This window comes from Pristis pectinata, chromosome 2 (assembly GCF_009764475.1).
Source record: "Pristis pectinata isolate sPriPec2 chromosome 2, sPriPec2.1.pri, whole genome shotgun sequence".
Lineage (NCBI taxonomy): Eukaryota > Metazoa > Chordata > Chondrichthyes > Rhinopristiformes > Pristidae > Pristis > Pristis pectinata.
The window spans coordinates 51994202-53057401 of record NC_067406.1 but is presented as its reverse complement, the minus strand read 5'-3'; the positions used below and the strand labels follow the sequence as shown (position 1 = coordinate 53057401).

The following is a 1063200-nucleotide window of genomic DNA, read 5'->3' as shown; positions in this document are numbered from 1 at the left end:
GCCATCTCCCAGTGGATCTGCTCTCCCCTCCTCCCCCGCACCTGCCTATCACTATCTCTTACCTGCATCTACCTATCACCACCCTGTGCCCACCCCGCCTCTCCTCTTTCGTCCACCTATCACTGCTCTGCTTTTCCCTCCTATTTATTGGGCTTCCCCTTTTCCTATCTTCAGTTCTGAAGAAGGGTCCTGACCCAAAACGTTGACCGCCTGCTTTTCTCCATGGATGCTGCCTGGCCTGCTGAGGTCCTCCAGCATCATCGTGTTTTTCATCTAGATTCCAGCACCTGCAGTCCTTTCTTTCTGTAGCATATACTTGCAGGTAGGTCTACATCTGCAAGTAGGAAGCATTCAGTCAAGAAATAGTGAGAGTTAAGGGCCAACATTTTCCTGAAAGGATGAAAGTCAAGAGTAACAAGTTCAGGGAACCCTGCACGATGAGGGAGATCAAGGATTGGATAAAGAAAAAAAAATGATGCATATGGCTGGTATATGGAACTAAAGCTGAGGGAAAGCTGTTAGGAGTGTTAAAAGAGGAAATTAGGAATGTCAAGTGGGGTCACGAAATATCAATGACATACAAGATTAAGGTAAATCTAAAGGTATTTTCTAAGTATATTAACGCAAAAGAATAACCAGGGAAAGAGCAGGGCCCATTTGGGAAAATAGGAATAATCACAAAGGAAACATACTTTGTAGTTCAGGGGTTCAGTGAAGGGGAAGGCGCAGTTCTGATGCAAGTCTCCATAAATATAGAAAAGGTACTCAATGCTTAAGCGGGCTTAAAGATGGATAAGTCCCCAAGGCTGGATAAGATTTAACCCGGGCTCCTATGGGAGACAAGGGAAAAGGTTGCTGGGGCCCTGGCTGTGAGATTTTTATATCTTTGCCATAAGTGAGGTACTAGATGGCAAATGTGATCTCTCCTTTTCAGGAAGGGCAGCAGGAAAAAGCCTGGTAAATTACAGACCTCTAAATCCAACATCAGTGGTGGGGAAGTTATCGGAAAAAATTCTGAGACAGGATTAATGATAACTTGGAAAGGAAGGGACTAGTTAGATATGGCCAACATGGCTTTGTCAAGGGCAGATCCTGTCTGACTAATCTGATCATACTTTTTGAAGAGCTAACAAAGCATGTGGTAGATGTAGTTTGCATGGATTTCAGTAAGGTTTTTGACAAGGTCCCCTATTGGAGACTGGTACAACAAGGCACATGCAATCCAGGGCAAATTGGATTCAAGATTGGCTTGGCAATATGAGACTGAGGGTGATAGTAAAAGGTTGTTCTTGTGATTGATTGCCTGTAGCTAGTGGTGTTCCACAGGAATCAGTCCTGGGATCCTTGTTGTTTGCAATATATGTGAATGATTTGCATGTGAATGAAGGGGGCATGATCAGTAAGTTTGCAGATGACAAATACAGGTAGAGTTGTTGATAGTGTGGAAGTTAGTCTTAGGCTACAGTGTGATCTTGATGTGTTGGTGAAATGGGCTGAGAAATGCCAGATGGAGTTTAACCCAGATAAATGTGCGGTGATACATTTTGGGAGTAGAAATGAGGCTAGGACATACACTATGAATGGTGGGGCCCCAGAGAGTATTGAAGAACAGAAGGACCTCGGTGTACAAGTCCAAAGATCCTTGAAGGTAATATTGGTTAAGTAGGCATATTGGGGTATTGGCCTTCATTAGCCTAGGCATTGATTACAAGAGCAGGGAGGTTATGCTCCAATTTAATAAAACATTGGTCAGCCCCAAGTACTGTGTGCAGTTCTGGTCACCATACTGTAGGGCAGATGACATTGTGCTGGAGAGGATGCAGAGGAGATTCACCAGGATGTTTCCTGGGATAGAGCAATTTCAGTTACAAGGAGAGATTGGAGAAGCGAGGTCTGTTTTCCCTGGTGCAGAGGAGGTTAAGAGGGGACATGATTGAGATATATAAAATAATGAGTATAGATAGGGTAGAGCACAGGAAACTTTTCCCCATATTAGAGGTAGATAAAACTAGAGGACATAGATTTAGGGTAAAGGGTAAGAGATTAAGAGGGGACCTTTTCACCCAGAGTGGTGAGTACCTGGAATGCACTGCCTGATAGAGTGATGGAAGCAGACGCTTTATGAGCACTTGGATCGCCTACGCATAGCAGGCTATGAGCCGAGTGCTGGAAGACAGGATTAATACAGATGGATGCTCATTGGTCAGTGTGGATGTGATGGGCCAAATGGCCTGTTTCCCTGATGTATGACTCTATGTGCACTGAAGTGTTCATAATCAAAAGCAGAGTTCCACAGAAGCTGTAAATATTAAATGTTTGTTGGTTGCATCAAAATCAAAAGTAAAGCCACTGCCAGACTCGTCTTCCCCCTCACTTGCCCCTCTGCTTTCAGCATTCCAAAGGGCCATTCCCTACAATGACACACTGGTCCTTTCTTGTTTGCCAATATCCAGTCTTTGCCTCACAGCATTCTCCAACATACCCTTTTACTTCCAGCTTCCCCCTTATCCATGGATCCAAACACTTATTCCAGTGATTTACTTGTACTACTTCCAGTTTTGTATCTGGCATTTGATATTCATAGTGTGCTCCCCTCTAAGCTGAAGGGATCAAATGCAGATTGGGTGATCATTTTACAAAACACATCCAATACTTCTGTAAGGGGCCCCTGAGCTCCTCACATTTGATGTCTCTTTAATCCTCCATCCCATCTCTACTTTGATTTTCTACTTTGATCGCCTATAGCGTTCTAATGAAACTCAAAGAACAGCATCTCATCTTCTGACTTGATACATTACTACCTTCATGACTAAACGATGAATTCAACAATTTCAGATAATCAGCCTTTGTATTTCACATTTACGGCATTCAGTTCTTTTTTTCCCCCCTTTTATTTCAGCTGTCATTTGTTGCCCTAATATGTCCATTTCCTCCAGACATACCCTTGCCATCCTGTTTCAGCCAGCATTTCCATCAGTCACCTGGTCTCCACCTTATCTCCCACAGCTCCTCTGCCCTTTCTCTGCAACTTAAAACTTGTTTCCTTTTGAATTTCCAAGTAATGATGGAAGATCATTGACCTGAAGCATTCACTTTGTTTCTCCGACCTGCTGAGTATTTTTGGTTATAGTAACCATTCAATGTCTGACAGTAAATAGGGAGTAGACAAAAATGGGTATTTTTATAGTTGACTTGGTGGTGTGCCACAGGGATCAGTGCTGAAGCCTCAACGTTTTACAGTTTATGTAAAAAAGGCAGTAAATATGTTGTTGCATTTTCTAACGACTCATGGATATGTAGGGAATGAGTTCTAAAGAGGGCGTAAGAAATTTACAAGGGGATGTAGAGCAGTGAGTAGGCAAAGATCTGACAAATAGAATGTTGCGTGGGAAAATGTGTAATTGTCCATTTTGGCAGGATTTTTTTTAAAGCATTATCTAAATGGTGAGATATTGTAGAGGTGTGTGATGCAGAGGGATCTGAATGCCCAAGTCCAAAAGATGAGTATGCAGGGACTGCAAGTCACTTGAAAAACAAACAGAATATCATTGTTTATTGTTGGTGGAACTGAATGCAAAAGTAGGAAGGTCATGTTTCAGTTTTATAGTAATGCTGAAACCACATCAAGAATACTGTATTGATCTTCATATTTAAGAAAGGGTGGTAATGCTTTGGAAGAGGTTTGGAGAAGGTTTATTAGACAAATATGTGGAAAAGGTGTGTTTTCTTAAGATGAATGATTGGACGTGCTAGGCTTGTAACTGCTGGAGTGTGGAAGGATACTTGATTGAAACATGCAAGAACCTGAGGGATTTTGACATGTCAGTATTGGAGAGGATGCTTCCTCAAGTGGGAGAATTTAGAGATAGTCACTGCTTAAAAAATAAGAAGTCCTCCACTGAAGACAGATAAGTTTTTTTTGCTGTGGAGCATTGTGAATCTTTGGAGTTCTCCTCCTAAAAGGGTGGTGGAAGCAAAGTCTTTGAATATTTTTGTGGTAGAGGTAGAAAAACACTTATTAAGCAAGGGAGTGAAAGATTACCTTAGGAATGCAGAATTGAGCATACAATCAGATCAGTTATTCATCTAATTGATGGCAGAGCAGGCTCGGGGCACCAAGTGCCTTATTCCTGCTCATAATTTGAATGCTCACATGTAAAATAATGATAACAGTATTTCCTTGCATTGGGAAACCCAGGACTCCTTTTTAATGTGCTTTAATGCAGAGTCCGGCAGCTTACTGCCAATTTCCCATAATTCACCATCGTTTTTGGCTGGGAAATCTTCCCACTAATCCTGTACCAAATTTAGTGACCCCATTTATTTTGTTTCACTACAATGGAGGTCGATGAGTTTCAACTAATTTATAAATGTTGAATTAATTGTTTACTTAAATGTATTGTTTCATGTCTTTTTATATTTTAAACCATTTATGACTAATTATTTTTTAATATTTTAAAATATTTCTTTGGGTTAAAGTCCCCTGCTAAGAACTGATTATAATGTTGGTTGACATGGTGGTGTCAGGAGTACAGGTGTGTCCTGTGCCTCCATAAAACAGCAGTCATTGTATTGCAAAATAAAGTAAACCATTATATATGCAAAATAAATATAAATAATGATTGTGGAATTTCTGTGATCTGTCAAAATGTAATGTTATGTATTATGAAATAACCATAATTACTGTAGAGCAATTGCTATGATGTGTTAATTGGCCTTCCAACCTGGTTGTAGCATTCTATAAGTGGTTACGTATTTTCGTTTCTGAATATAATTTCTTGCAACATAAATTCCAAGGTGGACATTCATCTTTTAAAAAAAATCTGACGTGAATTATTGATTCAAATTCTCAAAACGCAAACTCCCATTCTGGTTCCACGTGGAGTTGATAACTTTATTCGTTGATTGAAAGCTGAGTCATTGTGGTACACTATTGAATCGAAAATTATAATTGTACAAGTCCGTACATATTAAATCATGCGAAATGGCACAAACCAAAAAAATTGCTATGCTTAACGTAGGAAACAAATAACAGCTTCAAGTCTGTCTCGTTGTCGGCAAAACCTTTTAGGCAGATCTCGCCGGAACTTGCAGACACAGAGCTCTGTGTTCATTATATAAACAGTGATCACAGCCCTCCTCACGATGACTGGCAATCTCTGAATTCCTTCACGATAAATCCAACCAGAAGATAAGGATTTTTAAAAAGCCCACCTCCTGTCCCATGGGTAAATTGGAGGACCTAGGGTGTCAGTGGTCAGATTATTTGTTTTAGACTCAGTTTTAATTAAACGAGTAAAGATCTTGATTCGGCCAGTTTGAAATAACTCCACCTTTATTCATGAATGCTGTGGTACTTCTCAGTTTCTAAGATGATGTAACTGGACTCCATCCCGTTAAAAGTCAGTTCGTGGTGGTGGGCGGTAAAACAGGTTACTGGGCTGTACCAGGATTTCTTCCAAGGAACTTCCGGAAAAACTGGTTTCTGAAACAACGAACCCAGTGAAGCCCCGCAGTGTGTCATACCGCAACAATGAAGTGAGGCAATTAATTGCGAAAGAGCGCCAATACCGTACGTACCCTGGACCTAGGTCAACATCGCCCCACCTGTTTGCCGCGGCTCTGAATGCTAATTAAGAAAGCGCAGCTAATTACTCGCAGCCCAAGTTCAGTGTTAAAGTGGCTCCGCCCCATGACGTGATGAGAAACGCCGGCAAGGACGGAGCAAGGTGTTCAGGGTGGCTCGTTGTGCCTTTTCCATTCGCGCTGCACTTCATCAAACAGGTAAAAAAAAATTGTATCTTTGTAGTTTATTTTATGGCACTCAAGTATTTGAAAAGTAGTTAAAGCAACTTCTTTGAACGAAGCTCATGTTTAGCGTGTGTTGGTGTGAACACGTTTAATTTGTACTTTCTTATCCCTCACACGGACGAACTTTTATTCAGTTGATTCCAATTTTAAAGAACGCTAGGGCATATTGTGGGAAGGTCGTTACTATCAACTCCCACAAAGAATATTCTGCATCTCACTTTTTGTCCGTTGCTGAAACGTTCTTGAAGATTTCCAAAAGTTGTAAAAAATTTTAAAACGAGATAGGGGTTGGCCCTGCTTTAATGACTTTGCACGAAATTGCCGCCTTCTCTTTTCAGACAGGCGTGTTGCTATTTGCTGGATTACTTTACTGGTAAAGGAAAATTTGATGTTTAATCTGTTAATTTGCTTCAATGTCATTTCAACTCTTGGAAATAGTAACCCAGTATTTCGTCCTTTCAGAATTGCTTTATAACATGTGCTCGCTTATTAAAGTTAGAGATTAACATCATTGGAACTAGCAAATGCTAAACGTAGATGCTGACATGCAGTGGGATGAGTATTTCTTTACATTTTATTCCCACCGAACCATTTTTCTAATCCCTCGTGTTTGGGCTGTTGGTCCCCAATTAGTTTGTATTAATTACATAATAAGGTGAAACTTCTGAGGCTGAAGAAGTGTTCACCTGTCATTAAAGAAAAGAGAAACTCTGCCTTTTATCTTTCCTTCTTCTTGATTGGCACTTATTAAAATAAGTGGCCAACCATCAAGCACAAACTCATGTTAATCCTTCACTACATAGAATGGACAGTGCAGAGAAGGCCCTTCAGGCCACCATCTGTGCCAGCCATGATGCCAATCTAAACAAACCCATCTCTTTGCATGTAGTCTGAATCTGTCTATCCCTGCCTGCTCATGTGCCTGTCTAAATGCCTCTTAAATGTCACCTTTGTATCTGCCACCACTTCCGCTGGCAGCACGCTCCAGGCACCTACATCTCTCTATTTTAAAAAAAAACTTTAAATTTCCCCTCTCGCCTTAAGCTTATGCTCTCTAGTATTTGACCTCTTCATCCTGGGAAAAAGGCTTGGACTAACTATCCTATATATGCCTTTCATATTTTATATGCTTCTATCAGGTCACCCCTTCGCCTCCAGTGAAAACAATCCAAGTTTGCCCTACCCCTCGTTACAGCTAATAAACTCCAATCAAGGCAACTTCCTGGTAAAATGGGGATGAGAGACTGCAGATGCTGGAGGAACTAATTGGGTCCATGCAGCAGCTGTGGAGGCTAAGGGACGGTCAATGTTTTGGGCTGTCTTCCCTCTCCACTTTCAGTCCTGACACAGGGTCTTGATCCAAAATGTCAATGATCCCTGAGCTACTGCAACAAGAGTTCCCGACTCTTATACTCTCATTGGACTGATGAAGACAAGTGTGCCATGTGCTGCCTTTACCACCCTATGCACTTGTGTTGCCACTTGCAGGGAGCTATGGACTTGCACCCCAAGAGCCTGCTGTACATCATTGCTCCTAAGGGTCCTGTCATTTGTTGTATCCTTTCCTCTAGCATTTCAACTCCATCTGCCATTTCTCTGCCCACATCTGCAACTGATGTATGTCCTGCCATATCACTTGACAACCTTCTTGCTATCCTCAACTCCAGCAATTTGTGTTGTCTGCAAACGTATTAATAAGGTCACCTACACTTTCATCAAAATCATTAATGTATATATTGCACACAAGAGGTCTCAGCACTGGTCCTTGCAGAACACCACTGGTTGCAGATCTCCAGTCAGAGGAGCACCACTTCTGTGACTGAGCCAATTTGTATCCAATTTATCAACTCACTGTTGATCCCTTGTGACTTAATCTTCTGGACCAGCATGCCGTGATTTGATCTTGCTTTCCTAAAATCCATGAAGATTACATCTACTGCCCTACTCTCGTCTGTCATTTTCATCACTTCAAAAGAACGCAATCAAATTTGTGAGACAGGACCTTCCCTATACATGGTATAACCCCACCATGATGATTGCACCCTCTTATTCCTGAGTTCTACCTTGATGGCCTCACTGGATGAGCCCTGCAAGGTGTCCTGTCGAAGTGCAGCTGTGACATTCTCTCTAATCAGTAATGCAATGAATTCTCCCTTATCATTAATCTACTGTTCTTCCCCCATTTTCATTAATCACTAACAGGCAAATCGCCAGGACCTGAAGGCCTGCACACAAAGGTTTTGAAGGAAGTGGTTGCAGAGATAGTGGGCTTATTGTTTAATTTGTTTCAAAACTCGCTCAGTTCCAGGAGGTTACCTGAATGGCTGTTTTCCAGTGTGAATCCCCTGTTCAGTAAGGGAGGAAGACAGAAGCTGGGGAACTATAGGCCAGTTAGTTTAACATATATTGTTGGCAAGATGCTGGAGTCAATCAAAGAGGAAATAACTAATCATTTAGGAAAGCTGAATATAATCAAACTTTGTCAATGTGATTTTATAAAAAGTAAAGCATGTTTGACAAATTTGTTTGAATTCTTTGAGGATGTGACAGGGGGAGTTGATAGCAGGAAGCTTGTTGATGTAGTGCATTTAGATTTCCAAAGGGCATGTGACAAGGTGCCACATCGGAGGCTGATGCCCAGGATATTGGAGGAAGTGTATCAGCATGGATTGAAAATTGACTGTCACACAGAAAACAGAGTTGGGGTAAATGTCTCCTTTTCAGGCTGGAGAGATGTACCAGGTGGCATATCCCGGGGATTGGTCCTTGGCCCTCCATTGTTAACTAGTTCCGTAAATAACCTAGAAGAGGGAACTAAATGTAAAGTTTGTCATGACACAAGAGTAGTTGGAAGGGCATGTTGTGATAAGGATACTGTGATTCTATTACAAGAGAGCTACAGAAAGGGCAGATGGCTGTAGCTTAGAAATGAGTGTTGTTTCAGTTACACCTACAGCTGTTGCATTACTTTTAAAGTGGTGTGGATTGAAATATGTGCTATCCACCTGAGTTTAACCCCAGTGCTGTTGCTAGAGCATGCAGTTTCACTTCATTTCAACATTTGAATTAGGCAGAACATAATCATTTTTTAAAAAATGGTGTCCGTTTGATGAGAATGCAATTCACACTTTAGTTTCCCTGCCTTCTCCTCCTCTTCCTCCTCCTCCTCCCCCCTCCCACCACCAACTCCACCCTTTACTATGTTTTAAATGTCTCCAAGGCAAGAACACAACATGTATATTTATCTGTTTTTGGCTATGTAAATAATTGTGTAATTCTATTCCTATGTGCACACCCATTACTTTGCAGTGAATCAAATTGTAAATGGAAGTATGTACTGATATCCTGGTTCCTTTTTCTCATGGCATGCAATTCAGTGAGTCCTGATGTGTGATCTATGTCCCACGGGAATGCAGTTCAGCACAGTCCAATGTCTACACTGTAGCTGGTAACACAGCTTGATGTTCTGATCTTTGATATCAAAGCATAATATATTTAACCATAGAACCATACAGCACAAAACAGGCCCTTCGGCCCACCATGTCGTGCCGTCCATCAGACCACCCTCACACTACCTAACCCCTTCCTCCCGCATATCCCTCTATCTCATGTTCCTCCATATGCCTATCCAACAAGCTCTTGAACCTGTTCAATGTATCTGCCTCCACCACCACCCCAGGCAGTGCATTCCATGCACCAACCACTCTCTGGGTGAAAAACCTCCCTCTGACATCTCCCCTGAACCTCCCACCCATAACCTTAAAGCCATGACCTCTCGTCTTGAGCACTGGTGCCCTGGGAAGGAGGCGCTGACTGTCTACTCTATTTATACCTCTCAATATTTTGTATACCTCTATCATGTCTCCTCTCATCCTCCTCCTTTCCAGTGAATAAAGCCCTAGCACCTTAAGCCTCTCCTCATATTCAATACCCTCCAATCCAGGCAGCATCCTGGTAAATCTCCTCTGCACCCTCTCCAATGCCTCCACATCCTTCCTATAATGAGGCGACCAGAACTGAACACAGTACTCTAAATGTGGCCTATCTAGAGTTTTGTAAAGCTGCATCATAACCTCGCGGCTCTTAAACTCAATCCCGCGACTTATGAAAGCCAACATCCCATTGGCCGCCTTAACTGCTCTTTCCACCTGTGAGGCAACTTTCAACGAACTGTGAATATGAACCCCCAGATCCCTCTGCTCCTCCACACTGCCAAGTACCTTGCCGTTTACCCTGTACTCTGCCCTGGAGTTTGTCCTTCCAAAGTGTACCACCTCACACTTCTCCGGATTGAACTCCATCTGCCACTTGTCAGCCCAGCTCTGCATCCTATCAATATCCCTCTGTAAGCTCCGACAGCCCTCCACACTATCCACAACACCGCCAATCTTAGTGTCGTCCGCAAACTTACTAACCCAGCCCTCCACCCCCTCTAAGTCATCTATAAATATCACAAAAAGTAGAGGTCCCAGAACCGATCCCTGTGGGACACCACTAGTCACTGCCTTCCAATCCGAGGGCACTCCTTCCACCACAACCCTCTGCTTTCTACATGCAAGCCAATTCCTAATCCACACAGCCAAGCTTCCTTGGATCCCTCTGCCTCTGACCTTCTGAAGAAGCCTACCATGAGGAACCTTATCAAATGCCTTACTAAAATCCATGTAAACCACATCCACCACACTGCCCTCATCAATCTTCCTGGTCACCTCCTCAAAGAACTCTATCAGGCTTGTGAGGCAAGATCTTCCCTTCACAAAGCCATGCTGGCTGTCCCTAATCAGTCCATGATTCTCTAGGTGTTCATAAATCCTATCCCTTAGAATCCTTTCTAACAGCTTACCCACCACAGACGTGAGACTCACCGGTCTATAATTCCCTGGCCTATCCCTATTACCTTTTTTGAACAAGGGGACCACATTCGCAATCCTCCAATCCTCCGGCACCACCCCCGTAGACAACGAGGACTCAAAGATCCTTACCAGCGGTTCAGCAATCTCCTCCCTAGCCTCTCGAAGCAGCCTGGGGAAGATCCCGTCAGGCCCCAGAGATTTATCTGTCTTAATATTATTTAACAACTTCAACACATCCTCTCTCTTGATATCAACAACCTCGAGAACATTACCCCTACTAGCCCTCCCTTCCGCATCATCAAGACCCCTCTCCCTGGTGAATACCGAAGAGAAATACTCATTCAGAACTTCTCCCACTTCCGCTGCCTCCAGGCAAATTCTCCCACCTTTGTCTTTAATCGGACCTACCTTCACCCTAGCCATCCTCCTACCCTTCACGTACTTGAAAAAGGCCTTGGGATTTTCCTTAACCCTAGTAGCCAAAGCCTTTTCATGTCCCCTTCTAGCTCTCCTCAGCCCTTAAGTTCCTTCCTCGCTACCCTATATTCCTCACGGGCCCTGTCTGAACCTTACTGCTTATACCTCACGTATGTTACCTTCTTCTCCTTAACAAGTCGTTCCACCTCTCTCGTCACCCACGGTTCCTTCACCCTGCCATTCCTTCTCTGCCTCACCGGGACATATTTATCCCTAACATCCTGCATAAGATCCCTGAATATCGACTACATCCCCATGGTACATTTTCCTTCTGCTGAATTGCTGAATTATTTCAAATATAATTAGTGCCTTGATAAAATTAGCAAAGATGTGGAATGTTTTGTCATGTCCATTGCAAGTTAAAACAGTTTCCAAATAGTTGAGATTTGGAATGAAAATCCCCCACACTTCATCTGGTCCCGTGAAAGGGTCTGAAGCCAAAACATCGACTCTCCATTTCCCTCCATGGATGTTGACTAACTCGCTGAGTTCCTCCAGTAGTTTTTTAACACTTCAAATTCCAGCACTGCAGTCTCTTGGATCTCCTTAATCCCCATTAGTTTACTTTGTACTCTTTCTCTCAGAGTTTTGTATTCCTTCCTCCCTATATGCTCTTGGTTGTCTATTATTATTGGGATGATTTGTGTGACTTACTGCGAAGACAGGTACAACATATTTTGAACCTGTCATTTGATAGATATTATGATATCTATCTATTGATTTGTTGCTCATCTGCTTTCCTTCTAAGAGACCAAGAATTACTTGAACCACTCTCTTCCTTGTACCCGAGAAACATTCTTGAAGACTTGTCACCCTTTTATGTCATTGTTCATATCCCACTGTTACTCTGCTTGAAGGGATTTTGATCCCAGTTTTCCATATTGGTTTGTGCAGAATTAATGCTCTTGTGCCTTTTAAGTTGTTAAGTCTCACTCAGAACCAAATCTAATATGGTCTGCCTCCCATTTGGATTCACTACTTTTCTCACTACTATGCAAAGGTTAAAATTTCTCATTAATTTGACCTACCTTTGTTATTGAATATCATTTTCAGAAAACATGAAACTGCTCATTGGAATTGGTTTATTATTGTCACTTGTACTGAAGTACAGTGGAAAATTTGCCTACTGTTCATACGGATCAATTCATTACACAGTGCATTGAGGTAGTACAAGGTAAAACAATACAGAATGCGGAGTAATGTGTCACAGCTACAGAGAAAGTGCAGGTAGACAATAAGGTGCAAGGTAGATTGAGGTCAAGAGTCCATCTTATCATACTAGGGAACTGTTCAATAGTCTTGTCCAGTGGGTTAGAAGCTGTCTTTAAGCCTGGTGGTACATGCTTTCAGGTTTCTGCCTAATGTGTGATGATATTGAGTATACTGTCTGAGTGCTCTAAACTAAGTCAAGACTTTAAATTCTGTTTGGTATGAGTACCCTCAATATAGGGACATTATACTGTATTAACTTACACTTGAAGAACCAGTTTACTTCACTGCTTTAGTCTCCATGGAAAGGTCTAGCTGTCGATCAATGTTTCGAGTGGTGGGTCCCTCCCAACTAAGGAGAAGATACTTCTGGCTAACAAAGCAGTTTAAATACAATTTTATTTTGAGTCATGTTTAATTCTAATAAGCAATTCTTAACAACGACTTGTAACTTAAAGGATTTCCAGACACAAGTACAATTCTTACAAGCTTAAAAAGTCATACCAACAAGTTGCATCTGTCACGAAAGTCATTACCAACAAGTCATATGTCACAAAAACCAAAGGCTGAGGAATGAATTCCAGGTTTTATTCTGTAACCCCTTCTCACTGTCATTCCCCCGACCTTGACTGCTTTCTAACATTTATACTGTTTTTTCAGTCAGTTGACAGCATTGGCATGGGATGTTTTTTCAACCACTTTTTTAGGCCAGGGGTGTTTAATTAAGTGTAGCTGTGACACTTTACTGTTATTGTTTTTACCTGTACTACTTCAATACACTCTGTACTAACTCAATGTAACTGCACTGTGTAATGAATTGATCGATTTGGTTTGTAAGACAAGCTTTTCACTGTACCTCGGTACAAGTGACAATACCATACCAATACCCATTGTTAAGAGGCTGAGCAGGGAATATTGGTTAGAAGTTTAACTTAGCAAACAATAAACATCTTGAGCCTTGGACAATCCCTGTTTTTGCAAAAGGGATTTTAGCTTAATGAGCAACCACTCCTTGACCTTTGGACAGGTCATGCTGCTGTGCTAAAAAGCTGAGTTTAGCAATAAGCCTTTTTGGGACCTGGAAAGTGAATATCCATCAGAGGGGAGAAGAGAGAATGGAGAGAACGTTATCTCCTGCACCATCATAGACCTCATCACCTTGGGAGATCACCCTCCAACAGTTATCAACATGATAATCCCACAACGTGGACTGCCAGCTTCTATCTTCTCCCCAAAATCTGAGAAGGATTGCCCTGGCAGACCTATTGTCTCTGTGTGCTCTTGCCCCACTGAGCTTGTATCCTCGTACCTGGATGCTATTCTGTCCCTGGTCCAATCCCTTTCCACCTACATCTGTGATGCCTTGCGTGCTCTCCAACTCTTCCATAACTTTAAGTTCTCTGGCACACTCAACCTCATCTTCACCATGGATGTCCAGTCCCTATATACCTCCGTTTTCCCCATAACGACCTCACAGCCCTCCACTTCGTTCTTGACCAGAGACAAAACTGGTCCCGTTCCACTAACACTGTCCTTTGCCTAGCTGAACTTGTCCTCCACTCTTTTTTTAAAAAAAAAACTGCTCTTCCAATTCCTCTCACTTTCTACAGGCTAAGGGTGTAGCTGTGAGCACTTGCATGGGCCCCAGCTATGCCTGGCTTTTCATTGGCTGCGTTGAACAGTCTCTATTCCAGGCCTGCTCTGGCCCCATTCCTCATCTTTCTTTGCTATATCGACAATGCATTGGTGTCACCTCTTGCACCTGTGCAGAACTTGACAGTTTCATAAACTTTGCTACTAATTTTCACCCGGCCCTCCCAATTCACTCTGACACCTCTCTCCTTTCTCAATCTTTCTATCTTAGGAGATTCCTTATCCACTGACATCTTCTACAAACCCACTGATGCCCACAGCTACCTTGATTACAACTCCTCTCACTCTGTCTCTTGCATGGACGCTATCCCTTTCTCTCAATTTCTCTGCCTCTGCCACATCTGCATGATGAGGCTTTCCACTCCAGGATATCTGAGGTGTCCAACTTCTTTACTAACATTGGCTTCCCCCCTACTTGGTCGTGAGAAATCTCTGCCACTTCCCACACCTCTGATCTCAGCCCCACCCCTCCCAGACCCAACAGGGATAGGGTCCCCCTTGTATTTCATCCCACCAGCCTACGTATCCAACACATCATTCTCTGCCACTTCTGTCATCTCCAAAGGGACCCCACCAGCAAGCACATCTTCCCCTCCCCACCCCTTTCTACCTTTTGTAGGGACTGCTCTCTCTGACTCCCTAGTTTACTCCCTCCTCCCCACCCACCATGGGGACTTTCCACTGCTTTGTCATTGGTGTAACACCTGCCCCTACATCACCTCCATCCAGGGACCCAAACAGTCCTTTCAGCTGAGACAAATTTATCTGCAGCTCCCCTAGTATCATCTACTGCATTCAGTGCTCCAAGTGTGACCTCCTCTACATTGGCGAGACCAAACGCAGACTAGGTGACTGTTTCGCAGAACACCTGTGCTCCATTCATAACAATGATCTGCATCTCCCTGTTGACAGTCATTTCAAACCCCCCCACACTACCACTGATGTGACAGTCCTCTGCCTCCTCCACTGCCAGGAGAAGTCCAAATGCAAACTGGAAGAACAACACCTTATTTTCTGTCATGGGACCGTACAGCCTAATGGCATGAACATCAAATTGTTTCATTTTAACCCAACCCCTCCTCCTTTCTCCCCCCCACCCTCCAAAACCGTACCTCTTATTCCTTTTCCCAGCCTATCTATTTTCTTTTCATTTTTTCCTCTCCTCCCCTCCCTCCATGGGGCAGCTGCCTTCATACCTTTGACCCATCCCCTGGTGGATCTGCTCTCCCCTCCTTCCACCACATCTGCCTACCACTCTTACCTGCATCTACCTATCACCACCTTGTCCCCTCTTTTGTCCACCTATCACTGCTCTGCTTTTCCCTCCTATGTATTGGACTTCCCCTTTTCCTATCTTCAGTCCTGAGGAAGGGTCCTGACCTGAAACTTTACTGTTTTTTTAAATCCATGGATGCTGCCTAGCCTGCTGAGTTCCTCCAGCATCTTGTTTTCTCATTCTCTCAGAAGAGAGAATGTCCCAGGTGGGTGGGGTCTTTGATTACGTTGGCTGCTTTATCGAGGCAGTGAGAAATGTAGACAGTCCATGGAGAGGAGGCTGGTTTCTGTGATGTGCTGAGCTGTGTCCACAAATCTCTGCAGTTTCTTGGGGTCCTGGGCAGAGCAGTTGCTGTACCAAACCATGATACTTTCCATGGCACATTGATAAAAGTTGAGTGTCAAGAGGGACATGCCAAATTTCTTTAGCCTCCTGAGGAAGTAGAGGTGCTAGTGAGTTTTCTTGGCTGTGGTATCTACATGGTTAGACCAGGACAGGCTATTGGTAATCTTCACTCCTAGGAACTTGAAGCTCTCAACCCTCTCGACCTCAGCACTGTTGATGTAGACAGGAGGATGTGCACCACCCCCTATCCTGAAGTCAATGACCAGCTCTTTCGTTTTGCTGACATTGAGGGAAAGGTTGTTGTCATGACACCATGTCACTAAGCTCTCTATGTCCTTGTACTCCCACTCATCGTTATTTGGGATATGGCCCACTACTGTGGTATCATCTGCAAACTTGTAGATGAGGTTAGAGCAGAATCTGGCCACGTAGTCGTGAGTGCATAGGGAGTAGAGTAGGGGGCTGAGGATGTAGTCTTGTGGGGCATCAGTGTTGAGAATAATCATGGCAGAGCTGTTGCTGCCTATCCTTACTGATTGTGGTCTGTTGGTCAGGAAGTGAAGGATCCAGTTGCAGAGGGAGGTGCTGAGCCCCAGGTCTCGGATTTTGATGATACGTTTGCTTGGAATTATAGTATTGAAGGCAGAGCTGTAGTCAATAAACAAGTCTAAAGTAGTTGTCTTTGTTATCCTGATGCTCCAGAGATGAGTGTAGGGCCAGGGAGATGGCATCTGCCATAGACCTGTTTCAATAGTAGGTGAACTGCAGTGGGTGGAGGTTTTCTGGGATGCTGGAGTTAATGCGTACTGTAACCAGCCTCTCGAAGCACTTCATAATGGATATCAGGGCCACTGGGCAGTAGTCATTAAGTCATTCTCTTAGTCCATATTTTCAAAGTGCGCAGCATGTGCTTGTGCACCTTGTGCTACCTTTCCTTGAATATTCTGTATTTTAAGTATTCAGTTAATTTATCTTATTGTTGTGCATTCTGATACTAAGCACTTGGTGTATTAATATTTCATTTATCTCCATAAATTGTTTTCTTTTGACACTTAGTCACCATTCAGTTTTGCTCCTTCAGCATAAATTGCATATCTGAGATTCAAAGATACTGGGCAGAATTTTATCTGATTAATCAATGGCCTGGAGTGTAAATATCATGAATCACTGACCTACTTACTGTGTTCCTCTTTTTGAAAACTATTTATTTCGGTTATTTCTGTTTTGCTTCTATTGAAAGCTTTGTGTTTAAAAATGAAACATGCAGAAAACAATCTCTTACTCAAATCAATTTTTTAATGCACCTCTGAGTGATCAGTTCTCAATGCTACCTGATACAGTTAATGGTTGATTACAACTTAAATGGTTGATTACAACTTAAATGGTATAATTGCAGATGAATTTCTGAAGTTGATGATTGATGTGGTGGAGGAAAATATTTCTGTGGAGAGGAAAATGTGCTTGTCCAAATTGCTGCTGCTTTAAAAAAATATCTTAGAATTCTCTAAGATTCTCCAATTAGCAAGGTTACCATAATGATATTCCAGCATGAGTAGATTCCAGATCAAAACTTTTATTGAATGATATGGAGAATTGTAATTTTTACAAGAATTGATCAGTAATTTCAATCATGTAGCCAAGTTTCATCAGCACATTCCATCTCTCAATGGAAGGCAAGGACTTGGTGGAATAGAATTTCATTTGTAACACCTGTTTTCTGACAGTTGCCCATTCCTTGGTGATAGCAATAATTTGGGCAGTGTACCTCCTGAGTCTCATTTCCTCTTTTTGTGTTTCTCTAACTTTGGTTGCTTTTACTTGCTACTTGCCAGGCTAAAAACTAGTGCATGCCATTTAATATTGGCAGATGGGAAGTCATCCACTTCCAAGGGGGGGAAAAATAACTAATTTTAACATTTTTAAAATTGTCATTCAGATGGAAGAGAAAAGATTTGGTTGTCCAGGTACAGACTTCATTAAGCTGGTACACAAGTGCAAAAGGTTTTGTGGAAGCAATCAGACAACCTATGGACATTGATTTCAGGCTATCTTACAGAAATTCAATCAGAACATTGTTCAGTTGTAGTTACTACACAAAGGACACATTGACATTGATTTGGCAAAATAATTCTTTAGAGCACATTAATAAAAGGATGAATGAAGTTGGTGGTCATTGAAAATGTGTAGAAAACAGCCCAGGTAGAGGTGTAAGATAGAGTTGTCAGAGATCAGGGCTAGGTCAGAGTAGTGAAGTATTTCTGACAGAAAATGAGAAAATTCTGTGGCTGGTGCATATCTTTTTTTTAAAGAAGCTCAATATGTTTGCTGTTCTTGTTTATTAAATAATGCATTCCATTGCAGCCTCTGGTAGGGATTTCATTTTTAACTTCAAGTTGGTTTCAAGCTGAGAATGAGTAGCTTATTATTTTTAGAATAAGCTTATTTTTAAGACAACAGTGTCCTTTTGCCACAAAACACTTGCTCCTCATTAATTTGTAGTGAGGAAGGATGTAGGGGGAATTGTTCCCCCCCCCCCCCCCCCCCATTACCTATTGGTCAGATAATTGTGATAACCTCAGTTTGCTTAGTCCTCATGCAGAACAATTGTGCTTATTGCAGGGGGAGGGCAGATGGATGAATTTTGTGGAATGGGAAGGATTTTAATCTGAACTGCTTCAAGATTTAAGTATGTTGAAAGACTTGTTTTAAGTATCCCAGGTGTATGCCCTGCTCGTATTAGAGGATTCAGAGGAACTTGTATTCAAATGGAACTATTGAAGTTTTCAGAAGAACCTACTGCATCTGTTTAATCAATCAATTCCCACTACTCTGCTGTCTCTATCTGTTGTTCTGCAGTTTCTGTGCATTAACTATACACATGTAATCAAAAGATGCCATAAATACTGTTTAAATCACCTGTTGTGATGATGCTTTAACCCCTCCACTCTAGTTTATGCCAAATTTTTTGCTTCTGACACCCTAAGGGACATTCATTTTCAGGATGGAGATGCAGAAGTATAATGAAGATGGCATGGGGAATTTGAGTTCAAATCCTACCATGGCATTTTACAGAATTAAATTCCAATCTCTTTTAAAGAGATGCTACCTAATTCCTTTCTCAAGTTGAGCATTTTAAGTTGATCCCTAATTTAAAGGCACTCTTTTTCAATATGCCTTCTCCTTAATGCCTCCATATAATGTGTTCTTAATCTTCAGCTCCATTAAATAGTGCCAGCACCTTGAGCAATGAATTGTTCTAGTCGTACAACATAAGCACGATGGCCAAAGTTTTTATCTGTACTCATCCCACTTGCCTGCATTAGTTCCATATCCCTCAATGCCTTGCTCATTCAAGTACTTGTCAAGATGCCTTTTAAATGAATGTAGTGCTGTTCCTTCCTCTATCACCTCCTCTGGTAGATCTTTCCAGATAACAACTACTCTGTGGAAAAATTTACCCCTCAGATCCCCTTAAACCTCTTCCCTCTCATCTTAAACCTATGCCCAGTTTCCAATGGTTAGGTTGTCGAAAAGTAGACTCTGGCTGTCTACCTATTTCATATGCCTCTATTTTGTCGCCTCCCAGCTTTCTTTGCACCTGGAGAAACAGTCCCAGCCAATCCAATATCTGCTGATAACTCAAGCCTAACCGATCCAGGCAACATCCAATGTGAATCTTTCCTGCATCCTTTCCAGCTTGATCATATCCTTCCTATGATGAGGTAACCAGAGACGTTTTGCTGATTTCCTCCTCTTGTCCCCCCTTCCCTCTACTTGTTTCTTCCTTCCTTGCAATTCTGTTTTTTATTAATCACACTTATAAACACCATCTGCAGAATTCATCAATGTTTAGTTCATTTTTAAATTATTTATTTTACATATGAAATTCTGAATCTTGCTTTCCTTTTGAATAGTAAAAATGTGTTGTACAAAGTGAGTCTTATTTATAGTGCCTTACTGTTGATCTGTTGCCCTGTGCATTAAACTGTCTTTCACCTTGCACTCAAATAGCTGGACCATGTAATATAATCACTTAATATGGGCAACTTGATAGCATGTGACCAATTAGTCAATATACTTTTCTCACCTCATCAGGCCCCAGACCTGAGCGTCTCCCTCTATATCAATTCCACAGCTCTCTACCTTCAGGATATTAATGAGCCAAACCTTGTTGGTAAATGCCAACTTCTCCATAGGAAACAGCCAACATTTACCTCCGTGAAAGTCAGCAAGTTCGGGACAGATGGATGCATATTCAAACACAAATGCCAAAAGTGCAATAGATTAGAACCAGCAAATCTATCATTATTCTTGACTGCTGGATTCTGTTTGTAGCCCAACAGTGGAGAATGAACTTGGTGAAATTCTTCAGAACTTACTGTGGGGAATTTGCTATAACTAAAAAGGAGGTATGAGATGCCTTAATGGGCTTAAAGGTAGATAAATAGATCCCAGGTTACTGAGAGACAAAGAAAGAGATTGCTGAGCCTTGACATTCTTAAAATTTCTTTGCTGGCCACAGGTAAGGTGTCAGATGACTAGAGGACTGCGAATGTGGTACAGAAAAGTGACTGTCAGATAATTACAGGCCCGTGAATCTAACATCAATGGTGTGGAAGTTATTAGAAACATTCTAAGGGACAAGATTAACTGCATTTGGAAAGGTAGGGATTAATCAAAGTCAGCATAGTTTTGAGGGGAGATCCTGTCTGACCATTTCATTGTTACCTTTTTAAAAAAAAATTCAATCAACCTGATAAATTGATTGTCTATTTTTAATGGTTATAATGCCCCTTTTCTAATAAGTGACATAAAATTGAACACTGCATTCCCATTAGAGTTGAGCAATTGCATGAATATATCTTTGCACTAATCCCTTAGGGAGTCAGAAGTAAGAAATTTGACATAATCTTGGGTGGAACAGTTAAAGTATCATCATGTGAGTTAATCAGTATTTTCTCATGCAGGGTGCTGTGTATATGGAATGAGCTGCCAGAGGAAGCTGTAGCAGCAAGTACAATTACAATATTTAAAAAACATTTGGACAGGCTGGTGAATAGAAAAGGTTTAGAGGGATATGAGCCAAATGCAGGTAAATGGGACCAGCTCAGGTAGACAACTTGGTCAGCAAGGACAAGTTGAGCCAAAGGGCCTGTTTCTATGCTGTATAACTTTGAATTCACTTTTAGTCATTTTTTTTAAATGTAGAGATTAGAGTCAGTGTTGGGGTATTGGGAATAACATCCCAAGAGCGCTGAATCAGTAAAGTTTTACTGTACTTTGTGGGGCTCTTGAAATGAGTGTTTAATTCACTTTCTTCTGCTTCAACCTTGCTCAAGGGGACATTAATTAAATGTATATTATTTGCAGGACTGAAGAATATTGCTGAAAATGTCTTTCCAAGAACTGACATCAAGAGCAGTACTTTTATATGATGAATGGCTCAAAGATGCAGGTGACTGTTGGTTGAATTGAAAAATAAAGCTTAATATGGCGTAGCTTTAGATCTTGCAGTATCTTTAGACTGTCCATATCTGTGAAACCCTTTAAATTTTTAAAAGATGAAAAATTAATCTTGAATTAAGGTTTTTATTATTTGCTGTGGTTTCTCCAAGATTGTTTCAAATCTAGTAGTTATGCATTATTCTTAACACAATATTGAATGAAATTCAAAAGGGAGCCAAGTTGTACAATTTCTTTCTTGGATAAGGTTTCATGAGGCATAATTTACAAGGTGTTGGTAGCCTTTTGGTACTGCACCAACTTGCTAATCTTGGTGTCACCATTAATTGGGAAGGGGAATCATTTGATCAAAATTATCTTGGTATTGTCAGACATGACTGAGTTTTCTCTGTTCCATTAATTTAAAAACTGGAAAATCAGGAATGCCATCAATAGAGATCCTGATCTTTGCATCAAATCTTCCAAACCAGATGAGGCCAGTACTGAAAGCAAATCTTTTTATTTCCCTTATCTGTATTAATCACATAGCCTTTAGAAATCTAAGAATTAAGCCAATTTTAGAGCAGTGTAAGTACCAAAAATTTAAGTAAAACCATTTGACCATTTCTGTACTAAAATAGTTTTTCATTTTGTAGATCCCAGAGTTGAAGACTGGCCATTGATGTCTTCACCCCTGCCACAAACAATAATACTTGGTGCTTATATCTACTTTGTTACAACATTTGGACCAAAATTAATGGAGAACAGGAAGCCTTTGAACTTGAAGCAAATAATGATTGTGTACAATTTTTCTATGGTGATCTTTTCCATGTATATGTGTTATGAAGTAAGTATTTTCTGACTGTAATTTAATTACTTTTGTCACTTTAGCAAGTAAGTGAATGTCCAAAGTTGATGCTTTAAATTTGCATTTTTTTTTTGCTGTAGGGATTTAAAAGTAGTCATTCATTTTTCATAATATATGAAAGCAGATTGCAACCTGCTGTTCTTTGTTCCCAGGAAACTCATTTGTTTCTACCCATCAACTCCAATTCTGGGTTCTGTGTATACAGGATGTAATTGTACTTCCATCAAGTATGAAATGTGCAGGTTGAGTCGTTTTATGTTCCTTTGGTTTAGTCATCTGATATCCCTTAATTCTGCTACACCATTCAACAAGATCATACTGATTTTTATATTGGCCTTGCCGTGATCCTAGGATTTGAGACTAATTTTTTTCCCCTTGTAGTTGCATGTTTTGATCTGTGAACAGTTCCTAAATTCATACAAATCATTAAGTATGTAAACAATGTCCCAACACTAATCCCTGTAGCACATGACTGGTCACACTTGCACACTTCGCAGAAGATCTAATTGAGCACCATTTTCTGAACTTTTTGAAACCTACTAACCATACAGCACAAAACAGGCCCTTCGGCCCACCATGTTGTGCTGTCCATCAAACCACCCTCAACTACCTAACCCTTTCCTCCCGCATATCCCTCTATCTCTCATTCTTCCATATGCCTATCCAACAAACTCTTGAACCTGTCCAATGTATCTGCCTCCACCACCACCCCAGGCAGTGCATTTCATGCACCAACCACTCTCTGGGTGAAAAACCTCCCCCTGACATCTCCCCTGAACCTCCCACCCGTAACCTTAAAGCCATGCCCTCTTGAGCATTGGTGCCCTGGGAAGGAGGTGCTGGCTGTCTACTCTTTCCATTCCTCTGAATATTTTATATACCTCTATCATGTCTCCTCTCATCCTCCTCCTTTCCAGTGAATAAAGCCCTAGCACCTTAAACTTCTCCTCCATATTCCATGCACTCTAATCCAGACAGCATCCTGGTAAATCTCCTCTGCACCCTCTCCAACGCCTCCACATCCTTCCTATAATGTGGCGACCAAAACTGAACACAGTACTCTAAGTGTGGTCTAACTAGAGTTTTGTAAAGCTGCATCATCACTTCGCGGCTCTTAAACTCAATCCCACGACTTATGAAAGCTAACATCCCATAGGCCGCCTTAACTGCTCTATCCACCTGTGAGGCAACTTTCAGTGAACTGTGAATATGAACCCCCAGATCCCTCTGCTCCTCTACACTGCCAAGTACTTTGCCATTTACCCTGTACTCTGCCTTGGAGTTTGTCCTTCCAAAGTGTACCACCTCTCACTTCTGGATTGAACTCCATCTGCCACTTGTCAGCCCAGCTCTGCATCCTATCAATATCCCTCTGTAAGCTCCGACAGCCCTCCACACTATCCACAACACTGCCGATCTTAGTGTCGTCCGCAAACTTACTAACCCAGCCTTCCACCCCCTCATCTAAGTCATCTATAAATATCACAAAAAGTAGAGAACCCAGAACCGATCCCTGCGGGACACCACTAGTCACTGCCCTCCAATCTGAGGGCACTCCTTCCACCACAACCCTCTGCTTTCTACAGGCAAGCCAATTCCTAATCCACACAGCCAAGCTTCCCTAGATCCTTTGGCCTCTGACCTTCTGAAGAAGCCTACTGTGAGGAACCTTATCAAACGCCTTACTAAAATCCATATAGACCACATCCACCGCACTACCCTCATCAATCTTCCTCGTCACCTCCTCAAAGAACTCTATCAGGCTTGTGAGGCAAGATCTACCCTTCACAAAGCCATGCTGGCTGTCCCTAATCAGTCCATGATCCTCCAGGTGTTCATAGATCCTATCCCTTAGAGTCCTTTCTAACAGCTTACCCACTACAGACGTGAGACTCACCGGTCTGTAATTCCCTGGACTATCCCTACTACCTTTTTTTGAACAAGGGGACAACATTCGCCACCCTCCAATCCTCTGGCGCCATCCCCATGGACAACGAGGACTCAAAGATCCTTACCAGTGGTTCAACAATCTCCTCCCTTGCCTCTTGAAGGAGCCTGGGGAATATCCCATCAGGCCCCGGAGATTTATCTGTCTTGATATTATTTAATAACTTCAACACATCCTCTCTCTTGATATCTACAACCTCGAACATAACCCTTATCAGCCCGGGCACATTCTCCCACCTCTGTCTTTAATCGGACCTACCCTTCACGTACATGAAAAAGGCCTTGGGATTTTCCTTAACCCTACTAGCCAATGCCTTTCCATGTCCCCTTCTAGTTCTCCTCAGCCCTTAAGTTCCTTCCTCGCTACTCTATATTCCTCATGGGCCCTGTCTGAACCTTACTGCTTATACCTTATGTATGCTACCTTCTTCTCCCTAACTAGTCGTTCCACCTCTCTCGTCACCCACGGTTCCTTCACCCTGCCATTCCCTCTCTGCCTCACCGGGACATATTTATCCCTAACATCCTGCATAAGATCCCTGAACATCGACCACATCTCCATGGTACATTTCCCTTCAAAAAGGACATCCCACTTTACACTCCCAAGTTCTCTCCTTTATAGCCTTGTAGTTCTCCCTTCCTCAATTAAATATCTTCTTGTCCTCTCTGCACCTGTCCATGACAATTTTAAAGGTTATGGAGCAATGGTCACTGTCCCCCAAATGCTCACCCACCAATAGATCCTTCACCTGTCCCAGTTCATTTCCTAACACTAGATCTAACATGACACTCCCTCTAGTCGGCCTGTCGACATACTGCGTCAGGAATCCCTCCTGGACACATTTAACAAATTCCGTCCCATCTAAACCTTTGGCACTAAGCAGGTTCCAGTCTATATTTGGGAAGTTGAAGTCTCCCATTATAACAACCCTGTTATTTTTGCTTCTTTCCAAACACTGCCTGCCAATCTGCTCCTCTATATCTCTACTGCTACTGGGGGGCCTATAGAATACTCCTAGTAGAGCAACTGCTCCTTTCTTGTTCCTGACTTGTACAGTCACTTTTTTTTTGTACTACTAAATGCAAAATCTGGGCTATTGTACCAGATGATGAAGCAACATAAAACTTATTTAAAAACGGAAAATGCTTTAAACAGCCTGCTTTGCAGGCACCATCTATTGGGGGGGGGAAGCAACAGTTAATGCTTCAGGTCCAAGACCCTTTATTAGAATGGCTGTTCATATTTATCACAAAGGGTTACATGTGCAAACCATTAATAACCTTCCCTAAAGGTGTTTACAGAGCAGCTGTATATTCCAGATGATTTTGATATTGCAGGCTTTTAAGCAGTGACACTGAAGCTGCTGCTTGCATGTGGTGCTTTAATTTGGATTCCAGGATGCTAGCATCCATGTATTTTGTTTAAAGTGACTTTCTCTTATTTTGATCATTATTTGATTCTTTGCCTGGTATGGCAAAGATACTCTAGTCTGTGAGAACAATAACCAAAAGTCTGTTCTTTTATGCATGGGTTAAAAGCATTCCAATCACAAGGATCCTTGGTGTGAAACCGGGTATAGACATGAAACTAACTTTAATTGTTTTCTTTAATGTGCAGTATTCAATGTTAGATTGCTTTGCTTATCAACAGTTTCTTATGTCTGGCTGGGCCACGGGATACTCATTTCGTTGTGACATTGTGGATTATTCCAGGTCACCGCAAGCCCTCAGGGTATGTAAATATTCAACTGTCCTTTCTCGATCTGAAGGTAACCTGAACAGCATGTTGTAGATCTGTTTAATGTTGGCGGTGGGGTTGGTGGAGGCAGTAGAAAAGAATGTGGATTGGCAATGGATTATACCAGAAAAGTAACCTGGGTATATTGAACCAAGAATTGTTGAGTCTGAGCAAAATGAGTGTGACCTGTGCATTATATGGGTTTGTGCTGGGACCTGTATATAAATGATTTGGATGTGGAAATGGTTTAGTTTGCAGATGACACACAGTATTTGTGGTATTAATAGTGAGGATAGTCTTAGACCACCGAATAATATTGATTAGTTGGTAAAATGACAGAGTAATGCAGATAGAACTTAATCCTGGTGTGCGAATGATGCATTTTGGGAGGACAACAATACTAGGACATGCACAATGTCAGCTCTAAGGAGTATTGAGGAGCAGAGAGTCCTTGATGTACAAGTCCAAGGATCCTTGAAGCCAGCAGCACAGGTAAATAGGGCTTGTAGGATTACATGCCTTCATTTGTTAGGGCACAGAATATAAGAGCAGGGAAATGATGGTACAAGTTTATAGAACATTGTACACAGTGCTCCATTGGTGTAAACGTTTCTGGTCGCCACACCATAGGAAGTATGTGTTTTCATTGGAGAAGGTACAGAAGAGATTCAGTAGGGATGATGCCTGGCATGCAGCATTTGAGTTTGGAGGAGAGTTTTGGATGGGATAGGCTGGGTTTGTTTCCCTTGAAGCAAAGAAGGCTGAGGAGGGTCCTGACAGAGAAATACAAAATCATGAGGGGCATTGGTAGGGTAGGTGGTAGGAAACTTTTTGCCATAGCAAAGATGTTTAAAATTGAGGGCATGGGTTCTGTGCTGGGATAAGAGGTTTAGAGGAGACCTGAGGAATTTTGTTATTGACCAAGAGGATGTTGAATTCTGAAACACTACAGTGGTGCAGGCAGTCACACTCAATATTTAAGTAACTGATATTTGAGTCGCCAAGGCATTTAATGTGCTGAAGGACTTATTTCTGTACTTGGACTATGTGTTGTGGAAAATGCCTACTACTTTGAATGCTTGTTTTAATGGAGGAAAGCCAATTAAAGACAAATTACTAATTTTAAAAAGCCAGTTCTAAGGGATTTCTGAATTCAAAATTCCCCACCAGTGGGGATATTGGTGTGCACAAAATGCCTACATGGTAACAGCAAACATGCATTAATGTATATCTTTGCAATCCATACAAAGTAAACTGCTACAATAATAATATTTATACTTTATTGAAGTGCTTTAATGTGCCATCATGTTTGTTTTTAGATGGCCTGGACCTGCTGGCTTTTTTACCTCTCCAAGTTTATTGAATTGTTGGACACTGTAAGTATTGATGAGGCTAGAAATCTGATTTTTGTATCCTGACATTTGCACCATGTATCTCTTAGCTATTAATCTTATAGAAATATTCATTACATAGAGCCAAGTTGCATTTTGGCATGAAGTGTTGCACAATATTGGTTTCAAGAACTTAAGGTAATACATTTGTTTATATTTATAAATTGTATTTCAAGAATGTAGCTCTTTAAAGTAATGACCATCCAGTTGTATCTTGTGCCACACCAGTGTTTGAGAGCAATCAATGGCACTGCTAGAGATCAGAGTTCAATTCAGACCTTGGATGCTATTTCTGTGGCATTAGCATCTTCCTGTAAAGGTACGAGTTTCCTCCTGGTGCTCCAATTTCTCCCAACATCCCAAAGCTATGTGGGTTGGTCGGTTAATTGGCCACTGTAAATTGCCCCAAGTGTGTAGGTGAGTCATAGAATCTAGAATGAGTGGATGGGAATGTGGGAAGAATAAACAAAAATTGAATTAATTTAGAATTAATATAAATGGATGATTGATGGTTAGTGTGGACATTGTGAGGCAAAGGACCTGTTTTTGGCCGGCCCCCCCACCCCATTTAATATTGCATCAAGATGTAATCTTGAACTGAGCAACTTGTTCCTCAGTGTCCTCAATTTATGTATTATGAGTCTGCTTTCCAAATGAAATGCCTTCATAATCTCTGCATGATGCCAGATGAAACAAACAGCACAGAAACAACTCACCTTGTCCATGCTGTGTCTATATGCTAATCCCATTTGCCCGCATTAGGTCCATATCCCGCTACGCCTTTGTTTTAAGTCCCCGTCCAAATGCCTTTTGAAATTGTACTTGAAATCAGATGCAATGAACACAGCATCTGCAGTCTCTCTTGTGTCTCCACTTGAAATCAAATAATCCTTCAAGTAAGTTTCTTGTCTCCATGTACCTATAGCGATGTGCAAGATGGGGACTAATTTGTATTTCCAATTTAAGCCAGTAGCACTGTTTTTGAGCAGCTTGCCATTTGCCTCCTTGAAGGAAACTGCACTATGTGGTAAGTCCTGAGATGATGATAGCTCATATGTTAAGAGAAACTGATCAGTGTTGTTAATCTTTGTTCAAATCAAAGGCTACTGACTAAATAGAAAAAATGCTAGCTGATCAGGTGATCTTGTGAAATGAGCTATAGGCATATACAAAATCCCTGGAAAATATTGAATTTTTTTCCTTTTTGGTATAGTCTTCAGCACTTAATCAGTTGATTAATCTGGGGGAGAAAGTAAGCTCTGATTTTTAAACAGTTTATAGATTGCTTATCCAAAAATAAGCAGAGTCTCATCAAATCCCAGATCTTAAAGACACATTCTTCCATTTGGATTTCAGTGTACTTGAAATTACTTGAGTATGACACTCAAAGCAATGGTTGAATGGGACTGGATTGCAAGGCCAAGTTGCTAAATAATGTAAGGGTAGGAGTAGACATAAAAGGCATCATGGGGTAGAGGGGAAGAATGGGAATATGGTACTGAGAAAGAGGATCAGCCACGATTGTAGTGAATAGCAGAAATGGGACCAAGGACTGAATGGCAACTCTTGATGTTGAAAAGATAAATGCACATTATGGGGGAAGTGGTAAACAAGTAACAATTTCTCAAATGACCTTGTCTTCACTTAAAATTATAAACTGTCCACCCTCACGTTTTATTTGCATCAGAAATGAGGTTATTTTGACTTGGATCTCCTGAGCAAAACACTTCTTTAAGGGAAAAAAATACCTTGTAATCTGGTAAAGGAATGTTTTTGGTGGTTGAAAACATTAAATTGCAAAGGCATTTCTTCTGTTTTCTCTCCCTTCTCCCCCCCCCCCCCCCCCATATAGGTTTTCTTCGTGCTCCGAAAGAAGAATGGTCAAGTGACATTTCTTCATGTCTACCACCATACAATCATGTCTTTCACTTGGTGGTTTGGAGTCAAATTTGCTCCAGGTAAAGTTAACTGTGAACTTGTTTCTTATTGGTTGATCAATCAGCTGTGGCAGTTAGGTTCTAAAGATAAGATTTTAAATAAGTCCCTTTACCTGTTAATCTCTGCATAATAAATTGTGAAATCTTCTGACCATTACCCTTAACACAAGTCCTGATGAAGGGTCTTGACCCAAAATGTTGACATTATTTCCCTCCATAAATGTTGCCTGACCTGAGTTCCTCCAGCATTTTGTATATATTTGACCATTACTCTTTTTTTTTCAGCAGAAAAGCTGCCTATTGGGGAATTTTAATTGTTAACTCAATGCAAGTGCTGTTGATCCAGAACATATATGGAAAATGATATACACACTGGCAATGTTCTTTAGGGAGTTTGTATGTTCTCCCCGTGTCTGTGGGTTTCCTCCAGGTGCTCGGGTTTCCTCCAGGTGCTCAGGTTTCCTCCCACATTTCCAAAGCTGTATGGGTTAGGAAGTTGTGGGCATTGCTATTTTGGTGCCAGAAGCATGGTGACACTTGTCGGCTGCCCCCAGAACAGTCTACACAAAAGATGTATTTCACTGTTTTGATGTACATGTGACTAAAAGATATCTTAAACTCAATGAAACATGAACTTGGGTAATATGGAGATGTACTTTATTTGTGAAGTCTTCTGTAATTTGCACATCTCTAGAAAGCATTATTTTGAGACCAGTCTGTTGTATTTAATGATATGCTATTTGTCCTCCACTGAGGAATAAATAGCATACAGCTGCTTGCATGGGTACCTGCTACTCTTCCTTCAAAGAAGCTAGACACCTGTTAATCCAGTGAGCATAGTGTGTGCAGCCATAAATATTTTGGAGCATCACTGATCTATTATTGCTGAAAAGGCATTACATTATGAAGAACAATACACAGTGCTGGAGGAACTCAGCAGGTCAGGAAGCATCCATGGAGGGAAATAAACAGTTGCCATTTTGGGCCAAGACCCTTCCATCAGATCTAGAAAGGAAGAGGGCAGAAGCCAGAATAAGAGGGGAGGGGGAGGAACCCATGCAGGTGATAGGTGGGATCAGAGGAGGAGGAATCTGGTAGGAGAAGGCAGTGGACTAAGCAATAAAGGATTTGGGGAGGGAGGAGAGGAGATGGGTAGGTCATCAAGGTAGGAGATGGGAGATACAGAGATAAGGGGGTGGGCTGGGGAGAGAAAAGAAAAGGGGTAGGGTTACTGGAAGTTAGAGAAACTGATGGCGAGGCCAACATCAATTTCTCTAACCTGGTAACTCTCTCGCTCTCTTTCCGCCCCCCCCCCCCCCCCCCCCCCCCCATCGGATTCCTCCTACAGCCCATTTTTTACCTCTTCCTGTTATCACCCCTCAGCTTATTACATCTTCCCCTCTCTCTCCTTCCCCTTTCTCCCTCTCACCTGGACTTGGTTATCAACTGATCTCGCCTATCCCCTGTCTGCATGTCCTCCTCCCCTTCCATCACCACTACCACCTTATTCTGGCTTCTGCCCTCTTCCTTTCCAGTCCTGATGAAAGGTCTCGGCCTGAAACATAGACTGTTTATTTCCCTCCATGGATGCTGCCTGACCTGCTGAGTTCCTCCAGCACCTTTTGTGTATTGCTCCAGATTCCAACATCTGCAGAGTTCTTCACATTATGAAGATTAGAAGCTCATTGCTAATTGAGGATATTGATAATTTTTTGGATATTATAGGAATTGGCTATCTTGGTGCAGGAAAGTAGTGCTGAGGCCAAAGTTCAACCATGATATTGAATGGCAGAGCGGGCAATAAGAGCTGGATGACCTATTCCTGTTTTAGTTTCTTGTATTCTACAATTGACTGTTGCCAAATTCGAATACTGTAGTCCTGGCTGATTATTTCAGAACTTGCAGGTCCTCAGATTATGATGCCCCTGTTTTTAGCCCTGAAATGACTTTAACTACATAGTGTATGGTGCTTTTGCATTCTAATGTTTAGACTATGCCCCTGACCCAATACCCCAGAGAGCTTCACACTCTGCAGCACTGCAATCTCTGAGCACATAGTTCTGAGTATTAAGATCCTTCTGCGAGTTCCTTGCATTGTTTGTTGTCTTGGCACTGCTCTGTAACCTAATCCCATCATAGTTCTTGTGTGGGGCATATTTTAATCCTGCAAACACTAACTCTTAAACTGCTGCTAAATCCAATAAACTACCTTTCCCATTCTACTACACTTTCAACCATCTTCCCTTGTACACTCTATGCAAAAGATGTATTTGTTTTTTGATGTACATGTGACTAATAAAGATATCTATCGGCTTACTGGTTAATGTGAATTTAGTACTGTATCTGTGACAAGATGGGGTGGAATTTGCAGTAAAATTAAAGGTAAAGGTGACAATATTATTGTTGGTGTGAATCAAGACATCCGCAATTGTATATGTACTAAATAAAGTTCCTACTTCTCAGAAGCTTGCTATAATATGTCATTAAAATATGTAGTAAAGCATGAATTTGCTGCACTTAAATCCCCTTTTCAACTGCCAAAAAGCATTTGGGGCTGTTCTATTGCAGGTAAATTTTTGAGTGAGAATCTTAGTTATTGCTAAGGAACCTCAACATAGAAAATTGCCACAAGTGTAGTGCTTAACTCCTTTTTAGATTTTAATTGTAAAATTTTCAAGAGCTCATCTTAGAAACAACTAAGCTATTGTAGCTAATGGCAAGATTTGCCATCTTTTGTGGTGAGCAAACCCTTTGTAGAAAAGTTTGATTATGCTTGATGCCATTAGATGGCGCAAGCCTCCTTTATGTAATTACTAAATTCACAAAGACTGTTCTGTGATGCTTGAGTGATAGATTACTGCAACAGATTGGATCTACATTGGGAAGTGGATTGGGTAAATAAAGAGAACTAAGCTGTTCTGTTAACCTGAAGAATTGATACTAAATCACCATTTTGTTTTGATGAGCAAGTTGAACATCATATTTCTGTATGACTTTGATTTCTAAAACTAGCTTTTTATCTTTCTCCTCGCCCAACTCCATCCCAATACAGGTGGTCTAGGAACATTTCATGCTCTTGTCAACTGCATAGTGCATATTTTCATGTATTCATACTATGGTTTATCTGCATTGGGACAAAATTACCAGAAGTATTTATGGTGGAAGAAGTACATGACTGCAATTCAGTTGGTAAGTTAATTTATTTTTATCTTGTGAATGACATTCCAAAAAGTTGTATTTATTGACCATCCAAACTTGCCCTGAGGATTTAGAATTAATCATGTATTAAGGGACTAGTGATGTGGAACTTTTCAAAAACAAAAGGGTAATAGATTTTTGAAAATTAAATTTCCTATGATGGGCTTTGAACTGGTTTGTATTTGTTACTGCTACCTTGCTCAACTCCAATGCTTCCTATCCCGTTTTCATTTGGCAAAATGAAGTGGGGAAAACAGCAATATTTGCTATCTGATAGTTGTTTAATTCCTTATTAGACAATATCCTGTCCTTCATGTTTTTATTAGGGAATTGTGCAAACATTTTTCTGTTTTAAAACAACAATCAGGGGTGCATGAATCTGAATTGAAGCAGCTTAATTTGAAATGCTTAAATCTGCATAGAAAATTTGATCCTTATTACAAAGTTTTGACCTAAAAATGCTTTGAATTAATTGGAATAAAATGTACTAATATACAAACCATGGTTACTAAGATGTATAATAAATTGACTTGAGAAAGTAAAGACTTGTCATTGATCTACTTCAGTGCAATTATTTAACACTGTGACCAGTAAATTGCTTTGCCACAGGTTGGAGCATGTTACAAGCAGGGAAGTAGATTTATTTTAAAGAGCATAAACAACATGCAAAATGCTGCATTATGAGCTCAAAATTGCCCAATTATGTGCTTCAGCAGAATATATTGCAAGACTTTTTAAAAATATATATATATCCTGTTTGTTTTCCATTACTTTTTCTTCCCCCAACCAGGCTTCTCACTGTTCCTGTCCTCCCACCCCCCTTCCAGCAACTGAATTTTCCTAAAGGCTGTTCTCTTGGAGCCACTCTTAATTCTGCAGTTTTATTTAATGGGATTAACTTTTTAGGACAAATTAACTAAAATTAAGCCAAAAAACTAAATGTTTTTCTTCTACTTTCAGATCCAGTTTGTGGTCATTACGGTTCATATTGGGCAGTTCTTCTTCATGAAAAATTGCCAGTACCAGTATCCAGTGTTCCTCTACATAATATGGCTATATGGAGTTAGTTTCATGATATTATTTCTGAACTTTTGGTACTATGCATACACACGGGGTCAAAGGTTGCCAAAGAACACAATGAACAAATTGAAGAAAGAGCAGTAAAAACCATTGACTGGAATGAAATTACCATGTACTTGGTTTAAATTGAACATGTATGACATTGTAGCATAAGGCATACTTTTTAAAGGATAATTTGCATCTTTTTTGTGATTTATATGAACTTGATACATCTTAATGCATGCTACCATGTAGCTGCAAAATTTGAAATAAATCAAACCTCTTTAGAATGTATTTCCTCTCACCAACTAGCTCTTTTGCTATGTTAAACATTTACTGTGTTGTAGATATCCAGCTTGTAATACTTGTGTGCTTCCTTTCCTCATTCCATTTGATTGTTTGTGCAAAATGATGCAAATGAATCTTGTGGGTTGTTGAACTGCACATCTGACCCAGAAGCAATACCATTGGCAGATTAACTTGATGGTCTCATTTTTGAAGCAGTCATGCAGTTAGACAACTAACTTTGCATCTCTTCTGTTTGCATAACCACAGTGTAACTTACTTTACTACAGTATCCTTTTTATTACTAAAACAACAAATGGAATCGGAAGGCCAGCTTTCCATAATTATCCACCTTTGGCCTAAACAGAGATTTGCAGAAGCTGAATGATAAATCCCTTGCTGCTTTATAATTTTAATTTTTAATAAAAAGGGACAATAATTAAAGTTGGTAAACAATAGTAAGATGATTAAGTTATTAATTTTCAATTATTCACTAGGGCAAGAATGAATAACACATTTGTTTGAGTTTTGTTGCTAGACTGAGGTTAAAATGAAATGAGCTTTTCAAATTCTTGGGCAACTTACATAAGTGTGCACTTCTAGGAAAGGGGCTAAAATACTCCAACGCAGCATTTTTTTGATTGAAAACAAAAGTACCTTGTTCTTGTGCCCTTTGATTAAACATATTTAAGCAGCTGGAGAACCACCCATAGAAGTACTTTTTAGGAACATGGTGCCCAACTTGCTGCCCACCTTCACATGACCTGTCTTGATTGTACGTAATTCTCTTCCTCCCTCTTTCTCTCTCCACCCCCCCCACCCCCACCCCAAGGCTCCTTTGCACCTCCCTCGGTTGTAAATTATTTCGTTTAGCTGCTGTTCTTGTGAAAGGCAAGGGATAGTATTTGGGGATATTAATGGCAAGCTGAAACTTTTGACTTTGCTTGTTTCTAGTCTTGCCAACAGGATATTTTAAAAAGCACTTTTTAAAAAAAAAAAGATGCATTTGAACTTGTATTGTGAAATCACATTTAAAGGGATGTTTGTCAGTTTCACCTAGTTCATAAATGGATCCTTCAATTTTGTGAAATTCTAACTTTTTGCTGTTTCTACATGAGGTCAAATCACATTTATTTTTTTCATAACTCAGATAAAAGTTACATTGGTAGTCAAAACAATTACTACACTAGAAAAATGTATATTCCTCAGCACCATGTTTGCCTAACATTTTAAAAAGCACAGATAAAAGCTTTGACAATTGGTGTTATATCACTGCAGTGAATTTGACTGTTCCAAAGTATAATGATTTAATGTAGATTTTATTTTTAGTTTTCAGAGTACCTAAATGCATAATTATCCAACTCTGATTTAATAACTAAAGAACTAGACACAATTCTGTTTTAATGGGGACTGTTGTATCACAATGCAAGCTGGATATTCTCAATGCCATGACTGAAATTGTGTATTAACTAGTGAATCAGTGAAAGGAAATCATTAGCATTCCAAGGAGGGTTGAATTTTGCTTTTTTTTAAACAATACTATTTTCTAAAGTCAAAAGTGAATGAAAAGAAGTTGTTTTCAAATATGAAACCATAATTTGTGGAAACACTGGTGCAGATGCAAATATTCCAAGGCAAAACAATGATGGGTCCAGAAAGGTGCACCTTGAAGTTTCTTGGATTTATTCTTGGCACATGAAGAACCATGTTGTATTCCAAATTTGGCAAGTATTTCTTGTAAATGAATTATTGTGGTTTTATGAATAGGGGAAGATATTGCAAATATTACTATGTACATCCAAAAAATTTACTATTAAAAAATGTGGTTTTGTTGCCTGATAAGTGTGTTATTACAGCAGAAAGAACTTTAACTTTAATCCTTTAACTCCCAAAGAACCTAGGATGTGAATACTCAGCCAGAGTGATTTGAGATGATGGGTTTTGGAGAATTTTTTTTTAAAGAGTTTGGTAAGGAAATTGAGAGAGGGTGGGGAGAAATAGAAGATCATTAGACACAAGCAGGGAGAGAAGGCCAATTTGGAAGTCTTTAGTTCTATTATGGTGCATGTCCTATTCAAAGAAGAAAGCTTCCTGTGGTTATTCTTGTAATGGAAAGGACTTTGGTTGTAATTGACTCCCCCTGTAATGATGACAATGCAACTATTTGGTTTTACTTCCAATAGCTCTGCAACCTGTGATTTTAAAAATTCCTGAGCTTCACTCAATTTACTTCCAAACTAATCATTTTACTATGATTTAATGATACATAACATCATTTTGCATTGATCCAATGATTTTTTTTGAACCATCTCATCACCCAAATCACTTTTGTTTCCGTGCATGCACCATTTGATATCAACAACCAATAGAAAAATTGGCTCCTATAACTTTTGGTAACTAACATTCTCAACCATGAATATTTCACAAGTTTGTGTATTTCCAATCCATTAAGGCAAAATGCATTAATTTAATCCAGTCATTGCATGGATATTTCTGGGCAGATTTGACTAGCCATAGTCATGCAGCATGGAAACGGGTCCTCTGCCTACAGTGCCTATGATGGCCATCAAGTATCTATCTACACTAGCTCCATTTCCTAGCACTCAACATTGAAGTGTATGGGCCATGTCTAAAGTGCTCATCTAAATACCTATTTAGGTGAGCACTTGAAACAGTGCAGAAGGCTGTGGACCAAGTGCTAGGAAATGTGGTGCTTGCCTTTACCAGTCCCTCAGCCATTGAAATCAGATTTCAACCAGTTCCTCAGATTTCCCCTCTAAATCTCCTATCCCTTGCCTTTAAACCTATGCCCTTGTCTTGTAGACTCGTGAGGGGAAAAGTCTCCCAATATCTACCCTGTCTATGCCCTTTATAACTTTGTATATCTCGCCAAGGTCTTCCTTCAGCCTTTTTCTGTTCCAGTTTATCCAGTTTCTCTCCATGTCTGTAGTGTTTCATCACAGACAAAATCCTGGTAAATCTTTTGCACCCGATCATGTATCTTTCTTTCTATTGTGTGCTGACCAGAACTACAGATAGTACTCCAGCTGGAGCTCAACTAATATTTTGTATATTGCACCATGAGCTCCCTGCTCTTGTATTCTATGTCCTGACTTCTAATGCTAGGGAAATCCTAGTTAGTATTGGGGAAGTTGAAATCCGTGTTACTACTTTAATTTCACTTGTCTGTGATTTACCTACATATTTGTTCCTTTGTCTCACGCCAATTTGTTTGGAGACCTGTAATATATCCCCAGCATTGTAATCACCCCATTTTTTCTTGTTTCTAAGCTCTACCCATACGACTCATCTGAAGAATTTTCTCAGATGTTCAGCCTCCTTATTGCAGGTCCTCCCTTGATTGTAAATGCCTTATTTATGGACAACCCAAACATACATGAGCATTTGGGACTGGCAGGATGGATGGGGATGGATTTACCTGCAGGTACAGGGCTGCAGGCATCTTCTGCTAGGTGAGAGTGGGGCACATCTGTGGACCTTCTCTCCCCACAAAATCCCCCTCCCCCACTTGAACAGCAACAACTGGGGGCTGAGCTGAGCCGAACACAGCTGGGAGCGCCAAGCAGACTTCCTTATTCACTGAGTCAGTGAAGTCAGCTGGTGGCCACTCTTCCTGTACCTGCTCATTCTCCCCTCAGCTGTTTCTGTAATCCTGTCCCTCACACTGTTCATTTGTCTTAGAACATAGAACAGTACAACACAGAACAGGCCCTTCAGACCACAATGTTGTTGACATAGCTAATCCCTCCTACCTATGGAATACCCATATCCCTATAATTTTCCTCTCATTCATGTGCCCATCTTAGCCCCTCTTAAAAGCCCCCAATGAATTTGCCTCCACCACCCTATCAGGCAACGCATTCCAGGCATCCACCACTTTTTTTAAAAAAAAACATACCCCTGATGTCTGTTCTGGTCCTACCTCCCTCACCTTAAATGCATGTTGGATTGCTCAATGGGAAAAAGATATTGTTTGTCCACCCTATCTGTTCCCCTCATAATTCAAACACTTCCAACAGATCACCCCTGGGCTGCTGCTGCTCCAGAGAAAAGAGCCCAAGTTTGTCCAGCCTCTCCTGATAGCACATCCTCTAATCCAGGCAGCATCCTAGTAAACCTCCTCTGCACTCTCTCCAAAGACATCCTTCCTGTAGTGAAGTGATCAGAATTGTATGCAATGCCCTAAACGCAGCCTAACCAGATTTAGAACCATAGAACACGACAGCACAGAAAACAGGCCATTTGGCCCTTCTAGTCTGTGCTGAAACCTTATTCTGCCAGTCCCATTGACCTGCACCCAGTCCATAACCCTCCAGACCTCTCCCATCCATGTATCTCTCCAATTTATTCTTAAAAGTGAGCCCACATTTACCATCAGATGGCAGCTCGTTCCACACTTCCACCACTCTGAGTGAAGAGTTCCCCCAAAACCTTTCCCCTTTCACCCTAAAGCCATGTCCTCTTGTACTTATCTCTCCTAATCTAAGTGGAAAGAGCCTACTCGCACTTACTCTGTCTATACCCCTCATAATTTTGTAATCCTCTATCAAGTCTCCTCTATCAAAGTTCTATAGAGATGCATCATAACTTGATTCCTGTACTTCGGAACAGTTCTCAGGAACGGAACCCTCTTGCAACTTGGGGACTATCTGTATGATAAGTTTAAAGTAACAATGCTACCACCACCTCTTGAATTTCCTGACCAGAACCTCCACCCATCATATGGACAGATTCTATAGCCCAGATTGTTGAGTGTTCATCCCTGCCTAACTTGCAACCATATCATATTCCTATATTGTTAATTGTGCCCCCTCGGTTCATCGGCCTTGCATACCAGGCTCTTTCCATTAAAATAATGCACTCCACCCAGGTGCCTGGAGAGTTAGTTTTATTTCTATATTTGCTTCTTCCTCATCCCCTACTATATTTGCCAAATTAGTTAAAGCCTTGACAACAACTCTAGCAAACACCCTGTAAGAATGTTGGGTCTGTTGCAAATCAGGTGCAATCCTTTCAGCTTGTAGAGGTGCCAATTTCCCCAGAAATGGCCCCAATGATCCAAAAATCTAAAGCCCCTTCTCTTGTGCCATTTTTTTTTCCCAGCCCTGCATTCAATTACCAATTCTTTTCCCTATACTTACTATCACGTAGCACTGGATTTAGGTGAGTAAATAAAAGCAAACCAACTCTCAGGTCTTGGGTGTTGCAGGGCAAAACTTTTAAGGTACTTGGATGAAAGATGGGTGACTTTAAAATTTAAGGAATTTTCCAGCTGACCATTTGAACAAAACATCAAGTCACATAACTGTAAATTATTCTTACAGATTTCAGTTGTGCTGAGGAAGTATTTATATAATACGTGATGGTCACAAAACCAGCCTTGCTGTTGATGGAACTAATGAAATAGATAATTGGTGTTGAATCTGATCCATTAGAAATCCTAGAATAGCAAAATGATTCACTTAGGCCATTGGCTGTTTTGAAGTGCAATAAAGTTAATTTCACTTCCCTGCAGTTTACTTTGAACCCCTGGAATTTTTACTTAAACAGGTATCCAATTCTCTTTTGAAAACTACTATTGAATCTTTAGTCACCTTTTGAGCAATCTTGTCAAATGCCCAATCTTCCCATTATTTCAGTTATTTAAAAAAAAGACAGTAAACTCAGTCAATCCATTTAATGGGATAGACTGCACCAGAATTACAGTGCCAAGCCCGTGCTCATAATTCTGCTTGAGATTATTTCAGATGTATAAGATGTTCAGTGAAGAGTCAATGCTTGGAATAAAATGGAAATGTCCTAGATCAACGTAAATACTGACCCTTTTCCTTCTCCATCCCCAGTGAATTATAATCTGAAGGTTTCAGTGCTAGAATTAGCCATGTGTGGGCTAGAAGAGGGTTAAAAATAGCTTTCTTGTCAAGTGGTCCCTATTGAAAGTCACATGAATATTTTGATTGTGATGGGATATGTATGATGAATCTTGTTCACAGGACAGAAATGTGACTTTTGATGGAGATATTGAACCCTGTTCATCCTAGATATACTGAGTATCATTGATCATTTACAACTATTGCTTAAGTAATCCATTGAATGAAATCCCAGCATTTGATCCATATCCTACTACGGTAATTCACATGCTCACCTAAACACTTTTTAAATGTTGTCAGAGTCTTTGTCTCGTGTAATTGAATTGTGCTTTATATAAGTGTTGCCTTTGCTCTCCTGAGAATTGTTGTAAAGAATGTGGCTCTCTGTAATTCCGGGCTAAAAGATTTTCAGTGATAAGCCCTGCTATGTTTCCTGTCGCACATTCCCCATGGGTGCTTGTAGAGGTTGGGAAGTGTCTCTATTGCATGTCTATGTTATCCATCAAAAGTTGGGGCAAAGCTAACTTTGCTTGTAGCAAAGTGTTTGAAAGTGCAAGGAACGGTCAGTATTCTGCGGGAACAGCAGACTCTATGAGCATGTAGAGTCTGGTGTGATTGGCTCCTTAATACCGTTTGATTCGTTGAAATCAGCAGAAGCTGGTTTCGGAAGTCAAGAACAACTGTCGTTTTTCGGACCAATGTAGTTGAAAATCTTGTCGATGAATTTCGGGAGTTGCGTTCATTTTGATGTTACTTATCGCCGGAAACTAATTGATAATGAACGTGAAAATCTGAACAGAAATGTTACCAGCAGGTGCCAACGCACCTGGAAACGTGTACAAAATTACTCCACTGTCCATTAATGTGAGCTCACTTTTGTTTTAATTCAACTTGAAACGAAATGTAGGACACAATAAGCAGTTGGTGAGTTCGTTCTCTGTAGGGTGCACTGCTATCTGACGGACGAGACTCATGGTTTTAAAAAAAATGGATTAATGACCTGGCATTTGCTTCTAGAAACACAGGAAGAGATCCGTTTCCACTTGGTTCTGCAAGGAGGTAGCACAAGCTTTTTGTTTGCATTTAACAGTTTCAAAAGCTATTGGGTGGTCGGAAGCGTTGTATAAACATACAGGCTGGGGCTTGCAACCCGGCACTGAGCCACCGCGCTGCTTGCCCGCTCCGGCCCGGCGGCCACTCACATCACCTGCTCTCTGATTGGTCGAACCCTGCGCACGAGGTCCCCTCACAAACCAGTCGCCCCTGGTTACCACTTCCCTCTAAGGGCGGCCCGTGCGGGTGACGGGTTGTTGTTCTCACCCAATCAGAGCGCAGCTTCTGCTTGTTCCTCCAGATTTAAACTGGCTCGAGTTAAACACGCGAGGTGGAGAAACGGGATGGAGGATAACGGCAGCGGAGGGCGCGCCGCCCGGGCCCGGGGGTACAGGGCATAGTGAGGCGCGCTGCCCGGGGCCGGGCACAGCGGCCGACGCTGGGGGCACAGTGAGGAGCACCGATCGGGGCTGGGGGCACAGTGAGGCTGGGGGCACAGTGAGGCGCACCGCCCGGGCACAGGGGCTGGGGGCACAGTGAGGCTGGAGGGCACAGTGAGGGGCACAGTGAGGAGCACCGATCGGGGCTGGGGGCACAGTGAGGCCGGGGGCCGGGCACTGGGGGCACAGTGAGGTGCACCGCCTGGGCACAGGGGCCGGGTACTGGGGCACAGGGAGCCGCGCTGCCCGGGGACCAGGGCCACAGGGAGCCGAGCCGCGCCGCCCGGGATCGGGTACCGGGGCACAGGGAGTCTCGCCGCCCGAGGTCGAGCATCGCTACAGCTGGGAGTCGGAGCGGTGCTTACTGTGGACGTGAAGATCATGGAGAGCCGGATAACGCCGGGTCCGTACAGGGCCACCAAGTTGGTGAGTTGCTCTGAAATATCCGGTTTAAAGCCTCGATACCCGTGGAAAGGTGGAGTTTGAACGTTGATTGAATGGGCCAATTATTCATAAATATATATATTTAATTTCTAAGCGTCCAGTGGTCAGAGCAGTTGGGTTGTTTGTGTGAAATGATTTCTGTTGGTGTTTAAATGTTTTGTGGTCTTTGAGTAACAAATTAATTTCAGTTCAAGTGGAAGGAAAACCATGCATTTTGGGAGTTGTTTAACTGGGAAAGAGGACTCTAGGGATCAAGACATGCAAAGGACCAATTTGTGAAAAAGTGGAGAAATTATGTCAGGGATAAACTACATCTGATGTTTCACATATATTTGCCGTCTCTCTTACAAATAATAATGGCCCTGATGTTGTTGTGAGTGACAACGAAACAGATTTTGCTTCTAATCTCGCATAATCTTGCCCATAGATTTCCAGTAAATTTTTATTCGACGCTGGTCGCCTTCTAACAGTGGCTGTGAGCCGGTACCAAAAATAAAAGCTCTTTTCCAATCCGTCTGACGAATCTTCAGCAAAATTACTTTTATGCTAAAGGTCTGGTCACTGAAAAGGGTACAGGGGAGGCTTAGAAGGACGTTGTTGGCTGAGAAAATTTTTAGCGATGAGGAAAGATTGTGTGGTTGCGATTGTGGTTTCTTTGGAACAGAGGAGTATTGGTTTACTATTGTCACGTACCGAGGTACAGTGAAAAGCTTGTCTTACAAACTGATTGTACAGGTCAGTTCATTACACTGTGCAGTTACATTGAGTCAGTACAGAGTGTATTGATGCAGTAAGGGTAAAAACAATAACAGTACAGAGTAAAGTGTCATAGCTACAGAGAAAGTGCAGTGCAATAAGGTCCAAGGTCACAACAAGGTAGATCGTGAAGTCATAGTCCATCCCATTGTATAAGGGAACTGTTCAATAGTCTTATCACAGTGGGGTAGAAGCTGTCCTTAAGTTTGGTGGTACATGCCTTCAGGGTCCTGTATCTTCTACCCAATGGAAGAGGAGAGAAGAGAGAATGTCCAGGGTGGGTGGGGTCTTTGATTATGCTGGCTGCTTCACCAAGACAACTAGAGGAATTAATTGAGGGGGCTTGTTTAGATGGGAAGGAAAATGTCAGGTTGTTTAAACAAGTGAGAGCCAGACTAATTATAGAAAGTCCAGAGGGATGATGAAGGGGACAAGGACAACCAAAAATACTATTTAGACATGTAAACAGTTTAGGGGGTTGTAAGTGGAAAAGTGGGGGTGATCAATGTCAGAAAAAGAAATCTTTGTGAAGGGAGAGGGCTCAGCTGAGGTACTAAGTGAATACTTTGCAACAGTCTCCGTGCAACAATATCCGTAGCGTGAAGGTGATTAGCAAAAGAATCAAAAGTCATGAATGCACTGCCAGGGCTGGTAGTAAGGGCATATTCAATTGTGGTATTCAAAAGGGAGCTTGACAAGTATTTGAGAAGAGAATTTGCAAGACAATAGATAGAAGGCAAAGGAGTGGGACTAACTGGTTTGCTCTTTATCCTCCTCCTGTGCATTAACTTTTCTGTGACTTCTGTGGCCTATTTCTCTAAACAGTTGGAAGTGGGTTTAATTTAATAGCAGAAGTTTTGGGGGGGGGGAGGGGGAGAGGTGCAGTGAATGAGGAAGAACAGAAGAACATTCAATAATAATAAACCTGTTTCTGAACTTATTTTGCCTTGAGAGTGGTAGAGGTTTGGAACCCATTGCTTGAAAGAGACAGTAACCCTCATCGCCACTTTTTTAAAAAATAAAAGTATTTGGATGTATACTTGAAAAGTTACAATCTATGGGACTGTGGAACACACTGGAAGGTGGGATTAGGCTGGGTAGTTCTTAGTACCTAAAAAAAATCTGTCCTTCAAAGATTTTAAATAATTTATTGGCTAAGTATTATAGCCCACAAGAGCAGATAAATCCAAAGATTTGCATTTCTGAAGATGTTTCTCAAGGTCATGAATGGCAGATCTCCTTTATTGAAGCCCACTCCTAGTACCAGACTGCTCTTCCAGGGGAATTGGCTTTTTGGAATCATGACTATCCAAACCTGGTGAAATTTTCAATATTATAGGCATTGAATAGATGTCACATTATTTTCATTTTGTGAAGATGCCCACAACCATGAATGTCACTGACATTCCCAGCAGGGAATTTGGGAGGAATCTGTGTAGCTGGCAGTGACTAGATTGTGGAATTTGCTTTGTACCACCTGGAGGAGTTGAGACCATATGGCATAGCTCCATTAAAATTGAATTTATATTAATTATGGTGGAGAAAGTAAAATGCTGTTTTTTCGATTCTTAGAGGTGAAGTGGAGGGCCTGAGAGGCCGGCATAGTGCAATATAGAGTAGTTGGCTATTTGTAATTCATCGCTGGGTCAATAATTAATGGAAAAAAAAACAGACAATGTTGCAAATGCGCAGTAGGTCAGGAAGCATGTGCCCTGAGGAAGAGTTGAAGTTGCAAGTCAGTGATCTTCTGCCAGAAAAAATGCAAGTTCATTGACATTGGCAATATTGACTCTGTTACTCCCTCCGCCACTGGTGTTTGAGCTGAGCCGTTTTAGCATTGATGGTATTTCTATTATAAAGTACTTAACTGAATTTCTCTTCATTGTTTATATCTGTTTCAGATTTTTTTTAAACTGTATTTGTTTCTTTAATGTTTTAGAGAATGCAAAATTAAAATGGTAACACTTTAAAAGTGGGTGAAGTGGTAGCTGGGAGCTGCAAGTGATTTATGTAGCAGAAACATGGAAAAGAAGGAATCTTTGACTTTGTGGCCCTTAAACCTGCCATATGAAGAAAAGATTTTATCTTGAAAGTAGTGGGTAGTTTTGGCGGAAACAACCGCAGAAGCCAGTGGTGATGAGTTTACAGAAGGCCAGAATAAAAACCGTTCTTGGTGGTAGTAAATGAGGTGGGGGGGGTGAAAACTAGAGAGGGGATTATTTTGGGCAAGTGAAGAGGGTTGTAGCATAAAGGGACAAGGGGAGATGTGGTAATTCCTGGTAATTACAGACAGCTGTGTCTGTAATTAATGTCTTGGGTGAAATATAATTTGAGAGTGTGGCAGAGGACAGTTAAGTTTGAAAGAAATTCATTTACAATTTAATTTTTTCCCTAGATATCTGGTCTGTAAGCAAGTGAAGTTGTGACAATGGGTAAAACAAGTGCTAGAGTTTTGGGGAAGATTAGGTGGCAAATGGATTTATGTCGTTACCTAAGTTGTAACTTGATGCTTTCATCCTTACCTTGCCATACAGTCCAGCAAACGTGAAACCTTGACTGCAGTCAATTAATTCAATTCGGACCATAACTGAAATGGGTGTCTTCCAGTGAGGCCTTTAGAAACATTTCCCCTTTTTTAAAAAAAAATTGTCTGATTTCCCTCCACTTTCACTCCTGATCACTGGATACAAAGACTTGACCATAGCTAGAAGATGCAGCTTACAGTTGTTATTTACCAATCTTGAAAGTAATGTTACATATCTACCAATCTCGTTAATGACTGCTCTGTGTCTCCCACTATGCCGTTCTAATGTGACTTTTCTTGTTTTGTCACCTAGTTTTCCTTGGATAAACAGCCTTAAATAATCTTGCCACACTTACTGAAATTTGTTTACATATTGAAATTTAGTCCAACCTCTGAGTCTTGACCAAATGGAATTTAAGACTTGAATCAGTATCCATTTTGTTGGGTGAGGGCAAGGCTACTGAGAAAAATGGAGTTATGATTTGGATCATCCATTTTCTAATTGAATGGGCTTGGATGGTTCACAAGCCTCTTATTGTTAGAAGTCTGTTAAAACTTAATTATTTTTATTTTTTAATCTGCACTCTCCAGAGGAAGAAATCTGCAGAAAAAGAATCTGGACCCAATGAATTGTACAGTGCATAAGCTAAACTCAACTCTTAATTTTAAAGTCTTCTGCTAATGTTTAACAGTAAATGTTGTTATTGTAAACTTTATTTTTCCAGTGGAATGAAATTATTGAGCTTTTTCGAGCTGGAATGCCTCTGAAGAAGCATCGTCTTCACTTCCGTACTCATGATCGCTGCTTTACTGCCACAGAAGGAATTGACTGGTTACATGAATTACTTCGAAGTAATCACAATTTTGGACCTGAAGTTACTCGTTACCAGACTGTACAGTTGCTTAAAAAATTCTTAAAAAATCATGTTATTGAAGATATAAAAGGAAGGTGGGGAAAAGAAGATTTTGAAGATAATAATCGATTGTACAGGTATGGCAGCATTGTAAAATTGATTTGTCATTGATTTCACTCTTAAATTTTTTTGAAAAATCTTTCCTTCATCTCCTAGTCTTGCAGGAAGCAGAAAGTTTCTAAGAACTTGGATTCTAACTCCATCTTTATTTTCCTCCTGCATCCCCATCAAGTACCTACTTGCCTATGCTAGGGGTAATTTACAATAGCCAACTAATCTACCAACCTGCACATCTTTGGCATGTGTGAGGAAACTGGAGCACCAAGGAAAACCCATGCAATCAGAGGGAGAATGTGCAAACTCCTCACAGCACTGCAGACCAGGATCAAACCACATAGCTGCAAGCACTAGTTGAGCTGAGGTACTAACACTAGCTGCTCTGCCACAGTCATCTTCTGTATATTTAAGGCAATTGCCCTTTTTGCTTCCTGTGGCTATTTGCTGGGTTCAAGTTTTTCCCAATTTATTTTCTTTGTCACTTGCAAGGTAACATGTCTTGATGACTATCAGATTTGCAGCTGAATATTCATTCTTATCTGTTCAGTTGCATCAACATTAAATTTAGACTTAAAAGTCACTTTCCTCATGGTCGATATCTTTTATTGTTCACCATGAAAGCCTTATTTTCTGAGCAGGATAGTATGCTGTTATATTGCATGTGGCTGCACTTGTTTTGCCTCTGAAGAAATTGATTCATATTCTCGCTCTCAATTGTAACTAGAAGTTGACACTTTAAACAGAATATGTTGTGAATTTTCATCTGCTTTTGATACTATTTGCAGCATAAGGCACTCTGCATGATTGCTGTTAGTGGGCTGAAGGTATTTTGCAAATTTCAAACCAGGCAACTCTGCAGTATATTCAAAGGCTCCACTGGTAGGCAAAAGTAACGTCTAGAAAATGGCAGTTGTGTTTTCAATTTTCTTTCTCCTTTCCCCCACTGGGTTGAACACTATAGTGTGTAATATATGTCTCAAGTTGCTTTGGCATATCTGGAAATGTCACTTTGCCTAGTTTTGTTTTGGACTGAACTTAATTTCCAGAAAAATTTTATTGGAAGTTTATTTCATTATCCTATATGTATCTTATTTATGCAATATAGATTGCATAAAATTACATTCTGCTAATAGTCCACTCTTAAGGGAATTGACATAATTTTAAAAAAATTTTTGGCTTGGGACCGAAGCTAAACTCTTGGATTGTAAAACTTAATGAAGCAGAGTAGTGCTAACCTCTCCAGGGTACGTCGATACTTCACTATCCGCTTGGGTTGATTCTGGATACAAACTGAAGTGATTGTATGGAGCACATCATTTTATTCAAAGTTTACATTTGTATACATTTTGGGCAAATGATTTTAATTTCAATAGCTCACTGCTATAGCATACACAATTGTTAATTATAGTATAAATAAACTAACTGCATGATCTGTACACTTTATTCTGCAGATTTCCTCCATCATCTCCTCTGAAGCCATATCCGAAAAAGTCACGTCACTTCAATTCCAAATTTCCAAATTGGAGTGACTATGATGTTCCAAAGCCAGGTCCTGTCCCAGTAAGGCCTATAATTTTGGTAAGAATTTCAGAAATTTATTGCAGTTCAAATTTCAACTGCAACAGATGTTGTACGTCTTCAGCCATTATTAAAAGCTGAAAATTCCACATTGTAGATAGTTTTGTGTATATCTTATTTCTAGTTATATTTGAAAGTAGGAAAGAGATGCTGACTTCAAGCAAAGCATTTCATGTGGTGGAGTTTTCTGATGAAGCAATAGCAATTATATTTCCATGTTGGGAGGATGTGTGACAATAAGGTATAATAGTGTGTGTTGGCCATGATTCCCAACCTTTTAGAATGAAATACCAATTTATTTACTCTTGATAAAACACCTGTCCACCACCCCTGTCCATTCCATGAACACAAGTACAGTTGTGTAGCTGTTAGCGTAACACAGGCACAGCGCCAGCGACCCGAGTTCAATTCCAGTTGCTGTCTGTGAGGAGTTTGGACGTTCTCCCCGTGACTGCATGGGTTTCCTCTGGGTGCTTTGATTTCCTCTGGGTGCTTCAGTTTCCTCCCACATTCCAAAGACTTGCAGATTAGGAAGTTGTGGGTATGCTATGTTGGCGCCAGAAGCGTGGCGACACTTGCGGTCTGCCCCAGAACACTCTACACAAAAGATGCATTTCACTGTGTGTTTCGATGTGCATGTGACTAATAAAGAAATCTTATCTTTACTTGGTAAAATTGTAGACTTTTTTTTGTATGCAAGGAATTGGATCTTTCTAGGAGATTGATTGCAGCTGTATAGCTTAAGCTGCTAACTTGCTGAGTATATTTTAATTTAGTAATAAAGTTCATTGAACATGTAAAATATCTCTTATTAAAGCCTTCTATATTTCCTGAAACCATTAGCACACTCCCTTGTTTCTCCTTGAGGCATTTGCACACCACTGGCTGAGAACCACTTTTTTAGATTGGGGTAATTGGTAACTGGTTGATTATTGTCACATGTCCCGAACTACAGTGAAAAGCTTTTGTTTGCTTGCCATTCAGACTGATCATTCCATATGTATAAGTGCATTGTGGTGGTACCAAAGAAAACAAAACAGAATGAAGAATCTGGTGTTACAGTTACAATACAAAAAAAGTGCACTGCAGGTTGACCAATAAAGTACAAGGACCATGATGAGGTAGATTGAGATATAAAGAGTTCATCTTTATCATACAAGAGGTCCATTCAAAAGTCTTCTCAAAACGGAATAGAAACTATCCTTGAGCCTGGTGGTACGTGTTCTCGAGCTTTTCTATCTTCTGCCTGATGGGAGGGGGGAGAAGAAAGAATGATGGGGTGTTGATTATGTTAGCTGCTTTCCTGAGGCAGCGGGAAATGTAGACAATTATTGGAGGGCAGGCTGGTTTTCATTATGTACTGGACTGTGTTCACAATTTTCCGCAATTTCTTGTGATTTTGGGCAGAGTAGTTGCCATACCAAGCTGTGATGCATCCAGATGGCACATCTGTAACATTTGGTGAGGGTCACTGGGGACATGCGAATTTCCTTAGCCTTCTGAGGAAGTAGAGGCGTTGGTGTGCTTTCTTGTTTACAGTGTGCATGTAGCTAGACCAGGACAAATTGTTGGTGATATTTACACTCAAACTTAAAGCTCAACCATCTCCACCTCAACACAATTGATACAGGCAGGGGTGTGTACTCTGCCCCACTTCCAGAAGTCAATGACCATCTCTTTTGTTTTGATGACATTAAGGGAGAGGTTGTTGTCTTGACACCATACTACTAAGCTCTCTATCTCCCTTCCTATACTCCGTCTTGTCATTGTTTGAGATCTGGCTCACTATGGTGGTGTCATGTGCAAACTTGTAAATGGAGTTGGAGCAGAATCTGGCCATGCAATTGTGAGTGTATAGGGAGTAAACCTAAGGGGCTGGGACGCATCCTTGTGGTGTACCGGTGTTGAGGATGATTGTGGAGGAGGTGTTGCTGCCTATCCTTACTGATTGCGGTCTGTTGGTCAGGAAGTCAAGGATCCAATTGCAGAAGGGCGTGCCAAGTCCTAGGTGTAGGAGTTCGGTCATGAATTAATGTGGAATTATGGTATTGAAGGTGGAGCTGTAGTCAATAAATAGGAGTCTGATGCAGGTGTCTTTGTTACCCAGATGCTCCAGTGATGAGTGTAGGGCCAGGGAGATGGCATCCACCATGGACCTGTTCAGTAGTAGGTGAATTGCAGTGGGTTGAGGTTGTCTGAGAGGCTGGATGCCATGACCACCCTCTCGAAGCACTTCACAATGGTGGACGTCAGAGCCACCAGGCAGTAGTCATTAAGGCATGTGACCTTATTTTTCTTTGACGCCGGGATGATAGTGGTGTTCTTAAAGTGGGTGAGAACCTCAGATTGGAGTAGGAAGAGTTAAAGATATCTGCAAATACTCCCGCCAACTGAACTACGCAGGATCTGAGGACAAAAACCGGGGACTCCATTCAGGCCAGTTGCTTTCTGCAAGTACATTCTCAGGAAGGCTGATCTGATGTCTGCAACAGTGACTGTGGGTACAGATGCATTGGAGGCTGTTGGGACAGGTAGTGTCATTTCATTGACCTTCTGTTGGAAACATGCATAGAGTGTATTGAGCTCACTGGGGAGGCGTGTGTTGTCGCCAGTGATACTGCCTGACTTTGTCTTGCAGCCCATGCAAGCCTTACCACACTGACTGCTGGTCTGGTATTTTATCTTGGCATCTCTGATCGCTTTACAGAAGTTCTGCCCAGATTTCCTGGGTCACCTGATTTGAACGCCTCAGACCCAGATTTCAGCAGGGAGTGGATCTCTTGGTTCATCCATGGTTTCTGTTTGGGGAACATTTGGATTGATTTTATGGTATGCAGTCCTTGACACACTTGCTGAAGAAGTCTGTGATGGCAGTGGCATACTCATTTGGATTAGCCGCTGAGTCCTTGAATATGGACCGGTCCACTGACCTGAAGCAGTTGCATAGAAGCTCATTTATTTCCTCAGACCAGCACTGCATGACTTTCTGCACTGGATCATTACATTTCAGTATCTTGTTTGTAAGCAGGGAGAAGGAGCACAGCTTGATGTTCTGATTTTCCAAAATGCTGGCAGGGGATGGATTGATAGGCATCTTTGGTTGTGCAGCAGTGATTAAGGGTGTTTTGGGCCTGGTGGGACAGGAAAGATGCTGATAGTATTTTGGTATCACACTCTTGAAGTCGGCTTGGTTGAAGTCCCTGGCTATGATGAATGGGGTCTCTGGGTACACTGCTTCAAGGCCATTGATCACAGAATATAGTTCATCGAGTGTAAGCTTCATATCTGTCTGGGGTGCGATGTAGACGGCTATTAAGATAGCCAAAGTGAATTCCTGCGTTAGGTAGTATGGGCAGCATTTCAGCATTAGAAATTCCAGGTCTGGTGAGCAGGAACTCACCAGTACTGTCACGTCTGAGCACCACAAGGAGTTGATTAGGAAATAGACCCCTCCACCTCCTCCTTTGCCTGAGAGCACCGTACAGTATATCCAGTGAATTGAGAAGCCCTCAGGTTATATGGCACAGTTATGTGGAGCAGGTGTGAACTGTGTCTATAAGACAGAGCACACAGTCTCTCAGTTCCCTTTGATAAGTGATTCTAGCTTTAAGCTCATCTAATTTATTTTCAATGACTTCAATGTTTCCCAGGACTATGCGGGGGTGGGGAGTCTTGAAACAGCCTTGTTTCGGTCTCTCTAGCAGATCAGCTGTTCCCTGTTTCCTGACAGCGGCTGCTTTGAGTTAAGCCTGGGAGTTGGAGTACGGAATTGGCTGTTCCAGAAGGAAGGTAGAGGCATCCAGTGGGGCCTCTGTCAGGCGCTCTGGAGGGCGGGCCTTTGATCAGGTTGGGTCTCGGCATCGAGTGCCCTAGTGGGGCACTTCGTGCCTTAGTGTTGGGCCTTTTATTCCTGTCGAGCCTCAGCATTGAGTGCCCCGGTTGGGTCTGGGAGTTGGGTCGTGTTGTTGGGTGCTCCATAGTGTCGTGCTTTCGATCTGGAAGGGCCTCCATGTGGTTGGGCCCATTGTTCAGTCAGGGTCGGGTCGAGGTGTAGGCCGCTCCCACGGATCGAGAAGCTGGTAGGTCGCTTGTCGACTGTGGATCCAGCATCGGCAGTTGGGCCTAGTTGGTTCACTTAGGCACTCCAGGAGGTTGGGACCATTCTGAGCCTCACTGGTCTGGTCTATTTGGGTCTGGGAATCGGGTTGGAAGATCAGTTGATTAGACCTGCAAGCAGATTTCGGAGAGAGTTCTTAGTAATTCTTGCAGTCTTAGAATTGTTTAGTTGAGTAAGGTTCTGTTTTATAAGTTTTTAAATAAGTTTTAATCAGGATTAGTGGGGAGGACTGCGCAGGCGCGTGATGTCAGCAGGTAAGGCGCGGGCTGTTTAAAAAGCAATCTGCCCTATCTAGTGGCAGCGTCAGAGTGGGTGGCGGAGTGAGAGGGAGCAGAGTGTTCTGGGCTTTGACTCAAGGGGCTTCGGCGTAAAGGGGCGAGGAAAGGTAGGTGACTTGAGGAAAGGAAAGGGTATGAGTGCAGTTTCCTGTACTCAGTGTCTGATGTGGGAGTTCCAGGAGTCTCCCTGCCTCTGGGAAGGCTACATCTACATCCGGTGTATCGAGCTGCAGCTTCTGAGGGACCGTGTTAGGGAACTGGAGATGCAGCTTGATGACCTTCGTCTGGTCAGGGAGGATGAGGAGGTGATAGAGGGGAGTTAGAAACATAGAAAAACTACAGCACAATTCAGGCCGTTCGGCCCACAAAGCTGTGCGGAACATGTCCCTACCCTAGAAATTACTAGGCTTACCCATAGCCCTCTATTTTACTCAGCTCCATGTACCTATCTAACAGTCTCTTGAAAGACCCTATCGTATCTGCCTCCACCACCATTTCCGGCAGCCCAGTCCACGCACTCACCACTCTCTGAGTAAAAAAACTTACCCCTGACATCTCCTCTATATCTTCTCCCCAGCACCTATGTCCTCTTGTAGCCACCATTTCAGCCCTGGGGAAAAGCCTGTGACTATCCACCCGATCGATACCTCTCATCATCTTATACACCTCTATCAGGTTCCCCCCTCATCCTCCGTCTCTCCAAGGAGAAAAGGCCAACTTACTAACCCACCCCTCCACTTCCTCATCCAGGTTGTTTATAAAAAATCACAAAGAGTAAGGGTCCCAGTACAGATCCCTGAGGTACACCACTGGTCACCGACCTCCACTCAGAATATGACCCTTCAACAACCACTCTTTGCCTTCTGTGGGCCAGCCAGTTCTGGATCCACACTGCAATGTCCCCTTGGATCCCATGTCTCCTCACCTTCTTCATAAGCCTTGCATGGGGTACCTTATCAAACACCTTGCTGAAATCCATATACACTACATCCACTACTCTCCCTTCATCGATGTGCTTAGTCACATCCTCAAAAAATTCAATCAGGCTCGTAAGACAGGACCTGCCCTTGACAAAGCCATGCTGACTATTCCTAATCATATTATACCTCTCCAAATGTTCATAAATCCTGCCTCTCAGGATCTTTTCCATCAGCTTACCAACCACTGAGGTAAGACTCACCAGTCTATAATTCTCTGGGCTATCCCTACTCCCCTTCTTGAATAAGGGAACAACATCCGCAACCCTCCAATCTTCCAAAACCTCTCCCGTCTTCATCGATGAGGCAAAGATCATCGTCAGAGGCTCCGCAATCTCCTCCGTCGCCTCCCACAGCAACCTTGGGTACATCTCATCCAGTCCCGGCAACTTATCTAACTTGATGCTTTCCAAAAGTTTCAGCATCTCCTCTTTCCTAATATGTACATGCTCAAGCTTTTCAGGCCGCTGCGTCCCCACTACAATCCCCTAGATCTTTTTCCGTAGAGAATACTGACGTAAGTATTCATTAAGTACCTCCGCTATTTCTTCCAGATCCATACACACTTTCCCACTGCTGCACTTGATAGGCCCTATCCTTTCGCATCTCATCTTCTTACTCTTCACATACTTGTAGAACACCTTGGGGTTTTCCTTAATCCTGCCCGCCAAGGCCGTCTCATGTCCCCTTCTGGCTCTCGTAATCTCTTTCTTAAGTTCCTTCCTTTTAGCCTTGTACTCTTCCGGATCTCTAACATTACTTAGCTCTCTGTACCATTTGTATGCTTTTCTTTTCCTTTTGACTAGATTTATTATAGCCTTCGTACACCACGGTTTCTGTATCCTCTCGTGACTCCCCTGTCTCATTGCAACATGTCTATGCAGAACGCCACACAAATACCCCCTGAAGATTTGCCACATATCTTCTGTACTTTTCCCAGAGAACATCTGTTCCCAATTTAATCTTCCAATTTCCTGCCTGAGAGCCTCATAATTCCCTATACTCCAAGTAAACGCCTTTCTAGTCTGTCTGTTCCTATCCTTCTCCAGTGCTAACGTAATGGAGATAGAATTATGATCACTATCACCAAAATGTTCACCCACTGAGAGATCTGACACCTGACCAGGTTCATTTCCCAATATCAAATCAAGCACAGCCTCTCCTCTTGTAGGTCTATCTACATACTGTGTTAAGAACCCTTCCTGAACACACCTAACAAACTCCACCCCATCTAAACCCCTCACTGACTGGAGATGCCAATCGATGTTTGGGAAATTAAAATCCCCCATCACAACAACTCTGTTATTCTCACACCTTTCTAGGTTCTGCAGGTAGTCACACCGGGACCATCGGAATCAGGCAATTGGGTCACAGTCAGGAGGGTGAAGGGGAAGAGTCAGGTACTAGAGAGTACCCCTGTGGCTGTACCCCTTGACAATAAGTACTCCTGTTTGAGTACTGTTGGGGGAGACAGCCTACCTGGGGGAAGCAACAGTGGCAGTGTCTCTGGCACAGAGCCCGGCCCTGTGGCTCATATGGGTAGGGAAGGAGTGAGGAGGGCACTAGTGATAGGGGACTCTATAGTTAGGTGGGCAGACAAGCGATTCTGTGGACGCAGGAAAGAAACTCGGAAGGTAGTTTGCCTCCCAGGTGCCAGGGTCTGGGATGTTTCAGATCGCGTCCAAGATGCCCTGAAGGGGGAGGGAGAACAGCCAGAGGTCGTGGTACATATTGGTACCAACGACATAGGTAGGGAAAGGAATGAGGTCCTGAAAAGAGACTATAGAGAATTAGGAAGGAAGTTGAGAAGCAGGACCTCAAAGGTAATAATTTCCGGATTACTGCATGTGCTAAGCGATAGTGGGTATAGGAACAGATTGAGGAGGAGGTTAAATGCATGGTTGAGGGATTGGAGTAAGGAGCAGGGATTCAGTTTTCTGGGTCATTGGGGCCTCTTTTGGGGCAGGTATGACCTGTTCAAAGAGGACAGGTTGCACTTGAATCCCAGGGGGACCAACATACTGGCGGGGAGGTTTGCTAAGGCTACTGGGGAGAGTTTAAACTAGAATTGTTGGGTGGGATCCATACTGGAGAGACTGGGGAAGAGGTGTTTGGCTCTCAAATAGAGGAAGCTAGGAGTAAGTACCATAGGCAGGTGATAAAGAAGGGAAGTGTTCAGACAAGCTTGAGATGTGTCTATTTGAACGCAAGGAGTATTGTGAACAAGGCGGATGAGCTTAGAGCTTGGATTGATACTTGGAGCTACGATGTGGTGGCCATTACGGAGACTTGGATGGCTCCGGGGCTGGAATGGTTGATTCAAGTGCCGGGTTTTAGATGTTTCAGAAAGGACAGGGAGGGAGGCAAAAGAGGTGGGGGAGTGGCACTGTTGATCAGGGATAGTGTCACGGCTGCGGAAAAGGTGGACGTTGTGGAGGGATTGTCTACGGAGTCGCTGTGGGTGGAGGTAGGAACAGAAAGGGGTCAATAACTTTACTTGGTGTCTTTTTTATAGGCCGCCCAATAGTGACAGGGTTATTGAGGAGCAGATAGGGAAGCAGATCCTAGGAAGGTATGAGAATAACAGTTGTTGTGATGGGGGATTTTAATTTCCCAAACATCGATTGGCATCTCCAGACAGTGAGGGGTTTAGATGGGGTGGAGTTTAAGTGTGTTCAGGAAGAGTTCTTGACAGAGTATGTAGATAGACCTACAAGAGGAGAGGCTGTGCTTGATTTGATATTGGGAAATGAACCTGGTCAGGCATCAGATCTCTCAGTGGGTGAACATTTTGGTGATAGTGATCATAATTCTATCTCCATTATGTTAGCACTGGAGAGGGATAGGAACAGGTAGACCAGAAAGGTGTTTACTTGGAGTAAAGGGAATTATGAGGCTCTCAGGCAGGAAATTGGAAGATTAAATTGGGAACAAATGTTCTCTGGGAAAAGTACAGAAGATATGTGGCAAATCTTCAGGGGGTATTTGTGTGGCGTTCTGTATAGACATGTTCCAATGAGACGGGAGTCACGAGAGGATACAGGAACCGTGGTATATGAAGGCTATAATAAATCTAGTCAAAAGGAAAAGAAAAGCATACAATAGGTACAGAGAGCTAGGTAATGTTAGAGATCTGGAAGAGTACACGGCTAAAAGGAAGGAACTTAAGAAAGAGATTACGAGAGCCAGAAGGGGACATGAGACGGCCTTGGCGGGCAGGATTAAGGAAAACCCCAAGGTGTTCTACAAGTATGTGAAGAGTAAGAAGATGAGATGCGAAAGGATAGGGCCTATCAAGTGCAGCAGTGGGAAAGTGTGTATGGATCTGGAAGAAATAGCAGAGGTACTTAATGAATACTTTACATCAGTATTCACTACGGAAAAGGATCTAGGGGATTGTAGTGGGGACATGCAGTGGCCTGAAAAGCTTGAGCATGTAGATATTAGAAAACAGGTGGTGCTGAAAGTTTTGGAAAGCATCAAGTTAGATAAGTCGCCGGGACCGAATGAGATGAACCCCAGGTTGCTGTAGGAGGCGAGGAAGGAGGTTGCTGAGCCTCTGACGATGATCTTTGCGTCATCGATGGAGACGGGAGAGGTTTTGGAAGATTGGAGGGTTGCAGATGTTGTTCCCTTATTCAAGAAAGGGAGCAGAGATAGCCCAGGAAATTATAGACCAGTGAGTCTTACCTCAGTGGTTGGTAAGCTGATGGAGAGGATCCTGAGAGGCAGGATTTATGAACATTTGGAGATGTATAATATGATTAGGAATAGTCAGCATGGCTTTGTCAAGGGCAGGTCCTGCCTTACGAGCCTGATTGAATTTTTTGAGGATGTGACTAAGCACATCGATGAAGGGAGAGTAGTGGATGTAGTGTATATGGATTTCAGCAAGGCGTTTGATAAGGTACCCCATGCAAGGCTTATGGAGAAGGTGAGGAGACATGGGATCCAAGGGCACATTGCAGTGTGGATCCAGAACTGGCTGGCCCACAGAAGGCAAAGAGTGGTTGTTGAAGGGTCGTATTCTGAGTGGAGGTCGGTGACCAGTGGTGTACCTCAGGGATCTGTACTGGGACCCTTACTCTTTGTGATTTTTATAAATGAGCTGGATGAGGAAGTGGAGGTGTGGGTTAGTAAGTTTGCGGATGACACGAAGGTTGGTGGGGTTGTGGATAGTTTGGAGGGCTGTCAGAGGTTACAGAGGGACATAGATAGGATGCAAAGTTGGCCTGAGAAGTGGCAGATGCAGTTCAACCCAGATAAGTGAAGTGGTTCATTTTGGTAGGTCAAATATGTTGGCGGAATATAGTATTAATGGTAGGACTCTTGGCAGTGTGGAGGATCAGAGGGATCTTGGGGTCCGAGTTCATGGGACGCTCAAAGCAGCTGCGCAGGTTGAATCTGTGGTTAAGAAGGCATATGGTGTATTGTCCTTCATCAATCGGGGAATTGAATTTAGGAGCCAAGAGGTATTGTTGCAGCTACATAGGTCCCTGGTCAGACCCCATTTGGAGTATTGTGCTTAGTTCTGGTCCCCTCACCACAGGAAAGATGTGGAAGCCATAGAGAGGGTGCAGAAGAGATTTACAAGGATGCTGCCTGGAATGCGGAGCATGCCTTATGAAAGCAGGCTGAGGGAACTCGGCCTTTTCTCCTTGGAGAGACTGAGGATGAGGGGGGACCTTTTAGAGGTGTATAAGATGATGAGACGTATCGATCGGGTGGATAGTCACAGGCTTTTCCCCAGGGCTGAAATGGTGGCCACAAGAGGACATAGGTTTAAGATGCTGGGGAATGGATATCGAGGAGATGTCAGGGGTAAGTTTTTTACTCAGAGTGGTGAGTGCGTGGAATGGGCTGCCAGAAACTGTGGTGGAGGCAGATATGATAGGGTCTTTCAAGAGACTGTTAGATAGGTACATGGAGCTGAATAAAATAGAGGGCTATGGGTAAACCTAGTAATTTCTAGGGTAGGGACATGTTCGGCACAGCTTTGTGGGCCGAAGGGCCTGAATTGTGCTGTAGTTTTTCTACGTTTCTATTTTCTAATTAAGATTCAAAAGAATAGAACCCAGATGTCTAGATTTGTCACCTTCCCCCACCTGGTTCTGCCTGCTCATCACCCACGTGTCTTTCCACCTGGGGTTCTTCTCCCTTGGCCTACCCTTCCTATTCCCTCCCACATCTACTTCCATCTGTCCATCATCCCTCCCTTATCTGGTTGCATTCATCACCCACCAGCTTCTGTCTCTAAACTCCCTTCTCCCCCTCCCCCAGCTGGCTCTATTTGCCTATCATCCCCCGCCTCACCTGGTTCTATATATCACTCCCAGCCCCTGCCTCACCCCTCCCTCTCACCTCTTTATACTGGCTATCTTCCCCTTACATTCTCAGTTCTGATGCAGGGTGTCAACCTGAAATATCGATTAAACCTTTGCCTCCACTGATGCTGCCTGACCTGCTGATTTTCTCCAGTAGTTTGCTTTTTGCTCCAGATTCCAGCATTTGCAGTCTCTTGTGTTGCCAATTAAATAACGTCCATTGTCCTACATGGAACTGTTATTATTTCTATAGAACTGTTCCAATTAGTTTTTCCTGGTCAATGGTGATCTACTTCCCCCAATTTATTGATGGGATATAATTACTTGTATTAGTTGCATATCACTACAAATCGGCTCAAGACAGATTGTTTATGTCTTGTTGTATGCAAGCATGTCCTGCTTTAATATTTGAGGAATTGCAAATGGGACTGTGGATATCAGGGTTATCAGCAAACATCATACCCACGATGAAAGCCATTTATTGATGAATCGTCTGAAAATGATTGGGTCTCGGACTCTGCTCTGAGGAACTTCTGTAGCAATATCCTGGGGCCAGAAGGATTGGTTTCCAAGAAGTGCAATTGATTCCAGCCAGTGGAGAGTTTTCCTCATCAATACTCTGGTTTGTTTGTGTAGAATCTGCTTACTTTCTCCATGTTGTTTTTACCTTGCTTTTTGGTTTAGATTAGGTAGTGTTGAGTGGTGGACCCCAGTTGAGAACTAGAGACTTGAGCATTGTTAAGTACAGTTTGCTAACACCATCAGCGATCCTTTCTGTTACTTTGCTGGTTCAGGGAACCTATCGGGAAGTAATTTGTTTTGTTCTATATTTTACAACCAGAACAGTTGGAAAAATTTCCACTGTGGTAGATGCTATTGCTGTGATTGTAGTTGTTCCAGACCTTGTGTCTGCAGTAATAGATGTGGTGAAATTGGGGTCTATTACCTTTTGTCTCATTGCATTTATGATGTGAAGTGAATAAAATTTATCTGAAGGTTAACATCATTGGAAACATCAGGAGAAGGTAAAAATGGATTATCCACTTTTGGCTGAAGATTGTCAACATTTCACCAGCGTAGTTTTGCTAGATTGGCTCTTATTTTTGGGAACATCTGGTTTGCTGCTGTGATAATCTTCTATCGCTCATTTGTTGTTCTGGCATGATGATGGCAGAGTGTGTGATATACAAGGCCACGTAGATGTGGTGCACTGATTGCTGAGGATAAAGTAGATTTCTCCTCTCATTGTTTCTTTCTCCAGCACGGTCTGGTAACTGTGTCGTTCAGGGTTCATTCAGTGGTAACATGAGTGAATTGCTCTGGTAATGGACATTTGAAACTCCTCCTCCCAGAGTATATGCTATACTCCCGCTGCCCGAGGTGCTTTTTTCAAGTGACAATCGATATGTAATATTGAAGCAGAGTAGAATGTGGTTATCAGGCCTTGCCCTCGTTTGATCTGATGATTTTGTTCTATGAAGTCCAGAGTCAATAGAGAAACTTTTTAATGCCACTCACTATTGATTGTATACATATGAGAACATAAGAAATAGGAGCAGGAGTAGGCCATCTGGCCCGCCGAGCCTGCTCCGCCATTCAATAAGATCATGGCTGATCTGGCCATGGACTGGGATCCACCTACCTGCCTTTTCCTCATAACCCTTAATTCCCCTGCTATGCAAAAATCTATCTAACTGTGTCTTAGATGTATTTAATGAGGTAGCCTCCACTGCTTCCCTGGGCAGAGAATTTCACAGATTCGCTACTCGCTGGGAAAAGCAGTTTCTCCTCATCTCCATCCTAAATCTATTCCCCCAAATCTTGAGGCTATGTCTCCTAGTCTAGTGTCACCTACCAGTGGAAACAACCTTCTTGCCTCTATCTTATCTATCCCTTTCATAATTTTATATGCTTCTATAAGATCCCCTCTCATTCTTCTGAAGTACAGTCCCAGGCGACTCAACCTCTCCTCATGGGCTAACACCCTCATCTCCGGAATCAACCTGGTGAACTTCCTCAAGTAAGGAGACTAGAACTGCAAGCAGTACTCCAGGTGCAGCCTCACCAGTATCCTGTACAGTTGCAGCATAACCTCTCTGCTCTTAAATTCAATCCCTCTTGCAATTCTATTTGCCTTCTTGATAACCTGTTGCACCTGCAAACTAATCTTTTGTGATTCATGCACAAGCACTCCCAAGTCCCTCTGTACAACAGCATGCTGCAATCTTTTGCATTTACTGAGATTTTTGACCAGACATGCCCAGAAACATTGAAGGAGAGTGGGCATTGCCTATTTACAGGTAGTTGAATAGGGCATAGAATTAGATATCCAAGTTTAATCATTTAATTGTGAGTCACCACTCTCTTCATTCGATCTATTGCAGAATTCTGAATTGTGGCACAAACGCCACAGCATTGCAATTGGGGAAGTATCAGAATGCAGAATTGTACATCGGGAAGAGGTGTCCCAGGGAACTGTGGAAGGCATCTGGAAATCAATGACGCTAGCACAGTATGTATAGTTTTTCCTTCCTCCTTGTTATCTTTCTTTCCTTCTCCAGCATCCCTTGCACCCACCCCAGAATTTTCTTTAGAATGCTCTAAATGTGGGTCAGAACCCATTGGGAAATATTGACATTTCTATGCTAAACTACTGATATTTCTCGCTGCAAATGCCTCCAAATTTGAGATTTTCCATAGATGAGCAAATCCCAATTTGCTGGATGTTCTTATTGGTGGATTTTCCAACTGCACTTTTGGAGTTCAGCAATGGAATATGAATTTTCTGCAATTCCCAAAGCAATTGTACTTGAGCAATTTGCCTGCTAAATGTGTGCCAGTTGGACCTGGCACTGGAACAATAATCATCATTAAATGGAAAGAAACAGCTGCAAGAGTTGCCATTAAGTAAAGACAACTTGTATTTTTAATTAATCATGGTTCAAATATTTTTTCATTATCTTCTTTTTAAGCTTTAATTTATTTTAAATTATTTAAATTTCATTTTGAGTGTCTTTTCCATTCAATAACATAATATTCTTAACTTTTGTGAGTGGGGCTTATTCTGGCCTGTTGACACAACAGCATGACATCAAAATAAGACCCTGTTGGAACTTCTTAGATGAATAGAATTTGTTGCAGCAAGTTGACACTAGTTGTTATGAAAAAGCTTCTTGCTTCAAGGTCAGCAGTGGGTGCAGGCAGCTCAATGCTGGCAACAAGTTTTGGCCTGTAATCTTCAATCTTGCCCTGAACTACTTATTGAAAGGTGATCGAGGATTTGTGTATGCCTTTAAATGTAACAAATGTTTGGACAGCAGTGGAAAGACTGAGACGTTGTTTGCATGGTGAGTTTGGGGGCAAAATAGTGAGAGGCAAGGAGGGAAATTGATGATCCAGTTGAAATGACCGAGGAGAGAAATTACTAGATGAAGGGTGCAGAGCGGTGTATCTACATTGCATTACAGGGTTTTGCAGAGCAAAGTGCCAAAGAGAATAAATTTGTAATTTGGATCCTAAGATCACTTTCTCTGAAGCAAGATTTTTAAAAAAAGTCATGATTTGACTGTGAGTGTTTAAATGGTTAGCAAAAATGTAAGAGAATCTCTTCTGTTTGTATAATGCTTCCAATGTAGTGAAGAGCGTATGAGGGAGTTGATGGAATGTAAATTTATAGATTTCTATTTTAGACAGTTACATGGATAGGAAAAGTTTAGAGGGATATGACCCAAAAGCAGGTAATGGGACTAGCTCAGGAAGGCAACTTGGTTGGCATGGACACACTGGGCCAAAGGGCCTGTTTCCACTCTGACTCTATGACTATGACTTCACCTTTTTGGATCAGCAGTCTCTTTCATCACAAGAAATAGGAAGAACATCATCAAACTGGAAAGAGCGCAAAGAAGATTTACAACAATGTTGCCAGGACTCAAGGGCCTGGGTTATAGGGAGATGTTGGGCAGGCTAGAACTTTATTCCTTGGAATGAAGAGACCAAGGGGTGACCATATAGAGGTGTATAAAATCATGAGGGGCATAGGTGGGGTGAATGCACACAGTCTTTTCCAAGTGAAAGGGGACCAAAAACTAGAGGCCAAAAATTAAGGCCTGAGGGGTAAAATTTAAAGGGGACCTGAGGGGTGACTTCATCACACAGAGGGTGATGTGTATATGGGATGAGCTGCCAGAAAAAGTAGTTGAGGCAGGTACAATAATGACATTTAAAGGACATTTGAATAAGGAGGGATACAGGCTAAACACAGGCAAATGGGAGTAGCTTAGGTGGGCACCTTGATGACATGAATGAGTTGGGCCGAAAGGCCTATTTCTGTGCTGTACTTCTCTGATTGGTAGGTGGTGGAGAGATGAGGTCTGGGCATAGGATGCACCATTGGCCAGAAATGAAGAAAATGATCCCTTTACCAAGATGTACAATGTGGAAAAAAAATAGCAATGGATGGAATAAGACTGCATGGGTTTGTATGCAGTGAGAATTTTGAATTTGTCAACAGAGTGGAATTTAAGAATACAATCAACTGAGTGGTGCCCTTGCTTTGCAATACTTTAACAAATTGTATAGTTCCTGGTCCTTCAGCCATTGCTTTTGGAATGCAGTGATTGCAGTAGAAAATGTATGGCTTAATTGCAGGCTTTAGAGCTAGGATTTTGGTAGTGTGGTTAGGTTACTGGGCAATTTATCCAATGAAGTGAGTCTATCCTTGAATGCAGTTTCAAAATTGAAATCTGGTGTTAATAAAATAATTTTTTTGAATTGGTATTAAAACCCTGCTTGTTCACTATTCTTAAATCACCCTTTGTTCCTATCTGGATTAAAGTATGGGATTCTTTTTGTTTAATTGCTCTTTAAAGTGGCCTTGCAAGATGTTCCATTGTTTCAAGCTACTGGACTTTAGTGGTTGCAGGTCAACTATTATGTCCCACTTGGGGTAGGCAGAAATGCTGGTCATGTTAACAATATCAATGTCTTGACAATGAATATTTTAAGAAAAAATCTAGTGCACTGAGGAAGGAATGGTATAGGCTTCTATGATATTTGCCTATTAATCAAGTTGTTAAGGGAGTTATTGTAAAATGTTTATTGCACTGATTTTAAGGTATGAAATTAATAGCTGTTTATATGGTATGTCTCTAAGAGAAAAATTGATAAAATTTGCATTTGCCCATTTTCCAGTTTGCAGAAAATCCTAGGGCTTGCTTCTCTGGAAGGAGTGTTGGATCCTAAACATCTCGATCCCAAATATATCATCTATAATGTTCGTCATGTTAATAAACAAGGTGTGGTAATTCTAGAGAATAAATTGGGTATGTATATTTAACATCTGAAGAATTTAGATTAAATGCTAAAATGACATTGAGAAATTATTTTCATTAATTAAAAATATTTTAAAAGCAAATTACTTATTTGCATTTTTGATTTTGAGAAACTTTTACCTTTTTTCTCAAAGTTTTGTTCTTTGATCCTGTGATTATTGTTTGTGGGATTCCAGTTGCTGGCCCAAGTCTCTTGCTTTTGGTGAATCAAATGATAACAATTAGCTCAAGATGAATCCAAAAGCTAAATTTCATGCAACTGGGTTTTCTGTGCTCTAGTTCAGGTCCTAATTATTGTCCTGGTATTTAGAAACCAGCAATGCCAGGGTCAACTTTTTTGTGATGTATGGGCTATCACAGCCAAGTTGGTCTGACATCCAAACATGCACTCTCCCAGTCAAAACTGCTACATGGGAATTGAGAGCAAAAATCAAAGACTTTTGATTTTTCTTCCCCCCCCCCCCCCCCCACCCTTTGCCCAGTACATTTAGACTAATTAAAATGTATAAAATATTATTCAGCTGAGATCAATAAAGACTAGTGATCAAATCTCAAGATTCTCTGGATCTCTGTTTTGCCATGTACCAGAGTGTCTTTGTTGCAAAACCTGAAGCCTGTGGAAGTTACAGAGAATACCTTTCAAAGCAAGGGTAAAGTTGTTTAAAAGATGATGTTATAGGTTATGAATTTTCTTGGAAGGAAAGGAAAAAATGTAAACGGTGCTTAAAAATAACCTGAAAATCTTTTTTTTAAATAGAAGAGCTTCCACATTGGGTTCTGTCAGCTATGAGGTGTCTGGCAAACTGTAAGTATGAATGTAGTTGCCTATAATCTTTTGACCTTGTTAAAATAAATCCATTGGATGAATTAGACTTGTAAATTTTTCAATTGCAGAAACTTGATGGAACTTGTTTGGACTTGAAAGAGTGAATGTATTTCTAAATCTAAATTGTCTGGTGCCATGACACTTCCCATATTTTAAATAGGCTTGCAAATAAAGTCTGCTGGGAGCTGCTGGAGAATAATCATGGTGGTCCTGAGTTTACTGTTATTGTTGACCTTGAATTTGGGAACTCATGGAAATGTTTTTAGAATAATAGCCCTTTCGCATACAGAATTGTACAGATTGAGCATTAACTTTAAATCCATACTTTAAATTTAAAAGGAATTTTGAATACCAATCTATTCAACGTGACTAATTTTCCTTGATGTTCTTGCAACAGTGTTTCAAACTATAATTTAAAAATGCAGATTCCATTCACCTTTTCAGGGCATTTGTAAAAATTAATGCTTTAAAGTGCAAAGATAAGCTACCTTTTCCCCCTACCCAGTTAGCAGCTTTAAATGGATGAAGAACATTCAGCAAGTTTATAATTATGCCCAGTTGTGCTGGTTCATGCCAGATTTTCTATTTGGTGATATTCAAGTGAGTTTGGTTAGAAACTTAATCGGCACACTTGCATTGGAATCATTCCTTGGTTCAGCTTTACTATGGTGCAGCTGATGGTGATATAGTGTTTGGTGTATATTTGTTGTTTGGAATCACAGTATGCATGTCTGCAGGGAAAATGTACCTTTTAGCATTCTTCTGGAGAAACTGCATAAACTAGAGTCCAGCTAAAGATGGTTTCTGGAATAGCATACGTAGCAATGAGACCAGACTAACCTGGTTATCTGTCCCTTTAGCTGGGACACTCAATGCAAATTGCATGAATGTTTTGTTGAGACAAATGTTCAGTTGGCAAATATAACTCAAGATTCCAGTTGTCACTTTAATTCTCTCCTTCCATCTTGGTCTTTTGCACTTCCAACAAAGCTTGGTGCTAGCTTGAGGAACAGCACCTAGTCTTTCATCTGGACATATTGCAACCATTCAAACTACGTTATGAGTTCCACAATTTGAGGTGATGAGCATTTCCATCATTTTTATTTTCTCCTAGTATTCCTTCCAAATTTATTTTGGTAGTTTGATGCACCTTTCACTGAGTTGATGATCTTTCAGCAGCATTTAATGTTTGTCTCAGTATGAGTCCCTGGGAACAGCCTGTAGATCAGAGTCCTATGTCAGGCAGCTGCTCGAGATGAAGCTCAAAGGAATGCTGCTTCCTGTTCTAGACAACCTTTGCAAATCTGCAATCACCAATGAGGTGAGTGATTGTCTTATCCTCATTACAACTGTCCCAAGGGCAGCGTTCATTGGGAGTGAGATTCTGACCATGCTGGAAGGATCTAATGGGGAGGGCCCCTCTCACTACCAGCCAAACGGGCTCTTGGTGCTTGTTGGTGAGTTCTAACGATGAGGCATTCTGCCAAAAGGTTCTGACAGTCTGCTCAGGAAACCATCCCACAGGATTCATCGTGTCCTTTTCCATTGTGCCTGTAGGATGTTCTATGCTTCCCACTGCCTGATGGACTTGATGTGTTTTCCTGAAAGAATATTTTCACGATGGACAGGTAGTGCGGCAATGTCCAACTGAATGGGGAGTTGCGCGACAATGAGGCAACACTCATCCTTCAATACTATGGACAGGTAGAACCTCAGCATGTAGTGACACTTGGTGCTTGCATACTTTGGTTCTACACACAGCTTGATGCAGCCACACACAAAGGTGGCCTTCAGAACAAGGGCAATGTTCAGTACACTTCCCCCAACCCCCAACTTTCTGTCCTGATATGTCTTCTCATCCTTCTGCTTGTTATCTCTTAAATGTGGGTGATGCTTCCTTCCTCATGGATTTTGACATGCTGCCAGCTAGAAATGTAGCATTGTACACTTCCAGCACGTTTGGGCCCCATCCCATCCCACAGACTTGGTAGACTTCAGCTGGTAAACGGTCACTTCTGGGAGTTTTATTCTATTCAAGGGCATGGATGAAGCCTGTTGGCTCCTCCAGGGTTGGTGGCTGGTCTCCTTGCTGTTGTCTAAGATCTCTGTGATAAGACAGGAAGTTCTGGGAGGCTGTGATGTCTGTGGCCTTGCAGTTATGCAGACTGACAGAAGGATTTACAGAGCATTAATGTCTGTCTGCAAGGATGTTACTGAGTCTTCCTCTTTAAGGCTGTGGATCACAGAGCTCCCCCACTCCCCTGTGAAAGAAGTAGCATGACCACAGATTGGGCTTTGGATTGGAAAATGATCTTGGTGGGTTCTGAGGCAAAGAACAAGTCTTGCTGCTCTTTGCCTCAGAGTTCCTCCCTCGCTTCCACCCCTTGACTGCAGAAGGGGAAGATTCTGCAAGTTGATCTGGAGTTGACACAATTCCCTCTGACTCTGTCTTGGTTTCTGTGCTCCATGGAGGACAAGAACCTTTTGATGTTCTCCTTAGTTCCTTCCCACCAGTGCAGTGCCAAGCTTCATGGTTCTCCAACCTGCCTAGTCCCTTGCTAGTTCCTCTATGTTCTCTGGGGTCAGCAACTTTACATTCAACTTCCATATCCCCCTGTCTGCCTTCTAGTCTTCCTGCAGGTGAGTTAGCTCGAAGGAGGCAGTGGTCCGAGGAGCACACCAGCATGACAACAGCAGATCTGGCTATGACTACCTTTGACACAAAGGCAAGCCTGTTTTGGACTGGGCTGAGCAATCTTGTCTCAACAGGTGAATTGCTACTGTGCATTGGGTTGCTGAAGACATCGCACACCTTTGCATCTTTTGCCATTTCCATCAGGAGTCTGAAGGTGCTTTCCAATCTGCTGCCGGCACTGCCGGATTAACCAGTCGCATCAATGATGCAGTTGAAGTCACCAGCCAGAACCAGACGTCACCAGCAGCAATGGGAGCTGCTGGAGGACAGTCAGCTGCTTGGTCTTCAGGGACAAGGTATGCAGAGTATTTACGTACATTACATCCATGGCGAGGATATGCCCATCAATCACCATTTTGACTTTGGTGACTGAGAAGTTCCTCCCACAGCAGAATACTGAGGCTGGAAACGTGACAAATGTTGTTCTCCCAACCACATTGACAACCCGTGGGACCATCCCTGCCATCACCTTTGATTGGTGCAGCAGTCCACAGAAAGAGGGAACAATTTTTTTCTGCAAGTAGTCTTGCAGTAGGCTTCAACTGTTGCTCCAGGATGCACTGGCACTACTTTACTTTTGGGGGTCAAATTTCCATCATTTAAGGTAATTACTCTGTTCATTCTCTTCCATATGAGTCCAGGTACATTGTATGGTTATGTGGTCCAAGCTGTTTTTGTATGACTTGTTTTTTTTTCCCCCCTTTTCTCAGGGCCAAATGGAAGTGAACTGAACCGACCAATGTACCCAGGGTTTGAAAGAGATGTGTTCAAAACAATAGCAGACTACTTTCATAAACCAAAGGCGCCTTTGTTGACATTTGAGTTTTATGAACTTTTTATTAACACTTTAGGTGGGTAGTCAATAATATACACAATATAACTAAATAAAAATTACAAGTTTCTGATTTCATTTTGAGTAGCTTCATTTGCTTGGTAAGGTTGAGGCAAGAGAAAATATTAGGCCAAACATCTTTTAATGTTGCATTTTTAGTAACCCTGAATCCCAGTGTTGGCAAGATCTTGTCCAGTTCCTCATGAAACATGTGTTGCAGTGGTAATCTGCACTTCTGCAGCAATTGTTTAAATTACGAAACATTCTGTTCCTCATTTTTTTTATTGCATGCAGGCCTCCCAGGGGTTTCCCACTCCATAAACAGGAACTCACCATTTTTAAAAAAAGGAGTGTGATGTTTTTGCTCATTGCAGATATCCCATCGTAACTGAAAGATAAAGCAGCTGAAAAATGTCTTGAATGAGCATGTCATTCCGCAATGAATTGCTTACCATGATAAATTAGAACATAGAACAATATAATAAAGGAACAGGCCCTTCAGCCCATGATGTTGTACTGAACTAATTAAGCTGATGACACCTAATCCCTTCTGCCTGCACATGGTCCATATCCCTCCAGTCTCTGCACATTCATGCCTATCTAAGAGTCTCTTGACTCTATTGTATCTGCCTCCCCCACCACTGCCCCTGGCAGTGCATTTCAGGGACCCACCACTGTCTTTTTTAAAAAAAAACTTACCCTGCACGTCTCCTTGAACCTGCCCCCCTCACCTTAAATGCACATGCTCTACTATTGGACCTTTTGACCCTGTGGAAAAAGCATACCGGCTGTTTACTCTATCTAAGCCTCTCATAATTTCATTAACTTCTCCCCTCAGCCTCTGTCGCTCAAGAGAAAACAACCTTAGTTTGTTCAAACTCTCTTTATAGCACGTGCCCTCTAATCCAGGCAGCATCCCGGTAAACCTCTTCTGCACCCCCTCCATTGCCTCCACATCCTTCCTATAACGAGTTGACCAAAATTGAATGGAATACTCCAGATGCTGCCCAACCAGAGTTTTATAAAACTGCAACGTAACTTCGTGACTCTTAAACTCAGTGCTTTGACTAATAAAGGCAAGCGTGCCATACACCACCTGTGCCACCTTATTGACTTATGCGGCCACTTTCAGGGAGCTATGGAACTTGAATCCCAAGATCTCTTGGTACGTCAACAGTGTTAAGGGTCTTGCCATTAATTGTGTACTTTACCTTTACATTTGATCTCCTAAAGTGCAGCACCTCACACTTGTCCAGATTAAACTACATCTGCCTTTACTCCACCCATATCTGCAACTCATCTATATCCCGATGTATCCTTTGGCAACCTTCTACACTAGCCACAACACCACCAATCTTTTGTCATCTGCAGACTTACTAACCTATTCATCCACATTTTCATCCATAAGTCATTTATGGAGATCCCAGTACGGATCCCTGCAAAACAGCACTAGTCACGGACCTCCAGCCAGAATAACACCGATTGACCACTAGCCTCTGTTTTCTGTGGGCAAGCCAATTCTGAATCCAAGCGAATGACTTGATAAAATCCATATACACAACATCCGTTGCTCTACCTTCATCGATCACCTTCTCTCAAAACTCAGTGAAGTTAGTGACCTTGCTGAATCATGACCTGCCCCACACAAAGCTATGCTGACTGTCCCTAATTAGGCCCTGCTTTTCCAAATGCTCATAAATCCTATTCCTAAGAATCCTCTCCAATAGCTTCCCTATCACTGATATCAGACTCATCGGCCTATAATTTCCAGGATTATCCCTATTTCCCTTCTTGAACAGGAGAACAACATTAGCTACTCACCAGTCCTCCTGGACCTCACCTGTGGCTAGAAAGGAAACTTGGTCAATGTGCCAGCAATCTCATCTCTTGACTCTCAATAACCTGGGGTAATCTCATCAGGCCCTGGGGACTTGTCCATCTTAATGTTTTTCAAGAGACCCACCATCAATTCTCAAAGTGACCTAGCATATCAGCATGATCCACACTGATCTGACTATCCTGCATGTCTTTCTCTTTGGTAAATACTGAAGGAAAGTACTCATTTAGGACCTCACCGACATCCTCCACCTCCAAGCACATGAGTGAAATTGCTTTGCCTGTGTCTAGAGAGTATAATTTAAGTGCAAGATCACCTGCAGGTAAGTTTAATATATTTTTGTTGGTCAATTACCATTGAGTCATAGATTCATACAACTTTGGGGAAAAAGATTTCCAGAGCTTCATTATATATTCTTAATCCTAAATTGCCTACCCTTATTTTGAGGCAGTGAGCCGCACTCTTGTGAAAAATCAAAGAACTGCAGAAAATCTGAAATCATAACAGAAGCAACTTGAAAAGGACCCATTTATTCCTGCTGTTTTTTAATGTTAATCATTTCTCAATCCATGCTAGTGTATACCCCCGATTCCAGGTACTCTGTTCAACAAGGTCCTTTGAGAGACCTTATCAAAATCAGTTTGAGAATCCAAACCTACCACATTTACTAATCCCCATATCTGTCCTACTTCATAAATCCTCAGAAGAACTACAATAGGTTAGTCAAATATGATTTTTTTCAACTTTATTTATACAACACTGTAACAGGCCCTTCTGGCCCAATGAGTCCACACCGCCCAATTACACCCATGTTAATCTACTAATCAGTATGTCTTTGAAATGTGGGAAGAAACCGGAGCACCCAGAGGAAACCCACGCGGTCACGGGGAGAATGTACACACTCGTTACAAACAGTGGCAGGAATTGAACCCTGATCGTTGGCGCTGTAATAGCGTTACGCTAGCCGCTACGTTGCCATTCAAAAATCCATATTAACTTGCTTAATAATATGGTTACTTTTAAAGTGTAATAATATGGTTACTTTTTAAGTCCCTTGATATCACATTCCTCCTTATAGATTCCAGCATTTTCCCAATTATTGCTGTCAGGCTAACATTTCAATAGTTTTCTCTCTCCTTCCTCGTATAGTGGGATTCATGTATGCTATTCTCTGCAGGAAACTGAACTTTGGACAAAAAGAGCATCCACTTATTCTATTGCTCTGGGATGTAGATCATTAGGTTCTTGGGAATTATCAGTTTTTATGGTCATTAACTTCTAAAGACATCAACTATGTAATTCCTCTGTCATTTCCTTATCCCTTGTTGTAAATTCTCCCGGATCCTTCTAAAAGAAACCACATTTACCTTTGCTAAATTTTCCTTTCTTTTACATACCTCTAGAACTCTTGCAACATGATCTTATGTTCCTCGCTAAGAGATTTGAGCACAAGAATAAAAATAATAAATTCAGAAAAAGTTAGAAACGCTCAGCAGGTCAGAACCGTTGAAGGGACTCAGACCTGAAACATTAACTGTTTCTCTTTTCACAGATGCTGTTTGACCTTTTGAGTGTTTCCAGCATTTTCTGTTCTTATTTCAGATTTTCAGCATATGCAGTTTTTTGATTTAGACAGGAGTAATTTGGTAAGACGCCTGATGTGGTTTGTAGTGAACTCTTCCTTCTTGTCTGATGATTAATATTGGTGTATTACCTTAGCTTTGAGTAATTTCTTTAGTTTGTGGTGTAGCAGCAGCTGTAACATGTGGTTCAATTAGCCCATTTATTTTAAATTTTTCATATCAAATTAATTTACCTAATTTTAATGTAGTGGCCTTCAGTTTAACTTTGTACTTTTTTTGAAAGCTAGGTCTTCTGCAGCAACAGCAAGTTGGTATTGAAGCACTTCAAGTTTGTTGCCTTCTTTTGCCCCCTGAAAATCGGAGAAAGCTTCAACTGTTAATGCGGATGATGGCCCGAATTGCTCTTAATGTTGAAATGCCCCCTCTTCATGATGCTATTGCAAGCAGAACGTTGGTGAGATTTACACAGTTGACTCAATTGATAGAAATCCTTCATGACTCCAAGGAATAATGAATTGTAATCAAATAGTTATAAACTTTCAGCTTGGTAAAATAACCTTAACTTTTGGATGTTTTCCATTGTATATCATTGGTCTACCTTTATGGAAAATGCATTTAGATAATTTATTCACCAGCCAATGAAAACTAATTGTATGACATTGAACATATGTATATATGATCCTGACACCATGGCAATGGGACTGGTCTCTTATTCATTTTTCCTTTTTTTTTTAACATTCTACTTTCACTTAAACATTGTTCTTGTATTATGAGCTTGGCATTGGTAAGCAGGAACTTGTAGGAATAAGCAGTCTTGGAAGGTTTCTGCAAAAAGTTAAAAGCATACATCCAATTTAAGTGGAAGCAAAGACAAATAGAAAATGGTGTCTCACAAAAATAGTACAAAGAAGTGTTGGTTGGATGCATTATTTAAATGATTTCCAGCTCATTTAAACTTGGCAGTCATTTTCCCTTAATTGCTCTCAGGTAGATTTATTGAATTCTGAAAATTAGTTTCATAGCATTGGCTATGTGTGGTCTATCTGATACAGCTGCTGGCCTCATTGGCATTCTGTCTCACCTCTTTCTCAAAATACTACCTCTTAAAATGCTACAGAATTAAATCCCTTGTATTAAATGATTATTACCACAGGATTCCCTGCTGAGTTACATTTGTGTGCACATGGACTTTGTATTTGTCCTCTTTATTAAGCTTTGTTTTTTCTAGTGTCCTGCAAATTCTGTAGGCTATGCTGAATTTTTTTAAAATAACTTTATGAAGAATTTTAATAATATTCAAGTTGACATTGTGTTGTCATATTCCATGTCATTCCACCTAACTCCACAGATTTTGTAAAGTGAGATCAGGGTGGAAATTAGCAGCAAAGGTAATGAAAAGTTCTGCAGGAAGCAAAATGAAATTACACTGCACACAGTTCCATAAATTTGCTTCATTTCATATTAACAGAAACCAGGAAATTTAATTTTGAATGACCGTCCATTAAATGTGTATTTTTAAAAAAAAATATACACTTTTCTTTTAAATTTGAAGATGATTCAAACCTTCTCTCGCTGTATCCTGCGCTCAGAGGATGAAGTGGATCTTGATGAATTACTTGCTACAAGACTAGTGAGTTTTATGATGGATCATTACCAGGAGATATTGGGAGTTCCTGAACACCTGCAAAGCTCAGTAGAGGAACACTTGGCTCACCTCCGAAGAGTTCAGGTGCTTAAAAGACCTCTTAATTTTAGATTGAGTGCAACACAACAGGATTTTTTCCATTTGTAAGGAATAACGTTACAAAATATCCCCTCTTGTAATTTATTGAGAAATTAAGATTTATAGCCTCAGATTAAACACTCAACAGGCAGAGTTCTTAGCTGTATCTTTATTTTTTTTCTTCCCTAGATAAAATATGCAGGTGCTGATGCTGATGCTACACTGGCTTCCTGCACTTTTTGTCATCAGATTAGTTCTGAAGATTTTAAAGAACCCTGGAGAAACCCTCAAACTGCTTTAACAGCACAGCTGGAAGAAATAATAATTGATAAAAGCATGTCTTTTAAAGAGAAGAAGAAGAAATTAAAGCAGGTAAAACAGCAAGAAATCAATTCTGCCATCTATTTCAGTATTTTATTACGTTTTTAATTCAGAATATTTTGAAGCTTGTGTCTCAGTATTTTTCTTTAAGTACTCAGTAAAAGGTTTTATTTCTCTCCGTTCCTCATATTGCACTCTTTTCTACCATGCTGCGAATTTCCAAGCAAAAAGAGGATATATCGCATACCCTATGATGCAGTAGTCTAAGAAGTTTGAGCTTGCTCTGCCACTCAATCTAATTACGGCTGTTCATCCAAATTTCAGGACCCTTTTCCTGCCTTCTTCTCATATTCTTGATCTTTTTAGCCATTGGTATTATCTCTAAATTCCTCCATTTATTTAATGATTTGATTTCAACTGCCTTCTGTGATAGGAAATTCCACAGGTTCACCACTCTTTTGGTGAATAAATGTCTCATTTTACACTGCCCCCCCCCCCCCCCCCCCCCCCCAAATGGCATATCTTATAATCCTTGGACTGTGGCCCCCTTGTTGTGGACTTCTCCATCATAGGAAAATCTTTCTTACATCTAGTCTGTCCAGTCCCATTGGGATTTCATAAGTTTCAATCAGTTCCCTCTCATTTTGCTAAACTCCAGTGAATACATGTCCAATCACCACAATTTCTCATCCTATGTCAGGCCAGTCATCACAGGAATCTGTCTGCTAAAGCTTCTTTGCAGTCCCTCCATACAAGAACATTCTTTCTTGGACAAAGACCAATACACACAATATTTGATATAGTCACATCAAGGCCCTGTGTAATTGCTGTAAGACATCCCTGCTCCTCTACTCAAAGTCCAAAGAATATTGCGAAATAACCTCTAAACTATCCACTGTTTCTTGAGTCAGTTCCTTATGTCCTCTGGAATGTAGACTATTGGGCCCTGAGGATCAATTTGCCTTCAATCCCATCAATTTCTCTTGGTAGACTCAAGGTCCCAAATGTTTCTGAGAAGTTAATTTGTGTCCTCCTTTGTGAACAGAGACCTGAAGTACTGGTTCTCTTGGTATGCTTTTTCTTCCTTGTTATAAATTCCCCTCCTTCTAACTGTAAGGAGCTTGTGTAAATCACCATTTTTTCCCCTCTTCACAGATTTGTAGAAGCTTTTGCATTCAGTCTTATGTTCTTCCAAGCTTAGTGTTGTACTCTATTTTTCCCACTCCTAATTAAACCCTTGGTCTTCCTTTGCTAAGTTCTAAACAATTCACATTTCTTGGGTTTGCTGCTTTTTTTTAGGCCAATTTCTGTGTCTCTTGTAGGACATAATTCTAACTTCCCTCATTAGTCTTAGTTGTCATCTTTCCTATTTTATTTTTGTGCTTTAGACAGCTGTTTCATTATCTGTGTGTTACCCAAATGTAGCAAGCTCCAAGCCTTGGATGTATAACACTCTTCCCTATAAGATAACATACAGAACAGATGCACTTCACAATACTGAAGAAATTGCACCACCACCCATTAGGCTGTTACTAATTTGTTGTCAGACCAAGTTCTTGAAGAGACAAGGATATCATGTTGGCAATTTGTTTAGATTTTTCATTGGAAGTTGCTGATTGCTTGTGATTATGTTATGAATATATCATTCATTATACTTGTAAAATTATGCAGCCTTGGATCATATCGTAAACTATTTCATTTTTTTTTCAGTTTCAGAAGGCCTATCCTGAAATTTATAAAAATCGCTTCCCAACAACTGAGAGTGAGATGGTGCTTTTCCCTGAAAAATCAAAGCTGAAAACTCAACTCATGTTCTTCACAATGAGGAAATCATTCCAACCGTTTCATAGAACCCGGAGTTTCCGGATGTAAAATCCTTTTTCTGAGTGGTGCTACTGTTATCATGAGGATTTATTGGTTAATATCCTCAGTTTTCTCTGGAGTTTGGACATCGTTGCTAAGAATATTTTTGTATCACCTCTGTTGGTTTTTAGTAGAATTCTCTAGATCTTGTTGTAATGGATAACTGATTCCAAAATTTAGAAGACATTTACTCTACATACATTTCCAATGAATGAATTTGTGAAGTTTTAGTTTGATAACTGAGTATTCACGTTGGACACAAAGTATTATTTAAGGAGATATTGTGCATTTTAGTATTGATAGTGAACAATGTTGGCACATTTTGAGCCCCATTTTCAGTGTTAATTTTTATGTTTGCTTTGCTGGAATTGGAAAATTGCAGATATGTCACCTCTTTAGGTGCACAGTAACAAGTATTTTTGGTACAGGACTGGCAATCTGGAGGTTCTGTTTAAATACCACAAGGCTGAATTGTGAACTTGAGTTTGAGAATTTGGTAATTTGTGGTCTGACACCAGAATATTTACATGCAAACTGTTGGATTGTCATTTCTTAAAATTAACTTTCACAAACAATGCTTGGGGAAGAGGACCTTGTTTCTGTGATTCCAGTTTATTGGAAACTAGATAGTTGACACCTAGTATGTGCAGCTAAGGATGGCAAATGTTGCCTTGCCAGCATTGCAGGATTTAAAAATATGATTAATGCAAATTTACTTTTGCAATATTTGCTGAAATTGATAAACATTTACAGCGTGGATTCAAAGCACTGACTATAATTGTTTCTTGGGCAGTAGCTTTCACTGGAATTATATCAATTATCTTAGCTCTGTTGAAAATAGATTGATTTGAATGGATTACTTATTCTCCTCATATTATATACTTGAGGTCCTTTCCATCCTCCTGGTAAGGAAATTCATTGCATAAGCACAAACGATCTTTATTTTGAGCTATTAACAATAAATGACAAAAATTAACTGGCTGGAACTGCCCCTAATCTGTCAAAAAGCAAAATACTGTGTCTGCTGGAAATCTGAAATAATGACACAACATCCTGGAAAATAGTTAATTCGGGAAGTATCTGCAAAGTGAAACAAATTTTTGAATCAGTGAACATTTCATCTGAACAACTTTGATGAAACTTGTCCTCGTGCAATTGTTTTTCATCATTTGATTACCAAGTGGTCAAATGCAGAGTGAATTGCCATTTTAAATCCTTTCTTGTGCTTTCCTTCTTTGGAGAGCCACCTACTTATAGTCTGATGCTGGAAATTTCTTAAATGGGCAAACTACCATATTAAAAGAGCTTCTTGCTGTGTTTTAGTGCACCACTGTGCTGTGCGATTTGATCCCCTTTATTGTTCCATTTGCTTATCTTGGTAAAATGATACTAGAAAGTATTAAAGATTTGCCAGCAATGTACTAACATTGGCACAATAGTAGAAATAATGGTGAAACTAATGCTGATAATCTTTATTTACATAACTTTGGACAGCAACTTCAGAAGATCAGATGTGAGTGGTTAAACTGATACTTCTCTAAGGTGGTGTCATATTGCTTTCCACCCAAAAACATTGATTGCTCTGACATTGCTGCTTTTGCCTCACAAATGGAGAGACACAGCATGGAAACAGGCCCTTCAACCCACCAAGTTCATGCCTAAATATGGACTAAACTTAACTGGAGAAGTTTAGGGTTTGACTTCATTCTAAATAGCCTTTCAATAATATCTCTGGGATGAACATTAACTTTTAAGTGTACAGGTTTGGTATTGGTTTATTATTGTCCCTTCACAATGTAGATAAAAAAAAACAAGATGCTGGGGAACTCAGCAGGTCAGGCAGCATCCATGGAGAAAAACAGACAGGTAAAGTTTCAGGTCAGGACCATTACTCAGGTCCTGAAGAAGGGTCCTGACTTGAAACGTTGACTGTTTTTCTCTACAGATGCTGCCTGACCTGCTGAGTTCCTCCAGCATCTTGTTGTTTTTTCTTCTAGATTCCAGCATCTGCAGTCCTTTGTTTCTCTGTTCCTTCAGAACATAATTTCTTCTGGAAACCTCAAGTAAATTATTCTAATTTTCTGTCTCTTTTTAACCTCTCCCTAATTCAATCCTTTCCATAACTTTGTGCAAGTAATGACAATGAGTTCAATATTATAATGGCTCTTTCAGATTCTGTGTTTATCACTAATAGTTCTTTAATCTATAAACAGATAAACACTTTAAAAAAAAAAAAAAAATTTGGATTCTGTTTCAAGGTCCCAAAAATACTCTGTAGAAATGCTGTGCTTTTTGGCAGTAATTTACATTGAAAACTCCATAGAAAAGCTGAGTAGGCAGGTGAAAAGTGCTGCAAGCAAAATCTGTCTCAATAGTATTTTTTCCCTACCTCCTTGTTATAGGAATCTGGATGTCACAATGTACTGACAATGTCCATAAAGGTTTGGTCTTGGATTAGGAAATTCATGCACAGTAATTGAAAGCTAAAGTTATTACAATACAAATGAGGTTCTGTATAGAAAAAGACTGTGTGTGCAATTACCAAATAAGAATGAACAGGCCTGTAAATTTTGCACAGTTGGTAAAATTTATTATAAATGAGTGATTTTCCATGGTTTGATCTGATTTGGTAAATATATTGAAAGCTGCTGTTTAAGTCCTGCATCTACTGTCATAAGTCTCGATCACTGAAGATATTGTTACATTTTTTCTTGTTACATTTTGTTCAAATACATCCATTGTTTTATTGTTGCCTCAAAGCCTACATGAAATTGTACTCTACATTCTTTATACATTTTTGTAAATTGCAAATACTTTTTTTCTTGTGCTGTTCTTTAGCCATGAGATGGCATAGTGATTTCCTTCTAATCTGACAATGTTTTTGATGCTATTGCTGCTGGTCAGCATGAAACAGTGTTCTACTCTAAACAAGATGCTTTTTTTAGAAAAAATCTTTCTGTTGGGAATGTCTTCCTTGGAGTTTGCAAATTTACTTGTTTTCTGCCACTTGATATTACAAGAATGATTAACTATGACCTCTGTCATAATTCAATACATAGTAAAATAGTATGTGATGCAAAATGATATACCATGACTAATGTTGCTTGTCGGAGTTTTTTTAAACTACTGAAACCTATGTTACCTCCAATAAAGTAATTTAAAAAATGTTTTTAATAATTTACAAATCCCTGCACAACCTTTTGAGTCCAGTAATTATTAAATTGATAATCCATAGACTTTTAAGGTTTCTGAAGGTATATGGTGTAGTTTTTGTCATTTTTTTCCACTGGTTTAGTTTTAAAATTCACTTTCCATTCTTCCTTGTTGTTCACTTGACTTAATTGGTTGACTCTTTAAATAGCATAGTAAGGTACACAGTTCAAGGGCTGTTAGAGACGGGTAATATATGCCAGCAATGTCCATATCTTAGGAAAAAATGCAAATAAATCCACCACCTGCCAAAATATTGTCATCTTTGATCTCACTAAGCAGTAGACTTCTGACTAATTTTTGCCGCTGTTCTCTATTGTTTTATAATTGATGACGACACAATGCTGAAGACACTCTCTTACTCTGATCTGAATTTCAGTCAATCATGAGAGGTCTGCATTAAGATCAGCTTCTTTAAAAAGAAAATGTACTACTGTTCTTTAGCTTTGTCTGCTGTCTTAATGAAGCTCACGGGTCAGAATGGGGAACCAAGTGGCACAGAATTGATTTTAAAGTGAATTGGTCTGACTTTGATCTCCAGGCAGTGAACAGTCAGTCGTGAACAGAGTACTCCCAGTTGAACATGGTGCTTGAAGAAGCAAATATCATGAAAGCATCTAAGATCCTTAACATGAATATTTTCAGACAAAATTGGGTAGTAGGATACCGATATTAGCAAAGATATTGAAATGTTTGATTAGGACATGAGTGAAAGCGAGGCTTATTATGGGATTTTCAGAGCGCTAGGTACCCTCAGCTGGCAAGGGCCTGTCAGTGATTGAGTGATGAAAATCAGCATGGACAGGATGCCAGAATTGGAGAAAATGGCAAGAGGTTTACAGAGATGGTGAGCGTGTGAAGCCTTGGAATGATTTGAATAAATAGAATTTTTAAACTGACTTGCAATTACATTATGCCTTTAATACTACAGATTTCCAAGGGGTTTCAGGGCAATCTTATCAAACACAATTTGATTATCAGTCAATGTCAACAAAGCACTAATTTTTGTTGTGATGTATGTGTAAACACAAGTTATAAATTGGACTGGTTATAATCTTGTAGTCAGTTGATACTTGCTGTCCAGTCTGGCACACTTTCTTTTTAAAAGGTGATCATGGTGTGGAAACAGACCCTTTGGCCCAACTCGTCCATGCCGACTAAGTTACCTAACTCAGCTAGTCCCATTTGCCTGCATTTAGCCCAAATCCATGTACCTGTCCAAATGTCTTTTAAGTGTCGTAATTGTACCTGCCTCTACCATTTCCTTTATTCATTCCAATTTCCCACCACCCTCTGTGTGTGGTGGGGGGGGGGGGGGGGGGTGGTTGTGGGGAAGGAAGGTTGCCTCTTGGGTCCATTTTAAATTTTCCCCTCTCATTTTAAACCTATGCCCTCTAGTTTTGGACTCCTCTACCCTGGGGAAAAGACTGTGACTATTCACTTATCTATGCCAATCATGATTTTATAAGCCTCTATAAGGTCACTCCTATGCTCCAGGGGGAAACAATGTTCTAGTCTATCCAGCCTCTCCAGCCTCTCCTTATAACTGAACCCCCTCCAGTCCCAGTAACATCCTTGGAAATCTTTTTTTCACCCTTTCCAGATTATGTGATTTGAAAGCCACAAAAGACTTTTCATGTATTTTGTTATACATGAAATGTAAAGGTTTATCAAAATTTTGTTTGAATTGTTGGGTTTGACAACTTGATCTTCAGATACTTTAGACAGCTAAAACTGCTAGTGCACTGAAGATGATGATGAATTTTGTTATAGTATGATGAAGCCAGAAGGTATTGACTGGGGAATGGGAAGTGGCCCTTGTTTTCCAGGGTCTCGATCTGGACCTCCATTTTTGGAGGTCAGTGTTGCACATTGGTTTTTTTTGGATGTTGAATGTAAGGCTGATCCTCTAAAACTTCAGTGAAGAAGTCAAGGATGAGTTGCAGGTTGGCTTAATGTGCTTCTACCCATTTGTTGTTTGGGTGACCTTGATTCTGAAGTGGAATTAACATAAATTAGACAGTATCTCATTAATCCTGTGGATTTGAACTACAGCATTATAAGGAGAGAGTTTGAGAAAAGTGCTCTGGCAATGATGCAGCCTTGCTCGACACCACTCTGCACATTAAAGATCTCAACTTGTCACAAAGTTTGTGGTCTTCTGGGTGGCAGTGATTCCTAGAAACATGAATTTTGAGCATTTGTAGGCCAGTCGGCCCCTCAAAACTGCTTCTTAATTTAAGAAAAGCACACCTGATCTGCTTGTAACCTCAATTTTGCATTCCCATCTACCAAAGTTAAATTTTTGCTCTTTGTTTATCAAAACCTACCTAGGGAGGCAAGGCGGGATATTGCTGGAGCCTTGACAGAGATCTTTGTATCCTTTAGCCACAGTCGAGGTCCCAGAAGACTGGAGAATAGCTAATATTGTTCCTTTGTTTAAGAAGGGCAATCAGGATAATTCAGCAAATTATAAATTGGTGAGCCTTACATCAATTATTAGAAAAGATTATTAGGGACAGGATTTACTCACCTTTGGAAAGGCATGGATTTATTAGTGATTGGTGACAAATGCTGGAATCTGATAAGTAAGGAAGGGGATAATGGGAACCATTAAGGGAGAGATGCAAGACAGATGGAACCAGATGGAGGAGGGGATCCGGTGGGTGGTAGGTAGATGGAATCAGGAGGGGGAGGGAGAAGTGGATTGGAAGGAGAGAGAGGAGAATAGGGGAGGTAAGGGTGACTGATACTTAAAAATTCAATGTTCACACCATTGGGTTGTAAACTACCCAGGTGGAATAGGAAGTATTGTTCTTTTAGTTTGCTTTGGACCTCGCCCTGGCAGTGGAGAAGGCTGAGACTGGACAGGTTGCTCTGGGAATGGGAAGGGGAGTTAAAATAGCATGTAATGGGGATCTCAGACATTGCAGACAAAGTGCAGGTGCTTTGTAAGCTGGTCGCCTAGTCTGTGTTGGAATGAACATTGAATTTTCTGATTTCAGGTAACCCTCACCTCCTTTGTTCCCTTCTCTCTCTGCTGTAGAGCCTCTGGTCCTCCCATTTCCTCCCTCCAGCACCGTCTTTTCATCCCCTTCTCCTTCGCCCTCCTGATTCCATCTACCTACTGCCCCACAACTTCACCCACTGGATCCCCTCCTCCATCTGTCCTTTATCTCTCCCTCAATGGTTCCCATTATCACCTTCCTTACTTATCAGATTCCAGCATTTGTCATCCTCCAGCCTCTGTCTCCATCTTCCCCCTCTCATCCCCCACCTGAATCCATCTGCCTTTTTCTCCCTTGTCTGCTTCCACCAATCACCTGTCTGCTTCCATCTCCTGATTCCACCTCTCCCCCTCACCCATCTGGCTCCTTCTGCCCATCATCTCTCACCTCTTCTCAATCCACCCATCACCTGCCAGCCCTGTCTCACTCCTCCCCTTTCTTCTTTATACCAGCAATCTTCCCTCTCCATTCCAGGTCCTGATGCAGGGTCTTGACCGAAATATCAACAGTCCCCACCCCCAACCTGCTTGATCCACTGAGTTCCTGAACAGTTTTTTTTAAACCAGAAAGTTGCCTGGATTAGAGAGCATTAGCTACAATGAGAGGTTGGGTAAACTTCGATTGTTTTCACTTGAGTGTAGAAGGCTGAAGGGTGACCTGATAGGAGTATATTAAATTACGAGAGGCAGAGATAGGGCAGATGATTAGAGTCTTTTCCCCAGGATGGAAATGTGAAATACTAAAGGACATGGGTTTAAGGTGAGAAGGGGGGAGTTTAAAGGAGATGTGTGAGGGAAGTTTTTTTTTTACACAGAGTGTGGTTGGTATCTGGAACACGCTGCCAGGTGAAGTGGTGGAAGCAGATACAACTGCAGTGTTTAAGAAGCATTTAGACAGGCACATGAACAGGGAAGTGCTAGAAGCAAGTATGATAGCAACATTTAAGAAGTACTTAGACATTCAGGGAAAAGAGGGATACGGACCTTGTGCAGGCAGATGGGATTAGTTTAGGTTGGCATCATGGTCGGTGCATTCATTATGGGCTGAAGGACCTATTTCTGTGCTGTACTATTCTATGAGGCCCCCATTATAGATCTCTGCGGCACACCACTCATTACATCTTGCTAAGCCAAAAAAGACCCATTTATGCCTTCTCTCTATCTTGCTAAGCCAAAAAAGACCCATTTATGCCTTCTCTCTATTTCTTGTTAGCCACTATTTGTGCCAGTACATTATCTTGTACACCAAGAGCTTTTATTTTGTGCAAAATCTTTGATCTTATCAGATGCCTTCTGGAAATCTGAATAAAACCATCAGTTCTCCTTTATCCACAGCACATTTTACTTCTTCAAAGAACTCAAATAAGTTAATCAAACACAAATTCTTTTTCACAAAACTGCATTGACTTTGCCTGATTTTCTTGAATTTTTCTGTGCTTTATCACCCTCAATAATAGTTTTTTTTGCCATTTTCACATTGACAGATGTTGAGCTAATTGGCTTCCATATTCCTGCTTTCTGTCTTTTTGTTATTTTCTAATGCAACGGAAATTTCCCTGAATCCAGAGAATTTTGGAGAATTAAAATCAAGTCATCAATTATCTCAATAGCCACCCTCTTTGAGGACACTTGGATGAAATCCAGCAGGACATGGAGACTTGTCAGCCTGTAGCTCTAACATTAGCTCAGAACCACTTCCCTCATGATTGTAGTTTTTTCTGAAGTCTGCTGTCCCTTCCAATTCCTTACAACTACTTCTGGGAAGTTACTTGCATCTTCTACAAAATGCTTGTTTAATTCATCCAGCATTTCCTTGTTTTCCATTATGAATTCCCAGACTCATTTGCTATGGGACCAATGCTCACTTTCTTAACCTTTTTTCTCTCAAGCATCTATAAAAATTTTTACTTCAGATGAGCTTTATCTCATACTCTATTTTTTCCTTCATTATCAATCTTTTAGCCATTCTATGCTTTTTAATATTCAGTCTCATGTTAGCCCTGCCACCAAAGTTTGCATAATTAAATGTTTTTTTTTGCTTTTTGTTTGATGCCATTTTTAACTTTATAAGTTAACCACAGATGTTGGGTCTTTTTTCTTTCTCATTGCAATGTATCTGTTCTGAGAGTTCCCCTTAAATTGTATCTCAAATTGTATCTCAAATGACCATCCTAATTAGCCAGTTCACTTCAGCTAGTTCTGCATTCATCGTTTCATAATTGTCTTGATTAGTGTTTTAAACTTAAATTGTGAAACCACTCTTCTCAGCTTCAAGCTGAACGTAAAATTCAAATATATTATTTTGCTGCTTCCTAGTGCCTTCGTACTGGTCATAATTAATCCTTGCACAATGCCAGGTCAAGTATAACCTGTTCTATGATCAGCTTGAGAAGGTGCTGTTCTAAAACTATCCCCAAATCTCCTCATCTTGGCTATCTTGTTCCAAGGTAATAGTAGCTTGTTGATAAGAACAAGACAATGTCATCTGTGGATCTTGTGTGCACTCTGAAATAAAACAAACTTTAGCTCCTTACAGATTTGCTCTTTTTCTGCTCAACTCTTGGGGAAAATATAAACATTATTATGTTTTATTTCTCTTTAATATCTGAAACTAATTCAAATGTGTCAACTAAGATGGGCATTTTCTTTGATCTGAAAAGCATGCCAAAGTATATTGAAAATTGTTTTAGCAAATATGGTGTTGCAATCTACCCAAATCTATTCTCAACTTTAGCTCTGGATCTTTATGTATGGTTTCTGATATGAAAGGGAAATGAAACATAAAAATAATTATTTTCCAAGAGTTGTAACACTCAAGATCAGAATATTGTACCTAAGGAATGCATCTGTAATTCATCCTGTTGAGGCTGGGAAAAGCAACATGCAAAATTTTGTGTCACCACATGCCAAAATCACTCAGGAAACACTGATATTGTTCAGATATAATTTTTTCTTGCTATAACACATTCCTTTTACAGTCCTTCTACATACTTTGTAAAGTTTTTGTTAATTAAGTTTGCTAAGCAGTGAATATAGTGAATTAAACCTATTGATTTCAAAATGTTTACGTTAAAATTGGTACCAATTTAATTGTTTCAGTACGGGGTGGCGAGTAAGTGATGTGGAAAGATCATGGGTGGAGGCTAATTTGTTCATGGTTCAATGCTAAAGGGACTTTGAATAATGGATTTCTAAAATGTTTGTGTCGCAAGTTATGTATGGGTTGTCAACTAGAATTAACTCTGATGTAACTTCAGCTTTTAGTTGATAAGTATTTTAATATTCAGACAATATTTCACTTCACTGAGATTATTTATTTCACATATAGATCAAACAAATCCAGGTCTGCTAACCCTCCTTTGAGCAACTTCACTTGAAAATCTACAACTTGTGATTTCTGTCTTGTAAAGCTCTGTTTTACATGATATTGTTAATCAATATTATAACGCAGGTTGAACTACTCCCCCCCCCCAACATGAAGTCAAATAAAATTTGATATTGCTGTGCAAATAATATAATACATGGGCACTTCAGTTCCAATGAAGAGAGTAACTTAAACTTCTCTTGTTCCTAAAAAATCTGGGAAACTCCTTCCATTCCTGATGTAATCATGGCTCCCACACCATAAACAGACTGTTCCTGTTTGCTGTCTGTTTTGGTTTTGGTTTCCTGTATACATACAAATGTGACCACTTCAATTAAAACCTTGACTATGATCTAACTGCTTATGCATTTATCTTTTTATCCCCACTGTCTGGGCAAGCCAGTGACTGTTCTGTTGCTGCTGAAAATAGATGACATAAGTAAATAAAATAAACAAAAGATATTTCCTGTAATCTCCAGTGAATTAAATAAGGAAGCTGCTGCGTTTGAATTCTGTAATATTTCATCATTTCTGTTGGAGACCTCAATTCAACTGCTGGAACTGCTTGGTCAAACACTGTTAATACAAACATATTGGTAAATTCACTTTCCAACAAGATGCTGAGCCATATTGTAGTCCCAAATTTAACTTTGTCTGTTGGCAAGAAAGGTAGACAGCTGGTTAAAATGGTAATCAAGTACTTAATTACAGTCACTTTCTTTCTGATTGCAGTATAGATAACCACCACAAATGGTCATGAATCCTGGCAAAATGTGCAAGTTGCATTCTAATTATGTGAGCTGGATTCAAAATTGTATGAGTCCCACCCAGTGCTCAAGATGCCAGAAAAACCTAATGAGATGAAAGTTTCAGAGTCATGGAAGCTGAAGGTCAGTGATCACAGGATCCATCATCGAGTCACAGAGTTATACAACATGGAAACAGGTCCCTTGGCCCAACTTGTCCATGCTGACCAGGTTGCCTACCTGAGCTAATCCCATTGCCTACGTTTGACCCCAATCCAGCTGACTGATTTCCGAAGAGAGTTTGCAGTTTCATAATCACTTCTTTCAGACATTTCAGACTTTTCAACCTGACTGTAACATGAAGGGTCCCTTTGGAACTGGAGTAGAAAGATGTCAGATTTAATCTCTGGGCTATGCTGAATCATCTGAGGATATGATAGGTTGCATAAATAATTTCCTGTCCACCAAGCAAACCAGTAAAACAAAATTAAGAGCTTGAAGGAGGCCTCTATGATACAAAATAGCTGGCAGAACTAAAGCAGACCATTGAATGAGAAGGCAAATAATAACACTGAAAAAGACAGTCGGCGTAGACTTACAATAAAAACTCCAGGAAAAAAAAATTGCTGAAGAAAGCCTGAAACGTGATGCATTGCAAAAGGCACAAAAGTTATTTTCTAGCAAATGTCTAAGGCCATGCTTCCAGGGAATATTTGTTTGCTTGGGGATCCTTTACAAACTTTTTAAAATTGAAACTACCCCATTTGCTTCACAAAACAAACTGCTGGAGGAACTCTGTGGAGGCAAGGGATGGTCAATGTTTCGGGTCAAGACCCTGGATCAGGACTGAGAGTATAGAGGGAAAATAGCCAGTGTAAAGAGGTGAGAGGGAGAGGGGAGACAGGGGCTGGTGGGTGATGTGGAATCAGGTGAGGATGGGGATGAAGGGCAGATGGAGCCAGGTTGGGAAGGGGAGAGGGAAGGTAGAGACAGAGGCTGGAAGGGGCTACTCCATTTTCTTACTTGGGAATTACTTATTGTTCTATATATTGTTTTACATGTACTTTCAACTGTAGCGGATAATCTATGACTATGACCAATGACAAACAGAGCTTCCAACCCCATTCATAAAGCCTGATCATCTGCAGTGTTAATGGCAAAATCCATTGGTAAAGTTGAACTTTTATATTCTGATCAACATATTACTGTACATCACAAATGAAATATTTTAATCCAAAATATGAAAAAGTGAACATTAGGGTTTTCAACAGAGCAGTCATACTACTCTTCCCTTAAAGCCATCTCAGCAATCACCTTCCTCCAATAATAATAGTAGAACATTCAGGGAGAGAGGGAGGAATTTATAACAATCACTGTCATTATTGAAAAAGCACAAGCCAAACTAAAGGCTGGAGAGTTCCTTGGGTCCATTAGCCTGCATCCTAAATCTGTAGAAAAAATGAATGCATAGGTCATGATTTTCCAAATTTCTCTAGATTCGGGTAAGGTTCCAGAAGGTTGAAAAACCTGCAAATGTAATACCCCTATTCAAAAAAGGAGGCAAACAGAAAGAGGGAAACTATATGCAAATTAGTCAAACGTCTATGATTGGGAAAATTCTGGAATCCATTGGAAAGGAAGTAGTAACAGAACACTTAGAAACTTGAGCAGAATCAATATGGGAAGCATTTTTTTTGCAGATTTATTAAATTTCTTGCTAGGAAAGATAAAGGGGAACCAGCAGGTGTGGTGTTTTTGAATATCTAAGAGGCATTTGATGAGGTGACTTGTAAAGGATCATAAAACATTAAAACCCATGGCATTGAGGGTTATACTTACATTAACATGAGAAGAAAATTAGTTAACTTACAGAAACCAGAGAGTCAGGTTGCATGGATCATTTCAAGGTTGGCAAATTGCGACTGGTGGATTTCATGGGGATAAAGTAATGGTTCCTTAACTATTTACAATCCAAACCCATAACTTAAATGAAGAGACTGAACATACAGTAGCCAGATTTGCTACCATACAAAGAAGGGTGTCATGACAACATCCTTTCCCTCAATGTCAGCAAAACGAAACAGCTGGTCACTGACTTCAGGAAGGGAGGTGGCGCACATGCTCCCGTTTACATCCATGGCACTGAGGTTGAGAGGGATGAGAACTTCAAATTCCTGGGAGTGAACATTACCAACAGCCTGTCCTGGATCAACCATATAGATGCCATGGCCAAGAAAGTGTACCAGCATCGCTACTTCCTCAGGAGGCTAAAGATATTTGGCATGTCCCCTTTGACCCTCACCAATTTTTATAGATGCACCATAGAAAGTATCCTATCCTTATGCATCACGGCTTGGTATGACAACTGATCTGCCCGAGACCACAAGAAATGCAGAGAATTGTTGGCAAAACTCAACACATCAGGAAACCAGCTTCCCCTCCATGGACTCTGTCCACACTTCTTGCTGCCTCAGTAAAGCAGCCAACATAATCAAAACCCAGCCCACCCCAGACAATTTCTCTTCTCCCCCTCCCATCGGGCAGAAGATACAAAAGCCTGAAAGCACGCACCACCAAGCTCAAGGACAGCTTCTATCCTGCTGTTATAAGACTATTGAAGAGTCCCATAGTACAATAAGATGGACTCTTGACCTCAAAATCTACCTTGTTATGGCCCTGCACCTTATTGTCTGCCTGCACTGCACTTTCTCTGTAACTGTAACACTTTATTCTGCATTCTGTTATTGTTTTCCCTTGTGCTACCTCTATGCACTGATGTGATGAAATGGTCTGTATGGATGGCATGCAGAATAGTTTTTCACTGTACCTCAGTACATGTGACAATAATAAACTAATTTACCAATTAGCCAATTTACCAAGGGTGGAATTGCATACTTGAGGAGAATGCAAAAGTGTATAGATAGGTTAAACAAGGAATCAAAAATGTGTAAGATAGAGTATAGTAAGAGAAATGTGAGGTAGGAAGAACAGAAAGGTAGAGTATTGCTTTACTAGAGAAAGATTGTAGAAGGCTGAAGTACAAAAGGATTAGGAGATCCTTGTACATGAAAATTAACATCAGGTACAGCAGGTAATTAGGAAAGAAAATAAATGTTAGTATCCCTTTCAAAGGGTATAGAGTATATCAGCAGGACAGTCTTGCTACAAAGTACAGAGTGCTGTTGATCCATGCATTGTACAGTTTGATCTTATTTAAGGAGGGATATATTTGCACTGGAGGCAATAAAAAAGGTTTTCACTGGGATGATTTTTATGAGGAATGATTCAGCAGGTTGAGCCTACGTTCATTGGAATTTAGAAGAAAGGTGATCTTATTGAAAACTAAGATTATGAGCCCACAAGCCCACCGACTCCCACAGCTAGCTCAACTACATCTCCTCCCACCCAACTTACTCTAAGGACTCCAGACCATTCTCCCAGTTTCTTCATCGTAACTGGAATGATGACAATACTTTCCACACCAGTGCTCCTGAAATGTCTTCCTTTTTCCTTAACTGTGGTTTCCCCTCTACCATAATTGACAGGGCTCTTAAGTTCCTCTCAAAGTCTCCTTTATGTTCCACGCTTCTGCTCTCAGTTCCTCTCCTCCCACCAAGAATAAGGATAGGGTTCCCCTTGTCCTCAACTTCCAGCCCGCCAGCTTTCACATTCAACAGGTCACCCCCTGTAATCTCTGCCACCTTCTACATGATTGTACCACCAGATGATTCCATCATAGTGTTCGAAAAGAAGTAGGCAAGAGCATTGCTGATGCGTCATGAACAAACATGGTCATAAATGTTTGGAACTTTCTGCTCCAGAGATCTGTGGAAGATGAGTCATTGAATGTAGTCAAGGCTCAGGTACACAGAGTTTTGGGGTTTATAGGCAATTCAAAGGTAACGGGAGAGAGACAGAAAAGTGGAACTGAGGACAAGCTCATTTCAGCATGCTCCTGTTAAATGGCAGAGCAGCTATGAAAGGCAATATGACCCATTCCTGATCCAATTTCTTATGTTCTTTCGTACAAGCTTCACCCTCCCATTCTTCCCTTCACTGAGATTTTCTACTCTCCTTAGACTCAGATCATGAAAGCATTTTATCCATACAACCCTCTATGAATTTCACAGTTACACATCTCCTCCTCCCAACCCACAAGCTCATACTGACATTCTCCTCCCTGACCAACCTCCGAAAGCCTTCTGTTGAATTTGCCACACTTTTCTACATTGCAAACTAGCCTTTCACTTATTTTCCTAGTTTCAGTCAGTCCAGCATCTGTTTCCTCATTATAAAACTAGTGAAAATAGGGTGTATGCTGTGAAATGTCCAATGACAAAAGGATGCCTGAGAAACATCCAGCTCAGAACAAGGGAGGGCTGTTTTACAAGAGGTTATCTTAAACAAACATAATGGCCCATTGACAAATTCAAATGAAGGGTATTCTTCATGTCTAAGAACTCTTAATTTGCTCATAAGTGATGATACCTTCTCCCTTACTGAGGTCTCCCTAGCCAGCTATATCTTCCACAACCTACTCCTATTTCATATTTCTTAACATCAATAATGATACTTCCCACTAGAGGTCCCTTGTGTGATGTGATACAAATACTTTAGCAAAACTTAACACGCATGCACGAAAATGGTTCAAAACTCATCACAAATAAATAGAATCAACTAGAGATAGATTTGTCTAGAAACTGGATCCATTAATAACTTCTTAAGTGCAAAACAAGAAATTGGACCAGGCACTTCACTTTAATGCATCTGATATTTTTGCAGTTTCAGATGCCCATCTGATGACACCACTGGTCATGTTTCCTCTCAATTGGAGCTTTTGGGTGCAAGCGAAAGCCTTCATAGATCACTCACAGTACAATGGGGAACATACCACTACTTTGATGCATTTGTGTTTATTTAAAGTGACACGGTGCTCTTATCAGGAGACTTGACTGGGGAAGTAAGGAAATCAGATTATATTTTATTGTGGCCAAGTAGCTCCCCAGAACAGGGAAGCTGGTACTCATGGGAAGGTTGGCCAGGTTGATCTTAGACAAGTGGAAGATCCGAATCCGCATCAAAATGAGCTGAAACAGATATTTCCAGATAAGGAATCAGCTCACAGGTTAGTGCTACTATGGAAAATTAGGTGTTACTAACCACATGCTAATACATTCATCAGCTCATTGAATATTTAATATGTGTCGGTCCAGGGAAAGAGAAACAATAGAGAGTCAGCCTCAATGGACCCTCGGTTTCCTGCCCCTACCTTATTTGGAAGATTGCATTCAAAACTTCCCCCAACCATATTCTCCTTTAAACTGAACTGGCCCTCCCATTTTCCATTCAATTGGTAAGAGCCAAGCCAAGCGAAGTTTCTGGAAGGCCAGAGCAGTGGTATAACTAACCCTCATCAGCAAACCAGGGTAACAATAACTCCACCTGGTTGTGAGTGATAATTCCACCCTGGTGTCTTCCAGCCCAGCCAGATGTCCGTAAGGGAATGCTGCCGACTGCACGTTCCAGGATACAGGACTATGGGCTGAGGGATGCACTGAAGCTCAGTGCAGCCAATGCAAAGACTCTGTGGGGAAGGACCACAGTATAGGCTCCTTCCGCTACTGGACATTGAGGGGCTGGGTCCGGTGCTCCTTAAACAACAAAAGGGAGTATCACCCAGGGAGCAATACATGAGTGGCAATGGTGCTATGTTAAAATAAAGTTTTACACTACTGAATGTATTGGCCAAATGACACGAAGAATGTGTTTTTTTAATTATATATTTTATTAAGAATAAAGTTTATTTCTGAAATAAAACAAATCCACCCTGGTGTTCAGCAGTGAAGACACCTCGACAGCAGCCAACGAAGCCAGTGAGCAGACAGCCATAGTATAAGTTAAATATTAACTGTGTGTGTGAGTATGTGAATAAACTGTGTTTGCACTGGGATCTGACTTGTATCCTTTTGTTTGTCTTGAAGGTATGAAGAACCGGGTTAAAGCACACATGATGGGATATCAGTCGATGTGCTCAGAAAGAACAGGAGCAACATTATCATATGTTAACTCTCGAACGACATAACCTTTATTGCACTCTCCCCATGGTAAGTCAACTTTTTGGGTAAGTAACCTAAACTCTTCAAAGTTCTCCTGGTGCAATGTCACCAAGGTCCTACATAATTAGAGTAAGCATTTTTACTCCCATACTCAAATCCTACTGCACTAAAGGCCAACACACCATGTCTTCCTGATTGCTTGCTGTAGCTGCATGTTAGCTTTCAGCACATGAACACCCTTGGCCCTTTGGAATCACCATTTCCCAATCTATCATCTTCAGAATATACTTGGCTTTTCTGTTTGTAGGTCACATTGAAATTAGCCTAACTACTGCAATCTGTAAGAATTTGCAGAAAGTATAAGATATGTGAAAGTGATATTTTATACATAGATGCATAATATCCATTTTTACAGAAGGACAGACACATATTGCACATCTGAAAGCGTTCCTCAGAAAAGAAGGATTTTTCTGCTTAGATATTTCTTTGGTTCAGGGAACTATGCTAAAGACCAGTGCTCATGAAATGCAGTGAGATTACATATATTCAATAGGACTGGTTTTTATCACTGCGTAATTGTCCCACCCACTTGACGCCCTCACCTACTTTGATTGTCAGACTGACTTGTATGTGATTGGTGAGATCCAGGTGCTATATCATTGAGGGAGGTAGGAAATCTAGCAGTACCTCTAGTGTTGGTTAACCCTATATCTGACACCAGAAAAACATCAAGTGGTCTAACATGAACAGTGTCAGGAAATTCCCAGTCCACTTTGGCCATGGGTGTGATTTCACCCAGAAAAGAGCACTAAAGAAATCTATTTTGGTTAAAAGGATTTTTAACATAATTTGCACGTATGTATACGGTTGTCAATTGATCAAATTCCTAGGCTAAACCTTGATGCTAATTTTCACTGCTAATTTTCTTTTTTCTCCTTTCTCTCCTGAGAACAATTTCAGGTATTTTCTGGGAGTAATGTGCTCCCCATGCTTGACACTCCCAACCTATTAGGTCTGCACTTGCTGAGAGATGATATTCTGCAGTCAACACAATTCGCAGATCTATTTCACCCTGATTGGCCTGGTTAGTGTGACAGGGCTGTCCCACCATAAGTAGCAAGCCTCATCCAGAGAAATACTTTGAAAAATGACTTTAACTCTGGACAATCCAGCTCGCCATTTGTCCAGGAGTGCCACTAAAAATCAGAAATAACAGGACAATGGAAGGGGAATGAAAAACACTATGATGCTGGAGGAATTCAGCAGGCCAGGCAGCATCTGTGGAGAAAAGCAGACAGTCAATGTTTCAGGTCAGGGCCCTTCTTCAGGACTGAAGATAGGAAAAGGGGGAAGCCCAATATATAGGTGGGAAAAGCAGAGAAGTGATACGTGGTCAAAAGAGGGGAGGTGGGGTGGGCACAAGGTGATGATAGATAGATGCAGATAAGAGATAGTGATAGGCAGGTGTGGGGGAGGTGGGGAGAGCAGATCTATTGGGGAATGGGTCAAAGGTAAGGACGAAAAAAGGGGGGTTAGAAAAAAGAGAGATAGGCTAGGAAAGGAAAGAAAAGAAGAAGCATGGTGGATGTGGGTGTTACTTAAAGTGGGAGAATCCAATGTTCATGTCATTAGGCTGCAAGGTTTCAAGAAGGAAAATGAGGTGCTGTTCTTCCAGTTTGCACTTGGAATTTTCCTGGCAGCAGAGGAGGCTGAGGACTGACAAATCTGTGATGGAGTGGGAGAATGGAGGGATCAGAATCAGAATTAGGTTTATTATCACTGACTTATGTGACATGAAATTTGTTGTTTTGATGCAGCAGCCCAGTACAAAGACAAAAACATTATTATGAATTACAAAATTAAATAAATAGTGCAAAAAAGGAATAACAAGGTAGTGTTCATGGATTCATGGACCGTTCAGGAATCTGATGGCGGAGGGGAAGAAGCTGTTCCTAACTCATTGAGTGTGGGTCTTCAGGCTCCCGTACCTCCTCCCCGATGGTAGTAACGAGAAGAGGGCATGTCCCAGGTGGTGAGGGTCCTTAGTGATGGATGCCGCCTTCTTAAGGCACCGCACTGGTGGGGAGGTTTGTGCCTGTAAGGCAGCTGGACATTAAGAGCAATGGTTCCTCCACAGAAAGTGGAGTCACAGCTGCAGTTACTACATCTGCTTCAGCCCAAGAACTGGTGCACAACGCAGCAAGAGGTTCTGTGGCCTTACAAAGGTAGACAAGGGAAAACAATGCACCATTGCCATTCCAAACCTGTCACTCAGCTTATTCACTTGAATATCAATTATGCTTCCTTCTCCATAGATGCAACCTGTCCTGCTGACTACTTCCAGACAAATGTACAAGAACTATTCTGATGAAGAGTCTCGGATCTGAAACTTTAACTCTGTGTATCTTTCCACAGCTGCTGCCCAATCTGCTGTGTTTCCAGCAATTTTGTTTTTATTTTACGACCATTGTAAATCACCCATGTGAATTCGAGCCATGTCAGTCAAGCTGGCTTATTTTCAGCCTTAGGAGAGATTGAATGTTCATCGACTGATTTTTCTGCAACAATATGAAGGCTGCTGATAAGTTTGTTGGGTCTACTTTGAATTGCTTTGTGGTGAACAGTGGCATGAAGCATGGACATACTCTTGCCCCTATGCTCTTTGGAATCTTCTTCTTGGTCCTCTCGAACTGCACATTTAGAAGATGGTCTGTTTCTGCAAGAAGACGAGATGAGAAACTCCATAACCTATCAGGACTCTAAGCAAAGACTAATATCAGAAAGGTGCCTATTTGCTTTTATTTGCAGATGATGATATTCTGCAAGAATTTATGCGTCACCTTTTAAAATCTTGTCAGGCATTTGCTGTCATGAATAGCATAAAGAAAGCAGTTGTATCAAGACAGGGATTTTCACAAGATCCACTAATCATCCTCAATGAGAACCAGACAGAAGTAGTTCAAATATTCAGCTCACTAGTTTCTACCTTGATCATCAGCCTTTCATTGAAGTAGAGCTCAAAGTTCACAATGGTGCCGCCAACTTCAGCAGAGGAACTAAGAAAGCATAGAATCAACTCCAAGTTCACCATCAAGGCCAAAGTGTTAGTGTACAAAGTTTGCATACTTAGGACTCTAATATATGAATGGAAGCATGGTCAGCTGATGCAAACCAAGAGCAGAGGTTACAGAGCTTCTATCTGCTCTTCTTTTGTCACATAATCAATAACAAATGGCACAATAGCAAAGGTTCTTCAAAGACAAATTTTACCAAGTGTAACAGCTCCGGTCAAGTGGTGATGAATCATCTGAACAGAATAGAAGGTGGTCCCCTATACAAAGACGTGTTGTACAGGGAATTATTAGAGGCAATCAGTCAATAGGAGGCAACAAGTTCGTTGAAAGTGATGTCACAGGTACTCAGGGTGGTGAAAAAGATGCTTAGCACACTGGCCTTCATCAGTCAGGGCATTGTGTATAGCAATTGGGACATTATGTTGTAGTTGTATAGGTCATTAGTGAGGCCACACTTGGAGTACTGTGTACAGTTTTGGTCACCCTGTTATAGGAAAGATGTGGTTAAACTAGGAAGAGTGCAGAGAATGTTTATGAGGATGCTGCCAGGACTAGAGGGCCTAAGTTATAGGGAGAGGTTGGCCAGGCTAGGTCTTTATTTCTTGGAATGCAGGAGAATGAGGGGTGACCTTATAGAAGTGTCTAAAATTATGAGAGGCAGAGATAAGGTGGACGGTAACAGTATTTTCCCCAGGGTAGGGGCATCCAAAACTAGGGGGCATAGATTTAGGGTGAGGGGGAAAGATTTAAAATGGACCTGAGGGGCAACTTTTTCATGAAGAAGGTGATGAGTGTATTGAATGAGCTTCAGAGGAAGTGGTTGTGGCAGGTACAATAGTATCATTTAAGAAGCACTTGGATAGGTACATGGAGGGGTGAGGCTTGGAGGGATATGAGACGAATGCAGGAAATTGGGACCAGTTGGGTGGTTGGCATGGACTAGTTGGGCCAAAGGGCCTGTATCTGCGCTGTAAATGCTGGCCTTGTGCTCAGTACTTGCATCTGTGAATTTTTTTTTTAAAAAAGATCTCTCTCAAAGTCAGGCAATAGCTATACACTGAGTAATTTTCGTTTGAGGCAAGAATGTTATTTTGAGCAAAACCAAATAACTCTTCTGTATTTCCCATTACAGGAGAAAACTGAGTTAATATTGCAGATGGATGACCTGCAGCAGAACTGGCCAATACTGATACAAACAGAGAAAGCAAGTTACCTGAAGTTGTTGAGTTCAGAATTGAGTCTGGAAGGCTTCAAAGTGCTCAGATGGAAGAGGGGGTACTGTTCCTCAAGACGATGTTGAGCTTTGTTATATCAGTGCAGGAGGCCACAGACAGATAGGTCAGAGTGGAGTGGGACAGATAAATAAAGCGACACCTCAATGATATTCCCTTTTGTCTTATTCATTCCTCCTTCACCCTCTCTGCAACTTAAAACTAACTTGTTTTCTCTCTTTCCTAGTTCTGATGGTCTTCGACTTGAAAAGTTTTTCTGACAGTTTGAGTCTTGATGGTTTGCTAGTAAATTCACTGGTCCCCAGGCCTGTTGCAGAATGTTTTTAACTGTCTACAGATGTCTAATGATGAAAGGTTATAAACCTGAAAAGTTCACTCTTTTGCTCTCTCCAGCATTTTCTATTTTTATATCCATGAACAGTTGAGACAATAGTGAAGAATAACATCTGTACTATATCTTTGTCAATGTTAAGTACATTTTATGGACTCTGACAAAGGACTATAGCATGATTAAACCTCACAGCACAGAAGAGGCCATGTAGCTGTCATCCTGTGCCAGCCCAATGAAAGAATACTCATTTAACCAGGTATGGACTGTAATTTACCAGTATGATACCCAAGTAAAGATGTCACTCACTGGAATCTTGACATGATACCAGCATGCTACGCAGGAACAGTTGAAGGATTTATTGATTGGCTTCAAGTTAATGTTAAATCAAGTGTGCAACTTGACTTTCTTGCTGCCGTTCATCAGTGTGAAGTGTGACAGCCAGCACAATTGGCGCCAGCTTTAGATTTCAGGTAAACAACATCAAAGGGCAGCAAGTTAATTTCCCGGGGCTCTTGGGAGAATAAGTTAAAAGTGTCAGCTCGCAAGCAGCAGCTTCTGACCGGCTTGCACTGATAAGAAATCTCCAACAGCTTCCCTACTCAGTCCAATGTCAATAACTTTTCATTACATAGAATAGGTTACTAATAACTGCATACAGGCAAGTAAGGACACATTATGGAGTCTGGGTATCCATGTGGCAGATACAACATGCATAGTGACATGGTTGTATTTTACCTCATGAATTCTAATCAGCTAGTTCACAACACTGTGTTCAGCAAGGATCATTTGTTAGCAATCAGAAATACAATTTCCCTTCCCTAGCCCAGAGCACTTAGGCCCATTACAGTAATTTTATTGGTATCTGCTCTGACCTACGGTAGAGGCAAGCCCACAGTTGGTACTCTTAACTGTATGGAATCCATCCTCACAGGAACTACTCTACCTATTTTTGAGGTCACATTGGGAGATAGCACTGCTTTTATTGTCATTGACATTCACAAATGGCTAAAAATCATACTTCAAATGTGGAACATTATATTAGTACTGAACTGTACCAAGGAAGGGAAGGTCAAAGGCTTATAGGGTCGATTTTGCATCACTACCCAGAGATGTAGGTAAAATTCACCAAGTCACTTGCCCTCCACACACCACCGCACACCAGTCCTCACTGAGGGGTCAGCAGTGGAAAGGGTTCAAGTTCCTGGGTGTCAATACCTTGGAGGATCTATCCTGGACCCAACACATTGATACAATCACGAAGAAGGCACGCCAGTGGCTCTACTTCGTTAGGAGTTTGAGGAGATTTGGTACGTCACCAAAGACTCTTACAAATTTCTATAGATGTACAGTGGAGAGTATTCTGACTGGTTGCATCACTGCCTGCTATGGAGACTCCAATGCACAGGATCGCAAGAAGCTGCAGAGAGTTGTAGACTCAGCCAGTTGAACTCTGTAAGGGCTGAGTTTGCAAATGTATACTCTCAGGAGGCTTGAGGAAAATAAACTTCCTGAGGAAAGGAATTCAGTCTCCATCTTTTTTACATGCTAAGATATAACATCTTCATTAAAGCTATGGCATCATGACTTCAACCTGAAGTTTAAGTGGGATTGCTTTATCATATCTTTCCAGAGTTTTAACTACATTGCTGCACAAAGTTCCTTAGTGTTCCAAAAACATGTCAAGTTCTGGAAGTTTCATTTCAGGTAAGTATAACATTATTAACAATATAGTTTTTAATATCAGCTGCTCACAGAAAAATAACACCTGTAATTAGAGCTACCTATTTCTTAGAACAGCTGTTCTACCATTGAGTTAGAATTTTTTTTAGTTAATCTTTGACATTATTGAAAATTCAGTAGAAAAGTTTTTATTAAACCATTTATGAATTTTGAATGTAAAAAATTTGAAACTTAATAATAAGCTATTGAACATTTTATGAGGGTTTTTGATATTTATTTGTTAATTGAATACTGTATGGACTGCATTTTCATCCATGAACTGGTAGAATGGGTTCAAAGGACAATGAAGTGGAACAGTGAGACCTAATCATTACCACTCCATCCAAAATGCAATTTCCTTGTCAATTGCACAGTCAACATTCAGCGAGAAAGTACCACTGCTGAGACTTGACACAAAAATCCAGGGTGTTCCTCAATGTACAACTGTGGAAATGCTGCGTTGTTGTTCCAGGCAATAAGACCTCATCTGTTTTAATAGGTTGACGGAAAAGATCACATGATACTTTTGAACAAGAAAGGACAATTATCTCTTGGTTTCTTAATCTCTCTCAGCATTACCAATTAGGGATTATTTGGCTGTTGCCCATTCATGGGAACTTGCTGTGTTCAAATTGGCTTCCTCATTTTCCACAAAAGAATGACTACAATTCACAAGTGCTTGACTAGATTTGGGATGTGATGGAAAAGATGCAAAAGGCACTAACTAATCACGCCAGCCCATTTATTCTAGGCAGGAGTGCCAGATACACACAACTTCCTGCTTGGGGGAGGTGTATGGCCAGGACAAGAGTCTCATTTTCCTTCTCTCCACTCTTCTTTCTGATGCACCTGGGATGGCTGGCATAAAGGTGGTTACTGGTCCAGAGTGCGAGTGCTGAAGGCTGCAGTGTTCAGAGAGAAATAACTTGCATTGATATAATGGACCAAGAAATGGGTTCTCCTTTGGATGACATTGTGCAATATACTGATTCTATTTACTAAAAGGAGTCACAATTTCTCAAAAACCTACACAATGCAACATAATCCAAAATAGGTAGATTAATGGGGGTAATATTTCTTAAGTTTCTATCTTTTACTGATGCTAATAGTTTATTTTCCCAACCACTCATTTGCCCTTAGTGAAGGTTATTCTGCATTCCAGATATGATGTGTACAAATGAAAGGTAATTAGATTTATTTGGGGAGATCAGTGGGGCAGTAGCCAGTTTTTATCTTTACCTGACTTGTTATGTTCTTAGGTTGTCAGTTGTCTTAGCAGAGATGGCTGCCTCTTCAGAGAAAACAATGGTATTTCCTTCTGGGAGTTTGTGTATAGTTAGGAGGATGAGTCATCTGAGAAGCTTTTATCTGAACAGCTATATATTAATTTCACATTGCCACTAATAATATATGCTGGGAGTAAGTGTTAAACATTTGTATTCAAATTTGCAATGGTTAAATCTCTATCTATGAACTGCCACAAGAACAACTATCAGAATATGGATACCTCCAGTATCCACTCGGATGGAATTTATTGTTCTTTGAGGGGAATGCTGCCCCGTTGTGAACTTGGCTGAATTTTTCAAGGAGTCAGCCTGATTCTAAATGTTTTGTTGTGTTCCTTGTGGGACAGTGACCAGCACAAGGGAAATAACATGATGGGAGAGCAAGCTTCATCACATGCAGACATGGAAGTAGCTGATGCCTTCAGGGCAGCTGAAGAATGGCTACACATTTAGATATTTTTTAACAGTGTTGGGGTTAAAGGTTGTAACTGGTTGATTTACATTTCCTTTTCTTATTGTCTGTGCCATGGATTGCGCTGGTCATAGTGATGTGAAGTATCATGTAGAGCAAAGAGTTCCATGGCACAGAAAGAATGCTTCAGCTTTTGATTTCTACGTCAGCTCCTTGAAACAGTTCTTTAGTTTAGCCACAGATTTTTTGCTGTAATCCTGCAAACTACTTCTCTTTAGTATGTGTCTGCTTGCCTTTTGGAATTTCTGTGATACTGATCATCTGGGGTATTCCAAACTTGAATGAACAGTGGGTGAAAAAAACCTTACATTCCCTCTGGTTCTTTTGCCAAGTATTTTAAATCTATGGCTTCAGACTATAAGCAACACAAAAAGTGCCTGAGGAACTCAGCAGGTCAGGCAGCATCTACGGAGGGAAATGGACGGTCGATGTTTCAGGTCAAGAGCCTTCATCTGGACCATAGAGTTAACATTTCACATCAACATTAACTGTCCACTTCCCTTCTTGGATGTTGCCTGACTCGTTGAGTTCCTCTAGCACTTTTTGTGTTGCTCCAGATTTCCAGCATCTGCAGTCTCTCATGTCTCAGACTATAAAACCATTTATCATAAGAAGTTGTTTCTCCTTGCATGTTCTATCAATAGCAACATAGGAGAAGGAGCCCAGTTTTTCCAATCTGTCTAAATAACTGAAGATCCCATCCACTGGTATATCCTCCTCCTTTGCTGTACCCTCCTAAGCCTTCCTATTCTTGGTGACGTGTGGTGCCCAGAATTGTGCACAACACTTCATTTAAGCCCCAACAAAAGATATTAGAAGTTTAATAGGACTTCTGTGATTTTGCGTTTATCAAAGGCCAAGAATGTATCCAGGCACTCCCTCAGTCTGGGAAGCAACCATATTGAAGCGTGACCTGGTTAGCATGAGTCATCAGTTGAATGTTATATGATGTCAGTGTCTGACGAGAGTGGCTGACAATACCTTTTTATCTTCAATCCATGGGACAGGTTATGCCAGAGCAGAAAAGTGAATGCATTGGATCTCAACCTTGGTTCAATGATAACACTATTAACCCCTTTTTGGGGAAGAGAGAAAAGGTAAATATTTCTACCACACTTTCAGTTTAAAAGTGCCTCCTGATTTTACTCCTGACTGGACTAGACCTAATTTAAGGATTATGACATTTTGTTCGTGATTCCACACAATAATTTTACTGAAATCAACACTCTCACGGAAGAGTATAAAGGTGGCTTGTCTAATAAGGTTTGGTATGCAGGCTATAGAGAAAGAAAGTGAGAGTTCTATTATCTGTTTGGTCATGTAATATTTGATTTGAAAATGCTTAACAACTACAAGAAAAAAAATTGAGGAATATTCCCTTTTGGATTGGCATCACACAATTGTTTTATATCACATATAAATGACACTGTTCATTTGTGGATTTTTTCTCTGTTACATCAGAATGCATCTAAATAGTAACTAAAAATGTCCTAAGATTCGAAATATTACAAATATAATAATGTGCAAAACATCTCAGAGTGCTTGATAGGAATATCATCAAACAAAATTTGACACTAACCCACGTATAGAGATATTAGGGCAGATGGAAAGGGAGCACCTAAATTCTAGGTTTTTACTGAACTTATTATTTCATAAAAGCAACAAACCACAAATGCTGGAAATCTGAAATTAGAACATGAAATGGGAAATACCCAGCAGGTCAGGCAGCATCTGTGGAGAGAGAAACAGAGTTAACATTTCAGATCAATAACCTTCCATTAGAACTGAGAAAACATGTATCTCTTAGGTTGCAGAGAAGGGGAAAAGGTGGAGAGAACGACGAGAATGGCTGTGGAGAAAGAATGAAACCAGATGTCACAAATGTTTTTGTTGTCTGAGAGAGGACAGTGAAGGTTTGTTGATCTCTCTGCAGGAGATGTAAATAGAGAGAGACAAGTGAAAATAGGGGTGACTAAAAAATCAATGCTGGGACGGTGAGATGCAGAACACAGCCGATGCTGGAATTCTGAAACAAAAGAATATGCTGAAGACATTCAACATTTTGGCTCATCTGTAGGGAAAAAGAACTGTTATCATTACAGGTGAACTCAGATCAGAACTGATTCAGTCCTGACACAAACTGGAAAGGCTTGTTATCTGAAAATGTTGAAATTAATAATGAGTCCTGAGCACTGGAACACACCTAGATGGAGAGTGAGGGACTGTTTCTCGACCTTACATTGAAATTTGTTAGAACCATATAAGAAGCCAAAGCTAGAGGGGTCAGAGTAAGATGGATAATTAAAGAAAAAGGCAATTGGAAACTCAGGGTAACCCTTGTAGACTAAATGGAGGTGTTCTGCAAAACAATCATCTAATCTGTTTTTGGTATCTCCAAGGTAGAAGAGACCACATTACAGTATGTGTGCCAAATGTAGTACATTAAGTTGGAAGAGGTACAAGAGAATCCCTGCATTACGTGGAAGGAGTGTATGGTCCCTGGATACTTGGAAGGAAGAGATAAAAAGACAGGTGTTTGCATCTCCTGTGAGTGCATAAGGTGGTGCTATGAGAAGGGAGATGAAAAAGTGAATCAGGAAGTCATGAGGGAATGATCCCGTCAGAATGCTGAAAGGGGAAGGGAAGAGAAGATGTGCCTGGTTGCAGTATGCCTGTTCTGATGAAGGATCATTGACCTGAAATATTAACTAATTTTCTCTCTCAACAGATCCTGCCTGACCTGTTGAGTATTTCCAGCAATAAACATAGAATATAGAACAGTACAGCACAGGAACAGGCCCTTCGGCCCACGATGTCTGTGCCAAACATGATGCCAAATTAAACTAAATCCCCTCTGCCTGCAAATGCTCCATATCCCTCCATTCCCTGCACATTCATGCGTCTTCCCAAAAGCCTGCTAAGCACTACTATTATATCTACTTCCACCACTACCCCTTGCGGCCCATTCCAGACACCTACCACACTCTGTATAAAAAAACTTGCCCTGCACATCTCCTTTAAACATTTCCCTCTCACCTTAAATGCATGTCCTCTAGTATTTGACATTTCTACTCTTGGGAAAAACATGACTTTCTACTCTATGTATGCCTCTCATAATTTTATAAACTTCAGTCAGGTCCCCCCTCAGCCTCTGATGCTTCAGAGAAAACAACCCAAATTTGTTCGAACTCTCCTCATAGCTCATACTGTCTAATCTAGGCAGCATCCTAGTAAACCTCTTCTGCACCCCCTCCAAAATCTTCACATCCTTCCTGCAATGGGGGGACCAGAGCTCCACACAATACTCCAAGTGCAGCTTAACCAAGGTTATATAGAACTGCAAAATGACTTCCTAACTCTTACACTCAGTAAGCATGCCATACGCCAATGAAGCAAGCATGCCATACGCCTTCTTTACCACCCTACCTACTTGTGTCCCCACTTTCAAGGAGCTATGGACTTGGACCCCAAGATCCCTCTGTACATCAATGCTGTTAAGGGTCCTGCCATTAGCTGCATACTTCCCCCTTACATTTGAGCTCCCGAAGTGCAACACCTCTCACTTGTCTGGATTAAACTCCATCTGCCATCTTTTTTTAATTTTAGATTACCAGCATCTGCAGTTCTTTGCATTGCGGTTTCCCCGTAACAGTGCAGAAGCTGTTAAATATTAAGCAGTTTTCTTTAGAAAGAGCTTCACCAATTTGATCTCACAAAGAGGACAACACCGAGGAATGTTGTGGGTTGCTGCCACAGTATTGCAAAGAAAGCTAGGAAGTGAAAATAGGTAGAATTATTGACCAAAATTAGAACAGAAATTGAAGACATTTACCCAGGAGGAATAGAATTTGAAGCAACTTTACACCATCATTAATTTGCAACTAGGCACTACATTACATGAAAAACAGAAAGTACTCGAAACACCCAGCAGGTCAGGCAGCATTGATTGAAAGAGAGATGGATAAAGTTTCAGTTCCGCAGTGTTCATCAGAACTGGGAAAGAGAGAAAACAGGTTAACCTAGGTAGCAGAGAGGTGGGAGTTACTGCAGCAGTAGTTAAGATCAGATTACTCTTCTTTGTGTAACGTATTGCTAATATCACAGCTGTGAGTTATCCCCAGCAGGCCAGACTATACATATAGAGAAAGAAAAACTGGGCCAAAACAATGGCAGACAGAAATGTCCACTTCTGATGCAGACAGAAAGAAAGAGCGAGTTACCTAATGTTGGAAAATTCAATTTTAAGTCCAAGGTACTGCAATACGCCCAGGTGGAAGATGAAGCACCGTTCCTTGTGTTAGGCCATGTAACAGTGCTGGAGGCCACAGACCGAAAGGCCAGAGTGGGAGTGGAATGGTGAATTAAAGTGATAGGCAACCGAAAGCTCAGGTCACTCCTGTGGACTGAACATAGGTGCACTGTAAAGTGATCACCCAATCTACAGTTGGTTTCTCCAGGGTAGAGGAGACCACATTGTTGACACTGAATGCAGTGCAAGAGATTGGAAGAAGTGCAAGTGAATCGCTATTTCACCTGGAAGGACTGTTTGGGTCCCTGGATAATGGAAGGGAAGAGGTAAAATGAAAGGTGTTGCACCTCCTGCAGTTGTATGGGAGAGTGTCATAAGACAGAGAGCGGTGGTTGGTGGGGATGGAAGAGTAGGCCAGGGAGTTGCAAAGGAAGCGATTCCTTAGAATTTCTGAAAGGGGAGTGGTGCGGAATATGTGCCTGGTGGTGGAATGTTGTTGGAGCTGCTGGAAATTGTGAATGATGATCCATTGAATGTGGAGGCTGGTGGGGTGGTAGGTAAAGACCAGAGAAGAATTGTCCTTGTTCTATCCAGAAGGAGAGGGTGTGTGTGCAGAGGTACAGGAGATAGACTAGCTGCAGTCAAGGGCTACATCCACTATGGTACAGGGGAAGGCACATTTCAGGATTTTTATTTTGTTACATTATTTTCATAATAAATGCAATCCTCTCTTTGTCTGAATGGGCCAGGCTTTATTAATCATTGAGTTGAACAAACAGGAAAGAAATAATAGGATTAGTAGTATAGATGTTGCATCTTTTAATATATCAGTTGATATAACGAAAGGGAAATCTAGGTATGAATACTGTGTTCATTGAGAAATGCAAAGGTACTCTGAGCATTATTTCCACAGCAGATCATGCAGCTTGACACAGCCAGCAAGACTTGTTCCTTAAAGTACAGTGATTGGTTGGGATCTTAGCTGAGGTTTATTATTTCTCGGCAAGCATGTATAAGCATGAAGCTCAGAGTTGAAAGCAACACAGAGATCTGACTGAGTCTGACTTCTTGGCTTGTTTATTCTTCCTTAATTTTCAGCACAGTACCATTGCTTTGAATTTTCCATTCTGAATCAATTGATATTAGCAGCTACCTACAGCAGAAACTGTAAGTTGTCATTTTTCTGAGGAATGTTTTACTTAAATGGGAATAAATTAATTTAATGTGCTCTGTTTGTTCACGTTGGGAATGCTTGAAAGCTTATACCTTTTATGGATATAAAAGCCATGATGATTCATTTCTACACTGATTTTACAATAATACCGCTTAAAGATGTTGCTGAAAATTATTTTGCCCTTTATTGTAAACAGATATAATAATCAAATCATTCTTCAACTCAATCTAATAACATTTATTAACATGGTAACTAGATTCAAAATATAAATTACTCTCTGTGGTGCATCAATACATTTTATGGTGATTTACTTTGTAAATCATTCTTGTATCTTGAACTTATTCCCATGAATAATGCGCAAAACTTCATTAATGGTTTAACTGTACACTTCTGGAATTCTCCATTCACAATGCTGATAACACAATATTCCTCAGTACGTTGTACGAGTTTGCAGTTAATCAGTACACTTGACATAAATCTGATTAATTTCAATGTAAAAGTATTCCCCAGCCACATTCATGGCATTAGTTGTTTCAAATAATTTTCTTTAGGGAAGTTGATGTTTTCTTGTACCAAAAATACTATTTAAAGTTTGGTCCCCTGCGTTTTTCTACATTTTATCGAAGTTTTGAGAACTCTCATGTGCTCTTTATCCATCTTGCTTACTTACTTGTATGGGTAAGGTTTCAATTGTCCAAAAATAAGCAATTTTCTTATTCTGGAAATCTGCAATAAAAACTGGAAATACGCAACCAGTCAAGCAGCATCCGTGAAGAGAGAAACAGAACTAATGTTAATATTTCAGGTTGATTGTCTTTCATCAGATTTCTCCCTGCAAATGCTGCCTGTCCTGCTGAGTATTTCCAGCATTCCCTTCTTTTATTGCAGATTTCCAGCATCTGCGGTGTTTTATACCTTGCATTTCCAGCATTGTTTTGCTTCTCCCTGCCTTATATTCATTTCCTTCTTATTACATCTCCTTCAGACAGATCAACTGCCACTAATAAGTCTGCCCCACCCTCCTTCAATTGACGTCACCATGATTTGCAAATTTCAGCCTCTCTTGGTCTCCACCCTATCGAAGACGTTCCCTGTGTTTTTCCCACCCCTCCCCATTCTAAGCAACTTAAAACATGTTCAACTTCTAATTTTTTTCAGATCTGATATAAGGTCATCAACTTAAACTGTTAACTTTGTTTCTTCCTCCACAGATGTTGTGTGAGTTGTTGACTATTTGGAGCTCTTTGTGTTTTCATGTCAGGCTTCAATTGTATTTGTTGGACACCATGCCAGTAATTGTGGATATTGAGGAAAATCAGTAATTGTCTTTGTTAGTAAACAACACATGTACCTTCTGCACGGCAAAGGGTTCAGAATTTTTCATAGTTAGTTGAGAGAATAAGGAAAACTGTTAGTAGAAATGTGTTGCACGTGTTCTTATATAAAATAGTTCAGTTCAACTTGAACCTTGCAAGTCAATCTGAACCTGTATTTATGAAAGGATACAAAAAAGTAGAATTACCGCTGCATCATAACAATATAGTTTGAAAGTGAGGTATAATTATTCCATGAAGAATACTTCAGATTTGACAATGAGAAATATGAACAGAAAATGCTGGAAATAAATACTCAGGTCAGCCGGCAATTAGCTGAGGATTATTCATTGATTGTGGTGGCCGATGGAATGGAGGACAAGGATTCATAGGCTTGAGTCATGTGGTGAGCGGTCCTGTCCACAGGATAAGATAAGCTAAGATAAGATAAAATAAAATAAGATATTATTAGTCACATGTATATCGAAACACACAGTGAAATTCATCTTTTGCGTAGAGTGTTCTGGGGGCAGCCCGCAAGTGTTGCCATGCTTCCGGCGCCAACATAGCATGCCCACAACTTCCTAACCCGTACGTCTTTGGAATGTGGGAGGAAACTGGAGCACCCGGAGGAAACCCAAGCAGACACAGGGAGAATGTACAAACTCCTTACAGACAGTGGCCGGAATCGAACCCGGGTCACTGGCTCTGTAACAGCATTATGCTGACCCCTACACTACGGTGCCTTTGAGTCATAGAAGCATAAAGTTGTAGAGCACAGAAACAGGGCCATCAGCCCATCACATCCATGCTGACATTTTTGCCTGTGTACACTAATCCTTTTTGCCAACACTGGGTACATATCCTTCTATGCCTTGTCTATTTAAGGCCTGTCTAAATGTCTCTTAAATGTAGTGATTGTATCTGACTCCACCATCTCCTCTGGCAGCGAGTTCCAGATATCGACCACTCCCTGTGTAAAAATAAACTTTCCTCTAAAATCCCCTTTAAAGCTCTTTCCTCTCTCCTTAAACCCATGCCCACTTGTTTTTGAAACACCTACCATGGGAAAAAGATTCTGACTATCTACCCTATCTATGCCTCTTATAGTTCTATATACCTCTATCAGGTCACCCCTCAGCCTCATTCTCTGCAGGAAAAATAAACACAGCCGATCCAATCTCTCCCCCAAACTAAAGTCCTCCAATCTAAGCAACATGCTGGTGAATCTCCTTTGCATTCTCTCCAGTGCAACCACATCCTTTCTAATGTGTGGTGATCAGAACCACACACACTACTCCAAGTGTGGCCTAACTATTATTTTGTAAAGTTCCAGCATAATGTCCCAACTTTTATATTCTGTGCCTTGACCTATGAAGGCAAACCTATTGGTTTATTATTGTCACTCGTACCGGGGTACAGTAAAAAACTTGCCTTGCATACCGTTCATATGCCTCTTCCCCACCCGAACTACCTGTGTTGCTGCTTTCAGGGAACTATGGACTTGAACCCTAAGGTCCCTCTATTCATCAACATTTCTTAGTGCCCCACCATTTACTGTATATGTCCTACACCTTGCATTGTTAGGATTAAATTCCATCTGCCAAAGCTCCACCCAACTTTCCATCTGATCTATATTCTGCTGTAGCCTTGGAGAACATTCCTTGCTATCCACAATACGACCAACTTCTGTGTCATTCACAGACTCAATAATCATACCTCCTACAAGTTGTTAATATATATCACAAATGACAAGGGTCCCAACACTTATCTTTGCGGTACATCACTGGTCATAGACATCCAATCGAAAAAGCATCCTTCCACCCTTAGCCTCCTATCACCAAGCCAATTTTGGATCCAATTAGCCAGCTTGCCTTGGGTCCCATGTGCCTTAACCTTCTGGACCAGCCTAACATTGGGGACCTTGTCAAATGCCTTAATGAAGTCCATATGGACAACATCTTCTGACCTGCCTTCATCAATATTTTTTAACCTCCTAAAAATTATGAATCAAATTAGTGAAGCAGGACTTCCCTGCACAAAGCCTTGTTGTCTATCCCTGATCAGCCCCCGCCTTTCCAAATCTACAAAAATTCTATCCTTTAGGATTTTCTCTAGAATTTCCCTACCACTTACATAAGGCTCAATGGTCTATAGTTACATGGCTTATCCTCATCGCCCTTCTTAATAAAGGAATGACTTTACCTATCCTCCAGTTTTCTGGCAACTAACCCATGGCTAATGAAGATGCAAAAACCTCTGTCATGGCCCCAGTTGTCTCCTCCCTTGCTTCCCACAGCAACAAGGGATACATCTCAACTGGCCCTGAGGATTTATCAACTCTTATGTCTCCCATAATATCTAACATCTCCTTCTTGGTGCAGATCTGAACCATATTATCCATGTACCCCTCCCTGAAATCACTATATAGAACATTACAAGCACAGTACAGGCCCTTCAGCCCACAACTTTGTGTCGACATTTTATCCTGCTCTAAGATCTATCTAACTCTTCCCTCCCACATAGCCCTCCATTTCTCTTTCATTCGTGTGTCTATCTAAGAGTCTCTTAAATGTTCCTAATGTATCTGCCCCCAGAACCTCTGCTGGCAACGCTTTCCACACACCCACCACTCTCTGTGTAAAAAACATACTCCTGACATCCCCTTTATATCTTCCTCCAATCACCCTAAAATTGTGCCCCCTCATGTTAGCCATTATCACCCTGGGAAAAAGTCTCTGACTGTCCACTCGATCTATGCCTCTTATCATCTTGTACACCTCTATCAAGTCACCTCTCATTCTCCTTCTCTCCAAAGAGAAAATTCCTAGCTTGCTCAACCTATCCTCATAAGACATGCTCTCCAATCCAGGCAACATCCTGGTAAATCTCCTCTGCACCCTCTCTAAAGCATTATCTTCCATGTCCTTCTCCTTGCTGAATATAGATGAAAAAATATATTTAGGACCATGTCCACATCCCTTGACTCCACGCATAAGTTACCCCTTTTCGTCCCTAGAGAGACCCACTCTTTCCCTGGCTACCCTCTTGCACCTGATATACTTATTTTAATATTATCAGTTGTCTAAATCTTATAAGATGATGACTAGGGAAAGAATGAATAAATGAAAATCCTCAACTGATGGGAGAGAAGCAATGTGGATTTGTAAAAGATACTGACAAAGCTGACTGATTCTTTTGAAGGTACCAGTAATGTAGATGGAAATCCTAATATGTTGAGTAAGCAGGAAAAGTTGGGGCTGGGAGGCTGGTGGTGGGGTGGTGGGGGGGAGGTGGTGAGTGTTGGTGGGGAATGGACAGCCTCATGTGTCAACTGAACTGGAAGGCAATTCTAAGTGTAGAGATAAGCCTGGAGTCAAGATCTGAAGTACCCTAATATCCAATGATGTCTTTGGTTATTGAAGAGGCATAGATAAGGTGGATGGTAAATGTCTATTCCCAGGGTAGGGCAGTCCAAAACTAGGGGCATAGATTTAGGGTGAGAGGGGAAAGATTTAAAAGGGACCTGAGGGGCAACTTTTTCACGCAGAGATTGGTGAATATATGGGAATAAGCTGCTAGAGGAAGTGGTTGAGGCAGGTTCTATAGTATCATTTAAGAAGCACTTGGATAAGTACATGGAGGGGCGGGGCTTAGAGGGATATGGGCCGAATGCAGGAAAGGAGACTAGCTGGGCGGGCACCATTTTCGGCATGGACTGGTTGGGCCAAAGGGCCTGTACCCAGGCTGTATTTCTCTATGACCCTCTAACTAAGTGGAAATGATGCTCCGCGAGTGGATTGTGAGCGGGGATGCCCTCCATGTCGTTCAGCAGCCTCACGACCAAAGCTCGAAAATCCAGTGGAAAGATGCAGTTAAATGTCTGGTTGGTATGGTTGATCAGTACTGCCTCAGCATGTGCAAGCCCTCTGCTGCATAATATGGCAAATATTCTGTACCAGATAGATCCCTATTGACTCAAACACTTTCAAGGAAGCCACCCCCACTCATTGACAGATATGTGTAACAAAGGCTACACATATGGTTAATGGCATCCTGGTAAATGTGGTTAATCAGACCATACTGGCTCTTGATCACCCTGAGCCTCCTCATTTCATCCAGTATGACATAAAGCATTGAGAAGCTGCAATCAGAAAACTTCTGAAGAGCTGAAGCAATTAGTTTTGCTTTAAAAATCTTATTGAAGCCAATGCACCTCCACTGACATGGTTACTTTTGGGAAGGAATTCCTGTACCAGCAGTATTTTTCCAAAGAATGGCAATTTAACCTGTCTTTACAGAAGATGAAATAGCAAAGATATGAATATGTACAATATCCAACTAATCCTCAGCATCTGTCAAGTAAAGACAAGTCGAGTTTATTGTTGTGCACAAGTACGGTGAGGTACGGGTACAGTGAAAAACTTGCTTGCAGCAGCATCACAGGCATGTAGACATAGACAACGTACAGAATATAAATTATACATAAATTATGCATAAATTATACAAGACAGTGAAGAGAGAGAAAAAAGAGCAGATGGAAGAGGTAATCCGTGGTGTTCCATTGCTGAGTTAGATTTAGGGTTGTGAGGTTGATTCAAGAACCTGATGGTTGTAGGAAAGTAGCTGTTCCTGAACCTGGTGGTGTGGGGCTTCAGGCTTCTGTACCTCCTGCCTGATGGCAGCAGCAAGAAGAGGGCATGACTCAGATGGTGGGGAGTCTTGAAATAGCGCCTCCTGTAGATGCTGCCAATGGTGGGGAACGATGTGCCAACCATGGAGCAGGCTGTGTCCACTACTCTCTGCAGCCTGTTGTGTTCCTGTGCATTGGAATTGCTGCACCAGACCATGATGCAATCAGCCAGGATACTTTCACATTGCAGAAGTTTGTTAGAGTATTTGGTGACATTCCAAATCTCCTTAAGCTTCTGAGAAAGTAGAGGCACTGGCACGCCTTCTTCGTAGTTGCCTCTATGTGCTGGGCCCAGGGTAGCGCATTCAAGATGTTAATGCCCAGGAATTTGAAGCTTCTGACCTTTGCACTTCTGACCTACCAATGACAATTGACATGTGGTCTCCCAACTTCCCCTTTCTCAAGTCAACAATTAGCTCATTTTTTTTGTTAACGTTGAGTGTGAGGTTGTTATTGCAGCACCACTCAACCAGATGTTCCATCTCACTCCTGTATGCTGACTCATCACCACCCATGGCCAACAATAGCGGTGTGATCGGTGAACCTGCAGATGGTATTGGAGCAGTGTTTAGCCACACAGTTGTGGGTGTAAAGAGAGGAAGAGCAGGGGGCTAAGCACACAGTCTGGAGGTGCACCTGTGTTGATGGTCATTGAGGAGATGTTGTTACCGATCTGGACTGATTGAGGTCTGCCAATGAGGAAGTCAAGGATCCAGTCGCAAAGGGAGGTACAGAGACCCAGGTCTTGGAACTTGGTGATAAGTTTGGAGGGGATGATCATGTTGAACGCTGAGCTGTTTACATTAAAATTCAATGATTTATTATAAATTTACTGTGTAAATTAACATGCTAGCCATTTTGCAATGTGCCAAAAATAATATTTAGTCGTATGACCAGTTAGTCATCTTTTGGTAATGTTGCTTTAGGGTGGAATGTTTGTTAGAGGTGTAGGAAACTAATCAGAATTGATTACACCAGCAGAAAGAATGCACAGCATAAAAGCATTAAGATGTGAAAATGCAGACAGTCCTTGCAATTCATTCTTTTATCTATGTTTCAGTGTTGTTTATAGATTAATTAATGTTTCATGGCACTCTTGGAAAACATCAAAGTAGCCTTAGCAAAACATAGTAATTCGAGAATGTCACTAAACACTGCTAATCCATAAACTGCCTTTTAATCTGAACTGCTCTCTTTAGACCTTGTCCAAATTTTAGAATCAGAATCAGAATCAGGTTTATTATCACTGATATATGTTGTGAAATCTGTTGTTTTGTGGCAACAGTACAGTGCAAGACATCCCTTAAACGATGACTTGGACTCTTGACCTCACAATCTACCTTGTTATGACCTTGCACTTTATTGTCTATTTGCACTGCACTTTCTCTGTAGCTGTGACACTTTACCCTGTGTTCTGTATTGTTTTTACCCTGTACTACCTCAATGAACTGTGCAGTGAATTGATATGTACGAATAGTATGTAAGACAAGTTTTTCACTGTACCTTGGTACAAGTAACAATAATGAACCAATACCAATACCAAAATTACTACTAGATAGATAGATAGATAGATAGATAGATAGATAGATAGATAGATAGATAGATAGATAGATAGATAGAAAGATAGATAGAGTGTGCAAAAGAGGAATAACGGGGTAGTTTTCATGGGTTCATGGACAATTCAAAAATCTGATGGCGAGGGGAAGGAGCTGTTCCTAAATCATTGAGTGTGGGTCTTCAGGGTCCTGTACCTCCTTTCTGATGGTAGTAGTGAAAAGAGAGCATGTCCCGGATGGTGAGAGTCCTTAATGATGGATTCTGCCTTCTCGTGGTTTTGTGGCACCGCCTCTTAAAGATGTCCTCGATGGTGGGGAGGGTTGTGCCCGTGATGGAGCTGACTGAGTCCACAACCCTCTGCAGCCTCTTTCAATCCTGCACATTGGAACTTCCATACCAGGTGGTGATACAACCAGTCAGAAAGCTTTCCATTCTACATCTGTAGAAATTTGCAAGAGTCTTTGGTAACACACGAAATCTCCTCAAACTGCTAATGAAGTAGAGCCGCGGGTGTGCCTTCTACAAGATTGCATCAATGTGTTGGGCCCAGGATAGATCCTCCGAGATGTTGACGCCCAGGAACTTGAAGCTGCTCACCCTTAACACTGCCGACCCCTTAACGAGGACTGGTGTGTGTTCTCCCAACTTTCCCTTCCTGAAGTCCACAATCAATTCCTTGGTCTTGCTGACGTTGAGTGCGAGGTTGTTGTGACACCACTCAACCAGCTGAATCATCTCACTCCTGTTCACCTTCTTGTCACTGTCTGAGATTCTGCCAACAACTGCAAATTTATAGATGGCATTTGATCTGTGCCTAGCCACACAGTCATGAGTGTAGAGAGAGCAGATCAGTGGGCTAAGCACGCATCCTTGAGGTGCGCCTGTGTTGATTGTCAGAGAGGAGGAGATGTTACTACCGATCTGCACTGACTATGGTCTCCCAATAAGGAAGTCAAGGATCCAGTTGCAGAGAGAGGTAAAGAGGCCCAGGTTTTGAAGCTTGTTGATTAGTACTGAGGGGATGTTGGTGTTGAACGCTGAACTGTAATCAATAAACAGCAGCCTGACGTATGTATCGTTGTTGTCCAGATACTCCCAAAGCTGAGTGAAGAAGCAGTGAGATTGTATCTGCTGTAGATCTGTTATAGGGTCTTTGTGAAAGCTACACTTGGAACATGTAGGAGTGGGCGATGTGACATCCTGAGCTTACCTCATTCCTTTACAAGATTGTGGCTGATCGATTACAGCTTGGCATTCAATACCATCATCCCCTCAATATTAATCATCAAGCTTCAAAACTTGGGCCTCTGTACCTCCCTCTGCAACTGGATCCACGACTTCCTTATCAGGAGACCACAGTCAGTGCGGATCAGTAATAACATCTCCTCCTCGCTGACAATCAACACAGGCACACCTCAAGGATGCAGGCTTAGCTCACTGCTCTATTCTCTCTACACTCATGACTGTGTGGCTAAGCACAGCTCAAATGTCACCTATAAATTTGCAGTTGTTGGCAGAATCTCAGATGGTGATGAGGAGGTGTGTAGGAGTGAGATGGTTCAGCTGGTTGAGTGGTGTCACAAAAATAACCTCACACTCAACGTCAGCAAGATCAAGGAATTGATTGTGGACTTCAGGAAGAGGAAGTCGGGAGAATACACACCAGTCCTCATTGAGGGGTCAGCGATGGAAAGGGTGAGCAGCTTCAAGTTCCTGGGCGTCAACATCTTGGAGGATCTATCCTGGGCCCAACACATTGATGCAATCATGAAGAAGACACACTAGCAGCTCTACTTCATTAGCAGTTTGAGGAGATTTCGTGTGTTACCAACGACTCTTGCAAATTTCTACAGATGTGGAGTGGAAAGCATTCTGACTGGTTGTGTCACTGCCTGGTATGGAAGTTCCAATGCGCAGGATTGCAAGAGGCTGCAGAGGGTTGTGGACTCAGCCAGCTCCATCACGGGTACAGCCCCCCTCAGCCATCGAGGACATATTCAAGAGGTGGTGCTCAAGAAGGTGGCATCCATCACTAAGGACCCTCACCACCTGGGACATGCCCTCTTTACATTATTACCATCAGGGAAGAGGTACAGGAGCCCGAAGACCCACACTCAATGATTTAGGAACAGCTTCTTCCCTTCTGGCATCAGATTTCTGAATGGTCCACGAACCTGTGAACACTACTTAGTTATTGGGTTTTTTTGCACTTTTTATTTATTTTGTAATTTATTGTAATTTTTATGTCTTCGCACGGTACTGCTGCCGCAAGACAACAAATTTCACATCATATAAAATAAACCTGATCTGATTCTGACGTAACATTCAAGGTTTAGTCACATCACAGTTGTACTAAGAGTTTCTTGCCTTCTACTCTACACTCTTCACAATAAAGGCCAATATCTTCCTCTTAATTACTTGGTGTATCTGTGTGCTAACTTTCTGTGTTTCTTCTATGAGGATAGCTGATTTTTTCTGAAGACAAACGTTAAATGTCACACTATTTAGATTTCTATTCTTCCTGCCAAACTAGATAAGCTCAGATTTATGATCCATTTGCTATACCTACGAAGTCATATGAATAGATTAATCAAGTTTTGCCAACTTGTTTAATCTATTCATATGACTTTGTAGGTACATGGTGTTCAGTGCATAACTTACTTGCCACTTACCTTTCTGTCCTTATCCCTTCATCTAAATGTAGATTGCAAATACCCAAGGTCCCTGCACTGGTCCCTGAGGCACCCCACCATCTACAGTTTTGCCAGCCTGGTAATCTGTTTACTTCTACCCTTTGTTTTCAGACTATTAGTCAATTCTCTATCCATGCTAATGTATTACCACGAACTCCATCTTGAGCAGTAACCTTTAATGCAGCACATAATTGAATGGCTTTTGGAACTCCAAATACACTACATCCAGCTTTTCCATTTTATTTGTTCCACTGGTTACATCCTCAAGGGACACTAATAAATTTGTTAAACTCAGTAGAAATTGAATCTAATGGTGCCATTTTGCTTCTTGATCAAATCCAAGTTAGATTGATTTAGTATAGTAGGAGGGAGTGAAATGTAATTTATAGTAAAATTTCCTTTTAATAAAACCATATTGACTCTGCCTAATTATTTAATGCTTTTCCAAGCGTTTTCTTATCACTAATTTAATTACAGACTTTAGCATTTTCCTGATAACAAATGTTGGGCTAACTGGCTAGTCTGTTCTCTATTTTCTTTTTCCCTTCTTTCTTGAATAGTGGCATTACATTTGCTGTTTTCTAATCTGCTTGGACCTTTTCAGAATCAAGGGAATTTTTGCAAGATGACAATCAATGCACCTGCTAACTCTGCAGGTGCTGCTTTTAGAACCTTAGAATGCAGGCCGTCAGGTCCAGGGATTTATCCCAGTAGTTTTCCTAATGATTTTTCCCAGTGATATTAGTTGTTTTAAATTCTTTGCTCTCCTTTGTTCCTTGGTTACCTGGTATTTCTGGTACACTTTCAAATTTTTCTACTTTGAAGACAGATTAAAAATTAATCAGATCACAAATCACTACATTTATAAAAAAAATTGTCATATCATCTCTGTTTTGCTGAGCACCATTAACCTGTGCTCTGGGTTATCAACCAGTCATTCGAAATAGTTTCCCCTTATTTAATCTATCAGAAACATACATGATTTTGAATACCTAATCAAATCTCCCCTCAATCTTTTTTACTCGAAAGACTCCAGTTTTTCTAGAACAGTTGTCATCTCCCGGATTTCTTACAGATCTCTTCAGAGCCCCTTCCAAGGCCTGGATATTCTTGATAATGTGTGGTGCCCAGAATTGAACACCATTCTGCATCTGAAGCCTAACAGTCATGGAGCAGCATAATTTAGTTCCTTTTATTTTCTATATTTCTGGTTCTTTTCGAAGAAGACAATATCCTGCATGGATTGGTGACAGCTTTCCGAACCTTTCCGAAAGCAAAAGACTGCAGAGGCTACAAGTCTGAAATAAAGTCAGAAAATGCTGGAAAAATTCAGTTGGTCAAGAAGCATCTGGAGAGAGAGAAACAGAGTTAATGATAGAGGTCAGAGACAGCTTCATTGGAGTCAAAAATAGCAGGAAATAATGTAAGTACAAGATTCAGAGAAAGGGGTGTGGGGATAAGGGAGAAAGAAAGGGAAGATCTGTGATAGGCTGGGAGACAGGAATCAATAAATGACAACAGGTGATGGTGCTAAATGAAAGAAGGTGGTGTTAGGAATCAAAAGTGATCTACCACTTTGATGTTGTGGTACATATTTCCATGCTTTATTGAATTCTCAATGGAGGTTGGTGTTTTCTTAGTTCAGTTTATTTCTGGGCCATATAGATAGCAAATATTCATTTGGTATAATCTCCAGTGTGCAGAGTAACCTCTCAAGCATTGAAGCTGATAAAGTACCTTCACAGTGCCCTGGTAAACCTCAATGTTTACTGTTGATCCCAGAAGGAGGTTCTTAAATGTGCAATGCAGGATTCAATCCACTGGAGCAAAGCAGATCTTCAGAGCAATGATGCAGCCCTGCCCCAAGCTGCTGTTGATGCAGAGCCATAGAGCACATAAATAGGCCCTTCAGCCCACCATGACTAGGCAGACTATTAAGTACCTATCCCATTGATCAGCGTTTGGTTGGTAGGCTATTATGCCTGGATGATTCAAGTGCTCATATAGATGCTTCTTAAATGTTGCATTCTGTTATTGCTCTTCGGTTTAGACTACTTTGATATATTTATGTTTGGAATGATCTATCTCAATGGCATGCAAAACAAAGCTTTGCACTGTATTTTGGTACGTGTGATAATAATAAACCAATTACATGTTGTGAGAGGACCTGCCTTCACCACCCCGTCATGCTTATGTTGAAGGAAATGGAAATAAGTCATGGAGGGGGTCAGGACATGAGATCTGGACATTTGCTCAGATGGGCGGTCAATGACAAGAGGCAAATTTGGCTTACTTCCACTTTGTAATTCCATTGCAGCTCAAAAACTGACCCCCTTGGAGTGGATGGAGATGCTTTTTACAAGGAGAAATAATAGACACTAAGTATCATGAGATCTTTATTTGAAGTTGTTTATTTAATTCAAGTACTTTATCCATCTTAGATTCCAACAGGACCTGAAAGAAATACAAAAGATGTGTGTTAATTTAGAACTTGTGCAACCTCAGAACATTCTAAAGCATTTGAAGGACAATTAAGCATCTTAGTCTGTGTCATAATCTAGGTAAATGTGATCCCAAAAATACTAGTAAAATTGATTGGTGATGTTGAATGATGAGCATCCTTGTGCTGTTCTTTCAACGGGGCCTATGGAACTTTTAAGTTCAACTGAGCAGGCAGCTGGAACTTCAATTTACTTTTTCATTAGTTTTAGAAAGAAATTAGAAATGATTCCCACTGTGTTGGTCAAAAATATAACTTTTCCTCAGAGCAATGACTGTGATTCCTTGTGCTGAATTATCAGGTAGTGAAAACAATCTTTCACATTGAGCTTTCTCATACCTTCCAGAACTTAAAGCTCTTAGGTTACACCGGAATTTAATTTTGTTTTATTTAAAACTGGTTGAATGTTAGATTCTTATCAGATGTGTTGTGATTGTAAACATTAAAGCAATGCTGATTGGCCTTGTGCAGTTAATTGGGGTTTTGGTTTTCTCACCATTACTCCAAATTGGCAGTGTTTTTTTGATGAACCATAGTTTAGCTGATTAATCATCTGCAACCAATACAAATTAGTTGAAATCAAACTTGTCCACGTTTGTTGTTAGAAAATAACGAAGCTCCTGCAAATCTGTGGCCTCAGTGTACTCTGTTGTCTTGATACCCTCCAAAAATGAAGCAAACAGAAGTTTGAGGTCAGTCAGGGGAGTGATGTTGGAGGAGGGGCTCCCTTTACCATACGGCTGCTCCTGAACCATCTTCAGCACATGCCTGCTTCATGTGGCTATGAAATTGGAACCGCCCTTCACAAGGGAAAGTCTCATGTCCATCCATTCATGCCAACTCCCATGACACTCTAAACCTTTGTATAAGAATGTGAATATTGCTTTAAAATCTTTCTTCAGGGGTTAATTCACTTCCATTAATGGACCCCTTCCTTCCTGGGGCTTGCTTGTGCTTACAGGAGGCAAATACACCTCATCTTTGAGTGACCATTCTTTCAGTGCCAAAACAAGTTTATTTTGAAATGAGAAAACAGGTAATTAATTCTCACTCCTTTCTCTTGGTGTCATTAACTTTGAAAGGAGTGGGTAGCTGAGATAGACTGTTAGGGGTTCCTACAGTTGGGAAAACCTTTCTCCAACTTGTATTTCTCTGAAGGTATAATGGGATCTGGCATAATTTCCAAGGAAATTTTGGGCAATATATATTTTTACTGAAGGAGCAAGCAAAGTTTCAGCAAATGTAATGATCCAACAAATTTTGTATATCTATACCAAAGAAATTGTTTGGATCTACCAGTTTTCAACCAATTAAAGTGCACTTTGTGTCATTTCATCCCATTAGTTAAAATCTAATCCAAAAACCTTCATTTGAAAGTTCTTTATTTCTTTACAACATGAATCCAATTAAACTACAACTCCGTTACTAGCAACCAGATCTAATTAAATGGTGGAACAGGCTTGAGGGGCCAAGTGGCCTACTCCTGCTTCTAATTCATATGTTCTTAATATCAATGCCTATTCCAAGCGATTTCTCTTTAACTATTGCTTGCCTTCAAGGCTTGTGAAAGTATTTGCTATTTCCCTTCTGGTCTGATTTGCTATTCAAAATAAACTTTTAATTAATTAGTCCCAAAATATTTGGCAAGGGAAGATTTTGAATGTTATGGGTAAAAAAGTATAGACATATAGCCAAAGATTGCATAGAATATTGACAATCCATGTGCCACACTGTGAACAAAATTTCACCTTTGGAATACAACTTTGGAATGCTTAAATGTTACCGATGTAATCATAAGTAGATGCTGTGGAGCATTTCTTGATCATTGCTGAGGGTAGTATGGCTTGGGAGAATATTGCTGAAGTGCCCCCTCAGGAATAGTATCCAGAAATAAACAGATTGCATCTAGCTTGTGGAGGAGTAACATCAATCGTAGCGGCTTGGAATACTGGAACAGAAAATAGCATTGAAATGCCTTAATAGGATGAAAAGGAAAAAGTTATTTCCTCTGGTTGGGAATCAGGGACAAGGGATCATTATTTTAAAATTGTCGTTTTGAGAGAAGTTAGAGTGCATTTCCATATCCCATGTCAGTGGAATTGAAAATTAGAAGAGATATGCAATAGGCAATTGAAACTTTAGGGTCTCACTCAAAGTGAAAATTAACCCTGGTCCATTATATTTTTTTAAAATTATAGGTAGCTTGTAAGATAATCTTCAAACTTTTGCATAAATAAGAAATTGATAGTAGCAAATTGGTTTCGTATGACAGTCATGACTTTCTCCATGAATGAATTAATACCACAATTGAGATGTTACTTATTGCTTTGTTTGCCTTTATGCAAACAATTTCTGATCTTTTTGGTGTTGTGTCCTGATTATTGCAAGTTCAGAGCAAAACATTTTACATTAACAATTGATATATTATGAGTGCCCCAAGAAGGAATGGTATTTCAAATGTCGAACATTGGAAATAAAGCAGAAGTACCAAGTGGTCTGTGGCTGGACTAACTCAAGCTGTCAACAAATGTATTCTAAATAAATGCCTTGTACTTGAGTTGTATATTGTGATGTGTTTATCGTTATTTATTAATGAACAGTGGGAGCCGTCAAAATGGCAATAAGTAATACTTGAATATGAAACTGAGGCAGCATAGTTTAAGCACAGCAATTTATTAGCTTTTCATTTCCCTATTTAAGAAATTATGCAGCTGATGGAGTTATTGGAACTTATTTAGAATTAGTGTTTGATCCACCAACCTTCCTTCTTGCTTTGCTGCTTTGGCAGATATTCTTCACAGAAACACAAAAAGCAAGAGGATGATTAACCTGTGAGGCCCTTTGCGCCTTCTCTGTCATTCAATATGACATGGCTGATCATCCAGATTCATTACCCTATTCCTGCATTCTCCCCATATCCCCAGATCTCTTGAGCATAACTAGAACTACATCTAACTCCTCCTTGAATATACTTAATTACTTTTCTTCAACTGCCTTCTATGGTGGACAATTGCACAGGTTTACCACTGTTTGGTTGAAGAAGTTTCTCCTTAGCTCCATCCTAAATAGTACACCCCTCAACTTGAGGTTGATGAGATAAGATATCTTTATTAGTCACATGTACATCAAAACACAGAGTGAAATGCATCTTTTTACGGCAACTGTTCTGGGGGGGGGGGGGCAGCCCGCAAGTGTCACCACGTTTCCGGTGCTGGCATAGCATGCCCACAACTTCCTAACCCGTACGTCTTTGGAATGTGGGAGGAAACCGGAGCACCAGGAGGAAACCCACGCAGACACATGGGGAGAACGTACAAACTCCTTACAGACAGCGGCCAGAATTGAACCCGGATTGCTGGCACTGTAATAGCGTTACGCTAACTGCTACACCTGGTTCTGGACTTCCCCACCATTGGAAACATCCTTCTTGTGTGTAGTCTGTCCAGTCCTGTCAGGATTGTATAAGTTTGAATGAAATACCCTCTCATTCTTCTAAACTCTAGGAAATATAAACCAATTGACCCAATGTCTCTTCATATATCAGCCCTGCCATCCGTGAAGTAGTCTGGTGAACCTTTGCTGTACTCCCTCCATAGCAAGAACACCCTTCCACAGACAAGGAGGTCAAAACTGCACACGGTACTCAAGGTGTGTTCCCACCAAGGCCCTGTGCAATTACAGTAGGCCATCCTTGTCCCTGTGTACTCCAACCATCTCACTGTGAAGGCCAACATACCATGTGCCTTCCAAACCAACTGCCGTACTTGCATGTCTACTTTTACTGACTGGTGTACATGGACTACCAGGTCCCTTGGACCTCCACCTTTCCTCATCTATTCTCATTCAGATAATAGTTTGCACTTCTGCTTTTGCCACCAAAGTGAAAAAAAACTCACGTTAATCAACCCAAAACAATGACTGATTTCTCTTTTCACAGATATTGCTTGACTGGCTGAGTTCTTCAAGCATGTCTGTTTTTGTTGGAGATTTCCTATCTAAATGATTAATCAATATTGTAAACAGTTGGGGCCCCTGCGGTACCCCACCAGTCAATACTTGCCACTTGAAAAGGATCCTATTTATCTCTAAGTTATGTTTCCCATCTGCCAACCAGTTCTCTATCCACGCTAGTACATTATCCCCAATCCCAAGTGCTTTAGTTTTGCACATTAATATATTATATGGGACCTTGTCAAAAGCTCTCTGAAGCACAGACATTTTTGAAATGCCTAGTAACGAGAGCAAGTCATGACACCTTCTGTATGTCTGACATGTTAATGTATGGTTCTCATGCAGCTGCTTGTCAATAACTCCATTGATCCTTCTGAACAATCATCTGTGATCTGTTTAATGCATTTTAGGCATCAAATTGGCTGACACAGCAAATGTCTTCTAGCCTAGTTTGAATATTTCATCTGACCTGCTGTCCATAGACTTTCCACATTAACACCTCACATCATGTGGAAGAAGTCTCACTCTTAGTTCTAATATTTTCATTATGCATCTTTGTCTGGATTCCCCACCAGAAGAAATTATCTTTTTGCTTCAATTCTTTAGAATCCCTTTATCATTTTAAACCATTTGATTGAAATTATGCTTAACATTCTAAATTGAAGTGTATATGAAATAATTTATGCAACCACACATCATCACCTCATAATTTAATGCTTTAAACTTGGGTATTATTCTGCTAGATCTACATTGCACACTTTCCTAAGCTTTTCAGAGTTTTAGTCTAGAAAACAGATTGCAGTAAAAAAAAGTGGGGCTTTTATTTATATAGCGACTTTCATATCACTTTCAGGGCATCCCAAATTGGTTTAGAGCCAGTGATGCACTTTTGAAGTATGGTTTGCAGTGGAGGAAAGATGGGAGCCAATTTCTGTACAGCAAGCTCGCATAAAACAAATATAATGAGCAGATAACCTCTTTTAGTGAAGTCGAGTGAGGGATGAATAGTAACAAAGCTCAGGGGTTAGCCTTCCTTTATCAATATTCTCTAGATAACATATCACAATGACTCAGTAAAATTGAACTTTCGCTTCCTCAATTTTGAACTTAAACCCTCATAAGATAAATTCTACTCCAGAATTTGCCTTTGATTGCCCTTTCTACCAGATTCACGAGTATTTAGAGACTTGGATTTGGACACGTAGATCACTTTTTGTTCTTTCACAGCTGGTAGTTATATCTCAAAAAGAAATTATTCTGATAGTGTCTCTTAGGTCCTTTGTTGACCTTGGTTGCTTGATCACACAAATGGAATCTTGGACTTTTGTGGATATATCCTAGGTTCGTATTGTCACAATAATGGGTTTGAATGGTTTGTGCAGTTTAGCCACATTTACTGTTACAACTTATTCCGCATCCCTTCAAAATTTCTCTTACTAAAATATTAACCCTTGTGAATCTTTCTTCTCTCTTAAACATTATCAAATGGTCAAATTTGTAAAATGCTCAATTACGGTCAAGTGGTCAAAAAATTAAGCTTGCTGCTCATCACAATATTCAAATAACTTGTTTTACCATCTGTTCTAAGAGCAGTATTCCTCAGACATTTTTCGGGCTGTGGATTAGACGACTGCACATTGGTGAGCATGGGAACCTGCCCCTGGTGATATCTAATCTTGACAGCTTTCTTCTGCTTCTGCCCGTTTTCTTTCTGCAATTAGTCTCCTGAAGTGCTTTGGGAGAAAAGGCATGGATGTTCAGAACTTAATGGACTATCCTTAAATTTAAATAAAATCACCACATTTGTTGTAATTTATAATGTGCGACGTTATATCTGGAAGACAACACAGCATTATTAATTGCATAGACAAGCAGAACTAATACGTTTGCACAGTATAATGCCATTGTGAGCTTAACAGCTTCATAGGAAATTCTTGACAGTCGCTTAGTAGGTGACGTATTTTCTCTGTAGGACACAATACTTCAAACTTATTTTGTACTATTGCCTTTAGTTTAAAGTATAACACTGTTAGGAACTCCTAGGCTTGTATTTAACACTTCTAATGGTGCACATCTCTGTTCCTCTCAATCAAAGCCTCCGGTACCAAGATCCTGAAGCTCACTCTCTCCCGTGAAAGCTTTCCAAAACTGTAATGGCTTCAATGGCACAGGTTGAAGAAATACAGAGATATCAGTCAATATAATGACTACGTATTGCTGGACAAAACATAATTTCATTCATACTAATGCACTATTTTTTGCTCTGCATTTTTTTGGAATGAGCAATCACCTCTGAAAGGGAATTCTTCAAAGAATCAAAAATTGTTATCACCCTTTCATTTGCCAGCTGGGAGACTTCACAAGATGTCATTAAAACAGTAAAATCTGGTGGCTGCTTAACTGTCTGCAAAAGTTGCATTTTAAATTTTTAGAGATAAGTCAGTTATGTTGATTAGGTATGGCACACTAATCACTTTCATTCTGAATATAGAGCATCTGTGGATGGTAAGTTGTCACATTCAATAATTTCATGCCAGCTTCAACCTAGCACTAATTTTCTTATACAGCATTTTTTGCAACCTAATTTATTTGGAAAAAAATATTTCATTTTCAGATGACACCAGTTTGGAAGGAATAGATAATAATGAGGAAAAGTGAGACAAAACACAAGAGCTATTATAATTACAGGAATAGCCTGATAACAGCAAATGAATTTTATTTAGATAACTATATGATGGTGCACCTTGGAAGGAAGACTGAGGAAACCACCTACTGCTTTGTAAAATAAGATACTAAGCTGAACAGAGAAACAATAGGATCTGGACTTTTATTAAAATGAACAATACAGGTTAGCAAATTCAGGAAGTAGGAGACAAAAGCAGTGATACTCATGGATGAATGGAACTCAAAGGCAGGGACATTATATTGAAAGCATCAAGCGCTAAATTCATATAACTGGAGTGGGGAGGAAATGGCAGAAGGAGCGCAATGCAGAATTAAACTGTACATGTTATGGCAACTTTGTGTTCCCTGTTATTTAGCATTTTTGCAACATCTGCCACTGGTGTCCATGCTGTTGAGTAGCTGCATGCCTTAGCAAGGGGGCAGCATAGTGGGAAAACATTGGTACTGAAGCAGCCACCACCTCCTGAAGGATGTGCACTATGGCTGGAACGGTCAGTGGAATTCATGCTGACATACAGAGAAAATATGTAAATGGCACCATGGCAGGAGTGAGCTTCAAGATTTTCAACAATATACTGGAGGCCTCGGTGGAGAGAAGCAGAGATGTGCTCCATCAAACAGGGGCATTGGTGGCCCACTGGACCAACTCTCTGAATGTAGTGGGACCAAATTGACATGTAGTCAATGCCACGAGTCAGACCTTGAGGACCTGGATGCTGTACTGCAAAGAAGTCCAGAGCCCTCCAATACTAGGTCAAGGTCAGCGAGGGCATCTGCAAATGCCATAACCCATTAACTGCTCCAAGCAATCATATCACTCACCAGACAGCAACTAACACACTTCCTTCTAGAAGTATAAGGTGCTGTTAAAATGGAGGTAGTAGGATCCATCAGGAGGGAAATGGGGATGGCATACAGACATACAGACATACAGAGAAAATACGTAAATGGTGTCCTGTAAATGGTAAATGGTAGGTGCTAAACCACCTGCACAAACTACTCTGCCAGTGCTGGAAAGAGGGAGCAGTGCTGCAGGACATGAGAGACTGCAACATTGTCACCCTATATAAGAACAAAGGGGACAGAAGCGACTGTAACAACTACAGGGGGATCTCTTTGCTGAGCATCGTCAGGAAAGTTTTCACCCGTGTGGTCCTGAACAGACTGCAGAAAATCGCCAAAAGGGTATATCCCAAATCTCAGTGTGGCTTCAGGTCAGAACGCTCTACAATCAACATGATCTTCTCCCTTCGACAGCTACGAGAGAAATGCAGAGAGCAAAGACAACCACTCTATGTTGCTTTCATAGACCTCACGAAGGCCTTCGACCTTGTGAACAGAGACGACCTGTTTAGAATCCTCACCAGGACTGGTTGTCCCTCAAGGCGCCTCAGGATAGTTCAGTCATTCCACACAGACATGAAAGGCGTGGTTCAGTTTGAAGGCTCTTCTTCGGAGGCCTTCAACATCGGCAGCGGTGTGAAGCAGGGCCGTGTGCTTGCTCCCACCCTGTTCGGCATCTTCTTCATAGTCATGCTGAAGCACGCCTTTGGAACGTCAACAGATGGTGTCTACCTCCACACCAGATTGGACGGGAGGCTGTTTAGTCTGTCCCGGCTAAGGGCGAAAACCCAGGTTCGTGAAGTACTCATCAGGGATATGTTGTTTGCAGACGGCGCAGCACTGGCAACACACTCTGAAGAGCAATTGCAAAGCCTCATGGACAGCTTCTCAAGAGCCTGCCAGGGCTTTAAGTTGACCATCAGCCTGAAGAAGATGAACATTTTGGCTCAAGGTGTTGAGCACCCCCCTGCTATTACCATCAACAACTATGAGCTGGAGGTAGTCCACCAGTTCACATACCTTGGTTCCACTGTCACGGACAGTTTCTCCCTAGACTCCGAGATCAACAGATGGATCGGACGAGAAGCCTCAACATTCGCCAGGTTGGCAAAGCGAGTCTGGGAGAACAGAAAGCTGACAACACACACCAAGGTTGCAGTCTACAGGCCCTGCGTCCTCAGCACGCTGCTTTACGGCAGCGAGACCTGGAGTCTCTACTCCAGACAGGAGATGCATCTTAATGCCTTCCACCTTCGTAGCCTGAGATGCATCCTGGACATCAAGTGGACTGACAGAGTCACCAACAATGAGGTCCTGACCCACGCTCAGATACCCAGCCTCTTCACCCTGCTTCAACAACGTCGTCTCCGCTGGCTGGGCCACGTACATCGCATGCCAGATGGGAGGATCCGGAAAGACCTACTGTACGGGGAGTTGACCTCCAGCAAGAGAGCGCAAGGATGGCCCCATCTTCGCTTCAAAGATGTCTGTGAAAGAGGTATGAAGTCACTGAACATGAACGTCGAGAGGTGGGAAGAAATTGCAAGTGATCGCTCTTGCTGGAGGCTGGAACTACACAGAGGTCTGAAACGAGGAGAACAAGCTGAGGCTAGCTGCTGAAGAAAAGTGCACTCGCCGGAAAAACAGCACCAAAGCAACACAGGAGGACAGCGCCTTCAAGTGCAGTCACTGCAGCCGAGACTGTCACTCCCATGTAGACCTCTAAAAGTCACAACAGACGCTGCTCTACCACTACCGACTGAAGCAAGACTCTCCATGCGCAGATCCATGGTCTCGCGAGACTAACGGATGCCACCACTACCAGGATCCATCAGGAGGGAAATGGGGATGGCAGCATTTTGATACACCTCTGGAGATGCCTATGGAGGCCAGCAGTGAATCAGCCATTGCTGAGCCAATGTCAAGCGGAGGCCTGTAAATGTGAGAGGTGGTGTGATCCTTGCATCTAACTGTCTCATGTTCTCCTTCCCCTTAGAGTCAACAAGTAATACAGCATGGAAACAGACCTTTCAGCATGAATCGTCCATGCTGACCATGGTGCCCACTAAGCTAGTCCCACTTGCTTGCATTTGGCCCCTATCCTTCTAAACCTCTCCTATCCATATACTTATCCAAGTGTCTTTTGAGTTATTGTACCTGCCTCAACCACTTTCTTTGGCAGCTCATTCCATATACTCACCACCTTCTGGGTGAGGAAGTTGCTCCTCACGTCCCTTTTAATGTTTCACCTCTCACAAACCTATGCCCTCTAGTTTTGCGTTTTCCTTCCCTGGGAAAAATACTATGTGCGTTCGCTCTATCTATACTCCTCATGATTTTATACACCTCTATAATGTCTTCCCTCAATCTCCAATGTTTCAAGCAATACAGTCCAAGCCTGCCCAACCTCTCCCTATAACTCAAGCCCTCGAGTCCTGGCAGCGTCCTCAAATCTATTTTGCAGTCTTTCCAGATTAATAATGTCCTTATTAAGAACAGGGCAACCTAAACTCTACACAATACTACAAATTCGGTCTCACTAATGTCTTGTACAACTGCAACATAACGTCCCAATTCCTGTACTCAATACTCTGACTATGTACTTCTGATTTTTAAAAGAACTTAAAAAAAAATACTTTAAAACTTTATCTATACAGCACGGTAACAGGCCCTTCTGGCCCAACGAGCCCGCACCGCCCAATTGCACTCACGTTAACCTACTAACCGATATGTCTTTGGAATGTGGGAGGAAACCAGAGCATCCGGAGGAAATTCGTGCAGTCACGGGGAGAACATCCAAACTCCTTATGGACAGTGGCGGGAATTGAACCCCGATTGCTGGCACTGTAATAACGTTATGCTAACCGCTACGCTACTGTGCCACCCCTACGCTGATGGGGGCAGGGAGCAAGTTTGCTTGCTCTCTACTCCCATCATCTCCTTATGCTTTATCCTTCCACTCATACGTTACCATGCCGTGGTTTTAAGTCACAGGTGGAGGTGGTGAGTAACAGGTAAGAAAGTCGTGTGAAGGTGAGGAAACACTACAAGTGCACTCCATACTCCCAGTCACATGCTCAGATACTGAAATGATGTTTAATGTAGAGGGTAGTGAGAAGATGGGATAAGTACACAATGATACACCAGGCATGAGTAGCCTGCAGCATGGGAGTCCAGCTCTCTGGCAGCCAGTATCACATGTGTTTTGTCACAGAGCACTCTGAGAACTTTCAGCACCAAATCTGTGCTGAGCTTTGAGCCCATCCTTTCCAGCATGGAAGTGGAGGCTAACTCTGTTACATTTGTGGACTCGGCCACCATGACGTGCGTGATGACTGATGTCTTGTCTTTACTGAAACACAAGCAGAAGCCACAGAACATATGAATGCAGAAGAAGAAGCTCAGACTGTTGCAGACTGTGAATACCAGCGTTCAATGTGCTTGCAAGTAATCACAATGTTCTAGTAGTCTTGAGGAACAAAGGACTGCAGATGCCTGAATCTAGATGAAAAACACTGCACCTATAGTGGGGGCAGTGGAAAGTTCCTGAGGTGGGAGTGGGATGGGTGGGGGGGGGAGGAGGAGTGAACTAGGGAGTCGTGGAGAGATCAGTATTGCACCTATGGCAGGGGCTGTGGAAAGTTCCCGGGGTGGGAGCGGGATGTTGCACCTATGTTGCACCTAGTAGTCTGTCCTCCCACGTGGTTGCTGAGGAGCTGCCCCACGTAAGTAGCAGTTGGTCTGCAAAGCACACGTCCATCGTTCCTTCTCAGGATGGCAGAATTCATGATTTCCGCCCTGCCCCAACATCTGCCACTTCCGCCAGGGAAGTTGACGACCAGCCAGCTCAGACTGCTGCTATGCAAGCCAAACTGGTGCAGATTGAACCCAGGTCTTCTGGGCACCAAGCTACTCAAATGTGTCCTCTAAGGTCATCGCCAGTCTCCCCCCCTTCCACTCAGAAGCCTTTCAATGGCTGCAGCCATTAGGGTAGCACAGCCTAGAAGTACCAGGGCACACTGTCCGTCTGTCCTGGTACTCCGAGGCTGTGCTATGCTAATGGTTGCTCAAAGACCTTGTAGTGGTGAGTATTTTTGACATTTCTATAGAATTTGGCATGTTTTGATTTATAGATTTGGTTCAGAGTGGTTAATCTGTGTTGGCTTCTATTGTGGTTATTCTGACCGTGTGGTTGCTGAGATGATTAGACAATGGGGAGGTCTGATGAATGAAGAGTTGTGTTCACTAGCATCACAGTCAATGAATTGTTCATGGTCAGGCCTATCAGAAAACCACTGTCTAAGTTGGCTCCTCTCTTCTTCCTTTGCTTTCATGCTCCACAGCTGCTTGCTGGATAGCTGATGGCCACATCTGGGTCTCATGGTGATGTGGCTGTGCAACATAACTGAAACACCCCAAACCTTGACACCAAGGGCCAACAGAGCAGAAATTTTTCCACACATCAGTTATCTGCCCCATCATATTCAGTGTGACAATTGGCCATTGTTATAGGCATGTGCATGCGTTGCCATCTTATAAGATGGCCCTTGGTCTGTAGCTACCTGTGGTTTGTTGTGGTGAGTCAACTGCATCAGGTACAATGGGCTGTCACTGAGTGAAGGCCTCACAGTTTCTGTCAGGATACTGGGCACTGACCTCGCTACCTGTGGTCACAGACTGGCTGGATGTTGGGGGAGTGGAATCCCTTTCTGTAGCAGCATATTTCAGAGTTGGCAAGAAACATCTGCAAAGTAACGTGCCCGCAGATGCAGTCGGCCAGAACCACGGGCAAGGCTGCGATCCCTGCAAAGCTGCCTGTGTACTCCAACCATAGCTTCATGCTGAGAGGGATGGAATATAGCCGGCCGCCTTTGATTAGTGAGAGTCGGTGACTTCCCTTACACAATTAGTGGATTGAAACTTGAAGATATTACAAACGCCTCCAGCTTGGAAGGAGACAAGATATTTATTTATTAGTCACATGTACATCAAAACACACAGTGAAATGTGTCTTTTTGTATTGCTAAGAATGTGCTGGGGGCAGCCCGCAAGTGTCGCCACTCTTCTGGCACCAACACAGCATGCCCACAGCTCCTAACCTGTATGTCTTTGGAATGTGGGATGAAACTGGAGCACCCGGAGGAAACCCACGCAGACACACAGGGAGAACGTACAAACTCCTTACAGGCAGCAGCAGGAATTGAATCTGGGTCGCTGGCACTGTAATAGCATTACGCTAACTGCTACACTACCATGCCACCCCTCAGTACATTAGCTCGATACGTTACAATGAAATCATGGTTACAATTCCTGCCAGTGTGGTCCTTCCACTCCAGTTGCACCTGCAACAGATTTCAGCGAAGGGACAGATTTTATCTTCAAATGCCCGCAGCTACTTTCATAGAATCAGAGAATTGTACAGCACAGAAATAGGCCCTATTGGTCTCACCTAGTCCATGCTGACTGCCTATCTACCTGCATCCCATTTGTCTGCATTAGGCCCGTATCTCTCTACACCCTTCCCATTTATGTACAAAATTCCTTTTAAACATTGTAATTGTATCTGCCTCCACCACCTCCTCTGACATGTCGTTCCAGATAACCACCACCCTCCATGTTCAAAACCTACCACTTATGTTTCCTTTAAATTTCTCCCCTCTCTCATTAAACCTATGCCCTCTAGCTCCAGGTTCCCTCTTTATCCTACCTCCACCCCTGTTATAGGTGGGAAGTCAACCAAAGCCATTTTAAGCGAAGACTTTGGTTAAAATATCAGTGCTCTTCCGCAGCCCTGTCAGTTGAGCAGTCAGCACTCAGTGGGAATTCACTCTGTTAACGTCTGCCTCATTATTTTTGTGCTGTAGCTGCTCTTGCATGGAAGCCTCATTAAACATGCATCCACCTTCTGGTCTACACTTTGAGCAGAAATTTCAAACAATGACACATCTATTAACTAAAACCTGGAGCTAAAAGTACACTGTTTAGTGCATGGAAGTAAAACAAGTATTTTACCTCTTTTTTCAGCTGGTATTTCCTGAACTTGCACTGCATTTTATGAATCGGATATTTATGTAATATGAGAAAGAGTGAAGTGATTGCTTGAGTGCTTGCTGACATCTGATTTTTTGGCTCACATTAAGCTGTGGATGAGTCAGACTTTCCTGCAATTGAACATGGAGAAGATCAAAGCTATACTACTTGGCATCCTCCTAAAGTCACATACCCTTGACTCTTTACTTCATTCGTCTCTCCAGCTGCTCCTGCCGACTGAAACAGATGGCTCCCAATCAACCATGTCTTATGCCTCAAATCCTATATGTTATTCATTACCAAAGCTACCCACTTCATCCTGAAATTTATTTCAACTGAGTTATCCGGTTTAGTTATTTTTAAGTTGTTCAAGTGGTGTGTGCATTGCTAGGCAAACTCTTTCACAGTGTCCGTTTCCCAATTGTCAGTTCTACTTCTCTGTGTGGAGAAGCGAAACTCTGATAATACTTTTAGGTAGGAATTTCAAGAGTCTGACACAGCAACAATGTTGTACCAGTGATCTATATCAGTAACCAGTAATGTGTGACTTATATCTACAGCCATCTGAGATAGAGAATTGCATAGATTAGCATACATCCGACTGAAGACATTTCTCACCTCTGTCCCAACTGGTTGACTCATTTTCCTGAGACTGTTTCTTTTGTATAGACTCTCCAACAAGAGGAAGCAGCCATCTACCTTATCAAACACTTACAGAATCTTCCATCAGAACTTCAATCTTCCATCAAAAGTCATTGATGTGAAATGTTAACTCTGTTTCTCTTTCCACAGGGCTTGCTTGACCTGCAGATTATTTTGGGCATTTTCCAGGATTTTTTTTATTTACAGCGTTGTAACAGGCCCTTTCAGCCCAACGAGTCCGCGCCGCCCATTTTAAACCCCCAAATTAACCTACTCGTAAGTCTTTCGAATGTGGGAGGAAACCGGAGCACCCGGAGGAAACCCAAGCAGACACGGGAGAACATACAAACTCTTTACAGACAGCGATGGGAATCGAACCCCGATTGCTGGTGCTGTAGTAGCATCGCGCTAACCGCTACGCTACTGTGCGGCCTCCAGAAGCTGTAGTTCTTTGTGATTTTTGACTTTCAGAAATCTTAGGGTCCAGAAATCATGGTCAGTGTTGAGCCAAGTACAATCAGTGCTGATCAAAGGGCGAAATATTCCTACTTGTCTTGTGTGGTTTTATTGATGGGAAAATGCGGAGAGAAGCTGCTTCCATCATTCACAACGAGGCCAGGTGCACTACAGAAACTTCCATGATGTAAAAAGTCATCATGTGACTTAGAGTTGAGGAGAGAATAAGCCCCACCCACAAAATAGCCGAAAACTTTGACATACAACAAAAATATGAATGTACTTAGTCCCTTGAAATCATTGTCCTCCAAGGAAATCAATAGATAAGGAATCCATGTGCCATTTATTTGGCGCTAGTTTTTTTAGTTGATTACTAATTTTAAGTAGTGAGGAATTGCCACAATTTCTGCTCCTACAATGGACTTCATGAGAAGTCAAGTGCCCGAGTGTAGTCAATAGAATTAGCCTGAACAGATACCCGAAACATCGAAACTTCTATGGTTCTGCAGAAATCCCAAAGATGAAAACAATTATGTGAGGAAATATTAGCATATACATGACAATGTGCTGACATTTCTTCCTAAAATCCAGACAAAAATGTTCTGGTGAAATCTTCTCTCATACTTAAAGACTCCATTGAATGAAGGTCAATCACATTCAATCTCCCCCCAATAAGACAATCCCTTCATCCCAGCAGTCACTCTCATGAAGCTACATTCAGCTGACTCAATGGCAAGTATTGTATGAACTTCCTTTGGAATGGAGACCAGGCTGTACTCAGTACTCCAGGAAGAGTGTCACAAATGCCTATACAAATGTAAAAAAAATCCCCTTTCTCTTGTACTCCAACCCCCTTGCAATAACTGTCAAAATACATTTGATTTCCAAATGATTTGCTTTACCCAAATATTAATTCCACGCACTTAATAAACCAGTCCGTCAGTTTGAAATCATTTATCATTTTATACCAATTAAAAATATAATTTTTCTATTCATAATTTCACATTCCCTTCATTATACCACATCTATTTTGTTTGTTCCCCCCGACCTCCACTAACCCTTTGCATCCTTCTTGCAGCTCGCTTTCTTATTTAGCTTTATATCATCAGCAAACCTGAATGCACTGTGCTTTCATCTTACCTGTTAATAAACATAGTTACTGCTGGGGGCCCAGCACTACTCCTTGTGGATTCTCTTCAGTAACAGCCTGCTAATCTAAAAAGATCAATTTATTTTTACACTATCTTTTTCTTCGAGCCTTTATGTATGCTAATATATTGCCCCTCTCTGATCCCTTATTTCATGTAATGGGTTTTGGGCTGGATCATATACCATGCCAACAGGTAGGCACTGCCCATTCCTACATGTCCACCAAACCACTGACCTTCCAACTGTTGCTCATCAGGCCCCTCACCAATCCCTAACTGTACCACTGGGTCCTGCCCTGGCTGACCCCCTCTTGTTGCAAAAGGACTTTATCTGACTGTGTCCCTGAAAAAGAAAGGTGACTTCCAGCTTAGTCTGGGACTTGGGGAGAACAGGATTGGTGGGGGTAGTTGATTGAGGATGGTAACCATAAAATTAAAGAGATACTATCATGTTTTGGAGTATTTTTACAAGTGAGAATTTAGAAAAAGAGTTACATTTAATAACTTTCTTTAAAACAAATAGGCAGGGAAATGACATCAACTTTGAACAAATGGCATGGGTGATTGGTGTTTAACAAATAGGCAGTGATGAATTTTCCAAATATATGGCACAAATGAGCAATTATCTCAGCATTTGCAAAGACTGGCAAACATCTTTGTTTGGAAGACTCTGTCACAGCCAGGTCAGCAAAATCTTGGGGGAGAGCTTGGTGCGGAGATGGGAGATTTGAGGTGGATAGGGAATGGCATTGTGGGTGGGATTTGGAGAGTGCTGGGTGTGGTTTGGAGTTGGGTGGGAGCTGAAGTATATTACAAGGAGACACAAGAAACTGCAGATGCTGGAATCTGGAGCAACAAACAATCTGCTGGAGGAACTCAGTGGGTTGATCAGCATCTGGGGGGTGCTGCTTGACCCACTGAGTTTCTCCAGCAGATTTTTTGTAGCTCAAGTATATTACAAGGTCTGGTATTAATACCATATTTTTAGGTTAATATAAGTGAGATAATTCAAAGCAAATCACTCATTGTGATTAAGTCACGTGAAAGCCTGAATGAAATTCTACATAGGTTTTTGACAGTTAAATATTTTCATGAATAAATCCTGTTTAAAATTAAGATGCTGTTTCCTGTATGCACTAACAAATCTAAATAATTTAGATTAAAGAAAAGATTAAACATCTCTGAAATTCACAGTCAAATTTCATTGAACATCTGCTCTGACTGGAAAGCTTGCATTATTGTTGTTTTTGTCTTGTTCACCTCTGAACAATGGTAGGGGTTGGGGGGAAATTAGATGACAAGTGAATGTTGGTTATTTGAATTCTATATTCAAGCTAGAACATTCATAGCTTTACTGAGCTGCAAATATCGGTTGAAAAAAATATTTTCTCCAGTATTACTCTCCGCTCTACAATCTGACTTTTATATTTTGGATGAGACCTTCAATTAATATTGTATGATTATGGATTATTTCAAATCTCTTTTTCATTGTATGTGCTATATTTTAAAATTATTCACAAAGCTTGTCCAGCACCATGTAGCATTTTCCTTCTAAACAGATGGCTGGGAAAACTTAGTAAAATTATTCTGTATCAGGTGCCAGGACTAACAGAACTCATCTAAAATAATTGCTTGATTTGATTTTTTTTTTCCCTTGTTTGTTCGGTGGGTTGAGTACATCTCCCCTTGATGCTTTCACATTGCACAGGATCTGAACAGTCTAAGTCTCCCTGCCAAACGTGGGAGTTTGGTATTTGGGAATCACAGGCATAAACATGGGCAAATTTTCACTGCTCTAGGATTGAAAGGCAGTGATGCAATTAACGTAGCATTTTAAATCAAGTGTTCAAAAACATCAACATCAAAGTTCAGTACCTTCCTTGTTCCCGATAATTTGGAAATACCAGGAAATCATCTTGAACTCTCGGTTGACCACATTTTATACATTCTGTAGCAATAGTGCCAAAATCTGAGAACGTATCTGAGTATTACACACTAACTTGCTGAATCTGAGGTATTGACAACAAAAAAAACCCAGGGAAAAATAGCGATTGGAAGCCCGTACTATTTAAAAACATAAATTGCACCAATATGCTTTTTACCATTAAGTTTAAAAGTCTCTCTCAGCTGTTTTAGTTCATTTAATGTTGTCTCCACTTTCCAAGACCCTGATGAAATAAAATAACATATTGCATTGATTTAGACTGGGAGCCTTTTATTCCCACACACAATTTTAAAGGCAATTCAAGTTTCAAGTTTGTCAAGGTGAAAAACATACTTTTGGGGATGTGTGCCTTTCATGTGATGATTGACAATTTGTTCAACCTGTTAGACCCACTGGGGAGTTCAGCAGGCTTGTCAGTCATACTGAGCACTTCATTTTGTAGCCACATTAGATGGAGATGGCAGGCAGATGTCCCCTCAGACAATTCGGCCTTTTGTGTGGAACTTTGTCAACTGTCATGTGTACGTATCTTGCTCCTGATCTGCTGTTGCATACACAAATTTTTGATCTACTATGTTTTTATCTTTTTATCTCTCAGCATAGGTGGTTGCAATACCTTACTGCTGCTTTGAATTCCATTTCATTATATGCTTATTTGGTAATAAATGTCATCACAAATAAACAATATTTGTTTTCTGAAAACCTATACATTTACCACTTCTTTCTTCCCAGCATCTCCTTTGATGATTGAATAAACATGATATCAAGCTATTTCTAAAACTTTTTTTATAGGGTGTGAGGTATCAAGAATTGGCAGGAATTTACAGTCGCCTCTATACACTTTCTGGATTACATGGAATTTTTGGTGGAATAATGTTCTGCTCCCTTAACAATCAACAAGAAAGGTGTAGCTTTAATTTATTTAGTTATATGCCTTGGGTAGTTTATGCCATTGCAGAAGACAATTAAAATGCGTTAGTCTCAGAGCATTAACTAAAGCAATTCTTGTGCCTGATAGAGAATGAGAATAGACTATCCTTGCCCTTGAAAACATACTACATGTAAGGAAGTGCTGAATAATGAGTAGGGAGTGCTCTCCTGTGGATGTTACAAAATGTCCTAAAGCGGATAACTGCCTAAATTGCAATGGATGTTGGTGCATTCATAAAAGAAAAACATATTTATACTGGTTAATTCAGTATCTATACTATGAAAGCAATAGAAATGTTTTATAACTCTTATCAAAGCTATGTGATGAAATTACAGATGTTGGATTACTGATAATTATGATTTTCTTTATTTTCATTCAAGTTTAATGTTTGGACTATTGGAATCTTTTCTTCAATTTAGGTTTTTGTTTATTGAATTTTTTTGTTGATTTACTGTTTCAGTATAGTGGAGTTTAATTAGTTGTTGGGTTTGTGTTGATGCAGGAAGCTATTCTCACTAAATGATTAACGATTATGGCATATTCCCGATGGCTGATATTTAACAGTTGGCTTTAGGCAACTGACTAACAAGAAAAAATATGTTCAGTAAACACTATACTTTACGTCTGTTTATTTTGGATGTACTTCCTCATCCATCAGGAGGGAATACTGGGAATTAAGATGAATTAGGGGATAGGTTGAGAATTGAGGATCCCAAGTCAAATCCTCACATTTATTGTTGCAGCTCTATGATAGGAGCACAAACTCATATATAATGTGCAATGAAAAATAATTAAGCATAAACAGTGATGGCACACAAGCCTACTGGTGAGACTTGGTTGTTATGTGCCTTGACTATTTATAATTGTAGCTGAATCTTGAGGTAAATTTAGATGTTAATCATTTCAGTATATCCATCAGTTTTTTCCATTCAGAAATGCCTTGTTGTTAAAGTTAATTGCTGAAACTAGGATTATGAAGAACACACGCAACGTCTTGTAATCAAGCCTAAAGGTCACAATTATAAATCCTTCAGTGCTGACATCATTATATTATGCTTAGCCTTATTGTAAAAAGAAAATTGATTGCGCCTTTTCAGATTCAGCAAGGTTCTAATTGTTCTGCTTTTTTGTAGCAAATACCCATTTTATTGATTTGTAGTGCTGTTCTCACTAGATTATTCATGGTTATGAAATGAGCATATTTATTGAGTGCATTCCATGGGTTATTTTAGGGAAGTAATTTTGCTGGAGAGTTGGCATGAAGTTCTAAATCAAAGCAGAATGTATAATGTTGTGTACATGTAAACTGGGATTGGGAAAAACCAGCGGTATTTAACCTCTGTGTCAGGAAGTTTGGAACTTCACAGTGAATGCAAATCTCCAAGCTTGCTGGATGAGCCCCATTTGTGATCTGATATTTGACTTCACATAGGGTCCAGTGACAGAGCACAAACTTGCTGCAGTTCTTCATCAGTGAATCTGTCTGCTGTTCTTGGTGTAGAAGCAGGAAGTCCATTCATTCTAAGGGAGAAAAATGGTTGCAAGAAGAAAAATTTTAAATAATTTATACTTTTGAATTTAATTGAGTATGATTTAAAATGGTTGTAAATTATTTATTGTTTTTAATTTTTCTTTAGTATGTTTTATTGTTAATTAATATTTTAACTAATTATTAAATATTCCTGCACAACAGTGGCATTAAAAACATTTAAATTATTGATAGTTTTGACAGATGGCAAAACCTGGGAATATGGCAATGTTGACCATTAAAGTTTCTTTCAGATATTATCTGGGCAAGGCTTTTTCTGGTACATTCCATGCAACTCCCTGCCTTGCCATTTTGGATCAGAGCAGTGTTTACCAGGTAGTCTTCAGTGGCAAGTCCAGAAAAGTCAGACATGGGTTACGTCATCCCAAAAGACAATGATGTAGTTGATGCCTATTTTGATGTTGTATTACTTCCAGATTTCCTGTGTGGCGTGTTTGACTTCCCAGAGTTCTCAGAAATGCCATGCCTCATTGCGAGCTTCTGGTCGTAAATCTTAAACATAGAAAAAGCAGCCCGATCCATTTGTTGCAACAATGAGGTGATATTAGGGGAGCAAAAATACTTCCTATGTCCTCAGAGCTGCCGACAAATTATCAACCTGAAACATTAATTCTGTTCCTCTCTCTTCAGATGTTGTCTGTGCATTTTCTGTTTTTGTATCAGAGTTCTAGATTTGCAGTTTTCTCTTGCTTTTCAGAATGTCTAAATAGTATAGGTAACATAGTAAATCTTCTCAACAGTGATTATCAAATGAAACTTGACTTTGAGTCATGTAAGGAGACATCAGGTCAAATAACCAAAGGTTAGTTAAAGAGCAAAGGTTTAAAGAAACTGAATGATGATGGAGAAGGCACAAAGAATTCCAGAGCTGAGGCCTCGACAGCTGAAGCCAGTGGTGGAGCAAAGAATATCTGTGGTGCATTAACAGGAAAGATTGAAGTAGAAAAATTGAAATAAAACAAAATTCTTATGGTGCAGATAATATATTTTAAATTACTTATTATAGTTCATTTATATTTTATTACAATGAGGGCATAATTCATAAAACCAACCAACTGAATTAAAGTTAGTTATTGAAAGCAATTATAAGGATATGTCTTGAATGAGCAAAAGTGGTTTGTTCCACCAACCATGACCACTTCAAATTCTATACCTAATTATTCTATCAATGCACCCTTTCTTCAAATAACATTTAAAATAGATTTCGATTATATTTCATTACAGTTTCATATATGCAAAGATGAGGCTTCTTTATTCAAAGAATTGCTTAAATATGGATAGAGCTGAACTTCTGTTATCACAAGGAGACAGAAGGATGTGAAGCTTGAACAGAGTTATTTTGTGATAGCTTAGCTAGGTGCCTCAGTCATGGATGAACAGAATGACACGAAACTACTTGTGACATGCATGAATTTCCCATCTGTTTAACAGAATGAAATACAGGCCAATCACATCTTGGCAGACTTCCTCCTTGCTCATCTGCTACTATGCTCTCTGACATGACATTTACTGTGTCCACTGCCTCCTTTGTAGTTCTCATCCTCAGTCCCACAAAGAACCATCTTCTTGCATTGCATTTTCCAGCTTTAACACTTCCAAGAGCAGCATAAAATGGAAGTATTCTACACAGATGGCCAATCATTCTCACACTCTTCCAAGCAATCGCTGGGCAGCCATTTAAATAGAAGATGCAGTCTTTGATAGCTGCAGCTACATAGTCTTTTTCACATCTCATCCCTGAGGCAAGTCCAGTCAGGCAGGAGTTTGCTGTATGTCTATCGGGGGTCAGTTGAACATCATTGATTGCTAATTGTATTGCTGAGAGACAATGTACATTCAGTGCTTTATACTGACAAAAATCACCTCTTCTTTATGGGAATATTCATTTCTATTCAGATCATTCTTCAAAAAGAAGTCAGTTCAAATTAAACAGTACCATTTTTCTGCTACTTTAATTAAGATGCATATTTATTGAAAGTGACTTGCAAGGAACTCAATATTCTGCTGCATTATAAATTTTTCTCAACATTTTCCATTGAAATATTGCTGCAAAAATGCATGGACCCATTGGAATCTTTAATACCCCAACTGATGTATATTTTTCTGACAGTTGATTTTGGAACAAGCTTTATTTCCAAACGTACAGGGCTGCTGTTTAGCCATGTAATGCCAGAAAAGGTGAAAAGAAAAGGTGAAAGCTACATGCTGCATCAGCTATTGGTGTGCCAGCAGTGGAACATCAAGGTCAGAAGCAGGTTCAACTGCACTTAGTGTTGGTGAATTCAGACATTCCAACAACGACTGTTAGCAAGTTGGCATGCACGCTTCTCAAAGTGCAGGTTATAGAATGGAGAATACTTTCCTAAAGACAATTTTTCTTTTAGCCATGCCTCTGTTAATTGCTCCCTTGCATCGTAGTCACAGGTTATTGTTTAATTCATAATCCTGTGCCTGAGCACAAAACCTTACACTGACTGTCCTGTGCAACACTGCAGGATTGCTGCACAGGTGAAATTGCTAACTTTTGGAGTGAAATGTGCAGCCAGTGCTTTGCCTACTTTCTCAGGTAGATGTAGAACATTCTATGTTACTTTCTTGAAGAGAAGCTATGATGTTATCCCCAAAGGAGACACAAAAGACTGCAGATGCTGTAATCTGGAGCAAAAAAAAATTGTTGGAGGAACTCAGCAGGTCAGGCAGCCATTGTGGAGGCAGATGGATGGTAGTTGTTTTGGGTCAAGACCCTGCATCAGGGTCCTGAGTTCCTACACCAGTTTGTTTTTTGATCCTAATGCATTCAACATTACTAAAATAGATAATCCAGTTTTTGCATCACATTGATCTTTGTAGGAACTTGTTATATGTAAATTAGTTGCTATTTCCTCTAAATTACAGCAGAAACTACATTGCAAAAATATTTCACTGGCTGCCAAGGTACTTTGATTTCCTGAAAGGAACATGAAAATCTTCCTTCAATGAAAATTAAGGCCCACGAATTTGATTGTGTTTCATAAAGCTGAAAAATAAAAAATCTGGAACATCACTAAATATGCTGGGTCAGTGGGTCACATGGTCTGCTAAATTTGCTAACTAGGTCTTTATAAAGCAGTTCAGGTCTGTTTCGGGTTAGTTCAAGGACACCAAGCTTACTTGGTTCTTGGCCTGAGAAGATCAATGCAAAAAAAATCAATCAGGTGGGATCTCCAGAAGATTTTTATTTCCTTTTTGCTTTTAGCTTATTTCTTTTTTGCTCCCACATGTTCCATCTTGCAGTCATTGACACCTGGATTCTGGCCAATTGCTTCTACAATTCCTCACTCGCCCCTCTCAACCTCCCCCCCCCCCACCAGAGCTCCAACCAATCACTTCCCTTCTCCTTCTCCCATCTTGATAGTGTCACTGATCCCCATGCTCACATGATCCAATTCACAAATCTTGAAGACCTCTGATCTTTGTGACCCTGCACCAACTTTCAAAGTCACAACACCTCATTGATATCCTGACCTAACCGGTAAAGTCCTGACCTTCTCCCTTCTCCACATACACCCTTTCTCAGCCCATCTCATCCTATCTAAAGAGAACTTTGTGGCCGTGGAGCTCACAGTCCCCTACAGGGTGTTGCTTTCATGTGCCTTTTGGTGTACTAAAGGATTTCTATGCCTATGTGTTGACATGTGTTCTAGTCAAATGATGACTAATCTCATTTGCCTTCTTTTGTGTCCATCATGTCAAACACACAATGTGATTCAACCAGATATCACAAACTGGGAAGCAGAGTGTCCATTAGCTTCCTCCAGTTTCTTGCTGCTTTGCAAAAATTTGACCGAAGCAGCATAAAGACTGAGGAATTTCAGGAATAAACATTGAAAAAGATTTTATTTACTAACAAACTTACTGGTTTAGGCAAGTGAAACTGGTAACACCATATTTTTTAAAAGTCATTTGCATAGATATTTAATACACTCATGTCTGATTCTATGCATAAAGTGCAGGTAAAAATCACTTTGCATATGTTTCAACATGATTTCACTCATTTCTGGTTGATGTATTGATCATCGGGAATTTGGAGCTGGTAATTGCAGGTGTGCTCCATTTCCTGGTGTCATTTGCATATGTGATGATGTCATGAATTGGTATTACATTCATGACCGAAATTGGAACAAAAATGTGCAGCATAGAAATGGGTTTTCAATCAATGTCCAACAAGGAGAAGCTGCCAGACTAAGTCACCAACCATGTGTGAATTTAAAAGTTGCCATTGAGACTTTGATGTTTTGCTCCCTCAGTTCTATAAGAGAACCTTCAGCAGCATTTCACTATAGGGCTTACATTTCTGATCTTTTCCTGTATTATAATCCCATTCCTCACAGAGACTTAAGGATATTTTAGGACAGGGAAATAAGAGAAGATATCTTTATTAGTCACATTTACATCGAAACACACAATGAAATGCACCTTTGTGTAGAGGGTTCTGGGGGTAGCCCACAAGTGTCGCCATGCTTCTGGCGCCAACATAGCATGCACACAACTTCCTAACCTGTACATCTCTGGAATATGGGAGGAAACCGGAACACCCGGAGAAAACCCACGTAGTCACAGGGGGAAGGTACAAACTCCTTACAGATAGCAACCGGAATTGAACCTGGGTCGCTGGCAATGTAATAGCGTTATGCTAACCACTACACTACTGTGCCTGGGCATGCTAGTGGGGTGGGGAAGGGGGAATGTGGTCAGACACAGTGAAGGCACGTATTGCCCTCTCCCACAATGCACTCTACTCCCCATAGCAGCCTTTTCTACAATTGCTGTGCCAGGCATGAGCATGTACTTTAAGAATGTTACTCATTCCCTATGGTCATTGGCGGCAATGACAGAGCAGCTGTGATTTCTACAGGCAGCTGCCGTTGGGAGCCATGCATTTTGGCAAACAAAGAGGGAAAAGCAGACTAAATATATTTTTAAAGGTAAATATCCCAATTTAGTGACTTTTTTGGGGGGGTAGGGGTTTAGTTCTTCGTGCTACACATAGCACTTGTTCAAGCCCTCCACTCGTGCGTGAAAGCCAATTTCAAGGCAATTATCAGTGACTTAACATCCGAAGTTGGACCAGAGAATGAAAAAATGCTTTTTCATGTGTGTGAGAAAGTCATTTTCAGTTGCAGTAAGAAAATTACAGCACTTAAATACATTTGGGATCTTTAAGCAATGGAAACGAAAAACTATGAACAATTGGAATGATTTATGCAAGTGTTTGAATTTCTGACCATGGAAATGAACAAGCAGAAACTTGAGCCACAACTGCAATTTGTGTACAGATTGCCAATTGGTCTTGAAGTGGAAACTCTGAACTTGTCTGTTAATTTGAAGCCTTGAGGCTAATCAGGCAGTCAGTGATACCTTCTCATTGTCTGACTGACAGCTACCACATCACCATTTCCATGGCCAACTACATGTTGTTGCTTGGAAAACAAAGAATGAGTGCAAATACATAGTGCAAAGAGTTGACAGCACCAGATGGAATAATGTCTGTTAGTTATTAGATTTACTTGTCTGATTCCTGGACTCTTGTATTATTATGAGAGATTTCACAAATTAGGGTTGTATTCACTGGAGTTTATTTAAAATGGTAAGAGGTGATTTGGTTGATGTTTTCTGAATATCAAGGAAAACTGAAGTTTAAAGAACTGTTTCTTCAGAAGGAGAAGTCTGGGAGTGGATGGAATGGGGGTAGGCACATACACTTAAAATTGGAGCCAGACCTCTCAGGAGTGAAGATAGAAAGCACTCCAACCTGTAAGGGTGATGTAAGTTGATAATTCTCTTCTTTTTAAATAGTAGTTGTTAATTTTGAATCTGAGAATGATAGATTGTTGTTAACCAAATAAGTCAAGGGAGATGGGAGAGAAGTAATTGGGGTAATTATATGGTATTGGCTCACTGGTTACCTGTGATTTTGATGAATTAGAGAAAAGGGTCATGAGGCTAAGGGACCAACCTTGTACTTGTGTTTCTGTGCTATTGCTTTCACTGTAAGGATCTGGAAAAATAAAGCGAGTACTTGCACGCTATCTCTGGAATTTTTGGATTGCAACGAGTGCTAATGATACATGCATTGCATTTGTAGTAACTTTTCCAAATTCTACATTGGCCTGGTTCTACCACCTACGACTTGGTTCTTGGATTCAAGATAGCAAGAGTGAGATTATCACGCCAATTATAAGGCAACTAATATTACGTGCTTTCCCATGAAGATTGTTTGGACTATTGAGCATGCAATTATGTAGTTCTCAATAGAACAAAAATATCCTATTTTTAAGTTGCTTATTTTGTAGTAGTTTTGGGATAGAACTGCATCAATGATTCCACTATCAACAAATCCAAATTTGGGCACAGAGCTCTCTTCAATAAGACAAGTGCCAGAACATGTGCGTAATATGCAGAAGTAAATTACAGCTCTCAGTTATTTGTAAGTGTTATATGCAGTTAACATTTACAACATGTGATCATTGAAAGAGTTCAGATTCTTTCATGCTGTGCTTGTTTGGAAAAAGATGGGACGGAATCATAAATTACAAAAACAGAGCTGAATTTCATACATCTGGAATGAGGCAGGCGTCGTCCAAGAGCATCAGCGGCACTCACGATGGGATTATTTCTGGTCTGTAGTTTCTGATCAGGTATTTGAATAATAGAAACTTTAACTGGTGTTGAGTAATTTATCAAAGTTAGTTTATTTTTCCAGGATATGCAGGTACTTGTCTGTGCCGGAGATTAGCAAAGTACTGCAGCAGCTTGTTAGCCTTTATAATTGGAGACAAGATTGTTGTTAGAAAAATAGTTATTGGAAGATGTTACGCAAGAGACTCTTGAGGTACTTTCAGCTCCTAATCATGCTTTAGTGTTTTGTTATCTTCAGTTGGTTCCTTCAGTATAAATTCTTCTTTATTGTTGGGAAAGTGAATTCAAGGTTGAAATGATATCAATATAGAAGCACAATGGCAATTTGCAGTATGTACTGATATTTGAAATTATTTCATTTATTATGGAAAATGAAAATTGCACCAAGATTTGTGCTAAGCTTAAACTAATCATATTTTAGAAGAGAGTATCACAGAATAGTACATGGAGTTTATTTTTTAACAATTGTACTTTTTGACAATTGACTTTTTAACAATTGTACTTCAAATTACATTACTTCTGTAACTTGAAGTACAATTGTTAAAAAGTCAATGGCAAAATGCTGTTCTATTTTGCATTGTTGCAGATAACACAAAGCTGGGGCAGGGTTGGGAGGTGGGTGGGGCGGAATGTGAGCTGTGAGGGAGATACAAAAGGGCTCCAATGTGATTTAGATAAAATCAGAGGTTACAAGACAAGAGTGTGTAGACAATGCATGACAGATGCAGTTTAGCATGGATATATGTTAGGTTATCCATTTTGATTCTAAAAATGGAAAACCAGATGATTACCTGAATGCTGATAGATTAGGAAAGGGCAATGTGCAATAACAGCTGGGTGTCCTAGTACAACGGTCACTAAAAACAAACCTTCATGTGCAACAAGCAGTGAGGAAGGCAAAGAGGAGTCAAATACAGGTACTTGCTGCAGCTGCACAGGACTTTGAAACCCCATCTGCAGTTTTCTGTGCAGTTTATCTGAGGAAGGAATGAAAGGGCTTACGTATGAGGAGCGTTTGTTGGCTCTTGGACTGTACTCGCTGGAGTACAGAAGAATGAGAGGGGACCTCATAGCGACATTTAAAATATTGATAGGAAAGGACAGAGTAAATGTGGCTAGGCTGTTTCCCTTGGTGGGTGAGTCCAGGACCAGAGGGCACAATCTTAGAATTAGAGGGTACGGTTTCAAAACAGAGATGAGGAAAAATTTCTTTAGCTGGAGGGTGGTGAATTTGTGGAACTCCTTGCCACGTACAGCAGTGGAAGCCAGATCAGTGGGGGCATTCAAGGAGGAGATAGATAGATATCTAAATAGTCAGGATATCAAGGGATATGGGGATAAGGCCAGTAATTGGGATTAGAATAGTTTTTTTGTTTTTTTTTCTTCTTCCCCCATTCCCCATTTCTCATTTCTATTTCCCTTTCCTTGGAGCAGACTCGATGGGCCGAATGGCCTGCTTCCGCTCCCTTGTCTTGTGATCTTGTGAAGATGTTCTTGGAATGGAAGGAGTGCAATAAAGGTCACTAAACTAATTCCTGGGATGGCAGGATTGACATATGAAGAGAGATTGGGTCAGTTTGGCTTGTATTCACTGGAGAATAGAAGAATGGGAGAAGATTTCATAGAAACCTATAAAATTCTAAATGAAGCAGACCAGGTACAAGATGTTCCCAGTGGCTGGAAAGTCCAGAACCAAGGGTCACAGCCTTAGGATATAGATATGCCATTCAGAAAAGAGATCAGAGGGTGTTGAACCTATGGAATTCTCTACCACAGGAAGCAGTGGAGGACATCATTAAGTAGATAGATATATTTCTTAATGCTAAATGGATCCAGGATGTGAGGAGAAGGCATGGACAGGGTAATGAAGTGAACAATCACATAATTATGGTGAATGGCAGAGAAGGCATGAAAGACAAAGACTCCTACTCCTATGTTCTATGTTTTTACATTTAATAACTGTTACAGCTGATAAAGACCTACTCGCAGGTTTGCCCCTTGTCAAAGCTTATCAGGGCGGGTCTTTTGCATTGCACTTCCTGTAGCCTCATCTTGGTTTGTATCACACCACTGGACTCAAGGAGCATAGGGCCTCACCATAGAGCCCCAATAGGCAAGGACATATGGTTAATACAGGAGGCAATTCTGTGCAGCAGATCTGGCCTGTTTTAATACGATCTGACCCAGTGTATGGTTAAGATGTCATGTTACACTTTTGATTCTGTTTCAAGTGGAGACAACTCAGCTGGGTTACCTCTGAAAGAAATTGAATGAATTTCTTCTTGATTTATATGAGGCTGCTGCATCCTTTGAGATAAAACCAACTGTATGAAGGCCAAATACAAAATTTTAGAGATTCTGAAAATCTGCACAGAAGTCATAAAATGGTGAAAATTAGCAGCAGTTTCAGCCACACCTATGGCGAGGAAAACAGGGTTAATTCTGGGCAATGGAGACATGTTGTCTTTTTGTTGGCTACATGGAACAGAACCTGTTCCAAGCCTTCTCTGGTACCACTCCCCAGATCTTTTTCTGTTACATTGATGACTGCATTGGTGCCACTTCTTGCACTCGTGCAGAACTTATCAATTTTATCACCTCCGCCATCAACTTCCACCCTGCTCTCAAATTCACGTGGACCATTTCTGACAACTCTCTCCTAGATCTCTCTGTCTCCATCTCAGAAGACAAACAATCCACTGTATGTACTATAAACCCACTGACTCCCACAGATACTTAGGCTACACTTTTACCCGCCCTGTCTCTTGTAAGGATGCCGTTCCTTTCTCCCAGGTTCTCTGTCTCCACTGCGACTGCTCTCAAGATTAGGCTTTCTGTTCCAGGACCTCTGAAATGTCCTCCTTGTTCAGGAAGCGTGGCTTCCCTTCTGCTGTGGTTGATGATCTCACATCTCCTCTGCTTCTTGTACTTCTGCTCTCACCGTGCCTCTTCCCAGACAGAACAGAGTTTCCCTCATCCTTACCTTTCACCCTATGAGCCTCTGCGTCCAGCATATCATCCTTGGTCATTTCTGCCAGCTGCAACTTCTCCTCCCGCCACCAGACACATCTTCTTCCCACCCCTTTCTGCCTCCGTGACTCCTGGTCCGCTCATCCCTCCCTTACCTCTGGCACATTCCCCTATCCTCCCAGTAGATATAACACTTGTCCTTGTACCTCCTCCCTTGCCACCTTTCAGGGACCTAAACAGTCCTTCCAGGTGAGGTAAATTTTCACGTGCGTCTCCTCCAACCTTGCTTGCTGCTTTCCTTCCTCCCTATGTGGCCTCCTCTATGTCGGCGAGACCAAGCGCAGACTCTGCGACCATTTTGCAGAACACCTGCGCTCAGTCCGCAATGGCCATCCCCAGCTCCCAGCTGGAGAGCATTTCAACTCCTCTTCCCATTCCCACACTGACCTGTCCATCCTTGGCCTTCTCTACTGCCAGGATGAAGCCGAATGCAAACTGGAGGAGCAAAAGCTTATACTCCACCTGGGTATTCTACAATTCAAAGGTATGAATATTGATTTTTCCAATTTTGCTACCAAAAGGTAACATTCTTTTCTTCCCCTCCCCCCTCCCTCTTCCCCCTCCTTCTCCTTCCGATCCTCTGGTCCTCCCATTTTTGTCTCCCTTCCCACCCTCTTCCTGGAGCCCTTCGCCTATCTTTGTCCCCTTTCTCCTCCTGGGTCCATCAACCCACTTCATACACAGGTTCTCTCCCCCCACCCCCCATCTGGTTCCATCTGCCATACACCTCTCCCCTAATGGTTCCCATTCTCACCCCCTTTACTTATCTGAATCCAGCACTCGTAGTGTTTTGTGTTCCTGCTTATCTGACTATACTCACTGGAATTCAGAAGAATGAGAGGGCTTCTTATAGAAACATCTAAAATTATGAAAGGGGTAGATAAAATTGAGGCAGGAAAGTTGTTTCCACTGGTAGGTGAGACTAGAACTAGGGGACGTAGCCTCAAGATTTGGGAGAGTAGATTCAGGACTAAGATGAGGAGGAACTGCTTTTCCCAGAGAGTAGTGAATCTGTGGAATTCTCTGCCCAGGGAAGCAATAGAGGCTACCTCATTAAATATATTTAAGACACAGTTAGATAGATTTTTGCATAGTAGGGGAATTAAAGGTTATGGGGAAAAGGCAGGTAGGTGGAGCTGTCCATGGCCAGATCAGCCATTATCTTGAATGGCGGAGCAGGTTCGACGGGCCAGATGGCCTACTCCTGCTCCTATTTCTTATGTTCTTACGTTCCCTCCAGCAGCCGTCTCCCATCTTCACACTCCCCTCCCCCCACCTCGCTCCATCTGTTGGTTTTTCTTTTTCCTCTCTCTTTTTGTCTGTCTGCCTCCATCCATCATTTACCTGCCTCGGTCTTCCAACTCCACCCCCGCTCACTTCCCCTACCCGGCACTACCTGCCTGTCATCTCACACCCCTCCTCAGTCCACCAATCACCTCGGAATCCTTTCTCACCACTCATCTTGCCTCTCCACCCTCAGTCCTGATGCAGGGTTTCGACCCGAAACGTCAACAATTTCTTTCCTCCCACAGATGCTGCTCAATCCTCTGAGTTTTTCCAACAGATTGTTTGTTTGTTGCTCCTTATTACAGGCAATGACCTTGCATCAGCCTGAAGAGTTAACTACTTCACAGCATAATTGCCCCTTGACCTGCTGAATATTTCAAGTATTTCCTATTTTTTCTAAATGCAAGGCAAAGTGATGAGTAACTTGGAATTATGTTCTGACAGAGACAAGTTTTTTTATTTTCTCACCTGTACTGAAAATAAATTTTGTTTGCAAGTTTGCAAGGGAATGCATGTGATACAATATTTTCAGTAATATTTAATAATACAGATAATTCAATTTTATTGTGCTTTTAGTTATTACTAAGTCTTGAATTAAGCTTTTAACTCTTTCCAAGTTTTACCTTTTTAATTAAGGTTGTCAAATCCATTAAGATGAATGGAGAATGTTAGATACATCAGTTATGGTGGAGAAAAGCTGAGAGACCAGATATGAACTCTATGAAGTGTCAGCACAGTAAGTTACAGAACACCCCAGAACTCAGTAGAGGGGCAGAATAAGAGGCCAGACATACCTGTATCTGACCTCTACCAGTGTTTTCTACTCGGGGGTAGGGAAATCTAGGCTCAGCAATCATCAGTAGTGAATCTTTGAGTTGATTAGTTTTCCAGTGGAGTCGCTGAGGTCTGATAGGCATGTATTCAGGTAGTGAGTTATCAATGAAAAGCGCCAGGTTTTGATATAAAGACCAGCAGGAACAGATGGTCTGTTAACAGGGAAGGGAAAAAAAGTAGACACACACACAGAGCTTGTTCCTGACTCACTCAGTGGCTGCAGACATGGCTGACACACATGTCCTCCTTCAAGGAGTTCTCCTCACCGTTTCTTAGTCAGGACTTGAATCATGATCTCCTGATATCACCAGAGAAGTGAAGAAAGGGAAAGTTGCTGGAAGCGGGGAGTAGTTGGCACTGATAATTGCTAGGCAAACTGGCCACATGTTTGCTCATGTAGTGAAATTATTGGGAGATGAGTGCTTTTAATCAACAGGATACTCTTATCCCACTTGACCACAGGACACTGAGGTGATCACAGTATCAGGCAGTATCAGAGGGTGATTGCACCAAGTATAGTTGTGGCAATGAAAATCCTTGACACAGCTTGTAATAATACTTTGCAGTGTTTTTTTTTCATTTGGTTATTAATTTTCCCACTTAGATTGCCATTGAGTTAATGCTCAGTATGTATGGGGTATTCTAGGGAGGATTGTTGTCATGCAAGATCTACTTATTTTTACAGGAGCTTCCTGTTGTTGATAGGGATCTGTAATGAGAGGGAGGAGATTACATGGAAGCTAAACATGTTCAGTTGATAATCCAGAAAAAGTAGGTTGAAGCTAAGCAAAAAACAAACTGCTGGAGGAAAGTGGGTCAGGCGGCATCCGTGGAGGGAAATGGACAGTCGATATTTCATGTCGAGAGCCGCCTTCTGGCCCAATCCAACAATTTGTTTTTTGCTTCAGATTCTGGCATCTGCAGTCTCCTGTTTCTCCCGGCTGAAGCTAATCTTGCCACATTTGCCTGTGAAAGTTATCAAGTAATATGCAGCCGCCTGTCTCACCTGAACTGATGCCTATCTTGCTGTTTGAGCAAATTAAATCCTGAGTTCTTCTTCTAGCCATGTAAAGGAAACAAGAGCCATAATGTGGGGAAATCGTGAGGTAACTCTGGTATAAAAACAGAAAAGCAGGTTATGTTTTATCAGTTGAGGGATGAAAAGGTGCTGGTGTTCAGAGAATGTACATGAATTACTGAATCACTGCAGATTAACATGTTAGTTCCACAAGCAATTAGAAGGGCAAGCAGTATGTTGCCTTTATTACAAGAGGATCTTAGTACAAGACTAAAGACATCTTGTTCCAGTTAAATAGGAGACTGGTGAAACTGTACCTGGAATATTGTGTGCAGGCCTGGTCTCCCTAGCTAAGGAAGGATATGACTGTGATGGAGGGAGCGCAACAAAGGTTCATCATGTTGATTCCCAAGATGAGGGTGGGTCACTGTTACCCTGAGAGGATGAGATCTCAAGACGGATGAATGTAATAATGGGTGTGTGTAATGTCAATTGTAGAAGGAATTCTTGGAAAAGATTGTGTTTGTGCAAGTGGTATTTTTTGAGAAGGGAACCTTGTTAACTAGAGTGAAAACTGGGAAGGACAAGGTGAACGAACTTGGAATTGTTAACTGATGTGTTGTGAATCTATAGAATGTTATGGGGTATGCCATGAAAATAAAAAGAAAAGTGAAGATGCTGAAAATCTGAAATAACTGCAGAAGCTGGCAATCTGGATGCGTAATGGTAGAGAGTGGAGGGGGGTGGTGAGAAGAGTGTGTGAAGGTTGGACTTTTACTCAATGCTCTTGCCAGGTCATTGCACCCAGAGCTGCAAAGGAAAAGATCGGTCCTCTCAACTGCCTTAGTCCTGGCCTGCTTGGTAGAGCTCCTTAGATGCTGAAATCAAGAATCTCTCTCTTGGCCCTCAGTTTATTCATTTGAATCTCCACGGAAGCATTTGAAAAGTGAATGGCAGGTCTGCAACTGATCCCCATGGCTAACCATGCCACCGTTGCTCAGTGAGAAAAAGGGTCATAGTATCGTACAGCATGGAAACAGGCCCTTCGGCCCAAGTCGTCCATGCCGACTGTGTTGCCCAGTGAGCTGCCTGTGTTTGGCCCATAGCCCTCTAAACCTCTTCTATCCGTGTATTTATCTACATGGCCTTTAACTGTCACTAATGTGCCTGTCTCAACCATCATTTCTGACAGCTCATTCCAAATATGCATGGCCCTTTGTGTGAAGAAGCTGCCCCTGATGTCCCTTTTAAATCTCTCGCCTCTGATCTTAAACCTATACCCTCTTGTTTTTCGCACTCCCACCCTGGGGAAAAGACTATGTGCCTTCACCCTGTCTATGCCCCTCGTGATCTTGTATACCTCTATCAAGTCATCTCTCAATCTCCTACATTCTAGGGAATAAAGTCCTTGTTTATACAACCTCTCCTTATAACTCAGGCCCCCAAGTCCAGGCAACATCCTGGTAAATCTTTTCTGCACTCTTTGCAGTTTAATAACATCTTTCCTATAGCAGGGTGACCAATACTCCAAGTGTGGCCTCACCAACATCTTATATAACTGCAAGATAACTTCCCAACTATACCCATTGCCCTGACTGATGAAGGCCAGCATGCCAAACACCTTCTTCGCCAAACACCTTCTTCACCAAACAGGAAAATAACTTCTCTTTAAATAGGTGTGATCCTGCTTTAGGTAGGGCAATGGCAGCATTCTGGGAATTATGTGTTGACAGTTAACAGAAGATCAGATGACAAGTGAATTGCAGTCTTCCTTAATTTATTGCTATCAGAACAGTCTCCAAATATTTAACGATAGTGTTGATTTATTTCAGACCAAGCATTTAGTCAATGTATCAATACTACTTTACTTGTTTTCTATATGCCCAAGCTATAAAGGAAATTACTCTGGAAGTGATTTTACAGCAAGTGCTAAATGATCTATGAAGCATTAGACATGACATTGATAGTAGCATTGTCCTTTGGTGATAGAGATGAGACACACACCAGTAATCTAAATTTTCGCCAAGCTGTTACAGCTTTTCTGGGTTTACATCTACCATAAACTGTGCTTATTATTTTTGTTAGCTGTTATCCTGTTTGAGATAAGACTTGGCAGATGCATTTGTGGATCATGCTTGTCCAAACAGAGAAAAGCGTGCACCTCCAAAAACTTAAGTCTACTGGAGTAAACTCAGCTGTTTAGCACCAAGATTAAAAATACAAAGAACAGGGAGATGAATGTAAGTATCGGTATTGTGATTGAAGAGGCAACAACATCTAATTAATGAGCAAATATTGCACTTAACCCAATTGTTCATCGACAGCTTGGCTTGGTTCTTGAAATGATTGACTGCTTATGTGATACAGTGATCATTTGAAACAGTGTTGCTTAAGTCTATCATGTCCATTGTGTATAATAAAATAAGTCTATTGATCAGCTTTCCATTTCTTCCTTGGTATTGTTAATGGTTTCTTTGCTTCCAATTGACTGTTGTAGTACATGATATCATGCTAATTAGGCGACATAAAACCCTTCCTTACTGGTGGATAATTTTTCTCCTTTATCATATTCTACTCAAACGTTTTGCTGTTGTGCACTTTGGAATTTTTTTTATTGCTCTAGTCCCAAGTGTAATTTGAAAAAACATTTTCTGAATTGATGTTTACCACCTGCGCAGGCAACCTGTTTTGTAGGCCCACTGTGTTCTCTGGAAGAGGAACCACTTCCGAATATCTAATGAAGTTCAGGCCTTGCATAACTAGAGATTATAGAATGTGCAGTGGAGGTGAAGAGTCCCGACCAGAAATGTTGACGGTCCATTTCCTTCCACAGATGCTGCCTGACCCACTGAGTTCCTCCAGCAGCTCATTTCTCGTTATGAGAAATAATGCTGCCTCATCCACTGGCAGATGGGCCCAGACCAGAGACATAGATTTAAAATAAATGCTGAATAAATCAGAAGGAATGAGGATAATTTACTTTAAAATTCTTGCAATCTGGATTGCAACGCCTGAGATGGTGATAGAGCAAATGCATCTGTTACTTTCGAAAGAGAATTGGAGATATACTTGTGGGGACGAGGGGGAAAGAATGGCAGAATGAGACAAATTGGATTGCTCTTTCAAAGGAGGTCAAAGTTCTAGCCATGTATCAAATTCTTGAATTTGATGGAGAGAAAAGATATTTATTTTCACCAATTATTGATTGGATCCCACAGAGTAAACATTCAGATCCATTACACGAGTGGTCCTCCTTACTTCTGTGCTGTCAGCAGTGTAAGGCCATTTCTTATTTCCACAGGCAGGCTATAGAACTGAACAGTACCCCTATTATTCATCTTGAGTATCATTTGCATTTTAACTTCCTCACAGCTTCCATTCCAGACTTCATTGATTTTATTACTAATTGGCTTTTGCTTAAAAGTCATTTATGTTACTTGGAACATTTGGAAACAAATCCAAAGCCTTGTTTGCTGGAACATAATATATTTTGATCTCAAAATTAGATTTCACTCATTTTTGATGTGCTAAATGGGTGCCCTGTTTGCCCTAATGTCCCCAAAATTATTACCATAGGTTCCTCCCTTTCACAAACATTGAATCCCCAACTGTTTGATTGAGTTGGAAGCTGCTTTGTCATCCATGTGCTGACTTGTGAGAAGCAAGTCAGGGTTGTTAAAGAGGTCAAGGCATCTTTGAACCCAAGATATCAGTGCACTGGTGCTTCAACCTGTGCTTGGTGTAGCTTTACAATGTGAATTTTTAATAGATTAGAAAGACTGGAGTGGTGATGGGTATCTACTAAATATAAAAATTATGTCCAAGCATGCATGATTTATTATTTGCATTGTAATGTGTTCCTTGTTTTATTGAGAGCTAAAAACAAAATTCAGAGGTCATAACCTTCAAATTCAATTTCTGTCCATAAATAATTAATGGGCTTGATGATGTCAGCATGTATGCAAAGCACCTAGTTCCACTTCCCAGTGGGCAGGATTTCAACAGAAAATGGGTGCAAGTACTTCAAAACATGTGCAAAAGGCTTTTCCCATACAACTTATGCATAATAAAAATGGACATGATGGATTTTGTTTCTAGGACGAGTGTCTAACCAGAAGTATCTGACTGGTTTGTAGAGTAGACTGGCAGCAGGTGGGGATGGACTTGTGCACCTCAGCCCACTGAAGAATTTTAGGGCCAATTGAAAATCCTTTCAAACCCCGCATGTAAAATGAGCTAAAGCAATCTCTTTGTCTTTCAACAACTTCAAGTGGAAATTTTGACTCAGAATTCTGCAATGAATTAAGTTTCCTAGCCAGAGTTGGAATTATTGTTTATCTAAGTGATAAGGAAGCAATAACAAAGACAGTCACATAATTCAGCAACTTCCAGCTGAGTATAGTGTATTTTATAGGGACATTAATGAGACTAAGAAACAGTGTTTGCAGATTAGATAATATTCATTATGTTCAATAAATTCTTTAAACCGATGTAGATATTGTTTTCAATATGGTTTATTATAGTCATCCAACTCACATTAACTAATCTGTTTAAAGTTGACATAATAGATTATAGTGGATGATTTAGTTTATTAAATATGTAAGTGGATTACTGAACTGAAATAAATATTTAGATTATTACATTTTATTCAGCACATATATATATAACATGTATAGAAGCCACCACTTGATGGCAGGAGATTACATAAACTATTTGAATCTTGTGTATGAAACAATTTTGAAGCAACACAGTTACAATATATTGGCTGGAATGTCTGATCCACCGTTCGCTGACTTCCAACCTGAGAACAATGGCCACAATGCATACACCGAGTGGAACCTCGGCGGGCCCGTTGAACCTCCAGGGATTTTTTGGTTTTCTCCTTCAACAAATTCCTTGCAAGATGGTCTCATCAACGTGGGCAGGCAGACACAAGTATGACCCCCACACACACCGATGATACCAATCTGAAAGCCATCCTCCACCACCACCCACACACAACCAACAAAACTTTGCTTTTCTGCAAGAATGCACTTTATCAAAACAGAACACTTTAGAGTCATGTAGTCTTGGAATTACGGTGATGCACCCGACCATTCTGAACCATGTTACAAAGAACAAAGAGAAGACATCTGTGTGTTTTGGTTTGATGATTGGTTCAGAGGCCAACATTGTAGGGACGTGGGAGTTACCCAGCTCTTTAAAGTTCAGAGAGATTAGTTAATGTTTACCTAATTCTCTTGCAAGCAAGACTTGCTTTTAAGAGGGTTAATTTTCCTATCGCAACTCCTCTATATCTAGATTTAAAGTGGGATCGACACATTGAGAACTAGGATGGTGATTTGGAACATTACAAAAGCTATTTAGGGATTGTCTCAATTTGCAAAGATTGCCAACTCCTGAGAGCAATCCTGCCTGTGCTTTCTCCATGCCCCCTTGATACAAGGACCTCCGTCATATTGTCCACTTCATCCATTAGGATTCAGAGGTTGTACCCTCCCTCTTTCCTATTGGAGCCAAAGCAGCATTTTCAGATTGCACTGGTTGATGGACAGGGGCTCTATAAGTGCTAGAGCTCTGATACGTTGCAGCACAGTTAAGTGCCAGCAGTTGTGCTAACTTAACAATTATTGTTTATGACCCGCACGCCTTCCTTTGGAATTACTTGCCAGTTGCAGAACATACAGTTGCACTTTGCACTAGGATTATGAATTATAACTGCAACATTGCTGCACCACAATGATAAAATGCAGGTGATACACAGATCGATGAATAAATGGTCCAATTATGAAACAAAAGAAATTCTGGCAAGTGAATGTTATTCTGGAGGTTCTTTTCCTGATACTTTTTGCTAGTTAAGGTGTTTGTGTCGGCAGAAACACAACACAGATGATGCCTACAGTCAAGTGCCAGGAAATCAACCCAGAGTAAAATGAGAACATAATAAGATTCTTCTTGAAATCCAACAGGAAACATTTAAATGTGTAAACAGTCCCCTCTGGGATCAATTACCACTTATTGTTAGGGATTCGTGTTGGAAAATGCATCTGTCCCCAGCATATGTTGCAGATATAGAACATAAATGGGGTTTACCAGTTTTTCTGGGGGAGAAAGTAATTCTTCTCTTGGGGTAGAAGTAAGGCTTCTACCCCAACCATTTCTTGTGGAAAAGTATTCCTGTTAAGGAAGTTATATTATAATTACAAGTGCAGATTTATTGCACACCGTGTACCTATGTGTGCACACATTTTGTGATCCGATTGGAAAGGAGAATCATGGTGTGGTGGTATGTCTGCTTTGTAACGATGATATAGTCTGGAATAAGCAGTCTATAGCTGGAGCATAATGGCTCAATGCGTATGTAGATTAAGTGTTCTGTCTTGCAAATAAATCACTATCTTCTTTGATGTATATTGTTCCTTAATGCTTCTGGGAAGGCTATACATTAGTGATGAAAATGTGATTGACGGTGAAGGTGTTACTGTGGGAGACCAAAACAATGTGATACATCTGACAGAGTTGTGCAAACCTCACATTGTGCAAGGTGGAAGATGTCTTGATCAATGCTAGTAGGAACATGAAGACTACTTTAAACTGAATCCTTGGGTATAGGTGAAAGCTATAATTTTGGACAAGGAGCCAGATGCAGGTTGAAACAAATGCCAAGTACATTTTTTCAATAGGAATTTATCCTTGCTTTACATTTTTTTTCCTGCATTTTTAGATCATGCCTTAATCAATAGGCTATATGTTCACAGGTAGATGAATGAATTTGGTCAAAAAAAGCTGCTAAGCATGCAAAATCTGACCTTTGATCGATATAAAATTGATGTGTCAGTGGAAAAGGGATCCAAGACTGGTAGAGAATTTCATCAACTGCACATGACCAGCATAGCTGTAGTCTGCAGTCAGAGGGCCAGAGCAAAGCACAAGACAAGGAACAGATCTATTCAGTGAGTTGCTATCATTGCAAAGGCCATTGCTTACCACAGTCTTGTCAATTCAGAGCAACCATGTTTCAGATGCCAAAAGAATGATCACATTTCCTCAACCAAATCAAGCACTAAGCCAAGCAACAAAAGGAGGTTCAGTGCTAATTTGCAACAACAGGAAGGAGATTTCAGAGTTCGGAAGATCATTTATGCAATGAGGAAATTTCATTGTGCAGTATCTAAGGCAAAAGCACTAATTGCAGCAAACAGACAGACAGATTTTTAAGTAAAAGTCTTGTTTAATTACCCATACATTGCCATGAGAATTGAGACTACTGCAAGTTGTTCAATGATGAGTCAAGACGCTTGCTCTAGCAAGTTCAGCCAAATACCATTGACAGAAAGCACCATCGCACTGAAAACCTAAGCTGAATTTTGAGAGACAATAGGGCAAATAGATTGCACAATACAACAGATTGAGGTGTACAACTACCCATCACTGAAGCAAACTATAAAACAAGCCAATTTCAATGTGGAAGGACTGACTGAGACAAATTGAGCTAGACTGGAAGAATGTTTTCGGTGTATACATTTGAGACATTGTTGGAAACGTACAACGATATGTTCAAAGGCAGTTATATTGGAGCATTTGCAAAAAGCTCAGGTACAAAGTCAGTCTATTTGCTTGCCCAGACAAGTCCTGCATACATGAAATAGTTAAGTTGACAAGAAACTGGATGGACTCTAACAAGATAGTATGCTTGTGTAAACTGATTAATGAAGGTGTGCCAGGCCGATAATGGTTATGCGTAAAGCAGGAAAAACAATGTGGCTGTGTGGATTATTCTGTAGATGACAATCAATATCCACTACCAACTTTGCCAGGCATATACTGAGTTAGCAGGATCAAGGTGTTTCACAATATTGAACCATACCCTTGCCTATACACAACTAAATGTTGATAGGATTTGAATTTATCTTTGTGCTAACTTGATATTTTCACAGAATGTTTGTGATAATGCCAAAATCCCTTATCACCAATGTGTATGCTTCATGCTCTGATGTGTTTCACTTAACATTTTTCTACAATTGTTAAGATTACTGTAGTGTCCAGGTATCATCTGCTTAAAGGAAGGAATTGACCATAAGACAAAGGAGCAGAAGTCGGCCATTCGGCCCATCGAGCCTGCTCCGCCATTCGATCATGAGCTGATCCATTCTCCCATTTAACCCCACTCCCCTAACAAGAACTAATGCAAGAAATGGTTTAATAAATTGTTAACTAAGAAAGACAAGAAGAATTTTATATGAAATGAAGGGACTAAATGAAAGAATTAGTGAAAGAAAAAGATGGAAAACTCTGAGTAACGGAATAATAGAACCCAGAAAAAATGGTGATAAAATACTGTGTCACTGAAGTCAAATGCTTCTTTTTTGCTTCACTTTTTCTTCTGCAGCAAATGATTAATACTTGCATCTTGCTCAGTGCAATTCAGCACAAATGGATATAAAATTCATTGCCTAATTTTATATCCATTTACAATCAAACTGTGCAAAAATGTGAGGTGATTTTTCCTTTTTTTTGGTTTTAAAGAATAGCGTAAAGGGCTCTTGTGTCTTTTAATCAAGTGTTTGCATCTTTGGTTACACTTATTATGCAGTAGTGCTTTATATTTTCAAAATATTGGAAAGATTCAAAGAGTCAGGCTGTATCCATGGGAAAAGGAAGAAATTAAGGCTTCAGGTTTTATGGCCTTTATCAGAATTGGAAAATGTTGCAGATGAAAGAGACCAAAAGAATTGATATTTATATAATGCTCTTTGTAGCCTCGGGAAATTCAGAGCACCTAATGGCCAGTATTCTTTGAAGTGTAGTCACTGTTATAGAGTCACAGAAGCACTACAGCACAGAAACAGGCCTCTCAGCCCCTCTAGTCCATGCCTTCTAATCATCTGCCTAGTACCATCTACCAGCACCCGGACCACATCCCTCCAAACCCCTCCCATCCATGTACCTATCCAAACTTCTCTTACATGTTACAATTGAACCCGCATCTACCATTTCCTCTGGCAGCTCGTTCCACAATCACATCACCCTCTGATTGAAGAAGTTTCCCCTCAGATTCCCCTTAGGTATTCAACTTTTACCCTAAACCTATGACCTCTAGTTCTAGTCTCACCCAACCTGAGAGGAAAAAGCCTGCATGCATTCACCCTATCTTTACCACTCATAATTTTGTATACCTCTATAAGATCTCCCCTCATTCTCCTGTGCTCCTAGCCTATTCAACCTTTCCTTATAACTCAAGTCCTGGCAACATCCGTGTAAATTTTCTCTGCACCCTTTCAACTTAATGATATCTTTCCTGTATGTAGGTGACCAGAACTGCACACAATACTCTAAATTCTGCCTCACCAACATCTTGTAGAACTTCAACATTACATCCCAACTCCTGTACTCAATGCCCTGATTTATGAAGGCCAAAGGGCCAAAAGCTCTCTTTGTGACCCTACCTACCTGTGATGCCGCTTTCAAAGAATTATGGATCTGTATTCCCAGGTCCCTTTTGTTCTACCGCACACCTCAGTGCCCTACCATTCACTAAGTCTTTGCCCTGCCAAAGTGCAACACCTCACACTTGATTGCGTTAAATTCGATCTGCCATTTTTCAGCCCATTTTCCCAGCTGGTCTAGGTCACTTTGTGGCTTTGATAGCCTTCCTTGCTATCCACTGTGCCCCCAATCTTGGTGTCATCCGCAAATTTGGTGATCCAATTTACCACATTATCATCCAAATCATTAATGTAGATGATAAACAACAATGGACTCAGCGCCGATCCCTCCTGCACATCATTAGTCACAGGCCTCCAGTCAGAGATATAACCATCCACTACCACTCTCTGACTTCTCCCACTAAGCCAATGTTGAATCCAATTGGCTACTTCATCCTGAATGTCAAGCGACTTAATCTTCTGGAGCAGCCTCCCATATGTGGGACTTCGTCAAAGGCCTTGCTAAAGTCCATGTATACAACGTCCACCACCTTTCTTTCATCAACCTTCTTGGTATCCTCCTCGAAAAGCTCTATTAGATTGGTTAGACATGACCAGAGCCATGTTGACTATCCCAATCAGCCCCTGTCTATTCAAATACTTATATATCCTTTCCCTTAGAATACCTTCAAATAATTTAGCCACGACTGATGTCAGCCTCACCGGCCTATAATTTCTTGGCTTATTCTTAGAGCCTTTCTTGAACAACAGAACAACATTAGCTACCCTCCAGTCCTCTGGCACCTCACCCGTGGCTAAGGACGTTTTAAATATCTCTTCCAGGGCCCCTGCAATTTCTGCTCTAGCCTCTCACAAGGTCCGAGTTGGCACATTGTCAGGCCCTGGGTATTTATCCACCTGAATTCACCCCAAGACAGCCAGCACCTCCTCTTCTGTAATCCAGTGCGGTCCATGACCTCACTACTCTTTTGCCTCAGTTCTATAGTCTTTGTATCTGTCTCCAGAGTAAATATGGATGCAAAAAAATTCATTTAAGATCTCCCCTGTCTCTTTCTGCTCCATGCATAGAAACATAGAAATATAGAAACATAGAAAACCTACAGCATAATTCAGGCCTTTCAGCCCACAAAGCTGTGCTGAACATGTCCCTACCTTAGAGACCCATAGCCCACTATTTTTCTCAGCTCCATGTACCTATCCAAAAGTGTCTTAAAAGACCCTATTGTATCCACCTCCACTACCGTTGCTGGCAGCCCATTCCACACACTCACCACTCTCTGAGTAAAAAACTTACCCCTGACATCTCCCCTATTCCTACTCCCCAGCACCTTAAACCTATGTCCTCTTGTGGCAACCATTTCAGCCCTGGGAAAAAGCCTCTGACTATCTACCTGATCAATGCCTCTCATCATCTTATGTACCTCTATCCGGTCCCCCACCATCCTCTGTCGTTTCAAGGAGAAAAGGCTGAGTTCCCTCAACCTGCTTTCATAAGGCATGCTCTGCAATCCAGGCAGCATCCTTGTAAATCTCCTCTGCATCCTTTCTATGACTTCCACATCCTTCCTGTAGTGAGGTGACCAGAACTGAGCACAATACTCCAAGTGGGGTCTGACCAGGGACCTATATAGCTGCAACAATATCTCACGGCTCCTAAATTCAATTCCACGATTGATGAAGGACAATACACCATATGCCTTCTTAACCACAGAGTCAACCTGTGCAGCTGCTTTAAGCGTCCTATGGACTCGGACCCCAAGATCCCTCTGATCCTCCACACTGCCTGGAGTGCTACCATTAATACTATACTATGCCATCATATTTGACCTACCAAAATGAACAACTTCACACTTATCTGGGTTGAACTCCATCTGCCACTTCTCAGCCCAGCTTTGCATCCTATCTATGTCTCGCTGTAACCTCTGACAGCCCTCCATACTATCCACAACCCCACCAACCTTTGTGTTATCCACAAACTTACTAACCCACCCCTCCACTTCCTCATCCAGGTCGTTTATAAAAATCACAAAGAGTAAGGGTCTCAGAACAGATCCCTGAGGTACACCACTTGTCACCGACTTCCATGCAGAATATGACCCTTCAACAACCACTCTTTGCCTTCTGTGGGCCAGCCAGTTCTGGATCCACGTTATGATGTCCCCTTGGATCCCATGCCTCCTTACTTTCTCAATAAGCCTTGCATGGGGTACCTTATCAAGTGCCTTGCTGAAATCCATATACACTACATCTACTGCTCTCTCTTCATCGATGTGTTTAGTCACATCCTCAAAAAATTCAATCATGCTCGTAAGGCAGGGCCTGCCCTTGACAAAGCCATGCTGACTATTCCTAATCATATTATACCTCTCCAAATGTTCATAATTCCTGCCTCTCAGGATCTTCTCCATCAGCTTACCAACCACTGAGGTAAGACTCACTGGTCTATAATTTCCTGGGCTATCTCTGCTCCCTTTCTTGAATAAGGGAACAACATCCACAATCCTCCAGTCCTCTGGAACCTCTCCCATCTCCATTGATGATGCAAAGATCATTGTCAGAGGCACCGCAATCTCCTCCCTCGCCTCCCACAGCAACCTGGGGTACATCTCATCCGGTCCCGGCGACCTATCCAACTTGATACTTTCCAAAAGTTCCAGCACCTCCTCTTTCTTAATATCTACACGCTCAAGCTTTTCAGCCCGCTGCAAGTCCTCACTACAATCCCCCAGATCTTTTTCCGTAGTGAATACTGACATAAAGTGTTCATTAAGTACCTCTGCTATTTCTTCCAGATCCATACACACTTTCCCACTGTTGCACCTAATAGGTCCTATTCTTTCTCATCTTATCCTCTTGCTCTTCACATACTTGTAGAATGCCTTGGGGTTTTCTTTAATCCTGCCTGCCAAGGCCTTTTCATGTCCCCTTCTGGATCTCCTAATTTCCTTCTTAAGCTCCTTCCTGTTAGCCTTGTACTCTTCCTGATCCCTAACATTACCTAGCTCTCTGAACCTTTTGTAAGCTTTTCTTTTCCTTTTGACTAGATTTATTATAGCCTTTGTGCACCACGGTTCTTGTATCCTATTGTAACTTCCCTGTCTCATTGGAACATGCCTATGCAGAACTCCACATACATATCCCCTGAATATTTGCCACATTCCTTCCGTACTTTTCCCTGAGAACATCTGTTCCCAATTTAAGCTTCCAATTTCTTGCCTGAGATCCTCGTAATTCCCTTTACTCCAACTTTCTAGTCTGTCTGTTCCTATCTCTCTCCAATGCTATCATAAAGGAGATAGAATTATGATCACTATCTCCAAAATGCTTTCCCACTGAGAGATCTGACACCTGACCAGGTTCATTTCCCAATACCAAATCAAGCACAGCCTCTCCTCTTGTAGGCCTATCTACATATTGTGTCAAAAATCCTTCCTGAACACACTTAAAACACTCCACTCCATCTAAGCCCTTCACTGTGTGGAGATGCCAATCGATATTTGGAAAATTAATATCTCCCATCACAACAACTCTTTTATTATCACACCTTTCTAGGATCTGCTTCCCTATCTGCTCCTTGAGATCCCTGTTACTATTGGGCGGCAAATAAAAAACACCCAGTGAAGTTATTGACCCCTTCCTGTTCCTAACCTCCACCCACAGAGATTCTGTAGACAGTCCCACCATAACGTCCACCTTTTCTGTATCCGTGACACTATCTCTGATCAACAGTGCCACTCCCCCACCTCTTTTGCCTCCCTCCCTGTTCTTTCTGAAACATCTAAAACCCGGCACTTGAAGTAACCATTCCTGTCCCTGAGCCATCCAAGTCTCTGTAGTGGCCACCACATCATAGCTCCAAGTATTTATCCAAGCTCTAAGCTCAATCACCTTGTTCACTATACTCCTTGTGTTAAAATAGACACATCTCAAACCATCTGTCTGAGCACGTCTCTTCTCTATGACCTGCCTATCCTTCCTTTGGTACTGACTACCTTTCTCTATTTGAGAGCCAAACACCTCTTCCCCAGTCTCTCCAGTTTGGATCCCACCCCCCAACAATTCTAGTTTAAACTCTCCCCAGTAGCCTTAGCAAACCTCCCCGCCAGGATATTGGTTCCCCTGGGATTCAAGTGCAATCTGTCCTTTTTGTACAGGTCATACAGATACAGGCCTAATGATCCAGAAATCTGAATCCCTGCCCCTCACTCCAATCCCTCAGCCACACATTTAACCTCCATTCTATCCCTATACACACTGTTGCGTGGCACAGGCAGTAATCCCGAAATTACTACCTTTGCGGTCCTGCTTCTCAACTTCCTTCCTAACTCCCTATAGTCTTTTTTCAGGACCTCTTCCCTTTTCCTTCCTATGTCGTTGGTACCAATATGTACCACGACCTCTGGCTGTTCTCCCTCCCTCTGCAGGATATCTTGGACGCGATCTGAAACTTCCCGGACCCTGGCACCTGGGAGGCAAACTACCATCCGAGTTTCCTTCCTGCGTCCACAGAATCACCTGTCTGATCCCCTAACTATAGAGTCCCCCATCTCTAGTGCCCTCCTCTCTCCTTCCCTACCCTTCTGAGCCACAGGTCTGGACTCTGTGCCAGAGGCACTGGCACCGTTGCTTCCCCCAGGTAGACTGTCTCCCCCAACAGTACTCAAGCAGGAGTACTTATTGTCAAGGGGAACAGCCACAGGGGTACTCTCTAGTACCTGACTATTCCCCTTCCTGACTGTGACCCACTTGCCTGATTCCCATGGCTCCGGTGTGACCACCTGCCTATAACGCCTTTCTATCACCTCCTCATTCTCTCTTACCATACGAAGGTCATCGAGCTGCATCTCCAGTTTCCTAACATGGTCCTTTAGGAGCTGCAGCTCGATCTTCAAGAGGACCAATTTTGTCCCTTGCTATCCTTTTGCTCTTACTATGGCTATAGAAACCCTTGGGATTCTCTTTCACCGTCTGCCAGAGTAACCTCATGTCCTCTTTCTGCCCTCCTGATTTCTCTCTTAAATTGAGTTGGAATGAGATTTGGAGAGGGACCTTTGAAAAGAGGTGAGTCTGTGCCTGTGCTTATGAGTTCCACCTTGCAGAGTTGGGATTTGGAGCGAGACCTTTGAAAAGAGGTGAGTCTCTGTGCCTGAGCTTGTGAGTTTCATCTTGCAAGAGTCTAAATGAGGCACATTTGCAAATTGTTACCAGTTGATTGGCTTATTAACAGCAGCAAATAAAGGGAAGGCAGGTAGCAGCAGAGTGGTTATTGTGTGAGTGGGGGTTATTGTGGCTTTGGTCAGAGGAGGTGAAGGCAGGTCTCTGTTACGTGTCTTTCTTTGATTTGGCATTTCCTTTAGTGCCAGGCCTGAGTAGTTTGAATAGCTCCAGGGTCAGTGGTGTGTTCAGCTTGTGAGATGTGGGAACTCTGGGAGATATCCAGTCTCCTTGATAACTACATCTGCACAAGGTGCCTCTTGATGCAGCTCCTTACGGACTGTGTTAGGGAACTGGAGCTGCAGCTGGATGACCTTTGACTCCTATGGGAGAGTGAGGATATGTAAATAAGAGCTACAGGGAAGCAGTCACACTGAAGCTGCAGGAAGCAGGTAGCTGAGTGACTGTCAGGAGAAGGATGGAGAATAAGCAGCTAGTGTAGAGTACCTCTGTAGCTGTTCCCCTATATAACAAGATACTGTTGGGGTGATAACCTACTGGGGAAAGCAGCAGTGACCAGGTCTCTAGCACTGAGCCTGGTTGTGTGGTGGAGGGTGGTAGTGATAGGGGATTCAATAGTAAGAGGGGCAGACAGATTCTGTGGATGTGAATGAGACTCCTGGGTGCCAGGGTCAGGGATGTCTTGGATTGGGTCCACAGCATTCTGAAGGAACAGCTGGAAGTCATGGTACATATTGGTACCAATGACAGATAAGAAAAGGGATGAGGAACAAAGGAATATAGGGAGTTAAGTAGGAAGCTGAAAAACAGGACCTCAAGGGTAGTGATCATGTCTCTGGCACTGAGCCTGGTCTTGTGGCGCAAAGGGAAGGGGGGAAGGAGGAGGGCGGTAGTGATAGGGGATTCCATAGTCAGGGGGGCAGACAGGAGATTCTGTGGATGTAAAAGAGACTCCCGGATGGTATGTTGCCTCCCGGGTGCCAGGTTCAGGGAGAACTCGGATCGGGTCCACAGCATTCTGAAAGGGGAGGGTGAACAGCTAGTGGTCATGGTACATATTGGTACCAATGACATAGGTAGGAAAAGAGATGAGGTCCTGAAGAGGGAATATAGGGAACTAGGTAGGAAGCTGAAAAGCAGGACCTCAAGGGTAGTGATCTCTGGATTGCTGCCTGTGTCACATGCCAGTGAAGGTAAGAATAGGATGATTTGGCAGATGAATGCGTGGCTGAGGATTTGATGCAGGGAGCAGGGTTTCAGATTTGTTGATCATTAGGATCTCTTCTGGGGAAGGTATGACCTGTACAAAAGGGACTGGTTACACCTGAACTGGAGGGGGACTAATATTTTTGCAGGTATGTTTGCTAGAACTGTTGGGGAGGGTTTAAACTAGTTTGGCAAGGGGATGGGAACCAGAGTAATAGGTCAGAGATCGGTGCGTTTAGTGTACAAGTAAATGCAGAGTGTAGAAAGACCGTGAGGAAGGATAAGCATTTGAAAGGGCAAAATTGCAGTCAGTTGGATGGGCTGAAGTGTGTCTACTTTAATGTGAGAACTATCAGGAACAAGGGTGATGAACTTAGAGCACTGGCATGTACATGGAACTATGATGTGGTGGCCATTACAGAGACTTGGCTGTCACAAGGGCTGGATATTCTGGGGTTTAGATGTTTCAAAAGGGACAGGGACTGAGGTAAAAGAGGTGGGTGTGTGGCTTTGCTGATCAGGGACTGTCACAGCTGTAGAAAGGGAGGATGTTCTGGAGGAATTGTCCATTGAGTCAGTGTGGGTGGAAGTCAGAAACAGGAAGGGAGAGATTACTCTATTGGGAGTATTCTACTGACCACCCACCAACACACACCCCCAATAGCAGCAGATTGGGAGGCAGATTTTGGAGAGATGCAAAATTAAGTGTTGTTGTCATTGGTGATTTCAACTTCCCTAATATTGATTGGCAGCTCCTTAGTGTAAAGGGGATAGATGGGACAGAATTCCTTCGGTGTGTCCAGGAAGGATTCCTGACACAGTATGTGGACAGGCTGACTGGAGGAGAGGCCATACTGGACCTGGTACTAGGCAGTGAGCCTGATCAGGTTTTGGATCTCTTGCTGGGAGAGCATTTTAGGGATATTGACCATAACTCCTTGACCTTTACCATAGCCTTGTAGAGGGATAGGAGCAGAGGATATGGGAAAGTATTAAACTGGGGGAGGGGGAAATTATGATGCTACTAGGCAGGAACTTGGGAGTGTAAATTGGGAACAGATGTTCTTGGAAGTGCACAGTGGCAATGTGGAGGTTGTTTAAGGAGTACTGCATGGGGTTCTGGATAGGTTTGTTCCATTGAGGCAGGGTAAGGATGGTAGAGTGAAGGAACTGATTGACAAGAGATGTAGAATATCTTGTCAAGAGGAAGAAAGGAGCTTATGAGGTTTGGAAAGCATGGATCAGACAGGGCTCTGGAGAGTTACAAGGTAGCCAGGAGGGAGCTTGAGAATGGACTTCAGAGAGCTAGAAGGGGGCCTGAAGTCTTTGAGTAGGATCAAGGAAACCTAAGGTGTTCTACACGTATGTGAAGAATAGGAGGATGACTAGAGTGAGGGTAGGACTGATCAGGGATAAAAGAGGAAACATCTGCCTGGAGCCAGAAGTAGGGGAGGTCCTTTATGAATACTTTGCTTCAGTATTCACCCAAGAGAGACCTTGACGTTTGTGAGGATGGCATACGACAGGCTCATACACTAGGGCATGTCAACGTGAGGAAAGAGGATGTGCTGGAACGTTTGAAAAACGTTAGGATAGATAAGTCACTGGGGCCACATGGGATGTATCCAAGGTTATTACAGGAAGCTAGGGAAGAGATTGCTGTGCCATTGGTGATGATTTTTGCATCCTCACTGGCCACAGGAGTAGTACCAGGTGACTGGAGGGTGGCAAATGTTGTTCCTTTTGAGAAAGGGAGTAGGGATAACCCTGGGAATAACAGACCAGTGAGTCTTTCTTCAGTGGTGGGCAAATTACTGGAGATGATTCTTAGACAGGATTTATGGGCATTTGGAGAAGCATAGGCTGATTAGGGGCAGTCAGCATAGCTTTGTGAGGGGCAGGTTATGCCTCAGGAGCCTGATTGACATCTTTGGGGATGTGACAAAGCACATTGATAAAGGTAGAGCAGTGGATGTGGTGTACATGGATTTTAGTAAGGCATTTGATAAGGTTCCTCATAGAAGGCTCACTCAGTCAGGAGGCATGGGATCCAGGGAAACTTGGCTGCGTGGTTTCAGAATTGGCTCACTCATAGAAGACAGGGTGGTAGATGGAGCATATTCTGCCTGGAGGTCAGTGACCAGTGGTATTCTGTAGGGATCTGTACTGGGACCCCTGCTCTTTATGATTTTTATAAGTGTCTTGAATGAGGATGTGGAAGGGTGGGTTTGTAAGTTTGCTGATGATACAAAGTTTGGTGGTGTTGTGAATAGTGTAGAAGGTTGTTGCAAATTACAACAGGATATTGATAGAATGCAGAGCTGGGCTGAGAAGTGACAGATGGTGTTCAATCTGGGTAAGTGTGAAGTGATACACTTTGGGAGATTGAATTCAAAGGCAGAATACAAGGTTAATGGCAGGACTTAGCAGTGTGGAGGAACAGGGATCTTGGGGTCCATGTCCATCAATCCCTCAAGGTTGCTGCACAGGTTGATGGGGTTGTTAAGAAGTCGTATGGTGTATTGGCTTTCATTAGTTGGGGTATTGAGTTTGAGAGCTGAGGTAATGTTTCAGGTCTGTAGATCTCTGGTTAGACCACACTTGAAGTATTGTGTTCAGTTCTGGTCACCTCGTAGGAAGGATGTGGAAGCTTTAGAGAAGGTGCAGAGGAGATTTACCAGGATACTGCCTGGATTGGAGAGCATGTCTTGTGAGGATAGGTTGAGTGAGCATGGGCTTTCCTCCTTTGGAGAGGAAGATGAGGTGACTTGATAGAGGTGTACAAGATAAGAGGCATAGATTGAGTGGACACTCAGACTTTCCCAGGGTGACAATGACTAACACAAGGGGGCATAATTTTAAGGTGATTAGTGGAAGATATAAGGGGGATGTCAGGGGCAAGTTGTTTTTACAGAATGGTGGGTGCATGGAATGCACTGCTGGCAGAGGTTTTGGGGGCAGATACATTAGGGACATTTGAGAGATTTAGATATTCACATGAATGAGAGAAATGGAGGGCTATGTGGGAGGGAAGGGTTAGATAGATCTTGGAGCAGGATAAAATGCTGGCACAACATTGTGGGCCAAAGGGCCTGTATGGTACTGTAATGTTCTGTTCTGAGTGTTGCCTTGCATTTCTTGCACTCCTCAAGTGCCTTATTTGATCCTAACTGCCTAAACCTGATATGTGCCATCTTCTTTTTCTTTACCAGGGCCTCAATATCCCTCAATAACTAAGGTTCCCTAAACCTGTTAGCCTTGCCTTTTATTCTAACAGGAACATAGATTCTATCCTCTCAATATTTTACTTTTGAAAGCCTCCCACTTACCAAGCATCTCTTTGCCAGAAAACAGCCTATCCCAATCTATGCCTGCCAGATCCCTTCCAATGCCATCAAAATTGGCCTTACTCCAATTTAGAATCTGAATCCAAGGAACAGTCCTATCCTTCTCCATATTTATCTTGGCATTAACAGAATTATGATCGCTAGATCCAAAGTGTTCCCCTACACACTTCCATCACCTGCCCTATCTTGTTCCCTAAGAGGAGATCCAGTATTGCACTCTCTAGTTGGGACCTCCTACATATTGATTAAGGAAACTTTCCTGAACACATTTGACAGACTCTATCCCATCCAATCCCTTTACAGTATGGGAGTCCCAGTCAATATGTGGGAAGTTAGAATCACCTACTATCACAACCTTGTATTTCTTGCAACTGTTTTCTATCTCTTTACAAATTTGTTCCTCTAAATCCCGCTGACTATTGGTAGGTCTATAATATAGTCCAATTAATGTGCTCTTCCTTTTTTACTCAGTTCCACCCATATTGCCTCAATAGATGAGATTTCCAGTAAGAACAGAGGAAAGGAAGAGTTGGGAGAAAATTACCAATGCAAAAAAGAATGGATGGTAATCATTAGATACAAAGCAGGAGACAATCAAACAACCAAAGTGATAACATTAATGCAAAAATAAATGATTTAAGAAATGATTGAGACTTGGAAGGCATGTAAATAGTGACAATTAACAATTAGAGGGAAAGAGAATCATAGGACACTAATGAAACAGAGCAGCTCAAGTGTCACAGTAACGTAGTTAAGAAAAAGTCACGTTGCCAGGGTCCAACCACCCAAGTACCAATAGGAGACCTATCAAAGTGCCAACCCTCCACATTCCTGCAAAGGCTGGTGCACCCATTTTACATTGTCATAGTTTTACAAGAGTGAAAATGGAAGGTGTGTTAAGGGTTGGAGTTCTCAGTGACTCTGGCCAGAATGCGGAAGGATAAAGTGTTGCTCCTGGAGCTTGTGGTGATATTCACATTGCAGAAGACTAAGGACGGAGATCAGAGCGGGAATTAGATGTTTAATAAAGAGCCAGGTGTTGAACTTTGTGCAGAATGGAGGTGTTCAGCAAAATTACAGGCTCCTTTTTAACATACTTCCTCCTTGTGTCAAAATCCCTTGGTGAGAAAGGAAATATAGCTGAGACAGTTTGAAAAGAGACATCTTTCAAAGAAAACTACTGAATCTCAGTTTGAAGAAAGGCATATGATTTTCATTTTGCCCCACCAGAGTTTCCAGGAACCCTTATTACTTACATTGAACTTGCATTTGTATTATATTGTTCTGACATAAAAAATGCAGGAAATGGTTTAATAAATTGATAACTTGAGAATGGCAAGAAGAACTTGATATGAAATGAAAGGACTTAATGAAAGAATTAGTGAAAGAAAAAGATTGCATGCTCTGCGTGAAGAAATAATAGAATGAAGAGAAAACAGGGATAAAATACTAAATATTAGGAACTGAATGCAGGTGCAGATTCCCACTGGCAAAACTGACATGCAAATTGGTTTATTATTGTCACTTGCACCGAGGTACAATGGAAAAACTTGCATACTGTTCATACAGATCAATTCATTACACAGTGCATTGAGGTAGTACAGGGTAAAACAATAATAGAATACAGAGTAAAGTGTCACAGCTACAGAGTGCAGTGCAGGTGGACAATAAGGTGCAAGGTCATAACAAGGTAGATTGTGAGGTCAAGAGTCCATTCTCATTGTATAAGGGAACCATTCATTTGTTCAATATGGGATAGAAGCTGTCCTTGAGCCTGGTGGTATGTGCCCTTGCCTCCTGTATCTTCTGCCTGAGGGGAGAAGAGAGAATAACCCGGGTGGGTGGCGGTCTTTGATTATGCTGGCTGCTTCACCAAAGCAGTGAGATGGAGGCTGGTTTCCGTGATGTGCTAGGCTGCGTCCACAACACAGTGGTAATGTCAGTGGTATTGGATTCCGAGAATTTCCAGGCCTTTGTTTCTAACGTGCCACAAGCTGAGTGTGTGCAAACAAAATAGTGGTTTGAAAGGTAATCAAAGTTCTTAAATGCTGAAGAAACTAGGAAAATTCCCTGGAAAACACGGTGGTGACAGCAAAACAGTGCTCTGCAGCTATATGCCATCTTTTTGGCTATTCTATTGATTTGTCAGCAGTGTACCAAGAGAGTCTGTGCTGATGTGACCTGGATTCCAAACATTATACTATCAACTGAAAACTCCTTTACCCTGCTTTGCAGGATTTAACAGCAAACCAGTTAGTTTATACATAATTAGATAATTTGTGTTAGTGAACAATTACTACAGTTTCACAGCTGTAGGTTCATGCAAAATTTGTCAAAGTAATCTCTTAATTTTTAGCTTAGACTGAAAGTGTGCATATTCAAAACAGTTTGTTTCTATTTAAGTCCTTGGGGAAATACCTCATTTATTTAAACAAAGTTATTCTAATGTCCTTCAGCTTCAAATTTAATAAGGGTGAGTGATGGTTGTCTGATTTTCATTGGAGCATTTTTGCATTTTATGAATTTGTTGGGTGAAATGATGAACGCTGATCTTTTAAATTGGGTTATGACAACTTAAGCTTCCAAAAAAGACTAAAACAACCACGAGTCAACTTGTTGACAAAGTGAATTATTCGGATTTCCAGATCATGTATTTCTCAGCTGTAATAGTCTCTTGGAATATTTAAATGAGATTCAGGTAATCTCTTTTCCTTTGAAAAGAAGAGGTAGGTTGTAAGATAATTAAATGAGCCGCTGATGCTCACTGGTGATCAACAAGAGATATCTACTCCAACTTCATAAATCCCATCTGAAAAGACACTGAATCTGAACTCCAAATGATCTAAATAATTATTATCTTTATCATACTATGCAGTTTTGTTTCCCTGTTACTTGAAGCATTGAAAGAAGGATATGTTTCTCAATTTCTTATTTAGACCTTGTGGGGGATGGGCAAAAATATACTACTACACACTGCTCAGCTTCTTGCTGACAGCCTGCTGAGTTAATCAATAACAAGTCTTATGTGATGAGTGTGACAGCAGGTTACCTTGCCATGCGATTGAACTTAACAAACAAAAGCCTGCTCATACATGCACTTTCTTTCCTGCCAAAGATTCAAATGCTACACTTAAATGCCAAGTAATATAGTAATGATATGTTGGAGAACTCATTTATCTGGTTGGTAAACAATACTTGATACAACTCTTATGAGAATGGTAAAAATATACAGTGTATTATGTTGTTTACATTATCTTTCTCAGTCATATACTTCAAGCTTGCACCTTCTTTGAACTCCTAATTACCATCATTTAGCTGATTGCACTTGTCCCAAAATATGGAATGGAATATGTCTATCTGCAATTAGGTTAAAAACACTTTCACTGAACTACATTTGTGTCAGTGTAACTTGTTAGGCTGCTTTCTGTCACAAGTTTAGTTATGTGTGAGGAAGTGTGAGTTTGATGCCAGCATATATTATCTGAAGGCTCTGTAAATAGTTGTAGATTACATGTGTAATCAGTCACATTTTTAAAAATCTTTGGTGATGGATTTGTGTCATTTAAAGTGGATTGTGAAAGGAGTGTTCACATACTGAGCATTGTCATATAAGGTTAAGGATTTACCTCAACTGTTATACCCAGTTTCATAATTACAACCACCCTGGAGTCATTGTTTAATTTGTCTTTAATTCTCATAATGCAGGCTCTTTGATATCAAGATCATTCTGCAGTTTGTTTACTTTAGTCTGGACTTCAGCTTCAAACACATCAGTATCAATTCCAGATTTGCACACACAATCTTCCATATTTAATAAGTCAATTGATCAGATATATCAATATTCTTTTTGGTGTAAGGGTTGTAGAATTTTATGTTCTGTTAACACTACCTCAGTAGGCGCCATGCAAAATGTTGGGTGTGTAACTGAGCACGTCAGATTATTTCCATGGGTAAGAGATTCTACATTTGTGGTGACACAGTGCACCACATTTTCCCTCTGAGCTGAATTAACAATTCCATTTCTATCAGATACAGACCAGCATGGTCCAATTTGCCCTCTTCCAGGGAATCCACATGCAGATCTTCCATGGTCATGTAGTCAAGAAGGATAGATTACTGTTTCCTTTACCTGCTGACATCCCACCAGGTCAGCCAGAAGCCACCAATTTGCTTCACTTGCAGAGTCGTTACAAGCTACAGAAGAAGCATTATCATAATGACCCGTTATTATTGCATTCTAATATTTTCCACTCTAACCAGGGAATCTTAATACTACCCCTAGTATTGTATCATTGGAAAGATCACTAATGGTGTGATACACTACATGAGCTTTAATTAATCTTAGTTTCCACAAGCTCACTTCTAGTTAAATTTTATTAACTGCCTATTATGTTACATGTTTATTGCTAATCTCCTTAAATGCACATCCTTCCTAAAATCTCTCTTAATTCTGCTAGGTTTGATCTATCAACCAACTAGTAAACATCATTCAGGCAGTATTTTGGGTTGCCTTAGACTCACATTTCAATCTTTGTGTTGATCAGAGGGCATGGAATCCAGGGAAGCTTGGCCATGTGGATTCAGAATTGGCTTGCCTGTAGAAAGCAGAAGGTTGTGGTGGAGGGAGTGCATTCAGATTGGAGGGCTGTGACTAGCAGTGTCCCACAAGGATCGGTTCTGGGACCTCTACTTTTCGTGATTTTTATTCATGACTTGGATGAGGGGGTAGAAGGGTGGGTTGGCAAGTTTGCAGATGACACAAAGGTTGTGGTGTTGATAGTGTGAAGACTGTCGAAGATTGCAATGGAACATTGATAGGATGTAGAGCTGGGCTGAAAGTGGCAGATGGAGTTCAATCCGGAGAAGTGTGAGGTGATACACTTTGGAAGGACAAACTCCAATGTGGAGTACAAAGTTAATGGCAGGATACTGGGTAGTGTGGAGGAGCAGAGGGATCTGGGGGTTCATATCCACAGATCCCTGAAAGTTGCCTCACAGGTGGATAGGGTAGTTAAGAAAGCTTATGGGATGTTAGCATTCATAAGTTGTGGGACAGAGTTTAAGAGCCGCGAGGTGATGATGCAGCTCTACAAAACTCTGGTTAGACCGCACTTAGAGTACTGTGTCCAGTTCTGGTCGCCTCATTATAGGAAGGATGTGGAGGCATTGGGAAGGGTGCAGAGGAGATTTACCAGGATGCTGCCTGGTTTAGACAGTAAGGGAGCTGGGGCTTTACTTATTGGAGAGGAGGAGGATGAGAGGAGACATGATAGAGGTATACAAAATATTAAGAGGAATAGATAGAGTGGACAGCCAGTGCTTCTTTCCCAGGGCACCAATGCTCAATACAAGAGGACATGGCTTTAAAGTAATGGGTGGGAAGTTCAAGGGAGGTATCAGAGGGAGGTTTTTTTACCCAGAGAGTGGTTGGGGCATGGAATGCGCTGCCTGAGGTGGTGGTGGAGCCAGGTACATTGGTCAAATTCAAGAGATTACTAGGTAGGTATATGGAGGGATATGTGGCAGGAAGGGGTTTAAAGGTTGGCGCAACACTGTGGGCTGAAAGGCCTGTATTGTGCTGTACTGATCTGATTCTATGATCTCTCCTTTCTGCCATATCTAAAATCGGATTGGTAATGCAAGGTCATTGTAAGATCTTTATGTGGTTGCTACTTAGTTATTTTACAGCACAGTAATAATTTAACTATAACCTGCTGTTCTACTTTATTTAATTCACAATTCATTGTTAGTAAATCTATTATTATGAGCAGTTCCTGCAGTATTAAATCAAATCACTATATTATTAAACAGACTCCTCTCCTTTGTGGGCTTTTAATCATGTGTAACCTGTGGTAAGTGATTTACCTCCTGATGACCCAAAGTCTTTCCACCATTTGCTAATCCTTTTCTAAGTCTTTCTTTATATTGTGCAATTCCATGTGTTTGATTTGTGAAGACTATTTGCCACTTCTTTTCAACACCCAATAGTTTCAAGGTCACTAGTGTTACCTCCGCTGCAAGTGACCTTCCTGATCTGATTCCATAATCTCCAGGAGTTTAAGAGAGCAATAGCTGCCTTGCATGGAAAGACCTCAGCCCATCTAGTGAAGTTATCCAAAGTACTAGACAGTATTTCTGAATGTTGGGAGAAGTCCAATAATATCTATCTAAAGGCACTGCCATGATATGTACAGTCTTTGCCAGTTTCCCAGTTTTGAAGAAGGGTTGCATAGCCTGGCCTGGTCCAACCAAATAGACACCACAGCTAAGAAAGCTCACCAGCACCTCTACCTCCTCAGGAGGCTAAAGAAATTTGACCCTTTGACACTCACCAACTTTTATCAATGCACCATAGAAAGCATCCTATCTGCATGATCATGGCTTGGTACGGCAACTGCTCTGCCCAGGACTGCAAGAAGCTGCAGAGAATTGTGGACACAGCTCAGCAGATCAGAAACCAGCCTCCCCTCCATTAACTCTGTCTATACTTCTTGCTGCTTCAGGAAAGCAGATAGCATAATAAAAGACTCTTCCTACCCCAGATATTCTCTCTTCTCCCCTCTGCCATTGGGCAGAAGATACAAAAGCCTGAATGTACCACCAGATTCAAGAACAGCTTCTATCCCACTGTTATAAGACTATTGAATGGTTCCCTAGTATGACAAGATGGACTCTTGACCTCACAATCTACCTCGTTATGACCTTGCACCTTATTGTCTACCTGCACTGCACTTCCTCTGTAGCTGTGACACTTTACTCTGCATTCTGTATTGTTTTACCTTGTACTACCTCAATGCACTGTGTAATGAATTGATCTGTATGAACAGTATGCAAGACAAGTTTTTCACTGTACCTTGGTACATGTGACAATCATATTCCAAACTGAACATTTGACTCTTTCTCTTTCCACAGATGCTGCCTGACCTGAATCTTTCCAGTAATTTTTAATAGCATCTGCAGTTTTTATTCAATTTTCACATATAATATTTGGGCCTGGATCAAACAATTGCAACAAAAATCCTCCATGTCTTTATTCTGAGGACACCACCCCGCAACATTCACTCCTTTTCCATTTTCTCTGCACTCTCCAGCCCTGCAAACACCAGTCAGATCAAATCCTCTATTAATTGTCCTTAACTATTATCCCTTCCTTTATTCCTAATTCAGGTTGGCCGCAGGCTTTTCTCCCTTATTTTCACTTTGTCTAGTGCTTCCTGAATCACCTGATCAATTTTCTTCCACAATTTCAGATATTCCCACTGACCCCAATGCGACCATCATTGTTATTTCTTGCTTCCCATCCATAGCCTCCCAAGGCACACCATCTACACCACCTTTTGTTTTGCTCAATTGTCACATTCTCTTCACCTTCTCATCAATGCTCTGTTTTAGAATGAGATTCTATTATGTGCAGGAGATAGTCATGTTTGTCTGCATTGTTCCTGACTACATGCCAAACTGCCCTTAACATTGGGGCACTTTGGTTTTCCATCTGATTTAAATCCTCTTTTCCCAAAGAGTCAGAAACTCTGTCAGTTAATTGCAGACAAACGTGGAATTGGACAGATAATATATGGAGGCAGGAACCAGCTGGGTGAGTTATTGTGTATGAAACAGCAGCCAACTCTGCCTTATGCATACCTGGGTCTCTCGGCAACTTCAGTGACACTTCTATTTCATTACTCAGACATTAAGTTCCACACCCTGTCTTTCTCCCTCTTCCTGGATCATTCTACAAAGATGTCTCTCTCCTAGGGTGACTGCCCTTCTTCAACTCTCCTATTTCCAGCTCATCTTCAACTGTACGTTGATGTGGCTCCCCTAAGTACCCCATAGTTATTGCCAGGGTCAGGTGATTCAATGATCCCACAGTCAGATTGTGTAATCCAAATAACACAGACCACCTAATAAGAGTAGGGGTAGACGTTGTCCCTTTACTCCTGCCATCTATTAATATTCTTATTGGGTTGGACTCTGTTCTCAAGCTTGCTCCATTGGTTCCACAAATGTAGCAAAATGCTTGACTGCCCAATAAAAGGCTAAAAGATGTCTTTCACATGATCAATGTGCTATCTTTACCAGAGATAAGTTCTAAACGCCTTACGATACCAGTCTAATTTTCTGAGGAGCTAATTGTAACGGTACTTGTACTAGTTTCTGTGGCTGCATACTCTAGCTAGAAATCCTGCATGACTTTATTGTTCCCACAGCTGAAGCAGACTGCAGCTTTTTTCTAAGTGCATGAAATGCTTTCTCACATTCCTATGTCCACTTCCATTAGCTGACTTCCATTTTAACACATAAAAAGGTCCAGGTATACCTGCACAAACTCCTCTAAACTCACAGCAATACCTCGTAGGCCCTAAAAATGATCTTTCACTGAGGTTGAGTTGTGCAACTGGTAGAACTGCTGCCTCACAGCTCCAGTGACCGGAGTTCAATCCTGACCTCCGGTGCTGTCAGTGAGGTGCTTGCCTGTTCTCCCTGTGACTGCATGAATTTCCCCTGAGTCCTGTGGTTTCCTCCCACATCTCAAAGATGTGTCGCTTGCTAGGTTAATTGGCCACTATACTGTATGTTGCCTTTAGTATAGGCCATAGTCAAAGATCATAGTCAGGGATAACAGAGCATAGAAATGGGCTATTCAACCCACCAGCCATCAAGAACCCATGCTATACTAATCCTATTTTATTCTCTCTACATTCCCATCAACTCCATATAAACTCTACCACTCATTTACACATTAGGGCAATTTGCAGTGGCCAATTAACACCCACTGAGGTTGGCAGATTAGAATCTGGTTATAACTAATGAGAAACTGGGGAAAATAGATTACAGGAAAATTTAGTGGGGGAATGGATTGCTTCATGTGCCAGTATAGACTGAAACAACCTCCTATTTGGAAGGAAATGTGGAAAAAATAGCTTTCCTTCTGGCCTTATTAATGTTCTGCTGTTCCAGTATCAATGGAAAACTCTCACTATGTATTTTCAGGAAGATGATTTTGTTGCATAACTTAACTAACAATTGGAAACATTTGTGGAAAAATTGATAGATCTTTGCAAAAGACTTGTTGAAAGCTATAAACTGTAGTTTTTGTATTATTAAAATGCCAGATAAATCAGTGATCCTGACCTCAAATCTGCAGTTAAAGGTGCATGGATCTGAGGATCAATGATCTAATTTGGTTTATGTCTTCTGTCTTGTTTACAGTTGGAGTAATTCTCTGTCCTGACTGAGTTTCATTGTAATACTGTTAAGCAGCCATAGTTTTGCAGCATTTAGCAGTTAGAAGTTATAGTGTATACAATTCTGTGTTTCTTTGATAACAAAGTGGTATGATTTTTAATACATTATTGTAATAGGCACTCCATTTAAATAGGTATTACAACCTTTCAAGTGTTCTACTTGTAGCTTCGTCTTCACTGCATAAGTAAATAATGCAACAAAGTCTACAGGAAATAGGTCAGTGCTAAATTTGGGATGTAGCTTCGATTGGGAGTAGCAGAATAATGATCTGATGTACAATAAATCATGAAAGGATTTTTAGGTAGAACATTGATCACAAGCAGTTGGCATGGCAGATACTTTATGTCAAAAAGCTTGAGTTTTGAATGCATGCAACCATTCACCCTTGCTATGGAACAGGTGCGTGAAGGCGAATGATGTCACTGAGGTCGGGGGAGGACAAAGAACAGAGCAATACAGCAAGAGGAAGGCAACATTGATCTGGGTGGTAAGGTCGAAGATGTATGAGGTGTTGGTGAAGTCTTGTTTGAAACCACAGTGAAAATTGTGGTTTTGCTGGGACATTTTAAACGGGCACCAGCAGGGATTTTTGAGAGCTACAGGTTTGACACGTAACCAGGGACCAGAAGAAATATTTGGACAATACACAGGCTGAAAACACTGGCCAAAAAGGTAACATTTCCAGTCAGTTTTAGATAAAGCACAACCTGGTAGATGAGAGAATTCACATGACAAGATTTGATACATGAGAAGTAATGTTTGAGGGAGTGTAGGATAGCCGCTAGTTATGGAGATGGTGCTTAAAAATGTAAGGCAGTTTTGCTCAGAGCAATCAGAAAGCAAACCCACAGATGGTAATGGCAGCATGGTCTTCTTTGTAGCTAACCTATGTGGTCACTACAGATAATTTTGGCTGCAAACTCGAAGATCACGAGTGCTGAAGGCAAGAAACTTTAACAAGGAAGTTATGGAAGTTGCCTGACCTCCATTTGCCTGTTCAAGATGGCATAATTGTCCCTGGGTAGAGCTTATTGCAAGGAGTGCTGGTCCCAGAATCAGGTGGTGGGCAATAAAAATGGCCATCTCCATTTGCCTTGGGTACAAGGGAGCAAGGGTACAGAACAATGTCACTAGGGTACCATACATATGGTAGAATTTTATAATGAGAAGGTTGTAATGGAATGTTAATGGTATCTGTTGCACAACTAGGCAAAATGGTCAGGGCATACATTTAACTCCACATTATTTGTTGAGGAAACCATTCGGCGAATATGCAAATAATCTGTGACAATTCAGTCTGTTGTAGGCCAGGATGAGTATCAGAATATCTCAGCTGATTGCAGATGATGCAAATTAAAAAAAATGTTGGGCATAGCATAAGAGAGAGTGTCTAAGTTACAGCAGAGGTGAATCATTGGGTCACCAACTGAGAAAATGACTCGAGTACCTCTCATTGTTATGGGCTATAAGCATGCACTGATTGAAGGAGTGTGCTTTTGAAAGGAATGTAGTATCAAACAGTGAGAGGATCCAAGAGGCTATACACTGTGAGGTACACTTCAGATTCACAAAGCATGATTTTGCAAACGATACCGGTTTGGGTGTCAGCCAGTGGGGCTGATGTTCCATTCTTCTTAGTCCTAAGAAACCAAATGAGTGTAACTAGAGCCTCAATACTATGGATGTTGGCCTGGGAGAGGACATGGACATTGATTCCAAAGACGTACAGGTTAGGAAGTTGTGGGCACGCTATGTTGGCACCGGAACACTTGCGAACTGCCCCCAGAACATTCTACGCAAAAAAATATATTTCACTGTTTCAATGTACATGTGACTAATAAAGATATCTTAAAGATATCCTTCCAGTGAGTTTGCAGAGACTATGGTGATGGTATCTTTCCAATGCCTTTAAGTGGGTTGTTCAAGTCTCAGAAGCATATAGGAAGGCAGGAGTCACTGCTGTCTGGTAGACCATGAGTGTTGTGCCAGGTCTGAGATCTTGATCTCCAAACAGTTGGCACATTGAAGGTGGTGGTGAACTTTACCATCGATATTTGCCTTTGCTGAGAGCTGGCTCCTGATATATGGGAAGAGCTCCATGTTTTCCAGGATCCTGCTGTGATGGAAGGCAGTATGGTGCAGCAAAGACAGATGGGTAGAGGATGTTTATTTTGCTGTTGTTAGGGAAGGCCCAGCTTCTCATACTCTTCAATGAAAGTGTCAATGATAGTTTGGAGACACAAAAAGTTCTTCAGATGCTGGAATCTGAAGCAATACACAAAAAGTGCTGGAGAAAATCAGGTCAGGCAGCATCCATGGAGGGAAATAAACAGTCGATGTTTTAGGTTGACATCCTTCATCAGGACTGGAAAGGAAGAAGGCAGAAGCCAGAGCTTGGTTTCCAAGCCTGTAGAAACACAATTATTGTCTGCCTACTGAGGTTTGGGCAACCTTGTTTCTAGAGTATGGTCACTGTGGATTGAACAATTTCCCACAGTAATGAAGATTACCTCCACTCCCACAGAAAGTTTATTGAAATAGGGTTGCAATATTGCAGTGAGGAAGATTGAGAAATGTTTGGGGCAATGACACAACCTTGTTTGACACTGATCTTATCTGAAATTGGCTCTGTTGTAAATCCATTGGTTAGTACCATTGTTTTGCAAAAGTGAGATGGAGATGTATCTCAGGATGGCGAATCTGAGGAGAGTATTCCACAGCTGCTCCTGTTTGCTGTCTATTTTGCAGCTGGTCAACAAATGCAGGGTTATGATAGCAGCAAAATGCTAGGATTTAAGGGACTGAATGCTGAAGTACCTGCAGAAGTAAACAATGTTAAGAAACAGACCTGTAAAGCAAGTAACGAGCTGATCGAAAATCAGATCATGCCGAGGGATCCCAGAGGAAAAGATGTTCTGAGTACAAGGCCAGGAGAAGACAGGCCATTATGATTAGCCTGAATTAAAGCCATTACTTCAATAGTGACTTAGAATTTCAGAATAATGGTGTCATTCAGAAAGCTTTGAAGGCTGACCATTTGAAGGGCTAGTATTCTGCTTTAACAGCATGAAAGAGCCAGTTCACAGATGTTTCAGGGCAACAACTGTGGTTCAGCAAAAGCTCAACATGGGGTGCTGTAGTGAAATGATACCGGCGGGGTCTAGGAAAGATAATACAGACAAGAAAGATGAAACTGGAAGAGCTCAGTATCTACAAGAACTGAATCAAGTTCAGATTCAGTTGGATGGCTCAAGGGAAAATTGCATCACAATGTGTAGTCAGTTCCAAAGCCCTAAAGATCATCTGAAGGATGTTACAGCAGGTATGGATATTGATGTCAGCCCAATACAACGGAGGTAAAGTGAGGTAGGACAGACAAAGTAGCTGCGTCGGAGTAGAAATCTTTGGGGATGATCCAGACAGAAGGTCTGAGGATATGACCTAGTGACAAGAAAGAAGGTAGGTCCGATGTCTACTCTAAATCAGAGTGTTAAGCTGTGCAAAAATAGAGGCACAAAGATGGAGAGCTTTAAGAAGTAACCAAGCAGAGGCTATTGTTACTGAGTTCATGGTAACAATATACCAAACAAAACATTTAATTGTAACTACAGTGGTTGTTGGTGGGAATTATTAGCCCGTGTTAAGTTTTACATGAGTAGAAGTACATGAAATTGACGCCAAGAGGATTATGGTCCATAAAATGTCATTAAATATACATAAAAGCCTTGCAGTATTTGTACTGAGGCAACAATTGCAGAACAGGGTGTCAGGCCAGATGTGTAAAAAGCCTACACAAGAAATACTAATGCATCAAGTGGACACTTTGGAGATGTAATTGCTACTTTCTGTATTAAACATTATTATCAACTGCAAAGAAGTATTTAATCATCTGCTGTTTCAGGTTTACTCCCTTTAAGAAGCATTACCACCTGCCTGTCTGATCCAATCATGGCAGCATTGGCATTTATACACTGGAACATGGGAAATGTGTCAATGTTGTTAGTGATCTCTGCATGGTGGGTCAAATGGTGGGGATGTTGGAGGATGATCTGGTTTTATGGAAAAAAAATCAGAAAAGTTGGGACAGAGGGGGTAACGTGTGGCTTTTCTGGGGCAGATCACCCCCTGAGCATGAAGAAGATCCATCATGGCTTTAGCTGGTCTCAAATAGCAGGTCTGAGCAGCAAAATAGAGATAACATATTCTTCGCAACTTCCACCATCTACACTGGAATCCCACCACCAACCACATCTTCCCTTCCCCTCCACTTTAGGCTTTCTGCAGGATCGCTCTGTCCTGGTCCACTTATCCATCCTCACCCATACCCCTCCCTCCCTCCCCCCGGGGGTCAAATGTCCATTTCCCTCCATAGATGCTGCCTGAGCCGCTGAGTTCCTCCAGCGTTTTGCATGTAGGTTTGAGTAGCAGATTGAGGGCTTTGTGAATGACAGTAATCAGCTCAAGAACCCTGATTTATACCAAGGTTTGAAATTTTGTAGTGTGAAAATGATATCATGGAGCACGTAGTTTAAATCGTACATGGCTCGTTGCTTTCAGATGATATACGCCTTGTCAAACCGAGTTAATTAGAAAGTTTGCAAGTTATAACGTTTTGACCTAATTTTGTAAGGTCAATAAATAACAGACACTACACACCTTGGTGGCATCATCATATGCACAAAGTATGATGGGGAGATGTCATCAGCATTAGGATGAATCCTAAAAGGAAGTGCCTGGTCCTATTTCCTGAAGGGCAGGTTGTAACCACAAAATGGACACAAACACTTCCAAACCTGCCCAAAATTACAATTTAGGCAGGGTTATTTTTCTAATCACATTTCAAACCTTCAGGTTCCATACTGAGAGTTGAATGTAAAATTATCTCTTTATCGTGTAATTGTCATTTCTTAAAAAAAAGGACAATGGCTCTTTATATATAATGATATACATTTAATTCTATATGTAGCTCTAATACTTTAATTAAAACAAGATTATTTGTGAGGTGTATGTGCTATGGGTGGTTAATAGAAATGGTCATTCGAAGGCATTCAAAATGCATAATGAAGCTTTTATGTATTCTTTGAAAGAGATAACTAACAACAAAACCACCAATTGCAAAACACCATTTATAAGCTTAGACCCAGCAAAGTTATGGTTCCCATTTAGAAGATTAATGCCAGTTGAAGCAGCCAAGCATACAGTCAGTTTTTCATGTGGTTTAACTCACGCAACAAGCGTTCTAATGAGAGTTATTTGGAGCTGTGTATGACATTACATCAACTGCAAAGAAGTATTTAACCATTTGTTATTTCAAGAGGAAAAGAAAACAGTCACTCTTTCCTCAAAATGGTTTTGGTATACTTGAAGAAACTTTACCATCTCTCTGCTTTGCTTGGTTTTAATGCATCTGTGTGATGATTTAGGAAATCACAAGTGTGATCTTTATATTTAAGTACTCAATAGCTGGGTGTTTAGTCAAGTGACAGCAGCAGTCAGTCAGCGTTGTTATCTGTGACTTTGCAACTTTGACTTGGGTTGCTAAATTTTAATGTGTTGGACAAGTCCCCAGAGCAAAACATTTCTTTGTCTTCTGGATTTGTGGGTGCAGATGCTTTATGTAGATCTGCAGGAACAGCTTAAAAGGGTGTTTACTCTATAGGACAGAAGCAATGCTGAGGAACAACAAGGAAAAATAAACAGGTCGTAAGATCAGAGACCACCACATCAAATATAAGCATTACACAGTTTGTAGGAGAAAGATAAAACTTTGATCTTCTGCACCAATTGTAGCCCAGATTTTCCCACAATGATGACCCCAGCTTTTACGAGAAGACTCATTTGAATGTGCCACAGTAAAAATGCTGCAGTTTATGTGGAATTATCTTCATTTAATTGTGTTGCATCTGTGAGCTGAAATGTACATTTTTATCTCAGAAAAAAACATCAAAAAAAGGTCCTCTGAAGCCAATCATAGTTTGAATTCTATAAGAAATTATTGAATGTATACCAACTGTGAAAATGACTCTTTATTTCAGAGATCTTTATTCCCATAGAGGTTGTTGGAGGTTGCAGTATTTTGCTGAAGTAACATTTCTTTGTTAAAGCTTTGGCTCACAGATTGCTGCTGTTTGTGCTATGACAGAAAACACTCCTTAGAACATCAAAATTATTGCCATGAAAAAGTCTCCAGCAAGCACAGCACCACAGTTTACCTTCCTGAATTCAATGATGAGTCTGAAAATACAAACCTTGCTGTCAACAAATCAGTGGTCCCTAAGTCACAGAATCTTCTCATTGCCATTACATTGCGGTTTTGGACCTTGGCTTTTTGTCTTTGTTATTCAATTGAAAGAAAATATAAATTATAAATTCTTCTTTCATTGCAAAATAACTGCTGTTACTTCTATATTATTGATCAGAGATGAAACAAATGCAAGTATGCTGAAAACCTGGAATAATAAATTAAATGCTTGAAATAATAGAACCAAAGAATAATGGAATAGTTTCAGCACTGAAGGAAGCTTTTTGTTCATCACGTTCAGCCCTGTGACGTCTGTGTTGGCTCTCTATTTTGACACACCAGTCCATTCTCCATTGCCTTTCAAATTTTTTTTCTGCCTTATATTTATCGAATTCCTTCCAAGTCCACAATGGAACTTGTTTCCATTGCATCTGCAGGCAGTGCATTCCGGATGCCAACCACGTGCTGTGTAAAAGCATTTTCTAGTATCACACTCTTAAATCTAATCCCCTTTCTTTCATACCTGTGACCTCTGGTCCTCAAGGAAGCAGCCTTCTATTATCATCTTTATTCCAAATTCCTCATCCTTTTATATACTGTTATCAAATCTCTCCTCAGCCTTCTCTGTTCCAGTGAAAAGTTCCAACCTCTCTAATCTATCTTGTAACTGTAGACCCTTACCCCAGGAACTTTCTCGTATATCTTTTCTGAACCCATTCTAATGGCTTCATATCCTTCCTATAACATGGCAACCAAAATTAAACAATAGTCCAGTTGAGGCTGAACCAATTATTTATAAAGGTTCAGCATAAGTTCCCTGCTTTTTAAACTTGAATTTCTAAGGATGAATCTCAGAATCGTGCATGCTTTATTTATTGCTTTCTCAATCTGCCCTGCCATCCATAACCCTGGTCCAGTATCCCTTTCAGAAACGTATCCTTTATTCTTCATTGTGTCTTCTCATTCCTACAAAAATACACCTCATTTCTCTGCATTAAACTTCTTCTGCCATTGCATCTGCCCTTTCTACCAGCCTGTATATCCCACTGTAATCTATCTATCACCAGCTCTGCAGTTCACAATACTGACAAGTTTTGCATTGCCCATAACTTTAGAAATTGTGTCTTGTCCCCCAAGACTAGATCATTGATTTTTTTTAAAAAAAAGGAATGTCCTTGGGGAGCACTGCTATTCTTCTTCCTCCGATCCAAAAAAAACACCATTTAACATGACCTCCTGTCGTTGTTACTCAGCCTACTTTGTATCCATGCTATAAATGCCCCTATATATAAGCAATTCAATTTGACTGATAAGCCTGTTGTGTGCACCTTATCAAAAGCCTTCTGGAAGTCAGTGTGCACGTTGACTGCATTATCCGCATCAAGTCTATCTGTTACCTTATCAAAAAATTCTGTTGTTTTTGAAAAACACTATTTGATCTTAATAAATTTGTGCTGCCTTAATTAATCCATTTCCCCCCCCAGGTGTCTCTCAAACCTGTCCAAGGTCAATGCTTCTAAAAGCTTTCTCACCAACGAGGTTAATCAGCTGGCCTGGAGTTGCTGGGCTTATCCTTCTTCCCTCTTTGAACATGGAGATAATATTTGCTATTCTCCAGTCTTCTAGTGCCATCCATGTATCCAAAGAGCTTGGGAAGGTGCCTAACAATTTCCTTCCATGCTTCCCTCAGAAACATAGGATGCATTCTGCCCTGTCCTGGATACTTACTTTTAGACACTTTATTACTTTTAGTTCAGCCAACTTTTCCAGCACCTTCACTCCATCAATTTTAACATATCCATTGTCTCAACTATCATCTACTTCCTTATTACTTTGCAGCTGTGTTCACCAGGAAAGAAGCTGCTTCCAAAGTATTCATTCAGTAGCTTAACAGTGACTTCAACATGGATGTTGAGGGCCCTACTCCTCTTTGTACAACCCTTTCACTATTTATATACCTCTAGAACTCATTTGGATTTTCATTTATCTTGACAAGTAATCTTTTGTCATGTACTCCTTTGTCTCATTTTATTCTTTACACATCCTCTTACTCTTTAATCAGCCTCGCTGGTATTTACAGCCCAGTATTTTTCATCTGCAGCTTTTTTTTTTGCTTTATCTTTCTCTGTACTTAGAGTCATACAGCATGGATACAGGCCCCTTTGGCCCAACAAGTCCATGCTGACCATGGTACTCACCCAGCCAGTCCCAATTTCCTGCCTTCGAAGTGCTTCTTAAATGATACTATTGTACCTGCCTTAACCACTTCCTCTGACAGTTTGTTCCCTATACCCACCACCCCCTGTGTGAATCAGGTCCCTTTTAAATCTTTCCCCTCTCACCCTAAATCTATGGCCCTTGTTTTGGACTCCCCTACCCTGGGGAATAGACTATTTCCATCCACCTTATCTATACCTCATAATTTTAAACATTTCTATAAGGTTGCCCCTCATTCTCTTATGTTCCAAGGAGTAAAGACCTAGCCTGGCCAACCTCTCCCAATAACTCAGGCCCTCTAGTCCTGACAACATCCTTGTAAATCTTTTCTGCACTCTTGCCAGTTTAACCACATCTTTCCTATAACAGGGTGACTAAAACTGTACACAGTACTCCGAGTGCAGCCTCACCAACAATTTGTACAACTGCAACATAATGTCCCATCTCCTATACTCAATGTCTTGAGCAATGAAGCCCAGTGTGTTAAATGCCTTTTTCACCACCCTGTCTACCTGTGATGCCACTTTCAATAAACTATGCACTTGTTTTCCAAGGTGCCTTTTGTTCCATTAGTACCCTACCATTCCAAGTATAAGTTCTATATTGGTTTAACTTTCCAAGATGCGTCACCTCACACTTATCTGTATTGAAATCTATTTTCCACTCCTTGGCCCAATTCCCTAAGTGATCAAGATTCCACTGTAAGCTACGATAACCTTCTTCACTATTAACAACACCTAATTTCGTGTCATCCACAAGCTTACTTATCAAGCCTTGTGCATTTGCATCCAAATCATTTACATAAATAATGAATAACAAGGGTCTCAACACTGACCCCTGCAACACACCGTTAGTCACTGGCCTCCATTCCTAGAAACAACCTTCATTCACCACCCGCTGCTTCCTACCCCTGAGCCAGTTTTGAATTCACCTAACTAGCTCTCCCTGGATTCCATGGGACCTAACGTTGCAGACCAGCCTACCACACATTAAGTTGTTGAAGGTCTTGCTAAAGTCCAAATAGACAACATCCACTGCCCCACCCTTACTTACCTTTTTGGTTAATCTTCATAAAACTAAAAGGTTCATCGAGCACTACTTTCCATGCACAAAGCTATGCTGACTCCTCCAAATCAGACTCTGTCTATCCAAATGCTGGTAGATCCTGTCCCTACCTTCCACAGAAACCATTCCAGTTCCTCAGGAATCTAAAGTCTTCCTTCCTACACCATCTCCAGCCACAGATTCATCTGTTCTATCTTCTATTTCTGCACATGGTGGCATAGGTCAATGGGAATAATCTGGAAATTTGATGTCCTGCTTTTTAATTTCTTTCCTAGTTCTCAGAACTCTGCCTGCAGGACCTCGTCACTCTACCTGTGTCTTTTATACCAATTAAAACCATGGACTCTGATTATTAACTATCCCCCTTCAAGCTGTTCTGCAATTGCCCAGTAACATCCTTGACTGTGGTACTAGAGAGGCAACGTATAATCCTATTAGTCATGCCTATGACCACAGAAATGATTGTCTGTCCCCCTAACTATTGAATCTCCTGTCACTATTGCTCTCTCATTTTCCTTCTTCCCCTGGCAAAGAAAATCAATCAATAGATACTAGGGAATGGAGAGGTAGGGTTTTTAAGTATTTTCCTCATTTTTATCTGCAAACATTTGTGATTTTGTAAAGCTCTGAAGGATTTAAAATATATAACATCATTAGAAAGCTGTGCTTGCAGCATTTATTTTCAAATTTTGATTCTTTTGATTCAATAGCAGTATTGATTAAAGAAATATGAGATGGTTGATTGTATTTAAAAGAATAATTGACCAAAGAGTTTCTTGTGGAGATCCCCAGCATATTAACATTTTCTCTGTGTTCCCTGCAGAGTTACTTCATCAGCAGCGTTTATGATTTACCCATCATAAATGTTAAGGACAATTAGTTTCACAAGTCATAAGTATTCACCAGCTTTATAATCTTTGGTGCCAAAATGTTTTATTCAGACTATAATGATGAATACCATCCATTAAATCTTTTTATTTGATATCTTGGTTTGAATTTAATCATTCTGCTCATCTGACTTATGTTATTTTCTATTAAGTATTTTTCTAAAATAATTTTATTTTCAGCCAAGGATCTTAGTGGACTTTAATTTGTGACTGTGACACCTTGGAAGTCAGCAGAAGGCTGAAAAAAAACCCCAGAACAACTGAGATTTCATCATGAAAAAAACTTACAACATTGTAGCTGCCAACAGTGAGAGTGTAAGTGAGACACATTTATTTTCTAGTGTTGTTCAGTCAGAATCTAAACGACGCAAAATGAAAAACAATAAATTTTAATTAAATATTAAAACACAAATTAAGAAAATGGCTTCACAAAGAATATTAGAAAACAATAGATGTCATAGTTTAGGAAGTGGGAATAGCTCAAAAATGATTCAATTTAAGAAAAGAATGAAATGGATTTTATGTGCACAACACCCACAAATGTTATCTTCTACACAGGATTGGTAATCGTATTTGTGTACAGTTATTCTGTTCTTTGTCAAATGTTTTGTCTATGGTTGCAGGGAGCATTATTTCCCCAACTCTATGTAATCACAAATACAAAACTAGTAATTCTGATTTATGTGTCCTTTGTATTATTCATTGGCTACCTTAATCCAGTTAATTCTTGGAATGTTCAGTCTTAGTCAGACATGACCACCATGAGCTGTTGAGGTCCAATTGCTTTGATGTATTAATGTATTACTGCATTTGCTAAACATTATAGATATGCTTTGTATCAATATAGTAATGGATGTATGGAAATTGTTGCTAAAACAGGGCATGCACGGTAGTGTAGCAATTAGTGCAACGCCATTACTGCGCCAGTGACCTGGGGTCCATTCCGGCTGCTGTCTGCAAGGAGTTTGTACCTTCTCCCCGTATCTGCATGGGTTTCCTCTGGGTTCTCCGGTTTCCTCCCACGTTCCAAAGACGTATGGGTTAGGAAGTTGCGGGCATGCTATGTTGGCGCTGGAAGCATGGCGACACTTGCGGGCTGCCCCCAGAACACTATGCAAAAGCTGCATTTCACTGTGTGTTTTGATGTATATGTGACTAATAAAGATATTTTATCTTATCTTAAATAAAGCGAATAGGGAAGGTAAGAAGCACTTGGTCTGAGCTGATATGATTGCAAGAAGTCTGCCAAGCAAGTTGTGTGACCTGAAAGGTCTTGCTGGGGCTGATTGATGAAAAACAATTGGAATGGTGGCAAGATGGAATGATTCCAATCAGTGAAATAAATAACTAGAAGGATACAAATGTTTAGAATAAATAGTTTTATCAGGAAAGAAGAAACTGATGGGGGAGAAGAAATTAACTCCAGCACTGAGCACAAATAAGGAAAGATATAAAATTGGACAGGAGAAAACCAAAGTGGTATTGGGAGAATCATTATATGGTTATGTAAGTAAACTACCTCTGGGGTTTTGGGGACTTCTAGGCCAGGGTGTAAACCATAATCAAGAACTGTGGGCTGAAATTCAGATGTCATCTGCTAAGGGACTAAGTGTTTTGGATGGAGAATTCAATGTATGTGAAATTGACTGGATGATAATATCTCTACTGGTTAGACAGGGAATAGATTCTGAGAGTTATTGAACCACTACTTTATGAATGAATTTGTAAAAGAGCCAACAGGATGAGGAAACATCCTGGGTTTGATCGAATAACAGGAATGATTAAAATACCAAGTTGTAGATGAGTTTTGGTTTTAAATACGTGATCATGATGTGATCATTTTTGATATCAGAGTTGAGAGGTTATGAAAATTCAATCAGAACTATGCAGTTAAGTGGATGAGAAATATTTTTTTCAGTGGGAATAGGTTTAACTATAGTTAGGAGTTCCTCTAAAGAGGTTATACTGAATTCACTGGACTAAAGTGTACCTACCTAAAGCAAATATTTTAAACCTAAAGATACTTACTTCTGCTTGAAGCAACTTAGAAAGGAAAAATCAAAGCCGTGAAGAGAAATGACACAGAATTAAAATGGTTTCTAAACCGAAAGCCATTCCTGGAGCGTAAAAATGTAATCAGAATGGCAATTAAAAGTTTTAAATAGAATATAACAAGAGAAGTATTTAAAGATTTCTGTGTTAAGAGAAGCAGCAAGACTGGAGATGGAGTGATACTGGGTGAGGGTATGATACGCAAATGAGTAAATCTGACAAAGGAATTCAAAGATGTTCTGGAGGTAAGGTATTACAGAATTCACTTGGTAACCAACATCAGTGGGCATAAAGCAAAGGGAAATAAAGAGTAAGGACAGATAAGTTACAGTAAAGTGTCCATAGGAAAATAGAAGGAGAAATTGGAGAAAATAATGGCATACCAGACAGGAAGTTGCCTGGGGACTGAAGAAAAGCAGATATTGTGGGCCGAAAGACCTGTTCCTGTGTTGTACTGTTCTATGTTCTAAATGTTTATCAGATGTTATAAATGCCAAGAAAGGAGTGTATAACATCCAATGTGGTTAAATTTATCAAAGCCATTGTTAAAGATTGGGTATCAGGGCATCTAAATGGAATTATAACATCCAATATCTGTTCAGCAGGGGAGATCTTGCCAATCTTTGAGTGTGACAAATAACCCGCCAATAATAAGTTGGTTGAGGACAAAATGGAATAAATATACCATGGAAAGATGGTGAGCGTTAAATGAATAATAGATCTGAAGGAAGGAGCTGGAAATAAATAAGCAGTTAGGAGAGGGACACGAGATAAATAATGGAGTGGTAAAACAAGGATTAAAATAATTTGAGCTGGAAGAGGGATGTGAAATAAATAAATCAATAAGCAGAGGAAACAGAAAATAAATAAATGATGTAGCTTGAAGAGGTACTGGAGTAGATTTTCTTCTGGCCTAGAGTGAGGTCATTCAAAAATGATGGGCTTTCTAAAGGCCAGAGATGAGCAGTAATCATTAATCCCTTCCTCTTCTCATTCTGTGAATTGTGCTGGAGGGTGCAGCAATATAAATTAGATGCAAATATATGCCAAATGATTCTGCAACCAGTTACTAAAAATGTTGGGTATAGATCAAGGGCAAGCAGCCTCAAAAAATTAGGCATGATCTGTTATTTTAGCATTTTTTGTCTTAAAAGAGCAGAGTGGTATAAACAAGGCATTTTCCATTAAAAATATTTTGTTGCTCTGACCATTGGCAAATGCTACATATTTTAAAATCCAGTTCAATGCAGCCTTTGCTCTCAGGGGAGTTCTCCTCAGTTTCCTGGTCACTATCTACTCCAGCTTTTTTTGTTCAAGGAATCTGGATGTCGCTGGCAATGTTGATATTTACTATCCATCTCTAATTACTTCAGAAATGAGGATTCACTTAAGATTTAACCAAATATTGGACCGGAGTCACAGATTTATTTCTTTGAAGGACATCAGTGAATAAGGTGGGTTTCAACAACAATCCAGTAGTTTCATCTTTACCATTTCACTGCCTAACTTTTCTTAAATATCAGATTTATTTAATGGCTTAAATTTAAATTCCCCAGTTACCATGGTGGGATTTGAACTTGTGTCTCTGGATCAATAGTCCAGAACTCTAGCACCAAGTTAAACAAATGGGCTGGGATGTACTGATCTTCAATCAGTAGGTCCACAGGGAAGCATTGGCTTATTGAAATGCATGGGACAATTCATTCCTGATCTCTGCATCTATGCATTGCAATGTGGATGTCAGGAATGAGTTGTATCAGGCGAATTTGAGCTCCCACACTCGTGCTGAAATTGGCATAAAACCCTGGAGTGGAGCACAAATATACTGAGATGAAAGCCCACATAAACCTCATGTCCAGTCTCTCAGCTTTTTGGGTGGATTGCTGGCACATATAGTGCAACAACTTTCATTTGAATGGGACTGCCGACCTTGGTTGTAAGGATGTTTTGTTTTACTTTACTTAATATTTATACATATAATTTTTGAAAATTTTGCTTTAATTAGTAAATCTATTTGAATATTTTTAAAATGTCTTTGTTGATCAAAGATGTTTAAAAATTGTTCAAAGGTCTTTGACAGCAGAGGGCTGTAAAAGGTCATTAGGCTGATCACCAAGTGGAGTCTTAGGATTGTCACGTGAAGCCAGGTCATAGTTTGTGGCTTGTTCCAACCGATGGGACACCATAGTGGCAAGTCCTCAAAGACTATTCAACCTGCAGAACAGGGAGCTATCAGAATAGTGAGGAGGGATGTGGGTGAGTGCTAGTGATGGGCACAATTGGGTCCATATCTAGTCATTATTAGACGTCTTGGCAGGTTCTGGACCTTGGTGTTTGTAAGGTGACTGCTCCATGTCATACATTACAACAATTATTGGAAAAAAAAAATCCTTAATTGACTTTACTATGATTTGGACAACTCTGAGATGATGTAAAGAGCTTCAGGGATATATTGTTTCTTTTATTAAGCACATTAATAATCATTTCCTTTGTTCTTTTAGATTTAGAATACATCAGTATCAAATAATTTTCACTAAGACTGCTTCATTGAAATGAGCAAGTAGATATATATCCACTATGTATTTCTATTGCACTTTCCTTTTATCCACTTCTTCCAAGGTTGACCTGAAGACATCTGATCTCCTGAGGGTGATCCTATCATCCTGTGTCAGTCTGGAAAAACAGCAGCAGCATGTTGATTAGAAAGTTGATTAGAACAAATATGGAGCACAGAGATGTGCACGCTTGAATATCTGCCGTAGCATTGATAGATTTAAATAATTTCAGCTACTTAATAGCATTTGATGAAACAAAGATATCCCGATAATGACTGAAAATCATAAATTTCAGGCTCTCTCAAACAATACCAACCTGTTTAATGTTGGAGCTTCCTGTAGTTATTCAAAATTCACGACATTTCCTCCTCCTCCATTCACTGCACCCAATATATCTGAGCACAGAGGCCATGGTGCTGGAAGAGTTTTCTCACATAATTTACATCTGGAAATGTCAAGAGAGCAAAACTAGTCCTATGGAATAAATATATGGAGATAGAAGCATGAATACTAAAGGAAAATGGGCATTAATTATGTCAATTATAGAACAAGAAAGATGCATATGTAACAAGTAACTAAAGGAGTTTGAAGACAGTAACATTAATAAATAAAATTTGGGCATGATATAAAGAAATAACATTAGATGTCCACTAGAGAATATATTTTATATTAACACTGCACATCATGGCTCAGTGCAGTTGGAGAATGTGACAGTGTTTGCTTTATTTTATTATATATAAACTGCTGCTTGGTGATCAGAAGTGATGGGAAGGATATTAAATAATATCAGTGTTGGTTTTATTTGATTATTTCAGTTACTATTTTAAGGAAAGATATTTGATTATATTTAATTTGATCAGAAATTTTGAGCTCAACTGGTATTTGTGAGAAACCAGAGCACTCTTATTTTATCATGAGTAATGGGAAACAGCAGATCGGTCTCAATAGGAGTGGATTGACAGGCAGGGACAAACACAGGGAAAGAAACTGGGTCTAGTAGCCAGACCTTTGTACATGGCTGAAAATGAGGCAGGCAGCAGCCACAGTGCCTGACCACTCTTGGCCACGGATGGTCAAAGAAGGGCACAGAAGTGGCAGAGAATGTGGTAGCATAAAAAGGGGAAGAAAATCAAGTTCAACATGTTGAAAGAAAAATTCCTGCCTGGTCTGGAAGATCATGAGAAGTACTTAGAAACTGTGTACGAAACAAGACAGGAATAATGCTGGGAATGAGACTAAGGCCTATAATTACGTTATGATGTGTGCCAGTCAGCATAGCATAATTAACGCAGAAATGTGACCACTGGGGAAAGTTAGCATGGAAGTGTGATCAGAAACCATAGCAATCATAAGGTAGTCAGCTAACACATGGAGGTCCACAATTTTATTATATTTTAATGGGTAAAACAAACATTTGGTAAAGTGGAGTTGTGTGAAACAGATACATTAGGGGTACATGGATTTAGTGAGCGATGGTTTGGTGAATTGGTGGTGACTTGTGTGTGGAACTGGTGCATTGGGGGATGTGGACAGTGAGGTAGGGGTGTGGCATTAGTAAGGTATGGGTGTTTGGAATTCAGAAGGGGAGCGTGAAATTAGTGTGGTTGTGCGTGTGGAACTAATGAGGTGGGGTTGAATGGAATTGGCGAGGTGTGGGTGTGTGCATTTAGTGAGGTCAGGGGTGTGAATTGGTGAGGTGGGGCATTTATGGAGTGGCTGTACTGGAGTGCGTAGATTCAGGAGGTAGATGAACGTGAATTGGTGAAGCGTCATATGGAATTGGTGAGGTGCTGGTGTCAGGAAGTGGTACAGTGGGGCTATGTGGATTGTTCATTTACTGCTATATGAACTGGTACTGAGCTTTTGATTTTTACAAAAAAGCCTTCTTTGTTTCAGAAGTTTTCCCAATAGAATACTAAGGCTGCTAATCCCAAAATGATATGATTAGACAAATCATTTCACAACCAATGACAATGCAGCTTAGCAACTCTCAGCTTGATAAGACGCTGTAAAAATCAGTTGCTTAGTGGTTTGCTCACTGTTCGGTGAAGAGTTTCACAACTTGCTTAGGTTTCCATGTGTGTGGGAGTTGTATGTTTGTGATTTTATGCTGGATACTGAAGTGTGAACATTGTAGCTGATGGTTCTTTCTTAACCTCTTGTTGTTGTTCTCAGTAATTCAACCATTGCAGTTGCAAGAACAGTACTGAAGAATGCATTCATGAACCTGCCATTCATTGTACTGGGTGTGGAGGATGGTGAGGAATTTTTGGAGATAAAGGAAAGGCAGATGAGCTAGCTTCATGGTTTGACCACCAAGATGTGGCCAGAAATCACATGCTTCTGATGGAGCACAGCTACTTGACTATTATGGAAAAGATCTGTGTTTACTATCCTTGATTCAGTGGTGAGAAGGCAACTGGGTTATGCTCAGATTTGGGGGCACACTACTCCCTTGGAGGTCACCATCACCATGAACTTTAACACCTTTCACTTGAGTCTTCAGCTAGTTCAAGACATTGTGCATAATATTGGTGAACAAAGTAAAGTTAAATTAGACACTGCCTGCAGGAACAAGAACGTGCAAGTAAATGAACACCAATGGATGAATCAGCACTTCTACTCCAAATAGCTTTTGCCGGATTTGCAGCACACATTGTTGACACCCATGTCCATCTCCAACGACGAGTTTGCATAGATTCCAACGTGTTCCATTCCATCACTGCTGTACAATTAATGTCAAGTTGTTGGGCATCAGCAACACTTCTTCATCCCCGGCTACAGGAATGCTGCTGAGGACTAGAGAACTTGTTGTGTTGTAGCTTTGTTTGGAAAGGAAGCAACAGAAAGAAAACAAGTAATTGCAGTTAGTTTAATTTCAGTGTGAGCAAATTATTGGAATCAATTCTGAAGGACAGTAAAACCTTCATTTAGAAGGAGCCAGATTAATCAGGGACAGTTAGCAATTGTTAAGAGACAGCCATGTCTAAGTACCTTGATTTTATTTTTTGATGGGGTTGACAAGGGTTGGAGGGGATGGTGTGTTGGTTGTAAAAGGAAGAAGGTACCTGGATCTAAGGGATTTTGACAATTGGATCCAAAATTGACTGAGAGGCATTAAGCAGAGGGTATTGTTGGACAAGTGTTTTTATGGCAAGGAGGCTATTATCAGTGGGGTTCCGCAAGACTTGGTTCTTTGCTTTGTGCATTAATGATTTAGAAATAAATGCACAAGAAAGGAGTTTGCAGATGATACAAAAATTGGCCATATGGTTGATAACGAACAAGATAACTTTTGTTATTAGGAACTTTAAGTGGTCTGGCCAGTTGGGCAGATCAGTAGAAAGTGGGATTTAATCCAGAGAAGAATGAGACAGTGTACTTGGGGAGGTCCAATAAAAATAGAAACATAGAAAAACCTACAGCACAATTCAGGCCCTTCGGCCCCCAAAGCTGTGCCAAACATGTCCCTACCCTAGAAATTTCTAGGCTTACCCATTATTTTTCTCATCTTCATGTACCTATCCAACAGTCTCTTAAAAGACCCTATCGTATCGGCTTCCACCACCATTGCCGGCAGCCCATTCCACACACTCACCACTCTGAGTAAAAAAAACTTACCCCTGACATCTCCTCCATACCTACTCCCCAGCACCTTGAACCTATGTCCTCTTGTGGCCACCATTTCAGCCTTGGGGAAAAGCCTCTGACTATCCACCCGATCAATACCTCTATCAGATCCCCCCTCATCCTCCGTTGCTCCAAGGAGAAAAGGCCGAGTTCCCTCAACCTGCTTTCATAAGGCATGTTCCGCATTCCAGGCAGCATCCTTGTAAATCTCCTCTGCATCCTTTCTATGGCTTGCACATCCTTCCTGTAGTGAGGCGAGCAGAACTGAGCACATTACTCCAAGTGGGGTCTGACCAGGGTCCTATATGGCTGCAACAATACCTCTCAGCTCCTAAATTCAATCCCATGATTGATGAAGGACAGTACACCATATGCCGCCTTAACCACAGAGTCAACCTGCACAGCCGCTTTGAGCGTCCGATGGACTCGGACCCCAAGATCCCTCTGATCCTCCACACTGCCAAGAGTCCTACCATTAATACTATATTCTGCCATCATATTTGACCTACCAAATTGAACAACTTCACACTTATCTGGGTTGAACTCCATCTGCCACTTCTCAGCCCAGCTTTGCATCCTATCTATGTCCCGCTGTAACCTCTGACAGCCCTCTACTATCCACAACACATCCAACCTTTGTGTCATCCGCAAACTTACTAACCCATCCCTCCACTTCCTCATCCAGGTCATTTATAAAAATCACAGAGTAAGGGTCCCAGAACAGATCCCTGAGGCACACCACTGGTCTCCGATCTCCATGCAGAATATGACCCTTCAACAACCAATCTGCCTTCTGTGGGCCAGCCAGTTCTGGATCCACGTTACGATGTCCCCTTGGATCCCATGCCTCCTTACTTTCTCAATAAGCCTTGCATGGGGTACCTTATCAAACACCTTGCTGAAATCCATATACACCACATCTACTGCTCTCTCTTCATCGATGTGCTTAGTCACATCCTCAAAAAATTCAATCAGGCTCGTAAGGCAGTACCTGCCCTTGACAAAGCCATGCTGACTATTCCTAATCATATTATACCTCTTCAAATGTTCATAAATCCTGCCTCTCAGGATCTTCTCCATCAACTTACCAACCACTGAGGTAGGACCCACCAGTCTATAATTACCTGGGCTATCTGTACTCCCTTTCTTGAATAAGGGAACAACATCCGCAACCCTCCAATCTTCTGGAATAATGCAAAGGAACATACAATAAATGAGAGTATACTTACATGTATGGGATAGATGTTGGAATATATGTTCATATACTTAAAAGTAGCAAGAAAGTTAGATAAAAAGGCAAATTGGATGCTTTCCTTTATTAGCTGAGGCACAGAAAATAAGAAAAGAGAGGTTATGTTAGAATTGTATTAGACACTCTTGGGCCACAGTTTAAACATCATTACTGCAGGTCTTTTGGAGGAAGTGCTGGAAAATGGGGAATAAGTTGAGAAGTCTGTTTTTGACTGGCATGGACTCAATGGGCTGAATAGCCTACTTCTGTGGTGTAATTTTTTTATGATTCTTCTGATGGAAGTCCACTGTATGACAACTATTTGAATGAACTACAGAATGGGTGGATAACTTCTGGAGGACTAAGTGTACCTCTTACTGGCCTTTTTATCAACACCAGCCCATGCTTTCACATCGAGGCAGGGAGAAGATAGAATAACTCATCCCTAAATCTGCTGCAACAATGATCAATGTATTATACGACACCCATATCTGCTCAAATAAGCTGTATAGCTATTTTACCATCCTGAACCAATGTTGCTGAACATCAAAGTTAGCTATGGATTCCACTAAATCTCACCATTTGAAAGAAAGAAGTGGAGCACAAGTTGCAGAAATCTTGTTGAATATGGTTGAAGAAGAGGGAGAATATGATGACGTATGTGGAAGGATTTGAACCACTGAGTGAGTTGAAGTCCTTGGATGACACAAAAGGAGTTACAAAGTTCTACCTTCACAACCCATGAGGGTAGTAAGGAATTATGAAGGCTTTGAGCACCACAAAGAAGAGAAATACAGAAAAATAACCATTTAAAAAAAAGTCTTTGGCTTGGCCTTTGTAAAGAAAATGTACCATAATTGAATGGGAATAAAACCTAAAAGTTATGGAGACTTGAAATTCTGCTATGAGTCCAACACACTTCCACTATTAGTCTGTCAATAGTGCACCAAAAATTAGGTTGGAGCCCTCAGCTTCAAGTTTTGCACTGCGGAATGCATGTGAGAGTCAGACGCTCCACCCAGACCTGGAGAAGACATGAGAATTCAAGAAAAATTAACAGTGATACACAGTGGCCTAGATTTGTTGCCACTATCACAGTGAGTTAACATGAATGCATAAGACATCCCAGAACTTGTGGCCAGAAAGAAATACCACAAGACTCCATAAATTAACCGTTGTTCATGTTGCAGAATGTACTGCAACATGAAGATGCACAGTATTCCAGGTTAGGGACAAGATCAACCCAGCTCCAGCAAAACTATTGTTCTGTTACTCTTTTGACAAAAGCAATGTTCCAATTATGCAACGGATTGTTAATGTCAGAATAACATAGTGCAATCAATCAATGGGCATCAAGGTGAAAGCACTCCACCCATTGGAGTCATACCTCACACAAAATAAGAAGTTATGGTTGTTGGAGGTCAATCATATTACAGAACATTACCACAGGAGTCCCTCGGGGGAGTATCCTTGACCTTAACTTCAGCCTCTTCATCAATGACCTTCCTTCATACAATCGGAAATGGGGTTTTTACTTATGATTGCACAACATTCATTTCCGTTTGCCACTCCTTAGCAAATGAGTCTGTTCACACCTGCGCATAGCAACACCCAGACAACCTGCAGGCATAGGCTGCTAAGTAACGCTCACAGCACAAAGGTGACAGGCAATGAGCATCTCCAACAAGAGATAATGTGGTGGATGAGGTGCTAATCAAGTGTGCTGCCTCTTTTTGGATGGTGTTAAGCTTTGTGAGTGCTGTTGGAGTTGCAGGCACCCAGGCCAGTGGAGAGCATTTGATCCACTCCTGACTTGCGTCTTGTGGTTGCTGGAAAGGAGATGAGTTAATTGCTGCAAAATACAGAGGATCTGATTTGCTCCTTTGGTCATGGTACTTACGAGGCTATTCCAGTTGAGTTTGGCAGGTCAACAGTGAATCACTGGATGTTGATGGGGGTTTCTGTGATGGTGAGGTCACCAATAATCTGCCCACTGATGCCTATTTTGGGTTCCACCCAGATAACTCATTTCCAGACCTCATTCAGGCCTTGTTCTAAACATGGACAAAAAAAAGCTTAATGCCAGAGACACTGTGAAAATGATTGCTTTTGATATCAAGGTAGCATTTCACTGAGTGTGGCATCAAGAAGCCTTATTTAATTAGTCAATGGGAAGCAGGGAGAAATCTCCATTGGCTGTCATCTTGCCTGAAATACAATAGAGTTTTGATGAAGGGTCTCCCACCTGAAATGTGGATTTTGGTTTTCTTTCCACCAGTGTTCCCTGACCTGCTGAGTGTTTCTGGCATTTTCTGTTTTTATTACAGAGGAAGATAGTTGTATTAGTTGGAAGCCCACCATCTCAATCTCGGGTCATTTCTGTAAGATTTTCTCAGGGCAGAGTCAGAGTATCAACTTCATTCATCTTGGCTCCTAAATGACTTTCCCTCTCTCAAAGGTCAGAAATGGGATGTTCACCGATAACTGCTTAATTTGCAACTTCGTAGATAGTAAAAGCAGCCTGTGCTTGTATGCAATACGCTCCGTACAACATTCAGGTATGGGCTGAAAAATGGCAAAAAACAAACCCGCCACACAATTCCCACATGTAAAATATGTGCTTGTGCATATACTTAATTTGTGCCCAAGCAGTTCAGAGTGTATAGAGAAAGGCAAAGAAAGACTGATAGCTGCTAGAACATGTGCAATTGGTTTATTCATCTCTCTCATAACATGTGCACACATGTCATAAATATACATCATGTGCTTGCATGCACTACACTTCTTTATGCTTTTTTTGGAATACAAGAGTGATTTATGTACATTCGTGTTATTTACATATTTAGTCTGGTTACAGGTTTCCTCAGTCACTTGCATCATCTCAAAGGAATGCAGCATCGACAGGGCATTGACTCCAGGAAGGTGTCATTTCTTGTGGTTCTTCCACAGTCACCACGAGATCATCTTCTGCAATACAGTCATAATCACATAACTTCAATATTTTTGTGTGTATTTTTTGCTGCAATTGGGTGATTTAACACAACTTAATATAATCTTGTTCTGTCAACAGCTCATATTATTGTTAGATCTTAAACACAAGAAAATAGGAGCAGGAGTAGGCCACCAGGGCCTTCAAGCCTGCCCCACCACTTAATATGAACGTGGCTGATCTATGCAGGCCTCAACTCCTCTTCTGGCTATTTCTTCATATCCCTCGATCTATCATATGTTTATCCACCTCCACTTTAAATACTTTTAATGATCCACCCTCCATCACCCACCAGAGCAGATAATTCCAGACATTCACTACACTCTGTGAGAAGAAATGTTTACATTTGTTAGTTTTAAATGACTGGCCCCTCATCTTGTTATGTGTCCTTGTTCACGACACTCCCCATGGGGAAAACATTGCAACATCTACCCTGTTAAGCCCCCTTAGGATCTTATGTGTTTGAATATGGTCACCCCTCATTCTTCTAAATTCCAAGGAATACTGGCCCAAACCATTTAATCCCTCTTGGAAGGACAACCTTCTCATCCCAGGACTTAGCTTGGTGAATCGCCTTTGTAATACCTCCAATGTTGTTGTATCTTTTTTTTAGGCAAGGGGAACCAAAACTGTATTCCAGGTGAGGTCTTATTAATACCCTGTACAATTGTGTATTGGTTTATTATTGTCACTTGTAATGAGGTACAGTGAAAAATTTGTCTTGCATACCGATCATACAGGTCAATTCATTACACAGTGCAGTTACATTGAGTTAGTACAGAGTGCATTGAGGTAGTGCAGGTAAAAACAATAACAGTACCGAGTAAAGTGTCACAGCTACAGAGAAAGTGCAGTGCAATAACGTGCAAGGTCACAACAAGGTAGATCATGAGGTCCATCTCATCGTATAAGGGAACTGTTCAATAGTCTTACCACAGTGGGGTAGAAGCTGTCCTTAAGCCTGGTGGTACGTGCCCTCAGGTTCCCGTATCTTCTATCTGATGGAAGAGGAGAGGAGAGAGAATGACCTGGGTGGGTGGGGTCTTTGATTATGCTGGCTGCTTCGCCAAGGCAGCGAGAGGTAAAGACAGAGTCCAAGGAGGGGAGGCTGGTTTCTGTGACGCACTGGGCTGTGTCCGCAACTCTCTGCAGTTTCTTGCGGTCCTGTGCAGAGCAGTTGCCGTACCAAGCCATGATGCATCCAAATAGGATGCTTTCTATGGTGCATCGATAAAAGTTGGGGAGTGTCAAAAGGGACATATCGAATTTCTTTAGCCTCCTGCGGAAGTAGAGGCGCTGGTGCTTTCTTGAGAGTTTCTTGCAGCAAAGCTTCCTATTTTTAAACTCCATCCCATTTGCAAATAAAGACAATTTGCTGTTTGCCTTCTTAACTACTTGTTGGACCTGCTTGAGAGCTTTTTGTGATTCATGCATTAGAATACCTAGATCCCTCTGTACTTCACTCACTTGCAGTCTCTCTCCACTTAGATAATAATCTGCCTTTGATTTCTCTCAAAGTGCATGACCTCACACTTCCCCACATTAAACTCCATTTTCCAGTCTTCTGCTCACTCAATAAATCTATCTATATTCCATTGCAGAATCACAGTATCCTTATCAAAACATGCCATTCCACCCATTTTCATATCATCGGTAGATTTCAAAACCTTACAAAATCTTCCTTCCTTCAGGTCATTAATAGTGAACAATTGCAGGACAAGAACTGATCCCTGCAGTACTCTATTAGGTACATTCTTCCAATCTGAAAAACATCCATTTACTCCAATTCCTTGTTTACTGTGAGACAACCATGGGCTTTTCATTTCTGTACTAGTCTCTTATGTGGCACCTTACCAAATGACTTCTGGAAATCCAAAAACACTATATTGTATCTATAAGTTCCCCCCCTATCAACTTTCTCTGTTACACCCTCAAAGAATCTGAGCAAATTCTACAAACCTACATTTGTCTTCCTATTTAAGCCACTGAAGCCACCATCTTCCGATTTATTATATCAAAACATTTACTGTTTCTTTTTATACTGCATGCAAATTTTCTCTCAAAATCTATTTTCTCCCTTCTTATGAGCTTTTTGGTCTTCTGTTACTGGATCAAAAAAAATCCCAGTCCCTCACCTCCTTTGCTAATCACAGATTGTGCCTTTATGTTTTCGTCTTTATCTCGGCATTTGTCTGATTCAGTCCAAACTTTCAGTGTTATTGTGTACTTGTTTTAGAATTATATTACTTTGTGTCTTCCTGACTATCTTCATTGCTATAAGCAGGAAAATCATCTTCTATTATTTTTAATGTGATCATATTTCCCATGTGGTACCCATGTAGGTATTCTTGAACACTTCTGCATACCACCTTAATGGTTTGTCTGAGCATGATGAGCATCTGTGTAGATAATGTATGAGAACTCTTGAATATTCATACCTGTGGCAACAGTTCATCCACAAACACCCTGTCCTCCAACAACTCATCAAAGTTTCTTCAGCTGCAACTTCCAAACTTCTGATCTTTACAAGCCAAAGGGCAAGGACATGGAGACTGCAAACTACACACCACTTGAATTTTAGAATTCTTCAACCTGAAAAGTTAACTCTGTTTCTCTCTCCACAGTTACTGCCTGACTGCTGAATGCTTCCAGCATTTTCTGTTTTTATTTCTGATTCCTGCAGTTTTTTTGATTTTTTTCATTTGGAATTCATTTGTTGGTTTTTCATCATAAAAATCTTGGAACATGAAGCCTAACTTCACTGAATACTTTTACCACAAATTGCAGTCACCACTCTTTTCTCAGGGACAATTAGGATTAATGCTAACTTTTCAGTGATGCCTTCATCCCTTGTATGAATAAAAGTTAGAGACAGTTTTGTGTTCTGGATTATCAATATGTTGATTTTCCACCCTCGGACATGATCACATGGTGAAGAGTGATGCAAAAATGTTATTCAACATATCTGCCATTTTTTTTGTTTGCTGTTATTAATTCACCACCCTTGTCCTCCAGAAGCCCTACATTTATCTTAGCCACCCCCTTCCTATTTAATATATCTATCCAGACTTTAACTGCTTGTTTTAATACTACATGCAAGTTTTCTCTCAAAACCCATTTGCTCCCTTCTTATGAGCTCTTTAATCTTCTGTTACTGGATCCAAAAAACTTCCCAGTTCTCTGGTCTTTCACTTGCCCTCACCACTTTGCATAACCTACTTTTCAGTTTACCATTATCCTTTATCTCCTTTTGTTAACCACAGATTGTGTCTTTATATTCGTGTCTTTAGGAAGGTGCCTGATGCAACCAGCTCTAGGAATTATATGTCGGTACCTCCCAGTGGCTCTCCAATAAGCCCAGGTGTTTCCCAAAGGCAGGAAAGTTTAGTCTGGACTTAATTATTGAAGAAGGTCTGATAGTAGTTTATGCATGCACTCACCCTCACATGTTGAAAGTTTCAGGGCTCTTGTCTCACTGACAGTTGGACAGGACTGATCCCAGAAAATGAGTGTGGTGGATCTTTTTCCTAACAGCTCAGAATAAAATGTAATGATGCCTTTGATAATATTAGTGTATTCTCAAAAATATTTTTGTATTTCTTAAATGCAGAACATTTTCAACAATATAAATAGCTCACAACATTAGATAACAAGGTGAGTGATATTGTTAGTGAGAACACTTAGTTGTACTTGTTTTTTTAAATATGTGAGAAAAATCAGTGCGTAACTGATTGCAACTTGATTAAGCAATTAGAGTGCAAGTCCTGTAGGAAAGTGGGGGGTGCTTCAGTAGTATTTGATTAACCTGGCTGAAGCAAGTAAGCAGGCAAATCATGAGGACAATTATTCTTAATGTCCTGTGATAAGTCATTTAGCCACTTACTCTAAACCACTGATAGTCCAGATATTGATAAAACTGCAGTCATATCCAGGGTTCAGTTACTTCAAACAGAAAGGTAAGACATAAAGATAATTTGCCCTCCATGAAAAATGCAAGTTATTGATGTCATAATTTTTAAGGGTCAGCAAAACAAATTATTCTCTTCATTGACCTTTCTACAGTGACTGAGACAGATGGGTATAATTATTTTTAATCAAGTTGCTAATCAGCCATAAACTTTGGTCATTATCTCCTATTCCTCTCAGTAAAGATTGCTCTGTGGGCAGTTATTCCATCCACATGTTGTGACTGAGAAAGGAGGAAGTGAAACAGCTGGATTCTGCTCCCATCCCCCTGCCTTTGCTTAATGATAATTCTTTTTTGTCAATAGGATGTTTTCATAATATCAGAAGGTCAGAAACTCCTTTGGTTTTTTGGTGTCTAATTAAAAGAAAAATCAATTCATAAATTCTACTCAAACTTTGTGAAGTTTTTCGAACACACTACTTTTGCAATATAAATTAATTTTTACTAAACTCAAAAGGTCTAACTGGACCTTCCTGGATATTGGAGTCATTATGATACTTCTTTGCAATTCTCCATTTTCTATTTATCTCACATATCTAACTGCAGTGTATTGTCTGCAGGATTCCCACTGCTTCCACCAGGGAGCCAATTTATTTACTAGCAAAAGAGCAATTTTAATTGTGAATTTCCATACATGCTAACTTCATGGTTGTTCTTTCATATCAGAAAGAGAGTTAAAATGTTCACATCACACCACCACATTCAGAGGATTATTGCATCAATGTCATTGGATTAACTGAGTCAGCAGACCTGTCAAAATTTGCATACTTTTAGCTCTTGTAATAGTGCTACAATCTGATGCTGTCACTAATAATGCTGACATTTTGATTCTAAATCTCTATTCAGATAAATCACTAACTCTTAAAAAAGAACAAGCATTATCCTGCTTTTTTTTCCACAAATACAAATTCATTATCCACAAGCTTCCTCCTTTGCACACTAACTCGTTTATCTCTTTCTCTTCCAGCACCTACTCTGTAATTTCCTTAACATAAGAACATAAGCATTAGGAGCAGAAGTTGACAATTCAACCCTTCGAGACAGCTCTGCCTTTTGCTATAATCATGGTTAATCTTCTCCTCAACACCATTTCCCTGCCCTATGCCCATAGTCCTTGATTCCTCTAATATCCAGTGTTACGGACTAGGTGAATGTCCCTTTAAGATAGAGCATAGTGGTGTGTGTGTGTGTGTGTGTGTGTGTGTGTGTGTGTGTGTGTGTGTGTGTGTGTGTGTGGCGTGCTTACGTCAACAGAAGACAAAGGACGTAATGATGTTGTTGAAGAAGTCATTCGAAGTCAGTCAGAGGAGAGAGAGAGAAAAGAGAGAGAGAGACACCAGCCTGCTAGTTTTCTCTATCGATGGATGAGAAACAATAACTGTGTCTGTTACTAAAATCCACGTATGGAAATTGGGAGTAATCCGGTGGAGTTCACTTTGTTGCTGACCTGTAGAGGGAAACAGGTATTTGTGTGGACGGCCACGATTTGGATGCTTTTTGGGGTGAGGAAGTCACTACCAAGTAAACACTGTGGTGTCGTATGGGTTCCATCGTGGAACATTCGGATTTCGTAATTACTCTCTATGTTCTCTCTACATCTACGTCTTATCTTCAGACAATGGTGGTTGTTGAAGAAGCCTTTGCTCATGTTTCACCTTATGGCTTGCAGAACTGAACTTTAATAACCATCCCTGGACTTGGAGTTTGGGACTTTGCCACACACACACGACGAGTTTAGTTTTGGGGTTAATGTTCAAGGTTTAACATTGTTATTTCTAACATTCTAACATTTTTACTTTTATTTTTCTTATTATCATAAGTAGTTATTAATAAAGTAGTTTTTAACACTGAATCATGACTCAGTGTGTTTCTTTTGTTGTTGGTTCGTAACACCAGAAAACTATCAATTTCCATTTTGAATGCAATCAATGACAGAGCTACACAATGAATATGCATATAATTGATATGTATTATGTTTAAGAATTGGGATAGACATCTTTAAAGATTAGGCATAACCAAGTGTTTCCATTGTATTTTATAGAAAGTAAGGCATTAGCAGGTGCGTGCATAAGAACATGGTTCACATTGGTAGTAATAAAAGCTTTTTGAGAGCCAGAATGTACCAACCAAAAGAAAATGTACGTCAGTAGAAAACTATCATAATTACTATCAAACTAGTTTTCCTTAAGTTGAATACATCAACTTAAGGAATAAGTTGAAGCATGATTTTAGAAACAAATACTGTGAATCTTCAAGCATTGGCACAATGCAATCTCTTTCTCAATAAATCATTCAATTATTGGGAAAACCCTTATTTAGCATTCATTGTCCATGGCAGCAAAAGAAAAAAAGAACTCACATTTTGTTACTTGAAAAGATTTATATTCACTGGCTATTTCAGGAATACAAATATCTGCTGTCTGGATTTACAGAAATCTATTGAATGTTCTATGTAAAACATTGACTGCTCAGCTGAAAAGACTTTGGTTTCGATTAAATGATCTTCCTGCTCCAACAATATTCATTAGTATTATAGAGTCATAGAGCAATACAGCGCGAATACAGGCCCTTCGGTCCAACGAGTCCATGCCAACCATTGTGCCCACCCATCTAGTCCCAATTTCCTGTGTTTAGTCCATATCCCTTTAAGCCCCATCCCTGCATGTACCTATCCAAGTGCTTCTTAAATGATACTATTGTACCTGCCTTAACCACTTATTCTGGCAGCTTGTTCCATATACTCACCGCCCTCTGCATGAAAAAGTTGTCCCTCAAGTCCCTTTTAAATCTTTCCCTCCTCACCCGAAATCTATTTCCCCTTATGTACAACAATTAAGTAGAGCTTTATTCCCAGATTTCAATATTTCAAAGCACAATGTGACAGGAACAATCATGTCACTCCCCATTATAATGGGGGCTATTTTTAGCTTGACCAGAACTGTCAATTTTGGACAGTTAATCCAAGGAGAATTTGTCAAACATGTGCTCCCCAAGACCATTCTCAGGGGCTCCTAGTCTATTCAGGTTGGTGATGTGATCGCCAAGCTTCTTGATCATCTTCACTTGTTCATCCAAGTAGTGGCTCTCTAGGAAGTCACACAGATGAGGATCAGTGTGTTGACTGGTGAGTTTATGCAGATCCAGCAGGCTATGGTTCACATCCTTCTCCATCTGCAGAGCTCTCTGCATTGCTGCCAGACCATTGCTCCACTCATCCTGCTTTGACTTCTTGATGTCCGCTAGCAAGATCTGGCCTCCATGCCAATTGTAGAATTCCATCAGTTTCTCAGCCTGTTCCCGTTCCTCATGACCCCACTTTTCAAAGAACTCAGCAAAGTGATGCAGGGCAATGTCATCCGGTCAAAGTGCGAGGACATGGACAAATAAACATAGGTGGAATAAATCTCCATGTTGATCTGCTTGTTGGCACCATCCTCACAGTTCCGTTGGTAGTTCTGACACACCATGATCACCCTCTCTTCACTGTCAAGCAGAAAAACTCAGACGAACTCATTGTTTGGTCTTAGCTCAACCAAAATATAATTAAAGTTGCTGTTAGGTATTCAGGGATTTTAAGCGGCATTATAGTCATCCTTCCTTCTTTCTGGCAATCTTCCAGCAATCCTAAAGCTAAACACTTCAGATTCTGGAAATCTGAAATAAAGAACAAAAAATACTGGAAATACTCAGCAGTTCAGGGAGCATCTGTGCAGAAAGAATTAACATTTCAGACTGCTAATCTTTCATCAGCATTGATGAACTGGTATTCCACCTGTTTAGATCTTCCTTGCCCATCAGCTCTGTGCTCCATCTTGCTGGAGGGATAAGGGTCTTTTTACATAAATGGCATTGACCCAAGAATGATGAATGAGGCAGATGGAGCTGAGCAAAAAAGAAACATTTCTGCTCTGACCTCCTCTGTGGGAGGAAGAAATTCAACACCAAATTTCCCACAGCATCTGTGCAAACACTGAGGTGAGATGCCTCCAGTGTGTCAATGTTCTCTATAATTGGGGTCTCCACAGTGTATATAAAGGAGAACACTGGAGATTTTTACATATTATTTAGAAATTCTCCAGATTTCAAGTACTTTTAGGCTAATTGAATTATACTGTTTCTGTAAACCACTTAATTTAACTTGAATGATTATTTTACAAATACCCCATTTGTAAAAGCAAAATTTGTGATGTTTGGGTGGAGTTACTGTACTTTCACTTTAAAATGACGTAGATTGGATTTAAGGATTTGATTTAGACCTTCCTGTTTTAATATATTTCTGCCTACTGCCAGTGCTAATTATTAGCAGATCATAATAACGACATACAGTCTGTATGTGTTTTTTTACACTTATGGTCCTCTCACAGTACTCTGATATACAGTTTGTGCTGAATGTAATTATTTGCATGTTATTAAGCCAACGGTAATATAGTGATTATATTTCTGAAATAATAATCTAACGGTCAGAGATTTTGTATTAAACCAAAAAAATGCACTTAAGTACTACTGTAGTGGTATAAGAACTTGAATATTGTCAAAGAAATTTGAAAATAAAAAAGATATTGGTTTAGTAAAACTTTAAGGCTGTAAGCTTTTGCAAAAAATAAATGAATTTAGTTATATCATTTGGGAAAGAAAAACTGTCACCTTTATGGGATCTATGTATATGTTGCACCAGTTCTCTGCCAAGGTGGTTGACCCATAATTATCCAGTGAATGGACCTCGCAACTCAGTCAGTTATAAAGGAAAAATAAGAATGAAAATAAATGTCTTGCCAATGACGCTCCAATACCAAGAATAAGTTTATTAAAAGGACTTAATGTCACTGTCTTAATGTGGATAGAACAAAATGATAGATAATGAACAGCAGGGAGATGCACAGATTTTAAGGGTTTTAAGTTCTGCAATACATTGGGTTGAAATGAGCGTGGAAGCGGACTTATTTGTAATTTCCAACTGAGAATTAATGAATTTGTGAAAAGGAAAACAATTCCAGGGCTATTGGGAGAGAGTAAAGGAGTGGGAGTTATTAAATAGTCCTTTCAAAGAGCCAGCATAGGCACAACAGGCAAATTGGCACCTTGCACCATATGATTCTGAGAATTAGACAAATGCCACTAAAATTACAGGATACAAAATTCTGTACCTTCCTGATTTTATGCATTTAGTTTAGCCACAAACCTAGTTCCTAGAGGCCAGATTTCACAATGTGAATGACACTGAGGTTATCCATTATTGGTATTGGTATTGGTTTATTGTTGTCACTTGTACCGAGGTACAGTGAAAAACTTGTCTTGCATACCGATCGTACAGGTCGATTCATTACACAGTGTAGTTACATTGGGTTAGTACAGAGTGTATCGATGTAGTACAGGTAAAAACAATAACAGTACAGAGGAGTAAATCAGACAGTGACTTCTGGCATCTGCATGAGTACAGTTAAATGTGAAAATCAAGAAGTTGTGTCCATAAACTTCACTACACTGATATCTGGCCTAGATATTTGACATAAATATCTTGGGTCCCCTCATCATAAGAAGGAGGTGGAAGCGTTGGAAAGGGTGCAGAGGAGATTTACCAGGATGCTGCCTGGTTTGGAGAGTATGGATTATGAGGAGAGACTAAGGGAGCTAGGGCTTTACTCTTTGGAGAGAAGGAGGATGAGGGGAGATATGATAGAGGTGTACAAAATATTAAGGGGAATAGACAGAGTTGACAGCCAGCGCCTCTTTCCCAGGGCACCAATGCTCAATACAAGATGGCATGGCTTTAAAATAATGGATGGGAAGTTCAAGGGAGATATCAGAGGAAGGTTTTTTACCCAGAGAGTGGTTGGGGCATGGAATGTGCTGCCTGGGGCAGTGGTGGAGGTAGGTACATTGGTCAAATTCAAGAGATTGCTAGATAAGCATATGGAGGAATTTAAAATAGAGAGATATGGGGGAGGTAGAGGTTAGATAGTCTTAGGCGAGGTTTAAAGGTCGTCACAACATTGTGGGCTGAAGGGCCTGTATTGTGCTGTACTGTTCTATGATTCTATGATAAAAAATGAACAGCATGAGATTGTGATAAGAGAAGATATCTTTATTAGTCACATATACATTGAAAGACACAGTGAAATGCATCCTTTGCATAGTGTTCTGGGGGCAGCCCACAAGTGTCGCCACCCTTCTGGCGCCAGCATAGCATGCCCACAGTTTCCTAACCCATATGTCTTTGGAATGTGGGAGGAAACCGGAGCACCCAGAGGAAACCCACGCAGACACGGGGAGAACATACAAACTCCTTACAGACAGTGGCCGGGATTGAATCCAGGTCGCTGGCACTGTCATAGTTTCATGCTAACTGCTACACCACTGTACCTGCCTACTACTTAACTACTAAATAGTTAATATGCCAGAAAATAATTAGAACTTGCCCAATCAGTAAACTTTTAATTGAGTGTCTTCTGAATTATTGTCCAACAACCTCTGTTGCATAATACTGGAGTCTCATTCTTTCAGATTTTATTCATTATTGGAAATTTTTTAAAGTAAGAATTAAATTTGTTATTACTTTTCGTTCTCTCATTTTTATCGCTCCATTTTAATCCCATCATTTTCTCCTTTGCTTTGGTTGTTTTCTGTACATGATTTAGCTTTGAGTTAAATATTCTCAGATTTCCTGTTTTATACTTTTACCTCAATAAAAATTCTTCGATCTGATTGTTTGAAGAGGCAACTTTTTGGAGACAACTGTTGCCCATCCAGATGCCCTGCTGATGATTCCTCCAATTATCATAAATTCCTATACATATGTCTGTTGAAAAGTCTGCAGGAAGCTGCAAATGAAATGAGTAGCAAGAGGTGTTCGCTGCTGACAACAAGTTATAGGCCTTTATGTTTGGATCTGAAATCAAACTACAGTTTGCATCTTTAGTGATTTGCGTTTGGGGACTGAAATGTGTTGTTTGCTTTTGAGAAACATTTATTTTAAATTTAATTCTGTGAAGCATTCAGTTCAAATTTAGAATGGCTTCCCTTTGTGCCTGATGACAAAGACAATGCCACTAACACGTGCACGATTTTCATTTTTCTTTAATGAAGTCTTGGGATTGCTCATTTAATACTGTAGCTTAACATGTGACTGCAAATTTAAACAAGATAAATTCGATTCACAATTCCTTTTTGATATTTGATATGCTGCCAACAGAGTTGAACTTAAATTTTGAATTTGAAATGCTTAGTGCATCTTACAATAAGAACGCTGTGATGAAAAAAGACAACGTGATGACATTTGGTTATTTTCTCTTGTTCCTGGATTATTTCCAATCTCACAAAGGTAGACTACATATTCGTGTCTCCTCTCTACAGCATGAAGCAGAGCTGCCAATCTTCAGCAGGATTTTGCCTGAAGCAGAGTAGTTAAACCAAGCCTGTATATTTTTACCAGGGATACAACACAAGCTGCAGGTGCACTTTAACATTCCATCTCGATCCAGGATGTCAGCAGAGAATTTAAATGGGGCATTGTTTCACTAGCTTAGGCTCATCATCCCAACACACAGAAGTTCAAGTGCAGATCTATCATCCACTGCCAGCTTACAGTTGTTAATATATGTTGGATTTCAGTCAATAAATTTTGGATAAGGATGTTTCATCTAGCAGTATTCAGAAATAGAAGGCTGTGAATTAAACACACACTTCAGGGTTGGAGTACACAATCTTGGAAACCGAGTGAATATCATATCTTTGGCTATGCCATGCTGTTCCTTGAATTAAAATGATTTTTCATCTGCCCATATAGATTGGTGTTGAAGGTACTCTGACATTTTTTTGTAGAATATGGAATTATTTCAGAGCCTTAGCCAAAATTCAACACCATAAAGTAATTAAAACCCAAAACATTTTTCAGGATCTGGGCTTCGTAGGAAAGGTCAACATTTATTACCCATCCTGAATTGTACTTGAGAAGGTGGCAGTGAGTCACTCTTTGGAACCAGTGCAATCCTTTTGGTCAAAGTCAAAGTCGAGTTTATTGTCATGTGCATATGTACGTGTGTGCACAGGTGCAATGAAAAACTTGCAGCAGCAGCAGAGGCACATAACATCATATAAGCAGCATGGTTAGGATAGTCTCACAAGGAAAGATAAGATTTCTTTATTAGTCAGTAGCTGATGCACTAAACATTTCAAGTTCAAAATTTAAGTTCAACTCTGTTGGCAGCATATCAAATATCAAAAAGGAATTGTGAATCGAATTTACCTTGTTTGAATTTGCAGTCACATGTTAAGCTACAGTACTAAATGAGTGAGTAGCTGGTAAGTAGGTAAAGGTAAGGTTTTACCTGTTATCTGTTCATAAATTTTTAAGTAGGAAAAACTAGGGGGAGAAAAAAAGAATTAGTTCAGGTGGAGGACATGGTGGTGTGCTGCAGCTGCTTGATGTGGGAGCCTGTGGACCTTGCTGTGGTCTACGATGGCCACATCTGCAGTAAGTGCTTGAGGCTGGAGAAACTTCAGCTCAAACTTGATGAGCTGGAGTTGCAGCTTCAAACACTGTGCAGCATCAGGGAGGGGGAGAGTTATGTAGATGCTGTACATCAGGTCACCCCCCCTTAGAGCAGGTACTTCTGCAGTCCAGGAAGTAGATAGAAGGGTGACTGTCAGGTGAGGGAAAAGGAAAAAGAAAACGAATAGGCAGATAGAGCAGAGGACCCCGGAGGCTGTTCCCCTCAGTAACAGGTTTTCCACTTTGGAAGCTGTTGAGGGAGATGACCTGCTGGGGCCTAGCAGCAGTAGCCAGGTCTATGGCACTGGGACCAGTCCTGCTGCTCAGAAGGGAAGGGAGGAGAAGAGGAAGGCAGTAGTGATAGGGGACTCGATAGTCAGGGAAACAGATAGGAGGTTCTGTGGCAGTGAGCATGAATCCTGGATGGTATGTTGCCTCCCAGGTGCCAGGGTCCGGGATGTCACTGATCGGGTCCACAGGATTCTAGAGCGGGAGGGAGAACAGCCAGAAGTCATGGTTCATGTTGGTACCAACAACATAGGTAGGAAGAGGGATGAGGTCCTGAAAAGTGAGTTTAGCGAGCTAGGCAGAAGGCTGAAGAACAGGACCTCAAGGGTAGCAATCTCAGGATTGCTGCCAGTGCCACGTGATAGTGAAGGTAGGAATAGGAGGAGGTGGCAAATAAATGCGTGGCTGAAAAGTTGGTGCAGTAGTGAGGGTTTTAGATTTTTGGATCATTAGGATCTCTTCTCGGGAAGGTGGGACCTGTACAGAGAGGATGGGTTACACCTGAACCTGAGGGAGGCCTATATCCTTGCAGCCAGGTTTACTTGGGTGGTTCAGGAGGGTTTAAACTAGATTGCGAGGGGAAGGGAACCGGAAGAGTAGGTCAGAGGAAGAAGGGGATGGGGAAAAGTCAGATATGACAGGTAGAGAGGCTTTGAGGAAGGAGAAGCAGAGTACAGGCTATAAAAGTAGTAAGGCGGATGGGCTAAAGTGCATTTACTTAAATGCAAGAAGTATCAGGATTAAGGGAGATGAATTGAGAACTTGGATAAGTACATGGGACTATGATATTGTGGCTATCACAGAGCCATGGCTGATATCAGGGCAGGAATGGATATTGAATATTCCTGGTTTTCAGTGTTTTAAAAGGGATAGGGAGGGGGGGAGAAGAGGAGGAGGGGTGGCAATACTGGTCAGGGACACTGTTATGGCTGCAGAAAGGTAGATAATGTTGAAGGATCCTCTCTAGAGTCAATATGGGTGGAAGTTAGGAACAAGGAAGGAGCAGTTACCCTCCTGGGAGTATTCTATGGGCCCCCCGGTAGCAGTAGCGATACTGAGGAGCAGATTGGGAGGCAGTTTTTGGAAAGATGCAAAAATAACAGGGTTATTATAATGGGAGACTTCAACTTTCCAAATATTGATTGGCACCTACTTAGTGCCAAAGGTTTAGACAGGGCAGAGTTTTTTAAGTGTGTCCAGGATGGATTCCTGACACAGTACGTTGACAGGCTGACTAGAGGGAATGCCATATTAGATCTAGTTTTGGGTAATGAACCGGGACAGGTGACAGATCTATCGGTGAGTAAGCATTTGGGGGTCAGTGACCATTGCTCCATAACCTTTAGAATTGTCATGGACAGGGAGAGGAGCAAAGAGGACGGGAAGATATTTAATTGGGGAAAGGCGAATTATGAGGCTCTAAGGCGAGAACTTGGGAGTGTAAATTGTGATGACATTTTTGAAGGGAAATGTAATATGGAGATGTGGTCGATGTTCAGGGATCCTTTGCAGGATGTTAAGGATAAATTTGTCCCAGCGAGGCAGAGAAGGAATGGCAGGGTGAAGGAACCGTGGGTGATGAGAGAGGTGGAACAACTAGTTAGGAAGAAGAAGGCAGCATACATAAGGTGTAAGCAGCAAGGATCAGATAGGGCTCGTGAAGAATATAGAGTAGCAAGGAAGGAACTTGAGAAAGGGCTGAGGAGAGCGAGAAGGGGACGTGAAAAGGCTTTGGCGAGTAGGGTTAAGGAGAATCCCAAGGCTTTTTTCTCGTACGTGAAGAGCAGAAGGATGGGTAGAGTAAAGGTAGGTCCGATTAAAGACAAAGGTGGGAGGATGTGCCTGGAAGCTGTGGAAGTGGGTGAGGTTCTCAATGAATACTTCTCTTCAGTATTCACCAAGGAGAGGGGTCTTGATGATGCCGGGGACAGTGTTGGTAAGGGTTATGATCTAGAGTATGTAGATATCAAGAGAGAGGATGTGTTGGAATTGTTAGAAAATATTAGGACAGATAACTCCCTGGGGCCTGATGGAATATTCCCCAGGCTGCTTCGTGAGGTGAGGGAGGAGATTGCTGAACCATTGGTTAGGATCTTTGAGTCCTCGTTGTCCATGGGGATGGTACCGGAGGATTGGAGGGTGGCATATGTTGTCCCCTTATTCAAAAAGGTAGTAGGGATAGTCCAGGGAATTACAGACCAGTGAGCCTTACGTCAGTGGTGGGTAAGCTGTTGGAAAGGATTCTAAGAGATAGGATCTATGAGCATTTAGAGAATCATGGACTGATTAGGGACAGCCAGCATGGCTTTGTGAAGGGAAGATCTTGCCTCACAAGCCTGATAGGGTTCTTTGAGGAGGTGACCAGGAAGATTGATGAGGGTAGTGTAGTGGATGTGATCTACATGGATTTTAGTAAGGCGTTTGATAAGGTTCCGCATGGTAGGCTTCTTCGGAAGGTCAGAGGCCAAGGGATCCAGGGAGGCTTGGCCATGTGGATTCAGAATTGGCTTGCCTGTAGAAAGCAGAGGGTTGTGGTGGAGGGAGTGCATTCAGATTGGAGGGCTGTGACTAGTGGTGTCCCACAGGGATCGGTTCTGGGACCTCTACTTTTTGTGATATTTATTAATGACTTAGATGAGGGGGTGGAAGGGTGGGTTAACAAGTTTGCAGATGACACAAAGATCGGTGGTGTTGTGGATAGTGTGGAGGGCTGTCGAAGCTTACAGAGGGATATTGATAGGATGCAGAGCTGGGCTGACAAGTGGCAGATGGAGTTCAACCCGGAGAAGTGTGAGGTGGTACACTTTGGAAGGACAAACTCCAAGGCGGAGTACAAGGTAAATGGCAGGATTCTGGGCAGTGTAGAGGAGCAGAGGGATCTGGGGATTCATATGCACAGATCACTGAAAGTCGCCTCACAGGTAGATAGGGTAGTTAAGAAAGCTTATGGGATGTTAGCTTTCATAAATCGTGGGATTGAGTTTAAGAGCCTCGAAGTGATGATGCAGCTTTACAAAACTCTGGTTAGGCCACACTTAGAGTACTGTGTCCAGTTCTGGTCGCCTCATTATAGGAAGGATGTGGAGGCATTGGAAAGGGTGCAGAGGAGATTTACCAGGATGCTGCCTGGATTAGGGAGTGTGGATTATGAGGAGAGACTAAAGGAGCTAGGGCTTTACTCATTGGAGAGAAGGAGGATCAGGGGAGACATTATCATGCTCTATCTATTCCTCTTAATATCTTGCATACATCTATCTATGCAAGATATTAAGAGGAATAGATAGAGCGGACAGCAAGTGCCTCTTTCCCAGGGCACCAATGCTCAAAACAAGAGGACATGGCTTTAAGGTAATTGGTGGGCAGTTCAAGGGAGATGTCAGAGGGAGGTTTTTCACCCAGTGAGTGGTTGGTGCATGGAATGCGCTGCCTGGGGTGGTGGTGGAGGCTGATACGTTGTTCAAGTTCAAGAGATTGTTAGATAAGCATATGGAGGAATTTAAGACAGAGGGATATGTGAGAGGAAGGGGTTAAATAGTCTTAGGTGTTGTTTGAAGGGTGGCACAACATGGTGGGCCAAAGGGCCTGTATTGTGCTGTATTGTTCTATGGTTCTATGGTCACATGTACATCGAAACACACAGTGAAATGCATCTTTTGCGTAGAGTGTTCTGGGGGCAGACTGCAAGTGTTGCTACGCTTCCGGCGCCAACATAGCATGCCTACAATTTCCTAACCTGTACATCTTTGGAATGTGGGAGGAAACCAGAGCACCCGGAGGAAACCCACGCCAACACGGTGAGAACGTAAAAACTCCTTACAGACAGTGGCCGGAATTGAACCAGGGTCGCTGGCGCTGTAATAGCATTACGCTAATCACTACACTACCGTGCTGATTTGGGTTTGGTGACAATGAAGGAACAATGATATATTTCCAAGTCAGGATTGTGTATGATTGGAGGGGAGTCTGAAAGTGGTGATGTTCTCATGCAGCTGAACCTCTATTCCTAGAGTTTGTGAACGTTAGAGAAGATGCCAGAGTAGTCTAGGTGCAGTGCATTTTGTTGGCTACACATTCTGCAGCCATGGTGGACCGGCATTGGAAGGAATTAACACTTAGAGTGGAGAATTGGTTGGCAATTAAGTTCATTGTATTTTCCTGGATGACGTTGAAGTTCTTGAGTATTGTTGGAGATGCACTCACCAGTCAAGTAGAGGTGACAAGGCCTTGAGGTGTCAGAAAGTGAGTCATTTGCCTCAGGATACCCAGCCTCTCCTCTGCTCTTGTAGGCACAGTATTTATGTGACTCATTTCTTTGAGTTTTTGATTCATGGTTACCCTGGGATTTTAATGACAGAGGATATGGTGATGGTACTGCCATTGAATGTCAGGGCTGGATGGCCAGACTCTATTATTGAAAATGGTCATTGCCTGGAACTTTTATGGCAGGAATGTTACTTGCCACTTGTCACTTTGTGCCTCAATGTTATCCAAGTCGTGCTACATGCAGACATGGACAGCTTCATTTGCCTTGTCTCACCTCACTGTTGTTTATGGGATCTGATTGTTTCCTATAGGTTGACTATGTTTCCCCAAATCACAGCATTCTTCAGTCTAAAGAAATTGGTGTGTGGGAAGCTCTTTGAATTATTTTTACACTTATGATACATTATGTTATCTTTTCTTCTTTGTACCTCATCTGAAATAAATTGGCTACCATTCAAGTTCAATATTAAATGTAAGGGTGTATTTCCAAGAGGAGGCTGCTGATTGTTCACCAGATTTGCAGGAAAGTGGCCAGGGAACAGTTTGCACAGTTATTCTAGGATTTCCAGTGACTCTTTATGGATACGTATCAGAGGAAAGAAGTCTGGAAATAAAGAAATGTAGAAAATAGGAGCAGGAATAGGCCATTCAGCCCTTCAGTTCTGCTGCACCATTCAACACCATCATGTCTGATCATCCATTGCAAATGCCTGTTAATGCCCTCTCCCTATATCCCTTAATCCCTTTAACATTAAGAGACCTAACTACCTATTTTTTGAATATATTTAGTCTGTAATGCCTTCTGTGCTGGAGAATTCCACAGGTTCACAACCCTCTGGGTGAAGCAATTTCTGATAATGTCATTTCTGTATGGCATACCCAATATCCTGAAGCTGTGACCACGGTTCTGGGCTCTCTAGCCATTGGGAACATCCTCCCTGTATCTAGTCTGTCTAATACTGTTGGAATTTTATAGTTCTCTATGAGATCCCCTTTTATTCTTTGATATTTCAGTGAATATAGTCCTAAGCAACTCAATCTCTCATGTGTTAGTACTACTTTCCCAGGAATCAGTTCAGTAAACCTTCAATGCATTCCATCCAGGTCAAGAACATCCTTCCTCAGATAAGGAAAGCAAAACTGCACCATAGAGCTCCAGAAGGGGCTCACCATGGCTTGAGCAGAGAACTTCATGGAAGTTCATCTCCTTTCTGTAGTTGTATTCCATTATACCCATAACAGAACTCATTGTTCAGTGATTTTAGCAACATGGAGTAACTCAGATGGTGCATGTGAATATTTCTTTTATTTCAATATTGGAAAATTATAATCCATGCAAAAACTTAATCTAATGAAATAGTGCAGAAGCTTTGTATTCATTCATAACTTCATAAATTACATTTACTGGTCCACTGAACACAGTTACATTACCCTAAGCTTCCAATTGCCACTTTAATTCTCCATCCCACGCCCACTGTGAACTATCTGTCAGTGGCCTCCTGCACTTTTATAATGTGGCCCAATATAAGCTTAAGAAACAGCACCTCATCTTCCGAATGGGCATATTGCAGCCTTCCGAACTCAATAATGAGTTTTTAAAATGTCCGATAACTTGCTTTCTCTCTCAATATTAGGTCTTCTCGTTTCTGCTTTATGCCATTAGTTTGTGATATTGGCTTAGTTTACCACCCCCCCACCCCCACACCCTCCCCTCCACCCCCTGCTATTTGCAACACATCATACTTGGGTGAAAGCGAGTGTAAGGAATGCAAAGTTGAGGTTACAGTGAGATCAGCCATCAAATACTAGAATACATAGCTTTAAGGTGAGAGGGAAAAGTTTAAAGGAGATGTGTGGAGTAAGTGGATTAAGAGGATCGTAGGTGCCTGAAACTTGCTGTCAGGTGTGGTGATGGAAGCAGACATGATAGTGGCGTTTAAGAGGCATTTAGACCGGCACATGAACATGCAGGGAATGGAGGGACAAGGATCATGTGCAGGCAGAAGGGATGAGTTTAATTTGGCACCATAGTTGGCATAGACATTGTGGGTCAAAGGGCCTGTTCCTTGTACCATTCTGTTCCATGTTCTATCAGCAATGTTACTATTAAATGGTGGAGCATATTCAAGGGTCCAGGTGGCGTGCTCTGACTCCTAATTCGTATGCACCACACCACTATCACACTCCTATTAACAATCTCTATCAATCAGCACTGAAACCTTCCATTTTCACAGGTTCACCTCACTTGCATGCACTATGCTTCACATGATGCAAGACTGGCAGCTATTCAGTCATGGTAAGCCAACCACCCAAATAGATTGCTTCATACTTACTGATACATGTCTCTCCCTCTCCCTCTCTCTCATGTCAAGGTGGTAAATCCTTCCACTTCTCTACCACAGATGCTCAGCCGTTGAGTACTTGCAAGGCTGAGATCAATAGGTGTTTTAAGATTTTGAGGTATCTTTATTAGTCACCTGTACATCGAAACACACAGTGAAATGCTTCTTTTGTGTAGAGTCTTCTGGGGGCAGCCCGTAATGTCGCCACGCTTACGGAGCCAACATAGTATCTTAACTTCCTAACCCGTACGTCTTTGGAATATGGGAGGAAACCCGAGCACCTGGAGGAAACCCACGCAGACACGGGAAGGACGTACAAACTCCTTACAGACAGTGGCTGGAATTGAAGCTGGGCCACTGGCGCTGTAATGGCGTTTGGAGGAATTGGGGGGAATTGGAGGACAAGGGGAAGGCATGGGGAAAGTAGACAAGAGGGACCAATGATGTTGCTGGCAGGGCTGAGCCTCACAGCTCCAGTGACCTGGATTCAATCCTGATCTCTGGCTGCTGCTGTCTGTGTTTAGTTTGGACGTTCTTCCTGTGACTGCACAGGTTTCCCCTGAGTGCCCTGGTTTCCTCCCACATCCCAAAGATGCGTGGGTTGTAGGTTATTTGGCCACTGTAAGTTGCCCCTAGTGTGTGGATGAGTGGTAGAATCTGATGGGAATGTGGGGAGCAGAAAATGGATCAGGGCAGATTTAGTGTAAAAATACACTCTCAAGATTTACATAAGGTGATGTTAGACATTTCATACTTACCTCATGAATAAGTTTGCTTTGTCTGGCTTAGTTCTGGTCAGTCAAGCTAATAAACCTATTTAAAGAGATCCCATAGGTTCATGTATTTCGATGGGGCACTGGTTCCTGCAATCCCATTAAACTTGCCGGCTTTACTGGAAAATTGTAGTACTATGTAATATCTTTAAAAAAATAGTGAATTACGGATGTTTTGGGGTATTGTGTGGAACAGGAACAGAACTTTCTTCTAAAATAACAAAAGATAATTAAAATCCAACTACCAGCAAACTAGTTCTGGAATGAATTCGGATAAATGTGGGTAAAGGACAAAGGCCATTCAATTATGCTCATTTTTAAGCGTTCATCCTGCTGTCAGTGGGCTGCATACACTATGATGATGGCATGGTTCTGGTGTAGTTACTGAAGCTTCCCATTGCTTTTTCCTGCTGATCCATACATTGGTAGATTCTATGTTGTGTGGCGTGGAGTATTGTAGATAATATTTTGATTAAAACAGATCCTGAGTCAAATGAACAAATATGCCTGAAGTAATTGATTTAGCTCTGTGGTACTACTATGAAAATATAACAACCTGGGTGTTGGAAAAGATGAGCATAATGGTGAATCACTCTGCCAAAAATTCTAGTGGATTACATGCAGCTTCCAACTGTTCTATTTCATTTAGATAAAATAACAACAATTGTTGTTTCCTTGAATGAATTGTTGTAAATGATTCAAGAAATGCATAAGGTGATGTTGGAAATTTCATACTTACCTCATGAATACATTTAGGTTGCTTTGTGTGTAGTATTTCTAGTAAGCCAAGCCAATAAGCCTCATTTAAAGAGGTCCCACAGGTTCATGTATTTCTGGACCAGATTTCAAAGCTATTCTATTTCTGAAAACAACTGCTGGGACTATAACTGTTCATTAAATACTTTTTCTGATTTACTCTATGACTAAGTGAAAAACTGCAGGGGTTCAAGAAACTGAATATTGCAGCAAATGACGTTAAATATAAAAAATAAAAACTATATAAATTTTGAACAAGTGAAAGCAAAAAAAACAAAATACAAATTTTTTTGTTTCTGCTTGTGATAGCAACTTAATATATATATTGATTTCAGAATCCTTGTAGCTGCTATTTGATTGAGTAACTGTAGAAGAAAATAAATTATTGCCAACTGTTTTATGTGATCTTTAATATCACTTCTTTGAAAAGGCAGTACAAGTCTAAATCTATTTTATTAATGAATTGTAGTTAAAACATTCAAGTGGGAAGTTGTAATCCAGCTATCAGTAATTATCAATTAGGTTGTCTAAAGGCACAGGTGTCAATCGGTATCTAATGTTCTTGACTATTTAAAAACATCTGAAGAGCAGAATTTTAAACTAGTTCTGCAGGTAATGGGCTGGATTAAGCTTTGTCGTGTACAGTGGTTTCACAGAGAAACCAACCTTCTGATGTTCAGCATGTCTCTGACTGCCAGGACTCTGCACAGAGGTATTGAAAGAATTGGAAGTCAGGTATCAGTTCAGCTGAAGTCCTACTCTGCCATTGAACTCAGTGCCTAGTCCAGACCAAAGGTGGTTCCAGAGTGCACTGAGCTGAGGGAATGGATAGACCAGATCTAGTCTCTTGGTTTTACACCTGAATAGGTGGTATCTCTAGCACATTTGAACAATCATCAAACTGGATAGAAATGTGAAGGCTAGTGTTTTTACTTAAAATATCAATATTAATTTAAAATAATCAGATACATTTAGAAACAGCTGTAAGGGACATTGCCAATTTGAACAGTCCAAAGACTATAAGAGCTGTGCGAGGATGGGGTCTCAGGTATCACCACCAGAGGTCTAGTTGCTGTTTGTTGACCACTCTGCTGTACTGGATGGCTGTGTCAGCGAGGCCACAAGTTTGATTAGACCTATCAGACAACAGAAGGTTAGTATGATTACAGTGATTACGTGGGGGCAAATGCAGCATGAGGGATGGGTTAGCATAGTCCAGGTACTTTGTACAGTTTCTTCTGAACAGCCTTTTGTGACATGGAATATTCTGCTGATTGTGAATATTATCCACACAGGTCACCAACAAAATTCTCATAATCAGGTTAAAATTCAGGTATTTATTTACTTCAATAATATTTTATAATAACAATAAGAAATGGGACCTTCACAAAGCACAGAATGGCTGTCCTATTTCCTTATGTTACTCTAGGGAATACACAAAACTATTTCATTCAATGTAAAGTGCTTTGTAATGCCTTGCAAGCTGGTATATAAATACAAGCTCTACTTTCATTGCTACTGAAATTAGGAATGTCTTGGTTGGAACTTGAATTCTTGACTCTTTGACTCCGATGAGCTTTTGTCTGCACTGGAAAAGTTGGAAATGTAACAGGCTTTAAGCAGATACAGTGTCAGGGAATGGGATGGAATGAACAAAATAGGTCTGTGATATGATTGAGGGAAAATTGAATGACAGAAGGCATGATTAAACAATGAAAGGGGATGATGTTGGGCAAGTAAAGAAACAAAGAATGGAGATAGAGAAGATAAAAGTGGGAATAGCATTTCCTGTGCTAAAAATTGGGGATCATGATTATAATTTGAAATTGCTGTAAACAATATTGAAACCAAAAGACTATTATTTATCATTCACTCACTCAGTTTGTTTAGTCTCTTCCTCCCTACATCCATAACCCTACTGACACCCTCTTCCATTTAATCAATTTCAGATTTTCTGGCCGACCATCTGCATTCCTCTATGTAGATCCTATTAAAAAAGCCTCCATTCCCCACCTGGGCTGTCTGAGGGCCCTATGCTTTTTCCTTGAACGGGGGTCCAACAAGCCACGCTCCACTCTTATTTTTCTCCGCTTGTCTGAACTTATTCTCATATTTGACACCTTCTCCTTTGACTCCAATTCCTTCTCTTAAATGAAAAATGATGTTGCAGGAATTTCTATATGCCCTCCCAAGGCTGCATTTTAATGGATACCTTCCATCACCTCTTTGACTACTTTCTCAATGCCACTTCTTGTTTTCAACTCATATTGGCAACTTCATCAGTTTTGCTGACAATTTCCACCCTTCACTCACCTTTACATGGCCAATCCCAGACACTTCAGTACATCAAATTCTTCTATTCCTTATTTTGCCTGTTATTTAATTCTCCCTCCCTCAAACTCCAATTTCTTTCTCATTGTCTTCAGCTTCCTACACCATTCCAATGAAACTCAATGAGAGCTCAAGCAACAACACCTTATTTATTGATTGGAAACTGTAGAATTTTCAAAAGTGTATTCAACGATTTTAGATCAGACTCATATTTTCAAACATCAATTTTGGCAATAATTCTATAGGTTCCACCTACATCTCTTGTGAACTTTCTCTTGTTTCTTTACTTGTCCCATTAGCGTACTCTTTTGCCTTTGCACCAATATATTTCTAGTTAGTCATTTTCTCCTCATTTCTTCCCTATCACACACCTTCACTTTTCTTCTTTCCTCCTTCTTCCTGCCCGTGACTACAAACACTTTTAACACCTATTTCCATTTCCCACCTTTTCCAGATCTGACAAATCAACTTGAAGTTTTAAGCATATCCCTTCTGCACATGTTACCTGGCCTGCTGATTATTTTCTGGATTTCCTGTTTCTAACTGAATAATATTTCTGGGGTACCACCAGGTAGACCTCCATTTATTTGAAGCCGGGATCCTCTGATACCCAGGGATGTGGGAATCCCCAGGATTATTCCTTGTAGCATTGGAAAGGAAGGCCGGAATTTTGCATTGAAGAAAGCAAATGGATTTGCTGTTGCACACCAGGGTTCTGACATACCCAAGGATCCAACCTACACTGCAGATTCTTTTTTGAATTTACGGTCAGGATATAGTTGTTGCTGACACATTTGGCAAAAGTGGCTCATCTGTGATTGCTCTCAAGCTGCCAAATTGAACTGCTGCTCTATCTGTACTGTAATACTATTCAGTAAGGAATTCTGGGACATTGACCCAAGGACAATGGAGGAATTGTGACATGTGCATAAATCAATAAGGTGAATGATATGAATAAGGCATTAGAAACAAGAATGTCCCCATACAGCTGCTGCCTTTTACTGTCCAGGTACTGCTAACAAAGTCTTGATGGGTTGCTGCACTGCATTACACATTTCCCCTACTTTGATAAGAAACTGTCATTGAAACTGACAACAATTTTTCCATATAACTGTCACCAACTTTGGGATTTCCACGCAAGCACATGTGAATGGGAAAATCAGGTTGGCACTGGATCCCAAGAGAAGGAATTTGTCGAATGCCTACAAGATGGCTTTTTAGAGCAGCTTGTGGTCGAGCTCACAATGGAAAAAGCAATTCTGGATTTGGTGTTGTGCAATGAACCAGATTTGATTAGGAAGCTTAAGGTAAAGAAACCTTTAGGAGGCAGTGATCATAATATGATAGAATTCACCCTACAGTCTGAGAGAGAGAAGCTAAAACTGGATACATCAGTATTACAGTTGAGTAAAGGTAACTACGGAGGTTTGAGAGAGGAGCTGGCCAAAGTTGATTGGAAGGGGACCCTAGCTGGGAATACAGTAGGGCAGCAATGGCAGGAGTTTCTTGAAGTAATTCAGAAGATGCAGTATTTGTTCATCCCAAAGAAGAAGCAGCATTCTAAAGGGAGGATGAGGCAACCGTGGCTGACAAGAGAAGTCAAAGACATTATAAAAGCAAAAGAGAGGGCATACAATATTGCAAAAATTAGCAGGAAGCTAGAGGATTGGGGAGCTTTTAAAAACCAACAGAAGGCAAGTAAAAAAGCAGTAAGGGGGGAAAAGATGAAATATGAATGTAAGCTAGCCAATAATATACCTACCGAATATTGAAAGGCCTGGATAGAGTGGACACGAGAGAGTAGAGTCTAGGACCAGTAGGCACAGCCTCAGAATAAAAGGACATCCCTTTAGAATTGAGATAAGGAGGGATTTCTTTAGCCAGAGGGTGGTGAATCTGTGGAATACGTTCCCACAGATAGCTGTGGAGGCCAAGTCATTGAGTACATTTAAAACGGATAGGTTGATTGGTTCTTAATTAGTAAGGGGATCAAAAGTTACATGGAGAAGGCAGGAGAATGAGATTGAGAGGGAAAATAAATCAGCCATGATTGGACGGCGGAGCAGACTTGGTGGGTCGAATGGCCTAATTCTGCTCACGTGTCTTATGGTCTTATGGAATGCAAAAGGCCCAAAGCAGTAGTGAGCTCTTCACTACTATTTTGCTGACTGTGCTTTCACACTGGACTCCTTGCGGAGTTCAGACTAGATGTGCAGAGTTATGAAGATCTCCCAAGGTGAGGAATTCATGCAAAGGTCCTGGGCCAGGGAGTAGGGTTTGCGTCCCCATTCATTCCAATGAAAGGCTGTGAAAATCTTTGATAAATAATAGCTAGTTTAGCACTTTTTACTTCATTTTAACATGTTTCTAAATGCTTTAGTTATTTTTTTTACAAATAATCAAGGGAAGTTTCTTGATGTACTTGTACTGATTTTTCAGAAGATTTTAGTGATTTCTCATTGTTTTGCATTGTCCTTGAATGTATAAAACATTCTGAAACTTAGTTTTTACAGTTATAGCTAAGTTGTATGGCAAAACTTTACCAATCGTCAAGGTTTTTTACACCAATTTTTGTCGGGGATCTTGTCCTACCTCCACTCACCCTCCCGTCCCTCACCAAAATATTCCCATTATACCACAGAAGGGTCTTTTGCCATTCAGCACCTTAGCTTGAAGGATCAGGCCAGCTTTTGCCGCAAGTTGTCACTGTGCAGTTCACCTAAAGCAAACTCACAGTCATTTTGAGAATTATGAGTTAGCTTGGTTGGGATACCATTGACCAGAGATTCTTGTCCATTCAAACCATGGAGCGTTGATAGTAGACAGATTGAATAGTTAGATTTATAGACAGGCAATTGATCGTGCAACTACTTTCTCCTGCATGTTGACAGAAGTTTTGCAATTGCACTCAGTCAGGTTTAATACTCTATTTGCAATGCTGACATGAGCAATCTTTGATTCACTCTGGCAGCCATAGCATTTATGTGATTTACCCTGCTGAGTTTGAAGGAATGCTCAGGATACGGGTAGTAGGATGGGACTGTGCGCTGATAATAAACCCATTAAATTTCATGGGGAGATGAAATTGCCATCATCTCTGGTTTTTGATGATTATTGGCTGGCAGTTGAGTGGTACTAAAGTTATTAAAGATATGACAAAAGTTACTTGCCCTTTAGCAAGTCCAAGTCTAAAAATTGTCTTCTGATATAAAGTGTATGGGGAAAATGCTTCAAATTTTCTAACTTCTTCAACTTCAATATCTTCAAAAAGAATTTGGAGCAACGAAACTTCCCACAGCATGAATTCTACGTGCCACCAGTGATTTCTGAAAACACACAGACACACAGGCACAGACACACAGGCACAGACACACACAGACACACACCTCCAAATAACTAAAGCACACTTCTTTAACCCATTTGTGAATGTCTTCCACATCAACGACACATAAAATTGTGGGAATCTCTGTCTACATAGTTTTGCATGTGTAATAGAAAAGATGGAAATAAAAAAAACTGCAGATGCTAGAAATCTAAAATAAAAACAGGAAATGCTGGAAATACTCAGCAGATCAGGCGGCATCTATGAAAGGAGAAAAGAATTAACATTTCAGGTTGAAGACCCTTCAGCAGAACTGGGGATGAGAGAAAAGAAGCTGCAGGAGAGAAGGGGGAGGGAGAATATCTTTGATATGGCCACATGAATTTTACCCTAACAGACATCGCCTTTCCTCCATTCTTCCTGCAGCTTATCAAGCTTCTTTCCTCTCCTTCCCATTTCTTACAAGGATCTTGTCCTATAGATATGGCCTGACCTGCTGACCTTTTCCAGCATTTTCTGTTTTTATAATAGAATAGGTGCAAAAAATAATGGAGAGTGTAGGCAGGACAAAGAATTAACAGTTCAAAAATAATGGGTTACCCAGCAAATTGAACAAATGCTTGGTGCAAAATTTATAAAAATCCTATTGCAAACAAAAAGTAAGGTAGCAATTGTGGAATAATAATCTATCTTTTGAGGGAACAATCTGAGCAGTTAAAATCCCAGCATTACCAATACCTCCATTTTATATGGCAACGGCAAATGGAGCATAAACTTGTGAAAATCCTTGAATGACATTACTTAAATAAATATTAATTAATACTATCCCTACCATAAGCATAGCAAGCTTCTGGCTGAAAACAGACACATAAATTAGCACAGAGTGCAGTTATTCAGTTGCAGCTGCCACGATTCCTCACAAAACCGATCTAGTGTTGTGTGGCTTTAACAAGCTCTCAAGAGTGTGGCTGATTTGATAAGCGAGCCTGGCTTTCACTGTCGAAGCTTGTAACGCATCTTTGAATTCTGAATGTGACAGCTTTGTAACCCTCTAAGTCAGCTAATATTCTATTTATAGTGTATATATAAAGATATTCCTCCACTGAATGTCATATTATTTCTCAATAAATCTGCTGTAATGATGCCTTAAGGAAGCTTATTGGCTTTCTTTAAAGGTCAGACGAACCTAACTTCAATTGTCACTTTCCCTCATAAACCTGAATTTGGCTCAAAAAAATGTTGTAACTGAGCCCAAAAGGCACCCTTGGTGTTCTGGACCACTGTTTCCCTGTTGTGCATCCCAGGAGCACAATTTTGGGGAAAACTACTGAGGGAAGTATGGACAGAGATACATTGTGGAAATAAAAAAAGAGTCTGTGCCCTAACAGCGTTGCTTGTACATTTATTTCAATATAGTGGGGCTAATTTTGAACACAGATTCATCTCCCCTTTCAAATCTGTTACCAGATGAGAAAAGATGGGGAAATGCCTAGCCTCCAGTCCACCAATTCTTTTTCCAGGTGGTGTAAGTTAAGTGACTGGTGCTGTGTTGAGATCATCTTTTCTGAAGGCTGTATGAGATGTTTCTGAATAATCACTGACCATAATGTCTCCTCGGCCCTTTTTATGAAGCTTGCTTCTCCTCTTCTTGATTTTGGGACCTTAATGTACCCATGGTTGATGAATGAGAACAAGCATGTTAAGTAAAAATATGCCTGCAAAAACTATGCTTTTAATTTTATGGTTAGCCTAGAAATGCCTTTTGATAATACTGCAAAGAATAGTGCTGCACATTTGAAAATAAATCTCAGCCAGAGCTGGGTAAAACTGGACCCATTTCCAGTCCTCTTTGCACAAGATAGGTAATTTAACATCTGACATTCCAGCAGGATTTATGTTCGCACTGGAAACATTGTTCTGGCATAAAACTCCTACAAATGATGTCAGCAATATTGCAACATCTGATGATCACCTCCAGCATGATTTTCAACTTCACAGGTCTGAAAAATGACAGTTTTCGTTCACACACTGGACAATCAGGTTTTACCTGGAACAGCGGGAAGTTACAGGGCATAATACATCCTCTGCTGGCTGATCCCAAGCACTCTGCGGCCTCACCGCTTACCCTAGACACTGTTCACGCAGTGACTTTAATGACTTTTCTGTATTCAGAATTGACTTCCAATGTTTAATGGTCTTCTTGCTGAATGGCAAGGAGATGGATCTGAGAGTCCTTGTTAATCACACCAACAAATTCATCACTACCTTTCCAAAAAACTACATTTGATTGTTCAATACACAAAAAGTGCTGGAGGAAATCAGCAGGTCAGGTAGCATCCATGGAGGGAAACAAACAGTTGACATTTCGGGCCGAGACCTTTCATCAGGACACACAGGATTTCCCACCGATATATCCATGCTGACTCTCCCTGATCAATCCCTGCCTTTCCAAGTGTAGACTGATCCTGTCCACCAGAATTTTTTCCAATAATGTTCCTACCACTCACGTGAGACTAACTGGCCTGTAATTACCTGGTGCGTCCCTGCTGCCTTTCTTGAAGAAAGGTACCACATTTGCTGTCCTCCAGGTATCTGGCACTACGACTGTGGCCAATGAAGATTTAAGTGTCTCTGTCAGTCTCCATCAGGTTCTCCACCAACCTGCCCAGGTCCCTTTAATCCTCTTCTATTCCATCAATGTAGCTTATAGTGAGGCATCATCACTCTCCAGTGGCTGGAAGAGTGTTGTTCGTATCGCACCAATGTCCCTTTAATGGCTGTCTCTTGAGATCACAATTTCTAAGGAAAACACCCCCATCCTCTCTAATCCATCCTTGTAACTGTAGTCCCTCATACCAGAGACTCTTCTCAAAAATCTTTCCTGGACTCTCTCTGATGTCTTGACATCCTTCCTAGAAATGCTGTCTTTGCCTTCAGTCCTTTAGGTCCATGTTGGGTCCCAGAATAGCTATCCCATCAGTTTCACTGCTCCTCTCCTTCTGGGGGCAATCCATCAGACTGCTACCATCTGCCCAAATCACTACATGTGAAAATTCACTCCAGTGATTTTGTTTTTGAATATCCTTTCACTGTGTGAAATTGTAATAACCTAACTTGCTTAGTTTATCTTGGAAGTGGTTTCAGGATTCTGACCATTCAAATTTAAGATGGGATCTTCAGTAGTACACAGCCATAACTCGATGAGTTTTAAAATAGTTTTGGAGAAGGATACAAACGGTTCACAGGCTAACGTCCTGAACTGGGGCAGAGCAAATTCTGGAGTCATTAGGTGGGATCTTGCAGTGGTTGATTGGGTGAGATTGATTGCAGGAAAAGGAGCGTCTGCCAAGTGGGTGGCCATTAAAAGTGTGATGTCAAAAGTTCAGGGCCTGCATGTTCCTGTCAGGCTGAAGGGCAAGGCTGGCAGGTTTTGGGAACCCTGGCTGACGAGAGATATTGAGGCTCTGGTTAAGAAAAAGAGGGAGGTATACACTGCGCATAAGCAATTGGGAACTAGTGAATCTCTTGATGATGACAAGAAGTGCAGGAGTGCACTTAAGAGAGAAGTTAGGAGGGCAAAAAGAGGATATGAGAAGGATCTGGCAGGCAAGGTGGGGTGAAATCCAAAGAGATTCTATTATATTAAGAGTATATTAAGAGTAAAAGAGTGACTAGGGAGAGAATAGGTCCCCTTAAAGATCAGCATGGGCATCTGTGTGTGGAACCAAGGGAAATGGGAGAGATTTTTAATGAATAGTTCTCTTCAGTTTTAACTGTGGAGAAAATGATGGAAGCTAAGGAAATGGGAGAAATGTGTGGTGTTGTCTTAGACCACATAAGAATCAGCAGGGAGCAGGTATTTGAGACCTTAAAGTGCATTAAGGTGGATAAATCCCCAGGGCCTGACCTAGTGCATTCTCGGACCTTGTGGGAAGCCAGAGAAGAAATTGCGGAGGCCCTTGCAGATTTTTGCTTCAGCTCTGGCCACAGGTGAGGTTCTGGAGGACTGGAGACTGGCGAATATAGTACCATTGTTTAAAAAGGGTAGCAAAGACGAACCAGGAAACTACAGGTCGGTGATTCTGACATTTTTTGATGGGTAAATTGTTGGAGGGGCTTCTGAGGAACAGGATCTACCAACATTTGAAGAGACAGGGTCTGATTCGGGACAGTCAGCACAACTTTGTGCATGGAAAGTTGTGTTTGACAAATCTCTTGGAGTTATTCTAGGAGGTAACCAAGAGGGTAGATGAGGGTAGGTCAGTGGATGTTGTCTATATGGACTTTAGCAAAGCCTTTGACAAGGTCCCTCATGGCAGGCTAGTCTGAAAGGTGAGATCACATGGGATCCAGGTGGAGACAGCGGATTGGATTCATAATTGGCTTAGTGCTAGGAAGCAGAGGGTGATGGTTGAGGGTTGTTTCTCAGACTGGAGGCCTGTGTCTAGTGCTGTGTCACAGGGGTCAGTGCTGGATTTGGATGAACGATTTGGATGTCAATGTACAAGGCATGGTTAGTAAGTTTGCAGATGATACTAAAAAAGGTGTTGTTGTAGACTGTGTAGAAGGTTATGAAAAATTACAGAGGGATTTTGATCAGCTGGGTATGTGGGCTGAGGACTGGAAAATGGCTTTAAATCTAGGTAAATGTGAGGTATTGCATTTTGGGAGATCAAACCAGGTTAGGACGTATATAGTGAATTGTAGGGCCCTGGGGAGTGTTAAGTAACTGAGGGACCTCAGAGGGCAAGTGCATAGTTCACTGAAAGAAGCATCACAGGTAGATAGGGTGGTGAAGAAGGAGTTTGGCGCACTGGCCTTCATCAGTCAGGGCATTGAGTATAGGAGTTGAGAAGTTATTATGCAGTTATACAAAATGTTGGTGAGGCCACACTTGGAGTATTGTGCACAGTTTTGTTCACTCTGTTATAGGAAAAATGTTATTAAAGTCAAAAGAGTGCAATAAAGATTTACCAGTATGTTGCCTGGCCTTGGGGGCCTGAGTAACAGGGAGAGGTTGTGTAGACAAGGACTTTGTTCCCTGGAACATAGGAGATTGAGGGGTGACCTGATAGAGGTATATACGATCATGAGGGGCATAGACAGGTGAAAGCACACAGTCTTTTTCCCAGAGAAGGGGTGCTCAAAACAAGAGGGCATAGGTTTAAGATCAGAGGTGAGAAATTTAAAAGGGACATCAGGGGCAGCGTCTTAACACAAAGGGTGGTACGCATTTGGAATGAGCTGCCAGAAGTGGTGTTTGAGGCAGGCACATTAGTAACATTTAAAAGCCATCTATATAAGTATGGGATAGGAGAGGTTTAGAGGGCTACAGGCCAAATGCAGGTAGATGGGAGTAGCTCGCTGGGCAACACAGTTGGCATGGACAAGTTGGGCAGAAAGGCCTGTTTCTATGACTCTACAACGAGGAAACTACATTGCACGTGATGAAAGTTACAATTTTGCGTTGAACTAAGTTGGAGTTGATTTTTAGCATGTGACTGTATTCAAAAGAATAAATATTAAATATCTTAATTTTCATCCAAGTACCAAAGTTATCCCTACGTATTTTAATATTGAATGCCTTTTGCATGATTCTAACAAGTTATTAGGTCTGAATAAATGTCATTCCTTTATCTCAGAATATTTTGCTTTATCGTTCAACTTTGGGCTTTCCATACATTAAAATTCTTAACATTACATAATTGAAGCCATTAATAAATATTCAAAACTGATACAATATCTACTTTCTTCCTCTCATCTTTTCCAGAAATCTATGTTTCATATAATCTGGTCAGCCTGAATTTATACCTTCCTTCTTGATTCTACAACCTCTCACTTCTCTTCTGAGAGACCTTGCCAAGTACTACCACTTAATAACAATCACCTTGCTTTTGTCTATGGTATCTTATACTCCAGACTTTCAATAAATTCAGTAGGTCTGGCCTATCTTTTGTTAATCAATGTTTTCACTTCTGCTTCTGTTAAAGTGATTATGTCGTACAATACAAGACTATGACTGACTGCATATTTTTCCAGCTTTCAATATCAGGTTGCAAAACCAAAGCTCTCCAATTGCCTTTATGGGTTTTCTTTTAAATAACTGTGGCTAATAAGTTACATTTCCTAACTTCTGATTACCTTCTTTCATGAAACAGGTGTCATTCAATGTAATATCTGTTTGTACTCATACAGAAATTTTATTTGGACAAAAACACGTTAAACTTATGTTTATCATATCCTTTGCGTTGTTTGCATCCAGAATAAAATAAACCCTGTATGGGAGATATAGTTTCTGTACTGTTCTTGCTGAATAATATTTGAAACAATAATATATTCACAGTTCACTGAAAGTTGCCTCACAGGTGGATAGAGCAGTTAAGAAGGCCTATGGGATGTTAGCTTTCATAAATCGTCGGATTGAGTTTAAGAGCCGCGAAGTGATGATGCAGCTTTACAAATCTCTGGTTAGGCCACACTTAGAGTACTGTGTCCAGTTCTGGTCACCTCATTATAGGAAGGATGTGGAAGCATTGGAAAGGGTGCAGAGGAGATTTACCAGGATGCTGCCTGGATTAGAGAGTATGGATTATGAGGAGAGACTAAAAGAGCTAGAACTTTACTCATTAGAGAGAAGGAGGATGAGAGGAGACATGATAGAGGTATATAAAATATTGAGAGGAATAGATAGAGTAGACAGTCAGCGCCTCCTTCCCAGGGCACCAATGCTCAAGACAAGAGGGCATGGTTTTAAGGTTATGGGTGGGAGGTTCAGGGGAGATGTCAGGAGGAGGTTTTTCACCCAGAGAGTGGTTGGTGCAGGGAATGCACTGCCTGGGGTGGTGGTGGAGGCAGATACATTGGACAGGTTCAAGAGTTTGTTGGATAGGTATATGAAGGAATGTGGGATAGAGGGATATGCAGGAGGAAAGGGTTAGATAGTGTGAGGGTGGTTTGATGGACAGCACAACATGGTGGGCCGAAGGGCCTGTTTTGTGCTGTATGGTTCTATGGTTCTATGGAAACAAGCAGAGTCGATAAAGGGGAATCTGTGCATGTGGTGTATGTGGATTTTCAGAAGGCATTGAACAAAGTGCCAAATAAAAGGCTAGCGCACAAGAGAAGAGCACATTAGGCTAAATGTGTCAGCATGGATTGAGGACTGGTTATCACATAGAAAACAGTGTCAGAACAAAGGAGTCCTTTTCAGGCTGGAAGGTGGAGTGCCCTAAGAATCAGTTCTCGGACCCCAATGACATGAAAGCAGGTGAGTGGGCATATTGTGATGAGGATATTTGGACTCTGCAACTGGATGTAGATTGGCTGAGTGAGTGGATGAAAACTTGGCAAATGGAGTTTAATATGGAAAAGTGTAAGATTGTGCACTTAAGTAAACCTAAGGGCAGACAGACTATTATCTGAATGGAGAAAGATTACAGAGGGATCTGTGTGTTCTTGTACATGAATTGCAAAAAGTTAGCAAGCAGGTGCAGCATGTGGTTAGGAAGGCAAGTAGCACATTTGCCTTTAGTACAAGAGGATTGGAGTTTAGAAATAGGGAAGTATTGTTTCAATTGTGCAGGATATTGGTGAGGCCACACCTGGAATACTGTGTACAGTTTTGGTCCCCTTATTTAAGAAAGGTTATACTGGCATTGGAAACAGTCCAAATTATTTTCACTAGATTAATTCCTTGGATAAGAAGGTTGTCCTTCTACGAGCATCTAAAGAAATTTGATCTATAATCTTTGGAGTTAAGAAGAATCTTATTGAAACGTATGGATCCTTAGTGGGTGTGATAGGGTAGATGTCAAAATGTTTCCACTTGTGAGAGTGGAATGACCTCAAATGAGGGGACATTGATACAAGACAAGGGGGTGGTCATTTAAAAGTGAGATGCATAGGAACTCCTCTCAGTGGGTGGTAAAGATCTGGAATTCTCTATGCCAGAAGATTGTGGGGGCTGGATCTTTAGGGATATTTTAAGAAGAAATAGATACATTTTTCAAAGATCAGGGAATTGAAGGCTGTGGGCAACTGGCACAGGAGATGAGGCCTGGGGCAGAGCAGCCATGATTAGATTGAATGGGACAGGCTTAACAGGCTAAGTGGCCTACTCCTGCTATTTTTTTGTGTTCTTATGAAAATGTAAACTGGCAATTATTACAGTTAATTTCTGTTTTTCACCTCTCACTTATGGAGAAAAAAATAAACAATCATGAAAATCATTAATGCTTATTTGGCTGAAGAAGTCTCATTTAAGCACATGACATTGTTTTTATGGACTATTATTAAACATCCATATTTCCAAATATGCACAGCAGTTGTAGTTACTGAAGGAAATGAATCACTTTTGTACATAACTTTTGCATATGATCTCAAAACTTAATAAATTAAGATGACTGGAGAAAGACTTGAGTTGATTTTTTTTCCTTTTATACAGTAACGGGGAATTGACATCCAGATAAAATAGTTAATAAATAGTCCATTCATTAACAATTGAAAGGGTGGGGGAGAAGGGTTCATGGACATCAGTCACCACATCTCATTATATTCTCAATCCAAAACTGCTGAATGTCAAAAGTGAGGTGAGTCTCTGACCTTGACATTAAGAGAACATGATTGAATGTGGTATCATCCAGCCCCAGTAAAATTTAGGGCAATGGTAATCATAGGGAAAATTCTCCACTGGGTGGAGTCATGTCTTGCACAAAAGGAAGATGACTGTGCTTGTTGGAGACCAGTCATTTCAAGGAGACTATTAAAGTGTTAATGAGAATTAATGGAAAGTATGAGGCTTGTAGCAAGAAAAACAGATTATTTGTTATGCACTGAGAAACCAGTAAATGTTAAGTGTTCAGGAAGCTCTTGATGTTCTAGTTCATGAGATGCAGAAAGAAAATATAAGTGCAGCCAGATATATATTATTTGTTAATAAACCTATTATTTGTCATATATATATGTATATATAAAACAAATAATAGGTTGATATTTATTGCAAAAAGGTTGGAATATAAAAAGAAATCTTATTAAGATTGCACAGAACTTTAGCGAGATATTATTTCAAACTCTGCATGGTTTATCTTTTCGTCTGCATTTCTATGAAGGGCACAGGAATCAATGCAATGCAGAATCATTTGATTGGTTGCTGGGTTGAAAGGGTTGTTCTCTAAAGGCAGATTGAATAAGATTTCCCTTTGCTCACAAGGGTTTAGATGAGTGATAGGTCTTGTTATTGAAACATTCAAGATTCTCCGAGGGATTGACAGTAGATGCTCAGAGGCTGTCAGTGTCAGACTGGCAGGATTAGTCATAGGAGAAGGAGTCAGTCATTTTGCACAAAGAAAGAAAAACACAAGGAATACAAGCAGGGTGGGCTATTTGACTCTTCCCACCTGCTCATTGCTGATCTTTTACCTCACCACCAGTTGCTTGTACTAACCCTATAACACCTTGATTCACTTAATATCCAAAAATCTAATGACTTCCATTACTGAGCCTCCACAGCTTCTCGGGCAGAGAATCCAATAATTCATTCCCCTCTGCATGAAGAAAGTTTTCCTCATCTTTGTACCTCTTTGGAACTCTGGGTTCTCTGTCATTGAGTAAATTCAAGGCTACAATAACAGATTTTTGAACTAACAGAACTAGAGGTTATGGTCATGGCGTAGCACAGTGGATTGAGATCAACCATGGTCTTCTTGACAGAGTTTAATGGCCTACTCTTGCTCATGTTTCTTATGTTTTTATATTCCCTGCACCATAAGGTTAGAATTAGAGAAATCCACTGAACTGATAGTGCCTCTTCACAACTCCTCAATGAGGCAGCAGGCTTGGACAACCATTTTTTGGGGTAATAACTCACAGGCAAAATCTTCACCAAAAAAAACATAATAATATTCGAAGGATAACATCATCCAGAACAATGCAGTCCACTTGATTGGCTCTCTACCCACCACCTAAAATGTTTACTTCCTCCACCATTGACACTCAGTGCTCGCAGTGTGTATCAGCTATGAGACAGATGCACCAATTTGATGAGACTTTTCCAGTGGCACCTCCCAAACCTGTGACATCTGCCACCAGTTACAGCAAGGGCGGCAAACACATGGGAACAGCTCCATTTCCAAAATCCTCTCACTCATGTACCGTCCTTAGTGGGTTACATATTGCTAAATGTTCATTTAAAGTTGATCAAAATCATGGAACTCCCACCTATGGTCATTCCTGCACGAACTGCAAAGGTCACAGAAAGCAGTTCATCACTGTACTCCCATACGCAATCAGCAGCAACAGGAAATATATAATCAATTCTTATTTCAGTAGGGAAGCAACAGATAGAAATAGTTCAATGCTAGGGCTCTGGAAATGCCATGTCAAAAACAAAAATCAGCTATTCAGAGATGAACATGGATGGTTGATGCTTGTATAAATATCTTGACTTTTGCTTGATGACTTAAAATGCTACGACTGGCATTTGTTTTGCTACTATATGGGACTGTTGAACTGGCATTGGGAAGTGATACCAGTGAGTTTGAAAATAACAGTAGCCTCTTCCATGAGATGAAGTGGATGGATTATTTGTGTCATGATGTGGTCCTTGCTTCCAAAAGTTCCAATGATTCATGACTGTGTGGCTAGGCACAGCACAAACACCATCTATAAATTCGCCGATGATGCCACTGTTGGTAGGATCTCAGATGGCGATAACGAGGAGTACAGGAGTGAGGTGGATCGGCTGGTTGAGTGGTTTTACAACAACAACCTCGCACTCAACATCAGCAAGGCCATGGAATTGTTTGTGGACTTCAGGAAGGGGAAGTCGGGAGAACACACACCAATCCTCATTGAGGGGTCTGCAGTGGAAAGGGTGAGCAGTTTCAAGTTCCTGAGCGTCAACACATTAATGCAATCACGAAGAAGGCACACCAGCAGCTCTACTTTGTTAGGAGTTTGAGAAGATTTGGTATGCCACCAAAGACTCTTTTCAAATTTCTACAGATGTGCAGTGGACAGCATTCTGACTTGTTGCATTACAGCTTGGTGTGAAGGCTCCAATGTGCAGGATTGCAAGAGGCTGCAGAGGGTTGTAGACTCAGCCAGCTCCATCATGGGCACACCATCGAGGACATCGTCAAGAGGCGGTTCCTCAAGAAGGTGACATCCATCATTAAGGATCCTAATCACCAGGGACATGCCTTTTTCTCATTACTACCATCGGGAAGGAGGTACAGGAGCCTAAAGGCCCACACTCAACATTTCAGGAACAGCTTCTTCCCCTCCACCATCAGATTTCTGAACGGTCCATGAACCCATGAACACTACCTCGTTATTCCTCTTTTGCACTCTTTATTTATTTTTGTAACTTATAGTATATTTTACATCTTTATATCTTGCACTGTACTGCTGCCACAAAACAACAAATTTCATGATGTATGTCAGTGATAATAAACCTGATTCTGATTCTGATTAGACAATGATCTCTAAACACTGGCTTTGTAGAGTGGGGTCAAGGCAAGGTAACCTTTGGTTCAGGTCCGTCTGCGTAGCTCTGCACATACTGTCATTCAGCAAGGGCCCTTACATCTGATGTGCCTGGGTGGTTGTCTTTTCAATGTTAGTGATATCTTGTTTATTTAAGAGTTAGGGTACACCAAGCATCAAAACTTTAAAGAAGAAAACACAAAATAACTTAGGTGAATCTTTCCTAGTAAGTGCCACCATGATGCCTTGTATGAGAGTTAATTTGTTTTCTCATATTCTCTTGCATAAATATAAAGTTTCACAACAGCATGGAGGCAACATTACATTCCTAACAATAACTATAACATAAGATTATGGTTAGGCAGTATCTGTGGAGATAGAAACAGTTAAGCTTGATAAGTGCTGATCGAAAGCACTGACCTGAAATGTTAACTCTGCTTCTCCCTCCACAGTTGCTGCTTGACCTGCTGAGTATTTCCAGCACTTTCTGTTTTTATTTCAGATTTCCAGCCTCTACATGTTTTGACTGCATCCTCAACAGCTGTTTTGTTTTGTTTAAGGTTCTTTCCTTCTCAAAGGCATATTTTCAGCTTGCAGACAGAAATTTATGGAACCCCCCTTTCATCAGATTCCCACCTGATTAGGGTTTTCCATCTTTTACATTAAATTTGCTAATGGATGCTATGAGCATTGGTGTGATCTCCAAGTGCCTTGTACATGTGCCATGAGCAAAACTAATACAAGTGAAGTGCTAAAAATTACACAAATTGAATTGACAACAACTGAAAATTTGCCTCTACTGCAATTCCTGCAGCAGAATATGGTTCCATAAATTTTCAAACATTTGGAACAATATAAGTGAAATTTATGAAAGAGTCATAAGAGTTATTAAAATTACCTTAATATAATCTTTGTATTAGCAGAGGACAATTATAAAAATAATTGATTTAAAATTTGTTAAAATAGAATGCTTCACTTCAGCTTGCTGTTTATAATAAAGCAGATTTTAAGAAATTTCCTTGATAAATGTTCCCCAACGGCTTATACTCACGGAAAGCATTGAGTCATCTTCTCCAGAGGCAGCCCACTGGGACTGAGGGTAATTTGCTTCCACTCTGGTTTTGTGGATTCTGAGGTGACAGATGAGGCCAACGTGGGAACTGCAGACTCTTAATTCACAGCAGGCATTACATTACCTAAACTCTTTGATGACTGTAAAGTGTAAATAATCTACAGTAAATATTCAGAGGGCCCAACTAAAACACACAGTCCTTTGTGCAACCTCAGCACTTTCCTCCCATCAAACTGTCAAGATAAATAAATGACAATGACTGTAGAACTACTTACTTATATATTCCAGTTTCCACATAAAGTTTTGAATTATTGACATTATATGTTGAAAGTGGAGACAAAAATTATTCAAATTTGATGATGAACATTATTTCTGCATCAAGAGCATAAAAACGAAGCCAAAGCACATTTAATAGTTAATATCTTCGGCTATCCCTGAAGACCCTGTGCTCTCTATCTGGTTCTTAATTTAAAAAATGGTTAGAGATCTGATTAAGGAGATGGTAATAATGGGAATTAGAACACCTTTAAAAGGTTACTATCAAACATTTGAGCTAAAATGTTTCTACTTCGCCACAACATGTTTTATTATCTTACTACAAGTATGGAGCCTACTTTATTTGCTGCCATTCTGTATCTTCTGTATGATTATAAGTGGAATGTTTGAGCGATGTTGCACACCTTTAGTGAGCATGTCAATATGCACTTCCATTTATGCCGGGAACAGGGAAGTAAAGATTTTTTTTTGTGTAATGCAACTCCATTTGGAAAGGGAGAACATGAATATCTTCAGCACATTTGTTCAACCCTCAAAAATGTCATGAAATTCTTCATATGGATTCAACTGCTGTGAAATGCAGTCATTGTTATAGGGCTTGATAGGACATCAATCTATTCATGACATTATCTTGTAAAGAGCACTGATATGACTGAATAGTTAACCTTTTATCGGTGGTGCTGGTTGGAGAATAATGGGGCCAAGGATTCTGAGAGGACTCCCTTCTCTTCGACAAATGGTGGCATGACATCATCAACATCATTTGTCTTGCTGGAACTGGTAAATAGGATTTGTAAGCAGTCATAGGCTGAGACCTCGTGATTACTGGGAACTAGAATGAATTTTGCCAAATACATTCCACCTTATACATTGTAACTGAAAGAGTCAAAAAAACTCTTATCCCGCCATTCCGTTAGATATAAACTAAAATCTCAAAAGTGAAAGAGTTGTGTAAAAAACAACTGAGCTGCTTATCTCAAAAGCTTGTGAAAATGTCGTCAGCTGAATATGACGTATAGTGTGATCTAACAACAAAGACTTTGTTATAAAATAATATGCATTTGGAAATTAATCATTAATATTAAGGACCTTATGTCCATCATGCAAACCAGCCTCCCCTTCATTGATTATGTCTATATTTCCCGCTGCCTTGGGAAAGCAGCCAACATAATCAAAGACCCTTCCCACCCCGGTCATTCTCTCTTCTACCCCCTCCAATCAGGCAGAAGATACAAAAGCTTAAGAACACGTACCACCAGGCTCAAGCACAGCTTCAATCCTGCTGTTATCAGATTCTTGAATGGACCTCATATGATAAAGGTGAATTCTTGGTCTCTCAATCTACCTCGTCATGTCCCTTACACATTATTTGTTTACTTGCACTGTACTTTCTCTGTACCTGTAATCCTATATTCTGCATTCTGTTTTTCCTTTTGTACCACCTCGATGTACTTATGTATGGAGTGATCCATCTGGATGGCATGCAAACAAAAGCTTTCACTGTATCTTGGTACAGTGACAATAATAAACTAATTACCAATACAGAGGATAATAATTTGGTTGTTTCCTAAATTTTAGCTTTCCATTTCCTCTCCTTTGCTCTCTGTTCTGTTTCTCACAAAAGATTAACTGTAGGTGAGGGTTCAATTCCTCATTAATTTTCTACATGTTTGTATTTTCCGTATAATTTGTGGGTGAAATTTCAGTGTACATGTTCCCTTAAGAGTTGTAATTTAATCACATAAACCTCTCATTGTATTCCACCTCTGATACTATTTGCCTCTTCATCATTATGTTTTAAACCTGAATCATTTTAAGGTGACAATTACCAGCTGCCATTGTTCAAGATGTAATGTTTTCAAGCAGAACCATTTAAACAAATTTCACTTGGTTTTCATATTCATAAAATTTATTTGAAGTCTATTTCTATTACCAGGCAAGACCAATGCATCTGGGCAAGGTCCTGCAGGCTCATATATGTGTTGTATAAATGATGTTTTTTTTCAAGAAAGACTGATATAAGTACAGCAGTTCCTGACATTTAAAATGTCTGTGCAGTCTCAGACCAATCAAAAAGTGAAAACTTAACATTTGCATTAATTCCAGCTCAACTGTTGCAGTTTACAGGATGTTAAGTGATCCGTTAAGATCAAGGTTGTACTAAAACTTTCTAGTCTGCACCCAGGTGTACTGAATGCAAGAGGGAACATGACTAAATGACACAAGCAAAATATGGCAGATCTTGCAAATATGAGAGGAAAGAGAAAGTCATGGAAATTCTCAGCAGATCAGTCAGTATCTGTTGAGATAAAGACATGGAGACAGATCGTGCTGACAAGGTAACTTTGCCTGGAATCTCCACCTGTGTTCTCTCTGCACCTGTTCTTACCAGCCTCCCTTTCATTGATTATGTCTACATTTCCTGCTGCCTTAGGAAAGCAGCTAACATAATCAAGGACCCCTCCCACCCCAGTCATTCTCTCTTCTCCCCACCCCCTCATCCACTCACCCCCTCCCCCATCAGGCAGAAGATACAAAACCTTAAGAACACGTACCACCAAGCTCAAGCACAGCTTCGATCCCGCTGTTATCAGATTCTTGAATGGACCTCTTATATGATAAAGGTGCATTCTTGGTCCCCTTACACATTATTTGTTTACTTGCACTGTACTTTCTCTGTACCTGTAATCCTATATTCTGCATTCTGTTTTTCCTTTTTGTACCACCTCGATGTACTTATGTATGGAATGATCTGTCTGGATGGCATGCAAACAAAAGCTTTTCACTGTACCTTGGTGTGTACCTTGGTCTATCCCATTGGCCCCAAACATTCCAGATGCCGGCAATGTGGACTGAATGGTAGCAGGACCTCTGGTGGTGCACTGAGGAAGCAATAACCACAAAGCACTGGGGAAAGCTTTGGCAGCCAGGAATCAGCTGGCCGACAGTCAGCTTTGTCAGCACTGAAAACAGCAAGAGTTTTTAATGGTTTTCAAATTTTGCTGACATTTAGAGACATTTAAAAACTATTGAAGTTCAAGAAAATGAGAATACCTTAAAATGTAAAAAACATTAAAAAGAAATAAAAAAAACTATGAATAATTAAATGCATGAAACTAAAGCAGATAAGCAGATTTTTTTTAAAAAAAGCAATTCACCTTCCCCCTTGCCTTCTAATCCACAGCCCTGTAATCGCCACTGAAATCTGTAGTGTCACCTGGTCTGATCTGGATGAGCATTCAAGAGGTGATTGAAAAGCAAAAACAAAATGCAGATGCTGAAAATCTGAAATAAAGTAGAGAATTCAGGAAATACTCAGCAGTGAAGGCAACAGATGTATAGAGAGAAACAGAGGTAATGTCTCAGGTCAATGGACAAACCGCTGGAGGAACTCAGCGAGTCAGGCAGCATCTGTGGAGGCAAAGGAATAGCTGACGTTTCAGGTCAAGACCCTGCACCAGGACTGAGAGTGTAAAGGGGTGATAGTCAGTATAAAGAGATGAGAGGGAGGGGTGAGGCATGAGCTGGCAAGTGATAGGTGGATCCAGGTGAGGAAGGGTTGATGGCCAGGTGTGGGAGAGAGGGGTGCAGATAACAACAGAAGCTGCGAGGTGATTATTGGAGACAACAAAGGGTTGCAGATTATGGAATCTGATAAGAAAGGAAGGTAATGAATGGAACCAGATTAGGGAAGGGTGCTGGGAAGATGGGAACAGTGGGGGGGGGGGGGAGAGGAGGGATAGCAGACCCAGTGGGTTAAGTGTGTGGGTGATAGGCAGATGGAACCAGGTAGGGAAGGGAAAAGAAACTGGGTAATGAGAGGAGGGGGGTGGTGGTGGTGGTGAGAGAACCTGGATGGATCAGAAGGAGAGAGAAAGGAACAGAGGGGGCTTGGGTTAACTGAAACTGGTGTTGGTATTGGTATTGGAATTGGTTTATTATTGTCACTTGTACTGAGATACAATGAAAAACTTGTCTTGCATACCGTTCATACAGATCAATTCATTACACAGTGCATTGAGGTAGTACAGGGTAAAAACAATAACAGAATACAGAGTAAAGTGTCACAGCTACAGGGAAGTGCATTGGGGAATTCAATGTTCATGCCATTGGGTTGTAGAAAAGCCAGGTGGAACATGAGGTGCTGTTCCTCCAGACGTCATCTCAGGTCACTCACCTTTCATCAGAACTGATAGAATTTAAAATCTGAGCACATTTTCAGTTGTAAAGAGGGGGAAGGGTGGGGAGAACAAGGAGGATGTCTGTGATAGCTTGGGGATTCAAAAGGACTGAATCATACAAGTGGGGGTGGTGCTGCCTGAGAAGGCTCGTTAGTGACAGCTGATCTGTCTGGAGGATAGGCAAGTAAAACAAGATGAAGCAAAGCAGAGGAGGTGAGAGGATAAAAAGAATTAATGAAGAGCAATGTTGGAATGAGGAGATACAAAGCACTGAAGATGCCAAATACTACTGGAAATCTGAAATGAAAACAGAATTTTTCAATCCCACAAAAGGCATGGCTGAAGTAGAAGCAAGTCATCCTCAAATTTAAGGGATTGCCCATCTGATCCCTACAATCACGGTGCAATTAGTCTCCAAAATTATATTGTTTTCAGTCTTGAAAATACTCAAAATACACAGCATTCATGGCCCTCTCTTATTTTTATACATTATTGATCCAAATGGCTTCTTCCTTTTCCTATGATTAAATGGAATTCCATTAACGCATTATTTTGCCATGCAATAGTATTAGAATTTTAAATCCATAAGGATTGAGCAGGCCTTCAGTGGTGTTAGCTAAATTCTGTCTGACTTTTATGTGTAAAGTTTCCTAAATATCGCACTTTGAGTATTGTTATCTTTCATGCTGTTATTCTGGCAACCATTTATACCTCTGATTTGTTTTACTTACGCTATATAACAACTTCTGCCAGGAGCTGTAGTTAATTGAAGTTTGCTGAATTTAATCTTAATTCCCCTTAATGTCATTTTATTTCACTGTAAGATCTGTTTTGTTAGCCTGTTCTGTTAGGAGCTACACTTGAGGGGATAGGGAGATTGAGTTTTATGGAAAGAAGGAAGTAATAACTTGGATTTTGTGGTGTGACTAAGGAAGCCAACAGTGTCATCATTATTATGGAGTAAATTAGACAATGCCTTCTGGCATCTGCACACAAGTAAACAGATACAGAAAATAGGAAATTACTATCTGAATTGCTCTATTCCTCCAAGTGCTTCACTCTAGTAGCACCTTGTCAAGTGACTCAGCTTTCAAATACATGAAGAGCAGAAAGATGGGGTATTCACACAATAGTTATCCAAAGAACTCACGAGAAAAAGTGGGGGCATGCCCCTAATGGGCAAATCCACTTGCACATTTTTACAGTAAGTTTCAATTACTTCTAAGCAAGCTCCCTGCCACTGAAAGTCTACTTTTGAAAGCGTGGAATGAAATTTTAATTACTAGTGAGAAATTTTAAAAATTTGTTTTAATTCTCTTATCTTCAACTCTCAATCCTCCATTTTCTCCCTCTCTCTGTTTAGCTTTGTTGCCATAACTCAACATTCGATTCCCTACCTGCATTTACTGGGTTAGATTCTTTGCCTGGACTTTCAGAGGCAAAGCACTGATTTTTCACCCTATGCATCTGAAAATCACATTTCTAGTGTGGAACACAACTGAGACCATTTCTGGGTGGGAACACACCACTCTGAAAATTCGACAGGGCACTCCCAATCACAATTCAGCTTCCTTGCACGCTGGATACAATTTCTGCTTCAGTTCAGTCTCGCATAGAATGATATCATCTCCTGTGCAATCTGGAAAATTACATCTCATTTTCTTGAGAAGTTGCTGACTTTAGTCAATACTGAAATAACTCTGATTTCAGCAGTCGCATTATTTAATGGGGCCCTCCTGGAGTTTGTCACAGCCCAGTATTTTGAACGTTCTGCAGATAGATCCTCATCTCATACCTTACCAGATTAATTACCTTAACTGGTCACTATAAATTGCCCATTGTGTGTAGATGAGTGGTAAAATCTGGGGAGAGTTGATGAGAATTTTAGGAGAATAAAATAATGTTACAGAGAGCCTCGTGTTTATATTATTTTAATATCTGAATGGCCAATCTGGCAATTGCCACTATTAATATGCATGCCCCAAACACAGATTTTCATTTTATCTGGGAAACATTTCTGGTTCTGCTTCTGTGTTTCTTTTTGGGGTTTAAAACTCTCTCTTGATGTTATTGAGATAGTAGTTTAGTGCCAGAAAGCAGAACCACTGAAATCCCCTATTTTTGTGCAGAATGTACTTCTTGTGGCAATGTCTATATTGATTCTTGTTTGAACCTCATCTTTCAATCATTTTTGTTATCATTACCAAACACAGGAATAACTTTTCATTACCTCATTATCACCAGCAGAGCCGCTCAGCAGGGAGCACACAGTTAAAGGCAGTTGAGGAGAATGTTAATGTGGTAGAGGCTAGAACTCCTGGAAGGGTGGTAGAGGCAGAAATTATCACAGTCAACATGGGCTTGAAAATCTACAAGGCTACAAAACGTGAACTGGATTAGCTCATTATATCAAGATGGAGATGATAACTGAAAAACCTTTTCTTGTGTCTTAGGTTTTTGTGATCTATGCATTATCTTTATCTCATTCACTTTGTACTTCCACCAATGTTCCTGCATAAGAGGAAAGGAGATAAGCGTCATAAATTGATAAGACTTCTTAATGTTCTATGGTAGCCTCACTTTTACAGTGCTGCTGCAAATGCTAATATTATTTAACATTCAATAACCTATATCGTTACTGATTCACTAATTCCTTCACTGCTGACTGCTAAAGCCACTTGCTTTCTGGCCACCATTTAATACTCGAATGAAATGATGTCACACATTCTATCAAGTCAGCAATTAAATTTATTAGCTGCTTGGAGTTCCAAATTGTCAGTTTTAATCCACCATTAAGGGCAACACAGATTTGGGGGTTTCTTTATGCTTCTAGCATAATGACGGAGTTACCAAATCCCGATTAGAGTTCTGTTCTTATTCAAAATAGAATATACACTCTCTTCCCATATCCAAGTCAATCCTGCTTAAGTTGGCAAGAGTCAAGGTTTAGGAAATCCAAATATGCTGAAATTTATCCAGTTAAAACCTTCAGGCCTTACCAAGATCCATTACACCTCCCCCTCTCCCCTCCCCCCCCCACCCCCGGTTCCTTCATCCCTCCCTTATCTGTTTACATGTCCTACCAGTCCGTGCCTCATCCCTCCTTCTTACCTCTTTATACTGACTATCCTCCCTCTACCCTGTCGGTCCCGATGCAGGGTCTCAACCAGAAATGTCAGCCGTCCCTTTGTCTCCACAGATGCTGCTCGACCAGCTGAGTCAAGCCCTTCAGTTTGTTTCGTGATCTGCTCTATGTTTCCCATTCTCTTATGGCCCCTATATACATATAGAAATGAAAGTGACAGGAATAGGTGAAAGAGCACAAATCAAAAGCAATGGCTTGTGCAAGAAAGTGTGACACAACATTGACCATGTCCATTTATTATTGGTTGGTGTTTCCGCTGTTGAGACCTATTCAGTTTTTTCCTATGGTATACCTTGAAATGGTCAGTTGGTACAATAGCTTAAAATGAATCTCAGATGGAATTCCAGGAGGGATTTCTCATCATTGTAAGAGTGGATTTCAGTGCCTTGAAGTGTTAGCGCTTCAATGCATCTTCCCCTCCATTGAATGCCAAAGTGATCAATATATAATAAAGTGTGCATTATTCTCAGCTGTATGGGCAACAATGCTGAATAGTCACCTTCATTACTAAACAGCAGGCTAAAGAATTCAAGCTGTTGACCACTAATGCCGAGATGTTGGATCAAACTGCTTAAGTAATTGAAGCAGAGATTAACTGATTGATGTGCAGACCAGCACAATAAGATGGAAGGAATTTTTTACACCATCTGAGCTCTCTTACCTGAAATATGTTGGTGATAACAATTGGATTATTTGGCTTGCACTGGGGACTTTGACTTTTCAAGTTCCTTTTGAGAAGGAGAGTTTATTTATTGGGGAGTTCCTCCTTGCTCATGCTGACAAGACCTTCTTCCTCCGTTCTGTTGAATGTTGACGTGAGTTGGCACATCTCCCTAATAGCCTTTATCATCCTCCTACTATCTTGTTCCTTCTGCTCTTAGGTCTGCATTGTGGGTTTTTGGTCTCTGATTCTCCTTGCTGCTCTTCCTCTGGCAGTTTTGGTAAATTGTGCAGTGGTCAGCCCACTCGGCTGAAGTCTCCGTACCTACCCAGAATGTACTGCGTACAGCAACCAAATATCACCTTGTGGAAAGTAATGTTGTTTTCCAACGCTGTCGTGGTACCTGCATGGTTCTCATTGCAGCTGCACTCGGCCAGCGTAGTTGGAGTGCAAATTGGTGCGAACAGCCAGGAAACTAGAGGATAGTCCTTTTTCCCCAGGATCCATCTCTCTGAAGTTGCTGGCCATTGAAGATGTCCATCAGTGGGAACGCCCTCTAGATGGAAGAGTCACGGGAGTTGCCAGGAAGCAGGACGTTCACCATTGTGAAATTTTTATCATAACCTGCAATGACTAAGGGAGTGGAAACACTTCTAGTGGTTGAAAAAGATTAGATTATTAATGAGAGCTTTTATGGCACATGAACACAGCTATTGGCTGCCCACACACATGGCAAACCAACAATGCTTATAAATCTCAGCGTCCAAGATGCCACCAATTCCTCACTGAAACCCAAAGTAAGGAGGTTCTTCCTTCACTAGCATTGAGTCTCAGTGATCTCTCTGATGACACAGAGCTCAGCAAATTGAAAAATATCAAAGTCAAAGTCAAGTTTATTGTCACATGCTCAAGTACATGTATGAACAGGTGCAATGAAAAACTTATTTGCAGCTGTTTTACAGGCACAAAGCATCAGATACACAACATTCACAAGAAAAGCATAAATTAAACATAAATTATGCATAATTTTTACAAGAAAGAACACAATTAGAACAAAAAAAACATTGTCCATTGTGGTGCAATGTGGTCAAAGTAGTCATTTTGTTGCTGTACTGAGTTAGTAATTAGGATTGTGCAGGTTGGTTTAAGAACTGAATTGTAAAGGGAACTAGCTGTTCTTGGACCTGGTGGTGACTTCAGTATGGCATGGCCCAGATGGTGGGGATCGGTACCATAGATGGCATAGATCTACTATTGCTACTGAGAATAATATAATGGCCACGAAGTTGAGCGTCACCATCACCTTGGAAAGAGCAATCCAGGCACAAGAGCATGCTTGAAGGTCCTCCTACAGAATGTTGCCACCTTGGTGATGACAAACTTTGGGAACCTGTGACTATGAATGCATTGCCCATCAGGATCGCTAATTCATCCCAAATTCCAGAATGTGTTTGTTTCACTAGATGCTGAAAGGCGTTTGACAGAGTCGAATGGGAATATCTATTCAGTACACTTCAAAAATTCAATTTTAGTCCTAAATTTATATCTGCAATTAAAATGATTCATTATGCACCTATGGCTTCAATACTTACTAATGATCAAAGATCTCCTTTGTTTAGACTTTTTCGAGGTATAGACAAGGCTGCCCGTTAAGTGCTTTATTATTTGATATTGCTTTAGAACCTTTGGCTATTGCTTTTCAGGATTCTTCAAATATATGTGGTATTACTTGTGGACAGAAGATTCATAAGATATCTCTTTACGCACATGACCTGTTACTTCATATTTCTAATCCGGAGGAATCTATCCCCGCAGTACTATCACTATTAGATCAGTTTAGTGTTTTTTCTGGCTATAGATTAAATTTTAATAAGAGCGAACTTTTTCTATTAAATATGCAAATCCCAATTTATAGCCAATTACCTTTTAGATTGGTAACTGACTATTTTATGTATTTAGGTGTTAAAATTACTAAGAGACATAAGGACGTATTTAAGTTAATCTACTGCCTTTAATTGACTATGTTAAACAATTATTTACTAAACAGCCCCCACTGTCTCTATCATTGTTAGGCCGAATTAATGCGGTTAAAATGAATATTTTACCAAAATTTTTATATTTATTTCAAGCGATTCCAACTTTTGTTCCGAAATCTTTTTTTGATACTATTGATTCTAAAATTCTTTCATGTATTTGGCAGAATAAAAACCCAAGGCTAAGTAAGAAATATTTACAAAAACTAAAAAAGGATGGTGGTATGGCCTTGCCTAACTTTAGATTATATTATTGTGCAATCAATATTAGATATTTAATTTTTTGGATACAAGATTCAGATATAATTCAACGCCCCAAATGGGTACACCTTGAGTCCCAATCAGTACTTGAATTTTCATTGGTTTCTATTTTAGGAGCTCCACTCCCGTTTGCACTTACCAAATTAAGTAAACATATGATTAACCCAATTGTTAAACATACAATACGAGTATGGTTTCAATTTCATAAATTTTTTGGATTGAATACATTTAACCCGTCAAGTCCCATTCAATCTAATTTTTTCTTTCATCCATCCAGAGTTGACTCAGCTTTTTCCATATGGAAAAGGAAGGGAATAGTATGTTTCGTGGATTTATTCATTGATAACCATTATTCATCTTTGAACAATTGTCTAACAAATACAATTTGCCTAGATCACACTTTTTTCGATATTTGCAAATTAGAAATTTTTTAAAAGCTACTATACCCTCTTTTCCCACACCTTACAAAACTGAAATTATGGAAAAAATTTTTGGTTTTAGTCCTTGTCAGAAGGGCTTGATAGCAATAATTTATGATTTAATTATGAAAATTCGTTCAGAACCACTGGACAAAATTAAGAATGAATGGGAAAGTGAACTCCAGACACCTTTACCTACAGAGACTTGGAAGAAAATTCTTCATTTAGTCAATACATCTTCAATGTGTGCCAGACATTCTTTGATACAGTTTAAGGTAGTTCACAGGACCCATACGTCAAAAGATAAGCTAGTTTGTTTTTATCAACATATAAATCCTATATGTGACAGATGTAAATTGAATGTGGCTTCTTTGACACATATGTTTTGGTCCTGTCCTCTTTTGGAAAAATATTGGAAAGATATTTTTAACATTATTTCAAATGTATTGAAGATTGATTTTCAACCTCATCCTATCACTGCAATTTTTGGTTTACCAAGGATAGAATCTGGCCATTTATCTGCCTCCGCTTACCGTATGATTGCCTTTGTTACATTAATGGCCAAATGATCCATTTTGCTTAAATGGAAGGATCCAATACCCCCTACTACTTTTCAATGGTTCTCTCAAACTATATCATGTTTAAACTTGGAAAAAATTAGAGTGGTACTGTTGATCCTTCGCTTAAATTGAGGAAGTTTGGAGTCATTTATTCAATATTTTCACATGATATAGATCACCTTATAATAACCTTTCAATTTAGAGAAACGGAGTTGACGACATAATATTGCTCTGTTTCTATTGAGAAATTTTAGTCCAGTTTTTTTCCTGTTTTTTTTGAATTTTTTTTTTCTTTAGCTTAGTTTGGTTTGATATATTGTTTATAATTTTTCTTATTGTTTTGGTTTTTTTTTCTTTTTATATATTTTATAATAAATCTTTTTCTTTATATTATATTCATTCACTAGCAGATCATTGGATCTACAGATTTTTTTTAATAATCTATTGTTCTTTATGATTATTCATGTCATGATTGTTCTCCTGATCTCTTGTATTACATGTATAAACACTGATATATTAATCTGTGTTAATTTGAAAACTAATAAAAAGATTGAAAAAGAAAGAAAGGATCGCTAATGTCCTTCTGGTAAGGAGGTTTGCCATCCTTGTCAAATTTGGAACTACATGTGGCTCTGGGCCACTAATGTTGTAGGTCAATTGCTTCCTCCATTCAGCGATGACTAGGGATGGACAATAAATGCCAGCAATATCTACTTCCTGTGAATGAACACACTCCTTTGCAAATGGTCATGTCTTTGACTCCTGCCCCAAGGTCCCCAACCCTCCACATGTCTATCGCAAGGCCTCCAGCGAGCACTGTTACTGCTGAGGCCTGCATTGAGTGATTATCTCAGCAACACAAAACTGAAAACACTTCCAGTCGGCTGAACCCAGCTTGTAGACTTTGGAAAGTGCTTGAGCTGTTTGCAGTCATTACTGAGGCTGCCCAGTCACGTCTTCTGTTTTCAACAGAGTGTCCTATGACACGATTTGCTTCCAGTTCTACCATGTTTGTTCACATGGTCATGAGAAGAGCTTTGAGCTTGGATTTATGTAGTACAGCCAGTAATGTCATAAGGTAATGCAGGGACAAGGGTCAGGTGCTTTAAAGTCCCTGGTGATTGGAGGTGCCTTTTCAATTTGGCAATGGCTACAATTTCACCCAGAAATGATCTCTAATGTAATCTATTCTGATTAACATCACTTAAATAAACAATGTCAGGCAATTGAATTTCTTGATTTGTTTCCCTTAAAATTTCAGCTGTTATGTGATTTTATGATCCCTCCATTTCACTAATTCGCCACACAAGGCCATATTTATTAGGGAGCTCACAGCAGTTATTTAAGTGAGCTGACCCTCAAAAATTGCAGAGAACTTGAATAAAGGTCCCATGATGTTGCCTTTACTTTTAAGGTTAATGTGCATCAGAGTATGCAGAAATAATTGTCACTTGTCACCTCTAATGTATGGCATCAAGGAGGAAGACATATTCATTAGAGATGTACATTTTTGCTGCAATTCTTTCATTTAGAAGTTTTCTCTGTTGATAGAGAGATGAACTGTCGTACATCCTGTATGCAGAGGCTGAATTAAGTATAATTTATTCACGAGTCCATCTGATGAGTGGAAGTGAATGAGCTATGGGTTAATGACTTTAGCTTACTGAGGCAGTGTCTAATATTTTACCAGCTGCTATGCAGATTGGATGCAGGGGACAAATGGATAAATCTTGAAATGATCCTGAGCTGTAGCATGTCTCTTTATCCTTGTAGCATGAATCACACTGTCGTGGAAATCTGATCACTGGGAGTGGGGGAAGGGAAAGCAGATTTCCTCTTGCAGCAAGTGTAGTTTGTCTGCTTTAGCTGTTTCGTGTGGGTCAATAGGCCGTTCTGCTTTAGATTGAAACACATACTGTGCTGTAATGAATTTATGTAACTGAATGGCAAAAAAAAAAGAAATTTCTGAATGAAATCATCAAGCAGCTTTTTGGATGAATGACCAACGCACTAATCAAGCAGGTAAATTGACATTTTATGGTTTTGTTTGATGCAAGCAGCTCTGTAAATTACTGTAACAAAAGCTTTTTGGAAAATCCAATGCAAGGATTTAAATGTTATTGTTTTCCCATATGAAGAGAAGACAGAGAATCCTGTATTTGCATTCACAAAGCCAAGAAAATAAGCCTAAAATCCATCAATCCTGACACAAAAAAAGGTTATGCTAGGCTGCAGTGTTGGAAACTGTGATTTTAAATTGTCTTGTTTGTCTCCAGAAAGAATTTTCCTACTTTAATAACATCATCCGTATTTAACAATCGTCTTCTAAGCTCAGACCTCGAATTTTCTGTGTAAGGAACTAGATAACCTTGACTACGTTCTTACAACAAACTGCAAGAATATACAATGACAAGCAATTGAGCACAGTGTTGAGCACCTTCTACAATAAGTCATCAGTACCTTAAAGGATTTCTGTAGGAATTATTCCATAATCCAAAATATATGAGGGGATAACATCCATATCTGTACCAAGGCGTCTCATGCTTCAGTGTGTACTTCATGCTTTATTAAAGCAGTCAATTTCCCTTATTCAGTAACATCATACAGTTTTGCTTTGGGGACACCCTGAAGAGACGGTGCAGTGAGGGGATTGGAATTGGGGTGATTGATTGAATAGATACTTTAGCACCCTTAGGAAGACCATTTTACAGAAACATTGCAAGCTTCTGGGTATTTTCAAATCATTATTTTTAAAGGGTGACAAGAAGAATAAAACTTGAAAATAATCAATACTAATGAAGATAACATAATAACATATTTGAAATTATGTGGAGAGGCTAGTTCAGTTTAATACACTCACACTTTTAAATAAGGTATAAGCCATTATTAACATAATGAAGGGGGTTCTCGGAAACTACTGAAGGGTTTCCTTCATTATTCTACCATTTTCAATCCAGTCTCCGACAATATTTTGAAAGCCCCTTTTGATTTTGCCTTTAATGTCTGCCAGAAAAAGCTTCACAGCTACTTCTCAGCTCCTGAACAAGAACTTTCAAACTGAGTTATGTTAAAATTGTGGTTTGCAAAATTAATTCTGATTCCTATTTGCCTCATTCATTCCTTATCGAATTAAGATTACTGGTTTACAACATCTGAAATCTTTCCAGCTCAATTTCTCAAAATTACGCTGTTGAAAGTGGATTACACCAGCCTGAACATGATATATTTTGAGCATAGTTCAACACATTTACTTGCACAAATTTAGTAAAAAAAAATGTAATGAAGTTAATGCACTGAAATTCTAGATATGAGTACTCATTGCAATTTCATAAAAACAGCTCTTTCCCACTTTATATATCTCAGCAAGGTGATTTAAGGACTTTCCTGTTTATTCCTGCAACAAATTGTGTAGAAATGAACTAAAAGTACTGTAAATTAGGACAGGGCCTACATCTGCCAGATCCTGGATCAATGTTGGGAATTCCATTTGGTAATGGAAAAGAAGGCTCTTCTGTTTACTGTCTCTCCAAAACTCTCACTCAAGATGAGCAGCACCGCACCAGAAGGAAAGCAGTGGTGTACCACCATCAGCTTCCTTTGTAAGAGTGCTGCATTTAAGTAACATTTTAAAAAATTCAGTTTTTAGGGTTTCGCCCACATTCCTATTGATCAGCGAGCTCAGTATGCTGTTTTATTTTTACTGCCACAGCAAAAGAAACAGCACCTTTTAAACAAATTCTTCTGTAAAATTTATTTCTCCCATCAGATCAAACTATTTATTAGGTCAGCCAGAGATAAAATAAGATAATATTTCTTTATTAGTCACATGTACATCGAAACACACAATGAAATGCATCTTCTGTGTACAGTGTTCTGGGGGCAGCCCGCAAGTGTCACCACGTTTCCGGCGCCAACATAGTATGCCCACAACTTCCTAACCCATACATCTTTGGTACATGAGAGGAAACCGAAACCCACGCAGACACGGGGAGAACATACAAACTCCTTACAGACAGCAGCTGGAATTGAACCTGGGTCGCTGGCGCTGCAATAGTGTTGCGCTAACCGCTACACTACCGTGCCTGGGTGTTTCAGGAAGGTTTGTGGGACAGTTGGAAGAAAGGCAGAGAGCTGGACTCTGACTTCCTGAGCCAACTGATCAGTAGGAATGTGGGTCAAACCCTAAAAACAATGAATTAAAAAAATATACTTATATGCAACCCTTTTACAAAGGAAGCCAAAGATGGTACATCCCCTGCTTTCCTTTTCATGAGGTGCTGCTCCTCTTGGGCCAGTGTTTTGGAGAGATGCATTTTCTTTGTGGTGGACTTGGATGGCTGCTTTGTTTAACTGGCTGGATAGCTCACTGGCTAGCCGGGAGTCCCAGTTGCAGGCTGGGTTCACTTTAAGCACTGAATCTCATTAGCACAGGGCTGGTATGGTCCAGCTAGAAATCAAGGCCTAAAAATAAAACTCTTAACAAAACCTCTGCAGAGAAATATTTCCAGCTTCTAGCTATGTGCTTTATGAACCACGGTCATTAATAATTTCTTGCGTGTAAAACACATCTGACTATCAAGCTACAATTGCAACATTTTCTGCATTGAATAGGCTGTGAGACTATTATAGTAACATGGGGTCCTGCCAAACATATTTACCCTTGTATCTTAACAACTCCTCATTCTCACTCTATTATTTGAAGGCTGGTGACGTTGAATCAGTATTAATTTTCATTATTTATTTTATTTTAATTTTGGAATTTAATGCAGAACATTGATGCAGCTCCCCAAGCATCAAAACACCAATGAATATATATCCTAGCACCAGATGTGATCCTCACATTGATATATCCACTTCCAACTCCAATCATATTGTGGCCAGACAAGAAATTATCTATCACCACTTTTTTTTAAACAAGGAGCTCAAAGGATCACAAACAGCCAAGTTAAACAATACATTCTTTTTTCTTCATATTAAACAATTTGGAAGCAACATTATCACAAAGAAAGCCAATTTGAATCATCCAGATGTTTTTCTCAAACCAATCTCAGTTGTGGTTTGCCTTCCCCTTTGAAGAGTGTTTGTATACCTCAGACTAACATTACCAAAAACATAAAAATACCCCAGGAGTCTGAAACAAATCTAGAAATGCCTGCAATGATTTACCTTCACACAGACAAATCCTTGTCTTTCAGGGTTGAGTTTCTGCTTTGGGTGCTGGGATGTTCTGACCCCCATGTCCAAATTTGATACATATGAGAATGTTGAACTTTTGGTTTCAAAATGACAATCTATATCTTAAGACAAGCTTGCACACAGTTTGTTAACAAGTAGTGTTTTGTGCCAGTCTGCTAATGTTCCCTTTAGTGTATTGAACATATAATCCCCTGAAACTACAAATATATGTAAAGGGATTTTTAATAAATGTCATTCAACTTTTTGAGTCTTGTAATAAGGGTAAAAATGCAGAATAAATTTTACAAAACAGCAGTTAAGCCAATTATGTTCGGTTTCTAGTGTAGCCTTTATAATAGGAACATTCAAACAACAGAGAGCATACAGAATAGGTTCATTGAGATAATGTTGGAAACGATAAACTACTTACCGTGGAAAAAATGTTGATGATTTTCACTGAAATAGAAGGTACAAGGAGATTTAATAGAACTCGTTAAATTTTGATATGAAAATCATGAAGTTCCTTTTTTTTAATTTAAATGTACCTGCTGTGTAGGTGCAACAAGCTTCTTTCAAATTTCAAAGCAGTATACTAATCAGTATACTAATACTAATCAGTATACTAATACAGACACGATTATTCTCAACACTGGTGCCCCACAAGGCTGTGTCCTCAGCCCTCTCCTCTACTCCTGATACACTCATGACTGTGTGGCCAGATTCTGCTCTAACTCCATCTACAAGTTTGCAGATGATACCACTGTTGTAGGCCGTATCTCAAACAGCGATGAGTCGGAGTACAGGAAGGAGATAGAGAGCTTAGTGGAATGGTGTCATGACAACAGCCTTTCCCTCAATGTCAATAAAACAAAAGAGCTGGTCATTCACTTCAAGAAAGGGGGCGGTGTACATGCACCTGTCTACATCAATGGTGCTGAGGTCGAGAGGGTTGAGAGCTTCAAGTTCCTGGGAGTGAACATCACCAACAGCCTGTCCTGGTCAAATCACATAGATACCACGACCAAGAAAGCTTACCAGTGCCTCTACTTCCTCAGGAGGCTAAAGAAATTTGGTTTGTCCCCCTTGACTCTCACCAACTTTTACCGATGCACCACAGAAAGCATCCTATCTGGATGTATCACAGCTTGGTATGGCAACTGCTCCGCCCAGGACCACAAGAAGCTGCAGAGAGTTGTGGACACAGCCCAGTGCATCACAGACACCAGCTTCTCCTCCTTGGGCTCTGTCTTTACCTCTTGTTGTCTTGGAGTAGCAGCCAGCATAATCAAAGACCCCACCCACCCAGGACATCCTCTCTTCTCTCCTCTTCCATCGGGTAGAAGATACAGGAGCCTGAGGGCACATACCACCAGACTTAAGGACAGCTTCTACCCCACTGTGATAAGACTATTGAATGGTTCCCTTATACAATAAGATGGACTATGACCTCACGATCTATCTTGTTATGACCTTGCACCTTATTGCATTGCACTTTCTCTGTAGCTGTGACACTTTACTCTGTACTGTTATTGTTTTTACCTGGACTACTTCAATGCACTCTGTACTAGCTCAATGTAACTGCACTGTGTAATGAATTGACCTGTACGATCGGTTTGTAAGACAAGCTTTTCACTGTACCTCAGTACAAGTGACAATAATAAACCAATACCAATACCAATCTCAACTTTACTTGGAAACTCTTCTAAGCATTAACATAACAACACCATGTGCAACATCTATTAGGTCCCCAGATGTAATGACTGAATATCAGAATATTTCAGCCAAGTTGCCAACTATTCTCACTTATGCAGCAGCTGCAACCTTCTATCCTTCCAGAAGGAAGTGACCACAACATTTGTTTCCTAAATTCCTAATATTTAATTTGGAAAAATGACACAAATTTACGACAAAGCCCACAAATATTCCTTAACTATAAATGACATAATAGCTTTTAGATTTCATAAATGCACACAGAGGAATTAAATTCAATCAGTGCTTATGAGGAAGTGGACTGTGTTCGCATTCATATTAATGTTATGGTTTATCTGAATACGTAATCATTAACAATGCAAAAATTGCATTTAACAATGTTTTGTTTTACTCTTAAACTCAAGAACTGAATTATTGACATCAACCTGCTCGGTAATGCTTGAACTAGGTCTTTTGCAGCATTTGAACAACTTTGCCTTTAAGGCAATCTGGACTCTTTCTGCTGTGCGATTCTTGTAGCTTCATCATTTGTTTGAGTGGGGGGAATGTGGGAAGGAAAATATTAGGGAGGGGTAAGGTGATATGAAGCGTGGATATGCTTTCATTACTTTTTAAAATCAAATATGCTGCTTACATAATATGTCTTTATTAAATATGTTTACAGTCTGTCTGTAGTAACTTCAAGGGTATTGGAAAGTAAAGGCTACTCCATTAGGTTTAAAGCAGAAACTCCAACTAATTTCACACGAGCATTCACTGGCTCTAATACACAGAGGAATTCAGGACTCAAATGGTTGAATTGCATGGTTTTATTATTAGTGCTGAGATGATGAATCATAACGGACAAGGTAATAATGCAAAAGGGCTCCCAGTTTCACATGACTAAGTGGCTCCTTGGGAATTTTCTGTGGCAATCATTGTGTATTTGAATGAAGAAATGCATTAATTGCATTGCCCTGGGTGCCATTAGATTAATTTACTGTGCAATGCACAAATAAATAATTGCAGTCTAGCTGCAGAATTATTGATTTTCTTTCCAAAATGCATCAAAGCACAGGGGTATCATTTTTGAATCTGGAGCTGTGTGGTTTGAAATGAAGTCTTGGATACTGTGCAAGTGCTGGAAGTACTCAGCAGGTCAGGCAGTTTTCTGTGGAGACAGAAAAAGAGTGCTGTTTTTATTTGAAATTCCAGCATTTGCAGTATTTTGATTTTCAATTTTAGATATTGAACGTAGATATAAAAAGTAACTGATGTAATTTTATCTTTCACAAAAATATGGTAGATATATTGATTCATTGATTGAGACAACTCCATTTTATTAAACTCAATACACAACTAAAAAGAGGCTACAATTTTTGTTGCCATTCATCTCTTCCTCTTATAATTATGATTTGTTCAGGAAAAGTTATATGAAAAGTCTAAATGAGCATCTCAGAGGGAAGATTAGCACACATCCATTGCACTGACATGGCAGTTACCTACCATGTTCAGCATGAAGGGAGAACAATTTTACATGTAGTTCCTGGGGATCTGGAGCAATTTGTCAGAATAATGAAATCTATTTTACAAGTCAGTACCCCAGTGTAGAATTTTATGAAAATATTCTGGGGATTTAACCCACAGGTGGAAAATTGTATTGCTGGCCTCCACATAAAATTATCAGCATGTAATTTGGTCATGTGAAACTTGGTGTAGGACATTCTGAGATTGCAAAGATGCTGTATTGATGGGCAAGTACATATCTTTGGGAGTAAAAGCCGTTCTTGCAATATTTGGATGGGGACTAGATGGAATTATGTGAGACTCATTCAGGATGTACAAGAAGACAGAGAGATATGCACTTGTATGTAGTAGTTTCCATCAACTCAAGCTGTCTCAAAGTGCTTTATCGTTCACAATGTACTGTTGTAAATGGGAAGTGCAATAACTGAATTGCACGCAGGAAGCTCCCACATACAGCAACGTGATTTTGGCTGCATAAACTGTTTTAGTTGTGTTGGTTGAGGGACACCAGGAATAACTCCCCTGCTCTTCTTCAGTGCCATTGGATGTTTTATTTCTACATGGCAGACAAACAAGGCTTCAGTTTAATATCTCATCTCATGCACAGCACCTCCGATGGTACAGGTTTTTGTCCTCAAGTCTTTGAAGTGGACTTGAACTCACATCCACCAAAGCAAGAGATGCGAGTTCTCCCTTGTGACCCACCGCTGAAATAACAAGCTGGAGAATGAAAAGGAAAAGGAAAATATCTCTTCCATTTATAAATCATCTCCAGGAACATTCTAAAATGCTTCATAACAGACTAATTATATTCAAGTACAGTCTCTCTAAGATGAAGAATGACTCTCAATGCCATCCAGGATCGAACAGCTGGCTTTATTGGCATCCTATCCACCTCCCTAGAAACTCATTCCTTTAACCAACAGCACAATGTGGTTGCAGTGTGTACCATCTACAAAGTTCACTGCAATTAATTGCCTACACTCGACTAGCAGCCTCTTCCACTAAGAAGGATGGGGAGTTCAGGTGCATGGGAATACCACTGCCTGCAGGTTCCCCTCCAAATCACGTAGCACATTGACTTGGTGGTATAAGTCTGATCCTTCATCATTGCTGGATCGAACATCCTCCCATACAATACCTTGGGAATACTTTCACCACCTTCTCAAAGACAATTTGTAATGGGCAGTAAATGCTTGCCTTGCCAGTGGCAGCATTGAATTAAAGCATTAATATTTCACGTATCGAGGTCACACAAACAAAGTGAGGTGAATGATCAATTACTCTATTCTTGTTGATGTTCATGGAAGGAGAAATATAGGCCAAAACACATAGGAAAATAGTTATCTCTCACAAGCACTATCATGGAAATTGGAAAAGTGTCAATATTTAATTATCAGTCTTTATTACGTGCTCTTGAAATGCAGTTTGAATCCACAACTGTTACATATGCAGAAAACTATCCTATCCAGAAATTAAATGAATTGACCAATGGACTTGATACATGCTCCTGTTGTGCAGAGCTTTATGTTGAGACTTATAAAATATACCCATTGATCATTTATAATTCATACAATTCATTTTTATTGCAACAGGGAAAGAAACATTATCTTCCGTAAAATTTAGGTCTCCCATCAGATTCATTATTAACAGAGGTTAAATTATCTTAAATAAAACTTATCGCACATAAATTACAATTTATTGTAACTAGTATGTTATAATGAAGGAATTAAAATAAGCAAACTTAAACTACTGAAGGTGTATATTCACAACCATTGATACAATGGCAAAGAGGTGCCATCCATTTCATTAAATTTGGATTAGGATAAATAGAACCGACTTTTTTTTAAAAATTAATTCAAAAGTAAACTTTATTCAGAATAAAATATATGTGTGAAATTCACTCCACCTACAAGAAGAAAAACTGTCTAGCCTAAGATAGTTACTAGGGAGATGGCAAATCCAGGTAAGGAATGGGGATACATCATTACGACAAGATGATAAAATACAAGAGGGGCGTTGAAAATTATTTTATCGAACATAGAACAGTACAGCAGAGTATGGGCCCTTCAGCCCACGATGTTGTGCCAGCCTATATAGATACCTTCTCCATGATCAATCTAACCCTTCCCTCCTACACAGCCCATAACCCTCCATTTATGCAGTAAATTGTTTGGTCAGATTGTGCTCAGTTGGGGTCAGGTACATGAGAATTTAAGGATCATTTATTAATCCACTTTATTGCTTGCATATGAATGAGACAATCTTTATTTTATGGGTAGAGGCACCTAAACAAATGTCATATTGATTACAGTTGACTGTAAATCTTTGTGGCCAACTGTTTTGCAGCTGGATACTCCTTTGCTGTGGAATCAGCTGTACTTTTATTTAATTAAATGACATGGATAAACCAGCTGAGCATATTTTTAAAAAAACGTCTGTCCACCCATACGTTGAAAAACAGTTCTGATGGCTGACCCTATTCCATGAATAGACAACTGATTGCTATTCCTTTATTTTTACTTGTGGAATTCCCTATCTATCAGCACCGAGGTAGCATTTTCTACATGTGGATGACAGCATTTCAAGAAAAGAACTTTAATTGAGCAGAGCTCTGGATATTGAAGACCTGCTTGCTGCTCCAGCAAGTTAGCTTTCAGTGATTTGTACAGAAGTCACTGAAAACTAACATGCAGGTGCAGCAATCAACTTATTTTCCTATTTGAAATGGATTAGCCATGCCTCTGCAGGTGGATAGGAAAGAAAGACAAGGTACTCTGATTTAAACATCAGGAGGATGAGTTATGTGAGGAGGATGATTTTACACTGACTTTGATGGTGCCTGCCTTATTTTCTGCATTTCTTCCCAGTTCAAGGCATCTATTTTATCCACCAGCAAAATTTGATGTCTCTTGTGTTTGGTGCTGCATGAGAAACTGCACTTCCATTTGACTTTATTGTCATTATATTCATGTGGTTCGGGAATTTTGAAAGATTGCCTGCAACTGTAGGCATTGAATTTCCCTCCTCCTCGAAGTGAGGACGGTGTTCAAATTAAATAACGTTGAGGACCACCACCATGACATAAGATTGCATTAGATCAAGACAGCTCATCAGCTCATTTCATAATGAACTGGCCTTTCCCTAAGGAAACATAACTGAGTTATATTGGGGTCAAGCAGTTGGAAGATATGCATTTGGTGGAAAAGGGTAGTCAGAGGAAACTCCAGGCCCCTGTTTATGGTTATTATAGAAAGTACATTTTTCTTAGGACTGGAGGTTAAAAGACTTGAGCAGACCACATGTGTGCTTACTTTATTACTACAGTGACAGATCATTTCAAAAGTAGAATGTAAAGACAGGCACGGTAGTGTAGCAGTTAGCGTAACGCAATTACAGTGCCAGTGACCTGGGTTCAATTCCAGCCGCTGTCTATAAGGAGTTTGTACGTTCTCCCCATGACTGCGTGGGTTTCCTCCGGGCGCTCCGGTTTCCTCCCACATTCCAAAAGACCTACGAATTAGGAAGTTCCTCAACCTAGGAGGTTGTGGGCATGCTATGTTGGCGCCGGAAGCGTGGCGACACTTGCGGGCTGCCCCCAGAACACTCTACACAAAAGATGTATTTCACTGTGTGTTTCGATGTACATGTGACAAATAAAGAAATCTTAAATCTTAAGTGTTTTGGGAGAACACTAACAAAATGCTGGAGGAACATAGCAGGTCAGGCAGCATCTATGGAGGGAAATAAACAGTCGACATTTTGGGTTGAGACCCTTCATCAGAACTGGAAAGGAAGAGGGCAGAAGCCTGAATAAGAAGGTCAGAAGAGGGGGAGGAGCACATGCAGGCAGGTGATAGGTGAGTTCAGGTGATAGGTGTCCAGTTGAGAGGGGGAAGGTAGGAGGGTGGGGGAGGGGGTAGAAGTAAGAATCAGGGAGGTGATAGGTAGAAGAGCCAAAGGGCTGAAGAAGAAGGAATCTAGTAGGAAAGGGCAGTGGACCATGGAATAAAGGGAAGGAGGTGGGGAATAGATGGGCAGGTCATGAAAGTGGGGGAAGGGATGGGCAGGTCATGAGGGTGGGAGAAAGAATGGGCAGGTCATGAGGGTGGGGGAATGGGCAAGAGAAGGCGGAAGGGGCCACAGGAATGAGGGAAGACAATGGAGGAAAAAAAAGAGAGGGTAGAGAAGACGGGAGGGGTTACTGGAAGTTAGAGGAATCAATATTGAGGCCGTCAGGTTGGAGACTACCAAGGCGAAATATGAGGTGTTGTTCCTCCAACCTACACCTGGCCTCAATGTGGTAGTAGAGGAGGCCAAGGATAGACATGTCGGTTTGGGAGTGGGATGTGGAAGTGGATGGCCACCAGGAGATCCTTGCTTTTGGGGCAGATGGAAGGTTACGCTGAAATACTATGTAATTTGCAAGTCTTTCTTTTCCCTCTGCCTAGCTTTTGTTTCTTGCTTGCTCGATTACTTTCTTGCCTTCATACCCAGCATTGGTTGCTTCTAGACAATCTGATTCAAGCTCCCCTGTAATGCTTATTATGAGAAGGGGAGGGTGATGGAAATGGGGCAGGTGGGAAGATGGAGGTGGTGGGGGGGGGGGGGGGGGGTCCACAAGGGCGAACTACCTACAAGGATGTAGGCTCAAATTTGTGGAGTGACACAACATGACCTGGAAATGATTGCTTTCATTCAGGGCAAATACAATCTTCAGTTGCAGAATGCTCAAAAAAAAAAGCAATATGTAATTGAATTTCGATGCATTTATTTTTGAATTGTGATTCAACTCCCTTCAGGATTGGACGAGTCATATAAAGTGTTGATGCAGAATACTTGGTGAATTAGAGCTAAATAAATATTTGAAGGTATTTAAATATTATACAGCACACAGTATTCAGCATGACAGGGGAGGAATTTAACAACTTCAAACTCTGTGAGCACAGAATGAAACTGCCTGTATTTGACAAGTAATGAAATGCTTCTCCTGGGCAAAGTAATTCACATATTATATATAAATAATATTTCAACTTTGCAGAAATCAGGAGTAAAAAAGACCAAGTTTGTAGGGGCCATATCCCTGAATTTTTCATGGAAGTGCAAACTAGCTTCATATATCTTTTGTTTCCAATTTAACTAATTCCAACAGCATTATTGCCAACATTCAGCACTGGTTTATTATTGTCACAGGTACCGGGTTACAGTGAAAAACTTTGTTTTGTATGCCATCCATGCAGATCATTTCATCACATCAGCACATTGAGGCAGTGCAAGGGAAAAGCAATAATAGAATGCAGAATAAAATGTTACAATTACAGAGAAAGTGCAGTACAGGCAGACAATAAGGTGCAAGGCCATGACGAGGTAGACTGTGAGGTCAAGAGTCCATCTTATCATACAAGGGGACCATTCAATAGTCTTAAAGCAGTGGGATAGAAGCTGTTCTTGAACGTGGTGGTACATGCTTTCAGACTTTTATATCTTCTGCCTGAAGGGAAGGGGGAGAAGAGAAAATGTCCGGGGTGGCTGGGGTCTTTGATTATGCTGGCTGCTTTACCGAGGCAGCGAGAAGTGTAGACAGAGTCCATGGAGGGGGGAGGCTGATTTTCGTGTCCACAACTCTCTTCAGTTTCTTGCAGACTTGGACAGAGCAGTTGCCATACCAGCATTGACTTGGGAAAGGAAATGTTATAGCAATGGGTTGTAAATATATCTGAAATGTGGAAATAACCATTTCCAGGTCATTTTCAGTCATTCTTAAAATTCAGTCTGCATTTTCAGGTGTGTGTCACCTTTGCTCTTGCTCCACTCCCCTCATTCCGACAGGGGAATTGGGACCACATTACCTGGCAGCAACCAGCACTGAGTATGAAGTCAGGAGAGCAACAAGCAATCTAATTCCATGAACTTGCTGGTAATTACCACATGAAAATCCGGGTGCAGCTTAATTTATAAACAATTAAATTTTGCTTCTGCATTGTGGGACTAATTGTATATTCTGCCAACTCACTCTACACTTTGTGCTCATGATGAAACTTAACCTGATCCAACATTTCCAAGGTCAGGTCATTTAAATAATTGATTGACAAGTAGAGTTGTAAAGGAAGGAGATACTTAGAATGCCATAAGAGTTGCTGGTAAAGCACAAGGTAGCACTGTGAGCTAGATACACATTGATTTTACCAAAATGTAAAATGTCAAAAGATTTCTTATTTTCTGCCATGTCACTTAGAAGCACTCTCATAATTATGAGTCCCTCTCTGGAAAGCTAAGTACAGAAATCTAGGCTGATACTTCAGTTCTGTGCTCAGGGGAAGCTGTACCGCTGGGAGAGTTACCTTTCAGTTAAGAACAGTCAACATGGATTTATGAAGGAAAAATCATGTTTGACTAATCTTTAGGTGTTCTTTGAGGATGTGACCAGCAGCGTGGATAAAGGGGAAGAGATGTGTTGCATTTGGATTTTTGGGAGGTTTTCAATAAGATGGCCGACAAGCTGAGAGGACATGAAATTGGGGTATTGTCATGGATTGAGAATTGGTTATTGAACTGAAAGCAAAGAGTTAGTGGATCCTTCTTAGGCTGGAAGGCTGTGGTTAATGAGGTACCACAGGGACTGGTGCTTTTGGCCCAGCTATTAATGACCTACATCATCAATTTGGCTGAGAGGACAATTTGTCATGTTTTCGAGTTTGCTGACTATACTAAACTAGCTGGAATGGTGAGTGCAGAGGAGGATGTAAAGAGGTTTCAAGGGACGTAGACAAGCTGATTAAACAGACACGAACATCGCAGATGAAATATAATGTGGAAACATGCAGAATCATCCACTTTGTGTACAAAACATTAAATCAAGTTACTTGTTAAATGGTGAGAGATGAAGTAGTGTTGATTATCCAATGGACCTGTCTGTGCTTGTACAAAAGGAGTGTCCAAGAGGAGTAGGTGGACAGGCTTGATGCTGTGAAGCAATCTTGTAAAACCAAATGGAAAATGGTGACCTTCATTGGTGCCTGCTGCAGGAAATTTCAGCAACGCCCAAGGGCTAAAGCAATAGGTGCTACTGACTGACCCTGACTAGGAGGTTGGGGATCATGCAGGAACTTAGGGAAAGGTCAGAGAACAATTGATCAAGGATTCAGGATCAAAGAGGGAGCTAGGAACGATCAGATGTTGAAGAAGGTGGGTGAGTTGTGGAGGCTATATAAGTGAGTGATTGGGTGCATTGCTGATGCTGTAGTAATGGGCGGGATAGGGGTTGAAAATCAGCAAATATGAAAAGGAAAATTAAGTTAGTCCATTAGGCAGAGTACACATAGACTTGACAAGGCACATGGGAGGAGTCTAAGACTGGATTCATCTATTTCAATGCAAGTTGTTTGACAATTAAGGCAGATGGAGTTGATTAGCACAAGGGAATATGATACTCTTGTTTTCATAGATACATGGTTGAAAGACGGGTAGGAGTAGCAACTCAATATTGCAGGATATAGAATCTTCTGGTGTGGCGGGGGATGTAAATAAGAGGTGGCATTGCAATATTAATCAAGAAATCCATTACTGCGGCAAGGAAAAAGGATTTCCTTACAACCCCCACTATACTCCTACTCTGTGTACAATTACCCTGCAAAATTCCTGCACCATCTCATCAGGTCCTTTATCACCTTTCAGCCCTGTTATTTCTCCAATCTTTATAATTCATACTAATTTCATTGATACCTCATTCACTCTAGACCTGCTGTCTCCACAGTTTCTGTAAGGTATTCCGTGTCCTTTTATGCAGGCTGACATAAAATATTTGTTTACTTCCTCCTGCCATTTCTTATTCCCCAGTATAATTTCCCCTGTCTCAGTCTGTAAGGGACCCATATTAATTTTAGATCATCTGTTCTTTCTTATGTATTTATAAAGATCTTGGTATGTTTCCTTATTAATACTTTGGTCCTCCTTTGGTGGAATCTGAAATTTATCCAAATCTCAGACTCTCTGTTTTTTTGGCAATGTTCCTTTGTCTTTTCCTTTTATTTAACACTATCTCGTTAACATACAGTTCGGCACAACATCATGGGCCAAAGGGCCTGTACTGTGCTGTAGTGTTCTATGTTCTATTACAGAACAGAAGAGAACCAATGCTTTAAGGCAAGGGGGAATGGAAGGGAGCCTATCTGGAAGGGGTTCCTGCCCAGGATGAGGCCCACTCAGAGAACAGTGTTATGATAATTATAATTTATTAATTCAAGCTGAAAATTGCAACATTCACATTCCACTCTAGGAAAAAATAGAAATAACTCCAGAAATAATTGCCAGTGAATAAAAATGTTCAAAGCATACCAAGGCAATGTTGTTCTTTATATTTCCAAATTATTGGCAGGCGTGTTTGGAATCCTGTATCTGGCCCTTTCCTAACTCCTTGCACGTTGTCAATGTATGCGCATTAAGGAAAGTAAATGTGATTTAATAGGTACTAATCTACACCTCATTCCTCTCTTCATCTTCTGGCATCTTAATCATGACACACAGCAGTGAGACACTTCTTAAAGTCAGCGTAAAGAAGTGAGATGTAGCCCATCCAGCACAAAACAGTTTTCTTAATCAATATCTTATTAGCTAATATAATTATCCACCCCATCAGCCATCAGCACATCACAACTGCATGAATTATGCACAATCTGCAGGGCAGAATGCTGCAACATGACAATGATTTTCTAAGGATATCCCCTAACTCTAATATCAATCAGTCAATACAACAAGGCACCAAGTGCAAGGGAGCACTATTGTATTCAGATTCACCTCCAAGTAACAGTACATGTTATCTGCTCATATACCATCACTTCTGGAAGTTCTGAGATACGGAAGCTCTTCTGCCACTTCCACCACCTCCAATGAGATCCCACCACTAGGCACATCTTCCCCTCCCCCCCTCTGCTTTCCACAGGGACTGTTCTCTCCAGAATCCCTTGTCCACACGTCCCTCCCCACCAATGACCCTCCTGGCACTTATCCCTGCAACTGCACTAAGTGCTACACCTGTCCCTATACCTCCTCGCTCACCACCATTCAGGGCCCTAGACAGTCCTTCCAGGTGAGGCAGTGCATCACCTGTGAATCCGAGAGTGTCATTTATTTCACCCGGTGCTCCTGGTGCGGCCTCCTCTACATCAGTGAGACACGATGCAGATTGGGTGACCGCTTTGTCGAGCACCTTCGCTCCATCCACTGTAAAAGCCAGGATCTCCCAGTGGCCATCTACTTCAATTCCACATCCCACTTCCATACCAACATGTCCATCTACCGCCTCCTCTACTGCCACATTGAGGCCAGATGTAGGTTGAAGGAGCAACACCTAATATTCCACCTTGGTAGTCTCCAACCTGATGGCCTCAACATCGATTTCTTGAACTTCTGGTAACCCCTCCCCTCTCCCCCACCTTTTTCTTCCCTCATTCCTGTAGCCCCCTTCCCCCATCTTCATGACCTGCCCATCTATTCCCCACCTCCTTCCCTTTGTTCCATGTTCCACTGTCCTTTCCTACCGGATTCCTTCTTTAGCCCTTTGCCTCTTCTACCTATCACCTCTCAGCTTCTTACATCTCCCGCCTCCCTCATCCTCCTACCTTCCCCCCTTACCTGGACTCACCTATCACCTACCTGCGTGTGCCCTCCCCCTCTCCCCTCTCCCCCTCCCCCACTCCCCCCTCCCCTCCCCTTCCAGTCCCGATGAAGGGTCTCAACCCTAAACGTCAACTGTTTTATTTCTCTCCATAGATGCTGCCTGACCTGTTGAGTTCCTCCAGCACTTTTTGTGTGTGTTGCTCTAGATTCCAGCATCTACAGAATCTCCTGTGTCTCTGTCTTTATTTAGTTAGATATCTCTTTATTGGTTTTCTACAAATTGTCCACTGTTTTCCCCTCTTTTACAACAGCGACTACACTCTGAGGCACTTGTGACTGAGGGAAAAGCTATGAGGCACTAAGTGACTACTGAGGCTATGAAAAGTGCTCTACAAATGTAATTTATTTCTTTATTTCTATTCCTTTAATAACATTTAGTTTGGGATCAATTTTGCAAAGTTGCATCTCACCTCAGATTGGATGGTTGTTGGTTCAAGTCCTCTATTACAGACCTGCCCAAAATCTAGGCTAACGCTGCAGTGCAGTACTGAGAGAATGCTGTACTGTCTGTTATGTTGACCTGCTGTTGATATATGAAACAGAAGTGCAATGTACACTGTCAGATGGATGTAAAAGATCACATAAGACTATTTCAAAGAAGGTCCTGGGAGGACTCTCAGTTATTTTTTCCCCATGTTTATAGGGTTTATACCTGTGTGTGTGTGTGTGTGTGTGTGTGTGTGTGTGTGTGTGTGTGTGTGTGTGTGTGTGTGTGTGTGCTTGAGTTAATTGGCTGTTGCATTTCCTATTAGCACAGTGATTTGTACTTTCAACATGAAGAGCTCTGTGACAGGTCGTGAAAAGTGTTATATAAATGGACATTTGGCTGCAGTTCAGGGCTCCCAGAAATTCAGGCATTCATAGACACATACCTCCTTAGGAACTTCCTACTGTGAGTTTTTTGCTTTTTGATGAGTGCCACTTCTGTTAGTTGCCTTTCTTTGGTTTTTCAATCATTCTGCCTAATGAGTATGGAACCATTTCTGTTTTTGCAGGCTTCCTTTTGGTAATCCAGCCACCTAATTTTGAAATGGAATCTGCTGAAACCACTTGAGGTTTGTTTGGCAGAGATTTGGGCAGCAATCTGCCTTTGACTGCAGTAGAGATTAGACTGACCTTTTAAATAGCATTCAGTTTTCACCCACAGAAATATTAAAAGCTTGTTCTTTTGCAAGTCAGCACTTGTGATTCAGACCAATGTGGCTGAAAATCTCATTGGAAATCAATTTTGGTCTATGTGCATCTGATGACATCATTCGAGTGAAATGGACAATAGAAAAACGGAACCAGGGTAAACAAAATCTTGCACCAAATATTCCTTGCCTCATTAATGACTGGTGTTAATTCACTCAGAAATGTGAGCAAAATAGGTTACCAACATCTTAATGCAATTTTCATATGTGTAATATTTTGTGTTTTGCCAGGATGAATTTCTAGTCTATGATCCGTGATTTTAAAGAACATATTGCTTTCCATGATAGAACCTCACTAATTTTTATTCTATTGATTTAAATTGACAAAATTAGGCAGATTTTATGAAGCATTCTTTCATATTAGTTTCTATGCAATGAAGAAAATCTATCTCCACAAATTGGAAGTCAAACCTGGTTTTTATTATTCAGACCTTTGTGAATTTGAGTTACTTTGATATTTATGAGATGATTATAGTTCTAGGCTGCACTTGAAATATTGTGTGCAGTTCTGTTTGCCCCATGACAGGAAGGATGTGGAGGCTTTGGAGAGGGTTCAGAACAGGTTTACCAGGATGCTGCCTGGATTAGAGGGTATTAGCTATAAGAAGAGGCTGGACAAACTTGGATTATTTTCTCTGGCATCAGGGTGCAGGGAGACCTGATAGAAGTTTATAAAATATGAGAGGCATAGATAGGGTAGACAGCCAGAATCTTTTTTCCCAGGGTAGAAATGTTGAATACTAGAGGACACAGCTTTAAGGTGAGAGGGAAAAGTTTAAAGCTGATGTGCAGGGCAAGTTTATTTACACAGAGAGAGGTGGGTGTCTGGAACATGCTCACAAGATCACAAGACAAGGGAGCAGAAGTAGGCCATTCGGCCCATCGAGTCTGCTCCAAAGAAAAGAAAGGGAAAAAGGAAAAGAAAAAAAGAAATGAGAAATGGGGGAACGTACATGAGAAGAAGAAAAAAAACTATTCCTTTCTAGCCCCAATTTCCGGCCTTATCCCCATATCCCTTGATACCTTGACTAATTAGATAACTATCTATCTCCCCCTTGAACACCTCCAATGATCGGGCCTCTACTGCTGTACGTGGCAAAGAATTCCATAAATTCACTACCCTTTGGCTAAAGAAATTTCTCCTTAACTCTGTTTTAAACCTGAACCCTCCAATTCTAAGATTGTGCCCTCGGTCCTGGACTCACCCACCAAGGGAAACAGCTTGGCCACATCTACTCTGTCCAGTCCTTTCAACGTTCTAAAAGTTTCTATGAGGTCCCCTCTCGTTTTTCTGTACCTCAATGAGTACAGTCCAAGAGCTGACAAACGCTCATCATATGTAAACCCTTTAGTTCTGGGAATCATCCTCGTAAATCTCCTCTGAACCCTCTCCAACATCAGCACATCCTTCCTAAGATATGGGGCCCAAAACTGCACACAGTATTCCAAATGAGGCCTCACTAGTGCCCCATAGAGCCTCATCAACACCTCCCTACTTTTATACACTATACCTCTCTAAATGAATGCCAACATAACATTCGCTTTCTTTACTGCCGATCCGACCTGGTGGTTAACCTTTAGGGTATCCTGCATGAGTACCCCCAAGTCCCTTTGTACTTCTGTACTTTGAATTTTCTCCCCTTCTAGATAATAGTCTGCCCGTTTATTTCTGTTTCCAAAGTGTACAATGGCACATTTCTCAACATTGAATCTCATCTGCCATTTCCTTGCCCATTCTCCTAAACTGTCTAGGTCTTTCTGCAACCTTCCTGTCTCCTCAATGCTCCCTACTCCTCCACCTATCTTGGTGTTGTCTGCAAACTTAGCCACAAAACCATTTACTCCATCATCCAAATCGTTAATGTACAAAGTAAAAAGAAGCAGCCCCAACACCGACCCTTGCAGAACACCACTAGTAACCGGTAGCCAACCAGAACAGGATCCTTTTATTCCCACCCTTTGCTTTCTGCCTACCAGACAATGCTCCACCCATTCCAATATCCTACCTGTAATTCCATGACCTCCCGTCTTATTAATCAGCCTCTTGTGCAGCACCTTGTCGAAGGCCTTTTGGAAATCTAAATACACAACATCCACAGCTTCTCCCTTATCCACCCTACCTAAGATTTCCTCAAAAAACTCCAATAGGTTAGTCAGGCAGGATCTTCCCCTCACGAAACCATGCTGGCTTGGACCCATCTTGCCTTGCACCTCTAGGTATTCCATAACCTCTTCCTTGAGGATCGATTCTAATAACTTTCCCACCACCGATGTCATAATAGGTCTGTAATTTCCTTTATGCTACCAGGGGTATTAGATAAGATAAGATAAGATTTCTTTTTTAGTCACATGTACATCGAAACATACAGTGAAATGCATCTTTTGCATAGAGTGCTCTGGGGGCAGCCCGCAAGTGTTGCCTTGTTTCCGGTGCCAACAGAGCATGCCCAAACCTGTAGTTCTTTGGAATGTGGGAGGAAACTGGAGCACCTGGAGGAAACTCACGCAAACACGGGGAGGACGTACAAATTCCTTACAGACGGCAACCAGAATTGAACCCGGGCCGCCGGTGCTGTAATAGCGTTACGCTAACCGCTACGCTACCGCGATTGTGGCATTCCAGAGGCTTTTAGATAGGCACATGAATATGGAGGGAATAGATGGATAAGGATTATGTGTAGGCAGAAGCAATTAGTTTAACTTGGCATCGTATTGGCCACAGACATCATGGGCCAAAGAGCCTGTTCCTGTGCTATACTGTACTGTTCCATTTTCTATGTTCTACATTCAGTGTGGTACTGGTGTAATTCTAATAGAGCATTGAGAGTGTAACCAAAACACATTTCATATTCCAAATTATTAATCCATTCTATCATCAAAGAATGAATTCTTATTTCTGTTTTGTTTGTTCCTTTTTTCTTTTCAATATCCTGGAACAAATGGACTTAGAATTTGTAAAGCACTATACAAGGTCATTTATGCTGAAGTTGTTCCTGAATTCCTACACATTAATGTGAAAGCATGCCAGAATTTTATTAGCATTAATTCTGGAAGATACTGGCAAAAATATTAGCTCAAGGTAAACTGCCTTAGAGGCCTGCAAACTCAGTGCAAATCCACATTATAGAAAAACAGTAGAAGAAGCTTAACTGTGACAGTGAGCATGAATTTGAAGAGAAGACTGACAACTCATTGATTCATTCAGAATGTGAGTCAACAGAGCCATAACAGCAACAATTCAGGATAACACTAGAGAGATTTGGGTAGACTCAATTAAACATGTGCAGTTTATTTTATGAAAACTTGTGTTACTCTCTGCAAAAATATTTCTCTAAAGTAGTAGAAAATATTTTATCACTATTTCTCTTCCACTGAGCCAAAGCATAGGGCAGTTGGCTCAGCAGGTAAACATGTCACATTATGTAATGCCAAATAGATTGGTAATTGGGCACATCCCGATATTTTCCCTCTCAGTCTGTGGCCACAGAGTCAGGAAGTCATACAACATGGAAACAGGCTGTTTGATCCACTATGTCCATGATGACTATAGAACATTGAACATAGAACAGTACAGCACAGAACATGCCCTTCAGTCCACAATGTTGTGCTGACATAGCTAATCCCTCCTATCTACAGAATGCCCATATCCCTCCATTTTCCTCTCATTCATGTGACCATCCAAGCCCCTCTTAAGAGCCCCCAATGAATTTGCCTCTACCACCCAATCAGGCAACGCATTCCAGGCATCCACCACTCTCTCAGTAAAAAACATACCCCTGACGTCTGTTCTGATCCTACCCCCTCTCACCTTAAATGCATGCCCTATCTAACTCATTTGCCAGCACTTGGTCCATAGCCTTCTACGCTTCAGCAATTCAAGTGCTCATCTTGACACTTCTTCAATGTTGTGAGAGTACCTGCCTCCTCCACCACCCACTCAGGCAGTTCATTCCAGATTCCAACCACCTTCTGGGTGAAGAAGTTCTTCCTCCGGTTTATTCTAAATCTTTCACCTCTTACCTTAAACCTATGGTCTCTAATGTTCGATACCTCTGCTGTGGATAAACATTTCCTACTATCCACTCTATCAATGCCACTCATAATTTTATATCTGCCATCAGGTCCTCCCCTCATCCTCTTCCACTCCAGAGAAAACAAACCCAGCCTATCCAGTCTCTGCTCATAACTGAAATGCTACACCTCCTTTGCACCTTCATTAATGTAACCCATATCCTTCCAACAGTGTGGTGACCAGAGCTGCACATAGTACCTAAGCTCTACCTAACCAATGGTTTATAGAGTTGTACAGTAACCTCCCTGCTCTTATATCCCCTGGCTAATGAAGGCAAATTTCCCTGTGCTGTCGTCGCCACCTTCTCTACCTGTGCTGCCACCTTCAGGGATCCTTGGATGTGCACTGAGGTCCTTCTGCTCCTCAGAATTCTCCAGGGTCCAATCATTCATTGTGTATGTCCCTTCTTTATTAGTCATCCCAAAGTGCTTCACTGTGCACTTATCATGATTATATTCCATCTGCCATTGCTCTACCCATCTTTCCAACTAATCAATATCATCCTGTAATGGACACCAGCCTCCCCTCCTTGGACTCTGTCTATACCTCTTGTTGTCTTGGTGAAGCAGCCAGCAAAGACCCCACCCACCCGGGACATTCTCTCTTCTCTCCTCTTCCATTGGGTAGAAGATACAGGAGCCTGAGGGCACGTACCACCAGACTTAAGGACAGCTTCTAGCCCACTGTGATAAGACTATTGAACGGTTCCCTTATACAATGAGAGGGACTATGACCTCACGATCTACCTTATTGTGACCTTGCACCTTATTGCACTGCACTTTCTCTGTAGCTGTGACACTTTACTCTGTACTGTTATTGTTTTTACCTGTACTACATCAATGCACTCTGTACTAACTCAATGTAACTGCACTTTGTAATGAATTGACCTGTACGATCGGTATGCAAGACAAGCTTTTCACTGTACCTCAGTACAAGTGACAATAATAAACCAATACCAATACCAACTATCCTCCTCACTATCTACAACACTGCCAATTTTCGTGTCATCTGCAAACTTTCTTATCATACTTCCTGCATTGTATAACAAACTTTAAGTGTCCCAGCACTGATCCCTGTGGTACACCACCGGTCACAGGTTTCCAATCACAAGAACAACCTTCCACCATCATCTTCTGCCTCCTATTACCAAGCCAATTTTGGATTCAATTTGCTAACTTGCCCTGCATCCCAGAGGCTTTAACCTTTCAGCCCAGTCTCTTATGATGTGATTCCCATCATCTTCAGCCAGGTCATAATGGATAATTCCCTTGTGCTGTCTGGACACAAACATCAAAAAGGAGCATTTGGTTCATGTAATTACTTGTGTAGTTTCTTTTAAATTAATAGTATAAACGGAGCACATGGATTCAGCTTGTGTTGTGTTTTGCATATTAGTACTTCTTGTGAGGAAATGTGTAATAGATTAGCAGGATGAATACAGTGAACAAACCCTCACTCTCTGGGCTCTAAAGGTTTTATAAGAATGTATGTATTGTGTGGTGGGGTGAATGTGGCAGCAGGAGGAGGGGGTATGGTGGTTTTACCAAATATTTTAGTAGGGTTGTTGATATTATGAAAGGTGTGAGGTGAGGGTTGAGGAGAGGGTGAGTGTTGCCATCTGACCAAATGTAACGTAAGTCTAGTATTATGAGGTGTTGTCTCAGGATACAGAAACAGGTCTTCCCAGTTTCTATGAATATTGGAGAAATTTGTTCTTGGATCAATATAGTAAGTCCTCTGATCAAATTTGTTGGGATAGAAATTCTTGTAACCCATGTCATCGAGAAGACTCTCAGGATCTGGAGGCATTGTTGCAGCTGCTTCAATATGGTAAACAGTTGATGGGGAATATCTGAGGACCCATAGGGAATTGGAGATCAGTTAGAGGAGGAGCAAGCATGCAAAATCACTCGAGATTTGTGGTCAAGGGCAGTTTGGGCTTGACTTTTTGGAGTCCACCTTTTCTACTATGGTGTTAGATACATTCTGAGTTTAGGGAACAGCATGAAATCATTCTAGCTATTTGTGAACAGTGAGAGAAAAATCAATGGTGTAGGAGTGGAAGGGACATGGAGAATGTCTGAGTAAGGTATTCCTGAGATAAAATGGGAAAGAGGCTCTGGGGCATGGAGACTTGCAATAATAGGACAGCACTTGGGGGCAGATGTGTCTAGCACTACTGTAGGAAAAGTAGAACCCCAAAGTCAATCCTAAATTCCCCTTGGCCCCCTTTGAAATATAAAGCCACAAATCTCAAGTGTTTGAGCATGTTGGCCTCCTCCTCTCACTGATCTCCAATTCTCTTTGGGTCCTCGGATACCTTCAGATATTCCCCATCAGCTTTTTAACAGCTGTAAGAGGTGCACTCTCTTTCATCTTCCAACTTCTGATAATGTATTGGTCGCATGCATGAGGGTTCTGCACACTGTACAGGTTCAGAATATGTTGACTACAGAGGGGGAGTTCTGGAAAGTGCATGGCATGAAATTGGTCAGAGTTACTGGGACAAAACAGGCTACTAATTCATTATCGTCTGTATATTTTGAATTTTTATCTTGTTCAAACACTTGGACAAAATTCAGTAATTGAAATCAAATTCAGAAAGCATTTTCAGCCATTTTCCTGTTCGAGATCACAAAGCACCTGCTGATGACTAATGCCTGTGATTACACTGTTATCTGTTTATGCAGAGCTTGCCTATTACAGTTCTCAGTACAGCAGCTCACAATTAAAAATGAATATGATGTATGACAAAACATGTGAACACAATATGAGGTTTTGTAGGCAGGATATGCATTTGTCAGGTCCCAACCTTAATTAGGATTCCCTTTAAACATGACGTTTTGCTGAAGTGGCCAATGGCACAAAATAAGGAATGGTCCTGAGAACTCTGTAAATTGGGGGGCTGTGACTTCCTGGGTTCGCAAACAAACTGCGAGACTGCAGGCAGGTATTCACAATGTAATGAAAGGTATCAGCTTCCGACAGGACATGAAAGAGAACTGCTGGTTCTGTTTTGGCAATGGATCCACATCTTCAAAGATGGGGAAACGAAAGGTGTGGTGTGAACACTGAGCAGAACTGGCAAAGTCAGCTTTGGAATGCTGGAACTTTTTGTGGAAAATATAGGATAACCAGTAGTTTCAATAGCAAATGAACAAATGTTGGAAATTTGAAGGGAACATAAACATCATGTCAAGACATTTCTGGAAAAATGTGCTTCAATGCATTTTGGAAAGATGTATTTTGGTCACTTCCACTAGTCAGTGGCATTTTGTTTTTTTTTTCTGGTTTGAAGTGTATGAAAGAATTATTTTTGATGGACTTCTTAATTTGGTAATGTGTACCGAGCTACAGTGAAAAGCTTTGCAAGGCATCCAGACAGTTCATTTCATACATACATACATTGCTGTAGTACAAAAGGCAAAACAAAAGTACAATAACAGAATGCAGGATAAACTATTACATTTACAGAGAAAGTGCAGTGCCAGTAGCGAAATAAGGTACAAGGGCCATGATGGGGTAAATCGAGAGATCAGGAGTTCTTTATTGTACAAGAGGTCTGTCCAAGAGTCCAACAGCAGGATAGAAGTTGCCCTTGAGACTGGCGGTATGTATTCTTAAACTTTTGTATCTTCTGCCCAAAGGAAGTGGGGAGAAGTGAGAATGACCAGGTTGGAAGCTGTCCTTGATTATGTTAGCTGCTTTCCCGAGGCAAGTATAGACAGAGTCACTGGAGGGGAGGCTGGTTTTTGTGATAGACTGGACTGTGTTCACAACTTTCTGCAATTTCTTGCAGTCTTGGGCAGAGTAGTTGCCATAACAAGCTGTGATGTATCCAGATAGGATACGTTCTATGGAACTTCTATAAAAACTGGTGAGGGTCATTGGGGACATGCTGAATTTCCTCAGCATTCTGAGGGAGTAGAGGTGCTGGTGTACCTTCTTGGCTATAGTGTCTAGGTGGATGGACCAAGACTAGCTATCGGTGATATTTACACCTACATGAAGCTCCTAACCATCTGCACCTCAGCACTACTGATACAGACAGGAGTGTGTACTCCACCCTGCTTCCTGAAGTCAATGACAAGCCCTTTTGTTTTGCTGACATTGAGGGAAAGGTTGTTGTCTTGACACCATGCCACTAGGCTCGCCATCTCCTTCCTGTAATCTCGTCTCATCGTTGTTTGAGATCCAGCCCACTATGGTGGTGTCATCTGCCAACTTGTAGATGGAGCTAGAGCAGAACCTAGCCACACAGTTGTGTGTATACAGGAAACTGCAGGAAAATAATTCTCAAAAATTATAAAGCACAATAGATATGGCTCCAAAATATGTGAGGTGATTATAACACAGTAATCCTGAGTATGAAAGGTGACGTACATAGCCTTTCATACTCAGGATTACTGTGAACATTACAAAAGTATTTTCTTCTTCAGTCTTTGGAGAATTAGATGCCCACTGGACCTGGTTGTATTTCCTCACTAGGTAAGGATTGATTTATCACTTCCTTGAGGTGTTTTTTTGTTTGTCTCTTTCTCTGATGAATGTAGTATTTTCAAGGTCAAATATATTACCAATCCATGAGACCAAACACATAAAAGAGAATTCTGACTTTGGATGATGATATATGCAGCTGAAATCAAATTCGAAACCCATTATAAATCTCTCCTAGTTTTAACTTCCATGGATTTTAATTGATTCGTGTTGGTCTGTTGATTAACTATTAGCTGTTGCACCCTGCTGGATGAAGTCTCAATGCTCCCCCCATGCTGACGTTGAGCTGGGCTCTTTTAAGTTTTCTGCAATGTAAATTCTGATACAGTTCTGCTTTTGGAAATTAAAATTCATCCCATTAATTCTATATATTTTACCGTGGATGTTTTCTGACCTGATGAGTATTTTTAGCTTTTAGCTTTATCTGTTTTTGATTCAGATTTCTAGCACCTGCAGTATTTTGCTTTTGATTAACAAGAGTTTGTCTCACCAACAGCAGCCAAATAATTGGCAGAACAGTATCTGGGGGTATTATTAGATTTTGCAAATAAAGTGAAAATCCTGCGTGATTCTTAGTTTATCTCACAGGATGTTATGTGGGGTTTGTCCAAAATCTGAGAAGTGCATTATCGGGTGTTCAATTATGTGCAGTCATATTTTAGTTAGAAATGATTTTAATGCAAGTCCAAATATACCAGTTAATTATGGAAGCTTCACTTTTAAGAAGGGTTAGTTCATTAATTCAGAACAGATTGAACTGATTTTTTTTCCTGTTTCAGGAGTAATTCTCCCTTGGTTGCAGCCGTCAATTAAAAAAAATGTTTAATGCTTCAGGAACTCTTGCACATTTGATTTGTTGCTGATATTGACATGAAACACTAGTTAGCTTTGTTCGAAAGCTCCAGAGGGTAGCCAAGAATATATTATAAAATAATGTGGTGAGCAATTCTTGTTAAAATAACTCCTGTAAATTGTGAACCCTGCTAACATTTGAACAATGTTCTAAGGAATCACAAAATGCTGACTTGTAAGTTATCAACTCATTCCACTAAAAGAATAAATCAAATCTTTGAATCTCTGTTGTCTTTGAATGATGCATCTTCTACTTCTGCTCTTTATTAAATGTTGACAGATGACAGATCAGCTGTTTGGCTAGCATGTCAATGCACGGGGAGTTAGATTTTTCATACCATTAATTAATGCTGCATTTTCAAGCAGTCACAGGAATTTACAAACATAAGTCCAAGATATTATATCCGATATATTGTTCAGTGTTACCTTGCAAACATTGTAGTTTATTCTGAAGTAATAGTTGGGGAAGGGAGTGAAATCAGTAGTGAATCCAAAGTTTGTAGAAAGAACCAAAAGCAATGTCAACTTGATGGGCTTATCCATGCCAGTGCTGTAGAGGACATAAGGGAGTCAAGGGAAGTACAGCTTCCCTTGGTCATGTATATAATATATAAAATAATATAAATACATGGTCAGTATAAATCTGGAATTTGACATTAGCTTTAAAATTCTTGATAACATGGCCCATTTTAGAGGTACAACTGTTTTTCTCTGATTAGTGATGCTCTAACCCACATGATATTGGACCTTAGGAGTCATTACTGTCAAGCTGGCATGTTGCAAACAGGAGCTGGTATTGGAGACATAAGAGACCACAGATGCTGGAATCTGAAGTAAAAACCAAACTGTGGGTCAAGCAGCATCTGTGAGGCAAAGGGATAGTCGACGTTTGGAGTCGAGATCCTGCATTAGGAATGAGATCACACTCTCTCAGTCCCGATGCAGAGTCTCAACCCAAAACGTTGACCATCTCTCGGCCTCCACAGATGCTGCTTGATCCACTGAGTTCCTCCAGCAGTTTGTTTTGAGCTGGAATTCGGAGATTGGCTCACTGCAATTCAAGTAGCAATGCTCATGTAACTGATGAAGTGAATGGCCATAAACAGGAGCAGTAAGGTGATCAGGGAGGGAAGGAAATTGTGGTCAAGAGGGATGTAGGCGTGTTTACTGGGAGAATGGAATACAGTGTAAATGATTAGAAGAGAGAGGTAGTATTAAGAATTGGGAGGAAATAATGGCAGTGATCATGCAGGGGAGTGTCGGTTGGTTCAAGTCCTTTGAATGTAGAATGAGGAGGAGCACTCCTGCTCTTCATTGATCTACATTCTGTTAAATATATTTTATAGTTGATTTGCACTGACCATGTCCAGTTGTGCTTCCCTTGACTCCCTTGTGTCCTCTACAGCGCTGGCATGGATAAACCCATCGAGTTGACATTGCCCTTGGTCCTTTCTGCACTGAGGACAAATTTAGCAGTGGGAACATTAACCAATCATCTTATTTTCATAAACAAAGCAACTAATGTATTTACAAAGGAGACACAAATATTCCTGCTTATCACTCTCCAGGAGCTGTCTCTACCTTCACCCTGGCTCAATTTTCCTTTCTTTTTTTGTCTGCCTCCATCTATCATCCACCTGCCTCTGTCCCCCAACTCCATCCAACCCCTCTCCTACCTGGCTTGATCTGCCCATCATTACCTCTGCCTCCTGTCTTACAACTAAAGGATGACGAGAGGAAGGGTAGAAATCATCAGGGATAAAAGAGGAAACATGTGCCTGGAGTCGGAAGAGGTAGGGGAGGTCCTTAATGAATACTTTGCTTCAGTATTCACCAGAGAGAGAGACCTTGACAGGATGGCGTATGACAGGCTGATTTGCTAGGGCATGTCGACGTGAGGAAAGAGGATGTGCTGGAACTTCTGAAAAACATTAGGATAGATAAGTCACCGGGGCCGGATGGGATATATCCAAGGTTGTTACAGGAAACAAGGGAAGAGATTGCTGCGCCTTTGGCGATGATCTTTGCATCCTCACTGGCCACAGGAGTAGTGCCGGATGATTGGATGGTGGCAAATGTTGTTCCTTTGTTTAAGAAAGGGAGTAGGGATAACCCTGGGAATTACACACCAGTGAGTCTTACTTCAATGGTGGGCAAATTACTAGAGAAGATTCTTAGAGACAGGATTTATGAGCATTTGGAGAAGCATAGGCTGATTAGGGACGGTCAGCATGGCTTTGTGAGGGGCAGATCATGCCTTCCGAGCCTGAATTCTTTGAGGATGTGACAAAGCACATTAAGGAAAGTAGAGCAATGGATGTGGTGTACATGGATTTTAGTAAGGCGTTTGATAAGGTTCCTTATGGAAGGCTTATTCAGAAAGTCAGGAGGCATGGGATCCAGGGAAACTTGGCTATGTGGATTCAGAATTGGCTCGCTCATAGAAGACAGAGAGTGGTGATAGATGGAGCGTATTCTGCCTGGAGGTCAGTGACCAGTGGTGTTCCGCAGGGATCTGTTCTGGGACCCCTGCTCTTTGTGAATTTTATAAATGACTTGGATGAGGATGTGGAAGGCTGGGATAGTAAGTTTGCTGATGATACAAAGGTTGGTGGTGTTGTGGATAGTGTAGAAGGTTGCTGTAGATTACAACAGGATATTGATATAAATGCAGACCTGGGCTGAGAAGTGGCAGATGGAGTTCAATCCAGATAATTGTGAAGTGATACACTTCGGGAGATCGAATTTGAAGGCAGAATATAAGGTTAATGGCAGGGCTTTTAACAGTGTGGAGGAACAGAGGGATCTTGGGGTCCACGTCCATAGATCCTTCAAGGTTGCCATGTAGGTCGATAGGGTTGTTAAGAAGTTGTATGGTGTGTTGGCCTTCATTAGTTGGGGTATTGAGTTCAAGAGCCAAGCAGTAATGTTGCAGCTCTATAGAACTCTGGATAGACCACACTTGGAGTATTGTGTTCAGTTCTGGTCACCTCATTATAGGAAGGATGTGGAAGCTTTAGAGAGGGTGCAGAGGAGATTTACCAGGATGTTGCCTGGATTGGAGAACATGTCTTATGAGGATAGGTTGAGTGAGCTTGGGCTTTTCTCTTTGGAGGAGGAGGAGGGTAAGAGGTGACTTGATGGAGGTGTACAAGATGATAAGAGGATTAGAGGCATAGATCGAGTGGACGGTCAGAGACTTTTTCCCAGGGCGACAGTGGCTAACAGAAGGGGACATAATTTTAAGGTGATTGGAGGAAGATATAAGGGGATGTCAGGGCAAGTTTTTTTACACAGAGAGTGGTGGGTGTGTGGAACGCATTGCCAGCAGAGGTTGTGGGACAGATACATTAGGGACATTTAAGGGACTCTTAGATAGACACATGAATAACAGAGAAATGAAGGGCTATGTTGGAGGGACGGGTTAGATAGATCTTAGAGCAGGATGAAATGTCAGCACAACGTTGTAGGCCAAAGGGCCTGTACTGTGCTGTAATGTTCTATATTCTATGTTCTAACTCCCCCTCTTCTCCTTATTCTGACTCTCTCCCCTCTCCACTTATAGACCTGATGCAGGAATTGTTGACGCAAAACATCAACAATTCCCCCCCCCCACCCCGCAAAGATGCTACCTGACCTGCTGATTTCCTCCAGCAGATTGTTTGTTAATACCTTTACTCATCTAATTTAAAAAAAAATTCATTTCTTGCCAGGTAGACACTGCTGTCAAAGCCAGCATATAGTGCCCCATCCCCAATCGCCCTAGGAAAGGTGGTGTTGAGCCGCTGCCTTAAGCTGCTGCAATTCTTACAGCAAAGATAGTCCCACGGTGCTGTTGGAGGTGGGAGGGGTGGGGGAGGGGTGGGATGGAGTTCCAGGATTTATTTATGGTGACAGTGAAAGACAGGTATTATATTTGCAAGTCAGGATGGTGTGTGACTTAGTGGGCAGGTTGTGGTGTTTCTCTGTGTCTGTTGCCCTAGTCCTTCTTGATGGTAGATATTGTAGGTTTGTGAGGAGCTGCCAGAGTAATGTAGATAAGTAGCTGTAGTGCATTTTGTAGATACAATGCAGGCATTATATGCTGGTGATGAAGGGCATAGATGTTTAGAGTGATACATGGGGTACCTATGGTTATTTCATTGGCAGGCTATTTCATCCTAGATGGTGTCAAGCATCTTGAGAGTTGATGGAGCTGCACTGATCTTGACAAATGGAGAGCACACCATCAAACTCCTGAGTTGTGCCTTGTAGATGGGAGAAAGGCTTCTGGGTCTCTGTTAGTGAGTCAGTCAACACAGGGCATAAGTTTCTGGTCAGTGATGACTCCTAGGATGTGGATGCTGGGAGATTCAACATTGGTAATGGCATTAAATATCAAAGATATGTGATTAGATCCTCTCTTGTTGGAAATGATCATTGCCAGACACTTCTAGCACAAATGTGACTTAACATATCAGCCCATGCCAGAACATTGTCTGGGTCTTGCTGAATGCAGGTATGGACTGGTTCACTCTGAGCATTCTGCAATCATCAATGAACATCCCCACTTCTGACCTTACAATGGAAAGAAGGTTAAGCAGAGGTCGTGATATGTACTGGGAGAAGATAATGACAATGATCAAGGAATAGAAATTGGTAGCATATCAAGTTCTTTGAACCTCGAAGTTGGAGGAGCACGAGCTTTGCTTTCCATTAAGTATTTTTTATATTTGATGCCTATTTTAAGCTTTTTGCAATGGAATTCATGATGCAATCCTGCTGGAGGTGGTTGGACCCAGGATAATAGCCTAAGGAATTCCTAAATTGATATCGCCAGACTGGGATGATTGACTTGCAACAACCACAGTCATCTTCTTTTGTGTGAGATATGGCTCCAGTCATTGGAATGTTTTCCCATTGATGCCCATTGACCTCAATTTCACCATTGCACCTTTAGCTACATTTTGCCACATGCTGCCTCAATGTCAAGAGTAGTCACTCTTCCCATACCCTTGAAATTCAGCTTTTTAAAACAGATTCTGTGTTTCAGGTCAATGACTTTGCATCAGAACTGGTGAAAGATTATTGATCTGAAACATTAACTCTGTTTTTCTTTCTCTGAGAATGAATGTGCAATCCAAGACTGGTTGCTAAGGAGGCTTTTTACCACGCAGCACATAACGTTCAGCAGCCAGATTTCTGGACCTTTGCTTTTTGTTGGCTTTGCCAAGAAGACATTGTGATTAGGAACTAGGAGGATACCAAGGGTGGTTTATTGTGAACTTCAACCAGCAGCAGTAGGAAGAGAAGTCATTGCTGGAGGCATTCTGGGCACAATTAGATTGGGTACCATTCAACTGAGCTGTGGAGTCATAGAGACATATAGCCTACCAAATCCACATCTACCATGAAGGACCCATTTAAACTAAGGTTATGCATGACATTTTATTCTCTTCACATTCCCATCAATTCCACCCCCACCACCCCTAGATGCCACCACTCACCCGCACACTAGGGGCAATTTAGAGTCAGAGTGACATACAGCATGGAAATAGGCCCCTTGGCCCAACTGGTCCATGCCACCCAAAACACCCATCTAAACTAGTCCCACGTCTGTGTGAAGTTTGCATATTCTCTCTGTGGATTTCCCCTGGTGTTCTGATTTCCTCCCACTTCTCAAAAATGTACTGGTTGGTAGGTTAATTGGCTACTGTAAATTAGTGTAGGTAGCTGGTGGGAGAGTCGAGGTATGGGGGATACATTAATGGGTATGAGTGAGAGAGAAAAGATTAGAGGGAAATGTGGTAGAATGGGATTAATAGAATTGCTCTGAGAGCCAGCATAGACTTAAGGGGCCAAATGATCTCCTATGTCGTAAAAATTATGAATTAAACATAACATTCTAAGCACCTGTCCTTGTATATTATTTTATGTCATATGTAAATTAAAACTATTATATTAAACTTACATGGAACATTACAGCACAGTGCAGGCCCTTCGGCTCATGATGTTGTGCCGACATTTTATCCTGCTCTGAGATCTATCTAACCCGTCCCTCCCAAACAGCCCTCCATTTCGCTATCATTCATGTGGCTATCTAAGAATCTCTTATATGTCCCTAATGTATCTGCCTCCACCACCTCTGCTGGCAGTGCATTCCATGTACACACCACTCTCTGCTTATATAAAAAAAACTTGCCTCTGACATCCCCCTTATACCTTCCTCCAATCACCTTAAAATTATGCCCCCTTGTGTGAGCCATTTTCACCCTGGGAAAAAGTCTCTGCCTGCCCCATCGCTCTCTGCCTCTTATCATCTTGTAGAGTGGCCAATTAACCTACCAACCCACAGGTTTTTAGGATGGGAGGAAACCGGATCACCCAAATGAAACCCACGTGACACAGGGGGAATGTTAAAGCTCCACACAGACACTGAACCCTGGTTGCTGGAACTGTAAGGGCAGCAGCTCTATCAGCTGTGCCACTGTACTGCCTGGTAGAAGAGAGATATTGGAGGAGGATGTTGTGACTGGCTCTATCAAAGGATGCAAGGGTTGAAAAGAATGAAGATGATGGTTATAGTCACAGACAATATTGATTATGATTTATAAGACATGCTTGTGCTGCAATTCAGCTGGTTGCAAATAATTATCCTTTTGTTGTACAGAGCACGGACGAAGTCTCAGAGTCTGATAACTTGGATTTGGAAACACTCAGTTCAGCAATGGAACCATATCTTGTACGAAGACTTTCATTTCATGCTCTGCAGCTTCCACCACTAGCCTTCAGAGTGGCTGAACAATATGACCTGGAAAAGAAAACAGAAACAGAACACATACCAAGGCCAACAACTCTTCCACTGAAGACTCTTCCTTTAATTGCCATTACTGCTGCAGACAACACAAGGTAAATAACACATAATAGACCTACATTGCTTTGTATTTCTGTGATCCTCAGTTCTCAAAGTCAAAGGAAGTCAAAGTCGAGTTCATATGTACAAGTACATGTAGCAGCATCACAAGCACATAGCATCATTTAAGCAGCATTCACAGGAGAAACATAAATTAAACATAAATTATACACAATTTTTGCAAGAAAGAACACAATTAGAACAAAAAAACAAAGTTTATTTTAGTACAAAGTGATCATAGTGTTGCTAAACTGTTGTGGTGGTTAAGATTTTGCCAGTTGGTTCAAGAACCAAATGGTTGAAGGGAAGTAGCTGTTCTTGAACCTGGTGGTATGGACTTCAGGCTTCTGTACCTCCTGCCCAATGGTAGCTGCAAAAAGATGGCATGGCCCGGATGGTGGGGATCTTTGATGGTGGATGTTGCCTTCTTGAGGCAGCGCCTCCTATAGATGCTACCAATGGTGGGGACGGATGTGCCTGTGATGTATTGGGCAGAGTTCACTACTCTCTGCAGCTTCTTGCATTCTTGGGCATTCGAATTGCTGTGCCAGACCATGATGCAACCAGTCAGGACACTGTCAACAGTACATCTGTAGAAGTTTGTTAGAGTGTTCGGTGACAACCCGAACCCCCTTAACCTTCTAAAAGTAAAGACACTGGTGTGCTTTCCTTATAATTGTATCTATGTGCTGGGCCCAGGACAGGTCATCTGATATGTTAATATCCAGGAATTTAAAGCTGCCGGCCATCCCCCAATGTAGACTGGCACATGTTCACCCTCCTTCCCCTTTCTGAAGTCAACAATTAGCTCTTTAGTCTTGTTGACGTTGAGCGAGAGGTTGTTGTTGCAGCATCACTCAACCAGGTGTCCGATCTCACTCTGGTAAGCTGACTTGTTGCCACCTGTGATTCGTCCAACAATGGTAGTGTCATCAGTGAATTTGAAGATGACATTGGAGCTGTGCTTAGCCACACAGTCATGTGTGTATAGAGAGTAGAGCAGGGGGCTAAGCACGCAGCCTTGAGGTGCACCTGTGTTGGTGGTCAATGAGGAGGAGATGTTACCAATCCTCACTGCTTGAGGACTGCCGATGAGGAAGTTGAGTATCCAGTTGCAGAGGGAGGGACAGAGGCCCAGTTCTTGAAGCTTGATGATGAGTTTGGATGAAATGATTGTGTTGAAAGCTGAGCTGTAGTCGATGAAAAGCAGCCTGACGTATGAGTTCCTGTTGTCCAGATGGTCCAGAGCAAAGTGAAGAGCCAGAGAAATCATAGCTGCTGTTGGCCTGTTGTGGCGGTAGGCAAATTGGAGTGGATCCAGGTCACCTCTGAGGCAGGAGTTGATTAGCACCATAACCAACCTCTCAGAGCACTTCATAATGGCTGATGTAAGTGCTACCGGATGGTAATCACTGAGGCAGGTCACCATGGTCTTCTTGGGCACCAGTACAATAGATGCCATTTTGAAGCAGGTGGGAACCTCAGACCGCAGAATTGGAAGGTTGAATATGTCTGTAAATACGCCAGCCAGTTGGTCTGCACATATCTTTAGTACTTGGCCAGGTACACCATCTGGACCAGACGCCTTTCGTGGATTTCTGAAGCTGCCATAAAGGTTGACTTTTTCCTAATTCTGTTATTTATGACCAATTATGTATAAGAAACGTAGGGTCTCTTTGAGGTCGAGATGATTCCAAAATGACACCCTGGAAAAAGATTAGAACCAAAATCGCATTCTGAAATGCATGGAGTAACAAAATACTTAAACAAGTCAGTTCTTATTGAATATCCAGCTTGCCTTAATAAAAGAAGTTGGAGATATGGACTTATGGTTGGTCTGGGATTCATCTCATTGGAGTAAAACTTCCATTGACCGGTGAGTTGCCCAAGCTTGCTGACTGCACGACATCCAGAGTATGTTGTTTACTCCAGTTTGATTCTGGGCACAACCTCCCGGTTGAGCCATGCAAAGTCCCGTCCATGTGATTCATTCTGCCCCTGAATGTCCTTGACCAGTCAGTGAAGCCCTGTCCTCTGGATCACTGGCCGCAATGTAGTCCTGCTGTTCATTTTGGCAGGATGCCCACCTACCAACAAGGCTCTCTCAATCTTTCCCTTTGTATATTAGAACAATAGTTTAATTTAATTTTCAATTTTCAGGTATAAAGGTAGTACAAAAATCCACTAATAAAATTAGATATTTGAAAATAGAAACAAATGTCTGGGAAACCAACATTTGGGAAACCTCAGAAGGTCGAAGCTTTTCAGAGAGATCTAAAGCAAGAAATTAAAAGCTGTTGAACTGTCCCAGTGCATTAGTAGGGTTCTGCCTAGATGGTTGATTTGGGGATGTCCACAGATGCAGAGGGCAGGAGACTACACTGGAACCCTGAGTACAATGGAGCACTCAGCAGATTTTCTATGGATCAGTAGGAAGCAGCTAAGAATGATTGTGCAAAGGGGCCCATTTGCCTGTCTACTAATAAGGTCAGTAAATGTCAGCACTTATGCCAGTAACTTCCAGAGGCTATCAAAAGATCTGTTCCTTAAGGCTTGAATATGTAAACCAGTGCCATATAATACAGATGGTTCTGCTTAACCATACAGCTAGAAGCTTACCAGTAGCAAAATGGAATAAATTTTATTATGTGTTAAATTTGTTAAATATTAAAATCCTCCTTTGAAAACATTCATCCATGTATACGTTTTCAGGATCTTATGATGTTAACTTGGCAAGGACAAAATCAAGATACCATTCTGCATACACAAGTGTGACTTGACATGACACAAAAGTTTTTCAAATCCTTTTTCAGTTTAGCTGCAGAAGTGAACATACCTGAGCATGAGAACAATGCCAAACATCCAGTTTAAACTGCAGGACTATGTGTTTTATATCTGTCACTTTAATAACTACTGTAAAATTGAGAATCTTATTTGTATTTTTTTCAGTGTTACTTGTATAAATTATGCATCTGAGACATTAATCAACTGAAATAAGATAGGCAGGACCTTAAGATAAACTGGACAAATTGCCAATCTATTTGACAGAATTCTACAGATAATTTTGGAGGTTAAATATTGCTTATCATTTGACAGCAATTTAAAGACATACAGGTTAGGAAGTTATGGGCATGCTATGTTGGTTCTGGAAGCGTGGCGACACTTGTGGGCTGCCCCCCAAAATCACTACGCAAAAGATGTGTTTCACTGTGTGTTTCGATGTACATGTGACTCATAAAGATCTTATCTATCTTATCTATTTATCAGCACTGAAAATAATCACAGAGGAACAGAGCTCATTAATATAGTAACATTCAGGTTCGAGCACACAGAAATGACCCATTCAGCTGATATATTATTGCAGTTGTTGATGACATTCCAACACTGATTTTTCCTGAGTGAGTGGAAATTATTAATGAAATATTGTTGAGCTGCTGCTCATGACAGATCAAAACTTAAGAATTTGTGTTGAAAATATCTGTTCAAAGAGGAAATGCTGGCTTTGTGATTGCTGCTTTCAAAGAAAATTTTAGTTCCAGATGACCAATTAAGTTAGGAGCAAGCCAAATTTTGCTAGGTTTTATAAATTTGATGACATTGACTTTATGGCATTGTCAAAAACAGCTTTTCGGTGCAAATGGGAAGAATATAGTAAAAATCTTCTTGGGCCAACATGTATTGTATCTGCATCTTCTCTCCCCCATTTTCTGTATGCATACTCTTACCATAAAATGCAGCATAATCACAAGAAAACTCAAGTCCAATGAAAAAAGAGTAATGCAAACTCTGCTCTGTTTCTTACTATTTTCCACACTTGAACACTGGAAATCAGGATCATCTGTCTGGGCCCAAGTCCAGGGTTCAAATATCAATGGCGATCACCCTTACTGTTACTCTGAGTGTTGCTGTGAACAGGTTCAGGAGCTGCAAGAAAAAAACTTAAGAGAATCTTCAACTTTGTTGGCAGTATAAATACTGTATTTTTTCTAACATTCACATAAGCTTGACGTGGTAGATCTAGGAAGCCAAGTTAGGTGGGAATGAGATAGGTGGGAGGAGCATATGCATATGAATGACTCCAGGATCTAATAATTGGTGGGTAATAAATTGGGCAGAACCACATTAAAGGCACATGTCTCTATCTCCTGGCAATCTGAAAGCCGAGATCTATTTCCGAAAACACATGAATGAAATTAATACAAATAAGTTCAACAATTCTATTTGTTGTAATAATATTTTTAATTTCTGCAATAGTAATGTAGTGATTTACACTGCCACATTTATCTTTCCTGTTCAAGTCTGAAGTTCTCACTAAACCAGGAAAAGTTGTTAGGGCATTAAATATATTTCTGAAAGGTTATGCATTTCCCACATTACTGTTATAAACACAATCTACCACTCTCCACATCTCATTGTTTCTGAAGCACTAAAATATATTCACTGGAATCCAGAAAATCATAGACTTCAGTGAGGATAGTTTGGAAAAACGTCTTAGAATTCTGAAGGTCACCAACCTGAAATGTTAACTCTGTTTCTCTCTCTACAAATGCCTCCTGATCTTCTGAGTATTTTCAGCACTTTCTCTTTTTCTTTTAAAACATATCAACTGTCTTTCTCATTCTTTCAACACGCTCGGAATTCTGCTTGTGCCAGCAGCACTTTTTGGCTGCATAACAATTTGATGCACTTTCGTTAGAACGTTTCACTGCAGTTGTGCCCCCATGGTTCTCCACCAAGGAACTAGAAAATGTGAATGAAGTTGAGACAGCTCTATGGAAGCTGATGAAATATCAAATGGGCAAATCAGCACATAGAACTATCCTGCTGATATCATAATTGTAACATGTTGAAGAGATGGTAGGCAGCTCATGGAAAAATCTGTGATATGAGCAAAAATTGTAAAGTATCAAATCTTAAAGCTGTCCAAAGTCTCTCACCATATTTATTATGTGTTGGGACATTGTCTGACACTGAGCAATCTTCAGGTTCAAGTTCTTTATCTAATTTTGAATCTTTTAAATCACTCATTATCTCTATTGAAGGAATATGAGCAAGCTGCAATAAAACACGTAGTGATAATATAAAAGTTTGTAGCTTAGAAATTAGAACAGGAGAGACTTGTAGCATTAAGTTGATAGGTACATGTTCAGTTTAAATCTGTGTGGGCCTGACCTGCAAATAGACTCTTTACTCTTTGGAGAGAAGGAGGATGAGAGGAGACATGATATAGGTGTACAAGATATTGAGAGGAATAGATAGAATGGACAGCCAGTGCCTCTTTCCCAGGGCACCAATGCTCAATACAAGAGGGCATGGCTTTAAAGTAATGGTTAGGAAGTTCAAGGGAGATATCAGAGGAAGGTTTTTTTTACCCAGAGAGTGGTTGGGGCATGGAATGCACTGCTTGGGGTGGTGGTGGAGGCAGGTACATTGGTCAAATTCAAGAGATTAATAGATAAGCATATGGACAAATTTAAAATAGAGGGATATGTGGGAGGAAGGGGTTAGATAGTCTTAGGCGAAGTTTAAAGGTTGGCACAACATTGTGGGCCAAAGGGCCTGTATTGTGTGTACTGTTCTATGTTCTATGTTCTTGAGAGGTTAGACCAAACTTGGATTGTTTCCTCTGGAGCGTTGGAGGCTCAGGGGCAACCTGATAGAAGTTTATAAAATTGTGAGATGTGTAGATAGGATAGATAGTCAGAGCCTTTTTCTCAGTGTAGAAATGTCAAATACCAGTGGGCATAGCTTTGAGGTGAGAGAAGGAAAGTTTAAAGGAGATTTACAAGGCAAATTTTTTTCACAGTGTGGGTGGTAGGTCCCTGGAACAATGCTGCCAGGGGAGTTGTGTAAGAAAAAGCAATAACAACATTCAAGAGGCATTTAGACAGGGCACATGAACAGGCAGGGGATGAAGGAATATAGGCCATGTGCAGGTAGATGGGATCAGTTTGGATGGGCATAGACGTCATGAGCCAAAGGGCCTGTTCCTGTGCTGTGCTGTTCTATGTTCTATGAATTCCATGTGGCTTGATTCATTCCATGCAACATCAATAAAGAGTTGAGAGCACTGGTTACAGCAAAGGTTATGGGGCCAGACATCAGCTGAGATGCAGCACTGAATACCTGTTCTTCAGAACTAGCTGCAATTCTGACCAAGCTGTTCCAGTGCAATTGCGAACAATGGCATCTATCTGACAATGAGGAAAGTTTCCCAGGCATGTCCTGTTCACAGTGTAATCTGGTTTATTACCACCCAATCATTCTAATCTTAATCATCAGCAAAATGATGGAATCTATATTCAACGGTGGTATCAAGCAACACATACTCATCAATAACCTACTCACAAATCCAAATGTTTCTCTAGGACTAGTCTGCACCAGACCTCATCACAGCCTCGGTCCAAACACGAGAGTGGTTGTTCATGATATGATGGCAATGTTTGACTGAGTGTGGTACCAAGGAGTCCTGACAAAATAAAGTCTAGGGGAAAACATTCCCTTTTGTTCCAAGGCAGGAGAGGGTAATTCCTGTTATTCACAAAGGAACATGTTTGTGCTTATTGTGAAGGTCAATCATTCCAGCTGCAGGACATCACCACAGGAATTCCTCAGGACAGCTTTCTAAGCCTAAAAAGAGGCATTATCAATAACCCTCCTTCTATCATCAGAACAGGAAAGCTCACTGATGATTGCTCAATATTCACTTCCATTTGCAACTTCCCAGCAAATGAAGCAATCCATACCTCCTCGCAGGAAGACCTAGATAGCATTTAGTCAGGCTGATGAATGGCATGGACCATTCACACCACAAGAGTGACATCCAATGATCATCTCCAACAAGCGAGAGCCTAACCACATATCCTTGACAGAATGGAATTACCATCACCGAGTTTGCCACCTGGGCGTTACCTATTTACAGAAACTGAACTAGAACAGCCAGACAAATACCTTGGCTCCAACTGCAGGTCAGAAGCTGGATGTCTTGCAGTGCTGAACTCATTTCTGACACCTCAAAGCCTTTCAGCATCTATAAGTCAGGAGTATGATGTAAAACTCCACACTCACCTAGATGAATGCTGCTCCAGCAACCTTCAAGAGGCTCGACAGAATCCAGGGCAAAGCAGTCACCTCAGTAGTCATTCCCTCTACCACCAGTGTACATTGGCTGCTGTGTGCACTAGAGACAAATGCACCTAGATGACTCTAACAGCACCTCCCAATCCTTTGACCTCTACCACCCAGAGGAGCAAGAGTAGTGGTTGCATGGGAATGCCATAATCTGCAGGTCTCTCTTCAGACTTCACATTATCACTATCGTAACTTGAAGTACAAACACAGGTCCCTCATTGTTACTGGGTCTGAATCATGGAGCTCCCTACCCAAGAGCACAATGGGAGTACCTTCACCAGAGTGATTGTAATGTTTCAATGAAGCAGCTCACCACCACCTTCTTAAGTGCATCAGAGATGGCAATAAATGTTGGTCTTTCCAGCAATGCCATCATCTTGAAAAATTAATCAATTAAGAAAACACTTGCCAATTTTGAAATAATCATAGAGGGAGGTCACCTCATTTAAGCAAATGGGGTAGATTGTTGCAAAACATTGGACATCCATCTATCAAAGAAGGCAGGAAGAAAATATGTTAGCAGTCATTAAAGCAGCAGCCAAAACCACCAACAAGACATATTTGCGTTTGCTCTGCCATTTCTGTTTAAAGGAGCCTAGAAAGTAGACAGGCATTGTCACTTTGACATGTTCAGGCCATGATCCAGGTCTGACCATTGGTGTACCCCACAGTCCCTAGAATTGTAAGCTGGGTTGAAGATGTTACTTGATGAAAAGAGGTTTAGAAAATTCCTTCATGGGAGTTCTCTTTCCCCATTGTCCACATTTGAGGAGGAAGATGGTTCTGGCTCTATTCGACAATAATCAATCATCAATGAGGATAATCTCACACTTGGATATTGGTATTGGTACCTCACACTTGGATATTGGTATTGGTTTATTATTGTCACTTGTACCGAGGTACAGTGAGAAACTTGTCTTACATACCGATCGTACTGGTCAATTCATTACACGGTGCAGTTACATTGAGTTAGTACAGATTGCATTGAGGTAGTACAGGTAAAAACAATAACAGTACAGAGTAAAGTGTCACAGCTACAGAGAAAGTGCAGTGCAATAAGGTGCAAGGTCACAACAAGGTAGATCATGAAGTCAGAGACCATCTCATCGTATAAGGAAACTGTTCAATAGTCTTATCACAGTGGGGTAGAAGCTGTTCTTAAGCCTGGTGGTACGTGCCCTCAGGCTCCTATATCTTCTACCTGATGGAAGAGGAGAGAAGAGAGGATGACCCGAGTGGGTGGGGTCACAGAGCATTTGATTATCTTGTGACTCATTTAATAAATTCTATTTTGCTCATTTATAAGACAATATTTAGAATATTAACTATAATTTGGATAACTGAATTGCAAAAACACAGGTACAAAATGTATCTGCAGTAAAAACATTTTTCCACACACTGGTTAATTTGTGTTACAGAATTCCAATAGAAGCACTTAGGATGTACCTTGAATATATGCTTTAAAATCTTAACATTCCTGTTAAAGAATAAAACTTAAAAATGTATTACTAAAAATAGATTTTTATAATTTTGTGCTATTGATACCTTGGAGGTGTCACCCACACAATACAGCCAATTAATGTGGACTATTATTAATGTCCTGCAGCTCAGTACAAAAGCCTTCAGGTACCAATATCTTACAGACTTCTATGGTCCATGAAGTCTTATGTATGACATTCTGCAACTCCATCCACAGCTCCCTGCAGATTTGTGCACCCAGACACACCTGCATTTTAAAAGATTTCAGAATTTTGAGTGAATTATCTGGTAGACTACAATACACCAAAATCTCTTTGACCTTTTACATCCTGACATCTATACTCTCTAGTTCAGTGAATCTCCATCTCCAGATGAAACCAGGTAGGGGGAGGATGGTATTAGAAACAGGCTGGAAGGTGATGTGGAGACACAAGAGACTGTCGACATCAGATTCCAATATCTGCAGTCTCTAGTGTCTCCACTCATCACCTTCTGCCCTTCTCTCCCTCACCTGACTCCATCTATCCACCATTCTCCTCCTCACCTGGTTCCACCTATTACCTGCCAGGCCCCGCCTTACCCTTCCCTCTCACCTCTTTATACTGGCTAACTCACCTGTCCGCTTTCAGTCCAGATGCAGGGCCTCGACCCAAAATGTCGGCCATCCCTCTGCCTCCACTGAGTTTCTCTAGCAGTTTGTTTCTTGTATCCAGCCATGGAGTTTCTCAATTATGTGTCAAATTTTAAAAAGCAACAGGAAATAAATTCATTCCCTAGCTATTCAATTGCACTTCTCCAAGAGATCTATTCTGTATTTTCAATTGCTTTTAATACATTTTCTGTTGCACAAGCAAAAGATTCTAAAAATTGAAAAGCCTCTTTAATTGCTAATTCTTAAATGTGCCTCAGCTGATGTGGATGACTCAAAAGTTAAATGAGCTGATACTTGTATTTCAAGAATCAAGATAATATACTGGTGTGAGTTCAGTGATTACTTGTGTCCCTGATGTCTATGATGATTTACACACATTTTATATTTGACATTTGGAGAAAATTTGAGTGAAGTAAAATGTATGTGTAATTGGGCATATTTTTGGATCTAATTTCCAAGTTGTACGCAAGCAAGGAACTTTAGATCACATATATTGACTAAAACCTACATTAGCATGATGAAGTGTTTGTTTAGGTGAATGAGCACAACTAATATGTTCTTACTCCCTATCCAATTTTTGAAATAAATCATCCATGTTTCAAGCTAGAATCAGCAAAGTGATTTCACTGTTAGTTAAATTAAAAGCATAGCAACCATGTCCACTGTAGTTTCTGCAGTGCTCGAAAATACATCATATTAATTGTGAAGAATTACAATCGAAATATGAATTCATAAATGCTAAAAAGCAGTTTTTCTGGCTGTACTTTTGAATTCACTTTCAGGCTTTTATATTATCAGTGATTTATATTTTTGCTGTAAGTAAGCAGTTAAATGTACTGAGTATACATAGTTACGTTTTAAATACTTCAGTGCAGTTTGCTGCTGTCACATTTATATTTGAACTAATAATTCTCTTTGGCAAATGCTGGGCAACCCCTTTTAATTTTTTAGTTGACCATTGGTGATCTCTTAATTATAAACTGAAATTGAAAACTGGAATTGTAAACATTGATCCTGAAGTTCCATATTATAATTTTTATTGTGCCTCAGGGAGTCAAATGTGACATTCCAGAGATCAAATTTTGGCAAATTTGACTGATAGAAAGTCTGTTGATAGGGTTGAGATCCATAGTAGCACAGGTTATATCTGGTCTCGTCTCTTCCCCTGAGGGGTTCTGCCTGTGGAATTCTGTAGAAATCTCTCTGTAAAGTTGTCAAACAAGGAGAAGGAATTCAGTGCAATCGTAGAAACAATAAAATTGAAATAAAATGAAGCAAAAAAGGCTGGAATGGATACTGTTAAGGAAAGCCATTCAGTTTTTTCTAGCTGACCAAATAAGAGGAAGATTAAAGCAGATCCGAAGAGGTATGATACAGAATGGATCTTCATTGTTGACACTAACAAAATTAATATGGTCACCTAAATGTCCTATCTCACACAGTGGGTGCCTCTGCTCCTGAGGGAACATCTCAATGCAAGGAATTCTCTGATATTTGTGGTTGGAAGGTGGGAGTGACAGGTATTGGGGAGAGTTATTTTTAATCCAGACAAACTGATGTGATGACATTGGCCTCTTCATTAATACCCCACCAAGTTTTATTTCTATTTTAGTCAATAGAAAGTAAAATAAATCACTGTATAAAACGGGCAGTCAAACTAATTCTACCAGCTTGGGTGGCATAGATTCACATTTCTTCTTAAGAATCCATTTTGTGGCTCTTTACTGCATTTCCATCTTGGTTGCTTGTGCTAAAAAGAAAAGTAGGCAATGTGTAAAATATCTTTTGATTTGCAATAGTTTCTGAGTTAAATCTCAAAGACTTTGTACCTCAAGGGCAGGATTTACCTGTCATGATGAGGCCTGTCTGGAAATTTACACCACTTGAACATGACTTCTTCTGATTTCTTCTTCATTATTTTCCTATTGGGCCAAATCCTGCTGACAACAGTTCGTACCTCAGGAAGAGTAAAGCAGAAGTCTGATACACTCTGAAGATCAGGTGCTGGGATATCTGACTGTCTACTTCATTGCTGGATTCACCATTGAGTTCAGCAGTGAAACAATAATTCCCTGAAGGGATATTCTGGATGCACTTTGCATTCATATCTCAGCCATCTGCCAGAGAGTAGAACATGTCCCCTAACTGGATAAGGCTACTGATCCTGTAGGGACAAGTAAGTGGAGATACTTGCTCTAGTTATCTTACCTTATTTAATTTTTTTTGTTATTTGTTATTGAACTAATTGTTTTAAATTATTTTACTGTTGATGTTTTTTTAAATTATTTTAACATTTAATTTATGTAAATCTATTTGAATGTTTTTTATATCTCTCTTACTATCAAAGACATTTAAAAATTATTGAATGGTATTTTTGCAGCCTCTGATAACAGGCAACTTGTCAAAAGCTGTCAGGGTGTCACAGGGACAGGATCTAAGGCAAAGTTGTCCGAATGCCTGCTTGGAATGTGGACCCAGCTCTACCTCTGTCTTCCTTCATGCAGGGGTTGAGGTGGGGATGGGATGAGATAATCTGTTCCTTCAGCCATTTACTTTCTGACAAAGTATCTGCAGCTGGGTAGAAACAACAGGCAGTGAGACTGGACAACAAGTCAAGTTGGGAATGACCTGGCCCACTATTCAGTATTCTATTGTTTTGATTATATTCATTTCAAACAAAATCCACAAAAGTAGCCAATTAAATCTGTTCCCATACATCTTTCTTCTATGTAATGCTTTAAATAGGTCCAAACAAAAAGTTAGCTAAGTTAATGAACATTGATGTTCCAGTGATGTACAAATTTTATCTGAATAGCTCTTGGTCTCTTTCATCCTCCTAAAATTTAACTCATGGTTTGGTGTTATTTCTGAATATTTATATCTCAGTATATTCCATGATATCAGTGCTTTATCCATCACCCTAGCATTCTGGGTCTGAAAATCCAAAGTACCTCTAATATAGCCCCACCATAACTCCAGTGAGAATGAAGTGATGTAGTTGTTTCTGATCGGGTCCAGACTCCAATTAAGAATTTCTGATTCTAATGGTTGGAACTTCTACCTATCCTGAAATCAGTGTGATTGTGGGAACAGCCAGGAATGGGACATCAAGACCAAGAGTTTCTGCAATTTCAATGTGGGAGAAGCCTAGCCTTCTGTGGAAGACAGTGAGTTCCACTGGGAAGTGAAGAATGGAGTGTACCCAGACCTACACTGCACGTGAGGCCAATTGAACAAAGAAGTTTATCACAGATACATTTCATCCACCATCACCCTTCGCTGGATATTGTGGTCCCTTGGAGAAGAACTCAAAGCACCCTTAATAGTTAGAATACCTGCTTGGACTATGTAACTGAGGAATGTTTTCCAGACTCCTTTATTTCTGTCATAATTGTTGACCATCACAATTTGGCCCCCCAGTCATCTACATTTCCTGCCCTACCAATCTAAGTTCATCTAGCTCACTCTTAACGTCAAACTTTCTGTAAGGCTTATTATAAGTGTGCTGTATGACTTGAAAAGTGGCAACAGTTCAAAGTGTGGACTCATGCTGCCTTAAGTGGAACACTTTCTAAATTATTTTAAATATGTTTCCAACCAAATGTGGCCAACACGTTTAGTTTGCACTGGATAGATTTTTAAGTACCACATTAATCATGGAATTAACTGGGAAACTGTTCTGAAAATTTTAGAGTACATCCATTATGACAATTATTGGGCTTTGCTTTCCATTTCCAATATGTGGTTCTATCTGCCATAAAATTTAAATGAAATATAGTTCCAAATTAAGGCTGAGGTGTTCTGAAATTGCCGGTAAGTTATATCATTGTAAGTGCTTCAAATTATTTGACAAATGCATTACTATATTTGAACTAGGATAGATAACATATATTTTCCTATTACCTTTATTTTAAATTAGTTTTTAATATGTTTAATGTCATATCAAGGGATTTCAGTTCATGTGGAGGTTTTTTTCAGCATTATACGAGTAAGATTTTTTTTCCAGAGTGGAACCTAATTCTGACCATTTCTCACTACTCCAGATATTCTGCAGAGCAGGTTGCAGGTTTAGTCAGGAATCATGCTAATGCTGATGATGCCTTCTGCATCAGATGGCTATCTTTCAACAATAATCCTCAAGCAGCACAATTTTAGAGCATCGCTGGTCGTAATTAGGTCACACTGTCTCAAGGCCATGGTTTGCAGCGCAGAAGGCAGAGAATGGACAGACCAAAATGGGAAGGGAGTTTGAAATGGCATGCTACTGGGAGCTCTGTATGGCCAGTGCAGCAGAGTGCTGGTGCTCAGTAAACCGGTCACCTAGTCTACGCTTGGTCTTGCCAACGTAGAGGAGAGCACTGAATGCAGTAGAGGCAGTTGGAGGAGGTCCACTCCCCAACTTTTTCTCCACTACATTGATGACTGCATTGGCACTTCTTCCTGCACTCATGTGGAACTTGTCAATTTTAAAACCTTTGCTGCTAACTTCACCCTGCCTTCAAATTCACTTGGACCGTTCCCAACACTTCTCTCCCTTTTCTGGATCTCTGTCTCCATCTTAGGAGATAAACTATCCACTGACATTTACTTTAAACCCACTGACTCTCACAACTACATTGACTACATCTCTTCTCACTCTGTCTCTTGTAAGGATGCCATCCCTTTCTTTCAGTTTCCCTGTCTCCACTGCATCTACTCTCAAGATGAGGCTTTCCGTTCCTGGACGTCTGAACTTTTCTCCTTTTCCAGAAAATGTATCTTCCCATCTATTGTGGTTGATGAGCCCTCACTTGCATTTCCTCCATTTCACAGACTTCAGCTCTCATGCTTCTTCCCTCCAAACAGAACAGAGAGAGAGATTTCCTTTGGTCCTCACCTTTTACCCCACTAGCCTCCTTATCAAGCACATCATCCCATTTCATTTCTGCCAGCTGCAACGGGATCACACCCTTCCCCATCCTTTTCTGCTTTCCACAGGGAACACTCTCTCTCTGACTCGCTGGTCCACTCATCCTTGCCCACCCACATCTCCCTGACTCCTGGCACTTTCCCCTGCAACTGTAGAAGGTGCAACACTTGTCCCTACATCTCCTCCCTCACCACCAGCCGGGGACCTAAACAGCCCTTCCAGGTGAGGCAAAGATTCACGTGCACTTCCTCCAACCTCATTTACTGCATTTGGTACTCTCAATGTGGCCTCCTCTATATTGGTGAGACCAAGCGTAAACTAGGCGATCTGTTCACAGAGCATCCACACTCTGTCTTCAATGGCCATCTTGAGCTCCAGGATGCATGCCATTTCGTGCACTGGCACCTTTTCTGAATATTACTTGGAGCTGCTGAGTTCTAAATCAGGCAATGCAAGCACAAGAGAAACATTATACTCAATAAGCAACAAATGCAACATGCTGCATCCCTGTGAACAATGTTGATATTGATTTGGGTATCACAACTTTATCACATGAGCACGTTCAATAGTTTAGCCTTTACCAGATTGGAAGCCTCAATTGTGGACACTCTAACATTGGATTTCTTGTGAAATAATGTTCCAAATGCCTATAGGAAGATGTGAAAGGAATGTGCTTCCATTTGGGGGGAAGTGCTCAATAGTCCTTGCTCATCAAAGTTTTCTGGTTTTGTGGTAGAAGCCATGAAAGCTGAGTTGTCATGCCCCTCTTTTTAAGCTATAGATATCTACTCAATGATTGTCTGTCTCTAAATAAATCACACCTCATCTGATTGCACATCCACATTTCAGGGCCAGCATGCACTTGATTCACATTTCTTCTATTGTGCCATTAAGTCAAGTGATCATGGGACGATGACTACCAATAGTGTTTCCTCACTTCAATGAATACTCAAAGTATTTATTATGCATCAATACACAAAAAGTGCTGGAGGAACTCAGCAGGTCAGGCAGCATCTATGAAGGGAAATAAACAGACAATGTTTTGGGCTGAGACTCCTCATCAGGGGGTCTTGGCCTGAAATGTCGACTGTTTATTTCTCTCTCTGGATGGTACCTGACCTGCTGAGTTCTTTCAGCACGTTTTGTGCATTGTTCCAGATTCCAGCATCTGCAGAATTTCTTGTGTCTCCGTATTTATTATGCATGATTCTTTACAACACTACAAAAGAGGCCCCTCCCTCATGGTGAGGAATGAATGACTCATTGGCTACTGTGTCGCAATGATTTCAGAGGACCCTTCATGCTCCCTATCCTTCATTTACCTCGTACAGTATATCTGAATGATGGGATAACGTAATAAAACATCATATAATATATCTGCATATCTCTCAGTTTTCTACAGATTAATTTCATAGATTCCTAACAGATTAATATTAAAAATATTTTAATTAACACAATTTTAATTAACACAACTTAGAATACCATATTTATACCATGTAATAATGAACAGAGAAAGACAAGAGACTACAGATGTTGGAATCTCAAACAAAAGACGACTGGAGAATGCTGCAGCAGGTCAGGCGGCATCTGTAGAGGCAGAAGGATAGTAAACATTTCGGGCCGAGACCCTGCCTCAGGACTGAGGGCATAGAGGGGAGAGAGTCGGTATAAGGAGGTGAGGGGGAGGGGTGACGCAGGAGCTGGCAAGTGATAGGTGGGGGATGATGGAGGGGGATGATGGGCAGATGTAGCCAGGTGGGGGGAGGGGAGGTTGGGTGTAGAGACAGAAGGTGGATGGTGATAAGTGCAGACAACAAAGGGCTGCAGATTTGGGGATCTGATAAGTAAGGAAGGTGATAAGTGGAACCAGATAAGGGAGGGATGATGGGCAGATGGAACCAATTGGAGGAGGGATAGGAGATCAAGTAGGTTAAGTGTGTGAGAGATGAGCGGATCGAACTAGGTGGGGGAGGGAAGAGAAACTGGGTAACAGGGCTGAGGGTGAGATTTGGAAAGACAGGGGTATTTCAGAATGAGAGAGAGAGAGAGAGAGAGGAACACCAAGGGTGTGGCTTACCTGGAATTAGAGAATTCCATGTTTGTACCATTGGGTTGTAGACTATCCAGATGGAATGTGAGGTACTGTTCTACTAGTTTGAATTTGGCCTCACCCTGTAAGTGTAGAAGGCAGAGGACAGACAGAGGTCAGTGTGGAAATGGGAAAGGGAGTTGTGACGTCTTGCAACCAGGAGCTCATCTGGAGTTCATATGATAACAAACAGTCAAGTGCTCTACTTCTGTGAGTGCCTCCTAGCTTATTTGGCTTGTTTACTACAATGTTGCAGTGCTCCATCTCCCCTACTGTGCTACCACCAGGTTAATTGAAGGGTGTTTTCTCTCACAAGGCATGATGTATGCCCATGATCTGCTTAAGCCAACAATCACCAGTTTGTACATCCTCACTGGAATGGTACCAGTGAACATCTGAGAATTGTATCTAGGCGAGGAGAAAGTAAATGGCAAAAAGATGATACAAGGTACTTTCTGTATGGTCATGCAGCTGGAGGAAATTGCCTGAAATTGCACAGGATTTTTCTTCTGGCCACATAGGTAGCTAGCACTACGTCTATGACCACCCATAAGGGATTGTGGAGGGTGTGACTTGCAGACCTTGACAATTAAGTTATCATGGGCTTTGGGGTAGGAACAGAGGAAAAATGGAAGTCCCTCAACTGTATCAGGATATTATCCCAGGTGTCCTTTCTGCAGATACATCCTGACCTATTGATTGTTTCCATAATTTTCTGTCATTTTTCCAGCATCTGCAGCTTTTTTATAATTTTAATTGTGTATTATCTTTGGTGTCCTAACCATCATTTCTTCCCGACATTACATTTCTAAAAACATATTATATAGTCACCTCACAGCAACCTTGTTGTGTGCAAATTGGGCAGTTTGCTCTGTTATGTTTCCTCTGCATTGCAGTAGTAAGTTTAGATTTCTTATTCTTACCGCAATAGCGCTTTATAAATAATAAAGCATTTTAAGAGATCACGATCTTGTGAAATGCCTTGTAGAAATGCATACTTTCCCTTTCTTTCAGCAGAATAAGAGGGAGCAGTGATTCAAATATTGAATGATTCTTTGTGCAACTGAAGCACAGCAGGATTTTGCCTCAGTGTAAATGAGTAACACAATTGGATTATTATAACACTATCAGCTTTTCCTATCAACAGTTCAGTAAGGCTAAAGATGTAATTCTCAATCCATGTCAGAAACTTTCCCCCTTTATCATCATTTCCATCTCCTCGCTGGTCACTTGCTGAAGTTGATCCGACAATATGAAACTTTGTCATCCTGTTTAATGCAAAGTTGATGTTCAACTTTAAAGTCTATTCACAACCAGATCATGGGATTCCAATTACTACAATATAGTCTGTCCATTCCACTATCTTTTGATTACCACCACTGAAATCCTTTTCTGCATTTTTACTCTGGATGCAATTTCTGATATGCTCAATCTGCTACCGTTATGCACACAAGATATTACTTAAAGACATTAGTATTTTTAGATCACCAGATATTAGTTAGTTTTTTATCACCATATTTCTTTGTTAGTGTTTCGCCAGGTCATTTGATGATCTTCAACAATCTGTTCCCCCACTGATGCTGCCTGTCAATGAGGTTCACAGAGATGAGAAAAATAATTTTGGATTTACCAACCTTTCATTAAAATTAGGTAGTGGGAGAAATTTTACCCCTGAGCTTTGTTTCGCTTGTGTTCCCTATAACCAAAAATTCTGGAAAAGCCACTAAATAACATCATATGTCAAAACAGCCATAAATTTAGTTGTTTCCCTGTCTTTCATTGCAAAATATTTTGTTATAAACTGAGCACTTCTATTTGTAAAAATTCACTTACATATGACAAAATAAAGCCAGAGGTATACAAGGTTAATACTTAATTTATTAAACTGAAATATACAGTTTTCAATCCTCTTCAAATTATTTTGTAACAAATTGAAAAACATTACTGGATATGACTCAGCCTAATTTTGCTGCCCTTTTCCTGTGAGAACAAATTATTATGTAGGTCAAATTTTATTTGTTGAGAAGGTAAACACCATAGCAACATTAAATTAAACTAAGGTATTAAGAAACTTTGAAATGATGACTGATGTTTTGATGTGATTATTGTGTGTAACACAAATTAATTCATATATAAATGCATTTATTTTTGTGATACATTTTTCCCCGAGATATGAGCTATAATATTGTGATTAAAATTCAAAATAATTAAATGCTGCCAATCTAATTTCTGTCCACAATATTACCAAAGTGAAGCATATTGAAGAAAACTTATATTAAATTTGGAGCAGTTAATAAAAATCAGAAGGGTTGCAACTAAATTAATATGAAGCAAATATACTTACATGTATATTAAGCACTCAGGAGTATTAAGAGATTTTTAACCCCTGCTAATGAGCAGGTTTGGGAGTGAGCTGAGTAGGGAGATTATGGTTAAATGTGGTAAAAGCATTGCTACTTTGGAAATCAATACCTGATTGTTGGCTTTTGCATTTAACTTGAATGTAACAGGCTGCACGTGGGGAACTTGAAAAAGGTGGTGAGCCATCTGGAAACCAATATGAGAATACAGTGAAACTGGAACAAGCCTGGAGAATGGAAAAGTTAATCCAGTTTTTCCTACGTAGAAAGTAGTGGCAGTTGTTTACAGCAAACTGAAACAGGTTGAGGTTGTTTGTTGCACAAGTAGGCTAAACTGCACAAGCAGCTGTGAAATTTACCAAAGTTCCCACTTGTCTCAGGGTCTTTGTAGGTGCAGAGACATTTGAAATATGTCACCATTCCTCCATCATCACTTTGTCTAAATTTCATAATTCCCTAACCAATAATACTACAGGAATATCTTCAACAGATAGTCTTTGAGTGGTTTGAGAAGGTGACACAAGGCTTCCATGTTAAAAGAAAATAAAAATAAGCAATAAAATGCTGACCTTGCCAGCAGAATCCACATCATAAATGAATAAAAAGTCCCCTCCTGGAGATCATTATTCACATGTGTTACGGACTCAGTGAAAGTCCCTTTAAGATAGAGAGTGTGTGTGTATGTGTGTGTGGGGCGTGCTTACATCAATAGAAGATAAAGGATGTAATGACGTTGAAGCAGAAGAAGAAGAAGAAGGAGAGAGAGAGAGAGAGAGAGAGAGAAGGGAGAGAGACACCAGCCTGCTAGTTTTCTCTATTGATGGATGAGAAACAATAACTGTGTTTGCCACTGAAATCCATGTATAGAAGTTGGAAGTAATCCGGTGGAGTTCACTTTGTTGCTGACCTGTAGAAGGAAACAGGTATTTGTGTGGACGACCACGATTCGGATGCTTTTCGGGGTGAGGAAGTCACTACCGAGTAAACACTGGAGTGTCGTTTGGGTTCCATCGTGGAACATTTGGATTTCGTATATACTCTCTCTCTGTTTTTCTACATCTACGTCTTATCTTCTGACAACGGTGGTTGTTGAAGAAGCCCTTGCTCATGTTTCACCTTATGGCTTGCGGAACTGAACTTTAAGAACCATTCCGGAACTGGGAGTTTTGGACTTTGCCACACACACACACGAAGAGTTTAGTTTTGGGGTTAACGTTCGAGGTTTAACATTTCTGAATTCTAACATACTAACATTTTTACTTTTATTTTACGTATTATCATAAGTAGTGATTAATAAAATAGTTTTTAACACTGAATCATGCTCAGTGTGTTTCTTTTGTTGCTGGTTCGTGACAAAATTGGGGGCTCGTCCGGGATCGTTCCCAAGGTTAACGAGATTCGTCCGGGATCCAATCCAAAGATTAACGAGTGTCGTCTGGGATCGTTCCCCAGATTGACGAGATTTGTTCGGGATTCAATCCAAAGATTTTTGAGGGAGGTCTGATAAATTCTTTTTAATTGGCTTGTGTGTGTGGAAACCAGCAACAATGGATACATTTTTGAAAAAACCCTCTCCTGGAGGATTGCAGGGGATGAGGAAGTCTGATTTGGTGAAAATTGCTGCAGAGCTACGTCTTGAGGCAGTAACGCGATTTATGAGAAAGGCAGATATTCAGAGACTGATAGCTGGCCATTATGTGGAAAAGAATGTGTTTGAAGAGGAAGTGTTAAAACGGTTTCCTGGCAGTGAACTAGCAATTTCTGAGGCACAGGTGCAGCTGGCAAAGATAGAGGCTGAACGAGAGCAAACCCAGTTAAAGATAGAGGCTGAACGAGAACAAAATAAATGAGAAGCTGAACGAGAGCAAAAGAAATTAGAGGCCGAACAAAAGATAACTCAGATGAAGTTAGAGGCTGAACGGGAACGAGAGCTAACTTGGATGAAGTTAGAGGCTGAACGGGAACTAATTCGGTTAAAGTTTGAGGCAGAGGAGAAGGTAAAACAGAGGCAGCATGAGTTACAAATGAAGTGTAGGAGTTTGGAATCTGATTCTGATGATGGTTTTTCAGCCAGCAGGGAGGTTCGATTAGTCCCTCCTTTTGAGGAAGGTCAGGTTGATCAGTATTTCCAACATTTTGAAAAGGTTGCTGTGAGTTCAAACTGGCCAAAGAAAGGATGGGCTCTTATGGTACAGAGTGTGATTAAAGGTAAAGCTCAAAAACCTTATTCTGCTTTGTCTGTTGAGGATGCAGCTGATTATACCAAGGTAAAACAAGCTATATTGGAGGCCTATGAATTGGTACCTGAAGCTTACAGACAAAAATTTAGAGACTTGAGGAAATCTGCAGATCAAACTTATATGGAATTTGCCAATGGAAAGAGAATATGTTTTGAACGATGGTACATGGCTAAAAATGTAGATAGGGATTTTGATAAATTGAAAGAATTGATATTAGTGGAAGACTTTAAAAGATGTGTTCCAGCGGAGGTAACTACATATTTAAATGAAAAGGGAGTGGAAATTTTACAAGAAACTGCTAGGTTGGCAGATGTTTATGCTTTAACCCATAAATCCAAATGGGGACAACCTAAAACCTTTCAAAAGAGTTACAAGGACAATCCAGGTAAACCGGAGATTAAATTGGGAGGTAATCAAAAAGGGAAGGATGAAAAGAAGCCAGTGCTGGAGAAACCTGTTGAGCGTACTTGTTATTACTGTAAGAAACCTGGCCATGTGATAGCTAATTGTGCCCTTTTGAAGAAAAGGAAGGAAGCTGTGCCCAATGCTTGCTTTCAGGCAATTAAAAATCAAAAAAGTTTAGGAGATGCTGTTAAAGATCAGTCCTTGCAAGAGGTAAAAGCGGAAAAGTTGGAGGAGGTGAGAAAGGAATTCCGTTCTTATGTATCAGAGGGTTTTGTTTCACTGAATGATGAGTCACCCCATTTGCCAGTGAAAATTCTTAGAGATACTGGGGCTAGTCAATCTCTCTTGCTGGACAGTGTTTTAAATTTTGGTGAAGAAAGTGACACTGGTGAGGTAAATCTAGTGCGAGGCGTTACAGATGACACCATGTCTGTCCCTTTACACAGGGTGATTTTAAAGTCAAAGTTCGTAGAAGGACCAGTCGAGATAGGGATAAGACCTAGGTTACCAGTAGAAGGAGTTTCTTTGTTATTGGGAAATGACCTTGCAGATGGAGAAATTGTTCCTGTGGTATGGTTAACGACCAAACCAAGGATTGATGAGTCTGAGAATGATCCAGATGTTTACCTATCATGTGCGGTGACTCGATCTAGAGCTAAAGAATTAGCCAAGACAGACAGTCCGATGCAGTCTGATGTGGTTCCTTGTGACAGTCCTAAACAGGAAGAAAATTATGATGCCTTATCTGAGACTTTTCTGTCTTCACTGGAGGATCAACATCCTTATAGTGAGCCTGAATTTAAAGATTTGTCTTTGTCGAGGAAGGATTTTATGGTGGAACAGACAAAGGACCCTGAGTTGACAGATTTGAAAGAAAAAGCACTCTCATGTGAGGAGATTGAAAAAGTGCCAATTGGATATTATGTCAAAAATGGAGTGTTAATGAGGAAATGGAGACCTCCTCAAGTTCTTGTTAATGAGGAATGGGAAGTTATTCATCAGGTTGTTGTTCCAAAAGTTTATAGGAATGAGATTTTAAATTTGGCCCATAGTATGCCTTTGGGTGGTCATTTTGGTGTGAATAAAACTGTAGGGACGATCTTGAAACAATTCTATTGGCCTGGTTTGAGAAAAGATGTGGTGATGTTTTGTCGAACCTGTCACACATGTCAGATGGTAGGTAAACCAAATCAAAAACCCCCTGTGGCTCCGTTGAAACCAATTCCTGCTTTTGGTGAGCCCTTTTCGAAGGTGATTGTGGATTGTGTTGGCCCATTACCAAAGTCTAAGACTGGAAATCAGTATTTGTTAACCATCATGTGTGCCACTTCTAGATTTCCAGAGGCAATACCCCTTAGAAATATTAAGGCCAAGACGGTGTCAAAGGCTATTTTAAAATTTTTTACCTTGTTTGGTTTGCCAAAAGAAATCCAATCTGATCAAGGTAGTAATTTTATGTCAAAAATTTTTCAACAACTAGTCTATGAGCTGGGAGCAAAGCAGATTGTATCATCTGCATATCACTCAGAATCTCAAGGAGCTCTGGAGAGATTTCATTCTACTCTCAAAAATATGCTGAAGACTTATTGCTTTGAAAACACAAAGGATTGGGACGAAGGTATTCATTTACTTTTGTTTGCCGTTAGAGAATCAATCCAAGAGTCAATAGGATTTAGTCCGTTTGAGCTTGTATTTGGACATAGGGTGAGAGGACCTTTGGAGTTGTTAAGAGAGCAATGGGTTAATGAAGAAGTGCACTTGAGTCTGTTGGACTATGTCCAAAAATTTAAAACTCGGTTGGAGAGAGTCTGCCAGCTAGCGAGAGAGAATTTGAAAACTAGCCAGATAAGAATGAAGACATATTTTGATAGACGTGCTCAGCCTAGGACATTTGCAGTGGGGCAAAAGGTGTTGGTATTTTTCCCTAGCCAAAATAATCCCTTGCAATCTCGTTTTTCTGGACCCTATGTTATTGAATCTCGAGTGACTGATTTAACATATATAATCAAAACACCAGATAGATGCAAGAAAACACAACTCTGTCATGTAAACATGCTAAAACCTTATTATGAGAGGGATTCAGTTGTGGCCTTGGTGGATGATGTAAAGGTTGTTTCTAGAATGCCTGATGTTGATGTTGAGGAAGGCCAATTTAGACCAAATATTGTTCCATCGAAACTAAAAAACAAAAATATCATGGAGAACCTTGAAACGAATTTGGACCATTTACAAGTTTCACAAAAACAACAGATGAGAGAATTAATTTTAAAATTTAAAAATCTGTTCCCAGATGTTCCAAACAGAACATCAATAATTACCCATGATGTTGATGTTGGGGATGCAAAACCAATCAAACAACACCCATATCAAATGAATGTGGAAAAAAGTAAACTTGTTGATCAGGAACTAAAGTACATGTTGGAAAATGATATTATTAGACATTCTACTTCAAATTGGAGTTCGCCCTGTGTTATTGTACCTAAACCTGATGGAACTGTTAGATTTTGCACAGATGACAGGAAAGTGAATGCTGTAACGAAGTCAGATGCTTACCCTATTCCTAGGGTGGATGATTGCATAGACAGAGTGTGAAAGGCAAAATTTCTTACAAAGATTGACCTATTAAAAGGGTACTGGTGTGTTCCATTAACAGATAGAGGAAGGGAGATTTCAGCCTTTGTAACCCCTTCTGGATTGTATGAATACAATGTTTTGCCATTTGGAATGAAAAATGCTCCGGCAACATTTCAAAGAATGATTAATTCAGTGATTCATGGGTTAAAACATACAGATGCCTACATTGACGACTTAGTGACTGGGAATGATACTTGGGAAGATCACATCTCTGCATTAGAAAGGTTGTTTGAAAGACTTTCCAAGGCTAACCTTACAGTTAACTTGGCTAAGAGTGAATTTGGGCATGCCACTGTGACGTATCTTGGTTATGTTGTAGGTCAAAGCAAGCAAGCTCCTGTTCAGGCAAAAGTTCAAGCAATATCTGAGTTCCCTATTCCCACAGGTACGAGGACTGTTAGAAGATTTTTGGGAATGGTTGGATATTACCGAAAATTTTGTAAAAATTTTGCTGATATTGCTCTTCCCCTAACTAATCTTCTGAAGAAGGGAATAAAGTTTGTTTGGACAGATTCTTGTCAAGAAGCATTTGAGAAGCTGAAAGCCATTTTATGCTACCATCCTGTGCTCAAAACACCTGACTTTGAAAAGCCATTTTCATTGGCAGTAGATGCCAGTGATGAAGCTGCAGGAGCTGTGTTATTGCAGAAGGGTGACCTTGATGATATTGACCATCCTGTAGCTTACTTTTCAAAGAAATTTAATGAGCATCAAAAGAATTATTCCACCATAGAGAAAGAATTACTGTTGCTTGTTTTAGCCTTGCAACATTTCAGTGTATATGTTTGCACCGCTCAGAAACCATTGACTGTATATACAGATCATAACCCATTGGTGTTTCTGAGCCGAGTCAAAACAAGAACAGAAGGCTGTTAAACTGGAGTTTAATTTTGCAAGAGTTTGATCTCATGATAACTCACATTAAAGGCAAAGATAATGTGATTGCTGATTGTCTTTCTCTATGTTAAATGGGAAACATGTATCTGTACTAATCTGATAGTCTGTAGTTGTGTAGCATGATAATTATTAACATTACTAACTGTATGCGCGGTTAAATTTTTCTTGGGGAAAATTTTTTTTTAGGTGGGAGGTGTTACGGACTCAGTGAAAGTCCCTTTAAGATAGAGAGTGTGTGTGTATGTGTGTGTGGGGCGTGCTTACGTCAATAGAAGATAAAGGACGTAATGACGTTGAAGCAGAAGAAGAAGAAGAAGAAGAAGGAGAGAGAGAGAGAGAGAAGGGAGAGAGACACCAGCCTGCTAGTTTTCTCTATTGATGGATGAGAAACAATAACTGTGTTTGCCACTGAAATCCATGTATGGAAGTTGGAAGTAATCCGGTGGAGTTCACTTTGTTGCTGACCTGTAGAAGGAAACAGGTATTTGTGTGGACGACCACGATTCGGATGCTTTTCGGGGTGAGGAAGTCACTACTGAGTAAACACTGGAGTGTCGTTTGGGTTCCATCGTGGAACATTTGGATTTCCTATATACTCTCTCTCTGTTTTTCTACATCTACGTCTTATCTTCTGACAACGGTGGTTGTTGAAGAAGCCCTTGCTCATGTTTCACCTTATGGCTTGCGGAACTGAACTTTAAGAACCATTCCGGAACTGGGAGTTTTGGACTTTGTCACACACACACACGAAGAGTTTAGTTTTGGGGTTAACGTTCGAGGTTTAACATTTCTGAATTCTAACATACTAACATTTTTACTTTTATTTTACGTATTATCATAAGTAGTGATTAATAAAATAGTTTTTAACACTGAATCATGCTCAGTGTGTTTCTTTTGTTGCTGGTTCGTGACACATGACTTAACTGTCAGCAATGAGTTCACTAAATGTCAGATGCCAGGATGTGATTTACTGTATTCCAGATGGCATTTATAATGTGCACACCTTGTACAATTGATGAGTTTATAGCTCCATGCAAATGGCCATTTTTTTCCCTGGATAAAGGCACATACCCTAAGGCCATGTTGTCCACTATGAGAAGAGATTGGCTGAGCTGGATTTGTTTTCCTTGTGGAGAAGCCCAAGAAAGGACCTGACTGAGATATACAAAATTATGAAGGACATAGTTAGGGTAGATATTGAGAAACTTTTTCTCCATACCAGGGAGAAGTACAATCAGAAGGATGAATTTAAGGGAAGGGACTGGCGATTTAGAGGGGACTTGAGGAAGAATGTTTTCATGCAGAGGCTGGTTGAAATCCAGAATGTACTACCTGAAGGGGAGATGGAGACAGGTACTCTCACAATATTTAAGAATCATTTAGATGAGCACTTGATACACCTGAGCTGAGTCGTGGAAAATACTATTAGTGGAGATAGGTACTTGATAGCAGGCATGAATATGATGAGCCAAATGGTCAGTTTCCCTGCTGTATGACTCAATGAGTATGACTCTATGACCTCTCCACCTTGCCTCCTTTCTCTGGAGCAGAACTTGTTTCTATCTCTAACCTTTCCCAGTTCTGAAGGAAGTCTATCATACCATCATTCTGTTTCTTTCTCCATAAATACTGCTCTCCTGTCAAACATTGCAAATTAAAAGCATTTGCAGTATTTTGCTTTTGGTTTGAAAGCAATTGCATGTCTTTAACAGATGGATGGTGAACACTTGTAATTGGTGACTTTGAAGGAGGAACAATGTTGCATGAAGATGACTGGACAAATGAGGAAATGCACTGACATATAGTGAACCGTGCACCTGCAGGGCAACTTGGTGTTTGAAATGACCTGAGAAGAAATGAAAGAGTTGGATTACTGTACACATCTGGAGTGAAAAGGAAGTTGGCTGAACCGGATATAAAGTATGCAAAACAAGGTCTGAAGAGATTTGGCCAAATTAATTGTACATAAAGGAAAATACACAGCTCGATGAATCAAAAATGGGATATCTTCGAGTGTAAACCAAAAAAGTAATCTCATTGAAATATAAAAAAACTTAGACTACTGGGCAGGGAGGATGCTCCCCCTGGCTAAGGAGTCCAAAAGTAGGGCACATCAAATCAAAATAAGGTGTAAGCTATTTAGGACTGAAAGGAGAGGAAACGTCTTCACTCAGAGGTTGGTGAATCTTTGGAATTCTCAACCCTGGCGGTTGTGGAGGTTCAATAACTGATAGTATTCAAAACAGAAAATAGTAGATTTCTGGATATTAAATGAATCAGGAAATATGGGGATAGGATAAGAAAATGGCACTTGAGGTAAAAAATCAAACATGATGTTGAATTGAAGAAAATGTTCAAGGAGACAAATGATTTCCTCCTGCTCCTACTTCTTATGTTATGTCATAGAGTCAAACAGCACAGAGGCAGGTCAATCGCCCCACAATGTCTCATCCCATTTACAGCATTTGGTCCATAGCGCAGTATATCATTGTGATTCAAATGCTCATCTGGATGCTTCTTAAATGTTGTGGACTTCCTGCCTCTGCCACCTTCTCAGGCAGTGCATTCCAGGCTTCAGACTTCATCCACCTTCTAGGTGAAAAAATTCTTCCTCAGATCCCTTCTAAGTCTCTTATTCCTCACCTTAAACCTTTGCCTTTTGGTCTTAGATGCCTCTGCCATGGGAAAAAGTTTCTTACTATTTATCTTGTCTATGCTTCTCATAATCATGTCCTCCCTCAGCCTCTTCCACTCCAAGGAACACCAACCCGGTCTATCCATTCTCTCCTCATAGCTGAAATGTTCCATCTCAGCAACATCCTGGTGAATCTCCTCTGCACCCTCTGCAATGCAACTGTGTCCTTCCTGCACTGTGGAATTCAGAAAAAAAAGATTGTAGCTTACAATAATCCAGTTGTGACATAACTGATATTTTATAAACTTGTACCAAGATCTCCTTGCTCTTATATTCTGTGCCCTCACTAATGAAGGCAAGCATCCCACATGCCTTCATTGCCATCTTATCTACTACTTGTGTTCCCATCTTCAGGAATCTTTGGACTTGTGTTTGGATTTTTGGATCTTTAGGGTACAAGGTATTTTGGTTCTGCAATACTCTCTAGAGCATTCCTACTTCTGGTGTATGTCCTACCCTTATTTGACCACCCAAAACGTATCACCTCATCCTTAGGATTAAATTCCATTTTCCAGAGATCTGCCTAATTTACCACCTGATCGATTTCATTCTGTTACCTAAGACCACCTTCCTCACTATTAGTAGCACCATCAATTTTCATGTCATTTGCAAACTTACTAATCATACCTCCTAAATTCACATATAAGTCGTTAATGTACGTCACTAACAAAGGGTTCCAGTACTGATCCCTGTGATACACTGCTGGTCACAAGCTTCCAATTACAAAAAAAGCCCTCTGCCATCACCTTCTGTCTCCTATTACCAAGCCACTTTTGCAACCCATTTTGTTAAAATGTACCTTTTAAATTCATACATTACATAAGAATCAAATTTTGGCTCATTATACCTGACTTGAATTGATGAATTATGCTCCCAAGTCATCTTCTTTTCCCATAGCCCTGCAATTTTTTTCCTTATGCTGAAAAGAAATGCATCATGGTAGAGTTTTGTTGATAGATTGAGATTCAAATTAGATGAAAGTTCAAAAAGAATGTTTTGATAAAATTAAGCCCTATAACTCTAAGGGTAACCAAGAGAAACGTAGAAAACATATTGATGAAGTACAAGGAAAAGTCCAATGGATTTAGAGGCTGGCAGATAACTTAAAATACATCCTTTCTAGGATATTAGATATGGGGGAGAAAAGGAGAGAAGCTACTTTTGGTGCATGAAGCAAAGGTAAGAGATAATTGGAGATTTTAATGTATTTTTTAACAAATAATAGTAAAAGTGGGATTATGTACTAGAGGAGGATTTAGAATAGTTGCTAGCAATTACTACAGTAAAGGAAGTTTTTTCTGAAATAATGACCAGAACTCAGGGTAAGTATAGCCAGGTACTCTCTAAATGAGTCCCAGAGGGAAAAATAAGGATCTGTCTGGTCGCAATTTTTCAGTTCTCCTTGCAGATTTAGAATTGTGCCCATGAAGTAGACTCAAGCCAGTGTTATATTCCTGTTCATGAAGGAAAAGAAAATGACCAACTGTGAACAGTCTAACATCAATGTGGTAAATCTCATGGGCCCCGTGAGGAGGTGGGAAACACGTCTGAGAGGGCAAATATTTGATATTGGAAAATGAAGAATCCAGCAAACCTGGAAATAATGACAGGGCTTTATTGTTTTGCTTTATTTTTAGCTGGACAAAGTGAGACCTTCTCCTCTTCTGTTAGCCTTTTCCACTGAGGTTGATTTATATAAAAACTCTTATCTTTAATATGAAATAACAGTTCATTAACACTTCTTTCCCGTCAGATTGACAAGGCCAAAGATTCTCTGCTGTCATTATAGAAATAGCAATGAAACACTGTTTAAACAAGGCAAAAACTATTTCAAATTCTCTTTTCAGGAGATGCAGTTGAATTCAGCCAACAGATTTATCATTATGGATAGCTCCAGTTCATCTCATAATACATTAGTGAAGAGCATTAGGTAGATTGAAGTAAAAATCAAGCCCCTTTATGAAGTTTCCAATTCCATTTTGGTTATTGTAAAGTATGTGCCCATGTGGATTCCCAGTCTCTTGTGGAGTAGCATACAGTGTGGGTGACACAGTGGTACAGCAGTGAGTGTGGATTTTGAATTCTCTTCATTCTTTGTACTAGTACTGATGTTGCTTGTGTTGAACCTGCAGACTCAACAGATATTGTTGCTGCAGTATCCACATCTCAATTCATTGTACGTATCTCTTCCTGACTCATTTCAGCCAAGTGTGTGTCAGCTTTACAACAATTGTAGGACTCTCAAACTTAATCTTCAATGTTTCGTCCCATATGTTATGCTGGGATCAAATGGTAAACATGAACCTTTTACCTCTAAAAATCCAACCTAACCTTTCAAGATAATTCTTGGAATAATCTATCGCCACAATTGCTTCAAAATCCTATTTTCTCATCATTGACCTACCGGGTGGTGTTAGCACATGTAACCTGAACCTCCTCCCTCTATGTGTTGTGATGTTCGCTTTGATTCATCTGTTTTTCTTCCACCTTCCTTTCTAGATTCAAATATATCCTGACTTTTCTATGCAGTGATTGTATCCCATCATGGAGTGTGTCATTGATCTATAGTTCAGAAGAAGATCTTCAAGTCAATGCTTCACATTAATACCTGGTCTGCCTTACATGACGTGCCTTTTTGGTTCTTCTTTCATGGTAGGTAGAGGTAATAGCTGAATGATAAGGGAGATGTGAAGCAATGTTTGATCCCATTTTGTTTTATAACTGTTCAAATTGAAACAACTGAAATTATGGATCATTATATGTTAAAGTCTACTCGAGAATTCCACGCATTGTGAAAATGTATCTGAGTTCTTCAATAGTTCATTCAGTGGTAGTGCATGATCCCACATGCTATACCTCAATCACTTTTGAATGGCTTTGCAATAACACCAAGAAGTTGTCCACATCTTTCTCGTGTTATTTTATGTGGATATGCAGGAATAACCTTGCAAACCACACTTGCATTTCAAGTGATGCTCTTCGTTGCTGTAGTTGGTAGACATGGCAGACCATACACTTGCTGGCTAGCTGCTCCAGATCTTTATATATGTTTGACGAACAAACAAAGCAATGAGGTATTTGTTTATTGTTAACAATGCCCAAATACTCCCCATTTGGTGGCAACCTGAAAGCTTAAAACATCTGTGATGAAAAGTTTTTATAGTTTCCTCCAAACTTATGTCTAAGTCAGTCCAACCATTAAAAATATACTCATTTATTTGCTATAATACTGTATTTTTCTGTGTCAAATTTGCTGTGTCCATTGCTGTGAAACGAACATCACTCTCTACTGCCTATAGGATGAATGCTGCATTCTCTATGTCTGACAACTATCTTGATGAAGCATCTGCATTGGGATGTTTATTATTTAATGTCATAGTAATACAAGGACAGGAGAATGGCAAATGCTGCATTATTCTGATGGACATTATGGAAATTGCAGACCTGGATCTAAGCATGACCAACAAGGATTTGTAGTCTGTGACCAATGTGAGTGGTAGAACCTTCTGATTCCATATAGAATTCCTAATGCCTCTTTTTCTACTGAGCAAGTTCCTCTCACTTTTGTCGGTAGACTTAATGGAAAGCCAATGGGCTATTTAAGGCCACAGTCAATAACGTTGCTTATAATTGCCCTAACTCCATATTTAGAAGCATCACAAGGGTGGCAATACTGTACTAGGTGAAACTCTTTGTTGACTTCACATAGAGAAGTTGTTCATCTTCTGCTGTTCCTTCTTCACCACCATGGTTTATCCTTATTGAGCAATTGGTGCAGTGGTGTCAGTAGTGCTGCGAGATCCAGCAGAAACCTGATGTAATATTGGACCAAAAAACAAACTATGAAGGAATTCAACAGGTCAGACAGCATCTGTGGAGGGAAATGGATAGTCAACATTTCTGGACTGGATGAAGGGTCTCAACCCAGAACAACAACTGTCCATTTCCCTCCACAGATGCTGCCTGACCTGATGAATTCCTCCAGTAGTTTGTTTTTTGCTCCAGCATTCAACATCTGCAGTCTCTTGTGTCTCCATAATATTGGGCCACATCAAGGAGAGGCTGAGATTCAGTAACTTCCTCACGTTTTTCAGCTTTAACAGAGATCTCAGCCTTCTACTTCACCAATTGTGGACTTTTTACCCCCATCCCTGCAAAAAGGAACATTTACTCTTCTGGAGATTGGTATAATACTTATGAAGCCATCTGAGTATCTCCTAAAGTATTTGGAGGTTTTCATCCTCCGTGACAGTTGTTATCAAAATGCCATCTTAGTTGCAGATACAGTGTTGAATTTTATTTAATAGCTGGTTCCTGGTAATATGAAGAATACTTTTGGTGATGACCTCAAAATACAAGGTTAGTCGTTATATGAATAAGGCAACCAAAATGATGTTTTGATTGCAACTATCACAGAGAAATAAAATCTCCAAATTCATTAAAAGGTATTCAAGAGTCTTTGTGAGCATAACACTAAACTCCAAAAGAGTAAATGTGCCTTTATGCAGGATGAAGGGGTTTATTTGGGCCTGAGGATGAGTGCAAAAGGCTATAATTGATTGTTCATAGTTAAGTTGTGTTGACTTTATTTATCCACGTTTAATTGTCTTTGTGACAGATTCAACTTGTTGAAGACCTGGGGCCCTGCCAGTTCACTATACAGATCCTGTGACATGGGCAAAAGGTCTTCTTTGTTGTCCAAGGATCGATTGAGGGTTACCTTATAGTTCCTCTGAAGCTGGAGAACAATGAGTGCTAGCCAGAAACTCTGAGTGCTAGCCAGAAACATTGCTTTGTTCAAGTTTGTTCAACTCTTTCTCCTTTTGAGACTTCAACACATGCAGTACTGATCTAGGCTTGCAATAAAATGGCTTGACAATTTGGTTTAATGCCAATGTGGGATTTTTGCCCCTTAATATAAGAACATGAATCTTGGAACATATTTGCATAATGCTTTAGATGCTTATCAAAACTTGGTTTTCTAACCTACATTTAATTCTTTAGCAACTCAATCTTACCCTCATAGACTTGTCTGTTTGTGTAGTCAGCTACTTTGATTGGAAGCTTCACAGTTTGATTATGAGAAACTACACAATGCATCTGACATAGGGTTCAAAGTGTCTCAGCAAAATACATTTTGAGATATAGCATGCTTTGGTGAATTTCTTGATGTACCTACAACCGAGCAGTTAGTATTGATATTCACACTGATATGCTGATCATTAAGTTTAATTTAAAAACTGCTGCATTTTTCATTATTGTCACTGGTAGCATATATGATATTCAAACTTCTCTCTTCAAGCTGTTCATCAGCTTCAGTATTGGACAAGCCTTTCCTTTATGGTTTTCTGTTATCATTAGCTGACATTACTCTGATTTGTCAACTTGGCTCTCACTTTCTACTCTAAAGCTTTCTATTTACAATTGAAGCACTTGCCTGCTCTTAACTCTTAACTTCTGATTGGTGAACCACATTACGTTAGTAGCAGCACTTCCCATGAATCTCACCTTTCAGGCCAAACTCACTCACGTGACTCAGGCTTAGAACTGGTGCTCCTCCTTTGTTACTGCTGTTTATCTGTGTGCACTGGCTGAAATTCCTGAGCATCTTTGCAAGCCATCTCCATAGACTGGCAAATGTACATGCTCATGAAAACGTTAAATCTTGAAATTTAGATTGACATTGTTCATCTGTTAAAATACATACAAACTTGTCCTGCAAAACTCAACTTAGGAAGGTTCTAAGATTACAGTGTCAATACAAATTCGTCATCATAACCATATTATCACTGGTAGTCTCACTTGAACTTTAGTTTCCAGTTCTGAAGTTATAGCTTTCTATAATATCCAAAGGCAAGGAATTAAAGTAATTCTGCAACCTCTTTTATCACCTCATCAAATGAAACTTCTTTTGTCTTGTGTGATGCAAAGAGGTCTGCCAAAATGACATACTTATCTGAGCCTACATCTATCAGTGATATTGTATTTTATGCGGTTGAATGTCTTCACTCGAGCAGAAATATTTTCCCACTCATCCTTAATTTCAACAATGCTGTTTGCTATAACCAAACATTCAACATAAGAATTGGAGAGTTCATGTGCTTTCTCATAAACGCCAAACTCCTGATGTAGCTAAAATGGGTCTGAGCTGCCATCTTGCACTATTCCCTCTATAACAATTACATGGCTTACACTTGACCATCAGCGTTCCTTAGATTTATTTCTCCCATGCTTGAGTCTGAACTTGAATCCCATTGTTTCTAATATGCAGGTTAAATTTAATGTGACTAACGTTGACTCATTGAGAGGTTTTAGACTCACCTATCACCATGAGTATGCAGTCACTCATGTATTCAATGACTTTGTTACTTCAATTCTTTTCCATCCTCATTGAGAAGATGAGAGGGAGAATGAAGAAGTAAAATGTTTCTATTGATTGAGAAGTCTTGAGTAAGGGACAGATGTATAACTTTAAAAGTAGGAAAGAAGGAAAGAAAAGTAGAAAGAAGGAAAAATCTTTCAGATATAGAAAGCTGTAGGTAGAAATTAAAGCATAGAGAATTTCAACATTTAAGGCCAGACAGGGTAGGCAAAGAGATTGCAGGGACGTGAGGTTCAAACTCTTGCTTGTGGCGGAATGACTAAAGCTTATTGGAATTACTATGTAGTTTCTATTGTTAGCATAACTAATAATGTATTTAGTGATGGTAAGGTGTTTCCTGCATAATCTAACAAATCTTTTTAGTAGCCTGAAACAATACTGAAGTGGCCAAGAACAGTGAGCCTTTGGCATATAGGATACATGCCTTTATAAATTATTTAAACATATATCCAATGCAGAATATCTTGTTGAAGCTGATGCAGCTTTTGCAATGGTATTCCTGGCTTATCCTTCATGATGTCTGGTGCATTACAACATCCTCATTGTTATATGGTTGGAAAACAACTAATCCAAAACAAAGAAATGAGGCTGAAACCTTCCTAGCCTTTATACAGCACCATCCATTGAGCTATTGTTCTCATCACATCATTTAATAAAAAGGAATTCATTTTAGTCTTTCATTCTCTGAATTATTTCTTTCATTAAGTATTACAAGAATTATATTTTCTCAACATTAGCATGTCATTAAATGTTTTACATATTCCAACTGCCAATTTATAAACCAGCTAATAGAAATTTAGACTGGAACAAGTATCAATGTAGTGTCACCATATCAAAGTTTTCACTGCAGAAAGGATTATTATAGAGTCAGGAAAAATACAAGATCAGAAGTGAAGCTTTCTTCATTTTAATACCCTCTAAATGAATACATTTTTCTTAATTTACTCTTGAAAATAATTTTTGTGTAGTTTTTTTGTTGTATGATTGTTAGAAAGTTTAAAAATTGAGAAGTTTTAATGAGGTCAATGCAATGCCCTTCCTGCAAGACCTGCACAGTTTTAAACATTGGAAAGCAGAGAAGTGTTAATATCATGGGCTGTCTATTGGAATTCTCATTATTGTGTAGATTGGCAATGATCTCATCATTTGTCATGATGTGGGTGACTGCAGCTCCATCAACAAATTAAAGCGAGGCTCTAGCAGCTATTCTTCTAAATCTCCAATAATAACTTTGGTGATGTATTGGAATTCTCTTAACCATTTATGATAAGGTATTATCTTCAGTGTCTAAAACACAGGACCAAGTGGATTTCTCCAGCACTTGTTGATCCCTGCTGGTACTACTCTGTCCCATGTTGAATGTGCCCTTAATATTTCTTGCCAATCATTTTAAGGATGCCTGCAATGCAACTATGTTCACACTTCAGTTCCTACTAGGAGGTAGTGGAAATATCTTATATCAAGTGGTACGATAAAAGTTCATCAGAACTTTTAATGAATCCTTTTGTGTTAAACATTTATGATGAGTAAGCCTGGAGTGTATAACGAATGAGGAAATTTTGAGAACAAGGTGATGGTTGCTATAAAGCTTTAACTGGAGAGGCTCATTATTACCAGGTGCTGAGCACCATTTGTTTAATGAGAGGCAAGTGGTTTCTGCCAAAGTTTCTGCACTTCCATCTCCTAAAAACACACTTCTGAGCAGTGTGATATGTGCTCACTTGAGTAGGAATATCCATTTAGCCCTTTGTGCTAACGCTGATATTCATTTAAGTGACAGATGATCTATACCACTGTTCTATTTATGCGCCATTGCTCCTTTTGATAAACTTCCCAAAAGAAAGCTGGCAATTTCAGTCTTACCATTTTAATGGACCCTTTTGAGGAGATATTCCAGATTCCAAGTTATTTTTACATTTAAAAATGCTTCCTGAAATCACTCCTCGATTGCCCAGCTCAGATTAGGAAATTATGGTCCCATGTTCTGCAGTTATTGCTGTGATCAGGAAGATCGTATTACTGTAACACATTTCAGGATGAGTTACTTGCTCCCTGCCTGCCAAAATTTAAGGTTTTGTCATAGGCTGTTCAACAAACATTGAAGGCGAGTCAGAAAAAATCAAAGTCTCCACCGCATCTGTTCTCGAGATGAGGCTTTCCACTCCAGAACATCTGAGATGTCCTCCTTTTTCAGGAAACATGGCTTCCCCCCAACTGTGGTAGATGGAGCCCTCACCTGCATCTCCTCCATTTCCCACCTTCCTGCTCTCACCTGGTCTCCCCCCAGACAGAACAGGGATAGAGTTCCCTTGGTCCTCACCTTTCACCCCACCAGACTTCGCACCTAGCACATTATTCTTCGACATTTTCGCTAGCTATAGCGTGATTCCACCACCAATCACATCCCTTCCCCACCCCTTTCTGCCTTACGCAGAGATCACTTTCTCTTGGACTCCCTGGTTAACTCATCCCTCCCCACCCATCCCTCTCCTTCCCCAGGCCCCTTCCCATGCAACTGTGGGAGGCGCAACACCTATTCCTAACCTCCTCCCTCACCTCCATCCAGGGACCTAAACAGCCTTTCCAGGTGAGGCAGAGATTCACATGCACCACCTCCAACCTCGTCTATTGCATTCGGTGCTCTCAATGTGGCCTCCTCTACATTGATGAGACCAAGCGCAGTCCAGGCGACTGCTTTGCCAAGCACCTGCGGTCTGTCCACAATGGCCATCTGGAGCTCCCGGTTGCTTGCCATTTTAATTCCCCTTCCCATTTCCACAGCAATCTGTCTGTTTTCAGCCTTCTCCACTGCCAGGGTGAGGCCAAATGCAAACTAGAAGAACAGCACCGTATATTCTGCTGGGGTAGACTACAACCCAATGGCATGAACATTGAATTCTCCAATTTCAGGTAACCTGCCCCCAACCCCCTCTATCCTTTTCTCTTTCCTTCTGATCTAACTAGGTCCTCTCACACACACCCTTCTTTCCAAATCCACACTCCCAGCCTCATAGGGCAGGCACAGTAGTGTAGCGGTTAGCGTAATGCTATTACAGTGCTAGCGACCTGGGTTAAATTCCAGCCACCGTCTGCAAGGAGTTTGTACATTATCCCTGTGTCTGCGTGGCTTTCCTCTGGGTACTCCGGTTTCCTCCCACACTCCAAAGACGTATGGGTTTGGAAGTTGTGGGCATGCTATGTTGGCACCAGAAGCATGGCAACACTTGTGGGCTGTCCCCAGCACATTCTATGCAAAGATGCATTTCACGGTGTGTTTTGATGTACATGTGACTAATAAAGATATCTTATCACCTAGTTCTTTCCCCTGCCCTAGCTAGTCCATCAGCCCATCACCCACACACTTCTCCTACTTGGTCCTCAATCTCCTCCCCCAACTGTTCTCATTTGCTCATCGTCCCTCCCTCCCTTATTTGTTTCCATGCTTCATCTTCTTTTCTTTTCAGATTCCATAATCTGCAGCCTTTTGTTGTCTCCACCTATCACCTCCCAGTCTCTGTCGCTATCTCCACCCTTCCCTCCCCTACCTGACTCCGTTCGTCAATCAACACCTCCCCCACCTGGATCCCTTATCACTTGCCAGCACTTCCCTCAGCCCTCCCCCTCACCTCTTTATACTGGCTGTCTCCCCTCTACTCTTTCACTTTCATCATTCTAAGGGACTAACCTTAGGACAGGCACGGTAGTATAGCAGTTAGTGTAATGCTTTACAGCTCCAGCGACCCAGGTTCAAATCTGGCTGCTGTCTGTAAGGAGTTTGTACATTCTCCCCATGTCTGCATGGGTTTCCTCCGGGTGCTCCGGTTTCCTCCCACATTCCAAAGATGTACAGGTTAGGAAGTTGTGGGCATGCTATGTTGGCGGCGTAAGCGTGGTGACACTTGTGGGCTGCCCCCCCAGAACACCATGCAAAAAGATGTATTTCACCGTGTGTTTCAATGTACATGTGACTAATAAAGAAATCTTATTTTATCTTAACCCTACTTCCATGAGGAGGGTAGAAGAACATTCCAGGAGCAGTACTACAGGAACCTCAAAATGTAGTTCCAATCTGGTGATGTTGCAACAGCAGAAGCAGCTTGTGAAAGGCAAAACTAAGCAACCACGTTATTGTTAGACCATGATTTTCTCCAACAAGAGATGGTCCAATGACCTGCATTGACACTTAACTCATCATCATCAATCAATCCCCACAATCAACATTCTGATGGTCACCACTGACCAGAAACATAATAGGAGCAGCCACTTAAATACTATGGCTACAGGAGCAGGTCAGAACCTAAGAATTCTGCAACGTGTGACTCATTGGCTACGAAAAGCTTTCTGCAAGGAATGAGTCAGGAATATGATATAAACTCTCCACTTACCTAAATTTTCACAACTCCAGCAACACTCAAAGATGTTGATGTCATCCAAAACAAAAAAGTCCATCTAATTGGCATCCCATGTACTCCTTTAAACCTTCATTCCTTCCACCACTTACATTGTTACTACAGTCAGTGCCATGTACAAGATGTGCTACAGCAACTCACAAAGGTTTTTTTAACCACACCTTTCAACCCTCTGACCTCTGTTGTCTAGAAGGACAAGGGAGCAGGTACTAGGGAACACCACCTCATAAAAATTCCCTCCAAATCATATACCATCCTGAATTGGAAATATATTGCAAAATACAGAAAATGTTGGGAACACCTAGCAGGTCGACAGCATATGAGGAAAGAAAAACAGAGTTGAAGTTTCAGATTGAAGACCCTTCAACAAAAGTGGGAAGAGAGATAAGAAAAGTAGTTTCAAGTTGCAGAGAAGGTGGCAGGGGGATGGATAGGACAAAGGTAATATTTGTGATGGAGTGAATTTGGGGTTGCTGTGGGGTTGAGTTGTCAAATAGGTTATTGGAGGGTGATATCACAATGAAGCATAAGATGTTATTAATAGCAGGACTGTGGAACATGCCCTGCAGGTCAGGCTGCACTAAGGGAGAGAGGCACTTATTTGTGTTAGCATCCTCTAACTGCCCCCATTAAACCGCTTGAACAGATAACTCCTGCAACTCACCTGCATGGCAACCTGTCCTTACTGAATCACTGACATTCCATTTGCCCTATCCTTCCCTCCTGCCACATTCTCTGCAACTTAAAACTAAAGTTTTGCCTCTATTTCCCATTCTGATGGAAGGTCTTTGACCTGAGGTGTTAACTCTGTTTCTCTTTTCACAGATGCTGCCTGACCTGCTGATATTTTTCTGACATTTTCTGTTTCAATTTCAGGTTTCCAGCATCTGCAGCTTTTTCTTTGAGTTTTATTGGGTATCTATTGCCATCTCTTCATCAACTTTGTATGAACATATTGACTCTTCCTATCTATTCAGAGTACTTTCACTCTTCAAACTGAAGCAGTTCAAGAAGGTAGCCGATGACTACCTGCTCAAGGGAAGTTAATGTTGGCTTTTGCATCATAGTCCACATCCAGCAGAAGAATAAAAAATAATGCCCAATCCAGTACTGAAAGAGTCTTGTACTTTCCAAGAATTCCAAGAAGACTTTTGGAAATACCCAATGTACTACTTATATCACTGCCTTAATTAACAATATTCTGAAGTTGTTATCTGATAAATTATCCCACTGTTAGTTGTGAGAGCTTGTTGCATGCAATTTGGCTGCCATAATTACTCTTCTAAAGTATTTAAATGGCTATTAAGTTCTTTGTAATGATCTGTTATTAAATTCGCCATACAGACACAACCTATATTTTATTATTAAGATTAATGTTGATAATAAGACTACTTATTGTTCGACCCTTACATTTGACCCTTGATTTGAACCAGATTCAGGATGTCCCTCTATAATTATGAATCATTGTCATGCAATGAGTGGAAGTGCACTGATTTCCCCAAGACGGTATGTGGGCCCCCATCAAAGTTGTCAGGCAGGTGATTCCCAAGGTCTGCAAAACTGTAAAATATTATATCATGAGATATATACCATTTGAGGAGGCATAACCTATTGACCAGGAGCTGGGAAGTGGGGTCAATCTATATATTCCATCTTTGGCCACAATGAGGACATGATTCCTTCTGTGCTGTACATTTCCAATATTCTATAAGTACCAGAAAAGGATGGGGATCTGGACAACCTCCATAGATGGCAGTGTTTCTCAAACATTTGAGCAGGGAGACACCAGAAAAACCACAAATTTGGAATCTGAAGTCCCCTCCCACTGACCCTGTAAATCTGGGTTTAGTAAACACACAATGATACTATTGGGCATCATCCTGACACCTTTGAGTTTGTGTTTGTAGTATGACCTTGCACAATATCACATTGTTACTAACAGGTAAAAATAGAACTTCTCTAAACTCACAGGTTTAGTATCTACCAGATGCTTTTGAATATTACCATATCCTGATTAAACTCATGTTAACATACACAGCAGTGTGACCATTAGAGACTTTAAAAAACACAATAAAATAATAATCAAGGCAATAGGATAATGACAGTTGCTTCACTGATAACCTTCCTTACATCATAAACTCAAAAGTGGGAATGTTTGCTGATGATTGCACAATGTCCAAAATTATTAGTAGCTCCTCAGATATGAAGCAGTACATGCCTACACAACAATCAAACATGAGCTGTTAAGTAGAAAGTAATATTAGTACCTCACAAGTGCCAAGCAATGACCATCTCCAAAAAAGAGAATCTAACCATGTCGCCTTGATATTTAATATGTCCTCCTACATCAACATCCTGTGTCTTACCACTCACCAAAAACTCAACTAGAATAGCCATATAAATACTGTGCTTAGAAGAGCAGATAAGAGAATAATTCAACTCCTGATACCCTAAGCCTTTTCACCATCTGCAAGGCACAAGTCAGGAGTTCAAATACTTTCCACTCGCCTGGATGCATGCAGCTCTAACAACACTGAAGAAGCTTAATCTTCATCAGGACAAAGCAACAAGGTTGATGGCATCCCATCTTCCTAAGCAATCATTCCCCATGCACCATGGCTGATCCGTGTGTCATTAAACAACGTACTGCATTTATTTGCCAAGGCTATTCCTGTAGCACCTCCCAGGCTCACAACATTCACTACTGTGATAAAGACAGTAATTGCATGGGAAGACCACTACTCAAGTTATGCAGCATTCTATCTTGGAAATATATCACCATTCCTTCATCATCACTCAGTCTAAGTCCTGAAACTTCCTTCCCAGTACCCGGTGCAGCAATAACTTTTACCTGAAGAATTACAGAAGTTCAAGAAGCCTTTTTGAACTTCTGTAATTCTCAAAGGCTTTTGGGGATGGGCAATACATTCTGGCCTTTTCCCCAACTACAGTTCACATCATGAAATGTTCTCCCCTAACCCGAACCCTGCATCCTAAAAAAATGCATAATGAAATTCATTGACTCTTGTCCATAACCTGTCAACCGGATTGCTTCACTGATTACTTTTGTGACCTTAACTGTATTATAATTGATCGTGAAATTTTTAATGAACACTTTTCTTTGAGCACTCATCTGTTTCATATAATTAGATAAATTTTGCAAACAACTTATTTTCTAAGAATAAAACAATTAGAGTTTCTGTGTCTTCTTGAGTGAGGTAAAATTCAAGAGTAAGCTATTAACAAATATTACTCTGCAGACAACAAAACATTTTATATCTACAGGCTGCATATGTAATGGAGTTAAAAGCTTAAAATACAGTAAACCGAGCAAATTATTTGCATCCAGCTGAATAGTATATTGTAAAAGTAATAAGAGCTTGATAGGAGCAGCTATTGTTGCAATGTCTTACAGGTTCATAATTTCATTATTTTCACACTTCAGGAAAAATCTGTCAAAATGTTACAGTTAGTCATTTTTCACTAAATGAAGTATCCAAAGAATATTCTTCAGCAAGTGTGTCTGGAACAGAAGGCACAGTGATTAACACTCAGTGAAGTAATCAAAGATTAATACTGTCTAACAGCCTCCTGTAGTAGAACTGAATCTAACACTGAATCTTTCTTTCCTGATAGTAACAGATTGTCCTTTGCTTTGCACTCAGGATATATAAGTTGATGACACATAAAGAAGGATTGTGGGATATAATCTGTATTCTGGGCGTGTGTTGACCTGATTACTCATAAGTGATAAAATATTGAGTAAGTTAGAGTTAATGCCTTTTGTGGGATACAAACTGTATTTATGTTCCTTCTGTTTTGTTTACACTACACCTTAGGCAATTAAAATTAAAATTTTTACAGAGAGAAATAAATTTTAATTTTTAGTGAAACCTAAGTTGATGCACAATTTACGAGTTAGTTGGAGTGCTTCAACTTTGAAATATAAAAATTACTTAATGAGCACAATACCCAGGATTCTCCTTGGTAGAAGTGTGTGTCTAATAATTTCCCGGAGCCAGCTTAATGGAATATTTTGCACAGGATCCTAGTGTGTGTCCTTTTTGTGATTAGGCCCTTGCCAGTGTTGGTTGGAGAGAGAACAATAAATGGTCATTCAAACCTTCTAAGTTTTCAAAATTCCAACTTTGACCACCCAATCAATTACCTTAAAGTTGCCTTTCAAATTTACAACATGTATTTGAATCCCCCTTGGAAGTAACAAATCTAGTTACTGCAAGATCCCAGTTGGTGAACAACAATTTGAACAATTAATTACGCAAAGCTTAATTTTGACTGGTTGGTCTAAATCTGTCACAAGCAACACATCTGAGTAATACTTCCACTAATGGATTTTCCTTTGAAGTAGAGTTTTTTTTATATATTTGATAAGTTTGTAGGAGGCTAGACACTTTATCTAAAGTGACAGCATACTATATATAGAAGTCATGTTAATGTTCTCATGATAAGAAAAAAATATGGTGCTCAAAAGCATCAATTAAGCCATAGGCAAAATAATGTGTTAGAAACACAGATGGAATTGTACTGTATGTTTCATGATTGAATTTCCAAAGCTCCTAATACAAGCTGGGCAGATACCCCTGGGTATCAATGACTGTGCCATTTCTTCATGATCTCTAATAATATTCTGCCAAACAATGTAAGTTTAGGATATTCAGAAATACTAGATAGTCAATTTCATAATTTCTAGCTTGTTAATATAATTTGTTTTTGTTACAAAAGTCTACCTTGTAACACTTTTCTTTGTCACTTCAGTGGGAACCAAATTGAGATATGGAAATACTGGCATATGGCAAAGGAATTGATAGATTCATGGGTTGGAACATCCACCATCGCATATATGATATACATTTGCTGTGAGCTAAGGAAGCAAATACTGATGATAAATTAGAAGTTCCGCCCGTAGAGCTTCAAAGAGACATAGTTTTTACTCAATGAAATATGTTTGATCAGACCAACTGTGCCTCTCTGATTACCAGTGATTGCAGAAGAAAACAAGGAATCTTCTCATTAGGTGGGTCAGTGTGGAGTTGGGGATGAGAAAATATGAAGTCTTGTTTTCAGTGGAGTAGAATCTACAACTTTTTTCCAAAAAAACTTGACAGTGCTGTCAGTGAGTGATCTCCACTGGACTTTCTCGCCTTGCCTGCTTGGCAAGGGCCTTAGACACTCCCACAGTGGTAAGCAAATGAAAAGACCTCCCCAAACCCACAAACTTTGACAAGCAACAAGGACAACTGATCCAGGAAAGGGAAACTTGAATTTCTCTCTGTCTTCCATGTGGCAAAATAAACCCGACACATTTTCTCACCTGAAGTATTTAAACAATTAAGAGCAGAAACTGGCTGAGAAGTAAAGGTGACAATTTGAGAAAGGGTTTGCCCGCTCATTCCAATATTTGGAGGATAGTGGGAATTATAAAAAAGTATTGGTTTAATAAGATAAGAGAATTGCCAACTTCTACTACCATTCTCTATTTACGTTTGAGAATGGGGTGGTAAGCCACCTTCTTATACTCCAGGACACCCTCTGATGAAGGTACTCCCACAGTGCTGTGGATTGAAGAGTTCAGTCTTAACAATGATGAATCATTACAATAAACGTAGTATTGGTACATACTAAATTAAAATGTTAGGTGGCCTACCACCCGAAGGAATCCTAAGCTTCACTGGCTCAAATCAAGAACTTAATTATTATCAAACTGCAAAACACCCAACAAAATAAAAGTTACAGAAAGGATAAATCTTCTGTTTCTTTTCATTGAATCTCTGGATTTTTACGTATGACAACTAAATTCCATTCACTGATGAGCTTACATAACTCCTTAACATATCTACCTACCTTCAACTGATTTGGTTCCAGCACACTATAATTGCAAATGCCTGATAAAGAGCCACACAAATAGTCTTGTTAATAACAGTGAAGCCCTTGGGATTAAAAGGATATATATTAATGATAATGGAAGCACACTGTATATAGGGCCTACTTTCGAATTTTGTACTTGGCACAAAACAAAGAGCTTGTTAGAGTATGTATACAAATCCTTGAAGGTGGCAGGACAAATTGATAATATCACTTTGAAAGGCACATTGAATTTTTGGTTTTATAAATAGTGGGATGGGATAAGAGTGAGGAAAATATGTTAAATCTTTATAAATCACAGATTTTGTTTAAGCTGAACTGTTGAGGCTTATTTATTAAGACCTTGCAGATTAGACTATTAGAGTAGTTCTCGGCATGTTGAACTTCAGTTCTGTGGAGTGATGAGAGTTGGGAATGTTCTCTTTGGAGCAGAGAAAATTAATGGTAGGGGTAATAGAAAATTTTATGGTGTTTTGAAAACATGCAAAGGGACAAACCTTCTACTCACATCCGACCAGAAAGTGAAAGTAACTAGCAATATTACCAAACGGAATTGAGGAAATATTTTATTAAGCTCAGTGATGTTATGACGTGGAATGCACTCTCTGAAAAGATGATGCAAGCACTTTCAATTGTAATTTACTAAAGGGATTTGGATAAATGTTTGACGAAGATATTTGCAGGACTACTGAAAAGGTTTATGACTAATTGAACAGCTAGCACAGGAATAATGAGCCAAATGATCTCTTTTTCTGCTCTATGATTTCAAATGGTTAACAGAATTCTGCTAAACAATATCCTCACAGAACATTCTAGAGAATCCATTCATTGTGCCATATGCCAATGAGAAATCCAACAGAAAGCAACTTTAAAAACTGATTACACAGCATGGAAGATTGCTTTTATTGAACCTTTCATAGTGTTGCAATGTTTTTAATTTCCTTTAAAATGGAAAGTGTATTTTTCAATAACCTATGTTTAGCAGAGCTGAATAGAAGTATTGAGGCACCAGTGATTTGCCTTCTGGATTAAAATTTATATAGAAACTCATGCTAATTAACAACTAATTAAATTTGTGTCTAGTGCTTTACTGTTAAGCTCTTTGGGTGCTGGAAAGTGTCAAATATGTTTGCCAATTTTGAAGCAAACAGCTTTTAAATTAATATAAAATTTAAGGGAATTAAAATTACAGTGTGTAAAGAAATCTGTGACCTTTATGCCATGCTGCTGTTGTGAATTTTTGCTGGAATCTTCCAGAAAGCTTGGAAGTCTATATGTTGGATCCAAGTATTTCACTGAATTTTCCCAGATGAATTAAAGAACTTTGAAGTGCCAACAAGGAAATTAGTATAGTAGAATGGAGGGTCTCCACACATTAGGATATCCCTCCTTCTGGCCATGAGTGTCTAGTGTATGACCAGCCAAAAAAAATTTTAATTAAGCATCAAGAGAAGAAATTATCTCAAGGACTTAATAAATTGGTTCTTCAATACCTACTGGATTGTGAATGGGAGTGTTAAAAAAATTCGCTGAGGATTTATTGGCTTGGTGATTGAGTTATTACTCAATTCCAATCACTTTTAATATTTGAAAGCAAAAGGTAGTCAGTCAGGTGTATGACAGAGAATTTAACATATTTTCCTTGAATATTCCATGATTATATTTACTCTACACATATGTAATGTTATTTAAAGTGTCTTTTATCTGGACATGTAATTTACCACGAGGCATGTATAGATGGTTTACTACAAAGTACCTCAAAAATATTATGATTAACTTATTAACTGAGTTTAATACTTCAATTTGCTTGCTGATTGTATGTAAATTGATGACTGACAGAAACTGTGTGATCAGCGGAGATTGTTCCCAGTGAACTGATCCCACTGAAAGCCGCTCTGGAGATTTTTAGCACCTCTGTCTATTTTTCCTCAAATGTAACAAAAGGAATGCTGTGTCTATCTGCAACTTAGTTTACAAACCCCTTGAAAGTTATTTTCACATGTCAGAGACTTTCTTGAATTGACACCTCTTTGCAAATTCAAATATTTTGACATTGATGGTCAGCTTTTGTGTTTTTCTATGTTTACATGTATGGGGCCATTCATTTGCCATCAGGAATTTACTAATCTAGAAGCAGCTTCTTTAAGATCCTTCAGTGTCCAAAGGTTGGAGGAACATGTTTTCTGTTTACACTCATGTGCAGCCTTCATTGCAACGAGTCAAGCACAATTGGGAGGTTGTAGTCCACAATGACTTTGAAAACATACAATAGCTCCAGCATCAGACTGGATATTTTTCAGAATATCAGTCTGAATTTTTAAGTTGGTTGGAGAATACTACAGAATTTCTGCAGAAAACTGCGTTGGTGCAAGTAGGAAGGAAATATTTGTGCTATACATACTTGAGATATCTAATTAATCCAGTGACAATGTAAGCTGACATACCTCAGTTGTCTTAGTGAGAATTGCAAACTTCATTCACATCTTCATTTTCTTTTTGCTACTTAGTATTATTGCAGTAGCTTCAATTTATTGCTGGATGAATATCCAGAATTTTTGTTGTTTGGTGACGCATATTGCATACTACAAACTTTCCCTGTGTTACACTGTGTTTAAATTTATTTATTATGTTTCACCTTATTTCCCAAATATGTTCAAATCCTCTTGTAGTTTTTGCTCAGCATTAGAGTCTTCCACCTTCATTAGCTTTGCAAATTTAGTTTACAAATTTAGCCAATGTGCTTGTGTGAGACCTATGCCAAAGTTATTGATGCACACTGTATTACTATCCACTGGGTTATTTAAATCTAGCACTACACTACAAAAAGTAGTAATAAAGTGGTTTAGAAATAAAAAACAGTGCTGGAAATATCAGTAGGTTAGGTAGAAGGGGTAGAGAGAGAAACAAAATTAACATTTCAGGTGAGAATTTTTCATCAGAATGATACAAAGTTAGACATCAAACATATTTTACAGAGGTGGAGGAAGGGAAGGCAGAACAAAGGGCATGTCTGTGATAAAGTGGAGACAAGAGAGACTGGATAACACAAATGGTGGTGGTGGTGGTGGTGGCGGAGGAAAGGTCACGAAAATGTGTTATTTGATGTTGATCCGTCTGGAGGAGATGTAAATAGAAGGAGATGAATGAGAACAAAGGAGAGAGGGAGAGAGACACACACACATACACAAACAATGTTGTAACTGCGAAATACAAAATACTGTAATTGTTGTAAATCTGAAATAAAAGGGAAGGTTGGAAATCTAGCAAGATAGGCGGTATCTGCAGAGAGAGAATGATGATCTAATATCAGAAATGGCCAGTTCTGATACAAACTGGAAGGGAATTCTGTCCGAAATTGTTGAATTCAATGTTGAGTTCTGAGGGCTCTCATCCTAATGAGTAACATCAGCTTGTTTTTGTAAGGTTTTGTTTCTCACTCTTTCTGCATTTTTTTCTCTCTCTCCTGTGTTCTCATTCTTTTTCTATTTATATCTTCAGCTTTCACCAAATTCTCTCAGCTGACATCACTACCAATTGTATCATGCAGTCTATCATAGAATTCCCTTTGTGATCTCCACTCCTCCCTCTTCTCTGCAACTTAAAACACGATTGATTTCTAATTTTTCCTAGTTCTTATGAAAAGTCATTGATCTGAAGTGTTAACTCTGTTTTTTTGCTCCATGCATATTGTCTGGCCTGCTAAATCTTTCCAGCAGCTTTGGTATTTATTTCTGATTTCCAGCATTTGCAGTTTGTTTTGCTTTAAGATGGGCCAACACTTCCTGGAAAATGCAAGCAATCCCATTCCAGCATTAGGTCCCAGAGGTGTTAGAAAGTTCAGGACTCCTGTGTAAAGATGGATGAGGTGAGTTTACCAGCTACTCAACATAGGGGATATTCTGACTGAGACCTAATGCGGGAATCCAGTGGCAGGGTGGAGATTTGCTACAGTTTCCCAGTGGTTGCAGTATGCCCAGGAGTTTCAACAGAGAGGCTTAGCTGCAATGGGGAAGTGTCAACTTACCTTTCAGTTATTTGGGTTCGGTTAAACCATTTTTAATAGTTTTTAAGTGATCTAACTTTAAATTTTTAAAAAACATTTCATTTTTTTTAATGAGTCCCTACTTGTTTTTGAAAGGTGTTGAATGTACCATCTACAAATTTAGAATATTACACCTCTGACTGACAATATTTCTCTGCAAAATCCGGTTGAGAGAATTTTAATTTCTTCCATCCAGCAGAAACTGAGAAGACTGTAAATTAACATCCAAATCATGGATTTCCTGTTCTTTTCCTACTTTATTTCCATGTTACCATCAGTTTTCTAACCTTTATGAGAAACAGGAGCAAGAGTAAGCCTTCTAACCTTTGAGAACCGAGCTGATCAATAGTATAACGCCACATAATCACCTTGTCCCAGATCCTTTAATGTATTGGTCAACAAAAAATATTGATCTCAAATTTAAAATGAATAATTAATCTGGAATCAGTTGCCAGACACAAAGGGACATCAAAGCATGTACCAGAAATCTTTCCTGACATTAGTCTCTAAAGATTTGGTTGTAATTTATCAACAACATCTCCTGGTCCTTGGCTCTCCAACCAGCAGAAGTAACTTCTCTCCATCTACTTTTTTGATTTCCCTTAGCATCTCACAAACTCCAATCAAATCACCTGGTAAAAGCATCTAAATTCCAGGAAATATAGCTCTAGTTTGTGTACACTCTCCTCATTGGTTAAACTTGAGAGACAAAGCTTAATTCTGCTGTACTCCTTCTAAGACCGGTGCATCCTTCTTATAGTCTGAGGTCCAGAACTTCACAGTGTGTTCCAAACATGATCTTTGTATCACTGTCTCACAGGTCTTACCACTTTGTATTCTCATCCTCTAGATATAAAAACCTGCATTCAATTCGCCTTTATGATTGCTTTCTGAACTTGACCATAACACTTTAATGATTTATGTTTATGTCTAATCTGTGTGGCCTCCACTGCTTCTAGTTTTTCATCATTTAGAAGGTGTCCCGTCCTATCTTTTTTATGTTCAAAGTGGATGATTTCACATCTGCCGAAAATGAAATCCATTTGCCACAGTTTTCCTCATTTGCTTATTCTGTTAATGGGCAGAACAGGCTGTATATGGCCCATTGCTCAGGCTCGCCACACACGATACTCTTTTTCTTGAACTTATTTTTCCCGAATGCTGAGGACCAAACCAACTCTTGGTGACGTCAACCTCAGGGAGGGTATCCCTGGGAGCTGCTACTAAACGCCCTGATGGCCTTTCAAAGCTCAATATTGTCACAGGCTTTTGACCTTATGTTTCTGATAACTATAGACATTTAAAACTTATTCCAACAGGTTCACAGAATTAGAAAATAAAAATTATTATAAATAAGCAGGTGAAAAATTACTGAGAGTTGATCGGAATGCAGAGCTGAACTTACAATCATCTTAGCCATGATCTTATTAAATAGTGCAAGAGGCTTGAGGGACTGAGTGGCCTTCTCCTGGTCTTGATTCATATTTTTGTTTTATAAAGAAGAATTGATTAAAAACACCTTAAAATAGTAGATTAAAATGTAGTAAAATAACTCATAGTCTGAACTACATTTACCTTTCTTTAAGGAGTCAGTGACTTGATTCAATTGTATAGGTGCGCTGCTCAAATGCCAATGTTCCTGGCAGTCAGCAGGTCACTGCTCTCCTACTGGGCTCAATGATAAGTGTACTGGTTGAGTTGGAGGACAGATGCCTTGGCATTTGGCCTACTGATCATCTCAGATTTTCCTGTTTGGTGGAGATTGCGCAGATGTTTGGAGCATGCTGAAATCCAGATGGCTAAAAGCCAGTGGTTTCCTGGACTGCAAGCTGCCAGTCAGCTTATTTTGTTCAATATCTTTTTGTAAATTAAGCCATCAACCTACACTCTTTACAATGCTGCCTATCCATGTGTCATCACCACACTTGCACAAAAGGCTTACAATTCCACAATATAAGTTGTTCATAAGAATAGTCGTCACCCTAACACATACCATTTCAGATTTTACAAGACCCATCCTGTAAATTTGTGAATCTGCTTTATATCCTTAACTTCTACCTCCTACCTCTAAGCCATTTACCAACCCAGATAGATAATTTGACTTCAATTCCATTTGCTTTAACTTTATTCAAAAGGCTCTCATAAGGGACAATTTCAAATGTTTTCTGAAAGTCCACATAAAGAACAATTATGGATAATGATCTTGACCTCTTCTTCCACTGACATTGCCTTCATGTCTATTCAGGAAGCTTCATCTTAGATTGTGGACCCTTATCCCATTTTCATAATTCTCAATCTACCTGGACACTTGCCCTCTCTCAACCTATTCATTTCAATCTTTTGGTGTGACATTGACCTTCTCAGTACTTCCACTGCCTTTACTCAATCAATGTTCGCTATCATTGTAGGACTCTGCTCACTGAGGATCACCCCAACATTACCCTCAAACCTTCAACAAGGGCAGTGTTGTTGTTGTTTGGCAAACTGAACTCAAACTCCTTATACTTTCTCCTGGACCATAAACCTATCATGGAATGGTAGATCATTTATTCCTGTAGAGATCTTTCCTCCAGAGCTTCCAATGTCATATCTTCCAACCACAGCTGGCCCTCTTTTTTTCTCCTTCTTAAGTTCCAGAAGCAGAAATGTCCTCCTAAACCTTTTATTTCAGCCTATTCTTCAGTTACAGTATTTATTTCTTCCTACCCTGACTCTATTCTTTCTCCCCTTCATTCTTACATTGAATAACTTCTCTTTAACTCCATGCACATTCACCATGGTTCCAACCTTTTGCCAATTCTCTTTGTGGGATGTTTCAATCCTATTTAGGCTGCTACCCTGACCCCTTTTTCCAATACATTGATGACTGTATCATACTTGCTTCTGTGTCTTGTACAGCACTTGAAAGTTTCCACCCTGTTCTCAATTTCACTCAGTCAATCTCTAACTCTTCTCTTCCATGCTTCAACTTCTGTACCTCCTCTTCTGGGGATATGTGAAGAATATGGACTGGTCTTCCACAGGACCTGTAGACTTCCACAGCTACCTAAAGTATGTGACTAGAGGAGATAAAGCATCTTCTTTGTAAGTGCTTCCCTTCCCATCCTCTTGAAACCCAAACAGTCCTTCCATGTGAAGTAGTGTCTAACTTCTACCCCTTCCAATTTAGAGTGCTGCATTCACCGATCATATGTAGTCTTCTCCACATTGGGGAAATGAAACACAGACGTGTGATTGTGGGGCACCTCATTCAGTCCTCAAGGTGACCCCGAGCTTTGAATTGCCTGTACTTTAATTATCTGTCCTATTCCCACTTTGACCTTTCTGGGTTTTGTCCTCCTACACTTTTCCACAGAGGTCAATATCATCTCAAGATACAGAAGCTCATTTTCTGATTTGGCACATTATAGCCTTCAGGACCCCAACACTATATTTAAAAAAAAGTCAGACAAACTGCTATTTCTCATCTCTCCAGCATTTAGCTTTTACTCTCTTATAATTAAAAAATTCTCAGATTGGGATAACTTTGTAAGATTACAGTTGAGGCAAATCCAATGTTTTCACCTACTTCCTTTAAAATTTAAGATGAGAATCATTCCACTTCAAGGATTTAACACCCTTTAGGAGTTGAATATATTTGCCATTTCCTTATTTTCATTTACTAGCATTATGGATACCAATCGAAAAGATGCCCACAATGTTCCTAACTATCGTCTATTTTTTAACATATTTCTAAAGATCCCTTCCAACTTTCTTTCCATAGTTAATTTGTGTGATTATTTTCGACTTTGTCACCTGTTTCTATTTTATTGCATACCTCTCATACACCAAGTTCTGTGTTTTTATTGCCCTTCTCACAATTTTTCTTCTAGTTTTATGCAGGCCTTGACTCTTCAGCTTTCTGTGACTGTTTAGCTCAGATAAATAGAGATTTGTTTTTGTGGCAGTCCCATGCTAAGTTCTTCTTTGAACACCTCCTTCTGATCCGCTGCTTTACCTCAAGATGTATGCAGGGTTGGGGAGGGGGAGCAAGGGTCTACATGCCACTCCCCATCAACCCTCCATAATAATTAAATGCATCTAAGATGGGAATATATGTGTACAGAGGGCTCTAAGAGTAGTCCAATTCCAATTTTATGCATACACTCCTGCATTCATCCATTAAGATGTACTCAGTTTAACTGTGGGAAGTCTCTGAGTCATTAGATGAAAGGCAGCCTTATCCAAACTAGAGCCTTTGTATCTGCCTTTTGTTTCTCCCTCAGCACTTTAAACATGATCATAGTATGACTGTGATTGGACAAATAGGCCAAAATGAGCTGGCGCTCAACCAGCACATCCCATCTCCTATTCTACCACTGAACTCGCCATTGAGTGCAGAAGCTGAGCACTGACAGGCTGGAGTGAGGAGCTGGATACACATCTGACCAGTGCTTCTTGTCATGGCTGGCTGATGTTCTGATGGAGCCATATTCATTTGACTGAAGTTGCTCCTTCTGTGATAAAAAGGTAACTGCATCTAAGTGTTTGAATGACTTATTTTATTTTAATGTTTTTAATGGTTTATCTATCAAATAGATAATCCCTTCAACAGCTGCAGTCCGTCATAGACTGACAGCACATTCTGGGGGCAGGACATCAGTGGCCCACTGCCTGATGCCTATTCACCAGTCAATGCCTGCTCCACCACACAGGATGCCTCTTGTTTCTGGTGGGTCCCTCTGCATCCAGAGAAGCCTGGGCCATGATCCAGCCCAACCATTGCACTCCCTGGGTTGTTAATTAAATCTGATTCATTACTTATTACTACATTTAATAAGGCCTGATCCCTTGTTTGCTTAACTCATGACTAAATGTAAACTGTACACTGCAGTGCCAATTCAATCCTTCACAATTCCATGGACAACATAACAGAAATTCCAATGTATAATTGAGATTCTGGATGGGCTGAAATTCATAGAGTTACTAGAAGTGTTACTGGCATTTAATAAATCACTCTGTCCAGGTGGGATGCATCCTTGGTTGCTGAGGGAAGTAGGGGAGGAAATTACAGAAGCCCAGGCTATGATCTTCCAAACCTCCATAGACTGAAGGTGCTCTAGGACTGGAAAATTGCCAATGTTATTCTCTTCTTCAGAAAAGGGTGTGGGATACAACCAGCAGCTGCAGATCAGTCTGTTCAACTTCAGTGAGGAGAAAATTTTAGAAATGATAATCAAGTACAGAATTAATTGTCAGTTGTGGAATTGGATTGTTTAGTGTAACCAACATTGAATTGTTGAAAGCAAACCATGTCTAAATAACCTGAGAGATTTTTGAAATAACAAAAACAATTGTGGGAAACATGGCTGACGTTGTATACAGTATATCAATTTACAAAAAGCTTTTGATAAAACGTCAAATAATAGGTTTTTCATCCATGTTGAAGGCCATGAATGGATGGAGCTATAACAACATAATTAGAAAATTGGCAGAAGCACTTAGCATAGAGTAATAGTAGAAGATTGCTTTTCAGTCTGGTGGGAAATGTACAGCAAAATTCCACAGGTATTGGTACTAGGACCATAGTTTTTCTTAATGTCTTAGACTTGGGTGAACAAGGTGCCCTGCAAACATACGGATGGCCCAAAACTTGGAGGTGTGGTGAACTATGAAGGGTAAGTAATGGCCTTCAAGGAGGTGTAGACAGGCTGGTGGAAAGGGTGGATAGGTGGCAGATGAAATTTAATGTTGAGAAATTTTGGATGAAAGAATGAGAAAATGCAATATAAACCAGAGGTCACGACGGGTGCCAGACTTTAGGAAAGATGTGAAGACTTTGGACTGGGTGCAGGAGAGAATTACGAACATGATTTCAGGAATGAGGGATTGTAGTTTTGTGGATTGATTGGAGATGCTGGGATGGCTCTCCATGTAACAGAGGAAATTGTAAGATCTGATGGTAATATTTAAAATCTTTAAGGGTATATATAGATGGAGGTACAAAGAGATAAACTTCTCCATTGGCAGAGGAGTCAATATCTATGGGAAGTGGAATGAAAATGATTGGCAAAAGAAGCAAAAGTGACATGAGGAATATTTTCTGACAGAGCATCTAGAGTCTGGAATTACTAGGGGTAATAGTGGAAGCACAATCAATTGCAGAGTTCAAAAGTTAATTCTCAAATTAAAATACTTTATGAAGCTGTACGCAAAGGGCAGAGGAGTGAGACAAGCTGGATTGCCCTTCTATAGAGCCAGTGCAAACTCATTCCTTCTGTGCTGCATCCATTCTGTGATTTAGTGATCCTGTGTTACTTACTTGGATTATACCAAATATTAAGGGACTGAACCACAAAGAGAGGCTAGAGAAATTTAGACTGCATTCTCCTCAACAAGTCTATTCATCAGGATTTAATGGAGGATCTGAACATAAAATAAATAGAAGAGCTAAGAACAAATTATTTCTATTAGTGGATAAATAGCCACAAATGGTGCTTGATATTACTGTGATTGATTTTCATCTCTTGAAACCTGCTTTCACAAAAATTGCAATTGTTAGGATATAAATTTGAACTATATTTGTCTTGGATGTGTTGAAATCTACCATATTTCAACTCCCATTTAATGCCCATATTTGAGAGTAATTTAGCTCCATTTGTGGTTCAGACTCTGTGCCAGCTGGTAATAGTGGCACCCGTTTACCTGGTGATTTTTAGATCCAATTATCAGGTGGTCGGTCTGTAGTTCTGTTGTCAATTTCACTGGCAGGCTGAACCATCTGTTTTTGTTTTTCTGGTACAGAGATGTTTTTCCTTTTATTTTTCCACCAGGAATTGTATTTCTGTTTTCTTTGAGATTGTATTTGGAAGATCTAAATGTGGAAAGTTTAAACTTAAGTCCGATCTCCAGATAAATCCTTGTGAAATTTAATTCACACATATGATTTGTATGCAAGATATTTTGGTCTGGTGAAATTTCACTGAAATATGGTTGAATCATGGTTTCAGAGTGAGTCATACTATGTCATGAATGGAATGTTATCCCGAATTGTTGTCATTTTCAACTTTATTTCGCCTATCCAATTACTCTCCAAATCAAAGCAGTTCTAGTACAGCATGAGTTTGGAAAATTAGTTATCGCAAGATGTCTGAAAAATCACTGTGAAATATTGAACCTTGTTGTGCCCATGTAGCCAGAGATGAGCCAGCAAAATCAGAAAGACATGAGTCACAACATTTATACAAATTGTCACAGAGGGCACCCTTTTAAATGTTGAAAACTTGACTTAATTGTTGTAATCAGTTATTACTAATTCAAGAAAGAACAAGGATATTTAATCATAATGAGGGATATTAGATCATTGTGATGGTATTCTGATTCTCCAAAACCCTGTACTATGGAAAGTGGGAAATTAAGGGTGGATGAAAAATTGCTGGGTGAGTCACTGTATTTTGCTTTTCCACCAGCAGCCTTGAAGCTGACTCAGTATCAATATCGTCAGAGTCCTCCTGGAAGTAGACTGATTGCTTGCCTGCTTGAATGAAAAATTCCTGTTCGGTTGACAAAAACCAAAATAGAGAAAGAATATAATAAATTGGACAACAGGGACTACACTTTGAAAGCAAAACATGAAGATGCCATTGATACTGCATGTCCAGGAATAAGTCAGTTTTGAAAATATGTAAGTGTTGCGGTATTGACAATAAACGTGATAAATGCAGAAGCAGTAGTTGAAAAGACATATTCAACTTTCCCCTAATAAGTGCACTGCACCACTTATATTTACACAGCACTCCTTATATTTGGCCAGTGCTGCTTTCTTGCAAATAATGAGTGATGACAGAGAAGGATTATCTAAATCAAGTAATATTATAGCATGAGGTGAATAAAGGAAATATATCAGTCAGGAAATTACCAATAGTACTTTAACTGTAAAGATGATAGTAATGGTAGTTGTTTTTGAATTAGTCTATTCATTCATCAAGCCATGTTTGACTTCTTTTCAGAAGAATTACCGCATACAATTGCAGGAAGGTTCAATTTTCTCTGAAGGATCAAAGTTCATTTATAGCGTTAGACCGCGTTCGAGATCCAGAAAACCATGGCAATGTGGATAAAGGGCAAATGCTCTTGTGTAGAAGGCAATGCTTTCCACTGGTTGTGTTGTGTGGTTTCTCATTTTCTATTAAAATATAAGTACAAATCTTTTTATTTCAATAAAATACAATAGTACGACCTGTATGATCTTCCACTCTTCTTGGAATTCAAAACAATAATTAAGTTAGAAAATATTGTCATCCAGCTTTTCCGTCAGGTTAATACTTATGCTAACAATGTCTTTCCGTAACCAATACAATGCGGGAAAAATCTCAACATTTTAACTGATAAAACAAGTGATGAACCTGTCCTACTAAATATTTGTTTAAAAAAACAATTAAATATGGGAATTTGCTGATAATCGCACAAACCTCGGTACTACTGTCGATATTTATGTATTATTTTCAAATTAACTTCTTGAAGCATACGGTGGCTGCCAACCCACTAGCCTCTCGACAGGGAGGACAGTACCTAGTCGCCCCGCCCTGCTGCCGGCGCCGCTGAGAGGAGGAAGGCGAGGGGGAGGAGTCGGTACGAGGTGAGAGTGAGGGGCGCGGGTCTGGCTCCCCTGGCCTCGTCTGGCGCCCTCTCTGCACTGCCGCACACTGCACGGCGCGTCCTCTGCAACTCGCAGCATAAGTTTCCTTTCTGTTCGTCTGCTTTTCCGCCGCTTGGAGTTGCAACGTTCGCTTGAAGAGGGAAGAACAGTCCACGTTTCACTCCCTTACACGGGGAGACACGGCAGTTGCGGTCACTTGGAAAGAAAAGCGGGTGTAAACCATTAACGTGACTGGAGAGTGAGGTCTCGCAATGTTGTAAGCAGGAAAGTGAAGGCAACAAAAAGATTTGAGGTGGAAACGGGAAGGGAGCTGTCCAACTTTCAGCACCACAGTTTGCTCCCAGCTGGAGAGAGACAACAATCACTTGGTCTGCACCTTAACTACTGAGTGGCGCCAAGTGACTAATCGGTGTTACGGCAGATGATGGAAGCTGGGAACAGTGGGTGCAGCTTGCTGCCCGCCGCCAACAAAGCTCCCAAGCACTTGTGGCGGCAGCCGAGGGCTCACGTCAAGGTGAAGCAGCGCGGCTTCTCGGACACGGACAAGTACCTGCTGCACCGAGCCATGCAGACCTACGCCGTGGACACCGGAGACAGACCCGGCCTCAAGAAATCCAGGATGTCCTGGCCCTCCTCCTTCCAGGGATTCAGGCGGTAGGCTCACTCCACACACCTCATTCTTTCCCAAGGTTGACTCTTTGCAACTTGCCGCGTCGCCCAGGCAACCGGCCAGCTCGGCCGGCTGACGGCCCGGGGTCGCGATGATGCTGGCGCTTGCTCAAAAATCTAACCTAGCTGCTCCTTTTGAAGGAGCGGTTTAAGCGGTACATTGGGAGACGGCTCGATTCCTGAAGGCGCATAATTTTCAAGGGTATGGAAGTGGATGGGGGCAAGGGTGGGGAGGATCATCAAACTGTAAATATAGTTCTGAATCAAAGTAGTTGCAGAGTTACACACTGTACCCAATATTCGCTGGACAAAGGCTACGGCTGTGTCCAGGTTTCCATAAGCCTTGCGTTGAAATAAACGTGAACCGATCTGCCGTTACATTCAAGTCTTTCACTCGATCTTGGTGGAGACTGATATTAAACAATGAAAGACCCGCAGAATAAAGATTATAGATCGTTGGCGGACAACACTGAATAGCTCGGAGTGCATGTCCCGGTTTCACCTTGATTTGACCTGTGTGTATTGACTAAAATATAGGAAATCAGAACAGTACTTTGAAGAAAAATCAGGGTTAGGGGAAGAAACCGTGTTTAAATATATGTGCAGTTATAAAATATCGGGTTGGTTCAGGTTAAAATCGGGGAAATTCGGGATCCCAGTTTTATAATAAAGATTCCAAACGTTCGAAGTTTGTTCTAAATGCAAATTGAGGAGTCGCGGTGATAGTTAATTACTCATTGTATCCCAAACAGCGTTACCTTCCTTTATTACCATTACCGGGACCGTGCAGCGGTGGGAGAGGAGACACCGGTATATCGTCTTTTCTTTTCACAGATTTAGCGAGCTTCATTCATTTCTGGTGTAAGAATTTCGAGAAAGTCATCTAAATCCGTGTCATTTTTATAATTGTGCTTTTTTCAAGGTTGATGTATAAAACATTTAAAAGCAAAATAATACAGATCAGCTCATCTGAACAGTATGTTTTAGCAATGATATGCACTGAACCAGATTCGATTCTTTTGTGTGCTTTTTACCTGATCTCATATTGGGAGATGTTGCTTCAACCTGGGATAAAATGGGCAAAACAGAAGACAAAATTGTAGTGTTGTCTTCTGCCAAGATTGAAAAATTGTGTAGCAGACCCTGATTATTTAACTCAGCTTTTGTAGAAAATACCCACCTGAAAGATACAGAGACTTTGCTTTACAATTACAGCGATGCATTCTACGGTACATAATTGAGGTGTGACTTGTCATAATTACATTCTGCTGCTGTCAAGAGTCATCAAGCCTGGATAGTCCAGGTCTCTCAGCAGTTGTTCTTTCATGTCTAACTGAGCTTTCAAATGGAGTAGGCAGGGTGGACAGCTGCATAACAAAGACACCATTGCTACTCCCTGAATAATACAAACTTTCTTACATTATTATGTTTCTGTGGTTGGTAGCTAATTAAAAGTTAATTGAACACATGTGAAGACCAACATGAGTGCCTTTTATTAAGTTCTAAATCCTTGACAACACTACTACTTCATGAAAGTTCTGTCTTGGTGCAGTGAATGTCTTTTTATATGGCTCAGATTTTAACTGTATCAAATCTGGTGAGTGGTAGGAGGATGGCTGATTGAACATTTCCCATGCCTCATTTTCCCTCCCCCCTATTCATCAATTCTAATCATATCATTAAGGTCTGAACTGCCATTTCCACATGCACGTAAATGGTGAAGCAGAGTTACCTTTTTCACCAGAAACAGAAAAAAGGGCCCAAATGCACAAGTTAAAATACATTCTTTTAGCTGCTTTGAGGGATGCAAGGAAACAGCGCAAGCAGCTTTACCTCTGTTGATGGACCGTTTTCTAAGAAGAATATTGCCTTGGTAAGTTATTTAACATGAACAATGGCTATTTGACATGAACAATGCAGCTCTTATTGATTGGCCTGTATCTTCTTTTGCTTCTATTGGTCAAGCTACAAAAAATATTTTTCCAGGCAGCAAAAATTATCCTTTAATGGTGAGCAGCAGTCTTGATGCTTCACTACATTTCACATCCCCAGCCACTAGTACTGCTGGCCAAGTCTTCTGCACAAGTTGAGTAGGGAGTAGTTGTGAGATCAGTCAGTTGATTCAGCCAAGTGAATGTTTCATTGACTGAAATTAATTGTCTTTTTAGTTAAACTATTTAACAAAAATCATTAGTAATGGATGTTGCATTTTTCCTTAGCCCACAAATTGTTCTCTTGAATGGATTTAATAAGATCATATTTTTGGTATAAACAAGGCAATTTTAAGAGATAATGAAATTAATATTTTGAGTGCCTTTTGTTTCCTTATTGTGAAATTTCAATCAATTGCTATGATTCACATACTTTAGCCATAGTGCGAACATACCAAATATAAACTTGTATTTTAGATTGATATCAAAATTTGCAATATTAATACCTTCAGACTAAAACTTAAGTAAGACTAGTGCTTCCTATTCCAATCGTCAAATGACATAGTGCACTACCTAAAAAATTTTATCATTGCTGTTTAAAACTTAAAAGCAAAGCATTGTCACCCAAGAACTTGTCTCTCCTTATGAATTGTTGTTTCAATGTTAGCATTACTTACAAATCTATAATGTTTCTCAGTTGTTAAGCACTGCATTTGTGCAATTAATATAATGCAAAATGTGATTGTGCATTCACTTTTTGTCGTCAAGTTCAATTTAAGCAAAACCAAATGCAAGATATAAGTAATACAGTTAGTGAAGGTGAATGCAAAGGAAGATGGCAGAATAATTAATAAAGTATCACTTTTCTTAAATGTCATGTAAATTAAAATCAATTATTTCCAGATTAAAAACAATAACGACATTTTCGGTGTTGTTTCACATCACTCCAGAAATGTGACTGGGTTCTTCCTGTTGTGTGGGCAGTGTGTTTGTGCCATATAATGTGCTTCAAATGGCATTGTCCCTAATGCAATGATGTTTTTAAGTGCTTCTGGGTGGAATTTGTGTATATTATTCTGTCAGTCATTGGCCACTCTCAGCATAATGGTGCTTTCATTATGGATCTTGGTCTGTAACATCATTATTTCAAGGGGATTTTGAATTACAATTTCAGCAATCTGCTGCATTGCACCCTAGGAATGACAACTCACTCCGAAACCTTTTTATGTTTTACTGAGTAACACTGCCATTTGCACATTTCAACTACCTTTATAATGGTTGGCAGTTAGTGATCCTAATGATTCTGCTGCACAGCATGGACAGTGCAGGTGCTGCAGGCAAGGTCAAGAACCACAAGGGAGGAGGCATTGAAGGGCTCACATTCACAGATAATATCCTTCAAAAGTCTATACGGTGCAATGCTTTTATCTTGAGTACTCAGAGGAGCAAAGTTACTGGAGGATTTAACAAAGTGATAGGTGACCTTCTGTAGACAGTCTTCCAGGCTTCACATATGTTGGGATTGCTTTGTCAGTAGATCAGTGCCATACTTGTTTTCTACATCATTGCAGGTAGCTGGTCATTTAAAACAGAGAGTGTAAAAATTTCTTTTTACTGAGGGTGGTGAATCTCTGAAATTTTCTACCCTGGATGATTGTGGAGGCTAGATCATTGTAAGTACTTAAGGTGGAGCTAAACTTTTGAAAAATTGAGGAATTGACGGCAATGGGGAACTGGCACAGAGAGGATTTAAGGCCAGTGTGGATCACCCATGATTATATTGAATGATGAATCAGGTTTGAGGGGCCAGCTGGATTACTCATGCCTCTGTTTTCTTGTGTTCATTTGGATGGTTACTGATAATGTATACTTGGAAAAGGTATTTCTTCTGCCTTTCCTTGAAAGAAGATGAGGTGAGTTGGGTACACAGATTTGCCAAAATTGTGTGATTTCCCCAGGGTTCTCTTAGAGTGCTCTCATGTAGCACCTTGGACTCTGCTTCAAACCTTGATCTCTTCCTGAAACATTGGGGATTCCTGTTCAAGTCATGGTTGACCATTCCTCATGGCCAGTGCCAGAGAACTTACCTTCACTCTGAGGCAACCTACTCTTTCTACCATTTTTCAAAGGTGCTTCTGCTTCAACAGATGGATCTTAGGTATGGGCAGTCTATCTCTTCCTTCTTTAGCTTTTGATTCTTATCCATGCAAGAGCCTTTGCACTGACCATTGCTTCATGAAGCATTTTCTTAGCAGTGGGTACGCTATAATAGTGCCGTTATCACTTTCTTTAAAAGTTGTATTCAACATTTTAATTTTAAGTAGAAGTGCCTTCCCATCTGTTTCTCAATAACTTCTGTGCTCTTTCTATGTTATCAAGGCTGTTTGAGTGGTAGAGATTGCAATGTGAGACAGCAGTGAGAAATGCATTAGTCCTTTTCTTTAGAACCAATGCATTATTACTTAGGGTATTATTCATGACAAATAAATATTTAAACAAAACATTCATAAAACACATAACCTCAAATTATGAAATTAAATGAAACTTTGTAAAATGACAGACTGCTTTTATTCACAGCTTATGCTTTCACATCATGCTTATCTTATGATCTATCTGAACTACCATTGTGTTCACCGTGCTCCTCCTCCTAGATTGCTGTAAGGTTATTTCCTCTCACCTCTGTAGAAAGAAATATGTGGTGTATGCTACCGTGGGCTCTTGCCCTCGTAAGGTTGGTTGCTGAATGCTCTAAAACAACACGAGGAGGTGCAGTTTGGAGTAATTGGCTTCAGGTCACCTGTGTGAGCATTCTTGATAGTAAGTTGAATTTATGATATTCTGAAGGAATGTGACACTTCCATTATCTCTACTGTCATGACGATCTCACGGGGCTGGCCAGACAATGGGGTGTGGATCTGATTAAATCTCATTTGCACAGTTATGTAACTTTGTATTCTTCCAGCTGAGATGATCGGGTTGCCGGTGATACCTCTTCGATCCTTCCAAGTGGTACTAAGTGGAACTTTGATAGTGATTGTTGGAGATCAATTATCCCCGCCACAGCCCACAGTCTTGGTGTCCCAGGAAGAGGATAATAAGATAATTTTATTAGTCACGTGTACATCGAAACACACAGTGAAATACATGTTTTGCGTAGAATGTTCTGGGGGCAGCCTGCAAGTGTCACCACGCTTCCAGCGCCAACATAGCATGCCCACAACTTCCTAACCCGTACGTCTTTGGAATGTGGGAGAAAACCGGAGCACCCAGAGGAAATCCACGCAGACACGGAGAGAACATACGAACTCCTTACAGACAGTGGCCAGAATCGAACCTGGGTCACTGGCGCTGTAAAGCATTAAGCTAACCACTACACTACTGTGCCGTGATTGACTTCCAACAGTGATAACCATCTTCCTTGTGTATATGATATGACTCTATCAATTGGAGTGTTTTTTTTCCCTTGCTGTCTTTGATACTGCAGCCAGTCAAATGCTGCCTCAATGTCAAAGGCAGTCACTCTCACCTCATCTCTGGAATTCAGCTCTTTGGTGTGAGCAGGCTATTGATAAATAAGTGCCACTTGATAGGACTATTGACAACTTCTGTCACTTGCTAGCTAATATTTCCTTTTAAAAGTTGCTGTCTAAGTCCTTGGGAACTCCCCTAACTCTCCATTTGGTGAACTAGCACAGTTGATTCCCTTCCCCTTTTCCCTGACTGCTGCCCATTGGTGCTGGGAGTCACAGTCCTCTAACTTAATGTTTCTTGTCCTGCCAATATTTGGTGCTAAGTGTGTTGGAGGCAAGGTGCCATTTCTTCTGCACATTTTCTGGATTTTTAATGGTTCTGTTGCCATCACATCCTCCTCCTCCTGTTCCTCTTCCTCCTCCTCCCCTCTTTGTTTTTGGGAATAGTGTCACATCACGTTTCTCTCTGGATTGCTTGCAATGATACTAGAAAAGAAATAAAAAGCCACAGAGGTCACCTGAGAACACATCTTAAAAAAATATACCTTCTTAAAATCTGTATTTTCAACAGTAACATATGAATTTTTAAATGCACGGTAATGTAGTGGTTAGCCTAATGCTATTACAATGCCAGTGACCCGGGTTTGATTCTGGCCGCTACCTGTAAGGAGTTTGTATGTTCTCCCCGTGTCTGCATGGGTTTCCTCCGGGTGCTCCGGTTTCCTCCCACATTCCAAAGACGTACGGGTTAGGAAGTTGTGGGCATGCTATGTTGGCGCCGGATGTGTGGCGACACTTGTGGGATGGCCCCAGAACATTCCACTCAAAAAGATGTATCTTACTGTGTTTTTCGATGTACATGTGACTAATAAAAATATCTTCTAAGTTAGTTATTTTTCTGATATGTGGTTGCATCCTGGATTCAGGGAGTGCAGCTGAGTGAATGAGATGATAGAACAGTTACTTTATCCTCAACGAAAACAGCTGAGAGACCAAGCACCCAGCTCACCATCAGCTCTACATTTGCAGTCAGACTCGCCATTCAGCTCACCATTAACTGGTGCAGTGAGTCAGTGTATCATGAATATCTTTCCTTACTGCAGTGTTTCTCCCTCACCGTATCTTTCAGAGGGACACCAAAAGAAGTGATCTGTTATACCAAGGCCCCATGTAACTATTACCAAATGACTTACCTGGTGTTGAAGAGGAATTAATGTCCCCTTTTATAGTATCTCTGCATTTTACAGAAGCACTTTTTGTTATGTATTATCAAAGTTTACTGTATATATAATGCAGAATGACAATGCTCCTTGGTCTATCATTTTGCAGAAAAGCTCCCAGTATAAGTGTTGATTCTTTTAGTGAGAAATGTCATTTCAGTAAGGAAGGAGTGATGTTGAAGGGACTTGTGGTACTTGTATCTCACATAAATGGAGCATTTCCTAGGCATTTATCTTGGCTTGGATCTTGGCTGCAACCTTTGCCTGAAAGGCAAATGGGAGCATTTTGCATCTTGAGACTGACAACAAAATTTTTGCTTCAATTAAACGATGTGAGTATGTGGGTGAGTTGGCGTCTGTCAGTATATGAGTATTTATGTTTATGTGTGGGGGAGGGGGGTTTTCCTGTTCTTGCAAGTCGGTATGTGTGTGTGTGCACACATTGATACTGTGTGTGGTGAGGAGTCGGAGTATGCTAGTTGATGGGACAATTGAAGTGCAGATGAAATTATTGGAGCTGCCAATCCTTTTGTATGTGTTAAGTCACAATACCCTTTTTGGCATTGGCCAATGTTTCCAAGGATCACATACTTGCCTGACAATTTGTTTGATACTCACTACCAGTTTCTCCTGTCTGCACTCCTGACTTCTGCCTGCCACCCTTATGTTTAGGACCACCATATGTGAGTATATTTCATCAATTAAAATGTCCAGGTCTTGGTTTGTAAATCTGATCTTTCCAGTGCCTCTCTCTTCTTCTCACCCACGTTGCTTGCAGCATTGTGATGTGACTTGGTGTTAGCTGTTTCTTTAAGAGTTGAGTGTTAACTGCATGGTAGAGTGCTAGCAACTGAATGAGACGGAACTGGTCACAAACACTGCTTCCTAAGTGTTGCTGAAGAAAATGGGCTTTCTGCAAGCACTAAAACATCATAAAGCAATTCACCCGCATTACTCAGGTTGCATCATTAGGGTAATGGCTCTCAATTGCAAGCTGCGTCATTAGGACTGAAACAGAGTAGATGGATCTAGCCCTAAGTAATGGGCTAATAAAGATGTGAAGGTCTAGGGAAGGTTCATAGAATCATAGAGTTCTACAGCACAGAAATGAGTCTTTCAGCCCACCTCGTCCATGCCAACCATAATGTTTATCTGCAATAGTTCCATTTGCCCGCTTTAGGCCCAAATCCCTCTTCTCCTTTCCTATCCAACTACCTGTCCAAGTGCCTTTCAAGCACTATAATTGTACCTATCTCTACCATCTCATCTGGTAACTTGTTCCATATAACCATCACCTTCTGTGTGAAAACCTTGCCCCTCAGATCTTCTTAAAAATTCTCTCCTTTCACCTTAAACCGATGCCCTCTAATTTTAGTCTCCCCCACCTGAGAAATAAGACTGATTATCTACCCTATATATGCCTGTCATAATTTTATAAGCTTCTATAAGTTTACCCCTCAGCCTCCTACATTCCAGTAAGAATAAACCTATCCCATCCAATCTCTCCTTACACGTAAATCCCTCCATTTCAGGTAACATCCTGTTGAATCTCTTCTATACTCTTTCTAATGCTACCAGCTCCTTCCTGTAGTGTGGTGACGAGAACTGTATACAATACTCCAAGTGTACAATATTTGCCAAGGGATTGAAGAGGTTGACTTCCTGACTGTTATATTCAGCACTCTGACCTATGAAGGCAAGTCTGCCTTATCCCTTCTTTACCACCCTATCTACTTGTGTTGCCACTTTCAGGGAACAATGGACTTGGACCCCAAGATTCCTCTGCCCATCAATGCTGTTAAGGGTCCTGCCACTAACTGTGTACTTTGCCCTTACATTTGACCCCACAAAGTGCAATACGTCGCACTTGCCTGGATTAAACTCCATCTGTCATCTGTCACACATAACTAACTAACTGGTATCCTGCTGTATCCTTTGACAAGCTTATTCACTGTCCACAAGTCTACTAATTTTTGTGTCATCTGCAAATTTGCTAATCAGCCAAACTACATTTTCATCCAAATCATTCATATATATCACAAACAACAGAGGTCCCAGCAATGATCCTTGCGGAACACCACTGGCCACAAACCTCCAGTCAGAATGACACCCCTCCACTACTACCTTCTGTCTTCTATGGCCAGGCCAATTTTGAATCCAAACTGCCAAATCTCCATGGATCCCAAGCGCTTTAATCAGAAAAGATTTATTGGGGCAGTTCCAGGAATGAGGAGTTTCAGCTATTAGTTTAGACTGGAGAAGATGGGATTGTTCACCTTTTAGTATAAAAAAAAGATTGAGAGAAGATTTGAGAGAGAAATTTACAAAATCACGACTGGTTCAGATAAGGTAAAGAGTAGGAAGCTGTTCCCATTAGCAGATAGTTCAAGGGCCAGGAAACAGATATAACATTTTGGGTAAAAGATTCAAGAATATAAGGAAAAACATTTTGATACAGACAGAAGTTATTATCTGGAAATCAGTGCCTGTTCAGGTGATTGAAACAGAATCATTGACAGTTTTAAAGAAGGAATTAGATAGGTAATTGACAGAGGAAAAAATAGCAGAACTGTGTGGAAAGAACAATGGAATTGGATTGACAGTATTGCTCTACTGATAGCCAACATGGACATGATGGGCAGAATAGTCTTCTATGTGAAAACAAGACTATGATTCTGTTATAGAATTAATAAATCCTAGGTTGATCAGTTTCACAGAATTGATCTCTTATTGAACCTATATTCAGCCACACTGAGGACCTGACAATGTAATCATACAAAATGTTCACTCACATTTGGTGAATATATTCAGTTTTAATGTGACTCTTATAATTAAACTGATATAACATGAGACAGACATAATTCACAATTGTCTCTTCATATAAAATAGCATTGAAGATTTAAGACAACCTGTATGGGGAAAGATTTGTAAACTGGGCCCAGCGTTGGTATAAGCGTCCACCGGGAGCACGTGCTGTGATTCACACACGGCAATTTTAAACTTTGTTCTGGTTCCAGTTACAATTAAATTTCCCTAACAAGCTCCATGCAACTGGCAGGCTCTAAGCTGCAGCTTGCCAGTTTGGTGAGGTGGAAAGTAAGTGCTTGGCAGCACATCATTGCTTCTGAGAGTTGCTAGACTGTAAATACAAATATATTGTGGTGGATACAGGAAATCCTCAAATAATTATAACCAAAAATTTTCCCTAGGTTCTCTTTCCACATCCGAGAAAAGATCTTACACTGAGGTCTTGAGAGAAATTACACTGTGAACTTTCTGTCAAATTCCCCAGCATCAACATCATTGGGAGCGTGATTGACCAGTAGAATATTTAAAGGGAAACCAATAGATATGATGTATACAGTTTTGGTCTCCTAAATGAAGAAAGGATTCTTTTAACATAGAGGGAGTGTGAGTGTGGCAAAGATTCACTGGATTGGTTCCAGGGATGGTGGGTTTGCTGTATGAGGAAAGATTGAGTTGACTAGGCCTGTATTCTTTGCAGTTAGAAGAATGAGAGGAGATCTCATTGCTGTTTTCCCCAGATGAGGAACCTCAAACCTAGGGTCACAGTCTCAGAATAAGGTGTAAGATTGAGATGAGGACATATTTCTTTACACAGAGGGTGGTTAGCCTTTGGAAGCCTGTGGAGATTCAGACATTGAGTACTTCCAAAACAGAACTTGGTAGATTTCTGGATATAGAAGTTCAGCCATAATCTTCATTAATGCCAGAGCAGGTTTTGAAGGGCTGCGATCTTTTTCTGCTCCAATTTCTTAAGTTTGCATTGAAAAAAGTGCAACATCCCTGTTTATATAACCCCCTGGCCTATGACTACTTAAAATGGAAAAGGAGCATTTGGGATGGTATTGAGAACCTTGAGTCCATGTGTAAAGCACACACAGAATGCTTGTGTAAGCAGTGGAAGAAGTGCACCAACTCTCAAACTACCCACCTGCCATCTCATCCGGCACCTCCTGTTCCACCTGAGGTAGATTCTGTGGGACCCACATTGGCGCCATCAGCAACCTCAGAATCCATGGAAGTGAAGTGGAAGCAAGTCTTCCTTAATCTTGAGGGACTGCCTAAGAAGAAGGCACAGGACTTTAAAACAGTGACTACAATGGAAATTCAGGTGAGTATTCTGCTGACGGCGAGTCATCACCAAATTCCCCAAAGCCTTTCCCCCATCTACAAGGTACAAATTAAGATTGTACAGAATACTCTGTACTCATCTGGATAAATAAATACTGCAAAATTTCAGTAGCTCAACATTTTCTGGGACAAAACAGCCTGCTTGATTGGTTCCCATCCAAAGCCATAAATTTTCAAGACTGGCACACCATTGCATACAATCTCTGTGATGCTCTGTAGGATCTCTTCGTACCTTCTTCAACATAATTCCAGAAGCTGCAGTCTCTATGACCAGGATAAAGACAGCAACTGGATGGAAACTTCAATCCCTACAAATTAATTTCCAAGTCACACATATTCATGTGTAGGAAATATATTGGCAGTTTTACACTAGATCAAAGTTCTGGCACTCCCTAATAGCACTATGGGACAAGTTTCAAAACATGAATTGTGCATTTCGAGAAAATGGTTTATCACCACTTCAAGAGCAGTCAGGGATGAGCAACTAAAACTGTCTTTGCCAGCAAAACCCACATCCCATAACAGAAAAATAAGAAATGCCAGAAGTCATGGTTTTCCTTTGGGGACATTCCCTATGTGCATTGGTAAAATACAAGGTATGCAAGGATAAGGACCTAATAGGGGCAGGTGGGATGATTGTAAATGGGCAAAAAGGTGGGCAGGAATGTAGTTGGCAGAAGGGCCTGTTCTGTGCTGTACATCTCTAGGACTCCATGACATGTCCTATCTCATACACTAGAATTGCAAAGAAGTTTCATTGCTAACTTCAATGTCTAAAATGGTGGCTTTCAATAAGATCACAGATTATATAATTTCTTCTAGATATTGATGCCAGACTGTTATAACATTGTGAATGATGTGAGTTGCTTCTGTATTTTAATTTTGAGTCTTTCAGAAGAAATGGCTTTTGCATAAACTATTATTACACTCACTTTTGTTAAATAGAAATTAACAAAGAGAAACAAAGGACTGCAGATGCTGGAATCCAGATGAAAAACATGATGATGCTGGAGGAACTCAGCAGGCCAGGCAGCATCTGTGGAGAAAAGCAGGTGGTCAATGTTTCGGGTCAAGACCCTTCTTCAGGACTAAAGATGGGAAAAGGGGAAGCCCAATATATAGGAGGGAAAAGCAGAGCAATGATAGGTGAACAAAAGAGGGGAGGCAGGGTGGGCACAAGGTAGTGATAGGTAGATGCAGGTAAGTGATAGTGATAGGCAGGTACAGGGGAGGAGGGGAGAGCAGATTCACCAGGTGATGGGTCAAAGGTAGAAAAAAGGAGGCTCGGAATGGGAAGAAGAGAAGAAGCATGGTGGGGGGGGGGGTTGTGGGGAAGAGGGGTGGGGATTACCTAAAGTGGGAGAATTCAATGTTCAACGGGTGACCTGCATCTCCCCATTGCCAGTCCCTTCAACTCCCCCCTCCCACATTATCACTGATAAGTCAGTCTTCGGCCTCCTCCACAGCCAGGAGAATTCCAAGCGCTAACTGGAGGAACAGAACTTCATTTTCCGTCTTGGAACCTTGCAGCCTAACGGCATGAACATTAAATTCTTCCACTTTAGGTAATCCCCACCCCTCTTCCTCACAACCCCCCCCCCCCCACCATGCTTCTTCTTTCCTCGCCTTCTAACATTTGCCCTTTCAAGCCCCCTAAGAACCTTAAATGTTTCACTAAGCTTGCCTCTCATTCTTAGACACACCAATGAGTAGACCCCAACCTGTTCATCCTTAAGACAATCCTACCATACCTGGGATCATTCTGGTGAACCTCCTCTGAACTGCCTCCAATGGTAAAATAACTTTCCTTAAATAATGGGACCAAAACTCTAGATGTGGTCCCACTAGTGCTTTGTAGAATTGTAGCTTTGTAAATGGGATTCCTATGATCAGTTGCTGACTCCTAAAAACAATTGTTTGTGACTTATTTCTGCTAAGTGATATTGTGTAATTTGAGAATGTTATTTTAATGAGACTCTGATATTATTAATGTCGGGAAGCATGAATATACTAGATTTAGTTAGGCTATTCAATTTGGACAGTTACTCAAACTCAAGAGATACAGGTTCAAAACCAACAAATTCAAGTAAGATTTATGATTATTTGTGTTTGATACTCAGCAAACATGGTTAGTGCTGCATTCATTAACTTCAAAAAGAATGATAAATATCATTTCAAAATATGGACAGTGGTATATATAGACTGTGATGAGTAAATAGACTTTGGGGCACAAAGGTGTCTGAATTGCTAAATTTTGGGAGGATATTTATATAATGGGGAAATGTTGAATCTTAAAAATTGCAAATGCCAGATCTCATAGAAGTGATAAAAGAATTGCTGCTGACTATATTGTTTTCTATTATGGAAACATTGGAGATTTCTATCATAAAGTCCTCTGTAGTAAATTGCAGGGAAGCTAAAAATTGGCAGTTTAGCCACTGTAGAACCATAAAGCACAAAACAGGCCCTTCGGCCCACCATGTTGTGCCGTCCATCAAACCACCCTCACACTATCTAACCCTTTCCTCCCGCATATCTCACATTCCTCCATGAACCTGTCCAATGTATCTGCCTCCACCACCATGCCAGGCAGTGCATTCCATGCACCAACCACTCTCTGGGTGAAAAACCTCCCCCGACATCTCCCCTGAACCTCCCACCCATAACCTTAAAGCCATGCCCTCTTGTCTTGAGCATTGGTGCCCTGGGAAGGAGGCACTGGCTGTCTACTCTATCTATTCCTCTCAATATTTTATATACCTCTATCATGTCTCCTCTCATCATCCTCCTTTCCAGTGAATAAAGCCCTAGCACCTTAAGCCTGTGCTTATATTCCATACGCTATAATCCAGGCAGCATCCTGGTAAATCTCCTCTGCACCCTCTCCAATGCCTCCACATCCTTCCTATAATGCGACGACCAAAACTGAACACAGTACTCTAAGTGTGGTCTAACTAGAGTTTTGTAAAGCTGCATCATCACTTCACTGCTCTTAAACTCAATCCGACGATTTATGAAAGCTAACATCCCATAGGCCTTCTTAACTGCTCTATCCACCTGTGATTTCCATCAAGGAAGGTTTTGGTTTGCATTTGTAATTCTAGTATTGCTGTGACATGAATTTGAGATTTCACAAACTTCACTAACTGGAAAACTAACGTTACAGACTTTTCTGATATTAATTCTAATGTAAAAATGCCAACATCTGTATCCTACACCTGTCTATTGAACTCCCACATGAGTCAATGGTTAGAACACAAATATAATTTTAAATGTAAGTATTGATCTGGAATAGCTCGCTGTCACATCATCATATCACGTTTCCAAATGCTCATAATGTTTTCTTAAATTTTACAGTTGTTCCTTTGTTTGAATAACTGAATTTCATAGAGCTAATGAGCACTAAGTCCTCCAGCCCACCAAGTCTGTGCTGACCATCAAACACCCATTGACGCTAATCCAGTTTTATACTATCCACGTTCCTGTCAATTCTCCCCATATTCTACCACTCGCCTACCAAACTGCATGCCTTTTGGATGTGGGAAGAAACTCACATAGGTGAAGGTGCAATCTCAACACAGCCAGCACTGGAAGTTAGGATTGAACCCTGGTTGCTGGAACTGTGAGGCAGCAGCTCTACTTTGCATAATATAGTGCAGAAAATTGAAAATATGTATGTCAAAATATTACTTAATTTATGTATTGAATACTTTCTGTATCTCCTAATTCTTTATTTAAGTTTTGTGAAACTCATAACTAGCATTTGGTTTAACACTCTTATAAAATAATGATTTAGCTTGAAAATCCAGATGAAGAGTCTTGACCCGAAATGTCGTGAGTCTATTTCCCTCCATAGATGCTGCCTAACCTGCTGAGTTCCTCCAGCATTCTGTGTGTTGCCAATGATTTGGGTATGTTGTTTAATGAACTCATGAGGTATCATGAGGTTAAGTTGTAGGCTAGAAAGAAAACTTGGGTATGAAGTGATTTTAAATTGGCTAGAATTGAGACAGATGAAGTCTGGTTATGAACAAAAGGAACAAGGAGTGATCTTTGTCTCCTTGAAACTATTGGACACTTTGTTGTCTTCCACAAATAGATTTGGAATCCGAGTTTCTCATGATCAAAGAATTATGATAACTTCCTGGAGAACTGGCCCTGCCTGCTGTATTCAGGACACAGCATGAATGTTGAAATGTTGGAAATGCTTGGTTCTCAGTTATTCTATAGCAGAATTTTAAAACTGAACTTGGCTATCAATCCTGACTTTGAAGAATTCTGCAATGCAAAAGAATTGAAAGGTCTTTTTGGCTGCTACCTGCATGTCTTCCTTGGCATAGACATGGATGTCTCTGGAGAAGATAACCTTTGTTGATTTTTTGGTCCAGCAACCCCATTACTGAAAATTCTAATTCTTATTTTCAATGCCCTCTACGGTCTTACGGTCCTGTGCCTATCTTTTTTTCCTGTGTTTACTAGCATGGTGGATAATTATAGGGACTACTCCATCTCACCTAGAAAGGAAACCTGAAGAATAAAATTGGGTCAAAAATGAGTCCCTTCCTAAAAATCACCTCCCAGATTTGAAATGTGCTTGCGTTGCACCCCTTTCCCACTAAGAGTTATTTTCTAATCGAAAGGGTATAATAAAATTTAGTGCAATAGTAAAGGTTAATGCTGTGATGAATGTAGACAAATGGAAAGCCTGCTTATAAGTGACTTGAATGAGGATGTAGAAGGGTGGGTTAGTAAGTTTGCTGATGATACAAAGGTTGGTGGTGCTGTGGATAGTGTAGAAGGTTGCTGTAGATTATAGCAGGATATTGATAGAATGCAGACCTGGGCTGAGAAGTGGCAGATGGAGTTCAACCCGGATAAGTGTGAAGTGATACACTTCAGGAGATAGAATTTGAAGGCAGAATACAAGGCTAATGTCAGGACTCTTAGCAGTGTGGAGGAACAGAGGGATCTTGGGATCCACGTCCATAGATCCCTCAAGGTTGCCACGCAAGTCGATAGAGTTGTTAAGAAGGCGTATGGTGTGTTGGCCTTCATTAGTTAGGGTATTGAGTTCAAGAGCCGCAAGGTGATGTTGTAGCTCTATAGAACTCTGGTTAAACCACACTTGGAGTATTGTTTTCAGTTCTGGTCACCTCAGTATAGGCAGGATTTGGCAGCTTTAGAGAGGGTGCAGAGGAGATTTACCAGAATTATGCCTAGATTGGAGAGCATGTCTTAAGAGGACAGGTTGAGTGAGCTAGGGCTTTCCTCTTTGGAGAGGAGGAGGATGACAGGTGACTTGATAGAGGAGTACAAAATGATAAGAGGCATAGATTGAGTGGATAGTCAGAGACTTTTTCCCAGAGCGACAATGGCTAATATGAGGGGACATAATTTTAAGGTGATTGGAGGAAGATATAAGGGGGATGTCAGGAGTAAGTTTTTTACAGAGAGGGTAGTGGGTGCATGGAATGTACTGCCAGCAGAGGTTGTGCGGGCAGATACATTAGGGACATTTAAGAGATTCTTAGATAGACACATGAATGATAGAGAAATGGGGGCCATGTGGGAGGGAAGGGTTAGATAGATCTTGGAGCAGGATAAAATATCGACACAACATTGTGGGCCAAAGAGCCTGTACTGTACCATAATGTTCTATGTTCTTATATCTCTGGTATCAGTCAACCTTTTTGACTTGCTTCCCGAGATCTTCTTTATAATGGAATCCTACATTGGTAATGTCCAATTTTGAGCATTTGTAGGCTGGTGAACAAAAAATGTCTGTGTATCTTTTAAATAAGCAAGAAACTACAGGAAACATTAAAAAAATGAGACTGTATTCCATATGCGTGAAACTTCACTAGCAGAAGTAACAGAAATGCTGAGTTTTTTCTCAGAAATGAAACTTTAGGGAACATTAATGTTCAAAGGGCCTGGTTGTCCTTGTACACATGTCACTAAAAGTTAAGATGCAGAACACGATTATGAAGGCAAATAACATGAATGTCTCTATTGCTAGATGACTTGAGTACAAGTGTCAGGATATCTTACAAAATGACATAGGTCCTTAGTGAGACCACACCTGGAGTATTGTCTACAACTCTGTAGTGTGGCAAAGGTTCACCAGAATGGTTTTTGCAATTATTTGAGGAGAGATTGAGTTGTCTAGGCCCCTACTTTCTAGAGATAAGAAGTGTGAGAAGTGAGCATTGTTACAAGTTACAAGGTTCTTAGAAGGTTGATAAGGCAAGATGCAGGGAAGATGTTTCCCTTGGCTGAGGTATGGAACTAAGGGTCACAGTCTTAAAATAGGGTGCAGGCCATTTTGGACTGATATGGAGATTTCTTCACTCAGAAGATGGTAAATCTTTGGAATTTTCTATCCTGAAAGGTTTTGGAAGCTCAATCATAGATTGTATTCAAAATGGGATAGTTAAATTTCTGGATATTAAAAGTATGGGGATACACAAAGGAAATGGTGTTGAGGAAGAAGATCAGACATGAACGGCAGAGCAGACTTGAGAGGTAGAATGGCCCATTGCTTCTGTCTTTTATGCCCTTGTATTCATTCCAAACAGTTCTCACATTTCCCAATTCACCCTCTCTTTCTTACATATCCAAGTCAAAGGTCCTCATTTCATTTTAACCACCCCCAATTCCCTACTCTCCACTATAAACTTTCCAGACATCCACTTTCATCAAAAGTCAAGTTTTGTTAGGTTACTTGTTTTTCTGAATTCTAGTTTACATGTGCTTCATTCTGTTTGTTCTACTGTGCAGAAAGCAAACCTTGTCTCCAGGTTCCTCACTCCAACATATTCTATCTAAATACCTAACTTCTTCAGAGCTTCATACCTGTAGTTAGAGCCCAGGTTGTTTTGTTGTTAGTTAGTGGGCAATCTAATGATTCTCAGAACTTCCTGTCAGGCAGCTGCTGATGTGAATCTACTAGCAAAGATGTTCAACTAAAGTAAAGCAAACATTGCTATATCATTTGCAAACTTCAGACAAGTGTTAAACAGCAGACAATGATCAGATGCCATGTGATCAAACCTCTAACAATATGATAAAAGAGAGTTGGCAACACTGCTCCAAGATGACATGTCATTAAAAATTGGTGTGAGAATGTGATATAACTGCTGGGCTTTCTAAGTTATGTATCTCAGCTGTGCATGGTTATCCATGATATGCTAATATTAATCTCAACACCAGACATTGATTGAATAGTTTGACAGTTACTTCATAGTCATGATAAAGGAAAGCATTTGGAAGTGATTTTCACCAAAGATGTGCATGCAATTAGAGACTGGAAATAATTTTTTTAAGATTCAATGGATTTTAATGGAATGTTAAATAATCATATTGATAAAGATTTTGAAAAAAACTACTTGATTAATATGCATCATTATTCACTATCATTAATTGAAAAGCAATGAAGACAGCATTTGATTCTAATGAATAAATAACGTCATAGGGTTGTACATTATATTTTTATGGCTATTTGAAGCTCATGATTTAAAATGTTAATATTTTTATAATTCTTTAAATTTGTGTCAGAGAGAACTGATTCTGAATAATAATCCCAATTCTATGATATCCAGTGTTAGTTTTTTCTATTTTTGTTAAATGCTTGTGGTATGAGATGTTGCTAACCAAGGCCATGTAAAGCATATATAGGCAGAAAATAATTCATTCACATCCAGTATCTTGATTGCGAGGTTTACTTAAGTACATGATTTTAAGACCACATAGGCATTAGTTGAAACGTTAATTATGGATGGGGGCCATAATTTGTAGCCCAAGTATCTTTTACATTGACATGGATTTCTACATCATTCCTGTTTAAAGTGTTCAGTGAATTTACTTACATTGGTACACAGGCCACAGTCTTCTTCATTAAAGCAGTCAAGCAATTGATAATCTATGAATCATTGTTGTTCTGAGGCTATTATAAGAGATGCTGTCATCTGTAACTTAAATTTCAAGGTGGCTGTGGATTGTCATAGGCGTCCTGGTCACAGATCACAAGAGAGGCTAAAGGAGAATCACAGATGCTCTGAGTGGCAGGAACACTTTTGGATGCACAGCATAGGGTCCAGAGACTACTCCATAAATAAATTATATTTGCAATTCTCAGTCATTTCATGCATTTATCACCAAGAACTTGCAAGTTTGTTCGTTTCTCGAACCAGTGCCATTCTTCTTAGGAGTTGAGCCCAGATTATATTTGCAAGCATTGACAATCTTCGGTGTCTTTGGTGTAATTTATTTCTGGCAAAGCTGACAATGGCCCCATAAGCAGCAGCCCATCCCAGTCGTAATAGGTAATCAATCTTAATAGCCAGACCTTGTTATCGTGGCACTTATTGACTTCCTGACCTGCTCTTCCTGAAAACTTCAAATAATGTAAAAAAAACTTACCCTTACTGGGCTACATCTGGCCTCTGAATTCCATGTTGAAGAAGCATCTCTGGTCTCTTGTTCAGTAAATATAACTGTCAAGTTATGATGATGTATCAGAATTAGTGTGCATATTTAAAAGGGACTCTTTACTGACTGTCCCAAGTCTAACCCAACACAGTTTTAAATGGCATTCTGGCAGATCAGTAGGCCAATAGAGTTGTGAATTCCACTGTGCCACTATATTCCTTAAGTAGCTCAGGACAATGGATATTTGATTATTTTCAATGTGTCATACAGACTCTTGCACAAAAAGGCTGAAGTTCATCTCTGATTAATTGGCATGGCTACCATCTACTTGTTATATGCATGGATAAAGGGATCAACAAGCTCCAATTTCTACCCCATTTTCTTTATGTTTTGGAATTGTTGATTAACATCATGTCAGAAAGAACTGATCGAGCACTGGTGGTTGGGATTTAAAATGACATCAGCAGTAGAGAATGTAGCTTCATGACAACAATCTAAGATTTTCATGATATATATCAAAGAAGGAAACCTCCTCCTTTTGCACTTGTTAATTTTAGTAGGTTTTATGTTTCTTAATTGTACTAAATAATCATAGCAATTTTTTAATCTTTACATAAGAATAAAAGTATTATATTACAGTTGTTGTATCCTCAATGTGTTGCAGATTAATCAATTAATCTCTGTCTTCCAGAGGAAAAATGATTTATTTCATTTATAAATGAAAGTTAATGAATTAATATTTGCAAAAACCACAGAGAAATGCAGATCTGGGAAATTAGACAGCAGCAACACAGTGAAGGGTCCTTGGAGCAGAGCACAGGAGGACAAAAGAGAATGGAGTGTAGTTTTTATTAATTTAAAAACTGTTAGATCTCAAGACAATAACAGTTCTCCTGCGTGATCTATAATAGAAACTGCTGTGAAGAATTTTTTAAAAAAATCATTTTGGGGAAAAAAAGATCTGGAAAGCTTTGCCACAAGGAATATTTGAAGCAATGGACCATTGCATTTTTGAAACAGAGGAAGATGAAGAATATGGGGATTGTGTAGAGTATTGTGATTAGTTTTAGAGACATTGTTCCAACAGACACTGCCTATCTGTTAGAATTTGATAAAAAAAATCCAGAAGATGGAAGTCAATATTTTATGCCCAGTCAAAAGCTGTGCACTCTTGGCATGAATACTATCCTTCCCAATTAATACTCGCAGTCCAACTTGGCTTATCTGGCCAATGTACCACAGTCTTCATCCCATAGATTTGTAATTGAAAGTTTTATTGCTAATACTCCTTGTCCAGTTCCATTTTTCACTGTTTAAAAAACAACACATCATTTATCTCCTGCATCTAACCCCACTCAGCAATTGCTCCATCAATTTTGCATGTCCATTAAGGCATTAATTATACACATGAACACTGGAGTCAATGGATATCCCTCATTATTCACAACAGCCTTGCTTTGGTTTATTGAAGAGGCTCAAGCAAGTTAGCACAGTGGACTGCTTTGATGAAGATATTGCAATAGCTCTCAGGCTTTCTGGCTTTGACCTGCATGATATGCAGTGCATTGGTCACAGAGTAAGCTGGACTGGAAGACCTTTTGTCAGTGATACATGTGGTGCTTGGATAGTGATGTGAGCAGAATCAGTATTATCCTGCACTGTAGGAAAATCTGGAGTCCTCACAAAGCTATTTTCTGGCTCCATCCTGTGGTTCATTTGCAAGAGAGAATTTAAATATGCGGTTTACATGCACCTGTCTACATCAATGGTGCTGAGGTCGAGAGGGTTGAGAGATTGAAGTTCCTGGGAAGTGAACATGACCAACAGCCTGTCCCGGTCAAATCACTTAGAAACCACGGCCAAGAAATCTCACCGGTGCCTCTAGTTCCTCAGGAGGCTAAGAAATTTGGTTTTGTCCCTTTGACTCTCACCAACCTTTACAGGTGCACCACAGAAAGCATTCTATCTGGATGTATCACGGCTTGGTACGGCAACTGCTCTGCCCATGACTTCAAGAAACTGCAGAGAGTTGAGGACACAGCCCAGCACATCACGGACACCAGCCTCTCCTCCTCTCCTCCTTGGACTCTGTCTTTACCTCTCGCTGTCTTGGTGAAGCAGCCAGCATAATCAAAGACCCCACCCACCCGGGACATTCTCTCTTCTCACCTCTTCCATCGGGTAGAAGATACAGGAGCCTGAAGGCACATACCACCAGACTTAAGGACAGCTTCCACCCCACTGTGATAAGACTATTGAACAGTTCCCTTATACATGAGATGGACTATGACCTCACGATCTACCTTGTTGTGACCCTTGCACCTTATTGCACTGCACTTTCTCTGTAGCTGTGACACTTTACTCTGTACTGTTATTGTTTTTACCTGTACTACATCAATCCACTCTGTACTGACTCAATGTAACTGCACTGTGTAATGAATTGACCTGTACGATCAGTTTGTAGACAAGCTTTTCACTGTACCCTCGGTACAAGTGACAATAATAAACCAATACCAATACCAAAATGTTTTTTTGTGCATTAGTTGATGACAAATTACAAGAGATTGCAAGTAACTCCAGCTCCAGTTTGAAGGAAATGAATTAGAATTGGAATTGGTTTATTATTGTCACATGTACCGAGTTACAGGGAAAAGCTTGTCTTGCATACCATTCATACAGATCAATTCATTACACAGTGCATTGAGGTAGTACAAGGTTAAAACAATAATGGATTAAAGTGTAATCGTTACAGAGAAAGTCCAGTGCAGGTAGACAATAAGGTACAAGGTCATAACATGGTAGATTGTGAGGTCAAGAGTCCGTCTTATTGTACTAGGGAATCGTTCTTATAACAGCTGGATAGAAGCTGTCCTTGAGCCTGGTGGTATGTGCTTTCAGGCTTTTGTATCTTCTGTCCGATAGATAGAAGTTCATGGCCATGATGATTTTAACAGTCACTGCAATGTAATCCTCATCCCTTCTCTGAGGGTCAGGGTATAGCTGAAGCAAGTGTCATACTTCATTGTGGATGTTCTTACTAAAAAAAACATCTCAGACAACATTTCTTGCTGAAAATGGGGTTTTGCACTTGGTCACTGAATACATTGAGTAGAAATGCAAACCTTGTGAGTGTTTTGCTCTTGCCTTCTGGCAGTTTTCCTTGCTCTGTTTCTCCTTTGCTGTTCTCCAAGGGAATGCCCACTAATTGCACCACATCCAGGAGTACCCTCATTTATGCAGAAGTTTTGTACTCAAGACAAAGTTCTTCTGCATACTTGGAATACCATTAATTCTCTATAAACTATGCTCTTTGAGGAACTTCAGACAGCACTAAACCCTTGTGAAATCACAGCAAAAGCTAGGTGGAATTAATCACTGGTTTAACTTGCAATTAATGATGCTTCACAGTGCTGGTGGATGGAGGAGGGAATCTTCTCGCAGTTTACAAGCATTGTCAACAATGTGAGGAGTGAGAGCATGCATCCCCAATTTGGCAGATAAATAATATAAAAATACCATTGGAAGCTGATTGAAATCATGAAGTGCAGTTCTTGCCAATACAATGGCTGCATGAATTATATTACAAATGTGTAGAAGAACATTGTTCACCATTGCAACTAATCTGGTATCAATTTGACTGACCAAATTTGGCTGCACTTTTAGTCTATCATAAAAGGCCAAGCTCAATGTTTAGAAACAAACAAATTAACAGTGAAAAGGAAAACCAATGGGTCTAAAGGTTATGAGGGAACAATTTTTAGAAAAATTACAGTGGACAGATGAAGAATCAGTGAACTGTACTATAATAACAAGATTATAGTTTCTGACTTACACCAAACACTGGAGAGGAGTTTGAAGGTGAGTTACTCAGTGGAGGATACAGGGTTTTGATCTGCCATTTGTTCACAGCATTTGTACAATTGTCCTGTTAATTTTCTGGTCATATGCAATCCCCAGGATGTTGATGGCTGGGGGATTCAGCGATGGGCCAATGCTACTAAGGTTGGAGATGGTTATTTCCTGGCATTTGGGTGGTGTAATTGTCACTGTAAGTCCTATGCTGGAAAGCTTTCCAGATCTTTGGTGTGCAGACATGGGATGATATATAATCTGACTATTGCAAACAGAGCTGAATGCTGCAGTCATCAGAAAGCAGCACAGCTTCTGGCCTTGGAACTTATTGTAGAATGTTATGCAATATTCATCAGGAGGCTAAATAAATTTAGCATGTCCCCTTTGACACTCACCAATTTTATCGACGCACCATAGAAAGCATCCTATCTGGATGCATCACAGCTTGGTATGGCAACTGCTCTGCTCATGACTGCAGGAAACTGCAGAGAGTGGTGGACACAGCCCAGCACATCACAGAAAGCAGCCTCCCCTCCATGGACTCTGTCTATACTTCTTGCTGCCTCAGTAAAGCAGCCAACATAATCAAAGACCCCAACCACCCGGGTCATTCTCTCATCTCCCCTCTCCCATCAGGCAGAAGATACAAAAGCCTGAAAGCATGTAACATCCAGTCTTCAGGACAGCTTCTATCCTGCAGTTATAAGACTACCGAACGGTTCCCTAGTATGATGAGACAGACTCTTGATTTCATAATCTACCTCGTTATGACCTTTCACTTTATTGACTACCTGCACCTCACTTTCTCTATAGCTGTTACACTATTCTGCATTCTGTAATGTTTTACCTTGTACTACCTTTATATCTTTACCTTGTACTTTATCGCATATGAATTGATCTGTATGAACGGTATGCAAGACAAGTTTTTAACTGTACCTCGGTACATGTGACAATAATAACCAATTCCAATATTGTTAATGTTAACTGGCAACCATTTCTAGCTATTATTGCATGGAATTTTGGAAATTTATTGCAGATTGAGTTTGGAATTTATCATTCCGTTTTGGAAAAGTTAATGTTATGACCTTTCACTTTATCCATCTTAGTAGATGGATGTGTGACTTGAGTGATATGTAAATTGACTGGCATGCTAGCCCAAAGCAGCCTGTATGTTTAAAATGTTTTGGATGAATAATATCAAGTAAAACCATAATTGTTAGAGTGCACCTGGATTGAAATTAAACATGTTGGTGGGAGTTTGTACAAAGGCCACTAAGCAGTAATGGTACGTAGGAACATAATATAAATAAGGAAATTAGAGAAGATTCGAACAAGGATAATACAATAATCATGGAGGCTGTGTATATACACACACACACACATACACCGGGAAAATCAAATTAGCAGTAATTGTGTGGAGGATGAACTTGTGGAGTATATGATGGTTCCCTAGATCAGTATATTGACAAAACAACAAAGGAGTAGGCTATTTTAGAGCTAGCATTGTATAATGACAATGGATTAACTGAGGATTTGGTATTAAGTTGTCTTCAGGGAACAAAGAATTTATGATAGAATTTTATCTAAAAATTGAAAGTGATTTAGTTCAATTTGAAACCAGGGACTTAAATTTAAATAAAGTAAACAACAAAGACATGAGGCGTGAATTTTCCATTATGGATTGGGAAACTGCAGGTAAAGGTATGAGAGTAAACAAGCAATGGCTAATGTTTAAACAACTGATGTTTAGTTTATACATCACTATCAAGAAAAATTAAAAATAGTTTTAGATCTAAGGAAATGCCTATAACATTACACAAAAAAGACTGGGAAAATTTTAGAATTCTCCTAAGGAATTCTACTTTCCCTTTCCTGATTCTGTGTCTGTCTTCACCCCAAGGAGGATACAGAGCACCTCCCAGAAATAGTGGAGAACTACAGTCCAGAGGGAATGAGCAGATCAAAGAATTTGGCATCTGTACAATGTTAGTATTGGAAAAATTAGAGGGGCTGGAAGGCAGTAATTCCCAGGATCTGTCAGTTTGGCAAAACAAATGTTCTAATTATGCTGGATTAATGGAATTTTACTGCATGTTGGTATCTCGCTTAGCACTTTGAAACAAGACCATGAATAGAATCAGCATTAAAAGGAGTCATTAGAGTAATATACACATAGAGATGAGTCACTGACTGTGCTTCTGTGCCAGGAGCTCCGATTCTGTGTGAATCCCTGCCCCTTCCACAACTTCTTACTGCTGTGCTAGGAATCTGGTATGAACCCTTGCCCACTCCTTGGCTGCTCACTACTGCGACAGGAACTTGGTGCAAATCTAGCAATGATTTGCCCATAGCTTGGTGTGGAGAGGTGGCCTGTGAGGGTTGTTGGGTGGGCTGGGGTGAGTGGTGTGGCCACTCAGAGTTGGGATATGGACTATTGCCAGAGACTGGCATACACTGCTTTAAGAGTTGACAGGCCACCCAGATCCTGCCATCTTACTCGTCATCTCCTAATGGATGTGGTGGAAGCTGCTGTAACAACCACCCTCCCTCCCCCCCCACCCCCAACCAACCCTCTTTGATTTGTAGCACAGAGATATTTCCATCTTTACCATGTTTCCTCAGTAACATCAAAGAATGCCATTTCAGGCTATCATGCTGCCTCATGGAGCAATCCTATTCCCTCACAAATTTTCTTTGTAACCTGTGTTCCCTACCGTTCTATCAATTCTACCGCCGTCTTACACTCAGTCAGTTTACAGTGGCCAATTAACCTAACAAAATTGGGGAGTGGGGGCTGGGGTAATATAGTCACATGAATTGTGGATGGGTTGATGGACAGAAGATAGAGAGGACAAATAACAGGATTATTTTTGGGTTGGGAGGAGTGCCACAGGGATCGGTGCAGAGGTCTCAGGCACTTACAGTCTATTATCGATAATTTGGATATGGGTCCCAAGAGTAATATTTCCAAACTTTCTGATGATACAGAGCTGGATAACAGTGTATGTTGTGTGTAGTTCAAGGTTTAAAGACAGCTTAAGTGGATGGACAGGGATGTAGCAGATGAAATATATCGGTGACTCCACGTAACAACCTTTCGGTTTACAGAAATTTGCCCTTATAGAACTCAGAGTACTACCAAAAAATCCAAAATATGGAATGAGATTTTCTCTTTCAGAAGTTATATGTGTGTGTGTGTGTGTGGGGGGGGGGGGGGGAATAAATAAATAAACATAAATGCAAAAGAAAAAACAAATTTTGTCTATTTTTATTTTTTTCAACTCTCATTTCTTGACACATGTAGATAATGTGGCAGATTTTTTTAGTACAGTAGGTTCATTTTGCTCTCTAGAAGATGTCTTTCAAGAGATTTTCATATTATTTATCCAAGATGCCTGAAACAGGGCCAGCAAGTTTAGGTGCAAGATATAAACCAAAACAACCACTTATTGGTTGTGAGTTATTTCGTTAAACTATATTACCTATATTTGATATGCATTTAAAAGTGTATGTCTCCATTCAAACTGAAGGCCTGGAAGTTGATAAGCATCTGCAATCGCTTGTGTCCCCACAACTCTGCCAACTTACGAGATTGCTTGTCAGTTTTCCAAATCAAATCTCTTAAGTGGCCCCCTGCAATGACCAGCAGCTGCAGTATTATCATTACTGTTGAAACAAAATCATCCTGTAGGAACACATCAAGCTTCACAGATGCTCTCATCAGCTCCCCCATCCCAGCCTGAGAAGGGGGCACCATGCTCAGACTTGGAGCCAGCGACTCTGAGTTTGGAGTAGACCCCAGTGCAGACCCTGTTGTGCATGGGATTCAGTGGAAAATGGGTTTTGTTTGACTGACTGCAATGTAGCAGCATTAAAGCATGTATACAAATTCTACTTGGAAATGATTCAAGAAAGTTAATGGTAATTGAAATATTGTTTAATTTTATTAAAGCTATGTGATACCAGTCATCACGTGTAGGGGGCAAATTGCACACACTTAAATATGCCTAATATGATTGGTAGGGGCTGTTACTGCATACAAAGACCATGTCATCTTGTTAGGAAATAACACTGGATGAAAGTTTAGCAAATCCATTACAACACCGAACCCAGTAAATTGACCATTGGAGGGTAGATAGGATGCTCAGTAAGTGCTCTATCTGGAACAATTCCTTTATGCCAAATTATTAAACAGATTTAGTTACAATTAACAGAATAAAAAAGATTGTTTTGTTTTAAGTACACTTTCCCATTTGAAGTTAGAAGTGTTTTATCTGAGATTGGTATCATTGATCAAGCTCGATTGTATCGAAGATCAAAGTAACAAAGGCGGTTTGATTTTCAGTTTAACAATGCTTGATGAATAATCCCAAATCATAGCTGAGCTTGAAATGCTTGACTATTCTGAGAACAAACATCTATTTAATTTTACGCAGTTAATTCACAGTCACTAAAATTCAAATGCATTCCAAACTGCTACTTTGAAAAATGATCTAAAACCTCAAATAAAAACTTTTCCTTATGCCCATCCTTTCTAAATGTCAAAGGGGGTAGTGTAACATTAATAAGAAAGGAGGTTAATGCATTGATGAAAATGATGCTGACTTGACAAATCATGGTGCAGGACTAGAATCAATCTGGGTTATGCTTAGCAATGGGACAGAAAACTTCGATAGGAGTTTACAGGAACTTACAGTAGCTGTAAAATTGGTCATGGCATAAATCAGGAAATTGGAGGTGTGTGTGATGGTGATAGTACTGTAATGATGGGAGGCTGACCTACATGTAGGCTGGGTGAATCAAATTTGCTGTAATAAGGTGGAAGGTGAATTGATGGGATATACAGTATATGAGATGCTTTTCTAGATCATAATGTTGAGGAACCAACTAGGGAAAATGTTCTTTTCGATCTTTTTTTCTGTAAAACAAAAGAATTAATTGATAATTTTGTTGTCAATGAGCTTTTGAGAAGAGTGGCAGTGTGGATAAAAGTGATATAGTTCCATGTGAAACTCGGGTCTTGAATCTAAACTAAGGAAATTATGAAGGCATGTGGTTGACTGAGAGAACACATGTAAAGTTATGATGGTTAACTACCAATGATTAGCAAATAATAATGCAATGTTATTAAAAAAAAACTCCTTTAAGACACACAAAAAAGCCAACAGAAAAAGAAAATCATCTATTCATGACAAGAGAAATTAAAATTGGTGTTAAATCCAAGGAAGTGGGTTATGAAATTGATCTCATTGAAACTTACAAAATGTTTAAAGGGCTTGCAAAGGTACATGCAGTAGATATTTTGATTATTATGATGTCTAGAACTGATGGCACTGTTTCAGTATAAGTGACTGAGATGAGAAGAATCGTCTTCACACAGAGGGTGGTGAACTATTGGAATTCTCAGCTTCGGAAGGCTGTGGAGGCTCAGTTATGTTCATTTGATACACAGATTAATCGATTTCTGGGCATTAAGGGAATCGAGGGTTATGGGAATAGTGCTGGTAAATGGTGCTGAGGTGGAAGATCAGCCATGATCTTAATCAATGGCAGAGCAGGCTCAAAGGACCATGGGGCTGACTCTTTTTATGAACTTGTGTTCTTAAAAAAAAATCAAATGCAGTTGGATCACAACTGAGAGGAAAGAATGAAAAACTTGCTTCCCCCACCTGTCTCTTGACTAATTGTTAGGATTTTGCCTTCATTGTCCCAACTGGAGAGTTATTCTTCCATGAACATCCAGGTGCTGATCACTGATTGTGTGAAAACTGCATCGGGACATTTGTGCTAAATTTTCCTTTCACCAATTTTAATCAGGGCTCCCTTGTTCTTTTGCCTGAACACACACTGAAATTGTGTTGCTCTATTACTGTTTTGTATATATATATATATCAGGCCCCTTCTAAATTGTCTTCTATTGAGGCTAAAGAGGCTACTTCTCTTCACTTATACCTTGCATCTCAGACCTGTGAGGCCAGATTATGTCATTAGACTCTTTTTGTATTGCCTGTGTGGTTTGATGTTATGAGTTGATTAATTCATCTGATGGTTAAGATTAGTTGCTTTTAAAACAGTAGATGAATGTTATAATGCTATATTCTTGATCTGGAGGCTTACTCAGTAGAAGCAGTACAGAGCTTGGTGTCCCATACACAGCATTTCTGATTCTCTGGTTTTTAATAGAGTCAAAGAGTCAGACAGAATGGAAACAGACCATTTGGCCCACCGCGTCCCTGCTGACCATCAAGCAGCTATTTACTTTAATCCTACATTAATCCCATTGATTTCTCCACCTCCCTTAACATTTCCATCAATTTCCCCCCAGAACTGGTCACCCATCTGCACAGTAGGGGTAATTTACAGTGCCAGTAACCTGCCAGCACACTAGTCTTTGGGATTTGGAAGGAAACTGGAGCACCTGGGGGAAACCCATACAGTCACAGGAAGAACCTGCCAACCCCACACTGACAGTGCCAGTGGTCAGGATTGAACCCAGGTTGCTGGAGCTGTGAGGCAGCGGCTCTACAAACTGTGGCTCCGCTAGATACAAATTAAATAGATGCCAGTTTAAAATATCGAAAGCTGAAGACAAGTATTAGGATTCCCCCCCCCCCCCCACCCCCCACCAATTTTAAGTGGGTGAATCCCTCTGGCGAAGACAGGGATGTCAGATGAACTTAAAGATTTGTTATTACAAAGGTGGCATATTGTCTTCAGAAATTTCATGATAATACAAATACTCTCATTAGTATTGCGGCAAGCAAGGTACGATGGAATTTACTGGTCACTGGTTCAGAATGCGGAGAGTTTCCTTTTATTAGCATCCTTGAGGTTACAATTGACCTTATCAACAAATAAACATTTATATAACATTCTTTTAACCTTTTAAAAACAGCTCTAATTTAAATGGTTAATAGTTTACTTCAAATAATAAACAAGCGAAAGTTATATGAATACAATACAGTTTTGTTCAATAATATAATCCACAGTAATTTCAAGGATAATGTGACTAACTGAAACATTGAATGTTTCAAACTGCTAAGGTAGATAGAAATAGTTTAGTCAAGCTTGCCATTAATGGCAGATCAGAAGTAAAATATAACCCTGTTTCTGGGCTCACTGTCATGACACATTTAACAGTGAGCTTGTTCAACATGTCACTTCAACATCTGCTGTTGTTATTGAACAGAAATATGCAGCTACAATCCATTTAGATTACTGGACGTAAAATGACATGCTTGATGGAATAAACTGTCTTATAATTGACTTTGTTGTCAATAGAATAGCAATATTAGCGATGGTTTAATAGCAATATTAGTGATTGCACAAATGAATACTTTCTTATATTAGGATGGTATTGATATGATTCATGGGCTCTTGGTGCTGTTTTTAGCCTCAATAGGGAGCTTGGCTTTGTTGATAGTGTTGTTGCACTAGTTTCAGGGACCAAGTCCAGCAATTATCCAAGAACAAGCTGTTGACTCCCAAGAACGAGAGAAGAATTCTTAAAAGTGCAGTGATTGGATCCAGAGTCTTCAATCTTTCAGGTTCATCCACAATTGTTTTGACTGGAAAAAAAACAAAGGAGGCAGCAAGTATTAGGAGGTCAGTAAATAAAAACAAGGTAGCAGATGACCATACTAGTAACTTCCACTTTTCGAAAACTCCTACAGAGTGACTCAGTGGCAGAAGAATTTAAATCTACTCAGCAGATTATCCACAGAAGCTGAACATGTTAACAATGCAAATGTAGTAACCACATTTTACATTTTTACCCATCATTTGGCCATCTAATTCAATTTTAAGAAAGAATTGTAAATGGGTGACCAACATTACATCACCACTATTTCCCCCTCCTCCACTCCCTTGAAAAAGCCAGGAGACTGTTTGAAAATTCAAATTAGGGTTTTCTACCCTCATTGAGATGCCATTAGTAAATTTCATGAAGGAATGATCGGAGTATGTAATGAACAGTCTGCACCACTTGTGAGGGACTTAAAGAAATTGCTGGTGGCTGCTCTGACAAGTTAGATTTCTCTTTACGTAAGTTTTTGTGGGGCCACAAGAATCTATCAGTTATCATTTCCGACACTTCCACCCCAACGCATCAAAACCCGTCTTCCAGAAAGTATTCAGTTCCCATAGGCTATACCTTTTAATTGAAATCGGTTGTTTTTCAGAGATCTGGAAAAGGTGATCTGGAACAGAATACATATTTGGGTTGTACAGTCCTTGGCAAAATTTAAAGGAGGCTTGAAAGTAGTTCTCACTTTCGGACTGACATCTCGGAAGAGTATTGTGGGCACACTGGCAATATCCAATATTCCAGGTTTGAGTCAAAGGATTACTCGTGAATTTAAAAAGATGCAAAATTTCAAACATCAGGAGAAAGTTGAATACATTAAGTGTATTAAAAATTATTAGTTCTGATATCTGTGTAAGTTCATTTTTGGGTAATGTTAAGGGAATGCCTGGAAGAATTAATTAAATGTAGACTGTTTCAAAGTTCAGAGTCTCATTGTTTTTGTAGAGAGAAAAAAAAATTGACAGCAGATGAGTGATTTTAATGTGTTAACAGGAGCCCCTAATGAGAGAAGTGGTTTCGAAATAGTTTAGGATGTTAGGTGAAAATCTCCCAAATACTGAACGTGGATATCTTACTGTTAACAAGGCATATTGAAATGACAATAATGAAACTCAGTCACAAATTGTAACCTCTGTGTTTGCAATCACGATGCATTATTCTTCCACATCTTGCCTGGTCTACAGTTTCCTTACATGGTTCACCACACCATCCTGCTTTCATTCCAATCTTTTTGATAGCAGCCGATCAATGGCTTCTATTATCACTCCAGTACCATTATCTCTGAATACCTGTTATCCAGATATCTAGATAACAAGTATTCAGAGATAATGGTACTGGAGTACCAGTACCATATATGGAGTACCATATACCATATATGGAGCACCATATATCTCTGACATCCAGATTGGGTTGAAAGTTAAGCAGGAATTGCATTCAATATTTGGAAGACTGTAGCCATTGCCTAGAATGAACACTGTTTCCTAACTATTAATTCTAATGCGTTCTCTTGCTATTTTCTGGGATAGACGGGACTATCTGAAATACTTCTGTCTGATTTGACCCTAAAGTAAACTTCTCATCCCACATGCTTTCCATAATAGGTTCAACTATTTCCACCTCCTAAGTCCATTTCCAGAGCTGTCTCAGCCAATTTGCTGCTGAAAATCTCTTCAACTCTTCCATACTCAATCAATATTCTCCTAGCTGGTTTTCCATCTTTCATTATCCTTAAACTTGAGCTCATAAGAACTTCACTGCCAATAATTCACATCAAGTCCCATTCACCATTATTTTTTGTTCTGCCTTGGCTCCAGGTCCACCAAGGCCTCAGAGATAAACTTTTGAAACTTGTATCCAAATCCCACAGTGTCTTGCCACTGTAATCTCCTTCAGCCTGAAAATACTCCAGAAGCTCTGAACTGCTCCTATTCTGGCCTTTGTATGTGTCTCCATTTTCCTGTTTAGTAGTTGATAGTGGTCATCAGCAGCTGTCTAGACCCTGAAAATCAGAATTACCTTCCCAAACATCTCCCTTCCTTTAAGATGCTCTTTCAAAGATATTACACTCAGCATTTGGTCACCCATCTTAATACTATGTTGCGTGATGATGCTATGAATTACCTTGAGATGTTTTACTAAAACATGCTAAATAATTGGAGGGGAGGGACTTGAAGGGTTATGGACCGAATGTGGGCAACTGGGACTAGCAGGGATGATTGGGCCGAACAGCCTGTTTCTGTGCTGTACTACTCTGACTCTATGACTCTATAATTGCATGTTGTTCTTCTCTATCACATCTTCACAAAGAAGCTTCATCTCCTTTCTCACTCAGCTAACTTTGACCAACTTACTATTTTCATCCAAGACATTAAAAGGAAGTTCTTCACACATTGCTTGATAATTCATCATGCATAAAATTGCTTCCTAAAGCATTTCATGCGTCTGGACGTGAAATAGAGATCAATAAATATTTTTAGAGCTGTGATGTTGGCTTGCGACTACATGATCTGAAACAAACCTGTGGGTAGCTTAGTGGCACCTGCAGAAATGAGTGAGAATAATAAAAAGATCTTTCCTTAATTAAGCTGTAATAAATCAAAGGTTTCCAGGGAGGAGAATTTCAAACATACCAGAATTACTTCCTTACACAGCACAGCACATTCACAATGTGAGAAGATGCAGAATTATGTTCTAATTTTGGACAATGAAGCAAGAAACGTTAAGCGAAGTGAGGTGAATACCAACATTGGACACCATTTTTAATTAGGTTTTTTCACTGGAACTACATAATGGTGAAAATAGAATCAAAGATAAAAGTTGGAATATAACCATTTTGATAGAAGAATGTGGTCTGGATTAATTGACTAAGAGATCAAATATTGCAGATATTTAAGTATTGAAGATATTTAAAAATGAATTGCAAAATATTTTGGATAAATACAGTCCAGCAAAAAGTGAGCTGTCAAAGGGTGGAGAAGAAAACTACCAAAAGAGCCATGTGATAAATAGAACAACAATAAAGACATTGTAAAAATGTATGGAAATGAACAAGAACAAGGCTAAGAAGAAATATAGTCACAACAAAGAAAACTAGAGAAAGCTTTTATAAAGACAAGAAGCAAATGAATAGGCAAGTTGGCATTTTGAGATAAAGAATTATTTTATGATTGAGAAAAAAGGGAACTTCAAAAGTGTTTAATAAGTAGTTTGTTGCAATTTTTACAGAAGTAGATAAAGGTAAGCTGAGGAAAACCAGACAAGAGTAACCCTGGAAATACTCATTGGACTAAAATTTGAAAAGTCCTAAGGAATGGTTGGTATGCATTCCTGAAAACTGCAAGAATTTGAAGAAAGCGATGGAGACACAAACCATAATTTTCTAAAAATCTTTGAAAATTCAATTTGTGCTAAAGGACTAGAGCTCATAACATGATGTAATCAGCAAATGTTTAGAGAGGCCTGACCTAATCGGTGACAATCAAAATGTTTCTATGAAGGGCAGATCACTCTTTAAAATGTTGTTGAAAACATTGAGTGCAGAGAAAAAGAGTTGATATATTTAAGGATTTTGAAGACGTTTGATAAACAAAGCCCATAGTATTTGAAAAGAACATGATTCAAAGAGTGTGGGTATGTGTACGTTTTTGAAATATGAGGATATAAAGATAAGAACAATGCCTGAGTGTTAGGTTTTACTTTCCTATTTATCTAAGTAACTTGGTGATGAACAAATGAGGATGACATTGATGTTGCCATTGATGTTTGCCAAAGCAGTCATAGCAAGTGGGCTAAAGGCTTTTATGTGATCAAGGAAAAAAAACATAGAGAACATAGAACGTAGAAAACCTACAGTGCAATTCAGGCCCTTTGGCCCACAAAGCTGTGCTGAACATGTCCCTACCTTAGAGACCCATAGCCCTCTATTTTTCTCAGCTCCATGTACCTATCCAAAAGTCTCTTAAAAGACCCTATCGTATCCGCCTCCACCACCATTGCCAGTAGCCCATTCCACGCACTCACCACTCTCTGAGTAAAAAAACTTACCCCTGACATCTCCCCTATACCTACTCCCCAGCACCTTAAACCTATGTCCTCTTGTGGCAACCATTTCAGCCCTGGGAAAAAGCCTCTGACTATCTACCTGATCAATGCCTCTCATCATCTTATATACCTCTATCAGGTCCCCCCTCATCCTCCTTCGCTCCAAGGAGAAAAGGCCAAGTTCCCTCAACCTGCATTCATAATGCATGCTCCGCAATCCAGGCAGCATGCTTGTAAATCTCCTCTGCACCCTTTCTATGGCTTCCACATCCTTCCTGTAGTGAGGTGACCAGAACTGAGCACAGTATTCCAAGTGGGGTCTTGACCAGGGTCCTATATAGCTGCAGCATTACCTCTCAGCTCCTAAATTCAATTCCACGGTTGATGAAGGACAATACACCATATGCCTTCTTAACCACAGAGTCAACCTGTGCAGCTGCTTTGAGTGTCCAACGGACTCGGACCCCAAGATCCCTCTGATCCTCCACACTGCCTAGAGTCCTACCATTAATACTATACTCTGCCATCATATTTGACCTACCAAAATGAACCACTTCACACTTATCTGGGTTGAACGCCATCTGCCACTTCTCAGCCCAGTTTTGCATCCTATCTATGTCCCGCTGTAACCTCTGACAGCCCTCCACACAATCCACAACACCTCCAACCTTTGTGTCATCCGCAAACTTACTAACCCATCCCTCCACTTCCTCATCCAGGTCATTTATAAAAATCACAAAGAGTAAGGGTCCCAGAACAGATCCTTGAGGTACACCACTGGTCACTGACCTCCATGAAGAATACGACCCTTCAACAACCATTCTTTGCCTTCTGTAGGCAAGCCAGTTCTGGATCCACAATGCAATATCCCCTTGGATCCCATGCCTCCTTAATTTCTCAATAAGCCTTGTGTGGGGTACCTTACCAAATGCCTTGCTGAAATCCATATACACTACATCTACTGCTCTCCCTTCATCGATGTGTTTAGTTACATCCTCAAAAAATTCAGTCAGGCTCGTAAGGCAGGACCTGCCCTTGACAAAGCCATGCTGACTATTCCTAATCATATTATACCTCTCCAAATGTTCATAAATCCTGCCTCTCAGGATCTTCTCCATCAACGTACCAACCACTGGAGTAAGACTCACTGGCCTATAATTCTCTGGGCTATCTCTACTCCCTTTCTTGAATAAGGGAACAACATCCACGACCCTCCAATCCTCCGGAACCTCTCCTCCCGTCTTTATTGATGATGCAAATATCATCGCCAGAGGCTCCGCAATCTCCTCCCTCGCCTCCCACAGCAGCCTGGGCTACATCTCATCTGGTCCCGGTGACTTATCCAGCTTGATGCTCTCCAAAAGCTCCAGCACCTCCTCTTTCTTAATATCCACATGCTCAAGCTTTTCAGTCTGCTGCAAGTCATCACTACAATCACTAAACTCCTTTTCCATAGTGAATACTGAAGTAAAGTATTCATTAAGTACCTCTGCTATTTCCTCCAGATCCATACACACTTTCCACTGTTACACTTGATGGGTCCTATTCTTTCACGTCTTATCCTCTTACTCTTCACATACTTGTAGAATGCCTTGGGGTTTTCTTTAATCCTGCCTGCCAAGGCCTTCTCATGTCCCCTTCTGGCTGTCGTAATTTCCTTCTTAAGCTCCTTCCTGTTAGCCTTATACTCTTCCTGATCTCTAACGTTACCTAGCTCTCTGAACCTTTTGTAAGCTTTTCTTTTTCTTTTGACTAGATTTATTATTGTATTTGTACACCACGGTTCCTGTATCCTCTCGTGACTCCCCTGTCTCATTGGAACATGCCTATGCAGAACTCCACACAAATATCCCCTGAATATTTGCCACATTTCTTCCGTACTTTTCCCTGAGAACATTTGTTCCCAATTTAAACTTCCAGTTTCCTGCCTGAGAGCTTCATAATTCCCTTTTACTCCAACTAAACGCCTTCCTAGTCCGTCTGTTCCTATTTCTCTCCAATGCTATCATAAAGGAGATAGAATTATGATCACTATCTCTAAAATGCTCTCCCACTGAGTGATTTGACACCTGACCAGGTTCATTTCCCAATACCAAATCAAGCACAGCCTCTCCTCTTGTAGGCTTATCTACATATTGTGTCAAGAATCCTTCCTGAACACACTTAACAATTCCACCTCATCTAAACCCCTCACTGTATGGAGATACCAATCAATATTTGGAAAATTAAAATCTCCCATCACAACAACTCTATTATTATTACACCTTTCTAGGACCTGCTTCCTATCTGCTCCTCGATATCCCTATTACTATTGGGCGGCCTATAACAAACACCCAATAAAGTTATTGACCCCTTTCTGTTCCTAACCTCCACCCACAGAGATTCCGTAGACAGTCCCTCCACGATGTCCACCTTTTCTGTATCTGTGACACTATCTCTGATCAACAGTACTGCTCCCCCACCTCTCTTGCCTCCGTCCCTGTCCTTTCTGAAACATCTAAAACCCGGCACTTGAAGTAACCATTCCTGTCCCTGAGCCATCCAAGTCTCTGTAATGGCCACCACATCGTATCTCCAAGTATTTATCCAAGCTCTAAGCTCATCCGCCTTGTTCACTATACTCCTTGTGTTAAAATAGACACCTCAAACCATCTGTCTGAGCACGTCCCTTCTCTATCACCTGCCTATCCTTCCACTCGTACCAACTACAAGCTTTCTCTATTTGAGAGCCAAACAACCTCTTCCCCAGTCTCTCCAGTTTGGATCCCACCCCCCAACAATTCTAGGTTAAACTATCCCCAGTAGCCTTAGCAAACCTCCCCGCCAGGATATTGGTCCCCCCTGGGATTCAAGTGCAACCCGTCCTCTTTGAACAGGTCATATCTGCCCAAAAGAGGCCCCAATGATCCAGAAATCTGAATCCCTGCCCCTCCAATGCCTCAGAAACACATTTAACCTCCACTTCATTTTATCCCTATGCTCACTGTCGCGTGGCACAGGCAGTAATCCTGAAATTACTACCTTTGCGGTCCTGTTTCTCTACTTCCTTCCTAACTCCCTATAGTCTTTTTCAGGACCTCTTCCTTTTCCTTCCTATGTCGTTGGTACCAATATGTACAACGACCTCTGGCTGTTCTCCTTCTGCAGGATATCTTGGACGCGATCTGAAACATCCCGGACCCTGGCACCTGGGAGGCAAACTACCATCCGAGTTTCCTTCCTGCATCCACAGAATCGCCTGTCTGCCCCCCTAACTATTGAGTCTCCCATCACTACTGCCCTCCTCTCTTTTCCCTACCCTTCTGAGCCACAGGGCCGGACTCTATGCCAGAGGCACTGCCACTGTTGCTTTCCCCAGGTAGACTGTCTCCCTCAACAGTACTCAAGCAGGAGTACTTATTGTCAAGGGGTACAGCCACAGAGGTACTCTCTGGTACCTAACTCTGCCCCTTCCCCCTCCTGACTGTGACCCCATTTGCCTGACTCCCGTCACCCCGTGTGATCACCTGCCTGTAACTTCTTTCTATCACCTCCTCATTCTCTCTGACCAGACGAAGGTCATCGAGCTGCATCTCCAGGTCCCTTAGGATCTGTAGTTCGACACACCGGGTGCAGATGTGGTCGTCCTGGAGGCTGGGAGACTCCAGGACCTCCCACATCTGATACTGAGCACAGTAAACTGCACTCATTCTACCTCCTTTCCTCAAATACCTTAACTCGCCTCACCCTTTAAGCCTAAGCCTGTTGAGCCAAAGCCCAACCACTCTGCTCCCCCCTCACTCTGCTGCCTGCTCCGACGCTGCCCCGCTCGATATGGCAGTTTGCTTTTTAAACTGCCCGTGCGCTAACTGCCTATGTCACGTGCCTGCACAGTCTTGCCCGCTATTTCCGATTAGAGAAAAAAACTTAGCTGCTCCGAAGTCTGCTGAAACGACCCGAAAACGAAACCGCCAATTTCTTGGCACACACAATAATAATTTAAAATTTAGTTGGCTCTTTTCTGTGCTGCTTTTTAAAGACTGTAGGAAAGGCGCTCACTTCATGGTAGAACTGGAAAGAGAAGGAACACCCATTTTGCCTGTAATATCCCACAACCACTTTAATTGCCCTAGTTTGCGCTTATAAGCAGCCTTATGTCAGCTAAGGTCATAAGGCTGCTTATCAATTAACTGATCCACCTGTTTAATAAATCCATTTCGGCCAAAATGTTGGTATTCACTTTTTCTGGTAACTTATGACCTTAAGTTGACTTTCTCCACAGAGAGAATGGCATAATGGATGATGTGTAGCAGACTCAGTGCATACACAAAAAAAAATTATCAAAAAGCACTGTGGAATGCTTTGGTAAAGGTATGAATTTACATTAACCTTGAAACCAGGGGAATGCGGATAGATATAGAAAGCACAAAAAAAGATTGTGAATGTTATGTGCGGAACCATTGGATGTAAGAAGATGGAATGATTTTGAATTAGGTAATGTGTTATTTGAAGGACTTCGCAATTTTGACCACTCCACAGCCTCTACTTCCTCAGGAGGCTAAAGAAATTTGGCATGTCCCCATTGGCCCTCAACATTTTTTATCAATACACCATAGAAAGCATCCTATCTGGATGCATCACAGCTTGGTATGGTAACCGCTCTGCCTGTGACTGCAAGAAACTGCAGAGAGTTGTGCACACAGCTCAGCACATCACAGAAACCAGCCTCCCCTCCATGGACTCTGTCTATACTTCTCGCTGCCTCGTCAAAGCAGCCAGCATAATCAAAGAATCCCACCCACCCCCAGACATTCTCTCTTCTCCCCTCTCCAACAGGGAGAAGATACAAAAGCCTGAAAGCACATACCACTAGGCTCAAGGACAGCTTCTATCCCGCTGTCATAAGACTATTGAACAGTTTCCCTAGTACGATAAAATGGATTCTTGACCTCAATCTACCTTGTTATGACCTTGCACCTTATTGTCTACCTGCACTGCACTTTCTCTGTAGCCACTACACTTTACTCTGCATTCTGTTATTGTTTCATCTTGTACTACCTCAATATACTGTGTAATGAATTGATCTGTATGAACGGTATGCAAGACAAGCTTTTCACTGTACCTCAGTGCATGTGACAGTAATAAACCAATTCCAATTCCACTGAAGAGAGGATAATAGAGCTGTGGAAATACAGATTCTCTGGAATGAATCTTGGGTTGAAAAGGTTATAAAAGGAATGTTCAGAAATGTTTTCTTCAATGGAGCAGAGAAGGTAGTGGAACTGATTCAGTAGTTTGGACAAAGTAGTTTATCCTTTTGTGTTTCTTGAGCAATATTTTGGATCCTGTTTGTGTTTTTCACTGCTACTGCTTCTGCTGATGACATTGGCATATTTTTCTTTACAAGGCTGGTTGACGTGACTTTTCACTTAAATTTCGTATTCATTGGTTAATTTCTTTTTCTGCAGCTGCATGATTTTGCATGTTTCCTATTTTTTCTGTCTCGATGTTCCAGTTTTCTTGCACAATTGCTTATTCAATCATATTTACGACTCTGCTTAGCTAATAGCCTTTATAATCTTGCAGATGTTAAACACCAATCCTACTTCAAATTACTCTAATATATTGGTAGCATTAATGGAGTCGGATTCTTTGTGTTATTAATGCTCTATTACAAGATTCTCTTGTTATGTTCTGACTCAATCACTGCTGCTTCAAAAACTTTTCTCCTATATTTTGCCAGAGGATTTTCTGACGTTGAGATAAAAATCTATGAAATACATTTTGTAACCTCGCTAAAAATTAAATGAAGAATATTAAAGAAATTTGCAGAAAATATACAGACCACTAATGTTTAATCTGGTAGAGTGCTTCACATGTCAGATCAAGATGATGACCTAAAAGTTAGATCCGGTTTACTCTGGGTTCTGGTTAAAATGGGAAAAAAAATTGGTAACAAAATGGCAGCTGCAGAGTTTTCTGTATCATCTAACATTGCATTGAATGTTTGACTGAGCACTTTGTGTCGTGTTTCATCCTTGCACTGATCATGCTGTCTGTGCACTTTGATTATCTCATTTTATATGTAACCTTCCTTTTTCATTGTTGTCTAGGAAATTGAATTATATTGCTCCAGGTGCAGTTGTTCATCGACAGTTGGTGTCATTCCTGGAACAACTATGGTGCATTAGTACCATCCTGGTAGAGACTCCCATATGTAGTGAGCCCCTCTACTTACCTTTCTATCTGTATCCAAACTTGTACTAAACTGAACCACTACCTCTATCAACTCCCAGCTCCCAACAGCCCCAATTCCCGATTACCTCCCAAACTCCCAATCATCCTCCTACTTACAATAAATATTCTCCAGCTCCCAATCACTCCTGGACACTTGATTAGACCAACCCCCCACCCCCTGCAATCCCTAAGTCCAACGTGCACTGTTTCTCCCAAGACACTGATGAATTCCCTGATCTCTGATCAATTATCTTGCCGTCAATTCCTCCCCCCCCTCCCCCCGGTCCTTGAAACCCTGATCACCTGAACCCACCAACCTCTGGCCCACCATGAAACTCCCGTGCCATTCAGCTTCAAGGCCCTCCTGAATCTCTGAACATCAGTTAACCCATGTGTCTCCTTCAGCAGCTGCCATTGCCATTGCCACCCACCTTGCTGCCATTGAACCTGGCCTAGGACACCACCAAAGACTGCTGTAGTCAGCTTTACCAATATTACTGTGATGGGCTCACAACTGAAATGGTCAAAGACATACATTTATAATCATGCTCTCTAAATCTAGGCCCATGTCTAAATGCTAGATGTCCCATTGTCATTACTAATCAAAAATTCTGGGTAGTGTTTTTGAGGTAGTGAACAAACCCTTGGAGATTGCTGCAGAGCACCTGAGGACAAGGATAATTCACTCTGTAAGCACGTGTGTTAGTTCTGAAAGAAGAACTTTGGGGAGTTGAGGGCTAAATCATTTGCGGGGGATATATACAGCCTCTGAATTGCGTTGTATCTGTGCTGCCAAAAACTACCATTATGCCTAGGGCCTATCTGTACTGGTCTTCTTTTTCACACAATACATCTCCTTCCTTAGTTTGAATTGTGATTGACTAAACACCTAAATTGGTGTTAATAACGATCTATTGCTGTGTGGTCCCATCAAAGAAAAACAAAGAAACAAGAGAATTCTTTGAAGGATTCTCCTGATTTCATTCCCCCCAGTTAGAATGTCAGAGTATTTAACCAATAATATGCAAACATCATGCACATCATTCCTCTTCAAAGTTACAAGACGAAAATAATCACGTCCAAAACAAAGGGAGTTTATGAGCTTTAACACATTCTGTAAAAAAAAACAGCAACTGTATCATAACTAACTGTCAAAAAGAAATCCATAATACTCCCCAGAATTGTATGGAAAATTTCTTATTATTTATTCGTGCTGTATGGCGTTGCATGGACAGCATTTAGTGCCCATCCTTGAATGACTTGAGAGGATGATAGTGAGCCACCACCTTGAACTGCTGTGGTCTGCGTGTGAAGGTGGTGTGAAGAAGTTGTTCCATAATGCTGTCAGGTAGAGAATTCCAGAATTTTTGAACAGTAGTGACAGTGGGACCAGGATGTATTCCAAGACAGGGTAGTATGTGATAAACAGATAGCAAGGTTCCATTGCACATGCGGGCTGCCTTTACTATTGAATATAGTAGAGGTTGTGGGTCTGTAAGGTGTTGTTCATGATCAATTTGTAATTGCTGCAGGTCACCTTTCACACTGAAGGCAAAGATAGTTCACAGTGTAGCACACCCATTAATTCTGCAGGAACTCGCTGTACAGTATAAGGCATTGGATGCCAATCAAATGGGCTGTTTTGTCTGCAAGGTTTTGAGATATTTGAGTGTTTTTGGAGCTGCACTCATCCTGGAAGTATTCCACCTGTTGCCTGACTTGTATTTTGCCAATAGTGGAAAAGCTTAGTGGAGTCAAGAAGCAAATCACTCCATGCAGCCTCTGACTTACTCTTGAAGCCAAAGTATTTAAGCAGCTGGTCCTGTTAAGATTCTCTTTAATGTTAATTTCCCGTTTTGATTATGGCAGTTTCAACCAAGAGAATGCCATTGAAAGTCATTGAGAGTTGGATGGAATTTCTCTTGTTATCACCAACAGATTATCAGGTTATTGCAGTTTAGGAGAATTTTCTGTGTGCAAATTGGTTAATTTATTTTTTTGATTACAGTAATTATTATATTTCAAAAAACTTCATAACCTGCAAACACTCTGGGGTGCCCTGCAAAAGTTCTTCCTATTTTGTCTGCCTACACTGGAACCATACTGAAAACTGCAACATTCATTACTATCCAGGAATAAATAGGATTAACATTGATCAAACTGATTCTAATAAGTAGGAGCAGACTGCTTCAATTTTCTGAAATTGCCGAAGATATTTGGAAGGAATACCAGAAATCTGGTTTGGGTCGATGACCTTTCATCAGCACGATCTTTGTGTGCAGGTTGTCATTGTTGTGAATAAAAGCTTGGATCTCATGTTCTATCGAATATATTTGGGGGCCTTGCCAAAGTTCTTATGCCCCTCTGTGCAGCCAAATTAATGTGCTAGGAAGATACATGAGGTGACAGTGAATTTAAAATTTAGGTGAATTGGAGGCAAAAAAAGTCTGCAGATATTGCCTGTCTCAATTTAGGCTTCAATTGTGTCTCTGATTTTCACTAACATTCAAAAACATTGAAAAATTAATCATGTTATTGAAAAGCTAAATTCTTTTAAAAACAAGAACCACTTTAAAACAATTAACTGTGATAAAATCAACTCAATTGAATCAAAAGATTTATACTTCCACCTCATGACTTCTTCTCCAATCAAGTGAATGGACTCACTGTTCCTGTGCCAGGTCTAACATACCAATTTAATGGGCAGATTTGCCAACACTATTCAGTAATCTGTGGATGAGCGTGCTCCCTGTTGGACTTCATAAGGAGTTGAATGTCAAAGGGCAGTCAAGAAATTCTTGGAGACGTTTGTACAGGAGCCCTGAACCTCTGTGCAGTTATGGAGTTAAATGCTGGCAGTTTCATGTGTGATTCCAAAAGATTTGGGTCATGACTGTAGCAATGCTGTTTAAATCTCTATCAGACCAGTTACTCACATAGTACTTAACAGGGAATAATACAGGATGTTTGCAGGAGTATTATGTATGTCACTGTGATGGAAAGTGAGTTCAGCTGTGCAATTAATATCTTTTTAATGAGTAAATCTTTGTTGATACCTGAATCTGATGCAAGTAGGTGAGACAAAAATCTGTTTTGGCATCTGATTATGTGGTTTAAATTGATTTTATACTAGCATTGATAACTGAATAAATTTGCCTTTGAACTTTCATTTTAGTTAAAACTTGCATGAATAGAAATTTATGTCATCTTTTACATTTTTATATGTCCTGATTGCACAGAAAAGCCAATTTGCATGTGTTAGGCCAAACTAGTGATTATTTCCAGATGACTGGGTAGCTGGCCCTGGCACTTCTGGGCATGATTCTCCTGAGTGCAGCTAACATTTGATGGTGTCGGTCTGGATCTGTTTTCTTCATTGCCAGAAGTTGGAGCTTATCAGAGAAATCTATGAACTTCATTGCTGACAAATATCAGGTGCACTTTCACAAAGAATTCAGGAATGAGTCATCAATTCAAGGATATACACGCTTGAAAAATGCTTTCTCTATAATTTTTCAATCATCAGAAGATCTTCCAAAAAACATTTGATCCCTTGTAGATTAGCTAAAATTGTTTCTGTAGTTTTTATTAAATGTGGTTAGAGCAGATGCAATGCCAAAATTCAACCTTTTTCAACCATGCCAAATTCTGACTTTGTTCAACAGTTCCAATTGTCAGCAAATTATCTGACTTAAACATTTTTTTGGTCCCTCTAAGATTGGTGAATGATTGGGGTCAGGATATTCTTGAAACTCCAAACTAAGAATCACATTCATTAGATAGTCACAAGAAATTCTTTTTGTTATCCTTAGGTTTTGCAGATGTGATTGGTCACTAAGACTGATCATCGCAATTATGCTTTTAAGCTCCATGCAACAGAATTCTGCTGAAATTCCCCCCATTACTATGGGCTTAAAAGGTTTTGCTTTGATCTCTCCTTCACATTTACTGGATACCATTTGATTTATCTAGTTTTTACTGCATAAGGATTTGTGCTCCTCCATAAGTTTGCCCACCGAGCTATAATTGGTGATCCACTTGATATTGGCAGAGTTTAATCTCAGGTTATAAAATCATGCAGGGTCCATTAATGATGGTCTTTTGTTCCTGACTACAATTACAGACGTTGTGTCACCTGTTATTTGTACTTTACTTGAAAGTTTATTTCTTAAGGAGAGGCAAGAGTAAAATATCAACTTTTTATCCAGTAAAATTCTGAAACATTTTTCATACAGCACATAGGGGTCTTACATTGGCCCTTTCTTGTTCCTGGGTATTCAATTTGAGCAGTGTGGGATCACATAGGGTATATGGCACAGAAGCAGGCCTAACCAGTTCATACTCATGCTCAACTCATACTCCCTTGTCTTTTCTCATTTAAATCTATCACTGTTATCTTCTCTTTTGTATGCGCCTGGAATTGATTTTGGATTTCTTTGTGCCTATCGTATATCATTTTGGGGATCTGGGCATTGCCGGCAAGGTCAGCATTTATGGCCCATCCCTAACTCTCCTTGAGAAGATGATGGCGAGCTACCTTCTTGATCTGCTGCAATCCTTCTGATGAAGGTACTTCTATGGTACTGTTGGTTGGATGTTTCAGGATTTAACTCCAGTGACGATGGAGAACCAATTATATATTTCCATGTCAACATGGTTTGTGATTTGGAGAGGAACCTACAGGTGGTGGTGTTGTCATGCACCTATTGCTCTTGTCCGTCTTGGCAATGGAGGTTGTGGGTTTGGGAGGTGGTATCTGAGTAGAATGGGCAAGTTACTACATTCTGTAAATAATACACACAGTATGCACCAGTGGTTCAGGGGATCACAGTTTAGGTTGATTGGTCGCCAATTAAACAGGCTGTTTGTCCTGGATGCGGTTGAGCTTGTTGGAAGTTGTTGAAGGTGCACTCATCCAAACAAGTGGAGAATGTTCCATCATACTCCTGACATGCTTTGGACATGGTGGAAAGGCCTAGGGGTGTCAGGAAGTGAGTCACTTGCGACAGGTTAGAGGCTTCTGCTGAGGACTGACATCTCAGCGTTGCAAAGGGGGAGGTCAGGAGGGATGGCAAAGTCACAGTAGGAGTTGGAGCCGGGGTGAGAGGCATGGGTATTTTTCTCAAGTGCAGGCATAGGGGTACAAAGGGCAGGCCTCTCCTGAGGACTGACCACTCAGTGTCGGTGAGGAGGAGGTCCGGAGGGATGGTAAAGACACAGCAGGGACTGGAGCTGGGGTGAGGAGTGAGGCTTTTTTTTCAGCCTTTGCATTCAAAACCTTGTGGTATTTAAAAACCTCTGTCAGTCACTCCTCAATCTTCTTACAAAAGAGATCTGGTGAGCTGAGCTCATACATTCTAGCAGGATGGCAGGTATTGTGTTGTACAGGCACCAGTGACTTTATCTTCCTTTTAATAAAGTACAGACCCTTGTCATATTTCTGAGGGTACTTGATGAATCCTAAGGTGTCTTTGAGTTAATTACGTGACTACGATGTTCCTCATCTTGGTAACACCCTCTGATATCTACATTAATGCTTAATGCTTCAATTGTTGTATTTGTTACTTTGAGGTAAGTGATATCACTTACATCTTTCCTTTTATATTTGTTTATGACTGTTCTGATTTCATCATTAAATACCATGGGAAATATATATTTCCAATAAATTTACCTGCATTAGTGAATATTGAATTTAACGTTACTTTTACATAAGCTATTGTGATTTTAGTACAAAATTTCAACACATTTTCAATCCAAACATGTGTATACATACAGTATCTATTCAAATTTCCCAAAGATTTTAGTTGTCAAACAGTTCTTCTAAATCTGTTGGTCTCTGGTTGCTGTTCTTCTGTATTTTTGTTTGACTGCATGGGCAGAATCATTTTGTTTGGTGTACAACTCATCGACCCCTGGCTCTGGACAGCTCTGACATCCTACAAAGCCTGACACACTTTGTCGGATCAATATCAGTTTTTCTCGACTAAATCTCTGAATCCCGCATCTTGTATACTGTAGGTAATCTTTTTGTGTATCATTAAGGGGATTGGAACGCTGAACTACAAGTTGCAGCCAGTGATTTCAGTTAATTCACAAGTGGGTTGAATATCTTTACATTCAGAATCACAGAATTACTGAATGGTAACAGCATAATGATGCCATTGAGCTAGCTGAGGCATTATAAGAGCAGACCCCTTCCCCACCTTGCAAATTTTTTTCTTTCAGATACTACAGTTGAGCCTCTCTCCACTTCTATTGGTGCATTAAAAAAGATTTTCCTCATTTCTCTTGGTTCTTTTTTCAGTCACTTCCATTATATGTTCTGTAGTCCTTGATTCCTCCAACAACGGGAACAACAACTCTCTGTCAATTCTGTCGATATTCATCATGATTTTAAATCCCTCTATCAGATTCCCTTGCAACCTCCGATCATGCATGAGAAACAACCCTCATCTTCCCCTCCTCTTCCCTCTCCACCTTCCGCAGGGATCACTCTCTCTGTGACTCCCTTGTCCGCTTGTCCTCCCCACCGATTCTCCCTCCTGGCACTTATCCCTGCAACCGTGCTAAGTTTTACACCTGCTCTTACACCTCCCTCACTACCATTCAGATCCCAAAACAGTCCTTCACATGTGAATCCATTGCTGTTATTTATTGCATCTGGTGCTCCTGGTGAGGTCTCCTCTACATTGGTGAGACCCAATGCAGGTTGGGGATCGCTTCGTCAAGCACCTTCGCTCCGTCCGCCGTACAAGCCGGGATCTTCCACTGGCCAGCCATTTTAATTCCACTTCCCATTCCCACACCGACATTTCTGTCCACAGTCTCCTCTACTGCCAAGCTGAGGCTAGCCACAGATTAGAGGAACAGAACCTCATATTTCCATTTTGGTAGTCTCCAACCTGACGGCATGAACATCGATTTCTCTAAACTTTCGGTAACTACTCCCCTCTGTCCACTTTTTCCCTTATCCCACCAGCCCCTATCACCCATCTCTTTCCCCTACCCCACCCTCTCCATCTGTCCATCTCCCACACATTCCGCCCACAGGTTCCCCTCCTCCCCTTTTTCCATGGTTCACAGTCCTCTCTTATCAGATTCCATCTTCTTCACCTATTCACCTATCAATTCCACCTGTCACCTCCCAGCTTCTTCCATCATTCCCATTCTCCCCCTTCCCTCACCAGCTCACCTGGATCCACTTGCCACCTGCCAGTTCGTGCTCCACCCCTTCCCTCCAGCTTTTTCTACTGGCTATCTCCTCTTTCCTTCCAGTCCTGATGAAGGGTCTCGACTTGAAACATCGACTGTCCATTTCCCTCCATAGATGCTGCTTGACCTGCTGAGTTCTCTAGCTCCTTTGTGTGTTGCTCCAGATTCCAGCATCTGCAGTCTCTTGTGTTTTCTTAGCTTCTCTGTTCTATTCACATAAATAAAGTTCCTCATCCTTTGAGTTATTTTGGTGATTTTCTCTGCTGCAACCCTCTCAAAGGCTTCATTTCTTTCCAAAAGTACACTACCCAGAATTGGACTAAGTACCGGAGTTGAGGCTGAATCCGTGACTTCATTGCTTTTATGCTCTGTTTCTATTTTTAAAACTCAAGGAATTTTCTCTCTCTTTTTATTTTTTTCTGATTCTATCTCACTTTTAGCCTCTAATCCAACTGCTGATGTAGCTTTAAATGTTCAGTTCTTTGACATGTAGGTAAATGGTGTACTAGCTATTGGGAGAAAGCAAATCTTGCATTTCTGGTCACTCGCCTTAGCCTTTACTGCGTGCCATCTCAGTGAGAATATGTCCATTTCCTGTCCAGTCCATGATGCTATTCCTCCAGCAGATGAATCAAAATCTGTCTCTTTCAAGCCTCACTCTGCATATTATTTCTCCTAAAGATATCTGCATTGCATTTCTCAAAGCAAGTCAGTGTTCCAAGCAAAACTAGACTGAAGTCATGTAACATGTTCAAACCATTTCTGAAACAATTATGTGTTATGCTGTTGCCAAGGCTTGCTCTTTCTTTCATTAAAGTATCAAATCATGTTCTGTGGGCTCTTCTTTGAGCTGCCTATGATCCTGCATTGTGGTTATCCTCCACCTTGACTAGACCCTCTGGCCTTGAAATGCTTTGATACTTAATATTGTTGTATTACCATGAGACAGTGCAAGGTGGTACTACATCCCACACTGCAATACCGTTGTCAGTGGCTCAATGGCTGCATTTTTACAGAAAGAAGTTTTAATTTCATTGTTGTGATCAACATGCTTTTGGTTTTTTCAATCTATCAGCTAAAATTAGATCTTTAACCCCACTAATATATATTAATATGTAGTGTCATTTTTATTGATTCACATAAATAATGACCCCAAAATTGTCTGTTCTATAATAAAAAGGGAAAAATCTGGAAATACTCAGTAGGTAAGACAGCATCTGTGGGGAGAGAAACAGAGTCAACACTTAAGGTCATAAATATGATAAAAGGTAATTGAATTCAATGTTCTTCCTTTACAATATTTTTATTAAATCCACGAAAAAGAAATACAGAGTACATGCATCAAAAAAGAAGGTAAAAATACTACTGACTACATTGTGTTAAATCATACTTAGGATCACAATACTCTAAATTAATAATCACATGTGATAGTTAGTTAATAACGAAAAAATTGGAATATTTTATTATAAAAAAATTTACTCCCACTACCAAAAACCAAGCTGTTTAATGAAAAAACGAGGAGAAACCCTTGAAACGTAACAATGTCAGCCAATGTCTGTATTTTAGTCACCAAATCAAAGGTTTTGAAAATAATTCAAAAAGGTCCCCACAGGGTTTGGCAGTCTAAGTTAGATTCAAGAATTGAACAACAGATCTTCTCTAGATTCAGGTATGACATAACATCCTGTAACCATTGAGCATGAGTAGGCAGAGTAACTTCCTTCCATTTAAAGCAACACAGCCCTCCTGGCTATAAGAGAAATAAAAGCCAGAATGTGTAGATCAGAAGCCTTCAAAGTTATATCTTTTTCTCCAACGATCCCAAATAATGCAGTCAAAGGATTAAGTTTAAAATTTATTTTAAAAAGTACAGAAAAAGTTTGAAACACCTCTGTCCAATATTTTTTAAGACTCTGACACGTCCAGAACATGTGAATTAAAGAAGCTACTCCATTATTGCATTTGTCACAGTAAGGAGATATATCGGAATAAAAACGGGATAGTTTATCTTTAGACAAGTGAGCTCTATGGACCACTTTAAATTAAAGGAGAGAATGAAGGGCACATAATGACGAAGTATTAACCAATTTAAAAATTTCATTCCAAGTTTCCTCAGAAATTGACATCCGCAAATCTTGTTCCCAAGCGTTTTTAATTTTATCTAGTGGAACCTTACTCATTCCTCATAACCTGTCATAAATATTAGATATTGAGCCATTGTGAAAAGGCTTCAAATTAAAGATTACAGCTAATAAATTTTTATCAGGACTCATAGGAAAAGAATGTTGAGATCAAAGAAAGTCTCTATAATTTGTAAATATCGGAAAAAATGAGTTTTTGGTAAATTATACGGTAGCCAATTGTTCAAACGAAGAAAGGTTTCCTCCAACAAACAGATCCTGAAAACAAGTAATACCTAATTTGTCCCACTTTTTAAAAACTACATCAGTCATAGAAGATTTAAAAAAAATAATTAGAGAAAATTGGACTGGACAAAGAAAAACTCAATAAGCCAAAATATTTTCTAAACTGTAACCAAATCTTCAAAGTGTGTTTAACTACTAAATTATCTGTTAGTTTATTTAATGATAAAGGAAGTGAAGAACCAAGCAGAGAAATAATAGAAATTTTTTTAACAGAGTTAACTTCCGAAGAAACCGACAGAATTCAATGTTAAAAGGTTGATGAATTCAATGAAATGTTAAGTTTGTTTCTCTCTCCACAGATGGTGTTTGACCCATTGAGTATTTCCAGCTTTTTCTGTTTTAATTTAAGGTTCCTAGCATCTGCAATACTTTGCTTTTGGAGTTCCCTCTTCCACTTGGTAGCTGGAGAATGAACTCCACTTTAGTTGCAGAGCTGTTAAAATTGATGTGTTTAATATGCTGGATATTTTGTTAATACTCAACAGAAGAACAGAAGGACCAGCTGAAGCATTTACTAACCAGGGTAGAAGGGCAGCATGGCAGAATAACGCTATTACAGCACCAGCGATTGGGGTTCAATTCCCGCTGGTCTCTGTAAGGAGTTTGTACGTTCCCCTCGTGACTGCATGGATTTCCTCTGGGTGCTCTGGTTTCCTCTCACATACCAAAGACATATGGGTTAGTAGGTTAACATGGGAGTAATTGGGCGGCGCGGACTCAATGGGCCTGAAGGGCCTGTTACCATGTTGTATAAATAATGTTTTAAAGTTTTAGAAGGTACCACACTTAAAACTGTTCTTAATGATAAACTGCCCCCTTTGAGGAGGTATTGCAAATAAAAATAATACAATATATTCACCTGCTGGCAGAATACTAGATCTTCCATCTTTGGATTAGCTAATTGTATGCAAAAGATCTTAAAGATGATATTGATTTATTGAAAAAGTTGTTCAAAATATCCAAAAGGTTCTATGTCCATGCATATTATGAATGCTAGGAATGGCAAAAGTTAAAACAGTATGAGCTCAAAGTGATTGTATCTTCCCATTTAGATTATTGAAAACTGCGTATTATTTGAAATTTGATGAAGGTCAGTAGGCACATCAAATGCATTTGAGTCCCTTGTGAACAGTTCCCTTTATGTTACCATTTCAAGTGATATAGGTGAAGTTGAAGAGATTTTTTTTTCTCTCTCTGACCCAAACTTTCAATAAAACTTTTGTTATTTCTTTCTGGATTTATAAATTGATGCAATTGTACCATTAAGGACTGCATCCCTTTAATTTTTGCCATAGTCCAAGGAGAATAGGCCCTGTTTTGGAGTATGCTCCTTTATAATTCCGAGAAGAATGAAGATGATGAGAAAGCAGTGTTTCCGTTGAAAGAGGGGCAGTAAATAGTTAGGTCAGTTTTTGCCCAGACCTAGAGCCTACATTACCTAGAGGCACTGTGCTGCCCACTGTAGTAATAACTTGCATGCTGCAGATTCTTACATTGCTTTATTTCAGAGACATTTGATATATCAACCATTTGACTTTCCATTGCTGCATTAAGCAGAATACTGATGCCTTGCTAATGTGAGCAGAACGGTTCATCTTGTTCCCTATAGATATGCCTATCAACGTTTGAAGTGCTCTACATTTTTGAAGACTTCTACGGTCTTTTTTTTAGGAAGGAATCAAAGATCTATCAGTGAAAGTTCATCATTGTTTTAAGAGCATGTGAGAGTTACATCTCTAAAGAACTGCAGTGATTGCTTACAGAAGTGCACAATCCTACTGGCATTCATTGGTGAAAGGCATATGTTTAGATAACAGATTGGTGACAAAGGCAGCAGTGTCTGAATGTGGATTTGCATGCTTTACGTGCAGAAACGTAAACCACGCCAGTACCTTGAGGGCATGGTACCATCATGATTGTTACAGGAATACAGGAGGAGGAAGAACAAGTAATTCAGTCCTTCAATTCAGTCGTTCAAATCTGTTCTGCCATTTTGTCAGTTCATACTCAATTACTTTCAAATATGTTTTTATAGCTTCATACATCTTAACAGCAAATCCCCTTGCTCTTGATTCACTTTCTACTAGTCCATGCCTTCTGACTGAAAGGCAGGTAATGCCTTTGAACTGGTATGAACATCAACACGATAACTATATTTGGCATTTAAATTCAAATGGAGCCATGGAACTTATCCTTTGGAACTCCCCTTCCCCACTACACACCTTTCTCATACCCAGCCAAAGATGGGGTCCCAATCAAAGGTAAAGTCATATCACAGCCAACCAGAATAGGTGGAGGAACTAGCAAAAATAACCCAAGTCAAGCCAGAACAATATAGAGACAGAAGTCAAGGCAAAGTTTTATGAATAACCTTGCCAAAGCTTTTGTTTTTCTCCAACTGAAATGTGCTGATTGTGTATATTTAAAATAAATTTATGACTTTCAAAAATGCTTCCTACTGGCTGGTGGTTCAGCGTTATATATTCAGCACCAAGGCTCTAAATAGGTTTTGTTCTGGTTGATAAACATGACGTAATTGAAAAGGACATTTTATGATATTTAGGGAATCTCTACTCATCATTTAGATCATTCGTCCTGACTAAGTCCATCAATCTTTAGACAAATAATTTCAACATTTCACGATTTTATTTTTGATTCCACAACAAATATTGAATTAAATCTGCTGACTGAACGGATGATGATGTGAGATGTGTAAAAGCCCTTGGGGAAAATCTATGAAAGCATTTCTTTTGGAGTAGTATGATCAACTATGGTCTAAATTTAAATGAACAGAAAGGATATTTACTACTTGCACTCAAGTTGAATCAATTGAGTGTGGAAAGTAATAGCCCAGTCCTCCATTTGTGGAATGGGTTAATTTGGATACTTTCTAATTGGGTGGAAAAATCAGTTCAAATTTAACAAATGTTTTTTGAAATAATGAAGGTATTATGCATTGTATGATCAAATAATAATACAAAAGTATGCAAGTAATTAATTTTATCAGGACAAATAATCGAATTAATTTTGACATTAATGTATTTATTTCTAAGAAAAAAGATGCCTTTTAAGTGCATGGGAAGAATTTAATTTTCAGGTCTAAAATTTAATTAATGCTCTGTGGCAGATTTCAAATGTTTACAAATCACGATTTCAGCTAAAATTATATTTTAAATCTGTATGCACAACAAAGGCAGATTTTCATATGAATTATCTCCACCTCAGCAAATTGAACAGGGAGACTGGAACCTCAAAGACACTGCATTTTTTTGAATGTACACAGAAGAATTAAGAACTGCAATCTGCTTCATAAAAATAAAACCCAGCTGAGTGTTACAATTATTCTACAATTTGCAGGATTTTCTTTTGCTCTTAGATTCCAAAAGATTGACGATTGCCTGCACAATGGCAATTTGTGCTAAATTTTCAAGGACTTCCCCAGAGAAGTAAGGAGAAAATGGCAGAGGTTGCAACCATCATTTTCTAATCCACACAAAATGCTGGAAGAAACTCAGCAGGTCAGGCAGCATCTATTGGAGGGAAATGAACAGTTGACATTTCAGGCCTAGAGATCCTAATGAAGGGTCTCGACCCGAAGCGTCAACTTGTTCATTTCCCTCCATAGATATTGCCTGACCTGCTGAGTTCCTTCAGCATTTTGTGTGTATTGCTCCAGATTTCCAGTATCTGCAGTCTCTTTTGTGTCTCCATTTTCCAATCCACTCGGTTTTACAGGCATGGTACTAGATGACCAGTTGGAATGGTAACTTTCTGTTCTTTAAAAGTGGGAGAAAATGGACTATTACAGGTCAGTCAGCCTCACCTCAGTGCTGAGTACATTACTGGAAAAATTGTGAAGGTAATGTTATTTATTGTTCCTAAAAACAAGGATTAAATTTAGACAATCTTGAATTTGATTTTTTTCAAGGTGGTAACTGGGAGAGTTGATGAGGGTCAATGTACATAGATCTTAGCAAAGGTTTTGACTCATGGAAGGCTGGAAAGAAAATTAAAACTCCTAGGATCCAAAAATGATTGGCAAATTAGATCCAAACATGACAGTGGTTGGAAGTAAAGGGTAATGGTCACTGGATTTTCTGTGAGTGGAATGCTGTTTGGATTGGGGTTTTGTGGAATACTTTGTTAAGTCTCTTGTACCTTTTATAGAGAGATATAGCACAGAAACAGACCCTTCATCTCACCAATTCTTCATCGACCATTGACCACCCAACTGTACCAATTACATTAATTCCATTTTTTATTCTCCCCACATTCTCATCAGCTCCCCCCAGATCCTATCACTTACCTACACACGCCAATTAACTTACCACACCTGCATGTCTTTGCGATGTGGGAGGAAACTGGAGCACCAGAAGAATTTGACTCCTAGAAGATCCAGCGAACATTACCCTTTACTTCTGACTATTGTCATGTTTGGATGTAATTTGCCAATCATTTTTGGATCCTAGGAGTTTTAGTTTTCTTTCCAGACGTTCATGAGTCAAAATCTTTGCTAAGATTTATGTCACCAAACTCCAAGACCTGGGACTCAACACCTCCCTCTGTAACTGGATCCTTGACTTTCTAACAAACAGACCGCAATCAGTGAGGATAGGCAGCAATACTTCTGGCACGATTATTCTCAATACTGGTGCCCCACAAGGCTGTGTCCTCAGCCCTCTCCTCTACTCCCTATACACTCATGACTTGTGGCCAGATTCTGCTCTAACTCCATCTACAAGTTTGCAGGTGATACCACCGTTGTAGGCCATATCTCCAACAGCGATGAGTCGGAGTACAGGAAGGAGATAGAGAACTTAGTGGAATGATGTCATGACGACAACCTCTCCCTCAATGTCAACAAAACGAAAGAGCTGGTCATTGACTTCAGGAGAGGGGGCGGTGTACATGCACCTGTCTACATCAATGGTGCTGAGGTCGAGAGGGTTGAGAGCTTCAAGTTCCTGGGAGTGAACATGACCAACAGCCTGTCCTGGTCAAGTCACTTAGAAGCCACGGCCAAGAAAGCTCACTAGTGCCTCTACTTCCTCAGGAGGCTAAAGAGACTCTCACCAACTTTTACCGATGCACCATAGAAAGCATCCTATCTGGATATATCACGGCTTGGTACGGCAACTGCTCTGCCCAGGACCACAAGAAACTGCAGAGAGTTGTGGACACAGCCCAGCGCATCATGGACACCAGCCTCCCCTCCTTGGACTCTGTCTTTACCTCTTGTTGTCTTGGCGAAGTAGCCAGCATAATCAAAGACCCCACCCACCCGGGACATTCTCTCTTCTCACCTCTTCCATTGGGTAGAAGATACAAGGGCTTGAGGGCATGTACCACCAGACTTAAGGACAGCTTCTACCCCACTGTGATAAGACTATTGAACAGTTCCCTTATACAATGAATGGACTTTGACCTCACGATCTGCCTTCTTGTGACCTTGCACCTTATTGCACTGCACTTTCTCTGTAGCTGTGACACTTTACTCTGTACTGTAATTGTTTTTATCTGTACTACCTGAATGCACTCTTTACTAACTCAATGTAACTGCACTGTGTAATGAATTGACCTGTATGATCAGTTTGCAAGACAAGTTTTTCACTGTACCTCGGTGCAAGTGACAATAATAAACCAATACCAATGTACATTGACCTTCATCAAACTCAGAATCAGGTTTATTATCACTGACATATGTTGTGAAATTTGTTGTTTTGCAGCAGCAGTAAAGTGCAAGACATAAAGACATTATTCCTCTTTTGCACTATTTATTTATTTTTAATGAGGTTGTATTCATGGGTTCATGGACAGTTCAGAAATCTGATGACAGAGGGGAAGAAGCTGTTCCTGAAATGCTGAGTGTGGGTCTTCAAGCTCCTGTACCTCCTCCCCGATGGTAGTAACGTGAAGAGGGCATATCCCAGGTGGTGAGGGTCCTTAATGAAGACCTCTTGAAGATGTCCTCAAGGGTGGGGAGGGTTGTACCCGTGATGGAGCTGGCTGAGTCTACAACCCTCTGCAGCCTCTTTTGATCCTGCACATTGGAGCCTCCGTACCAGGTGGTGATGTAACCAGTCAGAATGCTGTCCACTGTACATGTGTAGTGTTACGTACCAGCAACAACAGAAACACACCAAGCCATGTACAAGTGTTAAAAACTATTTTATTAATAGCTACTTGTAATAATAAGAAAAATAAAAACATTTGATATCAAACATAATCCCCAAAACTAAACTCAAAGTGTGTGTGTGGCAAATTCCCAAACTCCAAGTCTAGGAATAGTTCTCAAAGTTCATTCAGCAAGTGAACAAAAGCTTTTGCAAAACCACGGTTGACTGAAGAGAAAATGGAGAGAGAATGTAGAGAGAAATTACAAAATCCACATGTTCCATGATGGAACCCATATGACACCTCAATCTCCGATGATCTCCATTGCTTTGTTCCAAAGTGTCTGCCACCCCGAAGGCATTCAATACGTGGTCACCCACAGAAATACCTGTTTTCCACTACAGGTTAACGACAAAGTGGACTCCACTTGTTTACTCCAAAAATCCCTACATGGATTGTAGTGACAGACACAGCTATTGTCGTTCATCCATTGATAAGGAGACCAGTAGTCAGTCTGTCTCCCTTGTCTCCCTTGTCTCCCTGAGCAAAACAGCCAGTACGTTGGTATAATCTTGCTGTCTTGATGACACCACACACACACACACACACACACACACACACACACACACACACACACACACACACACACACACACACACTACTACTCTACTGTCCAGGTGCCTTAAAGGGACATTCACCAAATAGCAACCTGACTCATAACACTAGAAATTTGCAAGAGTCTTTGGTGACATACCAAATCTCCTCAACCTCCTGATGAACTCAAGCTGTCATGGGAGAATATGCAAACTCCATACAGAGAGCACCCAAAATCAGAAATGAATCCATGTATCTGGTGTCGCGAGGCAGTGGCTCTCCCAGCTCAGTCATAGAGTCATACTGCACAGAAACAGGCCTTTCGGCCCAACTCATTAATGCCGACTGTGTTGCCCAGCGACCTCATCCCATCTGTCTGCATTTGGTCCATTGCCCTCTAAATATTTCCTATCCATGTACTTATCTAGATGGCTTTTATATGTTGCTACCGTGCCCACCTCAAGCACTATTTCTGGCAGCTCATTCCAAACATGCATCATCCTTAAGGTGAAGAAGTTGCCCCTGCTGTCCCTTTGAAATCTCTCACCTCTGATCTTAAACCTATGCCCTCTTGTTTTTAGCAACCCCTCCCTGGGAAAAATACCATGTGCTTTCACCCTGTCTATGCCCCTCATAATCTTATATACCTCTATCAGGTCACCCTTCAATCTCCTCTGTTCCAGGGAATAAAGTCCTATCTATGCAACCGCTCCTTGTAACTCAGGCCCCTAGGTCCAGGCAACATCTAGGTAAAGCTTTTCTGCACTCTGGAACATCTTTCCTATAACGGGGGAGCAAAAATGTACACAATACATTTCTTGCAGTTATACAAGACACCAACGTCTTGTATAACTGCAACATAACTTCCCGACTCCTATACTTAATGCCCTGACTGATGAAGGCCAGTGCGCCAAACTCCTTCTTCCCCAACCTATCTACCTGTGATGCCTCTTCCAGCAAACTATGCACTTGCACTCCTAGGTCCCTCAGTTCCATAACACTTCCCAGGGCCCTACCATTCACTATATAAGCCCTAACCTGGTTTGATCTCCCAAAATGCAATACCTCACATTTATCTGGATTGAAAGCCATTTGCCAGTCCTCAGCCCACATACCCAGCTGATCAAGATCCCTCTGTAATTTTTCATAACCTTCTACGCTATCGACAACACCACCTATTTTAGCATCATCTACAAACTTACTAACCATGCCTTGTACATTCACATCCAAATTGTTTATATAAATTACAAACAACAAAGGTCCCAGCACCGACCCCTTTGGCACACCATTAGACACAGGCCTCCAGTCTGAGTAACAACCCTCAACCATCACTCTCTGTTTCCTACCACTGAGCCAATTAAATCTAATCTGCTGTCTCCTCCTGCATCCCATGTGATCGAACCTTCCAGACTAGCCCGCCATGAGAGACCTTGACAAAGGCCTTGCTCAAGTCCATGTAGACAACATCCACTATACTTCCCTCATCTACCCTCTTGGATACCTCCTCGAAGAACTCTGAGATTTGTCAGACATGACTTCCCAAGCTCGAATCCGCGCTGACCGTCCTTTCATTTGGTTCCACACACAAACAGCCTTGCTGATCTTTAAGGGGACCTATTTTTTTCCTAGCCACCGTTTTACTCTTAATATGTCAGTAGACTCTTTAGGGACTTAGCCACACCTTGCCTGCCAAATCCTTCTCATATTCTCTTTTTGCACTCCTAACTTCTCTCTTAAGTGCACTCCTACACTTCTTGTAGCCATCAAGAGATTTACTAGTTCCCAATTTCCCAAGATCCACTAGGTTCCCACTAGTAGCTGCACCACTGTGTTGCACGTGTGTTTCAATAATTTCAACTTAAACAGAGATTGTGATTGCAGACGACATAAAAAATAGCTGTGTGGTTGATTGTAAGGAAGAAGCCTGAAGACTGTAAGAAAATATCAAGATTTTACCAATGATGGAATCTGGCCACCTATCTGCTGCTGCTTGTCGTATGATTGCCTTTGTTACATTAATGGCCAAGCGATCCATTTTGTTTAAATGGAAGGATCCAATACCTCCCACCACTTTTCAATGGTTTTCTCAAACTATATCATGTTTAAACTTAGAAAAAATTAGGAGTGGCACTGTTGATTCTTCACTTAAATTTGAGGAAGTTTGGAGTCCATTTATTCAATATTTTCATATGATATAGATCCCTTTTCAATAATCTTTGAATTTAGAGGAGCGGAGTTGACGACATAATAATGCTCTTTGTTCATCGAGAAATATGTCCAGTTTTCTTTTCTTTTGAAATTTTTTTTTAGTTTGTTTCGTTTTATTACTTACAATTTTTTTTAGATTTGTGTTTTTTTTATATAATAAATCTTTTTCTTTCTCCTTTCGATTTTTTTTTTGTAATATATTCGTTTACCAAGAAACCGTGGGGCCTAGAATATATTTTTATTCTTTATGACTATATATGTCATGATTGTCCTCCCGATCTCTTTGTATTACATGTATAATTACAGATGTTATATGTATTAATCTGTATTAATTTGAAAATTAATAAAGAGATTGAAAAAGAAAGAAAGAAACTATCAATAGACTGATCAGATGGACAGAAAAGTAGCAAATGGAATCCAGACCGGAGGTAATGAATATGGGAGGACAAAGAAGGCCAGGGAATATGCAATAAATGTTAGGATATTGAGAAATGCATAGAAGAATAGAGTGATCTTGGAGTTTATGTCTGCAGGTCCCCTGAAGGTATCAGAAAAGTCTTTTAAAGTGGTTAAGAGGGTATACAGAAAACCTGCCTCCATTAGCTGCAGCATTGAATTTCAAAGTACAAAGGATTTTCTGAAAATATGTAAAATGTTAGTTGGGCCACAGCTCCAGAAGTGAATGAAGTTGGTCACCATATTACAGGGAACATATGAAGATCTACAAGGATGTTGTCAGGTCTGGAGAATTTTAACTGTAAGGAAAAGCTTGGGGTAGGTGTGGGCATGGGAGGTGGAGGATAGTGGGGAGGTGGATTTTCTTTGGAAAAAGCTGAGAAGACATTTAGTTGATATCAGTCTTTCCTATCTATTCTGTTTCCATTAGTAGAGGGGCCAATAACTAGGGAACATTGATTTTAAGTTATTGTTGGAAATTTTAGAAAAGAATTGGGAATATTTTTTTCCAGATGCTGGTGGAGCTCTGAAACCCACCACCTGAAAGAATGGTAAAACATGGAAGCCTCAACGTAAGATAAGATATTTATTTATTAGTCACATGTACATTGAAACACACAGTGAAATGCATTTTTTCTGCGTTACTGAGAGTGTGCTGGGGGCAGCCTGCAAGTGTCCGCCACTCTTCCCGCACCAACATAGCATGCCCACAACTGCTAACCTGTATGTCTTTTTTGGAATGTGGGAGAAAACTGGAGCACCCAGAGGAAACCCACACAGACACACGGGGAGAACGTACAAACTCCTCACAGACAGCGGCGGGAATTGAACCCAGGTCGCTGGCGCTGTAATAGCGTTATGCTAACCGCTACACTACCGTGCCACTTTTGAATGTCCATTTAAAGTTGCTGCAGACGAAGACTTAGGAATTGGAATTAGGCTGGATATTTCTTTTTAGCCTATTTGCATGTGATTGGGCTGTGCTGTAGATTTCTATTGTCCTATCTCTTAACATGTGAAAAAACAGATTTAACTGTTAAATTGTCATGTCCTGCTGTTATTAAGTTGCACAAAACTATTGCTGATGAAATCATTGAAATAGATAGATCTAAGAATTCAATTATTTCCTTAATGATGAGATATTCAGAGTTGTGGAGAAGCCAAGGGATATATGTTCCATCTGCACAAATGAGTAAAAGCTACTGCATGAATGTATATAAGGTAATCATAGGCTAATGGAATGTTGCCCTTTTCTTTAAGATTAAAACACAGGGGATACAAGTTATACTTCAATTGTTTCAATCAAGAGCCTTTGTTAGATCCCATTTGGAGAACTGCTTTTATTTTTGGCCACCATAAATCAGAATATATATAATAAAATAAAAAAAAGGGTGCAAATACTTAGCAGGTCAGGCAGCATCTGTGGAAAGAGAAACAGAGTTATTTTTCAGACTGAAGACCTTTTGTTGGGACTGGGTAAGAGAGAAAGGAAGCTAATTATAAGTTGCAGAGAGAATAAGGGATAGATGGATAGGGTAAAAGCTGTGAACTCTGATGGGATTTTCATCTGGCTCTTCTGCCTTGTTTGCCCTCAGTGGATCCTGTTAACATTCTGTATACCTCTGTATTTTGAAGCTTTTACATTCCTTTATTTGTGTTTTCTCTCTCTAAATGCCCACGTCTTACAGCTTTTATGTCTTTATTCATGTTGTTTCTCTCTGCCCTCGTCAACCCAACAACTAGATGACTTCATCAACAAATTAGTCCCATAGCACCCTAACCTTGCCCCATTAGTGATATTCCCTTAGTCCTATCCATTCCTGCCCCACCCTTTCTGCAACTTAAAACTAACTTGTTTTCTCTCTGTCTGAGTTCTGATAAAGGTCTTTGGCCTGAACATAGAACATAGAAATGTTAACTACATTTCTCTTTTTGATATGCTGGGTGTTTTCTACATTTTCTGCATCCACAGCTTCTTCTTATTTTCTTTCACCCCCAATATATAGATTGATGTTTGAGAAGGTGAAATGCAGATTAACCAAACCAATATCCACACCTTGCATCTACATGGCACCATAACTGTAGCAAAATGTCCCAAGATACTTCTCTAATGATGAGTGAATACAAACAATGAGACCATAATCTTAAAACCTTAAATGCAAACTCTGGATGAAATTTAGAGCTGCTTGCCCAAGACTCTGAATGTTAGGGTATCAAGGCACAAGAAATTAGATGAATAAAGAAGGTGGGTACTGACAGATGTTGGTCTTTTTTAAAACAAGTGACCTATGACCAAGGAACCTCTCATTAGTACTTCTCCATGCCATTGGTGCAGAAATTCAGCTCCTATAACTTGCTGGTGGGGTGAAGGCAGTGGCAGGAAATATTTAATCATAATTCTTCATTCTTTTTGGTGTGGGAAATTTGATATGCCAGCTGCTTTTTTCTTGCGCATCATTTCTGGATGTTGGTATTTACCTAGAATAATTATGATATTCTACTATAGAACTGAAAGCAATAAAAACACTTCTTCGGTGGAAGTAGGCTTATCACTGAAATACAAAAGGCTTACATGTGGTCCATCTGTTAATGTAGTAATTTGAACAGCATTGTATCACTAATGACAAGGCTACTTCTGAAGTACTTGCAATATCATATAAAGTACAGATCCTTGCGGGCTTCCCCCAGAACACTTCATGCAAAAGATGCATTTCACTGTGTGTTTTGATGTACATGTGACTAATAAAGATATCTTGTCCATTAGAAATATCCTAGAAGAAAGGATATTAAAATTATATTACTTGTAACTGTACCTAGCTAGTCACAAGATTTATATTAATGTCTACTGACACAATTTTAGTTATTGAACACGTACTGTAACAGTCCCACTGGTTATCTATAATTGAAAGCAACGTTTTTTGACTCATTGATCGATCACAAAAACTTTATCTGTAAAACAGATCTCATTCAAGGGGGGTAAGGTCAAACTAGTTTGCAGAAAGAGTTGGTGGTCCAAACAAGTTTAACCATCTTGAGACATGTCCAATGAGAAAGGATCCAAAAATATCCACCAGGAACAAAAGTGCTTTATTTTGACTTGAGCAATGTAGCTGAACTTGATTAGCTGAGATGCCACTTTTGGATGATGCAATCCTTCAGTTATTGCCACCTTTCTCCGAACAAATTATAGTTATGAGTTAAAATCAAATAATTTTTTACAAATTCAGTTTTCTTTGATTTTATTGATTAAGAGTGAAATGTTTAGAATCTATATGAATTATAGAAACAAAGCCGAGCAAGCTTGAATTGAACATCTGTTTGAAGAGTTTAAGAAATAAAAACACTTGTTTAAGGAGGATTCTCTTGCCAATTTGATCAACTGCTGACATGTACAATTTGAGGGATAATTAGTTGGAATTTTTATTGTAATGTATCATAATGCATAATTATATATTTCTTTATTTTTTGGGATCTAGATGTCACTGGCAAGGCCAACATTAATTGCCCATCCCCAATTAATAAAAATGTTTGCAAGTCACTTCTTAGATTGTTGTAGTCCTTCTGCTGAAGATACTTACACAGTGCTATTGGGTAGGAAGTACCAGGATTTAGACCAAGCAACACTGAAGGAATAGCAGTGCACATCTAAGTCAGGATGATGTGCAACTGGGAGGGGAACATCAGATAATGGTTTTTGCATGATCCCTTTACTTTTGTCATTCTTGGTGAGAGGTTATGCTGTTGGAGGGACCTAAGCGAGTACTACAGTGCATTTAGTAGATGACTGTAGGTCTGGTGCACCAGTGGTAGAGGGAATGCATGTTTAGGATGGAGAATGAGATACCAATCAAGTGGGCTGCAATGTCCTGACTAGTGTCAGATATCTTGATTGTTGCTACATTAATCCAGTGATTATTCCACCGTGCTCCTGATTTATGCCTTATCGATGACAGGATATCTTCTGGGGTGTCAACAGGCAAGTCATTCGCTGCGGGATAGCAAGCCTCTGACCTGTTCGTGCAGCCACATTATTTATGTAGCTGGCCCAGTCGAATTTCTGATCATTAATGAGCCCTCCCCAAGTCCCTCGTCTTCTCAAACAGTGGAAATATTTTCTCTCATTCTGCATACAGATCCACTATCCTGACTCTTTGCCTCCCATAGCTCACTAATTTCCTAGCTAGGTCAATACTTGTTTTCCGTTCCATGTGCCTCAGCTGTAGCTAACAGGCTCTTATTAGGGATGTTATCAAATGCCTTCTGGAAGTCAATTATAAATAATATCCTTTGACAATCCCTTCTCACTTCAGTCATCTCTCGAAAAAATTCATCAGGTTCATTAGGCTTTACTAATCCATGCTGGTTCTCTCTGATCAACTGAAATTTTCAGGATGTTCAGTCCTTCTGTCCTTAATTATTGACTCTAGTAATTATACACAGCAAAAATTAGGTTAACAAGTCTATAATTCTCTGACTTCCCTCCTTTTCCTTTCTTAAGTAACAGAGTGCATGCACAATTTTCCAATCTAAAGGTTCCCAAATTAAAAACTTAATAGTTAATATCTCTCTAATGTGTTTACCTACTTTCTTTAAAACTTTGGGATAGGAACTGATTGGTTCTGAGGATCCATCACTGACATTTATGGGTCTTTCACCTTAAGAGAAATAACTACTTTATTGATCCAATATGAATTAATTGAGGAAAAAAACTGATAAGTGAAAATAGGTGACTTTATATGGTAACTGAGGTATTTAAGGATAGAAATTGCTGGCTCCAAAGTATGCTCTTTGTTAAAGCAGCAGCCACAATGTAGTTAAGAATGAAGCCAAAGGTGGTATCCAAATGAGGCAAGGATTTCAAGTTTTCATGATGCTTTCTACCCAGAACAATAGGTGGTGTGGTATTGTGGACAGATGCTGATGTAAAATTTCATACATGAATTGCAGAATGTTAATATGTAGATATAGCAATCAATCAGGAGGACAAATACTACAAATCTGAAGTACAAGTGTAGGAACTCTTGCTGCAATTACATAGGGCTTTGGGCAGTACTTTTGTACCTATAAAGGACCTTGTTGAAAGTGTCAGATTACTGTGTATAGTTTTGGCTTTCATACCTAAATAAGTTACAGAAGGAATGCAACAAATGTTCACTAGATCGATTCCAGGGATGATCGGAGTATTCTATGAGTAGACTTTGGACTTCAGAAAAATGAGGAATGATTTTGCTCAAGTATGTAAAATTATTAGAAGGCTTTTCAGGACACATGCAAAGGAACTGTCCCCCTGGCTTCAAAACCTTGAACAGGAGGTCAGTGTTTTTGGCTAAGTGGTTGACTGACACCAGGAGAAATTTCTTCAGTCAGAGAGCTTAGAATTCTCTACTCCACAGGATTGTGGATGATCTGTCATTTCAGAATTGGGATAAATAAATTTTATGGGCACCAAGGAAAAGTTAAGTCTTAACCTTTATTTTATGGTAGAACAGTTTCTAGAGCCTTTATGACCCACTTATACATATCTTCTTGGGTATTGATTTGTGTAGTGGGATTGCTGAATGGAGGATTGTGAACTGGGATCCCTATATTTTCTTATATATTTTAATAGCTTAGATGATTAAAGGTTGGTCAACAACAGCATTTATATGATGCCATTAAGGTAGATAACAATGCAAAGTGCTTCATGGGTCTTAAAAAAAAGTTAAAATAGACACTGACCAAAATGGGGACATTGTTCAAAAGACAACTAAACATTTGATCAGAGAGATGGGTTTTACGGATGAAGTTTAAGAAATAAGTAGAGGGATTTACAGGGGCTTATGCACAAAGATTGCTGGACAAGCAAGTGACTTCAACTGGTGTACAATGTATTGTTGATATTCCTTGGGTGAAATTGTGCTGTACATATGAGATTTGCAAACAATGCAAGCCTTGAACTTCAGAGCAGGCCTTAACAGTGGTTTGAGGCTTTCTATGACATGGACTAAAAGGACAAACCCTATCTGGATCATTGCAAGGGAGACCACAGTAGCAATCTTCCTTATAGCAAGTTCATTCTTTACCTTCAACCCTCTACTCCCTGCTAACCCTGATCTAAAATCTGACCCCATCTCCTTCAGATCACCTCTCTTAACCCCTTGCACAAACCTTATCATGGCATTTAGAGAAATAAAGGACAGCAGATGCTGGAATCCTGATGAAAAATCAACAAGATTCTGGAGGAACTCAGCAGGCCAGGCAGCATCCATGGAGAAAAACAGATAATCAATATTTTGGGTTAGAACCCTTTTTCAGGACTGAAGATAGGAAAAGGGGAAGCTCAATATATAGGAGATAAAAAAAGCAGTGGTAGGTGGACAAAAGAGAGGAGGTGGGGTGGGCACAAGGTAGTAATAGGGCTGCCCCTCCCGCTCCATCACTGATATGTCAGTCTTGCCTCCTCCACTGCCAGGAGAAGTCCAAACACAAACTGGAGGAACAGCACCTCATTTTCCATCTTGGGACCTTAAAGCCTAACAGCATGAATGTTGAATTCTCTCACTTTAAGTAAACCAACCTCACCTGCCCCCACCCCCCCCCACCTCGCCTCTTCATTTCTTCCCTTTCCTAGCCTATCTCTTTTCTCTTCTTTTCCTCTCCTCTCTTCCCCTCCCCCCCCCATGCCGCCTGCCTCCATACCTTTGACCCATCCCCTGGTGGATCTACTCTCCCCTTATCCCCGCATTTGCCTATCACTATCTCTTACCTGCACCTATCACCACCTTGAAGCCTACCCCCGCCTCTCCACTTTTGTCCACCTATCATTGCTCTGCTTCCCCCCCCCCATATATTGGGCTTCCCCTTTTCCTATCTTCAGTCCTGTAGAAGGGTCCTGACCCAAAACATTGACCACCTGCTTTTCTCCATGGATGCTGCCTGGCCTGCTGAGTTCCTCCAGCATCTTGTTGTTTTTTCATCCTCATGGTATTTGATCTCCTCCTTCAGATCATCTCATCACCATCCCTTCAGTCAGGTCTTCCCATCAGTTCCTCCCACCTTTAGTCCTTGCCCTTTTCCTCATCATTCACCTCCCCAGAGAAAGTGAGTGGAGTTGAAGGAGAAGTTTGTTCAATGTAAGAAAGAGTTCAGCCAGACAAGAGAGTGGTGCTGGCGGGGAACTGGTTTGGGACTCTGTTCAAGGAAGAAGTGAAGGACCTTATGACTAGCCTGATGTAGAATGGAAAAACCAAAGAATTGGATGTCCATGGTGAAGACAAATTAGTTGGAACCAGCTATCCAAGTAGCTCAGGGCATTGGAGGTGGCATAGATGTAAGTGGGAAAGGATTGGGCAAGGGGAACAAGAATAGAGGCATAGTAGGAAGAAGCAAATTCTGTGGGGCAAGAGCAGTCTGAAGTAATGAATCTATCAAGGCAATCCTGCTGGTGGATCTTGGGGAGGAAATAGAAGCAGATTGGTGCAGGGTTGTGGGGCCTATGAGACTGAAGTTGTAGAAGAAAATGTTATGTCAAAATGAGGACTTAGGAGGACACAAAAATGTGACTTAGACACATGGCCTAATATTCACCTGAGTGGTCCTAGTTCAATGGGAAGAACGAGGAAGTGTCTGAGAGTTGATGCTTGGCCTTTGTGAGGAAGAAGTTCAATGTAAGGAAGTTAGGAAGAAGTCAGTTCATCAAACCACAACAGTGCCACCCACTTCAGCATGTTTGATGACAGTATCAAGGTTGGTCCTTCGTGAGCAGAGTGCAGCAAGTTTAGATAGGGGTATATTAAAGTAGGAGAGGGCAATGAAGAAATTGAGATGTTTGCCTGGGAAGTTAGCAATGAATAGATCTGGAGAGAGGAAGAAGCAGGAAGGAGGGGCCCAGTTGAATCAGGAAACCTGGCGAGGAGGAAAAGGTCCACACTCTAGTGTCAGATCAGGAAATCTGGAGGCATGTAAAGTCATTGTTGATTCATTACTTTTTCTGTAAGATGTTGCTTTGAGGAATGATGGGTATCTTAATAATTTGACCTGACACCTTATTAGTAACTGTTATACTGTGCGTGCAAAAATCAATACATTTATACATCAGTCATAATACAGCTATCATGTTACCTATTGCGCTGGACAGAAAGAATGTTCACTAACCAATGTTAATAATTAAGTCAAAAGGATGAAGTTCCTGCCTGTATTGAAATCATCAGTGGTCTTTGTTTTCATCCACAGACAAATTATGTTATGGTTGCTGTTTTGTTGCTGTGCTGTCTTTATCTCCCTTTAATTTCCTAAGCATATCTCCTTTTCCCAATTAACTTACTGCAGATGAATGAACATTATCACTTGTAGTTACTTGTGGGTCGTCATTAGCCCTGGATGTTAGAATAACATCATTATTTTATTGTTAGTTTTTCCTTTAATTGTTTTCTTTTGCTTAGATATTGTGCAGAAAAGAAATAGCTATCTAGTTACTTTCAATACAGCTTGAAAACAAAGATTTTATTTTTCCAAAGAGTGCATTGATGTCTGTGGGTTTCATGTCTCTGGACACTAGGAAACACGCTTGGCCTTATTTCCCATTTTATCTTTCACATTGCTCATAGATTTTCACATAGCTCTATGGCCTAAACTTATATTTTTCTGTGAAACATTCTTGATAGACTCTGGAAGTAATGTTATTGGGTAGGAGGATAAACCATTATTGCAAATGTAATGGTTTGTAATTGGATAGAATGAGTACAATGAGATAAAAGCAATAGAGATGCATTGGAGGGGCATGGTGAGATTGATATATGTCTATTACTCCAGACCTGTTGAGAAGCATGTGGAAGGAAATTGCAGAGTCACAAAGTGGGTACAAGATCACAAGACAAAGGAGCAGAAGTAGGCCATTTGGCCTATCGAGTATGCTCCATGATCAAAGTAACTGATCAGGTACACTAAGGTGCTCATGTATGGTCAGAAAAAGTCTACTGTAGAATTGGTGGAAGGATGAGTGTAGATCTGAAAAGCTTCCAAGGGCTAGTGAGGAAAGCAAAGTTGGAAGTGAGGGGAAAGTTGATGGAAGATGTTGTGGAGAGGGTCAGGTAGATTTTTAACAATGAGTTTTGCAAGTGAGTGGGATAGTAAGTACGGTTGATGCAGGTGATCATTTTTTAAATTTCAGCTTGCTAGCTGATTAATGGGAAAAAGATCAAAGGACAGGGATATAGGTATCATGTACAAGAGAAGTTTGGAAAGGTCATGAGGAGAGAGAGGAAGAAAAGGGGTTTTATTCATAACGTGGCTGTAGGAAGACTGCACATTTACCATTGTCTATATTTCTACATTGTTAAGATTTCACATTTGCAGACCTGTATTTTCTAATATAAGCTGAAATCAATGGTTGGTGTTTGCTGGATTCAAATAAGTCATTTAAAAATAGCGAGTTTCTTGTTTTCTGATACAGTTATTCAAAAAGGAGCACCAAATCATGGGTGTTGTCCATCAGAGCATTCTCCCTTGAAATATTTCTATTTTCCTGAAGGGCTCATGTATTGCAAACATTTTGCATTTCTATCAGGCCAAAGCAAATGAGAAGGCATAGATCATTCATACTTTCCCCAAAACTTAAAGATATGGATGAACTTGCGCCATGGCCATATCTAGACAAAACTTTCAGTTGGATAGCTGTAAATTTCATTCTTGTGATGCTATGCTTGAAATTATAAATTCAACTTCTGAAATTACAAGTGAGAATATGCACATAGAGCTACAAATATGAGAAAATGAACTTGTAGCCTCCACTATTGCAATATCAAATATAGGAACTGGGGAAAAAGGATAATTAATAGCACAAGCATTTAAGCACTTGGCCCCAGCCTTGATTTCCATCAGATAGATTCAGGGAGGTTGCAAGATGGAGTGAGTCAGTGATTCCCCTTTGGTAAAATAATTTGTTCTAATTTTCCTGGGAACATGATTCTGTCTAGCAGCATCTGTTGAAATAATCATTATTGCATGTAAATTATATTTAAATGAAGATGCAATATTCAGTGGTCTATTTCCCTGCAAAATGAGCACCTGTGTAAAAGAGGCTTCAGAGTTACCAGACAGCTGCCAACAGTCAAATATATCATTAAAAGACACCTTCACAGTCTAATGCTCCTTTCAAAAATAAAATATTTTGTTTCTTTTTTTCAATCTTCCCCCTAGATTTGACATTGTACCTGGTATGTTTTTTCCCCTTTTGAGGTGTTTGACCTCAAAGCATTGGTGCCTTCTTTTGGTTTCTCTTATCTCTTCTGCTTGGAAGAGGATGATAAAGAACAACAGAAAGAGTTTAATGATGGAAAGCATCTGGCACCAAATAGCTGATGCCCATACTTCCATATTTGCAATCTATCATGCTAATCAGCAATCCCTTGTGTGGCAATAAGGGGTTGTGCCATCTGTTTATCCTGGATTTAGAGCCAACTATTGTAGGAACTGACGATAGCCCTGAATTTCTATATTAGTAGTTCCTCTCAGACAGCAACAGGGGAAATTTACTACATCAGCCTGCTCTCTGTCCATGCATCAAGCAAGTTATCAGTAATCCAGTATTCACATTTTACTTTATATCTTGCATACCGATGTCAGAGGGCTGTCAATGTTTACGCAGTGGCTGGGTTTTAAGATGTTGGGTGCAATTGACCATATTTATATTATATATGCCGTTTTTTAAGAACACTATAAACTTCCTCTATATAAAGGGATTATTGTTATCAGTGCATTACTGAAATAGGTTATAGTTGTCTGGTTTCATCATTGTGCCTCTCTCTGTGCCTGAAACTGTGGGCTCTTTCAAAGCTCACCTCCTATTTCTTCTCAATACTCCCAAAGCAACAAGACTTATTGGATGATTTTTTTCTCACAGGACATAAGCTGTCTTCACTGCTGTTGCAAGGGCATTCCACTGCTTTCTTTGACATGGACAGGTTTCAATGGTGATTGGTAATGTTCAAAGAGGCAGCATTGTCAAGTATGGTCAGTATCACTGATGACCTGCCAAAGGCTATATTTGGCCTTGGATCTCTAATAGGACCCTCTACTTCAATGTATTCAGTATAACTAAACCAAGGAAGACAAGGATACAGTTTACTTGGTTTCTCCAACTGAGCCACCATCTGCTTTACATTTAGTGACACAATTTGCAGGTGCTTTTGAAAGTATTCTTCCTTTAAATGTTAAACCCTTGGTTTCTTAGGCTATAAATTCAATGATGATGCTCTGTAATGCTAATTTCTGCAATACTCAGCAATATATTATCTTTCAGTATGCCTAATGCAGAAATAGTGATCTGATCCATTGGGTGTGAGATTGAACCTCTACTCCTGTATCATATCTAAACATCAATGATGGTGGATAATAAAACAGGCATTGGGATGAGGAGCCTCCAAGAGCATTCCTAGCCTCAGTAATGGCAGGGTCCAGCATATGAGTTCTAAAGAAAAAGCCGAAGTAACCATGTATAGCCAGCAGTACCAAATAGAAGATGCATCTTGACTTCTTCTTCTGATTCCCATCATCACAAAAACAGTCTAGATGAAGGGTCTCGGCCCGAAACGTCGACTGTTCATTTCCCTCCATAGATCTGCCTGATCTGCTGAGTTCCTCCAGTATTTTGTGTGTGTCACCATTAACATTCACCATTAACATGGCTTTACCATCGTTCAGTCTCCCACCATCAAAATCCTTTGGCATCACCACTGACCACAAACTCACTCTTGTAGCCAATACAGTGGCTACAAGAGCAATTCTGAGACTGGGCATCCTGTGGCAAGTGACTTGCTTCAGGCACTCAAAGACCTTTCTACCATTTTCAAGGCACAAACCAGGAAGATGATAGGATACCCTTCACTTGCCTGGATGAGCGCTGTGCCATCAACTCTTAAGAAATTGACACGAGTTGGAACAAACCCTCACCACATAAGAATTACTAAAAGTTACAGAAATAAGTAAATAGTGCAAAAGAGGAATAACGAGGTTGTGTTCATGGGCCATTCAGAAGTCTGATGGCGAAGGCGAAGAAGCTGTTCCTGAAACATCGAGTGTGGGTGTTCAGGCTCCTGTACCTCTTCCCTGATGGTAGTAATGTGAAGAGGGCATGTCCCGGGTGCTGAGGGTCCTTAATGATGGATGCTGCCTTCTTGAGGCACTGCCTCTTGAAGATGTCCTTGATACTGGGGAGGGTTGTGTCTATGATGGAGCTGGCTTAGTCTACAACCCTCTGCAGCCTCTTTCGATCCTGCACATTGGAGTCTCCATACCAGGCGGTGATACAACCAGTCAGAATGCTCTCCACTGTACATCTGTAGAAATTTGCAAGAGTCAATGAAATGATTCAGTGGAAATTATTAAAATCATTCTAAATTAAATTAGTTACAGGTAGAGAGTAGCAGACTCTAATTAAAATGTTTATTTTTTTTGCAATAAACCTATTTTCAGTCTAAAAATAAAACTGCACAATGTTATCACACTTAAAAACATCAAGGAACTTGTTCTAAATGAAAAAAAGAGAATAAATTATTATATGCTATTACATTAACCAATTCCATTGGATCATGGAAGACTATGGGTCAAAACTTGCTGGGAGTTGCTGGCATTTCACTGTTGCAACAAACTATCTGCTGGGGGAACTTAGCAGCTCGACCTGCTGAGTTCCTCCAGCAGATTGTTTGTTGCTCCAGATTGCAGCATCTGCAGTTTCTTGTGTTGGCATTTCACTGTTAATGCGAATAATTTCAAGAAGTGCCAGTAGTTCTTTGCCAGGAATCCCCCACCTACACTCCAAAGTTAGACACTGGCAGAGTCTTATGCCGGTAAATGTACTTGTTGAACTTGGTGCTGGAGCAGCGAGTTCAACAGGTAGACCATTGATCATTGACCATTTTCAAGAGATCAGGGGAAAAAAGTAATAATTATATATTTCTGTAGTAATTGATCTTCCTTGGATATCTTTAATTCTTTGTGTTTTTAAGTATTTTAATTTCTGTTTTGTTTTGTTTAAATAGTCTTAAATTGATTCTTAATACTTTTTACAAAGTACTTGAGAGGTGGCGCAAGCCGGGGCAAGGTTTAGCCGCTGTCAATTATTTCTGTTCTGTGGTAGGCAGGGTCATATAATGGCACCATACTGAGCAAGGTCCTGGCTCCAACCAGAGTCTCATTATTTTGGATTATGATATCTTCTGGCAGTAACTCTACATTGGTGAATCCAAAAAAGCTAAGCTCACACTTGCCATATAGGTCAGTGGGGAATGTGAGTAGCCTACTGCTGTCGTATTGTCCTGGACCTATGTTTATTACCAGGCTAATACATGTAAATAGAAACCTGAGGCCTCCCTGCTTTGAATCAATTTCAGGTTGATTTTGGCCATAATTTCTTGCTGATGAAAACTCTTCTGTTGTGATTTAAGTTCTCCTTTGACCTCATTTCAGCTTTGTGGCATAGACTATACTGATTAGGAATATAAATCTATCTGATTAGAAATTAATGTTCTAATAAAGGTATAAGAAAAGATAATCTTATTGATTCAGCACTACTTGCTTGAATTGTTGGATAATTAGTTTTATTTTTATCCTGACAAAATTAATCTGCAGTTTCAGCAAGCAATTAGGAAGGCAATTGGCATGTTGGCCGTTATTGCAAGATGTGAAGTCAAGAATGGCGACGTCTTGCTCCAATTAAGACCACATCTAAAATATTCTGTGCAGATCTGGTTTTCCTACCCAAGGAAGAATTTACTTCTGACAGAGGGAATGCAGCAAAGATTCATCATATTGGTTCCTGGGTTGGTGGATTTGTTGAATATAGAGAGATGAAGCAGACTAGGTCTGTATTCTCTTGAGTTCAGAAAAATGAGAAGTGATCTCACAGAAACTTACAATATTCTGAAAATTGACTATTTCCCCATCTAGTTTTATCTAGATCTGGGATCAGATTTGGAGTTTTGCCATTCAGAAAAGAGATGAAAAATATTTCTCTGGAGGCTTACAAATAATTTGAATTCACTACCCAAGAGCACTGTGGAGGTGCAGTGGCTGTGTATATTCAACTTAGGTATTGATAGATTGTTAGATATTAATGGAATAGATGGATATGGAGTTGGTGTAGGGAAGTGGTGCTGCAGTAAAAGATTAGCAATCGTATTGAATTATAAAACGGGTATGAGAGGCTGAATAGCCTAGTTCTGCTTCCCTTTCTCATGATCTTAAGAGTAAATCTTTTGATGTAGAAAATTAAACCATTGCATTTATTCTTAAAGTTCCCATCTCTTCAGAAATGGGAATCTACTTGGGGCCTCTTTGAGAAGCAGAAAAATTACTGGTGATTAATTTGATCCGCTAATGTGACCAATTTTGTAGACAATATTTCAGCACAATATTTTAAAATTGATTAAAAACATTTAGAAACCTGATTTGTGCTGGATTAGATTTGCATTTGAAATTCCTTGAACTGTGTTACCTAACAGAAACTGTCACGTGATATTTGATTTAGACATTATGAATAGAACTGAAGTAATTTTACACACTAATTCATATTTAAACATGACAGTTTTTAATTTTTTGTTGAAGAAGAAAAACACTATGTTGCTGGAGGAACTCAGCAGGCCAGGCAGCATCTGTGGAGAAAAGCAGGGGTTCAACGTTTTGGGTCAGGACCCTTCTTCAGGACTGAATATAGGAAAAGGGGAGCCCAATATATAGGAGGGAAAAGCAGAGCAGTGATAGGTGGACAAAAGAGGGGAGGCGGGGTGGGCACAAGGTGGTGATTGGTAGATGCAGGTAAGAGATGGTGATAGGCAGGTGCAGGGGAGGAGAGGCGAACAGATCCATCGGGGGGATGGGTCAAAAGTAAGGGGAGAAAGGGGGAAAAAAGGGGGAAAAAAAGAGGCTAGGAAAGAAGAGAAAAAGCATGGTGGAGTGTGTTGTGGGGAAGGGGGCTGGGGATTACTTAAAGTAGGAGAATTCAATGTTCATGCCATTAGGATGCAAGGTTCCATGACAGAAAATGAGGTGCTATTGCTCCAGTTTGTGCTTGGAATTCTCCTGGCTGTGGAGGAGGCCGAGGACTGACATGTGTGTGATAGTGCGGGAGGGGGAGTTGAAGTGACTGGCAATGGGGATATGCAGATCACGGTTACAGACAGAGTGCAGGTGTTCTGCAAAATGGTCACCTAGTCTGCGTTTGGTCTCACCAATGCAGAGGAGGCCAATTTTGGGCTTCCCCTTTTCCTATCTTCACTCCTGAAGAAGGGTCCTGACCCGAAACATTGACCACCTGCTTTTCTCCATGGATGCTGCCTGGTCTGCTGAGTTTCTCCAGCATTATAGTGTTTTTCATCTAGATTCCAGCATCTGTAGTCCTTTGTTTCTCTTTAAATTTTTGCTTATTAATGTTCAAGGATTGCATTTAGTTAGAAATATATTTATTGAGTTACTGGAGCAGTATTCCAGTGGGAGTGAACCATGATACCAGCATGAAAATAAAAAGAACTACCGATGCTGGAAATCTGAAATAAAAACACCAAGTGCTGGAAACACTCAGCAGGTTGGACAGCATCTGTGGAAAGTAAAACAGAGTTAATACATCAGGTTGAAGATGCTGCTCAACCCTCTGAGTATTTCTAGCATTTTGTGCTTTTGTTTCATAATGACAGCATGTTAGCTTGGCAATTTGAATTCATTTTAATAAATAAGAAATTAAAAATTGATGTTAATAATAAAAGTGACAATAAAATGTCAGGAAGTTGTTAGGAAAACTAAATGGTTTATTAACACCACTTAGCAATGGAAATCTGTTAACTTTGCATGGCCAGTTCTAAATTTTTTTTCTTTCCACATACTGCCCAAAAAAAGTGATTATCACCCACTCCATTACAACAAGCATATGGAAATAAATGACTTACTTGCAAGGAACAACCATATCCTGAAAATGAATGAAGAAAGATTAGTAAAATTAAATTCAGGTTTTGTTAACCTTGTTATTAATGGGGAATAATAAAAAAACTACATTTTCAGCTTCAAAAAAATGTGCAGAACATGAGGCTCTCTGCTCTAAAAATATACTGAACTAAATCATTTAATTAAAATGTATTGATTTTATTGACAAAGCACAATCCTCATCTAGAGCATGATTTGTATTTTTGGCCATCACTGTGGCTTTATGTCACTTTCTGCTTAAGCCCCATAGCAGACCAAAGGCATCAATACAAACTTAAATTGACTGGAGCACTGCATATGTTTCTGTTTCCTCTATTCCATCTCTACAAGAAGAGTTCTAAGTGGAGTGAAAATAGTGACATGTTAAATCTTTCACTCCATTTAACTACATAGTATTTAGTTGCAGTCTTTACACTTGATAAAACTGTATTGATTTTGAGTTTTGTTTTGTTTGTATTCTCATCAGTCAAAACAAATTCTAGCCAACACTTATGATTGTAAAATAACATCGAGACAAATGTTTGAATGCAGTGTATTTACTGTTTAGTTAAAGGCCCCACTGTTGTATTCTGTAATCCTTGCCTTAAATGTTTTTCCAATGCTCAAGTATGAAAGGCATCATCAATAATTAATATCAGTAAGGGTATCAAGGACTTAAGTCATCTTGGACTTAAGTCATCTTATTGCAGCAGTAAACAGTACCAGCTTCTGTTCAAATGTTGTCAGGAAAAGTTTAATAGATTGCCATTCATATAGGGGAGACAGGTAATCAAATGTGGTCAAATAAAATTTCTCTACCATGATCTTAAAAGAGATGTTAATGTAAATTTGCCATTAATAATAGCAGTAAAAGGAATTTCACTGCAAAATTTTCAGTATTCATTTGCTATTATTAATATTTCTAATCATGTATTTGAAGACTTTTAAAAAATATTTGAAATGCCAGAAAGGTTGATTGCAATGCAGAATTAGAAATTAAACATTATGCTTTCAACAGCAATAGCAAATTTCCAAATAGTTTCTAAATACACCATTGCTATAAAGATCAATTGAGAACACTTTGAATATTTCACCCACACTTCCCCTGCCCCACCATAAAACTGATAAAATATAACTATAGATATAGCACCAAGTCCATATGCTGCCGTAGTTTGCAGAATGTTCCCTTATTGTCACTTGGGATAAAACCTACTCTGATGACATTTTTTGAACTGTCAGTTTTTCAGCTGTAATGGGTTTATTTTTTGAAGCTGTTATGTGGTTTTGCTAGATTTTAGGTTTGACATGAATTGATCACTTGTTGTTTTTCTATTTCCTTTCTGAGGCTGCTACTTTATTGTGTAGAAGCTGGAATGGATCACACTACTGAAATGTGATTCAGTACATTGTAAAATAAGCTGTAACATAAGACAGGAGCTGTCATATCCCAAAGTTGTTTGCTGCTCCTTGAGTATTAGCATTTTATTCCTTTATCACTTTCACACATTAATGTTTATGTACAAGCTGTTTTCTTGAGCTTGTTTCCCCAAAAACCTAGAATGAATCTTTTCTGTTTAGCATTGAGATTGGGTTCACCCAAACTTTTGGGCTTGGAGGTCTGATTTCAGGTTAGATCAGAAAATCCTGTGCTGAAATAGGTATTCTGTGCACTAGACATGGTAGTATGTGGTAATAGAGAGGTGTAGAAAATGTTGCCACACGTAGGAAGCTCAGAAGAACATTGACACAGGTTCAGCATGAGCTAAGTGGCTCCATTACACCTGGACCTTAACTAAACAATGCAAATTGTCCTACTTCATCTGCATGAACTATCCTGCATCTGCCCAATACCTCCTCCTTGCCTCAATCAACTGCCAGAAACTCATCCATCATCTGCTCAATTCCTCAGTCATCTGCCTAGCTCCTCCTCATCTGCCCAACACTAACCACTCGTCTTCCCAACACCTTCTGATCATCTGCTCGGACATTCTGATCATTTGCCTGACCCCATCATCCCCCTGACCTTCCTCCCTGCCCCCCCCCCCCACCCAATTATCAACCACTCAGTGAAATCGCAACCTGAAACCTCTCAACCTAAAATTGGCCTTCCAAGCCTAAAAAATTAATTAATGTAAGATGTGGACAAACAGCTCTGTTAAATAGATTTCTTCCTATACCCCCCAGTAACAACAGAACAAAGAGGCAACTTATTCATTCATTGGGAGAAAATCAACAGTTGAACTCCCATAATATCAATGTAAATTGCGGAGGTAGCAGCAGATGATTCTGCCATTCATAGAAAGCTGGGAAATTGCAGTGGGGTGAGAGTGAGATGGGGTTAATGTGGTTCTCCATTTTACTCTACTTGCATTTCACCAACATATGTCTCAAAATATTCTTGAACTAATTCCCTGCTCAAAGTCCTATGGAAATTGTACCTTTTGTTCTCTAACCAGACCATTACTCAATATAATCGTCAACTAATTTGACTTCAAGTAAATTAGGACTGAACTTTAATCCTACAACTTAATCTTATGGATGTAAGATTCAGTGACTTAGGCTGTTTCTGTTTCCCTAGCTGGGTGTTTCAAGTATAAATCTGAGATGGTCTCTATTCACCAAACTACCATCTGGAAGATTGCAGCCAATCATGGCTCTTCACCTTTTCCCATTAGTCTCAAGTACTTATCAGTGAAAGACGCTGGCAGCTTGATTGACAGAAGCTTCATCTCAGATCTTTTTTTTCTGGAAATCCTGATTCAGTGAAACAGAAATGTGGTTCTGCTGAATATCAATATACACAATAGTGACAAAGACAACGTGCTTATTGGACAGGGGATAAAGAAACTCGAGGATGGTTCATCAGTTAGAATTTCAAACCACCAATATACTTTCGAAAAGAAGCTGGCACTTTTCTTCCAGAGCATTGTTTGTGATAAGTTGACAGCTCATGCGGAAAGGTCCTCTTTGTGTGACCTTATCTATTGTTTCTTGCTTCTCATAGTACAGACATCAGAAGTCAAAATACTACACAAAAAATCTGCTTACCTATAATCACAGTACCTGTGCAAATGACATTGAGTGCTACTAGATAATGGTACAATTTTCTCATGCTGTCAGTATCCTCTGCCTGAGATTCCACATATGTATATTCTTATCATAGATTCATTAAAACTTACGAAGGAGGAGTAGGCTATTTGGACCATTACACCCAAGCTTGCTAAAAACAGAGCTATTTAGATAATTCCTACTCCTCAGCTTTTGGTCCATAGCCTTGTAGGTTATGGACATTCAAGTGTTCATCCTTATACCTTTTAAATGTGAATAGGGTTTCTTTCTTCGCCATTGTTTCAGGCAATGAGTACCTCAAATCCCCTCCAGTCCTTCATTACAAGAACCAGCCAAAGACATTGATGCTGAAGCATTTCCACTTATGCAGTAGATCAATTTTTAAAATTGGGATGGGTTCCCGTTTATTTATGGAAGCTCACACTCTTCTGTGGCAGTGAATGAGGTCACTTCTAAAACTTCTGTAAATTTCTGTATAAGCTGCAAAGACACTGACATTGTGGATGTCACAAAACGTCTTTAGAAATCTAGTTGCTTCAGAGACTAATTTAAATGATGTTAATGTTTAATTAGTCATTCACAGTATTCACCCATTTTTAAATGTATCTATTTAGGTTTTTATTACTGCTACAGTGCTGAAGTGGGTTTTCTTCAAAGTCACAAATTATATCCTATGTGACTGTAACAGTGGTAACTGTCCCTTCAGACAATTGTTCTTCTTTGTGCAGCCTTTGATATGGTTGGTTCACTCTCCTTTTCCAGTGCTTCTCCTTTGGAGTCCAGCTGGGGGACTGACCTTTCCTGTTCCATTCTTTTCTCATTATTTTAGACAGTGATTTATCTGTACTTGCTTTCTTCCTGCGTGCCCAGCAATATCTGTTCCCCTCCAATTTTGCATCAGCAAGCTGCCCCTTAGTAACATCACCTGAAAAAAAACATCAGTCTTCTTGTGTATGCTGATGACACCCAGCTGTACTTCATCACGTCCTCTACAATACCACCGCCTCTCTTAGAACTCAACAGTCTCTAATTTGTCACATTACTTGTTTGCCATCCAGCATTTGGGGTGGAGAAGTTTCATCCCAAATAAATGTTGAGAAGACTGGATTAATTTCACTGTAATCTTTCCTCCTGGTCACCAGCTCCACTCTCTCCATGGTAGCCGCCTTGCAGCTGTACAGAATGTTTACAACCTTGGCATCATATTTGACAGCAGGATCAGTATTTGACTATCTACAAAACCATCATCAAGGCTGCTTTCTTCCACTCTTAACATTACCTAATTCTGCTTCTGCCTTCCTTGTATGCTGTTGAAATGCTTAGTTATACCATTTTATCCTTGGGTTTGACTTTCCCACTGGTCTGATGGATATTGTTCCATCTTTCATCTCGGATAAACTTAAACTCATGCAAAACTCCACTGTCTCCATCCTGATTTTTACCAGTTACCATTTTTAATGTTTTGGCCTTCTTTTCAAATCACTCTGTGAACTCTTGCCTCTCTGTGTTTGTAACCTCTTCTAGCTTAACAGCCCTTTGAACTCTCTGGGCTCCTTCAAATATAGCCTCTTGCACATTCCAGATAGTAATTATTCCATATAGTTGGCAGTCAGGTCTTCAGCTGTCAGAGCCCCAGCTCTAGAATTACTTTATTAAAACCTCTCAGTCTCTCTACCTCTCTCCTTCCTTAAGATGCTCCTTAAAAGCAACTTTTTAATTAAGTTTTTGATCACGTCTCCATCAGATCTCTCAGGGCTTGGTGTGAAACTTTGATACTGATCTTGTGTTGCTATGTAAATATTAAAACACTAGAACCACAGTAAATTACTTCATTCAGTAATTCTAATTTATAAGAAAAGATGATTGACAGGAAGCTGTCAATTCCAGATGTATTGGTAATCATGCAGTAAACTTGCTTCAGATATAATGTAGTTGGCCAGAAATTATGGTCAGCAGTACAAGACACAATATTATATCATCAACATGTTGTGCTCAGCTTCCAAAATTCATTCTGTTGACTTTATTGAATTCTAGTAGCACTTGTTAGAGTACATTGTGCTGAAATTACAATCTAGCATATTTCATTTACAGTGTAGGATTAAGTAAAGATATGAAACAGAAAAGGTAATACATTTTCCTGCAGTTTATTTTAACATGTTTTAATGTGTTTTTATTTCCTTTTCTGAACACAATTTCTAAATTACAGATGATACCAAATTTTGGTTGTAGCTAGCACCTAAAAGGAGTGCTACAAATTACAGATGACACGAATAATCTTTCACGATGCGCAAAATTAACAAACAATTATAACACTGTTAATGGTAAACTGGTACATTTTGGGAAGAAGAATGGGGAGGTATAACTTTGATTGCCACATTAAGTCTAGGTGGGATGGAAGAAAAAAAAGCATTTCATTTTACCAGGCACCTCTTGATAAATGATGTGTCACAGGTTAACAAGGCTATGAGAAAAGCACTAGAATTTATTTCTGGAGGAATAGAATCTGAAAGTAGGGAGAGTCATGCTAAACCCATACCAAACCTCAGTAAGAGATAGCCCTTCTTGTCCCTGGCATTTTCTGCTGCAACCATAGGAGGCATAACACCTGCCTCTTCATCTCCCCCATCATTACCATCCAGAAACTTGAACAGTCCATCCAGGTGAGGTAGACGTTGACCTGCACCTCTTTCAACCTGGTCTACTGTATTCAATACTCGTGATATGGCCTCCTTTACATTGCTGAAACCAAGCATAGACTAGGCAATTGTTTTGAGGAGCACCTGCACTCTGTCCACAACAGTTATCTTGAACTTTCTGTTGCATGTCATTTTACCTCTCCTTCCCATTCTCACATCGATGTGCCTTTCCTCAGCCTTCTTCATTACTAGGCAGAGGCCCCCAATGGTATGAACATTGAATTTTCCAATTTTCAGGTAACTCACGGCCCTGTTGCTCTTCACCCATACAAACTTGCCTATCCACCAGGTTTTCTTCTCCCTTTGTTCATCCTTCCCATCCCCTCCCCACACCTGGTTTCATCTGCCTATCATCTCTTTCCCATCTCGCTTCACCTATCACCTACCAGTCCCAGTTCCATTCCTCCCCTCACCCCCGATTCCATCTACCCATCACCTCCTTCTCGTCTGCTTCCACCTATAACCTACCAGCGTCTATCTCATCCCCTATGTACTGCTATACACTGGCAACATTTCCAGTTCCCCCTCAGTCCTGATGCAGGATCTCAACCCAAAACATGAATTTTACACCATTTGCTTCCACAGATGCTGTTTGACCTGTTGCGTTCTTCCAGCGTTCTGTCTTTGTTCCAATCCTCAGTTAAATCACTTAGAGTACTGTGCACAGCTCTGCTGATCATGGACACAGTGGAAAGGATGCAATGATTGCAGAGCTTGAGGTATCAGGAGACACTGGATGTCTTTTTTCCCCTGGAGCAAAGAAGGCTGAGATGTGACATGATGGAGGTATGTGAAGGTATATAAAATTATGAGAGACATTGATCGGGTAAATAGCCAGTATCTGTTTCCCATGGTAGGGAGGAGTATCTAAAACTAGAGGGCATAAGTTTAAAGTGGGGGGAGGAGGCTTACAGGGGATATGGGGGTTAAAATTTTAATACAAAGAGTAGCTGGTATTTGGTGTGAGCTGCCAGAAGTGGTGTTGGAGGCAGGAATGGTAACTATACTTATGAGGCATCTTGACAGGAACTTGAATGAGCATGGCATAGAAGGATATGGATTTAATGCAGGCAAATGGGATTAGTATAGATAGGCATCATGCTCAGCATAGATGTGGTGGACCGAAGGGCCTGTTTCTATGTTGTACAACTCTGACTCGAAGATGTACTTGGATTATAGCCAAAGTAAGAGGCTGTACGTATCTGGAAAATATTAATTGACTGGGACTCTTTTACTTGAGAAAAGAAGATTGAGATGTGAACTGAATGAAACTTTTTGAATTGTGAATGATTTTAATTGACTGGGTAAGGAGGGAATGTTTTTACTTTTGGGGAAAGACCATCAATAAGAAGGAATTCAGAAGGAACTTCTTTACCTAGAGTGGTGAAAACGTGGAACTTGCTCCCACAGAGAGTGCTTAAAATGAATAATATATGGAAAGGTTGGACAATTTTTTAGGAGAACGATACAAAAAGTTACTCTGATAGATATAGATGAAGAAAGAAAGGAGGAGGCTAGAGAATAAATGCTGGTGTGGACCGAATGTCACAAGAGATTCTCCAGATGCTGGAATCTGGAGCATTTTGTTGTGTGTGGACTGGATGTGCTGATTGGCCATTTGTACTCTGTAATCTGAAGTAATGTCATCATAAAATGGTATATGAAGGTCCTGTAGCTGATGATGATAAATATATCACTCTTAAGCTATTAAGGCTGAAAATAACGTGGTTGTGAGAAACTAATTATGACTTGAAATATTTGCTTTTCATGCCATTCCAGAACTTCAATAGACAGTTAATCTTGTTGCACTTGATGAAATCTTTTCACCTTAGCATTTTTATTACCTGAGAAACTTGGTGACAATAGGGCTGTTTTGGATGATCTTCCTATTTCAGATATATTCCCAGTTCTTTGTAAATTCATTGTGAATTACACTTTGGAAAACAAACAATGAAAAATTAATCTGTTTAATCTTATTTGATATAATATCATTTAACAAATTAATTGCTGTTGGTAAGGGAAAATTATTCAATTTGATGTTCTAACAGTTTTTCTTCCATAGCTCCTTTGCTGCTCTTTTATAAACATATAATGTAACTGACCCTGAATAGTACCAGCTACGATACCATAAAGAACTCTTCTAAGAATATTTGGAGTTGGAGGTAATCAAACCCTGCATCTGAGGTTTATTATCATCTTAAATTAACAACAACCTTGTCTTAAAAAATTGAAAAGGCAAGTTTTTTAAAAGGAAGCTAACATAAATTTGTTTGGCATCTTCATTACCTCAAGATGTCCCATTTTACAGCCAAGGAGATACTTCTTGAAGTGTAAGTGCTAATGGAGAGAAGGAATTATGGCACCCAACTTGTAAACAGCATCCACCACAAAACTGATACTGAGCAAATATTTTTATCTAATATTAATAGCTAATAGCCATATATGAGCTATTCCCACATATTTTAATTTAATTTTATTACTGTCATGGTCAAGTACAGCATATAGATGCATTAAATAAGGACATTTGGCATGTTGTATTTTCCCATTGACTCCATATGGTTTGGTCAATAATTGAGGGCAATCTTGCCTTTGGGTGATTTAACTTCAATGGAGCTGTATAAAGAGTGGCTGAATCAGAACTACTTGTTTGGCCTGCCAGTCAATTTTAAAATTGCTTACTAAAGAAACCAGAGAAGAGGTTGTTGATGCATTGGTGCTCATTTTGAGGAGATAGTTAAAAATGGTGAAATCTCAAGTCAACATAACTTCAAAAAGAGATCTGATCTGATTTTTGAGGAAATGACACACCAAGTTGATTGGGAGACATTGAGTACATTTCTTTAATAAATAAACGTATGAGGGTTCCTTGTGAAATTCAAATGAATATGGAAGCACTTTAGATTGTTAAATGATTATAACTGAGGAGAAAGAACACCATAAAATGGATTTTTATTGCAATAGACATTTGAGTGGAAGTTGTGTTGAGTCCTTGAGTAATCTGTTTAAACATACAAGGAAACAAGTAGGATATTCAGCACATTTCCATGTTACGTTGCCAAACCAATTGAACGCAGATCTTTGGTGTACAGTATTCAGTCAGGTTGCAACTTACGTTTTGTAAAAAGGTTTTCACTGCATTTGAATTCAGAAGGCTATAAAATGCTTACTTTGAAAGAAGAGTTTTTGTTGCATTGAGGTTTATTAGAATAGTGTTGAGGACCGAGAGGTCAGATTAGGATTGTGCGGTTGACTGGAAGTTCAGAGTCATGGCTGAAAATGGAACAGATGTTCCACAAAGACTTTTGCCTTTACCACACTCACATAGCCAGATTTTAGTGACTTAGCAATTTGAATTTACAATATTTATATTCCTCATTCAGTGTCTTAGTCACAAACTATCAAGTCTTTGTTTTTCCTTTAAAATGCAGGAGACGAACAAATTGACAAAGGCAATGATTAAGTGAATGTATGATTTTTGTGCCAACGCAATGCTTATTTCTTAGCCATTTGCCTTTTGAAACAGGATAAATCAGTGCAATGCAGATTTCAGAATGATTTTGACAACTATATAATCTCAAAGCACCATTCGGAACCATTGTGCAGCAATAGTTCTATGATTTTCTTGCATTGGGCAGAGGGTTATGTCATAATGAGGAAATATGTTGATCCTTTGCAGTGTATCCCATAGATGTATGCACATATGAAGACCCATGAGCATAACTACTTGCCAAAAAAAATGGAAGGAAGAGAATTTAATAGAAGTGAAGTAAAAAAAAATGCTGGGAAAACTGCTCCCAGCTTTGGTGGTCATCAAAACTCAGGTTTTTCAAAGTTTATAACTGTTAATAAGGAAGCAGAGAATTAAAAACTTTTTCTTTAGGAAGTAGAAAATCTTGAATAAAGATACTTAAAATATTTTAAATAATTAAAAATATCAACAAAACACAAAAAAGTAAAAGAATAGGAACTTGCCTTTTTCTTTTAATCCACAGCCCTACAATATCTATTGAAATAAAGTCTGCACTGGATCTAACCATGTGCAGGATCTGAGAGCTGATTCCTCAACATTTCAGTTGGGGAATCTCAGCAAGTTGGAACTCTGCCACTTGAGTCCAGTGTGTGAGTGGATCTGAGAACTGCCAGCAACAACTAGCAAAATCTGGACCAGTGTTTCCTTTCAGTGGATTATAAAACACTGAACCTTCAGAGGAAGAACCAATATTGTATTGGGATGTCCTGAAAACTTCATTGAAAACTTAATTTCAATGAATGGATTACAACAGCAATAGACCTAAACTAACTCTACATGTGGCTCTACTATCTTTTTATTTCAAAAATAAACATTATTCATAAATTTATATATACAAGTACAAAAACAAAGTACATGACTCTGTTTACATTTGTAGTGTCAGTCAGTTTATACATTCACAGTGTTGGTGGTTCTATACATCAGTAGTGTTCTCACAGTTGTGTACATAGCACCATTGCCATTCATGTGGTATTGTGGGATGATACAAACTTCAAGTGTTTGAGAGGCTTCTACTCTGGACTTAACCCCTCAATGTCAGGTGGCAGATAAACCCTAGACTGCAGTCCGTCCCCACAAAGCCTTAGTGTTGGCTGCACCAAGATTCAGTGCGTCCCTCAGTAAGTACTCCTGCAGCCTGGAATGTGCCAGTCAGCAGCATTCCCTCATTGGACATATTTTTGTACTGCAAGACCAATAAGTTTTAGGCAGACCAAAGAGCGTCTTTCATTAAGTTGATGATCTTCCAGTAGCACTTGATATCTGTCTTGTATGCATCCTTGGGATAGCTCAGGAACTCATACACTTTGACATCTGACATTTGCCCTGAGTGAAACAGGACAGGAGATGGCTAGCTCAAAATACAAGGTCCTGAGCAAGCCTCCAACCTCACACGCACCTCCTCCAACCTCATTTACTGCATTTGGTCCTCCCAATGTGACCTCCTCTATATCGATGAGACCAAGTGCAGACCGGGTGATCCATTTTAAAAGCACTTGCTCTCTGTCCACCATAGCCATCCTGAGCTCCCAGATGCATACCATTTCAACTCCCTTCCTATTCCCACCCTGACCCGTTCCACTGCCAGGGTGAGGCTCAGTGCAAATGAGAGGAACAACACCTCATGCTCCTGGGTAATTTAAAACCCAATGGTATGAACATTTGAATTTTCCAGTATCAGGTAATCCTTACCTCCTATCTTTCCCCACCACCCCCTCTCTCGATCCACCTCCAATCCTCCCATTCTTGTCCCCTTTCCCATAACCACTCCCCTTCAGCCCCGCCCCCCCCACCCCATTACCCATTTTCATCCCCTTCCCCCTCCTGGTTCCATCCACCTACCAACCACACATTTCACCCACTGAATTCCTTCCCCCATTTGCTTCCACCTTCCCATCACCTATCCCCTTCTCAGTCCACCAGCCGGCTATCTTAACTCTCCACTCTTGGTCCTGATTCAGGGTCTTGACCCAAAACGTTAACAATTCCTTCCCCTCATAAATGCTGCTTGGCTGCTGTGTTCCTCCAGCAGATTGTTTGTTGCTCCAGATTCCCTCATCCTCATTCTCTTGTGTCTCAAAGCACAAGGTGGGAAGTATACCTTCTTGTGTAGTAAACTGGAAGTGGAACTCTAGCTCTGTGAATGAGCTGGTATGGCTACCCCTACCCCTGTAAAATTAGTGAACATTTGATCAACCTTCAGCACACTCCAGCGTGGAACCCAAACATTATGTTTATCAACACATACACCCAACTTTGAAGCTATGGATGTGTCCAAAGTGATCTTTTACTTCGACCTTGGAAGAAATCCAGGTCTGCACTTGAGTGGGAGGTAAATTGATCCTCATGGGTGACTTCAACACCAGGCTGGGAAAAAATGTAATGCTCTAGAAAGACGGGATCAGCAAGGATAGAGTAAGGAAAGCCAATTCCCACAGGATTCTCCTACTGACTAAATGCTTGGAGCATGCCTTTGTCATAACCAACGCCCCACTTTGTCAAAGAGATGAGCACAAATACTCAAGGCATCAACCTTGGTCTAGGCAGTGGCTCCTTTGGATTATGTCATCATCTGTGCAAGAGGCGGTGGGATGTCCATCTCACCTTTGCCCTGACAGCGACCATGAATGTTAGACTGATCACCACCTTATCCCCGCTGTTATTTTCATCAACATGGCCCCAAAACACTAATATCAGTAGAAATGTTACTGCAAGAACATCAATGTTGAAGCTTTTAAGGACCCAGCAAAGGTAGCTCATCTAAGATTGTGCCTCATGGACAATCTGTTGACTCCCACTAAACGGGAGCTGCAGAGGGCATGTTGTGTGTGGGTTGTCCTGAAGTCTGCCATAAATAGCACTTGCAAAGATTCACTTGGCCTCTCTTTCTGGAAGACCCAGGACTGGTTTGGTGAGAATGACCAGGAGACCCAGACACGAATTATTGCAAACACAAGACGCTCCTGCTTTGGAAGCTCCACTGCGCCTCGAGGGAAACGAAGATGCTCTGCAGGCACCTGAAGATTGTGATTCAGCAGAAAACCATGGGTGGAAAGACTGATAAATCACTAATAACTATGACATGCATGGGTTCTTCAGTGTTATCAAGGTCATGACCTTCGTCTGGTCAGGGAGAGTGAGGAGGTGATAGAGAGGAGTTATAGGCAGGTGGTCACACCGGGACCATCGGAATCAGGCAATTGGGTCACAGTCAGGAGGGGAAAGGGGAAGGGGAAGGGGAGGAGTCAGGTACTAGAGAGTACCCCTGTGGCTGTACCCCTTGACAATAAGTACTCCTGTTTGAGTACTGTTGGGGGAGACAGCCTACCTGGGGGAAGCAACAGTGGCAATGTCTCCGGCACAGAGCCCAGCCCTGTGGCTTAGATGGGTAGGGAAGGAGTGAGGAGGGCACTAGTGATAGGGGACTCTATAGTTAGGTGGGCAGACAAGCAATTCTGTGGACGCAGGAAAGAAACTCGGAAGGTAGTTTGCCTCCCAGATGTTTCGGATCATGTCCAAGATATCCTGAAGGGGGAGGGAGAACAGCCAGAGGTCGTAGTACATACTGGTACCAACGACGTAGATAGGGAAAGGAATGAGGTCCTGTAAAGAGACTATAAAGAATTAGGAAGGAAGTTGAGAAGCAGGACTTCAAAGGTAGTAATTTCCGGATTACTGCCTGTGCTAAGCGACAGTGGGTATAGGAACAGAATGAGGAGGAGGTTAAATGCGTGGTTGAGGGATTGGAGTAAGGAGCAGGGATTCAGTTTTCTGGATCATTGGGGCCTCTTTTGGGGCAGGTATGACCTGTTCAAAGAGGACGGGTTGCACTTGAATCCTGGAGGACCAACATACTGGCGGGGAGGTTTGCAAAGGCAACTGGGGAGAATTTAAACTAGAATTGTTGGAGGGTGGGATCCATACTGGAGAGACTGGGGAAGAGGTGTTTTGCTCTCAAATACAGGAAGCTAGGAGTAAGTACCATAGGCAGGTGATAGAGAAGGGAAGTGTTCAGACAGGCTTGAGGTGTGTCTATTTAAACGCAAGGAGTATTGTGAACAAGGCGGATGAGCTTAGAGCTTGGATCGATACTTGGAGCTCTGATGTGGTGGCCATTACGGAGACTTGGATGGCTCCGGGGCTGGAATGGTTGATTCAAGTGCCGGGTTTTAGATGTTTCAGGAAGGACAGGGACGGAGGCAAAAGAGGTGGGGGAGCGGCACTGTTGATCAGAGATTGTGTCACAGATACAGAAAAGGTGGACGTTGTGGAGGGATTGTCTATGGAGTCTCTGTGGGTGGAGGTTAGGAACAGGAAGGGGTCGATAACTTTACTGGGTGTTTTTTATAGGCTGCCCAATAGTGACAGGGTTATTGAGGAGCAGACAGGGAAGCAGATCCTAGAAAGGTGTGAGAATAACAGAGTTGTTGTGATGGGGGATTTTAATTTCCCAAACATCGACTGGCATCTTCAGACAGTGAGGGGTTTAGATGGGGTGGAGTTTGTTAGGTGTGTTCAGGAAGGGTTCTTGACACAGTAAGTAGATAGACCTACAAGAGGAGAGGCTGTGCTTGATTTGATATTGGGAAATGAACCTGGTCAGGTGTCAGATCTCTCAGTGGGTGAACATTTTGGTGATAGTGATCATAATTCTATCTCCTTTACGTTAGCACTGGAGAGGGATAGGAACAGACAGACTAGAAAGGCGTTTACTTGGAGTAAAGGGAATTATGAGGCTCTCAGGCAGGAAATTGGAAGATTAAATTGGGAACAGATGTTCTCTGGGAAAAGTACGGAAGATATGTGGCAAATCTTCAGGGGGTATTTGTGTGGCGTTCTGCATAGACATGTTCCAATGAGACTGGAGTCACGAGAGGATACAGGAACAGTGGTGTACGAAGGCTATAATAAATCTAGTCAAAAGGAAAAGAAAAGCATACAAATGGTACAGAGACATAAGTAATGTTAGAGATCTGGAAGAGTATAAGGCTAAAAGGAAGGAACTTAAGAAAGAGATTAGGAGAGCCAGAAGGGGACATGAGAAAGCCTTGGCGGGCAGGATTAAGGAAAACCCCAAGGCGTTCTACAAGTATGTGAAGAGTAAGAAGATGAGATGCGAAAGGATAGGGCCTATCAAGTGCAGCAGTGGGAATGTGTGTATGGATCAGGAAGAAGTAGCTGAGATACTTAATGAATACTTTATGTCAGTATTCACTATGGAAAAGGATCTAGAGGATTGTAGTGGGGACTTGCAGCGGCCTGAAAAGCTTGAGCATGTAGATATTAGAAAAGAGGTGGTGCTGAAACTTTTGGAAAGCATCAAGTTAGATAAGTTGCCAGGACCGGATGAGATGTGATGTACCCCAGGTTGCTGTGGGAGGCGAGGGAGGAGATTGCGGAGCCTCTGACGATGATCTTTGCGTCGTCCATGGAGATGGGAGAGGTTCCGGAAGATTGGAGGGTTGCGGATGTTGTTCCCTTATTTAAGAAGGGGAGTAGGGATAGCCCAGGGAATTATAGACCGGTGAGTCTTACCTCAGTGGTTGGTAAGCTGATGGAGAAGATCCTGAGAGGCAGGACTTATGAACATTTGGAGAGGTATAATATGATTAGGAATAGTCAGCATGGCTTTGTCAAGGGCAGGTCCTGTCTTAAGAGTCTGATTGAATTTTTTGAGGATGTGACTAAGCACATCGATGAAGGGAGAGTAGTAGATGTAGTGTATATGGATTTCAGCAAGGCGTTTGATAAGGTACCCCATGCAAGGCTTATGGAGAAGGTGAGGAGACATGGGATCCAAGGGGACATTGCAGTGTGGATCCAGAACTGGCTGGCCCACAGAAGGCAAAGAGTGGTTGTTGAAGGGTCATATTCTGAGAGGAGGTCGGTGACCAGTGGTGTACCTCAGGGATCTGTACTGGGACCCTTACTCTTTGTGATATTTATAAATGACCTGGATGAGGAAGTGGAGGGGTGGGTTAGTAAGTTTGCGGATGACATGAAGGTTGGTGGTGTTGTGGATAGTTTGGAGGGCTGTCAGAGGTTACAGAGAGACATGGATAGATGCAAAGTTGGGCTGAGAAGTGGCAGATGCAGTTCAACCCAGATAAGCGTGAAGTGGTTCATTTTGGTAGGTCAAACATGTTGGCAGAATATAGTATTAATGGTAGGACTCTTGGCAGTGTGGAGGATCAGAGGGATCTTGGGGTCTGAGTCCATAGGACGCTCAAAGCGGCTGTGCAGATTGACTCTGTGGTTAAGAAGGCACATGGCGTATTGTCCTTCATCAATCGGGGAATTGAATTTAGGAGCCGAGAGGTATTGTTGCAGCTATATAGGTCCCTGGTCAGACTCCACTTGGAGTGTTGTGCTCATTTCTGGTCGCTTCACTACAAGATGTGGAAGCCATTGAAAGGGTGCAGAGGAGATTTACAAGAATGCTGCCTGGAATGCAGAGCATACCTTATGAAAGCAGGCTGAGGGAACTTGGCCTTTTCTCCTTGGAGAGATGGAGGATGAATGGGGACCTGATAGAGGTGTATAAGATGATGAGAGGTATTGATCGGGTAGATAGTCAGAGGCTTTTCCCCAGGGCTGAAATGCTGGCCACAAGAGGACATAGGTTTAAGGTGCTGGGGAGTAGATACAGAGGAGATGTCAGGGGTAAGTTTTTTACTCAGAGAGTGGTGAGTGCATGGAATGGGCTGCCGGAAACGGTGGTGGAGGCGGATACGATAGGGTCTTTCAAGAAACTGTTAGATAGGATGACCTACCAGGAACTAGTTGCGGAGGTCTGGTCTCTGGCACCGAGAGTGGACCCTCAACTCAGAAGGGGAAGAAGGAAGAGAGGAGAGCGGTAGTGATAGGGGATTCTATAGTCAGGGGGATAGATGGGATATTCTGTGGGGATGATCGGGAATTCCAGATGGTCTGTTGCCTCCCTGGTGCCAGGGTCCGGGATATCGCAGATCGGGTTCAGGTTATTCTCAGGAGGGAGGGCGTGAACCCAGATGTTGTGATCCATGTAGGGACTAACGACATGGGCAGGAAAAGAGAGGAGGTCCTGTGTAAGGAGTTCAGGGAGTTAGGTGCTAAGTTGAGGGGCAGGACATCCAGGGTAACAATCTCAGGATTGCTACCTGTGCCACATGCGAGTGAGAAGAGGAATAGGAAGATTAGGCAGATTAATACGTGGCTGAGGGGATGGTGCGAGAGGGAGAGCTTCAGGTTTATGGATAATTGGGATTTGTTCCAGGGAAGATGGGATCTGTTCCAACGGGACGGTAACACCTGAACTGGAGGGGTACTGACATTCTTGCAGGAAGGTTTGCTCATGCTGCTCGGGGGGGTTTAATCTAAATTTGCAGGGGGAGGGGATCCAGAATGAGAGAGAGGATAGCAAGATGGAGGGTAGAGGACAGGTAGGAACTACACAATCTCGGAACATTAATACGAATGGAGAGAGGAGAAATGGGTTAAAAATCCTATATCTGAATGCACGGAGTGTCAGGAATAAGGTAGGCGAGCTTGAAGCTCAGATACGAATGGGTAAGTATGATGTTGTTGGGATAACGGAGACATGGCTGCAGGGAGATCAGACCTGGGAAATGAATTTTCAAGGGTATACATGCTATCGTAAGGACAGGAAGGTGGGCAGAGGGGGTGGGGTGGCCCTGTTAGTGAGAAATGAGATTCAGTCCCTTGCAAGGGGGGACATTGAATCAGGAGAAGTAGAGTCAGTGTGGATAGAACTGAGGAACTGTAAGGGCAAAAAGACCCTAATGGGTGTTATCTACAGGCCTCCGAACGGTGGCATGGATATTGGGTGCAAGCTGAATAGTGAGTTAATGTTGGCATGTGGCAAGGGTAATGTCACAGTAGTTATGGGGGATTTCAATATGCAAGTGGACTGGGAAAATCAGGCTGGTACTGGACCCTGGGAAAAGGAGTTTATAGAGTGCCTCCAGGATGCATTCTTGGAGCAGCTGGTACGAGAGCCGACCAGGGAGAGGGCTATTCTGGATTTAGTGCTGTGTAATGAGCAGGATTTGATAAGAGAACTCGAAGTAAAGGAGCCATTGGGAGGTAGTGACCATAACATGATAAGTTTTTATCTGCAATTGGAGAGGGAAAAGGGCAAATCAGAAGGGTCAATTTTGCAGTTGAACAAAGGAGACTATGGAGCCATGAGGGAGGAGCTGGCTAAAGTTGACTGGGCGGGCAGCCTAGCAGAATTGTCAGTGGAACAGCAATGGCAGGTATTCTTGGGAATAATGCACAAGGTGCAGGATCAGTTTATTCCCCAGAGAAGGAAAGACTCAAAGAGGGGGAAGGGGCCACCGTGACTGACAAAGGAAGTCAGAGATAGCATTGTGCTAAAAAGGAAGAAGTATGGCAGAGCCAAGCTGAGTGTGAAGATAGAAGATTGGGAAATTTTTAAGGTGCAGTAGAATTTAACTAAAAAGGTAATTCGGGAAGAAAAAATGAGGTACGAAGGCAAGCTAGCCAGGAATATTAAGGAGGATAGCAAAAGCTTTTTTAGGTATGTGAAGGGAAAGAAGTTAGTTAGGAACAATGTTGGGCCCTTGAAGACTGAATCGGGTGAAATTATTACGGGAAACAGGGAGATGGCAGTCGAATCTAATAAGTACTTTGGATCTGTCTTCACGGAGGAAGATGTAAGAAATCTCCCAGAAGTAAGGATGGACAAAAGGTGGAGGGTGACAGAGGAACTGAAGTGGATTGACATTAGGAAAGAAATGGTGATGGGTAGACTAATGGGGCTGAAGACTGACAAATCCCCAGGTCCAGATGGCCTGCATCCCAGGGTACTAAAGGAGGTGGCTCTAGAAATTGTGGATGCATTGGTGATCATTTTCCGATGTTCCTTAGATTCGGGGTCAGTTCCTGAGGATTGGAGAATGGCTAATGTTATCCCACTTTTTAAGAAAGGAGGGAGGGAGAAAACGGGGAACTATCGTCCAGTTAGCCTAACATCTGTGGTGGGGAAGATGCTAGAGTCCATTATTAAGGATGAAATAACGGCATATTTGGATAGCAATGATAGGATTGGGTCAAGTCAACATGGATTTACCAAGGGCAAATCATACTTGACTAACCTACTGGAGTTTTTTGAGGATGTAACCAGGAAAATAGACGAGGGAGATTCAGTGGATGTTGTATACCTCGACTTTCAGAAGGCATTTGATAAAGTGCCGCACAAGAGATTGGTGGGTAAAATTAGGGGTCATGGAATTGGGGGACAAGTATTAACATGGATAGAAAACTGGTTGGCGGATAGGAAACAAAGGGTAGGGGTGAATGGATGTTTCTCAGAATGGCAGGCTGTGACTAGTGGGGTGCCACAGGGCTCGGTGCTGGGACCGCTGCTATTTACGATCTATGTTGATGATTTAGATGAAGGCATTGTGAATAACATTAGCAAGTTTGCTGATAATACAAAGTTGGGTGGCAGTGCGACATGTGTAGAGGAAGTTAGGAGAATTCAAGGTGATTTGGATAGGTTGGGTAAGTGGGCAGATACTTGGCAGATGAAGTTTAATGTGGATAAGTGTGAGGTTATCCACTTTGGGAGCAGGAACAGGAGGGCGGATTATTATCTGAATGGTGTGGAGTTAGGTAAGGGGGAAATACAAAGGGATCTAGGAGTTCTTGTTCATCAGTCACTGAAAGCGAATGAGCAAGTGCAGCAGGCAGTGATGAAGGCTAATGGAATGTTGGCCTGTATTACAAGGGGAATTGAGTACAAAAGCAAAGAGATTCTTTTGCATTTGTACAGGGCCCTGGTGAGACCACTCCTGGAGTATTGTGTACAGTTTTGGTCTCCAGGGTTAAGGAAGGATATCCTGGCTATAGAGGGCGTGCAGTGTAGGTTTACGAGGTTAATTCCGGGGATGTCGGGACTGTCTTATGCTGAGAGGTTGCAGAGACTGGGATTGTACACGCTGGAATTGAGAAGATTGAGAGGGGATCTGATTGAAACATACAGGATTATTAAGGGATTGGACAAGATAGAGACAGGAAATATGTTCCAGATGTTGGGGAAGTCCAGGACCAGGGGGCATGATTTAAGAATAAGGGCTAGGCCATGTAGGACAGAGGTGAGGAAAAACTTCTTCTCCCAGAGGGTTGTGAATTTGTGGAATGCACTGCCTCAGAGGGCAGTGGAGGCCAATTCTCTGGGCACTTTCAAGAAGGAGCTAGATAGGTTTCTTATAGATAGGGGAATCAAGGGATATGGGGACAAGGCAGGAACAGGATATTGATTGTTGAGGATCAGCCATGATCTCAAAATGGCCGTGCAGACTCGAAGGGCCGAATGGTCTACTTCTGCTCCTATTGTCTATTGTCTATTGTCTATTGTCTACGTGGAGCTGAATAAAATAGAGGGTTATGGGTAAGCCTAGTAAGTTCTAGGGTAGGGACATGTTCGGCACAGCTTTGTGGGCTGAAGGGCCTGAACTGTGCTGTAGTTTTTCTATGTTCTATGTTCTTGTTCTATGTCATCTACATCCCATTCATCCAGGCCCCACACTACTAAAGGCTAAGGATAGAGACGAACTTCACAAGGACAGAGAGGCAGTTGGCACAGTAAGGAACACCTGAAGGATCTCCTCAACCACAACTCTGAACTTGGTGTGAGTGCCTTGGCTTCATCCCATGGCAACCTATGAATCCAAATTTGTTGACACTCCTGACCAACAAGAAGTTAAAAAAAGTCGCATCTCAATTAAAAATGATGTAATGAGAACATATGATATCCCTGCAGAAGTTCTAAAACTACAGGGTGGGGAACTTAAGGCACAAACCTTTAATTTCATTGATCGCATCTGGGAAGAAGTGGATATGCTGGGAGACCTCAGAGATGCCATAATCATGACCATCTTCAAGAAAGGAGAACCATCTGATTGTAGGAACTACAAATAAGTCACCACAGAGAAAGTCACTGCCAGGGTCCTGCTCAGCTGCTTCCTTCCATTAGCTGCTCCCTGAATTGCAGTATGAATTCCACCCATCTAGAGGCACAATCAACATGTGCAAGATCTCTGAGAAAAATGCATGGCCTTTTTCAACATCGCTAAAACCATTGACTCCAGCAATAGGGAGGCACTGTGGAGTGCCCTCCTCAGATTCAACTGCCTGCAGAAACTTTTCTCCATCTCATATTTTCTTCAGGATGGCATACAGGTCGTGATCCTAATCAATAGAACCAATCTCAGTGCAGACCAGTGTCAACCTACATACCCTCAACATACTCAAAAATATAGATCTATTTATCTGCCTCCACATAAATCTGCCCTCCAGCAATAAAGGTCTACAGCAAGTCCTTGGAAAATGAAGACCATTTCCCTTACTTCTGGCAGACTAATAATGATGAGGATGATGAAATTCACCATCATCTTCAGTGCATTTGCACAGCATTTGGCCGACTGAAGAAAAGGATGTTTGAAGATCAAGAACTGAAAACTGGCATAAAGCATGGTCTACCATGCATCAATGATCCTAGCTCTTCTATTTGCTTCCGGACTACCTACAGCAGCCACCTCAAGGTACTGGAGTAATACCACCAACACTGGCACCCTAAGCTCCTTCAAATCCACTAGAAAGATAAGTGAACCAATATCGGTGTCCTTTCCCAGTCCAACATCGTCAAGTGAACAGTTCTAATCGCACTCAATTAACATCATTGCACAGGCTATTTGCATACCCAATCCCAGACTCCAGAAACAATTACTTTATTCTAAACTCTGTCATGGGAAGTGATTACCTGATAGACAAAGGAAAAGATTCAAGGATGTTCACAAAGCTTCCTTGAGAAAATACCCTCAGTGCTGCCCTTGTTCCCCTTGGTAGCCTTCCACCCTTCACAGGCAATGGATAGATAACAAAAAGCTGTACCAAGAGATCAGGAATGGGAAAGAATTTTTTTGATAAAATCACTAAGAAATTAAGTAGGTGCATTATTTTCTTTCTTAACCACATGCTCTTGCTACTGCTTAAAATCTAATGGGTGGGATGCCAGGTTGACCGGCAAGCAGGATTCTTCTTGTGACCATGCCTTCCTGTTGGAGTGCAGGGATATCCTACCAAATTCCCATCACGTTGGTTTCAATTGACCTCAAATATCATGGACACCATTGAGAAACAAATAGATCAGAATAGAAAAATAATGTATTTTGGAATTGGATAAAAATTTATCAGCACCTTTGTTTGTCAGTGGAAAATGCCATTTTCAAGCATACATTAAGAAAATCCCTCTAATATAAGTAGTTCCATGCTTTAGCAGCCAGAAATTCCATACAGTGTTATTCTTCTCATGTATAGCAAGAATAAATTATGTTAGTCAGATGCAATGTTGAGCTTCACTGATAAAATTGAGGTGGGTGGGGTAACTCATAGGTGACCTATGGACATACAGTATCTATGTTTGCTGTTTCAATTTTATACGCCAATGCACTGTGCTAATAACATCTGAGAAGTACAGCATGAAATGCAAAGCGTTGTGGCAGTAATCCATCTGAATTGCTTTCCAGTTTTTCGGACCAATTCATATAATAAAAGTTCAGGATCTCAACCTGTACAATCCTTCCAAAACATTTTTTTAGGACCTCTTACAATTTTAACAGATGTTGTTTCATTTGCTTGTTTATTAGAATTATTCATGTCTCTGTCGTCTATGATTTGTAACTGTTACAGCTACGAATTTTGTGGCATTTATACAATAGTTTATTTTAAAATATTAATAATTACTGCCACATTGACAAATGTGGTGCTTCTATTTTTAGAATATTGATTAAGGGAGATGAAAACCTGTTTATTCTTTTAAGGACTAATATTGATTTGTGCTTTATTTTAACTTGAACCTCAGAGAAGATGTATTTATTGCTCTCGCCTTTATCTGCAGGTTGGATAGATAGAGCACACTGGAAGTGTGCTTGAGGCCCCAGGCTGCATTGTGGAGTAGGGGATCCTTTGTGATAGATCCATCAAATGATTTAATGAGTTATTGTGCCAGAGAATACTCTTCCAATTCATTTCCATTCAATTATTGAGCTAATAATATGATGCTAGTCTGGTTTTTTTCATTTGTGCAAGTACTGTACTCCCAGGACTATCTGAGGGGAACCCATACGAGTTCTCATAGCTACCACCTTTGATCTATAGAAAGTAAGTGTGGTTGAAGGAAATGTTACTCAATGTGAGATCTCATCTATTTGCTGCATCTCTGATCTTATTCCCATTCCTTGTCAGAGCAAGGAAAGAGTTTCCCTGGTCCTCATCTTCCAACTACAAGAGCTGCAACATCTATCCTTTCACCTCTTCCTTTCCCATTAGAGTTATAGAGTACTACAGCACAGAAACAGGTCCTTCAGCCTATCTAGTCCATGCCGACATGATCTTCCACCTTGTCTCATCTACCTGCACCCGGACCATATCCCTCCAACCCCTCCCATCCATGTATCTATCCAAACTTTTCTTAAATGTTACAATTGAACCTGCATCTACCACTTCCACTGGAAGCTCATTCCACACTTGCACTACTCTCTGAGTGAAGAAATTCCCCCTGAGATTCCCCTTATATATTTGACCTTTCACCCTAAACCTATGTCCTCTAGTTCTAGTCTCTCACAACCTTAGGGGAAAAAGTCTGTATGCATTCACCCTATCTATACCCCTCATAATTTTGTATACATTATGACGGTATAGATAGAGTCCCTCATAATTTTCCAGGGGTGCAAATAGCCTTTCCAGTTGAAGCAGTAATTCACTTGCACTTCTTCCAAAATAGTGTTCTGTATTCACTGCTCTTTACATTGGAGAAACCAAATGCAGATTGGGTGATGCTTTGTGGAGCACCTGCATTCAATCTGCAGGGGTGGCTCAGAAGTTCTTGTTGCCTATCACTTTAATTTTATCTCTCACTCCTATTTTGATCTGTTTGTTGTCTGCTGCACTATAATAATTTTTGCTTGGGGAACAGCACCTCATTTCCTTTCTGGACTCAATATTGAGTTCTATGACTTCAGGTAACTCACTTTTTCTGTCTGTATCAGAACTGGCTACTTCTGCTGTAAGTCATCCGGGTATGATATTGACTCAGTTTTTCTCAACCCATTAGCACAGTGTGACCTGCTGGACATATCTGATGGCCTTGCATTTTGTAACGTTTTACATTCCTTTGTATTCTCACTCTCCATCTGCCCTCATTTTAATGCTTTTGTTCATTTTCTCTCTTCCTAACTGCCCCCATTAATCCATTGATTGGATAATCCTTATGGCAACTCAAATTGCACCCAATCATTCCCTTTCACATTTTCTCTGAAACAAAGCAAACTTGTTTTCTCTCTTCTGCAGTTCTGACAAAGGGTCTTCAACCTCAAACTTTATCTCTTTCTTCTTCCACAAATGGCATCTGACATGCTGAGTGTTTCCAGTATTTGCTGTTTTTAAAACAAATACTAACCCCACCTACCCTATTGCAGATTAACTTCTGTTTCTCTCTGTCCTGCCCCCTTTAGCTATTTCCTCAAATCTAATTATGAGAATTGATAGATTATGGAGCAAGCAGGAAACCCCACTATGATCTTATCATGATGTCTGACCCATCTTAACTCCCAGATCTCATTAAATAGCTCTGAACTGTTTCTTCTCTAAACTAACATCAATGCTGAGATGAGCTGGTGAAAATTGTTGTGGCCAGTACCATTTAAGCAGGTAACCACAGAAAAATATACAGGCTGAAGAGAGCTGTGTAGATGCTGGAACCTAGATGAAAAACATGATGATGCTGGAAGAACTCAGCAGGCCAGGCAGCATCTGTGGAGAAAAGCAGGTGGTCGGTAAGGAGAGGAAGGAAATAAAAGGGGGCTAGAGAAAAGAGAGATGGGCTAGGAAAGGGAAGAAGAGAAGAAGCATGGTGGGGATGTTGTGGGGAAGGGGGGTGGGGATTACTTAAAGTGGGACAATTCAATGTTCATACCGTTAGGCTGCAAGGTTCTAAGATGGAAAATGAGGTGCTGTTCCTCCAGTTTGTGCTTGGAATTCTCCTGGCAGTAGAGGAGGCCGAGGACTGACATATCAGTGATAGTGTGGGAGGGGGAGTTGAAGTGACTGGCAATGGGGGGATGCAGGTCGCAGTTACAGGCGGAGTGCAGGTGTTCTGTGAAATGGTCACCTAGTCTGCTTTTGGTCTCGCCATTGTAGAGGAGGCCATACTTGGAGCACCGAATGCAGCAGATGATATTAAGGGAGGTGCAGGTGAATCTCTGTCTCACCTGAAAGGACTGTTTGGCTCCCTGGATGGAGAGAGAGAAAGGCAGCAGCTTGCATCACCTCTCATGATAGGGATGAGAAAGGCAATGAGATGCGGGCAGTCTGCCAATTGATGGAACAGGTACTGCCAGCATCCAGCAATGGCCTGCAGTCTCTAAGCAGCCATTCTACTTGCCCTGGCTCACCTAACACCAGCCCTCAAAGGCAGCTTTGCTACATGGAGCCACAGGGTAATTCATTGCTAGATTCATGGAGTGCAGGGTTTCATGCCAGGTTCCCAATATGCAGGTTCCTAGCCCAGTAGTGTGGGACAACACGGAGGGCAGAGTTCCTAGTACCTGGCTTCCCAGTGCAGCAGGTGGAACAACATGGAAGGCAGGGTTCTGCACCAGGTTCCTGGCACAGCAGCTTGCACACTAAGCAGTTTTCTGTTCTAAAGTACAGGTGGGCACTTATTTGTGAATGTTTGGATCAAAGGACCTATAAGAGTGCTATAAAGGATCAGCGTCTGCAAGCAGCGCTAGCATTGGGAGCTGTGTGATCGAATGCCTGAAACCTGCTGTGTGAGAACTTGGAAATGAAAAATGAGCAATTGGTAATATCTCGACAGATGGCTGACTTTCATCAAAGGCTCATGCTCCAGGATAAATTATTCTCTTTAAAAAAAGAAGGAAGAGTATTGTGAACATTAAGCACATAAAATTCATACTGTAGATGAAAAGAGATGCGGGCAAAACCTTTAGCACAATAACATTCAAAAAGTGATTTGGTTTTTGATACACTCGGTATGGTTGTGAAGGATGCTGAGCTAATAACATAATGAATCAATTTTATTAAGCTGTAGCCCATTTCACTAAATGGATAAAATGTAATTAAATTTGGCATCCAGCTAGTTGCTATTAGCAATAACTGATTACTTGATTGCAGAGAAGTGCAATTAGAAAATGAAAAGTAAGCTGCATATAATTAAAGTGTGATATAAACATTATATTTTACTTATCATTTAATGTTGTCATTAAATTAGGTTACGTTTTAGAAGAAATTACTGGGGTAGAGTTTGTGATCTGAGATCAGATTGGGAACCTTGTATTCTGTTACCTCAGAAACAAACTGGTTGTGAGAGAATAGATTGTTTAGATTTTTATTTTTGCATTTAAATAATCAGTGCCTTAACAGCTAACTGTTGTATCTCATCTGTTTCCCAGACAATGTGATAGAAATAATCAGAAGCGCATTGTGTGTACCTCCCACACATTGCCCCAGAAACATAAACCCAAATTTTACTTTGTCATTCATTAAAGGGACAGACAAGTTACTGAAATGTTATAGGGATAATCACACTACATTCTTCATCACTTTCTACCCATCATTTTACACAAGTAGAATTTAGATGCTGAAATGATCGAGACCGCAGTCAGTGAGAATAGGCAGGAATACCTCCGGCATGACTATTCTCAGCACCGGTGCCCCACAATTCTGCGTCCTCAGCCCTCTACTCTACTGCCTATACACTCATGACTGTGTGGCCAGATTCTGCTTTAACTCCATCTACAAGTTTGCAGATGATACCACTGTTGTTGGACGTATCTCAACAGCGATGAATCAGGGTACAGGAAGGAGATAGAGAGCATAGTGGAATGGTGTCATGACAACAACCTTTCCTCAATGTCAACAAAACAAAAGAGCTGGTCATTGACTTCAGGAAAGGGGGAGGTGTACATGCACCTGTCTACATCAATGCTGCTGAGGTCGAGAGGGTTGAGAGCTTCAAGTTCCTGGGAGTGAACATCACCAACAGCCTGTCCTGGTCAAATCATGTAGGTGCCACGGCCAAGAAAGCTCACCAGCACCTCTACTTCCTCAGGAGGCTAAAGAACTTTGGTTTATCCCCTTTGACTCTCACCAACTTTTACAGATGCACCATAGGAAGCATCCTATCTGGATATATCACGGCTTGGTACGGCAACTGCTCTGCCCAGGACCGCAAGAAACTGCAGAGAGTTGTGGACACAGCCCAGCGCATCACGGACACCTGCCTCTCCTCCTTGGACTCTGTCTTTACCTCTCGCTGTCTTGGTGAAGCAGCCAGCATAATCAAAGACCCCACCCACCCGGGACATCCTCTCTTCTCTCCTCTTCTGTCGGGTAGGAGATACAGGAGCCTGAGGGCACGTACCACCAGACCTAAGGCCAGCTTCTACCCCACTGTGATAAGACTATTGAATGGTTCCTTTATACAATGAGATGGACTATGACCTCACGATCTACCTTGTTGTGACGTTGCACCTTATTGCACTGCACTTTCTCTAGCTGTGACACTTTATTCTGTACTGTTATTGTTTTTACCTGTACTACATCAATGCACTCTGTACTAACTCAATGTAACTGCACTGTGTAATGAATTGACCTGTACGATTGGTATGCAAGACAAGTTTTTCACTGTACCTCGGTACAAGTGACAATAATAAACCAATACCAATCTGCTGTCACCTACTATGCAAGGTGGGGTGGCACCCTTATGTTATTAGTATTGTAATATGATTGTAACTTCAGAAATTCAATAGTTCACACCTGATCAAAATCACAAATGAAACCTGACAGAAGCAGTATTGTATGGCCCAAAAAGGCAAGGACAAATCCATCGTATCATCACAATTATGATAAAAGTTCATTGATGTGGACATGGAACCTAGAATTTGTGGTCAGCAACAGTCTCCTGTGCATGTTGTTGACTTCTGAGAAAGGTTCAGACTTACCTTGTGCTGTTTCTTGAAAGCGAACTTGTGGGGAAAGCTGACTTCGTCCCTTGTGATGACTCTCTGAACGTTATGAGGTGACGTCCAGGTGTGCCCCTGGGTTAGCTGGCTGTCAAAATCAATATGTTCCTGATAGTGGAAACCATTCAAACATCAATAAAATAGTTCAAATTATTAAAAGTTTAAAATTGCAAACATCTTTAAACTAAATTAAAAAATACTTAAACACTTAAGTAAACTTAACTGAAATAAAATATAAATTAACATATAAAAATGGACAGCCATTTTTGTCCATTCAAGATAATGGAGAAGCAGGCACTGCACATATGTCATGTGTTATATGCCATGAGGTGTATGAATGCTGCTTTGTTACTTCAAGGATGCATTTGTTAGCTTCATTAAGAAGGGCCTCAGGTTGTCTTTAAATCTTTCCCTTCTCACCTCAAACCTATGCCCTCTAATTTTTAGACCCCTCTTCCCTGGGAAAAATACTGTGACTATCTATCCTATTATGCCCTAATGATTTTATAAATCTCTGTTAGATCACACCTCAGCCTCCTTCGGTCCAGTAAGAATAAACCCATCTAACCAGAACTGCACATAATACTCCAAGTGCAGATTCACTAACATCTTGTACAGCTGTAACATGACATCCCAACTCTTTTACTCAGTGTCTTGGCCGATGAAGGCAAGTGCGCCATATGCCTACTTCACTACTGTGTCCAACTGTGTCGCCACTTTCAGGGAGCTATGTACTTGTACACCTTGGTCTCTCTGTTGTACAACACTTCCCAGGGTCCTGTCATTCACTGTGTATGTCCTGCCTGGTCTAACTTCCCAAAATGCGTCACTTCTGAGTTAAATTCCATCAGCCATTCCTTTGCCCACTTTCGCAATTGATCTAGATTACTGAAGCATGAGAATTTCTCACTCCCCTGAACTGCCTCCCTTGCACGCATTTTTCAACAGAGTGCACCACAGCCACTTCCAGCTGTGCTTTTTCAAATTAATTTTTGTTATCATATTATTGTTGACAAGGGAACATTTATTGCCCGTCATGGTGGTGAGCTGTCTTCTTGAGCTACTGCGGTCCTTCTGGTAGAGATTCTCCCATTGTGTTGATGGGTAGGTAGTGCCAGGATTTAGACTCAGCAACACTGAAGCTACTGCAATATTCTTCCAGGAGAGAACCTGCTGATGGTAGTGATCCCATGTGCCTGCTTTCCTTAGCCTTCTTGGTGGGAGAGGTTACGGGTTTGGGAGGTGCTGACTGAGTATCCGGGGTGAATAACTGCAGTGCATTTTGTACATGGTGCATACTGTAGCTACCATGCTCTGGTGGGGGAGGGAATGAATGTTCAGGGCAATTGATGGAATGCCATTCAGACAGGCTGCTTTATTGTGAACAGTGTCAAGCTTCTTGAGAATAATTGGACCTGCACTCATCCAGACAAGGGGAGACTTTTCCATGGAACTCCTGATATGCCTTGTCGATGGTGGAAGGACCTTGGGGTGATTCTGGAGGTGAGTTACTCACCACAGGATACCCAGTTCCTGGCCAGCTCTTGTAGGCACAGTATTTACATCACCGGTCCAGTTGAGTTTCTGCTCATTGATGACCCCTCAGATTATTGCTCATCAGGGACTTAGCAATGATAAATCCATTCAATGTCCAGGGTACATGGTGAGAGCAGGGCCTCTTCTGACACCTGTGACTAGCTACACTGTCAAAATGGCTTTGACAACTTTGCCATTCACAAACATTTGAAAACATGCAGGATCTGTTAAAAAGATTAAATTATTTAAAAAGTTAAGATATTAAAATTTATGGATGTAATTTATTTAAATCAAATAAAAAGCTCTACTTACCTTTTTCCAGCAGCCATTCATTGAATTGGATTGCTGTATTGGCACAAGGTTTAGCCCAACTCAGGCTCACTGGGCAGATTCCCAAACCTGAGAGCTGGAACATCTGCAGGCATTAGCATTGCACCAGTGGATGCCGCCAGGTGTCCTGGAGCTGGCATCCTGTGAGAGGAAGGCTGCACTTCAACCCAAGCTTGTGAATAGCCCATTTGAAAGCCTATCTGTAGGTAGGTCTGGGTAGATCTCAGCAGAAGATTTACCTCAGTATTATTTAAAAACATTACAGATGAATTGTGACTTTTCCCTATATCACTGCTGTTTGTGGAAACTTGCTGTATGTAAGGGCAGTGCAACAATGATTGCACTGCCCTTCACCATTAATTGATTAATGATCTCAAGAGGTTGTTAAAGACACCATCTAACTGGAAGTATTTTTCTACTTTTCCTCCCTCTCTTTCTCCATTCCTCCATTTGCTGCTTCCCTGCTTCTTTTGATGCCTCACTTCATTTCTCCCAAAGAATACCATCACTAATCTATGATGGAATTCTTGAGGACAGCATGCCGACTGAATGGTTGCAACCAGTAAATGTTTTTTGGGAAATATGCCATTCAAGATAGATGGAAGTGAAATGCACGTTGGGAGTGGGTATTTTACTTCCTAATAGCACAGGAAAATTTAGAATTGGAATTGAAATTGGTTTATTATTATCACCTGTACTGAGGTACAGTGAAAAACTTGTCTTGCGTACCGTTCATACAGATCAATTCATTACACGGTGCATTGAGGTAGTACAAGGTAAAACAATACAGAATGCAGAGTAAAGTGTCACAACTACAGAGAAAGTGCAGTGCAGACAATAAGGTGCAAGGTCATAACGATGTAGGTTGTAAGGTCAAGAGTCCAACTTATTGTACTAGGGAATCATTCAATAGTCTTATAGCAGCAGGATAGAAGCTGTCCTTAAGTCTGGTGGTACATGCCTTCAAGCTCCTGTATATTCTACCTGATGGAAGAGGAAAGAAGAGCGTATGTCCGGGTGGGTGGGGTTTGATTATGTTGGCTGCTTTACCATGGCAGCAAGAACAACAGACAGAGTCCATGGAGGAGAGGCTGGTTTCCGTGATGTGCTGAGCTGCGTCCACAACTCCCTGTAGTTTCTTGCAGCCCCAGGCAGAGCAGTTACCATACCAAGCTGTGATGCATCCAGACAGGATGCTTTCTACAGTGGATCGATAAACGGTGCATGTCAAGGGGAACATGCCAAATTTCTTTACCTCTGGAAGAAGTAGAGGTGCTGTGAGCTTTCTTGGCCGTGGTGGAGCAGGACAGACTACTGGGTGATGCTCACTCCTAGGAACTTGAAGCTCTCAACCCTCTTGACCTCAGCTCTGTTGATGTAGACAGGTGCATGTGCACCGCCACCTTTCTGAAGTCAGTGACCAACTCTTTTGTTTTGCTGACATTGAGGGAAAGGTTGTTATCATGACACCATGTCACTAGGCTCTCTATCTCCTTCCTGTGCTCCAACTCATCGTTATTTGAGATACGGCTCCACTACGGTGGTATCATCTGCAAACTTGCATATGGCATTAGAGCAGAATCTGGCCACGCAGTCATGAGTGTACAGGAGTAGAGCAGGGGCTGAGGACACAGCCTTGTGGGGGCACCAGTGTTGAGAATAATCGTGCCGGAGGTATTGCTGCCCATCCTTACTGATTGCGGTCTGTTGGTCAGGAAGTCAAAGATCCAGTTTAGAGGGAAGTGTTGAGTCCCAGGTCTCAGAGTTTGGTGATGAGTTTACTTAGAATTATAGTATTGAAGTGGAGCTGTAGTCAATAAACAATAGTCTAACATAGGTGTCTATACTGTTTAGATGTTCCGGAGATGAGTGTAGGGCCAGGGAGATGGCATCCACCATAGACCTGTTTCGGTGATAGGCGAATTGCAGTGGGTTGAGGTTTTCTGTGAGGCTGGAGTTAATGCGTACTATGACCAGCCTCTCAAAGTTCTTCATCATGGTGGATGTCAGAGCCACTGGGCGGTAGTCATTTAGGCATGTTACCTTGTTTTTTTAGGTACTGGGATGATAGTGGTCTTCTTAAGCAGGTGGGAATCTTATATTGAAGCAGGGAGAGGTTAAAAATGTCTGCAAATGCCTCTGCCAGCTAATCTGCACAGGATCTGAGGACACGGCCAGGGACACAATCAGAGCCAGATGCTTAATAAACGTGTACAGTTTTTTTTGGAATTGCTTGGTGAAGGATCTCTGTCTTGTTTAAGCATGGTTTATATGTTATTGTGTTGAATCACACACAAAAAAATTGATTATTGTGACCAAGAACAATGTGATTGACAGATTTTCTTAATTTGCTTAATTCTAATTGGATGTTACAAAATTATGAAAGACAAAATTACTTTTTATCATCAGGATCAACTGATAATAGTTATTTTCAAATGGCTTTAGATGTACGAGAAGCAACAAACAAAATACAAGTTGGCAGTGTTTCAAAAGTTATTTGCTGAAATCCTTGTCAAAACCAGGTTTCCTGATAATTGAGGATGTATAGCTGTGGTTGATGGGGAAAATTGAGCAGTATGAACTAGGACAAAATGAATGACATGGTATATCTTGACAATTTAACAGTCAAAGTCACTTTGAAGTTATACACATGGAAGTGCATCTTTAGCCCATCATATCTGTGCTAGCCATCAGTATCTATCTGTACTAAGTTACATTTGTAAGCCATCTGAATGAAAAGAAAAATCTTCAAAATTTTCTGGCTTTTATCCTTTACCTCAAAACAGTGCCCTGTAGTTATGGACACCTCTGCTAAGGGGAAATATTTCTCACTATCTACCCTATCTATATCCCTCATACCTCTGTATAATCTCAGTCAGGTCTCCCCTCAGCCTTCTCCACTCCAAGGAATACGAACCAGCCTAATCAGTCTTCCGTTATAGTTGAAATGCTCTGTCCCATGCAACAACCTAGTCAGAAATCAGCTCTCAGACACAGTCATGGTCTAGGTGACCTGATTTCCTTAGGAAATCTTCAGTCCATAGTTTCCAGCCTTACAGTGTCCCAGCCTTCTGTCTTCTGCCCAAAATCCACAAGCAGGATTGAAACAGCAGGCCCATTGTTTAAGCCTGTCATACCCCACTGAACTTATTTCTTCCTACCTTGATTCTATTCTTTCTCCTTTGGGCCAGTCCCTTCCCACTTATATTATGACACCTTGGATGCCCTCCACCATTTTGACTGTTTCCAATTCCTTGGTCCCAACAGATTCATCTTTACCATGGACGTACAATCTCATTGTACCTCCATCCCACATCAGGAGGGTCTGTGGGTCCTCTGCTTCTTCCTTGAGTAGAGGTTCAACCAGTTTCCCTCCATCGACACACCTACCTGCCTAGGTTAACTTGTTCTTGCATTAAACAACTTTTCCTTCAACTCCATTCACTTCAATGATACAGCTATGGGCAATCACAAGGGCCCAAGCTACACCTGTCTTTTTGGGAGATATGTGGAACAGTCTTTGTTTCAGTCCTACCTGCATCCACTTTCTCAACTCTTTCTCTGGTCCATCAATGACTGCATTGGTGCTGCTTCCTGCACTCACATGGAACTCAACAATTTCATTGCTTTTGCTGCCTGTTTCCACCCTGCCCTCACCTGACTGGCCGGGCTTGTCCTCCGGTTCTGCATTTTGCAACTCTCACTTTCTTTAGTCTATGACAAACAAAGGGTCCCTGACCTGAAATGTTGACTCTGTTTCTCTTCCCTGACAATTGTGGCCTGACCTGCTAAGTATTTCCAGCATGTTCTGTTTTTGTTTTAGATTTCCAGCATCTGTCTTTTCTTTATTTTCATCAACCCAGTGAATCTCCACTGCACCCTCTCCAGTCCAATCATATCCTTCCTATTATGTGGCAAACGAATCATCACACACCATTTGAGCTGTGGCTTAGTGAATGCTTTATACAGTTATACCATAACTTCCCTGCTCTTATATTCTGTGCCTTGGCTAATGAAGACAAGTATCCTTATGCCTTCTGCATCACCTTATCTACCTGTGCTGCTGCCTTCAAGGATTCTTGGACATTTTACCAAGGTCACTCTATTCCTGACTACTTCCTAAGGTTCTACCATATGTAATAATGATGAAGAAACTTATAGGATGATTCCAGACAGTCTATTGTATTCTAATTTCTTTTGTTAACATAATTTAAATCCATTTTTTTACAAATTCGAGTGTCTAGTTTTACTGTGGTCAGTTCTGTGCAAGTGTACCCTTTTTTCCATCTTTGTTACCTGGAGCCAGTGAACAGCTAAGGTAGATGGATGAATATGCTTGGAAATGTATTTTGTATTTTTCCATAAGGATTAAATGCTTAGATGTTGCATAAAATAAATTCAAACCAAGGTGATGATGAACTCCAAAATGCTTCCATAAGTTTTTGTTTAGTCTTTGTTACATGGGTATTACTCATGATATACTTGCTCCTTAAAAGAAGTCACCACAAAAGTTGTTGGATTAACAAAGATGTTGGACTTCCAAATTCATGATGGCTGTTCAATTTTAATTAATCAGAGCACAACTTGCATGGTACAAGATAATCTTTATTTAACTTTTGATGAATCTTTAAAAATCTTAATGAACATTTATAGTGACTGATTGAATACAGACTGAATAGGATGCTTTCTTGTAAAGACTTGTAGGGGAGCTAACAAAAGGTGGTACATCATCACCTCTCACTAAATACATTTTTGTCAGTGTCACCCACAGTCTGTAGATAAAGTGCTTTATTTAACAGTATTTAACTTATAATATAGCTGCTGCTATGTTCCATAATGTTCCACCTTTAAACACTCCAGAAGCATTTATTTTGAACATTTACGTAACTATAAAACTTGAATATACTTTATTGCAGTTTTGTATACTTTGTGATATTATCACTGTGATACGTTGTATTTTAAAGTAGGTTATCTGTAATTTGCAGCACTGCTGTTTTAGATTCATCAAAATATTAGGACTGTTTTCTCTCTCTAATGGGGATGAATCCAGTGAGAACATTTTTGTGACAGTCTTTGATGATGTTTGTCCTTCTATATGTGCAGTTGCTAATCTGTCCTTGACACTGACTGCAGACACAATTGCTGGTTCACACCCATCATCATAGCTGTCTTGTCATCCTCATCACTCCCACCCATGGTTACAAGGACTTTGCTGTAGAAGGCATGATCAATAATCTGAGTTTGTCAGCAGCTTCTCACTTGATGTTGATGCATTGCAGGTGATAAAATCATCTGTGGACATGCTATTGCTGGAGCTATCAAAGAATCAAATGGCATTTGCTGCTTAATTATTGATGAACCATATTTCATGCATTATAAATGTGAAACAAGTTTGTTTCACATCCAAGTTTGTTTCACATCCAAGTAAAGTGACCAGATTTAGGCATTTTTTTGATGATAATGATCCTGTCATCTGTAGCCTAACAAGTTGAGTGGCAGAAGATGAAAATACGTATGTCTGCAATTCGCGTGACATGTAACTTTGTCCATTAATAAAACCACCTGCTGTGCGAAAAAGTACTTCTTTCTGATCACACCCTGCAGTCCCTTTCTGATAATCATACTGAGCATTGAAGCCTCCTTGTTTACAGACTATCTGATGCCACTATTGAATCAAATGTTTCCCCGAAGCAACAGAGGTGATTATGCTTTCATGTTACCAAGGATTTAATTTTCCTTTGTCCACTTTAATTACTGCAGAATATTATTCAACAGTAATTCTTTCTGCCCTGACTGGCATAACTGGGCATTGGCTGGAGGACTTGTACTGTGATGAGCATATCAAATTTAGTGTTTGATAATTAAACTATTTTTCTCCTGAGCCTTCCCATCGTTCCTTGACTTTGGGAGATATCACATAATCTTAAAAAAGTAGCAAGTCCAAATAATTATTATGTTAAAGTCTCTTGTCTGCATGAATATTTTAATTAACTGCAAATGATAAGGCACCCTTTTAAAGACTACTGTAAGAGAGTTTATGAATACACCAGACAATGAAGCACTACTCTCTTATTTATTACTGACACTAGTTCTATTCATTACTAACTAATTCACAGTGCTTCCTCTTCAATTTCAGCACATACCTCCACTGCTCTCTAACTTCAACAGTCCCTTCAGTATTTATCATATAGATGAACTTGTTTAATTTTGTGCTCACCAAGAATGTTTAGAGAAAATAGATCATGGAATTATGACAGAAAATATAAAGAAGCTGGTAGCATGAGCAAATAGGAGGCGGAAAAATTTGGCACTGAGAAGCATGAATTGTTACATTTTGGTAGGAAGAATGAGAACAGGCAATTAAAAACCAGAGGGCAAAATTCTGAAAGCAGCAAAGAACAAAGACATTTGGTGGTATATCTGCATAGTTCATTCAGTGAATGTTATTATTTGGCCAGCCCAACAGAGCTGACGGGGTGTGATTAGGGTCTCAGTCCTGGGACATTTGCCTCAGTGGGGATGCTGCTTTTGGTTTACTTATCCTAGCAACAGACTTGAAGAATTTTGAAGAGAAGGAGTTGGCAGTACCTCCTCCAGTGCTCTGAAGTGCCTGCTGTAGATAGTCCAAGTCTCAGAAGTGTTACAGAGGGCAGAGATCCTTACTGTCCAGGAGAGTGAGCTATGTCATACAGCACAGGAGCAGGCCCTTCTCTCCGCTGGTGCTGATCATCAAATACCCATCTATACAAATCCCATATACCAGCACTTGGTGCGTAGCCTACTATACATTGGCAATTTGTGCTTGTCCAGATGCTTCTTACAGTTGTCAGAGAACCTGCCTCCACCACTTTCTCAGAAAGTGATTTCCAGCTTGCAACCACCCTCTGGGTGGAAAAATTCTTCCTTTAGTTACTTTATAAATCTCTTACTATCTACCTTATCTATGTCTCTCAAAATTTGATACATCTCTGTCAGGACCCCACTCAACTCCTCTGCTCCAAGGTAAACAAACTCAGTCTATCACGTCTCTCCTCATAACTAAAATATTCCATCCTGGGCAACATCCTGATGAACCGCCTCTCCATCCTTTCCAGTGTGTTCACATCCTTCCTATAGTGTAGTTATTGGAACTGCACACAATATTCCAGCAGTGGCCTAACCAAAGTTTTATAAAGTTGTACTGAGACCTCCCTGCTCTTATATTCTATGCCCTGGCTAATGTAGGCAAGCCTTCTTCACCATCCTATCTATCTCTGCTGCCACCTTTGTTCCTCAATACTCCCTTGGGCCTTACTATTCATGGTGTATACCCTGCCCTCCCTTGACTCCCAAAAATGCATCACTTCACACTTATCAGGATTAAATTCCATTTTAACAGCTGTTCAATATCTTTCTGTCAGCTAAGACTACCCTCCTCACTATTGACAAGAGCTCCAATGTTTGCATCATCTGCAAGCTTACTAATCGTGCATTCACATCCATGTCATTAATGTATATAACATACAGGAAAATCCCAGCATTGATTCCCATGGTGCACTGCTGGTCACTGGCTTCCAATCACAAAAGAAACCCTCCATTATCCTCTTCTTTCTCCCATAACCAGGTCAATTTTGGATCCTATTTTCCAACTTGCCTTGGATCCCATGGGCATGAACCTTTTCGCTTCAAAATTGGGGACAAAGACTCCAAACTAAAACAGCCAATATTGATTAAGACTTTTACAGTTGAAAATGAAAATTGTGGCTTCTAACATGATTAAATTAAATCATACAAATTCATCACATTTCATGATAAAAGAGATTAGCATTTACGTAACACATAACTTTAGAATGTGTCAAAGTGTAGTCATTGTTCTAATGCAGGAACTGCACAGGAAGATTCCATAAATGGCAATCTAATAATGATCTGCCTTAATGCTGTTGACTGAGTAATATCTCATCTGAGTTACTGTAACTTAATCAGTTACTCCCTCAGTACTGCAATGCAGTATACATAAGAAACAGGAACAGCAGAGAGTCAGGAGAGACCCCTTGAGCCTGTTCCTCCATTCAATAAAATTATGGCTGATGCAATCTGACCCCAACACTACATTCCTCCTCTCTCCCCAGATCCCTTGACTTCCCTTTGGAAAAAATATCTTCAATCTCCGCTTTGAAATATTCAATGACTCTGCCTCCACAGCTCTCTGGGGAAGAGAATTACAAAGATTCACAACTCTCTGAGAGAAGAAATTCTCCTTAATCCCTGTCTCAAAACAGGCAACGCCTTATTCTGAAACTATGGCCTTCAGTTCTAGATATTCTCGCTAGAAAAAACATCCACTCAACATCACCCTCCCATTCATTTGCGATAACAATCTTCTATGTTTTAATGAGATGATCCCTCATTCTTCTATATACCAATGACTGCACAACCTCTCATCATCTGCATCCCAAGAATCAATCCAGAGAACCATCTCTGCGATGCCTCCAATGCAAGTACATCCATCCACAAACATGGAGACCACAGTTGGGTGCCGTACTCCAGGTGTGATCTCTCCAGTGTCCTGCAAACTTGCATCTAAACCTTCCTTCTTTTATTCTCCATACCCCTTACAATAAACATCCATTCGTGTGTTTTTAATTACTCGCTGTATCTGCATGCCAACTCTTTGTGTTACATAAGAACATAAGAAATGGGAGCAGGAGTAGGCCATCTGGCCCATCGAAACTGCTCTGCCATTCAGTGAGATCGTGGCTGATATGGCCATGTTTCGTGCACTAGAGCCCTTTGTACCACAACATTTTGTACTTTTTCATTTAAATAAGAATTTGATTTTTCATTTTTCCTTCCAAGTGGATAACCTCACACTTTCCCACATTTTTCTCCATCTGTCAATAACCTTTCAATTCTACTTTGCAAGCTCTTTGTGTCCTCCTCACAACTTGCTAACCCACCTATCTTTGCACTGGATCCCTTCATCCAAGTCACTAATATAGATAAAATGAAGTGTTATTTTCATCTAGCATTGTCCGAAGTCGCCTTCTCATTACATGTGACAATACTGTAGCTCTTAATAGCTATGTTCCTAACAAGGGCACATTTATCACCCTGCGTGCCTGGCTTCCAACAAATATTCCCTCCAAAACTCTGTCACCTCTTAAACATGAACATATTTCAGGATCTTGCAGGCTGTAAGACGACAGTCAGGTTTGCACATTTTATTGGTGATGACATCCGGCACAATAACAGTACAGTACAGCACAGGATCAGGCCCCTCTGGACCATGATGTCAGCACCGAACACAATGCCAAATTAAACTAAATTTCTTCTGCCTGTACATGATCCATATCCCTCCATTTCCTGCATATTCATGTGTCTATCTAAAAGCTTCTTAAACACCACTATTGCATCTGCTTCTACCACTAGTCCTGGCAACCCATTCCAGGCACCCGCCACTATCTGTGTAAAAACAAAGTTGCCCCGCACATCTCCTTTAAACTCCCCCCCCCCCCCCACTTACCTGAGATAGTAAATAATTGAGGCCTTTGGCATTCCATCAGTTACAGGTTGCCAATCTAGTGTTTTCTGTTAGTTAGCCATTCCCCTATCCTTGCCAAACCCAGGAACTCTTATATGATTTTGGGTCGCTAGCCCTAAACGCCACAGATCTAACCCTCAGCAGATTATGAATCTCCTAGTTCATTCAGGGCTTCTGGTTGGGGAAGGCTCGGAATGCACACTCGTCCACACATGTCCTTTTGAAATCGGTGATGACTGTGGCATATTCATTTAGGCTCACTGACGAATTCTTGAACATGGTCCAGTCCACTGACTTGAAACAATCCCAAATTTGCTCCTCCACTTCTGCCATCCAGCTCTTTGTAGTCCTCTTCGCCGGTGCTGCGCTCTTCAGTCTCTGTCTGTATGCAGACAGAAGGAGCACAGCCAGGTGCTCGTATTTACCAAAGTACGGGTGAGGGATGGGGCAGTAGGCATTCTTGATAATGGCATAGCAGTGGTCGAGTGTATTGAGTCCTTTAGTGTTGCAGGTGATGTGTTGATAGTAGTTAGGCAGAGTCTTCAAGCTCACCTGATTAAAGTCTCCCACCACGATCTGACAGGCATCAGGATACGCTGCTTCATTCCTGTTGATTATAGCGCCTAGTTACTCAAGTGCTAGCTTGATGTCTGCCTGAGGTGAGATGTAGACTGCAGTCGGGATGACCATGGAATCATAGAACACTACAGCACAGAAAACAGGCTGTTTGGCCCTTCTAGTCTGTGCCGAAACTTTATTCTGCTAGTCCCATTTACCTGCACCCAGTCCATAATCCTCCAGACCTCTCCCATCCATGTATCTATCCAATTTATTCTTAAAACTTAAGAGTGAGCCCACATTTACCACATCAGATGGCAGCCCGTTCCACACTCCCACCACTCTCTGAGTGAAGAAGTTCCCCCTAATGTTCCTCCTAAACCTTTCCCCCTTCACCCTAAAGCCATGTCCTCTCGTACTTATCTCTCCTAATCTAGGTGGAAAGAGCCTACTCACATTTACTTTGTCTATACCCCTCATAATTTTGTAAACCTCTATCAAATCTCCCCTCATTCTTCTACACTCCAAGGAATCAAGTCCTAACCTGTTCAATCTTTCCCTGTAACTCAACTCCTGAAGACCCAGCAACATTCTACTAAATCTTCTCTGCACTCTTTCAATCTTACTGATATCCTTCCTATAGTTAGGTGACCAGAACTGCACACAATACTCCAAATTTGGCCTAACCAATGTCTTATACAACCTCACCATGACATCCCAACTCTTATACTCAGTACTTTGATTTATGAATGCCAGGATGCCAGAAGTCTTCTTTACAACCCTGTCTACCTGTGACGCCACTTTCAGGGAATTATGTATCTGAACTCCCAGATCCCTTTGTTCCTCCGCACTCCTCAGTGCCCTACCATTTACTGTGTACTGTATGTCCTACCTTGATTTGTCCTTCCAAACTGCAACACCTCACACTTGTCTGCATTAAATTCCATCTGCCATTTTCTGGCCCATTTTTCCAGTTGGTCCAGATCCCTCTGCAAGCTTTGAAAGCCTTCCTCGCTGTCCACAACACCTCTAATCTTAGTGTCATCAGCAAACTTGCTGATCCAATTTACCACATTATCATCGAGATCATTGATATAGACAACAAACAACATGCAAACTCTGCACTCTCAAAATTTTGCCTTTGAAGGCCTTCCACTTACTGAACAGTTCTTCCCAGTTATCAATAGGGAGCGCCATTCCCACAGTCCCAGATTCTGCTTCACCTTCCCAATCTGCTCCCGCCAATTTTTGTTGCACGCCTCAGCCCCTCTGAACCAGATCCCCAGCACCTTCAGGTAGTCAGTCCTGACGGCGAAGGGGACATTGGATTGGTCGGGCCAGTTGCTGAAGAGCATGGCCTCACTCTTCACGTGGTTAACTCTGGCCCCTGATGGCAACTCAAACTGGTTGCAGATGCTGATTAATCTGAGAACTGACCTTGGGTCCAAGCAGAAGACGGCAACATCGTCCATGTACAGGGAGGTTTTCACCTGGGTGCCCCAACTGCCTGGCAACGTCACCCCTCTGATGCTCTGGTCCTTCCTGATGGATTCAGCAAAGGGTTGTATACAGCACACAGACAAGACATGGGACAGAGGGCAGCCCTGCCTGGCTCCAGACTTAATGAGGAAGCTGTCTGTTTCCCACCCGTTGATTTGGACTGCGCTACGGATATCTGTGTAGAACAGTTGGATCCAATTCCTGATTCCCTCCCCAAAGCCCATTTTGGAGAGCATGTCTAACATGTACGTGTGTGATATCCTGTCGAAAGCCTTCTGGTCCAAGCCGACCACAGCGGAGAACTCTGCAGAACAGTCGGCACTTCACTGCCAGGTGTTCCAGGTCGGGGAGCAGGAACAGGAGGAGACCACCACATCCATGCACCACAAAGAGTTTAGCATAAAGCAGATGCCGCTGCCTTTTCCCTTACTCGATGCTGGCATCTGGTCCACACTGTGAATCAGAAAACCCTTGGGCTGGAGCACTGTGTCACGAGAGTTGGGAGTGAGCCATGTCTCTGTGAAACAGAATACACAACAGTCCCTCATGTCCCTTGCAATCTTGCCCTGAGGTCTTCAATATTGTTTTCTAATGTCTGGACATTAGCCAGGAAGATGCTTAAGGGGTGGGGGGGAGTGGAGCCTTAGGACCCTGTGCTTCAGTCTTACTTGAAGTGCTGCCCTGCAGCCATGTTTTCTGAGTAAACTTTCTCCGAACTGCTTCCAATCCATCACCATCCTTCCTTAAACAATTAGACCTAGACTGAACACAATACTCCAGATGTGGACTCACCAATGTCCCACATAACTGAAATAAAACCTTGTTTTACTTAAACTTTTGTAATCAACTCCTCTAGCAACAAATGATGATATTCTGTTGATGTAGCAAGCTTTTTTCAATTACAGTACTTGCTGCACCTGCATACAAGCCTTTTGCAAATCTTGTATTGGGACACCTAGATCCCTTTGCATCTCAGAGCTCTGCAATCTCTCACTATTTAGATAATATGCTTTTTAAAATTTTTCTTGCCAAATCATTAATTTCACATTTTCCGACATCATATTCCATTCGATGTGTTCAATATAGTTCTGTCTGAATTGCTTGAAGTCTGCAATTCTTCTGCAAGCTGTCATTAGTCTGGAGAGTCCCTTGTGCTATGTACAATATACTTCATTTGCACTGTAACATTGCTGCTCCTGGACATTGTCTGCACAGTATAATTGACCCACTCTGATGGACCTAGGCAGGAAATAAGAAATGTAATGACAGTTCTGCCTGCCTGAAGCTGTCCGAATCAGACGGGTTACTTTAGTGTAATTACATCATAAAACTCTCATTTAATTCATAACTTTTAAGTATATAGCTGTCTTTAATCTTAAAATGACAGAATTCTGCTTCTCATTGTGTGGTTGTTCCAAATATAGACTACAAAATGTTGAACTACCACAGCTTGTAATTTTGTGCTGTAAGTTAACACATTGTCTCCCTCTACTGGACAGATGCACAACAAAGGTAATGATGTACATTAAATTGCAGAGCTAGATATTTCCATTGTCTAAACTCAAAATCTCCTTTCAGTTTAGGTTTCTTTGCATTTTTTTAAAAATTTAATGCACAGAAATATTACAGTAGGATTGTCAACTAGCAACACAATAGGAAGCTTGTGCTAACATTTGCTCTTAGTAATTGCCTCTTGGAAAGCCAACTCGGATTGAGTGTATTTCTGGAAGTTCCTCTTTTCCTGCCTCCGACTGGCCTTGCACCACATTCTTGTCTGTGGTTGCTTGACATGTACTTCCTTACAGAGCTACGCTTTCCCATACAATTTGAAAGGCTGTCAGATTCTTTGTTTCACACATTTGAGGATAGGCTGGATAACTTAAGGTGGGAGAAGGTTAGTGAAAATTATGAACACCGATAGAAACTTGTTAAGTCAAGTGGCCTCTTTCTGGGCTATAAAACTCTTACACCCGACAACATTTTTATTTGCCATATGACGGAACTTTATTTAAAATTCAATTATTAAAGTGGTATGCAGTAAAACTCCAATAAATCGGTGTCCTGTTGTTCAGAAATCCCGATGGTTCAGCTTTTGGATCACCTGGTTATATTTCCCACAATCCTATCAGACTCCCCTGTTCCCTTTAAACTCAACAGGGCTCTGTTTCCCACACTGTCTTTAAATTCATCAGGGCCTAATTTTCCCGCTCACCTTAAACTCAATGGGACCCCATTTTCCCTGTTCCCTTTGAACTCACCTGGTTCACTGGAAAATGCTTTATACTACTGTGAATTAAAAGTATACTGATGTATTAATAAGAGTAATATTCAACAGTCCAGAAGATCTTTCTTTGCTATTTCCACCAGCTCCAATGTGATCCCACCATGTTACATCTTATCCCCTTCCCTCCCCCCTTTCTGCTTTCTACAGAGACCACTCTCTTTACAACTTCTTGATCTGCTCATCCCTCCCCACCCACCACACCCTGTCCCCTGGCACTTACCCCTGCAATCATAGGAGGGTGTAACACCTGCCCCTTCATCTTCTCCCTCATCAAGAAACTAAACAGCCTTTTCATGTGAAGCAGAGGTTCACTTGAACCTCTTCCAACCTGGTCTACTGCATTCGGCAAAACCAAGCGTAGACTAGATGATCGTTCTGCAGAGCACCTGTGCTCTGTCCATAATGGCCATCTTGAGCATCGAGTTGCAAGCAATTTTAACTCTCCTTCCCACTCCCATACTGACCAGGAGACACAAATGACTGCAGATGCTAAAATCTGGAGCAACAAACAAAATGCGGGAGGAACTCAATGGGTCCAGAAACATCTGTGGAGGGAAATGGACAATTGACTTTTCGGGTTGAGGCCCTTCCCAGTCCAGATCAACATTTAATATTCCACTTGGGTAACTTACAATCCAATGGATAAACATGGAATTTTCCAATTTTAGGTAACCTGCATCTCCAGTGCCCCCCTCTCACATATACTGGTGGATAGTGGACAGTGAAAAGGGTTATCTAAGATTACAACAGGATCTAGATCAACTGGGAAGTGGGCCAAAGAATGGCAGATGGAATTTAACTCAGACAAGTGTTATATGTTGCACTTTGGTAAGTTAAACCAGAGCAGGACTTATACAATAAATTGTAGGGCCCTGTAGAGTGTTGTAGAACAGAGAGACCTAGGGCTATAGGTACAGAGTTCCCTGAGAGTGGCAAGACAAGTAGACAGGGTGGTGAAGAAAGCATTTTTTGGTATTGGTATTGGTTTATTATTGTCACTTGTACCAAGGTACAGTGAAAAGCTTGTCTTACAAACCTGTCATACAGGTCAATTCATTACACAGTGCAGTTACATTGAGTTAGTACAGAGTGCATTGATGTAGTACAGGTAAAAACAATAACAGTACAGAGTAAAGTGTCACAGCTACAGAGAAAGTGCAGTGCAATAAGGTGCGAGGTCACAACAAGGTAGATCGTTAGGTCACAGTCCATCTCATTGTATAAGTGAACTGTTCAATGATCTTATCACAGTGGGGTAGAAGCTGTCCTTAAGTCTAGTGGTATGTGCCTTCAGGCTCCTGTATCTTCCACCCGATGGAAGAGGAGAGAAGAGAGAATGTGGGGTCTTTGATTATGTATTGAAGGCAGAGCTGTAGTCAATAAACAATAGTCTAATGTATGTGTCTTTACTGTCCAGATGCTCCAGAGCTGAGTGTAGGGCCAGGGAGATGGCATACGCTGTAGACCTGTTTCGGCGATAGGCGAATTGCAATGGCACCGGGTTGTCTGGTAGGCTAGAGTTGATGCGTGCCATGGCCAACCTCTCAAAGCACTTCATGATTTCCATTTGGCATGCTTGCCTTCATCGGTCAGAGGATTGAATGCAGGAGTTGGAACAACATGTTATAGCTGTACTTCATGAGACCACACTTTGGAATATTGTGTGCAGTTCTGGTCGCCCATCTATAGGAAGGATGTCATTAAGCTGAAAAGGTTGCAGAAAATGATGATGTTACCAGGACTGGAGATGATCATTGTATTGCACTTACATGTAGAGTCCAATTATTGCTTGCCACTTATTAACCAGAGCCTGAATGTTGTCTTGGCCTTGCTGCATGTGTGTAGTAGTTGCTTTATAAAATGAGTTATGGATAGAACTAAATGTTGTACATCCCTGCTTCTTTCCTGTTCATGGAGGGGAGTTGTTGATGAAGAATATAACCGGAACATGACGTCCCAACTATTGTGCTCAATGCCTTGGTTGATGAGTAATGACCTTAAAAAGCTCTGCAAAAGTGTGCCTCCAAAAACACAGGCATCTTCTCTTGTATTATTATCATTCAGGCCAATGAAGCAATATCCTCCAATTCTCACTTTACTCCTGTTCTTTAATCTCAGTAAAATGATTGAGAAGTAGAATAAGTGTAAACTAAAAGCAGAATGCTGGAAATACTCAGCAGATCAGGAAGCATCTATGGAGAGAAAAAGAAATCAAAGAGAAAAAGAGAAAGTCAAAGCAGCGGAGGACATGTACTATGAATGGTAGGGCACTAGAGAGTGTAATGGAACAGAGGGACCTAGGAGTACAAGTGCATAATTCGTTGAAAGCGGCATCATAGGTAGACAGGGTGGTGACAAAGGCATTTAGCACACTGGCCTTCGTCAGTCAAGGCATTGGGTATTGGAGTTGGGACATTATGTTGCAGTTGTATAGTTCATTGGTGAGGCCACACTTGGAATACTGTGTACAGTTTTGGTCATCCTGTTATAGGAAAGACATTGTTTAACTGGAAAGACTGCAGAAAAGATTTATGAGGAGGTTGCCAGGACTAGAGGGCCTGAATTATAGGGAGAGGTTGGCCAGGCTAGGTCTTTATTCCTAGGAACGCAGGATAAAGCAGGGAGGTCTTATAGAAGAGTTTAAAATTATGAGAGACATTGATAAGGTGGATGGTAGAAATCTTTTCCCCAGTGTACAGGAGTCCAAAACTAGGGGCCATAGGTTTAGGATGAGAGGGGAAAGATTTAAAAGGGATCTGAGGGGCAAATTTTTCATGCAGAGAGTGGTGAGTTCATGGAATGAGCTGCCAGAGGAAGTGGTTGAGGCAGATACAATAGTATCATTTAAGAAGGTACATGGAGGGGTGAGACTTGAAGGGATATGGGCTGAACGCAGGAAATTGGGACTAGCTGGGTGGGCACTGTGGTTAACATGGACTGCTTGGGCTGAAGGGCCTGTATATGTGTTGTATTGCTCTATGACTGTATAAAGTTTCAAACTGATTACATTTCATCAGCTTTTGGGGATCAGATTAAAGTTGGGAAAGGATTTTTCCACATTATTACGTGGATGTCAACATATATTGCAACAGTCTGGTTGGTGCTATGGCTAATCATAGTCATAGAGTAATACAGGGTGAAAAAGTTGCCCCCCAGGTTCCTATTAAATCTCTCCCCTCTCACTTTAAACCTATGCCCTCTAGTTCTTGATTCCCCAGCCCTGGGTAAAGGACTGTGTATGCCCCTCATGATTTTATACATCTCCATAAGATTACCCCTGATTCTCCTACACTCCAGTGAATAAAATCCCAACCTGCTCAACATAACTCAGTCCCTCGAATCCTGGCATCATTCTCGTAAATCTCTTATACACTCTTTCCAGCTTATTGGCATCTTTCCTATAGCAGGGTGACCAAAACTGAAGACAGTATTCCAGATGTGCCCTCACCAACATCTTATACACCTGCAACATAACATCCTAGTTTCTGAATTACTGAATACCCTGACCGATGAAGGCCAGCGTGCCAATAGCCTCTTCACCACCCTGTCCACCTTTCGGAAACCATGTACTTGTACATGTATTTGTTAATGAGCAGGCACCATAGTGTAGCGGTTAGCGTAACTCTATTACAGCGCCAGTGACCTGGGTTCAATTCCGGCCACTGTCTGTTAGGAGTTTGTACGTTCTCCCCATGTCTGTGTGGGTTTCCTCGTGCTCCAGTTTCCTCCCACATTCCAAAGATGTACAGGTTAGGAAGTTGTGGGCATGTTATGTTGGCACTGGAAGCATGGCGACACTTGTGGGCTGCCCCCAGAACACTCTACACAAAAGGTGCATTTCACTGTGTGTTTTGATGTACATGTGACTGATAAAGAAATCTTTTCTTCTCTTAGTAATCCCCAGGGCCCTCCAATTTACTGTGAAAATCCTATCCTCTTTTGTCTTCCCAAAATGCAACATCTGAATTAAACTCCATTTGCTATTCCTTGGCCCACTTAACTCAATAAATCCTGATAACCATCTCCGCTGTCTATGACACCACCTACTTTAGTGTCTGGAACACCTATGTTTAGAGTCATAGTCATAGAGTTGTACAGCAAAGAAAACAGGCCCTTTGGCCCACCGCATCTCTGCCAATTATCATACCTATCTATACTAATCTCATACTAATACCATCATGTCTATCTGTTCAATTCCCATCCCTGCATCAATAGTATATCACTCTATGTCTTGCTCATTCAAGTACCTGTCCTCAGATGCCTCTTAAATGTTGTTACTGTTTCTGCCTCTATCACCTTCTCTGGCAGCTCATTTCAGATACCAGCTACTCTTTGTGTGTAAAAAAAAAATTAGCCCTCAGATTCCCTTTGAACCGTCTTCCTCTCACCTTAAACCTCTGTCTTTGAGTTTTAGACACCCCTACCATGGGAAACAGACTCTGGTTATATACTCTATGCCTTTCATAATTTTAAATACCATAATCATATCACCTTTCAGCTTCCTTTGCTCCAGATAAAACAAAAACAGCCTATCCAATCTCTTTATAATTCAAGCCCTCCAATCCAGGCAACATCCTTGTAAATCTTTTCTGCACCCTCTTCAGCTTAATCACATCTTTCCTATAATGTGGTGACCAGAACTGCACACAGTACTCCAAGGGTGGCCCAAGGAACATTTTGTATGGCCATAACATGATGCCCCCACTCTTGTGCTCAATGTCTTCGCAATGAAGGCAAGTATGCTATATGCCTTCTTCACCACACTGTCTACCTGTGTTGCCACTTTCAGGAAACCATGTACTTGTATCCCAAGGTCTTTCTGTCCAACAACACTTCCCAGGGCACTGCCATTCACTGTGTATGTCCTGCCCTGATTTAACTTCCCAAAATATATCTCTTCACAATTGTCTGAGTTAAATTCCATTCCCTTTCCCATTTTCCTAGTTGATATAGATCCTGTTGTAACCTTGGACAACCCTCTTCCCTGTCCACTCTATCACAAATTTTGGTTTTCTCTGCAAACTTACTAATCACACCACCTACATTCTTATCCAAATCATTTGTACATAAGACAAACAACAGGGGACCCAGCACCGATCCCAGTGGCATACATCTGAAAAAATGTGCTCTAGGTGGGATGCTCTGGGACTGCTCTTGATATTGTATTGAATGGATTGAATTGGCTCGTGATAGCTGAAACAGATTTCTAATCAGTAGGGGGATCAAGGATTGTGGGGAAAGGACAGGAAAGTGGATGAGGAATGTTGGATCGGCCAAGATCCCATTGAATGATAGAGTAGAGTCAAGGGGCTAGGAAGCTGAGTGTTACTGTGACCCTGACATCCATAGGCAAAGCATTTGAGGCACACAATGCAACATATTTGAGATTGTATAAAGTATAACTCTCAGTGAGGATGCAGAATGTTGGGGTCCTTTAAATAGCATGCTTTCATGGTAAATGGGATGACTAAGATATAATTGTTTTGTGAGTAAATAGGAGCTTTTTTTTAGACCACTGAGGTAGAAAAGTAACACTGGGGATGAATTTTGAATGCTGCAATCCTGCTGAAATTATTTGTGAGAGTTTTGCATTGAAAAATAGTATTGAGATTGAGTGCAGAAAAGCGAAGAGTCAGATCTGACAGACACAAAGGTGCAATGTTGCTCTGCTCTGTGGTTAGGTTGTCTTCAGTCTATTCCTTCAAGTGATCGTCAACTGAATTTCAGAGTTCTTTTTGCTGTTCTATAAAAGAATTTTGTGGCTTTTTTAACAAATCCTTTAACCATATGAAATAAGTTAATTAGATCATCCCTTCATTTATTATGTTCTAGGGAAAAGAAGATTAGTCTATTGACAACATGGGCCTGAAATTTCAATAATGCTTTGCTACTTAACCTTGTGGTTTAAACCTTTTAGGTGCCTAACGTTGTGATTTAAACTTTTTAGACTCAATAGTTTTTCTGGTGAATCGGCAATGCACCCACACTCAGGCCAATACATTTTTCCAAAGATAATTTACATAAAACTGGATGTAATACTCCAGCTGGTGTCTAACTCAAACTTTATATAACCATAACATACTTCCAGCTCCCTGATATATCCTTCTTATAATAAAGACCAACATTACATTTATAAATCATCTTTTATATCTGTCTACTTGTCTACTCACAGTTCCTGTCTTCTTGTCATTTGGAACATATCTGACATAATTATCTTTGGTTTAAAGTGGATGACTTCAAACTTCCCCAAGTATACTTTCTGGGGCCAGGCAAAGTGTTTGTGCTGGGTGGATTTCTCTTTTCAGAGACTCATGGACCACCACTGCAATGCATCTTTCAGACACCAGTATGGATCATACATTTTCTGTAGTATCCCAGGTACGTTCTAGGAAAGACCAGTGTAAAAGTCTGTACAGGGGTGACATTTGGAGAGGATTAAGGGCCAGGAGTTTTGAAGACATTGAGGAAGAAGAGGCACGATGGCAAGCCCTGATTGCAGACCATAGGACAGCCTCAGTGACTTTTACCATTGTACTCTCTGGTGTTGAAAATCTTTAGCCAGGATATGATGGGATGCGTGCTTTGAAAAAATAAAGTGCCCGCAAATAAGGAAGATAGCACAATTAGCATTAGAATTTGATGCAGCTTTCTTGTTTTCTATGCCTGATTAACTGACTCACAGATCACTTTCCAGAATAAACATATTCCATTAAAAATTAATTTCATAAATGAACCAAAACATTTTTAATGTAATTGAATTCCTATTTTAAATTTTGTTCTGAAGTGGACTTCAGATGATCAGCTGGTATAACACACCAGAGCCGTCTGTTTTCAGAACTCTGTTTTGAGAGTGAAATCTCTTAAATGCAGGATGCAAATGAAGGGTTTGTGTCTTAAGAACTTGAGTCTCATGGGTACAGATCTAAGAGCTAAGGATCTGTGTTTCATAAGTTCTAAGGATATGGAGCTTAAGTATTTAAGTTATCACAGTATCTATCAGTAAATCAGTATGATTAAGGGGGATCTCTGACCCCATGTGAAAGGAGACCAGAGTGGGGGAAGCCAGAGCAGCAGCGGCCCCAGCGGCTTTTGTGGAGCAAGTGAAGTAGAGCAACCCTCACTGCCCTCAGCCCTAGAGCTGCTCCTGAGTAGAGCATGGGTCATGTACACTATCCAGTTCAGTTCTAAAACAGCAGTGGACTCCTCTGAATATCATAAATATTTAAAATATTTGAATCAAGATAGGGACATGTTTGAATTGTTCTATCAAATGAAAGCAGGCATAGCTGGCAGAAGTGAGAATGGGTAGGCAAATTAATCTATCACATTGTCAGGGAGCTACTATCCTATTATTAAATAATTTTTTACTCTTACAGTACATCCAATTAATTTTCCATGATTTTTTAAATAAAAGTCACAGTATCATTCAATCAAACAGCATGGAGGGGGACCATTTGGTCCATTATGCCTGTGCCATCATTTTGGTAGAGTTAGAACATAGAACAGTACAGCACAGAACAGGCCCTGGCCCACACTGTTGTGCCAACATAGCTATTCCCTCCTGCCTACAGAATGCCCATATCCCTCTATTTTCCTCTCATTCATGTGCCCAGCCAAACCCCTCTTAAAAGCCCCCAATGAATTTGCCTGCACCACCCAATCAGGCAATGCATTCCAGGCATCCAGCACTCACAGTAAAAAACGTACCTCTCACGTCTGTTATGAACCTATCCCCTCTCACCTTAAATGCATGCCCTCTGGTATTGGATTGCTCAATAATGAGAAAAAGATATTGCTTCTCCACCCTATCTACGCCCCTCATAACTTTATACACTTCCAACAGATCACCCCTCAGCCTCTGCCGCTCCAGAGAGAAGAGATCAAATTTGTCCAGCCTCTCCTGATAGCACATCCTCTCTAATCCAGGCAGCATCCTGGTAAACTTCCTCTGCACCCTCTTTAAAGCCTCGACATCCTTCCTATAGTGAGGTGACTAGAATTGCATGCAATACTTTAAATGCGGCCTAACCAGAGTTCTATAGAGATGCATCATAACATCTTGACTCCTATACTCGATACCCCCAGTTATACATGCAAGCACTCCATAAGCCTACTTAACCACCCTGTCTACCTGTGTAGCCACTTTCTATGAGTCATGGACTTGCACCCCAAGGTCTCTCTGCTCTTTGGTTCTGTCATTAAACCCACCAGCTTGTTCTTTCCTCATAAACCTACCCCTGCAATTTTTTTCTGCCTCAAGAATTTATTTTTGATTGAATTTACCTTTTCCAGTCTTTCAGATCATCATATTTCACTGCATATAAAGCTTCTTCATGTCACCTCTGATTATTTTGCCAGTATGTTAAATCTGTATCCTTCAGTTACTGATTCTTGTACACTGGAGACTCTTTATATCTTCTGTGTACAAACTGATTATGATTTTGAACATATCAAATCTCCTTAACCTATTTTTTTTAAGGAGAACAACTCCACCTGTTCCAAACTCTCTATACAATAGTCCTTTATTCTTTATTAAAACCATGACATTATTTCTTATATACTGCGCTGAAATACAGTATACCCAGCCGAGCTCTAAATGTTTACTATTACAGTACTTCTACACTTTTGTCTGCAATTCCTCTATAAATATAGGCAAGGATTCCATATACTTTTCTAACACCTCATTTCATCCTGCTGATTTGAAAGACCTGATGTAACTAATATTTTAATCTATTTGAAATTGAAGTGAAACAGGATATTTCAATCCAGCATTGACTGTATTTAAGATCCAGTGGTCTCTGGAGGGCAGTGTTTAGCCATTCTCCAGGTACGAATATTTTCTTTCTGGTGGTGACAATGAACCAGAAAATATGGATGCTCAATGTACAATCTAATCTTCATGCAGCAACAGAATCGTGAGTCATTTGTTTCCTAGCATTCCCTTTAAACTTCCTGAGTTCACTGGAAAATTCATTATTCTACTGTGTAACATCATAAAAAAAAGTGAATTGAAAGTGTGTTGGAGTATTAATGGAATGACATCCAATAGTCCAGAAATTCTGCCATTCCAGCACCACCAATTCTTGAGTGTGCTGGATTATCAGAGTTTTACTGTAGATTAAAATAGGTGATGATAAATGATCAGCAGCTGGCATTCAAAAAATTAATATATACTTTGCAATGAACTTATGATTACATACTTTGCAATGCCACTCTTTGGCACAAGAACCTAATAAAAAATGAAATCCAATGATGGCTATCAAGAGAAGTTAAAGATTGCCTTAGAGCAAAGGAAAAAAGCCAAAAAGAGCAGTCAGCCTTCAGAAAATTTCATAATGCCACAAAGGAAGGGAAATAGCGATAATCCTGGAAACTATAGACCGGTGAGTCTCATGTCAGTGGTAAGGAAGTTACTGGAGAGGATTCTTAGGGATAGGATTTATGAGTATTTGGAAAACCATGGCCTAATTAAGGGCAATCACCATGGCTTTGTGGGGGGCAAGTCATGTCTTACTAATTTGTATTTTTCAAGGAGGTGATGAAGGTGATTGATGAAGGTAGAGCTGTGGATGTTGTCCACATGGATTTTAGTAAGGCATTTGACAAGGTCCCTCAAGGGAGGCTCATCCAGAACATTAAGATAGATGGGATCCTTGGTGAATTGGCTCTTGCATAGAAGACAGAGGGAAGTGGTCAATAGGACTTATTCCGGCTGGAGGTCTGTGACTAGTGGTGTTCTGCATGGATCCGTACTGGGACCTCTGCTGTTTGTGATAGATATAAATGATCTGGATGAAAATGTAGATGGGTGGATTTGTAAATTTGCAGATGATACGAAGATTGGTGGTGTTGGGGATAACGTAGAAGATTGTCAAAGGATACAGCAGGATTTAAATCAGCTGCAGATAGGACCGGAGAAATGGCATATGGAGTTTAACCTGGCTAAGTATGAAGTATTACATTTTGGGAGGTCAAATGTAAAGGGACAGTACACTGTTAATGGCAAGACCCTTAACAGTGTTGATGTGTATATGGATCTTGGGGTCCAAGTCCAAAGCCACTTGAAAGTGGCTACACAGGTTGATAGGGTGGTAAAGAAGATATTTGGCATGCTTGCCGTTATTAGTCGAGGAATTGAGTTCAAGAGTCAGGAAGTTATGTTGCAGTTTTATAAAACTCCAGTTAGGCCGCCTCTGGAGTATTGCATTCAGTTCAGGTCACCCCATTACAGGAAGGATGTGGAGGCTTTGGAGAGAGTGCAGAAAGGGTTTACCAGGATGCTGCCTGGATTAGAGGGCATGTGCTATAAGGAGAGTTTGGACAAACTTGGGTTGTTTTCTCTGGAGCGGCAGAGGCTAAGGGGAGATCTTTTAGAGGTTTATAAGATTATGAGTGGCATAGAGAGAGTAGACAACGAGTATTTTTTTTCCCAGGGTTGAAATGTCTAATATCAGAGGGCATGCATTTAAGGTGAGAGGAGGCATGTTTTTTACATAGAGAGTAGTGGGTGCCTGGATACACTGCCAGGCATAGTGGTGGAGGCAAATACGATAGAGGTGTTCAAGAGGCTCTTAGATGGGGATATGGACATTGTGTAGGCAGAAAGGATTAGTGTAGTTGGGCATTTGATTACTAATTTAATTAGTTTGGCACAATATCGTGGGTCAAAAGGCCTGTTCCTGTGCTGTACTGTTCTGTGTTCTATGAATTCCCATGAATTGATAAGAAAGGGGAATGTTGAATATGAGAGTAGTCTAGTGAAAAACATGAAACAATAGACTGTAAAAGCATCTGTTGATATATAAAAAGAAAAAAAATGACTGGCATAAGTTGCAGATTGAAAAAGGAAAAAAATATATTGGGGAGAAAGGAAGTAGCAGAGAAATTAAATGAATATTTTGCATCTTTCCTTGCGGATTAAGACATCAGGAACCTCCTGGAAATATTGGTGGACAATAAGTCTATAGAGAATGAGGCGCTGATAGAAATTAGCATTAATTGGCATTAACAAGGAAAAATATTGGAGAAATTAATGGGATTAAAAGATAATAAATGAACAGAACCAGATGACATACTTCCTAACATTTTGAAAGAGGTAGATATAGTGATAGTGGATGCACTGGTTGTCATCTTCCAGAGTTGCATTGATTCAGGAACATTTCCCACATACTGGAAGGTGGCAAATATCACCCCAATATTTAAGAATGGAGTGAGTCAGAAAACAGAGACTACAGAGCAGTTAGCCTGACATCAATGTAAAATAATGAGATCTATTATTAAGGAAGTGGTAACAAGGCTCTTTGAAAATAATAGAATTGAACAGAGTCAACATGTTATGAAAGGGCAATTATGTTTGATAAATCCATTTGAGTTTTTTAAAATTATAGCTAGCAGAATAGATAAGTGTAACAGAGTGGACTTTCAGAAGGCTTTCAGTAAGATGCCACAGAAGAGATTATTAAACAAAGTTCAGATACATGAGATTGGGGTAATATAGTGGCATGCATTAAGAATTGGTGAATGAAAAAAAATAGAGAATAGTAATAACTGGGTGATTTTTGAGTTGGCAGGCTGTAACTGGTGGTGCTGCAGGGATTGAACGATGTTGAGAAAGTCTTTGTGTATGAATCAATGAAAGTTAAGTTGCAGGTACATCAAGCATTTAAGAAAGCAAGTGGTATGTTGGCTTTTATAGCAAGAGGATTGGAGTATAGGGTAAAGATTTCTTACTGCAAATCCCTATGAGACTGTAGCTGGAATATTGTGTACCGTCTGGTTTCCCTAAGGAAGAAAGTACTTGAAATAGAGGGACTAGATTGATTCCTGGAATGGGGGGGAGGGGGGGTTGCAGAAGGCATTTGCTCTGTGAGGAGTGATTAAGCACACTGGGCCTATAGTCTCTTGACCTTAGAAAAATAAGAAGTGATCTCATTGAAACATACACTTTTGTGGCTTGACAAGGTAAGTGTAGGGACTGAGGCGGTGTCCAGAGCCATGTATCTCATTATGACTTTGTACAGTCTGAAAATAAGGGGTCAGTCATTCAGTACTGAGATAAGAAAAACTTTCTTCACCCAGAGAAATATGGAATTTTTGGAATTCTCCATCCAAGATGGCAGTGGAGGTTCAGTTGCTGAGTATATTCAAGACACAGTTCGAGAGATTTTTGAATATTAAGAGAATCATGGTTTAGTACAGGAAGGTGGTGCTGAGGTAAAAGAATAACCATGATCTTTTTGGATGGTGAAGAAAGGACAAGGGGCCAAATGGCCTTCTGTTCTTCTGTTTCTTATGCTATTGTGTAATATATTACTGAAGTTAGAGGTGTAAACTATCACTATAATGCCTGAAATAATTTGTTTTGCAAAAAGATAATAACTAGATGAATTGTTTGTTCTTGACGGTCACTTTTTGTTGAGGACTGACATCACAGAAAAGGCCTTCTCTATCCAAAAGGAGACCTGGGTTATAGAATTAAACATAAAAGTCAGAAATATGCAGTCAGGACACGATCTTCAGGCAGCAACGCAGTGGGTGCGAGAGAGAAACGGATGCAAAGTTTTTGAATCTTCAATCGAAATTTAAATGTGATTAAGAGAGATGGCAAGTGACAAAACTGGTTCATGATTACCTCATTCTGACCTTACATTGAAGGGTGTCAATTGTCCCAGAGAAAATGGAATGGGTTCAGAATAAATCTACTTTATTATCAGGTGAGGTGTGTGATAATGATGGATTTATTTTTAACTTGTTCTTTGGAGCAGGCTTTTGTGATTTTGTAATGTAATAATTGTTTTGCTTTGTAAAATGCGTACACATTTGAAATTAGATATGGATACAGGAGACATTTGTACATATCTTTTGATTTCAAACCCCTCAAATTATAAAGTCTTAAGAGATGTATTACTGTATGAATATGAACAGTTTGATTTGTGCTTTTAAAGTGTTAATCTTATGCTATACTTGTATGTGTGCATTAACTATAATCAGAAAGTATCTCTTCTTGGAAAGCTGCTATGGAATTGTACAGGTTAATTAGCTTTTACTCTTTGCTCTCTACCAAAAGCCATTGATAATTATTTACCAGTCAAATTCTAATCAAAATTCCTGTAATTCTACCTGTGAGCCTTGGCAGGGAACATACAGAGGTCATTCTGCTACAGCAAGCTTCAGAACTGAGGTCATCATTATCTTCTACAAGATACACATGTGTAGTTCACACCAGAGCACCTGGCTAATACTGGAGTAAGTTTTCTGAGAACTCATGAGAATGAAGGTAACACACAAGTAGTAAATATGTTGTTGGCAAATTGTAGGTGTATCAACTTTGATGTTCAGTCCACTGACATTGATGGATAGAGTATTCCAGGCAGTATTCCTGAAATTTTCCTGCACATTGGCATTCCAGTATGGAAGTAATCTATCTTGGTAATTTATCTGAATGTTTACGGTCTTCTATTTTGTGGTCTTTCATATTATGATCTGCTTAGTTTGACTTTTCAATTACTATAGCACCCAAAAAAATCAAATGACCATAGGAATTCAATGTATTATAGATAATTTTTTACAGAAAAAAAGATTTTAAGTATTCCATACTTTATCATTTTTGCTTATCATGGCCTTTTTAAAATATTTTTAACCTCATTTCCTGGTGTCGTTTATACTGAGAATTCGCACTGGGTGGCAGTACAATGCAGAGAGTATGACAAGATTGAGCATGTCAGAAAAAAGACTTGAATTTATGTACCTTTTATGACGATAGAACATTTTAAAAAAGCTTTATAGTCAATTAAATCTTTTTTTTTAAATTGAAATGAAGTCACTCTTGTAATTTGTAGCAGTATTAGTCCCATCCTTCTCAACCCATTTGCAGTCTTTCTCAGTATAACAGAAATAAATGGCTGATTTCTTTAGAAGCAACGTAAGTAATATCAGCAGTGAATGGGGCAAAAGTCTGGTATTGGGAATTGAAGTAGAATCTGCTTATAATTGGTCTATTGCTCTACATCCTACTATTATTCCTTTCCTCTGAATCGTGCACCTTACACTATTCCAGTATGTGACTGGATGATCATGGCTTTACTTACCTTGGTCAAACTTATGACATGTTTGAATAAATTCTGATATTCTGACAATGATTTACCATAGGATGGTTGATCTGACACTGATACCTCAATAAATCTTTCTCCTGGCTGCCTGGTCTAGCCATGTCTGGGACTGAAAAAAACAACTTCTCATTGTTCTGATCTCTGACGATGTCGCATGCTTCACAGAATTAAAGGACTTGTACCACAGTTAGGTCTTGCTACTCCTTCTTCAGCCATGTTGAAGTCTTCAAATTTTTGTATGATTTTTGACCATTTGCCAGTTGATACCTTTCCCTCCTTCCCAGGTAGTAGTGAGGAAGGAAAGACTACTGAATCATGCAGTCTTCCTGCATTGAAACAGCCACTAAATCAACTGGATGTAAAGTTCATTTTATTTATTCATTTACAGGATGCAGATGTTGCTAGTAAGACCAGCATTTATTGTTCGTCCCTAATTTCCCTCTGAACTGAGTGACATATCTGGCCTCAATGTCCCCATTACTGATACTAGCTTTTTTAAAAAAAATTCCAGATTTCACTTAATTGCTTGAATTTAAGTTCCTCAGCTGTGATAACTGTACCTGAACTCACTCAGGTCGAAGTCTAGGCCTCTGGATACTTGTCTAGTAACTTAAGCGCAATGCTACTGTCTGTACCCATCATGATATTTTGAAAGGGACATGAAAACTACTATATAAATGCAAGAATTTCTATTTCAGCTGAGTTTTCCTCCTTAGAGAAGGATGTTAAATAGTTGGAAGGAAGTCCCACCTTGACCAGTAGGTGCAAAAAAAACCTTTGCTGGAATGGCCATCCATTTATTTCCCTGAATTGCGATGAACCTTCAAAAGGCCACGTGATTATTGCTGCAAAACAATAACAGAGTTTCTATAGAACCTGCCTGCCATGATTATTTTCAGACAATAAGAATTTTTTTCTGAATGCAGGATGATAATTACACGTGAAATATTATCATTAGAGTAACGATAGCAAAGCAAATTTCAGAAGAGAGAAATCGATGTATTAGCAGTTGTTTCCCATACATATTTCAGTTCTTTACAGCAGTTGCTTTATTCAAGACACCTTTTGTAATAAAATAGGAAACTGGCACTGAACAATCTCTTAAGGTGACTGAAAAATGGTTCAACATCATTGATTTTCAAAAGGTTATCAAAAGAATGAGATGGATAGTAAGGTTTAGAAAGAGAACTTTAGTGAGTGAGGGCAGAGGTGAATACTGAAGACAGGGTGGAAGGGTCAAGCGCTTAAGGGATGAAGGTCATGGATGGGATGTAGGGCTGGATGAGGTGTCAGAGTGGAGGGATTTGTATATCATGATGAATACAAGAGAAGGGGTTTTACTTGACTTTATCTTAGGAAATGAAACTGGGCATGTGGTGAAAGTATTGGTGGGGAACACGTTAGGAACAGTGACCATAATGCAGTAAGTTTCAAGATAGTTATGGAAAGGGATAAGGTCCTTAAGTTAAGGTCTTGAATGGTGGGAAGGCTGATTTCAAGAGGGTAACAGAGGACCTGACAAAAGTAGACTGGGTGCAGATGCTCGTGAGGAAAATGACAAGTGGGAGTCATTTAGAGGAGACTTAGTAAGAGTTCAGGGCCAGCATGTTCTGGTAAAGGTGAAAGGGAAAGATGGCAAGAGTAGGGAACCTTGGATGACAAAAGATACTGAAAGTTTGATCAGGAAAAAAAAGGACACATATGGCAGGTATAGGCAACTGGGATCATTATAGTCTCTTGAGGAATCTAGGGTGTGTAGGAGTGAAGAAAAAAATTAGGAGGGCAAGTATATCAGGAGGAAAATGGTAGTCAGGGGAAAGAGCAAGTCCCCTTCGGGACCAAAGGTGTAATCTATGTGTGGAGACAGGCAATGTGGGTGGGGTCCTAAATGAACACTTCTCATCTGTATTCATCAAAGAGAAGGACATGGAAGATCGGGAGTTCTGGGAACAGTACATGGATAATCTGGAGCAGGTCAGCATTAAGAAAGCGGAGATGTTGGATATCATGTGATGCATAAGGTTGAATAAATCCCCAGGTCTGGATGAGATCTATCCCAGGATGCAATGGTTGCAAGGGAGGAGATAGCTGGGACCCATACGGATATAGCCACATCTTCATTAGCCACAGGTGAAGGGCCAGAAGACTGAAGGATAGCTAACCTTCTTCCTTTAATTAGGCAGCTGGGATAAACTAGGTAACCACAAGCCTTACATCAGTGGTAGGAAAATTGTTAGAGAAAATCCTAAGAGAGGATTTACGTACATTTGGAAAAGCAGGGACTGATTCAGGATTGTCAGCATGGCTTTGCACGAGGGAAATCCTGCCTCACTAACTTGATACCATTTGAGGCTTCATTGATCCCTGTTGCCTATACTTGTCATGTGTGTCCTTTATTTTCCTGATCAAACTTTCAATGTCCTTATCCTTTTCCATAACTACCTTGAAACTTACTGCATTATGGTCACTGTTCCAAACATGTTCCCACCGACACTTCTACCTCCTGCCCAGCTTTTTTGACGGCAACTAAGAAGATTGATGAAGGCAGGGCAGTAGGCATTGTCTATCTGGACTTTAGTAAGGCATTTGACAAAGTCCCACATAGTAGGTTGGTCCAGAATGAACATGGGATCTGAGGTGAGCTGGCGAAATGATTGCAAAACTGGCTTGATAATAGGAAGCAGAAGGTAGTGGTGGGAGTCCAAATGAAGGGTCTCAATCCGAAATGTCGATTGTCCATTTCCCTCCACAGATGCAGCCTGATCTGCTGAGTTCCTCCAGCATTTTATGTGTTGAAGGATGCTTTTCTGATTGGAAATCTATGGACATTGGCATACCACAGGGATCAGTGCTGGGACCTTTGTTGCTTATGATATATATTAATGACTTGGATGTTACTGTAGCAGGTATGATTAGTAAGTTTGTGGATGACATGAAAGTTGGAAGAATTGTGGAAAGGGAGGAAGCTGTTGTTTTCACTGCAGATAATCAGTTCTGAAGATGAGTCAAAAGTGGGATTTGAACTTGTACCCTCCAAGTGACATTTTAAATTTACACTGTCGTCATGTACAATTGTTATAATTAATTCATAAACAAATTGTACAGGATGATGATTTTATGACTTTTTTTTTGTGCTTCCTGCACAGAATTTAACATTCTGACAACATTTTTTTTTAGGAATGAGGTGTGTGGTAATTTTAGGACTGAATGATTAGATTGTGAGGCATGTTAGCTCAGAAATTATTTTACTTTTGATACATTTTTGGTGAATTTTGGAGTAGAATAAAATATATTTTTTAACAGTTGTTGCAGAGCTAGATATATTGCAAAAGGAAGTTGTGGGCCCTCAGTTACTCAGAATATTCAGGACTGAGATCAATATATTTTTGGGCACTTTGGCAATCAGAAGACATAGAGACTTGGTTGCAGTGTCGCTGAAGCACAGGATCAACCATCATCTTATTGACTGGTGGTGGAGGCTCAAGAGACTGCATTACCCTGACTATTCTAATGCCCTTATTGCTTTAAAAAGCACAATATACTGTGCTGCTTAATGTAATTGAAACTCACATTATTGGATTAATCATCTAGACCTCCAAATACCAGTTGCAGTATAAACACCATGCCACTGTACCCTGTGGATAACAATGCGTGCAAGTTTATGTTTGAGAGCAGGAACCTTGTAAAAGCCTCCTCTCCCTTATTTCATCAGCAGTATATAGATGCTATCAGCTGAGTCTTTCTGTGGGATAATCCAAGGATTCACTGCTACTTTCTGGCCTTGAAACTGCAGGAATTCCACATATAAATTAACTTTTTATTTTTAATGATTCCTGAGAAATGGGTTTGTATTTTTAATGGTTCTGAGGAAGCTGGTTTGTATTTGAATTTAAGTTTTCATAGACCAATCTGAACGTCACTTCTCCGGAACTTAATTCAACAGACCCCTGCAGCCAGCTTGTTAACACCAAACACATTTACCACTGCAGACCTAGTTCACAGAAATGCTGCAAACTATTCAAATCGATGGCTATGTTCTGTTCTTCAATACAAACAGCCCACACTGTCACTCTTCTGCCTCACCTGTAAAAAACCTAAGCAACTTCTCTACCTGTGCATTTGAGTTAAACTGATATTCTTCTTTCCCTCCCCTATTTGTTTTACCCCTACGTTGGATCATGCTGTCTCATTAATTGCCCACTTGATTTGGGCACTGCGTGGTCTTCCCTCACCAATGTGCCATTTCCACACCTGTCTTTCTCAATGAAAAGCTTGCAATTTCCATGTCCTTCCTATGTCAAAGCATTTCTCCTGGCCTCTTCCCTCTTGTTTTTGCCTATCATTGCCATGCATTTCTGCCCTCCTTCCATTTGCATCCAAATGGCAAAAAAGTGGTGAAGAAGCAAAATAATTTTGGGAGAGGGGATTTCAAACCATGAGAATTAAGCAACTAAAGGCATGTTCATTGTGGTAGATTGGGAGTTTGTATAAGAGGTCAACCGATAGAGACATATAGAGCCTTGTAAAGGAGGCAGCAGTGTGGGAATGGGAAAGCCTGTGCCATTTAAATGTCAAGCATGGGATTAAATACCATTCTACTTTGGGACTCATTACCAATACCAAAGATTGCAATTGGCTTGTCAAGCAACTTGCCATTACTTTTTCATTAGGTTTCAGGCGAGGTGTCTGAATACCTCTGCCTATGTCTTTATTGTGCTGTTAATAGAGTCATACAGCATGGAAAAAAGCCCTTCAATGCAACTGGTCCATGCCGACCAAGATTCCCATCTAAGCTAATCCCATTTGCCCCATATCCCTCTAAACTTTTTCTATCCATGTACCTGTCCAAGTATATTTTAAATGTTGTTCATGTACCTGCCTCAACCACTTCCTCTTGCAGCTCATTCTATATACTGACCACTCATTGGAAGAAAAGGTTGCCCCTCAGGTTCCTATTAGATCTCTCTCCTCTCACATTAAACCTATGCCCTCTAGTTCTTGAATACAGCAGCTTGTATCAATGCTTCTTGGACTAATATATGGAGTTAAACTTCTGTCCGAGCAGACAGAACACCCCATGACAGCTATAAAGACAAGGGTGACATGTTATCACATAGGCCAAGACAGACACCAACTAACAAGACTGCCAGGAAATATAAAAACAAAAGTAGTAGATAGATAATTAGCAATGTCTGAAGCAGTCCTTAATTAGAATAAGATTAACATCTTTATTTGAATGATTAATTGATTATTTTAAAATTCCTCACAAGCTCTTTAGTGTGGTAATTAAGGTTGATTGATAAAGAAAGTAGATTTTCTTCTGTCACTTTGGCATTAGTAATGAGATTGGTGAGATGGCAGTGTAGGATACTGAGACCTGAGCAGCTTTTCTTTGCCTTCAGCAAATGACAATGCATGTGACTCCTGTACCTTTTTCAGAGTATCAAATGGCCAAAACAATTGATATACAGTATCTCTACTTAGAAAATGGAAATAGTGCTCCAAATCTAGACTCAATTTGCATTGTGAATTTTGCCTGTTTTCTACGAAGTATCTCATGCCTCTTTGTTAAGTCTAGGTGCCACCAACAGAATCATGAGGTGGGGTGTTGGGGGGATTTGGGATTTATTTTCCTTTGGTAGTGTTGACTTTAAACTTCTGACAAAATCCACTCAATTTACTCTGTGCAAAGACTTGGATCTCATAAGACAAAGATATTATTAAAGTGTTTGCCTTCCTACCACTCTGTACTTCCGCCCCACCTAAAGGAGAAAGAGATAGTGTGTGAGTTGCGGGTTCTGTGTGTCCCACCAGAATGTCTGAGGTATTCTTTCCTCTATATTATTTCCTGCTTTGCATGTTGAGACTGGCACTGGAATATTTAAACGTTAACCTGACATTAACACACAAACGCCTAGTAATTGCATTGCATGCTTTTCTGGTGTGCTAAAGTTAGTGCCAATGCCAAATATGAAGTCATCAAAAGAAATTATATAATTGGGAAATCCTTGCCTTAAGAAAGTGGTCAGCATACTTTAAGACATGTTAATATTTGACCTGCATGTCCTAACAAACTGCTGCTCATTAGGCTCATGGCAACAATGTTATTTGTGTGTTTCCATGGATACTGCAAGAGAGAGATTCCTTCATGGCTGCCATAGGCATGAGGGAGATGATTGGGTGGGGAGGGGTGGTCAGTGGGAGGGAGAGAAATCAGGGAGGAAAATATTCGGGGTTGGAGAAGTAACCAGGGAGCAAGCAGGCAAATTGGATCAGGGAAGAAGAAAGCACATTAATGTCTAGAGTAGAAAGAAACTGTTCCCATTGCTGGAAGGATCAAGAAGCAAAGAACAGAATGAGATTGATCAGCAAGGTAACTAAAAGTGCCATGACAAGAAACTTTATTTAGTGAATGTTTCAGGTCTAAAACACAAGTTGTGGTGACAGGAGTATAGGGTGTTATTGAGTAAGAGAGGAAAATTAACTGATGCCATTCAAAAGGAAGCTAGATAAGTAGTTGAAAACAGAAACATTGCAAATCTATGGATGGGGACATGAACTAGAATTCTCTTGATTAGAGCCAGAATGGACTTCATGGGCCAAATGGCCTCCTTCCCTAATGTAGTATTTCTGATTGAATTAAATTAGTTGAAATGTACTGAGCTCTGGTGCACCCCATTGTGTGTTGCAAAGATCCCAGTCAGAAAATGATCTGTCAATTCTTTCTCTTCTCTTTTAACCATGAGCTTTTATTTTTCCGATGAGCCTAAGTGGGTTCTTGTCAGACACCTCAATGAAATCCATACATTGCATCTAAATTGCATCTAAAGCACCAGACTCATTGCCTTCCTTGTTACCTTTTAAAAAATTCAAATTAGTGAGACACAATCTTCTTTTCACAAATTCACCCTGATTAGTTTGTGCCTTCATAAGGTATGAATCATACAGCTTCACAGAAATTTTCCCGTAAGTTGCCTAACTTTAGCTGACTGGCCTATACTGTAAGTCCTTTCTCGATATCCTTTTCTACAATAGAAGCCTTCCAATCCCATGGCATAGTTCCTGTAACCAGAGAAGTTTGAAAAATTATGTTACATAGGTATATTTAACACAGAGCTTTACAGTTTGTAAATAAAGTTTATTTACAAAGAGGGATTGGCTTGCTTCTTTCAGGGATGTGGACATTTTTTGATATTTGACTTTAAAGTTAAGTTATCCAGACTTCTTCAATGCTATGAAGAAATTAAATGTATGCCTTCTGCAATACATGAGAATGTGACAACTTAAATGGCAGTCTACATTGGAGATCCACCTCTGAATCAGTACTATAAAAATCATTGTTGACAGTTAACTAATATGGAAGTTTCAAAGATGTTTAGTATTCAAAAGGGTTAATCCCTACTGTTTCATTTCTTGCAAAATGATATCCTTTCTTTTCAGGTGTGGAGAAGCTAGGCATATTCACAGATATGGTATAGCAATGAGCAGAACATAAAATAGTCCTTCACAGAGGCAGTAAAAGGTTAAGCAGAGGGTTGACACATCTCCAGAATGGAGAGAGTGAAAGCTGAAGTTGAGCCAAATTATAGCAACCAGATGTAAATGGCTATCTTGGAATATTTCTTTAATTGCAGGAAATATTTAGTCTGGAAAGATCTGTATTTAAGTGTAAACTTAAGGGATTTCATATGCTTAGGGGAATAGTAATAACATTATGAAAGAACAATTGACTGATGCATTGTACAGTCAAATACAGTGATATTTTACACCATCCTAACATGATGGCATATAATCCTGCAGATTGTACAGCAGTGCATCATCAAATACTCATAGGAAAGTGGTGGCAGGTGTCACTATTGCAATCCATTCAATGAGCTTTACCTCACATTTTAATTTGAAAAGTGGAAAGTAGCCTTCCAAGCCAGCCATTCAGTTTATAACCACTGGCAGCACCAGACCATCTGGTGAAATGTTGTTGGGAGATCTTTCTCATTACTTAGGGGGATCATCACTAATCACAGAGAGCATTAATCAGACACACTGGCACAATACCAGGTCTGTTGATTGTTAGAAGTGCTGTTGACATGTCTTAGAGGATGTAAAAGTTCCTGTGGCACTATTTGCAAAACACCAGGGAAGTTCTCTAATTATTGGACCTTGCCACTGTCCTAGTTGAAATCAGCTAATCAAATACAAGTTGTCATACCTGGCAACTTCATCATCTATCGTCACTGATAGAATCACTTGGTAACATTGCTGGATAATAAGACCATCAATATCAGTTTGTGAGTTTTTTAAAAGTACATATGTGTGAAAATGATTGAATACACTTCAAAATTTTAAGCCTGTTCAATTTTCATACTTTTGACTTAAAAGGAAATAAAATACTTAATCTATCAGCCTTTTTTAATGAATCCTTAGCTCAAGCATATCTGAATTTGTACTGTTGAAAATTAAACATTGACATAGGGAAATTTAGGGATAACTCTTTTCATACCTAATGTAAATTCTTGAGGTTATTTAATCTGCAGTCAGAATAGTGACATTTACAGAACACAATCTCTTCTCTTCCCTGAAGTCTGAATTTTAATTTTTTTTTGTTTTGTGTGGGTGATTTGTGGCCTAGTAGCCAACCACCCGACATGGTTCCAGGTGGAGTATGTTGGGACAGGGCTAAGATTCTGCTGCTGTTGGTGCATAATTGTTTTGTTCTGACATCCTAAATGTGGGAATTGCTGTGCAATACAATTGCCTTAAAATATAATACAGATATTCCTAAAAACAATGAACCAGCAAGAAATAGGCTATGTAAATAGTATGGCATGGTGTATTGCAATGGTTTAAATTATATTTCTTCTAAAATTAAAATGTTAGATTTTCAGATTTTTAGATATTCAACTCTGCTCATATATATTTGAAGCTGTATAAATGTAGTTAATATTCAATTCAAACATATTAATGACATAGTTTTCTAAATTATTTTAACATTTTAAAATCTAATTCCAATTTGCTACCTTCAGCTTCAGTTTTCTCTGCTATCTTTGCTACAGCTTTTCCTCAATTGCAAAATCTGCTATGCTTTAGGATGACATCTTGCTTCACTCATGCACGATAAGCATTCTTTAATGTATTGGTTTAAGAGCATAAAAGGTAATTGTTTAGAATCCAGTTAAAACTGTTTCATTTAATGTTTTATTTTATTGCTGGTTTTATTTAATACAAATTACAACTGCAAATAAAATTTGTCAGATTTACTACCATTAGTAGTAATTGTACATGAGCTTCTACAGGTGCATTGCACATCATTTCTCTTTTCTTAATTTTGCATGCCAGTCAGTGCCAATGCAAATATATTTGTGATTCTTGAAATAGCCGTGCAATTTTTATCTATAAATTTCATGTTTTATTGAACCTACACTTGAGTACTGTTCTCCATTGAAATAATTGAATGCAGGGTTTAGAAGAGGATAATGCAATAAGTAATTTAGAAAATTCTGTTAAGAGGGAAGTCAAAAATTAATTTGTCATTATGAGGAATATTATTGAATAAGGTAAACCAATAATGTAGTCATATTGCTTCCAAAAATATACGAAGATTTATCATCTTCATGGATATGACATTCTGAACAAAAGATGTTAAGTGACAGGAGCTTCCCTGGTGCTGTCGATTGAATCAAGTTCTATTGGACAAAAGCCCAGTTTTACAGCGACAGGAAAACGTTTACTTTCTGGTTGTCAAGGCACTCACTTCCTGCAAATGTAAATTACAGAGCGAAGGGTCAAGCGACTGAGAAAAGCATCCCAAAGGAGTTAAAAATTATGTAATGTTGCAGTATTTTATTTAAATGTATGATGGGTTCCTTGTACCAAGCACCCTGCAAATGCAGAACTGCGAGTAAGCCGTGAGACCAGACTTGCTGGTTTTAGCCTATTTGATTGACTACTAGATTATGCTGACAGTGGTAGGGGTGTGTTCACCCTTGTGCTTCTTTCTTTCTGCTGCTTGCCATGCTGTAATAGGTTCCTGTGGAACTGATCTGCATATTCTGTTACAGTTCGTTTGTACTCTTTACACTCTCTCAGAATCATAATTCCTACTGAAGTGAAGACATTTGAGCAGATTGCTAGAAACGTTTCGTGGTGGAAATTTAACAAACCTATGCATTGATATCAACGTATTCTGATTAGCACAAAGAATTATCCTCAAAGCATCTTTTGTCATTTGACTTGTTGGCTGTTTCAGAAGATTTTTTTGTGAGATTTTTGGTAAAATAATGGCAGCACAAGCAACAAGTCAGGACATCGCAAACACGCCTGATCCAAGAAAAGAATTTCGTCCACATCCTTTATTAAATGATGCTTTTGTGAAGATCATGAGTGGAAACTTGCTGGGGCATGAAAAAGCTAAAGCTGCACGGAAATCATCCTCCATTTCCCCCAGATTATCTCCCAACATTTCACCCAGAAATTCACCACGACTTCTCCGAAGAATGATGCTGAAAAACAATAATCAAAAGCGTCGTTTTACAGTGGCTCATACCTGGTAAGAATTAATTAATTCCAATTGCAGTATAGGCTGAATTTGGACAGTTAGGTGCATTTTGCTTCGTGAAAACCTGTCGCTTATTTGATTTTTGGCAGTGCATTATAAATTATTGCATGTTTTTGTTTTGTCATGAGACCTTCACTTGCATCCTTCCCAAACAGCCTGCTGGAATTATAATACATGTTAAATCCACAAAATCAGATTTATTCAGTGTTCCCCTATTGTTCCTCCAAAGTTCAAGGTGCAGTAACAGTAATGTAAATAACCCACCAACCTTTAATGAGCACAGTGACCTTGCCGAGGTGTTTCATTCTTGTTTTTTTAACTTAAGAATTTATGTTAGCAAAAATTGTGAAAAGAGAAGGCTATGTAAATTAGATTAAATGAGGCGTGTGTTCATAGAGACATTAATGATATGTTCTATAAGGTGACTTATCACCAACAGCAATATAAGTTGCATCAATTAGCAATTCTGTCAACATTATCAGATCTAAAAACTGCTTGAAATTATTGCTATTACAAAAAAATTGCTGTGCTGCCTATAGCCTCTTAGTATATTCTCTGAAGAATTTTGGATTTGGAGCTGTCAGCTTCGAACTTGAGAATTTCTTTACCATGTTGGATTTCATTAAATCACAATTTGCATTGGAAAAAAAATGTTTTGACCAGGCAGTTCAGTTCAAAAGCTACAAATTATTGTGATCAAATGAACTAATTCCATGTGTATAACCTGGGTTTATTCATTTTGCAGTATGGGTGTGCTCTACAGATGAATGAAGACACTGCATCATGAAACAGTAAAATACAGCTTTCCAACATTCCTTACACACCATGCTTTTGATAGTCACAAATACAGAAGTGTGAAATTCTATTGGTGAAATCACCTTGCCCAGGATAGATTGAAATGAGCAAGTAAAGGTTGGGAAGGGCTGTATGATCCTTAGCCCACTTGCTGCTCCCTTCCAACAACCAAAGTCTTCTTCATCTGAGCTACTTGCTTGTTTACTGGCATTAAGTGCTTTCCCCTAAGGCTTATGCTTGCTACCCAGCCTGGCCTGACACCCATTTTTTTTTTATTGCTTTGCATCCACTTGTAGATCCATTATTTTTCCAATTGGCAATGCTATGGGATTATTGGTGTGCATTTCTCAAATGGGGTGGACAGAATAAACAGATATAATCTGCTAGAACAACACACAAAAACTGCTGGTGGAACTCAGCAGGTCAGGCAGCATCTACGGAGGGAAACGAACAGTCAACATTTTGGGTCAAGACGCTTCATCAGAGAGAGAGGGCAAAAGCCAAAATAAAAAGGTACCATAGAACCATACAGCACAAAACAGCCCCATCGGCCCACCATGTTGTGCCGTCCATCAAAACACCCCCACACTACCTAACCCCTTCCTCCCGCATATCCCCCCATCCCACACTCCTCCATATGCCTATCCAGCAAGCTCTTGAACCTGTCCAATATATCTGCCTCCACCACCACCCCAGGCAGTGCATTCCATGCACCAACCACTCTCTGGGTGAAAAACCTCCCCCTGACATCTCCCCTGAACCTCCCACCCATAACCTTAAAGCCATGCCCTCTCGTCTTGAGCATTGGTGCCCTGGGAAGGAGGTGCTGACTGTCTATCTATTCCTCTCAATATTTTATATACCTCTATCATGTCTCCTCTCATCCTCCTCCTTTCCAGTGAATAAAGCCCTAGCACCTTAAGCCTCTCCTCATATTCAATACTCTCTAATCCAGGCAGCCTCCTAGTAAATCTCCTCTGCACCCTCTCCAATGCCTCCACATCCTTCCTATAATGAGGCGACCAGAACTGAACACAGTACTCTAAGTGTGGCCTAACTAGAGTTTTGTAAAGCTGCATCATCACCTCGCGGCTCTTAAACTCAATCCCGCGATTTATGAAAGCCAATATCCCATTGGCCTTCTTAACTGCTCTTTCCACCTGTGAGGCAACTTTCAATGAACTGTGAATATGAACCCCCAGATCCCTCTGCTCCTCCACACTGCCAAGTACCTTGCCATTTACCCAGTACTCTGCCCTGGAGTTTGTCCTTCCAAAGTGTACCACCTCACACTTCTCCGGATTGAACTCCATCTGCCACTTGTCAGCCCAGCTCTGCATCCTATCAATATCCCTCTGTAGGTTCTGACAGCCCTCCACACTATCCACAACACCGCCTATCTTAGTGTCGTCTGCAAACTTACTAACCCAGCCCTCCACCCCCTCATCTAAGTCATCTATAAATATCACAAAAAGTAGAGGTCCCAGAACTGATCCCTGCTGGACACCACTAGTTACTGCCTTCCAATCCGAGGGCACTCCTTCCACCACAACCCTCTGCTTTCTACATGCAAGCCAATTCCTAATCCATACAGCCAAGCTTCCTTGGATCCCTTGGCCTCTGACCTTCTGAAGAAGCCTACTATGAGGAACCTTATCAAACGCCTTACTAAAATCCATGTAAACCACACCCACCGCACTGCCCTCTTCAATCTTCCTGGTCACCTCCTCAAAGAACTCTATCAGGCTTGTGAGGCAGGATCTTCCCTTCACAAAGCCATGCTGGCTGTCCCTAATCAGTCCATGATTCTCTAGGTGTTCATAAATCCTATCCCTTAGAATCCTTTCTAACAGCTTACCCACCACAGACGTGAGACTCACCAGTCTATAATTCCCTGGCCTATCCCTATTACCTTTTTTGAACAAGGGGACAACATTCGCAACCCTCCAATCCTCTGGCACCATCCCCGTGGACAACGAGGACTCAAAGATCCTTACCAGCGGTTCAACAATCTCCTCCCTCGCCTCTCGAAGCAGCCTGGGGAAAATCCCGTCAGGCCCCAGAGATTTATCTGTCTTGATATTATTTAACAACTTCAACACATCCTCTCTCTTGATATCTACAACCTCGAGAACATTACCCCTACCAGCGCTCCCTTCCAAGTCATCAAGACCCCTCTCCCTGGTGAATACCGAAGAGAAGTACTCATTGAGAACTTCTCCCACTTCCGCCGCCTCCAGGCAAATTCTCCCACCTTTGTCCTTAATCGGACCTACCTTTACCCTAGCCATCCTCCTACCCTTCACGTACTTGAAAAAGGCCTTGGGATTTTCCTTAACCCTACTAGCCAAAGCCTTTTCATGTCCCCTTCTAGCTCTCCTCAGCCCTTTCTTAAGTTCCTTCCTCGCTACCCTATATTCCTCATGGGCCCTGTCTGAACCTTGCTGCTTATACCTCATGTACGCTACCTTCTTCTCCCTAACAAGTTGTTCCACCTCTCTCGTCACCCACGGTTCCTTCACCCTGCCATTCCTTCTCTGCCTCACCGGGACATATTTATCCCTAACATCCTGCATAAGATCCCTGAACATCGACCACATCTCCATGATACATTTCCCTTCAAAAAGGACATCCCAATTTGCACTCCCAAGTTCTCTCCTTATAGCCTCATAGTTCGCCCTTCCCCAATTAAAAATCCTCTTGTCCTCTCTGCACCTGTCCCTGTCCATGACAATTTTAAAGGTTATGGAGCAATGGTCACTGTCCCCCAAATGCTCACCCACCAATAGATCCTTCACCTGTCCCGGTTCATTTCCTAAAACTAGATCTAACATGGCATTCCCTCTAGTCAGCCTGTCAACATACTGCGTCAGGAGTCCCTCCTGGACACACTTAACAAATTCCGTCCCATCTAAACCTTTGGCACTAAGCAGGTTCCAGTCTATATTTGGGATGTTGAAGTCTCCCATTATAACAACCCTGTTATTTTTGCTTCTCTCCAAACACTGCCTGCCAATCTGCTCCTCTATATCTCTACTGCTACCAGGGGGCCTATAGAATACTCCTAGGTAGGGGGAGGGGGAGGAGCACAAGCTGGTGGGTGACAGGTGAATCCAGGTGAGAGGGGGAAGATAGGTGGGAGAGGCATGGCCCAAAATGTTGACTGTTTATTTCCCTCCATAGATGTTGCCTGACCTGCTGAGTTCCTCCAGCATTTTTTGTGTGTTGCTCCAGATTTCCAGCATCTGCAGTCTTTCTTCTGTCTCCATAATCTGCTAGGAATAGCTAGAGAAAGAGAAAGAAAATAAAGCACTCATGCATTGCCTTTCACATCCTCTGAATTTCTGAGAATGCAGCTTTCAATACTCAATGGGTATAGTGTACATTTACCTCAGGGTCAGGAGATTGTGGATTTAAGCTCCACTCTGGAGGCTTTGGCACAAAATCTAGGCTGGCATTCCAGTTCTGTGCTGAAGGAATGTTGCCCATTCGATGTGCCGACTTTCATGGGAGGTGTTAAGCTGTAGCTCCAATTGATCCTTTAGCTAGATGTAAAAGATCCCATCGCACCATTTAAAGAAGACCATTGCATTTCTTCCCTGTTATTGCCAAATGTGAAATCAGCATTGTCAAAGCAGGTTGTTTGGCCTTTATCCTCATGCTGTTTGGGAATTTCCTATGTGTATATTGATTGCCATCTTTTCATGCACTGCAATAGTGAATTATTGTAAAGTGCTTTTGGTCATTGAGCCTAACACTTCCTGATGTGTCAAATTTGCTTCAGGGTGAAGTGCTTTGGAAACATCTTACGGTACTAAGTGAACAAGTTTTGTATAGTTGAAGTGTGGAAAATCAGTTACTTGTTTTGGGCATACTGGTAGGACCTGCTCAAATAACATCTTGGCAACATCTAGCTAGGAGTAGGCTGTTGTTAAAAATAAATAAAAATTGTAAAGAGAAGTATGAAGATAGGTGACCAAACATTCGATGGGATGTGATAGCTCTGGTTCTCTTTTTGAATCACCAAAATGAATAATTCAGATGACTTTTAGATGATACGCTTAATTATGTAACATCAAAAGCAAACTCAACCTCTGTGGTTATAAACAACTTCAATCTTTGCCAATGGCAGTCAAGGTCATCATCACCCTCAACTTTTATAGCTCTGGCTTTTTCTTTGCTCCCACAGGAATGTTTGAATATGAGCCATTCTGTAGAAAACACTTGCACTAGCATTCAATGGAAGAATGTTCAGAAGTACCTTTGCAGTCGGGAAGATGGGGAAAGGTACATTTAACAGAGTACCTAACTTGCTGCTTTAAGATAAGATAAGACATCTTTATTAGTCACATGTACATCGAAACACAATGCATCTTTTGCGCAGAGTGTTCTGGGGGCAGCCCACAAGTGTCGCCACGCTTCCGGCACTAACATAGCATGCCCACAACACCCTAACATGTATTAACCAATCAAGTGGCCCTGAAATATCTTTCACCAAAATGTGTTGCCTTCTCAACTGCCATTCTTTACTGTGCCGTTGCCATCAAAAATTTTCTTACAATCGATCTCCCCTTTTGTGGTGTGTTAGCAGCTTCTCAATTCTTGTGGGATCTTTTCTCATGGTTACAGTGTGTTGTCCGTTTCTGTTCAGTCCAAGCCTATTTCTTCAATGTGGTGCGTGAGTACAGAATTTTAGTAGTGACTGAGTGTGGCCTCCTGGGAAAAGGTTCGTGCTTGCCTAATTGTTCAGATTAAGGTTATTGAATATTATATAATCTAATTCAATACCCTATATGAATAATACCCTGGATGGTGGGTTTCAGCAGATGTTGTTTATTGTTGTTGCATCCAAAAGTTTGATAAAGTTCACAGGTATTGAAGAATTTCTAGTTTAAATTAAAATTTGGCAGTAGCAAAGTTGTATGTTGAGGTAGATTAGTAGAGTAGGAGGTGGCGACCTGGATGTTCCAGGGATAAGTGCTGGGACTTTTTATGTTTATGTGGTACCTAAATGACTCTGGGGAGAGAAAGAAAATTCATCAAGTTTATGCAGGAATGCAAATTGATGAGAAATGAAAATGAACTTCAATAGATAAGGGAACAAAGTTAATAAATTCAAAATATTTATAGGATGAATGGGCAGCACTGTAGAACAACAGTTGCTGCCTCACATCTCGAATGACCTAGGTTCAATCCTGACCTATGTTGCTGTCTGTCTGGAGTTTGCACTTCCTTTTGTGACCACGTGGTTTTCCTGTGGGTGCTCCAGTGTTCTCCCACGTCGCAAACCTGTGTGAGTGGGTAGGTTAATTGACCACTATAAATTGCCCCTATTGTGTAGGTGAGTGGTAGAATTTGGAGCGAATTGATGGGAACATGGGAAAAATAAAAATGAAATCAGAGTAGAATTTGTGTAAGTGGGTACTTGATAGTTGGTGCACAATCGGTGAGTCCAAGGGGCTGTTCCTGTGCTGTATGACATTATGACTCAATGTGATTGATAAAATGTAACAAATAGCAGCAATATATGCTCTGATTAAACTCTACAGGACTTTCTGCACTAAAATATAATAGTTAAATAAAACAGTTGTATTTTGGATCTAACAGAGACTTTTATGGAAAATACATGAACCTTTAAACAAAAAAGCATAAAACAAAACATTATTTTTTGGTGTTACCATGTCCAGGACACAGTCATCTCCTCCCCTCTTGCTTTCCACACATTTTGGATCTTCAGTGATTTGTGGCTCTTGCATTAAAACCTTTAAAGTGGACGATGTATGTCCACTTTAAAGATTTTAATGTTTTTAGAGTTTTTAGAGTTTCTCCCATGAGGCTTTTCTATTAACAAGAGCAGTAAAAAAAAAGTAACAGAAGAGAAATGGAAACCCTGACCAAGAGATCACTTGGAAGTTTCCAGAATCCCAGTAATTTTCATCAATTACCAGAGCCTCCAGGCAAAATCTGAGAATTCCCAGGTTGTGGTTGTCCCCTTTCCTGAAGATTCCTCTTGTGAGAAAGGCATCCTCAAATGGGAATGTGACAAGTTTCTTGGTCCTGCTTTAGCATCTACACTGCTGAATCTTCATAACAGAAAATTAAATTTGTATTGCATTCCACCAGTTTTACAGAGATGGCATTTTGTTGGCTTTTGAAGATAGAAGGACAAGCTGATTAGTTAAGAAAGCAAATGAGATAATTTGCTTTGGAAATAGATTTTGAATATAAAAATTAGGAAGTCTTGTTAAACAGGTATGGACTTGCATTGCCCAGGTATGTATTTACCTGTAGTATTGTGTATACTTCTGGGCTCCACATTGTTGTGACTGTGAATGAGCCATGTGGAGTCTGGAACTGAGGGTATAAAGGTCTTTATTCAGTATGATAAGCAGGCATTCTGGAGAATCTATCTCTTTTGGAGACACACTCTAGAGAAACTTCCTGAACTCAAAAATACACTGAGTTTTAATACTCTGTAAGCCCAAAGATAACTGGAAGTGAGTAAATATGGTTTCAACAGTCACAATTATAGTTTACTTCGGTATTCTGGGTGTAGACATGTGGTTCCATCGAGTTACATATTTACACTAGGAGCACATCTCAGCTAAGGATAACACCTCTGCATTAGTAAACATCTCTATTGGGAATCTAGACCCCAAAACAGCCTTCTTTTACCACTGCTTTGAAGATTGGCTCTCTGCAGATAATGGTGTGTATTCATGCAGCTGTTCTTATCTTAGATTGAAGACTGGTTCTCGTCTCTATTAACTGGCTGCTACCCATCCAATAACTCCTGAAAGATGTGCCATGCCTAACAATCCCTCATAACCATCTGTTCCTTTGACACGAATAAAATCTTTGGAAGCAACTGCTTGCCGGCTGAGTAGCCTATCAATCGTGTCAAGTCTGCTCTGGGACAGGCAGTCCAGCTGGGAAAAACCTGTGCTATACCGGGCAGGAAAGTCTTTGACAGCCTTGCACTACTTCACCCATGTGCAGGACAGAGGGGAGGATATCTGCCTGGTCAGCTTGGACCAGGAGAAGGCCCTCAACAGGATATCACACACATACATAATGGACATGCTCTCCAAAATGAGCTTTTGGGAGGGAATTAGATATTGGATCCAAATGACATCTACACAGACATCCGTAGTGCAGTTCAAATCAATGGGTGGGAAACTTATAGCTTCTCCATCAAGTCTGGAGTCAGGCGGAGTATCCTCTCTGCTCTGTCTTGTTTGTGTGCAGCATAGAACCCTTTGCTGAACCCATCAGGAAGGACGTGGGCATAAGAAGGATGATGATGACAGGCAGTGGAGGCACTTAGATCAGATCAAAGTCTCCCTATTCGTGGATGATGCTAGTGCCTTCTGCTCAGATCCATGGTCGGTTTGCAGATTATGTAGATTAACATCTGTGACCAGTTTGAATTGGCATTAGGGGCCAGGGTCAACTATAGGATTGCAAAGAAAAATCTGGAACTATAGACCAGTAAGCCTTACATCTGTAGTAGGCAAGCTATTGGAGGGGATTCTGAGGCATAAGATATACATACATTTGGAAAGACTGGTTGATTTGGGATTGTCAACATAGCTTTGTGCATGGGAGATACTGTCTCATGGATTTGATTGAGTTTTTTGAAGAAGTAACCAAGAAGGTCAATGAGGACAGGGTAGTAGACGTAGTCTATATGGACTTCAACAAGGCGTTTGATAAGGTTCTGGATTGTAGGTTGCTCTGGAAAGTTGGATCGCTTGGGATCCAGGGAGAGCAGGCTAATTGAATTCAGAATTACCTTGATGGTAGGAAGCAAAGGGTAATAATGGAAGTTGTTTCTCAAACTGGAGGCCTGTGACTAGTGATGTGCCTTGGGGGTCGGTGCTGGGCCCTTTATTGTTTCTCATCTCTATCAATGATTTGGGTGAGCATGAACAAGGCATAATTTGCAGATGACACTAAAATAGGTGGTATCAAAGACAATGAAGAAGGTTAGTTGGGCATTTGATTACTAATTTAATTAGTTCGGTACAACGTTGTGGGCCGAAGGCCCTGTTCCTGTGCTGTACTATTCTATGTTAACAGGAGTTATAGTGGGATCTTGATCTATCTCTGCAAAATGCTATCTCTGCAAAATCCTCCAAATTCACTGAAAGGATAAGAGAACTTACATCAGCGTCCTCTCCCAGTCTAACATCTCAACACTGATATTTGGTTTGCTGTTACAGGCAGGTCATGTTGTTTGGATGCTCACTTAATACTTCCAAAACAGTCATTCTACTCTGAGCTCTATTCATACAAGAGTTTACCAAGTGGATAAAGGAAAAGGTTCAATAATGTGCTCAAAACCTTCTTGAAAATGGACATCCTCACTCACTTATGGAAATCCCTGGCCCAAGACTGCTCAAAATACAGGAGCATTTATGAAGATAGTGAAAATATTAAGTCCCTTCGTAGGGAGCAAACAGAAGCTCAGCATAAATTGTAGTAGGACTGCACCAACTCCCAAAGGGATACCCACCCACGCATTCCACTTGTGGCATATTCTGCAGATCCACCATTGCCCACATCCATCAACACAGAACTCACAGTACTGGAGTGGTAGCAAATCACCCTGCACCCCAAATGATTGTGTAAGAAGACACTTCAAAAGTACTTCAATGTCTGTGAGCTATACTGGGATGTTCTGACAGCATTAAAAGATTGTATAAATCTAAGAATTTGATTCTTTTAAGAGTTTAGCTGTGGGAAATTTCCTGTACATGAGTAATCGAAAAATCCTAACAATCTATAAAAATGTTTATTATTTTCCTCCTGAACAGCAGTATCCTTCTCCCAAGATACTGAAATGAAAGTGGACCAGGGTGGCAACTCCAGCTCAAACATACAAAAAGACTGAAAAGAGCCCATTGTGTCACAGCATCATCCAACTGTTTCTTAAATAATTTCAATATTTTCATTCCTTCTCTTTGCACAGGACATTTACTTCATGTGCTAATCACAATGCTAAATGAACAAGTAGTTCCAGTGTGGTTTTTTTAGAGAGAATGACACTAATACATAAATATCTATTGTGTGCCAGTAGTCAAAAATGTCCTCTGGGTTCACCTACTAATGGAAGCTGCCAGCATCAGGAAAGGAATTGTACTTGAAAAATAAATTAACTGTAATGTATATTTTGAAGAAAAAGAATGCATAATGAACCAGAATGTCTAAGTTTAAAACTTGCCAATATTTTAACCTTAGTCCCCAACATGTCAAATAATCCATTCCTTATCTTTAAATGATTCAGGTCCTCTTTCAATTGAAGGCAATTATTAGATAGTTAAAGGAAAGAAAAAGAACAGTCTAATATGCCCCAGTGGAAAATCTCTCGGCAGATACTGTGATAAGAAAACAAGCTTTCATTTATGATGATTTCCACATGTGATTTCTCTGAAGAATTCCATTATGCATTTTGTTCAACATCATATTAGGAGCACTGGAAGAGTCTTATTGCTTTCTGCAGGTGAGATGTTGCACCCAGTCAAAGACTATAAAAATTGAAAGATAACCAGTTTTAACTTTGTTAGACATGTTAGGATCACTACCAGTCACCAACTCAGCATTTTGTTTTAATTTAGACATTTCAGTTTTGCTTGTTCTGTATGTTTTTCTCAAGATTTAGCATGGTAATTAGTGGGGATATTAACATTTACTGGTGAAGCTTATTTCCTGCATTCCTTGTTATGGATATGAGTAATCTTGTTTTTCACTAAAATGGAAAAAAAACAATGGTTCAATTTGATGAGACATTGGAGAAACTTGTTCTCCAGATACCCCTTTAAAATTCAAATTGACTATGCCATCAGAGCCAATACATTTTTGTGGCCAAACACTTGAAAAAGATGTTAACCTTACTTGCATCTGATCTGCTCAGGAAGGTCACACTGCACTAGGACCAGTTATTGATGTGTGCTTGTGACTATAAAGGAAAAACAAAACTTACCCTACAAGCCAAAATCAAAATTTGGCAGGCGGTACTGAGCAAAGTGAATATGGTTTTCAAATGCCAAGTAATGTACAGAAGCGTAATGTTGACATGAATTGTAAAACTGAACTGGACCAAAGAGGAGGCAGACACAAGGAACTGTAGATGCTAGAATTTGGAGCAAACTACTGGAGGAACTCAGCAAGTTAACAGCATCAGTGGAGGGAAAGGGATGGGTGACATTTTGGGCTGAGACCCTGCATCAGGACTGTTCCAAAGTTTTTTGCTCAAAAGAGAAGATAGTTCAGCTTGATAAGAAAGCTTTACAAATAAGTTTTATTTCAGACTATTTGTACTATCATACAGGAAATCATTGCACTGGTTTCAATTTATAACACAGTTTAGGTATGTAGCAGTAAGAATCAAAGGACAAATTACACTTTGGCATCAGAAACTACAAAACACCAGCATTCCATCAGCGACAGTCATCATATGCAGTCTGTATACTGCTATTGGTTCTGCCAGGGACCCAGGTCTCCAGTAAGTCCTGGCTTGAATGAATGTAATGTGATTGAAGCAGCAAGAGATGCATAAAACTATTCTAGATTGTCAAAACAGTTGTTTATCAGTTTGGTTCCCATTTGGCTATTTGTGCAAAAATTGACAGCTCCTTAATCACCCTTCTTGGCATACCATGAAGCCATCAACAAAGCAGACAAAGATAATGAGCATAACTAATGACTTAAAAATGTACGCCTGACCTACAGAGTTTTTATTAGTGTTCTTCATTTTTAAGGTCTACGGCAGACGCCATCTCCCGGGCCGTACATTCATCTCTGGAGCATATGAACAGTAAAGGCACCCATGTTACACTATTATTTTTTGACTACAGCTCTGCCTTCAATACTATGAGTCCAAGCAAACTCATCTCCAAACTCCTAGACCTGGGACCCAACACCTCCCTTTGCAACTGGATCCCATGACTTTGTGACCAAAATACCACAATCAGTAAGGATAGGCAGCAACACTTCTGCCACAATTATTCTCAACTGGTGCCCCACAAGGCTGTATCCTCAGCCCCCTACTCTACTCCCTGTACACTCACGACTGCCTGGCCAAGTTCTGCTTTAACTCCATCTATGTGTTTGCAGATGATACTAAAGTAGTAGGCTCTATCTCAAATAATGTTGAGTTGGAGTACAGGAAGGAGCTAGAGAGCATAGTGACATGGTGTCATGACAACAACCTTTCCCTCAGTGTCAGCAAAACAAAAGAGCTGGTCACTGACTTCAGGAAGTGGGGTGGTGCACATGTTCCTGTTTACATCTAGAGTGCAGAAGTCGAGAAGGTTGAGAGCTTTGAGTTCCCAGGAGTGAACATCACCAATAGCCTGTCCTGGTCCAACCATATAGATGACACGGCCAAGAAAACTCACCAGTGCCTCTACTTCCTCAGGAGGCTAAAGAAATTTGGCATGTTCCCTTTGACTCTCACCAATTTTTATTGGTGCACCATAGAAAACATCCTATCCAGATGTATCATGGCTTGGTATGGTCATTGCTCTGCCTTTTTTCACAGGAAACTACAGAGATTTGTGGACACAGCTCAGCACATCATGGAAACTAGCCTCCCCTCCATGGACTCTTGGCCACATTTCTTGCTGCCTCGGTAAAGCAGCCAACATAATCAAAGACCCCACTCACCCAGGTCATTCTCTCTTCTCTCCTCTCCCATTGGGCAAAAGATACAAAAGCCTGAAAGCACGTACCACCAGGCTCGAAGACAGCTTGTATCCCACAGATATAAGACCATTGAATGGTCCTCAAGTACGATAAGATGGACTCTCAACCTCACAGTCTACCTCATTATGACCTTGCACCTTATTATCTACCTGCACTGCACTTTCTCTGTAACTGTAACAGTTTATTCTGTATTCTGTTGTTATTTCACCTTGTACTACCTCAATGCACTGTGTAATGAATTGTATGAACGATATGCAAGACAACTTTTTCACTGTACCTCGGTACATGTGACCGTAATAAACCAATTTGCCAATTTAAATCATAGCATGCTAATATTTACACAGAACTCCAAGCAGTCCAGGAATTTGTGGCTAGTTTGCTTACCACCTCAATGAACATGCTTCTTCACATGTGCGAGTGCACATAAAGTGGCTTTTGGGTTGCATACGGAGCATTCTTCAGGGCTTGATGTGTCTGAACAAGCCAGTACTAGCCATGCACAGTTAGGCAAGGAGCAGGAAGTGTATTTAGCAGCTATTCATAAAGCACGTTTAGTGAACTTCAAACAGTATTTCTGTTGGATATTCTAAATGCTTATTTTTTGTGCATGGCTGTAAACTTTCAATTCTTATGACATTAGGATTTTTGGAGCTTTGCAGAGCATTAATGGAAATGGCTGAAATGCAGAGTGATGATCGTACTGAATTTTAGAGCCATGAGAATAGTAGTCTCGAGGAATCGCATTAGTTAGCCTAGTCAGCTTTCCTAATCCTATGCCAGGTAATTTTATTGAATTCAGTTCTAGCATGATGTTATCATGTAACCCAAGCAACTGGGCAACATCTGAACAGTGAAAATGGATTCAAAATATTAATTCAATGCCTCTGTCTCTTATTGGAACTCGACGAAATGTAGTTTTCAGATTTTCACAATGAACCTTTGAAATCATTTCATGACTTGTGGTATATTATAAGATTTACGGTTGGAAAAAGAATACTGAGAATTTGCTTCATTATCTGAGATGGACAGCCTCACTGCCCATGGTATAAACAGTCAAACAAATGCAGTTGTATTCATGATTTAAGTATTTTGTTTCAGTCTCACAATGTTATGTACATCCTAAACTGTAAAATGTGAAATAACTCACTTGTTGCTTGAGCTGCAAGGTTAAACCTCTAATATTCCAAATTCCATGATGCATTTTGGATTGCCTTTGAGTAACCTTTTCTGATGGAATTTACCAGTTAAGTTGAAATTCATTTAGAGTTGGTGTAAAACATCATATGGGAACTGAAGGAAATAATAAGATACCAAAGACTGAAAATTTGAATACATATCTCAATTTTAAACACTGTGAGCCTGAACAGTGTAAAATCTAAAGAAGCATATGCCAAGAGTATTCAGAGCATATAGAGATAATGTATTCCAAACTGGCTTCAGACTGCCCAATTTTTCAGTGAATGGCAGAAGTCTTGACCAGCCAATGACAGCAAGAACATTGCTGGAGGGGCAGTCATACTGAAAGAGGACACTGGACTCAGCAACTAGCACCCTTTGGGGGCAATGCATCTACAGTCCTAATAAACTGATTGAGAGTGTCATGACATTCCAGCAATCTACCCTCGAAGGCTCTTTGAATGGTGATATCCAGACCCATGATTGCAGCAGTACACACTCGCATGCCAGTATGGTTATTTTGTATGGTGGAAGTCAAAGCTTCTGTTGCAGCGATCATAAGTTTATTATCTTCTTCTTGTGTTGCAAGGAAAGCTGAGACATCAGGTCAACAAGTGTTGACGTGGAGCTGGACATTATTACCATAAAGCCATGTGTACAGTTAGAGCTGGACTTCCACACATTCCTGGACTTATCAGCCTGGCTTTCAGGCAGGCAGATCATAGTCTCAGACATCTCTACTTCCTTGTTCATCAGCCTTTGTCTGAAGGCAGTCATTTTGTAGACTTCATCTGAGTCCATCTGAGCAGAACTTATGTGCAACCTCTGTCTGGTATCAGTGAGCTGATCTTTCCACTTGGTCTGACTGCAATTCACTTATCCCTGTGGCTTATCATTTGCAGAATTTGCCTTTAAACAAACTTCAATGATTTAGGCATCGACATAGACATGCAGTAGAGTCGCCCACCACGGAAACAGGCCCTTTGGCCCAACTGGTCCATACCGACCAAGATGCCCATCCAAGTTAGTCCCATTTGCTGGTGTTTAGCCCATTTGCAAAATGCCATGGCCTGAAATGATGGGTGCCAGCATAAGACAGGGTGATGTAATGTATCTTTCTTTAGTCTCTGGTGATTTATCAGCTAGGGCTGGTGCAGGTCATATTTTGTGACTCTCTGAAATTTGAAGGACCCCACTGTATTTTTATGGCAAAGAGAGGCATAGGTAAATCTGATGCATTTCCCATGAGAATACCATCATCATCAACGATCTCTGATGTTATGGTCATCAGCTCTGCGGTAACTGAGCCAGTAATTGCCAGCACTTTTACCTTAATGCAGCAGAGCAGGCTCACCCCTCTGTTTGTTGCTGCTGTGAGAGAGAATGCCTGCTCTAGCCATCCTTCTTCCTAAACTGTACGATTACTTACAGCAGGGATTAGAATTAGTGCTCACCTCCTCTTTAAGAGAAATGGGCATGATGTTAATTACTGCAGGTTAATTTCAGCAGCTGTGTGGAATTCATGAAAGTTTTGATAGTTAGGGTGTGGAACTGGGGAAAATTTGGCAAATGGTGCCTCTAAGCTCTTGAATCTTTTCACATAAGTGTGCATTTGAAAATCTGAAATACACCTCTATATTTGATATCTTCCCAGTTAGTCTGGTTCACGTTTCTATGCATAATGAGGTTCTACCCTTCAGTTTCCTCCCTGTGTTACAACAAAAGATAAAGCTGCAGTAATGACCAATTTGAGAACATACTTTCCTCCTAACATAAAAAAAATTAACAGTGGGTTTCCAGGAAAAGAGTTTATTGAACAAGTGAACTTCATGACAGGAGGTTGAAATGGAGCATTTTGAATTTTTTTACGAAGTATTTTCAGTGATTGCATGTTCAGCAATAACCCATCATTTATATCTATGCTTTCCACAGCACGTACATGACCATAAATCTGGCAACTTTTGACCTTCCCTTTCTATGGTATCACCTTAACTTGCTCAATGCAGCTTAAGCATCTCTTGAAACTGGCTGTTCTGTTGGTGATACCAGATGCAGTCAATGAACAGAAATGTGACCAGGAGAGATTTAGGAGAGAAAGGGATTCAGGGAAAAGGGAAGTTGAGGCTTCAGAGCATCTCCTGCATAAATTTCACACTTTTTGCATGTAACACTTTGAACTATTTCTGTCGATATTTTTTTGTCATCATATACTTTTAAGCTGTAGTTTTCTGAAACCAGCTGTGTATCTTGTTTCCAGCATTGGTCATATTATTTGTGCAATTTAAGTGTTGGTTATCATTATGAGGAGGGAGGGGAGACTTCTTTTGTGCTTTACCTATATCACAATTGTAAACCCATTTACAAAGGAAACATTTAGACTTGTTGCTCTATATTTCGGATATGGATGAGTTCTCTCTGCTAGAATCGTGTTCTCATTTCCAGTGCTCCCGTTAAGTGCTAATAACCACAACCTTCATTCCTACTATCATATTCCTCAGTTAAGATTTTAATTTTCTTGACTTTGTTTTGATACAATTTGCTTCATTTGGGTTTTAATTTATAGCTTAACATTCACATTTTAAAGTCCTTTAATTTTCATGATTCAGATTCTCATTTTTCATTCTGTACGTGAGGCTTGGTTTAGTGACTTCTGAACTAGATTTCTTTTTCAATTATATAACTCTAACAATTTCTGTGATGTTTTTCAATAGTTTGTAGTGATACAAATTATTCATGGAATTTGTGCCAGTGCATTCACATAAACCAACCATTCTAATCCCACACTTGTTCTCATTCTGCATCCCATTTAATAACTTCAAAACAAATAATTAATTACTTAAAAAACATCTTTTTTGTTTCAGCGGAGGGGCATGGCCTATGTTGCCTGCTAAACCTTTGACCTTCCCCACCCTGGTTATTCCAGTAGTACAGTCTCAGTGCAACTAGCTTAGCACATTCAAGATCTGGCTGGGCCACCAGTACGAGTCATTCTCCTAGGCTAAAATCTCTTACTACTTTAGAATCCCATTGGAAAGACAAGCTGATGCCTGAATGTTCTCCATACCAGCCATGTCCTTAAAAAAAACTCTTGTCAGCTTTCTCTGTCCTCACTTTCAACTGTAAGAATAAGAAGGTGATCAACTTATTTATCATGAAGTTAAGGCATCCATCAAACTACCTTTACCAGATCCCTTCTTTCCACATGTCCACCAACCAAAGCAAGCTGTTCTGATCAGAAATGCATTGCCTGAAAGGGTAATGGAAGCAGATTCAGTAATAACTTCAAAAGGCAATGGGATTAATAATTGAAAGGGAAAATAATAAATAAGCTTATGGAATGAAAAGGTAATTAAAATTAGTTGCAAAGTACAAAATATGTTGTACCAAATGATTTCCTTTCTATTCTGTATCATATTATGGTTCTATTGATGGGGATCAGTACAGAAGTTTTGCAGTTGTTGGACATAGCGTGTTAATGTGTAGTAATATGGAGATGGAATTTAATGCAGGTAAATGAAAATCGTGCACCAGGTTCAAACATAGAGTAAAATTTACACTATTTGAGCGTTATTCAAATAGCCGAGGAAGAATCTGGTTGTGACCTTGGATCCTCAGTAGATTCAAGGCTAAATATGCAAACCAATGTTAAAGCACAATCAACAAAGCTAATTTGTTGAATTACATTGCCAAAACAACAGAATGCCAGTCAGACCTGGTAATGAACTGTAAAGCACTGTGGTTTGAGGCACACTCTGAATGTTGTATCTGGTTCTGCGCATCAAAAAAGAGAACTTCAATCTAGAAATAGTGCAAAAAAAGTAATTAAACAGATAACTATTCTAGGGCAAATTATGAGAAAGTATTGTGAAAGGTATAGAAAATTGTGCTGCAAATTTAAATTGCTCTGAGAACAGAACCAGAGAATTCAGTTTTAGAACAGTAAATGACAATATTATCAGTAACTATCAGTCCAGGTGAAGGATCTCGATTGAAAACATTGACTGTCCATAGATGCTGGCTGACCTGCTGAGTTCTCAGGCTTGTGTGTTGCTTAATATTATTAGTAAACTCTTCTTTATAGAAAGAGTAATTTTAGTGGGTAGGAGCATGGGATAAGTTTGCGGAAGGAATTGATGAAGGAAAAGCTCTGGAATTATTGTACAAAGGGGGAATGCTTGGATTTGTTTTGAAGACTGAATCTTGGTGATTCTTCTGATTTTACAATTCCAAAGGGTCTAGATAATATAGTCCATGACAGGCTGTCTCTTCTCCTCTAGAATAGTAGAATTGCAGAAGGAGTTGGCTTGTGCTTCAGGGGGAGGAAATTAAAAGTTAACATTATTTCAGCTAGCGAGTGGTCAGAGAAAACGTAGTGGAGATGGAATTGGTGGAAGCAGTATTGATTGGTGCAAAATTAAGTTAAATAGGGTTCTTTTAGAAACCAGTGTTTTGATAAGTGATTTAAAATATGAACATGGTTGGTGTTGCATGCTTGGGTGAAATGGGTGTCTTCTTGGACATTCATTTCCCAAAGTTTACACAACTAGAGCTTTCCCCCTCTTGTGCCTGAAGAAGGTCCCTGATTTATTTCCCAGATGGAATGATTGTCACAATTAGTTCCATTATTCCAGTGTTATATGACATGTGGGATGGTCATATAAACTTATACATGCAGCTTCCTTATATTTGCAAAATTTACTCTGCCTGCGATGATTTCAGAATAAAAAATGTGGTAGTGGAGAAAGAGCTAATTGTTTTGACTTGTATATGCTACCACTTTGAAAGTCCACTGAGAAAGATTCCAATCTGCAATCAGCAAAAAAAAACATTTTTCCATATTAACTAATTCCAAAAAAATATGAATTTCTATCTGATAGTTGTTGAACATGTCTGAGTAATTTGAAATATTATGAATTTTTAGGAGTGTTTGTAGTTACGTTATGTGTTATATGGTCAGTTCTGAAGCAAATGAAAGTGATTAATGATTAACATTAAATAGATCATCTTCTATGGTCCACATGACATTTAGTTCAAAATCAAAATTGGATTTTTCAATGTGTGATGTATTGTTTAAAAAGTATCAACAGTCTTTCTTTTCAACCAGATATGATCATCAAGCTGCTCAGTTCTGCTGAAATGCACAAATAAATGTGTTGTCTTAATTGCAGAAACATCAAAGAAAGTAATGCCTTTTAAAGCTGTTGCTTGGAAACTGTTTTCTACATGACTGATCTAGGCATCCGACTGATTGATGCAAAACATATTTTCCCCTTGCTAAATGGTGTGAGTTTGAGTCACCTGCAAAATCAAATGCACAGATTCAGCCCAATCCTTTTAAACTCAAACGCATTAACTCTGGCTTTCTCCTTAAGATTAGAGTGGATGTGGCAGCAGTAATGGTGTTAGCTTTTTTTTAATTTATCCAGGCATGATTATGAGACCTTTTAATTTGCCCTTTTGTTGCTGCGTGGGTGGTTAGACACCTATCTCCTAAAATCACTATCAGTACTCTCTTGAGCTGGTCAAATATAACTCTCCATATAATTTCTGTTTCGCTGTGAAAATGATGTTCTGTCCAGCCCTCCAAATTTGACATGTTTTGATTGCAAACCAAGCAGTATAGTAATTAATCTTATGATTACACCACTCCATAGAAATGTGTGTTGACTGTTAATAGATAAGATCACCACAGTGCTTAAAATTACAAACTAAATTGCATTGTGGGTTTGATATAGAGTAAAAAATATCTTCCTCTTCCTTATTCCTGTTACCTTTGGACCACATTATATTTTGGTCCCTTTACACAGCTTTTCCTGAGGGATAGATCCTATGATATGTGTGGCCCTGTCATTCTTATTTAAGTGAAGGCACCGCTGGCCTTCCTGGATTGTTTGCCCTTGAATTGCCTACGCAGAGTGGAAAGAAGATGTGGTAGGCTTTGCACCTGGGACCCTGAAAGATTTAAGGCAGAAGTTGGATCATCTGACTATTCTGAAACACCAGTTGGATTTTGGGCTAAGTTCATTCTAATTTTTTGGCTTGGGTTGTTGTCAGAAAGCTTCAATGTTTGCTAACAGCCATACAGGTGCTGCCTTTGCTTCATTTGGAGGTTTTTCTGCAATGTGACTGGAGTATTTGAGCAGTACTGGAGTTCCACAACATCCATTCACAATGGGTACTGAAGAAAATATACAATTAAAAAAAAATTACATTTACCTTCCACTTGTTATTCCCATTTGATTGCCTTTTTTCTCTTTTCATGGCCCTGACCTCTGCCGTTTACCCCCACTTCCCCATCACAGATTCTCAACAGTCAGCAACCCTTCACTAATTGCTCCCTCACAAGATTGTAGCTCTTCTACTAAAACTTGTAGTGTATCATGAATGATGCATCAAACATTGAAGTGAGCTGACCTGATATTGCTGGGTAAGGTCAGGCCATCAGTGCACAGGACCATAGAGCGCCTGAACAGTGCTGGGACAACTGTTTGTGAAATGTAATACCACCTAACCCTTGGACAAAAATGTGCACAATAATTAAATCTGGTCATGAATAAAATACTAACACCCTCATAATATTGAGCAAAAAATAATATCCATCATGACAAGAGGTTACTGGGTTCACAGAGCACAAGATTCAAGAATGTTTACAAAGACTCTAAGAAAACATGTAACTTCTCACGAGCTTGTGGGAATCACTGGCCCATGAGCACTCAGAATGGAGAAGGAGAATGGGATGCAACTGAAAATCTGGAGTCCCTTTGTCAGGACCATTCAGAGGCCTAGTAAAGGTGACAGAAGGAGCGTACCCCCCTCCAATACTACATACCGCTTGTCCTGTCAAGCACCTCTTTCTCTCACTTGTGGCACAGCCTGTGGGTCTCACCTTGGCCTCATCAGCCACTTCAGAACCCCAGAACAAGATTGGAAGCAAGTCATCCTCAATCCTGTGCAATAACCAAAGTAAAAGACTACAGAACTTCTGAGTGCTCGTCTGCCTATGTGGGAGAAATGATGCAGTAGAAATGTGGCTTGCTGCTATGTGAGTCTTTTTTGTTTAATATAACACTTTGCCACTTTAAATGACCAGCCATCCAGACATCGTGTCAGAAGTTATGAAACAATGACATTTGGATGTCATTCCTGACTTAGAATATTGAACACTGAGCACGATTCCTTCTAATTGAAGAATGTTGCATATGATAGCGAGCTGTGACCTTCAATAGAAATGGTAGGTGATGGAACAGATAAAGATGTCCGAGTTATGGACTTTCTGGCAAATAACGTGTCTAACTTTCTAAAGAATTGAGAAAATGGAGGGATGAGCTTGCACTCTATATGGATCTTGTTCTGACAGGTAAACCAAAGCAGACAAAAGATATGACCTTCAATAGAAATGGTAGGTGATGGAACAGATAAAGATGTCTGAGTTATGGACTTTCTGGCAAATAACGTGTCTAACTTTCTAAAGAATTGAGAAAATGGAGGGATGAGCTTGCACTCTATATGGATCTTGTTCTGACAGGTAAACTAAAGCAGACAAAAGATAAAGTGCTGTTGTTTCAATAAAAGCTCAGTATATCCCTGAGAAATGAAATTGTTTATTGGTTCTTTACATGCAGCCAGGAGCAGGAAGAATCCTTTGTTACATTCTAGTTACATCCTTATCGGAGCTAATACTGCTGGTAGTTAGTTGTAGAGTTGCAGATTTGAAGAAGCTTACTCACCAGAGATAAGGTTACTTGAGGGATCTGAGAATCTAGACAGATAACTCAAGGTAAGTACACACAGACATGGAAGACTGTGAAGCTGTTCAAAGCCAGACTAGAAGTGCTTGATGGCCAAAAAAAGAAGTACTTGGGGGGGGGGGGGGGGGGGGGTGAAGTACAAGACAAAAGTCAGAACAAGGAAAGTATAGTAAAGGTGGCTTTGTTGTTACAAGGATCATAGACAGCAACATCTGTTGCTGAAAATGAAATGCCCTGTCTATGTGAAAACATGCACTGTGGATTAAAAATCATTTTTATGAACAGTGCAACAATGAAAAGAATGTCAGTGGATCGGATGAGCTGTGCAGGGACTGAGATAAGGTTAGATTCAGAGTATCAGTTGAATACAATGTAATTGGTTACCAAGGAGATCAATTCTGTGGAAGGAATACTCACGAGATGTATCTACAACAATGTCGCTGGAACAGCAACCAATGGCATCATACATTACTCCCAAGTCCATTTGAAATGTCCTGCTGAAACAACTCATCAATTTCAAAGTGTTGCAGACATGTGTTGTCGATGTACAGCACTGAAGCTGGTGGGAAGTGTTCTCTGAAGGTGGTTAATCCAAAGGATCAAGAGCGATGATATGGATTTCATCACTGGAGGCCAGAAATATGGCACACATTTTCTTGGAAATAGTACAACCCTGTGGTCAATATTAGTAAAACCAAGGAAATGATATTGAACTTTAGGAAAGGGAAGTCAAGTGAACAAGGACCAGTCCTCATTGAAGGGTCTGCGGTGGAAAGGGTGAGAAGCTTCGTTCCTGGGTGTCAACAGCTTGGAGGATCTATCCTGGGCCCAGCACATAGATGCAGCCATGAAGAAGGTATGCCAGCATCTCTACTTCCTCAGAAGTTTAAGGAGATTTGACATGTCATAGAAGACTCTGACATACTTCTACAGATGTACAGTGGAAAACATTCTGACTGGTTGCATCGTGGCCTGGTATGGGAACTCCAATGCACAGGATGCAAGAGGCTACAGAGAATGGTGGACTCTGCCAGTTCCATCATGAGTGAAGCTGTCCACACCAGTGAGGACAGCTACTAGAGGCAATGCCTCAGGAAGGTGACATCCATCCATAAGGACCCCCACCATCCAGGCCATGCCCTCTTCTTGTTGCTGCCATCAGGCAGGAGGTGCAGGAGCCTGAAGTCCCACACCTCAAGGTTCAACAATAGCTTTGTCCACACTGCCATCAGGCTCTTGAACCAACATGAAAAACCCTAATACTACCTTGGACTATATTTCCCTCAGCTTGCTCTAATGTTGTTATGCTTGTTTTGTTTATTTTGGTGTGCAAGTTATGCATAATTTATGTTAATTAAAGTTTATGCTAATTTATGTTTGTCATCTTTGTTATGCACTGTGCTGCTGCTGCATAAAGCTCATTTTCATGGCATTTATACCCTGGGTATCTATGCACATGACAATAAACTTGAGTACAGTGCAATACATGGATCTGATAAAGGTACATCACAACAGGATTGTGAAGATTGTTTCAATGTAAGGAACTACTTCACAGTAAAACTCAAGAGAAAAAAAAAGATATTAACACAGCAGGGAAACCAGATATACAGTATAAAAAAGTGCAAGAAGAAAAATAGAGATGGCCAAAAGAGGACAGGCACACTACTATAACAAAAATGTCAAAGATTTCCCACAACTATGGGATGGAGATGCAATGAGGATGAAGCCCATATCAGTCTCATGACAGACATGGCAGAAGGCAGTAGTGCCCTTGTCATATGAAGTCACGACAGAGGAGGATGACCCATGCTGAGGGAACAGATGCTTGATATAATCTGGAAGGGCCATTTTTTTGACCCGACCATAAAGAATTCTACTTAAATGCAAGTTATTCATAATTAAAGTCCTAATCTATGTTTGCTGTTGTAGTTCTAGTAATTAATGAAGCTATTGAGATTAGATATTTCAGTGGAGATGTTTAAAGTGTAGCACACAATTATATGTTATGACTTTTCCCCAGTTTTGTTATTAAAAAAGGGATATAACTTATGTAATATTCGTGGATACCACTTTAAGATTTGTTGCACATGACCAACTGTTTTCAGTGCAGAATTTGCTAGGACCAGCTTGCATGTGTTGGAACAGAAGGGTATAGAGGCACGTACAAACCTTGCATTTTGGGGCATTTGGTGTATTTCAAACTGCTGGAAATATCAGAAATAGAGGGGCAGTAAATTTGTGTTGGTTTCATCAGACATGCAACAGGACAAATACAAGCATTTGTTAATCTGCAAACTAACAACTGTAATTTACTGATTATTGAGCCAGATTCCATACTTTACAATTGGACTCTGACATCTAGATGAAGTAGATAAGAAAAAAAATTGTTCCCTACAGTCAATACATTTTACAAGATACAACACTTTCTGTATTATAAGGCATCCTCTGACTCATGATAAGCATCAGTCTCTGGAATTACCTGATTCCTCCAGTTTTGTAACCTATTTCCTCGTTTCAGTAACCCCTCCAAAACTCTCTCATTTGAGTCTACTTTTGCTGAACATCCAAGCCAATCAATTTCCCTCTGCTGTCTGCATTGTCTCGTTTGCTTATTGTTTTAAAGCTCTCAGAATCTGCATATAATGAGTGCTACTAAAACGCAAGTTATATATAATTACAATCGTAATTTGCATTTGTGAATATGGCCGCAGTACTTATTGATATTGAACATTTCAGTGGATTTCTCTCACTGTCTTGTCATTTCTGAACCTCAGCTAGAACCTAATTCTAATTAAAATGACAAATGGAAAATTCTTCATTAAGTGAATTTGGAATATTCATTACCCAGAATATAATGGAGTAAAGTAACTGCACTATGTATGATCGGTATGCAAGACAAGTTTTTCACTGTACCTTGGTACAAGTGACAATAATAAACTAATACCATACCAATATGATCAGTTATCAAGCAAAGAAGAATGATTTCAGTGGCATGAGATTCATGTAATTTCCTGCTTGATTGCCATACATACTTGGGAATTCTCCTGATTTGTTCCAGTTTTCTGGAGACTTTGGGATCAACCCCAAGTCACTGCAGATGAAAAGACCCCTTAACCTTATGTGGGGTGTCTGGTCAGTGGGAGTTGGTGAAAACTATCTGGTGCATTTGCAAAATAAATATCTTCAGAGGTCTGATGGGGGTATCTGCCATGATTGATGTGCCAGTTTGGCATATTCTGCCTGGTTTGCAACCCATTGTTAGGAGGTGGAGGTATCAATGCCACCCGGTCAGTGTGAGCCCTGACTTGGCACGCCTGTCTTCAGCAGGGTGTGGCTGGTGAAGTAAGAGACACACAGTAGCAGTGTGATCTGAGACAGCACAACTTTCTGAGAGTCGGAGCTGTTGGAAAGGTTTTAATTTGTTATCAAAGCTTTTGTTGCTTCTGGGGGGTAAGTTATGCATTTATTCTGAAGCCATTTGATTGTTAACAGAATCTGGCTTTAAAACAACAAAAAATTCTCCGTGATCCCAGAATGTTCACATTTGGAAGAATACATCTTATCACATTATTGAAACATGCTTAATACACGAATCACCAACTGCACTGTTGAACATATATCCCGGAGGTAGAGAGTTGTTTGGAACAATGAAAAGATCAAAATGATGTTGTGGTTAAAGCACATTATTATGACAGAGCCATGTTTCCAACAATCTGTGCAAGATCATTCTAACAAATGGAATGACTGTCACAGTCACTTTTACTTCAATTGCAATTTCTCAAATGAGATATCTATGCCTATGTGCAGCAAAATTTGAACAGCAAACAGTTTTTGGGTGATAAATAGTAACATCATCTAAAGTCATTCAATTCCAACACTGATGCCAACCTGGGAAAAATGTTTAATTCTCCAACAATGACAATTTCATATTTGAAAAGGACAAGTTATCAGTTATCTCAATCTGGTGAGTATAAAGGAAAATTATTCAGGTTGCATTCTCATGATTGCCTCCATTATGAAAATTGCCTGCTTTTAGTGCAAGTACTTGTAAAAAAAAACCCTGTATGTTTGATGAAGCCTATCCTTCATTGCTCTTAGCTTACTGCCCTTAAAATGTTGCAGAACATGCATCTCTCCATTGCTTCAGCAGAGGCTAAAGTAAACAAATTGACATTTGGTTAAGCTGACACAGCAGTGCCATACAAACTGGTTAGATATTATCTCATTGATAGTGACTTTGGTGATGTCTTGATGATATTGTTCTGTAAACCTTTCTGTAAGATAATTTATTGTTACTTTTACTGGGAACTGTGAATTATCATGAATTTTGAACAAAGAATTTTGAAATGCTGGACAGCTGTAATTAATGTTGAATTTAATGTTTGTGAATCCTGTGTGTTTTTCAATTATGAACTTAAGGAAGTAAATGATGTTTCTGTCTCGTATTTTATAATAGACTGGTTGGTGTGGGATTTGTATAAAATTCTGAGATTTTCTTTTAATCATATTTTTCTCCAAGCATCATGAAGTTTAAGGAAAATTGTGAGTCCATCTGGATTATATCAGGGAAAATAGTGCTTCACTATTGCCAATAATGTCACACCCTCTGATTGATTTTGCTTTCTGAGAGGCATAAATCTATAGATAAGTCATTGTTTATTCAAAAAAGGTGGTCTGACACTTATCGAGGTCTACACTTTAGGTGTGATGTGTTCTCAGAATATTAGTAGCACTCTGCTATGATTGTATATTGATTATATGTGCTGAATAACCATGTATTTAATCTAAAGTTAACATGGTTGTGTCCCAGTGGTTTTTATCTGCTGCTAATAGGAAGATTCCAAGACAGTTTTTTGAGTGACCTGTGGTTTGGTCGATAATTTGTAATTAGCTTTATACTTACTGGCACTTTTCGGTGAGTGGATGTCAAATGTGACAGGATTTATTTTTACACAGCCACTGTTTAGGCTTTCTGAACTGGAGGCAAATTCAGTCGAAGCATTCAAAGGAGAGCTGGATAAATATCTGAAAGAAAGGAATTTGCAGAGCTATGGAGAGAGTGTACAGGAATGAGAATTGGTGAATTGATCCTGCACACAGCCAGTATGGACCAGATCGGTTGAATGACCTCCTTCTGCATTGTAACCATTCAGTGATTATATTTCGATAGCTTATCTGAATTCACAATGTAAATAAAAAACTGCAGTTTTTTGATGTGGCTCCATTTAGCTAAATTGAACAAAGTAACTCAACAGGTTTACCATGTACGTCCACAATGTATTGGTTAGTAAGTATTTTGTTCACTCATGGACTTCTGGCACCACTGGCAAAACTAGGATTTATAGCCCTTCACTAATTGCCCCTGGAGATGTACTGGTGTGCTGCTTTCTAAAATCACTGAGGACCTTGTGGACAGGGATGGGAGGAGGTGTAGAAGAGGGAAGTTCCAGGATGTTGACCCAGTAAAGTTGAAGTAACTGCAATATATTTCTATGTCAGAACAGTGAGTGGCATAGAGGAGAATGAGTTTGTGAGGTACTTTTGTAGAATCCTTGGCAAGTTGTTACAGACTGCAGCCATGTTATGCTCTTGGTAGCGGGAGTGAATGTTTAAAACATGACAACAACCTTTCCCTCAATATCAACAAAACAAAAGAGCTGGTCATTGACTTCAGGAAAGGGGGCAGTGTACATGCATCTGTCTACATCAATGGTGCTGAGGTCAAGAGGGTTGAGAGCTTCAAGTTCCTGGGTGTGAACAGCATCAACAGCCTGTCCTGGTCAAATCACGTAGATGCCACAGCCAAGAAAGCTCACCAGCACCTCTACTTCCTCAGGAGGCTAAAGAAATTTGGTTTGTCCCCTTTGACTCTCACCAACTTTTACCGATGCACCATAGAAAGCATCCTATCTGGATGTATCACGGCTTGGTACGGCAACTGCTCTGCCCAGGACCGCAAGAAGCTGCAGAGAGTTGTGGATACAGCCCAGCGCATCACAGACACCAGCATCCCCTCCTTGGACTTTGTCTTTACCTCTCATTGTTTTGGTGTAGCAGCCAGCATAATCAAAGACCCCACCCGCCTGGGACATTTTCTCTTCTCTCCTCTTCCATTGGGTGGAAGATATAGGTGCCTGAGGACACGTACCACCAGACTTAAGGACAGCTTCTACCCCACTGTGATAAGACTATTGAACAGTTCCCTTATACAATGAGATGGACTATGACCTCACGATCTACCTTATTGTGACCTTGCACCTTATTGCACTGCATTTTCTCTGTAGCTGTGACACTTTACTCTGTACTGTTATTGTTTTTACCTGTACTACATCAATGCACTCTGTACTGGCTCGATGTAACTGCACTGTGTAATGAATTGACCTGTACGATCGGTTTGTAAGACAAGCTTTTCACTGTACCTCGGTACAAGTGACAATAATAAACCAACGCCAATACCAATACCAAAATAATGGATACGTTGATGATCAACTGGATTACTTTGTTCTGATGTTAAGCTTCTTGTATTCTATAGGAACTGCACTCAAATAGGCAGTGGAGTGTCTGCATCATATTCAGGCATGTACGCTGTAAGCAATTGAAAGGCCTTGAGTTAGCCTGTGTGCCGTTTATCATTAAGTATCCAGCCACAGTTTTTATGTGGCTGGTTTAGTTAAATTTATGGTCAATGATGACACATGGGATCTTGATGGTGGGAGAGTCAGCTCCAGAAATGCCTTGTAACATCAAGAGGAATTGTTTGGACTCCTCATCCTTGTTAGAAATTATCATTGCAGAAGTTACATGGTGTGATTACTTACCATTTATCTCCCAAAAATTTGCTGTTCAAATTTTGCTGCACATAAGCACAGCTATTTCATCTGAGAAATTGCGATTGAAGTAAAAATCTGTATAATCATGATGCCTGCAACAACCATTCCATTTGCTAGGTATTACTTCTGATGTTAGAGAATGAGGTGACCTCCCCTCACTTCACCCTCACTCCATTGATCTCTGTGGATTTCAATTTTATTAGGACTAATTGGTAATTGGTTTATTATTGTCACATGTACTGAGATACAGTGAAACACTGTTTTGCATGCCATCCAGATTGATCATTCCAAACGTAAGTACATCAAAATAGTGTGACAGGAAAAACACAGTACGGTATGGGCAGTGCGGTCGCGTAGCGGTTAGCGCGATGCTATTACAGCGCCAGCGATCGGGGTTCGATTCCCGTCGCTGTCTGTAAGGAGTTTGTATGTTCTCCCGTGTCTGCGTGGGTTTCCTCCGGGTGCTCCGGTTTCCTCCCACATTCTAAAGATGTACTGGTAGGTTAATTAGGGTTTAAAATGGGCAGCGCGGACTCGTTGGGCCGGAAGGGCCTGTTACCATGCTGTAAATAAAATTTTAAAAAAATAACAGACTGCAGAATATAGTGTTACAGTTACAGAGAAAGTGCAGTGCTGGTGGGCAAATAAGGTGCAAGGCCCATGACGAGGCAGACTGAGAAATCAAGAATTAATCTTTATTGTATAAGAGGTCCATTCAAGATTCAGATAACAGTGGGATAGAAGCTGTTCTTCAGCCTGGTGGTACATGTTTACAAGGGGGGGAGAAGAGAGAGTGACTGGAGTGGGAGGCATCTTTGATTATGCTGGCTGCTTTCCCGAGGTGTAGACAGAGCCATTCGAGGCGAGGCTGGTTTTTATGATAGACTGGGCTGTGTTAACAACTCTCTGCAATTTCTCACGGTCTTGGGCAGAATAGTTGCCATACTAAGCTATGATGCATCCACATAGGATGCTCACTTTGGCCAATCTGTAAAGAATTGGTGAGGTCATCGGAGACATGCCAAATTTCCTTTCATACTGAGGAAGTAGAGGTGCTGGCATGCTTTCTTGGCCATAGCATTTACGTGGTTGAATCAGGACAAATTATTCGTGATATTCCTTGATAGAACACTTTTCAAATGCTGCCTTAAGGTCAAAGACTATCTTTGATTATCACCTATTTGACTATCAACTATCACCTCAGGCCTAGAATTTAGGGCCATATCGTTCTGTTAGCAATTTATTATTAAGTAAACATCACTTTTTTGCACTGTTGATGATACCTTCCACTTAGTTTCTGAGGATTGAAAAGAAGCTGATGTGGCAGCAATTGATCAGATTTGGACTTGACCTACTGTAGTGTAGCGGTTAGCGTAACGCTATTACAGCACCAGCGACCCGGGTTCAATTCCAGCCACTGTAAGGAGTTTGTACGTTCTCCCCGTGACTGCGTGGGTTTCCTCCGGGTGCTCCGGTTTCCTCCCACATTCCAAAGATGTACGGGTTAGGAGTTGTGGGCATGCTATGTTGGCGCCAGAAGCGTGGCGACACTTGCGGGCTGCCGCCCCCAGCACATTCTCAGTAACGCAAAAAAGATACATTTCTCTGTATGTTTCAATGTACATGTGACTAATAAATAAATACCTTATCTTATTTATGGACTACAGGTCCTTGGATAATGTTCTGCTTTGTTAGGTTGATACCAATGTCATAGCGGTATAGATTCAGAGTGGCTGGAATCCTGCTAGTCTGGAGCACAAGTTTTCAGATTAAAATTTGCATGTTTTAGGTCTCAGAGACTTTGATCCCTACAGTGTGTTCAGCTGTATCCCTGGAGTGAAATTAGCTGACGTTGGGGTTTTGAGATCGCAGAGACCTTGAGAGGGATCCAAGATGAATCAGTCCCCCAACCTTTTTAGCAGAAGCTGATTGTGAACATTTCCACCTTGCCCTTTGCACTTACATCCTGGGCCCTGCTGTTGTTTAAGAAGCTGCTTCTTCCCATCAGTTGCTTGGTTATCGACCACCATTCTCAATAGATAAGAAAGTAATTTAGAGCTTTAATTTGATTCATTATTTATGGGATTGCAGAGTTCTGACTACTGGAGTGTGTCCCTTCTATAAACAAGCGTGTAGTTTATGTTTTAGCTTCAGCGGATTGTCATCTCACTTATAGATGTTTAAAATGCTGTTCAAAGCTTTACACCTTTTGTTGAACTGGGATTTGTTTCTTGTTTTTGATAAAGGTAGAGTGAGGGTTATGTCATGCCAAGAGGTTACAGGTTATTGAGGAATAAGCACTGCTTGAGCTCCTGAATATCTTCTGAATCTATTCTGCTTGGCATAGTGTTGGTGGTAGAAGTGGTGTCCTCAATGAGAAGGCAGGACGTTGTCTCTATCAGAACTATGAAAAACTCACTCTTATCAACACTACCAAAGACAGATTCATCTGTGACAAGTAGATTAGTGAGGATGGAGCCAAGGAGGTGTTTCTCTTGTGTTCTTACCACCTGCCACAAGTTCATTTTGGGAGCTATGACTTCGGGACTCAGATAGCTTGCTCTGCAGAGGGACTGTTGAGCTGCTCTTATTGATGGAAATCGAAGTTTTCCCCAGAGTAAATTTTGGTTCCTATAGTGCAGTTTCTTAGCAAATCTAAACATGTCACATCCATTGTGTTACTTTGTCTGTTCTATTACTTCAAATCTTCAATCATATATTCCCTTTTGGAATCTGTGTAGCTACTTTTTATTATATTTGCATTCTCTAGTTGTCTAGTTGTCTTGGAATTATTCCTTTTGAGTAAGATTCTATTATTTTACCAACATGTTGACCTAACTTGTCTGCAGCTTCCAAGATTTGTTCTGTCTCTCTTTTTGAGAAAAGGGATCACATTAGCTCACCGCAAGTTTTCTGGAGGTTTCACTGATTTTCTATGTGTTGTGCCTTTTCTCTTTCCTCCCTACTTCATGTAACACATATTGATGCAAACCACTCAGATCAAGAATTTTATCTCATTTAAGTTTGGGTAGTTTATTTATTTATCTCTCTATCACCCCTTCTAATTCAAATATCTTTTCAAAAACATTCTTGAATGTTTTGAAGAATTTGACACTTTATGATGTTTTTATCCCTTCTAATGCCATATCCCCCTTGCTATTCCCTGATAAATACAGAGACCAAGTCGCTGTTCAACTTAACTGCTATTTTGCTGTCCTTACCTGTGTTTTTTTCTTGTAGGTCTCCTGATGCCCTTCCTCCCCAATTGCTTTTTGCTGTTTTGTATATATGTGTAAAATTCTTCTTAATTTTGTTGATGTGATATCTTAACGAATACCTTAGGACTTAAATATCAAAAGGAAGTAGTTTATTGACTAAGGCTGAGCACACAACCTATTTGTTTTGAGAGTCCTTCAGCTCCTGGGAAAGACTAGTCTGATTATGCATATCAAGGTATACCGCAAGTACATAACTGCCATCCAGTTAAGTATGCCTAAATATGGAAGTACATTGCAGTTAGTATAGTTTTGTAGTTCTTTGATTTCCTATTTTTGACTGATTTCAGAATCTTTTTGTATTCCCTTTTTCTCAGCCTATTTTCTATGGTCGATGTAGTCAGAGTGTATGTTTTCCTTTAGTTTCAGTTTCTTCCTTCCAGCTTTATTCGTACATGTGGTTTCGTTATGAGCTGGTTAATTCTTGTGTGGAAGAGGAACTTCAACCGAAGTCATTCGGTAACAGTTTTAACTTTTTCTAGTATACTTCCCTCAGTTCCATTGTCCTTCTCTCAAAATTTGCTTAGTTCCAATTTTTTTACTTTGACCTTTATTGCAAAAAAGTGAAGAGTTTGTTTAGTAATGTGAAGAAGGTTGAGGGAGGTGAGGGTCCTGCCAATCATGGCAGAGGAATTGTTTGAAGATCTGGTGTTAAGCATCTCTGCTGTTCCCATGCCTACCAGTCATTTACACCAACATTTAGTCCTGAAAGACCTGATTGCCCAGCAGTAAATTCAAACAATTGCAAGATATGAAGAACGGGACCTCATTAATAAATTTTGATCAGGTTCATTGCATCCAGAACTGGTTACTTAGATGCTCTGAAACCTACCACAGCAACAGGAGCAGTGTATTTAAGGAACTTTTGATGGGGTTTGGTATATTTGGCAATATAGCATACTCCCTTGCCCTCTCCTTGCTGTCAAGGGAGTTCTCAATCCCACATATCTGGTAGAAACAGACATATTTTAATTTAAACCAAGGCCCTTTTTCTTCATTCACCAATTTGTCCCCCAGCTTTCTATTGTTACTGGCGAATCTTACTGGTGTGTAGTTCCTCAAGTGGTAGATGTTTGGTATGTTATCTATTCATCTTATTTAGTCCTTCTGAGTGTTGGTAATGTGTCCTACAATTGACATCTTCAAACACCAGTTTAATCTTGTTCTTGTCCAACGTTTGTAACATAGCATTTACAAGGGAGATAATGCCTGAATTCTTGAAATCCTCCTGTTGGCAGTTTGTTTTCAGTTATTCCAATACATTAGCAGTTATCTTGAAAATAGGTGGCTGATACTTGGTGTTTTGAATGAGTTTTTATAAAGGCATCAAATTATCAATGAGTAATTGGTGGGCCGAAGGGCCTGTTTTGTGCTGTATGGTTCTATGGTTAATGTTGGGTTAAAAGTAATATTTCACTTATCAACTGCTCGTGAGGTCATTCTAATACCTGAATGGTTTTGTTTACAGCAAGTCCTTATGGGTTAGTGACTACAATAAAATTGTTTTCCACATTTGCTAATGGGTAGATCATCTGATTAAAACATTGGTTAGACCGCACTGAGAGTTCTGGTCACCAGACTGCAGGAAAGATTTGGCAGCAATAGGGAGAGTGCATTAGAAATTCACCAGGATGTATTGATATTGATATTGGTTTATTATTGTCACACATACCAAGATACAGTGAAAAGCTTTTGTTTGCATGCCATCCAGACAAATCATTCCATGCGTAAGTACATAGAGGTAGTAAAAAGGAAAACGGAATGCAGATATATGGTGTTGTGGTTACAGTGGCAGCGCAGTGCAGGTAGACAAATAAAGTGCAAGGGCCACGACGAGGTAGATTGGGAGATCAAGAGTTCATCACTTAGGGGGAGGTCAGTTCAAGAATCTGATAACAGTGCGGTAGAAGCTGTCCTTGAGCTTGGTGGTACATGCTGTCAAGCTTTTGTATCTTCTGCCCGATGGGAGAGGGGAGAAGAGAGAATGACTGGGGTGGGAGGAGTCCTTGATTATGTTGGCTGCTTTCCCGAGGCAGCAGGGAGTGTAGACAGAGTAGATGGATAGGGGCTAATGCAGGTGAATGGGATGAGCATGGATAGACATCGCAGTGGGCATGGATGAGCTGGGTTGCAAGGGCCCGCTTCAATGCTGTACATTTTTATGAGATGCTCATCTGTAATACACCCACAGGAGTTGTCCTGAGGATCTCCCAAAATTGGCCCATGGAGTTCATCTTTATAAACATGCCAAGTTGCTGGGGCAGCTCATTGTTTATCCTGGAAGCAAATTTGTACTGCCTACCTTGTTGGCAACAGTTGAGGGATAAAACTTAAGGTAGAGTGGTTTGGGGAGAAGGACAGGATGAGTGCGAGGAGAGCCATCTTGCCTTCTCAGCCTCCTTGACATGAAGATGAGTTTTAAATTGTTAATGCATATTATTGATGGGACCTCCCACTAGTTCCTTTAAAGACCACCAGTTAGGCTTCACTATGATTCAGAAAACTGAATGTAACAAGACTGGTGCCAATTCAGCGTAGCACCATGGAATGCTCTATAAAGTGTTTAATTCCTTGCTCTGCATTAATGTACTTGAGAAGTTGTTTTGGGCAGCTGCTAGAAATGACTTGTGTTACCCGATGAAGTTTCGTGTCAGATTTATTTTGGTGACAAAATTGAACATTTTTCCCTATATTTTTCCTGTACAAAATCTTCAAGAATTTTTACTTGGATGCACATTTCTCTCAGCTAACTAATTGAAATATGTTTGGAACTCTTATGCCATCTGCTTAATTGTCCATGCTCTTGGTAATGCTTTCAGCTATCTTCACATTAAGGACATGCTCACAATATTTGTTGATCAACAGAAAAAAGACTTTTCCAAAGATGTTTTGCTCTTCTTTTAAGTCATCTCTGACAAGACTCTCGAACAGCTCACTTATCCCTGCCAACTCCTCATTTATCTATCACCAGGGTCGTATCTTATTAATCAATTGTAGGATGTATGAAATTACACAACTTCAGAATGATTATGTAAAACCCATCAATCATCTATAGCAGTACAAAGCATCATAACGATAACTGATGAAATGTTGGCGTTTTTCCTGATTTAATCATCCTATATGATCCATGTAAAATATGTGGCTCTATTTATCACTTTTTTTTCTTTTTAATTGACTATTGTGTTTATCAGGCAATTGATATAGATTCTGCGACATAAACTGTTCCATTTCATAATAAAAAAGAAAATGCTCAAAATATGCAGCAGGAAAAAAAGTAAAAAAGACTCAGTTGCTTGAAATCCAAAATGCAAACAGAAAATGCTGGAAGCTCCATTTCATTCATTGAGTAACAATGTCCGGTGCTGCCTGATTTGATATGGCAAAATCATCGACAGAATAAAATGTTCTGTTTGGAATTGAGGTCATAACTTTATCTTAGAAATATCTGCACTGTACTAATTTGGCATTTGGTTATCGTTTTGCTAAAATGACGATTTATTTTGGGTTTTGGGTTTTTGGTGAAACATACACTTGTTATTTTAAATATATAATGGTAATCCTATTTCAGTATTGTAATCATTTTTGGGCAAATAATGAACAGAATGGATTTGACTAGAATTATTTAGAAATTACAACATGGCCTGGGTCCTTTAGTCTAATCAGTGCATGTTATTGATGCTTCACAATTATCAGCATTTCTATTGTCCTCTTAATGGTGTACAGTGCCCCAAAGTGTTTCACAGCAGCACTATCAAACAAAATTGAACATCAAAGCATATAAGGAGATATTAGTGCAAATAAATTAAAGCTTGGACAAAATGATGGGTTTTATACAGCAAAGAAGAAGGTCAGAGAGATATAAAAGAAAGAATTCCAGAGATTACAGCAGAAGCTGCTGAAGGTTTCTGGACATGAAAGTCATGCAAGGGACCAGACTTTGAGGAATCCAGGGATCTTTTTGACTGGAGTAGATTACAGTGATAAGAAAGAGTAAAGCTGGACGAATTTCAAAATAGGATAAATTTTTAAAAATGAGCTGTTGCTGAAGTGGGAACCATTGTAAGTCCTTGAGCAGGGAAGATTTACCAGAATGTTGTCTGGACTTGGGGGCCTGAGTTATAAGGAGAGGTTGCGTAGACTAGGACTTTATTCCCTGGAACGTAGGAGGTTGAGGGGTGACCTGATGGAGGTGTGTAAGATCATGAGGGGCATAGACAGGTGATAGCACATAGTCTTTTTCCCAGGGAAGGGGTGCTCAAAACAAGAGGGCATAGGTTTAAGATCAGAGGTGAGAGATTTAATAGAGACATCAGGGGCAGCTTCTTCATGCAAAGGGTGATCCATATTTGGAATGAGCTGCTAGAAATAATGGTTGAGTCAGGCTCATTAGCAATATTAAAAAGCCATCTGGATACGCACATGGATAGGAGAGGTTTAGAGGGCTATGGGCAGGTGGGACTAGCTCGCTGGTCAACACAGTCGACATGGACAAGTTGGGCTGAAGGGCCTGTTTCCATGTCGTATGACTCTATCCCAAATATTTTTCTTGATCCTATATGCCTACATTGCACATTGCTTCCATTAATACCTATCAAACTTCAATCTGCTTCAATCAAATAGTGGATTCCACAGCATTACATTCCTCTGAGCAAAAATATTTCTTTTGGTTTCTGACAAAGTCTTTTAAATTTAATTGCATATCTTCATGCCCCTTTTTCTAGACATTTAATCACTGGAGGCAATCTGTTTTCACCTATTCCTAACCCTTTATAATTTTAAACGTTTTGTGACTTGGACCCGTCATGCTGTGGTCTCTATTCTTTATTCCACTGGCTTTACAGTTACTTTTGCTCTTGTTTATGTTTTTTTTTAAAAAGTCAGTCTGTAATTGTAATATCAACTCCAATTTCTGGAAGTTGAACATTAAAGTTTTTAATAACAAATCTCTAAAAAGCTTAAAAGCTTAAAATCTCTGAAAAGCTTAAAATCTCAAAAGACTAATTTTCATGCCATTTATATTCTTTGTATGAATGCCTATGACAACAATAAACTTGAACTTGAATTTGGCTATGTGTTTTTGTTACTGATGCAAAAATGATTGTGTCTGATTAGAAAACAAATAATGAGCCTGAAAGTATTTGCTACAATCTAATAGAACACAGAAATTGCTCGAATCTTTAAAGCACTGCCATGCCCAGCAGCTCGTGTGAGTTGAGGGGGAGATGTCCAGGTTACCCTGTTCAAGTACACAATCTGAATTGAGTGTCTGGGAGCAGACAGAGTCTATCTGAGTATTTCAGTACTTAAAAGAGAGAACAGTGCTTTGTATCTGCAGTACTTTCGTCTGCAAGTAAACAGGAGCAAGACGATAAGTGTGTTTATGATTGCTTTCAGTGTTTTTTTAAATTGCCCCAACCTTCTCAGTTTTCAAAATGTATCCATTGGACTTGAGGAAATGAAAATGAGGGAAAGGCTGGCTGGGGAGATGACGGGTTAGCATGTTGGGTGATGGGGAGGGGAGGTTGATGGGCAAGGAGTTATTTCCTCCACCTCTGCTGCAGCTGTTCTCATGATGAGGCTTTCCATTTCAGGACATCTGAGATGTCCTCTTTTTTTCAGTAAATGGGGGTTCCCTCCCACCACCATCAGTGCAGCCCTCACTGGCATCTCCTCCATTTCCCGCATGGCTGCCTTCACTCCATCCACCCCCCCCCCCCACCGCGACATAACAGGAACAGGGTTCCCCTTGTCCTCACCTACCACCCCACAAACCTCCGCATCCAACACATCATTCCCCGCAACTTCCGCCATCTCCGATGGATCCCACCACCAGGCACATCTCCACCCCCCCCCCCCCCCCCAACCGCTTTCCGCAGGAATCACTCCCTCCCCAACTCCCTTGTCCACTCATCTCCCCCCCACCCCCCACCAACCCACCAATCACCCTCCTGGCACTTATCCCTGCAACCATGCAAAGTGTTGCACTGGCCCTTACACCTCCTCTCTCACCACTATTCAGGGCCTGAGACAGTCCTTCCAAGTGAGGCAGTGCTTCACCTGTGAACCCGAGAGTGTCATTTATTGCACCCGGTACTCCTGATGCAGCCTCCTCTACATCAGTGAGACACGATGCAGATTGGGTGACCACTTCGTCAAGCACCTTCACTCTGTCCGCTGCAACAGCCAGGATCTCCCAGTGGCCAGCCACTTCACTTCCACATCCCATTCCCATACTGACATGTATATCCATGGCCTCCTCTACTGCCACGTTGAGGTCAGATGCAGGCTGGAGAAACAAAACTTCATATTCTGCCTTGGGAGTCTGCAACCTGATGACATCAAAATCAATTTCTCTAATTTCCAGTAACCTCACCCCTCTGTTTTCCCCTTCCCCCACTTTGTTTTCCCTCATTCCTGTGGCCGCCCCCCCACCCCTTCTCTTTCCCCTCCCCACCCTCATGACCTGCCCATGACCTCCCTCTGGTTCCCCACCTCCCTCCCTTTATTCCACTGTCTTACTGTCCTCCTATCAGATTCCTTCTTCTCTCGCTCTTTGCCTTTTCCACCTATCACCTCCCAGCTTCTCAAATCAATCCCTTTCATCCCTCTTCCCCCACCCACCTACCTTCCCCCTCTTATCTGGACTCACCTATCACCTGCCACTTTATGCTCCTCCCCCTCCCCCCACCTTTTTATTCTGGCTTCTGCCCTCTTCCATTCCAGTCCTGATGAAGGGTCTCGACCCAAAACATCAACTGTTCATTTCCCTCCATAGATGCTACGTGACCTGCTGAGTTCCTGCAGCATTTTGTGTGTGTTGATGGAGCTATTTAAGATCAAGGATAAGAATATTAAATTTGAGATATTGAAAATTAAGAATCACTGAAGCCCAGGGATGACAGATGAGCTGAGTGTGTTTGAATTTGTTAGGATTTGGCCAACAGAGATTTGAGTGGACAGAATTGCTTTGTGTAGGATATTTAGATTTTCAGCTTGTCAACTTACAGTGCATCAGACATTTCAGTTTTGAAAAAAATTACCTGTTTTTCATCACTTGAAGTAAAATTGGACAGATTGTAAAATGGGGAATAATCTGCAACAGCAGTCTGAGGGCGTCATAAGAAACTGCAGAGGGTTTTAGGTGGGATATGATATGGGTGGAATTATGCCATATTTGGAAAGAATGTGAAACCTAGCCTGGAGTTTACCAGTTTGCTAAGAATATGAACAATCTGGTTCAACCTGAGCATTAGGGAGAGAGATGACATTGCTGTAAGAAAATGAGAAAAATCAATGGCGAAGTAAGGGCGTGGTTGAATAGTTTTACAGCTACACAGCTATCACAGCAAGCCAGATGCTAATGGTAGGCAATGCAGAGATAGAAAGCTTTATTAAAGGTTTTAATTTAATTGTGGGTCTTGGGGATCATGGACAACCCCAGCATTATTTCTCATGCTTAATTGCATTTGAAAAGATGGTAATGAATGCCTTCTTCAACTGCTGCAGTCCTACTGGTGAAAGAGCTTCCTCAATTCTGTCAGATGTAAAAGTCCAGGATTTAAATCTAACATTGATCAAAGAACAACAATTTATTCCAGCACCAGAATGGTATATGGCGTGGAGGGGAATCTGCAAGTCATGATGTTCCCCACGCCCGCTGGTGGAAGGATTTAATCCGTTTGGTGCTATCTTGTGGATTGTTTTTTCCTGAGTGATATTGACTTTCCTGAGTGTTGTTGAAGCTGGACTCAACGAAGCAAGTGGACAATATTCCATAACATTGCTGACTTGTGCTTTGTAGATAGTGAAAAGTCAAAAAGTGAGTCAATCGTTGCAGGATACTCAACCTCTAACCAGTTTTCACAATTGTAGTACTTACTTGACTAGTCCAGTTCAGTTTCTTATCAATGGTGATCCCTCAGGATATCAAAGGTGGAAGCAATGATAATGCCATTGAATGTCAAGAGTAGATGGTGAGAATGACTTGTTTTAGAATTGGCCACTGGCTGGAATCTGCATGATTTTGACGTTACTTGCCGCTTATCAGTGTATATGTAACACTAAAGCTTTTCACATATAAACCAAGAACATTCATAATTTTTACGTTGCCAGGGCAAATGATTTTCACTTTGTGAGAACAGAAACCTTTTCCTCTATTTCTGCCTCGTTATTGCTGTAAGCAGTCCCAATTCAGTCATGATGAGGCCAAACATATTTCTTTATTCTGATTTATAATGTGCTTTAATCCTAATATCAAAGTGGGGGCTACTTGCTTTTTCTTTTATTTACCACACCATCCATTCTTGTGGTCTGGTAAATTATTCTGCCACTGTGTGGCTGTGTAGCTGTAAAACTATTCAACCACGCCCTCACCTCTCCATTGATTTTTCTCATTTTCTTACTATCAATGTCATCCCTCTCCCTAATGCTCAGGTTGAACCAGATTGTTCATATTCTTGGCAAACTGGTAAACTCCAGGCTAGGTTTCACATTCTTTCCAAATATGGCATAATTCCATCTATATCATATCCCACCTAAAACCCTCTGTAGTTTCTTATGACACCCTCAGACTGCTGTTGCAGATTATTCCCCATTTTATAATCTGTCCAATTTTACTTCAAGTGATGAAAAACAGGTAGTTTTTTTTCATATGTTGAGCTGCGGGACATTTTGTACTGTCGTCTTGTGCTACCTGGATTGGATTGCAATTATCTAAATTTACTTCATGTGAAGTCCTTCCAGCTGGCAGAGAAAAGAAACTTTAAACCTAACCATATTATCTGCATCTAAATCTAGGTAGTGTATGAAAAAGATCTTGTCCTAACCCACTGGACCCTGAATCATCTTATTGCAGTTTTAGTTCTCTTTTACTTATTTGTGAAACATAGTTTTCTGAGGTTATTTAGTATACTGAAATAACTATCATGGACCAAATTGCTGTACTGTACAGTGTGATATTGTTCTACCTAAATTTAGGAAGCTTTATGGAAAAAATAGAGCAGAGGTTAAAAACTCCATTGCTTTTCATAGATTCTATTAATTTTTCAGGGAAGGGGTCAAAAGGAAAACCTCATGTCCATTTCACTGCTTATTTTTGCACTTTTTGGATATAAGCATTCTCTATAATTTGGTCCACAGCAAAACTTTAATTTTCTGAAAGAAAAGTTCAATAGTATAGTTGGAAACAACATCAATTGACTTGTTATCAATGACAATTTCATAAATGAGTTCAGCATTTGTTCCACAGACTTATAACCATTGTAACTTTGGAATATTTTTTAAACTGTTAAGTAATACAATCAAGGTGAGAACTGGGACCAAATAAATTTGCTTATTTTAATAATTTCTTTATACTTTATTGGCATTTTACTCGTCATATTTTATTTCCCTGTTGCTCTTTCTTTTCGTTTCTATTTATTTTGATTTAATATTTAATTGGTACTGTTTTGTTTTGATCATGTCAAAAATATCAAATCAGAACAGATTGTTTTGGCTTTCTTTGTTCAATTATATACATATTCATTTGCAATGCATTGAATGTCAACTCTTGACTGTACTCACACACTTTTGTTGCTAAGCATAATTCAGGAGTTCCTACTGTCTTTGACAATATTATCTAAGGCTTTTAAAACTTTTCTTTAATTGAGTTGGTGACAGATCTTTGAATCATGTGCAGAGGTTCCCTCACCCCTCCTCACTAACCCCACACTCCCCTCTCAGGTAACGATCCCATCCCTCCTCAAGCAGGCTACCATCCATCCCTACACAATTGTGAAACCCTCCCCCACCAGACTGCCAATCCAAATGCTCACCAGCCCAAGAAATATGCAGGTCAGGCAGAATCCATGGAAGCAGTCAATGTTAACTTTTCAACTGGATAACCTTTAATTAGAACTAGGAAATACTAGATATCAAACATATTTTCAGTTGCAAGGAAGATGGAGGGATGGAGAAAACAAAGGTATTGTCTGCGATAGTGCAGAACCTATAAAGAATTATTGACACAAAAAATGACAGTGGTCAAAACTTGTTAATCACTGAAGATCTATCTGGAAGAAATGTAAATAAAAGGACACGAATGATGACAGAGGAGAGAGGGAAAACAAGCCAAGAAGGGACTCTGGGTTGCAAAGCATTGTAGTTCCTTGAAATTGTTGAACTCAGTGCTGAATGGAACTGAAATTGGAGTGACAGACAACTGGAAGCTCAGAATCAATCTTGTGGACAGAAAAGTGTTCTGTAAACTGGTTGTCTAATTTGCATTTGATTTCTCCAGTGCAGAGGAGACCACACCATGATCAACCAAGGCAGGACACTAAATTAGAAGTGCACATAAATTGCTCTTTTAGCTGAATGTAGTATTTGAGTCTGTGAATGGTTGGAAGGGAAGAGATGAAAGGGCATGTGTTGAACTCCATGGAAAGGTACCCTAAGAAGAGGAGTGGGTATTGAACCATACAGATGAACCGTATGGAGAACGCAGTGAATGCACACGCGCATGCCGGTTGGTTGATCATCCAGCGGATCGGTGACATGAATGTGGCAGTACGCATGCACATGCCTATACACATGAGTGCACTGGCCAGCCAATCGCTCAGCAGTGCGACGACACTCTCTGGCGCACACAACTTTTGGTGCGGGATTTCAGGGACTCGCGCACTTTTAGGTCTCTATAGACTTTCTCATGGATCTACAATTGTAAGTTGCTCAGTTTCTGTGTTTGGATTATTATATGGATCAGTAAAGACCTTTATTCTACTGCACCGTTGTCGTTCTTGCTCCGCGCATACGTAATAATTGGCGACAAGGATCAAAACAAGAATGGCCTCTCTACTTTAAGAACCCAATCCAGTTTGGGCCGAAACTATGGCAAAACCAACACCAGAAACCTGGCTACAATGGAAGAAAACCTTCCAGGATTACATCAAACTTCTACCAGTTTTAACACCAATGGTGGAACTGGAGGAAGCTACCAAACTCAAGCTGCCTCAGATGCACTTGGGAGAACTCGGGCAGAAATACTTTGGCACTCTGCACTTACAGAACAAAGCTGAATTGGCCAGTGCATTTGGGACTTTAGACAACATTTGAGGGACATGAATATGCCCCATATGTCGATGCTGTTTGTAGCTTCAAAACACTGAACTTGGAAGTTGTAGTTTTGGAATCCGGCATAATGATGATTCGCATACTGAGGTGATGGCTGACCCAATTTCCAGCTTGAATTTCACGGGCTGGTTGTTCACTGTAAGCATAACCAAGTATGGAGGTTGGGTCTGATTGCCCAGTTCATGGGTTTGAAAGATAGTGTCCACTTCTTCACAGCAGCTGTCTCCTTGCGTGGAGTTGATGGTCAAATTCTGTTGCTTTCCCACAGCAGGTTGCTTTGCGTAGCACACCTTCTTGAGGTGCCCTACCTTCTGACAGAACCGGCAGACAGTCTTCTGATGCTTGCAGTCGGACCACTGGACATGACTTTCACCACAGTGATGGCATCTCTGTGAAGGCTGATGTGATTTTGATTGGAAGCTGCGGGTCTGCAAATGCTGGCAAGCATTGACATTTTCAGGAGGGGGCTCTCGCTCCAGTACTGCCTGAATAAGCGGTGCTGGGGTCAGTTGAATCTGTGTAAGGCCTCTCTTGACTCCCTGCCTGTGACAAGCTGTGGAGCATGCTTTGTCTCAGGACAAGACATGCTTTTCGGACAGGAGGTTCTCACGTGTCTTCTCATCATAGACTCTAATAATCAATGCTTGGATAAGCATTGCTTCTTTGAATTTGTTCAGTTGGATTGTCTTTTTATTCGCATTCCTGCATAGCCAGAGTTAATCTTGTGATGAAATCACCTATATTCTCATCGGGGGTCTGCCACCGCTGCGAGGATCTGAAGCGTGCCTGAGACCTGTTCCACTTACCGGTGCATGTTGTCAGAGGAGGCCAATGGCCTCATTTCCTGGGCAGAAGCTGGATTAGGAACATTCCATCAGTGCTATCCTACGTCAATCGTATCAGGGGAAACCCTGCATTGAATCCTACAAAAGCACTAGCGTGTATTCCAAGCCGAGGCTTCTGGTCAATACCATGATCCAGGGACCAGAACTGCACTCAATAGTCCAAGTGTGGCCTAACTAATGTTGAAGGCAAGCACACCATGTGTTTTCTTCACCATCCTATCTACCTGTGAAGTATGTACCAGTACCCCAGGTCTCACTGTTCAACACACTCCACACGGTCCTGCCATTCATGTCCTGCCTTGATTTAACTTCCCAAAATGCATCACTTTGTATTCATCTGAGTTAAATTCCATCTGCCATTCCCTTGCCCATGTTTAGCGTGATTAGTATGGTGCCAGTCAAAAGACTGCTTTGACTTGGTTGGTTTTGGGCCTCTTGAGGGTTTGTGGTGCTCACACTCCTGACATGTGCTTTCTAGATGGTGGAAAAGCATTGGGCTGTCAGGAGAGGAGTGACTGTCCACAAGATACGCTGTCTCTGACCTGCTCTTATAGCCCCGGCATTAATAAGGCTGGTCTGGTGAATCAATGGTGAACCTCAAGCATGTGGATAAAGGGGGACTCAGAAACTGTGATGTCATTGAATGACAAGGGTAAATGGTTAGTGTTAGTGATGGTCTCTTGTTAGTAACTCTCTTGTTAGTGATGGTCATGGCCTGGCACATTAGTGGTGCAAACATAAGGTCACTTATGAGCCCATGCCTGAATGTTATCCAGGTCTTGCTGCATGCAGGCACGGGCTGCTTCATTTGCTGAGGCAATTCAAATGGAACTGAACATCGTGCAATCATCAGTGAACATCCTGCTGCAAGGGTTCTTGATGAATGCTCGAGGTGGTTGGGAACTCTTGCAACCATGTCCTGGTAGGACGATTGACTTCCAGCAGTCTCAACTACCATTCTTTGAATGAGGTATGATTCAAAACATAGGAGTGTTTTCTGTTTGATGTCCAATGACTAACTTGGATGCCTTGATGCCACAATCAGTTGAATGTTGTTTTGATGTTAAAGGTAATCACTTTCATCTCACCTCCAGAATTTAATCCTTTGGTCCATTTGGATTAAGGCTGTGGTAAAAACATACATTGGGCTCAGGCAATTGGGAACAAGCAAATCCCTTGTTGTGTATAGCCAGTGTAGGAGTACTCTTAAGAGGGAAATCAGGAAGGCAAAAAGAGGGCATGTGACGGATCTGGCAGGCAAGGCTAAGGAAAATCCAAGAGATTCTGCAGGTATATTAAGAATAAAAGGATGCCTAGAGAGAGAATAGGCACCCTTAAAGATTACAGGAGATGGGTGAGATTTTTCGTATTTTTCATCGGCATTTACTGTGAAGAAGGTCATGGATGCCGTGGAATTGATGCAAATGAGTTGTAATGTCTTGGACCACATACGAATTACCAAAGAGGAGGTATTGGCGGCCTTAAAGCACATTGAGATGGATAAAACCCGCAGGCCGACCAAGTGCATCCTCAGACCTTGTGGGATCCGAGGGAAGAAATTGCAGAGACCCTTGCAGAGATATTTGCATCATCTTTAGCCAAAGGTGAAGTTCCGGAAGACTGGAGGATGGCTAATGTACCGTTATTTAAGAAGGGCAGCAAAGACAAGCCAGGGAACTACAGGCCAATGAGTCTGACTTCAGTGATGGGTAAGTTACTGGAGAGGATTCTGAGGGACAGGATCTAACAGCATTTGGATAGACAAGGTGTGATCAGGGATAGTCAGCATGGCTTTGTGCGTGGGAAATCGTGTATGACAAATCTATTAAAGTCTTTTGAAGAGCTAACCTGGAGGATAGATGAAGGCAGGGTGGTAGATGCTGCCTATATGGACTTTAGCAAGGCTTTCGACAAGGTGCTTCACGGTAGGCTAGTTTGGAAGGTTAGATCTCAAGAGATTGAGGGGGAGCTAACTAACTGGATTCATAATTTCTGCATCCTCTCTAGTTTGATCACATTTTTACTGTATTGTGGTGACCAGAACTGCACTGCAGAGGTGAGGCCTAACCAATGTTCAAGGCAAGCACACCATGTGCTTTCTTCACAATCCTGTCTACTTGTGTTGCTACATTCAGGGAACTATGTACTTGTACCCCTAGGTCTCACTGTTCAACAACACTCCCCAGGACCCTGCCATTCATGTCCTGACATGATTTAACTTGCCAAAATGCATCATTTTGCACTTTTCTGTGTTAAATTCCATCTATTATTCCTTTGCCCACTTTTCCAGTTGATTTAGATCCTGTTGTCCCCTTAAACAACCTTCTTCACTTTCCACAATACCACAACCTTTGGTGTCATCTGCAAATTTACTAATCATGCCACCTACATTCTCATCCAGTTAATTAATATATATGACAAACAACACAGGACACAGCACCGACCTCTGTGGCACAGCAGGCCTCTAATTTGAAAAACAACCCTCTGAACTAACTCAATGTAACTGCACTGTGTGATGAATTGACCTGTACGATCGGTTTGCAAGACAAGTTTTTCACTGTACCTCGGTACAAGTGACAATAATATACCAATACCAATGCCACTACCACCGTCTGCCTTCCACTACCAAACTAGTTTTGTATCCATTTGGCTCACTCGCTCCTAGATCCCATGTGTTCTCACCTTCTGGACCAGCCTACCATGCACGAGCTTGTCAAAGGCCTTGTAAAAGTCGATGTGGACAGCGTCTTTTGCCCTGACTTTGTCAAACCTCTTGGTCACCTTTTCAAAAAACTTCTAATTCATGAGACGTGATTTCCCATGCACAAAGCTATGCCGGCTATCCTTAATTAGTGCTTGCCTTTCCAAATGCAAATGTCTTGTCTCTTAGAATCCCTTCCAATAACTTTCCCACCACTGATATAAGGCTCCACTGTCTGTAGTTCCCTGGTTTACCTCTGCTGCCCTTCTTAAATAAAAGTGCAAAATTAAATTTCTTCCAGCCTTCTGGTACCTCACCTGTGGCTAATGAAGATACAATAATCTCTTCCAGGGCCCCAGCAATCTCCTCCATACACCTGGTAGTGTTCTATGTAAGGCCCAGGGAACTTATCCACCTTTATGTGTTTCAAGATCTCCAATACCTCTTCTTTCGTTACGTTGATATGCTCCAGGACATCACTGTTCCACAGAGGTTTTTTCATTACTGCTGTTGTTCAAAGTTTCACAGCACCCTATTTGCAGTTTGCTGTTTCCATAGTGATGCAAGTGATTTGATGGTGCAGATCTATTCATATGGAGACAACAAGATAGATTTTATTCCAGACACAGCAAATGAAGCAGTAAATTATTACCATTTGCATCACACTGCGTATTTTAAAAAAAGCCATATTGATTTTCTGTTTTTCAGTTTAAATGGATAACAATTTTGATCAGTTAATAAAACCAGTCCATGTTGCTGACCTTATTCAACAGGAAATAGGAAACCAGAGCAACTCTTTATGATTGTTGATTCCATTAGAAAGCTTTACACAACAATTAGAAAGCCTCAGGAGCTACTGATCTTCCAATACACACTTTCCTTTGCCACTGTGGAATGCACAAACATGAATGCAGTGAATCCAGAAATGGGGCCAGGCTTGAAGAGAAAAGAGGACTGGCGACTGAGTGCTTAATGACTTGTTGTGGGGGACAGGAGGTGAGAGGGGAGTGGATGGGGGCTGAGGCCTCGTGGAAAGGAATGAGGATTGGGACCTGGTGGGAGAATACTTACAGAGATTTGGGCCAGATTGGGAAGAATAGGGAAGGCAGTTGCCAGGACTTGAATGGAGCGTGGCTGCAGTTTGGGGCCTGGTGGGAGGAGGCCCCTCAAGATCTGAATCTGGTAAGGAGGAATGGAATGGAATAGGAGGTGCCAGTGATTGGGACTTGTTTGGCAGATGCACAGGTGAGGTGGTGCTCGGGTCTTGAAGATGTGGGGAGATCTGGAAATTGAGCTTTAGAGGAGACAGGAGCTCCAGAGATTGAGGCCTTAGTGAGTGGAGGTGCATGCTCATGGCCTGGGCCCAGAGATGGGGCCGTCAAACATAGGTAATTGGGTGAAGGGTAAAGTCAGCAGAGTGGAAGTGTTGAAACACCAGCAGAAACCATTTGAGTTAAAAACAATTAAGGGTACCGTATCTGCTTCTGGAGATGGCTTTAATAATCTGCTGCCTTTATGAAAGCATGGGAATTCTGGGAGTGATCAATGTTTGTTCCATAGAGTTTTCCTGGACAATGTTCCGATGGAGTATTATTGCTGTAGGAGTGATTTACAACTGTAAGGGCAGAATCGTATTCTCACAGTAGAATGATTCAATCTGGAATGGCTCCAGTCACATCCCACTCTGTCAGTAAGTGATTTTCAGGTACATACCTTGGAATGAATGATTACCCTTCTTGGATATGAATTTTTGGACTGCTGGAGCAAGATGCCACTTGTTGGAAAAAACACGGTTTGCAAAGTTATTATTTTCTGTGTGCTGGCAATTTGCCATCTGAGGAGGATTAAGCATTGAGATGATGAAACAATCATACGCCCTGCAGGAAGATGGAGAGAAGGAGGAATGAGATCAGGAATTAAGTAATTTTATTCAGAGGATAACTTTCCGATTGAGAACTTCAATGAGGAAGGATCAGTTGAATCCTTTTAAAAACAGACTAACTAGCTAATAATGCACTGTGGGTGTAACTTATTTCAACCTGTTCCATTGCTGGTTAGAGTCACTGTTCAATTTATTCCCCTTTATGTTTGTTCCATCAAAGTAATACATAAAAAGTAACCAACAGAAAAATTTACATATGAAGTACAAATATTTGAACAAAATGTCCTTAATTATATATGATACTGAAATATTAATTAGGTGTAATAAATACAGCAAATACACAACATGTCACTCATCAAATGTAGGGGAAAAAGAAGGTAATATTATAGGTCAATGGATGTTCATGAGAATCTGAAAATGTTAGATCTAAAGAAGTTTTCAGATGTAGAGGGGGAGCAAGTCTGGGAACAAGCAAGAGGGAAGGTCTGTGAGATGGTGGAAAGCTGAACAGATGAAATGATAAAAGGAAGGCACCGAGGATTTCCAGTATCTTCTGATCTTACTTTACATTATCCTCATATGTTTAATCTGTGACAGATGTTTCTTAGAGAACCACTGACTGTATAAGTTGTCTATTGCCCAGGATGTCTCAGACTTCCATGCATGTCTGTTGAAATGTGGAAATCTGAAATATCCTGAAGGTTAGATGCAGGGCACCTGTTTGTCCATTCTCTGCTGCTGGATTTCCTTTGATTCCAGCAACAGCGTACTGTCAGGCAGAAGTGAGGATCTTTTCAGCTGGCTTCTCAGCTGTATGTCAGAAAAGTGCAATGTATGAACAGTAACCTCTGTCATTTGCATAGGGCTGTCCACCCTGTGCAAAAGATCAGTTGATGACTTAACACCGTGATTTAGCCTTTGCTCTGGATTCTTAAATGTCAGCTTATTTATCTCATTTTCTGGAACATTATGTTTACATCAGGAATAAGGTCACCTGCTTTATGGGCTATGTAGGATTGGAATCACTGAGTACCTTTCATTAAATTGCATTGTATAAAGATCAAAATACAAGACTGAGCTATCCTAGGCTATAAATTCATTGTATTACACCCCTGAAAATTTACATTGCACAGATGAAAAACAAGCTAATATGCTATTAACTGATTCTCTGCTTTTTTTTTCTCTGGGAGAGCTATTGAGAGTTGTAAATAAGGATGGGCTCTTCAATGTGAGAAGTTTGTACACCCTGTCCTGGAAACTAGCTTGCCCAAATTACATTAGTATGTAGAAGAGCAATATCCAAATGAGTTCTGGTAAGTTTTCAAGGACATCAGTCTGAATCCCAATTGGAACTGTTCTTTCACAGGATAAGTAACTTTAAATAATGCAGGAGACTCAGACTGAGTGCTCAGGTACCCCTCTCCTGCGGTCACAGGCAGAGTGTGCCCCAGCTTTTTCCCAACCAAACTTAAAGTAGACCGACTCAAACGGTGATCAAACTCACCAAACTTGGGTCATTCTAACAGGTTGCCTCTCAAAGTTAAGAGGCTAGAAGTGCCTGAAGTAAAAGGAGAAGTGGTTCCATGTTCATTAGATAGAGAAAGGAGTAAAAAACACAGGGTGGTATTCTTGGTAGGAAGATGCGATGAATTTTATTGAGTGGCACGACAATTGTGCCAAATAGGGTAAGTAAACTCAGAATACGAGTGCCCTTTATGAACAGCTGCACTTATGAGTGCCCTTTATTGCAGCCAAATTCCCCTTCCAGGTGTGTTTACAAATGCTCACATTCATCTCACCTTCTCACCTATTGCAGCATTGCAGTTTGGTCTACTACCAAAATGGAGAACCTATTTTTGATAAATGTGACTTTTATATTCATAACAGTGACCTTATGATGCAAGTAAAACTATTGATGGAGTAGCTGAAGGTAGCTGGATCTTGAACACTGCCCTGCGACAAAGACTTGAAGTTGGGATGATCTCCCTCCAATAATTACTACTATCTTCCTTTAATAATATGTGACTTCAACCACTGGAGTGTTTTCCCCGTGTTGTCCATTGACCTCAATTTTACCAGGGATCCTTGAAGCCATACTCAATCAGATGATGTCGTGATTGACCAGAATCTGTTTGTAAATGAGTTACCTCCCAAGTGCCTACATCATTTACTCACCATTTTCTGGCTGAGCGTGGTTTTAAACAAACACAAGATCACAAGAAAATGGGAGCAGAAGTACCCCATCAGATCCTTCAAGTCTGCCGCATCATTTAGTATGATCATGGCTGATCTATTCCTCCACACTCCACTATTCCTTGATCTATCAAATATTTATCCACTTCACTTTAAATACTTAAAATGATCCAGCTTCCAGCATCTACTGGGGCAGAGAATTCCTGAGATTCGCTGCCCTCTGTGAGCAGAAATTTTAACGTAACTCAGTTTTAAATCACCAGCATCTTATTTTGTAGTTATGTCTCCTTGTCCGTGAGTCTCTCACTCATGAAAACTTCCCAATATCTCCCCTTTCAATCCCTCCTAGGATCTTATATGTTTGAATAAGGTCATCCCTCATTTTTCTGAAGTCCAAGGAAGAGAGGCCCAAACCATTTTGTCTTTCTTGGTTGGACAGCCCTTTCACCCCAGGATTTAGTCTGGTAAATCTCCTTTATACTTCCTCCAATGTTACTATGTTTTTTTGTAGGTAACTGGACCAAAGCACAGTATTCCAGGTGAGGCCTCACCAACACTGAACAATTGCAACAAAACTTCCTTATTTTGAAACTCTAACCCATTTACGTTGAAAGGCAAAATCCTGTTTGCTTTCTTAACTACTTGTTGGATCTGTCTGAGAGCTTTTTGTTATTCATGCACTAGAACACCTAGATCCCTCTATACTTCACTCACTTGCAATCTCTCTCTATATAGATAATAATCTGCCTTTTGATTTCTCTTAAAGTGCGTGCCCTCACACTTTCTCACATTAAACTCCATTTGCCAGTCTTTGCCCACTCACACAGTCTATCTATATCCAATGATGGGATCACAGTATCCTTATCACAACATGCCCTTCCACCTATTATTGGCATATCTGGAAACCTTACATACTGCTCCTTCCTCCATGTCATTAATGTAAACAGTGAACAATTGTGGGCCAAGAACTGATCCCTGCGGTACTCTACTAGTTACCTCCTTCCAGTCTGAATAAGGACCCATTTATTCTAGTTCTCAGTTTTCAATAAGAAAGCCAGATTTATTAAACCTTCCCTTCCTGGAGACCTCCACTCCCCCCCACCCCACCACCTCCATCCTGTCTAGTTACTTGAAAGCCCTATCTACAACTCCAGTTCTGTGATTTGGTTCAGATGGGGCCCATCCCCATGGAATAGCTCTCTCCTTCCCCAGTCCTGGTGGCAGTGTCCCATGAACTGGAACCCATTTCTCCCATACCCAGCTTTGAGCCATGTATTTACCTCTATAATCCTATTTACCCTTTGCCAATTTACATGTGGCTCAGGTAATAATCCGGAGATTGTGGACCTTGTGGTTCTGCTTTTCAATGTTGCCTTGACGTCCTCATAGTCCATCATCAGAACTTTCTTCCTTGCCCTAGTTATGCCCTTAGTGCCTATGTGGACCATGGCAACTGGATCCTCCCACTCCCATTCCAAGTTCTTTTCCATTCTAAAAGAGATGTCCTTAACCCTAGCACCAGACAGGCAACACAGCCTTGGAGACTTTCTGTCTTTGACGCAGAGAACATTAGTCCCTCTAACTATGCTGTCCTCTATGACTACCACACTTCTCTTTTCTCACCGCACTTGAATGGCTCCCTGTGCCATGTTGCAATGGATAGTTCACACATCCTGCAGTCCCCATCCTCATTCAGACAGGGAGCAAGAACCTTGTATCTGTTTCACAAGGGTAAGGACTGAGCCTTCTCAGGAACTATTCTCTGGATCCCTCCTGCCTCTTCCGCAGTCACATCATTTTGTCTCTGATCAATCACCACGTTAGAGATAGTTAATCTCAGGGATGCAACTGCATCCTGAAATACCGTGTCCAGGTAATTCTCCTCCTCCCCAAAGTGTCGCAGTGTTTGGAGCTCAAACTCCAGTTCATCGACCCTGAGCTGAAGTTCCTCGTGCAGCCAACACTTGCTGCAGATATGGTCACTGTTTACTACAGTGCGGTCCACCAGTTCCCACAACATCTCCCCAGCCATCTGTTCTAATTAATTAGTTGTATTTATTAGCTGAATTACTCTATATTAGGTTTTATCACTTTAGGAGTACAGATCTTGCTCACACTACTGTGCCCTGATTTTAAACTCTTAACCAATCAGAACAGGCAGAAAGAAAATAAAAAGAAAAATATCCACAATCACTTACCTGATTACTTCAATCAACTGACTCATACTGATCAATCTTCTGCCTCCTATTGGCGCAGTCCACTTTCTGAAAACTGTGCCTTTGGTCTCTTTGAAGGTATGCTCTCCCATGTCTTCTTTCCTTGTCTGGTGCCAAGTGTAGGCCAAGCTGGAGCCTCGGTCTGTATTTATGGCCCAGTCTCTGCTCCCTGTGCTCTCCCAGGTCCTCTTCCCTCATCTACTGTTGCTGCCACATGCTTCAACCTTATCTTTATACTCACGTGTCAGACTTTCCTATCACTGAGCATCAGGATGTTCACAGAGTCTTTGCCTTCCATTAGTTGTTTCATTGTCCACCACTATCTGCGACAATTCAGGAGGACTGTAAAGCTTTCATCTAATTGATGGTGTGAGAATGCTTAGATCTGTTAATTGCATTCTGTTTATGTTGTTTGACATGATTGTAGTCCTGTATTGCAGCATCACAAGTGGCACCTCACTTTTATGCATGTGTGGCACAACATACACCAAGCCTTTCTGCATACTTCATTGAACAGAGTTGATTCCTTTGCTTGATAGTAATGGTAGAGTGAGGAATATGCCAGATCATGAGGTTACAAAATGTGGTGGTGTACACTACTGCTGCTAAAGGTCCACAGGGTCCCATGGGTGCCCAGTTTTGAGCTGCTAATATGTTCTGAGTTTAACCAGGTAAGCACAATTGTGGTGCCATACAACACACTGGAAGGTGGTGAGTCATGGAGTCATACAGCATGGAAAAAGGCTCTTTGTCCCATCGAGTCCACAATAAACATCAAACAGCCATTTACAGCAATCCAACTTAATCTTATTTTATTCTCCTCTTATTCCCATCAACTTCCCTTGGATTCTACCCCTCAGTTACACATTAGAGACAATACACAGTAGCTAATTAACCTACCAACTTGCACATATTTAGAATGTGGAAGGAAATTGGATCACATGAGGGAAACCCATGTGGTCACAGGGAAAATGGGCAAACTCCACACAGACAGCACCAGAGATCAGAATAGAACCTGCGATACCGGAGCTGTGAAACAGCAGTCGAAGCAGAATGAAAGCAAAGACTGTGCAGTGACATCTCCTATCCATGGACAGATGCACCTGCAACAAGATTGATGAGGATGATGTCATGTAGCTTTTAACCTCATGATAGTTCAAACCTTAACCTCCTCCAAACACAATCTGGCAGTTGCATCCTTCAGGAGTGTGCCAGCTTAGTCAGTGGTGATGCTGCTAGCCAGTACTGGTGATGGACATTTAACAATGCCATCCAACGTATGTTATGTACCTTTGCAAACTTCAGTGCTTCTTCTATAGTTGTTCAACATGGAGGACATTGATTCATCAGCTGTGAGAGGATGCTGGCTAATCAGAAAGAGGCTTTCTTGCCTGTATTTGACCTGATGCTATGAGACTTCAGAGGGTCTAGAGTCAATATTGAGAGCTCCCCAGTTGTTGCCTAATCTTGCCTGTTTCTAATGGTACCACCACCTCTGACAGGGTCTGTCCTGCCAATGGGAAAGAATGTATCCAGGCATTGTGATGGAGAGATCAGGCACATTGTCTGAGAGACGTGATTCCATAAGTATAACTACATCAGGCAATTTAGATCCCAATTCCCAGAGTTCTTGTGAAGCCTTTGCAAGGTTCATTGGGTTGGACCAACTTCCAGTATCCTGATTTGCTACCTAGATTGATTTCAGGTGGTCCATCTGGTTTTACCATTTTTCTATCTTAATACAGCAATTATCATAAAACTTGCTTGGACCTTTCAAATGCAGTTAAGAGTTAACCACATTGTTATGGGTCTAGGCCACCATGGGTTGGAATGGCAGATTTCCTCCCCAAAGGGCTTTGGTGAACTAGATAGTTTTTTTATATGACAAACCAGGAATTTCATGTATTTCTTTAATTTCCAGATGATAAAAACTTGAATTTAAATTCCACAGCTGTCATGGTGGGATCTGAACTCATGTCTGTGGGTTATTAATCTAGGCTGTTGGGTTACTAGTCTGGTAATTTGCACGACCACCATACTCCAAAATTGCTAAAACAATGGAAAAAAATAAGTTGATGGAATTCTTAACTTTTATGACAATTGGTTCAAGAGTGTTAAACTTAAAGGTTTAATTCTCAAGAACTCACTTGGAGTTGTGTGTACAATAATGAACCCCACACTATCAGAAGAATCATTGGATTTTGTAGGCAGTAGCAGCTGGATTACCTCATTGCAAACATCAGTTACAGTTTAAGCTGTAGCCAAAAACCTTAACAAATTATGAGCCATTAAGGTTGCAGAGAGGATATAATATAGTAGCATCAGGATATGACTAGGAACCAAGATGAGGAAAAAAGAAATATAATAGATTTGAAAAATTGGGGGTATATTTTATTTAGAGCAAGTTTTTTTTTAGAACAATGTAGATAATAAGTAATACAACATGCTTAGAAGGTTGCTTCCAGTAGTTGAGGGTTAACAATAATGAGTCAGAGAAATAAGGTTAAATTCAAGAAATTTAGAATAAGGGGAAGGAAAATCTTTTTTCTTAGAGTTGTAAGACTGCCAATTTACTTCCAGGATTATTAGTTGAGCCAGAAACTAAATAAACATGCAAAATTTAATTGGATAAGTGGACGGGAGAAAATCTGATAAAGGGTTATCAGAACAGGGCAGGTAAATATATTTAAACTATTTGCTCATTTGAAAGGCAAACATCAAGACAGTCCTGTTGAACCAGGTATATGTATTTGTGTTGCAACTTCTGAGGTAGCACTTCAAACTTAATTTATGGTCATGAAATACTTTGTAAACACATCTTCTCCAAATGTGATGAAGTGTTGTAAAAGGCAATTTATTTCACATTTTTCTTACTTACTTGCTACTTGTAGCTGGTCCTTGTTTGATTTCTTGACATGACTCTTGATGACTTGGAATTTATGTATGTGATATCTTCTCTGGTGCTGTTCTGACAGTGTCCTCAGTATGTTACCACAGTGATCACCTAATGTTGGTGTCCATGTTGGTCATTGGATATCTATTTAATTTCCTTCCCATTGCTAAGTTAATAAATACTTCCTCAAGTGTCCAAAGTAGCTTTCCTTAGCTGCCCCTAATTATCTCCTGTACTTTCTGTTTGAAAGTTCAGGTCTTGGTCCCACACCTCAATAATTTCTTTCTTAAATTCATAAATTAATCTTAAATTCATTTATCATTATTTGATACTTTGCTCACATAAGCCTGTTAATGCCACTGAAATAAATATATGGATATGATGGTGATGTTGATAAAAGAAGGAGAAAAACCAGATGGACTCACAGTGGGGCAATAAAAGCATAGGAGACCTAAAAGCAGGGAAAGAAACATCTGACATTATGATGGGCAGAAGTAAACGAGAGCCACTGTGGGACAAGTAATCTTAAAATTAGAAATGCATAGGAAACCAGGCCTGTTGCTCTTGAGAGGTTATGAGAGGCTAATTTAAGGTTATGTCAAAACTTAATATATTATTAAAATTACTGTCTGTTAGTTTTAGTCGAAAAATCCTTTGAAAACAAATTCCTCTGAATGTTATTATGTTAAAGGTGTCCACTTTTGTATGTTCTCTCATGGCCATTCTCTGTGACACCAATAGATGGTGCAGTAAAAGGATTATCAATACTAATCTGTGCATAGTCGTAGAAATATCCGTAACAGAGCTCTATGGTATACTATGAATCTACAGTGTCCCTTAGCTGATTATAAATTGATAGTGAATATTTTATTTTAAAATACCAGTGAATTGCTAAGTACATGCCCATAAATTAAATGGTAGATTCTGAACAGATGATGATTACATTAAACCCATTTTAAAATGATTTTCAGTTCAATTATTCTTTCATTTCTTCTGGTTCATTTGTTTTTCACTATCAAACAAAACATTGGTACAAGTTTTCTTTATATAGCTAAGAGAAATGAACACTGTTCTACCATTTCTTCTAGTAAAATACCGTTGACTCATTAAGCATGGTATTAGCTTTTCATTGCTGAAACAATGCATCACTAACATCTGACCAGAAATGTCAAATCACCAAAAGAGTTATTGAATCTCTGTAAGTAAGTGGTCCTGATGTGACCCACTTAATGGTACTGTATAAGGATCACAATTTCACAACAGTATAACCTTTAACTTAGTGAAAAAAATGTATAAGAAATTTATTGCAAAGCATTGCATTTAATAACTTTTAAATGGATAGGTTGCATTAACATCATTAAATAATTTCAGACCATTAATTTCTTAACACACAAGTAAAATTAATCCATTTTTAAAGCTGGTTTCCTGTCTCCACAAAGTACTTCATATTCCATAAATAAACTAATCTACTTCCCCTCTCAAGAGCTACGGGCCTGGTTTCCAATGTATTTTTAATTTTGACATTATGTGTCCCATGGTGGCTCTGGTTTACTTCTGCCCATCATCAGCTCAAATGTTTCTTTCCCTGCTTTTAGGTCTCCTATGCTTTTATTGCCCCACTGTGAGTCCATCTAGTTTTTCTCTTTTTTTTATCAACGTCACCATCTCTGCCCAGCCCCCACTAGTCCATGAGTATACCTGAGTCATGGTATTTTGATAAAAATTCCACCACTGATGATGCGTCTTTCATCAAGCTGGTAGGTGGTAAATAGCACAAATTCTTCCCATGGGTATTATAGCAATGTTTCAGAATGTCCCCATTGTAGTACTAAACAAGTCTGCAATTCTGTTGTGGGTAGGGTGGCGGGTAAGCCTGTTCTCCTGCAATCATGGTGTTGCGCATTGCTATCTATACTGTTAATTTTTGGTGTTAATAATGACCAGTGTAGTTAACTGCAAGTAAGTGATTGTTTATTCCAAGTAACATCAAAAGAACTTCAAGTAACCCAAATGACGTTAAATTCATTGCATTAAATAGAAATTTTCATCAAGATATTATATGTAAATGTATAATGGCTATGCAAGCACATTTCACAGTATATTCATGATTGTTTAATCCTTGTAAGAAAGAAGAACATGCATTTGTCGAGGCCTATCTTGAGGTCCCAAAGAGCTTCATGACTAATGAATTACTTTTGAAATGTAGTCACAGTTGTAGGAACAAAGGCAGCCTATTTGTGACCAATACTTTGTGTGGTAATGACTAAATCAATTTTAGTCATCTCGAGTGAACAATACATGGAGACTAGGGCGATGGCTTTGCCCTTGTTCAAGATAGTGTCTTAGGAACTTGTACATCTACCTAACAGTCCAGGTCGTACCTTGGTTTAATGTCTCAGCAGAAAGTGGGCATCTCTGACAGTGCAGCAGCTTCTTAGAGCTGTACTGAAGTTTTGACCCACACTTTATGCTCAAATCACTGAAGTGGAACTTGAACTTGATTCTGTGCTACTGTACTGCAGCTAACTCAATAGTGTAACTCGTAGAACAGCTGCCTCATAGCTCCAGCGACCCTGTTCACTCCTGGTCGCTTTGCTGCCCTTATAGTGTTTGCACGTCTCTTTCTCTCCCAAGTGCTCTGGTTTCGTCCCTCATCCCAAAGACATGAAGGTTGGTAGATTAACTGGCCACTTTAAATTGCCCCGAGAGTGTAAGTGTGTGGTAGAACCTGGGAGAGGTTGATAGGAATAAAATGGGATTAGTGTCAAATTAGTGTAATTGGGTACTTGATGGTTAGTGAAGATTTAGTGGGCTGAAGGGCTTGTTTCCATGCTGTATAGTTGTACAACTCTAACATAAGTATTAACTGTACTTATTAGACCCCAATAACTTCTTGCGAATGTCAATGTCTGAGTGGTGTTATGAATTTTTAATGTGTTTGTTTCAATTTCCTTTCCCCATTATTCTATAAATGATTATACAAATCTATTGAAAAGAAAGCAACCTGACGTGTATATTAATTATCTGTACATTCATTTTGTTCACACTAAGTTGGGGGCTTATATTTTATGATTTAGGAAATTATGAGTTTATTTGTGTGAAGAATATGAAACCTAGTTACCAATATTACAATTGACGGTCCTTTAATACTCATGCTTTGTAGTGATATTTTCCTATAAATTTATCAGAATTAAATTTTTTTCATTCTTCTATAAATAATGCATTTCTTACTTCTGTAAGAATGCACTGACTTTAAAATGAATGATTGAATGCGGATATTTGATTAATGTTGCACAGATTATAAAAGTTGATAGACTTATACAAAACCATGGTGAATGTTATTAATTTAGGAGTTTTGTTCCCTGAATAAATGGGTTTCTGTGTAGACATCAGTAGGGATTTGTTGACAGTTTCTGGTGAAAAGCAGGGAAGAGAACTGGTACAAATTTCTCTGCAGGCTTAGTTACACTCTGCCTACAAACAGGACTCTCCCCTACAGATCCATCATTTCATCCTGTTCTTGTCCTACGTGACTTATTTATTCCTATCTTACTCTATTCTTTCTCCTGTAATCTGGTCTCTTCCTGCCTATATCTACAACACTTCCGACATCCTCCTCCAGCACTTCAACAAATATCCAGATTCCTGGGCCCAATTAACTCATTTTCACTATGGATGTGTAATTTGTCTATACTTCCATCCCACACTTCAAGGGATCCCTTTCTTTCTCATTGAAGAGAGACCATCACTTGGTTGAACTTTTTTTTCCAAATTGGACAACTCCTCCAACTCCACTCACTTCCTCCAAACAAAAGGTGCAGCTTTGGAAAACCAAGGGACCACTCTCTCTGGACTCCCTGCCTTGCTCTTCCATGTCTCCTGGTACCCTCTCCCTTTCTCACAGCATCTTCATGTATAACTGCAGGAGCTGACACACCAGAGGGGTGGCATGTATGCAGTATGGTATGTATACTAGTAGACCGACATGAGGGGTTAGCCCTGAAGTCATGACTCCATTAAGTGTCATGATATCAAGTCAAACACGGTCAAGGCAACTTCTCCTGATTACCACCTACTGTCTTCCCTCAGCTGATGAACTGGTGCTTCTCCATTTCGAACAACAATGGAAGAAACACTGAAGGTAGCAAAGGCCACAATGTATTCTGGGTGGGGGGGTATAAGACCCCCCCCCCAAACATCCAACAATGCAGAAAGTTCCAGGTTACGTTCTGTTCACAAAGAGTAAAACAAATCCAATCCAGCTAATTACAGAGGGTCTCTGGGTTATATAAGGATTCTGTTCCTGTCCACAAACTGAATTTTCAACTCAAAACATCAACGATTCTGAATTTTCCATAAGTCAGAAACAAATGATTTCCCCCCAAATTGTAATGTGAAAGCTTTAGCCTCGACAGTCCTTGGGGACTGAATTGCAAGAGTAGACTGGGGAACGTCAGCGTAAGTGATAGGAGTTGTTACCAGCATGGGAACTGTGATAGCTGTTTGTCTGAATGCAGCCCGGGTGGAGTCACAGGGGGAGGTGATCTGCTCATCAGTGAGAAAACTATTGGCAGTTTAATAAAAGAACGTGTGCGCTAATGAGAGGTGGCTCAGGGTTCATAACATTTGACCTTACCTGAAGGAGACTTTGGAGAAGATGGTGGGTTTTTCTATGGGTTATCTCTGAATTGTTTCCTGGTGAAGAGATTTTGGGCACTGTACCTGAGAGCAGAATCTGGGAGAATTTGCATAAAGGCGGATTTTTGTAAATCAGGTGTTCTATAACCTGGGAACCCCTGTACTGCCCAATCAATATTCTCAGCAAAGTGATAAAAGCTGTCATTGACAGTGCTTTCAAGAAGGAATTAGTCAGTAATAACCTGTGCACTGAAGTTTAGTTTGATTTTCACCAGAACCACTTGGTTCCAGACATCATCACAGCCTGTGATGATGTCTGAAACCAATATGTATCAACGAGTTGAATTCTAGAGGTGACTTGAAAATGACTGTCCTTGACTTGGTATGACATCAAGGAGCCCTTGTAAAACTGAGGTCAATGGGCAACAAGGGGCAAATACAAAGCATTGGGAGTCATATCTCATCTAAGGAAAGATGATTGTGTTGTCAGAGGTCAATCCAGGACATGACTGCAGGAGTTCATCTTCATGGCGTCTTAGACTGAACCATTTTCAGTGCTTCATCATAAGGTCAGAAGTGAGGATATTCATTGATGATAACACAATGTTCAGTTCAATCTGCAGTTCCTCAGCAAATGAAGCAGCCTGTGTCTACATGCTGCAAGACTGTGACAAAATTCAGGCATTGACTGTTGTATTGCAAATAAAATTCATGGCACTAAAATGCTAGGCAATGACCATCACCAGCAAGAGAAAACTAACTACCCACTCTTGATGTTCAAAGTAATTACCATCACTGAGCTCCCCATCATCAACATCCTGGGAGTTATCAAAGATGGAAATGAAAGCAGAAAATGCTGGAAGCTCTCATGTTAACTCTGTTCCTCTTTCCACAGATGCTGCCTAACCTGCTTTTATTTCAAAAATCCTTTGGGAAAGTGGGTCAGTCACCAAAAGTCAAAGTTTTAAAATTCTTTGCAAAAGATCTAGGAGGAGATGACTCCTGCCATCCGCTCGATGAGCGGAAGGTGGAATTCCCTTCTCCTTGAGTAGAGAGTACCCATAATGCCCCATATTATAGCAGCAAATTAAAACCTGGGAGAAGTTCAGGGTGACGGTGACCTTCACTTCCACCTGCAGAGCAGTCCAAGTACAGGTGCAGGGGTGGAATTCTGCCGAGAGAGACTGACAGATCTCTGTCACTGTATTAGAAAACAGCTTTTGGATGGATAGCTATTTGGCATGCTTGGAGTATCTTCTGGAAGACCTTTGAGGATCAGACTCCTTCTGCCACTCCTATGGGGAGCTCTGACAAGTTGCCCTCAGCTCTGGCCCTCACCTCCTGTTCTGGTCATACTGGATGCCCATTTTATGTATCCATTCAGTACCAAGACCATACATACGTTCACTAACTAATCATTCCTTTAATGCCTATCTTTAAAGTGCCTTTGTCTGAACTATTATCTCTACACAGGAGTGCTGTGGTTACAGACAGGTTTGTGGACGATTAACAGAAAACTAACGTTTTCCCTCTTTCCCAGTTTTGAAGAAAGGTCTCTGACCTGAAGCATTAACTCTTGTTTCTCTTTCCATAGACACTGCCTGACCTGCTGGACACCTGCAGCATTTTATGTTTTTGGTTCTGTTTTCATTTCATATTTAGAGCATCTTCAATTGTTAGAATTTTCAATAACTAATAATCATGAATGTTCAGAGGAAAGGTAAGCAAATATAGATTCTTCATCTGAATAATACCAATATTGTGTTTAGATTAACCAAAATATGAAAATAGTCACCATAAAAGGATGTTATAAAGTGACTATTTTCATATTTTGGTTAATTAATGATATTCTGGATTTTAGGTAGTAAAAGCATCTATGTGGCAGTACTGTAAACCGTGATATCAGGTTCTTACGGAGCTTGTTCCTATTCTGCTCCTTGTAATTACAGAGAAAATGAGTCATACAGCATCTGCCATTGACCTGCGTGTAATTTTTAGTGCACCCTCTTCAGGCACCATCAGATACAGACATCATCATTCCTGATTTTTGTTTGCTCCACCAATCGCTTCCCAAGCCTTTGGTGCCAAAGCCTTAGACAGTGGAAATCCACCCTCGCTGACATGCCCCCTTCCCTCCCCCACCAACCTTGAAACGTTGAATACATGTTTAAAAATATACCTCGCTGACCAATTATGACCAAACATTTGGTCATCTGACTTAATTAGTCATAATGTGGCTTGGTGTCAGAATTGAGGGAATTACTGCAGAATTTGTAGCTTACTGTGTAGACAAAGCCGGAAAATATTTTGTTTTGGTTTAATCTTCTTTGTTTCTCAGAAGTGTAATTTTATGCTTGAGACGGGTAAAATTTATACAAATTTGTTTTGTAGAGTTTGTTATTTGTTAACTTGTTGGTTCTGATGATGTGGCAATGATTCTACTTATCAATGATATTGATTATTATAATAAAATTAAATCCTCAGCTAATTTTAGTTTGAGTGATAAAGTAGGATTCTCCGATATTTATTTCTAGAGTTTATACTAAATAGTTTTTAAAGTTAAGTGCATAAACAAGAGTAACAAATTGCACAAAAGGCTTAGTCTGTTGAATCAGCCAAAAGATCAGTTTGATACAGTTTGCAATTGAAGCAGATATTAAAAATGCAATGGATGCAATAAATTAACTTAATTGGTAATTGGTTTATTATTGTCACATATACAGAGATACAATGAAAAGCTACATTTTGCATGCTAACTGGATAGATCATTCCAAACATAAATACATCAAGGTGTATAAAGGGAAAAGCTACAACAGGATGCAGAATATAGTGTTACAGTTACAGAGAAAGAACAGTGCATGCAGACAAGTAAGGTGTAAGGGCCATGACGAGGTAGATTGAGACATCAAAGGTTCATCTTTATTGTACAAGAGGTCCGTTTAAGAGTCAACAGCAGGATAAAAACTGTCTTTGAGCCTGGCAGTGCGTGTTTTCAAGCTTCTGTATCTTCTGCCCGATGGAAGGGGGGAGAAGAGAGAATGACCTTAGTGGGAGGCATCTTTGATTATGCTGGCTGCTTTCCCAAGGCAGCAAGAAATATCGACAGAGCCAATGGAGGAGAGGCTGGTTTTCATGCTAGTCTGGGCTTATTCACAACTCTCTGCAACTTCTTGCAGTCACGGGCAGAGCAGTTGCTGTATCAAGTTGTGATGCATCTGGATAGGATGTTCTCTGTGGTGCTTTTGTAAAAATTGGTAAGGTCATTGGGGACATGTTGAATTTCCTTAGCCTTCTGAGGAAGTTGAGGTACTGGTTTCTTAGCCATACTGCCTACATGGTTGGACCAGAACAAGCTATTGGTGACATTTACAACTAGGAAGTTGAAGTTCTCAAGCATCTCCACCTCAGCACCATTGATACAGATAGGGGCATGTACTGTCAATGACTGTTGTGAGAAAGGTTCTTTCGGTATCTCAAAGATAAAGGTCTGGACACACAGTCTTTGTAATTTAAAAATGGTTTATTAACAAAGACAAACGCGGGGACAGAATGAATGGGAACAGATGCACACTCACACACTCTCAAGCAGGAGATTGCGAATGTGGAGGAAAATCGCAACGGGGGAGAGGTGCGCGCACACACACACACACACACACACACACACACACACACAATAACTAGGTACAAATGATCAAGGAATAAACAATACAATGTTTGGACACCCTGATTCTGGACAAACATTGGCTCTTTGGTCTCGGGAGTCCCTAACTAACTGCCCTGGAGTAGTGCACAGTTTACCTCAACATCCTCGGAGACAGAAAGAGATAGAAAACCAAACATGCAGCACTTTTATGCTGCTGGGGGGTTGGGTGGTCCAGCAGGACAAAGGTGTTTAAACGGACCAATAGTAGATGTGCCCAGAAACAAAGGTGCTCACACAGAACAATCCGAGTGGTCCAGCAAGGACAAAGGTGTTTACCTAGTGGGGTGGAGCCAAACCTTGATTGACAGTGGTGTCGCTTTCGGCCATGTGCTTAATGGTGTCATCCCAGCCAGAGGGGTCAGTGTTGTCATGATCACATGACAGCCATGACCTTTTACACTACAATGACCAGATGTTTAGTTTTGCTGGCATTGAAGGAAAGGTTGTTGTCTTGACACCAGGCCACTAGGCTCTCTATCACCTTCCTGTCTTGCTGTTGTTTAAGACCTAGCCCACTATGGTGGTGTCATCTCTGAACTTGTAGATGGGAGTTAGAGCAGAATATGGCCACACAGTCATGAGTGCATAGGGAGTAAAGTAAGGAGCTGAGGACGCAGCCTTGTGGGGCACCAGTGTTGAGAATAATTGTGGCAGAGGTGTTGCTGCCTATCCTTACTGATTGCGGCCTATTGGTCAGAAAGTCAAGGATCCAGTTGCAGAATGAGGTGCCATGTCCTGGGTCTAGGAATTTGGAGATGAGTTTGTTCAGAATTATGGTATTGAAGGCAGAGCTATCATCAATAAATAGGAGTCTGACAAAAATGTCTTTGTTGTCGAGATGTAGGGCCAAGGAGATGGCATCTGCCATGGACCTGTTTTGGTGGTAGGTGAATTGCAGTGGGTCAAGGTTGTCTGGGAGGCTGGAGTAATGTGTGCCATGACCACCCTCTCAAACCACTTCATGATGGTGGAGGTCAGAGCCACTGGGTGGTCATCATTAAGGCACATTACTTTCTTTTTCTTTGGCACTGGGATCATAGTGGTCTTCTAAAAGCAGCTGGGAACCTCAGATTGGAGTAGGGAGAGGTTAAAGATGTCTGTGAATACTCCCGCCAGCTGATCTGTGCAGGATCTGATGACACGGCTGGGGACTCCATCTGGGCCAGATGCTTTCTGCGGGTGTGCTCTCAGGAAGGCTGCTCTAATGTCTGCGATGGTGACCGTGGGTACAGGAGCATCGGAGGCTGTCGGGGTGGGTGGTGTAATTTCATTGCCCATTTTATTTACTGTAAAACAGAATTACAAAATCATTACAGCCCCATAAAGGGGCAATTCAGCCCATTGAGTTATTATTGACCCTTTGTAGAACAATTTAATCAGTTCCATTCCCCCACTCTTTCTCCATAGCTCTGTTGCAATAACTGGAATTAGACACAATTTTCACATTGTGACCAATGTTTAATAAAGACTCTTCATAGCCTCCTTGCTGCTAAATAGGGTTTTCAAGTTGTTATGATATCTCAAAGTGCTTCTGAACCAATAAAGCACTTGTGAAGGGTGATTACTGTTGTAATACATGCAAATGTGACTGCCAGCTACACACATTGAAATCCCATAAAGGGAATTTGGGCAAATCTGTTTTGCTGATTGAGGGATATGGAGAGTTATTATTTAAAGAGTAATAGGAAAGAATCATCTAGCTGAAGGGGCAGATATGAACTGATTTAACATTTCATGTGAAAAGAGTGCCCCTGATGCTTCAGTCCTTCCTTAAAACTGCACTGGTGTCTTAGCTTTGAGTATGAGTGTGCCCTCTAGTGGCTTCCTTGATGTTTGGATGATGAACCAGTCATTTGTTGTATTTTAGCAGACCTGTGGATTTGGCAATACTTGAGATATTTCTCCGATAGATTGGAATTCACAACAGACTTCAATTTCAACACTATTTCTGATACTTCTATCATTCTTGTACACATCCTATTATGAAGGCATTATTTATATTGATTTCACTATTTAACACAAAAAAGGGAGGGAGAAAATAGGGGACTACTGACTTGTTAGCCTCATGTCAGTAATAGGGAAAATGCTAGAATCTGTAGTGAATGGTGCATTAAAAGAACACCTTGAATTTGATTGAGCAGAGGCAGCATGGATTTATGAAAGGAAAATCATACTTGACTGAACTGCAGGAGCCCTTTGAGCATGTGACTGTGCTATATTTGGATTTTCAGGAAGCTTTCAGTAAGGTCCCACATAGAAGTTGGTCAAGAGCTTAGAGCACAAATAATTGAGGCTAATGTACTGACTTGGATCGATTATTGACTATTTGACAGAAAGCAAAGAGTAGGAATAAACAGATTTTTCTCAGGGTGGCAGGCTGTAACTAGTGTGGTACATCAAAGACTGGTGCTTGGGCCATAGCTACTCACAAACTATGTTACTAATTTGACTAAGGGGACTAAATGTCATATGTTTGGTGATGGTACAAAACTAGGTGGGTTTGTGAGTAGGAAGGAGGATGCAAAGAAGGGGATATAGACAAGTTGAGTGAATGGGCAAGAACAGCAGGCAGAATACAGTGTGAAAAAAACAAAGTTATCCACTTTGGTGCACACAATAGAAAAACAGAGTCTTTGTTAAATGATGAGAGATTGGGTAATGCTGATGTTTCAAGGGATTGTACACATTACTGAAAGTTGATATGCAGGTGCAGAGAGTGATTAGGATGGCAAATATTGGCTTTTATTTGGTTTTTACTTGTTTAAAGAACAACCAGTTTTACTAATCCTGTTTGCTCTAAGACTGTGTATTTAAAAGGCCAACACTAAAACACCTTCTATTATGAGAGGATTTTAGTACAGTAGTAAAGATGTTTTACTGCATTTATATAAGGACATGGTGAGAATGCACCTGGAGTATTTGTAAAAGGGAAATATTTGCCATAGAGAGAGCATAGTGTAGATTCATGACATTGGTTCCATGGATGGTGGATTGCCATATGAGGAGAGATCTGTGTACTGTATCCTTTAGAGTTTAAAAGAATGAGAAGGGATTTCACTGAAACTTAGAGCATTCTTGCAAGGTGCGACAGGTTGGATGCAGGAGGAAGTTTCCCCTGGCTAAGGAGTGTAGAACTACAGGGCACAGTTTGGGGCCAAAAGGTCGGTCATTTAGCATTGAGATGAGAAATTTCTTCAAACAGATGGTGAATCTTTGGAATCCTCAACCCCAGAGATTTGTGGAAGCTCAGTTTTTGAATTCATTCAAAGCCGAGATCAACAGATTTCTGGTACTCAGGCAATCAAAGGATATGGGGCTAGTGCTGGAAAATGGTTTGAAGTTTAAAGATCATCTTGGTGGATGGCAGAACAGGCTCAGAGGGCCATTTGACCTGCTTCTGCTCCTTATTCTTATCTTGTCTTCATACTGTCCATTATCAATCTATATTTGGTCTCCGGTTTATATACATCTGACCAAATATCCGTATTGTTGATTATTATAACCTAGCCCACAATCTGCTATGTCCTTTCTTTGCCCAAGTTCTCGTATCTTCACTGAACAAGTTTAAGTGACTTATGATTAACATATTTCGGGTCTTTCCTTCTGCTTGATTTAGGTGCAACTCATTTCCCTTATGCCAGTCATTTTCTTCTGAAAATGTTTCATTTACTTGGAAGGTAATATTATTCTTTGCCAATCATTTTGTTTAAGAATTAAAATAATGGCTACTGACTAGTCTCACACCTCCTCACCTGAACCCCTCTACTGCTTTTATATTGACAAGTGCTGCTTGACGTCCAGTTTTGGATGAACCATGATTTCCTGATCGTCAACACCAGGAAGTCAAGAGCCATTGGGCTGAAAATTCAATAACACAATTACAAAAAATCTGGCACTGTGGTGCTAACCTAGAATAGAGCAACTTTGTGCACATTTTTGAGTGTCTTAGCACACGGAAAGGAAATCCATATCCTCATTTTGGAATGCATTTACTTTCCCGCATAAAGCTCCCCCTAAGGACATTAACAGTAGTGCAACACACAAATTTTACCTGCAGTTAGACTTTCCACCACACTAGCTGAAAAACAAGTTCTTACTTGCTTAAAAAACAATCTGTTAATCCTGTTTGCTCTAGAACTGTGTATTTAAAAGGCCAACAATAAAACTGCATTCTTTGATCTCACTGAGACCTGTAGTCTCCGACAATGACAAATACATCCTCACTCATGTGCCTTGACTGGTGGTTAGGATTGCAGTCTCTCTTAGCTTCCTATCCTCAAGATTGTTCCAGGCAACTGGAGATAAATTTCTGTCACATCTCAGGGTTTGCTGCTCAAGGATGAAAAATATTATCTACGTTTTCTTCAGTGCACTGGCAGAGGGAACACAGGTATTTGCATTACAGGATTCCTCAAGATAAGATAAAATATCTTTATTAGTCACATGTACATCAAAACACACAGTGAAATACATCTTTTGCGTAGAGTGTTCTGGGAGCAGCCTGCAAGTGTTGCCATGCTTCTGGCGCCAACATAGCATGCCCACAACTTCCTAACCTGTACGTCTTTGGAATGTGGGAGGAAACCGGAGGAAACCCACGCAGACACGGGGAGAATGTACAAAATCCATTCAGACAGTGGCCGGAATTGAACCCTGGTCGCTGGTGCCTTAATAGCATTACGCTAACCGCTACACTACTGTGCCTATACATAAATATGTAACTATTCATGGAACAGCACTCATAACTTACAGAGACCTCTTTAGCAAATTCCTGCGTGAAGCAACTGGCTGAAACCATGAATCCTTTGCACAAAGAACATGCCTCCTGCAGGCACTGATCTTCACCAGCCAGTCCAGGTTACTTCTGACCCTTTGGGGGCAGTCTCCCATCCCCTGTTCCATCACCGTGGCATCTATTCATTCAGCAGCAAAGTCTACCAGTATTTGGAAATGTTTTACTTGTTTTCTAGCGATCCTCTAAGACCTGAATACAAAGATCGTACCTGCAGGACTACATGCTGATAACCGGGTGAGCTTGCACTCCAATAGGGAGCAGCATCAATGCAGCATTGCACAGGGACAACACTTCTGTGAATCTCATAAATGAAGTCCTCACTCTTTATACTACTTTTACAGGCAGCATTAGATTGGCCTTAGCCAACTTTTGCTGCCTCCTTTTAAAACTCTGTTTTATTTGATCCCAAGCTGAGCTTCTGACCCCTATATCAGATCATTCTTGTCTCCAAGGACAGTATTCTCTCCCTCTGCTGCAGGCCATCTTCCACTGAAATCACAATATCTTTCCTATCTCCTACCTTACATTCAGTGCAGTTGCTTGGAAAGTTATTTTTTTCCTGAAAAAACAAATGAATTGTTTCTCTGAGTCCTGATGCAGGGTTTCAATCCAAAATGTCGATAATTCTTTTCCTCCCATAGATGCTGCTCGACCCGCTGAGTTCCTCCAGTAGGTTGTTTGTTGCTCCAGATTCCAGCATCTGCAGTCTCTTGTGTCTCTTCTAAATCATTTCTGTCAGTATAACTAAACCATAATGACAAAATTACGCAATAAAAACAAAATTTTGTATTTCCCTACTCACTGTAGGTAATGTTCATTTTAAATTGCTATTAAATAATATTTTTTTGAATGGCAGTAATTTTGCTATTGAAATTGTAATGCAGAGTGACTGAGATTCTGCCCCCACCCCCAAAGAATGCTGAAAAATAAAAGGCATTGGTTATTTTCTTAGCCACTTGAGATAGTCTCGCAGGGCTACATGTTTTTTTTTGGACGTCTTGTTGATATTGGGCCACGTTGGGCAGAGTAGGCATTGATTTGCAAGTCATTGATACAACCTAGCAAAAGCAGAAACAAAAGGTAATATGATTTGATCTGTAATGGAGCCAGGAGAAGTAGAGTGATCCTTGCAGATCTTAAGAAGTGTGCAAGCTGGCCCTTTGAGATACAAAAGGCTATTGGATTTACTGAAATGAGATACAAAGCCAAACTTGAAGCTTCCTGTGCTGCATCAATTCTCAGTCCAAAGTCATGCCCAGGTACTTTTCTCCCCCAATATGTTTTTGTTCCAGTAATTCAGAAGGAAGTTACTCCAATAACTCTTAAAACTTGCAGAACCTACGTCACGTATGACAGAAAAGGCATATGTTTTTGAAAAAATGCTAAAACACAGTCAATGTAACATGACTGAAGAAGTTTTATTTAATAAATTTCAAACAAAGTAAATCCCAGTGATCAGGATCCGTCAGTTATTTTTGGGTTTCATGATGTAATCAAAACTCAAAAATTCAGAGGTGGCCCCCTGACTGCCTTTATTTTGTTTTGGAGGGGTAAACTTGGAGTCAGTTAAAAATTCTAATTGGTTTTAAGGAAAAAAGAACAAAATGCTCTCACAAACCGATGGTGACATGAAGTATTGTATTTACATACAATTTTTTCAGGATTTTGAAAAATAATTGCATAGGTAAAACCTGGGCACTTCTCATCTGATCAGTAATGTGAATTCATCTCTTGTAAATCTACGTGTTCTGGGAAAAAATGTGATGTCAATGTTACCAGGGCAACACCATGTCATATCCCAAACCATTCATGCAAAAAGCTCTTCGACAATGTAAATTGCCAAGGGTATTTGTGAAAAATAATTCAGGCAATTCTTATTTATTTATTTGTGATGAAGAGCCTCCCTGTGCCATTTTTTCCAGGGAGGTGAAAGATAACGATTCACTGAAACAATTATTGGTCGTATATCCATAACTATGACAACTACAGACGCAAAAAAAAACAGCTGTTGGAAGAACTCAGTGGCCAAGCAGCATCTCTGGGGAAAAGGAATTGTCATTGTTTCAGGTTGAGACTCTGCATCAGGACTAAGAGTAGAGAGGGAAAATAGACAGTAAAAAGAAGAGAGCGGGAAGGGTGAGATGGAGGTGGATAGAATATAGTACAGCACAGAAGAGGCCCTTTGGCCTACAATGTTGTGCTGAACTAATTAAATTAATGACTCCTAATTAATCTAATCCCTCTTCCCCGCACATTGACCATATCCCTCCCTTCTCTGCGTGGGTAGGTGATAGGTGGATCAAGGGAAATTTGGGGTTTTGTATTTTATGAATATTTCAAAAGTAATATCAGACGTTGCCATATAAATAAGGGCAGATCAATTTTAGATTATCAATAGAAAGGAAGTTTCATTTGTTAACCAACTGCATTTATAGTTAGATGGAGGCACAAGTGACTGCAGGGGTGAAGGATGATGGGCAGAAGAAGTCGGTGGGGGGGGGTGGAGTTCGGAGGCAGGTGGATAATAGGTGGAAGCAGACATGGGAAGAGAAAAAAAAGAAGAGGCAGGTGGAGTCAGGTGGGGAGGGGGGATGCAAATGGATGATGGGCTCTGGAGGGGAGGTATGGGATAGGGAACAAAATCGAAGGACCGGAAGTGGATCAGAAGGAGAGAAAGAGGGCATCTGCAGGCACTCGTCTCTATCTAACTATAGATGCATTTGGTTAACAAATGGAATATCCTTTTTATTGATAATCTCAAATTAATCTTCCCCTTCTTTATGAGACAATATCTGCTATTTATCTCTATTCATAAAGTACAAAACCCATCAATTTTCTTTTTCAATCATTTTATTAATTTTCAAATTAGTACAAAATAATATATATAACATTAGTAATTGTACATGTGGCGCAAAGAGATCAGGATAACAATCATAAAGGTCAATATATATAAACCCCATTAATTTTCTGTGTTAATTTTGATCAATGTTTAAACTTATTTACAGATAAGACATGTATGAATGCAAAGAGGAATTATCAGGGGCAATATGAACAGAATAAAGAATGAATCATTTTACTAAACCCATTGGGCTGTGTTTTATCATATGTACTCTTATTTATTTTATTTTAATGGAATGGCAAGAACATTTCAGAGCCATTACCAATCGTCAGTGTAATGAATAAGAGATGACTGCATTAGCCTAGAAAATGGATGAGAAGAAAACAACTTGCACCTGAATTTTTTTAATGTATGAGTCACATGTGAAAAACATTTAGCACATGTTTTGAAGTGCTTGCTCCCACTGCCATTGAATGTGCTACCCACTTGGAACTTGATCCAAGGACTTTCTGTTGCAATCAGAAACTTTCAGGCGCGTGACGTCACCCGGAAGCGCGCGGGCGATTTAAAAGTCGAAGGTTCGCCTTCAAGTTTTCTTTCCAGCGACGAGAGAGCGGAGATTGCCGGAAAATAACGAGGTTTTTTTTTCTCTTTCTAGCGTTCGGGACAGCGGCGAGTGACTGCGCAGGCGCGTGACGTCACCCGGAAGCGCGCGGGCGATTTAAAAGTCGAAGGTTCGCCTTCAAGTTTTCTTTCCAGCGACGAGAGAGCGGAGATTGCCGGAAAATAACGAGGTTTTTTTTTCTCTTTCTAGCGTTCGGGACAGCGGCGAGTGACTGCGCAGGCGCGTGACGTCACCCGGAAGCGCGCGGGCGATTTAAAAGTCGAAGGTTCGCCTTCAAGTTTTCTTTCCAGCGACGAGAGAGCGGAGATTGCCGGAAAATAACGAGGTTTTTTTTTTCTCTTTCTAGCGTTCGGGACAGCGGCGAGTGACTGCGCAGGCGCGTGACGTCACCCGGAAGCGCGCGGGCGATTTAAAAAGCAGACGAGCATATCTAGCGGGCAGCGTCGGAGCGGGCAGCTGAGTGTGAGGGAGCAGAGTGGGTTGGGCTTTGGCTCAACGGGCTTCGGCGAGAGCGGGTAAGAGGCGAGATTATAGAGAGGGGTGAGTTATTAGTTTAGTTTAGTGTTGAGCTCAGTGATATTCAGCAGTATGCATCTGGGATTAGTATTGTGCTTGGAGTGTCAGATGTGGGGCCCCTGGGAGACGACCAGACTCCCTGATAACTACATCTGCGCAAAGTGCACCGAGATGCGGCTCCTCAAGGAACGGATTGAGAGTCTGGAGCAGCAGCTGGATGACCTTCGGTTGGTTAGGGAGAGCGAGCAGGAGATAGACAGGAGTTATAAAGATTATGTAGACAGCACCTCAGTGGCAGTCCCCCTCAAAAACCGATATCTCATTTTAGATTCGGTTGGAGAGGATGACTTCATAGAGGAAGACCTCAGCAGCCAGGACCTTGGCACCGTGTCTGATACTGTGGTCCAGCAGAGGAAGAGACATGCAGTGGTTATTGGGGATTCGATAGTAAGGGGTACGGATAGCAGATTCTGCGATAGCGATAATGAGTCTCGGATGGTGTGTTGCCTCCCTGGTGCCAGGGTACGGGATATCACAGACCGTGTCGAGAATATTCTGAGGGGGGAGGGTGAGCAGCCAGAAATCTTGGTACATGTAGGTACCAATGATGTAGGTAGGAAAAGAGAAGAGGTCCTGAAGGAGGAATACAAGGCATTAGGGAGAAGGTTGAAAAGTAGGACCTCAAGGGTAGTAATCTCAGGACTACTACCCGTGTCGCGTATCAATGACAGGAAGAATAGAAAGCTCTGGCAGTTAAATGCGTGGCTGAGTGACTGGTGCAAGGGGCAGGGCTTCAGATTCTTGGATACCTGGGACCTTTTTTGGGGGAGGCAAGACCTATTTGCTAAGGATGGGTTGCATCTAAACTCCAAAGGGTCCAATATCCTGGCGGGAATGTTTAATTTAGTTGTAGGGGAGGGTTTAAACTGATCTGGCAGGGGGATGGTAACCAGGATGCTAGGTTACAAGATGCTAAGGTGAGGGAGAAAGTGTATAGAAACGAATCCATTGAGGATGGCAAGAATGACAGGCAGGTGATAAGTCAGGATAATTTACTGAATAATAGAAGTACAACAAATCCGGATGTTAGGATACAGAATGTTAGGATCGGGGATGAGGATGTTCGGATACCGAATGTTAGGATAGGGGATGAGGTCTACACGAACATGTCTAAGATAGTAGGTAGCGAAGATAGTAAGAAGGATGGACAGGTAGAAAGTCAGGATAATCTGCTGATCAATAGAGGTACAATAAAATCAATAGCAGATACCAGTCTAAACATACTATATTTAAATGCACGTAGCATCAGGAATAAAGTAGATGACCTAGTGGCACAACTACAGGTTAATAAATATGACATCGTTGCAATCACTGAGTCGTGGCTTCATGATGGATGTGATTGGGAACTGAATGTCAAGGGGTATACAGTATATAGGAAGGATAGGAGGGTAGGCAGAGGGGGAGGTGTGGCCATGATGGTTAGTAGCGATATAAAATCAATAGAAAGGAAGGACATTGGGTCAGAGGAGGTGGAATCCTTATGGGTGGAGCTGAGAAATAGCAAGGGTAAAAGAACAATAATAGCAGTCATATATAGGCCCCCGAACAGCAGTCAGGAAGTGGACCATAAGTTGCAGATTGAGATAGAAAAAGCATGTCAGAGTGACAATGTGAAGATAATTATGGGGGATTTTAACATGAAGGTGGACTGGGAAATGCAGCAAGGCGGTAGTACTCAGGAGAGTGAGTTTGTGGAATGTCTAAGGGATGTTTTTCTGGAGCAACTTATTGAGGAGCCCACCAGGGGATCGGCTGTTTTGGATTGGGTGCTGTGTAGTGAACCCGAGGTGATTAGGGAACTAAAGGTAAAGGAACCACTGGGAACAAGTGATCACAATATGATTGAGTTTAGTTTCAAGTTTGAGAAGGAGAAGCTGATAACTGGTGTATCGATATTTCAGTGGAATAAGGGAAATTACAAAGGTATGAGAGATGAGTTGGCCCAAATTGATTGGAGGAGTAAGTTAGCTGGAGGGACGGCAGAGGAAAAATGGAAGAAATTTCTGCAGGAAATAAGGACAATGCAGGACAGATATATTCCAAGAAAAAAGAAGGTTTTGAATGGAAAAAAGGCACAGATGTGGATAACGAGGGAGGTGAAGGATAAAATAAAAGCAAAAGGGGCGGCGTACAAAGTAGCAAAAATTAGTGGGAAAACAGAAGATTGGAACGATTTTAAAAATCTGCAGAGAGAAACTAAGAAGGTCATTAGGAAAGCAAAGATGAGTTACGAAAGGAAGCTGGCGGACAACATTCGGAAGGATTCTAAGAGTTTTTTTAAATACATAAGGAATAAAAGAGAGACACGGGTTGACATAGGACCAATTGATAACGGTGCAGGAGGTATTATAATGGATGATAGTGAGATGGCAAGGGAATTGAATGAATATTTTGCATCGGTCTTCACCGTGGAGGACATAAGCAATGTGCCCGTTAGTCAGGAGTCTCACGAATTGGAGCTGAGTTCAATTGAGATTAATAGGGAGAAGGTGCTTGGAAAACTAAAGGGGCTTAAGGCTGATAAGTCTCCCGGACCGGATGAGGTGCATCCCCGGGTTCTGAAGGAGGTGGCTGTGGAGATAGCGGAGGCGTTGGCGATTATTTTTCAGGAATCGATAGATTCTGGCATGGTTCCGGAGGACTGGAGGGTAGCGAATGTAGTTCCGTTATATAAGAAAGGTGGGAGGCAGCACAAAGGCAATTACAGACCTATTAGTCTGACGTCAGTGGTGGGAAAATTATTGGAGTCTATCCTCAAGGAGGAGGTTACCGAATACCTAGAGGCGCAAGGCAAGATAGGACCTAGTCAACATGGTTTTGTGAAGGGGAGGTCCTGTCTGACCAACCTATTGGAGTTTTTTGAAGAAATCACAGGTAGGGTGGATAAGGGAGAGGCGGTAGATGTTGTGTATTTAGACTTTCAAAAGGCCTTTGATAAGGTGCCTCACAAGAGACTGATTAATAAGATGAGAGGTCATGGAATTATGGGCAGGGTAGCAAAATGGGTGGAGAATTGGCTGGTTGGCAGGAAGCAAAGGGTGGAAATAAAAGGATCTCGTTCTGGTTGGTTACCGGTTACTAGTGGTGTGCCGCAAGGGTCGGTGTTGGGGCCTCTCCTTTTTACCTTGTACATCAATGATTTGGATGATGGAATAAATGGTTGTGTGGCTAAGTTTGCGGATGACACCAAGATAAGTGGAGGAGTAGGGAGCATAGAGGAAATAGAAAGAATGCAGAGGGACCTAGACAGTTTAGGAGAATGGGCAAGAAAATGGCAGATGAGATTCAATGTTGAGAAATGTGCAGTTGTACACTTTGGAAGTAGAAATAAGCGGGTAGATTATTATCTAGAAGGAGAGAAGATTGATAGTGCGGTAGTACAAAGGGACTTGGGGGTACTTATACAAGATACCTTAAAAGTTAACCACCAGGTTGGATCGGTGGTTAAGAAAGCGAATGCTATGTTGGCATTCATCTCGAGAGGTATAGTGTATAAAAGTAAGGAAGTGTTGATGAGGCTCTACGGGGCGCTAGTGAGGCCTCATTTGGAATACTGTGCGCAGTTTTGGGCCCCGCATCTTAGGAAGGATGTGCTGACGTTGGAGAGGGTTCAGAGGAGATTTACGAGAATGATTCCAGGAATGAAAGGGCTTAAGTACGATGAGCGTTTGTCGGCTCTTGGACTGTACTCGCTGGAGTACAGAAGGATGAGAGGGGACCTCGTAGCGACATTTAAAATGTTGACAGGTAAGGATAGAGTAGATGTGGCTAGGCTGTTTCCCTTGGTGGGCGTGTCCAGGACCAGAGGGCACAATCTTAGAATTAGAGGGTACAGTTTCAAGACAGAGATGAGGAGAAGTTTCTTTACCCAGAGGGTGGTGAAATTGTGGAACTCCTTGCCACGCACAGCAGTGGAGGCCAGATCAGTGGGGGTGTTCAAGGAGGAGATAGACAGATATCTAAATAGTCAGGGTATCAAGGGATATGGGGATAAGGCTGGCAAATGGGATTAGAATAGTTTTTTTTTTCTCTCTCTTTTTTTCCCACCCCATTTCTTTTTCCCTTTTCCTTGGAGCAGACTCGATGGGCCGAATGGCCTGCTTCTGCTCCCTTATCTTGTGATCTTGTGATCTTGTGATCTTGACGTGGGGGTCACATCCCCATCGTACTTTGTGCATACAATGACATCATCAACACATGCAGCTGACATTTTTGGCTTACCAGCAGAAATTGAATCAAAAATTTGTGACCTATGACCTGTTTTTCACTCCCAGTTAAACATGGCGCAAACGTGCCACAAGTCACAAACTATGCTGGAATTAAAGCGTCCCTGCTGGGACATTGATTTTATAAGCACTGACTCCACTACATGCACAGAGGCAACAGTGATGTATATTGCAACACCTGTGCCCTAGATATTGTGAGCTGTGGCAACTATCAACTAACTGATAAATATAGAGCCCAATCTTAGTCTGGGGTCCAGTCAGTCTACTTTATTGTACCCTGCTGTGTGATTTATTCCTTCTCCCTGATATCCCAGCCATATCTCTATTTCCTCCTTCCCTTTGCAATTTCTCTCCCTCCCTCTCCCAAGGAGAGTTCACTTTAACAGGGGTGACCCACTTCCCAACAGGCAGTGCGAATGAGACAGCAGCTGCATGCTATGAGCTCAGTGAGCAACAGTCATCTGTGATCCATCAAGTCAAGTTCCACCACCTTAAAGAGGGAGAAAACCATGATAGCGATTTCGTAAAGCCAGGATGTCTCACTTAAGTGATTTTTTTTTGGTGATCCCCAGTTTTGGGGGGCTAAATGCAACACTGGTTTAGTGCACAAAAATATGAATGAAACCCAGTTTCTAAGCTATTGTTCAGATCAGGTGAAACTGAGAAGAGTCTATTACTATTGTGCATACAAACTGAAGTATTAGTCTCTCAACCGAGTACCACTGCTTGCATCCCACTTGGTGTCTTTAATCTGTGCCTATGAAAGGAATAATGTGCCTATCAACCAGCATGAAACAGTATTTCTCAGTATGCAACCATGTGCTTCTCAACACACATGCTTATGTAACTAATTGCCTTGGTCAAGGCATCTCACGTGATTTATGTTGATTTAATCTGAGGAATAGTAAATCAGTAATAAGGGCAACGATATTTTTTTTCAGAAGGAATACATCACTGTGTGTTATGGTAGTGTAGCGGTTAGCATAATGCTTTTACAGCGCCAGCGACCTGGGTTCAATTCTGTCTGTAAGGAGTTTGTATGTTCTCCCCGTGTCTACATGGGTTTCCTCCGGGTGGTTCGGTTTCCTCCCATATTCCAAAGACGTATGGGTTAGGAAGTTGTGGGCATGCTATGTTGGAGCCGGAAGTGTGGCAACACTTGCGGGCTGTCCCCAGAACACTCTACACAAAAGCTGCATTTCACTGTGTGTTTTGATGTACATGTGACTGATAAAGATCTTAATACAAGTGCATTGCTTCTGTTATTTAACATTGACTCCAGGGGCAAAGGAATATCAATTGATTTTTGACCATTAATGAACGGACAATGTAGACCTTGCTGCAGGTAAAAGAAAATGGAATCTTGCAATCTTTTATGGTGAGCTAATATGTCATACTGCTGTTGCTGGATCAGTATTTTTCTTTTGTGGTTTCTCCCATTTTTTAGTCCATACTTTCTTTGGACCTGGACTATAGATTCTTACCCATAGAGATTGTGTCATCAAAGAAGTACAAATGAGATAATTGCATATCCTGATAATACAAGCCCCAGGGACACTTGGGTTGACTCTTATCTATATATTTTACTTTTTCTTCCATTTGAAATTCTACATTGCTTCATTTAATAATCATTTTACTAATATTACCTGTGCTTTTGCTCTGCTTCTGTAAGAATTTTGTGCATTTTAGACCTTCAGCTCTGAAGGAAAACCAAGCTTGGAAAATTGATTTGTTTGTTTTTGTTTATTTCCCTCAGTGCTAACCAACCTGTGGTGTTTTTATGGCATTTTCTAATTTGGTTTCAAATTTGCAGCATTTGCTTGATTTTGTAAACTCGGGTTTGTGCACGGCCGTCATTAGCCTTTCCTCTTTTTCCCTTTAAGTCAGCCAGTAGCAGCATTACAGACTGAAGCAAAGCACATGTATTTACTGTTCTGAAAATAATTGCCACTTTTCAGTCTGTCCTCGCAAGTATTTGGGTTTTAAAAATAAAAGTTTTTATTAATATGAAATTTGCTGGCTTTTATAATGTGAAAACAATCTGTCATAACATCTTTCTGGCACTCTGACTATAACCAACAATTTATATTCTGTAGACTTGAAGCTGCCAAGGAGGTAGGTAAAGATTGGAAATTTTATCTGAAGTTCAAATGTTGCCCTGTTTTTATACTTATTATTGCAGCGTTACTCATTTTATGAGCTGGTAATGGATATCACATTCTAATAATATTGAGCAGGCTGCAAAATGATCCTGCAGCATGCCCAAGTTGTGCTTTTCTTCCAACAGATGCATTACAATTTATAAAAGGAACTGTGACCTATGCCTAGCACTTTACACTTCTAACTATAATGTGATCATGAGCGATAACGTAGAAACAAAAAGAGGCTGCAGCAACATTTAAAAGTCATACAATCTCCCAGGAAGGTCTGGGGTCCATTGACGCAATTTGAGCAAGGAGCTGACGTACACTGGGGAGATTGTTCACACACCAAAGCCCTTATTTCCTGTCTTGTGGTTTGGCATAGTGCAGATGGGTTATGCTTGTTAAGCCTTTAACCAAATCTGTATTTCTTCTACTTCTCTCAGCACTAATTAAAGCTGTGAAATTAGAACCCATTAGTTGCTTTTCTAAGATCTAAAGGTAGGCTGCATGGTTAAAACATTATAACAGTTGTCAAAACACCAAATTCAGAATGATACTTTTATCACTGCAAAGATTAAAAGTATCTTTAATTCCTGAGTGGAAACTATGCAAGATGATAGTGCAGTGTGTCCTTGGAAAGTTGATAGGAGTGCTGCAGGAAACGCTTTTAGTTGTGAAAAGACATTCTGCCAAAAGGGTAAAACAAACTGTGCACTAAAGCACAGATTGGATCACTGTCAAAGTTTAGGGCTAATTGATAAAAATATACTGTGCTCAACTCTGAATAAATATTTTTCAGCACAGACTATTGTTACTCGTAACTCAGGTTACTACTGGAAAGTGGTGATTCAGAAAGCTGTGTGAACTCAGTGTAGAGATGATTCCCTCCCGAATTTGAGCATATTTGCATTAAACCTTTTGACATAGGTAATATCTTGCTTCCACCAAACCAATGTTTTAGAAGATAAAATAGATTAATAATACTCTTTGTCAATAATGTTGAAGCAAGCATCATTTTGTGGAAGTGGATACCTCCAAATCCACAGGATGAATAGACAAACCAATATCAGTAACCTCTCCCAATAACCCCAGCATCAAGGCCCCAATTGTAGTCATTTGACTACATTGACATCTGACTTCCAGTGAAGCATTCAATTTTACTGAAGCTTTCATCATTAGCACAATAATTTAACTTGTGACAAAACTTGGAACTTTTAAACTATTCACTTTAATTTTTTTTACAGACTGAACTAATAATTTTGTATTAATTTTGATAAATTAGAATATGTTGAAATTGGACATCTTAAGCTATATTTTGCTAGATGTTCAGCACTGGTAAGTTCTAATAACCCTGTTGAATCAATATATAATGCAGCATGTTCAATCTTTACTATGCAATGTTCAGAAAAGTATTAGTATCCTAGGAATAACATTTATCTTTTTATTCATAAGGCATCATTTCAGTGATACCACGTCAATGTTAGGTGGTTAAGGTTAATGAAAGTATGTTAATAAACTTTCCGTTTAGCATAAGAAAGTTAATGATAAGGTTGACTGGTGTTAATTGTGATCTTGGCATGATGCACGTTGCTTGATTTATTGAATCAGGACCACTCTTCTCATCAGGATTGTACTGGTAAGCTGCTGGTGCCAACTGCAGCTTTAGAAATAGCTTAGTTGTTGCAAGGGGACACTGGAGCAAAATCTTCCTCATTGCACAAACATACAAGGAACTGAAGTAAATCTTAAATGTTGCAGGGTTCCGATCAACTTCACTTTCCATAAATCTGCTGCAAGTTAGATAAAACTTTCTGATGAAGTGGCAAGATTGTATATCAGGTGAACATAAAAGACCCCATGGTAGTATCTGAAGAAGATCTTTCAACATTTATCTCTTCACCACAGCAAGGTTGCTCAAATGATCATTTATCTCATTTCTGGGACTTTGCTATATGCAAAGTGTGTGGTGTGCCTCTCTACATTGCAACGTTAATTGCTGTGAAGTGCTTCAGGATGTCTTGCAGTCACACACCTTTTCATGCAAATTCTTTCTGTAAGCTTCCATGGTTCTTTAGAAGACTTATTTGGAAAGCACGGTTCAGGAGCCTGATTTGACCATTGCAAACTATATTCAATACTGTAATAAAAGTGTAAATATACTGTCAGAATTCAACTTTGCAAATACAAATAGAGACAGGTCATATTATTTAGTGTTTATGAACCTGTACATTAATAATGGTTGTGACATTTCAGAGCAGTAGTGTACATTAGAGCTAGTGTAGCATAAATTAGTGTGACGGTTAATTAATGAGAAATGCTGATGACAGCCGGAAAGCAGTTATTTAATCAGCTTGTATTTATATGTGAAGTGGCTTCATAGCAATCCAGCTATACATAGAGTTCAATTTGCTTTCAGCAGTACCTTTGATGTTACATTTACAATTGTAATATATATGAAAATCAGGAAGTAAAAATAAAGTATTCATTTAATTTATTATATGAAATTGTGTGATGTGTAAAATATGGGAAGTAGGATAATAGTGAATCACTGGGCATTTATTCAGTCAAGTAGCTCTAATGACGTCATAATTTATAAGAAAAAACATTAAATCCTTATTAAAACCGGCAACATCCTGTGGTTGAAATAATAGCTGAAAGCAAAATGAAAGTCTAGGAAGTGAGCACTTTCCCAGGAATAGCTTTTTATTCTTGATGCCTTTAATCAAAACAATCATAAATTAATATCTTTTCAAAGCATAGTTTTGTAATGGTGGTGCAAGGTGTCCATTTAATTTCTTGCAGATGCCTTAGCTATGGGAAAGCTACTACCATGCTTTTTACCAAAGGTGCTAAAATCATGCATGCAAAATAGGGAGTTGAACCTTCATTTTCAACAAAAGGATGGGAGTAAATCCCCCTCTCCCTCAATAACATGTTTCTGAAATTCACAGTGGCCTTTACATTTTGATTTTACGAGAATGTAATTCCTTTAGTAGCTTGAAAATAACAAATGAAACGAGAGTATTTTTCATTTTAGACCGTGGAATACCAAACCGTAGATTACAACTTAACAATGTCAGTGAAAATGTCACAAACATTAATCCATTATTATGGATACCATATTACATTAGTGAGGTGAGGTTACATTTATATTGCATGGTCAGAACTGTAGTTCAGATACCAGACAGCCAGAATCCCATCATTTTTGGTCAGCCTTTGCCTAAATCAAACTATAACTGCTCGATTTGAGCAAGAGCTCTATACGTGTCCAGATGCAGAGTGATGAGAGGAAATTGCCTGCTTTCAAAATACTTAAGCAGGAGATATGTAGATTGAACAAGTACCCAAGTGATCCGACTGGTTTGCACTCCATGCAAAGTCAATTCAAAATGACAGCAGATTATCTTATTTAAGGGGTCTTAAACAGTTGGGCAGAATTCTCTGGGTTTACAGTGCAGGTTCAGGATTATTACATTGTGGTCTTCATACCAGCAATAAACTTGTAAGTACAATCATAAATATAATGGTCGATTATGACAGTTGCTGTCAGCTAAAGAATTTTAATGGCACTATTCAAGGTATTTAGACTTCAAGTGAAAACAGCATCTGCAATTCTGCAGTCAAGCATAAGTAGCTCTCATTTAAAAAAATATTGTGGTACTCATCCACTAGAGATCATTGACAACAACAGGATTACAATTTATTCATTAATATACTATTACTTACTTTAGCTTGGAACTATTCAAAATATCAGTGGTGCATATGTGATTGTGTGTGTCCCAAAGGCTGCTGACTAAATTTCCAACTTTGCACAGTTTGCACTTGTTCTTGGAAATGGGCAAAAAACTCTCTAATCTCAGTCTAGATTGTTAATTTTAAATAGGTTAAATTAATTGAACTACTTTGATCCACTCTCCTCTTAGTATTAAACATAGGTCTTACCTCTATTAATCATATTATTCAATGTCTCCTATTAATTAATATCTCCTATTAATCAACGATTTCTCAATTACAAATAGATTTAGCACTGGAATTTCCTGCCAGCTGTACTGCCCAGGAAGTCATACACTTCAAGTATGTACTTAGGATTTGTAAATCCTTCATTGTAAACTTGCTTGCAGATGCCACCCATGTCTAAGATGTTGAGGCTTTGCAGGTTTTTGTAGTTTTGATAATTTTAATTACCTAATACATTTTTTTTACTTATATTAAATTAATTGTTTACTTTTCTTTTTTTCTAGGTAAGTAAAACTAAAATGAAGTAAATAAAGAAACTTGGTAAGACTTGAAAAATTATATATTTAAAATTGCTCTCTGAGATACCATCATAATTTGGATTATGGTGAAAGATTTTTGAATGTACATGTTCAGTTGTATAGTACTCCATATGTATTTTGTAGATTGTTGTCAAGAAAGGCTCTGAATGCTGCTGGTGAAATTTAGTTTAATTTTAATTGCTGTAACCACCTGTAATCATTCAATGGTTTTACTTTGACTTTCTATGGAGTATTTTGGCATTCATTTTGTTTTTAATTTAGTATATATTCCTTTGATTGGTCAGGCATCTGAAATTTCAAGCAAGAATTTTCTTTCCAAATACCAGTGATGTGGTTCTTTTTATTGAAATGTTTTTTTTCCAATCTGTCCTCTGAACCGCTGGATTTAGTGGTGATGGGGAGTCTTGACAATTACTGAAGTATCTTTTTTTCCAAAAATTCTGTTTGCCTTTTGTTCTTAACGGCCCATTAATAAAACTGTATTATCAGATATCACATATTTCAAAGCAATGTATTTCATGGTTTCTGGGTTAATCATTAATTACAAAGAATAATAGGTCTTTGATCACCTTGACCTGCTTCTAAAATCCTCTTGATAATACCTCGATAGTGAGAAGATGCCAAAGGCTGTGAATGATTTGTTATCTCAGGTCTCCCTCCTTCTCCTTCACTGTTATATTCTTCCTTTATGGAAGGTAGTTCACGTCTGTTTCAGGACTTTCTAAATTGCCTTTAATGAGATCAAAAATATATGATATAAACTTAAGAACTTGTATATCTCAGTCTTCCAAACATGTGTTTAAGGAAAGGTAAATTATTTCATGGGCTGATATTATGTGCTTTTAATTTCTATTGCATGGCCTATAATTCTCTAACCAGCATAACTGGCATTCTTCTCTCAAAAATTAGAGATATTCTATTAAGACAATAATACTATAGTTATCCTGATTTATTCTTATAAATGTTCAGTAATTGTCATTGGATAACACTGTTTCCTTGTGTAACTAGAACTTATACTTCAAAAGTTTTAGCTCCAGTTTAAGACATCATTTTGCACTTCATATTCCAATTGAGATGAATGTTATTGAGAATAAAAAAATTAAGTGTATTTAAATAAGGGTTTTGAAAAATGGGGCATTTAAATACCTCACTCTTGTTTTATCTAATATAACAGTGAGAGTGTGCTGAAATTTTTAAAGTAATATTTCACAAAGTAGCATTTTAAATGCAGATGTGATTGGTAAGTATTAACAGATTTAAATGATTTTTGCTTTTCACCTCAACTGGAAATGCATGATAATTTAACCATACAAGTATAATTAACAGCTCTGTTTATTTATGGGTATACAGATGAAAGTGATAATGTTATCAGATTACAGATTAAAAAAAGGTTGCCTTAAGAAATAGATGAGAACTAAACTCCTGAAAAGCTAATAATAGAGGATTGGAAGTAAAGGTATAACTTTAAAATTGAGATAATGCTTAATTGGGAGCCATTGTAGGGGAGCACGCACAAGGGTGTTGGGTGAAATTGATATGGGGTTACAATACAAGGGGCATGGTTTTAGATGAGCCAAATTTATGGAGGGTAGTATATGAAAGAATAGTGAGGAGTGGTGTTAGAATGGTCAGGTACAGAGGTCTACGTGTGCCTGTCTTAAAGCAGGGGTAGAATTATGCAGTGTAATGGAAGTGGAACTGATGGAGTGGATATAAGATCTGGAACTCATCTCAAGGTCATAGCCAAGGTTGTGATGACTCTGATTGATCCTCAGACTGTTCCTAAGGCTAGTCCTGGACTACCCTGGCCCCAAGCACTCAACTACCAATGATACTGGGTAAACCAACCTCAACCCACATTATCCACCACCACCAACCTTCTCATCTCACCCAAGCCCATCCTACATCTAAACGGATCCCGTATACCTCCCTTAGGCTATGTTCAGGCCTCTGACCACCAGTCCTCTATCTTTGATCCCACATGTCACATCTTCCTTTTTGCACAGGGTGGTGTAACAGGTAACAGCCACAAGGCACATAAATAACAGTGCTATTTCTGGATTCAATTTCCTGAGAAAATCCCATTGTATGGTGCACTGAAATGTAGCTTTACGTTAAAGAAATTCTCTGCCAAAATATTTGGTTTCCCCAATATTGATAGCAGCCTGAAATTAAACAGTTGGATGATAAGATTCAGGCTAGCCCAGTACCAGCTCTCACAGCTTGCCTCTCCATACCAATCCATGGGGCAATTCTTTGCTGAAGGATCATCAGCAGAGGGCAGGAGTCTGCGCCAGATTCCTGACGATAAAAAGTTGCCAGCACAGCAGTGTGCAGCAAAGGGGAGCACAGTGGATCACTCCAGATTCTGGGCACAGTGGTGGGCAGCCTGAATAGGTGTTTATTTTAAAGTACAGGAGTATGTCCCATGAGTATTTTCAGTGGAGGACCACAGACCTTTATAACAAACCAGTACTCTGCAGGGTAGTACTAAATGGGGTATCAGTGTATTGTGTCAGAAGATTTGATGGAAAACAGAACTACCAAGAGGCAAGTAATTAGTACTGCTTAAACAATGCCAGCCAAATATCTCATCATAAATAAAAGTTTGTGTGTGTGTGTGTGGTGTGCATGCATGCATGCATTACTTGCTGTGAGGTTATATACACTTGGAATGAACTCCAACCTGAACTGAATTGGCTGGGCATTTTGACTACTTTCAGATATAAGCCCAAGAATATCACCACCAGCAACTAACAATTTGGTGGTAGAAACATAAATAAATGCAAGAAAAGTATAGTAACATCAGTGGTGGTTACAGGGAGGGTGAGAGAGAAGAGTAAATAGTATGAAGAGTCTAAGCATTGTAGGTGTAGGGTGGAAGCAGAGAGAATAAATCCCACCTGATGCCCTGCTGTGATAGTGGGCACCTCTCCTGACCAGAGTTCTACGTGCAGCAACACACAAAAAACTGGAGGAACTCAGCGAGTGAGGCAGCATCAATGGAGGGAAATGGACAGTTGACGTTTTGGGTGAAGATCCTTCCCTCCATGGATGCTGCCTGACCTGCTGAGTTCCTCCAGCTTTTTATGCGTTGCTCCAGATTCCAGCATCTGTAGTCTCTTGTGTCTTCGGAATTCTATATGCACTTATCTGGACCTTCCCTTTGCAAATTCAGTCTTATGAAGATGAGTAAAAGAAGTTAACTAATCAATTACCTTGGTCTGTGGAGTTTCTTTGGGGGCTAATATTCGTCATCAAAATTAATAAGTATTTTTACACCCAGGAGGGATGGTGGTCTGGAACTCCTGTCTGAAAGGATGGCCATATTTAAAAGTTACCTGGATGACAACTGGAAAAGCTATAATTTACAGCACTGTGAACCAAGAGCTAAAATGGGAGTAACCCTAATAGCTCCTTATTTGGCCAGCATGAACCAAATGGTCTCCTGTGATGTCATTTTCTATGGTGTTTATTCATAGCCTCTCCAGTAGGAACAGGGATATTAAATTAAAAACGGACCTGGCAACCTCTATATCAAACGTGTTTTAATTGATGTAATTTAAAAGAGAATGGAAATTTGACAATAATCTTGTATACTCAACAATCATGTATTATTCAGAAATGTTACAGCATTTTGGCTCTGTGGCAACAATTTCATAGACTTAAGGAAACAATTTTGAAGGAAAATAAATTTTTAATGAGAAGAATGACTTATACAAAATTAATGACTTAATGACCACTTTCAAACTGTCAGTTTAAAATTTTCAATTGACATTTTCTTAGAAATAATTTTAATTTCTTGTGTTAAGATAATGTGAAACAGATATGTAGGCTTCTATTTTGTTGAATGCTTTTGCTTCAAGGTGTGACACACAAAAGATATAAATGTTAATCCACTGACCAGTCTCAAAGTTACTGTGATAACAGGGAACCTGCAATGCTGCTGCTTAATATTTTGTACTCTATCTGCTTTCACACAAAAATTTCACCTAAATATCTAAATGTTCCGTGTTTGATTTATCATGCTTTTTCAGCCAATGACTACATTAAGATGCTTTTCCACCACCAGGGAAATAATGATTGCATATAACAAATGGCTTCTATAATAAGTGGGCAATGCTCTCTACAATTTAGCACCCAGGTGATGAAAGTGAAAATTACCCTTGTTCATTTTTTTCTCTGCTTGATGTATCCATATTCTTTTTGTACATGTGTCATCTATTGCCCAAGTGTACTAGACATTCTCATGTTAAGTAATCATGAGCAATGCCACATAAGGTGGCCTAATATATATTAATAAATATTTGGAGACCTCAGTTAAATCATTCAAAAGTTCAAGCACATTCCTTTTGAATAGTAATATGCTAATCATGAGATTCAAAGTTCACATTAATTAAATAACACATTTTCCATGATGGAACTAATCAGCCTCAAACGTTCTGAATGAAGATAATACGTATGCAAAAATCAAATGTCTGTTGATAAAGGACATATGTCTTGAAATTCATTCCCATCATGAGTAGTGACTGTGCATTCTACTCCATTATAAAGATTCAGTTCCATTGAAATCTGGAAATAGAGAAGAATGTACAGCTGCTAAGGCACTGTGCCTATAGCTCCACCAACCAAGGATGAGTTTCAAGTCAATAATATGCTCACACTATAGACTGGATAGAGTGTTTACCCCTGTATTGATATGGAACATTAAAATTTAATTGGAAGTTTCTCTCTAGTACTTTAATAATGCACAGCGTCCTTAAAATTTTGCCATTACTATGCATTCTTTATTCTGAAGGCTATGAGATTTCTCTCTGAATCTTAAACAAGTGCACTAAAAGAAGCTTCTTTAGTTGTAGTCCCACAATCACTAGAAAATAAACTGTCAACCTCCAACAAATCAGAAAAGCAGGTTCCAAGACACAATAGGATTTTTTCATCACCTCTTTCAGGGTTCTTTTTTAACTCAGGCCACATGCGGTAAAAGAATGTAACTGGAATGTAACAGGAAGTGCCATTTGCTCTCTGCATGAGTTCCATTAATGCATTAAAATAAAAGCAGGAATAGGTCATCTGGCCCCTCGAGCCATTCACCATGGATGTGATCTGACCCAGGTCTCAACTTGCCTTTTGTGACAGTTCCACAAAGCCCTCAATTCCCTGATTTTTCAAAAATTTACCTATCTTCCCTTTAATTCTTGAGTGTTCTAGCCTCCACAATCCTCTAGGATAAAGAATTCCAGGGATTCATCACCCTCTGTGAGAAGAAATTTTTGCACACCTCAGTTTTAAATGACTGCCCCCTCATCTTCTATCTAAGTTCCCTTGTCTGAGACTGTCCCACTGGTGGAAACATCTCAATATCTACACAGTAATACCCCTTTAGATCTGAAGTGTTTCAATACCATCACCCATCGATTTTCAAAACTGCAAAGAGTGCAGTACTAACTTTTTTAGCTGATCATTGCTGGTATATCCCTTCTCAACTAAGGGGATTGAAACAACAGCTGACAGCCAAAGAACAACTTCAAGAGATTAATTAAATCAGAAATTAAAAATATATATATAATGGTTTGAGAAGGAGTGCAGGATTGTGGTTAAAAAAATCTTTTGACTTACTAAATATTCTTCAGGAGGAAATATGTCATCCTTATCTAGTTTGCTGTGTATATCCAGACCCACCCATAGAGTTACCTCTTAGCTGCTGAAGCAGTACAGGGACAATTATGGGATAGACAAAAAATGCTGGTTTTGCCAGCAACATCCACATCTCCTGCAGGGATATAAAAAAATGCATAGATTTAGACAGAATTCTTGAAATTGAACACTGGAAAATTAATTGATGATTTTTGTACAACTAATGTGAACTGAATTTTATTCTTATAAATTTGTTTTAACAGAATACATGAGGCATTCATGAATGAAAGGAACTTCTGAAATTCAGAACATCAATACCTGTTGGAAGAGACAGAAGCTGCTGTCTTGCCCTCTCATAACTTCCATCATAGCCAGAGTGAAGTGATGAGAGACTGTAGGATACCATGTCGGCCAGGCTGCGGTCCTGAGCTGCATATTGCGGCAGCTCGATCTGCCCCTGCCCTCACATGCAGCCTCTCCTCACAGAGCCAAGGGGCAACCCATTGCTGCAGGAACACCAGGTTCCCAGAACAGCAGAGTTGTCAGTAATGCATCTTCCTATAGCCACAGTAATCCCTTTTAATGCCAATTGCATTAACACTGTCATTCTGCACAGCAAGCGAGATGTCCTAAATGACAATCTATTTAGCCTGCTGTTTTTACAAAAGGAACACAAGATGGTTTGACTTTCTGGAGATAATCCAGCTAACCTATCCTTCCTTTCAGCTAAGCTAATCAGAGATGATCACATCTAGCTCTATTATCAGTTGGCATGTGTCTGTTCACTGGAAAAGTTTCATTCTCTCAGTTAGTATCTTTCCATAGTACAGAGATGGCATATTCCTGGTGCATCTACCATTTCAAGCTGCAAATTAAGCTTTTACTGAATTGTTGAATATGTGTACCATTGGATTCCACTCATTTTTGGTGCATTGGGTGTGTGTTATGTTTTGCCTTAACAGCAAAGGAGGCATCAACAAAAGAAATTTGAAATTAGAACACCCTTGCTTTAAAAAATTATTGATGTGGTTTTCCCCCTTCTCATTCACTGGCAGCAGCTGTTGCTTGAGCTTGCAGGTGCTGTCTCACTCTTGCGTTGCCTGCTGGGAAGTGAGTCAGTGTTGTTACAGTGATCTCTCCATGGTAGCCACATCAAGGCTGCCATGGACAAGAATAAAAATGGTTCAAGGAGCATCAAGGCAGAGCAGTGGGATCATGGCAAAGGGGGAGGGGGAGAGGAGTCATGGCACAATGGAGACCTCCCCAGCATATGGAATGGGCCAGCCATGCCCTGTGCTGCAGATAGCAGAAACAGTAGCAGTCATCAGGATCACAGGTTAATCTATTCTCAATACTGCTAACCAGGAGATTTTTTATGGCATTAAGATGACTGGGGGGAATTTATAACATACAAGATTAATGAAGCGGGACATTTCAAATCACACATGATTCACTACTTTCAGCATGATGTACTTCTTGTTGAGTTATGAGTTAAGCTTTTGTTGCAACCTCTTGATCCAACTTCTTTCAGTAAATAATTTATGGTAACCATACACTTTGATGATGTTATCACATGCAGGAAATATGACAGAGAAATGACACCTGCGTCAGGGTGAATTGTGACAGGAAGTGCCGATAGGTCAAGCTTGACAGGAAATGGGTGTACGGTATTTCACTCTCAGAGGATTTTAAGTTCCTAGCACAGCTACCTTAGGATTCTGTCAATGTCAATATAGCTGGTAACTTCCAATTTCTTCAGAAACCTTTCACTTCACAGTTATCGCCCCAATCCCATAAGTCATCAATTTCACAGCAATTTGATTAGGTTTGAAAATGCAATGTGCAAATTGTTAACCAAACCTGGCGATAATGTGTGGCTGATTGATGCACTGTGAATGCATTGTTTATTGGCATGCTATCCAACAATGTGTGCAGAATTTTCTTCTAAAATATCGTGCATCAAAACATGAACTTGTGTCTGCAAATTTATTGCAGTCTTACATTACTGAATACTATCACTTGGGACTTTTCCTTTATATTTTAGAAGTGGCTTTCAACATACGTTTCCATTGTATTCCTTTTTATAGACACTATGCAAATTGAAAGGGCATGGCAATTGTGTTGGAGGACATTGAACGTTATTGTTAATTAATCCAGATGGGGAAGTGGATACAATTACAGGCATTTAAATATTTCTGAAGATAATGGCTTATGACGAATGTACGAACTTCTCTGACGAAAGTTAGTATTAGATTGGCCAAATGTTAGAGAATCAAGATAAATGGAACCTTGTTGTGTTTCCTGGTGGTTTGAGTTCACATTTCTCAGTTTACTTTCAGTTCCTTATGTAAACATCAAATATCAGTGAAATTGTTTATATGCTTTATGGATAATATGTTTCACTTTGGAATGCAACTTTTTCCTGGTTCTGCTTTTCATCATACATAATTTCAGCTTTTATAATGCAGGGTAGAAGGGTTATACTTTGCACAGAACACAATGGTTGTTGTCAATTATTCCATGTGGAACTTTAGCCAAGAAATTCTTAAAAGGTCATTTATGTTTATGTGACCGTAAAAGAATGTAACATTAGGAAGAGTGTATTACAGTAGGTAATAGCTTTCTGATTATTCCTCAGACTAACAATGAGTATAAAACTAGGAGCAATGCTTTCTAGCATTTTATTAGATTGTGGCACTAAGTAACCTGAACTGAAAAAAAAAGACAAATTAATTTAATAATTGAAAATTTCAATACACTCAACTCAACATCCATGATCTTTTGGGGCAATAGAATTCTGGATATTCTCCGTATCTTTGACTTTTAAATGTCTTAGCTTTCTTCTTATGAGGAAAGTTTCTCTTCCATTTATCTCTTTCTTTTATACTTTTACAATTTACAAAGCTTAAGTAGAAAATCACTCAACCTTCTACACCTGGATTATGGCATTTGTAACTGCTACAACGTCAACATAGCATTTATATATGTTACAAACCAAACACCTATATTGAAGTCAGTATGACTTTACTAGTTAACAATTCTGTTTTAGCTGCAATTTTGCAATCTGGCATTCCAAGTGGGAAGGCAGTCTTGAGGGGGTACAACTTTGCATTCCTCGTGTTAGACTTAAGGAGTTTGGACCCCACCCATACTGATTAACTGACAGATCTTTATTGTTTGATTACATAGGGTCATAACAAGTCATTGGTGAGGTTGCATTTGGAATATTGTGTTCAGTTTTGGTCACCTTGCTATAGGAAAGATGCCATTAAGCTGGAAAGAGTGCAGGGGGGATTTACGAGGATGTTGCTGGGCTGAGTTGTGGAGGGAAGTTGAGCAGGTTGGGTCTTTTTTCACTGGAGGGTAGGAGAATGAGGGGTGATCTTATAGAGGTGTATAAAATCTTGGGGACATAGATAGGGTCAATGCACACAGTCTTTGCCCCAGGGTTGGGAAATCAATAACTAAAGGGCATAGGTTTAAGGTGGGAGAGGAGAAATTTAATAGGAATCTTAGAGGCAACTTTTTCACCCAGAGGGTGGTCAGTCTATGGAATGAGCTGTCAGAAGAAGTGGTTGAGGCAGGTACATTAACAACATTTAAAAGGTACTTGGACAGGTACATGGATAGGAAAGGTTTAGAAGGATATGGGCCAAACGTGGGCAAATGGGACTAGCTTGGATGGGAATCTTGGTCAGTATGGATCAGTTGGGCCAAAGGGCTCATTTCCATGCTGCATGACTATTACACACAAGTTATTCAACGTGGACATAACACTGTGAAACAGTTATACAGTTACCAAAATGCAGTTGGTGCAGTACAGTTGTTACTTCTTAATGTTCAAATTCTGTTTCATCTCTTGCATTCTTTGGGCTATTCAAAATATTAGCCATGAATCAGTTCCAAAAAAGTCTCCTTTCTGTTTGTGCAAATTGCCCCTTTATATACAGTTATTTACCAGCTGCTTGTAAACAAAGATCATCAGGTTTTTGTGAGCTGTTAATTGCCACCTGCATCACATGGACGGAAGGACTTGGGTTCAGCAAATTCTTATCATAAATTTCATCTACCAAAATCGTTGTTATGAACCATTTAATTGTTTTATCAGTAGAGCATGTAATGTTTGGTAATTTTAGTGTGTTCTGTAAAATGTAGGTTTAATTGTTTTTTCTCTGTTTTAAACCTCCTTATTACCACCTATGCTTTAAGAACACATACATATATTGCTACATTCTTGCAAAAACCGGAAAGTATGCACAAAAAAACTATCCTTTCAAGAATTGGCAAGTATATACACAAATATATAAATGCCTAATTTTTCAACACCCTTTATAGAAACGTTGCTCTGAAGTCTACCTCTACCTTACTTTGTTTCCTTAATCAATTTACATTTTCATCAGAATATAAACATGAGAAATAGAAGCAGGAGAAGGCCACTCAGTCCTCTATTGCTGTTGCACTGTTCAATAATATCATGGCTGATCTTTTACCTTGGTGTTCTATTCGGTGCTGACCTTGTGTTGTTTGATTCTGTTCATGCTGAAAATTATATCAAGTTCTGTCATTCTCAGTGACCAAGCCCCCACAATTCTCTGAAGTAGAGAATACCAAATATTCTCCAAATATTGTCCTCTGTGTGAAAAAAGTTTCTTTTCCTCTCTGGCATGTTTGGCCAACCTATTATTTTGATGCTGTGGTTTTTGGTGCCACGTATCAAGCCCTGGAGCTATCCTATCAATTTCTGTAAGAGCTATGCATGTTTCAAAGAGATTGCTTCAATTGTCAACTCTTATTGGATCAGTGGACAGATCTCTCAGTCCAGGAATCTAACTGGTGAACTTTAATTCCACTCCCTCTGTCACATTATATTCTTCTTTCGGTATGAAGATGAAACTAGTAAACACCATTTTAATTGCAGAGTCATCAGATGGAGCAAGATATCTCTGGTCTTGCACTTAAATCCTTTTGCAATACCACTTGCCTTGTTAACTGCTTGCCAAACCTACATGTTAGGTTAGAACTGTAACACTTTATTCTGCATTCTGTTATTGCTTTTCCCTTGTACTACCTCAATGTGCTGATGTGATGAAATGATCTATATGGATAGCATGCAAAACAAAACAAAATAAACCAATTTACCAGTTTTATGTTAATGTTCAGCCAAGAATGACACCCCAGATCCCTGTAAACACCAACAACTTTCAATGTTCACCATTTTTATTTTTTCTACTAAAAGTGCATGACCTCACATTTTTCCACATTATATTCTGTCTGTCATGTCCTTACCCATTTACTTAATGTATCAGTATTCCCCCAAAGTCTCTCCATCATCTCTTCATATCCCACACTGGTACCCAGTTTTCCACCAACTTTCTTTGTGAAGCACCTAGATATACATAATTTTCTACTGCCTCACCTATCCTTCTGTCTCTTTCAAAAAAATCTATTTTTAAAATGTTCCCATTACACTTATGTTCATCTCATTTTCTATTCCCATTTTAGATTTGATGGGAGACTTCCCTGGATGAATAACCAGATGAATAAAACTTCCCAAACATATGGAGTAATGAAAAGTTGGCTCCTGACTTTGTCAAAATCAGCATTTTCATTAGTGTCAGTTGTAGCATGCTTGGAAACAAGAAAGATGTGTACTAAAGTTACTTCTCCTCCTGACAGTGATGTAAAGGTAACACACAGCTAATTTGCTTTGCTGTGATTAATAACTGTAAATCAAAATAATATTTTTTTTACTTTTGTAGTCTAGATTTTGTCCTCAGTTTCTGCTGGCATTCCAACAGACATTTACACGATCAGATAACAGAACTCTAGGGAGTACTGAAGAACAGAGAAATCTTGGTGTAAATGTCCATGGATCCCTGAAGGCAGCAGTGCAGGTAGATGAAGTGGTAAAGAAGTCATACCTGATACTTACCTTCATTAACTGGGACATGGAATTTAAGAGCAGGGAGATTATGGTACAACTTTATAAAACATTGGTTTTGGTCACAGCTGGAGTACTGTGTCACCACACTATAGGAAGGATGTGATTGTACTTGAGAAGGTGCACAGGATATTTACCAGCATGTTGCCTGGGACAGAGTGTGTCAGTTATGAGGAAAGACTAGATAGGTTGAGTTTGTTTTTCCTGGAGCAGAAAAGTGAACATCCACTTGGTGGAGATACACAAAATGCATTCTACTACAGGTTCATGAACTCAACCAACATGCCATTGTGACCTTCAAACCTTCACAACAAACGTACAAAACTCTGTTTTCATTTTGTGTCAGGAAAAGAGGAGGAGTTGGTGGTAAAATTGGCCAGATTACTTGCTCTTGTGCAGATAAAGCTGAATTGAACTGAGTTGGTATACCTGTTATTCCACTGAATGGTGGATGTACTGCTGATCGCATTTGTAAATTCAAGTCCCCACCACCAGAGCTGTGGTTTATATTTTCCTTGATTTCGTTTTACAATCATTTTGCTGATTAACCGGTATGCTGCAGTATAATATGTATTATTCAGTCTTTCGTGCATATCTCTAAGATAATCAGATGAATGAAAAGAGAAACATCGGGCAAAAGATGGAAAGGGAAACACAGTTAATGTTTCTGACAGATGACTTTGATGTTAAGATAACCTTAAGGACGCTGAGGTTGGGAGGGGTGGGGGGGTGAAGTCAGGAGGTAGGCTGAAGAGGAGAGAACAAAAGGGGAGATCTGATAGAGTGAAAGGCAGGAAAAAATAATTTATCCTGCATATAACCAGCCAATAATTATTGTAACAGAGTTAATGTTTCAGGTCAAATCTCATTCTTCAGAACTAGGCAAATGAGAAAACAGGTTGGTTTTAATTTGCGGAGTGGGTGGACAGCATTGGACATTGAACAAAGGGAATATCGCGGATACGTTGAGGCCAGGCTTCCCGAGGTGATTCCACTGCTTAGGGAACCATCTGGTTGATAGGTTAATGAGAGCACTTAGAAAGAGAGAAAACAAACAAAGGGACGTATGAAAACTGTGAACTGTAAATCAGAGTTGTTTCTGGGATCTGACACCAAAATATCAATTTATGGGCAATTTTCTTATCAGATGTTACTAGTGATGTGATTTGGTGCTGTCCCCTTTTCTGCATAGGAAACAAAAATTACTAGCGGGTCAAGCTAGCTCAACATGTGCAACATATGGAAGAGCCATTTTGTTACAGGAGATTTAACATCTGCAACTCATAATGCGAAAAAAACATGGGCAAAAACTGCATCTCATTATTTTATTAGACTAATGGAGAAATGCTGAATGAAGTTCAACACACAGCAATAAAGCTCTCAAATTCAGAAGCCCTGATTTTAGTTGGTTTTGTTCATGATCTAAATAAATCATGAACAAAACCAACTAAATAACACAAATTAAACAAACGTTATTGCATTTAGAAAAAAGCTTTGCAATATTGCCCAAATTGAACTATTCCTGTTTACTGCTGTGGAGGTCACTTTTAAAAAAATTGAAGTTATTTCAATGACTAATACTGTTGCAGGTCAAAGTGTTGTTTAAGCTGTCTCTCCGTACAATATCCATTGTGATGTGAATCATTAGAATTCTGCAATTGCACTGAAGAATCCAGGTTTGATTTCTTCTCTGTGCAACTTAATGGCACTGTAACTCTTTTCAAAATAAATTACTTAACTATCTCCAGGTAATACATCAAATCACTATGTCAGTGCTTCTTCCTTGGCCTCAAATGCAAAGTTAAAGAATTTTATTTGTATTTAAATCATTTTTCGGTATTAGTGGTCCAAATGAGATGTACATTAGTTATGCCACTAGCAGCCATTAGAGGGTGCCAAATCTATACTTCCAGCTCTCCCTCAATAGATTCTTTGTGTTTAAGCTAAAGCAATTTAAAATATAATTATCTTACTTAGTAGTGAGGAGGAATTTTAAAACCCTTTACAGAAGAAGTTTTAAATTGATCCAAATTTTTCGAACATCAAAGATGAGATGAAATCAAAAAGTGTTTCCATAATTAATGGAATTAAACATCTAGAATAAATTTTAGACTGTATTTTCTGTTTCTATGAAATAATGTTAAACAGATGGTGAAATATGTGTTTAAAGCTGACCTACATATTCAGATCTTTTCAAAGAAATCTAATACGAAATATTAAATTATGTATTTAAAATATGACATTTAACATGGCAACCCACTTTGGAATTGACTTTCAGTGGGAATTAAGGACGTAATCCAATATGCATATGAATCTGAATAATGAATGAATGGGACTTTGTATTCTAGTTCTCCAGATGTAAAGACTAGTTTTCCATTACTTCTTAATTATATTCCTTACCTGGCAATGACATTTTAACAATCTATACATATGGGTTCCCTAAGTCTCTTTGGACCTCCACTAAATTCAGCTGCTTCTGTTTTCTCTGGTTTCACATCTATTTCTTCTTCTGTGACCTTATGTCCTTCTGCAATTTGAACACTGCCTAGCTGTTGGTGATAGTTTACTTTTAGGTAGCTTTAATGGCTTTCATACCCGTTTTTGTTACATTTGCCAGTCTTAGTTGATCTACTGTCACCATTTCCATTCCTTCCTTTAACAGTTGACTCATCTTCATGACTTTCCTGCATGTGGTGTGGGTCTTCAACCATGGCTTTTAAGACAAGATGACTGAGCCAAATTTCTGCTGAATCACTGGTGAAGTTTGAGGTTGTCCATTTACTCACAATAACCCTTTCATTTTTATTGGCTCTTGCACTTTCTTACTCTCTGAAAACATTACATTTTTTTTAACTTTCTATTATACTTGCCTGGTTTGTTCACAAAATTCCCTTAACAACCACATCTCATAGATTCTATCCTAGTTCTGCTTTATCATAATTCTAGAGTCATAGAGTTGTACAGCACAGAAACAGGCCCTTTGGCCCATCACGTCAATGCCAATCATTTTCCCCATCTACATTAATCCCATGCGGCCCTTAAGGATTTTTACTCAATTTTCTTTCTTTATAGTTTAACTCTGTGTTTGATTGCCTTTTTTAAAGAATTCTGATGGGTCTCCTTATTTGTTTCTTTTTGTATTGTCACTCCAATTTATATTTGAATTTTGTAAAATGTTGAAGTGTTCCTTTGGGGCCAGATCCTGCATGACCCAGACCACGTGCAATGCACACTTCATCATGCTGCTCTCCTGGCTGCACTTTTTGCAGCCTCATGGATCCAGTTGTCCTGGAGGACTTGTCACATCCCATCCCATGAATCAGAGTGAGCTTGATCCTGTCAAAAAGATTTAAATACTAAAAATCATTTAAAAAGCACTGTAATAAATATACTCACATTATAAGTGATAGTAATTAATTTATTCAATAAAATAAAATGAAAAAAACTACCTACCTGCATTTATACTTTCAACTAAGGTTGGCGAATTGGCTCAAATAAATGACACAGTGCTACAGCCATCAGCCAGAGTTGATTTAAAGCTGAGAGGACAGAGGTGAAGTGCGTCTGTCCCCTCAGCTCGGAATATTTGATTTTCGCCACAGGATTGAGTGCTAAGTAGAACAAGAGTTCAAGTCATCTTGTCTTTAACTTCTGCACTGAAGTATGCTGGCATGACATCAGAGAGAAACTGACCTTGTAAATGCACCTTGCCAGCAGTTCTGTAGAGAACCACCAACAATAGTAAGTATGTTTTGGGCCATTGTGCCTACCTGGAGTTAAAATTTCAAAGAATCTACTTGCTTTCATGTACTCCCCCTTTGCATTTCCAGATTCTGTTGATCTGATTTTCAATTTCCCACTTCCATTTTAAATTACAGGCTCCAGCTGAAGGCCGAGGTCAGTGATGCATTCCATCCATCTCAGCTTCCAAAGTCCACAGCTCCCAATAGAATCTATATTGCACAATGTCTTTGTTTGTCCACCTATTAGCTCTTCTATCTCTGAGCACCTCCATGTTTCAGAATAGGTAGGATTATAGACTCCCTTCTGCCCCCCCCCCCACAACCCCAAGCAACAGTTACTTTCCTGTTATAACTTCAGTCATAACTTGAAAAGTTAACTCTGCTTCTTGCTCCATAAGTAATAACTTACTTACTGAGTATTTATGACATTTTTGTTTTTTACTCATACATTCAACATTTATAATAATTTGCACTTGCCTCCATGAAATCAGTCTGGAATATTGAACACAGGCTTAATTGTTTTAGAATGAAAGCAATGGAAACTCAGCTGGGTTTTATCACCAAAACATCACATCTGGAAGAAGCCTTGTGGTTGTGGGAAATAGTGCAGTGCTGAAGACCTCCCCGAGGCTAATGTTTAAACACTTTGGATCAGAGTTTTATTCTGCATTCTTGGTGCACACACTTGATCTTCAAAGTAAAAGAATATTTTCTCCATGCCATGATTTTGAATGTTATGATAACCTTGGGGATGTGTGATCCTTTTTATAACCAGTGTTGTCATCCTATTGTTGTCAATACCCTTGAAAGGACGAGTGGGAAATAAAGATAGCTGCTCCTCATGGTGAACACATGATTATTGATCATCAGTACTCAGATCCATTCATGGATGCCACTTTGATAATTGAACATTATGTGTTGATAAAAATCTTATTTGCTCCAGTCAAACCAGGAGACCAGGCATTTAAGAGTTGGTTAAAATGATTGCCCTACCTGCAGTCCAATAGTTCAGTGGTATATTTCATGGCCAGAATCAACATCTGGCTGAAGCTGCTGTGGATTTTGGTGCAGATGTGAGGAATTGCTGAACGTTGCACATATGGTACAAGTTTGGAGGAGACGCATAGTTTGTGGAATCCATGACGTTTACTCATTGAAGGCTGCTCAGTTGTTGGCTACAGAGGTTTGATATTGCTCACAACAATGGAGGCAAAAAAACAAGCGTCACCCAGCAAAAGTCCAGTTGGGCATATCTGTTTGACATCCTCTAAAACAAGGAAGAATCACTTGAAAGGGAGATGTTTTATTTGTGGTCATATGAGTCATGCAAATGAGTGCAGACACAAAGAGTCTATCAACAGTTTGCTTGAAAGCAAAGCGAGACCAAACAACGAAGTAGTGCAAAGTCTATTGAAAGTAAACTGAAAACTGTATTGAATCTATGAACTGGGTGACCTAGATTGACCATATGGACTGTTTATCAGAAGTCAAAAGTTACCGAATAAGTACTTGTTGAAGGAAAAAAAAGTCAATAGAAATTGACACTGGTTCAGCAGTTTTGTGATCTGAGGCAAGTTGGTTCAGTAGAGATCAAAGCCTTCTCTTTCACATGTCAATCATGTGAAAGAGAATAAGATTGGCATGTGAAAGAGAATAAGTTCCAGGGAAATAAGTAGGGGAATGGGATTGATTGGCTTGCCCTGAGAACCAGTACAGATTCGATGGGCTGAATGCTTCCTTCTATGTTATAAGAAAATATGAGAAATATGGGTTGGCACGATTAGGATCTGCACTGATAATAAGATAAGAACTGACAGAGGAGCAGAGGTAGACATCTTTCCCTCATCTCTGATTATTGACTTGCTTTCCCAACAAAGTGGAGGACAGACATTCACAGAGGTGTATAAAATCATGAGAGGCATAGATTGGGTGAATGCACAGTCTTTTCCCAGGGAAAGGGAATCAAAAACTAGAGGCATAGGTTTAAGGAGGGGGGAAAGATGTAAAAGGGACCTGAGAGGTAACTTCATCATGCAGAGGGTGGTGTGTATATGGAATGAGCTGCCAGAGGAAGTGGTTGAGGCAGATACAACAACAATAATTAAAATACAGTTGGACAGGTACATGTTTAGGAAAGGTTTTGAGGGATATGGGCCAAACGTGGACAAATGGGACTAGCTTTGATGGTCATCTTGGTCGGCATGGACAAGTTGGAACAAAGGACCTGTTTCTGTGCTGTATTACTCTATGACTCTAACCCTTGGCATGTCACATGCTGACCAACAGAGTGAACTGGACAATGTTTCAAAGCTGTTTTCTGTGATAAATGCACATCTTTCCAAATTCAACAGACTTGCATTTGAGATAAAAACAGAAAATACTGGAAATACTCAGAAGTCAGGCAGTATCTGTGGAAAGAGTTAAAGTTTCAAGTTAAGGACCTTTCATCAGAACTGTAAAAATGAGAAAACATGTTTTAAGTTTCAGAGAGGGGGAATTATGGGGAGAATAAAATGAATGTGTGATAGGGTTAAATCAAGATTGTCAGGACAATGTGAATGCTGTTGATATCGTCTACTTTAAAGCCCAAGTGTGCGTGCTAATAGTAAAATAAAACAGAAATGTCAGAAATACTTAGCAGGCCGCATCTGTGCGAAGAGAAACAGAGTTAATGTTTCAGGTCGAAGACCCTTCGTTAACGTTACTTCTCTTCCCACAGATGCATCCTGACCTGCTAAGCATTTTCAGTATTTTCTTTTATTACTTTAGATTTCCAGCATCTGCAAATTTTATTTTTCATGCGCCAAGAATAGTGACTTCCATTTGGGATAGCATCAGCTCGGGGCATTTTCCAAGAGTCAGTGGATAGCTTGATCCAAGAATTAACAGGTTATGTAAAGACAGAGCAGGAATACATGGAAAATCAAGAAGATGTACTGATAATTTGGAGAATCAAGAGTATGGCTGAGGAAAGACTCATGAGTCTTTGCTGCCTCAGTAGTGGTCTGAAGTTTTCCATCCAGCTGAAGTCAAGGCCAAAATAGCATTGGATGGACTGAGACGAACCAACCTTATAGAGTGGGTAGTTTACTTGCATCACTTCTCAACTACTATATTTACTGCCATCTTTAAGCAAAGTATCCAGAAGTGACATAATCTCACTTGATACAGGGACCTCACATGGAGGTTTATCAGCTGGTAGTTAACTTAGAGCATCTGCTGTCCATTCATATACTTATGTAGTCATATTTAGACAATGTTAATGTCTGTCTAGCTGAGACTATCAGAAATATCCACGGTCTCTCAAAAATATCCTGCAGGGGTTTGTGGCCTTTGAAAACGGTAAAGTTCTGGAATGAAACTTTTTCTCTTCATAGTCAAATTCTAAGATTTCATTGTCTACTTCTGAGGAGCATTGCACTGGTTTGGAAAGAGACCTTGATGTAAATCTTCTGCACATCTCCATTATCCACAGAGTTAATAAACTCCACCAATGTCATCACAGGACAGCAGTAATGGATTGGCTGGATCATAATGAATAATGAACATCACCAGAATCCATGAAGCTGCTCCTCTCAATCCATGACCTTGGCCAAATAAGCCTTGGTCAAGGCTACATGTAGATTTTACAACTAATTTATAGAGAAGTTATCATGATTATGCTGGATGCATGTTCTAAAGCATTTTCTGGCATTTCATGTAATGATTTCAAAGTTGAGACTTACCTTTGCTAAACATTGTTTTTCAAAATTACTAGTGGCAGACAACTAAAGCAACTTTACTGATGCTGGATTCCTCAGAAGGAATGGAGTCAAGTATATGCATATGGCTTCATATCACCCAGTCCCATATGGATTTGTGGAAAGAGAAATTCAGCTGTGAAAGTTTAATTGAAAAAGGTGACAAGATGAATTTGAGAGAAAAGTTACACATTTCTGATTTCACTGCCAGAATAAACCACAAGGCAAACACCAGTGGAGTTTCTAATGGGTAGATATGTCAAAATGCATTTGGACTTGATGAAATTAGAGTTTAATGCTACAGTGGGGTTTAAAATATGCCAAGCACAAAAAACAGTATGATATCAACCCTCATGATTGCCATTTCAAAGTAGATGAATATGTGCCAGAACTGAAAGTGTCCTCACCTTCTTTTCAAACTGATGGAGTGAAGAGGAATACACCTCAAGAGTAGATGTTGCCATTAATTGACATTCCAACGTAACCTGAACTGCAACAGGTTGGGTGAGAAACCTAGCAGTTAAATTGAATTTGCAAGTATGGAAATGTTAGTTATATAGTTTTGCTATTAACATTGGACTTTTTTTGAGTGTATTTTTTTATATTATTATGTCTTCATCCAGATTAAGGGGGGGGGGGGCGAAGTGGGTACCAGATCCCTGAGTATAATGTATTCTAATCCTGTTGTTACCGACACCTTCCTTGGGAAGAGTGGAAAATAAAGATGGCTGCCCCTTATTAAAATCTGCCACCAATATCTCTCTGAAATATGGTCCACTAACAACAAACTTCTCTTTGCAGTCATGATTCTGTAAGCAGACTGCAAACAGACTTTCTAACCTATATCTATATACCATTCAAACTCTCAAAATGCAGGATTGAGGTCTATTTTTGAGCTCGTGAAGTTAATCAACAAGGAATTATTTTTATTGTATTTTACAGCTATAGATGTTAATTGTGATGTGATGGGAAATAAATCAATATGTTTACAAAAATATTTATTTTGATTAAAGCACCTGTTGCTTGTTTAAATATGGGCTGGATTGATTTTCCATCCTAATTGAATGTCCCTATTACCATAACTGTCATCAGTTGTGCTTCAGTAAACATTTTATTTATACTACTTCTGGCCTTTGTGTAGTGAAAGAAGGTGGATAAAAATAAAAAAAAAATACAATTTCTACAATCCATTTGGTCTTGGTGCTGCAGTGTTATGACACCAGATCGAAATTTGACTGTCATTTGTATTAGCCCACTCTTTCTACTGTTATGCTACTTTGTATATTAAAACTGAAAATTCCCAACAATTAAATGTTAGAACATCAAACATAGAACATTACAGCACAGTACAGGCCCTTCTGCCCACAATGTTGTGCCAACATTTTATCCTGAAGATCTATCTAACCCTTCCCTCCCACATGGCCCTCCATTTCTCTTTCATTCATGTGTCTATCTAAGAGTCTCTTAAATGTCCCTAATGTATCTGCCCCCACAACCTCTGCAGACAGTGCATTCCATGCACCCACCACTCTCTGTGTAAAAAAACTTACCTCTGTCATCCCCCTTATATCTTCCAACAATCACCTTAAAATTATGCCCACTTGTGTTAGCCATTGTCGCCCTGGGAAAAAGTGTCTGACTGTCCACTCAATCTACGCCTCTTATCATCATGTACACCTCTATCAAGTCACCTCTCATCCTCCTTCTCTCCAAAGAGAAAAGCCCTAGCTCGCTCAACCTATCCTCATAAAACAATAGGGATTGTTGTAATCTTATGTTTAAATGCACGACAGCACTTAACATTATAAAGCTAAAGGCAAATTAGTTCTGAATTAATGAAAAAGGTTAAGTAATGGTTCTACTGAAGTTAAATTTAATTTCACGTGCCATTTTGGAAAACTGGAAAAGGTGCAAAAATAAAAAGTGATCTTTGCATCAATGTGATACATTTGAAAAGGGCCATTTGAGTAATGGATCGTTCACTCCTAATTATTTGTGGGAATATACTCCAGTGCTAGTTATTTTCAGGAAAGGAGGGATTAAATGGGAGGAAAATAAAGACATATTCAATTAAACAGGTTCCACTGCCACCTCCATGTATTTCTGCCTGTGTTGTGCTTTGTTAACTCAGTTGATTCTATTCTTAAAAAAAAGAGTTGCCACTGTGAGTAATGCTTTCATTCTTAAATCTGCAGAGTATTCATGTTAACCCAAAGATGAAATGACTATGCTTGAGATAGATTTGTGCCTTTTGTGTTTTGGAAACAACGTGACCCAGTAGTTCTCCTAAGAGTCCTGTATAGAAACATGTTGTTGAAGGATATACAGAAATAAGCTACACAATGAATGTGCAATCAATATTTCAGGAGCAAAACTTATTAACAGACATGCAAAGTTCATTCACTGTAAAGATTCAGTGATTTAACTGTTCTTCCTGGAATTTTGAAGACCATTATCGACTTCTTCAGCAAAATACAACATTTTGTTCAGTGATTGTTCCAGCCTGAATTTTGCTGGATGCTGCTAAGTTTGGAAGCATTTTCTTGATACAAGAGACACACAAGAGACTACAGATGCTGGTACCTGGAATAACCTGAAACATTGACAATTCCTTTCCCTCCACAGATGCTGCTCGACCCATTGAGTTCCTCCAGCAGATTGTTTGTTGTTCTTAATGCAATAGGATGCTGTCCATGCAAGGAATGCTAACGCTGAACTTCTCCAGCTTAGACTAATCTACCTTTTCTCCCATTTTGACGTATCGGACAGTTCTAATTTTCTTGGCACAGCTTTAAAACCTACCTGGATCCTGTGTGCTTAAAGCATTTAATTCTCTGGTCTTGGGTTATTGTATAATCATTGACAAATCCAGGTAATATGAGAGGTAAGAAAAGAAAATACTGGATGAAATCTTGCTTATCTTGTTCCACCATTCAGAATTGCTTCCTCCAGGCCGTACTTCCTTACTCTCCTGGTCTGGATACACAGGGCCAACGTTGCCGGTCCAAAACATTCCAACTCCAGTAATGTTGCTTGGATTGTGACAGTGCCTCCAGGGACACATTGAGAAGGTCCTGTCTTCAAAACTGTCCTGAAAGCTTTGACAGCTGGAAAAGCCTCAACCCTAGCTTTGCTTGCAGTAAATTTTAATAGTGCAAATAAATTGAAATAAAAGAATTTATCTCCCCTTTGCCTACTAATCCCTATGGAAAATAATAAGTTTATCAGATCTTGCCTCAAGTCTAATTTGGATACATTATCAATTCCCCAGCATAAGGATTCCCCAGACTGGATCCTGTCATTGCACTTCACGAGTTTCTATTGGTGGAGAGAACTTATTCACATCCTGAAACTGTTGGTAATTCTGGGACTTACCCATTTGACAGAAATTTAGAAGTTTGGGACGTTGTCATTTAAGCAAAGTTCTCCAGGGCCTATACAATTCTCTTTATGCACAGGAGATTCCCTGTGCATGAAGAGAGTTGTATAGGTCCTGGAGAACCTTAAAAAAGAATTTTAATAGGTTGCCAATAATGAATTACCAGACCTGTGAGAAGGGCAAGTGAACCCTGACTAATCTCATGGACATGGAGAAAATAGAATGCCTTGTTTTATATCTTATTGAATGTAAGTGAATATCTTATTGTTCTGACATCTCTTTCAAACTGCACAGCCTGCATAATTGGACTAGTCTCTGCTTTTTTCCTACCAAAAAGGATGATCTCACATTTTTCCCCATTAGCTCCCCTATTCACTTAACCTTAACATATCCCAATGAGGCTCCTCAGAGCTCACACTGTATCAGCAATATACCTCATTCCCTCATCCAAATCATTGACGTAGATTGTGAAGAGCTGGGGCCCCAGTGCCGATCCCCATAGCACACTGTTATTCACAGTCTTCCAACCCAAAATAGTCAACCCAACATGTGAATGCATCGGTATCATTTATCGCATCCAGTGCACCCAGTGTGGCCTCCTCTACATCAGTGAGACCCGATGCAGACTGGGGGAATCGCTTCGTCGAGCACCTTCACTCCGTCCGCCAGAACAGCCAGGATCTCCTGGTGGCCAGCCATTTTGATTTCACTTCCCATTCCCACACTGACGTGTCTCTCCACCACCTCCTCTACTGCCAAGTTGAGGCTAAATGCAGATTAGAGGAGCAACACCTCATATTCCATCTTTGGTACTCTCCAACCTGACAGCATCAACATCGATTTCTCTAACTTCCGGTAACCCCTCCTCCCTCCCCACCTTTTGTTTTCCTTTATCCCCCTGCCCCCTTTAGCCCTTCTCTTTCTCCTCCCCTGCCCTCATGACCTGCCCATCACCTACACCTTCCTCCCTCTGGTTCCCCACCTCCTTCCCTTCATTCCAAGGTCTACTAACCTCTCCTATCAGATTCCATCTTGCTCAGCCCTTTGCTTCTTCCACCTATCACCTCCCAGCTTCTCACATCATTCCCACTCCTTCCCTCCCCCACCTACCAACCTTTCCCCCTCACCTGGATTCACCTATCACCCACCAGCTTGTGCTCCTCCCCCTCCCTCCACCCTTTTACTCTGGCTTCTTTCCTCTTTCTTTCCAGTCCTGATGAAGGGTCTTGGCCCGAAACGTCGACTGTTCATTTCCCTCCATAGATGCTGCTTGACCTTCTGAGTTCCTCCAGCATCTTGTGTGTGTTGCTCCAGATTTCCAGCATCTGCAGTCTCTAGCGAATCCAAAATAGTCTCTGTTTTCTATCATAGAAATACAACAGGTACAGATCCCATTACTGTGGATAATAGTTAGAAATTCTCAAAGCAAATTCTTCCTACAAACCTACTGCCACCAATCATGTCTAGTTAATGTGAAACAACAAGCAATAAAACTAATGGAATGCTGAACTAAGCCGCCAAGTAATTATAAATTAGAAATGATCATGCAAAGATGATAGAGTGTTTGCTCAGACTGCACCTTAAGTACTGTGATCATTTTTGATACCAAGTCAAAGGAAGGTATTCAAACCAAGCAGCAGTACAAGAAGCCTGGAAACAGATCAGTATCAATGGATGACAAAACAAACAAAGACAAAGAAGAGCAATCAGGTAGTTCAAGAGGGCCTCAGGGTATCTAAATCTCCAACCAGTATTCAGTTCTAGGTATTGGTATTGGTATTTGTTTATTATTGTCACTTGTATCGAGGTGCAGTGAAAAACTTGTCTTGCTTACCATTCATACAGATCAATTCATTACACAGTGTATCGAGGTAGTACAGGGTAAAAACAATAACAGAATACAGAGTAAAAGGTATTAATGTGGGAGTGATTTTTCTGGGTAGTGCAGCCAATTCCGATGCAGGGTCTTGACCAGAAAAGTTGACTATCACCCTGCCTCTACAGATGCTGCCTGACCCACTGAGTTCCTCCAGCAGTTTATTTTTTGCTCCAGATTTAACTTCTGCAGTCTCTTGTGTCCTCGGGAATTCAGATGTAATTGGCTGTACTCATTTATTCATGTAGGTGTTGTTTAGGTGAAGCAATTGTAGATCTTATGACATTAACTGATGCTAGTACTATTTGAAGGCCCCAAAGGGTTGCGATTGATGAGGAACCATGGATATTTTCACAGAGGCAGCACATGAAAGGGTAGTTACTGAAGAGAGGTTTATGTTTGTTTTCAACAAGACTTTGGCAATAGCACACTAGTAACTTTCTCAAGAAATAATTCAGGTGCCCAGCCAGATCAGAAGAGTAGTAGGGTAACAGACTACAGAAGTTTTGAAGATAATCGTAGTTCATTGTGTTCTGCACAAGTGGCTTAGCCACAGAATCAGGAGAATGAATAGCTACCAGTAAGCAGAGAAGATGATGACCATAACCACTAGAAGACTTGTTTCAGTCAGTAGATGTCATGTGGGAATCTAATTTACCTAAGTATTTATGCATTACACTGTATGTGTTTTATCTGTACTACACAGGCCATTGCCATTTATTCCTTGCCAGGTAAAGCAGTACACCATTGTCAAATACTCCACATGTGCAGCCTGAACATCCATAATGAAAACAGAAAATGCTGGAACCACTCAGCAGTTCATGCAGCTTCTTTGGAAAGAGAAACAGAATTAACATATCAAGTCAAAGACATTTTGTTAGAACTGGGAAAGAGAAAAAACAAGTTAATTTTAAGTTGCGTAGAAGGTGGGGAAGATATGGATAAGACAACGGTAATATGTTTAATAGAGTAAGGCCAGGATTGTCTTGCAGATAAGTTACAGAGGTCAATAAGTTTATGGGGGCAGTTAGAAAGAGACAAAAAGTACGAATGTTATGAAAGAAGGGCAGTTCGAGAGTGAGAATATAAACAAAGGAATGTAAAACTGTAGAACATGCTTTGCAGGTAATGCCATGCTAATGGAGGGAGGAAAACTGATCCAGTATAAGAGAAGGATGACTTATAGTAGAAATAGACAATTATGATACCAGAAAAGAAAGCAAGTTACTTGAAATTGAATGATTAGACATCAGAAGGTTGCAATGTGTCAAAACAGAAGATTAGCTTGTTCCTCAAGCATACTTTGGGCCTTGTTGTAACAGTACAGAAGGCCATGGGCAGAGTGGGAGTGGAATATTCTTAATCTGTTTTCTCAGTAGGTACCTATCATGGGCCTTCCACGTCAATCAAAATGTTAATAATTCTGAGTGTGTGATGTAAGTATGTTCACTGAGTTTTGAGCTATTAGGCCAAGTTGTTCTTACCTGCAAATAGAACTGTCATCCATCAACTGTTTGTTGTCCAATAGGTCTCAACTTCTGCACATGCACATAGAAGGTAAAATACTGCTTCATCTATCTATCCATTATATGAAGCACTGACTTGATGAAGAGAGGGACCAGATGCCCTTTGTATAATTCTATATTCAGGCAGTTAAGCCTGGTAGTTGTGTTGGGAACAGCTGGGTGTATTCCTGTGATGCGTCTTCGCACTTGTGTATCAGGTACTGAGCTGTTGTGTGCAATAAGCTGGAGCACCGGTTAAGCATGAATGACTATATCAAAGAGAGTTTCAATCCATCTACTAAGTGCATGATAGAAAGTTATGGCTTGTTCATTCATGTATGTGAAGCTTTAAGTTTTACTTATTGACAACTTTTAAAAGATTTTATTTATTGTTGGTTATTCAAAAACATTTTGAGAATTGCACCTTTTATCCCTCTTAATTGCTCTCTCCTTATTGCAGTGTCAATGCCTAATTTTACATTTTGCTAAGTATTCCGGTTTCAAGTTTTTTGCCTCAGTAAGAATTTTTCTCTTGCTGTTTTTTGGCCACTACCCACAGGTGAAACTAAGTACAGGTAATAAAATAGCCAAGGACATGTTACAACAGTACTGATAAGAAACTTAATTTACTTTCATCCCTGCCAATGCCATCAAAATCTAAAGTTATAGCTTGCGGATGGTGTACAGCAACTTTTGTGAAAATGTGCAAATCCTTGCTGTCAATTACCTGGGATAACGATGGCAGATACCGATAGTTTTACCATTATTATGCCACAAGATATGCGCCATTGTAACATTTGTAACTTGCATTGGCTCAGCTGATAGTAGCCAACTCAACACTGACTAGGTATGGAGCCTGATATTTTTCCAGTCTGTATGGTCCAATGGTCTACAGTCAGGACTTGCTGACAGATTGGGGACTAGAAGTTATTTATATCACTGTATCCACCTCCCAGTGAATACATTATATGTACTGACTGTACGATTTGTACACGAGTTAGACACCCACCCTAAATGTCAGGCCTGTAGATACATCTGTACATTGTCAAAAACGCTATTTTAAAGTTATTATGACTGGTGCAGCAATACGATCAAGGATGCTTCAAAGTTAATTAAGTATGTGATGCTCTATGATCTGAATTCATGAAATTATAATCATTATTATTTTATGTTACAAGAATCAAATATTTTAAACTTGTTGCAAGGAAGCATACTGGAATTAATTGGGAGTTAAATTCAAGCTGAATGAGGACACAAAATGGGAGATAACAAATCAAAAATCTTTCCAGTGAAAGTTAAATTTCCCTCTAAATTGTACTTTTTCCCTTGTAAGATTGTGCATTTATAATAGTGTAAAAAAGTTAATGGGCCATACAGTGCTAATTCTTGCTGGCATTGCTATCATCTGGCTGTTGAAACAGAAGTAAGCCCTGGTTTTCCAGACATGCACTGTGAAACATAGAGTTCAGGATGTACTGACAGATTTAGAAGGCTCAATCTGTCAGTTTACTCCACCTCTGCTGTGCCCATGGAGGTCAGCAGCAGGGCCTAGTCTTGCTGGACTCTTGAATCTTGTGCCAGGTCAAATCTGACACAGGAACCAAAACCCCATTGTTCTCGAAGACAGAGATTTAGGATACAAATGGGAATACGTCTAATATATAAAAAATATTTCACATAAATTTGAGTTTTTGATTACTTATGTGTTTTTAGACTCATGGAGTCGTATAGCATGGGAACAGGGCCTTCCACTGAGTCCACACCAGCCATCAACTACCCATTTACACTAATCCTACATTAATCCCACATTCTTTATTCTCCCCACATTCTCATAATCCTCCCCTAGATTCTACCACTCACCTACGCATAGGAGGAAGTTACAGAGGCTAATTAACCTACCAACTCACTCATCATTGGGAAGTGGGAGGAAACCAGAGCACCTGGAGGAAACCCACACAGTTACAAAGGGAACGTGCAAACTCCACTCTGACAGAACTCAGGTTCAGGATTGAAACTGGGTCTCTGCCACTGTGAGGCAGTGGCTCTACTTGCTCTGCCACTGTGGTGCCCTTTTTGTCAACTCTATCTTATTTTTAAAAAATTTAAGTAATTTTTATTTTCAATTTTTTAATTTCAATTTTGTTGCTTTTAAATGTCCCTAAAAGCTAGAGGCATTTCAAAACTATGACAGCTTCTACAGCTAATAACACGCTGTCCCCAGGTTTGCCAGTTGTCAAAGGCTTTCAGAGATAGTTCATGGACCTCCACATTCCATCACCTAAGATCTAACTATCACTTGAACAGGACCCTGGAATATGAAATGTTTTTGAGATAAATCCCTCACCACCCAACCCGCAGGCATGGATGGATCATGGGCAACAGTTCTGGGCAGGACACCCAAGCCAGCAGGATCTGCAGCAATATTTTTTTCAATAGTATGATTGCATTTCTTATACATGCTATTTCAGAACTGAAGGGTAAATGCATTCTAATGTATCAAAAACTAGGGTATTAGTGGTAGTGAGATTTTTCTGTCTAGTTAACAATATATTTTGTCAGTGGCATGCACTATTATTATCAAATAATTATTAAGCATTACTAAATGCATGTTTAGCTATTCTATAATTTAGGCTGTTCTGGAGAGTTACAGGCAGTCCCCAGATTACATAAGAGTTCCATTTTTGAGAACTGTCCCTAAGCCGATTTCTCCCTAAGTAATAAACATCCATCTTCTATAGCTACGCATATCATATAACCTCAACATACACTTGATATAGTTCTTCCATTTCATTGAATAAACATTCTAACACTACCCATAATTAAATTAATGCATTATATATTGTGTCCAGTCATTAATATCATCACAATATTATTATCATTATTATTATAAGCTTGAAAAATGCTTTAAAATGTATTGGAAAATTTGAGTGAAATCAGATTTTTGTAAGTCAGGTTATTCATAACCCTGTATTTGAAAGAGAGCTTTCTTTCAGTCTGATGTTACAGCACAGTAGATTTATTCAATTTTGTTTCGTCATTTTTCCTTATTAGTTTAATTCAGAAATAATCAATTTCAGCTCAGTCTTTGTGGTTTATTTGCCAACGTGAAATTTATATGTATTAGTGTATTTTGCCTTTTATACGATGTAATTTTATTAATTTCTGTTCTCAGTGGGTGTATCTCTATACCGGGAAACTGATTTTATCTCTTGTATGTAGGAACTTTAAATGTTTTGTTCATAAATATAAATTAATTTTCTTTATGGACTATTCATAATGATAATGTGTTTTGCAATACAATACTTAGCTCACTTTATTGTAAAATGCTGAGCTATTTGGTTCTTTTAATCTCTTACAAAGTGCCTCTGTAGATTTTTTTTACGTTAAAGAGATTAAAAGAACCTTTCAGCGTTTTGCCATACCATTGGACTCCTTGTGGAGTTTGGCACCAGAACCCCAGTTTTGCTGGATTCCCCAGTGCTCCATTGGGAAATGATTCATTAGAATCGTCACCAAGTCAGACCCAGCGCAGGATTCAAATTCCAGTGATTCCAGCGGGGATTGTGAAGCAAAGGGTTGGAGGGTGTGTAACTTTTTTTTTACAAAAACATGCTTTACTCGACTTCACTGCTGCTAATTATTAATGCATTTTCAGGTGTTTTTTTAATTTTCACATTTTTTGTCTTTGTACTCGACCTTTTTAAAATGTCTTGCAGTGTCTGAAATATTTAAAAACAGCTAAATTCAAGTGGTTTTTACAGCTGGCAAAGTCCTGTTCCACTTTATTTGCTGACAAAAGCTGTCAGATGCATTTTGGATCTGAGGCCTCCTAATTGCATCACTGGAAGCCCTCTCCCTGCTCAGAGTACACCTCTGTCCTAGAGGGGTTTGGAGGGCAGATCGCTGGAGATATTTAAAGTAGGGGTAGGTACATTTTTGAAAAATCAGAGAATTAAGGGAATTCCCAGGGAATTTTAAAAAAATGGGGAACTGGTGCAGAAGAGGAGCTGAGGCCTGGGTCAGGATGAGGCTATATCATTTTGAATAGCAGGGCAGGCTTGAGGGGGCAGGTGGCTACTCTTGTTCCTCTTTCCTTGTTTTTTGGACTCAGTGAGATTGACTCTCTGCATTTGGATCAGGTGTTGGGCTGTCTGTGGGCAGCTCTTCCTGGTGTGAGGACTGGGCCAACAATATCTGGCCAAACATAGAAATGGAAATTATTGTTTGTGGTAGTCTTATAGAACTACGTTTTGAATTACCAGAGGGTTAAGAAATTTGGATGCTGTTGATTTTGGGAATGAAGATGTTTGTGAAAAGAATGCTTTAAGATAATGGTATTTACCACACTAATCTTGGTAAGTTGTTCACAATGCTAAAAATTACAGATATCAGGAAGGCTAACTTTATTTTGGAAAGTTAGGAGTGAAAAACAAAATTTTCATCAAATAACATAAGGAACCCATCACAGGGAAGGGCAGTGGGAGCAAATAATTCATTGTTAATAGAAGTTATGCCGAGAAGAGGACTGGTTAAATGAGATTTGTCAAAAGCCTAATGACGACTTCATGTTCCCAAATATTCTCATGTATGTCATTGAAATGTTTAGCAATTACACCAGAGAAAGAGGCTCAAATAATCCCAATAATCCAGTATTGGAGAGTTATCAGAATCAGAATCAGATTTATTATCACTGATTTATATCGATCCAATCTGAATTGAAAAATATGTATGAATATTTGTTCACAGATGAGATTGGTTGTAAGTCATTTGGAGGGTTGAAATCTGGAGTGCAGCAATGCAGACTGAATATTTTGTGATATTTGGTTATTCATATTTCAGTAATTGATTCAAAGAACTTATTCTGAGCAACAATTTAGTGTAAATCCAAATTTGCAACTGGAATGTTTTAACCGAAGCTGAGGGTTGTTTGAAAATGACTGCGCATCTAGTCAAAATTTTACATTTTTGCTCATGTCAATGTAGGACAGTTACTACATTTGACTGACAAGATTATTAATCTCCATATATTATGTGGCTGAAGAGGTTACCATCAATATTTATGCCAGGGATTGTGGTTAGGAAGATAGCTTACATCTCGGTTCCTTTGGGAGTTTGCTTGATTTGATTAGATTTTTAAATTCTTTTGCACTTAAATGAGTTTAACTGGGACCCAGAATTCTTCAGACAACTGTTACTCCACTTAAGGGGTGCATTTTGACTGAGCCAATGAGGTGAAGTCTGCCGCTACAAGCAACTTTTAATCAGTCAACAATCTAACAACAGGAAATGGGAGCTAAATGGGAACAACACTCTCATTCTTTCACGAATGTCAACATGTTATCATAGATAGTGAAGAAGTTTAAAAAAAATTACAGGGGGATTTTGATCAGCTAGGCAAGTGAGAGATTGGCAAATGGTTTTCAATTTGGATAAGCGCAAAGTGTTGCATTTTGGGAAGTCAGTCCAGGGTCAGACTTATTCAGTGTTATGGAACAGAGGGACATAAGAGTACAAGTACATAGTTCGCTGAAAGTGGCATCACCAGTAGACAGGATGGTGAAAAAGGCATTTGGCATGCTGGCCTTCATCAGTCAGGGCATTGAGTGTAGGAGTTGGGATGTTATGTTATGGTTGTGCAAGATGTTGGTGACACCGCACTTGGACTACTGCGTACAGTTTTGGTGGCCCTGTTATAGGAAAGACATCATTAAACTGGAAGGAGTACAGAGAAGGTTTACAAGGATGCGGCCGGGACTCGAGGGTTTGAGTTATAAGGAGAGGTTGGACAGGCTAGGACTTTATTCCTTGAAACATAGGAGATTGAAGGGTGACAATATAGAAGTGTATAAAATTAAGAGGGGTATAGATAGGGTGAACACACATAGTCTTTTTCCCAGGGAAGGGGAGCTAAAAACTAGAGGGCATAGGTGAAAGATGAGAGGTGAAAGATTTAAAAGGGACCTGAGAGGTAACTTCTTCACACGGAGGGTGGTGCATATATGGAATGAGCTGCAAGAGGAAGTGGTTGAGGCAGGTACAATAACAAAATTTAAAAGACATTTGGATAAGTACATGAACAGGAGGGGTTTAGAGAGGTATGGGCCAAATGCATGCAAATGGGACTAGCTTGGCAGACACCATGGTCGGCATGGACGAGTTGGGCTGAAGGGCCTGGTTCCATGTTGTATTACTCTGTGACTCTGTGACATTCAGCAGAAATGAAGCCAGAGGCTCGTGGAATTTCCATACAAACAGGTCAAATCAATTGGATAAATTTTTAAAAGTCAGAAATATAATTTAAGAGAATTTATAAGATTTACAGCATTGAAACAGTCATTCAACCCAATGTCTCATTTATGCTCTTTTATTTTTGCCCATTATTCCCCCTCTTAACATAGAACATAGAACAGTACAGCACTGAACCCATAATGTTGTGCCGACATAGCTAATACCTTCTACCTACAGAATGGCCATATCCCTCTATTTTCCTCTCATTCATGTGCCCATCCAAGCTCCTCTTAAAAGCCCCCAATGAATTTGCCTCCACCACCCTATCAGGCAACGCATTCCAGGAATCTACCACTCTCTCAGTAAAAAATGTACCCCTCATGTCCGTTCTGAACCTACCCCCTCTCACCTTAAATGCATGCCCTCTGGTTTTGGATCACTCAATAATGGGAAAAAGATATTGCTTGTCCACCCTATCTATGCCCCTCATAATTTTATACACTTCCAACAGATCACCCCTCAACCTCCGCCACTCCAGAGAAAAGAGCCCAACTTTGTCCAGCCTCTCCTAATAGCACATGCCCTCTAATCCAGGCAGCATCCTAGTAAACCTCCTCTGCACCCTCTCTAAAACCTTAACATCCTTCCTATAGTAAGGTGACCAGAATTGCACACAATACTCTGAATGCGGCCTGTCCAGAGTTCTCTTTTTCTGAATCTGATGCTGTAAGGGAATTCTCTATTCCTTTCTTCCCATGGGCTTATCTGGTTTTCCTATAAATGGATCTACACAATTCTCTTCAATTACTGTCTGTATTAGTAAATCCTATGTTCATAACACCCTGTGGGTAAAGTTGCTGCTCCTTTATCCTTCTTGATTTCTTGGCGACTAGTTTTGCTGCTATCCATATGTGGAAATATTCTGTTTGTGTCTGCTGTACCAAAGCATTTCACAGTTTTAAGACTGCTGTTACACCACCCTCCAGCCTTTTCATTTCACACAAGAGGGCTAAGAAAATCAACTGCAAAAATCAAAGCAAAAACAGCAACAAGAGCTTTGTCCCAATGCACACTTCTGATATTAGAAGATCATCAGATCTTAATGTAGATTATTTGGGAGTAACTCATTTCTGGTTAAATTAGATCAGATGATTTAAAATTTAAATTTTATTTACAGCGTGGTAACAGGCCCTTCTGGCCCAACGAGTCCGCGCCACCCATTTTAAACTCCAAATTGACCTACCCGTACGTCTTTAGTATGTGGGAGGAAGCTGGAGCACCCGGCAGAAACCCATGCAGACACGGGAGAATGTACAAACTCCTTACAGACAGCGACGGGAATTGAACCCCGATCGCTGGCGCTGTAATAGCGTCACGCTAACCGCTACGCTACCGTGCCACCATATTCTCATAATTAAAAAAGAAAGCCAACATTATATTGAGGATAATCCATTTGAGAGTCACATTCTCTAACTGCTTGTGCCTTCTTGCCTTTTGATTAAGTTCGTAAGTTCTAATTAAGTAAAGCTTGCGAGCAAGGGTAATATTCACAGTCTTGTTCCCCAGCTATTTTCATCCAATAATCAGACAACAAATGTTTCAGAATGCATTCAAAGTGTGAACTTGAAGTTGCATTGTTGTTTTACCAAGTGTTTTTTTATGAATGGTTCAGTTCTGAAACAGCCAGGATCAACATTTTTTTTCTGCACCACAGCCAAAAATATTACACTGTAGCTCACTGGATCACAGCAGAGTGATAGGAAAAACAAGCTTCTCACGCTCTCAGGTTACATTTCAAAGTTCTTTGCAGCCGATGAAGTACTTTTTGAAGTATGCTTCCAATGCTAGGAACACTAAAGTCAATTTGTTCAAAACATGCTTCTTTAGACAGTTATGCAATATTGGCGATATAATCTGTTTTATTTTGATGTTATTTGAAGCATAAATGGCAAATCCTTGCTTTTCTTCAAAATGGTGTTCCAGGATCTTTTACATCTACCCGAGAGGGCAGATGGAGCCTCACTTTAAAATTCCAACTATTAGATAGTATCTCCAATAGTGCAATACTCCCTCAGTACTCCATTGAAAAGTCAGCTTTACCTTTTGTGCTCAAGTTTCTGGAGTGGAATGGCCCCATAATCTTGTGACCCAAAAACAAGTGTGCGACCAGCAGGACATTGACTGACACAACACACAGATACTTCTGAATACACTTCCACTATTTTTTTTACTTTTTTCAACCTGACACTTGAGATTAGTGGTATTGCACTTGGCATTAAGCTATAAAGTTATGGATTAAAGACTGATTTGTTTGGGCACCTCAGAGATTGTTGCATGTTACAAGGTCTTATCATATGGATCAGTTGTTAAACTGAGTCTGTATGTAAAAACCTTTGAAGAAGATTGGATTGGTCATCCAATTTTTGGCCAATGGCAGGGATGTAAAATATATATGGTCAATCCAATCCTCTTAATTTTCTATTGCCTGGGTTAGATTAAATTTGACTCTACAGAATGTGATAAAATCAGAAAATGCTGGAGATGCTCAGCAGGTTAGGCAGCATCTGTGGAGAGAGAAACAGAGTTAACTCTTCAGGTCAATGTCCTTTCATTTCAGATAGAAGGTCATCAATTCTGATAAAAGGTCATTGACCTGATGCATTACCCCTGTTTCTCCTCACAGGTGCTGCCTAACCTGCTGAGTATCTATGGCATTTTCTGTTTTTATTTCAGCATCTGCAATTTTCTGCTTCTTGCGCAGTGTATGAACTGCTTTGGAATATCCACGTCATTGCTCTTCTGTTGATGAGTGATACTCTTGCAGCATTGCTTTTGCCTGTGATAGTCTAGTTCCATATCCTGCAATATGATACTGCGATTCACTTCCTGAGGAAAAAAAATACCCTGTTGAAAGATGGAGATGTTTGAACAAAGCAGCACAAGAATGTCATGCATTATTGTTTTCCAGCAGGGCTCTGATAATGTAGATTTTTACAATTAACAATCTTGATCTCCTGTTACCAGAAACTATTTGTTATCCTGTTTAATATTTCTGTCATTCTGCTTGTTTAGTCTGCAGAAAAACTTCTTTTGTTTGACCATGCCCGCCCAAATGAAACATTAACTTAGTATGTAATAGTAAAGTGACAGCATTTCAGGTTTCATATATGAAGCTACGGAGTATAAGAACAAAGATTTTTTGACATATTTGTACATAAACCTAATTAGGTTACTATCCAGTTTGGATACCCACTTGTAGAAAGTATGTGAATGTACAGTATAGATTCACCAGGACAGTGCTGGGAGCGGGAAATTGCAGTTATGAGGAGAGACTGATATTTTCGAACATTTTTCAGTGAAGTGGAAAAAGTTGAGAAAATTTAACAGAGATTATTAAAATTATGAATGTATTTGAGACTTTGAAAGAAGGAGACTTTTTTTGTAGAATACACTCCATTTTGCTCTCTGGTCAATCCGTTCAAGTACTATATGGAATAAAATTGGTATATTGTCCACGAGAAAGGCATAATCTGAGAGGATTGACAGTGAACCAGGGATATTTGGATGGACTGAATTATTGGGAAACGAGACAAGAAACTTAAATTTGTTGATCAGTTGCAATGCTTTCTTCTCTGAGACAAAAGATTGCGGAACTATTGCCCACCCTATCAGCTGATATTTAAATTGGAGAGCTGTCCCAGAGACTAGTCAAGCAATGTCCTAAAATAGTTGTACTCACAGAAACATACCTTACAGATAACATACTAGACCCCCCCATCAGAATCCCTGGGTATTTCCTGTCCCACCAGCAGGATAGACCCACCAGAGGGGGGCAACACCATGGTATAGATCTGGGAGAGTGTAGTGCTTGGAGTCTTCAACATTGGCTCCAGGCCCCATGAAGTTTTCCTATGACTATATGGGTTTCTTCAAGGTGCTGTGGTTACCTCCAACATCCCAAAGATGTGCTGGTTGGTAACTGCAGAGGCTATTTTAAATTGCCCTTAGTGCAGGTGGGTTGCAGGATAATCATGGGGAAGTTGATGGGGATACAAGGGGAGAAATGGGATTAGTTTACATTGGTAATTAATGGCCATCATTGACACAATGGGCCAAAAGACCTGTTTCTATGGTCAATGACTTCATGATTCTATGACAACCATCTGCACGTCCCCCACTAAATCAAACACTATCCTGATTTGGAAATATATTGCTGGCTTTTCAACATTATTGGTTCCATACCTTGGAAGTCGTAACCCAACTCCCCTGTTGGATTGCCTTCACCAAAAGAACTTTAGGGGTTTAAGAAGGTGGCTCACCACTACCTTTACAAGGGCAATTAAGGTTATGCAATAAATGCTGGCCTTTCCAGCAATGTCCAGATCCCAGAAAATAAAATAAAAACTCTAGAGACTTTAAATTATAATTAAGGGACGCACTTCACTGAAGCACTTCACATTGTGTTCTCAGAGGTACTATCTTTGGAGAAGTTGTTAATCTGAGGCCACAACTAACCACAAACAAAATCTTGGAGAGGGGGAGAGTAGAACTCCCATTGTCCTGAAATATCTCTCAAACAACAAGCAATATTAATGAAACATTATATGATCATTTTTTTGCTGCTTTTGTGATCTTGCTTTGTGCATGATGGTGGTTTTGATGTTAGCAAAGTGCCTGCACTTCGAAAGTATTTAAATGGAAATAAAATATTTTGTGACATACTGAGATCCAAAATGTATCATATAATTCCAGGTTGATCCTTTCCGACTAACATGGAAGAAGACTAATGGGGAGGGCAGCTAGTGATTTTCAGGACTGAAGACAGGAAAAGGGGAAGCCCAGTATATAGGAGGGAAAAGCAGGGCAGTGATAGGTGGACAAAATAGGGGAGGTGGGATGGGCACAAGGTGGTGAAAGGTAGATGCAGGTAAGAGATAGTGATAGAGTAGTGATAGAGTTCCTCCAGCATCATAGTGTTTTTCATCTAGATTCCAGCATCTGCAGTCCTTTGTTTTTCTAGTGATCATCAGTGAAGTTCACCACCATCTCTTTATACAAAATTATGGATATGTGATAAAGTCTGACCTTGCCAGCAACAGCCATGTCTTTTGAATGAGTTTTAATAAATAATCAACCAAACTCACACATATTTTAGAACATTGAATCTCTGAGGAGTTGCAGAGCCTATTTATTCCAATAAGTGAAACCTCCAGGAGTTAACCTTTGGAGGTTCTTAAAGGAACTGTAATTTGAACCATATTTAGTGTTTGCTATTGACTCTGTAATCAGAGGGTGTGACCTTCAGCTGAGCAAAGGGGAATGTGCAGAGATAATTTAGATCTGCTTTACAGAGTATGACAAATATCTAGAATGGATCGCTTTGATAGATTAAGTAGTTTTAAAAATCTAATGGGACAACATGTTAAGTTGTTGGGTGTTTGAGGTGTATTTACTTTTGGTAATTGTAAAAATTGAGTGCAGGTTCCTTTTCTGCTCTGCACATTTCAATGACTCTGTTCAAATTTAATGACAGAAAAAATGGTTGAAAGTTAAATGGTATGTTTCTACTTTGGTGAATGTATGAATTATTGGGCTTTGAGTAGCAAACAAAGGAGTTCAAACTTCATTTTTTGGCATATTTCTTTTTAATGACAGGACAGATTCTGTGGTGTTACAAGAATACAAAACTTATCTTAATGCTTGCTTTTAAGGACGTGGCACAGTGTTACATTGAAATGCAGGGCCATTAAAATGGTCTATTGCTGTTGTCTCGCTGCCAAGTATCAATTGGCCTCTGGCTTGTGAAGAAGCCTGACTATGAATTAGTCACTTCTTTATAGTCAGGGAATAATGTGTGGAAAAACAGTAATCATCTTAGCAAATATGAAAATAGAATAATGATATCTGAAACCATTTGTAGAGCTGGTTTGCTGATTTCATTTCTGAAATTCATTTCCAAAAAGGGCCAGTTCATTGTTCCATTCCTCTTTTGCTTGACTTTTAACCTTCATGCAATTTTTTTGCTGTGATAAGGATATTTTCAGGAACTGCTGTGGATAAATTTAAAACTTCCATTCATGAGTTTTGATCCTCAGTGAGGAATTTGTCAAAGATTGACAGAGAGAAGTGGATTTGAAGCTCTCATAACATGTTCACTATGGATTGACATGTAAAGCTGAAAAGATATGTAAGGAAAAATGTATATACCCAGATCTAGAGAGAAGTTTAGATAACGTGTATTGATAGAATGAACTGTCCACTTAACTTCTAGCTATCCTCTCAATTTTTTAAATCAGTGATGCTTTCTAAAAGAGAAAGCAGCTCTAGTGAGCGGAGCTATACAAGTACGCATGGTATTCGTTTATACTGAATGAGCTTTTCTCATTTGGAGGGACAGTTATGACCTTAGTTAGAAGGGCCACAGACTCCTGGAAGTGTGCTCATATGGATAGCTCTGCAAGCAACAGCCTCCTTTATTTGACCAAGCTGTTGGCAATCATGGTCAAAAGTCACACAAGGAAGTGTTTAGGATGAGTAGTGAGGAGCAACATACTGATGCTGTAGAACAGGAGTGGAGAAAATTAGCCTGAACATACTTGAGGAGGTTTCTCAATTAACAATTGTATTCAAAGTAAAAACATAATGCTGAAAACAGCAGGTTTGGCAGCATCCTTGGAGAAAGAAGTAGAGTTAGCATTTCAGGTTGTTGACCTTTCTTTATGACTGGGGAACGCAGGAAATCAAGCATGTTTTAACTTGCAGGGGAGGGGAACAAAAGGAGTATCTGTGATGGAGTGGAGACCAGGAAAGACTGGATGACACACATGATGGTGGTGTTGGCTAAGAGAGGGAGGTGAAGCCTTGCTAATTGTAGCTTGCCCATCTGGAGGTGGTGTAAATGGAAGGACATGAATGAGACAGGGGGAAAAAAAACTATGCTGTCTCCCTCTTTCCTCCTCTGTCTCTCCTTAATTCTCATTATTATGCATGGAGACAGACAGAAAAGGCAAGAAATTACCAATGTGATAGCTTTTAATCAATTGTGTTTGTTTTAATATTTATGATATTTTAATATTATAGTAATATTATAATGAATGTCAAGTTCATTATGCCACATTATATGTCATGTAAGGGCTTGCTGCCATCCAGAGCCTTGTTCTTTTTGATCTGAACTTACCTTTCAATGAGCTCACATTATTGGATCCAGCTCAGAGTAAGTTCAATTTTTTTTGTGCATATCTGTAATGAGTACAAGTGGCAGACTCCGCCCAGCAAGCTGCAGGGTGTTATCTTCATGTATACAATTGTGCTGGTAATTGCCACAGTTGCTGAGGATACTTTGAGACCATTTGCAGTGTCCTTCCAGGCTTATAGACAGCACAGTGCAGAGATGCTTCAGTCTTACTCAGTGTTGGCTGAATGCGAAATGGCAGGAAGTGAAAATGAATATGGAACTTAGTGAATTTATTTGTATGTCCCATATGGAACCCTTTAAATCACATTTGGTTCCTGACCATTGAGGTGCTTTCCTCCTTATTTAACATAAGTGAACAATGAAGATCAGTTGTGACCAATATCTGTTGGCGTCCAAAATGTGTGTCATCAGTTGCACAGTGAATTGCAACCTGCAGTACACAGCCTGGTTTCCTAATGGGTGGGGCTTCAACTGAAAATGAGCACAAACATCTCAAATCAGGCACAAAATGACTTTAATGTGCAACATACGTATTATAATGGTTGCAAAATATGTTCATTTCCTTGGCTCCTTGCTTTGTGTCTGCTCTACAATCAATTAAAGATGCTTATTAGGTGATCGCTCAATTTAATCTTTTTAAATAGAAAAGAGACCAAACTAATTTTTCTTTTCCTGATTGGTAAAATTTAGCTTTTCAACTATTATCCTTTTAAACCTTTTTAAGTCCTCTCTCGTGCCTCTATTTCCTATTTTTTAAAAATATGGCAATACTTTCTTTTCAAGTAATATGCAATTTTTTTTAACTGAAACCGGACCCTCACACCTAACTTGAAATTAATTTCTCAATTATATACCCATTCTAATATCCTCTTCTAATTTGTTGGAGTCCACCAAGTGCTGATTATTTGTTTCCAATTTAGAGTCATCTGTAAATTTAGAAATCGTATTTTCAATTCAAAGCTTAAGTCATTGATATAAATTATGAACAACAGTGTTCATAATGCTAATCCTTGTGGGAACTTACGTTTAACATTTGTCCTTATTCTCCACATGAATGAGTGATTAGAGGAAGAAAATAGCAAGAGTAAGATGATATGGTCCATGAGTTTGTGGGAGGCTTCTGGATTAGTTCTCTTTTATTCCCTCAGTGTTCTTATATTTACTGTTGTCCAGTATGTCCTCAGATGGGAGTGAAAGGATGAAACATTTTTCAGACTGTGTTTAATCTCCTCTGTTTGCAGCCTTCCTGGTCTATGAGCAGAGAAGTAGTGTTGTGACTTTACAAGTTTAGAAAGCAGTTATAATTACACCTCATGTAGTCCCTTTGTGTTAGTAACTGGACATTCATTTTATTGAAATTTTGGTGGGTTTTTTAGATGAATTTCCTTCAAGAATTTTGTGTGATGATGATCTGAGCTGTAAGTTTCAATTGTTGTTACACTTTGCCTCAATGCAAATGCCTGATAATGATTCCAAGAGTCACATACGATTGTGATAATTGTTCAGTGCAACAATAAGACAGCAGCAGAGTATGGGGAGGAGTATGTGGCATGCATATGTGAGGCAGCTAATTGTTCAAGAAACTCCACTGAAATCTTACCTTTTTGGCTTTCTTAAGGTTAGATCTGTTACTCCACATTTGCAGCTAGTCACTGGGTTCTGGAACTATATTTATCACATCTGTTATTTCCTGCCAGATTTGTTTCACATGATTTGTACAGGATGTACTTCATTGTGAAAGAGAGCAGTCCTCCTTCCCCACATTTCATCCAGCATATTCTAGAACAATTTCACTCATAGGGCATGAGGCACAAGCATGAGTAAGTAACTGACATTGTGCAGTAATTTTATAGCTCATTTCCCCTTTATTATATTGCAGATGAGAAGGCAGCTGCCAAGTCTCAGTAATTTTGTCAGTTGTGGCTTGGATACAATTCTTCCCTCTGAGTTAGAAGGTTATGGGTTCAAGTCCCATATTAAAGACTTCTGCAGGTGGCACAGTCTGATACTCAGTACAGCGGGGATGTTACACCACTGTGGTTGCTGCCTTTCAGCAGATATATTAAACTGAGGCCCATCTACTGGGAGGTGAACGTTAAAGATCCCATAGTTTTATTAGAACAAAAATCCTTCCTGGAGGGGGACCAATATCCTTGTGGGAAGGTTTACTAGTGCTGATCGAGGGGTGGGGGGGGGGGGGGGGGGGGGTGGGAACCAGAGTGACAGGAAAGCAAGTGGAGGGGCTGTGGAGAAAGTAGATGTTAAGACTACAAGCAAAGATGGGAACCGAAAGGTTGAGCGTGGTGGGACCAATGTCCTGAGTTGTGTCTATTTCGATGCAAGGACTATTGTAGGTAAGGCAGATAAACTTAGAGCGTGGATCCATACGTGGAATTATGATGTTGTAACCATTAGTGAGACGTGATTGCAGGAGGGAAAGGGCTGGCAGCTCAGTGTTCTGGCGTTCCAATGTTTTAGACATGATAGAGGGAGAGGTATTAAAGGGGGAGGTGTGGCATTAGTCATCAGGGAAATGTCACGGCAGTGCTCAGAGAGGACATACTGGAGGGCTCGACTACCAACGCAATTTGGGTGGAACTGAGGAATAAAAAAGGATGACCATGTTAATGGGACTATATTATAGACCTTCCAATAGTTAGTGGGATTTAGTGGAGCAAATTTGTAAAGAGGTAGCAGACAGTTGCAAGAAATATAAGGTTGTGATAGTAAGTGATTTTAACTTTCCACATATTGACTGGGACTCCCATACTGTAAAAGGACTGGATGGGATTGAACCATAGAACCATACAGCACAAAGCAGGCCCTTTGGTCCACCATGTTGTGCCATCCATCAAACCACCCTCACACTATCTAACCCTTTCCTCCCGCATATCCCTCTGTCTCACATTCCTCCATATGCCTATCCAACAAACTCTTGAACCTGTCCAATGTATCTGCCTCCACCACCACCCCAGGCAGTGCATTCCATGCACCAACCACTCTCTGGGTGAAAAACCTCCCCCTGGCATTTCCCCTGAACCTCCTACCCATAACCTTAAAGCCATGCCCTCTCGTCTTGATCATTGGTGCCCTGGGAAGGAGGCACTGACTGTCTACTCTATCTATTCCTCTCAATATTTTATATACCTCTATCATGTCTCCTTTCATCCTCCTCCTTTCCAGTGAATAAAGCCCTAGCACCTTAAGCCTCTCCTGATATTCCATACACTCTAATCCAGGCAGCATCCTGGTAAATCTCCTCTGCACCCTCTGCAACGCCTCCACATCCTTCCTATAATGCGGCGACCAGAACTGAACATAGTACTCTAAGTGTGGTCTAACTAGAGTTTTGTAAAGCTGCATCATCACTTTGCGGCTCTTAAACTCAATCCCACGGTTTATGAAAGCTAACATCCCATAGGCCTTCTTAACTGCTCTATCCACCTGTGAGGCAACTTTCAGTGAACTGTGAATATGAACCCCCAGATCCCTCTGCTCCTCTACACTGCAAAGTACCTTGCCATTTACCTTGTACTCTGCCCTGGAGTTTGTCCTTCCAAAGTGTACCACCTCACACTTCTCCGGATTGAACTCCATCTGCCACTTGTCAGCCCAGCTCTGCATCCTATCAATATCCCTCTGTAAGCTCCGACAGCCCTCCACACTATCCACAACACCGCCAATCTTAGTGTCGTCTGCAAACTCACTAACCCAGCCTTCCACCCCCTCATCTAAGTCGTTAATAAATATCACAAAAAGTAGAGGTCCCAGAACCGATCCCTGCGGGACACCACTAGTCACTGCCCTCCAGTCCGAGGGCACTCCTTCCACCACAACCCTCTGCTTTCTACAGGCAAGCCAATTCCTAATCCACACAGCCAAGCTTCCCTGGATCCCTTGGCCTCTGACCTTCTGAAGAAGCCTACCATGAGGAACCTTATCAAACGCCTTTCTAAAATCCATATAGACCACATCCACCTCACTACCCTCATCAATCTTCCTTGTCACCTCCTCAAAGAACTCTATCAGGCTCGTGAGGCAAGATCTTCCCTTCACAAAGCCATGTTGGCTGTCCCTAATCAGTCCGTGATTCTCTAGGTGTTCATAGATCCTATCCCTTAGAATCCTTTGTTTGACAAATGTGTTCAGGAAAGTTTCCTTAATCAATATATGGAGGTCCCAACGAGAGAGAGCACAATACTGGATCTCCTCTTAGGGAATGAAACAGGGCAGGTGACAGAAGATAAGATATCTTTATTAGTCACATGTACATCGAAACACACAGTGAAATGCATCTTTTGCGTAGAGTGTTCTGGGGGCAGCCCGCAAATGTCGCCATGCTTTGGGCGCCAACATAGCATGCCTACAACTTCCTAACCTGTATGTCTTTGGAATGTGGGAGTGTAGGGGAATACTTTGGATCTAGTGATCATAATTCCATTAGTTTCAAGATAATTATGGAAAAAGATAGGACTGGTCCTAGGGTTAAGATTTTAAACTGGAGGAAGGCCAATTTTGATGGCATCAGAAGGGATCTGGCAGGTGTGGATTGGGATATGTTGTTTTCCGACAAAGAGGTGCTTGGTAAGTGGGAGGCCTTCAGGAGTGAAGTATTGAGAGTACAGAATCTTTATGTTCTGTTATGATAAAAGACAAGGCTAACAGGTTTAGGGAACCTTACTTATTTAGGGATGTTGAGGCCCTGGTAAAGAAAATGAAGAAGGTACATACCAGGTATAGGCAGTTAGGATCAAATGAGGCACTTGAAGAGTATAAGAAATGCAAGACAACACTTAAGAGAGAAATCAGGAGGGCAAAAAGAGGACATGAGGTTGCTCTGGCAGACAAGGTGGAAGAGAATCCAAATGATTTCTATAGCTATAGTAAGAGCGAAAGGATAGCAAGGGACAAAGTTGGTCCTCTTGAAGATCAGTGTAGTCATCTACATGTAGAGCTGAAAGAGATGGGGGAGATTTTAAATGAATTTCTTGCATCTGCGTTTACTTGGGAAACAGATACAGAGTCTATAGAACTGAGGAAAAAAAGTAGTGAGGTCATGGACCATATTCGGATTATGGAAGAGGAGGTGGTTGCTATCTTGAGGCGAATTAGGGTGGATAAAATCCCCAGGGCCTGATGAGGTGTCCCCTCGGACGTTGTGGGAGGCTAGTGCAGAAATTGCAGGGGCCCTGGCAGAGATATTTAAAACATCCTTAGCCACGGGTGAGGTGCTGGAGGACTGGAAGATAACTAATGTTGTTCCGTTGTTTAAGAAAGGCTTTAAGAATAAGCTAGGAAATTATAGGCCAGTGAGCTTGATGTCAGTCATGGGTAAATTATTGGAAGGTATTCTGAGGGACAGGATATTTAAGTATTTGGATAGATAGGGCCTGATTAGGGATAGTCAACATGGCTTTGTGCATGGCAGGTCATGTCGAACCAATCTAATAGAGTTTTTCGAGGATGTTACCAGGAAGGATGATGAAGGGAAGGCGGTGGACCTTGTTGACGTGGAAGTTAGCAAGGCCTTTGACAAAGTCCCACATGGGAGGCTGCTCCAGAAGATTAAGTCATTTGGCATTCAGGATGATGTAGTCAATTGGATTCAACGTTGGCTTAGCAGGAGAAGCTAGAGAGTGGTAGTAGATGGTTGTCTTTCTGATTGGAGGCCTGTGACAAATGGTGTGCCACAGGGATCGATGCTGGGTCCCTTGTTGTTTATGATCAGTACTAATGATTTGGATGATAATGTGGTAAACTGGATCAGCAGATTTGTGGATGTCACCAAGACTGAGGGGCGTAGTGGATAGCAAGGAAGGCTATCAAAGCCTGCAAAGTAATCTGGACCAGATGGGAAAATGGGCCGATAAATGGCAGATGGAATTTAATACAGACAAGCATGAGGTGATGCACTTAGGGAGGACAAACCAGTGTAAGACTTACACAGTGAATGGTAGGGCACTGAGGTGTGCGGTAGAGCAAAGGGATCTGGGAATACAGATCCATAATTCTTTGAAAGTGGCATCACAGGTAGGTAGGGTCATAAAGAGAGCTTTTGGCACATTGGCCTTCATAAATCAGGGCACTGAGTACAGGAATTGGGATCTTATGCCGAAGTTGTATAAGACATTGGTGAGGTCAAATTTAGAGTACTGTGTGCAGTTCTGGTCACCTACCTGCAAGAAAGATATCAATAAGTTTGAAAGAGTGCAGAGAAAATTTACACGGATGTTGCTGGGACTTGAGGACCTGAGTTACAGGGATAAGTTGAATAGGTTAGAACTTTATTCCCTAGAGTGCAGGAGAATGAGGGGAGATCTTATAGAGGTATACAAAATTATGAGGAGTATAGATAGGGTGAATGCATGCAGGCTTTTTCCCCTCAGGTTGGGTGAGACTAGAACTAGAAGTCATAGGTCTAGGGTAAAAGGTGAAATATTTAAGGGGAATGTGAGGGGGAACTACTTCATTCAGAGGGTGATGCGAGTGTGGGATGAGCTGCCAGTGGAAGTGGTGGATGTGGGTTCGATTGTAACATTTAAGAGAAGTTTGGATAAGTACATGGATGAGAAAGGTATGGAGGGCTATGGTCCAGTGCAGGTAGATGGCACTAGGCTAGCATGGACTAGATGGGCTGAAGGGCCTGTTTCTGTGCTATTGTGCCCTTTGACTCTATGACCTGCTAAAATTTATTCTTCAATCAATTTCACAAGGAAATAATTTATGTATCATTATCTTTTGGTAGGGCCTAACTAAAATTGGCTATAGCATTTCCTACGTTAGAATGCTGATTACACTTCAAAAGTACTTCATTAGTTCAAAGCACAGTGAAATTGACCATTACAGTGAATGTCCAAGAGCAGTGAGGGAAACAGTTCTAAGGATGTTTGATCCATTAACTACTTAACAATTACGTTGTGAGCCCAAGACTGCAAGAAATTGCAGAGAGTTGTGAATGCAGCCTAATTCTATCACGCAAACCAGCCTTTCATTAACACCATCTATACCATCCAGAGGCACCATCTGCTGCCTCTGGAAAGCAGCCAACATAGTCAAGGACTCCTCCCACCCCAGTCATTCTCTCTTCTCCCTTACCCATCAGGCAGAAGATACAAAAGTTTGAGAGCACGTACCACCAGATCTAAAGACAGCTTCTATCCCACTGTTATCAGACTCTTGAACAGTTATCTCATTCACTAAACTCTTGATCTCCCAATCTACCTCATCATGCCCCTTGCACTTTATTTGTCTACCTGCACTGCACTTTCTCTGTAACTGCAACACTATGTTCTGCATTCTGTTTTCTTCTTACTACCTCTATGTTATTATGCATGGCATGATCTGTCTGGATGGCACACAAAACAAAAGCTTTTCACTGTATCTCAGTACGTGTAACATTAATAAACCAATAATAATTAATTATTGACACATTGTTGTACCCTGTTGCATCATTAGTTAGAGACCAACTGCCACAATTAACAGTGGAGTTTACTTGATAGCCAGTGTCTCAAGTGAATGGCAGTGACACTCAGCTGTAGAATAGTTTGTAAAAACCAACAATACCCCACAATGATGATGAAGTTGTGCTATGTGGAAGTTGCATGCATAAAAAGGAAGCTCAAGACAAGATGCTGGAAACAGCACAAAAATGTAGCAGAAAGCCTGAGGAATGTTTTTTTTTATTTACAGCGTGGTAACAGGCCCTTCCGGCCCAACGAATCCACGCCACCCATTTTAAACCAAATTAACCAACCCGTACGTCTTTGCAATGTGGGAGGAAACCGGAGCACCCGGAGGAAACCCTTGCAGACACGGGAGAACATACAAACTCCTTACAGACAGCGACAGGAATCGAACCCCAATCACTGGCGCTGTAATAGCGTCGCGCTAACCGCTACGCTGCTGTGCTGGTTACTGTACTATAATGTAATAAAATACAAGTTGTTCAGTATTTACTTGGAGTGTTTGGTTATCTTTTTTCAAACCTAAGGACATGGTAGAGATTATGACTTACAATGTTGAAGAACAAATTGAGGTGAGGCATGTGTGGAAAATAGCCTCTGTGAGACTTCAATCAACTGTTTCTGAAGTGGTCTTCCAAACTACCAACTTGCACCAAAGTAACCCAAAGGGGAAATCTACCATCACCATCCATTAGTGTCATCCCAAAGATGAATTTTTAAAATTTGAAATATCTTTGGGACCTAAATTAAGCATTGCTATGCCCATTTTATGAAGCTATAAACTGAAACCACTGTGACCGATTTAGCATTGGGAAAGCCATTGCCTTGGATACCATGAAATTTTTAGATCAGTTTTATGTGTTGAAATAAAAAAAAAATGAGGCTTTGGTACTTTTTTCCATTCCCATTTGTGATATTTGTTTAAACCTTCATAGCCTCTTATAGAACTTAACCTTCAATGTATGAACTTGTTCTTGTTTTCTTTAAATATTTTAATATGGAATGTGAAGAAATAGTTTTCATCCTGCCTTCACGTTACACTTGAGAGCCGTTCTGCCAGCTTCTTCATAACCTGACCCAGTCCCCTCTCACAATTCACATGTGCTGTCATACAAAACTCGAGCAGGTATTATATCAAGATAACCAATTGGTATCCTAACCACACTACAGTTTTGATGAGACCTGAGGACCGATTTAGAATAATCCTTGGGCCTTTGTGGTCTGCCCACCTTGTTTTCCCAAGTAAATTAGTGTTGCAAATAACAGGACTGCCCAAGATATCGTCAGATAAGTTCCCAGTTACTCGTGTAAATGAACACTATGGCATGTGTTCAAAAGAATGCACACACACGCCAACTTCAAGCCACGTAACAGTATTTTATGGGCCGTGTAACAACAGGAGCACTTATGATTGGGACATAATTTACTGGAAATGCATGTTCAGGGTTCAGCCACTCATCCAAAATAACCTTGGCGTGAGAAGTCCAAACAAAGCTATGTAAATACAGAAACTGCTGGAATACTCAGCATGTCAGCTGACATCTGTGGAAAGAGAAACAGAATTAATAATTCAGTTGATAACCTTTCTTCATAGCTCAGGAAAATTTGAAGACAAGCATGTTCTAAGTGGCAAAAGGGGAGGGATGGAGAGAATAAAGGCAGTGGCTGCGCAAGGGTGGAGACCAAGAGAAACTGGATGATACAGGATTATTTGGTGCTGACTGGGGTGGGGTTGGGGGTGAAGAATAAAGATTTTAATTGTAGTTGATATGTCTGCAGGAGTGCAAATAGAGAAAATAGATAAGATCAAAGGAGAGTCATGGAGTTATACAGCACACTCACCCATGCCGACCAAATTGCCTACCTGAGCTAATCCCATTTGTCTGCATTTTGTCCATATCCCTCTAAACCTTGCCTATCCATGTCCCTGTTCAAATGCCTTTTAAACATTATAACTCTAACGCTTCTTCTGTCAGTTCATTCCACATACCCACCACCCTCTGTGTGGAAAAAGTTGCCCCTCAGGTCCCATTTAAATCTTCCCCCTGTCACCTTAAATCTTTGCCCTCTAGTCTTAGACTCCTATAACCTGGGATAAGGTCAGTGACCATTCACCTTATCTGTGCCCCTGAGAGAGAAAATAAAAACAAGCCTGGAATTGTGAGATGCAGAACTCAGTAGCTGCTGGAAATCTGAAATAGGAGAGGATTCTGGAAATACCCACCAGATTAGGCAGCGTTAGTGGAGAGAGAAAAATTGAGTTAATATTACAGGCTAATGACCTTTCATCAGAACTGGCCAGTTTTGATACAAAATAGAAAGACTGGTTAACTGAACTTGTTGAATTCAGTGTTGAGTTCTGAGGGCTCTAATATGAGATGCTGCTCCTTGAGCTTGCATGGGACTTTGATGGAACAGTGTAAGAGGCCAAAGACAGAGTGTTCAGAGTAGGAGTGAGATGGAGTATTTAAGCAATAGGTGACAGGAGCCCAGGGTCATCCTTACAGACTGAACGGAGGTGTTCTGCAAAAGAGTCACTCAGTTGTGTTTGGTTTCTGCAATGCAGAGCAGAGCACACTGTAATTACTGAAGAGGTCCAATTTCAAGGAAGGAGAGGTCAGACAAACTTGGGTTGTTTTCTCAGGGGCGGCGGAGGCTGAGGGGAGATCTGATAGAAGTTTATAAGATTATGAGAGGCATGGACAGAGTAGACAGCTGGCATCTTTTTCCCAGGGTCAAAATGTCTAATACTCAAGGGCATGCACTTAAGGTGAGAGGGGGTAAGTTCAAAGGAGATGTGCGGGGGAAGTTATTTTTTTACACAGAGAGTGGTGGATGCTTGGAATGCACTACTAGGGGTGGTAGTGGAGGCAAATACAATAGAGGCATTTAAGAGGCACTAAGATAGATACATGAGTTTGCAGAGAATGGAGGGATATGGACATTGTCTGGGCAGAAGGGTTTTGTTTAGTTAAGCATTTAATTACTAGTTTAATTAATTTGGCACAATATCGTGGGCCAAAAAGCCTGTTCCTGTGCTGTGCTCTTCTATGTTCTAAGTACAAGTGAACCGCTACTTCACCTGAAATAAGTGTTTTTGGGTCCCTGGATGGTGGGAAGGGAAGAGCTAAAGGAGCAAGCATTGCATCTTCTGCATCTGGAATTTTTTTGTTTTCAAAATTAGTCTAAATGTTAGACAATATTCTTCAAATTTCCTTGTTCTTTTCCCCAAATGTACAGCACATTCGATACTTGTGTTGCAATGTTCTTGTTGTTATAAAATGCCCAATTAAATTTGTGCTTTTGTCACTAAAAGAGGAAAAATAGTTCCATATATAAATTGCATTCAAGCATAAAACCCTTCATGACATGCAGTAATCAACTCATTGCTCTACTGCCATTCAAAAATTATGATTCTACAATCATGTCATTATAATAATTCAGTTTAGTAATTTGTTTGGAGAAACAGCCTTAACTCTCAACAAGGCAGCATTCTCTTGTTAATGAAAGAATGAGAAACTGCATAAAACATTTACAGTGTAATTGTTAAAGGTAATTAAAATGTCTATTAAATTCAAATGGCTATTTGTTTTGAAACAGTCAAAAATCTGCAATGTTGTATGAGTCATCAGAGACTGGCAATGTACATTAGGAAAATATTTTCCTCCACCCTCATTTTTGTTTGAGTGATTCCACCACAACTGATGTAACTAAAACACAGACATTGTTTGAAGTCTGGTATTTAGCTTCATAATCTTTAGGCTATTTGGTTAATTTTTCATAGCTCTGTAAAGTTCTATGTAAAGTTCTAAGGGAATTCACTGCTTGTAGACTCCATTCTCACTCATAAAGAGCTTGGTTTGGAGAACTGAGGTTACAGACTTGTTTTCTATTCCAACACTTACCGCAGTTGAGGATTTCCAATGGAAGTGCTGGATCACTGATTAGGTAAGAAAGGTGGATGCGAAAGTACTCCTGCTGTTCAGAAATTACCATCATATTTAACTAAATTGGCATAAATTCTGTCCATGTTAGGTTTGCTTTGTTAATGTTTCTATTTAGTTCACTTTGGATGTTGTTTTCATCCCCTTTTGGCTCATGCTATATATATTTAAGGACTCTGGAGCAGTAATGTACTCCAGATAGTAATTACCATTTAAGAACGATGGTGAACAAAACAAGGACCTACCAAAGAAACAATCAGTCCATTTGAGCTGCATGAGAAGACAACTAAAGGGACGTGAGATTCTGCCATTGTTGCTTCTGCTACATTCTTAATTGAATGCAAAATCACCGGGGAGGGAATTAAGTTTGTTTCTAATGCAGAAAATACTACTTTGTATTGTATTATGTGAGACACATAAAGCATGTAGGGAGTGAGACACATAAAGCATCTATTTTGTATCAAGCGTGGTACATATAAAACAGGTTCACACTTAATAGGAGAATATAGCTGGTTAATTTTTCAAAGTTCATTTTATAATATTTTTGAGGTTCTGTTTCAGTCTCTTTCAGAAGAATGCCTCATTCAGTTTGAATGGCACTTGGTACCCAGAGTACATAACTACTCCAGAGTATTTAAATACATGTAGACAGGAGCCAAAAGGAAATGAAAATAATATGCAAAGTGAGTTAAATAGAAAAACCAACAAAACAAACCTGACTGGAACAGAATTTATGCTAATTTAGACAAATTTGATGCTGATTTCTGAATCACAGGAGTATTTTCTGATTCAGGTTCCTTCCTTAATCAGTGATCCAGTATTTCCATTGGAAGTTATTACCTGAACTGTGTGACTATCTAAGTTATTTAAATGATCAAATGCATTTTTAACTTCAAAATCCATTTTCAGAGCTACTTAAAAGTCAGTATACATAGTCTGCAGCTACTCTCCTGGATGCTAGATTGAGAACTAGCATTAATTTTTCATAAATAATGTATTTTCTTAGACAAATCCAGCTTTTATGATCTATAGTCTACTGCATGTTTGTGCACAATATCAAATTATTGTCTGTAGACAGAGCCTGAGATAGACATGGTTACCTATGTTAGTAAGCAACAAAACCTCTCAAAGATACACTATTAGGCCCCAGCAAAGACGAGCTATAGAATAACCAGCTAAAAATAGCCTGACATACCAGTCATTGTGTAAGAAATTGACTGCTCAGAGACCATTTCACAGAGCAAATAAGATTAAATCATTGAATTATTTTCTGAGTTTGTTGCACAATTACTCTAAATGATGTGAATTGATGAAAGCACTAAAATATTGTACATTCAGTTTTAACTTATAAATTTACTGTGCAGTGTGAAAGTTGCTTACAGTCATAGAGATTATGCATTTTTCAGAATCTATTAATTAGAAGTGATAACTGAGCAGACTGCAGTATCTAGTTGACTTGGCAGATAATGTTCTTGCCCACTTGGTTTCTCCTAATGTTGTGGTCAATGTTGTGACTGCTGAACTGAGCTACACAGAAGCTGTAGCTGGGAGATACAGTATAAAAGGTCTTTATTCAACACAGCAGATCTTCTGGAGACAATCTATTCCTCCTCTCTCCACACTATGTTTTATACTTTTGAAACACAAAGACAACAATAAACGGATCCAATGGCTATAATTACCAATTTAACCTTAACATTTTAAGTGTAGACAGGTAACTTTGCAGAATGACATATTTGCAATGGGAACACACCCCAACTAGCAGAACCCCTTTGAATATTCAAATGCTGGTGGCTGATCTGACAGCTTCTGGGCACCAACTCCAGACACCCAAAGTATACCTCTTTTGTTACAGTGTTGAGGGATGGTTCCCCAAATATACAAATAGCCAGAATATTAAATTACTAAACAGATATGTCCTGAACAGTGCATTAAATGACAGGTTTATGACTTTAACAACACACGAGATGCTGGAGGAACTTAGCAGCTCAAGCAGCATCTGTGGGGGAAAAGGACAGTCGACGTCTTGGGTCAAGACCCTTCATCTGGATTGAAAGATAGAGGGGAGTATAAAAAGGTGGAGGGAAGGTGTGGAGCAAGAGCTGGCAGATGATCCAGGGGAGGGGGGAGTGGGAATGGTGCCAGAAGCTGGGCGGTGACAAAGTGCTAAAGATGGTGGAATCTAATAGGAGAGGAAGGTGGAGCATGGAATAAAGGGAGGGAGGTGGGAGGACAGATGGGAGTCGTGGGGGAGAAGAACCAGTGGGAGGAGTGTGTGGGTGATGGGCGGATGGAGAGGGCGGAGGAGGGTAAAGAGACATGGTGATGGGGTCCAGGTAGATCAGGAGGGGAGAGTGTTAATACATGAGGTGGCCACTTTCTGACTTCCCTGATCTCATCACGAAGGTCCATTTAACATGAACATTTATCTATTGTCTTCTCCTGCATAGCTACAATGGTACAGAATCAGAATGTCCCATACACAGTGATTGATTTCAATGGCCTTAAAGTATTGGTTGAAGATGAATTGTGAACAGGGTTTATTTCCTGAAGACTGGTTCTCATTTTAATTAGTATCTGGTTTCCATAATTTCATAACTCCAGAATAATCCATAACAGTCAATGTGTTGGTTTTGGTAATAGGGAAGCTTTGTAAGCCTCATGAGCTCATTATCCACCACCCCTCATGGAGCACCTCATGCTCCTAGAAAAAGTGGGGCTGGAAATAATGGAAGGGCAAGCCGTAATCTTTCAGTCTTCCCAAGACATGAGGGAAGTGCCAGAGGATTGAAAAGTGGCAAATATGACACCCTTGTTCAAGAAAAGATGTAAAGACATTCTTGGTAAGTACAATTGCCCAGTTTAACATCATTGAAGCATAAAGATTTGGAAAGAAAAATAACAGGTACCTAGAAACATTTGAGATAATTAAGGAAAACCGGTACTGATTTTGTAAAAAAAAATCACGTTTGACTGGCATAATGAATTTTTTGATAAAATAACAGAGGTGATTGATGGAGGGAGTGCAGTGGCTGTTATCTATATGCATTTTGAGTAAGTGCTTGACCATATAGAAGGCTGATTAAAAATCTGAGCTATTGGAAGAGGAAAGTTAGTGACAGCTTGGTTAAAAATTATCTTAAGGACAGAAAAAGCAGTGAAATGTGATAACTGGTTATTTTTCAGACTGGAGGCTGGATGACAGTGGTATTTTACCTTGGGTAACTGCAAACATCACTGCTTTCCTTTATCTCAATAATTTTCAATATTGGAATACAGAGTAAAATTTCAAGAGTTGCCAGTGATACCAAACTTGGAGGAGTGGTAAACAGTGAGGATGATATTAACTACCTCAGTACATGGATAACTTAGCAAAACTGGGAGACAAGGCAGATGGAATGTCAGAGAGAAATGTGAGGTGATGCATTTTAGCATTAGGGATCGGGAGAAGCAAAATGGATTTACTGGCACAATTCTGAAATTCTTGTTAGGGACCATGAGCTTATTATCCACAAGCCTCTCAAATCCCTCTAATTCTACACAATTCTGAAAGAATGTGCAGAATTATAGGGACATGAGGGTTAATGTGCAGAGATCTTTGAAGGTGGCAGGGCATTTCAAGAGAATACTGTGCAAAGCATTTGGGATTGTGCTTCATCAGTAGAGATAACAAGTACAACAGAGAATTATGCGGAACCTTTATAACAATCTGGTCAGGCCATAACTAGAATATTGTGTCCATTTCTGGATCCCACAGTTCAGGAAGAATAGACTCCTACAGCATGGAAACAGGCTTTTAGGCCCAACTGATCCATGCTGATCTAGATGCCCATCCAAGCTAGTCCCATTTGCCAGCATTTGGTCCATAACCTTCTAAACCTTTCCTATCCATGTACCTATCCAACTGTCTTTTAAAAATTTATTATTGTATCTGCCTCAACCACTTCTGCTGGCAGCTGATTCCACATACATACTACCCTCTGTGTAAAAAATTTGCCCCTCAAGTTACAATTAAATTTTTCTCCTCTCACCTTAAATCTATGCCCTCTAGTTCTTGATTCCCCAACCTTGGGAAAAAGACTGAGTGCATTCACCCTATCTATGCCTCTCATAATTTTATACACCTCAAGAAGATCACTTCTCAGTCTCCTACGCTCTAAGGAAAAAAAATCCTAGCCTGTCCAACCTCTCCCTACAACTCAGGCCCTCAAATTCTGACAACATCCTTGTAAATCTATTCTGCACTCTTTCCAGTTTAATAACATCCTTCCTACAGCAGAGTGGCCAAAACTGAATACAATACTCCAAGTGTGGCCTCACCAGCATCTTGTACAACTGCACCATGACCTCCCAATTTATATACTCAGTGCCCTGACTGATGAAGGCCTGTGTGCCAATAGCCTTCTTCAACACCCTGTCTACCTGTGACTCTACTTCCAGGGAACAATGTACCTGAACTCCAAGGTCCCTCTGTTCTGCAACAGCCCCCAAGAATATAAAAGTTTTTGACAGGTTTCAAAGGAGATTTACCAGAATGATTCCGTGGATGATGGATTTTAACTGCGAGGTTATGTTGGGATTGTTCTCCTTGGAGTAAAGGATGTCGAGAGAAGTGTTGATAGAGGTGTACTAGATTGTAACAGGTTTAAATCAGTTAGCTGTACACATGACATGATGGTACATAGTATGGGGAACATAGATTGAAGATTTTGTCAAGAAATGCAGGGGGATGTGAGGACAATATTTTTATGCAGCAAGTGGTAATGTCCTGCAACACATTGACTATGAGAGTGGTGATAGAAGAAAAGATCAATGATATCAAAAGGAAATTGGAAAACCACTTGAGTGAAATTAACTTGGAAGACCACAGGGACAGAGCAAGTAAATGTGACTGTTGGATTGCTCTGAGAGAACTGGCATAGACTTGATGGGCCAAATGGCATTCCTCAGTATCATAATGACTCTATGACACAATGAAACATGGTAATTTCTAAAAAAAATTAATTTAGTCATAGCTACAGCAAATGGAAATAAAAAAAAACTCTTCAAATGCTGAAAATCTGAAAAACAAACTCAAAATACTGAAAACCCTCAGCAGGCTAGGCAGCACTCATAAAAAGAGAAACAGACTTAACGTTTCAGGTCCAAAACACTTCATCAGAACTGACAAAAAGTTTTGGACCTGAAACATTAACTGTTAGTCTCAGATGCACTTAACTCTGATACCATGATGTATGATTAACACTTGACATGTTACCAAACCAAGAAGCTGTGAACAGCTATCACAAAATTTAAAAAGAAAAGTCAGATGGACCCAATGGTATCAGGAACAGATTCTGATAATCACAAACCAGCAGAAAAGATTTGTAAAATTTATGGATTGGTATGCATCTTGGAAAAGCTATATCTCACCAAGGTCAAGCAATGGTCCATCATCATTATTTACATAAAAATACAGCATTTAGGCAGTATGCAGATATTAGTACTGGGAAGCTTTGCCAGATATCAAGGATCTTGGACTAGGTACTGAAGGATCATTCCTTCAGTATTTTTAAATGTGAGCACATGCAAATATTTTGGCGTTGACTGTTGTTACTTTGTGTATCGTGGTTGAGAATCGAAATCATGGAGCCATTTCCTGTTAGTCTGGACTTTTAGGCTGTTGTTTATGACTGGATGTGTTTGGCCTGGAGAGCCACAGTTTGATCTCTCAGTTTTTGTCCCACATACTGAGCACAAATATAAATGCTCTTTTTTTCAAATAATTGTGATGACTATTTACTTACGATTTGGTAGTAAGCTGAACTGTTTAACTATTGAATTTAATCTACTTGATATGTTGGTTTAGTTTCAGTTAACAGTATCAAAATGAATAATCAGAAGTTCAAGATGATAAATTACTGTTCAAATTTTAAAAGTATCCAGATATGCGATTTCCAGAAAGTTTGATGTTGATGAAAATGAAAGGAAAGAAGCAAATCCCAGAGGTTCTAGATGGAGGTGCTAGGATTCAGCTATTAAATGGCAGCAATTCTAGGACTTCCAGGTGAAGTTCAATCTTGCTGAGATTCCCCAGCATTTACTCAGGGAAATCTCCTCTTTGGGTCTTTGCCAGATTTGATCTACCTTGGAATCCAAGATCCCACTGATTTCAATGTGGATTATAGGGGACCAAAGCAGAAGACAAAGTGATTTTACTTGCCTTTTTTATATTTTTAATTTTTTTAATCATTAGCTTTTACAACCGGCAAAGTGTTCAGGGGCATTTTGGGGAAGGGGTTTTGGAATCACCAGTGGCCCTGAGACCACGTCACTAGAATCCAACATGCGTCAGGCCAGGAAGTTTGGCCTTTCTCTTATCTGGACCAGAGAAGTACAGATGTGGTTGACCATGGGCATTGGTTCCAATCAGCAAAGTTTAGCCCAACATTAAATTATTAATCACTTTTCTAAATTTTAGCAAGTTTGAGATAGAAAAAGTACCGGTGGAGGATGCTTTTCCAATGGAAAATAATTTTTTGAAATATGGGGCACTACAGATAAAAAGAAAACAATGTAAGATTAAAAAGATTACACAAAATTGATGAAGAATGCAGGAATAACTAAAATTGTTTAAGTTTCTGATGATTCTTGCATGAATAATGTTCGTAAAGTGAGTTCAGAGAATCTGAATGATAATCCTATACCTTGACACAACTTTACAGGATTAAGCAAGGGAGAAATAAAATGAAAATAACCAGATGTCTAGTTATGTCGAGATGTCTGGACGTCGAGCACCTTCACTCCGTCCACTGTGTGATGATATTGAGTGTACTGTCCGAGAGCTCTAAACTTAAGTCAAGACTATCTTGCGTAAGTACCTGTGAGTACCATCACTACAGGGAGATTATACTGTATCAACCTACACTTCAAGAACTACTTTACTTAGATGAGATAAGACATTTATTTATTAGTTACATGTACATCGAAACACACAGTGAAATGCATCTTTTTGCATTACTGAGAATGCGCTGGGGGGCAGCCCGCAAGTGTCGCTACTCTTCCTGCACGAACATATCATGCCCACAGCTCCTAACCTGTACATCTTTGGAACGTGGGAGGAAACCGGAGCACCCAGAGGAAACCTATGCAGTCACGGGAAGAATGTACAAACTTCTTACAGACGGTGGGAATTGAACCCGGGTCGCTGGCGCTGTAATAACGTTACGCTAACCGCTACACTACTGACTATTCTAGTGTCTACAGAAAGGTCTAACTGTCAATAATCACTATTTCATGCGGTGGGTCCCTTCTCCCAACCAAGGAGAAGATACTTCCAGCTAATGAAGCAGTTTAAACACAGTTTATTTTATTTTGAGAGTTTATTTTGAGTCACGTTTAATTCTAATAAGTAATTCTTAACAACGACTTGAAACTTACAAAGGATTTCCAAACACAAGTACGATTCTTACAAGCTAAAAAGTCATACCAACAAGTTGCAGATGAACAAGTCATCTGTCGCAAAAACCAAAGGATGAGGAATGAATTCCAGGTCTTCTTTCTGTAACCCCTTCTCGCTGTCATTCCCCCGACCCTGACTGCTTTCTAACGTTTATACTGTTTTTTCAGTCGGTTGACATCATTGGCATGGGATGTTTGGTCAACCACCAGCCATTTTAATTCTGCTTCCCATTCCCACATTGACATTTCTGTCTGCAGACCCCTCTACTGCCAAGTTGAGGCTTAACTCAGATTAGAGGAACAGCACCTCATATTCTGCCTGGTAGTCTCCAAGCTGATGGCATGAACATCAATTTCTCTAACTTCTGATAACCACTCCCCTCTGTCCTCCCTTTGTTTTCCCTTACCCCACTGGCCCCATCACCCCTTCTCTTTCTCCTTCCTGCCCTCTCCATCCGCCCATCTCCCACACATTCCTCCCTCCGGTTCCCCTCCTCACCTCCTTCCCTTTATTCCATGGTCCACTGTCCTCTACTATCAGATTCTACCTTCTTCGGCCCTTTGCCACTTCCACCTATCACCTCCCAGCTTCTTAGGTCATTCCCACTCTTCCCCCTTCCCCGCCTGCCTATCTTCCCCTCTCACCTGGATTCATTTATCACCTGCCAGCTCTTGCTCCACCTCCTTCCTCTACCCTTTTGTACTGGCCTCTCCTCTCTTTCTTTCCAGTCCTGATGAATGGTCCCGACCCGAAATGTCGACTGGCCATTTCCTTTCATAGATGCTGCCTGACCCATGAGTTCCTCCAGCATTTTGTGTGTTGCGCAAGATGTCTAGATGCTTGGTTCGAGGAGATGTATTGTTTTCCACTTGCCCAGACTGATTTCTCACTCTATTGTTTCCACTCACTCAACAGTGATCAAATTCAAGCTTTCCATTACAGATATATGGTAAATGTATACCATTTAAACTTTCTCAGTAATATGATTCAGGAAGCTATAATTGCTATAAAGGTTAGAATATTAATTTAAGTAGTTAATGCTCTTCCAGTAGTCTTAAAATAATCTCATGGTATTTTGTCTTAGGCTGTACCTTCATGTGAACTGTGAACATGAGGTGATAACAGTGCTGTGTCGTATCAGTTTACAGCAGCAATGATAACCATTGCTACTAGATAAAATAAAATATAGAGAGTAATGTGGAAAATTTATGCCTTCAAACCATTTTTGTATAACTTTTGAGAATGTATCAGTAAATCCATTGTATTCTTCTTCCTCTGTTACCTCCAGCCTCATTATCATTTGTAAAGCTGCATTTTTTTCACCTTTAAGGCAATCTCAAACTTTTCTGCCGACACTCACTCCACTTAATCCACCAGCTTCGCCCCATTTCACAGGTCTAGTTGACATGAAGCTCATCTCACCTAGGAGGATTATTTCTCATTTCATTTCCCTCCTGACTCAAATCAGGACAACATTTTCTGACCCATTATTTGCTGATGTTGGGTAACAGTTCCCTTCATTGAAACGTGATCTGGTTATCTTCCAATCTCTAATTATTATCTCCCCTCAAAAGTCTACCTACCTTCAACCTTCCTGCTATCACAGTAATCAGTAATAGAATCTTGAAGTGGCATTGGTAACCAGCTCTGTGTGTATTTCACACTGTTTCAATGTACACCTCTAGTACCATGCAAGCTTGGTTTTACCCATGCCTGTACCAATACAGCCAACGTATTTCCTGTAATTTTGCCTATCATTACACCTGTCTTTTCATTGGCCAAGTGGAACAGTCCTTGTTCTAAATCTTCTCTGGTACCATTCCCCAACTCTTTCTCTGTCACATTGAAGACTGCATTGGTGCTGCTTCCTGCTATCATGTGGAACTCGTCAATTTGATCATCTCTGCCACCAGCTTCCACCTTGCCTACAAATTCACTTGGATCATTACTGATACTTCTCTCCCTTTCCTGGATCACTCTGTCTCCATCTCAGGAGGTAAACTATCAACTGACATTTATTATAATGCCACTGGCTCCCAGAGCTAACTTGACTGTACCGCTTCCCACCCCATCTCTTGTAAGGATGCTATCCTTCTCTCCCAGTTTCCCCCTCTCTGTGACATCTGCTCTCAAGTTGAGGTCTTCCATTCCAGTACATCTTAAATGTCCTCCTTTTTCAGGAAACGTGGCTTCCCTTCTACTGTGGCTGATGGAGCCCTCTCTTACATTTCCTGTTTCCAGGACTTCTGCTCTCACCACACCTCCCTCCAAACAGAGCAGAGATAGGAGTTCCCTTAGTGCTCTCCTTTCACTCTACTAGCCTCTTTATCCAGCACATCATCCTCCATCATTTCCTCCAGCTGCAACTGGATCCCACCACTAGCCACATCTTCCCCTCACCATCCCTTTCCGCCTTCTGTGTGGATCACTCTCTCTGTGACTCCCCGGTCCACTCATCCCTCCCCACTAACTCTTCCCTGACTCCTGACACTTTTCCCTCCAACCGAAGGAGGTGCAACATTTTATTCTTACACCTTCTCCCTCACCACCATCCAGGGACCTAAACAGCCCTTCCAAGTGAGGCAAAGATTCATGTGCACCTCCTCCAACCTTATCTACTGCATTTTGTGCTCCCAATGTGGTTTCCTTTATGTTGGCGAGACCAAGCACAGACTAGGTGATAGTTTGCAGAGCACCCGCGCTGTGTCCGCATGGCCAGCCCGAGCTCCCAGTTGCAAGCCATTTCATCTCCCCCTCCTGTTCCCACATTGACCTGCCAGTCCTCGGCCTTTTCCACTGCCAGGTTGAGGCCAAATAAGAACTTGAAGAACAACATCTCATATTCCACCTGGGTAGTCTACAACCCAATGGTATGAACATTGATTTTTCCAACTTCAGGTAACCCTTACACCCATGTTCCTTTCTCTCTCCTTCCAATATACCACTAGTCCTCCCATTTTTGTTCCCTTTCCCATACACCCCCTCCAGTACCCCAGTACCTATTTTTATTCCTCTTCCCCTGATGGTTCTATCCACCTACCACCCACATACTTTACTCACCATCCCCCCCCCCTCTCCCATCTGGTTGAGCTGCCCATCACTCCCTCAAAGGGTTCCCATTATCACCTTCCATACTTATCAGATTTCAGCAAGTGTAGCTTTTGTGTCCCTGCCTTCACACCACTTCCCTTCCCCCACCTGGCTCCATCTGCCCCCTGTTTTGACTCCTTGTCTGCTTCCACCTGTCACCCATCTGCCTCTTTCTCCCAACTCCACCCCTCCTCCTACCCCACTTGGCTCCATCTGCCCATTATTCCTCACCCCTCCTCAATCCATCTATCACCTGGCAACCCCTGCCTCACTCCTCCCCCTCTCTTTATACCAGCTACCTTCCCTCTCCACTCTCAGTCTCGACGCAAGGTCTTGACCCAAAACATCAACAATTCCCTTCCCTCCACAGATGCTGCTCAACCTGCTGAGTTCCTCCAGCAGTTTGATTTCTATATTTTCTGTAATGAATTTACCACACAACCTACTTTATAAACAATCCCCTGCTCCTGACCGCCACTCTCTTATTGACATCCCCTCCCTAGCCACTGATTCAATCCCTCCAAGGCTGTTTTAAGCATTCTCTGAAGTTTCTTCCTTGGCTTCTTCTCTTCTCTCTCCCTAAGCTGTTCATCATCAGTAGAACCCATTGGCATGGTGTCAAATTCCATGGCTACTCCTAAACTATACATTTGTTTATCTTAGCAAGTTATGGAAGAGCCAGAGCTTTACACAACTTAAAGAACAAATTTGCCTTTCAAATGTTAATAGAGCACAAGGCAGGTCATTATCATCTCTTCAAAACCATTCACCAATGAAAGATCTTTCTTCAGTTTTCTTTCTTCGTCTTTAACGGTCGGGACTGTTGCTTCTGTGATCCTACCAGCCCATCACCTGGCCCAAGTGAGTGAGCAGCTGATGTCACTTCACGTCTATTTAACCAAACTAAGTGAGCAGATAAAAGTAATTTGTGATAAACTGAATGCTCTTACTTTTCTGTGAAAGTATTGAATACCAAATATAGAAGCTTAGGTTATAGAGAAAAGAAGATGGCAGAAATATCAAAGCCCATCTGCCATTTTCATTTAGGATGTAAGAATTGGGGTATAGATACAGATCAGCCTTTGTGGAGCATGAAGCTGAATAAAGCTGTGGCACTGCAGTGCTGCTGAGGGATTCCTCAGTAGTTTACTTTAATAGAAAATGTAGAAAGTCATTGTATATTAAGGATAATTGAATTATTTAAATTAAATAATTCTGTTGTCACACAAGTTAAACAGTTGTTCCAAAACTCCTTGAGAGTACATCTGTAATATGAAAAATGTTGAACTATGATTGCATTTTTAAAGAAATTTGCTTACAAAAATAATCCCTGATGTTTCATTATTAGAAGTGGAGAAAATCCCTATTTTGATTGCTTGTCCTGGTGTTTTTCATTTGTCTTCTGAAGCTTATATCCTATAACTGTTTAGTTCATTGTTTACTACTTCCCACTTGTCCTAAAAAGGCATTAACGATGCTGTCAAGGGGTCTTTTAGGGTATTTTACACAATCCAATTATGAATAACATTTGTGTGCAGCAGAAGAAAAAGAAGAAACATAGCAATAATCTTCTTATTCTGGCAACAGTAATAACATTAATGAACACATTTAGTAAGATAATAACTGAAAACAACATTACAAATAAATCTGTTGAAAATGGAACCTACCTAAAGGGCCCCCTTGACGACAGCACATCCTCTGTGCAGCAGCATTCTCACAAGATTGAAGCTGGTTCTGCAGCAGAGTAAAGTAACCCAGTCATTGAGAATGTGCTGAAGATTTCTGTGTCGCATGTCAGACACTCCAGAGATGACTGAACCCCTCTGCTATATGAGCATTATCAGGAGACTTTGCTTTTGAATGAAAATCTTTCCTATTGTTACGCCTTTATTAAAATGCAGAGTTTGGAGAACACAGACTTCAAGCAGATGATCCCATTTACAATGACAGAACAGTGATGACAACTGTTGGTGAACAAGATTCGAGAAAAAGGAACCTGGACGGTAGGGGAGAGGTTCTTAGATGACATTCAGCTCTGGAGCGTTCCTCTTCACCTTCTTTTGTGACAGCCTTTTGTTCTTTGTTATCTACTGTTATGCCAAATTTGCACAAGCTGCATGGATTAAGAAGATCAACAGCTTAATTGTTTTCAAGTATACAAGCTTGCATTGCTTTAATAAAGAAAATCTTTTGGAAATATCACCACCAGAGTTTAAAAAATCCAAATGAGAGAACAATCACATAAATACTAGTGATGGCAGCTAAACATCACCTCGGAGCTGAGAGCAGGAAGGACTCGGTACCTTGCTGCAAATGTGGATGACTGAATCTTGACCCTGTCCTTTTAACTGTAATGAATTGTTTATTTAGTTGTCGTATATTATCATGATTATTATATCAATATCGTTATCCTGGAAGGAATAAACTCTGTGAAGAAGTCTTTCAAAGCTGAAATGAAACCATTGTGTAAGAAAGTTGAACAGTTTGAAGAAAGAATACGAAGAAAAGAAAGTAAACCATACACGGTTTCCTTTTATGAAAATTAGGAGTCTGTGACATAGCTGCCTCTGTTTTCTTCTAGAGATTTTACACAATGCTGGGAGATGGAATATATTCACTGTTGGATTGTTTCTTCCTGCCTTTTTCTTTGTACTGGATTTCAAGTACTATTTTGATTGCCTTCACCCACTAGGAAAAGGAAATTAAATATTTCTTTCAATTGTTGAACTTCAAAAATAGTGATACACAGTTACAATAATAACAGCAGTAATGCTTCAAACTGTGTTGTGGTTCTAAACTGCTTCTCTCGATAAACAATCCATTGACAGCAGATTTGCAAAAAATGATTCTACATATGGTCAACATTAATAGAGAGGATCTATTAGATTGCTTCCAGAAGTTTATTGTGTATTAAGGTGTCTGAACAGCTTCAATTTAAAGGATTGGGAGGAATCCCTGCAAAGGAAGATTCATGGAAATGATGCATGTGAATAATTTCCCCTTCAGGAGGCATTCATGGATATGGTAAGTTGTCCCTTTAAAGTTCAATTCCCAGAAAGAAAACTGATGAAATTTTATGAAAGCATGCTAACCTCAATTAATACCCTGCATGTGCTTCCCATTTAGAGGGATTTGTGATGTCCTTTCTTAATGTTCATTACTACAGATAGGAAACAAATATATTGAAGAAACTATATATCACTCAGTAGTTGTGAAGTTCTGCACACTATAGAGCACTCATAGATTTGTGCATGTCTGTCTAATCTTGGCTTTACCCTCAGTATTTTCTGTATGCAGTTGAATGTAATGCAGGCTATAAAGTCAGATGTATGTTATAATGGAGCAGCGGGACACTGTAATATTCCTTAATCCCAAACACTTTGGAAAAAATGTTTATAATCCTAATTCTTCAATTAAACCTTTTGCTGATAATGCAGTTTAATAAAAAGATAAGGTCAGCAGAAGATAAGAGGTTCATCAGAGCAATTGTTTTAAAGCTAGAGAATGAGACCCATGCTTGGTTAGTAAAACTGATGAAAAATTCCTTCAGTCTAAAATGAAGCAGATGGCTTGCAGACTAATTTTTCAGATATAACTAAGTAATATATTTCTCATATTTGTCTTAATCCATGAAATTCTTTGTAATCTTTACATTTAGTTTGTGTACTGTGCAATCAGTAAATTAACTTTCATGTTTTATATGAAGTATAGAGAAGTGTAAGATATTTGTTAACAGTGCAGAGGAGGTAGTTCTTCCTAATGGTATTAAAAAGGAGGAACTATTCAAATCTGGACTTGTGGACTTTATAAAACAGTTTGTAACCCACGCATCACTGATCTACTTTAATTGCTCAGTGGTTTTCACATATATAACAATATTACGAACTATACACATAGTAAATGAGTTAGAAAAAGGACTACCAATAAAGGCACTCATGATATATCTTGAAAAATAACTTTAGTAAATAAACCTGGAGTCTTGTCATCAATATTGTCTTTCCAAATCCAGTTTTAAATAATAATTACAATTTTAACACTCGTTTTTCTTTACGTTCCTGTCAGTTCATGGAAAATTCTTGTAACAGCCTTGACTGCTTAGCAGATTGTTGAGCTGAATTAACATTACTAGCTATAATTATTATGACTGAAGTTGGTGCTTCAACTGTAGATTAACTTGCTATTGCTCATTTGCTGAGCTCGGTAAATGACTAAACCCTATTCTCTAATTATTAATTGCTCAAAAATTAAACAAAAATTTTGAGTGAGGTATTGAATAATGAGGTTAAGTACATTAATTGTAACAGATCTTTATGGTGTTTCCGCAATATGAATTGCAGAAAAGGAATAATGTATTTGTATTGAGTTAGCTGAATTTAGTTGCGAATCATCTGAAATGCTGTGATTTGCCTGTGGCCAGCTGTCTAAGTAATATTGTCTCTATAGAAGAATACTGCATCTGTCCTTTCAGTGAAATTTTTTTCTCTTAATATACACTATATTAACAGGTTTACAGCCAAGATATATGTAATCTTCTGTGCTGCTGCTCATGTAGCTTTTTATAGCCTTTATATTCAGTTTATTTATGGATTATTTCCAAAATTCACATATTTAAATATTTGAGTAACAATTTTCCATCGTCAGCCTTTGTAAGAATGTTATTGCTATTGCCATTTTAAATCATAAGACATTAACAATAAGACATTTTCTCTGGATTAAAAAAAAACTAGGTAACATTTGAACATGGTGAATTTCTCTACCTGCCAACTAATTTTCCTGGTATTTTTTAGTGTGATACATTTCTAGTGAAATACCCAAGGCACATTATTTTCTTCAATTGAGGTGGTGTGAAGAGAGAAGGATGGGGGAAATAGGGAAGAAATTGTGTTGTAACTTTCCTCTTGTGTGTAAGGAAATAATTGAGGAAAAATATTTATGAAAAAAGATGCAATTTAAATGGTGTTGTTTTTATTGTGCTTATTTCCTTCTGCTCTAACTCAAAATCAGCCTCTAAATGTGCACTGCATGAAAAGCAGCACTGTCTGATAAAATCTGCTTATCGCTTCACAAAATAACAAAACTGGACTGGGGAGGGTGGTGAGATACAAGATGGAAATGAATGAGTTCTACTGTTGTTCCAGATTTTTTTTACCTACAAATGCGAATCATTTTTTGCATCACTTATCATCGCTGCTGCAGAGAATAAGACAGTCTGGGATGGATTCAGAGCCAGCTGCCAGAGGTGAAAGGGCAATGTGCCAACCCACTGCACCATTCAGTATCCATTAGGATCAGTAGCCTGAATTTGGAAGCTGTTTTGAGTTCTCCACAGTTTTTTCTATGAAATAGGAGGCAATTGTTAAAATATCACCTTAACATAAAGAAAAAAATATAATCAAAGCCATATTTTATTTCAAGCCTTACATTTCCAGAGTAACCCTGATGCTAGATTAGAAAATCCAAATACAATAGTGTAGGAAAATTGTCCAAATTTCTATTAAAGTACATAGATTTCATTTGTTGTTGCCATTAAACTCTTTGAATTATTTTATAGCCAACAATAAAAAGTCTGATAACTTACCAAAAGGTATCCCTGGGAGCTGTTTAAACACTTGAAGGTGTATTCTTTACTTTACCAGTGCGCTGGACATTGTTAGGATGCGGGCAAATATATGTTAATTAAACCACAAGAGAAGTTTTATAATAGATTGTCAATTGATAGTCATTAAAACATATGGACAGCAATTGTATTTTTAAGAGAAAACTCATCCAGGTGACAAGAAACTTTACTCAGAGAAAGTTAAAAATATACATCCCTTATTGAGAGCAACAGGGAATAATCCTAGGTTTTACCTATGGTGTAAACTGCAATTTCTCTGCTTTGCAAAAGAAAACATGGATGGGTTTGCCAAGGAAGTAAAATGACCCTGCCATTTCAAAATTTAAATAATTAAAATCTTTGAATTATTTTGTAGCCAACAACAAAAAGTCTGATATCTTACTATAAGATATCCCTGGGAATTGTTAATTATTTAAATCTTTAAATGGCAGGGTAAGGTAATATTAGTTTACAGGCATTGGTGCAATATGTTATCATGATACAGCTCCAGAAAACTTGCAAATATTTGAGGCAATCCTTTAATACTAAAACGAAAAATAATCTGCACTTAGCATAATCTATCCCTGGAAGTTGTTTCTACATTTGAAGATTTAACCTTTTGTGTGCTTGTTTTTTTCATCATTATACTGTTTTTTTTAAACATATACCTCAAAGATAATCATTCAGGATATGGTTGCTTAACGCAAAAAAAATCCATAAAGTATGCTCACATATACTACTTGATGTTTTTTTTTGTCTAGGAATTAGGAAACCTTGAATCAGAATACTGTTGTAACTCAAAATAAATATTTAGACAGCTGGACATAGAATGTGCAGTCACATGCAGCTCAGACACCTACACACTCATATCCGCATCCCACTGGTTCTACTTATAAATTTGATATGCCTAGCATCCAGCTTGCATTTTTATATGTTTGCTAGATAAGTGGATCTGGAAATGCAATATCTATTAGGTCACACAATTAGCAGCATGCTGTTTTATAGGTATTCAAAATTATTCTCTGTTTTTTGGCTGCCAAGTTTACCAGTACAATCAGTGGCATTGAAAAGTGTTCTCAATGAAACAGTAAACACAAACATGGCTACCTTCAACTCTGAAGAAAACCTGAAAACATGCAACACAAGTTCTGTTTGCTTTGATACAAGGCTGGTTCTTAAATAATGGCTTAAAAATTCTGCCATGAAGCACCGTGTTCTTGTGCTACAATTGACACAAGCAATCAAGTATCTACTGAATAGTTCTTGAATGAATGCAATGTCTGCATATGATATGCTAATTCAAAGAGATGTTGGAACATGTGCAGTGGTGTCCAAAGCGGCACAAAATTCATTTTGAGTATGGATGGCTTACAGACAGCACAGGCTGTTTGTGCAGAAGCAACTCTTTACAACTAATGTGAAGCCTACATCAGCAAGACTTAAAAGAGGCCTGCCTGGCCAGGAAAGTCTGCAGAATCCAGTATTTGGAACCAACTTTAGAGGCAGGTTACATTTAACTTATCCACTTGTATCTTGCTGAAGATTTCCTCCAGGCCTCTCACCACTGGACCACAACCCAGTCTCGATGTTAGCAAAGCCTTACCTCCACATCACCCTAATAAAACCCTGGCAAGTCTTTCCCAACCTCTACTCACTAGCTCACCATTAGTCCCCACCTCACCCCATTGCACTGACGTGACTCTTGAGATTCCAGTTGAGGCTCTGACCATCTCCCCCACTCCACCCTTCTGCCCTCAGCCTTGGGTTTCATTCTACTTCAACTTCTCCAATGATCTGCAACCTGCCTGAGTTACTCTGAAATCAGTAGAATGAAGGCCTTCTTGTGCTCAAAGTGTGTAAGGCCTGTTCTATTGCAGATAGCAGCTTGGTCTTGTGTAAAGTAGAATTTTGCAGTGGGAATAATTTCTAGCCCATCTTTATGTCACAAACCTCTAAAAATTGCATTTTTTAAATAACATCAGGAAGTTCTGGAACTATTCATCAGGTCAGGCAGTATCAGGAGAGAGAAATAATTGGTATTTTGGGTGATTGACTCCTCATGAGAACTGGAAAATCGTTTAAAAAAAAGTGTGTTTGAAGTTACAGAGAAAAGGAGAGGTAGAGAGAACAGGGGGAATGTTGCTGACAGTGGAACTTGGGCAAGATGTTGATTGATGAAGTAAAATGTGTGGGGAAAATGTAAGGTTACCCACTTTAGAAGGACAAATGAAAAAGTAATCATATAAATGAAGTGAGATAATAAAGTGTTGCAATGGAAAAGGATTTGGAATTCCAAATACATGAAACACAATGATTTGGCATGCATGCAGAAGGAAATTACAAAGACTGGCCTTTATTGTGAGGGGTATGAAGCTTTTATGCAATGCCACAAGGCATTGTCAACATTGCACCTGGGATAGTGTATACAATTTAGATCTCCATATTTAAAAGATATATTTGCATTTGGAGACATATGGTTTGCTAGGTTGATTCCTGGGATGAAAAGTTTACCTCCAAAGATAGTTAAACAAGTTGGACCTACACTCTTTGGAGATTCGTATGAGAGGTGAACTGATTGAAACATGTAAGATTGAAAAGTATAAGATTCTGAGGGGGATTAACTGAACTATAGAACCATAGGACAATACAGCACAATACAGGCCCTCTGGCCCAAAATGTTGTGCCGAACTTTAAACCTCGCCTAAGACTATCTAACCCCTTCCTCCCACATATGCCCTGATTTTAAATTCCTCCATATGCTTATCTAACAATCTCTTGAACTTGACCAACGTATCAGCCTCCACCACTACCCCAGGCAGCACATTCCATGCACCAACCACTCTCTGGGTGAAAAACTTCCCTCTGATACCTCCCTTGAACTTCCCACCCATTACTTTAAAGCCAATCCCTCTTGTATTGAGCATTGGTGCCCCAGGAAAGAGGCGCTGGCTGTCTTCTCTATCTATTCCTCTTAATATTTTGTACACCTCTATCATGTCTCCCCTCATCCTCCTTCTCTCCAAAGAGTAAAGCCCTAGCTCCCTTAGTCTCTCGTCATAATGCATACTCTCCAATCCAGGCAGCATCCTGGTAAATCTCCTCTGTACCCTTTCCAACACTTCCACATCCTTCCTATAATGAAGTGGCCAGAACTGGACACAGTACTCCAAGTGTGGTCTAACCAGAATTTCATAGAGCTGCATCATTACTTTGTGGCTCTTAAATTCGATCCCATGACATATGAAAGCTAACATCCCATAAGCTTTCTTAACTATCCTATCCACCTGTGAGGTGACTTTCAGTGATCTGTGGATATGAACCCCCAGATCCCTCTGCCCCTCTACACTGCCCAGAATCCTGCCATTAACCTTGTACTCTGCCTTGGAGTCTGTCCTTCCAAAGTGTATCACCTCACACTTCTCCGGATTGAACTCCATCTGCCACTTCTCAGCCCAGCTCTGCATCCTATCAATATCCCTCTGCAAGCTTCGACAGTCCTCCACATTATCCACAACACCACCAACCTTTGTGTCGTCTGCAAACTTGCCAACCCACCCTTCTACCCCCTCATCCAAGTCATTAATAAATATCACGAAAAGTAGAGGTCCCAGGACCAATCCTTGTGGGACACCACTAGTTACAGCTCTCCAGTCTGAATGCACTCCCTCTACCACAACTCTCTGCTTTCTGCAGGAAAGCCAATTCTGGATCCACACGGCCAAGCCTCCCTGGATCCCATGACCTCTGACCTTCTGAAGAAGCCTATCATGTGGAACCTTGTCAAACGCCTTACTAAAATCCATGTAGACCACATCCACTGCACTACCCTCATCAATCTTCCTGGTCACCTCCTCAAAGAATCCTATCAGGCTTGTGAAACATGATCTTCCCTTCACAAAGCCATGCTGGCTGTCCCTAATCAGTCCATGATTCTCTAAATGGTCATAGATCCTATCTCTTAGAATCCTCTCCAACAGCTTACCCACCACAGACATAAGGCTCACTGGTCTGTAATTCCCTGGACTACCCCTACTACCTTTTTTAAATAAGGGGACAGCATTTGCCACTCTCCAGTCCTCCGTTACCATTCCCGTGGACAACGAGGACTCAAAGATCCTAGCCAAAGGTTCAGCAATCTCCTCCCTCACCTCACGGAGCAGCCTGGGGAATATTCCATCAGGCCCCTGGGACTTATCTGTCCTAATATTTTCTAACAACTCTAACACATCCTCTCTCTTGATATCTACATGCTCTAGAAGTCCCCTAGTGGGCTACTTGAACTAGGGACATAGTTTCAGAATAAAAGATGATTAATTTAAGATTGAGATAAGGAGGAATTTCTTCTCTCAGAGAGTCATGGCTCTTTGGAATTCTGTACACCAGAGAGCAAAGGACTGGATGAGTAAAGGGGATATGGGGAGAACACTGGAAAGAGGTGTTGATGCCACAATTGGATCAACAATAATCCTACTGAATAACAGAGCAGGCTCAACAAGCCGATTTGCCTACTCCTACTTCTATTTCTTCTATTCCTATGAGACAAAAATTGTCCAGGTGATACAATTCTTTCAGTGCCAACTACTTAATAGATACATGAAGGCAGTCAGGGAGAAAAAAGGAGCATACTGGAGGTGTAAGATGCAGAACACAGCAGCTGCTGGAAATCTGATACATAAGTGAATGCAAGAAGTACCCAGCACACCTGGCAGCATCTGCAGAGAGGGAAGAACCTTGCATCAGAATTGGCTGGTTCTCACACAAATAATTTACTTTACTGAAAATATTACACCATTCCAACAATACCCAATGTAAACTCAGGAAACAGTAACTCATCCTTAATTTAGGCACATTGCAGTCTTTGGGACTCGACATTGATGGAGTTGGAAGAGCATGGGTATGTTCAAACGGCTTAAAGAACAGCTTCTCATGTAGCAAAGAAACAAATACAATGTATTTTACAACCTTCATTATGGTATGCTTTTAACTTCTCTCTAAGATTGCATTACTGAGACTTTTTGAGTTATACTTTAGCTTCTTATTTTTATTTTTACCCCACCTTTGCTGACCCAGTGTAACTCAATACATGTGATTTTTGAGTATCCTTGCATCTATAAGTGGCATTCTTCACTAACGCTAAGTAGTGATCTGGATTTTTGGTTACCTAGCATAACTTTGAAACTTCCACATGGTTGATAGCTGCTCAAGGGACGAATGCACCAAACCATTGGACTCCATGGGGAGTCCAGCTGGAGAGTGCAAACTTTGGCCGATTTCCCAGCACTTGCTCTGGAATATCTGCCTGCTGCAACGGCATCAACCTAACAATGCAAATGCAGCAGGCCCATTCATTTTAATGGGAAGAAACAAATGTGAAAAGTACAATGTAATTTTCTTTCTTTAGTTATTTCATTGAGTTAATTTAAATGTATTTAAGTGGTAGAATTGTTTCTCATTTCATTGTTTAAGTATTTTTATTTCTTTAATGCTTTTTAAAAATATTAACAGTACTCTTGCTCTTCGTGATATCTGTATGGACGGAATGGGGCTTAACTGGGTTTCAAATTGAATGGTGAAGACTATCAGTTTTGATTGGGAAGGCCTTGCACTGCATCATGCCTGGCTCTTCAGTTGGGACCCAGCTTTCCAGCTGACGATTGTGCCTGGAGACACACTCAGGAAAGATGGGGCTTTGTGGACAGGCAATTAATGAACTCAGTGAGCTTGCTGGTCAGTGGAATATCTGCACAACTGAATCTAAACTAGGTGCAAAGTCCCTCCTGAGGCTGACATGAAATGAGGTGGGACTTCCTGCTCCAGGGAACATCATTTTGTTAGTACAAAATGAGACTACATTTATATTCTAGGTGCAGTGTTCTAAACAGAAGTTTTGCTTCACATTACTGTTCCTTCTATGTTGGAAATGGTTGCTAGAGACTGCAACACAAAAATCTTGGGCAGTGTATATTTGGCTTCTAATTGACACTGAACTGCTGACAAAAGATGAGGTGTTGTTCCTCAGGTTTCCATTGGGCCTCTTTGCAATAGCATAGGAGACCACAAACAGAGAGGTCAGAGTGGGAGTGAGATGAGGAATTAAAGTGACAGACAACCAGACACTCAGGGTTATTCCTGCAGTCTGAGTGCAGATGTCCACAAAACCGATCATTACTTTACCTAGCAGTTTTTTCAGGTAAGGAAGCAATTTCCTTGCACTTAGTCTAACCTGGTGAACTGCATTTGGTGTGCACAATGTGGCCTCCTGTACATTGGAGAAACTAAGGGCAGTTTGAGTGATCACTTTGTCTGAAATTCCCTTTGTTCCACTCATCCACACCGCACCCGCCCCCCCCCCCCCCCAATTCCCTTCTCTGTTAAACAGATCAACTTGTTTCTCTCTTTCTCAGTTCTAATGAAGGGTCTGAGACCTGAAACTCTTTCTCTTTCTACAGATGCTGCCTGTTTCTGCTGAATTTTTCAACATTTTCTATTTCAGATTTCCAGAATTGCAGTCTTTTTTTATTTCCAACCAATATTATGTTGTTTAAATGTTTATGGATGGTTCAATGAGGCAGTAATTTTAGATATTTTCACAGTTAACAGTACTTATTGAATTTACTTAACATGGTTGAAAAATAGTGTAATTATATTCCACAACACAATTAGAAGGCTTTGGTAGTAATCTGGAGGACTGCAATAAATGTTCATTAGACTGCTCTCTGGGATAAAGACATTATCCGTTGAGGAGATATTGTGTGGACTCTACCTAAGTCCTGGATGTTAGAAGTTTGAGAGTGGATCCCATTGGGGAAAAAAGGCACTTGACTGGGTAGATGCTAGAACCAGGGTATTTTAGGATTGAAACAAAAACATACTGTTTTCTCTAAAGTTTATGAATTTCCTACCCATGAAGACTGTGGATATTCAGTCTGCAAATATCTTCAAGGAAGGCAAGAAATAGTTTGATAATGAAAAAAATCATGGAATTGGGGATAGTTCTGGAAGGTGGATTTGAAGGACAGGCTCAAGGAACTGAATGGCCTACACTTGTTACGCTTTTTAAATGTTCTTTGAGTAAAGATCTCCTGAAGACTTTTGTTTCTTGAATTTCAACAGTCTTAATATCAATGAAATCATATTTCTATTTTGTTGTTTTTCTTCTGCACCCTCCACTCCATTAATCTTCAAGAGGATGAGTGAGGATGTTTTTGATTATAGCAAAGCAACTTTCTTTGCTCTTATATTGCAATACATATGACTGAGTGTAGTAATCCTGGAGAGCTAGTGATATGTTACGTGGAAGATATCAATGAGAGAGTAGAGTAATTTTTGTTCTTTGCATTACCTGTACTTCCCGGGAAGTTGAGGCAAAGTGGAGCTGAGAGACAGCCGCAGACAAAGCAAAATGCAGAATGATGAATAAGACTGATTATTCATACTGCACAGACAGGAAATGCTTTATCTGAACGGCTGATCTCACAAATTTACTTTCTGTCATAAAGGTGGGATGAAGGTTGTAAGAGAAACAAACTTAGCTGTCCACATCATCAGGTTGACAGTACCTGTAAAATATAGCTTCCTTTTAGTTACTTCCAGTATTTTTGAGTGTGTTCAATATATTTTTGAGAATTTGGATGAAACAAAAATGTTCTGCTGTCAGAGCTCATATGATATTTGAAATGTTCAATCAGCTCTTCACCATAGGTTACCACTTCATTTCTAATGGAAATCAAAAGGTGCAGGTTAATTTTTAAACATTCTTAAATTATGATTGCTGCTGAACAAATCTCTAGTCCCTGAAATAGAAATTTTATGAATATGTATTATAATTCCTCAAAAATAACATTTCAAATTTTATGGTTTCTAAAATAACAAATAGAACATTTCTCTTCAGTACTTCAGCTTATACATTATTCCCATTTGTATGTTGCAACATATTTTACTTTCTATAAAATGAGTAAAACATTAATTATTATTAATGCTTTTTCTCTTCTTTGCTGTGTAAGAATCCTTCAATCTGATTGGCTGATCAGCTTCCTCATGACATGACTGTTGCTGAATGATGCAGATCCCTTATGGATGGTGCCAGATTAAATGTCATGTTGGTAAAGGGGAACTGGAAGCCCTAAAGCCTAATTTTTTGTTTGTGTGGGCAACATTTTTTGTCATCAATGGCAACTGCCTTTGCTTCCTGCTGACCACAAATCTAGGCCAATCTTTACCATCTCTATGAATATGTGCAGAATATCATACTGAGCATTTGTCATGAGTTGGGATAAAATCTTACTTAGTACATCTGCAAAGATAATCATAGCTGAAATGGATTATGCACAAATAACCACATTTTTGTATTGACCACCTCTTGCTTGCAATGTTTAAAGGTTGTAATAGTTCAGAAAGATCATAATGTGCGTGTGTTGAGAAAGGGAATTTCATGTGATGCATGGAAGTTTAATATGATATAGAACATAGAACAGTACAGCACAGTATGGGCCCTTTGGCCCACGATGTTGTGCCAACCTATATAAACACCTACTTCCTGATCAATCTAACCTTTCCCTCCTACACATCCCATAACCCTCCATTTTACTTACTTCCATGTGCCTATCTAAGAGTTTTTTAACTATCCCTATTGCATTAGTCTCTACCACCACCCCCAGCAATGCATTCCAGGCACTCACCACTCTCTGTGTAAAAAAAAATCTACCTCTGACATCTCCCCTAAACTTTCCTCCTCTGACTGTAAACTGATGTCCTCTGGTCTTGCCATTGCTGCCCTGGGGAAAAGGTGCTGGCAGTCCACTCTATCTATGACCCTCATAATCTTACACACCTCTATCAAGTCGCATCTCATCCTGCGTCACTCCAAAGAGAAAAGCCTTAGCTTGCTCAACCTTTCCTCATAAGACATGTTCTCTAATTCAGGCAGCATTCTGGTAAATCTCCTCTGCGCCCTCTCTAAAGCTTCCACATCCTTCTTGTAATGAGGTGACCAGAACTGAACACAATACTCTTAGTGTGGTCTAACCAGAGTTTTATAGAGCTGCAATGTTACCTCGTGGCTTTTGAACTCAATCTCCTGACTAATGAAGGCGAGTACACCATATGCCTTCTTAACAACCCCATCAACTTGTGCGGCAACTTTGAGGGATCTATGGACTTGGACCCCAAGATCTCTCTGTTCCTCCACATTGCTAAGAATCCTATTAACCTTGTACTCCACCTTCAAGTTCGTTCTTCTGAAGTGTCACTTCACACTTTTCTGGATTGAACTCCATCTGCCACTTCTCTGCCTGATTCTGCATCTTGTCTATATCCCGTTGTAAACTACAACAACCTTCTACACTATCCACAACACCTCCAACCTTTGTGTCATCTGCAAACCTACTAACCCATCCCTCCACTTCCTCATCCAAGTCATTCATAAAAATCACAAAGAGCAGGGGTCCCAGAACAGATCCCTGCAGAATACCACTAGTCACTGCCTCCAGGCAGAATACTCTCCATGTACTACCACTCTCTGCCTTCTGTGGCCAAGCCAATTATAAATCCACGCAGCTAAGTCTCCATGGACCCCATGCCTTGTGGCTTTCTGGATGAGCCTCCCATGGGGAACCTTGTCAAACACCTTACTAAAGTCCATATATACCACATCCACTGCTCTATCTTCATCAATTTGTTTCATCACCTCCTCGAGAAACTCACTTAGGCTTGTGAGGCACGACCTACCCCTCACAAAGACATGCTGGCTATCCCTAATAAGACTATGTTCCTCCAAATGCTTGTGAATCCTGTCCCTAAGAATCCTCTCCAATAGCTTGCCCACCACTGATGTAAGACTCACTGGTCTATAATTCCCAGGATTATCCCTATTACCTTTCTTGAACAATGGAACCACATTTGCCATCCTCCAATCATCTGGTACCACTCCTGTGGCCAGGGAGGACGCAAATATCATTGCCAACACCCAAGCAATCTCTTCCCTTGCCTCCCGTAGTAACCTGGGGTATATCCCATCCAGCCCTGGGGACCTACCTATCCTAATGTTTTTCAGAAGCTCTAACACTGCCTCTTTCTTAACCTCAACATGCTCCAGCACATTAGCCTGTTCTACATGACCTCACGTTCATCAAAGTCCCTCTCCCTAGTGAACACTGAAGCAAAGTATTCATTGAGGACCTACTTCCTCCACCTCCAGGCACGTTTCCCCCTGAGCAGTCCTACCTCTACTCATCCTCCAGTTCTTTACATACATGTGGAATGTGTTGGGGTTTTCCTTAATTCTACTCACCAAGACCTTCTCGTGTCCCCTTCCAGCTCACCTAAGTCCCTTCTTAAGCTCCTTTCTAGCTACCTTATAATTCTCAAGAACCCAGCCTGATTTTTGCTTCCTAAACCTTAAGTATGCTTCCTTCTTCCTCTTGAGTAAATGTTTCAGCTCTCTTGTCAACCACGGTTTCTTTACCCTCCCATCCTTTCCCTGTCTCATTAGTACAAACCTATCCAGAACCCCATGTAAATGTTCCCTAAATGGCCTCCACATTTTTTTCTGTGCATTTCCCTAAGAACATCTGTTCCCAATTTACGATCCCCAGTTCCTGCCTAATATCGTCGTAATTAGCCCTTCCCCAATTAAAAACATCCCCATGTCATCTGTTCCTATCCCTGTCCATGATATGCTAAAGGTCAGGGAGTTGTAGTCACTATCTCCAAAATGCTTGCCCTCCAAGAGGTCTGTCACCTGACCAGGTTCATTGCCTAGTACTAGATCCAGTATGGCCTCTCCTCCAGTCGGCCTGTCTACATAATGCGTCAGGAATCCTTCCTGGACAGACCTAACAAATTTTGCCCCATCTAAGCTTTTTGCACTTTCTCCCATGACAACAACCCTGTTAATTTCGCACGTTTCCAAAATCTGCGTACTTATCTGCTCGTCACTGTCCCAGTTACTGATGGGGAGCCTATAGAATACTCCCAATAGAGTGACTGCTCTCTTCCGGTTTCTGACTTCCACCCACACTGACTCAATAGACGATCCCTCCACGATGTCCTCCCTTTCTGCAGCTGTGATACTATCCCTGATTAGCAATGTCACTCCCCCACCTTTTTTACCTCCCTCCCTATCCATGTTGAAACGTCTGAACCCCAGAACATCAAGCAGCCAATCCTGCCTTTGCAACAGCCAGGTCTCTGTAATGGCCACAGCATCGTAATTCCACATACTGATCTATGCTCTAAATTCATCATCCTTATTCTTAATACTTCTCGCATTAAAGTAAACACATTTCAACTCATCCAACTGACTGTATTTATATCCTCTCCACTGCCTATCCTTCCTTACAGTCTCTCTGCACATTGCATCTACCTTTACACTAACTGCTCCATCATCTGATCTAACACTCTGGTTCCCGCCCCCCTGCCAACCTAGTTTAAACCCTCCCCAACAGTTTTAGCAAACCTGCCCACAAGGACATTGGTCCCTCTTGAGTTCAGATGTAACTTGCCCCTTTTGTACAGGTCATATCTTCCCCAGAAGAGATCCCAGTGATCCACAAATCTGAAACCCTGTCCCCTGCACCAACTCTTCAGCCATGCATTCATCTGCCATATCTTCCTATTCGTACCCTCAATGGCACATGGCACAGACAGCAATCTAGAGATTACCACCCTTGAGGTCCTGCTTTTTAGCTTCCTTCCTAACTCCCTATATTCCCTCTTCAGGACCTCATCCCTTTTCCTGCCTGTGTCATTGGTACCAATATGTACCACGACTTCTGGCTGCTTACCCTCCCCCTTAAGAATGCTGTGGACTCGATCCGAGATGTCTCCGACCCTGGCACTTGGGAGAAAACATACCATCCGGAAGTCTCATTCTCGTCCTCAAAATCTCCTATATGTTCCCCTAACCAGTGAATCCTCTATCACTACTACACTTCTTTCCCCCCCCCCCCTTCCCTTTTGTGCCACAGTGTCAGACTCAGTGCCAGAGACCTGACCACTGTGGCTTTCCCATAGTAGGTCATTTCCCACCACCTCCCCCCCCCCCCCCCACCAACAGTATACAAAATGATATACCTGTTATTGAGGGGAACAGCCACAGGGGTACCCTGCACTGACTGCCTATCTCCTTTCCCTCTCCTGATGGTCACCCATCTACCTGCATCTTTCAACCTAGTAACTCCTGACTATCATATCCTCAGTTTTCCGAATGATCCGAAGTTCATCCAGCTCCAGTTCCCTAACATGGTCTGTCAGGAGCTGCAACCGGATGCACTTCTCGCAGCTGTGGTCATCAAGGACACTGGAGGACTCCCTGACTTCCCACATCCTGCAAGAGGATCATACTACTTCCCTGATTGCCATTCCCACCGCTCTAACTGTGCAAAAATAAAGAAAGGAAGAGAACTTACCGGAACCTCACCTTAGCCTCAGCTCACTTCCTCTGCCTCTTCACGCTGAAGCCGCTTGAGCCAAAGCCTCAAGGTCCCACTCTTACACTGAGCCACTCACACAATTGCCACTCCACAATGGCTGCTCTGCTTGAGCTTACCTTCTTTTTATTGGCTGCTGCTGCCCAATTAGTCCAACGAGCTAAGCAGTGAGACTTGCTCTCCAAGGTATTTCCCGCTCTCGCTCTCGCTTCTGTAAAATGAAACTTACCAGCAACAAGACTTGCTCTCCAAGCTGCTTCTCATCTCACTCTTGCTCCTGTAAAATATGGTTTTAGCTAATCCTATATTGGCACTTAGTTCTTCAAGGAGTGTTTTAGATATTTAGATATTTTTTATAGATATTTTATTTATTAATTACATGTACATTGGAACACGCAGTGAAAAGCGTCTTTTTGCATTACTGAGAATGTGCTGGGGGCGGTCCACAAGTGTCGCCATTCTTCTGGTGCCAACGTAGCGCCCACAGCTCCTAACCTGTATGTCTTTGGAATGTGGGAGGAAACCGGAGCACCCAGCGGAAACCCACGCAGACACGGGGAGAATGTACTTATCGACAGTGGCGGGAATTGAACCTGGGTTGCTGGCGCTGTAATAGTATTATGCTAACTTCTATACTTCCGTGTCACTGCTGACATAGAGGTCATTTACATCTTTGCTGTTTGAGCAGAGACCTATTACCTGCCCATTCTGGACCTTACATGATTACGAAAAATCTGGCCTAGTTCCATAGTGGGCAAGCAGTCCGCTGCAGCAGGCCACCAACATGTGGTAAAATTGATAGTTACCCAAACTCGGAGAAATTTTCAGAAGGCGTTCGATAAGGTGCATCATAAAAGACTTATCCATAAGATAAGGATGCATGGAGTTGGGGTTAATGTATAAGCATGGATAGAGGTTTTGTTAACTAATAGAAGGCAGAGAGTTGAGATAAATGGATGTTTCTCTGGTTAGCAATCAGTGGTGACCCGGGTGCCTCAGGGGTCGGTGCTGGGCCTACAACTGTTCATGGTATACATTAATGATTTGGAAGAGGGGACCGAGTGTAGTGTATCTAAGTTTGCTGATGACACTAAATTAAGTGCAAAAGCAAATTGTGCAGAGGATGCGGAGAGTCTGCAGAGAGATGTAGATAGGTTAAGTGAGTGGGCAAGGGTTGGGCACTTGAAGTACAATGTTGGTTAATGTGAGGTCATCCACTTTGGAAGGAAAAATAGAAGATCAGATTATAATTTAAATGGTGAAAGATTGCAGCATGCTGTTGTGCAGAGGGACTTGGGAGTGCTTGTGCATGAATCAAAAAAGGTTGGTTTGCAGGTGCAACAGGTTATCAAGAAGGCAAATGGAATGCTGGGCTTCATTGCTAGAGGGATTGAATTTAAGAGCAGGGGGGTTGTGCTGCAACTGTGCAGGGTACCGGTGAGGCCACACCTGCAGTACTACATGCAGTTCTGGTCTCCTCACTTGAAGAAAGATATACTGGCTTTGGAGGCGGTGCAGAGGAGGTTCACCAGGTTGATTCCGGAGATGAGGGGGTTAGTCTATGAGGAGAGATTGAGTCGCCTGAGACTATACTCACTGGAATTCAGAAGAATGAGAGGGGATCTTATAGAAACATATAAAATTATGAAAGGGATAGATAAGATCCAGGCAGGAAGGTTGTTTCCACTGGTAGGTGAGACTAGAACTAGGAGACATAGCCTCAAGATTTGGGGGAATAGATTTAGGATGGAGATGAGGAGAAGCTACTTTTCCCAGAGAGTAGTGAATCTGTGGAATCCTCTGCCCAGGGAAGCAGTGGAGGCAACCTCATTAAATATATTTAAGACACAGTTAGATAGATTTTTGCATAGTTGGGGAATTAAGGGTTATGGGGAAAAGGCAGGTAGGTGAATCTGAGTCCATGGCCAGATCAGCCATGATTTTATTGAATGATGAAGCAGGCTTGATGAGCCAGATGGCCTACTCCTGCTCCTATGTTTTAGGTAAAATACTCAGTTTCATTAAGGTTGCCTGAAATATCACATGGGAAATCTATGAACAAGCCAGGGGAATTCTGTATTTTCATAATGCTTGAGGCGTTGGTGAGGGCTGGAGCTGATGGAAGCAGGAAAATCCCACTGTAACACATCCAAATTAAAAATTCAGTAAAAAGAAAATTGAACTAGCTAGTTTCATGTCCTCCTGATATTATTTTTAGCACAAAAATAAGAACAGAGCTTGACTCATCAAAATATTGTGCTGTTAACTTGTCACTCCAATGTGTATAGACTGAAAAAGAAAATCAACAGCAGTTCTGTATAGGACTTTAATTTGTGAGGGAAGAAGTTGAGATGTCTTTTTTGACATTGACAAGTATGGTATTTAAAAAAAATATGTAATAGAGTACAGTTTATCACAGGATATGTATTACAGCCATTAAATGATGTCTGCTTAACACATGCTATCATCGTTTAATGAATGGATGCTATTTTCAGCCAACCCATTTTCTGAGGTATGAATGAACTTTACAACAGTATAAAAAGAGATCTATAAAGGTTTCCAATTTCCTTGCTGTCTAACTACCAAAGTTTTTGGAAGGATAGATTCAAACAGGCTTAGTGTACTGGTCAGGTAGGCTGAAAAGTGGGAAGTGGAGTACAAGTGTGGTAAGGTATTTGAGGAGGGGAAAAGAGGCCAGGAAATGCACAATCTTAGCTGTTTCCTTCAGACTCAAACAACTGTTCCATTAAATCAATCTTTTGTGTTACATAATCATGAACAATCCCATAACATGCACCATTTATTCTGATTCCTGCTATCACAAGGTTATTTGAAGCCCTTTGTTAGCCATGTTGATTAAAATTGAGCCCAATGTGATTAACCAGTATTATTTTAATTTAATCTGCTTAGCCTCTAACTGCTTCTTCTGCATACCTAATATGGCCAGATATCAAAATCATAAGCAAAAAGTAAACTGCTGGATGAACTCAGCAGGTTAAGAAGCATCTGTGGAGGCAAAGGGGTGGTCGACATTTTAGCTCAAGACCCTGCATCAGGAGTGAGAGTATAAAGGGGAGAAAGCCAGTATAAAGAGGTGAGAGGGAGGGGTAAGGCAGGAGCTGACAAGCAATAGGTGGATCCAGGTGAGGAGAGGCTGATGGGCAGATGGAGCCAGGTGGGAGAGGAAAGGGTGGAGACAGCGACAGAGACTGGGAGGTGGGAGGGCTGCAGATAATGGAATATGATAGGAAAGATGAACGAAGGGAGAAGGTAGCCTACAGTTCAATGGCATGAACATTGAATTTTCCAATTTAAGGTAACCCACACCCCATGTGTTCCTTTCCTATTCCTGCCAGTCCACCAAAGGTCTCTCTCCTTTTGTTCACTTTTTGCAGCCCTCCCCCTCCCACTCATTGCCCTGCCCCACTTTTCTATCTGCTCATTACCAACATCTACCTGGGTTTCTTCTACCTTGGTTCATCTTTCCTATCTCCTCCCCCACCTGGTTCCATCTGCCCATCATTCCTCCCTTATCTAGCTCCACCTATCATCTAGCAGTCTCTGTCTCTCCGTTACCCCTCCCCTCCCCTCTCCCACCTGCTTCCATCTGCCAATTGTTTTCTCTTTTGTTTCCTTCTATCACCCACCAGCCTCTGTCTCAACACTCACCCCTCCCCTACCTGGCTCCATCTGCCTACCACTCCCCACCTTTCCTGGTTCCAGCTATCACCTCCCAGCACTCCTCTATCTCACTTCTATTTACTGGCTATATGCTCTCAGTCCTGAAGTCGGGTCTTGACCCGAACTGTTGACCATCCCTTTGCCTCCACAGATACTGCTTGACCCAATGAGTTATTCCAGCAGTTTGTTTTTTGCTTCAGATTCCAGCATCCACAGTCTCGTGCATCCTGTCAGAATAGGAGTTGCTGTTTCAACATCCAATATCTAAAATCTGAATATAACCTTTAAACCTTTCCATTGTTTCAAAAGCTGTCTCTGTCGATATCTTCAACCAAATGTATTACATTTAACTTATTTATAAACAGAGCAAAATCAGCAACAGGATAAATGAATGAAGATTCTTGTTTCTTAATAAATTATTCATATTATGCAGGTTACTGCAACAGTTTAATGTAGTGAGGTACCAGTAAAAGAAATGAAGAGTGCAGAATTGGACCAGATTTTAATATGTTATATAGTGAAGTTTTTTTTGACACATTGAATCATTATCTGTTCAGTAATAATAACTTCAGGGATCCACTGAAAATGATTTTTTTGCAATGCAAAGAGTTTAAAGATTTCTTTTAGCATGATATCTTATAAATGGTTCTCTGTGTAATGTTAAGCTACTTGAGAATTCTCATTTCAGTGTCATTGAGAGCTCCTGCTAATTACCCCGGGAGTTGGGATGAATTGCACAGTAAACTGTAGCATCTAAAACAATCTGTATGGGTTTGGGTAGAATCCACTGAAGGACTTTTATATACAAATTATAGCCTGGTGATTAAAGAGCCATAGAATCACACAGTATAGAAATAGGTGCTTTTGCTCATCAACTATCAAGCACCCATTCACATTAATCCTGTACTAATCCCATTTTATTCACCCCACATCATTTCCTCCAGATTTTACCACTCACCTGCACACCTGGGGCAATTTACAGAGAACAATTAACCTACCAACTCGCATGCCTATGGCATGTGGAAGGAAACTCTAGCTCCTGGTGGAAACCCACATGGTCACAGGGAGAATGTCCAAGCACCGGAGGTCAGGATTGAACCAGAGTCACTGGAGCTGTGAGGAAGCAGTTCTACCAGCTGTGCTGCCCAATGCAACAAATGTTCACATGACTGCTGCAATGTTCAGACAACCTTCTCCTACTATAAACAACCCCTGAGCTGTCACAATATTTTGGCTTTTTGGGAAACTATCCTTACAGCTAAACTGGAACAAACCTTTCCTTCTGTGTACCTTCACGCAGTGGTTCTCATCAAGGTTTTATCATCCCATTTATCTTATTATGTGACCTTTTTAACCTGTTCTAAAATAATTATAAGATTTTACTAGTTTCAGTAGTTGTACAGATTCATGACATGTAGTTCTCACATCTCTTCTCCATCTATTAATTATTTTGATGTTCATGGACAATATAGCAGGGTTGAGTTACACAGATTTACTGTGTCAATTCCTTTTCAAAATTTCTAGGAGCCTATATTTTCAATTACAAATAGTTTCTTGTATTCCTCCCTTATTTGTAGAAGGAAAAAAATTCAGACACAATTTTGATGTGCAGTTTAAATTGGCATCATGGTCAGCACAGACAGCATAAGTCAAAGGGCCTGTTCCTCTGCTGAACTGTTCTGTGTTCTATGATGAATGGTGGAGCAGGCTCAAAGTGCCAAATGGCCCACTCCTCTTAATTCTTATGTTCATACAAGCTAAGATTCAATGTGTTGTTTCATGCAGGATAAACCTTTATCACTGCTTAATATGTTTCAGAGCAAAATGCTTTATAGTTTTTTTTTCCAAGAGACACTTTAGATATAATACTACATGCCTGTGGTGAGCTGTGCTCACAAGATTGAGCAACATGGTTACAAGATTGAACCCCATGGCTATTGATCACTGATATCAGTTCTACACAGGGCAAGTGAGATCACTGCTGTTGTATGCTGAACTTCAGCCTTCCCTTGGTAATCTTTTTATGGAGGAATTCTGAGCATAGTGTGTAGAAGCAAAAACTGCAAGTTTTTGGATACTGAGATCAAACAACAAATATTCTAGAAATACTCAACAGATTAGGCAATTATACTAGAGAAACAAAGGCCTGCAAATGCTGGAATCTCAATTAAAAAAACCACGATGATGCTGGAATAACTCAGCAGGCCAGGCAGCATCCATGGAGAAAAGCAGGCGGTCAATGTTTTGGGTCAGGACCCTTCCGAAATGTTGACCGCCTGCTTTTCTCCACAGATGCTGCCTGGCCTGCTGAGTTCCTCCAGCATCATCATCTTTTTCATTCAGGTTAGGCAGTTTCTGTGGAGAGAGAAACCATTAAAATTCCAGGTCAGTGACGTTTCATCTATCAGAATTCTGTACCCAAGCTGACTGCACATCTCACTTTTAGTGCAGTTGTTCTTCTGCATCATAAACCCCTCTGTTCATCACTTTCCCACTAAGACCTTTGTTTGCTTGTGCACTGATGGTGCTCTTGTAGTCTGTTTGCTTAGGAAAATGGCTGTATAAATCCCAGAACTTCACTCCTTTGTGTAAATGCAAGATTAACTAAAATTATAGTTTTCCTATATTGTAACCAATTTCAGGGTTCTATTAGTCAGCCCATTTTGTAGATGGTAAATTGCTTGATCTATGCTTGCAGTTTAAAAAAAACATGAGAAATTTGGAGATTAATGATCAGGTTAGTATTTTTGTGTGAGCTTCAGGCAGAAAAAATAATGTATTGCGGATGGGAACAAACTGAAACAGATCCTTCATGCAGTCCCATTTTAGCAATGCATTTTATAGGGTAGTGACTTTTTGTCAAAAACAGAAAATGTTGGAAACACCTCAGCAGGTCAGGCCGCATCTGTGGGAAGAGAAACAGAGTCAACGTTTCAGGTTGGAAACCCTTCATCAGAACTGAAAAGGAGACAAAAGAAGTTCGTAAAGCTGCAGTGAGCCCCACACTCCCTGCAGCTTAGTAACTTTCTATTGTTCTCTTTTCAGTTCTGACCTGAAACGTTGACTTTGTTTCTCTTCAACAGATGCTGCCTGGCCTGCTGAGTATTTCCAGCATTGTTTTTATTTTAGGTTTCCAGCATCTGCATTTTTTTTGATCTTCAGTGACTTTTTGGCTAACTATGGTAGGATACCTCTTGATGATTAATTTAATTTTGGCTATCTTTTACTGTTCTCCTGGGCCTTTGTGTGAAATAGAACAAACTGTTCAGAGCTGTCACGTAGTCCCTGTGATATCAGGAGGTATTTCTGTCTTCGGTATTAAATCAATGGCTGTGTACATACACTGACTGACATGATGATGATGTTGTTAATTTTTTTTGTTTGCAAAACTTAAAACTGATTTTGATGGCTATACTGCAACTGAATTCAGTCAACCAAAATAATAACTTCAATGTTGTGTCATATTATTGATCATACTTTGGAAGTCAAATTTCACGAAATCATAGAACATTACAGCATAGATGCTGACAGCTCAGCCCATTAAAACTGCTGCATTTTTCTCCACTCACTGACTTGCTACTCATGATCCAATATACTTCTTTCAAGTAACCGATGTACTTTTGATATAAATTATAGACTCTTCTTCAAATTATGGTTTGTGATAGAGAATTTCTGATTGTTACAATCCTCTATATAAAAATATATTTAACGATAATCACTTTTAAGTTCTCTTTTCAGCTCATCTTAAACTGTTGTCTTCTTGTTTCATCTCTGACCATGGCAACCATTGTTTCAATGGTAATCTTATACCTTTTTGTAATTCATTCATGGGATATGTACATCAGCGACATTAGTGACATGGTGTCATGATAACAACCTTTCCCTCAATGTCAGCAAAACCAAAGAGCTGGTCATTGACTTCAGGAAAGGGGGCTATTTGTATTCTGTTTGTTTACCCTGTACTACCTCGATGCACTGTGTAATGAATTGATCTGTATGAACGGTATGCAATACAAGTTTTTCACTGTACCTCGGTACAAGTGACAATAATTGGTGTTGGTTTATTGTCTTGCATACCGTTCATACAGAGCAATTCATTACACAGTGCATTGAGGTAGTACAGAGTGCACTGAGATAGTACAGGGTAAAAACAATAACAGAATGCAGAGTAAAGTGTCACAGCTACAGGGAAGTGCATTGTAGGTAGACAATAAGGTCCAAGGTCAATCAAGGTAGATTGTGAGGACAAGAGTCCATCTCATCGTATAAGGGAACCATTCAAAAGTCTTATCACCGTGGGATAGAAGCTGTCCTTGAGCCTGGTGGTATGTGCCCTCAGGCTCCTGTATCTTCTGCCTGATGAGAGAGAAAAGAGAATGACCTGGGTGGGTGGGGTCTTTGATTATCCTAGCTGCTTCACCAAGGCAGCGAGAGGTATAGACAGAGGCTATGGAGACGAGGCTGGTTTCCATGATGCACTGAGCTGTGTCCACAACTCTCTGCAGTTTCTTGCGGTCCTGGGCATAGCAGTTGCTATACCAAGCCATGATGCATCCAGATAGGATACTTTCTATGGTGCATCAATAAAAATTGGTGAGTGTCAAGGGGGAAATGCCAAATTTCTTTAGCCTCCTGAGGAAGTAGAGGTGCGGGTGAGCTTTCTTGGCTGTGGTGTCTACGTGGTTGAACCAGAACAGGCTATTGGTGATGTTCACTCCTAGGAACTTGAAGCTCTCAACCCTTTCGACCTCAGCACGATTGATGTAGACAGGTGCATGTACACCGCCCCCTTTCCTGAAGTCAATGACCAGCCCTTTTGTTTTGCTGACATTGAGGGAAAGGTTGTCGTCATAATAAACCAATACCAATACATCGCTGACAATAGCTGCATTTATAGTCCATACTTAACTGCCCCTCAACTGAGATGTAAGTTAAGAATCAACTACATTGGTGGTTCTGGACTTGCAGATAGTCCAGAGCAGGTGAGGATGGCAAATTTCATTCCTGAAAGACATTACTGAACTAGATGGGTTTTTCAACAATCAAGTAATTTCATACTTACTGTTACTGAGACTACTGTTTATTTAAATGTAAGTTTTATTTAATTATTTGCATTTACATTTTTTAGCTGCCTTGGTGGTATTCAGATTGTTGTTTCCGGATCAGTGGACCAGAACTCTGGCAGCTGGTCTAGTAATGACCGATATGCATTGTGTCTCTAAACTGGTAAACACTTTCTCATCAACCTAGTGAATCTAATTGCACTTTTAGCATTACACTTATAATTGGATGATCTCACCACATAAAACATTTGCGACTTAAAACGTAAGGTCCCAAAGCATGCTGTTCCTCCAGTTTGCATTTGGACTTCTCCTGGCAGTGGAGGAGGCCGAGGACTGACATGTCAGTGATGGAGCGGGAGGGGCAGTCGAAGTGACTGACAACAGGGAGATGCAGGTTGTGGTTACAGATGGACTGCAGGTGCTGTATGAAACAGTGGGTGAGTCTGTGTTTGGTCTTGCCAATGTAGAGGAGGCCACACTTGGAGAACTGAAAGCAGTAGATGATATTAGTGGGTGTGCAGGTAAATCTCTGCTTCACCTGAAAGGACTGTTTGTGTCCCTGGATGGAGGTGATGGAGGTGGTGTAGGGGCAGGTGTTACGCCTATGGCGGGCGCAGTGGAAAGTCCCCAGGGTGGGAGCGGGATGGATGGTGGGGGGTGTGTGGAGGAGTGAACTAAGGAGCTGTGGAGAGACCGGTCCCTGCGAAAGGCAGAAAGGGGTGGGGAGGGGAAGATATGCTTGGTGGTGGGGTCCCATTGGAAATGGCAGAAGTGGCAGAGAATGATGTGTTGGATACGTAGGCTGGTGGGATGAAATATGAGGCCAAGGGGGCCCTATACCCTTTTTCTGCCCTGTGCTCAGATCCCTTGATTCCTTTAGTATCCAGAAATCAATCTAGCTCTGTTCTGAATAAAATCAATGACTGAGTTTCCACAGCCCACCAGGTAAGAGAATTCAATGATTCACTTCCCTCTGGGTGAAGAAGTTTCTCTTCAACTCAGCCCTCAGTGGCTGCCTCCTTATTTTAAATCTTTGGGCCCTAGTTCCAGACTCCTCAGCCAGGGGAAATATCATTTCTGCATTTGCTCTGTCAAGCCCCATGAGAATATTCCATAGTGTACTATTACATGATGATGTCATCTTAAGACCAATCAGAACAATAGCACACACTGGAGTTGGAGATGTCTGTATTTGCGAGTGTACATTGAGTGTACCCTAACATTACTGGGAAAATTACTCTGTTAACAGAACTGTGTTTAGTGGTGGTCATATCTGTGGAAGTGTGTGAATGGGCTACCTGCAATGTCTGTCTGAAAAGTTAAATCCAGAATCAGATTTATTATCACTGACATATGTCATGAAATTTATTTTGTGGCAGCAGTACAGTGCAAGACATAAAGACATAAAAATGACCATAAGTTACAAAAATAAATAAATAGTGCAGAAGAGACATAACGAGGTAGTTTTCATGGGTTCATGGACCATTCAGAAATTTGATGGCAGAGGGAAAGAAGCTGTTCCTGAAATGTTGAGTGTGAGTCTTCAGGCTCTTATACCTCCTCCCCAATGGTAGTAATGTGAAGAGGGCATGTCTCGGGTGGTGAGGGTCCTTAATGATGGATGACGCCTTCTTGAGGCTCCATCTCTTGAAGATGTCCTTGATGGCGGAGAGGGTTGTGGCCATGATGGAACTGGCTGAGTCTACAACTCTCTGCAGCCTCTTTCAATCCTGTGCATTGGAGCTTCCATACTACGCGGTGATGCAACTAGTCAGAATGCTCTCCACTGTGCATCTGTCAAAATTTGCAAGGGTCCTCGGTGACATGCCAAGTCTCCTCAAACTCCTAATGAAGTAGAGCCACAGGTGTGCCTTCTTCGTGATTGCATCAATGTGTTGGGCCTGAGATAGATCCTCTGAGATGTTGACACACAGGAACTTGAAGCTGCTCACCCATTCCACTGCAGAACCCTCAGTGGTGTGTGTTCTCCCGACTTCCCCTTCCTGAAGTTCACAATCAATTCCTTGGTCTTGCTGATGTTGAGTGCAAGGTTGTTGTTGTCACGCCACTCAACCAGCTGATCTATCTCACTCCTGTACGCTTCATCGTCATCTGAGATTCTGCCAATAACAGTGGTGTCATCAACGAATTTATAGAATCCATGGAGATGAGACAAAATAAATAAATTTGTTGATAAGTTATGCTCCACTATTACAAACTATAAGCATCCAGCACTATATATATTCAATGAATTTTCCCTTCTTAAATTGCTTTCAAAGTATGTACAGGGGAAAGTGTTATGCACCTATTTAATCAAATATCTTTAAACTTACAGCAAACTAAGTAGTTTGATATTCTGCAATGTTGGCAATTTGCTTTGGTTTATTTTTCTTAATTGAAAAGAGTAATCACATTTGTAGTCGCTTTTATGCAGTGCTGCAATCAGCTTACTGCAGGGTAATTTGTCCCTGTATCTTTTAATGAAGCTGATCTTCCTGGAAAAGCTGAATATGAATTGGCATGAACAATATGAGTCAGCAAATGTCTTTACTATTTTATAAAGTGTAATGCATTGAATCTTTGATATTCTGTAACGACCTTCTTTATGCAATTTGCATTATGTAATAACATCTGAGCTGACTCCACCCATTGCTTATTATATATATATTTATAAATAGTTAATAATGAAGGCAAAGCCTTCAGTTTTATACATTCTGTATTGAAGAACATGAGTGCAGATGCTGTTATCAATTTTGTTTTAGTTTTACTGCTGTTTCTCTCACAGGAGTTGCTTATTTGCTTAGTTTTTCAGCCAGCACCTGGTCAGAGCACATGTAAATAAGTGCACAATAGGATTGGGCCATGCATTATAATATTTGTTGTGTATGGATGGCAGGCAACATGAAGCTTTGCTCTACAGATGGATTTTTCTTCTATAAATGAATAAACTACTTAACAAATGTCTTTTTTTCCCTTCTTGAGCAATACTGAAGGATGATCTCTTGAGGAATAATAATTTGCTAATAAAACTCAGCATGTGATTAAATAGACAATTCAACAAAAGATGATTTCAGGATATTTGGAAATGTGTATAGAGTCAGTTCCCCTTGTCATGTAAACAAAATTCATTTCCTTGTGAAGAATTGGAAACATTAATGCCCAAGTACTGGATTTCATCCTTATTTGCTGTGGCAAATGTTCTCCATATAGTACTCATACTTATTCAAATCCCCCACAACAGAACAGTGAGATTGGCCAAACCCTGCATTCTGGTAGTTTACACCTGGAATGAAGAACAAAATCAGTGACTGAGTAACCTGTGTGGTTCACAACAGGAGCTGTTTGAAAAGCTCTCAACTTCAGCAACTTCTCTGCACTGGGAGATCATCAGACTGTAAACAAATTCACCCCATGGCAGACATGGAGCTGCTACGTAAGAGTCTACCATTCAGGTGTGGGAGAGGGAGGATACACTTACCTTGTGTATTGCTACCCCACATGTGATTCAGTGGGGTAGCAACGCACACTGAAATCCAGTACTTGGGCATTAATGTTTCCAATCCTTCACAAGGAAATGAAGTGTGTTTACATGACAAGAGGAATTGACTCTATGCACATTTCCAAATACCCTGAAATCATCTTTTGTTGAATTGTCTATTCAATCACATCCTGGATTTTATTCACAAATTATTATTCCTACCCAGATGGAGTCCCATGCTGCTAACGGTCCCTTTCCTCTGTGAGATACTGGATTCATTGTGGCAATAATCACAACATATAGCGTTGATATTCATAGTGTCAAGAGGCTGGGAACAATAATGAAGTGACCAATGATGAAGTTTCAAACATTCTGAGCATTGAAAACTGAGGCTGGCAGATGTCAGAACAGATAACCTTTAATGGATGTCTCATTGGCAACCTCAGCTTATTTGTTTACATGTGAATGAACAATAAAGTTCATAGGCTGCAATTTATGCCAATGGAGAGGAAACATGTAGCATGTGATTTGTGATGTAATTGGATATGGACTGCAGGCAGGAAAACATCTGATGCATTTAGGTGGATTGCATATGGATTTGACCAGGCCAATTTTCCACTGGACTCAATTTCACCTGCAAATGATTGTTAATGCAATCTGACCCAGATCAAATCACTCTATGCACTACTTGGGCATAAAAATAGGTTTTAATAGATCCAGTTCTAAGGTTTAACAGTTAAATTAGATGCAAGGAGCCAAAATGACAAATAAACTGTATATCTTTTCAGCTTGGATTATGATGTAACTTTTGGCACATGAGCAAATGCAACGTTGGCTGCAGTGCCCAAATTAGTGGCAATTTTAATTTCCTGATATCAACTATGCATGGAACTATCATTCCCACTTTGTGGTAAGAGTTGGCTTGTCAAGATGAAAATGAGAAAGACTGTGATACAATGGGCATCAAATTTTCTTTTTTCTTTCCCTAAGACAGGAAAAGTAATTTTAACATTAGAACTAGGGAGCAGGGTGTTAAAGGAAAGAAATCAAGTAATAAAATGGGATGGGATAGACATTATAACGAGAGGTAAAATCTTTTATTGTGCCACATTAATTATCTTTCTACTATCAATATGAGCATGCTGCAAACAGAACATGCAGCATTACAGTTTGACTAAGTTGTAAAGCTGATTAGCCCTGGGAAATGAAATCACTTTAAACTTTTAGTACAGAGACAGGATTTGGAGTTTATTTACAATAAATTTACTGAAATGGCTGAAAGTGGATGATTCAGCAGAAAGTTTGTGTCCAGGTTTAAGCTCTTGTATTAATAGATTGTACAGTTTGAAATCATCATCTTAGTCTGGAGCCACAGCAAATTCAGTAGCTCAGAAATAAATGTTTATGGTTGGGCATTATTCTATTTAAATTGCTCTTTCAAACAGTCCTACAAATATTGCTGTTTGAACAGAAAGTATGATTTTAGACTTCATAAAATATGACTTGTTTTAAAATTTGGGGGGGGGGGGGGGAGGTGGATTTTGGAGTCAATGGCAAGGCTAGGATTTATTGCCCAGCCCCTATGATCAGAAAGTATCCAAAGTATTGAAATATGCAGACTTCTACATTACTTGGTTTGCAATTGCTTTATTTCTGAAAACAACAACTTGCCATAACCATTGTTAAATATCACACATCATGCTTAATGCAAAATACATTGCCTGGTCCAATTCAAAGTAAAACTAGGAAGTTTGGCTGTGTGGTTTTCATGAGAAAATAGAACAGTAGTGTCAATGCAATGTCTTAAAGGCTGAAAGTATGACATCCATTTCCATCTCATGGTTGGTAAGGGAACTTATGTTATTCATTCAGGGGTTTGGGCATCAGGGGTAAAGCCAGCCTTTAATACTCATCCTTTTTTTATTAATGTTTTGGGATTTTGGCATAATTGAAAAGGCATTTATTGCTATACTCTAATTGCCCTTGAGTAGTGGTGATGAGCCACCTTATCGAATTGTTGCAGTCCAATTTAATTGCTGTTGAATTGAATTGTTTCCTGAACCATTTCAGGGGACATTTAAGAGTCAATAACATTGCTATAGTTCTAGTGTCATATTTAGGGCAGTCTGTGCATGGATAGCAAGGTTATTGGTGATACAGATGTGTCTTATGATCATTTACAAATTGCTTATGATCATTTTAGAAATAATCACCATTACTGATCCTAGGTTTTCATTCCAAATCATTTTATCCTGAGTCACCAATTTAACTGTCTAACTTAAAAGCTAGTCTTTTTCCATTCATGTTCTTAAATACCTTCCTAATTCTAAAATGCCATATTGCTTTGAACTTTTAATCTATCACCCCTGTGCATGTCACAAGACTATGTCCCCAGTGCTTATCCGATATTACTGTGTGATTCTACTCAATACACTGTAAATGGCTGCTGACTCTTTGAGGAGGAGATTTTAGATGGTTCACAACTCTGAGCCTAGAAGAACCATACCACTACATCACGAGTGGCAGCAATGTGAGCTTGCTGGCTATTAGGCAGCAACAAGAGCACCAGTGGTGTGATACTGATGGGATGATGAATGCTCTCATCCTGTGAGAGCATGTTCCATGAAACTACTGGCACTACCCAGGAGCAGCACCTCAGTAATCCTAGTAATCTATTAGAGAATGGATTGGTGAATAAAACAAGTCCCTGCAAGCCCTTTTAAATACATAACCATAATGACAGCAACCCGAGTTATATGGCAAGTGTGGGAAAATCTTGGAAATTGCATTTTCATATGTTGCATCATTTCTCAAAAGAATCATGGATATGAAAGACCATTGAAGGGATTCCTGCCATTTCTTTTTTCTCTAACATTCAATGGTGCTATCCGCTTATGATGGTGTTACCCACTCAAAAGCTTCCTGCTTTTAATCATGCATTCAATGAACATTACACCTAGTACTGGCTACATGCTGCAATTATTGAAACTAACAGGCACCATAAGCTAGCATGATGGCTGCAACAGTTGCAACAGGCACAAGTTCATCAAGTGCTTCAATCTCCACACTCATTGTTGAGAGCATTTGATTTTAGCCTCCTTTGAATTTTCACAGCCTGCATATCCTTTCTATATCTTATATCCATCTATTTAGAAGCTTATAAAAGCTTCATAGTTTGAGCACTTAAGCTGCTCACTAATAGAGACAGAATCAGAAATTAAGAAAATTCTTAAAAATGTAAAATTCTAAAGCTCTTAAAATGGTTTATGACACAGGAGAAGACTCCACAGTTCTAGATTTCACCAATAAGCCACTCCAAGAATAGCAATTATGTAAAGTGCAAATGCAGATAGAACTGAGTTATTCTAACAAAAAACATCCCAGGTTTTTCCCCCAATCTTTGATTTTCCAAGCAAATGGTGGAGGTGTTGAAATTGGGTCTTGTTTGTGAAATATTGAAACCATGTGGTTACCACTAGAGTTACCACTGGAACCAATGTCCAGTTATAGCTTCAAAATAGTGGGGAGAAGTGGGTTGAAATTTAGCACAAATTCTCTATTCCTAAAGTAATTGCTTAAGATGTGGTTGTGCCTTAAATGTCATGTTATACATCATGAGTTTAAATTTGTGCTAATGGTTGGTTCTATAAAGGGCCTTATTCTATGTTTCAGTACTCATGCACATACAGAATTTTAAAAAAACTGTTCACAGTGGATTTATTGTTTAAAATAAAAAAAATCTTAATGTGTCAAAAATATAATGGTAAAACATCTGTTACTTCCTTTAGAGTTAACCCAGATTTCCTACAAGATGCCGGAAATGGATCATGTCTTGAATGTCTCATTACAATATCAGGAAGTGAAAATGATAACTAAACCATGGTTTATATTACCTGCTAAAAATTATGTTTGTAAAAATGATGACATTAAGGGCAGTTCACATCAAAACAGAAGGCAAAATATTTAATATATTGTTGTAGAATTAGAATATGCATAATTGAAAATAAGGACCCAGAAGGTTGGCTTGTACTAGTTTTAAGTGCTGAAGTTGAGGAGGAACAAATATAAAGAAAGCATATTTGAGAACTGTTTGATCAGGGATGTGTTAAACTCTTGGAAGACAATTAACTGATATGATTATATGGGAGTATTTGTGCCTTTTAAAAACACCTGAAAATTCTGAGTTCAATTTCAAAACAATTACACATTTCCATTTAAAATAGCTTAATAATATTTTCAATAAAAATATTTGAGATAAGGGTGCAAAGAAAGTACTGCACAAAGTTGATCTCAATATAGTACCACAGTTTTCCTGCAGCAAGCCTTCAAGGAACCATTCATTAGAGTATAATGTCAAAATGTTCCACCTATGAGCTCATTATCATAGAGAAATACCTGGGCTCGGGAGAACTGTGCAGGAATTTTCCGTCACATCCAAGAAGAGGCGATGAGTGACCATTGGATTTGTGTGGTCTTCAACACGTGGAGCTGGTGCTGCCAGTCCCCAGCATTGCTGATACTCACCATGCCAGCCATGCTGCAGCTCTGAGCACTGCATCTCAGCACTGAGAGGTCACACCGCTTACCACAAGTTGCCCAAAACTAACTCTCACAGGCAGCTTCTCCACAGTGGGTTCATTATGGAGCAGTGACAGTGCTAGTTTGCTGGCACAACATTAGGCAGCCCAAGTGGGTGTCCTTTTCAAAGTACAGAGGGACATATGCTTGTGTATGTTCAAACTGGAGGACCAAGAATACAATAACAACTTGGGCCTCTGTGGGAGTGCTGAGTGTGATACTAGTGTAGTCCATTCCAAATTTCTCTGAATAAAGTGGCTTTATTAACTACTTGATTAAGAGTTGACCCCAATGGATAATTTAGGTGTGACTCATTTAGGTGAGACTGCTTTCTTTCCCATATAAGAGACAAGATAATATATAGAAGATATATAAAAATATAATAAACCAATGAAAGCTTAGCTGAAGTAATGCATTTTAACTTTTTTGTAAATTTATTTCACATAACACATGTTTGAGTTCAGATATAAATAAACAGCTAATTGTGTTCACTATGCAAATTCATTGTTAAATTATCAGATTAGTTGAATACAAAAGCTGCAGCATTGTCACTGCTGTGGTACATTCTTAAACTGCTATTCTAGCAGTCCAAGTATAGCCATTATTCAGTTTACCTCAAGATGCTATTTTTCAGGTCTCGAGACATCATTATGTTGAAAATTTCATGAATATTATAGTTGCAAATTTTGGACTAATGCTTTTAATTGTTAAAGGTCATTCTATTTTGTTAGCAGTATATTCCCTACATTGGGAATGTGCTTACCTGTAATTGTTGGCCTTTTCTCAATTCCATAATTTGCTGGCCTGCACGAAAAACTGAGGACATGATAATATCATTGTTATGTTACTGGACTGACAATTCAAAGGTCTGAAGTAATGATCAGATATGCAAGTTTGAGTCATGGCTGATGTGGAATTTAAATAGAGTTAACTAAATGGGTCCATGCTATTTATCTCAATTACTTGTCGTGGAGAGTTCCATATTCTGGTTAAAGAGATTTCTCATGAAATCCCTGTAGGATTTATTAATGACTATCTTATACTAACAGCCGCTAGTTCTGGTCTCCTCTGCAAATATAGAACTAAATTTCATTTTATTACCTGCCTATTTTATTGCCATTAACCTGCACCACTGATTTGAGTGACTTGTGCCTGTGGAATCTCAAATCTCTGTTTCCCTTTTAGATACTGAATTTGCAGAAGGAATTGCATCTCTGTTCTTCCTTCCAAAATCTATTGTCTCACACCAGCTTGGTTCTTGGGATTAAAATTCACTTACTTGTTGCATGCCCATTCTTCAAATGTATTAATGGGCCAGATCAGAGACATTAATAAACCATTAAAAATGAAGCAAATAATTAAAACCTTCTAAAATTATTAAAAAAACGTAAAATTATTCAGGAAGATTTAGAAACATTTTGAACAATTGAATCAGTTAATTAAGTTAATAATTAACTTCACCCTCTTGCTTGCTTCTCTGCAGCCCTACAATTCATATTGAAGTCAATGGGGTTGCAGATACAACACCAGTTCTAACTTGGTGCATATCTCAGAGCCAATTGCTTTAACAGAAGTACTGGGGAATCTCAGCAGGATTGGACTCCACTACTGGAACTCCATTTGAATTTACCCACAAAATCCAAGCTAATATCTTACTGAATTTTGTTCCAGTACTTTAAATTAAAACCATCCTAATTTGGTGTTACCTGTATATTTTCAAGATTTTATTCCTGATTATTTATGGGAACAATTGTAGCTATATCATTGATGATTGCAAAATGTTTCCTCCTTGCTGTTCATCAATCTCTGTAACCATCTAAAGCTCTTGTTCTCTGTTTTCTGTTTTGTTGCCAACTTTTTGTCTGTTCCATGACTAGGAATTTACCCCCAAAGATTATTGGGAATATGATTAGATCATTGGGGGTAATTAAAGAGAAAGTATGCAGGGCAAAGGAGATGTGTGGGGCAAGTTTTGTTTTACACACAGGGTTGTGGATGCCTGGAATGTGCTGCCAGGGGTGGTGGTGGAGGCAAATATGATAGGGGCATTTAAGAGGCTCTTATACAGGCACATGAATGTGCAGAGAATGGAGGGATATGGATATTGTATAGGCAGAAGGGATTAGTTTAGTTAGCATCTAGTCACTAGTTCAATTAGTTCGGCACAACATCATGGACCAAAGGGCCTGTTCCTGTGCTGTACTGTTCTATTTCCATGTTCTATGTTCTAAATAGATAAAATTTTGAAAGATCAGGCAATTGAAGGCTATAGGGAACCACACAGAAGAGGAGATAAGGCCTGGGGCTGATCATATTGAATGGCAGTGCAAGCTTGGCCAAGTGACCTACTCATGCTCCTGATCTCCATAGATCCTTTTGGGAAACATACTGCTTTCATGATAGGAATAATGACACCATGATTTCAATGGGCCTTACAAACAATTTTGTGATTTTTTTTCTGCAGGGAAGGAGGGGGGGAAGAGCTTAAACTTGTATTAGCATCTGACACAACAACATTTTTGGCCACTTAATTGAGACCAATCCAAATTCTAGGCATACATGTTTAATGACAATAAATTGCTGGAGGCCTGTATTCCTCAATGGCAAAGTACACTGTGATTGCACTGAACCTTGCAGCTCACAATAGAGACAGACTTCATTCTGAACCTTGCTCTCTGGCTGTGGAGAAGTGAGTGAAAAATGTCATAAGTGATAAGCACTTTTTCAATTTAAGAGTATCAGATGAAGGTTTTGCTTATTTTGCTTGGCAGTAGCTGTAATAATTTGATGATAACTTTTAAATCTGAAGCCTTCCTTCCTTTAATGAGACAGAATTATTCACTGCAGACACAGGGACTGTCATTGTGTGTTGAGTTTCAGCACCATGTATGAAATTGCTTTGATAATTTATAGATTTATAAACCTTCCATAAATAGTAGGATTTCAAATTTATAAGCTACCAGTGATCCATCACATCAATAATAAATAAACAAAGAATGCTGAGTACCCAAGGATGATTACAAACCAGTAGCCTAATTGCAGAATTGATCTGAAAGCATGTAAAATGTGAGTGAATCTCAAGTGATTTGCAATTGAAATAATCTTCAAATTACAATCCTTCAGATTAAGTCAAATATTGAATACCTCTGACTAATTATATTCTATTCCTAAATGAGCTTTGGATTTTGTGTGCATTCAAGTTTTGTTAAGTGCTTCTTCTGCCTCTCTGTCATTCAGTTTTCCATTCAGTTTTCCATTCCCCTTCATTCTTTTCCCTTGGCTACCTGCACGGACTGAACTGCAGTTAAAACTCCAGTATTTTCTAGTTCTATTGAAAAATTGTTAACTTTGTTTCTCCCTGTACAGCTACTGCATGATCTGCTAAGTGTTTGCAGTTAATGCACATCTATAATATCTTCTATAATGGCTTTTTCGCAGAAACAAAATAATATTAAAAATAACTTGCTTAAGAAAGCCAATCAGAGTAAAGTGGAAAATGGATCAGAGATGACATTACCACAGTGACTATACCTTAAGTGTAGATCATTGTTATAAAGTAGTGTCATCGAGTCATAGAGACATATAGCACAGAAACAGGCCTTTCAGCCCAACTGGTCCATGCCAAGCAAGATTTCCATCTAAGAAAGTCCCATTTGCTGTGCCCCATCCTGTAAGGGATGTGAAAAGGGCAACAAGAATGCAAGTAGTTTGTAGATGTTATCTGAAAAGTGGACTTTTTCACTGTATGCTCTTTGAGTAAGTTTATTTCAAATTTGATGTTTTACCATGCATGTCTGACCAACCAATTTATATTGGATGCTGTTGGTGACAGAGTTTTAAAAAAATTAATTGAATACCATCTTTGATAAATTATTCAAAAACTGCATTGTAAGAGTAGACGTCTTATCAATACATCTGCCAAAACTGTCTACATATAATGCCATTGTCTTGGATCAATACTCTATTAGCAATTACCTATTGCAGCTGGCAGTGATGAAAGTATTGAACATAATGGTCTGGTCATTTGTGCGGACTAGCAGCAGATGTCTTATGTCAGCATTTTGTGTATTAATGGCATAGTGTAAATTATATTGCATTGCCTCTTCCAATATCACTTGCTCTGTTACTTCATTCATTGGAGCAAGTAGATGTTCATTTAATATTGTGTGAATGAGCAAGATGAAAAACTATTTGATGCTTTCTAATGTAAATTGCATTGAAAATTGTCACCATACATAAAATCTGAAATCTGCATGCTAGAAAATATTAGTTAGGCCACAGCTGCAGTCAATCTCTCTTTCAACATATAATCTATTTGTTTATAAGCATTTATCTTTTTCCAAACACTTTTGACTGTAGTCTAGTTCTGGAGGAATGGAAAATTGTTAATGTGCAACTGCTTTTTTAAATGGAGAAACAGATAGACCAATGGGTGCAGGCCCAGCTGCCAAATGTTGTTGATGGACAGAAGAGTGGAAAAACAGTTTTTGTCATTTACAGAGGCACTGATTAATCAAGGGCAGTCAGATGGATTTGTTAATGAAAGGCCATGTGTCATTAACCTCGTGAATTGTTTTGAGAGGTAACAAGGTGTGTTGATGAGGGTAGCTCAGTGGGAGAAAGGAAAGGGTTGGCTGGAGTTTTGGTGCCAGAAAGGCTGCATGCAGTGGGTTTCTGCAGGGGTCAATACTCGGTGTCTTGCTTTCTGCGATATGTATTAATAACTTCGACCTATGCACAGGAGCCATGATGAAGAAATTTGCATGTGATATCATAATTGGCAAAGGGTTTAACGGTGAGGAAAGAAATTGAAGGCTGCAAGAGGCTGCAAAGAAAATCTATGTGTGGAGCCATGGTACTTGGGAAAGGTTGTAAATCACAGACTCATAGAATCTGAATACCTCAGACTCACAGACTCTTCACCAAGAAGAAAGAATGGAAGGTGGTGAGATAACGGCAGCAGAGATAAGCCAGGTCAGTGGTTGGGCAAAATAGCATGGATATGGTGGACTGAAGGGCCTGTTTCTATGCTATACAGCTCTATGACCCTAGGGCTATAAGATATCAATTAACTAGTTAGATGAACATAAAATGTCAAATGGCATGCAATCTGGAGGAGTGTAAAATAATGCATTTAGGGAGGACAAACAAGACAAAGAATAGGATATGCAGCAGTGTTGAGAAACAGAGGGGTCTTGGAGTGCACATGCATAAACCCCTCAATTCCCTTAAAGTAAATCAGCAACATTCCTGTATGCGTACTTCATAAGGTAAGATATCTTTATTAGTCACATGTACATCGAAACACACAGCGAAATGCATCCTTTGCGTAGAGTGTTCTGGGGGCAGCCCGCAAGTGTCCCCAGGCTTCCGGCGCCAACATAGCATGCCCACAACTCCTAACCTGTACGTCTTTGAAATGTGGGAGGAAACCAGAGCACCCGGAGGAAACCCACGCAGTCATGGGGAGAACGTACAAACTCCTTACAGACAGCAGCGAGAATTAAACTCTGGTCGCTGGTGCTTTTATAGCGCTATGCTAACCACTACACTATCGTGCCTGCCCACAAAATATTTTAACCGCATTGGCATCTGAGACATGTAGTACAAGAGAAGGGAATCATGCCAGAAAACATTAGATGGGTCACAGCTGGAATAATGTGCACAGATCCAGTTATCACTCGACAGGAAGGATGCAGAAAGAAAGACTAGAAAGGATGTGGATGAGATTTACAAGGATATAATTAGAGAATTACCATTGTAAGGAGAGACTGACTAAGCTGAATTTGTTTTCATTAGAACTCAGGGGACTGAGTGGAGATATAATTGAGGTGTGTCAAATTAACCAGGTTGAACAAGAAGAACCTATTTTTGACTGAGAGATCAATAACTAGAGGGCATTTAGGTCAGTTAGTAGAAGGTTAAGAGGGTGCCTGGAACTAACTGACTGAAAGGACAGAGGAGGAACAAACCCTCATCACAGTTTAATGCTATATGCATGGACAGTTGAAGATCCATAAACTACAAGATTATGAATCAAGACTGGGAATTGGGAGTAACCTGGATGTTTATAATTTTTGGTTGGTATGGACACAGTGGTCCATATGGTCTTGATCTCTGCCATGTATTTCCATGATGCAATAATCCTTTGAAAATATGAATTGAATGAATTTCAGAATATTTTTAGAAAATTAATAAGAATTACCAAATAGATGCTCACAAGAATGTAAACATAGGTAACAGATGATAACATTTGACTAATTAAAGCTCACCTTTAATAAGTGCTGGCATCCTAACTTTGCTATCCTTTAGCTATGAAATTGCAAGGATTTTTTTCCATAAGAATTTAATTAGTTACACTCCTCTTTTGGAGCTCCTGACAACTTGAAAGTCATTTCATGAATGCAAATATGATATATGTTAGCAAAGTTGTTGTTCTGATAGTTTAGTAAGTGCATAGACCTGAACCCATGATGTGTTGTAATGATTTCAAATTCCCCACCACGCTGGAAAATTTTAAACTCAGTTAGCAGTGAATTAACTAATTAAAATCTAGAATTATAATAATGTTAACTGTAATGGTGATTATAAAACTAATGGATTCTTGTATAAACCCATCTGCTTCACTAATCTCCTTTAGAGAAGGAAATCTGCTGTCTCTATGCAGCCTGACTTGTATGTACTCCAAACTTACAGCAATGTGGTTGCATGTTCACTGCCCTCTGAAATAGCCTAGCAAATGCCTGAGGGCAAAAACGCTAACCTCAATAGGTGTACCCACATCCCGTGAATTAATAATAAAAATCTTTTCTTTTTACTTCAACCAAGCTCATATAGTGTTTTGACCTGACCTATTGTTTTTTTTAAACTTATCTGACTTTTAGTTTATTTCAGATATTTTTGTGGTTAATAAAGAGCCTAAGTCACTTCATGAATGCATGTTATAAGTGCCCATCCACAGGTGTGCTGAAGCTATTACATAAGTTACTAATGGTCCAGAACAGATTCTGTAATGATTCATTGGCATCAGAGCTACATTGTGAGGTGCTGGAAGCCAGTAAAGGATTGTTGGCTTCCTACTGGAAGTTATAGCTGGGTAATATGAAAGAGGTGGTCCCTTTGCAGGTTGGACCTTTCTAGTCCAGATAAAAGCAGAAGAGATATAGTGCAGTGGGAGGCAAGGGCCAGTGCTGGTACAGGCCAGTGTGTGCACTAATGTTGAGGCAGTTAGCAAAAGGAAAGCCTGCCCGCTTCCAAAAGAAAGTCATGGCAACGTTGGAGTCAATTGCTGACACCAAACTTGTTGGATTCCACGGTTCTTTGATCTTAATTCCTCCTGCTTCTCATCAATTTGCTCCCTCTCAATGATATCCAAACTTACAGGCTGACAGGATCCAGCTCCACATCACGACCACATTTCTCAACCACCCTTCCACTGTCCCTAAAATATCAGATTGCTTGTCTGATATCCATTAGAAGATGGGCAGTAATATCCTCCAGATAAATATTGGATAACCCAAGCCACTACCTTTGGTCCCTGTCACAAACACTGCCCAACCCTTTGGCAACTAAGGATGAAGAAGGTTGTTACCTACTTATCGCGTTTGACTTTGAGGTGAGACTCATGTTGTCTATCTGCAATATCATTACAACTTCCTATTTCCCTCTTTATGACATCACTTGACTACACCCTGCCTCATCTAATCTATTAATGAACCTTTATCCAAACATGTAGATGAGAACAGTGCATCACATTCTTGGGTGGCCTCCCTCATTCTATCCTGAGGTTGTCTGGAACTTTCTGAACCTGCATACACCTAGTCCTGTTCACCCTCCTCTCAATCCTGGCTTACTGGCTTACATTGGCTTCCCATTAAAAACCAACTTAATTTTAAAATTCTCATCTTTGCTTTTAAGTCCCCCCATGGCTTAACACAGCACTTCTCTGTAATTTCCAGCCCTACAACAACCTGAACGATCTGCACATTTCAAGTCTGTATCCTCAATTTTAGTTACTTCACCACTGGAAAACTATGGCAGTCGAAGTTCGTCAGTCTGTCTGAAATATGACTTTGCTGGAGATGAGAAATAGTAGAAAGCTCTGTTACAAAGTTTGGAACATTCCAAACTTTCAGCCGTTTAGGGTTAGGATCCAGAATTCCCATTGCTAAATTGTTTGCCTATTTCCTTCATCCTTTAATTCACTCTTTCTATCCTTACTCTTAGACTCAGGTTTTGGTCATCTGCCATAATATCTCCTTATTTTGTACATTGCCAAACTTTGAAGATCTTGTAGTAAAGTAACTTAACATTTTAGTGTGTTAAAGGTGCTGTGTAAATACATGCTTTCACCACTTGAGTTGAACATAGGGTGTTTTGATTGTAGCCATCAAACATATGAAAATAATTTTCCATATTTTATATATCTTCAGAGTATCAGACTATTATTTCATTAATCAGTCTGAGTAAACGATTTTTTGTAATGCATATTTATGTTTCCAGATATAGGCCACCTTCTGGTAGTATTCCATATTTGATTTTAGAGATTATATAATTGTCTTCACTCATCGGGGTTGTCTGCACTGAGGGTAAAACCTTTCTTTGTCTTCTTCTCAGGCATTACCTCAGGGTCAAGGATGACTTGTTTTCACTGCAGGTCTGAGGGTTCTGAGCAGGCAGATGAGTCCAATGTGTGATCTGCAGACTCTGCCCTAGGTGGGGCAGCAGGTGGCTGGTTTAAGAAGTGGTGCATTTCTTCCAACATTTACATTGGGTTTCTACATGTTCTCGACCTCTAAGGTTCTCAATGCCATCCTCAATGCTCCTTCACCATCAAATTTGAGTAATCATCGATCTGGTATTTCCCTGAGTTGGCATGTTACAGATTACCAAAGGAGCTTTGAGAACATCCTTGAATCATTTGCTCTGTCTACCTGGTAACCTCTTGCTGTGATAGAGCTTGGAATAAATTTTCTGTGTCTGGAGCCTTATATCAGGCATACAAATGATCTGGCATGCTCTTCGGAACAAACTGAGAGTAATTACATCCTCAATGATGGGGATGTTGCCCTGGGAGAGGATGCTGACGATGGTTGCTCGTGCTGCCAATTCATTTGAAGGATTTAGAGGGCATAGCATTAATAGTGTCTCTCCTGTATTTTGAGGTGACTGTTAACTATAGTCCATGTCTCAGAAGCATACAGGAGGTCAGGGATGACTGCTGCTCTGTAGACCAAGAACTTGGTGGCAAATTTGATCTTCTAATGCTTTTTTTCCCAGACAGCCAAAGGTTGTGCTGATGCATTGAAGGTGATGATGATGAAATTCATCATTGTCTGCCTTCATTGAGAGGTGGCAGTGATGTTAAATGATCATTGATATTCTGATTAATTGCAATTCTAGATTGCCTTATGCCTGTTTTAGTCTGTGCCCCTTTGTTCTACTGCCTTGGCTTTTCTTTGAACTAATATTCTGGATGTATCTATCAAATTGTACCTTACATACCTTTTCATGTCTCCATTTAAATGGTGCTTTTCAGTTCTAAACAACCTAGTTTTAATACTTCATCATAATTTAGTTTCTGAGCCTAGCAATCAGACTGCAACTCACCTTGCAATACTTTCATGGTTCTCTTACATCTTTAAAATAATTTTTTTTCTGCTTGTAGAGGCTAACCAGCTGAAAGTTCTTATGAAAAGTAATGACCAGAAGATCTTGGCAAAAACTCAATATAGTCCTCAAGGTGCGATTTTATCAAAGTGCTTTACTGTTTTAGCATTAAGAATCTGGCTCAGTGCATTCAGATTTATGTGTAGATTGTGGCACCCTGCAACATCAATCATAATGTGTGTCGCCATTGCTATTGGGTCTCTGGAAATCCTTGCTCTTTCTTTGAAACCAGATAAAGTGGAAGAATTCACTTCTTTGTGAAAACATTTTTAAACTGTAAATATACTTTGAAAAGTAGTAGAATTACAGCTTAATATATTACAAAACAGGACTTCAGTCACTGATTGATATCATTGTGTCTTTCCTTGACATCTTGGGGTTAATGATGTTGAAAGCTGTGAGTAGTTAATCGTGCTCAATTTATGAAATCTCTTAAGTTCTTTTCTAATTGCATAATGTAGAAATGACGTAAGATCAAATAGCATGATTAATAATAAAGATATAATGTGGCATTTAGCCATGAGGCTGTATTTCATGTCAAATAACTAGTTTCTAGAACTCCATTCATTGAAGTTTGTTAACTACTTCAGTACTGGAAAATCTTAATTCTAATTTTAGGAAATTAGAATTAAGATTTAAATTTCCAAAAATTAAAATTAAGATTTCTGTACCATAGCAGCCCCTGCACGGCATATTGCCATTCAATTGATGGACCAGAACAAACCCTGCTTCAAAGGATGTTAACAGCTTGATAAGCTCTACCACTGGACTTAGCCAGCTGTCAAACCTATCAAGGACTATGAATGCTTCTGAATAACCCTGTTGTTCAGGAATCATGAACAATAATTTATAAAAACAATTGAACAAACACAAAGAAAGTCTTTTAATGAAATTTAAATAATAAAAAATGTTAAAACAATTAAAATACTAGTAATGACATTAATGCAAACTGAATTAAATTGGAGATATATGAATTATCTTGTATATGGATCCATAGAGTCATAGAGTCATACAACATAGAAATGGGCCCTTCAGCCCATAATATCCATGCTGTCCTTTTGCCCATCCACACCAATCCTATTTGCCCACATTGCCTTCACATCCTCATATGCCTTGCCCATTTAAGTGCCTATTTGAAAGACTCATAAATATTGTGATTGTATCTGATTCCACCACCTCCTCCGGCAGTGAGTTGCAGATATCAACCACCCCCTGTGTTTAAAAAAGTCTTTCCTCTCAAATCCCCTTTAAAACTCCTTCCTCTCACTTTAAACTTATGCCCTCGTGTTTTTGATAAGATCCTCACCATATGAAAAGAGATTCTGACTATCTACCCTATCTATGTCACTTATAATTTTATTTCCCTGGATCAAGTCACACTTCAACCCTCTTTGCTCCAGGAAAAACAAGCCCAGCCTATCCAATCTGTATAAATGAAGTCCTCCAATCCAGGCAACATCTGGTGAATATTCTCGCAACTCTCGCCAGCGCAACCTCTTCCTCCTATGCAAAAACTAAACTGCTGGAAGTCAGCAGATCAAGCAACATTTGTTGACATTTCAGGTTGGGATCCTGCACTGGGGGAGGGGATGGGGAAGAGGGGAAAGGGGAAGGATGGCCAATATATGGAAGTGCAGGGTGGGGGTGGGTCAGGAGCTGGTAAGTGTTAGATGGTACCAGATGAGGAAGGGAATCCTTCCCCTCATCCTTCCTCTAGTGTGGCAACCAAACTGCACTCAATGCTCTAAGTGCAGTCTAAGCAGAATTTTGTAAAGTTATCTTCTCCCCTGAAGCCACTCCTCTGCATTCAAATGAGTGGACTCACTGTTCCTGCATGAAGTCACGCCTCATGTAGATTCACTGGGCAGATTTCCCTGGCCTCACTACTGCAGAGTTGCAAAAAGTTCAGCATCAGAGTTCAACTGGGAAATTCCTGGCTAAGCTGGCACAGCAAGCTTCTGTCAGGGGAGAACTGCCAGAATTTCCCAACAAGTTCTTGCCCCTTATGTCAGTATTACCATCGGTTCTCTCCAACAGAAGGAGAAACATATAACCCGTAGTTTAGTCAAACTGATTTCAATGACAGAATGTTCATCCAGTTCCCATCAAATACCATCACTGAACTTGTCATTGATCTGCTCTGGGAAGAAGATGCCAAATTTTACAAACATTTATCAGAAGAAAACTATTTATTAACAAGTAGCATTGGGCTTGTATAGACAGTCTGTGCTTTCATTAATGTAGTTTGGTTTAGGAAATATTAAAGGCAGTTCATTCTGTATTTCCTTCAAGGTGCTTTGGAGATTGTTTGTCTACAGTGCATTATCAGCTGTGACATAGAGATAAAAATCTGAATCAGTCAAGTTTCTTTTGCCCAAAAGTTCTCTGATGGTTTACCATGACCTGAAATTGTCCTTTCCTGTTATTCAGACACTTCTGCGATATGCACCCAAACCACAACAGCTTGATTCTTCACAGAATGCACAGAGGAAAGGTAGATATGTAACTCTGCTGCTAATTAAAACACTGAAACATATAAGCTGTATTTCCCCACAAAGGCAAAGTACCATTCAGTGCTCTGTAAGCAAAGTTGGCCTGAAAGCTGGCCAGCACCTGAAAAAGAGAGTTATACATCTGCTGTTTGGTGGATCAAAGAACATGCTGCTCATGGATCCGCTGCAAGGACATTCAGAAGTGTGCACACCCATGGCCTTGTATGCAGCTATATCAGAGCACAAGGAAAAGGATTTCCTTTGCATATTCCATCAGTGTGGCGCATGAAGGAAATCAAGTCCAGGTCGGAGGTTGGGGTGGTTCATAAAGTAACAGTAATTTTTCAGAACAACAATATCCCCTGCAACGTACGGAGAGTCATTTAATGTACACCCTCAGAGCCAAAAGTTGACTGGGAGGAGGCTATCACATTTCATTCCAGCTAAATTGCCTTTTCAATTGTATAGCACTGAAATAAATGGTGCTATGAGATCGAGTTTCGGGGCCAAGCTATCAACTGAGTTCTGCAACAGCCATGCAATGAAGACACAAATAACTCCCTCTGGTGGTTGTGAAGATAATTTGGTGTTAACACAGGGGTTGTTCTTGAACAATTGTGAAAGAGGGAATCCTGGCCCACTACTCTTCTGCCAGTGCCAGAGAGGAAACAATAGATACATGGACTTCTGAAACAATTGCAATGATTCCCTTACCAGTTCAAAGAAGTCTAAGTTTCAACTGTTTAACAAAAAAATCAGCGATTCCAGAACAGTGAAAACAGTTAAAGGAAAAGTTTATAGCTAGTTGAATTTAACATAGGCAACTTGTGTGTACAACAGAGGTCAATAATTACTTGAACAAGCAGTGGTAAAAGCCTTAGAGAAAAAAAAATTATGATTCTCTTGAGCAATAAAGGATTTCATCACACTACAGAAGTATTTGTGTCACTGTGTGTAATCTGAAAGTTAATTGTCTAAATGGGAGAAATTGAAGAACATCATATAACTTTCCATCTTCAGTTTAATTTTCAGCTCTCCAAACTTATATTGATAGTAGTTTATGTATTCTATTAGAGTAACTGCTGTATTTATTTGGTATTAAGTGAATAGATCTGTAAGAAGTGCTCACTTCCTTAGCAAGTTTTTATGCTTTGACAGGTCAAACAAATGCTGTAGTTTGTATGAGGCAATAGAAGCGTGTCTAACCGTGGCTAGTCTGCAACCAGACAAATTAAAGCAGACCAAGCACACCTTATACTACTGCAGTGACTCAAAATGTTGGCTTATCACCATTTCACCAGGGCAACTGGAGATTGCCATTGAAATGACCTTGTCAGTACCTTCACAGCCAAATGCATCAACAATTTGAATTTAAGTAGCATATTCAATATTGTAAGACATCCCATGGTGCTTCACTGGAAATGACCAAACAAAATTTGAAACTTAGCCACATATGTAGATGGTAGATGACCAAATGTCTAACCAAGAAGAAGTAGATTTTAAGGTGGATTTGGAAGAAGGAAAGAGAGGCAGAAAGTTGGTGATCTTGGCAGTTAAATGCATGGCTGCTAGTGATGCAACAGTTTAACTTCGAGGATGATTTGAGAGTTGCAATGTTAATTGGACTCTGTAAATTGCCTCTAGTGTGCATTTGAGTGGTAGAATCTGGGGGGAGTTGAATGTGGAGAGAATAAAAGTAAATGTGTAAATGGGCAGTTGATGGCCAGCACAGACTCTGTGAGATGAAGGGCCTGTTTCCCTGCTGTGTGGCTCTGTGATTCTCTTTGACTCTATGATAATCAGGTAGCCAAACTTGGACAAGCACAGATGTGTTGGAAGGTTCCAGAACTGGAGCAGTTTACAAAGGGAGGGGAGGGCAAGGCTACAGAAGGATCTGAAAGCAAAATGAAAATTTTAAAATCAAACTTCTGCTCACCCAGAGCCAGTCTTGCTCTACAAGAACAGGAGCTACAGGTGAACAAGGCTTGTTGTGTGTTAGAACATGCGAGGAAGAGTTTTCAATGACTACAGAGAATAAATGAGGGTACCAAGCCAATTTAAAGAAAAACTATCACAAGAATAGATACAAGCTGACATTGCCTCTCTCTCATGCCATCTCACTGTTTTTTCCCACAATTTCTATCTTTCTTCCCCCTCTCATATCTTTTTTACTCATCTAGTCATTCTCCTACTTCACTTTTTCATCCTGTTTTCACTTTCTCTGATTGTGTCTCTCACACTTCATCTTATTTCTGAACTGTCTGTATCTCTCTCTCTCCCTCTCCCTCTCCCTCTCTTTTTCATCTGAATACTTTTGTTACATATATAGAACATAACAGAAAAGCTTTAATAGATGTATAGCCAGGAAGCTATTATTTTCTTTAATCTCTCATACACAGACAAGCAGAATGATGTTTATTTGAATGACATACCTTTTTTCACTTGGAATGTATTTGGAAAACATATTTTATTGGTCGGAGACAGCCTGAAGTCTTCAAAGGCAAAATATGTCAGCATTTTCTTTCTGAAGGAGGTATTGTTCATGGGCTTTTGTTGTAAATCCTGGGTTTAATGTGTGCACAATTTAGACTTGTTGAAGTGTGATAAGCAATGAAGATTTGTGAGGGTTTGCAGTAAATGTGGAACAAGTTGATAGGCCACAACCTGTGCAGGCATATTATAAAATGAGCCGATTATTTCCTCCATATTTGTTCCTGTGACCTTATAGTATTATATGCTTGACTGCCAGTGCTGTCCACTGATGTTGCCTTCTGAGTCAATTTTTATATTCTCTACACTTATTTTGTCTGTCACTTTTTCTTATAAGGTATAAATGAATGCTATGTTATTGCTCACCCCTCCCATTGTGGGATGGTGGAACGGAACAACAGGGTGGCTGGAATTATCATATCCATGTAGCAGTAACAACCAAAAATAAATATTTATTCAAGGTGTATGGGAAAAGGTGATTCAATTCCTGGAAAATATTTACATATTTGTGAAGGCTTTGACAGGTTTTGCTCCTTTTTCACCAATATCTTTTCAAGTTAGTCAATCCTTGTGCTTTAAGGCTCAGTAATTGTCCTTGGTCCCATTAGGACTGTAGTTTTGATAAATAATTTATTAAGACCAGCCTAGAATATTCTAGGAGTTCAGCCTGCTAGGAACTAAGTTTGCTTTATGCCTGTCACTCCATTTCAGAGCCAGGACTTGAAAGTACACCCTTGCATTCCTTCAGTTCGATTCGTTTGATTTCATAATGAGAGCCGACATACATTGGCATCCCCTATCAGTAACAAAAATAAAGATTACCAGCAACTAACCTACAGAACAAACTCTAAGGTGAAACAATAACTAGTTGGCCTTCTCTTGAATTATTAAGGAATTTATTTGATTTTTCTAATGTACATTGTTGTATTTTATTGTCGATTTTATGTCTGTTTTATGAATAATCTATTTTGCACATGCTGGATACAAACAAATATAATTCATAAGACGTACAGTACTGGCCTGTAACTAATCATTACCAATAGTAACTTAATAATGGCCTGATCACCCCAAATTACTAATGATGCTTTACTCATGTACTTGGTTTATTTGAACAGAGGACATTATTTGAAATTACTGACTCAAAGGCATATACCCTGAACAATTACGTGTGCAGTTAAAAAATGCTGTTATCGAAATAATTGTGCAATTATTTAATTTCTTCATTGCAGACCAGTGGCTGTTGTACTCAGGCTTTGATCATTGATAATTTGCTGTGGAGGTCTGAGCAAAAGAACCTGGCAGATGTAATGTTAAAACAGAAAACTATTGAGATAAGATTGAATAATTATGCCTGCCTAAATACTGTGAATTTTTAATCACAGTGTCAGAGAGTCATACAGCAGAGAAATGGGCCCTTCGGTCCACCATGTCCTTGCCGTCCATTTTGCCTGTCAGTACTAGCCCACTTGCCCACATTAGATCCATATCATCTGCAACATACTAATCATACACGCTTCATCCACATCCAAGTCACTAAAATATACCACAGACAACAAGGGCCCCAGCACCGATACCTGCAGTACATCAGGGATCTGTGTAACTAAGGCACCAAGTAACTAAGAAAGTTCATGAACGCAGAGCTGTAAACGTGCTTTAAATGGACTTTAGTAAGGCCTTTGACAAGTCCCGCATGATAGGCTGGTCCAGAAGGTGAAGGCACAAGGGATCTCAGGGACGTTGGCAAACTCGATCCAAAATTGGCTTGTTAATAGGAGACAGAGGGTAATGGTAGATGGGTGTTTCACTGACTGGAAATCTGTAACACATGGTGCTAGGACCTTTATCACTTGGATGAGAATATACGTGGTATAATTAGTATGTTTGCAGACGACACAAAAATTGGTGGAGCCGTAGGCAGCTAAGCAGGTTGACTAAGGATACAGTGGGATGTAGATCAACTGGAAAGTTGGGTGGAGCAATGGCAGATGGAATTGAATCCAGACTAGTGTGAGGTAATACACTTTGGGAGATCAAATTCTGGTAGGACATATGGCAGAGACCTTAGGAGTATTGATGGACAGAGAGACCGAGGGGTGCAAGTCCATAGCTCTCTGAAAGTGGCAACACAGGTGGATAGGGTAGTGAAGAAGGCATTTGGTATGCTTGCTTCATAGGCCGAGGCAAAGTTGCGAGGCCATGTTGCAGTTGCGATAAACATTGGTTAGACCACTCTTAGAGTATTGTGCAGAGTTCTGTTTGCTGCACTACAGGAGAGATGTGGTAGCAATAGAAAGAATGCAGAAGAGATTCAATAGGGTGTTGCCTGGAATGGAGGGCTGTAGTTATAAGGAAAGATTGGTTTGGCTTGGTTTATTCTCATTGGAATATATGGTAGGAGGCTGAGAGGTAACCTGATTGAGGTTTATAAAATTATTAGGGGCATAAATGGAATAGAAAGTCAGAATTTTTTTCCCAGGGCAGAGGAATCTAAAACTAGAAGTCGCAGGTTTAAGGTGAGAGGGGAGAAATTTAAAGCGGTTAGCATAACGCTATTACAGCGCCAGCAACCCGGGTTCAATTCCGGCCGCTGTCTGTAAGGAGTTTGTACGTAAACTCCCTTGCCTGTGTGGGGTTCCTCCGGGTTCTCCGGTTTCCTCCCACATTCCAAAGAAGTTGTAGGCATGCTATGTTGGCATCGGAAGTGCGGCAACATTTGCAGGCTGCCCACAGAACACTCTATGCAAAAGATGCATTTTACTGTGTGTTTGGATGTACATGTGACTAATAAAGATATTTTGTCTTATAAAGGAGATGTGCGGGGTAAGGTTTTCAAACAGAGGGTGGTGAATATCTGGAACAAGCTGCCAGAAGAGGTGGTGGAGGCAGATATAATTATAATGTTTAAAAAGCACTTAGACAAGAATTGGATAGAAAAGGCATAGCGGGATATAGGCCTAATGCGGGCAATGGGATTAGCATAGATAGGCATCATGGTCGGCAAGGATGAGGTGAAAAGAAAGGGCCTGTTCTTGTGCTGTACATTCCTATGATTCTATTCTATGATCATTGATCACAGACTTCCAATCAGAAAAGTATCCGTCCACCCTTGCCCTCTGCCACCTATCACCAATCCAATTTTGCATCCAATCAGTCTGCTCATCTTGGATCACATTACTTTAACCTTCTGGATCAGCCTGCCACATGGGACCTTGTTAAATGCCCTGCTAAAGTCTGTGTAGACAACGTCTACTGCCCTGCTTTCATCAATTTTCTTAGTTACCTCCTCAAAAAAACTCAATCAAGTTAGTAAGGCAGGATTTCCCCCACACAAAATCCTTTAGAATTTCTTCCAATAATTTCCCTACCACTAACATAAAGCTCTCTAGCCTTTATTTACCTGGTTTATCACCGCTGCCCTTCCTAAATAAATGACCAATATTAGCTATTCTACAGTCTTCTTGTACCTCACCTAATCACTATGTAATCAATAATTTTATACCCTCCAGATGAATAAGTGTTCGTGCAATGCACTAAGACAAAATGAGATTTTTTTTTCAGAAAAACAATTGTCTCTGGTTAAGTTCCTGACCTTTACTCATTAACCCATTGTTAGACCTTTCTAAAAAATGCCAAGATATGGTAAAAAATTCAAAAGAGGACTATGAAAATTCTTGTACACTAGAAGTGACCAGGCAGACCTCAAAGGTCTTACGTATTTCTAAGGTTCTTTCCCAGGCCTCCTTCAGATTTCAGTAACTGATATTCATTCTCTTGTCAGTGCTAATTCTTAAGGAAAGCTGACTGATAAACCTAAAATTTGACTTTTTTTGAGGGAAACAAATACGCTTTGTTTGTCAGCTTGATTGTCAAATGAGGAAAACTATTTAGGAAGTTGGGCAATGAAGCTCAATTCAGTTTATAATTTCCACTTTAGTTTTGAGTGTAAGCATATTTTTTCATTTCCTGAAGAGAGGAAAAGAGACAAGTTAGATTCAACCTTTAGAAATTCTTACTTTATCGATGTTTCATTCATTGGGATGCATTTTTACCCAATTAAAAATATACTCTTCTGAAAGGATTTCTTCAGTATTCATTGTTTTCAAGATATAAACTAATTTATTTTATTAAAGCATAAAAATTATGGTTGGGATATAATTGGAATTTTCATTTTACTAAATTTGTTGGTAAAGCATTGAATAACACATTTCATGAGTGCGATTTTACATATTTATAATGTTTCAGATTTTAACTAAAGTATTATATTAAGTTATTATGAAGATTAGTGGAAACTGTGGTCGCAACTGACAAAAAAACTTGTTAAGTAATTCTAAACCTATCCACAAAAAATATCTTTAAAACCTCTATTTCGTGGTATTAATAATTTCTCAGGTACCAAAGTTTCATTTTACTGGTGAGCTGCCCAATTTGAAAACAAAAAAAAATCTTCCCAATGGAAGATTTGCATATTATTCTTCACCTCGCCCATCAATGCTTCATTCTCTTCCTCTCCTTTCAGATGCCTTTCTCTCTTCCCCCAAATAGATCTGATATTTGGCTTAACTATATTCTGGAATGTTAACAAGTGAAAACATTTCCTCTCTATTTACCCTATTAATCCCTTCTATTATCCTGACCTCCTCAGTGAAATCATCCTTCAGTATTTTCATTTTGGGAGAAAAGAGCTCCACTTGTTCAATCTTTCCTGAAAGGCATAACATCTTAGTTCCGGTATCAGTCAGTTAAATCCTTTCTATAACTTTGTGAGTACATTTATTCCTTTTTATATTAAGGATTTTTTTAATGCTCAGAAATATTTTTTATTTTACATTAAGGAATTTTAACACTTACATTACTATTCATCTTACTCGAACTTTCCCATTTTTAACTCTATCTCGTTAAACGTGACTGTTAACTTAAAACAAAAGAAAAAAAATATATTTATATAACACCTTTTATGATCCTGGGAGTCTCAAAATTGATTTTTGGTCAGTGATGCATTTTAAAGTGTAGGCACTTCTGTAATGTAGGAAGCACAGCTGTTTTACACACAGTGAAATGCATTGGAGTATCAAAAAGATTATTGTGCCCAGATCTCCAGAGGGAGACTTGAACCCACAATCTTTTGACAGAGGTGAGAATGCTTACAATTGAACCAGGCTGATACTCCATCAAATGTACATTATTAATTCCTCTTATTAATTCTAAATGTTCAGTTTTGGTCTCTAGTACTTCACTGAATTCAGGAGGAAATGTTACTGGATGATCAGTCAAGGGTCATTGCACAACTTCTTGATAAGTGCTTGAATTGTGCAGTAGAAATGTAGAGTTTAAAATCTTAGTGGAGAAACTGGGGCTATTTCCTGTGTGTTATGCTTTTGGGATCATGCACTGCACATCATCCTTTGATTCACTATTATGGACCGATCCAATAAAACAATCCAACCAACCAACAACGAGACACTGTCAGTGATAGGAATTTCTGTGTGATCATAACTAAGATCAATCAACTAAAATCGGTGAACAAACCTGAAACTTCAGCTCTGTGGTTCGATGGAAAACTATGTGTATGTTTCTCCACTCAGCTGATGGGTTTCTATAATGGGCTGCTGTATGCAGTTTGGTGTGATTTATTGTTATAAATAATTCATCAGGCTAATTAAAGGCCCACAGGAGCAAACTTGATAATTTATGCTCTTGCTAATAGTAGCATGGTGGGCGTATGATGTATTATACAATGCTGACAATGATATTTGGCAACAATACCATGTAATTTGTATAACTGACAAAAGTCCTGCAAAACTTATGAGAAATACAATTTCAGTTTTACTCTTCTGTTTGGAAAAAAATAAGTTCCTTCCCATGCAGAGTGACATCAGGGATATAAAATTATTAATTTAGAGGTTCTGAATCTACTGATGTTGTCATTTGATGTAGCTTCATCTAGATCACCAGTTTAATTGCAAAAAAAGACTTTAAAAGTTGATGCCAAAGTAACTAGTTATATTGTTTGTCCATTTAGTAAAGAAATGGGGAAGTAATCAATTTCCCTCATTTCACTGAGAAACATCATTTTGAGTGGTTTTGCTCCTTTGAATTCAGAGACCCAGTAACCTAAATGAGACAACTCAATTAATGGCTTTACATTACAAGAACAGATTTTTGAATTTCAATTGCTTTTTCCACAGCCCTAATTTATCATGGATGTTAGTAAATTATACTGTGCAGCAAAACAGAAAATGTATAGCACTTCCATCAGTATCTGAAAGGAAAAGATTGATTTACCTTTCAATACAGACTCTTCATAGTAGTGTTTAGATGAAGTGTTTACACCAATTATTAACCCCCCTTAATGTTTTTCTGATGCTGATGTGTTTCCAGAATTTTTTTAATTTGTTTTCAGAAAGTCAACATTTGGAATCTATATTTTGAATGTTTTTATGACATGCCAGTCATTTTTCTTGTTCAGGATCATTAACTGGTCAGTTCACTTGTTAAATTGTTTGGGTACATTTGGTTCATTGGTTACTGTCCTGAAACCCCAGGATTTTATCCTTTTGAATCATGTGGTCCATTTTGTGTTAAATGCTGCAGTCCACTTGGTGAAGGTACTCTGACAGTGATGTTTGCTTGGAAATTCCAGAACTTAGATCCAGTAACAAGTTAGGATGGTATGCAGCCTGGGAGGGCAACCTAAGGTGTTGGTTTTCTCTTGTGTCTGCTGCCCTTGTCCTCTTTGATGGTACAGCCCATGGTTTGGGAGGTACTATGGGATTAACCTGGCTGGGCAACTGTTGTGCATTTTGTAGATGGTGCACATTAAGTACTGGTGGTGAAGGGATTGGATGTTTCGGAGGTGGATGGGATGTCAATCAAGCAGGCTGATTTATCCTCCCATTGTGTTGAGCTTATATTGGAATCACTCTCATCCAGATAAGGAGAGAGTTTTTCATCATTTTACTAGCTTGTACCTTGAGGGCTTTGGAATGTCAGCAGGTAAGTCACTTAGTGGGGATACCCTGATTTTCTCTTGTCACCATGGCTTATATGTGGCTGTCCATTTGAGTTTCTAGTCAGTGTGACCCCAGGATGTTGAGGGTGGAGGACTTAGTAATGGCAATGCCATTGAATGTCAAGTATAGATGGTTGGACTCATTTTGTTGGTGATGATCATTTCCTGGCACTATTGTGGCACAAGTGTTTCTTGCCACCTCTCAGCCTATGCCTGAATGTTGTCAAGGTCATGTTGCATATAGCCATAGGCTGTTTCATTCGCTGAGGTGTTGTGAGTGGAATTGAAAATTGTGCAGTCTTCAGTGCACATCCCCACTTCTGACCTTATGATGAAAGGAAGGTCATTGATGAAGTGACTGAGGCTGGATGGGCCTAGGACACTGCCTTGAGTAACTTGTAACTCGGAATGTAATTTCTGGGCATCCATGTAAAACCTGCGTCATTGGTGTCATCTGCGTCATACAAGGAACTCCCATCTGTGGAGTGTAAAAAAGATTAGAAGCTTATACGGCAGTTTCACTCGCACTGCGTATGAGGTGCCTTTAGCCATTTGCAAAAGCAGATAGAGATTACTACAGCTTGCTTAAATACCTCAACTGATTAAGGATTGTATTCACATGTACCTAATTACGCTGAAGCAAAGTTGGATTAGCCTGAAGAAAATATTGGAGAGAAAAACTTGTGTGAACGTTCGGATATATTTTGCATTCTCTTTTGTCTCTTTGGACAAAAATATTCTGCTTTGTTACATAATTCAAGAGGATATAAAATAGTTTGAAGTATGCTTTAATAGCTCAGTAATTTAGTTTGAGTGTGAGAAACAATATGTACAGCAGACTTAGTCCTGTGTGGTGATATCACCCTAATGAAGAATGTGCACCACCAGTACATTTAATCTCCTGATGATTTTCAGGGACTAACTTGGATATCCTCCAAAAAACAGATGTGGGAATCATTTTAATGGGATTATCCCATGCCCACAGTGTGCTGCTTGAGTTGAAGGCAAACCCTGTCCTGTCTACTGAGTACCATGCTTGCCGTATGCAGCTTTTTTCAAGCAAAAAGCTGTGAGGAGGGCATTTTCAGCGGAGGATCAATATTATGGGAGCTGGTTTCACTTAAAATCAGTACGCAGGGCTTAAATCCAGGCTGCACCTTTTAAAGTGGTTGGAAGAATTAATTATAAAACTCTCAGATGTACATAATATGTGTGCATACAAAAGTACCAAATAACGCCACAACCTGGAAGATAGTGGGTTCACAAATCTTATACCACTGCACTGAAGTTTCTGCTGGGTGAGATAGTAGAGAGGTATGCTCTCTCCACAGGAGCCTGGAAGCTCTCCAGCCAAACTATGAAGGCAGATGGACCAGATAACGGAGGTGGTCGGTACAAGAGGTCAAAATACAATGGTCTGATTACAGTACTGCAAGATGTTCTGTGATTTTAGATATGTGGTCAAGTCTAGTGAGTATATCTTAAATTGCCGTATCGCACCACTGACCTCAATGCACACACAAAATCTCCCCCCTGTCACTAATCTCAACCAATAAAGGCTGCCATCCAATGTTCATAACTTACCTTACCCTCACTTAATAATATTCTAAGCTCCAGGCTACATTTTACAACTTGCATATACTGAAAACTATTCAACCCTGAAAGCCACACCTTGTCAATATATTGTATGAGACTCACTGACACGGTTCTCTCTCTTAAAGAAAAGTTGCCTCACATTTGAAGCAACACAAGTTGATGGGAGATTTTTTTCTCTCAAGGCTTTATCAAAATCTGGGTGAAGACAAATTGAGAAATCAACAACAGTTTTCTTGGTTAGGCATTTTGCAAATCATGAAAATACTACACAAAAAGATATAAATGGGAATAGGATTAAAAAAAAGTTGCATTCTTAGCAACTGAAAAGATAAACTGGATGAATTCATTGAACCCATTGTTCGAGAAAAGAATGGGCTGCAGAATTGATGATAATCTTACAGCTGTGTTTCATATCTGCTCCTGCCTTGTACACATCTGTGAAAAGAGGGCAGAAGTGGTAAATGTACTCTTGCAAAGTATAGCAGAATTGCAAGTCTTTCCAGGTGACCATCAAGTAAAAATTGAAGGAAGACAAAAGGCAAATTGAAGAAGTAAAGAAGAACCCAGAGCACAGACACTACAGTTAAGAACTCTCAGAAAATTCACCCAAAATCATAATAGTTGCAGAAGGTGGGGCAGAGAAGTAAAAGTGACAAAGATTAGGATCACAAAGAGATCTGTATGAAGAAGTGAGTGAAAATATGTCTGACTCTTGCCAAAGGTCAAAAATCAAATCCAAACAAAATAACTGGAAGTTCCGAAAAATCTGCCAGAAATAGATGAAAGTTTATAATAATGAGGAAAAATGTCATAAGATAGGATAATAAAGGATGAAAAAAGGTAGGGAATTATTGAATAAAAATAATTATAGGAATAGAGCAAAGGATCAGATTAAATAGAAAAAAATCAGGAATTGTGATCAGAATCAGATTTATTATCACTCACTTGTATGACATGAAATTTGTTGTTTTGTGGCAACAGTACAAAGCAAAGACATAAAAATTACTATAAATTACAAAATAAATAAATAGTGCAAAAATAAAGGAATAATGAGGTAGTGTTCACGGATCATTAAGGAATCTGATGGCGGAGGGGAAGAAGCTGTTTCTGAATCATTGAGTGTGGGTCTTCAAGCTCCTGTACCTCCTCCCTGATGGTAGTAACGAGAAGAGGGCATGCCCTGGATGGTGAGGGTCCTTAACGTTGAATGTCACTACCTTGAGGCACCGCCTTTTGAAGATGTCCTCGATGCCCGTGATAGAGCTTGCTTTCTGCAACCTCTTGTGATCCTGTGCATTGGAACCTCCATTCTTGGCTGTGATGCAACATGAGATAAATGAAAGTGGCATCTGTGAAAGGTGATAGATTCGAGAAACAAGTAGTGAACAAAATTATATTATTTTCCTAAATGTAATAATTAGACCTGATATAAAATGAGATAGTGATTTTTCAATTCAGATGCTGTGCCTTACTTTAAAGCACTTGAGCAAATATTGAAAAATACCCTGACATAATGATTAAAGAATGGGCCAGATCATCCTGGACCCAGACTGCTGTCCATGGTTCTCCTGCACTTTTATTGCAGACAAGCTGACACCCTGCATACAGCAGGCATCAGAAAAGGCAGTGAGGGCTCGAGGGTCGTAAACTGAAGCCCCACTTCCAGCTGTCAGCTGTCAGAGGGTTTACGATGATTTAAATGTTGTTGATTATCAAAGACATTTAAAAACCATTCAGAAACATGAATAAAGCACTTCTTCCACGGAGTTGGTGACCTAACGGAAGTGAATGTCCCTGGCATAAAGCTGATAGTTAGATGCAAAGTGTGTTGGGCCCTTTTGTAAGTGACTTTTTGCTCTGCTGGTAGATCCAACGGTTTTACTGAGTGCACACTGAAATCTTAAGATGTCCTGAGGCACAAAAAGCTTATAGTCTGATCTTCCATCAAAATCAGTCAGCACAAATCAGCCCATTCACATGGTCAATGAGGACTTTGCGGTAATAATGTGCAAATGGAATTAAAACTGCAATGTGGGAGTCATTATGAGACAACATGATGACATTCTGTGCAGTTCCCTTGTAATCAGGTTGGTGATTCTGGTGGTCACGGCAGTACAGGCGTTAAGTTAGTGGACCAACAGCCATATTTCTGGACCATTTATCCTGAGAAAGGAGCTGAGATCCCACCGTAGTGTTTGTGAAATTTAAATTCAATATATTCAAAATTTTAAAAAATGTCTCACTAATGATAACCCTAAACCACTGAGGTTGCCATAAAAACAGGTAGCCTTACCTAATGTCCTTCAGGGAAAGAAATCTGCCATGCTTATCTGATGAGGCCTATTTGTGCCTCCAGATACAGCCGTGTAGTTGATTCTTAACTGCCTCTTCAATTAAGGGGCAGTTAGGATTGGAGAGTAAATATTGGCATTTCGAAAGACATCCAAATGCTATGAATGAAAAGCAAAAAATAAAGGATTAAAAAGATGAGTGAAATACACTATTGTAACATTCTGTGATCATCAGCATCCTGAAAAAATGTATTAAATATATCAGAGTCCATCACTTATTAAACTAATTGGTGGGAAAGGAAGGAAACAATCAAGAGACTCAATTATGTAAATGAGCAAATATTAATTGATCTGTGAAACCCATTCACACAACAGACCAGTTTTAATTTGCAAAGAATTGATTCCACAAAAAGAATTATGTAATATTATATTCTTTTAAGTAAAATTATTTGTATTATTAGAAAATAATTTCCAAGAGAATATTGTTCATTTGCAGCAACTTCTCTGAGATCAGTTGGCAGCATGAACTAAATATCAAACCTGGATCATGCTAATTGTTGGCTTAGTTACATGTTACCTGTAGCCAATCATCATTTGTGGAGGTTCAGAGACATTTATAACCTAGTTTAGAGAAAAAAAGTGATGATTGTTTTTCTATTCAGTCTTCCATCCATTTTCCTTCTCCATAGGAAGGTGGTGCCCAGCTACTCATTATTGGATCAGGATCATCCTATAAGATAAAAGAGCACTCAGGATTTTTATTGGTAGCCTTGTCAATAATTTTCCTTCAATGCAGTAGAAGAGATGATCATTTATTTTGTTGTTGTTTGTACGATCTTTCTGTATTCATATTGGCTGTCACATTTGTTCATAATGAGGCTTAAAAAGCAAATTATTGACCGTGAACAGCTTTCAAAATCTGCAGAAGAAACACAACTTCTTTCTGTTTCCCTTCATATGAAATAAATATTACAATAGTCCTGTATTTTCAAAACTGGAAAAACTCTTTAGTGTAAAGAAAAAACACTACAACTTAGGGGGTGCAATTTTTTTTAATTAAGGTTTTAAAGTCTTTCCTGTTGGACTGCTTTATAGACTTGGATCTATGCTTGAAGATGATATATCATCACATACTTGACCACACCACCATGTTGAAACATGTCTCATTTGCTTCATAAGACCATAAGATATTGGAGCAGAATTAGGCCATTCAGCCCATTGAAGCTGCTCTGTCATTCAATCATGGCTGTTTCTTTTCCTCTCAATCCTATTCTCCTGTCTTTTCTCCCCATAACCCTTAAACCCCCTTACTAATCAAAAACCTATCAATCTGTGCCTTATATACACACAATGACGTGGCCTCCACAACCCTTCATGGCAACAATTTCCACAGATTCACCACCCTCTAGCTGAAGAAATTCCTCCTCATCTCAGTTCTAAAGAGATGTCCCTTTAATCTGAGGCTATGCTCTCCTACCAGTGGAAACATCCTCTCCACATCCATTCGTTCCAGGCCTTTCAATATTTGGTAGGTTTCAATGAGATTTCCTCCCCCCCCTTCCCCACCCATCCTTTTGAACTTCATCGTACAGGATCAGAGTAATCAAAAGCCCCTTGTAAGTTAAGCATTTCATTCCCGGGATTGTTCTTGTGAACATTCTCTGGACCCCTCCAGGGTCAGCATATCTTTCCTTAGATATGGGGCCCAAAATTTCAAAAATATTCCAAATGCAGTCTGACCAGTGCCTCAGCATATTCCAAATGCGGTCTGACCAAAGCCTCAGCAATGCATCCTTGCTATTATATTCTAGTCCTTTCAAAATGAATGCCGGCATTGCATTTGCCTTCCTTACTACCAACTCAACCTGCAAGTTAACCTTAAGGGATTCCTGAACTAGGACTCCCAAGTCCTTTTGCACCTCCGATTCCTGAATTCTCTGCCCATTTAGAAAATAGTCTCCACCTTTATTCTTCCGACCAAACTGCATAACCCTACACTTTCCCCACTTCTTTCTCCACTTTCCTAACTTGTCCAAGTTCTTCTGCAGGCTCCTTGCCTCTGTAACACTACCTGTCTCTCCACCAATCTTTGTACCATCTACAAACTTGGCCACAATGCCATCAGTTTTTACATCCAGATCATTAACGTATAAAGTGAAAAGCTGTGATCCCAACACTGATACCACCAGAGCAGAACTCCACCAGTCACCGGCAGCCATCCTAAAAGGACCCCTTTATCCCCATTCTTTGCCTTCTGACAGTCAGCCAATCTTCTATCCATGTTAGTACCTTTCCTGTAACACCATGGGCTCTGTGTAGCAGCCTCATGTGCAGCACTTTGTCAAAGGCCTTCTGAAAATCCAAGTAAATAACATCCACAGACTCTGCTTTGTCTAACCTGCTTGTTACCTCCAAAGAATTCCAACAGATTTGTCAGACAAGATCTCCTCTTAATGAAACGACGCTGACTTTGCCCTACTTTATCATATACTTCCAAGTACTCCAAAATTTCATCCTTGATAATGGACTTGAAAATCCTACCAACCACTGAAGTCAGGCTAACTGGCCTATAATTTCCTGTCTTTTGCCTCCCTCCCTTCTTAAACAAGGGTGTTATATTTGCGATTTTCCACTCCTCTGAGACCCTCCCTGACTCCAGTGATTCTTGAAAGATCACTACTAATGCCTCTACAATCTCTTCAGCTATCTCTTTCACATCCCTGGGATGTAGTTCATGTGGCCCAGGTAATTTATCCACCTTCAGGCCTTTCAGCTTCCCAAGCACCTTCTCCTTAGTAATAGCGACCACACTCACCTCTGCCCCCTGACACTCTTGAATTTCTGGCATGTTACTCGTACCTAACTGTCCTGCAGTATTCAAGTTGTTGAAAAGTCCAGCTGCCTGTTTGTCTCTGGGTTGTGTTTTTCTTGCGCTTAAGAGGTGCAAATTAGGCAACTTTTTATAATTGAAACATTTAAGCCTTTATGATGCTAGAAAGCATTCAAAGCCCAACTAAGTTTGTGAAGTTAAAGTTGGAATCAAATTGTTTAAATTACATTGCACAGTGTATATTATAATACTGTATTTTTTTAAAAAATCAAATTAGAATAGAGGACATAATTTTAAGGTGATTGGAGGAAGGTATAAAGGGGATGACAGGGGTAGGTTTTTTACACAGAGACTGCTGGGTGCGTGGAATGCACTGCCTGCAGAGGTTGTGGGCGCAGATACATTAGGGACATTTAAGAGACTCTCAGATAGACACATGAATGATAGAGAAATAGGGAGCTACGTGGGAGGGAAGGGTTAGATCGATCTTAGAGCAGGATAAAATGTTGGCACAACATTGTGGGCCGAAGGGCCTGTACTGTGCTGTAGTGTTCCATGTTCTAATACTACTTCTGAATTTGGGGCAAGTTACGGAAAGGTAATTCTTGAGAATTATGCAAATGTCAATGCTCACGCCTAATGACAGTAAGTACTCAGAGGACCTAAATGTAAACTAAAGCTTCTCAAACTCTGTCCAATAACTAATGTAACCACTCTGCATTTAGTGCAACATATTCATAATTGTTATCATTATAAATGAATTTATACTATCTCAGGCTAACATCAGAAGAAATTAAGATTTAATATATAAAGCGTACACACAATGCTGAATACTTATGAAATAAAGACTGTGAATGTTTCAGAAATAATTGCTATCGTAGTGGGTTGGGGGTTAAATGGAACGAGAACTAATAATCAGCCTGAGGAATCATTGTATCATCTCACATCACTTTGGAGAGCAGTTGTGTTCTGAATATATGAATGCAAAATAGGGAATGCATGCAAATATCCCACCACACCAGAAGAATTCAGATTATAAAAAGTACAATTTGTGCTTTGCATGTTAACACTGCCTACCATTTCATAATGGAAGCCTCACAAAAATTAGATTTTTGAGTTTTTCCTAAGGCATTTATTTGGAATAATTCTGTTCACTTTATATGTGAATGTCATATTGCACAATCTTGAGATTAGTCAAACTTGTTGGTGCAGTGCTGGGAGTAGCACTGTATATGTCTGAAACTTTGCTTCACATCATTTTATTGAAGGCCTCAATATTGGGCAATTTTAACTTCAAACTTCACTTTCAGGACTGGCATGTTCAGCCTCAGTTGGCCATGATCTGTGTGTTGTATTTTGCTTCTGATATTTGGTTCTATTGAAGTCAACAGCACCAAATTTTGGGAGAAGAATGCAACATACAGCCTCTACCATATTTGCATATTTAGCACAAGCAAATGCAAATAGATTTTTATCCTATGATCCAGATTAATAACTTATTGCAGTATTGAGGAAGTGCTACACTGATGAAGATCACCTTTTTCAGATGAAACATTGAAACAAAGCCATACATAGTTGTTTAGATAGATACAGTTGATGCATTATCCTACTCAAAGCAGTAGGGGAGCTTATGTGGTGTCCTGGCAAATTGCTATCCCTTAGACGGCATGGTAGTGTAGCTATTACACAATTACAGCGCTTGCGACCCTGGTTCAATTCCTGCCGCTGTCTGTAAGGAGTTTGTACGTTCTCCCCGTGTCTGCATGGGTTTCCTCTGGGTGCTCCAGTTTTCTCCCACATTGCAAAAAGACATACAGGATAGGAGCTATGGGCAAGCTATGTTGGCGCCAGAAGAGCGGTGACACTTGTGGGCTGCCCCAAGCACATTCTCGGTAACGCAAAAATACGCATTTCACTGTGTGTTTCTATGTACATGTGACTAATAAATAAATATCTTATCTTATAACGCTGCCAAATGTAGTTTGCGCAGTCATTTGTCTTATTGGTTTTTTTAAAATCAAACTATATGCATAAACTGTCTACTATTCAGTTTACAAAACGACACTGCAGTGGTAGTAAATTGTCTATGAAGCACTTTGATCTCTAGATGTGAAGTCCTGTCAAGTATTTGCCATTGAACCCATTATTACTTATTCACAATCATATATTCAGAGTAGAACTTCCTCCCACATAATGGTAACCTGTTGTGTTTAAGAGTGAAAGAAGCAGCGTTGGGCATTTGATTCTGCAGACATTTTTTAATGCAATTTGCTGATTGGTTTACTTGCCTTGTTAACTTTATAAAGTCCCATGGTTCTGGTACATATTCAAGTATAGTTCTAAGCAATTGCATTCATGAATTATAGGCTACGAGATTGTGGCATTATTTACTTGATAACTGCATTGTTTACCAATGGTAACACAGCAAATGAACATAAAATCAGGATTTGCATAACATGTGTGTGTTTTAAATCTCAGCAGCTGTTAAGCCTTATTATTTGATTTGTTTGCAACACTTTGCATTGAATTAGGCCTTGAAGGTGCATTGAATTGCATTGTCATTAATAGACCATTAAGAATCAAATTTATTCATCAGGCGATTAATATATCCATCCAAATACTTCAGAAAACTTTTGTTACAGGATATAAAATACATGGTTCTTGTACATTTTAAAATCGTTAATGCAAATAAATCAAAATGCAAGGGATGGTTCTCAAGTGAAAGTTTGTTTTTTGAATGGTAGTGGAATTTGAAAGGAAGTTTTGAATCCCTGCCAGTTTGTTCCAGGAAATAGTGCCAGCTCCCCATCTTTCCATCGCTGTGCACAGAATCACCAATATTTGACATTCTTTGGTCTGGTGACCATTTACTCTGGTGACCATTCACTGTGAAGAAAAACCACTTTAAAATCCATGGTAAATTTTATGGATCTTCCATGGTATTTTGATTCCACTATTGATCAGTAGGCATTTTAATAATTGTTTAATATTTGTTTGGTTAATTTTATTCCCATCAGTGATGGTACATTGACATTAATCTTTGTGAGATTTTTTTTAATTGAATGAATGTTTCTTAGCTCCAGCTATTTTTTTAAATGACTGATCAAATACTTAATAATGTATTTAATATACAGTGTGCCTTTCCTATGTGTAAAAATAATTACAAATACAGGAAACAGGAGCTCCAAGCCTGCTTTTTTGTATATTGTTTTTATTTGTGCCTAATCAACACAGCAAGTTACTATCTTAGTGATCAACACCTTTAGTTTGTGTTGCAATTGTCTAATGTGTTTACATTTAATTGAAATGAGAATAAAGGTCAGACAGTAGAACCATTTCATAGAGATGTGAAGTGGTGGTTTTTTTGTGTGGTTACTGTGAAGTCTCTGTTTTAAGCTGTAAACAAAGCCACAATGAGGGATCAGTGTTTGCTACTGGTGATTATTCCATGGCCTCTGAGGGCATGTGAATGAAACCTCAGTTGGCTTGTCATTTTCTTTAATGAGAGAGGATGACGCAGTCTGTCAAACTTGAGCAGACGTCATTGAGTGCAGCAGTGTTTCTGGATTTCAATAACACAACCATGTAACTATGGAGAAAATCAGCCAGGATGTGCTCCAATAAATTGCCGTGCCTGAGAAAACTGGGATCTTGTTAAAGAACAATGGAATTGGTTCTGCCCAACATGCCAAGCTTATATAAAAAAACTCAGCTGAATTTAACAAAGGAGATTAATATGTCATGCTGGATCACCGTCATTTCAGTGTGTTTACAGTGTAGTGTTTCAAAGACTTCTTAAATTTGAATTATTGAGTATATATTAGTTTAATATACTAATGTATATGGATGTCAGTGTAGATTTCCAGCATAAATAATAGGTTATATTTTTCAAAACCTTATGTTAGGTAAACTGAAGTTTCACTGTTGAGACAACAGATTTTCTTTTCTATCAGGGCTCATATTGAAGTAGAAATACTCTTTTCTTTTAATAATTGGACGTTGCTTCCTCCAAAAAGCCTTGGGTAGTAATGCGGGGTGGAGGTCCTGAGATTATTGTTTAGAAAAAGGAAGTAGCATCTTCATTATCATAAGTTTCTGTCCTTTGCAATAAATGATTTTGAATGCCACGCATATCACCTGCTGCTGAATGTAGTGAAGGCTGGAATAAAACTGCTTTTTTATTTGCATGTATTTTTGTTAGGATAACTAGGTGAGGTTGTTCGGCCCATTGTGGTTGTGGCTTGTCTTTCAAAGGGTTTTCTAAATCAATCTTACTTCCTGCAGTTTCCTCATTGTTGTGCAGATTTTTCCTTTTCCTGTGCTTTTGAATGTTATAAATAAATCTGCTTCTATCATGATTAAGTACATTCCAGAACATTTCACTGCATTAAAAAATATCTTGTCAACTCTCTGGTTCTTGGCTAGTTATCTTAATTTTTTTTCTGACATCACCAGCCAGTAGAAACAGTGATGCTTGATAATGTTGAACACCACTATTAAACCTCCTTCTCCTTTGAGAATAACCCCAGTTCAGTTCTCTCCATGAACAGTTAATAATAGAACATAGAACATTGAACAGTGTAGCACAGGAACAGGGTCTTCAGTCCACAATGTTGTGCCAAATTAATTAAACTGGTAATTAAGAGCCTACAAAACTAGTCCCTTCTGCCTACACGTTCATATTCCCTCCATTCTCTGCATATTCACGTGCGTATCTAAGAGCCTCTTAAACGCTTCTATCGTATTTGTCTCCACCATCACCCCTGGCGGCGCATTCCAGGCACCCACCACTCTCTGCAAAAAAAAATCTTGCTCTGTGTAACTAATCTTGCTCTTTTTCCTGCTTTATTACTTCCCTAATGTACAAAGGTTATATTTATTCAATGTTCTTAATACTCTGTTCTAACCTGTCTGAAGCTGTATTTAGTACATCATGATTCACAACCTCAGGTTGTCTGCAACCAGTAAAGTGTATTTGAAATGTGGACACTGCTGCCAGGTAAAATTATGCCACATACAATTTGCGCACAGTAAGGTTTCACAAAAAGATTGTGCCACTGACCGAACAATGATCAACAGTAATGACCAAATAATCATTTATAGTTGAATGATCACTTCTCAGTCCCTGAAATGTATCCATTTAGTTGTGTCTCAGTAAAGATCAATTCACATTTCTAAATTAGTGAAAGAAAGTAATTACAGGATGTATAAACTGTCAGAATCATGTAATTCCGACAACATTTATTCTAGTTGCAATCAAAGTTTTGAATTAAAATAATTTATAATAAACATGGTAGGTTATTTATTTGGATCAAAAACCATGATTTTAGTCTATTGACATTTTAAACCTCTGAATTTCTTAGATTGAATCAAATTTGCATGAACTTTCAGATAGAGTATAATTTTCCAGAACACAATATTCTTGCCAAGGTTGCATATTAGAAATTAGGCCAGAGTGGGATGTGGTTTTCTAATCCCTTCAGTTAAAGTTTTGAAAATAACCCTGCATGAGCCAGTGTTAACAGAATCAATTCAGTGGATGAAACACCCTGCTAGGATCAAAATATCTCTTCCATAATAAATGCACAAACTCATTTCTATAAATCCATTAGTGAGATAGCCCATATTTTAAATGTTTCATAATACATTGATTTGGAAAATACTTTGGGGTTTCAAAACCAGTGGTTTAATCTCACGATTTTCTATTTATTGCAATGAATAGAAATTGTTGTTTGTTCAGTTTTCAGAAATCTGACCAGTCAAGGTTCAACTGAAATAATACTTATAACGTGCTCTCAAGAAGCTTAATGGGCATTAAGTAACAGTCAGAGACAATAATGCTCTTCCAGAAAATGGGAAAATTAAGTGAAGCAGCACACTTCTGCATTACAATTCACTGAAAAGGCTGTATTTTTGATTGACTGATAATATAAATCACATCATCAACATTTGGTACTACTCCCATATCCAAAGAGGTTGGAAAATTGCTGCTCGAAGCTCTACAATTTTCTCTCTTACTTTCCCCATCAGCCAGATGTGTTTCCTATCCATTGACTGGATTGCTGTTTTATTATGAATGCTGCTAACCCTTTTAAGTCTTTATTTTAATCCTATCCAATCACTTAGCTGCCTTTGCTGGGACATCTCTGGTGAACATAGATGCAAAGTACTTGTTTAGCATTTACCAAGCCCTCTGCCTTCACAATATGCTCATCTTTAAGTCCTTAAGGCTTCCTTTGTATATTTATAATGTAAGAAAATTATGCATTGTGTGCTATGTTGGCTACTACTCTTCATGCTCTTTCTTTGTCTTTCTGTATTCAGCTTGGTCCTCAACTAATATTTATCACAGGCCCCCATTTTCTGTGTCATTTTAATTTCTATATCATTGGCCATCCAAGCAGCTTTCTTCCTGTTTAGACATATTCCTATTTCCTCTTTAAAAATGTCCTATTGCTTCCTTACTAGTTTATCTGCCAATCTTTAGTTTGTATTCCCCTGAATTTCAAATCACTGATTTTTCAGTGATGTTGTAAAATATTCAAAAGATGCTTCAAAAGCAAAATACTACAGAAGCTGGAACTACCAAACAGATCAGGCAACATCAATGGACTGAAGAATGGAGTTGGTGTTTCAGGTCAATGAATTTTCACCTGACCTGCAGCATTAACCCTTTTTATCACCTCAGATGCTGTTTGACTTGTTAAGTGTTTCTGTTCAATCCCAAATGATTCATAGGAGTGATTATCAAGCTAAATTTGACAACAATCTATATGACAATTGGTGGCAATGTAGAGATACATGTTAAGAAGTATCTGAACAGAAATGAAGGGGGTTGGGTGCAAATTCCAAAGCTTGGTGGTGCTGTTGAAAGCAGAGCCACCTGGGGATGTGCAATAGGTCAGATTGGTGGAGCATAAAGATCTTGGTGGAATGTCCTCCAGGATGCAGTTACCTCAACATGGGCATGGAAGGATTTGAAAAAAGAATGAGAATTTAAAAATTGAGGTATTACTGGACTAGGTCCCATTAATGGTCAGTGAACACAGGATCTGTTGTCAGTCGGAATGGAAGTAGCAAAGTTTTGAATGAGTTCATGTTTTAAGATTGGTTCAAGGTGGTAGCCTAGGCAGGAAATCATTTTGATTGTTGAATCTAGAGGCAAGGGCAATATAACCTAGAATGCAGATTTACATATATTTATTGCTCAGTATCTTTAGAGAATAAAAGGAGGTTGGAAATAGGATGGCAGTTTGCAGGAACAGGGAGATTAAGGATGTTTTTGGGATGTGGGGTGATGAGGAAGATTTGAAGGGATGGGAATAGTAACTGGGAGGAAGAAACCTGAAGGAATTTCAGCTAACATGTAATAGTTTGCTCTTGACAGTGTGGGTGCTTGGTGAGCAATACATCCTGTTTTCCTGAGGGACATGCTGCCACTCATGGTGGCAAGAAACCAATTATTTAACAATTATAATAAAATCTATGCTTAGCAGATACTGTGCCAAGTCATTTAACTGCTCTGCTGTTGACTTTACAAATTGAGATAATCCCTACTCTTACTCAGTAGATAACTCCTATGACTTTCTTTAAAAGCTATCAAGGACCTACATGCAAAATGCAGATTTGTAAATAAAATTTGCTGTCAATTTTACCTCTCTTTTGTTGTGGGTATAAATTGTGATGATGCATGGGGAGTAAAGTAATTTGTGGTTTCAAGTCAATGCATAGAAAACTGTGAAGTTTTCTTTCTGGCATCAAAGCAGACAATCAGGGCTATACCATCACCATCTTTAAGAAAAGCTAAATTAATATTCTGGGTACAAATTCTTTGTTCTTCTGAAGAAGAGACTCAGTGAATGGTATCAACACAAGAGAATCAATGATGAAACCAATCCCTTTATAGAATCATATGGAATACTTGGCTTTTTTTGCAAAACTGGACAAAAAGTACAGATTATTGTAGGCTCTTAAATTATAACATGCAAATGTTTAGTTTATTGAAACAGCACTCTCAACTACTTTCGTTACATGACTTTTACTGTAGTGTTTGAAGAAAATACTTTGACAGTGTATTAATAACTGTCACATTTGAAATGCATCATATGAGGAAACTTTTATTTTGACAGCAGAGATTGAAATCCTGATGTACATGATTTGTTTACAAATTGTATTAATTTCTTCTCAGTACCACTGAATTCCAACCTTTGATAAGGGGGTATTGTAAACATAAGTTATGAGATTTGTTATCAAAACAAATGCAGATAATTTTTCCTGTGTGCAATAAAATATAATTTATTGCATCAGTTCCTATTGGGATACATGCTAATATATTCTGAGACATTCTAGTTATTTTTGCATGGAAAGAATCTGGGTCTTAAATAAAATGCGTACATATGTGCTCCTGTAATATATAATAACATTATAAAATATTGGAAATGTGGAGTAAAGGGAGAAAATTTGAAATAAAATCATAAAATTCTGGAAATAACCAGCTAATCATCAGCATTTGAAAAGGGAAAGGACAGGTTACCATTGCCTGAGCCAGTTCATCTGAAGGAACATAAGGTTTGGTATCCAGAATATTAACCTTTGATTAGAAATAGATATATTGTACTTATTGTTTCTGCTTTTATGCCAGAAACAAAATACCTTTATTATTTCCTGGGGCTATGAGTGTTTATTTTTTAATTGTCATTAGATACTTCAGTTGAAACTCTGTTTTATTTCATTCAGAATTTTGCATATGTATTGGTCTGTTGCATGATTCCATTGCCCTGAGGTTAAATTACTTGTTTTCGTACTTTGACCACATTAACATTAATTAGGCAAGTTGTTGGTGCCTGTCACACTTCCATAGACAGCATATCCCTTGAAGAAAATTCATTTTGGCTCATTAGCCTCACCAGCAGTAACATTCCAAGAAGATAGCAGTTGGGGTTGAGGCATAGTATAAATAAGGAAACTGGAAGTACATGAACAAGGGTAATACCAAAATCATGGGGATGTTAATCCACATTTAGATGGGGTAAACCAAATTAGCAGGAATAATGTAAAGATTAATTCCTGGAGTGTATAGTATACAAGATGGTTTTCTAGAGCACTATGTTGAGGAACTAACAAAAAACAGGCTGTTTTAGACTTTATAAAATGAAAAAAAAGGATTCAGACCATAAGACAAGATCATAAGATATAGGAACAGAATTAGGCCATTCAGCCCATCTAGTCCGCTCTGCCATTCAATTATGGCTATTTTTTAACCCCATTCTCCCTCCTTCTCCCCATAAACCTTAACCCCTTTACCAATCAAGAATCTATCAATTTCTGCATTTAATGACCCTTAAATGAGCTCAACCCAATGACTTGACCTCCACAGCCCTTTGTGGCAATGAATTCTACAGATTCACTGCCCTCTGGCTGAAGAAATTCCTCCTCATTCTCAGTTATAAAGGGATGTCCCTTTATTCTGAGGCTGTGCCCTCAGATCCTAGACTCTCCTACTTATGAAAACATCCCCTCCATGTCCATTCTATCCAGGTCTTTCAGTATTTGGTAGGTTTCAATGAGAACCCCCCACATCCTTCTGAATTCCATTGAGCCCAGATCCATCAAATGCTTCTCATATATTAAGCCTTTCATTCCTGGTATTATTCTTATGAATCTCCTCTGGACCAGCACAACTTTCTTTAAAAATAAAGCCATTTGGCCAGCATGGAATTGATGGGCCAAATAGCCTCATTCCCTATCAAAAGAAATTATGAAAATAAAAATATGGAAATTAATACATAGATTACAACAAATCTCTGTGAGGTACAAAATCTCAACTGGAAAAGTGGTTTAACTGTGGCTAACAAGTTAAAGGTGGGAAAGGGCTTTTGTTTTGCCCAAAGGAGCAGGAAGCTGATGATTGAGAAACATTTGGAATTTTGCAAAGGAATATTAAGTGATTTGAAGAAATGTCTGAGAGCATTGGATACAGAAAAGGCTAAAAAAAAATTAGACAAGATCACAACTGTGATTTGAAGACCTGTGCTCTGGAATTAGCTGTGCCTCTCCCCAATCTGATTCCAAGCACTTACACCACTGGCACCCACTTGACAATGTGGAACATTGCCCAGGTATATCCTGTTCACTTAAAGCAGGGCAAATCCGAGATTGGCTAATTACTGTCTGATCAGTGAGGGAAGCTGTCATTGACAATGCTACCAAACATAATCATGGAGGTCCAGTTTGGGTTTCCTCAGAACCATACCCTTCCAGACCACATCACAACCTTGTTCTAAACATGGACCAAAGAGCTGAATTCCAGAGGTGAGGTGAGAATGACTGCCCTCGACATCTCAGGCAGCATTTTACTGAGTGTAGCATTAAACTGAAGTCAGTGGGCAAACACAGTAGTGATTGGAGTCATACCTCACACAAAGGATGATGGTTGCAGATCAATCATACCAGTCCCAGGAGATTACTGCAGGAGTCCCTCAAGCAATGTTGTAGGCCCAACTGTCTTCAGCTGCTTCATTGATGACCTTCCTTCCATCATAAGTTCAGAAATGTGTTTTTTGCTGACAATTGCACAGTGTTCAATTCCGTTCACTGTTCCTGATCCAAGAAAGCAGTCCATACCTGCATGGAGCAAGATCTCAACAACATTCAGTCATGGACTAATAAGTGGTAGGTAACATCTGTGCCACAAAATGCAAGGCAGTGACCATCCCCAGCAAGAGAAAGTCTAACTACCTATCCCTGGTGTTCAATGGTATTACCATCACCAAATCCCCACCATCAACATCTTGGTCGTCACCATTGACTGGAAACACAACTGGACCAGCCACATAAACACTGTGACTACAAGAGCAGGCCAGAGGCTGGGTTTCCCACGGCAAGCAATTTATCTCTTAATGGTGCAAAGCCTTCCTAGGTTCAATGTGATGGAATACTTTTCATTTGCCTGGCTAACAACTTTCAAAGAAGCTCAACACTGTTCAGGACAAAGAAATCCATTTGAATGGTACCACATTCGCCACCTAAGTATTCACTCCCACCACTAATGGTGCTCAATAGTTGCAGTGTGTACCATCTCTAAAGTGCCCTGCAGCTACTCTAACTGCAACTCCAAAGCCCACAACCTGTATCAGCAAGGACAAGGGCAACAGGGCACATGAGAATGCCACCACCTGCAGGTACACCATCCTGACTTGGAAATGCATCACCAGTTCTTCAGTCACTCAATCTAAATCCCGGAACTCCCTAATCAACAGCTCTGTAGTGATTATCTTCACCAGAAGGACTATGGGTGTTCAATAAGGAGACATATCAACACCATATCAAGAGTAGTAAGAGATAAGCGATAAATGCTGGCCTTGCTGGTAATGCACAGATCCCAAAAAACATCATAGAGAAAGTAGATGAGAGAAATCTAGTGAGAAACATAAAACTAGACTGCAAAAGCTTTTACACCAAGGAAAGGGTTAGCAAATATTCCCTCGGATCACTTGCAGACTGAAGTAGGAGACATCATATTGGAGAGCAAGGAAACAGCAGTAAAATTAAACAAATATGTTGTGTATATCTTCATGAAAGAAGACATGATAAACTTCCAAAAAAATAATGGAGAACAAGCCTAGTGTGAAGGAGGAGTTAAAAGAGACATTAATGGAACTGAGAGCCACTAAATCCCTGATTTCTGCACTCCAATGTTTTGACAGAGATGGCCACGGAGTTAGTGGATGCCCTTGTTTGCCATCTTCCAAAATTCTATAGGTTCTAGAGTAGTTCCCACAGATTGGAAGATAGCAAATGTAACCTCACTACTTTTGAAAGGAGGGAGGGAAAAAATGGGGAACTACAGATCAGTTAGGGAAATGTTATCATTAAGGAAGTGGTAACATGTTACTTAGGAAATAAGAATAGGATTGGCCACAGTCAGTATCGATTTGTGAAAGAAGAATGAGTTCTCTGAGGTTGTAACCAGCAGTGGTGCATTGGACTTTCAGAAAGCCTTCAATTTGAATACAAGAATAAAGATATCCTACTGAAATTATATAGGACCCTATTTACACCGCACCTGGAATATTGTGTACTGATCCATTCTCCTTATCTTGGTAAAGATAGGTGTGCAATGCATCAAAAGTTCTCCAGATTCATTCGTGTGTGTGTGTGTGCGCGCGCGCGCACGTTGTCCTTTGAGGAGACTATAAGCAGATAGGATCTATACTCTCTGAAGTTTGTGAAAATGAGAGGTTTGCTCACTGAAGCATAAGAAATTCTTTCCCCTGACTGGGATGTCCAGAAGTATTCACACTCTCATAATTAGGAGCTGACAAGTCAGGACTAAAGATGAGAAAAAAAATCTCTTCACTCAGAGAGTAAAATGAATCTTTAGAACCTCTACCCAAGAGGGCAGTGGAATCTAAAGGGAATTGGGATATGGGATTACTGCGGGAAAGTGGTGCTGAGATAAGAAGTCAACCATAATCTTTTTAAATGGCAGAGCAGAAATGGCCAGAAGATGAGAGGCTGTTCCTTGAGCTTATGTTGAAGCAGGTGAAAGACAGGGAAGTCAGAGAAGGAACAGACAAGTGACTGGAGGCTCATGGCCACTGTTTTGGTCTGGTTTGTATTGGCACTAGGTCATCAGCCCAAAATGTTAACTCTATTTGTCTATTGACTGATGCTGACTGACCTGCTGAGTAGGTGTAGCATTATATTTTTATTTCAGATTTCCAGTATCCACAGCGTTTTGCTTCTGCAGTTTGTATCTCAGTTCCAAAACTTTTTTTTCCCCCTCTCTCTCTCTTCTCTTATTAACCTTCTTCTTGTTACATCACCTCCAGATAGGTAATACATGATTAACACATTTTCACCAGTCACTCTCAATCAGCATCAGCAACACTTTATCATTCAGTGTCTCCACCCTATCACAGACATTTTCTTTGTTCTCACCATCCCTCCCTTCTCTGCTACTTAAAACATGTTTGATTTCTAAGGTTGCTCAGTTCTGATGAAAGATCATCAACTGAAAACAACTTTGTCTCTCTCCCCATGGATGTTGCTTTTGCTACTGAATATTTCCCGCATTCTGTTTTTATTTCATATTTCTAGTGGGTTTACTTTCATTTTGCTCTGCACCCAGTTTTGTGAAAGCTGAAACCAGCTCTGTGTAAATGCAACAGAGATAATTTCTGGTTTGGGGGTTATATTATTTTTCCTACAAGTTATTTTGAGAATAATTACACTATTGAATTGACAATTATTCCCACCAATAGGACTGCTCAGTGTTTACATGGAAATTATCATCAGTATTTATTGCACTGCCATTCCATCAATGCATCCTGGGTCCCTTTATATGTTTGCATCAATAATTGGTTGCAATTAGGTGGTTGGTTATTGACCTAAATCACTGATTCCATCATTAGCATACTGTAACTGAAATGCATATTATCTACAAGATGCCCTAAAGCAACTTACTGATGTATCTTCAGCAGCATCTCTTTAAAACTATAACCTCACCCTACAAAGATAAGGGCAGCCAGTGTATGGAAATGTCATCATCTCCAAGTTCTAGTTTATGCCGAGTTTCTTCTCGACATGCACAAATTCCTTCATCATTACTGGGTTGAAAGTGTAATATTCCATAATAGAACATTACAGCACAGTACAGGCCCTTCAGCCCATGACGTTGTGCCGACATTTAATCCTGCTCTAAAATCTATCTAACCCTTCCCTCCCACATAGCCCTTCATTTTTCTATCGTTTATGTGGCTAAGAGTCTTTCAAATGTCCCTAATGTATCTGCCCCCACAACCTTTGCCAGCAGTGCATTCCACGCACCCACCACTCTCTGTGTAAAAAAGAAACTTACCTCTGACATCACCTTTATACCTTCTTCCAATCACCTTAAAATTATGCCCCCTCGCGTTAGCAATTTTTGCCCTGGGAAAAAGTCTCTGACTTTCCACTCAGTCTGTGCCTCTTATCATTTTGTACACCTCTATCAAGTCACCTCTCATTCTCCTTCTCACCAATGAGAAAAGCCCTAGCTCACTCAACCAATCAAGCAAGTTTGTGAAAATACCGTCGCTCAATATACTGTAGTGCATCAAAGATAAAGCTAAAAATCAACTTCTCCAGGGAATAGGGACAGATGGCAAACAGAATCCGATGTCCAGAGAACAAAAAGTATAGAAATTGTGGTAACTACTTCAGACAGAAATTATCTTTTATGACTTTGCAAGACCTATTTGTGTTATATGGAAAGACAAACCAGGAGAGGTGTGTACAGAGCTGGGAAGTGCCAGTAAATTGAAGGGATTTGAACAAGGAGGCACATACAGATACACAGTTGTTAGTTTTCTCATCATTTTCTTCTTGGACAGGTCACAACAATGTCCAGACAGATAATTGCAGTTTTGCACCCTTTCCAATTATAACACAACATCATTAAGTTACTCCATGCATTAAGAAATCCTAAACACTGTATCTCATGACAGTTCAAATCCATATATTCCATCCTTTTAAGAACATAACAAACAAGAAAGTAGAAGCAGGAGTAGACCACTCAGTCCTCTAATCTTGCCCCACCATTCAACATGATCATGGGTCACCTGACCCAGGCCTCAATCTTCTTCTCTGTTGCAGTTCCCCTTGCCCCTGAATTCCCTGATCCTTCAGAAATTTATTTATCTCCTCTTTGAATACTTCAATGGTTCAGCCTCCACAATCCTCCAGGGTAGTGAATGTCAAGATAACTGCCACAGATAAAGCCAGAATAAACACGATTTTCTGATCCCTGGGGCTATGACTAATCACATCTATTCACATCACACCACTAGCTTTCTAATTAAACCCAAGAGGAGTTAGGGTGCTCAGTTCTAGATCCCAGCTCATTGCACTTCCACTATGTTCTACCCTAATTGCTCCCATTTAAACCATGAGAACAGGATTGGCAATAATCATCTTCCTGTTCACCACTATTTTTATTTTATGATATTTTGCAGACTAAAGGTGAAAGAAATCAACTTTTTTTAGACTTTATAGCTAGTGTAATGGAATATTGTGAATGAATAATGATTATTGGTGAAAAGTAGTAAAATATTCCAAGATCTTATTAGTGCATTTTGTTAATTGGGTAACAACCTTAATATATCATTGATACTGATGATCAACTTAGTGTTGCTTCAATTATCCCTCAAATTACATCAATAAAATTATATTAACAGTGGAACAAATTGTGCAAGATTTATCTAAATGTACTCAAGTTTGTCGATTGATAATGATTTAGTTCCTACATTAAAATGACTTTCTTTGATAAAAACTGAAACTGAGCAATGCACAGACACTGAATGACTTGTTTTAGGTGACATTCCAGAAATTACTTAAAGATAAACAGAAATTACTTGTAAATAGTTAACCGATGAAGTAGATCTGCAACATGTAAAACAGAAATGGATATTTAACTCATCCAGCTTGCTTCTTCTGTAAGACCATGTGGAATCAATCTGTTGTGGAGTCAGCCAGTTTCCAACCCTCCCATAACTGGTGAGCTGATGGTGTAAGCTTTAACTATATTGCACTCCATGCCCTCTGTTCAGATAGCTGTGCATATTTCAGATCTCTTGCTGCTAGTTTAAAAATGTTCAAAATTCAACTAAACATTAAGTCAAATCCAACTCTGCAATGGTATCAACTCCAGTGTTTTTGTTTGTCCACTGCCTCCCCCCCCCCAACCCTGTAAAGCACATACATTTTTAACATGTAAAGTATATAAATGTAGATTGTTGTTGCATGGCAACTTTTAAGCTTAATTACTATGTGATGATGGTTGCTGTGGCTCATTAGTAGATTCAGTAGGAAAGCTGCTACATGGAAGTTAAGATGAGGAGCTTGCCCATTCTGGTGCTGAGGGAGATTATTTTCTAAATCGATGAGCTAAGAACTCTGGTGGAGCAAATTGATTTAATGGTCAATGTATAGAAGTCAAAAATGTACTGAAGATAAGGCTATTGGCACATTAGTCTTTGCCTCAGTCGAACTGGAATGTGAAGGACTGAAAGTTATGTTACAAATGTATAAATCTTGTATCTGGATTACTGCCTTCATTTCTGTGTATTAGACTTGGGAAGGATATGCTGGCTGCAGAGAAAGCAAACTTGTCAAAATGATTCTGAGACAATTTCCCTATATTAGACTCCATGGAGTGTTCAAAAGTAATGTACTTAAGGCAATTAAGGAATTTGATAGGAAAGATACGGGGAAATATTTCCCCTGGTGGTGAGATTTAGAACAACGGTTTTAACCTAGAGCTAGATTGTTCAGTTGTGAGATTTCCTAACACTTCTCTGCACAAAGATTAGTGAAAAATTGAAATTGGTTCTTCAAAAACAGTTGTGACTAGGTCAGTCCAAACCATCAAATATATTTATTGGGTATTAATGGATATGTGGTTGAAATTTAGTTGCCTCTTTTGTTTATGCATAATTAGGGATGAGCAGTAAATGCTAGCCTTGCTAGAAACATCTGTGCCCCTCCCCCACCCCCCAAGTGAATAAATTGTATTGAGTTAAGGCGAGTAAATGGAGTTGAGATATAGAGTAGTCATGACTTATTTGAACAGCAGTATGGTCGTAAAGAGCAGGCTGTGGTAAAACTCCCAATATTGTAGTGTAATGTTCATAAATAGAACTAAACTGTGTCACACATTTAATTATTTTTGTAGGTTATCAAAATTACAAAACATCTAAGCTCATATCTTATTTGTTTTACAAACAAATGTTTCAGTGGATATTTGAAAAGAGAGAGATGCTTGCACAAGGGCTGAAAAGCAAGTGTTTCTTTGCCATTACTAATTTCTGTAATAACCAACTGTCATTTCAATTTCGTCATTACCCTGGGTAACTTTAATTTACATTAATCACTGGTATGTAGGATGTTAACAATTCAACCAAAAGAAGCCTGTTTCCTAGGATACACAAGCAAAGAGCAGGTGATTTAATACCTGATCAGACAATGCTGCAAATATTGCCTGTAGTTGAAACAATTTCTAACAGTGCAGACAGTCAAGCCAAACAAACGCTGGGAAAATTGAAATCAGATTCTTTTCAGACACTAAATGTAAAAAAGAGATACAATGAGAACAAATTTAAATGCAGTCTAAACTAGCCAGAGCTTAAGAAGTCATCTCTACTGAGAACCACTTGGTTATTTTTTTAGACTAGCCAACATGACATTTATGCCAGGGCAAATATTAAAGAAAAATATGGAATTCTTGCAGGCACACGAGATTATGCAGTGCTGTCAGTGCAACTAATCTGAATTGATGAGTATTGACGTCAATGCTCTATAACTGCCCGAGGCTGTGTTGAGACTTCATGTTCTTTGTATATCTTTTAGGATTAGAAATTGTTTCAATCAGACATTGACAATGGGTGGAGTTCATTATAAAAATAAAGCAAAAACATTTTTTTCCTCGTCTTTCCAATTTGCTTTGCAATTCTGATGCATTTCATGTATGTTTATTTTGTTCTTATTGTCATACTTTTGAATTCATGGAATATTTTTGTCAATCTTATTCATATTAGATTCATTTTCATAATATGTGGAGGCAAATTTATGTCTTTGGTGTGGTGACATAGTTACATTTTACCTGACTTTCCCAGCTTAGCGTAATCAATGCACATGAATTTCTACTGAGGCCGTATTTAATTTTGTTATCCCAGCAGTGAATGCAAGCTATTCTATAATGTTCTTTTAAAATTTTAAGGTAGACTAGTGGACTGAAATGCTGTTAATTTTCATGCAAAGAATTGTCCTAATGTGTAAAACTTATTAAAATCAGTACTAACAAAAGCAAATAGTGAGCCGCACACAATATAAATATAAAAATAAAAGTGAAAGTGTAGTGGTTGCTACCGCGGAATAAAACAAGACTCTACTCGGAGGATTGCCAAACAGAACTGGTTTATTTTCCCGCCTTGCGCGGGCCCTTTAAGGGGAGAATGTTCCCGCCCAAAACAACCAGCAATGACGTAAGTCCTACGTCATCAGGACTTTCCCGCGCGCGGGTTCTCCCCGTCGCTCGGAAAGACGAGGCCCGCCGCCATCTTGGGCCTCGTCGCTCCGACGCCGCGTGACCCGACTGCCGAGCCGGTTCGCCCGACTAGACGGTGAGTCGCCACAAAAGTAATTTATTGGCATTCTGCACTTATCGTACAAATAAGTTTTAAAACGTGGCTAAGGTGATTTTTAATGCTATGAAAAAGTGATGGTGGACTGCATTCTTGGATTGATGCTTGTATTATGACTTGATAACCAATTAAATTATATGAACTAATAAAATTTCCTGCAGGAACTTTCTTTGATATATGAAAGCCAACAAGTTTTAATAGTCCAAATTTAATAAAATATAATTTCTATGCTGAAGCAATATACTACTAAGTTGTTGAATTAGTGTAGGGAAATGATTTAGGGTCATGCTGAAGTACAAAGACAAACACACGTGACAGATTATCTTTTGAGAAGTTTTTTTATCATACATGAATTTAAATATATTTTGAAGGGTAAGGTGTAAAGTTATCTTGGCAGTAATTTTTCAAATCACAAGAACCTAGTCTCTGTTCTGTTGTCAACCTGTGCCACCCAATAGCTAAACACATCCTTTGATGTAGGGGTGGAAGGCTGTTATTCTGGCTGGAGGTCCGTGACCAGTAATGTTCTGTAAGGATCAGTGCTGGGACCTCTGTTGTTTGTGATATTATCAACGATTTGGATGAAAACATAGATGGGTGGATTAGCATATTTGCGAATGACACAGAGATTGGTGGAGTTGTGGACAGTGTAAAGTACTATCAAAGAATACAGCGGGATATAGATCAGTTGCAGATATGGGCAGAGAAGTGGCAGATGGAGTTTAATCTGGGCAAGTGTGAGGTGTTGCACTTTGGGAAGTCAAATGAAAGGAGAAAGTATACAGTCAATGGTAGGCCCCTTAGTAACATTGAGGTACAGAGGGATCTTGGGGTCCAGGTCCATAGTTCACTGAAAGTGGATAAGGGTGGTAAAGAAAGTGTTGGGCATGCTTGCCTTCATTGGTAGGAGTGTTGTGTATAAGGGTAAGAAAGTCGTGCTGCAGATATATAAAACTTTAGTCAGACCACACTCAGAGTACTGTGTGCAGCTCTGGTCACCCCATTATAGGAGGGATGTGGAGAGGGTGCAGAAGAGGTTTACCAGGATGCCGCCATAATTAGAGGGTATGAGCTAATAAGGAAAGGTTGGACAAACTTGGGTTGTTCTCCCTAGAGCATTGGAGGCTGAGGGGAGACCTGACTGAGGTTTTTAAAATTATGAGAGACATAGATAGGGTGGACAGTCAGAATCTTTTTCCCCCCCAGGGTAGAAATGTCAAACACCAGAAGACATGCTTTTAAGGTTAAAGGGGGGAAGTTTAAAGGGGACATGAGGAGCAAGATTTTTTTTATGCAGGTAGGTGTCTGGAATGGGTTACCAGGGGTAGTAGTGGAAGCAGGCAGTTTGGTGGAGTTTAAGGAGCTTTTTAGATAGATAGATGAATATGAAGGGAATGGAGGGATAGGGATGATACACAGGAGGAAGACATTTAGCATAAATTGGCATCAAGATTGGCACAATGTCGTGGGCGAACTGGTCTGGTCAGTGCTGTACTGCTCTATGTACATCAAAGGATACACATGCTTTACTTTCAGAGTATTAAATTGTGAGTAAAGCTTAGAAAACGTAGTTTTCAAAATTGGACTCCTTACCTGCCCTTGTGCTGGCATGAATGGTGATAATGTGGCCGGAATTTTGTATACCATCTAAGTGCAGTTTTAGAATATGTCACATTCCATTGGGGAAGGTGGTGGGGTATGCAATGTTGACACTGTTGGAATTGTGTAAAATAACCAAGTCATGATACCAGTCAGTGTGCAAAGTACACTATTTCAGGAGTCTGTGGGAAGTGGTGGGGCTAAAGCTGGATTTCTAAACTTCAGCCAAAATCAGCTATTGAGCATGAGAAGAAGGTCTGAAGAATAGGGATGCAGACTCAAAGATGTAGGAAGAGAAGAGGCTTCAACAGGAATGTTTACAGAGCAGTATTCCAATGTGCAGCACAATGAGGGACATTGTGTCAGCTGACTACACTTCAAGGAGCAGCTTGCAGAGATGCATTTTGTGCTATTGCTGCAGAGCTGTGTCAGAACTGTATTGCCTGTGGAAATGAACATCTTCATCTCTAGTACTTGTCAGGCGAGAACTAGACGCATCTTATTGTTTGCATTGTACTGCAGAAGCTCTATGACTTGGAAGGTCACTGATGGTCACTACCCTTGGAGTTGTCATGATTCATTTATCTTGTGGTTTTCTGTGCTTATCTTCTTTAAATTACAGCATCAAAGGCTGGCAACTAGGGAACAAGAGCTATCTTCTGATCATCAAGCTCCTCATTCCACATCAAAGATTACACACAGAAAGGAGCATACTTGGGCAATGACAATGAGGGATGTGCCGTCACCAATAAATTGAATGAGCAGAATAAGTTATTTTGAAGCAATACCTCTCCTGGTTGAGGCTTCCAGTCAATCCATAGCAGAGAGGATTAATTAATTCATGGTCATCTGTTGTCTGCAACCCCTCAATAATGCAGGATCAGCCCTTGCCAGCAACTGGTGGAGTAGAAGGAAGAGGAGATGGCAACAATGGGAGCCCCTTTCTGCAACAGTTTCCATCAAGCCTCCCCTTTGTTTCTGGCTGTCTCGATATCTGCTTGAAAACAACTACAGAACACCAGACTATACTGGAATTGGTTTATTATTGTCACTTGTATCGAACTACAGTGAAAAACTTGTCTTGCATACCATTCATACAGATCAATTCATTACACAGTGCATTGAGAAAATATAAGGTAAAACAATATACAGTAGAATACAGAATAATGTGTCACAACTACAAAGAAAGTGCAGTATATCAAACCATTACAAACAATTTTCCCAGCAAGTGAAGAAAAGAAATGGTTTCCTAAATGTGGCAATGGAGGCAAAACCTCTGACATATGCAAAAAGCTTATGTCAGAGGTGATGAGGTCCATAATAGATAAAACATTGTCCTTGGCTGCTTGTGCTAAATTTGCAATAGTTGACATGTGCTCCATTTCTAAGACTAAAATAACTTGTATTTTAAGACTGTTTGTACAATGAACAACTGGTACTATATCATGTGTACGTAAGAAATATGACTCAAGTTATCCGCTGACAAATGGTTCAAAGAATTGTGGTAATACAAACACAAAAGTATACTTCTTACAGGACAGTGTTTAAGGCAGTAGTGTGTTACTTATTCAGTGTACACATTTCATGATTTTGTGAAGTTGACTTATTTGCATGCAAGTTCCCCTTAATTCCTTCTTTTAAGCAACTGGTGTTTCAGGTTCACAGCAATTATTAGAGAGAATGAAAACTCTCATTGTACACTGAGCTATGAGTTATTGTTGTGCAGGAAGTGTTTTGTTTGCAGCCTGTGCCAGGACAGGGTGGGTTTGATTTTTACAAGTGAGGCCTTGGTTTCAGGCCAGGAAAGTTATCTCTCCAAGTAACAATGGGCTGAATTCCCCATGACAAATTGGTTTGTCTCAGGGCAAGATGAGCCCCAATACGTGTATGAGCAATATATGATTTCCTAATTGTTTTTAGCTCAACATTTGTGGCCATATAAAATTTTGCATGATGTTGTTAAAAAGAATGGTTAGGCAGAGATGATGGACTATTGCAGCATTAAATTTGCGCAACTACATTATAACCTACTGTATCTGTTTAATACTTGCATCTAGTTAGTTTCTGAACCTTGGCTGAGCCTTTCAATATCTATGCTTGTAATTGTATTTTGTTCCAATTAAAACAAACTTCAAATGTTCAGCTTGGACATAAATGTATCAAGAGTATTTCAATAATGTTGTCTGCTGGGTCAGATATTTTATTTTGTTATTTATAGATGAAATTTGTGCCCATCCCTGACTTTGGTACTAAACTACCTTCTGGAATACCTACTACATAAATTTTTGCATAACATAGGAACTCAACTCCTTTGTTAATTGAGAGATAACCTTACCTTCCAGCCAACTCTTTCTCTTGCATTGAAACTCAACTGTTGCAGATGTGGAGTTTTGTACCTTTTTTACGGATTTGAATTGCTAATGAGATTTTGAAAATATAAACTTGAAAACTCTTTTGTCATCTTTCTATCCATTCTTTCCTCTTCTAATTCAAGATTAATTTCCCTACTTTTTCTCTTTCACTATGTGATGTTAATTTTGAATTCATTTGTTCAAACTTGTACTTCCTTCTCGGTTCTTATGCTGTTAATTTCATTCTTATCGATTAAGGAGATAAAGATTTGCTTGGTCTGTTCACTTGAGTCTAGAATGTGATTTTTTTCCCCCTCCCCTGCTCTCTGCAATAGTATCTGTTTATATTATCAGCCACATGCACACAAAAAAAACAAAGAAAAGCAAGCATACAAGGCTAAATCTAACTAACAACAGATGCTGTTTGATATCCTGTCACAGCAAAATCTGGCCCATTAATTCATGACCAGACAATGGATAACTGTGTGAAATTAACTAGGTTTGAATCCAATAAATGACTCAGCCCTTCCCAAATATCAAAATATGATTTCTAAATCCATTGTAGAGTTGCCTTTTGTGTGCAGTCAAGAAGCAAATTTTAAAAGCAGAATCAACCAGCAAATTTGTCTGAAAGCTTGCTTGTATTGTACAAGCCAAATTTAAATCTGCTTCCTAGAAATGAAGAAACAAAGTGCTAGAAACATTCAGTAGACTCTTCGACTGAAAAGTTGTCTGTTTCACTTTCTACTGATGCTGCCTGACCTCTTGACTGTTTACAGCATTTTCTGTTTTTATTTCAGATTTATTTCCAACATCTGCAATTATTTTTCCACTCCCTAGGAATTGGGCCAAGTTTTCCTTTTGTTGTGTGTACGTCACACAAAAAGCATTTTCTACCTTCTCTGAAGTTTCCTGTTGAAGTTGTGCCCATCAATAAATTACTACTTGTAACAAAGCAGGTTTCATTTCCTCTTGCATTTTGTGGCACAGTTTATAAACTTAAATGACAGCAATTGGATCAAAAGGCTACAACCTATGATCTTCAGAAATAAATCTCAATAAAAGGAGGAATATACTGTATGGCACTGAATTTTGCAAAATCTGCGTGAGTTAAGGGTTTTTTCAAAAAAAAGGGCACCTTCAACCTTTGTCTTTTTTTAAAGTAAGCTTGGGCCACTGCAGGTCGGTTGGTCTGCAGTCTGGTGAGTGTAGCCCATGGATCTCTCAATTCTTGCTCTGCTGCTGCCACAGCTTATAAAGGCTTGGGGAATGGCTGGTATTGGAACTGCTCCATAGTGGGGGATCAGGGGAAAGGGTTGCCATTAGAAAGACCTCCTTAAATACTGACCCACTTCCCATACATCAGAACGCAACTGACATATCTGCCATCAGTTTAAAAAGCATGTCAGATTTTTAATACTTATAGGAGAACAATTCAAGCAGGAATCTCCTAATTGCATGTTTTTATGTGATTTTCAATTCCATGCAAGAAAATTCCTAGTCAAAATTCTATCATGTGTTAACTTTTGATCAATTTAAGTCCATTGCTATGTTAACTTCCTCAATGTACCAAAATCTAGGGAGTGAAATACAGTAAAGATGCTTTAAAATTCATTTGTTGCAGATAAATTGGACAGCAAAATATTCTTAAGCCAGAAACAAAATTTAGCCAATGCCAGAAATGTGCAATAAAAACAGAAGGTGCTCCAGATATTTGGGCCAGGCAGCATCTACTGAGATTGAAATGGTTAATATTTCAGGTCAACAAGCTTTCATTAGAAAATTCTTTTTAAATTTAAATTGCAGCATAATTTTTTTTCATCTAATATTAGAAAACCAATCCATCACTGAATAGAAATTGTCATCAATAACCAAAAAATATGTGCTGGGATTACTCAACTAAGAACATAAAGAAGGTTCTTGTAATTTTATGAATATTTTTCAAGCTGTAATTTGGAACACTTCTGTCATTTTTAAAATCTGAAATTAAATCCAGAATAAGCAATCTGTCTCCCCCTTAGAATTGAAGTGTTTTGGTGAAGCTGAGGTCCGAGTCAGTTTGGGGTACATTAAAACTTTGCCTGACTTGTACTTGTACTTTTAATTGCTTTCCTCATATTAGGTCATGTAATTTGAGGTTTTCTTAAGAATTTGATTTTTGTTTTCTAATTTATTCAGTCTGAATATTGTTATCCTAGTATTCCCTTAAAAATAAAAACATGGTTCATTTCCCAATAATAAATGTTGACCTTGCAGAGTGCAAATGCAAAGTAACAAAACTGAAGTTCAAGTGATTCTAAAAACAGTTCTGAGAGTTGAAATGATTCCCAGTGAAACGTTCTTTCCCCTTAATCCCTGACAACTTCTGAATCTGATCCACAATGTTTGAAATCATGCCGCCACATTTGACCATGAGATGAACTTCTGACTAAGTTTTCATCAAAATTTTGTAACGTTAGCAGAGGTCATAGCTTGCTGAAATCATTCACCATGCCTTTGCAGATGTGTACTTTGGTGTGGGTGCCCATCCCTTATTTCAACTGTATGTAATTGTTTAGTTTCTTAGAAATTATAAGAATCTCTGAGAGATGTTGGATTGATACTGGAAACCATAGCTTGTCATTTACCACTTTTTGGATGCAGATGGATCTGCAATATTATTCCTGCTTTTCTTTTATTTTGGAGTTTTGATATTTGAAAGTTTTCTTTCCTTCAATTTCCATGAAGTCAATAAAGAGGAGCAAATCTGGCTTAGAGATTTCACCTCTGAATGTTGCAAAATGAGTTCCTCCAGCATTGTTGTTGCTGTGAAATTTCACTCATCAAATCCTTGTTTGATTCCTTTTCTGCTATCCTTCCTGCAACAATAGATTATAATGGTTAAAGTCACCAGTGACCTACTTGTCCATTCACCTCCTCTTCCCACATGGTTAATTTTTGATGTGCCTCAAACAGACACTTGAATAGTATATTCATAGTAATGAAGAATGAAACATTCAGGAACAACTTGCACTCCACCTCTTGGCAGTTTCATCCATAGACTCAGTCAGCTTCTAATTGTGCTCTGCTTCTACCTTGCAAAAATTCCACCACATTCAAAATTTCTTCCACCCAAGGAAACACAAGTCCCACATTTTAACGGTTTTCATCCTCACCAAATTTACTTAGTTTGTCAAAATAAATTTAAGAATTATTTTCCTTATTCTTAAATGATTCCAACTCAACCTAGTGATCTCCTCTAATCCAACTACACCTACAAACACCTTTCACTTCCTTGACACTGGCCTCTTTGTAGTCACTCTTACACAAGCAAACTAGGAATGACCAATAACCTCTGTTATCATTGATGACCTCTGCATTCTGCAAATCAGTGAAAAGCCACTGTGACTTAAAAGTTATACTTCTGTTTTGTCCCTCTTTGTTTTCCAAAGAATAATATAAACACAAGCATTTAAATGTATTAACCCATTGTGTTTTTGCTTTTCAATTAAACACATTCTCAGTACACAAGGAATCCATTGGAAATGGAATTTTGTTTCCTTCCATCAGGAACCAGGTAGTCTCAGATATCAATGTTTCAAAAATTATCATTAGAGATTGAAAAATTTACGACCATGGTTTTATTACCTTCTGAAACATTCTTCAAGATTTTTATATTAACCAATAATAATTTTGGTAACAGTTACATGCTTTTTATCATGTTGACTGAGGAATTTGTTGCACTGCTATGAAAGAAATCTTGGGATTATTCCAGGGAGGTTCAGGAGAGAAATCAAATGGTATGATGGGGAGAAAACATTCATACCAGGATTACCTTACTCTGTTCTTCTGCTGAGCCTAGCTAAACATTTCATTACTAGAAGAAGAAAATTAAACCAAGTACTGCAGATGCTGGACATCTGAAATTAAAACAGAAAATGCTGGAAGTACTCAGCAAGTCAGGCAGCACCAGTGAAATGAGATACAGAGGAACATAAATCACATTTTTATGTTGGGTGGTACTGGGCATCCTTGAAGCATAAGACCACAACTAAGTACTGGTGCTCTTGAGAGAGAGAGAGAATGCAAATAACCCGTAACAATAAGCAAATGTGCATAATTCTGATGTTTTTCTTCAAGCTGTTCTTGATTGGTGAATGCTATTATATTGGATCAAAAATACACATTACAAAAAGCTTTCAATATATATAGCAATAAGGGTAGGTGACAACTTCGGCAGTATGCTTCAGACAGGAAATATATGTCTTATGGTGGGCCACAATTTGATGTCGTGGGTGAGCCACCAACACGATGGCTCTCATTCACCAGTGAACTTTTTTGTGATGCAAGTCTGGTCAATAATATCCATGTGCAACCACACACATTCTGTGCACTTGGTTGAATGTCACCATTCCAGCTTTGGGACGTCACTGACTTCCATCAGTTGAGTTCAAAGTCATGAACTGTAGTAGTACAGGTTGTACACCTTTATGGCTGATCCCCAGGTCCTTTTGTCAGTGTAACAAGACCTCTGGTTGGTTCAGTTCAAGTTTTTGTACCTTATCTTGTTCCTGCATTGGAGCATAGTCCTTGCTATATTTGACTGTATAGAAATATTTTGGAACGCACAAACCCTTCATTTGGTGAGTCCCACCTAGCAGAGCCACATGAAATAAATATTACCTTGATGCCTCTGATGCTATATATTTCAAGAGAAGCAAAGCGTTGGAATTCTGTCCTGTCAAGGTTTATATGGAATTTTCCAAATGATCTTTCAATCTGTTGATGTAGATTTTCCCTTTACTGATGTTAATTTCATCTTGCCATTGTCCAGAGAGGATCTCTGGAATGCAATAGCACCCAATCAAAAGGACATCTAAAGAACTCTGCTGTTAGCTTGGCAATCTCTTACACTTGCTGTTTTGAAAATGTTTTTGTGTAATATCATCTAAAGAACTCTGCTGTTAGCTTGGCAATCTCTTACACTTGCTGTTTTGAAAATGTTTTTGTGTAATATCTTGCTGAAATTATGAGCTGATAAATATCACTAAAGGAATCAAACATTTGAGATCTGACTAAACCAAGCAAGCAAGTACAACTTTCCCAAGCCAATCTGATTGAATGATTGTGCATTGGCCAACACTTGGATTAAGAGGGAAGTATAATTTACAGTCAGATGTGTGGAAAGTCAGATCTGGTGTAGAAAGAGAAGTAAACAGTACAAGGAGGATTGGATGGAGAGGAAGAAAGACCAACATTTAAAAAAAAATTGATACTTAACATTCAGAGCAATTAATATCTGAAGGAATAAGATCAGAATCATATTTATTATCACTGACATGACGTGAAATTTGTTGTTTTGTGGCAGCAGTACAGTGCAAGACATAAAAATCTATAAATTACAAAAATAAATAACTAGTGCAAAAAAAGAAATAATGAGGTAGTGTTCATGGATCCTTCAGAAACTTGATGGTGGAGGGGAAGAAGCTGTTCCTGAATCGTTGCGTTTGAGTCTTCAAAGCTGTCCCTGAATTGTTGAGTTTGGGTCTTCAGATAACAAATATAATTAATTTTCAGTGCCTAAAATGTTAATTAGTTGGAATGAAGCATGCTATTAAGACAATGCTTGTAATTGAAATGGCAGATATAGCATCCAATTCATTTTCAACAGCAAGGAAGACAATCAAATGTCATTTTCACAAAACAAGTGAGAAAGTGTTGCATCTTACCAACTTTTGCAAAGTATTTAATCAAGCAAACCACCCTGGCCTAAAGTTACAATAGAATTTGTGGAAAAATAATGGCAAGTGCCATTAATCTCTCCATCAATTGGACTAGAACTTATTTTCAAATTATATTAGAGATTTTGAAAGGAGATGTGGCTTTGGATCTCAACTAATTGGGAGAAGGGACAAACAGTTATTTGGACTTAATTCTTTATATTTCTTTGTATGCGTAGTACTAATGTTATTCTAATATGGAGTATGTTTATTAGGTAATTACTTATGTTCAACAACTAGTTTACTCTATAGGAAACTAAATGTGTAGATGAAGTACCTTTTTGTCTAATTAAATAGTCACTGACAGATTTAGTTCTTCTTTTCACTTTAATTAAACTGTATCGTCTTGCCGGGTGCAAGTGAGGTGAATTTACTAATGTGTAGGAATAATACCTTAGTTTTCTTCCTACTATCTTAAAAACATTTCCAAGGTTTCTTTTAAATAATTACATGCTATTTGCCCAGATTTTGTAGTCAGCAGCCAAGTTAAGGTGGTCACTACTGGGTATGGTTTTCTAACATTGATTAAGACAGCAGATGAGTGACCCAGTTAAGAGGTGAGTTACCACAGGATTCCTAGCCTCTGACTTAATCCTGCAGCCATGTTGTGTATATGGCGAATCCAGTTCCATTTCTAGTCAATGGGTAACCTGCAGGATTTTGATAGAGGGGGATTCTGTGATGGTAATTCAGTGAAGGTAATGGAATGTCAGAGCTAAATTTTCTCTAGTAGGATATTGTCATTGCCTGGCACTTGTGTGACACAAATGTCACTTACTACTTATCAGCCCAGGTCTCAGTATTTGTCCAGGTCCTGCTACATTTATATCTGGATTACTTCATAATCTGAGAAGTTGTAAATGGTGCTGAACATTATGCTGTCATCAGCGAACATCCCGGCAATGTGCTGGTTGGTAGTTTAATTGGCTGCTATAAATTACATCCTCGCTATGTGGCAGGTGGGAGAATCAGGGGTACTTAATGGGCATGTGTGAGGGAATAGGCTGTAGGGAAATAAGTGGGGGAATGAAATGTGAGCCAGCATAGGCTGTATGAGTCAATTGACCTCCTATGTTGTGAGGAACATGACTAGATGTGTGCAAGTCTGACGAAATTCATGAAGCCTGACACCATCAGGAAAATGTAGCCTGCTTGATCAGCAGCCCAGCCATCCCCTAAACCTTCATTCCCTCTGCTGCAGTTATTCACCTGGGCTCGTCTGACAACACCTCACAAACCTGTGACTCCTTTTACAATGGAATATCAATAATGAGTTGATCTATTGAAATAATTTGCCAAGATATATGAATAATTTATAGGAAGTTTTTGGTCCAAAAGTGTGAGAGAATGATGCTGCAGAAAGAAGGCAGTTAATTAGCCATAACAAAGTACAGATTATATTTTGTAAAATTATTTTAACATTCAGAAATTCTTTTGGTGTTCTTGTGAGAGGTGACCTTTGTTGATTTATACCCACACAACAACCTCAGTTCTTGTGAACATGCATTTCACATTCATTATACTGCTTTTTTTTCTGCAAGGCTTTGGGGGCTATTCCAACTTTTGGGGTTAATTCCTGCAAATAAAACTCAACACTTGTGCCAATATTGCAGTTACTGGGATTATTTAACTTGGGCTAGCCCAATTTATCCCTTTTAGATCAGAATGCATAATGCAATTCTTGAATAAGTTTATCAGCAGTGGCACCCTGTCAATGTTTAAGTGTGACAGTTACCATTTTTTTAAGATTACTGAATGAGTCATATTTTCTGTCATGAGTCAGTATCTCTGGAGATCACTGTGAATTTATCCGAGGTCTCCCTCCTTTCCTTCCTTGGAAAAATTATCAGAGTACTTCCATTTGCACTCTAATTACATCCTCTACCTTTTCTGACCATCCATTATCTCTGCATAGCCAGACTTCGTATTTGGCATGCAGTCTTGCAGCAGGTATGGTAATGTAATGGTTAAATGACTGATCTAATATTCTAGAGGCTGGAGTAGAATACAAGCTTGCATCCCCCATGGCAGTCAAAGGATTTAAATCCAACTAATTAAATAATTCAGAATTTAAATAAGAACTTAAGTAATGGGGAGAATGGAATATTGGATTTTTAGAAAATGTGTGTGGTTCATTAATGTTCTTCAAGATAAGAAACTCGTCAAGCTACTATCTTGCCTGTATGTGATGCGGTGTATACAAGAAAATAAGGAAGCGGGAATAGGATTGTTCTCCTGAGAACTAGCATAGACAAGATAGGCCATTTCTGATTTTAAAAGAAGTTCTAAAATTTGACACAGGCAGATAGTTCAGAGTGGGAGTAGAATAAAGAATTTAAATGGCAGGTAACTGAAAGCTCAGGGTCCACCTGAAGACTGAATTCAAGTGCTCTGCAAAGTGATCACCCAATCTGCATTTGGTTTCTGCAATGTGGAGGAGACCACATTGTGAACACTGAATAGTACACTAGATTGGAAAAAGTACAAGTAAATCGCTGCTTCGCCTGGGGAAAAACTATTTGGATCCTTGGATGATAGGGGAACGTGTGTCTGGTGGTAGAACCTTGTTGAAGGTGCAGTTTTCAAGATTTTGTCAAATAATTTGGTTGGTGTTTTAAGCCTTTGAAATAAAAATTTGTCCATCTGGTTATGTTGCTGATGTGACTGTTCAGTGTGATGGTTTTAAACATATTTCAGGTTTGAACAGTGGATTTTCTAGGAACATTATTTTAAATGCTTGGTACCAAATTCATGTCTCTGATATTTAAGAAAAATTATGCTTTAAAAAAATGTCATTCTGTAATATCAGGAAGGCAATAAATGTCGATGTCTGTACTGCTGATAGAAATTTCACATTCTTATGATTTTATGCCAAATATTAATGCATTATCTATAGTTTCATTTTTGGATTATTGATACTGAACATTGATACTGCTTTAAAGTATTCGCAAGCTGTTGATGTGGATTATCAAGTGAATTACCTGGGCATGATAGTAAATAAGGTAAACACTGAAAGCATAAATGTTTTAGTATTAATCTGTAAACTTACAATGTATGAGATAATTAGTATTTTAGTAAATGCAGGACATATGGCCCAAAAATTATAATCAGGCACCTCTTAAGTTCCTTTTATTAGTTCCAGTAAGTGGGCCATGTCCAAAGGAAGTTAAAACTGTGGTTCCAGTGAGGAGGAGTGCTTCAGTATTTCTTTTTAAATTCATATACAGATGTGAGCATTGCTAGCAAGATCAGCTTTTAATATCTGTCATTACTCTTGAGCAGTGATAGTGAGCCATCACCTTGAACCACTATAGTCTGCTCACCAGAGATACTCATAGCAATGTTACATAAGACCAATAAAAATGTGGCAGTTGCCAAGAATCAAGCAGCAGGGATCTTATTATCAGAGAGTTGTAGGGCTAGAGGCAATTAAATTTATAGGGAAGAATGAGTCCATGGTGGGATTTGAAAACAATGCTGAGGATTTTAAAATCGAGGCATTGGCACGCTAACAGCCAAATGCAAGTTGGCTAGTACAGCAATAGTGAGTGAGGCTTGATGAGAATTGAGATACAGACAGCACAGTTTTAATTGAGTTCAAGTTTATGTTGGAATAGGCAAATCTTTTCTAGATGTGGGGCCAGTAAAGGCTTCAGTAGTTCATGAACTGAGAGTGGACAGCAGCAGTGAATGTTCAGTTTTTAAAATATGAAATTAATCCTGATTGTGGAAGCCCCCAGCTAAACCACACCTGAGTATTTCCTGTGTTCAGGAAGCCAGTATTTCTCTGAAAGGTCCTGAAGTATTCATTATTGGCATACAGAAAAGCCATAACACCGATTTTGTACCTTTCAAACCATCGATGTATGCATAACCGCAACAAAGGTCCAACCCTGACTCCTACTAGTTACTCTAAAGTGCAGTGATTTATTGTACAGGCCTTCCAGGGTTACAGCAGGCTTCCATTCATGTGAACTGTTCATAATCCGGACAGTTTGCTAGTTAGAAATGCAGCCACGAACAGAGTTCCCACACAGCAGAAGATGCTTGCTGCCCCGCAGCAGCCCGAGAATCCATCCCGCTGGTCTCCCAAACACTCGTTCGTATGTACAGACTGTACATAAGTCAGGTGTTTGTAAGCTGGGAAGGACCTGTGCAATGTACAGAAGGAAATTGAACCATTCATTCAGTGTGCAGCTTGAAGGAAGAGCTTGCTAAAGTAGAAGAATATCCATCATGGATCTCTGCACATGGAATCCTAAGAAGTTCTAATTGATATGAGGTTCAGAATGTTCTAGTGCTGTATTTCTAAGCAGGTCTAATTAAAAGAATTGGATTTAATATGCTGAAGGTGATTTTTATTCTTACCAATACACGTGAAATGTTCACAAAGGTCTTGCTATGTATTAACTGTTAGTGGAAAACAAAATTGTTTCTCCTTTTTCAATGGCAAAGCAAAACTAGAATAGCATCTGACACCATTGCCATTGTTACTGTTCTTGCTGAGTGTTGAACTACAGAACATGCAAATGTTGGGTGGATCTTGATGGCTGGAATCTGTTTGCTGAAGTCTCTGACTTCCATGTATACACTGCTGAATGAGAGATCTGAGAACTACTGAGCACAGCTGGCACTGCATTTGTCATTACACCCCATTGCTGGACATCAGACCGGGCATAGGATTGGAGACCCCATTGATGTCAATCAGAATTCTAAGCCCTATAGGTAATAAGGAAGTCAACTGTTTTTTTTGGTTTTGTATGTTTTATTGCTAAATATTTTAAAATGTTAAGCCATTTATTTCAGCTTAATAAGTTTTAAAAACTCAAAATCCATGTGACCATAGGCAAAGTTTCACATCAGCTTTGCCTCAGTCAATACCCATGAGTGGTGTTTTCGGGGTGGGGCCTTAGCACTAGACAGCTTGAGGCCTTGCTACCTGACTCCAGACTGCACAGTGATTGGCTATCTGTACCTGGCCCAGTACATGGGGACTGAAGACAGACAGATAGTGAAAGAGGTCCAGCAATATCCCCATCTGCTTTATTGTAGTTTACTTCTGTTCAGGCCGTATCTCAAACAGTGATGAGTTGGAGTACAGGAAGGAGATAGAGAGCTTAGTGGAATGGTATCATGACAACAACCTTTCCCTCAATGTCAACAAAACTAAAGAGCTGGTCATTGACTTCAGGAAAGGGGGCGGTGTACATACACCTGTCTACATCAATGGTGCTGAGGTCGAGAGGGTTGACAGCTTCAAGTTCCTGGGAGTGAACATCACCAACAACCTGTCCTGGACAAACCACGTGGATGCCATGGCCAAGAAAGCTCACCAGTGCCTCTACTTCCTCAGGAGGCTAAAGAAATTTGGTTTGTCCCCTTTGACTCTCACCAACTTTTAGCGATGCACCATAGAAAGCATCCTATCTGGATGTATCACGGCTTGCTTTGGCAACTGCTCTGCCCAAGACCGCAAGAAGCTGCAGAGAGTTGTGGACACAGCCCAGCGCATTACAGACACCAGTCTCCCCTCCTTGGTCTCTGTCTTTACCTCTCGTTGTCGTGGTGTAGCAGCCAGCATAATCAAAGACCCCACCCACCCAGGACATTCTCTCTTCTCTCCTCTTCCATCGGGTAGAAGATACAGGAGCCTGAGGGCACATACCACCAGACTTAAGGACAGCTTCTACCCCACTGTGATAAGACTATTGAACAGTTCCCTTATACAATGAGATGGACTATGACCTATGACCTCATGAACTTACGATCTACCTTGTTGTGACCTTGCACCTTATTGCACTGCACTTTCTCTGTAGTTGTGACACTTTACTCTGTATTGTTATTGTTTTTTTTACCTGTACTACCTCAATGCACTCTGTACTAACTTGATGTAACTGCACTGTGTAATGAATTGACCTGTAAGATCGGTTTGTAAGACAAGTTTTTCACTGTACCTCGGTACAAGTGACAATAATAAACCAATACCAATACCAATTTATAATACATCAACTGGTTTGACAAATGAGGAGATGAGGCAAGATTATCTGCTCTTGAAATTAAACAGCATAAATAAGCCTTGTTAAAATTTAAATTTACTGTGAGCTAAAGGAGAAACCATCTTCTGTGGATGGACTCATGCTTAGCAGAAAGGAAGATGGTTGTGTTTGTTGGGAGGATCAACCACAGGACTTTACTGTGTGACTTTTGCAGGGCAGAGTGTTGCATCTAGTCATCTCCTCCAATTACATCTATTATTCAACCATTGTAAAGTCAGAAGCAGAATGTTTAGTAATTATTCTGGCATTTGTTTTTTGTTGGTGGCTCAATGGAAAACACTCTGAGGCATCTACTTCACAGTCTTGACAGCATTCAGGAATGTGCTGATAAAGCAAATAAAATTTGTGCCAGGGAGTGACTAGCTGCAACAAGAAAGTTCAACAACCTCCTCTTGGTATTTAAGAGCATTCCCAAGGTTTAATACAATATCATCAACTTCTTGGGGGTGGCCAGAAACAACTATAGCATTGATACAAATATTGCAGCTTCAAGACCAGGTGAGAGGAGGGGTGAGTCACTCACTTCCTGAATCCCCAATTCATTCCATCATCAACAAGTCTTGAAATACAATACATTATTTGTCTGGAGTGCAGCTCTAACAACATTCAGAAAGCTTTACACTGGTCATGGAAAGATTAAATACTTAGTATGTGGAGGGGTTGTCAATCAATTGGAGAAACAAAGGACTGCAGATGCTGGAATCTAGATGAAAAGAACAAGATGCTGGCGGAACTCAGCAGGCCAGGCAGCATCTGTGGAGAAAAACAGACGGTCAACGTTTTGGGTCAGGCCTCCTGAAGAAGGGTCCTGACCCAAAATGTTGACCGTCTGTTTTTCTCCACAGATGCTGCCTGGCCTGCTGAGTTCCGCCAGAATTTTGATGTTTTTTCCATTGCCAATCAATTAGGCTGCTTTGGACTTCTCCAGACTTTTTGGGAAAAGGTACACGGGTAAGAAAAAAGTAGCATTGAATATTTGTGAAATTAAAGATTTTTGAAAAATTATATTGTCTTATCCTTTGCAGATTTTATTTTTGTTTGCTGTTTTCTCTCATTAGATTTCCAAATGTGCCTAATAACATCTTTGCTAGATTGAAAGAGGTCCTTAGTGACATAGTGCTATGCACCTGCATCTCCAGACTTTGCAGCACATTGTAATTTACTCATCTTTAATCGGTTATGATAAAATTTTCTTAAGTAAAATTAAAAGACCTTTCTGCTTCTATGTCTTATTCATGTGTCTAATGTTTCCAACTAATAATTTATCAAAATTTCTCAACTGAAACAAACACTAAGTTTAGGTCCTGCCCTATTTTTCACTGTCTTGTGCACCCAGTCAACACTAATTTTGGTAAACGTCAGAGTCTTAGTGCAGTGCTGTACATTCAGACAGACTCCCAGCCACTGTATCATGACAGATGTCTCGATATCAAACTGTACAATGTACAGTACAATGGGCACAGTTAGCAAAGCAGTTTGGCTATGTTATTTTATTGATAAAACTAGTTTGCATATGGTGGCTATCTCGAGCACACCTTAAGGGTGTCATCAATCAAAGACTTTGACAGGATTGGGAAGGTAGTGCTGCATGACTTGAGAGACTTCTTGTAAAGATTGCTCCTTCTAGTATTTGTTTTGTAGGAATTATTTGTAAAATTAGCAAAACATTCACCTCTATAAAAAAAACTTATGTTTTTTGCCTTTATTTCTAAGTAAGTAATTGATTACAATTTTTCAATAAGTACTTATTGTTAATTGTTCCTTAAAAAATAAACATCTACTTCATTTTTTATTACTGCCCTGCAATGCCCAAAGCCAGTCTGAAACTCTTCTGTAGTTTGAATGCATAAGGTGGTGGAAATCCTTGTGGAGGTAATTGCAACTTGCTAGACAGATATCTTTGAGTCTAAAAGGTTTGTGCAAAGTAACAATAATTGTCACAATAGCATCGTGTGTGAAGCCTAAAGTAGTACTAAGTATATGAAAATGTGGCAGGGAATATGAATTGGGATCTAAGGTCTTGGTAGGGAAGTGGTGGTATTGGTACATTGAACAGTGTGAAGTGAATTAATGGGATATGGCAATTTAATCATAGAGCTCAGAGTAAATGCTGAGAACTCCTTGGGCTTTACTGACCCGACAATATACCATCATTTCTTCTGAAGCCGAGCAATGGGGCAGGAGATATCCTGGGACAGTGGGGGAGGTGTCTATATGTTGTCTGAGAAAGGTGAAATTCTGAGCATGGAGGCACAAGAGACTCCAGACACTGGAATTTGGAATGAAAAATAAACTGCTGGAGCAACTTAGCGGGTCAGGCAGCATCTGTGGAAGCAAAGGGGTAGTCAAAGTTTTGGGTCAAGACCCTGCATCAGGACTGAGAGTGTAGAGGGGAGATAGCCAGTATAAAGAGGTGACGGGAAGGGTGTGGCAAGTGATAGGTGAAACCAGGTGAAGGGGGGGTTGATGGGCAGTTGAAGCCAGATGAGGGGAGGGCGGAGGTAGAAACAGAGGCTGGAAGGTGATAAGTTGAGACAATAAAGGGCTGCAGTTTCTGGAAGGTGATAAGTGGCAACAGATCAGGGAAGGGTGATGGCCAGATGGAACCAGTAGGGGAGGAGATAGGAAGCCCAGTGTGTGGGTGATGGGGAGATGGAACCAGGTGGGGGAGGGGAAAGGAACTGGGTAATTGGGGGCTTGTATGTGGAGGGGGCCATTGGAAAGATGGTGGGGTGAGAGAAATTGGGTGGATCAGAAGGAGAGACAAAGGAACCAGAGTCTATCTGGGGAGAATATGAGGTATTGTTCTTCTAGTTTGTGTTTGGCCTCACCCTGGCAGTGGAGAAGGCTGAGAAAAGACAGGTCGGTGTGGGAATGGGAAGGGAAATTCAAATGGCATGGAACCGGGAACTCAGGGCGGCCACTGTGGACAGAGCGCAGGTGCTTGACAAAGTGGTCAGCTGGTTTACACTACATCAGCAAAACCAAGTGTAGACCAGGCAACTGCTTTGCTGAGCATCTGTGCTCTGTCCACAGGCAATCCTGAGATTCCCAGTTGTCATTTCAACTCCCTTCCTCTTCCCACACTGCCCCGTCTATCCTTGGACTTCTGTCCTGCCAGGGTGAGGCCAAAGCAAACTAGAAGAACAGTACCTCATGTTCCACTTGGGTAACCTACCACCCAATGATATGAACATTAAATTTTCCAATTTCAAGTTACCCTCACCCCATGTATTCCTTTCTCTCACCTCATGATCCACCCAGGTTCTCTTCTCCCCACACCCCCCCCCCCCTCCACCTGGTTCCACCTCTTGCCTGCCACTCCTGCTTCACCCCTTCCCCTCACCTCTTGATACTGGTCATCTCTGCTCTACAGTCTTGGTCCTGATGCAGGGTCTCAACCTGAAACGTCCACTATCACTTTGTCTCCATGGATGCTGCTTGACCCACTGAGTTGCATTTTATTCCATAATTCTGAGCATGACTGGTCTATCGAACAGTTCTCCCATTTTCATAATGCTGCCGTGCTTAGTGATGTTTCAAAATATCAAAACCTTTTGTTGTAGTACAAGAGCAGTTTATCCTGGCACAGACATGACTATTATTACTGACTTGTTATTATACTTTTGTTGATGTCATCAGAAGAGGAGATGAAATCTTATCATAAAAACATTTTGGCTCGTGGGAATGCTGCAGCTTGTTTTCATCAACTAATTTCTGGCTGTAAGCTCCTTTGTGGCCTCAGACTGATAGGCCATGAAATCAAATCCAACTAGCTGTGCTCTCCCTGTTTTCTCATTTTGGAAATAAAATGGTTTTATTCCAGGATTATGATTTGAAGTTGGAATGTATTTCTTACTGTAGTGCTACTGATTTCCACATAGAAGCAGAAAAGCTGCTAACCTTTTGGTCTGGGTAGCTCCATAATGATGGTACGTTTATGACATTGGTTAAATCAACATGCTATTGCAGAAATCAGCTACGCATAGTGGAGCTAATTAAAAACTGTCGGAAGATAACCTATGTGGGTATTACCTAATAGGTAAAATATGTTCCCCCGTAGAGACAGTATCTTATTAAACTAATTATGTTTTTGTTTGGATTGCATGAAATGAATGATTTCATTTGGTTGCTTTTAAATTAAAAAAAATAATTCAGTTCTGTGGCGACTCATCGTCCGTGCAGGCGAACCGTCTCGGCGGTCGGGGCACGCGTTGTCAGAGCGGCGGGGCCCAAGATGGCGCTGGGCCTTCGTCTTCCCCGAGCGACGGGGCAGAACCCACGCGCGCGAAAGGATTTCGATGACGTAGCACGTACGTCATTTCCGTTTTCAGAAGGTGGAAACCGTGCGGCTTAAAAGGCCTGCGCAAGGCGGGTAAATAAATCAGTCTTGTTCCACAGCTTGCAGACTCGTGTCTTTATTCTCGCATCGCGGTAGCAGCCGCTACAGTTCCTTCTTTTTCAGTTTATTGCAATCCTGATCCCAATATTAAACATTTTTGTACAATTATCCCACACTTGTCAATATTTAATTTCTAGTAGATGGTAAATTAATTCTTTGCAACATATTGTTTTCCATGCTGGTTGTGCCACTGAGCTAGCTACTTTCATAGATTAAAGTTAAACAGCTTTTTAAATTTACATGATTTTTTTTCCAAGTTTGGATGCAATTAATGGAAATAGAAGATTAATTGTAATAATAATGTACCCAAATGTAGATAGACATAAATATTGTTATGGGTATGATTAGATTACAGATTAAAGTTCCTTCTTTCTTTTATGGGTTCTTTTGCTATTTGTACCTTATAGATCATCAGGCAACCAAGGTTATTGTGGATCCCTAGTGTCTACCTCATTGTAAATGTACCAAAGGACTCATAACCAAAATGTTCAGTTTGATCAAGAAATAATCCAAGTTGCAGAGAGAATTTGTTTTGCATATTTTGTTTCACTTAAAGTCACTATAAATCCAAGTTGTGGATGTTTAGCCTTGATTTGCCTTTGAAACTCCACCACATTCTGAGTGGATCTGATGGTCTGAGAGATCGGCTTTAGAGGCATTCCCTCAACTTTTCCTGATTATTCTCTCTTCTGATATTTTGCTTCAGTGGAGACAGCTGCTGTTGAATGCAGCTACCATGGTACTAGGTGTTTTCATTGCAAATAAATTTCACAAATGTGTCCTTAAAAAGGACTTTGACTAGGGGCTAATGTTTGAATTGCTAGGTGCGTAAAACAAGCACAGTGCACAGAAGTTTCTACCTATGGCTGAAATTAATCTAGGCAGGAGTTGAGTAGTCTCTGACTATGTGTGCAAACTTTCTACTTAACTGTTGTCAGTGCAGTACTTTTACCTGGGTGTATGTTGGGAATTGAGAGCATGCCCCCCCTCCCCCCCCCCCCCCCCATGATGTTTCATCCATTGATTTATCCTGCAATATTTTCATGAGTTCACAGAGGTCCCTAGTATATCATTGATATATTTTATTCTTTTGTTTGATTGAAATTTTAAATTAGAGAGCTGTCAACATGAGGCAAATGTTAGAATCATAGATTTTTCTGATGAGTTGTTCTAAGGCTGATGCTTAATTTGTCAGTGTGTTGCACTGACATTATGGATGTACCTGACAGAACAGTCAGACTATGACAAAAGATGTTAAGTGTAGGAATAACCTGTTCAACTCATTAACTAGCTTGGTGCTTTCCTGTTTTAAGCCATTTAGCATGAACTCTACTGCTTTCTACCCATAAGATTATTTTAAAACTATTTTTTCATTCCTTTAATGAAATGAATTCCACTACAACACTATTTGGATAGGGAATGGTTTGGAGATTGCTATAACCTGTGTGTGTGTGTGTGTGTGTGTGTGTGTGTGTGTGTGTGTGTGTGTGTGTGTGTGTGTGTGTGTGTGTGTGTGTGTGTGTAATATATATTGTTTTCTAATCTCTCCTTTTTCTTTAAAGATTATCTTAAGTATATGTTTTCATTATGTGCGAGAGTTTCAAGTCAGCTGCATTCTTGCTATAGGAACACCTCACTATATAATGTCATACATTATTCAACATAATTAAGTTTGAGCTAGTATTTGTAGTATTTGTCCTTGTATCAAGGTATGATCATGCATGATACTCCTACCTATTTGGTAATTCATCAATGCATGCCATATGGAGTGTTGGTGCATATTGTACACTTCTGCTAATCGTATGAAATGGTTATCCAGCAAAAATGCTTTGGTTCACCCAATCATCCATCAATATACACAAATCATAAGTATAGTCAACACTGTGTGAATACTATTTGTTTTCTTGGATTCAAGTCTGAAATTCTGGAAGGCTGCATGTTACTAAATTTTCATTTACATTTCATAAATTTCTTTTATTTTTCTGTGTAAATATGTAGTTTAAAGATAGAGTGAATATTTGTTTAGTTTTGTCTGAACGGCACTCATCATTGTGAGTTGCTCATTTCAAAAGCGATGGTGGGGAGGGGGGGGGGGGGTTTACTTTGTGAGTGTTTGATAGGAAAAGCAGTCCTGTAAATGCATGATTTGGTCTTGCAGCTGTTTATGTGAAGTGTTCCCGTTCTTTGCTGCATTTCATCTTGTCATTCAGCTGACAATGAAAATGTCACAGTGGAAAGATCAACAAAGACAAAGATTTGAAGCATTTATCCACCAATTTGGGTTTGGTTCTCATTACTTTCCAAAAGACATTTGACACCAAATTTCTACACCACCAAGTGCAATCCTTGTTTTCTCAAAATATTTTCTCATGTAATGTCCTCAGACTCATGATCACAAATTGAGGCAACACCTTGGAGCATCTGATTGGGAAGCAACAAACAGCAGCAAGAAACTGATGCACTAGCAGAGGCCAAAAATCTAGTTGTTGAACAAGCTTTGACAACCCATTTTATTTCATATGATACTTCGAAGACTCCATGTATATATTCAGTGTAGACGTAGGTAGGAGACTGAATCACATTTGGCTTTCACCTGTTGAAGTTTATGTGGCATAGTCAGGGCATTGTAATTATTTTTCATGTTCAAGGAATGTCACATTTTTGCAAACCAGCTCCCATTTGGTCAATAACTTGTCACCTGAGGTGTGACGGGAGCTGGAGCTAAGAACACATGGTTCCTGTACCCGAACTTTCTCTGCCCTCTGCTGCTTGCTTCTGCTCTCTTCCAATACCCAGCACAATCTATTCACCTTCCCTCTTCCTATCCTTTGGGTTTAGTGAGACTGAGTTTACATTTTTTGGGATTAGATCAGGGAATAATTTTATGTCATAAGTCTTTTCCATGTCATTAACCATTCGAGCAAATTCACCAAATAGAAGAGATGATAATATTTAGGCCCAGAAATTCAATCATATAGTACATTTTTTATGCAATTGAATTTATTTCAAATTCAGTAATGTATTCCATGCAGGAACAACTTGCTTGTACGCCGAGGCTGCTAGGTGCATTATTTGAGTGACGCCAATGGTAGATAACACATATTGATCCCACTCTCTCAAATTTCTGCTGGGAGTGCATAATAGATGAAAGGTGAGGACCTTGACTGAGGAGTGAGGGCCTGTTCCTGCATTAGACAAAGGACCCAGCCTTGATGAAGGTCACTGATCTGAAACATTAACTCTTTTTCTCTTTTCACAGATGCTGTTTGACCTGCAGAGTGTTTCCAACATTTTCTGTTTTGATTTCAGATTTCCAGCATCTGTAGTTTTGTTTTGAAATTCAAGTAAGTTAATAGTTTTGTCATTTTATCTTGGATTCATTGGATCACCACCACTTCTGCCCCTGGAACCTACCTCTAAAGGATGACACCATCTGTAGCAGGCATCTGGTGCCTTGTCCACATGCCCCTGTGGATCAACAGTAATTCAAGCAGCATGTTGGGAACCACCATTTTAAGAGCTCTCCCAATGGTGGGAAATTGGAGAGGCAAAGTCTTGTTTCTTTTGTGCTTCCTACCATGAAATTAGGATGCACAAAGTTCATCTCTGCTGAATCAAACTCTATTGTTCTCTTGATACCTTGATAACTGCTGTAGGCCTCCTGTGCCGTACTACTTCAATGTGTTTCTTCACTTATTTATTTTTTATTGCAATCAATCTTGTATTACAAGAAATGAGACAGTCAATTTCCACCTATGTTCTTTAAGCCGCAGTCTGATCATGACCAGATAATCTGTTTTGGTGATGTTGGTGAAGAGATGAATATTGGTCAGCATACCAAGAATACTCCTCTGCTCTTAATATAGTGCTACAGAATCATTTACATCTATCTGAGACCCCAGACAAGGTCTTTATTTAATGTTTCACTTGAATGACACATCTTTAACAGTGCACTACTTGACAGTGGGACTGTTAGCCGGGTATTTGGGTTCAGGCCTTTGTCAGCAAGAATCAACAATCTTCTGACTCAGATGAGAGTGCGACTTGGAATGAGCTGGTTGGAATGCAGAAGGTAAGAGGTGGTCTTAAAAGTGAAAGGATTTCCTTAATCCAAGGCAGCAATAATGTGTCAATGAGAGATGAAATATTCTTTTATCAGCCAGACAGAAACAATGACCATCCTTCCCTTTCACCAACAAGATCACAATTTCTTTATGAATAAACCATGCTGCATGAAATTCATTAAAATTTCTGTACTCTTTTTGTGCAGAGCCTTGCTCATAGTTATTTTTCGAAATTCTCCTACCTTTTGGAATGCTCCATACCAGATGGCTGTGCATGATTATTTAAGTTCCAAAGCTGAGATCAATAGATTTTTGGACATGAAAGGGATGGTGGGTTCAGGTGGAAGTGAATTGGAGGCACAGTATCAGTTGTGGTCTCAGTGAATGGTAAGGCAGGCTCGAGGAGCTGTATGACCTACTGCTTCCATTTCTTACTTTTATATTACATTTCCGGTGTACTGTGCTCAGTGTTGGTCACTGAACTTCAGCGAAGATGTGCTGTTCTTGGAAATCCCTGAACTTTGAGGAATTTCCAAGAACACTGAATTTAAATTAAATTATATGGTTGAGGAATTAGCTAATTGAGGTATTTAACAGTAACATGATAGAGCATGTACATAAAAGCTATGTACTGGATTCCTTCATCAGATGATAAGGAATCATAATCGGAGCTGCCCATTTAGAAGTGAAATCTAGGAGCAATTTTTCACAGAATGTGTCATGGAAAATCTGGAACTTGCTCCCTCTGAAGGCTTTGCAGGCAGTCAGTTGAAATCTTCAAAACTGAAATTGATGGATTTTTGCTGGGTTAAGAGTATCAAGGATCAAAGGCAGACAAATGGAGTCGTGCTAGAGATCGTTCACCATCTAACAGAATGGTAGAATTGGCTGGAGAGGCTGCTTCTCCTGTGTTTCTAACAGATTTCCAGACTGGATATCAATGCCAAGATTTGGATAAAACCTGTGACAACGTCCTCCAGCTGGTTTACTTTGATATCAGTGTAAATTGCTTCTGCATGACTGCATTTCTTATTAATCTATGCTGCTTTCTATTCGGTGTCAAACTGATTCCAGAACAAGTTTTAATTTATTCTTTAATTGTGAGACTGCACTCATGCGGAATTATTACAGAAAATACTTCATAATTTAAAAATTGTGTGCAATTTTTAACACACAAACAACAATGTAGCATTGCATTCTGTACTGTCTGGTTAATTTAGAGCCAGAGTAGTTTTGTCCTTTACCACATCTCTGTGGGGTTAGATATAAATAGTGAGGGAATTTTCACGCTTCGACATTGTAGAATTTAGTGTATCTCTTATTGAAGAAATACAAATGGAATTTATTGGAAATTCATTGAAATTTCTAGAATAATTAAGCTCAATATTATTAGGGTTTTCCATTGAATTTGATTTGAGTAAAAAATCATGGACTGCCAATTCCGTCCTTGATTTTTCCTTGTATGGCCTTCATGTGTCTGACACAGTAACATACCGAGAAGCCTGGACATGCATAATCGTGTCCAATGCCTCTGAACAACACTTCTGGGATGTTAGATCATGCATATATGGCTTGCAAATGGCATGGGCCAAACCTGGTCTGTGTAAGCCCGAGCAGGTCCCAAAATCATGGAATCTGGCCTGACCAAAGAACTGGCTTTCCCTTGGGCACATACCTACCACCTGACACTTCGATTCCCCCACCAACTTCACTAATAACGTCTGCAGCCTAACCCATGTGCTCCCCTCAATCAATCACCAGCAGCCTAAGTGCAAGACTCAAGCACTAGGGTTTTACACAAGGAGTTTTTAGTACATTACTATATTTAGTTTTGCGATAGATGTTGGCTTTCATTACTAGTGGTTTAACTGAAGACTCAGAAATGTACTGTTTGAGCAGCATGGATTTCAGGACTGGGTCAAATGGATTGATGCCCAGAGTGAGCAGGAATATCTCTTCCATTTTGCTGTCTTTCTGTATGATGCCACATAATAGGAATGCTGCACAAAGTAAGAGTGCAGAAGGTTGCGAATACTCTGGAGACATGAGACTGCAGATGCTGGAATCTGGAGCAGCAAACAAGATGCTGGAGGAACTCAACGGGTCGGGCAGCACCTATGGAGGGAAATGGACAGTCGACATTTTGGGTTGAGACTCTTCATCAGGATTGGAAAATAGAGGGGAGATAGCCAGAATAAAAAAAGTGAAGGGAAGGGGTGGAGTAAGAACTAGCAAGCAGTAGGTGGATCCACGTGAGGAGTGGTGATAGGCAGATGGAGGAGGGGAGAGGGGAAATAGTGACAGAGGCTGGGAGGTGATAGGTGGAGGTGACATAGGTCTGAAGATGATGGAATCCCTCAGGAGAGGAAGGTGGAGCATGGAATCGAGGTTGGGAGTAGTACATTGGCATGTATTGGAAAGTGGCCTACTGGAAGACAGTGTTGGGATAAATGGGTCATTTTCTGCTTGGCATTCAATGAATATTTGAGGGTCATGGATATCAGTGCTGTGTCCTCAACTACTTATAATTTATATCAATGAGTTGGGAGAAGGGACTGAATGTACTTTGGCCATGTTTTCCCATGAAACAAAAATGGGTAGGTTAGCAAATTGTGAGAACACACAAATCCTGTAAAGCAATATAACTAGCTCAGTGGGCAAGAAGTTGCTAGATTGAGTACAATGTGGGAAAATGTGTTGTTATCCACTTTGGAAGGAAAAATGAAAATGCTAGTTATGGAGTGGAATGAGACTTCAAAACGTTGCGGTACAAAAGGATCTGAAGGTCCTGGTATATGAAACAAAAAGGGTTGGCATTGCAGGTGCTGCAAGGTATCAGGAAGGCTAATGGAATGTTGGCTATTATGGCAGGGAGTATGGAGATAAAAGTTGGGAAGTTTTGATGCAAATTTACAAGGCACTGGTGAGCCTGCACATGGAGTTGCAACAGGATTCCACCATTATAAACATCTTCCCCTCCCCTCCCCTCCCCTCCCCTCCCCTCCCCTCCCCTTTCAGCATTTCAAAGGGATTACTTCCATCGTGACTTCCTGGTCTGCTCTTCCATCCCCACCACCACTCCCTGCCTTATTGTCGCTGTCACTTACCAAAGAGGAAGTGGTACCAAAGAGAAAGTGGTACCAAGAGGTGCAGAGACACAAGAAATTCTTCAGATGCTGGAATTTAGAGCAATACACAAAAAGTGCTGGAGGAATTCAGCAGGTCAGGCAGCATCTATAGTGCATCTATGTTTATTTCCCTCCACCTGTTCTTTCACCCTGCCCTTCCCACCATCCAGGGACCCAAACAGTCCTTCCAGGTGAAGCAGTGGTTCACTTGCACTTCTTCCAATCTAGTGAATTGCATTCGATATTCACAATGTGACATCCTCTATATTGGAGATACCAAATGCAGATTGGGTGATTGCTTTGCAGAGCACCTATACTCTGTCCGCAAAAGTAAACCAGTGAGTTGGAGAGTTCGGTGTTGAGTTCTTAAAAAGTCAACCTGTTATTCTGCAGGCATTATTTCAGAATAACAAGTTGACCATTTAAGATAGAAGTGAGGAGGAATTTCTTCTGACATCAGATCAAGAACCTTGGATATTTTCTATCCCAGAGAGCTCTGGAGCCAAATCTATTTAAGGTAGGGATTGACGGAAATTTGAACAGCAGGGAGTGAGGGGAAAAAGCAGAAAAGGGGTATTGAGGTCAAGATTGGATCAGCCATGATCTTCTTGAATGGTGGAGCAAGTTCGAAGATCTGACTGTCCTACTCCTGCTCCTGTTTCTTATGTTCTTGTATTTTGAGCTCTGACATTTGCTTTACTCTCTCAGGCTCTTCATCTGTCTTCATTTTTCTGCTCTATTTCTTCCTCCTCATGAAGTAGCTTTCCTTTGGATGGCAGTGAATCCTGAAACTTGCAATGGAATGTTTAGAAAGACACCTTTCAAGTTAACCAGAGAGCAGACTAACTGTTTAAGGATGTCACACAGAGGGTGGTGGGTATACGGAATGAGCTGCCAGAGGAGGTGGTGGAGACAGTTACGATTACAATGTTTCTTAAAAGAAACATTTGCACAGATTCATGGATAGGGAAGGTTTAGAGGGATATGGGCCAAATGCAGGCAAATGAGATTAATTTAGACAGGCATCTTGGTCGGCATGGATCTATGAACCCATGACAGTCCAGGAAGCCGGTGTTGAGGACAGTCAGCAGGAAGAAATGGTGCTGAAATTTGCTCAGACTGCTGGATTTCTGCAGGTGCAGCATATTATGGATTGCACCCACTCAAACTCTGCTCATTCAATATGTGGGGCTGCAATACTCTCAGTACCTCATTGTCTGGCAGTTGTACTTGGGTTCTGGAAAGAAATCACAAGTCACCTTGGTGATTAGATAGCCCTAGTGCACCAGCAATCAGTCTGCCATCTGGTAGAACAGAAGAAGCAGTGAGCACTGTCACACCTACTATCAGGAAACTAGTCATGTACCTGTGTCACTCATTGCTTGTAATTGCAATGAGGTTGAACATTGAGCAAATGGAAATCAATGTTATTTGTGGCTCAGTTGTTAGCGCACTTGCTTCTGAGTCAGAAGCTTGTGGCACATGGGTCCACACTGGAGGTTTGAGCACAATAATTTATGATAATGTTTCAGCTCAGTAATGAGTAGATGTTGCACTATCTAAGATGCTATCTTTTGGATGAGTCATCAAAGCAAGGCCATGTTTGCTCTCTCAGGTTAGCATAAAAAATCCCAAGGCAACAATTCAAAGAAGAACAGCATTTGTCCCCCTGATAGAGATTTATACAGATTTATCTAACTAAACATTGCTGTTTCCTGATGAAGTCACTTGAGGTTATATACACTATATGCAATCCATGATATGCTACACCTGCCGGAATCCAGCAGCCTGAGTAAATTCCAGTGCCATTTCTTCCTGCTGACTATCTTCAACACTAGGTTCTTGGACTGTCATGGATTCATAGATGCCTATCTAAGTGAACCACATTTGCTTGCATTTGGTCCATATCTCTCTATCCATAAATCTGTACAAATGTTTTTTTTTAAACATTGCAATTGTTACCACCTCTACCACCTCCTCTGGAAGCTCGTTCCATGTACCCACCACCCTATCTGGAAAAACTTGTCCCTCAGATCCTTTCTGAATCCTTTCCCTCTCACCTTAAACTTATGTCCTCTAGTTTTCCTTCTCTCCAACCCTGGGGAAAAGATTGTGACCATCTACCCAATCTATGCCCCCCATTAATTTTATAAACCTTTAAGGTCACCCCTCAGCCTCCTTCTCTCTAGCCTATCAAATCTCTCCTTAGAACTCAAGCCCCCCAATCCAGGAAACATTCCATTGAATCTTTTTTGTCCAGTTTAATCGCATCTTTCCAATAGTGTGGTGAAAAGAACTGCAAACAATATTCCAAGTGTGGCCTAGGCAACGATTTGTACAACTGTAACATGATGCCCCAACTCCTATACTCAATGCCCTGGCCAATGAAGGCCAGCATACCATACGTCCTCTTCACCAGTCTGTCTGTCTGTGTCACCACTTTCAAGGAACTATGTATGTGTAGCCTAAGGCCTCACTGTTCAGTAACATTTCCTAGGGCCCTGCCATTTACTGTATATGTCCTGGCCCAGTTTAACTTCCTAAAATCACTTCACACTTGTCTGAGTTAAATTCCATCATTGCCCATTTTCCCGCTTGACCTAGATTCCATTGTAACCTTAGGCAACCTTCTTCACTGTCCACTATACCACCAATTTTGGTGTCATTTGCAAGCTTACTAACCATGATAACAACAATCATCCAAATTATTAATATATATGATGAACAATAAAGGATTCAACACCAATCCATGCAGCACACCACTGGTCCCAGGCATTCAATCTGAAAAACAACCCTCTACTGCCACCCTCTGCCTCCTACCACCAAGCCAATTTTGTACCAGTTTGCTAACTGACCCTGGATGTCATGTACTAAACCTTCAGGACCAGCCTACCATGTGGGACCCTGTCAAAGGCCTTGCTAAAGTCCATGTAGACAATGTCCACCATCCTGTCCTCATCAATCCTTTTGGTCACCTCCTCAAAACAAAACAATCAAATTTCTGAGACATAATTTTTCACAAACAAAGACGTGCTAACTATCCTTAATAAGTCCCTACTTTTCCTAATGCAAATCAATCCTGTCCCTCTGAATTTCTTCAGTAACTTTCACGCCACTGATGTAAGGCTTGCTGGCCTGAAGTTCCCTGGCTTGTCATTGCATTAGCCATCCTCCCGCCTTCCAGTACCTCACCCATGGCGAACAATAATACAAAAATCTCTGCCAGGGCCCCAGAAGTCTTCTCCCTTGCTTTTCACAACATCCTAAGATAAACCTGATCAGACCCTAGGGACTTATCCACCTTTCTGCCCTTCAAGACTGCCAACACCTCCTCCTTCGTAATGTCAATATGATTCAGGATATCACTGTTCTTTTCCCTGAACTCACTAACTTCCATACCCTTCTCCATGGTAAAAACGGACACAAAGTATTCATTTAAGATCTCACTCATCTCCCATGACTCCATGCATGCATGACCACACTGATTCTTGAGGGGACCTACTCTCTCCCTAGTTACCCTTATGCTCTTAATATACCAAGAGAATCTTGTACCTTATCTTCCAGGGATATTTCGCGTCCCATTTTTTGCCCTCCTAATTTCTTCCTTGCATGTACTCCCTCATCCCTTGTACTCCTCGAGGGACTTGTTTGATCCCAGCTGCCTATACTTGACATTTGCCTCTTTTTCCTGACCAGAGTCTCAATAACACTCATCAATCAAGATTCCAGCCAACTTTGCCCTTCATCCTAATAGGAACATGCTAGCCCTGAACTCTTCCTATCTCGCTTTTTAAAAACCTCCCACTTGCCAGGTGTCCCTTTACCTGCTAACATCCTTTCCCAATCAAACTTTGCAAGTTCCTGTCTAATGCCATCAAAATTAGCCTTGCGCCATTTTAGGACTTCAACTTGTGGACAAGTCCTATCCTTTTCCAAAACTATTTTAAAACTAATAGAACTATGGTCACTGGTCCCAAAGCGCTCCCCCACAAGCGTACCAGTCACTTGCCCTGTCTCATTTCCCAAGAGGAGGCAGAGTGTAGCCTCTACTCTAGTCGGGCCATCCTCATATTACTTCAGAAAACTTTCCTGGACACACTTAATAAATTCTGCTCCATCTAATCCCTTATCACTATGGCAGTTCCAATTAATATTAGGGAAGCTAAAATCACCTGCTACTACTACCCTGCTATCCCTACACCTATCTATAACTTCCCATCATGTTTGCTCTCTTGATTCCCGCTGACTATTGAGAAGGCTATAGTATAATCCCATCAAAGTGATCACCTTTCTCTAAATCCTACGTACATCACCAACAACTGCCACCCCACCCACCACGACCCCACACCCAAACCATTCATTGAGACAACCCTTAGGGAACTCTACAAATTCTGGGAAAGGAGCTTCATCCAGGAGGACATCACCATCATCTGAAGTGGGGTGCGTCCTTTTGGGATCGCAATTAGCATTCAGAAATGCCTTGATAATTACTGCAGATTCTAAATGCACAAATGGAAAAATAAATCTCCCCAGTGTGTGACGACAGTCACCTAGAACAGATTGTAATTATAATCACTGCAATGGCTTTACATTCTAGTACTCCCTACCTTAACTATCTGAATGTGAAACTAAAGTCAGTGTTTTCCATCACTGTCAGCCACAGAAAGAAGGAGAAGCTTCTGTGCAGAAGATGGTGATGAACAGTTGTTTTGCAAGCAGTGCATCAGTGACCTATTGGATCACTGTGTGCTCAGGAACTGACTAATGTTACAATGATGCCAGAAACAAATTTGAAGGAGTCAGAGAGGCATTACCTGTAACTCCAAATTGCGCATTGTGGGTCCTAGCATTAAGCTCCAATTGTCACTGCAGCAGGAGGCATCAGTAAGTGACTGTCTCTCTAGAAACCCAGCAACCGTGCACACTGTTCTCCTGTGAGGTTTGGATGTGATCTGTTTCTGATTGCCCACCTCCTGTAAATCCTCACCCAACTCCTTCAGCTTATGTAAGTCTATGCTGCTTTCCTTGCTGCTGCTGCGCCTCCTGATTTGGAAGCCTTGAGAGTAAGTCAGTCAATAGATTAATTCAGAAAAAGTAAATTATGTGAAGCATTTCCAGTCCTCTGAACTCAATCTGCAAAAGTATTTAGAGAATCAGTGTCTAAAGCCGCGAAAAATATAACCAAAATGCAGCTAACCAGATGAAAATGATTAATTGCAAACTTTTATCTTGATGATCAAGGATTCCTCAGGATACTACATCTTGGGAAAGATGCTTATTGATTGCTTCTACAATGGTTTACTGAACTGGTCAAAGCATAATAAACCAGGTGCGCATAGGCACCAATTTTATGAGGCCCATGTTGCTAGCACAAGAAGCAGACTTTAAAGCTGTCTGCACTTGTTGCAAATGGCACCTCTCATTAACCAATTGGATCAACATAACATGATGATCTCCTCCATTTGTCTTGTAAGGCAAAACTCCCTTTGGTATTTAACCTTGTGGGGCACATGTTGGATCCCAAAAGCCTACAGAAGATCTTAAGGTTTCAAGTTCCAATCATGGGTAGTCTTACTATGTTGTCATTTCACAAATGGCCTGCAGAGGACAGCATTGATTCTGGAATGTTGCCAATGGCTGGAAAGTTTTTAATGGTTTGGAAAAATCGTCAGCTGAGAAATACTTCAGTGCTGGAATGGGACATTACACGGGAAATATGCCATGAGCCAAATGAAAAATGTTACTACATATGACATGCAGGGTGTTAGTGAGGGATGGGGGAGCAGAATTGGGACCTTAAGGTCCTTTAATGTCATTTTAAGGCAATGGTGTGTGTTCAAAATTTGGAAGGGGTTTTAAGATCATGGCCGAGGTCAGAGTTGGGCTGAGGGAAAGTTGCAGTGCAGAGTAAGTTTATGAACAGGATCTATTCAAAGTGGGTCCTTGTCCTTGGACCAAGAATCAGGCAGGTTCCCTTTAATTTTCAGCGAACCATGTCTTATTCATTGTGGAGAACTGCTTCAGAAAGCATGATCTATGACATCACGGACTAAACAAGCAAAAGAAGATTTCACAGAAATGATGTCCAAATGTGCATCACATGATACTTAACACCTCCACACATGTCCAGGTCCTTTCACGTGAGAAACAACCCAGAAGCTTTGTCGTTGCTCACCAGATTCACGGGAAATGCCCACTTGCCTTTGGCAATTTGATTTTTCCAAATAAAATTTCAGTTTTGTAGTATGTATATGTGCTCTGCTGTGCAATGGGATTTCTCAGTCTTTGTGTGTTTAATTTTCCCTCTGATCTAGGCTTTATTCCCTTGACTGAAAACATTGAGGCAGTGCAGTTAATGAGGAATCTTTAATTGCTGTCATTAAAAAATATAAGGGGGAGGGTGAATAGATACTGCTTAAAAAATGAATGGTGTCTTAACCGTACTTGCTGTTGCTAATTTAAAAATCAATCAACAAATAAGCCAACTTGTCGTAAGGAAGCAAGATCCCATATTGACTTAACACTATTCGCTACATGATGTGTGTTATTCTGCCCTTAACTTTACAAAAGTGGGGTGTCATCTTTAACTTCCCCATATATATAGTCCATGAAACTTGCTGTGGAAAATTGTCTAGAAGTAAATAATCAGATAACCAATTGATCTCTCTGATCCAGAAACTAATTATGTTATTTAATATTGTGAAATGTGTTGGAAGATTTTAATGTCAGTTTTTATTTTATTCTTTTGATGTTACTGGAACTGGAGTGCTTGAGTTGTAAGGAGAGGCTGGATAGGCTGGGATATTTTTTCCCTGGAGTGCTGAGGGATGACATTTTAGAGGTACATAAAATCATGAGGGGTGCACATTAAGTGGTTTGTGACAGTCTTTTTCCCAGGGTAGAGGAGTCTAAAACTCGAGGACATAGATTTAAGGTGAGAGGAGAAAGATTTAAAAGGGAGCATCAGGGCAACTTTTTCACAGAGTGGTAGATATATGGAACGAGCTGTCAGAGGAAAGTGTAGAGGCAGGTACATTTACAATGTTTGAAAAACATTCGGATAGGTACATAGATAGAAAAGGTGTTGAGGAATATGGGCCAAATGCAGGCAAGAAGGACTAGCTTAGATAGGCATCTTGGTTGGCATGGTTGAGTTGGGCCGAAGAGTTGTACAGTGCAGAAAGAGGCTCTATGATCACCATGGTACCAGATGTCCTATTACCATACCATATTGTTATCAATTGCACATCCAGTAAATGTGTGGGCAAGAATATATGTACCAAGAAATGGTATTATGTTGCACCATGTTTTGGTGCACTACAGAATACAATTTCAGCAAAATCAAATATTAAGGAAAATCATTGACTTACTGCGTGGATTGCGAATTTCTTGATTTTTGCTTGGGTGGGAAGGAACAAAGCGTAATGGTGTTAATCAATTTTCTGTGGTGCATGAATGACCCACAAGGGGCCACTCTTGCTAAAGCAATCTTTCACAGCATCGGTGAAGCCTGCCTCTGTGTGATATCAAATGGACCTCTATGAGTAGCTCCCATTGGGGATCCTATATAGATAGATCCCCTTCAGTAATTATATGACCTGTCTCCATCAGAGCCCCACCGCAATGCTCTTTTCACCAGAATTTTTTCCTGATCTGATAATCCCACTGAACAAAGAATACCACCACCACCAGCCCTAACTACTGTTGACTCCCCTAGTTTTTTTCTATTACCTGCACTCCGTAACCATAAACCCTACATATTCAAGAGTACCGTCCCCACCAACCCCTCTCCAACCATCATCCTTAGCCCTTCCCCAACACAATCACAGCCCCTTAATTTGGATACCTATACTACTAACTAGTTACAGAACCAACCCCAGCCCCAAATCAAATACCCAGATGATTTGTCCTCCCCCTCTCTCCACCAACCACTACCAATCTTTAAATGGTGACCCTGGTTCCATTTCCCCCTACTTACCAGCCACCGAAGACTCATTCTCCACCAACCTGCAACTCTATTCACTCATAAAATAAATGCCTTACCTCTTCAGTTCTCTACAAGAGGTTGGGCCTTCTGCAGTTTTGAATGTTTTTAGGGTTGTGTTCATAAACAAAATATTTGTAAGCTTCTCGCACGGCAAATGTTTAACATGCAAATAATTTCATTAGATCCTAAACATAACCAGTCAAGTCTAACCAACATAGCAAGATAAAAGTGTTTTGAAAATACTTAGCTTAAGGTATGTTTCTAAAAATTTAAATTCTTGATTATATATTTTACTTTAAATTTTAGTTGCAAGTTTTTGGATATATTGGTTTAATATTGCCTTTGGATAACCTTGTTTTTGCCAAGATTCTGATCAGTTCAAACATTCAGCACTGAAGTGCTCTGAAGTTGAGTGTTAGAAGATTCCTTGGGAAATCCATGGACGTTTGGAGCAATCCTGATCTCAGTCACTGTATGAAATAGGGTCAGAAAAATCCAGATTTGTGGAATGTTTCCTCTTCTAATGCATGAAAGTAGCTGAACATCATTTGTCCAGAACAGTACTTTAAGTGCATTTTTCAGGAAACTATCAATATTTACTTAGCAAACAAGGTTTCTTGTATTGTCAAACTATAAAATGGAAAGTAAAAAGAACTTGACAAAGAACCCTCTAAAACTTGAAGGGCTAACTAACATTTATCCTATTACCAAACTCCTGGAAGCACCAAGCACTTTCATTTAGATTCAAAACAGCTCTGCTCATGAACCAATACAAACTTCTCTTGGGATCGGATATCTTAAATAAGTCAGAAAGTCTAAAAGGAAATCAAATTGGGAGTATCTTTCATTTTTGAAACTATTACATAAGATAGATATTGCCCTTTCACCATTGGATTTCATTGCAGTTTACTCATTTTGTGCAGGGTTAACCATTGGCTCTTCATAATGGGGAAATAGGGAACCCAGCTGCAAATTCTTTATACCATTTTATGTCCTGTAATAATTTTATTTGTAGTAGTTTTCAAAGAAATAGCCTCAGCAGTCATCATAAAAAAATAATAAAAGCTGATCCTTTTGCTGCTTATACAGGTTTGAAATCAGGCTGAGGCATGGTTGTTTAGTTTTGTAACTATCACAACTGGTAATGAATTACAAAAACAGTCCAAATTATGATTTTTTTTATGTCAAAAAGATAAAGGTAAGTCAGGCCATATTATTTCTGCTTCATAGCCTTTGGAAACCAAACAGAAATAGCTAACATTCATTCCTTTACTGACTAGAGATAAAACAGGCAAGCTGAAGATAGAGGCATGCCTGAAATTCATTCCCCAGCATTTCTATTGCATGAATTTATTGTTCAAGCTGATTTACCACAATATGTGAAATTAGTAGGAACAAACCCGAGGTGCACCATAAGTTTATGATAAGGATGGCTCTGTCACAGAAGTAATGGGATTGCAATGGTGAAATACTTGCAGTGCTCAGGGGCTGTGCAACAGGTGTACACAAGGTTCAATGAAGTCGTATTTAAAAATATGAATGAGGTCAACTCCTAACTGAGTCTGCAGTCACTGGGGTATCAAAATAAAATAGTAATTGCTCAGAACACCTCACCTACCATTATCACTTTTTTTTAATGTGGGATATTTCCTGCTCTTCAGGTCATTTTACCAAATGGATCTCCCCGATTTAAAGAGTCATAAATTTGTACAGCACAGAAATGGGCCCTTCAGTCCACCAGGATCATGCTGGTCTTTTGCCCATCTACACTAATCCCATTTGCCCGCATCAGGACCATATCCTTTCATACCTTGCTTATTTAAGTGTCTGTCTAAAAGTCTCTTAAACATCATGATTGTATCTGATTCTACCATCTCCTATGTCAGTGAATTCCAGATATCAACCATACTCTGTGTGTTTTTAAAAAAAACTTTCCTCTCAATCCCTTTTTAAAACACCTTCCTCTCACCTTAAACCTACGCCCTCTTGTTTTTGACACCCCTCCCAAGGCAGAAAGATTCTGTCTACCCTATCTATGCCTCATAATTTTATATGCCTCTGTCGGGTCACCCCTCAGCCTCCTGTGCTCGAGGGAAAATAAGCCCATCCTATCCAATTTCTCCCCATAACTATAGTCCTCCAATCCAGGAAACATACTGGTGAATCTTCTCTGTATTCTTTCCAGCGTATCCACACCCTTCTATTGTGTGGCGACCAGAACTGCACACAATACTCCATGCAGTCAAACAAGTGTAAAGTTGTAACATAATGTCCCAACTTTTATATTCTATGTCCTAACCTATGAAGTCAAGGATGCCATATGCCTTCCTCACCATCCTATCTACCTGCGTTGACACTTTCAGTGAACTATGGACTTGACCCACTGGTCGCTCTGTTCATCAACATTCCTTAGTACCCTGCCATTTACTGTATATGTTCCCTCTATGTTCAAGGAGAGAATAGAGTTACATATTTTACTGTCATATATTTTGTTTTCTTAAACAATGTACATCTCTAGTATAGTGCATTTCATCATCTCAAGACATTTCCAAGTGCTTTGCAGCCAATTATGTACATATGAAGTTGAAGTCATTATTGTAATGTAGAAAAATGTTCATTCACTGGCCTTGTATAAGTAAAACTACTTGATGGTTCAGAATCTATGTTCCATTCTGAATCCATATTCAGTTTGCTTTAGGAGAGAGAGCAGTCTATGTTTTCTTAAGCAATATACAATGACGAAACACATAACTCTGTTCTTTCATTGAAGCACAAAGTGCCAAAGATGCTGCTCATTTTCTTTCCAAGTTTGGATTTGAAATTACCTATTATTTGGTGGAATGTATTTATACTTCTCAAGGAAATGTTCAAATCTAGTGGCAAATCTGAGAACATCCTCCTATCTAGCTCACCCATTTTGGAATTACATAGTGTATTGTGCCTTACAATATTTTACCATGACAAAGAGTTAGATTAGACAAAAGAAGATAGAGATAGAAATTCTGACCAGAAAAACCTGATCTGTAAATTGAAGCGATACCTACACAGCTGCCATTCTTACTGAGTTTTAAGGTCAACTTTTATCAATGGTATCTTCACCCAAGTTCTCTAGGAGCAGGCATATGTGAATTGAGAAATGAAAGTTCTATTTTTTTATTAGCTATATCAATCAGATATTCAACTGGTGATCCAGACACTTCAGCAAGTTTTAGATTGGAAGCTAAGACCTCTAGACCATTGATATTTGTGATGGAAACTACATCGGATTTCAACTAATAGGAAAGGATCAGACAATGGTGGCCTGCTTCTCAGCCAAATGAATCTGCTGCACTGAACAGATGCTCTATTATGCCCCTGGCCATTGTCTCAAACTGTGATGCTGAATTACCAAAGTAGCTTTGTTGGAAAACCCTGTGAAGTATGAATACTTTGGGCTCAGCAGCCATCTGGTCAATTCTACTTTTACCTGTTTGTTCAATGAATCACCAGGTGTTCCCTTCTGCCATTCACTTATTTAATTCTACCATGGATTGATGACGGCAGAAGAGCTAGGATAAAGGCTCACATTGGCCTCTTTGTTTATCCGTAAAATCATAACAAATAAAATGATAATGTCATATCCAATAAAACACTAAAAGCCATGAGTGCTATGTTGTTGCAGACCATTATTTACCTGTGTTCCAATAAACTAGTCAGTGATTGGACAGGGGGAAAAATGAAAGAAAACACAATGATATCTATATGTGTACAGGTACTTCATTGGAGTGTTCTCAAACAAAAAGAATGAATACATATTTGGTGGGGGAGGGGAAGTGTGGATGAAGATTGCTGAGCTAGGAAGGGGCATTGCAATGTAGACATTTGACAACAAAGATGAGCATTTTAATACAGAAATATAGCTTAACCTGGACGTAGTGTGGGTCAGCAAGCATAGAATGACTGACTAAGCAGTTTGAGATTGCGAGTTAAGAGAGGAGCAACAGAATTTTTCATGAACTCATTTACAATGGTAGAATATGATAATGACCAGGAATCCCTTGAAATAGGTAAGAAACAAAGGCATGAGTTAGGGTTTCAGCAGCAGACAAGTTGAAGCAAGGCAGGTGTGAGGCAAAGTTACAGAAGTTAATGAGGCAATCTTAAAGGTCAAATATGCCATGGTTGCAAACATTCTTGTTCTGTTGCTAGTGAGAGGGATAGGTGCTGAGGGAACAGGTTTTCTGATGGGTCTTCTGAATACTTGATTGTAGAAAATTTATACACATCCATTCAATCATGAAAATTGAACAACCTGATAATTTGGAGAAAGTGGAGTGGTCAAGAATAGTGGTGATGATATAAAGCAACGTGCTAGCTCAAGCTGACAGCGTGTTTCCAGGTGGCACATGGAGTAGCATGTGGATGAGAAATTGGAATAGTCTAATAAATCCCTGGAGAACACTGTAAGTACCAGTCTGAGTGTAGGAAGAGGAAACTTTCTGGCAAAGACCAAATTGATAAGAATGGAACCAGGCGAGCAGTGTTCCACCTTGCCGGATGATGATGGAGAGGGACTGGATGAGAATGGTGTGGTCAGTGCTGTCAAAGGCCACAGGAAGGTCAAGGAATAATAGATTAGCTTTGTCACAATCGCATTAGTGACTCTGGTTATCACTGTTTCAATACTGAAGCAGACGCTGAAGCCTGATTGCAAGGAAAGATTTACACATGGACCTTGAGTTACAACACTTCCAAATGTTTTAGCTTGGAAAAAGAAGTTGAATGTTGGGCAGCAGATTGCAAGGTCAGGAGATCAAGGATTAAACATATTACTGAAGCTAAGGAGGGGCCTCCAACCTCTCTTTGCCCATACTATCTTGCCTGAGTCACCAGCGTTGTTCCTCATGAGGAATAATAAATCCATACTGCTACCAACATGTATTTGACTTTTGTATATTGTACTGTAGATATTGCAATGTGGGATAGGAGATGGGATTTTTTCCCCCAAGTGCCCAATCAACAGCTACCTTAAATGGGCATGGCTGTTCATTCGGAATGAACATGAACAGTTGCCAAAATACTCTGCATTTTTCCCCTCTGATCCTTTGCCAAGCTTGTATTGAAGTGCTATTAACAATACATCGTAAGATAATCTTGCAAAGTGAAACAATATGTACATTTTACACAAGACTAGAAAATATATACTGTACTTTCCTTGATCCGAGATAAGGGCACAAGTAAGGAAGGTTTTACTCTTCTTGCTGTCTCCATCAAGACAGCTCCTACACTGACCTTCACTGGAAAATCTCCATCAGTTCCAAAAAATACTGCTGTAAAGAACCCCCGACAAAAGTATTTCTCTTGTTTTTTTACTCCAAACATTTCTGTTCCTCCTCTGAGGCAGGACAGCTCTAACAGTAGCCATTTGCTGGTAATTGATAATGTCCCTTCTGTCATTACTTACTTGCATTTATTACAGTATGTATGTGCTGAGAGTGATAAAGTTTCATTTAAAAGGATTAAATGTTTTTAAGTACAGTCCAAGTACATGCATCACCCAAGCAGCAGTGCTGCCTCAGCCCTTGTACTTCTCTGAGCTCTTAAAATGGCCTTGTTTAAAATGGAAAGTCACTTACGTCGGTCAAAAAGCGATAACTATTATTCGTGTGTATGGATGCCAATTTTAATGTTGCTGATTATACTGTATTATACGCACCATTTACGTTAGATAGGAACAGCTGTGCTCCTTACATGGATGTGTAGAATAATGAGAAAATAGGCAGAAGTTACTAAGTACAATGAGGCAAGGAGGCTCTGTTGGCTATTTGGTGTTCAAAATTCTGCATTTTAGGACTCAATAAATAATTGCAGCTGGTTAGCCTGTGATTTTATGAGGAAAACGTAATACTTCAAAATACATTCCAGAAAATATATTAGAGAGAGGTTTGCTGAATGAAAATTGCATTACACACACTGTTTTAAGATTTGGGGCTAAAGTTGATAATTAACATCTGTTTGAAGATAGCTGGTAAAGGCTGGGTTTTTCCTGCAGGAGTCTTTGTCTTAGACTAAGATTGTCCTTGGGCTGAAATTCTGTTCAGGAGAGATTCTATGCCAAAAAAACAAATGATTTTAATTTTATTAACACTTTCATTTGGCACCAATCATTGCTTATAGCAGGCAAACCGTGTTCGTACAAATCTGTCCACTTAAGTGCCAATGCAGCTTGGAAACTTATAACAGGCTTTTATCTGGTATAATTTCTAATCTCCCACTGCAGCTTCTGTGGTAAATTGACAACACCCCCACAAGAACAATGTATATTGCTGATTACACTACTCCTCTGGGTTTTCCACTAATTTCCCACAGATGTTACAGCAAGATATCAGGAGAACCCCCATTTTTGACTTTTTGATGGTGTAGTGCCAATGTAACACTGAAAAACTATTATTCCAGTGATTGATTGTGTATAAATTAGCTCTATTTTTTGTTCAGATTAAAAACATTTCATTTGTAAAGTAAAACAATGTTATTATTATCAACCCTTAAGACTCCATTTTGATGTGCATTTTTACAGGAAACAATATTTGGAAATAGTAAGTATAATTTTAAATGTGCTGAACTTTATCTTGAATACTCCATGAATGGTGCAGAAATAGCTAATGCTTTGAATAAAGGCCATCGGGAAATCTCAGTGGACTTGAATATCAACGCGCCCAACAAACCAAATGCTCAACAAACGTAATGGCATCAGAGTGGAAAACACTAGAGTATTTCAAATCCTGTTCTAACTGTAGTCATTGACTTTTTTGAAGAGGTAATAAATATATTGATGAGGACAGTGCAATTGATGTGGTTTACTTCCAAAGCAAGTTGATCACAACTTGTATTCCAAACAATATAAATTGTGATCAAAATGTGAAGAAATCTGGCTATTCCATGCCTTAATTATTTTATCTTGGTCTGATTGAGAAATTAGTGACATATTCAAGCACCAAAGGGAATGAGGGAAGTCCTGAGGCTGATCACTGGTGTCAGAAGTCTGTTATGAGAAATGACTAGAGGAATGAGTTCTCAGCTTTGGATGGAGGCCTTCAAGTGATGATCTGGAGGTGGGTACGGTAAAAGCTACTCCAAAATAATATCTTAAATTATATTAAATAGAACCAAGGATTATAAACGTCTACTTCTGTTATTCATTCCAAGGCTTTTGCTTCTGAAATAACTGTCAGATGTACTCAAACTTGTCACGAGGTTCTTAACCAGACCAGGCCATTCTAAATAAGTGTCCCACTTCTCTATCAATTGCTCCCAATTTCTATGTGATTCTTTCAAACTCCTGCTGTAACTTTGGTGTGAGATTGGTTGAACCTCCAGAGAATACATTTTTTTTTACTGATTCTCTGCCAGATGATTTGCAGCTACCAGTATTAGAAGAAATAGATGGGGGATTCAGCAACACCTCCTCCCTGTCATTAACATGTTGGTTATTGTGGTTTCTGCGAGAAAGTTTGGGAAGACCCAGAAAAACTGGAGTGAAAACCAGGAAATCTGTTTCTGTCTGCTTCTTCCCGAACTTTTCCCCTAAGAAGTGCTTTTTCCCTAAAGGCAAAAGTCAGGCAGATCAGACTCAGTATTTTTTTAATGCAATTTTTTGGGCCATTCTTCACAAAGACAATCTGAGGAGGTTCAACATTTTTTTCCTATTGCCTGTGTCCAAGGTCTGCTCCAGCTTCTTTATAGCATCATCACATAACAGACCATTACTTTAATGTCACACCAATCTTGATTATTATATTTTATTTAACCTTGTAAGCTTTTTATTTCTTGCAGCAACATTGACTATTGTATGTATCCATATGCATGCTTTGTATTCAGTGAGAAAGCACATATTTGGAGGATTATAAAATGTACATACGGTATTGTATAAAAACCCAGATAAAAATTTCATAACAAATCAGGAGTCCGATATGACTGCTAACTAATGTAAATAGTGACAATAAAATGTCCTTTGATTACATGTACCTTAACCTTACATTTTAAATGCTCAGTTTACCAGAAAGCGAAGGTGAATCAATGAACAATCTGAAGTCTAATTGATAAAAATGTATTAATGTTTATGCTCTAATGAATGAAAAACTGCTGCTTTGTGAAAAATCCATAAAATTGGCATTAGAGTGGGAAACAGAGTATTTCAAATCCTGTTTTTACTGTAATCATTGACTTTTTTGAAGAGATAACTAAACATTGATGAGGACAGTGCAGTTGATATGGTTCACATGAACTTCCAAGGCAAGCTGGCAAATTGGTTTGGTAATAGGAGATGGAGGATGATGGTGGACAGATGATCTTGTGATAGGAAGCCTGTGACCAGCAGTGTACCACAGGGATTGGTGTTGGGACCCTTGGTTTTTGTTATTTATGCTAATACCTTCTACGTTCACGTCTAAGTTATGATTAGTCAGCTTGCAGAGGACAGAAAATTGGTGGTGGTGCTGATCGTGTACAACAATAGTGGGTCCTTGGTGTACATCCAAAGATCCCTGAAGGTGGCAGCATAGGTAGAAAGGGTGGTGAAGAAGCCATGCGGGTTGCTTCTCTTCTTTAGACAGGGCATAGAATGTAAGAGCAGAGAAGTCTTAGTAAAACTCTATCCCCGCTCCTCTGCCTCAGTAATAACCTGGGCCATCTTCCAGTCCATCTGGGGGTCCAACATGGATGGAGTCCAACAGGTCATAATGCACAAGTCCCCAGAGACTGGGGGCAAAAGTGTACCCAATGTTGCCCTCATTCAATGAGCACCTTTGTGTGTGGCTGCATCAGGCTGTGTGTGGATCCAAGGTATGTGGATACCAAGTGTCACAAAATGCTGAGGTTCTACCTGTCCGTGGTGTTGCCGAGGATAGGTACGTTGCCACGCAATGTCCCAGTCAGCTGAACATTGCTGCACTACATGTCCTTTGTAGAAGAGTTCTTCCAAGTACACACCTTTGACCACAAGTCCATTAGGCAGTGATGAACATGGAACATCCTGTAGACACTGTGGGACAGGGACTCTATGGAGTCCATGGAGTGGTTTCCTGAGCAAACTGTCCAATTCATCTGGCAGAATGCCTCATTGCTATAACTCACCAACAAGCACTAAGATAAGACCTCAATTGCCTGGCGGTGAGAGGGACCCTCAGTCAGATTCTTCCTGTACAGACGACATATCATCCCCAATGCATGCTGCCCTCGGGATTGCTGCGGTGGGGAAGAGATGGTCATCCACCTCTTTGCAGACTGCTGATTTGCTCAGCGGGTGTGAAGAAGGATGTAAGGGCCCTTGCCTCAGTTCATCACCGTCAAGACAGGCATCAAGTGTTGCTGGAAGGTCATCAACTTGGTGAAAGACGCACTTTGGTCTGCCCAAAACTTGTTGGTCTTCCAGCACTGTGAGATGTCTGCAAGGCAATGCTGCCGACTTGCACATTCCAGGCTGCAAGAGTACACACTGAAACTCGGTGCAGCCAATGCAAAGCTCTGTGGGGAAGGACCACAGTCTCGGCTCCTTCTTCTACTGCACTTTGAGGGGCTGAGTTGGGTGGGGAAGCCCCTCAAAGAGTGTATCACCCCAGGGGGGTCACATGAGTGGCAATGGTGCTATGGTTTTTAAAAATAGGTTAGCACTACTGAATGTAATGACCATAAGTGTAAAAGTTTTGCATTGTTTCTTCTTTTGTACATATTTTTATTATAAGGTTAAAGGTAAGGAGGGAAAGGAAATAAAAGGTAGAACAAAAGAGGCTAGGAAAGGGAAGAAGAGAAGAAGCATGGTGGGGGGGGGGCTATGGAGAAGGAGGGTGGGGATTACTTAAGGTGGGAGAATTCAGTGTTCATGACATGAAACGTTGACTTCAGTCCTGATGAAGGGTCCTGACCTGAAACGTTGACTGCCTGCTTGAACATTGAATTCTCCCACTTTAAGTAATCCCCACCCCCTTTCCCCACAACCCCCCACCATGTTTCTTCTCTTCTTCCCTTTCATCGCCTCTTTTTGTTCCTCTCTTTCCTTACCTTTGACCCATCCCCTAGCGGATCTGCTCTCCCCTCCTCCTCCGCACCTGCCTATCACTATCTCTCACCTGCATCTATCTATCACCACCTTGTGCCCACCCCACCTCCCCTCTTTTGTCCACCTATCACTGCTCTGCTTTTCCCTCTTGTATATTGGGCTTCCCCCTTTCCTATCTTCAGTCCCGAAGAAGGGTCCTGACCCAAAACGTTGACCGCCTGCTTTTCTCCACGGATGCTGCCTGGCCTGCTGAGTTCTTCCAGCATCAGAGTGTTTTTCATCTAGTTTCCAGCATCTGCAGTCCTTTGTTTCTTTCTGTAGCAAATGTTTGTCTGAATGTAGCCCAGGTCAAGTGACTGGGAAAGCTGATCTGCTAATCAGTGAGAAAACTATCGGCAGTTTAATAGAAGAAAGTGTGTGAGAACGAGAGGTGGTTTGGGGTTCGTAAAGTTGACCTTGCCTGAAGGAGAGTTTGGAGAAGGCATTGGCTTTTTTGTCTGGGTGATCTCTGCATTGTTTCCTGGTGAAAATGTTCGAGTACTGTACCTGAGAGCAGAGTCTGGAAGAATTTGCATAAAGTCAGATTTCCATTAGTCAGGTCTTCCATAATTCAGGGACCACTTGCATGTAAATGACTTGGACAAAAATGTAGGTGGTCTGATTAGCAACAATTGGTACTTGATGGAATTGTGGATAGTGAGAAAGTTTGCCAAAGGGCACAGCTGGATATAGATCAGTTGGAAATGGCAGATGGAGTTTAATCTGGACATGTGTGAGGTGGTGCATTTTGGTAGGTCAAAGGCTACAGTAAGTGGCAGGTCCCCAAGGAGCAATGATGTACAGAGGGATCTTGTGGTGCAAGTCCATACTCCCTGAAAGTAGCAACACAAATGGAGAGGGTAGTAATCTTTACTGCTGTCTGTTGCTTGGAACTGGTTATATTTCAGCTTGTAGCCTGTTTAAAGTTGGTACTGCAGAGTGATTTTTGCTTTGCAGCTTGATTTCCACTTTAGTGGGAATAAAATATCACAGGGCTCTGTAACATGTGGCTGGGCATTAAGTTGTAAAATCTACACTGCATTTCTACTGTGAATGACAGAGGTATAAAATACTTTTGATTTTATGCTCACATTTTGTTGCATCAATAACCAGAGGAAATTGTATTCATTAATGTCTTTAAATAATTTTGAAAAGCAATGAAATAACTTTTGTGGAGATTGATGGATAAGCATCACTTGTTTTGCTACTCTGAGGATACCGCAAAAATATTGTGCAAATTATAATTGCTCAGACTAGAAAGCTGGCTTTGGTTAATAGAGTCAAAAAATCCAGCCCCAGGCTTTTGTGAGAAACTGAAGTTTTCAAATAAAAACTTAATGAAGAAATAAAGTCATGAAAGCTAATTGAATGATAACTTTTAATCATGTTATGAGGGTTTGAGCCTTATTAATAAGTTTATTGATGATGTATATGGGATATTGTAAACAAGTTGAACCATGGTGGCATTTTATGCAGGTCCTAATGGGACAAACCGCCCTGTCAAGTAAAGCTGTCAAGAACCTAGAGAAGCTCTCTGAGATATATTTGGAGAAGGAGTACTCCTCAAAGACTAGCACAGCTCTTATCTCCATTAACCCTACACTCCCTCCCCAAATTTCTCAAACTTACTCTGCCTTAAGACACCTGCTGCACCCACCCTGCTCTTCATTATCTTGTCAAAACGTTATTTACATTGCTAGCTAGCTGTGGCTTTTTGCTGAATATGGGCAAGCTGCTGATGACTGACATTCCAGATGAGGCACTGGATATGATAGTTAAGTTCTACTGGGCTTTAGAGACAAAAATTTCCATGTGGGAATCACTGTCCACTCTCAACACCTTCCTGCCAGAAGTTAAAATTGCCCTGTTCTTATATAAACAAAATAATAAACTTTGTGTACAATAGGTGCAACTAACCAGCTAGATATCTTGAGATCGCAAAATAACCAGGAGAATCCTTAAAAAAAATCCTTCTGGATGGCAATCATCCACCACAGGTATGAATACACCACAGACAATGCAATTCAAAACAAATTGGAACTAAATACTTTCTTCAAGATAAATACACAAAAAGTGAACAGAAAACTGGTTGTTGAGATGACATAGAACAAAAGTAGCTGGCAATACTCAAAAACACTAACCATACCAACTGATCCCATAATCTATGGAGACACTTCTGCTCAGGAGTTACCAGAGGAATGGTTTCAAAGGGATGAATCTTGTTTGCAGCTGTAAGACTAAAATGAGCAATTCAAGATTGTGTATTTGTGTCTCAGTCTGCATGCCACCTGAGTTTATGATGCGTACAGGTCTGTAATTGTTCAAATCATTTGTTTATAGTCAGCTAGTCAGTGTAATTACTATGTACTTGTATTTACAAATAGTGGTTGTTCAATTGAAACTAATTATTATTGCATTTTTCATACTTACGCAATGGTTGATGATGAAAGTGCAATCGGAATGGGCTGCAATCCATTCTGCAATAAAGTGGATGTCTATGCTGAATTCTAATAAACCTTGAAGAATTTTAGCACCAATGTGAAGTGACATTAGAATGTGTTAGTATTATAATGGTAAGTGCTGCCTTAGTGACTGCATTTACTGCAAAGTGGTTCTGACATTCAAAGAATTATTCAATTAATATGAGTTCCTACTTGACACATTTTGCCATTGCTCTTTGGTAGTTCAGCTGATGTTATGGTTGTAGTTTAACATTCTTTGATTGTTATAGTTATGATCTATTGGCCTAAGAGTTCAGTTGCATGTGCTGGAATAGCAATTTGCCTCTGAGCCAATTGTTCCAGTGCTGTTTGTACCTGAAATTCATGTGTACACCTCTTCAATGATTTTGACCATTTAAACAGCACCAATTGTGTTTTGTTTTTGCATGGTGCACTATCATGAGAATTAATGTCATGATCCCGTGCACCAGCTAAATGTAACTCCCCTGCTGTTTGATATCCTACCTTACCTCTCCAAGGAGTGATGCCCATTGCCTGTGACCACTCCTGGAGATCAGAATATAACTTATAAAGAACTCTGTACTACAGTCTTGGGTTAGGCATGGGAATGAAGACCTTACATTTTTAGCACTGTTTAAGGGCCCATAAATCTTCCCCTATCCCCAGGTCAGAAATGAAGTACCATTGGGAAAGAGTTGCTTGGGAGTGCCAGGAGTGATAGCCCAAAGACCTGGTTCCAGCACTGCAGGAGGTTAATGACTTCACAAATATGGTCAAGGTCAATGAACACAGCAACAAATCCTATTCATCAAAAAGGCAGAAAACCCTTACACACTGCTCAATACATTCAGCACTCACCTATCAACAGCTTCTATTAATCATCATTCCTACTCAACATTTGTATGCCTTACCTCCCACTCATGAGTTTACCACAACTGCATCTCTCATTTCTTACACACTTCCGGTCAGTTCATCCCAAAGATACATTGTAATACCTTCACTAACTGACTAACTTATCTCGATCTTGCTGGAGGAGTTTGTGCACACTGACTGACTGCAGCTGCAGGCTAGTGGAGAGGTTTCCCGCCATGTTTATAGGCTATGCTGAAGAAGGTGCAGTTAACCACAGAATAATTGTTTTCATACTCCCACCATTTCCACTCAGATGTAGCCCATGCTCTAGCCTATAAACCAGCAAGCCCGCACCACTGCTGCTCATCATGGGATGGTGCAGTTAGGAGGCTCAGAGCTGCTTAATGTCAACCTTGATAGCAATCCACTACCTCCTCTAGGGCTTGTCTGCAATCAGTGAGGTAGCACTGTGTAGATGAAGTGGGGCAGCCATATCAATGCAGAAAACAGGCACTTCAGTAATGTAGACAGATGACTGGTCAACAATTGTATGTCTTAGTTTATAAAAAATTGTCTATAAAATTGTTTGATAGGTTGATTTTGTCGTTTGATTTGTGCTGAACTAATCAAGACAGAGTGATGGGAACTGGGTCACCATGGGGCTTTGTGGCTTTTCTTTGTTCATGATCACCTGTAGGATGTAGATGGCAATGGGAGTTCGGCACGTAATGATTATCACCAATTCCCATTGAGGATGCTGACGAGTCATCTTCCTGGCCCACTGTACTGCTTGTGGAGAAAGAACTCCTGCAATGATATTATGTTGACAACTCTACCATTGCGAATGAAGAGCCACAGAGGAACAGAAATGAATTTCCGGATGAGATGGTCAAAGAGTCGTCGAGTCATACAGCATGGAAACAGGCCCTTCAGATGAACTGATCCACGCCAACCAAGACGCTCATCCAATCTAGTTCCATTTGCCTGCATTTGGCCCATATCCTTCTCAACCTTTCCTATCTATGTACCTGTCCAACTGACTTTTAAATGCTCTTATTGTAACTGCCTCAACCACTTCCTCTGGCAGCTTGTTGCATATACCAGCCACCCTCTGTGTGAAAAAGTTGCCTCTCAGGTTCCTGTTAAATCTTTCCCCTCTCACCTTAAATCTATGCCTTCTAGTTCCTGATTCCCCAACCCTGGGAAAAAGATTGAGTGCATTCACTTTATCTATGCCCGTCATGATTTTATACACCCCTGATTCTCGTACGCTCCAAGGAATGAAGTCCTAGCCTGCCCAGCCTCTCCCCATAACCCAGTCCCCCGAGTCCTGGCAATATCCTCGTAAACCTTTTCTGCACTCTTTCCAACTTAATAGCTTCTTTCCTATAGCAGGGTGACCAAAACCGAGCACAACACAATAGGGAAGAGCCATGGATCCAGGGAATTCTTTGTCCTTCAAGAACCACTTCTTTTGAAAAGCTTAGCCTTTGGATATATTCAAGCTTGGACATGTGAAGTTAGGAGAACTACAATACAATATATATCATTTTGGCTGCAGCCCATCTCCCTCTCCTCCTTATGCCTCTTTTTGACAGGGAGAGACAAGGTGGCCTTGCTATCAGTACTTCTCTTCCCACACTTGGTCAGACAAGAGACATTATTAAAGCATCCAAATGTATTAGAAGTATAGTAACCGTCACCTCAAATTCTGCAGTCCTGGCAATCCTAAAGACCCTGATGGCTAAGCCAATCAAATTCTCCTCCAACTCAATTCCCAATAAATGTGCAAGTAGTTAAGAGGATGCCGGTAACAGCATGGGTCTTTCCCTGTTGTTCAGAATGGTTGTCCTGTGCAATGTTCACATTGTATATTCTGTGTATATAAACATCTGAATGTGTCAGGACAGATGTGAAATGAACCTTGCACAAAGATTGACCTCATTATTGTGTACTTCCATCTATGCACAGAGTCACACTGTTGAATGTTACATGTAGTGCAAAACTTGCCATAATGTGTTTATTTTGAGATTAAAATTGCCTACAAATGGAGATCCATATTGCATTCTAAAAGTCCTGTATGGCATGGCCATAAGATTTATAGGGTTCTTTTTGGATTCTGGTACTGCAAATGATATTTACTGACTGGTTAACTAGTTTTGACAGCTTTATTCCAATTGCTTCATTGGAGCATAAAATGTTGAACTTCAAATACAAGTGTTCTAAATCCTTATCACTATAAAACATTTATAGTTAAACATTCACAGCTATTGACTTCTTTGTGAATAAGGATGTTAAATCAACTGGATGGCGTTGAATTTCTGTGTCAAAGCCCACTGTTGGATGAAATTTACATTGATTTCCTGCACTGTGTATTCTGATTAATAGTTTGTACAAGTATGTTATATACTCCTTCATTCAACATGTGTTTAAATGTCAAAACTAATTGTTATTTACCGAATGTAGCAACTAAGTTCACTTCTCTGCCCACTTATTTAACCCAAATCTTTTCAATGAGGAATAGAGAACATTCTTATTTAGAAAAAAATGCAATAATTATTTGACAAATCTGTAAAGGATAACAGATAGGATCAACCATGAATTAAAACAGTAATAAATCAAGAGAAATTGTATCAAAGAAACTTGACATGAATCAGTGCCATGATACACACTATGAAGTAATTAAATTTAAAGGAGAGAAAAGTCCAGGAGGGAATGTTTTTTCTTCATGATTGTCCACTATTTGTAGTGGAACTATATACGTATATAGATATTTTATCTATTTATATTTTGAAGGACCTGACATTAGTCTTTTATTTTTGTTAAATGTCATCATCTAAACAGAAGTATGGAGACCCATCTGTTCAGATTTCATTTTCAGATGGGCTCTTCTATAACTTCAGTAATGAGAAAATTCCTAAAGTGGGTGCATTCACTGAATTACTGGGGACTTGAAAACTGTTCTTGAGCTTCCAATCTTGGAAAACCAACCTGTGACTGTAAATGTTATTTTCTATATTAGTTCCCAGGCGGCTGTTTTGCTGCTCTAATTGAAAGCAGAGGAATTGGTCCAAAATATGTGGAATGGTCCCTTCTCAGAAAACTCAACTCAGAGCAAGTGAAGAATATCTGTGGAATTCACAAAATTGATGATTTGTAAACCGTGTCTTTTTCTGCAAACTGGGATCGTGTTTAAGTTAAATTCCAAATATTTCTTTAAAACAGTAGGTTCCTTGCTGGTGAAATGCAACTATGATTTAACTCTGGATGAAAATTGCAACAATTGGGTGTGATGCGATGGATAAGATGTTCTATAATTCATATGCTTATTGTGCAGTGCAGACATACATTTCTGAATTAAATAAAACAGTAAGACTAGATGGCAAGATCACTGATGTTGTTAAATTGTTTGAAATATGTTCCAACATTTTGTCCTTGTTTTCCTCTAAAATTATTAGAACCAAGAAGCTGACATTTCCATGTAAGGCATTTCTTTGGTGACAATAGCCTTTTGTTTATTTTATCGTCTTTTGCCATTCTCACAACAGGGAATTGTCTTGAAATGGAAAAATTAGGATACTGGCAAAGAGATATTTACACATTCATCCGAAATTTGTCACTCTCCTATTGATCCACTTACCTTAAATGTTAAACGTTCTGCTGAAACAGCAAAGGTGGGTTATAATAATAGCCTAGAATCTTTTTAGAAAAGTTATCCTTTGAATTTTGTCTTTTGGTATTTGCGTCAAATTACCTGTGCTGTTATGTAAAATGGCTTCCTTGATTTTTTTTTGTACTCTATTATTCATGTACACTTACCTTGGGTTCATTGAATGGGAACAGTTCAGGCTAAAATAACCCTTCATCATTTGCTGATTTTTAAGTATTTAAAAAATCATGGAGAGTGTCGTCTTATCAAAACACCCTTTGGAGTTTGTACAGGGCCTTATCCACTTTCTAATGATGTGAGTGAGTATGAGTGATCCATTTTTTAAAAAAAAGTCCTAAATTATAATAAGACACAGTTTTAAAAAAAACATTTTGAGTAGAACATGATAAGTGGAAAACAATATTAATGTTGGCATCTTGCATATGGTATACATACACAGTAAAAATAATAGAGATAATACTTTAATTGTTCTGGAAATTATTAAATTTCCTGGATATTTCCTGAAATATTAACTCTGTTTCTCTTTCCACATATTCTGCCTGACCTGTTGAGTATGTCCACCGTTTTCTGTTTCTATTTCAGATTTCCAGCAACTGCAATTCTTTTGACTTTGACTTAACTTCTAATCTCATTTTACGCCTTCTCCACCTGATATGCCTGTCTGCTAACTAGTGAAGCAGTGAGGAATTAACTATGTGCAGATGCTGGAAAGCTGAAATAAAAACAGAAAATACTGGAAACTCAAAACAGATCAGGGAGCATCTTTTCAGATATTTATTTTCCCCATCCATTACTTATTGGTTGCGTTCCTATCGCAACTTTGTTCTTATTATTTATCTTGCAGTATGGTTTGCTCAGTTTTTTGGCAATTTATTTTCACATTTCCTCTTTGGCTTTGTTATTCTTTTATTGCTAATATTTTTAACTCTTTCTAGTTATGATTTTGCTTGTTGTTCATGCATTTAGCGTGCATGTTATTCCTTAACGTTCCCTTTGTACTTTAATTCATTTGTGATGATATCTCATGAGATTTTTTTTAGGCAAACTATATTTTAATGAATTTTGTAGAGACTTCAAAGAAAGATGGAATATTGGTGGCAGGAGGGCCTTGAAGAGACAGTGTCAGGGGGATCAAGACAAATGGGTGATTAGAAGCTCAGAGAACTGGGATCAAGGTAGAGGGTTGAGATTAGGACTGTGCTGGACTCCAGGCCACATGGAATCGGAAACTGAGATCAGAGATTGAGAGGAAGCTAGAAGGATGAAAAGTAAGTAAAGATCTTACCTTTTCAGAAGTCCTAATCTAGCATTGTGTTATTATAAATATCTGCGGTGAGAGTTACAAACTTAGTCTACTTTCTCCTCCAGTGCTCCAAAAGGAGCATTTATCAGACAATGATGTTACTTAATTATGCCAGTCCGCAAGGATGACTCTCACTGGGATTCAGGAGTAGCTTGAAACAATCTGGAAATGGTCATTATTGCTTTTCAATCAAACAAAATACCTTTATACTATTAAATTATGAGGCCATTATTTTTGTCATTGTGGTTGTCAACCACATTGACGTGGGTCTGGAGTCATTTTGAGACTCTGCAAGGGTAGTATTTCGCAAAAGCACATTGACTGGTGTTCTTTACTAAAATCCAGTTATTTTTTGATTGTGATTTTTGTTACAGATTAAATTAACTGACTTTAAATTCCCCAGCAGCCAGATTGGATTTGTGCTTGGATCCCTGGATTTTTGGACCAGGGATAATGCACTGTCTAAGCCACCATTTATTGTGATGTGACTTGGCTTTCATGGGATCCTCCTGATCGCTAACTATAACATTCTTTTTGCAGAATTACTTAGTTTATTGACGTATTCTTTCACAGAAAGAGGCCATTCAGCCCATAAGATTCATGAAGGCTCTCAACAGAGCTAGATCATCAGTCCCCTCAGTCCCTCCTCCCTATTTCCATGTAGTGGTGCAACAACTTCTCTCTTGTATGTCCATCACCTCTGCTTTGATGATGTGCCAATTAACCATGCCAAGGGGCAATTTACAACAGCCAATTAATCTACCAGCATGTCTCTGGGATGTAGGAGGAAAGCAGAGCACCCTGGGGAAATGCACAAATCATGGGGAGAACATACAAACTCCACACCAACAGTACCTGAGGTCAGGATTGAACCCAGGTCCCTGGAGCTTTGAGGCAAGTTTTCCTTTGCCCCAAGAGTGCTGTGCTCTCACACTGACGTTTAAATGCTTGGGGCTACTTTTGCAGTGTTCTATGGTGTCTCAACACTATGATACTGAGATGCTCACCTATAAACCTTGAAGGAATTCACTCATTCACCAATTTACTCACTGTGTGGCAGTAACTTGTGACTTCTTTCTCAGTGTTCTGCATTTAAGCTCATTATGACTCTTGATATCTCCCCTCCCATTGGTCTCCTGTTTTTATCAGTTGTTCTCTCCAAATATTTCCACCGTCAGTGAACTACAGAAGTTACCACACGGTGGGATAGATTTTATCATCCAGCAATATCTCATTACCATCAACAGTAGATTTTGTTCAGCCTGCTGATCATCTCTGAAACAATCTAATCTCCTGAACTCCAGTGTCCTGACTCCCTGGCGATCTGGTAGTGTGTCCAAGAGTGTGCAAACTGGCTAAATAGGCTGTTATATGAAGAACCACAAACAATGTTTTCAGCATTATAGGTGGCACATGGAAAGAGGAAGAGAGTGTAAATGCTTCAGGTTAATTAAACCTGAAACGTTAACCCTAACTTCATGTCTCCACACTGTGGTCTAGTCTGCTATGCGTGTTCACCATTTTCAATTTTTATTTCCAGCATCTGTAGTACTTTGCTTGTTGTACAAATATGTCATGATTTGATTATGATACTTTTAGTAAAAAAACAACTCCTATAATTATTTTGAAAAGCAGTTTATTTGTGCTAGCAGGTGACTAATTTACAAATGGGATCAGTAAAAGATCACGAAATACTGTTTTGATCATTTATAATAAAAATGTATTGTGCCTTTAAAACTGTTAATTTTTAAACCAGTTTTAAACAAATAAAATATGTTGGAACACCAGGATCAATACCTTGACGAGAGCACTTAGCTGGATTATCACATGGATTTTAACCCCTTCACCTTACACTCATCAAGAGAGAATTTGAAGTTCTGTGCCAAGGAGTTAATGATGCTTAAATTTGCCCATTGAACTGTACATTAACTCCCTAAATTGATTAGATTTGCATTTACACTTCAAGATTTACATAAAAACTTGAGTACATAAACCTCTTCAGTTTTTGAAGCCTGTTAGCATGGTCATGCATTAGCAACTGCTCATTAACCTTTGGTTAATGGTTAGAATCAAGCTTAAATACTGAGAATGCAAATAGTTAGCAGTTATGATTAATTGATGAAATAAGTAAGAGATTAAAAAGATTACAAATTTAATGTGAAACAATTAGCGATTGTAAATGTTATACAGGTCCTCCCCAGGTTATGAACGCACAATTTATGGACAGTCCGTACATACGAACAAGTGTTTGGGAGACCAGTGGGTGGATTTACCAGCTGTTGCAGGGTTGCAGGCATCTTCTGCCATGTGGATATGTGCAATATCATTGAATCTATAGAGAAATCTGAATGGTTGAGTTAAAGGTCCTGGAATAACTACATGTTGCCCTTGATTGGTCAATGTTTTTATTTATATGGGAGAAACAAAGGACTGCAGATGCTAGAATCTAGATGAAAAACACGATGCTGGAGGAACTCTCCACAGATGCTGCCTGGCCTGCTGAGTTCCTCCAGCATCATCGTGTTTTTCATTTTTATTTATATGTATTGCCAGGCAACCGCATTTCTGACTTACGAACTGTTCAGGTTGCAAACAGTTCTCAGGAGTGAAACCTTATTGTAGCATGGGGACGACCTGTATCTGTAATTGAGATTAGTGCCAAAATTGGATATAAATTGTGCAGGTTAAGCTAGATAACTTAGCTAGCTGATGTTAACAGCATTTAGCCATTCTGTTGAATAGATTGAAGATTTTATGCTTGTAATGAGCTATGCTACAGAATTTATACCCTTAAGATTCCACCCTTGCTACATGAAGTAACCTTGCTCTGAGAGATGATTGGACAATTCCTTTGTCAATTTAACTTGATGACAACATTCGTTATATTTTTCCTGACAAATTGTCCTGTTTTTACATGGACAAGTTGCTGTGGTTCTTCTTTTGTCTGCTTATTATTGCAAGAATATTTATAGGTCTAAATGGTGTTTATGTCTCTTGTGCACAATGGTGCCATATTGATGAGGGTGTTTGCATATTCAGGTAAATGCCTGCAGGAATTATGCAGAGCGGTCAAATTATGAAGGGAATTAGTATACAAGACTGTAAACAGTTTAAGTGATTCCAGTGTCATCAGTTGTCATGTGCATAGAATCAACATCAGTCACTTGCAGTGCCTAAACTAATGCCAGCTGTAACTTCGTACACTGAACATGCACTTAGTCACAGGAAGAATCCTCCTACAGTGCCAGTAAAAAGCTTGTAATTTCTCTCCAGTTTAGATTCTGGATATTACTCTCAAACTTTCAATGTTTGGTGCTTGCTGAGTTGATTCAAGTTGCAGAAGCTTAGTGTGGTATAGCTACAAAGAACTCAAAAGTAGTATAGCTGAAGAGCATTTTTTGTGCATTATCTCTGCAAAATCCAGTTACAGTCAGAAATTGTGAGCCTGTGAATACATTGTTCATCAAGGAGGTCCAGATAGAATGTGATGTATCTGAAGACTCTCTCGGAATAAGCTCTGTGATGATGGACATGCATTTGTTCCCTGACAGATCCAGAGTAGCCAGTCCTTGCCATAACATCACTTGCAGTTACAGAGTGCTGCAGCTTGTCACCACCAAGGCACCCATGGAACGATTATGTCAGCAACTAAATGCTGGAGAAAGCTCTCCCTATTAGATTTAGTTCACTTTAGAAGGTGTCTAGGTATCCTGTAGAAAGTTCTGAAGCTGTCTCATTAGATCTCTCAATGTTCCTTCAAATTATGATAGCAGCAACAAAGCACCAGATAGTCTACGTACTGAGATTGGCCCACAAAGGTATTGAGGGATATGGGTCAAACACAGGCAAATGGGATGAGCTCAGATAGGCACCTTGGTCAGCATGGATGAGTTGGGCCGAAGGGCCTGTTTCTCTGCTATATAACTCTATGACTAAGGTTATAGTTGCATCTTTGAGCTGCAGTTTATGTCAGTAAAGGAAGAACTGGGCAATGTGCAGATAGTGATGCCATCAGGTGTATGTCTCATGCTAAAGATGTCGGGTACATTAACATGAGGAACACATGTAATTGCCTGACCCATTCTCAAAATGATTACAGATGTGATTTACTCTAGGTTTGCATTGATTTATGTGTAAAGGAACAAGTGCTAATCAATCTAATTTCCATGCTTTTGAATTTAACGTACCTTGATCCTTTACTACTAATTAGGTTGATTTCAGCCAAGTTGCAAGCTTGTAGCATTCTAAGCTGAGAAGCAAGTTGGAGGCATGATCCCGATTAATTTTTGAAAGACAACATTAAGGCAAATAGAGATATCCAAATATCTCAAGGGCTGGGTGGGAATAAAAAAATCCCTGACTATAACTCTATAGGTGGATGTGTCCTGAATCCACAAGGTTTTTCAAGGATTTAAGAGAAAAGAAGCAATCAAGGATGGGAAAATGAAAAGGTTGAGCAAAATCTTTTCAAAGAGATTGATCTAAGAGGAATGGGAGGAGACTATGTTTAGAGCCAGGGGCTGGTGCCTAATTGCACCCTATCAGTGCTGGGGAGAAAGGAGTTGCTAAAGAGAGGATTAAAATCTGGGGACAGAGATTCTAATGCTGAATGTGGTAGCAATGACTGAAGGTGTCCTTGGAGTGATTTTAAATATGAGGAAAAGAATCTCAAGTTTGAGGCCTGAGGAAAGTAATGAATATTAGAAGGGGCAGAGATAATGATTGAACCAGGCCTGGTGTTGGAGTATTGAATATGCTGAACTTTGTGGAAGGTGGAATGCAGGCCTGGAGATGTTGAAAAAATCAATGGCAAGGAAGGCACCCTTCTTTGCTGTATGTCTAAAGCCTAAATTCACTGATTTAAAAACAACTGCGCTTAGAAATTCTAGTGAACTCCGAAGTCATTCCAGCGAATGCTAAAATGCTTTTGTTTTGTAATCCCACAGCACCAGACTTAGCTGTGACCAAATCCTCAATTGAAAGAGACAGTGTGTGCTGCACAGCTTTGCATTTGTGAATGTGCCATTTGGTTGCTTTCTCCTGAGTCAGCCTGTGACAGTGAGGGAGGGATTTGAATCAAGAATTTGCCAGCATTCCTAAGGGATGCTTTGTAAGGACTGGTGTTGGGCTGGAGGCATTGAAGATCAGATGTTAATCAAAGGTATATTTGATTGGGGAGGAGACAAGGATGAAGGTAAGCATTGCATCTATCTACAGGTCCATTGATGCTGCAAGTGTAAAGCCTAGTTGTCATTTGAGCACCCAAAGATGGCTGCCTGCAGAACAATGTAATTCACGTATCCCTGGGAATCTCCAGGGCACATTGCATAGGAATGACATGTATCCCATTCGTTCTGTGTTGGGCAAGTCATTGTTGGATCCCAAGGGTGACTGATAACAGGACTTGCCCGGCTAAATTTTCTGAATGACACTGGATGACCCTGTATTGTACTATCCTACTTTATGCGGAGAAAGATAGATTTTCAATTGCTTAACTCTGGGGGGTGGGGGGGGGGGGAGAAGTAACGTTGTGCAATTGAACTTATGGCATTGGTGCTTCTGAAGTTGGTTATTTTGATGTTTTGCATAAGAAGTTTGCAGTGCCAAATTTAGCTGATAATTCTTGCAGTTTGGATTGACATCTGTGGTCATTTGATAATCACCACCTTCAATCAGGAAGCCTTAAACCCAACCTGTTCTGTTAGTGAGCTATCAGTGCATTTCCTGAAAGAAAGCAGATAGCAAATACAAACAATGACACTGTATAGCACATACACACTGAATCAGTTGGAAGGAGAACGTGCCCTGAGCTGCCAGAAATTGTGAAATGCCCACTCTCGAATAAGTAATAGTTTAGTAATTAAAGAAAATGGAACTATGAACAATCGTTAAAAGGATAACTTCGTAATCAAGGGAAATGAAACTAATGGTTATGTAGTTGAGCTGTTAGAATGAAAAATGAGTCTGCCAACAAGCTGTGAATACTTAACATCTCCGCAGAAAGTGACTAGGTACAGGAGCTCTTACCTTCATGGGTCACCGTATGCCATCAATAAGCCTATTGACATCAAACACCAACGATGGTAATGCTTCATTTTTTTTATATGCTAATGTTCTGATTTAATTTGATGTATACATGCTAAGTTTGCAGGAGGTTTGAGCTGCTGCAGGCTTCCATTTCTTTCAGTGCAACAGCTGTGTCCTTTTCTGTGTAATAAATAACTTCTTATACGTCACGCTTTACATAACTGAGATTCTGCCTGTTTTAACTTTAGCTTGCAATTGTATATTAAAGCATTATCAGTGCCTTTATTAATAAGTGATTGCTGATTAGCCTGAATCTGAATTTTACGGCAAGATGGCATGTTCTGAATAATAGTTAATACAATGAATCTGTAATGCAAATCCATTTGAAATAGTAAAGATATATTAGATTAGATGCCTGAAGAATGGATTCCATTTACAAAAAAACATCTTTTATTTACCAAAATGTAGATGACTTAGTCAGCTAGTAACCCAGACTGGAGAGTAGGGCTTTTAACACTGTTGAAAATCTCTCATTTTGCCAATGGCTCTGTCATAGGGTTACGTTCAAGATGAAGCAGCAACTGGTCAAAATGCACTTTGTCAGCAGAAAAGCTGCATAGCTACAAAACTTTTTTACTTGGTGAACAGCATGCATATTATTCAGTTGGTTTCATAATCTTCAGTGGTGGAGGGCTGTATTTTGAGCAACAGGCTTGCAGGTTCAAATTCCTGGCTCAGCTAATATTTAAAAGTCCTCCGCTCTAATTGGATGGGATACATCTCTGTTAGTTGGCAACTCTATAGCAACAAAGCACCTTGCTTTGAGATGGAAGTAAGCACTCTGGCAGACACAGTTTGATTCAATGTTGGAAGCCAGTAATGTAACAACACTGTCAGCAGTGATGGAAAAGCCAATTGTCCAGATTGGTAGCGTGTTTACACTCTTAGGTAGTGTTTTGGAGCTAAAAACTGAAATTGCAGGAAAGTAAAAAAAAAGCAAAATAGTGAAATTTTTGCCACAAACTGTAACTAACTGTAACTGTAATAAGTCTATCACTTGGCGTGGAACTGAATTAAGTGGATAAAGAGGCTTGGAGAGCCTATGCTGATCCTTATAATATCAACTAATATGGCATAAGAATGCTACAGTTCATTTCAGTCCCAAAGGTTTGGGATGAAAAAAAAAGATCATATTTCTCATTGCCAATATTGAATGAATGCCGGACTGTGCTGTGATGTTCTCCATAGCCTTCATCAGTCAGGGCATTGAGTATAGGAGTTAGGACGTTATGTTGCAGTTATAGAAGACACTGGTGAGACCACACTTGGAGCATTGTGTACAGTTTTAGTTGCCCTATTATAGAAAAGACATCATTAATCTGGAAAGAGTGCAGAGAAGACTTATGATGATATTGCCAGGACTCGAGAACCTGAGTTATAGGGACATGTTGGACAGGCTAGGACTCTATTCCTTGGAACGTAGGAGATTGAGGGGTGACCTTATAGAGGTGTATAAAATAATGAGGGCTATAGATAGGGTTTTTCCCAGAAAAAGAGAACTAAAAACTAGAGGGCATAGGTTAAAGGTGAGAGGTGAAAGATTTAAAAAGGACCTGAGGGGAAATGTCTTCACGCAGAGGGTGGTGCGTATATGGAATAATCTGTTAGAGGAAATGGTTGAGGAAGGTACAATAATGACATTTAAAAGACGTTTGGATAAATACATGGATAGGAGGGGTTTAGAGGGATATGGGCCAAACACAGGCAACTGGGACCAACTTGGTGGGCATCATGGTCGGCATGGACGAGTTGGGCCGAAGGGCCTGTTTCCATGCTGTTCCAGGCTGAGGGGAGATCTGATAGAGGTGTATAAGATTATGAGAGGCATAGATAGAGTAGACAGCCAGTATCTTTTTCCCAGGGTTGAAATGTCCAATACCAGAGGTCATGCATTTAATGTGAGAGGGGTTAAGTTCAAAGGAGATGTGTGGGGCAAGTTTTTTTTTACACAGAGAGTGGTAGGTGCCTGGAATGTGCTGCCTGGGGTGGTGGTGGAGGCAAATACGTTAGGGGCATTAAAGAGACTTTTATATAGGCACATGAATGTGCAGGAATTGGAAGGATATGGACATTGCATAGGCAGAAGGGGTTAATTTATTTGGGCATTTGATTACCAATTTAGTTAGTTCGACACAACATCATGGGCCGAAGGGCCTGTTTCTGTGCTGTACTATTCTATATTCTATGTTCTATTACTATATTAAGTTATCTTTCTACACTCTAGGCTTGAATAAAACATCACTATGCAATTGAAGTATAAGAGAGATGTCATTACTCAGTGGTTAATGCCATCAAGAAATGAATGGAGAACAGGAAGGCAAAAGGGTTGAATGTTAGTATATGTAGAATAGGAATTATGCTTTTCTAAGTTTTGTCTAACTATCCTTGCTAAACATTTTTAATGCACCCAGTGTATAGATTTGGAGCAATCCTTGAGAATTCATTAGAAATTTAAAAAAAGTAATTTCCTAATTTACCTCATGATCAATGATTAATTGGTAACCAATTGCTTTTTCTCCATTTATTGTGTCAATGTATTAATTGAAGATATAGTAGCATGATGGTTCTGTAACTGGACAAGTAATGCAGATACCTGGATTAATCATCTGGAAAACATGTTCTAATCCCATCAAGGCAGTTTGAGAACAATTTCAATTTTTTATTTAATCTGAAATTTTTTTTAAAGAAGTATTAATAACATGTGAAGCTGCTAGGTTGATTAAATACCAAACCAGCTAGTGACACCCATTTGTTCTCTTTTAAAACAAGTGCACTTACCAGTCATATTAAAGTAAATATCCTCGCTATAGGAAGGATGTGATTGTACTGGAGAGGGTACTGCCTGGAATGGGGCATTTCAGTTGTGAGGAGAGACTGGATGGACTGGTTTTGTTTTCCTTGAAATGGAGGAGCCTGAGTGTGGACCTGATAGAGGTATACAAAATTAGGAGGGTTATTGATAGGATAGATAGGAGGAAACTTATCCCTGTAGCAGAGACGCATAAAAATGTAGGGCAGAGGTTTAGGGGGATCTGAAGAAGAACTTATTCACCCTGAGAGAGGTTGGAATCTGGAATGCTCTTCCTGACGGGGTGATGGAGGCAGCTACTTTCACAACATTTAAGTATCTCAATGAGCACTTGAGTTTCCACAGCTTAGAAGGCTATAGGCTAAGTAATGGTAAGTGGGCTTAGTGTATATGTACTTGATGGTTGGCATGGACTTAATGCGCTGAAAGGCCTATTTCTAAGCTGTATGACTGTATAATTCTATAATGAAAAGAGTAATCTTCAGCCTATTCTGTGGCACTTTAACCTTTCTCTGCTTGTAAATCTCAGGCAGTGGTTTATCCTTCCTTTGCTTATTAAACTGGAACAGCAGACACTTTATCTTGATACCTCAATAAATGTTGTCTAGTCCTGATATTTATAGCACTCTTATCTGTTTTACAAGTGACTCATGATTTTATGAAGTGTTTTGTGTTCTTGCCATCCATTGAAAGGCAATAGATTTTGAAAGCCCTTCATGGTATTATCAAATTATTTGCATGACCATTTTCTAAGTATCACTTGATTTAGCCAACTAATTTGAAATGTATTTTGAGCTTTAAAATGCTGTTATTTTCTTGTCGGGGATATAGCCTTCAATAAAATGCATACATAATGATGAGTCTGGGAAATACTGGCCCAATATTTTGTGGTCAGCAACAAGTGACCTGTGCTCGCTGCTAACCACTGAACAAAGTTTTTACTTGTCTTGTGCAGTTCCGACAATGGGATCCTGGCAGTTGAGAGCCAGTTTGATCCCTTTATGGTAAGCTGGCCTTCCACAACAAAATGTAAAACAGGGTAAGAGGCCAGAACAGATCCTACTCAACAAAAACAAACTGAAAAATGTCTTTGACAGTTGATAAACTTGCTCAGCCAGAACAGTCAAAACTGTCAAGTACTTGAAGCACACTTGATGTTTTCTGAATGCCTCAAACACTGTAAGAAACTAAAGTACAATATGCCTTCCTTTCTTCTCACTCTACAGATCATACTAATGAGCACAGGAAATTGTAGAGAAAATGAACAGCTCGTAATACTAGACATTTAGTGGGACTGTTAATTTAAGCCAATTTATGAAAATAGGAGTGAACATTGCATAAGACCAAAAGGTGAAATTGGAACAATGTCATAATTTTTTCTTAATTTATGTTTTTGACATGAATAATTGTCAAGTTATAAGCGTCAACTGGTGCAGGGGCATCAATCAAATCAAATCAAAGAAAAAAAACTGAATTGTGGAGCCAAAATAGTTGTACACTGTAATCTAAAGGATGCCATGCTTTAACTGGACACTGCTCTGGTTATGGCATGGCTTGTATACCATTCTGGTCACTGATACACTGACAAATGTGAGAACCCTGGAGGAAGGGCACCAAAGCCAATCAGCTTGGTGGAAGGAGTCAGAAGGTGGTAGTGGAGTTTCTGTTATGCCCATAATGACCACCAGTTGAAAAAACCTGGTTTAAGTCTCTAAACAGACTTTTCAAATGTAAACTATTCAGCCATAGCAAGTTACCATTCCTTTCATCTGCCTCTAGGTTTCCTGTGACATAACAAAAATGTTAGTTGTGTTTGCAGTTAGCATACAATCGCTGCTTAGATGGAAAAATGTTTACTTCCTTACGCCTACTGGAGTCAACTGTTTGTGGAGAAAACAGCTAGAGGGAAGATGTAGTTCTGAGAATACATCAGTTAAAATCTGTGTTGGATGTGTATTTGTTGGCTGAAGGACCTGTTTCTGTGCTCTATCTCTCAATGAATCTACATCTCTAAAATAACAAATCAAGTTTGGAGGAATGCTTTTGAGTACTCTGTTTGTAATCATTGCATTTCCCTTTTTATGCATTAATATTTCAGGGTTGCTGGGAATACCTTGATTATTGGTGGTAAATAATCTTCACGGACTCGGTGGGATGAAGGATCTGTTTCTATACTGTGCCTCTCTATGACTTTATGACATTAAGAGTTAACCATATTGCTGTGGGTCTGGAATCACTTATAGGCCAGACTGAGTAAAGACCCTTCCAGATGAATTTTTACGACAAAAACAGTAGTTTCATTCCTAGGACTCACTATTTTTTTTAAGTTCCAGATTATGAACTCAATTTACGTTTCACCATGGTGGGATTTGAACTCTGGTCTCTGGATTGATTGTCCAGACCTCTAGATTACTAACTCAGTTATTTACTTACTGCACAACCATCATGAACCACCATTGAATAATAACGTTTATAATTTGGCAGGATACATATTTTCATATTAGATTTCTATGCTCATTCTTAGTTATTTGGCTTATTCTTAATCACTTGGCCTTCCCACTTCAGGAGATGAGCAGGTATTCCAAGTCATTGGCTCTGCAGAAGCCAGTGTTCACACAATTTCTGAGAAGTATTTGAATTGTGTTGAGAAGCAAACTCCTCTATTGAGATGGTATTAAAAACAGTTTTTTTCTGCTTTGTTATTTATTACAGGAGCATTGTTGAGAACTGTAATTAGCTATGTGAAAATTGAGACCCAAAACTCTGCTTTCTGCTTTCCCTGGCACTGGAAAGCCATATAAGGCCTCAATGATACATTCTTCTAATTAGGATCTCAGAAACACAAATGGTTTATAGCACAGGAGGAGGCTTTTTTAGCCAGTCATGTCCCATGCTGAATGAAAATGAACTTGGGCTTAATTCCATTTCTGATAAGATATCTTTATTAGTCACATGTACATCAAAACACACAGCGAAATGCATTCTTTGCGTAAAGTGTTCTGGGGCAGCCTGCAAGTGTTGCCACGCTTCCGGTGCCAACATAGTATGCCCACAACTTCCTAATGTGTACACCTTTGGAATGTTGGAGGAAACCGGAGCACCCATGCAAACACAGGGAGAATGTACAAACTCCTTACAGACAGCGGCCAGAATTGAACCCGGGTCGCTGGCGCTGTAATAGCATTACACTAACCGCTACACTACCATGCCTGCCTCTTGGTCCACAGCCTTGTGAATTAGACTCATCAAGTGGTCATCCAGGTACTTTTTAATAGTGGTGAGAGTTCTTGCCTAAACCAGCCTTTCAGACAGTGAGTTCCAGACACCGACTACTCATTGAGTGAAGAATTCTTTCCCCATTACCCCTCTCATCTTTCTGCCAATTAACTTAAACCAATGTTCCCAATGTATTGATTTCTCTGCTAAGGGCAATTGATCCTTCTTGGTTATTCTTTCCAGGCATTTCATAGTTCTGTACACCTCAATTAACTCTCTCTCAATATCCTTTGTTCCAAAGAAAATCTCATCAAAGCAAGGATTCTGCAGCCTTGGCAACATCCTCAGAAATATCCCCCATGTGCTCTCTAATGCTGTCACATCCTTCCTGTGGAGTGGTGACATCAAATGCACACAGTATTCCAGCTGTGGCATGACGAGTGTTTTGTATGGTTCGGGCATGGCCTCTTTGCTCTTGTATTTTTTCCCTAGGCCAATAAAGGCAGATATCCTGTATTGAGCCTTAACTACCTTACTTATCTTGTTGCCTTCAAAGATTTGTGGACACCCATCACAAAAATCCCTCTGTTCTTCTGCATTTAGTATTGTACCATTTTCCATGTCCTTGCCATGTCTGCTTTCCTAAATGCATTACCTCACACTTCTCTAGACTGTATTCCATTTGTCAATTTTGTGCCCAGCTAAGCAGGGCATTAATACCTTCCTGAAGTCGGGAACTTTTTTCTTGCTACCTACCACACCGCCAGTTTTGTTATCATGGACAAACTTATTAATTACGGCCCCTGCATTTATATCCAAACTATGAAGAAATACAAGTGGCCTAGCATTAAGCCTATGGAACCACACTGCATATAACCTTTCCGTCTCCTCAACTTCATTCCACTTGATGCCCTGTTTTCTTCACATTAAGCTAATTTTTTGTCCACGACAGCCAGCTTGAGCTTCCGGTTTGTGGTAATTTCAACTTCCCTTCTTATTCCCACCTGTCTATCCTCGACCTTCTCCACTGCCACAGTGAGGCCAAACACAAACTAGAAGAACAACACTTCGTATTGCACTTGGGTAACCTACAACCAATGGCAAGAACATTGAATTTTCCAATTCAGGTAACCCACATCCGCGTGTTCCTTTCCCACTCCTACTGGTACACCTAGGTTCTCTCTCCCTTTTGTTCATCTTTTCCGTCCCCTCTCCAACTTACCTGGATTCACTACTCTCCCCCACCTTGTTCCAATCTGTTCATCACCCACACACTTGTCCACCTGGTTTCTTCTCTCTTGGCCTACCTTTCCTATCCCATCCTCCACCTCGCTCCATCTGCCTAATTGTTTATCAATTCCTTATCTGTTTCACATATCACCTACCACCCTCTTTCTCAATACTCCCTCCTCTCCCTCACCCCACCTGGCCTCCATCTGCCCATCATCCCCCTACCTCACCTGGTTCCACCTGTCACCGACCCAGTTCCTGCCTCACCCCTCCTCCTCACCTCTTTTTTACAGGCTATCCTCCTCTACACTCTCAGTCCTAATGCAATGTCACAACCTGAAACATCGGCCATCCCGTTGCCACCACAGATGCTGCTTGACATGCTGAGTTCCTCCGAGGCAAAACCAGATGTATATCCTCATTGACACGCTTCGTTAATATTTCAAAAATTTAACTTTGTTCTTGATTATCCTTGACTAACCTACCCCCATCTGAACAATTTATACCATGCTCTCAATTTTATTTCCAACGAGTGAATACTACCGATGTCAGACTGACGGACTAGTCTGCGTGTAATGTATCCCTTTCTTCCATTCTAAACAACACAACCGCATTAGCAGCCTTCCAAGCCTTTGGCATTGTGCCTGTAACCATGAGTTTATTTTAGTAAGGAAGCCTCTTTAACTTTGCCGAAACTTTCACATCCTGCCTGACCCATAATGGATAGTAATATAACAGCTAGCCGAACATTTGTTTTATATGAATATGGAAGCATTGTGACTCAGTTAGCTGACTAATATCCAAGAGGCCTGGACTATTAATCCAGAGGAGCAAGTTCAAACCCCTGTAAAGAAGACTGGAATTTTATTCCAATTGATTTAAATCAAGAGAATTAAAAGATTAGTAAGCAGGAACCCCCATTACATTTCATGAAGGTCCTCCAGAATAAGTAATCTGTACAATTATAGCAAAGTAGCCTAAGTTACCAGACTGTAAGTCCAGAGGCCTGGTTTAGAACAATGCAGAGATCTGAATTTCAAATCCCAGCATGGCAGCTATGGAATATAAATTCAGTTTTTTAAAAAAATAGTAGTCAGTAGTAACAATGACAACTACAGGATTGTCCTATCTCTGGTTCATTCTAATGCTAGTAATTCCTAATGTACTTCAGGGAGGAAATCCTGCCATCCATACCTAGAATGATCAATACATAGCTCCAGATCCACCAATGTGATTGACATCAACTGCAATTTTTGGGATGCACAAAAATGTCCATTTCTAACTATGTCAACATCCTATGAATGAATAAAAATAGTGTCATCATAACCTTCTGGCTTGCATGCCTTAATTTATAATGTGCAGGATCTTGCATGTTCATTTTGTATTACCTTGAATAATGTCTCGTATATCAAAATGCATCACCTCATTAATGTTTCCAACACATGAATACGTAAAACAGGCACCTCAAGCTTTGGGTAGACAGTCTTTTAAATCTACCAGTAGGATAAGTAAACCAACACCTGTGTCCTCTCCCACAGACCCTGGTGACACTCAGTCTGTTCCCATGGGCAGGCCATGTTGCTCACTTGCCTTGCACCACACTCTTGATACACACTTTATTCTGACCTCCATCTGAGCAAGAGGATGTGGACAGAGGAAAGGGCTCAAGGCTGTTCTCAAATTCTCCTTGCGAAAAATTGTAATGTCCCCAATGACTCATGGTGATCTCTGGCCCCCTGACCACTTAAAATGAGAAGAAACAATTGGGATGATATTAAGAATCGTTGTGGTTCATGTATTGGGAGCACACAGTAGCCCAATATAAATGACAGAATTCACCACATCCCAAACCATGCACTGACCCACCCACCCGAGCACCTCCTGACCCACTGTGCTAGAGTCTTGTGGGTTCCACATTGGCCTCATTATCCACCTCAGAACCATAAAACTGTTAAGGACACAAGTCATCAATAATCCTGGGGGACTGCCTAAGAAGAAAAAGGAGCAGGATCATGTGATTAGTTTTGATTGCCCCAGACAAATTTTGGCATTGATGCAATGAATCTAACAGCTTTCCTTTGTAATGTATGATTGTTTAGTTTTGGGATTAAATTGAAATGACAGGCACTTAGTGCATTTCCTAACTGATAAATATTGGAGAAGCATGCAAATTATATGACTTACGTGTTCCTTATATGATCCTTTCTCGATTGTTCAGCGTAAAACCCCAGCTGGAGGTAAAGGTCCTATTTTGAACTGGTTAGAAAGCTGAGTTACAGAGAGAAACTGAGCACAGACATGATACAAAAGGCAGAGAGTGGCATATTAGTGGATGCTATGATGTGCATATTGATTTAACGAGTCATGGCCATCTGAGATAAGTACAGTACACAGCAACAGTTGTAGCTTTAATATGAAGAGTAACTGCTATGCAACACATTTGAGTGTGGGATGAATAGCTGTGATACTTGTTACACTTATTAATGAATATCTAAGGAAAGGTTTTAGAATGTATGTTGTTTTTATTAATGATAAGCTTCAGCGCCCAAAGACCTACAAAAGGGGAGCGTGGGTTGTAGTCAAATGTATTAATTGTACATATTGGATAAGAGAGGGCTATTTTTCAAATTTTCCATACCCAATATCCAATACAAGAATTGGTTTTTGAAATCAATTCAATCTTTTGTGTAATTATCTATTTGGATTTCTAATTTAAGCCTATTCAGATATATTTTTGATACACATGAGGACTTCAACAATACTTTAGCATCATTTTTGATATCTTGATCAGAGATGATGGATGCAAACTATGAACCAGGTGAAATGGATTAACAACATGCAATATAAAACATGCAAAAAAAAATTTAAGTTGATCACAAAGAATGGAATCCAATTCCAGATGGTGGGAAAAGATTATAGATGGTGGGAGCGGACTATTTGCAGGCTTTCTTCAGAATGTGCCTGAACATAAGGCTGCATTTTCTACCAGATTCACTCTATATTGTCTTAGAGATATTTAAAATATAATCGACCTTTAATAGTTAAAATGAAACCTGGAAATTGGCCTGTTTTCTTTTCCTTGTTTCATTGAAAATAACAATTTAAAAAAAAATTGAGTTTATTTCAACTTATTATTCTGCCTATCTAAGGACAGTAACAAAAGCCATAGAGGTGCTGTGGATCAATTTGTTCTCCAGATTTTTTTTGACTGGACATTTCATAGCAATCAACCTGGAAACATACATTCTGTGAATGTAGTACGTGCAAAGATCATGCATTCTTGAAAAATATAATAATTAATCCCTTACTGCATGGCTGAAAAATTCTAGATACTCGGTTTAAAAAAACATAGAGAACACTGGTGTTAGTTTCAATTTCTTTGGAAATTAGAGGATGGAGTTGTTCATCTTAATCACAACCTTCTCTCAATAGGCTAGAAGTTCTCTGTAATACTTGCTTTTCCTGTTGAACTGCAGCGCCCCGTGTAGCCAGTTCAAAAAAAATGTTGGCTTTTAATATTTCTTGCTGTGCTGGGTTTTGAATTTCTCTCTTTAGCCCTAGATTAATTTTCTAAAATGTCTAATGTGATTTATTTCCCACATTTTGGTTTTCACCAGACATATGGCCTTGCAGTTGCATGCGGAGTTCAGCAATTTCAGATAATCTTTCTGTTATTCCCATTTATCCTTTCTTGTTCTTCATTTGTTTCATTACCAAATACTTTTGTCTCCTACATTTATCATTTAGTCTCTCCCCCTTTTTATTCCCCTCTTCTCCCCTTCCACTCCCCACAACCCCTTTCTTTACATGTTAAAGCTTGGCTGTCTCTAACATTTTCCAATTATATTAGGAGATCATTGACATGAAAGGTTAACTCACTTTCTATCCAGCAGATGCTGCCTGATCATCTGGGTATTTCCAGCTTTTCTCTTTTCATTACACATTTTATACATTCACTCCGGATACTACAATTAATTCAGTGATGTATAGTTGTCCATTGTACGAGACAGGGGTATAAGCAAAACACCATTGTGTGTCTGTGCAATCTAAAGTTAGTACTACATGACTTGTTAATTACTTTGGTCACTTCATTTTGATAAGTGGTACTGTAATCATTTTGCCAGCAAGTTGTTTAGCATCATTAGTGATTAGCCTGCAAAAGGGTAATTGAATGATATGTCTATTGTACTGTGATTCGTCTAGATGGATTCTAATAATCAAATCAATCAAATTGTATTTTTGAGGAGGAGTGAAAGAGCTGAACTAACAATTTGGTTTCCTCTGTGATTTTTCCATCACATCATTAGATCCAACATGCTGCAGGATCTTGGCTGGAAACTGCAGCAGCACTCATTTCAAGATCATTAGCACTTTAATGAACAAACCCACCTTCAGTTGACGAGTGGGATGGAAAGATTGGATTTGGGTCTAACTGACTTCCTCAATCAATGAAACATTGGACATTAAATCTTTTTTTTCTATTTAAATGAAAATAACCAGAAACTTGAAACAAAATGCAGTGCATTTGGGGAAGCATAGGTATCTCATGAATAAAGTATTTCATTGTCTCCTTAGAGCAGAAATTCTTTGTAACATTTCAAATTCTCTTCCAACATCACACAAAGATCCACAATTTTTTGAAGAAGCCACAATATCATAAATTTGACTTTACACATAACATTTCCACATATTTTGTATCAAATAAACTCCCACTGAAGCTTTGTCTCCCACTAAAGTATTTCACAATGGTTGGTAGCTGACAGAAGTCAGTAATTTTGTGGTAGGTGTACAGTTATATTTGCCTGTTGAACAGATGGGAACATTTTGAGGCTGATTTTTTAAGCGTATGGCAATTAAAGCTTAATTTTAAATACTGTATCTTAAATGTGTTCTTTTTAAAGCCTTTAGGTATATGATATATTTTCAGAAATTGATTCAATATCCAATGACAACAATTATCTTTAATAATGATTTCTTTTTCTTTTAGGTAAGTACAGCAAGCTCTTATCTTTTTGACATGAACTCCAGGGACATGGATTATACCAAGGTACAATTGTAATATTTGTATTAGTATTGGCCTTGCTCTTATCTCTAGTTAATAAAAGACTTTCTGATTAGGTCATCCTTTGTAACTTTATGCAGTCAATATTGAATAGAGTCAAGCCTGCAGTTGGAGCAGTGAAACAGACACCACCGAGAAACTTATCTATGATCTTTAGCATGAAGCACTACTATAAATTGCAACTGTACCTTCTACTTCATTTCTGAAACTGAAGTTTGGAACTGGGTAGAATATTCCCTCACAACTATATAACATGTTCAACAGTACCAATTGGGGATGAATTTCTAGGCACTCAAATATTTTTTATTTAATTATCTATAATGACCAAAATATGATTTTAAGATTGAATATTATCTCACATATTGGCCAAAAAAGAATAATCTGTTGATATTATAGTATTAGGGGGAGCAAGTTTGGCGCTCACCAAAGAGGCTTCTCATATGAGGCACTGAATGCACTTATCAAATGTTGGAGAGCAATCCTTAAAGAAGTAAATGGAATTGTGCTGATTAATGACCAATTATCAAGTCAGGATCCTCCTCACCACATGGAATAGTGAGCCAAGGTTCCAACAATCCTACACTCAATTAGGTCAGAAGCAGAGAATTGATTTCTCTGGGTCTCTGCATCTTTGGTTTGGGAGCAAGGTCTAGACAATGATTAGTTCAGCATGACATATTACAGAGGTCCTACCTGCAGAATGTCCCAATAGTTAGGCATAATGTCATGGATTTCAGACTTTTAAATGTCTCCAGCATTAAAATAAATGATAAAATGAAATCAAACATTTAAAAGATAAGGGAAGGTTATTTGGAAATTCATAAAAACATTGAACTAAAATTAAATACTTTTTAAATAAATTACTTATCTTCTTTGCTCCCTTATCTGCAAGCTCAGAATCTCCATTGAAATTACTGAGTCTCAGATCCTAGGCCAGGTTCAATCTGGTGTACAATAGGAGGGGTAATTCCCCAACACAACATTGAGAATCCAGCATTAGGCTCTGCTATTGGGCTCTAAATGGAATCCATCTATGGAGTGTACGGACAGATAAGGCATCATCTATCAGTCAGTAACTCAACAATACATGTATGGAAGTTCTAGACCAAGTGAAGATTTAGTAACTGAAAGCATTGTTTTGGCAAAGCAAAGTCAAAATGCTATTGACACTGGTAATTTGAAATCTCAGCACATAATGGTGGTAAACTTTCAGAAGGACTTGTGGCAAATGTTGATTGGGTTAACAGTTCATATTGATGGCATTTCATCAGACCTTTTCATTTTATGTTGATGTAGCTCAGTTTCATCACATTTCTCCTTTGTGACGGTGATAACTCACCATTGTTCGCTTTGTGAGTCAAGTCATAAATAATCCCACGTGCAGTTTTAGTAAACTGAGGCATTCTTCCTGAAGTTTGTGTCAAAATTTTGCTTTCATTTGTGCATCTCTCAAGAGTGTCAGCTGATCTTAATGTGTGTTTTGAAAATAATTCCTACGTTCGAAAAGTGCGAAACATTTGGTTGGCTTTCCTATCATTGACAGAGCAAATTCTACAGTAGAGTTTCTGTTTTTTCTCTAAGATATTTGAAATAAATGTATGTGGAACACAAAGTTATTGCAAGCATTTATTAAAGTATTCATTGAGTTTCATTTCCTAGCATTTACCAAATCATGGAGGTATTGAATGCAAATTTTCATTGGCAATTAATTCAAACTGAATTATATTTCCTTTTCAAATGGCATCCATTTAAAACATTTGATTTCCAAATTTCTTAACGTAAGGTATAATGATAGTTTTGCAAGCTTTGAATTTTTTTTTCTCAAAAAGAAAACTACTGAAAGAATTGACCAATTGATGAAAAAAATGAGCTCATGGAACAATTGTGGACTTGATTTGGTCCATGAATTGCACTCCCACTAGGGGAAAAATTTTGGGCAAATTAAGACTGCCACACTTGGAAGATGAGCAATGTCACAGAATTGAGATACAAATGCGCCCTAGCCCAGAAATTTGCTGACATAATCCTGCCTTTTTTGGTGCTACAATATGAAAATCAATGTTCTCTGGAGCATAACACAATTTCATGATTTTCCTGATTGAATCAGGGCCACTCCAGGAATCTGGCCATGCATTTTTCATGTTGAATTTCTTGCAGTTAATTCCGCATCTATAATTCACCACACAAGAAACTGTTCGGTTCTAACTCCCAATTTTTTAAACACTTGCATTGAATTGTTTTGTAATTTTCATTGTTTTAGTGAAATTAGTTCGAATTCAAGAAATCTACTTGATTTTTTTTCTGATAATGAGTTAATGGTCCAGTGGCTTCACCTTGTACCATCTCTAACGTTTTTCTTTCCTCCCAAAACTGCAAACAACATTTTTAGTCAGGTTTTATTCTAGTTTGATTCTGGGTCACAATTACAACTTGCATTTTTTCAATTTATAGATCATCTATTTTATAAAGATGTGCACTAAGCAACAAATGGTTTAATTCTTTCCTCCAGCAGGTTCAGCTGATGGTCAGCAGAGTTAAATTGTGGCGTGCCGATATATAGGATCTTTTTTGTATTTCAGAAATAAACTTTATTCATAGTAAAAAGTATATTCAAAGGAATAAACACAGTGCAAAACTCTTTACATTCTTAGTGCCATTTGGTCAGTACATTCATTAGTATTAACACATCTCTTTTTGTACATAGCACCATTGCCACACATAGGATTATGGTATTTGGAATTACTTTTCCTTAGCTTTGTCATGAGAAACATTCAGAAAATGAAATGAATGTGGACTCGGGTCTCAAAACACTCTTCATTTGTTGTGACTTCCAAAGAACATTCAGACGTGGGCTTCCTACCCAAAGCTGAAGATGTAACTAAGGTGTGGATGCCACCTGTTGGAGACATACAAATATCTTATTTTGCTGCTGCAGGAACAGGGGGGTTAGATTGTTGTGGAACAGCAATCAGAAGCATTACAACTGCCATGCTGGCCTTCTCTCCATACTGTCAGGCAATACTCTGAGTTTACATTTAATATTGGCAGCCTGAGGTCATATCAGGCAGATCCAATTCAGTAAGGGTATCTAAGCAGAGGGATGGGAAGGTTAAACACCCTTGAAAATTCAATGATAAAATATAGCTTAACCTGATGGTTCTTATTGTCTGTTTTTATATTCCTTGCTAATTTGCCCTCATAGTTTATTTTCACTCTCTATTTTTTGTCCATAGTCTTGGAAATAACATATTGGCATGGATAGAGGATTAGCTAACAGGTAGAAAGCTACATGTAGGGATAAGGGGGGAATTGTTGTCCTCCTTTGCTGGATCCTGAATCTATTTCAGTCTTCAGGTCCACTGCTAACTTTTGTCCCCTCTGTATGCTTTCACTTTCAGCCTAAAACTCTCCTTAACTTCCTTGGTTAGCCAGGGTTGGTTGATCTGTCCCACAGAATCATTCCTCCTTATTGTGATATACTTTTCCTAAGAGTTATAAAATACATCTTTAAATGTTCACTACTCCTTGCCTTCTGTCTTCCAGTTAATTTATCTGCTCAGTCCACTTTATCCTCATTCCATTGTAATTCTCTTTACTTAGGTTAAACACAGTTGTTTCAGATGTAAGTTTCTTGCTCTAAATCACAAAGCAATAGTCTATAATACTCTGATCATTACTTACAGGAGGTGTTTGTTTACTCTGAGGACATTTATTAACCTGCCTCATAACCCATTACTATATCCAAGATAGCCTGTTCCAAGGTTGGCTTCATAATGTTTTATTCTAGAAAATACAATCCATGAATTAGTTCTCATTGTTGCCCATTACAATCTGCTTAATCCAATCTACACAAAGATTAGAGTCGCCTATAATTATTGAACCAATCCTTCTATGTGGTCCCATTATTTAGTGATTTCTAGCCTACAGTGTGGCTATTGTTTGGTGGTGGTAGGGAGCAGGGTGGGAGTGGGGATGGAAGATCAGCCTATGCACTATCCCTTGTCCTCTCCCTTGCTCTTTTCAATCTTCACCCAAATGGACTCAGCATCTTCTGAGCTTATGTCATTTCTCACAACTGCTTACTTCATCTTTTATTAGCTATGGTTTTATCACACATCATTTTCTTTCCCACTTGCTCTTCCTAAAAATAAAACATTCCTGAATATTCACAGTTTTGATATCCTTGCAATCGAGCCTCCATAACTGCTATCAGATCGTACTTCTTCATCTCTGTTTTAGTTCATCTACATTGTTACACATGCTTTGTACCCTTGGGCACTCATAGAACAACTAAGTTTTAAGAGCTCTGTTCCCTGACTAGGTCCTAGCCTAGGGATACGAGTCCCATTCAGGTTCCCTAACTTATCTCTCAAAGATATCATCTGCCCTTTGCCCATTAGCCCACCCACTGAGTTTGCTCTCCAACTCCCTGACCTGATTCTCAACCAATACTCCAGTTGAGGCTGCAACCCTATCAAATCCCCACCTATTTTCATGACACTCAGACTGAACCTAGTCCTGGATTTGGTGAAAATTCCATTGCACAGCACTATTCCAGGGTGCCCAAAACCTGATGAATTTTGCTGGTATAATGCTGGTATAATCACCCATTAGCTCAGCTCTCGAGGTGCCTATCAGTTTCTTAGTCAACATATTTTTTAATGTCTTAATTTCACATCAAAATGTTTTAATATCACATCTCATCTTCGAAGTATCTCCTGCTGTCCATTGAATAGAAATCTGGGGAACTGTAATGCAGGCTTGCTCAGTGTTGTGGCTGCAGACAAATCTATCTGAGAATATGTCTATAAAGACACCCAAGTCATTATCAACTTTTATATGTAATGTTTTACTGATGATAATGTAGTTATTTGCTTTTGTCATCTCAATTCATGTCACTTCATTATCAAAAGACGCATGGGTCAAAGTGGATCATTTGATCCCTCATGTCTGTTCAGCCATTTGGTACATTCTCAGTCGATTTTTTTTTACCTCTGTGCGACTTTCCTGTACTAACCCTAAAAGGAATACCTCTGATAGGCTGAGGTCAGGGCTGCCATAAGGAAAAGCTGATGATGAAGTTACCAGGTTGACAGGTTAATGAGAGTAGTTAGAAAGATTAGGACAAAATCTGTGAAATAAGGTTAGTTACAGAGAAAAAATACAAAGAAAGAATTGTAAAAGCTGCGAGATGCAGAACTATTGGAGCTGCTGAGCAGGTCAGGTTACATCAATGGAGAGAGAAAAACTGAGCCAATATTACAGATAGATATTACATTTGGAAGAATTGGCCTGTTCTGCTACTAACGGAGAGAGCGAGTTACTTGAATCTGTTGGAAAAGTATTGAAAAAATAACTACAAAATAGTTTGGCTGTATTAAGGCATCAAGTCTTCTTGTCTAGTCAGGGGTGTTGAGCAGTAGTGAAGAGAGGGAAGAGAGACGAGATGGAGAGGAAGGTGGCAGGGTGGTTAGTGGGGCTGTGTGGGTGGTGGTTGGGGCGATCTACAGCAAAGTCCAAGCCTATTGAGGGCACAATATCTGGACCAAATATCTAGATTCAGCTTCTTTGATTGAAAGCTGAGGGTTCATGTTGTTCACCAATAGATTTGGACAAGCCAGCACTAGATTTGAGGTAGGCACTGGGATTGCTGGAAGACTGCTTCACTCTAGATCTGCATCTCTACCCAGACCTGGATCTAGATGCAAATTGAGTATATCCTCTGCATTCCCCTGAAATTGACTCTGGTTCATAACTGACCCTTGGTCACCAACATCCATAGTCAGTGGAGACTGAGGTGCAATCAAATCAGGACTGGACCCAGACCCCTCTCCCCTTGCAGCACCTCATCTCAAAGTTGCTATATTTCGTGTGTGAGCTTGGTGGTGTGTATTACCTTGCTATTTAATAATAGGCCAGATGGTAGAGTGAAGAAATCAGGGATGTGCTATTGTCCAGAATTGTAGGGATGCCAGAGGACAATGAGAATTTTATATTGTATCCTTTAAATGCTATAAGGGCAACACTGGTCCTGCTAACTATTCAGAATATAGGAATTCTGTTATTGTTTAATAGTGTAATTAAAATTATTATTTTATTTAATTGCATGACTAATCAGCATTGATTTTTTTAATCACTTGACAATCCCGAAATCTTTGCATTTGGAGCTTGAATCAGTTGGTTGGACTGTATTACTTATACTCGCCAGTAGAGGGTAATACTATCTTTCTAAAATTATAGACTTGCTGAAAATTGGCAGTGACTTTCTGGAAGCAGTTAACAAATTACATTAGCTGCAGATGTGAACCATATGATTTGCTAACTTAATTTAGATATTATGCAGATTTTTTTTAAATTTCAAAAATACCTTATTGTACTTATTTTTCATAGAGTCATGTTACGGACTCAGTGAAAGTCCCTTTAAGATAGAGAGTGTGTGTGTATGTGTGTGTGGGGCGTGCTTACGTCAATAGAAGATAAAGGACGTAATGGCGTTGTTGAAGAAGTCAGAAGAAGAAGAAGGAGAGAGAGAGAGAAGGGAGAGAAACACCAGCCTGCTTGTTTTCTCTATCGATGGATGAGAAACAATAACTGTGTTTGCCACTGAAATCCATGTATGGAAGTTGGAAGTAATCCGGTGGAGTTCACTTTGTTGCTGACCTGTAGAAGGAAACAGGTATTTGTATGTGGACGACCACGGTTCGGATGCTTTTCGGGGTGAGGAAGTCACTACCGAGTAAACACTGAAGTGTCGTTTGGGTTCCATCATGGAACATTTGGATTTCGTATGTACTCTCTCTATGTTTTTCTACATCTACATCTTATCTTCAGACAACGGTGGTTGTTGAAGAAGCCCTTGCTCATGTTTCACCTTATGGCTTGCGGAACTGAACTTTAAGAACCATTCCGGAACTGGGAGTTTTGGACTTTGTCACACACACACACGAAGAGTTTAGTTTTGGGGTTAACGTTCGAGGTTTAACATTCTTGAATTCTAACATACTAACATTTTTACTTTTATTTTACATATTATCATAAGTAGTGATTAATAAAATAGTTTTTAACACTGAATCATGCTCAGTGTGTTTCTTTTGTTGCTGGTTCGTGACAGTCACTATGCCTTCAAAAAATCATAGAAATTAACAGCTGTTCTGACCATCATGTCTGTGATGTGCTTTGCTTTGAAAGAACTATCTAGTTTGTCACACTTCACAGCTCTGAAAGTCATCCCACTGTTTATCTGGTTCCCTTCAGGGAGTTATTATTGAATCTGCTTTTGCCACCCTTCCAAGCAGTCATATCATTGGAACAGACTGCATTTTAAAGACATTTTTTCTCATTCATTCCTTTATTTGCCAAATACCTTAAACTAATGTCCTCAGGTTACCAGCCATTCTGCTGTTATGCAATATTTTAAGACACAAAGTTTGGAAGCCCCAATGTAAAACATCCACTATTGTTGAAAGCCTTCTCTGTTACTGCATTCGATAAAATCTATATAGTCAAATACTGTTTGCCTTGATGCATCTTATCCCAGATATTTACAAACAGCAATTATTTTTGCCCCAAATTAACATGTCAAAGTTTGCCCACTCTTATGCTAACTGACCTGTTGTTGCCAAAAGTGCCCCCTCCCCATCCCCACAGTCCCTTTTTTCAACAGGAATGTAACATTTTCAGTTTTCCAGTCCTCTAGCATTACAACCATATCTAATCAAGATTGGAAGATTGTGCCCAGAACTACTACATTTTCCACCCTTATTTATGTCAACAATATAGCATGTATTCTGTCCAGGACAGAGACCTAACCTATTTTGCACTGCCAATTTTTGTCTATTTTTATCAGATCCAATTTCCCTACTACCTTCTCTTTTACTGTGACCTTCCCTTAAAATGAGCCATTATTTAAAAGTCAACCAATGATTATTTCCTGTTGTTTGTACATAGCACATGGATCTAGCACAGGAAGCTTGAGCTCCCAGTTAATTTTGGCTCCCTGTTCCACCATCTTCCAACAGATGTTAGCTTCCAAGCAATTATTTTCTACAGTGCTTTTCTGGGATTTTGTCCTTCCCTTATGCAGTAGGCTACTAGTTCCATGATTAACATTGTACACTGTTCCCTCTGTCTTTATTTGAGCTGCATTTGCTTTCCAGGTTGGCTGTCAATTGATTTTATCTTTCCTTAATAATTTTGTTCATATTTTCAGTTATCCAGTTGGTTCACAAAGACGCTTATTATTGAAGCTAAGAAGTTTCTTAAGTTTTCGTCATTGTCTAGTTTCAGGTCATATGGGAATATGGATCTGATGTGGGAATGCTAAATCTCTAACAATCATTGTTATAGAACTCATAAACCCAGATTATCAGAAAAGTCACAACCCTTTCTCAAAAGAACATATTAGTACAGTACTTTGCTCGCCAGTGCCCCATTCTGTGCAGTTAGGTTTAATCTTTAATATTTAAAGTAGATCGAGAATTTGATGCCTGTCATGTCCTCGGGGTGTTTAAAAGTGTTTCATAGACATTGAAGTACTTTTGAAGTGTTTTACAGGAAGCAGTGAGGAGTCAAAGCTAAACATTGGGTTCAATCTTCTCAGCCGGAGGAAATTGTAGTTCATGGTAACAAAGTAGACCAATGACACAGAGATAGTGGAGGGACTGAAAGACACAAGATTTTTTGGTATCGTGGATGCTATTCATATACATTAGAAAACATGATGATTTAAAAGTATGTTAGCAGCAGCAGTAAGACTGATGCAAAAAACAGATTTTTAGAGTGTATTCAAGGTGGTTATCAGTACATTAATTAATGTACCTACGACACTCACAAAACCTCATATTTGTTAAATAGTACAATAGTGCATGTTATTTGCTTTTATTAGAATTTTAAAACAGTATGTTTTCAAGTTAAAATCTATCTACATCTGCAGAGTCCAGCGATGCTAGTGGTAAGAAATCAGCTGCTCTTTAATCATAAAAGGAAACAGTGTCCAATTTCCAAGTTCAGTATAATTAAGTTTAATTTTAGATAAGACACTAATGTTTGAACTCTGGTGGTTTGTATTTGGAAGATAAAAGTTCCAATTCTGAGAATACTTGCTGGAATTTAAGAGCTCTTGTTGACATATGTTCTGAACTATTTTAGTCAAATTATATTTCCTGTTTAGATGCAGTGGGGGTCTTCATTTGTTACAGTCATTTAGTCACATCCTTGTTAAATTACCAAAAATGGACGAATAAAATCTGGTCAATTACTACCTTGTCAGTCTATTCTCAATCATCAGCAAAGTGATGAGATATCATGCACTGTACTATTAAGTGCATTTACTCATGAATGACGTGCTAACAAATGTCTAGTCTTTAAATTGTCAGGACAATTTGGTGCACATCCTAGACTAAACATTGTAGGCACATTATTGGTCCAAATATGTTCAAAATAAGCTGAATTCCGCAGATGAAGTGAGGGAGACTGTGTTTGGTGACAGAATTTGACCAAGTGTGGAAAGAAGGAAGCCAAGCAAAATTTAAGATTAGTTGGAATCTGAGGAAAATCTCATCGAAGTCCTGCCTAGATCAAGGGAAATGGTTGTAGTTGTTAGAAGCCATTCCTCTTAGCCCATTAGATTCTTTAGGTCAAAGTCCTAGGCCAATTGTCTTCAGCTGCTTCACCAATGACATTCTTCAATAACAAACATTTTAATTTCTATGGCAGCTTTTATGTATCAAAATATGAAGAGGCACCACACAAATGAACATGTGTTTGACCACAGAAGTGCAATGAGAGCATTATGTCCAATTTCAGACACTGTCCTTTAAGAAGTATGTGAACTTCCTAGAGAGGTGCAGAAAGGGATTATTAAAATGATTCCCATGATAGATTTCATATATTAGGAGAGATTAGAAAATCTTTCCTGAGTAGAGATGGTTGAGGGGGGACTTGATAGATGTGTATAAAATCTTGACTGGTTCAGACAGGGTAAAAAGAGTAAATCTACTCCCAGTAATGGAGGGATCAATCCAGTTATAAAATGAAGGTAAAACATATTTTCTAAAGATTGTAATTACAATCTGGAAAGCACTGACTGAAAGTGTAGCAGATAAATATTTGAAGCTAGAAGCTATCTGCAAAGCAATGGGGAAAGTGCAGAGAAACAGTACTGATTCGATTGCTTAACAGGTGAACTGAGACATGTGGGTCAAAGGGCCTCTTTCTGTGCAGTGATGAACCTTTGATTTACATAAATTTTAAGGACTGTCAAAAAAGGAGAAAAGAGAGTTAGTTAGGCAGAGATCGAGGGAGGAATTTCCAAAGATTAGGGTCTTGGCAGCTGAAGACATGACCACTGGGAGAAACAGTTAAGCTTGGACCTGGTCAAGAAAGCAAAATTTGATGAGCACAGATATCATAGAGTGGCAGTACCGAAAAATAATTGCAGAGCACATTGCTCAATTCATTTCTAATTCTTCAGTTAATGAATCAGTCCAGGCTTGCACAAGGCAAGACTTGGTCAAAAGTGTAGGCTTGAGCTGAAAAGTAACATTCAGGCAACTCTTCAGCAAAAGAACTTAACCACCACCTTTGACGTTCAGCAGAACTACAGTCATCGAATGCTTCGCCATTAACTGCCAGATGGTCACAGTTGATCAGTAACTTAATTCAACCAGCCACATTAATATCGTGGCTACCAAAGCAGATAAAAGCTGACGTGTTATGTGGAAAGTGGGTTACTTCATGAGTTGACAGAGCTTTTTCACATTCCACAATGAACAAGCAAAAAGTGTGTTGAAATACTGTTTGCCCAGAGGAGTCTTCACTGTGATCAATGAAAAATAGCCCACTTCATTTGCTACTCTGTCCACTACCTGCACAACTGATGCATCACAAGCTCAATTTGTGTCATCATTATCTTTTGAAACATTCCCTTGGGACTGAGGATGACTTGTTTCCACCCATTTTGAGAGTTCTGCAGAAGCTAAAGAAGTAAATGTGAGACCCACAGTCTTGAGCACAAGTGGGGGAGGAGGTGGCAAGTGGATAGGTTGGAAGGTGGTGTCACCTCCAAGAGAAATGCAAGTAGCAGCCTCAACTAGCTGTTTTCACCAACTATTAATCGAGAGGAGCAATGGAGCATTTGTCTCAAATTGCAGTGGAGTCGAGGACCCTCGAGTCAAAAACAGTCACAATTGACTAATTGATTGAAATCTTCATTTCAGTGGGTGCTGACTGCCGCTTCTTGAGAGGTTCTTGGTTCTCACTGGTGTGTGCCATTAGGTGGTGGGTTGCAGATGATCTTGAAAGTGCTGAAGAATCTGCATAGTTTGTCACTGTGCCAGCGAGTCACTGGACTGCCAAACCTCTCTCGAGCTGTTCTATAGATTACAGATTTTCTGTTGGACCTTGGTCTTCAGATGCCTGCAGAGCTATTTCTTCTCCCTTGAAACATGGTGAAGTTTCCAGTCAAAGAATACTTTGCATTTGAAACTAGTTATCTCCTGGAATCACCTGGTCATGCCATCGGATCCAGATTGCAGGGCTTTGACCCGAAACATCAACAATTGCTTTCCCTCACCACAAATGCTGCTCGACCTGCTGAGTTCCTCCAGCAGATTGGTTGTTGCTCCAGCCCTGCTGTTTTTTGGTACAGAAGCTAGGAGCTTCTTCATAGATATTAACCATGGTGATCATCTGGGCAGTCTGGACACTGTGGACACTCTGCAGTTCCCATTGGTTGGGGGGTCATCAGGTTGTCTTTGGTGATGAATAAAAAGAGCTATATTTGCAGGGTCCCCTTAAACTTTGGAGACCATTTCTGTTGCTGTTCTTCTGAGGTCAGACTGATGGTGATAACAGAGTGGATGAGATGGTGGTCAGTCTTGCAGTCATCACCATCTGCTGTACAACAAGGAATGGGATACTCCTGTAGCAAAGGACTGATTAGTGAGTGAACAAGCTGGGCCATGGAGGACTAGTTAGTGAGTGAACAAGCAGGTTGTGAAGGGCTGGTTAGTGAGTGCCAGAAGGGTTTCTTGAAACAATATGTAGATAGTCTCAACCTTGTGTGAGAAATGAACCTGGCCAGTAATCAAAGTTTCAGTGGGGGTGTGTTTTGGGAACAGTGACCATAATTCCATAGGTCTTAAAATAATTGTGGATAAAGATAAAACTGGTCCTTGGGTAACTGTGCTAAACTGGGGGAAGGCTAATTAGGCAGGACAGTGAAGGACTGGTTACTGAGTGAGTAGATAGGATTACACTGGCTGGTTAGTGAGTGAGCAAGTGGATTGTGGTAGAACAGTTCGTTACCTGTCCACTGTCCCAAGGCTACCATCAATTGTTATAGTCCCCAGCCTAACCTGCTGAGGGAAAGTTAGGACTGGACACCTGGATTAGACCGCAGGCTAAGCTGGTGGCAGCTGGAGAGTGAGCCAGGTGGGAGTCGTACTGGTGGGAGAGAGCAAAAGGAACTGAGAAGGCAATGGTGGGGGTGAGTGAATGGAAAGAAAGCTGAAAGAGGGGGACCACTCAAGCCAGTTCCCTCATTGTGGGCTCACACCACTGCTCACTGACCTGAGGCCACATCCATCAGTCCCAGCTCAGACCTAATCAGGTCCTTGAACCAACCTGAAAAACCCTAATACTACCTCGGACTATATTTCTTTTTGTCTCTCTCACTCAACTTGCGCTAGTGTCGTTACGTTTATTTTGTCGTATAACTTATGTATAATTTATGTTAGTTTAAGTTGATGTTAGCTTATAATTGTCAAGTTTGCAATGTATTGTGCTGCTGCTGCAAAAAGCTAATTTTCATGGCATTTCTACCCTGAGTGTGTATGCCTGTGACTCAACTTGAACTTGGAACTTGAACTGGATCATCTCCTGACTAGAGACCGAAGGAGAGTGGAGGATGGTAACAGAGGCCTAACAGAAAGAGAAGGGGGAAGGGTGCCTGCTGCAGGAAAGAGGCCAAGCAGCAGGGTCTAAAGAGAGAGGGAGGAATGTAACTGATGGAGAGAGGGGATCTGAGGAAAAATGGAGGAGCTTAAGGGGAGAGGGACACTGAAGGAGAAGAGACTCATTGAGGAGAAGGATCGAAGGAATAGAGATCAAAGGGAAGGTGGGTGTGGTATGAGGAGACATATCTATGCCTTAGTCCAACTATGTGAGTATGTGCCTGTATGTTTGTTCATATGTGTCACTGTCCATTCAGCAGAGCCTTGTGCCCAGTCATCTTGGATCCCCTTGCCACTGGACCAATGCTTTGCTCTGTATAGTCCACTTGGTAGCTGATGTGCAATGGCTATCCTGTACTAAAAGGAATCACAGCCAGGCAACCTCTCACCCCTTTATATGAAGTTTGTGACCTGGGAAGTCAGGAAGCTCATGGACAGTCCCAACAGTGATAGACATGAAAGTCATTCCACCATGATTGCCTGGGACTCTTTGACACTAACAACACCACCCTGGGTAAAAGTGAACAGATAAGAGAAGGCCATTGAAGAACAAGACAAGGGGTAGACACCCTCTTCCTGAAGCGGCTTCTCAATGGTATGGGCTTTGCTGTCAAATATGAGCCTGTTTAGCACCTCGGTGACTCCTTCTGTGGGATAAATGAATGCCCTGTGATCCTCTGGTCCACTCTAATGCAGAAACTGCATACTATGTAATCAGTGGATAAGCCCAACAATGGAAGCTGCAGATATAGTCAAGGAGAACTTCTACGATGACCTCAAGAAAACGCCAGCCTGCATCCCAAAGGGAGATAGACTCATCCTCATTGCCAGGGTCAGAAAAGAAACAGTTCTCTGGGAAGGCTTGATTGGCAAGGAGGGAGAAGGGAAAATTAACTCCCATGGAGTCCTCCTGTCAAAGTGCTTGGACCACACTATGTTTCATTGAGAGATGAACGCATTTTCATACCAGCTGCTGGACTGTGGTGAGCCTTTGCAGCACCATTATAGAGAGGGTGGGACTGTGACCAAGAATTAAGTTGTCCACAAGAAATTTAGTCTATGTTGCAGCCACTCTCCATGCCCCCACATTAAATTTAACACCAGAAAGTCATTCTGAAAATTTCAGAAGCCCTTGAACTGTCTGCTATGTCTTACATGTACATTATTTGCCCAGTTGAACTCATGCTAGCTTTATCTCTGTCATTTTATTTTAAACTGAAACTTGAAAAACTTCCTCTAATAATATTATTTCAGCTCCTGCCTGGTAACTACTGTTACCAGCAGCAGTGGAAGAAAGTGTTTTTTTTCTGGAATTCACTAATGTCTTTGAGGAAGCATTACGTAATGGCAGATATCACAATGGCTCAGTTGTTTAAAGTACTGTGCAATATTTCTTTGAGAAACAATTAAGATCATAGATTCACTTGTACACAAACTAGATGACGGTCTTGAAATAATTGGTTTGTTATTGAATCATAAAGTTGGCAAGTGTGGTGGAATGGAATGGGGAGAGGAACTCAATCAAATTAAGCACCAAAAAAATATACAAATACAAAAGTAATGATCCATATTAAAGTTGTAATAGAGTAGATGCTATTCATAATGAGTTTAAATAAACTGTTCCAGTAATTCAAAACTTGGAATTATTTTCTTCAAGCCTTAAGTTTAAGGCTTAGAACATAGAGCATAGAACAGTACAGCACAGGAACAGGCCCTTTGGCCCACAATGTTGTTCTGAATTAATTAAATTAGTAATCAAATGCCCAACTAAACTAATCCTTCTGCCTACACAGTGCCCATTTCTTGTACATTCATGGACCTATCCAAGAGCCTTTTGAATGCCTCTTTCGTATTTGTCTCCACCACCACCCCAGGACCCACCACTCTCTGTGTAAAAGCAAAAATAACTTGCCCCGCACATCTCCTTTGAACTTACCCTCCTCTCACCTTAAATGCATGCCCTCTGGTATTAGAAATTTCAACCCTGGGAAAAGGATGCCGGCTGTCTACTCTATCTATGCCTCTCATAATCTCATAAACTTCTATCAGATCTCCCCTCAGCTGCCATCACTCCAAAGAAAACAATCCAAGTTTGTCCAACTTCTTCTTATAGCAATTGCCCTCTAATCCAAGCAGCATCCTGGTAAACCTCTTCTGCACCCTCTCCATAGCCTCCACATAGCTCCTGTAATGGGGTGACCAGAACTGCATGCAATACTCCAGATGCAGCCTAACTAGAGTTTTACTAAGCTGCAACATAAATTCCCCGACTCTTGAACTCAATTCCTCAACTAATAAAGGCACACATGCCATATACCTTCTTTACCACCTTATTAACCTGTGTAGCCACCTTCAGGGAGCTATGAACTTGGACCCCAAGATCCTGCTGCTCATCAACACTGTTAAGGATCTTGCCATTAACAGTGTGCTGTCTCTTCGCATTTGATCCCCCAAGGTGCAACACTTCACATTTGGCCGGGTTGAACTCCATCTGGCATTTCTCTGCCCATATCTGCAACTGATTTATATCCTGCTGTATCCTTTGGCAGTCTTCTACGTTATCCACACCACCACCAAACGTATCGTCTGCAGACTTACTAACCCACCCATCTACATTTTCATCCGGGTCATTTATATACTGTATATCACAAACAGCAGAAGTCCCAGTACGGATCCCTATGGAACACCACTAGTCACGACCTCCAGCCAGAATAAGTCCCATTAACCACTACCCTCTGTTCTCTATGGGCAAGCCAATTCTGAATCCAAACAGCCAATTCACCATGGATCCCATGAATCTTAATCTTCTGGATGAGCCTTCTATGAGGACCTTGTCAAACGCCTTACTAAAATCCATGTAGACAACATCTACAGCTCTACATTCATCAATCACCTTCGTCACCTCCTCAAAAAAAAAACTCTGTCAAGTTAGTAAGACATGACTTGCCCCACACAAAGCTATGCTGACTGTCCCTAATTAGGCCATGGTTTTCCAAATGCTCATAAATCCTATCCCTAAGAGTCCTCTCTAGTAACTTCCCTACCACTGACATGAGACTCATTGGTCTATAGTTTTCAGGATTATCCCTATTTCCCTTTTTGAACAATGGAACAACATTAGCTACTTGCCAGTCCTCCGGGATCTCCCCTGTGGTTAGGGAGGAGACAAAGATATTGGTCAAGTCCCTAGCAATCTCATATCTTGCCTCTCTCAATAACCTGGGGTATATCCCATCAGGCCCTGGGGACTTAACCACCTTAATGTTCTTTAAGAGACCAAACACTACCTCTTTTATCTCAAAATGCCCTTGCATATTAGCACACTCCACACTGATCTCCCTATCCTCCACATCCTTCTCCTTGGTAATTACTGATGCAAAGTACTTATTTAGGACCTCTCCCACATTTTCTACCTCCAAGCACATGTTCCCTCCTTTATCCTTGCAAGATACCACCTATTCCATAGTTATCCTTTTGCTCTTGATGTATGTATAGAATGCCTTGGGATTCTTTTTAATCCTATTTACCAAGGACTTTTCATGACTCCTCCTCACTCGCCTAATTCCCTTCTTGGATTCTTTTCTGGCTTCTTTATAATCCTCAAGGGCTCTGTTTGATTTAAGCTTCCTAAACACTTCTTTTTTACTTCTTGACTAAATTCGCCACCTCTCTCATCATCCAAGGCTCCCTTACCTCGCCATCCTTGTCCTTCCTTCTTACTGGAACATACCTGTCCTGTACTCTGTGCAGTCAGTCTTTAAACACCCTCCACGTCAGATGTGAACTTGCCCAGAAACAGCTGTTTCCAATCAACTATCCCTAGTTCCTGCCTAATGGTCCTGTAATTTGCTCTGCTCCAATTTAATACTCTACCGCAAGGTCCTTATCTATAGCTATCTTAAAACTTAAGGAGTTGTGGTAACTGTTCCCTAACTGTTCTCCCACCGAAAGGTCGGTCACCTGGCCAGGCTCGTTACCCAACACCTGGTCCAGTACGGCCCCTCCTCTTGTTGGACTATCGTCATATTGATTTAAGAAACCCTCCTGGATGCACCTAACAAATTCTGCCCCGTCTAAACTTCTTGCACTAAGGAGGTCCCAGTCTATATGAGGGAATTGAAGTCCCCCACTGCAACAGTCCTATCGTTTTTACACCTTTCCTTAATCTGCCTGCATATCTGTTCCTCAATGCCCTGTTGGCTATTGGGGGTCCGTAGTAAAATCCCATCAGAGTGATTGCACCTTTCTTACTTTTGAGTTCTACCCATATGGACTCAGTGGATGAGCCCTCCATTATGTCCCCCTGAGTGCAGCTGTAATATTGTCCCTCACTAATAGCACAATTCCACCCACTCCCCCCCCTTGTACCACCTCCTCCATCTTTTCTAAAACATTGAAATCCTGGAACATTAAACATCCATTCCTGCCCCTCTTTCAACCAAGTCTCTGTTATGGCCACAACATCATAGTTCCATGTACCGATCCATGCTCTAAGTTCATCACCCTCACCCATAATACTCCTCGCATTAATAGACACACACTTCAACCCGTCCATCCCATTGTGTCTATTACCTTGCTCCTGCCTCTTCTTACTACTCATGACATCTACCTTCCTCTCAATCCCTCCTCTTTCTGACCCGGTGCTCTGGTTCCCATCCCCCTGCCAAATTTGTTAAACCCTCCCAATTAGCACTAGCAAACCTCCCGGCCAGGATATTGATTCCCTTCCAGTTAAGGTGTAATCCATTCCTCTTGTACAGGTTGATCCAAAAACCTGAAACCCTGTCCCCCGCACCAGTTCCTCTGCCACACATTCATGTGTTCTATCTTTCTATTCCTGCCCTGACTAGCACGTGGCACCGGGAGTAATCCAGAGTTTACTACCTTCAAGGCCCTGCTTTTCAGCCTATTTCCTAACTCCCTATACTCACTGTGCAGGACCTTTCCCCCCTTTCAACCAATGTCATTGGTACCAAGGTGCTCCATGACCTCTGACTGCTGACCCTCCCCCTTGAGGATGTTCTGTAGCTGCTTTGAGACATCTTTGACCCTGGCACCCTGGAGGCTCTTTCAAGGCCACAGAATCTCCTGTCTGTCCCCCTAACTATCGAGTCTCCTATCACTATTGCTCTGCCTGACTTTACCTTTCCCTGCTGAACCTCAGAGCCGGCCACAGTGCCACTGACCTGGCTGCTGCTGCTGTGCCCTGATAAGTCCTCAGCAGTATCCAAAGGGATATACTTGTTGCTGAGAGGAATAGCCACAGGGGATCCCTGCACTGTCTGTCTCTTCCCCTTACCTTTCCTGCTAGTCACCACCTTAGGTGTGACCACTTCACTAGAACTCCTGTCTATGATGATCTCAGCATCCTGGATGATCCTAAGTACATCCAACTCCAGTTCCAGTTCCTTCACACGGTCAACCAGGAGCTGCAACTGAGCGCACTTCTTGCAGCTGAGGTCGGAGACACTGGCAGTCTCCCTGATCTCCCACATCCTGCGGGAGGAGCATAGCACTGCCCTAACTGACATGCCAGCTACTCTAGGAGGAACAATAGTTCTAGGGCAAACCTCACCTGCACCTGCCTGGTCAGCCTCCTGAACCAAAGCCTCAGCACTTGGACTCAAACACGGCCACTCCCAAAAGTGGCCGCTCCGCTAGAGCCTGCTTCCCTTTTATACCTGCAAAGAGCAACTGGACAAACAAGTTCTTAACTGACAAACAACTTTCAAGAAGCTGCTGGCTCCTCTCCTCTGCTCTGTTCCTCTGGCTGCTGCAACTGGACAAACTGGCTTGTATTAATTTTTGGAGAATGTGTGTAAACTGATTTCCCAGGCAATGAGCTCTCAAGTATGCTCCTGGCATTGGTTAACGTGACAGAAGGTTTGGATGGAGTGTATTAGAGACCATTTTTATGGCAGTTTAAAGTTAAGAGCTTACATTCTGAGCACAAATTGTCAAATCACTCAATCAAATAAAAAATAATTTATTTCATTATGTGATTTATGGCAGGCCAATCAAGAAGATTAAGGTACATGGGATCGATGGAGACATGGTAGATTAGATTCAAAACTGGCTTGGCCATAGATGGTCACGGAGGGGTGTTATTCTGGATTCTGGTGGGAGGTAGTGTTCTGCAAGGATCAGTGGTAGGACTTCAGTTGATCATGATATATATAAATAATTTAGGCAAAAATGTAGTTGGACTGATTAGTAAGTTTGCAGATGACTCAAAAATTGGGTAAGTTGTGGAAGATTGTCAAAGGATTCTGCTGGGTATTGGAGACACAAGGGACTGCAGATGCTGGAATCTGGGGTAACACACAAAACACTGGAGGAACTCAGCGGATCAGGCAGCACCTACGGAGGGAAATGGTCAGTCGATGTTTTGGGTCAAGACCCCTCATCTGAAAGATAGAGGGGAGGTTGCTAGCATAAAAAGGTAGAGAGAAGGGATGGAGCAAAAGCTGGCAGATGATAGGTGGATGGATCCGGGGGGGGGTGCTATGCAAATACGGGAGAGGAGAGAATGGGAATGGCCGGTCGGAAGAAGATAAAATAACTTGTCTCAGTGATGTTGATTGAGAGAGAGAGACATTACCAGAAAACCAAGTGAAATCCCCATTTTCTGAACATGGGGTTTAATGAGTGTCTAACAGAGCTCGGATTAAGGTGATGTCTAGAAGGGAGGAGCTCTGACATGCAGCACTTACACATTCTATGTTGAGCTATAAGGAAAGGTTGGACAAACTTGGGTTGTTCTCCCTGGAGCATCAGAAGCTGAGGGGAGACCTGATAGAGCTTTTTAAAATTAATGTGAGGCATGGACAGGGTAGACAGTCAGAATCTTTTCCCCAGGGTAGAAATGTCAAACACCAGAGGGCATGCTTTTAAGTTTAGAGGGGGAAAGTTTAAAGGCAACATGAGGGACAAGTGGTAGGTGACTGGAATGGTTTACCAGGGGTAGCTGTGGAAGCAGGCAGTCTGGTGGAGTTTAAGAGGCCTTTAGATAGACAAGTTGAATATGAAGGGAAGTGAGGGATATGGATGATGCACAGGAGGAGGACATTTAGTATAAGTTGACATCAAGATCAGCACAACATTGTGGGCTGAATGGTCTGTCCAGTGCTGCATTGTTCCATGAACTCTATTCCTCACTTCTTCACTGGAGTGAATATAGAGGTGAGGCTGATGCTCAAGATTCATGCAGATTGTATTCAGTGTCTTAAATTTTCTAAATGCAGATTTCAGCCAAGAACTACTGGGTTGGCAAGCTTGAGAAGTGAATTAGCAGCAGCAAATTACATGCCATAAGTCATCAACTTCATGTGATTGTGTTTCTCTTCTACTGAGGTATGGAACCAGTATTTCTGTGTGGTGTTCAGAAATGACAAATGATGCAACAGTGTGGCTGCTATGGGAGACAGTACCAGTAATTTGGAATGATTTTATAGCAAGGTAGGAAATTAAACTGATTAAATCTATCAGTTAATAGCCTGGCACAAGGAAAAAGAAATAGCCACAAAAACGGCTGGATTGTTGTACATACTCAATGAGTTTGCTATTGTCCTTCAGGGAAGGAAATCTGCAACTTCAATCCAATCTAGCTGTTACACGATTGATTTTTATGCCCTTTTAAGTACTCTGGCAAACCACTCTATTGTGAACACAGTTACTGGCAAGGTGTCAACCACAATTCTGTGGTAGACAGTAAATGCAGCTCCCACTTTTGATAATAAACACTAATGGGATAATAAACACTAATGTAGAAACAATATGATTAATTGTTTACTTCCTAATTGACTGTTCTAGCCTTTAGTTTGGAGGGTAGAGGTGAGGATGGAATTTTCTGTTGCAGAGCTGTAGTGACTGCTATAGTGAGATTCTCCATGTACCTGGAGTTACAGGGATTTGAATATCATCTCTTCACTTATTTACAACAAATAGGCCATGACAGTTCTATAACTTTCAGGCTTGTTTGATCTGGGAATAATTGTTTATATCTCATGAATATTATATAGAAAAGATGGAAACGCTCAAAAGGCATCTATAGAAGAGAAAAGAGATAACATTTTAAGCTGAATCCTTCCATCATTTTCTATTTATATTTCAAATTTCCAGCATCTGCACTGATTTGCTTTTGGAAGACTATTCATGACTTTACTATAGCTGAAATAATCTTGCTGACTAAAGTACACTGCAACAGAGTTCTGTGGTAAATTACTGTCCTAACCCAGGCCTGTGACTCAGCGAAAATGTCCACCAGAATTCGAATGGGGTCACTGACACAGGCACATAGTGGATGAATGCTCCTATATCCATGCCACTGAGGCAAAGAGGAAATTATGTCCTAATGAATTTATCTGCACACCCCTCCCCACACAACCTGAAACATTAACTGGTTTCTCTTTCCACAGATGCTGCTTGACTGGCTGAGTTCTTCCAGTATTTAGATAAGATAGAATAAGATATCTTTATTAGTCACATGTACATCCAAATACACAGTAAAATGCATCTTTTGCATAGAGTGTTCTGGGCGGCGGGCGGCAGCCGGCAAGTGTCGCCACGCTTCTGGCACCAACATAGCATGCCCACAATTTCCTAACCCGTACGTCTTTGGAACGTGGGAGGAAACCAGAGCACCCGGAGGAAACCCATGCAGACACGGGGAGAATGTACAAACTCCTTACAGACAGTGGCTGGAATTGAACCCGGGTCATTGGCGCTGTAATAGCGTTACGCTAACCGCTACACTGTTTTTGTTATAGTAAAAGGGAATGGATGCAAAAACACAGCTATGTAAGCCCTTCCTAATCTTTGATATTCAGTAGTTGAAGTCCTTTAAAGCACTGGTAATTCTATACTTGCCTTGAACAAAGCTTCTGCATCCTGGTTTGTGAATATACCTATTGGTATAACAACTGTGCTCCTTCAAAATGTGAATGAATCAAGGTAGAATAAACTATCCAGATCCACGCAGGATTTTTTTTCTTCTGCTGGCCAGTTGTTTATTCACATGTACCCTGAAGCAAATGTAATAATGTCAAAATGAAGTCTGCAATCTGATAATCCCATCCACTGAGTTCTCTTCCCAGCACACCTCTCTACTTGCTATTTGGAGTGCTGCTCTGGAGCATTGATTTATTAAAATTAGAAATTTAAAAACATGCATGCCACATCATTTGTCATCACAATGCCTTTGCTAGCATTTCATGATATAATTGATACAATACTCTGTAAGGTAAATTCATAGAGTCAATAAACAGGTGCTTCAACCCACTGCATCTGCACCCTCAAACACCCATCCTATACTAAACCCATTCTCACAGTGCTATCAACTTCCACAACTCGCTCCCACTGATGTTCCTGCCAGCTGCCAACACCAGGGGCAATTTACAGTGGCCATTTACCTACCAATCAGCACGTCTTTGATATGTGGGAGAAAACTGGAACACTTGAGGGAAAGCCATATGGTGACAGAGAGAATTTGCAAACATACATAGACAGCCCCCAGGGCCAGAATCAAACTCTGTCTCTGAAACTAAGAGGCAGCTGCATTAACCACTTTAACTTGGTTTGATTTCAAATATACACACTCTGGTATTGGTTTATTATTGTCACTTATACCGAGGTACAGTGAAAAACTTGTCTTGCATACCGTTCATACAGATCAATTTATTACACAGTGCAGATACATTGAGTTAGTACAGAGTGCATTGAGGTAGTACAGGTAAAAACAATAACAGAGTACAGAGTAAAATGTCACAGCTACAGGGAAGTGCATTGTAGGTAGACAATAAGGTGCAAGGTCATACCAAGGTAGATTGTGAGGTCAAGAGTCCATCTCATCGTATAAGGGAACTGTTCAATAGTCTTATCACAGTGGGATAGAAGCTGTCCTTAAGTCTGGTGGTATGTGCCCTCAGGCTCCTGTATCTTCTGCCTGATGGGAGAGGAGAGATGACCCAGGTGGGTGGGGTCTTTGATTATGCTGGCTGCTTCACCAAGGCAGCAAGAGGTATAGACAGAGTCCACGGAGGGGAGGCTGGTTTCTGTGATGCACTGGGCTGTGTCCACAACTCCCTGCAGGTTCTTGTGGTCCTGGGCAGAGCAGTTGCCATACCAAGCTGTGATGCATCCAAATGGGATGCTTTCTATGGTGCATCAATATAGTAAAAGTTGATGAGTGTCAAAGGGGACATGCCAAATTTCTTTAGCCTCCTGAGGAAGTAGAGGTGCTGGTGAGCTTTCTTATATAGCGTCTCTGTGAGCTTTCTGTATAACATAGTGGAAGATGGTTCCTGCAAAACAGTGTTTCATTCATGGATAATGAAATTGGAAAGATTGAGAGCTGTCACCTTCAATGAAACAAGGGATTATGCAACTTGATAATGAAGTTCTGCCTACTATTTAATTAATTAATGTGGTCACCTTTCATGGAATACTGTATATTTTCTCTCTCTCTCTCTCTCTCTCACTCTCTCTCACTCTCACTCTCACTCACTCTCACACACTCACACACTCACACTCACACACACAGCAATATGGGGAGATATTCTCTGCAAGAGTTTGAATGCAGAGCATTTTTAGTCTATTCTGGAATTCTATATTTCCATTATTAGGAGTGAGGGACCAGTGGGCAGAAATGTTTCCGTTCAACAGTCTGAAACCCACAGGCCTCAAACTTGCATCATTTCCTTTATGACATTTTAATTTGCCGCAAGGAAATCGTGCAAGTCTTCATGCCGTTAACATAGACTGTTTTATTTAATACATCACACATCCTCATTTTAATTCCTGATGATCTGGAACTTTTCTGATCTTCACACTGAAACATTTCTAAAATATCAGTTATTTGGGCAAAAATTAGAATTTATGATTGCTTACAACAAATTTGACAAATTTGGTCACTGACACCCAAGTTATAGTGCAGAATTTTAGTGTGTGAATGCTCAGCATACTTTTCTGAAATTCCTCCACCATATATTTGCTGATGCTTTAACCTATTTATGTTCAACAGGTAAATAGTGGAAATTCAGTAATTTAATCAAAGTTAGTACTTAGCAATGCCTAAGTCACAATTTTACTTTCCCTCCACTCCTCCGTACCTTGTATATTTTCTCCTTTTTTAAGAGCACTGCTTCGTGCTGGGGCATGGTTTTACAGCATTTGGCAAGCTTCATTATCTTGTCCTGGTGGTTATGTCTGACATTCCAGTATCCAGAAAGGGGTATTCCATGTGAGGATATAAAGAGCAAACCCTTGTTCTGTTGCCCTTTATAATATAAAGGCATACTTTACAGTCAATATTGTTGAAAATCAATTTAGAAATAAGAGATTGATGAGAGGATATGAAATCTGTCTTGTTTCAGTTCCTAAGGATATCAGTTCAGAATATACATTGTTGGATTGTAAGAAATTCCTTCAACTGAAAGAGTTATGTGGTCTTTGTTGTGCTAAATGGTGAAATCCTAATCACTGAGTTAAAATCTAGACTTCAGAGTAATTTCTGTAAAGGCAAATGATTTGGCTATTATGAGTTGACTGTTGAGAAAGAGCTGTTCATTGTGAGGTTTATTTCAAATACTGGCCCTATTTACAAGATTGCCAAGCAGTGAGCCAGTTTCTGAGCTTGCTCGGAAGCCTTTTGAAATCTAAATTGATTGATAGAACTGTCCTATAAGAAGTTTTACAGTTTGGATTGGCTTTGATTTATTATGAAGACATTTTGTTTTATCAACTTACATTAAAGAAGTAAAGAAGGTTCTAATCAGATGTGACCTTGTGCTCTTTAATCCTCACTGTCAGTTCAAAGTTGAGTTGGAGATGAAGGAACATGATTAACTCTTCAATGTAAACATCTATTTCCCCCTGATAATCCAGGTTGTGAGAATTAATTGAGCTTCATTACTTCTATTAAAATAGACTTAAAAGTTAGTGAAACATCGTAATCTGACCAACTCTACAATTTAATGCTCCTTATAAATATATTTTATTTTAATTTTAGCTAGGAAATGCAATAAGCTATTTGTCTTCTTTCTATGGAAATCTGTGATTCTTTGTGTTTCCGATTGAATCACGTGATCTGTACTTGCAATCAGTCGTTGAGATCAGGAGTATAGAAAGGATCATCTGGTATTCTTCATGCAGATCTTCAACCATAGTAAAGATCATTCAGTGGTGTGACATAATCAAGGATAATATTTTGGAGCATGGCAAAGGGGAACATGCCGATAGAAGCAAACCTTTGTTCAGGAATCAGCAAAGTTTATCTCGAGTAAAATTTAATTGGAAAGCTGAAATGCCAAAACCTAACAAATCCGTACTCTTGCATGATTTGACATCTTTGGACCACTATACCAGCATAGTAAATATCTCTGGCTCCCCTTTTGCTTAAGGTAACAATATATTTTGTGTTAGAACCTTAAAACTGTATGCAAGCTATAAATGTTATTTTACATATTCTCCCAATGTGGTACAGTATTTGAGTACTGCATATATATTTCAAGTAAGGTGTCTGGAGTTGCTGTGCAAGAACAATCATATCCTACAACATCCTTGCCATGGTACACACTAAGGTGCACCTAAAGCTATCATATTTGGCAACAGTTTTCTTACAGGAGAAACTAGTAAACTCATGTTTGGAATTGCTGTCTGCCTTGTGTTCTGGGCACATTTTTTCAAAAATCATGGATGGTGAATATACAAAAGCAATGCATTTTATCTTAACTATTAGAGGCAGTTGTTTGAAAGAAACTACAATTACGCCTAAAGCATAGGTCAGTTATATTTATAACGCATTACAGTGGCACTTTTGTTTCCATTTGTCTTACTGGTGTCTGATGTGCTGGTGATATCAATGACATATTTGCAGTGTGTCAGCTACAAGAAAAATATCAACCACTCATGATTTATACATTGTCTTTACCAACCTCCCAGTGGTGTACTGTTCGGTGAATAGACGCTGTACTGAAACTACAAAGTGCCCTTAAAGTGCAACTCAATTGTCACACAACTCACCACATGAAAGGACTCTTCCCCACAGCAGGTCTTCTCTATCAAAATTGAAATATAGCAAGAATATCATTATCGTACCCATCCATTTATGGCATTTAGTAATACGTTTTCTACCTCAAGTTTCTATCAATATATTTTTCAATGTAGGAAACAAGTACTAACCTTGCAGTCATAATCATTTACAGGCAAAAATGAGGGCCCCGACCAACCATCTTAATCAACCTCCACTACACTGGCAGGCTTAAAATTGGGGCTTCTTCCTAATTACAAATGACACCAGAGAGAATTTTTGAAGCTTACAATCTGCTTAGGTTTCCTATTAATATCTCCAAATTAAAAGTTTTAACAGCCCACATCTGATACTATGGATTTCCTCACATTAGTAACAATCAATGGAATGAATCTGGAAGATATGGACTATTTTGAATACCTTGATAGTTACCTATTAAAGAATGAAAATATTGTGAAGAATGTCAGCACTGTATTGACAGTGGGTTAACTACTGTGGACCCATCTATTTGATGGAAAGTTGTTGCTGCATCTATGATAATTATGGTGGTTCTCACAGCCCTGCTACATGATTCAGAATCTGGAGTTACTTGTAGAGAGTATCACACGGCTTTTACTAGTTTTCCTCATCAAAAATCTAATGTGCTTCTTTTTAAAAAAAGTTTCAGCTATGATAATCAAAGTTGTTTCCAAATGGAAGAATCATGGCATCCAAAGCACCTGTAAAATTCAGAACAGTGCCTTGGCAGTATTGCCATCTGGAAATAAAGATAAATACAGATACAGAAATTTCTGCCAACACATAACTGACAATGGTAAGTGGCTGGCCCTGCCCTTGAATTTCACCACAATTTTAGAGGAGCTGGATGAAAAGAAAGAGGAGAAGCTGAAAATTGGGCTGGTGAAGACAGGAGAGCTCAGAAAGCTGGAACTCAGGAGTGCTGAAAGAGATCAAAGATCAGGAGGACTTGTGGAGGCTACAGCATTTTGCTTAAACTCTGGAAGCTGCATTAAAGGCATTTCAGTTGTCCAATGCAGGGATTATAAGTGAAGTAACTAATAATTCCTCGTGTCTGTGTGCATCCACAGCCCAAACTATAACACAATGCTTATAATTCAATTATTCATTAATCTTTTGTAGTACCCACATCTACTCATATGGGGCTTCACAATACATTTATGTGTCTCCCGCCATTTCATCTGAACAGGTGCACCAATCTCATGTTGGCCTTGCCTTGAGCACAAGAGCTAGAGGTTGTGAGCTCTTTGATGATCTCAATATATTTCCGTTTTGTTTTCTCATATTTCTTCCGTTTCCAAGCATCATACCTTTGGAGAAGAAATGCCCTTAAATTTCTGAAGTAACTGCAGGAAGAAATGTCACAGGATACACCCTATAATTTTAGCAACAGTAGAAGGTAATTTTCTGGCTTTGTGCTCCTGATGCTTGAACTAGATCTCCGAGTTATTGAAAATTTGGGATGTTCAACCAATATATTCCAGCCATTTAAATGGAAAAGTACATGAAACTAGATTTTTTGCTGTATTATTAGGCAAAATTCCCACTGGGAGCATTGTCAGGTTAGCATTTAAAATTTAATGGAATAACTCAAAGTGTAGGACTTTAACCCCCCGAATATATTTCATTCATAAAATTTGCTAATATATAGTGGAATGGTGTCATGACGACAACCTTGCCCTCAATGTCAACAAAACAAAAGAGCTGATCATTGACTTCAGGAAAGGGGGCGGTGTACATGCACCGGTCCACATCAATGGTGCTGAGGTCGAGAGGGTTGACAGCTTCAAGTTCCTGGGAGTGAACATCACCAACAGCCTGTCCTGGTCAAATCACGTAGAACCCATGGCCAAGAAAGCTCACCAGCGCCTCTACTTCCTCAGGAGGCTAAAGAAATTTGGTTTGTCCCCTTTGACTCTCACCAACTTTTACAGATACACCATAGAAAGCATCCTATCTGGATGTATCACGGCTTGGTACGGCAACTGCTCTGCCCAGGACTGCAAGAAACTGCAGAGAGTTGTGGACACAGCCCAGCGCATTACGGACACCAGCCTCCCCTCCTTGGACTCTGTCTACCTCTCGCTGTCTTGATGAAGCAGCCAGCATAATCAAAGACCCTACCCACCCAGGACATTCTCTCTTCTCTACTCTTCCATTGGGTAGAAGATACAGGAGACTGAAGGCACGTACCACCAGACTTAAGGACAGCTTCTACCCCACTGTGATAAGACTATTGAACGGTTCCCTTATACAATGAGATGGACTATGACCTCACGATCTACCTTGTTGTGACCTCGCACCTTATTGCACTGCACTTTCTCTGTGGCTGTGGCACTTTACTCTGTACTGTTATTGTTTTTACCGGTACTACATCAATGCACTCTATACTGACTCAATATAACTGCACTGTGTAATGAATTGACCTGTACAATCGGTTTGTAAGACAAGCTTTTCACTGTACCTCGGTACAAGTGACGATAATAAACCAATACCAATACAGTACATTCATACGTCACCATTTACAATAAAAGATATGCCACTTCATTTGCTTACAAGTTTTATATTGATCAGCAAGACATCATCTTTTCTTTCATGTGCATTCTGTGAATGATAGTTCCAAGAGGCTTTTACACAGTCTTTCAATATGCAGATGAGTGCCCTCAACTGTGACCTTTTTCCACAGACAGATTGTGGCTGTTGGATCTAGCTACTGCATTCCTCAGCAAATATTCCTGGACTTTGAAATGTACCGATTTATTTCAATTGTGGACAGCTTCTTTCAAATGGAGTAAATTGCATCTTTTGCCAAGTTGATGATCTTTCAGTAATAGTTGATATTTGACTCCATGAGGTTCATTTAATATAGCCTGTTACACTGAGGCCTGTGTTTTTGAACTATGCAAAATGAACCTCAACAAAGAGGTTTCCAAGCATTCATGGCAAAAAACAGATTCCAGAAGATGGATGATGGTCTTATCATTCATCTGACAGGAGTTTCTTTTCCTGTAAGGAAGTGTCTGTTGACAATTATCATATCATTGTGTTTGAAGTTGGTGGTTAGCCATCTGGTTGACGCACTTCAGCCCTCATGTGATAGAGGTTTTGGCGTGAGATAAACCTTCATGAATTTACACAAATCAGTCCTGTTGTGTCAAAATGTAAAAGTTGTCTAAAAGGGGAATCTGGCATGATTTTTCCACCAAACTTTGCAGACAAGTCAGTTCTGTTCTGTGGGGGCTGAAGGAGAAGGCATTACATTCTCTCTCCTGTCACAGTGACCACCCAACCATCAACTTCCCCTCCCACCCAAGAGATTTTCCAATTTCCTTCTTGTGACTTACCTGCCTCCAGGTAGGTCTTTCGGTGCTGGCCAGTTAGATACAGTATGTCCATTGAAATTCCCACTCTCTCACGGGCAGTTGACTGTTGCGTTCTAGGTGAAGCCGAGGTAAAATACTTAAATATTTAAAATTACATCATTAGATAATGCTTTGGACGGGTAACACCCTACTCTCCGCCACCTTGCCAAACAAAGTACATTTTGGTAAAGAGATGGACTTTGAGGGAGATTCATTGAAACAAAGTCTGATCTTACTCTTAGCACATGTAGAGTTTTCAGCAAAGGCCACTGGTAATTCATCTGGAATCTTGACCAGGACCAATAATAGCATGCCTGTTGCTAGACCAAGATCAACTAATTTGAACCTGGTACTTTCATAGCCTGACTGGCTTTACACCACATTGAAGATCACATATGTGGTATAAAGCCCTTTAGACCATTATCCTGTGAACCGCCGCATCACCCTGTGAACAAATACAGCAGCTTATTTTTACTCAGAATTCATGCAAATAAGTGTCTATCTTTTATCTAGAAAGCTTGCAAAACTATTAATGTTTCTGTATTCTGCATTTCTGGTCAATAGGTATGTGTGTGATTGCAGACCCTGTAAGCATGGAAATCCCTTGTTCAACCTGTTCCTTTAAATATTCAGAAAGCCCAACTCAGCTCTGTCATGATGCAGTACTGCTTATTATGTGTATACTGCAAAATAAAAATAAGTCCTAAACAGTTTAAGGATCAAAAATAACTGAGTTGTTGATCAAGCAATTTTCACCAACAAACATAATTTATTACACAGGTTGGAAAAGAGGGAATAAACAAATGAACCTTTATGGATGTTGTGTAATCTGAGCAAGTGAACTGACAGATGATTAAGTCCTTTCAGACAAGCTGTTGGTCATGTTAGCTGACGTCAATCAGCAGTTGCGATACAACTGGAAATTGCACTTGGATAGAATTCCCAACAAGCTCTCAGCTTTCCTTATTTCGTGAAATAGTCAATTTATAAAAGAAAATTCCAGTTCACATTTCCTGATGTATCTTTTTGTGCCTAAGGCAACAGTATATTGCAAGAATTTCATAATCATGTATAGATTATGAAAAGGGACAGGCTTTCCTGTGGTAATAAGATAACAGACTAAGAGTATTTAACCCAGATCTCATGTAGTGCGAGAGTTGGCGGAAACAAAATCTATTTGTATTCTGCTTCCAACGGCTGAAAATCTTGCCCTATTAGAGAAAGTGGCAGTCAGATGTTTTGCATGAGTACTGCAGAGTATTTAGCGTGTCATCGCCCTGCTTCTGTTTTAATCAAACCTTATTGCTAGGTTTAACTTTTCTGCAGCTTATGGCTCTTTACAGTGATTCTCCAGGAGTCTTGAGCTCTTGTTTTTCTCCAAGGGGCAAGAAACGAGTCCGCCTTCTGAAGTCTTACAGGTAGCCATGCATCTCATTATGTTAATAGGATTTTAGAACTGGACAAAAATGCATATTTCAATTATATAGCTGCATTTATTCTGATAATTATCATACATATGGGAATAATCACCCAAAGCATACAGTATTTTCCATAGTTTTTGTTTGCAAAACTTTGCTGAAATAAATGTAATTGTAAACTTAAAATGCTTATATATTTCTGTGTATGTATTGCGGCAAAGCCTTTTTTAAGTGATTCATAGCCTATAATTATATGTGAGCAATGAAATTCACTATTGTGCCTTAAAGTTAGACCTCTTCAGTTACTCACAATGGTGCAGCTAGTAGAGCTGCAACCTCACAGCTCCAGTGAACCAATTCAATCATGACCTCTGGTGCTGTGTGGAGTTTGTACTTTGTCCCTGTCACCACATGGGTTTCCTCTAGGTGCTCCGGTTTTCTCCCAGGTCTTACTGATGTGCGCGTTAGTAGGTTAATTGACCACTGTAAATTCCCTCTGGTATGTAGGGGTGAGTGGTAGAATCTGGGAGGAGTTGATGGGAATGTGGGGAGAATTTAAAAAAAATAAGATCAGAGTAAGATTAGTGTAAATCTTAGCTTGATGGTCAGCGTGGCCTCAGTGGGCTGAAGGACTTGTTTCTGTGCTATATTATTCTATGACCCTGTGAATAACCTGCTCCCTAAGTACATCAAGTGTATTTAATTGTATGGTTAAAGGTTAGTTTTTAGCTCTGTTTCTGAAAAGAGGTGGGTTGTAGGTTTAATTCATGACCAGCGTTCCATGGAAGTTCCATGTTCGTAACTTGTAGTGATAAATTTACTGGTCCCCTGCTCATAGGAGCTAATACAAAGAGAGTCACGGAAAGCTATAGGCTCAGATATTCTGTTGCTTCGTGCATTGTTTTTGTGTGCCTCCAAATTGTATCAAAAGTCTGATTGTTAAATGGCAGTAATATACATCTGGATATTTAACCTGAGTTCTCTGTGTGTCTAGTGAAATCCAGTTAAACTGGGGCAAGGAAACCTTCTTATCACTTACCGTTCCCCCTTGACTGATGAGTCAATGTGACTGAATATGTACGGTAGCCACACAGCATGCACAGGCTTCTTAACCAATCCCTCAGAATGAAGGATGACTTGCATCCAGTCCAGTTCTCTGGGTTCTTGGTGGGCTATAGGACTTGTTTCTGTGCTATATGACTCTATGGCTCTCTGAATAAACTGCTACCCAAGTACATTAAGTGTATATTATTGTCTGGTTAAAGGTTAGTTTTCAGCTCTGTTTCTGAAAGAAGGTGGGTTGTAGGTTTAATTCATGACCAGCATTCAATGGAAATTCCATGCTCGTAACTTGTAGTGATAAATTTACTGGTCCCCTGCTCACAAGTGTTGATGAGTCCGATTTTGGAATGATGGACACTTCCACAGATGGGGCAGGTTATTTTTTATTATTCATTCAAGGGATGTGGGCTTTGCAGGCTGAGCCAGCATTTAATTGCACATCCTTCATTGTCCTTGAGAAGATGGTGGTGAGCTGCCTTCTTGAGTTGATGCAGTCCTTGTATACCCACAGTGCTGTTAGGAGTGAGTTCCAGGATTTTGACGACAATATATTTCTAAGTCAGGATGGTGTGTGGCTTGGAGGCAACATCCAAGTGGTGGTGTTCCCATGCTTTTCCTGCCCTTGTCCTTCCTACTGGTAGGGGTTGTGAGTTTGGAAGGTGTTGTCTAAAGAGATTTGGTGAGGTTCTGGATTGCATCCTGTAGGTGGTACAAACTGCTGCCACTCTGCGTCGTTGGTGGAGTGAATGGTTATAGATGGGGTACCTATCAAGTGGGCTGCTATGTTGAGCTTCTTGAGTGTTGTTAACGCTGTACTCATCCAGGCAAGTGGAGAGTATTCCATCTCACTCCTGGCTTGAGCCTTGTAGATTGTGGACAGACTTTGGGCAATTAGGAGGTGAGTTACTCACTGCAGGATTCCTAGTATCTGTCTCTGACCGACTCATAGCCACATTGTGTATATGGCCACTCCAGTTCAGTTTCTGGTCAATGGAAATACCCAGGATATTGATAATGGGGGATTCAGTGATGGTAATGTCGTTGAATATCAGGGGGTGATCACTGGATATTCTCTTGTTGGATATTTTCGTTGCCCAGCACTTGTGTGACACGTATGTTTATTGCTACTTTTCAGTCCACACCCAGATATTGTCCAGGTCTTGCTGTATTTGGATGTCGACCACTGCGTTATCTGATGAGTTGTGTATAATGCTGAACATTGTGCAGTCATCAGCAAACATCCCTACTGCAGGAACTCCTGCAGAGATGTCCTGTTGCTGAGATGTTTGACCTCCAACCACCACAACCACCTTCCTTTGTGCCGAGTATGATTCTAACCAGCATTGAGGGTTTTCCCTTCAATTCCCAATGACTCCAGTTTAGCTAGGGCTCCTTGATGCCATACTTGATCAAATACTGCCTTGATGTCAAGGGCAGATACTCTCACTTCACCTCTAGAGTTCAGCTCTTGTCCATGTTTGAGCCAAGGCTGTAATGAGGTCAGGAGCTGACTTTGGCAGAATCCAAACTAAGTTTCTAAGCTGGTTGTTGCTCAGGAAGTGCTGCTTGATAGCACCATTGATTATCCCTTTTATCACTTTCCTGATGATCAAGGGTAGATTATTGGGGCGGTAACTAGCTGGATAGTTTTGTCTTGCTTCTTCTGGACACGACATGCCGAGGCAATTTTCCACATTATCGGGTAGGTGCCAGTATTGCACTGGAACAGCTTGGCCATGATGGCACAGCAAGTTCTGGAGCACAAGTCCACTGCACTATTTCTGGAATGTTGTCAGGGCCCACAGCCTTTGCTGTATTCAATGTCTTTAGCTGTTTCTTGATATCACATGGAATGAATCAAATTGGCTGAAGACTGGCATCCATCATATTGGAGACCACTGAAGGAGGCTAAGGTGGATCACATACTTGGCACTTCAGGCTGAAAATTCTTGCAAATGCTTCAGCTTTGTCCTTTGCACTGATGTGCTGCCCTCCACCATCGTTCAGAATAGGGATGTTTGTGGAGCCAGCTCCTCTACTGAGTTGTTTAATACTATAAAACCAGGTGAAGAAGGTCCAATATAACAGCAAACGTTAACAGCATAGTGTGGGGGGGGGGGGGGAGTTGAAGTAACACTATCACTGTGACACTATCACTGATATGTCAGTCCTCTGCCTCCTCCATTGCCAGGAGAATTCCAAGAGCAAACTGGAGGAACAACATCTCATTTTTCATCTTGGAACCTTGCAGCCTAACGACATGAATATTGAATTCTCCCACGTTAAGTAATCCCCACCCCCCACCAAGCTTCTTCTCTCCTTCCCTTCCCTAGCCTATCTCTTTTTTCTACCTTTTTTTCCCTTTCTCTCCGTACCTTTGACCCATCCCCCGGTGGATCTGCTCTCCCCTCCTCCCCCACACCTGCCTATCACTATCTCTTACCTGTATCTACCTATCACCAACTTGTGCCCACCCCACCTCCCCTCTTTTGTCCACCTATCACTGCTCTGCTTTTCCCTCCTATATATTAGGCTTCTCCTTTTCCTATCTTCAGTCCTGAAGAAGGATCCTGACCCGAAACGTTGCCCACCTGCTTTTCTCCACTGACGCTGCCTGGCCTCCTGAGGTCCTCCAGCATCATAGTGTTTTTCATCTATTTTAGAATGCTTAACTCAATAGAAGCCCTCAAAGGGAGCTTGAATTCTCATATACTGTGTATGATGGTTTCATGCTTATTTGAACAAGAGCAGAATATTATTCGTCCTAGGCTTTGGGAAGATGCTGAAATTCAACTTCTTCAATTTCCTTGATACTCCAGTTGCTCATGCTGTTTCATTGGTTTGCTTTACTTCAAGACCCTCCTTCAGTATGGTTTTGTTCCCCTTTTATAATGCGCTAGTTTGTTTTGCAAGAAGAGTGGTTCTGATTTGTCCTGTTTAAGGAACAGAGCAAGTGCCAATTCATCCTGTTTGTCAGTAACTGCATCTTACACCGTTAAGTTGGCAGGAAAGGATTTCCTGTGTGGAGTTCCCTTAAAATTTCATTGTGCACATTACAACTTAGTCAAAGAGTCTTACAGCGTGGAAAAAGGCTTTCAACCACTAAGTCTGCACCAACCAACAACCATCCATTCACTCTAATCCTATATTAATCCCATTTTTTAAAATTCTCTCCACATTCTCATCAATCCCACCACCCCCTCCCCCAACCAGATAATACCACTCCCCTGCACTCTGAAGGCAATTTACAGTGGCCAAACTAACTGTACAACCTGCACATATTTGTGATGTGGGAGGAAGACAGAGCACCTACAGGAAACACAGGCGGTCACAGGGAGAACATGAGAACATACAAACTCCACACAGACCGCACCCAAGGTCAGGATTGAACACAGATCTCTGACACTGTAAGGCAGTGGCTCTATTAGCTACGCCACTATGCTGCACTTGTACCTGTGCCATTCCTGATTAGCAACCAAAGAACTGCAAGCTTTTGTGATACCTGGGCCTTGGGGCGTGCATTTTTGAAGCAAGAATCTGTTGTAGAAATCTACGTATGGCATTATCTAGCAACTTTCCTCAGCTAGTTCTCACCTTCCACATTTGAGATAAGATTAAGGTAGGATATTTATTTATTAGTCACATGTACATCGAAACACACAGTGAAATGCGTCTTTTTGCACTACTGAGAATGTGCTGGGGGCAGCCCGCAAATGTCGCCACTCTTCTGGCGCCAACATAGCATGCCTGCAGCAACTAACCTGTACGTCTTTGGAATGTGGGTGGAAACCCACGCAGACATGGGGAGAATGTACAAACCCCTTACAGACAGCAGCGGGAATTGAACCCGGGTTGCTGGTGCTGTAATTGCGTTACGCTAACTGTTACGCTACCATGCTGCCCTAAAAAAAATTACACTGGTTACTCTGGCGGACACGTTGTTCCCATAGTTGGCAGGGTTCAAACCTGTGCGGAGAAACCCCAATGGAATTCTAGTCCATCGCCTTAACCACTCAGCCACGACTACTGCATCTGCCATCTAGGTTTTGAAGAGAGCTGTCACAAACCACCCAGAAAGTTTGGGCACTTGAGTTATAACTGTTACAAGCACCACCATCTTGAAAGTATCTCTTCATTCCACTCTAATAGAGAACAGTTTCGGTCCCTTATTTGATGTTCATCTCAAATTGAGGGCTTTTAAATTGCTGCAAATGTAATTCTGTCAAGAGATTCCTTGAGATCTCATTGAGCAGGATAACAAGGGTACACAAAAATACAAACATATTCCTACATAAAGAATGGCCGAGAGAAAAATAAGTCAGATATTCCAAAGACACAAGAGATTCTGAAGATGCTGGAATCTGGAGCAATACACACAAGATGCTGGAGGAACTCAGCAGGTCAGGCAACTTCTATGGAGGGAAATAAACAGTCGATGTTTTGGGTCGAGACCCTTCATCGGGACTGGAAAGGAAGGGGGCAGAAGCCAGATATTCCATTTTGCACAGTCCCTACCAACATCAGTATGGTAGGAAGAATGAGGAGAGGCGATACAGCATAAAGGAATCTGTACTAAAAGGAGTATGGAGAAGGGACCTGAGGGTATGGGTGCACAAATCATTGATGGGCCAGAGCAGATAGAAACAGTGTTTAATAAGGAAAATTCAATTTTGGGCTTTATCTATAAGAGATAAGGAATATGACAGCAGGGAAGTCATGCTGAATCTTTATAAAACATTAGGCTGGGCGTAACTGGAGTATTGTGTTCAATTCTAGTCATCACATTAGAGGATGTGAGGGTGCTCAAGAGGTTCCAGAAAACATTTACAAGAATGCTTCCTGGGATAAAGCACTATTGCAAGGATAGTGAGGCCAGGGCTCTTTTCTTTAGAGAAGAGAAGGCTAAGGGTGGATATAGGCATATTAATTTTACAGGGTCCAGAGAGAGTGGTTAGTGGGCGGCTGTTCCCCTTGGTAGAGGGATCGAGGACCAGAGATCACAGTTATAAAATAAAGGGGAAGAGAAATAAATTGACAAGGGTGAAAAAGAGCATGCGGCTAGAAAGTGGAATGTACTGTAGATGTTGTAGAGGCAGATTCCATAATGGCCATCAAAACGGAATTGGATAATTCTATGTTGAAGACAACAACATAGTTGTTGAAGAAAACAACACAAAGAGAAAGGATGGGGGTTGGAACTGGCGAGTTCGTCTAGCAGAGAGTTGGAGTGGACGTGAAGGGCCATGTAACCTCTTTCTGTGCTATAACCATTCTATGATTCTACGACTCTATTCGTGAGATGAAATTTTACTTTATCTTTTGTGAGATCAACAATATTATTGAATAATTTTTCTGGTATTCTGTGGCATTGTGATGAATGTTGATTAGATTGCCAAATATAGTATCTGAATCACATTTATAATGATGAATCAGTAATTATGTTTGAAGTACTGCTTTATGGAGAAGTAAAGTCTTCTAAAATGTACTGTTGTTTGTATATGAAATTTAGCAGTGGATTTACTAAGTGAAATTAATGTTCTAAGCATGAGCAGTTGTTTGGAAAATCTAGCTACGAGGTTCAGATTTTGATTTAACAAAGCTTGAATCAGGAACTGTGAACATTAACATTGGATGGTATATGGTTTGGCACATTGGATTGCTGCAACTGCATTAGAATTTTGCTGGGATGAACCAGTACATTTATCAGGTGCTGGATCTGAAATTGATCTTTCTACAGTCTTCAGAATTTATTTAAAGTCACATTGTTGGATTAAGTATTTCTCACTTTGACTTGCAAAATCTTTATAAATATTGAAACCTCATTATTGATTTCAATGGATTGAAGACTCTTGTCCTAAAACTGTAAAATAGCATGATACCTAAATCGTTTATTTTCTGACACTTCTGACAGTTTATTTTCTTCACTGACAACATGCACTTCTTTAAGTGGATAAATGTTTATATTTTGAAATTTACCTTTTCCTGCCCTATGTTGAATGATAACTCAAACTGAACATTGTAACAGGAGTTTCATGTTCATTCATCGTAATAATAAGCATTAATCAAAATTTCAATTGTTTATTTATTGATATTTAAGAAACACTGCTGGGAAGGTCCCATCCCTAATAGTTCTAGAAAAGATGGAGATTAGCTGCTTTCTCAAACTGCTTCAGTTTTCTTGCGAAGGTACTCACACATTGCTGTTCAGTCAGGAGCTCCATAATTTAGGCCCAGCAATGATGAAGCAATATATTTCCAAGTCACAATGGTGTGGTACTTGGAGAGGAACATGCATGACATAGTATATGTGGGGTCCTGAAGCCCTGATTCTCCTTGGTGCTAGTGGTTTGGGAGATAATGTCGGAGTGCCCTGGGTGAGTAACTTCAGTGTGTCTTGTAGTTGGCACAAGACACAGTTACTGTGTACCATTGGTGGATGGGGTACCAATCAAGCTTTATTCCAGATGCAGTTGACTGTTGTTGGACTCATCCAGGCAAGTGAAGTGTATTCCCTTACATTCCTGGCATGCCATGTGGGTGATGGAATGGATTTGTGGTGTTAGGAGTCACTCGCTGCAGGTTACTCAGTCTCTGAACTGCACTTGTAGCCATGGTGTTTATATGATTGATCCAGTTGAGTTTCTGATCAATACTAACTCCAAGAATGTTGATGATGGGACATCTGGTGACGGTAATGACATTGAATACCAAGGATGGATGGTAATACCATCTCTTGGCGAAGATGACCTTCTCCTGGTGCTCTTAGGGCACAAATGTGACTAAAACTATACACATACTACATGTGAGGTCTCATGAAGACCCTATATCTTTACAGTGAAACATCTTTGCTTCTGTACTCAAATCCTCCTGTAATAGAAACCAACATTCCGTTTGCCTTCCTAATCACTTGCCATACCTGAAGCCAAGGAAGAGTAACATTCTGCTCTTGTTCAAATGACTCAAAGATACAAATAAGTATGAAACCATCATACACAGTATATGAGAATCCAAATTCTCTTTGAGGGTTTCTATTGAATTAAGCATTCTAAAATAGATAACTCTTCTATTGGTATACCTTCAGTGACCATGTACAAGAACCCTTGGAACATCAACACTACCCATTCTCTCACTGCTGAAAATGTACTTTGCTTTTCTGTTTTGTGTATCAATACATTTCCACATTATATTGCATCTGCCATGTTCTTGCTCATTAATTAACTCACACCAGGTCATATTCACCAATCACCCCAATCCTCAACTTATGCTGAATATCAAAGCTTTAATTTTGAAATTCACACCTTTGTTTTGAAATCCCATCATGACCTATCTCCTGCCTAGTTCCTCTTCTCTTGGCCCTGTAATCCTCAGGTCTCGGTTCTCCTCCTGTTCTGCTCTCTTGTGCATCCCCAGTTTGAATCCATCAACCATTGACAGTCAAGCCATTAGCTGCCTGACGTTAAACTCTTAAATCCTGGCTTTCCCTTTGATCCCTTATCTAGTCTCCTACCACTGACTGATACTCCTGACACCCTCCCACCCACCCCCACCACCACCATTCCATCTGTCTATCCTATCACCAGTCCAAATGCTACTCAATCCCCCTAACTCCAAAAGCTAGAGCCCCAGGTCCCCCACTCACCTCTGACCTCTGAGGCTACCAAACACCTCGTGTCTCACCCATTTCACCTGCGGTCTCAGCTTGCCTGACTTCTTCCATTTGTTCCATAATGGGAGAGCCAGATGAGAAAAGCTTTCTTCATACAATGTGTAAAACCTGTTCTTTTACATGCAGTGCCTTGGGTCACGTGCACAATCTAAATTCATTGCTGGGGGCCTCCCACAAAACAGGCACTTAATGTACTTTTACAGGCATTATAAAATTTCTAGCCTAGTAGCTTCTGAACATTTAACCATGTTTAGAAATTTAGCATCTTCAGTTCCATATAGTAGGGATATTTTTCAATGATTACTTGTATTTGACATCTCTGTCTTGTACTGCATTGCACTGTGCACCAAAAAATGTTTTACATTTCCATTCTTATACAGAGTGCCAATATTAGAAGATGTTTTGGCAGAGGGGAGGTGTCAACTATTTTTGATGAGCATAAAAGATTGGAACCAAAATTCACAGAAAACTAATTAATATTACTATTACACAGAAAACTAATTAGATTACTAATTAATGGGTTAACCAGGTCCCTATAATTTAAACACACATATAAACTGCAAGACTATTGTCAGAAAATATCCTTTTTCATTTCCCAGCCATTCTGTTGCATAACAATTTTCACATATGTCTGAGGAAACCATTTTTTTCAGTCAACAGCAAAAGTATTATGAAACAGGAAATTTCTACATTGTGTTGGTAATATTACAAACTAATTTCATTGCTGGAGAGAAATTAAAGATTGTTAATGTTAATCTAGAAAGTTATTCCCAAAATGACTCAGCAGGATATTTCAGAGAGCAAATTAATTGTTTAGATTAAAATATGCTGGATTCAATCCTCTGTCAATCAATCAGAACCAGGTTCGAGTGCTACAATTTGGTTTCAGTGCCCTAAGAATGAATAGCAGAAATGTTCCTCATCATTATCCTGTGAACCTGCTTGTTTCTGCCCACTATGGCTGAGTGGTTTTGCAGCACTTGCTGTCGAAGTTCAAGTATGAATACTGAGTTTTGGCGATAAGTTGATAGGTATGGAGGTGATTAAGAAACTATGCAGGATACTTGTCTTTATTGGCTGAGGCATAAAAGACATGAGACCACAGCTGGAGAACTGGTTAATGGCTTGGTAACCAAACCACAGGAAGGATATGATAGTTGTAGTGATGAGATTTCTGAAGATGTTGCCAGGACTGAAGAATTATAGTCATGAGGAAAGACTGTTTAGACTAGGGTTTTGTGTTTGTGACAGAACACGGAGGGAGGATTTAATTGAGAACTACAGAATTATCAGAAGGGTAAGCAAAAACAAAGACCCACTTGCCTTATATGAGATCAGTAATTAGGAAGCATTGATGCATTGATATAGGCGAATTGGTAGAAGAATTAGAAAGGAGTTAAGAACATGTTATTTCATTTAACAAGTGGCAGTGACTTGGAATTCACTGCCTGCAGAGTTTAAAAATCAGCAGGATGTGCACGTGTAATATTATGGATCAAGAACTGGGAAGTGGGATCAACATAATGTCCATTTTTGGCTGCCGTGGACATGATGGTGTCCTTTAATGCCATCCATTATGTATGATTCATTGATAACCAGTGCCAATCTCAGAATGACCACTCAAACCGAATGGTGGTAACTTCAAGAAATAGAAGAAGACATTGGAAATTATTTGGACAGCATCTGTGGTGAGAGAGAAATGGAGTCAAGGAAGCACTTTTTTAAACAAATCCAAGACCCTCAGTACAGATACCCATGAGTGCTCGGGATTAATTGAAATGAGATTGATGTATTTTCATCAGGTAGGGGTATGAAGGGATATGGAACCAGGACTTTGGTAGTGATAATTCATGAAACAATTTGAATGATAACGGGCTTGAGGAACTGAATGGTTTAACTTTTGTTTTCTTTCTTCCATTTAGTCCACATGAAACCATCATGGGGTTCTAGTAATATCCACCATGATATATCAGCCTACCTGCTCTCCCAGCAGATATCCATTCTCAAGGTTGTTCAAGAGCCCACACTTCTCTCTGGTCCTTTCTCGACAACAGTTCCTGCATCACTCCTTACTATTCCATTCTCTGCTCTCATTTGCCTAGGTCATCCCCCTGGATTAAATTTGTCAGTCTCTACCATTATGCTCAACTCTTCTGCCACCAACCAGACTCTGGAGGCAGACGACCGTTCTGTGTTTCCCTATTGTAGTCTCATCTTGGAAAGCATTCCATTAGTCAGAGCTTCAAATTTGCATCTCTGTGGCCTTTGAGGTCACATTCACTGAAATTATCAGTGGTTCCCTTTTCTCTGTCTTTGACAGAGTGGCATTTATAAGCATTTTATAATCTGATAGTGCTCAATGAACACTTTAACCAGCAAAAATGTTTTAATAGAGAAAACTAGCATCACATACTATGAGAAGTACATGAACCAAAGGGATAAAAATTTCAAATGGAAGAATTACATATAAACATCTCTAAATGCATGATGTAATCATTGATTTTTTTTATTTTATCTTTTGCGGATTATAATTATTTGAGACATCAGAATAAAGGCTGCAAGGGAGTGTATCACTATGGTATCCTCACACACAATCAGTGTGTATCAGAAAACTGTGGGCTTCCCCTATTGAAAAAATCATACTGTTCAAACGAGAAAAAAAAACACAACTTGACTGATAATCATCAAATTTTCCAGAAGTCTAACCATTTAGTTAGTTATCTTGTTAGAGGAACTGAAGGCCAGATAAGGAAGACCACATCATATATTGGTCCTGGATATTCATCTGGACTTTTGGGTATCACTCACTAATTGCAAATGGAAGAAATACAACTCTGTATGACAAAATATTTTGCTTAGGAGTTTTCTGTCTTTGTGGCATCTATCACATTAAGTTGCTGGATATACAGTTTCTTAAGGACAGGATGATGATGATACCATATAGTGCACTGTATATTAGTAAGGGCATTTACTTGGCCCTTTCCAATTGTGTGTAAAGGGTTAGCCTGATGTTAGCTCTCTGTTTCTCAGGCAAAACCATATTTGCACTGATCTTGCTCCTTAATGCCATGAAATGTGATCAAACAAGGACAGAAATTTAGGCAATTTATCTTCCAAAATCTCTCAGATCCACCTTACTATTTTATCAACTACCTCTTGTTTAATCTTATTCCTAACTTATCATCTGAACTGTTGATAATCACTCAAAGCTTGTTTCAAACTGAACTCCGTTTTTAACTATCTCATACTGTTACTTGGCACCTCCACCCACCACAACCTCCCAGAATTTTTCTGAAGTCACTCTCTCTATTTATTTCTTCACATGCTGCTTCAAGTTTTCCAGGTCCACTTGATCCTAAATTAGTTTAGATGAGAGAGACAGTGGGATTTGTTTTAACCCCACCTGCTTTTCAGAGAAAATTGCAGAGTCACCTCAAGGTTACTTTAAATTTGCAGATCTGGTTTCTCTCATCTCTCAAACTTTTCATTGTACATTGAATGAGTGAGAGCTTTGCTGACAAGTTAGTGCTCTTCAGAAGGAAATTGGAAGCAGAAACATCTCTTTCTTGGAAAGTGTTCATTTGAGAAAGAAAGTTCCTTGCCCTCTCTCCTTTCGTTTACCCCTTTCCTTACACAATAATCCGCTGTTACTTTTCTGGTCAAGAAACTAAAGGTCACAATTCCGATTTTTATCTTCCCAACATGTCCCTTGAGAAAATAAAACATGGTTCTGACATTAATTCATTTCTTTTCCAGTCTGGAAATCCCTCATAGCAATGACGGAATTGTCATTTGCCAACCATTTAGACACGATTTCTCCTGGGGTTCACCAAAGTTATAGCAGGAAATGTGATGACTTTTGTGATCATTAAGGGCCAATGTGTAAGAATAGAAAAGTGTTGTGGATAGAGGGAAGTGTGACAAATATAGAATCTTCTGCATAGATTCAGCTGTTCAGATTTTCTGGCAGATTTCCCAGGTCCTAAATTCTTTTCACTGCACTATATGAACCTGTGTTTTTCCACATAGGGTAGAATATAGAACATTGAACAGTACAGCACAGGAAAAGGCCCTTCGGCCCACCATGTCTGCACTGACCATGATGCCAATCCAACTAATCCCATCTGCCTGCACGTGGTCTGTGTCCCTCTATTCCCTGCATGTTCATGTGTCCGTCTAAGCGCCTCTTAAAGATTGCTATTGTATCTGCATCGACTACCTCCCCTGGCAGTGTGTTCTAGACACCTACTAGTCTGTGTAAAAAAAACCTGCCTTGCACATCTTCTTTAAACTTTCCCTCTCTCACCTTAAAGCTATGCTCACTAGTATTTGACATTTCTACCCCGGAAAAAGACTCTGACTACCTACCTTATCTACTGTATACCTCTCATAATTTTGTACACTTCTAACATGTAGCCCCTGAGCCTCCAATGCTCAAGAGAAGACAACCCAAGTTTGTCCAATCTCTCCTTATAACTAATACGCTCCAATCCAGGCAACATCCTGGTGAACCTCTTCTGCACCCTCTCCAAAGCCTCTCCAACTTCCCTTTAGTGTGGTGACCGGAACTGCACACAATACTCCAATTGTGGCTGAACCAAAGCTTTATATAGATGCAACATGACTTCCCTACTTTTATACTGACCCTCATGTGCCTTCTTTACCATGCTATCCACTTGTGTTGCCACCTTCCGGGAACTATGGATTTGCACATCAAGAATCCCTCTGTATATCAGTGTTCCTAAGGGTACTGCCAGTTACTGTATGCTTTCCTCTTGCATTTGACCTCCCAAAATGCATTACCTTGCATTGGTCTGAATTAAATCCATCTGCTGTGTATCTGCCCATATTTCCAACTGATCTATATCCTGTTGTATCCTTTGACCACCTTCCTCACCATCTACAACTCTACCAATTTCCGGGTTGTCTGCAAATGTACTAATTTGATCATCTCCACTTTCATGTAAATCATTTATATTATTTTACAATCAGCAGCGAACCCAGCACTGATCCTTGCAGGACATCACAGGTCAGGAATTAGATGCCTCCAACACATCAAAGGACAAAGCAAGCTCGTCTTGTATGCCACAAGCTTCACTAATAATGCAAATTCCAGCAATATGGGAATATTGAACATAAACTTTTCAAATCATTGTGGAGCCTGCTGCAGGCATTTAAAGCTGCCTTTGTATTTCGTCTTGCTAGTAACACAAAATGTTTGTTACTTGCTGGTGTTCATGCCATCCAGAGTTAGAAAGGTGCTAATGACTGAAAAATAACAGGCATCGTTACTCCATTGTTATTATCTCATCTTAACACCCATGTTTGGTTAGGTCCTATATTTGATGGAAAATACTGTGTATTGGATATAAAAATAGGCAGGAATCTGATTTAAAAGACTGACACATATTTAACTTTCTTGAGATAGGAAAGGTACTTTCATTGCCACCATTTATTGTCCATCTCTAATTGGACTTGAATAAAGGCAGTTAAAAATCAACCACGTTTTGTCCAGCAGCATTATTTAACAATGGAAAGGCAGATAGTGACCCAGCCCAAAGTGCCAAATCCACTTTCTTTTTATTTCTTGTTTCTGCGTAAAGGCCAGGAGGATAAAATCATTCAGACTTGAATTTTATGTAACTTATAGTGTTTGGCAATCATTTAACCATATTCATGGATCACAATTCCATGCAGACTACATTTGAAATCCCAAGCACATTACAAATCATTAAAGAGCATTTCATTGGTACTTGGACTAACCACTCATTAATCAGAATCAGAATTAGCTTTATTATCACTGACATATGTTGTGAAATTTGTTGTTTTGTGGCAGCAGAACAGTGCAAGACATAAAGACATAAAAAGTACTATAAGTTACAAAAATAAATAAATAGTGCAAAAGAGGAATAACAAGGCAGTGTTCATGGACCGTTCAGAAATCTGATGGCAGAGGGGAAGAAGCTGTTTCTGAAATGTTGAGCATGGGTCTTCAGGCTTCTGTACCTCCTCCCTGATGGTAGTAACGTGAAGTGGGCATGTCCCAGATGGTGAGGGTCTGTAATGATGGATGCTACCTTCTTGAGGTACCGCCTCTTGAAGAGGTCCTCGATGGTGAGGAGGGTTCTGCCCGTGATGGAGCTGGCTGAGTCTACAACCCTCTGCAGCCTCTTTCGATCCTGCGCATTGGAGACTCCATACCAGGTGGTGATGCAATCAGTCAGAATGGTCTCCACCATACATCTGTAGAAATTTGCAAGTGTCTTTGGTGACATACAAAATCTCCTCAAACTTCTAATGAAATAAAGCGACTGACATGCCTTCTTCATGATTTCATCAATGTGTTGGGCCAAGATAGATCCTCTGAAATGTTGTCACCCAGGAACTTGAAGCTGTTCACCCTTTCCACCGCTGACCCCTCAATAAGGACTGGTGTGTATTCTCCCAACTTCCCCTTCCTGAAGTCAACAACTAATTCCTTGGTCTTGCTGACGTTGAGTGCGAGGTTGTTGTTGCGACATCACACTTAACCAGTCGATCAACTCACTCCTGTACACCTCCTCATTGCCATCTGAGATTCAGCCAACAACAGTGGTATCATCAGCAAATTTATAGATGGGGTTTAAGCTGTGCCTAGCCACACAGTCATGAGTGTAGCGAGAGTAGAGCAGTGGGCTAAGCACGCATCCTTGAGGTGCGCCTGGTTGATTGTCAGTGAGGAGGTGATGTTACTACTGATCCACACTGACTGTGGTGTCCTGATAAGGAAGTTGAGGATCCAGTTGCAGTAACATCACGTTGTATGTAAACATCCTGGTCTGATAATTCTACTTGTAAAGTTATTCCTTTAAAGGTATTTGCCTCATATTTCCTTTCCACAATCCAGTTAACGGCTGCTGCTGCTTCTTAACTATGATGGGCTCAGGTTAAATCATATTTCTGTTGGAATTCACTTTTAAAATTAAGAAATCAGGATGCAGAGCCAAATCTCAAATGCATAATAGGATGATGAATGAGAAGGGTCAAAGAGGTTATCAAATAAATCAGAATATGCTGACTACATCTTGGCCTTGTTTTCTGCCTGAATTTCAATTGGAACTTCCAATTGACATCATATTACTCAGGCTGCCATTGAGGTCAGTTAACTATTTCACTGATTGTTCTATTCTTCTCCCCTAAAGAAAATTTAACTTTCTATGAGTACCATGCCTTTCCAAGATAAGAGTGAATACTGCTCCCAAATATAAAGAGCTTGTACCACCATGCCACTTTGTTCTTCTATCCCCATTTGTGATCCACAATCGAAAGCTTTAACCTCCTCTATTTTAATGCCTTTTTCTCTGTGATAAAACACCACTTCTTTTACAGATGTGCTCTGACCAAACGCACATCAACGGGATGATTGACAGTTTAGTACACTATTTCATATTGCTCACATTTTTATCTCTTTTTCCTATTAAAGGGTAACTGAAGCATGGCAGTGCTTTACGATTTCAATGCAATAATGCATGTCTGTTTATGGCGGACACATGGTCAGCAAATTCCTGTGCTCTCTTTGTCACTCCAATCCATAAGATGATATCTCTTCAAACTTACTGACTACTCCCTCAGGAAAAAACTAAGGTGCCAGCATTTAAGAACTTTGTTCTACTTAACCTTCTTCTTGGACACTTGTAGTGCTGACACACTGTTATTCAGAGGGCTCCAATAAAATGAGTGATATTAGAATACTCTCTGCAAAAGATGACTTTGAGACAAAGTTTGCGTTGGAACATTCATATTGTATGGTGGTGCACGTGAAGCAGAACATAAGAGGAAAATGGTACTCGCCCTGAGATAGGTGGAATCTTGTATATTGTAGAATGTGTAGCAGCAGAGGAAGAAGTTGCTTGGTCTGTCTAGCATATAGTTTCTGCAAGAGCAAATAAGTTGCTTCATTCCTCAATTCTTTTTCTCACTCGGATATCCAATAATTCCCCTTGAAATTAAGTAATGAATCTGCCTCCACCATTCCTTCAAGAACTGAATTCCAGACCTTAATCAGTTGATGCATGAAAAGAGATTTTCTTTATGCTACCTCTGGTTCATGTGCCAATCATTTTAAATCTATCTCTTCTGGTTCTCAATCTTTCTGCCAAAGGGAAGAACATCTTTCGGCTTTGAAACGTTCGTGTTGCAGTTCTTTCTGTCCTGTGCTTGCTTTGGATTTTAACTCTTTATATAAGTTTTTATACAAGATGGTCTCTCCTCACTCTTTCTACAGTGCATTTCTCCGTGTAGCGTATCATCTGTTCATTTTTTCCCATTTGTTGTCTAAATTCTTTTGAATTCCATCACCACACCTGTTAACTTCAGTACCTACTTTTGCATCAGCTACAGGTTTTGGAAGGGCACTCTTAATATCCAAGATCAAGTCATACAGGGAATAGTCAATATAAAACAGGGGAAATAACAGACCTATATCTTGGGCCTAAAGGTGTTCCAGTGTTCTCATTTCCAGATATAAGCCCTTTTCAGAGTGTAGTCCTATACTTAGGGCATCACAAGATTGTGCAAAAGATGTAACTACCAAACTTGGACAGACACAGTAAAATTTACTCCATCCATTTCCCAGGATGAGAATGCTGAATATCAGGGTGTCTGCATTCTTATTTGACAATAGCTTTCTGTGTAAAACAAAAATAATTTCTGCACTACCTGCAGGTGTATGTGTGGTAGTAATTGGAAGTTTGTCTGCAGCTGCTTCAAGCATTGTAGTGCTATTAATGACAGTGCAAAATTTTCTGATAAATTTGGGCTGAGTTGTAAGGTTTCACAAAGGTTCTAACCAACAGATGGCCAGTTTTTAACCATGAAGGATGTTTTGGAGTTAGCATCAAATTGGCTAAAATTGGACACATGGAACAAAGATAAGTGATATTGCCCAGCACTCTTGTGGCATGAATGCTACTTGCCACTTAACAGCCCATGCCTGAATGTTTTCTAGGACTTGTCACATGCAGGTATAGATTGCTTTATTTGCTGAAGATTTGCAAATAGGATTGAACGTTATGCAATCATCTGTGAATATTCCCACTTCTGATTTTCTGATGGAAAGAAGGTCTTCTAAAAATGATTGGGCCTCGGACCCTTCCCTAAGGATCTCTTCAGCAATGTCCTGAGACTGGGATGATTGACCATCGACAACGACAACCATTTTCCTTTGTGCAAGGTTATGATTCCCACCATTGGACTTCACGTCCATTATTTTCAGTTTTACCACAATTCCTTGCTGGTTGTCACAAGCTAGTTGCTACTTCAGCCAAATGCTGCCTTACTGACAAGGCAGTTACTCTGAGTTTGCCTCTGGAACTCGCCTCTTACGTCCATACCTCAGTGTAGGCTATGATGAGGTCTGGAACTGAGTGGTTTTGCTGAAACTCAAAGAGGGCATCAGTGAATGAGTTATTAGTGAATAATTTCTGCTCGATGACACTGTCAGTGACACCTTCCATCCCTTTGCTAATGACTGAGAGTGTTCTAATTAGACAGTGATTAGTCAGATAAACGTGTCCTGCTTTCTGTGAACAGAACATACCTGGGCAGTTTCCTACTTTGTTTGGTAGATGCTATTGTTACAGTTGGACTTGAATAACTAGGCTAGAGGCATGGCTAGTTCTGCTGCACAAATTTATCAGTACTATGGCTGGGAGGGATTTTGTCTGGTTTCACAGCCATACAACATCCCTCCCAGCCTATGTACACTGCTTTCGGAGATTAAGAAACATGGAGTGAATTGATTCAGCTGAAGACTGGCTACTGTAATGGTGGGCATCTCAGAAGGAAGCCAAGATGGCTTCTCTCTTACCCACAACTTAAAGGCCTAGTGAAACCACACCTTCAGTACACAGAGCAATTATGGTCACCACAAGCTAGGAAAGATATATTGACCGAGGAGGGATTACTGTGTAAATTTACCAGAATGCAACCTGGACTCGGGTGTTAAGTTGCAAAGAGAAGTACAAAATTAGGGCTGTATTTCTAGAAATTTTGAAGACAAAGTGATGATTTGAAGTTCATGGGAACTGATGGGAAAATGTGGAGAAGCTAATTTTGATGAATGGAGAGTTATGGAATACTGCTTTGGGGAACATTGCCTAAAAATTACAGCCAGAGATTTCAGAAGTGAAATTGGGAAACACATAAATAAACCAATGATGCTAGAAATTTGGATGCTTCTGCAATCAGCAATTGATGTCTGGTCAGATGTAAAATTTAAATCTGCATCTCTTTTTTTATGTTAACGAAAGATAAGAGTAGATATGGGATAAGAAATGGGTAAATGAAATTAGTTTGGTGGTCAGACACAATCTTATTGAATGGAGGAGATAAGTCAAGTGATAAAATGATCAACTTTTGATCCTGTATTCTTTTATTCAAAATCCTTTTTAAAGGCTTTAAAAATGCAGATCTGCTGCTTGCTTGGTGATACTCACCTTTGAGGAATGGAGCCTGTGTTACGAATCATAGGTTATATATGTATCAGGTTCCTGACTCCTGGGACTGCATGATTATCATGCTGTTTAGAAACTGCAGCACTTTTTCTGGAAGAGATAATCCCATCTAATTAATTTTTGGAGGGATCATGAAGGTAATAGGTCATGGTGCTTTGGTAGTTCTAGGTATCTGTACATTGAGATTTATTGAAACAAAATTGATTAAGTGGTACAAACATGGATAAGTAAGTAAGTAAGTTTACACCTTGAGATACTGATGGGCAAATTTTACAATCATCAAGCAGCCAGGTGTTTATTCACCTGCATGCAGTCACTTGTGAATTCTCTTGGGAATTTATGTGAGGGCATTGTCTATCACTGTCATTATTAATGGCCCTTATTGTGCAACACTGGGCCCATTGCATACACCTGCAGCTGAATAACCAATATCTTGTCCAGATCTGGAATGGTAATTTTGCCAGCTGAGCCCATCCTGGAGCTGAGTGGTGAGACTCTGCAATGGTACCAGAGCCATGCCCTTGCCCAATATAAATACAGATAAATACACAGTGAGTGTAAATAAGAGATAAATAGGAATGAAATATGAGAAATTTCTTCACTCAAAGAGTGATGAGTTTGTAGAATTCTCTGTCCTGGACAGCTGTGGAGGCTGAGTCATTGAGTTTGTTAAAAACTGCAATCAATAAATTTTTGATTATTGCAGGGATCAAGGAATATGAGGATAGGCCTGCAAAGTGGTGTTGAGATAGAGGATTCAGCCATAATCTTATTGAACAACAGACCAGACTCAAAGGGCCAAATGGTCTACATCTGTTCCTATTCCTTGCATAAGTAAGGTGTAGATGAGCCAAAATAGGCTCCACCTACAAAACTGAAAAAACTTTGACCAATGGCAAAGCCATACCTCTCGCTTTTTAGAAGTTAACCGTGTTTTTGGATAATTCTGAATGTCCCCATCATTCAGAAACATTTAATAACTTAGTTAAAAAAATGAAATGAGCAAATAAAAATGTTAACATTATTAAGATATTCCCAGAAAGAGCAAACATCTAAAAGAACATTAATAATTAAAAACACAGCTGCAAAGATGAATAATTAAAATAATCTAACTAATCTTATCTTTTTTAACCTTCTTTCCTCACAGTCATAAAATCACTGTGGAATGAATGGGTTTGCAGATCCCGTGCTGGGTTAGATCTGGTACAAAACCGAGAGCACATCCTCCAGGGCAAATTCTGGGGAATTCCAGCCCAATTCCTATTTCACCATTGGGTTCTATGTGGAGTCCTATTGTGAAGCATAGCCAGGAAATTGCCAGCAGAGAGCAGCCAGGAAATTCATGAATTCACACAGGTGTCTGAACTTGTTTGTAAATGCCAGCAATTCTATGCTGAACTGCCAACAAACACTGGCAAAATCTGGGCTATCGATTTGAATGAAGAAATATGAGCAAATGTGCTGACGTTGCAAAATATGTGAGAGGGACATAAGATCTTAGATGGAAAAATAATTAAGTTCAAATTCAAGTTTATTGCTGTCGTAGGCATACATACACAGGGTATAAATGCCATGAAAATAAACTTTTTGCAGCAGCATCAGCACAGTACATTACAAGCTGAGGACAAACAAAAGTTAACATAAACATAAATTAACATAAATTACACATAACTTACAAAAATTATACATAACTTGTATATCACAATCTATACAGCAGTGAAATTTGAACTTGATTATTACAATTGAATTTCTACTTTAATTACTTATGTGGCAATAGGAAGCAAGATGAAATGCAGAAGAGTATGGTATATGTTTCCATTTTGTCAATCCTGATATGTCAACAGTAAATATTTCACATTCCTTATCATTAGTACAGATAATACCGATTAAGTAGGGAGGGAGACAAAAAAAAGAAAAATACACCCATTTGAGCTGCTTTAACAACTAAAAATGGATTTTTGTGAGGGAATTTCAAACAAATGTTCATTCCTGTCCTTTAAGGAAGTTGTATTAAATTGTTTAGATTATACTGAGATATTTTTATCAAGATAGTGTCATAAACTCATTAAGAAATGGACCTAACACCTGTTGCATAGCAAATTGCCTGACATATGTCCTCCTGCTTTGACATCATTAAACCATTTATGGTGCAGTAAGATTTCAGATTAAGGTGTCCTCCTACGTAAACCACTATGCATCAGGGAATTTCCTTTGTAGATTAGAGTATCAGCAAAGAGTGAAGTAATGATGCCTAGGATTTAGATTAAGATAAGGAATTTACAACTACTATGCTGATTAATCAGTTGTATCTGTTCTAAATTAAATTATAAAGCAACTGATACCAGTAAAAAAAACTTGTATGACGTTGAGATATGAGAAGTGGCCTCCATTTTCAAGAGTATTGATGTGGCCCTTTACTATTGACTGGCAGTGAAGTACAGTAAGGACAGATTGGTGGAGGACTTTTGTTATGTACATGTTAAGGTCCATCCTCTAAAAACCTTCAATAGACACGTTGATAATGATTCAGAGCTATGCATCTGGATGTGCACAGAGGCAAATACTGCTAATCCATCTGAAGTTCTAATGACTTTGGTTCTGGAATAGAAATGACATAGGTCCAACACTTTCTTATTTACCTTGTAGATTAGCTCCACTCCAGTGGGAAGCTTGTTTAAAGTCAGGTGCAGCATTTTAGCAAGAATGATTAAGATTAGTATTGGATCTGTGACACAGCCTTGGTTGACATTGTTCTGGCACTGGCATTGAGTCTGTTGTGGACCTACTGGTTATGATCATGGCTTGCATGCTAACAAGTTGTCCAAGGTCAAAAAAGGCCATGTAGAGCAATTGATGTTGCTCCCTCCATTTCCCTTGGAGTTTTAGATGTAAAAACAGAAAATGCTGGAAACACTCAACAAGTCAGCCACCACTGGAAAGAACAGTTAATGTTTCAGGTCCAAGACCCTTTGTCGGAACTAGAAACATTAACCAGGATGCTGCCTGGTTTCGAGAGTATGCATTATGAGGAGAGACTAAGGGAGCTAGGGTTTTACTCTTTGGAGAGAAGGAGGATGAGAAGAGATATGATAGAGGTGTACAAAATAGTAAGAGGAATAGATAGAATGGACAGCCAGCGCCTCTTTCCCAGGGCACCAATGCTCAATACAAGAGGGCATGGCTTTAAAGTAATGGATGGGAAGTTCAAGGGAGATATCAGAGGCAGGTTTTTTACCCAGAGAGTGGTTGGGGCATGGAATGCGCTGCCTGGGGTGGTGGTGGAGGCAGGTACATTGGTCAAATTCAAGAGATTACTAGATAGGCATATGGAGGAATTTAAAATAGAGGGATATGTGGGAGGAAGGGGTTAGATAGTCTTAGGTGAGTTTAAAGGTCATCACAACATTGTGGGCTGAAGGGCCTGTATTATGCTGTACTGTTCTGTTCTAACCATTTCTCTTTCCAAAGATGCTGTCTGACCTGCTGAGTGTTTCCAGCATTTTCTATTTTCATTTCAGATTTCCGGCATCTGTACATTGTTAATTTTTGTGCCTCTAGATTAGAAAGCAGCCCTTCAGCTACTGGGAGAAGGTGGTTGAGCAGGACCCTGGTGATGATTTTCCCAGACGCAGGCAGAAAAGAGACCCCACTGTAACAACCACAATTGTTGTGCTTCCTTTCTTGTTCTGTTCTGCTCTGCTTCTGCTTCTTTTCCCAAACATGGGAGATGAGATTGTGAATTTGAGACTGAGGTCCATCCCCAACACAATATTGAACTTCAGACAGGATACAGTCTGCTCGTCAGACCTAGTTGCTGCTCATCTAGCGTATGACCTTTTGGATTCTAGTCAGTTAGAGGCAGCATGACGAGACCAGATTGTTTGCAATGTTATGAATCAAGGGCAGTTATGTGCCGAGGAGATCTTCATGGTCTTCCTTCCAGAAGGCACCGAGTTCCTCTCTGTCCATGATATAGTCACGTCCATTCCAGACTGTAAGTGGAGTGCTCCTTTGGATTTTTAGGCCATTGATGGCCTTGACAGCATTGAAGACTCCACATGCCAGTTACTGGTTTTCTGTTAGACCTTGGTCCTCAGGTATTGGTATTAGTTTATTATTGTCACTTGTACCGAGGTACAGTGGAAAAACTTGTCTTGCATACCGCTCATACAGGTCAATTCATTACACAGTGCAGTTACATTGAGTTAGCACAGAGTGCATTGAAGTAGTACAGGTAAAAACAATAACAGTACAGAGTAAAGTGTCACAGCTACAGAGAAAGTGCAGTGCAATAAGGTGCGAGGTCACAACAAGGTAGATCGTGAAGTCATAGTCCATCTCATTGTATAAGAGAACCGTTCAATAGTTTATCACAGTGGGGTAGAAGCTGTCCTTAAGTCTGGTGATACGTGCCCTCAGGCTCCTGTATCTACTACCCGATGGAAGAGGAGAGAAGAGAGAATGTCCTGGGTGGGTGGGGTCTTTGATTATGCTGGCTGCTTCACCAAGACAATGAGAGGTAAAGACAGAGTCCAAGGAGGGGAGGCTGGTGTCCGTGATGCACTGGGCTGTGTCCACAACTCTCTGCAGCTTCTTGCGGTCCTGGGCAGAGCAGTTGCCATACCAAGCCATGATACATCCAGATAGGATGCTTTCTATGGTGCATCGGTAAAAGTTGGTGAGAGTCAAAGGGGACAATCTAAATTTCTTTAGCCTCCTGAGGAAGTAGAGGTGCTGGTGAGCTTTCTTGGCCGTGGCATCTACGTGATTTGACCAGGACAGGCTGTTGGTGATGTTCACTCCCAGGAACTTGAAGCTCTCAACCCTCTCGACCTCAGCACCATTGATGTAGACAGGTGCATGTACACCGCCCCCTTTCCTGAAGTCAATGACCAGCTCTGTTGTTTTGTTGACATTGAGGGAAAGGTTGTTGTCATGACAGCCATTCCACTAAGCTCTCTATCTCCTTCCTGTACTCCGCCTCATTGCTGTTTGAGATACGGCCTACAACGGTGGTATCATCTGCAAACTTGTAGATGGAGTTAGAGCAGAATCTGGCCACACAGTCACGAGTGTATAGGGAGTAGAGTAGAGGGCTGAGGACGCAGCCTTGTGGGGCACCAGTGTTGAGAATAATCGTGCCAGGGGTATTGCTGCCTATCCTCACTGATTGCGGTCTGTTTGTTAGAAAGTCAAGGATCCAGTTACAGAGGGAGGTGTTGAGTCCTAGGTCTCGGAGTTTGGTGACAAGCTTGCTTGGAATTATTGTATTGAAGGCAGAGCTGTAGTCAATAAACAGAAGTCTAACGTAGGTGTCTTTAATGTCCAGATGCTCCAGAGCAGAGTGTAGGGCCAGGGAGATGGCATCCGCTGCAGACCTGTTTCGGCGATAGGCGAATTGCAGTGGGTCCAGGTTGTCTGGGAGGCTGGAGTTGATGCGTGCCATTACCAGCCTCTCAAAGCACTTCATGATGGTGGATGTCAGAGCCACTGGTCGGTAGTCATTGAGGCATGTTACCTTGCTTTTCTTCGGTATTGGGATGATAGTGGTCTTCTTAAAACAGGTAGGAACCTGAGATTGAAGCAGGGAGAGGTTAAATATGTCCGCAAATACTTCTGCCAGCTGATCAGCACAAAATCTGAGCACACAGCCAGGGACACCATCTGGGCCAGGTGCTTTCCTCGTGTTCACTCTCCGGAAGACTGATCTTACGTCTTCCACTGTGATCACAGGTTCAGCTGCATTGGAGGCTGTCAGGGTGGATGGTGACAATCCACTTCCCTTCTGTTTAAAACGTGCATAGAATGCGTTAAGTTCATCAGGAAGGGATGCGCTGTTGTTAACCATGCAGCCCGACTTTGTCTTGTATCCTGTTATTGGCATGTAAGCCCTGCCATAACTGACAGCTGGTCAGGGACCCTATTTTGAGTCGATATTGCCTCTTGGCATCCCTGATAGCTTTCCGAAGGTCATACCTCAATTTCTTGTACAGATCAGGATCCCCAGATTTGTATGCAGCAGTCCTCGCCTTCAGTAGGGAGTGGATCTCCCGGTTCATCCATGATTTTCTGTTTGGGAACACCCGTATTGTCTTCTTTGGTACACAGTCCTCCACACACTTGCTGATAAAGTCTGTGATGGTGGTGGCACACTCATCAAGGCTGGCAGCTGAGTCTTTGAACATGGACCAGTCCACTGTCTCAAAGCAGTCAAGTAGGAGCTCATTTACTTCCTCAGACCAGCACTGCTCTCTGTACCGGATCCCTCCGTTTCAGTTTCTGTTTGTATGCAGGGAGAAGGAGCACAGCCTGGTGGTCTGATTTCCCAAAGTGAGGACAAGGGGTGAACAGTTGCTTTTCTCCCCCCTTGAGATGTACTGGAGTTTGCAAACCAAGAATGACTTGTGTTTGCTGTTAATAGCTGCTGGATCTGCTGCACGCTATAAACATGTTACCATTCCTAATGAACTTAAAGATCTCTCTCAATAAAACATCGTCTTTAAATGTTAGGTTAATGTTGAATGTTTGGTTTTGCCTAAATAACATTATCTTCAAACCCCATAATTAGCCTTCTGTTTATAACGTTGATAATTTACCACTTAGTTACACATAGCTATGAATGTTTCTACTGTCATTTTGTCGGGGGAAGTAGCTAATTGTGCTTCTGAATTTGAAAGAAAGTTTATGTCAATACTGCATCTGGGAGAAATATAAGAATTCTTTCCTGCTGCATTTTTAATTTCTACGCATTGCATTCTTCAGGAGAAATAGTTGACCATTTAACTGGCTCACACTGTTGCAAAATTGAATTGCAATCTATTATTTAATTCAATATTGAATGTGGCCGTTTGTGTGTTTCTGCTTGCTAATTTCATTGAGTATTGGGACTCATGTCTCAGGCTTAAGCAGACTTTTCGCACCTCAGCAACCTATTTGAAGTCAAAGCAAGTGCAGATCAATTGGTGTCACTCTTGTGTTTGAGTCAGAAGGTTGAGCATAATTATCTAGACTGGTGTCAAATCTGGTGTAGCTGAAGTTGCCAGGAACTTGTACATAGAAATGCATAGAACTTTGCAGCACAAAAACAGACCTAATAGATCTTTTCCAGTGTTTATGCTCCACTTGGGCTTCTTCCCACTGTACTTTATCTCGCCCCATCAACATATCCTCTTGCTTCTCTATCTCTCATGAATTTACCTAGCTTCAATAGATGATCCCATATATGGAGGGGTTCTCCTACAAGGAAAGGTTAAACAGATTGGGATTCAACTGTAAATTAAACTCAGAAAGCTACAGATTCTGGAATATCTGAAATAAAAACAGAAAATGCTTGAAAAACTCAGCAGATGAGGCAGCATGGGTGAAAAGAAAAACTGTCACTGTTTACGTTCCGGGGCACTTTATCACTTTAACTGTTCCTCTTTCCACAGATGTTGCCTGAGGAGCTGAGATTTTCCCACATGTTCTGTTTTTATTTGGGATTCTACTTATTGGAGTTTAGGAGAAAAAGAGGTGATCTGATTGAAAGCTAAGATTCTAAGAGGGTCAGGCAGGGGTGAGTGCTGAGACGATGTTTCCAAGGATATGGTCTCAGAATAACAGAGTGCCAATTCTTGAAGAAATATTTCTTCTCTCAGAGGCTGTAGATTTCTGGAACTCCTTTCCACAGGGCCTCTGCAGTCAATAAGAAAATCAAGGATAATAGGGAAAGGCAGGAATGTGAATTTGAAGAATGGTAGGTTAGCCATGATCCTATTGAATGACAGAGCGGGTTCAGGGAACTGAGTGCTCCACTTCTTATAGTCTTATAATGGTCTTCTTAATTATACCTATTCTTAAATGTTCTGGATCGTTATATTGTAGAATGCTAACAAGTATACATATGAAATCTTCATTACGTTAGCAACATTATTATTGCTTATCAATGTCCTACAAGACATCTTTGCTCCTGTACTCAAAACCTATTGCGACGAAAGCCACCCAGAGCCTTTGTACATCAATATTTCCCAAACTATCAGTGCTGAAATAACACTGCCTTTTTTTTCCCCACCCGAGTGCATAGCTTCACATTTATCCACAGTAGGAAAGCACCGTGGTCAGCATGGATGTATTAGGCCAAAGGGCTAATTTCTATGCTCTATATCTCTATCACTGTATTATACTGCATCTGCCATGTACTTGCCCACACTCAGCTTGTCTAAATTGCTTTGAAGCTTATTTGCGTCCTGTTCACAATTCACAGTCCCACTCAGTTTTTTCTCAACAGAAAACTTAGAAATATTACATTTAGTTGCCTCATCCAAGACATTAACATGTATTCTGAAAAGCTGGGGACCTAACACTGATCCTGAAGGCAACTGCCCTGAAAAACTCCTATTTATTTGTACTCTTTGTTTCCTGTCTGTCAACCAATTTTCAATGCATGCCAGTATATTTCCCCCAATCTCATGTGCTATAATTTTGCACACTAACCTGTTATCTTGTACATGTGTAGGGGTTAATTTTGAAACTATGCTTTGAAATAAGGAACATGTGTTAAGCCTTAAGTTTCTGATCATTGCGATGTTGTCAGTAGGTCAGAACTTTGGGAACAAGATGAAAGTTTCTAGTTCAGATCTTGAACATCAGATTTTGTTCATGATGTATGAACTCCATTGTGTCATGTGCATCTGTGAAGCACTGTAGCCAATACTGATCTGCAGCAAATTGTTTTACATTCCTCCCACTTTTGAGAAGTCATAAAAATTTACAGCACATAAGGAAGCTGTTCAATTGATAGTGTTCATATAGCTGTAAAACACATTCAGTCCATTTGCAAATCCCAGTTCTTAGACCTTTTGTCTGCTGAAAAGAAAATTAGACAAGGTGTAGTCTTCCACTTTACCTGTTTGCATTACAGCCCAAGATTAACTTTACTCCCGTAACAAGCCCTTCACAAACTCCAACAGAGGAAGTACTGAGGCACTCAATAAATTGTCCCAATAAACACCTTTGTATACATTTTCTTAATTACTTAGTATAATGCAGTTTTGATCTTCCTTGTTGCTTATTCTCAAAAAAACACACCACTTGACTTTCATGACCAACATAGAGCTAATGTTGAATAATTGCACTAATAATTTGCCAGGAAATGTGGCTATTGAAGTCAGATTTTTGTAAATTATTGCTTTGAAGAGCTGGCAAATATTTGTGCTGTAATTCATTTGCTTGCTTTAAAGAGAACCACCATGGAATGCCAAAATCAGCACCATCAATATTTTTATCTGTATTATACAACAGAGAAGTAAGGAGAAATAATCGTTTCATATTTCACTGCAATGCTTGGATATGCTAAAATATCTATGACTTGAATGTAGTTTGATAGATTGGATTGTGTTGCTATTTGTTGGTAATTAATTATTTGAGGTTGGCTGTTCTAGTAGCTATTTCTAAGGCAATATAAGATGAACTGTTTGAATCCGGATTTACTGCTCCAAAAATTATCAGTGTTACATTTCGGAATTCTTCTTCTACGCCCTGATCCAAACATAATTTCTAAACGTAATTCATTACCAAACTGAGAAAATGCTTTGCGTACATGTACTTTCTAGTAATTCTAATCAGTGTATTAAATTAAAACGTGGCTGATGAACTACCTTAATACCACATTCTCTTCTCTCTCCATACTCTTAGATGCTTTTTGCATCTATAAATTTATGAATCTCCTTCTTTCACATACACATTGACTTGGCCTCTCCAGCTCTCTATGATAGCAAATACCACAGGTTCACCACCATTTGAATGAAGAGATTTCTCCTAAATGTCTTGCCCTGTAACCTGAGATTGTGACACCTCATTCTAAACACTCTAGCCAGAGCAACCGTCCTCCCCACATCCAGTCTGTCCAGCCCTGTAAGCATTTTGTTAGTTTCAATCATTTCCCCTCTCATTCTTCTATGCCCAAGTGAATACAAAACCTAGTCGACCTAATGGTACTGTTTACCATAACATTTCCTTCAGCTCTTGCACCTGTCACCTTCTGGTATCTGGGCCACACTTGTGCCAAATGAAAGAAAGTTTAACGCCATAGGTTCAAGTCTGCCAGGAACGGCAGGGGAAATGACTCGAGCTCATTCTGTATTGGACTCCGAAAGCCAACAAATCTGTCAGGGGTTGAATTTCCACTGAGATTTTCATTGTTCAACAGATTTTATTTCACAGATCTTACATTAGAAGAGCACTCACTTTCTGAAGTCAAATATGCAATGGGACACCCCAAGGGGCAGAGTGGAGGCTGAACAGAAGCTGTGGTGCATCACCGATAGCACTAGCCACCAACTTTGAGAGAGGAGAAGAAAACTAGCAAATTTAGTCAAGTTACTTGACAGAGACTTGGTGGAGTCAAGGGTTAGGTGCTGTTCTATTTTGCCTTTGAGCCCTGAGATTGGATTGGAGTGAATGAAAGTCATGTAAAGCTAAAATCTAATCCAGCCACCTGATTTTGTCCAGCTTTCCAAAGCTAAGTGTTACCAGAATTCCAAGCACAGAAATTCACCCATTCGAAATTTACCAGCAGGAATAAATAACCAGGGAAAAGTGCATATAAAAGTTATGTTCATTCCATGTGATTAATAACCAGCTTCCAGAACATAAACAACATATCTTTACCTTCTCATCCATGTACAGGTTTTGAACCTTTCTCTAAGGGACAAGACGCTTCTTCCAGGCACATTCTAATATTCCCTGTAACAGCAGGTTGGGGGAGAATTTATGTCTGAACTGTAGGAAAGCACACACACCACTGCCTCAGTTGTTTGTTCTTTTCAAATAGGACAAAGCAGAACTGGAACTTTATAAAACACTGGTTGGGCCGTATTTGGAGTATTTTGTACCGTTCTGGTTGCAACAGGATGTGACTGCACTGGAGAGAGTGCAGAGAAGATTCTCCAGGATGTTGCCTGGAATGGAGGACTTTAGTTATATGGAGAGATTAGATGGGCTTTGTTTGTTTTCCATGGAGTGAAAGAGGCTGAGAGGTGACCTGATAGAAGTATATAAGATTATGAGAGGCATTGATACCATGGTAGAGGTATCAAACACAAGGGAACATATGTTTAAGGTGAGAGGTCGGAGATTTAAAGGGGAACCTGGTGGGTGAGTATTTTTTAACACAAGGAGTGGTTGATATCTGGACTGAACTGCTAATGGAGGTGGGGGAATTGGGTAGAATTGGTAAGTTTAAGAGCCCTTTAGGCAAACAGTTAAATAGGCAAGGCAGAGAAGGATACAGGCAAATGGGATTACTGTGGAGGGGCAAAAAGGTCAGCAGGAACATGATGGGCCAAAGGGCTCATTTCTGTGCTCTATGACTCCACAATCTCTCCTCATACAGCGGTCCTGATATTTCAAGGATCAGTCTGGTGGGCCTTGACTGCACTCCCACAATTGCAAGTATATTCTTTCTTAGGTAAGGAGACCAAAATCATGCATAGTGCTCTGAATCTGGTCTCACCAGTACCCTATACAATTATAATAAGACATCCTTGCTTCTGTACTCAAGTCCTCTTTCTTTGGAACCAACAAACTATTTTCTTCACTTTCATATTTGTTTTCAATGACGCATGTTCAGAAACATCCAGGTCCCTTTAGTCCATCAATTTAGTCCATCAATTCCCAATTTGATAACATTCAACTAGTATGCTGCCTTTCTGTTTTTCCTACCAAGTGGATAACTTCACTCTTATCCATATTGTACCGCATTTGCCATGTTTTTGCCCATGCACTCAGAGTGTCAAATGCCTAGAAGCCTCCTTGTATCCTCCTCACATTTCACAATCAATTCCAGTTTAGTATTGTCAGAAAACTTCAAAATATTACAGTTGGTCTCCTTGTCCAAATTACAGATATATAGGACATAGAACACTACAGCACTGAACAGGTCATTTGGCCCATGATGTTGTGCCAGTCTTGATGCCAATTTATACCAAATATCCTCCTCCTGTGTATCATTCATATCCCTCCATTCCCTTCATATTTATGTGTCTATCTAAAAGCCTCTGAAACTCCACCAAACTGCCTGCTTCCACTACTACCCCAGTAACCCATTCCAGGCACCTACCACTCCTTGCGTTTCAAAAAAAAACTTGCCCCTCACATCACCCTTAAACCTCCCCCATCTAACCTTAAAAGCATGTCCCCTGGTATTTGACATTTCTATCCTGGGGAAAAAACTCTGACAACCTATCCTATCTATGCCTCTCATAATTTTAAAAACCTCTATCAGGTCTCCCCTCAGCCTCTGATGCTCTAAGGGAAACAACCCAAGTTTGTCCAACCTTTCGTTATAGCTCATACCCTCTAATCCAGGCAGCATCCTGGTAAACCTCTTCTGCACCCTCTCCTCAGTCTCCACATCCTTCTTATAAAAGGGTGACCAGAACTGCACACAATACTTCAAGTACGATCTGACTGAAGTTTTATACAACTGCAGCATGACTTCCTAACTCTTTTATACTCAACACCCCTACCAAGGAAGGCAAGCATGCCATACACCTTCTTTACCACTTTATCCATGTGTAGCGACTTTCAGTGAACTATAAGCTTGGACCCCAAGATCCCTCTACTTCAATAGTATTAAGGGGCCTGCCACTGACTGTATATTTTCTCTTTTCATTTGACCTCCCAAAGTGTAACAACTCACACTTGCCTGGATTGGACTCCATCGGCCACTTCTCTGCCCATACCTGTAAATGATCTATATCTCGGTGTATCCTTTGATAGTCCTTTACATTGTACACAACACCACCAATCTTGGTGTCATCCGCAAACTTGCTAATCCACCCATCTTCATCCAAGTCATTGATATATATCACAAACAGAGATCCCAGCACTGATCCTTGCAGAATGTTATGTTATAACATGTATGAAATGTATGTTAATGTATTTTGTGAAGAGCTGTTGCTCAAACCCTGAAACTTACAATATCCCACTAGTTATCATGAAAGAGGCCCATTTATTTCTAGTCTGTTTCCTGTCTGTAAAACAATTTTCAATGCATGCTAACACATTACTCCCAATACTGTGCATTTCAATTTTCACACTGAGCTTTTATGCAGGACTTTATCAAAGGTTTTCTGAGAAGCTGAGTATATCCCTTCCTCTGCTTTTCCCTTGTATATTCTACCAGTTAGAACTGCAAAAAAAAGTTAGTAGGTTTGTCAAACATGATTTCCCTTCCAGAAATCTATTTTGCTGCACTTCAATAGTGAGCTGGGCAGCAAGGCGTTTCTTTTGCAAAGCCAACTGTGAAGCAGCTCAACCTGAGCTATAAATTTTAGATATCCATATCTCACCATGTATCAGTTCCTTGTCTGAATTTTCACCTGAATAACCATGACCCTCACCCTTATTTTGACAGCAAATTCCTTCTGGAACATATATGAACGTATATGAACATTGGCTAATGGTCTGGCTTGGCTCTGATGCATCTATGTGTATGTCCTGTCAAAGGCTATTTGAAAAAGAAATAGTGGGATACTGTTGCAACCAGAGTCAATGTGCAAGGTGGCTTGGGGCACTTGACAGGAAAATGGGAATGCTGTTCATTTTACGTTAAGTTGAACTTGGCATTCAGAACCAGGATCCTGACAACGGCTTGGCGACATTGGTATTTTTAGCCTGGTTGATAATACCACTTTAATGTAATGGAATCCTGTTGACAAATGCTGCCGGTCAGGGCCATACCCATTGTACAACAGGATATTCATTAACGATAGATGTGACAGCTGACAGATGAAATTCGCAATAATTTCACAACAAACTTCATTTTCGGGGTCTGAAATCATGAATATGATAACTTTGTTTGAGTTAAAATTCTACCATCTTGCCCCTTTAGCTGAAAATACCAGACTGGACGTGATCTATAAACAAGCCTGCTGTTGTAAAGCACCAATAAGGTGATATTTGCTGAAGTTGAATTCAGTGCAGGTAAAACTGCAGATAAAAAAATACAATCTTTTGTAGTCTATCACTTAGTGGTGCTTATAAATAGATGAATAGATTGCCCCCAACGTCAGAATATATGCTGAAGTTATTCCATTCCTCAATCATCTAAAATCCTGATCTTGCTTTGTTTTTTAAAAACAAGAGTTGTGTTTTAGGGACTTCTTTCCCATTTATTTGAAGGCTCCATTCCTTCCTTTTCTTGTAATGTTATCAGCAGAGGATGTGGAGAGTGACGAGATTTTTAAACCTTTTGTGGTTGCATATAGTTCTTCCTTCAGCCAAGAACATGAAATGAAGATATATTTTACTACTGATTTCGAATATGCTAAGCACTACAATAATAGTGTACGTTGACGCATTTTAAACTGAACAGTAAGCAGAATACTATTGACTCTCAATTGCAATTCATTAAGTATTTCTGTTTTCCTGTGAAAGATCTTTAACTTAATTATAGTTAACTCATTACTTTTAGTATCCAGCTAATTTGTTTGGATTTAGTTTCTTCTGAATTTATAGTTATATTTAACCTTGCATTGTTTTGTGTGACAGAGGTATCATTCCCAATTTGAATTGGTTAAACCATAGAACCATAGAACAATACAGCACAATACAGGCCCTTCAGCCCACCATGTTGTGCCGACCTTTAAACCATGCCTAAGACTGTCTAACCCCTTCCTCCCACATATCCCCCTATCTTAAATTCCTCCATATGCCTATCTAACAATCTCTGAACTTGACCAAACCTACCAGCCTCCACCACCACCCCAGGCAGCGCATTCCATGCACCAACCACTCTCTGGGTGAAAAACCTCCCTCTGATATCTCCCTTGAACTTCCCACCCATTACCTTAAAAGCTATGCCCTCTTGTATTGAGCATTAGTGCCCTGGGAAAAGAGGCGCTGGCTGTTCCACTCTATCTATTCCTCTTAATATCTTGTGTACCTCTATCATGTCTCCCCTCATCCTCCTTCTCTCCAATGAGTAAAGCCCTAGCTCCTTTAGTCTCTCCTCATAATCCATACTCTCCAATCCAGGCAGCATCCTGATAAATCTCGTCTGCACCCTTTCCAATGCTTCCACATCCTTCCTATAATGAGGCGACCAGAACTGGACACAGTACTCCAAGTGTGGTCTAACCAGAGTTTTGTAGAGCTGCAATCATTACCTTGCGGCTCTTAAACTCGATCCCACAACTTATGAAAGCTAACATCCCATAAGCTTTCTTAACTACCCTATCCACCTGTGAGGCAACTTTCAGTGATCTGTGGATATGAACCCCCAGATCCCTCTGCTCCTCCACACTCCCCAGAATCCTGCCATTAACCTTGTACTCCGCCTTGGAGTTTGTCCTTCCAAAGTGTACCACCTCACACTTCTCCGGATTGAACACCATCTGCCACTTCTCAGCCCAGCTCTGCATCCCATCAATATACCTCTGTAAGCTTTGACAGTCCTCCACACTAACCACAACACCACCGACCTTTGTGTTGTCTACAAACTTGCTAACCCACCCTTCCACCCCCTCATCCAAGTCCATTAATAAAAATCACGGAAAAGTAGAGGTCCCAGAACCGATCCCTGTGGGACACCACTAGTCACAGCCCTCCAATCTGAATGCACTCCCTCCACCACGACCCTCCTGCTTTCTACAGGCAAGCCAATTCTGGATCCACATGGCCAAGCCTCCCTGGATCCCTTGCCCTCCTGACCTTCTGAAGAAGTCTATCATGTGGAACCTTGTCAAATGCCTTACTAAAATCCATGTAGACCACATCTACTGCACTACCCTCATCAATCTTCCTGGTCACCTCCTCAAAGAACCCTATCAGGCTTGTGAGGCAAGATCTTCCCTTCACAAAGCCATGCTGGGCTGCCTAATCAGTCCATGGTTCTCTAAATGCTCATAGATCCTATCTTCTTAGAATCCTTTCCAAACAACTTGCCCACCACAGACGTAAGGCTCACTGGTCTGTAATTCCCTGGACTATCCTACTACTTTTTTTGTATAAGGGGACAACAGTTTGCCACCCCCCAATCTCCCGGGTACCATTCCCGTGGCACGAGGACTCAAGGATCCTAGCCAAAGGTTCAGCAATCTCCTCCCTCACGTCGCAAAGCAGCCTGGGGAATATTCTGTCAGGACCCGGGGACTTGTCTGTACTAATATTTTCTAACAGCTCCAACACATCCTCTCTCTTGCTATCTACATGGTCTAGAATATTAACCTTACTAACACTGTCCTCAGCATCATCAAGGCCCCTCTCCTTGGTGAATACTGAAGAGAAGTATTCATTGAGGACTTCACCCACTTCCACAGCTTCCAGGCACATCTTCCCACCTTTGTCTCTAATCGGTCCTAACCTTTACTCTCGTCATCCTTCTGCTTTTCACATAAGTGAAAAAGCCTTGGGATTCTCCTTAACCCTACTCGCCAAAGCCTTTTCAGTCCCCTTCTTGCTCTCCTCAGCCCCTTCTTAAATTCCTTCCTTGCTACTCTATATTCCTTAAGAAAGCAGAAATTCCTTGTGATTTTGTTGTGAAGGCATATTTATGTACAATTTGCTTTCATGATACAAATCAATTCAGTGCTAATGATAAGGATAATATTTTTATAATGGGTCAGTAATGCCTGTTTTAATTTAAATTGTTTTTCAAATTGGAGCATTTCTTTAGTTAACCTCAGCATTTATTTCTGGACATCATAATGTGCTTTTGGTCACTGTGGCAACTAGATAGAATAACATTTTCAATGTTGTGTCACCTGGGGGAACCTTTTATACTCAGTCATGGTGATAGTGATTATATTAGCTGCTGTGACCCAAAACAACATGTGATGGCAAAATTTTACCTTTTCAATTGTTTAAAATAGGAAGAATTTTGCCAGTAACCGAAAACCATTTTATATTGTGACCAATTATTCTTAGCAAAATATGTCATTCATGGAAAAGAAAGTGAAGGCTGCAACTCCAAGCCATTTCAGACCCTTGAATGGTCAAATAGGGGGAATGAAAAATCACATATCCGTGGTTGGGCATAGTAAAGTTGGGAGAAAAGTCACATTATCTTTGCATTCCTGACTGGAATTCCAAAGGCTGTGTTGATTGCCCTGTGCCAGGGTGAAGGACATCCCCATGGAACTGTAGCAGAGAAGAAGGATCCCCATCCAGTTGCCATGTAGAGATCCACTGACATAGTTCATAATAAAGTTCTGCTGAAAGAGTTTGAGGAGCAAAAGTCAAACCAAAATGTAAAACGTCACAGGTTTTAACTTCAATTGTTATCTGAGCCACGTGCAACTTGGCTCGGGTCAAACAGAATAGTACATGTGTGACTGGTGAACAGTGTGCAAAACAGGTTCTTGATTCAAAGCAAACTACAGTTTGCATGGGAGCAAGAGGGAACTGATGCAAAGGAACGTACCTCCCTTAAACTAGTGTGGTATCAGTGCATGGTAAATTGAGTAACTAGGAGTATGGAATACTTTGGGATATACAGGTGAGGCATAATTTAGAGAATTTAAAGAGACATTGAACAGTTTGCTGATTTGGTAATGAAAAACAGTCTGAAGGGATGGTGAATTTAATGATAAGGGATCAGTGAATGAAGTCAAATGGAGATAATGGTTCAGTAGATAAGATTTCTTTTTATTAGTCAGATGTACATCAAAACACACAGTCAAATGCACCTTTTGTGTAGAGTGTTCTGGGGGCAGCCCGCAAGTGTCACCACGCTTCCTGCGCCAACATAGCATGCCCATAACTTCCTAACCCATGTGTCTTTGAAATGTGGGATTGTTGGAAACAATTGTGACAAGGTAGACAAGTTACTGCAGATGATTAGGCTTGATTATTGAGCTATTATTGCTGTTATTTACAAATGATTTCTTAGTCAATGAGGTCATGGACCAAATATGCCAAAGTACCGAAAGATTCAAAACATCAGACGTAGGAAAAAAAAACTGGGCTTGGTGTGGGTCTGATGATAAAGAATGACAAGGAGTATTGTTGGGCGATGTATTAATTAAGAACTATAAAAAGACTATAATAAAAATAGTTGTGTAATCATGGGAATCTTTAATCTTTGTGTAGACTAAACAAATTAAGTTGATGGAATTAATTTCTGATACAAATTCATGGAATGCATTTAAACAGTTTCCTTTATCTCATCATGGAACTGCTCAGAACAAAGAATTTTACATCTTGACATATATGTATATATAAAACTAGCATTAAACTAAAGCTAGTTACATAGGATTGAAGGGCAAGTTGACTAAGATAGGTTGGAAATAAGCTTAACCGTAACAATGATAAATGATACTTGATAATTCCCAATGAATATAAACTTGATTGAGAAACGAAAACTTCAGAGAAAATGTAATAAAGGATACTATTAGATTAAATTAGTCTAATAATGTTGCTAAGAAAAGTAATAACTCAGAGGACTGAGAGGTTTAGAAACCAATTAAGAATGGCTATAAAATTGCCAGTTATAAGAATAGAATTTGATTGTAAAGAAGCAAGGAGTATTAAGAAATACAAGTGTATAAAAGGGAAGAGATTAGTGAATGTAAACCAGAATACCTTGGAGGCAGTTAGAAGAATTTTAATGGGGAAATAAGGAAATTGCTGATCTGTTAAACAAATATAGTACACAGTAAAATATAGAAATGATATAATAAAAAAGAAACCAATGGTCTAAGAAGAGTGACACACTTAAGGAACAAAAGGTGCTGAAGGAATTATTTTAGACTAAAAATCCCTTGGAGCCCTTGTCCTACATTTCTGATAATGGCCTTTCAAAATTGTTTATATTCTGAATTAAATCAAGTGAATAGGAAAGCAGCTAATATAACTCTGTTATTTAAGGAGAGAGAGAGAGTAAGTGCTCTGAATGCTGTAGACCACTGAGCCTGACATCAGTTGCCAGGAAAATCCTAGAATCCATCATTAAGGAAATGAGAACAGATAAAGTAAAATAGTATTTGACACAAATCCAGTCAAGTTTTCCAGGAATATAAACAGCAAAGGTGGAAACCAGCATAGGTAGTAATAGAGTAAAGCAGTACAGAAAAAGGACCTTCAAGCATCTTGTTTGTGCTGACTATCAAGTTCCTATCGATACTAATCCCCTTTTCCAGCATTCAGCCAGTAGCCCTCTATGCCATGGAGTTTCAAGCGCTCATCTAAATACTTACTTAAATGTTATGAGAGTACCAGCCTCCACCTACCTTTTGGGCAATGTATTCCAGATTCCAACCAGTCTCTGGGTGAAAAAATTCTTCTTCAAATATACCCTCTACCTACCAAATATACCCCTTATCTTAAACCTATAGCCTCTGGTTACAGACACCTCTGTTCAGGAGAAGAATTTCTCACTATCTACCATTTCTACAATCCTCATAATTTTGTATACGTACCTCAGTCAACTCCCCCAACACCTTAATCCTCTCATCTCCAAGGAAAAAAAACAGCCTGTTGTCCCAATAGCTGAGATGCTCCATCCCAGGCAACATCATGGTGAATTTCCGCTGCACTCTCTTCAATGCAATCATATCTTTCCTATAGTTTGGCAGCCACATATCCAGATGTGGCCTAACCGGTGTTTTATCAAGTTGTACCATTACCTTTCTGCTCAGAAACTCTGTGCCTCAAGCTCATGAGAGCAACTTTCTTAACCATCTTATCTATCTGTTCTGCTACCTTCAAGGATCCTTATACACCAAGATCTCTCTATTCCTTGGTACATCTGAAGGTCCCACAATTCATTGTTTGCAATTCTGATCACCCCATTATAGGAAGGATGTGGAAGATTTGGATAAGATGCAGAAGATGTTTACCAGGATGCTGCCTGGATTGGAAGGTATGAGCTATGAGGAGAAGTTGGACAAACTTGGATTGTTTTCTCTGGAGCATCAGAGGCTGAGGGGAGATCTAATAGAACTTTATAAAGTTAGGAGAAGCATAGATAGGGTCAACAATCAGAATCTTTTTCTCAGGTTAGGAATGTCAAATACTAGAGGATGTGCATTTAAGGTGAGAGGGAGAAAGCTTAAGGGAAATGTACAGGGCAAGTTTTATTTTACACAGAGAGTGGTAGGTGCCTGGAATGGGCTGCCAGTGACAGTGGTGGAAGCAGATAAGGTAGTGGCATTTAAGAGGCTTTTAGATAGACTCATGAACCTACAGGGAATGGAGGGATATGGATCATCTGCAGGCAGAAGAGACTTGGTTTAATTTGGCATTGTATTTAACACAGACATCATGGGCTGAAGGGCCTGTTCCAGTGCTGTACCATTCCATGTTCAGTATCCTAGCCTAATTAGTCTTACAAAATGCATCAACTAACATTTTTCAAGATTAAATTTGTCATTGCTCTGACGATTTCACCAATATTGTTCTGGAGCCAAACACTGCCCAACTCTCTATCAGCAAAACCATTTTTCACGTCATCTGCAGACTTGTTAATCATACATTCTCATCTGGATCATTAATGTTTACAACAAAGATTAAGGGTCACAACACTGATTCGTTTGGTACACCACTGATAGCAAGCTTCCAATCATTTAGAGAAAACCTTCAACCATCACCGTTTGCGTCATCTCACCCAACCAATTTCAGATCCAATTGACAACTTGTCCATGGCCTCATGGGCTCCTATCTTTTGGATTAGCCTCCTGTGTGGGACCTTATCAAAAGCTTTACTTATATTGTCCATATTGACTTACCTTCATCAATGCACTTAGTGCTAGTTTGAAAAATTCAATCAAATTAGTCAGACAGGATGTCCTCTTAACAAACCATGTTGACTATTCTTGATAATTCCTGCATCTCCAAGTGCAGATTGATCCTGTCCTTCAGAACTTTTTCTTCCAATAATTTCCTTACCACTGATGTTATACTGGCTTATCCTGATTATCTTATCCCTGCTGCCCTTCTTGTCCTCCACATTCACAGTCCTCCATCATCAAGCACCTCTTCTGTGGTCAGAGAAGATGTGGAAGTTACTGTCAGGTCCAGTAATCTCCTCTCCTGCCTCACACAGCACACTGGAATACGTTTCATCAAGCTCTGGGGATTTATCCACCTTTAAGCCCATTAAAATATTTAATACTTCCTCCTTTCCAATCATAATTTGTTCTAAAATTCTATTGTTCACCTCCCTGAATTCTTCAACTAGAATATCTTTCTCCATCATGAGTACAGATGAGAAATATTCATTTAAGACTTCACCTAGGTCCTCTGGCATCAAGCACATAACTAAATTTTCAAACGACATTTAATAAGCTGCCATGTAAGAGATTGCTGAAAGTAGAAGGGCTTGTGTGGCTGGGGATAATATATTAGCATTAAAAGGAATAGTTAAAGCACAGAAAAGTACATTATGAGTCACTTTTGGGTTAGTAAGTTAATAATAATGGGGGGTGCCACAAGTATCATCACTGGGGGTCTCAGTTATTTATCATTTATTCACTTGGATGAAGAGACTGGGTATTGATATATTCAAGTTAGCTGATGATGCAAACTTTTGAGGGAAAATAAGTTGTGGCGAGGATGCAGAGAACTGGAACTTGCTGTTTACTGTGGGTCACCCACATCCATTACTGGTATCTAAATAGGCTTTTAAACTTCTGCATATACCAGATGAAAACCTGTTGAAATGTAAGTTCCACATCCAATATGGCAAGGCTTAGCACGACAGCAGGGCTCAGTCTGGCATAATGTGGTTCGTGGACAGATCAGAACAAGCTCCACCCGATAGCTGAGAAAGCCGCTGTCAAAGCTGCCAAGACCTTGACAATCAGAAACATTCAAAGACTATTAAAAATGAACTAAATAACTGGAATTATTTTAAAATCTGTGCAAAATGCCTGTAAGTAATTAAAAAACATTGTAGTATACACAATTATGAAAATGTTAACTACCTTACACTTACCTTCTCCTTTGCAGCCACTCCTGTCCATGCAAATGGAAAGGCTTTCTGTTCCTGCACAAGTTCAATGGGCAGATTCCAAACCCCGGTGCTGGGGAATTTAGCAAGTTAGTGCTCTTCTGCTCAACTCAATGCAAAGCCCAAAGTCAAAGCACAACTGGGAACCTGCTGGTGAATATTAGCTAACACATTCAGGACTTGTATTCATCCAAGGGTCCAAACTTACTGGCAATTCATCACAGGGCTGTCAGCATCTCCCAGCAATTCTAGCCTAAAATATATGGGTGGGTTAAGTGGAAGGATAAGAAGCTGGAAGGTGAGGTATAATATGAGGAAATCTGAGAAAATTCACTTTCATAGGAAGAAAAGTATTTTAAAATGGTGAGAAGCTGTTCATTATAAATGTTCAGAGGGATTTGGTTGTTATTGTAAATGAAAAGCAAAGCTAGCATGCAGTTAATGCAAACAATTAAGAAGGCAAGTAATATCCATTGATTGGATAAGGAAATATTGTTGCTGTTTGTCAGACAATACCTAAAATACTGTGAGCAGTTTTTATCTCAATACTCAAGGAAGGACATTTTTACCTTAAGTAGCAGAGGAACATAGGCTTGCCAGATTAATGAGAGGATTGTCCTATGAGAAGGGATTGAATTCATACAAATAATTTCTCCATTATTTATTTTCTAATATTAGCTACTTTATCTGAGGTATAAAAGGCCAAAAGTGTAAGCATTGAGGTTCTGCAGGGATCAGTACCAAGGTTTGTTACTTTCTTGCAGTATATATCAATGATTTGAACTTAAATGTAAGGCCCATGAATTGGAAGCTTGCAGGTGATAACAAACCAATGTGTTACGTCAAAGCCTACAGCCACTACACACATTTTCAGGCAGCATTTTCCAGACCCCCATCACACCAATAGTGCAGAAGAATGTTATAGGCTGCAAGTAGATATTAATGAAATGGTAGGATTGCAAATAGAATTCAGTCCAGCAAAATTTTAGTAATGCATTTGGGGAGAGCAAAGGTGTAAAGGAATAAGCAATAAATGATGGAATACTAAACAGTGTTGAGAAACAGAGGAACTTAGCAGTCCACATCTATAAACTCCTGAAAGACAAGTAGATGACAGTTAATGGGGCATATGAAATACTTGTTTTAATTGATCACACTATAATATAAGAATAGGGAGGTACTGTATGAAGCACTGGTGAGGCAATAGCTGTGTACAATTCCAGTCACCACACTATAGGCAGGACATGTTTGCACCATGGAGAGTGCAAAGGTGAGTTACAAGGAGGATAGCAGAGCAAGTGAGTTTTAGTTATAAAGAACACAGGCCGACTAACTCATCATGTATTACAGTCAACACAATGATGCATTGTATCTAGTATATTACTGGATAAAATCAAAATCACAGCAATGTCTACCTTGGTTACTTTGTAAGGCTCTTCATCTTTGTGCTTCTGCTTTCACACTATTTAGTCAAAGAGTATAAAATTATGAGATGGCTAGGGCAGGTAACTACTTATATCAATGTACAGTTGTAAATTCCATTAACTACAAATTGTTACTTTGTTCACTGAACTCTTTGTTACTTTGTTCACTGAACTCTTCACTGCAAGCTACAATTAATACCCCTGAAATATCTGCTCCAAACACTTAATAATTGCAGTGATCGCTTCTCCAGATAGCCCTCATAAACATTTCATTTTGTGTCTTGTCCTACAATTGTCCCTCTGACATAATTGTCTTCATAACCTGTGATTAATTGAATCTCTTATTCTTAACATCTTTTTGGTGTTACCTGTAAAAACAAAACTGTTCACATAATACTTAACACGGCCTAATAATTCACATGAATTACTTAAGTAATTACAGTTATGGATTGTATTTGGTACTTTAAAGATAGGTTGAACTCAATCACAAAAATCTCTACTTTAGTTATTGCTTTTCGTCTCCCCATCTTTGCGCCTCTGTCACACACCATCTTGCTTTCAGATTCCCACTCTGACTCAGTTAGACACCAGATGTTTTCTACTTACTGCTGTCCCTTCCGAAGTCATAAAGTCATCTCCTCTCATTTTCCTTCTCTGGATTGCCACCATAAATATTCAATTCTGTCATGATTGTTCGTTCAATCTTGCCATACTCGGGCTACGTCAATTGTCTGACACAAGAAGGTTCTTGCTCGCTGATGTCTGTAAATCCTTACCTGCTGTGACATCTTGACACCTTAGAAGCTTTTGAATTGTTTCCACATTACAATGGAGTCCTTGATTAAAGCACACAATTCAATCTGCACTTGATTTAGGCCATTCAGCATGACTGTAAACAGCAGAAGTCTTGCAAACACTAAGCTCTTCCTTAGAACTGCAGTCTCAATGTCTCCATTTATATTATTAGTGCTAGACTCGATTAATCTTACCTCACTATCATGCCCTGTGCTGGACCTTCTGGTTCTCACCTTGTTTGTGAATTTTTGCAATACCACAGCCACTGTCCTGAAACTCATGTGAATTGGCTCTCTGCTACTACTCAGACAGATTTCAGACTCATCCTCCAAACTGCTTGCCTTAAATGTGAATGATTCCTTTCTCTGAAATGGCCAAATGATACCTATGACTCAAGAACACATAATAAAATGTCCTTCACTGGCCCCGGATTCTGAATACTTTCTCTCTCAGATGCCTCGACCTGATCTAATTTTATGTGTAGTTCAAAACTTTGTTTTGTAGATCTGTCTGTGTTTCAGCCTTGTGGTGGTCTCTGCAAGTTCTTCCATTGTCAGCACCTTGGCACATTTTGCTGCCATCATGATGCATGCCCATTTTACCCACTGACCCACAGAACCAGAGATGTGTACCAAGCCTAGACCCAAATAGTCAGCAAGTAAGCCCTTAATGCTCTAAGAATGCTCTCAGGATTCTCTTTTTATCATGGAAGGTATATTCTTTTACTCATTATTACTTCTAGGGATATCATATTTTCATTCCCAGCTATGTGGCTTCACCATAGCCCTTGGATCTAAAACATGCAATGTTTCTCAATTTTCCTGACACACAAAAAAAACTTGGATGCTTTGGCCAGACTGCTGGCTTACCTTCTCCCAGGAAGGTCTCATATTTAACTACTTAGCTCTCTTTTCAGCCTGAGCTTAACATTTATCTTCAGTTGGCATATGTTGTACCTGCTCTCATTATCCCAGGTAGCTGCAACCTGTCACACTAGTCTGTCAGTTTCTCTAACCTGGAAAACACTTGGTCCTGATTAAACTACTTGACCAGGGGTTTGTTGGGACGGGGCTTGTACTGAGTGAGATTTGAAGGTAATCTCAGCACCATCATATGTGTAGGAGATATCATGTGGAAGCACCTCCCTATGGATCAAAATATATTGGGTGAACATAGAACAGTACAGCACAGGAATAGGCCCTTCAGCCTAAATGTTGTGTCGCACTAATTAAACTAGTAATTAAAAGCCTACTAAACTAGTCCCTTCTGCCTACACGTCCATATCCCTCCAATCTCTGCATATTCATGTGTCTATCTAAGAGCCTCTGAAACGTCTCTATCATATTTGCCTCCAGTACCACCCCGGCAGCACCTTCCAGGAAACCCACCACTCTGATTAAAAAAAACTTGCCTCGTACTACCTTTTGCTATACCCTTTTGATGCAGAGACAATACATGACAGGTGATTGACAGCTATTGTGGCCTTGACAATTTCTGGTGAGGCTCGGCAGCAATTTCCAGACCATCTTACGTTGGCAGATAAGAGAATTCAAGTGAAAATATGCTGAATTTAATAAGTGAGGGATCGTACAGAGTAGCCCCCAGTATGACCAGGACATTTATAAATGTAAGACAGTTTCATTTATGGTAAAATTCCAAAGTGCAAGCAGGGAACAAGCACACAGAAATGTTAATGGCAGCACAGTCCTCTTCTTCAAGGCCAAGACATGTGGATGCAACAAGTGGATTGGGTGGGAAACCAATAGGTGCAAAAGGCAGCAAAGTCTGCAGGACATGTGGGTATGAAAAGTAAGTAGCTTTGCCAGGGATGTGATGGGAGCCAACTGGTCTTACAATAAAATGCCTGCTCAAGATGGTTCAGAGCTCTAATTCTCAGAGGCTGGGGCATGTTGCACAAAGGTACAACTCCCGAAGAAAATAACTATCATTAAAGATGGTAGTTATTGCCTCAGACACAAGGGGACAAGGGTATGGAATGGTCCCACTGGGGTACCGTACACATGGTAGAATCAGATAATGATATGGAGGAAACTGGAAATTGCACCTGTTTGCTAGTGTCTTCAGCCTGATCACATATTAGCAAACCAGTTTGTCTAGTTCTTGGCTGCACATGCCAAATTGTAGCTCCTAAAAACTTCAGCTGTTGGATTTTCATTTTCACTGTGTCCTCGCATGCGATCTCATTTGCAATTTGTGGTGATTGTCGACTCACCAATGTTTTGCATGTCTCTGGCCCTATGATCATCAACATCCCTCATCGACTTGTGTATTGCCATGTTTCTCTGCACAATGTCCTGTCCTGGGACAGTGACAATATTGTTTGACATTTTTGAGTTTTGTTTATGCTCTTGTAGTAGGCAGACGGGCTGCTTCATTTCCTGGGGAACTGTGAATTAAAATGAATACTGTATTGTGCACTCATTCAGATACGTTGAGAGCATTGACTCATGCTCCTGACATGTCTATATGTGGTGAAAAGCTTTGGTCAGGCAGAAATTGAGTCACTTGTTCCAGGATACACAGCATCTGAACTGTTTTGTTTTAACCAGAACACTTGCATTGTTTGTAAGTTAAGTTACTCACCAAAGATATCCTCCAAGATGTTGATGATGAAGTCTCAGTGATGGTGATGCCATTGAATGTCAAGAGCAGGTGCTTAGACTTTCTCTCATTGAAAGAGGTTTTGCCTGGCAAATATGCAACATGAATGTTGCTTCATACTTGTCAGTCCATGCCAAAAATGTTGTCTAAATCTTGCTAATTGCAAAGTCTTGCAAAGGGAAATGAACATTATGCAATCATTAGTGAACTTCTGACATTGTGAAGAATGGAATGTTGTCATTGAAACTTCGAAGCTAGTTGAGCCTAGGACCTTGCCCTGGCAATCTCTTGCAATGATACACTGGGAATAAATTTTCACCTCCGATAATCACAACCATCTTCTATTGTTAAAATTATGATGACAGGCAGTAAGGTATTTTCTCTTGATTCCCATTGATTTTAGTTTTTCCATGGCCTCAAGAGTGACATCTATGCCTTGTTACATAGATGTCACTCTTGCCTCACCTCTGGAATTCAGCTGCTTTATTTGGGCAAAGCCAATAATAAGATTTAGAGCCAACTGGTCCTGTTGAAATTTAAACTGAATATTGTATTGGTATTGGTATTGGTATTGGCATTAGTTTATTATTGTCACTTGTACCAAGGTACAGTGAAAAACTTGTCATGCATACCGATCGTACAGGTCAATTCATTACACAGTGCAGTTACGTTGAGTTAGTACAGAGTGCATTGAGGTAGTACAGATAAAAACAATAACAGAACAGAGTAAAGTGTCACAGCTACAGAGGAAGTGCAGTGCAGGTCGACAGTAAGGTGCAAGGTCACAACAAGGTAGATTGTGAGATCAGAGTCCATCCCATTGTATAAAGGAACTGTTCAATAGTCTTATTGCTGAATAAGTTCTATTTGATACCTCTGACAAAGACAGCTACCATTACTTTCCTGACAACTGACACTAAATTGAACAGGCAGTAATCGACTTTATAAGATTTGTCTTGGTTTTAGTCAATAGCACATACAAAAGTGGAAACTTCCCACTTTTTCAGGCAGGTGACAGCATTGTCACTTGACTGGAAGAGCTTGGCTAGAATCATGGCTTGTTCTGGAGAATAAGTATACAGCACTACGGTTGGGGTGCTATCCAGCCCCAAATATGTGCTGTAACTGGCTTGATCTGATCCATTGGTTGATGGGTCACATAACACTATGTTGCCTACAGCTTTTACTGTTTAACTCATGATCTTCCATGCGAAGTTAGTCCTTCATTTTTAGGTATACAAGAACACAAGAAAATAGGAGCAGGAGTAGGCCACCAGGCCCTTCAAGCCTGCCCCATCATTTAATATGATCATGGCTGATCTATGCTGGCCTCAACTCCTTATCAGTGCCATTTTTCCATACCCCTGGTGCTTTTCCTGGTATGTCCTTCCTCAGTGAACCAGGGTTTGTCTCCTTGATGGTAATAGTAAAGTGGTATGTATGTCCAGTTATGAAGTTACAGATTGTTCTGGAATACAATTCTGCTGCTGTGACTGGCCTAGAACACTTCATAGCTGCCCAATTTTGCTCTACCATTAGTACAGTGGTAATGTCACACAACATGATGGAGAGTATCCCTACTTGAGAATTGGACATTATTTCGACAATAACTGTCTGGTGGTCACGCCCACAGGATAGATGTATCTTCAGTTGTGATTGATGTAGATGAGGTCCAGTAGATTTGCTTCACACATATCTTACACATACCCCACTGACCCCAACAGCATCTCTGCTTGAGCTATGATTTATCTCAATATTCAGGATCTCAACCATCAAATAATTTGTTCAACGATGACTTCACCTCTACTGTTGATGGCCTCATCCCCATTAAATCCTCACAATTTATCCTTCACCTCCATTTCCTGAAATCCAAAGGAAGGAGACTTGAACAGGTGTAGTCACTCACCCCAGGACTTGATTTGACCAAAGGAAGCACTGTCAGCCCCTACCCTCAACAGTGAAAACAGTGCAATATTCCTGGATCATTCTGGATTGTAAAGAAATTTCACTCAAAACCCACCCTCCCTGTTTTGTATCCCACAACTTCTAAAAGCAATAGCAAGGAGGTCATGGAGTTCTTTGGATGATCTCATTCCTAATGACAATTACCTGCTTCTTCAATTTCCCTCCCTCCCTCCTACCCCATCAGACCAATCTTCCAAAGTTTCCCCTTGACATGGGTTTGAACTCTCTTTATTCTTAATATCTCCCCTCTCCAAGTTCACGTTATCCATGAGAAGCATCTCCTGCTGTCTCAGCTGTTCGCATTGCACTATTGATTAAATTCTCATTCTGACTCCCCGTCATACTGATATTTTAGAAGATCTCTTTCCTTGGGCACTGTACATCTCTCTTTCAAATCTGCTGTTATAATTTCTCTAAAACCAGAGTTTGTTCTCAGTATTCTTGCAAATTGTTGCCCCACCTCCAGCATTTCTTTCCTTTCAAGTTCTTGTTGGTGCTTAATCTTTCAAATCTGTGACCATCTTTCCTTTGTACTTCAAGATTGATCCTTTCCAGTTCATGCCTGATCACTCTCTCTCATTCTACACTTCATGCAGCTCACGTCACAGCTCAAATCAAATATTCATACTTAACCCACGTGCTTGGGGATGTGGCTAGGAGTGAACATCACCAATAGCTCATCCTGGTCCAATCACATAGATACCATGGCTAAGAAAGCTCACCAGCATCTCTACTTCCTCAGGAGGCTAAAGAAATTTGGCATGTCCCCTTTGCCCCTCACCAATTTTTTATAAATGCATCATAGAAAGCACCCTATCCTGATGCATCATGGCTTGGTATGGCAACTGCTTTGTTTGGGACTACAAGAAACTGCAGAGTTGTGGACACAACTCAGCACATCACAGAAACCAGCCTCTCTTCCGTGAACTCTATCTACACTTCTCGCTGTCTCAGTAAAGCAGACAGCATAATCAACGATCCCACCCACCTCGGACATTCTCTCTTCTCCTGTCTCCCATCAGGCAGAAGGTACAGAAGCCTGAAAGCCTGTACCACTAGGCTCAAGGGCAGCTTCTATCCTGCTGTTATAAGACTATTGAATGGTTCCCTATTCATAAGATGGACTCTTGACCTCACAATCTACCTTGTCATGGCCTTGCATCTTATTGCCCGCCTGCACTGCACTTTCTCTGTAACACTATATTCTATACCCTGCTATTGTTTTCCCTTGTACTACCTCAATGTCTGATGTGATGATATGATCCGTACGGATGGCATGCAAAACAAAGTTTTCCACTGTACCTCTTTACATGTGACAATAATAAACCAATTTACCAATTTATGTGCATTGATAGATTGGTAATCTCAGTTTTATTTTAAATTTCTCGTCTCCCTCCCTACTTCCATCGACACACACAGACACACCACTGTCTCGTGTCCTGTCTCTGCAGAGTCCTCCAGCCTTAGACATCTGGGCTATCTATATACCTTCAATTCTGGTCCCCAGTCTCTCACTGGAGTGAATTAGTCCAGCATCAATGACATGGGTTCAACTGGATGAATCCTGTCCCAAATCCCATTGCTTCTCTCTCTCCTTTTCTATTTTCAGACTTTAAAACTTTATGTAGATGTTTTTGTTCACCGCACTGAAAAGGTCTTGTGAGGATTTGTGTCAAATTTTGTTTAGTAATGCTCCTATGAAACACCTTGAGAATATCTTACTACATTAATGTTACTGTATGTGTTGTTGTTATTGACTGAACAATTGCTCAACCCAATTAAAGAGACACCCACCCAGAGTTTATTCTTTTTTTATAAACAAATTTTACAATTTTGCAAGATGAAAACTGCAAAACAAAAGACTTTATATAGTTCTTTACATGGACTTCCCAAAGCACAGTGCAGCCAAATTGCATTCCAAAATTAGAATTATGGCAATTTGAACTCAGCGAAGTCCCACAAAATGCAATAAAATTATGGTCAGACAACCACCAAAGATCTTTCAATGCAATTCCACTCATGCTGAACATAGCAAATTGAAACACTGCCTCGTGGTTTGGTTCAATGTAAGTGCCCTCCCCTGTATTTAAGAAACCTATTTCAATGGAAACCAACTCTGAACTAAATTTCCTGTACATGGGCCACACAGATGTACATGGGAACAGCACGTTATCTTGTTCCCAGATAGTTTTTTGGTTCCCATTTAGTATTTTGTAAGTAGATCAGATGTTTTCCCTTTATTTGGACTAGATTCAGAACCAAACTATTCAGAATAACATTTTAATATGTTACCCTTGAAGTTTTATTTAAAGCTACTGGAAAAGCAGAACAGCTGACTTTAGACTATGGTAATATTATTTTCCACATTAATTTATTGTTAAAGTGCCAATATACTTCAGCTTTGACTTTACTCTTGTACTCTACTGGGTGAACTGGACAAGTCATTTAAAATTCCAGAAATTATTTTTTCCCCTTAGTTGAAATCATAATCCTTGTTTATATGGAGAATGAATAAGGGAGATAGACAATGACTTTCACCAACTGCACAATCCCCACCCTAGTTTTATACCTTCCTTTGTTTAAAACATTGAGATCGGTCTCACCAAGGTTGCCACCTATCCAAAAGACTGCCATGGCCTCCCATACTGTATCTGTCTGTACCACGTCTGGATGCAGAGAACTAATCTTGATGGCCTGAGAGTCATGGTTTGGACAGTGGCAGGACCTTCGGCAATGCAGTGAAGAGACCTGGCCCTGGAAAACCCTTGAAAGCTTTGACAGCTGGCAAATACCCTCACCCAACATTGTCAACTGTAAAAGCTGTGAGGATGATTTATAGTTTTTCAATGTCTGAGAATTAGAGATATTTTTAGTTAAAAATATTAAACTAAGCAAAACTAAATTTTAAGCATTGAACTTGCTCCCCCCTTTACATCAAAATCCATGGCCCTCCAATTCTTATTGAAATCAGTGGGGTTTCAGGATTTCTGTAGGTAAAAGATCCAGAGCACAGTTTAGATTTCATGATGGATCTGTTCCAAACTATTTGAAGGCAGTCTATTCATGTTAATAGTTACAATTGTTTCACTTACAATTGTTCACTTCAAAGTTACTACTTGTAACAAGACTTTATTCTGTACCTGTTCTTAGTCCCTTTGAAAAGCAGTTTTCATTCCCTAAAGTCTTTACAATAATCAATGAATTGTCTGCCCAAATCATAAGCACTCATGGCTGATACACGTATTAAGAGCCATTCTGTGTATTCCTTTCTTATCACTTCAGAGTCATCTTATTTATCTTGGAAGGGCCATATTTCCATGAATAAAAGAAATTCAACCATTTATCCTCTAACTATCCATGATGTGGAAAGTAAGGTCATTCACATAATCAACAACTGGCATTTACTTTAAATCTTTCATGTAAAACAGCTTAAAAAAGCATTAAACAAGCCTTATTAAGAAACATTTGACGTTAAAGCACAAGGGAGATATTAGGGCATATTTAAGGGAAGTCTTAAAGGAGGAAGTTTGGGAGGGAATTCCAATGCTTAGGGCTGAAAGCCTGGTTTAGAGTGTAGGAGTGATGAAGTTCAGGGATGATCATGAGGCCATAGGTGCTGGAAGGTACGTAAAGTGATAAAATAATCAAAAGTGCGTTGCGTCTAATCCACAATTATGAATGAGACACGATACTGACAATGAGTGAAAGATGCATTTACATTTATTCAAACTCTTATTTGCAAAGGCAAATTACATGCACTCAAAAGGTGCACAGTATATTACCTATCAAGATGCTTGGTGATCAGTCTTGCACTTGTAGTTTCCCTTTGTTCTCTGAGTCCCTGACTTATGGTTCCTTCTTGCTGAGTCCTTATTTATTTTTGGTCTTAGGTTGTTACTGTGCTCCCTGTTTCTCATTCTGTTGCAAGGTTCAGTAAGGAGTTTAATCCTGTATCCAAGACCCATCTCCCTCCTATTCCTTCTGTTCTCCTCCAATGACATGATACCACATTGATAGTCCACTCCACGTTTGACACATTGCTTCGGTAAGATAAGATATCTTTATTAGTCACATGTACGTCAAAACACACAGTGAAATGCATCTTTTGCATAGTGTCCTGGGGGCAGCCATTACACGTCCACCTCCATTTTCCACCACTTATTATATGGCATCCCAGTTATTGGTACTGTGCCAATCAAATACACAGAAGCATAAAACTGATTTCTCCTGACAGTTCAAACAAGTACTTCACACCTCACATGGGTTTGATGACCATGTAAATTGGCAAATTGGTTTATTATTGTCACACATACCGAGGTGAAAAACTTTGTTTTGCATGCCATCCATACATTGAGGTAGTACAAAGGAAAATGATAACAGAACGTAGAATAAAATGTTACCGTTAAAAAAAGTGCAGTGCAGGCAGACAATAAGGCTATAACGAAGTAGATTTTGAGGTCAAGAATCCATTTTATCGTACAAGGGGACCATTCAATAGTCTTATAACAGTGGGATAGAAGCTGTCCTTGAGCCTAGTGGCATTGGAGGAGAACAGAAGGAATGGGAGGAAGATGGGTCTTGGATACAGGATTAAACTCCTTACTGAACCTTGGAACAGAATGAGAAACAGGGAGTACAGTGACAACCTAAGACCAAAAATAAATAAGGACTCAGCAAGAAGGAACCATAAGTCAGGGACTCCGAGAACAAAGGGAAACCACAAGTGCAAGACTGATCACCAAGCATCTTGATAGGTAATATACTGTGCACCTTTTGAGTGCTTGTATCTTCTGCCCAGTGGGAGGGGGCAGAAGAGAAAGTGTCCGAGGTGGGTGGGCACTTTGATTATGTTGGCTGCTTTATCGAGGCAGCAAGAAGTGTAGACAGAGTCCATGGAGGGGAAACAAAGGACTGCAGATGCTGGAGTCTAAATGAAAAAACAATAAGGTGCTGGAGGAACTCAGCAGGTCAGACAGCATCCATGAATATAAGCAGACAGTCAATGTTTTGGGTCAGGACCCTTCTTCAGGACTGAAGATAGGAAAAGGGCAAAGCTGCTAGACCTGTCAGCTGAAGTAAGTGCGAGGTCAACAAGCAACAATTCTAAGTGGCAGGCTTGGGCCAGCATAATCCATGCATTAACTCTAGTTCTTTCCCCACAGATGCTAAGTATTTCCATTATTCTCTTTTAGACATATTATCTACAATACTTAATACAAAAATACTTATTTTATACGCATAATATAATATTAGTGTAACCAAGAATTTCCCCTTGAGACCTGTCTACTTTCCTTCTGTCAGTATCTCTTTCTTCTCCAATTCCTCCAAATCTGGATACAACTAGAAAGGTTTAGATCATAAACTGCTTTATTCCATGGTAGATTAAAAGTATGCCACATACAGAGTGTAACAATGAAGACACAAGAGACTGCAGATGCTGGAATCTGGAGCAACAAACAATCTGTTGGAGGAACTCGGCGGACCGAGCAGCATCTGTCGGGGGAAAGGAGTTGCCGATGTTTCAGGTCCTCATGCAGGATTTTGACCTGAAATGTTCACAATACCTTTCCTCCCACAGATGCTGCTTGACCCGCTGAGTTCCTCCAGCAGATTGTTTATTGCTCACTGAGTGTAACGGAATTCCTGGTTCAATCAGCAGCATTTCCATTCAGGTATTGTCACTTTGTCTCTGTCTCTCTTAAGCAGTCCCTCAGGATCAAGGAGGACTTGCTTCTCGTCCAGTTTTATGGGTAATGAGGCCATTGTGGGAACAACAGACACTTCCACAGTTGGGGTGAGAGATGGCGGACAGGGTGAGAGTCGTGCAGTTTGAGAGGTCTTATGCACCTTCTGCCACTTGAGCAGGTTCTTCGGTATGTTCTTGGAGCATGGCCTTGAGGTTGTCTGTACCATCCTGCATGCTCCTTCTCCAACTCCAGAGATTCTCAGGAGTTAGTGGGGATGATGCATTTCTTCAAGGAAGCTTTGAGCACATCCTTGAATCTTTTTCTCTGTTTACCTGGTATCCTCCCATGACAGCACTTGGAATGGAGTGTTTCCTTCTGGAGTCTGGTGTCGGACATGCAAATGACATAGCCCGTCCAATGTAGCCAACTAGGGCTTCAAAACTGGGGAAGTTAGTCTGGGAGATGGCACTAACATTGATTCACTTACCTTTCCAGTGAATTTGGAAAACTTTGCAGAGATGTGGTAGTGAGATTTTCTCAATACATTGAGGTGCCTGCTGTAGATAGTCCTGGTCTCAGAAACATATAGGAAAGTAGGGATCACTGTTGCTCAATAAGACCATGAGTTTTGTGCCCACTCTGAGGTCTTGACCTTCAAATATATTTTTCCTCAGTCAATCAAAGGCTGTGCTGTCATATTGGAAGTGGTGGTAAATTCCTGCATCAATGTCTGCCTTTACAGATAGGTGGCTCCTAAGATAGAGGAAGTGGTCCGTATTTTCCAGAGTCTTGTTGTGTACCTTTACTACAGGTGGCAGCATGCTACAGCAGGAGTAGGCAGGTAGAGGAGCTTAGTCTTAGAAATGTTAAGTGTAAGGCCCATCCTCTTATGTGCTTCAGTGAATGAGTTAACCTCATCTAAAAGCTCAGTCTCCGAGCATGCACAAACACAGGCCTCATTTGCATGCTGCAGCTCAACTTCTGAGGTTGAAGTTACCTTGATTCTGTGGTGTGGTCCCTGTGGATTGAACAGTTTCTCATTAGTTCTGAAAATGAGCTCTACTCTAAAAGAGGCTCTATAGGAAGTTTGGTGGAGGTAAGGTAAAAGACTGTGGGAGAAAGATGGAGAAAAGTCTTAAGGTAGTGATGTGGTCTTGTTTGGTACTGGCCTTTACTGAGGTCGGTGCTGTTGTGGATTTGGTGGTAGTATTGTGGCTTACATGCTATCATGGAGCAAACATACTGTAAGATGGAGATGAGTATCTAGTTGAATTTGAGAAGCATGTTTCACAGTCTCTTCAGATTGATGGCCATTATAAACTGCCTTCTCAACCTAACTAAAGCCTTTCGGTGATGCCCAAAAATCTAACAAACCCATTCTATGAATCTACTTGGTGATTCTTCACATTGAAAGGATAGCCTGCCACTCTGCCAAGCTTTCTGGCTATCTTCTGTTCCCAATTCCTTTAGTCATTGTGGTACTTATGTTCTTTAAACACCTCTTAAGATTATTCAAAGAGGCTGTCGACATCAAGGTGCTAGATGTTTCCTGCATGACTAGACATTGTGAACAAATGGCGTGTTCTTTTGAAACTCTGTAGAGCAGCTCATGCTACATTTAAAAGACTCCTTCAATATCACTGCATCACTCTGGAGCAACTGAACACTGAAGCAAGCTTCTGTTTGAAGTGCACTTTTTGGAATTAAATTCAGCTCCTTGAAATGTGACACAATGCAATGAATCATTTTGAACAAAGTGATTGGTAAATTGGTTTATTATTGTCACATGTACTAAGATACAGCAAAAAACTTTGTTTTGCGTACCATCCAGACAGATCATTCAAAAATACATCCAGGTAGTACAGAGGGAAAAGCAATAACAGAATGTAGAATAAAATGTTACAGTTGCAGAGAAAGTGCAGTGCAGGTTGACAAATGAGGTGCAATGGCTATGACGAGGTAGGTTGTGAGATTTTTATCATATAAGAGGTCCGTTCAAGAGTCTTATAACAGTGGGATAGAAGCTGTCTCAACAACTTCCAGGATGTTCTTAACTGTGCCCCTTATTTTGATAGAGAATTGCATGAATATATGATTTTTTGACATAATCAGTAAGGCAGTGTGGCCCTAGTGATGAGTATGGCTTATTCCATATTTAAAGTCTCTTTTGCTGCCCTTCCCATAGCCCATGATTCCTTTCGTGTACAGCATTTCATTGATTTCACCTTTGAACATTCTCAGTGACTGAACAGCCACAGCCCAAAGAATTACAACACTCCACCTGCCATCTGCTTGCTAATCACTTACCCATATATCTCTTTCAAGACTTTGCATCCTCTTCACAGCTCATTTTCCCACAAACTTGTAAACTACTCATTCTATTTTGGGAGCTTCTGTTCATTCATAAACACTGACCTCTGCTGTTGGCATTAAGTCATTCTATTTTATATTGTGGTTATTGTTTCAAGTAAATAAAGTAACAGGAAAAGAACATGAATCATATGTTGCTTTATCATATCTTCCAGATAAGCATCAAAGCACTGAAATTATTTACTTTAAAATACTGTGATTGTTATGAAAGAAAGACCTTTTAAGGTGAAACAAATAGCTTCAAGGTTATTGCAGTTGCAGAGTTAGGAAGCCATTGGGCTGACAGTTGAGTTGGGAAACATAAAGTAAGCCTACAGTAGAAGTGGAGAAGCACCTTTATGGAGAAAAGAGCAAAGCTGATTGAGGACTTTGTGCAATGTAACAAAATGGGAGGACTTTGTTCTATACTAGTGGTTTGATCCCCTTGAGAGAAGGAGAGTCAGGACAAGACACTAATTAGCTGCTTTTTTCTGGAGAAAATAGCAAGCATACGTTCTTGTGGAATTTAAATTGGAGCTGGTGTGATAGCCATTCAACTTGTGAAATATATAGCATAACTATGTCAGAGGGACATTTCTCTCCCTTGTTAATCCTCATAAAATGCCAATTCACCCCTGTTCTAGAGGGTCAAAAAACCTTAATTTTATTTATAAATGAATGCTATGTATTAGTAAAACTTATCAGATGGAAATTTATCTTGCATACTCATGCAGAATGATTGTGTCATACCGCTCACCAGTTATGCACCTTGACCAGTTTCCAGTTCTGTTGACTTCAGTAGAGATGTATATCTAATCAAGTCCAGAACAGGCAGTTAAAGCGAAAACTAACCAATCTGTACTACTGCCCCAGGCATATCTCTACCAATTTGTCCTTCTGGTTTTAGGCATCTTGGAATTGCAAGAGGGGTTGTTTCTTCTGAAAACAGCAACAAAAATGATTAACTAACATACTAATGTATGTTGCCCAATACAAGCTTGAGGAACAATATCACATCTTCCAGTTAGGTATGTTGCCTGCAGCCTGTGGGTCTCAATATCAAATTTCCCAAATTGAGATAACTCATTTTCTTTCCTGTTTATATCAAAACTGGCCATATTTGCCTGTTGTCATCATTTTGGCTCAGTTTATTTTCCTTTTCCTATTCTTCATATAGTCTAGCTGGGCATGTCCCACAGCCTTACCACTGGCAACACATTCTAAAGATAGAGAAGCTTAACCTGATCTTAACTGCCACATTAGGTCATCTGGACTCACATTATTGAAGATGTTCCCTTTGTTCTACACATACCTCTCCCGTATTGTCTTGATATGAAGTGTACGTCATCAAAGAGACAAAGGCACATAGCAGGGGATAGAATTGTCAGATTTCTGACTCTCCTGTTACAAATCAAAATGAGGGGCCTGATGTGGGAGTGGGAACGTTCCTTTTAATTTTACTTTTTAAAAATATAGTAAAGGCAATTCAACTTTATATCAGTGATTTAATCACTATATAAAGTGAAGTGCAACTTTGTTGTGTGTGGATTGGAGGCACTTTATACATTCTGTCCAAATTTTCTTCTGTTGAGTTAATTGCAAAAAATTGAAAGAACATTGGCCATTGATACACTAACACATGTTTTGTGCTAGACTCATTACTTTAATTTAAAAAATCATAATAAATGGCACAAAGTAGCATACTAAGAATGATCACAAATAACAACAGAGGTTGATGTTATGACAAAACCATGGGTTTCCACACTGGCCTTTAATGAACTGCCTGTTTTTTCCACAATTAAAAGTAAATATTGAGTGAATTATCCAAACATTAAACTGATAGCTGAATAATTGCTTTGAACTAAAAACCTTTCCATGTATACTTAGGACCTTCAATGATATGAGTGCAAGTGATTCAGAAGATAAGTGAGAGGGTGCAAGATGAAGCAATAACTTTGTCTGAGAACTTAGATCTGCAGTGTTCTGTACCACACAACTTTTTTTTCTTTCTGGAACTGCTTCAGTCCCTGTGTACATCAATGATTTGAGTAAAAGCTGGAGGGAGGGGTTTATAAATGATAAAGCCAGAGATATTGTAAATTGATGTACTGACAAGGTGATGGAATAAGCATAAAGTAACAAATGTATTTAAATATTAATAAAAAAATGTGAGGTAGTAGGTTTGGATTTTTTAAAATTCATTTTTGGGATTCAGGTGTCACTGGCAAGGCTAGAATTGGTGCCTTTACATAAATGCCCTTGAGAAAATGGTGATGAACTGCCTCTTGGACAAATACAGTACTTTTGCTGAAAGTACGTTCATCGTAGTATTGGAAAGGGAGTTCCAGGATTTAGATCCAGTAACAATGACAGACCAGCAATATATTTCCCAGGCAGGATGCAGCTTAGAGGGATCCTGCAGGTGGTGGTGTTCCCATGCACCTGCTACCTTGTTGCTTTTAATCATGGAGGTCATAGATTTGGAAGGTGCTGTTGGAGTAGCCTTGGTGAATATTATATGCCCTACTGAAGTCCATGTAGACAGCATCACTCCCCTACCCTTGTCAATCACTGTCGCCTCAATTTCTTTGTCAGCTGCCCTTTCCATTCTTCTTCACCACCCTATTCTGAGGCACTCCCTCAGGTTTGAGGACAACTGGCTTCTACTCCAGGCCTGTAGGTTCTGAGGTTGCTGATGAGGCCAATGTGGCCTTTTCCTATCTTCAGTCTGGAAGAAGGGTCCTGAACTGAAATGTTGACTGCCTGCTTTTCTCCATGGATGATGCCTGGCCTGCTGAGTTCCCCCAGCTTCATAGTGTTTTTCTTCTAGATTCCAGCATCTGCAGTCCTTTGTTTCTCTGGGACTTACAGACTTTGCCACATGAGGGACTGGAGGTGCCTGACGGTGTGAGCAGGTGTGTAGTTCAGTAAGTGGTTCGTTCTTTTTACTATTCATGCTGGATTTCTGTGTGTTCCCGATGGATGGACTCAGCTCTCTCTCGTCATCCTGAATGCTGTTTCTCCATTTTGAACTGACAAGAATCGGTGAGGATGTTAATTCCTTTTCATGGAAGCATCATGATTACACTTGAATTGTTTCTCCTACCAACCTGGTAATCCCTTCCATGATGGAGCTCAGAGTGAAGTTCTCAAACTTATTGCAAGAGCCCTCCTCAACCATAGTGTTGATTCCATTCACTTAGAGACACAATTGAACATCAGAACATAAGAAATAAGGGCAGAAGTTGGTCTTTCAGCCCTTGTTCCACCAATCAACAAAACCGTGGCCGTTCTTGTACCTCAGCCGTTATTTTAATGATGGCATGCAAGCCATGATCTTAACCAGTGGGTCCATAATCTTGATGTAAACCAGTGTCACGCAGTTCATTCTTTCTCTTTCTCACTTCAATAATGCACTTATTCCCCAAATACTTCTTGTGAGTGGAGCTGGTTTACAGGATAAATGGGAAATTGTTTAACTTGTGTCACCTCCCTCTGGGTCACTCCACCCCAAGGTCACTCTAACCTCAGTCACCGAGCGGCAGTTCACAGACAATGCTTACGTATGTATGTGTTAAGAGGCTGAGTTCCAAGCCCTACCCAGTGATCAGCATGGCAAAGACAGCAGTTGGGAGCTTTTCGTTATCTCCTGTCAAGAATAGAGGTCCTGTTTTAGCATGTGATTCTATCTGTGACATGCCATTAGGCTGCTTTTGATCTATTTTTAGCGAATTTCCAGATATTTTGCAGTGGATCTAATCGGGCATTAGTGCAAATAAAAGTACATGTTTTGTGCACCAAAAATGGATAAAATCCAAGTTCTAGACAAGGGGATAATCTATAGCATGTTCTGGATTTCCACCTTTAACTGTGCATGTCCGTACACCGAAAGATGTTTGCATGGTGTAATGACGACAATGTTGACAGTTTCACTATTATTACAACTGGAAAATGTTTTAAATGTCGGTACTGTTTGCAATTTCTTTTCAGCAGATGTTGTAAAATTTCCAAACTTCATCTGATAGATGCTGGGAGATTGTAACAAACCCTAACCAGGCCAGGGGCAGGGTGTGACATTAAGAGATAGAGCAAGATCACTTTTAAGTGGTTTTCTGGTGCCAGCTGTACCCCGAGGCATGACATTTGTCCTGAAAGGCCTTCTTGCTGTTGTATATTCATGCAGGAGATGGGGAAATCAAAGTGATGTACTCGCCAGGGGCAGAATCTTGGGCCCATGGTGTGGGGAGATGCACAGCACTGTGCACATGACGGCTCAAACTGAGTTAATGTTAAATGATGCCAGCTGCATCAAAATGGAATGACAGGTCAAGGTTTGATTTGGGTGCATTTTAGCCATGCCTGGTGGAAGCTTATTTGTTGCTGGCAGAATTTTCTATTAACAAGTGTGAGCTCTGAATAATAATGCAGGGCACAGCATTAGATAGAAATCACTGATAATTGGTTAGATATAGTTTGGATTTGTTTATTGTCATATACACCCCATTGCAATGAAATTTCTTGTTTGAAGCTCACAGAGTAAACCTTACATATGGTAATAATAAATGCAATAAGTACACTGTACAATCGTGAATTATATACACTAAATGCAATATACAAGAGTGAAGTTATTCACTTCACTAACCTTAGTGCTGACAACCAACCCGAAAAAAACCCTGATTCTATCTTGGACTAATTTCCTTCAACTTGCCCTAATATTGTTATATTTAATTTTGTTATATTTCGTCGAGTAAGTTATGAAATAATTTGTTAATTTAGGTTTATGTAACTTATGTACTGTGCTGCTGCTGCAAAAGCTAGTTTTCATTGGCATTTATATCCCGGGCATGTATGCCCATGACAATAAACTTGAACAACCCCACAGATGAAAACTTTGCCCCCACATCCACAGCCCCTGCGATCTCAATTGAAAGTAAACAACAGTCCACAACTGCCCTTGGGAGAGGTAAAAAAAAATCCCCCTGGGGTTCTATCCCTGCATCAGGCAGCCGAAACCTCGGTGTGACATTATTGTAAATATAATTCTGCCTCCCGGCGAAAGCTTTACCGAGTGTGGAGAGAAGGGGTAAATAATCAGTTTACGTCAAGGAGTGGGGGCGGTGGGAGAGGGTGCCGGGGCCCGGGCAAGTCCTGGAGGCATCCAGCGAGAAGGTGAAAGGAGGCGGGGAGAAAATGAGGAAGCAAGAGAGCGGCAGCAGGTTGCGGGGGAGCCCGGGGGACGCCGCATCTGTCTGCCGGCGGGATAAGGATGTGATCGCCGGCGGTGTGGCCGAGGTGGAGGGGTTTTGCCGGATATGTGAGCTTCTCGCATCGGTCGGGAGAGGCGAACGTCCGCCCGCCCTCGGAGAGCGTTGCCGGTCCCCAGCTCGGAGCCAGAACGAACAGACAGACGCCAGCAAAGCGGGGGGAGGGGGGTTGGGGAGGGGGGGGGGAGAGCGCTGTCACTTCCGAACAGTTGAAGCTTGAGTAATTCGGGCTTGTGTGAAGAAACAAGCTCTCGGAGGGGGTGAGCCAGCCAGAGCCATTTTCCAGACGGGGTGTTCAGATAAGGAAATAAGATGTGAAGAGGGAAAAGGGGAGGCGAGCCGGCGCCGGGGTCCTGGCGGGATCGGCACACTTCACCATGAGCCACATCGTCATGAAGCCGCGGTCGCGATCTACCAGCTCCCTGAGGACCTCCGACTACCCGGGGTAACGTCTCGTTTTGTTTTACACGCCGCTCTTTTGCCTCGAATTTCCGGCCGCCTTGTTTCCTGGGTGGGCACGGGGAGCTTATCCCAGCTCTCCGTCCCTGCTCGGCTGTGGGGCACTTGCATCTTCACCCGATCCGCTCTTGGTTCACGTTTAGGTCCCTGGTAGGTAGGTAGGTTGCTGGAAAAGTTCGTGAAGTCCCTGGCTGCGACACTCCTTCCCTGTGGATCGTTTCTTTCCAGTGCAGAGGAACTCTTTTCATCACTCATGAGGGAAAAGGTATCAGGCATTTGGGATTTCGTTGTGCTTTACAAATCGCTCCCCCCCCAAAAAAAAATAAGGAATACGTTAAATTCTTTTCCTTCATTGCAAACTTTTCCTGGTGCTTTCGGTACCGGTATTACTGAGTAAACCTAATTCTCCCATATAGCAAAGAAAGAACTCGAGCAAAGAGAGTGGCATGTTGCACATTTCAGAAATGTCCTGGAGTGCGTTCCCCTAATGAAATGCTGTGTTATATAGCCAAATATGTGAACTATTTCATCCAAAGTAATCTGGCACAAATAGCGTTGAGATGCCTGATTGAATTTTAATAGTTGACTGAAGGAAAATTATCAGGTGAGACAGCTGTGGACAATTCCTGCTTCCTGTTGTGCTATGAGATCTTTAAACACTACTGAATAGGCAGGCAGAGCATTGGTTTAATTTACATTCAGTGGATAAATTGGAAGATGTGTATGCAATGCAATTAAAAAAAAATAATTGCATGTGTTTTTTGTTTAATTTTCACTGAAAATTTCCAGATGACTTCATCGCAAACTAAATGTGCCCTTGACAGCAGATACCATATGGGTGCTATATTCTTGTCCTGCAGGGCAGACGCAGACATGTAACTAGTCCCCCAGAGCAGTGCTTTAATGTTACAGTGAGCATCTATTATCTAGTGCATAATTAGTTTTACTTGGATTATTATTCTGAAAAAAAATCATAAGGAAGACTTAATGTACAGTACCCTACATTTTGACTTTGCACTTATTTAGGAGTACTAGCTCTGACATCTGCCTGCTATTATGTAAATAAAGGATGAAGTAAAATAGAGGCTGTTATTATTGCCTCTCTGATTACAAGAATGAGAAGAAATGTTCAAAATACCTTTGATATGAATTAGAATGCAATATTCATAACTAATGCTACAACATTTTTGCGAATTGTATTTTCACATCTTGTTTCCTTAAGTCTTGTATCACCTTTGACTTTGTTCTTGAAAATATAACATATTCTCTGTTTTTTTTAACTCCTGCTTGGTACTTCGTTCACTTACAGAACAAGGGCATCACTACCAGTGCCAATGTTTATTACCCATCCATAATTGGCCTGGAAGGTGATGGTGAACCTTATTGAACTGCTACACTCCATAGATGTTAAATCCATGAGCTGTCATTCACAGAAGATTTTCAAAAGCTTTTCCATAGTTTCCACTTGGGAATGATGTTTCATTTATCAAAGCACTCCTAGCTTTCAGGCTTCATCCTCAGAGGAGCAATTTTCTTTTGGTACCTCCACAGGTGCACATTATCCATGATGAGTGCACATAATAGTAATTTGGAATACTGGGATTTTGGAATAACTGGAATAGGTGGCTGGTAGATTTCCCTGTCTCTAATTTTGCCCCATTGTCTTTAGTGTTACTCATGATGAACACTTCCACCAAGGTATCTTGCATCAGATGTCTAATGTTATTTCCAAACAAAAATTATGGAATGTAGGCTTTGTTGGTAGTGCCATTGTTTAATGCCATTCCAAATTGCCCCTGAGAAGATGGTTGCAGGCCATGGCTGTGAAGTTACTGTGTTTTTCTCAACTTCTTGATAGCTGATACATGCCACAGCATCATTATATATCTTCTGAGCTTAAACCTCTCATCAAGATTATTACAAAGGTTAAATGTACATGGAAGCAAAGAGAAACAGCAAACAACATAGCTATTAAGGGCTAAACCAACAAAGAATTTGGTATTATATGAGTATTTAAAAGTTTGTTGTATAACAGTAATAAGTAAGGCTTTCAAAATGATATCTGCGTGTAGGTACCATGGTGTTTTTCATCTTCCCGCAAAGTCAGTGAATTGAGAGAATGGCCAATAATCTGTAGAAAGATAATCCCTATGGTTTGAGGTATCTCAGACACTGGACATGTGAATCAAATCAGAAAAGGACCTTCACACAACCTATTTCTTTGGGGAAAAAAAACTCACATTTCTCCTTAAGAAATTAATTATTTTTAATCTGTCAGCTCCACGAAGATGTGGAGAATGGCCACATTGTTGTTTGAAAAGGTAATTGGTTTGCCTGAGAAAAAGCTATTTCAGAATTTGTGTCTGGCATGATGCATGTTAATGCTTGTGACAGTAGGCTACATTTCCTTTCACAGTGATAAATATGTATCCATTAACTGTTCAACAAAAAAACTGGTAGCATCTAGATCGACTTTACTTGATCAAGTTTTGTTTATAGACAGTTTGGATTTGTTTGCCAACACTTTTTCTATTCATCAGTCCAAATTTCTAAAGGAGCTTTAACTGTTCAAAATACAGCAGCAAATTCAGATTTTGATATAACCAAATTCATATGAAAGAGCAAATGGTGCAACATTTTTATATTTTATAGTGAGAAAAAGCTTATGTCGTAAATTTGCCAAAAGCCAAAAATGATTTATCTCATTCAGTTCAAAGTCATTCAAAATTTCTACCACATCATTTTGTAAGTGAAGCACTGAAGTAAGATATAATAATTGAAATTCAAAATTTTGGATATAACATTGCTAGCTTGTTGAAGAATTATTTCTTGTTTTCTTTCTTTATACATAATTCACTGTATATTATGTGCTGGGACGTTCTATTGTTTTAGCAACCCACCGCCCCAGACCTTGAGAGCACTGCTGTTGTCTGTAATTGAAAGCAACTTAAATATTAATGATTACACAACTCACATCTTGACCAGAAGTTATGAATGTCGATACTCCCTCTGCTCAAATTATAATCTCAATCAATAGCATGCTCCATCACAAATATAGATAAAAATATCTAATGCTACAGAGAGATATTGATGAATATCTCAATTTCATTCACATCTTTGAATTAATGTTTAGGTTGCATTTTCTTGTTATAGCCCTATTGTAGCCGGCTGACTTTAGAATGGTGCAGTAAAAGCTGAATGGGTGCAGATGTGATTAAATTAATTATGGTCTCAAATAGAGCTGGAATGAATCCTATGGAGTTTTCAAATTGTTACTTTTGTTCTGATGATAGAGGGTTTTGAAGTCTACTGTTTTATAAACCTTAGCCTTCATGCAATTATTTAAATATTGTCAGAGAAAGCACACAGTATATAAACACATTAAATTCATTGCACTAATAGAAATGTATGCACTTCTTTGACTTTAAAGCACTGAATGCAGATTTAAAATGATTAGCTTCTGTTCCAGAGAAGCTGTAAGTGAATTCCATATATTCCTGTCCACAAGTCACTACAGGGTTCTGGTCAGTACAACAATTTTGAAAAGGACCAGATGGTAAAAGACATTTTTCTGCCTGGATGAAGGACTAGTCATCCACCTTTTTCACATTTACCTTTAAACAGTTGGCTGTAGGATTATCTTAGTGAAGGTTTGTGGTGAAGTTCTAATTCCTCTTGGCCATCCATGGTGAATAGAATAAACAAAGGATGCACTTGGGTATAATTTGTTGAATTTTGTACAAATTCCCTTTTGGTTTGTCGGCAGACTAAATAAATTTTTGCCCCAGTTACTTGCTACAAAAACAAAATTGCAAAGTAAATAACCTTACAAAGTACGTATGCCCCAACCTTCTTCACAGAGTGAGATTGAGAGGAGATCCATTGTTAGTATAGGCAAGACAAGAGTTGACATTAACTGTAGTTATTTCTGATTTGACTGGATTATTGTATTCTCTTCAAAGTAAAATGGCAGACAACAGAGCAATTACTACATTTGCAGCTTTGATTCCACTTTCAGTGAGAACTAAATCTCACACTCAAGCAAAGCCTAATGTAAGGTAAAACATGCAAAATCACACAATAAAACCTGAAACTGCTTGAGATGTTCAGCAGCGTGTATAGAGAGAGAGGCATCAAGGCAATGTTCTTGCATCAGGACTGAAAAAAGTTTAGTGATGTAACAGGGTTAAGATGATGCAATACTGTTCCTTTATAAATTATTGGCCGAACTGCTGTTACAATACAGGGCTGGGTTCTGGTCACCATAATATTAAAATGTACAGAAAAGTGCAATGGTAAGATTGCAGTCATGGAAAAATTGGTTTATGAGCTAAATTAGTCACTTTATAACTGTGAAAGGGAGATGAGAGACGACAATTCCTGTTTACAGTATTTTAAAGTACTAGACACAGTATAAAGAACCATTCCACTTTCTCTGGAACAACAGAATCAATGACATCCTGCACTCAAGGGAAGCAGATCCTGAATTTTTTTTGTGGAAACCTTGGGCCTGATTTTAACCGATCAATGGTCTCTGTTTTTAGGATGAACTGATAGCAGAAGGGCAGATGAGATACTGAGTCACCAACACCAATGCTGTCCCCTTCCTGCTGAGTGCCTGCATTCATCTTGTATTTTGAATAGAACACCTACAGCAACAAATTGATATCTGGGGAAAACCAGCAGAGAGCTGGTTCCTGGTGCAGAACAGGGACACAAAATAATGTTAGAATTTAGTTTCTGAGTTTCCTTGAGGGTCAGGGTTGTTGCTGTGAGGCATACAAGGAAAATTTGCAGCTAGCTTAGGTCATATCTAAGGCAGAATCCCATCATTCTCCTACTCCAAACCTTGATTCAGCCTGTCAGCCAAGCTGTCAGGTTAGCCTGCCACCAAGTAGGAATCGATGTCTTTTTCCTCCATCCTCAGCCTTGCCACAGTTTTACCACAGTCACTATTATCCGTTCATCACATCCATTATTTCAATAAGCAATGTTACGTCTATGGCAAAGCTTCCTTGGGAAAAGAATGGAAGCACACAGTATTTTATTATTCAATTGCAGATTTTTAAGTTCTGTACCTGAAGTAATATTTTGGAATCTGAGTAACTGGAATTATGACATGTTATGCATAGAATGCTTGGGAGGAAAAGTCAATCTCGTCCAATGTTTCCAAAGACACTTCAACATTAGAATTTATCTTAAGCTTATGTCTGTCTCTGATATATACTAATCGATCACAGTTAATTTCTATGATTTATCAACAGCTCTATTATTGCTGTTAATGTTAATGCAGATCATAGTAGGAAGTAAAATAGACCATAAATGGTCTTTTTATTGTCTAGCAATTCCTATTATGAGATCAACTTTAGTGCAGGCTTTTCCAGCATTGAGCTGGTCTTGACAACAAGAGCTTGACATTGCTCCACAGTCCAGATTTCCTAAGTCTTTTTCAATCTAAGTGCTGATAAATTTTGGAATTCCTTTGTGGAGTTATGGCGAAACTTCATTGACAATTTTCTGGCTGCATTATGCAGATGGCTCCCCTCGCATTCAATAGAAGAGCAAGACTTTGCTGAGATTTGCCAAAATTTGTGGGAATATAGGAATCTGGTCTTGATGCCGGACCCACATGCCTGTTCATTTGAATGGGGTTTTGTAGTGGTGAGCAAAAGCAAATAAGCAACAAGCTAAGTTAGATTTTTTAAATTATTTGTGTTTTGTTTGGTGCTTTTAATTATTTAAACATTTTAGTTGATTATTAATTTATAAACACAATATTCTTAGAGATTTTTAATTATTTAATTTTAAATAGTTTTATATATTGCTCTCCCAGAGACATTCAGAAGCATTGACAAAATTTGTCAGTGTTGACAGATGCTTTGCCATCCAGGAGTTTCATTGGAGGGAATTATTATGGCCCACTCATGTCACACTATTACATTGTTTAAGGCCTTGCTGCTGCTCAGACACAATTAACACTCAGGGTTGGGACCATGTGGGCCAATGAGATTGACCATTGTTTGAGGAAATGGAAAACATGGGTGGTGTAATGTGTGGGCAATGGGTCCCACTCAGAAATCTGCCCTTGTATTTCAATAGTTTCTTCTTCTGCCTATGAATAAACCTGCAGGCAGCTTCTTTGATTCAAAATCTCATTAAAAACAGCATGAGGTACTAGAAAATGAACAAACATAGGGATGGTTCCACACATTTGTTTGCCGAAGATGAATGTTTCCAACAGTTATTTTGCCATTACAAGTAGCAGATCACATATTTAGAATTGTCTGATCAGTGATACAGTAAAACTCTGTTAATCTGGTACCTTTGGGACTTTAGTGTGAGACTCCAGTAGATTTTCCAGACTATTGACTTATTTCTATTTATACCTGAACGCACCTTTAGTAACTTTTATTTAGGTGTTAAATTGTATTATAATGAACTTTCCAGTGAACCAGGTAATTTTAAAGGGAGTGTGGAAACTAGGGCCCCAGTGGGTTGAAATGAAGTGCAGGAACCAGGGTCCTGATGAATGGAATGGAGCAGGGGAACATGGGCCCTGATGAGTACAAGGGAGACAGCAAACATCAACTGGTGACCCAGATGCTGAACCATTGCGATTTCAGAATGATTGGATAGCAGATAAGCAGAGTTTTACTGTGCTAAGAACATTAATGGTGTCTAATACCCGTTTCATGTTTGGCTATTCAAATGGGATTTTTTTATTTTCAGTAAGTGTCAATTATGGAATAATACTTATAGAGGAACAATAATATTGACAAAAAGTTATAACTGAGTACTGCTGTATATGAAGATGCTGATCCCACAATCAGGATGATGATTGTACTGTAGAAAGGTAACTCTTATTAAACATGGAAATTTAGGACATACCAGATATCACGCAAATAAGATTTCTGCATATTGCCAAAGAATTTAGAAAAGATACTCAAATGTAAGTAGATTGCATTTTTACAGTCAAAAAAATTGATTCCTATTTAAGAATTCATTGAAAAATACTATAAATTACAAATGTCCAACCATGGGCAAAACATGAATGGATTAGTTGCTGGAGGTTTCAGCAGCCTTTATCATTGTCAAATGTATCTAGAGTACGGGTGACCCCCGTGTTACGGTAGTTCGAGTTACAGAAATTTGCCCTCACAAATTCACAGACTACTTAAATATTTGAGAGACAGATTAAAATTCATTCTCACAGAATTTATGCGGGGGGAAAAAGTAAATAAATTGGTTGTAAATGAATCAACACATGTTTTTTTCAACTCTCATTTCTTGATGCTTGGAGAAGGTGTGGTGTCATATTATGGAAAATTGTGATACGGCCCCTATTCTAGGATTGCAAACCAACACCCCCCCCCCCCACCCCGGTAATACTAGGGTCGCCTGTATTTTTATTAATGCTATCACATTTCAGAGTTGTTCTGACTGACGCAGTCCTGGACTACTGCTGAACTCTGAGCATGCAATTAGCCATGCTTATAGTCTGAGTCAGCATGGTGTTTTTATCTCTTTCTGACACTCTTATGAAGCAAGGTATGTTAGAGTGTCAGGTGGTGGGAAAAACAAACCAGTGAACTTTACTAAAGCAACCTTTTACAAAAGGGAGGAAAGCCGACAAGGAAAGCTGGCATTCTGCCTTGCATTTCTCCCACTAGATAAGGTTGATTGTATTACTGAAGACTATACGCTGGCCTAGAATGGTGTTAAGACAGAGTGTGGCTCATCCTAATGCTGCTTCATAATATCCCACACAAGTAAAAATCTTCATTTGTGAGGTTCAGGGAACAATGATGTTGAGCTTCCTGTGTGATGGCATACTGTCTGTTTCAGTATAATATTCTCCATTGAAAGCTTTGACATCTGGCAGCATTTAGCCTCAAGTCCATCCTCTGCAGCCAGCTCTTAAAGGGACATAGCACAATACAAACACACGGTTCCAGCACGGGAAAGTGTTACAACTAAATAATGGATGCTGCAATCATTGTACAGGAGGTGGGGACAGGGGTGCATTGATGACAAAGTGCTCACAGGTGGTCAGAGGATCCTGGATAGGCTGGTGAAGAACAATGCATGCAGGAGGCATGTTCTTGGTACAAACAGGGCACAGAGACCAGGGTGACAGCCAGGCGCTACTGGCAGAGGTTGCCTGAAACATGTCTGTAAGGGCAGTCGATAACTACTTCCACTCTGAGAAAGCCTGCAATACAGGCAAATCCCCATGCTTGTTCTCCCTGCTTCTGCAGGCTGAAGTAAAACTAAGTAAGTCTGTGGTCCAAGGGAGTGCAGCTATGAGCAGCAAATTGTAAGATGTGACAGAGATCAGCAGCAGCAGGCTGGAGTGGTCCCAGGAAGCTAATAAGTGACCATGACCTTTACCTCCATGAACAAAGCAGTCAAGGCACATGTGAGGCTTTAAATGAGGTTGCAGAAGGTCATGGATCCTAACGAAGACAGAACATTTTGGATGTTGGCCCTTTACACAGCACATTTTCATGGTGTTCGTGTTAGTAAAACCTGATTGTTTTGTAATTGAGAACTGTGGGTTTTCAGATAGTAGCTTTAACAATTGCACTGGAGATGACCTCTGCATGTTGCATTACTGCTGGCATCACTAGAAAAAACATGCTGGGGCAAATGCAAATTCTGCTAAAAAGTGAAAGGGTGCAATTTTGCTCTACTCTGTGTTAAGTCAGTTTTTCAACTGAACGCCACTTTCGTTGGAATTTTTCAAAGGAATTTCTAAACCAGAAACTTATTTCACAGCTTGTAGATGGTCTGAATTTCCTTTGATACATAAATGTTGTTTGGAACATTATCTCCATACTTGATGTAAAAATCCAAGAGTTCACTGTAGAATGAGTTCACTTATAAGTGACACTTGTTGAATGCCATAACAGCTACTGTTTAAAACTGTACAGGTCTCAGATGGATTCTTTTTATGTCTGGATCTTGTAAGCTATCTGCAATAATAAACAATCATATGCAATGTAAATTTATCCCAAGGGACGAAACACAATAGGATGTAAAAAAAGTTTCCATTCTAGATGGAATGAAAGAAAGAATACGCATTATTTATGGTGCCCATCATGACCCCAGGATGTCAGAATTTTAAATTGTATATACCGTTGTAATGAGGAAAATGTGGCTTCCGTTTTCTGCACAGGGAGGTCCCACTGATAAATGTTCCTAGGTGTTTTGAGAGATGAATATTGACTGGAATACACTGCCTCTCTTCCAATAGTGTGAAAGAATCTTGCTTCCCCCTGACTCTGCAGACGTTGTCTCAATTTATTATCTCATCTGAAGAACAACAATCCCAATATGGCAGCCCTTCTTTAGTACAGCCCTGAAGTATTATAACTAATTGTGCTGGTGATGCTTGAGATCTCTCTTTGGCTTGGCTGAGATTGCCCTCACTGAATAAAGGTGTTGCCTTGAAGGCATGCCTATATTGTTGGGAGGGGGAAAATACTGCTGACTGGGTCAGCATTTGCCATCAGAACCAGCAGCATTTAGACATTTAAATCTCAGTATGTTTCATAGTTCTGTGTGTGTGTGGTCAAATGCAGAACTCTGAGAGTTACCAAGTAACAGATGCTTTTACATCTGAAACTGCACTGTCTCACATAGTTGATCTCCACATGGAGTCTAATGGCAGAGCTTCATTATGCTGGGGTTCCCCAGCATCACACTGAACAATCCCTTTCTCTGGCTTAATGCCGTTTAGACCTGGAGTAAGACCAGAATGTCCATTTCGTTTGAATGTAGTATTCGGGTCTGTCGATTAAGAGGAAATTTTACTCAATTATTTCAAAATGTTTTTAAAGTAAGATTTTATTTTTGTCCTGTAATGTGTTTTAATTAATTTATTTCTTGAATTGTTTTAATCGTTTTAAATCTTTTAATCGTTTAATCTGTTACATTTAAGGATTTTTAAGTTACAGTCCCAGATTTGACACTTTATAATGAATCTGGTTAACCATTCCTGCATCTCTTGTTCTTGCATGTTTCTAACTTTTTTGGTGAGGTTCTTTTGTTTTGCTCTCAAAATCACTCTTTCCCTTCTCTGCTCAATTTAGTAGTATATGAATACAAGAGCAATGATGAAGCTTGTGAAAAGGTCTTCAGTCTTCCTCACGGACAGTGAGAGAACTTTAGAACAAATTGATAGAACTGGGTGAATCAGATGTTCATTTATTGAAAAGCAATAATTGGGATCAATTATCCATCTACTAGCACATTTATCAGTGTTTCAACTGAGCTTTACAATCTTTCACGGAATCATAGAAATGGGCCCTTTCTACCCACCTCATCCTTGGCCAACCGTGATTCCCATCTCTGCAAATTCCATTTGCCTGCATTAGGCCTGTATCCCTCTGTGCCTTTCCTATTCAAGTACCTGCCCAATTATTGGCTCAGCTAACCCACAAATAATGAAGCATTTGGCACAAGTGTCTGATATATACATAACACAGGAAATGTTTATCTGTGTAAAGGTTTTATGGTTATGAAATGTTAAGTAGTAATCTCTTGTAGATTAGATATTGATATATAAACCAACATTTATTAGCGGGTGAAAAAAGTAAAATTGAATTAATTATGATCGACATCAGATTAAAAACCCTGCATCAGGCTGCCACATTGCCTGCCTGATGGAATTCTCAGGCAAACAATAAATGGACAAACAATATGCAAAGGTGGAGAAGATGTAAATCAGGTTAAGAATAAAAAGAGGCTAATGAATTCTGCTTGTAATTACCAGCTGCAAATGGTCAAACTGCATGTTACAGGCATGTTACTGCCACTTAATAATCCAACCAGTGAGCACAAGAGACTGCTTCGAGAGTGGCTCAGGAACTTTTTCGTCCGGGGGCCACGTTAAAAGGTCTGTTGGTTTCTTTGAGGCTTTCTTCCCACTCCTGCACCCCTGCTTGTTGGTATATAGGGGGCAGATCCATGTATAGATCAGATCATCTGAATAAAATTTAAATCCAAGAAGTTGACTTTACTTATCTGTCTTTGTCTGGAGAGGAGATACTGTTCACGTCTTATAATGTGATGCCTTTGAACTTATCAGAAAATGTATTCATTAAAAAAAAATCGTCTCCTCTTTCCAAGTTTGTTGCGAAGTTTCCTTCTCTGTGTCTATGTGTCATCTATTCTCCCTTTTAATTTGTTTCTGTATTTTCTTATAGTTGTTCACTTTGATACAATTTGTTGTTTTTCAGTTTATGTTTACCTTCTGAGAAATGTATTATAAAGCTTGACTGGTATTCTTAGTTGACACAACATCCACAATTTAACGTCAATATTTTCCCTCAAATTCCTGAGTTTAGAACTTTTATATGCCTAGATCTTAATTTTAATTTTTTCTCATTTCCAATTCATGTTAAATGTTATAATTTTATTGTTGCTTTAAATAATTTCTGTATCTCCATTTCTGTACATTACCTAAGTTTATTAGCAAACACCAAGCATTTTATAGCTTTGCTTTCAAAATAGTCATTTAATTCTGATAATGAAACACTAGTTAGATTTAGTTGATTGAACTTTCCCATTGGAATAGTCATCCTGTGAATTTGTTATAATTTTAAAACATTATGTTAAGAGTTCTTCAAAACCTTGTGGGATCTTTGCATCTTACTTTGTTAGTAATTGAATCTTTTGACCTGGCACTTCTTGAAAACAGGTTGATTAGATAAATGTTCAAAAAAAGCATGCATGGATATAGAAGAAAAGCTCCAGTCACGTGCTTCTGGTTCCCTGCATCTGGTTTCCCCGGCACCAGTGCAGTTTTAGTGTAGCGTGTCCTGTGTGTGTAAAATTGTTCACACAGTTATCTATTCACCTGCAGTCACTCATGTCAGACAAGTTTCTGATAATATAAAGGAACTAGTTTCCTGCATTTTCCACTTGCACCAACTATTTTGCTTACATCACAGAGAGAAAACACGTCACATTCAAATTGGTGCACCAGTGTATATGTCTAATAATATGTGAGAGTAACAATTACTTTAAGAATGACAGGATTGCTGTCACCTTAAGACTTATCTCACGTGGTTAGTCAATGAAACATTTTTGTACCTTGCTTGCAGCTTCAATAAACAGTTACATTTACTTGATGCTCGGCATCCAAGTGAGTGAGGATGGTACTTGGCACTCGACTGTTCAGAGGAACTCACAATACATTAGAATAGTAACAATGTTGGGCTGAATGCAGTCCTAGACAGTTGAAAGTAAGACTGGGTGAGTTTGCCAGTTTGCAAATTTGCAGAAGTATGATGAAACAAAAGTCAGTGCATGAAACTAAAGTAAGATTAACATTCTTGAGCTGGCTGAAATCCTTCAGATTTCTTCGTACTCCTTTCATTGAAACTACATTTCTCATTGCTTTCAGAAGTAAAGACTTGCATGTTAGAGTTTGGCTTGTATTCTCTTGTCACAATATTCTGTTCTTTGAGGCTCTGTCCAAACAAATTCCATAATCACAATGTCAATCTAACCCCAATTGCTGCATCTCATATCTAGTTACCAAACTTATTGAAGTATTTTGGATGGTCCGAAGTCAAAGTGTCCTTTCATCTTTGCGATAAGATGGCAAAAACAGCAGAAACTGAATATATTGGAAAGCTCAGGAAATATGATGAAGCACAAGAGGTGTTTAGTTTTTAGTTGAATCATTTGGACTTGTTCTTCAAGGCCAATATCATCAATGGCTATGGTGAAAAACAAAATCATCTGTGAACAGAAGTATTGATATTATTAGTACACATAACCTCCAACATCTATGCGATACTAACAAATTTACTGATATGTGGATGGCAATGGACATCCCCATTTATTGAAATTGTGCCAAGATAAAAGAATAGTGTAACCCAGCACTGTCTGAGAAATTCCAATATCTTGGTTACTTATTTTAACAGTGATGGTGGACTCTCTGCAATTTTAACAAGGTCCCATGGACGTGGACATGGATGTTCGTAGCTTTCTGATGTTTGTGCAGAATCTGGACCCAAGGTGAAAAGTACAGAGATCTTAAAAAATCGTTAAGGGCCATGATTTGGGACATAGAATGGGTTGTCCTGGGTGCCCAGATTGAGTTTGCTATGCAGTTAAGGTGTAAGTACTTTATGACAAAACAACATTGGGAAGAGCAGGAGATTTTGCAAGTCCATGACTCACTGAAAGTGGTTACATAAGTAGACAAGGTGGTTAAGAAGGCTTATGGAATGCTTGCATTTATTAATCTAGGTATTGAGTATAGGAGTCAAGGAGTTATGATGCATCTCTTCTGAACTTTGTTAGGCTGCATTTAGAGTATTGTGTGCAGTTCTGGTCACCTCACTATTGGAATGATGTCAAGGCTTTAGAGAGGGTGCAGAGGAGGTTTACTAGGATGCTGTCTGGATTAGAGGGTATGTGCTGTCAGGAGAGGCTGGACAACTTGGGCTCTTTTCTCTGGACCGGCAGAGGCTGAGGGGTGACCTGTTGGAAGTGTATAAAATTATGAGGGGCATAGATAGGGTGGACAAGCAATATCTTTTCCCCATTATTGAACGATCCAATACCAGAGGGCATGCATTTAAGGTGAGGGGGGTAGGTTTATTTACTGAGAGGGTGGTGGATGCCTGGAATGCGTTGCTTGATAGGGTGGTGGAGGCAAACTCACTGGGGGCTTTCAAGAAGGGCTTGGATGGGCACATAAATGAGAGGAAAATAGAGGGATATGAGCATTCTGTAGGCAGGAGGGAATAGCTATGTTGGCACAACATTGTGGGCCAAAGGGCCTGTTCTGTGCTGTACTGTTCTATGTTCTATATTCTATTAATGAGAGTAAGGTTCCAGAACATTCAGGCAACATGACCAAGGCAACTGAGAGTGGTGAGAGCGGGAACACAAACGTCAATGTGAAGAGGAAGCTGTATGAGGAAAATCCATTTAGAATTGTGAAGCAAGGAGTGATCTTGCTCTGTCAGCCTAATAGGAGAATTTGTGTGAGATGTTAGAATGGTATTTCTTAGAAAGGTCCTTGTGGAATGGAGGCAGTAATCCACATGGGCTGTTGCTTATTCAACCAAGCTGGATGAAGTGCATCTGAGGGCTGGTGGACATATGAAAAGTAAAGATTAAAGCAAAGCTGACTGGGATCATGCACAAAACGAAGGAAGACCACAGACAGAATCAGAGCCTTAGTAAGGTATTGTCTTGAAGTATGTGGAGCCACCATCAAAATGTTTGTCCTCAACCAAGTAGTTAATTATGAAGCCCCATGTAGTGTTTGACCAGTTGCAGTTGAAGCTGGACAGATTGAGGGAACGCTCAGCATTATGACACCAGTATCAAGATACAAGGCAAACAATACATCACTTCAAATTCAAGTTTGTCATAAGCATGCAAACATGGGGCATAGATGCCATGAAAATTAGTTTTTTGCAGCAGCAGCACAGTACATTACAAACATGACAAACATAAATTAGCATAATCTTAAACTAACATAAATTATACATAACTTACATATGCGCAAAAATAAACAAATAAACATAGCGACACTAATGCAAGTTGAGAGAGAGAAAAAGAAATATAGTCCGAGAAAGTGTTGGGGTTTTTCGGGTCGGTTCAAGAACCTGATGGCAGTGGGGAAGAAGGCTGTTGTTGACGTTTGAGGTGTGGGTCTTCGGGCTCCTGTACCTCCTGCCTGATGGCAGCCTTGAAAAGAGGGCATGGCCTGAATGGTGGGCCCCTGAGGATGAATGTCGCCTTCCTGAGACGTCACCTGTTGTAGATGTTTTCAATGGTGGGGAGAGCTGTACCCATGATGTAACTGGCTGAGTCCACTACTCTCTGTAACCTCTTGAGTTCCTGTGCTTTAGAGTTTCCATACTAGGCTGTGATGCAATCAGTCAGAATGCTTTCCACTGTTTATCTGTAGAGATTCATCAGAGTCTTCAATGATCTGCTGAATCTCCTTAAACTTCTAAGAAAGTAGAGACGTTGGGGCACCTTCTTCATGGTTGCATCTATGTGCTGGGCCCAGGATAGATCCTGTGAGATGTTGACACCCAGGAACTTGAAGCTGCTCACCCTTTCCACCACAGACCCTCAATGAGGACTGTGCGTTTTCACCCGCCTTCCCCTTCCTAAAGTCCACAATCAGCTCTTTGGTTTTGCTGACGTTGAACACATCACCACTCAACCAGCTTACTTATCTCACTCAAGTGTACTCACTTCATTAGAGTAGAGACTAACTTAATTGACTACATCTGATTTAGCCATAACCAAGCATGGCAGGATTGACTCTGAGATGTTTTGGCAAAGGTGCGGAATTGGGCCTGAGGATTGAAGGTGAAAACTTTAAAGGGGAAGCAGTGGAGAGAGGCAATGTAGGAATAGGAGTCTGAGAATATGAATAGGTTGGAGTGCAGACAGCACAGAAGTGAAGTCCACAAAATAGCGAGAGTCCTGTGAATGCTCTGGGTGTGCAGATTTCTGGAGATGTGGCCTGAGAAATAAATGTCTGCAACGATGTGAATCAGTATGTAAATGTTATGAATCGAAGACACCATGTACTGACAGATCTAGAGTAAATTGAAGGTACAAGGTAAAAGGATGCCCCAAGAAATTCTCTGGAGAATAAGAATGCTGCGTGGCTTGTTCATATGTAAGTTCTTCAATGTAACTGGATTTATCAGTTTATATTTTTGAAGGTAACCAAACATATAAGATTAGAATTTACATTTCAGATTGACAATTCAGATAAATGTGAGGTTGCGTTTTGGTCAGACAAACCAGGGCAGGACTTGCACAGTAGGGCCCTGGGGAGTGTTGTAGAACAGAGAGATCTGGGAGGTGCTGGTACATAGTTCCTTGAAAGTGGTGACACGGTGGTGAAGAAGGTACTTGGCACACTTGCCTTCTTCGGTCAGGATATTGAGGGCAGGAATTGGGACATCACGTTACAGCTGTACAAGAATGTTGGTTAGGCCACATTTGGAGTTCTGCGTACAGTTCTGGTTGCCCTGCTATGGGAAGGATGTCATTAAACTGGAAAGGGTGAGGAAGAGATTTACAAAGATGTTACCGGGACTGGATGGTTTGAGTTATAGGGAGAGGCTGGATAGGCTAGGACTTCTTTCCCTGGACCGTAGGAGACTGAGGAGTGACCTTATGGACGTTCATAAAATTATGAGGGGCATAGGTAAGATGAATAGCCACAGACTTTTCCTCAGGGTAGGGGAGTCCTAGACGAGAGGGCATAGGTTTAAAGTGAGAGGGGAAAGATGTAAAAGGTACCTTGAGGGGGCAATTTTTTCACAGAGAGCATGGTGCGTACATGGAACAAGCTTCCAGAGGAAGTGGTAAAAGCGGGTACAATTACAGCATTAAAAAGACATTTGGACAAGTACATGTTTGGGAAAGGTTTAAAGGGATATGGGCCAAACAGTTGGGCACTTGGTCAGCAGAGATGGGTTGGGCTGAAGGACCTTTTTCCATGCTATATAGCTCTAGGACCTGTGTTGACTTTTCCACTGTTGTTCACTTTCTTTTTAAAGGGAGAGAAAGCACGTGAAAGAAATGGTCGCATTGAGAACGTTGGGATCATTGTCACTTTAGGGTTGATATCAAATGGTTAATCATTGAACCATTGTTGTACAATGCTTGCAACTTAGGTTGAAAACTGATTACCATAATGAACAGTTGTGTTTATTTGATGCTGTATGTCGAAGTGAGTGAAAGTGGTACTCATCTCTGACCCAGTTTAAAAGAACTCACAGTACATCACAGCTACAGGAACTGACCAAAAAGTGGTGTGGCTTATTATTGTTGGTTGAACAGGGATTTTTGTTGGACAGATACAGGGTTTTACAAGGTATTTTCAGGAAAGATTTTAATAATGAATGAAATAGTATAGCATTTATTTATTGCACTGTTATCTTCAGAAAGCCTCAACTATTGTTGTAAAAACAACAACTGGCCTATGATGGAAATTCCATTCTGAACTTGTTCGGCACAGCTTTGTGGGCCAAAGGGCCTGAATTGTGCTGTAGGTTTTCTATGTTTTCTAACTAAACCGTCTAATCGTTCAACACATCATTCTCCGCAACTTCCACCACCTCCAACGGGATCCCACTGCCAGGCACATCTCCCCCTCCCCCTTTTGTTTTCCCTCATTCCTATGGTCCACTCACCCCTTCCCTTTTCCCTCTCCCGCCCTCATGACCTGCCCACTACCTCCCTCCTACTCCCCACCTCCTTCCCTTTATTTCATGGTCTACTCTCCTCTCCTACCAAATTCCTTCTTCAGCCCTTTACCTCTTCCACCTATCACCTCTCAGCCTCTTACATCATTCCCTTTCATCACCCCCTCCCCCACCCACATACCTTCCCCCTCTCACCTGGACTCACCTATCACCTGCCAGCCTGTTCTCCTCCCCCTCCCCTAACCTCCTTATTCTGGCTTCTGCCCTCTTCCTTTCCAGTCCTGATGAAGGGTCTCGACCCAAAACATCAACTGTTTATTTCCTTCCATAGATGCTGCCTGTCCTGCTGAGTTCCTCCAGTGTTTTGTGTATGTTTCTCTAATTGTTTTGGTTAAAATAAAGTATTTGAGCATTTCATACTTGGCAAGATTCTCTCATGTTTAGCAATTCTGGCCCTTGAAAAGGACATAGAATTTTAGAGTAGACCCCAGATCGATGGAAGAAAGGAGACTGAGGTAAAGGAGAGGTCATATAATGATAGAAAATTTTCAAAACAAAACAGGAAGCCATTCTGCTTATTGTTTCTGTGATGGTTTTAAGAGTTTCCAGCTCTTGGTCCACAGCTCTGCAGATCATAGCTCCTCGTACACATCCAAGTACTGTGATGGTTGCCCTTTCAGGCAGTGAGTTCCAGAACCCCAACAACCATTGAATGAAAACATTTTTCCTCATTCATCCCTCTATTAATGACTCTAAACTTATGCCCCTGGCTTTTGACACCACTGTTAAAGGAGATTAGTCCTGCCTATTGATGGGCTTCTTTCACTCCTTGTAATGCAATATTGAATTTAGCTAATGAGTTATCTTTCATCTGATAATGAATTATTCTCACTGTGCTTCCCTCTGCCATATTACAGCAATAACTTCTTCATGATAATCAACATGCAAAATACAATGTTATTCCATCTGCTTGGCTAATCCTGAGAAAAGTCAGATCATGGTATTTTCATTTACGGATGGAGTGGATAATATAGCCTCATCTACTTGGAAGTTCTTTCTTAAAAATACTTTTATGAGGCGACACAGCTTCATTTTCAGGCTGAATGCACAAGATTGTGACGGGTATGGTGGTGGCACTGTGGTTAGTTTTTAAGACAGGTAATCCAGAGGCCCAGATTCTAGACCCATCAATTTGGTCAACTCTCTGAAATGGCCTACAGTCATCTCTGTTCAAACCAATTAGGGATGGGAAAATGGGAAATAAATGGAGGCCTTGCCAGCAATACTCAAATCCTAAAATAGATTTTTTTTAAAAAAGTAATATGAAAATAATTATGTGGAAAAGGGAAGTACCTTTTGTCTAAGAGATCTGGAATGTCTTCCCAGATGACTGAAGTAGCCCACTTCCTTCCCCATGTATCAGATTCCTCTTGAAACCACTGATCCTCCCACACATCTCTGCTTTCTCGTCCCCCTATCATCGCTGCCACCAAATATTGTGACGATCCCTGCAAGCCTATCTGCACCTCCTCTTCCCCAACGCATCTTACGATCTTTACTCTAGCACCGTAAACCTAACTGCTCCTGGGCTTCACCCACTGTTGCAGCATTACTTGCCTGAAAGTACACATCTGAAAATCCTGTCCCTCTGCTTGCCTTTATCTTTCTTAATTCTTGCCATTAATTTTCCTTCCATTTATTGTCACTCTCTGCAATACCTATTCCAACTTTATTGCTGTCTACTTCCTTCTTACTACTTCCCCCTCCTTCACAATTAATCTTCCTTCTACCCATTACCATTAATCTTCCCCCTCCATTTCGTTGCCAATCCCCTCACGACCATTCACGATTTGTTTTCTGGCTCTGCAATTTGTGATAAGAATGACTGTGGAGCATTTAGCCCTCACCTTTTATAATGACAGTACCTGATAAGAACTTTTGAAATATGATATGGAAAAACATGGAAATCCAGAATAAAAACAGAAAATACTGGAAGAACTCAGTAGGTCAGGTAGCATCTGTGGTAAGAGAAACAGTCAACATTCCAAGTCTGTGACCCTTTGTCAGAACCAGAAATTCAGAACCTCCTATTCCTATTCTTACAACAACACAGTTATAAATATAAACCCTGGCTCCTTCCCAGTGTACCTTTTTTTTTAATCATTCCTCCACAAAATCATCAGAAATCAGTGTGCTGAGAAGAATTTCAGGAACTTACAAACCATACTCACTGCAAAAATATTCCTGAAAGTTACTCTGGCCTTAAAAAAAACACATACTGTATATGTGGGTTGACTTTCCCACGGATAATATTTTTCAAAATTCCAGGGCCTAGAATGTCAACTGGTGCTGAGGGAAATGTGCTAAGGAGTAATATTGTAGCATGCCAATGACCATTTTCATCATGGGCTTGCTATAGGAAAAACTGGAAAGGCTGTGCAGACTTCCAACTGATTATAATCTTTCTCAGATGTATTGCGGAGTGTATATAGGAAGGCATCAGGCAAGTCTTTGACCAGAGCTGGGATTAGAAATCACACAGAAATGGAGGTGGAGATAAGGCAAGATTGGTTTGTGTGAGGAAGGGCATCACTACCATATGGATAAGAAAGGTGTTAAAAAGGGAACTATTCAAGTGAGCTCTCAGCCCCTGGGTGGTGTCTGCTTTTAGAGGAGTGCCAATAAAACATAGCAGTTTTAAGAGTGCTGAACAACAGGAGCACCCCAGAACAAAAAAAAACAAGGCAGATTCTTGGGGGAGAAAAGCATTGCATTGCATTTCGAACAAAAATTGTGCTAATGGCACAAGTGTGATTCATGCTCAGTTGAACTACTGAGATACATCAGTCCAATGAAAATTATTGCAATTATAGAGAAACAAAGGAATGCAGATGCTGGAATATCTAGATGAAAAACACGATGATGTTGGAGGAACTCAGCAGGCCAGGCAGCATCAGTTATATTGCAATTATGTTTCACTCTGGAACTAACTAATTTTCATAAGTGTCAGGCTGGTAAAAACAGTGTTGTGTGTATAAATTACCAGGTTGATGTTCTTTAATATATTAACAATTAATTCTTATTTTGTTTTCTAAGGAGGTTATTTATTATATTTTAAATTCTACCTTAATCTCATGTCATGACTTGATTTTTGCTCCATACTGATTAAAATATTTGGAAAGTTAGTTAAATATTAGTACTCTTTTACTTATTGGCTTGCAGCTAGTTAGAATTCTTCAGCGTAATTGACTGCTTATCGTGCTTGATGACATCATAGTTGCTGAATGCCAAAGGATCCCAGGAGCTGATTCCTGACAGTAACAAGTATTGGGAAAGGTAAAATCTCTCCCGTAGTGGAAGCTAGGCCATTAGTGAGCATTGTCACTTCTTATTGCAAAATCCTAGCCTTTTTTTCCCATTAACTGTGCATACCTTAATATAAGAACTAGTGGTTTTAGATCCTCTCAACATGGATCCCTACTCATTCCCGGCAGCATTGTGCAGCAACAACCATGCATTCTGGCCACTTAATTTGGGATGTGGATGAGAGTAGGGTAGGGACCTGGCTGTTGTACTAATATTTTGGGAAGAGTTATGTGCTGACCATGTTCCTTGCTATCAGTGTAAAAGAATGGTGATTACAATAAAAGCTTTCCCTATATTTTATCATTTGTGAATAGTTCTTTGTGATGATGCGTATCTGATTAACCACATTTCCAGAATGTCTGTAATCATCTAGTGTTGTTTTAATCAAGTGCAACAAGTCTGCATTTCTGCATAATTTTGATCATGATCTCAGCATTACAACATGTCTTGAATAGCAGATAGAGTATGCAGATGGGATATCAGTTGTGCAATGCCTCTTTGCCACATTGGATTAAATTCATTAAAGAACACCAATTTGGATTAGATGCACATAAATGCATCTAATACACTGTGCAAGTCACACACAGGAAATTGGGTCTGAGCAATAAAAGAAATCCCACACCACCACCTAAAATGATCCCTGATTACTTCCAGGTATGTTGATGATTGTGTTGGGAGAAAGCTTTGTTGTGTTCAGTGGGACTAAGCTATGAAATTACCAGTTTTGCAGAGGTTAGCTTTTCAATACTTTTCGTATATTTGTGTTTTAGTCAATCCCATTGCATTACCACCACAACTAGGAGGAGAAATAAAAAAAAACACAAGTAGGAGATGGCTTGAAAGCATGGATGACTTGCTGAGTAGGCCAAAGGTGTGAGAAGGCACAGAGCTGCTGCCTCACAGCTCCAGTCACCCAGATTCAGTCCTGACTCTAGTGCTGCCTGTTTTCCTCTGTGTTCTCCGGTTTCCTCCGATACCCCCAAAGACATGGTAAAAGCAGTGTTTTGTGTATAAATTTCCAGGTTGATGTTCTTTAATGTATTAAAGATTAATTCTTATTTTGTTTTCTAATGAGGTTATTTATTGTATTTTAAATTCTACCTTAATATCATGTCTCGCCTTGATTTTTACTCTGTACTCATTAAAATATTTGGAAAGTTAGTGAAATATTAGTGCTCTTTTACATATTGGCTTGCAGCTAGTTAGAATTCTTGTGTGATTGACTGCTTACCGTGCTTGATGACATCACAGTTGCTGAATGCCGTACTAATTGGTCACTATAAGTGGCCTATAGTGGGAGAATCTGGAAGGAGTTCATGGAGATATGGTGAGAATAAAATGGGATTAGTGTAGGATTAATGTAGGTGGGTGCATGATGGTTATCAAGGACTTGGTGGTCTGAAGGGCCTGTCTCCACAGTGAAAGAATCTGTGGGTCTACTTCCCACACGTCTTCTGTGAAGTATGCTCCTATCTCCCAGGAACAAGGTAACCAGAAGCAAAAAGCCAAGTGGTCACTAAGATCAGCCAGCTGAATCCATAGATCTTGGAAGTGCTGGACAGGACAATTGCAGCCTGAGCACACTTGAGCACAAATCATAAATGCAGACAACCAAATCAACATGTTCAGTTTTAGAAATACTCAGTAGGTCAGGCCACACCTGCAGGAAGAGAAGCAATAAACATTACAGGTCAAAGACCCTTTGCCAGAACTGGGAAGGAGAGGCTTGTTTAGCTGAAAGGATGGGGAGGGGGATCTCTCTGATAGGGTAAAAGTGGGTGACCATGGGGATGAACTGTAAACAAGGTTATCTGGTCAATGAGTGAATGCCAGCAGTTAGAACAGGGTGCAGAAAAGATTCAGGAGGATGTTACCCAGACTGGAGGGCTCGAGTTATAAGGAGAGGCTGGGACTGTTTTCCCTGGAGTGAAGGAGGCTGAGGGGGTGACCTTATGGAGGTCGATAAAATCATGAGGGGCATGGATAAGGGGGAGTCCAAAACTAAAGGGCCTAGATTTAAGGTGAGAGAGGAAAGATTTAAAAGGGACGAGAGGGGGAAATTTTTTCACACAGAGGGTGGTGGGTGCATGGAACAAACTGCTGTAAGAGGTGGATATAGTTACAATGCTTCAATGAGATTTGGTCGGGTACATGCATAGAGGGATACGAGCCAAATGGAACTAGCTCAGGTAGGCAACATGGTCAGCATGGACGGGATGGGTCGAAGGGCCTGTTTCTGTGCTGTATAACTCTCTCTCTATGAAAAGAACATAGATAAAAGAATGTAGGAGTTGCAAAATACAGAACAGAAAGACCTAAAACGTTAACTCTGTTTCTCTTCCCACAAACACAGCCTGACATGCTGAGTATTTCCAACATTTTCTGCTTATTTAGATTGTCAGCATCTGCAGTTTTTTTGGTTTTCAATTTAATTCAGTTTTGGAAACTCAAATGAATAGTAAATAAAACTGTTTTTGACTAATTATCCACGGACCCCTCCTTAAGCAGGACTCCTAAAATTATTTGGAGACACAAGAGATTGCAGATGCTGGAACCTGGAACTAACAAACAATCTGCTGGAAGGACTCAACAGGTCAAGCAGCATCTGTAGGAGGAAAGGAATTGTCACCTTGGAATCCTTTCTAGCCACTCCCCTTCTCTTTATATTGCCCATCTCCCTCTCCACTCTCAGTCCTGAGGTCCCAGTTGCACTCAGATGGTTAGATTGAACGGACCATGTTGTTCGCATGTTCCTCAAATGTGCTTGACAAAGTGTACACCACCACCTACCACTGGCGATCTCTGGCCCATGAATGCTCAAAGTGGAGAAGGAGCAGGATGGTATTGAGAGCCTTGAAACCATACCGACACCCTACATAAGCACTGGAAGGAACAGAGCACTTCACAAACCTCTCACTCGCCTGCCTCATTGGGCACCTCCTGACCCACTTGTGGAAGTCTGTGGTTCTCTTACTGGTCTCAGCAGCCACCTCAGAATGTATAAAACTGCAGTGGCAGCAAAATCATTTTTTGTTCCAGAAGAAGAGGAATACAAGGATGATTCACAGCTCTCAAAAGAACCTTATTGCCTTTCTGAACTATTTACCAAAATAGAACTGCTTAATTTTATTCACATAATTCCTTTCATCCCACAGATGCTGTTTGACCTGATGATGTCTTCCAGCAGATTGTTTGTTGCTTCTAAAATTATTTCCCATCATTGTGCACAGTAGTGTAGCGGTTAGTGTAATGCTATTACAGCGCCAGCGACCCAGGTTCATTTCCGGCCACTGTCTGTAAGGAGTTTTTACGTTCTCGTGGGTTTCCTCCGGGTGCTCCAGTTTCCTCCCACATTCCAAAGACGTATGGGTTAGGAAGTTGTGGGCATGCTATGCTGGCACTGGAAGCGTGGCGACACTTGTGGGCTGCCCCCAGGACACTTTACGCAAAAGATGCATTTCACTGTGTGTTTCGATGTACATGTGACTAATAAAGATATCTTATCTTAATGTGAAAACCAATGCAATTTGAAGTAGCTTAAATGCTCAAATCATTGCACAGTGTGAGTGCACAAATTTCAGGTGTGTTCAACATTGGGACAAACTGGAGTGAGTCTGTTTGCATTAGCATTTTAGTGCATCTGTTCAGGCATAGTCAAATTTCTAAACCAGTATGTATGCTGAAATTTAAATTTTATCTTGTCTTTATTACAACTTGTATTGCAAATTTCAAACAGCTGTTGATTTTTCGACTATCTTTGAGCTCTTGCATTTAAGGAAAGAGAAATCCTGGTGTTGATGTCAGGAATTGGTTTCATGCAAACACCTGACAGGCTCAACACTATACTGGGAAACTGCTATTTTCAACATTGCATTGAATAATGTGAGCATCAGGTTTATGTTCATCATGTAATCATAGGATATGAAAATTAAAATGTGTTTGAGGAACAAAATTTAAAAAAATAGCAGCTTATTGCTGAAATGCTTCATCAGCCTATAAAGACTTTCATTAGACAACATATTAAGTTTGTAAATAAGGAATATTCAAGTCGATGGTGATCAGGTCATACAAAAGAAGTCAGTGGCATCCAGAATTAGAACACAGAATGGATTATCACCAGATGCCGAACCAACAAGATTTCCAAATGGTTGGAAAACGAATTCTCAAAATTTTACTGTATATCTTCAGTTCCAGAGAAAGGAAGGGGTGGAAAAGTGGACAACCTTCATCTCCACCCTATCACAAACATTTCTTTTGTTGCTTCTACCCCACCCTGTCCCCTCTGCACCTTAAAACACATTTGTTTTTTCACTTCTCCAGTTCTGAGATTTTCCCTCTCCACAGAATGCTGAGCATTTCCAGCACTTTGTATTTATTTCAAAGAAAGTTGAGGTGGAATTTGCATGCTTATCCAAAAAGATAACTAGGTGTCTTCAATTAACTAGTGTTGTCTAACAGCATTATGTTTGTATAATTACTCAGTCTTGCAGTGACATTTGACGATTACAGGAAGTAAAGACTTTACTGAGTTTTCAGTAGTTTTCTATCTACTTACCAGTTGATTTTCACTTGACTGAAATTATTGCTGGAATTCACTACTTATTATAAATTAGAGGCTTAAAGGCTTTTTGCTTTCATTATTAAAGAATGGAAACAAAAGATTTGGTTACTTCATGTTTTCAATAAAATGTGATTGGTTGAAGTGTCAATAAGTGAAGATTCTATGATAGAAAGTGCTGCCTTAACTTGTTCACAGATTATGAAATGATTCATCCTTGATTGCTAGTGGAATTTCCTTTTTTAGTCCTTTTTAGTTTGCAGCTTTTCCAAATTTGAGACAAGATTTTAGTGGGCTTAAAGCTGAAAAATGCACTTTCATATGAAGGATGACAAACAGGGGTTTAACCAAAAACAGATGGTATGTTAGTACAGAAAGCAAAGCACAATTCATCAGTGCTGACACAAACCCTGACATAAATAGATTGGCTTTAACTCCATTATATAGTGTTGAATACTTAACTTTTTTCTTTGAGTGCACTCTGGAGTCTATGCTAAAGAATTCATGCTCAATTTGCTCCTTAATTATTAGGAATGGAAATATGTTTTGGGGATTAATTATAACTAGATTAAGAATCAATAGATCTGATTAAAAACATTTGTCCAGGTAACAATGAATGATTCTTTTGCATATGTAGTTTTTTTTCTTATTATTACTATTACATTTCTCTCTTCTATTTGTGTTCAGTTGTGTCTAAAATCCATTTTTCCTTGTACACCAGTTTATTTTTTTAAAGTTTGGTTTAATCTTAGCCACAACACAAACTTTTGGTCCCTTCAGTCCCTCTCCAGGCTAGATTTCTATCCACTAGAATTCTTCAATTTATGGAATCTCTTCTAATTGTTCTCACTTAAACTTAAGCCTCTCAAGCCATGGGACATGGTTTATTTTTATTATTCAATAAAGTTATAAATAAATTCAATAATTTAAAATCTTTTGATGGTTACAGTAACTTTGGAAAGTTCTGGAAAGATGAAAGTAACTAATTAGAAATTGTGTCAAGTGTGAAAACCTGCAGATCAGATTAACTGTTGATCTGATTCAAAATCAGAAACTGCTGGAAACACACTCAATAGTCAGGCAGCATCTGTGGAAAGAGAAACAGAGTTAATGTTTCAGGTCAAAGCCCCTTGGTCAGAACTGGGAAAGAGAGGGAAAAAAAGTTAGTTTTAAGTTGCAGGAAGATGGGGGAGAGATGGATGGGGAAAAAGGAATATCTGTGATAGATTTAGAGCAGGTTTGCTTTGGAAGTGAGATGCTAGTGGGGCATCTGGAGAGTGACAAAGAAGTGTGATGTGTTGCAAATAGCAAATCAGATTATCCTCATGGAGAGAGAAAAAAACTGAGCAAATATCACAAATTGATGACTTAAAGCAGAAATGGTCAGTTTTCTGATATAGATAGAGAACATGAGCTATCAGAAGTTGGAAGACTGCAATGGGTGCAGATGAAGTTGAGAAGCTTTTCCTCGAGCTTTCTTTAGGTCTCATTACAACAGTGCAGGAGGAGAGATTAAAGTGGCAGGCAACAAGAAGTTCTCATTGCTCCTGTGGACAGAACTCGGGTGCTGCGCAAAGTGGTGGCCCAATCTGCATTTGGTGTCTCCAGTGTAACAGAGACGACATAGTGAATAGCAAATAGGTTGGCAGAAGTGCAAGTGAATTGCTGCTTCGTTAGGAAGGACTGTTCGAGTCCCTGATTGGTGGGTAAGGAAGAGGTAAAAGTACAGGTGTTGCATCTGCATGGTTGCATGATGATGTGGAGTGGTTGGTGAGGATGGAAGAGCAGACCAGGCAGTTGCAAAGGAAACGGTCCCTCCTGAGTACAGAAAGGGGAGGAGAGGGGAAGATGAATCAGGTAGTGGAGTCTTGTTGGACCTGGTGGAAATTGCGAAGGATGTTCCATTGAATGTGAAGACTGATGAGGAGGAAGATGAGGACCAGCGGAAATCTACCCGTAATCTGGGAAGTTTGTGTTAGATATTCACATTGTGCACATTCAGTCTTTCTTGTGAACACCACTGAAATATCACCAGTAAAGCTATTTATGATGCAGAGAAAATGCTTGGGTACTTCCTGAAGCATGGAACGAAATGTAGACAATAACAATTCTATTGAGACCGTGGTAGTGCTGAGTTCTAAGTCTAAGTGCAGTGCTCACATTAATTTTCTCTTTCTCTAATGAACAGGCCCACAATCTCCTAGCTAGTCAGCCCATTCGTGGGCCTGTTCATTAGAGAAAGAGAAAATTAATGGAGAAACTTCCTAGGGAAGCATTACTGAAGGCCCAAGAGCAAGGGAAGTGACTATATTTTTTTGTATAAAACCTATATGTATGTAGAGAGTATAATGGGCAGTGTGGCACCTGTTGGTGATACAGCATGTTGGTGCTTACTGCCTTGTCCTGGCGAGGGAGCACAAAATTCTCAGTTTCACCCAAGTTATACAGCAAAAGTCACACAGGTCACCTCAGTGCCAGGGAATTTCCTGCTACATGCAATGCATTGGTAGAATGCTTGAAACACATTGACAGTTCCTATTTAGTGAGAAGAATTGTGCAGTTTCCAGAAAAGTGAACTTGGAGAGCAAATGAAAACACACCCAAAGTGCAATGCATCACAGTGAGGACAGTTTAAGATGCTCTGACATTAAGAAATGGTCAATGTATTATCTTCAAAAGCTCTGCAGTTCGGGCATTTCTGTGATGTTCTATTGGTATGAAAACAGACTGCCAATTGAATAGTAATCTGTCAGTTTTATTTTCCGACAAATGCTCTGCAGCACCAGAGTCCGTCAAAAGGTTGTATAGTTAATTTGCTAAGTCAACTGTTCTTTCTCAGTTATACCAACTGCTATGTAATGTTAAGAACAGAGAGTGCAAAATAAGCAAACCTAACTAGGATGTGCAAGGTGGTACTTCAAGATCATGTACTCTTGCTGTGCAAATTTTTATAACAATTATTTGATCACTTGAACCAATGTTCTGCGAGTTTTCCCTCTAGTTGTGAAAGTACTTATGCAATACTAAAGAAAGCATTAATTCGCTATCATATTGAGTTTTGATATGTTGTCAAAATAACACAAAGCTAAACGTGCTCAGGCATTCATTTCCCAAAATCTGCTTTGCTGTCTGCCTCACCATTAAAATATATCAAATGGCATTGAAGTTGCCGTACTCATCAATGAGTTATTTGATCACCATCACACAGTAATTTGTGTGAGCTTGTGTATATAATTGGTTGCCATGTTTTCTACACGACAGTGATAGTTACACATTATATACTGGGGGCAGTAGGTAGAGAACATTTGTTTTGGGTGTGTTGAGGGTAAGACCCATCCTCTCATTTGCTTCAATGTGGACTGCAGCTTGACTACTGAGTGAGTTTGGTTGCCAAGTGGGAATGGTCACAAGTTGAATGACTCCCAGTTAGTCCTGCAGGTTAGTTCCACTCCAGTGGGAAGCCTGTTGGAGCTGAGGTGCAGCATTGCATGAGGAAGATTAAAGGCAGGAGAGTTATCAAGGAAAGAGTCAACCCCCTATTAGGGAGCAAAGGGCAGTCAGTGCTTGAAGCTGGAGGATGTAAGTGAGGACTTAAATGAAAACTCCTGAACTTTATTCTTGCTGTAGAAGGACGCTGTATTAGGAGAATTTGGGGAGGGAAACAGTGAAATTCTAGAAACCGTTACTATCGGAAGAGAGGGAGTGTTAGACTTCTTAGTGCAGATGAATCCACAGAGCCTGATGAGATGTATCCCAGGCTGCTGTGGAAAGCAAGGAAGGAGATTGCTGGGGCTCTGACAGAAATTTCCAAATCTTCTCTGGCCACAGAATAGGTAGCAGATGATGAAAATACAGCAAATATGATACCAGTATTCAAAAAGAGCAGCACAGATGAACCAGCGAATCTAACACCAGTGGTAGGGAAGTTAAAAATTCTGATGGTCAGGATTAATTTACACATGAAAGGCTAGGATTAATCAATGATAGTTGGCATGGCTTTGTTTTGCGGAAATCATGCCTGAATAATTTGACAGATTTTTCAAGGAGATAAGGGAAATAATGGATGTAGTCTACATAAGGTCCCTCATTGGAGACTGACTGCAAAAGATTAAAGCCCATGGCACTTAGGGCAAGTTGGCAAATTGTATTCAAAACTGGCATAGTGATAGGAGGCAGAGGGTGATGATGGGGGGTTGGTTTTGTGACTGGAAGCCTGTGACCTGCAGTGCATCATGGGGATCAGTGCTGGGATGCTGATTGTTTGTCAGGTACATTAACAACTTGATGTGAATGTAGGAGGTATGATCAGTAAGTTTGCAAATGAAATGAAAATTGATGGTGGTGTTGATTTGAAGGGGGTAGAGTTGGGCTACAGGACCAAATGGGTGAACTGGTAAGATGGTTGAGCAATGGAAAATGGAATTTTATACTGTTAGATATGAGATGAGATATTGTGGAAGGATTAATAAGGCTCGGACATACACAGTGAATAGGGAGTATTGAGGAACAGAGGGTTGGTAGCCAGAGATGTTTCCCATGGTAAAGTTGTCTAAAACTAGAGGGCATAGATCTAAGGAGAGAGGGAAAAGTTTGAAGGGGATCTAAGAGGTAAATTTTTCACACAGAGTAGTTGGTATCTGGAATGAGCTGTCAAAGGTAGCTGTGGAGGCAGGAATAGTAACAATATTTAAGAGGCATCTGGATAAGTATTTGAATGAGCAGGGCATAGCGGGATATGGAATTAATGCAGGCAAGTGGGATTAGTACGGTTGGGCATGATGGTCATCATAGGTGCGGTGGGCTGAAGGGCCTGTTTCTCTGCTGTACAACTCTATGACTCTAAGTATCTAGATGAGCACTTGAATTGTCAAGGCATAAAGGCTGTGGACTTGATGTAGATGGGTACTTGATGGTTGGCATGGGCATGGTAGGCCAAAGGGCCTGTTTTTGTGCTATGTACCTCTATCACTTGATGAAGTGTCAGGGCAGCGATGCAATCTTCTGCACTCAGTTTGGCTCTGTTGCAGAACCATGAATGTTTAACAGAGTGAGGTGTTAATTAGTGCAAACACCATGCCTGGCATTGAAATATAACAGTTACAAAGGTGGAACATAATTCTTCAAAGGTTTAATTGTTAGAGAATGTTTAAAAAGTTTAAAATTTTAAGAGTTTTTTTATTTCCTTTGTCTCTTTCTTTATTCTTTGCTAATTCAATTTTTTCTTGTCTTTCTGCATCTAATTTGACATTGAATTCAACCAATTTAATTTGCATCCCTTCATTAGTGTTTGTGCTGTTAATTGAACAATTCTTCAATCTGATTTGTCAATTGCTTGCCCCTTTCACTCACAACCCAGATATCTGATTAACCTTCCTGAGTCATTACCAGCTCAGGTTTCCAGTATCTTGCTGAGAGTTACTTTCATCCAGCCAGTTCAGTTTTGGTGGCCTACATTTTTCTCTCAGGATGAAAATTGTGAATTTACCAGGTGACTTCTGCCAGCAATTTCCCCACTGTGTTCTGCCACTGGACACTGTATAGAGTCCAGTGCAAGAGTAGAATTTGCTAATTCCCTGCTGGGTAACCTGTTTTCAGGAATCCAATCCAGATCTCTGTATATCTAATACAGGATCTGTGAGCCAATTTACAGATATTTGAAGGAGATTCTGTGGCTTCAGCCAATAAAAGTTTTGAGGTGAATTATTTTTTCTTATATGTATTTGCTTTAATGTTTTCAGTTTTGTTATTTTTATTTTTTTAATGTTTTTTATTTTTCAATTCTTTATTTCATTCTTAATAGTTTTTAAAATGTATTTGTACGTCTAGCCCATTCAGATTCATTTAAAAACATTGCAAGGCTTGATAGCAGCAAAGGTGGAGAGATGGCATTTTCATCTGTCAATGGCTCTTGGTAAGTCTTACAAGACCCAGATATGTAAACAAATCTCACTGGCCCATAAGTCCTCTGTGAAGTGCAACCCTGGGCCCCACTCAGCAAAACTACATGATTGATTTCTGTGGAATACTATTTCTGTGGTGTTAACTTTTCAGGGGCTATCAGATTTCAAGTTTTGATGGACATATAATTTCATCCTTGTTACTTTCAGTTCCACTCCCGGCAAGATACTTAGTTTTTGAAATATTAATTAAAAAAGCTCTAATTACATGTTTGCTACTCCCAGAAAGCCAAAAAAAAATGTGGCCTTTCTGTTGTCTTGCTTGAGGCTAATTTCCACTACAGATCACATTGGTTTGAATCAGCAAATACAATTCTTTAGGATTTATAGTGTTACCTGTACAGCAATAATCATATTCCTTATTCATTTTTTTCTTTCAGTTTTGACGTGGATAATGGCACATCATCAGGTCGGAGTCCCCTAGATCCAATGACGAGTCCTGGCTCAGGACTCATTCTACAGGCCAACTTTGTACATAGTCAACGGCGGGAGTCCTTCCTGTACCGGTCTGATAGTGACTATGACCTCTCTCCAAAGTCTATGTCAAGGAACTCCTCCATTGCGAGTGATATGTAAGTAAAACAAGCTTCTTTCTTTAATGGCTATGCAATGGCACAATTAAAACTTCCTATGTTGCAGAAGAATCAAAATATATATACATTTTATTTTCTTCAGAATTGTAAAACCAGTAACTAAAACCACTAAATGTCAGGCAATGGGCAAATAGAATTTTCTACAAATGCATTAAGCTTTCATCCCCAGGAGCATGTTTTTTCAGGCTGTAGTCTGTGTACTTCAAAAGGAGAACACTCATGCAAACTGATGACTGATAGCCATCACATGTTTTCTCACAGCAGATCAGATGTCAAATGATTTCAAACATATGTCAAAATATTAGGAGAGTGACCTATGGTGGTCCAAATCACTTTCCTTTTTGCTGACACTGCACAGATGCAACAATTATGGTTACAGGAAACAACAATTAGCTTCCAGGTCTAGGCCTGTAACATTGACCCAAGGGCATGCGTTTAAATCCCATTTAAATCCTGCAGCCGGAGAATCCCAATTCAAGATAATAAATAAACCTGGAATTAAAGAACAACATTAGTCATAGAAACCACAAAGCTACAGTGTTGGAAATTCCCCGCCCTCTTCACTAATGTCTTTAATTGAAGGAACTCTACAGTCTTGAACAGGTTTGGTATAGATGTGACTCCAGACTCACTCATTTGATAAATTCTTAACTGAGTCTTTATTCAGGCTGATAGGGATGGGCGATTAAATGCCTGCCTTGTGAGCAATGTCCACAACACTAGAGGAAGTGCATTCTGCTAAATCCTTAGAGTTCTATTCATAGAGAAGTCAGAGACCACAAAGGGCATGAAAGATCACAAGTTCTCAACTAAAGGTGTGTGGCAATTGACCTTCCGATGATTGACCATTAGGTGTTTTGTATATTTTTCATGATGCATAATGTTTAGTTTACATATTAGAAAGAAACAGTATGTGTGGGGATATTAAATAGAGGTCTTTCTGGCAGAGCAGTGCAATGTTTTTAGAATCTAATATTTAATGCCAATGTTTGAAACAAAAGCACAAATTTTAAAACAAATTATCCTTTTTCTGTGGCTGCAAACATTTTGTTTTTCATTTCCTTTACATTTTGTTGATTGAACATGGCTATGAAATCACCCATCAATATGGACACTAAGCAAATTATACTTTGAAATATTTTTATAACTGCACTGCAATACAATCAATCCTGAACTAATGTTTTCCTGAGGGGGTGTATAGTATATTGGAACTACAGAATGTTCTTCCATGGAGGAGGGAGGCATGTTCACACACACTTCCTGGTCCTGTGTATTGAGTAGACACTAAGCACCTTTTCTGACAAAACTGAAACGTATGATTGCAGCTTGCATGCCTCTGAGACCAGCACACTAGGCCTAGGAGTATATCACCAGCCTCCTCTGCTTTTTTGTAATCTTTTCTAAACTTTTTACCTTGTATATTCTGCAAGCAATGCTATCAAAATCCCTAATATATACTTTACTATCATGTTCTGTTTTTGTGCCTCAGATGACACCAGACCTAGTGTGAAGGAAATGTACTTTTATGAAGGAAATGTACTTAACAATCAGCAATTGATTCCAATTTTCAGCCAATTTAAATTGTGATTTGCAGTTTTAACTGAATTTAATAGCATTATATTCTAAAATTGAGAAATTGGTCACCATACACGTGATTACATTTAAGTTTATTGGAGGAAACAGCTACACCTCTCGTGTGCAGAAGTTGCAGTCCTCTGTTAATCCTTCTTCATGACAATGTATGGAGAATGCTCACAGCTGTGATCAGTATAATCACAGTATTTAACACCTAAAGCATAAATTTTAATTTCAAATTTGTGGTTAGTGCAACTGCTTGAGATTTTTATTTGGAGTAATAGATCGTCATAGAGTTGTACAGTACAGAAACAGGCCTTTCGAGCCAACTTGTCCATGCTGACCAAGATGTCTATCTGAGCTAGTCTTATTTGCCTGCATTTGTCCCATATCCCTCTAAACCTTTCCTGTCCAAATGTCTTTGAAATATTGTAATTGTACCCATCTCTACCATTTCCTCTGGAAGCTCATTCCATATAACCAACACTCTCTGTGTGCAAAACTTGCCTCTCAGGTCTCCTGTAAATTTGTCCTGTCTTGCCTTAAATCTATTCTTTCCTAGTTTTAGCCCTACCCTGGAAAAAAGCCTGTGACCACCCACCTTATCTATGCCCTTTGTGACTTTATAAACCACTTTAAGGTCACATCTCTGCCTCAGTCACTCCAGGGAAAACAGTCTCAGCCTATTCAGGCTGCCTTTTAACTCAGCCACACCAGTCCCAGCAATAGACTTGTGAATCTTTTCTGCACCCTCTCTAGCTTAATCACATCCTTCCTATAGATTGGCAACCAGAAATGCACACCATATTCCAGTTGGGGTCTCACCAACATTTTATGCAGCTGTAACACGACATCGCAATTCTTGTACTCAATGCCCCTTTTGATGAAGGCAAGTCAACATAACTCAAGACTGTAACTCTCCCACTTTGTTTTAATGATGTTCTATTGTAACTTTCTCCTCACATTTTGATTTCATTGGAAGCTCTTGATAGAATTGCCATGTTTTCTGTTGGACTGCTTATACTTTTTTTTAGTAAATTTCTTTTGTTGAATATGCCATTCAGGTCTCCCACAAAAAAAGATTAAATATTTTAAAAATTATATATTTTATTGAAAGCTCAGAAGTTTATCTAAATTTGGTAAAATTTCTTTGTCTCCATAATATCAATTTCCAAAGCTTCACCTTAGTAGTATTCTTATGTGGTTGTATTGACACAGAATAGATTAGATTATTTTTTAAGTTTATACATAAATAGTTTTCCATAATACTGGTTTTATATTGCACATTGTAGTTTATGAATGTCTTTATGGATTTTCTGATGTTAAAAAAGCATGTGAAATTGAATATCTAAATGTCAAAGAGGAATAGATTGAAAAACATTGACTTCATAATGAATGTGCACCTTGTACCAGTGTAATACAGTTCAAGCAAATGTAATTATCTTCTGTTTGCTTGTATACAATCTTGTAATGCATCAGGGGGTCCCAACGTCCTCCAACAGAAAGTCCACGATGCTGGCCTGTGGGTTTGACACCCTTGTAAGTGACCTATGAATGGAAATCTGCCTGGTTTTAGTCCCTTTTGGTCTGTTCATGTGTGCCTGCAAGATATATTGCCTCTTATGACAGACCTGTTCTTCTGCACGTGACATGGTTGTTTCCAATTAGACCCTCTGACCCAGTAGTTAAAGCTGCAAAATGTTGAAAGCTGTTAGCTCAAAAGACATTTTTATCCAGCCTCTGTTCAGAATCAAATATGGTACCTTCACACTTATCTGACTGATAATTAATAATATAATTATGCTTGCCCCAAAATTCAAGTTTCCAAAAATTAAGTGGAAAATAGAAGTTTAAAAAAAAACTCTTGTTACATTTGCAGCTTTAAGTGAATTTATAAATAACCATTTCTTTTGGTCAATATAGGTATTAATCATAACATATTTAAAATGAAATATATTCATATGTCAGTTTAATACAACAATTCAAATGGGCTTGAAACAGTAATTTTTTGATCAACAGAACCCAAATGCATCTTTGAGGAGGTTCTATTTTCAATTATTTTTTTCTGTTTTAACCAGAATTTAAAAACCAAAATCCATTTCTGAGTTTTAATTTTGTAGCTGGATGTTTATTTTGTTTTAACTTTAGCTTTCTATTTGCACATTCCATGATTCTACTCTTTCTCCCCTAAAACACTGAAAGTTATTAATTTCATATTATGGTGGAAATTTGGGCTATGATTATAGAATGGACATGGAGACACTAGCCACCAAGAAGCAATATATCAGACCTAAGAATCAGATAATTTGAGAACCATAGCATAGTTATATCTGTTAACTATTGGTTAGTAGTCTGAATTTCCAGAGGCCTTGCTCTGCTGCTGTGTTGCCAGTCGTTTCCAGTAAAGGAAGTGGAACTCTCCCTATATTTCCACAGGACACTTAACCAGACAAAGTAAACAATTCTCACTTGTAAGGATATAGCAGAGGTGCTGAATGCCAGCAGGAACTTCAGAACCATGCCACACTGCCTCAATAAAGCCAAAGACTTAATGACATTTTAAAAATTCTTCGGCATGAAAGGTCATCCTGCCTGTCTTCTAAAAGTAGTTGACCTTCCCAGAGATTGATTACATTTCCTGGAAAGCATGTTGATAGATTTCTTAGGCGCATCACCAAAGCCTGCCAGCTCTCCATTTGGCCTGTGGCGAGCCTAATGAACAGTAGTGCACCCCCAGAGGGTGATTTCCCCCAGAATTTTGAGCCCCAGCTGTGGGTGTCAAATTAGAAGTGGTTTCATGCTGTGAAAAAACACTCAGCAGATGTTAAGCTACTAGCAGATGAACATTTATATCATCAGCATAAGATGGTATTGAACCATGTGCTTTAACTCCATCTAAGCTGTAATCTATATCTTTTATGTGTTATATGGAATGACATAGTGCCCTATAACTCTCTAAAATGCCAATACTGAAATACATCTGCATTAAATTTTATTTTTTTTTGGACTTGCCCAAGTTATGGATGTCAGTAATTGAAATAAAATTGTTTCTCTTTTTGCCACCACATATCAACATTGACTATTCCCAGGGCAGGTTAAGTATAGTTAGGTGCAAAGTAATGTTTCCTTTACTCTTTTCCCCCATTGATTGCCTTGAAATTGGACAATTTGAATAATAACATGATCCTGTTTATATGAAACTCTCCACTCTACCCATCCCACCTCACTGCCCAAGGCCAACAGGTCCTCCTTATGTTGCATTACTCAGAACTAAATGCATTATTCCAGAGGTTTTTGGTTATCACTCCAGAATGAAACTTAACATATGGACAAGTTGTGTTTACTTGTCATTGGTAATGGTAACTTGCCATTTTTATATTATCCATTTGTTTTATGTGCCTTTTAGAATAATCTCAACAAAAATAACTAGTTTGTGAAGAAGATGGACTATATAGATTACTTAAGCATTGTTAATGAATTTCATTGGCTGAGAAAGCACTCAAAGTAGTTTTAAATACCATTTTGGACTTCAAAGCCCATTTGAAAGTTAATCAGAAAGCAGCAATCTGAAATTAAAAAAACACAGTTGCTAGTCAGGCAGCATCTGTGGAGAGGGAAGCAGAGTTCACATTTCAAGTCAATGAACCAAATGTGAGTTCTGATAAAAGATCATTGTCCTGAAGTGGGAAACTCTAGTTTTCTTTCCACAGGTGCTACCTTACCTGGTGAATGATTCCATTATTTTCTATTTTTGTTCTATTTTAAACCTTGATGATGGTTTCATCTCTTATTTCAAACTATACCTGTATTGATCATCAGTAAGTGACAATGTGAAGCATTTTTACCTTCTACAATAACATCCAGCTCACATTGACTTTAGAATCTCTGCCCAGGAATTTTGAAATAGTAACATACCATTCCTTCTTCAATTTGTGTTGGTGCACCCAGCACTTTCAAATGATGTACCTACTGGAATAAAGAAGGGATTGTATGGATTTTTATGTAACTAATAGGAATTATCTCAATGTGTATGTTGCTGTGATAGATAGGAAATTATTTTTGTGAATGTTTGTTGTCAATTATGGTGGTAATTACTCAAAAGTACAGATGAAGGGAAAAAAACACACAAAGAAATGGAATGCATTTCCTAGTTTTGCACAAAATCATTGTGAGTACTGGCGCCTGGGCAACAAAAGCACCAAGGATTTCTTAACCCCCAAGGAACTTCGTTGTAAACTTGCGGTGGAATGAGGAGGCCCTTCTGTGTGTACCCTTTCCTGTTTGTGGGCTAAGTAGTGGGGTTGCCTTTTCACTAATTTCAGTGCATTTCATTTAGCAGTCTTAATGGTGGGAGTTTGGTCAGCCAGATTTCTGCTATAATTTATTGAGGCATAATCTTTAATATGCGTGACTCAACTCTTAACCTTCTGAGTACTGAGAATATAATGAATACCTGCCCATGCCGGTAAAAGCCCTGAGTGAGCAGATGTCACTTATTCCTTTATTTTGTTTCTGGCACAATACCGCAATGGACAAGAGATCTTGCTGAGCTCAATACTCAGAGGGTAAAGAGAAATTCCCTGCTGATTTCATTTAACCTCCTTAATTATTGATGCAAGCCAGCAGCACATGCATGGGAAAATGGTCAAGCTTGCCATGATAATGCTGCTATCATACTACAAATAAATTTCTTTTAATGCACTAATTTTTCACAGTGATTTTTGCAGTGTGGTCTTGCATTGCTTGCAAGGTCATCCCAACAATCTTAAAGTTGGCTTGAGAAGCAAATTGCCATGGTATTTCTAAAAAAATATTGTCTGGGCAATAAAATACTGAATATTTGTTTATTTCTTGTGATTGTTCAAGAATTTATTTAAGTTGTAAAAATAATGATGTTGTCCATAGTACTGTTGTACCGAAGTGTTCAGCCCTAGTTACGAGAGGAGCTAATGGATAAGCAATAGAAATTCATTGTCTCTGTTACTCCTTGGCCCAAGACCTTGACCTTGAGGTTCAAGTGAGTGCATTAAATTAGTTTTTGAAACTCTCATTTGCATTCACAATTTCAGGAAAGGTACTCAATAGAGAGAAGCAACATGATAACATCCAACTTCATGAAATTACAGATTACTCAAAGATATTGTTGATAACTGTTCCATACCTAAAGCATTCACTTCAGGTTCCTCCAAGACAAAGTAACGTACAGACGAATGCCATTCAAATACATTAAATGCCTATTTAATAGTTTTTCCTTTGACAAGTTATATGCTCATATTCAAAAGTTTTTAGAAAGAATAAATGTAGTTTCCTGAATTATGAAACTGGGTTAAAAATCAAACCTATTATCCAAACTAGCACAATGCAAAATATGGAACAACTTAGTGAAGAAAGAAAGGCAAAGTAAAAGCTTAATTTAAGGCAGATGGATTCAAGACAAACCTCATGCACTGCATAGTGTTGAAGGATGTTGCAATCAATTCGTAGGACTTTAGTCTTTTTATTAAAGACTGTGAAATGTGACATCATCTCTCGGGTAATACGGAAATGCCCAAACCAGTGTCCCATTATAATGAGAGAACCTTTCATTAGTTTATACCCTTGGGATCCAGTGAGATGAGCATAATCCATATATGCTTGAGATTTATTTTTGATGACTTTGTCCTGTTGATAGGATTAATCGCCGTCAGAGACCCTGTTTGGTTTCACGGAGATCAGAACCAGTGCTTTCATTGATGATAGGAAAGTAAGTGAATGCAGTAGTTGTTCCTTAGCATCAGTACTAACAACTAAAACCTAAACTCCCTTAAAACCAGTGACCTGTTGTGATTATCTAATTGGTTCATTTGAGGGCTTCTCATTGAATTGAGGATGAGGCTAACTCGTTGGCATTTTTGGTTTTTGCCCTGTCCTTTCCCTCTTTGTATTGCCAAATAATGTCCATTCTTCATGGAACATCGACACTGAATATTAAACTGAAAATAATGTCATATGGCTATTATGATTTTCTAACTGAAGTTCATTCCATGAAATAGTTATGTGTGTCCCAACAAATGTAGTCATTCTGATTCTCTTTTGAATTTTAGAAATATTTTTAGTTTATATTGGGATGTCAGGTAGGTTACTTTGTTTTAGAGGTCATAAAATAGATATTCTTAAAACTGATATTAAATCTAACTTTACACTTTTTCCTCAAGAATTTTCCCAATTCAACTGCTCCCAGCCATGTGGGACATAGAATCACAGCCAACAAATTAATGACAATTGACTTCATAATGCCTGTTCCAGTGCTAGCTCCCAAACTTGAGCTACCAATTCTTACCTCAATTTAGATTCTTGCTTTTTTTTTTGGTTGCCTACTTCCATTTAATCTATTTTAATAATCTGCCTCTGTTCCCACTTGAGGTGAAGAATGCCAATGACTACAGATATTTTCAAAGCAACGGCCCCATTGGCTGCATAAACAATTCAGTACAGTAAAATCTCTTGAAGGTTTTTGCCCTCAAGCCATTGAAAAGGCACTTTATGCCCTGCTAACTGCTATAATTAATTATATAGCCATGACCGGTAAATCCTCAGACTGCAAGACTCTGCAGAGAATTGCGAGCACAGCTGGAAAGATCACTGGTGTACCTCTTCCCTCCATCCTGGACAACAGACGATGTACCCAAAAGGCCTGCAGAATCATAGATGACCCCTCTCATCCCTCCCACGATCTATTTGTCCCACTGCCGTCTGGTAAGTGGTACTGGAGCATCCGGGCCAGAACTACTAGACTGTACAACAGTAATTTTCCCCCAGGTTGTCAGGCTCCTGAATACCCTGGAGGCAGTCTCAGACAAATGCCACGTCAAAAGTCCTGGTTTGCACAATGGCACATAAGAACTTTGGCTGCTGCTGAACATGTTTATACACTTAGTGCAATACACTGAGTTCTGTATTTTCTTTGTCTGATTCAGTTTTGCACTAACCTTGCACTAATTTTGTATCCTGTATATACCATTTTTGCACTATTTTTCTGTCTGCATTTATTGTATGTTCTCTGTTCTATGTATGTCCTCTGTTGCGTGAGTCTGGGGGAAACGACATTTCATTCCTCCATGTGTTTTACAGCATATTGGTGAATGACAATGAAGTATAACTTGAAATTGCAATCTAGGATTGGGGGATTGAGGAGGAGAGGTACTCTGCATTATCAAACCTTCATCTGCTGGTACCTGTTAAACCATTTCTTATTCCAGAAACAAAATAAAATAGAACTGAAATGTGTGACTTGTGAGGTCAAAGTCAGTGGCCATTTTCAACATAACTTACTTGCATAGTAATATATCTTGACAATTCATGTCACAATGTTCAGTATTTCAAATAAATAATATTTCTTTCTTATACATTCCATTTTTAGCTTGAAGCAACATAGTCAAGTAAAACTTGATTATCATAACAATGCAGCTTAATAGAAAAATATGTTTCTAATTGCAAATGTGAACCGCCAGATTTGGCAACTGTGAATCTGTACATGAGTATGAAATTCAACTACTAGAACAATGAAACAATTTTTTTTCTGATTGTAAACACCTTGTGACTAACTCTAAGGTGGAATTTTCTGAAGTCTTTAATCTAAATAATCTCTGCGATATCTATCCAAACATTTTGTTTTTAAAATGTTGGACAAACAAGAATGATTATTTTAAAACAAAGTCCTACTGAGAAGTTCAGATAATCTTAAAATCATGACTAGAGTGATCTCTTGTCATCTAAACTCTTAACAGAAATGATTTTTATTATAATTGTACTAATCCATTATTTTTATACAGTATACAAAATACTGTGTACAAATTAAATGCTATACTGGTGGTGTGTTTTTTTTTCTAGCAGAAGGTGTCATGGATGTTGCAATCATCTGATGTGTGATTTTTTTTTGAAAGATTCAAACCTGTGATACAGTGACTGCAGGATTGCAGGAACTTGATGTGTAATATGGTACTGGGAGATAAGACTGTCCAATCCATTGTACATATATTAACTTTCTGTTAACAAATAAGTTACACCTTGTTTTTCAAGAGAAAACAAGCACAAGCCTGAGAAGAATTGCATGGAGAGATGAGTTTCAATAATTGCTTGAATGGCCTTCAGTTTTGGATGTCACTTGCATCATTTCTGGACCAAGATTAAAAAAAATAACTTTTACATTGCTTTTAATAAAGGTGGAAATGATGTGTGATGATGTAATGTAATATTATTTTGTAATTAAAATATAAGTGGAGCTAAGATTCCAGAATCAGATTTAACCTGAAATAAAAGGGATATTTCATGCAATTTTGTTTTATAAACTTCATTTGCTTTAACCAAATCTGAAAAAATGTGAAGTAATAATGTTGAATATAAATCCTTGTACATTGGTATTGCTGTTGGAAATGCTTTCTACATTTATACAGTCCTTCTTTAACAATTAATTTAAACCACACTTGTTGCTCACTGTACTTAATTTCCTTCATGACTTTATACAGTACTTGTAACTTCTCTCCCCCCCCCCCCCCACTTTAATGTGGAAAGATGGTAATAAAATCAAGGATGAGGGTGTAGTTACTTGAAGGCTGGAGATATTCAAGGGTATTTTAAGCAATGTATGGCAACATATTCAGATGACAATCTCCAACAGTATTTCCCTGGATGATTAATTCTGTGTACATTAACGTCTTCCTTTCTGAAGCGACAAACTCCAAATCTGACTTAGTTGTATATGGGAGAATATTCAAGAAATATTAGCTAATAATTAGTATGTTGCTTCAAAAAGATGCATTTAAGTATTTTCAAAGAACAAATGTCAGAACATCAACTTCATTACAAATGGATTTAATTAATGACATTGTTTTTAGATTGAAGCACAAGAATTACAATTTAAGTTTCAAGGGAAAAGGTTGAAAAATCAAGAGAATAAAGTTACATACACAAAAGTTATTGTAATGTATAACATTTAATGGCCACTGGCTAGTTAAGTGCAACTTGTTATGCTGATTCTAATGTTTTTGAAACAACTGTTTCTGGGATGCGAGTGCTGGCTGCTCATCCTGATTTCCACTAAGATTTGTCCAGCTCAGAGTCAGGGAGTTGTTGATTCCTTCCTATGAGGTTCATTGATGATCCAGGTAGATATCTAGCAGCTTTTGTGGTCATTTTCTGGGCTTGACCACAAATTTGTAGTTTAATTGATGTATTGAATTCAGTGTCAGTACGTTCTATGCTGGTACAGCTGATGTGAACCATTGGGCCAGATTGTGCTGGCCTGACCCCTTCCTGGAAGCTCCAGCTGTAGTCTGCCCCTGGCAGCACTGAGCTGGGCTGGGTGTGGAACGTATCTCCATTGCACCCTGGGGTCCAGCGGTGGAGCTTGGGTGGTACAGCAACAGGGTTTCAGGTGAGCAGAGTGACCTGGCCCTGCCCCTGAAATGCTCCTGACAGCCTTTGGCAGCCGCACAGTCAGGGCTGGGGTTTTAATGGCTATGAAGGTTGTTATTGATTTTAATATTTTATTTGTCTCTGGTTTTAAAAAAAAAACTATTAAGATATCTTATTAGGTAAAATGTGAAGTAAATTAAAACTCAAAAACATAAGTAATTAACATCATTAAATTAAAGCAAAATAACATTTGTTGTACAGTCTCTATTCACATCTATGTAGTCTTGGATCCTTTGCCAAGTCTAGCCACTTTAGTGCTCAGAATCTTATCAAGAATGGATTCTGTGTCCAACTGACGAGCAGGCCGACAGATTTTGCTTTGCTGATTTGACAGATAGTCCCAGGCTTGCCCTGTAAAATGATAACGTTCAGTTTTTTTTTTAAAACAATTGTAAGCCATTGTTTTTGTTTAATCAAAAAAAGCAGGCAAAAGTCAACATGACTGGTCTGTTTTTCTAGTTACTTACTAATTCATACCTGTGGGATTCTCTTTCTCTTCTACTAACATTGGATAAGAAATAGGAGCAGGAAAAGACTGCCTTCCAAGTCTGCTCTGCATTCAATAATACCTTGACAGATCTTTTACATGAATTATACTTTGCCTACCTATCTCCATATGCCTTGCTATCCCCCAACAAGGTGTAGAAGAACTATTCTCCCATCTCACAGAACATATTACATTTTAGAAGAAAAAAGAACTTGCATTGTCTGTGTTTTTTAATTATTTGGCTATGGGGTATGGACATCACTGGAACTTTGACACATATTATCCAATTGTCCCTGACTGAAGAGGCAATTGAGGCGGTTATTAACAGGCGGGAGAGTGGCCAAAATGGGTGACAGCGAGTGCTATAGGAAAGGGGACAAAAATGGGAAGAGCAGTGGTGGATCAGAAGGAGAGAGGAAATGGGGAGGGTGTGGAACAAGTGGGAAGGGTTTCCTGAAGTTGAAAAATTGAGTGTTCATAGCGTTGGATTGTAGACTGCTGAGACAGTTAAATGGGTCTGGAATCATGTTTCCGCCAAGCAGGGTTAGGATGGCAGGTTTAATCCCTGAAGGATATTAGTGATCTAAATGTTTTTTTTCAGCAATCCTCTTTCATTATCCCTTGCCAACCCATAGTTCATCACTTTTTTTTTCACTGCAGCTCCTTTTCATGCCCAGGAATTTAAGGGCCATGCACTTTATTGCACAGCTAACAAATGGTCCCTAGTGAAAAGAAACAGTCCAAAATCTTTTTGCGATTAATAAAACTATTTTAGTGTTTGTACAGTTACTATAGTAATTACATGACACATCTCAAGAGGTAACCTTCCCTATTTAGGGAGTTTTCAGGAGAACTCCATTTGTATGTTTGGTACCTCTCATAACTCTAGCTTGGCTGACTATATTTTCAGCTAAAATGTTTGACTTGCAGCATACGTAATGTGGACAGGAACATAAATTTCAACAACACTTTTTTTTTGCAGGGTTGTGTTTTTATTCAAGGGACACCTTGGACACAAATCATATTGTCATAATACAGATATTTTGGTTATTCATATTGTCAATAAAAACTATAGTCCCTTTACTTAAGAAATTATCTTGAATTTGCACCATATTTGAAACTATAATAGTTTTTGGAGAAGACTGCTTTAATAACTGATATTTAATCAGTTCACATTTAAAAGGGCAGAACACAAGCAATATTCACGAATATGGGGTTTCTCTGAATGTTGACTCAAAGTGATTGTTGGGTTACCAAAAACTGCTGAAACTATAATAACTATTACTCAAAGTCACAATGCCTCTTTTAGCCTTGGCTATGTTTAGAATTTTTTTGGGACCACATTCTTATTCATTGGAGTCATCACATAGACTCATAGTGCTGCTGTTTATCAATTTCCAGAGCAAGGCAGAGAGATGCCTCAATAGTATCTACGACAGAGCAAAGATGTAATGTGTCAGAGGCTTGTTGTCCTAGAACTTTAAGATAATGCAGTTCCAACTTTCAACTCCTTACCTATTCTGGGCATGTCTAAAATTATCTGGCTGAGTAGAATGGCTTTTTTTGGCAAACCTTTTGAAGATAATGAAGGTGTTAAAACACAAAGTGCAGTAATTCAGCTGGGATTTGGTGCTAATGAAGGAAGCATTTCTGTTGATGAAAGCTGATATCCATACACACAAATGACCTGTAGGCAGTTAATTGTAATAAAGGATACTTTAAAACATGGCTCTTATTCTGCACGGGAGGTGACTGCCACACACTGTTAGCAGAATGTCAAAATGAAGTGCTCCCAGCTTGAGCCAATCCATATTTTGAAAATATAAGTGAGTCTTTGTGGTATTGTACCAAATATCAATCATGTCCCAGGTGTCATGAATATGATATGAAGTTGAAGAACCATCCAGCAGGAAAACATGTTAAAAAGAACATTTGTAATACACAGAACTTTCTGCAGTGTGTCAGACTGTTGGTCCTATAGTCTACACTGGCCTGTATGCTTCTTATGAGCATTCATCCACTCCTTTTCATAAAGCTTATCTGTGTAAATATGTTAATTACAGAGCTTATCCAAAAAATTGAAATAAATGTTTTTAATCAATCTACTTGTACAGGATATACCAACATAGATAAAACTTGAAAGGAAAATAAGAACTTCATAGCTACCAAATTTCCATTATGGTTCATTGATTAATCCTATTTATGTTACATTATTCACTCCTCCAAAAATCAAGATTTTGAAGGATTTATTTTGAGGAGAAAAACAGCAGCAGTTGTTTGTCATTTGCTGCTGATTTGAAGATTCCCCAGGTATTGTCTTGGGTGAGATTTTTACTTCTTAAAGGGAAACAAAGTTGAAACCCAGGAGATCATGTGCCTTCTGTGGACGGTTGATACCAAAGGAAAAGGCAGATCTGTTTGCATAGCAGCCACAACCCTACAACAAAAATAGTTAATGAAATATTACAAAACCAAAATCTTAGTTATACTTTTAGTAGTTCTGTAGTTCTAACAGTATAATTTTAGGTATATCATTGAAATTAATATCTTTCTTATTAAGTTTTAAAGTTGTAAACAAATTACTTTCACTGTTTTGCTTATAAAATGTCCATCCATAAAAAGAGAACTGTGTTATGTTGTGATTTCCTTAATGGTGTTACATTAAAACTCCAGTAATCTGGCATTGTTGGGACTTATGTGGTGCTGGACTGGTATGTTTTGTGTACTATTAGATGTTATTCCCTATCAATACCCCAATGTACTTTTAATTAACTTTTTTAGATGTTCCATATTATTACAATAAACTTTCCAATGAACCCTGTAGATCTGAAGGGAGTGCGGGAAATGGGGGCCCGGTGATTTTAAATGGACAGCCCGGTAACCAGGGCCTGGCTGAGATGGAAGGAAATGCAGCAACCAGGGCACCAGAGTTTAAAGGGAAGTGCTGGAACTGGGGCCCCAGTGGATTAAAGGAGCACAGGAACCAGAGTCTTAGTGAGTTTCAGAAGAGTGTGGCAAGCATTACCTCAGGTGTGAGATACTGAACTATCAGGATCTCCAAATTGTTAGATGACGTATTATTGGAATTTTATTGTACTGCTCTGAAGGAGCTCTTAAAAGTAGTTGGTTTTTAGAATAGCCTAGTGTGAGTGGGAACGTGAGGTACAGAGGCAAGTTCAAGGTTCTTCATTTTCTGGAAATTCGGACTTTTTAATGCAGTTTCATTTCAGTGGTTGAATGTCCATTCAAACTATCAAAATAGCAATATTAATGGTACTAGATATTGTGGGGGAACCTTATAATTCCAGAAATTCAAATGTCTCTGTAAACTTGCTATAGCTAAAATCCAGTATGAACACTTGTCAGCTGCTCTGCTGAGTCCACGGCACTCCTAAGATGAACTAATTTGGAACTTGTGACACTGTTGCACAGGTGCCAGGTGTACTGTATCCATTTACAACTTGCCCAACATTGTTTCATGAAGAAATGAAAATGTTCAAAATGAATAATTGTTCTGTGAAAATATCCTTAACTCACGCTCACTTTATTTGATGGCTATAATCTATTTTGATAACATGTAAAATGTAACCATTAATTTATTCATATTTTGCAGTCATGGAGATGACCTAATAGTGACTCCTTTTGCGCAGGTGAGTTACATCATTGTTCACACAGTTTCAAGTTATTAAGCTGATTCACTTTACAAGCCTATCTTTTGGCGATTAAAGAGGAAGTCTCTTTTAGTGCACATAGTCTATTGCAGAGAATATTTTTCACATGCATTTCATATTGAAGGGTAATATTTCTCATTTGGAGCTTCAGTTTATTATGAGAACACTTCCCACGTTACAGATAATTATTTGTGGGGTTAAACTATCAAATTCTTATGTTTGTATCAGCTTTTGCAAGTTATATTTTGTATTTATTGTTCAATTTGTGTTTATGTTGATTGTAAACTGCCAAGTAGACAAAAGAGATGGGGTGATGGGGGGGGGGGGGGGAAGGGAAGGAAGGATTAATTTAATTAAAATTAAAACAATTTAATTTAAAAATAACCTTGTGTCTCCAAAAGTGACTGAAGCTTTGAATACAATGTCAGATGTGGAGTAAGGTGCTAAGGTGTAGCTAATATGGTGAGGGAATTGCAATAGAACATGAGATTAAGTACATAGCAAGGAATGTACAATTCATTCCCTGATGAACTACAAAGTGACAGAAACCAATAATCAGTGAGAAGATTCATTTCCATTCACTTCTTAGAAGCCACCGGATGGCACTGTGCTACCTTATTTGAACGCAAAGTATTAGAGAAAGGCGAATAAATTGCAATGATGTAATATGATAACAATTTTTTGGCCAACAAAGATTATTTTAGCTAATTAACTTAGCATCCATCTGGAGCCAAATTGATGTTTTGACTAAAGTTAGACAAATTCAGCATTGGATTTAAAAGGAAAAGGTTTAACTGGCTACATTATTGCATATGTTTTTATTTTGCATATCATGCTTTTGCATTACTTCTGTTAAGACTGGAAAGTGCACTTCATATTCTAAATTTGTAGTTTTGTGTAAATGCTGAAATTAATTAATAGAACAGAATCATGACCATTGGGTTATCTTCTGAGACCATCAGCAGATTCCAAAATGTAGTTGTATTTTATGATGTTTAAATACCCTGTTTCCTTCATACCTGCATTCATATTTTTATTTCATTAGGTGCTAGCAAGTCTGCGCACTGTAAGGAACAACTTTGCTACACTAACCAACTTGCAAGATCGAGCATCCAGCAGCAAGTAAGAGCCCTTTGTTTCACTAGATGGCAGTGGTGTAGCATAAGTTTATGTTAGCTTTGAGTCCTGATACCGTGGAATTTTACAGTGTAAAAGAAAGTTATTTCATCCATCAGGTCGCTGCTGTTGTTTTTCTCTCCACACTATGTGACCTTTACTTGTCAGGGAGCATATTGTTGCAGTTACTGGATCATTATCCAGAGACTTGGTGATTGGTTCAGCGATTTCAATACAAATCAAAAACTGGCAGTTGGGGAGTTAAATTAAAGTAATGGAATTAAATCTGGATTAAAAGTATAATACCAATTCTGATGATCATAAAATCACTAGGTTATCATATAAACCTACATAGTACATTAGTGCCCTTCATGAAAGGAAATCTGCCATCCTTACCAACATGTGACTCCAGACCACTGATGTCTTTGAACTGCTTTATGAATTGATTAACAAGGCACTCTGTTCAATGGCAATTTGGGATAGGCAGTAAGAGTTGATTTTGCCAGCGATGCCCATAGTATGTACAGATAATAGAGAAACAACTTGTCTGCTTCCTTTCCATATCATTGAAAATATTTCACTTTTTAAGTAATTATCTGCTTGCCTTTTTCAGAAGGCACTTGACAAGGTGTCACATAAAAGACTGGTGCACAAAATAAAAGCTCATGTATTCGGCCTATGTGTTAGCATGAAGATTGGCTATTACATGGAAAACAGAGAATCGGAATAAACGCATCTTATTCAGACTGGAAGGATGTAATTGGTGGAGTGCCCTCAGAATCATTTCTTGGCCTTCAATTATTTACGATTTATATTAATGACCTGGAGGAAGGCCAGAGTGTAAAGTATCCAAGTTTGCCACTAACACGGAAATAGGAGGAGGGAGTGTTGTGAAAAGGATGTTAGGATTCATAGAATCAGAATTATACAGCACAGAAATGGGCCCAGCTTGTCCATGCTGACCTTGATTTGCCCACATTAGGCCTGTATCCCTCTATGCCTTTACTATCTAAGTACCTGTCAAAATACTTTTTAAACATTGTAACTGTATCTGTCTCCATTACCACCTCTGGCAGATTGTCCCAGATATTCACCACTCTCAGATCTTCTTTAAATTTCTCCCTTCTCACCTTAAACCTGTGCCCTCTAATTAGAGACTATCTTGTCCTGGGGGGAAAGTACTCTGACTATCTATCCCATCTGTGCCCCTCATAATTTTATGGAACTTTTATAAGGTGACCACTCAGCCTCCTAACTCTTGTGAGAATAAACTCTGCCTATCCAATCTCTCCGTATAACTGCAGCCTTCCATTCCAGGCAACATCCTGGTGAATGTAGAAAGTGAGTGGATGAAAACTTGGCAAATGGAGTTTAATGTGGGAAAATGTGAGGTTATGAACTTCAGCAGAAGCAATCCAAACATCTTTCCATACAAACCCCATGTACCACAACATGGTCCATAGTCTTCTATGCCTTGGTGAGTCAAGTGACACCTCTTAAATGTTGTGAGAATATCTGTCTCCACTGTCCTCTTAGGCAGATTCCAACCACCTTTTAGGTGAAAAAAATCGCCTCTAAACTTCCAATGCCGTACCCTAAATGCATGGCCTCTGGTTCCAGGCGACCCGGCCATGGAAAGATGTTGTTCACTAGTCAACCTTTGTATAACCCTCATAATTTTGTAATCTTAATCAGGTTCCCTTCTCAGCCTCTCAGGAAATCAAACCTATTCTATCCAATCTATCCTTATAACTGAACTACTTCGTCCCGGGAAACACCCTGGTGAAGCCCTTCTGCTGGACAACCAATCGAAGCTGAAGCCCTGCCTACATAAGTGGGTGTTCCTCTCTAGACACACATTCGCTTGCCATATCTTTCAATGTTTATTTTTTATCGGCTGGAAGCAATCTAGATATTGCTAACTCTGTGACCTGCTCTTTAACACCTTTCCTCCTCCCTTCTGTGACTGCAAGACTTCAACCCTCTTTGTCTCTATGCTGTTAATTCTGACATGGAGAATGATTTCTAATGCTTCCCTCTTTTCCTCTGTGTTACGTTAATTGTTTCCATTGATCTCCCTCACCTGCTACCAGTGAGGCAAAATAAGACCCTTCTCTCTGTTCCCCTTGTTATCAAATGTCTTAACTACTTCCATATCCCTGCTCGTTGTGTGCTCCTTAGAACAGAGATACTGTACTGCATTTGACTCGAAAATGACATCACCTTCCCCCCATATTCAATGCTGAATATTGAAGTTTTGTGAGCATCCTGGGCAATCCTCCACTGGTATTGGTATTAGTTTATTATTGTCACTTGTATCAAGGTACAGTGAAAAGCTTGTCTTACAAACCGATCGTATAGGTCAATTCATTACACAGTGCAGTTACATTGAGTCAGTACAGCGTGCATTTATGTAGTACAGGTAAAAACAGTAACAGTACAGAGTAAAGTGTCACAGCTACAGAGAAAGTGCAGTGCAATAAGGTGCGAAGTCACAACAAGGTAGATCGTGAGGTCATAGTCCATCTCATTGTATAAGGGAACTTTTCAATAGTCTTATCACAGTGGGGTAGAAGCTGTCCTTAACTCTGGTGGTACATGCCTTCAGGCTCCTGTATCTTCTACCCGATGGAAGAGGTGAGAAGAGAGGATGTCCCGGGTGGGTGGGGTCTTTGATTATGCTGGCTGTTTCACCAAGACAACGAGAGTTTCTTTTTCCTACTGTTCTGGATGAACACCCACTTCCTCCTCTGAACTCTGTTTGGCAGTCAGTGTGACCATCACTTGGGACCTGGTTATTCAGGAAGCACAGTCACCCACAGGCTGTGCAGTGAGTCCAGCTGCTCCTTGGGCTGAGAAACCACCAGTGTTAGTTAGGCAGCTGCAGAGATATCTTGTAAAGGTGGAGATCCTGGTCCCTGGGAGTGGCCTGAAGTTCCACATGGGAATTTTTATGACAGTTTTCAGCAATTTCTTCAGAATTGTTGGATTTGTCGATTGTCACTGCCTTTTTGAGGTCTGCATTGTCTGTCTCATGCCAGCTTTTATGTCTTTCCAAGTATTTAATATTACATCCAATATGTTAGAATCCAATAGTTCATTGGCAGCTAAAATAAAATTATTTTCTTCCCTGATTTATCACTCTATCTTTTTTAAACTAGTCATAGTTGCTGCACCTTAGTCTTCTATCAGGATTTTACTTTCCATAGAATTTCAGAAATCAGTTGGAGTCGATGCATTTTCACCCTCGGATATTAATCATTAAGCTCCTATGATTTGTTTGTGTTCAGTTTGAACATTTTCTCAAGTATCATCTATATTTGAATAATAACCTCTTAACTGTTAGCACCCACTCTTGATGGTTTTTGAACTTCATACTTGCCTCCTCTCTACATTCTTAAGTATCATTTAATATTTCTGTAATTACTTATACTCAAGTATAAACCTGCCTACTTTACCTTCAACCAGACTGTCCTTTTGTCGACGCTGCACTGTGGTGATAGCAGGCTTGCTTTCTCTTTTGTTGATAATTTTCTCTTGTCCCTTCTTAGCTCTTCCAATCTCCCATTTTGTAACTTTATGTAATTATTTATATTTGTCATTTTTCCACTCATCATGATAAAATGAATCTTATTTTAAATTCCAAATGTAATTTAATTTTGATGTTCAGCGGGTTTTTTATTAGAATATATTGACCCTGTTATTCTTTCCATCCTTTCTTAAATTGTAGTCTCATTCAGCAGCTCCATTTTCAAAATGTTCACCTGGGTGATGCAAGTGAGGCAACTCTTTCATTTGTTGTTTTCTGTCAGATAGCCTTACCTCAATTTTTCTTTTCCTTCTTTATTCTTGCTCTGAACTTAAATTTTACCATAGTGATTAGGGGTCGGTCAGTGAATAGCATAGAATGGGTGAAAGTTAATTAACTTGCATGAGAGCAATGGATTGTTATTTTCATTGCAGTCTGCTGTGAATGGAAATAAAAGCTTGGAAAGGTGCACAGTAGACTGTCGATTCACCATCAACCATTTTCTATCATTGACAAAATCAAATTGCCCCCTATTTTTCCCAAATATAGTCCTATCTTTCATTTACACTCTGTCTTAATATCTAGGAGCAGGTCATGCAGCTTTTCAATTCCTTTTTGAGAGTAACAACAAAAATTGATAAGCTTGGGCTGCATCACCACACATGGCTTTCTCTCTTTATATCATTGCATAGTGTTCATATCTAAATATATTTAAATATAAAATGCAAATCTAAATGTAGAAAGTGTTCTTTCATAACATTTCTCAGTATCATGTCTGTCACTAGATAAAAACATACACATAGCACTTGGTGCACTGTAGCGACCTCTGCTGATTTAAAACTGGAATGACAACTTCAATTTTTGGAGTGTATAGTTGTATTGTTAATGTTTTATTCCAATGAAATAAATGTGTGTCATCTATTTATTGAAACTATTATCTCTCTACTTAATGTGCATCATAAAGAGACTGAAGTAGAGGCATTGAGTCATTTTATGGAAGGAATTGTTGAATGAGAATGCCAGATATTTAAGAGGGGATGGGAATAAAATAACAAGGCCAATGTATTCTAAGAAAATAATTCTGATAACACAGATTTCAGATAAAAAAAACAATGGCCAGTTCAAACAACAACATTGCTAAAAAAAATACAAAGTTTTAAAAAAAAAGTGGTTCAATTAAAATCTTATGTTTGGGAAATGTGTTTGTTGTGCTGTGTCAACTTACACCAGTATGTAGCAAATATAATCAACACATGTCTGTTGTTCCTCTTTCATGTGATTATTGTTTCTTCATAAATATGGGATTTATTGTTCAAAAGCAAAGTACTGCAGACATTTCTAGAAGTACTCAGTAGGTCAGACAGCATTTGTGGGGAAAGAAACATAGTTAACTTTTCAGTTTGATACTGAGCTCTGATGAAAGGTCACTGACCTGAAATATAACTGTTTCTCTCTCCACGGATTCTGGCTAACCTACTGCGTATTCATAGTATTTCTTGTTTTTATTCAAGAATTATTGTTAACCATTTATATAGTAACTGATGGTTATATAAATAATGTAAAGTGCTATATTTTTTGAACTAAAATATATTTTAATGGAAAGTTAGGAATGTTGACATGTTTGGATATATCAATTGGGAACATTTGTTGATGGGAGAATCCTTGGATAGAAAGGTCAAGAGCAAGGTTGACCAGATGATTGTTGGAATTCTGTAAACTTCAGAGTGAAGGAGTTGCTAGATTCTCTAATTTTCTGTTTTATTTTAATTCAGGCGCTCACCAATGTGTAACCAACCACCCATGAATAAGCCAAGTTTCACAGGTGAATTTGTTTTTAACTGCTTACTCGTTTCTCCAGTGCAAATTATACCAAGTGGCATATTCTGTCCCTCATGCTCATGAAGAATGTAGTTCAGATCTGAAAGTTTCCTTCTGTTACCTATCTTAATTATGTAAGAGGTTTATGACTTTCTCAGCCACGGTAACATTTACATGTCCTGTGGTGTTAAGTTGAAGTGACATTGCTAAATGTCATCCAGTAAGTTCGAAATATTGCCAAATCTTGCATTCTGAAGAAGGAGGAACTTAAAAATGGAGGAACATTATTTCTGTAAATTATTATCACCAGAAATCTGTGAACAAGTGAGCTGCATCCATTGTTAACAAAATGGGCAAGTTGCAAGAAAACCTGAAGCTGAGAAAGAAAATAAGAAGTAAGAAGTGAATGTTAGCAAAAGAAATGTGTTCTGAGATCTAGGCAAAATAGAATTGATTTTTTTTCTTTTTAAGATCAGATGTAACTTAGAACCAGAGGTTTATAACACAGAAGGAAGCCATTGTCCCTAAGCTTTCTCTTAGATAAAAGTTTCTAAAACTACCCCCGCTGCTCAAATATTATCATATTTTGAATTTCTACACAAATGTAATGTTTAATATTCATGTAAAAAATTTCTGTAAGTAGATCATGTTGGGAAGACCAAACATTTTGTGTGTCACTTGAAGTAAGCCTGTAGAACATAGTTTTCATTTGTTGGTTTCTGGCACTGGAAGAAGATACAGATGGTATAAATTCTGAAGAGATTTTGTTAATTGTATGGAAAAGAAAAAATTAGTTCAGATGAAACCTCTGATTCACTGAGTTTTATTGATAACTTTTAAAAGTGTCATATGTTTAAGATAAGTTTTTTTAAATGTGTTTTGTTCATCTGTATTCCATTGTGTTCAGAGTAGTTCCACCACAGGTGTGCTCCTGTGATTTGTATCATTAAGGGAATTCCATTCACAGAGTGGAACTTGGAGGTGAAAAAGCCATATTCACTTTATACTTCAAAAAAAAGCACATTCAATAATATATTAAAGATTATCATTAGTTAAAACTGTTTAATAAACCATGCAAGGAACCAATGTGCATTTGGTTATTCTTAATTATATAACATCTATTTCTTGTGTGTATTGTAATGAAGAGGTGCTCAGAGCTGGTATTAGAGAAGGTTGTAATTTGCAGTTTATATAACCTGTGTATGATTTCACTACTAAGTAGAATTATTTGAATCAAAATCAGAATCAGATTTATTATCACTGACTTGTATGTCATGAAGTTCGTTGTTCTGCAGCAGCAGTACCGTGCAAAGACATAAAGTTACTATAAATTACAAAATAAATAAAAGTGCAAAAATAAAAGGAATAACAAAGTAGTGTTCATGGGTTCATGGACCGTTCAGAAATCTGAGGGAAGAAGCTGTTCCTAAATCAGTGAGTGTGGGTCTTCAGGCTCCTATACCTCCTCCCCAATGGTAGTAAAGGGAAGAGGGCATGTCCCAGATGGTGACGGTCCTTAGTGATGGATGCCACCTTCTCGAGAAACTGCCTCTTGAAGATGTCCTCGATAGTGAGGAGAGTTCTGCCTGTGATGGAGCTGGCTGAGTCTACAAGCCACTGCAGCCTCTTCCGATCCTGTGCACTGGAGCCTCCATACCAGGCAGTGATGCAACCGGTCAGAATGTTCTCCACCATACATTTATAGAAATTTGCAAGAGTCTTTGGTAACATATCAAGTATCCTCAAACTCTCAACTAAGTAGAGCTGCTGGCGTGTGTTCTTCATGATTGCATCAATGTGTTGGGCCCAGGAACTTGAAGCAGTACATTTATTTATGTACAAATGTTGTTTAGTAATGTCCTAGTCCTTAAAACTAAATGTATCTTGTGCAATTTGCAAGTTCAAATTGTAATTCTTGTTCGCATTTGTAAAGGCAGCAATTTTTATCTACTCAGCAAAATGTCCAATGCATGACGGGATCATTAATCAAGCAAAATTTAACTCTTAGTCACATGAGGAGAACTTAGGCCAAATGGCCAAAAGTAAATTTGATGAGATTTAGGAAGGGAATTCTAGAGCTTGGTGCCTTGGCAATTATAATTGGTCACCAATTTGGTGCATTTTAAATACTTTATAATTAAAAAGAACTAGTTTTTTTCCAATATTTCCTTTAAATGCAATATAATAATATGCATACTGCTTAAAATTGTAAAATTCATGTTTCAACTTGCTGTCTCCAGTTGCATTAGGGGAAAAGCAAATGGGAGAAGTTTTTTCTGTACTTCAAAGCTCTCTTCCACTTTATTTGTCACTGCATTGTATTTGCTGAGCTGAGATTTTTTTTAGTGTTAGCTCTAGCTATTTCTGTTTGTTCTTAAATGTGTCTTTGGACTTGATTATATTCCAGAACCCCTGGATCATCTGGTGTATTAATAACTGAATGGTATAGAAAACAATAATCTTTTCTTATCTTTGCTTTAAGAAGTGTCCATTTGCTTCCATTCTTTTCTCAGGTCTGATTTTTGACCATGAGTTGTCCACTTTGCAGACCCTGGGTGGAGTAGCTCAAGTAGACCCGGCAGCATCTGTGGAGAAAAACAGTCAACGCATCGGATCAGGACCCTTCTTCAGTCCTGAAGAAGGGTCCTGACCCGAGGCGTTGACCATCTGTTTTTATTATCACTGACTTGTATGTCATGAAGTTCGTTGTTCTGCAGCAGCAGTACAGTGCAAAGACATAAGGTTACTATAAATTACAAAATAAATAAAAGTGCAAAAATAAAAGGAATAACAAAGTAGTGTTCATGGGTTCATGGACCGTTCAGAAATCTGAGGGGAAGAAGCTGTTCCTAAATCAGTGAGTGTGGGTCTTCAGGCTCCTATACCTCCTCCCCAATGGTAGTAAAGAGAAGAGGGCATGTCCCAGATGGTGACGGTCCTTAGTGATGGTTGCCAGGCCTGGCCTGCTGAGTTCCTCCAGCATCTTGTTGTTTTCTCATCTAGATCCCAGCATCTGCTGTCCTTTGTTTCTCTGGATGGAGTAGCATTTGTTTGCTAGCCATTGGCTGCTAGAAAGGATGTTCAGTAACTATGGAAGAATTCTGAACAGGCTTCCCCTCCCCTTTCCTGCAGCAAACTATCAAACATCTGCAGAATGAGGCCTTGAGTCTGCTTCATGAATTTTCCATTTGTTATGGTTGACAAGAAGAAATGTGTTATACTCCAAATGAAAAAATACAGCAACAGAAAAAGATAGGTGGGGGAGAATTTCTGCAGCTTTTTTCCCAGTCTCTTGCTATAATCAGTGGGAATTGGCAACAGTCTTGAAGAAACATCATAAAAAGGGTATTTGTATGCTGTGTCTGAAAGAATTCAATTAATTTTCTGTTGGAGAACTTCTGTGGAAGTCAAGCAGCTTAGGGGTTTGGGTGATCACCACATTGGTCCGAGTGAGGGGATAGGAAAATGAAGTACACAGAATGTTGGAGGAAAATGGGAAACAAGATAAGAGCAGAGGGCAAACAGGTGAACAAAAAAGTAGGAAGGAGGGGAGAGAGGGAAACGAAGAAAGGAACATAGAAAAGAATGGTGTGAGAAGCATGAAGGGAGAGACTTGGAGCAAGACGTGAGAGGGGAAGGTGCGGAAGAGATATGAAGTTGGGCGGAATGTAAAGGAGAGCGAAAAATATAGGAGAGAATCAGGTATAGGGAGGGTACGAAAAGGCAAGAAGTGGGAAGAAAGGGGAGAGAAGTGACAGGTGGAGTGAGGGAGGAAAGGAAGTGAAGGGCATAAGTAAAAGGAAGAGAAAGATCGACAAGGAGAAAACACGGGAGAGTTGGGGTAGAATTGGAGCTAAGAAATGATGGTGAGTTGGGCGAGGAGGCAAAACGGATAGAGGCTCAATCAAAAATGTTCATACCAAAGTGATCTGGAAAAAAATACTCATGATATTTTATAAGTAGGTGTGGGAGTTAATATACTTTATGAGCACACTAACAATTACATGGTGCAACTTTTGTATTCAGAGAGAATCAGGAGCTACTCTTATTTTAGTTACTTCACAGGTCAGTCGCTTGTAGAATTGGACATAAGAGGTTGAGATCAAATATGATCTTGAGAATTAGATGGCGGGGATAAATGAATCAGGGATGGGCGGGGATAATTAGTCTACATTTTAAAGCCGCACATTCTGTAGCTTGATTGTATATCATACCTTCTTTTGGTAAATACCAACATTTTCTGAAACCCGGGAAGCAGATTTGACTGGGAATATTGGAATCTCTTTGTAGGATAATTTACTGTTCTGCCACAGAACACATTAGCATGATAAAAGTAGAGACTAGAATTTATAATGAAGCAAGTTGTAGAAAATGCTTCTCCTTTTTTTAATGCATTTAAATACTTTTGGAGATCACTTAAAATTTTACAGACTTCTTAATGTAACATTCTATATTCCAAGTTAATCCTAAATACAATATTGATGTGGTATTGGCTACCTTTTTAAAAATAGCAGAATTGCATTGATTCAGACCTTGGTTTCAATTGCAAGCACTGCAAGGAAAAGTCGTGCAGAAAAACATTCTGGTATTGTTATAATCAGAAACTGAGAAACATGCAATAGAGTAGTCTGCCAGAGTATCCATGTGTTGGGGACTGCGGCATTCTGATTGTGTTTGATATACTGCTCATCTTATCTAAGAACACCCCAAGGAAACTCATTATCCTTTAGAAGCACGAGTAGTTTGATGCAGTCATTGTTTAAAAAAAAACATGGATTCATTACCTATTGATGAAGAAATGTCTTCTGATCCATGTCTTGAATGGTTAAGCTTGTAATTTTGAGACTGTGACCCCTGGTTTTAGACACTCGAGCCAGGGAAGACATCATCCCTGCATCTACTCCATCAAGCCCTGTAAGAATTGTGTAAGTTTCAATGAGATCACCTGCCATGCTTTTAAACTCTGGAGAGTATACACCCAGTCTGCATAATCTCTCCTCATAGGACAATTTCCACATCCCACAATTCAACCTACTGAACTTTCGTTGCAATCCCTCATTGTAACTGTATCCTTCCACAGGAGGAGAGTCCAGACCCATACATAATAGTCCAAGTATGGTCTCCTGTACAATTTCAGAAGCAGGAATAGGTTTGCTTTGTATAAAAGAATTGTAAATCCTTTCATAGAGAATAGGAGTGTAGAATGACGTTTTTTGCTGCACAAATTTAGAGATTTCTTCAAACAGATTTGACTTGAGTCGACAGTATGGCATGAATTTTGATGGTTAAAGGTGGGTGATAAAGAAATAAAAAAATTGTGAGATGTTCTCTTGTGCAATGGTGCAGTATTTGCATGAACATAGAACAAAGAACAGTACAGCACAATACAGGCCCTTCAGCCCACAATGTTGTGCCGAACTTTAAACCTCGCCTAAGACTATCTAACCCCATCCTCCCACGTATCCCTCTATTTTAGATTCCTCCATATGCTTATCTAGTAATCTTTTGAATTTGACCAATGTACCTGCCTCCACCACTGCCCCAGGCTGCGTATTCCATGCACCAACCACCCTCTGGGTAAAAAACCTTCCTCTGATATCTCCCTTGAACTTCCCACCCATTACTTTAAAGCCATGCCCTCTTGTATTGAGCATTGGTGCCCTGGGAAGGAGGCACTGGCTGTCCACTCTATCTATTCCTCTTAATATTTTGTACACTTCCTATCATGTCTCCTCTCATCCTCCTTCTCTCCAAAGAGTAAAGCCTTAGCTCCCTTAGTCTCTCCTCATAATGCATACTCTCTAAACCAGGCAGCATCCTGATAAATCTCCTCTGCACCCTTTCAAATGCTTCCACATCCTTCCTATAATGAGGCGAGAAGAACTGGACACAGTACTCTAAGTGTGGTCTAACCAGAGTTTTGTAGCGTTGCATCATTACCTTGCGGCTCTTAAACTCGATCCCACGACTTATGAATGCTAACATCCCATAAGCTTTCTTAACTACCCTATCCACCTGTGAGGCAACTTTCAGGGATCTGTGGATATTGGACCCCCCAGATCCCTCTGTTCCTCCACACAACGACTGCACAGTCCAAACCAGTTCAAGTGAGTGAGTAAATAATTAACATTACATTGTTAACCTATATATAGATAGAGTGATGTAGTATGTTATATGAATACATTGCCAAAAACTTGCTGGTGGTGGCAATTCTGATGTGAACATGAGGAAATGCCTAAGTCGTTAGTGTGTGGTATCATTTTCCAAATGTTTCAGTTATGTTTAGACCTCTATAAGCATTGCTCTTTACCCAACATCTAAACTGATCCAGCTTTATACCGAGACTGACCCTGATTAAGATGGTACACTTGGAATACTATAACCTGTCTTTATGCTGCTGCTTCCTGACCTGAATTCTTCCAGTATTTTCTTCAGATTTCTCTTGCAATTTTTCCTTTTCATTTTACTCTTTGATGTCAGTTCTCTTCCAGGAAATGCCACACTTGAAGGAGTTCTGTTTTATATTATGGTCTCTTTCATGCTGTTTTCCACTATAATCCTTTTCCTTTTATGCTGGTTCCTCTGTCTGCTAACCCCCATACTGCAGCCATTTCTTCCTCAACAATTTTCCAACCCAAGTTTGTTTTACATTTATTTTGTCTTTATTTTTCTCTTTTTCGGATCCACTTACAGCCACACAGTTTTCCAGCTACTCTGTCTGTTGGTCTCAATGCAGCAATCAGTCACTAAAATGTGTCATCACATGCACATAGTCGACCCTTCACATCAGCACCAGCTCATTTTGTACTGTAGCTGTTCAAGTCCTCTGTTCTACATCAGCAGACACATCAATAAAAATACTCTCTTGTTTCGATAGTGAGAATCAGTTACAGAAGCAACAGGCGTACTACTCCTACTCCACTACATTGCTCTGCCCTACCCTGCTGTATCAGCCTCAACACAACTTTATCCCTCTGCCTCTATTCCACTCTATATCTCTATTTCTACCCCTCTGTATCCATCTGTCCTCACTCCATTTGTACCTGCTCTGCCATTCAATAGATCATGGCAGATCTTAAACCTCAATGCCACTTTCCTGTACTAACCCTATTGATTCCCACTGCCCTCACACAACTGTATCCAACTGCCCCTCCCCACTCCCCTCACCTGACCATATCCCACTTCCCCCTCTGTATCCCATTGCCCCCTCCCGACTGCATCCCACTGCCCCACTCCACAGTATCTCCCTCCTGACCACACACCCCTATCCTCTGCCTGACTGTATCCCACTGCCCCAACCCATTGTGTGCCTCCACCCTGACCACACTCTATCTCTATTACTGTTACACTGTATCACTCTGCCTCATATCACTACATTCCTTTATCCTTATCCCACTGTATCCCTCTATCCTTCCCCCAACTTATTTGTTAGTCACCCTGCCCTATCCCTCTGCCTTATCTCAATTGTATCCTCTGCCTCTGCCCTGCTATCCCAACCCCAATATATCCCTTTGTTCCTTCACTTGATACTGATTCTGTTGCTCGCTAACTTACCTCTTTATGGTTTTTGCATTTACTTAGACCTTCCCTTTCCTGACCTCATGATTGGCTTTTAACAGAGTTTCATCTTCCTATTCCCTGCTCTTCATGCCTCTGGACTGTGTTAGTCAGTGGGGCCCACTCTGACACCAATCCTTTTAGCCAATCCAACTCTTCTGTATCCATTTATCTTGTTTCCAAAGGACCCCACTGTCTTGTTTCTCTGGATCTTTTCACCCAATATCTGGCATGTCACCTTTTCCAAGCTTTCTCCTACTTTATGTTGACCATGGTTCTCTGAACATTTTTTTCTCGACCTCAACCCAAATATCATCAAAACCTTAATCTCATTAACAGTGAAAGGGCCTTTGTTGAATGCTGGAGAGATTTCTATTTGGCTGAATCTAAGGGATGGTTCTATGCCAGCTCCTCTTCCTGCTCAATGAAGGTTCCCAGCATCATCACTCACAAGCTTCAATTATTTTGGTCCCCAACCTTGCAGAGTTTTTTCTACCTTACATCAAGGTATAAATAAGACTGCCTCTGCAAAACAATGGTTACTGCTCACTCCTGTTCCATTGAACTAATCTCCTTATTCTTTGATTTGATCCTTTCACACTTATTACAGCCTCACCCACAGATATTTGACATCTCTGCTATTGTAATGATTCCAGAATCTCTAGTTCCCATTATCACAGTTTCTCCATTGACAGCCTGTCACTCCACAACACCAACTCAGGACATTCACCTTTTTTATATTTAAAAATGGCCCGAACAAACACATGCACCATCTTTTCTGCTTCACAATTTGTGCTTTCACCTTGAACAATCTTTAATTTTAACCCCACTTAGTTCCCTAAGTCAAGAATGGCAGATGGAATTTAACTCAAGACAAGTGCGAGGTGTTGCATTTTGGTCAGTTAAATGGTAGGACCCTGGAAAGTGTTACCAGGACTGGAGGGCTTGAATTATAAGGAGAAACTGGATAGGCCGAGACTTTTTTCCCTGGAACATAGGAGGCTTATTGCGTACCTTATACAGGTATATAAAATCATGAGGGGCATAGATACGATGGATGGTTACAGTCTTTTTTTTCCCTAGAGTAGAGGAGCCTAAACTAGAGGGCATAGGTTTAAGGTGAGAAAGGACCTGATGGGTTATATAGAACAAACTGTCAGGAGAAGCTGCAGAGGCAGGTGCAATTACAATATTTAAAAGGCATTTAGACAGGTACATGGATAAAACGGTTTAGAGAGCAAATGGACTAGCTTAGATAGACATCTTAGTTGGCATGGACGAGTTGAATCAAAAGGCCTGTTTCAGTGCTATATAATGTGCTATATTCTGTGCTAATTCTGTTGCTTTTTAGCTAATTTGGGGCACTCTGATCAATCCCCACATAAGCCCCTCTCTGCCCTCCAATTCCAATATATTAATGATTGTGCTAATATCACTTCCTGCATTCATTGTGGTCTTGGGTTAAATATACATTCAATTTCCACTTACTTCTCTTTTTCACATTGTCTCATTGGATCAGTCTGTCTTCATCTGTACTCATTGGTTTTCCGCTAAAAGCTGATTGCCAGTCTGGAACTATCTAGGTGATACCTTTCCTGGTGGACACTGTGGAATAAGATTCAAGCGAGTGAATAGATCGCATCACCAGAACTATGGAGCTAGAAAAGGTGACTCAAAATCTTTTCTCCCGACGACACTTTGAAGTACACTCTAAGGGACATGGCTAAAGCTGTTGTAAAACAGGAAAATCTAATCTGAGTTCATAGGAGCATGTTCCACCTAACTGCTCAAGCATTTTACGGAAGGGTCTTGAAATGGAAATAGAATCCTTTGTTGGAAGTCCAAAAATAGCAAAGACCAAAATGGCAGACAATGTGAAAACCACAGGTTGGGTACAGGAGCTCCTTCTGAGAATTTACTGTGCATTGTGACCACATTAGATCCATAAATGGATGAAATTCAACTTAATTCATCTGCCACAAACAACAATTTGCTGGAAGATGATGGCTATCCCTTAATTAGTTCCTCCTATACCTACCAGCCTCTTGTCTCTCTCCTCCCCTCCTGCCCCCATCTGCCTAATCTCTGCCCACCCATCTGTTTCCAGCTATCATCTAACAGCCTCCGTGTCAACTCTCCCTCCCCCTCCTCTCCCACTTGGCTCCATCTGCCCATCATTCTCCCCTCATTTGGTTCTACCTATCACCTTCCAGCCTCTATCTCACCCCTCTCTTTCTACTGGCTAGGGTCAAGACCCAAAATGTCGACCTTTCCTTTGCCTCCACAGATGCTGCTTGACCCGTTGAGTTCTTCCAACAGTTTATGTTCTGCTCCGGATTCCAGCATCTGCAGTCTCTTGTGTCACCACCGAGACCACACAGCACTCAACTGTGGGCGTGCCAGGTATCCAGATGATGCAGCAAACCTACTTGGAAAGTCATGTTTTACACTCTGCTGCACTGAGGCCCCCGGCCTCCACACTGTCCCAGTGATAGCCCCACCTCTTCTCTTGGGGTTTCCTAGTGACACCTGCCAACCCCAACACTTGGTGATATCTCTGGCCCCCCAACTCTGCTGGTGACACTCCGAGCCCCCACTCTGTCAGTGGTTTTCCCAGCTACACTCTCCCAATGATGGTACCACCCCCACTGTCCCAGCAATACTGCCGGCATCCTCTTCCAGCTCCCAGCTATCTCAGCAACAGCAACAACCACAGCCCCCACTCCCCCAGCCTTCAAATCTCTCAGCAATTGCCTCCAGTTCACTTAGTGACAAACCCTCGTCCCCAGTCTTCCAGTGACACACTGTCCTTCACTTTCCTAGTGAACATCCCTAGCCCCCACCCTCTCAGTGATATTCCAGCTCCCACTTCCAATTCTCCCAGTGACATCCCTATTCCTCAAATTTCTAATGACTCCTCCAGTGATACCCCATCTTCAACTGTCTCAGTGACTCCCCTGCCCATCACTTTCCCAGCGATATCCCCAGGCCTCATCCTCCTGGTGGTGAAACCAGCCTCCCCCCTCTCCTAGTGTTCCCCAGCCCCCACCCTCCCATTGGCACCACTATTCTTCCAGTGATGCACCCAGCCCCCATTCTCCCTGCATGACACATCGGGGCCCATACTACCAGTGATTCCCCCAGCCCCCACTTTCCCAGTGATAACCAAGGCTCCTGTGGCCTCATTGTTCTAGTGATGCACTTAGAAGTAAGAAATCAGTACTAGGCGCTATGAGTCATGGCTGACCTGATCTTGTCCCTGACTCCTGGATCTTTGTCTCAATATTCCTTGGAGATGTGCCTCCAAAAGGGAAATTGATTCAAAGATATTTTCAAGCGTCCTTGAAAAATCATAACAACCCAACTGATTCTTGGGAGCCGCTTGCCCACAATCACTCGAAATGGAGAAGGACTTTAGGGAGAGCTCTAAGAGCCTTGAGTCTCTTTGTTGGCAGCACATGGAAGGTAAGAAAATGGAAAAGGACTGCGGCACCTCCCCTTTTACCAGTCCACCCTGTCAAGAATTTCTTGCCCCACCTATGGCGAATTCTGTGGGTCCTCACAAGCTACCTCAGTGCCCACAGCACTGGAGTGGAAGCAAGTCAATCTTGACCCCAAGGGATTGCTGAAGAAGTATTAGTTGCTGAGCTGATCCACTGAGCTTTGCAAGTCTTTTCTGCTTTAATTCATTTTGACTGAATCTCAATCTCCCAAACTCTTTACACATTATTTTATCTTTCCTATGTCATTGCATTATTTCATTGATCTTCCTGGGTGTCACTGAGAGAGTGGAGCCAGGAATTTCAGTGGGACACTCTAGTTTGAGGTTTGCAGATTTCATATTATCTGTGATCGACATGCCTGTTGTCCTCCTCATTTCCTCTTCATTCAGCCTGCTGGGGTAAGTGTGTATTTTTTTAATCATCAGTTTAATGATGAGTTTTGACTGGAAACATCAGAAGATATATTTTCTTTTTATGGGTGTTGTCAGATTTGTCTTGCATTTCCAGCATTTGTTTATCCAACAATACGTGATGGAGCGATGGACATAATCGTGGCTGGTTGCAGTAACATAGAAATGCATTAGATGGCAGCAAAGAACAAACATTTTGCTCTTAGAACATTGCCTTGCAATTAACGTAGCTAGCAGCAACTTTCAGTTCTGCCTTCAACTTTGCCAAACATCACAAGGTGTTGATTCAGACACGTGTCAGGCATTGGGATAAAGCCAGAGAGATGCTTGAAATCTTGAGAAAGAAGTTAGGAAAGTATTCTTTATTTAGAGAGAGCAAGTCCATGACTAAAGAATCATGATTGGTCAGAGAGGGCATGGAAGTGCTCAGTCGGGAAATCAGGAGTGAGGATGAGAAAGCACGTGAAGAGGTTGATCAATGAAGAGCTTAGCAGAGAGGGGCAAATAGGCAGATTGGGATCTGATGTCCTTGTCTTATTTAGGAGATATATTTGAAAAAAGAGGGGAAAAAATAGTCAAAATTTTGGAAAGGATGCTTGGAGCTAATTGGTTAGCTTTGAAAAAGAACCACTTTGTACATGATGGGCAGTGATGGGCATCATTCTCTGGTATACCTTTTTCCCAACATCTAAACAATATTTAGTTTTATTTACACCACATTAAATAGCGCAAAAGATATTCAATGCTTTGACAAAGGGTCTTTGACCTAAAACGTTGACTCTGTTTCTCTTCCCACAGATGTAGCCTAATTTGCTGAGTACTTCCAACATTTCTGTTTTAATTTTAGATTTCCAGCGTCTACATTTTTCTTTTTGATTTTCAGAGATATTCAGCTAGTTCAATGTGATAGCCAAGAAAACTTCAGAATTGTCACAGTTGAGCCAAGGTGATTCTGTACTGTATTCAGTCCATGATAATTAATTAATCAAGATGGCGATGGTGAGGATGATGAAGTATTGTTGATTCGTTGTTTAAAAAATTCCTTTGCACTTCCTTTAAAGCATCCTGCTGAAACTAGCATCAGCTATAGATTGGATCGTTGCTGGTAGATAATGCAAGCAGGAAAACGGCTTAAATACATTTACTGAAGTCAATGGATAGGATTAATCAGCAGTACTGAATTTACATTGACACAATTGTGCCATTTTTATAATGTAGTCCATATTTCAGCCCTTAACAGAATCAAGGCAAAGGAAATGTGTTTATTTTCCTGTTATTGGTGGTGGTTATCATCCTTCAATCAAAAATTTTAGTATAGTTGGGAGCTTACCACAATCAGACTGGCACTCTGGGATAAATTTTACAAGTTAAAGTCAAGGCTGGTATATAAAAGAACTTTCCAAAATGCTTCATATGAATTTAATCAGACCAACACGAACACAGAGTCAAAGAAAATATTGGCAGATGTGACTAGAATTTGATAAAATGAGTAGCTTTAAGGAAAGTCTTTGAGAGAGGAGCAGATGTTTAGGGGAAGAATTCCACTGCTTATGGAAGAATGCACATTAGCCAGTTGTGGGGCAAAGGATGAATGAGGCCAGTGTTTGAGAAATGCAGAGTTCTTAAAGCAACGTAGAAACGGAGAATGTTCTAGAGATAAGGAATTGGTTTATTCGGAAAGGAGGGAACTGAGATGTGAGCTGATGAAGTGATTTTAACATACAAATTTTAATGAAAAATAGTTCCATTTACTGAGATATAATCCTCTTGTGCATATTAATAAACTCAAGTACAATTAAATAAAAGCCCACTGTTACTGTGATGAGAGCATATACTGAAATACTAATCCATACTTGCCAATAGCAATATTCCATACCTGCAAAGCAGCTTAGCTGTTTTGAAGTTATTTTTCCAAACCCTTACCACGAGTTACCACTTCTGTGTTTTCCTCTATAATTCTACATTTCCAGATCAGCTGGTTCACTTTTTCAGTGTAGTTGATGCTTCTGGTTGTACAGAGACATTTCAATTTTGTTCTTTTAGTAAAAAGCCTATGTCCATCCATACACAGCTGAATCAGGACTTTCTTTATACCAGTTTAAGGAATCTACGTTCAGCATGGTTGGTGGCAAACTATTTCTCAAATTAAAACATATCAATGAGTTTTTCTTTGAGTTAGCCAAAATTTTCTGCTGTTTTGTACTTCTTCTCGTATCTATTTCTACAAAAGGAGGGTGAGATTTTTCAAAGGCTGACATGTAAAATAAGTGTAATAAAATGTCACTTCACATCCTTCCCAGTTTTAGACAATTAGTTGAAAGTGAACGCAAAATCAATGGCTCATTTATGTCCCATCGAGGCACATTCATTCTGATAATTTGCATAATAAAGTAACCACTGCCTGAGGTTGCCAGAGGGTTGAGTTGTGTCCATGAGAGCATTTTTTTTTAAAATAGCCTTTCCATTTGTACTTACGTACCTATGAATTTCTTGCAGCTTAAATGGAAGAAGTACAAGTAAAAGACATAAGATTTTCATGGCCTGAAAAATGGTACTGTGGCAGTAACTAGCATTTACGTGGCTAGCACCTTTAACATTGAAAAATCTTTCGTAAGAAACTCAGGAACATTACAAAATACACAGCAGTTAGTTAGCCTGGCAGACTCTCCCAAACCCACCAGCCCTACCACCAAGAAGGAGGACAGGAGGTCCAGGTTCCCCTTCAAGCTTTACACATCCTAACTCAGAATTATATCACCATTCCTTCTTTGTCACTGGTTTTAAATCCTAGAACTCCCTCCACAACTGCACTGTGGAGTACCTTGACCAAAAGGGCTGCTAATTATTCTTGAGGACAGCTAGCAATGTACAATAAATACTCACCTTGCCAGTGACACTCAGATCCCATAAATGAATTGATAAAACCCCAAATTTGACCAGCAGCTATGTAAAGTGACATGATTGTACATGATCAAATGGTTAGCCTTAATAAGCAACTAGAGAGGGGAGGAAGTTGAGAGAAGGATTCCCAGAGTTTGGGGACGTGGCAGCTGAATTATGGGTATTTGTGATGGAGTGATGACATTATGGGTAAATCAGAGGTCAGAACTGGAGAAAGAATAGATATCTCAGAGGTTGACAAAGAACTACACAACAGTGGCGGAAAGGTGAGGAAATGGATGTATTTGAAACCGTAGGCGACAGTTTTAAAATTAAGATATTACTTAATTGGGAGCCAATATAGATTCATGAGTTTGAGTGCTGGATGGATGAGAATTGGTGTAAATTAGGATAGGGGAGCATAGTTTTGAATGACCTTCATGTTACAGAGGATAGAATGGGAAAGGCCCTTGATTTTTCTTTTACTAGTCCTGGTTATGAAGATCTTTGAAGAAGGTTAAAAGGAGATCCATTGTGTGCAGATCAATGTACATGTACACCATTTGTCCTTTCAGTAATGAAGAGATCCTCTTAAAAAAATGTGCTAAGTGCCCTGACCTTCTTATCAAAGGGGGGAGGGGGGTGGGGGCGCACTCTGAAGACCACCTATAGTTTCAATTTTAGCTGAACCCACACAGCAGGAATTGTTGGTAGAGTGCAAAATTGTACCCATTCCTTCATTAACACTGGGTCAAAATACTGGCAATTCCTTCCTAACAGAAATATGCAAGTGCATTCATTATGCAAACTACAGTGGTTCAAGAAGAACGTTCACCATCCCCTTCCCAAAGGCAATGAAGCTGAACAATAATCTCTGAACTTGTGAGTGACATCCACATACAGAGAATTAAAATTAAGGCTACGTCATTGGATCCATTTAGTGCAGTATGCTGGAGCTGTAAATAAGACAAACAAGAAGTCAGATGAAAAGCAGCAGTTCACAGATGGTTTGTACAGAACATTACCCTGTCCCTTCTGAGATCCTGTGTATCATATTGGTTGCTATACAGCAGAAGAGATGTTTTGGCTTAGGAGAGGATGCAACATAAGGTATCTAATTGGATAGCTGGAATTAGTTATGAGGTTATACAAATGGTAAATATTTACACATGAGATAAATGTACCCATATTGTATTAAAAACAATAAATTGTCCTACTATCTGAAATATTGCACCTGTGGATAATTCCATTGTCCTTGAACTACATTGGAAAAAAATCTGAAAGAAATAATTCCAGCCAGGCTATGTTAATGCAATTTGCTGAAACTCTAAATAAGCAATGAAATTTAGTGTTTGATTGAAATACGAACCAAAGAGCACAAGTCTCCCACGCCACTCCATCCAGTATTTATGTCAACTCCTTCGTTTAGTCTCTAAATTTATTAAACCATGAACTACAATCACAAAAAGCAGGAATTATGGACCTCACAGACTGCCTACCCAACTCCTGTGTTGGCACATATAAAACATAGATCTCTCCTTCCCTTCTTCCCATTTCCTCTCTCCCTTCTCCCCAACCCCTCTCCTTTCACTCTCTTCATTCTCTTCTGCATTCACCTGATTGTTATTTCCCATTGCTTCAATTATCTCCTACCATTTAATCTTGATTTAAAATCAGCAGTTTGCCTTGACTAAAATAAAAAAAGAAAATGCTGGAAACTCTCAGCAGGTCAGGGTCATCTGTGGAAAGAGAAACGGTTAACATTTCAGGTCTGTAATCCTTCATCAGAACTCAGTTCTCAGACCTGAAACATTGACTGTTTCTCTTTCCACGGATGCTGCCTGACCTGCTGAGATTTTCCAGAATTTGCTCTTTTTACTTCAGATTTTCAGCCTCTGCATTTTTTAAAAATTTTTATTAGTCTTGACTAATTAGTTTACAATGACTAATAAATTTGTCTTCACCAGCAATCTTCAGTGTCAAAGAGATTAATTTAGTTGGAAGAAAATGTGTACAAAGCCTAGGAGAAGGAATGGTTAATGAACAATGGTATGGAAGATGCATTTTTATGGAGTGTTTTACCTGGTTATGCAGTTGCAAATGATTGTTGGTAAATGTAAAATGTATTGTAAATATTTGATGAAATACAGATGCTGTCTCATAGTTATCACAATTAGAACCCTTTTGGTCGTAATATTTTCCTGAAGGGAATTGTACACCTATAACAAATATAAGTAATTTGAAGAGAGGTACTTCATGCACTGGGGTAAAATGACACCTTCATCCCTGGCAAAAAACCTCCGTGTAGATCAGCAATCTGTTATGGAGCATAGTTGATACCCATTCCATTAATTGGAATGGAACAAAATTGGACAGATTCTACAGTAGTAACCAGGATGTGTCTCCAGATTAATTCCTGGATGGTGAATGATATATTCTTATCCTTTTTATTAACATTGTAATAAAACCATTCAGATAATTTCCCAGTTCATATTATTTCATTGCAGCACAGTTTAAATACCAACACTTTTTTTTGCAGATTTCATGATAGATGCTTAAATGGTGGTGTAGGGAACAGTTGTTACCCTTCACATGGTATTGAAAGCTGCATGTGGTTCAGCCATTGCACTGTGGCCCTTAATGTTCACTTGATAAAGGAGAATACATTGGGGGGTGGGGTATTTTTCAATGTCCCTCCTGAGTATTAAACATAGTAGAAAAATTTATGGAGGAAGAAGGGATTAAAAAACAGAATGTAGTAAGTCTGAAAGCGGGCCAGTCACTCTCAGAATATTCAAGGGAAATGAGTGTTCTTCCAGAACTGACTGACTCACAAAACCGTCTGCTTCATCATTCACCAACAGAAGTGGGGTAGCACCAGACATCTGCCAATAATCCTTCCTGTGATATTATTGGATATGTAAAGCAGGTTTTATAGTTTCATGCTTTCATTTCCCCAGTATTCAGCTTATGCACGGTTTTGATAATCTTTCTCATGAGATAGATATCATTATGATCTTGTTCAAGATAGCCTCTACTGATCCTTCCCAACTTGTGGGAAATCACCCATCTTTCATTCAAAACATCCTGATGATATGATTGAGACCAGGATCTTGACTAGGAATTTTGGAAACACAATGCTACAAATTTCTCAGTCCCACTCCCTAAAGGGACATGCAAATAACACCACCAGCATTGTTCCAGTTAATGGAGAGTGTTAACCATTTTCACGTGGCTGCATCAGAGATCCCTATCAGTAGGAGGCATCCTTCAAGGTTTAATGACTGTTATCAGGAGAGGCTGCTGGACAATAGCACTGACGGGAAAGGCATGCTCTGTCCAGGAAGGCCATACATAGTGTAGCGTCAGCATAACGCTATTACAGCGCAGGTGACCTTGGTTCAATTCCCTCCGCTGTCTGTAAGGAGTTTGTACGTTCTCCCCGTTTGACTGCGTGGGTTTCCTCCGGGTGCTCCAGTTTCCTCCCACATTCCAAAGATGTACAGGTTAGGAGCTGTGGGCATGCCATGTTGGTGCCAGAAGAGTGGCGACATTTGCGGGCTGCCCCCAGCACATTCTCAGTAACGCAAAAAGATGCATTTCACTGTGTGTTTCAATGTACATGTAACTAATAAATAAATATCTTAAATATCTTATCTTAAATATCAAACACTCCATGGCTTCCTGCAGGTGATATTGGCAGAGGCTTTCCAGGGAGTAGAATTTGCTGTGGTGCTGACCGATGTTGGCAGAAAGTCAGAATGTTGTAAAATTTGTCATTGATGAGTTCTCAGATTTTAAGACTTATTCATTACCTCTCCAGCCCTTTCTTTCCATTTCAGACTCCGTTAACACCTTTCCTTACAGCATATTCACTCACTCAAATCAAGCACTTGCTTCCACCATCTTTGTGCACTGCCTCTCCTTTTCTCTCTTGTCTCTGCCCCATTGCCTGTGTTGGCTGCTCTCGATTTGTCTCTCTGCCAGCCTTTGCTGCCTTGTGCGCATTTTGCTCTTTCGTTGCCCCTGTTGTCTTGACTCTTTGTCCCTTTCTATCTCTGAGGCTGCAGCTCCACGTATATCTCCCCCTTTCTTCCTGTGCCTGCTATTCTGCATGTTTCTCTTCTCTTTCCATCTCCTTGCTGCTTTCAGTACACTCCTTTCCCTGAGAAACAAAGGACTGCAGATGCTGGAATCCAGATGAAAAACACGACGATGCTGGAGGAACTCAGCAGGCCAGGCAGCATCTGTGGAGAATAGCAGGCGGTCAACGTTTCAGGTCATGAGCCTTCTTCAGGTCCTGAATAAGGATCCTGACCTGAAACATTGACCACCTGCTTTTCTCCATGGATACTGCCTGGCCTGCTGAGTTCCTCCAGCATCATCGTGTTTTTCACTCCTTTACCTGTCCCTGCTGCACCCGCACTCTCTTCCTCTTCGCATGCTCCTCTGCCTTTCTCCCTCTCTCCTTTTGCTGTTCATCTACCTGTCCATCACTCTCCTTGTCTCTCCCACTCCAGATCTTTCTCCCATCTAATCAGTATTGTCTCATTCTTTGTTCTTGAACTTGCTGCTAAACTGTGAGGTTTCGGGACCTGACCCCTGCACACGGTTTTAATACTTTGAACAAAGGTGTCTGTGCAAATGTCGCACATAGGATGCACTATGTGGAACAGAGAGTCAGAACCCTGCAGAGGGAGAGTGGGAGAGATGGGGGGAGGGGGAAATGGTTAGTTGTACCTCAAGGAGTTGGGGATGGGGACCCAAGCTCTGTCTCATTTACATAAGCTGTTCCTGCTCCAACTCCGGTCCCACTCACAGTCTGTGTCAAACACAAGTTGATTTTGATGCTGTCATTGCACCTGTTCGCTCACTTACCCAGTGACTCAGCAATCCACTCGCTCCATTGTGGTTTCAACATCCAGACTCTCACACTCACTCCACAACTGTTCCATACAATCATCCAAGAAGGTCCACTCAACAGTAACATAGTTTTCAACTGGACGCCATTTTATTGAGTTTTGTGAACGCATTTCCTGACCATTATGATGAGAAGCATTTTCATTATGTAGCAAAATGATCTAGCAATATTTGTACATTATGTCACAGTACTGAAATGAAATCCTTGGTATAGGGATAGAAAATGCAATACTCATAATACCAAGGACAATGCATGGATTGAACAGATACTGTCGGATACTGAGCAGCTGAGTATTTCATTCAATAATCCTTTGCTAATTTAACATGGGTTTTAAAACAACTACAATAAACGAGAACTTTTCTACTGAAGTACCAGGTCAGGTCAAGTAAAGAAATTACTACATTGTAAGGGAAGCGGAGACACTGGACTTTAGAAATGGTATGACGGGGCATCTCCATTGAGAAGTTTGGCAAGAGAGCTCCTCAGGTGCAGCAACATATTAAGTGTTTCTTAGTGATTTTTTAAAATAAGGTTTTAGGGCCCTTTCTTGATTCCTTGGAGAGCGGCAAGGGCGAAGTCTGGCTTCCATCAGCTGCAGCTGCTCATCCCATCCCAGCTTGTGTGGACGAGGTCATTAAGATGTTTAGGGTGAACTGAAATATAGAAGTGCTTCACTGGCACTTGCCCTGAAGCACAACGTCAGAATTGCTGCGATGTGGAGGAAGCTGCTCAATATTTTTGCTTCATCAGGTCATCTTTGTGAGAGGATTGACTGTCTGCTTCATTTAGACCATGTGAGGCCACAGGAGGATCCTCAATGGATCCTATGCCCACACTCAATAAGTCTGGAAACGTGGAATTTCCTTCAGATGTCCAGATATTTCATCAGATCTCCCCTTCCCTCCTTGCCCCTTATTCCCCCCAGACTCTCACTACACAAAATCAGAATCCTGGCCACACCTTCAGAGGACAGGTTCCAGGTGGGAATTGGTTTCTTCAAATGCACAGTCCCCCCACCTTCAACCTAAACCGCTGAGACTTTTGCCAAGATGAATCGAGGACAGGGTAGATAAATAAGTACCCTGACCAGGTAGGTAGAACTCTGCAGCCAACAGAATCAGAATCATTGGAGAACCATAGTTTTCCTAAATTTTCAATATGCTTACAATGTAGAATTGTATAGTGAATGGTGGGAAATATCTAACAATATCTGTTAAGATCTACTAAGTTAATTCATATTTTTCTACCTTTGGCATTAAGTTTAACAGTGCTTAGTATAATTGAAATGCAAAATACATGTGCTTAAAATCAGGCTTTTTATACAGGGGTTGCTCACAAACTCAAATAATGTTTCTCTCTTTTTCAGAGCATGCTTCTGTGTGAGCAAACAATGACTGGCTGACCTTGTTTTTGAGTAGCCAGTGCAAACATAAGTAAAGAACTTAAAGCTACAGTGATCGTTAAAATTAATTACATGATATACCATCTGTGACTTTCCAGTTCTCAGCCCTCTCTGTTTGGCACTCAACTAGAGTTGCACGTGGCTATTTCTGATTATGCATTCACCCAGTTCTGTTCATGAAGTTACCTCAGAAATGGCTACGGTCAGAGTAGCCTAGGCACTTAACCGTAATGCATTTTGTAGATGGTGCACCCTGGAGCCACTTTGCAATGGTGTTAGAAGGTGTGTGCCCGTCATGGAGGTTGCTTTGTCCCGAAGGATTCTGCTGCACGTGACCATAGCAAATGAAGAGTTTTCTATCACACCAACAGGCTCTCTGCAGCAAGAACTTCTTGATTGTTTTAACTTGTTTTTGATGTGGTATTTAAAAGGACTATCCATTACCTTACCATCCCTTCACATGGGACTGCCATATTATAACCTACAAATTAGCTGTATAAACTAGTTCTGTAATGTTACTCAGTTTCCTTGCTTTGTAGTGAGTGTTTTTTTTCTCAACATCATTTCTCTGATATTCGTAAGTGGGTCGCTGCTTCAAGGTAACAAATTCAACCTCGTGGCTCTGTGAGGAGGATCTTCTTATACATGTGCATTTTGTTTGAGATTGCCTTGCCAGCCCAAGTAGCTTCTGCCATGAGTTTGGAAACTAAGCTGCACATTCAGCAATGCTCTGAGTAAGAAGTCATTTCCCGCAATACTAAACCTGAAATGTCTGATTGTATATGTATGTTTCTGTATTGCAATGATAGCAATCAAGGAGCTTTTGCTGTGGAGAGCCATCTGGTGAGAACACCACTACAGCACAGTCCTCTCCAAGTCAGACACCATCCTGATGAAGAAATATATTGCTGTTCCGTCATCACTGGACCTAAGTCCCGGTACTAGCTGCCCACTATCTTTACAGGATTACTTTCACCAGAAAGAAATGTGGTAAATATTCATCCCGTAAAATGTGTTACAGCTGATGTTAAAATAATAGTGATCATAAAAAAGTAGGCCTTGATATCTAAAACTTCATTTAAGAAAATGTTTTAAACAGCAGCTTGTGAAACGTGCAGCTTTATGGGACTCCTGATATTCTAGTATTTCCAGTCCCTATGGTCATCGTAAATCAGTGAACCTGTATTGTGGTTTGGTCGCTTATTGCCCGTTGCAAAAATGTAGCAGGTGCCAAAGTCAATAGGAAGCCTTCGTTGCTGAACTCCAGAATGGGAAATAGCTGCTTCCTGTTTCATTCCTTGGAAATTTTACTGTAGTTTCTTTGCATTTGTTTTTAATTTTATGAAGGCAAAAATCAAACAGAAAACTCCAAACCCAGCCATGTTGCTGTGAACACCCATCTGTTTACTTAACTTGCCACACTCACAAGCAGAATTTACTTTTTATTCGGCATCTGATCCAGCACATTTGTGTATCAGATCTGAATGAATGTTGAATGCAGTTAAGATACTGAATCCTAAAAAAAATTAGCTGACACTACACATCAAAGTGTTTGTTTAACAGGAAATGATTTCATTTAATACTTTATGGTTAGGGGTTGTATGACCTCAGCATTGCTGTTGGCTTGAAAAAGGTTTAATGAAATTTGGAACATTTTTTTATTCTTGGCAAAACATATGAACTTTAATCATAATTCCATAACAGACTTCTGTAAATACTATTGTGGGATTAGCATTTTGTGTACTTGTGGAGACTAATTTTTTAAAGAAAATGTCTAGTTAGATCAGTTGGTTTGGAGGTTTCATGATTTGATTGAATTTTTATGATGTTCATTACCAGACAGTGGGATAAATTATCAGACCACGCTATGCCTAACATAGCTGCAGGAAATATGGTGAGAAGTTCCAGTTAAATTTTGTTTTGCAGAAGGCACAACTTGAAGTTCCTTAATTTGGGAATAAAAAATCCTTATGTTCAATCATCAGCAATTTTGGGCAACAGTTAAAAAGAATATAATTATATGTATCATTCAAAAGTACCACTATTTTCTATTAATTAGCTTCAGTGAGGGTGGTCACACAATGTGCAGCTTGAATAGAATGCATATGCTGGGAACTTGATTAAAATGGGTATTTGGCAGAGGGAGAAGGAGGCACTACTTTGTCTTTCAAGTACTTGTTAGCTTCTTGTAAAAAGTTCTTAAGCCAAGGCTAGGTGTTCAATTTATGCTGTAAAAATGATGGATTTTTATAGCATAAAAATCTTGTAAAAATCCATCATTGACCTTTAATTAAAACATTTGGTTAAAAGCAAGCTAGGTCTCAAGTAAATAGAAACATAAACTAATTGAATAAAAAAAATAAAGATTTGACGGAAGGGTTGGGGGAAGAGATACAAGATGTGTTGTGGCTTCAGTGCTTGGGAATCAGTGGAGATCAACAACGTCCCTTGGAAGCGTGTCTTCAGCATGTATCTGCTTCTTCAGAAACTTCAGCTCAGGGTTGTTGATGGATTGACTTAGGAGGATGTGGCCTGGATTTAGGCCCTGGGCAGGGACAGGAGAATGTGATTGTTATTGTGTAGATATAGCAAGTTATTAAGAAGACAGATCAAACTTTGGTTTTTACGGCAAGGGGAATGGAGTACAAGAGTATGCAAATCTTATTACTACACTGCAGGGCTAAGTGAGGCCACGCAGATGAGGTTTCCTTATTTGAAGAAGGATTTACTTGGCTTGGTGATGTGGCAGCAAAGATTCACTGAAGGTTGAGATGTTATCTTATGAGTAAAAATAAAGTAGCACAGGCCTATATTTGGAGTTTAGAAGCATGAGACGATGTCATTGAAACATGCAGGATTCTGAGGGTGCTTGAGAGGGGAGATTCTATGAGCATTTTCCCCTGGTGGAAGCATCAAGAAGTGTGGAGAATGAGTTGAGAAGGAATTTCTTCTCTCAGAGTGTCTGAGTGTTCAAGTTTTAGGAATCCTCTACCCCACACTCCCCCAGAGTGCAGTGCAGTGCATGCTGAGTCGTTAAGTCAGGCAGTACAACAGGCAGTCCACAGGCCACATCTGACCATGCATGCAAATGGCCCCTTTTGGTCTACCAGAAGGAAGCTTATACTTTTTGTTATTTAGTTAGTTAAATGCCAGCGCTTTCCTTGCATATTTCCCCTGCCAACCTATGTGTAAACATGCTGGACTATGTTGCGAAAAGCAGAAAATGCTGGAAACCCTCTGCACGTTAAGCAGCAGCTGCAGAGAGAGAAACAGAACCAACACTTCAGGTGGATGTTGACCTAAAGTATTCTGTTTCAGTCTCCACAGATGCAACTTGATTGCTGAGAATTTCCGGCCTTCTTTGCTTTTATTTTAGATTTTGCTTTTATAAACTTACCTGTAAGCTGAGAAGACCAAGGTATGTGATGAGATTATGGATAGACCATACCAGCCAAACAAATTCTTCAAATTTAAATTATTTCATTATTTTGATATGGAACTCTTAAGTATAAAAACATAAGAAACAGGAGCAGGAGCTTGAAGATACTGGCAATTTCTTTGTGGTCAGTTAACTAGCCAAAAGAAACCAAAGTAAAACAAATAAACATTGAGTACTGGGTGTGGGAGAGGTTGGGAGTTAAAGCCCTGTTTTGTTCAGAACCGTAATACACATACATCTTTGATAATACTACCTCAAGATCTGAAACGTAACTCATATGAACTTACAAACCCCTTTCTGTTTCATTAAAAAAAACTGAAGACTATCTATAAAAGTAGGAAAAAAAAAGAAATGGATTTTTGCAATGAAAGTTTTATAGTTTTGGAGGAACTGGACCATATGGTTATTCAGAATTTCAGAACACAGTGTAGGAGGTTGAAAGTTAGCTGATGAGGCCTTTTTTTAAAGTTCTGCATCATCTGCATTTCATCTTTTTCCCTCTATTGGCAACTTCCTGACTGAAATGTGGAATCTTACCAAATGTTTCTTTATTAATTTATTGCTGGTCCCAGAAACCTCACTGGGGTCAGCATTATGAGTATTATGAACATACGGATTATGAGTAATATTTGGCCACTCGGCCTGTTGAGCATGCTTTGCCGTTTAATGAGATCATGGTTGACCTGATTGTAACCTCAGTTTTGCATTCTAGTCCACCCGATATAACTGTGTGAGTGGCAATGCAGTAATCTCTTGGATTGAGGAGCTTGAAATAACAGGCTAGATCATGTTACTTATCAGCCTGTGGTTCAATGGAGAACCACCGAATGCATTCAATACAATCATTCTTAACTGTGCTGCACATTGCCATCTGAAAGTCAGCAAAGAGCTGCAGGATGGACACCTGCAATATCCCCGGACTCAGTTCTGAGATATTTAAAAGCACTTCAAAGCTCTTTGATGGCAGCAAGCTGTCAACAGGTCATTAGAGAAGTCTGCAGTAGGGTCTTAGGATCTGTCATCTTAGATCTGTTCACTGCTCATGGCCTGCTCTACGTTGCAGGGCAGCTGCAACAGCAAGGGCTTCAGTGCAATTGGACCTGCAAGGCTGCAAAACATACGTGCAGCAGCAGAGATATGTGGGCAGCAAGTGCAGGCAGTGGGTTGGATCAAATGGGTTTGAACCATCCTACACTCTGAACCAAGTAGGTGTGACAATGACAAAAATTCAGACTAGAATGCCATTTAATTGACTCACTTTTTGACAATCTCATTTTGTATTGTTTTACTTGTTCCCACAATAGATGCACCTGCTATTTCCCTTTGCTTTATTTTTTTTTGTTTCCTATCCGCATTTTGGCTCTTCAACCTGTTTCTAAATTTCTGAAGGTCTCAAATTCAACATAAATCATGAATTATAGAGTGTATGAGATGGTAGTAGCACAAACAGAATCTTGGCTTTGAATTGGACAGAATCCCAAACTTAATATTCCTGTTTTTAACATTTTCAACAGAGATGAAGAAATATGTAAATTAGTAAAGAGTTTTCTCACACTAGGGAATAAGGGTATTACCGTGATCATAGCACAAATTGTGCAGGGGAAGAGGAACACCCAGAAGCGCTTGTTAGCAGATTGTGGCCTGTTTATAACGAAACGCAAGGAGGTGGGTTGGATCAGAATCACATGGCAGGAGACAGTCTCTGTCAATGGTTAAAAGCCCTTATAGCTTGCATGAAACCCGTTGCTAACACAGCCATATCAAGATTGGATTTGAGAGAACCAAACATGAAAAAAAAACTGGGGACTAATCGTGTTTTGGGAGAATAAACAAGACATGCAGGATAGGAACAAGGTAGAAGGGGTGAAGAGAAGAAAGGTGAAGAGATGAAGCCCCAGGTAACTCCAGATCCTGCCAGGGGAGATGTGAAGAAGCCAAGATAGAGGGATCACTTAAAGGAAAAATAGGAGCAGGTAACCAATTAAGTAGGAACTGAAGTGACTTATATAATTGCAGGGAGCTCAGCCATTTGGTATGGGAGTGAGTGGACTGGGCGAAGGAATAAGAGAGACAGCAGAAGAATCCTTGGGGTAGCGGTAGAATCTTGGGGATCCAATAGTCTGGCTGGCCCAAACCTTGGGGAGGAGGGAGTTAGCCAGGCTGCAGGTAAGTGTAATCCCACCAAGGGGGAAGAGAAAAGGAAACAAAATTTGAAGTGTGGCCACTTCAGACAGAATGAATATGCATATTAATGAATTGAGCCAAGATACATAGACTGCATGAGTGAGTGAAGGCCTTGTTAGGTACTTGCAAAGTCTGTGTTGGGAGGAATTCTTTCTGCGTTCTGTATAAACTGATTTCTCAGCTTCTCTTAGCACTTTGGACTTGGATGCAATGAATCATACTCACTTCTCTTTCAAAGGTAATTTCTTGCCCAAGTACTACTTTGTCCTCTTCTGCTTTCCCACCGTCAGTTTCTCAAGCTGGGTGCCACTAAGTCTGCAGATGGGTGAAGCCCCACCTCTCTGCTAACATTATAATTCCTCAGTTTGACTTGAACTGGTCTGGGTGGGATAAAACTGACCAAGGTTCACAAACGGAACAACTCAATATTCTTGTGATGGTTTATTATGCTATAAACACTAGTAATCTATCTAGCTAAAGTTTGTCTCTAAATAAAAAAAACACCCTTCTTAGGCACAAAAATAATACCTGTGACTTGTTTGAGGCACTTTTGATTGTGCCATCTTAATCTTTTTCATTTTAAGTCCAAAAGTTGGTTGATTTGATGAATTAGTCGACATCATCCCTCAGAAATGCAGTTCTGTTTGGTGATTTACCATTATCATGAAAAAGTATCACAAATGTTTTGATGGCGAAGTGTTCTGAGTTCTGGGTAAATGGTCTTTTCTCTAGTCATAGCTCTAATGTTAAATCTTCAAAGGCTATGGGGACAAATCCAAACTAGTTAAAACCACAGTGTTACCGATGATCTTGATCTTGTTAACAGCCTGTTCGCAGGAGTTAAATGGGTGGGGCCATTAGATTTGAACAAATTTGGATTAATGTGTGGCTAATTACTTTAACCACTTCTTTGGTTAATATATTCATAACATGGGTTATTGTTTCAATCATAATTCTGTACGAACAACTCCTCCTGCAGTCTTTTCATCTTACAACTTATTAAAAGTCCCAGTGGTTCCTTATGATGTTGTGGGATATGAAGCTTGTCCATTTACACTTTTGCCACCTGATCTATTCACGTGTTGCTTTGAGTTAAATGTGTTCTCACTGACAGAGTGCACAGAAACAAGAGGCATTCAAAAAGCCAAGTGTTTTCTTTATTATGAGGGCAGCATAAGGCTGTAGGATTCATCTTGCAATGCTTCAGTATTGGCAAAATTGGCTGAATTATCTTCTTCTCTGTTGCAGAGTTCAAGAAAATTTTCCATAGTTTTTGATCTCTTTCCTGTTTTATGCCAGCAGATCCTTCATTAATCAAATCATGTATTCTCCTTGTCAGTACCAGTTTAAGTTCCTAAATCTTCATTTTTCAACCATCTGAGGTTTAAGTTGGCATTCAGTGACCATCAAGTTTTTATTGTTCAAGATGACATTCCTTTCTTTGCCTTCCCAACATGAACTGCTGTTTGGATCTTCTTCCTTTCACACACTGCAAGCTGCAGCAGTCAATTATTTAGATGACTGTGGCAATGAATGTTTATGCATCTGGCTCCTTGCAGGCTGGAACTTGAAATAATTGCATCATCCTGGAGTTTGTTCTCCACTGTTGCACAAGGACGAGCTCTGAATCTTTCTACTCAAGGGGCAGATATGTGGCAGATGAAATTTAACGTAGAAAAGCGCACTGTAATACATTTTTGTAGGCGAGCAGGAACTGAAAGCATAGATACATATTTACACAAGTCCTTTCCTTACTCCACCTCTTTCTTCCTTTTAACTATCACAATGCTGGAGGAACTCAGCAAGTCAGGCAGCATCTATGGAGAGAAATAAACAGTCGATGTTTTGGGTCGAGACCAGATGCTGCCTGACCTGCTGAGTTCCTCCAGCATTTTGTGTGTGTGTTGCTCCAGATTCCAGCATCTGCAGAATCTCTTGTGTCCTTTAACTATTTCTCTTTACCATTACCTCTCACTTCTTTCCTATCCATATGTGGTCTCTCCCCTTACAATTTTGTCCTCTTTATCAATCCTTTATTTCTCCTCCTCTTCCATTCTCCTAACTCTTCTATTTGTTCAGAATCAGCTTCATCTGAATTTTCTGCAATTTGAAGCGATTCTAGGTCAAAGTGGACTTTTACTTTTGTAAGAAGCCCTGCTTAGAATACAGAGTGCCAGTAGCAGTACATACGTATATACAAACAACTGAGATTACCCTTTTGTTTAGAATCCTGTTTAAATATATTGATCCTGAACTAACAAAGTAAAGCACTTAGCTACCTGCACTATGCAAACCTCAAACGATATCTTTATTGTCTTGTATTTTAAATATCATCACAATTTCACGATCTGAAGTCAAAATATTAAGCATAAAATAATAAGCTTAAAGTGGGAACCTCGCTGTGTATCTAAAGGTGCTGTTTCAGTTTGTCTGCTATGCATTCCTTTCATTATAATAATCTGCTCCAGTATTTACCGAGAACCAGCAAGGGTGGCCTCCGAGGACTGGTTTCTGATGTCGCACTAAGCATGATAAGAATGCCATTGACGTCAGTAGAGTCATCATTAGTGAGAATGGCAACCAAGCTCTTGAAACCACACCATGCAATTGCAGTTCTGTTAGCAATGCAAAGCTTTGGGTGGGGTGGGGACTGGGGGGTGGGGGAAGCTGGAAGAGGCTCCAGCTGAATTCTGATTTCTCTGTGTGTATCCTGTTAAGTCTACCACAAGATTTTCATAGAGGAACTGAAACCTGGCTCGTTGAAGTACAAAGGCTTTCAACGGAAATGCATTTAATTCACCAGTGTGCTAGTTCTGGGCATGAAGCCAATTGTAATTGCTAAATTGAAAAAGATAAAACCTGAACAAGGGAAAACTGTGAATGACCTATCTGTGACTGCGACCACAGTGGAGTAAAAGCAGGATTGGTTTGCTTTGACTCGCTGTCTACAGTATAGTAATATAATACACTGTAAAGTCATAACAATAAAAAAAAAACAGATTAAGTAGAAGTGTCTAAGCCCATCAGCAATGATAGCAATACTTAATGTGTTTTTAAATCAAGACTGTAATTCTAAAATGTAGCATTTTCAAACTCCGATTTTACGGGGTTCAAATGCATATCTTCCATAAGCAAATGAACGGTACAAACAGAAGACCATGGTTCAGCATTCTAAATAATCCATTTAAAATGTTGTTGCTTAAGTTCATGGAAGAAACATGCTCATGCCTCAGGGAGCTGCACATGTCTCAGCAAGTACACATCTGGACTGCTACATTATAGGATTAATCAACCATTTCACACAGAGGTAGTGTTGTACTAATAATGAAATATGTATGTAAAATTATTTGATGCAGTATAATTACATGAGATTATTTAACTGCAAGATGAATGCAACAGAAATTGTATTGTTAAAACTGAAAATAATTTGATACTATATTAAATATTTGTAATAAAAAACTTGCATGGAATCATTTTATACAAGTTTATTTGTCAGTATTAAAATCAGCCTTTGAGCAAATGTCACATTTGCCTCGTGTAGTAACTTGTCTTATTTTAAAAAATTGGAATTTCCCTTCTAATTTGTCATAGTCATGACATGAGAATAAAGTTTCAACGACGTCTACAGTGGAATGTGAGAAAAGACCGTTGCAAACAAGATGCATGTAAATTGGGTGCTTTAACAATAAGTTGCCAACTATTGTAGTTATTTTATTAAAACTACTTATCCTTTAATATAGTTATGTGAAATATAAACAACAAAGACAGGAAGTGCTGGAAACACTCAGCAAGTCAGGTAGCAGCTGTGGAAAGAGAAACAGTTAACATTTGGGGTCTGGTACCCTTCATCAACAAAGGTTCTGATTTTCAAGAAATAGATGACAATAAACCAAATTGTGGGAACCTTGCACAATTTTTTTGACTAAAGTCTGGTTGTTCAGTTCTGGGTCAAGATATCAGAACAATTCCATTCAGTTTAAAACTGCAACTAAAATAAATTGTGTTTCTATTAGGATGCGAAGAAAATGGTAGATGCGGTTTGCAGATGGTCCTCTGTTTACAAATAATTGCAGGCTAAAATTTTAATGGAAGTTTATCAGAAGTTAATGAGTGAGATAAGCTACAAAAATTTCCTACATTTATGTTCAGTTTCAATATCAGAGAAAATGCAATTGTAAGTTGATAATGAAGTATTTCAGAGGCAAAATATGCAGTAAACATACAATATTTTACACAGTACAGTGAAAAGGGACCATCAGGGTCACAAGAGCAATCTGTGGTTATCTATGATATATTGTGTAAAGCATGGTGGGTTGATATAAGTCCAACAAACTACTTCAGGTAGTGGCTTTGGATTGAATTACTTTGTGTATTATTTACTTTTGGCCTCAATATTGTTTTACTCTCTGATGTGAGCTAAAGATTAGCCTTGGAATATTTTCTTTGATTATTAAGCCATCTGTTTCAGTTTGATATCTCAACAGTATTAGGATTCTGTTCCTCTTTCATGTGTTTTCCTTGGTAGTCATGATGTACAATCCTTCCACTCCACTGATAATGCTGCATCCATTTATGAAGGTTTCAGCCACCACTTATTTACCCATGCAACAATCTGTAAGCATGGAAAATGTTAGAACAATTACTTCTAAACTATTTTGACCTTTATAAAATCTTTCTCTCTCCCATTTATATGCTGTCTTTGCTCTCAGATTACTCTTCTCGCGTATTAGTATATTTTGTGTAATTGTTCATTAGATTTCACATATTGCAGTTAAGAAAGATTTTGCATTTACTGAAACATCAGATTCCCAGGACATCGCTTTATATGTTGAGAAGCACAACCAGTGTTGCAGCACAATGGTCTTTCCTCACACAATGGTCAGCTGACAGTGATGGTTATCGAGATGATTTCTGAAACAAAAAACAAAGCTGAGGTTGCAGCAGCATGTTGTAATTTAACATCTTATCCACTGAACCTACCTCTGACTGTGCTGTGCTGAAGTGTTAGCCTAGATTATGTGCTCAAGTGCTAAAGTAGAGCTTGAGTCCAAGATATTCTGGCTCCCAGGAGAAGTGTAACACCTTTGAGACAGGTTAATGCATTAGAGAAGGAAAAAAATTGTCATTGTCAACCTGAGAAGAACAGGAGAATGTGGGAGCAGGACTAGGGCACTTGGCCTGTCAAGCCTACCTCCACCACCCCCACAACCCACACCCCATTTCATGGCTGATCTGCTGTAGCCTTCAACTCTTCAGTGCCAGTTCCTCATAACTCTGAATTCCCCAATCTTTCACAAATTCATCTCCTCAATACCTCCAGTGATCTAGCCTCCACAAAATTTAGGGGTAAAAAATTCCAAAGATTAACAAGAATCTCTAGAATATAACAAACTTTTTAAACTTTACTGAGTCCCAGTCCCAGAGAGCAGAGGGTGATATGTAATAGTGATGTGCATCAGATTATGAGCTAGTTTTGTTTGCAAATGCTATTCTATGCCAACAACATTATTTTAAACCCAAATTATCCAAATGCTTAACTGGTGATTGTAAAGATCTCTGTAATGAAGCATTCGATATTATAGTTTGAACCCAATTCTACATTATTTGATCTGTGAGGCTGGAAAGCTGAGCAAGCACATTGTATTACTTATTTAACTGGACATTATTCTTCAGCTTTACTTACTGGGTCTGTGACTGCAGGATACTGCATATAAATAGCATAAATCTACATGCAGAACTCTCCTTCAAGACAACAGTGAATTCTAGCACAGCCAAATGGGAACATTGAAGGTGTGGTTAGTTCAGTTCGGGCTTGGTAGGGGTGAGGGTGAAGGTTAGTAAGGAACAATTTTCAACTTCCAGCAATACAACAATAAAAAAAATACTTTGGTATGGTAGAGTGGTGTGAATGACCATTTCAGGAGTGGAACCCTCCCTACCACAAACATGCACACTTCTCAGTTGAACTTGAAGCCCTGAGACTTAATGGCAAGTGTGGCTGGTGGAAGAGATCGTCATTGAGCATTGGACTGTAGTCCATAATTATTGAGGGCTGTGGGAGGGATGCTGGTGAAAGTGGGTACAAGAGAGTCTGGAAGCATCGGGGCCTCACAAACAACAACAATTTGGTAAGTGGCAGGCTGCTGATTGGGACTTTTATCAATGTCAATGGTAATTTTGAAGTTCCCAAGGGGCTTTTGGGGGATCAGGAGAATCAGATGGACCACTGCAATTTGGGAAAATAGAAAAGATCTGAGGAGGGTGGAAGAATCGGATGTTAAGAGGATAGGAGCAGACTTGAGGGAGTCTAGATGTTTGGAGCGATTTTTGTACATTAGGAGGATCAGGAGCAGCAGAGAGTCTTTGGGAGGATCAGAGGGCCACAGAAAATCAGAAAAGTTGAAGAGGCTTTGGGGAGGAGGGAAGGAGCACAACATTGGGAGATTTAGTGTGACCATGAGATCTTAGTCTTAGGCCACGAAGGTTAGGAGTGAGCAAGATTGGTGAGAGGTTAGGGATGTTGTGTGTAGAAACGACCATCTTAATCTAGGACAGTATTACTAAAATATAGTTTCCAGGGTGTGGTCAACAATAGTTGCTCCTGAGATGATTTTGTCTCATCTTCCCATTGCTTGAAAAGGAGTGCTCCACAGAAAATGGTGTCATGCAAGACTGACGCAGAAATCATATTGGAGCACAAGGGTAATTCATGCCAAGAAGTGCATTGTCTTAATTTCCAGAGAAATGCAAAATAATTAAAGATAATAGGTCATTAACACATTTTGTTGTGGGGAAAATTGATTTTCAATTGCATGATGTGATTTAATCTCTGGGCACATGTTCTTTTGCATTTCAGATGGAAATCTATTAGCATTTGGTTTCCAAATTTTTGTGTAAATTTTTATGGTTTTTTGGATTCATAATGCTTCCAAAATTATGACTGTTGTATATTCTCTTTGCAATTCAACATTTAAATGGTTAGACAAAGAATTTCTCACTTATATTGGCTATTCAACAGACCAATGGATTTAGTTTAGTAAATAACAAGAACTCCACTGGAAAACATTTGGATGCATCATGATGAAACTTGAATTTCACATCTGTTTCAGCAAAGAAGTTTGTTATTTGATTGGTCCTTTCCACAAAATTGATAAGACTTGGTCATATTTTGATTCGGTTGGGAGATGGAGTTTATCAAGACTCATCTTTGGTCCTGAAGTAGCAACCTATTATAACAGGAAGGTTTCAGCCAGATCAGCAATAGATCCCCTGGCTTCAGTAACCCTCGCTGGACAAGTTGGCGTTGTGCATCCGATTCCCCACATCTACATCAAGTGGTGTAGAGCCACAAACTTCACGGTCTTGACACTTGCCCTAAATAAGAAAATATCTGAAATAAGGAACATGTTCAATGTTAAGTTTGGATCTTTATGCTGATAAATATTGCTCATTAGTCCCTGCAAATGTAACAATTAAGCAGTCAATTGCTGAACGATTTTCTTGTAAGCTTACAATACAATAATATAAATTAAGGCGATGGATATTATTATGTGATTTGCATCCAATATTATGATAACCAAAATCTTGTATGCATCCTCAAGTTCCAACTCCCTGCATTGAACACGTAATAAAATTCTGATCAATAAACTGCTTTATACAGAAATAGTAACAGAGCTGTCTGCTAAATGAAGCCATTCCCTGGGAGAATTCAATTCCGTCATTCTCTTTTGAACGTAATGTTTTTGTACACAAATCATTTGACTGTGCAGCTGGTTTTGCATAAGTGCAAACTGCTTTTTTTGCTAAATTTCAAGTGTAGTTTAGGAATTGTCAATCAACAAGACTCTTGAATTCGACAGTATGACAATCCTTGGAGGTGCCAGTCTCGGGATGCTTTTGTCTGATTGAAAGTATAAAGTTAAACACTTTGACCACCTATCTGACGTCAATTCAAATGTTAGTGGCTACATAAGCAGCTCTTCAGTTGTACATTAACTAATTATATGCAGAACACTCCTCATCAGCAAGAAAATGGAAGTTCAGCCATGCAATATAAATCTAGTACAGCCTTCTCAAACTCCGACTCCAGACTGGAAATTGATAGCTACAGTTTAAGTGAAGCCATAATATTTTTTTAAGTGCATCAAGTCTTTGCTCCCCAAAGTATGATTCATTTCACACTCTAGCTTTAAAATAGATACCGAAAGTTTTTAAAATGAAAACAGCAAATACCGAGTCGGTCAGGCAGCATCTGTAGAGAGAGAATCAGAGTTAATACTTCAAGCTGATGAACTTTCATTAGAACTAGGAAAAGGTTAGAATGGGAAAGGGTACAGAAAGCAAAGGTAATGTCTGTGATAAAATGGAGATCTAGAGTTACTGAATGATTAAAGAAAAAGGCAGCTGAGGATGGTGAAGGATTGTTTGTCACCACTGATTTGCTCTGCAAAGTAATTATCTAATCTGTCTTTAGTTTTTCCAACATAGAAAAGCCCATAATAAGAAGTACATTAGATTGGAAAGAGTACTAATGAATTGCTGCTTCACCTGTAAGTAGTGTAAGTTACAGGATAGTGTGAAGGAAAGATGTTGCTTCTCCTGTGGTGACATAAAAAGAACCATGAGAAGGGGAGTGGATATTAGTAGAATATTTTGACCATTTAGTTTATGCTCTTAATGCTGTCATTCTGAACTAGATTTTCCTGAATATGTTTTCATTCTTCTCAAATGGTACCTGTAGATTTTAAGGTAATTTGTAGAAAGTGGAATCTAAATTTGAACAGCATTGTCATACATACAAATATTTTTATTTTTAATTAATCTAGTTTTACCAGGATAAATAAACTACTTTTAACAATGTAATAAACTACTTTTAAGTTGATGTTTTTGAATGATTGTGCATCAAGGATAGTGAAATCCATGGTGGGGAATGTCAGCGGTGAGAGGTCCCAGCTCAAGTTAGAAAGGTGCATGTGCAGTGAAAAGCTCCATTTGATTCTACTCCTAACAGGTGTACCTTAATTCTAACCTAGAAGGCGTCCTGCACTACCACAATGTTATACTTTTCAGTCAATTATTCTTACAGCTCCTGTTAGTGAGATTACCAACTTAGTGCCAGCAAGTATAGAATTGTGAGATCTTTGTACAGTCTACACACACCCAGCGGTAAACCTGAAATTAGTCAAACTAAATTTTGGGCATCTCTTTTATAGTTTTCTGCACTATCTCTTTGGATAGGACAAGTACCCAGGTGAGAACAAAACAAAGGTTATCGAAATTCCTCTGCCTTTCTGATTGAAGTGTTTTCGAAGGCATTGACGCAAATCTTTAAATATCAAAGTTGTATTTCTAGAATAATTGGACACAGTTGGGAAATTGAAGGGTGTGGTGGAACATAGAATGACGTATGATCTTTTGTTTTATCTGATGTAAAGCTCAATGGACAGCATTGAAAAACAAAATAATTCATCCTGAGCTGTCTCCTACCAAATTGTGTACATGTTAGCAGGTGTTATCATTGAGAGTCCTGTGGCACTTCCATTGCCTCATAATAATTCTGTTACAATGAATTCTGGCACTTCACAAATTTATTAAAGGTTAGGATAACAATTCCATAATTCAGCTCCTATATTCAGGTCAGACAAATTGAATATATCTGTCAAGAGGTAATCCAGTGATTTTGTGGTTAATAGGTGAGAATGTTTGCATGCTGGTCTTTTACTGAAAGTACAATTTTGGAAGAATGATAAATATTAGAATACAGCAACTTCTACTGCTTGTTCTGTGTCTGTATCCATTGAATAACAATGATTAACTAGCACCAGGAAATGCACTGGCCAGCCTAAACAGTAAGGGTCTATTAATATATTTAGCCTGGGCAAGACAGTACATTCAAGAGATATTTCTTCCCTCCGCTAGTGTGCTAATGTTACAGTTCTTCAGGGATAAAAATTACACGAAAGAAAGAGGCAAACTGAACCTTGTAACAACACAAAATCTCCAAGTGGGGAATACTGTTTTTGGAGATGCTTTATTAATGTAAATTAAGTTTAATGCTTGGCACCAGACTCTTAAACAGACACAGTTTTGTCATGGGAGGAGATTATCAGGAAGACAAGAGAAGATTCCTTGAAGAAATGCAACAACCACACTGGCTCCTGGGAATCTCTGACCCATGACCTTGAAGCCAAGTACCAGGGACACACACAGGTTGCATAAGCAATGCAAGGAGCAACCACCTCACAAACTACCCAGCTTCCTACCCATCAGGTACGTCCTGCCCCGTCTATGGGAGAATCTACAGTTCCCACATTGGCCTCATCAGCCACCAAAGAACCCTCAAATCCCGAGTGGAAATAAGTCATCCTTGATCCTGAGGGACTGTCTACAATGGAAGAGAAGTTAGTATTACTGTCTCAGAAAAGGTCCAGAAAAATGGCACATGTCATTGATACTGCAGTAAGATAGTTTAATTTGCTTGATGCTAAAGTATACATGTTGCAGCCATGGTTGTCTTAATCTTTTCTTTGTTTTCCAGAAAATAGAAAGAACAGAACGTAATTGCCCAATGGGCAAAATTGTGAATTAAAGTCCCAGAAAAATTCATGATTAAGTTCGTAGGAAGTTGGACGTGATTGTGGGGTTGATGTGAGGAAAATATAAAGATTTGATGAGACTGATTATTCCTTTGCTTTTATTGCTCTCTTTGAAATTTTTGTTGGGTCAATTTCAGACAGCTTTACAAAATGTTTTGTTAATGGTAGCATTGGCCTTAATTCTGCAGTAGCAAAAGTTGAGGGCTTTTGCAGTAATGGAAATATTTACATGGCCAATGAAGCAACTGTTGGCTTGCAGAGTTTTGAAACAAATAGTGAACTTGAAAACTTGAAATAACCTTGGAAAATATAGGAACCAAAGTGAATCCACTTCTATGTTTACTAAGTGCAGGGAAACAACTAGAATTTAGTGTACTTAATGCTAATACATGCAATGACTGTTGTTGTTCAAGCTTTTTTTTGGGGATAGTAACACAGTGCTTCTGTAATTTTTTGAGGTATTATAGCAAAATTATGCATTCTCCTTTGGTGGGGCAGTTATAATCTAAATGGACTATACAAAAGTTATTTAATATCTGTTATATGTCAGCCGGTGTCAAGTGCTTTGATATTTTACACTTGTAATTATTTTCTGGTACATAATAACTAAAGATACAGATGATGTGCTTTTCTATTGGAAACATTAACAGACTGAGGCGATGATCTTATTCACTTGTAAGTTGAGGAGTCCATGAGGAATTGTCTTCTCTTAAGTGCATAAATAGGCATAAAATATTGCATGTGACTACCAATTCTGACATTGTGCAAGGTTTTGTTCTGAGAACCTCGCACAATGTCAGAATTGGTAGCCACATGCAATATTTTATGCCCCTGAAGCCATGCTGTAGGTCTGTCATGAACTAGCATTTTTCTAGATAACAAGTATGTCAGCAACATCAAATCTGCCTCAGTAATTGCTTGATTCAGGATCACATGATTCCCCTTGTCCTAGATGCAATGTGGTTAGCAGAAAGAAACAAGAAAGAACATGGGTGTACGGTATTAGGTTAATATTTTACAAGACATGGGAGGAACTCCCTTATTCTTCAAATATTGTCTTGGGATCTTTTAAGTCCACCTAAGAACGTAGGGCTTTAATTAAAAATTTTATCCATTATATTGCATTCTCCTGGCACTGCATGTAGGTGTCAGATTGATAATGTGCTCAAGTCTTTGGAGTGAGATTTAAGAAAGGTAGGAAATTAAGCTGTGAGGAGGACATATAGTAAAGAGGCTACAAAGGAATATGGATAGGTTAAGTGACAGGGCAAAGATCTGGCAAATGGAATGTAATATGGGGAAAATGTGAAATTGTACATTTTGGCAGGAAAAATTTTAAAAAAATAAGCTCAATGGTATTGGTTTATTCTTGTCACATGTACCAAGATACTGTGAAATGCTTTTAGTTATGTGCCATCCAGACAGATCATTCCATACATAAGTACATGGAGGTAGAAGGGAAAACAGAATGCAGACTACAGTGTTACAGTTACAGAGAGAGTGCAGTGCAGGTAGAGTTATCTAAATCGAGATGGTGAGCTCTGAGATGCAGAGATATTGAAACATCTTAGTGCATGATTCATAAAAGGCTAATATGCAGGAAGATTCAAAACAAAAGTAGGGAAGGTTGTGCATCGATTATTTACGGATTTGGTTTGACCATATCTCTGTATACCGTGTATAGTATTGTTTCTCTTATTTAAAAAAAAGGGTGTTAACACATTGGAAGCAGTTCAGGGAAAGTCACTAGATCAATACCTGAAATGTGGGAGAATCTAGAACTAGGAGTCGCTGTTTAGAATCAGGGGATGCTTACTTAAGACAGAGATGAGACAATCATTTTTTTTGCTCAGAGTGTCCTGTCTTTGGAACTCAAATGGTAGGGGGGGGGGGGGGGGTGGAGGGGGGGGGTGAAGTGAAAGGATACCACAGATGGATGTGAATGTACCGTTGAGGCTTCAGTCAGATTAACCATTATCTTATTATATGGCAGAGCATGCTTGAAATGATGAGGGACCTCCCTCCTAATTTGTATATTTGTAATCATACAGCCTTTTGTTTCAGAGATGAGAAGCTTGCCATAGAGCCATGGTGACTTCTTGAAATTTCTTTGACAGGAAATTACTCTTACATTTTTTCTTGATCTTCAACCCCTATAGCTACTTCAAAAGACAGAGAAAATGTTCTCAAATTATTATTGACTTGTATCCATGCAATCGTCATTTGACTTTAATAGTCAAAATATAAAGAAAAGCTTTCAACAACTGTAGTTAGATTAGAAGTGAGGAGAAAAATATGTTTGAGCCAAATAGACAACTGATAATTAGTTCCTCAGGAAGGAGTGTTTCCAAGAATTTTTTACTTTTTTCCTTTCTTGGATGAACTTAATGCCTGTGTGTTCACTAAATGAAAAGATATATTGCTTCTGATTCAATTTAAATTTTATTAATGTGTCTTTAATCCATGTTGGAAACTGTTTCTACTGAAGAAAGTTTTAATATTGGTTTTCATTTTTTAAAGAAGGCTGTAACGGTCAGCTTTAATGCATTTACAAGTCTGTTAGCTATGACTTTTGGAATACAATTGTCTAAGTAATGTTGTTGATACAGGAAAAGGAAACCGGGTCAGGAAGCTGATTCAGTGGAGGTTTATAATGCGACGTATTTCAACAGTCTTTTTATTCTAATTGTGTAAAAATGTAAATATTCACGTTGGTTTTTAGCTATTGAGAAAAAAGCATGCCAAGCTCCCCCAGGCTATTCATTACAGTAATTTATCCAAACCAATTACCCCAATGATGTCATTGAAATGCACTGAAAAAGAAATAAAAACTACAAAGAAAAGTTTATGTTCATCATAATTCTTTCTTCCTAACTGACAAACAACTTTAATATTTAATCTTTATTTGCAACCTGAAAATATACATAACCTATAAGAGGAAAAAATGATTTTGTAACCAAAAATCAAAATCAATAATGTTTAATGGTATGTCAACACAATGACATGGCTCCAATGACCTGAGGTCAATCCTGACCTTTGGCGCTGTCAGGGTAGAGTTTGCACAATGGCTACCTCACTGCTCCAATGACCTGAGTTCAGTTCAGACCTCTGGTGCTGTCTGTGTAGAGTTTCCACATTTTCCTGCACGGGTTTCCTCAGGTGCAGAGAAATCCCAAAGACATCCATGTTGGTAGGTTTATTGGCTGCTGTTCATTTTCCCTGATGTGTAGATGAATGGTAGAAACTAGAGGAGTTGCTGGAACTGTTTCTGTTCTTGGTGTGCATGCCTCTATGACATTGAAGAAAGTAGACAACGCTTTAATGATGCTTGTGGACAACAACTAGATAGGGGTCTTTGGACTTGGTTGTGGCAAGGTTTATGTGCTTTTCCGCTGTCTGTAAGAAGATTGTACATTCTCCCCGTGTCTGCGTGGGTTTCCTCCGGTTTCCTCCCACATTCCAATGACGTACAGGTTAAGAGCTGTGGGCATGCTATGTTGGTGCCGGAAGAGTGGCGACACTTGCGGGCTGCCCCCAGCACCTTCTCAGTAATGCAAAGAGACACATTTCACTGTGCATTTCGATGTACATGTGACTTAAAAATAAATATCTAATCTTCTGGTTCACTTTTTCATGAGCTGCTATTCTCCATCAGTAATTGTTCACCTCCTTCCAAGTCGGTTGTTATTGCAGAAAACATGGTGACTCCTATCATATCTGTCATTACATCAAGTAGTTTCTGTAGAATAAGAGTTAAAAAATCTGTTGTAAAATAAGATCAGTTAATGCACACTGCTGTATGAACTATGGCCACAAAGATCTAATTTATCACTTGAATGTTTAAATGATTGATGGAAAGAGTTTCTGTTGGCAACCTTTGGTGAATATTTATCACTTTCGTAGAACTACTTCTTTATTCACTATTTGAACAGAGATATAACAATGGGAAAACATCACAGTTAAAATATGTAGGAACACAAAACTTTAGTCAAAAGTAACATAAGAGGAAAAATACACTCCTGTATATTCTATGCTAATCTGATTGAGAAATGCAGAAGTCATTATATATTCAAAGAAGAAAACTTAAGCGTTATATATCTATTACATGCAGCCTGAGGTAAGATCAATGTTTTGTAATTGCCCTCTGGGATCTGATCATACCACCAAGAAAACAACATCTATAAGGTGGTTTTCACTTGTAGACATTTTATTTACTCAAGTTTCATGAGGTGCTTAGACATCAAGAGCAGTTGTCACAGTTTATTAAACTTACATGCGTAATATACATTTAATAACCTGAGGGTAAGGATAGCTTGGTAATACAAACAGCTCACAGTGGCATATAGAAATACCCAGAATGTTATCCAATCCAAGATACTTCTACAAATTTGTACTATTCTTTCATTACTCTTGCCTCTTTTAGGATAAAAGAATTCCTGGACAAAAAAAATGATTAATTTGTCTTCCACATTCCAATCTGTGCATTTCTCCTTTGCATGTTTGAATAAAAATTACAAAATAAGTTGATATATTATCTGAGTGATAATAGTGGAGAAACTTGGGTTTACAGAACTACTTTTTGCATAAGATTTATAAATTTGTCACGAGTCTTATAGCCAGTTGTTCTATTTGTCTACATAAAGAATGTTAAGTGTTCCACTGAGAAACCTTTTTCTTACACCTACAACAAATATAGATCAATCTTACTCAATATCTCCTCATAGATTAACCACTTCATACTCAGGAATTATTCCATTGACAAGTAAGTCTTTAGTTCAATACAAAGTCCAAAGTTGTTCAGGGGTATGGTCTCAACAAATTGCAGCAAGCTTTCCTTAATTTTGCACTCTATCTCCTAACTGCTATCTGTACAGTGAAACCCCACTACTCCGCGGGGCATTGATTCATTAGAACGACCTTGGTCCTTCATTCTGAATACTCATAGATACATGCCCCTCACTCTCCGTTTAAAAAAATATCTGCTCAGATTTCATGCTGTGGCAGAAACCTAGTGTGAATCCCTACCCTCCACTGGCCCTCTCAAAGCAATGAATCGCACTGTTTCACTGTGGAGAGGCTGCCTGTGAGGGCTAGTGTTGGGTGGGCCAGGGCACATGGTGTGGTTGCTGAGACGTGGGCTCGGGGCTAAACCCTAGTTGGCACATTGAGCGAATATGGGCCATTGCTGTGAACTAGATGTGTTGGAAGCTGCTGTACCTCCCTCCCTTTGTTTGGCTGCAGAGCTCTCCCTGGCCCAGAGATGGTAACAAGCTCAGTGTTGGTTCCATCACTTGCCCCTGTCCATCCAGCACCAACTCTCCACGCCAAACCATGGGTGATTCGCAACTCACCTGCTCATGGCAGCAAGGAGAACAGTAATTCACATTAAGTTCCCAGCACAGATCCAGACAGATCAGCTATGGTTAACAAGCATTCATCACCCTCTTTCAGATAGCATCAATAGCATAAGCAGCACCTGAACGCTCCTGATTTGCACCCTATCACAAACATTCCCTTTCTTCTCTCTGTGCATCTCTTTCTTTGCAGCTGGTAGAGCTACTGCCTTATAACTCCAGCCACCATGGTTCAATCCTGATCACAGTGTTCTCTCTGTAGAGTTTGCAAATTCTCCCTATGACTGTGGGGGTTTGTGGGGTTTCCTCCAGGTGCTTCAGTTTCCTCCCACGTCCCAAAAGACGTGTGAGTTCAAGGCAAATTTGACACTGTAAGTTTCCCCAATGTGTGTAATGGTAGTTTCTGGAGGGACCTGTTTCTGTGCATAAGACTCTATCTGTAAATGGAATGTACATCTGAGGAATTTAGAGCATTTTCAAAAGTTTATCATCGTGTATCTACTGCAAACATTTTAACCTAATATCCCAATCTACCAAAGCCAATTTGTCCCTCATACTTATATAATTGCCCTTATTTACATTTGTCTTCAGTTTTAAATTGAATTGTCTCCATCTCAAATGGAATATAAAATTCCATCAGTTTATGATCACTTTTCCCTGCAGAATTTCTTGCTGTGAGATTACCAATTAACCTTGTCTAATTACATAAGATAAGATGCCTTATTGCTCCAGGAAACATGAATTCCCATGTGTATTCCCATTAAACTGCTTTTGCCAATTTGATTCCACTAGTCTATATGAAGATTAAAATCCTGTATGATTATTTATTACCCTTGGTACAAGCTGTTCTAATCTCTCCAGCACTTTTGCTGCTGTTAAGGGGCTTATAAATTACTCCCACCAGAACATTATTTTGTTAGCCCTCATTATTCTTCATCTATCCTGATTATACTTGCTGTTCTTCTTCACAACATGCTGCCTCACCTATGCCCTTTTCATCATCCCATATAGGAAAATATTGTCATAGAACCATTGAAAATTTACAACATAGCAGGAGGACATTCAGCCCTTTGCTGGTTGAAAATGAGTTACTCAGCCCAATCCCACATTCCAGCACTGGGGCCTTGCTGGACACAATTTTTTCAGTCCACATCCAAGAACATGTAAATGTGACGAGGCTTGCCACCTCTACTCCCCTTCCAAGTAGTGTGTCCCAGACCACTGGGTGAAAATATTTGTCCTCACCTCCTCTCTAATCCTTCTACCAATTACTTCAACTCTATGCCCCTGATTTTTGACCCCTCTGCTAGGGGAAATAGGTCCTTCCTATTTACTCTGTTTATACCCCTCATGATTTTACACACCTTAATTAAGTCCTTCTCAGTCTCTTCCGTTCCAAATTAAACAGCAGCCACTAAAGTTTTTCAGTCCTGACAACAACCCCGTAAATGAAAAGACAAAATACTGGAAACAGCAGTTCAGCCACCATCTCTACTGAAGTGTTTTCACCTGAAATGTCAACTCTATTTATCTTTTCACAGAAGCTTTCTGATATGCAGAGTTTTTCCAGCATATTCTGACATTATTTCATATTTCCAGCATCTGCTGGTTTTTGATTTCAACATCCCTGTAAATCATCTCTGCACCATCTCCAACACAATCATGTCAGTCCAGTAATATGGTGATTGGAGCTTGGACATTATACAAGCTATGTGGCTCACTAATGCTATATCTGGATATAATATAACCTCCCTGTTGTATTCCATGCTTCAGCTAATAGAGGAAAATATCCCATATGCCTTTTTAACCAACTTATTGATCTCTTCTGCTGCCTTTAAGGATGTGTGGACATGCATTCCAAAGTCCTTCTGTTTCTCTATACATCGCAGTAATATCCTATCCTCCTTGTTGCAGATTTCCAAATGTGTTATCTCACACCTTGTGGATTGAATTTTATTTCCCATTTCTTATCCAATTGCATAGACCATTAATATTTCCCTGCAGTGTAAAACCTTCTTACTTTGTCAACTACATGGCCAATTATATCATCTGCAAACTTCACTTTTATGCACCCTGGTGTTAAATCTAAATCATGAAGATGTACTTAAAGGGACTGAGTACTGAGCCCCATGGAAATCCACTAGTATCAGCCTTCCAGTTGTGAAAATATCCACCAACAATACTCGTTGTTTCTTGCCACTGAGCACTGCAGTTTGTCACACTCTAGATTCCATGAGCTCTTGCTCTTTTGATCAGCTTGCTACAACCCTCAAAGCCACACTCCCTTCTGTATTTTGTCTGTCTAGGGTCTTAAAGGAAGTGGGTGTCAAGATTGTGGCAGCATTAATTGTACTGTACCAAAATTCCCTGGATTCTGTTCCAGAGGATTGGAATATGATAAATGTAATGCCACTATTCAAGAAAGGAGGGAGACATTATAGGAAATTACAGGCCAGTTGAACTAACTCTTGTTATTGGGAAAATGCTATTATTAACAGGGTAATAACAGGACATTTGAAAAATCATATGATGATCAATCATAGTCAGCATGATTTTATGAAATGGAAACCGTGTTTGACAAATTTACTGGAGTTCTTTGAGGATATAACAAACAGGCTGTAAAAGGGGGAACTATAGATGTAGTGTATTTGCATTGCCACAAGTGATTTGATAAATTACCACATAAAAAGTTATTCCACAGGATAAGAGTATGTGGGGTTGGGGATAATATATTGGCATGGATAGAAGAGTGGAAAATTAACAGAACACAGTGAGTTGAGATTAATAGTTTATTTTCAAACCAACAATCAGTAACTAGTGGACTGCCTGAGAGATTGGTGCTGGGTCCTAAACTATTTTAATTTATATTAATGACTTGAATGAAGGGACCAAGTGCTCTGTAGCCAGGTTTGCTGATGATGAAAAAATGGGTGGATTAGCAAATTGGGAAGAGGATAAATGGTATTTCAAAGGAGTATAACGGGTAAGTGGGCACAGAGTTGAACTATGGAATATAATGTGGGAAAATGTGAGGTTTTCCACTTTGGAAGGAGGAATGAGAAAGGAAATTATTAGTTAAATGGAGTGAAGCTCCAGTAGACAAAGCTCAAAGTGTTAGCATGCAACTACAGCAAGTAATTAGGAAACCTTGTGGAATGTTGTCCTTTTTGTAAAAGCTGCAGAGTATAAAAGCACGGAAGCTTTGATGCAGCTTTAGAGGGCACAGGAGAGACCATGCATGCAGTACTATGTACAGTTTTGGTTTCCGTATTTATGGAAGGATGTGCTTAAATTGGAGACAGTGCAGAGTAAGTTCACTGGATTGATTCCTGGGATGAAGTGGTTGACATATGAAAAAAGATGAGCAGATTGGCCAATACTAATTGTGGTATGGGAGAATGAGAGATGATCTTATTAAAACATACAAGACTCTGAGGGGTATTGATCGGGTAACGCTTGAAGATGTTTCCCTTAGTAGGATATCCAGAATTAAGAGGCACAGTTTCAGAATAAGGGGTTGGCCATTTGACAGAGATGAGGAGAAATTTCTTTTCTCAGAAGGTTGTGAATCTTCGGTATCCTCCACCCCGATAGCTGTGGAGGCAGAGTCATTAAATATATTCAAGGGTGAGATTGATGGACATTTGGTATATGAAGAGAGAACAGAAAGTGGTGTTGGGGCCAAGTATGGAACAGCCATGATCTTACTGCATGGTGGAGCAGACTCAAGGGGCCAACTGCTCGTGCTCCTGTTTCATATGTTCTTAATGAAATTGTACCCAAAGTTAACATTAGGACTTCAAGTGAGAAGGAGAGAACAAAGAAACAAACTTTTGCACACATGCAACCACAGCTGTATTATGTGGTTTTGTTTTAGATCTTTCCAGGAAAATAGCCAGAGTTAAATGATTTGATATGGGGTAGTGACAGAGTGAGGAGTGGAAAACTTTTAATTTTCTTATTCCATTTAACCTAAATGTAATCTTCCTAAAAGCTTGTTTTTTGTTTGCTGCAACATCTGAAATCCAGGTTTTCTTCCCAGCACTATCTTGGCATAATTTAAGCTTCAAAAAGGTCAGTGAAAATGCAATCATACATGTTCCCTGCACCATTACACGGAGTGCTTTAGCACCCTTTGCAATTAGAAGTCATGGGGAAAATTGTAAAACAATAGAATTGTTTGGTAAACTATAAACTGAATGTACAATAAACAATACAGTGAAATACAGATTGTGCTTTATTCCTCACATCAGTAGTTCTTATTGAATGGGATAAATTGGATATCTTACCATTCCGCCACAGGGCACAATATACGTTTTTATGAGGAATATGTAGTTTTATGAAACGATTTCTTCAGCTGATCCAGACACTCAAATCTGCCATGTATGTGAGCTATTTATCTAATTGCTTCTTCCTTGGTAGTTACAATTCAAAATAAACACCGGCTAATCAGGACTGCTAAAGAGCTTGTCGTAGAGAAAAGAGCGTACTTTCAAGCTTAATACGTTTTACCGGACAATAAACAATCATCATATTGCAGTTCAAATTGTCTCTGTGAATAAGTAGATGTTTAGGGCAAACCTGTATTCAAACAATCAACTGCATTATCAGATACATATAAACTGACGCAGAATCGACTTTTGAAAGCCATCAGTGGGTATGTTTAATGAGCCTCCTGCTCTGGCAGCATGTTCTTTGCAGCACCCCATTCACTGCAGCTACAGTGCAGTATATGTTTCTTGTTCTTGTGGTTTTTGTATTCTTTAATCTTTCGCTTTATAAGGCAATATGTATCCTGTGTCCTGCAAATGTAGATTGATTGGAATGATGTAACAGTATGCATAAATTCATGGCACTTAATTTTCAATCAGTTACAGTGCTAAATTATCTGTAATCAATAAATATAAGCACTTGTCAAAGAATTTTACTGTATATTTGCAAACATTAAGAGCATGGTTATTTCACTGGAGCTCAGAAATTCTTATTTTATGCATTTACTTAGAGGATATATCCCCTGCAGTTGAGAATTGTTCTTTGGTTTCTGCCTGGTAAGCATTCATTGTTGTCACAAACAGGACTTAAGCGTACATTATTAAGAACTTTTAGGAACTGAAATTTAATTTTCCCTTTTGCTTCATGATTTGGCTACATCGAACTGCACCCAGCAAGCCTCTCAAGCCTTTAGTTTTTCTTGAAATATATTTTCATCTCATATTGCTGCAAGTTTCCATTGTAATTTGTTTACCAGTTATTAACCTTCAAAAGTTCCACTTCCCTTCTTGCTTATAACTTCTTGTTTTTAACATTTGTCTCCGGGTATTTCAACCCTTTACTTGGATGAACTATTTGCCTAAATCAACAAATCCCATTTCCCATTTCCCAGTTGGAAAGTAGAATGGGAAATGCTTCATAAATGAAGTCAAGTCACTGTGTCTAATGAGGTTGTTATTTAAATAGAAATAATTGTGCATAAATATACAGCTATCATCCACAGGGCTATCTGTGGCAGCCGCAATGCTGAGCGAAGCCCTGTGTTTTTTATTTGTACTTACACAGTTTCTGTAACATTGTCTAATGATTCCATGAGCAAAAGTTTTTTGTCCGTATTAGTTCCAGTTCATTGCCTTTATTGTCAGAAATCTAAAATGTATACCTTATGTCTGGAATGATGATAATGGCTCAGCTCTTGCTGATCCTGTTCCCTCATCAAGATTCCACCAGCTTAGTTCCAGTGGCAGCAAAATCTCTGGAAGCTCACTGAGGAGAAACTGTTCTGAAAGCTTTGATAGCTGTCAGGGAGGGCTGATGTGGGAGTTTTGCCAGTTGTAAAGGTCATGAGGCTTTTAACAGTTTTCATGCAGACAATTAAAAATTACTAATACTCAAATACTTAATGTTAAAATAAAAATATTAACTAAAATGATTTAAAACATTAAATTTAAAATAAAAATTAAGTCTATTCAAAGTAGCTTGCCTTTTCCTATCCCTCCTAATTTGCAGCTCTACAGCTCCTGAAATCAATGGGGTCTTAGATGGAGAGGGATTCCCAAATGGAAGGCTGGGTTCTGCTGCTGGACTTCATGTGGCAGACTTCCAGGATTCATACATTTGACAGCATGTGTTTGGAAGTCCCGGAATTACTCCTATTTAAATGGCTGAATGCCAGAAGCTCCGTTCAGGACTGCTGACGTTAGGTAGCAAGCATTCTCCCATTATATTTTAAATTTCACAATATATGTTTTTATATGGAAGGTGTATTTTAATGACAAGCTTTCTTTGGCTTGTCACGACATTTGAATCTTTCATCGATGTGAGCCATTTATCATTCCTTCTTTCCAATAGTCTTTAATCAACCCAGGAATAAGCACCACTGCAAACTAGCATTATTAAAAATATGTTTAAATGGGTCCATTTTTCGGCATAGAATTGCAGTGCAATGCAAACTGACATATTTGGCTGTCCTGAGACAATGGATCAATACAGAGGGAGAAGAAAATACAGTACTGGTAAAAGATGACAAACTGAAAAAGAATTAGATAATTGCTCATGAAGAGAGAGAAAAAATTACTGAGGGAAATTCTGAGAATGAAAAACAAATTTAGTTTGATATAGTGTCCTTCGCTCAGTTATGATATCCTGAAGTATTTACTGTTCTGTGTACTACATGATATTATGTAGGCAAAGATGACATCTTATTCGAGGTTCCCATTTTTTTTTGCTGGGCTTCACTAATGAGAAATTTGTATTTATCTACCCCATTTTACACTCAGATTTTTAAAATTCAGTAAAAATTATTCTTTCCTATAAGGGTACCCCTTCTCTCTTTCCCGTACCGAGGATGTGGCTCAATACAAATACTGTAAGTGGCAACCTGTAGAGGTGACATATGGAAATTTTCAGAAGGCTCCACAGAAGGAATTTCATCAGCAAGAAATTGTGGGTAATGTACTGGCATGGATTAAGGATTGGTTAATGGACAGAAAGCCAGAAGTGGGAATAAATGGGTCTTTCTCAGGGTCCCTCGCAGGCTATGATTCGAGGGATACTGCAAGGATTGGTGCTTAGGTCCCAGTTATTCACAATCTATTTCAATAATACCCATTCTTAACTGTTGTTCTTAGACCACACCTTTTCCCTCTTCTCCTGGACTCTTCCCAATTGAAAACAAAATTGAAAACACATGCCATAGAACTATTTCAAAGATCAGGCCTAGTACCTTAATGAAATCTATTCCTCAGTCAACATCACTGAAATGTTTTACGTTTGCCTCATAACACCGATGTTTGTGGAAACACGATGTGGATACAAGTTGTCAGACATCGTTATAACATTGACTAAAGTTCAGAAGTACCTAGCTAAAATAAGTTCAGGGTGTCCGGAGGTAGTGGAAGGCAAATAAAAATGCCAGTCACTTATTTTGTTGAAGTGACTCCTGCCTCCAAGGCATGATCTCATCTCTGGGTCTAGGCAAGAGCTCATTACCAAAGAAACAAAATAAAAATGGGCCAGGAAATTATATTGAGAAATAAATGTAGAAGGAAAATATGGAGGAGGAACAAAAGGGAAGAGAGAAGTGAAAAAGAGATGAGCCTTACTTTCCTCAAAATTTACCAGCACCAAATTTAGTGCAACAAAGAGGAGTGGTTGTAAGAATGTTTCCAGTGCTTTAGTGCTGACCATATTTGTAAAATTGGGATCCAAACTGAAGTAAGAGAGAACTGGGGATGTAACCCACAACTCTCCCTATTCAATACACATTGAAGTCCTCTTCCCATAAGTTAGATCTTGGCTTTATCTATTTCAGCAGACTAGCATTTGGAATTTGAGAGAGGAAAAAAATTGGAGAAAAACAGAAGATGCTGGATATCTGAAATAAAATGGAAATGCCAGAGCATTCTCTGTTTAGCAAAATATGAATGATAGTCTATGGTGAGGCAGAGGGTCAAGGAAGAGAATCTGTTTTGGAGTGATGGGCATGCAGGTGGTATTGGTTTATTATTGTCACGTACCAAGGTACAGTGAAAAACTTGTCTTATAAACCGATCTTACAGGTCAATTCATTACTCAGTGCAGTTACATCAAGTTAGTACAGAGTGCATTGATGTAGTACAGAAAAAAAACAATAACAGTACAGAGTAAACTGTCACAGCTACAGAGAAAGTGCAGTGCTATAAGGTGCAAGGTCACAACAAGGTAGATCGTGAGGTCATGAGGTCATAGGTCATAGTCCATCTCATTGTATGAGGGAACTGTTCAATAGTCTTATCACAGTGGGGTAGAAGCTGTCCATAAGTCTGGTGGTACGTGTCCTCAGGCTCCTGTACCTTCTACCCGATGGAAGAGGAGGGAAGAGAGAATGTCCTGGGTGGGTGGAGTCTTTGATTATGCCGGCTGCTACACGAAGACAATGAGGTGATGGGGAGCGGTGGATTGGTGGCTTTGGGAAAGTTAATGAGGTTTTTGAACCTCATCATGAGGATAAAATGAAGACACAAGAGACTGCAGATTCTGGAATTCAGAGCGAACAACAAACCGCTGGAGGAACTCAGTGGGTCAAGCAGCATCTGTGGAGGCAAAGGAATGGTCAGCATTTAGGGCTGAGATTTAGGGTCTAGGGTAGAAAGAAGATAGCCAGTATAAAGAGGTGAGAGGGAGTGTTGAGGCAGGGGGCTGGTTGGTGATGGGTGTAACCAGGTCAGGTGGGGGATGGTGGGCAAATGGAGCCCAGTGAGGAAGGAGGGAGTTTCGAAATGGAGGCTGGTGGGTGATATTTGGAAACTGATGAGGAAAAAAAGGGTGGTAATGAAAATGGTGAATAAAGGCAGAGAGAATCTCGGTGGACTGGTAGGAACACAGGGTGAGGGTTAATTTGGAAAATTCAGTGTTCATACTATTGACTTGTAGGTTACCCAAGAGGATTACATGATGTTGTTCTTCCAGTTTGCACTTGGTCTCACTGTGGCAGTGGGGAAAGGCCAAGGACAGACGGGTCAGTGTAGGAAGATGAAGGGGATTGCATGTCATTTCAACTCCCCTCCCCATTCCCACACCGATCTGTCTGCCCTTGACCTTCTCCTTTGCTATGATAAGGCAAAGCACAAACTAGAAGAACAACACCTTCTATGCCCCTTGGGTAGCCTACAGTCCAATGGTAGGAATGTTGAATTTTCCAGTGTCAGGCAACCCATACCCCCCAGTGTTCCTTTCCCACTCCTACCAGTCCACCTAGGTTCTCTCTCCTTCTTTAACTTTCTGATTCCACCTATCATCCACCGGCCTTGGTCTCTGAACTACCCCCTCCCCAAACAGGCTCTATCTGCACATGTCCCCCTCTCATCTGTTTCCACATCACCTTCCAGCCTTTGTCTTGACCTTCCCTCTCCTCTTCCCTCTCCTCATCGGACCCTATTGGCGTTTTTTTTTTCCTTATCTGTTTCCAGTTATCACCCCCCAGCCTCTATCTCTAAACTCCCCCACCTGGCGCCATCTGCCCACCATCCCCCACTTCACCTGGTTCCACCTATCACCTACCTGTCTCATCTCTCCCTCTCACCTCTTTATACCGGCTGTCTTCCCTCTACACTCTCAGTCCTGATGCAGGGTCTCGATCTGAAACATTAACCATCCCTTTGGCTCCACAGATGCTGCTTGACCTGCTGAGTTCCTCCAGCAGTTTGTTTTTTGCCCCGAGAGGATAACTTTTTCTTGGAGGGGTACAGAGTGTAAAATAATGGGGTGAGGGAAGGGAGAAGGTAGTGTAATGGTGCAGAGAGAGAGCCTAGAGCGTTGGTGGGGGAAGAACCTGTTGAACGTAGAGAGAGACAGATGACATTTTGAACAGGTGGGCGTGAAAGAGGAGTGTTGATGCGATGAGGATTCATGCGAGCTGTTCTGTTAACTGCAGGCTTCGTTGTCTTGTCCTTACATCATGCTGTAAGAAAAGGCCATGAAACAAATCAAAAGATTAGCTAATAAATATTTTTTAAAGATTTACCTTTTATTTTATTCACATCATGTATCTGGATTCGTCATGAAGTCATCTGGAAGTGTTTATAAAATTTCATCTCTTTAGTTTTTAAGGTTTATTTAACCCTGTATAGAAATAACATTATTTCCATTGCCATGATGGTTACTGTTCCTCAGGGTTTACTAGTGTAAGTTACCCACTGTTACTGAAGCTGGAAAGTAGGCGTTTGTTTTTACTGTACCGTGGTTGCTGCATTTTGTACAGCACGAAGCCACGTCACTCACCAGCAGTGCTCCTTGCTTGCAGCACTCTTGGGTGGTGGATAAACAAACCCATGAATTTATTTTCATTTCTTTTAAATTCAACTTGCAGAAAAGTTGATTGCCAGCACCCTGCACAAAAAATTGAACTATTTAAAGTAACAGAATCAAACTATATATTCATTAAACTTTAATTCAAATGCTGCAGAGCAAGGTATAAGTTGTTTTTATAAAGGTGTTTGCAAAAGAAATTATGATACTGAGATGTTTGTAAAGTAACTTGCCATATAATGGAATGAAGTCCAGATTACTGTCCAATTTTATTGCAATTTACCTTAATTACTTTATGACGCATTTAAAAGACACCTGTTAAAATAAACTCCCACATCAAGCCACTGTTACGCACAAGAGAGCACCAAATGATGACAGGAATTTAGTGGTGAACCAGCAGTAAGATAATGCCGCTCTGACAAGATGCTATTGCTTTCTGTAACTATAACATTCAGTCATGGTTAAGTTCGCTCCAGAGTACCCTCCCCTCACCTTTTAATTTTGTTTTAGTTATTTGTTTTACTGAATGGCACCTCAGAACACACTACTGAACACTTACAGGACTTCTTTTTATAAAATCCACCCCTTTGACCCTTTTAGAATTCCCAGTGGCTGCTCAGCAATATCCCTTAGCACCTAAGCAAACTCACTTGATACCTGATGGAGATCACAAAGCACCTGACCAAATGCAAGTCCTTATTTCCACATATCCAGCATGTTGCTGCAAGGCTGGTCACAAGAATATATGCAAGATTCACAAGTTCACATGATATCATTGGATACCAGTATTTAACTGTTCAAAGCTCTGCATGCCTGAGGCGTGTGGCCCTGTTGTTGCTGGAAACCCTATCATTAAAATGACAGCTGATATGAATTCTTAAGGTACTCAATGCATAGTGCCTTTCCAGCATTTTAACCTCTTGCTTGCCTATTCCTCTTGAGTTGGCAGAATTAAAATTAAGCAAAGTATATTGAGTGTAATTTTACAGATTTGCATTGCAAATGGAATGGAAGCTAAATTGGTTTTGTGCTTCAAAACCAGAGATAGTGAACTGCATGGAATGGAAAACATTGTCAATCTAGTAATGCACACTTTGCTTTATCATTGAAAATGAGCTTTGCCCCCTCTCTGTCACACATCGTAATGCATGGGGAGTAGGGATGGGGAGTCAGGAGGAGGGTTGCAGAATTTCTGAGCTCTAATAGCAGCCCTTGGGGCCTCCAGAGATGACCCCAACAGTTTGTCAGGTTGACCAAAGACCCCTTAATTGGAAAGAGAATTGAAAATGTCTGTGCCATTGATAATGTAACTGCAGTTTGTGCCAAAAAGTGACTAGCTGTGATACCTGGGTTGAATCATTTGGGTTCCCATTCTCCCATGGGAAGGGCTTTTGAATAGTTTTCATAAAGCTGGCAGTTGTTTTCTTCAGTGATTGTGGCAATAATCCCATGCTGGTCTTATTGGTGAACGGTGCTGTATACTTGCTGTCGGGGGGGGGGGGGAGGCATTGACTCTCGCTAAGGCTGGTCTGGGATTAGAAATCCAGAAACACTTCAAATACAGAATGGCTGCATTTTTTCTCTGGTATCCTTGTTTAGAGCATCCAGGGAATTTTTCCCCAACAGGCCGTCCTGAAATCATGAATTTTAGGCTGGTGTTCATTATTTCCAGGACCTGATCCCATCACTACCCTTTCAGACAGACTCCTGGCAAAATAATGCAGGAAATTTGTAGGAAGCTTGGCATATTCTTGTGTGCAGTTGATCATGTGCCATTACAATTTTACTTTACTTTCAGCATAATAATGAGTTTAAAAATTTTTCTCGCAGAGCACTGCCCTATGATTATGAAAATCAGACTTGCACTTATTTAGTGTTTTTCTGCACCACCAAGATGGCCAAAGTGCAATGAAATATTGTTTTGAACTTGCTGTAACAAAGAAAAACCAGTTGGATTTATACAGAGGCTTCTAACGTATGATCATTTTTGTAATATGGGAAATATGGCAGTAAGTTTGCCCTCAAGTTCTCAACAAACAGACGTGATAATAACAGTAATCTGCTTTTAGTCCTTGGCCAGGGCACTTGACTTCCTTGCTCTTAATTGAAGTAATGGCATAGGATCTTTTACATATACTTCAGTCATCACATCTAATAGGCAGCTACTCCAACAGTGTAACACTCCTTCAGTAATTCATTTTAATATAATCCTGCATTTTTATGCTCAAGCTTCTGAAGTGGAACTTGAACCTTATGATTCTAAAGTAAGAGTGCAGGAATTACTTTAAGATTTTACTAAGTTGTCTCATCGAGTAATTGATTCTCAAGCTTTTTTCTAGTTAGCATCTTTGGTATTTTTACCATGAACATTATCTTTCTGTTTTATGACTTCAAATTTAATATATTCTAAGAAAGTAATGATAAATAGAATTATGCATATCAGTTCAATACATTGTACTGTGATGGAGCCTGGAAATCTTTTGGCAGGCATCTCACAGAAAACTGATTTGTTTTGTTTGCTTCTCATTGAAGAAGTGCCAAATCCTGATCCTGTATAAGACTCTATGCCGGGATTTCTGGTCAGCCTGGCCCTTTGCTTGTACAGTGCACTATTGCTTCTAGTTCAAAGAAAGAGGCAGACTTTCTTAGTTGTGTGATGCCACATAAGAGTCAACTAACTGATTCTACTATTACGAAGATAAAACTAGTCATATTTTCTTAAAATTATGTGAATAGTTGGATGTCACAGTTAAAACAGAGAGAAAAAAACAGGAAACCCTGTCTTCTGCCTTATTGGAACTGGAATGAGTATTCTCTGAGTGACTGAGAGGACGTACTGGCTTGTTCATATGGTTTTATACATTCAGCTGACCAGCTTTGGAGCAGTTAAAAAAATCATTTGGAATCGTCATGGAGAAAATTTCATGGGCAATGTGAAACTGACTCAAGTACCTGGCTCAGGATAAAGCTTCCACTTATTTTATGGAAAATATTCTGCAGACTAAATCAGTTTGTTCACTCTGACTTCAATAATACCAGTAGATCAAAGGATGGACAAATAGAGAATTCTTCATTCATTGTGTTGTGTTTCTGACTGACGGACCTGTAGTGTGTTTTCCTCTCCCACAGAAGAAAAACTCAACGCTAGCGTGGCCGCTTTGGTTTGAAAAGAGAAAAGGATATTTTCCTGAAGTTTTTTTTGTTTTTTGAAAAAACATTATGAAGGACAACTCATGTGTGAGCTCTGGTCACCCGAACATGGCTTTGTGTGGCATGGTGGACCCTTACAGTATCAAAGCTAAACCTGTAAAAAGTTCAAAAGCTGAACTTCCATTCATCTGTTTGTTCGCAGAGGAGGCCTACCAAAAACTTGCAACAGAGACCCTGGAGGAGCTTGACTGGTGCTTGGACCAGCTGGAGACCCTGCAGACCAGGAATTCTGTCAGTGAAATGGCCTCCAACAAGGTAGGTCTGTGATGCCACAATTTATTGATTAGTTTATCTATTTGAATAGCCTGTGAGGCAGAGAAATAATAAGGAGTGTTGTGATATAACATTGAACTTCATGAATAAAGTTTTGTGCGGGCACATCGACAGACCTATAAAAGTTTGAATGATACAAGTGATCAGAATTTGACTGATCCACGGAAGGAAGATGTTTCCATGGAAAGTATCTTGTGTAATATCACACAGTCATATTCTGCAAACATTAGAAAGAAACATCCTCATTAAGAATCAATACACGCATTAAGTTAGGACTCAAATAGGTGGCCCACTCCCCACACCGAATCTCTGAGATCAAATGTTTCTGTCTTCTATTACGTTGGAATTAACTTGAATTATATTGGTGTATCTGCAGCAAAATATTATATTTCCAGGTAAGGATATAGACAAAAAGCATGTTCTTTTTTTTATCTGATTGCAGGCCTTATTTATCCATTGTCATTCAGATAAAAAGAATATATGTTTATTTAGTGATTGCAACAATGGTATCTCCAGTCTGTCGCAGATTAAGTATTTAAATGGCTTCTGCTCATTTTGCATGTGTTTTTCTGACACAAGTTTACAGTTACAACAAGCTAGTCTCATAATCGAATCCTAAATGGAAAACGTTCTGTGACTACCAAGCATGAATACAAATATTGTTGATTGTTTGTGCAATCTGAATTATAGTACAAGCTTTCGTCACTAAGTATGATGAATGAAACTCATTGCAATATAAAGGGTTTTCCAGTCTGATGTTTTGATGATCATTTTATTTTGGAAGACTTAAAGGTCATAACTGAAGATTACCAGATTTTGTTGCGAATGGACACAAAGACTATATTATTAAGGCAGATATTTGGCCACCTCAGCCACTACTGTGAAATAGGGAACGTGTTTATAATTTAATCATCACTGTACATGGGCATTACATGTTACTGTCTCAAAAGAAATTTAAAAAATGACATCTGTAAAGAATGTACTTTTTCTCGTGTTTTTGCAAGAAAAGTTGAATGAAATTAAATATACGTGAAGTTGTGATTATCATTTGAACCCTTTTGTAAAACAATTGGAAGGGTACTCTTCAGCATCAAATCTCATGACATGCATTTGTCAGTGTGTACCATCAGAATTAGCCAATTACATTGTGGATATGCAAAGTTATTTTACACCATAAAGGAGAGACATTTGTACATTCTATTTGGAGCACACGATACTTCTATGAAATTTAATATGCTGGCAGTACTTAACACTCTTTTCAAATTGCAACTTAGATGGTAACAAAAAACCATCACACTTTGTAACAATTCTCTCTTGGCAACATCTGTATTTCCATTTTTCTTCATTTCCTCAGATAATATAGATCAATATGCTCTCCTTTCAATAATACATAACCTTGCTAAAAGCAAATCTTTTCTGTGCCAAAGTTTTTTTTTGTAAAGTAAGAACTAATTTTAAATTCAGTACATGGTTGATTGTGTGGGAAAATTTGCCCAAAGATTTACTGATGTGCTAAAGTATGAATGACTGTTTTTTTCCTAAGCTATGTAACAGGCTTTCTTTATGGAGTCATGGGTAATTCCTTGGATCAATTGGCATTATGGTTCTCCTAATGTTTCCAGGAAAGAGAAGCAAGGACAGGGTTGAAACTATAAACATGAGGTTGAGGTGAACATGGAAACAGGACCAGCTAACAAAAAGCAGTAATAAGCAGCTGATTTTCCAGTAAATGAAAAATCTACTATTACTGTTTGCAGTATAGGCCCACATTTGCCCTCTTCATTACTTGCTGTACCTCCAGATTAATTGTGTGCTTCTTCTATAAGGATACATGAATCCTCCTCAATGCTAACTTTTAATAGTCTTACTCCATTTAAATAATATTATGCTTTTCTATTCATCTTCCCAAAATGATAACCTCATATTTCCCCACACTATACTAAATCTGCTATACTTAACCTGTCTGTATCCCTCGTCAAACGTTGTCATCCTCACTGCTTCCTCAACTGTCTTGTACTAACAGTCACTTCATCTAAGTCCTTAATATGGATTGTAAACACCTAAACTCCAGCATTATTCCCAGAAGAACTCCACAATCACAGTTTACCAACCTAAAAAGTAACCTAATATAAAACTGGAATATGCTGGAAACACTTTGCAAATCAGGCAGCATCTGTGAAAAGAGGCAGAGAGATAATGTTTCAGGTCAAACTATGTTTCTGCACATCTGCTAAAGGGGCTTACTCCTGAAGCATTAACTCTGTTTCTCTTTCCACAGATGCTGCCTGACCTGATGAACGTTTTCAGCATTTTCTGTTTTTATTTCAGATTTTCTGCATCTGGAGGCTTTTTTTAAATTTTCATTCTCCTGCTACAACTGTACAATGTTGGTTTCCTTATTTAAGGAGGCATATACCTGCTTATAGGTGATGCAGTGAAGTTTTATTAGGTCAATTTTGGGATGCAGAGGTCGTCCCTTGAGGAAGGATAAAGCAGAATGAGTATATATTCTCTGGAGTTTAGAAATGTGAGTGGTGATCACATCAAATAAAAAAAAAATCAAAAGCAGCTTGGCAGAGATGGTGAGGATGTTGCCCCATGTGGGGCAGACCAGAATCAGGAGGCATTTTCTCAAGATAAGAGCTTGACCACTGTATAGTGAGTTAAGAAGTTTATTTCACTTAGAAGGTTGTTTATCCTTGAAATTTCCTACCCCAGAGAGCTGTTTCTGTATCATTAAATATATTAAACCTTGAGTTGAATGGTTTTGGACCATAGGGGATTCAAGGATTGTGGTGATTGCATAGGAAAGTGGAGTTGAGACCAAAGATTATATCAGTCATGACCTTAATGAATAGTGGAGCCCATTCGGTGGGCTGTGTGGTCTACTCTTGCTTTTACTTTTTATGTTCTTTTATGTTGTGCTTTGGCACATTTCTGTCCATGCAATTTTATTCACATTTTAGAGCACTGCTCACAGGATTTCATTTTGTGGAAAAGAAAAACATGATAATGCAAAGACAGTTTTTGTTTAAACATCATCAGTGAGAATTGTATGTAGATAAAGTTTGGTCTAGACTGTAGCATTGCTTGGCAGAGTGCCCAATCATACATTAAATATTAAATCTGTCCTGTGATAATAAGGAAACATAGAATAAAGTACGAAAGGTATTTTGTACTAATGTTCCTTTACAAAATACCTTTTCGACTCAGTTTCTGGTTACCTGTCCTGATAATCTCCTTTTGTTCGAGGTATCAAATGTAGTTTGATTGTGCTTATTTGGGACATTTTAGTATCTAAAGGACAGTTGCAGATGTTATTTATTTCCATAAAAAATTAATATTCATACAATGCAAAGATTGCTTTCTGCTGTCCGATTTGACTGCATTTCTGCACAATCTGGCCAGTAGGTAAAATGTTTTGCATTTTGAAAGTGTTGGTCTTTTCATTTGTATGAAAATCCTGCTGTAGCCTTTAAACAAGAAAAAAAATGTGCAGTAATATTCTTTTTCTCATTTCTTTAGACCATTCAAAGTGAAAGTGTCTTCACTGTTATAATTTAGTGAAAGAAAGCAGGCAATTTGTTCCTATCCAAAAGAGCAAGGAGTTAAATTCCTAGATAACATCCTAGGAATTGGATTAGGGAAAATCCATCAGCACCCATTTTTTTATGTACAAATAACACATAACCTACAATTTTGGATACATATTGCGGAGTTTGCATGTATTTCTTGTTCATGCATTGTCCATTAGAAAATTGGACAGGCACCTCCTACTGTAATTCACCCTATCACCAAATTGCAAATCCATTGCAAACAACCACGTGTATGAATCCAGCAGGTTGGGTTTTAACACCTCTTAAGGGGAGTGAATCACGATAATATTCTCTTAAAGTAACGATGTTCCAATATCCCATTTAGTGCACTAAAATTAAGTAAAATCCAATTTCTAGTCTAATGAAATTTTAGTCATAGAGCCATGCAGCACGGAAACAGGCCCTTTGACCTAACTGATCCATGCTGACCAAGATTTCCACCTAAGCTAGTCCCATTTGCCCACATTTGGCCAATATCCCTCTAAACCTTTTCTATCCATGAACCTGTACCATGATCCATTTAGCTTTTTAAATATTGTTAATGTACCTGCCTCAACCATTTCCTCTGGCAGCTCATTCCATATACTGACCATTCTCTGAGTAAAAAAAGTTGGCCATCAGGTTCCTTTTAAATCTCTCCCCTCTCACTTTAAACCTGTGCTCTCCCATTCTTGATTCCCCAACACTGGGAAAAAGACTGTGCATTCACCCTATCTATGCCCCTCATAATTTTATACACCTCCATAAGATCACCCCTCATTCTCCTAAGCACTGATATAAAATGTCCCAACCTGCTCAACTCTCTCCATAACTCCATCCCTCAAATCCTGGCAACATCCTCGTAAATCTCTTCTGCACTCTTTCCAGCTTATTGGCGTCTTTCCTACAGCAAGGTGACCAAAACTGAACACAATATTCCAAATGTGGCCTCACCGACATCTTGTGCAACTGCAACATAACATCCCAATTTCTATACTCAATGCTCTGACTGATGAAGGCCAGCATGCCAAAAGCCTTCTTCATCATCCTGTCTACTTGTGACGTCACTTTCAGGGAACCATGTGCTTGTACTCCTGGGTCCCTCTGTTCTACAACACTCCCCAGGACCCTATCATTCACCTTGAAAGTCCTACCCTCATTTGTCTTCCCAAGATGCAAAACTTCGCACTTATCTGAATTAAACTCCATTTGCCATTCCTCGGCCCACTTAAGCAGCTGATTAAGATTCCTCTGTAGATCTTGATAACCATCTTCAGTGTCAATGACACCATCTATTTTAGTGTCATCTGCAAACTTACTAACCATGCCTTGCACATTCTCATCCAAATCATTGATAAGGATGACAAATATCAATGGGCCTAACACCGTTAGTCATGGGCCTCCAGTCTGAGAAACAACTTTCCACCATAACCCTCTGCTTCCTACCATCAAGCCAATTCTGTATCCAATTAGCTAGCTCTCCCTGGATCCCATGCAATCTAACTTTCCATAGCAGCCTACCATATGGAATCTTATCAAAGGCCTTACTGAAGTCCATATGGACCATATCTACACCCCTGCCCTCATCGACCTTCTTGGTTACTTAAAAAACTCAATCAAATTCGTGAGACATGATCTCCCACGCAGAAATCCATGCTGACTATCCCTAATCAACCCCTGTCTTTCCAAATGCTTGTATATCTCATCCCTCAGAATCCCCTCTGGTAACTTACCTACCACAGACGTTAGGTATGTAGTTCCCAAGTTTTTCTTTGCTGCCCTTCTTAAATAAAGGCATAAATGGTGTGTTGGTTAGGAATAAGTATGGAAAATGCTGGAGATACTCAACAGAACAGGCAGCATCTGTGGAGAGGGAAACGGAGTTAACGTTTTGGGTCAATGGCCATTCATCAGTTCTGACCTGTTGAGTAACCTCAGCATTTTCTGGTTTGTTTTTAGCATTCTAGCACCTGCAGCGTTTTTGTTTTTCAGTGTTGGTTATGTCTTAGGAATACCACCTTCTAGACTGGGCTTAAATAGCAGATGCACCTTGTTTTAGTATCCCCTCCAAAAAAAAAGATGGCATCTAAATTATTGCACCACAGTGTCAACCTGGGTTATGTGCCAACACTTGGAGAAAAGCTTAAACCCGTAATCACTTGTCTAGGCAGCAAGACATCCAGTTCTGATTCCAGACAGCTCAAAAGAAAACAAAAACTTGCTATGTGCTCCATTATTTTAATGGAAGAATGCTGAGATTATGAATCATCAATATTTGTCTTTTTGGGAGAGGTTGTCATTCAAGTCTGTATCTTTGGGAAAAATTGGGTAGATTACTGAACAAAAGATTAACAATGAGGACTAAAGGCATAATGAGTAAGAAAGTGCTTATGGGAACTGCAAGTTTTAATAGATATTATTTTCAGTTGATATTCAGCAGGGACTTGGTGGCAACTTCTGCATTTTAGAATGCTGATCACGGGGAATTAGATGAAAAAGAAACTGGAAATGCAGCTTTGGTGAAAAGTGCCAGTAAACATACTAGAATTGAAACTTTGATTGCTGTAGTATAAGCATTAAATGGATTGTTTACTATTTAAATTTTGAATAATTAATAAGCTTGACAGAGTGAAATGTCTTAGCTTTAGCACAGTTTTTATCTTCTCATATTCTATCATTAAATTCTATCAGCAGCCAACAGCACTGAAGGCCTATTAAATAGGTTAATGATATTTAATTTCATTGATGGGTTGAAAAGCTAAGCAATTATCTGAACAGTTTAATACTTTTACCCAAAGTTTTAATGTGCATTGTTGACTTGTACACAAAGTGATGTCAATCTGCAAAGGACATTATCTTTCTGCTTGTATCACATTTGCATCACTGATCAAAAAAATGAACAAGTGAGTCTTCCTTCAGCACTGACCAGATGATGCCTGACCTGCTGAGTATTTGTAGCATTTTCTGTTTTTATTTTAGCTCTGGTATGGTGTTGAGTTGATGTGTGATGTCCTCCTCAATGTATCATTGAACTTGAAATGGAATCTCTGAAAGATGACTAGAACTGAATCTTTACTGGATCAATGTGAAATAGCATTGAGGAATAGCATGCAGGTTTAAAGCATCTTTAAATGATTTCCAGAAGAGTTTTGTCAGCTCCCATGTCATCTCTTGTGTGCTGATAAGCATACTAGTGAACAACTGCATCCATTACTGCTGGACACATTGCCCACTGCCTGAAAGCAAAGACAATTGGTTGATAGATGGAAACATATAGAGCCTGGACACATTGAAAGAAACTTCCTAGGCAAAACAATAGAAAAGCTCCTTTGCTTTCAACCTCAAGGCACCACTTCATTCAGGGCAGATTCAAGATTCAACCATTCTTTAAGGAATAAGGATTCCAGGCAGCTGCTGTGCTATTTTTTCAAACCAATGTTAAAATTGTGGCAGTAATGTACATCGTATGCTGCAACTGTCAACACAATAAGAGTTTGTTCTTAAAACTACTTCAGTTGCAATTCCTTTGTAGCATATTAAATTAATAAATTAAAAAAAAATTATTTACAGCGCGGTAACAGGCCCTTCCGGCCCAACAAGTCCGCGCCGCCCATTTTAAACCCATATTAACCTACCCATACATCTTTAGAATGTGGGAGGAAACCGGAGCACCTGGAGGAAACCCATGCAGACACGGGAGAACGTACAAACTCTTTACAGACAGCAACGGGAATTGAACCCCGATCGCTGGCGCTGTAATAGTGTCGCGCTAACCACTGCACTACCGTGCCACCTAAAAGAATTGTCATCATATTCAAACAAAATGACCACAAAACATACATAAATTTTCATTATAAATAGGCTATCACTATTTCAAGATGCTAGAAGATTTCATGTAGATATTGTTACCTTATCATCACTAATATATTAAATGGTTAAAAAGAAGTTGTTAAATTGATGTTGCCATCTCACAACTAACTTCTGAACAGTAACAAATAGTTAAGTCAAGTGATAAAAATTAGGTAGGCTGGAAATGAAATAAGGAATTACAGTGACATTTCTGCAAACAATTTACTCTCAACCATTTTCTTAGATTTAGAGATTAGAATTAGAAATTGACACTTTGAATTAATGTCCTAACTCATTTGTACTTTCGACATTAAACTTTATATTTCAGCTCCTCCAGCCTTCATTTATGCACATCACCAAATGACTTGCAGTTAGAGATAAAAATATCGAAAAGAATGGAAAACTTGGAGCAAGACCCAAAGATGAATTTTTTAAAAAAAATTTCATGATTGTAATTAGTTTACCAGAAAAAAATTGTTTCCTAATATTCTTGAAAATCTGCCCTCAATGATGAACAATGCCTGATTTAAAACAAAAAGCTGTTGAAGTGTATTCCAAAAGCAAAAAAAAAACTGCAGATGCTGTTTTCATCTGGAGGGTACTGACATTGGAAGATTGTGGGTGGTGATTTATTTGGAGCAAACATCTGAAGAATAGCTGTAAAAGCTCGAGGAGACAGGTAATTGAGGTTATGCCTTGGGACCTTAAAGGTGCTATATTTCTATAAAACAGCTAAATTACAACTGCCCTAAATTCTGGGATCTTTAACGCCAGATAATTTGGCACAAATGCAAGGTAATTTCTAATGCTACATCGATATTAAATAAAAAGAAACAAAATGCTGGAAATACTCAACAGGTCAGGCAGCATCTGTGGATAGACAAACAAAGTTAACATTTCAGCGTGATAATCTTTCATGATTGTATAATCAGGCACATGGTATAGCAATTTTATTTGAGAAGTAAAAACTGCAGAAAGGATAATGTAGTGTCATCACCTGGAGCATACACACCAATGATGATTCAGAAGATAATGTGCATTGTGGGCAAGGTTTTAGCAGTTAGTCATTTCTCACCCCCTTTGTGATTTTATTCTGCACCAAATATAGTTAAAGTAAAATTCATGAATTCTGTGCTGGTTCAACATTAGAAAATTAGACATACATTATGTTTTCTACTGGATCTTTACTGGATACAATCTTCCATCCATGAAGGCATGGGAAAATTCCCAAATTTAAATCAGTTAGCTATATCATTAAGCATTTGGGATATGATTCCACTGTGTCCTATTTATAAGGCATTCACAGATATCACTTTATATCTTTCAGTCATTTTCACATATACTGTATATCACTCAAGTTATTTTCACCCTGCTGTACTTTGGCATCAGATTTCTCTGAAACTGATGAAGATTCCACTTTAATAGCCAAACAAGGCAGCTCTGAGGATTCACAAATTGTTGCCAAAAGGAACAAAATGTTAATGTGGTGAATTATGACAAGGTTCTTGATAAATAATTTGTTTTACCCTTTTAGTCCAATTTTGAAACGAACAGTATTTCAACAAGGCTTTTGTAAAACATTGCTGGGGAAGTAATCAAAAATAAACTGTGCTGCATTCTTGGTAGAGAATTATTATCTGAGCTCACTTAAATAAACACATTTAAAAATGCACTGGATTTTCAGTGAGAAAATATCTTGTTTCATTTCCCCTCATTAAATCCCCACTTAAAAGATTTCAAAAAGCAGAATAAACAAAGGTACTGTACAATAGATTGCCTTGACCTGAGATTGCAAATTGTTTCTGTAATTTGACTTGGTTGAAGCACAGCATATTCACTGTATCAAGTCAAATACCTGCTCATTCTAAATTTCGTCAAACAGCTAATATCAAAGCAAGTAGATTTTATGTTGATGTTTATTTCATTCTGCGTAAAATTCTTCATGTCCTATGTAAAAATTAATTTACTATTGGGGAAAAATATAATCAATATAAGATAGCAGCAAAATACTGTAGGTATTTTGAGACTTTGCAAATCAAAACATTTTTAAGCCTGTTTGTGCTTCAAGTTTATTAAGATAATAGTTATTACTATTATCTGGAGCCTGTTATATATCAGCTGTAATATATATAAAAACATTTTTCAGCCTCCACCCATCACCTTATTGTCCACCAGCAATGCACTTCCCTGTTGCTGTGACACTTTACTCTGTACTCTGTTAATGTTTTTACCTGTACTACCTCAATGCACCCTGTACTAACTCAATGTATCTGCACAGTGCAATGAGTTGATCTGTACGAACGGTATGCAAGACAAGTTTTTTCACTGTACCTCAGTACAAGTGACAATAATAAACCAATACCAATACTATCATACTGTAATCCTGTTGAATGGTCAGTCTGCCTTCGCTGCTGTAGCAACGGGGCCATTACAGTGTGAGAATCTCCGAGTATAATGGTTTAATTAAGGTTCTGGTCCTGGGTATATCAGTTCCACCAATGTAAGTTAAATGGACTCGAAAGCAAACATCTCTGACGTGAGCCAGAGCTTGAATGTGTGGCGAGTCTTTAACATTAGACTGTAAATCAACCTATCTTTATAAGACAGTAGGGATATTTTGTTTTGCAGATTTCAGCAAATAACAAGGGAAATGCGAGTCACTTTGATCGAATGTTCCTGCAATCCTGGTTGTTTATTCAGTCTAAATATTCTTAGTTCTTTGGGAGCTCAAATGTAAAGGGAAAGTATACAGTTAATGGCAGGACCCTTAACATCAATGGTGTACAGAGGGATCTTGGGGTCCAAATCCATACCTCCCTGAAAGTGGCAATGCAAGTAGATAAAGTGATAAAGGCATATGGTATGTTTCCCTTTGTCAATAGGGGCATAGAGTACGAGAGTCAGAAAGTCGTGATGCAGTTGTATATAGCTTTGGTTAGACCGCATTTGGAGTATTACATGCAGTTCTGGTTGCCCCACTACAGGAAGGATGTGGAGGTTTTGGAGAGGGTGCAGAACAGGTTTACCAAGATGTTGCAGATACAGCAGTGGCGATCAAGAGGCTTTTAGATAGAATGTGCAGGAAATGGACGGTTATGGATCATGTGCAGGCAGAAGGGATTAGTTTAACTTGGCATCTTCCTCGGCACAGACATCATGGGCTGAAGGGCCTGTTCCTGTGCGGTACTGTTCTATGTTCTCATTAAGCTATTAAAAAGATCACAGTGCACAAATTTAAGAATATTGAAGAAGTGGAAGTTATTTCACAAATACTGACCCCCCAGGTTGTGGCAAAAATGATATTACATAAAGTAAGTGATGCAGTCAACACATCCAAATGTGAGGTTTTACTTGTAGGAGATGATGAGAGTGGGTGAATCTGAGGATATCTTGCGGAAGTGTGTCTGTCATGGATGAGGTAAAAGAAAGCATTTTGATTGTGCATTATGAACTGCCTGCCTGTGTTACTCTGTCATTCCATGAGTCATCAGAGATCATTTTCATCAACTACACCAGCTGCTGTGCAGGCGGCTTTCCCGGTTTCTTCAGAATGATGTGACACACCAGGGCTGGCAGTGCTGTCAGGTTTGTATCAATCCAGGATCCAGAACTTTACTGTGAAACTGTGCAGCCAGCTCTTATTTGCTTCTAGTAGTGTGTTTGTAGCAGTGTCCTGAGATCTGCTGAATTGTTTCTCTAATGTTGAGACCAAATATCTTTGGTCTTTAATATTTCTGAGGCAGAAGAGGTTGGTCCTTTGGGAGGAAAGTTATTGGAGAAGTATTTTGCATAGATGTAGGATATATCAAAAAGAGTGATACTTTACTTGCTCATCATATTCCAGGTTGAACAGAACTTTTAGTGGCCACCGGTATGGAATTAGAGTGTCTCATGATAATAAAATTTCACTTCTGAAAAAGATGTTGATGGAAACCTGTAATGATTGTTTACAGAATTTAAGTTAAAGTCTTCCTTGAGAATTAATTTTCTTGGTTGCAGGCAGTAAATAATAATTTAAATCTATTGACTTTTGTGGAGACACATTAAACGCGCACATATTAGACATGGGGATGTACACATACGTTTCCTTAATGTGCTCAGTGATTGTTGGTAATTTTTGCATCCCTGCTCCCCACTGCCTGCTGCATGCCAACCTGATTGGTAGGAAAATGATAAAATGTTGAATTGTTTTTAAATTATCTGGTGAAGATACTTAAAACAGCAACGATGGAGACATGGCAAATGAAAACCAGGTATTTCTTCTATAGGAAGAGAAAATAGCTGAGAAAGGCACTTCAGGCCACTCTGGAGTACCTCCATAAATCCAATGACTTAATCTGTAAGCAGATCACGTGGGGTTGAGGGGAAGGGGTCGGTGGGCAGATTGCTGCTGGTTTGGGTGGTGCAACTGAAGTACAATAATGAATACCCTAACATTTTTACCTTCTAGATGTGCACAACACGTATCTAAAATTATCAGTAGTATATCTCCATCTCCTCAGAAGATTGCGTACATTCATGTGTCTTCCAAATCAATGGGTTTTCCATTCCTGGAAAATTGCAATGAATGAAATGTTGTTTTAAAAAAGATAAAGAAAATTGCAGTATTTTCATTGCCATATTGGAGGAGATTTCCTCCTAAAACAACTGCTTCAAACAACAATACACTATTGAATATATCGATCATAGTGATATAGAAATCAGACTGTTAAACTATTATCTAATGGTTATAATTACAGATTTTGTGAATCAAACTTTAGAAAGTCGTACAGCACAAGAGATCATTGGATTCCTATCTTTTGTTTCCAGTTCTCAGGTTATTGGAAGTCATGGCATGAGGAGATAATTTTGTTAAATAATGGTCAGTAGAAAGAAAATTGTCTACTGTTGTATTGAACATTATAGACTCAGTGACTGAAGCTCAGAAATTAAATAACATAATTTTTTTCTGGAAATAAGATGATTCCACACTTTTGTTAAACATCTTTCATCTGTCCCAAGAATGGTAATCTGTACAAGAAGGATAACTGCAGGATGGTTTGGTTTTATCTTTCCATCTATTAAACTATAATAATCATATGACTGTAAAATTTATATCTCTTTAAGTAAGAATCTTTTGTATATTAATTCAAATTATTCCTGAAAGCTCCTTTCAACTCCAGAGGGCAGTAAGTACTCTGAATGTTTTGGTTTCCCTGTAGAAGAATCTTAGAGATGTGCAGTTGTGCCATTACTTACCTACAGAAGGTACTGATTGTAATTTTCTCAATGCATATCAATCATAATCCAATTTCAGAGTATCATCCATGCTGTACAAAGGAACATATTGACTATATTACATAGTTATGATTACATAATGCATACTAACCTTTAAAGGAAAAAATGTTATGCTAAATATCATTTAGCATGTGTGGCAATTTGTCTTTGACTCTAAACACAACAAAATACTTCGGGGAATGTTACCCCCCATCTGCATCTTGTCCACTATTTGTCCCATCTCTCAATCCTTTGTGCAAGAAATAATGATCTGAGAGTTTTGTAATGTTGCCATTAACACTAACCCTGGAGCCTGGGTTTATTCATGTAATACTCTAATCTTTCCCACTGCTAATGGTCCTCAGTGGAATTGCACTATTGCTATCTAACTTCCAGTGGACATGAGTTCACAGCAGAAAACGTTTTTATGGTTGTAATTGCACAAATTTCCAGTGTCTCTAGAGATCATGCATAATTTCATTCAGCTTTATTGGGGCGATATCAATTATTGTCTATACTTAAATGAGAGACAGCCACAGTCTAAACAGAGAAACATCCCACCAGTCTACATACAATGTTTGTGATCCGTGCTATCCTGGAGCTAGCTATCGTTTGCAGAGTAGAGCAGATATCTTTGTGTTCCCATCGAACAAAACAATATATGTTGCAAACACTGAAAGTCAGAAACAAAAACAGAACACAGTGGAGACTTTGGTACACCAGACAGCACCCAACCAGAAACTGCATAACAGTTGATATTTTAGATATAAATCATTCCTTTAGATGATGCCCGACTCCTGAATGAATCTTGCATTTTTTGTTAGTTTTTTCAGTCATGTTCCTTGATACATGAGTATTTTCAACTCTACCACAAAAATATTGATGAAGTATATTTGAGATATGTTCAATATAAACAGCAAGACCCTTCTTCTTGGATAGTTTCTTAGGTTTGAGGGTGACTTGGTTCTGAGGTGACTGATTAGGGCAATGTGGGACACACAGATTTTGCCAGAACTGAGTTAGGAGGTGCTTAGCAGGGCAGGTGGATGAGTGGTGGAACATTCCTTCCACTATTTATGCTGGGCTCTTTATGCTCAAAACACATGGATTTAGTTTTCTCAATGCCATTCCAGACTTCTCCATTTTGAGTAGTTATGAGCCAGGGATTCCATGGAGCCAGTAAGGATGTTGCACTTTTTTGTGAAGATTTTGAGATCATCCTTCAAGCTCTGTCCATCTAATAATTTCTTGCTGTGACAGAGCTCAGAATAGCAAATGTTTCAGGAATCTGGTGGATATGCAAAAGACCTAGTCTGCCCAATGTAGCCGACAGAGTGTAATCAGAGCCTCAATGCTAGGGGACGTTGGCCTGGAAAATGATGCTGACGTTGATTCACTCATCCTGCCAGTGGATTTGGAAGATTATGTTGAGACAACATTGGCGGTATTCTCAAGTGCTTTGAGGTGCCTACTGCAAAGTCCCAGAGGCATGTGGTGGTGGTGGGGGTGGGTTTGCAGGGATCACTGTTTCCTAGCAGGACCATGGGTTTTGTGCTAGTGTTAAGGTCTTGATCTTCACTCTTTTCACAGGTAGCTGAAGGCTCTACCAGTGCATTTGAACAACAGTGTATTGACTCAGTTATAGAACATAGAACAGTACAGCACAGGAAACAGACCCTTCAGCCCACAATGTTTGTGCCAAACCAATTACATAAGTAATAAAATGCCCAACTAAACTAATCCCTTCTGCCCACACAATGTCCATATCCTACCATTTCCGTCATATTCATGTGCCTATCTAAGAGCTTCTTGAATGCCCCTATCATAATTGCCTCCACCACCACCCCAGGCAGCGCATTTCAGGCACCCACCACTCTCTGTGTAAAAAAAAAACTTGCCTTGCACATCTCCTTTGAACTTACCCCCTGTCACCTTAAATGCACGCCCTCTGGTATTAGACATTTAACCCTGGGGAAAAGATTACTGGCTGTCTACTCTATCTATGCCTCTCATAATCTTATAACACTTCTATCAGATCTCCCCTCAGCCTCCAGCGCTCCAGAGAGAACAACCCAAGTTTGTCCAATCTATCCTCATAGCACATGCCCTCTAATCCAGGCAGTATCTTGGTAACCCTCTTTCTGCACCGTCTCCAACGCCTCGACATCCTTCTTATAATGGGGTGACCAGAACTGAATGGTTGTGGACCATCAGATAGGATTGTGGCTTGCACGTCATCATGAAGCAAAACATAAGGTGGAGACTAATTTCTGGTGGAAGCCAAATTTCAACCAGGTGTTCCATGGTCCTTGTCAATTGACAGATCAAAAGCTTTAGTGGTCACACAAAGGCATGTATATTGGATGGTGCTGCTACTTGCATTTATCTTGGAGTTGTCACCATGATGAAGATCAGGTCCATTGTCACTCTAGGTCATCGGAATCCACATCATGATTTACAGAGCTGCTCTTTGGCCACTTGGTTGCAAGATCACAGCATTTTAAATGGTTATAGTAGGGTATGCATATTTATATAGAACATTACAGTGCAGTACAGGCCTTTCGGCCCACAATGTTATGCCGACATTTTATTCTGCTCTAAGATCTATCTAACCCTTCCCTCCCACATATCCTACATTTCTTTATCATTCATGTGTCTATCTGAGTCTCTTAAATGTCCCCAATGTATCTGCCCCCACAACCTCTGCCAGCAGTGCGTTCCACACACCCACCACTCTTTGTGTAAAAAAAAACTTACCCCTGACATCTCCCTTATATCTTCCTCCAGTCACCTTATAATTATATCCCCTCGTGTTAACCATTGTCGCCCTGGGAAAAAGACTGTCCACTCAATCTATGCCTCTTAAGATCTTGTACACCTCTATCAAGTCACCTGCCTTCCTCCTCCTCTCCAAAGAGAAAAGCCCTAGTTCACTCAACCTATCCTCATAAGACATGGTCTCCAATCCAGGCAACATCCTGATAATTCTCCTCTGCGCCCTCTCTAAAGCTTCCACATCCTTCCTATAATGAGGCAATCAGAACTGAACACAATTTCTCTTTTCAAAACTTCTGAATGTCACATCTTTGTTGAACAGCAGTTCACGATCATGACTTTTTGAATGGAGGTGAAGTGTGAAATAACACTTCAAACTTCTTGTTAGTGATTCATATCTTGATTTAGAGCCCAATAGCTGATCCTGGGCTCAAAGGTTTCCTGCCATGTGAGTCAATATATCAGTTGTCTTTCAACTGCAAAATTTGTGCCCAGCACATTTTAATGAGTTGTTTTATCCTGATCCAAACAGGTTCTTTTAAGGTAGGTCAGATTTCCCCCTACATTTTCCTGGACCAAATTTGAAGGTATCCTATACTACTATGGGTATATACTATTATGTTCAAACCAATACTAATTAACACATCATTAACTTACTCTTCCAAGACTTTTACTGGAGTCTCCATTTGGAAAGCATAAGCTTGGCATTCCTATCCTCAACTTCTTGAACTCAACATTGCTTTGACCTTGACAATGCCAGTACCATGAGCCATTTCTCTTCACCCATGTCTCTTAATCAAAATAAACAAATTAACTGTGTAAATACTGACTTATTTTCATTGGTGTCAGAATGAATTCTAAGCGAAATTAAAGTGTCAGTAATAATTGTTAGTTATTTTAGTGTTTCTGCTGAACCATACTATTAGGCCAGTTGCACAAGTGATTTACACATTTATTCTTTAGAAAATCAGGGTGTCATATGGCCACATAGCTACATATCCTTACGTAAAGAATCAGCAATATCTTAGTAGTTTATATTTGCAATTAATATGAAATTCTTTGTACTTTATATAAAAATGGTTAGTATGTATTTCTAATTTTTCCCCAGTGTGTTTGCTTGTGAAGGCATTGCATATTACCAAAAATATATTCCAGTGCTGGAAATCCAAAATGAAAATAGTTTTTGATGGAAGCAAACAGCTAGTCCATCAGCATCTTATAAAGTAAAAGCACAGGTTCATCAGATTTCTGACAGCTGCAGTTTACAGATGCTGTTGGACGTGCTGCATGCTTCTGTTTGTGAAAGCCTCTGTTTGGTAATTATTTACTGAAGCATCCGTTGGTATGTTTGCAATGTCTTTACTGAATGTGACTTGTGATATGAGTTGAATAGTGCTTCTACCATCACTGCCAATACTTGTGCCTCATACACCATTAGTGGGCTCTGATGATTTAAAGGCAGTACTGTAAGAGATCATAATTCTAAAGTTGGGCAAACCTTCCAGTGTCTCTTCATTTTTTTTTATTTATACTGATTGGAAGTGTTAAGGATTTGATTTGTATCGATCAACAGCTGATCAGGCTGTGTGCAAAAATGTACTCATGAGTTTATAAATTCTTACGTCACCCTGACAATTTCAGCTCAGCCTTTTACCTGGGTTGGAAAACATCCAGTGATGGTCATTTGGCAGGAACTGATACTCCCGAGCAGTCACGCAGTAGACATTCTAAACAGGATTTTAAAATGTCACGTCATTCCAGGCCAATCAGGAATGCCAACTACAAAGTGTCTGCATGTTTTTAGTAACTGGAGAGTTGCCTACTACGTTACAGTACCACACAAAACATATTCTGTTACTAGGCAACCCCAGTTCATCTGTTCAACCCATTCAGGAAATTCCATTTTTAACCCCGTGGATCCTTGCAAGTTAAATTTATAAAATTTTGGAGATCCAGCGAGTTTCTGGAATTTTCACTGCACCATACTTCAGTATCCCATATTTGGCTGAGTTTCAAGAGCTGATCTTTGAGATTTCTGTATTGATTAAGAATTTAGTATTAACCAATTTGTGATAAATATTATAAATTTAGCCTTAATGAGATAAACTATAGAAAAGTGGATGTCTGATGATAATTCCAAAGCAGAATGTTCATCAAGAGGTGTAGATGATTCTCCAATTTGAATATGTTACTACAGAGATTGCTTTATGATAAAATCTTTTGAATTTTCCAGGATATTTCTTGTAGCTACAGTGATTTTTTTTTTGTATAGGCACTTGGTATCTAAAGCATGACAGACACCTTTCATATAAAAGGATGAGTAATAATTATCATAAAAATTAGAAGATGTTAGCAGAGTGAAAGTAATTTCATTTTTTTTACTGGTACAGTTGTATCACTAGCATGACCAATTTAACCCACTTGTCTTAACTGTATCAGTCACTTTCTTACTGTATGTCTACTTTGCAAAAAATATGCTTTGGGTGTGCTAGCCTTCATGGCTACAATTTATAGGAAAAAATGCAGCCAAAAATGTCAAATCGAAGAAGAGTTACAGCATGAAGAGAGCCGTTTGACCCTAAGAGCAATCAGCTAATTCTATACCCCTAATCTGTCTGTGTAGCCCTTTCAGATACTTATGCAACTCCTTCTTAATGTTACAGGACAGCACTGCAGGAGTCCCTCAGGGTAGTGTCCTTGCCCCAACCATCTTCAGCTACTTCATTAGTGAGCTTCCTTCCTTGTAAGGTCAGAAGTGGGGATGTTTGCTGATGATTACAACTCCTCACCCAAATGAAGTGGCCCATACCTCTATGCTGCAAGAGTATTATACACATGTACAGTATATATGTATGTATATTACATTGTGGCATGTAATATACACACCACAAGAGTGCCAGCCTGTGACCATCTCCAACAAGAGTGTCTAACCTATCTTGACATTCAGTGCCATTCCCATTCACCATCCTTTACATCACTATTGATCAAAAACTCAACTGGACCAGCCACATAAATACCATGGCTACAAGATCAAGTCAGATGCTGAGTATCCTGTGTTGAGTCATGGAGAGAAACAGCATGGAAACAGGCCCTTCGGCCAACTTAGTCAGTGCTGACAGTCAAACTACCCATTTACAATCATTTTACATTAATCCCACATGCCTCTTAAATCCCTTCAGATTCTACTACTCACCTATTTACCAGGAGCAATTTACAGGGTCCAGTTAACCTAAAAAACCCACACGGCTTTGGGATGTGGGAGAAAACTAGGGCACCCAGTGGAAACCCATGCAGTCACAGGAAGAACATACAAACTCTACACAGGCAGCACCCAAGGTGAGGATTGAACCCAGCTTCCTGGTGCTGTGAAGCAGCACTCTACTAGCTGCACCACTGTGCCACCCAAGTGACTCACCCCCAAACACTCCAAGGCCTTTCCACTGTCTAAAGTAAGGGATATGATGGAATTCTCTCCACTTGCCTGGATTAATGCAGTGTCAACATCTCTGAAGAAGCTCAATCCCATCCAGCACCAAACAGTCCACTTGATTGCAGTCCATCAACATTCCAAGAGATGCATTCTATCCACCAGTAGCTACTAAGTGCACTATCTACAAAATCCACTACAGTACTAACATTACTCCATCAGCATTCTCCCAAACCTGCGAACCTCTGCCACCAAGGAGGTTAAGGGCAGCAGTTCATGGAAACATGATGACCTGCAGATTTCCTTCCACACCATCCTGATTCGGAAATGTTCGCTGGTCATTCATCATCTCTGGGTTTAAATCCATGAACTCCCTCCGAAAACCCACTGTGGAAGTAGCTTCACAGAAGGACTGCAGAGGCTCAAGAAGGAGGCACATCTCTACCTTCTCAATGTTAATTAGGGATGGACAATAAATGCTGGCCTTGCTAGCAATGCCCATATCCCAACCGTCACAGTGTAAAAATGTTTTTCCTTGTGACTTTGCTTCTTTTGCCTAATCACTTTCATTCTGTGTCCACTAGTTTTAACCCCACCACCAGTGAAACTATTTCTCTCCTTCTACTCTGTCTATACATCTTATGATTTTAAATTTCTCTACCAGATTTCCTCTCAGTCTCCTTTGCTCCAAGAAGAGCAACTGTGATTTCTCCACTCTGTACATATAATTAAACTCCCTAATCCCTGTTGGTATTTAATAAAATTTCTTCTGTACACTCATTGAAGCCTCTCCAGTGCCCTGTGTCAGTTCCAAGCTGGTGGCTGGCAGTTTGAGTACATAATGCATTTACTTTGTTCCTTGCTGAGCCTAAATTGTTGTACCACTTGGCTATCTGAATGGAGAAAGGTGTGTGTGTGGTGGGGTGGGGTTGGAACTCAGGAGTGGAAACTTGCACCATCTGCAGCATGAAATCGGAAGTGTCTGTGTATTGAGAAAGGGATTGGGATGTGAGAAGGAGCATTAGAATTGAGGCTATTATCTTCAAGAATCTCAGCCCTGCTACTGACCTGCGCCTTTATCATGTCTGCTCCACTAACTGATGGGATGATGGGGCTGAATGTTGCAGGCCCATATTTGTCTTCACTAATTTTGTTTGCTGTGGGCATCATTTATCTCACAAGATAGGGTCTTAGTTTGTCGTGTATCTGCCAGGTGCAAATAGCTGGTATCAGGTGCATGTTATGAGATGCAGCTGCAAGGCTTGGAATAAGAGTAAATGTGTAAAGGTTGGTGGAGGAAGTGATTATTAGATTGACGCCTTGTTTGATAAGATGCGGTGCATTGAGCAGTTGTGAGGCTGGTTATGCAGTTGAAGTGGGATCGGATTTAAAGATGTATTACCAAGCTTGACCGCATGTGAAAGGTCATTGAAAGTCATTGAGCATTTCGTCCATGTCTTTGGATCTGCATTCCTAGTATCAACCTCAATATCAGTCCTTCCCTTCTACCCTAATCCCCAGAGCCTAGAGAGCTTCATAGACCTCTTTTGGTAGCAGCCTTTCTTGCCCTCTCCATCTTGCCCATGAAGGCCTCCCGTGCTTTGTCTGAAAACCTGGGCTTAGGCTAGTTTTAATCAGCTTTAGCTAGTTTGCACATGCATGAAATTTAGCTGCACACACTTACCATCTGGGTTGCTTTTTTTCTCCATAGTCTCTGGATGTTGAATCCCAGAGATGTGGAGTTCAGCTGTAGAATGTCTCGCTGGTTCTCTGGGTCAGTGTAGGCTCATGAAAGGAACTGCCAAACTGCTGATCTTCATGGTCCCCACATCTCGCTGGCCACTTATCCACTGAATCACTGCTAGAGCCCATTATCTCACCTTTAATTAGTTATTTGGAAATGATGAACAGAAAATGTTATATTCTAAAAATAAAATAAGTGATTCAGTTGAAGTAAAAGCAGCAAATGCTTGAAATAGTAGGTCGGGAAACATTCACAAAGCGAAAAGCAAAGTAACATTTTCATCTCAAAGACATTTCACCAGGTGAAGGTTGCTTTGCTTAAAAAAAATAACAAGGCTACCTTGGAAGTTTTCCCATTATACAGCCATTAAAGGAAAAAATATGTTTAAGGATGAAGCTAGTATTGAGTTGCTTTGTTTTGATTGTAAAGTGCTCTAGAAGTGATGGTGTTTTCCATTGGGCTTCAAAGGTCATAATGGCTGCTGGAGTGTAGTGATAAGCATTGTACAGATGTGTGGTTGCTGATGTGGAAAGCAAATACATCACTAAATCATAATAAGCTGAAATAGAACAACAACTTGCCTTTATATACCATCCCAAGTACTTCAGAGAATTATCAAACTAAATTAGGCATTGAGTCACATGAGGAGGTATTGTCACATATAGCCAAATACTAAGTGCAAAAATAAGTTTTAAGAAAAATCTTAAAGGAGTAAAGGTAGAGAGGGAATCATAGTGCTTGGGGCTTTCGCTGTTGAACCCAGAATCTGAAATCTGCAGAGATTGTAAAAGTGTTAGAAGTATGGAGATGCAACTAATTTCCTTTTGCACACTTTCCTCAGTACACTGCAGAGATTCTTTAGGGACATACATATGTTGAATCTGGGACACAGGCCAAGGCAGGATGAGGTTGTTGGCAGTCAGGGGGTAGCAAAGATGGTTCGGCTTAGGATCAGAAGTGTGGGAACATGAAATTGGGGCTTGTGTTGGTCGTGATTAGGGGAGAGCCATGGAATTAAGCACCTTATTAAACATATTATCTTTAAACACATCTCATTTAGTTGTAAACATATTGGAACTGGGATGAAAATGCTATAAAACACTGCAGTGTAACAGGGGGCATCTACTCAATGCTGGGAACCTTAACTGGGGCAGCTGCCCCCTGATTCACCATAACAAGCGTCAACAACCTAACCCTGCCATGCAGCAGACTGGAATTAGTGAGAGAGAGTCCATAACTCTCAGCAGGTATTGATACTCTGTTGCTCTTATACTAGTTGAGTGGAACTGCAGACACTTGCAGTCCTTTGTGTTCTTTTTTCACATTGAATTTCAGAGAATCTGTCCACCATGTTATTTTCTTTAATATTTACTAGTTCTACTTATTGGTATTTGCATTTTACTTTTTGTAATCAATCTGTTTTATGTTTGTGCCTCATCATAACCGTTTGGTAATGCTCTGAAGTATAAAATAAAATCAGTTTCCTGTCTGCTTTCACTGATCTGTTTACACCCCACCCAATTTTGTGCTTAACTGATCATAATGGAACATAAAATTGTGTGCAAGTAGCCCATGCCCCTGATCCAAACCCTACCCTGCCAGATTTATGGTAAATTCCAAGGGCATTTCCCATCATAAAGGTATGCTGTTCCCTTTATAATCTCTAATGCTCACATTTATTATGGGAAATGTCCCTGTAAATGATTATTTCACACTTGGATTTGCACAAAGGAAGCTCCTTTCAGTTCAGATACAATCTTGATTTTATTTAATAAAAACCACTAGAAGATCAGTCTATAAGTAAATTATTAAGATTTTGACTTATTTCTTATAATGTATTAAGGTGTGATTTTTAAAAGTTTAACTTGTTTAAATTTATATTAGGCAATTAAGATTGTAATGCTCTAACCTGCTTCTCTTTTGACCTCACTGGAATGGAGATGTGGCATACATCCTAGGCAGTCAAGTCAATACCGCTAGTTTTGCTCCCTTGTTGAAACTGCTTAGTGCAGAGCCATTTAAATGGAGCCTGCATCCCCAATTGACTTCATTTCCAGTGTTTAGGCTGAGTAGATTTTAACACATCCTGCTGCTGTATAGCTTTTCTGACACATTGGTTCAGACAGGTTATTCTGGCCCATGGCCTTTTATGTATTTCATTGGACATACATTTTCAAAACAATATCAGCAATAAATGGGATCTGAACTTAACCTATCTTGGTATATTCTACATCATGACCAGAAATTCTTCTTTAATTCATAATACAAATGTCACTCAAATTTGTGAATCTTGCATTAAATGTGGTGAATGTAAACTGGTGGTGTGCCTTTATCCCATGTCCATCCACTTCCTTTGCCTCCCATTATATCCTCTCACACTCCTCCCCTGTTCTCAGTCTTCCATTCTCATTCCATTGTCCCCTTTCCAAACCTACCTCTTTTCATCCTCCAATTACCACCCAATCCTGTTTTATATCAACACTTACACTTGACTCATCCTTTGTGAGCCATTATTAATTAGTTATAAATAAAAAATTCCTGCTGCTCCAGACAATGACTGTGTCTTCATGTATTTTCTGGCAGCATACATCAGATTATCTTCTGTAAAACCTCTTTATTTAAGCACTTCTTAGATGCTTAATAGTTTTACTGCAGAAATATTTTCTGCATTCCTTATATTTTGATTTAAAAGATACAATATCCTCAGCATGAGAGCAGTTTGATGTCTATTTAGCTTTTAGTTGTTGAGATAGTAACAAAAACTGGCTGGAATAAATTATATGTTGCCATGGTTATTGAGTCAGCTGATATGATTGTCGGGCTCAAATCCTGCAGGGAAAAAGTACACTTAAACTGGTCTCTTTTTCTACCAAATCTACTGAATAATAATAATGAAGCGTGATTGTTCTGGCATGCTTGAGGAATTTACTAAGAGAATTTACATTTACTTAATACCATCAATCTGTGAGGTATTATGCAACCTGCTAAATTTGCACACTGATTTTAAATGACTAAAGTCCATATACAAGTTTCAGCATTGATTCCTCTCTCACTCAGTTCGAACGCCTACTGTCACGACATAATTTCAAAAACAGTATGTGAGGCAGCATATGATTTGTATTTATATATCTCCTGAACATTTCTTTGAGTTTAAATTTTATACAAAACAATACAAGCAGAATTATTTTGTGGAGTTTTCTCCTAGTGGCCAGCCCAAAGAACAAACAAGTATTAGTTATTAAGGAGTAGATAACTTGGCTGCCCATTTGAAATGAATTTAAACACATGGAGAAATGGAGGAGAATTGCTTAGTAGTCCAATTTGTTGTTTACTGCTGGGAATTGTTTCTCCACCATAAATGATATAACTGCCTAATAAGTATTGGGACAAAGTTTGAAGGAACATCTTCCGATACTACAAAGCCTCATTCAATAACTGACAATTTTTTAGTGGGCAGTTCAATGATTACAGATTTTTAATGGCAAGTTCTGTGCCATAACTTCGGCAGGAAAGGGCAGAGGATTATTGAATGATTGTACTTAAAGATTGCTGGACAGGAACTTAGAAAGACCAAGGTCCATCTGCGGTGCCTTCTCATATCCTACAGTTGCCGGATACAATGAAAATGGAATTGCTAATCATAGCGATCATTCTTTATCAGTTGGACTGCAACAGATCTAATGTGATGCAGAAATTTGTCAGTAGGGGACCACTTTGGAAACCATCCAGAAATGCAAGCGTGTGAAAGAGAATGAGGTCAATAGTTTTCCAGACGTGATCCGTGCCCCCAGCAGGCAAAACGTTGTGCTTAAATTGTATCCTAACTGAACTTACCCTTTATTAGAAAACTAGGAGCTCCACAATTTGAGCAATTAGCCCTCTTAATAAACACCCGTTGAATGAGGCTTCATCAGGGCCTGAACCACATGATACTAGGTAGATTTTCATGAAATTGAACCACTTTTATCAATTATAGACAGAGGCTAATTGTAGCATGTTGTTTCTCCTATCCATAGTTATTGCTCCAATCCCGTATGATTGAACAGAGCAATGCTGGAAGAAATTTAAATGAAAGATTAACAATTATTTCCTGAACCAAAGTAGCTAAAGCACACATTTGACAACAGGAAACTCTGGCTATTACAGTGCAACATTTTCCTACATTCTTAGCTCCCAGCAGTCACCAAATTTGTGAGATTTGTGGTTTTATGTAACAAAATCTTGTTGTATTGTTAGGAATGACCTCTACAAAGGTTATGATTAGAGTATTCTTTTCAGATTATTTTTGTTGAATGCAAATTTTACAAAGGAGTAGTACTTCAGGAAGAATTTCATGTTTCTGATGATCAAAGCATTGTTATAAATGCAAAGTCTAAACCGGCCCATAATTTAAATGCCAATTGGTTTTAGTTTGGAAAAGACTGCTTAGTAAAAGAAACAGAAATGAACATCAAGGTAAGAAACAAAAATTCTGCTTCTGCCTTTATGTAATATATTACAATTTTTCCCCCTTTCACTCTCACTGAACATAAGCAGCCTGCAGGAGTCTCTGCAGATGTAGTCAGTGGAGCTCCTTTGTCAATTCATTAAAGAACACTTGAACAATGCAGGAAAAAATTAGCTGCATATATGATATCTTATACTCATGATTTAAGAATAAAAACTGTTAGGCAGATGAGCTTGTTATGAGATGACAATGAAATATGAAGTTTGGCATACCATTTCTACAGAGCTGGAACTGAAAGGATATTATTAAAAGGCATTTAATGAAGTAATGAAGAAAACCCCTAATCCCTAAGGATATGCTCTCCATTTGGCCAATCAGCAAACGGTACCTAGCTTTGCTAAAAACGTACTCTTGTCTCTGTTCCTTGGAGTAAGAATTCATTGGCTGTCATGTCTGGGAAGTAGGTGGGTTCACCGAATAGTGTGCATAGCAGCTATGTGCTCAGATCCTTATTTGGTATCCGTTAGCAGAACCAGACCTCCTAGCAGTGAAGCATCTTCACATGCATTATTTATGAACTCATATTCCAAGGAGATGCTTGTCCATTAAAAACACTCCCAAGCATTCCTTTTGGCCAGGATTTTCCATTTGCTTCTGTAAACTCTAAACCTACTAAACCAGAGTGGATTTCCACAAATGGCCAATTTTTACCAAACAGGTGACAAAGCACTGGAATTTAAAACCATATTTTCCAGATACACCTGCTGAATGAATAATCTGGTTTGCTGATTTTTGAAGCTGCTTCAAACCAAGTCTTTTGAGAACTTCAGACTTTTAATACATTTCTTTGTGGGTTTTTTGTGAGAACATTTGCAAGATGCCTGAAGCTAATTATTTGCTTTCCGTTTCTTGGGGCTACATAAAGGTAAGTACACTAACTGCCCTTTTATTCTGATATAGAATTCATAATTAAGCTATTATCATGTTTAAAATAGTTTATTTTGTAACTATTTAATTTTACTGCTGTGTATCTGAATATACATTGCTTGTGAATGTAACTGGAGCGATCATCCTGCAGCTTCTCTGTCTACTATATTAGCTCTGGGTTTGGAATTGCTATAGACTCTGTTCAGAGGGACATGGCAGTAATTGCAAAACTAAAATACATTTTTGTCAAACATAGTTAGATATAGTGGATCTGTTTCTTTTTTTTTGAATGAATTACCTGAATTAAAACATTTTATATCTGTCTTTATCATGAGGTCCTTTAAATGAAATAATACTGTGATTGAACTGTGGTTTGCTCAACACTGGATACCTTAATTAGAACATCAATATAAGGGAATCTTTGAACATCTGTATTGTTAATAAGAATGGAATTATCTAACATTTTGAAGTTTACTGATATGTCACTCATTTAATTACGACAAAATTTCCTCCTGACGATGCATGCAAGGACTCTGTTGATTTCCTAGTATGCATTAATGAGGATTTAACCAAATAGACTGAAAGTAATCATATTAAAACCTCGTGATTAACAGAATAACTTGTTCAAATATATGATCAAGACCCTACAATATTATTAACAGTAAAATTTATAAAAGGGAAAGAAAAATCTGTTCAACTGAGGGAATTGATCACCAGATAACTAATGTTAATGGTTCATCCTCATTATTTAATCAATATCCAATTCTCTTTTTCTTTTTATGTACTAAAACCTTTTCTATCAATTCTGTTCTAGTGACCTTTCCTTTATAATATAATCACTTATGACGGCCATGACTTGGATCTATTTAAACCAGTTTTTGATCTTCAACTTCTTTTACTAGTGTTAGGCATTTGTGCAATAATGTTTTACAGGAAAGACATTGAGGAAAAATACAAGTTTCTATATTAAGATGTATCTAAGTTAGATAATGCGATTCTTCCAAGTCCCTTCCCCTACACACCACCCACTACCACCATTTTGACATTGAAGTTTGCTTGTTCAAGCCATCTTATCTTGTCATGTGATGGCAATGTGCTCATACATGTTATCTTGCCTCATCTGACAACTATTGAACAGCTGCTTCTATTTTGTCAGAATGCAATCCCAGTTGAATATGAGGACACTAAAGCAGCAGATGTATTGATGTGTCCAGTTTGTTTGGCCCACATTCTGAGTATCAATTAATTAGTAGTTCAGTACTAAACCCAAAGAATATTATCATTGTTCATGTTATTTCACTTGAAAGCATCTGGTTCTTTTGCTAAGTTTATTAAATAAATTTTCCTTTAAAGAATTAGATCTTTTCTTAAGGAAAATCATTTAACATGAATGCATCGTCTATTATGACTGCTATTTCCTTGAAATTCCCTTAATCTTTTTCAGAAAAGAGTTATAAAATATCAAAGTTAAATTTATACTGTAAAACAACTGAAGTAGTTACCTCCTGTTTTCTGATTTTTTTGAAACTTTTAATGCAGATTTCTTCCTATTTTAACTCCCACTTTTAGCTTCTCAGCTCAAGATCCTGGTTTCTACCTGAGATGATGGGGACTGGGCCACCAACAGTGATGTAATTATCTTGTCCTAAAGTGAAAACTATGGCAACCCTTCCATGATTTTCCTTCACTTTTTCCACCTTGGTGTCTTGTCTCAGTGTAATTCCCTTTTAGAGCAATGTCTGAATGCACTAATGTTCCAACTGATAAAATTTTTGGTCCTGTGTCAGATTTGATCCCTAGTTCTGTGCTAAACTACTTGATTTCAGTTTTAACTACAGGAGACATTACAATTGGAATAAGCATAATTTGGTTAGGACAGGGAAGAATGATCTCGGATTATGTTCTTGTTCAGGATCTTGCCAGCCCTCCTGGGAGTGCAGCTTCCTTCCTAAGTGTTCTGTGTTTCATCTCTCCTTTCCAACCTGCTGCTTGTCTTTAGATAGTTTTACTCGGTCAAATATGGTTCTGGATTGTTTCCTGATACCCTCTCCCTTGTACTTCATGGGATTTTCTGTCCTTCTGTTAATGTTCTGAGCAACAATAAGGGCTTAACTGGTAGAGAATCATGGATAACAGCTACAATGCCCACCCCACATAACAGGATATGAGTGCACAGGTGTAGTTTTAACTACACTGCCATTTTTTTCCCACATTTTGATTATATAAGTGAAACAGTCAACTCACCAATGATCTACAAATGCTCCATAGCAATAGCTAAAGGGATTTCTGAATGTTACATTTCTCTTTGAATAATTATCTAACCATCAACCGAATGCAGCCTTGGTAGAAGTCTACAGACTTGACTCACAAATTAGCTTTAGGTCACATTGGGTATTCCACTTAAAACCTTACAGAAACTGAAGCTGCTAAATAATGAAATTTTCTTCTACAATTCTCTGATCATCACAAAACTTAGATCTAATACTGATTAAAGTATATGTTTTCCACAAATGAGAAAATATAAATACAGTGTATTGATATGCATTTAAATGAATAGAAAAGATTTAAATTAATCAACAAGTTAAAAAAGAGATCAAATAGTGCCAAAACAGAAAGTAATATGTAAAACTTACTGTTTCACTTGTTCATCTAGTAATTGACTAAAGCAGTGGTAAGATGAACTTTAAAACTGTAAACTCTGCTCTTTAGATATCTTGGTATTTGCCATGAATCACCTGTACTGAAATTATTGAACTAACTTAAAGACCTTTTGGAGTGACACAGCGGTGCAGATAGTAGAGCTGCTGCCTTGCAGCTCCAGCAACCTGGGTTCAATCCTGACCTCTGAAGCTGGCTGTGCGGAGCTTGCACATTCTCCCTGTGACCGTGCGGGTTTCAACAGGGTGCTTCAGTTTCTTTCCACAACACAAATATGTAGTGGTAGGTAAGTTAGTCATCTGTGATAAATCGTCCCAGGTCTAGGTGGTAGAATCTGAGGTGAGTTGATGGGAATATGAGAAATACAATGCTATTAGCATAGGATTAATGTAAACGGGCACTTGATAGTCGGTGTGGGTTCAGTGGGCTGAAGGGTTTGTTTCCTTGCTGTATGACTCGATGAACTATGATTGGAGCATTATCGTCTATTTGTTGGGCACTACAGGAGCTCATATAGCTTTAGAATGGCATGCAGGGTATACATGAGTAATTTTCCAACCTGGAACCAAGCAAACAGCAATGGGCAAGCATTGACGCTAATCATAACTACAATCTCAGAGAGGGGAAAGAACCACACTGCCGATGGTTATCATAAATGTGATGATAAATTTTAAGTGTCCAGGCTGGTGCCAGACATTTTCATCCTTATTGATATCTACTTTCCATAAGGAAGGTCACAGTCTCCTTATTTAATAAAGAACTACCTACGTTTTCTTATGCCAGAGATTATCAGATGTAGAGAGCATATTCCTTTTCTAGAATTACAGGCTTCCCTTGAAACAAGGTGCCACAGGATAACATGCAATTCACCTGTGACCAGTACTTTTCAATTCTCTCCTGTAATGGAACCAAAAGTTATTCACATTCCTCAGTGTTCAACTGATGTGTGACTGTAGAGAACAAATCATGCACACCCAAGCCTGATATTTTGGCACCATCATGTTGGCCTTCATTCCATGTTAATACACTTCACCAACTGCACTTCATTACAGAAACCAAAGCAAACCAAAGAGTGGCTACTGAATGAAGAGTGGAATGTATTGATCACTCTGCGTGTGACTCAAGCACAGACAAATTGCACCTATACAAAGAGAATCATGGCTCTGCACAAGGTCTGGTAGAGCAGAGCATTGTTGTACTGGAGCAACAATTCCACCCCCTTGGGTGGCACTGGATGAACCCTGCAGTATGCAGCAGGTCTCCAACTTCATAGTGGTCTGCAAACGGAGTTGGTCACTACTTCTACACTGGAAAGAAGGGGTTTCAAGCTCCATCCAAAAAAAAACGTTTTCCAGTTGAAGTCTGAATCTTTTTCTTTATCTTCTTACCAAGATGCTCATCTGAGTGCAGCCCTCTGCAGAAGGGACATCTTATGACCTTGCTTACCCAGTGAGCTAGGACATTCCTTATCCTGATTACCAGTATCTGAGTCAGTGACTATGTGTGAAATCGAGTGACGGCGTATATTTGTCATCAACAAACTGGCCAGGTTGCTTCTCTTGGATATCTAACAGAAGAAAACCATGAGAGTATTGTTCTGGTGTGAGAAAGGAAAGAAAGTAAGGAAAGCATGTTTACACCATCTGCCACATGTAAATTGGAAAATAATGTGGGTTGTTGAGGAAGTAGGAAGTAAAATAGGGGATGAGGTGTGAGGTAATCGTCAACTTGAATGGTTTCAGCCCTTCTGTTAGCCATGGCAGCAATAGCTGTCCCACCATGGTCAGCACGAGTCTCCTCTATGAGAACTAGGGCACAGAGGTGCACCTGTGCCTCATCCTGCTCCCTCTGATCATACCATGTCATGTTGCAAAAGAGGATAAAGTGCGTCAATGAGCCCTGTGAAATCCGCTTGGGTGACGTAGAATAACTGGCAGTATGTGCAAGCTGTGAGATGTGGGTGTGACACTAACAACTATACTTAATTTGTAAGGTTGCAGTGAGACCATGATGTTCAGTATGAGTCCTAATTAATTGAGATTTTTGTGAGTCATGAGGTCATGGAAGATTGAGAAATGTCTGATGCTGCTGGTGCAGTAAAGAGGATGTGGTATTTAATGACGTATGAGTTCTTAAGACCCACTGGGAGGACTTGCTTTCACTCCAGTTCTTGGGTTCTACAGTGACTTAGGAGGCCAATGTGGGTCTTGCAGACTCTGCCACAGGTGGGGCTGGAGGAGGTTAATGGGGCTGATGGATGGGTAAGTTTGAGAGGTGGTGCGCTCTTTCGTTGTCACTTACGTTCGTGCACTTCTGTCTCAAGGTTATCAATACCATCCCTAATGCTCCTGCTCAACTTTGTGCAGTCGTGGCTTTCTAGGAGTCACTGGGGATTGTTAGATATTTTTTTTACCGGCTTTAACAACACACTTAAATTGATTCCTCTGTCTGCTTTGTAGGCTTTGCCATGACAGAGCTCAAAGTGTTTATTTCAGGAGTCTGGTGTCAGGTACTTGAAGCACCTGGCCTGCCCATCGAAGCAACTAGGTGTAATTAGGGCCTTTTTGCTGGGGATGTTGGCCTGGTAGAAGACACAGATATTGGTGCATTTTTCCTGCCAGTGGATTTGAAGGATTTTAGAGGGGTGGTGACTCTCCAGTGTCTTGAGGTGCCTGTGGTAGGTGGTCTACATTTCAGAAAGTTACTAGAGACTGGGGATCACTGCTGCCTGGTGAACTATGAGTGTTCTGCTGGGTGTGATCTTCAAACACACTTTTCCTGAGATGGCCATCTTTGATATCCGCCTGTACTGCAGCACCTGAGGTATGGAAAGTGTTGCCTGCTTTCCGTGGTCTCATGTGGACCTAATCTGTCAGGGGATAGTGTTGTGCAGTGGGACAGGTTAGTAGAGGACCTTTATCTTGCGGATGCTGATTGTAAGCCTCATTCTGTCGCATGCTTTGTTGAACTAGTTGACGATGATTTGGAGCTCAGCCTCGAAATGCACACGTGTAAAAGCACCATCTGTGAACTGTAACTCAGTGGCTGAGATTGGAGTGATGTTGGTGCTGGTGTGATGGTTAAACATTTTCCCATCTAATCTGTAGATTAGCTCCTTTCCAGCAGGAAGTTTGGTGGAAGTGAGGTGCAGGACTGCCACACAGAAGATTAAGAAAATTAATGACACAGCCGTGCTTGACAACAGTCTGCCCTGTTGTAAACCTGTCGGCAAAGATCACAGCTTGCATTGCATCGGCTAGCAGGTGTAAAATGGGGGTGGGATTTTGTGAGTCATCAAATCTGAAGAAGAAATGTTCCATCAAAAAGGCAATTTACTGTGATAGGTGCTGCTCCCTGGATTTCTCTTGTAACTGTTATATGGTGAGGTCATGCTTATTGTGCCTTTAGATGCATGAATTTCACATTGCAATTTGGTGAACAGCTTTTTGAAAACTGGGAGTGGGTGGCTGAAGATGACCTTGGTAGTGACTTACCCTTTGGTAGACAGCAGCGAGAGTCCTCTCTAGTTACTGCAGACACTTTTGTCTATTTTCTCGAAGATGATCATGATTACAACTGCTCTGAGGTTCCCAGCAGGTCCTCCTCTTCCCAGAAGTGGGTGATAAGTTTGTGAATTTGTGATTGAAGTAACTCTCTGCCAGACTTTTAAAACTTCAGCATGGACATCATCTGCTCCCAAGACATTATTGTTTATCAGTTGAAATTTGGCCTTTTTGACTCATTGTTGACTCCCCATGCTGTTACGTTGCTAACTACTTCTCATATCATTTCCCACAGTAATGGCTGCATTCACAGTAAATTCTTCTCCAGTGCTATTCAATGAATGCACTGTAACAAGCAGGTGAGAGTGGGATTGGGTCCCATTGTGGTCGAAACTCCATCCTACTGACAGATTCCAGACTCATAACTGGGTGAAGTAATAGGCCACAGGAACCAAAGGCCAGAAAGAGAACAAAGACTCTTTACCCCACAACATGTATTATCTACCCACAAGAATGGCTAACTAGCACAGAAAACCAGAAATGTATAAATGTCATTAATGAACACATTGAAAATATTGCAAAGGAACTACTTAGATCATAGGAAGGATTTCAGAGATTTGTGCCATTGGCAGAACATTCAGCCTTATTCAATTACACAAATACCTCTGAAATCAGAAGATCAAAACAATTAGCTAGAATTGGCACAAAGAATGTAAAGAACCGTATGTTGATGTGTATCTCTACTTTTGTAAAAGGTGCATCCAGGTAATATGTACAGAATTGCTGACAACCACCATATTGGAAATAATTAATTTTAATTTTAAATATCAAAACTCCACTAAAAGTTGAGATTTATGAATATTTCTTGTGTTTGTTTTTGCAGTTCAAGAGGATGCTCAATCGTGAGCTTACTCACCTCTCTGAGATGAGCCGCTCGGGCAATCAGGTCTCTGAGTACATATCCAGTACATTTTTAGGTGAGTAACAGACAAGACATTATTTCAGAATCAGGTTTATTATCAGTGAGATATGGCATGAAGTTTGTTGTTTATTTATTTTGATATAACTTTATTCTGAAATACTATGAGGATGAATCTGGTGTTCAGAAATCAAAGGATTCATATGGACTTCATGATTTAAGATTCAAGTATAATTTTGTCAATCCAGTGAGAGAGTGTTATTTGAAGAATGATACTTTATTTCCTTTTTGCCCCCTGCTCTTAATTGTAGATAATTGATTTTTCTGCCTTTAGGTGTGGCATTGAAAATAGCCTCTCAGGAGTGGCTGTTTTTTGTGGGAGCATAACAGATATAAATAGACACGAACAGAAAATTCCATCCATTTAATTACAGAATTCTGATTTGTCCTTGTAATAGCACCTGGTTTTTCAAAATGCTGCATGCTCTGAAAGATTCAGCTAAAATATATAGACAATTAGAGACAATAATGGAACCTATTCAGCATGGCCTATAGAACCACAGACCTTTGTGCCTGTGCGGGCTCTTTGCTGATCAATAAATTTAAGCCAAATGTCTTGCTTTATCTTCAGTGCCCTAAGCAGTGATCCTCGGGGGATTTTTCTGTCATGTATGCATTACCACAAGTACTCTTTCTGTTTGAAACTGCTCTTTCTGATTGTATTCAGAATAAACAGTTTGTTTTCTTTCAGAATTGTTTTCAATACCTCAACATAGTGAGAATTTTGTTAAGTCAGAAGTAATGTATAAAATTATTCATGACAAAAGCTGTAGATAATAGAAAAAATGTGATTTTCTCCCATTAATTGGTAAGATTATTTTTGTATATACACATGCATTGCTTGAAATTCTCCAGAAACCTTTCCACTATCAAATGCAATTAATCCATCTTCTTCTACATTTGCATAATTAGTTTCAATGAACAGTAAGTCTGGTGCAGACAACCCATTTGCAGCAACAATATATTTGTGTTAATCACTTCTTCTTGGTTACAGTGTAGTGTATAATAAAAGGGATGACACTTTGATATGCTGGAGGCTAATTGAATGTGAATAAGCCATGTTTAAATTGAAGAGCTCCATTCTACAAAAATGACTGGACTGCTGAACATCTCCTCAGCTTTCAACAAAATGTCAACATTCAATTGCATCAGAATACACCATAGAAATCTGTGCTTCCAACTAATCCCCCTGTCTTTACTAATCTTTAGAAATCTGGTCTATATGTAAGAGAAGACCAAAAGCACTTGGGGCATTGAGTATGATGTTTGGTGAAGGATAAAAATGTTTGGATGTCAGATTAATGAAATAAGTTGATTGATGAAAAGTTTATTGATCTACAGAGTAGAGCTTATGTCCCAGAGATACATTATGTCTTTGCATTTTAACAATTTTTGTCATATCTCATCAATATAATAAAAAACTGCAGAAATTTCTCATAAATAGAAAGTGGGTTTATTTGATAAAAATGCAGCATTGCATTCTACTTAGTAATCTTTGCAAAACTATTTCTTTAATAATTTCCCAATTATGTACAATAGAACAATGTATAACTAATGCACCCTTAAAACTGTAGTCAGTTTTGGAATATTTTTTCAGGTCTCTCAAAATACGAATGCTGAACAAAATATCATATTAGAGATTTATTTAGTTGTCTGTGCATATAATACCAGCATATTGGTATTCTGTTGTAAAATGAGGGATTGAAAAATCTGAATGTTATGCACAACCATTAACCTGAGCTACAATACGATATACCACTGCTGACTGATTGCCACATAATGAATAATTGAGAGGAAATTTTGATCTAAACCTAAAGAATTGCATCGAACGCACTCTACCAAGAAAAGGGCAATCCATTATCTCTGCAAGGTTTTCAGTGTTTCTGAGCACTTCTGAGCAGCGAGGATTTATTTTGTAAAAGATTTTTTTAATACAAATTCCTACTCCTTCAGTGCAGTATCCTTTCACTTGAAGTGGCACATGGGGCTATTTTATTCTGACAAGCAAATTTTAAATGCACATCTTGGTTAATAGTCCCATGCCTGGGACATTTTATTTTCTTTATTTCTAACAAAGCCCGCAACACTGATCTGAAGAAATAATTTCTTTGCAATAGCTGATGTAAAGGCCTCAGACTATTGCCACACTGTTCTGACAGATTCCAGGATCTGACTTCTTATGATGTAGCTGCCCACAATTATCTGCAGAGAAACTGTTCCATGTCTCCTTGACAAATGCAGCAGCAGTTCACTCATATTTGGCCCCTTCCTGCTGCTGGCCAAAAACTCTTGCATTACTCTCAATAGTGACAAATTAATTGAAGGAGAAATCATGGCCCCAAGAACACAGATTGGTTGCAGAACTTCAGCACACATGTGCCTCTCACCGTTCAGCAGTCCAGATGCATTGCCTCATGTTGGCACTACTGGGGCCACTGGGGACAGCGAAGGGTGACTCCACTGGGATACTAAGCAGTGTGAAGGTCCTGCTAGGTTGCCACAAGAGCAACTGGAAGATGGCCAGATGGGCATCTAACGTAACTACCAGCATTACATTGAACAATCCAGCCCCACATTAGGATGGAAGTTGTTTAGTTATGGGGACAGAGCTGAAGTGAGATGTTGCTCTTTTAGTTATATTAGGGTAATAGTTAACTGTCCAGAATGGTTAGAAATATTTGACAATGATAATGGAATGGGTGCAGTTGTGGAAAATTCCCCCATCTTGTCCACTGATTCTGAAACTATCCAGCAATGAAAGCTGGGAACTTTATTTGATGTACAGTGAAAAGCACCAAAATCATAATAGGTTTTTAGGGTAAGCAGTCAAGGCTTCCCTGTCAGAAAATACGGTCTTTGTTATTACTGGTGAACTATAATGTACTGTATTAATACCCACACCAGGCAGTTTCATTGGCTAGTGTGCAGCTGGGATAAGATACAAATGTTGACTACAAAAGCAGATATTTTTCTATCCCCAACTTGCCACCCTGAGTACCACACACTGATTTCCAGCTGAGAGGCCACATGGGAAATCCTGCTCCAAAGTTTCCACAGATCCTCAGAGACCTCCCAATAAGTAGTGTACAGTAACTGTGTGAAGTCAACCCCTAACAGTTTATTTTCTCTTACAACAGTAGAGATCGCCAATATGAGCTATTCTTGCCTTTTTAGTTAATAACCCAAATTATAGGAGGAGCTCACCAAGAAAGCAGTAACTGATAGGAACCTGCATCTACTGTTCAGTACACAATACACCCGAAACGCAATCACTTTTAACTTTAACAAAAGTATAATTAAAAGTTATGCTCAGCTAGTATTGTTGCAGTTATCATCTGTTTTATTTTACATTAACAACATATGTAAATACATATATGTGGCTGATTAAGCTACTAGATTCAAGCCTAAACATGGCTGCTTATTTTTTCAGTTCAATAGACTCAAAGAGGAGTTGTTCATATTGAAGACACATGTCCTAATTAATTTTAGAAACTTCATTGAAAATAAAAGAACTGCTTTTTCTCCCAGAGGAAAGCAAGTTCTAGGTGAATCCAATGTTTTAATAATTCACTGAATTTTCTCCAAAGAATTATGAAGGAATTTTTGTTTGATATTTAATTAAACAACTTTGAAGAGTGCTGAAGGCTATATTTTGTTAAGATATATTAAATTAAGAACTTAATATGATTCTGAAGCTACAAGGAATTACAGATGAAATTTTATAAGGGAATTTGTCAGTGTTGTATTTCATTTGATAAAAGAAAATTGCCTAGAAATGCACCCCTGCTTTAGTGCTAAGCACACTATATGTTCGCATCAGTGCATTGTTCTTGGCCTCCAGAATCTATTACATTCACTTCAGTGGAATGAATTTCAGAGCAGAGTACAATGCATAGCTCCTCCTCTATGGCATGTTTAGTGCTAATGACTAGGAATGCATTAATAAACACGAGTCCCCTGTGGTTATCTTGAAACCTAGAAAGGGTTAATAAGACAATGCTATTCATACAGTCTGCAGGAAATTCCATGGAATTCCAAGTTATCTTAAGAAAACACAGACATTCTCTTCCACTTCAGATCACCTGACAGCAGAACTTATTTTTCATCTTTTTGATGGGGTTAGACTCTAAGCATATGACAGATGCAATAAGCATCAACCTTGTTGAACACAAGTTAGTGCTTCAGCTGTATTAGATTGTTACAATGACAAGTCCATTTCAGATATTTCTGGACCATTGCCAGAGACTGTATGACATTTTCAAATATGTTTTACATGGTTCCCTGATTTGCATTTTCTCCACTTTCTATTAAGCTTTGCTACATAGAAATAAGGAATAACATTCTCAGTACAAATAATTGAAAACATTGGTTCAGTAGCTATAATATTCTGAACGTATTCTTAAAATTACATATTTTTGAGATGACTCTAAATCGTATTTCTAGAATTGAAGTAATAGAAACTATTAATATTTGTGGAAAGTTGTGTATTTCGGATGACAGATTGTTTTGAGATCATTGGTCCGCTATTTGCAAGGAGCTAGAAAGAATATGGGTAGCTCTTTCATTGTCTATCAAACCCATCAAAACCTGAAGGTAGAGAGATCTTGCAGCAATGGAAGTGGATTTAGATTAACTAAAGAAAGTAGATGGCTCAGTGGCTAGAAGCAAGATTACAGAGGGTAGTAAGGAGATTACATAGAAATTGTGGGCCTAACTGGGATCCGTGGGCACACAGAAGAAAGCATTGACTGGAGGCTCAAGATCAGGGAGAAATGTTAAGGCAAGGAAAATTAGAATTCCTTCTAAAGTGATCAGGAATAGTAGGTGCCGGGTATGGGTCTTGCTGCAATTGGGGCTTACAATGGCAAGGAAAAGATCTTGAATGAATTAGTAATTCATAATGTGGGGTTCAGTGTTAGAACTGTCCTTGACATTTCTCCTCCCAATAATAAGCACTAAGTCAATTTTATGGAAGTCCTTTGACTTACCAGAAAAACCACAACATAGTACAGTTTACAGGCAGAAAGCTAGAAACTACCCTTGCCAGAAAGCAGCAAGTGCTTAATATATTGAATAATGAGCCTCTGCAATTTATTTTCACATTGATGCTAATCCATTTATCTTTCATGGACAAGTGCATCCATCAAAATATTGTTGAAAGTAATGTCACAAAATTACATTGAGTGTTTCCCAGCATACTTATGTTGATAAGACAATTGCAAATGCTAAGACTCAGGAAACAGAAAATACAGAGGGCACCTATGCCTACAAATTCATTCCCAGTTTGTAGTGCCAAATGCACCATATAATAGAAACAGCACATTGAAGCTGATGGAACAGAATTTTGGTTAAATAATACTTTTCACCTATTACTGCTACCAACCAGGGATGAATTTCTATAGAACCTGAAAAGTGAAAAAGATTTATTAAAGTTATGGATAGAGCCTCAGCATGTAAGATTAATTGATTGTTTCAAGAGAGTGAAGGTTATGGGTTATTTTCAAGTTAAGTCTTACACATCTGATAACGTGAGTTGAGCTTTTCTTATTGGTTATTTTCCTGTGTTCTTTGCTTGAAATTTCCAGGGGTATGGGGTTGGGATTCTTTAGACAGCATGCTCAAGTTCTGCAGAAGATTATTGCAAACTCAGGAGGATGGCACAAAAAGCCATTTTGACTTTCTCTTTGGTGTTTCTGTTGATCTTCCACTGAAGTTATTGGGAACAATTGCACAAAAAACAATTGTGTTCTTGATATAGCCATTGGATGCAAAAACTTTTGAGCTTTAATATGCATGCTATGCTTTATTCTCCCTAGATAAACAGCATGAAGTTGAAATTCCATCACAAGCACAGAAAGAAGAAAAGAAAAAGAGACCTATGTCACAGATCAGTGGCGTGAAGAAACTCATGCACAGCTCAAGCTTAACAAATTCTAGCATTACTAGGTTTGGAGTCAAAACTGACCAGGAAGATCTTTTGGCAAAGGTATGTTTACTTCAGGCCCTGGGCTTCATGCTTAGTTCCAGTGATTTTCTAATGATCTGCTAATTTAGGTGAGGCATTTGCATTGGAGCACAAATCTTTAATAGGAAGATTTAGTGCTTTACAATACATTTTTCCAATCAGTTGGGCCAAATAAATGGATTGCTAAGTCTCCTAAAGCAAGTGATGATAATGTCTCTTCACTGATTAAGCAGTCAATATGATGAAAGTGATCCCAAAGTATATTGCGGTTGCTGGAAATCTGAAATAAAACTGAAAAAATGTTGGCAATATGCAAGCAACATCTGTAGAGTTAACATCAAGAGTTAACATTTCAAGTCGATGACTTTTAACAGACCTAAAACGTTAACTCTGTTCCTCTCTGCAAATGCTGCTTAAGCTGCTAGGATTTTAGAGCATTTTCTGTTTTGTTTAATGGTGAAAATAATTTTACTTTGAATGAATATAAATGTTCATTTGAAATATTTTCTCAATTTGCAGGAATTGGAAGAAATTAATAAATGGGACTTTAACGTCTTTAAGGTTGCAGAGTATTCCGGAAGCAGACCTTTAACAGTTGTCATGTACACGATTTTTCAGGTGAGTTTGGAATGCATTAATAATTAACCATTCGAATGTGTTTCACTTGGTGATGGTATCCTTGTGAGTGCTGTCCAGTGTTGTGTTATGTAGTAAACTACTAATTATCATTTGAATCTTTCTTTCTAAATATTGAAATCAATTGTTAGAATGGAATATGATGTGTAATTGAAATCCTTTACTCAAACAATTAAATTGCTTTGTTTCAAAGTAAAATTTAAGTTCCAATAAGAATGATCCTAATCAAGGATTGTAGCATGCAGCAATAGCTAACTAATCAACCCTTAATCAGATTACCACTATTGGAGAACCTGCTGCTTGTCAGTTATTCTTTGAAAGGTAAAAGAAGGGAGAAATTTTTCTTCAACATATGGCTAAAGGTCACAGAAGAGCACAGTCTGTACTCTGTCAGGGAAGTGAGAATAATAACCTGACTGAAGGACTCAGTTTACAGATTTGTCCTTCAACTTGACCTATTTATTTCCAATTCTCCTGTACAATATAGATAATAAACAAAATAAAAGCAGCAGATATCGTTGAAGGTTATGGTACAAACGTTAAATTATATTTACTTAATGTACTGGGTTTTGAAACCAAGAGCATCCTTGTCTTTATTATTGTTAAACAGTGCACTGGACACTAATGATCTTAGGTACACATGTGACAATTCATAATTCATGTCACTGTTTACTGAGTTTACACAGAGTTTGGACAAACCCATGAAGAGAAGGTGACAGTTGTTTCTTTTGTTTTAGTTTGTCATCGTAGTAGAATTGAAGCTGTTCTTGGAAATGATCTTAAATAGCAATGTTTGTTGATCCATTCTTTCTGGCAATATGTTTTTGTGTGGACATACATTTTTTTAATGAATCTTTGACGTTTTCTTTACATGTGTTATAATTGAAAAGCTAACCAGAGCATCTTAGAAATCAGTCAAATTTGGGTTCTATAGAAAAATTGCACCACGTCAGAATTTCATTTTGGTGGCTTAGTGGCTCAATGGATTGTTACTGTAAGCAGTTGCATTCAAGGAGCATTGTACACTCTGAGCAGAAGCAGAGAGGCTGCCATCTGTGCATAGGACTGGGGGAGCTGATGGTCATTGCACCTTTTATCAGCTGGCTTTAGAGATACATGGGCAGAACCCTGTTATTCTAGAGAATGACAAATAACCTCAGAAGCCTAAAGAGGTAATAGAGAAATAATACATAAAACAAAAGATCAAGCATTATACATTTTATTGGTCTAATTTGAGCCCATTTTCTCTACTCTTAGGAGCGGGAATTATTAAAAACATTCAAAATTCCACCAGACACTTTAATTACCTACTTGATGACCCTGGAAGACCATTACCATGCAGATGTAGCTTTTCACAATAACATTCATGCAGCCGATGTTGCTCAGTCCACTCATGTTTTACTATCAACACCTGCATTGGAGGTAAGCAGTACACTGTTTGAAAGTTCTTAATTTACCCAGATCACTTGAGATCAGCATGCAGAGTAATTTGGGAAGAAATTTTGGTCTTAAGTATGATGTCATTGTGTCAACGTCTGCTGATAAAATAGCAACATGTGGATAAAGCGGAAGTGAAAAATGAGCAAAAATCAAGAAAAATATGTTATCTATGTAATATTGTAAAGGAGCATTTTCTGTAAAATCAACTGCAATGACATTATTGCACACCTAAAGACTTTCCAATATGTCAATAGTTGACTTGCAGGATGGGGTATTCTGTTCAGGTTTCAAAAACTGCAGGGCACAATCTGAAATCTTGCATTAGCCGATAGGTAGATGGGAATCAGACACCCCACCTACCTGCCACCAGTAAACAGTCAAACTGCCCAGCCACTCACCATCACCAATGCCCAGCCATTCTACACTACCAGATCAGCCACTCCCATTCCCACTGGCTTGGTGGCCTTCATCGATCTCACCAGAGGAGTAAAGGCCTGTCTACATGCTCTGCCAACATCCAACAACTTCAAATAATAACATTTGTGTCTAACTCTTGCTGCCTTCTGATCTTTTAGGCAACAAGAGCCCCAGAGGAGAGAGACTGGGTGCAGGGGGTGGGGTGAAGACCAATCTACCTGCTCTGCTGGGCAAGATGAGCCTTTGGGAGAAAGAGGCAAAATGCCAGAGAAGGAGCATGGAGGAGAGAGAGGGAGAAGGATGGGGAGTGGGAATGACCTGTCTCCCTGTTCTGCTGGGCAGCAAGATGAAAGGAGAAGAGAGAAGCAGACACAGAGAGGGAGAGGAGTCCACACTCTGTATTCATATAAATGGCTTGTTGGCCTGGAGCCCAAACCTTCCAACATGTTGGAATGTCCATTGTCAGGATGGGAATGTTGGAATGTCTGTGCGTGCAGGTCATGGAGTCAGCTATGTCCAAATGTTAAAAGTATGCCCTTAGTTGCATCACTCTTATCATTGAGTCTGAAAGCAGTGTGTCCAGGTTGCACTCCACAGACTTGAGCAGAAAAAAATTAAGTTGATACTGCAGTGCAATATTGATTGAGTACTGCGCTGTCAAAAGTGCACCTCTAAACCAAAACCAACACTCAGACAGATGTAAAAGATCCCAGAACACTACTTGAAGAATGCCCATTAATTCCTTTGGTATCCTAGCTATTTTTAATCTATAAAATGCATTTTATGGTAATTACTTTGTTGCTATTTTTGGGATATTGCCCTGCATTAGTTATTACATTGCTTAATTGCCCCTTTGGTTGTTTTCTGGAATTGTATGAAAATTTAAGTTTTAAGATTTGATCATGTTGTACATTGGATTTGGACCAGCTTTATGTGATTGATATTTTTAAAAACTTAGAAATGTTTTAAGAAAATATCCACTATACATTTTACACAGACACACACACACACACACACACACACACACACACACACACACACACACACACACACACACACACACACACACACACACACACACACACACACACACACACACACACACACACACCTCACATCATCACTCTAGGCTGAAGCAAACCAGACCAAAAGGTTTTTGATGTCGAAAGATTGCCGAGGCCTTCATGGACTTGAGGTGACAGAAACATCTATAGATACCAGAAGAAACTGTTTGAGACGTTGTGACTGATTTGCAGTGTTCTCAAATGGACATATTTGCATATTTTATTTTGCACAGGCTGTCTTTACTGATCTGGAGATCCTTACTGCAATATTTGCAAGCGCTATTCATGATGTGGATCACCCAGGGGTTTCAAACCAGTTCCTTATCAATACAAGTGAGTGTATTATTACCACTTAACCATCGTTTATGAACATTCAGTGTGCAAACTACTGATCAGGTCTATCCATGACTGAGAAAGTTAACTTGTTTACTTAGCACCATTTATTTACTACAGTCAAAATTATTTCTTTGTGGGAGTGAGATGATAGCACATCTGGACTTCCAATGTCAACAATGCATTTGATGGCATCAGGATTTCGGGAATTTTCCCACAGGCAGAATGGGGAAGTAAAAGTAGAATCATTAAAGTGGATTATTTTAAAATGCAATTGTCAGGAGGTGAGAACACATTAGCATTCTCTCCCACTGAAGTCAGGAGCCGGGCAGACCATCGGATTAGGTAGGTTGACTGGGTTTCTGGAAACATCCACCCAAACTAATTCTAATGCTCCATTCTGGCATCCAATTGGAGATATTCAGGCAGTGAGGTTAAGCTACTGCAGCAAACTGTCAAATTAGAAGCAGCATTCATTGATGGCTAGGCTTCTTATGTAAGTTCCTAACTGGAAATGATGAGTGAGAGCAAAGGGAGAGGAAAACAAAGTAGCAAATATTGGCCCTAAACATAAATGGAACAAAATCATGCACTTTAGTTATGGGGAGAGATTGGAAAGAGTGGGTTTGTTTTCCTTGGAGTGAAGGAGACTGAGGCGTGAACTGAGAGAGGTATATCAAATTATAAGAGGCATTAATGAGGTAGATGTCAGAATCCTTTTCCTATGGCAGGGGATTCAAAAACAAGAGAGTGTAAGTGTAAGGTGAGAGGGAGTTTTAAAGGGAATTTGAAGGGAAAGTTTTTTTTGAGTGGTTGATATCTGTAACTCGCTGTCAAAGGAGGTGCTGGAGTCAAATACAGTCACTATATTTTAGAGACATTTGGAGAGTCACATAAGTAGGAAAGGCATAGAAGTACACGGACCTATTGCAGGCAAATGGAATTAGTGTAGATAGGCAAAAATGTCAGCATGGACATGATGAGCTGAAGGGTCTGTTTCTGCACTGTATCACTCTGTGACTGTTGTTCAATGAGTTGCACTATTGTTGAGATGTGAGATTACATCTGAAGTCTATAAAACATTAATTAGGCCACTGCTCCGGCAATATTCCAGCCACCACATTGCAGCAATTTGCCATTGCATGAGAGAGGACACAGGGGAGATGTACACTGATGTAGGCAGGGATGGAAAGCTTTAGATAAGAGGAAAAGAGAAGTTTGCTGTAGGAGGCTAAGAGGATATTTAATTGAGGTAGGTACAATTACAAGAAACTTAGATAGAGTGATGGGAAAGACCTGTTTCCCTGGGCAGAGAGGTCAATAAGTAGAGGGCATAGATTTAAAGTAGTTGGTGGAAGGATGAGAGGAAGGTCAAGAAAAAGATCTTGCCCAAAGGCTTGTAACACATGGAATTCACTGCCTGACATGGGCTCTAAAGTGCTATGACTTCTAAAACTTGAACCCAAGTTTTGGAAAGTGGGCTTACCATAGACATAAAAACTGAAACAAATAGCTTAATTCTGTGACAACAATTTATATGCTTGCAAAAAGTAATGCCATCATACTTAACACATCTGTTGGAAATCTGCCACCTCTAGAAATGCCTCATACTGCTCCAAGACACCACACACATCTCATGACAACCACATTGACAGTTAATAGAGTGACAAACAATTCAGCCGAGATGAGTGATAAAAATACTCCTAAATTGAAGGGTGCTGCTGAGCCATCACTCAGGTTTAACAGTCATTAAGAAGTACTATCTTTGATTCACTTCTGGTTATGTACAAAGGATTTTAAAGACTTCAATTTTCCTTTTAAGGGAAAAAAATTAATGATACATTTCAGACAGTAACAATTCTAAGTTTAAGATAAACAAGCATTGTCATGTTGACATGTTGCAAAAATCAAATCGTGAGTTTTGGAGAATTCTGTAAGTTTGTTATCATGAAATATTTTGTGAGGACACAGATTCCTTAATATTGTTTAAATCTATGTGTTTATTAATCGTGTGTCTGAGGTCTAGGAAGAAGATTTTACAGTGAGTCACGCATGCACTAATATTAAAAAGGAACAGATTAGCATACTGGTAACATCGAAGGGATCACAAGGATAACAAGTACACTTGAATGCTAGGGTGTTAAGTAGGTAATCGACACAGAAATTTATTTGTGTTCACAAAATCCAGAACAGCCAGTGTAAATTTTTCTTTAATTAAAAATCATAATTTAATTACTGTGATATTCAAAATTATATTTTTCCAAACCACTGTAGGCTACTAGTAAACTTGGTACTGCTCCCAGTTTAACTTGTCAATGTGAGAGAGGGGCAGAAGGCATTGGGCATTAATTCATGAGCTGCAAATGGTTTCAAATGGAAGAGCCAAGGGAATAGTTAAAGAGGTTCTCAAGGAGCAAGTATTGCAGGGACATTGAAAACTTAGCATGAAACATCACTTGGCTGGTTTCTTGCTGAAGTTCCGAACAACTCCACATACTGCCGTAGCATGTACGTTTGCAGAACTCTTGATGAGGAGAAGATTTAGAATAACGTTGAACCACGTTGGTGAGCAGAAACAATTAAGTTAAAAATGCCATTATGCAACTAATCAGGAAACTTAAAGTTTCAAGTAAAATAAGCTTGTTCTTGTTATTAACCAGCCTACCAACTCAAGTTCACATGTGTTGAAGGTAGAAACCATAGTGGAGATACATGGTTGAGATTGCTGATTTAAAAACTGGTGTTCAGGTAGATCAAATGATCTGTGTTAGAGATCAACCAAGTGTGGGATGGTGAACCACTGGATCATGCAGTTGTGTTTGAACTGGATCCAGTGCAGACATCAGAAAGTGAAGGATCAAATCCAAGCAAGTCTGGCAGAAAAGCAGAATGTCCTTTGAGTTTAAATCCAGAAAGTCCAAAAGTTGATTCAACACCAGAACATAGGGAGATTAAGCGGATCTGAAGGACTGGATTGATAGCTGATGTTTGTTTAAATGAGAAAACTAGTTATAATCATGTGAAATGCACATATTGATAAATCACTTGTACTTTATTGTTAAAGATATGAAAAGAATATAGACAAAAAATACTTGGAGCAGTACAGTGCATCTATTCTTCTGTATGTGTGGACAAGAGAGTCATGTCTGCTTTATAATAATGTATTACTGATGGGAAAACTCAGTCTGCAGCAAAAGCTTAAACACTCAACATATATATAGATTTACCATACATTAATGCCTTTGTGAAGACATTACAAATGTGCTGCAAAGGCTTCATAAGGAGCATAGCAAGGGGAATTTATGTCATCCCTCGCAAGACTGTTGTGGAAATCTTGAAGGGTGCTCAAGGGTGAATTTCACCTAGATGTGCTGGGTCATATATCCTGAATGACGCAATTCAGCCTGGAAACGGACACAATCGTGTTCTGATCCAGAAAAAGAAAATGATTTTCAGATGGGAAGTACTGAGAACAGCAGCACCATGCATTTGAATATCTAGGCCAGGATTTGATAAATTGAAATCAATATGAGATCCTTTAGTTGCAACAATCTGTTACTGTTCAGCTATATTTACATCTGGATAGAACAATCTAATAACTTCTCTCCCCACACAAAAGCGTAAATGAAAATTGTTGATCTGTGGTATTGTTTTATTGGAGCACTGTCAGCTGCTGCTATATTTGTGCATCTACTGATTTTTTTTATCAAGTCAAGCTGTCCACTCTCAATTGCCAAGAAAATTTATTTTAAGCATGTGTTGGATTATTTGAACTGATAACTTATAAATTATCAGCATGACAAAGATGAGTGTGAATAGAATTCAGATACTTGAAGGCATTAACATTCAATACTTCTATCTCTTTATCCATCTGACCAAACCCTGTTAATTCACATGTTCTCCAGATTCAGAACTTGCCTTGATGTACAATGACTCATCAGTGCTGGAGAACCATCATTTGGCAGTTGGCTTTAAACTTCTGCAGGAAGAGAACTGTGATATTTTCCAGAACTTGACTAAGAAACAAAGACAGTCACTTCGGAAGATGGTCATTGACATTGTAAGTTGAACCTTTAAAACTTAAAACTCCGTCTGTTTTTCTAATATTCCCTTTGTGTTCTTTTTGAATAGTTTGCTTGTCTAAATTCTAATGTACAGTATATATAAAAGATATCAGAAACATTATTTTCTTGTACATTAAATACTGTACTATTTTAAAAAATTGACAAGTTTGAACCCCAAAGAGATTAATTTAACCTAGCAATAAAGCCTTCATTTTTTTTCTTCATCTTTATTTCCTCAACCACACTAGGAACACTGTTCTGAATTGTGCAGCTGCCAATGATTACTGACAAGAGTAAATTCAAACACAGTTTCCCCTTAACAATAACATTATGTAGCAACCTCATTTCTGATCAAATCCAATAGTGAGGCAAAGCGTAGTGATGGAAGGATGTGCTTTCGATTGGAAGTCTGTGACTAGTTGTACAGTACAGGGATTGGTGCTATCACCTTAGCTGTTTTGAGATGTATATTAATGACTTGAATGTGAATGTAGGATGTATTTTTGCAGATAACAGAAAAATTGGTATTGTGGATAACGAGGAAGATTATCTAAGGCTACAGCAGGATATAGATACAGGGGGATGGAGCATTTGGGTGGAGCATTGGCCAATGGAATTTAATTCTAACAAGTGCAAGGTAGTACATTTTGGGAAGTCAAATGGGGTAGGACATACTCAACAGATGGTAGGGTGCTAAGGAATGTTGATGAACAGAGATACCTAGAGGACCAGTCCTTATATCCCTGAAAACTGCAACTCAGGTTGATAGGGTGGTAAAGAAGCCAAAAAGGCATGCCCACCTTTGTAGGTTGGAGCATACAATACAAGAGTTGGAACATTATGTTTCAACTTTACAAAACACTGTGTGCGGTTCTGATTGCCACACTATAGGAAGGATGTGATTGTGCTTGAGAGAGTACAGAGGAGATTCACCAGGATGTTGCTTGGATTGGAGGACTTTAGTTATGAGGCTTATTTTCCCTGGAGCAAAGGAGGCTGAGGAATGACCTAATAGAAATACATAAGACTATGTGACACATGAATGGATTGATAGATAATCCAAAATCTTTTTCACGTGGTAGGTATCAAAAACAATAGGACATAGATTTAAGGTGAGAGGAAGGAGTTTTTAAGGAGATCTGAGCATTTTTTTTACACAGTGTGGTTAATATCTGGAACTTGCTGTCAGAGGAGGAGGTGGAAGCAGATGCATATATTTAAGAGGCATATAGACAAGTACTTAAATAGGCAAGGCATCGAAGGATTTGGACCTAGTGTGGGCAAATGAGATTAATATAGATTGGCAAAAAGGTCGGCATGGACACAGTGGGTCATAGGTCCTGCTTCTGTGCTGTACAACTCTATGACTCTTTAGCTGTATCTGGACCCTCAGCTCTGCACATCTGTGCTCCTCCCTGGATTCAGAGTTGAGTCCTGTAGCTGATCAGGAGGTCCGATGTCCTGCTGCGGAAGTCAGAAACATTCTGACCTGCAAAGAGCACTTTGCCAATGGTTCTCTACTGAGCAGCTGACAAAAAGTTTGTTTTGGTCCTTGGTGAATTGTAGGTCTGAAGACACTCATTCTTTTAAATGGATTGATTGATTGATTGGTTGATTGCAAGGTGTTTTCTTATGGTTTTTTGGAAATGGGCACATTTTCTTGCTGATCCAAATTTGACTAACTGAAGTTTGGAAAGACTTCTTATACCTGCAAAACTTTGCAATTTTCTACTTTATTAAGTATTTGTACGACTTACAATCTTGACTGGGAACCTTAGATTTTTCTAAAATTATTTTCTTTCTGTTTTCAAACCTCATATTTCAGGTTCTTGCTACAGACATGTCCAAACACATGAACTTACTAGCTGACTTGAAAACTATGGTAGAAACAAAAAAGGTGACCAGCTCTGGAGTACTCCTTCTAGACAACTATTCAGATAGAATACAGGTATAAAACTGTTCATTCAATTTCAAAAGAAAATCAAAAATTTCAATAGATGAAAGGCTATGTATATACATTTTAATTATTAAAATTTGCGAGTATATTAGATATACCTGTGGATTAACATTCATGTCCTACTGACTAATATCAATGAATTCAGTTTGTGTGTAATTCTGTTTTAAAAACGAGCTGTGTTTTACTTAACAATCTAGGTTCTACAAAATATGGTGCACTGTGCAGATATAAGCAACCCCACAAAACCTCTTCAGTTGTACCGCCAGTGGACGGATAGAATAACAGAAGAATTCTTTCGCCAAGGAGACCGAGAAAGGGAAAGGGGAATGGAAATAAGTCCCATGTGTGATGAGCACAATGCCTCCATTGAAAAATCACAAGTGAGTAAACTTAACAACCTGCAAACGAATCTCACGTCTTGAATTATGAATCCACCAATGTCCTTTTGTACATAGTTTAAAAATTAAGGTTAAACCTTAACTATTTGCCCATTATGTCTGTTATCCTGTATTAGGACCCTTTGGGAAAAGAAGCATCACAGTATCATAGAATATGTAACATGGAAGAAAGCCATTCAGACTACCATTCAGTACCTGCAGTGGAAGAGCTATCTAACGAGTCTCACTCCTGACTCTTTAATTGCAAGCCCTGCAAATACTTTCCCTTTGAGTACTTATCCAATTCCCTTTTAAAATTACCACTGAATCAGCTACCACCACACTTTAAGGCGTATCAGATTGCAACAATGTAAAAAAGTTCTTTGCCAGTCACATTAAATCTGCATCCCCTGGTTACTGAACTGCCATGGAAAACAGATGCTATTCAAAGTCATGAATCATTTGATAGATATGGATAAGCCACTTCCCACTTTTATTCTTCTCAGATCCAAGGGGAACAGATCCAACACTGCATATGAAATCCTTCATCCATTATAGCAACTCTGTAAATCTATCCTATGCCCTTCACATCTGTCCGACAGACCACATCCAGAATTGATCACTGTACTCCGGATGAGGCCCGAACAATGGAGCAGGTCTTCCACCCCGACACCAGCACTTATTCTGGGATGTATCCACGTAACCCTGCAGAAGTCTGAGTTTCTACATGTTGGTGTCAGCCTTAGCTGGCTGCAGCTGTCCTCTGCTGATCCAGTGGACTCCTTGTGGAGTCCAACAGGGCAGCTGATCTTCCACGGGCTCTCCAGCTTTGCAGTCCTCAATCAAACAAATAGGAGAAATTGGCTGTCGGGAGAAAGATAAGCAGTTATTTTTATTGTTTAGTTAAGTTTTTAAAGATTCAAGTTGGTTTTTAGTGTGACAATGTGCGTTTTAATGCTCTAAATGTGATTTCTTTGTTAAAACAATATAATTGTCCCTTATTGTGTACCAATTATTACTGAGACTTTCAGAAGCATTTAATTGCCCCCATCACACTGGCAGCTTTGACAGCTGGTAAGCCCAGACACAGGGCCTTGTGGGCTGTTAAATTGTTCATGCAAGTGCTGCCGGCTGCCTGTGCTGGGACAGCCCGTGGGCTGCACTCAGCCATGCTGAAGTCTGGGACATAGGCTGCCAGTGGAAGACTGTTCTGGGGGCTATACTGGAACAAACAGCATGTCCCAGGGGCAGCAAGCAATCTGCTGGAGGAACTCAGCAGGTCGAGCTGCATCTGTGGGAGGAAAGAAATTATCGACACTTTGTTCAGTCGACAATTTGAAATGTCGACAATTCCTTTCCCCCCACAGATGCTGCTCGACCCGCTGAGTTCCTCCAGCAGATTGCTTGTTGCTGCAGATTCCAGCATCAGCAGTCTCTTGTGTCCCAGGGGCAACAGAAGATCGGATCCACTTATGTCCATGTCTACATTAATAAAACCACGGATTCCATATGTTTTATTTTAACCAATATCTCGACTTGGCCATACCTTTAAGGATCCATGTATATAGATCACTAAATCACTCTGTTCCTACACCCCCTTTAAAATTATATAATTTTATTTCTATTCTCTGGTCAGTTTTCTGCATTCCCTCTCCTACCTCAGGAATTCAACTTGCACCCCAGAGACTAGAGATCAACAAAAAGAGTTGCCTTCTATTGGATGAGATGTTAAACTGAGGCCCCCTGTGCAATCAGATGAGCATAAATGATCCTATCGATTATTTCAAAGAAATGTGGGAGAGTTATTCCTGTTGTCCAGGGCAATGTTTATTCACAATTAATATCATTCACAATTAATATCACTAAAAAAATCTTGTCATTATCACACTGCTTTATGTCGATCCTTATGCACAAACTTGTTGCAGTATTTCCCACATTACAACAGTAACTGCACCTAGAAATACTTAATTGGATATTGAGGGCTTTGCAACATTCCAAAAAGGGATGTAAAAGATCTTATGTAAATATAACTCTTTTTACCTCTGCTCATTCTTTTTACAAAAATATTACATTCCACAATTCTCTGTGTCAAATTTCACCTGCCACAGATATACTGATGAAAATGGTACATAAATGTGTTCCTATAGTCTGCACTATCCTTGCAGCATTGTCACCTGCAAACATTGAATTGACACTCTATTCCAAGCCTTAAGTCCTGACTTGTACATCAACATTGTCCCAATTTCAACCCTTGAGGAACAGTACTGCATTCTTCTCTCCATTTTAGATAACGATCATTCATCACTATTCTTTGCTTTCTGTCCCTTAACAAAATGTTGTATCCAGGCTACCTTTATCCCTTTAGGCACATGGACTGCTAACATGTCTATCTTGTACTTTTGGAAAAAGGTTTTGAAAATCCCTATACATGTTATCAACCACACAATGCTCAATGCTCATCAACTCTATTTTAGTAAAAAGTAACCTTTTTAATAAAAGTGCCTGCATACTCTTGCATGGTCTGTTGTTGAAATTTATTTTCTGATAACGCACTGAATAGCTAAAATCAGCAGCAGTAGCACAGAGCTTGATAAAGCAATCTGTGGTACTGGCCTTCCAAAAATTGCTGGATGCGGCACCTTGTCTCAGCATTGCCACAATTAACTACTGATTGTTTTTTTCCATGGCAACATCTCAGATCTTGAGGCAAGATTATTCCAGTTTAGAATGTTCTGTTAAAAAAGATCACTGGAAGGTGTTAAAATGGAGGGTGAAATATTATGTAGTGAAAAACATTCACAGTTGTAACTGAAAATGTAATTTTCATTTTCCTTCTAATAGGTGGGTTTCATTGACTACATTGTCCATCCTCTATGGGAGACGTGGGCTGACCTAGTCCATCCTGATGCACAGGACATGTTAGATACGCTGGAAGATAATAGAGAATGGTATCAGAGCACAATCCCACAGAGTCCTTCACCTGCCCCTGATGATGGTGGTGAAGGACGACCAGGACAAGTGGACAAGTTCCAGTTTGAGTTAACACTAGAAGAAGATGGTGAATCAGAAACTGAAAAAGACAGTGGTGGTAGCCAGGGGGAAGATGACAACAGCTGTAGTGACTCCAAGACTCTTTGCACCCAAGACTCCGAATCAACAGAAATTCAATTGGATGAGCAAGTAGATGAAGAAGAGGGCCCACCAGATGCCTCTAGGGAACAGGAGGTAGAGGAAGAAGAAGAGAAGGCTGTAGATACATAATAATATTGACGGAGAAGGTATCTTGGAAGGATCTTCCAACCACATGTGTAGCTACAGCTAATGCCAATTCCTCATCCTCATCGACCAGTACTTTGTCTATCACAAAGCCAGGAATCATCTAGATGACTCTGTACTCAGGAATAACATGTCAGAATTTCAGTTCCACGTCATCATTACAGCATGGGAAATCTATTTAAAAACTGATCATTACTACTATCAGATTTATGAATCCGCAATAGGAATGGATTGCTTTTGGTGGGGAAAAATTATTAAACCAAATGTGGGTTTTGTTTTCACAAAGCTGTAGCTGTTTGAGCTTTTTCCATTTACAGATGAAAGTAAAGTATGGATATCCATTCATGAGATTATGCTGCGGACACTGGTTTCATCAAATGCTTCAGCAATGAAGTTTGAAATGCACAGTATTGTATGAGACTGCAGTTAGAGGAGATTTGTCACCAATGGGAAGTTTGATCATTTATGAAATCACAAGACGTTTTATAATTTCAAGTCTTCCTTGAAACCTGACTGTAAAAACTGTACTGCTATAAGCTGTACTGACCTCTTTTTGTATCATATGTAATACAGAGAACTTTTTTAGATTTTACTTTTGTTAATACAGATTTATGGAGGTATATTTAAAAATACTTTGAATTTTCATCTGTTATTGTTAGATATACAAGTAACTTGCAAGTTCTCTGTACAGTTCTGTAATGCTGAGTACAAGTAGTTCTTTACCATCTTACATGTTATGATTTTATGAATTTAATACCATTTAAAGCAGTTATTCTCTGGGAATAAAAATGCCACAAGTCCCCAGATGCTGCATTTTTCTTTGTTAACGATTGCATTAAAAGGCATTGGATTCAAGTTAAACCCTTGATTTATATGCTGCCCAGACAGCTTCTGGAAACTCCTAGAAAGCAGACAATCAACCTTGATAGGCTGTCTCCAGAGTTGGGCATAAAATGCACTGAATTTCACAACACTCAAATTTTCTTGCCAAAATATGCTCAAGCTGTAGACAGTTTGTAACAGTAATACAAACAATGTTACTTTGCATTATTACTAAGATTCCAATGAAATATTTCCATATTGTGTAAAGCTGTGTAGACTACTGTATGGAAGCATGTAGTCTCCAAATCAGTACACTTTAGCTTGCAAGTTACTGTACCAATGCAAAACTTTTTCTTCCCCACCCACCCAACCTCACCAACACACCCTCCCCCCTCCCCACCCATCCATATCAGGATGTCTTGGGGAGAATTTATAGATGGAACAAACTGTAAAACTTGAATAGGTCTGGCTGTTAAAGAGCACCTATTGAATGAGCTCATTTTACTCCATTATTTAATTTTGTTGCCATACCTTTTTTCCCTCACCAGATGACCTTACTTGTAATCCAGTCTTGTTTGTCTCTGTTTACAACCATGTATTTATTGAACTGTACATACTGTAATGTTCATTGTAAATTATTGATTCTTATTATAACACAATTCCTAATGGAGTGGTGTTACTACATTGGAATCTCCTTGTGAAAAAAATGAATATACTTATATCTGTAAATTTTCTTCTATAATATTATGCCATCTGTAGCTTGGCTAAGGAGAACCTTGAGGAAATCAACACTTGATGTAAACGGTTGCAGGCCTTTGGCCCCAGGGTTGTGCCTTAACTTTCTCCAATATATTGTTACTGTCTGCTGCATTTCAAAGCTTACTAGTCAAGTGACAGTTCGATGAAAGGGGAGATTCTTTCCTATTAAAAACAGAGCCTCCTTTGACACGTAAACTGTAGATTTCAGCAGCCCTGGCCCAAAGGAATTGGACACATTTTTTTTCTTTTTGAATTAAATCATAATAAAAGGGATTACAGACAATTGTTATCTACAGAGACTCCTGAACAATTTATTTTGTTTTGAATATGTCCTTAGAGCAGCAACTTGTCTGGAGGTTGCAAAAGAAGAATCTTTCAATGTTTTTCCTAATCTCTTACAGTCTATGGTATAGCACTGTATGTATATCATGCTGAGAAACCTTCATAAAATGTTTTTATATGCAATGATAAAAATAAAAGCATGAGTTGATTCTACTTAAAGCAATACTGGTTTACTCACTAATATAGAAAGTAGATTAAAGATATAAAGTTACTCCTGTGGAGTTCAGATAGACGGTAACGTCTCTTTTGACGATGATACAAAAATAAGCGGAAGGACATATTATGATGAGGATATTATGATTTTGCAACAGGATATAGATGGATTGAGTGATTGGGCAAAAACCTGGCAAATGGAGTTTAATGTAGGGAAGCTGGAGGTCATGCATTTCAATATAGGGAATCAAAAGGTGGTTTATAATCTAAATGGAGAGAGACTCCAAATGAATGAAGTGCAGAGAGATCTAGGTGTTATCCTGCATGAACCACAAAAAGTTAGCAGGCAGCTCCAGCAAGTAGTTAAGAAGGCAAATGGCAATTTGGCCTAAATTGCAAAGTGATTGGAGTTTAAAAACAGGGACATGTTGTTACAATCGTACAGGGTGTTGGTGAGACCACATCTGGAATACTGTGTACAGTTTTGTTCTCCTTACCTAAGAATAGACACAGTCGCATTGGAGACAGTCCAAAGGAAATTCACCTGGCTAATTCCTGGGATGAGACGGTTCTCCTATCAAGAGGGATTAAATAGTTTGGGCCTGTATTCCTCAGAGTTTAGAAGAATGAGGGATGACCTTATTCAAACATATAAGATACAAAGGGGGGTTTGGCAGGGTAGATGTTGGGAAGTTAACATTAGTGGGTGTGTCTCAAACAAGGGGACATAGGAAACAAAGTTAATTTTTTAAAAACTTATTGCTATTTTAATGTTGACCCCAATTAAACAATAGCATTTTCCTGCACATTCCTTTTCTTTAAATTTTCTCTCCTACCTGCATCAGGTTATTTCCAACAATATTAACAATTTCCGGATGGAATTTAGGATGCAACCTTCCAGGCCACCTCTTTTGCATCACGTGTGAAGTGTGTAAATCCGCGACTGTAAAGCTATTTCATATGCTACACCAGCCGTTAAGTGAAGACGTATAGTTTTGGTGTTTAAACTAAAATCATGTATGTCTTAAGTACATTTGAAATTATAATACATTCCACAAAAAAAAACATGCATTTGAAATGCTGACTTTTGGTCAAGGCCATTGCTTCAATGTAGCTGAATAAATTTATTTTGAGAGTAGAAGTTGTGTCACTGGGCTATCAATCCAGAAGCCTGAACTAATTATCCTGAGAATGAGAGTTCAGAAACCACGGTGATAGTCTGAGAATTTAAATTCAGTTTAAAAAAACATCAGTGCCTATAAAAGGGACCATGAAGTCGCCGTACTCTTACAAAACCAATGCCTTTATGAGAAGGAAAGCCTGCTCACCTCACCCTTAACCAGCTCCAGGCCCACACCAACATGTGGTGCAGTGGTTGGCACTGCTACCTCACAGTTCCAGAGACCTAGGTTTGAACTGACCTTCAATGCTGTCTGGAGTTCTCATGTTTTCCTTGTGAGTGCATGAATGATGCTCTGGTTTCCTCCTGCATGCCAAAGACTTTGGTGGATTGATTGGCTGTTGTAAATTCCCGACCCCTGTGTTGACGGGTGGCAGGAGAATAAGTGGTGAGGAAGGTGGAGTTAATAGGGATGAGACAGGAAGAAAAGGATTAACGTGAACGGGTGCTTGATGGTCAGTGGGGATGCACTGGCCTGTTTCCATGCCGTTTGATTCTATTACTGATTTTTAACTACTCTCTGTAATGTCTCCACAAGCTACAAGAAAGGTAAAGGAAATGCAGAACAGAGCACCCAGTTGTAATTGATGATCAAAAAAAATGTTGGAAGCACACAGCAGGTTAATCAGGTGGAAAGAGGAAAAACAGAGTTAATGTTTCAGGTCAATGACCTTTCATCAGAATTGATATGAAAACCCCATTCCCAGTTCTCATTTTCCCAGTTCTGATGAAAGATTTTTGATCTGAAATATTTGTTCTGTTTCTCTTTCTATAAGCGCTGCCTGACCTGTTGAGTGTTTCCAGCATTTATTGTTTATGTTCCACTCACTTGTAAGCAAGGCTTCAAATCAGGACACAGCAAAGGTACTTCCAAGAGCTGATCCTCACTTGCACTTGAAGAATGTATTAAAGCTGGGAGAACTGTCCCAAAGGCTTGTCAACCAACAACCTCACACTTTGTTACACAATCATGCGGATTGGCCGACCTCCAAGTTTCCTCCATCACCATCGCCTCATTCTATTCCCAATGACAGAAGTTCAGCATGTTGGTGGCACATTTTTATAAAACTTGGGGAAGGTAAAAAAGAATCGACCCTCTCCATATCGATGACTGCTGTATGTAGTTTGTGGCAAATCGTGGAGTGCCACTTCTGCCAAGTATCTGTAAAGTGCTCTTGAAGAGTTACAATACTGTTGCACTGTAAGAGAAGGGCTAATCAGCAACGTCCACAGTTTCTGCATTCATTACACTTGAACTGCAATGAAAATATTTAAATTAACATTTTTCCAGCAAAGTTGTGTATAAATCCCTCTGCTGTTTGTGTAACTTTACAGCACACAAACAGTGAATTGCAGCTGTTGCTTAAACTGCAGAAATTCAGGGTCAAACTTTCAGGAAATATAATGGTTTTGTGCTTAGGAATTCGGCATTTTAGGCAACGACTCTGTGCTCGCTGATACAGAAGTGCTATACTATGATGTGGCCATGTGACGTTAATTGACGTTAGTGCAGAGGCGGGCTGGTTAGTACACACAAAAGCTGAAAAGAATGATTAGAAATGATGTACCTTCATCCATTCCAGCTGGTTTTCACCGAAGCAGAAAAGTACTGTGGTCTCTAAAGAGAATGATAAAGCTCTGAGAAACATTGAAGTGACATTACAATACTAGAGAGAGCCACGAGGCCAACAAAATGTAACAAATGATGCAAGAGCTGCAGCACAATGTTATCCAGCATTGCCAGAGCGCAATTTTTGTTTCACAACTGGGGTGATAGTAAGGGTGAAGCTTAAATCCATGCACCCATTGGTGAAGCAAAAGTTAAAATCCAATTCTACCTGACACCTTTTAACAGTTCTCTCTGCGTGGATAACTTAACAACTGACTAAGGTGTGAACTTCTGGGATCCTATAAACATCTGCTAAAGTCATTGTTTTGGTTTATCAAATGCAGCATCCACTGCAAGCAATCTTCTGTCACTCAAGCCAAACAGAGAAGAAGTAGACATCTGTATGTAGACATCTGTAAAGCCCATACTTGGATAGCCAAGAAGAGCAGGAATGTCATATTGGGACTCACAAATAAAGCTTGGCTGTGGCCTGGCTGGCCATAACTCCTTAACTTTTCCCCATCCATAAAATCGTCCCGAATCCCCAAGAACCCAGATGACAATAGTGCCACTAGTTTTATCACATGGTGTCTGTCCACTTGGCTGTCAATCATAAAGGTTGTCAACCAATCAGACCATTACCTTTTTTCCTTGAATCAAAGGTTATCACCCATTTGTGGTATATCTTTTTAAATATGAACTGATGGTCTGAAAACATTTCACATTAAACTGTATATCAATATTAAATGGAAACATCCAATAATGGCCTAAGGTACTTTTTAATGATGATGCCAAAAATGATAAATATAGCCCTCAGTTTATTAATTTGCTTTAATGTAAAACATTGCAGGCAATTTTTCTGCAGCTATTTTGTTACTCATTTGAGAAAAATGGTACATAGCATTTTAATATGCGGATCCAAGTAAAACCAAATTGAAGTTAAAAATTCAACATTAAGATTTAACAATTTCGCAACACTTCTCAATCTTTGCAGGCTTATATTCGGGGTGATCCACTGATACTGAAAGCAAATGGTTTGTATTTAAGACTAAAACTATCATGTGTCTGCATCACACAAGACTCTAAGTATATGAGCAAATCTGTCTAATTACAGAAGCAAAATTGTATGCTTAAGCATAATCATTGTGTATGGATACATTAATGTGCATCATCAAAATCTAGGAAGGTAAAATTAAAATGGCACATATTGAAGATTATAATTAAGATGTGCAGATTTACCTTATACAGTAAATCCAGTCACATATTCAGGGAGGAATTTCTCAATGTGGGATTAGTTAACTTTTGATTTATGTGTGATGCAGACACATGATAGTTTTAGTCTTAAATATAAACTTAATGAGGAGCAAGTGAACATGATTTTGTCCATGGAAATTCCTTTCTGGAGTTCTGCCTCTCGCTCATCATGGAATGCATATTAAAAGCGCTTTGTGATTTTCAATTTTTCAGTTCTACTAATTTACCTGCTGCCATGCAAAACCAGCGTATTTTTCTCTGTGCCTTTTTTGAAATTCATGTTGGGACTTCTGCACTGTCCACCAGGTCTTCAGAGTAGTGGACAATGAGATTACATTTCTTGTGAATAACTGACAGTTCTAATGTTATTTGAAATTAAAAATGGCCAACATGTCATACCAGATATTTCTAATCTTGAGACATCTGCAGATAATTGGACCAAGAATTTTTTTTCTGAGGAACTCCTACAATTATCTTGAGCTTGTAATGATTGTTGTGGTTCTCAGAAGCTACCTCCTTTGTGCTAGGTGTGTTAAGCACTGCAGGATGTTTTCTTCAGTTTGAGTACGGTTCCTTCTTTCAATATACCTTTTCTCACCTGCAATTGTTATGTAGCTCTTTTGCTGTCAGAGAAATACAATGATATTATCTTTGTAGGTTCCCTGTGGTGGACTTTTTTTAAATATATTTTCCATCAAAATTGTCTGCAACAAAATTCTTTAAAACCAAGAATTACAATTATCTTAGCAATGTGAAAACATGTATGAAACAAAAGGCCTTACAGTGCTCCATGTATGAAATGTGAAACTCTTGTGGCCTTTGCAGCTCAGGTCACAAAGAATATCATGGAAACCAAAACAAGTGCAGATGCTGGAAATCTGAAATAAAGTCAAAAAATGTCAAAAACATTCAGCAGATAAGGCAGCACCTGTAGAAGGAGAAACAGAGTTAACTTTCCAAATTGAATAATCTTCATCATCCAACTGGACAGTCATTTCCAATGATTGTGACTTTCAGATTACTATGAAACTAAATTTTGATAAGTTTGTTAGTGGATTTAAAATTAAAAACAAGCAGGATTTCCCATCCTGAATAATGCCCTTTGAGTCCTCTATTAGACAACTGAAGTAAGTCATATTATGCAAGAGGAGAGATCTGAGCTTACCAACTACAAAATCACAGAATGATTATAGCAGAGAAAAAGGCCATTCAGCCTATCACATCCATACTGGTTTTATTTAAGTGCAATCCAGCCAGTCCCATTCCCAAACTTTCTCCCCGTAGCCCTGAAAATTCCTTCCTTTCACACACTTATCCAGCTCCTTTTTGAACACTGCAATTGAATCTTCTCCCACTACTACCCTGACATGCATTCCCGGCTCTAACCATGTACTACGTAAAAATAACTTTTCCTCATGTCACTTTTGGTTCTTTTAACAATCACCCTCACTCCATGGTTCTTAGTTCTTCAGTCTAACACCAATTGGAATTGTTTCATAAATATCTGTCCAGTCTTGATGTGCTTCACTTTGGCTTAATGCTTTTCATTTAGGGTAATGGACCGTTCTTCCAGACCTGGTCTGACACAAATTCCTCTAATATCGTATGCCCTCCCCTATTATAACTTTGGGTGTTCCAGGGTGCTTCATCAAATCATCACTGCTGTCTGCTACACCTGGCATTGACCTGATGTTAGGTTTGTCCTCATTGTGTCTCCACTCCATAGTGGCTCTCTTCATTTGTCTTCCCACCCCTCTTGTTTCCCTGTTCTACAAATATCAACTGCATGTGTATCTGTGGGTTGTGCAACTGAAGTGATTGTTTGCACTGAAGCATCTGTTGTGGTCCTATTGTCATCCACTATTGTGGTAGTGTACACCAAATATGGATGTGGCATCTTTTGGGTTAACTATGATATGACTACTATCATGGTTCTCTTGATTTTTTTTTATGTTCACCACCTTCAGAGAGCATTTCCCAGTTGGCTTCAGTGTTATTCTATACAGACAACAGATGATTTTAACTTCACCACCTCAAGATTGATAGCTTGCTTTGTGGGGCATTACATGTTGTTCTCCAATTGAATTGAAATGTCAGTGTTTGCCCTTGTAACAACATCTTGATGTGGATACATCCACTGAGTGTTCCTCCCACCAGATACAGTGTGTTCAACTGGTGATCTCAACCTGACCCTATTTGATTTAACGTCCTAGCCTTTCTACTCTGCACCACTATTTGTGAAGCCAAGAATCCAGGAAGCAGTTTGAAAAGTTTTCTCAAATGCTCCCTGCTATGTTCAAAGTTTAATATACATACATTCCTGGGCCTCAGATCCTGCAACCCATTTAAAGTCAGACAATATATTCCTTTTGCCTCTCTCCTTCCTTCTTATCGATTTGAATAAAGCCCAAAACTTCCTAGGGTTGGAGATAGTAGAACATCCTTTGTCATTACAGGGACAGTGATATTCAATTTAAGTGCTGTGTTTGTTTTTGTTTGAAATTCATTCACAGCTTGTGGGCATTGCTGGCAGAATTTATTGGCCAGCCCGAGTTTGGGAAAGATTTTCCAGTCTGCGGTAAGAGCAGATATTCCAGTCATTCAGTAGAGTGCATTCCTAGAAATTTCAGGGCCACTATTTCAGACGGTGTGGCTTCTGGACTTGGTGCTGTGTGCAGAAATAAAGAAGGAATAAGGGCACAGCTGGATGTATCGGAATAAGACCCATAATTAAATTCTAGGCAAGTCAGCAGAAGTGGCAAAATATATTCTCAGTTTAGGCACTGAAAGGAAGATCTGTCTTAAGCTGGAACGATGAAACATTATCACGGAGAGAACAGGGGCAAGAAATCAAGATAATACAACATAGTATCCATTCTTTCTGTTATCATTGGGATTGGATTTGCTTTAACTGCATACATTTGAAATTCCTCTGCTACTATTGCAGAGGCTGCTGCCCTCTTCCTTTCCAGTCCTGATGAAGGGTCTCAGCCCGAAACGTCGACTGTTTATTTCCCTCCATGGATGCTGCCTGACCTGCTGAGTTCCTCCAGCACTTTTTGTGTAATGCTTCAGATTCCAGCATCTGCAGAATTTCTTGTGTCTCCACTACTCACCACGAGGCCAGTTTAAGGATAAAAGATTCTGAAACATAATTGTTTTAGTTTCCTTCTTTCTCTATTTCCTTCATCCCTAAAGATGGTATGTAATATTGGGGAAGAATTTCATTTGTTCCAGCTGCTTTCTGGTGCTTTCAGAATATAATTATTAATATACAAGCCTAGTCAGGGAGTCTATGAAGACCATTTAGCTATGGAAGCCGTTTTCAAAACTGTCTCAGAACTTTCAGCAGTGATCCTGAGGAGGGACGTGCTGACTTTCCTCTTAACTACTAGTACACTGTGTCAATTGTGGTACCACTGCTGACGTCTCTACTGAGATCACGCACTCACCACAGACTGGGAATGGAAGCTGCGACCTACCGCTTAGCTATACAGTGCCTTTAGCATCGGAAACACAGCAGCAGAGAGCAGGGAAAACATCAGCCGTTATATGTAAATAACATCTGTGTCTGCCACTTATGAATGAATTCCTACTGCAGATGATTATAAAGTTCAGTGCTGGAGTGGGATGATGAATAGATCTGTAGGAAGCGGGTGACCACATCTGAAGTAATGCCTGTTCAATAACACCGTTGATTTTCAGACCCAACATAATTGTTTCTCTGTGCCCACTGAATGAAATCATAATGTCACTTAGTTTCAGAGACAAGATGATTAAAATATATTAATATTCAAAAAAATGAAAAGATTAGTAAGACCTATTCATTCTCTCCCTGGGTGTTAAATGGTGCAATCCTATACATCCTTCCTAATCACTAGTACCAGTATTTCCTTAGGGAAGCTAAATTCAAGAAGCAAACAGACCGTATGGAATTTGTGGTTTGTAAAGAACATTGTGTAAATATAAATCTTTCCATGTGGTGTGTTTTATGACCGCAGATGATCTCTCAACACCCATAATCAATGATGTACTTCTAACATTGTTACCATTGTAATGGCTACAAGAGCAGGACAGATGCTGGCACCCTTCCGTGAGTGACTCACTTCCTAACATCAAGGCCTTTCCACCATTAACAAGGCACAAGTCAGGAATATAAAGGAATATTCTCCACTCACCTAGATGAGTGTAGCTCCAACACCTCTCAAGAGGCTCGACAATCCCCAGGACATGCCAGCATACTAGATGGGCACTCTACTCCCCACCATAAATATTTGTTCCCTTCACCACTGGCGCACAGTTGTTGCAGTGTGTGCCATCTACAAACTGCACAGCAGTTAGTCTGCCCCAACAGCACCTCCCTAACTTGCTACCTCCACCACCAAAGACAAGGGTAGCATAGAAACACCACCACCAGCAAGTTGCCCTCTAAGGTGCATATCATCCAGAGCTGGAAATATATCACCTGTCCCTCATCTTCACTGGGACTAAACCCTGGAACCCCTTGCCCAACAGCACTGAGGGAGCACTTCCACCGGAAGGACTGCCATGGTTCTAAAAGGCAGCTTAACAGCAAGAACGATTAAGGATGGACAATAAATACTGGCTTTGACAGCAATGCCCAGATCCAGAACTTGAAAAAAAAAATGAAGGAAGCACAACAGGAGCACCAATGTTAGAAGTACATCATTGAGTATGGACGTTGGGAGATTGTCTGTGATCATTTTGCTCAGTGACTTACATTGTGAGATGAGCATTTTCAGTACTGCTGTGTTTGCACACAGAATGTCAAGTGGCTGCTGGTTATCTCAGGCTAGGGTGGTGGAGCAATACCTGGAATGCCAAAGACCCAGGCAGAGAAATACTGAGACCTGTTCTACACTGAGAATTTTCTAGGACCACAGTTTCCTGCCACCGGGGTCCGGTGGGCATTCTGGCTGCTCAAAGATAAGTCCAGGAAAAGACTGAGGCAACAGAACGATCAATTCCCATTAAATCCTGGGATCGGGGTGGGGAGGAGTGGGCAGATTGAGAGAGACCTGGCCCATACTGGAGTTGAGAAGAATGAACGGTGATCTCGTTGAAGTATGCACGATTCTGAGAGCAGTTGGCAGGGTAGATGCCGAGACGTTGTTTCCTCCATCTGAAGATTCTAGAATTTGGGAGCATAGTCACAGAAAGAGAAGGGTAGGGGTGGGGTGTGTAATCATCTATTACAACCTTGAGGCACAGGATGGGAAAGGTCTTTTCAAAAGGCAGAGCAGCTTCAATGGGCTAAATAGGATCCTCCTGCTTTCTTTATATACTGTATATTTTTCTGTACCCACAGATTTTATCGAGATTTATAAATGCCCTGATTTGTCTAATATGTCCTACATCTCAAGGTAAAAAATAACATAATGCTGTAAGTGTTCTTTTCCACACATAATACCCCAGAAACTAATGCTTTCTAATCTCACTTTTCCACAGCATGAACTGACTTCCATTTCATACATCATGCCTACTGTTACTTTTTTTAGCAAAATGTAACACCTCATACTTACTGACACTGAATTCCATCTGCCAATTCACAGCTCACTTTCTTCTTTATTAGTGTTTCAAGCAGCTTTATTTGATCTTCTAATGCTCTGAACAACAACTCCACATTTGACATTATCTGTAAATTCCAACGTCACTCTGTGATTAGAGTTCTCTTCTATCACATCCAGCACAAATAGGTTCACCCTACCTGATAATACAAGGCATTTCTTTACAGAACCAAATTATGATAGAAGGGCATAGCCTAGGAATCAGCCCACTAAATCATAAATAAAAACAGAAATGCTGAGGATATCCGGTATCCAGTATGACAGTATTCAGTATGACAGATATCCAGTATCCGTGGATTTAACATTTCCCTTAATTACCCTTCATCAGAACTGGAAATATGAAGAAACAAATAGGTTTTGAGTTATAAAGAGATGGAGAGAACAAGGATGGAATCCAAAGTTGTCCAGGTGACACAAAGATCGCGGATGCTGTCTAATGAATGCTTGTTAATGCCGATCCATCTGGAGGAGTGTGAATAAAGTGCGATGAATGTGGGCAGCAGAGAAAAAAATGCTGTAAGGTTGAGATGCAGAACACAGTGGCTGCTGGAAATCTGAATCTAAAAATAATGCTGCAAGCACTTAGTAGATTGCATTCTGGAGGGAGAAAAACTGAGTTAGTATTACAGGTGGATGACCTTACATCAGAATGGGTGAGGCCAGACACAAACAGAAAGGTTGGTTAGCTGAAGAATTCAGTATTGAGACCTAATAGCTGCAACTGGCCCATAGGGAAGATAAGGTGTTGTTCATTAGCTTCACATTGGGCTTTGTTGGAACAGTGTTGGAGGTCAAAAGACAGATGTCAGAGTGGGAGTGGGATTAAAAATTAAAGTTACAGACTACTGGAAGCTGGTACTAAATCTTTTGTGACTAAGACTGAGACCTTGTATTCAAATGTTCCTCCATCCTCCTTATCCACAAAGCCAACACTGCCCTATCACCACAATGGTCCTTATCCCGATTTTGACTCTTTCTCTAGTCTCTCAGTAAATCAAAATCAGGTTTATTATCACCGATAAACAAAGGATTGGAGATGATGGAATCTAGATGAAAAACATTATGATGCTGGAGGAACTCAGCAGGCCAGGCAGCATCCGTGGAGAAAAGCAGGCAGTCAACGTTTCAGGTCAGGACCCTTCTTCAGCGTATTATCAGTGACATATATTGTGAAATTTGTTGTTTTGCGGCAGCAGTACAGCGCAAGACATAAAAATTACTATAAGTTACAACATATATAAATAGTGCAAAAGAGGAATAACGAGGTAGTGTTCACGGACCATTCAGAAATCTGATGGTGGAAGGGAAGAAGCCGTTCCTAAATCATTGAGTGTGGATCTTCAGGCTCCAGTACCTCTTTCCCAATGGTACTCACAAGAAGAGGGCATGACCCATATGGTGAAGGTTCTTAATGATGGATGCCGCCTTCTTGAGTCACCATGTCATGAAGATGTCCTCAGTGGTGGGAAGGTTGTGCCTGTGATAGAGCTGGCTGAGTCTACAACCCTCTGCTGCCTCTTTTGATCCTGCGCATTAGAGCCTCCACACCAGGCAGTGATGCAACCAGTCAGAATGCTCTCCACTGTACATCTATAGAAATTTGCAAGAGTCTTTGGTGACATACCAAATCTCCTCAAATTCCTAATGAAGTAGAGCCATTGGAGAGCCTTCTTTGTGATTGCATCAATGTGTTGGGCCCAAGATAGATTCTCCAAGATGTTGACACTCTTTCCACTGCTGACCCCTCAATGAACACTGGTGTGTGTTCTCCTGACTTCCCCTTCCTGAAGTCCACAATCAATTCCTTCATCTAGCTGATGTTGAGTGTGAGGTTGTTATTGCACTCAACCAGCTGATCTATCTCATTCCTGTACGCCTCCTCGTTGTCAACTGAGATTCTGCCAACAACCGTGATGTCATCAGTGAATTTATAGATGGCATTTGAGCTGTGCCTAGCCACACAGTCATGACTGTAGAGCGAGTAGAGCAGTGGACTAAGTACACATCCTTGAGGTGAGCCTGTGTTGATTGTCAGCGAGGAGGAGACGTTACTATTGATCTGCACTGACTGTGGTCTCCTGAAAAGGAAGTTGAGGATCCAGTTCTTCCACACTCCCTAACACCAAAACACCAAACTCCCCAGCTTTCTTTGTTGACCAGTGCCATCAGACACTGAAAATAGCTGTGTCCTCTGATATTAGTTCCCTCGCTTTCAAATGTGCTACCATCTACTGCTCCTGTTTCCATGATTGAGTTGATCACTGGGCTACTTTTCTGGATATCCCTGTAGTTAATTGCATCCTCCATGCATAGCCCTGCCCTGAGGCCTCTGGAATAGCTCAGTTGACGTGGCTCCAGGCTACTACTTGAAATTTCTAACCAAGACTTGCATGCTCTTCTTTTTCCTTTCCGTTTTGATTGCTCCCTGAATGTTGTCGGAGAGGCTGCTCTCAACAACTCTGATATGTTTGTGATAGAAAATAATGATTGCAGTTTTCTCTTTCTGATGGTGTTAAGAAGAGCCTCTTTCTTCCAGATGAGCTACCAGCCACACTACTTCAAAAACCACATTTTCTGTTTCTCAGTTCTTACAAATTACTGTCCCACCACAAACTGTCACTGTATCTTCATAGTCTCTGAAAGTGTTGTCATCGACCACACTGATTCTATTTGCCTCACAACTCCTTCTTCAAATCTATCCAGATCAGGTTTATGATGCTCTAACAGCACCAACATATTCATATCCAATGTCACATCTTACATCCTTCGTGAATTTGTTCTTGGTATCTTCTCCCACCTCATCCCTCTCAAACCCCCTGCATCCTTTCACAGCCTATCATGTTATCCTTCTTGAATATTTCACCATTGCAGTTTACCATGATTACCCTAATGAGGTTCCACTCATCCTTATCCAACTGCAAACAGGAGATGTCTAGCAATGCACTCTCTTCCTGTCTCCACATCATCATTTCTGGAGTCCTTCAATGAAGATGTCCTTAGCTCTACTCTTCTTTGTCACATCTGGTACAAGGGATTAGATTCCATACATATTTTCATGATACCTATCTGCAGCGTTCCACCACCAATGAGAATTTGCATGAAACCAAACTATGTGCACCTCATTCTGCGATATGTTGAACATTACTTTTTTCAGTCCTAGTCTGTCCCCTTCTTTCAACTCTTTTTCTGGTGCATTGAAGCCTGTGTCGGTGCTGCTTCCTGCCAATTTCCACCTTGCTCTTCCTTCGCATGATTCATGCCTGACTCTTTCCTTCCCCTTTTGGATTTCTCTGTCCTGACCACAGGGATTAAATTAGAGACCAATATTCACTACACACCTACAGGGTTCCACAGCTACCTTGAATATACTTCCTTCTACATTCTTCCTGTGAGGATGCCATCACATTCTCCCAATTTCTCTGTCTCTGTTATCTTTAATCTGAAGATGAGACTTTTTTCACAGGTGGTTCTAAGAGGTCTTTCCTTTCCCTGAACCATGGCTTCCCTTCCACAGAATCCTTGATTGCCACCCACAACTCTGGTCTCACGCACTCTCTTCTTGGCCAGAGCAAGGACAAATTTCTCCTTATCCTAACTTTCCACCCTACCAGCCTTCACGTTCTGCTGACTGTCCTTCACAATCTATTCTATCTTCGTGATTCCACCAGCAGGCACATCTTCTCTCAACCTCCTTTCAGCATTCTAAAGAGATGATTCCCTTCGCAACTCCCTGGTCCACTGTTCCATCTTCACCATTTACTTACCCATGCAATTACAGGAGGTACAACATCAGTTCTTTTACCTTTTCCCTTCCCACCATCTAGGGACCCAAACGATTTTTCTGGGTAAAGCAGCAATTCACTGTACTTCTTTCACTGCACTTTGTGCGTGTGATGTGGTCTCCACTACAATGGAGAAACCAGACAAGATCGGGTGATTGCTTTGCAGAACATCATCCTGTCAACAAGGACCACCCTGACTTCCAGCTGCTTGCCACTTCATTTGTCTGCTTCACTCCCACTCTAACCTTTTACTGGCCGCCTGCACCGTTCCATCAAAACCCAAAGTAAGCTTGAGAAACAGCAGGTCATCTTCCCTCTGGGGAGTTTGCAGACTTCAGAACTCAGCAACAAATTCAGTGGTGTCAGATTATTCGTTTTTTTCTGTTTGTATCAGAATTGGCTGGCTCTGTTGTCAGTTATCCGCCTGCAATACTAACTCAGTTTTTCTTTCTCTGCAGACACAGTCTGATCTATTGGGTACTTCCAGCATTCTAACAAAGAGGTTTGATCGAAATGTTAATTCTATTTCTCTTTCCACAGATGCTGCCTGACCTGCTGTGTGTCTCCAGCTCTTGCTGTTTATGCTCCAGAATTCTCCTTTCATTTTGATAAACTTTGGCTCATACAAAGCTTAACTGCTAACCTGATCTGCATTTCACAACTTTAACATAGTCCTATGTTTTTTTTCTGTCTCTCTAACTACCTTCATTAATCCAGGTAACCTAGGTTACCCTTGGCCTCACACTATCACCGATATTCCCTTTGTTCTACCCCTCCCCCATCCTCTCTGGCCTTTAAATTAATCTATTTTCACACTTTTCCATTTCTGATGAAGGGTCTCCCACTGGAGATAGTAAGCCTGTTTCTCTCTCCCTTGATACTAACCTGCTGTTGTTTCCAGTATTTTCTGTTTTCATTGCAGATTTCCATCTTCTGCAGTGTTTTGAGCTTCAGTTATTCCACTGCTCTTCTGATGAGACTTCTGTCACCATACATAGAACATAGAACATTGCAGCACAGTACAGGCCCTTCGGCCCACAATGCCGTGCCGATATTTCATCCTGCTCTAAGATCTATCTAACCCTTCCCTCCCACATAGCCCTCCATTCCTCTATCATTCACGTGGCTATCTAAGAGTCTCTTAAATGTCCCTAACGTATCTGCCCCCAGAACCTCTACCAGCAGTGCATTCCACACACCCAGAACTCTCTGTGTAAAAAACTTACTCCTGACATCCCCCGTATATCTTCCTCCAATCACCTTAAAATTATGTCTCCTCATGTTAGCCATTGTCGCCCTGGGAAAAAGTCTCTGACTGTTCACCTGATCTATGCCTCTTATCATCTTGTACACCTCTATCAAGTTACCTCTCATCCTCCTTCGCTCCAAAGAGAAAAGCCCTAGCTCGCTCAACCTATCCTCATAAAATAACTCATAAGATCCTCATAACCTGGCAAACTTTGGCTCATTCAGAGCTCAACTGCCCCTTTGCTAACCTGATCCATTCCATTTATTTCCTTGCTGACTTAAGCCAGCATCTCACATATAAAATCTCTATGCCATGATCAAATACTTTCATGGTGATATCTGTCAATTTTGACATTTGGACCACGTTTTGACATTTTCTTTGTTCACGCTTCCATATATATCCTCTTATCCTTCGTCGTCTATTTTAATGATGTGATATTTCTTCATTAAAGATGTTATACAGGTGCAAGTTAGTTTTACACAGGAGTGGGTAATAAAATTCCTTAAGTCTACTGCACCTTTCAATAAAATTATTGCTGATCCTGTGCGTAAGGTCCACACCCCACACCCCACACCCAGATTTTCTTAGTGGCCAAAAAACAATCAAAAAAAACTAAGGCTTATTTCTAGAGGGATGGAATTGAAAAATAGTTATGCTAAAATGATATGAAATCTTTGTTCAACCATACTTAGATGAGTCTGTACAGCTCTGTTCAGAGTGAGAGTGCAAAGTTATGTACAAGATTGATAGCAGATGGTAAACACACAGGTCTTCCTTAATATATAAGAGCAACATGTTTCAACTCTCCTCCCCTGTCTGCCTATCATCCCCCTCACCTGGATCCACACATCATCTGCCAGCTCTTGCTCTAGCCCTTCCCTCCACCGTTTTATCCTGGCTATCTCTCCTCTTTCCTTCCAGTCCAGATGAAGGGTGTTGACCTGAAACATCGCCTGTGCATTCCCGTCCATAGATGCTGCCTGACCTGTTGAGTTCTCCAGCGCCTTTGTGTGTTGTTTCTGGAAGATACTTTGCTAAGCAAAATTTCATGAATCAGTAAAGCTGGGTGAAATGCGTTACTGGTATTTTAGTACAATGTGCTCCAATGAGCAGAGAATGACATACTATTTATTGCAAAAAAAATCCTTAAATCATGGGTACTTATTAAATAGTCAATGATGTTATAGTGAAAAATTGTAAAAAGAATTTTCATTAATTATGGAATTCCTGCATATATATCAGGAAAGGATTAGCAGGCCTGGTCTCATTTAAATAAAAGCAAGTTATGGAGTGACCCAAGTGATTATGAAGGATTTTAAAAGCATGGATGCAGAGAGAATGTTTTCATTTGTGAGAAAGATAGTAACTAGATAGTCAACAAGAAATCCCAGAGGGAATTCAAAAGAAACTTAAAGAATGATGAAAATGTGCAACTTGCTCCTATGGGAAGTGTTTAAAGTGAATTGTACATTTAAGGAGAGGCTTCGGAGCCATAGGAGGGAGGAGGGAGACAAGGGTTAGATGGATGGATTTGAATGAAGGAAGATGGAAGGATATCACAGTCAATGCCAACATGTGCTGGTTTTTCATTGCACCTGTGCATACATGCACTTGTACATATGACAAGAAATTCGACTTTGACTTTGGTTGAATGGCCTTCTCTCTGCCTTAGAACACTACAGCACAGTACAGGCCCTTCGGCCCACAATGTTGTGCCGACATTTTATCCTGCTCTAAGATCTACCTAACCCTTCCCTCCCACATAGCCCCCTATTTTTCTATCATTCATGTGTCTATCTAAGATTCTCTTAAATGTCTCTAATGTATCTGCCCCCACAACCTCTGCAGGCAGTGCATTCTATGCACCCAACACTCTCTGTGTAAAAAACTTACCCCGACATCCCCCTTATACCTTCCTCCAATCACCTTAAAATTATGTCGCCTCGTGTTAGCCATTATTGCCCCAGGAAAAAGTCTCTGACTGTCCACTCGATCTATGCCTCTTATCATCTTGTACACCTCTATCAAGTCACCTCTTAGCCTTGTATCCTATGTAATCCTATGTTTCATGTTGTACTAAATTTGTGATAGTTTTCTCGCATGTTCCTTCTTGAACTTCCCAGTATGACTTTATGCAATTTTATCTCCCCTTAAAGTGTTAATTCCTTCATTTTTCTTTTCAAATTTGACTCAATCCTCTTATTCTTCCATGAAATCCCAGTCCTTGACAAGTCCCATTCTTTCATACCCTTTCCAATTCCAATTTAAATATTTTCTGTTACTCATTTACTGGTGCCTTATACACTTATTGTTCCATTTAACCTTTACATGCACTTTGCACACAAAGTGATCATCACATAGAATAAATTTCAAGGGCAGTGATGGAGGATAAGAAGCTGGAACCATTTAGAAATAATTGAATGCTGAGATGAAGAACTGTCAGCTCATTTGCAATGGATAAACTGAAGTAGCTGGAATGACTTTTCTTGTCCATATCTATTTGATAACTTAATTGTTGCTGAGGACCAGCAGTTCTCCAATCTATGGATCAGGACCATTATGTATCTTTGATCATTGCTACCTTGCCCTCCAGGAAATACATTTCCGTTCCTAGAGTGATTGCAATCTGTTCACGTGAATGAGTGTGGTTAGTGCTGAGGGAACCAATTAAAAAAAACAGAGAAGCTGTTTATCATACCTGCAGGCGACAGCTTTAACGTGTTAGATAATCCTTGCACTCTAGAACTAGTGGCTCAGGGCAGGGTCACACAGGGCAGAGATTAATCCTCTGGAATTGTTCTTTTAAATTATTCCCATTGTGTATTCTCAGATAATAGTATAGCCAAAAAACTTGAAGTTTGTGGTTCAATAAAGATAAGTGATTAGAGAATAAAGGGTTTTTCAAGTGGCAACTGTAATGTTTGCAAAAACTGTGAGATCAAGTTAATCTTGCAAACAGTATGAATGTTTTAATATCTCAGTTGCTAACAATGCTATGGTGTGTGGAACTGAGTCAAACAAAACAAGAGGTACCTATGTATCTCCTGATGAAGGGTCTCGACCTGAAACATCGACTGTTTATTTCCCTCCTTAGATGCTGCCTGACCTGCTGAGTTCCTCCAGCATTTTGTGTGTGTTGCTCCAGATTCCAGCATCTGCAGAACCTCTTGTGTCTCAGATACCTATGTTTGATCTCTGGTATGATGGGCTCAGTGATCCTTAGGGGACATGAAATATACCCAGTACATATTTCCAAATAAAATCTTGCATTTATTCACACCAAAATTCTTAACAGGTTGAAATATGGCAATACATGCCAAGCTACAAAGGGGTGAAGGTATAGATTATAGCAAAGTATCTTTATTCATTAGTCAGGCATGGGAGTCACAGGCAAGAGCAGTATTAATTGTACAACCCTCACTGCCCTTGGAATGAGTGGCAGCTCGGAGTCAATCATATTGCTGTGAATCCAGAGTAACAGAGAGCAGAACCAGGTGGGGGCAGCAGATTTCCTCCCCTAAAGGACATTCTACTATCAATTGTGTGCAAAAGACAGGTGAATGTCACAGAATACTTGGTCAAAGGATAAAGTTGGAGGAGACTGAATGAATATTGGATCTCTCTCAATTTTTGGTGTATGGAAGCTTTAAGGCCAGTGAGGAGCATGTTGGTGCAATAGACTGACAAAGATATGGTGAAAGTTTTTGTTTAAATTCATTCAAGGGATGTGGGCTTGACAGACTGAACCAATATTTAATTGCCTCTCCTTAATTGCCCTTGAGAAGGTGGTGGTGAGCTGCCTTCTTGAACCGCTGCAATCCTTGATTGTATACCCACAATGCCATTAAAGAGAGAGTTCCAGGATTTTGACCCAGCGACGGTGAAGGAATGGCGATACATTTCCAAATCAAGATGGTATGTGGGTTGGAAGGCAAATTCTGGGTAGGGGTGTTTCATGGTCCCCTTGTCCTTCTGGCTGATGGAGACTGTGGGCTTGCAAGTGCTGTCTAGGGAATCTTAGTGAGTTGCTGCAGTGCTTCTTGTAGATGGTGCAAACTGATCCTACTGTGCGCTGGTGATAGAGGGAGTTATTTGTTGTGGATAGGGTTCCTATCAGGTGGGATGTTATGTCCTGTATGGTGTGGAGTTTCTTGAGTGTCGATGAAGCTACACTCATCTTGGCAAATGAAAAGTATTCCACCACACTCCTGACTTGAGTCTTGTAGATGATGGACAGGCTTTGGGGAGTTAAGAAGTGAGTTACTCGCCGCAGGATTCCCAGCATCTAACCTGGCAGTGGAGTAGCTCAGACAGAGCTGGAGGCAAATCCATGTTGTCAAAGTGGAAATAAGTAATTGTGAAGAATAAATCTTAACACTCAGCTCAGGGGTCAACAGCATGGCAAGATTTTGCTAAGCCACAGGAAATGGCAGTTGCGATAACGGTGGGGTTGTCCTGCAAGGAAGTGATGGCAATAGTGTGACAAAAATACTAGCTTTGGTGTTGATGTTGTACATCTGGAAGAAATTGCAACATCCCAATCATCATATGGGCAACTGGGACTAACTTGGTGGACACCATGGTCAGCATGGACAAGTTGGGCTGAAGAGCCTGTTTCCATGCTGTATTACTCTATGACTGTAGTCACTTTCTTAATAAAAAACCTTCAACTTGGAAGAAGAAGGGTAAGAAAGCATTCCGAATTTAACTACTTTAGGCAGAAGGTATTGAGTTTGTGGAATGGACCGCCAAGGCGGATAGTGGGAGGTGAATGTATCAGCATATGTGTTTAAAAGTAGATTAAATACCTGGAGAAAAATACGATAGCTTTATCTAGGAAACAAGATAAGATAAAAGGCAAAATTTGGAGTTTTATTGGAAGTATAAAAGGTGGGTGGCAAGCAGCAGTTTGATCAGAAGGAGCACACAACAGCCAACAAGTCACTG

At 40.0% G+C, this 1063200-nt stretch overlaps 4 protein-coding genes across 16 annotated transcripts; 3 read left to right on the top strand and 1 right to left on the bottom strand.

The window, feature by feature from the left end:
- The first annotated feature begins 5395 nt into the window (after positions 1-5395).
- elovl7a (ELOVL fatty acid elongase 7a) lies at positions 5396-35356 on the top strand. The gene is made up of 8 exons (XM_052037567.1): positions 5396-5784; positions 20995-21079; positions 21723-21913; positions 25533-25613; positions 26939-26995; positions 28863-28968; positions 32000-32136; positions 33106-35356. Exons 2-8 carry the CDS (start codon positions 21016-21018, stop codon positions 33307-33309), a joined length of 840 nt encoding a protein of 279 aa, XP_051893527.1. The 5' UTR covers positions 5396-5784; positions 20995-21015; the 3' UTR covers positions 33310-35356.
- Positions 35357-40794: 5438 nt separating this feature from the next.
- Positions 40795-76705, top strand: LOC127583805 (DEP domain-containing protein 1B-like). 2 transcript variants are annotated; one of them, XM_052040174.1, is made up of 11 exons: positions 40795-41299; positions 45323-45588; positions 47020-47146; positions 60227-60354; positions 63033-63136; positions 63930-63977; positions 67404-67544; positions 71233-71399; positions 72498-72674; positions 72858-73040; positions 74700-76705. In XM_052040174.1, the coding sequence occupies exons 1-11, from the start codon at positions 41255-41257 to the stop codon at positions 74859-74861; spliced, it is 1548 nt and encodes a 515-aa protein (XP_051896134.1). In that variant the 5' UTR covers positions 40795-41254; the 3' UTR covers positions 74862-76705. The 2 variants fall into 2 exon arrangements, with proteins under 2 accessions (XP_051896134.1, XP_051896126.1); XM_052040166.1 differs by having other exon boundaries at positions 63033-63163; positions 74700-76704.
- A 27941-nt stretch (positions 76706-104646) lies between these two features.
- LOC127567551 (cAMP-specific 3',5'-cyclic phosphodiesterase 4D) lies at positions 104647-1043591 on the top strand. Of its 12 annotated transcripts, none has more exons than XM_052010574.1 (17): positions 104647-104765; positions 189569-189703; positions 287797-288035; positions 910979-911170; positions 926320-926356; positions 927423-927499; positions 932795-932844; positions 988716-988828; positions 1021891-1021984; positions 1027803-1027972; positions 1028471-1028569; positions 1029845-1030009; positions 1031742-1031841; positions 1035747-1035901; positions 1037731-1037853; positions 1038060-1038242; positions 1041081-1043591. In XM_052010574.1, the coding sequence occupies exons 2-17, from the start codon at positions 189662-189664 to the stop codon at positions 1041498-1041500; spliced, it is 2259 nt and encodes a 752-aa protein (XP_051866534.1). In that variant the 5' UTR covers positions 104647-104765; positions 189569-189661; the 3' UTR covers positions 1041501-1043591. The 12 variants fall into 12 exon arrangements, with proteins under 12 accessions (XP_051866534.1, XP_051866537.1, XP_051866543.1 ...); XM_052010583.1 differs by lacking the exons at positions 104647-104765; positions 1041081-1043591 and adding exons at positions 143490-143512; positions 1038746-1039033; XM_052010573.1 differs by lacking the exon at positions 104647-104765 and adding an exon at positions 143496-143512.
- On the bottom strand, positions 208768-222710 carry LOC127567315 (ferritin heavy chain B-like). Its single transcript, XM_052010056.1, is given in 3 exon segments — positions 208768-209171; positions 209174-209295; positions 222706-222710. Coding segments are annotated over 3 exon segments (531 nt in total).
- Positions 1043592-1063200: the final 19609 nt, after the last annotated feature.

Excerpts from the sequence above, each read along its gene's own strand:
- elovl7a (XM_052037567.1), top strand. The coding sequence starts at position 21,016 with ATGTCTTTCCAAGAACTGACATCAAGAGCAGTACTTTTATATGATGAA. Across the intron at positions 21,914-25,532 it reads CCATGTATATGTGTTATGAA|TTTCTTATGTCTGGCTGGGC; the intron begins GTAAGTATTTTC and ends GCTTATCAACAG. Across the intron at positions 28,969-31,999 it reads TGGAGTCAAATTTGCTCCAG|GTGGTCTAGGAACATTTCAT; the intron begins GTAAAGTTAACT and ends ATCCCAATACAG.
- LOC127583805 (XM_052040166.1), top strand. The coding sequence starts at position 41,255 with ATGGAGAGCCGGATAACGCCGGGTCCGTACAGGGCCACCAAGTTG. Across the intron at positions 47,147-60,226 it reads CAGTAAGGCCTATAATTTTG|AATTCTGAATTGTGGCACAA; the intron begins GTAAGAATTTCA and ends GATCTATTGCAG. Across the intron at positions 67,545-71,232 it reads ACTTTTTATTAACACTTTAG|GTCTTCTGCAGCAACAGCAA; the intron begins GTGGGTAGTCAA and ends TTTGAAAGCTAG.
- LOC127567551 (XM_052010574.1), top strand. The coding sequence starts at position 189,662 with ATGAAAAAAACTTACAACATTGTAGCTGCCAACAGTGAGAGT. Across the intron at positions 1,021,985-1,027,802 it reads CATATCCAGTACATTTTTAG|ATAAACAGCATGAAGTTGAA; the intron begins GTGAGTAACAGA and ends TATTCTCCCTAG. Across the intron at positions 1,028,570-1,029,844 it reads TCATGTACACGATTTTTCAG|GAGCGGGAATTATTAAAAAC; the intron begins GTGAGTTTGGAA and ends CTCTACTCTTAG.